This window comes from Lissotriton helveticus, chromosome 8, assembly GCF_964261635.1.
Source record: "Lissotriton helveticus chromosome 8, aLisHel1.1, whole genome shotgun sequence".
NCBI classification, from domain to species: Eukaryota; Metazoa; Chordata; class Amphibia; order Caudata; family Salamandridae; genus Lissotriton; species Lissotriton helveticus.
Window position 1 is genome coordinate 1,041,933,982 of NC_136069.1, and position 1,083,084 is coordinate 1,043,017,065.

The 1,083,084-nt window shown below is 45.3% G+C and overlaps 1 protein-coding gene and 1 long non-coding RNA gene across 6 annotated transcripts in view; both read right to left on the reverse strand.

Annotated features, from left to right (window-relative positions):
- Positions 1–215,676: 215,676 nt before the first annotated feature.
- On the reverse strand, positions 215,677–723,208 carry MAP7D2 (MAP7 domain containing 2). Of its 5 annotated transcripts, none has more exons than XM_078657900.1 (18): positions 723,016–723,208; positions 717,537–717,613; positions 530,809–530,886; positions 491,623–491,786; positions 393,225–393,336; positions 377,561–377,671; positions 365,244–365,369; positions 363,869–364,020; positions 363,424–363,551; positions 358,914–359,125; positions 349,578–349,704; positions 330,556–330,760; positions 323,847–323,951; positions 309,821–309,874; positions 305,805–305,886; positions 305,345–305,531; positions 265,653–265,928; positions 215,677–217,328 (listed from the first exon to the last, which is right to left on the reverse strand). In XM_078657900.1, the coding sequence occupies exons 2-17, from the start codon at positions 717,607–717,609 to the stop codon at positions 265,679–265,681; spliced, it is 2,166 nt and encodes a 721-aa protein (XP_078514026.1). In that variant the 5' UTR covers positions 717,610–717,613; positions 723,016–723,208; the 3' UTR covers positions 215,677–217,328; positions 265,653–265,678. The 5 variants fall into 5 exon arrangements, with proteins under 5 accessions (XP_078514026.1, XP_078514027.1, XP_078514028.1 ...); XM_078657901.1 differs by having other exon boundaries at positions 717,537–717,617; positions 723,021–723,154; XM_078657902.1 differs by lacking the exon at positions 365,244–365,369 and having other exon boundaries at positions 363,869–363,996; positions 717,537–717,617; positions 723,021–723,154.
- A 331,797-nt stretch (positions 723,209–1,055,005) lies between these two features.
- The window catches only part of LOC144771861 (uncharacterized), a 66,633-nt gene continuing 38,554 nt past the window's right edge, over positions 1,055,006–1,083,084 (reverse strand). The window contains exon 3 of the long non-coding RNA XR_013599521.1: positions 1,055,006–1,055,198. This is a non-coding gene — a long non-coding RNA (uncharacterized LOC144771861). The remainder of the gene's footprint in view (positions 1,055,199–1,083,084) is intronic.

The window sequence follows — 1,083,084 nt, forward strand, 5'->3', positions numbered from 1 at the left end:
CACTTACCCGGCCGTTACAGGCCCTTAAGGAATTTGCTAGAGTCAAGCAAGTAATTTGCGTCGCTAATGGCGACCAGGACTTCACTGGTGGGCCAGTTAGTCTCGGAATTCCCCATTGTTCATCTTCCTCGTTAGTCGCGCCTTCTAGGAATAATGGAAGGGGCTCAGATTGGCAATTGAGGTCTCCCCCAACCACATACGGGATGCCCTGGGGGAAAGTGGTCAAGAACAGCGCTAGTTCCTCAATAGTACTAGAAACCTTTGCTATACCCACAGGTCTAGAGTAGACATTTATCAATGCCAATTTTGCAACGTTAGACCATTCCAAGAGTACGCATTGAATATCTAGAGAATTGGTTGGTAGAGGCCTCGCTTTACAGCCCAAGTGGGAGGCCACCCAGATGAGTAGTCCACCAGACGGGCGACCCTTCCCTTTCCAGTTTGCCAAAATTGAAAATGTATCGAACCCTGCGCGCCAGTGGTCCTCTCTCGCCCATGTCTCTTGGAAGAGGCACACATCCTGTGAATCTATAAATGCCCCCCAATCAGGGGAATTGGATTTATTAGCCAGACCCGCCAAGTTCCAGGAAACAATGGAGATGGAACCCCTATCACAGAGGTCTACATTAGAACAGTTAATTGGCCCATTTGCTGCTTGATCCACCGAGTCCGGCATAGGCTGCAAATGATTCAGGCTGCTCAGGATAAGACTCCTATTGTCAGTATGGGGGGGGGTTTCTTACTTGACCTGGTTGTGATAGACTCGCCATGCACATCTAAACCCCCCCTTGGGGCTTCAAGGTCCATCCTCCCACCCTCTAATAGGTTGCTAGGATTTGCCTGTCAGTCCACCATCTCTAGGCAGCCAAATCTATTAGCAATCGGAAAGCCGCCCCAATTGTCCCTGTAAGCTTGTTCTCTAAGACCCTGTACCCCCCAGGCGCCCCAATTTCCATTCCTAACGGGACGCCCTACAGTGTGCCAGTTACTGTCATTATTCCAGTCACGTGTTTGTCCACTCCTAGGGGGATAAAAAAGGAAAGACGTTGTGTTGCGATCCCCTCGTGTCTGTCCTGTGTATTCCAGGTGCATATATAATCAGCTGTGTGAGGGTCCGCAAAATTAACCAGTATGCAATCGCCCTGGACCGTTTTCCTTTCTTGGCCCACCCATGTTACCCTGCGCACTGTCAAGATCTTACAAGTTAGATTAGGCGGTAGGGGCCGATTTATATTGAGCCAGTGTTGGACTTTGTTTTTTAAAGACCAATTGGCTTCCTCGTCAGCCTCACCCAGTTCTGGGACCCCCGTCATGACCACCACATAGGGGCTTGCCTCAGGGGGCAAGTTCACCGGTCGTCTCCTATGTGGCCCTCCGTCATTATTGTTCTTATTTGGATGCGTCATATGATCCCTAGATGAAATAGGCCCCTCTCTGCGGGGGGTAGCACAGGTTTTAGTTTTAGGTGCAATTGGCTTCACAGTGGACAAATCAGACTTAGATTTTGAGTTAGTCACAGTTACTGATGATTTTTTGATGGCGGGATCAGAGGGTTTATCTAAGATCGTGTTTAGGTTAGTTCCCCCTACTTTGCGAGTCCCCCTTGGGTTTGCTTTTTTGGGGGCATCCCACAAGTCAGCTATCTGTTTTTCAATGCGGGCCAATCTTGTCTTAATAGGGGTGAGGTAAAGTTTAAAAAGTTCAGCAATCCTAGGTAGGAGTGAGATATTTACCTCATCATCCCTAACACTGATCCTATCTATATTGTCCAGAGCTTCTTCATTAACACTAAAGGATGCCTCATTAGTAGGAGCCTTACTAGGGGGATCAGGAGCTATAGTCAAATTTTGGACAAGAGCCCCCGGGACCTTTCTCAATTGTTGTTTACCCCTCTCCCTATCTTTTTTTGACTTACTTTTTTTGGGGATGGCTCCCTACCTCCTGGCCTTCTGCTGGGTATTGCTCAGGTCAGTGGGTGAGATATTAACAGCCAAATCAGGGTTTTTTCCAAGCCTACACTTAATTGAGGTTCTGATGAGAGGTGGGATACTGATAGGTCTACCATAGCGGGTAGGCTCTGTCTTTTGGCATGTATGTCCACATTAGTTGTTGCAGGGATTTCTAGGGGGGCCCGAACCTTAGATTGTTCAGGGGTTTTGGCTGTGGCAAACTGACCCATAGAAGATCTCCTTGCAAGGGCGAGATCTTGAGATACTCTCCGTTCCATTGATGATATTTCTTGATCTATAAAGGAATTAGCCCTTATAAGGAAACTATCTAATGTGCCTGTTTGTGGTAAGCCTCCCGCAGCCGTTTTACTTCTAGACCCTCTTGTGCACATGATTATCAAATGTCAATGGCTAGCCAACAGAAGTCTGTTTCAGAATGTACCTGGTTGCAAACAAAGGCGGGTGAGTCCAGTCTCAATTCAGGAGTTAGATGGGTGGCCCAGCCCGGCCTTACACGGCCTCTAACGGGCTACAACGGGCCCGCCCTTGGCCCGGACTTAGCCCCGCGCTCAGTCCCGCGCGCGTCCCGCGTGCGCGTTGCAGTTGCTCCTTTTGAGGGAGGAGACACAGGAGGGGGCGGGAAGAGGACCAGCTGCGGCCGTTCAGCGCCGCTGAGCAGGCTGGTCCTCGCAGTCCCGCCTCTGTCCGTGTGTGGGGCAGATAGTACCAGAAAAGTCCTCTGGGTCCCAGGCAGATGGAGAGAACAAAGTTCCGAGGCCAGCGAGCGGCTCCCGCGAAGCGGGGGCCCGAGAAGTGGCGTGGTGGGCAGACAAGCCAAACAGGCAGTATAAAGCAGCGAGGTCCGTGTCAGCAGCAGCCCTCCGTCCAAACACCAAACACCAAAGGCACCCACCGGATTCACTCACAGCAAGATCTTATTGTGCAGGAGGGGGCGGGAAGAGGACCAGCTGCGGCCGTTCAGCGCCGCTGTGCAGGCTGGTCCTCGCAGTCCCGCCTCTGTCCGTGTGTGGGGCAGATAGTACCAGAAAAGTCCTTGCGGTCCCAGGCAGATGGAGAGAACAAAGTTCTGAGGCCAGCGAGCGGCTCCCGCGAAGCGGGGGCCGCGAGAAGTGGCCTGGTGGGCAGACAAGCCAAACAGGCAGTATAAAGCAGCGAGGTCCGTGTCAGCAGCAGCCCTTCGTCCAAACACCAAACACCAAAGGCACCCACCGGATTCACTCACAGCAAGATCTTATTGTGCAGGAGGGGGCGGGAAGAGGACCAGCTGCGGCCGTTCAGCGCCGCTGAGCAGGCTGGTCCTCGCAGTCCCGCCTCTGTCCGTGTGTGGTACCAGAAAAGTCCTCGGGGTCCCAGGTAGCTTAGCACAGAGCAGTCATGCTGAACTTTAGAGGCAATATGTAAATTATTTGTGCAATACTTCAGCGAATCAGTGCAAACACCACACAAAAAAAATTTGGGTTAGAAAACTAGCTGTTAATTTAATAAGTAAAAGAAGACCAAAATGACAAAAAATACAATAAGTAGAACTTGAGATATTGAATTTCAAAGTTTTAAAGTTTTAAAGTAAAATAGTGCCAAGAACCAAAAGCTCTATTTGTGATATATGGTCATACCGGGCCAGGACAAAGTCAAAAGTTCAGGCCGACTGCGATGGAGCACGGGCCGGCTACAGGGACCCAGTTAGAGCCGCTGAACCGAAGTACCTTAAATCCCGGTTGTGGAGCATTTGTGTCAATCTGCATCAAAGATCCGTTGCAATGTACTGCATCGGTTGCTAAATACGACGAAGCTGCCGTGCGAGGTCCTGGTGCGTCGACGACCCTGTCGACTGGGCTTACGATGCAAATGCCATTTTTCAGGATGCAAGGTGCAGTGAAGACAATGCGCCGGTTCTAATGAATGATGAAGCTGCGATGTGGAGGGTCGGAGTCTTCATTGATGGTGCTGTTGATGAGAGATGTGAGGAGCTTGTGCTGGGAAAAGTGTAGCACAGTGTTAGTTCCAAAGCCGATGTGTCCGTCCCAGATGTGGGATGCAGCAGCGATGCAAGTCTTTTGCGACGGGTCCAATCCATGTAACGGCTGTGATGCATTGGTTCTGCACAATGATGTGCTGCTCAGCCAAAAAGTTGTGTCAGTTCTGTTCAGGAATGAGTTGCTCAGCAAAGGATGCGTCTGTTGCGCTGGAGAAGCACCTTAGGCCCTCTAACATGGGTCCAGGACTTGGGTAGCACCACTTGGCAGGGTAGACTCACAGATGGCAGAGTCATAGGTGCAGAAGCAGTTTGGTTTGAAGTATTTATGTCTCTGAAACTTCAGGTCAGGGGACAAGCCAGCTAGCCCTTGGAGTCACTCTGAGTTCAAGTGATGCAGTTCCAGTTCCCTCACGCAGGCTAGAGGGCAGCAGGTCAGTACTTCAAGGCAGGAGTACAGCAATACAGCAGAGTGGCAGTCCTTTCAGAAGCATGGCAGTCCTTCTTCCTGGCAGAGTGTGCACAATTCCAGAACTATACTGATATGATTGTGCCACAGGCCCAGAACGTATACCCAGTTGGGCCTTTGAAGTGGTGGAGACTTCAAAGATAGGCTTTTGAAGTGCAAAGAGGTCCTGCCCCAACACACTACAGGAGGTATGCAGCCCATTGTGTTGGGGTAGGGCACAGCCTATTCTGGTGTAATTGACGCTGGGTACAGCTCCTCTCTCCCATCCTGCCAGGATGGCCCATCAAGTACCACCTAAGCTACCATTGTGTGTGGGCAAGGTTTGGGCGAGGCAACATGTTTATTTTTACAGGTTGAAACATGCTTAGAGGGCTACTTAAAATGGTGGACCAAGCAATGGGGCATGCCTACTAGTAGCATTTGATGTACAGCCCCTGGGCACATGTAGTGTGCTTTATTAGGGACTTATAAATAAATTAAATATGCCATTTGGTTATGAGCCAATATTAACATATTTAGAGGAGAGAGCACATGCACTTCAGTACTGGTAATCAGTGGTAAAGTGCTCAGAATTCTAAGGTCAGCAAAGGCGAGATCAGAAAAAGTGGAGGAGGAAGGCAACATGTTTGATGGTGACCATGCAGAGGGCCATTTTCCAACACAACCTCCCTCCAGCCTAAAGCCAGGGTAGACTAATCAATACCTCAATAGACTTCCCCGCTTAGGGCGATAGGACGTGGGCTGTGGCCCACTATTGCCGAGCCACTTGTCAGGAAAAGATCTACATAGTCACTTTCAAGAATCAAACATGAAGGCTGAAGTGATCAACCCAAAGAAATTGATTAAGGATTAAAAAAAAGACAGTAGACATTAAACTACTGTCTTTTTGTGATAGCTTTTAAACGACATCTCCCATGATGCAGCATGGGGTGAGCTCAATCAAGTAGGTGGGGCCATTACTATAAAGTCGGTGTACTCACGTCGACCGACATGCGGAATTACAGAATCCTTGTCCAGAAGTTTGTTTGTTTTAGCGCGAGGCGCTTGAGAAAACGAAAATGCCGGCTGTCTGGTGGCATTATTATTATAATCTGCCGCTCTGTAGATGAGTAGTGGAGGATTATTGCTAATGCCTACTAATTCTGTGGCGATCTTTTTCTCAGTCGGGTGTTTCACTGGCTGTTCGTTTTCAGTGTAGTTTCTCCAGGTGGCGTGACACCCAATTGGTAGCGCGAGGAGCGCTGTGAACTTTGTTAACCCTGCAATATGTCGGGTGACATGTAATTCATTATCGGCAGACTGCTGTCTTCAAATCCAAAAAGTGAAGAGAACTCTTGGCTTCCGTGGAATGCAGTTGAGTGAGAGGAATCACTTTAATCTAAAAAAGCAAGTACTTTTGTGTGCTGAGTAACTCTTCAATTTATTTAAAGTCTGTTCTCTTCATGTTTGCAATTATTATATTCTGAATACTTCTAGATTGAGGAGATTCCTTTGTGACATTTCAACAAAAGATTACTTTGAGCTCTTTGATGGTTATCAAGTGCAAGTACTGTGAGCAAGAGTTTATTATTTGAATAACTTGGTCCATTGTTTCATATTTCTTTCTACATCTACACTTATTTGGAGGACAATTCCCAATCTTCTACTGGAATCATGTTTTTCTGATCATTGAGCGATCTCGATCATTGACATTTAATCCTGAAAATCTTTAGAGTGTTTATGGTATGTGTGTGCCCTGTGACACAAGTAGACGCTGGTAGCCGAGTAGAGTTCATAAGTACATTTATTCAGTAGCTGGCCCAAGTACATCATGATGGTATACAAGTATATCTGACAGGTAGACAGGTGATGGTGATGTAGGTCAGTCTGGTAGTCAGCCCTTAGTTCCATGCAAAAGCAGCCCCACCAGGAGCAGCCTGCCTGCTGTTCAGCCCATTTCTGTCATTCCTCACTCACCAGTCACCCAACATTCCATGCATCACTGTATTCCCAACATTCTACTCTAAACACACACACTGGCTGAGCAACAGGATACTAGAAAACTACACAATATACGTAAACTTTGCAGGGCATAACACATCCCCTCCTTTTAAAATGAAAAATGAAAATTACAAATGCAGGTAAAGATTAAGAGAAAAACTATACACAAGAAATATTGCAAATGCAATAAACAGTTCAAAACCCAGGGATGTGCAGTTAAGTAAACATCACAAGAGGGTCAGAGCCATTCGAACCAGAAAGAATGGATAACTTACAACAACCAATAATTTGAGTAAAGTAACCCATCCTCTCCCAATAAAATGAGAAAACTTTGTTGCCTATGGCAAAGGGCAAAAACACAGCCCGCAACTCCGATCCCTACTGTAAGGGAACAAGTGAGTAGACAAGTACGTTTTGAAGATGGGGCTAAAAATCTGTCTTTTACCCCTCATGAGAGGGACAAACACTTGGGACTGTGACCCATAAAGTCATCCCTCCTGTAAGGGTCTGTGACTTTAACCATGTATATGGGACCGTATCCCATGAAAACACACTCTGTGTAGGGGTTGAAGCGTAAATGGGACAAAGACCCATAAACTAATGTAATGGGACCAACCCCATGCAAACCAACCCAGTGTAAGGGTAAATGTAATGTTAATTGGAGCAGACCCAATAAAACATACCCTGTGTAAGGGTTACCAAATCGAACCACTGTAAATGGGAACCGTACCCATGAACCCGATCCCTGTGTAGGGTCCATATGTAATGCTTTATGGGAAAGGGACTCGTACCCAAACCCATGACAATCCCTCATGTAAGGGAGAATGTTGTACAGCTAGCCACCAAGGACAAGACTAGAACGTCCCATAAGCAAGAAAACCTAAACTCGACGAGGACCTGGAGAAAAGAGAAAAAGTACCTTGAATTCTTGAGTGAGACAAGCAAGAAGAGACATTGTGTAGACATCCTCCCACGACGGCGTTCCTGTCGGCTTGAATACTTCAGTGAACTTTAACAAAAATACCACACCTGACAGAGAAGTGGTTGGCAAAGTCGAGGGCCAAGCACATGTAATAGAGTAGAAAGATCGCCAACCCTAAAATGGTCGCACGCAAATCACGTCGCGCCGGGTGGCTCCCTACACACCTGTGCAGCAAAACGTCCTTATAGCAGCGCCCAGCCTCACAGCATCGTCACTGAAGGTGCCTTGAGCCTTCAGCGCGTCCTCAGCATGCAGGTAGGTGCGCACGATGGTTGTGACACGCGCCGGAGTTTTAAAATCGAGTGAAGCGGTTGAACTGGCGCAGGTTGCACGATGGCTCAAAGGATGCTAATAATGAAAGACGAAAAGGGGCTCACCTCCAAAGTTCACTCCAATGGTCCGATGCCAGTACACCTCACGTGGCAAAGTGCTCCATGCCACTGTACTTGTAGAGCTGAAGGCAGGGAGCGCGATCTTTGCCAAAACGGCCTCTACACAAAACCATAACCATTAGAAGCATCCAAGTACAAAATGTTCACAGCAGATCAAGAGCTTGGTATTTTCAAGCAACCATTTGTGTGTGACCCAGTGCTCCTGTGCAGCAGACATGTATCATCTTGTAGATGCCCAGGAGGAAATAGAAACATTAAGCAGGCACCTCCCGAAAATCATTTTTCAGGTCCCTCCAAAGTAGCGCCCACATCTGGAAGTAGACAGACTTTGCGCAGGACAGATGCTCATGTAGATCATGTCATGTGCTGCAGCCAAGAAGTGTGTACACATGTAGAAAGTCATTTCCACGGAGCAAGCTTCCCTTGATGGTGAAGGTCTTGTGGCAAACACACAGTACAGCACGCTTTTGTTGGGGCTGTCCGATGTACAGGACACTAGTGGGGTTGCGTAGTGTGCTGTATCATTTATTTTGTTTCTTTTGTGGCATCTTGAGTTACGATGGATCATCTTGTGTTGCTTCTTGTGTGCTTGATGTTGCGTCATTTCCTAGTTGTCTGCGTAAGTAAGACATGTGGCTCCTTCTCACTCTGTGGACTGGTTAAAGATGTCATCTGCTTCCTTGACCAACTGTAGAGACAAGTGGGAAAATCTCCAACTCGTCGCCAAAATATGTTGTGACCTGTGACACAAGTAGACGCTGGTAGCCGAGTAGAGTTCATAAGTGCCTTTATTCAGTAGCTGGCCCAAGTACAGCAAGATGGTATACAAGTACATCTGACAGGTAGTCCAGGTAGACAGGTGTTGGTGATGTAGGTCAGTATGGTAGTCAGCCCTTAGTCCCATGCAACAGCAGCCCCACCAGGAGCAGCCTGCCAGCTGCTCAGCCCATTTCTAACTGTCATTCCTTACTCACCAGGCACCCAACATTCCATGCATCACTGTATTTCCAACATTCTACTCTAAACACACACACTGGCTGAGCAACAGGAGAATAGAAAACTACACAATATAAGTAACCTATGAACGGCATAACAGTATGTATGCTTTTCACTTGAATAGGTGGCATGCGTGGAGATAGTGTTCCATGAGGGGGCTGTATGAAAGTATATAAACATACCAGTTGTTTGTTTATCTTAAAGTACTCTTTTTCATGTTATCTGTTAGGAGGAATGTTCAAAACCATGTGATGTGCAGAAGTGACGTTATAGTTCTATAAGAAAGTACACAGCTTTATTGGTACGTTCTGCGCTATTGCATATATATTATATGTACACTAAGAATGGGAGCAGAGACAGTAGTTTTCTTTATTGTTTTTTGCAGGTCTCCTTCCTTGTAGTTCCTTTTTCCCATTGGTCTTTCCCTCACTCAATCACTCCAAAATTCTGTGCCTCTATGTTATACGGAATTGGGGCTATTGATGGGTGGACCTTATCGGAGCATCATACCAACCCAAAGGAGCTCCTTTCATATATTAGGAAAACCCAACACCACTTGTCAATTCTACTTCTCTGAACTCAGTTGGATCCTCTGTCTATACTCTCTGAACTGATCCATGGGGAATCATTCTCCTCACCTGTGGATCCCATCTGTCCGACACCTAACTTAACTTATTAACAGATGCATCCCAGTAGGCAGACAGTACCACAATGGCCAACAAAGTAATGTGGCCCATTCCACCCCTTGGATTAGACTTCTGTCCCCAACCCAAGGAAAACTCTGTCCATAAGGACAACAACCAACAGAGGTTACTGACAGCTGGCAATTTTTTTTTATAATTCTTTTTATTATAAACAAATCAACTGTACATATCATTTACGACATGAGCAAGAGAATATACATCCTGCAAATCTCAGATCTGTGTTACAGTGAATCAAACACAAATATACAATGTACGACAATTAGGGGTTTTCAAGAGTCTCATCATCATTTAGTTATACTGGTGCGATACAAGTATTTCCTCTATACAAGTTCCATGGCCCCCATACTTTACTCCACTTCCTGGGACACCCTCTGGCTAAATACACTGACTTTTCCTGGAACATGCACCAGTCCAGATCATCCTTCCATTTATCAAGCATTGGCGGTTGGTGAGCTCCCCAATTTTGTGCTATGTTCCTTTTAGCCACCATTAGTGCCAGGATCACCCATTGCTTAGTATGAAGGGTGAGGTCCATCGACTCCCAAATGTTTAGAAGGCATCTACGGGCTTCAGGCTGCAAGTCAACTGTGAGCACAACCCGGAGAGTTTGATGCAGGACACGCCAGTATGTTTGTATATATGTACATTCCCATATTATGTGGATGCAAGTACCCACCTCCCCACATCCGCGTCTGCACTCTGCATTATCTATTCTACCCATCCGTACCAAATCTGGCCCGGTAATGTATATTCTGTGTAGAATCTTTGACAAGTGGAAATGTTAAGAGCGAGGCCCCAGGTCATCCGCTGCCATTGGGTAGACCTCTCTTACTGCCTTGGGGCTGGCAAGGAGTTCCCTATGGGCACCTGAGGTTTCTTTGATCTCTAAGGTGTCTTGGAGTGGGGGGCAGTAGCCCCAGGTGTTTGTATACCCTACTGAAAATGGCCCTTCAACCCAGAGTCTGTACTCTTTAGCTGAACAACACATCTGGCACACCTGCAGACGCCTGGGTGAAGAGTCCTCCACTGATGCAACAGGTTATTTTCCCCCAAAAGGCTACACACTGTCATGGCAGTCATGGTTGAATTATCATCATGAATGATAGAGATGGAGGCACACCCCTAAGTGGGAGTATATTTCCAAGACTTGTTACAACATTTCCCTGATGTACAAAGAGTTTTCTCAATGTGAGTGGAGTCGTTCTCATAGAATTGGATCACTGACATAATATCGACGACACAAATATCGAGATACACAAATATCGAGTCAAAAATATCGATTGACAAAATATCGACTCCCTATCTTCAAACAGGTAAGTACCAAAATATCGACTCCAAAATATCGACTTACAAAAATATAGACTGTCAAAATATCGATTTTTTAAAATGTCTTAAAATTAAGTTAAAACTAATATAGTAATAAATATATTTAATATAAACTTAGAAATAATTATTAAAAAAATATAATTTTAATAAATAATTTATATAATTAAAAAAATTATATCACCAAAAATTACACACACACATATATATATATATATATATATATATATATATATATATATATATATATATATATATATATATATATATATATATATATATATATATATATATATATATATTAAACATATTATTAAATAAACATATATAACATTTTAGAAAATGTTTAAAATTTATTGTTACAACTATAGTGAGTTCAACATTAGCAAAAGTGTTGGATAGCGTAGAGGTAAAATTTACTACTCCCACTCCAGTGGGTGCAACAGTAGGGAAAGCGCTGGGTAGCGTAGAGGTTAAAATTACTATTCCCACTCCAGGGATGTATGACGTTACAACGCATACTTTTACAACGCCTACCATTACAACAAAACTTTTACAACGCAAAAACTTTTACAACGCATACATTTACAACGCAAGATTTTACAACGCATATACCTTTACAACGCATACCATTACAACATAAGTATTGGTAAGTATATAATAATTTTTTGAATATAAATTAATAAAAAATATTATAATATAATTTAATATAATTTAATTTTATTAAATAAATGTAATTTAAATGTAATTTTACTTTATTTTTACAAAGTACCCCTGTACCCCAAAAACCCAAAACTGACCCTGAACCCTAAAAATACCCCTTTACCCATAAACTGAAAACTGACCCTGAACCCTAAAAATACCCCTTTACCCGAAAACTGAAAACTGACCCTGAACCCTAAAAATACCCCTTTACCTACAAACTGAAAACTGACCCTGAACCCTAAAAATACCCCTTTACCCCAAAAACTGAAAACTGACCCTGAACCCTAAAAATACCCCTTTACCCAAAAACTGAAAACTGACCCTGAACCCTAAAAATACCCCTTTACCTACAAACTGAAAACTGACCCTGAACCCTAAAAATACCCCTTTACCCCAAAAACTGAAAACTGACCCTGAACCCTAAAAATACCCCTTTACCCAAAAACTGAAAACTGACCCTGAACCCTAAAAATACCCCTTTACCCAAAAACTGAAAACTGACCCTGAACCCTAAAAATACCCCTTTAACGAAAAACTGAAAACTGACCCTGAACCCTAAAAATACCCCTTTACCTACAAACTGAAAACTGACCCTGAACCCTAAAAATACCCCTTTACCCCAAAAACTGAAAACTGACCCTGAATCCTAAAAATACCCCTTTACCCAAAAACTGAAAACTGACCCTGAACCCTAAAAATACCCCTTTACCCAAAAACTGAAAACTGACCCTGAACCCTAAAATTAAAATATTTATCAATTAATCAATTATAATTAATTACCAATTATATTTTAATTAATTACCAATTAATAATTAATTAACAATTAATTTAAAAAAAATATCAATAAATAAATTAACATATTTAATTAATTATAATTAAATTACTTCTCACCCTATTCCCCTATAAACCCACAACCCGCTACAGAAAATAAATTACTAAAATTAAATTTTTTATCAATTAATCAATTATAATTAATTACCAATTATATTTTAATTAATTACCAATTAATAATTAATTAACAATTAATTCTAAATTATTATCAATAAATAAATTAACATATTTAATTAATTATAATTAAATTACTTCCCACCCTATTCCCCTATAAACCCACAACCCGCTACAGAAAATAAATTACTAAAATTAAAATATTTATCAATTAATCAATTATAATTAATTACCAATTATATTTTAATTAATTACCAATTAATAATTAATTAACAATTAATTCTAAATATATATCAATAAATAAATTAACATATTTAATTAATTAGAATTAAATTACTTCCCACCCTATTCCCCTATAAACCCACAACCCGCTACAGACTTATATTACACAAAAAATAAAAATTATTATTAACTTACCTTAAATTCGATATTTTTGTTGTCTATATTATGTCTAGTCGATATTATGTCCATTCTATATTTTTGATTCGATATTATGTCCATTCTATTCGATATTAATTTTCTCTAGTCGATATTTTTGTTGTCTATATTATGTCTAGTCGATATTATGTCCATTCTATATTTTTTACTCGATATTCTGTCCAGTCGAAATAATTGACTCGATATTATGACTGTACACCCATAGAATTCTGTGCCATGGATTCATCGGGGTCCAGCAGAAAATGGATGACCTGGGTAATGGCATCCAATAGGTCACCCTAAATTGGGCTGCTTGTTGCACACTATGTCTGTCACTGTCAAATGGGTGCTCTCTTTGGCTTCAAAACACTGAGGAGGGTGGATTCAACATTCATTTTTTGTTTGACGTCCTGTCACCATGTTACTCTAAAGTATCATCTTGGTTTCATATCAGGGCATCAGCCACTGTTTTGTTTTTGTTTTTTTCTAAATATTTTTATATTGATTGTATTGAAACATAATCAACTTGAAAGCTATTAAGCAAGTTATTTTATTTATAAAGTTTTATATAGCGCGAACAAGTTCCCAAAGGATATCAGAGCGCTTTACAGTAGGCAGAGGGAAAGAACAGGGGGGTAGTATAAACATCAACAGCAATTGGGAAACAGCAACAAAAAAAGAAAGTACAGTAAACAAGTGTCCACATGTGGATAAAAAAAGAAAAAAAAAGAGAGGAGATGATCCATTGTAGCTGGAGGCACCAAAATGAAAAGAACAAAGTCAGACGAGTGGATGTACCTCATCCCCTTAGAAAGAATTTGATCATCAGGAATCTTTTGGCTTCCAATTTGAACGCCGTCGTCGAGGAGAGGCTGCGTATTTCAGGTGGCAGAGAGTTCCATATCTTTGGGGCAGCCCCAGAGAAGGCTCGGTGACAAGTTCTCTTTTTGTTAAGGATGAGAGGTTTCAAGAGGAATGTAGAGGCGCTTCTTGATGCCCTCTCACCACAAGATAGTTCAAGTTTTTGCACCAGGTACGTAGGAGTATTGAGGTGAAGGGCTTTGTGCGCCAGGACTGCAATCTTAAACTGAATTCAGGCTTGAAAGGGTAGCCAGTTGATTGATTTAAGGACTGGGGAATATATGCTCATTTTTTTTGGTGCATGTAACCAATCTAGCAGCGGTGTTCAGTGATGCCCTGAGTGGGGACAAGGCATATTGGGCTAGGCCACAGAGAGTAGCACTGCCATAGTCTAACCTTGGTAAAACAAGCGCTTGGACCACCTGCTTGAAATCACTTTGAGGCAAAAAAGGTTTGATATTTCTGAGGGTTCTCAGCAAGTGGTTTGCACCCTTACATACGTTGCTGATATGAGACGTCATATTGAGGTGCTTGTCTAAGGTGACCCCGAGCGATTTAGCTGAATCAATGATGATCGGAGTGCAATTGAAGGTAGTGAGGTGAGACAGTCAGAGATCTAGCTTGGGGATGTGGTTCGGGGGGGAAATGAGCATGAACTCTGTTTTGGAGGCATTGAGTAGGAGATGGTTCTGAGTTAACCAATTTTGCATAAACGTGAGTATCGAGTTAAGTGAGATGATGCTTTCAGGGGATGACATTTTCAGATAGAGTTGTGTGTCGTCGTTATACATGTGGAAGAGAATGTTCATGGAGTTTAGTGCATTAGCTAGAGGTTCCAAGAAGAGGTTAAAGAGGATCAGTGAAAGGGCGGATACTTGGGGGACCCCATGAGTACTGGAGAGGGCTGAGAGAGAGAATTATTTGCCTTGACACTTTGTATTCAATGCCGAAGAAAGGTTGAACACCATAGAAACACCCGACCCGAGAAACCCATTCTGTTTTGTAGGATGGATAGGAGGATGTCATGATTAACCATGTCGAAAGCTGAGGAAAGGTGAAGGAGGATCAGTAGGCAGGATTCATTTTTGTCTAGTATTTTCAAAATGTCATCCATAATGAGTGTAAGGGCCGATTCAGTGCTGTGTCCCTTCCAAAAACCAGATTGATGCTGGTCAAGAAGTTGGTAAGTCTCTATGTGAGCACAGAGTTGGGATTGCACACATTTTTCAAGAAGTTTCGCTAGAGTGGGGATGTTGGAGATAGGACGGAAATTATTGAGATTAGATTTGTCAGCATTGGTTTTTTTTTTGAATGAGTGAGGCCTGGGCTGCTTTTAGACAGTCAGGGATTGAGCCTTGAGATAAAGAAGCATTTACAATCCTAGTCCAGGTGGGGATGAGAGCGCTGTTAATTTCCTTGAAGATGGCCAGAGGCAACGGGTCACTGAAGTGGTTAGACGGGTTAATAATCTGGAGAATTGTTTTATTTCACTTTCACTAAAAAGGGAAAAGGTGCACCAGGACACATTGTTCTTGGCTATCATGAGGGATGACTTGCACTTTTCAATGAGGTCAAGGGGTGAGGCAGCAATAGAGGAGGGCAATAGCGCCTTCTTAGAGGCTAGGTTGATAGTAATGAGTCGTGATTTCTCTTTGAAAAAGACTGCAAATTCCTCACAGGAAGGTGGGTTGCCACAATTATCACAAAGGATAGGACCGTTAGCCGATTGCTGTTTGACGAGTTTGAAGAGTTTCCTGGGACGGTTTGCTGCTTGGTCTAGTTGTAATCTGAAATAGAAAGACTTACCTCTCTTAAATTGTTTATTGTAGAGGCTCCTGACCTCTCTCAGGAGTTTTAGTTGGTCCGAAGAGGGATTGGATCACCAGGAGCGTTCAACAGCTCTAAGGTTGCGAAGTTCCGAGTTTTAGCTCTCATTGTACCAAGGTTTGCATATTTTTGATGCAGTATTTTTAAGCTGGAGTGGAGCAGCGTCATCCATGATGACGGCCATGGTTGAGTTGTAGGAGACCGTGAAAGTTTGCACATCGACCAAGTCGGCTTGGGAGGAGAGGACAAATTTACATTGGGCAGCTAGATTGTCAAGGTTTATTGATCTGAGATCCCTTTTCCATATCTTTGATTTGAGAGGTTGATCCTTCTTCAAAACCACCTCCCTGTTGATATAAAAGAGGATGCTGTGATGGTCCGACCAATCACACCGGGTTGTAGATTCTAAGGAGATGGTCTGTTCTTTGGACATGATGAGGTCTAGAATTTCACCTTTAATGTGGGTTGCTTGGTCACAGTGCTGAATCAAATCATGATCATTAAAATCCAAGGTTTTCACATATTATGATTATCATGTTTAGCACGCTATTCAGGGCATCAGCCTCTGTTAATTTATTTACCAGCGGTAGTCTCTGCTATGGAAAGGTGGGTGCATATTATCTTCTAGGATCGTTATATTGCCTTTGATCTACGGCTGCTGAACTACCCCAGAGCTTGTATGGCATTGGTCTTCCCCAAGGTCAGCAAATAGTACTGGGGGCTAATAGGAAGTTTTATTGAGATGCAGGAAATACAGTTACAGCCAATGCAGAGACATCAGGGGGCAGGGCCTTTCTCCAAATTGGGTGTCAATTGTTTTATCAATAAACACAAAGGCCTTGATTCACAAAGAGCCTCGGCACTCGGGCGGAGCCTCTGCAGTCGGGCGGGATCTCCCCACTCGCAGCGGAATCTATTGCCAAGATCCCGCCCTGACTGCAGAGCCACCAACCAAGTGTGGTGTCTCTTTGTGAATTCGGGCCAAAGTATTTCATGGAGCACTGCTAATGAATAGACTTACAGACACAAGTTACATGGCCAACCAGACTAGTAGGAAGAAGAGGGGTGAGGGTAGGCTGGCCAACCAGAGAACGGCTGCTGCCTACCCCTCAGATCCTATAAAAAGAATAAATCAAATGTCTTTCCTTATTTTTAGGTCTGGCCTGGAGCTGTTTTAGCTTTCATGCCACATCATATTTTACCAAAAACTATGAACATACATACCTACATAAAGTGGCTTTTGATCAGCCATCTTCATCAGCTGGTCTGATCAGCTGCCATTCACATTTTGCTTCCTCCCACTAAAGCACACAGCATGGGGCAGTGGTTCAGGCCACTGCAGTCTTTGGCTCTCTTGCACTGTGAGTGATGGCATTTTACCTGACCACATGTGTACAGTCACCTGACAAAGAGTACACTGCAGCGCTCTATCTGGTGTTTACAAAAATTAAAGTGCCACATGCCTGCCAAGAAAATAGCATTCGTTACAACATATGATGCCATTACAACGCAAGTCGTCACAACAACGTGTTGTTACATCGCATGCCATTAAAACGCAAGTCGTTACAACGACTTGCAGTAGGGAGGGTGCTGGAGTTTGGAATAGTATAATTTACTATTCCAACTCCAGTGTGTGCAATAGTAGGGAAGGTGCCCCCTACAGCAAGTCGTTGTAATGGCATGTGTTGTAAATGATGCGTTGTAAACGCTGTCTACCCAGCCAAGGTCAGTGTTAATGGTTTTGCCAATGCTTTTTGTAAAAAATTAAATATATATATATATATATTTTTTTTTTCTTCCAGGCATACAAAGTTTTAGAAGTGCGATCAAGGGGCTAAGCCCTGCACAATAAGAGTCTTGGCCCCACCCATGTACTCTCGCTAATCTACGACCTTTCAGGGCAAAGTAATGCTAAGTGTGTTTGGAGGTAGGGAACACTTCCCTCCTCCAAGCAGCCCAACCCACGCAGCCTACCATGGCGCAATCCAGAGCAAAACAAATACACAAACTGCCAGCTCTCATCACATGGTGATTATAATAACGATAGACCGCTATGGGAGCCTAGGCTCACTCAGTGAGAGAAAACAACTCCAGAGGCAAAATAAATACGAAAGCTTCAAGATGTTAGAACAGCATTTGCTTAATGGCACGTGGTGGCTTAACCTAAAGTTACTCTTAACAGAACAAATGTCACCGGATTAAATATGGAGTGTAATAGCAGCCACGTCTACAGAATGCAGTGTAGCCAGCCAAAGAGTTCAGGAAAGCCTTCTAGGTCTTTAAAAATTAATAAAATGATGGGGACATATTAAATTAATTTTCGACTTGTGGAATAAACAGGCATATTTATTTGCACAATATTTTCTGCCCGTGTATAATAAAATTAACTAAATGCGTTTACTTGAAAGTAAAGTTTGAATCAGAGTGAAACAAAACTCATACTCTCCATGTTTCTTGTGAAAGACGGGTCTAAATTTCCCAAAAAGTCAATTTGTACCATTCTCTACAACCTAAGTGACAAAAATAGTGTAAACTCCGTTTGCTTCTATATAAATTTTTTTAACAAAAACGTCATGCACCAGGATATTCAAACATCTAGAACACGTCTAAAATGTTTTTAACGCACCAATTATTTTATGTATGGTTAGCTGTGGTTCCAAGGTGCATTTTACCTACATGTTTGCCTTTTTTTGTCTAAAATCTCTGTTGATATGGGCCAGAGCAAAACTCGTTTGCTTCGTTCTCTATTATACAAGCAGCAGAACAGTGCAGAGTGTTTGCCCAGTTTTGCACTATTGGAATATTCTCTTCTACGGCCCCATGAGCAGAGATCATAAGTATAAGTTACTATTTTTCAGAATCATAAAAAATAGCAGTTGTCATTTGTACATAGTTTTAACAAAACTATGATATTGAAACATCTTTAATTTATAGTATTAACAAAATTTTTCGTATTTACCCTTTTTGTTTATTGTTTTTTACAGTGCAAAATAAAATATATGCAATCCACCTTAATAGGGGGGCTGTAGTCAGTCTGTTTTTCTGACAGTCACAGTGCTTTTTTGCTTTTCAAGGTTCGCTTTTAGGTCAAGCCTAGCAGCGCATGCGCTGCTCTATGAAGCATGCTGTAGCTCCTCAAGTGACATTAATTACAACCCTCACTCCCCATTAGCTCTTTTGTGTGCCTGTCTAAATTCCCGGCCGTTCAGTGGCTAATTTTTGCATTTGTCCCTCCTTTTGGTGGGTGGCTTTTGACCCTCGCCCTGTTACATGTATTATGTCCCCTCTGCCTATTTTGGTGTGTTTTTGCACTTCTTTTGAAAAAGCCTTGATCTTATCTCTTAGTCAAGCAGAACACCTCCCCTGGGCGAACTAAGGAATGCGGGGGCATATTATCGAGGAAGAGCGATAAACATCGCTAAGCGTACTTAGCGCGTTTCTGTTTATCGCCGTCTATCGCTGAATTACATCGCCGTGTTAGCGGCGTATGATCAGCGCTTTTCAAACAGGCGATGTAATTCCAGCGATAGACGGCGAGTAACAGAAATATCGCCTGAAATCCAGCGATGATTATGGAGATGCTTGCTGATAAGGGAGTGTGGTTGTAACATGGTGATCAACCTCCCATTATCAGCATAGCAAAGTAAAAGAAAGCAGACGTTAACTTCATATGATAACCGCGGTTAGCACGGTTTTTTACATCGCTGGGGCCGCATTGTTAATAGTGCAACGGTCTGTCTGCCACGTAAATCATGCAGACATTGTGAGGAACGCCCATTTTGCATGTCATTAGCGATAATAATCGCTGACATGCAAAATGGAGAGAAAACGGCTACTGAATCAAGGAAACACGCGTTAGCGTGTCCTTAAAAATAGTGAGATGTTTATTTTGCCGCTTTTCGGCCGAAATCGGCTGCTAAAGCGGCGAAAATGGGCTTGAAAATATGCCCCGAGTTTGTTTTTCCGCTCCTAGCAGGAGCCCCTCACCACATCATGATAGGTCCAGGGAAAACCAACAGTGGGCGATACTATTAACATTTACTTTTTATTTACGTTTTTATTTAAAAGTGGTTACCTATTTCCTAACTAACTGACTTTGTCCCAACCATACTAGCTCTTTTTATTTAAAACATGATGCTCACAAAATATAGATTTAAAACATACATTACATAAGCAACTGCATCACACTTTCTAAGATCTACGGCACAACATATTATTACTGTATGCATTACATGCCACTCTGCTTTACTCTAAGCCACTCTGCTTTACTCCACGCCACTCTGCATAACTCCTCTCCACTCTTCTTTACTCCTCTCTACTCTACTCCACACCACTCTCCTTTCCTTTACTCCACTCCTTAACAACACTGCTTTACTCCACGCCACTCTGCTTTGCTTCACTCTACTCTGCTTTACTACACCCAATGCCACCTTGCTTTACTCTACTTCACTCTGCTTTACTCCGCATCACGTCACTCTGCTTTGCAGCACACCACTCTGCTTTGCTCCACGTCGCTCTGCTTTGCTCCATGCCACTCTGCTCAACGCCACTCACCTTTACTCCACTCCACTCAACGCCACTCTGCTTTACTCCACTACGCTTTACTCCACTCTGCTTTAATCCACTGAACTCCACTCTGCTTTACTCCATTTCACTCTGCTTTACTCCATGTCACTCAATACCACTCTGCTTTACTCCACTTTACTCCACTCAGCTCAATACCACTCTGTTGTACTCCATGCCACACTGTTTTACTCCACACCACTTACCTCCACTCTACTTTACTCCACCCCGCTTTACTCAAAGCCACTCCACTCAATGCCACTTTTCCTTACTCTACTCCACTCCGCTCAATGCCACTCTGCTTTACTCCACTCCACTCAAAGACACTCTGCTTTACTCTACTCCACTCCACTCTGCCTTACTCCACTCAATGCCACTCTGCTTTACTCCACTCCACTCTGCTTTGCTCCACTCTGCTTTATTCCACTCCACTCTGCTTTGCTTTACTCCACTCCACTCTGCTTTACTACACTCCACTTTGCTTTACTTCATGCCACTTTGCTTTACTCCATGCCACTTTGCTTTACTTCACGCCACTGTGCTTTACTCCACGCCACTCTGCTTTACTTCACCCACTCTGCTGTATTGCACTCCATTCCACTCTGTTTTACTCCCCTCCGTTTTAATCCACTCTGCTCTACTCCACTCTGCTTTACTTCACTCCATTCCACTCTGTTTTACTCCACTCCGCTCTACTCCACTTCACTCTGCTCTAATCCACTCTACTTTACTCCACTCTGCTCTGCTTTACTCCACTCCACACTGCTTTACTCCTCTCTACTGAAACCCACTCTTCTTTACTTCACGCCACTCTGCTTTACTGCACACCATGCCACTCTGCTTTACTCCACCCCACTCACTCCACTCTCCTTTACTCCACGCCACTCTGCTTTATTCCATGCCCCTCTGCTTTACTCCACTCCACTCCGCTCAACAGCACTCTGATTTACTCCAGGCCACTCTGCTCTACATCACTCCACTCCACGCAATGCCATTCTTCTTTACTCCACTCTGCTGTACTCCATGCCACTCTGCTTTACTCCACTCTACGCCACGCCACTCTGCTTTACTCCACGCCACCGCACTCCACTCTACTCAACTTCACTTCACTCTTCTACGCCATGCCACTCTGATGTACGCTGTGCCACTACACGCAACACCACTCAATGCAATACCAGTCCATGCAACGCCACTTCACTCTACGCCACTTCAACCGTACTAGCTCTTTCTATTTTAAACATGATTCTTTTAGTTTTTGTTAAAACGTTATATTATGTTTGGCGCTCAACCAATACAACATTTAGATACCAAATGGCTTTCCAAACTGAACGTGCATGCCCAAGCCAATTATGCTTTATTTAAAATATGTATTTGTGACTGTGCTTAGATCACAAGATCCTGTTACAGGGATTTATTTATTTACAAAAGGTTGCGGGCTCACCGCCAGTAATCTCCATATAAAGCAGAATTACCTGTGCAACTTGCATTGTCCCAGCCCTTCCAGATTTTACATTTATAGTTACTTTATTATGGTGGCAGTAGACTAAAAGGGCAAGGTGGCCAACTGTAATGTGCAGCTCACCAAATGCTAATATTTCAGCTTTATTAATGTGGTAACACTTTGTTGACTTTACCAGTAACTGCCATTACAATTATATAAATGTAAGAGTTCCCAAAAGGCCGGTAGTTTCGTTGTTTTCAATTGAAAGTTTACTATTATAAACAAGTTACATTGGTCCTTGGGGAGATGTATATTACATTTGCTCTTATTGCCTTTTATTAGTTTGCAGACAAGCATAATTAATCTAATTACAATTGGTGATATTTGTTTTTGTAAAAATACATAGACCACCCACATGCACCCAAGCAACACACACTACCCAAATGCATCCCACCAACACACACCATATAACAACACATCACTACATTCCAAACCACGCCACTGCCCCCACGTCACTGCACTAAGCAGAACTTAGACACCAAGTTTGCAGTAATGAAACACAGTAGCCACACTGCTCTACAACATACCTTCAAAACATTGCAAAAGCCAATACCTCTCGCTAAACACATATAAAGTCCCAAAGGCGAGACCTGTTGGCTATGCCAATGCTTGTTATGCATGGTTTTTGTGCTGAGTTTTTCTTTTAACTGCTTCGGAGCGCTATGAGATGTGTGCACGAGTCCTTTTTATTCCAAATGTTTTTGAGATTTAAATACCAGTTTTAGCACATCTACCGCTTATAATCACTGCCTTTCATGGTCATTGCTGGTTAATCTGCCACATATTTTGTTGGTCAAAATGGCTCACATTGTGTTTGTCACTCAACCTTTAGTTGGTCGTAACCATGACAGAAGCCTGGCACCTACCAGGCTTCTGTGCTCTGTGATTTCACCCCTACATCTGCAATTGAGCTGAAGGGTACCTGCAGTGACGATTTGCAGACCCCATGCTGCGCCCTGTCACCTGAGGGAATCGCTCACTGAAACCTTCATCAGCCATGCAGGTCCCTTGTGGCTCTGCTCCTTGAGCTGGGGAAGGCTAGGTGGTGGCACTGGAGCACAGTTATTCTGTTCTGCGTCCTTTACAGTCCCTTATTGGTGGCCTGGACTAACTATTGCCCTCCAACTGGCAGCCCTTGTTGCCTGTCCTTGGCCCTGTCAGTTTTGGGGAGCACTGTAACACAGCTTGCATCTTTGCATCAGCAACATGGGTAAGGATAGAGCCTAGAGACACCAGTAGGATAATGCAATATACCACCGCACACCAGCCTACCCATTGGCTAGGCTGCCTGGATCAGTCAGAAACCCCTGAGTTCTCCATGGAGTGGCTGGAGGAGCACTCTTGGGCAGGCCTCCTTGAAGCTACCCACGGCTCTAGAGAAGCTCTGGAGGGGCAGATAGCGGGTGTCTCTATTGAGGTGAACTTGCTGCGATCTGACCTCAGCAAAGTGCCATATAAAGTTGATACAGCAGAGACCAACAAAACATCTTTGCTAAGCGAGGTCTGTTTACTTAAGCAGCAGCTCTCCCAAATGTCAATCATTATAAAGTCCTTGGAGAACCAAGTGGAAGATCCCGGGGCCGCTCACATTGAAGCGATGTGCACTGCTGGGCTTCCCCGAGAGGGCAGAGGGTCAATCTGCAGAAAAGTTCCTGAAGGACCGGGTGAGGCACTTCCTGTGCCTTAAAGATCTGTCTGACTTTTCTGTGGTTGAACAAGCACACAGAGCGGTGGCCCCCATACCCCCTCCTGGGGCCCAACCCAGGGCTCTTATCGCTAGGATCCTGAACTACACAGGTACTATCGTGAGGGCTGCCAGAGAAACTTCGATCCCCCAATTCCAAAACCACAACATTGTGATTTATCCTGACTACTCTCAAAAGGTACAGGAGCAGAATAAATCCTTCCTGGAAGTCAGGAGGAAACAATGAAAGATGGGCATCAGATATGTGCTCCTTTCACCAACAAAGCTTTGTGTCATAGCTGCAGGGAAATCAAACTTTTTTGAGCGCCCTGAGGAGGTGTGGACCTGGTTGGACATGTCAGACAGGGTGCCGGTGCCACTCTGAGTGTTGCAGACCACTTCCACACCCGTGCTGGCGGCTGCTCCCGGGGTGGGCGCAGGGGCCCGCTGAACCTGTAGATCTCTTCATATACTGTGGTCTGGAAAGGCAGCATCATAGCCTCCACTGCCCGAACACTCCTTAATAGATGATACTCTGCTAACTGACAATTCTACGGGGGGAAGGGACTCTGATGCTCCTTCGCAAAGTAGCAACATTGTACCTGAAACTGAGGTTGTGTGACTAGCTTTTTGTATTGTATTGTATAATAAGCTGTACCTGTGACAGATCACTGTGTATTGTCCACTGGCATTTTCCTTAGATAGTGCTGGGGATCCTTTCCTGAAGACTATACCATTGGTATAGTGGGCGATCTGGGAATTCTGATTTCCTTGTGTTATGATTGGAGGTCTGTACTTTGTTTTGGTGAGTAGGGGGCTTCTTAGAAACTTCAGTTGACAAGAGTTGGTGTCCTTTACGGGTTGTTTTATGACAGTGTTCGTCCTGGCTCATCGATTCAATTGGGTTTTTATTATGATGTTGTTAAGTTGTACTTGTCCGGGGGGTAGTTCATGCAGGTTTTGTTATGTTGACCTGCAGGTCTTTGCCTTGTTGTCACGGGGGACGCATCATTGTTCAATCGTATCTCAATGGCGTGGGGAAGGACTGGCATTTGTGAGTTAATCTCCTAGAATGGGAGGAGTTTGGGTACTTACACGAAACGTTATGGGGTTCGCTAGTTTCCTATGCGCCATGCTGCTGATATTGCTTGCTTGCAGGAGATGCATCTGTCTGACTCTGAGGCTCATAAATAGGCCAAAGAATGGAGAAGGCACCTCTATTCCATTAACTACTCGACATATGCCAGGGATGTCTTTGTCTGGATAGCACCTGGAGTCCCCTTCGCCCTTACTTTCAAGGAGGCTGATGTCATGGGGCATTACCTTTTGCTACAGGGAAGATTGGAACGTATAGATATAGCCATTGATAACTCTTATGGGCCCAATATTGAGGTCATCTCGTCGGTACTGGACTGTTCTGTTCTCTTGGCCGGCGACTTCAACTGTGTCTTGAATGGGGAACTGGATAGGCACCCTCAGCGTCAGAACACTAAACTTAAGACTTTCTCTGCACGAGGCGGTCACCAGCCTGGACCTTTGCGATATCTGGAGTGATATTTACCCCTCTTTGAAAGAATTTACTTGTTACTCATCTATCCATAACACTCACAGTAGATTAGATTGTATTCTTTCATCAGACTCCCTGGTAGGGACTCTTCTTGTGGTCACTCACTTGCCCGGCTCTCTTATGAGGTCAGAGGGGGGCCCCCCGACTCTAATGCGCGTTGGCTGGAGACTCCCTCTTGGGGCACTCCTGGAGTTGAAGGGCAGGGAGACACAGGCAGCGGTAATATCAGAGTATTTTGAGATCAACTGGTCCACTGCTCACTGTAGATCCACGGAGTGGGAGGCAATGAAGGCTGTGGCTTGTGGCCGTTGTGTTGGACTCTCTTGCGGGTTCAGCGTACGCTTCAGGCTGAACTGTCTTGGGGAAGGAGGAACTGGCACGTTTACAGCATCTCTCACTGGAATGTTCATATAGTAGGCTGGGGGAATTGGAGGCGCAGCACCAGGTAGCAGCAATAGGGGACAGACTGGAAAAATGCGTTTTTAACATTTAACAACAGCTTCTCCACAGGGACAGCGGCATCTCTAGGGGGTTGTAGCATAGATCCTTCGGTGGGAAACTCCTAACTCCCCCATCATTCACTTTCAGACCCATCATGGCCGAGATGTGTATACACAGAGATAGCTGATACCTTCAAAATCCACCTGGAACAAGTGTATTGCAGCTCCCGCCCTCCTGATCCCACCCGCATTTCTGGCCAACTTGGTGTTTCCCCAGTTGGACGAGGGAGTGGCTCTGGACCTCAAGGCTGACCTCACTTTAGAGGAGATCGGAGTGGCACTTAAGCAATTACCTAGAGGAAAGGCTTCATCACCGATGGCTACCCGGCTGAATTTTATAAGGCCTTTCCCCCTCCCTTACCCAACTTGTACTGGAGGTCTACATGGAGGCCATGGATACTGGAGTACTTCCCCAGTCCATGCAGGAGGGCTGGAACTCTATGATGCTGAAACCAGGTTCTGATAGTTCGGACCCGTCCTCCTATAGACCATTAACCATGACCAACATAGACATGAAAGTGCTTTGTAAGGCATTGGCCCTCAGGTTACGCCTGGTAATTATGTGCCTAATACACCAATACCAATTCAGGTTCATACCTGGTAACAACACTACTATGAATCCCTGGAGCTTAACCCATGTTTTGCTTGAAGTGGAGGGCGGGGAGGAAGAACTCGCAATTGTACCCATAGATATTGCCACAACCTTTGATACCATAGACTGGCAGTTCCTCATACAAGTGCTGGCTGCATTGGGAATTGGACCACACTTTAGAGCCTAGGTGAGACTGCTTGATCCTTGGTCGATTGGCAGAGGGTTGTGTCAGGGTGGCCTCCTCTCCCCGCTTCTTTTTACTATCGCTCTAGAATTTATGACCAATTGGATCCGGCAGGAGATAGCGCAAAGGGGGATTAAAATAGGCAATGTTACCCATTCAATCAATCAATCAAGGATTTATAGAGCGCACTACATACCCGTGAGGGTCTCAAGGCACTGGGGAGGGTGGCTGCAACTAGCGGTCGAAGAGCCAGGTCTTAAGTGGTCTCCTGAAGGTCTGTGGGTCGTCTGTCTGCCGTAGGTGTAGAGGGAGGGCGTTCCAGGTCTTGGAGGCTAGGTGGGAGAAGGATCTTCCCCCGGAGGAATTTCTGTGGATGTGTGGGACGGTGGCCAGTGAGAGGTCGGATGAGCGATGTTCTCTGTTGGGTACGTAGAATGACAGTCGGCTGTTGAGGTATTCAGGGCCGGTGTTGTGGAGTGCTTTGTGTGCGTGGGTCAGGAGTTTGAAGGTGATTCTTTTGTTGACGAGGAGCCAATGCAGGTATCTCAGGTGGGGGGTGATGTGGTCTCAGCGTCGGACGTCGAGGACCAGGCGTGCCGAGGCGTTCTGGATTGTTTGAAGTCTGCTGATGAGCTTGGCCGTGGCTCCGGCGTAGAGGGCGTTGCCGTAGTCGAGTCTGCTGCTGATGAGGGCGTGGGTGACGGTTTTCCATGTGCCTGTAGGGATCCATCTGAAGATCTTTCGGAGCATGCGGAGAGTGTAGAAGCAGGTTGAGGAGACTGCGTTGATTTGGTTGGCCATGGTGAGTTTCGAGTCGAGGATAACTCCCAGGTTGCGTGCGTGGTTGGTTGGTGTTGGGGCGGCGCCCATGGAGGTGGGCCACCAGGAGTGGTCCCAGGCGGAGGGGTTGGGTCCGAGGAGGAGGATCTCTGTCTTGTCCGTGTTCAGTTTGAGCCGGCTGTCTTCCATCCAGTTGGCGACGGCCCTCAAACCCCAGTGGAGGTTGGCTTTGGCGGTAAGGGGGTCTTTGGTGAGGGAGAGGATCAGCTGGGTGTCGTCGGCATACAAGATCAAGTTGAGGTCGTGGAGTCTGGCGATGCGTGCGAGTGCAGCCATGTGGATGTTGAAGAGTGTCGGGCTGAGGGATGATCCTTGCGGGACGCCGCAGATGGTCTTGGTGATTCCTGAGTGGAATAGGGGGAGGCGGACTCTTTGGGTTCTGTCGGAGAGGAAGATGGTGATCCATTCCAGGGCCTTGTTGCGGATCCCTGCGTCGTGGCGGCGTGCGCGTAGTGTGCGATGACAGACGGTGTCGAAGGCAGCGGAGAGGTCCAGGAGTATGGGGGCTGCTGTCTCGCCGTTGTCGAGTAGGACTCTGACTTCGTCTGTGGCGACTTTACGCTGATGACGCCCTTTTTTATTTGAGGCACCACAAGTCTCCTGCCCCTGCTTTTGGAATGTTTGGACACATTTGGGGAGTAATATGGCCTATGAATCAACTACAACAAGTCTCTAGCCTTCCCACTAGGCTCTGTCTGTTCCAGATCGCCAGAGTTCTTACCGGCATTGCCCTTCTGCTGGGAAACTAATGTTTTTTGTTATCTGGGTGAGGTTGTCACACCCCCCAAGCAGAAATACTTGCAGTACAATATCCTTTGGGTCATTGAGGGCCTGTGATCCTCCATCCAATTCTGGAACACTCTTCTCTTTTCCCTCATGGGGCAGGAAGTTATCTCAAAAATGGTCTTTTTTACCTAGATGCCTTTTCTCCATTTAACACTCGTTTAACTGTCTTCCCACAGACATATTCCGGAAGCTGCCTTCACTCATTTCCTCCCTCATCTGGGCAGAGGGATGGAGTTAGGTGGCTTAGGACATTCTTTTTCAACAATTGAAGGGAGGGAGGGTTTGGCAGTTCCAAACCTAGAACAGTATTATTTAGCATCTCAGTTGCAGCATGCTGCACATTGGTTCACTGAAGGAGTAACTTGGGAGCAGAGACTCTTGTCAGACCCCGCTGGAGGTTTTACTCTTCTGCAGATCCTGATGGTGGGCAGTAGAGGTCTTGGCCCTGTGTGTTACTTGATAAAACATACCGCCTAACTCTGGGAGCACACTTAAAATTGCTCTTGAAAAAGGTCCCCTTTGCCATGGACTTTGTATTCTGGGATTTGCATGCCTTTAAGGTGGCTACGGACTGAGTGAACATATCCGTCTGGCGGGAGTGGGTTTGTGAGACTCTGGGAGACCTGTATCCTAATGAGGATTTTATTTCATTAGATACCTCTCAGACTCATTTCAACTTTCCTTACAAGACGCACAGAGAGCATCTGACTGCATCCTTTCACCTCCGCACCCAAAGACATGATATGCGGTATACCACAAGGATCATCCCTCAGTCCCACCCTGTTCAACATCTACATGACCCCCCTCACACACTTCGTCAGATTCCACGGACTCAACATAATCTCCTAAGCAGACAACACTCAACTGATCCTCTCGCTCACCGAGGACCCTGCCAAAAACAACTTCTGCAACGCCATAACCAATGTAGCCAAGTGGATGAAAAACAACTGCCTCCAACTCAACTCATACAAAACTGAAGTACAGATCTTCTGGAAGAACACCTCCACATTGGACCATGGCTGGTGGCCTGCACAACTCTGACCCACACTGACTGACCACTCACGCAACCTCAGCATCATTCTCGACAGCCAACTGACCGTGCAACAAGTTAACACAGCTGCCTCCTCCTGCTTCCACACACTTTGCATGCTTCACTGAATGTTCAGATGGATCCCAATAGACAAAAGAAAGACCGTCACTCATGCCCTCATGACCAATCAATCAGGGTTAGTAAAGCGCAACTACTCACCAGTGAGGGTCTCAAGGCTTGGTGGGAGCGAGGCTCCATTGAGTGCTGGGGTCATCGAAGAGCCAGGTCTTGATGTTCTTCCTGAACTGGGGAAATGTGGGAGATTTCCAGAGCTGGAGGGGGAGGGTGTTCCAAGCTTTGGCTGCGAGGTAGGAGGACTTCCTCCCGTTCTGGTCTTGTTGATGCTGGGACGGTGGCCAGAGAGAGCTAGGCTGATCGGAGGTGTATTTAGGTGCACGGTAGGAGAGGCTGCCAGTGTTGTGAAAGGCCTTGTATGTGTGGGTGAGGAGTTTGAAGGTTATTCTTCTTCCAACTGGAAACCAGTGGAGAGGATCAGTCTGGCTGCAGCATTCTGGACAGTCGAGTTTGCCATGGAGTTTCTCGTTGATTATGGTGTAGAGAGCGTTGCCGTAGTCCAGTCTGCTGCTTATGGGTGTGTGTATGACAGTTTCTCTGTATCCGTTTGGGATCCATCTGAAAGTCTTTCGAAGCATGTGGAGGGTGTTGAAGCAGGTCGAGAAGGCGTTGATCTGTCGGTTCATTGTGAGCAATGAATCTAGTAGGATGCTGAGGTTTCGTGCGTGGTCCGTCGGGGTGGGGGTTTTCCAAGGGTGGAGGGCCACCAAGAATCATTCCATGCAGAGGGGGTGGAGCCAACGATGAGGACTTCTGACTTTTCTGAGTTGACTTTCAGGGAGCTGTTCTTCATCCAGGTGGCAACGGCTTTCGTCCCTTCTTGGAAGTTGTGTTTAGTGATGTTGGGTTCGTTGGTGAGGAAGAGGATCAGCTGGGTGTCGTCGGCATCAGAGAAGACGTTGAACCCGTGGTTCCTCATGATGGTTGCGAGGGAGGCCATGTATCCGTTGAAGAGGGTGGGCTGAGGGAGGAGCCCTGGAGCACTCCACACTTGGTCTGTGCCGGTTCAGAGAGGTGGTGGGTGGGAGTCTGTCCCGATGAGTTCTGCCACTGAGGAAGGAGCGTATCCAATAGAGGGCCATGCCACAGTGGCCGGTGTCATGGAATCTGGTGGCTTGGGTGCGGTGGTAGACGTGTCAGCCAGCGGCCTTCACTACGGCAACGCCTTCTACGCCGCGATCCCCATTCAGCTCCTCAGGTGGCTCCAGACCATACAGAATGCTGCTGCCAGACTCATCATGGACCTCCTCAAACAAATCCACGTTGCACTTCCACCTCAGAGACCTCTTTTGGCTTCCCATCCAGGACAGATGCCAGTTTGAGATCCTCACGCATGCGTACAAAGCTGTCCACAACCTAGGACCTGCCTACCTCAACTATCGACTGAACTTCTATCAACCTGCTAGACACCTACGCTCCTCTTCACTCGCCCTCGCTCACACCCCCGCATCCGCAGCGGAGTCAGCTCCTTCTCCTACATCGTAGTCAAGACCTGGATCGACCACCCCCTCGAGCTCTGAATGGCCCCCTCACTGCCAGATTTTAGAATGAGACTCACGACCTGGCCCTTCGACAGAGACACAGCACCCAGATACCCCTAGGGGTGACAGGGTGCACTTTACAAATGCTGATTGATTGAACTTTGGAGTCAGGCATTTTTTAACAACATGGTAGTCTACTGCTATAGTTAAAGAGATATGTCTGTTGTTGCTGGCGGCCCGAGCTCTTCAAAGAACTTCTGGGCCTTCACGGAGTTGGGGGTAGGGCGTCATTTGATCTCCTTATTTTAAATGGCCATGTCAGCTGACCGGCTGCAACCAGTCTCCCCGCCATGGCGTTCTGGAACAGGGAGCTGGAGACTCCGATTGAGGGCTTGCAGTGGGCTAGTATGTGCTGCCTGGTGAAGTCAGTTTGAGCAATGCCAAATTCGAACTCACACTCACTCACTTTCATTTTCTACACCACACTTACATAACTCAGTTGACCTGCATAGGATGGATTCATTCATGCTGGCGCATTGTCCACACTACCAACACCCTGATGCCTACTTTATACATTTGGAGTGGTTGTGTCCTCTGGTTCATGCATTTTGGTTTGGGGTGCTTAACCGGGTGACGGCCACCATGACTATTCCTTGTCTGGCAGAACCCACCACCTGCCTTTTAGGAGACATCTGGGAGTTGTGGGGCCTAGTCTGGAGCCCTGGGAGATGGATGTGCTGAATGGGAGGAAATTCGGCTGAAAATGTTTAGACAGGATAACAAACTGGGTGAGGATCTCAAGGCTTGGGGAGGGTTACTCATCATTTCTTAGACTCCCCTGGCTCTCAGCGGGCCTCTACAACTGCGGACGATGATTTATCCGATTCCAGCAATACTTGATGTTTCATATGTAATGACCATGGTATATTTGTATATAACATGCCGAGTAGGTTCGGGTACCTTTTCTTGTGCATCGCTTTATGCATTTTGCTCCTTGCTATGTATGTATGTGTCCTTCATTTACCCGTGCACTACTTCCTGTGACGTTATTGCTCATAGGGCCTGTCATTGTGTAATTGTTACGGTGGAAACTTAATGTAAACACCAAAGAAAAGATGTATTAAAAAAAAGAAATGCCGGATGTTGCAACTCAACCCTTCATATTGTATTGATGTAATCTGGTGAATGGATATATTTCTAAAAATCCCATTCTCAATCAGATGCATGCGTAAACAAATGAAATGGCATCTGAAATTTCAGACCTTGAAGACAATTATTACTGGAACGGGTCTTGTGACATACTACTCGCATTCTATCGCTCTCAGGCCGAGAGTCTCAAAGGGTTAGCGGCAGGTTAGCGTTGCTTTTTCAACACAAACCCAATTCTAAACCTGTTTTGGGATTTACAAACCAACGCTATTTGTTATTAGCGTTGGTTTGTATGTAAAAGTAACACAAAGCAGAGCAATACGCTGCATTGCATCAAGGGGGTGTTACACGGGTGGTACATGGGCGTTCCCATGCAACCACCCATGCTTTTTGATGCTCAGCCCTATTCACTAACATTGGTAGAAAGGGTTTAGCGTAAAAAATTAACGCTGCTGAAAAGCAGGTGTTAAACAGAGAAATATTTTCATTTCTCCATGCTTTTCCGACTTTGCATGCTTGTTGCACTGTACAGCACACATATAAAGTAGGAACAGCTTTTAAAATTGTCTAAGCATAGTATTTTGTGCAGGAAGGGTATCCTTTCTGTACAAACCCTAGCAGTAGGGCGCGTGGGCTCTCCAGCTCTCTCACTGTGTCTCTGTCACGCAACTCAGTGCAGCATCTTTGTGTGCTGCTTGGAGTTGTTGCCTGACACCTTTCAGAATGTGGGCCTCCTCCATTCTTCATACCTGGTGGTTGATGGCCAAGCAGATAAGCAGCTTTTCCTCCCTGCAGCTGTGTGTCTTTGGAGTATAGGTCAAATAGTTCTTCCCAGCCTGGCCTCCCATCTCATTTTACATGAATTACTCTACACAATGTGCTTCTCGTGGGAGGCCTCTAAAGCTATGCAAACAAGGCAGGGCGAAAAAATACCTCAAATTGTTTTATAAAATGTGCCATTTTAGAAGTTAACATTTTTGCTACTGAACCACGAGAATTTGGTAATCTGTTGCATTAGTTTATATGTTCTGGTAACATTATCCAAGTGCCTACCTCATTTGGAGAAAAAAAAACAGTAGGCGCTGACCGGCTGACGGTATAAATCTAAAGCTGTTGGTGGAAGGAGGCCAGCTGATTTGTTTCACAATTGTATGCGGCCCTAAAATAGGGCATACCCGCCCAGTCCTAATTTGTGCAGATCAGGCGTGGGACGGAGACTTTCGGCAAACCTTAACAGACAAAGAATGGAATAAATTATCCTGTGCGTGAGTCCAGGAGATCCCCAGTAATGTTCGGCTCAAACCCACGCACTTCAGTTACCTACGTACACCGGTCATATCTGATGCCAGTACGACCACGTACCTCGATAGGACTTTGGCCTGTCCACGCTGTGGCCCACAGAACGCCACGTTCCTGCAGTGGTCTGGACATGCGGATGGCTGGCACAGTACTGGACGGAGACATCCTGGGTCCAATTTCGTAACCGAAGCACGGTAAAACGTAGCACAAATTTGCTACGCAACACTGGTTGACGGCACATGCCCCCAAGGTAACAAAATGGAGTCTCACCATGACGGAATGGGCAGCGGAGGTGCCACTGAGAAAGGTCAGAACAGACGACGGGGTGGAGGAGAACCTAGACCATGGGTACTCACAAACATTGTCCCAGGGGCCAAAAGGTGAGGTCTGTGACATGACCGAAGCCAGTGGGGTGCGGTTGGGTCAGGGGTGGGGGTTTGGGAGGGCATTGGCAGTAAGGTGGGTGTAGGGGAAGCAAAGAATATACATCTAGCTGCTGAACTGCACAATGAAAAAAAAAACAGAAAAGCTGGGAGCAATCCACTTTACCAAATTGTGTGATCCTTGGCAATAGTTTTATTTCACTGTCCCTTATTTTTTTTCATTAGCACATATATAAGGAGGTCGAACTACATGACTTCAGGATGCGCGCCGCACAAAACCTTCTATGTTTGATTTAATAAACTATAATGTTTTACTTGTATAATAAAAGAGTGAGCCTAACAACTAGCTTGCCTCTTTAATTCACTATTGGCTTTGTTGTCAGGTTGGGGGGAACAATTAATGCTTCAAAATTGATGTTTGAAAACAATAACTTTTAAAATAATAGTGCTCAATGCACTATTATCTAATGTAGTGAAGTGAAAAGGTCATGCACGTTAATTAAATGCACTTTTTGAATTTTGAAGAGACTTTATCGTATTTTTACACTTGGTCTGCAAGATGGCTTTAATAATGAAGGTGCTCCTAAAGTTACGTGGTGCAGGACTCAATAGTTACTTCCTTTCTTTAACACCACTAACAGCCTGATTCATCAAGCCGAATTGCGCTCGCAAAGGGCCAGATTCTGAGAATCTGGCCCATTGCGAGCGCAATTTTTGCATTTGGGATTCATCATCCCAAATGCAAAATTCGGTAATTGCTAATTCGCTAAATTGCGAGGAATTACATTTAAGGAATCTCTATTTGAGATTCCTTAAATGCAATTCATCAACCATTTTCAAATTGCTAATTCGCAATTTCGGGCCGCTATTTACCGAGAGGTCAGACCTCTCGGTAAATAGCAAAAACTTAGAAAAATGCTTTTAAAAGCATTTTTCTAAGTTGTATGTTGCACACACACATGTCCTTTGGACATGTGTGTGCGCAACACCAGTTTCAATTTGCATTTAAGGGGTGCTACAGGGTGTCCTTTGGACACCCCTGGCACCCTTTAAATCGCTATCTTATTTGCGAGTAGCACATTGCTATTCGCAAATAAGGAATACTCCCCATTCATTCATATGAGCCTTTTGGCCCATAGGAATGAATGGGGCGTTATTCCTTATTTGCGATTAGCAATTTGCTACTCGCAAATAAGGAATGTGTAGGAATCGCTATTTATTTAGCAATTCCTAGATGAATACCGTTTTGCGAGTCCTTAATAGCGATTCGCTATGAATCGCTATTAGGGGCTCGCAAAACGGCCCGTTGATGAATCAGGCTGTTAGTCTTTCAATAAATGCTTGCCTGTTTATTTAACATCTTTTTTTATTATTAGCACTCCTTAGTAAACAGTAGCTGACTGCAGCTGTACACCAGGGGCCATGTAAATGTCAGGAGGGCCGCATGCGGCCCCCGGGCCGTACTTTGAGTATCAGTGACCTAGAGTGTTGGGATTAGTGGGCGGGCGTGAAGACACTAGCGATGCAGACACGAGGCCAGAACACTGGCAAACCCAGATGTATGAAAACAGCTGCAGAACCAGAACCTCTCCTGGGGTTGAGAGACCCAGCAGTGTTGAATACTAGGAGCAATGGCCAGTGGTGTAGTAAAGGGGGTGGGGGGTCTGCCGCGGGTGGCATGAGTTTTGGAGGGGGCGGCCTCCCCCAGCTCTTACTCGCTATCTCGGGCGGCAATCGTCCCCTCCCCCTTCAGTGCAGCACTCTTCAATGAGACATCAACAGTGCTGCACACGCAGAGACCGGGTCTCAGGTCTAGATACGCCACTGGCAATGGCCCAAGCTCGGAAGGCTGATGGGGGAGGGGAAATAACAGAACCAAGATGGAGGGGACAATGGGGACAGCCACAGAGATGGACACTTTGTTGGGGAAATGTTGATGGAACTCGATGGGCAAGGTTCAATGATCAATTTGATGGAAGCAGTACAAGGTGCGAGTATGGACAGAAAGGATTTTTCTGTTGTAAAACTGCTGAAGAAATATAAAATTAAATAAAGATTAAAAAAAATAAAAATAATAGCTGTATCCTAAGTGATATTTTGGTAATTTAACCTCTGTCCACTCTCTGCCTGGGCCGAGATGTGGTCAGATGGTTATCAACAGAAGTTACACAAGACCAGATTATTATGTGTAGAAATAGTTTACTAGTCAATAAAAACCATAAACATTATCAAGACCCACATTCACACACGACAGTACTTGTTAAAAAAAAGAAAAGAAGAAATATACGAACAATACAAGAAGAGTAACATCACCTTTAAAAATAGGCATAGGGACGGGGGGGACTAGAGTATTACATGCCCCCTCTCCCCCCTCTCCCCCCTTGGCTCTTATGGCCCCAGAGAGAGATATAAAAAGATAATTATTTTTAAAAAAGCCATTCCCAGTCAGAAGCCAGGTGGAGTTGCCACACAAAGTGCTAAGGTGCAGGTAAAATCCCGGAGGCTGGCCAATGCTCATCAGGGCCCCAGAGTGTGATATACACAATTAAATATTACATTCTTAAAAAAAACATTCCTCATTATGGGCATGGGGTGGTTACCAAGGTGTATGTAAAATGCAGGAGGTGGGCACCAAAAACGAAAAAAATCACAATGTGTCTCTAACAGCCCGCCTTGATCTGCATAACTGGATACTATGAGATCTTTTTGGAAGTTAACTCTGTCACCTCTCTGCCTGAGCCTAGAATTGTCTGGTAGTTATCAACAGAGATTATACAAGGCCACATTATAGAATCCATACGTATGTGTATGAAAGCAACTACAATAGCTGAACTCTATTCGGAACACTACTGGAATCGCTTTGATTTCTATATCACACTAGCTTAAAGCTACCTCCTGTCCTAAGCGCTAGTCTCAGGAAGCAGATAGATTACATGTTTGCAACATGCCCAACATTTAAATCATATTGACAGAAACTGCTAATTTAGATCTCAATTGTTGTAAAAGGTAAATCAACTTCAACCCGGTGTTAAGTAAAATGGGATTTAATAGTGGTTGAGTTAACATATTTGTCTTTTTAACTATATTATTGGTGCAATTGCAAACTGTGCATATATTGAAGTGAAATGTTCCACCAGATTATGCTCTTTGGGTTGAGGCAGGTTTAGACATACATTACTTTGGGACTCCCCGAAAAGATTTAACCATGTATGAAGTCATAGAAAGGATTTGATTTAGCAGCAGCTCAACCGGGACTTTGTTGCCTGCAATCTACTTGACGGGACTGCGAGGACCAGCAGCTGCGTCATCGCCCTCAGCTGCGTCATCGCCCTCAGCTGTGTCCTCTTCCCGCCTCCACCAGCCACTGCATAAACTGCTCGCGGCAGTTCAACCGGGATTTTGTTGTTGCCTGCAATCTACCTGACGGGACTGCGAGGACCAGCAGCCCCGTCATCGCCCTCGCTGTGTCCTCTTCCCGCCTCCACCAGCCACCGCATATACTGCTCGTGGCCCCCGCTTCTTGGGAGCCACTCGCAGCGGTTCAACCGGGACTTTGTTGTTGCCTGCAATCTACTTGACGGGACTGCGAGGACCAGCAGCCCCCTCATCGCCCTCAGCTGTGTCCTCTTCCCGTCTCCACCCACAGGTATATCATTGACTACAGTAAGGGATATCAAAAAAGGGGAGTGAAGAGGTGGTGCCACTCTGCACCGCGGTGGGCTAATCCTCCTCTTATGAAAGTACGAATAATCAGTAGAGACCACCTGATACGAAGTCAGTATATATTTCGGTGTTGGTGAAATATACTCAGTGTGTTAAAATACCCCTCACACACCAAAAGGGCCCTTGGTGTCATGCTTCATCATCGGGGTCTTCCCGCCCCCGCTGCGGGACGGGGCAGTGCTGCGACAAGCGACTACGCCGGAGCACCTTTTTGTGAGTACTATGTGAGTGAAATGGAGTGAGTGTCAGTGGGGTCAGGAGTGATATAAGAGTGAAGTTAAAAAATACCTGGCCTAGTGGTAGAAAAAATTGTTTAATAGGCACTGGCTGGTATTGTTAAAAGGGGTGGTGCGGAGAGATAAAGCAAGTTACTGGGCTTACTCTCCTGTGTGGGTCAACATGTTTCGGGGCGACATGCCCCTTCGTCAGGACCGGGTACAGATCCCCCTGTCACTCACTAATGTTCTACCACAATAAGGGGGTGTAAATGAATTATCAATGTGTATAAATATATTTTATAAATATACGTGTTCTAGCTCTATCAGAAATTCTGATGTAATAAGCTTTTGAAATAGGGAGGCAATGCCCCATGAGCCAAGGCTGTGTGAAGGGTAAATGGGGGTCCAATAAACTCCCAGCACCTCGGTGCTTCCTCCTTCGTCAGTGGCTCGGAAGCCACTGACGAAGGAGGAAGCACCGAGGTGCTGGGAGTTTATTGGACCCCCATTTACCCTTCACCCAGCCTTGGCTCATGGGGCATTGCCTCCCTATTTCAAAAGCTTATTACATCAGAATTTCTGATAGAGCTAGAACACGTATATTTATAAAATATATTTATACACATTGATAATTCATTTACACCCCCTTATTGTGGTAGAACATTAGTGAGTGACAGGGGGATCTGTACCCGGTCCTGACGAAGGGGCATGTCGCCCCGAAACATGTTGACCCACACAGGAGAGTAAGCCCAGTAACTTGCTTTATCTCTCCGCACCACCCCTTTTAACAATACCAGCCAGTGCCTATTAAACAATTTTTTCTACCACTAGGCCAGGTATTTTTTAACTTCACTCTTATATCACTCCTGACCCCACTGACACTCACTCCATTTCACTCACATAGTACTCACAAAAAGGTGCTCCGGCGTAGTCGCTTGTCGCAGCACTGCCCCGTCCCGCAGCGGGGGCGGGAAGACCCCGATGATGAAGCATGACACCAAGGGCCCTTTTGGTGTGTGAGGGGTATTTTAACACACTGAGTATATTTCACCAACACCGAAATATATACTGACTTCGTATCAGGTGGTCTCTACTGATTATTCGTTATATCATTGACTACACCCACCGCTCCGCGGGATGCGTGCGGGTGCACGCCGGGCGCAGCCCAGGCCAACGGCGGGCCCGTTTTAGCCCAGAGGAGACCGAACCGGGCCACCTCTCTAACGTCTGCATCCAATACTGAAGGTCACCCCGCACCTGTAAGTACCTGCTGCAATATTTATAATTGATTAGGGAAATGGCGGGCGTGAAAGCAGGAGTAAGAAATTGACAACAGGTGGACATGTCGTAGGGACCCTGGATAATTTCATCCTGAGGGCTAACTCAATATTGGACCATGAAATAACTCTGGTTGAGCGTAGACTCTCCCAAGACATTGCCTTTGCGAAAAGATCATAGTTGGGCCATCTTGCGAATGCTCGTACACCAGAACACAACTCCTTAACACCAGTCATAGATGGGCTGGACAATAGCATAATCTGTGATACAATCCAGGGATTGGGGAAACTACCTCCAATCGAGGAAACACAGCCGCAGTCAGTAGTAGAGATCAATCTACCAACAATCCTTGTATCCAACCAGGTACTAGGCGGACTGGATGATCCCAACATCCGCCTGTTACGGGGGAGAACTGAAGGGGCTATATCAAAAAGGAAGTGCAGTGACTCAGTTTCTTGTGGCAGAAATCCCAAGATTGCGAAGTGCACTGATGACAGTGCCTCAGCGACCTTGGCCCAGGCCCTGAAGACCTTAAAGGCTAAAGATATCAGGCCACTGCCACCGCCACCGACAACAGAACTCACCCTAGAAGGGACAAACTCAGCGACCAGAACAGATTCAACAGAGGACTCGCTTTTGGCAAAATTGGGTCTCCTTCTTCACTCATCACTTCAACTGCTTGAATTGAGACTCTCATTGATAGAGCAGTGACTGACAAATATTGAAAAGGTTACATCAGGGACTTTGGACTATCTAAACTCCAATAAGGTCATCTCTGCTCAAAAACAAGCCAAAAATGGTCAGGGGGGATCAACTCCAAAACTCTTGTAGTACCTTCTGATTTGCCTCCTGTATATGTGACAGGCCTAACTCAGGCAGTTCCTGTTGACCCACCTGGCAGCTTTCCCATAGAGGTCAATAATGAGAACACCAGTACTGCTCACCAGCACCAACAGCGAAATGGCCTAAATAGACCAATCAGAATTGATCTGCCGCCAGAATCAAGTCCGTATGTAGTGGTTTTGGCCGGGGTACCTGAACTGTCAAATACTAGAGAGGAATCTCATCTGTACTTGAAAAACAAAGTTATAGACTGGCTGAGTAGAAATAGACCGTTCCCGGGGCACGCTAGCCGTGAAATCTTGCATGTTTGAAGGGTATCCTGGGTTGGCCACACGCCCAAGAACATCTTGGGAGATTGTGTTTTGGTAAATTTTAGGGATTTACGGGCTGTATCTCATATATGCAATTGGATGCAGCCCAATTCTGGCTCAGTTATACAATCCCTACCACTGTCGTATTTTTATCCCCCTGGCCACTCGCGTTGCAGGCCAGCTATTGATTTAGACTGGAAGATAGTTGGGTCCTGTGTAGGGGTGGGGAAAAATAGGGGCAGGTACGAGTAGCCCCTCCACCCTTCGATATTTACACACAAAACAGATACAGCTGTCTGGACACGGTTGACTGACTGGAGCATAACGATGAGGATTCCATGGGGCCACTCCTGGAGACAGAGAGGGTGAAACGACGAAATAGGTTGAGAGGGAATCTCCCGATAATTACAAGCAATAAGAGTATAGGAGGAAGTTTGGTAAAGATAGCTCCCCCTGCCGCCCAATGTAACCATCAACCACCCATTGCCATTAGTATTGAACCCTCACCAAATATACCACTCGAGCCCCTTCCAACCACAACAGTTGAAGATAGTCTACTGTGTCCTGTGGTGCTCGAAACAAGATTCCCTGAAGGGGGACAGAAGGAGTCTGCTCTGAGTACTGATTCAGGGAGAAAGGGAGGCACGCTCAAGATACTGTCATGGAACGTGGCAGGTCTGCCCAACAGAATGACTTCCCCTGACTGGGGATCCTTTGTAGACAAAAATGATGTGTGCCTCTTTCAAGAGACAAGGGCCCGTGAAGAACAGTGCCGGGGGGGGGGGGGGGTTTTGCCTCATTCCACGTCCCGGCCCTCTGGGGGGGAAGAGGTCGTCCGTTGGGAGGCCTCACTATTTGGGTTGGCTCTCATTTGGGATGCACTGCTACGTCATTAACCACCCACTCACAAGATGTCCAATGTGTAGTTCTTACATGGCCCAACGACTTGAAGCTTGCCCTCATTAACGTCTACTCCTGCGCCGTGACTATAGCCAGTGAGTCCAGGACCATTAGGAGTTGTCCCACTTTTTGTATACCATCCCGAGCGGCATTCATCTTTTGGTAGGGGGCGATTTGAATTGTCACTTTGAGCCCCTAGAGGGCCTGAAGTATGAGGTCTTAGTGGCAGAAGATGATTATTGGTCCATACCTGCGACCCAGGCCCCATCCCCGAGAGCATGGTCTCCTCTAGCCATACAGATTACGGCTCTTACTTTAAATCATTCCCTATGAGCCTGTAATGGTCGCACTCCCTCGGACACCCCAGCCAAGTGCACTTTTAAAAAACCTGGCCAGATGTTACGCCTTGACTATATCTTGGCAGAAACACGGCTATGGCTATTAGTTATAGATTTATATGTAATCACGCGAGTGGAGAGTGACCATAATGTCCTAATTTTAGAGCTGGGCCCGTTCAACATCAGTGGGAGCAGCACCTCAGTCCCTGGGGATTCTGATGACAGTCTTACTCTCACCAATGATAGGCGTAGAGTTATATGGCAAAAACTAGCGGAACATCCGGAAGACATTTGGAAACTCTACAGCCGGATTGTCCCCCTGTTTACAGAGGTTGACGTGCTAACTACGCAACCATTACCCCCTGACTACTCTACAAAGATGCAGGTTCTTCATGTGGATCTAGTATCCAATTTGGCGGAGGTATTTAACCCCCGGGGGACTAAGAAGAACAAAAGGGCTAGACAACACACCTGGTATAACGCAGCTTGTAGGGTGGCAAAGTCCGAATTAGTACAGGCGTTAAAGGAAAATAGCAGTAAACCTGAAATTAAAGCCAGGAGAGCGCACTATAAATGGTTGATAAAATGCGCGAAGGAGGAGTGGGATCATGAGAAGTGGGCTAGTTTATCCATCGCACTAGCACCCAAAGATTCCCGGAAATTTTGGTCAATAATTAATAATGGTTCGGGAGAATTAAAATCTGCCATTGAATCGAACATAGCAGCGGAAGTTTGGGAAGACCACTTCCGGGCTCTCTACATCAGTGAGGATCACTCAGATGCCCAATAATTTCTACTGGCACACCCAGCTTTTAATTTACATTCTGAGGTAGAGGCAGATTTCACGCTTACTGAAGTGTGTAATGCAATTTCCAAGCTGGCTTTAGGCAAAGCCCCAGGCGTAGACAAACTTCCGGGCGATCTTTTCAGGCAGGAACCGAGGATATGGGGGTCCATATTTTCGGATCCTTTTTAATGCGGTCCTGTGAGGTATGGCGGTGCCCTGCACTTGGCTGGGCGCAGAGATAGTCCCTATCTTCAAAAAGGGTTCTCCTCTGCTCCCAGCCAACTACAGGCCCATCAGCCTTATAGATGTCCCCCAGAAGATTTTTGCCAGGTTAATCCTGGACCGCTTGCAGGACTGGATGGAGGAGCACACAATCCTTAGTCCGTATCAAGCAGGGTTTAGAAAGAACACCTCCACTATGGACCAAATCTTTCGATTGCCACTATTGTTTTGGAAAACTGTGAGTATAGAGGGTGGCAGCTTCTATATGGTGTTTGTCGACCTTCGCTCGGCTTTTGATCTAGTTCCCCGGGGGAAACTATGGATTGTTCTCCTAGAATTGGGCATACCGGTCCCACTTTTGACCATACTGATGAGGTTACACGAGGCGAACTTCGCCCAAGTCAGATGTGGGAAAAATGGTGCACTGTCTGCAAGATTCCCAGTTGGCAGGGGGGTTAGGCAGGGTTGTGTGCTCGCACCTACCCTGTTCTGCCTCTATGTCAACGGGGTAATCTTGCTCCTGAATGGAGTGCAGAATAACGATGCCCCAAAGTTTGCAGGCAGTAGGGTTCCTGCGATTATGTTTGCAGACGAAACCCTCTTGCTTTCTAAGTCCCCAATGGGGATTCAGCGCATACTGGATGGTTTCGAGGGATTTTGCAGAGGTAAGGGTCTGGAGATAAACTCGCTCAAAACCAAGTTTATGATTTTCAACCCTCCCGCAACCACTCGCCCAAATCCTAGTCTAGGTACATCAAGGCTGGAAAGGGTCTCAACTTTTGATTATCTGGGGGTTACCATTAACGAGAATCTGACTTGGGGCCCCCAGCAAATCAAGTCCCAGCTAAAATTGGCCCAACTTGTTGGCGGCATCCTGAAGCTATACAATACTTCCTCTATTAAACCGGTTGGTCCACCATTGGAGGTATACAAAACGCAAGCTAGGGGTGCGATTATGTATGGCGGGGAACTTTGGGGATACTCCTGCAGGACTGAAATAATTAAGACAAAAAACACATTCCTAAGACAGTTGTTAGCGCTACCATCCAGCACTCCACTCCTGCCGTTAATGTGTAGTGTAGTTCCTATTATCCCAATAGGCTCTGCGCATTGGAATAATATCTTCAATAGTATAGACCTAGGGCAGAGGTTAACTAGGTCTTCTACCGACGATATTAGACTTAAAGTTTTGTGTTTGCCAGCTAGCTCAGAGTTCACTAGAAACTTTCTCGAATAGGCAAGGAGGATCTGAACCTCCCTGGATAGACAAGAAGGGATTATCAGCCTGATTCATGTAGGTAAATTGCACTCGCAAAGGGCCAGATTCTGAGAATCTGGCCCTTTGCGAGTGCGATTTTTGCATTTGGTATTCATGATACCAAATGCAAAAATCGCTATGTAAGAATTCGCATATTTGCGTGGAATGGCATTTAAGGAATCTCTAATAGAGATTCCTCAAATGCTATTCATGACACAAAACAAAATAGCGATTTTGGACTTTTGGGGCCGCTATTTACCGACAGGTCAGACCTGTCGGTAAATAGCAAAAACTCAGAAAAATGCTTTTAAAAGCATTTTTCAAAGTTGCATGTAGCACACACACACATGTCCTTTGGACATGTGTGTGCGCAACACCTGTCCAAAAGTGCATTTTAGGGGTGCTACAGGGCGTCCTTTGGACACCCCTGGCACCCTTAAAATCGCTATCTTAGTTGCGAGTAGCAAATTGCTACTCGCAAATCCCCATTCATTCCTATGGGCCTCTTGGCCCATAGGAATGAATGGGGAGTATTTGCGAGTAGCAAATTGCTACTCGCAAATAAAGAACATGTAGGAATCGCTATTTAAGTAGCAATTCCTACATGAATGCCGTTTTGCGTGTCCTCAATAGCGAATCGCTATGATTCGCTATTAGGGACACGCAAAACGGCATGTACATGAATCAGGCTGTTAGTTTCTGACAACCATAGAACATGACAACTTTGCTCTCCCCTAATCAAGAGTGTATCTCTAGAGTCGTGTGAAAACAAAAGACAACTTATTTTACTCAGTCAGTTCAGTGAATTCTTAGTTTCACCAGTTTGTAGAGAAAGGAAGAGATGGGCGTGTTCAATAAAATATGTTATTTATTGATCAGTCTCTTTTCTCGTACAAGAGAAATGAATCGCTATTATTGCAATATTTATAGTTAAGTAAAGTGCATACAGTAAAGACAGAATTATAAAATAATACTGTAAAAGCATTGATACGGTTTCTGAGCCATATGATACTTTAAAATGGATAAAATAGATACATACATATATACATTTGACTAATCGTACTCAACTGGTGCTTCTAACCACGCCTACCCCAGTGTACCTGACCTAAGCTTAATACGTGGGCGGGAGTAGATAAGTAGCAGTTTAAGTTAAGTTTGTTTTGCCAAGGGTCTGACTCAAGAATTCTCTGCAAGGGGTTATTCAGTTCAGTACCTGGGAATTAGAAGGTTTGAGGGCTGGTATCTCTTATCCCAGGTCTTGATATTCCAGCTGCCTGCGAGGGCGGCTTGGAAGCGCCAGAGCTGGATTTCTCGGCAGGAGAAAAGCAGCGTCTCTCTCTCAGCGCGTCAGGAAGGAGGGGCAGCGTCTGTGGGCTTCGCTCTCAGCTGGGCTCCTCGGCAAGTCTCGCTGCTCCAATCTCGTCACCACCACGTGTGTTTGCTTAAGGCAATGTCGGTAATATTTATACCTGAAAGGTGCCGAGATTGACGTAAGGATGGACATAAATACGTCAATAAGGATGTCATACGAACTGATCGTTAGCACATTCTTTACTGAAGTTCTCGGTGAAATCAAAACAATGGCTGCGGGGATTTCCCAGGTCGCTGTAGGTTTGATTTGTTTTGAGAACTCCGTATGCCTATCAGGGGGCTGGAGGAATATCGCTTGCCTAATTAGATGGCATGCGTTATGACTTAATCAGATAACGCGCTTCTGTGCCGTGGTGTGGCTTAATCAGATAACAGGTTTTTGCGCCGTTAGATGGCTGCTAGTTACTTATTACCCAGACAAGGGTCAGGAATAGGGGGATCGATACAGTACCCATAGGAAATACATCACACCCACTCCACGTAATCTATGTCCATATTTACAAATCTAGGCATAGTAAAAACTAGTAGTGTATGTGTATACCGTACCACCCCAAAATACAATCACATGTATTTCGAAAACTGGAAATGTGAAATACACGAAAAGATGTGAATAGTTACTATATGCACTCAAGCAGTATAATAAATGAAAAATCTGTTACGCATATTTCTAAATCAGCATAAATGAAAACGAGAAATTTACACATAAAATGGCTCTTAATACAGAAGAAATTTTTTTTTTTGAGACCATTCCATCACAAAGCATAAAATACTCATGAACATGCTAGAGGGTAACTAAAGTCTCTAGAGCACCTAAGAATATACATTTAGTTCTCTAAGAATAGTTCTACTTTAAGCAGAAGATAAGTGTCCCAAAAATTTTGTAAATATTTTGGATTGGAAAAAAAATTGTTCCCGCTGTCTGAAAAACTGATGAGAAAAAATTCCCATATCGCTTTTTAAAGTTTGAAGGCCAAATTCAGGATGTGAGGAACGCCGTGTGCTAGCTTGCTCAAAGTCATTCTTTCTGCTCTGGTGAAAACATCATATCATTTAGACTGTTGAAAAAACTGTCAACAGTTTCTTGCGAAAGTTCCACTAACTCGGAAAAAGTTGTTACCATGCATTCTTGAGCATGATTGCCTTCATTGATGTTATGACCAGCATAGCTGACAGAAGGTTGTACCTGATCGATGCTGCTTTCATCTTGTACTTCACTACCCCTTAATCGTAGTGGTGAAGCCTCCACGAATGCCGTCATCAGGATTGGTAGCCGCTGGGGACAGCACAATGCATGAGCCGTTACCGGACCCAACAATGTATCCGCGTCCATTGGCACATCCGATTGTAGTGCCAGACAGGTGTCCAACACGCATTCTTCGCCACATAGCAAGCACCTTAATACAGGCATAACACAACGTTGCCACAAGGGTCTAAATGAAAGAAACCAAGTCATGTTGAGGTCTCTCAGCCGGGCTAGTCCAAGGACTTTAGTTATGCGGTCCCTGTAGCGCATGGCTAGTATCGTTTCTTCCATCGTCGCTGGTGTCTTGTCTGTGACACGGTTTGCCATAGCGAAGCAACAGGATCAAAAATAGGATGCCTGCCACTAGTCCCAATAGGAGAGGAAGTCCGCCAAAAATGGAATGGACAAAATCAGGAAAAATACCCAGGATGGCTTTGAATGGTGTTAAAGCTCCTGAAAACACTGTCTTAAATACACTTGAGACACCACTGGTATCAGAAATATTTAAGATTTCGTTCAGTATTTCTGCGAAATGTATGGGGGAATTAGTTGATAACAGTGAATGAATCTCTGCCGTTGTCCTTGCAACTTGGAGATCATACGTTTCTTTTGATGACGTTAGCCTGGTCGGCATCTGTAGGAGCACTGTCTTCATTCTGCTTAAAGTATCAATTCGAATAGAAGCAATTTTCAAGTTGGGCCATAACCTTGCCTCCCTGTCTGGAGAATCGTTCGGGAACAATACTCGTTCACAGCACATGACCTTCTTAGTCACAGTTATGAGATAAGGTTTTCCGGGCAGCAAACTACAACATCTGCGATCTACTATTAGAATGTAACTCCCGTTCGAGAGTCTCCTAAAGAATGGTTCTATTTGGGTTGCAGGTGTGCCTAGCTGATGACATGAAAGGTTATTTGAAGTCCCTTCACAGGTTCCATGCAAGCTAATACCCTGACACAGAAGTGTACCGCTTAGTGACCTATCACAATTATTGCCACTAAGAAACACACTCTGGCCTTTATTACTGACACATGCGTGTGTATAGGGCAAGTTCCATGTTGACTTAATGTACCCTTTACCCAACCTTTCATACTGGCCTGCCTGTATATATTTTTGGCAGTATTGAAACCTGAAAGTTGATATCGGAATATTAATTATCCCATGTATTATCCATTCAATGACAGGTCGTTCTGACATTGTTAATGGTAATCTCTTGAGTTTCTCAATGCTCAGAATTGTATAATCAGCACCCTTCTGTGCCATACTGATTTGTTTATCAGTAAGGTTAAAGATATTAAATAATGACGTTGTGTTGATTAAACGCCAAGGCACATAGCCTGAACGCAGATTTTGTAACGTCCAGCCAAGCTGTACAATAGAACGCAATTGGGACTGACCGTGTTGTAACATCAGTAAGTCTTGCGATATTATATCGATTGCTGAAGACACAATGCTGTCCAGAGAATATATTCTGGAGGACAGAGTCATTAACCCATTGTCCACAACAGAAAGTGATTTTTCCAAATTAATACGGTCAATTTCCCATATTTTCTCTGCTGTCTCAATTTGAGCTTCTTTCCAGGCTTCGTTATATGCTGCATATATAGAGGCCGCTATGAAACGTTTTTGACGCTGTTTGCGTGGTCCCATAATGAAATCACGCAAGTCAGCTCCTTCTGTAAGTAAAGTTAGGTGTTGCTTAATTTCTGCCAGTGTGGATGTTTGTAGCCATTGAAGGCAGAGCTTGCCCACACTGTAGGTGGTTACTATCCCTGGATGTTGTCTTTGGGAATATCTAGGGTCTGGCCTGGTCAATGTGAACCCCTGTATTTTGTTCAGGAATCTGTCTTGACAGTTATTTGTATCTGTGGGCCAGATCAACCATTGTTTCCATTCAGGATGTGTTCTGTTTTGGTTTAATATATGGTTTACGTCTATCTCAACATCTATAGAGCTATTACTGTTCACTGTTGGCTTTGGAATAGACGGTTTGTTTAAATCTTTGATTTTGGCTAAGCCAAGACAGGTAGTTTGTTGAATAGTGTCATTCAAAAATATAATTTGTTCTGGGATCATGCAGGCTCTAAACAATGATTCTATACCTTGTACTTGCCAATCTCTTGTACCCCAAACAGTTTTTGCTTCAATATTATTGTTCCAGAAATCAAAACCAAATGTATTCATTTGCTCAAAAAATGAATCTGAATATATCAATTTTGTGTTTGTAAGCATGGTCTTCATACCTGTCTTATTTGACAATTTTGAAATAAAATGTTTCTGCTTTACTTGTGTTAAACCCTGAAAAGTATGAATATTTATCATAAAATGTTTTCGTGCTACCATTTGGATGAGTAGCACAATGTTCATATTGGTTATAATTTAACACATTTCTAGGTTGTGCAGATTTATGTAGATAATGGTTACCATAGTGGTTGTAGCAGAACATCTGATCATAATTAGACGAACCCTGCAAATAATCATGTTCTGTAAATTTAGCAGACATCACTAGGTCAGACATCATATAATTAATACTTTCAAAGTCCCAATCATCAGCAAATGTGCTTGGTTTTACAAAGTCACTCAATGAGATCTTGAATTGGTGTGAATACTTCAGGATTTCAACCGGACCATAGATTTCATAATCAGTATTGTCCCATGCTACCCCGCCGGGTATAGGGTTGGCTGTGAAGTTGACTGAAGAAAGTTCTCTTTTCTCGACGTGTGAAGATGTGTGTGGTTTAAGGACCAAGTTGATTTTCTGGCTTGCTGTGTCCATTGTTGCATATTTTCCCTCAATAAAATGTCCCAAGCATAGTACCATGATGAGCCAAAGTATGAGGACAAATGCACCTAATGCCACCCAAATTTCAATCCATGGAGAAATCAGATAGGTTTCTTTCAGTTGTTGAAAAAGTTCCTCAGCTTTATCTTTAAAAGTTTTTGTTGATGGCTGTTTCTCAGATTCACTCAGATCTTCAGAGAAATCATCGAAGTTGATGAAGTAGCCGGATGCTGTTCTGTCAATTGTTCCAATTGCTTCTGGATTACTTTTTGCTTTATGAGTTTGCTTTGTTTCATCAGCATAGTCATTTGTTACATCATCGTAGGTTGGTGTGTCTCGACTAAATGTTTTTATTTGGGTTTTTAGAGGTTTAAGTTCCATTGCTTTGTTGCATAGTCCTTGTTGATGTTCTGTAGAGTTTTCGAATGTGATTAGTCTCTCAGTTTGAACCTCTGTATTCGTAGCAAACTTTGGTGTTCTACTACTTCTTGGGAGTCCACTTGGCCTACTGCTTGTTATCGGCCACATGATTGTGGTTTTACCAGGTCGATTGATACAACTCGGTTCTCCTTTTTACCAGCAAGGGGCGGTAGTACTACTGATCTTGTCCCGTTGACAGACAAGACAGGAACTGCTTTTCTGTAAGAAGGCCCAAATTCTTTCTTTACCGCGATCTTCTCCCTGACTAGATCCCCGACTTTTGGAATCCAGACAGGCCTTGCTGGGACAGGTGGTTTCTCTTCAGTGTTCGTTGGCTGCTGTTTCAACTTTATGTTGCTCAGGTCTTTCCTTGTTTCATTTAAGTCCTGTAAAATAGCCAAACGATCTTTGATATCAAAGCATTTATCTTTAACCACTGAAGTCTGACTATCAAGATCTTGGATCATCATTCTAGTCCCGAACAATAGTTCGTACGGACTGAATCCTTTCAGAGAATTTCTTGGCAGGTTATTTAGACTACGTTGGACACTTATTAAATGTTTGACCCACCCAGCTCCTGAACCTAATACCTTTGCTGTTATAGATTGCTTTATGTCACGTTTTTTTCTTTCTACGATACCGTTTCCCTCAGGATGAAGTGGACAAGAGTACCGCAATGCAATGCCCATGCTGGTCATGGCCTCCTTATAAGCTCGAGAGCTAAAGGCAGGACCCTGGTCAGAATGTAGCATGCCAATTGCGTATGTGCCGATAAAGACTCGCAAATCTTTTATAACAGTTCTGGCGTCAGCCGATCGCTGGGGCCACATCCATATGAATCTCGTACATGAATCCACTGCGACCAAGATATATTTATAGTTACCATCCCTTTGTAAGGGACCACAGTGGTCCAGATAAACACAGGCTAATGGTTTATCTGAGATTAGAAGGGGCGTCTGTGCTGGTCGTCTCACTGTTGATACCTTCATTCTTTGACATATTTCACATTCTAGAACATCGTTCCTTGTCTGTCTTCTCATTTGTGGCCACCAGTATCTCTGCTTTAGTAATGTGACTGTGGCTGAAACGCCAGCATGTACAGAAGCAAGCCCTTCGTGTGCCGCTATGATGAGTCCTAACCTATGTTCCATGTTTGGAATTGCCCTATCCCCCACTCCAGGGATTCGAGTAAACGGAACATTATTTGCATCAGTTATGTATGAGTACTTTACAGGGTAGCCTTTCGGGAGTGTTTCTATCGCATCTTTTACTGTAGCGCTGACAGCCTGTAATATTTCGCTGTCTATTTTTGTTTTTGACCGGGTGATGGCAGCTACGGAAGCCGTTTGCACAGCTGCCTTGGCGGCCTCATCAGCCAATGAATTCCCTGCAACGTGAACGCCATCACGTTGATGACTCAGTGTATGTATCACGTGAGTCTTTTGTAGTTCCTTTTGTAAAAGAACTACTTGTTCCCAAAGCATTTTATGCTTGATTGTGCCACCTTTTGCGTCTTTAAAACCATTCTGAACCCAGATCTGCAAGTATTCATTGTATGATTGACCGCAGTAATACGAATCGCACACTATGAGTGTGGGGAATTCCCGATCGGTATTTTCAAGCGCCATCTTGAATGCCAGTAGTTCTGCTCGCTGAGCTGTACAATCTCCTAAAGATTGCGTTTTAGTGACCAGTGGTTCAAATTTTCCTTCGTGCCAGCGACCTTTAACAATCGCGCACGCAGCACTATAAGCTTGTTTACCCCCCACTGCGGGTTGTGCTGATCCGTCTGTATATATTATACAGCCGTAATGTTCTAGAGGCAGAATTTCGGTTGCCGGAGGACATTCAAATTCATATTGGAGAAATTCTTGTGTTTTTAAGTTGGGATCAAATTCGTATACCACGTCTGTTGCAGCAAGAGAATTAGCCCACTGTATCCACCTTGGATGGAGTGCTTTAGCATTCGGAATGCTTGCCTTTGTTACCGCCTCCAGGGCTGGTATCGGTGTTACGATAATTATTCGTTTACCTTGTGCTAGGGCCCGTTCCTTTGCTACAGCAGTCTGTACCGCGGTCAGAATTTTTTCCGTTGGGCTAAATTTCATTTCAGCTTTTGTGTACAAGTGTGATTTGTATGCAATTGGTACCTTTTCTCCCTCATTAGAGGTCAGGTATGTGAATCCGCATCTTCCTGGGATGACTCGAATCACAAGGTTGCGTGTGTTATCACGTGTTTGTAATTTTGTTTTAACTAACATGTCTGTTTGTAAAGATCTCAACATTTCTGTGTGTTTTTGAGTCCAGTTGATTCTTTTAAAATCTGGTTTTATTAGATCATAGAGAGGTTTAACTCTCTCTGCATAATTTATAATGTAAGTTCTTCCGAAATTCAGGAAGCCTAGAATTGATTGTAAGTTTTTTAATGTTTTAGGTGCTTGGATTACAGCACATTTCTCTAGGAAATTGTAAGCCAGGCTTTTGCCTTCACTTGATAATTCATATCCTAAAAACAGGACTGTTAGATGGGCAATTCTTGACTTTTTAAAGTTGAATTTGTAACCCTCTGCTGCGAACCTAAGTATTATGGTGTTCACTCGCTTCAAGTGAGTATCCAAGTCATCATCTGTTAGATAGATGTCGTCGACATAAGATAATGCCTCGTCATCAGATGTTTGTAGTAATTCTGTTACTCTCGCTGAGAATAATCCTGGGCTGTTCTTGAACCCCTGGGGCAAACGACAGAATTTTTTTTTTTGCGCGCCATTTATTGAGAACGCCGTCAAATATCTGCTCTCTGGTGCTATATTTTGACAAAAGAATCCATTAGAGATGTCTAATGTTGTTTTGTATTTTTTGCGCACTATGTTATTCATTAGTGCAGCACTATGCGAGTTTTGTACTGCAAAGGTTTTGCAACATGAGTTAAGGTGTCTGTAGTCCAAAACAAGACGATATGAATTGTCTGGTTTGGAGACAGGAAACAAAGGATTATTCATTTGTGAGGTGCAAGTTTCAATCACCCCCTGGTATTCAAGTTGATCTAGGATCTCTTTTACCTGTTTTTTAGCTTCTTGCTTAATTGGGTACTGCCTCTGTGCAGTAGGTTGTGATTTTAACTGGATTTTGTGAGGAGGAGAGTCCTCATCCCATCCCACATGATTTTTATATAAGGCAGGGGCTTGAGCTACTGCCCACTTCTTGCAAGTGTATATTTTTTATGAATTGGAATATGATTTGAGAAGGCAGGCATAATTATTTCTTCACCATGTGGGCACTCCCTGACAAACTCGGGTGGCCAGTCTCGTTCAGCTAGACGGATGTCATAGCCCTTGGAGAGATTATCCCAAAATAGACCCCTTATTTTTCTAGTCTTATCCCCCTCTATACGCAATGTTATTTCATATATTTTATGAGGTTTGCTAACTCTGGTATCTGCAGTTTCCACTTGAATGTATTCATTCGTGTCCACTGTCTCCAGATGATTCATAAGGACTTTGCGAGCTATGCTCACTTCTGCTGCGCTGTCTAGCATTGTCTGAGCCCATTCTCCGTTTTTCAGCTGTGTCCTCAGTATTCTCGGCATGATTTATTACTTTGATACTGGCTACCTTCTTCTTTGGAAATTGTAATTTTTTATTTTGATGAGCAGGTTCCTTGTCTTTGGACTTGACGTGCTCTTCCCTGTGTTCTGATCGTCCTCTTCTTTCCGATTTCTGCGAGGAAGTCTGAAAAGATTGAGAGGGACGTGTATCAATATCTTGATATTTATCAGGTTTTTTTATATTATCCCTATTTCTAAGGTTGTATCTTTTCACAGAGTGCTCCCTTTGGGGAGACTTGCGTCCTTGGTCAGGAGATCTTTCTCTCCGCCGAGGAGACCTTCCTCTGGACTGGAATCTTTTTTCTTTAGGATTGGATTGTTTATTTCCATCCCAGCTATTTTTTTGAGTGTTCAGATTATTTTTGATAAATACCTTTTCAGGACTTTCAACTAGTTGGGGTTTCACTGGTATTCCACCCAAACTATCTCTTCCTAGTTCTTCATAGGATTTTTCTATAATTCTGGCAATTTCAGATGGTTGGTCTGCTATATTTGTCTCTTTTAACCTCTGGCGGATCGCCACATTTGCTGCTTCTCCCTTTATGTTGGCTAATAATATTGCCGAGACCTGCTTGAAGTCTTACAGTAATTTCATACCGAGAGTTAAAGCGGGTTCTGGACCGTATTCATCTTGAATTTGTTTTAGCACATCTGGTATTACTGACATGGATGGTACACCATGTGTTTTTGTGTAAATGGAAGCAAAGACTGTTCCCCAAGTGTCACAGTCCTCCACATGTGGTGCGATTCCCATTGGAAGACAGATAGTCAGAATCCTGTGTTTCTCAACAGGGGTGGTATCTGGAAACACCGCCTCAATTTGAGTGATTTTTTGTGCTAACCAGAATGGAATTTGTTCACGTTTTGTGGGTACTTTACCTAGACAGGACTGTATGTTCTGTGGTGTAATTTTATTTGTGTTCCCTTGATGAGGGGTCAGCTGTGGAATTTTAATTGCTGGTTGGACTGTTGAAGTCCGCATTACATATTGGACTAATTGTCTATGTATTTTAATTAGCTGTTTTAGCTGTGTTAAAAGATCTGGTGCAGGCATTTCTTCAATGTCTGGATGTGGTGTGTATCCGGCTAGGACCGGCCACGTTGCTCCTGGTCTACCTAGTGGACCGAGCCTGGTGATGTGATTATTATGTTTTAGGGCGCCATTAAACAAGAGCAGGTGCTCTTGGAATTTAAGTGGTATTTCCACCTCCTCGAAAGGGGTGTACTCATTCGGAGGTTCCTCTGTTTTGTAATAGTGGAACTCCTTTGTCACAGCATTTGCTGCTGGAAAGTTTATCCATGAATAGAATACCTCTGTCTGCCGATATTCGTGTGCCTCAATTACGAATATGACTGTACCACCTCTTGGTGTCAGTCCATTTTCTATAAGTTTTAAGGTTATAGATTTTCTTATGCTGACCGGGATGAGAGTTGCATCCGGGTCTTGTTGTAGGAGACTATTGTCAGCTGCTAGGAGTTCAGCTGCTATTCTAGCTGTCTCTCTTCCTTCTTCAGTGTCTGACATTTTACTGTTAGGAAGGTTATTTTGTTTGTTTGCAGATCAGGTTTCTATGGAAACAAAGATTAGATGCACAATATTTTGGAACAGTGTATCCTTCAACGTTGAATAAACCAAGAACCATACTGTGGTATTCAAAAATCCACATACTCCTACTCAGGGGTCTTACCAATAGGTAGTCCATTCAAAAAGCAGCAAAGGAATTGACAGAGAATCTGAAATATGAAAAGACATCTTTATTACATACAACAGTGAGGCTACGTCGCCCAGCCACGCCTAAAAGCGACTGAATGAGATAGCCCGCCTGCATGGCCTTCGCACAGACCTTTTATACAGAATATTATGCCCTAGGCAAACATTCTTTGTTTTACAGTAAATAATTCACATATTTCCAACACAAAGTAAAAGCAGAGTTATGATGACAGCCCACATTTTCGTATGTCCAGTTTGCTGATAGATTACCCAGTTAGATCTGGAACTCCCATCAGATATCGATGAAACACCAATAAAGAAAGGTACAACCCAGTCATAAAACTGGCCATAAACAAGGAACGTGGACAGGTGCATGTTTGCAGAAAGCATGGTCTGTATGTAGTGAATGGTTTGTGGAATGTTATGCATCAATGCTATCGTATTCGGCCACTGGGCGAGGAGCTGCCCAAACAGGTTTGGCCGAAGGCAGTGGAGTCAGTTGGGACGGGTCAGGGGGAAGTCAGGGAAGGTGTACGTGTCCTTTTGGATCAAGCTCGACCTTTAATTGACTTATCATGAGGGCAAGGCATAAGATGGATGCCGCTTACAAAATGGAGTTTAAAGGGTCGGAACGGAAACTATGATTTGGGGGTGTTGGCAACCTCCGATCATGACGCAAATACATAGGAATGATGTCCTAATCATTATCGGTTCATAGACACCAAAATCGTATTGATACGTTGAGGTTTTGTGACACGGGTATTGGACCTCGATATCGGGAAAACAACAGGGTCCGGATTTTAAGAACCACAGACCCTACTTTTGCCCTCATATAAGGCAATAACTCATGCGAATCTGAGTCCAAATCGGTATGAAGAAATTCGTGGAGATGTTGCTGTAGCATCATTCTGTTACTCAGCTCGTCCTGTGACACAGGCTTCTGTACACACGAGGTAGCACAAAGGCCATATATGGCAGGACAAAAATAGGGAGTGCCTCTATCTGTAGTATGTGGTACAAGACCACACACCCAACAATAAGTGATGTCCAACTACTAACTGGTGTTGATGAAAACGATACAAAAGGAATTATCAGTAAACTCTGATCTCCTAACTATCCGTGTTCGGGTAACATCTGGAAAGATGCAAAGAAGTAGAAGTAGGAAAAGACATAGGTTTGGGAGGTGGGTGCAGATGTGAATTGGGCAGAAAAGACAATCCCACCCATAAAAGACAACGCCATGTTTAAAACACACTAGAAAACACGTCATTAGGAACATATAAACAAAGTAGTGACCGCTATTACAAATGAATCATAATTTTCCACAACCCTAAGCAAACGTAAATCCTAAAATTATCTAGTACATTTTAGGTCTTCTTATGCATTTCTGTAATTCATTATATGTTCAAGTGAAACAGTGGTGACTCTCATTAATGCTCTGAGGTGAAAAGGGAATACTCTTTCACAGAAAATGGACGTTATTCTGCTTCTACTCAAGGGAATAGTACTTTAAAATAATGCTAGCAAAGCTGCAAAAATTAGTTTCCAAACTCCAATTCTATACAAGCTCACAGAAAATACCCAGAGTCCGTCAAAGCCTCTACTGGCAGGCTTCTATTGTCCATCAAATCTGCTTCCAGTGTCTTCTTCGCGTTGGGCCTCTTCATTCAGGCTCTACATGACTCAGTGTCCGTTGGAGTGCCCTCCTGGCAAACACTCATAGCTCAATTACAAAGTCTCAATGTCTCAAGGCAGTGCACCAGTGTCTCTTCTTAGTGGCAGATACTACAGATGATGCGCCCTTCATTGATCAAGGGCACAAAGCATTTCATGCAGATCCAAGCACTACTGAGAAACAACCCAGCAAGATCAGCAGCACTTTCAGACTCCAACGCTCATTATTTAGTGTCAGAGGACGCTCAAGCTGCTCTCTCACGGGCACCAGAATGTAGTGCCTTTTTCCAAACGTGGATCCTTGGGTGCACTGCCTTTCCACTGGAGCAAAGGGAAAAGAGGTGTGTGGGGGGCCAAAAACTCAGGCCAAGGGGATCAGGGGACCGCGCGCTGTCAGAGGTTCAAGCACATGACAGTTGAACAAACTGAACAAACTGGATGACAGCCCTGCCATCAACAACAGGGATCCTTCGCATCTTTGAAACCAGCTCCTCTTTTCTTTTTCTGTTTACAACGCCTTCTGATGAAACAAATGGCTTGCTTGGGAGGTACCATTGGGGGGTACGCTGATGATCGCTGTCACGCTGATGATTGCTGTCACACTACTTGGTTGCAGGAATTGTAGGGCCAAGAAGTCTGTCTTTCATCTGTCACTGATGGAGAGTGTGCTTAGTCTCGATCACAGGTCTGCAGGGTATCACTCTTCCTTTGACTCTGGAAGATTCCCGCAGAACCTAGTGATATAGGAAATGTGACAACTGTTAGTTTCCTTCAAATCAAGCACAAAAACAGTTCATGGGTTTTGACAAGGGGACTGAAAGCAAGTGGCCTGCAATCTGCAAAGGAGTGCCACACGCCATGGGACAATGTTGGTCTAGAATGCACTTTCATTTCCAAAAAGCAATTTCAAACATAAAGGCAGTAGGCAAACGGTGTCTCTGGGTTTTTCAATTGGGTTTCCGTGTCAGAGCATATCCTTCATCATCTAAGGGTAAATAACTACATGAAAATTCTATCTAAATGGATGTTTTTACATATCGTGGCATTGTCTAATGGTGCAAATACATATTTTCCTCAATGATTAAGTGCTCCTAAATTCCTTATCTAGAACATCTCAAATAGAGAAATGACATAATACAGAATATCAAGGACATCACGGAAAAATCCCTTTAAAAATGTGCATTAAGTGCACTATGCAATACAAAAGGCTAATGATCAAATGTGCAGACAACAAGACCAGAACTGGAGAGTCCCGCTATTTGCATGATTAGAACATATCTGATCCCACCACAAATTAAAGCAGCAGGAATAAAAGAGAACTGAGGAATTAAAATACGTCATGTTAAAAAGGTAAACTTAAGATATCTCCTATTGAGATGGAAAACGTGTCTTACTATAACATTGGGTCGGTTAACCAACCTGTCACTACCCCGACAATCAGTCTGAAAAAACATTTGACATAACATGGGGGATCCCTGATACATCACTCTAATCTAAAAGTGTGCGCATAAACAATACACCCATAGTAATAAATGGGCTGACTGGTGAAAGGAATCTGAAAAAGGGAAATGGAAATAGGACACAACTAAAATCCCCAATCAGTTAATGGTCCAGTTCCTTCTGCAGGGGAAAAATGAAAAGTTTAGGTCACCTTTAACAAGAGCCACAAATCTATAATTTCATCCTTAGGTCCAATCAAGGATACATAACAATTTAGGGCTGCCTATTCCTTTAAGGGGATGTGCAGTAGGTGACTATCGTCAGGTGATACACTTTTGAACCTGTATATTTTTTTAGTTTTCTTCAATATCATTATAGCCAAATTTAGGCATGCACTGGTAAAAATGCTGCCTGTCTTCCTCACAGTATGTAAACCATATCTGTGAAATTTATCATTATACCAAATTCATCCAATTATTGTGTAACAATACGTGTCGTCACACGGATCCCTTCACAACACTTGAGGAGAACTTGTAATAGTAACAACATAAAATAAAGATGCATAATGCACATGTCGAGCCATCAGATATATTCGCTGTATACTTTATGCACTGTAAACCTGCAGCCCAAAATGCAATATTTGGGCCTGTCTAAATTTTGTCAGGTCTAAACTCCATACAAACTCTATACCTCCCTTTTGACAGTGAACACAACACAGTTGTAGTTCTATTGTCAAACATAACTTTACTGTCTTTCCTCTCACATACATGTCCAATTAAAGTATCATGACAGTGCCAGATACCCAAACCAAAACATGAACATTTTTTCTTTCAAAGAAATTACGCAAAAAACACATCTCCTTTCAATTGACCAAACTCACGTGTCTTGTCTGCCTTAGAATAATCCATGAATAATCTGTTGGCAAAAGCAACAAGAAAAATACACAACACACAAGAAAGACATTTTTTTGCTAATAAACGAATAAACCTGTGAGAAAAGGCTGTATGTTATTTTTATCTAAGACTCAATGCAACACTTCATTTTCTGTAAAATAAACGCAGCTTTCAAACATTATTTTCCTTAGTGTGGAAACACAAAATGTATCAGTTTTGCATATTATTTAGCACATGTTTGGGACCTTCAGAGAAACCCCTATGTATTTTCCCCTTTAAATTAAGTTCCTTCATTTTATTGATGTTCACACAGAGAAACCAGAAACCCCACCTTTAGCAGCCCGTGCAGAGAGGTCATTCTGCATTCCTCTTAGGAAAAGTCCTAATTAAGAGATCGCAAATGTCAACATGACGGCCTTCTCCATTATTTACAGTGAACACTAAAAGATAACATCTCAGGAGCGCGACCCAGCGAGCCATCCTCCCAGCCCCCAACTGCTGCTACACTGAACCCGTCAAAGCAGAAGGCTTATAATCTGCAATAATTCACTCTATTTTGAAAAATAATTTCTCTTTTTAGGCGCTAAAATTATCCCTATTCCCAGATCATTAAACTACATTTACTGGCAACGTCTCTCAAAACGTAAAGACACACAGACCACTTTTTCTCAGAGTAAATGCTTGTTGCAATCCTATGATATACACTTCATTAGTTCTTAAATGAACAAACTTTCCATAGGCCTAGCTAAAGCTAGAACCTTCAACCCTGATATTAAAACGAGCCTTTTTACTGGCACATTAACCCACTGAATCATAAGAAGGCACAACCTTATATCAAAACCTAAATGCATGCATCTGCTTAAGGCTGAGACACTGTAAAAAGTACTCTGAATGAAAGCAAAATGCTGTTTAAACATCGATTTTACTCAAAATCGACTTTCACATTTTGGGCATTAAAAAATGAATATCCTACAATTTTCTTGCATAATATGCATTACTAGAATGTCTATTATTGAAGTAGTCAATCAGGTATTTGAAAATAATAATTTATACTTTATAAAAATGAGCTTGTTTGCGCCTATGTCAAGGGCAAATTATACACACGAATACTTGTCATTTTAGTGATGCAACATAACTTAAATCAAATTTTAATGCTAGGAGGTCATAGTATGAGTGTTAAGCTTTATAAACATTAAAAAACGATTTTTGTAGCACTTTAGTTTTAATAATTATTTTCTGATAATTAATAATTATTTTTTTTCCTAATAAAACCAATTATTCCTTTTTGTGATTGTTCTACATATAAGAGCCCACTTCATCCCTTGCCTCTCATTTTAAATGCATTAACTCACAAACCTAAGCGCATATGCCTAACTTAAAACGTGTCACAAAACCTGCGTCACATTTCGCGCCACTTTTATGAAAAAGGGCTGTTATGCAAAATTCCACCCGTGTTTAACTAGAGAGGTGCTGGCTGAATGAACCTTCTTATTAAATATACTGCAGCTGAAAATTTTGCCTGTGAACATCTAACACAGTGCATTTAAGGGAAAATGCTGTAAATTTATTTATTTTTGCAAAAACATGTAATTTCGTTTTTGTTGGAGGCCTTATTTATATCCATTAAATGTGACCCACACATATTGAGCTCATTTCAGACATAAACAGAAAGTGTTGAAAACATTTAGGACACACAATACAGCGCGCTCTAACCATTTCTTGTAAATAGCTTTGTCGCAATTTACAACAAAACCCACAAACAAAATAGACATTTAAACACACATTTTAAACACACATTTAAACACATATTTAAACCCACAATTCAACACTCAGGACGAAAACAGGACAGTCCAGACTGTACGTAGCTGTAAGTCATATTTACAAGAAACACATAAAAGTGCACAGGATCCTTTTTTGTCATATTTTAATTCCCTGGGGATACAAAATCACCAAGGAAGAAATATGTTTGTAAAACCTAACCTATTAAACCGGCTAATCCAAACGTATACAAAGTTGGCCAACACAAAGCTCCAAATTCGCTAAGATCAGGCATCTTATAGCTCACTAATCTAGCTTCCAAACTTCAAGGGGCTATCTCTATCGATACACTTGTAAATATACAAAACCCTCGGTTATTGAAAATTGCAATCTTCAAATAAACTAAGGACCAAACAAACTAAGAACCAATCAAAATCAAAGAACAAAGGACTGGGAGCGACCCACTTATACTCCAAGTAAAGCAGATGGAGAAAAAGTCTCTTCATTATCCGCCTACACAAATTGCAATTCGCATATCCAAACCTATACAAACCTTCAAAGCTATAGCAAACAAATAGTTGTCCAAATTCTAACTGCCAATTTCAAACTGCAAAAAACACACTTAAGCCAAAATGGGTTCCTCAGTCGTGAGTGACATCTTTTGGAGAGTTTAAGTCAGAAAAATCAAAAAATATACTGGTCCGCAAAGACAGAGAATCCCCCAGAACCTCTGTACACAGAGTACCTCTTTTAGTAGATTTCTGTCTTGCCTTCCCCAGTAGATTTTCCGTCCTCTGAATATTACTCCTTCAGATTGTCACTGATGAGGCCCCGGGTTGGGACGCCAACTGTGGTATTCAAAAATCCACATACTCCTACTCAGGGGTCTTACCAATAGGTAGTCCATTCAAAAAGCAGCAAAGGAATTGACAGAGAATCTGAAATATGAAAAGACATCTTTATTACATACAACAGTGAGGCTACGTCGCCCAGCCACGCCTAAAAGCGACTGAATGAGATAGCCCGCCTGCATGGCCTTCGCACAGACCTTTTATACAGAATATTATGCCCTAGGCAAACATTCTTTGTTTTACAGTAAATAATTCACATATTTCCAACACAAAGTAAATGCAGAGTTATGATGACAGCCCACATTTTCGTATGTCCAGTTTGCTGATAGATTACCCAGTTAGATCTGGAACTCCCATCAGATATCGATGAAACACCAATAAAGAAAGGTACAACCCAGTCATAAAACTGGCCATAAACAAGGAACGTGGACAGGTGCATGTTTGCAGAAAGCATGGTCTGTATGTAGTGAATGGTTTGTGGAATGTTATGCATCGATGCTATCGTATTCGGCCACTGGGCGAGGAGCTGCCCAAACAGGTTTGGCTGAAGGCAGTGGAGTCAGTTGGGACGGGTCAGGGGGAAGTCAGGGAAGGTGTACGTGTCCTTTTGGATCAAGCTCGACCTTTAATTGACTTATCATGAGGGCAAGGCATAAGATGGATGCCGCTTACAAAATGGAGTTTAAAGGGTCGGAACGGAAACTATGATTTGGGGGTGTTGGCAACCTCCGATCATGACGCAAATACATAGGAATGATGTCCTAATCATTATCGGTTCATAGACACCAAAATCGTATTGATACGTTGAGGTTTTGTGACACGGGTATTGGACCTCGATATCGGGAAAACAACAGGGTCCGGATTTTAAGAACCACAATACATAGGAGTCTCCTCCTGCGAAGTTTGGCGGATATGACCTTTCACCCACTCCAGACGTCTTTGGAGTATTATGGGGAAAAAAGGGCTCTGTGTGAAAAAGCACGACTGAGTTACTCTAGTGTCTTGCGTTAGTTTTATCGCCTATCCAAACCGTTGGGCGCCATGTAGTGTAGTTCCTATTATCCCAATAGGCTCTGCGCATTGGAATAATATCTTCAATAGTATAGACCTAGGGCAGAGGTAACTAGGTCTTCTACCGACGATATTAGACTTAAAGTTTTGTGTTTGCCAGCTAGCTCAGAGTTCACTAGAAACTTTCTCGAACAGGCAAGGAGGATCTGAACCTCCCTGGATAGACAAGAAGGGATTTAGTTTCTGACAACCATAGAACATGACAACTTTGCTCTCCCCTAATCAAGAGTGTATCTCTAGAGTCGTGTGAAAACAAAAGACAACTTATTTTACTCAGTCAGTTCAGTGCATTCTTAGTTTCACCAGTTTGTAGAGAAAGGAAGAGATGGGCGTGTTCAATAAAAGATGTTATTTATTGATCAGTCTCTTTTCTCGTACAAGAGAAATGAATCGCTATTATTGCAATACTTATAGTTAAGTAAAGTGCATACAGTAAAGACAGAATTATAAAATAATACTGTAAAAGCATTGATATGGTTTCTGAGCCATATGATACTTTAAAATGGATAAAATAGATACATACATATATACATTTGACTAATCGTACTCAACTGGTGCTTCTAACCACGCCTACCCCAGTGTACCTGACCTAAGCCTAATACGTGGGCGGGAGTAGATAAGTAGCAGTTTAAGTTAAGTTTGTTTTGCCAAGGGTCTGACTCAAGAATTCTCTGCAAGGGGTTATTCAGTTCAGTACCTGGGAATTAGAAGGTTTGAGGGCTGGTATCTCTTATCCCAGGTCTTGATATTCCAGCTGCCTGCGAGGGCGGCTTGGAAGCGCCGGAGCTGGATTTCTCGGCAGGAGAAAAGCAGCGTCTCTCTCTCAGCGCGTCAGGAAGGAGGGGCAGCGTCTGTGGGCTTCGCTCTCAGCTGGGCTCCTCGGCAAGTCTCGCTGCTCCAATCTCGTCACCACCACGTGTGTTTGCTTAAGGCAATGTCGGTAATATTTATACCTGAAAGGTGCCGAGATTGACGTAAGGATGGACATAAATACGTCAATAAGGATGTCATACGAACTGATCGTTAGCACATTCTTTACTGAAGTTCTCGGTGAAATCAAAACAATGGCTGCAGGGATTACCCAGGTCGCTGTAGGTTTGATTTGTTTTGAGAACTCCGTATGCCTATCAGGGGGCTGGAGGAATATCGCTTGCCTAATTAGATGGCATGCGTTATGACTTAATCAGATAACGCGCTTCTGTGCCATGGTGTGGCTTAATCAGATAACAGGTTTTTGCGCCGTTAGATGGCTGCTAGTTACTTATTAACCAGACAAGGGTCAGGAATAGGGGGATCGATACAGTACCCATAGGAAATACATCACAAATGCTTGATTCGGGGCTTAGGCCTATTGATGAGGAGCTAGCGCTTATATCCCTAAGGTTTTGGCGCAGGCTCTGGGTGACACCGGAACTCGCACACTATAGGCAGGAACTTCTAGAACTACTAAGCCTTCCTGGAGCAGGGAAAATTTCCTGGCTCAGATTTATAAAGAATGAATGTGCAAGGCTAGGACTACCCGCCCTATAGTCTGACGCAGAGAAAGGTTTCAAAATGATTACTCGAAAAAAACCTTACGAAGATTTATTGTGAAAACAAACATGCTGCTGCTTTGTCTAACTCTCTAGTCGGCCCTTTAACTGCTTCCTTTTTAATTGTTAAAGATTTTTATCATTTTAAACAATTTATGGATGAAATGTATCCTATCCTAGCAAGAAAATTGTATATACAGTGGAGATCCTTTGCGAGCCTTTACTAGTAGGTGGTCATCAGCAGCTTTGGAAAATTGCCCTGGGTGTAACTGTGACAGGGAAAATGATCTCCACGTTCTCTTCTTTTGTCCAGCTTACCACAAGCCCAGGAAGCATTGGCTCGTACCCCTTTGTAAGAATCTGGGTCTTTTAAACTGTATGTATGCTTTTAGAGTCCTAAAAACAGACACATCTAGACCCATTTTTTTGCCGTTTCGCAATTTCTGGTAGAAATGTGGCACAAGCGAAGGTTTTTAATTGCCAAAACCTGAATGTGATTACGACATGCAGCCTCTAGAGCTTGATAATTTCCACTGTCTGTAATAACTTTTTTCTTCCCATACCGCTTCCCCTGGGAACTCATGGGGAACCTTTGTCTTCTTGCTATAGTGATTTGAAATGTCACCCATGAATTTTGTTTTTACTGTTTTGTATCTTTTATGGCATATTGCCGAAATAAAGATTTTATGATGATGATTTAGAATCAAGCAATTCTATTTAGCCTCTCTTAGATGATCTCTACATTTACTCAACTATCTAGTGGTGAATCAACAGAAGAATGTATGGATTTTTTTGAACCATCATACTATCAATTTAAAAATCTGGAAAATGCTGCAACACATTTTACTTTGATACTACTATTTAGATTAATTAACAGAAGCATGTTTGAACTTTTTGTGAACTATTCATTTGAAAACCTGCACAATGGGGTTACATATTATGTTCTGATATTACTTAGATATATTTTACAGTTGGTGACCCAACCAACCAATAAAAAAAGTGGGAAAGGTTGAACCTGAGAACTGCTTTCTCATTGGTTAGGGAATGTCTAAGAGTTAACCCCACCTACTGGCTAGTAAATCTTACAAAATTGATGCCTCCACTCAGCTCATCAGAACACTTTCTGGATCTCTATAAGAACAGAGGAGGATTGACCTACTGTTTGTGATCTGTGTGAAGACCTGAGGGGCTAGACATGCTCCCACTTGGACCCAGGACTGAGAAGTAGACTCCATGGATCAGTTGCACGATGTGGCTTGATGGAGACAACAAACTGGAAGAAGCCTTTTTCCTGACTTGCCTAGCTGATCTGTGAGTGGGTGTGTGACTGGTTGTGTGAGTGCCTCTGTGGGTCTGTGAGATGGTGTGGAGATTGCGAGTGGTTTACTGGGTCTCTTAGAGGGTGTGTGAGTGGCTGCATGAGTGAGTGTCAGTGATTTTCTGGGTCTCTGAGTAGGTGTGTGAGTGGGTGGATATGTGAGTGCATGTGTGGGAGTGGTGTTCTGAGTCTCTGAATGGGGAGGTGAGTGGTTGTATGGATGTGTGAGTGGGTGTGTGAATGGCTGTGTGAGAGAGTGTGTGTATTTTTTTATTAAAATGTGTATCTGCCGTATGTCGTGGATTCACATGGGGCAATGTGTGAGTGTCTGTATGGGTGTGTGAATGCCTGTGTGGGTATATGAGTGGTTCTCTGGGTGAGTGGATGTATTAATGACTGTATGGGTGTGTGAGTGGCTGTATGGATGTGTGAATGTTTGTGTGGGTGTGAGAGAGTGGGTCTGTGAGTGGGTGTACATTTTTTAAATTGGGATGTGGGTCCACGGATCTGTTGCGGATTAACATGGAGCAGTGTGTGTGTGTCTGTAAGGGTGTGTGAGTGCCTCTGTGGGTCTGTGAGTGGTTCTCTGGGTCTTCGAATAGATATATCAGTGACTGTATAGGTATATGCAAGACTGAATGGGTGTGTGAGAGGGTGAATGGATTGGATCTGTGAGTGGATATGTGAGTGGGTGTGAGAGTGGGTCTGTCAGTGGGTGTATAATTGTTTTTAATTGGGATCTGGATCCCTGCATCTGTCGACGATTCATACGGGGCTGTGAGGATCACCGCAATGGATCTGCAGATCCTCGTGCGCCCCAAACAAAAATGTTTTGGGACAATTTCTTGCCCATGAGGGGTCCCTCACAGACCCCTCCATTAGTCCCATGTGGTCAGGATACCCCTACGTCTATAGTTGGAGCACTTTTTGGTTTCCTAATAGCCTTGGCCCCATTTGACAAATCTTCATAAAAAAAATTCACAAAAAAAGTTCATCGACCTCAGCTCCTTATCAAAAATCTTCACAGTGATCTGTCAAGCGGGGTACGAGAAAAAAAGTGAGGTCCCAAGACACAAAATCCTATGAATTTTCCATTGACTTCTTTAGACAAGGCTATAGCAAACACTGCTGAATGGATCTGCATCAAATTCGTCAGGAAGCAAGATCTTGGTCCGCAGAGTGTGCTTTTTGTGATTTGGTGTAAATCCTTTCAGTAATTTGAGATGTTAAAGGTGAAAAGTTGTGGCGGTTCAGAAGGAGGGACACGGAGACCAGAGCGGGGTAACTGAGGTTTAATTTTAATATAGGTTTTTTTCTTTCTTTGAGTTCGTCTTTCTCGGGCTAGAGCGGCAGGGTCCAAGGTGGCAGCTAGGTCGCGTGATCTTCGGGGACTCGTCCGTATCTCTCCCCTCTCTGGAGAGACCCGTTCTCTTTCTCTGGTTGGGTTCCAGCGCCACATGCGGGAGAGAGAGAAAGCCGTTAGTGGGTTGCTCACAATAGCGTTCTCCCAATGGGAAACCAGGGGGAGTGAGGACACCGGTGCTCGTATGCTGCTTTCTACAGAGTGATACGAGTGGAGGGAAATCCTGGAGGAGATAATGTAAGGGGAGAAAGGGAATGAACGGGAGGGTAGGCTGGAGACGATATATACTCTATTCACACTGCGGCTCCCCGCCTCCCCAACCAGTCTTACACACGGTCACGCACCTGAGAGAGCCACACTCCTCCTCCTCCTTGAGTGTTGCTGGGCGCTGCGCGGTATCGTGGGCCTTCTGGCACAGCTCCTCTCGTCCTCTTCTCCTCTGCTATCTCCGAACTCCGTCCTCCTCCATTCTCCACGCTCTCGCCTCGCTCTCCTCTCTTCTCCTCCAAGGTGCCGGGACACCCCGTTCCTTCTACTTCCTGCTTTTGTACCACTCCCATGGTCCGCGCATCATCAAGGGGCATGCCTGTTCCCTCGAGGCTGTCCATTCCGCATAGGAACGCGTCACAGGGGGAGGTGCTTTCGTCGTAGCGTTCGGCCCCATTAAAGGAATATCCCTCGGTTGTCAAAGCCTGCTGATTCCACCATTCTTCGGACTCCTACTCCCAGGTGTCCAGAGATGGCGACAAAGAGGAGGTGGAAGATAAGTCATTACACCACCAGTCTTTGAGAGAGATATCGTCGTATCCTTACCCGCCTCCGCCTCCCTGCTACAAAAGTTAATTGTATATTTTGCCAGGTGGGCTCTTGAGAGTCCCTTGAGAATCCAGCCGGAACTGGTAATAAAAAAAGAGCCCTGTTGAGAGGCCTGTTTTTCCTGTGAGCCCTCATGCTCACAGACGAAAGAGGCTCCCATTAGAGCGAGTGCTCCGATTGCCTGGCTGCTGAAATGTTAGAAATGAAATGGTCACCATTGCTGTTTACTGTGAAAAATTGGAGATTTTATGAAAATGAAGTAAAAAAAAGCTATATGAGGGGCTGCTGAAAGGCATGGTGTCCCCCTAGATTTAGAGAGGAGGTTCCTAAGAGATAACTACTGTGAAGAAAATAAATGTATATTGTTTTTTAACTAATTTTTACAATCTCGCAGGACTCTCACAGGATCGTGAATAGTAAAAAGGAGTGGGTGAGTTCTCAATACACTCTAGTAGGAATGCATATTGTAGTCCTTGTTTTTGAGAGGTGTGTTAGAGATAAATACTGCAATGAGTAAAAAGGTAATTCTTATTTTAAAAAAATGTTACGATCTCACAAGACTCTTGTGGGATCGTGAAAAGTCAAAAGGAGTAGGTGATCTTTGAAACTACTGAAGTATACACACATGCTACTGTAGAAAGGAGTATTACTGGAGATGGTGTTTATCAGAGCGTACTATTTCGCCCATTGGCTTGGTAAGAGTTGTGAGTAGAGTACAGTCTCTTTGCACACCCTACTATGCACACCTACTATCAGAGAGAGGGCGATAGCAGGGAGGACACTCCCTGGACAGAGAATACTATGCACACAAGTCATCCACGAGAGAGGTCTCAGCGGAGAGGCTAGGATTCCTACAAACATCTACTTTGCACACCCCTCATCGGAGCAAGATGTCTGAAAGGAGAGCCCAGTACTTCCCACACCCTACTATGCACACCTATCATTGAAGAGAGAGAGATCTCAATAGAAAGATCAGTACCTCCCCACATCCTACTCCGCACACCTGTCATCTGAGTGAGAGGTCTGAAAGGAGAGCCTAGTCTCTTCTCACACCCTAGTATGCACAGCCATTCTCCAAGAAAGGGGTCTCAGTGAAGAGGCTAATCCTTCCCACATACTACTATTTCTCTACAAGTGTGTTGTGATCCAGGGAGAGCCTCGTGAGAGTAAGAGTGCAACCTTCAGGGGGTGAGACTTGCCGCATGAGGCTCGCGTGATTCATCGAGACAATTGCGAGAGCCGCATGGAAAATTACTGGGCCTGCAAGGTGTTTTACGATCCCACAAGAGTCTTGCAAGATCACAGGGGGAGAAGTAAAAAATACAAAAGGGCCAAAGCTCAACCAATAGTTACTATTCTTATTACATGCTTTGAAGGAGAAGGAAGTCTGTTTCAGTTCTGCTCAGCAGAAGTGAATTTATGTGGAGCTGGAAGAGACTGGTGTCTTCGTCTGCATTTTATAAAGAACTTGAAGTTCAGGTATATAATAATATAGTTTATAAACTTTGTTGTGAAGTGTCAGTAAGTGTACTAATGTTGGTAAAAGTATTATACACCATGTTTACAGAGTGAAAAGCTGTTTGGGGAGGTGTAGACCTCTTAATATAATGTAGATATTAGAATGTAGGGAGATGTTAGCAAGTAATACAGATTGTGTTGAAAAATAAAGTGTTTTAACTGCATGTACTTGCAAGTAAAGGAAGCAGTGTTCCTCAAACTATCAAAGAAAAATTGTGGAATCTATTAATATAAACCCAAGTGTTTTTATGAACCTCACTGTACACATAGTTTAGCCCGATGAGGTGTTTGATTGGTGATATTGCTACTTCTAGGGTGAAACACTGTGGTGAGTGTTAGCAAAGGTGTGTGAAGCTGAATGTGTTACCTTATAAACTGTTATGGAAGAAGAGTTCATAGCATGTCACATTTTAATTTTGAAAATATGAAAATAGAGTGGTTGAGGGTGTGGAATTATTCAGGAGGAAGGAATAACAAGTTACTGGTACACTATATATAAATATGTGAGTGTGGGTGAAAATGTAGTAAAGGTTGGGCAGTATAGTGGTGTATCACTATTATCAATTATTTATCAGTATGTAACTCATCTTTTTGGTTATTTTGCCTTTTTTTAGGAGGAAAACGGAAACTTGTCTTTCAGGAAAAAAGTATCTGCTTACATAAGCAGCAAAAAAGAGCTTAATTAAGACAAGCAGGATTATTGTGCTGTTCAGCAATAAGTACCACTTCAGGCCCAGTGCATTTTGGTTGGAAGGATAGGAAGCGCCGGAACAGTTGTCCAGTTCAGCAGCACAAGCAAACTCTGTATGAGCTATGCTTTGTGAACTATTTTTTTAAAACTGTAATTTATAGATGCGCTATGGGACACATGCGGTTCTGCTGCTGGCCTTGGACGCAGGGACTATGTGTCCCAGTGAGCTTGGAGGACGACGAAGAGGCCCAAGTTCTATCTGCTGCACCTGAACATTTTCAGTGCTATATGGTGTGTTGTTCTCTCCCGCAGCATGGGACGCCTGTGGTTCTGCTGCTGGCCTTGGACACAGGGACTACGTGCCCCAGGGAGCTTGGAGGGCAAGGCGGAGGGCCCCAGCCCCACCTGCTGCACCTGAACATCAACAGCTTTATATAGCATATTGTTGCCTCATGCAGTGTGCGGCGCACCGGGCCAAGGGCAGGCCCATCTGTGCCCGTCTGAGACTGGACGATGCTGGGCCATGCCCCTAACAACAGCTCCTCTTTGGGGTAAGCCATTAGTCTAGTCCCCTAATTTCTACCATCAGATGTGGAGGAGTACTTTACCGTGCCTGCTTCATGTGGATTGTCTTTAGGTAATACCTTGTTTCATGTCCTAGTACAAGCAAATCTGTTGGGAGAGCTCTGATCCTCGTTGAGAAATGGTCAAAAGCAAACTACCTGAGGGCAACTCTGCACCGAACCCCTCAGTAAAGCATACCATTATAGACCGATCGCTGGAAATGACCATAGGGGTAGTAAACGCAAACATTTAGCTCTCAGAAAGAAGACAGTCGCTGAATCTCGGTTCTGTGCCCCCAGATCGATTGCAAGAACATGAATTCACACAGCATAATAGTATACAGTGTATGGCACGATCTCCTTTATTACTTTGAATGCCTTCACAGCCAAACCTAACTATACATCTCCCACGGCAGAGACACCTCAAAACGTATATTCGAGTACATTTCCATAACTGCAAAGAAAGGCCAAGGGACCCACCAGATACAAGTACACAAGCCAAAGTCAGAGAATAAAAATATCAGCCTCTAAAAGACATTCACTTGAAACCCTGGGGCTGTATAAGGATTTATCAGTAGTGCTCGATGGGGACAGGGAACCTTTGCCCATGGACCAGGCATTTGGGATTCTTTCTTAGACAAATGTTTCAAGTGCTTTGAAGTCTTAACAAAACAGGAAGTTTCCCCCATATTTCTATGCCTTGTTGCCATGGAGACGCATTTAATGGCTGCCGCCCAGGAGCCTAGGGGTTCGATCAACTACTGGAAATGATTCCCCCAGGGTAGCGCACCAGCCAGAGATGCCTATTATTACCACAGCCCCAAACATCAGGACCAGTGACAGAAATCCACTCAATGCACCCTCTTGATCTTCTGCATCCAATACACCTTCAGTTCAAATGGCCTAACTATACAGAGCAACCACCGAAAACACTGAACCATAAAGAAATGTTCCCGGAAGGCCACCAAACTACCTTCTTCTCTCAAGCATGAGCCATCACACTACCCATAACTACCACCTGAATGTTCCAGGTACATTATCATCCTGACAAATGTTCCTCAGCTACCTGCAGGGCTGGGCTAAAGAAGAACCTTTAGTACTTACCAATCATTTGGTGCTTAAGGACACACTTATCATCAGCTGTAAGACGAGGGGCCCAAACTAAGTAATACCCATTAAATTAGTGGAACAAATATGGTCAGCCTAAAATGGGCAGGTGTAAATAGAAATATGCTATTAGAATCCATAGTTAAGGAGAACCCGAAGCCTTTGACATCTGTACTGAATGGGGAGTGAATCACGAAATGCTTTTAACATCATTCCATAATTTTGCAACTGCATTGCAGATACACTGAAAGCCCCGGCAAAGGACCAAAGTAAAAATTGTAAGCCCCACAGCTGGTTTGATAAACACTGTGCCAGAGCCAGCACAGAATTAAGGAAAGCGCTACAGAAATGCCAGAGAAATAGAGTGCATATTCAAGAACTAATCAGGAACTATAAACTAGCCCCATCCTCGGGAAAAAAGAACTTCAGGAGCAGGCTTGGGAGAACCTATTACGGGCAGCAGATACTGGTAACTGCATCTTGTTTTTGAAGATGGTTAACTCCCCTTTTCTTAAAGATAATTCAATGCTGACCCTGAATGTCTTAGTTCCCCTTGAAGCATGGAAGAGCCACTTTGGAGGACGGATTTTAATCCAAACAGTGCAGACATTGGTCTACCTCAAGCCCCTTTTAAGGTGGTAGCTTTTGAACCCCTGAAGCCAATCAGTATTGAAGAGATTACCATAGCATGTAAAAATAGCGCCTTTGGAAAAACGCCAGGGATAGATGCTGTACCCGTCGATACTTTTATACTTTTAAGTTTGTTGAATCTCTATTGGTACCCATAGTAACTCAAATATGTAATGTAGGAGCACATGGTAACTTCCCCAAAACATGGAGCGATAGTACCATTGTATCCATTTTCAAAACGGAGACAGGGGAGACCCAAGGTGCTATCGCCCAATATCTCTACTAGATTCTTCTGTAAAAATAATGGTATGGGTGATTCTAGCCATATTAGAAGCCTGCGCCCAGGATAATCACATACTGACTGATCGCAAATATGGGTTCAGGTAAGAAATTAACACTGGGTGGGTGTGCAGAAGCTAATTCATCGGTTGAGGTATGCTGGACCGGTGTTGTAGAGAGCTTTGTATGCGTGGATGAGGAGCTTGAAGGTTATCCTCTTGTTGATGGGGAGCCAGTGCAGGTCTCTCAGGTGGGGTGAGATGTGGCTGCAGCAGAGGATGTCGAGGATCAGACGTGCCGAGGCGTTCTGGATGCTTTGCAGTCGTCTCAAGAGCATGGCCAACGTTCCTGCGTAGAGGGCGTTTCCGTAGTCCAGCTTGCTGGTGACGAGGGCCTGGGTGACTGTTCTTCTCTTTTCGGTGGGGATCCACTTGAAGATCCTGTGGAGCATTCGGAGGGTGTTGAAGCAGGATGAGGAGACGGCGTTGACCTGCTTAGTCATGGAGAGGGTGGAGTCAAGGATGACCCCTAGGTTGCGTGCGTGGTCGGTGGGTGTCGGGGCTGTTCCTAGTGTTGTTGGCCACCAGGAGTCGTCCCAGGCTGAAAGGGTGGAGCCGAGGATGAGGACATCTGTCTCGTCCGAGTTCAGCTTCAGTCGGCTGTTCCTCATCCATTCGGCGATGGCCTTCATTCCTTCGTGGAGGTTGGTTTTGGCGGTGTGACGGTCTTTGGTGAGGGAGAGGATCAGCTGGGCGTCGTCGGCGTAGGAGATGATGTTGAGGTTGTGCTGTCGGGTGACGCGGGCGAGGGGTGCCATGTAAATGTTGAACAGCGTCGGGCTGAGGGAAGAGCCCTGGGGTATGCCGCAGATGATTTCGGTGGCATTGGAGCAGAAGGGGGGGAGGCGGACGCTCTGAGTTCTGCCGGAGAGGAATGATGTGGTCCAGTCCAGGGCCTTCTCTTGGATCCCGGCGTCATGTAGGCATGTTCATAGTGTGTGGTGGCAGACCGTGTCGAAGGCGGCTGACAGGTCCAGGAGGATGAGGGCCACTGTTTCTCCCTTGTCAAGCAGTGTTCTGATGTAATCGGTGGCGGCAATGAGGGCGGTTTCGATGCTGTGGTTGCTGCGGAACCCAGACTGGGATGGGTCCAGGATGCTGTTTTCCTCGAGGTAGCAGGTCAGTTGTTTGTTGACTATTTTCTCTGTGACCTTCACTGGGAACGGGAGCAGGGAGATGGGTCGGAAGTTCTTGAGGTCCTTGGGGTCCGCCTTGGGTTTCTTGAGTAAGGCGTTGATCTAGGCGTGCTTCCAGCTTTCTGGGAAGGTTGCTGTCTCGAAGGAGATGTTGGTTACTTTCCGGAGATGGGGTGCGATGGCTGTGCAGGCTTTTTTGAAGATGTGGTGAGGGCATGGGTCTAACGGAGATCCGGAGTGGATGGTATCCATTATCTCGCTGGTGTCCTCGTCGTTGATGCTGTTTCACGAGAGCAGGCAGTTTGTGCAGGTGATGGTCGTGGGGGAGGTGGTTGTCGGGCGGTCGTTGAAGCTGTCGTGGATGTCAACGATCTTGCGGTGGAAGAAGGTGGCCAGCGAGTCGCACAGATCTTGCAAGGGCGGGATGTCGTTGGTGTTAGACCTGGGGTTGGAGAGTTCCTTCACGATGTTGAAGAGCTCTTTGCTGTTGTGTGCGTTATCTAGGCGGTCTTTGAATGAGGCCCTCTTGGCGGCTCTGATGAGTTGGTGGTGTCTGCGGGTGGCGTTCTTGTGGGCTGCGTAGCTGTCCGGTGTTTGTTCGCGGAGCTGGTTCTTCTCCAGTTTTTGGCATGTTCGTTTGGAGGCCTGGAGGTCTTTGGTGAACCAGGTGGCTTTCTTGCTGGTGTGGCTGTTGGAGGGTGTCTTGAGTGGGGCGAGGGTGTTGGTGCAGTTGTCGATCCATTGTCTGAGGTTGCGGGCGGCGGTGTCGGGGTCGGTGGAGTCTGCGGGTCGGCTCTGGGCGAGGGTGATGGTTAGCTGGTCTTCGGTGACTTTGCTCCAGCAGCGTCGAGGCATCTGTTGGGTGTTGTGGTGCGTGGTGGGCTTCCTGAAGGTGAAGTGTATGCAGTGGTGGTCGGTCCAGTGGGGTTCGGTGGTGTGGTTGAAGGAAACGTGGGGTTTGCAGTGAAGATGGGGTCGAGCGTGTGGCCGGCAGCGTGGGTGTGTGTTGTCACAAGCTGTCTGAGTCCGAGGTTGGCGATCAGGGTGGTGGAGTTAGTGTTGTTGTTCTCGAGGTGCGTGCCCTTTGGTAAAAATGGGGAATGTACAGATAAGTTCAGGGTGTCAAAAGGCATTACCCCCTTTTTTAATTACACATCAATGGGGTTGACGTCATGCTTCAAAGTTTAAATGCAGATGCGACAAAAAACTGTCTGCATGCCACTCCGATTTTATTATATGCAGGCGATGCAGTGCTGTTATCAGTTACAGTCACACACTGCCCAGCGGAGCACTTTGGTGAACACTCACTTGCCTGTGGAGAGCAGCAGCAGCACGCCGAATTAGGAGCCTTCAACCGCGGACACCAGGCACGCCACCGCCGCCCCGGGACTGCAGGTCCCGGCAGCCCTTGCGGCGGAGGCGCGTTCCCTGACGCGTCAGAAACGCGCCAGGAAGGGCACATATAATCAGGAAGCCCTCGGTGGAGCGGGGGGAGTTACAGTCACACACTGCCCAGCGGAGCACTTTGGTGAACACTCACTTGCCTGTGGAGAGCAGCAGCAGCACGCCGAATTAGGAGCCTTCAACCGCGGACACCAGGCACGCCACCGCCGCCCCGGGACTGCAGGTCCCGGCAGCCCTTGCGGCGGAGGCGCGTTCCCTGACGCGTCAGAAACGCGCCAGGAGGGGCACATATAATCAGGAAGCCCTCGGTGGAGCGGGGGGAGTTACAGTCACACACTGCCCAGCGGAGCACTTTGGTGAACACTCACTTGCCTGTGGAGAGCAGCAGCAGCACGCCGAATTAGGAGCCTTCAACCGCGGACACCAGGCACGCCACCGCCGCCCCGGGACTGCAGGTCCCGGCAGCCCTTGCGGCGGAGGCGCGTTCCCTGACGCGTCAGAAACGCGCCAGGAGGGGCACATATAATCAGGAAGCCCTCGGTGGAGCGGGGGGAGTTACAGTCACACACTGCCCAGCGGAGCACTTTGGTGAACACTCACTTGCCTGTGGAGAGCAGCAGCAGCACGCCGAATTAGGAGCCTTCAACCGCGGACACCAGGCACGCCACCGCCGCCCCGGGACTGCAGGTCCCGGCAGCCCTTGCGGCGGAGGCGCGTTCCCTGACGCGTCAGAAACGCGCCAGGAGGGGCACATATAATCAGGAAGCCCTCGGTGGAGCGGGGGGAGTTACAGTCACACACTGCCCAGCGGAGCACTTTGGTGAACACTCACTTGCCTGTGGAGAGCAGCAGCAGCACGCCGAATTAGGAGCCTTCAACCGAGGACACCAGGCACGCCACCGCCGCCCCGGGACTGCAGGTCCCGGCAGCCCTTGCGGCGGAGGCGCGTTCCCTGACGCATCAGAAACGCGCCAGGAGGGGCACATATAATCAGGAAGCCCTCGGTGGAGCGGGGGGAGTTACAGTCACACACTGCCCAGCGGAGCACTTTGGTGAACACTCACTTGCCTGTGGAGAGCAGCAGCAGCACGCCGAATTAGGAGCCTTCAACCGCGGACACCAGGCACGCCACCGCCGCCCCGGGACTGCAGGTCCCGGCAGCCCTTGCGGCGGAGGCGCGTTCCCTGACGCATCAGAAACGCGCCAGGAGGGGCACATATAATCAGGAAGCCCTCGGTGGAGCGGGGGGAGTTACAGTCACACACTGCCCAGCGGAGCACTTTGGTGAACACTCACTTGCCTGTGGAGAGCAGCAGCAGCACGCCGAATTAGGAGCCTTCAACCGCGGACACCAGGCACGCCACCGCCGCCCCGGGACTGCAGGTCCCGGCAGCCCTTGCGGCGGAGGCGCGTTCCCTGACGCGTCAGAAACGCGCCAGGAGTGGCACATATAATCAGGAAGCCCTCGGTGGAGCGGGGGGAGTTACAGTCACACACTGCCCAGCGGAGCACTTTGGTGAACACTCACTTGCCTGTGGAGAGCAGCAGCAGCATGCCGAATTAGGAGCCTTCAACCGCGGACACCAGGCACGCCACCGCCGCCCCGGGACTGCAGGTCCCGGCAGCCCTTGCGGCGGAGGCGCGTTCCCTGACGCGTCAGAAACGCGCCAGGAGGGGCACATATAATCAGGAAGCCCTCGGTGGAGCGGGGGGAGTTACAGTCACACACTGCCCAGCGGAGCACTTTGGTGAACACTCACTTGCCTGTGGAGAGCAGCAGCAGCACGCCGAATTAGGAGCCTTCAACCGCGGACACCAGGCACGCCACCGCCGCCCCGGGACTGCAGGTCCCGGCAGCCCTTGCGGCGGAGGCGCGTTCCCTGACGCGTCAGAAACGCGCCAGGAGGGGCACATATAATCAGGAAGCCCTCGGTGGAGCGGGGGGAGTTACAGTCACACACTGCCCAGCGGAGCACTTTGGTGAACACTCACTTGCCTGTGGAGAGCAGCAGCAGCACGCCGAATTAGGAGCCTTCAACCGCGGACACCAGGCACGCCACCGCCGCCCCGGGACTGCAGGTCCCGGCAGCCCTTGCGGCGGAGGCGCGTTCCCTGACGCGTCAGAAACGCGCCAGGAGGGGCACATATAATCAGGAAGCCCTTGGTGGAGCGGGGGGAGTTACAGTCACACACTGCCCAGCGGAGCACTTTGGTGAACACTCACTTGCCTGTGGAGAGCAGCAGCAGCACGCCGAATTAGGAGCCTTCAACCGCGGACACCAGGCACGCCACCGCCGCCCCGGGACTGCAGGTCCCGGCAGCCCTTGCGGCGGAGGCGCGTTCCCTGACGCGTCAGAAACGCGCCAGGAGGGGCACATATAATCAGGAAGCCCTCGGTGGAGCGGGGGGAGTTACAGTCACACACTGCCCAGCGGAGCACTTTGGTGAACACTCACTTGCCTGTGGAGAGCAGCAGCAGCACGCCGAATTAGGAGCCTTCAACCGCGGACACCAGGCACGCCACCGCCGCCCCGGGACTGCAGGTCCCGGCAGCCCTTGCGGCGGAGGCGCGTTCCCTGACGCGTCAGAAACGCGCCAGGAGGGGCACATATAATCAGGAAGCCCTCGGTGGAGCGGGGGGAGTTACAGTCACACACTGCCCAGCGGAGCACTTTGGTGAACACTCACTTGCCTGTGGAGAGCAGCAGCAGCACGCCGAATTAGGAGCCTTCAACCGCGGACACCAGGCACGCCACCGCCGCCCCGGGACTGCAGGTCCCGGCAGCCCTTGCGGCGGAGGCGCGTTCCCTGACGCGTCAGAAACGCGCCAGGAGGGGCACATATAATCAGGAAGCCCTCAGCTACGCGGGACGCGAGCGGGACGCCCGGGGCGAAGCCCGGGCAAAGGGCGGGCCCTCTGAGGCCCTCCGAGGCACGGAAAGGCCAGGCAAGGCTATTCCCCAGACAACTATTACGTGGATATCAAGGTACTGTTTCCAGCTTTTCACTTGGCACTACACATATTATAGATTACATTTACCTATCATTACTCTTCAGCTGTGTAAAATCTATAGCTAGCTTTTGACTTGGCCTAAGTCCAGCTTTGCTTGTTTGACCCTTTAGAGCATTAGTCCAGAGCATGGGGAAAAAATTGGTATCTGCCCCTATCGAGACTGTGAATACACTGGATTCTTATCTTGTGCAAGTGGTCAGCAGCATTAACAACAAACGAAGGCAATCTTTGGGTCTAAGCCAATCGCCTATGTTGCCTGCAGAATGTCCTTCCACAAGCGCTGAAATGTCCGATTCCCTGATAGGAAACCCTCAGTTTAACTTAGCTGATTCTGACTCCAATCCCTTAGCCATCTGCAACGAGGCCACCGATGACTCTGATCCTGTCCTGGATAGAATAGATCTCATCGATTTATCTGATAATACAATCATTGACTCTAATAGCCAGACAGCAGCTACGGATGAAGACCTCCAACCCCAGCCGCCAATTGTTCGTGCTGTTAGGGCATGTAGAAAACCAACAGCTAAACAGGGGGGAAACAACTAGGTAGGAAGAAGCCTGCCACCCCACCTTCTAGTCGGATGGGTAAACACGCGGATTGTGAGGTTGATATCGAGTCCAAGCGCATAATTGATGATGACCTTTTCAACAGAATCCAAGACATGATAGACATCAAAATTAAGACAATCATTAAACCCCTGATCGGGAAGGTGGACAAACTATCTGCTGAAGTTAGGAAGTTGGGTGGGGCTCATAGCAACCTGACCAAGGAGGTGGAGAACCTATCTTCCCTCGTCGCGGATTTAATATCCACGGACGAGGAGGCCCCTCCCACCGTTAGTAATTCACAGCCCATTCAACAAGGGTTGTCACCCCTACCTTCACCATCATCACTAATTGTCCCGGATCAGATCGTTGTAAGTGGGGATCCTTATATTATTCCCACTGATGCTACAGTGGTAAGTCATCAAGAGGACGGCTCAGTCCAATTTATTGTGGAAGCCTCACCGGTAGTCTTGGTGTTGGCTAACGTTCCAGTTCTGCCAAAAGACAAAATAGAGTCTAATCAGGGCCTCAAAGATAAAGCCCTACACTGGCTTTCAAATAATATGCATATGGCCCAAGAAGGGTTTGATAAACTGGCTGGAGATATAGTTTCGACCAGGAGGGTACCCTGGATTGGCAGGAAGCCGAAAAAGTTCAAAGGTGATTGTGTCATTTTAAATTTCACTAACGCCGAGGTTCTTCCTGAAATTTTGAGTAACGTTTTTCCACCTCAACGCCGCAGTGGCTCTATAGTTCCACTGACTCTCAGATTTTTTCATGATGAGTCTCAGTCCGCTACCCTACCTAATACTAATAGGCACTATAAGTATAGTAATATCAGTAGCTGGGGAGGGGCCACGGGTCCGCGAAATGCAAACGATCGCTTTCAGCCTTTCGCACAGCGAGATTTAGGAAGATCTATTTACCCGCAGGGGCTAAATATCCAGCCGGCTCACCCGTATGAGATAAGATCAAATGGGTGGGGGCTTGGCGCACTGAGGTTCGACCACAGTGTGCGGGGCTTTAGGCCAACACGGTGGCAGAGAACGGACCCTTCTTTGTTCCACCCAAACACCCCTCATTCTTTGTGGAACCCAGCTTACAACGGACAGGCCCAGTTAGCTACGCCATCTGCTTGGGGCTTCACTACAGGTAATAGGTTTGGTCCTTTATCCGACCTTAATACCTGTGACTGACTCAATCCAGGTTTTGATCAGACAAACGAGGGTTTGACTGGTCCAAACATTAGCAGTGACTGCTTTATTACTGATGATCTCGCCAGTCTTCTTACGCCTAATGTAGTTATTGAGGCCCAACCATCTACTAGCTTCGACCAGCAATCAATCTTATCTGGGATCGAGGCTGGCACTATTCACTGCCCCATTGGAGGGGTCACACAGCAACGCTGTCACGTGAACTCGAGTGAGGCTTTATTATTGCAAGTAATCACAGAAGGAGATTCAGAGGGTGGTAATGAGCCTATGAATACTACGGAGTCATGCAAGATTATAAGCTGGAATGTGGCAGGTTTAAACACTAAACGCCAGGACCCTGTTTGGCGGAGCTTTATTTCAAAGCACCACATTATTGCCCTACAAGAAACTTGGGACACATCCAGTAATATCTGGTGGGATGGGTTTACCAGTTTTATAAGACCCGCTGTCCCTAGTAGAATGGGCAGGGCTAAAGGTGGCTTGGTGCTCTTATTCGCCTTGGACTTAAAAGGTAGTTACAGGCAGATTAGCTCCGAATCCGACAATATATTAATTGTTGAGAGGGTCATTAATAAGACTAGTAGGACCTTATATGTCAACTTTTATAACTCTGGGAACAGTGTCTATGAGGGCTGTAACATCGCCAGTTTGGATAACATTTTAAACACAGTCGTACAGAATATCGCATTTGCCTCTGAGTCTATTTTACTAGGTGATTTTAATATTCATTTATGCAATCTAGCCTGTAAGGGAAGAGGAGTTAGCGTAGTAGATGACGCCGCCCCGGTAGCGCCTCACTTCGAACATTCAGTGGAGGGCCAGGAGCTCGAAGATCTACTCGCAAACTACAATCTATATGAACCCAATTTTGGTTTGAGAACGCCAACCTTCATTGGCGGTCACCACGGGACTGTGATAGATTATATCTTTGTTTCTCTTGGTATTTTGACTCGGACCACCGCCTATTGTACGGTAGCAACCCACTTCAGCGACCATAATCCTGTACTACTTGAAGTGGCGTGGGGTGGCCAGATGGGCGCATCACCATCAATCGTAAAACCAGCCCATCATCTGAGGACTACCGACCAAGATAGAAGAGTTAAATGGGCGAATGTGATCCCGGAAAACTTTTATAAAAAATGCTTCCCTAAGATTAAAGATCAGGTTGAGCTTTGTCAGAACTCGGACACTCAAGGGAACCTCATGGTATTAGCCTATGAAGAAATATGTGCCCAGGTCTCTAATGAACTTTTAGCTAAACCTTTTCAGGGAGCCCATGGTCACAAGCGATGGTTTGACTCTGCATGCTCGAAGGCCCATAGAGATTTGTTGGTGGCCTTAAAAATTGTTCCGAGAAAGAATGAGGAAATTGCGAGGCTAAGGAAAATTTACAAGTCTGCCGTAAAGAGCCGCAAAGAATTCATTAAACGAGAAACATGGGATAATCTCCTCTCGGCGGCGGTGCTGAAGGACAGCAGGAAATTCTGGGAGATTATCAAGCAGCCCCTTTTCTCGGAGGACACTAACGCACCCATGGATTGTGTGATTACTGAGGACAAATGGTTGTCTTTTTTTAAAAAAGTATATGGGGGTGACGGAGTTGATGAGGGCAGCAACATGGGTTTGTTGCCTAGAGGGGTTGTACATCCTATTGTCTTTAATCCCCAAGAAGTTGAAAAGGCACTCGCAGAAACCACCAAACATAAGGCACCTGGCCCGGACGGAGTCCCGGCCGACTTCTTTATGCATTCACCTAAAATATGGTCGAGGGTGTTGTCCAACGTGTTTAATGCAGTCAACGGCAATTCAGCTCCCGCCTCATGGGCCATTTCTACCATCGTCCCCATTTATAAAAATAAAGGTCAGCGGGACGACCCAGCATTCTATAGGCCCATATCCCTTTTGGACTCAACCATAAAGATCCTGGGCAGAGTCCTCTTATCCAGATTGAGGGAGAATGTTGAGGGTTGTGGTGGGTTGTGTGAACTGCAATACGGTTTTAGGGAGAGAAAAGGTACAATTGAGCAATGCATCAATTTGTATTTACTTATCTCTAAGTACACGTTGGCTAAGGAGGGTTCAGTGTACCTTGCATTTATGGACCTCTCCTCGGCCTTCGACCTCGTTAATAGGTCCAAATTATGGCTGACCCTGTTGGCTTTGGGCATTGATGAAGCCCTGGTCATGTTTATGGCCACCCTGCACCAGGAGATTTTCGCAGCCGTTCGAGTGTCCAACAACGGCAGGTGTACCTCTTTATTTAAATCCCTGAAAGGGGTACGGCAAGGGTGCATTTTGGCACCCACGCTGTTCACCATCTATATCAATGGCTTGGGGGGGCACCTGCGGGGCCAGGGCATGGACGTTCCACGTGCAGGAGATGCCCATATCCCGGCACTCCTGTACGCGGATGACGCCGTGTTGATTGCCCGCACGGGTGTTGGACTCCAGGCTCTTTTGAATTCTTTTGGTTCCTTTATGGAAAATCTGGACCTCAAGGTTAATGTGTCCAAATCCCACACGATGGTCACGGGCCGCGAGTGTAACAAGAGAAGACATAAATCATTCTTTTGTAGTGGGGTCCCTGTCTCTGAGGTAGCCACATTCCCCTACTTGGGAGTTCTGTTTGATCAAAAAGGTTCCTGGGCCCCACAGATAAGGGCAAAGAGGTTAGCGGTTACTAGATCCGCTTCTGCACTTTTGGGTTTCGCTGGCAAGCTGGGTGCCAGGCCTATGGAAGCGATGCTAAAGATTTATAAGTGTAAACCTGTTGCCATCGCTTCATATGGATCCCCTTTGTGGGGGTATGTAAATCTCGACCCCATTCAGAGAGCAGAAAACAGATTCATAAGATCTCTCCTTTCTGTGCCCCAGTCAACCCCAACTTATTCAATCCATAAGGAGGTGGGTCTGCCATATCTGTCGGACTCACTAAGCGTAGCACCCTTGATCCTGTGGTTGAAAATGTGGTTAAATGTAGACCTTCCGCTGAATCATAAAATTTTGAGGGACGTCCAATCATTGGACAATCATAGTAAAATCCCATGGTTGGCTTACTTAAGTAAATCATTCAAAGAATTGGGTCGTCCAGAACTTTTTCTTTGCCCCGAAAAGATTACGGCTCAGGATATAGCCTATACAAAAAAGGTCTTCAAAGAAAGGAAGGAGTCATGCCGTGAGGCAGTTGAGCTACAGAAACCTGCAGTCAGGGCTCACTAGATGGGGCAGTGAGATAAATAACGGTGATGGATCAAGCCCTGATCTTTGGACTGGGTAAGAGTGGTCTGCTTAATTCAGACACTCTGTTCATCACCACCCCCTTTTCTGAATCGTTTTTGGCCACTATAGGTGTGGCAGGGTATACTCAGACATGAGTCCCTTTCTCACTGCTCCATCAGGATTCAAGCAAGCCGGGCCGAAGAGGCTGAAATGCCAGAAACCGGTCCCCGGTAGCTTGTCTCCTTTCTGGTGAAGAATTGGCTTGGTAGTTTGGTCTGCCCTGTTCCCATGATGCACTGGGCCAGGGACAGACTAATTTGCATATAGCCAGGTTCTGAGCTGGGATGGGGCAGTGAGATAAATAACGATGATGGATCAAGCCCTGATCTTTGGACTGGGTAAGAGTGGTCTGCTTAATTCAGACACTCTGTTCATCACCACCCCCTTTTCTGAATCGTTTTTGGCCACTATAGGTGTGGCAGGGTATACTCAGACATGAGTCCCTTTCTCACTGCTCCATCAGGATTCAAGCAAGCCGGGCCGAAGAGGCTGAAATGCCAGAAACCGGTCCCCGGTAGCTTGTCTCCTTTCTGGTGAAGAATTGGCTTGGTAGTTTGGTCTGCCCTGTTCCCATGATGCACTGGGCCAGGGACAGACTAATTTGCATATAGCCAGATTCTGAGCTGGGATGGGGCAGTGAGATAAATAACGGTGATGGATCAAGCCCTGATCTTTGGACTGGGTAAGAGTGGTCTGCTTAATTCAGACACTCTGTTCATCACCACCCCCTTTTCTGAATCGTTTTTGGCCACTATAGGTGTGGCAGGGTATACTCAGACATGAGTCCCTTTCTCACTGCTCCATCAGGATTCAAGCAAGCCGGGCCGAAGAGGCTGAAATGCCAGAAACCGGTCCCCGGTAGCTTGTCTCCTTTCTGGTGAAGAATTGGCTTGGTAGTTTGGTCTGCCCTGTTCCCATGATGCACTGGGCCAGGGACAGACTAATTTGCATATAGCCAGGTTCTGAGCTGGGATGGGGCAGTGAGATAAATAACGGTGATGGATCAAGCCCTGATCTTTGGACTGGGTAAGAGTGGTCTGCTTAATTCAGACACTCTGTTCATCACCACCCCCTTTTCTGAATCGTTTTTGGCCACTATAGGTGTGGCAGGGTATACTCAGACATGAGTCCCTTTCTCACTGCTCCATCAGGATTCAAGCAAGCCGGGCCGAAGAGGCTGAAATGCCAGAAACCGGTCCCCGGTAGCTTGTCTCCTTTCTGGTGAAGAATTGGCTTGGTAGTTTGGTCTGCCCTGTTCCCATGATGCACTGGGCCAGGGACAGACTAATTTGCATATAGCCAGGTTCTGAGCTGGGATGGGGCAGTGAGATAAATAACGGTGATGGATCAAGCCCTGATCTTTGGACTGGGTAAGAGTGGTCTGCTTAATTCAGACACTCTGTTCATCACCACCCCCTTTTCTGAATCGTTTTTGGCCACTATAGGTGTGGCAGGGTATACTCAGACATGAGTCCCTTTCTCACTGCTCCATCAGGATTCAAGCAAGCCGGGCCGAAGAGGCTGAAATGCCAGAAACCGGTCCCCGGTAGCTTGTCTCCTTTCTGGTGAAGAATTGGCTTGGTAGTTTGGTCTGCCCTGTTCCCATGATGCACCGGGCCAGGGACAGACTAATTTGCATATAGCCAGGTTCTGAGCTGGGATGGGGCAGTGAGATAAATAACGGTGATGGATCAAGCCCTGATCTTTGGACTGGGTAAGAGTGGTCTGCTTAATTCAGACACTCTGTTCATCACCACCCCCTTTTCTGAATCGTTTTTGGCCACTATAGGTGTGGCAGGGTATACTCAGACATGAGTCCCTTTCTCACTGCTCCATCAGGATTCAAGCAAGCCGGGCCGAAGAGGCTGAAATGCCAGAAACCGGTCCCCGGTAGCTTGTCTCCTTTCTGGTGAAGAATTGGCTTGGTAGTTTGGTCTGCCCTGTTCCCATGATGCACTGGGCCAGGGACAGACTAATTTGCATATAGCCAGGTTCTGAGCTGGGATGGGGCAGTGAGATAAATAACGGTGATGGATCAAGCCCTGATCTTTGGACTGGGTAAGAGTGGTCTGCTTAATTCAGACACTCTGTTCATCACCACCCCCTTTTCTGGGTCTGCCATATCTGTCGGACTCACTAAGCGTAGCACCCTTGATCCTGTGGTTGAAAATGTGGTTAAATGTAGACCTTCCGCTGAATCATAAAATTTTGAGGGACGTCCAATCATTGGACAATCATAGTAAAATCCCATGGTTGGCTTACTTAAGTAAATCATTCAAAGAATTGGGTCGTCCAGAACTTTTTCTTTGCCCAGAAAAGATTACGGCTCAGGATATAGCCTATACAAAAAAGGTCTTCAAAGAAAGGAAGGAGTCATGCCGTGAGGCAGTTGAGCTACAGAAACCTGCAGTCAGGGCTCACTAGTTATTGGTGAGCGTACCCTATCTAGCACCATATCTGCGCTTTGTAACAATCCCTTATCACAGGTTTTTATTAACCAAATTTAGGTTCAATCTTATACATTTTCACCTAGGTTCTTTTAAGGGCTGGCAGAAGCCAGAACTAGCTGCCCCCTGCTGTTGCGACCATTTTCTGTGCAGGACACAATGCACTTTGTCATGTTTTGTAGTCTGTACCACGAGCAGAGGAAAAAATATTTGCTCCCTATACTAAAAGAAGCAGGGTTCACACAGGTGCGCCCTGCGCTGCTCTACTTACAGCTTCTGACAAATCCTCGCACAGCATTTAGTCTTGCAAATTTCTTAGTTGCCGCTGTGAGGGCAAAAGCTGTTGGCCAATCTTCGTCTTAATTATTGCTTTTGTCTTGAGATCACATGTATCTTTTTTATTTACATAAATGTATAATTTTAACCTTGTACATAGTATTTATAATGAATATCAAGTATGAAGCTTTTTTAGTATTAGGAAACTTGATTACGCTTTTTATGTTATGTTTTTATTGTTTTTGCTTCTTTGTATGACTTTGAATAAGTCGAATAAAGATATTCTGACTGACTGACAGTGCTGTTATCCAAGACAACAAATTGCCTTCACTTTTTTTTTATATATCTTTTTATTTAACAGTAAGACAAGAGTAGGCAATACAAACATCAGGTGTTTCGCAATGAAATACAGAATAAGGACCAGGCGGGGGAAATATACAAACAATAATCACTGTAGGAAGTAAAAGGCCCATCACGGGTACACATAACGGAAACAGGAAATAAACAATCCGTGAATCAAGCAAAGCGATCCCACCCGCGCGGCCTCGCCCACAATGTTACAGGATAATTAAGTCAGCGAAGACACCCGGACAATAAAGGATTCGTGAAAGATAAACAGCCCATCTCTCGTAGAAGGAAAAGGGAAAACAAAAGGGGCCATAGAACATAAGAAAGGCAAAATAAAAAACCCCACCCCTAACCCCCCACCCTGCACCAGCTATGGCCTAACCCCACTAGCAGCGTGCCTGTCGCCCAAGAACTACCCTAAAGGAAGGGAAAAGAGAAAGCGGAGGAGGAGAGCAAACACACTCCCGGTCTCCCATACCCCCCGCCAACAGCGACCACCCGGAGACATGATAAAATCAATATTCAGCAAGTATACAAACCAGTCAAGGGAGGATAAACAACAGCCACCCAATTCCCATCACAATATAGGCACAACCCCGGCATTACGAAAAGCTATTATATCGGAACCCAGCGATAAAGTTCAGCCCTGGCCAGTACGGTCCGTCAGAAGAGTCTTTGCCACTCGAGCCGCCATTTTGATGGAAAAGGCAAAACGTCCACCAAAGTTCTTTTCAGCACAAGAGGATCGAAAACAGGATAAAAGTTCACGGCTCGAACTAGGAAAGGTGTCCAAGAACAGCAAATATCCGAAACCATCGACAAGGAACTCGTAGCCACATGGAAGACCGTCTATAGATGTGTTAGGTGGCAGCAGGGTCAGGCAAAAGACGCTAGCGAGAAGCACGGGCTGGCTAGCCGGTAATAGGGGACCGTCAAGATTCATAGATTCCGGTGTATGCACAGGGACCTCGACCTCTGAGATGAAATGCACCGCTGGTAGCATCTCCAGCTGGAAACCAAACGAGGTGTGGTCCTCAGGTTCCAGGATACCGTCCACTTTCACCATCAGTGTCCGGAACACAGCGACTGTGTGCGAATGGAGCGCCCCAATGGCGGCCACAACGGCCCGTAGCGATGGCGTGCCCTCCGTCCGCTCCATCCCCTCTCAGTAGGAGACAGAGCCGGACTTGAACCCCGGAGGCCGGCTGCTCCGGAGTCACAGGCCACGCAAATCTGATCACAAATAATGGGCGCTCCTCGTCGTACAGAACACACACCGTCGCCGTCAGAGAGGACCCCAGCCTGTCGACCCGAAGGGGCAGCAAGGTCTCCGGGCACCGTGCCCCCACCACAGCAGTCGGCGTGGCACGATAGCGTGTCCCGGGTGTGGATCGTTCAAAGGATCGTCAGGAAAAGTCAACAATTCAGGCACTCTTCGGGAGACCGGGCTCAGTCCAGGTCTCACGGCCGATGTTATTCAACTCTGACTCGGGTAGTCTAGAAATCGAGGCCCCGGCTTCCACACGTTGTTAGGCCGAGAAAGGAAACACGGCGTATCTTCGTCAGCCGATAAGGTAGAAATCTCGGGATTGCACCTTTGGAAGCTGTAGACCTTCATAAACAAGGAAATCATGTGTAAGGTCAGGATGAAAGACAGGATAATCGAGCTGCTGGCGGAGGTCGGCGGAGCCGGGAGCTTACGCGGCCATCTTGAGTCGTAGCGTAGCTCCTCCCCCTGCCTTCAACTTTTAATTAATAACTTTGTATCTTTCATGGAGGATAGAAACCTAAAACTTATCCTAACCGTAACGTACATGATGGTCTGTGGCAAGAGGAGGAAGAAGGGCAAGATACAATTTGTAACAGGCCAAAAACTAGAACAAGTAAAGACCTTCGGCTGTGTGGACATTTAATTCTTACAGGATGGGCACTGGGGACCTCATCTAAAGACTGCACATCTAAAATGTATTAGATTCTGATGTGGTCTTAAGATTTGCAAACAAAATTGGTACGAAACCCATTAGAGCAATGGGGAAATTGATAAAAGCAAATGTCTCCCAATTGCTTTATATGGTGCACCAATTTGAGGTTCAATAAACAGCAAACAGATTTAGGAGAATACCATTCTTTGTAAATGTTTAGCAGTCCCACGATCGACCCCTGTCTACTTAACCCACAAAGAACTTGACATTTTGCACATGGAAGACCACATTGATCATAGTAGTGTGATAAAATGGTATCTGGAGCAAACAGTGCACAACATTTACTAGAGACATCATAAGAGATTGTCTAGAACTTGACCAGAATGAAAAGGTCCCCTGGTTTCGGTATATAAATGGTCTATTGTAGGAACTGGAGGAAACTGTAGTGTCCGTGTTCCCCCTGGTATCTTGCAATTTATTAAGAGAATTAATTACTGTTTTTCTAGGAAAAAGTGAGGCTACAGAGAATTAGGTAAAAGAACTAAGGCCACAGTGGAGGGTTATTGTAAGGGCCCGATACAATAAGGGATACAAGGTTATCTCATAAGCGTGATTAATAACAACGGCAGATTTTGCTTGACCAGACTACACTTCCAGTTACTCCATCACACTGTTGCATTTCCCAGATCAAAGGCATGGTCATCAACTTACCTATGTGCCCATGTGATGGAAAAGCTAGGCAATCTACAATGCACTTTATGTTGTTTTGCAAATCTTATAAAGATAATAGATTAGGAGTACTCCAACCCATATTTTTGACACAGGGCCCCATTTACCATCAGGTGGCCTTTGATTTTCTCTGAAAATTGTCAGGTGTTTACACTTCTTATGTTATTACGACCCATATTAAGAATTCAATTAGAAGGTATAGCTCACTGAATCACCTAGAAAAGCTGTGTTATGCGGTAGATTAAGTAAGGGCCTGGAATGTTATCCCTAAACAAAAGTACCCCCTTGAAGGAATTAACGTGTGAGGCCCTTCGCGCAGTCTTACATGATTATTGGTTTTATATGTAGCTTTTTTACTTGTTAGATTGCTCTATTATTTACATTAATTTGTTTTTAATGACTGTATTATTATTTACATTTTATGTTTTGCACTAAATATGTTTACAACCCAAAATGTGTATTTTGCAAACTGCAGAAATGAATTCTGACTATTGCTTTGTATGCTGGCAAACTTCACTTATAAAATCATATGCTGGCTACGTGCACAATTATTAAAGTAACCCTTTTATTATGCATGTAAGTCTTTTACCGTTATATGCTGGCAAACTGTATTCACAACGTTTCATGCTGGCTATGGGTTAGACTCTTAAATGTATTTATTTGGTTTTGTTGTGCTTTTATGGATTTTCTGTACAAATCAGAAGATCGTTTATTTGAATTGATATGCTACATTGCTGAGACTATTTTGGTACTAAAATTAAGCAACTGAAGACTCTTTGGTGGGTTAAGGTTCTTAGAAGACAGGAAAAGATTACCGCTTGCTGATGAATGTCAGGGAAAAATGTTTTATATTAATAAGGTTGTTTGCTTAATAGTTGTTGATGTAGTTTGTTAATATAGTTTTTTTTGTATTCAGTGGCAGCTGGTGATGTCTGAAAGCAGTGGGGCGCATAATAAAATCATAAATCTTTCCGAGTGGGAGGAAAAGTAATAAAGTTGGGGGTGTCCCCTAAAGAAATTCCTTTAAAAAATGGGGTTAGTGGTGGATTTCCGAGCACAATTTCTTTAATAAAAATGGGTATTACAGGCATTTCTAAAGTTTTACCAAGAAAGCCTGCTTGCCCCATAGCTGCAGGAACCAAGTAAGAGACCTTCATGTAGAAAATTGAAATTTGCTGTCTCCACTGCGGCTTCATAAAGCGGGCATGGATCAGGGTTAATAAATGCCAAAAAGTCCACCTATAAATTGTTGTTTAGGTTTATTAACATTTAGTGATAAAAGGTAAACAGCCACAGGAGGTAAATAATAACATATAACTGAGATAAATCTGAGATAAAACATAAAAATAAGTATAAAGCGAAAACTGAAGGAATGCATGAGAATTAAAAGCATCAGCCCCATTGTAAATAAAATATGGAGGAGTTTGAGAAATAGCCAAAGGCGCAAAGTATCTTTTCAGAAGTAATTTGAAAGATTACCTGCTTAATCTAGGCTGATTCACAAAAGTAACTTTAAACTTCTGGTTTAAAGATATAATTTACACCTAACTTGGGGCCTGATTCGGATGTGGGTTGGAAAGCTTCCCGACCGAATCGGTTTGGAAATGATTTCCGACCCACTCGGATCGGGAGAGTCCGACCGATGGAGTACGATGCATCCGGATGCTTCCCGATACGATTTGGTTGGACTCCCATTGACTTCAATGGGAGCATATGTTCCTAACCGCATCATAATTGGGCCCTCGGTTGGAAAGACATGTTCCCGATCCGATTTGGAAGGAGCAAATGCCCTTAGGAGGCCTTCCTAACCACATCAGAATCAGCCCCTAGGTGGGAATGCTTTCCTACCCGCATCAGAATCAGGCCCTTAGACTTCAGGTCTACCTTTATGAATCAGGTGCTCAGTTTTTTGGGTGCTGTTGATGCCAGTTGCCATAAGGTGGTTTAACTGTTGCTGCAGATAAATACTGGGCAAACAGAAACGTGTTCTACAGTACTCCACGTAATAAGTATCAAGGTCATGGTGTTACTCTGAAAAACTGGTAAGTTCTGGAAAGGTGCAGTCTAGTGTGATGATGAATCGACTCTGTGATACACACTCAAGTGAAAAGATGTACCCACAAGACCATTTTATCTGTTAAATCGTAGAAGCATGGAAATGGAAACTAAAAGCTCAACCCTTAACTTACACACTGACTTAAAAAACTGAAATATATTAGAATGTTAACAGCACTTCAGTGCTGCATATCTGTAGCCATGCATGTTAAGCGTTATTAAAACGTATGTGCAAGTAAAATAATGAAAACTGCCACACAAAAGGACCTGCGACTAGTACAGTTAATGGGCAAAGGTTGGGAACCTGGCTTTAACCCGCTCAGCGCGGCGGAACGGTTCCGTCATGAGCACAGCTCAATCGACGCTCATTACGGAACCGCTCCGTCATGAGCACCGAAGGGGTTAAAAGAATTAAACTTCGTTATTGTTTCGCAATACAAACGCAAGCAAAAAGTGATTTATAAGCTCCCTCCAATCAAGCATATTTATTGTGCTGTTCTGACCATGCACAATACTCATATGTATAAATCTAACCTTTGCCAAACTTGTTTTTAAACGGCAGAATGCTTTCCTGATAACATACTGCCAAACATGTATAAATGTAGGTTCATGGATTCCCTTTTGTACTAGAGGGTAAACTTGTTAACCTTCCTTATTTGGGGTCTAAAAGAACCTGCCACACAGTGATAAGCTGGCGCAGAATCAGGCACAAGTGAAAGTTTGCCCAGGGTCACACAAGGGAAAGTGTGAAATCTGGGAATGGAAGCAATATTTCTACCACTACAAGCAAAAATATGCACCACCCTGCTACATATGCCATGATAACATCTTTCTAGTTAATTTGCTCAAATTTCCATCTGTCTCCCCCTCATGAATCCAAATTTCAATTTTCTCACTTGTCTAACCTATGACTAGTCTATTTATAACTCCATTGCCCAAATCCCACACTGTGCTCGGTTTTCGTCTACGACTTTCTTCATCAACATATTTGCATCCATTTAAGGTGGTGTAAGGTACACAAATCATTCATGAAAATAAAATTGAAAAAATCCCTTATTGCCGCGCTTTCCTTTCAATAACTTTTCTTGCCTCCTTTCCCTTTCTTACCTGTCTCATCAACGGCCAGCCTCCTGCACTAAGGCCTGTACATAAACATTGCAGGAATGGCTGAACTTCGTAATGTGCGATTAAAAGCAGATTCATAGTCTGTTGAACTGTTGGAATAGAAAGGAATTTCGGAAGCGGAGAACTGGTGCGTATATAGTGAGTCAAGAATAACCTGCGCTAGTACAGTACTGCGACGGCGCTAAGGCCTCAGCCTCCCATTTCAAGCCTTCGCCCCACCCTTTCACACGTCATCACAGTGTGACGACATGTGAAAGGGTGGAGTGAGATGACTTCACTTACTGACTGACATGTAGCCCCTGGCGCTTCAGGGCTTAAACCTGGAGTGCCCAGGATTAACTTCTCGAGCACGTCCTCAGTGGGAGCAGCGCAGTGCTGATGGCTGTTGCTTTATCGGACTGATGACCTCACAGATTCCAGGTCTGTGAGCTTCTCAGGCCGGTGTACTATAGACCGCTGTACCCCATCGACCTGGGTACCCCCCCGTCGTTGTGCGCATGCACACTAATGGTGCGCATGAGCATTTTAATTTTCATGACGTTTCACTACGTACAACATAATTCCGTGTATCCCCCTTTCGCCGCAGACCAATCACAAGTGTTGATGACAGTGACATCATGCTTACACCCAATGAGTGTATTTTCCGCTATTTTTCTGCTTCATTTAACCAATCATCGTATTTCCATTTCTTTATTATTCGACAACGTTCTGAAAATTTTCCTATTCCGCTGCCACAGCCTTGCCGACAGTGTCGCTTGTCTCGAGTTCAGTGTGTACAGCAACCCTTGCATCGCTTCCACTTGAGCCCTGCCTTGAACCCTTGAAAATTCTTGCATCGTTTCCAGTCGGTGAGTAGTCTGCCAATGCATCTCCACGGAAATTTAATAGTATAATAAAAGCCAGCCACATGGCGTCCCTTTGAAAAGCCACCCATGTGCGTATTTTAATGTGCTACGCACTCAGGCCTTCTTGCAAATGCCGTCCAATTCAGCTATGGCAATGCTATGTGCGAATGTAATGTTGGTGTGAGGCCGCCATGTGCGTTTTTCTTTTGCTACGCACTTAGCAATAACCTGTCTCTGCCAAATGGCGTCCCTTTGAAAAGCCACCCATGTGCGTATTTTAATGTGCTACGCACTCTTACCTTCTTGCAAATGCCGTCCAATTCAGTTATGGCAATGCTATGTGCGAATGTAATGTTGGTGTGAGGCCGCCACGTGCGTTTTTCTTTTGCTACGCACTTAGTAATAACCGGTCTCTTCCAAATGGCGTCCCTTTTAAATAGCCACCCATGTGCGTATTTTAATGTGCTACGCACTCAGGCCTTCTTGCAAATGCCGTCCAATTCAGTTATGGCAATGCTATATGCGAATGTAATGTTGGTGTGAGGCCGCCATGTGCATTTTTCTTTTGCTACGCACTTAGTAATAACCTGTCTCTTCCAAATGGCGTGCCTTCGAAAAGCCACCCATGTGCGTATTTTAATGTGCTACGCACTCAGGCCTTCTTGCAAATGCTGTCCAATTCAGTTATGGCAATGCTATGTGCGAATGTAATGTTGGTGTGATGCCGCCATATGCGTTTTTCTTTTGCTACGCACTTAGTAATAACCTGTCTCTGCCAAATGGTGTCCCTTTGACAAGCCACCCATGTGCGTATTTTAATGTGCTACGCACTCAGGCCTTCTTACAAATGCCGACCAATTCAGTTATGGCAATGCTATGTGCGAATGTAATGTTGGTGTGAGGCCGCCATGTGCGTTTTTCTTTTGCTACGCACTTTGTTATAACCTGTCTCCGGCAAATGGCGTCCCTTTGAAAAGCCACCCATGTGCGTACTCAGGCCTTCTTGCAAATGCCGTCCAATTCAGTTATGGCAATGCTATGTGCGAATGTAATGTTGGTGTGAGGCCGCCATGTGCGTTTTTCTTTTGCTACGCACTTTGTTATAACCTGTCTCCGGCAAATGGCGTCCCTTTGAAAAGCCACCCATGTGCGTACTCAGGCCTTCTTGCAAATGCCGTCCAATTCAGTTATGGCAATGCTATGTGCGAATGTAATGTTGGGGTGAGGCCGCCATGTGCGTTTTTATTTTGCTACGCACTTAGTAATAACCTGTCTCTGCCAAATGGCGTCCCTTTGAAAAGCCACCCATGTGCGTATTTTAATGTGCTACGCACTCAGGCCTTCTTGCAAATGCCGTCCAATTCAGTTATGGCAATGCTATGTGCGAATGTAATGTTGGTGTGAGGCCGCCATGTGCGTTTTTCTTTTGCTACGCACTTAGTAATAACCTGTCTCTGCCAAATGGCGTCCCTTTGAAAAGCCACCCATGTGCGTATTTTAATGTGCTACGCACTCAGGCCTTCTTGCAAATGCCGTCCAATTCAGTTATGGCAATGCTATGTGCGAATGTAATGTTGGTGTGAGGCCTCCATGTGCGTTTTCCTTTTGCTACACACTTTGTAATAACCTGTCTCTTCCAAATGGCGTCCCTTTGAAAAGCCACCCATGTGCGTACTCAGGCCTTCTTGCAAATGCCGTCCAATTCAGTTATGGCAATGCTATGTGCGTATGTAATGTTGGTGTGAGGCCGCCATGTGCGTTTTTCTTTTGCTACGCACTTTGTTATAACCTGTCTCCGTCAAATGGCGTCCCTTTGAAAAACCACCCATGTGCGTATTTTAATGTGCTACGCACTCAGGCCTTCTTGCAAATGCCGTCCAATTCAGTTATGCCAATGCTATGTGCGAATGTAATGTTGGTGTGAGGCCGCCATGTGCATTTTTCTTTTGCTACGCACTTAGTAATAACCTGTCTCTTCCAAATGGCGTCCCTTTGAAAAGCCACCCATGTGCGTATTTTAATGTGCTACGCACTCAGGCCTTCTTGCAAATGCCGTCCAATTCAGTTATGGCAATGCTATGTGCGAATGTAATGTTGGTGTGAGGCCGCCATGTGCGTTTTTCTTTTGCTACGCACTTTGTTATAACCTGTCTCCGGCAAATGGCGTCCCTTTGAAAAGCCACCCATGTGCGTACTCAGGCCTTCTTGCAAATGCCGTCCAATTCAGTTATGGCAATGCTATGTGCGAATGTAATGTTGGGGTGAGGCCGCCATGTGCGTTTTTATTTTGCTACGCACTTAGTAATAACCTGTCTCTGCCAAATGGCGTCCCTTTGAAAAGTCACCCATGTGCGTATTTTAATGTGCTACGCACTCAGGCCTTCTTGCAAATGCCGTCCAATTCAGTTATGGCAATGCTATGTGCGAATGTAATGTTGGTGTGAGGCCGCCATGTGCGTTTTTCTTTTGCTACGCACTTAGTAATAACCTGTCTCTGCCAAATGGCGTCCCTTTGAAAAGCCACCCATGTGCGTATTTTAATGTGCTACGCACTCAGGCCTTCTTGCAAATGCCGTCCAATTCAGTTATGGCAATGCTATGTGCGAATGTAATGTTGGTGTGAGGCCTCCATGTGCGTTTTCCTTTTGCTACACACTTTGTAATAACCTGTCTCTTCCAAATGGCGTCCCTTTGAAAAGCCACCCATGTGCGTACTCAGGCCTTCTTGCAAATGCCGTCCAATTCAGTTATGGCAATGCTATGTGCGAATGTAATGTTGGTGTGAGGCCGCCATGTGCGTTTTTCTTTTGCTACGCACTTTGTTATAACCTGTCTCCGTCAAATGGCGTCCCTTTGAAAAACCACCCATGTGCGTATTTTAATGTGCTACGCACTCAGGCCTTCTTGCAAATGCCGTCCAATTCAGTTATGCCAATGCTATGTGCGAATGTAATGTTGGTGTGAGGCCGCCATGTGCATTTTTCTTTTGCTACGCACTTAGTAATAACCTGTCTCTTCCAAATGGCGTCCCTTTGAAAAGCCACCCATGTGCGTATTTTAATGTGCTACGCACTCAGGCCTTCTTGCAAATGCCGTCCAATTCAGTTATGGCAATGCTATGTGCGAATGTAATGTAACATTGGATAAAGCCACCCATGTAATCTGCTACGCACTGAGGCCCTCTGCCAAATGGCCTCCAATTCACTTATGCCATGTGCGTTTTTCATGTGCTAGGAACTTTTATATAACCCCTCCCTGTCCAATGGCGTCCACGTAGAAGGCCAGCCATTTGCGTTTTCTAATCTGCTACGCACTCGGTACTGGTTTTGGTACTTTAACAAAGTTATTGATGGTTGTTGGTGCTGAGTTAAAATTTATGTGTCATCATGTTTGTGAGAGCAAAATGGAGAGTCAATCACACTTAAAGCGCTGGTGACCAACACACCATCAATGTTCATTGTGTGCACATTCAATTTTGAATATTACCAGTCATATTTTTTTCAAAAATTCTCGAATTTTTCCTAGGCCGCAGTCACAGCCCTGGCGACAGTGTGTAGTCCAACCCTTGCATCGCGTTGCTTCGACTTTAGTGTATAGTCCAACCCTTGCATCGCGTCGCTTTGACTCACTGTCTACTGCAACCCTTGTATCGCTTCAAGTTGCTGAGTATTTATTGCTCTGCCGTCCGCGAATGTAATGAAACCCAAATGTTGCCGAAAGTATTTGTGATCCACAAGTTGGTGACTAGTCTTTGACGTTGCTCTCCTTCAATGTCATTAATTGTTAAATGAAGCCTGCGAATTTACTTAATTTTCAATGAAAGCCCAATGTTGCCTACTCATTTGGAGCCATGTGCATTGAGCCATGCCGAAATGCAAAAATGTAGTGCATTTTCAATTCGAAAGAAAGTATCCATGTGCGTTTTCATATAGTTTCCTATCTCTCTCAATGTGCTTGTGCATTGCTTGGAGTTGGCCACTAGTGTTTGCCTGCAAATTAATTTAATTGTGAAGTCAAGGTCAATGTTGCCGAAAGTCAGTATTAGTCATTTTTGCAGGCCCCTTTTAAATCTTAAATTGAAAACCCAATGTTGCCGAAAGTGTATGTTGAGCCATGCAGAAATACAATCTGAGACATGTGTGACGAGCCATGCCGAAATGGACACTGTTTGATCCTTCTTAAATTCCTCGCTGCGCATGCACATGTCACTTGCATGGCTTCCATTTGGACCTTTATGTTTCAGTGTATGGTTGGTAACGTTTGTTCTTGTGCCTCAATGTCTAGTATATATTGCTGTATACTACCTGTAATTGTGTTTGCTACCTTGTGTCTTACTCTAATCTCCGCTGCCATTTTGTCCATTCCTCGTGAATATGGCAGTGCCTTCCTAGTGTGTCCTTGTGGTTACAGTGTATGCCATATATGTACTCGTTTGTTTTTGATGGTGGTGATAGTTATGTTAATAGTGTATATTTCCATGTTTAGTAATTATTTGTCTCGGTCAATATTTCAACGACCCCATGTACAATTTGCTAATTACCTATTTCATGGTCATGTTTTTTTTTGTCACTTTATTTTTTGTTCATAGAAATGGATGTCATTAAGTACCATCAGCTTGTGGATTATATGAGCCGTAATGTGTATCCTGAAGTCCAGAAGCATGGATTGCGTCGAATGTCCAAAAACTACACCGTTGACGGTACTATACATCTCTTTTTTTTTAAGTGGCATGTGTGAATTGTTTATGCGCCATGAATGTTAATGTTGTGTTTTTTGACCTACATAGTTTTCTAAACCCTTCCCTTTTTTTCATTTATGTTAATAGATGGACGTTTGTTCTATATTGCTAAAGATAAGAAGACTAAAGTTGTAATTGGTGCTGAATGTGCTCAAAATAATTTTTCAAGAATTTCATTACTTGACTCTTGGTGGCCATTCCAGTATCAATAAAACCCAAAAATGCATTTCTTTCCGTTTTTTTGGGCCAAATATATCAGTTCAAATTGAAGAATGGGTGAGTTACAATTGATCTTGCCGCTTCAAATATTCCTTAAAAAGCGTTTCTCCTTAGTCATAGTGTAGTATTGAACTGTTTTTTAACCCGTATATTTGTGATTTATTTATCTTTTCCTCTGGTCTACGGTATGTAGTGTGTTTGAATCATGTACTGTATTGGATATGTTTTTTTTCTTGTACTCCTATTGCACTCGAGATAGAATTTGTCAAGTTTTTGAGTTTGTGTACTTTTAGACATGGTTATAATTTTTTATTGAGAGATTTGCACTTTTCTATTTGCAGATCAAATAGTGTGATGTTTGTGAAAGGGAACAACCAGCTCTCAAGATGTGCCCAGAATTAAAAGCAATCAAAGTATGTTGTTAATTTTATTACTTTTGTTTTATGTATTTGCAGCTTATTAGTTGTCTGTGAATGTTACATTCAGATTTTCGATCTTCTATTCTTGTGATTGTGTTTGACAGGTGGGTGACATTTGAGAACTTGTAGGAGTGGATTTGATGGGACCCTTACCTACAACTCCTACAGAATACAAATATATTTTGACAGCAACAGATTCTTTTTCTAAATGGGTCGAGGCATTTCCATTAAAATCAAAGACTGCAGCTGAGGTAGCTTCAAGACTGTTGCAAATGTATCTCCGCCATGGCAGTCCTAAAAGGTCCTCTCTGATCAAGGGCGCGAGTTTGTGAACGAAGTGAGTGACCGATCTGGCTGTAACATTTCTTTGATGCTTTTACATTGTGTAATTGATTTTGGCTATTTTAATGTATCTATAGAGTATGTTTTTAATCATTCACATTTGTAAATTATATTTGACCTGCATTGATTAATATATTGATAATGTTTCTTTTCAGTTTAATTCAAATTTATCTAAGCTGTTACAAATAGAACGTTCTGTAAGTGCAGCCTATCATCCACAGACAAATGGGTTAGATGAGCGTACAAATGCTAGCATTAAAAGGTAATGTGAGTTGTTCTTTCTGAGTTTATAACTATTACAGATGTTAATGTTATGGTGCTTTATTTCTTTGTTATTAATTTCTGTAATGTGCTCTCATGGTTATGTTTTGCTGCAGTGCAATTGTAATTTGAAAGGATCGTTGTTTATTGATCTGTCAGTATTAGTCATGGCACATGTTAATCTTTTTTCATTTTACAGCACGTTGTCTAAGTACGTCAATGAGCATCAGACTGACTGGGATATTTATTTGGATCATGCATTGTTTGCTTTACGATCAAAGCCGCATTCCACCACAAAAGTTTCCCCGTTTCAACTTGTGTACGGCCGTGAAGCAAGATTTCCTAGTGAGGTGGAGGATGATCCGGTATGAGATTTACAGTACTAAAAATGTATATTTGCATCTGCCAATGTATGTTCTGTGACCTACATTTCATGGCTGGTTATTTTGTTATCTTTAGAAACCAATTATGTATTTGTTATGTTTTATATGCTAATCACCTTTAAACATTTTTTTTACTTCTAAAAAATTTAAAATCATTTATTGATTTTTATGTTTCTTTAATTAGCTTGAGTTTGTACTACCAACAGAAAGCGAATATGCCGCACTTTTTGCAGAAAGGAAAAATAGAGCAGCAGAGTTGCAGAAGCAGACAAAGCAGAATATTGAGGTTGCCCAGGAAAAGCAGAAAGAAAAGTTTAAAAATAGACTTTCCCAGAAATTTAAGCCCTACATGTTCAGCAAAGGAGAGTTAGTTCTTTTGAAAAATAGTAGGCGATCAACAAGAAAAGGAGGAATTTTAGAGCATAGATTTTCGGGACCGTACCGTGTAGCTGGAAGGGAAGGGAAGCGTGTAAAGTTAGTCAATGCTAGCAACATGGTATTACGTAGAACTTTCAATGTGGACATGTTGAGGCCTTATAATGTGAGCTCCAAAGATAATTTACTGAGGGCTACCTTCTACGAAGTATTGGCATAATATTTTTCATGCGTTTTGTCATGTTGTTCCCTGTGCCTGTGTAAATGTCTCTTTAATAGGTGCGAAGTTATTTGTTCTGAACATGATGGTTTGTAAAGAACAGTAATGGACGATCATGACTAATGCATATTTTATTTTATTTCAATATTGGTTGTGGTTGTATGTTCTAGTAGTGTGCTTTATCTATGAACTTATTAATCTTGACCCTTCTCAAAAATCTATTTGCAGTCAACATGACCAGTGACGTTTGCCCAACTGTGGTTCCATCATGTCCTGCACTTCTTCCATCATCACCAGCATGTTTTCCAGCGTCTCCAAATCACCTTTCATCGACTCCAGTGCAGCGTTCACCGTCTCCAGCACGCCTTTCAACAACTCCAGCATGTCTTCCATCATCTCCATCACATGTTCTATCCCCTGCTTGGCCTCAGTCTAACTTCATGAAACAAGTTTTGGATGTATGGAAGAAACCGGTAACTGGAAGGTTGGAAGCAATTGTTTCGAACTTCAAATTGTACGATTCTTCTTTTTGTTCTTTGAAAGCTGACCAATGGATATTTGATGAGGTTGGTGTACTTGAAATCTATTGTTAGTGTAGTATATGTAATGGTGTATGATGTACATGGTGGTTCTTGTACTAAAGCACATGTTTTATCCTTTTTTTATTTGAAAGGTAATAGATGCGTATCTGTCCAGACTCTGTTTGCTAAGACCAAAAGTACGTATATTGTCATTAAGAAGTAACAGACCTCATGTAAATTGAAAATCTGTATCAAATTTAACTAAATTACATTTTGTTTCTTGATTTCAGTGTTTATTGATTTCTGCAACAGTGGCTTCCTCTATATTCCTTGGCACTTATCGGTCATCTTCTTTTCGGGTAAATATTAAATTGTCTTACTGCACTTTCTTTTATTTTTTTTGTGTTAATCATTGTTCAAAAATGTGTTAATAATTTGGTTGTCAAAGGTTCAAAGGTTCAAAATAAGCTTTATTCGATATTTTGCAAAGAAATATCATATAAGCATACATTAAAAAGCATTTTTTAAAAACAGTATTTTAAAACCACAAATGTTATCACCGGTATCATTCTAGGGATTTCCTAAATTTGATCAATAATTTTAAAAACTGTTCCATGGTAGAGATCACCTCCCGGTCTTCAAGTTCTTGTAGACGCTCGAAGGCGATTTTGCAGGACCTAATACCCCATCTCTTTAACAGGGGTAACAAAAGGGCTTTCCGCAGAGACACATAATATTTACAAAAAAGAATAGTGTGGATATTGGTTTGGATTGACATTTCATCACAGGGACAGGGGCAAAGAATCTGAGTCCAATCGTTACATGTAGGAAAAGTTACAAGACGGTAGAAAGAACCCAGTCTAAATCTGGTAAGCAACATCCTCGAGTAGCAGGAAAAATCTGAAGAGAGGTATAATTGTAGTCCCTTACGAGATGTCACCCTTTGATATGCCTGGATATTTTTAAGATGTTTTTGCTTATTCCATCTAGTTGTTTCCAGGTGGGCCATTAGGGTCTCTCTTAGGGTTTTTCTTGAGAGGTCTTCCAGAAGCGAAGGATCTGTAAACCACTCTGGGTGCCCAATCTCTGCAAACAATTTTTTGACATAAATCAGCCATTTGGATTGGTTGACGGTTTTAGCCCCTTCCAATTTTTGAATGTCTAGTATCACTTCTCTGTTCATGGCAGTCTCAGGGGTAGTCCAGATTTTGTGCCAGAGAAGGAGAGGCTCAGATTTAATAATGTCTGATATATACGGCAAATCCAATTCAATGTGCATCATGTACACGGAGGTTGCTTTTGTGGTGGCCAGAAGATATCTTACAAATTGGTTTTCCACTATCTGTAACGATAAGATATGTTTATCTATTCCCCAAAGTCCAGCCCCATAGGTGGCAGTGGAGGCGCATTTTGCTTTGTATATGGTTATTAATTGTTTCACAGGCCTCCCCCCTATTTTTCCTGCAAAATCTCGGAGTCCACCAATGGCTCTAACAAAAGCAAGTTTCCTCTTCTCTATTGCCGATTTCCAAGTTAATTTTTTGTGTAAACAAATGCCCAGGTATGTGAATGCCTCCACTGTCTCGAGTCTTTCACCCTCAATGAACACGGGGCAAGAGATTTTTTTATGCCTTTTGTTACATAGCATTGTGTGCGTTTTTCCTATGTTCACTTTCAAGCCCCTATCGTTCATGAACACTGTGAATGCAGAAACAGCTTTTTGTAGGCCCACTCTGGTCTGGGAGAGAATAGCCGCATCGTCTGCATATAGCAGAATTGGTATAGATTGACCGCTTATTTTTGGGAAATCACACTCGATGTTTTTGAGATGTTCGCCGATAGCGTTTATATAGAGGGAGAAAAGCAGGGGGGCTAAGATGCACCCCTGCCTAACCCCTCTATTGATGTTAAAGCGTGGCGAGCACTCTCCCTTGAGGCCAAATCTGACTCTGGCACCAGCATTTCTGTACAGGGCCTTGATAAAAAGGAGAATCGATGGATCTATCCCCAGTTGTTTTAAAATGTCCCATAATTGTTCATGAAGCACGCAGTCGAATGCTGAAGTTAAATCTATGTACGTTATGTACAGGCTTCGCTTTTTAGTATCGACGTATTTGGACATGATGAGATGTAAATTGAGGGTCTGTTCTATGGTTCCTCTGCCTGACCGAAAACCATATTGCAAGTTCGACAGTATGTTCTTGTCTTCTGTCCAATTAGTTATTCGTTTCAGGATGATGCGTCCGACAATTTTCATTAGGGTATCAAGCAGGGATATTGGTCTATAGCACGATGGCAAGTGCCTATCTCCTTTTTTAAAGATTGGTATTACTATTGCCTCAGCCCATGATGGTAACAGATCAAAAGTATTTATGGAGTTTAAGACAGAAGTCAATAGGGGGGCCCAAAATTCTATTTCTGCCCTGTACACATCTGCCGGAATGCCATCCGGTCCAGGTGCCTTCCCAGGGGGTGTTTCCCTAATGGCCAATTCAACTTCCTGATACGAGAATACAATTTTACAGGGACTCTCAGGAGACGAATTTAAGATTGGTGGTAAAATGGAATCTGATATAGAGGTATTTGAGCAAGTAGGTTTACTGTATAGTTTTTGAAAATGGGCCGCCCACGCCTCGCCAGTTATTGCCATGTCCAAACACCTCTCAGGCAATACTACCCACGGCAGGGGAGTATTGATAAGTTTCCAAAAGGCTGACAGGTCCCCAATTTCAGATATTGTCACCAAATTCTGCCATGCTTCCATTTTCAGTGCCCTTTTTCTATTTTTAATAACTAGGCGATAATGTGTTCTGGCCTGTCGAATTTCTGGAAGTGGTTTGGGAGTGACACGCAACAAATTCTTTAGAGATTTTAAGGCCATGGAACATTTCTTATCAAACCACCCTTTGTGTACAATGGGACCGGATTTAAACTGGCGCGTCAATAATACTTTTAGTGTGGCCTGAATTTTGATAAAAGCTTTACAGATGTCATTGGGGTTATCGTTGTTAGAAAGACAGATGTGAATCTCCTCCCTCCTCTTGGTGACTAGGTTTTTGAGAAGATTAAATGGATTAATTGTATTCCATTTAACAGTGTAACCGTTTGTGGCTCCAATTTGAATTGGTTGATCATATCTTACCTCTAAGCTTTTTTGATCCGTCGGTTGAGAGAGAAACTCAACAGATATAGACAAAGGATAGTGGTCACTATGAGGGTGGTTGAGGGTGTCCCAGCCTGATATTAATGAAGCATGATTTTTTGAGAAGAATATAAAGTCTATGATAGAGTTCGTTCCTCTGCCATGAAAGGTTGTTTTAAGAGATCTTGGGATGTGAAGAAGCTCATTTGCAAGATGTAAATTGAGTGAGGTCACGAAATTATTAAGCAGATCCCCTGATTTTTTGTGTTGGAAATGATTGAAACTAGCATCGGAAGAGTCCAGTTCATATGACTCATAGATATCACAGGCATCTCTCGTTGTGTTGGGGCAAATGTGACAATTAAAATCGCCCATGAAAAGTATTGCACACTCTCCTCCAGAGGTAGCTTTGATCGTTAAAACGGCTTGTTGTATGTTGTCCAGTACTTTCTCTAACTGTTCCACGGTCAGGTTGTTGTAAAAGTTAACAGTTATCAGAAAGAGAGACGGGGCAATATCCATGACAATTACTTGGAATGAGTCCCTAAGTAACGTTTTTCTGATCCTGTGGGCAACTGCTACACTAATATACATACAAAGTCCCCCTTTGTGTCTGCCCTGTTTACTCATAGACGCTGGTGAGTGAAATGTTTGAAAACCCTGTAGATGGATAGGAGAAATCACCCAAGTTTCCTGAAAACACAGGATGGAGTACTGATTAACCACCCTTATCCAGTCTGGTAATGTGATTTTTGAGGAAAGTCCCGCCAGGTTCCAAGAGAGGAAGTGTAAATAGGAATTTTTATTCCTATACCTCATGTCTGACGAGGAAATATTGTTAGTGGGTTTTGGGCCTAAACATAGTGCACCTTTAACTTTACCCCTTTCAATGGATTTTTCTCTATTACTAGCTCTGTTTACAGATAGGTTTTTGTCATGCCCATCAACCGAATCCTCCTTATTGGCGTTGAGGTGGTCAGAAGATCTTACAGCATACATTCTACCCTGGTTTTCTTCTCTGCCTTGAAAGAGTCACTCTACATCATCAAGACCATAGAGTGGCTCATAAAAGTTATGGCAGGGAAAGTTCCAGGACGAATTTATAAAAGGGGAAGGTTGAGCATATCCCACAGGGTTATATCGTGGTGTGGGCAATTGCCTATAATCAGTGAAAGGGAAAGATGTCTGGTCCCTTGCTCGGTACTGGGTGGGATATTTATCATAGAAGGGTCTTCTAGGCTGTGCCAATGAGGAATTATCATAAGAAATTTTTGATTGATGTAGCTTAGGCTGCATTAGTGATTCAGGGTACAAATAAGCCAGAGGTTTAGGCGATATTGGACCCCTGCTAAACCCAGAAAACCAATCTGTGATATGGGTGATGACCCTTGGGTCTTTAAATGTGACGATTACAACGTCTCCATCAATATCCTTAGGGCGGATTCCGACCCAATTTGTTCTTCTTACCATTATTATATTGCCATTTATGTGGGGAGGTAGGGGTCTGTTCTCACGGAGCCAGAAAATCACCTTGTTTTTTAGGCTACGGTGATTTTCATAACCTCCTTTAGCAGATAATGGTAATGGTAAGACCCCCGTTAATACTATAACGTTTTGTGATGCCGCGGGGGGTAGGTCAGCATACCTTTCACGTGGACGTTTTTCATATTGTATGGCGGATTTATTTTTTTCTAGTATGGGCTGGGAATTGCCCATTTTTGCCAAAGCCATCAGGGAGTTTATTTGAAGCGTTTGCTCCTGAGTATTAGGAGGTGCTTTTGGGAGGGGAACTGGATTTTGTTTTAATGCCACCTTATTAATTGGATTTGACGATTGGGTTTTTTGTTGATCAGAAGGGGTCATATCGTTTTTGGAGTTTTGAACCACGGTCTCTTGTTCTTTATTAGTCGTTTTTCCGGCTACTATCAGAGAAATGGGCTGTGTTATGGGCATGGAGGTTTTTAAAGTACTCTGAGTTTTATCACCATTTTTAAGGCTCGAAGGGGCTTCTTGGGCCCTTTTACCAGGCTGATTTTGAGTCTGGGTTCCTAAAAAGGTGTCCAACTGAGTGCCTATTCTCTTCACTCTCTCGAGGATTGGTATTAATAGTGCCTTGATAAGGTGTTCCATTGCATCCACAAAGTCTTTAATTGTAGGGGGGACACTAGAAGTCAGTGAGTCCCGTGGTAAAATGGATGGTCCCTCTACTATCTGTAACAGTTCTTTAGTTAATTGATCCTCAGCCGATATGTGGGGTTTAGGAAACCTTTTTACTAGGGCTCTTTTTCGTCGTTTTTTGGGAGGAGATCGAATAATAGCCTGTTTCTTTTTGGATGGATTTATGGCGGGTAAGGATTTGTCTGGCCTTAATACGACGGGTAGTGGTTGAAACATGGTTAACTTTTGTGTGACCAGGGGGGACGGGACTACTATGATGTTCGATGAAACAAACTCTGCAATCTTTGGCAAGTTTTGAGTGACCAGGTCAATAAGATCAATAGTTGCAGTGGTTGTGTTATTAGCCAATTGTAAAGGAGATGGAGTAGATGTGCCATTTTTCGGGGAAAAATAAGATTGAAACAATAAAGGAACGTTATCTGTATTCATTAGGTCCCCGTCAACGTTTTCCATGGACAAATTTAAAGGGAGAGGCTCAGGGGTAGGTGTCAGACAAGGATCTAGATTGGTGTTTTTGAGTTGCTCTATGGATTGTCGCCGCGCGATGCGGCGCTCAGCCAGAGCCAGATCTCTATCTTGTTCGCCAATTGCTTTAGAAAAGAATTTATCCAATGGTCCCAAGATTGAGCTCCCTTCAACAGTTTTGTGGCCTTCAGTTCCCGATTTAGACATCGTCACTAACCGGAAAGGTGTATTACCGTGCAGGACACCTAATGGAGTAGGCCCAGCCCGGCCTTGTCAGGCCTTTGAGGGCCGTAGAGGGCCCGCCCTTTGCCCGGGCTTCGCTCCGTGCGCCGACCCGCGCGCGTCCCGCGTCGCGGTAGGGTGGATGATGTTAATATACGTATCGCCGGTGGGCGTGTCCGTGGGCGTGTCGCCTGGGGGAAGAGGAACCAGCTGGTCAGTGTAGGGATTGCTGGTCCTCGCAGTCCCCCAGGTTAAGCGGGTAGTTCTTTCCTTGCCTCTGACCCTGTGGACTCAAGCTGGGAGCGCTAGACAGAGCGTGCCGACCGCAGCTCTCGCTCACACCAGCGAGTCCTCGGGGAGGCAGCACCTGACAGCAAACAGAGAAAGTCCTCTTCATACAGTGGTGATTCAGCGGGAGCAAACAGCCAAGGAGAGTGAGTGGCGCCCGCGAAGCGGGTGTCACGAATTATATTGCCTGATCGCCGGTGGGCGTGTCCGTGGGCGTGTCGCCTGGGGGAAGAGGAACCAGCTGGTCAGTGTAGGGATTGCTGGTCCTCGCAGTCCCCCAGGTTAAGCGGGTAGTTCTTTCCTTGCCTCTGACCCTGTGGACTCAAGCTGGGAGCGCTAGACAGAGCGTGCCGACCGCAGCTCTCGCTCACACCAGCGAGTCCTCGGGGAGGCAGCGCCTGACAGCAAACAGAGAAAGTCCTCTTCATACAGCGGTGATTCAGCGGGAGCAAACAGCCAAGGAGAGTGAGTTGGTTGTCATATATAATTATATTAACATGTGTAATATTATTATCGATTGCAAGGGTGTATGCATTTTATTTTATTACTTGTCTTGCCTTATTTCAATTTCCATTCAATTGTGTATGACGTGTTAGATGTTGTATGTGACTTATATCTTTTTATGTTCAAAATGTTGTACTGCATAGTTACCTTTTGAGGAAATGGATACGGTCCTGTGTCCGACCAATACTGGAGCTCATTGGATACTTTTGATAAGTGCAAAATTTTGTGACTTTTGTTAGTTGATCATGTAGAATATGACTGTTTAAGTGTTGTAAGCGCTGAAGACTTTTTTTGAAGAATATATTAATCCCTTTCTTGTATTTTCCTTTCACATGTTTTGAAGACACAATTCAATGTAAAAATGTAAAGTTCGGACTATTAATTTTCAGTGTTGTCCTTCTTGTTTCAGATATTGAAACCTTCTTCTAAAAAACTATTAGTATACGATTCACTGGTGGGCAATGCTGGGAAGTGCCAGCAATTTTTAACACATTGGAGGTACCACTTTACTTACAATTTACATAAAATATGTGTAATCATCATGAATATCCGATTTTTACATGTGTAAGTTCTGTTGTGTAGCTGCTTGTGTTAATTTGTTTTCTTTTACAAACGAATATTAACCCTAACTGTTCGTATGTTTCAAAAGGGCTTTCCTTCAGGCAATCGACTGTCCAGAAAGTGACCTATGGGAGTTAGTGGTAGAATGTAACGCCAAGCAAGAGGACAGCTTCAATTGTGGTGTTTTTTGCATGCTGGTAATTTCTCTATAATGTAATTTTAATCTTACGGTTGTTGTAGATATGTTTTTTATGTAAATCGATTTTTTATTTCTATGGATTAGTTGCAAACAGTAAAGGGGCTTTTAGTGAAGTTACTCTGGTGCTACTGCCTGTTGGAGGTTATTAGTTTTTGCCTGTCATTTTGTCTGACCACTAAGATGGCACTAAAGTTGTTGGTGTCAGAACTCGGATACAATTTTTCCAAAGCAAACATTGTTAGCATTTCTTTTTATGACCATGTTATGTACATTTGGTTATTTGTAAAACATACTTTTTCTTACTTGTCTATTCCGTTTGCAGAATCTCACATACTTGAATTTCCTGTTCCAGGGCAAAATATAATAGATGCAACGTTTCTGAATGAATATAGAATGTTTATTGCAATGAAGCTAATGCAGTACTCAGGTTAGACTTTCACGTTTCTGAGAATCTGGCCCTTTGCGAGCTCAATTTTTGCATTTGGGATTCATCATCCCAAATGCAAAAATCGCAATTCTATAAATCGCTAAATTGCGAATAATTGCATTTAAGGAATCTCAATTTGAGATTCCTTAAATGCAATTCATGAACCATTTTAAAATTGCGAATTCGCAATCTGGGGCCGCTATTTACCGCGAAGTCTAACTACGTGGTAGATAGCAAAAACTTAGAAAAATGCTCTTTAATGCATTTTTCTAAGTTGTATGTTACACACACACATGTCTTTTGGACATCTGTGTGCGCAACACCGGTGTACATTACCATTTCAGGGGTGCTACAGGGTGTCCTTTCGACACCCTGGCACCCTTGAAATCGCTTCCTTATTTGCGATTCGCTAATTGCTAATCGCAAATAAGGAATGACTCCCCATTCATTCCTATGGGCCTTTAGGCCCATAGGAATGAATGGGAAAGCCATTCCTTATTTGCGATTAGCAATTAGCGAATCGCAAATAAGGAAGCAGTAGAAATCGCAAAAAATATTGCGATTTCTACATGCATCCCGTTTTGCGAGTCTTTAATAGCGATTCCTTAAAATCGCTATTAAGGACTCGCAAAACAGGACTTTGATGAATCTGGGGGATGGTTTCAAAATGGATGTCGGGTTTAGGCTAATTTAGCAAGTAAATAGCGTATTTGCATAGGCCATTCATCACCCATTCCTGGTTAGGCTCGAGACGTAAGGGGCAATAATGAAAACAGAGTTCAAATGCCTGAGCATACTTAAAAAGTTATTATATGAAAATAGTTCAATTGAAGTGTATTAAAAAAAATTATAGGAAAAAGTCAAAAAAGTTGGAAAAAATCAATCCAAGAATAACGTGAATTTCTTACAAGTCTTGGAGACTGCAGTCCGGAAGCGACTTGAGATGAGTAATGTTCCAAGAGGCGATTGTTGCCATAGTGTGAGAAAAGCGAAGCAATCCAATTCATATCCTCGAAACGACAATAATGTTCCTCGAATGTTGGAGCGGCAATTTGAATTGGCAGGCAATCTGCGATATCAAAGGTCGCACATTGCATGAGATCTTTCGCGGCTGCGCAGAAATCCCATTCCGCCACGGTACCTTTTTGCGTTGCATCCGCCATTGCTCCACTGCCCGAACAATCAAGTTCATGGTTTTCAAGATACTCCATTTACTGCTGGATATCGGGAGCGATTGTTGGAATGTTGGCAAGTCGAATGGGCAAGTTTTGTAACAGAAAGATGGCTGCACGCAGATTGCATATGTGTAAATAAATGTCACGTTGTAGCTGGCTCTGATAATAGATAGAGGCAGGCAGCCGAAAAGTTGTTCAATTTTTTCACGATATTGATGTGGCTTCGGATAGAAGCATATTCTGTCGGACATGCTTGTTACCACAAGGAGCGCAGACATTTTTTACAGGCAAAAATAGTAGTAGAATGGCCGCAAAGAGAGAGTTCCTGTTATTCCTGAGATGATCGAATGAATGAAGTCTGGTATTATACCGAAAACTGTTTGAAAGCCTGTGACAAGGCTGGAGGAGACAGTGTTAAACAAGTGTGCCAGAGCTTGAGTGTCAGATGTGTTGAAAATTGTGTAACAATTCACAAAGTGTAATGGAAGGTTTGTATTTAAAAGGGGCTGTATTTTACTTGAAGTTTGTGCTATCTGCAGTCGATACATTTCTTTTGCAGAAGTTAGGGACACTTCTGTTTGAAACAAAAGTGCTTTCAGTTTGCTCAGTTTAATGAAATCTGTTTTCAAGGTAGGTGTTGAAGGCCAAGTTGAACTTTGGGAGTTACTTTGTGTGGGTGGGAATAGACATTGCCACAGGAAGTTACTCGGTTTGAAACAGTAAGGACATACGGTATGCAAGCTCACATTCCGTGGCAGTCCATGTTATTAAGAAGCAGATAACTGCCGTTAGAAAGCTGTGTGAATGTTGGTCTGATTGTGGGAGTTGGCGTGCTTTTAAGAAAGCACGTAAGATTGGTGGCTGTAAACTTAGAAGCATTGTGCAGTTGGACATTATTGCATAGTAATGAATGACTGCCATTGTGGTCGCACTTTTCACCTGTGCGAAAAACTTCTGTACCTCTTTAAGACAGCGATATGTAAATGGGAGAAACCACTGCTTGTGAATAAACATGCTACCTTATATAATAACATTCAACATGACAAACAAAATGTACACCTAGCAGACACAACGTACTGTGGGTACCGTGGCTAGCCATGTACAAAACCAAACATGGCATGGCATCTCTGCCACACAATGCAGAATGCTGGGAGAGATGGGAGCAAAGTATGTGCGAAGGTGGCAAGTGACTCTCGATTATAAAAGTATACGATGCAAAGTGTTGAGGGGATGTGCCGGACAGACTTGAGTATGCAGAGCACAGACATGTACATGTCAACATACACTGATGGTCTATTGAGTGAAGTGGACAGTGGACACAACCATGATAGTACAGTCAGTAGGGAAGATTACGAATAGATAGCGCGTATGTGCCATCTCCCCCCCACCCAAATCTTTAGCATAGTGGGCTGGTTCGGCTTACACAAGGCTAGCATAGGGGTATGAATAAAAGGCACGTTTCTCTGTGTGTGGTTCTCTTCTGGAATGGCGAACGTGTCTGCCAGGTCTGCGCAGCTTACACCGCCACGAGGCTGACGCCGTGAGTGAAGGTGGCTGCGTGAATGATGCTCTCAGCCTGCTGGTACTCAGAAACCGTCATGGCCACTGCAACGCACATATGCCCCACAATTCACCTTTCAACACCGCCATATGTGAAAGAGGGCCCAACACGGGCCGGCGGAAGCTCCTGGGCCGAGGTCTGCAAGCTCGAAAGGCTCCTGAGATCAACATTGGCTACCCCGACTCAGGCACACAGCACCCAGCCTGAGGCCCAGCACCGTGGAGTGCTCTGTATAGTACTAATACAGTAGACCAACAGTGGAACGGTGTCTTGATCCCACAATGGACGATGTTAGAACTGCATCTGAGAGTGGAGATGAAGATACTCCCTTCGACCAGGTGCAACCAACTCTAGGTCCCAACACTGGAACGGTGTCTTGATCCCATAATGGACGATGTCCGATATTACCTGCAGCTTCTTTTTCATACAACTACCTCCGTTGAGGTGCATCACACTCTGTGCTTCCGTAGCTAGCTGCTGTGCATGATTATTGGGCTTGGCCGACTGCATTCGCTGGACTACACCACGGTACAGCAGGTCCGAACAGTGAAACGGGGTCTTGATTCTATTATTGAGGATGTCAGAAGTTAAAGTCTGTGAATATTTCTGTGTACTCACCCCGATCAGGTGCAACCAACTCTGTGCTTCCGAATCCAACGGCACGTGGCTGTGAGGCGTTAATGACAACTGCCTCTGGCCTACACTGTGGTCAGCAGGGCTCACAATTCAGATCGAGTGATGATTGTTTAATTACAGAATCCAGTAGGCAACTAACTACAACGTCTACTGAAATATACATAATATCATTTTAGTATACTTGCTTGAAGAACTTTTTTTAGTGAAGAGGAAGTGAGAAAAAGTATTCATGGATGTGTTGACTACTGCCTTCAATTTACACTGCAGACAGCAGTGTTCACAATTCAGATCGAGTCGCTATTGCAGATGACGCAGTCCTGTAGGCAACAGACATTGCTCCTAGTACTGCCCGCCCGCAGCACGCATCTTCGCTGGCTGTGCACATGCTGAATGCTGTTGATGTGGCTATCTGAGTGCACTAGAACTGATGGACCCTTTATGATACAATATTTTTGTGTATTATTTCAGATCTACTGCCTGTGTCTCAGTATACCACAAGTTATGCTTCTTTTACGATAGAATCTTTTGTGTATTATTTCACATCTACTGTCCCTACCTTACTGCAGTACATACTATTGACCCTTTTATTATTGAATCTCTGTGTGTGATCCAATGATTATTGTTGTAGTTGCTGCTAGCAGCAACCATTCCCTGAGGGCTGGTTTACACTCACCCCACACGCATCCAGCACAGGCGTCACTGGATATGTGACCCTGGTAATAAAAAGAAGTCAAGTGCACGTGCCCGTACCCACTTCCACTATCTATCTGTGTCTGTGTGTTCATTATCTATACATGATACTGCCCCTGTGCCGTACCACATTACATTGTGCTGTGGACAGCGTGCAACCATGTTACCTCTGGCAGTGGGGAAAACTTTGGTTATGTAACTTTTAGGTGCATGGCTATCACAGGTGGAAGGCTACTTTACAGACCATGAATATTGTTGAAGATGATGGTTGCATGTTGTGTGTAGTGTAAGATATGTGTACATAGCAAAACGTTTTCAAAAAAGCTCTCTAAGCAGAAGAGGAGTGTCTCATCAAATGCTGTAGAGAGAATGACTAAAATGGGTGGCGTTCTCCAACTGCTACAATGGGAAATGTTATGACCTAATCAAACGCTTTTCTTTAAGGTCACATGGCAATCGCGCACCCAGCGCGCAAGGAGACCGCACCCGACGCGATTTTGAAAATAAATATTTATCATAATATATATATTTATTACAGTTAGAAATATATAAATGTTTAAAATATTTTAGATTATCGCTTGCTCTCATATACACTTTAAAATTATTTGGATATAGTTATGAGACATTAAAAAAAGTGAGGGAATGGCGTACTCGACGCAACACCATGGGGTCGATTCCGATTCGGGAAAAACCGCTCCGAATAGCTGTACGGAGCGTTTTTCCCATACGAATCGTACCCTGCAACGTCCCCCGTACGTATGACAAAGTACGATTCGTAACCGGAGCTGGACTCCGTTCGAATCGTACAGAGACCATACGAATCAAACCCCCGTACGAATCTCCCTCGGAACCCGCTGTAAGCGACATCCGTACGGTTCGCGGCTGGTTTCTCCGACCCAACAAGTACGATTCGTGTCGGGTATGCACCGTACAACGCTTTTTCTACGGGAGCCGAAAACATCCGGAGAAAGCAGAGTTTGCCTCGAAACAGGTACGGAACGACCCCTCGGGTACGGTGCATACACCCCATGATCGCAGGGGTACGGTGCGTACCCCTGTGATCATGGGGTGTACGGACTGTACCCCGCGATCATGGGGTGTACGCACCATACCCCATGTTCTCTGGGTGTACGGTGCGTACACCCTGCGATCGTGGGTTACGGTGAGTACACCCCATGATCGCGGGGGTACGCACCGTTCCCCTGCAATCATGGGGTGTACGGACCATATGGTGTGTATGTGATTGTGTGCTTTTCCGTACGAGCCGCCCTTACCTGACGTGGACCGTACGAATCGCGTCCTCATACCCCGGTCCGGATCGTACTCGTCGGGTCGTACGACATGTTTAAGATTCATATGGAGAGGGCTCCGGATACGAATCGTATGGATGTTTTTTTCCAGGATCGGAATCGACCCCATAATGTCTATGACGTAATACAGGGCCTGGCAGCGTTTACTCGTCGCATATGCAATATGCGACGCGCAGTGGGCACGACCCCATATGTACATGATGTAACACGCGGCTTGGTACTGTGTACCCATCGCATACCAAAGTAGCAGCTGGCGCGACCTTATACGTATATGATGTTAAGCGGGATGCCGTGCCACGAACCCATCGGATACGAAATGCTCTTAATTTACGAGTTTAGGAATATGGCGGATAGGATTCGCGTGCTGATGGAGCTTGGTACACTACCGGTACGGGACTCCAGTTTTCTCCCCCACCCCAAAAAAAAGATATACATATTTTTTTGAAGATATAAAACATTACATAATTTTTAAAGTAAAAAAAAGGATAATGGAGTTCCAAAATATTAACATAAAAAATAGAAAAAATATAGGTTTTATAAATATTAAAATATGAAATTAACATTTAAAAAACTTTTGAAATCCACTGAAAAAAAAATAGGTTTTACAGACGTTATAGTTAGGAATTCGCATTTAAAAAATCTTTGAAATTCACTAAAAAGCCATAGGCTTCAGGGACGTTATAGTTAGTTGGACATTTGACTCATATAAAACCAGAGAAATTCATCCGTTAGGGGCAAGCAAGGTAATAGGTGGTATGGAAATGTTTGGGGTTCAGGGTAGGTGGATGCATAGGGTGGTAAGGGTATTTTTATGGTTTAGGGGTGGGTAGGAGTATAGGATGGTAAGGGTATGTTTTAGGGCCTAGGGACAAGTGAGGGCATAGGGTGGTAAAGGTAATTTATAAAGGGTGTTTGGGTGTGATCAAAAACAATTAAAAATTATATATATATAAATAGGAACTTCGTCGCAGCATCCAAAGTGAGGAAAAAACGAAACTGGCCCAACCAGTTACGTGCAAAGTCTTTATATTTATTCCAATCCACCGCCATGATGCGTTTTGGCCCCAGAAAGGCCTTGATCACATGACACTGGCAACAGAAGCCATGGAATTTAAATTGCAAGTGTGCATATCACGTGACCATTGGGCCAATAGACACAGAAAACATACATCATAGCAGCGTAAAATGCTTAATGGTCAGTTGATAATCAAGACTGGCAAGACATAGACATTAAGATTTGAATAACAGTGCAAAATACGCAATGGTTCACATTTAAGCATGTGCAAAATAGGCAAAAATTCAGAATTCCCCATAATCGGGCCACTGAGCATGCAAAGCCATTCAACATAGCTGAAATCCTGAAATACATAGTGTAAAACTGATAAAGGTGTTTGCCAAATGTCTTGTCTGTAAATCCAAACAGCCGTGCAAAATAAGCGAGAGTGCAAATTAGGCATGTGCAAAGAATGGACAAAACTCAATACTCCCCATAGTGAGGTAATAAGTGCAACTAGTCATAGATGCCTGAGTGGAATGTCTGACAAAATATCAAAAGACAAAAAATCGAGGTACAAAAATATTGGAGCAATAATATCGATGTCAACAATATCGACATCCTATCTACAACAAGGTAAGTACAAAAATATCGGCAAAAAAATATCGATGTCAAAAATATTGTTTTAAAAAAAATATAATTTTTTAAATTAAAATATGTCAAATAAATTAAATAATACTTAAAAAATATAATAAACATAGTAAAAAATATTTTACAATATTTAAAATTAATAAGTAATATACATAATTTAATAATAAAAAATAATTAAACCTATATATCTAATATATAATATATATACTTACTTAATAATCAGTTTTAATACTTATTTTAATAAGTTAAAAATAATTTAAAATATAAATTACAAATTCATCTATACACAACGTATTAACATAAATAGAAATGTAATATTTATGCAAAAAAATTAAAAAACATAATTTTACTTTTAATATTTTTAAAATAATTATATACTACATTAGCTAAAGCAATACAAAAAATATTAAATAACAGAGGGAACAACAGTAAGTAAAATGTTGGATAGCGTAGGGATCAAAATTACTATTCCCACTCCAAAGAGTGCAACAGTAGGGAAAGTGTTGGATAGCGTAAGGGTAAAAATTACTATTCCAACTCCACAGAGTGCAACAGTAGGGAAAGTGTTGGATAGCGTAGGGGTAAAAATTACTATTCCAACTCCAGAGAGTTAAACAGTAGGGAAAGTGTTGGATAGCGTAGGGGTAAAAATGACTATTCCCACTCCAGAGAGTGCAACAGTAGGGAAAGTGTTGGATAGCGTAGAAGTTAAAAATAACATACTTATAAAATAAATATTTTAAAATATTTAAAAAAATAATTATTAAATCTAAACTATTTACAAATACCAATAAATAATTATTAAAACATAATTACCAAAGAATAATTAAGTAACAATAAATCAATAATAAATACCAATGAATAATTAATACATATTAATTTCCCATTAATAAACATTGAACAATAAAATATTTCTTATAACAAAAGCATATTAATTATTAAAAAGTAATTACCAATTAACTAATATGGAACAATTAAATAATTTCTTAAACCAAAAATAATAATTATCAAACATTAATTGGCAATTAATTATTACTTATTAAGGTATTAATTAATAATATCAATAAATATTATTTAGTAATATTTAATTACCAATTAATGATTAAACAACAATAAATTAATTTTCATAACCAAAAAACCATACTTTTAAATAATTACCAATTAATAATTAATATCCAATACATTAATTATCAATACCCAACTATAAATGTAATTACTACTTAATTACATATCAATTACTTTACACGCTATTCCCCTATAAGCACACAACAAACTCAATAATAAAATAATAGACTTAACAATTATCAATTAACCAATTAATTAAAATTAACTACCATTTAATTAAAATTAATTACCAATTAATTAATTAACAATAATTTAATTAGCAAAAACAATGAATGAAAATAAATTCACTTAATTACATTTAAATTACTTCCCACCCTATTCACCTATAAACCCATAACCCACTACAGAACATCATTATCAATTAATTAAAATTACCAATTAATAAAAATTAATTACCAAATAATTAAAATTAATTTATAATTCCTAAAAATGTATAATTAATTTAGTATAATTAAATTACTTCCCACCCTATTCCCTTATAAACCCACAACCCGCTATGGTACCAAAATACAAAATATACTTGAATTACATAAAAAAATACATATTAAATACATAATAATATACATAAAATCATATAAACATCGATATTAGTAACATCGATATTAGTAACATCGATATTACATCGATATTAACAAAATCGATATTACCTTCTAAATTCTGTCCAGTCGATATTGAAAAAAATCGATATTACTTACCTTCTATATTCTGTGCCTTCGATATTAAAACATCGATATTATTGTAGGTCGATATTAAAATATCAATATTTTGTCTGCCTACCACCTGAGTGAAGTCTCAACAATGTCAAGTACAAAGGTGTGACCTCATGCCCACCCAGTAAAACAGATGACCAGAGAAGGTATTTCTAAGAAATCTGTACAATCTACTGGCTGTAATGCCAAGAATTGTTGCCCAACACAGTTCGTCAGTTTATTAAAATGCACGGACTGTAGCCATGTCTTTCAACTATGAGAAGGTGCACTGACTATTACCAAAGGCCCCCAACTATAGCCCAGTGCGCGCAGTCTGAATATCACCTGACTGCAGGCATAAAAGTGCAGTTCAAGTGCATCAAACCCAAGTGGGCGGTGAAATTAATGAACTGTCTTGAATGTGGCTTATTATAAAACCATACTTCAACCCATAAAAATTGCACTCTTGAAACTGAATTGAAATCAACTATTTTTGATTATAATGTTCATTCAAAATTCCATGTTAGAATCATTAAAAAGCACAATAACCATAAACCTCTAAAAACATTCATAAATATCTATTCCATCATAAATATCTAAAACATAACCCATGTGCTAAAACCCCGTGTGTGGTTGTTAGAGGAACCAGACTGTATTGTTTAATAGATTCACGGTGCTTCAATCCTGGATAAAACTGGGTCAAGGACAAGGATCCTTATACAGTAAACACGTGGAGCCCTAACAACCTCTGTGTCTAATCTGCCCAAGGTGGTCACGAACCAGTGATATGAAATCATAAGAGAGGAGTGAAGTGCAGACAGAAGAATAAACCTAACCAAAGTGTTAAAATATGACAAAATTTTTTAGAACTTCTCACGTATAACTAGGGCTCCCGGTTTTCCGTTTTTACGGATATTTACATATAAATACAGACGGAAATCTATATTTCCTTTGTCTGTATTTATATGTAGAAACGGAAAAATACTAAAAAATGTTGCCACACTGCCGTGCTCGAATCCAGCTAAGCCCCCTTCCTGCTTCTGCTTCCTTCCCGGGCGCGCACACAGCCGCACCCGAGTACTTCACAGGTCTTTTGAAAGACCATTTACTTGTTAATTAGGCTTTATTGTTGTTTCACCCCATGCCGTGGCCTCCCCCAACGCCCCTGACTCCTCCTGTGCCAGGCTCCATACAGTGCACATTTTAAGCCCTTCAATTCACAGTGCTGCAGCCAGAGAAAAAAAATGCGTGTTCTCATCTGTCACTACTTTATATTGTCTGTCGGTCCTGGCAGTGTGAAAACAAGATTGTTTCAAACGCATGCCATTCGCCCCCTCTGGCTAGCAAGAGGTGGCCTCTTGTAGCCTGCACGTCTAAAGTTATGTATTGTGCTATTCGAAGAGCCTTATGCTCTGATCCATAATTTTATCGACCTGAGCAGCATGAACTGCAGGGATCAAAACGCCCGAGGTGCGGATTAGGGTGAGATTTCGACAGTAGTCATGGCTGAACCCACTGAGCTATTTGTCACCTGAATGTACAACCTCCCCCGCTCTCACACAGTCTGGGAAGGAAGGTTTTCACGGATAAAAAATTGGCAGCAGTCTCTGAACTGGTTTGGTGTTTGCAGACAGTATTCGAACCTGAATATTTCACTTGGCTCCAGGGCTAATTAATCTCCTAAATGTGAGTAAAGATGTCATGGAAGGAAGCAGCTCGTTTTGACTGTGTGGAGGTCCAAATTAGATTTTTGATTTAATTGTTCAGAGAAAACGACTTCCTCGGTGCCCTGCTCGGCGAGTGAGTGCACACGCAGACCTGGCACACGTTGGCAGAGGCGGGCATGCATCCACCAGAGATCTTCTGCCTTTTACTGCCAAGTGGGGATTCTTGTTTCCAGGGCGGTGCCCTGTAAATAATATTAATTTACGCACCTACCAAGGACAGAACTTTGGACCTAAGGGAAACTGAACAATCACAGACTGCATCGGCCTTCATTTCTAGCCAACAGCTCCAAGGTCACGCGGGGTGCATTTGTACGGAGCCGGGCATCTGTGGCAGCACTGGAAATAGAAATGTCGGCTTGTGTTGATTTAGAAACATAGAACAGTACAGAGGACATTCACCTCACCAACAAGGCTGAACGTCATACCCTGCACCAGAGACCCCCTTACTGGCCAAACTATACCCAGCAGCAGCCTACCAACCCTGCACGCCAATGAAGCAGATGTGAATCGGAGCGCTTTCAGGCCTCATCAGTGGTATGAAGCGCTATATACATTCTGCAATACATTGCACAACCATAAGCTGTAGAATAAACCAGCCCCCGCTCAGAGGTGCACAGTGTGGTACCCTGAAAAGGGCCAGTCTGCGATGTCGCCTGAAGGGGGCGCTGAATGTGGCTGCAGCTGCCACTAATTTTACCTCGTGTTATTCCCACATGCTTAGTTGTTCTGGCACAAAAAATTACTTTGCTTTCCACTGGTGACGTGGATGGCTGTGAGAATCATATCTGGGCCTTTGTAAAATGTTAGAATGAGAACAGAAGGCTGGTATTTTTCTCGGGGTGGGAGAGATACAGAAGTGATGGGGTTCTGATAGTTTCAATACCAAGCTGGCCCATGCTATAAAATGTGCTTTTTAGGCTAGCGCGTGGTCATGAATGATCAGGTCATCTTCTGAGCAGCAGCAGTGTCTGCCTGCCCTCAGTTACTGAAAAATCGAGTCAGCAGTGTATCTCTGGTTGATGCCCTTCCATTTCAGGTGATTTGTAGCAGTTTTAAGCTCTTCTTAGAGTTTCTCGTTGCTCAAATGGGTGTAATTTCTGATATTTATATGTTCCTCTAATCTTCATTGCTTGATTTTTCTTGTGAGAATTTGTCACTCATAGTCGTTGAAATGTCACTCATAATTACACTTAAATTATGAAAATGTCACATATAGCAATGTGAAACCTTGGCAGCTATGAGCAGAGAAGGAGCCGATGCTCCCCTCCCGGGGTATTGAAAACAGCTTTCGGTGGCAGAGAGCTCCCAAGCTACATGCCACGTCCTTAATTATTACATATATATATATATATATATATATATATATATATATATATATATATTATATATATATTATATATAATATGTATCAAAAGGATGTGGTGTGTAGCTTGGATATATCTATCTGTCTGTCTATCTACACACAAACACACCACCACCAATATATGTACTTACTTTCTGTGTGAAAACCATAGACATTTGAAGGCAGATTTCTAGCTGGCTTTAGATGGAAATACAGAAGCACTGGCACATGTTTGCTCCTGATAAGTGCTTGTACTCTATCCTAAAGTGTTTTTATAGCAGAACTGAGAAGCACAGTTACTCTCCTATTCAAATTACTCAGTACCGGACCATTCAAAGCACTGCTAAAGCCACAACAAATCGCCAGTTTAAGTGAGCGCATGTGTGCATTGTCAATTTAAATAAATGTGGAAAAATACTAGCTGTAGCATCGTCTTTTATTGTGGCAAAAATAAATGTGGATAAATACAGAAAAAATGCCCCAAAAATAAATATGGATAAATACAGACGGAAATGGCAAAAAAATAAATACCATAAAACCGGGAGCCCTACGTATAACAGAATTACATAATACGGAGATAAAATGTTTTGATCTAAAACTTAGTGCTGCAAATATAAACACATTGACATAGACCGGGGTAAATTAAAGGCAAGTAAAGAGATACTCACTCGAGTTCAATCCATTGGGAGTTTTGGTATCTAACTCGAGAATGTACCTGGTTTCGAGTGGTCTTAACTGGGCCTCGCGGTCACCTCCGTTTCGCAATTGTGAGAACATGTCCACCACAAAGTATCTAAAAAATTCTAGACAACTATCGTGGGTCTCTTTAAAGTGCCTCGCAACTGGGTAGGCTGCATCATTGTTACTGATGGCCCGCACGTTTCTGGACCTGCAACTTGGTGCTACCAACATATTGTAGGCCACATGTACACTCCAGCACATAAACAGCAAAATCTGTTTTGCACGTCAGTTTCTTGGAAATGGGCACAGGGACATCACTGAATGGAATTTTGTATGATGTTTTGTTTCTGCCTAGTTTGCAGGCTTTGCAGGAAGCGCATTTGATAAAGCCCTTGGTGGTTTGTAACCAGGAATTGTTGGTGCAGATTTCCGGACTGCTCTTAACAAGCATGTCATTCATGGAGTGTGCACTATGAAACGTTATTTCGGGGTACTTGGGTAGAGTATCTACAATCACTGAATCATTTTGGACAACCGGCCAGTTCTTGTTAAAAGTTGATTATGTTGCCGACTGTACGTGGTTATCAATATGGGCGGGTCAGCGATGGCTCTGGGTGTAGTAGGCACGCTGGCCTCCTCAGTATTGTACCCTAATGCAGAGAAGCGGGAAATGGAGTTGGCTTTTCTAATGGCTGTGTCTAGCATATTCGCAGAGTAGCCTCTGGCTAGGAATCTCTCCTTGCTTTCAAGTTGAGCCTGCGCGCACTCAGAATCCATGCTGCAAATACATCTGACACACAGCATCTCCACATAGGGGATACTGCGTATCAGATGGTCTGGATGGTGACTGGTGGCGTGCAGAACCGTGTTACCCGCTGTGGCTTTGTGGTGTAACTGGGTCTCCAAATGACTATTTCTGATGTACACTTCTACCTCTAGAAAGTTTACGGATATCTTTCTCACATGGCCTGTAAATTCAAGGTTAAGATTTTCACATTGATTTCCTCGATAAGCACATTAGCTATAGATTCAGTCCCTCGCCAAATGAGAAACAAATCATCATTGTAGCGGTACCATGCTACAATATGGTTGGTGAGAATGTGACCAAACTGAGTCCTGAGGACTTGCTTCTCCCACAGACCCATGTGCAAACAGGCGTAGCTGGGGGAGATGCAAGCCCCCATTGCCACACCTCTCATTTGCTGGAACTTATGACTCTGAAACAAAAAATAGTTGTTATTCAAACGGGTATGAACCATATCTGACAGCATTTTGTTGTGTTTCAACATATGAGCCGGTTTAGTCCGTAAATAATGTTCCACTGCTCTGAATCCATCAAGGTGGTGTATGCTGGTGTAAAGAGCAGTGACATCGAGTGTTATCAGCAGATAATCATCTTGCCATGTTATAGTTTCAATCGGAAATCCCCTGTGTCCTGTAAGTAAGATGGTACGTTTTTGAAATATTCCTGGAGAAAAAAGTCAATATAGCGCAAGGTATTCTCCATGATGCTGTTCTTTGCGGAGATAATGGGTCTCCCAGGTTGTTTGTATGGGCCTTTGTGCACCTTGGGAATCTATATATATAGGATAATATTATATGTATTACTGGCAAAGATCTGAACTTGACGCCAAGATTTTGGAGCACTAAGCTGTTATTCATTTATTGTCTTGATAAGGATTGAAAATAAGTATTTGTGAAATGCGCAAGTTTGAATCAGCATAATGAGATCTGATAGCCTCTATCGCAAGATTGCACTGTTTTCATTAAACTAATTAGAGAGATTGAATCATGTGCTCAGTATTTTCACTATATATTTATGTTGATAGGTCCGGCGTGTCATGTGATCAAGACTGCCGTGGGGCAGTTTAAACGCGTCAGGCTGGGCACTTGCTGCAATATGACATCGCACTTCCACTTTAAACTGCACTGAATAAAGAAGATTTTGAAAATCTCTATGTTTGTGATCCATACCTGTGGGGATGATCGAGATATTGATCTTATTCAGGATTGCGGATTATATATATTACCTACTGGCGGTCGCCAGTAGGTAGTTATAGTTAGGACCAAGGGGCATATTAGCAAGGATTTGGGATATTTATTGCAAAACTCGCTTAGCGTGTATTTTTTTCCGCTGCCTATCGCTGGATATGTTAGCAGAGAAAACATGCAATTAGCAACGTTTTCTCCATTGTGCTAAAATATCCAGCGATAGCGGCGAAATGCGTGAATATTGCTGGAAATACAGCGATATTCACGCAATAACGACAATGGGGGCAACTTTTTTTATCGCTAAGCCTGCGTTGCTAATAGGCGATAGCTTTGTTCGCTAACAGTTTGGGTACGCCCACTTTGCATGTCATTAGCGATAAATATCGCTGACATGCAAAGCGGGCCCCAAACCAGTCGCTATTGCCTAAAAGCTGTCGCTAGCTGCTCTTAGAGACAGCTTGCTGTTGGACGATAAAATTATCGCCGCTTTAGCGGGAAAAAGTCCCGCTAAAGCGGCGTTATTGCCCTTGCTAATATGCCCCCAAGTTTCCATAGGAAGAAAATGTTTTGTTTTGCTTATAACTTTGGCGTTGTTTGATGAATCTTCATGACATTTTCCAACCTAATTCTTTGTTCATATCAGGTCCTATGTTGAAAGTTTGGGGGTGATTAGTCAAGGGGGGGTGAGAAAAAAAGAGGGGTCCCAAAACGTGTTTTCTCCATGCAATTTCCGTAGGAAACTTTAGACAAGGCTACAGGTCGAACGGGTGAACGGAATTACCCCAAATTTGGCGGGTCTTGGTCTAGAAAGCATGCATTTGTTTATTTGGTGTAAATCCGGTCAGTAGTTTTGGAGAAATATTGACATTTATAGATATCGATATTTGGGAATTCTGCCATCTGATTGGCTGAGGCGTTACAAGCACTAGCTTGCTGCTTATTGGCTGCGAGCGGTTGCAACTAGGAAGTTATGGCAGCCATTTTGTGATTCGGTTGAAACGAGTAAGGGGAAAAAAGGGCGAAAAGAGTAGGAAAGAGGAGGATAGGAGCACTGTAACCTCTGTGGGGGAGTGCAAAGTAGTCACCCCTACCGGTCTGAAAGTTCAGTGTTGCTCAGAGTGACATGGTGCTGAGATGAGATGCTGCTACACTTTAATTACATTTAAATTACTTCCCACCCTATTCCCCTATAAACCCATAACCCGCTACAGAACATCATTATCGATTAATTAAAATTACCAATTAATACAAATTAATTACCAATTAATTGAAATTAATTTATAATTCCTAAAAATTAATAATTAATTTAGTATAATTAAATTACTTCCACTCTATTCCCCTATAAACCCACAACCCGCTAAAATACACAATTTACTTAAATTACATAAAAAAATACATATTAAATCCATAATAATATACATAAAATCATATAAAAATCGATATTAGTAACATCGATATTACTAACATCGATATTAGTAACATCGATAATACATCGATATTAACAAAATCGATATTACCTTCGAAATTCTGTCCCTTCGATATTAAAAAAATCGATATTATTTACCTTCTATATTCTGTCCCTTCGATATTAAAACATCGGTATTATTGTAGGTCGATATTAAAATATCAATATTTTGTCTGCCTACCGCCTGAGTGAAGTCTCAACAATGTCAAGTACAAAGGAGTGACCTCATGCCCATCCAGTAAAACAGATGATCAGAGAAGGTATTTCTAAGAAATTTGTACAATCTACTGGCTGTAATGCCAAGAATTGTTGCCCAACACAGTTCGTCAGTTTATTAAAATGCACGGACTGTAGCCATGTCTTTCAACTATGAGAAGGTGAACTGACTGTTACCAAAGGCCCCCAACTAGAGCCCAGTGCGCGCAGTCTGAATATCACCTGACTGCAGGCATAAAAGTGCAGTCCAAGTGCATCAAACCCAAGTGGGCCGTGAAATTAATGAACTGTCCTGAATGTGGCTTATTATAAAACCATACTTCAACCCATAATCATTGCACTCTTGAAACTGAATTGAAATCAACTATTTTTGATTATAATGTTCATTCAAAATTTCATGTTAGAATCATTAAAAAGCACAATAACCATAAACCTCTAAAAACATTCATACTATCTAAAACATCATAAATATCTAAAACATAACCCATGTGCTAAAATCCCATGTGTGGTTGTTAGAGGAACCTGACTGTATTGTTTAATAATCACAACAACAGATTCAAGGGGCTTCAATCCTGGATAAAACTAGGTCAAGGACAAGGATCCATATACCTTAAATACCTTATTTTCTCTGTGTTATGTTCTTCTTTTTATGAGCTGCCAATAAAAGCGCCGGGACACTCCTATGGAGTAGCCGTGCGCTATATAAATCAAAATTAACATAACATAGCATAACGTGGAGCCCTAACAACCTCTGTGTCTAATCTGCCCAAGGTGGTCACAAACCAGTGATATGAAATCATAAGAGAGGAGTGAAGTGCAGACAGAAGAATAAACCTAACCAAAGTGTTAAAATATGACAAAATTTTTTAGAACTTCTCACGTATAACAGAATTACATAATACGGAGATAAAATGTTTTGATCTAAAATTTAGTGCTGCAAATATAAACACATTGACATAGACAGGGGTAAATTAAAGGCAAGTAAAGAGATCCTCACTCGAGTTCAATCCATTGGGAGTTTTGGTATCTAACTCGAGAATGTACCTGGTTTTGAGTGGTCTTAACTGGGCCTCGCGGTCACCTCCGAGTCGCAATTGTGGGACCATGTCCACCACAAAGTAACTCAAAAATTCTAGACAACTACCGTGGGTCTCTTTAAAGTGCCTCGCAACTGGGTAGGTTGCATCATTGTTACTGAACGCCCGCACGTTTGTAGACCTGCAACTTGGTGCTACCAACATATTGTAGGCCACAGGTACACTCCAGCACATAAACAGCAAAATCTGTTTTGCACGTTAGTTTCTTGGAAATGGGCACAGGGACATCACTGAATGGAATTTTGTATGATGTTTTGTTTCTGCCTAGTTTGCAGGTGTGAGAAGTTGGCCTGGTATATGATGTTCACTATTCTAGTGAACACCTTGCACCAGTCCAAACAACCCTTATGGTGATGGTTGTAAAGTCAACCTTATAGACCAGCTATCCTAGTGGTAGCATGGACAAAAGCAGTCTTAGGCTAAACTAAAGAGGGCATGTGAAGCCAGCTGTTTTACCATATGCAATCCCTTTAATACCAAATGAAAGGACACCACACAGGTTATATATTCAAAATATATGTATTTATTTTTAAACCAGTCCTCTGAACTCTTTATGAGGGCAGAGGCACAAGCGCATAACAAGTAATTCAATATAACATACATTAAGTTGCACAATATGAATAGGCCCTGGTGGCGCGGTATACCATATACTAGAATAGTGGTATAAGAACCACGTCACGAACAGTTGGAAGGCCTAGGGCGTTGGGAATCGCTGGGGCTACACTGGACTAACAGTAATTAGGAAGCAGGAGGCCCACGGGATGCGTGTGCAGAGTCTAAATGCGCACGCGTGCACACATAGGAGTCAATGGGTGCGTAAAGTTAGAAAATTAAAGATTTAGGAGTCTTCCGACTGGACTAGGAACTAACCACTTGAAACTAGGACACTAGGATAGTCAATCTTCACAGGAGCACCGAAGTACTCGTGTTACCTCACCCACAGGAAGCGGGTGCATAGGTCCCAAAGTGTGTCGGGTTTCGTCGTGGATTCCTATGGAGCCTTGGAGAAAAGATGCTGCAGGCGACCAGGAGAGAAGAGTCCGGTTGGATCCAGGGGCGGATCGAGGATGAGGAGTACCTGAAAGCAGAGGGGACAGAGTCTGGGTCACTAGCCAGTGACCAGGATGGAACCAGGAAGGAACCAGGCGATGTCTGGAAGCAATCAGGCGATGTTGTGAAGCTCGTCTCTGCTGCCACGTGGACCAGGAGGTGTCGACAACAACCAGGAGCTGGGCACCAACTGTCCCACGAAGGCTCTCATGTTCGGCGGTGTCGGCTTCCGGATTGGAGTCAACAAGCCTTGGCAAAGGCAATCCACGCAGGATTCAAAGAGGGCTTCTTACTCAGGCCAGCAAGGACTGAGGGGCTTCTCCTTCGCAGGGAAGCAAGGGCCAGTCTGGAGCAACCAGACGAGTGGTCTAGATTTTGGGTTTTGTCGTCACAGAGGCCACTAGCCAACGGGCAAGTGACCGGACAGATGCGTTGAGCAGGAAAATGCAAAAGGGCCCCACGCAGCACTCGATGAGTGTGGAGAGATGATCTTTGATGCAGTTGATGCTCGGGGCTGGGGCTTCTTAATCCCCAATGTACAACTTCGAGGGTGCCTCAGAAGCTGCACGGAAAGCGTTTTGCTGGCTTTCCAAGATGGCCGGACCCACGTCTCGCGTCGCCTCCACGGGTCTCAGCTTTGCTGTGGCTGTGGATCGGGCTGAAGGAAGTCTGGGTCTTGTCAGGTATTTGTGTTTAAGCTCCGGCAGGAGCAACGACAAAGCAAACCGTTGAGTGCTTGATGGTGCCTGCTTGCACAGGGTGGTCACTCCTTGACCACAAGGGAGATTCTTCAGTCTTCTACGTCGAGTAGGATGTCGAAGGTCCAGAGTTTCGTATTAGAGTTTCAGTCAGGATATATCTAAAGTCTAAGGACACAGCTCCTACCTATATACCAAATCTAGGGGCTGGATTACCTGCTAGGTCCCTCCTATGGGTGGGACCCAGGAAGGGGGTGGTTACACCCCTTTCCCTTTGTCCAGTTTTGCGCCAGAGCTGGGGCTGGAGTGCCCAAGCACCGGTTTGAACTGGACTATCATGGGACTGTTGAAAATTAGTACGTTTTGGTGAACATTATCTGCGCCATCTTGCCTCTTCCCCTGATGCCACACTTTTGTCGTGCGCGCCCGCCATTTTAAGATGCCCCGATCAGACCGAACCCTTTTGCATGCCGCTGGCCCCTGACATAGCCCTTCGCCTTCACCAAGCCTGCACGCTGGCCACCCCCTGCTTGCACCTGCCTTGAGTCATAAACCCCTCTTCGGCGCTGCTCTGCCCCAGGCCTTCATCCTGTTCCCAGCGCGACACCTCCCTGCTTCCCTTTCATGATCTCCGGCCCTTAGATGCAAACCCCTTTTTCCCCGTGTGCCCGTTTTGTCTTCCCCGTTCCCAAGCCGACACCCAGCTCTGCCGAAACCATCCTTGCCCCTCCCCGTACAATAGAAAGCTTCCCCCATCAAAGAATCCCCGGGTTGATCAAAGCCCCCGCTCCATGAGATCCGATCAAACCCCCCACATTCCGTGAATCGGCGGATTATCCAGCTGCGCGATACTCATCACCTGTTGTGACTAGGGTGGGGACTTCAACTGTAAATGTGTGTGGGAACGGGCCCAAAGGGGAGTTCCGAGAATGTCTTTTCCGTACATCAAAGCTTTAACATGTATGTGTAATCTACAATAAAGTCATAAATGTGTGTATAAGAGGCCAGGCCTCAGGAATACAGTTAGAGCACCTCAGAACGATACCTTCTGTCCGTTTCGTTGTGTTCTCCTCCGGAGAGAATAAAAAAACCTTGTTTCCTGCTTTCCAGTCTCCAGCGTCTGCCTCTTCATTGATTTAAATAACTAGAGGGTCACAGAGGCAATACCGCCGGGCAAATATCGATTGTCCCCGACCCGACTCAGGTTTTTACAATTGGCGTCCCAAGCGTGGGGCCCATCAGCGACTCGTGGATCCAGTGGGAGAGGTCCCGACGACAGAGTGAACGACTGCAACGATCGGGAGAGCTCTTGCCCAATAGACCCTCGTCTGGCAGCCGATCATCCGAACTTCACTAGTTCCGAACAGACCTCTCTCGAGTGATCTACGGTCCTGACTGGGAACCATCAGGAGTGCCGTGAGAAATACGAGAAAAAGAGGACGATCGGGCGCTGGATTCGGAAGACAAGAAACTGTCCACATGGTCCGGGTAAGGTCGTGTTGCCACGACAAGTTGCGAAAATTTGTTTGATTGCTTGATTGTTCAAAATACTAGTATTGCTCGTTTTATTTTTATTTTTTTATTTTGAGATTCACTGTCTGCAAACGGAGAAACAACAGGCTCTCTCTCTCTTTGCAAGCAGTGGAGGATAGGTAGGGTAGCAGCCGTGCTTGTTTTCTTTCTCCCCCACTCAATAATTGCTTGAAACTGAACTGTTGTTCGCAAAAATATTGTTTCCTGGAGATTCCCTGTCTGCAAACAGGGAAGTGACCACCCTTTTTGCAGATAGTGAAAAGGGTAGGTAACGCAGATCTTCGCGGACCTACTCATTCTCCCCATTGTTATTTATTGGTCTTTTGGTTTTTGGTCCATGAGGTATTCACTGCCTGCAAACAACGTAGAATAGAAATATTCTGTCTAGTCTTTGCACCTAGTGATAAGATAGGCAGTGCTGACTTTTTAGTCCCTCGTTACGAGCCGTCATGTCTGTCTTCTCCCCACTGATAAATAGCCTGTTTAGCCCGGACCGGGTGCTAGAGGTGGACCATATAGCTCCACTAGAAGGCACCCCTAATAAGGACATGTTCATAAACTATGGATTAGTCACCATAGCTTATAATAAATTATGGCACAGGTATACCGAAGATAGCCAAGACAAACAGTGGCCACTGGCAGGATCCTTTGACCTTGATAAAATAGAAACGTTAGAAATAGCCCTTCGAAATAATAAGACAACGCCAATTATGCTCGACAGTCTCGGTATGTGGCGCAGAGAGGCCATGCAACGACAGAGAAAAGACGAGGACAAACAAAGTAGAGAAATATATCGACAGGACAACCCCAGGACACCGCTACCCACGACTTATCCCCCGACACTATGCAAAGGACGACCAGACTTAGGGTCAAACCAATGCGCTTTTTGTAGGTATGTCGGACACTGGAAAGCCCAATGCCCGACTCTACTGAGCGTGAGTAAAGGCAAAGGGCCGACAGGAACGACAGACCGGCAGTACGAGAAAAAGCGCGAGACAAAGAAGAACCCGACTTACATAGACAGACCAGACAGAACCACCACGTTTGATTATGCCCGATGGCACAGATTTCGCCAGGAAAATCTCAGCGGCATGCTCAAGTTCTCCTAGGTCGGGCAATGTCAAGACGGGAACCCAGCCTCGTTTCAAATTCACAGACAGAAAGAGATAATTATGACCAATAACTGTTTTATATTCGTCTTGAGTCTTTGTATGTCGTACTTGTACTGTCCCCCGTCTGAGTTTGTGTGTATGTAATGTACAAATCTGCGTCATCCCTCTACACGTGTTTCCGTGTTACTCAACCTCTGTTAGCAGAAACTTAGCATAAAAGCAACCTGAAAAGAAAGAAATGGTAAAACAAAATCCGTAGACCATTAATGAACTTGAACTTTTAATTTAACACAACAAGCAAGGAATAATAACGGTAAAACTGTAGAAAATGAAAGTCAAACAGAACATTCGCCCCCCCCCCATTCTGGAACCTTCCAAAGTAGGGCAGGGTTACGGCTACGCCCAACCAACGGCAACCCATATAAGGCGAGCCTTGCTGCCAACTCTTGGTCAGGAAATCTTAACGTATGGGGGAGCCGGAGGAGAGGCAGGAGCCCGCAGCCTGGGCATTTGCAGGTAGTCCCGCCACATGTCTCCTTGGCCGGCCGCAACGGGCCTGGAAAGACTAAAGTGGTCCCGCCACATGTCCGGAGAAGAACGAGGCACCTCTTCCTTTTCTCTTCCGTCACAGCCGCAGCAGTCCTGGACGGCGGGATGTCCTGCACGTACCTCCACAACAATTTGTCCAAGTTGGGCTGGGAGGGAGAGGCGACGCGGACGAGCCTCTCCCACCTCCACCGGTAGGAGGTTTCCCAGCCCCTGGCCCGATGCCGAACACCCCCAGTCAGGCGATGGTGCCAATACTTCCACAGCACCGAACACACCATGGTGGCACCCCAGTACTTGCGCAGCACCGAACGTGCAATGGTGGCCATACTCCCACAGCACCGAGCACAGGACTTGGGGAACGCCGGATGTGGAGAGACCTTCATGCGGGGCGATGAAAAGGAGTGGCATGGAGTGCACCGGGAGAAGGAGACGATGCGGACGAGTCTCCCTCGCGCCCCCCCAGGTGAGGGCATCACAGCCGCACCCCAGCTGAACGTCCCGCTTACACAAAACAGGGACCTCTTCCTTTCACTCCGAAGGATCTCTTCCACTCTTGCAAACTCGACGAGAGTGGCCCCTGTAGGGCCTCAAAATGGCGTCTGGGTCCGCTGGAAGGCGGGCCCCGGCCACTAGAGTAACTTTGACCAGCAATGCAACTCGAACATTTGCCCTCTGGAGCACGAGCCCCCATCTCCGACAGCATCTCCGCAGCCTTGAAGATCCTACAAAGGTCCCCGGCGGAACCTTCGACCCTCGCAGGTTTCCGGTAAGGGACGGCTGCCTTGATCGCCAACGAAACAAACATGACATTGCCACACCTTCCGTTAGCATGAATTCTAGAACTGCCGAAAAGGACTCTGGTCCAAACTGCCAGTAATGGGAAACATTTCCCCTGATGCTGCTTCCGGACTGAGCCGGCCCCGCCCAAAATGGCGCTGGTATCAATCGGAACTTACGAACACCTCGTGGTGTTCCTTCGCCCAAATATAAACTTGATGTTCTGAGATTTTATGTGATCCTTTGTACACTTGGCTAGAAAAGACAAGGAGAACTCACTCGACGAACAGTATGAAAAGATCCCCGTTACAAATGTTGATTACAAATGTACAATGTATTATATTTTTATAACCGATGTAAACCTCATTTACGACGCACACGTACGGTATGCATATAGGAAATCTGATTACAACTATTGTGATTATGCTTCTAAATTATGAAAATAAATGCCCCCGAACCCCCAGCCAATTAATAGACGTTTTAGTTTCTTACAAATGAATGAGTAAAACTTTCCGATGTTTTATTGCCGCAAACGACACACCCCACTGTACGCACTTTAGCCGTTGCCACGACCGGCCAAATACGACCGCACCCTCATAATCCACATGCTGAAATGATTTTGAAAAATAAAGTTTTTGAAACTATGGACGGATATTGCATGCTTTATTTTAAGAATGTGGGATCGGTGGGAAAGTTCTTTTCTGTGCACCCTGCTCTGCTCTCTCTTTAAGGTTAAAAGAAGATGGTTGCCCAGCCCTGGAGGACGGATCGGATCGACAACACGACACTCCGCCTTCAAAGTACGCGACTGACCCATGAACTCTCGCGTAGAAGAAGACCTTGACTTCCAAGGATGGGTAAAACGAACGGTGTAAATGAGGGAATGTAAAAGGAGGGTGAAATAAAATAATGTAAATGTTATAAAGTACAACGTTCCAAAGTATCAGGGAACGGAGCTGACCCAAGAACCGAAGAACCTTAGAACGCCACAGCGTTGAAAGAGGTTTAAGGATCCCGATAGTAAATTACATCCTCTGACTAGATACCTCGCACTAGGCACCTCTGGTTTCCTTTTTACGTTTCCCCGCACACGACCTATATGGACACACTACCCCCCCTCGACTCCAGAAACCCTATCCCCGGGGACCCTGCCCCGAGGAGGAAAGACGAGTAAGAGGTAAGTAAAGGACTTATGAATCCATGTATTTGAATGCGCGCGAATGCTGTCTTCCCCACCCCCCCCCCCTTTTTTTCCCTCTGCAGGTTACATCCGAGATTACAGCCGAGATGTGGCGAAGATCTGAAGCCTTGCCATGCCTAATACACGAAGCGGACTAGCACCGCAAGGTGGTGTCTAAGCACGCCTGCAAACTACTCACGTACCGAACAAACCCGAAAAATGAGCACAACCTGATAAAAAGTGATCACCCTTAAACCAGACCGGATGAATGAACCCATGTCACGTATGATGCGAAACTATGAGGGAATGTGTGTGTGTGACTGAGACGTTGACCCAACTGGTCGAAGGACCGAGAATGCGAGAAAGTGCGACAAAATGGTACCTCCTTTCTTCTTTCCTTTTTTTCTCAAGGCACGTCCCCTCTACCCTGTCTAATGCTCAAACTGCATGATTACAAGATTCTAACGCAGACCCGTGAATGCCCTTTACTGTGTAATGCACTAAATAGCCTTTCTTGAATACACTGCCACCCTCTCTGTTGCACGTGTACTATTTAGCCTGCCGTTGCACTCTCTCTCTCTCTCTCTCTCTCTCTCTCTCTCTCTCTCTCTCTCTCTCTCTCTCCCTCTCCCTCTATTTTTTTGCACTCCCACTCTTCCGAGTGATTAACCCCGAAATTGGCAGATTGCCACCCCTAGCACACCACCTAATTGGCTTCAAATACCGTCAGTATTTGCACAAAAACTTGTCTTTAATACAATCACCCTGAGGCCGCGTCATTACCTCTCCTTTTCCGCTAGAAGTCAATGAGCCAAGGTTGGGCCGTAAGGGAAAGGACAGGTAAGACGGCAGAGGTTCCCTAATCTGGCCCGAAATAAGGGAACTACATGTCAACGGCTCCTATAGTATAAAACAAGGACCTCAGAATACGCGACCCTCCTCTCCCCGAATTTTCGCAATACCCAAACCAGAAGAATGATCACCCCTGTTACCTCCCCTGTATCAGCCGGCCAAAACTGGAATTATGAAACTACCCCTCATTTCCGGTTGTGAGAGATGGGTCGATTTTTGCCCTTACCACAAGTTTCCTATGTCCCTGGTCGTTTCCCGTAAAACCCCTGTCCTTCCTGATTAAGTAATCGGGCTGTAAAAGGTTATGTAGGATCCAGAATGGTGTTTTACAAGGTTAACAGACTAGTCCAAGGTAAAGAAATCACCGAAATGAACCCCGTAGTAGTTTAAAAGCAGGATGCATCTATAGAAAGGAAATGTTTTAGCTATGTTCGCCTCTCAGCAAAATACCTGTGTAGTACCATGTTGACGACTCACAGTACCCTTTGTAAATATAAAACTCTAGAGAACAGCATATCTTTGCCAGGTTCGTCTCACGAAGGTGGGTCACCATCAGATGAACTGTCGTGAAATAATTATGAAGGAAAGTCATAGTAAATCCAACAGGCCCGTCACCGGTCATTTCATATGCCAGTTGTGAGAACGGGCATTTTTTCATTCTTTGCCTGGAGCTGGGAGAGAAATAGACTTTTTGATTATCTTCATCTGCAAATTCTCTAAAGACTGTCTTTTCAAACTTGTTTAAGGGTACTGCTGTTGGAGGAGAGAAGGACCGGATGTGGGAGCACGAGGCCTGACTGCAGACTAAGGAACACCTGCGACGTTAGCCAAGGCGAGACCACGACAGAAAAGGGCGGCAGGACGAGGCACTGTTTTCGACAACATGAGAAGAAAGGGTCGACCTGATGCCCCTGCTCGATGTCCAGTACTTGTCGACAAGTCCCCGCTCTCTGAATTCGGTCACATGCTCGCCTATTTGAAGTCTCTCGTTCCCCTAGTTTGTTCCTAAATTGGCCTTGCTCCATCCCCCTTTCCCTCTGACCTACCCTATGGACTGTTTTGTACGCTCTTCTTCCATCTGAACTTTCTGACAATCACCTCAAAGGACACAGGGCGAAAAGGACCTTCCCGACCAGAAACGCGAGGGAAGGGTCGTGCCCTGCAACGCAGAACTTAGAACCGAGCTGGACTTGTAGCTCCACCGCCGGTGCTCAACAGCGCCAACGAAAGGCAGCAAAGAACATTTGACATCCCCAATCGCCGCTTCTGCTAGACCTCATTTCTCTCCCAGCCGCCATTGTGTTGATCATGCTCCAATCCGAACCTGAGATATATGTAATAACCTGCCAGTATGAAATATGTACTTGCTGCTCTTGCTACAGAACCGTTTTTGTATTACATTCCTATGACTTTCCTGCTGAACAAGTTTATCAAAGTTTATCAAATAGGCCCACCTCCTGAAAACTAGAAATGTTAAAATGTATTGTTTACAACTCTTTTTACCTAGGGTTCCTACCATTTTCCTTCTCATGCACACCACAATAGAACCGAGTAGAAAATGAACCAGCAAGATGTCTTGAATATGTTAAAGGGAGGACTGTTGAAAATTAGTACGTTTTGGTGAACATTATCTGCGCCATCTTGCCTCTTCCCCTGATGCCACACTTTTGTCGTGCGCGCCCGCCATTTTAAGATGCCCCGATCAGACCGAACCCTTTTGCATGCCGCTGGCCCCTGACATAGCCCTTCGCCTTCACCAAGCCTGCACGCTGGCCACCCCCTGCTTGCACCTGCCTTGAGTCATAAACCCCTCTTCGGCGCTGCTCTGCCCCAGGCCTTCATCCTGTTCCCAGCGCGACACCTCCCTGCTTCCCTTTCATGATCTCCGGCCCTTAGATGCAAACCCCTTTTTCCCCGTGTGCCCGTTTTGTCTTCCCCGTTCCCAAGCCGACACCCAGCTCTGCCGAAACCATCCTTGCCCCTCCCCGTACAATAGAAAGCTTCCCCCATCAAAGAATCCCCGGGTTGATCAAAGCCCCCGCTCCATGAGATCCGATCAAACCCCCCACATTCCGTGAATCGGCGGATTATCCAGCTGCGCGATACTCATCACCTGTTGTGACTAGGGTGGGGACTTCAACTGTAAATGTGTGTGGGAACGGGCCCAAAGGGGAGTTCCGAGAATGTCTTTTCCGTACATCAAAGCTTTAACATGTATGTGTAATCTACAATAAAGTCATAAATGTGTGTATAAGAGGCCAGGCCTCAGGAATACAGTTAGAGCACCTCAGAACGATACCTTCTGTCCGTTTCGTTGTGTTCTCCTCCGGAGAGAATAAAAAAACCTTGTTTCCTGCTTTCCAGTCTCCAGCGCCTGCCTCTTCATTGATTTAAATAACTAGAGGGTCACAGAGGCAATACCGCCGGGCAAATATCGATTGTCCCCGACCCGACTCAGGTTTTTACAGGGACCCCTTGTGTGCCCCAGGCAGTGTCTCCTTTCATTCAGCCCTCCCTGCCCCAATCCACTATAGCCTGTCTGGGGTGGTGCTAGCACCTCCCTGTGACAGGAAACCTATTGTCCAAGCCTCCCTCGCTGGAAGGGCTCCCAGCAGCAGGAGGTCAGACTTGTGTCTGTGGCAGCTGCATCCATTTTGTGATGCTGAGGCTCTGGTTAACTTTAACCGGGATTAATGGAAGTAACATGTCTTCTCCCTCTAGAAGGGTGGAATGCTACCCCTGTCGCCAGAACTGGCTAGGGGGTAGTATTCCAAAGCGTATGACACCTTACACGACATGTTTTGATAAAGCCAAACCAAAGATAGCATTTAACCGCGAGGTTTATAATGCACTTAAGAGTATATGGTATGGCATTATCCTAGAACAGCTATAAGGACATGGTTCCGAAAGATGCAGACAGGCTCAGCTCAGGCTAGAGCACCATCTCACATAAAACCAAGCACTCTGCCTCTAGGATTGTTAAGGCCTGCCATAGGAGTGACTTATAGGTGTATATGTGTCCAGATATAAGGTTAGACATAGGAATACTATATCTAAGCAAGGGGTGATTACACGACCTTGCCCCAGCTGAGTGATCAGCCAGTTGTGTCAGTTTGGAAGGCCAGCCAGGGGTGGCAAAAGATATGCTGCAGCCCCTGGTAGGCCTTGGGTGCACCTATGCCCTGGGTACCTATAGTACACTGTACAGGGACTCATAAGAGTGACCCAAATGCCAATTGGTGATGTACCTAAAGTACATGGTGTGAATTTAGAGAGAGAACAGCAGGGCTGTGGGTCTGATTAGCAGGCCCACAGCCACATTAAGTCGAAAACCAGTGAAGCAAAAAGCAAAAAATGGGGTGACCATAGGAAAGCAGACCCTACTCTCCTACAGCAGGCTTTGCAGAAAGCGCATTTGATAAAGCCCTTGGTGGTTTGTAACCAGGAATTGTTGGTGCAGATTTCCGGACTGCTCTTAACAAGCATGTCATTCATGGAGCGTGCCCTATGAAACGTTATTTTGGGGTATTTGGGTAGAGTATCTCCAATCACTGAATCATTTTGGACAACCGGCCAGTTCTTGTTAAAAGTTGATTATGTTGCCGACTGTACGTGGTTATCAATCTGGGCGGGTCAGCGATGGCTCTGGGTGTAGTGGGCACGCTGGCCTACTCAGTATTGTACCCTAATGCAGAGAAGCGGGAAATGAAGTTGGCTTTTCTAATGGCTGTGTCTAGCATATTCGCAGAGTAGCCTCTGGCTAGGAATCTCTCCTTGCTTTCAAGTTGAGCCTGCGCGCACTCAGAATCCATGCTGCAAATACGTCTGACACGCAGCATCTCCCCATAGGGGATACTGCATATCAGATGGTCTGGATGGTGACTGGTGGCGTGCAGAACCGTGTTACCCGCTGTGGCTTTGCGGTGTAACCGGGTCTCCAAATGACTATTCCTGATGTACACTTCTACCTCTAGAAAGTTTACGGATATCTTGCTCACATGGCCTGTAAATTCAAGGTTAAGATTGTTCACATGGAGTTCCTCGATAAACACATTAGCTGCAGATTCAGTCCCTCGCCAAAAGAGAAACAAATCATCATTGTAGCGGTACCATGCTACAATATGGTTGGTGAGAATGTGACCAAACTGAGTCCTGAGGACTTGCTTCTCCCACAGACCCATGTGCAAACAGGCGTAGCTGGGGGAGATGCAAGCCCCCATTGCCACACCTCTCATTTGCTGGAACTTATGACTCTGAAACAAAAAATAGTTGTTATTCAAACAGGTATGAAGCATATCTGACAGCATTTTGTTGTGTTTCAACATATGAGCCGGTTTAGTCCGTAAATAATGTTCCACTGCTCTGAATCCATCAAGGTGGTGTATGCTGGCATAAAGAGCAGTGACATCGAGTGTTATCTGCAGATAATCATCTTGCCATGTTATAGTTTCAATCGGAAATCCCCTGTGTCCTGTAAGTAAGATGGTACGGTTTTGAAATATTCCTGGAGAAAAAAGTCAATATAGCGCAAGGTATTCTCCATGATGCTGTTCTTTGCGGAGATAATGGGTCTCCCAGGTTGTTTGTATGGGCCTTTGTGCACCTTGGGAATCTATATATATATATTGGATCATATTATATGTATTACTTGCAAAGATCTGAACTTGACTCCAAGGTTTTGGAGCACTAAGCTTTTATTAATTTATTTTCTTGATAAGTATTGAAAATAAGTATTTGTGAAATGTGCAAGTTTGAATCAGCATAATCGCAAGATTGCACTGTTTTCATTAAACTAATTGGAGAGATTGAATCATGTGCTCAGTGTTTTCACTATATATTTATGTTGATAGGTCCGGCGTGTCATGTGATCAAGACTGCCGTGGGGCAGTCTAAACGCGTAAGGCTGGGCACTTGCACTTTAAACTGCACTAAATAAAGAAGATTTTGAAAATCTCTACGTTTGTGGTCCGTACCTGTGGGGATGATCGAGATATTGATCTTATTCAGGATTGTGGATTATATATATATATATATATATATATATATATATATATATATATATATATATATATATATATATATATATATATATATATATATATATATAGCCTACTGGCGGTCGCCAGTAGGTAGTTATAGTTAGGACCAAGGGACATATTAGCAAGGATTCGGGATATTTATTGCAAAACTCGCTTAGCGGGTTTTTTTTTCCGCTGCCTATCGCTGGATATGTTAGCGGAGAAAACATGGTATTAGCAACGTTTTTCTCCATTGTGCTAAAATATCCAGCGATAGCGGCGAAATGCGTGAATATCGCTGGAAATCCAGCGATATTCAATCATTAACGACAATGGGGGCTTAACCTGACAATCCACCTGCCATTGAATACACAGGTAAGTCATCCTATTAGCAGGCGTTAGAATCTAGCGATAATCGCGCTTAGCGCAACTTTTTTTATCGCTAAGCCTGCGTTGCTAATAGGTGATAGCTTTGTTCGCGAACAGTTTGGGTATGCCACTTTGCATGTCATTAGAGATAAATATCGCTGACATGCAAAGCGGGCCCCAAACCAGTCGCTATCGCCTAAAAGCTGTCGCTAACTGCTCTTAGCGACAGCTTGTTGATAGGGCGATAAAAATATCACCGCTTTAGCGGGAAAAAGTCCCGCTAAAGCGGCGATATTGCCCTTGCTAATATGCCCCCAAGTTTCCATAGGAAGAACATTTTTTGTTTTGCTTATAACTTTGGCGTCGTTTGATGAATCTTCATGAAATTTTCCAAACTAATTCTTTGTACATATCAGGTTCTATGTCGAAAGTTTGGGGGTGATTAGTCAAGGCGGGGCTGAGAAAAAAAGAGGGGTCCCAAAACGTGTTTTCTCCATGCAATTTCCATGGGAAACTTTAGACAAGGCTACATGTCGAACGGGTGAACGGAATTACCCCAAATTTGGCGGGTCTTGGTCTAGAAAGCATGCTTTTGTTTATTTGGTGTAAATCCGGTCGGTAGTTTGAGAAATATTGAAATTTACAGATATCGATATTTGGGAATTCTGCCATCTGATTGGCTGAGGCGTTACAAGCACGGGCTTGCTGCTTATTGGCTGCGAGCGGTTGCAACTAGGAAGTTATGGCAGACATTTTGTGATTCCGTTGAAACGAGTAAGGGGAAAAAAGGGCGAAAAGAGTAGGAAAGAGGAGGATAGGAGCACTGTAACCTCTGTGGGGGAGTGCAAAGTAGTCACCCCTACCGGTCTGAAAGTGCAGTGTTGCTCAGAGTGACATGGTGCTGAGATGAGATGCTGCTACACTCGGGTATGAAACCGAGAGCCTAAACCATGAGCTCATTGCTGTAAAGTGATGTGCTTCGATCTTTGTAGCATACATGTGCAAGTAGTGTTAGTAGGTGTTTATACCATACAGGGAGTGGGAAGCGAACTACTGACCCCTACTGTGCGTTTATACTATACCGGAAGTGATGTACTCATGCGTACTGGTGTGAAGACTCTGGGATGAAACCGAGCTGATTGCTGTAAAGTGATGTGCTCTGGGTGCTGTAGCATACTGGCCGCTGTCGTATAACTGTGTAAGTAGTGGTAGTATGTGTTTATAATGTACAGGGAGTGGGAAGGGAACTACTCAACCCTACTGAGCTGAAGACTCGGGTATTAAACCGTGAGCCTAAATCGTGAGCCCATTGCTGTAAAGTGATGTGCTCTGGGTGGTGTAGCATACCTGTGGAAGTAGTGTTAGTTTGCGTTTATACAATACAGGGAGTGGGAAGCGAACTACTCACCCCTACCGTTCTCAAGACTCGTGGATGAAACCATGAGCTCATTGCTGTAAAGTCATGTGCTCTGTGTAGTATTCTAATGTAAGTCATAGTAAAATGTTAGTATGTAATGCTAGTAGAATGTAAGTATGTAATGTTAGAATGTAGGGATATCATGAGGGGAACCTTGGGGCGTTTGTACATGGTGCTGGAGAAGACGGTTGCCTTGCTGTCTGCTCCTGTTGGTGGCTGTTTAAGCGGTCTTGTTTTTTTTGCAATAAATCTACTTATCGGATCCACTGCTGTCTGCCTCTTCACTACATAAATTTGGCGACGTGCGGGAAAAGATCAAAAGAAAGCAGCACTCACCAGTATTTCGAGCTTGCTTGCGTTGTGCTGAAGACCCGTTTTCTTCGTGAAGCTGTTTTTACTCATCCCATGGTCGTCGGCTCATTGAACTATATTATCCGACCTCCGGTAGGATTTATATTGTTAGATTTTGGGCTTCTTCTGCCTCTTTACTACACTCTGGTCGCTGTACTACACGTGTGCAAGTAGTGTTAGTATGCGTTTATACTAATTCTGTAGTTATGCAGTAACCAATGCATCATGGTCATAGGGAGCGCCACCTCCCAGACACAGCTCATACAATGTCACAGGGTGTGCATCTGCAGGACATTTAGGCTTGCTATTACAGGGCGGCTGCATGGCTTCCACCCTGTGATAGCAAATCCTTGTTTGCCTTGTTGAATCAATAGGAGGAGAACCTCGTATCGCTTTAATAGAGCGGATCCGGATGGTAAAGATAGAAAAAAAAATGAAGCGGGTCTCAACTGTTCATTTAAATGAGCCCCCTGGTGGGTAATGTTCTGGGGGCCAATCCTATTATTATATTGCGGGGTCTCTGCAGCACTGGGGACATTAATCTCACATGTAAATTAGGCGCGGGAGGGCACAGCGACGTTTCACAGCCTAGGGGATCACCACGTCCCCAGGTATTGTTTACTAATTGTTTGGGGGGCTTCGAGGCCAAATCTAGTCCGGGGATCACCACTCTCCGGGACTTTACTTAAATATGCAGGGTGGGCCTCGCCAGTCCCTGAAGCCTCGGTGGCCCTAGGCAGTGCCTTATGGGTTCTGTAATCACACGGGCAGTACTCATGGTGTTATAAAGTGATACACGCATAGAGCTCTTCCAGTTGTAGAATACGAAGGCTTAATTTATGTAATAGTCTATTGGTTTATATTTGGTATGTGCACCGCAAAATCACAAACGTTTTTCTTCATAACCTCCTATAAACTGACGATTTTCACAATAAACTACAGACAAGTGTTGTCAGAAAAAGAAGACGTATACACTCACTTATTTATTGGAAAAAAAATAACCTTTATTAAAACAACACAAATAAATGGAAACACAAGTTTATCAGAACAAACAACAGTATAACATGAAATACGTGGGTGTGACTCCTCCGGAAGCAGCGTACAAAACTGAAAGACAAAAAAAAACATAAGTATGTGTGCCATGTCTAAGAGAAAAAGAAAGGTAGTCAGAACGAAAGGAAGATAGTGAGAATGGGACAGAGAGGGAATGGGTGGAAGGGAGAAAGGAAGGGAGAGTCAAAAGAACAAAGGGAGGAGGAGACAGAGCGTCGGCCTACTGCACCCAGACCTCACTGTTTACCTCCCATCACCTGTGTGTCTAGGACACTGGGGTCTCCGAGGAAGAGTGCGGTCCAGCAAGTCCTTAAAATGAAACAGAGATTACATTATTACTTACGGCAACATCGCTTGCCTGCACCTCTGCACCCAGGCTGCTGCACCCCAGCCCCTTCCCTCGCACTGTGCTCAATTGCAGCTCCTGCGCACCGAGGCTTCACTGCTCACCTTCCACCACCGGTGTGTCCAACGACGTGCCGGTGCAAGCTCCGACTCTGGGGTGCCTCTCTTAGGGTGGCACAGCAGGTCTCCGGTCAGGGACGGTGTCTTGATACCACAATGGAAGGCATCAGAATGCCCAGGGCATCGTCACGGGGTGAGCACCCGCTCTGTCCATTTTGGCGCAAGCAACTCAGTGTCTGAAAAGGGAGAAATAATATAATGCTGGAAATGTCTTGAGGTAAATGAAGGTTTATTTCAAGCTTATCGGAGAACACCAGTTGAATGCTTGGTTCGTTCTTGAAGTACGATCTACCAACTGTCAGTGGTAATCATGGTTCAAAGAGGAGTTGGAGAGCACAGGAATAGACAAGGTAAAATAATAAAATGTTAATGCCAACGTTTACATACAAAGGAACAGAGCGCATGCTAGAAGCATAATGTGCGCTTGTAATGCAGTGGCGCAAGCATGTGTGCATGTACACTTAGTAATTAGCTCCCTACAGTGTTGCAAAAGCCAACGCCACGTGTCTGTAGGGCAGCGGTGCCCGCTAGCTCAGGCCTACAGTACGGTCCAGCAGGTCCTGAAAATGAGACAGAGATGTGACTGAATGAGGTCAGAGATCACATCATTACGCACGGCAACATCGCTTGTTCGCACCTGCGCACCCAGGCTGATGCATCCCACCCCTCCCGCAGCACAGCGCTCAATTGCAGCACCTGTACACCCAGACCCCACTGCTCACCTGCTGTCATTGTTGTGTGTCCAAACACTGCACCCAGCAGTGTTCACAATTCAGATGGAGTTTTGATTGCCAGGATGGTGTACACCTCATGGATTCCTTTTTTTTTTGCGCATTGTGATATTCAAGGTGGATGCGGCCATATCACCTGAGGCAGTGTGGAAGAACTGGGACATGTGGCGTAGTCGTTATCCTATTTATACATATGCAAAGTGGGCTGGGCTTGCGTACGCCAGGCCAGCGTAGGGGTGTGAATAATTATTCCAGGGACCTGGGTGTTGTTCAGTTCCTGCCTGGCCAGGAAGTGTACTTATGTGTGTGTTCCTGTGCAGTTTTGACGTCGCACAATCCGCAATTTACATTAATGTAGCATGAACCATGAGGGCGGCAACTATCGCAAATGAGATGCTGTTTGAAAACATTGAATGGACAACATCACATGTCGTTGTCAAACTTGTGGAAATGTGCTTACACGCATGTCAATGGTGTGCGGTATTATTGAAAATGTTGCTATCGCGAAGTGCACACATGTGAATATGCTCAGATGGAGGGAGGATCAGCAGTGAGGCTACGACATACATAGTGATAACGATCATTACAGTCAAACGTGAATCTGAAAGTCTCACATATGACACACTACTATACTGGTAAAGCCTGACAACAGAGCATACTGCAACACAAATCTACACATTACTCTTTACTGTTTGTCACACGTGATCTAGGATGTGCACTCTGCCCGTGGCTGATGATACCCCTTCGAGCTACCAATTCCCAGGCCAAAAGGCAGCACAATAATGTGCGCACACACACACCAGGGGCATCATGTAACACACATTTGTTTTTTGATGTAACGTTTCAGATGCATTGTCATCAAATGTGGAAGGCTAATGTACAGACCATGAATATTGATCAAGATGATTGTTGCATGTTTGGTGTAGTAAAAGATATGTGTACACAGAAAAAAAAACTTTTCAAAAAAGCTCTGTAAGCAGAAGGGGTGTGTCTCATCAAATGCTTTAGAGAGAATGACTAAAATGGGTGGGGGTCCTCCAACTGTTACAATGGGAAATGTTATGAACTAATCAAATGCTTTTTTTTTAGGTCACATGGCAATCACGCACCGAGCGCGCAAGGAGGCCGCACCGGACGCGATTTTGAGAAAATATATTTATCATAATATAAGTTTATTACAGTTAGAAATATATAAATGTTTAAAATAGTTTAGATTATCGCTTGCTCTCATATACACTTTAAAGTTATTTAGATATAGTTTTGAGACATAAAAAAAATGAGGGAATGGCGTACCTGGCACGACACCATACGTCTGTGACGTAACACAGGGCCTGGCAGCGTGAACTCGTCGCATACGCAACATGCAGCGGGCGCAACCCCATACGTACATGACGTAACGTGTGGCTTGGTACTGCGTACCTGTCAGATTCCGCCGTGTTGCGCCTGCCCAGTCATGGAACTACCTTACCCATGATCCTTCCTGAATTCCCTCAGGAAGTACTTTAGAGGAGGAGACACGCTTCCGGGTGCGTGTTATTCCTGATTTCGTTCCCGGTGTGAGAGCGTTCACTCTGCACGCCAGTTCCTGGTTCCTAGGCTCAAAGCTCCTTGTGTAAGCTGTGATTCTGAGGTAGGATCCTCTCGTTTGGGGCATTTCCTTGGTTACGCGCTGTGTCCCCTAACAGCGGTAAGACTTGTTCTCCCGATTCCTTTTACTTTGATTTTGAACTCACTTTCGACCGCGGCTTGCGGTGGTTTGTTTCCGGGGTTTTGGTGTGTGTGATATAAACCCTGAATTCAGTCGCGGAGCACAGTGGTGGTCGAAACCACGTGTTACCGTGATTCCCTGGCATTGTTCAAAGTTCCGAACATAAACCCTGATCTCAGTCGCGGAACACAGTGGTGCTCGAAACCACGTGTTACCGTAATTCCCTGGCATTGTTCTAATTTCAAACTTTAACTCTGAACTCAGTAGCGGAGCACGGTAGTGAAAGTAACTACGCGTTACCGTGTACAGCGTTGGGACTGGCGTTCTGTATAAGAACAGAACGCAGTGGTGGACGCAACTACGCGTTGCTGTTTTGTATTCACTGTTTGTGGATAGTGCTTCTTCGATAAGGACATTTGAGGGGCGGAGTGTTGTGGTTCTTGCTTCCTACACACTTCCGTATCCTCCACTCTTTTTCTTATAAAGGGTTTGATTATGATTTGAAACTCATCTATTCTTTTGGCTCGGCGGACCTCCAAATACATTGTGCTCTCTGTGCGGTCATGTGGTATGTGGTTTGTTTAGAATCACCACGTTGTTTGAAGCGCTAAACTGGGTGAAGGTCATTATTTACATCTTGTTTATGTTTTCCACAGGGAATCCAAATACAGTATTGGAGGGACTAATTTGTCTCAATATCGAGGGTCTTTCCTTTTCTTTAACGCAGGTATTTTTGATGCATGTTTAGAGAGACTTTATGAGAGTAGCATGTTTGTTGAAATATAGTATTACAGAAGTGTGTCTTTTGTCGTTACAGGTATCCTTTCCCTGCTGACCCTGTCCATTTCCCTTCCTCTGTTTATTATTTTAGTTTGTTATTTTTTCCCTCGCCTAATGGCTCGAACACCCTGTATATTCACATTGGGGTGTTGGTGACATTTGGAGGTGGAACCATTAGTGCTTCAGCTGGATCCCGTGGAGCTTCAACCTGACAGTACCCGTTGGATACCAAAGTAGCAGCGGGCGCGACCTCATAAGTATATGATGTTATGCGGGACCCGGTGCCATGAACCTGTCGGATACGAAATGCACATCATTTACGAGTTTAGCAATATGTCGGATAGGATTCGAGTGGTGATGGAGCTTGGTACACTACCGGTATGACACTGCAGTTTTCTAAAAAAAAAATATATATACATATTTTTGGGGGAAGATATAAAACATTACATAATTTTTAAAGTAAAACAAAAAAACGATAATAGAGTTCCAAAATATTACCCCAAAAAATATAGGTTTTATAAAAATTAAAATATGAAATTAACATTTAAAAAAACCTTTGAAATTCACTGAAAGAAACATAGGTTTTACAGACGTTATAGTTAGGAATTAGCATTTAAAAAACCTTTGAAATTCACTAAAAAAACATAGGTTTCAGGGATGTTATAGTTAGTTGGACATTTGACTCATAGAAAACCAGAGAAATTTGCCTGTTATACTTGGTTGCTGATGATGTCACATATTACATCACTCATGACATGGTCAGTGACATCACTAATGACATCTCAAGTGACATCACTGATGACATCATCCATGTGATAATCTGATGCACATACTGTGCCCTAATGGAAACTTTGATACACCCATTCTAAAATGCAGGCTACTATTTTTGAAACCATACACACAACAATGCCATATACTACATACCACTCACTATTTCCTAGGTCTACACACACACATCTAGTTACTTATACATGTAGTTACTCATCAATACAGTACTATAATATGCTCTCATACATCTATATATGCAATCCCACTCCGCCACTCATCCATAGAGTTACTCACACACCTAGGCAGTAATGCAAAGAATCAATCACATACCCATTTACTCATGTATACAATTATACACACCAACTCTGTTATTTATAGACACACCACATCACTTATTTATACAAATACTAAAACATATTTACTGTCTTATATAATCACTGATAGAAGCAGACACTCATTTATACACCCACTCTTCAAATAACTTACTCTCACGTATAGTCATTTATATACTCCAACACTCACATATAGTGCCTTAAAACATTTGTAGTTAGTCACAGATATACCACTGAGACATTCATTCACTCACCAACACACCCATACACACGCTAACTCACCCATACAGCCCTTCCCAGATGCACTTTTGAATACATACAACCAGTGAATCACCCACTCAGACATCTATGCACAGAGTCATACACCCCCACCAACCTAAACAGACACTCAGGGACCCATACAGATACTCAGACAACAAATCAATAACCCATATAGACACTCATGTAGCTATTCACCAACCCATGCAGTTGCTTACGCACCAACTAAGAGAGTAATACAGACTTTCACACAGTTTAGTCACTAACCCATGCATTCAGTAAGACATGTTCAATCACTCAATTATACAGTCACGCACCTACTATTGTCATTGTCAATCAGTCTTTATTCGATCATAACAATCATAAAAGACACATGTACAAAAAGACATTTAAGAAAAACCAAATTGGCTGATAAACCTATAAAATATCAAATCAGTAAAATCCATTTTCAACTCTTATCACAAGACATACAAAAATTTCTATCATCAAGGGTAAATAGGATCAAGACCAAAAAATAGATCCACAGTTAAATGCAACTCGGAATTCACACGAAATAAGGACATATTAACCTATTTATATTAGAAAGTACAGGAACACCAAACTCAGCACCACTGTTACAAGATGGAAAATACAGTTTAAGGCGATTACATAAATGCATAATTACATGGTTACGTGGTACCCTGCATCCTGATCCTTCTTATGGCCCAGTTCCAGCATTTTGCCATAGCCACCACTACGACTTCGCTGGTATCAGATTTTATAATACGCAGAGCCATTTGGGATGATTTTGTTTACATTTTGGAGCAAACTGGCTTGAGCCATTTTTTGCAAGGTGCCCTGTATGCAGGGCAGACGAAAAGGATATGCGACAGAGTCTCTTCCCCACATAGACAGGAGTGCCAAAGTGAGTCTTGAACAGACCCTCAGTTTTTGGTAAAAGTTTTTATAGGGAGGCTTCCCACTCTAAATTGGTGGTAGAGCTTCCTGTCTCCAGAACTGGTTATAATGTACCAATATGCTTCCATACTATGCTAAATTTTATGGCACAGAAAGAGGCCTGTTAAGGAATCTCCGTTCGCCTGGGAAAAGGATTTCTGCCAGATCATCTCCCCGTTTAAGGCTTTATATTCCGCTTTTGAGGGAAACAAGTCCCCTTCTGGGTTCCGCCATAAGTGGGCCAGGCCCATACTTAAGAGAGCCACCTTAATCTTGTGTAACCATGTGATTTTATTAGATTTAATCAGACTTTCTAATTTTCTTAAGTGCCTGCGCATAATCTGCCAACTCCGGGGTGGTCCAAAGCCGTCGGCAACGGGCAAGAGGTCTAAAACCCGCTTCTTCTTCAAATGAAATACACCCAAGGTCCATCAATAACGGCCCTAAAGGTGTTGACATCAGGAGACCAGTCAATGCCCTCAGGAACTTATTCTGAGCTTGGACTAAAGAAGATACATTTTCGAACACCCAGAGTTCTGCTACATAAATTATTGAGGCTCTAACCTTTCCTCGATAAATAGCCATGGCCGGAGCCACTGGCTTGGTTAAGGATAGTCAGTGTTCTTTCAGGAGAGCCCTCGCTAGTTGGTTGTGCTTTACCACCAACAAATTCATCTGTGGCTTCCAATTCATTCTCTTGCCCAAGGTGACCTCAAGATAGGTAAAAGAATCTGTTTGTTCAAGGGGGATATTATTCATTACTACTCTTGCTTTCACTGATTTACTTTTGTGCAAAACCATAAATTTAGTCTTGGCGACATTAACTATAAATTCATGGTCATCGCAAAATAAAATAAATCGGTCGAGGGCACTTTGCAGAACAACTTGAGTTTTTGACAATATTAAAGTATCGTCCGCAAACATCAATAGCGGAACCCTCGAACCAGCAAGAGTCAGAGCGTCCGTAAGATAATCAGAGTAGTAAGGTACCACATTATTGATAAACAGCGAAAAGAGGGTAGGGGCTAGGACACACCACTGCCGCACTCCCTTGTTAACCAAGAAACGTTCTGTTGTCTCCCCTTGTCCCCACCTTACTCGGGCATAAGTAGAGTCATGCAATTTAATGATGAATGAAAGGATCTCTGCGGGCATCCCAGCTTTATTAAGAGTGTCCCAGAGTTTATTATGGGGCACTAAGTCAAATGCAGACTTAAGATCTATAAATGCTGCATAAAGAGCTTCCTGTCTCCAGAACTGGTTATAATGTACCAATATGCTTCCATACTATGCTAAATTTTATGGCACAGAAAGAGGCCTGTTAAGGAATCTCCGTTCGCCTGGGAAAAGGATTTCTGCCAGATCATCTCTGTGTTCCAATATAACATCAGAAATCTAAAGACTTGGTCTATAGTGCTGACATGGGAACGAAATCCTGCTTGATAGGTGGATAGTATCTCGTTATCAGCAATCCATGTGTTTACCCTGCCCAGCACTAATCTAGCCATCAGCTTTTGCATAGTAGCAATAAGACTGATGGGCCGGTAGTTCGATGGGGAGGCTCGGTCCCCTTTTTTGTATATGGAGATGATCTCCGCCCCATGCCATGATTCTGGGATGGGAGCACCTCTAGCCAAACCATTGGCAAGGATGAAAATGTATTTCAGCCAATTCTCCCTGTCAGATTTATGGTTTAAATCTTTTTATTGGTTTCCAACAATAAGTGAGAGGGAACAGGACCTCTTGCTCCTGTTAGACGGTGCATTTAAGACATAAGTAGTCAGCAATGTAGATATTACAGGGTAAATGCTAGGAGCGAGTCAACAAGGGGGAACACTCGGACACAGGAGACAAACCAAGAACAAACCCCTACCCCTGTCTCCGTCCCACCTCCCCACCCCTGTCCACAGGAACACTAAGAAAGGGAAAGGGAAAAGGAAAGTAGTGGCTATCATGCCACAATCATTGTGCTCGCCCAGGGTTTCGCTTATCAGGGATCTCTGTGTCAGCCAATCGTAGAAGTCTCAAGTAGCGGGGATAGGACAACTCTCGGAATTCCGTCGTGAGCAGGGTCAGGAAAGGGCGCCACAGCTCGGGAAACTCGTCCCCTCTACCCGCAAGTGTGAGGGATAACTTCTCCATCCTCAACACATTCCAAAGCTGCTGAATCCATCCTGAGTGTGGGGGTGCCTGTGGTGAGCGCCAATGAGCCAATATGTTCTGAGTGGCGGCCCCCAGTGCAATGGCTAAGAGGCGACCTCTTCTAGATTTCAAAGGATACATCAAAGAATTGGGGAGCCCCAGGAGTATGTAGGCTGGAAAGCGCGGAAGTTGCGTGTCGAGGTGGGAGTCAATCTCATCGATGATCAGGCCCCAGTATGGTTGGATGCGGTCGCAGCTCCACAAAAGGTGTTCCAGGATGCCTAACTTTCCACAGCCCCTCCAACAACGATCGCTGATGTGTGAATCGAAACGGTGAAGGCGTTCCGATGTGTAATACCAATAGTGGGCAACCTTGGTTAATGTCTCAGTGAGCCCTGCGTGGTATGCCGAGTGGCGGGCCCTGTGGTAGATGCCACTCCATTCCTTATGGGAAAGGGTCCTGCCCAGTTCACGCTCCCACCTCAATCTCCCAGCATTGTATATATGAGTGGAGGCCGCTAGTAAGTGCCGGTACATGTCAGAGATCAAGCGTTTGTCCGAGGAGCGGGTAATCAGCCACTTCTCGTAAGGAGTTAGGCAGCATTGAGCTCCCGGTCTGACTTGTGGTTGGAGTGCCCAATGTCTAAGCTGCAGATAATGCATTCTATCCTTCTCAGGTATGTCGTAGTGTGTTTTAAGTTGCGGGAACGGCATGATACCTTATAGGTCGAATAAGTGTCCTAGAGAGCGGCATGGTGATATGCGCCAGTCCACGAAGGCCTTAGGATCCATTCCCAGCGTGAAGTCTGGGTTGTTAAATAGTGAGGTGGGTGGGGAGGGGAATGTCGTCAGCTTGTGCACGCTGGCGGTTCGGTCCCAGGCCTCTAAGATTGTCCCCGTGATGTAAGACACATAGAGGTTAGGTGATCTGTGTTTCCTCCGTAGAAAGGGAATACCCTGTAGGGGCGTGCCTGCAACAGCCTGGTCCTGGAACAACCAGTGTTTTTCGGATTCCAGGCGTTGCCATTCTACCAGGTAGCGGAGCTGTACCGCATTGAAATATTTCTATAGATCGGGAATACCGACCCCACCATGTTCGGGGGGAAGAACAGCCACCGCATGTTTGAACCGTGGTTTGCGACCTTGCCAAATAAAGCGCGACTGCTCGGACTGGGTTTGTTGAATCCAACCCGATGGTGGGCGCAGGGGCAGAGTCTGGTACAGGTAGAGGACCTGAGGGAGAACTGTCATCTTAATGGCAGCAATCCTGCCAAGCCATGAAAGGGGGTAGTGTTTCCATCTACCCAGCTCTCTGCGAATCGAGGTCCGCAGCCGATCGTAATTTGCTGCAGCAGTATCTGGAAGGGTACGGGACTGTTGCGGTGGACCACTGGACCGGATGTTCTTCCTGCAAGTGAGCCAGTGTTTGTGTACGCAGAGAGAGGTTTAGGGCGATCGATTTATCTGTGTTAATTTTGAATCCCGAGGCCAGCGCGAAGGTGTGCAGCTCTACAAACAGTGCTCTCAAAGATTGGATAGGGTCCGAGACGGATATCAGTATATCGTCAGCATACAGGCTGATCTTGTGAACATCCGCTCTGAATTTGATCCCGGTGATGAGAGGGTGATTCCGGACTCTCTGAGCGAGGGGCTCCATGTAAAGTGCGAATAATATTGGGGAGAAAGGGCATCCCTGCCGGGTGCCTCTCTCTATGTGGAAGCGGGAGGATGTCTGGCCGTTAACTCGCACAGTAGCCTGTGGGAAGCGGTAGCAATTTAAGATGCGGGTACACAGGATCTCCCCGAGGCCGAACCCTCTTAGGGCCTGCTCTAGGTAGGGCCAATGAACCATATCAAAGGCCTTTTCGGCATCTATCGCTAGTAACATACAGTCCTCCAGCACACGAGAGGCCGCTTCAATAAGGTGCAGGACCCGTTTTGTGTTGTCGCTCATCTGGCGCTGGGAGATAAAGCCCGCTTGGTCCGGTTCCACTAGCTGGAGCATGTAGGGACCGAGTCGCGTAGCGAGAATGCTCGTATAGAGCTTAAGGTCAATGTTGAGAGAGATTGGTCTGTATGCGTCACAGGTAGTAGTGTTTTTGCCAGGCTTCGGGATGACAGTGATCGAGGCCTCTAGCATTTCTGCTGGAATCGCACCGGGTTGGGAAAACAAATTAAACAGGTCACACAGTAGAGGGGCTACCTGCATACAAAAAGTCTTATAGAAGGCTGCAGAATACCCGTCCGGACCAGGGGATTTCCCGAGTCGGAGACGGGAGATGGCTCCTATGACCTCCTCTAACCCGATATCACGATCAAGGTGGGCGGCATGCGCCGCGTTCAGAGACGGGAGTTGTGCGGCGTCTATATAGTCGAGGCCATTTTTTTTTGTCGAGGGAATGCCTCGAATAGAGTGAACCATAAAAGTCCCTAAAGGCCTCCTCTATAGCCACGTCATCGGAAGTGAGGTCGCCTCCCGGTAGGCAAATGGACTGCACCCCCTGCCGCTGTCTCATCTCCCGGAGCTTGTGCGCCAAGAGACGGCCGCATCTATCTCCTCCTGTATAATAGGAGTGTCGGAGGCAGAGAGCCGCATATTCAGCCTTGTCTTGGTCCAGAGCCGAGAGCTGGTTCCGTTCCGTGCAGAGCTGGCGCCAGGCTCTGGCAGTGCCAGTACGTTGGTGCATCTGCTCCAGCTCCGCTACCCGTTTTGTAAGCTCTGCCCATTTTTGGCTCCGCTCTTTATTAATGGCCGAAGAGATCGCAATGAATTCCCCCCTCAGTACTGCTTTGAGCGCCAACCACTCTGTTGATAAGGAGGTATCTTGGTTAGCATTGAGAGTCAGGTATTGGGAGATGGCTTTTTTAATTCTGTCAGTAATAGCCGTCTGATGCAAAAGGGAGTCGTGGAGGTGCCAGTATCGCTGTGGCGGTTGTGAGCAGGGAAGGAGGAAAGAAGCCAGGACAGGGGAGTGGTCAGACAGTGACGCAGTAAGGATGTCGGTGTCAGTGGCTAGGGTCATCAGCGATGTGGAGCATAAGAAATAGTCAAGCCTAGCATATGTTTTATGGGCTCCCGAGTAATAGGTGAACGACCGGCTCCGTGGGTAGAAGTGGCGCCACAGATCTATGAGGCCTAGGTCTCGGAGTCGCGCCAACCTGGGTTGAGAAAGGGCCCCCACCTGACCAGAGCGCTGGCATGAGCGATCGGCGAGATTATCAAAGACGAGGTTCAGGTCCCCCCCCCAGGAGCAAGCGCCGTTCAGTGTTCGCTGTGGCTTCAGTGAGTGCCTCGTGTAAGAATTTATCTTGGTTCTCATTAGGAGCGTAAACCGAGCCAATTATGAGAGACACACCTGCTACCTGAAAGTGGTAAGTTAGCAAGCGACCCCTAATCTCAGCCTCTTTCTGGAGCACCCTACCCTGAAAGGAGCGAGAGACGAGTATAGCCACCCCTGCTGTTTTGGAAGGGAGCGAGGAAAAAATTGTGGGGAAGGTTTGGGATTTCATCCTGTGCTGATCTTTGTGTAATAAGTGGGTCTCCTGCAGGAGGCAAATGTCCGCCCCCGATTGTTCTAGGTAACTAAGGACCGCTCGTCTTTTGATAGGGTTATTCAGACACCGCACATTCAGGGTCAAGACCTTAAATGGACTACCTGGCATCTAGTAAGTGGGGGAGTGCGAATCTGGGTAAGGGCTGGGTAGATAGGGCGTCTGAGCACTGTGGAGGTGGGCTGCAGTGCCGGCCCCGATGGCAAAGTGTTAAAATAAGAGGGGGAATTGTGGACAGGGGTACCCACCCAACAACCTGGAGCATGAGAACAGGGGGGGAAAAACAACCCCCAAAGGAACCAAAGTGGGGAAGACCCCGAGGGATCACCCCGGGCAAGGAGTAACATAACAAGTTCCAAAAGAAAAAATAGTCCGTCACCCCAGGGTGACTGGTCGAGTAGCATGGGGGTGAAAGTCACAGTTCCAACTTGGGCGTTTGCCCCGCCCGCCATCCCCGATCTACAAAAATGGGCAGTGGTGCATTCCAGAGGCTACTAGTGCTCATTTGGCGGTAGAGTCTTCTCCAGCCAGGGCCAGGGCAGCTGCAGACAGGGCTTCACGCTGACTTTTGGTGATGTCGGAGTCAGGTGGGCACCGCAAGCGCCGCCTCCCGCTCGAGCGCTGCCAACCCGATGGGGAAGTCTCTGGTTTTGCAGTGGGGCCACTGTCATCCTCCTCCTCCGGGGGTTCCGCCAACCCCAGCAAGCGGCAGGCCTCCGTGAGAGAGCGGACCTCTTGAAGCCTCTCATAGTGTCGGAAGATTAGGCGAAAGGGGTGTCCCCGGGAGTATGCAATTCCCAGTTGTCGCAGGCGCTCCGTAACTGGGCGAAATTGTCGGCGTCTCTGCAATGTACTCAGGGCGAGGTCTTGATATAGCACCGGGGAGTGTCCTTGGTAAGATATGGGGTGGAGGGACCTCGCTTTAGTGAGTATGGACTCTTTGGTCTTGAAGTCCTGTACGCAAACCAGAATGTCAGCCGGTGGTGCGTTAGGGCCCCGAGGCGGGCCCACTCTGTGCGCCCTGTCCAGGACAACATCAGAGACCTGAGACTCTCCCAGTATGAAGTGGAAGAGGCCTTGCGAGAACACGAAGACGTCGCGGGTGTCTGCAGTCAGTTTCACCCCTCGAATCCGGATGTTATGCCGCTGGGAGCGGTTCTCTAGGTCCTCCATTTGCGTTTGAAGGTCAATATTTTGTTCCTGGAGCCTAATCACCTCCTGTTGTAGTGTGGTTCGATCCAAAACCGTGGCATCGTGTCTCTCCTCCAAGGAAGCCAATCTCTCCCCCAGATCATCCATGTCTCGCCGCAGGTCCTTGACCTCAGCAGCGAACTCAGTCTTGAGTGACTGAATGTCTTCCCTTAGGGTGAGGAACAGTGACTCCAGGAAGGCTTTCGTGATTGGTTCCTCTCCTGTGGCTGTGGCATTCCGAGCTTTCTCCGCGCCCGGGGCTGCTGTTGCCCTATCGGGGTATGAGAGAGAGCGTCCGAAAATATCTTTGAGGCCCTTCGGCTTGCTGTTCCTGCTCCTGGACATGCCACTAGTTCTCCGCGGGTGGCGACCCCGTGGGGCAGATGTCTCAGCGTGGGCTCTTGTGCGTTACACCAATCCTGCGGGGCAGGCCAGACCGCCAGTCGAACAAGCCAGAACGGTGGGGGCCCCTCCTACGCTAGTTCAGGGCTGTACTGCGTCTTCACAGGGGGCCCCCGGGCACCACGGATCCCAGCAGATGGGTGGCTGCCACACAGCATCAGTCACATATCCCTCCTTGTATCCCTCGTCCCCCATGCCTGCGGGGCCCAGGTACACAGCTGTCACCACACAGCCAGGGCCCACCGCTCTCCCTCGTGGATATGCTGTAAGCAGTTGGGTAGCTTGAGTCCGGGGTCAGCAGGGGCCCAGGGGTCGATGCTGGTTAGGGATGCTGCAGTCTCCTGAGACAGGCCCTGGGTGTCCTGCTGCCTTCGAGCTGTACTGGTCAAGTGTCTCTCCCGGGCCTGGGGGAGTTGGCCGCTGCACGGAGGGGGCTCTGCTATTTACTCCTACCGGGGCGAGACGGCCCTCCTCAGGTGCGCCAGGGGGATATCACCACTCACCTTCCCACGGTGCTTCCAGTAACGGAACGCCTGAGTCCCCGGGTGGGCGCTGTGTCGTGTCCACGAAGCCCTGCTGTGTTGGCCTGCCCCTGTCCAGTTCCTCGCTCGGCTCACGCACCCCAAGCCGTCCAGTCCCCACTCCACCAGATCAGGGTGTGCGAGGTGAGGCTGCTCGCCCGGCAGTGCCACGGTCGTCCGTCCTAAGTAGCAGGGACCCGCGCGCGTCTGGCGCGGTAGGCAGTGCTGGCCTCCTTCGCTATGTGCTGTGGCTTTGCTCTGGGCCGACACCACCCCCCATGGGGCGATGCCTCGGTAAGGCATCTCTTCTCTGCGGGCCGATGTGCAGTGGGGGCGGGGATTAGCACGGGCCAGGAAGGCCGCCCAGCGTTTCATCTGGCCCAGGAGGGGGAAGCCAAGAGCGGGCGCGTCCCAGCCAGGCACTGCAAGCCAGGGGCAGGGCTGCTTCAGTGGGGGGCCTTCTCGTGGCTCATGACAGGCGCCGCAGGCCCCGCCGTTCACCCGGGCCGCACGCCTCAATCCCGGCCCCCCAGCCCCGGGGGGTCCTCCGGCCGATGCCGGATTGGAGCCCCGGAGTGGTCGGCGGTTCCTTCGCTGCCTGTTGGGTAGGCTCGGCCGAGGCCGCCAGGGAGCAAGCCGGCCTCGGAGGTCCATAATAGGCGCCTCCCTTGGGAACTAGGCCTCAGCCTCGCCAGCGCGGACCAGCTCGTCGCTCGGTGTTACGCCGAGGTTTCGACCCCAAACACGTCCGTAGAGCCTCAGATCGCCGAGCAGGACAACCTCGGATGTGCAGTCCGCAGGATCAGCGCTCCCAGCTGCTATTTGAAGCTGGTTTCGGTGGACGGCGGGCAGGAGCTCGGCAAAACACGTCCTACTCCGCCGCCATCTTGGACACCTTCCTGTCAGATTTAAATATGTCTGCCGGAATGCCATCCGGCCCCGGGGCTCTACCTGCAGCCACCCCATCAAGTGCACATTCTATTTCTAGCGGGGTAAGTGATAATATCTCCTCTGAGGCGCTACACTTAAACTGATCTGAGTCGTGTATGTGAGAGGAGAATTGGGACTGAAAATATGTGACCCAAGCTTCTGGTAAAACATTATTAACGGGACGTGGCCAAGGCGGCAAGAATGGCGGACGCGGCTTGAGTGAGCTCCGTCCCGCCGGCGCATTATCCTTCCTATTATCCTGCATCACCCCGACCTGCGGACGTCCAGACCGAGTCTTTGAGTGTCGGTGGTGGGGAGTGTGCCCCGGCGGCGATTTGGGCGTCCGGAGGGAGAGACTTTTGGCGGCTTGAGCTCTGGAGCAGTGAGGCCCGCGCCGCACGCTGCAGCCGGGACCTTGAGTCTGGTGGGATCCGGCCGGAGGTGCAGTGGCGCTGGGATCGGCAGAGAGAGCTGTGCCGGCTTCCTGGAGCTGTGGATCATCGCGGGCGGACAGCACGGCAGGAGGCTGCAGAGGGATCCCGGTGCTGACCTGGAACTGAAATACTGGCGGCTGCGGGGTAAGCTGCCGGGGAGAGGCAAGCGGCTTCGAGGGGGGGTGTGACTCCCTCAGACACAGGCCGAATCCGCTCGGCGGTCAAGTCGGACCGCGGGAGCCCAGTGGACCGGGAGAACTAGGGGGCTCTTGTCTACGCCCCTTCTCCCAGGAACGACCCCCCCTGTTTCCCCCCCCCCAGCAGATGGGTGTGTTGCCGCCGAGGGTGGCGGCTTGATGCGGGCCCCGTCCGGGCCGTGGGCCAACGCAGGGCTACGCCTGGTGCCTCTCACTCGGCGGCTGGATCGAGCCGCGAGACGGAACTGTCACCTGGGCCCGACTGGTGAATTGGGCTACGACTTTTAAAACGGCCGAGGTGAGCTCGGATTACTTCCCGCTGGCCGAGGAGCTGGAGGGGTGCCCGAGCCTTGGCGGTGTGGTGGTGAAGGCCCTCACTGGGGGACGCACAACTTCTAAGACTGTAGCCGGGTATTTACCCTACGCTTGGAGACATACTATAGCGTCTGGCGCAGATGGCTGGGGGTGTCGTTGTGGTGGACTGAGTTGGTGCAGCGCCGCGCATAGTCACACTGCTATCCTTGAATACTAATATACCAACCCCCACTGGTCTTGGCAGAACGGGAAAGATCCTATCGGGGGTTCCCGACCGGAGTGGAGAGAGCGGCTACCCGGCGCCCCGGCGGCCAGTGGGGTCCCTGTACTCGAGCCTGCAGATCACCATGACGCGGGGCGGCAGTGGGGGAGGCACTATGAAACAAGGCCCCATCGACAAATTCACAGGGCCGAGTGGTGGAGCGGGGGCTTCCGGAGACCAACCAGGACCGGGACCGGACAATGCGGCCCTTATGGCGGCTATAACACAATCGAGAGACATGCTGGACGCAAAAATTGGGGCAGTTGGGGCCAATGTCACATTGCTCCGTCAGGATTTGCGTAATGCTGTGGCCCGTATAACTGAAACTGAGACCAGAATCACGGGAGTGGAGGACGATGTGGCGATTCTCAAGAAGAAGGTGGCGACTATGGAAAGGATACAGAAGGGCCTTGCACTCCGGGCCGAGGATGCAGAAGGGCGGGCCCTGAGAAACAACCTCCGGTTTGTGGGACTTCCGGAGGACTGCGAGAAAGGCAACATGGAGGCATTCCTAACACGGTGGCTGGAGGGGTGGCTCCCCCCGGAATCCCTTTAGTGCTGCTTTATAATCGAGCGAGCGCATCGAGCACTTCTTCCGAAGCCACCGGTGGGAGCTCGCCCCCGACCGGTAATTGCCAAACTCCTTAACTATCATGACCGCGACACTATCCTGAGACAGTACACAAAGGAAGGTATCGGGTCCTACCACTGGCTAGCCTGGACCTCAACAAGTACTAAACAGAACAAAAGTGGCTAGTCAGGTTTTTTTTGTAGTGAATTATAGCCCCGCAACCAATCTATATTGCGTGAACCGGACAATTTTTTTGTCACAAAATGATTTATTTTCATTAAAATGAAGTTTCATTAATCAGTCCGTATGTTTTCAAAGGAAACTCATGTCAAAACAGTCGAATCAATAACATACAGTGATGTGCACAATATATACAAATGTGCAAGGGTTCATAATAGATACTCAAAATTCATGACACCAAATAACTTTTTACATGACAAATACATTCAAAATAAATTGCAACATCAAAAACATTTCAATAAAGAAAACTGATACACATAGAAAACCAGTCCTTTCATTCAAAAACCAGTGGACAGGCGGAAGTGGGGATGGAATTAGACTGCCTGCCTATCTCACAACACCTGTGACGTGTTTATTAATTTAAGGATTAACAGCGGGTTCCACCAGAATGGTATTAGTCAATCCTAGCTGCACCCTTCTTCCTTGTCACAGGCTGACCCCCAGCCTGTGACAAGGAAGAAGGGTGCAGCTAGGATTGACTAATACCACTCTGGTGGAACCCGCTGTTAATCCTTAAATTAATGAACACGTCACAGGTGTTGTGAGATAGGCAGGCAGTCTAATTCCATCCCCACTTCCGCCTGTCCACTGGTTTTTGAATGAAAGGACTGGTTTTCTATGTGTATCAGTTTTCTTTATTGAAATGTTTTTGATGTTGCAATTTATTTTGAATGTATTTGTCATGTAAAAAGTTATTTGGTGTCATGAACTTTGAGTATCTATTATGAACCCTTGCACATTTGTATATATTGCGCACATCACTGTATGTTATTGATTCAACTGTTTTGACATGAGTTTCCTTTGAAAACATACGGACTGATTAATGAAACTTCATTTTAATGAAAATAAATCATTTTGTGACAAAAAAATTGTCCGGTTCACGCAATATAGATTGGTTGCGGGGCTATAATTCACTACAAAAAAAACCTGACTAGCCACTTTTGTTCTGTTTAGTACTATCCTGAGACAAGCGCGGGCAAAGGAGCCCTTAATGTATGAGAACCACAAAATCTTGATATTCCCGGATTACACTAAACTGGTGCAGCAACAACGGCAGTCCTTTACTGCAGCAAAGGCACGGCTGCGAGACCTTAAAATCCAGTACGCCCTGCTCTACCCTGCCCGCCTGCGTGTGGTGTTCCAGTCCAAGACACAGTTCTTCAATACTCCGGAGGAGGTTTTTGCTTGGACGGATGAGACGGTCCGAATCAGGGTGCATACCCCCCCGGGCCGCGATTCCGACTCTTCCTCCACGACGGGACCCCCGCGGACGCCCCGGAGGTCGCGAAGCAGAAGCAACTGGAGGGCGCGCTCTCAGAAGAACCAGCCTCCCCGGGATGGGGAGACGGGAGGCAACAACGCAGCTGATGTTCCGGCTCCGGGGCCGTGAGGCCACGTGCTACTCTGAAACTTTCTAGTGCGAGACCCCGGATGGATGCAGTCGGTTTGGGATCCTACCGGGAGCGGCAATAACTCTTGAAACTCACCACCAGACTTTTTGCTTAACAGTTAGTGTATGGAGGTGGGACGTAGGTCGGGGGATGCCTGCGGGAGGGTGGACAACACCCCCGGAGTTAGCGTAGTTAGTTGGGTAAAGGGTAAGTTGGGATCGGGTGGGTAGTTGGTGAGGATCCATTTGAATAGTGGGTCTTTAGCCTCCCGTTGGGGGCTGGAGATGATCTATACCGCGACAGATACTTCAATGTTGCTGAGGTATGGGGGGGGGGGTGGTGGAGGAGTTGTGGGCAGGGTTGGTGGCGAGGGAGGGGTAGGGGGGTTGTTGGGGGGTTACGGGTCTGGGGGAGGGGGTTGGAGGGTGGATTGGGGGGGATGGGACAGTTAATATCGACACAGTGTACTTTCGCGTCCGGTTGCAATCTTATGTGTGTGTGTGTGGCCCCAGGTACCCAGGGCCCTGATTTATCGGCCCATAGATGGCGGTTGATGCCCATGAGACAGGCCTTCCACGGGCATCATTACGGGTAGTGAGTTGGAATGTCCGGGGAATGCTCGACAAAATAAAGAGAGGTGCAGTGTTGCGGCTGGGGAAGAGAGAGTGGGCGGATGTGCTGCTCTTACAAGAGACACACCTCCTAGGCACCAAAACCCTTAGCTTGCAACGGTATGGCCACCAGCATGTATTCCATGCAGGTTTTGTGAGAGGGTCACGAGGGGTCGCAGTTCTAATACATCGCAGACTGCCCTATGTACATGAAACACAATGGGTTGATGCCCAAGGCAGATTTATTTTCATTAAAGGAATGGTGGGTGATGAGCCAATTGTCTTTGGTAGTGTGTATGCCCCACCCCCATTGCAAGAGGCACTCATTGAAAAGTTGTTTGACGTGTGGCCTGAAATCCCAAATGTAATGGAGATAGTGGGCGGTGACTGGAACGATGTTATGAATGGACGAATGGATCGGTATAGGCCCGGAGGGGGTCTTATAGCAGATACCCCCACTAAATTGAGTGGCATGGTGCAGGGGATGGGCTGGATAGATGCATGGCGGTACCAACATACTCATAGCCGCGAATATACTTATGTCTCTGCGGTCTTTTCCAGACTTGATTACCTGTTTATTCCTTATGCCTGGATAGGGAGGGTGGCCTCCACGTCCATGCTCCCGCGTGGCCTGTCGGATCATTCCCCAGTAGCGATGGACTTGCATCTGGATAGGAGGCGGCAACCCTTTAGATGGCGCTTGTCTACGTGGCATCTGCAACAAGACGGTTATCGGTCGCATATGCGGAAGGCCATATCTCAATACTGGGACAGTAATGATAGGCCTGAAACGGATGATGTCACCCTTTGGGAAGCTTTAAAACCTGTGCTCCGCGGGGTGGACATTGCCTGGTGTGCGGCGGCCCGCAAGACCCGTAGGGGAGAGATAGAGGAGACAGCAAAGCGGGTCCGAGACCTAGAGGAGGAGTGCAGTGCAGGGGGAGATGCAGATGTCATTGGGCAGCTGCTGCTGATGCAGCAGTCTTATAACTCCATACTAATGGACGAGGCTCGCCAACTGTGGTTGGCTACACAAAGTAGAATTTATCAGTGGGGAGATAAATCCAGCACCATGCTATATAGGCTCTGTCAGGGTACTTTCCAAGCGCAGTCCCTACCGGGACTTCGTGACGAGGTGGGGGATCCTGTGACGGCCCCGATGGAACTGGCTGCCAGCTTTGCACAATACTATGCGGCCCAATATGCCCCTCGGGAGGTCCTCCCAGAGGAGGATGTAGACAAATTCCTGGCGGACCTCCCGCCGCGAGCACTTTCCGATGAGGGACGTGATCGGCTTGAGCTCCCGCTATCGATGGAGGAGCTGGACGCGGCACTCGGGGAACTGAATACTGGTAAGGCCCCCGGGCCTAATGGATTCCCTTGTGAATTCATGAAGACATTTCATCTCCAGTTGGGGATGCGCTACAGAAGGGCACTGGAGGCGGCCAGGGAACATGGTCGCCTTCCGGCGGACTGGCGACACGCAGAGATTGTGGTCTTCTGTAAACCTGGGAGGCCTCCTGAACAGCATGCATCGTATAGGCCAATATCGCTCCTAAACGTTGAAGCGAAAATACTGGCGAAAGCCCTGGCCAATCGCCTCCTCCCTTACATTACAGATCTGGTTCATCCAGACCAGGCCGGGTTTATGCCCCATAGGGAGACGAGGCACAATATCAGACGCGCGCAGGTGGTGACAGAGGCGGCCCGGGCTGCCAAGATCCCGGCAGCGCTCCTCCTGGCTGACATTGATAGAGCCTTCGATTCGTTAAGTTGGGTCTATCTCCGTGCGCTTTTGTCTCGCCTGAACCTTGGGCCCCACTTCCTCTCATACTTGCAGTTGCTGTACACGGACCTGACGGCGTCGGTGAGAGTGGCGGGTGCAGTGTCCGACCCCTTCCCTATCGGCCGGGGCACCCGACAGGGCTGCCCCCTCTCACCCTATTTATTCGCCTTGGCCATGGAGCCGCTGGCGGCGTGGGTGAGAATGGACGCGCAGATGCGGGGAGTTGAGTGGGAGCTGGGACCGTCCAACCGAATTGCACTCTACGCTGATGACGTCCTTTTCTTCCTCACGGACATAAATAGATCGGGGCCCAGAGTCCTAGAGATAGTGCGGATATTCGGGGAGGTATCTGGCCTACACTTGTACATACGGAAATCTACGCTGTGGGTGCTGGGAGAACGCGGGGGCGAGGATCCTGGGCGTCAGCGCTGCAAGAAGCGGCTGGCGGCGTTAAGTATCTGGGCGTCTTCCTGACAGATGTACCTGGGGTCGCTTGGGCACGCAATGTGGTGCCTGTTTGGGACCGCGTAAGGTCAGACATGAAACCATGGTCCAGAATGCCCCATAATATATATGGCCAGTCAGCCATTTTCAAGATGGTGGCTCTCCCACGTCTCCTCTACCAGTTGCAAAACCATCCACACCCCATTGCGCCTCAGTGGTTTTGGCAGGTGAATTCGGCATTGAGCCAGTTTCTCTGGGCCGGATCAAGCGTACCACCTGTTGGTACTGAATGAATGGTGGTATGGGGACCGAGGCGATCCGGCCTATGCCCTTGAGAGATACATGATGGATCCGGATACGCTGCACACCATCCTATATTCGGCGGCTATAAGGAAGAGGATCCCAGTGGTTACCCAGGTGGTTTTCCGAGTGTGGCGTGGAGCCCTGCGCCGCATGGGGTGGTGGAATAAATTGACGAGAGAAACCCCACTGTGGCAGAATGGGAGGCTGCCAGCACTGGCGTCCTTACAGGGATTCCGCGGCTGGGATGCCATCGGTATATCGGCGTTGGGCCACGTCATGAAAGGCACGACCCTCAAATCGTTCCAAGCACCGAGAGAAGAATATGATATGCCTCGAACCCAATTTTTTAAATACCTGCAGCTCCGACACGCCCTGTCCCCCTCCTTGATAGGCCTAGACTCGCTGCCCAAATTTAGTCCCCTTGAGGCCAAGGTGTTCATGGGGGAATTGGGCAGTAAGAAAATACCTAATATATACCAGACTCTGTTTACGCATTGTTCTTCTCCACTAGATAAGCTGCGTTCTGTGTGGGAGGGAGACATAGGTGCCTTGGTGGAGGAAGACTGGAGGGAGGCCCTGGAAGCTCCGAGAGGGGCGGCAATTGCAGTGCGCCTGCATTTCATTCAATTCAAGTACCTGCATCGAGCCTACTATACTAGAGACCGATTATGGAGAGCTGGTCTGATTGCCTCCCCCGAGTGCCTGCGGTGTGGACGCGCGGTGGGCACATTTATACATACGGTGTGGTCGTGTGAGAAGCTGACGAGGTTCTGGGCTGGTGTATGATGGATTGATGGAAGACTAGGCGGAGAAGCGGGACATACTTTATCGCTCTCCGGCCAGATTTGCAGCTCTATAATTTTTTAACTTTAAACTGCACTTTAAAACCGTCTCAGGGGCTGAATTGGAGCTATCATTCACTGGGCGAATCATTTTAAACATTTGTATAGATTTTAATTATACTTGTGTTTGTGTTCCTATGCTGTGATTTTAATACTGCATACACCCTACCCCTGAGTTGACTCGGCACCCGCAGACTCCCCGTTCCACCGCCAGTCAGCAGCTGACTGTTCGAAGTGGAGGGAGACTCCGGGGACAGCCCGATTTCTCTGAGCCACTCACTCACTTCCTGATAGTCCCAACCTGAACCGCCATCTTGGTTGGGTGAGCGGTCTAGTTGCTCCGCCCCAACCTAGACAGCCGGCAGTATATTTACCGGCGAGGGAGCGCATTGATGGAAGACTAGGCGGAGAAGCGGGACATACTTTATCGCTCTCCGGCCAGATTTGCAGCTCTATAATTTTTTAACTTTAAACTGCACTTTAAATAGTCTCAGGGGCTGAATTGGAGCTATCATTGACTGGGCGAATCATTTTAAACATTTGTATAGATTTTAATTATACTTGTGTTTGTGTTCCTATGCTGTGATTTTAATACTGCATACACCCAACCCCTGAGTTGACTCGGCACCCGCAGACTCCCCGTTCCACCGCCAGTCAGCAGCTGACTGTTCGAAGTGGAGGGAGACTCCGGAGACAGCCTGATTTCTCTGAGCCACTCACTCACTTCCTGATAGTCCCAACCTGAACCGCCATCTTGGTTGGGTGAGCGGTCTAGTTGCTCCGCCCCAACTTAGACAGCCGGCAGTATATTTACCGGCAAGGGCGAGGGAGCGCAGCGGGTGCACGAAGGGCGCACCGAAGACGCGCCTAAGAGAAGCCCGTCTGCGCCCGTCCGCGCCAGGATGTCGCCATTCGCCAGGGACCCTGACCAAATCGAGGTAACCAAGCTTGTCTACACTCAGGCGCAGCTGATGGGCCTTAACACCATACACTTGACCTGTAAAAAAACGGACCCCCATTTGGTGCAAAGTGGCATTCGTTGTGCGTGTGGATATTTATTCTCACATATATCTCCCCCTCAACCTCCTCTGACTACATCAGCACGTGACTCTGTAAGAATTGCACAACTGAATGTAAGATCTCTTGGAAAACATTATTTACAAATACATGACTTAATTATTGATCACTCTCTTGACATTCTATTCATTACTGAAACTTGGATTCACGATGAGACGAGATAACATCGGTAGCTAACCTGGTCACTCCTACAGGCTATACTATCCACTCCCTAAACAGACAAACTAGAGGAGGTGGGATAGCGGTAATGACCAGATCCCATTTTGAGTGTACTTTCACTAAGCTACAAATTGCAGGCTGCGAGAGCGCTCGCTACACCATTAAAATAAACCCACACCTATCCTTCTCAGGCATTCTAATTTACAGACTGCCGGGAAGTGAAAGCAACTTTGTAAAAGCACTATTAGAGACAGTCTGTTCATTGGCAGCCGGAACAGCGAATTTCAATATCCTCGGAGACCTGAACATACACTTTGACTGCAGCAATGAGACAAAAATAACTAATCTGCTTGCAGATTTAGCAGGGTTTCAACTTAGACAGATGGTCCAGGGAGCAACGCATACTGGAGGTCATCTCCTAGACCCCATTTTTACTAACATAGAAGAAGCTGTGGTGTCCTTGCCTATACCTATGACATGGACGGATCACATGCTATTATGTCCATCCCCAACCAAGCTAAATCTCAGCCCAGGCCAATACACAAGATGTATAAGAGGCCTTGGAGGAAACTACGATTGGAAGATTTTGCCAATCTGCTAAAAAAACTCCCGTTACCCCACTCTGACGACACTAACCTATGTTACGAAAATTACTGTAATTGGATAACTCAGGCCCTGGATATATTGATTTCTACTTCCTGGATTCAAGCACGCGCTAAGGAGTCAAGCCCTTGGTTTGACGAAGAGCTATTAGCCCTGAAAAAAAGCTGCGAAATAGCCGAACGTAAATGGAGGAAACGATATGACCCCGTCCTAAAAGCTCAATATAATACAATTCAGAAAAAGTATCACAGCCAAATCTGTAAACCCCGTGCAACTCACTATGCCAACGAAATCAATGTAAGTTCTAATCCCTCCAAAATCATTTTTAAAATCCTGAAAGATCTGAGCACTAAAAAAACAGAAGTTAACATCTCTGCATCACAGATGTTCTGCGATAAACTGGCTTTGTTTTTTGTGGAAAAAATTGAAAAAATCTATAATGTTTTCCCCGCAAAGCCTGTGCTCAGCCCTTATAAAACAGAAACTATATCTGAACTTACTAACATCCCGGAGCTAAGCCAGGAGGTCTTTGACGGATTCTGTCAAAAAGTCAAGGTTCTCCCCTCGACCCCCTAAAACCTGAGCAATTCAGGAAAGCAGATACCACAGTACTTGAACCACTAAGAGGCATTATTAATACATCTTTGACAACATCAGAAATCCCCATAAAATGGAAGCAGGCATGGGTGAATCCCATAATCAAAAAACCAAATTTAGATCCGACAAAACCTGAAAACTATAGGCCCATATCTCTGCTGCCATGGCCGGCCAAGATCACTGAGTCCTACGTAAATACCATCCTCACGGCACACCTCTATGCCAATAACATCTTGGACGCCTCCCAGCATGGTTTCCGTGCAGATCACAGCACGGAGACGGCACTTCTTAATGTTACAGAACATCTCAGATCCATCAGAGATTCTGGTCAAACGGCAGCGCTGATCCTGCTCGACCTCGGCGCTGCCTTTGATACGGTCTCCCACGAGGTGCTTCTGTACAGACTGGAGGCAGCAGGGGTGAAGAGCGCAGCTCTAGCCTGGTTTAAAGCATTTCTGTCAGATAGATCTTTTCAGGTAGCTACCCCTCCATTTGTCTCTAAAAAGTGTAACATAATGCAGGGAGTACCTCAGGGCTCAGCGCTTAGCCCGACACTCTTTAATCTATATGTCCAACCACTAGCTGAGATCGCCAAAAGGCGGGACCTTTCCATCGTGTCATACGCTGACGATACTCAGCTGGTGGTAACATTGAGTGGTGATGACAACGGAGCAGGAGCACTGAATTTCAAGCATGGCCTCACTGCAGTAACTGAGTGGCTGACGGCCAATTATTTACAACTTAACGCTGACAAAACGTAGGTGTTAATAGTAGGAAAAAATGCCGAAGCTTGGGGAAAAGACTGGTGGCCCGATACTCTTGGCCCCCCCCTAACCCCAAAACAGAGGTAAAAAACTTGGGGGTGTGGTTCGACTCAACCTTGAGTTTTGTTGGCCACACAAAAAAAGTAGCTGCCACAAGCTTTGGTATCCTGCGTAACCTACGACCTATATTAACATTTTTCGACCCCTCTACACGTCAGGTAATTATCCAAGCCACTATCTTTTCCCGCTTAGACTATGCTAACTCCCTACTCCTGGGAGCTAATCAAGCGGAAAAAAAACGTCTGCAGCGTGTCCAAAACGCGGCAGCGCGGGCCCTAACAGGGCTTCCCCGGTTCGAGTCTGTTACCAAGACCTTGGCAAAACTGCACTGGTTACCGGTGGAAAAGAGATTTAATTTCAAGGCCCTGTGCTTGGCCTTTAAGATTCTAAAAAAATCTTCACCTCCCATGCTATGTCATCTCATAACGCAGTACACTCCGAATAGAGCTCTCAGATCAGAAGGACAAAATCTGGTCATGATTCCCCGTGTCAGACTCGCCCGCACTGGAGGACGTTCCTTTCAATACATGGCTGCCAAACTATGGAACGCGCTACCACTGTGGATCCGAAGTATAAATGACCTTCTTGCCTTCAGAAAGGCATTAAAGACCCACCTGTTTTGCTAAGTTGACCTGATAGCCTGTCTGTATGTTGTGCTCTCTCCTGTCTAGTCCAGCGCCGGGACGCCCCTTCGCTGGGGCAGCCGCCGCGCTATATAAGCAGATGTAACATAACATAACATAACATAACGTATGGAATTGTTTGTCTGAGGTGTTGGGCTGGGACCTCCCCCGTTCGCCGCAGCTAGGCCTCCTTCATGTTATGGAACAGGTTGGAGGAAATATATATAAACGGCATCTGCTGCTTCTAGGCCTCACGGTGGCCAAAATAGATGTGGCTCGGGCCTGGAAGGACCCTAGGGCTCCCTTGCTTGAGGTGTGGAAGAGGGGTTTGGACTTTAATATGAGGCTGGAACGCCCGATCTTCGAGGCCAGGGGCTGCCCCCGAAAACATTTTAAAATATGGAAGCGATGGGCGGACTATAGAGGGCTGTGGCTGGAACCACCAGCGCAACGGGATGCTGTTGCGGAACAATTGCTTGTTTACCCTGGGTGAAAAGGGGTACACACTGATCGTGATTTCATAAGATTTTACGTTTGGACCATGTAGACACTGTGCGGGATGGGGGTGGGACCCGGGAGGGGAGGTAAGGGGAGGGTGTTGGGGGAAGGGAGGTCGGGTATGTTCTTTTATTTCAAAATGTTGATTGAACTGCTTGTATGTGATGGCTATATATCTGCTTACTGGTCCTCTGGTTCATGGAGGGCAGTGACCTATTTTTAATTCTTCATCACATAATAAATCTGTTCTGAAAAAAACCCATTATTAACAGGGACCGGGCCCACATTGTCACCTCACCACTTAATTAATTGCCAAAAACTACACCCGTTTTTACCATTGCATGCTACTAGCAGATCCTTCCATCGGTTCTCATCATGGGCCTTTTTTGCCCGTTGTTGGATAGTGTTATATTCCGACTTTCTAGTCCTTACCTCCTGGACAGAGCTAGCCCTGATTGCGCTGGACAGAGCCCTGTAAGCCTTCCTGCAAGCCCCACCATACCATTTAGCTGCTTTATGCCCTGTGCCTCTATTGCTTCGCGCTCTAGGTTTTACCAGATAGGATCCAAGCTTGGCAAACAGAGCGTCATTATGTACTGTAAGGGCTAATAAAGTATCCTCATTGAAATCTAATTGGGAAAGGACTACCAAGGAATCTGCTAGCATTAACTTGATTTGGGTTACAGTGGCCTCATCCGTGGCAACCTGCGCCCATTTTAGCATGCGCGAGTCTTGGACATAATCACATCTGATGGTATTGCGTCCGAGATTCCACTCCGGTTCTCGGGACAGATCATATCTAGTATCAGAAATAGAGGTTCATGGTCGCTCTCTGGCCTTTTCACAACCCCCATGTCCCTCAACCTGTGCCACAGTTCTAAATTAATGAGAAAGAAATCAATTCTACTTTTCCTTGCCCCATTACTGAAGTTAAAATTGCCTTCCGTATCCGAGTTTGAATCTACTGTTTACTGCACGGAGCCCGCGCTCCATTGAACAACTTTTAAGCTGAAGCAAAGCTTCAGTCCATTTCTTAACTGGGGCAAGTGATAAAGACGGGACGCCCCAAACCGCATCTTCATCACTAGTTAGATTCCCATCCTGATAGCCAAAAGGCTTAAACGTGCAATTAAAATCCCCCGCTACGATCTTATTGGAGGACCCCTTTAGGGTTTTCAGAAAAGAATCCAAGCTAGCAATGATCGGGGAGGCCTTTCCACCTGCCTGCCCTCTGGCATAGATGTTTATAAATATACACTCAGACTCATGGATAGAAGTTATTCTAATAGCCTGAATGTCTGGGTTATCAATCACTAACTCACTAACCTGAAAACCAGCTTGTTGTCTCACCCATAACAATAACCCACCAGATGGACATCATTCACTACTAGGAGTTACCGGCTTACCAAATGCCAAGAAGCCTGGCCGACGGATCGTCTCCAAAGCCCAGGTCTCTTGGAACGCAACCATATCACATGTCTCGATAAAGTTAGACCGGTCCTCTGATCTGGTCTTTGTAAGCAGCCCCGCAATATTCCAGGATATTATATTAAATGGCCTCTTGGCAAGGCCCATCCTTCGTCCATCTATAGACATATTCTCAATGCCTTGGTCCCCCTTAGGGTTTATTGGGTTAAAATGTGAGTCCAACTGGTGGAGGATGTCAAAAGAATTAGGGATCTCTTCATTCATACGTGTGACAACAGGAGACAGTCAGTCACATCCATCAAAACCAGACAATGGAGCAAATCTATTTGCTAAATTAAGTCCAGGCGGATATGCCATAGCTCCATAGTGGTTACTACGATTGTCACTATTAATCCTCGCTCCTAGTAGGGAATTGTAATAAGAACTATAAAAGAACCCCAAAGGGAGCACAGAGATTTTAACAGAACAAAATCTTTCATTCCTATTTCCCAGACAGTCAAGTAAAAGCCTAACTACACTCTCATTATTAAAATTGGCCATCACACAATCTCCGCCTCCATTCTTCAACGAGTGGCCAACCCATGAGGTACGTCTAGCCATTATAAGTTCTTTACAGATGTCCCATCCCCAAAGCCCGCATCTTTCATTATGGCAATCAGCCAGCGCATAGGTTTTGCCATTAGCTGTTGCGTGGATTCCTCCTGGTCTTCCTGCAATATAGGTACATTCCCCAAAACTACTACCAGTGGCGCAGCAGCAGGAGGGAGATTTACTACCCTATGGTCATAGTTAAATGAACTATTACCCTGCCTATGATTGGGTACCACCTACTAAATAATCCCTTCAGGCGCTTGTAAATCCACTTATTCTTCAATACACCTTGGCATAGATATATATGAAAAATATTTAAACTTTACAGAAACACACATTCATTGGATGATGTCATCAGGTTGTTATTTGAGATGTCATCAGTGATGTCACTGACCATGTTGTAGTGTAGTTCCTATTATCCCAATAGGCTCTGCGCATTGGAATAATACCTTCAATAGTATAGGCCTAGACCAGACGTTAACTAGGTCTACTACTGTCGATATTAGACTTAAAGTTTTGGGTTTGCCAGCTAGCTCAGAGTTCACTAGAAACTTTCTCGAATAGGCAAGGAGGAGTTGAACCTCCCTGGATACACAAGAAGGGATTTAGTTTCTGACACCATAGAACATGACAACTTTGCTCTCCCCTAATCAAGAGTGTATCTCTAGAGTCGTGTGAACAAAAGACGACTTATTTTACTCAGTCAGTACGTGCATTCTTAGTCTCACCAGATTGTAGAGAAAAGGAAGAGACGGGCGTGTTCAATAAAAGATGTTATTTATTGATCAGTCTCTTTTCTCATACAAGAGAAATGGATCGATATTATTGCAATACTTATGGTTAAGTAAAGTGCATACATTAAAAGCAGAAGTATAAAATAATACTGTAAAAACATTGATATGGTTTCTAAGCCATATGAAGGTTTAAAATGAATAAAATGAATACATACACATATACATTTGACTAATCGTACTCAACTGGTGTTTCTAACTACGCCTACCCCGTGTACCTGACCTAAGCCCAATACGTGGGCGGGAATAGAAAGTTACAGTTTAGGTTAAGTTTGTTTTGCCAAGTGACTGACTAAAGAATTCTCTGCAAGGGGTTATACAGTTCTGTACCTGGAATCTAGGATGAATGAGGGATGGTATCTCTCGTCTCTGGTCTCGATATTCCAGGTTGCCTGCGAGGGCTACCCGGAAGCGCTGGAGCTGGATTTCTCGGCAGGAGAAAAGGCAGCTTCTCGTCCTCAGCGCGTCAGGAAGGCGGGGCTGCGCCAGCGGGGTCTGCTCTGCTCTGGGCTTCGGCAAGTCTGGCTGCTCCGATCTCGTCACCACCGCGCGTGTTTGCATAGGGCAATATCGGTAATATTTATACCTTTAAGGTGCCGAGATTGACGTAAGGATGGACATAGATACGTCAATAAGGATGTCATACGACCTGGTCGTTAGCACATTCTTTTGCTGAAGTTCTCGGTGAAATCAAAACAATGGCCGCAGGGTTTTTCCCAGGTCTGTCATAGGTTTGATTTGTTTTGAGAACTCTGTATGCCTTATCAGGGGCTGGAGGAATATCGCTTGTCTAATTAGATGGCAAGCGTTATGACCTAATCAGATAACACGTTCCTGTGCCGTAGTGTGGCTTTATCAGATAACGGTTCCTGCATCATGGGGGTTTTCTGCCTCATGGGATGGCTGCTAGTTAACTTGTTAACCAGAATAGGGTCAGGAATAGGGGGATCGATACAGAACCTATAGGAATACATCACACCCACTCCACGCTAACTATGGACATATTTACGAATCTATGCATAGTAAAACATACTGTAGAGTATCGTGTATACCTTACCACCCCAAAATACATAAATGCATTTTGAAATTATCAAATATACGGAAAAAACAGTCATATGTAATATATGCACTCAAGCTGCAGAATAATGCTAAAGTAATCACGCATATCTATACATTATCACTAATTTGTATATGAGAATTTACACATGAAATGGCTCTTAATACAGAAAAAAGGTTCGAGACCATTCCATCACAGCATAAAATAATTATGAACATACCAGCGGGCAGCTAATGTCTATAAACTATCTAAAATTAGAAATTTTAGTTCTCTAAGAATATTTCTTACTTTAAGCAGAAGATAGTGTCCCGAAAAATATGCTAAAATATTTTGGGGCTGCTGAAAAAATTGCTGTCCGTGAACTGGAGGGAAAATTGTTCATGGTATTTTGCTTTTCTAGTTGAAGGCCAAATTCAGGGAACGCCGTGTACGAGCTTGCTCAAAAGTCTCTATTTCTGCTCTGGTGAGAACATCATATCATTTAGACTCTCGAAAAAGTTGTCAACAGCTTCCTGGGAGAGTTCCACTAACTCGGAAAAAGGTGTAATCATGCATTCGTGCGCATGATTGTCTCCATTGACATTTTGATTAGTATTGCTGACAGAAGGTCGTACCTGATCAATGCTGCTTTCATCTTGAACTTCACTACCCCTTAATCGTAGTGGTGAAGCTTCCACGAATGCCGTCATCAGGATTGGTAGCCGTTGAGGGCAGCACAAAGCATGAGCCTTTATTGGACTCAACAATGTTTCTGCATCCATTGGCGCATCTGATTGTAGCGTCAGACAGGTGTCTAACACGCATTCTTCTCCGCATAGCAAGCACCTTAATACAGGTAAAACACATCGTTGCCACATTGGTCGAAATGAAAGAAACCAAGTCATGTTCAGGTCTCTAAGCCGGGATAGTCCCAGGATTTTTGATATCCGGTCCCGGTATCCAATGGCTAGGATTGTTTCTTCCCTTGTCGCAGGTGTTTTGTCTGTGACATGGTTTGCCATAACGAAATATAAGGACTAAGAATAGGATTCCTGCAATTAGTCCCAAAATGAGGGGAAGTCCGCCAAAAATCGAATGGACGAAATCTGGAAAAATACCCAGTATGGCTTTGAATGGTGTTAATGCCATCGAAAATACTGTCTTAAATACTTTTGAGACTCCACTGGTATCAGAAATATTCAAGATTTCATTCAGGATTTCTGCAAAATGTATGGGGGAATTAGTTGATAACAATGAATGAATCTCTGCAGTCGTCCTTGCGACTAGGAGATCATACGTTTCTTTTGATGACGTGAGCCTGGTCGGCGTCCGAAGAAGCACTGTTTTCATTCTGCTTAAAGTATCTATTCGAATAGAAGTCATTTTCAAGTTGGGCCATGCCCTTGCCTCCCTGTCTGGAAGGGAGCTGGGGAACAATAAGCGTCCACAGCATTTGACCTTCGCAGTCGTAGTTACGAGATAAGGGGTCCCGGGCATAAGACTACAACATCTGCGATCTACAATTAGAATGTAACTCCCATTATAGAGTCTTTGAAAGAATGGTTCTATCTCTGTTGCAGGTGTGCCTAGCTGGTGATATGAAAGGTTATTTGAGTTCCCTTCACAGGCTCCATGCAAACTAATTCCATTACACAGAAGTGTACCGCTTAGTGACATCGCACAATTATTGCCACTAAGAAACACTTTCTGTCCTTTATTACTGACACATGCATGTGAATAGGGCAAGTTCCATGTTATTTTAATGTACCCTTTTCCCAATTTTTCGTACATGCCAGCCTGTATATATTTTTGGCAGTATTGAAACCTGAAGGTTGATATTGGAATATTAATTATCCCATGTATTATCCATTCACTGACAGGTCGTTCTGACATTGTCACTGGTAATCTCTCGAGTTTCTCAATGCTCAGGATTGTATAATCAGCACCCTTTTGTGCCATACTGATTTGTTTATCAGTAAGGTTAAAGATATTGAAAAGTGACGTAGTGTTGATTAAACGCCAAGGCACATAGCCTGAACGCAGATTTTGTAACGTCCAGCCAAGCTGTACAATAGAACGCAATTGGGACTGACCGTGTTGTAACAACAGTAAGTCTTGCGATAATATGTCGATTGCTGAAGACACAATGCTGTCCAGAGAAAAAATTCTGGAGGACAGAGTCATTAACCCATTGTCCACTACAGAAAGTGATTTTTCCAAATTAATACGGTCAATTTCCCGTATACTTTCTGCTGTCTCAATTTGAGTAACCTTCCAGGCCTCGTTGTATGCTGCATATACAGAGGCTGCTATGAAACGTTTTTGACGCTGTTTGCGCGGTCCCATAATGAAATCACGCAAGTCAGCACCATCAGTAAGTAAAGTTAGGTGTTGCTTAATTTCTGCCAGTGTGGAAGTCTGTAGCCACTGAAGGCATAATTTGCCCACACTGTAGGTGGTTATTATTCCTGGGTGTTGTCTTTGGGAATATCTAGGGTCTGGCCTTGTCATTTTGAACCCCTGTGTTTTGTTCACACGACTCTAGAGATACACTCTTGATTAGGGGAGAGCAAAGTTGTCATGTTCTATGGTTGTCAGAAACTAAATCCCTTCTTGTCTATCCAGGGAGGTTCAACTCCTCCTTGCCTATTCGAGAAAGTTTCTAGTGAACTCTGAGCTAGCTGGCAAACCCAAAACTTTAAGTCTAATATCGACAGTAGTAGACCTAGTTAACGTCTGGTCTAGGCCTATACTATTGAAGGTATTATTCCAATGCGCAGAGCCTATTGGGATAATAGGAACTACACTACGTTGGGCGCCATGTAGTGTAGTTCCTATTATCCCAATAGGCTCTGCGCATTGGAATAATACCTTCAATAGTATAGGCCTAGACCAGACGTTAACTAGGTCTACTACTGTCGATATTAGACTTAAAGTTTTGGGTTTGCCAGCTAGCTCAGAGTTCACTAGAAACTTTCTCGAATAGGCAAGGAGGAGTTGAACCTCCCTGGATAGACAAGAAGGGATTTAGTTTCTGACAACCATAGAACATGACAACTTTTCTCTCCCCTAATCAAGAGTGTATCTCTAGAGTCGTGTGAACAAAAGACGACTTATTTTACTCAGTCAGTACGTGCATTCTTAGTCTCACCAGATTGTAGAGAAAAGGAAGAGACGGGCGTGTTCAATAAAAGATGTTATTTATTGATCAGTCTCTTTTCTCATACAAGAGAAATGGATCGATATTATTGCAATACTTATGGTTAAGTAAAGTGCATACATTAAAAGCAGAAGTATAAAATAATACTGTAAAAACATTGATATGGTTTCTAAGCCATATGAAGGTTTAAAATGAATAAAATGAATACATACACATATACATTTGACTAATCGTACTCAACTGGTGTTTCTAACTACGCCTACCCCGTGTACCTGACCTAAGCCTAATACGTGGGCGGGAATAGAAAGTTACAGTTTAAGTTAAGTTTGTTTTGCCAAGCGACTGACTAAAGAATTCTCTGCAAGGGGTTATTCAGTTCTGTACCTGGAATCTAGGATGAATGAGGGATGGTATCTCTCGTCTCTGGCCTCGATATTCCAGGTTGCCTGCGAGGGCTACCCGGAAGCGCTGGAGCTGGATTTCTCGGCAGGAGAAAAGGCAGCTTCTCGTCCTCAGCGCGTCAGGAAGGCGGGGCTGCGCCAGCGGGGTCTGCTCTGCTCTGGGCTTCGGCAAGTCTGGCTGCTCCGATCTCGTCACCACCGCGTGTGTTTGCATAGGGCAATATCGGTAATATTTATACCTTTAAGGTGCCGAGATTGACGTAAGGATGGACATAGATACGTCAATAAGGATGTCATACGACCTGGTCGTTAGCACATTCTTTTGCTGAAGTTCTCGGCGAAATCAAAACAATGGCCGCAGGGTTTTTCCCAGGTCTGTCATAGGTTTGATTTGTTTTGAGAACTCCGTATTCCTTATCAGGGGCTGGAGGAATATCGCTTGTCTAATTAGATGGCAAACGTTATGACCTAATCAGATAACACGTTCCTGTGCCGTAGTGTGGCTTTATCAGATAACGGTTCCTGCATCATGGGGGTTTTCTGCCTCATGGGATGGCTGCTAGTTAACTTGTTAACCAGAATAGGGTCAGGAATAGGGGGATTGTTGGACCCGGTCCTTTGGGCAGGTTCACCCCGTGACTTTTTGCTTTTTCCTAGCCTGGTTTTGGAACCTGGGTTGGTGATTTTAGGCCTCTGCGCACTTTTTCACTGTGGTACAGTGTAAAGTGCGTGTGCTTTCTGTGTATGGATGGTGAGCGCCCTGCCCTCCCATAGGAATGAATGGGAAATATGTATGCCCATGGTAGATTCCTGATGCGTGGGGAGTGCAGGGGCGAGTTTTATATGTATGAACTCGTGAGAATGAATGCTGCAGAATGGTGTATGCGGCATGGCTGTATCTAGTCCAGAAGCGCCACTTTTAGAAGTTGGCATAATTGTGTAGTGAGTCTGCTAGCACGTGATTGGCTGATGGGCCTGGCCCAGGCATGCCTGGGCCTGTTGGTAGATGGACTGTCTGGAGGAGGGGGTCTGAGTCAAGCCGTAGATGAAAGGCCCCCCATCTGCTGTTAGGGAGGAGTGGAAAGAGCTCTGGTGGTGCCAGGCTGTGTCTGTCGGCCCACCCTGGATGACTCTCCCTCCCGATGGCCCCCTGTCACCTCTGACCTGAGGCTGACAGGAGAGGGAAACCAGATACTCCCAGAGCTTAGGGCTCGCCTACACAAAGACTTCTAAAGACTTCAAAGCTTTTTCTGTGGATAAGAAGGGGCTCTGCCCCTTCCAAAAGGTTCTTGTTTTCTGACTTGAATCTGCCAGGGGCATGCTGATGCTTGGGCTCAGGGAATCCCTGAGTCCTGCCCAGCCCCTGGACTCCTGATGGACTTTCCTGGATTCCTGGGGGACCCCTCTGCCGTGCCTGGGCTGATGGGGAGACTTAGCTTTGCCCCCCTGGGAAGCTCTGGGGCTTTGGCAGCATGAAGGAGCTGCATTTTTTCTGTGGATAGCGCTGGAACCGTATTTCTAGCGCCTGGAGGCGCTGAGCTTCCCCCTGAGCGCTCTGCCTGTTTGCTAGCGCTATGGAGCGCTTGATTTCCCCCTAGCGCGTAGGAGCGCTTTATCCTTGGCCATAGCGCTTAGGAGCGCTTTATTGTGTTCTAGCGCTGGGGGGCGCTTGGTGGGCTTTGGCCGGTGCCCCCCGGCATTTGCCTCCCCGTCACCGCCGCCGCCCGGGCTTGGAAGCGCCGGCGGAACCGAAGGCGCCGCGCTCTCATTGGCTGAGAGAGCTGAGCTCCCTCACCAACGCCGCGACGGGATAGGCCCGTGCGGCGCAGCGTCATGGCCCCTGTAGCGCCGTGATTGAAGGAGGAGAGGAGACTCGTCATCGGGGCCGCGACGGGATTGGCTGGTCGAGGCGGCCCCGGGAAGAAAGGAGAAGGCGCGGGAGATGGCGGCCGTTCGCGGGGCTCCTCTCGGCTGAGGGAGCCGCGAGGAGAAGAGGCGGCCGGTTGACAGGGCTCCCGTGTGCCGAGGGAGCCCTGCAGAGAGGGAGACCGGACTTGCTAGGAGGCGGCGAGAGTGAGCCGCCGCCCAGCAGAGAAGCCGCCGTCCGGAGGAGCCCGCCCAAGAAAGCCCGGTGAGTCGGAAGGGCTCCGTGCAGCTGCTGTTGGTGCCGGAGAGCGGCACCTGGGCGGGAGTGGAGGTAGGGCGGCCCCAGCTGACAGTGGGCCGCCCCCAGGTCAACGGAGCCTGAGGCTCCAAAGCTCCTGTTCATTTTGAGAGCGCCGGGAGGCGCAGGGGGCATGTCGTAATCCTGAGTCCCCCGAGTGGGACTCCAACGGAGTGGGTGACGCCCCTACGAGCCCTGAGAGACTCCAACGCAAGCCATATTTGTTTAAGGAGTCTAGATGGCTCCTGGGACACCTCGGGGCATATTGTCGATGCCCGTCCCCTCCTGGGCTTGTGTAGTTCTGGTGCCAGTGAGAGCACCATGGTTGTTTAAGAGCCCCAGAAGGCTCCAACGTTGGGCATGTGATGCCCAGAGCCTGTGTGGCTCCAACGTCTGTGTAGGGTTGCCCAGAGCCTGTGTGGCTCCTACAGTTTGGCGCAGTTTGCGCCTGAGGGCCAGTGAGGGCCCTGGCGCAGTTTTGATGATCCTCCAGCTGTCCAGCAATTAGTGGGCAGCTGCACCGTTTAGGCGCAATTTCAGGAGAGAGTCCCTGTGTGGGACAGCGAGGGCACAGTGGTGCCCGGCCTTCCCAGCTGCGCAGCACTTAGTGCCAGCTGCAGCGTTTAGGCCCCTGTGAGTGTTCCCAGGGGCCCAGCAAGTAGTGGGCCCCTGCATCGTTTAGGCCCCTGACATTGAGACTCAGGGCGTTCTAGCCCCAACAAGGCCAGTTGGCCTAGGGACTGCCACAGATGGTGGCTTATGTAGGTTTTGCGCAATTGTATGGTTATTGCACCTCTGAATGTATTTCCTTGCATCATGTTTTATTCCTGCACCTCTGAATGTTTTAGACATCATGTGACTTTTGCGCTACTGTATTATTCTGGTACCTCTGAATGTAATTTTATTGCATCATGTGCTTTATTCTTAACACCGCTGAATGTGTAGGTTTATACATTATGTGTTTCTCTTTACTACTCCTCTGAATGTGTTTCATACATCATGGGTAATGTGTTCTTTCTTAGACCCCTAAATGCTGTGTGATACTTAGGTGGTTGTTCTTTTAGTACAGGTGGTCCTAGTGAGGTCCTGGTCCCCTGCGCGACAGTCTCCTAAGGGGTTTAGGGTTGCGTAGGAGGTACTTACCTGTTCCCAGTAGTTACTGGATGTGATCTATAACTGTTACTTTGTGGTACAGTGATTTTATACACTTTTATTCTAAGTTCTATAAGTACTATTTCTATTTCTAGAAGTGCTGATTATGACAGTGGCCTATGTGGCCCTGTCCTGTGTACATAATCCCTTGTGAATATTGCCGTGCCAGTTGGCACAATGTACATGTGTAATTTCTATCTGATATGTTTTGACAATACAAAAGTTATTTTAATATAACCTTGTGTGGAGTCTCTTTTGTGGTATGCCTAGTATGTTGTTGCTGTCGTGCGCTGACGCAAATGCTTTACACATCGCCTCTGAGTTTAGCCTAGACTGCCCGCGCCATGCTACCTAGAGGGCGAGCAGGGGTTATCTTGGCGTGTGACTTCCTTGCCCTGACTGGAATGGTGGTTTCTGCCTGGCTTTGGCATCAGCCTTAGCCTACCAGAAATAACCGGTTTCCAACATTGGTGGGTCAGCGGTGCGGATTTGGACTTGTATTTGCGCAGTGCCATAGCAACAACTGGCTACATTACAAAAACTCTGCGTTTTTCAGATAGTCACATATTTGGGATTATTGTTTTTGATTTTGTTTTTCCTCGAGCGTCATTTTCAGATGGTGTTCCTGCGCTTTATGTTTAGTGGCAGGTGAGAGAAAATGACAGGGCGGGACGCCAGTAGAGAGGGGAGGGTCCCGTAGATTAGGAATCCCTTGCTGGGTCCAGTGTCCAACTCCTATTCCTGTCCCTGTGTGGGTAGATGGAAGAGAGGCAGGGTGGAGGAGAAATTGCTTGCTCAGGAGGGTGGTTATTCCCTGAGTGTAGTGTGTGTGTCTGGATTCCCCAGTATGGTAGGATCCAGTGGTGGCAGCTTAAATGTGTCCAGTGCGCAAATTCCCATTCCCATTTCCCAGAGTAGGGTGCCTGGTGCTCAGTAAGAGGGTGACAGGTTGAAAGTCAGAGGCAGTGAGGAACTGTCTCACCAGTCTGGAGGGGGAGTGTGTGGATGAGTGCTGTGTTGAACTGGAGGAGTGGTGTGAGTTTTTTTTTTTAAGGAGCTTGCACGTGAGGTATACCTCTGGTGGTGTGCAGGAGGTCCTGCAGAGGCATTGGACAAGAAGGTGGATGTCTGGCGGTGTGCTAGATGTCTTACAGAGACATTAGGGAGTGATTCTAAAAGTAGTGGCTTGTGTATCTGATGATCCTGTGTAGGTGAAGAGGTTCATGGGTAGCCCAGCTATGTCCCATTAGGATGGTAGGGGTGTAGGGGCTCACGTCCTGTCTCAACGGAGGCGGAGTGAGTGTGGGGCGGTGTGTCCCACGTTGGCCCGAAACGCTATCTCAGGGCCTGGAGGGTTCCCTAAGGGAGCGCCAGGTCAGGGGCCTAGGCTGTACTTATAAGTCATTTGAGGAGGATCTTCCTGTGTCTAGAGGACGGGGAGTTTCTGTAACCAGAACTCCGGCGGTCCTAGTGTTGGGCTGTACCGCTCCTAAGTGGAGGGTGCAGAAGTCCTGGTTCGCTGGGCATTTGACCATCTAGAGTGCTCGACCATTTTTTGGGCCTCTGGAGGTCATTCCCCGAGGAGGGGGGAGGCCAGGTTCAGGTTCAGCCTGACCTGGAAGGAAGGGCATCTGTAGTCAGTGTCCTGACCGGTTGTTGGCTTCCAGGGGTACCGCTCCAAGGTGGGAGGGTGCAGAACTCTGGAGGGGGGTGCAGAGGGAGGGTGTCCTTACTTCTGACCCCGGTGGGAGGAGAGTGTGTCGCTGCTACGCCGCTGGCGTGTGCTCTGTCTAGCCTGAGACATACTGTGCCTGTGATAGTGGAACTGGAAGGGGGTGCAGAAGGACGGTGTACTTCTGACCCCGGTGCAACTTAAGGGTGTAAATCCTAGGTTGGGAGATTAGGAAACTTCTAGGTCAAGAGGAGTCTCTACTAAGGTGGATCAGCTGAAGAGACTGAGGAGGCGGCCCTTGCTGTGTGTTCTGGGGCCCACCTGCAGTTTGTTGTTTCCACTAAGGTAGAGGAAAGGGGGCTTTGCTGTGTGCTGTGTCCCTCCACCTGCTTGAAGAGGGACTGTGCTGTGTGCTTTGTACCTCAGAAGTGGAATCGTTTCCAGGTGGTAGACCAGTGACGGAGTGAGGTCCTGATCTGGTAGGAGAGTTGTGTTCTGGTGAGTGCTTCCCTGTGAGGGTTATTCCTTCACCCTGACTAGAAGCAAGGGTCCCTACTTGGTCTAAGGTACTTACCTCTGCCAACTAGAGACCCCCAGTTCTAACATTGGTGGAGTAGAGGTCGGATCGGGCATTCTTGCTGTGACCTCTAGTCAGCCTGAGGGTGTGGTCCCTAGGGTGTAGGATCAGTGGTAGTGTAGCTACCCTGAGAGAGAGAGTGGAGCTTGGCTATTGTGTGCCAGGGGCTTCTGCCCCCACTCTGTGGATTGGTTAGGACCTGTGACCGTTGGGTGGCCTAGGGCCTGGTCCTGGCTGTGGATGACTAGTGTGTACCAGTGGGGTATCCTAGTTGTGTCAGAGAGCTTTTGTGAGGGAAATCCCTGTGGGTTCAGAGTGGCGAAAAACTGTAAGACGGCCCTGCCCTGCAGGCCCGTCTCCGTGGTTTTGTCGCCCAAAGCATTGAAGACCATCAGTGTAGTGATTGGTCTACCCTGCGTTTTGGCTGGAAGGGGGATGTGTTGGACCCGGTCCTTTGGGCAGGTTCACCCCGTGACTTTTTGCTTTTTCCTAGCCTGGTTTTGGAACCTGGGTTGGTGATTTTAGGCCTCTGCGCACTTTTTCACTGTGGTACAGTGTAAAGTGCGTGTACTTTCTGTGTATGGATGGTGAGCGCCCTGCCCTCCCATAGGAATGAATGGGAAATATGTATGCCCATGGTAGATTCCTGATGCGTGGGGAGTGCAGGGGCGAGTTTTATATGTATGAACTCGTGAGAATGAATGCTGCAGAATGGTGTATGCGGCATGGCTGTATCTAGTCCAGAAGCGCCACTTTTAGAAGTTGGCATAATTGTGTAGTGAGTCTGCTAGCACGTGATTGGCTGATGGGCCTGGCCCAGGCATGCCTGGGCCTGTTGGTAGATGGACTGTCTGGAGGAGGGGGTCTGAGTCAAGCCGTAGATGAAAGGCCCCCCATCTGCTGTTAGGGAGGAGTGGAAAGAGCTCTGGTGGTGCCAGGCTGTCTCTGTCGGCCCACCCTGGATGACTCTCCCTCCCGATGGCCCCCTGTCACCTCTGACCTGAGGCTGACAGGAGAGGGAAACCAGATACTCCCAGAGCTTAGGGCTCGCCTACACAAAGACTTCTAAAGACTTCAAAGCTTTTTCTGTGGATAAGAAGGGGCTCTGCCCCTTCCAAAAGGTTCTTGTTTTCTGACTTGAATCTGCCAGGGGCATGCTGATGCTTGGGCTCAGGGAATCCCTGAGTCCTGCCCAGCCCCTGGACTCCTGATGGACTTTCCTGGATTCCTGGGGGACCCCTCTGCCGTGCCTGGGCTGATGGGGAGACTTAGCTTTGCCCCCCTGGGAAGCTCTGGGGCTTTGGCAGCATGAAGGAGCTGCATTTTTTCTGTGGATAGCGCTGGAACCGTATTTCTAGCGCCTGGAGGCGCTGAGCTTCCCCCTGAGCGCTCTGCCTGTTTGCTAGCGCTATGGAGCGCTTGATTTCCCCTAGCGCGTAGGAGCGCTTTATCCTTGGCCATAGCGCTTAGGACGCTTTATTGTGTTCTAGCGCTGGGGGGCGCTTGGTGGGCTTTGGCCGGTGCCCCCCGGCATTTGCCTCCCCGTCACCGCCGCCGCCCGGGCTTGGAAGCGCCGGCGGAACCGAAGGCGCCGCGCTCTCATTGGCTGAGAGAGCCGAGCCCCCTCACCAACGCCGCGACGGGATAGGCCCGTGCGGCGCAGCGTCATGGCCCCTGTCGGGCCGTGATTGGAGGAGGAGAGGAGACTCGTCATCGGGGCCGCAACGGGATTGGCTGGTCGAGGCGGCCCCGGGAAGAAAGGAGAAGGCGCGGGAGATGGCGGCCGTTCGCGGGGCTCCTCTCGGCTGAGGGAGCCCCGAGGAGAAGAGGCGGCCGGTTGACAGGGCTCCCGTGTGCCGAGGGAGCCCTGCAGAGAGGGAGACCGGACTTGCTAGGAGGCGGCGAGAGTGAGCCGCCGCCCAGCAGAGAAGCCGCCGTCCGGAGGAGCCCGCCCAAGAAAGCCCGGTGAGTCGGAAGGGCTGGGGAGGGCTCCGTGCAGCTGCTGTTGGTGCCGGAGAGCGGCACCTGGGCGGGAGTGGAGGTAGGGCGGCCCCAGCTGACAGTGGGCCGCCCCCAGGTCAACGGAGCCTGAGGCTCCAAAGCTCCTGTTCATTTTGAGAGCGCCGGGAGGCGCAGGGGGCATGTCGTAATCCTGAGTCCCCCGAGTGGGACTCCAACGGAGTGGGTGACGCCCCTACGAGCCCTGAGAGACTCCAACGCAAGCCATATTTGTTTAAGGAGTCTAGATGGCTCCTGGGACACCTCGGGGCATATTGTCGATGCCCGTCCCCTCCTGGGCTTGTGTAGTTCTGGTGCCAGTGAGAGCACCATGGTTGTTTAAGAGCCCCAGAAGGCTCCAACGTTGGGCATGTGATGCCCAGAGCCTGTGTGGCTCCAACGTCTGTGTAGGGTTGCCCAGAGCCTGTGTGGCTCCTACAGTTTGGCGCAGTTTGCGCCTGAGGGCCAGTGAGGGCCCTGGCGCAGTTTTGATGATCCTCCAGCTGTCCAGCAATTAGTGGGCAGCTGCACCGTTTAGGCGCAATTTCAGGAGAGAGTCCCTGTGTGGGACAGCGAGGGCACAGTGGTGCCCGGCCTTCCCAGCTGTGCAGCACTTAGTGCCAGCTGCAGCGTTTAGGCCCCTGTGAGTGTTCCCAGGGGCCCAGCAAGTAGTGGGCCCCTGCATCGTTTAGGCCCCTGACATTGAGACTCAGAGCGTTCTAGCCCCAACAAGGCCAGTTGGCCTAGGGACTGCCACAGATGGTGGCTTATGTAGGTTTTGCGCAATTGTATGGTTATTGCACCTCTGAATGTATTTCCTTGCATCATGTTTTATTCCTGCACCTCTGAATGTTTTAGACATCATGTGACTTTTGCGCTACTGTATTATTCTGGTACCTCTGAATGTAATTTTATTGCATCATGTGCTTTATTCTTAACACCGCTGAATGTGTAGGTTTATACATTATGTGTTTCTCTTTACTACTCCTCTGAATGTATATCTATGCATCATGGGTAATGTGTTCCTTCTTAGACCCCTAAATCCTGTGTGATACTTAGGTGGTTTTCCTTTACTACTCCTCTGAATGTGTTTCATACATCATGGGTAATGTGTTCTTTCTTAGACCCCTAAATGCTGTGTGATACTTAGGTGGTTGTTCTTTTAGTACAGGTGGTCCTAGTGAGGTCCTGGTCCCCTGCGCGACAGTCTCCTAAGGGGTTTAGGGTTGCGTAGGAGGTACTTACCTGTTCCCAGTAGTTACTGGATGTGATCTATAACTGTTACTTTGTGGTACAGTGATTTTATACACTTTTATTCTAAGTTCTATAAGTACTATTTCTATTTCTAGAAGTGCTGATTATGACAGTGGCCTATGTGGCCCTGTCCTGTGTACATAATCCCTTGTGAATATTGCCGTGCCAGTTGGCACAATGTACATGTGTAATTTCTATCTGATATGTTTTGACAATACAAAAGTTATTTTAATATAACCTTGTGTGGAGTCTCTTTTGTGGTATGCCTAGTATGTTGTTGCTGTCGTGCGCTGACGCAAATGCTTTACACATCGCCTCTGAGTTTAGCCTAGACTGCCCGCGCCATGCTACCTAGAGGGCGAGCAGGGGTTATCTTGGCGTGTGACTTCCTTGCCCTGACTGGAATGGTGGTTTCTGCCTGGCTTTGGCATCAGCCTTAGCCTACCAGAAATAACCGGTTTCCAACAGGGATCGATACAGAACCTATAGGAATACATCACAATGTCATGAGTGATGTAATATGTGACATCATCAGCAGTGCATCTGGGGGCTCTGTAAACAGAGTACAATTGGCATGTTTATTCAAAAATGGCACTACATTACCCATAATGCCTTGTTGGGTGCTCATGTGGCAACGGATCAGCAGGTATGCTGCGGTGAGCGCTTTTAAGAGGGGAGTGACCTTTTCCACCATTTGCCCATGAAGAAGAGGATTATCTCGAAACGCGTCGGCGTTTTGGTGGGGACTGCAAAAGGAGCAAGCTGGTGTTCTCCTGCCGTATCAATAAAGTGTTTTGCTTGGAACACACACTGATGTCCGAGTGCTCTCCAAATGTACGACAACCAAGCGTGAGCTTCAATAAATAAATATATATATATATATATATATATATATATATATATATCTCATAACAAGTCTCTCTGCTAGAGAAGGATTTGAGTCGCACACTTTCCGTGAGATGAAAACATTTATTTGCTGATTGCAGCGTTGGCATTTCCTAATGCATTTCGGTCATCACTGACCTTTCTCAAAGGAGGAGGACGCCACGGCATTTGAAAGATAGAACAGCTTCCCCAACATCGTTGTTCCTTTTGAGAGTTTTGCCCTCTGGTGGTCGCCTCGAAAGGCTGGCTGTCTCTCTGAGCATGCTGGTCTTCGTAGTACGCTGTTTTCTTGACACTGTAGGTGATGCCGTTTTCATGATGCTGCAATGATTGTTACACGAAATCCCCGCATGCCACTTTTCAGGCTGCTGGGGTCCTGTCCAAGGTCCAGTCCTTGGAGGCTGCTCGCTGCCCTTGATGCTTGCGCAGGCAAACACAAGGCGGTCCAGGTTCGGGCAGTTACGGCACTCTTGGTGGAGGTGCGTTACTCGAGGCGGGACCAAGCCTCATAACATCATAACAAGTCTCTCTGCTAGAGAAGGATTTGAGTCGCACACTTTCCGTGAGATGCAAGCATTTATTTGCTGATTGCAGCGTTGGCATTTCCTAATGCATTTCGGTCATCACTGACCTTTCTCAAAGGAGGAGGACGCCACGGCATTTGAAAGATAGAACAGCTTCCCCAACATGGTTGTTCCTTTTAAGAGTTTTGCCCTCTGGTGGTCGCCTCGAAAGGCTGGCTGTCTCTCTGAGCATGCTGGTCTTCGTAGTACGCTGTTTTCTTGACCCGGTAGGTGATGCCGTTTTCATGATGGTGCAATGATTGTTACACGAAATCCCCGCATGCCGCTTTTCAGGCTGCTGGGGTCCTATATATATAGTGAATGTTATTTACCTAGTAAAGCATCTGTTAGTTGCATGTAGTGCTGTAGATTCACTTGCTTAGCATAAGTCTGCCATGTCGTGTAGAACTCGAAAGTGTGCAAGGTGTTTTTTCTTGGAAGAAGTCTTTCAAGTCACGAGGTATAGTAATTCCTACTCTTGCTTGTAAAGTACATGGTCTTTGACTGCATTGTTAGATTGTTTTCCGCTTGGCGGGTGAGGATGGAGTGAAAGGATTGTGTATCGTATGTAGATGGCCATGTAATAATGTAATTGATGATGTATATAAATGCAAGAAGAAGCACAAGTCACCAGGGTGGAGGGTTGGAGCATGTGAAACTACAGCACTACATGCCACAAATAGATGCGTACAGGGTAAGTTACATTCACCATTTGATGGCGTGTGGTTGTAGGTACACATGGTTAGTATAGACTAAAAAGCAGTTCCCCTTGTAAGTGGTCACTAACTTGTGCCCGGTGCATTTGTTTGAAATAATGTACATAGTAATGCTTGACCAATATTTGCTTTTTGTCATGTCATAACATCTACACTGTAATATTTTGTAAATCTATGTGGTGTAGTCCATGTAGCTGCTTTACGTATGTTATCTATTGGAATATTCCCTAGAAATGCCATAGAAGCCTCTTTTTGTGTGTAGAGGGCTTTTGGCGGGATAGGGAGGGGTCTTTTGGCTTTAGCATAGCAGATTTGGATACATTTCACTAACCAACATGCAATACCGGATTTGGAAATTGCCTTACCTTTATGTGGTTTGGAGAATGCCACAAATAGTTGTTGAGTTTTCCAGATGGATTGTGTTCTATCTATATTGTACATTAATACTCTTTCTGCCACTAAGTCTGGTTGACGGAAAAATACAGGCAATTCAATGGAATGGGCCATGTGAAGTTGTGATACTACCTTAGGTAGAAATGATGGATTAGTTCTTATAACTACTTTGTCTTTGTGTACTTGGAAAAATGCTTCCTGTAGAGTTAGTGCTTGGATTTCTCCCACTCGTCTTCCGAGTGAAGTAATTGCAATGAGAAATGCAAGTTTCCATGACAAAAATGGTTCTAGACATGTGCGCAATGGTTCAAATGGTGGACCCATTAACCTTGTTAGTACATTAATATTTCACATTGTTGGGTGGGTGGAGAACTAGGTGGAATGACTCTTAAGGCCTTGTAGGAAAATCTTTAATTGTTGGAAATCTGAATATAGAAGACTGTTCTCTATTTTGAAGGTATGAAGCTAATGCTATAAGATGTATTTTTATAGAAGTAGAAGCTAACCCTGCAGGTTGTAAGTGAAGCAAGTAACAGAATGTTTTGAGTTGATCCATTTAGCAGATCAACATCTTTTGAGTGACAATAATAAACACAGCGTTTCCACTGTGCTGCATAGCATGCCAAAGTTGTGGGTCTTATTGCTTCTTTTAAGATATCCATACATTCTTGTGGTAGATTTTGGTATCCAAATTCTAAGACCTCAGGCGCCAACTAGAAAGATTGAGAGATCTGGGGTTTGGGTGTCTTACTCCTCCTTGGTTCTGAGTGAGGAGGTCTTGTCTGTTGGGTAGAGGTTGATGTAGGACTACTGACAAGTAGTGTTGTGTACCATGGTTGACTAGCCCATGTGGGAGCACCTAGGATGAGTGTCAGGGATGTCTGCCTCGGTTTGTGAATTACAAATGGAAGTAGGAGGAGAGGTGGAAAAGCAAAAGCAAATATCTCTGACAACATAGTGCATTGCCTTTGGACTCTGGGTGTTGGAACCTGGAGGCAAAGTTTTGGAATTTTGCGTTCTGTTGTGTTGCAAATAGGTCTATGTCTGGTTGTGCTCATTGTTGGAAGAATGGGTGTAGGACTTGTATATTGAGTACCCACTCAGACTTGTTAGCGTGTCCTGCTGAGGAGATCCGCCAAGTCATCGTCTACTCATGGTATGTACTGTGCGCACAACTGAATGTGGTGTTGTAAAGCAAACTTTCAGATTTTTTGTGCTGGGAGAGAGAACTGTGGAGATCTGGCCCCTCTGTTTTTGCAGATAATACATGGTAGTCATGTTGTCTGTGTTTAATAAGACTATTTTGCCTGTGAGGTGAGGAAGGACTGATTTTATCACTAGATGAACAGCTAGCAGGTCTAGGTGATAGATATGTATAAGGGATTGACTATGTGTCCAGTGCGCACGTACAGTCATTTCTTGTAAGTGCGTTCCTTAATCCAGTCATTGATGCATCTGTCGTTATGGGTGTTTGCGGAATTGGGTCTATAAAAGGCCACCCCGGTAACAGATTCTTGGAGTTCCATCATTGCAGAGAGTGGTAAAATTGACAGCTGATCAACATTAGATCCTCTGATTGACCCTCCACTTGAGACCATTGTTGCGTTAAGCATTGTTGAAGAGGGTGCATATTGAGTGTAGCATGAGGTACTATGTCTATGCATAATGCCATGGTCACTAGGAGACACAACTGGTCTCACTGATTTTTTTTTAAACAATTGTTATTGTTTTACTGCAAACTCGCAAGATCAGTACAGGTAAGAGCCAGGACAATCAAGTACAAAATCCTACCCCAGTTCCCTTAGGAAGTCTTCAAGCTCGCCTATGCGATTAAGTCCTCTCCATTTACTGCAGTCTTCATGATCCTCCGGTCCTGGTGCAGTTCGTGTGTGGGTGCTGCTCACCTGTCTGTATCCAACTAACTCTAACCCCAACTCAACCACCCCCAACCACCTCCCTCACTCACCACCCTCCCAGGCGTGCCACGTTCGGGCCATCTACTACAGCTCTCGGAAGCTAATGCCATAAGTGTTCAGTGCTACAGGACCAGTGATAGCATCATGGAGTCAAGCATCCTCTGTAGGGGCCAAGCATTGCTCTATGCAACCCAGATAAAGCGAGGGCAACCTGATTACTTGTTAAGCTATGGTCACCTCGGGAACATCCGTTATAACATAGTCACCCTCGTCCTCAGGGGCCTTAAGCTCTAAAACTAGCCGCTCCCACGCTCTCGCCCTCTCCAACGCCTTCTCGCTGCCCGTTCTATGAGCAATTTGTAATCAAATAATTCCCTCACACTCATCCCACTTTTGGAATTCTACCTTCCACTTATCTATGCTAGGGCCCATTTTCGCTTTCTAATGAGTGGGAATGGTTCTTTTGGCCATTAGGAACCCCAGGTCAATAAATTTACTAGTGATTTTGTTCTTTGAAGTGTGGGGAAACCAATGCAAGATACAGTGTGCCATGGAGGGTTGCAAGTCCCTATCAGTGATATCCATCAGTAAAGTTGTCACCTCCTCCCAAAAGAGTTCAAGGAATGGGCAGCTCCACGACATATGCTTAAAATCCGCTTCATCTGCTGCGCACCTTGGGCAGGACACTGGCTGGGTCGGGAAATATTTATGGAAACAAGCTGGTGTTAGATATGCTCTGTGAAGGATGTAAAAGTGCACTAAGTGAAATCTCGTGTTTTTACAGGCCCTCTCTACAATCTCGCCCCATGCTCTATCCGGGATGTCCTTCTCTATATCTGTTTCCCATTTGAGTTTCAGGGCTGTCATGTGGGATAAGGATTCTAGTGTCATGCGCCTATAGAGACGTGTTACCTCCATTATGGTACCCGCTGCCATCACCACATACTGACATCCCATTGAAATAGGTGGCTCTGTGAGGCCTGTATGCCAGTGTTTCCTGATGGCTGTTGTGAGGGCAGTGGGCTGCAAGAAGTCTCCATGGGATCAAGGTTCTCTCCTCATAAAGGTCCCCCATTGTCGCTAACCTCTGCTGTTCCCAGGTCTCCAATCTTTTCCAATTGCCCCCATGTGGTAGGGCCCTGCACATCCGCAATGGAATTTCAGGTGCATAGGGGGGTCCTAATAGCCATTCTTCGCAGGTATTGGTTCCAGCACTTTCGAACTGTGGCAAACTCCAGGGGGAGAGGTGTAGTCCCAAGCGGAAGCCACAACACTATGCGGGACAGTACCATCAAGGGCCCCTATACCTCCCTGGGCACTTCTACTACTTCTTCGTCTCTGGTGGCTCTTGCCACCCACTGCGTGAGCCACTGATGCTGGGCTGCTAAATAATACGTTTCATAGTCCGGAACCGCCATTCCTCCCTCCGCTCTGGGCCTCATGAGTGTGACTAGTGCTACTCTGCGCCTGCCCTTGCCCCACAAAAATGAGGTGGTCATTGATCTGTGGCTGGTTAAAATAGGTCGCCGGCACCCGGAACGGCAAAGCGCTGAAGAAGAACGGCAAAGCGCTGAAGAAGTACAGCAGGCGCGGCAGGGTCACCATTTTAAGAAGCGCCACCCGGCCCGCCACCGATAACTGTAAGGTTCCCCAGAATTCAAGGTTAGCCTTGGTCCCCCTGAGTGCCTTTCCGTTGTTCCCCTCAAGAATATCTTCCTGCTTGTGATAGCTAAGTCTACCTAAGTAGGGCAAACATCTGTACTCCCATTTCACCCCTTCTGTGTTCTGGTGACCTAGTCTGCCCCTACGCTGCGGGAAAATACACAATTTCGCCCAGTTTACTTTTAAACCAGCCACTGTACTCAGTGCTGTAGCAGTGATTTCGCTCCCAGTAAGGCTTCGCCTGAATCTGCCAGGAACAGCAAAAGGTCATCAGCGTAGTGTGCAATGTGGTGGATCTGCCCATAAACGTCAAGGCCCTGGAACACCCGTCCTGATCTAGCGTGTGCAGCCAAGGGCTCCATTGCAATAGCAAACAATAAGGGGGAGAGGGGGCACCCCTGTCGCGTGCCCCTCCCCACCTTGCATGCCTCTGAGACCACCCCTCCGGTCCTGACCCTCGCTGTAGAGCCTGCGTATAAAAGGGCCGTCCAACTCACGTAGTCGGGGCCAAGGCCCATTCTTTGCATCACGTGGAACAGGTACTCCAACTCCAAGCTGTCAACGGCTTTTTCTAGGTCTATTGCAAAAATTGCAGCTGAGTCCGCATTGTAGGAATCCGCCTCTAATATATGTAAAAGTCTTTGGACATTAAGTGCTGTTTCGTGTGGGGATGAACCCGGATTGGTCGGCTTCTATGAGGGTGGTCATGTGGGGGAGCAGGCGAGTGGCCAAGACCTTGCCCAGGATTTTGTAGTCAAGGTTGAGCATAGATAGAGGCCTTTATGCTGTTCTGTCCCAAGGCTGTTTGCCCTACGTCAGTAAGGGAATAATGATCACCTCCCTAGTGGAACCAGGTAGTCTGCCAAGCCTCTTAGCTTCATTATATAGGCGAATGAGATGGGGGGCAAGCAGGTCAGTGTAGGAGAGGTAAAATTCTACTGGTAAGCCATCCGTTCCTGTGGTTTTGTTACGGGCCATACTCTTGATGGCACTTGAACCTCTTTGACTTACATTTCCCGCCCTAATAATTTCGCTACCTCTTCATCTAGCACCGGCAGGTCAGCGTCCTGTGTGAACTCCTGTAGGTCTTCCTCAGAGGGTATTACGCGGCTGCGATAAAGCTCAGTGTAATCAAAGAATAGATCGTTGATCCCTTGCTGATCAAAACTCGCTACTCCCAACCGATCTCTCAGCTCCAGTATGATGGGCCGGATTTGCCAACCAAGCGAGGAGGGCACCAGACTTATCCCTTTCATAATGTTATGTTATGTTAATTTGGATTTGTTGAGCGCTTAATACCAAAGGTCTCTAAGCGCTGTAAGAAGATAGGCGATGGCACCAGGCAGATTAGCAGGACGATTATGTCCAAGCTTCTGTGAACAGGATGGTTTTTAGTTGTTTTCTGAAGGGAAGAAGGCGGCTTTCCGCACGGAGGTGCCTCGGCAGCTTGTTCCAGAGAGTAGGTATGAGGCTGGAGAAGGCTCGTCCTCCTTTGGTGACGTAGTTGAAGCATGGGCATTTTAAAAGGCTACCCGTGGAGGACCTTAGCGAGCGGCCTGGTACATGTTTCTGAAGACGTTGTTTAATATACACAGGGGCCTGACCGTGAATAGCTTTGTGAACGATGCAGAGGCTCTTAAATTTTGCTCTTTGTTTAAGAGGCAGCCAGTGGAGGCGTTGAAGGAGGGGTGATGCTCGCGTGTGCCTCTGTAGTTTGAAGATGAGTCTGGCGGCATCGTTCATTACTATCTGCAGTCTGCCCACTAAGGAGTCTGGCAGTCCAATGTATAGTGAATTGGCATAATCAAGGTGGGCTAGAATCATGGCCGATACCACTGTTCTCTGGAGAATGATAGGATGGGGGAGAGTCTCCTCAGAAGCCTAAGTAGGCCGACACAGGTGCCAAAAACAGTGGAGACTTGATTGGCCATCGTGAGTTTAGCGTCAACTTTAATTCCCAGACTTTTAACTACTGGGGCTGGGGCTGGAATGTCGCCCAGCTTCTGGGGCCAGAAGAGGGAATTCCAGGGGTTAAGAGCATCAGTCATGGCTAGGACCTCAGTTTTGTCTGGGTTAACCTTTAGTGAGTTGGCGGTCATCCAGTTGACGGGGAAACAGAGTACCTCTTTAGCCCGGGAGTGTGCTTGAGGAGAGTTTTCAATTTGCAAGATGATCTGAGTGTCGTCAGCGTAGTTGAAAACTTGGCACTTAATGGCCGCAAGGGCATTAATTAGAGGTCTGAGATATATATTGAACAGGAGAGGTGATAATGCTGACCCCTGTGGAACTCCACAAGGGATCGGTCCCCTCTCTGAGTCCCAGTCATTCATCTGAATTCTCTGGGTGCGGTCCGTCAGGAACGAGGTGATCCATTGTAGGACAGATCCCGCAATTCCAATGGATCGTAGTCTTTCCAGGAGTATAGCGTGGTTGACCGTGTCGAACGCTGCCGACAGGTCAAGGAGGACCAGCACGCAGGGTTTCTTGTTGTTCACAGTTAGCCTGATATCATCAAGCACCGACAACATCACCAATTCTGTGCTATGGTGAGCACAGAAACCAGCCTGCCTGTCTCCTAGGAGGAGGTGATCCTCCAAACACCTGGAGAGATTTTGCAGGACATGTTGTTCCAGAATTTTTGTGAGAAAGGGGAGTAGGGAAATGGGCCTATAGTTTTTCATATTGGATAGATCCGCACCAGCTTTTTTTTTAGAAGGGGGATAATTCTGGCTTCTTTGAAGTGGGTAGGGACCTTCCCAGACTCCAGGGAGAGGTTCAGTAGGGCGAGAACATCCTCCTCAATTTTCAGGAAAGCAAGATTAAAGATTCTAGGAGGGCAGGGGTCAGATGGGGAGCCAGATTTGATCTTCTTGGCCAAGCGCCGGAGGGTTTCTATGTCGAGAATTTGGAAGGATGAAAGGATTTCTGCTTTCTTTTCCGGAGAGACCTCCTCAGCATTGGGGGGTTGCTTAAAAGGGGAGTTGTCAATTTCAGACAGAATGTCCTGACATTTTTTTTTTTTTGGAGAAGTAGGATAAGAAAAGATTGCATTGTTCTTGATTGGATGGTGCTGACGGTGATGGTTTTTGACTTAGTTCTTTCAGGACTTTAAACGTTTCTTTTTGGGTGTTTGTGGCCACTAGAATTCTACTCTCATAGTAATCAGCCTTCCTACTGAGGAGTGCTTTTTTGTAGATGGTGATTTTGGCTCTGTACTCTACTAGAGCCTGGGGATCATAATTTTTCCGCCATCGTCGTTCATGGTGGCGGTGCGCACGTTTTAAGGTCCTGAGTTCTTCCGTGAACCATGGAGCACCTTTACCGTTAATGTTAATTTTTATGTTCCTTACTGGGGCAATTTTGTTGATGGCAGCATGGAGCCGGCTGAATGTGGCTTCGGACCACTCATCAATGTTTGCTGTCTCAGGCTTTTTAAGTGGACATTCTCGGAGGGTGCTTATTAGTGAAGGACCATCTAGTTTTGACCACTTACGAACGTGTTTCCAATCTGAGTGGAGCCCTACGTTTGGTGAGGGGGAGTAGCAGATTGATACAGAAGTGGTCAGACCATGCACAAGGGCTAATGTCCGTAAGTTTCATGAGAGGGTACGAAGTCCAGACAAGGTCTAGGATGTGTCCTCGCTCGTGTGTGGGGGTGGTTACTAGCTGGGAGAGCCCCAGATTGGTGAAAGTCTCCTCCAGTTATCGGGCTTGGGCCTCTTTGGGTTGTTGATCCCAGTGGAGGTTAAAATATCCCACCACCAGGAGTTGTTGGAAGCGTGAGCATAGATTAACTATATATTCGGTCAGGAGATCAGTAGAGTGTGGGGAGCATTTAGGTGGGCGGTACACACAATGGTGATTGTTATACTAGATGAGTGGTGGCAGACCTTGATATTAAGAGTGTCAGCCCCTGCTAGGGATTCACCGGACACTCCTTCCAGGCTCAGGTGCTTTTTGAATAGGAACGCCACCCCTCCTCCTCTTTTCCCCGCAGGCCGATTCTGCCAGAAGGCATCATAGCCATCTGGTAGTGTGGCCAGTAAAGTAGGGCCGGAGTCTTCGTCCAGCCACGTTTCTGACAGGGCTAGTATGATGTATGTTTTATAGTCAAAGCAGCGCAGGCGCTCCACGGTGGCAGCTACTGCTTCCCTAGCTTCTATCAGTTCTCTGTGTCTGACCGGGTTTTCAGGCCTCTCCTTTTCCAGGGTACGCAAGCGCTCTTCGTCTTTTTGGAGATCTTGATGAAGGACCTTTCTAACTCCAGCCATTGCCGTCTTGCACCTCCCTCTAAGCACTGTTTTACAGGCATCCCACTCCACGTTCCCTGATGTGGCCGTTCCCTCATTAACCTGGAAATATTCTGTGATAGCTGTTGCAATAGTGACACGGAAAACTTGATCATCTAGCGCCTCCCGGGGCAATCTCCAGGTGGGAATCTTGGGACGTATTCACGATTATTTCATCTGAGCTACTACTGGATTGTGGTCAGAGATCGTCCTGGTGAGGTATTCACTGCTTCTGACCTCCCCATGGACGTCAGGTGTACATAAAAAGGCATCGAGGCGGATATGTAGCTCATGGAGGGCGGAAAAAAAGGAGTAATCTCGGGCCAAAGGGTGCTGGGCCCGCCAGGCGTCAATCCCCATCGCTGTTGCCAATTACGACGCACTTCTGCTAGCTTGTGCGCCGGCGCGTTAGGGAGGGGGGGGGGGTGGAGCGATCCAAGGTGATATCCGCAATACAATTAAAGTCACCCCCCCAGTAGTAGTGGTCCTGTGAGGGCATTCGCTAGCTTGCGTGGTAGTAAGGAGAAGAAGGCCGGTTGATCAACCCTAGGTGCATATATACAACCCAGTGTGAGGTCCCTCCCGTCTAGCTTCCCCTGTACTACCACATATCTGCCCTCAGGGTCAATCATTTGCATTGGAATGGGACCAGCTCTTATCCATATCAGGACCCCTCTCGCGTATGCAGAGTATGCGGTGTAAAAAACCTGACCCCTCCAGCGCCGCTGTAATGCCTTCCCCTCTACGGATCAGATAGGAATGTATCTTATGGCGTCTAACCATGGAGTGCATGGCCCGCGCGTTCCACTAGAGACATGCTAAACCTAGTAGGGGTCCCATTGCAGGTAGTGACATGGAACACGTTTAGAAATACCTTTCTTCGTGACACGCCTGGATCCCCTTAAAAAAGCCCAACAAGTAAATCGACCCCAACTCCCCCTCCCCAGGACAGGCACCCAAAAAGGTTATCCCATCCAAACTGTGGTAGTTCCAACCAGGTTCTAGTGACCAAGTAGGGGTGTGAATCCCGCTAACTACCTCGTAGCGACCTCCCAGAGTGCAGCCTCCCCAAGAAGTGTTCCAGAGTAAAATCGACCCCCCCCCCGTTTCGGTTGCCTGTTACCTAAAGGTCCATGTGGGGCTTCCGCCAGTTCAGGGAGGTCAGACCCTTGGAGCAGGAATGTCAGGGTCCGAACTGGACTACACGGCACTCGGCTGGCCGCTCATCTCAGCTCAGATCATAAGCCTATTGGGGGGTGATCCTCGGCATATCTGCCCCCAAGCTCTCGCCATCACTGCGGTCCAGGGAGGTCTCCGACCCGCTGCCATGATGCGTGCTCCCCCCGAGGAGGAGCCCGGGCTGGCCCGACTGTGCGACATCACTGCCTGCAATGCCTTGCGCCGTTCGAGGCGGAGTTCTCTGGGTGAAGGAGCCATGGCGCTTGCTCCCTTCCCCCGCGGGCTTCGTTGCGGGGTTCCTGAAGCTGGAGCGGATGGATCCAGTGGACCACGGGTCTCCAGCCAGTCCCATACCTCCTGCGGTGAATTAAAGAATCGTGCTCCCGCTGGGTCTGCTACCCCGAATCAAGCAGGAAACAGCATTGCGTAGAATAGGTTCATTTGGCTTAGTTTGGCTTTGACAGCAGTGTATGAGGCCCTATTTTGTTGGACCTCTCTCGTAAAGTTTGGGAAGATCATGACATTGCTGTTCTCAATTCGGAGTGTTAGTTTTTGGCGGGCGCATTGCAGGATGTGATCCCTGTCCCGATAGTGCAACAGCCTAGCTACCACTGGCCGGGGGGAAGCTCCTGGTTTCTGCAGTCTTGTTGGCACTCAATGAGCGCGCTCCAGTGCATAGAAGGGGGACAGATCCTCCGGGGCCACTTCGTCTCGGAGCCAGTTTTCCAGGTAGCTGATCATGTCTGTCCTCTCCACCTCTTCTGGCAATCCGACAACGTGGATGTTGTTCCGCCGCAATGTCCCTTCGCTATCTTCGGCGTGTAATTCCAGGGTTTTCACCTTAGCTTCCAGGGAAGTTAGGGATCTACACATCTCTTGCACTTCGGTTGGCATGCCACATAACTCTTTTTCAGCAGATGTCACTCTGTCTTTGAACTTTCTATGATCATCCTTTAGTAAGCTCAGGTCAGTGCTCATGGTGGCGTCTATCTTCCCCTCCACGCCTCTCTGGAGGCCGTTATGGCTTGCATTATGTCAGTTAGTGTAGGTTTCCTGGCCGTCTGCTCTCCCTGGGGATCAGGGTCATCTTCCTCGTCATCTGAGTGCGGATCCGGAACATTTACTCTAAGAGCCGCAAATCCCCGCTCTTCTGTGTCCTCCCCATCTTGGGTCTTTCCCACGGTAGCAGCGGGTGACTTCACTGGGCTGCGCTCCTACAGTGCCAAGATCAATCAATGACCCCCTAACAGGTACCTTCTCCCTCTGGTGAGCATACAAACCGATGGGGCTCGTCCTGGCCCTACTCGCACCACAGAATCTCCAAATCGTGTCTCCCTCTTAGGTCTCCACAAGCACAGGGTCCTGCTGGTCCTCGTGGTGGAGTTCAACACTGGAAGCGCGCTGGCTTCCTAGTTCTCACTGGCTCTCACAGCTCCTCACCGCTGGCAAGATGGATGCCAGTTACATAGCCACTGGGTCCACGCACTCAGGTCTCAGTCAGCTCCGACCTCGCAGGTCTCAATGGCGCACAGGGCAGCCCAGTCCTCCCCCGCTCCGCCGCTACCTCCTCTGCCAATGGCACACAGTGGGGAACACTGGTCCTGTAAGGAAGATTCAGTGCCCCCCCTGCGTGGCTCAGGGCAGCACTCAGCCGAAGGCCAGAAGTGGGCCCAGAGGGATCTTGGGCGGCCGCCGGCCATTTCTGCGCCGACACTGCCCAGTTGCCTCCCTGCACCAGGTACCGTGGTAACGTGGGGAAGAACGCACATGCGGCGCCTGAGGGCAACCACGCCCCGCCGCTCCTCTGCTATATGTCAGGCAGTCCAGGCAATCACCTCCGGTCCAGGCCTGTTCCCCAGTAGGTCAGACTCCACTCAGTTGGGCTGTTCACTGCCCGGCCGCCATTTTGTGCTTCAGCTCGATGCTTGCAGAGGGCGCTCACTTCCCGAGCCAGTCGAGCCCCTCAATAGTGGCATTCCATTCCTGCCAGGCCCCCAACAGCGCGTCTCTTCTTGGCGGGCAGCGCAAAATAACTACCCCGTATTAGCTTCACAGATGCTTTGTTGCTGCAGTCCCGTGGCCGCGGTCAGTATTTCGGCGCCATCTTAAGGTCAGGCCCGCCGAGGGATCCGCTGGCCGTCTGGTCCCGAGGGTGCTGCCAAAGTCCGTTGTTTAGGACTCCCGAGGTCATCCCGCGTCTCGGAGGCTCGTAGCACTGATCTCGCCCCCCTTCGCTGACTCAGGGGATCAGGATGGTCTAGGTTGGGGAGACGGCGAACGGAGCTCCTCAGCTCGCATCCATCTCCATCGGCTGCTGGCCACGCCCCCCATAACTGGTCTCACTGATATTTGTTTTTGAGGCTGAAACTAGGCAACAGGATTTTGAAAGTTTGTATCCGGGATGCATTGGGGTAAACAACTCCTGTTTGACAATTTAGGATGGCTCCCATGTAAGGCTGTATCTGGAGAGGATATAGGTGTGATCTTACAGCATTGATTGTAAAACCCAGTTGGTGCAGTACATGTATTGTTGTTTGTGTGTGTTGCAAACATTTATGATGTGTTGCTTTTGATAAGCCAGTCATCTAGATATGGAAAAACCTGCCTGTTTTGTCTTCACAAGTGGGCTGCTACTACTGTCAGGCATTTAGTAAACACCCTGGGGGCTGTTGTGACCCCGAACGAAAGCACTTTGAATTGAAAGTGTTGTCCGTTGAAAGCAAACCTGAGGTATTTCCTGTGTGAACTAGTATGTGAAAATATGCATCATTTAGGTCTTACGCAGTCATAAAGTCTCCCTGTTGGAGAAGTGGTATGACGTCCTCAAGAGTGAAAATAGGAAAATGTTCTGAAAGCATGTGCCTGTCTAGAGGTCTGAGGTCTAGGATGGTTCTTAGAGCTCCATCCTTTTTGGGTATAAGGAAGTATAGGGCATAGACCCCTTTGCTAATGCCACTAGTTCTATTGCTCCTTTGTTCAGTAGAGCTTGAATTTCCTCTCTTAATAACTTTTGATGGTCTATTGATAATCTGTGGATGCGAGGTGGAATGTTTGGAGGTGTTGACGTCGGCTCCAGACAACCATGTTGGATAATATCTAACACTTATTGATTGGATGTGATATTTATCCATGTGGGAAGGAACTGTTGTCATCCCCTGACAAGTGTTGTGATCGGGGGAATGGAGGCCGAATCAAGGCTTGGTGGTGGTAGAGGGTTTAATAGCCTTAACCAGGCATATCTTCCTCATACAAGGCTGGTATTTATACATCTAGTTGCTGTGTCAGCAGCATCAAAGGCACAACGTATGTTTGTATTGGAGATGAGTTTTCCCTTTGATGCAATTTGGTAAGCCCTTTTTATGTTCTTCTGGGAGGTATTGTAGAATGTATTCCAATTCATCTCAGTGTGCCTGATCAAATAATGATAAAAGTCAGATAGAGTTGTCAATTCTCCAGCGGTTGGATGATAGTGCTGCTACTCTTTTTACCGATGCATCTATGCGTTTGCTCTGTTTGTCTGGTGGGGGAGCTTACACCAGTTACTTGAAAGTTTGCTCATTTACAAGAAGTAGACACTACTAAAAAGTCTGGTGCGAGTTACTTCTTTATGTGAGTAGGGTCTGCTGGGGTAGCTTTATATTTTTTTATCAACTCTAGGAGTGAGAATTCTAGATCTAACTGGATCATTAAAATATCTGTAGTATGTCTGAGCATCCAGTTAAGCATGGGAATATATTGTGTGGAGCGTTGGGTAGAAGAAAGTTTCAAACAAAAAATATGTTTTCTTGCCTCAGTGTGTAGTGGTACCTTATGAACATTAGCCGCCCTACTGAGAAGGTCATGGTAAGTAGTGGTATCATCAGGTGCAGAAGGTTTGGATGGATGAAGATCAGTGTTATCTGGTGGGCCGGTGTCAAATGCCCCATGTCATCTTGTGGAGGTAATGAATGTTGATCATAGCCCTCCCCATCCCCTATAAAAGAATGTAGTGATTATCTGGTGAATCTGCAGTGTCATGAATTGGGGACAGTTGTGGTGATGGAGTTTGTATTTCTGAAATTGGAGAAGGGCTAAAGCGAAGTGGACTAATAGCGTTATCCTCTTTCTTCTTTTTTGAGGGAGCAGGAATATTGATTGTGTCTTGAAATAAAGTTTTATTTTTGCTGGTTGTACATGTTCCTGAGGGGCCTGGTGAGGATTCTTCCTGTATCGGGGTGAATCATAAAAGTTTTTGCTGACAATCCAGCTGCTGATGTAATTTCTCAAGTACTGGCTGTACAGTCTCTGGAGAATGTGCAACTGTTTGTTTTTTCAGCTCTGACCCTAATTTATCTCCAGCAACTTTCAGTACCGAGTTTGTCTGTTCTGAAGCCATCTTTTATGATGCAGATGCTGGTCGCTTTTACAGATCTGAAGATTTTGGTTCCGAAGATGTGGAAGCGTCTACTTTAGATTGTCTTCGTGCGTGCAGAAAGTCGGGTCAATCACTATGTGGAGTGGTTCAGATCGAGGACTTTTGCTTAGGCTGTTTTTTTTAGAGCTGAGCAGAGGCTAGACATTCTGTAATCAACCAGTAGTGCCAAACGTGGCCCATAGGCAGTGGAAGCCAACAGCAGACTTTTGGGGTGTTGTTTTTTTGGATGGAGACGGTTAGGGCAAATTACTCAGTTTGTTGCCCTGATGTGATGTATCTTGTTCTGCATCTGAGTTGGAGCTCTGTTCTGGAGAGAGGTTACCCTCATCTGCAGCCGACCTATGTGCATCCATTTCTGTTTCCGGTTCCTCCAAACCAAAAATGTCTAGCATGTCTTCGATGCAGTGTTGACATTGGTAGTCTTCTGGCTTTGCGACCCCTTCAAGTCTTTTTTGATCGGAACGATCTGCAGGTGACATAATTTTGTTCCTGATGATCAGGGGATAAACAGGAATTATACACCTTTTGTAAATCTGTGTATGGAATTTAGTGTGATACGATAAACAAAATTTAAAAGGTGTCCGTTCCATCACCTTTTGGTTATTTTCTATAAAAAAATGTGTACAAGAATTTCTGCCCTGAAGAGCAAAGGTCCCAAAGGGCACTATAGAATCGAGTCCCCCGGACAAATTCAACGTTAATTTGATATTTATATAACTAGTGATAGAATCTCAATCGAAAACAATACCAATGGTATTAGAAAGAATCCTAATGACAGAATTTGACTGGAGCAGAGGAGCACATGACCGAACCTGAGGTAGGAAAAAAACAATCTAACAATAGAGCCAATGACCATGCACACTACAAGCAAGAGCAGCATTCCCTATAACTTGTAACTCTTAACACTTCATCGAAGAAATATACAACTTGCACACTGCCGAGCCCTACACTAGATGGCAGACTTATGCTAAGCATGTGTATCTACAGTCACACATGCCACCAAACATATACATATATATATATATATATATACACACATATATAGATACACACATACGTTTTCATTCATATCCTTGGTGCAAGCCATGAGATCCGGCTCTCTCAATGATCCCCTTCCTCTGCGTCTCCTGGACCCCAATTATTTGCAGCCCATGCTAAGACTCCTCAATTGCTCATTACAGGAGGGAGTTATTCCTCAGTCATGGAAGCAGGCTATGGTCCTTTTTCTTGTGAAGAAATCTAACTTGGATCCTTCCATGTGGTCCAATTATAGACCTATCTTGCAGCTTCCTATCCTGGCTAAAATCATAGAAAAGCACATTTGTAAACAACTTTCCGCTATTGTAGTCACAACGTTTTTTACATTACTCGAAGTCGGGGTTCCACACGGGGCATAGCACTGAGTCTGCCTTGCTTGAGGTCACAGAACATCTGAGGCAGCTTCTAGATTTTACTTGATCTCAGCACTGCCTTGGATACGGTGCCCCAAGATACGCTCATTCTGAGGCTACCAAGGATGGGACAGCAGGGAGCGGCACTCGCCTGGCTATTCTCCTTCTTAAAGGGCCGAACATATCGGGTCTTCACCGTGGTTACTCATTTAAGTGTCATGATCTGACTTCTGGAGTCCCGCAGGGATTGGCCTGAAGCCCTGCACTTTTCAACATCTATGTCTGCCCCTTGACAGACTTGGTAGAACACTCTGGTCTCACGTTCTCCTATGCGGATGATACGCAAATCAGCTCCTCCTGATCTTCCAATCAGGATAATGATTCAGCATCATTGCTTGGCCCATGTGGCATCGTGCATGAACAGCAACTCTTTAAAACTGAACGGGGATAAAACAGAGGTGCTGGTGCTTGGAAATAACCCCTACCTGTGGAGACCCCAGCACTGGACGGGCGCCTTGGCTCATACCCCAGTCCCTGCTGCCAAAGTTAAAAACCTTAACTTTTTAGTGGACTCCAATCTCTCCATGAAGCCTCAACTGGCCAAGGAGTCTGGAGCTTGCTTTACCACATTGAAATGGCTCCTAAAATGTATCTGCATTTTTCCCTGCATCTGCTCAAAGAACAGTCCTACACCGATTGTTATGTCGAGAATGGATTATGGCAACATCATTTATTTAGGGGAGGACAAAATCTCCATAAGGTGTATGCAGGTGGTACAGAATGCCACCGCCAAATTAATTTACAGACTGCCAAAATATGCTTCGGCTACTCCTCTTCTTCGCAAACTTCACTGGTTGAGAGTGAAAAAGCATTCTATTTAAGGCTCTTTGCTAGGTTTTTTAAAGAAAAGGCAGAGACTGCCCCCCCACCACATAATTGGTCTGATCAAACGACATCAGTCCGCTTGCCATCTGAGATTCAGCAAACTCTCCATGTGCTCTGTCCTCAGGATTAAACAAATTAGAATGGTAGGTCGCCCCTCTGCGTACCTCAGCCCAAAGCGCCGGAACACCATACCGAAACATCGAAGATTTTGTACCTCATTAACCACCTTCCGCAGACAATTCACAACGTGGTAGTTCTTAGCCAGCTGTGCCAGTGCATATCCCTGCCTGTCGACATAGCGCAGAGAAACCCCAAGTGGGCAGCTGCTGAGCTTTATAGGCTTTTTAACCTAACTATGTATATTGCACTTACCTTGTTTATACTTACCTACGTGGTAAAGACATATCCATTTGAAAGCATATGAGTGTTAAAGGCATGCGAGGTAAAAACATGCGCTGTAATGTCATACAACAGTTAGGATGTCTGGACGCAGGATCAAAATTCCAGGACCATTTTTGATGTGTTCGCTAATTACAGTCTGCTGATATCCTATACACCATTGGGCTGATTTTCACCAAGTCACTAATGTGATACGTGGCATAGGCTACATGTAAATACCATTTGTGTGTGCCACAACAAACTACCTTGCAGTTGGTAAATTGTTTGTTCTTTCAGTGCAGGTACAATAGTATTTATGTGTGAGGGCAGTGCCTAATTTGAGCTGGTGGTCTCCCATGCTGGGCATTGACACTTAATTGTCAACACCGGCGCTTGTGACAGTCTACCACAAGGTGGCGCTGTCTGGGTAATTTAGAGATGACCACACCAACAGTTAATTATTAATTCAATATACGTTAAAAGTGACAATTACCTGCCGCTGAGGGCATTCTTACAGCTTTGGAGGCCTAAAATAGTCCGAACTTTCACACTTGCAGTAGTGTGATGGTTAGTAGTTGTGTTGTTACTTTAATTGGCAGCATAACATGGTCAAGGTGTGGTACAAGCTGCAGTGGCCTTCTGACAGGAGCCCGGGCACTTTGTTTTTAACAAATTAGGCACTGTGTAAGGGTTTCTACTTACAAACAGATGCACCTATATGGTATTGCCTAAGCTGTATCTCCCAGACTTGAGGGTGTGACCCTGGATCACTTGATTTTCGAGCCTGGGCAGGCTTTCAGGAGACTGGGGGTCATCGCATTTACATTGAAGAGCAAGCTCCAGTAGCATTTTGTATCTGTTCAGTTAACCTATATCACCTCCACCTGAAGGGTCACTCTTTGGCTTGGCCACAGGTCCACTTGAAGCCACAAACCCAGCAAGATGTAGTATCTTCGGATATATGACGTTACCACGCGTTCTTTTACCACGCAGACCATTACCACGCATTTTTTACAACGCAGGACCCTTTACCACAAATACCTATACAACGCAATACACTACAACGCAGGTACTATTACAACGCATACCATTACAACGTAAGTATAGGTAAGTAAATAATATGGTAAAATAATGTAATTATTAATAATATTTTTTTAAATTAATAAATTATTTTAATATTAAATATTTTAATTATTTATATTACTATTTATTTATTAATTTTTAAATATATATGTTAAAAATACCCCTGCACCCCAAAACCCAAACCCAGCCCTAAAACCTAAAAATACCCCTGAACCCCAAAACCCAAACCCAGCCCTGAACCCTAAAAATACCCCTGTACCCCAAAACCCAAACCCAACCCTGAAACCTAAAAATACCCCTGTACCCCAAAACCCAAACCCAGCCCTGAACCCTAAAAATACCCCTGTACCCCAAAAACTGAAAACTGACCCTGAACCCTAAAAATACCCCTGTACCCCAAAAACTGAAAACTGACCCTGAACCCTAAAAATACCCCTGTACCCCAAAAACTGAAAACTGACCCTGAACCCTAAAAATACCCCTTTACCCAAAAACTGAAAACTGACCCTGAACCCTAAAAATACCCCTTTACCCAAAAACTGAAAACTGACCCTGAACCCTAAAAATACCCCTTTACCCAAAACTGAAAACTGACCCTGAACCCTAAAAATACCCCTTTACCCAAAAACTGAAAACTGACCCTGAACCCTAAAAATGCCCCTTTACCCAAAAACTGAAAACTGACCCTGAACCCTAAAAATGCCCATTTACCCAAAACCCAAACCTAAAATATTTTAAATAAAATTATATACTTACCAATACTTACGTTGTAATGGTATGCGTTGTAAAGGTATCTGCGTTGTAAATACCTGCGTTGTAATGGTATGCGTGGTAAAGGGTCCTGCGTTGTAAAAGTTGCGTGGTAAAGGTAGGTCGTGGTAAAAGTTGCGTGGTAAAGGTTGTATACCAGTATCTTCATGCATGGAAGAATGGCTTAAGAAATGTTGATGTTTTAAATTGTACCTAGGAATGCTGCTGTTCAAACTTGAGCGAGTCAGTTGGAGTCCTATCTGCTGTTGAATGGTGGTGGTGGCGGCTCGCTGTGTACTTACTGGAAATACATCTTTGCATTTATCATACATTTCTGCAGCCTATGGTCTGACTCAAGCTGCTTTATTTCAAAACACGATACCCACACTAGCAGATCGCTCAAGGAGTCGCTATCACTTTAAGAGGTGAATGTCATTTCACGGTTCCGACACTTCAAAGAAATATGCGAGTGTGGGAAAAGGAATCATTATCGTGTGAAGGATGTCATTCAGTGTTGTAATCCATGCCAAATAATTTAATATAATCCAGTTTATTACTGTACAGCAAAGCAACCTCCAGCCAGCTTCCAGCTCATTCCAACTTCCACCTTCATAATTTCTTTCTCCCCAACATTCTACTAATCATCACATTCAATAACTGGTTTATAACTGCCACACATTGAAACGTCCCATGCGCCAGTGAAGGAACTGGATGCAATTCCTGTGAAACGCACTTCAGGTTTCAGTGATGTCAGCTAATCGGTGCTGCATCATTGCGTTCGCTACCAGTTTCTCTCAATTCTTTTTCACATAAGTACACTTTTGGTGTAGTCTTCAGTGTATGCTGGCATCGACGAGCATGATCGTTTCAGGTTGTCAAGAGCATTAGAGGTGAATTGTAGTGTGCCAAGTTGGATCAAGCGGATTAGGAACCTATCGCTGCTACCATCCTCCATCTATTCAAGAATAAGGTATTGTCTCTCGAGATAGGAATTGGACTGAACAGCTGAGTGTGTTATAACGCTTCTATGTAACAGACGGTATACTATCGAAATAGCGATGTATTAATGAAGATTGCCTACTAGGATGTTGTGTATTGATACTGACGAATGTTTAATAAAAAAAAAAAAGAAGATACAAAAAAAAGAATAAGGTATTGTCGTTTGCCACATATACATCCAAGACCCTACAGCAAAAGAATCTATTGAAACATTTAATCCCCAGATTGTTGTTCATCATTATTCTACAAACATTATATAGGTTAAGTGGGAACTTTGGCATAGTCATAACAATGCAATCTGTCAATCAACCACCTGTCTTCTTGGAGTCTCTAGGTAGAAGAACTGGTTCGATGCCTTTGCGACTTACCAGGAGGGTGCGATGGGTATATGAGAGTGTGGATTTTAATATTTAAGCAGTAAGAAGACTCATTTTGGATTGCCTATTTGGAGAGTTCAATGATCAATTGGCGAGGGATCAATTTGTAAGCAATTGTTGTGATAAGGGCATACAGCAAAAACGTCTGTGAATGGGAAACCCATCCCTGGAAAAGGCAATACAAAGAGCACAGTGTTGTAATCCATGCCAAATAAATGAATATAATCCAGTTTATTAATGTACAGCAAAGCAACCTCCAGCCAGCTTCCAGCTCATTCCAACTTCCACCCTCCACCTCCAGAATTTCTTTCTCCCCAACTTTCTACTAATCATCACATTAAATCACTGTTTTATGATTGCCACACATTGAACTGTCCCATGCGTCAGTGAAGGAACTGGATGAGAAAAACAATGCTGAGTCAGTAAGTGCAGTTCAAGATGAGAGTGAAAAGACTTCGAAAGAAAGCAATGAGCACAATACATTTTTTTTTAAAACAAAAATTATTTTTTTTGTTATTAATATTCAGCACATGTGAAAAGGGGTAAATCGTGTCAGGCATGTACTATTACTTGTAGATCATGAAACAAAATAGTTCATGATGAAAAAGTATGTGAAAGCAACAGGAGGTCTGTGTAAAGAATTATCGCAGTAGATGACAAGAGCACAGTTGACTAATTTCAAAGTGAACTTCAGGATATGGTATAAGTAGTCCAATGAAATGGTTAAATGAAAGAATGCAGGATCTATCTGAGGATATTGTGGTTATTATTAAGACATTTGGGGTCAGATGCATCAATAAAATGTTTTGCGATTTCCTAATTGCAAATCTTTGCGATTCGCAAATAGGTAATCGCAAAATGGCATGCATGAAAGTGTGCAGTACACTTTCTGCGATTCCTAAGGGGTCGCAAATGACCTACCCCATGAATATTAATAGGGTAGGGCACAATTTGCAACCCCCTAGGAATCACAAACATTACAGGGATGGTGGCCTTCTGAGATCAGCAGATCACCATGTCTGTGATTGCTTTTAAATATACCCGGTACTAGCGGAGAGGGGTAGGCTAATATGCACGGACACGGGGGCAGTGAACCTTAGATACAGAGGCTTCACCACCGATGTACGACCCGCTGGTTACTGTTGTAACGCTTAAATCCTGACCATTAGGCAAGGAACAGTGCACAACAGGTACTTCTTTCCACTAACCTTAATGAGTCAATGATACTTAGATAGATCATGTTTTGTAGACAGGCTACCTCCATTTAGGTCCTGACGAATCACGTGTCACTGCACTATTAACGAGAAACATGTTGACCATTTCTTTCACTTTCTAGTCTGATCTTGAGCTAGGACACCTAATTTCCCAGCAAGTACAGACTATTTCCTTATTTTAATTGAAGCAAGGGACCACCTGAATAAAGTTGTTTTCTGGTACCCTTTGCCTCATTTTAACTCACCACCCTGTCTACAACCTCCCGGCCCCTCACCCACACTTCACCCATAGGCAGTTGGATTCAAAGATCTCCGCCAAAGAGCCCCTCTTTGAGGGGCCGCCCGTTGGGGATTGCACCGCCTACCCAACGAGGAGCATTGCCTATGATGAAGCATGATACCTGCAAGGGTGTGTGAGGCCTCTATATCCAACAAAATGGATACCCCTTGGTAGGTGTTCTTCCAACTTTCACCTCCAATTCACGCTCCTTGGCCTGACCCCCATATCACACACACTCCTTCCCAGGAACAGCCCTGTTCTCTTTTGTAACTTTATGCTTTTAAATATAGCAATCTATTTTTTTTTTGTAAAGCAGCCCGTTTTTCTTAAAGGAAAACAAGATGCTTTACAAAACGAAAAATTAAAAGTTTTCTTTTCATCTTTTAAGAGCATGTAGTGGTTTACGGGACAACTGCTAGCTCTTAAAAATGCTTTTATAAACATTCACAAAGGGGAAGGGGTCCCTTGGAGTAATTGGTAAAATGCAAATGTTTTACGACCGCATTCACGGTCACAAAACATTCATGCATACCTATGCGATTCAGTATTAGGAAGGTACGCCCTGAACATGCCCCTTCCTAATACCGAACCGCAAACCCATTTTGCGATTCGGTAACAGATTACCTAATCACAAAATTGGGTTTGATGCATCGCAAAAGTGGCAAATGGGCCAATTCTACGAATCGGCCGGTTTGCGAGGAGAAAAATGCTTGTTGCATCTGGCCCTGAATCTTCTGGTTGATTCTGGTGCCAAAATAACCATGATCACAAAATAGTTGTTTTAAAGGACATGGTGTGATAGGAGCCTTAAAACACCTGACAGAGCACCAGCTTCCTATGAAGGAAGAAGCATTAAGTAATTGGGATATTGTGAAGATGTTCTAGAGTTCAGGGGGAAGACAAGGGACCAAGGGCCAGATGCATCAAGCAAAGAAATAGCGAGTCCTTAATAGCGATTTTTAAGGAATCGCTATTAAGGACTCGCTGTTGGCTATGCATGATGAGGAATGCGAAAAAATAAGGAATCGGTAAAAATCGCTAAATACAATAGCGATCCCATGGAAAGGAATCGCTATTGTTAAAAAACGGCCATCTCGCATTTTGTTATCCCGCTATTTGCGATAGCTAATAGCGATCGCAATTAGCTATCGCAATTAGCTATCGCAAATAGCTATCGCAAATAACGGGAGCGTGAAAACTACAGAGTCGCATTGGAAGCAGGCTGATGACATCACAACCAGGAAGTCAATCAGCCCATGCAGCCACCTGTGCACAGAGGAACACAGAGGCAGAAGCTGAGTGCAGGGAGAGAGAGCAGAAGAAAACAAACTGCAGTCAGCTCACAGGTGAAGACAGCCATGTCCCAAACAGCTACAGAGGAGGGTGCAGTGGGCAGGAAGCGAAAAATCAAGTTCAGTGAGGGTGAACTTGACCTCCTCATTGAGGAGGTTGCAAACAACCATGGAAAGCTATTTGGGAAGCTCTCCCTTAAAGTGCCAGAGGCAGACAAGAGAAGGATCTGGAACAGGATCAGGGACAAGGTGAATGCTGTGGGGGTCACACACCGCAGCATAGATGACCGGAAGAAACGCTGGTACGACCTGCGCAGTCGTGCCAAGGAGCGGGTAGCGGAAAGGCTGAAGGAGGCGAAGGGGACTGGAGGAGGAGGCCCAACAGTCCCAGACAACACACCCCAGGAGGACATGGTAGAGGGCACAATTGAGCGTGAAGCTGTGGTTGGAGTAACGAATCTGGACACATCTGGGCAGCCTGTAGCACACAAGGTAAGATGCATGACTATCAACTGAACAATGTACACACTGATAGTGCCCAAATGTGAATCGACCTGCTAAATAACTGTAAAAATAGTCCAGCACACATTTCACATAGGGAGACCAATGCATCATGGGACTTGTAGTCAGTAGTACCCAATTGCCTGTTTGAATCCAACACAGTAAGCCCAAATGCTGACAAAAAGCAGTACAGTGATAGATGAGACAATTAGAACATAAAAGTATATTTTAATTAAGGTTGCATATTTCATATAACAAAATTAAATAACATTGCACTGTTTCACATCACAGATGCAGCTGATGCACACAGTGAAGACAGTGATATTGGAGACAGCACACAGCCCTACCAAGAGTCTGCGGTGTCAAAACCTGTGACACCACCACCCAAAGCCAAGGCACCAGCAAAACGCAGGGCCACAGTTACACCACTGCAGCCAATGGAGATAGAACAGGAAACATCTACTGCACCTAGTACAAGCCGTGGAAGTGCCAGCAACACACCTACACCGCAGGCACATGTCCGGCCAGGGACAAGTCGCAGGCCATGGACCCATACTTGGGCACAGGAAGCAGGAAGTCCCAATCAGTGGGGTGGCGTGGAGTCACAGATGGTGCGGGTGCAGCGCGTGCAAGCGAGGCACATGGGAGCAATCAACCTGCAGATGACAAAAATGAACACTAACATTACTGCAATGGCTGACAGTGTGAGGGAGCTCACAACTGCACTAGTGGAGGCTCACAGGGAATCGAACAACGCCCTGCTGGAGGTTGCGCGTGTGATGCAGGAGGGACACACCACACAGAGGAGGAGGCATCACCAGTTTCTCACATGTATGGCCGCCTATACCAGGTCAAACAACAAGATCAGCACAGGCGTGGCCCAGCTGTCACGTCGGTCTGTAAAAAATGCAGATAGATATGGGCCATTGCTGTGGGGATGTGTCCAAGGCACTGGGGCATATTACAACTGCCGTTGAACTGATGCAGGCTAGCACTGGTGTTCAGGGCGATGTTACAGCGGAAGAGGGTAGTGAGGCTTCAAGCCGCAGCAGCATCACTGTGCCACTCACCACTGTCAGGAGGAGCAGTAGCCGTAGACAGGCAGCTCCCGCTGCATCCGGGAATGCAGATGCAGAAGCAGAAGAAAGACATTTGGGTGTGAGAGGGAGGAGACGGTAAACCCAATTAGAGGGGTGTTAGACTTCATGGTGACGTAACCATGTACAAGACTATCTTTGTGACTGCATTACAAGTCCTCAGTGTGTCTCCTCTGTCCTTCAGTGCATGGAGTTAATGTGCTAATGGACACCATTTCTGTTATTTTTACACACCCCTACCGCCTGCCGTGGTAATAAATAGTTCACCTTCAAATGCTAATGAGTGTTGTGTGTCATTGTTACATACCTTAGAAATAATGCTGGGTGATGTCAGCACGTTTTCTCTGTCCCTCCGCTGAACTACCAAGATGTGCACGGCGTGGTTGTGCTGGGGGCTGGTTGCCCTCTGTGTCGGATTCCTCAATGGGGATGCCTCTCCTTGTTGCTATGTTGTGCAACATTGCACATGCCGCAATTATCCTGCAGCAGGTTTCCGGTTGGTACAGCATTGCTCCTCCAGTTTTATGCAGGATGCGAAAGCGACTCTTAAGCAATCCAAATGTCCGTTCAATTACATTACGTGTCCTGATGTGGGCTGCATTGTACCTCTGTTGTGGTGGGCTGGCTGGGTTAAGGTATGGAGTCAAGATGTAATGCCTCACCGCATATGCACTGTCACCTACAGAGTAACAGACAGGATGTTAGTGTCAGGTATGCATTGCCATGACTAAGTCAGTGATGTGTATAGTGTTGAACTTACCTAGCAGGTGTCCATTGCCAAAATCTCCCCTGAGCAGACGTGTGTGCAAGCCACAATGGCGGAAGATGTATGAATCGTGAGTGCTTCCAGGGTATTGTGCTACCAGGTCGGTGATGATGTTCTCAGCATAGCACACTGCTTGGACATTGATTGAGTGATATGCTTTCCGGTTGCGGAATATATACTCATTTACGGCAGGGAGACATATGGCTACGTGGGTGCAATCAATGCATCCAATCACGTGTGGGAACCTTGCTACTTGGTAGAAATCCTGTTTTGTTTGGCTCAATTCCTGTGGGGTGGTGGGGAAGGTGATGTGGTTGTTGATCACAGTCATCATGGCGGCCAGGAAGGATTTGAAGAACCGCGAGAGGGAGCTCTGTGATACCCCTCCTGCTTCTGCCACTATGTCCTGGAAGCTACCTGACGCAAGGAGGTGCAGGCTACATAGCACCTGGACATGAGTAGGTATGGCCTGTGTCCTATGTGTTTGCCGCTGCAATAGTGGGTCCAATTCAGCTATCAGGTCTAGTATCATTGCTGCATTCATCCTGTACTTATCATAAATTTGCTCACGAGTCTGTCCTAACAATGTGATGCGCAGACGGAAGACTCTCTCCTGGATTCTCCTTCTGGCCTGGCCTGCAGCAAGTATCCTCCTCCTCCTCGCGAAAATGTATAGTCCTGCCATTGTGGGAGGCCACTGTGGCCTCATGGGTCTGTTTAAATACACCTCTGATGTAAGGCAGGTGAGTGGGGAATTTTTTTTTTTTTACCACCTGATTGTGATTCCCTGTAAACTGCTCATCCAAAATAGCGATTTTTGACTGAATCGCAATTAGCGATTGTACATGCATGAGAAAAGCGATTTTATAGCGCTTTCGCTATTTGGATATAGCGCTTTCGCTATATGATTCGCAGATTCATTGATTTCTCGCTACTTGCGATTCGCTAATGGGGTTCTGCCTTGTTATTGCGATTTTATTGCGCTTTCGCTATTTTGCGTTTGCGAATTCGCTTTTTTTTATGCGTATTCACTTCATGCATGCCGTTTCTTTAATTTGCGATCGCAATTGGTGATTCGCACCAGTTGCGATCGCTTTTTTCTTGATGCATCTGGCCCCAAGTTCTGGTTGTACTAGAAAGTAAAGTGGTTGAAGGTTATCTAGAAAGGTTCTCTAAAAGATTTTGAAGAGTTTTCAGGGAAAATCTCTGATTTTAAACTTCAAATCAAGATTAAGGATGGGGTTATGACAGTAAACCACAAACTAAGCAGAGTGCTCTTTGAATAGATTATCTGAACAGGGCATCTTTAAGCCTATTGAGTCTTTGCTTTGGCTTTCTCCATTAGTTGTGGCCTGTAAGCGACGAGAGGAACTTGGGGTGTGTGCTGACCTTAGGAGAGTTAATTGTGAACTGTGGATTGGTTCACATCCATTACACAAGACCAATGAGATTTTGAATATGCTAAGTTGTGCTTGATGGTTTTCAAAGTTGGACCTGGCTGCAGCTTATCATCAGGTTGAACTAGTCCGAATCACATTTCACTGCATTTTTATCTCCATTTGGAATGGATTAGAACCATGGATTACCATGGATTAGAACCAGAAACAAACACCAGTTTGGTTTAGTGTCTGCAGCTTCTATATTTTAAACAGACGATGAAAGGTATAAAAAGAGTCATTGTATTTCAGGATGATAGCTTGGTTTTTGGGTCTAATAGAGAGGAACATGACAGCGTTATCAAAGGTGTTAATGTGTTTTCAAGAAGGAGGAGTAGTGTAAAATAACCCAAGAATAAAACAAACTTAAAGTCGATTTTAGGACATTGGGAGTTCTATTCAAATTTTTTGCCAGACTACGCATCACATATGGACTGTCTGAGGAGAATGTTGTAGAAAAACAGAGTTTTCATGAGGAACCATGAAAGCAAAAGGGAATATCAGTGGGTAAAGGGAGATTTTGTTGTTGCTAGGGCTCTTAAGCCATACAATCCTTTACCTTGTGCGATCCCAGTAAACGCTAGTAACGAGCGGTTGAGTTCTGTGTATACCAAGAAATGTGGTAATGACAAGGACATGCTTCTAGAGCCTCGGATGCCCAGAAATGGCTTACTTTAGTTATCAAAAAGGAGCTGCTTGGGTGTGTGTGGGCAGCGGAAAAGTTCTGGGCCTATTTATGGGGAAGCAATTTTATGATTTTTATGGATCACAAACCACTAATTTATATGCTCTGTGGGAAACATGTAAAAAGTAATACTTTGTAGATTGCTAGTCTATCTTCAAAGTTGTTGCAGTACCAGTTTTACATTTACCACCTACTCGGAGGGAAGAATAAGAGGGAAGACTAGTTATCAAGATATACTATTGAGGATACAAGCTGAAGTGTAATATGCAATATATCCAGCTAAAGAAAAGTATGAATCCTGTTTTATTGCCACTGTTGGTGGTGTGTCTGCTAGCACTGAAAAGGAATGAAGAAATGCATCTGAATTGGATGTTGTTTTTATAGGAGGTTGTGAAATAGGTCTGTGAGGGCTGCCTGGGAGAGGGGCTGTTGATATGGGCTGCACAACCATTTTGTAAGATTGGTGAGCAGTTGAGAGAAGATGGGTTGATCATGCAAGCAGATAAACTATTTCTCCAAGTTGGTTTGAGGCGCTATATTATCAACAGTGGTCATGAGAGACATTTGGGTTCTACATTAACAAAGTGCAGGTTGTGATAGATTTTCTGGAGTGCTGTGTTGGATAGGGAAGTTGGTGAAATGGTCAAGAATTGTTCTATATGTGCCAAGAGCAAGAAAATGATTATCACCAGGGTGCCACCAATTAAATCTATTGAGTTACTGAGTAGGCAATGGGAGAAAAATTGAAATAGATATTTTGGGTCCCATTAATACTCCTGATGTAGGCCTAGGTATGTCATTGTTCTAGTTGATTACTTTTCCACATGCCCTGAAGTAAGGTTTATACTGGAACCCGTCATTAGATATATAATTGAGCTTCTCAAGAATATGTGTTCCAGTGAAGGATTTCCGAAATGCATGCTTTCTGCCAAAGGGGAACAATTTGTGAGCCATGAGATGGAAGCTTTTCTTAATAAGGTTGGAGTGAAGCAGCTGAAGAGCGTGTTTTATCATCCCAAACAAATGGTTTGTTTGAAAGGAAGAAGAGAGTTGTGCCTGAACGAGTTAAATGGGCAGCTGCCTACACATGTAAGGAGTTCAGTGCCTTCAGGACTATTTCTTGATTTTATTGCAGCATTTCACATTCAGTTATAAGGGTCAACCCGTTCCGGTTATTTAATGAAGGAATCCTGTTTCTAAAGTGTGTCCTGCATGAATGATAGCTGCTGGAGGCGAATGATGACTAATGGGGACAGGGTTGTGTTGAATGAGTTGGCGAGATCCAGGGCTGAGGTGGCACAAAATAACCAAAGGCAAGATTCTGATAAAAGAAATAGAGGTAAAATAATATTTTCTGTCAACGTAGATGTTGTTTGTATCAGGAAAGCAGGGCACATTGCTAAAGGGAGTCCCAAATTTGGTGATCCGGTTGTGGCTGACAACGAGTATTGGATTGCCTTAAGAGTTAGTGGTATAAATGGTGCAATGCGAGCAAGGTGATCAAGTTGACCGAGGAGGTGGTGAAAATGAGAGAGAAGGGTGTGATTGCAAATGGTTACATGAGAGAAACTCTTGAAGCTAGTAACCACATTGCCCATAGGAGTATGAGGAAACTAGTTATTCCTGCATGCTATAGGAATTGCAATGTTGTGCTCATAGAAACTGAATTGCTGTGTTCATATTTTCAAATGTATTGATGGGAAATGTATTTACCTTTGAAGAGGGATATTTGTTGCTCCTTGTTGTGAGTCTTGTTTGTCTGATGTGTGTGGGGGTTAAGTGGCTCATAATGTTGTGATATATTTTGTCTGTGTATGTGTGTAGTTTTAGAAAAAGAATAGTCAATGTAGTATCTTCATTTATATTTCATTGGCTTAAGAGATGGGGATGTTCTAAATTCTGCTTTGGAATGTTGTTGTTTGAATATGAGGCAGTCAGTTGGAGCCCTATCTGCAGATGGATGGCTGGTGCTGGTGGCTCGCCGTCATAGGATCTTTGGATTTATCAAGCATTCAGGAAGACTGCGGTCTCATCTGTTCCGGAACACCATATCTTGCCTCAGGAAGAGATTGAATAAAGTAGAGAATGGAGGACTGGCTACTTGCCACACACCGACTTGTAGTTTAGGTGTCCAGTGACTTCTCATGAAAGATCGTAAACGTGGAATTCTATGCAGCATAGAGGGCACAGTATTGTTTCTGTACATAGTTGCATTGCTTGTTTATATTTTCTGTGCCTAAATGCTTCTCCTTCATGTTAAGGGGAATAGATCATTACTATGTTTATACAGAACGTTAGTTATTTTATTGCGGCTATGAGTACTGTACAAGATGATGTCTGTCCCAGGTCTACACTGTGCATGTTCACTCTTCACTCCTACCACTCAACATGCATTTTCCTCACTCATGGTAATGAGGTGCATTCACCTCACACTCACTACGCCAAGGCAGGCAACAGTACATCAAATCCACTAGAGGGACTAGATCTTCACTTGTTACTTGCCAAACACATCAGGAGAAATCCTTGCTTGTCCATGTGCAACATGATGGAGGAAGGATTGGCAAAAGGTTGCATTTATTAAGGGTCTCCCTTTGTAAGTACCCATTACATCTTCAGGAAATTTTATATCTATGAGTTCTGTGTAAACAAATCCCTCTGTAACACATCTTTTCTTTATTTTGCAGGGTCCTGCTTTTACATCAGTTTTGAAGTCAACCTTTATTATTTTGACGTTTTATTTGCTGACTACCATTGCTTCTTCTTTTGTCCAGTACCAACAATGAAATGTGACCTCCTTATATTATTCCTCACTGGGTCAAGCGCAAACCGAGCATGGCAACCAGCTTTCACGTGATTTAAAAATAAAAAGACAATGAAGCAGCAGATTCAGACTGTTGAAAATGAAAGTATATTCACCTTGCTCTACACATGCTACAAACATCATGCCACTGAAGGATCTATAGAACATACAATGACTGCATACTAAAATATTACATCTCAGGTGACAGTAGATAGGCACAATTTATCACAGTAAAATAACCATCACATATTCTGCTTTACCCTGGAAGAAACCGTAGATGATTCAGAAGGCATGGTAATATGCGGACGCTAACTGTATAACCAACCAGGAATGTACTTTGTTTGAAATTCACCAAACAATAAATAAGATTTTATCACAACCATGTATCTCAACATATACATACATGGATCCTGTGTTCCTAAGCTTGCACACTGGTGTCAGGTTTACATTCAACAAAAGATGGACTACAGTGGAGGCCAAGTTGCTGTTTCTTCTTGCTTGCATCCATATGTTTCTACCTTGCCAACCTCATAGTACTGTGGCAAGGTAATTTAAACTAAGCCAAATAGAATATTCTTAAGAGGCAAGGAAATATTACAGCAGCATTATTTCACAAAAAGGAACAAACTGTATGGCACTTCATATGCATGTTACATTCTCGGTATGAGTGTTCCCATATGGATGTTTGCGGAAGTGATACAGCTTCCTTTGGTCATCCAGGTAAAAATACCTATGGATCTGTCAACCCCCGTTAAATTCTAGGACAGACAGGTGCATATAGGCAAAGTAACATTTTCGCTTTGTTCCTCCACCTGACTCTCCATTCAAATTAATAATTTCTGCAGTACCCATTTTACTGCAAAAATATTTTAATCATCGATGTAGTGAGTTTCGGTCTTTCCAAAAAGGGCATGAGAAAGAATCATTAAACCCGTACTGCAATTAAAAAACAAAAACCTACAGGACATAGGTGTTTGCCAAAACCTTTTGTCCAATGAATTACCAAGTGATTGTTCACCTTATTGCTAAAATTCCGGAAGTAACTTTGGTCACGGGGAGAAAATTAAAGCATTTTTAATAGTGCATGTCAAGAAGGTGGTCCCCATTTCAGTTATCAAGAACCAGTTACTGACAATAGTTGGGATTTTGTTGCCCTGGTATCCATGGCACCACTTCAATATTGGAAGATGAAAAACTGCATACAATATAATAGTCACGTTCCGATCAACAGTTCATTTTTGGGTTACCCAATAGGCAGGCTTCTGATTGAAGTGCAGGTTCTCAATACTCGAGCTTGAAAAGGACATTAACTAAGAATATCAGCATAAGATGCTGCACTTGTCCTGTGCAGGATGCTTGTGATCAGGAAAATTAAAGAACATAAAAAAATAAAAGTAAATTACTACATTTCTTTCAAATAAAACCTTTTTTTTAAAAAGAAATAAACGGGAAATTATGCTTCTTAACAGCAGCTACATCCCACAGATTCAAAAGCACATGACTACCTCTCCAGGGTCCAATTTTAGGAAATCAGCATAAGTACCATCCGCAAAAGGACAGCAGCCATTATGACATACCATATGGGAAGACCTAGAGGGTATATTTAGCTCTAACGCTTGCAAATAGTGTTCAAAAGGCTGCAGCAAGAAGCTTCCTTTGATGCTGATCCGTAAATTTCTTGCGTTCAGCATCACTGCGTTGCAGATGCACATCTTCCACTGATCAATACTAACAACTCTGTCAAGGAAAAAAAAAAGTTTGATTAGATTATGCTTTTATCAATGTGCTTTTCAGTGAACTAAAGCATTTTATCAAATGATGTATAGAAGAACGGTATTTTATTTTTACTGAATGATCTTTTGGCTGCACTTTCCACACTTCCAAAAAACAGTGACATGGGGCAGTGACCCGACATGCCCACACCACCCTCTTGGGTGACTTCAACCTCCCAGATAACACAAGCTCAGAAATACCAAGTGACACCACACCATCATATCACACAACCAACACACTCCAGAGGCCACACCCTTGCTCGTCTTCCCATTATCAACAATTCAATGTAAACCACCTATAGCTTCGACTTCACCATACCCATCTCCCTGCTCAGCGTCCTACCAACATACTAAGGACAAGAAAAATTAGAAGACCAATCATTCAAAAACTTGTCAAAGACATCCTAATGCTCAAACTCATCTCTCACTCTATCAACTCCACATCCAACCCACACCCTTCTTAATAATTTCAACATAATTTGAGAAAACAGTATCAACATCCAAGCTCCAATTAAAACATGCAAGTGCAAGCCAAAGCGGTCAGCGCCCAGATACTCCAAAGACCTTGCTGACAAACAATCCATCAGCGGGCAGGAAAGAAAATGAAAGAAAAACAGAACTTCGGATGACTTCATAATACTGAAGTCCCTCTGCAAAACAGACAGCTTATGATGTTAGCCAAAGCAAAGAACTATTCCAACCACTATCAATGAAGCCACCAACAGAAGCAGAACACTTTTCAAGACAATCAAGCACTGTTTTAACCTCGCCAGACTCCCTCATTCCTCACTCTACATGAAGTTCACTGCAATCAACCTCCGCTTCATCTGTTTGCCCAAACCTTCCAATAGAATCCTGTAATGATCATTTTTTAAAGCCCCTTTTCATGAAGATTCAGCCAACACACTGAAGACCTTGATTACACTGCAACCTATTGGCCCATTATTCAGCTACTGTTCATCTGCAAGATCATTGCAAAAGCAGTCTATGTTCAACTCCAAGATCATAATTATAACCATATCCTGAATGACTACCACTCTAGATTCAGATCACGCTGCAGCACAGAGACACCTAACTTACTCATTATAGATGATGCCCTCCTGCCCACAGATGAAGATGATCCAAGCTTCCTGATACTGCCGGACACTTGCTGGCCTTTGACACATGTGACCATCCAACCCTTATACGCACCCTGGAGTCTCACATAGGATTTACAAGCCTTGTCCTACACATGGTTATCCTACCTTTCCAACTGACTCCGGTTTGTTCCATGTGCACCTAGAGGTTCCAAAAGATCTCTATTGCCTGCAGAGTCCCCCTAGGGTTTCATACTATCCCCTATCATCTTCGACCGGGACATGCAGATGCTTGGTTCAGACACCAGCATTAAGATTCACCCATATGCCAATGATACACAATTATACTTGAAAGTCTTCTCCTCTTAAGGCATCCAATGCCTCAAACACTGCCTGTACATCAACTTGACCTGGATATCCAGTGCCTAACCGAAGCTCAACCCAATGAAGACTGCATTCCTGTTATTTGCCAAGAACAATAAACAAGAGGCAGTGTAACACTGGCTCAATACTCTGACTCTTGCCCAATACAATGACTCTTGCCCATTCGAAATCCAAATTTCACCAAATGCGAAGTAACTTGGATTCGCACTCAAGGAACACTCTGCCCCCCACTCAAAAAAGTATCTCTCTTCTAAAGACAGTGAAACAGTTTCCTGGAGAAAGAGATTTAAAAACTGCTCTTCAAGCCCTCATACTCTCACATCTGCATGGTGGTAACGCCCTGATCCATGATCTCTCAGACTCCACACTGGCACCCCTTATGAGTATCTGACACGCAGCAGCAAGTCTGATCCAGGGCCTGATGAAATATGATAATAATCCACATTTGTAAAGCGCACAATCACCCGTAAGGGTCTCTAGGCGCTGGGGGCCGTCGGGAAGATTAAGCAAGCTATTGCCCAGAGTCACATGGTGCTGGGCTAACCTGCCGCCAGAGCCGGGGATCAAACCGTGATCCCCAGATTCCAGCATCAGTCGCCCTGGCCGCGGCGCCACACCTCTCCCACAATGATCACATCACCCCATCCTGATGGAACTCCACTGACAGCCCTTGCTAGCTCGCATCATTTTCGCAACCAGCTGCATAATTTATGAAAGCAATAATGACTAGCTCTCTTGCTTATCTTGCAGACAATCTCACCATCTCTGTTGATTCTCAGCACTCCAAGAGCATGGACATCATCGGAATGCAATCCGATAAGTGTAAAAATAAAAAAAGGCAGCAGGCTCCATTTTTGCACCCAGGATTTGAAACAACATCCCCATATCCATCAGAACTGCCCAAACCCTTGTCCAATTTAGCAAAGAGTGGAAGACACACCTCTTTAAAGAACACAATACATCACAATGCATTGATCATTCCACAAACCAGCTAACTCTGCTATCACTTGTTGAAATTATGCTCGTAATTAAACCTGCACAGCTCTCTGCGGTGTTCTGGCTAGGTTTGCACAATATAAATATCCCATGCATGTATAATTTCCCATAGTGCCACACTGTCTGTGTTTTCTATGCTAGTGACCACTGTCAACGAAGTAATTCTGTGCATCTCAGTCAATGCCAAATTGCAATTCTACTTTTTTGTTTACGGAAATACAGATTTTTGGTTTTCTAAATCTTGTCAACAGAGCAGGGTCATAACGTATTACTTATTCTAAGGGTGGATTTTCAAAACCACTAGTTTGAGGAAGTCCATTGGGCAGGGTATTGCTAGCCCAGGCTGACCCAGACTATATTTCAGTCGCACACAGAGCTGCACATGAACGACCATCGTGAGAGTGCACTGGTACTGATCTAGAGTTTTTTTTTTTTTTATTCACTGTTGAATTGCCCTAGGTTGTGAGGGTTCGGCCAGAAGAGCTACAGAAGACTACCACCAGTTTTGGATGAGATGCTGTTATTACAGCAAACTTATATTTGTTTTAAGTATATACTGGTTACACGGCTACTGCTCTCTTGGTTTTCCAGCAGCATTAATTAAACATAATCCTATCAAGGTATGGTGCTGCCAGACCAGTCAACTTTTCAAGAAAAAAATGAGGATGGTATTTGTGCAACAGTGAAAACCTCCTCAGTGGGTCACAAAGGTACATTGGGGTTGTTGTTAGCGAGTGCAAATTTTGTATCAGATGAATTTAAAAAGAACCATTAACATTGGTCAGAATTGAACATAGTATAAAGATTACATCAAAAAGGATTTCCAGGGTCTGCTGCACTCATACTTTGATATCCGTCTTGTTTTAGCTATTTAAGTTGCCAAATATTACGTAACAGTACATCCACTGGCAAATATTAGCATTATGCCACAAATGTATTTAAAACATGCAGTTATTTAAAGAAATGGCATCCTGTTTTTTCCCATGCTGTCCATCTGCTCAGCTGTTGGGCTATAATTAGGGCTCCTGTTTTCAGTTTTTACAGATAAATACAGACCGAAAACTATTTATTTTCCGGTCTGTATTTATTTTTAAAAATACTAAAAACAGGTATTTTTTCGATGATTTTTTTCTACAGTCAAACATGGGTGCCAGGTCAGTAGGTGTACAGATTGAGAGGTAAGAGGATGAAAAAAGAGAATAGATGTCCTAAATAAGCTTTAATTAAGTGCAAATCTACAGTTATTTGTGCAATTCTACAATGCAAGTGTTTTCAGATACAACTTTTGCACTGTATACTGCTGAAACCTTTTGGACATTCAAATGCAAGTATACATTTATCAGTCAAATAAAGGTGAAAAAATACCCATTGCACCCTCATTTATACAGAAAACACAAAATAAAAATGGGTAAATACAGTAAAAATTTGCAAAAAAGAAATATGGATAAATATAGACAGAAATGTCGAAAAAATAAATACCATAAAACCGGGAGCCCTAGCTATAATTCATGAAAGACAGCACGAAGAGCCACTTCAAAGAAACAACTTTTCTACATTTATCCCCTTTTAAAAATAAATGCAGAGAAAAAACACATTGTTTTCAGTCTGCATTCACCTGTAAAAATCAGTAAAAATGGAAAACGGGGAGTCTTATTAAAAAAACTACTAACTTCTCAGCCTTCAAGTTGTGCTGAATGATAAAAAAACAGGCCTCTGCATTTATGAGTGGAAACAGCGGCGGCTGCCTGTGATGGAGAGTGGTAAGGTGGGAAAACCAGTAAACTAGATCAACTTTATGCCAATCGAGATGCAATACAGTTTCGTTCTTGAAGTTAAAATGTTGAACTTTAAAACGATTTAGGGATATATACAGACATAAAATATATATTTTTTTAAAAAGCAGGAAATAAAAGTCACTTGCCTCCGTCCTCGCTCTGGTGTTCTTCTCTCCTCCAGGGAGCCTCAGCCAAGTCCTCTAATCAATCCTGGTGCTGTATGAGAGCAGCGCAAGGATTGGATGGAGCAGGCTCTCTCAGCGCTCCAAAGAACATCGGGGACCTTTGCTCGGTCTCAACACAGCTGTCTTGGACAGCTGGATTAAGAGGTTTAAAGTTTGCATGTCTGGCTCGCCGTCTCCAGTTCTCAGCAGCTCAGTCCAGCCAGCAGCTGCCCAACCCTCGTCCTGAGATTTGGCTCAGGACGTGGGTTTGCAGAGCCAATTAAAAATAAAATGAAAATGGCAATAATATTGCCATTTTATTTTTCACTGTGGCCATTTTAACTATTGGGGCGATGCTCCTCCACCTTAGCGGAGGAGCCTCCCCTGAGTGGAAGCTTCAATTTGTAGGTGTTTATTAAACCACAAATACTAGTACTTGATACGTCTGTGTTCCTGATTTGTGTCATAATGGCTTTCATGTGATTTGTTTGTTAACCGTGACCTCTAACTATCATTGCACTAGTAGGAAGGCATCTAACCCAGTTAAATATTTTTTCACTGCTAACTTCTAATCTACATTTCATTTTAGGATCCTGGAGCAGTGCTTATGCTGGCTGGTTTATCTGACCTGTGTATCTCTCCAGTAGATGGTGGCTTATGTGTTGTGACATTACTAAAGCGTGAGCAACGTTTATGCAGAATAAAGAGTAGATAAAAAGGGAAATCCGCATCAAAAGTAATAAAAAAAATTCAATGTTAAGTGGTGTATGCGGATTCCCAGTGGCTTTTTTGCCCCTTGGTGAGAGTTATAAACACGGTTGTGTGAGGAACTTAACAGACAAAAAGGTTTTCGATGTATATTGCTATATGGAATAATAAATAATAATATCCATGAATGACGTGATCGACAAAACAAACGTTCAATTGACACGAGTTTTGCTCCAACAATTAACTGACCGCCCTTTTCAAGGTATCCATAAAATAATTAAAAGTAATGAGGTATGACAAATAGTGTCTTCTTGTGAATGCTGGTATGTTCACCCAAAAGTTCATTTGTACATCATATTGGCTTGTCGGTGTTTCTAGACAGAATGTAATCAGTAATGCCCTTTCCCCGATATTGCCAACATACACCAAGTGTGGCTCAACCACTTTCACCATTGGTAGGCTTATCAGTTCTATTATGTTGGGCCTCATAACCTCTCTGTCTTCCCTTTTAGATGCTAGCCTGCTTAAATACAGGTCTTTAATTTTAATGGACTCCACTTTTGAGATGGCACGTGGACTGGAATATAACTCTAGCCCTCCCATGGCTTCAACTGATTTTTGTATGTAATTCAGCCATTAGATATTTAGTCCCTCGTCTCAAGACAATCAATCCTCTATGATTTCATAATTGAGGGAGCCTCTGGGTTACTCCAAATGGAGGTCCAGAGAAGTAGGGGGGCCATGAAATGCATATCTCGACTTTTATGGGTTGTGACAAGGTACCACCATAGATTATGATCAACTATGTGGCTGCTGGAGGAGTTGTCTCCAGTGGATATAATGATCATAACCCTATAGAAGTGACTGTAAACCTGCTATTAGGTCAACAAGTCATGCCGAAAGGAACAACTAGTCTGGTAATAAAGGACTTGGGCTTAGATGGAAGGGCATAGAAATCCTTTATTCAACAGTCAAGGTTGTAAAGGCAAACTTGAGTTTGATTTTAGACCAAGTGCTAACCGAAAATTGCCTATTTCTGGATGTAATTACATGTTTGAAATGCTTAAAAGCTATATCAAATCTTCCCTCACAATCACGACCAAATAGGTAGATACTGCCAGCCCAGAGTGGCTTGACAGGGAATGCAGGCCACAAATCAAAATCGTTTGAGATGGCATGTCCACTGGAATATAACTTTAGCCCTCCCATGGCTTCCCATGCTGGCCACAAATCAAAATCGTAGGGTTGTCCTAACTTCCAAGCCCAGAGATCAAGAAACCATACTTAAGGCCAGACATCATTATAAGCTTACTATCAAAAAGCAGAGGAAGGCTATTAAGGAAGAAGCCTGGAGTGGCCTTTTCACTTCCGGCAAGGAAAAAGATTCAAATAAATTCCGGGTCATCGTTGACAAGAAACAGCATTCTATAATTACGATTGAGGGCCTGGGCTCAAATATTACTTTTCAGAGTTGGAGTGACCAATTTAGGCATATTTATTCATTTGAGAACCAAACGCCCTCTGAGTGTGATGACCCATGTTCCTCCTTTCCCGTAATAATTAGGTTCAATATTGAGGAGGTGATAAAAGCCATTGTCTGCAGCCCATCAAATGAAGCCCCGGTCCTGATGGGGTCCCGATGGATACGCATATCCTTACTCATTAAATGGTTGAATATTGTTTTGTCAATCAAGTCAATATTATGAGTTTCAATACACAGGACACACATAGTGGTGTTGTAATATTGGGATTGTCAGACAGAGGCTTACAGTAAATGATATATGGTGGGGGAAGAACACCAAGCTGCCCCATATGCCCAATAAACACAGATGTGATGCTGCAGCAGGTACACGCAACCACTCAACAATGGAAGGACCAGCCAGGATTGGGCAAACACCAATGATATCCTAACAACTGTAGGTTCCACAAGTGCCTGGGGAATTTCGTACCTCTAATACAGAGTTGAAAATGTAATCCTGAAGGGAAACAAATAAATAAAGGAATAGATAGGGACTCTCACCATTACAGTTACTCTCCTGAAAAAAGGCATGGACAAGCAGAGACAAAAATGTCACATATGAGAGGAGGATGTCAGGTGTAAAAGGATGGTTGGCAGAACATGATTAGATGATGGCGGTGATGGGCTACACCTTGAATGAAGAAAAGCTTGCGGGCTTGTCAATTGAAGATATTGTGTTTACTAGAGGTTTGGACACAGAGCCCTTCGTCCACCTAGAAGTACAAGAGCGGTTTTAGGGTACTAAGGCATCATATTGTTACCACCTTCTCTAGAGGTTTAATTTACTTGTTTTGTGGGTAAAGGGAGGTGGCACTGTACTCGTGTAGATGGCTAGTATTGTTGTAGAATTAGTTGGGTTGTAGAATGCTGCACGGGAGGAGAGAAAAACTTACTGATATAATTTGTCAGTCAGGGAGGCAAGAGTGTTTATGAGTGAGGGGGTAGAAACAGATATAGGGTCCACAAACACTGCAGTTGCTATAGATGGATAAACTGACTGTATAAGCAAGGAATATTATTGGGTTCAATGTTGCCTCAAGAAGAGTCTGGCTTTATGTTTGGACATGGTCATATTGCTCTAGACACACAATATATAAGAAACAGGATAAACTAATTTGGATGTGGTGTGGCCAAATGTAGAATGTATTTCTTATGGCTTTGGGAAGGTGTGTTCTGTTGAGGATTCCACCTACCATTCCTTTCCAAGCTGAAAATGCATAGAAAGAGGACATTGTCAAATATTTTAAAATACCAGTATGCTATTGTGGGAAATTGTTCCCAACATTGAGTATATATGCTCCTAATAGAGAGACATTTTTGCTCAAATTGAATCAGTCCTATGGAGATACGATGATCACAATATGCTACGGGCGGGTGAATTCACGTTTTCAAGTATGTGCTTGACCCGCTCGAAGAAAGCTCTATGGGCCCTTAAAAGGCCACTCTGCAAGGCCTTCACAAAAAATATGCATTGTGACTGAGGGACTAGGACACAAGTGTGGAAAGTGCAGCACAGTAAACTGATGAGTTATTCATTTTATTTGTTATTGCACAGTTGGTACTCTTACATAGCCTATGCATAAGGTAGTCAAGCCCATTAGGGTACATTTGGCAAGAGTACTCTTGGATTACGTGTCCCTCATACTGCGGAAGAGTTTAAGTAGTCATTTAGCACCAGCACCCATCTGGCATCGCCCACCATTGATACTAGAGCATGCCTTTTGTCTATGTGTGATTATGAGAGGTATAGATGCGTACTTTGCATTGAACCAAAAGCACAGTCAATAATCAGACAGCTCTGTAGGAGGCATTTAAGGTTACCACAACGAGGTACATTGTATGAGCAAAATTTATGTTAGGAAAGATCTCTTGAACCAGACTCATAAGCTTGAGGCAGAACTGGTGGTTATGGAGGAGGACACTGCCCTTAATGCTAACTGAAGGGAAGTACTACGGGGTTAAAACAGATGTTGGAGGAGACGGATAGATTAGACAAGCACAACTTCAGACAGCAAGCAGTACGAACACATGACAAGGGGGAGAAGGGTGGGTGATTGTTGGCCAAGCTGGTTAGCAGGGAAAAGGGCAGGAAGACCATAAAATCTATAAGGACGCAGGATAAAATAATCCAGAGAGTTCAAGAATATTACATAGTTATGCACACAAGCTAGGTCAGGCATTACACTGTAAATGAGGCAGATCTCCCTACAATATCGGTAGAGATGAAGAACGAATTGGTTTTACTGCTCACCACACAGGAAATTGAGCGGACTATAAAAAACATACATTTGGGTAAAATTGTACATAGCTGATCTGCTACGGCCTAAATTGCTAGTTGTCTTCAACAAGGTGCTGATGCTTGCAAAAGTGCTCCCCTCATGAGGGAGACATTAATGAGTGCACTTCAAAAACCAGGGAAGAACCGGCTGGATTGTCAATCCTAATGTTCGGTGTCCATAAAATAAGGATATTAATATTTTGGGGAAAACACTGGCAAAATAAGTTAGGGAACATTTTAAATTAGGACCAACTCGGCTTAATGTCAAATTACAACACAACAATTAATACTCGGTGAATGCTCCTATTGGAGGAGGTGAAGTATAAGGGCGCCCCATATGTCATAAAAAGTTTAAGCGCACAAAGCATTCAGCATATTTTATAGGCAGTGTATGCATGAGATTTTATCCCAGAATGGTTTAGGCCAGGTGTAGAAAGCTGGCTTTCTATATAGTCTACCAAAACAAGGAACACTGTGCAGAAAGTCCAGGAGACCCATATTAATGTACAAATGCTCTCTTTTGTGGTAATGTGGGCGAGCAGTTTAGGCTTATCAGAGGATAGTGATATGCATTTATTACACACATACACAGTCAATTCAATTCAAAAAGACTTTATTCGGTTATATTTCATGAATAACCATAAAAGTACATCAAATCACATCAAAATATTACATTAAAATATTTAAAAAACAGTATACACGATATTAACGTAGGCCAAAAGTTGGAATAGTAGAATTCATATAATCATTGTCTTACGTAAGTAAAAAAATGCTTTTAAGGAAGGCCGCAACAGATGCAACAGAAAAAATATCCTCCAGGAGTTGTATAGCTAAAAATGCTGGACGACACCGTTTCATATTCATATATTTTAAAATGGGCATAATCCATCTCTTCCTAGGTATAACATAAAATCTACAAAAAAATAAAATGTGTATATCCGATTGGGTGGAGACAATCACACGGACATTTACAGATTTCCTTAGACCAATCATTTATAACAGGAAAGCTCAGCAGTCTAAACAGAATCCCAAACCGAAGTCTGGTCAACAAGAACCTTTCTTGTTCTTTCATATGGAGGTTTAGGTAAGGCTGAGTAATCCTTGGTTTAATTATCATCTGGTGGGCAATTACTGTCTTTTTTAACAATTCTATTTGTTCTCTTTGATTCTCGAGAAAGTTTAGGCTTAACTGTTTCAATGCTTTCCTGGTGCTGTCAAACATTGAAGTAGGGTCAGTAAAAAATTCCAGGTGCTTGATGTTGTCACAGAAGGCTTTTATATAGCACAACCATTTTATCCTTTTCCCCCCATCTAGTTTCAAAACATCCCCCAGAATGAGGCGATTTAAGTGGCATTTCTCAGTGGTCCATACCCGATACCATAGAAGAATCGGTTGGACCTTAATTAGATCTTCCAGATAGGAAATGCCCAATTCTGTATGGCAGTTGTAACTGGACATACTCGTTGGGAGTGCTAAGAGATATCGCAGGAAGCCATTTTCGGTAACTTGTAGGCAGCTAACATTTGAATTGCCCCAAATTCCTGCCCCATATAATGCCACCGAAACGCAGCTAGCTTTATAGATATATAAAAGCTCTTTAACTGGCTTTTTACCCATCTTCTTGCTAAAAGACCTAAGGGCCATTATGGATTTAGAGAACAATAAATTCCTGGCTTTAATCGCACAGCTCCATTTGCCAGTGCGATCATTCAAGATCCCCAAATAAGGGAATGTTGGAGTATGTTGTAGAGGGGTTGATCCTATGAACATGGTTTTTTAGGTCTCGGCAACGAGAACTATTGTCGCCGAGTAAGCTCGCAAGGGAGTACAGAGCGGTGCACGAGCCGACCAGGGTCTGTGGACGCGCACACACAAAGGCAGGCAGGCAGGCACACACCAGACACACACAGACAGACACACACACGCACGCACACGCACACACACACTCCCTCTCTGCCGCCCCCCCTCTACCCCCACTCACCGGGCTCTTTCCCTCCGCAGCGGGTCAGTCATGGCAGCAGGCAGACTCGGTGTCTTCTCCGGCGATCCTCAGCTGATGTGCACGCCCACGCTGTGTCTCGTGCGCGCCCACCACGCTGTTTCGCGCCCGTTGATCTTCAACTCCTTCTAACCCGGATTCTAAATTACTATTTCTTGGTTTTCTAACTCCACTCTGTTGATTCGTAACAAACTGATATTCAGCACATTTCACAGTCTCGCTTTTGCTTCTCATAAATACAATAAGATTATTTTAAGCAATGTCTACCCTTCTTTTGGTTCTGTGCCTATTATGCTTCGGACTATAGAGTTTTAGAAAGTGTGGTGGAAGATTCCATGATATCAGTGGTGTGCACAGTGCAGAGTGAGTGTGCAGAGTAGTGAGTGCAGAGTAGTGAGTGCAGAGTAGTGAGTGCAGAGTAGTGAGTGCAGAGTAGTGAGTGCAGAGTAGTGAGTGCAGAGTAGTGAGTAGTGAGTAGTGAGTGCAGAGTAGTGAGTGCAGAGTGCAGAGTAGTGAGTGCAGAGTGCAGAGTAGTGAGTGCAGAGTAGTGAGTGCAGAGTAGTGAGTGCAGAGTAGTGAGTGCAGAGTAGTGAGTGCAGAGTAGTGAGTGCAGAGTAGTGAGTGCAGAGTGCAGAGTAGTGAGTGCAGAGTAGTGAGTGCAGAGTAGTGAGTGCAGAGTAGTGAGTGCACAGTAGTGAGTAGTGAGTGCTGAGTAGTGAGTAGTGAGTGCAGAGTAGTGAGTAGTGAGTGCAGAGTAGTGAGTAGTGAGTGCAGAGTGCAGAGTAGTGAGTGCAGAGTGCAGAGTGCAGAGTGCAGAGTGCAGAGTAGTGAGTGCAGAGTGCAGAGTGCAGAGTGCAGAGTAGTGAGTGCAGAGTGCAGAGTAGTGAGTGCAGAGTGCAGAGTAGTGAGTGCAGAGTGCAGAGTAGTGAGTGCAGAGTAGTGAGTGCAGAGCAGTGAGTGCAGAGTAGTGAGTGCAGAGTAGTGAGTAGTGAGTGCAGAGTAGTGAGTGCAGAGTAGTGAGTGCAGAGTAGTGAGTGCAGAGTAGTGAGTGCAGAGTAGTGAGTGCAGAGTAGTGAGTGCAGAGTAGTGAGTAGTGAGTGCAGAGTAGTGAGTAGTGAGTGCAGAGTAGTGAGTGCAGAGTAGTGAGTAGTGAGTGCAGAGTAGTGAGTAGTGAGTACAGAGTAGTGAGTAGTGAGTGCAGAGTAGTGAGTAGTGAGTGCAGAGTAGTGAGTGCAGAGTAGTGAGTGCAGAGTAGTGAGTGCAGAGTAGTGAGTGCAGAGTAGTGAGTGCAGAGTAGTGAGTAGTGAGTGCAGAGTAGTGAGTGCAGAGTAGTGAGTAGTGAGTGCAGAGTAGTGAGTAGTGAGTGCAGAGTAGTGAGTAGTGAGTGCAGAGTAGTGAGTGCAGAGTAGTGAGTAGTGAGTGCAGAGTAGTGAGTAGTGAGTACAGAGTAGTGAGTAGTGAGTGCAGAGTAGTGAGTAGTGAGTGCAGAGTAGTGAGTGCAGAGTAGTGAGTGCAGAGTAGTGAGTGCAGAGTAGTGAGTGCAGAGTAGTGAGTGCAGAGTAGTGAGTAGTGAGTGCAGAGTAGTGAGTGCAGAGTAGTGAGTAGTGAGTGCAGAGTAGTGAGTGCAGAGTAGTGAGTAGTGAGTGCAGAGTGCAGAGTAGTGAGTGCAGAGTAGTGAGTGCAGAGAGTGCAGAGTAGTGAGTGCAGAGTAGTGAGTGCAGAGTGCAGAGTAGTGAGTGCAGAGTGCAGAGTAGTGAGTGCAGAGTGCAGAGTAGTGAGTGCAGAGTGCAGAGTAGTGAGTGCAGAGTGCAGAGTAGTGAGTGCAGAGTGCAGAGTAGTGAGTGCAGAGTGCAGAGTAGTGAGTGCAGAGTAGTGAGTGCAGAGTAGTGAGTGCAGAGTAGTGAGTGCAAAGTAGTGAGTGCAGAGTAGTGAGTAGTGAGTGCAGAGTAGTGAGTAGTGAGTAGTGAGTGCAGAGTAGTGAGTAGTGAGTGCAGAGTAGTGAGTAGTGAGTGCAGAGTAGTGAGTAGTGAGTGCAGAGTAGTGAGTGCAGAGTAGTGAGTAGTGAGTGCAGAGTAGTGAGTAGTGAGTGCAGAGTAGTGAGTGCAGAGTGCAGAGTAGTGAGTGCAGAGTAGTGAGTGCAGAGTAGTGAGTGCAGAGTAGTGAGTGCAGAGTAGTGAGTAGTGAGTGCAGAGTAGTGAGTAGTGAGTGCAGAGTAGTGAGTAGTGAGTGCAGAGTAGTGAGTGCAGAGTAGTGAGTAGTGAGTGCAGAGTGCAGAGTAGTGAGTGCAGAGTGCAGAGTAGTGAGTGCAGAGTGCAGAGTAGTGAGTGCAGAGTGCAGAGTAGTGAGTGCAGAGTGCAGAGTAGTGAGTGCAGAGTGCAGAGTGCAGAGTAGTGAGTGCAGAGTAGTGAGTGCAGAGTGCAGAGTAGTGAGTGCAGAGTGCAGAGTAGTGAGTGCAGAGTGCAGAGTAGTGAGTGCAGAGTGCAGAGTAGTGAGTGCAGAGTAGTGAGTGCAGAGTAGTGAGTGCAGAGTAGTGAGTGCAGAGTAGTGAGTGCAGAGTAGTGAGTGCAGAGTAGTGAGTGCAGAGTAGTGAGTGCAGAGTAGTGAGTGCAGAGTAGTGAGTGCAGAGTAGTGAGTGCAGAGTAGTGAGTGCAGAGTAGTGAGTGCAGAGTAGTGAGTGCAGAGTAGTGAGTAGTGAGTGCAGAGTAGTGAGTAGTGAGTGCAGAGTAGTGAGTGCAGAGTAGTGAGTAGTGAGTGCAGAGTAGTGAGTAGTGAGTACAGAGTAGTGAGTAGTGAGTGCAGAGTAGTGAGTAGTGAGTGCAGAGTAGTGAGTAGTGAGTGCAGAGTAGTGAGTGCAGAGTAGTGAGTGCAGAGTAGTGAGTAGTGAGTGCAGAGTAGTGAGTGCAGAGTAGTGAGTAGTGAGTGCAGAGTAGTGAGTGCAGAGTAGTGAGTGCAGAGTAGTGAGTGCAGAGTAGTGAGTGCAGAGTGCAGAGTAGTGAGTGCAGAGTGCAGAGTAGTGAGTGCAGAGTAGTGAGTGCAGAGTGCAGAGTAGTGAGTGCAGAGTGCAGAGTAGTGAGTGCAGAGTGCAGAGTGCAGAGTAGTGAGTGCAGAGTGCAGAGTAGTGAGTGCAGAGTGCAGAGTAGTGAGTGCAGAGTGCAGAGTGCAGAGTGCAGAGTAGTGAGTGCAGAGTGCAGAGTAGTGAGTGCAGAGTGCAGAGTAGTGAGTGCAGAGTAGTGAGTGCAGAGTAGTGAGTGCAGAGTAGTGAGTGCAGAGTAGTGAGTGCAGAGTAGTGAGTGCAGAGTAGTGAGTGCAGAGTAGTGAGTGCAGAGTAGTGAGTGCAGAGTAGTGAGTGCAGAGTAGTGAGTGCAGAGTAGTGAGTAGTGAGTGCAGAGTAGTGAGTAGTGAGTGCAGAGTAGTGAGTAGTGAGTGCAGAGTAGTGAGTAGTGAGTGCAGAGTAGTGAGTAGTGAGTGCAGAGTAGTGAGTAGTGAGTGCAGAGTAGTGAGTAGTGAGTGCAGAGTAGTGAGTGCAGAGTGCAGAGTAGTGAGTGCAGAGTGCAGAGTAGTGAGTGCAGAGTAGTGAGTGCAGAGTAGTGAGTGCAGAGTAGTGAGTGCAGAGTAGTGAGTGCAGAGTAGTGAGTGCAGAGTAGTGAGTGCAGAGTAGTGAGTGCAGAGTAGTGAGTGCAGAGTAGTGAGTAGTGAGTGCAGAGTAGTGAGTGCAGAGTAGTGAGTGCAGAGTAGTGAGTGCAGAGTAGTGAGTGCAGAGTAGTGAGTAGTGAGTGCAGAGTAGTGAGTAGTGAGTGCAGAGTAGTGAGTGCAGAGTAGTGAGTAGTGAGTGCAGAGTAGTGAGTAGTGAGTGCAGAGTAGTGAGTAGTGAGTGCAGAGTAGTGAGTAGTGAGTGCAGAGTAGTGAGTAGTGAGTGCAGAGTAGTGAGTAGTGAGTGCAGAGTAGTGAGTAGTGAGTGCAGAGTAGTGAGTGCAGAGTAGTGAGTGCAGAGTAGTGAGTGCAGAGTAGTGAGTAGTGAGTGCAGAGTAGTGAGTGCAGAGTAGTGAGTAGTGAGTGCAGAGTAGTGAGTGCAGAGTAGTGAGTGCAGAGTAGTGAGTAGTGAGTGCAGAGTGCAGAGTAGTGAGTGCAGAGTAGTGAGTGCAGAGTAGTGAGTGCAGAGTAGTGAGTGCAGAGTGCAGAGTAGTGAGTGCAGAGTAGTGAGTGCAGAGTGCAGAGTAGTGAGTGCAGAGTGCAGAGTAGTGAGTGCAGAGTAGTGAGTGCAGAGTGCAGAGTAGTGAGTGCAGAGTGCAGAGTGCAGAGTAGTGAGTGCAGAGTGCAGAGTAGTGAGTGCAGAGTGCAGAGTGCAGAGTAGTGAGTGCAGAGTGCAGAGTAGTGAGTGCAGAGTGCAGAGTAGTGAGTGCAGAGTAGTGAGTGCAGAGTAGTGAGTGCAGAGTAGTGAGTGCAGAGTAGTGAGTGCAGAGTAGTGAGTGCAGAGTAGTGAGTAGTGAGTGCAGAGTAGTGAGTAGTGAGTGCAGAGTAGTGAGTAGTGAGTGCAGAGTAGTGAGTAGTGAGTGCAGAGTAGTGAGTGCAGAGTAGTGAGTAGTGAGTGCAGAGTAGTGAGTGCAGAGTAGTGAGTAGTGAGTGCAGAGTAGTGAGTGCAGAGTAGTGAGTGCAGAGTAGTGCAGTGGAGTGCAGTGCAGGTGAGTGCAGTGCAGTGCAGGTGAGTGCAGTGCAGGTGAGTTCAGTGCAGGTGAGTGCAGTGCAGGTGAGTGAAGTGCGTGCAGTGCAGGTGAGTGCAGTGCAGGTGAGTGCAGTGCAGGTGAGTGAAGTGCGTGCAGTGCAGGTGAGTGCAGTGCAGTGCAGGCGAGTGCAGTGCAGGTGAGTGCAGTGCAGGCGAGTGCAGTGCAGGCGAGTGCAGTGCAGGCGAGTGCAGTGCAGGTGAGTGCAGTGCAGGTGAGTGCAGTGCAGGTGAGTGCAGTGCAGTGCAGGTGAGTGCAGTGCAGGCGAGTGCAGTGCAGGCGAGTGCAGTGCAGGTGAGTGCAGTGCAGGTGAGTGCAGTGCAGTGCAGGTGAGTGCAGTGCAGTGCAGGTGAGTGCAGTGCAGTGCAGGTGAGTGCAGTGCAGGTGAGTGCAGTGCAGGCGAGTGCAGTGCAGGTGAGTGCAGTGCAGGTGAGTGCAGTGCAGGTGAGTGCAGTGCAGGTGAGTGCAGTGCAGTGCAGGTGAGTGCAGTGCAGGTGAGTGCAGTGCGTGCAGTGCAGGTGAGTGCAGTGCAGGTGAGTGAAGTGCATGCAGTGCAGGTGAGTGCACTGCAGGTGAGTGCAGTGCAGGTGAGTGAAGTGCATGCAGTGCAGGTGAGTGCAGTGCAGTGCAGGTGAGTGCAGTCCAGTGCAGGCGAGTGCAGTGCAGGCGAGTGCAGTGCAGGTGAGTGCAGTGCAGGTGAGTGCAGTGCAGTGCAGGTGAGTGCAGTGCAGGTGAGTGCAGTGCAGGTGAGTGCAGTGCAGGTGAGTGCAGTGCAGGTGAGTGCAGTGCAGTGCAGGCGAGTGCAGTGCAGGTGAGTGCAGTGCAGTGCAGGTGAGTGCAGTGCAGTGCAGGCGAGTGCAGTGCAGTGCAGTGCAGGCGAGTGCAGTGCAGGCGAGTGCAGTGCAGGCGAGTGCAGTGCAGGCGAGTGCAGTGCAGGCGAGTGCAGTGCAGGCGAGTGCAGTGAGTGCAGTGCAGGTGAGTGCAGTGCAGTGCAGGCGAGTGCAGTGCAGGTGAGTGCAGTGCAGTGCAGGCGAGTGCAGTGCAGTGCAGGCGAGTGCAGTGCAGGCGAGTGCAGTGCAGGCGAGTGCAGTGCAGGTGAGTGCAGTGCAGGCGAGTGCAGTGCAGGCGAGTGCAGTGCAGGCGAGTGCAGTGCAGGTGAGTGCAGTGCAGTGCAGGCGAGTGCAGTGCAGTGCAGGCGAGTGCAGTGCAGTGCAGGTGAGTGCAGTGCAGGTGAGTGCAGTGCAGGTGAGTGCAGTGCAGTGCAGGTGAGTGCAGTGCAGGTGAGTGAAGTGTGTGCAGTGCAGGTGAGTGCAGTGCAGGCGAGTGAAGTGCGTGCAGTGCAGGTGAGTGCAGTGCAGTGCAGGCGAGTGCAGTGCAGGTGAGTGCAGTGCAGTGCAGGCGAGTGCAGTGCAGGTGAGTGCAGTGCAGTGCAGGTGAGTGCAGTGCAGTGCAGGTGAGTGCAGTGCAGTGCAGGTGAGTGCAGTGCAGGTGAGTGCAGTGCAGGTGAGTGCAGTGCAGGTGAGTGCAGTGCAGGTGAGTGCAGTGCAGGTGAGTGCAGTGCAGGTGAGTGCAGTGCAGGTGAGTGCAGTGCAGTGCAGGTGAGTGCAGTGCAGTGCAGGTGAGTGCAGTGCAGTGCAGGTGAGTGCAGTGCAGGTGAGTGCAGTGCAGTGCAGGCGAGTGCAGTGCAGGCGAGTGCAGTGCAGGCGAGTGCAGTGCAGGCGAGTGAAGTGCAGGCGAGTGAAGTGCAGTGCAGGTGAGTGCAGTGCAGGTGAGTGCAGTGCAGGTGAGTGCAGGTGAGTGCAGTGCAGGTGAGTGCAGTGCAGTGTAGTGCAGGTGAGTGCAGTGCAGGTGAGTGCAGTGGAGTGCAGTGGAGTGCAGGTGAGTGCAGTGCAGGTGAGTGCAGTGCAGGTGAGTGCAGTGCAGGTGAGTGCAGTGCAGTGCAGGTGAGTGCAGTGCAGTGCAGGTGAGTGCAGTGCAGTGCAGGTGAGTGCAGTGCAGGTGAGTGAAGTGCGTGCAGTGCAGGTGAGTGCACTGCAGGTGAGTGCAGTGCAGGTGAGTGAAGTGCGTGCAGTGCAGGTGAGTGCAGTGCAGGTGAGTGCAGTGCAGGTGAGTGCAGTGCAGTGCAGGCGAGTGCAGTGCAGGTGAGTGCAGTGCAGGTGAGTGCAGTGCAGTGCAGGTGAGTGCAGTGCAGGTGAGTGCAGTGCAGTGCAGGCGAGTGCAGTGCAGGCGAGTGCAGTGCAGGCGAGTGCAGTGCAGGCGAGTGCAGTGCAGGCGAGTGCAGTGCAGTGCAGGTGAGTGCAGTGCAGGTGAGTGCAGTGCAGGTGAGTGCATGCGAGTGCAGTGCAGGTGAGTGCAGTGCAGTGTAGTGCAGGTGAGTGCAGTGCAGGTGAGTGCAGTGCAGGTGAGTGCAGTGGAGTGCAGGTGAGTGCAGTGGAGTGCAGATGAGTGCAGTGCAGGTGAGTGCAGTGCAGGTGAGTGCAGTGCAGGTGAGTGCAGTGCAGGTGAGTGCAGTGCAGTGCAGGTGAGTGCAGTGCAGGTGAGTGCAGTGCAGGCGAGTGCAGTGCAGGCGAGTGCAGTGCAGGCGAGTGAAGTGCAGTGCAGGTGAGTGCAGTGGAGTGCAGGTGAGTGCAGTGGAGTGCAGATGAGTGCAGTGCAGGTGAGTGCAGTGCAGGTGAGTGCAGTGCAGGTGAGTGCAGTGCAGGTGAGTGCAGTGCAGGTGAGTGCAGTGCAGGTGAGTGCAGTGCAGTGCAGGTGAGTGCAGTGCAGTGCAGGCGAGTGCAGTGCAGGCGAGTGCAGTGCAGGCGAGTGCAGTGCAGGCGAGTGCAGTGCAGGCGAGTGAAGTGCAGTGTAGTGCAGGTGAGTGCAGTGCAGGTGAGTGCAGTGCAGGTGAGTGCAGTGCAGGTGAGTGCAGTGCAGTGCAGGTGAGTGCAGTGCAGTGCAGGTGAGTGCAGTGCAGGTGAGTGCAGTGCAGTGCAGGTGAGTGCAGTGCAGGTGAGTGCAGTGCAGGTGAGTGCAGTGCAGGTGAGTGCAGTGCAGTGCAGGCGAGTGCAGTGCAGGTGAGTGCAGTGCAGGTGAGTGCAGTGCAGGTGAGTGCAGTGCAGGTGAGTGCAGTGCAGTGCAGGTGAGTGCAGTGCAGGTGAGTGCAGTGCAGTGCAGGCGAGTGCAGTGCAGGCGAGTGCAGTGCAGGCGAGTGCAGTGCAGGCGAGTGCAGTGCAGTGCAGGTGAGTGCAGTGCAGGTGAGTGCAGTGCAGGTGAGTGCATGCGAGTGCAGTGCAGGTGAGTGCAGTGCAGTGTAGTGCAGGTGAGTGCAGTGCAGGTGAGTGCAGTGCAGGTGAGTGCAGTGCAGGTGAGTGCAGTGCAGGTGAGTGCAGTGCAGGTCAGTGCAGTGTAGTGCAGGCGAGTGCAGTGCAGGCGAGTGCAGTGCAGGTGAGTGCAGTGCAGGTGAGTGCAGTGCAGTGCAGGCGAGTGCAGTGCAGGCGAGTGCAGTGCAGGCGAGTGCAGTGCAGGTGAGTGCAGTGCAGTGCAGGTGAGTGCAGTGCAGTGCAGGTGAGTGCAGTGCAGTGCAGGTGAGTGCAGTGCAGGTGAGTGCAGTGCAGGTGAGTGCAGTGCAGTGCAGTGGAGTGCAGGTGAGTGCAGTGGAGTGCAGATGAGTGCAGGTGAGTGCAGTGCAGGTGAGTGCAGTGCAGGTGAGTGCAGTGCAGGTGAGTGCAGTGCAGGTGAGTGCAGTGCAGGTGAGTGCAGTGCAGTGCAGGTGAGTGCAGTGCAGTGCAGGTGAGTGCAGTGCAGTGCAGGTGAGTGCAGTGCAGTGCAGGTGAGTGCAGTGCAGGTGAGTGCAGTGCAGTGCAGGTGAGTGCAGTGCAGGTGAGTGCAGTGCAGTGCAGGTGAGTGCAGTGCAGGTGAGTGCAGTGCAGTGCAGGCGAGTGCAGTGCAGGTGAGTGCAGTGCAGGTGAGTGCAGTGCAGGTGAGTGCAGTGCAGTGCAGGTGAGTGCAGTGCAGGTGAGTGCAGTGCAGTGCAGGCGAGTGCAGTGCAGGCGAGTGCAGTGCAGTGCAGGTGAGTGCAGTGCAGTGCAGGTGAGTGCAGTGCAGGTGAGTGCAGTGCAGGTGAGTGCAGTGCAGGTGAGTGCAGTGCAGGTGAGTGCAGTGCAGGTGAGTGCAGTGCAGTGCAGGTGAGTGCAGTGCAGTGCAGGTGAGTGCAGTGCAGTGCAGGTGAGTGCAGTGCAGTGCAGGTGAGTGCAGTGCAGGTGAGTGCAGTGCAGTGCAGGTGAGTGCAGTGCAGGTGAGTGCAGTGCAGTGCAGGTGAGTGCAGTGCAGGTGAGTGCAGTGCAGTGCAGGCGAGTGCAGTGCAGGTGAGTGCAGTGCAGGTGAGTGCAGTGCAGGTGAGTGCAGTGCAGTGCAGGTGAGTGCAGTGCAGGTGAGTGCAGTGCAGTGCAGGCGAGTGCAGTGCAGGCGAGTGCAGTGCAGTGCAGGTGAGTGCAGTGCAGGTGAGTGCAGTGCAGGTGAGTGCAGTGCAGGTGAGTGCAGTGCAGGTGAGTGCAGTGCAGGTGAGTGCAGTGCAGGTGAGTGCAGTGGAGTGCAGTGCAGTGGAGTGCAGTGCAGTGCAGGTGAGTGCAGTGCAGGTGAGTGCAGTGCAGGTGAGTGCAGTGCAGGTGAGTGCAGTGCAGGTGAGTGCAGTGCAGGTGAGTGCAGTGCAGGTGAGTGCAGTGCAGGTGAGTGCAGTGCAGGTGAGTGCAGTGCAGGTGAGTGCAGTGCAGGTGAGTGCAGTGCAGTGCAGGTGAGTGCAGTGCAGTGCAGGTGAGTGCAGTGCAGGTGAGTGCAGTGCAGGTGAGTGCAGGTGAGTGCAGTGCAGGTGAGTGCAGTGCAGTGCAGGTGAGTGCAGTGCAGGTGAGTGCAGTGCAGTGCAGGCGAGTGCAGTGCAGGTGAGTGCAGTGCAGGTGAGTGCAGTGCAGGTGAGTGCAGTGCAGGTGAGTGCAGTGCAGGTGAGTGCAGTGCAGGTGAGTGCAGTGCAGGTGAGTGCAGTGCAGTGCAGGCGAGTGCAGTGCAGGCGAGTGCAGTGCAGGCGAGTGAAGTGCAGTGCAGGTGAGTGCATGCGAGTGCAGTGCAGGTGAGTGCAGTGCAGTGTAGTGCAGGTGAGTGCAGTGCAGGTGAGTGCAGTGCAGGTGAGTGCAGTGCAGTGCAGGTGAGTGCAGTGCAGTGCAGTGGAGTGCAGGTGAGTGCAGTGGAGTGCAGGTGAGTGCAGTGCAGGTGAGTGCAGTGCAGATGAGTGCAGTGCAGGTGAGTGCAGTGCAGGTGAGTGCAGTGCAGGTGAGTGCAGTGCAGGTGAGTGCAGTGCAGGTGAGTGCAGTGCAGTGCAGGTGAGTGCAGTGCAGTGCAGGTGAGTGCAGTGCAGGTGAGTGCAGTGCAGGTGAGTGCAGTGCAGTGCAGTGCAGGTGAGTGCAGTGCAGGTGAGTGCAGTGCAGTGCAGGTGAGTGCAGTGCAGTGCAGGCGAGTGCAGTGCAGGCGAGTGCAGTGCAGGTGAGTGCAGTGCAGGTGAGTGCAGTGCAGGTGAGTGCAGTGCAGGTGAGTGCAGTGCAGTGCAGGTGAGTGCAGTGCAGTGCAGGCGAGTGCAGTGCAGGCGAGTGCAGTGCAGGCGAGTGCAGTGCAGGCGAGTGAAGTGCAGTGCAGGTGAGTGCAGTGCAGGTGAGTGCATGCGAGTGCAGTGCAGGTGAGTGCAGTGCAGTGTAGTGCAGGTGAGTGCAGTGCAGGTGAGTGCAGTGCAGGTGAGTGCAGTGCAGGTGAGTGCAGTGCAGGTGAGTGCAGTGCAGTGTAGTGCAGGTGAGTGCAGTGCAGGTGAGTGCAGTGCAGGCGAGTGCAGTGCAGGCGAGTGCAGTGCAGTGCAGGCGAGTGCAGTGCAGGTGAGTGCAGTGCAGGTGAGTGCAGTGCAGGTGAGTGCAGTGCAGGTGAGTGCAGTGCAGTGCAGTGCAGGTGAGTGCAGTGCAGGTGAGTGCAGTGCATGGGAGTGCAGTGCATGGGAGTGCAGTGCAGTGCAGTGGAGTGCAGGTGAGTGCAGTGGAGTGCAGATGAGTGCAGTGCAGGTGAGTGCAGTGCAGGTGAGTGCAGTGCAGGTGAGTGCAGTGCAGGTGAGTGCAGTGCAGGTGAGTGCAGTGCAGGTGAGTGCAGTGCAGGTCAGTGCAGTGCAGGTGAGTGCAGTGCAGTGCAGGTGAGTGCAGTGCAGTGCAGGTGAGTGCAGTGCAGTGCAGGTGAGTGCAGTGCAGGTGAGTGCAGTGCAGGTGAGTGCAGTGCAGTGCAGGTGAGTGCAGTGCAGGTGAGTGCAGTGCAGGTGAGTGCAGTGCAGGTGAGTGCAGTGCAGTGCAGGCGAGTGCAGTGCAGGCGAGTGCAGTGCAGGTGAGTGCAGTGCAGGTGAGTGCAGTGCAGTGCAGGTGAGTGCAGTGCAGGCGAGTGCAGTGCAGGCGAGTGCAGTGCAGGCGAGTGCAGTGCAGGCGAGTGCAGTGCAGGCGAGTGCAGTGCAGGCGAGTGAAGTGCAGTGCAGGTGAGTGCAGTGCAGGTGAGTGCATGCGAGTGCAGTGCAGGTGAGTGCAGTGCAGGTGAGTGCATGCGAGTGCAGTGCAGGTGAGTGCAGTGCAGTGTAGTGCAGGTGAGTGCAGTGCAGGTGAGTGCAGTGCAGGTGAGTGCAGTGCAGGTGAGTGCAGTGCAGGTGAGTGCAGTGCAGGTGAGTGCAGTGCAGGCGAGTGCAGTGCAGGTGAGTGCAGTGCAGGTGAGTGCAGTGCAGTGCAGGCGAGTGCAGTGCAGGCGAGTGCAGTGCAGGTGAGTGCAGTGCAGGTGAGTGCAGTGCAGTGCAGGTGAGTGCAGTGCAGGTGAGTGCAGTGCAGGTGAGTGCAGTGCAGTGCAGGTGAGTGCAGTGCAGGTGAGTGCAGTGCAGGTGAGTGCAGTGCAGGTGAGTGCAGTGCAGTGCAGGTGAGTGCAGTGCAGGTGAGTGCAGTGCAGGTGAGTGCAGTGCAAGCTAGTGCAGGTGAGTGCAGTGCAAGCTAGTGCAGTGCAAGCGAGTGCAGTGCAGGTGAGTGCAGTGCAGTGCAGGTGAGTGCAGTGCAGTGCAGGTGGGTGCAGTACAGGTGAGTGCAGTGCAGGTGAGTGCAGTGCAGGTGAGTGCAGTGCAGTGCAGGTGAGTGCAGGTGAGTGCAGTGCAGGTGAGTGCAGTGCAAGCTAGTGCAGTGCAGGTGAGTGCAGTGCAGGTGAGTGCAGTGCAGGTGAGTGCAGTGCAGGTGAGTGCAGTGCAGTGCAGGTGAGTGCAGTGCAGTGCAGGTGAGTGCAGTACAGGTGAGTGCAGTGCAGTGCAGGTGAGTGCAGTGCAGGTGAGTGCAGTGCAGTGCAGGTGAGTGCAGTGCAGTGGAGTGCAGGTGAGTGCAGTGCAGTGCAAGTGAGTGTAGTTGAGTGCAGTGCAGGTGAGTGCAGTGCAGTGCAGTGCAAGTGAGTGCAGTTGAGTGCAGTGCAGGTGAGTGCAGTGCAGGTGAGTGCAGTTGAGTGCAGAGTGGTGTGTATTGACAATGTAAATGACAATGCCATTTATTTATGATTTAAAGAAAAAAAATGTCATGAGCAATGCCAATAGCTCTACCTTTAATGATGCCGAGACCATTGCATTGTAAATGCTTGTTTCTTTTGGTTCACGCTACCACCACAATTCATAGCAAAAGTCTTAGTACAATTTACTTTTAGTTCTAGTTTGGCCATGAACATGCTAAAAGAAGTAATCATGGTCAGCATGGCTATGGGAGTTCTTGCCATAAGAACGGCATCATCTGCATAGATGAGAGCAGGTATACGGCGGGCTGAGGCAGTTGGCATATCAGTGCAGTCCTGTAGCAAAGTGTCCTCCAAGTTGTTTATATAAATAGAAAATAAAAATGGAGCAAGGACGCACCCTTGCCTCACGCCCCTTGCAACACTGAACTCCCTTGTGCACTCCCCATTTTTACCGTATCTGACCATTGCACTAGCCCCATTATACAATTCTCTCAAAAATTTGATAATATTTACTTGTACTCCCAATCTGGTTAAAATTATCCATAATTTCCCATGATTAACAAAATCAAAAGCAGATGTCAAGTCTAAAAAAGTTAAGAAGAGTCTTCCTCCCTTGGCCGTAGTATATTTCTCTATCAGTATAGATAAATTGAGTGCTTGTTCAGTGGTACCGACTCCTTCGCGAAAACCATATTGGAGGTCGCTAATAACGTGGTGTTCCTCTGCCCATTTGTGCAGTCTATCTAAAATGACTCTACCAATAATTTTAATGGTGGAGTCAAGCAAAGAAAAGGGGCGATAGCACGCACTGCTTTCTCTATCTCCCTTTTTAAAAATGGGGATTATGATCGACTTGTACCAGGTACCAATCAGTCCAATTGCGCAAGCGGCATTAAAAGTTCTAGTCAGCAAAGGTGCCCAGAGCAATATATTATTCTTAAAAATGTCCACTGGAACTCCATCGGGGCCGGGTGCCTTTCCCCCTGGGCAGAAGTTAATGCCCTTAATTATCTCCTCCAGTGAAAAGTTAAGTTGCAGCCCTTCAATACCCTTCCCCTTACACGTGGGTTCTCTCGCTATGTCAGTGACACATGCTGCTGGGTTATAAAGTGTTTCAAAATGCTCAACCCATTCATCCTCGGTGATAGCTATCTCAATACGAACCTTTGTACTGTCTTTAAAAAAGGGAGCATTCACCGCTTTCCAGAAGGCCATCATGTCCTTTGATTCTGAGGCCTCCGTAATAGCTGTCCATGCTTCCCTCCTCATCATCTGTCTTTGAACTTTTAGTGCATTTTTATACTCCTTGCGTAGAGCCCTTATCAAGGTCTGGTTTCTATCTTGTTTATGCAAGGCCAATTTTAATTGTTGTGTGCCTTACTACAAGCTGACTTAAACCAGCCTCCAGCTTTCCTTTGGATCTTCTGTTCCTTGACATTTACCCATAGACTCCTCTTTATACAGACAGTTATTTCGTTGAAATTACATATAATGTCTGAGTCATTAGCTGCCAAGTCCAAGCAAGCACCAAAGTTTGTGCTGCAAGCGTTAATTAGGTTACTAAGAAACTCCTCGGGGACCACCCTAGTCCATTTTAAGGCATATCCATTTTGCCTGGCTATTTCTAAGTTTTCAGAGGAAACCTCAGCTCTTTTGTGCACTATTAATTGTGGGTCCAATAGTTCAATCCTGATAGGGAAGTGATCGCTTAGGGGAGATTTTAAGACTTTATAGCTATCCATACATTCCCTATAACACGAAGAGATAAGAATAAAATCAATTGTAGACAATAAACCTCTACCATTAAAAGTTGGAGAGAAAGGGGTCTCAGAGTTACATAATTCATTTGAAAACCCTAGATCATTGTTAAACATGATCTCGTTTAAAACATTCCCCGTTAATGTGTGCTCAAAATGTGTCGGGGTGGTATCCCTATCTATCGTTAGCCCACAGTTTCCTGTTACTGATCTTTCGCATAGGGAACAATTAAAATCACCACCCCATATGACAATGAACTGTTTATGGGAGCTATTGTTTATGCTATTAAGTTTCGTGTTCAGGGTTTTAAGCACCACTGGTATATCTTGTACAGGGATATTGTTATAAAAATGTACTATTCGTATACGAACAATGTTATTGAAATGTAGCCCAACAATATGATAAAAACAGTTATAAAAATACAACTCGATTTTTTTGCAAGTAAGACAATTGGAAATAAACATACATAATCCCCCCTTTGCTCGGCCATGTGCAGAGCCTACGGCAGGGATAAATACAGTTTTAAAACCACACATATGATATTCCTTCTCTGCCCATGTTTCTTGTAAACATATAACATCACATTTGTCAATGAAATTTTCCCAATTTGGATTATCTAATTTCGCCTTAAGGCCGGCTATATTCTAAAATGTAACAGACCATTTTTCTCGGGACCTTCTATTTAACCCTTGATTGGGACGCGCCGCACTAACTTTAGAGGTTTCAGCGGGGCCCCCCCCCGCATTTCCTTTACGAACAGTAATTTCATTGGGCTTCTTAGGCAGACCAGGCTCAGTTAATGGCCTGCCAGATTTGACTCGCCCATAATCAGAACTTTTTGTACCATTGCTCCCAGTAACGATTGCGTCTCTTGTCATTTCACTTATCATTTCAACACCCGAGTTTACTGGATAAACTATCCCTGGTACAGGATTACACAGTCAGTAAACAAGACACAGAATCCAACAACAATTTATAAAACACAGATTTTTATATGAATTTTGAAACCAAGATCATTGTAATCGGGTAAATACTTTTAGAGTTATCGGGTTTTAAGTCAGAATTACACACTTATACTGCGGACTTCAAGTGGTAATGTTATCCTTTGGGGACTAAACATATACTGCATAGGGTCACTTAACGACTTACAGGACTATTCCCCTGGACTTAACGTGAGTATGGGGCAAGGTCCAAGGCAGCACCAACAAGTCGCCTTGGACGGTACTAGGGCGTCCGGGTGCAGAGATGTGTTTAGGCATTGGGTGCCTCTGCTCACTTCAATGGGAAACGATCCTGTGGAAAAGAGGCTGCAAGCGGGGTTCGGAGGTCCAGTCTGGCTAAACCCAAAGGGGGGGCTCCAGTCTTGAGGGTCTTGGGCACGCTGGAACATTATCGGTCCACTCAAACTCAGCCTGGGAGGCTCGTGTGCAGTGGTGCTTTGTTCAGCGGGGTCACGCTGCTGAAGAGTCACACAGTTTTCAGTCACTGCATAAAGAGGCTGCAGGCGGCTAATGGAAGACCAGTCTGGCCGACCCCCAGGGTGGGCTCAGCTTTTTGAGGTTCTGAGGACTCTGTTGGCACCGTCGCATCCCTCGCACTCAGGCAGGGGTGCTTTTGAGGAGTCTGGTTGCGGGGGTCAGAGATTTATTCTGTGTCTTGATGACCTGGTGAAGAGGGGAAACAGGGCACTCTCATTGTTGGCCTTATTGATCTTGACGGCAGGCCCATCTTTGTGCAGTAGGAGTCCGGAATAGACCACCAACAAGCCTCGGTTGTTGCAACTGCTCCAGTACTCAAGGTATTGGTGTTATGCGGCTCCTGGGGGTCCGGGCGTCTCCAAACTTAGCAGAGGGTGCATATCTGACGTCCTGGAGCACAACAACCTTCTCCTGTAGTGCTATTCCTTCAGTGGGCCCGATGGCTGGCAACACAATAGACCGAGCAGATGCTTTTCAGTGCCTGTAGATGCAGGGAAGCAAACCCTCTGCTCCAACAGTGATCTTTCCCAGTTACTGAGGTGCTGAGCAGTCCTCCAAGGGTTTGAGGGAAAATGTCCAGCTCTTGGCGAAGGTAGTCCCAGCGATGGTCGAAGTGCAAGCAGCCTGGCAGGGTTTTGTGCCAATCTTTGGTGCAGGTCTTCAGTTTTCGCTCTCTTCAGTCCTCCTTTCTTCCTTGGTTTCTTATGGTCGAATCGAATTCCCTGGTGTCAGGGGGCCACTCAAATACTTAATTTAAGGGCGTTCAGGGGAAGGAAGGGTAGTAGCCAATGAGCTATTTAACCCTGGAGTCACTACACCTCCTAGATTATCACTTCCTATGGGCATGTGAGCATCACCCTGTCCCAGAGCTCCTAAGTCCACCATTCTCACGATGGTGGAATTCTCTCTTTCATGTTCCCTTCAGGTTTCCCACCCTAAATGTATATCCAGCCTGGCAGTGTGACAAGCCTCCTGACAATCTAATTTCCCACCTGTTCTGGTGCCAAATGAGCCTCAGGGCAGGGACAGCATCCTCCCGGTCTGGGGAAAGCCAGGCTTGCATGCCAAAGGCTGCAGATTTTGAAGCCTATGGCCTTGATATGCTGAGTTCCTAGCCTTCCTGCTGGAGTAGGTGCCTCCTGCCAGAGCAGGCATTGTTTCCAACCTCTGAGAGCGGGGCTCTCACCTCCTAGGGGGTCAGAAACTCCTCTGTGGTTGCAGGTTGGACAGGACCAGTCAGCCAGCACACTAAAGGGCTTGTAGAGTTCAGGGGGTACCTCCAAGGTACTCTCTGGGTGTAGGTATTAATAAATCCATCACTAGACTCAGTGCAGGTTTATTAATCTGAGGTGTTTGTTACCAAACACCATATATTTCAGTGAAGCCATTATGTAGCTGGCTAACTCATTTTGACCAGTGCCCAGTACATATCTTAAGATGGGTTCCCGGTTCACTTGCAATATCTAGTAATAGAGTTAGGCAACACAGGAGCATATCTGCTCTTGTAGATATGTCTCCAAGTAAAACATAATGCCACTTGCCTTAGGGCTCAGAGGCCTGCTGTAGGGGTGCTTTACTTATATTAAATGCAGTGACTTTGGCATGGCACACAGGAGTGTGCAATGTCAGGCTTTTACTCATGGTTTGCACAATGTCATGCAGCCTGCAATGGCTGGAATTTGTGTGTGCGTCCTTTAAGGTGGCATAAGATATATGGCAGCCCGTAGGGACCCTGCTTTAGTTCATATGCCATAGGTAGTAGGGGTACCATTTACTAGGGACCTACAGCAATGAAAAGTCCTTTGCCAATTGTGTTACAATTTGACATCACCTTGCTTTAAGGAAAGATTTGAAAACCGGCATAAAAAAGGGTGGTGTGGGCTGCAACACAAACCCAGTTTCCTACACCAGGATATACATCATGGGTTCTGCTTCTGAACTGAGGTGCAACTGCTTGTGTCAAAACCAATGTAGAAGAGGTGTGGCAAGCGGCCAGGGTGCCTGACTCCAGACCACGGGGTTCACGGTTCGATCCCTGGTGCCGGCGGCAAGTAAGCCCAGCACCATGTGGCTCTTGGCAATAGCTTGCTTAATCTTCCCGACGGCCCCCAGCACCGGGACACCTCTACAGAGGTAGCTGTGCGCTTTACAAATGCAGGTATTTCATTTCATTAGACTTATGGGACAATCAAAGAGGCAAGAGTGTCCACTGTTGCCCTGATATTGCCTTTATAATGGAGCCAGTAGTGCAGCTGCTGCAGCAGCAATGTTTAGAGAGAGGGAGAACCATTGACAACATAACCCACATCATATCCTTATATTTTGTTGATTTAATTCTATATGCAAGAGATACCTGGATGTGTTTCTCCATATGTAGAGAACTATAGAAGACTGCAAGAAGGCTTCAGGTTTCCAGGTGGGAAAAGTCTTTGTTGTACCACATTACACATTCCAAAAGGAAGAAATTTGCAATGCCTGCTTACAATGGTATGTGAGGAATCCTTTACATATGTGGGTATACCCATCAGCAATGATCTAAATGGAGTTTATGATTAGTGTGCTCTGTTGGCCACCAGTACACTGGAAAATTCAGTAGACTCTGGCTCTCTTTTATGATGTTCCAGCGTGACAGGATGGCACTATATAATATGGTCATTGTACCAAGGTTCTTATATGGTTGTAAAAGTATGCACACAAAGATCCCGGCTAGAGTATACAAACATTCGGCTGCACTATTGTTGATACTATTCTAGGGTGCTAAGGCTGAATGTATATCTTTGGCTATAAGAAAACGTATGTGCAATAGAGGGGGCATGGACAACAGAGGTATGACACTTTCAATATATATAATATCCATTGCTGAGTTTTTAGAAAACATCTGTGTTTGCCTAGGCCCACACAATTGATGCAGGAGGCCGAGACACCATGCTTGACTTTTCTTATAAACATCTATAACGAAGACAGCGTTTGAGGAGTAATGCAACAGATGTGGGGCAAGAGGCATAATTTCCTGAAGTATGCAGATAAATAAGCCAGGCTTCCTAGGACTTGGCTAGGATTCTAAAACAAAAAAACAAAGATTCACCAATTGAATGGGCTAATATGTCAGCTGGGGAGGGTTTCAACCATATGCAAGAGGAGACCCCTGCCAAGACTGGGACAATCACAAAATTGACAGCTAGAGTCAATGCAGATCTGGGGTCACTCACCATTGACAGATAGAGATTGGGACATACTATTGGCTGCCTGTAGGACCGTAACCAAGAATGACAGATTTGAACTTGTACACTACATCAGTGGTAGTAAGCACTATATAAATGCAAATAAAATACAATTACAATAAATGCATCCATAGGGTGTACTAACCCCACAGGTGTGCCTATATGTAATTAATCCTCAGCCTGATGATTGCAGCTACATATGCCGTAAGGAGGAATTTTGGCATATGGTGGTGGAAATGTCGGTGGGATTGATGTTCTGGGAGGAGGTTATCTGAGTTTTGACTGACTGCCGCGGTGGAAAATAGCAGTATCTCCCAAACTGGGACTATCCAATAAATGAACATGTCCTTGAAAGCAAGTGAGGGGCCAAACAGAAATCATTAGAGGCAAGATCTGCATACATGTGTAATGGCCGAGTGTGGCATTAGAGATAGTTCACCAAACCGGGAATATGAAGAGCGCAGCTTAAATTTGTAGTCTGTGGTACGTGAAATGCTGGATTTTGCATCCGATAGACACCTTGCATGATGGGTAGCATGTTCCAACAGCTCAGCTACCCCTGTTATATCTCGGATTTTTTTATTATGATTAGATTAACTAGGATATCTTCAACCATGAAGATACATGTATTGATATACTTTGTGTCATCACAGCAATCATGAATGACAAATGGGTTTGCTGTACTATCCGCTTGAAATGTGTGGGGATTTTTTAAAACCTTCTGTTTATTGCTTAATGTTTATAATTATGAACAAATACTTAAAAACAAAGGTATTCTGGGGGGGAGAGAACCATAACACTAGACTTCACACACAAAAAGGATTATGCTACTTATCCAGTAAGCATTTGTTCTTGGCATGTGGAGCTGTAGATTCACATGCTTTGCATACTCCTGTTATCTAGTGTTGGGTCCGGATGTTTGCAAGTTGTTTTTCTTCGAAGAAGTATTTCCCAGTCACGAGGTAAGGGGACTCCTCCTTTAGGTGTTATTGTGCATGGGCATTGATTCCAGATTGTTTTCCCACAAGAGGATGAGAATGGAGTGAGTGAGTGTAGTACAGAGATGACCATGCGTATGTAATGTGAATAATGAAAACTGCAACACCTACTGGTGCCCGGGGTGGTGGGAGGGCGCATAGAACATTTACACTCTACATGTCAAGAATAGATGCTTACTGGGTAAGTAGCATAATCCGTTCGAGGCATGTGTGCTGTAGATACACATGCTTTGCATAGACTATATAGCAGTATTTTCACAAAGTGGTGGCTAACCGGTAAATGTTGCAGTTGTTTGAAAAAGTGTCTCGAGCACTGCTTTCCCTACATTGGCTTGTTGACGTGCCAACACATCCACACAGTAGTGCTTGGTAAATGTGTGTGGTGTGGACCATATTGCTGCCTTACAAATGTCAGCTATAGGGATGTTACCTAAAAAGGCCATAGACGCTCCTATTTTACAAGTGGAATGTGCTCTAGGAGTATAGATAAAGTTCTTTTAGCTTTAGCATAGCATGTAAATACCAGATTTAGAGATAGGATAGCCTATCTCTTAGAGGTATAGCAAATACAACAAACAGTTGTTTTGTCTTGCGAAAATCTTTTGTTCTTTCCGTACAGTATAACGATGCTCTTCTGACATGGAGTGTGTGAAGAGCTCTTTCTGCTACCGAATCCGGCTGAGGGAAGAACACAGGTAACTCAACTGATTGGTTGATATGAAAAGCAGAAACCACTTTAAGAAGGAATTTTAGGTTGGTGCGAAGAACTACTCTATCTTTATGAAGTTGAAAGAAGGGTTCTTCTAAGGTTAATGATTGTAGCCCACCAACCCTCCTCAATGTAGTCCTAGCAATGAGGAAGGCAACTTTCCATGAACGATACTGTAACAGACAGTTGTGCAATTGCTAAAAGGGTGAGTCTTGTAAGCACAGTGTTCAGATTCCAGACTGGTGCAGGAGGTACCCCGGGTGGAATTACTCTTAAGGTACTCCATAAAGGCTTTAATGACTGGAACTTTCAACAAAGATAGAGGTTGTCTGTTTTACAAATATGCGGCTACTGCCGCTAGATGCAATCAAACAGAAGTGTAGGCTAGACTAGTACGCTGTAGATGGAAAAGATAACCAATTATAGTTTGAATAGAGGCAACTGGTCAATCAATATTGTTATTACAATATACAACACATCTTTTCTATTTTGCTGCATAACATGCTCTTGTGGTAGCCTTTCTTGCTTCTTTGAGAATAGTCAAACAAACTGGCGGCAAGTTTAAGTATCCAAACACTATACTTCAGGAGCCAAATCGGTAGATTGAGCTCCTTGGGGGTTGGGTGTCTGACTCCTCCATGGTTCTGAGTGAGAAGGCTGGAACTGAGATGCAGCTTTTGATGTGGAACTACTGACAGTTCCAAGAGTGTTGTGAACCATGGTTAACTGGCCTAGGTGGGAGCCACTAGAATCAGTGTAAGGGATGTTTGCCTGAGCTTCCGAACCAGAAATGGATGGAGAGGGAGAGGCGAAAAAGCGCAGGCAAATGTCCCTGACCAATTCATCTATAGAGCATTGCCTGTGGCTAGAGGGGGTGGAAACCTGGAGGTGAAGTTTAGGGATTTTGAGTTGTCCACTGTGTCGACCAGATCTATTTGTGGAATTATTCATTCTTGAAAGTATGGAAGGAGAACTCGGGGATGAAGTTCCAACTTGTGTATTTGTTGCCACCTTCTGCTGAGGAGGTCGGCAATTTGATTGTTTGCTCCTGGGAGGTGCTGTGCCAGAAGATGAATTCAATGCTGGATTGCCCAACGCCAAATGGTCTGAGAGGTGTGACAGATGCAGAGAGGGTGTCTCCCCCCCCGGTTTTTGTACATAGTACATAGCTGTCATATTGTCCGTGCGGACTAGGACAACTTTCCCTATGAGGTGAGAATGAAAAGCTTTCAGTGCTAGATACACAGCTAGAAGCTCTAGATAGTTGATGTGAATATTTTTGTGCTTGTTGTCCCACAGACCTCGAATTGTGAAATTGTGGAGATGGATACTCCCAACCAGTGAGAGATGCGCCTGCTATTTGCACAATCTGTGGAACAGGGTTGATGAAGGGCCACCCTTTTGATAAGTTTTGTGTGTTCCACCACTGCAGAGAGCAAATGGTGCAGCTGTCTACCAACACTAGATTGGTCAATTGACCCTGAGACTGATTCTACTGACGTGCTAAGCACTCTTGTAGAGGACATATGTGTAACCTTGCATGAGGCACTATTGCAATGCATGATGCCATCATTCCTAACAGTTGCATGAAAGTCTTTACTGCTAAGTGTTGATTGGTCTGAAACTGTAGTAGCAAAGTCTGAATATTTCGAATTCTGGCTGCATTGGGAGAGGCTAGAGCTGTGCAAGTGTTTATAGCCGCTTTCAGATAGGATTGTATTTGTGAAGGCTGAAGATGAGACGTTTGCACATTGACCGTGAAACTAAATTGGTGGAGTAGGTGTAATGTAGTCTGAGTGTCTTGTAAACACTTTTGGTGTGTGCTGGATTTGATGAGCCAGTCAACTAGGTATGGGAAGACATGAATTTGTTGTCTTCTGAGAAGTGTTGCTTCTACTGCTAGACATTTTGTGAATGGGAGCAGTAGTTACTCTGAATGGGAGTACTTTGAACGGATAGTGTTTTCCCGCTATCGCAAATCTGAGGTATTTGCGATGTACTAGGTGAGCCGGAATGTGGAAGTATGCGTCTTAAGTCCAGCGTGGTCATAAAATCGCTGTGCTGTAGAAGTGGAAGTACTTGTTGAAGCGTGACCATGTGGAAATGTTCTGATGGTATGTAAGATTTAACATCCTTAGATCCAAAATTGGTATTAAAGAGCCGTTCTTTTTGGGGGTTAGAAAGTACAGAGAGTAAACCCCTGAACCTTGGTACAGTAATGGAACTGGTTCTATGGCTCCTTTTGCTAAAAGGGCTTGTACCCCTTGTTTGAGTATCAGCAGGTGCTCTGCTGAGTTTGTGAGTGTGAGGTGAAATATTGGGAGGACTGCTGGTGAGCTCCAGGCAATAACCATGTTGGATAATGTCTAGTACCCATTTGTGTGAGGTTCTGGATTTCCAAATGGGGAGGAATTGTTGAAGTCTTCCCCGACAGATGTTAAATGATCGGGGGGAAGTGTAGTCAAGTCACGGTTATTGGGGGAAGGGGAGTTACGAGTTGGCGTGCTCTTACCCCTACCTTTAAAATTGTTTCCTCTGTACCCTCCTCTGTAAAAGTGTCTTTTTTCATCTTTTCTAAAGCCTCATCAACTTGAGGCCTAAAAATATGTTTCTTGTCAAAGGGGGGGGGGTTTAAAATAGGTTGCTGGACTTCTGGTTTAAAACCTGGCGTCCTAAGTCAGGCATGTTGACGTAAAAGACTGCTGGTGTTAAGTTCTCTGGCTACAGTGTCAGCAGCGTCTAAAGCAAATCTATTAGAAGAATTAGATATAAGTTTTCCCTCTTGGACAAGCTCTTGAGCCTTTTTCTTGTGCTCTTCTGGGAGGTATTGAAGTAGGCCTTCCATCTCTCCCAGTGTGCGCTGTTTTACCTAGCTAGTAGACCACGCGTGTTGGCAATGTGCCAGTGGTTGGCGGCTTGAGCAGCCACTCTTTTACCGGATGTGTCAATTAATGAAAACTCTTTATCCGTGGGAAGTGCATCTTCAGTGGTCTCTGAATTTGCTCTTTTGCAAGCATTTGAAACTATCAGTGAGTCTAAGGGTAGCTGTCCTTTAATGAAAACAGGATCAGATGGTGATGGTTTGTATTTCTCGTCAACCCTGGGTGTTAAAATATGGGCACGAACAGGGTCCTTAAAAAAAATCTCATCTGCATGCCTCATCATGCCTTTCAACATAGGGAGACTGACTAGTCCTATGTGAAGACCCTATTGTCTCAAATAAAAAGTCGTAGTCTAAAGCCTCTTTGTGCAGTTTCACTCCATGATAAGCTGCTGCCCTGAAATCAGCTCTTGATACAAAACATTATCATTTGGAGGTGATAGTCTTGCAGGGTACAAACCTGGGTCATTATCCATGGGTGGATTAATATTATAATTGTCCCATGAATCTGTAGGTAAAGGAACATGGTCACCATCTTCATGTCCTAAATAGGCTGTGTATGAAGAGACCCCTGTGGTGTTATGTGTAGTGGATCTGAAGCTGGCAGTTGTGGTAATGGTGAAGATGGTGGAGGTGGAGGGGATGGCAAAGTAGAGTGGATAGGACTTGTAGCAATGTCCTTCTTTTCAAGAGGACTCTTAATAATTTATTTATTCATTTTTAGTGTTTTATATAGCGTGAACTAGACCCGAGACATCGGGTATCAGAGCGCTTTACATGAGCACCAGTTTCCTTACAGATGGACACATTCATTTTTTGTTAGGCACGGGGAGACTAAGTAATTTGCCCAGAGTCACAGGATGTTGAGTGCCGTTGCCGAGACTCGAACCCAGTTTCCAAGCTTCGAGGTCAACCGCTCTGGCCGTAAGGTTGCATCCTCTCTTATACCTAGTGTTCTCTGAACTAACTTTCCTTTTTGAAGGTGTTTTAGCTAAAATGTGTCCAGTATCTGGGTTGATGTATAGATTTTTCTGTTTCAGGTCTAATCTTTCTTTGGTGACATCAAAGATCGGTTCTAGGGGATCTGGGAGATCTTTCGATTTTGGCTCCAAAAATGTTGGTGCTGAACCAGACTTGTCCTTTTTATCCCTCGAAGTGGAAGATTTCGGCTCCGAACCAGATTTGTCTTTCGGAGTGGAATGCTTTGGATCCGAAGACGATTTGTCTCGACCCCGAGCCAGAAGGATTGACTATATGTTTTGGTGCCGGGCCCGAGGGAGGGGCGGAGGAAATATCTCGGTGCCAACCAAGGCCCCAAGGCAGAGGTGGTGCTGAAGCCTTATGTTTAGTGGAAGAAAGTTTATGGGGTAAGGGGGCTTTTATACTCACAGCATCCTGTCCCATTGGGACGTCTTCGGACTCCAATTAGATTTCAAGTCGGAATCGGATTCTTCTTCCGCAGCTGTTGCTTCTTCGTGATTCTTCTCCGTAGATGTCCCGAGTATGTTGAATGCTTTGTCTCTGCATTTCTCGTCATGGAGACAGATAATCCTGAAGTCTTTTTCAATCGGAACGACTGAGAGGCCTCACAATCTTCCTTGCGCTCCGGTGAGAGGCACAAGTTACAGACTTGGTGTAGGTTGGTGCGATGGTACCTCGAGTGGCACCGAGGACAGAACTGAAACAGAGTCCGTTCCATCGGCAGAAGGCTGGAACGACGCGGCTAGGCCCAAAGGCCGCCCACGATGTTTTGAAACGAAGATAGAAACTTTCCTGATCGAATCGATATGTGGAGAGAGGGAAATGCGAATGATAACAATATCATCGAGGGTACAGGGAATTGCGCACCAAGGGGAACCCGAAGGACGGTTTCGACTCGGAGCACAGCAATACACGTCCAATCCCGATGGCGGAACAATCTAACAATGGTGTCGATGCCCATGCGCACTATTACCGAAAGGAGGAGTCACCTTACCTCTTGACTGTAAAAGACTTCTTTGATGAAAAACAACTTGCAAACATATGGACCCTACACTAGATGGCAGGAGTATGCAAAGCATGTGTATCTGCAGCACACATGCCTGGAACACAGCAGTAAGTTCTAAATTTCACTGAAGGGCAGACACTGATGTAAAGTTTGCTTTAGTGACTGCCCTGCACCGAAAAGTCTTAGAGCTAAATAAAGTATGTATTACAAGCACCAAAGACTCGGACTAAGGCTGCCCAAAGTACTTGGGTCCATATGTACAAAAGTATTATTATTTTTTTTTTTAAGGTTTTTATTGAAGAAGACAAGAGAATTTACATAAATCGGGTGTCATGCACAAAATATGATATAGCGATAGGTGAGCGAGTAGACCAATGCAGAAAATCAATTCACAGAAGTATGTAGCTTTGGCAACGACACATACATTAAGAGGAGAAACGATCAGCAATCTGACAAAACAACAGCCTGCAAGGTTCACCCACCCACGATTCAGGATAGTGAAGACCAAATTAGACACTCGGCTACGTAAGAAATCGATACAGAATAAGCGACCCATCTCTTGTGAAAGAAGAAAGGAAAGAGAAAAAAGGCCATAGAACTAAACAAAGGTAAAAGAACAAACCCCTCCCCATTCCCCCCACCCTGCACCCCTGCAATGGCTACGGCCCATACCCACTAGCAGCGTGCCTGTCGCCCCGGAACTAAACCTAAAAGTAGGAAAAAAGAGTGGAGGAGGAAATATCAAACAGGCCCCCGGTCTCCCTTACCCCCCGCCAGCAGCAATCCACCCCAAACATCTCCAGAATAATAGAATGCGACAAGTAAAATCTAACGGGGGAAAGCTTGTAAGAACCACCCCACTCCCGCGCAATTATGAGGTACAAATCCCGTGTCAAATGAAGTCATTTATCAAACCCATCCAGTAAAAGTCAACCCTGTCCGCTACGATTCTTCATGCGAGCCCTGTCCATTCGAACCGCCATCTCAATAGGAGAATCAAAATATAGAAAAAGTTCAAAGTCAGTACGGAAGGATTTAAACCAGGATAGCGGTACACAAAATCCAAAAGTCAAACGGAGTTCACTGCCCACCAGAATTAGGGCGCCAGAGCGTATTTGAACCATCTGGGAGAAAAAGGGCGAGGTATCAATCCGACAGTCACTGGAGAACTCACTCAGAGATATAAGATTGTCCATATCCATCTTGGGCGGTATCGGCGTAGGGCAGGATGCACCTTTGATAGTCTCAGGCTCGCTTGCTGCCGTTCGAGAGTCGAAGAAGAATACAAAGTCTGACTTCAGCACGGGGCCCTCTGTAGCAGTCGGAGCTTGCTCCGCTGTTCCAGAACCAACAGAGGGTCGGAGTCCGGTCTCCGGCAGATGATATCAGCCGTTACGACCATCCTCTGGACGATGGCGGTGACTTGTGAATGGAGCTCCCCAATGGCGGCCATTACAGTATGCAGCGACGGTGTACATTCCACCCGCTACAACGCCCCTCACGAAGCGACCGAGCAGGTCTCTGAACCCCGGAGGTCGACTACTCCGTGGCACCAGGCACAGGCAAAGCCGATGACCACTGTGGGCACTTCCAAAAGCGCGATTTCAACACCGTCGCCGCCAGCGAGGAACCAAGCCCATCGACCCCGGGAGCTCAACGGGGCCTCCGGGCAGCGGATCCCCGACCACAGCAATCGATGCGCCAAGCCGCCGTAGCTGCGAGATAAAGCTGCCACCGAACCACCATCCAAAACGGACAAGAACCACTCCTCTTCGGGAGACCGGACGCCACCCACTTCCCGCGGCCGATGTTATTCAACTCAAACCCGGCTGAGTTAGAAATCGAGGCCCCGGCTTCAACTCCGGGTTAGGCCGAGAATGGAACACGGCGTATCTTCGTCATCCAAGCAGCTGGAAATTCCGAGAGTGCACCTTTAGAGTCAGGAACACTTCAGCTGCACGGGAGTCCGGTGAGAAATCAGGATAATCATCAGGATTTGTGAGCAACTGGTGGAGGTCGGCGGAGCCGGGAGCTTATGCGGCCATCTTCGTTTCTAGCGTAGCTCCTTCCCCCTACAAAAGTATTTTTTGTGGCCTGAAACAGCTTGATTTGCATAAATGAGTCAATTCCGACCGCAAAAATGTTTCTTCATATGTACCAAACACATATTGGGATTAAGTAACATCTTACTGATTTGCAATTTGTGTTGAGCTAGTCGTTATTTGGAAGGGGCGTGTTTAGCTAGTCGTTATTTGGAAGGGGCGTGTTTAAGGCGTCTCTTCCAAATAACTAATTTCAGTGCTATGTGTGAATGTTTTGTGACCAATTATGGTGCGAAAAACATTCATTTTTTAAGAACATCTTAAAGCTGGGGTTAAATATTTGCACATGGGAATTGGTCCCCACAGGAACCCTTCCCTTTTTTTTTTTAAACTTTGTTTTTATTTTGGAATGATAGATCGTACATAAGACACAGCACTCTGTACCCCGGAGGAACTGCCACATGCGTATCACAACATAACCAGCGATCTACATAATTTCTGAGAACAAAAACCCCCAACTCCCCACCCCCCGGCCTCCCCCCAGCCCTTAGCCCAGGCCCCCCCCCCCAGCACAATGTCTCTTTATTCCTGTGAAAAAGAATTGCATATATATAGCAGTGTGTATCCGTTCGCCCCCATATCCCCATCACCTCTGCCCTTCTGCGCCTCCTAGCAATGCTGGCGGTTCCAGCCAGAGTCCTCTGTAATCTGCCCATCTTTTCCATATTTTATAATGTTTCCTGGGGCAGCCCCTGGCCTCAAAAACTGGTTTCTCTAACCCCATGCAAAAATCGAGGCCTTTTTTCCACACTACCACTTTGGGAGCCCGAGGGTCTTTCCATGCCTGAGCCACATCCCTCTTTGCGACTGCAAGACCCAGCAGGAGTAGGTGTCGCTTATACATATTGCCACCACCGCCTTCAAGGACGTGAAGAAGCCCTAGTTTGGGGGTGCGAGGGAGGTCCCAGCCGAACACTTCAGACAAGCAGTCCCACACCCCAGTCCAGAATCTTGTCAAGCTACCACAGTCCCACACCGTTTGTAGGAACGTGCCCACTTCATGTCCACATCTCAAGCATATTGGGGATTCAATCAAACCAGCCCGCAACAGTCTCTCCCTGGTGTAATAGGCCCTGTGCAGATATTTAAACTGAATGAATCTCAGACGCACTGCTATGGCCGCTCCTCTAGGGGACTCGAGGGCTTCTCTCCAATCTTCCTCCTCTAGCTCCCCCACATCCTTCACCCAGGTGTCCCGCAGTGTCTGGAGAGAGGATGAACAATGCGTGACTAATGTTTGGTAGATTCGGGATACTTTCTTTTCCTCCAGGTCCCCCATGAACACCTTCGCCTCTATCGGGCTAAATTCAGGCAAAGAGTCCAGTCCCTCCAATGCTGGCGCGAGGGCATGACGGAATTGCAAATATCTAAAAAACTGCGTGCGGGGCATACAGAATTCTTCGCTGAGCTCCTGAAAGGATTTAAGTGACGTGCCCTTCAGAACGTGTCCTAGCGTGGAAATTCCTATAGAATCCCAGCCGCGAAAGCCCTGCAGCGATGCCAGCTCCGGCAGCCGCCCATTGTGCCAGAGCAGGATCTCCCCCGTAAGCCTGCCCCACCATCCCATACGACACAGCGACTGTCTCCAGATCTGAAAGATCACTTGGGTGGCCCTGGGTAGCGCCTTCCTCAACCGTGCCGAGTATAAAATAGTGTGTAGCGTCTCCGGGTCCATTAGGTATCGCTCAAGGGCATAGGCTGGGTCTCCCTTGTCCCCATACCACCATTCATTCAGAACCAGAAGGTGGGACGCCTGGTAATAGGACAGAATATACGACGTCGCCAGTCCGCCGCAGTACGTGGACAAAAAGCAGGTGCGCAAGGCCACTCGCACCGCCCCCCCCCCCGCCCACAGGAACTGCCCCAGAGCCGAATTGACTTGTCTGAACCACTGCGGCGAGATCGGAAATAAGTGATTCTGTAGCTGGCACAAAAGGCGCGGGAGGGCAACCATCTTGAAGATAGCTGACCTACCGTAAAGATTGAGGGGCATACGCGACCAAGACTTCATCTCCACCTGCACTCGGTCCCAGACAGGTACTATATTGCGTTCCCACGCAATAGCGGGCGAGGCTGTGAAAAACACCCCCAAGTATTTAAGGCCACCAGTCGCTTCCTGCAGTATAGATGCCCACGGTCCAATCCCCCCACGGTCTCCTAGCACCCAAAGGGTAGATTTACGCGGGTTCAAATACAATCCCGACACCTCACCAAATAGTCTCATGATATCCAACACTCTGAGCCCCAATCTATTCACATCTGTGAGGAAAAATAGGACGTCATCAGCATACAGTGCAATTCTGTCTGATGGTCCTGCCTCCCACTCAAAGCCCCTCATTTGCGCATCTATCCGAACCCACGCTGCCAGCGGTTCCATAGCTAGAGCGAGTAGGTACGGCGAAAGGGGGCACCCCTGTCGAGTGCCTCGCCCCATGGGGAAGCCACTTCCCTTTTGATAACGCTAAAACAAACATTTTTAAAAACCAGGCAGTGGTCCAAAGGACCTCTGCCTGTTCTTAAAAAATGAAACAAATGTTTTAGTATATTTTTTTAAACGCATCCCGTTTTCCTTTACGGAAAATGGGCTGCATTAAAAAACAAATGTTTTATCAAAGTCAAGTCAAATACCTTTATTCGGTTATTTAAAATAACAACCATAAAAGCATTACACACAAAACGTATATTGATTCATATTTACATAAAAAAGTTAAAAATGACTTGGTTAAATTGATTATAAATGATTACAAAAAAGTTACAGGCAAGATGTACGCTCAAATGTTAAAAAGGGTTATTCGGCAGACATAAGAGAATTAATATTTTTCTAAAATATGTCTGTTACAAGCACAGTTAGCCTTCCATACTTTTCCTAAATTTGAGTGCTAGTTTTAAAAAACTACACACAAATAAGGTACAATCCCAGCCGAACATCTGAAGATAACAAAGTGCTGGTCTAAATTGAGAAAAATTCAGTTTTTTTAAGACAGGGTTTTAAATATAACCTCTGTGGTATAATGTAAAATGGACAAAAGAATAAAAAGTGTGCCAGGTCTTGCGGAGACTTTTCGTCGCAGCCGCAAGCTGGCAACACTTGTCCACGGTGGGCACCCTTTGGCACGGCCAGCAATAAATGAAATAAAGCCAGCCTAAATCTTGTCAGCAGGAAGCAATCATAGCTTGTCATTGGCCATGACAAGTACGGTTCCATGAGCAGGGTTGTTTTTAATAGCACATGTTTACGTACACTTCCTTTCCTTATTTCACCGGCCTCCCTGTCTAAGTACCTAGAGGAAATAAAAGCCTTCTTCACAAGAATAACATCCAATTTCGTAATGGATTTTGGGTTTAAGAAGAGTTCGGGGCGCCCAATTTCCCTGAAACAGTTGCTTAGATACTTTATCCAAGGAACCTTAAGCCTGTTTTCCCATGTTAACGCTTCCCTCAGTATTAGCTGGGTAAGAGGGACATCGTTGTTTATCCAACAGTTTAGCCAACATACTAGGGGTTTTGCTGCTATTTTGTCACATAGAAATGGTACACCTAGCTCTTCATGTACGGAGAAGTTTGCTGTTCCGCCAGGGACCCTTAGTATCTGTTCGAGAAAGTTATTTTCTACTATCTCCAGGGATCCTAGTGGGACATATCCCCATATCTCACTGCCATAGCATGCAGTAGCAACACTGGTAAAGTTGGAGTAATGCAGCCACTGGGCTGTTGCCCATTTTTCTAGCAAAATTAAGTATTGCAGCATTTGCCCTAATTACCTCTCCCTTTTTTCTGTACTATGGGTCCCCAGTTCAGTTGGTGATCGAACAGGACTCCTAGATAGGAGAATGTTTTAGTTGTGGGGATTGTAACCCCATTAACATTTAAGCGATTTGGCTTTTTGTTGCCTTGTCCAACCTTCATTATGAAAGATTTAGAGTTATTTATACTCAAATCTCGAGATTTCATGAATGTAAAAAAGGAGTTTAATAGTGTTTGAAGAACGTTGGCAGTTCTGGACAAAAGGACTGCGTCATCCGCATAAAGCAGAACTGGCAGTCCTTTACGTCCAATGTAAGGGTAATCAGCTCCTGTACTTAAAAGATGCTCTTCCAAATCGTTTATATATAGGTTAAAAAGGAACGGGGCTTAAATGCACCCTTGTCGGACGCCCCGGTGCACACCAAAATCTTTTGTCACATTTAAATCCTGTGTGTACCGGACGTTTGCCCTTGTGTCAGAATGCATATCTGCTAGTAAATTAATTAGATTCTGCTCTACACCCATTTTCATCATGGCGTTCCAGAGCTTTCTACGGCTCACACAGTCAAAGGCCGACGAAAGATCCATGAACGCCATGTGAATTGTACCCTGTCGGGCCTTGGTGTACTTCCCTATAATTAGGTACAAGTTCAAACACTGGGTAATTGTAGTGTGACCGGGCCTGAATCCGTATTGGATTGGGGATATTACTTTATTTTCATCTGCCCATGCGACCAGTCTATTTAAAATTACACCCCCTACTACTTTGACAACAGAATTGATTAGCGATATTGGTCTGTAGCTGAGGGGGCTATTACGGTCTCCTTTCTTGAACACGGGTACGATAGTGGATACCCCCCAAGACTTTGGGCAACAGGAAACCACAGCCGCATTAAGTACTGCGGTGAGGACTGGTGCCCATAGTGATCTGCAGGATTTAAAGAGGTCCGGTGGGAGACCATCCGGTCCTGGAGCCTTGTTACTAGTCAGCCCTTCAATTCCCTTTTCAACCACGTTTATTGAGAAGAGCACTAATTTCTCCTTAGGTTCAACCGGGATACATTCTGCCTGTAACTCGTTACTTTTAAAAATAGAACTAAAATGGTTAACCCACTCTTCCTCTGGGATATTTGTACCCATGGTAGAATTGTTTGAATTATCAAATAAGGGTTTATTTATAATATCCCAAAACTTGGCGCTGTTTCTCAATATTTCAGGATCTGAAAGAGACTCCCATACATTTTTCTTTACTTCTCTCTTACGATTAGCAAGGAACTTTTTGTACCTAGCACGCATAACCTTAATATGCACCGGGTCTCTAGGTTTGATTTTCAGTGCTAACTTGAGCTCGCGGCTGGCCTTGGAGCAAGCATTATCAAACCATTTTGGGTTACTACTTGCATTCCCTTTAGCTGTCACCGTTAACATCGATCCTACTATTTGTGCGACGCCCTCAAAGGATGCCAAGATTTGTTGCGATGTTGATTCGGGTGATGTACATAGCAAAAGTTCAGAACTGCATGAGTTATTAATAGAATTATACAGATTTTCATGGTTCACCATTGACCATTTTAGGCGACGCTTCCCATTTATACATTTTGTGGACCCACGATCCACTCGTAGCTTTCGCTGTTCAAAAATTCCCCCACCCATTTTGATACATATAGGATTGTGATCACTATAAATACTCATTTGAATGTAGAAGTCCAGAACAGTATTGGCAAGGTCAGCAGATAATAAAATATGGTCTATGTATGATCCAGTAGTGTGGCCTTTAAACGTGGGAATGGGAAAAAGAGTTTGGTCCGCCACCGTAGACATTGCTGTAATTAGATTATTTTCATCCATTAGTGTATTTAAGACTGTTCCACGCCGCGAGTGATCAAAGTGGAAACCTTCCAGGCTGTTACATCCTAGTTGGTTAATGACAGTCACTCCGGGGTTTCCACATGGGTGTGTGTTAAAATCACCTGCGAGCAGCAATTTGCGGGGCAATCTCTCAACATTTTCTCTCAAAAAGTCACATAAAGGCTGTATATTACAGTCACCTGTCTGATTAATTGCATTATAAAAGTTGATCAGGGTGAAAGTAGTTTTGCCCCTCTTTAGCTCTAAAACCTGAATGTTTCGATTACCAGAATGGTACTCAGCTTTAGAGCATGTAAGAGCCAGGTTAACATAGATTGCCAGGCCCCCTTTTGCTCTACCGCTGACTGAGGGTTCTGCTGGGATGAAGAAACTCTGAAAACCCTCGATATGTACATTTTTTCCCACCAGCCATGTTTCCTGGAGACATATTACCGCATATTGTTTGACTAGAGACAGCCAACCAATATCATTAAATTTATCACAAAGCCCTGCTATATTCCATGATATTAAACTTTCAATACAGGGTGATGATAAACAAAGTTTTGGTATCTGCGTCTGTATCAGCCTTTTCAGATGAGGTAACATGCATTTGGCTTGTTCGTCTATCTGCCTGTTATGCCACAGAATTATGTATTGTGTCTTCATGTATAGAGGCTGGATAATACATATCTGATAAATTGATAAGTTGATTTATCTGGGCTGGCAAAGCAGTCAACTCGTGGTTTGATCCGTGCATCACAGTTATGTTATCCTCATGCCCTAATTCTACACCTTGTTGTGTACAGTTACTATGAGCGGAAGAAAGGAATGTATAAGATAGTCATTCAACCCCTTCCATCCCGCCCTGTCCATAAAAGGCGTCAAACCTGTTGGAAATAGGGATGTTATACTGGTTGTTAAAATGGGTAGGGTATTGATGTTCGTGTTGGTATATCTGTTGTGGCCCTTCCCACCTATCTAGACTGCACCCCCAATTATTAGCAGGTGCACCTATGCCCCATCCGTTTGATGTTCCATTCCAGGCTGACCTTATGGAGGGATGGGTTGTCTTAGGATAGGTCATGCTACGCTGTTTCTTGCCAAAGAATTCTAAAGTAAGTGGGACGATGGTGCCTCTCCTGCGTTGGGGGGGAAGTATGTTTGATAGGATGTTAGGTAGTGTTGCTGAATTCATAAAGTTTAAGACTATACAGTCGCCAGTAAACTTTTTTGGGTTTTGTCCTATCCAAGGTACCCTTCTGGCTGACCTAACCTCTCCTGCTAACTGGTGATTTCCTCGAGGGGCCATCTGCATATTACCAGACAGCCAATGCAGGGCCTTACTTGTCAATGATGTGGAAGATTCTATTTGGCCAGTAACCAAAGGTGGGACATTTGCGAGTACCAATACTAGGGGAGAGGCATCTTCTATGAAATGTAATGAATCGTTTTCTGAGTGTAATGGAGTCAGTTCAGATGGTTTAGGAGGTGGAACTTCTCTTAACGGTAAAAGATTATTGTGTGTTACTGATATGTGTCCAGGTGAATTGGTCTGTGCTACATTTGCACCTCCCTCTATCCCACTCGTGTTAAGCTCTTTGGTTGTGATAGCTAGATTAGTGACTATAGTTGATAGGTTTGTCACCTCATCCGTTATCGTTTTCTGAGCCGTGCCTAGTTTCTTTACTTCGGCAAAGAGCTTGTCTAGTTTAGCCACCACCGGTTTAATAAAAGTCTTAAGCTTACTGTCAAACATATCCGCTATCCTGCTTAATAATTCATCGCCCACGTTTTTTTTATCGCTCTCGACCCCTTGCCCCTTGCTTTTGTCCCTAATTTTTGGTGGTGTTGCAACCCTTTTTCTCCCTCCACGATTTGTCTGTGCCTTTCTGCATTTTCTAATCGCCCGTGTAGCAGGCACAAGAACTGGGGGATCTTCAGCTGCACTATCCGCCTGTATGTCCACGTGTATGGGGGAACCCTGTACAGTATCGTCAGGCTGGGACTCAATATCAGTAACATGATCTATATCTTGATCGGACTCTAAGAGTGCACTGTGATTAGGAGTCTCGCTATCATGTATCTCAGTGTCTGGGATTTTGTTTCCAACATCCTGAGATGATATATCTACCCAAGGGGAGTTTGGTGGTGGGCTCATAGGGTGAAGAATGGGGGATTGACTTAGTCCCAGCGACTGTCTTCTTTCACTATTGATCTTAGTTACTACATGTACCATGTAATTATCCATAGTGTTTGCCGCAACAGCAGGAATCCTTTTTGGCATCCTAAATAGAGTTAGTTGGAACACAAGTTTTTAAACTGTACAATTACAGATGGGTTGAGCGCTGAAAGAGGAAGGGGAGCAGTGGAAGGTTACAATGTAGTTATAACAAGGCGCAGGTAATCTTACTTTAGCCAGGTATCTTATTGCCAGTACGGGCAGTATGGCGTGCCCAGTCCAGTCTCTGCCAGTCTCGGACTGTCTAAGACTGTCCGCCCTTTGTCCGGGCTTCGTCCGGCGTCCCGCACGCGTCCCGCTTAGCGTTGGGGGCGTGTCTTTATAGGAGGAGTAAGGGGCGGGAAGAGACACCAGGTGAGCTTCGTTGGTCCTGCGCGGAACCCTGGGTCTCGCAGTCCCGGCCCCTGTTCTGTCAGCGTGAGTAAATCCAAGCAGATGATTTCCCCTTTCTCAAAGTTGCCTCACGAACGGCAAGACAGACAGGAACAAAGTCACGAAGTAAAGCTAACAGCTGCGAGCCACTCCCGCGAAGCGGGGGCCGCGAGCTGTTTGTAGGCAGTGTAACAGGGAGGAGCAAGGGGCGGGAAGAGACACCAGGTGCGCTTCGTTGGTCCTGCGCGGAACCCTGGGTCTCGCAGTCCCGGCCCCTGTTCTGTCAGCGTGAGTAAATCCAAGCAGATGATTTCCCCTTTCTCAAAGTTGCCTCACGAACGGCAAGACAGACAGGAACAAAGTCACGAAGTAAAGCTAAAATGTTTTATCAAAAAGCAATCGCAGACACGGTGGTCTTCTGATCCCAGCAGACCACAATCCCTGTGATGGTTGCGATTTCTAATGGGTCACAAATTGCGAACTACCTCATTAATATTCATGACGTTGGTCTATTTGTGACCACGTTAGGAATCAGTATCTGAAGCTGCACATTTTCTTACGTTTGGAATTGCGATTTCCCAATTGCGAATCTGTACAAACTGCAATTAAGAAATCGTAATTCCTACTTTTTGTACATATGGCCCTTAGTCTATTTGATTTGCTGTGCAATAGCATGAAGAGCAAAGAGGTTGGTCTCTTTGTGACTGTGGGCTATGCTACCAAGATTATCAGGGGTAAAATATGCCCTGAGTGCCTTTTAGATTTTTACAATTGGGATTGTGCTCGCCAAGCATAGGGTGGCCATCACTTAGTTGTGCCTGCATGTCTCAGATATGGCTCACTATCACAAGGATGAGGCAGAATGATCGCTAGTTGAGAAACGCCACATGGGGCTAAGCAGGTGCGATGACAAGGTGGGGAAGTATCTGCTTGTATGGCAGATTCTAAGTGACAAGCTTTTGGATCCTATTTCCACAGTGGAAGATGAGGATGGTGACGGCTCTAATAGCTCCTTAGGCTCTGCTTGGCCCATTACAATGTGGATGTATTGTTTATGTGCAGTGATTTGCTCTCTTGGAACGCAGTGACGAGCAACTGTCTTGTACCCGTTCAGACCTTGTATGTGATTTCACATGTGATCACTTGTCATGACTGTCAGGGCTGTCTCATACCCCACCTGATGTGTACTGCATATGCATTGCTCATCACTGCAATATTATGTTATATAAAACTGATAAATGATCGTTTAGTAGGCTACTCATCGGGGAGGACTGGAACCCATCTGTGCTGGGTGAAGAGCTAAGATTACATTATTTGTTCAAGTTGCATTCTGCAACAAGAGTTAAATGTTTGTGAGTGGTGGTATTGCCCTAAATACCACACACGGCCAATGATGTAAGATAAAGGAATGACACTCTAAAGTTACAAAGAGAGACCAAGTCTTCAAAAATCTCAGTGATATCCATATTAAAGCACCTAAGGTCTGAAGAAGATAGGAACTCATATTTAAAATCGCCTTTAGAGGCCAATCTTTTCATTTACAGACACAACTCCAAATAGTTTAGTGACTGGGATCCTACAGTCCAGTCCGTTATATCTTAAGGTTCTTCACATCTAGTCTTATACCTGAGGATATCTTTAAAATGAAGGATCACATTTTCCTATCCATTGGAAGTATATTTCAAAGTACATGGCACAAAATGCTGATATAGAGTTTTATGTAAAGAGGGCGTTACCGTCTTCATATACAATGTAATATAACTAGTAAAGGTGTACAGTACTCTCATAGGCATACTCGAATATAGGTAAACATTACCTGTGTCACGGTCTTAACATTCCTCTTCAATAGACTGTATTCAGTGCAGTTTCTTGCCCAGGACTGTTAAATCCATCAATCAAATTCCTATTGCATTCGTCAAGGCTTATACCGTCTCTGGATATCTTGGGATAGGAGGCTGCACCTGTGAAATCCAAAAGCTCTTCGATGGCCTTGGCATTATTTGTTCCGTTTAGCTCCAGAGACGCAGTTGGGAGGATTTCATTCATTGGTGAAAATTCTGAGATGGAAACCAATTCATCTTTTGAAGCAGGACTGTAAAGATACAAGAAATGAAAAACATGCTGAGCACTGATTTTGGGGCTTGCCACATATTGTAATTACGTTCTATGGCATGGCAATCAAGAACGTTATAGTTGTGATAGTGCCACCAAAGGACATTTATATTTCACTTACAAAAGAATAGTTAGAAGTATTCTCATATTATACAGTATTCTAGTTCGTTCATGTTTATATATGAACTACAATACTGTATAATTGGAGAATACATCGAGCCATGTCAGATGCTATTTTACCTAAATCTGACCTGGAATGAAAAGTTTAAATTCTAAAAATGTTTACTGTGAATTGCACCGCTCCGTCTCTGATTAGCTGAGTTTTCAGTGTGGTCTTTTTGACCGCTGACAAAAAGACAGATCATACCAGTCAGTAGTGACAGCATTTTCAAAAATCTCAGACTTTAAAAGGTAAAGCTGCATGCGTTTACATTCTTTCTAGTTGATATGATCATTCACCTTACAAACTTGTGGTTGGTGTAATCCTAAAACACAGGAGTAACAAAATAACTCCTTCGTCAAGTGTGTACATGTGCAAGTACCAGAGACCTGACTCCTTCCTCCCTCCCTATACACACCCCTTCTTCAGACCATTATCTCATGAAAGACTAAATGCGGACTATCTAAGTTTAAAGTCCTTTAGCTCAGGCTAGCTCAGTGGTAGTGATGGAGCGAGGTGGCAAACGCAAAATTTTGTGTACCCCTCGCAAAGTTAATGTCCCATAATGTTAATAAGTACTGATTGCATGTTTTGTGAAATTAGCCAACCATAGAGTAGAATGCACACATTACTTTTATTATTACACACGGGGAAAACTAACTTTGCTTGCATGATGCAATAAATGCAGCTAATATGTAATGTTATCGTGTTGTGAATTAATGTGTAGCTTAGGTGTAAACAAACGCAATTTAAATGTGCTTACTGTACACGTTTCTATGTTAAAAGGTGATCAAAATTGTAAGTATAAAACGCATTTATGTGGCTTTTTGCTAGGTAACAACTAATGGGAAACATTAGTATGGTGGGAGGTAAACAGAACGGGTTAAAATTCGATAATTAACATAAATCTGTGTTTGTTTTTCGATAGTTCCAAAAGTGGCCTCTGAGGCCTATGCAAAAAGATGGCTGCTCGGGTAAACTGTGAGCAAGAGTTGGACAGCGCAGGCGCGACAAAACCTGCAAGTCAGAGTGAACTGCCTGTGCTCGAGGAGGTTCAAGGCTGCTGTAGCCGGGAAACCTAGGATGGGTGCCAAGCATGGACTATGTAATGCTCAGGGCCTGGGAGAATCTGAGGATGTTTCGAATACGAGGAAATGTCTAGGCCACGGACTTACTTAAACAATAACCCTTTATTTCTTGCTGACATGTTGTGAAAATGATGCTGTAATGGTGAGATGATGTTCACCCACCCTGATTTTGTCCAATAGGAGACCTAATAAATGACGGTAGTTACATTTTAGATAGATTAGGTTAGGGATTTAGGGTATAAAAACCCCTGGTTTTGTCTAGTTGGGGTTGCTTTTTCCATTTCCATCGGAGATGCTGCCCGATTGCTGACCGATTCCTGGATGTAAGATACTTATGATTTTGACTTGTTTGCTTTGCAGGATTGAAGGATAAGATGAGGGTGTTAGTTAGGGATGTTAGGAGAGAATGATTTTGGAACTATCTGTTCTTTGCTAAATTTTAACTGTCTTCTAAAATAAAGCGATTTTCTTGACCTCTAAATAAAAATGATCATTTTGAAATAAAGTTTAAGATTTTACTGAATAAAGATTTACTAATGCATAAATGTCAGACATGATAAAGTTTTGTTTTGAATAAAAATTAGATAAATGAAGAAGTAAAAGCTGGTCTTTAATTCTTCCTACGCCTAATTTTCATTCTAGTAGATCCATTGCCACTATGGTGGTGTGCCTGAATAATTAAATGCCTGAATAAAACCATGGTAAAGTGTAAATAATCTGCAGGTGTAAATAATAATTAGTTAAATAGGTTTAGACGCTCCACCAAATGTTACAGCATTTCTCCAGTGTGATTCACCAGAGCCTTGAAGCCAAGTGTAAGGGAACAGGGTAAATGCGCAGTGTTATGGGCCCCACTGATGCATGATTTGTGTGTTTTAAGGTTTCAGGTAAATGGTGAGTATTGATTAGAAATGATTTCTGGAGCCGCGCTGTAGCAGTTATTTCTTGGTAGCAGAGTAGTGGTTACTAAGGAAATTAGCTAGGGTTATGGTAAAGTACTATATAGAGTTTGATGTACAGAATTATGACTAACATCTGTTGAGTTTGTATTACGTTACATGTAGTCCTGGAAAGGCTTCATTGAGTAGGGTGAAGCCAGTGCCTCCGTCTGCAGGTGGAGGAAGTGTGGCAAGGTAAAGTCGCACAGTGAATTAGTCTGTTTCAAAAAAGGAGTATCGCTGAATACTGCGGTGGTATCATCGTATATCACTGTTTAGGGACCTTAGGTGTGAAAGGATAAATGTATAGTGAGGACAGTCTATGAAATTTCAGCCTTCAAGTATAGGGATCATTCCGTGCTTCCCGACTAAAACTTACTGCTGTGAGAGTAATAGGTCTTAATCAGAGCTTGATTGAAGGGTAAAGGGAGTGGCGTCTCTCTTTTGCTAATAAAAGAGGAATTCTGTGGTGGGTTAGTGGACACGCTGCCTACTAGTAACACAGAGTTCATGTACATATGAATAGGGTTTTCCGTATGAACGTGTGTAAATGATATTGCAATACGCGTTCAAGCGAAACTCTGGAACTGTCTCTAAGGAGGTGAAAAAGATCTCTGTATGTGCTTTCCTAGAGAAGCGAGATCGTTATTGCCTGATAGAAGGGTAAAGCCAGTAGTTCTGCTTTATCGGCGAGTCTAAAAGTTCTGAGGAGATACGCGTTGTCTACTCCGGTTACAGAATACTTGTGTGATTGAAAATTCTATCACTTTATTAGCGAAACAGATTAGTTTTGTGTAAAGTTACTAACTGATTTTGTAAAATATCTTGTAAATACGGCTTCTTGAAAAACCTTGTAAAGGAGGGGTCAGTCGACGCTGCAGAAGCTGGAGCGCTGGTGACGTCAAAAGTGTCGCGGTGGGATTGGTCCGTGTGACCAAGACAGAGTAGGAGTTGATTGGTTTATCACAGAAAACAGCAAAGGCTATTGGTTAAGCACCATAGTGACGTATCGTGTTCTAACTGGTGCATTAGTGCGAACCGCGCTGTGATAGGTTGGTGTTACTGAATCAACAACAGAATAGTACGCGATCTTTTGAAAGCAGGAAAGTTTACCGAAAATGTCATACTACTATTATGATGATGACAGGAAGAGATCTTCATGGTTTAAAAAGCTGAAAAACGTGTTCGTAAAAGACAAAGAGGTAGTTACGAGAGAGGGAAAAATACTTCCTTTACCCGAAAACGCTTGCTTCCTATATGTTGAGCAAATATGGTTACCATACGTGTGTTTGGTTGGAAAATTGGGTACATTATACCAAGGATGATGGCGTGTTAGCTTTTCCAGAAGGAGGATCGTTTAATGTGGCTATTCTGAGAAATTTGAGAGACAAAGTGATGAAACTTCAACCGAGGCCCAGACCAACTCAGTTTGAAGCATTAGTGGAATGGGAAGATGAGATGCATCAAATGGAGAGTGAGAGGTTGAGTAGGCATCTTAGACCGAGAGGTAGAGGCAGAGATTTGTGGGGAGAAACACATGAGAGTAGAATGCGAAGATGGAGGGATGCAAGTATGTGCGATGGCATGTATCCTGTCAGATTGGTAGAAGAATATAAAGGGCGAAAGAGTACAGAAAAGAAAAAGAATACAGAATTGGGAAATTAAAGCTATGGTGAAAGTGAATCAGAGTATGCTGTTTTAGAAGAAATATTAAATAGGAGACCACCCCCATATCAACCAAGTTCTTTATGGACAACCCCAAATGCCCCGATGACAGAAGAAAGAGTTAATGAATCGCCAAGACAAGCATCAAACTTTAGAGATTTTCCTGAAAGAGTAGAAACAAGATATGTTCCAAGTACACCGATAGGAAAAGCTAGGATTACAGGAACTCCTGTACAAAGTAATGATTCACACAGAATTGTGTTAAGTGAAGGAAGACAAAGTAATTAACAGCCAAACATGTCTGATTATGAGCGTTCTGCACATGAATGGATTCAAAACCTTACTAGAAATATGGAAGCTGTAACTGTACCAGTAACCATAGGGCCTGTGATACCAGTATTTGAAGACCAGAAAATAAAAGAGCCAAGATTAACTATTCCATTACAGCAAAGTTTACAAAGAGCAAAAGAGAATACTTGTCCTGATCTATCAGAAATAAGGCAGAATATAAGCGTAAATCCGCCAGAGTTAACTTTTAATCAAAATTTGTCATGCGGATACCCAACAGGAGCAGAATCTGACTCTGCTACTCCAGATAAAAGTGCAGATAGAATAGATTTAACACAGATACCCATGGGACCATCAGAAAAAGAGCTGAGTGAATGGATAAAATCATTAAAATTAAAAGAGCAGGAATTAAAAGTGTTGGATGTGTCTAAATTAAAAATAGACCTGGAAGAGTTAATATTTGGAGCAATAGGGACAGACAGATTAAAAACTTATCAGGATGATGAGCTCATGTTTTTACGTAAAAGTATAACGTGGAGAGCAAAGACAATGTACGATCAATGAGAAGAAGTGGCAAGTGAATGTGGAATAGACTTTTCAAAAATAAAGTCAGTGCAGAAATCTTATCGAGTTGATTTTGCAGAAAGAGACATTGAAAATATGAATACTGCAGGAAGACAAGTTCAGATAAAAGATTTGATTGTGTTATTGCGCAAATGGGGTGATGTAGGTAAATGGAAAGTCAAGTGGGCAAAGAAGAAAATAGTGATAAGTCTACTTTAGCTTGGTGGGGGCGTGGCCTGGCGGCGGCTGAGATGGCCGCATGGTCTCGGGGCTCCTTCCGAGGGTCGGCATAAGACCCCTAAATCCGGCTATTATCCTGTTGCCATTCTTCCTACAGCCGCTGTTCCTGGCAGCGGGAGAGCTCCGGCGCCGGGAGAGACCATTCCGGTCCCTCTCCTCCCCCAAATTGCAGAGCAGTGCGGCCCGGTATCTGCGGCCTTGCAGGGGCCCGGCTCTGGCCTGTAGCTGTGGAGAAGCCACGGCCTCGAGTGCGGACGAGGCAGGGAACAAGTGAGGGAGCGCCGGGGACCCCCGGGGGACCCGGGGCCCGGTCCGGGATTCATACTCCCTGTCGGCCGTGATTGCTGGCATTTCTGTCAACGGCCCGCCTTGGACTGCACGGCGGGGGGGCGCATCGGGGCAATGCTGGATTGTGTGCCCCCTGTGATCTGCTGAGCTTGCCCGGTCTGGTGGAGACCTATTAACGGAGGCCCAGTGCAGCAGCTGTGAATAGGAGGATGGGTGTGCCGATTGCAGGCGGTCCAGAGTAGCCATCGGAGGAGGATCTGAGCCTGGGGACCTGTTGGGGCCTCTTGCCCGGGGGCTGGTGACCCACAGGGGGACAATCGATTGCACCGCAGGGGGTGGACGGCGGGGGGGGGCCCTGGCCCTAACTGGCGCAAGGCTGAGGCAGAACGCGCTGCTGGGGCTCGACTGAGCCCGTTGGTGCGTGGGAGGCCTGTGGTGAGACTCCAGCGACGTGTGGATTGGCGGCGAAGACTGGGAAAGATGGCGCCGGGGGCGCGCGGCCAGGCACAGGGCAGCGAGTCTGAGGGCTCTGGCAAGAGGGGGGGCTCCACTGGCATCTCAGGGCTCCCATCCAAGACTTTAACCAAATCCAAGCCCTCCACGGCCACTCAAGCCAACACTATCGACAAATACACGGCCCCGACGGGTGGTGGAGGAGATACGCACACCAGAGCTGTGGCGGAGGGGTCGGAGCCTTGGTTGGCGGCCATTATGCAAGCCATCCAGTCACTGGGAACGACGCTGGAGATGAAGATAGACAAGGTGGCCATCGAGTTGGCACCACAGCGGGCTGACCTCAATAAAACATCGGCAAAAGCCACCCAGAATGCTACGGACATTGGTGAACTTCGGAGCGCCACTAAGCAATTGCAGCAGCAGGTCCAGCAACTGCCCCATCAGCAAAAACTGAACACGGCACGGCTGGAGGATCAGGAAGGGAGGGCCCGGAGGAACAACGTACGGGTGGTAGGTGTACCGGAGAAAATGGAGGGGCAAAGCATGGATCTGTTACTAGAAGACCTCATCTTGAAACACCTGCAGCCCAAGAGACTCTCTAAGGTCTTTATCATTGAACGTGCGCACAGGGCCCCGGTCCCCCTCCCAAGACCATCATCGCCCGGATACTCAACTTTCGTGACCGGGACACCATTCTACAGGTGGCACGTAAAAAGGGTGACCTCCGGATTGACAATGCAGTGATACGTTCTTTCCGGACTTTACGTACAGGGTACAGCAGGAGCGCCGTTCATTCGATGGTGTAAAAAAGGAGCTACGAGCATTGGGCCTCAAGTACATGATGTTTTTTCCGGCACGTCTCAAGATCTTGGCTGAGGGCAAGTCCTTCTTCTTTACATCCCCAGAGGAGGCCATGGCGTGGATCGAAGAAACGCAGTGGGCCCCTCATGGCTCGCGCCAGGAGGGTGGTTGGCGGACTACAGAGGCTCCGTCCCCGACGTCTTCGCTGGTCTCTGTGGGAGGAGGCGATCGGAGGCAGAGCGCTCCTCGGACGCCGGACAGACAAGGGATACGCAGCTTATCGGCCTCACCGGATCTGGGCTAGCTCGGATGGCAGTGGTTCGGCGCACGGATATATTTGGACAACTGTGCCCCCCTGGTGGACTCCCATGTGGGTCTAACTGTTGCTGCGAGTTGGGGCTGTGGTAAACTGCAGTGAGCGAGGACTGAGGTCGGGGACATCTTGCCCCTGGCGGACATGTGGTAAAGTACTGTGGGGTGGGGTCTGGGGGGGGAGGGGAGGTATGTGGTGCCAGGTCTTTCACCGAACACTTGGACATTGAGTGGTGACAGGTGTTTGTGACACGGGGTCGGCTGGTACCCTCGGGATGACCCTTTGGTTGCCACTTACCCCTTAGTTTCTCGTTGATTGGGCGACAGGCGCTCTGCTTGTTGGGGTATGTTGGGCCCGTAGGACCCAACAGGTATAGCAGGGTAGCAGGGTGGGGGGGGGATCCAGGGGTTGGGGAAGGAGAGTTGAAAGTTGGTTGATGACCGCAATGTTGGTTTTGTGTCAAGTTTCAATGGCTCCAGAGGCACGGTTGGCAGGCAGGTGGGTGGTGGGAGGCAGTGGGGTTCGGCGTATCCTTTTGCAATATGTACTGATTTCCTTTCTTTTTTTTAAATAAAGTTTTATTGAAAGAAACAGACATACAATAAACAATCAAACTTCACAAGGCAAGGACATAATAATACAGTGTCATGAGTTTGTGTGGGCGGAGCCCAAAAGTTAGACAAAGATAGTACAGTCTAATAAAACGGGGGTAGGGGCGGACAAGGAAACAAGCGACCTCAATACACTAGATGACGAGCGAATGCCAATTAGGGGGACAAAGAAACGTCAATGGTCACATCATGTGGGGGAGTACATATATTACCACGGTAAGCATTCCACTGGGACCAAATTCTACCCCATTTCTTGGGCCGTCCCCGGGAAAGGTACACAGTCTTCTCCCGGAACATGCACCAGTCCATGTTGTCTTTCCACGTGGACAGAGTAGGAGATCTATGCAAACCCCAGAGCTGGGCAATGTCCCTCTTCGCGACCATATTTCCAAGGGTCGCCCATGTAAGCTGAGCTGAGCTGTAGTCATTAGGCTCCCAGACGTTCAGCAAACAACGCCTGGCCTCGGGCAGCAGGGACACATCTGTGTCACTTTTCATGACATCGTGCACTCGAGACCAAAACCTGACCACCTCTGGGCATTCCCACAATATGTGGAGAAAAGAACCAGACATCCCACAGCCACGCTTACATAACCCGTCCAAAGAAAAACCCATTCGAACCAGGCAAGGCCCAGTAACATACACTCGGTGAAATATCTTTAGTTGGACGAACCGCAAGCGAGCAGGAATGGCAACCTCCTTGGGAGAGGACAATGCAGATTGACAGTCCTCATCGTCCAATTCAAGTCCGTCCACACTCCACGCAGCCCGGAGGCGGACCAGCAAGTCAGCTCTATTATTAATGAGTTTCTTGTAAATGAGGGAGATCGTGCTGTCGGGCACGTGACCATCCAAAATACGGTCCTCCAGAGGGGAAGACTCAGGAATATCGGCACCCGCTTCAAACACAGACAACAGAGCATGACGGATCTGGGCATACCTAAAGAATTCAGTATCACCAAGCTCATACTCCACTTGCAGCACATCGAAGGACTTAACGGTACCCTTCGACCATAAGTCGCCCACTCTGCTAATACCAATCATATCCCATTTATCAAAGCCTTTCGTTCTCCACAGATGGCCCAAGCATTCCGAATCATACAAAGGGGTGGCCTGAGTAAACCTGCCCCGCCAGCCCAAAGCCGCATTCGCATCGCGCCACACTCTCACAGCAATCTTGGTGGGACCGGTCAGTGCTCCGCGGAGACCACCAGAGTACAACGCTCTGCTAAAGGTCCCCCCTGGCAAAATAAACCTATCCATGGAGAATGCCGGGGCAGGGCCCGGTGCGTAGGTCGCATGATTAATTGCACTTAACTGAGATGTATAGATCAATAAGGACTAGCTAGTTAATGAAGAGTATAGGAGACTCAGGTACGTCAGACAGTAATAATAAGGAAAAAACACTGTTTTCCTTATAAAGCCCTCACCCACCGACCTAGTCGGTGGCATGCTTCATCATCGGGCCCACCACAGTGGCACCGAATGTGCCCCGGGTGTGCTGCAACGCCAGGTGACTGCGGAGCTGGTATATTACTGAGTGTGCAGTGACAAGGTGAGAGAAGTGAAGTTTAAAAGGCTATACAGAAGGTCCCAGCACCCGAGGGTTAACAAGTTTTAATAAACTGGGCCTCTGTTAGCAGATTAAAAAGGCAAAGGGACGAGAGTAGGAGTGCTGTGATGGCCTCCAACGTCCAGTGTGGTCTACATGTTTCAGCCAGTGCCTTTTGAATTCTAAGCTGGCTTTCCTCAGGACCAATAGGATATGTGAAAAAGGTGCAAAATAAATTATAATAAACTTAAATTAAGTGTTTGTGTAATTCTTTGGCTATGTGTAGCGCACGCTAAGGCGCTATAACTGTTAGAGGGTGATTCCCTCAAGCTTTACTACACAGAACACATAGGACAAAGACAGGACGTACAGGGTAGAGTCATATTAGAGTGGTGAGTCTTTAAACCACTAATTGCCGGCTTATAAGGTGGTGTACGACCTATATACGGCTAGTGTGAGCTCATGGCAACTGCATGAAACTGGTGAGGGTTTAATAAAACCGTTAGTGAAAGGTGGTGGGCTAAAAAAACGAAATCACAAGGTGAGGTACAGGTAAGTATGGATACTAGGTCCTCACTCTGTTATTTCTTTGTAAAAAGCCTCAGGGGTCGCCTGGCAGAGAAAGAGACCCTGTGGAGATAAAAGAATTGTACAAGGCTGTCTAACCTGTAGGGAGAAAGAGTTGGTGCTTACCCCATTCGCAGGTCTAGTGGTCTTGTTTACTCACGAGTAGTTCGGTCTGGTTCCTCCTTGGACCTATTCGTCCTTCCGCGGCGCCCGATATGAGGTGAATGGGCCGCCTGGTTTCTTATTTATGCTACTCGCTAAATAAGGATCACCTGTATAAGGTAGAAAGAGAGGGAGGGGTGCGCGCTAAACGCTGTATCATGGTAGCCCTTGCGGCGCATATGCGAGAAGGTAGTGCGCGTAGGTGCGCATGCGCAGTAGGTCTCGGTAGTGTTTTTCGGGATAGGTCATGGTGCGCTTGCGTTGGATTCTGGACGCATGCGTGTTGTGAGGAGTTAAGTTGATGCTCAACGTGAGGGGGGTCTATCACGTAGTTTTTGTTGCCCGTTAAGGGCGCTATGAGTAGCCAAGTTAATTATAACTCGAATATTCTAGCAGTGATGTTGACCATTTGGTAGGTCAAGTATCATAGTAAAAGATTTGAGGGCCAACGTGTCACAGGGGGCGGGGGGGGGGGTACACGTGGGATGTGGTTTAATCATAAGTGCACTTGTGTGCACGGGGGACACACGATGGGAGAGAAGGGATCAGAGATTGGGGCGCTCATGCAGGGGTATCTAGGCACAATTATAGAATTACTGGTAGGACTAGACATAGAAAGCCTTTACACTAGCCTACCGCAGGACGCAACACTAAAAGTACTGCATGATGTCTTAATGACAAATCCCTGGGAGTACAACACCCCCCGCAGTTTCATCCTGGACTGTGCCGCTTTGGCTCTCAAAGAGAACTATTTCGAATATGAGGGAACCTACTACCTGAAGACGAATGGTACATCCATGGGCAGTGTTTTTGCCCCTAGTGTTGCAGGCCTGTATGTGGCCCACTTTTAACACACACACATACAACAACCCACTAATCCTTTCTCTGCCAACATAAGAATGTGGCGTCGATATATCGACGACATCCTTCTGATATGGAAAGGCAACCAAGAACTACTGGATAACTTTATGATCTGGATTAACCAACTAGACTCCTACCTACGCTTTACATGCACTAGCAGCTCCACCGAACTGCCCTTCCTTGACTTGAACATCAGGCCGGAGATTGGAAAACTCACTACCACCACCTTCTACAAATCTACAGCAAGAAATTCTCTACTAAGGTTTGATAGCTTTCATCCCCGGCACCTGAGGGAAAACTTGCCCTATGGGCAATTCTTACGCATCAGACGCAACTGCAGAAATATCAAGGACTACAAACTACAATCCAATGATCTAGTGCACAAGCTCATGGATCGCGGCTACCCCTCAAGGATAATAAATAAAACCTGCAAAAGAGCTAGAAACCAGAACAGAGAAGCACTCCTGGAAACCTTTGAGAAACCACAGGAAGAGCCAGTCCTAACATGTGTGATGACCTACAACACAGCGTCTAACCAAGTATCCAATATCATACAACGCAATTGGAAAATCATCAATTCCGGCACCAGAAAATGGGAAAAACCTCGTTTTGCCTACAAAAGGGCCACCAATCTACGAGACCAATTGGTAAACACCAGACCGCGAACAAATACACGGAACAAAGATAACACCATCGTCAACGCATGGGGCCTGCCTAAAATCACTGGTCACCAACCCTGCAACAATTGCAGTGTATGCCACTTAACATCACCTTCCAAAACATTAAACCTGGAACCAGACAAAACCTGGACACAACAGCAGTTTACAAACTGCAACTCCACCAATCTGGTATACTTGATAACCTGCAAATGCGGCCTAAGATATATTGGCATGACGACCCGAAAAGTACGCACAAGAATGACGGAACACAGAAGCACAATAAGATGTGGGAAAAATATAAGCAAGCTCACAGACCACTTCCTAACCCACAACCACACACCCAACGATTTCTCTTGGACTGTCATTGAAAAGTTTGACAACTCCACCAATGAAAAACTCCTTTTACAAAAAGAACAGCGCTGGATATATCGATTATCCACGCACATCCATGGCCTTAATGACGCCATACCATGGAATACTTTAGCTGTGTAAATAAGCCCACCTAGCCCAACCCCAGTGGTTTAACTTCCACAATGTAACACTGCATAATGGAGCTATAATTGTGCCTAGATACCCCTGCATGAGCGCCCCAATCTCTGATCCCTTCTCTCCCATCGTGTGTCCCCCGTGCACACAAGTGCACTTATGATTAAACCACATCCCACGTGTACCCCCCCCCCCGCCCCCTGTGACACGTTGGCCGTCAAATCTTTTACTATGATACTTGACCTACCAAATGGTCAACATCACTGCTAGAATATTCGAGTTATAATTAACTTGGCTACTCATAGCGCCCTTAACGGGCAACAAAAACTACGTGATAGACCCCCCTCACGTTGAGCATCAACTTAACTCCTCACAACACGCATGCGTCCAGAATCCAACGCAAGCGCACCATGACCTATCCCGAAAAACACTACCGAGACCTACTGCGCATGCGCACCTACGCGCACTACCTTCTCGCATATGCGCCGCAAGGGCTACCATGATACGGCGTTTAGCGCGCACCTCTCCCTCTCTTTCTACCTTACACAGGTGATCCGTATTTAGCGAGTAGCATAAATAAGAAACCAGGTGGCCCATTCACCTCATATCGGGCGCCGCGGAAGGACGAATAGGTCCAAGGAGGAACCAGACCGAACTACTCGTGAGTAAACAAGACCACTAGACCTGCGAATGGGGTAAGCACCAACTCTTTCTCCCTACAGGTTAGACAGCCTTGTACAATTCTTTTATCTCCACAGGGTCTCTTTCTCTGCCAGGCGACCCCTGAGGCTTTTTACAAAGAAATAACAGAGTGAGGACCTAGTATCCATACTTACCTGTACCTCACCTTGTGATTTCGTTTTTTTAGCCCACCACCTTTCACTAACGGTTTTATTAAACCCTCACCAGTTTCATGCAGTTGCCATGAGCTCACACTAGCCGTATATAGGTCGTACACCACCTTATAAGCCGGCAATTAGTGGTTTAAAGACTCACCACTCTAATATGACTCTACCCTGTACGTCCTGTCTTTGTCCTATGTGTTCTGTGTAGTAAAGCTTGAGGGAATCCCCCTCTAACAGTTATAGCGCCTTAGCGTGCGCTACACATAGCCAAAGAATTACACAAACACTTAATTTAAGTTTATTATAATTTATTTTGCACCTTTTTCACATATCCTATTGGTCCTGAGGAAAGCCAGCTTAGAATTCAAAAGGCACTAGCTCAAACATGTAGACCACACTGGACGTTGGAGGCCATCACAGCACTCCTACGCTCGTCCCTTTGCCTTTTTAATCTGCTTACAGAGGCCCAGTTTATTAAAACTTGTTAACCCTCGGGTGCTGGGACCTTCTGAATAGCCTTTTAAACTTCACTTCTCTCACCTTGTCACTGCACACTCAGTAATATACCAGCTCGGCAGTCACCTGGCGTTGCAGCACACCCGGGGCACATTCGGTGCCACTGTGGTGGGCCCGATGATGAAGCATGCCACCGACTAGGTCGGTGGGTGAGGGCTTTATAAGGAAAACAGTGTTTTTTCCTTATTATTACTGTCTGACGTACCGGAGTCTCCTATACTCTTCCTTAACTAGCTAGTCCTTATTGATCTATACATATAACCCAGGGGATACGGGCTAGCCTACCTAGTCCTCTCTCTCTCTTTGATCTGCATATCACTTAACTGAGATGCCCAATAGTAATGCCTGATGTCCGGGAGGGCTATGCCGCCATCGTACCATGGAAGAGTAAGCTTAGAAAGGGCGATACGGGCACGCCCATCTCAGACCAGTTGTCTCTGTAGGTTCTCTACTTCACGAAAATAGCCCGAAGCAATCGGGTCAAAAGAATTCTGGAGTGCATACAAAAAACGGGGCAGAGACATCATTTTGAAAAGCGCTGCTCTACCGAGGGGCGACAGCGGCAACCCACGCCAGTGAACCACATCAAGCTTAAGCCGCGGAAGGGGGGCAATAAATTAAGCTCATAACGCCTGGCGGGGTCCAAGGAAACATAGATCCCCAAGTACTTGAAACCAGTCTCCGTCACTTGAATTGGAAATCTACGCGGCAGTGGAGGGAGATCTCCAGCCAAAACGTAGACGCAGGATTTAGCTCAATTAATGACAAGACTGGAGTTCTTACCGAAGGAAGTAAGAACATCAAAAAGCACATTAAGGGACTTTTTAGGGGAGGTGACATATAGGAGGATGTCGTCCGCATATAGCGAGACTCGATCCTCAAAATCAGGGGACCATCGGATGCCCCGTATAGAAGGTTCCCAGCAGAGCCACTCCGCCAACGGTTCGAGAGCCAAAGCAAAAAGCAAAGGGGACAATGGACAGCCCTGTCGGGTGCCCCGTCCAAGCGCAAAAACGCAAGACACTCGTCCATTAACAACTACCTGGGCCAGGGGATTCTCATAAAGAAGTTGCACCCAGGCTATGAAGCCCGGCCCAAACCCGAATTTCGAGAGGGCCGCCCAAAGGTAGGGCCACTCGATAGTATCGAAGGCCATGGTAGCGTCAAGAGAAGCCAAGATGGCCGGTTCAGTAAGCGTCTCAGCTCTCGCGAGAACCCCGTGGAGTCTACGCAGATTCAAAGCTGTGTTGCGGTGTGGGATAAAACCGGATTGATCTGGATGGATCAGGTCCCCGATCACTGCTACTAAGCGATTAGCTAGTAATTTAGCCAAAATTTTGGGCTCGGCGTTGAGCAAAGAGATTGGTCTATACGAAGTACAGCGATCCCGAGGCTTGCCCTCCTTGGGAATGACAACAATGGTAGCGAGTCGTTGGTCGAGGGGGAGGGAGACAAATTCCAGGGCCTCGAGAAACATGTCTCGTAAATAGGTTGCCATTTTGTCGGGTCGCAGCGTGTACAATTCAATGGGCAAACCATTGGGGCCCAGCGCCTTGCCCGATCGGAGGGAACGGATAGCCACCGCGATTTCATCGACTGTAAGCGGAGCATCCAAGAGGTCTCTGTCAGAGTCAGAGAGGCAAGGCAAAGCAATATCCAGCAACAGTAAACAGGAGTCTTCCTCATCCCTGTCACAAACAGAGGTGTACACCGTCCCGAAGTGATCCGCGAAACACTGAACGATCCCAACAGGGTCAGTGACACATTCACCATCAAGCTTCTCAATCATGGGGACCACACGATTCACTCTCTCCTTCTTATCCAACCACGCTAGCAATTTACCCGCCTTATCACCCACATCATACAGTCGTCCCTGCTGCTCCCTGTACATCATTTTCGCAGCAGCCGTTACAAGAGCCTTGTAGTCAGATTGTTTCAAAGCAAGGGAGTGCAACTTACTACTGGACACGCCAAGCCGGAGGTCGTCCTCCAGAACGGATATCTCAGATTCCAAGCGTGCAACCTCCACATTTGCAGCCTTTTTAGCAGCGACAATAAGGGATAGGGACTGATCACGCACAACAGTTTTAAATGCTTCCCACAACAAAACAGCAGAAGAAACAGACCCCACATTGTCATCAAAATAATGCTCGATGGCTTTAACAAGGTCAGAGCGGGTCTTGGGGTTCTGAAAGTACCACGGGTTAATAGGAGCTACTCTACCCTCATCGCCCGCCCCTACCACATACCGGAGCCACAAGGGGGAGTGATCGGAAATACCCCTAGGGAGCTGACGAATTTCTCTGATGGAGGAGGACTGGACCGCCGGCATCAAGAAATAGTCCAATCTAGAAAGACTACCGTGTGCCCCGGAGTGAAAGGTGTACTGCAACTGTGTAGGGTGTAGTAGCCTCCAGGCGTCGAGAAGCCCGAAGGTCTCTAACAAATCGCTCAACCACCTTTGCGCCCTGGGTAGATCTCTGGGAGGATAACGATCCGAGGTGCCGGAGACAACCGAATTAAGATCGCCACCCAAGATCAGAAGCCCCTCAGGAAGATCCAATAGGATTCTACAAAGATCAGCATAGGTTGAAGCCTGCAGTCCCGGGGGGACATAGACTGAAAGTATGGACACGGTCTTCCCCTCCCACCTACCAGTGAGCACCACATAGCGCCCCCTGTCGTCAAGTCGCACCTCGTCAACTGCGAAAGGGGGAGAGGACCGAATAAGAATACCAGCCCCCCTAGACCCAGAAGTAAACCCCGCGTGGGCCACCAACCGATAACCGCGCCTATTCATCGCCTGACAAGCGTTGCCTATTAAATGCGTCTCCTGTAGGAGGACAATATCGGGGGAATGACGCCTAAGGAACCGCAAAACAATACTACGCTTAATCCTGTCCCCTAAACCATTGACATTCCAAGATAACAGTCTCAACTCACCGCCCCCCCATCCCCGAAAGGTAGAAAGAGCAGGACCCACACAGAACACCACGATCGGTACAAAAAGGAAATACAATACGATGCCTCGTGAATTAACAAAAACACATACACACCCCCCCACCCCCCAACTCGACCATGTTACTCCCCCCACCCTGCACCCCTGCATAAGACTAAGAAGCCACCCCAACTTGCAGTGTGCCTGTCGCCCCATTACTAAACTAGCTACGCAAAGAACCCAGGAGGAGGAAGAGTCCCCCAGTCACCCCCCGCCACCCCCATGCTGATCGAGGCCTAATAAAGACCCAAGTCCAGACTCAGCTGACACAGCAAGAAAGTGCAGACGCCGGGATCCACAGGTGAAGTCCTCATTCAGCCACACCTCCGTCAGCTCCTCCAGGGTGCCCGGTGTTTTAATTTCTCATAGGCAGGGAGCCGATATTTAATCCGAAGCCTGGTAGGGAACAACAGGGAGCACTTAAGACCCAAGTCTCGCAACCGCTTCTTAACTCCCTGAAATCCAAGTCTTTGCTTCTGGACAAGCGGCGAAAAGTCAGGATAAAAGGAAACAGAGGCATTTTCAAAGTTGACTGGGCCCTTGTCCTGTGAGGCCTGTAGAACAGCGTCCCGGTCTCTAAAATGAAACAACCTGGCAATAATGGGCCTCGGGGGGGCACCCGGCTTAGCCTTTCCGCGGGGAACACGGCCTCGGAATTCTCCGGGACACCAATAAGGCGCACGTTGTTGCGGCGGGCCCTATTTTCGTAGTCCTCGAGGCGACGAGCCAGTAGGTCACGCGAGGACCGCAGATTGCCGATCTCAGTCTGGGCCTCTGTGACATCCGCAATAAGACTAGAGGTCTTCAAGCCCAATGACTCAACCCTTTAAATAGTCTTCGACAGATCTGCTGTAATCAGCGTGATGTCGACGGCCACAGTGTCGATCTTAGAGGCCAAGGCCTCGTATTGCTGTCCCATAGAGGCCTGCATGTTGGCTATGGCTCCCATGACGTCCTGCAATGATGGGTCCGAGGACGCTGGAAAGAGGGTCTTAGAGGTATCCGAGGCACGGCCAGCAGCGCCGGGCGACCCCTTGACCTGCGAGTAGTGGTCCATGATATTGGTCTGGCTTTGGCCACCACGGAGAGGTGCCTTAGTCTTGCGTTTCTCAAGAGGCTGCCCGGTGGCCATTTTGGAAAAGGAACCGCGAAGGGGCCCTCGCGGCCTGGTGAAAATGGCCGGGCGCAAAGTGTCCAAAAGTCAACAAGACCAAATCCGAATGTTGCAGGCACGAAAGGGCCGAGTCGTGGGCAAGTAGTCGAGCCCGCACCAGACGAAGAGGAGACAGCAGGCCCGCCGAAGGTGGCGAGAGGCTGCACCCCTGCCAATCAGAGCCGGGAGCAGAAATCGAAACCGAAAGTCAAGAGGGGTCGGCCAGAAGGGGATCCTAGCAGCCGTTGTTGATCAACTACTCCACGGCCTGTGCAGAGTCGATGCAAAAGTGGACCCCAGTGTCCAAATTCGAATTTTCAAAGTGTTCGAAGATCAGCGAGGATATACGAACAAAAGCCCGTCCTCAAAATCAGGATGTTGCCAGGATAATCATGAGGGGCGGCGTGGGTCCGGGGAGCTCTGTGCTCACGCGACCATCTTGGATGCCCGCGAAGCTCCTCCCACTGATTTCCTTTCTTGATGCACATGGCAACGACTCGGACAGTCACGGTCCTATCCTGGAATGTTAACGGCTTGCGAGATAAGATCAAGCGCACCATGGTCCTTCAGTATTTGCATAGGCACGGCCCTGATATAGTGTTGCTTCAAGAAACACATTTGGTGGGTAATCACTATAAGGCACTCAACAGATTTGGCTACACACTTAGGGCGCACGCCGGTTTCACTACGGGCTCAAGGGGCGTAGGGATCCTGATTAAGAATTCCCTCCCGCTGGTCATAGGGCGGCAGTGGTTGGATCCTCAGGGGCGGTACGCAGCTCTTACGGGGAGGTGGGAGGGAGTAACCCTAAACATTTGCTCGCTCTATGTCCCCCCGAGGTTGCAAGGCACTACCCTACCTGACATAGGGAAATTGTTATTGGACATGCCGTCTGGGGTCCTACTCCTAGGAGGCGATATGAACGATGTGATGGTGGGGGACATTGATAGGTCACCGGGGACGTCACCAAGAGGGAGGGTGAGCTACCTCCGAGATTTCACACAGGCGCTGGGCTTAGTCGACCTATGGAGGGCCCATAACCCCCACACCCGACAATACACGCACATATCAGCTGCACACGGGTCGGGGTCCAGACTGGATTACATATTCACACAAACGAGCGGCATGAACTCCTTCCACGGTGGCTGTCACAAGGCAAGGGGTATCTCAGACCATTCCCCAGTGGAGGTACAGTTGCGGGGTCCTGGAAGGGAACGGGGCGCACCACCTAGGTTAGATGCTTTTCTATTTCAGGATCAGGAGTTCCAGAAGCAGTGTAGGGAGCGAGTGGACCAATATTTTACGGACAACGTTGCCTCCCTTAGATCGCGCATCATAGTGTGAGAGGCATACAAGACTGTAGTTAGGGGGTATGTGCAGGCAGAGGTGGGTAAGCGGAAGAAGGAGAAAAGTGCCCAAGTAGATGGAGTTGAATTGGAACTGCAGGAACTGGAGAAAGAAAGGGAGGAAACACAAGAACAACAGCAGGATAGGCGTCATAAATGCCGCCTCCTGGAGAAGGAAATGAAGGATATGCTCTACGACCAGGGGAGGGCGCGAGCAATAGCTACCCAGAGGCGTGTGTATGACTTGGGTGAGAAAGCTAACAAGATGATAGCCTGGCTAGAGAGGAGAGATAGGGATCGCAACTGGGTGCCCGGGATTCGTACCCAAGCGGGGACGAGGAGTACCACGAGTGTGGAAATAGCGGAGGAGTTCGCCTGCTACTATGAAGCAGTCTATCGGTCCCAAACTCAGCCGAATGCGAGAGAGTGCGAGGATTTCTTGACCTCCCTGCAGTTGCCCGCGTTGGAGCCAGCGGATAGGGACATTCTGGATTACGACATTACAGTGTCGGAAATAGAACATGCCATGGGTGACTTGCAGGCGGGTAAGGCGCCGGGGCCCAATGGCTTTCCGGCGGAGGCGTTTAGGTGTGTCTCTAGTAGAATTGCACCCCATATGCTGGAAATGTATAAGGAGGCTCTACAGGCAGGGAGGTTGGCAAAAGATCTTCGATCAGCCACGATCGTGGTGATTCACAAGTCTGGGAAGCCACAGGACAGATGCAGTTCTTACAGGCCAATATCACTCCTCAACTTTGAAACGAAAGTCCTGGGTAAGATTTTAGCCACCAGACTAGGAGCGGTAGTGCAGTCACTGATACACCCGGACCAGTCCGGTTTTATGCCGCATAGGACCACGCGGCTTAATCTGAGGCGCCTGTATGGGGTGATACAGATGACAGCGGGCAGGCCAGACACACCAGCGGCCCTGCTCTCGCTAGACGCTCACATGGCCTTCGATAGCATGGAGTGGCAGTACATTTATGCAGTCTTGGCCAGGATGGTGTTTGGCGACAAATTTCGAGCGTGGGTGAGACTCCTATACTCTGACCCGCGGGCGAGAGTGAAGGTTAACCGAGCATTGTCTAGGGAGTTTCATCTGGGACGGGGCACGAGACAGGGATAGCCGCTCTCTCCGATCCTGTTCGCATTAGCATTGGAGCCTTTGGCGGTGTGGGTGCGGGCTGACTCCCAGGTGTGGGACATAGACCTGGGAGGAGCGTATTTCGTTATACGCCGATGATGTCCTCCTGTATGTCCAGCGTCCAGAGACTTCCATTCAGAGACTGCTGGAAATCCTCCACCGGTTCGGTACCTTCTCGGGATACCGCATCAACTGGGACAAGTCCCTGGGGCATGTTCTACGGGCCAGACACCGTGTCTCACAACTGCGGAGGATTAGTATGGAAGGAGATCTTCCGCTACCTGGGGATCTGGATAGCGAAGACAGAAGCGGACTATATGCATTTAAATGTCATGGCTCAGATGGAGCGCCTACGCTGTGACGTCGAGCACTGGAGGACTCTCCCTCTGTCCTTAATGGGGCGGGCGGTCCTATTTAAAATGATGGCTCTCCCCCGTCTGCTCTATGTGCTGCAAAGCGTGCCGTTCACGGTACCGGAACACTTCTTTCGAGCGGTGGAGTCGGAGCAGCGCTCATTGCTGTGGAGCGGGGGTAGCCCGAGGATCGCTCTGGCGAAATTGCAGAGGGGAATGTATGAAGGCGGGTTGGCGGTCCCAGATGTCCGGCTGTATTACTGGGCGACCCAGCTGATTAATGTAAATGGCTGGGTGTTTGCTCCGTTGGAGGAACCGGCATATCGGGTGGACCGCTTGGTCCTCGGTACCGGCACATATCTGGCAGCCCTATACAATAAGGGAAGAGGCCACAGATCTCTCCTACCTCAAACGGCAGCAGTGGTGGGAATTTGGAAGCGTGCAACGAAATTGTTGGGGTGGGGGGCGAAACTCACCGCTCAGACCCCATTGTGGGCCGGAAACTTTCTTCCAGCAGTGGTTAAGTTAAAGGGCCTCCAGGCATGGAGCCTCATAGGCATTGATAGGTTAGGAGACCTTTGGAGGAGGGGAGATGTGATGGACTTCGCGTCCCTACAGGCAGAATTCCAAATGAGGAGCGGGGAATTCTTACATTACCAGCAGCTCAGACACGCCATTCATGAACATCTGCCGGCCGGGGAACCACTCCCTGAGAGAGAAGGAAAAGGTGGCAACTGAATTCCCTATGAGAGAAATTCCTGGAGGAGGATATGTACATGTGCCCTGGAGCAGACAAGATATATTGTCCTTTACAAATGATTTCCCCAGACTGAGAGAGAAGCCAGTAGAATGGTATCGACAAGTAGACATATTTATAAAGGTGTCAAAAGTATTGTGGATTGATTTAGATGGATTAATTGACATAGTGGTACCAACAGATTTATGAACAGAATGTAAAATATCTGTGGATTGGCCAAGGGAGGAGTATCCCAGAGACGAGAAAACGGGAGCTCCCTCACCAGACGTGATGAGGAAATATGAGCAAGTGATAGTATGGTTGAAAAACAAAATACCTCCAAAAGAAACTGATTGGGTAAAGACAAACAGAACAACACAGGAGCCGAAAGAAACTGTGCATTCATTTTACGAAAGGTTGTTAAGTCTTAAAACAGTACAGTGGTTATGAGGAGTTAAATGAGAAGGACATGAGTCATTTTGTTTATAGATTTGTATATGGATTAAGACCAGAAATTTCAGACATGATTAGACATAGCATGATGGATTGGCAGTCGAGTTCAGTAGATAAGGTTTTGAGACAAGCAAAGTATTGCAGTGAAGAGATTGATGCAAAACAAAAGAAGTTAAAAGAAAAAGCCATGTGGGCGCAAGTAAAAGTAGCCGAACAACAAGTAGCATAGATGGAGAATAAGAATGTAGGGAATCAAGGTGGGATTAAAGGTAAACCTAAATTAGTGGGGAATATTGATGAAATGAAAAGGAAATTGCCATGTTTTAACCGCGACTAGATAGGGCATTGGAAACGCGAGTGTAAATGTCCGCCTAGAGTTAATGGGGAACATACATCATTGAATCCGCAGGTGCAGTTTGAGGTAAATCAACAGCAACCACAGCAACAGCAAATAGCAAATCAGGTGCCACAACCGCCACTGCCATACAGTGGGAATCAGCAGAGATAGGATTCAGCGATGGTGAGCAGGTAAAAAGACCGCAGAGAGTAAATGCGTGTCCTCAATATTGGTTGCAAGAAGAGAATGGCAGTGAGCCGGATGAAAGTTTCCGACGGTGCCTGAGGGAGGAAGAAGAGTGTGTTCTTGGAGCCACTCTTGAGGTAGATCAGTCAGGTCCATTTGTGAGCGGAAAGGTGAATGATGTGGAAATAACTTTTCTAGTGGACACTGGTGCTACCCGTTCTACTGTTAGATCACTGGAAATTCAAAATCTTCCTCTCTCGGGTCAGACAATCCAGGTTGTTGGTGTAGCTAACAGACAAATAAATACTCCATTGACAAAACCAGTTGAAATAGAGATAGGGACGTATTAAGATATGCATCGGTTTGTGGTGTGCGACAGTAGTCCTGTTAATTTGTTAGGCAGAGATATATTGTGTAAAATGAACTGTGCCATATACTGTTCACCAGATGGCATAGAATTGCAGACTCCAGACGAAGATAGTTTGTATAAATTGACAATGCTCATGATTGAGGCAGAGCAAGACAAACTGTTTCCTGTTTTTGATAAAGAGAAAATTCCTGTTGAACTGAAAGAGGCAGTGAAAGAAAGTGTGTGGGATTTCACTGGAAAAGATATAGGTTTGATGAAAGGAGTTGATCCTGTAAAGGTGTCCATAAAAGAAGGTGCAAGTTATCCGAATATACCACAGTATAAAATGACTGCTGAAGTAATTGAAGGAATTACTCCCGTGATTGACAAAATGATTGAGCAGGGAATTTTACGAGGAATCGAGAGCAGTCCTTGCAATTCACCAATTATGGGATTGAAAAAGCCAAATGGGACATTTAGAATTGTGCAGGATTTGAGAAAGGTTAACAAAATTGTAGTTCCATGGTGTCCAATTGTTCCGAATCCAGCAGTGATTCTGTACCAAATACCAAATGATGCAGAGTGGTATACAGTGATTGATTTGTGCAATGCGTTCTTTACTGTTCCATTGCATCCAGAAAGCCAAACAATTTTTGCATTTAGTTTCCAAAATCGTATCCTAGCATGGTGTAGAATTCCGCAAGGGTACACTGAGAGTCCATCGATTTTCAATCAGTTGTTAAAGAAATCGTTGGAAAATTTGAGCATGCCTGGAGAATCTGTGTTAGTGCAGTATATTGATGATCTTTTGGTTGCATCCAAAACAAAGGATGCCTGTGTAGCGGACACAGTGGCATTATTGAATCATTTGGCAGAGGAGGGACATAAGGTGTCTCCATCAAAATTGCAGTTTTGCCAGAAAGAAGTACATTATTTAGGTCACAAGATTGCTAAAGGGATCAGACAAGTCACAATTGAGAGAATTAAAATGATACAGGGAATGCAGCCACCTAAAACTCAAAGACCGGTAAGAATGTTCTTAGGAATGGTAGGTTACTGCAGACAGTGGATAAGCGGATTTTCATTGATTGCAAAACCATTGCAGAGACTGACAAAAGCAGACATCAGAGACCCTATTGTGTTGACCAAAACAGAGATGGAAGCATTTGTACAGCTAAAAACTAAATTGTGTGAAGCACCAGCTTTGGGAATGCCGGATTATGAAAAAGAATTTGAACTGTACTGCAGTGAGCGTGAAGGATGTGCTCTGTCAGTATTAATTCAGAGGCATGGAAGAATGAGAAAACCAATTGCATATTTCTCAGCTATTTGGACCCTGTTGCAAAGGCTTTGCCAGGTTGTCTGAAAGCAGTAGCAGCAACCAGTGTAAGTCTGGAGCAAAGTGAAGGAATTGTGATGGGATTTCCTGTGAGAGTCTATGTACCTCATTCAGTGGAGATTCTTCTCACAAGAGCAAAAACTCAGTACATGACTAACAGAATGACGTTATGAGAAAATAATTTTGGGAGCTGAGAATGTGCCAATTTCAAGATGTGTGAATGTTAACCCATCGACACTGCTACCTGATGCAGTCGAGGCAGAAGTGAAAGGTGAGCTTGATCACAAGTGTTTGGATGTTCTGGAATACTGCACAAAGCCACGTCCAGACATTAAAGATGAACCTTTGTTTGAATCAGATTTTGTAATGTTTGTGGACGGATCATGCTTGAGAACAGAGAGTGGTGTTCTAAGTGCTGCATATGCTGTTTGTACAGTGGCAGAAGTGTTGGAAGCATCTTGTCTGAAAGGAATTCATTCTGCTCAACTAGCGGAGTTGATTGCTTTGATACGAGCATGTGAGTAGGTTAAAGAAGTGAAAGTAACCATAGTGACTGATAGTCAATATGGTTATGGAGTTGTTCATGATTATGGACAACTTTGGTCCCAAAGAGGTTATTTAACCTCTGCAGGAACACCCATTCGGAATGCAGAGTTTGTAAAGACATTGATTGATGTGATACAGTTGCCTGAAAAATTGGCTGTGGTAAAATGTTCTGCCCACAAGAAAGGTGAGGATTATATCACCAGAGGAAACAGTTATGCTGATGCAATTGCAAAGCATTGCGCCAAAAATCAAATTTCAATCAATCGGGAGAAAACTGAAGAACATGTTCCAAGTCCTTTAATGCTAACCAGTGTAGTAGAAACTTGGCAGGATGTGAAGCAGATGCAGGAGGAGGCAGGAACAGAAGAAAAAGATATTTGGTTAAAATCAGGTTGCAGACAAAGGGAGGAAGATGAAATTTGGGTTTACAAAGATGAAAGACCAGTAATGCCTGGTAGCAGGATTTCAGATATGGCCCGAATGTACCATGGTCAAGCACATATTGGCAGAGACGCTATGATTCGTCTCTTTAGACAGACTTGGTATAATCCTAAATTCAGAATGATTGCTGAAAGTTTGTGTCAAAGATGTTTAGTCTGCCAACAATTTAATCCAAACAGAAAAACTGTTGTAAGTTTGGGAACCATAGGACGGGAGGGTGGCCCATTTACAAGAGTTCAGATGGATTTTGTTGAATTACCTCCATGCAACAGGCTCAGATACGTTCTTGTAATAATCTGCTTGTTCTCTCGATGGGTAGAAGCTTTCCCCATGAGAAGGAATGATGGAATAACTGTTGCTAAACTGTTCTTGCGTGAGATAATACCAAGTTTCGGGTTTCCAGTCACGATTGAATCGGACAGAGGCCCGCATTTTCAAAATGAGTTAATGCAGATGATTTGTGAAGCTCTGGACATTCGCCAGAAGATACATTGGGCATATAGACCTGAGGCTTCAGGACTAGTTGAACAGGTAAATAGTACGATTAAAAACAGAATTGCAAAGATGTGTTTGGCAACAGGAATGAAGTGGCCTGATGCTTTGCCACTTGTTTTGATGACCCTGAGAAGCATACCTGACAGAAACACTGGATTAAGCCCACATGAAATTTTGATGGGCAGGGTAATGAAACAGGCCTATGTACCACTTAATAAGTTGCTAACTATAAATGATGACATCATACTGGATTACTGCAAAAATGTATCTGATGTAGTAACTTCTGTGCTCCACCAGGTGGGAACTGAATCAAATACCAAAGAGAAAACTCCAGCTCATGATCTAGTCCCTGGGGACTGGGTAAGAGTGAAAGTTCATCGCAGAGGGAATTGTTTGGTACCAAGGTGGCAAAGACCACGTCAAGTGATCTTGATCAGCAATACTGCAGTTAAGTGTGCTGGATTGAAGAGGTGGGTTCATGCTAGTTACACCATCCGTGTGCCTGAACGTGAATACCCATACGACGGTGAAAGTACAACTGACTCTGATTCTCAGGATGAACCAGAAAAGGATCCAGATACTGAAGATCGACAGGAACGTCGATATCTGGAAGTATCAAAAGCCAGTTCTGCGTCTGAAGGTGAAGATGAAAGGGAGATTGTTGAAATACCAGATTCAGAAGATCAATCTGAAGATCGAGAATCGGTAAAGACAAGCACCAGGAAAGACGCAAAGGAAAGTGAAGAAAGAGCTGTTGAAAAGGAGAAAATTGAAACACAAACTGAAAACTCTGGAAGTAGGAACGGGAATCCTGAAACTTGGGAAGAGGAAGTAACTCACGGCAAGGATGAGATTCCAAGTACCAGTTTTGAAAGAGTTCCTGACAGAGTGACAGTAGAGAAAACTAAGACCGATGAAGACAAACACATTGTGAAAATCATAATCAATGATACAGTAGAAGATACTGAAAGTGAAACTGATGACAGTACAGATGAGACTCCATTAAGAAGAAGCACAAGAAAAAGAGCTTGGAGAGTGGAGCATAACACTGTAGAGCCAAAGACTAAGAAAGTCTGCAAAGGTGACAATTGGCCTAAAGGGGCTGGAGGATTGAGATTCAAAATAGTGAATGTGACAAAAGAACAAGAAGAGCAAGTGAACGAAATTACCAGTCAGAAAGAAACACTGGGAAAGAAAATAGAGACTATTCAAAGGCCAAAAAGAGTAAGACGTCCAAATCAAAGGTACAAGTCACCTGAGTGGACATATATTGTTCTTCCACCAATTGTTGAAGTAAATAGCAGTCAAGAACATCTGTATGACCCAAAACCAATTGGGAAAAGTGAGTAAAAGGTCATCCAAAAGAAAAGATAGATGTTCAAAGTATATGATATTAAAAGTAAAAAGTCCGAAGTCTGTGAGACGGGTTTTTGTAAATATAGAAGAGGTCGGAGTTGACACAAGGTCGAAGAAAACTTGTTAGAAAATCTAATTATAGCATTATTTAGAATAGAAATGGACACAAGGTCGAAGAAAACTTGTTAGAGTGCTGTGAAAAATTATAGGTGACATAAGGTCGAAGAAACAGTGTTAGAGAAAAATGACAATGAATAACCATAAGACGAAATGTTCTATTTTTATAAAATGGTGCAGGTGTTGTACGATATGTATGGGGTTGTTGCTATACTATGGATAATTTTAGCTATTGTGATTCCTTTCCAAACTAATTTAACAAAATTAAAACCGAATGTGAGTTCAAGTAAGCCAATTGATAAAGAAAAAGTGCGTGAGGTTCATGTGTACAAGCCAGAGTTGCATCAAGATAGATCTATTAGTGATTACACCCAAAATACTTTTTCAAAATTATTGCTTGAGTACATCAAAACTATGAATGTTGATGACTGTTATGTTTGTGTAAAATTGCCAGCATCAGTGTCAGAAGGGGTGACCTATCGCCACCTTCCTCTTACATATGGAGTAACTTGTAGTGTAATTTCAAGTTTGTTTTATAAGACTGGGGAATTGGAATATCATTATTCTAATGTGGATGAGATATTTGCAAAGTTGAAGATTGATGCCACACTAAACAAAAGGAAACATGCAGAGGTGATGGGAGAATATTTTCTAGAAGTAGATGAGTTAACACATGAGTATGCATTTAATAATAATTTGACCTGTAAAATGAGAGTTGAAGAAAAGGCATTCTTAAACATGGTTGAGGAAAGGAGAATTGCTCATAAACGAAAAGAGAAGATGAAACATGCAAAGTCTAAACATTATACATTTGATGATGAGAATATTGAAGACAAGAATGTGAATGTAGCAATAAATATAGATGCACCAATGATGGGAAAATTTTGTATCAGAAGAGATAATTCAATGTATGACAATTATTTTGTGGGTGCGAGTCAATGTGAAGACACCTATAGAATTATAGGGGGGTTGGGGATTTAAAGGAGGAAATTATCCTGTTTTCCCTGGAATTTATTTCATATGTGGGAATAAAGCTTATTATAGAATGCCGGACCATTGGTATGGAACATGTTATGTGGGTTTGGTCTTTCCTAAAATTTTCCATGTAGATAGAGGTACTAATGGAAAGCATGAGATAGGTAAAGTTCTAAGTTGAAAAAGAAGAGAGAGTGTGTTAGAAATAATAGGTGATGAATTTGGGGCACTGATACCAGCAGTGGGAATTTCGTTTAATGCAAATAGAATCAGAAAATTGTCCACAATAGTTGATAAATTATCAACAGATACAGCAGGAGGATTCCTTATGGTAGATACTGAAATGGTTGCTATGATAGCTATGGTTATGCAAAACCGACTTGCCCTTGATATAATTTTAGCAAAAGAGGGAGGAGTCTGTGGAATATTGAAAGTTCAACATTGTTGTACTTATATTCCAGATAGAAGTCAGAACATTGAAAAATATATTATAAATATTACAGATTTGCAGAAAGAAATTGAACCACTGGAGGTTGAAGGTGTCCTTGTAGGCTGGGTAAAAGTTTCTCAGCAATTAAACATTGGTTTCAAGAAATAGGTAGTTCAATTATAGGTAAGATACTAATTCCAGTAACAGTTATCGTGATAGTGATTTTCTTTATAAGGTTATGCTGTATATACAAAGGTAGAAGAGATTTCAGAAATCTGATGAAGAAAAGGAATGAAGAACGATTGGCAAGAATGAGAGAAAAGAATGAGATAGAAATGGAATAAATTAAAGAAAAGGTTTTCAAAAATTCAAAAGAGAAGGAGATAAAAGTATAGATGATATTAACAAAAGGGAATTGAAACATGTTCTGCTAAATTTTTCAACATTTTGAGGGTTATTTGGTGATAGAATCACCAGATGAGGGAATTGATGGAGCGAGGTGGCAAACGCAAAATTTTGTGTACCCCTCGCAAAGTTAATGTCCCATAATGTTAATAAGTACTGATTGCATGTTTTGTTAAATTAACCAACCATAGAGTAGAATGCACACATTACTTTTATTATTACACACGGGGAAAACTAACTTTGCTTGCATGATGCAATAAATCCAGCTAATATTTAATGTTATCGTGTTGTGAATTAATGTGCAGCTTAGGTGTAAACAAACGCAATTTAAATGTGCTTACTGTACACGTTTCTATGTTAAAATGTGATCGAAATTGTAAGTATAAAACGCATTTATGTGGCTTTTTGCTAGGTAACAACTAATGGGAAACATTAGTATGGTGGGAGGTAAACAGAACGGGTTAAAATTCAATAATTAACATAAATCTGTGTTTGTTTTTCGATAGTTCCAAAAGTGGCCTCTGAGGCCTATGCAAGAAGATGGCTGCTCGGGTAAACTGTGAGCAAGAGTTGGACAGCGCAGGCGCGCCAAAACCTGCAAGTCAGAGTGAACTGCCTGTGCTCGAGGAGGTTCAAGGCTGCTGTAGCCCGGAACCTAGGATGGGTGCCAAGCATGGACGATGTAATGCTCAGGGCCTGGGAGAATCTGAGGATGTTTCGAATACGAGGAAATGTCTAGGCCACGGACTTACTTAAACAATAACCCTTTATTTCTTGCTGACATGTTGTGAAAATGATGCTGTAATGGTGAGATGATGTTCACCCACCCCGATTGTGTCCAATAGGAGACCTAATAAATGACGGTAGTTACATTTTAGATAGATTAAATTAGGGATTTAGGGTATAAAAACCCCTGATTTTGTCTAGTTGGGGTCGCTTTTTCCATTTCCATCAGAGATGCTGCCCGATTGCTGACCGATTCCTGGATGTTAGCTACTTATGATTTTTACTTGTTTGCTTTGCAGGATTGAAGGGTAATATGAGGGCGTTAGTTAGGGATGTTAGGAGAGAATGATTTTGGAACTATCTGTTCTTTGCTAAATTTTAACTGTCTTCTAAAATAAAGCTATTTTCTTGAGCTCTAAATAAAAATGATCATTTTGAAATAAAGTTTAAGATTTTACTGAATAAAGATTTACTAATGCATAAATGTCAGACATGATAAAGTTTTGTTTTGAATAAAAATTAGATAAATGAAGAAGTAAAAGCTGGTCTTTGATTCTTCCTACGCCTAATTTCCATTCTAGTAGATCCATTGCCACTATGGTGGTGTGTCTGAATAATTAAATGTCTGAATAAAACCATGGTAAAGTGTAAATAATCTGCAGGTGTAAATAATAATTAGTTAAATAGGTTTAGACGCTCCACCAAATGTTACAGCATTTCTCCAGTGTGATTCACCAGAGCCTTGAAGCCAAGTGTAAGTGAACAGGGTAAATGCGCAGTGTTATGGGCCCCACTGACGCATGATTTGTGTGTTTTAAGGTTTCAGGGAAATGGGGAGTATTGATTACAAATGATTTCTGGAGCCGCGCTGTAGCAGTAGTAATCTGCAGGGCTCTACGAACTATGAGAAGATCAGTAACAGCAACTGGTACCAAGTTAGATATTCACGTTGTTCCAACTTATCACAGTGTAAAGCTACTCTGGAGTGGTTACTGGAAAAAGTGCTAAAACTACTTTAGGTAGACAATCACTGGCCAAAGTTCTAATCCATTTCATGCTCTCCTTACTAATTTTTATTATCTATAAAAGAGGAAACTCTGTGTCTCAGCAAAAAGAGTGAGGATAGAAGGCTTTGGTAATTGTAAACATAGGGTCCACTGGAATAAAAGTAACATAAATCCTTAAAAGATACATTGCGTAATAACATCTAGATGGATTAAGCAACAAATTATACCAATTCACATTGCAGATCAATGCTACAACTTGTGACCAAGGAGTAATGCTTACAGAAGAAAGACATAGGGTAGCGCAGGCTGCTGCCCTTTAGTTTATGTGGACCACTACACATTACTGGGAAAAACGTTGTATTGATGTAGCTAACATGAATGCCTTCTGGAAGATGAACTGTGCTAAATAGAAGCATTTGAAAGGGCAGGTATTCAATGTATGCTTTGGAGGCTTGCCACAGCATATTGGAATGCATTTGCTTACATCTCCTTTACTTTCTGCTCACGTTGGAATATTGAAGCTTGGGAGTATGGTAGTCTGTGGGTGAACTGACCAACATTGGCCAGAGGTTTAGAGCACAGGGGTAGTTGCTCCTGGGGGGTATTCCTTTTAGATATGTAATTGGTATACATACTCAAATGTCCTCGATGATTTCCTGCCGCCAAGAAGGGATTTCACACTTTTAACATTGGCCGAAAATTTGACTTTCCTAAGTGTTGGGCATTTTCCCTTCCCGTAGTTTCACCCTGATATTTTTATTCGCTGGCTATAAAACTCTGTGCACTATATGTCTGCTAACCAGGGATAAAGGTCTTGTGCTCCTCCTTTCAACATGGTAACATTGTTACACTCCGGATAGGCACATTTAATTTACTCATAAGTCCCTAGTATATGTTACCAAGTGTACACTGAGCCTGTGAATTAAACAGTAGCAGTGGACTGCAGCACTCACTGTGCCATCCACTGAAATGGTACTGTAAAGCATGTCCGAAGGCCTACCATAGTAGCTTGGCTTTGCAGTGGTAAAGCACAAGTTACTTACCTTCGGTAACTATATGCCTGTAAGAAACAGTAGTTAGTATTAGATTCCTTACCTTAGAATATCGGCAGGTGTCAAACTGGATCCGGAAACTTTTGCGTAGCAGTACCCTTGCGCGTCGGAAGGAGTCGTCTGCGGCTCCGCGGCCGTCGTCGGCGTCGGGATGACGTCGTCGGAGTATTTAGATGCCGCCCTCGCGCTCTGACGTCAGTTCTTATACACAGCTTTTCCGCGCCAGAAAACGCAGAGCCATGATAACAACCAACACTGGTGCCATAAAAACTAGGGCCCTGAAAGGGGATGATCTTAACCCTAGATATCGGTTCGTAGAACGGGGAGAATGGGTGGGGCGGTAAGGAATCTAATAACTACTGTTTCTTACAGATATATCGTTACCGAAGGTAAGTAACTTGTGCATCTGAAAGAAACAGGTTAGTATTGGATTCCGTACCTTAGAATAGATACCCCAGCAATACCAACCCCCGTGGTGGGTCTGCGAACCAATGATCACACCAGAAAGTCCTGGAGAACGGAACGGCCGAAAAAGCCATCTCCCCGGACTTGGCTGTACGGGCAGTAGTGTCTTGCAAACGTGTGCAGCGAGGCCCATGTAGCTGCTTGACAGATGTCCTGCAAGGGGACTCCCCGGCCCAGGGCAGTAGTAGCCGCCGTGGCCCGTGTGGAATGGGCACGAAGCCCCACAGGAGGCTCCTTTCGAGCCAAAGAGTAACAAGCCTCGATGCACAAGACGACCCATCGAGAAATGGTTCGATGGTGCACCGCCCGTCCCTTCTTAGCGCCTACGTAACCAACAAAGAGTTGGTCATCCACCCGGAACTGGCGTGTGCGATCCAAATAGAATGAGAGCGCACGTTTTGGGTCCAGACGGTGAAGCCTCTCTTCCTTTTTCGAGGGATGTGGAGGCGGAAAGAAGGTGGGCAAAGTGATGGACTGCCCGATGTGGAAGGCTGTGACTACCTTGGGCAGGAAAGAGGGTCGCGTCCGCAACACAACTTTGTCCAGATGGACTGAAAGGAAAGGAGGCTGAGAAGAAAGAGCCTGGAGCTCACTCACTCTCCTGGCAGAGGTGATGGCAACCAGGAAAGCGGTCTTCAGAGTAAGGAGACAAAGAGGACAGTTGTGAAGTGGCTCAAAGGGAGCGCACATCAGAAAAGTGAGAAAAAGGTTCAAGTCCCACAGAGGCATCACGAAAGGAACTGGAGGAAACATATGAGTGATGCCCTTCAAAAACCTATTTACAACCGGGGACTTGAACAAAGAGGGTCGATCAGTTAGCCTTAAGAAGGCAGAAATGGCCGAGAGGTAGCCCTTCAGAGTGCCCAGAGCATAGCCCTGCTGGGCAAGAGAAAGAAGAAAGAGAAGAACCTCTGATAGAGGGGCAGAAAGGGGATCCACAGCCTTTGCTGTGCACCATGCCTCAAATTTGTTCCACCTGCAGGCGTATACCGATTTTGTGGAGGGACGCCTGGCTGCCAGAATGACATTACAGACTTCAGGAGGCAAGTCAAATGGCCTCAACTGCCGCCGCTCAATCTCCACGCATGTAAGTGGAGACTGGACAGGTTCGGGTGGAGGACCGTCCCCTGCTGCTGCGACAGAAGGTCCTCCTGAAGGGGCAAACGAATCGGGGGATAGACAGACATGCTGAGTAGCTCGGGATACCAGAACCTCCGTGCCCAGTCCGGAGTCACAAGGATGACTTGGGCCCGGTCACGCCTGATCTTCTTCAGCACTCTGGGCAGAAGTGGTATAGGTGGAAAGGCGTACAACAGACCGCAACTCCACTTGCGCCAAAAAGCGTCACCGAGCGAGTGCCGCCTTAGAAATTCCAACGCGCAGAACTGATGACATTGCGCGTTCTCTTCTGTGGCAAATAGATCTAACCAAGGCTCTCCCCACTGCTGAAAGAGGCCTTGTGCCACGTCCGAGTTCAGACGCCATTCGTGATCCATCATGCACAGACGGCTGAGTTCGTCCGCCCTGGCGTTCAGGAAACCTGCCAGGTGTTGAACCACCAGGGTCACGCCCTGATGTTCCAGCCACTGCCAGAGGCGCAAAGCTTCCTGGCATAGGGTCCACGACCCCACCCCGCCCTGTTTGCTGCAGTACCACATGGCGGTGGTGTTGTCCGTGAATACCTGCACCACACTCCCCCGGACAGAGGGGAGGAATGCCTTCAGTGCAAGTCGGATCGCCCGCAGCTCCAGAAGGTTGATATGGAGCTGGGACTCCGCCGGAAACCAGAGGCCTCTGATCTCCGCCTCTCCCATGTGGCCTCCCCAGCCCTGGAGGGACGCGTCCGTCACAACTACGTGCTCTGGTTGGGGTAGGGAGAGGGATCTGCCGCTGACCCAATCGCGGTCCGTGAGACACCACTGCAACGGTCTTGCAGTGCCCTCCGAGATCAAGACATGGTCGGACAAGTTACCCTGATGCTGGGCCCACAAACTTCAGGTCCCACTGCAGAGCCCGCATCCGCCACCTGGCGTGATGCACCAGAAGGATGCAGGAGGCCATCAGCCCCAGAAGCCGCAGCGTCGACCTGACCGAGACTCGGGATAAAGGCTGAAAGATCGGAATCAGAGCCTGAATATCCCGAACCCGCTGTTCGGGAGGATAAACCCGAAACTGCGCAGAGTCTAGAACCGCTCCGATGAAGAGGAGCTTCTGAGAGGGACACAGGTGCGACTTCGGCACATTGATGGAGAACCCCCGCAGGTGCAGGAGGTCTGCCGTAGTCTGGAGGTGGCGGACGACTGTCTGGGGCGAGCCCACCTCCAACAACCAGTCGTCGAGGTAGGGGAAGACTGAAACCCCCTAACCTGCGCAGATGAGCTGCGACCACCGCCATCACTTTCGTGAACACCCGTGGGGCGCTGGTAAGGCCGAAGGGGAGCACGGTAAACTGAAAGTGCTCGTGGCCTACCGTGAACCGCAGGTAGCGCCGGTGGGCCGGCCGGACGGGGATGTGGAAATAAGCGTCCTGCAAGTCCAACGCTACCATCCAGTCTCCTGGGTCCAGGGCAGCTAAGACCTGAGCCAGTGTCAGCATCTTGAACCTCTCCTTCCGGAGGAAGCCGTTGACGTTCCGCAGGTCCAAGATAGGGCGTAGGACCCCTTTGCCCTTCTTGGGAACCAGAAAGTAGTGGGAGTAACAACCACACCCTACTTCTGGCCCAGGAACGTGCTCGATGGCCCCCTTGGCCAAGAGGGCCGTAACTTCCTCTCGCAGAAGATTTAAGTGATCCCCCGACACGCGGTGGTACTGCGGTGGCATGGCTGGAGGGGTCGCCTCGAAGGGGAGGGAGTAGCCCCTTCGGACGATTTGCAGCACCCACCTGTCCGATGCAATGTTGCGCCAGTGGGAGAGGTGATTGCGAACCCTGCCCCCCACTGGCGTCTTGTGCGCCTGAAACCTTGGACTAGGAAGGCTTTGAGGCGGATGCTGCGGGGGTGGATGTGGACTGGCCGCGCCGTTGTCCATGGGCACCGCCACGGCGGTTACCACGCCCGCCACCGCGCTGGATATTAGTCTGCGGCCCGTGGCTGGCAGACGTGTGGGGGCGCCCCTTCCTTGGCCACGAAAGGGGCGAAAGGCAGCAGATTGCTGGCGCGGGCCGACAGGCCCAAGGACTTGGCCGTAGCCCTGGAGTCCTTAAAGTGCTCAAGCGCACTGTCTGCCTTGTCGCCAAAGAGACGACGGCCATCAAACGGCATGTCCATAAGGGTGTTTTGGACATCAGCCGAAAAGTTGGCGGACCTCAGCCAGGCGTGGCGATGAATCGCCACCGTCGTTGCCATCGCTCTACCCAGCGAGTCCGTGGTATCCAGTCCACATCTGATGGGAGTACCGTGCCGCATCTCGACCCTCCGCAAGGGCTTGGGCGAGTTTAGTCCGGGCCTCCTCCGGACATTGTGGCAGCACGTCCGTGACCGTATCCCCCAGAGTGGGTATAACGCCCAAGAGGCACGCGGTGTTTACTGACCGCAACCCCAAACTTGCCATATTGTTCGTACCTCTTGGATTCCCGATCGGGGGGAGCCATCGGGAATGCGGTCTGGGAGTTAAAGGTCTGTATGACCAGGCTCTCGGGAGTGGGGTGGGTGGACAGGAAGCAAGGATCGCCTGGAGCCGGGCGGTGGCGTCTGGCCACGTTCCTATCTACAGGGGGACCTGTAGCGGGCCTGGACCAGGTGCCCAGAAGAACGCCAGACAAGGCCTCATTAAACGGCAACAGAGGCTCCGAAGAGCTTGCTTGCGGTTTAAGGACTTCAGTGAGGAGGTTAGTCCTCATGGACGCGACGGGGAGTTCAAGGGATAAGGCCTTGGCCACCCGCGTCAACACCACACTATAGGCTGCCCCCTCCTCCGTAGCCATGGTAGGAGGGTAGACAAAACCAGTGTCTGGCGAAGTGTCCAGACCACTGGCGTCCCCTAGCTCACCTGCCCAGTCCTGATAAGACTGGCACTCACGTGCCAAAGGGTCGTCAGACCCCTCCCAATCCGCCTCGCCACCCATCTCCTGGTACTCAGGGTCAAATGATGGCGCCGGATCATAGAAGAAGGAATCTCCCATCGGCGTCGAAAGCGGCGTCGGAACCGGAGCGAGGGGGGGACTGGGGACGGCGTCGACTGTGGACGGCGCCAGGGGCGACACCCTAGGAGCCGGCGAGGTCATAAGGTCGACCGGCGACGACCCGGATCAGGCGGGGGGGGGGGGGAGAGTCAGAAGAGCGATGTGTTCTCTTCGACTTCTTGTGCCTCTTACCTGAGGACTTGGAGCTCGAGGAGTGGTGTCGATCCTCCGAGCCGTGATGACTCCAGACCCGCGACCGGTCCCTCGACCTCCTTCCGGACCGGGACCTCTAACGGCGCGGGGCCGACTGCCGGAGCTCGAGGTGATTGCGGGACCGCTCCCGCCAAGCCTTCGACATCAAGGCCCAGCAGTCGGGCATGACTTGTCATCGTGGTCGGGCCCCAGGCAATGAAGACACCGGCGATGCGGGTCGGTAACCGACATCAGTCCGTTGCAGTTGACGCAGGGCTTAAACCGGGGCATCCCTACCGACACCGTCGGAGTCGCTAGACTTTGAGAAAAAAATTATCAAAAAGATCAAAAGTTTAGTCAAAAAATGACTTAGGGTACCACTGTTCCTGGATCGGCGCTAGCTGGCGCGGAAAAAATAGGAACGGACGTCAGCGTGCGAGGGCGGCGTCTAAGTACTCTGACGACGTCATCCCAGCACCAACGACGGACGCGGAGCCGTAGACGACGCCTACCTACGCGCAAGGGTACTGCTACGCAAAAGTTTCCGGATCCAGTCTGACGCCTGGGGATATTCTAAGGTAAGGAATCTAATACTAACCTGTTTCTTTCAGATCTTGATATTTGATCTGTAAATATAATGTTCTTTTGACCGGCCTAAACCCTCCTTTTAAATATAAATAAGTCACAGCTCAGTAGGACTTATTGCCCATAAGGTAGGGTACTTGGTATTAAAAACAGAAACATTTAATTTTTGGACTTTTTGAAATATTTATTACAATCCAAATCACTGGCAGATTTGAGATACAGGTTTTGGAAGGGACTTTTATAAAGTCAAGTTTGCCCTGCCTGAAATCACTGGAAGCCAATTCTGTATTTTGCTCTCTCACTTCAGCCAGACAGTTATTAGCATTCCAACAGGCATGAATGAGATGTGAACTTGCTCCCAGGACAGGAACAAAAGGTTTTGACGCAGACCAACGTACTGTACTGTAAGTTGGTCTGCGTCAGTGTTGATGCACCCTCTATGATGAAGCATCACACTCTCTAGTGTGTGAAGGCAGTATTTAAACACGAAAAGATTTTCCAGTGCAGAAAATTGAGCAGCTCCCAATAAGAAACAATCGAATTTAATTCCCCTTTTGTGTGATTAAGTATTTCATATGACAGCTTGATGCCTTTATTATTCCCAGAGTGGCAATCAATCAACATTTATATAGCGCAGCACTGTCACCCGAAGGGGTATCTGGGCAATGCGTGTGCTGTGTGTCTGTTGAAAAGCCAGGTCTTGAGTTTCTTCCTGAAGTTTTCCTGAGAGGGTGCTGTACAGAGGTGGAGGAGAAGGGTGTTCCAGGTCTTGGCAGATATGTAGGAGAAGGAGCAGCCCCCGCTGCGAAGGATGAGGGGTGTGTGTGCGAGGGCTAGAGAGGTGGACCGCAGGTGTCTTGCGGGTAGGTGAAAGTTCAGTTGATGGTTGATGTAGGACGGTCCTTGGTTGTGTAGGGCCTTCTATGCGTGCATGTGTGAGCATCTTGAAATGGCAGCTCTTCTGGATGGGTATCTAGTGGAAGTTTCTGAGGTGGGTGTGATTTAGTTCCATCTGAGTAGGTCCAGGATGAGTCTGGCCGCAGTGTTCTGTGTGCTGGAGTCTATTGAGGAGTTGGGTGGAGATCCAGCATTGAGAGCGTTGTAATAGTCGAGGTGGCTGGTGACGAGGGCTTGCATGACTGTTTTTCTGATGTTAATTGGGATCCATCTGAAGATTCTGCGGAGTATGCGATGGATGTGGAAGCAGGAAGAGGCAACAGCGTTGACTTGTCATTTCATGGTTTGCTGGCTGTTGAGGATGATGCCAAGGTTGCATGCTTGGTATGTTGATGTGGGTCGAGTGGCAGTTGGCAGTAGCTTACAGTTATACAGTGGAGTACTACAGAAGAGTACTGGCAAATCTGTGGGGTACCTCTGAAGAAACAGTGAAGGACTTCAAAGTTCTCCTTGCACTCTGAAAGGTGTCCATGTGCAGATTAGGAACTATGGGACATGTACGCAGCTATTTAGCATTTCTTAATGGACCAAACCGTTATTTCGGGCCGTTAAGAAATCCTAAATAGCTTTTGGCATGTACAAAGGTGAAAACTTGGTTCCAAAATGAGATTTCTACCCAGTAGAAATCACATTTTGCGATTGCAAATCTGAAATAGGGATTTCCTAAGCACATGTACAAAGCATTTTCTAAACGCGAAATGGGCATTTAGGAAATACTATTGCCATTGATTCCAAGTCGATGGTAACCATGTGCAAATAGGAAAAGGCACTCATAACAGTTGTTTTATTAAGTACATAGGGCGTACACTCACCCCCAGGGCATTTGTGCACTTTACATTTGCACCTCTTTTTTTGGGAGTGATTCAAGGGTGGCCTTAGTCCCACAGGCACCCTTGGTTTTGCATTTCCAAGTTTGTGATTTCTTATTAGGAAATCATACATTTGGAAATGCAAAACCATTTGTACCTATGGGCCTTTAGGGACATGTAAACTAATGCTTTTGCATTTCCTAAATAGCGATTTCCTAAATAGCGATTTCCTAATAGCGATTGCAACTCTGTAGGAATAGCTATTAGGAAATCGCTATTTTTGTACAGTTCATTTTGCATTTCCTAAATATCTAGTTCTTAGGTTTTGCTATTTAGGTAATACAAAATGGTTTTGTACCTATGGCCCCATGTGATGAACATCTCTTCTTGAATCACTCCAGGACCTAGAAGATGTGTGAGGTTACATCTGGCGGTATGTGAGGTAAGGCTGTTTACTGTCTAGAATTAACACGATGAGCTGTGGGGACCATAGTGTGGTCCTGAAATCTAACACTAAACCGAGTGCCACTGAGAAGAAACAACTTCAGACAGTACTTTCTTAACTATGTGGTGCAAAAATCTAAGTTTGTGTTGGAGAGCTCCTTGTTGATATAGTTTACAGGTACACATTTCAAATGAAGCGGTTGTTTGCACCGTGTCCCTAGTACATTTTCCACAACCAGACCTCAAATTCGAAGTTCCACAGTGACAAACACAAATTAGACTAAGCTAAATCAATATAAATCAGCCTGCCTGAGCACGACTACACTGTCTCCTAAAGGTAAGTAACTCTGCTGAATGGCATTTCTGTGCATCATGCCTTATGAAAACTCAAGGTGTCTCCGGGGAGGGGCCTGACTGGTTTCTTAATTTGAGGATTTTTTTATATTCCAAACTAATCCCCAGATGTCATGGAGCCGCCAAGCACTAAAATGTCTTTCACGTCTCAACCTCATAGCCCCAGCTACAAAGTTTCACTCTTATTAGCACAGTCATGTTGCTGTATTCTGCACTACTTGCAAGAGGGCTTCAAACTCAGTAAATGCAAAATACAAACGCTCTACCTACAGGAAACCACATCATGCATGCCAAACACACTCTAGTCAATGTCCTATTCATCAAATACACTGCTTGGCGAAAGAGATGCTATGGGGGTTGAGTTGCGAGACACTGTTAGGGCTTTATCACTTGCATCAAGGACATTCTGTTTTCAGCAAAAGTTTTATAAACAAAACAATTAACATAAAACATGTTTCTGTATACCTAACATCCATAGATTGCACTTCATCAGTTGAATCGTCTACACTGTTGGATTTCCCGTTGATGGTATCCAGATGAATTGTCACTGCAGAAGGCTTGAGGCCATTAGAAAAAACCTCCGGAGTCTTGGAATCATTAATGCCATTTACCACTCCTTTACTTCCAGGAAAGACCATCAATCCATTGACATCTAGGGACACAAAAGAACAGACATAGGTCAAGTTATCACCATTGGTGTAAACAATATGTTTGACATGAATTTCAGTCAAAGAAGAATAGACTTGTGGGAGCACATGAATATTTTGCACCTAGATTTGCGTCATTGCTTACGTGGTCCTAGTAATAGGCTTACATCTCCATCATAATTCTTTCAACATCTGAAAGTTACATGGGGCCTGATGTATGTTACTGTTTAAATGTATTGTTTCATATAACATTTAGCATAATTAGAAATACTTCTTACCAGATTGAGTGACTGCTGATGCTTTGTCTTCCTTATCTGTAATCATTGTTGTTGAATGCAACTCTGGCCGCGATTCTTCCTTCTGTTATAAAGTGATATCAAAATGCTTTTACAACTTAGTGTTATTGGTAAAACGAACAAGAGAATCTTACAGTACATGAAACACAAGTGTTAAATATTTTTGATACACGCTGATAAAGAATGGTGAAAGATGTCCAATATGGGTAGTTATGACAATATCCTTGTTAATCAAAAATGTAATGTATTTGTTTTTTGTATTTTTCCATAATTACACACTTCATAATGATGAGGGTCCTTTAGCGCACTCAAAATATGGCAAAGTCTGCATGTATTCATCTATCTTCCCATAAAGAACCTATAGAAAGTGTCAAAAACATTTTTGATTGCTCTATAGTAAATGTGATTTTAATTTATTGAAAAATCAGAGTATAAAATTAAGAATTCTTGTGTTGGTTCATTATTTTTATCATATTATTCATGAGTTACTCAAACTAAAAATGTCTTCCTTTTCTTTCATCACAATCACCCCATTGCATTTCTGACCATAAATATGGTCCTTTGTCAGGAGGATACTGATCTCATGTAGATAATCAGATATTTTACAAGATTTCTATTGCATTAGGAGCCAGCATACCATGGGGATTTTGCATTTCACTCTAAATCAGAAAAAAGGAAACATATATTGAAAAAATGTAAAACGCCACTTAAAATAATTTACACCTGAAAAAATATTAATGCATCTTTACTCATCCATTACCTGATTTGTGACTAGATCTGTATCTATGAAAAGAATTACAAGTGTTCTGGAGAACAAAACTGGTCTGCAACCTTGAACACAATGAGATCGTTTCAATGTGTCTCTCCACAGGTATCATTTTTTTCTACAGGTACAAACATAGCATGCTAAAAAAACACATCCAGTAAACGTTAACAATTTTGTCATTTTGACAACCTCTGTGTCAAAGAGGAAAATGTTCCTTCAGAGTAAAACTTCACTAAAATGGATTAGCTTGATATATCTCTCTCTCCCCCTCTCTGAACGGTGACTAATGTTCGAATCAACCAAGAGTTTAACTTCTGAGGTTCTAGGAAGCCAAACTGGACACTAAAGAACGAGGGTGTTTTACTAGCAGCTTGGAAACAGAATCTTTTTAGGCCTCATAAGAAATGCAAAGGAGTTCAAATAACCCACTCCCCTTCCCAAAATAACATGCAAACAGTATTTTTCTCCCCAAGCAACTACACAATTAGAAGACACCATCCATGTTTTCTGGCTTGCACAGTCTAGCACTTGAGAACTAAGGTTGGTCCACACATACACAGAATGAGAAGAAGATAATCAAAGAGGCAAGAATGGAGGGAAGTCAACAAACACTAGGCCATCCTTGCCAATCAATGCTGGCAAACATATCTCTTAGTATTGGGCTTAAATTGGCACAATGCACATCACCATGAGCAAACAGTAAAATACATAAAAAGCTTATGAAGATGGCATCCTAAACCTCAATGCAGCCCCCATAAACAATGCAGCTACTCTCCTGTACCCGAGTGTGGTCTGCACACCGCGGCACTCTGGGTCCCAACAAACTGGTTCTCGTTCCTAAAATGAGACTGCCACAGCTCCAGCAGTGCAGAAGTCTGGCCAGTTTTGAGGATCATAGGGCATGACTTCATGGATGCCATCAAGGTATGAAGCCTGCTAATTTGACTCCCTTACACCCATATAATTCTTCTAATTGACCCCACCCTGTGCTCCTAACATATTAACCACTTGTGTTACAAAAAGGCGATTTTCTCTGAAGTTAACTCAGGTCCAAATTCAAATGTCTGAATAGGCTATAAGCTTCTTCCATCATCTGCTGTAGCTTCCATAAAATTGTAGCGACAAGGACGATAATTAAATGCAATTTTCATTTATATACTATTGGGTGCCAAAGATGTGGGTAAATGCTGAATTAAATGAACAGATACAAGGAGTCCATCATATCAATTATGGAACTATGCCACATAACTTTCCCTATACTTTTTTATTGGCAAACATTTCTGCTCTGTGAACTTTCCAAGAGGGTGACAAACATCCTTTCTCTTGCAATTTATTTTGTAAATGTTCATACCATGTGTCATGCAGGTGGACCTAGTGGTCCATTTCACCACCCATAAATATGAATTCTTCAATAGCGCCAATTAGAGTGCTGGAATTAGGGTTTCCTTTAATTATTGGAATTAGGGTTTCCTGTAATCATTTCTCAGAGTATGCTAAGCTATTCTATAAGCGGACTTCATTTAAAGCTGCCACTGCACTAAAATGTCAACATCTACGGAGACTGCTATTTGTGCTGTGAGATGGAACGATTAGCTCTTGTCAGAAGATAGCTGTCATTGTTAGCTGAATCTTTTAAAGCAAAGGGGATGGGACTTACTTTTAATTGCTGCTGGGTCTTCTCAACATTTGGAAACTTTAAAGGAAGGAGTGGCCTATGTCAAAACGTGCTGTCAAATTACTCCACATGCAGTATGTCAATAAGAACAGCTGGCCAGTGCCGACTTCTACCGGAAATAATGCCTCTCTGGCTCCAAACGTTTCAACAACAGCAACATGCCTTAAAGCAGATCAGGGTGCCAGAAGGCTGGAAGTATTTTATGACGGGAGACGGGCCTCTTGCTGTGGACAGATTACTGTAGCATTTTCAAATGATGTATAATCTGCTGCATTTGGTTCTTTAGATGTTTGTACAAGTGCCTGTTTGCAAGAAACCTAACTGGTGCTAAAAGAATATAAGAACATTGGATAATCCTGGTATGAAAATTGGGTTGAATTATTGGATGCAAATTCCTGATATTCTGTAACCAACACTTGGCAGTTGTGGGGTGTATTATCAGGGGATTGCAGATAAATTCAACAACATACCTTCATGATAAGTAATGTTTCTAACTTAATATAATTCAGATAATGTGTTAAGCCCCACACACCCTCTTTTAGATAGAGTATGGGTTCGCTCTCTTGAGCCAGAGGGGCTATACTCAAAATAGCACATTGGTGCATCCCCTGTGATCTTGACCTAATGGTTTTGGATGTCATGCTAAATTACCTATTTTCTGATTCCATTCAATTATCTCCCTATTGTAATGTTATTCAAGGAGGATGTGACAATACTAAATGTTGACTGTGTGAAAAGAAATGCTTCTTCACCCCAATCTAATTGAAATGTTAGTGCTGCTAAGTAGATAAACTAAACAATAAATGCTGCATTCTACTGGTTTGCCTTCTGGAAATCCTTACTATCTACAAATCACTGCCGACGGGAGTAGCTTCTATTGCAGTTGTAGCTTCCATAAATACTAGAATTCCACACACGTCATCAACCTAATAAAGAAGTAATTTTATGATATACTCACCATGCTTTTATACAAGATAGGGAGTAGGAAAGCTGCAACAATGAAGATGTGTATCTAAAAAAGTGTCTCAGCATATGGTTTTGAACTGCTAATACCCAACTTCACCTGAAGTTGTAGTCAGGTGGTGGGGGTGGTTAGTGGGGTAAAGTTGGGTGGTGTGATAGATGGCAGTTTGTATCGGAGTGGTGGCATGGTAGACAGATTGCAGTTGGGTCGTGGAGCCATTAGCAGATTGCAGCTGCACAGTGGGGACGGGTGGTGTGTTGTAACTGGTTAATGGGGGGGTTGGTAGGTTTAGTTAGGGGGCTGGGTTTTAGAATTCACATAACTTCGTGACAATATTAAGTAGCATGTAAAAATGCTTCAAAGACACAGAATAAGCTTCACTTTGAAATGTATTAGTGTCTCTAAGGGGTGCCAACAATAACATAGAAACTGCTGCAGTCCCTTTGTTAAATGTAGGGACTAGGAAAAAACTTATAAAAAACGCAAAACTTGCTGCTATCACACACATTACAGTAGAAAAAAATAATGCCCAAAGCATTTTTTGCAAAAGCCACATAAGTCAAACTAAAAACTAACTAGCAGGCTGCACTAACCTTTATCTCCGGTACATCGCTCTTCCTGGTTCTTTTCATGATTTCATCTATTCTCTGAAAAACAGAACATATTGACGGAGAGCATATTAGTAGATAAGACCACAACAAGACTGTTCATAAAGGAAGTCATGCACCCTTATGAATTATTCATTTTACTGAACTTTGAGTAGGCAGGCCAACTTCTAACAGTCATAGATAAACTGCACAAGTTATCAGAACATGGTTTTGTCCTTGTTTTTGTTAGCCTATTAAAAACCAGAAAATCGATGGCAAAGACTGAATTGAGAAAAATAGTTCAAACAGAAGATTGTAATCATTAAAAATGCAGTGTAGTTGTATGTCTCCCTGGTGATGTAATGATAGTAGAAGCGTGAATTTACTGTTACAGCAATAAACTAAAACATTACATTACTTTTGTTATTTTACTTGAGGTATTTCTAGAGCACAGATCTGGATTCAAAATGCAGGTGAGCGCTGTATATTTAACAGGGAGAGTACTGCAAAATGCTTGGAATGTTGGCACAGGGCATGGTTCAGAGATGTGTATGTGAGCATAGGCGAACACAGGGAGAAATATGATCAAAGACATAGGGAGTCGGTGTTGGGAGAAATTGAACAGTTTGTTATGGGCTTGATGGGGTAAAAGCAAGTCTTAGGAGAGAAAGAGTAGAGAAAACAAAGGATTTTAGTGGACAGGACCTAGAATTTGTTCAACATGTAAGTATTAATTTCCCCTTCAACCGCAAAGGTAAGGGGCAAGTAATTTGGAAGAGAATGTGGTTTCACGTTCTTGAAGTATAAAAGGGGAATGACTGCCTTAACAAGCCCAAAAGCCCAAACTGTCACAGACTCAGACATTTTCCCCCTAAGATTTGGCTGTGCTAGTGGTAGCCACTTGAGACCATCTTGATCATGAAATCTCCAGCACCTTCGGCATACCACCATTAATATTGGCTAAACTTGAGAGTAAGCGGTGAGTCAGAAGATTGGGAAGGGGAATCACCTAAGAGAGTCAATAAAGTAGTTCCTTTGGCTGCCTGTTTGTATCACTTCCAGACACCTAGGCTAAAACAAATCTGCAGATTAATTCCTTTCCCTGGCCCTCCAATCTGAGTTGAATTCCATAAGTGGTCTCTCAAGGTTGTCAATCATTTACCGCTATCCATATATTACATGTGATACACTAAAAGAGAGACAGGATCGAAAGTAATCGCTCGGTCCTCAGACCCAAGCTTTGGAACAATCTGCCACGCTTCCAGCAGCTAGTCCTTGATCCATTTTGGTTCAGATAACCCTTAAATTGAAAATTTCACACCTTCGCTTCAATCTTCCATATGATGGTTGTTGTAGGATAGAAACTGATTCTACATTGCCATTCATTTCGATGTATGTTATGGATGAAGTGAAAATATAGTGCAATTTGGTTGTTTCTTTACACCAGAATCTTCCAGACAGTGCTTAATTTGTGCCAGTGGTTGCAGAAAGGGCCAACAGCTCTCATTATTTGGGACCGGGGCTTATTTTCTTTAGTCAGACTTTGACCCAGTCAAGGTAGAGAAAGGTACAAAATGTGGAATTGAGGAAGAGAAAGATGGAAAACAGTGACAAAGTGAGTAATGGGGAGAAAAAGGACATGCAAAAGTGAGGTAAAGGGACCGTGTGTATGGTGGGTGTAAAATTGTGGGTTAAAGGGGCACTGATGGAATGAAGACTAGAAAGCCTTGCTATTCAACATTAGGTAGCACAAGTCGCGGGCCTCTTATTCTACAAATTAAGCACTGCCTGCAGCCATGTAACCTGCAAGCAAATTTTCTTTAAAGATTAGGCACTGAAGAATAAAAGATATGAATTAAATACCTGTTCTTTTTAGAAGGGCTGTCCTTTTAAGGCTGGATTTCTATAGGTGGGTAAAGTTAGATAAATTACAATATGAGGATTTGGCTGATCCTGCACAGTAGTGCATTTGGCATATCATCCAGGTAATACTACACAAAAGCAGCACTCTCGAAGGAGGTCAGAATTTTTGTAATGAAAAGTTACATTGCTGGGGGCGTGGCTTACATGCTCATCAAGATGGCGGGTGCCTGCTGAGCTCTGTCGCTTCACGGAGCCTACAGGGGGGGGGGGGATTACAGCCTCCCTATAACCTCGTTCCGCATCGTCTTGGAAGAACGAGAATCCGGATACATGGCACCACACATTGATATCAAGGGGTGAACCCGGAACTTGATTTTCACTCACTTTCACCGCGTCTTTCTTTTTCCTGACGCAAGCAGCTGCCATTTTGTATGCACAGCGGCTGCATTGCCGGAATCTTTAACCACTTATGTGAATTAATGGTGGTTCACTCTGTTGCCAACACTTTTTAAATGTGTCAAACTGATGGAAATATTTACAGTGATTAATTCCATGCATTTATGACGTTAAGTCCAACACAACTTTACTTTGGAATGTGCACAAGGCAAACAACCGGAGCAGAATGACAGAGGCATGCTGTACCTGGAGCAGAACTGGAAGCTGTCAAGGTTTAACGTGAGAGTTGAGACCGAAAAATTAAGTAAGGAATTTACGAAGCAGAAGCTCTAAACCGAAATAGTCAATTACAAGATCTCATGCTACACCCATAACCGAATGCTCACCTTGGGTTAATAATAGCAGCAAAAATTGCCCTATAGATGAAAACCTTTTAAAAGAGCAATTGCTGCAGATCAAGAGTAGTAACAAACCTAAAGTTTTCAAGTGCAAAGAAAAATACTCTTACAGCATTTTGGTAACTTGTCCAGCCAGTACAGTAAAAGCAGATTAAGCCTGATTCTCCACAGTTACCTTGTGCCTGATGGAGGCAGGCAGATTTATACTCACCATAGTTCCGGCTTATGGGATTGCGTTGAGTCATTCATCGTCACTGCATTTGAAACACTCTCATATCCTTACTGAACTTTGTATTATTGAGCATATATCTTTATGGGAAGGATCTCTACTTATCAAAAACCCTACTTACCAACAAGTTCATTTTATCAAGATGGTTACTGATGAACTCTCTCTTGCAAAGCCATCCTTATCTGGTACTAAACCAAAAAGAGCCAAAAATGATCCTCCATCTCTGGTCCAGTCATCTTCTAATCCGGCACTGGAGTCAATTTTAGATGAACTTCGTGCTTTGAAACCTTTTATGAATACCACCAATGAAAAGCTTCAACTAATTGAGGATCGATGGATCAACATGGAAAATAAGATGTCCAAAATGGAACAACGTATTAGCAGCCTTCAAGATGTGCAACTAAAGTACCCTTATTGGGGCAAGAAATCTACAAGCTTAAGCTCCATACAGAGGATTTAGAAAACCGTAATAGAAGGAATAACCTCCGGCTGTATGGTCTTCCTGAAAACGTTGAGGGTCCGGATCTCCTTTCCTTCTTAAAGAAATTTCTTTCTGACCGTCTCAACCTGCCCTCTTCAACTCCTCTCAACATTCAGCATGCCCATCGTCTTGGTCGTCCTCAACCTCATTCTAACAAACATGGTATTATTATGCTTTTCCTAGAATTCACTGACCTGATGCAGGTATTAAAAGTTGCCAGACAAAAACACCGTCTGGTCTAGTCTGGACATAACATCTTAATATCACAGGATCTTTTCAACACCACCAATGCCAGAGGTAAAGATTTCCTAGCTCTTCGTCCGCAATTAAGATCTATGAACATTCGTTATGGCATCCTTCATCCCTGTCTTTTCAAGATTACCCATGAAGGTGTCTCTCGTTCATTTGAGGATCCAGCTAAGTTTCAACAGTTTTTGCATTCCGTTACTGGAATACCTATGGATACAAATGCTCAATGCTCTTAATTCATTTACCTAGTTGATGCGTCACATTTCGTTACTTGTTGCTGCAGTTTCTGTTTCCTTTACCTTCACTATGTCCTATGCGGCCTTATCATATTTATAATTCTCAAGATTTCCTTTTTTCTTATCTCCTTCAGCTCCATCTTTTCCAGTTGTTGCTCTTGTTCTTGAGTGCTGACATTCCCAACTCTTATTTCCTTCTTTTTATATTTCAGATGTGACTTTTTGTACTTGATCTGTCTCTGTTTTTCCTTATTTCTTTCACTTCTTTTCCATTTTTCTTCTTTCTGTTCCTTCTATCTCTTTCCTCCCACCTTCACTGTTCACCCTTCTTTTCTTTTATTATCTCTATAAATGATTGTCTTATTTGTTCCCTTATGTTCTTTCAGTTTTTAGGTTTTTAGTATGTTTCTTGATTTTTATGACCAATATCTTTTGTCTCCATTGTTGTTTAAAAAAAATCTTTTCATTAACAAACAAAAGAAAAGGCACCAGGCGACATGTAATACTGACACAATAATCAATTATACATTTCCATGTAGCAAAATCTTTTAGGATAACATTAGGGATCACAGGGACTCCAGCACTGCAGTTGCTTCGCCAACATTCGGTGGAGTACAAATATCCCCTCTATATGCATTCCAGGCTCCCCAGATCTTCCCCCATTTTCGGGGACGCCCTCTGGCCACGTACACTGACCTTTCCCTGAACATGCACCAGTCTAGATCTTCTATCCACTTCACAATCTGCGGCACCTGGCTGGTGCCCCACAACCAAGCTATGTTGGGTTGGCTATCATGCACGCCAGGGTCACCCATTGCTTCCCATGTGAATTCAGGTTGGTTGGTTCCCAGACATTTAATACACATCGTCGGGTTTCTACCACCAACTCCACCCCCAATACATCTCGGATTTTCTCGTTAATCTTGACCCAATATTCCTGTATTGCCGCACAGTGTCACAGAACATGCATAAACTTTCCAGTCTCTCCACAGCCCCTCCTACACTCCCCACTTTCCGCCAACCCCATATGTACCAACCGTGGACCTGTGATGTAGGTTTTATGTAAAATCTTTAGTTGGACCAATCTGAGTCGCATTTGGATGGCTACCACTTTTGGGGAGGAACCCGCCTCCCTCCAATATTCATCGTCCAGAACTAGACCATCTGCACCCCACTTCTCCCTAATAGTCACCAGGGGATCTCGCACGTGGTTGATCAGTTTTTTGTATATCAGTGAGATGGTTTTTACTGGAAGATGACCGTCCAATACCCGGTCCTCTAATGGGGAGGCTTCCGGAAGTTCAGTGACCCTGGGAACATTTGCGAGTAGAGCATGCCTGACCTGGAGGTATCGGAAACGCTTGCACTCCTGCATCTGGTGTTTGTCCTGTAGGGCGGCAAACGTAAGTATCCCATCCTTCCTCCACATGTCCTTAATTTGTGAGATCCCGATGAGGTCCCACTTATCAAAGCCCTTTGTCCTCCATAAGCTACCCAATCTCTCCGAGCTACTCAGTGGGGTCGCCATGGTAAGCCTCCCTTCCCACTGAAGATATCGGTTAGCAGCATGCCACACATGAATCGTATGTGCCGTCGGCCCAACAAGGGGAAATCAACTGTTTCTAGCATTCAGTGCCCTAGCAAAGTCTCCCCCTGGCATCTGACCGCGGTCCATTGCATATCCGGGGTCCAAGGGAGGCCCATAGACGGCGTGGTTTATTGCGGGCAACTGGGAAGCCCAATAGTATTTCCGGAGGTCCGGCAAGCCGATCCCTCTGTCGTACCAGGGAAGAGTAAGTTTGGAGAAAGCAATACGGGGTCTGCCCTCCCAAAGAAGCTGTTACTGGAGGGACTCTATATTCTTGAAATACGAGGGGGGGACTGGATGCATAGTGTTTTGGAGCGCTTATAGGAATCGGGGGAGAGCCATCATTTTAAATAACACTGCACAACCCAACAGGGAGAGCAGTAATGATTTCCATCTCGCCACATCCTTTCGGAACCGAGCCAGTGGGGGCTCCAGATTTTTATTGTATCTCAGTTTCGGATCTTTGGTCACAAATATGCCAAGATACCGAAAACCCACCGGCTCAATCAGAGGGACACCGCTGAGAACAAAAAGCACTGACTTCGCCCAATTAATGGCGAAACCAGAATATCTCCCGAATATGGCCAGGACGTCCATAAAGTTTATCAGGGAGTCCCTCGGGGTGGTGAGATAGAGCAGGATGTCATCTGCGTACAACAAAATCTTGTCTTCCCACTCGGGTGTCCAGCGTAGTCACGAATCGATCGGTCCCAGCGGACTCAAGCCGCCAGTGGCTCAAGCGCCAGTGCAAATCGCAGTGGGGAAAGGGGACATCCCTGTCTAGTGCCTTTCTCCAAAGGAAAGTCTACGGATTTGTGATTATTTACCACAACCCTGGCAAGGGGACCAGCGTACAAAAGCCAGACCCAATCGATGAATTTCTTACCAATACCCATCTTCCCCAGAACTGCGAAAAGGTAGGGCCATTCAACTCTATCGAAGGCCATGGTCGCATCCAATGACAACAGGACTGCTGGTTCATGTATGCTCGATGCGGCGCCCAGAATCCCATGCAGCCTCCTCAGGTTGAGGGCAGTGTTCTTGCGTGGCATAAAGCCAGACTGATCCGGGTGGACCAGGGTCATAATGACCTTGACCAGCCTGGTTCCTTTGTTGTTTTTTAAAGTTTGTCATCAATGTGATTATTCTCCTCTTTCTTAAACATTATTATATTTAATGTTGTATCGTGGAACGTCTGTGGTCTAGGTCATCCCGTCAAACGTCAAAAGGTACTTTCTAATTTACCAAAACTGGATTGTCAGATTGCGTTTTTAAAGGAAACCCACTGTAATGATGTTGAATCTCTTAAACTCAAGTGTCAATGGGTGGTAAAGGTTGTTTTCTCGGCAGCTATAAATCGTAAAGTTGGCGTTGCCATCCTGATCAACTGAAAATTATGTTAGTGGATGATGGGTAATACTTCATGCCACGGTCCATAATAAGCTGGTCACCTTCTTTAATATTTTTGGACCAGTTAAGCCAGACCCAGATTTTTGGCACAATATTAAACTAAAATTATCCTCTATTGCTAACCCCGATATTATTGTTGCTGGAGATTTTAATAATTGGCTTTGACCCTATTTCTGACAGAAAATCAGATTGTAAATGTAAACCTGATAAATTGCAAAGCATTTCAATCTGCTATTGCTTCTAATTCACTCTATGATGCCTGGAAAACTGGTAATCCTGACTAATGAATTTACGGTTTTTTCTAATGTTCATCATACTATGTCTCAAATTGATTACGGTTTGATTTCTAAATATTTATTACCCTCACTCCAATCCACTGAGATTGGTTCTATTTTTATCTCCGATCACGCCCGGTCTCAGTTTCCCTTGATTTGTCCCACGCCACGCATAAACAGGCTAGATGGAGATTTAATAATTCTTTATTAACTGATCGAACTTGCATTTTAAATGCTACCTCCTTTATACAAGAATTTTTTCAATTTAATAAGTCAAGTGACACTTCTATCCATAATAATTGGGATGCCTTTAAGGCCTCGTTTAGAGCTTACACCATTGCCTACACTGCTAGAAAGAAAAAGTCATTAAATTCCCAATATATTTCCTACCTCAATCATATTAAGACCCTTGAACACTCTTATTAGACTTCCAAATCCCCTGTTCCTCTCCGTTATCTAATTAAGGCTAAATCTGTCCTAAATAAATTGGCCACAACCGATGCCTGAAACATCTTACTTAAGATAAAATCCAAATATCATGGGGTTCAAAACAAAGCGGGTAAAATGTTGGCTAATTATTTAAAAGTCAAATCAGAAAAGTAAGCTATTGGCCTTATTCGTAATACCCATACAAACACTCTATTGCACTCTGATTCAGATATTTTAAGATATTCCAGTCCTATTTTCATTCATTATATATGGATGACACCCATCCCACCTTAAACGACACTCAGTTATTCTTTGATGGTATCTCTTCCCCTAACTCTATTCCAGAGGATATGTCTATCGTGGAAAAAGATATAACTCCTCAGGAGATATTAGATGCAATTAAATCCCTAAAAAGAGCTAAGGGCCCTGGTCCTGATGGCTTTTCTACTGAACTTATTTCTACTTTCTCATCTATTTTTGCTCCGCACTTACTTGAGCTTTTTACCTCCTTTACATTGCATTCTAAACCTGAAGGCTCCTTTCATGCCCTTATTGTAATTCTCCCTAAACCTGATAAAGATCTCTCCTTTTGCCAAAATTATCGCCCAATCTTCTTAACTCCATGCGTGCGGCGCATTTTCCCGCCGTACGCTGAAGTTTTTAAAAACCCGCGGTTCATGACGAGCTCAGCTCGTCATGAGTGTACGAGAGGTGTACCTCATGACGAGCTGAGCTCGTCATGAGCGTCGAAGGGGTTAATCTCCTTAAGCTTACCGGTCGCGCGTTGCTGAGATCTCCGAAGAAAGGAAATTCAAGGAAACTCGTTATGAGAACATTCAATTTACATTGTGTCATTTTTGTTGAAACTTATTCATTTTAATTTGGAAAACATTTCAAAGTGTCGTTTTAATTCAATTTATTTATTCGAGTGCTTGTGGATGCACGATTGTTAGTATTTCCATTTGGTGTGTGCATCAGTATTCGAAAGATTATGAGGGCCCTGGGGGGCCGATATTTAAAAATAATTATGCCAGAAACCTTCGCGGGAGTGTACTTAACAACTTCCCAAAGTTTCCTGGCGATCGAATGTATGGTGTTTTAATTCTATTTATTTATTCGAGTGCTTGTGGATATACAATTTTTGTTTTTCCATCTTATGAGTACATCAGTATTCGAAAGATTATGAGGGCCCTGGGGGGCCGATATATATATATTTTTTTTAACTTTTTATTTCTTTTCTTATTAATCATACATTTTACAAACATACGACAAAAACATGCAGTACAGTATCCCACAGCGTTAAAGTACATCTTTGTAATTTGATCCTGTTCCAAACTATACATTCGTATAATAACTGAGACCCCCCAGTCTTTATGTTGTCTTGGGGCACTAGACCTCCTCTGACTCCGATTCACTGTCTTCTTGGTCTGATAGAGGATCATAAGGCTCACCCCTGTACTTATTCCACGCTCCCCACAAAGCATTCCATTTTTTAGGGCAACCACTGTTACGATATATCACCTTCTCCGCAATCATGGCTGCATCCATGTCCCTGCTCCATGCCACTAGGGTTGGTACCTCCGTCCCCCCCCCATCTCTGTGCTATGTTTCTTCTGGCAATCATCATGCCCAGTGTAACCCAGCATTGCCTGATGTGCGTGAGGTCGTTAGGCTCCCAGATATTCAATAAGCATCGCTTAGGTTCCGGTAGTAGTGAGACCCCCTCTACCGGTGAAATGGTCCGCATCACTTTAGCCCAGTATTGCGCTATCCTGGGGCAGTCCCATAAGATATGGTAAAAGCTACCCTCTTCTCCACACCCCCTCAGGCAATAGGGATGCTCTACCCTCCCTATCTTATGCAGGGTGTGTCTAGTGTAATAAGAGCGATGTAGTATGCGTAATTGCACCAGCCTAAGTCTTGAGGGTATACCCACCTCCCTCGGGGATTCTAGCGCCTCCTGCCACTCTGTCATTCATGTCGCCAAGATCATGGGTCCATTTATCCCTTAGGGGTCCCAACGGGTCAGGTAGGTTATTTATGAGTTTGCGGTAGGTGAGAGATGTCGCCCTCTTCGGCATGTAGTCCGTTAAGAGTCTGTCTTCCAACGGGGACGCTTACGGGACCTTTGAACCTGCCGGTAGCACTGCCATTAGGGCATGCCGTATTTGTGTGTACCTGAATCGTTCCGAGGGGGCCATCCCATATGTGTGTCGTAGCTGCTCAAAGGAGATCACCTCCCCTTTACTCCACAGGTCACCTACAGTCGATATCCCAATGGCGTCCCATTGGTCGAAACCCTTGCTTTGTCTGAGTTTACCCAGTCGTTTCGTATCCCATAATGGTGTGAGTTGGGTAATAACGCCTCGCCATCCTAGTCTCGACTGAGCCGCATGCCACAGACCAAGGGTATGCTGCAGCGGTCCAAACCGCGTCCCCACCAATTTTCTTTCATAAAGTGGAGCCAACATATCCTCCATGCCCAATTGTGCTCTATCTGCCTGCAGTGCAGGGTCTGAACGTGGAAAGTGGACCCACTGGTTAATCACCTTCAGTTGCGCTGCCCTATATTAAAGTTGTACATCAGGGAGTGCTATTCCGCCATCATACCAGCTGCGCACCAGTTTTGTCTGTGCAAAACGAGCCGGTTTATTGTTCCAGAGTAATTTAGATACCTGGGCTGCAATCGCCCTGAAATAGGAGGGTGTTACGGTATATGGTGTGTTTTCGAGAATATATAAAAAGCGAGGCAGAGCCATCATTTTAAAAAGCGCTGCCTTCCCCAATAAGGTTATCGGCAGCGCCTCCCAGTGACGTACTTCTCGTTTGAGACGGTCGAGTGGCAGCTGAAGATTCTTGTCGTAAAAGATTCCTGGGTCGGTTGTGATGTGTACCCCAAGGTATTTGAACGAGTGTACCGTCACTTGCAACGGGCATCTAACAGGGAGACGGGGGCGCCGATATTTAAAAGAAATTTATGCCAGAAACCTTTGCGGGAGTGTACTCAACAACTTCCCAAAGTTTCATGGCGATCGGATGAATGGTGTTTTAATTCTATTTATTTATTCGAGTGCTTGTGGATACACGATTTTTTGTTTTTCCGTCTGGTGCGTACATCAGTATTCGAAAGAATATGAGGGCCCTGGGGGGCCGATATTTAAAAGAAATTTATGCCAGAAACCTTCGCGGGAGTGTACTCAACAACTTCCCAAAGTTTCATGGCGATCGGATGAATGGTGTTTTAATTCTGTTTATTTATTCGAGTGCTTGTGGATACACGATTTTTTGTTTTTCCGTCTGGTGCGTACATCAGTATTCGAAAGATTATGAGGGCCCTGGGGGGCCGATATTTAAAAAACGTTTATGCCAGAAACCTTCGCGGGAGTGTTCTCAACAACTTCCAAAGTTTCATGCCGATTTTTTGTTTTTCCGTCTTGTGCGTACATCAGTATTCGAAAGATTATGAGGGCCCTGGGGGGCCGATATTTAAAAAATGTTTATGCCAGAAACCTTCGCTGGAGTGTACTCACCAACTTCCCAAAGTTTCATGGCGATCGGATGAATGGTGTTTTAATTCTATTTATTTATTCGAGTGATTGTGCATACACGATTTGTTGTTTTTTCGTCTGGTGCGTACATCAGTATTCGAAAGATGAGGGCCCTGGGGGGCCCGATATTAAAAAAAAATGTTATGCCAGAAACCTTCGCAGGAGTGTACTCAACAACATCCCAAAGTTTCATGGCGATCGGATGAATGGTGTAGTAATGCATAAAGGACAAACAGAGAGCCAGACATACATTCGTTTTTATATATATAGATTTTAATTTACACAGAGGCACACAGCAAGGCTGTTCCTGCTCTCCTCTTTTATTTCTTTTATGTCTTGAACCCTTCCTTAAGAGCTTAAGCCATACTCCTTTAAGAACTGGTTTTATTAATAATTCCCATGACATTAAAATGTCTGCCTATGCAGATTATATCCTAATTTACCTTTCGAAACCCCTAACATCCTTACCCACTTTTCTACAGGAGATTGACTTATATTCTAAGGTATCTGGATACAAATAATATTTCTCTAAATCTGAAATTCAACCTCTAAATTATCTATGCTATCAATTCATGTTTTCCAAAACCAACTTTAAATGATGTCCATCAAAAATGTAATATCTTGGTGTATGGTTTTCCCCTACCATTAACCAAACACTTACCCATAATTTTGCAGCTATGAAAATCAAGCTTCAAAATGTACTTTCCTCATGGTCTCCCCTACATTTGTCCTGGTGGGGCAGATTGGATACCATTAAAATTATGTTTGCACCGCCTATTCTGTTTCTACTATCTATGTTACCCTTTAAAATTCACAATTACTATTTTAACCAAATTAATTCTATCTGTATTAACTTTCTTTGGAACAATAAACCTGCCCGTATTGCTTCAACTAAATTAATCAAACCTAAGAATGAAGGGGGTGTTCCATTTTCCTAATTTTAAGCTATATCACACTGCCTTTCTAATTAGACAAGCATATGCATTAAATAGACACTACCATGATGCTCCGATACCAATTTGGATAATTTTTTAACGTTCTCTATTACATAATTTTCTTTCCACAACATCTGTTTTATGTCTAATTGCACATTCATATCTAAATATCCTATCTTAAAAATATTCCAATAATTGTTACACTCTTTGTTTATGGATGGATCCAACTTTCACCAGGCCTTCCGTGCCTCCTCTATTTGGTACAACAAATGTATTAGGTTTTATCATACATCATTGTACTTCAAACACTGGAAAGAGAAGAATATTTTATATATTCACCAACTTGTATCCCATAACTCTGTTTTGCCTCTTATTAAACTACAAGACCTTTACGACCTACCCTCTTCTTGTTTATCTCAATACTCTCAATTATCACAGACACTCCAATCATTTCTTTAATCTAAAAACCTTTCTATTAGCGTTATTCCATTTATTCCCTAAACTCATCTACACAATAGCTCTCTGACTCTAATCCCAAAGTGTCATTTATATATAAACTTCTTTCTACTCCTATCTTTGAAAAACTAAATCCCCCATTGAACTAGCTTGGAAACTTGATCTGTCCATCATCCTTTCTCCTCAAAAATGGGACTAATTATGGCATAAACTTTGTTCCACCGCTAGAACTGCTAATATCACTCTATCTTTATTTTTTCTTTACAAGAGAGTTGTTAGAACACCAGTATTTGTGCCCAAAAATTAACCCATCTTCTTCTCCGCAGTGCTGGACATGCCTTTCCACCAATGGTACACTATCTCACTTGATTTTCCACTGTCCCAATGTCCCAAAATGTTGGAAATCCATATGGACCAAATGTTCCAACTTTTTTCTTCTCTATAGTCCCTTATCATTTTAAAATGTTTTTCTTGGGTCCATGTCGTTTGATTCTCATGATACCGTGCTAAAGCCGAAACTTTTTTGATCTTTTTATTGCTCTTGCATTTAAAGTTATTTTTACCTTTTGGAAAGACAATTCCAAAATATGCATGTTAACATGTTGGAACCTTATTTGTAACTAAAGTAGTATTTTCAGTGTTTCATCTTCATCTGTAGCTCAGAGAATTAAGTCTGATTTATTTTGGTTACCTTTTACTACTTTTTTATCTGCACACTCATCTACACTAAGTCTTACCTGCTATTTTTTCTCCCTCCCTTTCCTCTTTATTCTTTTATCTTATTTCTTCCTTCTTACCTCTCTCTCCTTTCTTATTATTACACTAAAATTATCTAGATAATTATCGATTTGTAAGGTATCGTAATCTACTCTACTTATAACTGTTACATAAGGTTGTATTTTATCATCTTTTTTCTATATTGTGTATTATTGCCTCCATGTATTGTATATTTTGCCATATTATTTCATTCCTTATGTTGACTGTGTTCCTGGTACCTGTTTAATATTCAATACAAATTATTTAAGAAGAAAAAAAATGACATTGTCCTTATTAGTGTGTCCAAAAATCAGGCCTTGAGGAAGCTATGCAGAAGGGAGACTCAAGCTTAGAAAGAAAGAGAAAATGGGAATTTCAATTTCTTTTTAGTCTACTGTTGTAATGAACCACATATTCCATCACTTTTCTTTTTTATCATTTTAACCAGAGAACATTACCATAATTTACAAATGGATACAAATATTCTTTTTTCACTTACAGTGAGAATAGTTTTGGAGTGGCACTTTAAACTGTGAATGGATGCCAAAATATTTTTTGGTAACCCTGTGCATTTCACTGAGAGCAATATAGTTGTAATTGGAGCTGAACCTGCAACACTCAGAAGTGGTGATCTAAAGACTTCTTTTTTTCTCCAGCTATTGTGTGGCTATCCCCGCTCCAAGTACGTGGAGGGCTCTCTGTTTGACGATCAATCAATGCTTTCTTTATATGAAAAAATGCAACGTGAACTGTTGACTGATAACATTTTAATCTTTTTCGTACCTTCTTTCTCTCCAATCGCTCTTGTTCAATCTGTTGTATGATCTGTTCTCTTTCCAACCGTAGGATTTCTGCGGATTCTTTGGCTTTTGCTTCAGCCTCTTCCTTCTAAGAAAAAAAAGAACAGAGAGAAACAAACTTGAAGGCTGCCTCTTTTAAAACATTTTATAGAATGCTTCATTTTGAGAATGATAAGTAAAGTCTACTGAAGATGTGGTGCACAGGCCATTACTGTAGTTGATTTTCTGGTAATAGATAAAGATTTTATAACATCATCCAAGGGAAAGGACCACCACAATGCAGCATTAAAAATCAATGTATTATTATAGTATAGTATAGTATTATAGTATTATAGTACCATTCAACCCACTTAATATGTAGAATATTCTAAGTTTTACTTTCTTGGTTGCGGTTTGTAAAGATCTTGTATTTTACTACACATTTATTTTAATATCCTACAAACCGGAGTCTTCGCGTGAGTCAAAGTCTTTTATAGCCGGAGTAAAGTAGCACAGACCATACTGAAGCCTAGAAGAAAGCCTTGCTGTGATGACACATTCTGGACTAAAAGAATTTCTACAGCTTACACCACGGTGGATGTACATCACAACCCTTTCACCTTTACCCTACTACACTGACCATACCATTACACTGGCCAGGATACTACATCAACTGGGGCAGAGTTACTATTTTAAATCCAGTCTAGGTAATTTGAGTGCAACAATGAAGTCAAGGTAATATAACAATGAGGTAAGCGTCATGGTCGATGCAGTGGTCAGTCGATGTGATGGTACTGAGGCAACAGGAATGCACTGAGCAGAACCGCACTACAGGACTGTCAAAATGACTAAACTCACTTCATCTGCATTCACTGAGAATATAAGAAATTTCAATAAGATCACCCTTTGTGCTCTAGGATGTACAATCTACTGAATTGTACATCTCAACATTCATTTATACGTGCTTCCCTATACAGGAAGATGTTCACAGCACTAGATACCTGGTTTTAAGGTGTGGTTTAAATTAATTACCTTTTGTGTCCCTGTGTTGTAATGACAAACCACGCCTCATTTTTAAAAAATCCCGTTGCCACCCAAAGGCATTAAAGCATCATGTATATCAGCGGTACCATTAAAGACTATTCACTCTCTATATATGCTATACACTGTGGAATAATATATTTGTTTAAAGAGTTGCATGCTTTTTGATTATAATAATAATAATAATCCACATTTGTAAAGCGCACAATCACCCGTTAGGGTCTCTAGGCGCTGGGGGCCGTCGGGAAGATTAAGCAAGCTATTGCCCAGAGTCACATGGTGCTGGGCTAACCTGCCGCCGGAGCCGGGGATCGAACCGTGATCCCCAGATTCCAGCGTCAGTCGCCCTGGCCGCGGCGCCACACCTCTTCCTCCTGCTGATAGGGATTTCTCAGTTGTATTAATGCAGGATACAAAACAACTTTCGTACATTAAACTGGGACATCAAAAACATCAGATGAAAATAATCCAGTAGGATAAAGGCAGGTACTATTAAAGGTTAGAGGAAATAGTTATGCACAGGGTCAATTTAAGTATTAAGGAATAGCTAACTTTAAAGAAAAAGTGGCAACAAAATAAAGAACAGTGCAAAATGAATTAGGTTTATGGGAAAGGTAAAATGATAACATAGTAGGCTAGTGTTAGGAGAGGAAAATATGGGACACCTCCATAATCAGAATAAACAGAAACACAATTCTGAGATTTACCAAGTAATTCAACAATTAAAAGCCCTGAGATTATAGAAACGTTAATACAAAAAAAAAAAAGAAACTCAGGTTTGATCACTCTGAAACTGTTTCCCAATAACTAAACTCAAAGGGCCAGATGTAGGAGCCCTAATACCGGTCGTAAACGGCCGATTTCGGCCGTTTCCGACTGGTATTAGGGTTTTCAGATGTAGGGGGCTGAAAATTACAGAATCCGTATATTTACCGATTTGGTAAATTACCGAATCGGTAAATATACAGATTCTGTAATTCCAAATGTAGGTGGCACAGTTTACAGTGCCACAGGCCCTTAAGAGTCGGTATTTTACCACACAATCCTATTGTGTGGTAAAATACCGAATTCATGTGTGCATGCACATCTGTGCATGCACACCTGTGCAATGTGACACACAGACATGCCCATAGGGCATGTATGTGTGCCACATGTCACACAAGCCTGTACTTGGGGTGCTAGAGGGTGTCAAAGTGACACCCCCTGCACCCTTGCAGGATTCGGTATTTACTGATTCTGTAAATACAGAATCGGTATTTCCCATTGATTCCTATGGGCTTCAAAGCCCATAGGAATCAATGGGAAATACCGATTCTGTATTTACAGAATCGGTAAATACTGAATGTTACAGATTCGGTAATTCTGAATTTAAAATTACCTACATCTGCCTCCTTCCTATTTACCTACTCTTAAATACCGAATCGGTAAAATTCGGTATTTAGGAGTAGGTAAATCGGAATTACCTACATCTAGCCCATAGTGATTTATCATTGAGAGATAAATGCAAGGAACCATACTGTAATCAGGCTTCACTTGTATCTAGAAATACCACAACACAATCCACTTCATCACGTTTAACTTGTCAAACCTGTCCCAGGTATGAAGATTGAAAATAAGTGTGTCAAAGAACCATCTTTGAGCCTTCCTGTGTGGGGTGGGCATCACCCCAGATGGACCTCTTGCTCACTGTGTTTAGAGACAAACCTCATCTCAGTGACGACCTTCCAACAAGGCAGAAACAAGGCTGTGTTATCACAAACAGTAGAAATGCTCCAGCTGTTTAGGGCAGACTGATTTCTTTGGGGCAGGGCTGGACTGAGTGAGATACCCATTCGTTTTCTTCTGTAATTCCACAGAAGAGCTGAACAGGATCAAAAGGCTGCTCTGAGGTATACATGAAGATTTAAATGCATAAGAGCAAGTACCTTAAAACATGTACAAGATTTCCTTAAACACCATCCTATTCAACAATCTTCCAATTGGGTACGGAGTCAATGGAACACTAGTTATCATTTCAAATGCAGCCAACAGATGTGCGCAGCACTACGGAGGCAGTGCTCGTGACGGCTGTTGGCCGACAGAAGCAGCGAAGGGGCTAAGCAAGGACTACCACCTTCACCTTAAATGTTCCACAATGAAGTTGCAGGATACTTCTGCCTCCAGAGACAAACTGACCACTTTTAAGCATATATCTTCCTCATCATTCACTAGGGTATTCATTTGGATTCCATATAACCTCCCACTGGAAGACATCAAGTATTTACCACGAGACGGGATATTAGTGACTGCTGGAGGTAAATCAGGAGCTCTCACCTGTGCTTGCTTATAGTCCCAAACCTGAAAACACATATTATTAGATGAACAGGTGGACTAAAAGGCAGTGCTTCAGTGAGACCCACCAGCTAGTGGTTTGCCAATGCATTCCTTCAGAAGGAAGGGATCCTTTTCCATATTAGATCAGCATAGATTTCTGGAAAGGAAGCGAGGAAAAAAATAAAGCCTGGCTTTACCCAGTATGTAAGGATTTGGATTTTAATTCCACTTAAACAAATACACCACATTCCCTTCAGGAATACCAATTTAGTTTAGTTCTGAAGATTTCCGTTAATGCGTATGACTCTTCCAAGACAATATGCTTCAATAGGTGCTTTGGGAAGTTATTGGAAGAAATATGTACATGGCTTTAACCAGAACTATGTGAATGCCTTTTAATTCAGCACTGGATGCCAATAAAGATCTTCATGTATTTTGCCCTTACGTTGTTCTTGGTTCTATTACCTATCTAAGGATGTTCTGCATATATTATATAAGTAGAGGGGAAAGGAATCCACAGTATTTGAAAGAAAATTACTCAGTCTGTTGCGCGCAAGCACAAGTAGGTTCCGGACGTAAGGCAGCTACAGTGAAATGTAACCATTGCAATGGCTACTATGAATTGAAACTCATCCTTAATTTGCATGCTATTAAAGAGACTTATGGATGGAGTTTCTATTATTAGTATCAGTAAGCAGATGATGTTTTAATGCCACAGTGCAGCCTGCTCTACAAGGTCACATTTGGTGTGCTGAAAACACTTTAAGTGATCACATGTATGCACCAGTGCTGCTAATGAGAGGAAAAGCAGTAATTGATTTGAGCCGGTGGTTTCTGGTGCTCGGTACCTGCACTTAGGGGCCGATTATGATGGCGGACGGACCTGAGTCCGTCCGCCACCATAGAGTAGGAGGGACCGTCCGCAGGGGCAGTGGCGGTCCCTCCGTGCAAATTAGGATGTGACCGCCACCCTGGCGGTCACATCCTGTATTTTTAACATTGCGGCGGGTGCTGCCGCGCGGTGCCTGCTGCTTTGTTCACGCAAATGCAGGGGGGTACCATAGGTACCCCGCATGTGCATCCCCCACCCCCCCTTCACCCAGGGGGCCCGCAACGGGCCCCCGAAGTGAAGGTCCGTATGCTTTTCCACGGCGGAAAAGCCGCCGCGGAAAAGCATATATCTTACACCATGCTAATATGGCTGGCGGTGTCTGATAGACACCGCCAGCCATGTTAAAGCTTTTCCGCCGCGGTCGGAAGGTCGACCGCGGCGGAAAGGCTGCGGACAGATTTCTAGACCCACCGCCATCCTAATAAGGCGGTGGGTCTTGTGAGGCTACGCAGAGGATTTTCTGCATACTCCGGGCCGGCGGTGGCATCCTCCATCATAATCTGCCCCTTAATCGTCAACACCCGCACTTATACCGCAAACTCAACCGAAAGGTATTAGAGGCTATTCATGAGAATCAGTTATGGACGCATTAATTTTTTGTAGGTACAGGGAGATAAAGTGATGTGCCCAGAATCACAGGTTGTTGAGCCTATGCCGAGACTCGAACCTGGTTCCCCCAGCCCTAAAGTCGGCATCTCTGGTCGTTAAGCCACATCCTCTCCCCGCTTGTAGGGTTTCATGGTTAGTAGTTAGTTCTGTTATGGGCGGCACTCAATGGAGCAACAGGCTGATGCAGGCTGCCTCCTGACGAGAGCTCTAGCACTTATTTTTTCACAAATTAAGCAATGGAGGAAAGTACTTGTGCCCTTGGAAGGTGATTGAATAAATGTAAAGTTAGCTGCTGAAGTTGTCTGCGAATAAGGCCACAAGACAAAATAACTCAACTGAAATAATACCATCACTTTGTGGGGTAATGATAATTATGGTGAAGTATTTGATGAGTGACCTGTAAGATCCTTTATATGGTACACCTATTGAGCAAACTACATGCACACTCGCAAACATTACACCTCATGAATGGTCAGGGGATGACTCTTCGTGAGTCTGTAAAGTAATAACATTATATGATCATCTAAAAGGAGATCTCTTGATTTTGGAACTTGAGTGTGTGGTCTGGGTTGTAGACTGTATCCTCCATCCATCCATAATCGTGATCCTCCTGCTTTGGACAGGGTGAGGTACTTATTATGTACAGCCAAAATGTATGTCCTCCTATTCTTTTACTCCCGACTGCAGCTTCCTCACCATGTCTTGCATAGGTTTTGTAATTGAAGTGTAACCTTCCAGTATAGAATACCATGGTTAGGCAAACTTTGAAATTTTTCACACACAGTCATGTCGGTTATATAGTGCAGCACACATGCAAATGTGTAAAAAGTTAGAAGACATGAAAAGTTTACTCCAACTTAATGCCTGCCTCAAGGTGGTATTTTTTGGTGCAAAGTCCTGTCTAACATTTTTTGTAGATAGAGTGTTGCATAAATAAACCCAGGTTGTAGCCTGGAAATGCACATATTGTACTCAAGGCAGGCCCCGTGATGCAAAGTAGCGCAAAGCAGCACAAATCAATATTTGTGCCACTCTACCACAACTTTTCAGTGGAAAAAGAAATTGCACTGGGAAGTAAATAGCTTATCAAGACTTTGCATCTGTCTACATCACTTTGCGTAACTTTGCACTAGCACATAAGTCTTGATAAATCTGCCCCTCAACTTCAGTCATTCTCACTACGTCACTCACTTTCACTCAACACAACATACATTTAAAAACATTTAATTTTACTTACCACAGCTACCAGAGAAGGTCCTGTTCCAGATCTGGAGGTTTACATTTTTTATTATGCTAATAGTGAATTAAATACTTATGCAATATTAGCTTAATAGAAAATAGGCAGAAAAGGAGGGTAAACATCAACACCTACAACGGCGCATCACCATAGTGTTCTTGGCATTGATTTTGCTGCCCCTGAAGCCAGGAGACACTGCGGCCACTGACAACCTCTAAATGACTTCCATGGGTGTAGAAACCTCTAGCTCTAGAGTGAGGTGGATCCCATATCATGTCTACAGAGCAGGCGTCTGCAGGGTGCCTTCCAGGAATTTATGCCAATAATGTTTTCAGGGTTGCCCATGGTAGCTGTCTATAAGTAGTCAGTTCAAATATTCGAATGACAGTTTGAAGACCATAATGTCAAGAAAGCATCAAGAGCTTCTTAGGCAGCAGAGCAGTCTGTCAATACCTGAGACTAAGCGTAGGGGTAAAATTCCAACCATTGTTTAAAAAAGCTGTGGCAACAGGTCCCATGCAACATCACTAACCAAAATGTGTTATAAACACAAAAAAAGCAAAAGAAGAAAGAAGTAAAACAAAGGGTGCATTGGCCATTTTGAGCGCCAATCTAGAATACCTGCTTTTCTAGCTGGGCCTGTAGTTCCTTTTCTTGCTTTTCCTTAAAGGACCTTTCCTCTTCTTCTTTTATCCTTGCTTCTTCCTCAGCACGAATCCTATCTTCCTCTTCCTTTCGCTTTCTTTCCTCTGCCAGCCTTAGTGCTTCCTCCTCCTGGCGAGCCTTTTCTTCTTCTGCCTTTTGCTTCTGTTCCTCCATCGCTTTCCTTTCAAATGGAAAACAATGCATGTGAACACAAGGTAACACTTGGACTTGTAGTGAATTAATTATTTTTGGCGTGCTTGAAGCCAAAATCTCTAGAAGACCAGCATATAAGCAAATAGCTGAAACAATATTTATCCAAGTATACCCAATACATGCCTAATAAAGGGTTACAGCAGCTTTTAAAAATATACAAGGAATGAGTTATTTGCAAATGTTACACCTTTTACTTATTTCCCAGTTGCAGCATGGATTCATGGGCAAGAAACTATTTGTTGTATTTTGCATTTTACAAACCTCTAATAGGATGCAATACAAGAGACTAGTTTAACTGCAGTCTTGTCATTCTCAACACATCTCTCGTTCTCACAAAGATATTTTAACTATGTGCTGCATACACGTGAATGGGCCTCACCACAACCTCTTCAGTGAGCTGTGTTTAAAAACAGACATCTCTGGATTGCATAACATCGCCATCTGTCGGACACACAACTACATTCTTACAAATGCAAGGCCATTTTTAGGTTTCGCCTGCCATAGCAGCTCATGCGCTCTCACTGTGAGAGATATTGCATACAACAAGGAGCTTAGAGCCCGCCCCTTTGCTTTCCATTACTAGGCTTCATTGTCACTCTAATTTTCTGCCTCCTAATTGGGCAGCGCCTGGCGGCTTCACCTCCATTCTTTCTTAGGGAGCATGGACCAAGAACAACTCTTTGATTAGTGTCCTTCAGCTGCTGCTCGAGCATGTAATATGAACATATGTTATTGCTTGTTGTTCACACGGGACAGTAACCTTTTGAATAAGCTTTTTTTCTGTCATGCATTATGTTTCTAAAAGACAAATGTGTCTTGTTTGACTAAGCCTACTGTTGTGTGTAGGAGTGTGATGCCCGGAGCCGATCACTTCAAAGCTTGCATTCTACCATGTCCATTCAGCAATGCGTGTTTGTGGTTACCACCAGAGTTGTGTTTAATTATCAGCAATAAATGAAGGGCAACAGCTTTTTTATTTCCCTTTCAAAAAAGATCAGGCAGAGCATTTTTGTCTCTCGACCTGCAACTGCACATCCCTTATTGTTTTGCTGTGGCTGAGCATTGCCTGGTCTGCCAGGCACAACTATCACCAGTGATTTGCAGAAACAGAAGAAATTTCTGCTATGGTAAGATGAGTAGCTCAGTGTGGTCATGCACTTGCTACAGAAGTCCTATACTCAACAGATAATTACAGCCTCAGTTGCACACGGATTCACCAGGCCGGTCAGTTTCCCATGGTTGACAAAACACCACAGAGTTGGATAACCTTGCTTTGAAGAACATATTTGCCGCAATACATCAATCCAAAGTATAATTATAATCATCAAAGAGAAATCAAGTGAGCGGCGTTTGTAATTAGCACAAGTTGTTACCTAATCTAAAGCTTCCTATTTACAACAACACTGCATGTTGGCCTGAACGGGTTATTCCAATTTGCAGCGGGGTGCAGAGTTCTCATTGTTCCAAACCACCCCCGCAAAGTTCACATGCGCAGAGTAGGCCGGTCGGGAAACCAAGGTGTTATCTCACGTGGATTTCCAGATGCTAGGAATGTGAGGCAGTAACAGGGTTCGTGAATCAGGGCTATCCTTATTCAACCGGCAGAAATGTCTTCTGATTGCGCTGGAGGTTTCATGAATTACAAGAGGTCATGGTTTCTGTAACAAACATGGAGGATTGCTCCAGAGGGGAGACCAGACGCGCATTATTTCAGACCGGAAGTAACTTGGCATTAATGTCTCAGTCATCATTGGTGTTCAAGAGATATATGCCAGTAGGATAGCCCAGAGGGTTAATACAACTGCTACAGAGATGTGTGCGCAACATGCAGCTCATTGGTGTAACATTTTCTGTTGGGCTGTTTCAGCTCATCTTATTTCACAGGGTGTTGCTAAAACGAGCACATTGAATGGGGTAAGAACATCAATGAAAGGCAGGTTAGTTCAGTGGGTTCCTTATTTACGCAGTCTAATTCAATGTTTTTGTATCATTTGTGTAATGGCGGTATTAATCGATAAGAGTTTTCTGGGTTTATACACGTGCTGTAGAGATGTCAGAATGCTCTATGTGTCATTGGTTTTAAATGTTGCATGTCGACTCAGCTGTTCTTTTTTCCTAAATGACCATATCGAGTTATGAACGCACGCAACCTGGGCTTCATACTGGACTCCTCCCTCTCCATGACCAGACAAGTCAACGCCGTCTCCTCGTCATGCTTCAACATCCTGCGCATGCTACGTAAGATCTTCCGGTGGATCCCCACCGAGACGAGGAAGACGGTCACCCAGGCCCTCGTCACCAGCCGACTGGACTACGGCAACGCCCTCTACGCCGGAACCACCGCCAAACTCCAGAAGAGACTCCAGCGGATCCAGAACGCCTCGGCGAGACTCATCCTCGACATCCCCCGTCGCAGCCACATCTCCGGACACCTGAGAGATCTGCACTGGCTCCCGGTCAACAAGAGAATCACCTTCCGGCTCCTCACCCACGCGCACAAAGCCCTACACGACCAAGGCCCGAGCTACCTCAACAACCGGATCAACTTCTACACTCCCAAGCGCCTCCTCAGATCAACCAACCACGCCCTCGCCGCCGTCCCCCGCATCCGAAGAGCGACAACAGGAGGAAGATCCTTCTCCTACCTGGCCGCCAAGACCTGGAACTCACTTCCGACCAATCTGCGCCTGACCCAAGACCACCTCTCCTTCAGGAAGAAGCTCAAGACTTGGCTGTTCGAGCAGTAGCGGCACCCCCCCCCCCCTCCCAGCGCCTTGAGACCCTACGGGTGAGTAGTGCGCTCTACAAATGACCTGATTGATTGATTGATTGAACACCGCGAACAGATAGTTTGGTTAGTGTTATTTAAATGGCTGACATTATGAGTGATCAAAAGACCTGCACGGCGAGCAAGGCAACAGTACCCAGAAACAGGCATTGGCAAAGCTTCTATATCTCGACTATATGAAGTCTATTGGCTTTGTCAATGTTTTTAAGCCAAACTGCATAGCAGGTTGGTCACTGAGCAACATGGCTGAAAGATAAAAAAAAAAAAGAAAACACAACACGATGACACAGCTGGCGTTGACCCCATCAAAACGCTTCAGCCGTGTAGCCCAGTTGCCAAACTGCTGGGCAACATGACTAAAAAAAAACATTGACAAAGCCGATAGATCTCATATAGGCGAGACATATTGGCTTTGGCAATGCTTGTTTGTAAAGAGGGAACACTCAAGAGATATGCCTTGAGGTTTCCTGTCCTCAAGTACACTAAAGCATTTTAGGAGTTTTGAGAAGGGTTTGCCTTGCTAGACTGTGATTACTTTACATTAATAGAGACCTTGGTGCCCTGGGTTTGGGCTATAGTAATTTACCATCATCAGACTACTTTGTTTAAACTTTTCTTACCAAAGTCAAACTCAACAGCTAAATATTTCAAGATATGCAGAGCCAATCTATGAAGTAATAAAAGTGGGGCGAATAATCATTTTAAGAAGATCTGTCGGTGCCATTTCAATTGCCATCTTATGAAAAAAAGGACATAGGCTTCATAGCAGTAGCTAGTGGTAGATTTTAAGATGTTCTATACTACAGTAGAAAATAAATCCTTAAGAAAACAAAGCAATTATGTTCATACCATAGTTTGAGTTATGTCTTGATTAACCTTGTAGCCTGAATATTTCCAAGTGCAAGGCATCACTAAAAATGACCCAGTTCCTTATTCCACTTTAAAGAAAAAAATACATATGTCTTCAGCAAATACTAAACAGGGAGAACTATTTCCATTTTGTGGATAATGTAGCGAAATAGTGACAACTCTAAAGCAAACAGAGAGGGAGTAAGCTTGCCTAGTTTCATTCTGGACCTAAAGGGGAGTTTTTACTGTCTAATTGAGGAATAATCAAGCCACTGGCTGTTGAGTATTGATCACTCAAATAATGCAGGAAAACCATAATGGATCAGAAATGTGTATTTTAAGAAAAATAGACTGGATTGTTAGTAAATTGAGCATGGCCATACAAGGAATGGGTACATTGGAATGATTATAGTGCACCACATCCCTCTCTACTTACTACAATGATGTTCTTCAACTGTAAATCCGATGATAGAGGGAAAAGGCAATTTGCCTGATTCATGATGAAAATGTTCCTATTGATGTCAAGAAAAGATTTAGGCTTATATTTTTTTATCTATATTTATCTCTTGAATAACTTCAATGCTTCCATATATGGGGTATAGTACTTTCAGTTCCCACGACCTGAAACACTTGTGACAAGTATAGAGCTGACAGTGTATCTAATGTTTTAAAGAGCTGTGCAGAAATCCTATCTTGCTCAATTGCTTTGTATTTTAAGAGTTGGGAATTAACATGCAACACTTCAGCATGAATTGTGAGACCAATAAGTGTTTTTGTAATTCTTCGCTTAATATCTGTCCCCAAGTCTAAATTCAATGTATCCCTTTCTTTATATAGTAAGCTATATAATCCGGAAAACGCAGAACACGCCCTTTTCATTGCTCAAGTCAAATCCCTAATGAATTTCACACTGTGTTAATTGGAGTCCTATATTATTTCTCCTTCCCCTCAGGAATCATGATTGAACCCTGGCTACCTTCAATTTCTAAGAATTATGTTATAAGGGTATGTTAAGTCCCAAAACATGGGAGCCCTCTTAGGAAGAAACTTCCACAGCAGAGGACAACTGAAAGAGCCGCGGGTAAAACCCCCCACAGAAGGCTTGTCAAGCAGCCAAGGAGAAAAAACAGAAGGCCTAATCTAAGGGACAACCTGGTGTAGATAACCCAAAACAAACACACAGTGAAGAAGGGCCAGCCAGCAGCCAACAGAACCACAGTCCCAACAAGAATACTCGAATGTACATGAAGCACACAGATCACACAACTGGGGCGACCCGCCCCATCGAAAGAACAGCACCCAAAGACCAGATCAACTCACAGGTCACTGAGGGGGAGGAGGAGGAGGAGGAGGAGGCCGAAGCACCGCCCACCCTGCCAAGAACCTCCGGATGGCCGAGTCTGCCGGGGCATGGAGCAAAAGAGTGCCATCCAAGGGAAGATCTAACAGCCGTTCCCGCACATTTTCCGGGAACACACTGTCCCGAAGCCAAGCATGGTGGCAAAGGGCAACAGAAGAAGCCATGGCACGACCAAGCACCTCCGAGATGTCCAGAGTGGAACGAAGAATAAACACTGCCAGCTTCTGTCCATCCAACGCATGGTGCCGAAAATCAACTCTAGCATCCTCCTGAGAAGCGACACATCCAAGGGACTCCGCCGAGTCCCACAAACAAGAGGTGGCCCTAGCCAACACACAAAGTGTTAAGGGCCCACAGGGGGCGCAATATGTTTGCTTCAACCACTGGTTGAAGCGAACATATTGCGCCCCCAAGAGTCCAGCCAGCGGGCCTCCGTGATGGTGGAGACAACAGCGGTGGCAGAGATGAAAAGGCAGTCTGCAAAAGGGGAATCGAGGCAGAGGGGTGGAGGGAAAGACACACTGGGTCACGCGGTGCTGGAAGGTGCCGTTGCAGAAGGTGTTGGGGCACCGGATCACCCGTGGTGGGGCGCTCCCAAGTCCCAGTCAGAGAAGAATGGAGCGAACCCTCAAAGGGAAGCAGCGGCTCCCTCCCACCAGAGCCCTGGTGGAGAACTTCCAGAAGATGAAAAATGTGCAGCCGGATCATCCATGCGCAAAATACCCACAGTCGTGGAAACAGCGCGAGCTAAGGCCGCACCCGCCTCCGTAGGTGACGGCTGCACACTAAGGCAGCCGTCTCCTAAGCCAATCGGAGTTAGGAAGGGCCAGGTCTGGAAAGGAGAAAGAGGTACCGAGGAGTGGGGGACTTGTGGCTCCTCCGGCGAAAACCGCTGCCGCAGAAACGGCGAGGAGCCGTCCTTTGATGACGTCGGGGGAAAAGCCACTACGCTGCGGCCCGTCTCCGGTGAGAATGACATCAGCTAACGCCCAACCTCCAGGGAAGAGGGGGCGTTCGAGGACGAGTCCATGACCCGACGCCTGTCCAGGGCCGTAGGGTCCGCAAAGTGAGGCAGGATGTCATCGTCGTCCAGCGCAAAAGACGACGCCGGACAGGTCTCCTCCACACCACACAGAGCAGGAGACCAGGGCTGGGCCGGAGCCGAGGCGGCTAAGGGACGGCACAAACTCGACCTCCGATGAGGCAGCCACCTGCGTGGAGGGAAGAGAGGGACCCGGGAGCTTTAGCAGGGTGTGCCACCGCTTAGGTCGTGGGACAAAGTCAAAAGCTGACTTTAAATCTACGAAAGCAGCATAAATAGAGCCTCTCCCTAGAGTTACAGTGCGCCAATATATAAGAATGAACTTTAAAACCTGGTCCACATTGCTGATGCATTGCCGTAACCCCGCTTGCAAATCAGAAAGGATATCCTCCATCCATGCCTGGATTCTACATAACACCACCCGGGCTGAGACTTTTTGGATGCAGTCAATCAGGCTTATAGGCCTGTAATTGCCCGATATCGAACTATCACCCTTTTTGTTGATCGGTATAGTTACTGGTCCTGCCCAGGAGCTAGGTAATAATGCCCCTTTAGCTATGGCGCTCAACAAAAGTTGAATATACAGTGCCCAGGAATCAAGATTGAATAGAAACAGGTCCGCAGAGATACAATCTAGCCCGGGAGCCCTGCCTTTCGGAACCTGGAGGAGAGCCATTTCAACTTCTTTTTTAGTTATATATATATAGCGGGAATAGGAGACGGCATTACAAAAGTATCTTGAACTGATGGACCGCATGCAAACTGATCTTTGTAATGGAGAAACCACTGATCAGGCGCCACATTATTCATTGGAATTTTACTTGACTCCCCACTCCCCCATTTCACCAAATGCCAGAAAGCAGTCATATCTGTCCTGCTACATGCTTTAAGCAGGTCCGCCCAGTGTGCTTCGTCCCAGTCCCTCTTGGCCTGGGATTGAGCTATCTTACAGGCCGACCTTTTCACTCTAATCAAACTACCGTCTTTACTCCTGATCGCAGCCGCTAAAGATCTATAAGCAGCACGGCAGGTTGAATTATACCATGGAGCAGTTTTCTGGCATGATTGTTTGGATAATTTTTTGGTTTGGTAATAAGGAAGCGTTTAAGATCACTAAAGCGGTTCATGAACCTGTGCAGCTCTGGAGATGGGTACGTCGTGGGCAGCATCAGCCTGAAGGGTCGCTATAGCATTAGTTACCATTGTACAGACCCTCCAGCTTATCGCGATTTGCAAAAAAATTGCAAAATCGGCCGATCCGTGCAAATGCCGCGATATTTACAAAAACGGCCGCGAAATCCGCCGTTTTTGTAGTCAGTCAGCAGCAACGTCTCCTTTCCATCCGGTTTGGCGGTTGTCCAGAGTGCAGTTATCTTTAGAATGTGTAGCCTTTGATTGTTTAACGCATCCTTGGGCACTCCATACAAACCGGATGCATGAAATGGGCGTTTGATGTGTTGGATCCGGTGAGGTTTTTTTTCTCCAGTTTAGGCCCCGCGCACTCTACGGCTATCATCAGGGTGAGGTCACAGGAGGAGAGGCCCTCGGCCTGAAAACTCGAGGGCCCCGCTAATCCCCTCATTACGGCTCCCGTAATCCACCGTGACAATGACATGTTGATGGCCCTTCTCCGAGAGGGGCTACGGGGCTCTCTCGGCAGGAGGCGCGCCTCGCCCTGGCAGGAATCTGTCCTCGCGGATTAGAGACTGCTCCAGCCCGGTGACTGCTGGAAGATGGAGGAAGGAGCGTCTGAAGGGGGGGACGGAGAGAGAGAAGAGAAAGAAAGAGAGACAGGGAGGGAGGAAGAGAGACACGGAGAGGGAGAGAGAGAGAGAGAGAGAGAGAGAGAGAGAGAGGGAGGAGGGAGGAAGAGAGAGGGAGAGGGAGAGAGAGAGGGGAGTCGGGAGGTCTGCAGGAGGACAGACAGGGAGAGGGGAGAGGAGCTGGAGGAGTAACAGAGAGATTAGAAACTAGAGGAAGGAACATCTGAACGGGGGAACGGAGAGAGAGAAGGGAGAGAGAGAAGAGAAAGAAAGAGAGACAGGGAGGGAGGAAGAGAGACAGGGAGAGGTCGAGTTATCTTTAGAACGCGTAGCCTTTGATTGTTTAATGCCAGATCAAGTTAATCGATATTAGAAACCATTAAGATATTGTTTTCTCTGCAAACAGCTCTACAAATTCTTCTTCAGCTTTCCTTTTCGAGCGCTAAGCTGCCAGCTGTCTCTTCTGCCCTGTGAGTTGTCACTTTAGACCTACTTCACTCTACAGCAGCACTCGGTCACTTGCCACACCTTACACCTGAGAGATTGCGCAGCTTCATGCTGGTATTTCTTAAGTCCACAAACCATTGCTTTTTCATGCACGTTACAGCTTTGATACCCAGGCTTTGAGAGGTCTACTCCTACACAGGAACCTAGACTTGTGACCACTGATAGTGTAAGATAGTGTCAGTTTTTTTTGTCGGTTACCCATGCCGTTTTCTCCAACGGCAGTGTAAAGTGTTATAGAAGTCGAATCTTTCTTTAACGTTATCAGTGTCTTTCCCAAGCTACGGCAGGGAGAAGCACTGTCCTTGCTTGCTACCAAAAATGGACCTGCGGCTCGAGACTGTTTATGATCCCTTGTCTGCAGTTCCGGGGGGAGGGCTGCTCCCAGCTGCGAGTACGTTTGTTAGCCAGACCCTCCAGCTTATCGCGATTTCGTGATTTGCAAAAAAATCGCGAAATCGGCCGATCCGTGCAAACGCCTGCAAGGAACACGGCACAACTCACAGCAAGAAGGGAGAGAATGCTTTTCGAGGGAAACAAAGTGTCTACATTGTAATTAAACCAAATATACATAGCTTCATGTTGTTAAATAACTAAAAAAGCTAAGATATCTGTGTTTGTTGTAGGAAAAATGGCCAAATAAAATGCCGCAAAATTGCCGCTAAATTTCCATATTTGTGCCGCTAAATTTACATTTTTGTGCCACTAAATGTGCGAATCCATGCCGCTATATCCTGGGGGGTCTGATTGTACTCATTTGGTTCAGATCGACGTTATTCGCCACATTTGGCCATTTAAGTCGGCGAGTATCATTTGTTGAGATAACTTCCACAAAATCAGCACGTGGTAATCCTCCTTCACCTTGGTTGGGGAACCTATCCAGCAAGGAGAGAAGGAGAGGATTATGATCCCTTTCCAAGCGACAGTGGACCTTCATGTCTAACAGATAAGTCCATAGCTCCTTATTAATAATAATGTAGTCTATACGACTTGTGCGTTGACCACTAATATAGGTCGGCTGCCACTTTTTATCTGACATGGTACGCCCATTTACAGCTCTTGCCCCATGTTCCAAGCAAAGTACTTTTAATTGGAGTGCTGAGCTCATCCACCTTTTTATTGGCGTAAGCTCAAGGGCGGGGATCGACCATTTTTCATCCTCTTCTGCACGAAAGTTCATATCTTGGAAGTTCAGGGGTTCAAAAGTGCAATTAAAATCTCCGGATAGTATTATGTTGTTTTGGCCCCTCTGGTTAGTTAAAAAATCATCAAGCAGTGCTATAGTGTTTGAGGACTTCCCTCCTTGCAGCCCCCTGGAATAAATGTTAATATATAAAAAGTCAGGAAGGTTACCCTTGTAAAACCTGATAATAAGAATATCACTGGAGTCAATGTAAATTTCCTCTAGCTTATACTGTAGACACTGCCTGACCCAAATTGTCAGGCCCCCTTTGGGTCTACCCCGCTCTCCCTGTTCCACTCTTTTATGGAAATTAATGTAACCTGGGCGGAATACCTGGTCCACTGCCCAAGTCTCTTGAAAGGACAAAACATCTTGTTCCTCAATAAATGAAGACCAATCAGATGCAGTTTTGCTAATGAGGCCAGCTATATTCCAGGAAGCCATTTTTAAGCCAACACAATTATATATAGGGTCACTAGTTCTTGGTTAGAGGCAAGGGTCACACAAAGTCACCAGGGGTGTCTGTTTCCGTTGTTTGGGAGTGCCATTATCCACTGCCCTGCTCTGTCCAGATGAGCCCAAATTATTACACTGTAATGGCCAACAAATAACATAGGAAGGAGAAGAATCTCTCGTTGTAGGGGAGAAGACTAAGTCGCCCCCACCTTGGGTATCCAATGAGGATGGAGTCTTTTCCCTAAAAAATGGACAACCCAGTCAATCTAGGTCTTCCAAATTGGACAATACGTTAAAACTGTTATGTGTAGGTACATTATATTCGTAGAACCACTGAGAGTTAGAGATGGTTCGATAATCACCCATCCCAGCAGACAATAATGGTGGGTTTTGGTAGAAGAACCCCAATGGTAAGATACTGATGTCTTCCCTACTCAAGTGCCTTGAACCGCCCCTATCTAGAAAAGTTTTCACTAGTAGGGAGGATCCAAAGTTCAACACCACACAATCCCCTCTGCTCAAATTTGGTGATTACCCAATCCAAGAGATTCTGCAAATCATTTTAAATTTGTGGAATAAGTGGCTACCCAGCCCAGTTTTGTTGTTTAAGAAGTGTAAGGCCTTGTTCCTAAGCGAGACCCAATCCTCCCCACTTCCGTGTTGTGGTGGGGGTACGTTAGATAGTAGAATAGTGTAGGGTGTGGCGGCAGGAGGTAGATTAAGATAATCATTTTGATTAGCCATGCCATGCCCTGCCCCTGTTGTTGCCCCCAGTTAATTCCCTCGTGTAGATAGTCTTTGAAATACTAGTGGGTATACTTCTAGAATTCATAAGCGGGGGTGGGGCTACTGTATTGGTGCTTGGACCAGCTGTGTTGTTAGTGATATTTGCTGGCAAAGGTAATGTTCTGCTAGAATGAGTTGCCCCGCTACCAACTGCTTTGGGGGAAGCGGGACTTGGAGAGGAAAGTTGTTGCTCAATTTTATCTAATCTTGAATTGATGTCAGACAACTTGGTAAATAGAGGATTGAGCAACACTAACAGTTTTTCTTCCAATTTGACTAGGAATCGAGCTTCAAAGTCACATAACGCCACGCTAAATGGAATCTGTACACTGGTCCCTAATGCGCTGGATATACTAATATCTAAAGCTCCTTGGGAGCTGCCCTTAGTGGCAAGCGCCACCCCTCTGGTCTTCGCCCCCTCTGGTTTTAGCCACTTTGTTAGCCTGCATAGTTGTAAGGGGCAAACCACCCGCCTTCCGTTTTTTTGCAGCAACTGCTGGGGCACCCTCCCCACCCCTTGCCTGTGATGTTCGTTGATTACGAGTGAGAATCTTAACTGGTGACGGGAGTTTGGAAGGGGACACACTAGCGTGAATGGGGGGGGGATCAGGTGGCAAAATTGTGGGAGATGGGAGGCCCTCGGGGGGCACGCATTCAAGGGGTGGATCTGTAGTCAGCAAAGGGCCAGTGGTAAGAGCTTCAGAGGAGGCTAGTCGAGGCATCAAGTGTGCCTACAACACCTAGCCCCCCTACCCCCTTGCGACTCCCCTTGCTCATGGTTAATGACTAATAGGGAAGTGCTAAGACCTCAGATGAATTAACAGATAGACAACAATAATAGTTACTGTCCATAAACACTAACTTAGCTCATTAACAGCATCCAATGTCCAATGAAAGGGGGTGGCCCTGTCCTGTCTCCTCCTGGCTAAGACGGGGACGTACTGCACACTAAGGCAGCCGTCTCCTAAGCCAATCGGAGTTAGGAAGGGCCAGGTCTGGAAAGGAGAAAGAGGTACCGAGGAGTGGGGGACTTGTGGCTCCTCCGGCGAAAACCGCTGCCGCAGAAACGGCGAGGAGCCGTCCTTTGATGACGTCGGGGGAAAAGCCACTACGCTGCGGCCCGTCTCCGGTGAGAATGACATCAGCTAACGCCCAACCTCCAGGGAAGAGGGGGCGTTCGAGGACGAGTCCATGACCCGACGCCTGTCCAGGGCCGTAGGGTCCGCAAAGTGAGGCAGGATGTCATCGTCGTCCAGCGCAAAAGACGACGCCGGACAGGTCTCCTCCACACCACACAGAGCAGGAGACCAGGGCTGGGCCGGAGCCGAGGCGGCTAAGGGACGGCACAAACTCGACCTCCGATGAGGCAGCCACCTGCGTGGAGGGAAGAGAGGGACCCGGGAGCTTTAGCAGGGTGTGCCACCGCTTAGGTCGTGGGACAAAGTCAAAAGCTGACTTTAAATCTACGAAAGCAGCATAAATAGAGCCTCTCCCTAGAGTTACAGTGCGCCAATATATAAGAATGAACTTTAAAACCTGGTCCACATTGCTGATGCATTGCCGTAACCCCGCTTGCAAATCAGAAAGGATATCCTCCATCCATGCCTGGATTCTACATAACACCACCCGGGCTGAGACTTTTTGGATGCAGTCAATCAGGCTTATAGGCCTGTAATTGCCCGATATCGAACTATCACCCTTTTTGTTGATCGGTATAGTTACTGGTCCTGCCCAGGAGCTAGGTAATAATGCCCCTTTAGCTATGGCGCTCAACAAAAGTTGAATATACAGTGCCCAGGAATCAAGATTGAATAGAAACAGGTCCGCAGAGATACAATCTAGCCCGGGAGCCCTGCCTTTCGGAACCTGGAGGAGAGCCATTTCAACTTCTTTTTTAGTTATATATATATAGCGGGAATAGGAGACGGCATTACAAAAGTATCTTGAACTGATGGACCGCATGCAAACTGATCTTTGTAATGGAGAAACCACTGATCAGGCGCCACATTATTCATTGGAATTTTACTTGACTCCCCACTCCCCCATTTCACCAAATGCCAGAAAGCAGTCATATCTGTCCTGCTACATGCTTTAAGCAGGTCCGCCCAGTGTGCTTCGTCCCAGTCCCTCTTGGCCTGGGATTGAGCTATCTTACAGGCCGACCTTTTCACTCTAATCAAACTACCGTCTTTACTCCTGATCGCAGCCGCTAAAGATCTATAAGCAGCACGGCAGGTTGAATTATACCATGGAGCAGTTTTCTGGCATGATTGTTTGGATAATTTTTTGGTTTGGTAATAAGGAAGCGTTTAAGATCACTAAAGCGGTTCATGAACCTGTGCAGCTCTGGAGATGGGTACGTCGTGGGCAGCATCAGCCTGAAGGGTCGCTATAGCATTAGTTACCATTGTACAGACCCTCCAGCTTATCGCGATTTGCAAAAAAATTGCAAAATCGGCCGATCCGTGCAAATGCCGCGATATTTACAAAAACGGCCGCGAAATCCGCCGTTTTTGTAGTCAGTCAGCAGCAACGTCTCCTTTCCATCCGGTTTGGCGGTTGTCCAGAGTGCAGTTATCTTTAGAATGTGTAGCCTTTGATTGTTTAACGCATCCTTGGGCACTCCATACAAACCGGATGCATGAAATGGGCGTTTGATGTGTTGGATCCGGTGAGGTTTTTTTTCTCCAGTTTAGGCCCCGCGCACTCTACGGCTATCATCAGGGTGAGGTCACAGGAGGAGAGGCCCTCGGCCTGAAAACTCGAGGGCCCCGCTAATCCCCTCATTACGGCTCCCGTAATCCACCGTGACAATGACATGTTGATGGCCCTTCTCCGAGAGGGGCTACGGGGCTCTCTCGGCAGGAGGCGCGCCTCGCCCTGGCAGGAATCTGTCCTCGCGGATTAGAGACTGCTCCAGCCCGGTGACTGCTGGAAGATGGAGGAAGGAGCGTCTGAAGGGGGGGACGGAGAGAGAGAAGAGAAAGAAAGAGAGACAGGGAGGGAGGAAGAGAGACACGGAGAGGGAGAGAGAGAGAGAGAGAGAGAGAGAGAGAGAGAGGGAGGAGGGAGGAAGAGAGAGGGAGAGGGAGAGAGAGAGGGGAGTCGGGAGGTCTGCAGGAGGACAGACAGGGAGAGGGGAGAGGAGCTGGAGGAGTAACAGAGAGATTAGAAACTAGAGGAAGGAACATCTGAACGGGGGAACGGAGAGAGAGAAGGGAGAGAGAGAAGAGAAAGAAAGAGAGACAGGGAGGGAGGAAGAGAGACAGGGAGAGGTCGAGTTATCTTTAGAACGCGTAGCCTTTGATTGTTTAATGCCAGATCAAGTTAATCGATATTAGAAACCATTAAGATATTGTTTTCTCTGCAAACAGCTCTACAAATTCTTCTTCAGCTTTCCTTTTCGAGCGCTAAGCTGCCAGCTGTCTCTTCTGCCCTGTGAGTTGTCACTTTAGACCTACTTCACTCTACAGCAGCACTCGGTCACTTGCCACACCTTACACCTGAGAGATTGCGCAGCTTCATGCTGGTATTTCTTAAGTCCACAAACCATTGCTTTTTCATGCACGTTACAGCTTTGATACCCAGGCTTTGAGAGGTCTACTCCTACACAGGAACCTAGACTTGTGACCACTGATAGTGTAAGATAGTGTCAGTTTTTTTTGTCGGTTACCCATGCCGTTTTCTCCAACGGCAGTGTAAAGTGTTATAGAAGTCGAATCTTTCTTTAACGTTATCAGTGTCTTTCCCAAGCTACGGCAGGGAGAAGCACTGTCCTTGCTTGCTACCAAAAATGGACCTGCGGCTCGAGACTGTTTATGATCCCTTGTCTGCAGTTCCGGGGGGAGGGCTGCTCCCAGCTGCGAGTACGTTTGTTAGCCAGACCCTCCAGCTTATCGCGATTTCGTGATTTGCAAAAAAATCGCGAAATCGGCCGATCCGTGCAAACGCCTGCAAGGAACACGGCACAACTCACAGCAAGAAGGGAGAGAATGCTTTTCGAGGGAAACAAAGTGTCTACATTGTAATTAAACCAAATATACATAGCTTCATGTTGTTAAATAACTAAAAAAGCTAAGATATCTGTGTTTGTTGTAGGAAAAATGGCCAAATAAAATGCCGCAAAATTGCCGCTAAATTTCCATATTTGTGCCGCTAAATTTACATTTTTGTGCCACTAAATGTGCGAATCCATGCCGCTATATCCTGGGGGGTCTGATTGTACTCATTTGGTTCAGATCGACGTTATTCGCCACATTTGGCCATTTAAGTCGGCGAGTATCATTTGTTGAGATAACTTCCACAAAATCAGCACGTGGTAATCCTCCTTCACCTTGGTTGGGGAACCTATCCAGCAAGGAGAGAAGGAGAGGATTATGATCCCTTTCCAAGCGACAGTGGACCTTCATGTCTAACAGATAAGTCCATAGCTCCTTATTAATAATAATGTAGTCTATACGACTTGTGCGTTGACCACTAATATAGGTCGGCTGCCACTTTTTATCTGACATGGTACGCCCATTTACAGCTCTTGCCCCATGTTCCAAGCAAAGTACTTTTAATTGGAGTGCTGAGCTCATCCACCTTTTTATTGGCGTAAGCTCAAGGGCGGGGATCGACCATTTTTCATCCTCTTCTGCACGAAAGTTCATATCTTGGAAGTTCAGGGGTTCAAAAGTGCAATTAAAATCTCCGGATAGTATTATGTTGTTTTGGCCCCTCTGGTTAGTTAAAAAATCATCAAGCAGTGCTATAGTGTTTGAGGACTTCCCTCCTTGCAGCCCCCTGGAATAAATGTTAATATATAAAAAGTCAGGAAGGTTACCCTTGTAAAACCTGATAATAAGAATATCACTGGAGTCAATGTAAATTTCCTCTAGCTTATACTGTAGACACTGCCTGACCCAAATTGTCAGGCCCCCTTTGGGTCTACCCCGCTCTCCCTGTTCCACTCTTTTATGGAAATTAATGTAACCTGGGCGGAATACCTGGTCCACTGCCCAAGTCTCTTGAAAGGACAAAACATCTTGTTCCTCAATAAATGAAGACCAATCAGATGCAGTTTTGCTAATGAGGCCAGCTATATTCCAGGAAGCCATTTTTAAGCCAACACAATTATATATAGGGTCACTAGTTCTTGGTTAGAGGCAAGGGTCACACAAAGTCACCAGGGGTGTCTGTTTCCGTTGTTTGGGAGTGCCATTATCCACTGCCCTGCTCTGTCCAGATGAGCCCAAATTATTACACTGTAATGGCCAACAAATAACATAGGAAGGAGAAGAATCTCTCGTTGTAGGGGAGAAGACTAAGTCGCCCCCACCTTGGGTATCCAATGAGGATGGAGTCTTTTCCCTAAAAAATGGACAACCCAGTCAATCTAGGTCTTCCAAATTGGACAATACGTTAAAACTGTTATGTGTAGGTACATTATATTCGTAGAACCACTGAGAGTTAGAGATGGTTCGATAATCACCCATCCCAGCAGACAATAATGGTGGGTTTTGGTAGAAGAACCCCAATGGTAAGATACTGATGTCTTCCCTACTCAAGTGCCTTGAACCGCCCCTATCTAGAAAAGTTTTCACTAGTAGGGAGGATCCAAAGTTCAACACCACACAATCCCCTCTGCTCAAATTTGGTGATTACCCAATCCAAGAGATTCTGCAAATCATTTTAAATTTGTGGAATAAGTGGCTACCCAGCCCAGTTTTGTTGTTTAAGAAGTGTAAGGCCTTGTTCCTAAGCGAGACCCAATCCTCCCCACTTCCGTGTTGTGGTGGGGGTACGTTAGATAGTAGAATAGTGTAGGGTGTGGCGGCAGGAGGTAGATTAAGATAATCATTTTGATTAGCCATGCCATGCCCTGCCCCTGTTGTTGCCCCCAGTTAATTCCCTCGTGTAGATAGTCTTTGAAATACTAGTGGGTATACTTCTAGAATTCATAAGCGGGGGTGGGGCTACTGTATTGGTGCTTGGACCAGCTGTGTTGTTAGTGATATTTGCTGGCAAAGGTAATGTTCTGCTAGAATGAGTTGCCCCGCTACCAACTGCTTTGGGGGAAGCGGGACTTGGAGAGGAAAGTTGTTGCTCAATTTTATCTAATCTTGAATTGATGTCAGACAACTTGGTAAATAGAGGATTGAGCAACACTAACAGTTTTTCTTCCAATTTGACTAGGAATCGAGCTTCAAAGTCACATAACGCCACGCTAAATGGAATCTGTACACTGGTCCCTAATGCGCTGGATATACTAATATCTAAAGCTCCTTGGGAGCTGCCCTTAGTGGCAAGCGCCACCCCTCTGGTCTTCGCCCCCTCTGGTTTTAGCCACTTTGTTAGCCTGCATAGTTGTAAGGGGCAAACCACCCGCCTTCCGTTTTTTTGCAGCAACTGCTGGGGCACCCTCCCCACCCCTTGCCTGTGATGTTCGTTGATTACGAGTGAGAATCTTAACTGGTGACGGGAGTTTGGAAGGGGACACACTAGCGTGAATGGGGGGGGATCAGGTGGCAAAATTGTGGGAGATGGGAGGCCCTCGGGGGGCACGCATTCAAGGGGTGGATCTGTAGTCAGCAAAGGGCCAGTGGTAAGAGCTTCAGAGGAGGCTAGTCGAGGCATCAAGTGTGCCTACAACACCTAGCCCCCCTACCCCCTTGCGACTCCCCTTGCTCATGGTTAATGACTAATAGGGAAGTGCTAAGACCTCAGATGAATTAACAGATAGACAACAATAATAGTTACTGTCCATAAACACTAACTTAGCTCATTAACAGCATCCAATGTCCAATGAAAGGGGGTGGCCCTGTCCTGTCTCCTCCTGGCTAAGACGGGGACGTACGGGCCCGCCCTTGGCAAGCCTGTGCGCGTCCCGTGCTGCGGGAGGCTCTGGTCGAATTTAAGCGCCTCCTGGCACTTGTGGATGACGTGAATTATACCCGCCGATGGAGGCTGCTGGGAAATGCAGTCCCTCTCCCTCAAAGCCCTCGTCCAGTCCAGCGGGATGGGCTCTGTGTCAGCAGCATTGGAGGTAGCGTCCCGTACCCCAAAGAAGAGTTTACAGGTAGGTCGGGAAGTTTAGCACACAGGCACCAAAAAAGAACAATGAAGGTACTATATTAATCTCTTAGTTTTCATTTTGCTTCTGTTGTGTGGATGCATTTCTGGCAAATAATTGACTGGATGAAATGCAAACATTGCTGTAAAGTCCTTACGATCTGCTTCTGTTGTGTGAAGAGTAAGAACCATATAAGTCATGTGTATAAACATTGTGCATTCTCCAGCTTCTGCACTATTAATAGGACCTAGTTACACCATGTGGCTGGAGGAGCAGATATCTTGGTTTACACAAGTAAAAATTCACACACCGCCAACCTTGAGTAAGGTAAAGTGGTGAGGGGAGGCCTCCAACCTATTCCATAGTCTCTAGGGTGATAAAATATTGTCTAGTGGGATCATGCTTTCAAAATTATACCTACAGAATTTGCTGGATAATAAAAGAGTGAAATTAATTTTCTTTCCATAAAGGAACATAACTGAACTATTTATATTTTTGTAGGATAAATATATATTGGCAAAGGATAAGCAAGGTGGAACCGCGCACATGTACAAAAAATGGTTTTGCAATATGAATTTGGAATTAATTGAGCTATCCAAGGCATGTGAGGCAAATTCATAATCCACACAAAAAAACCTAAGGAACTAAATCTGGAAGTATCAACAAACAGTTTTGTCTATCTACTTCATGCTTTTTTAATCCCAAACAGAGAGAGGCACAGTGATTTAGCCTCATGTTATTCCAGACATATATAGAGCGATTCAACCACTAATAATTTATGTTGGCGATCAGTTTTCAAGATTTTGATGTTATGCTACAACTCTTTAGAGCATGCTGTAAAGGTAGTATGTAACTGACTCCAAGACGGCCATTGATGGGCCATTACTTCACCAACGTTTACTTTTACTATCGAGCAGAAATAACAAAATTATAACGATTAATTGGGAAAAGTGTGACAAAAAAATGCATCCTCATACTACAAGTAAGGCACGGTATTCACCTCTCAGCCTCCTCTCGTTCCTGTCTCTCCTGTTCTTCCTGCTCCTTCTGCAAGCGCGCATGACGCCTCTTCTCTGTCAAAATCTTTGCAGCTTCCTCAGCATCGGTCGTTCCTGCGGTCAGCTTTCCTGTGGGTGAATTACCAGCTATTTCAGTAAACAGACCACAAAATACAAAATGGTGACAGTTTTTCCAGGATTACATCTTAAAAACTATTTCCTATCTGAGAGTAGCGGGTGTTCAATGGCAGCAGGGTCGCCTTAGTATATTTGCTGACAGAAGAGGATTTCTCGAACTAGCAGCCTGCTGGTAGGAGTGTACCAGGCAGTAATAACAGGACTACCACCACTTGCAAGTGTTCTGTGTTACATATAAACCCATCATGGAATGTAACCATTATGAGAAAAAGAGAGGGAAAATACCAAGTAAATGATTACTATCGCAATAAAAGAATATCAATCAAAACATACTAACTTGAAAAATTCAGATTTTGTTAGACAAATACTTTTTGGGGGGCACAAAGGGATGGCGCCATCATTTTGGCAGAACACATGCAAAAGCTGTTGGCAAACTATGGGTGTTTGTTTTCAGTGAAAATCTCTAGCTTCCCTTCCCAAAGACACAAACAAGACTCACAGAAGGACATATCACAAAGCAAGTCCAAAGGAGAAACACTATTAATGAAAAGAACCGGAAAATGTTAAAGAAGGGTGGTTGGAGAGATGGGGAGGCTGGACAGTTATAAGCAAATGGGACTGCACACCATTAAAATAAAGTCAGTGTACAATGAACATGAGTGGAACCACGCCCACGCCTCAACAAACATTTCCAAAGTAAATCATTGACTAGAACAACAATGTTTTGAACAAATAAAGGAGCACATGGAAGAAATGCGTTACTTACATGTAACTGCAGTTATCCAGTATTGGTGTCTTTCATAGATTCACATGCCTGAATCATTCCCCGTCGTCGAGACGGGAGTCTCCGGTACATAGAAAAGGAATGTCCTATAGACATACATAGAGAATAGTAGGCCTAAAGGCCTCAGCTTAGTAACATATCCATGTCATTTTGTAAAAAGGACCAAACTCTAAACAAGAGCCAATCAGCTATCACCTCCCTCTAGAACCTTCCTGGCAGGAGCCTCAGTCCCTCAGATTTTCATACGCACTAAGCTAAGTAGGCGTGACACAGAGAGTTAGGTGAGTCCTTCCAGGGGAGGCGGGAGGGTTGCATGTGAATCTATGAAATACACCAATACTGGATAACTGCAGTTACAGGTAAGTAACGCATTTCTTATCCAGTATTATGGGTGTATTTCATAGATTCACATGCCTGAATCAGAGTAGCAAGCAATGCAGAGTGCACATTTCTGATGGAACAGCATATACTATTCCTTAGATAATACACATCATGCGAGCATGAACCATCATTAGACATTCACAATAAGTATTAGTAAAGAAATGTGCATACCAGAGTAGGATGGAGGGACGGAGGAAGGCTCACCTTACTGAAATATATAGCTGAACACTGCTTGTCCCACTACTGCATCCTTCCTCAGCTCCGTATCCAGGCAGTAGTGCCTAGTGAATGTATGCGGCGACTTCCATGTTGCCGCCCTGTAAATGCCAATGACTGGCGCCCCTGCAAAGAGGGCCATAGAAGTGGACATAGCTCTCGTGGAGTGCGCTCTCACTTTGGAATGCAATGGCTGTCCAGCTTGGTCATGACAGAAAGCAATGGCTGCAGAAATCCATCTGGAGATGCTCTGCTTGGTAAGTGGTAGACCTTTCCTAGGTCTGCTGTAAGCTACGAAGAGCTGGTTAGATTTCCTGAATGTTTTCGTTTTGCCAATGTAAAACTTCAAGCATTGTTGAGATCCTTAGAATGCAGCGATCTGTCAGTTGCCATGCTTGGGTTTGGAAAGAAGGAACGCAGAACCACAGGTTCATTTAGGTGGATGTCCGACGGGACTTTTGGGATAAACCTAGGATTGGTTCTCAGGATTACTCTGTCGTTTTTAAAACTGTAGAAAAGGATCCTGGATTGAAAACGCCTGTAGCTCACTGACCCTCCTTGCAGATGCGAGCGCCAGGAGGAGTGCTGTTTTCCACGAGACATACTTCAGGTCAGCTCTGTGTACTGGTTCGAACGGATGTTTCATGAGCTGGTTAAGAACCGCATTGAGATGCCAGGCAGGTGGCAACACACTTACTGGCGGGAAAGATCTGTATAATCCTTTTAGAAATTGCTTAATCGACCTGCTTGACCAGAGAGATTGACTTGTTGAAGTTCTTTTATAACGAGATATTGCTGCTAAGTGTACTTTAATGGAGGAGTGGGCTAGGCCCTACTGTGCCAGATGTAATAGAGAAGGTAAGATTTGCTCCGGTGAGGAGGAGAAAAGCGGAATGCTTTGATCTGCACACCAAACACAAAAGCGCTTCTATTTCAGGGAATAAGTTTTGGTCGTTCTATCTGCTCTTGCTCTGGCAAGAATGTCCCTACAGTCTTGTGGAATATTCAGATTGTGGAACTCTCGGAACTCAGGAGCCCGGTAGCTAACCTGAGAGACTTCAGATCCGGATGTTGTTCATTGTGAGCAGAGATGGATACTGCCGCAGGTGGATCGGCGGCTCCAGGGATAGACGGTGGAGCTCTGAACTAATGTTGCCTCGGCCAAGTTGGGGCTATTAAAATTAGAGTACAAGGCTCCACCAAAACTTTCCTGAGGACTCTAGGAAGCCTTGGGAATGGCGGAAAGGCGTACGCAAAGACGCTTACGCCATGCGATGGAAAATGCATTCCCTACAGACCCTGACTGGGGATGCCAACCTGCGAAGTGTGGGCATTTGGCGTTCATTCTCATCGCAAATAGATCGATTTGCGGCGTGTCCCATCTGGAGAAGATCTGGTCGATAATTTGTTGATCTAGCTCCCACTTGTGTGCCGATGTTTTCTGCATGTTCAACGCGTCAGCGAGCACATTGTCCGAGCCTGGGACATATTCCGCCCTTAGGGTTACATTGTGGAGTATGAGCCAATTCCAGATTTTTTTGCGACTCGCGAGAGAGTGTCGGCGAGCGTGTCCCTCCCTGTTTGTTGAGGTAGTGCATAGTCTTGGTGTTGTCTGTCCGGACGAGCACCAGGGAATATTTGATTCTTGGCAGGAAAACATGAAGGGCCAGGAAGACCGCCCGCAATTCGCACAGATTGATATGTAGTTTCTTCTCCATAGGAGACCACTACCCGCTTATCTGTAGCTCTTGCAGAAAAGCTTCCCAGCCTTCCAAGGAGGTGCCTGTTGTGGCAATATGAGGAGTAGCCGGAAGCAGGAATGACAAGCCATGAGACAGGTTTTGAGATGACATCCACCATTGAAGGGCTCCGACCATCTGAGGATTCACTTTTATGTGGCCTTCGAATGACCCTGTGCATTGGACCCACTGCTTTGAGAGTGCCTCCTGTAGATTCCTCATTCGTAGTCGACAGTGAGGAATCAGGAGGATACACGCTGACATCATCCCCAGGAGGGATTTGAAGAGGCAGACTGTCAAGACTTTCTTAGAGGCTACTATAGCAGCAAGTGCAAGGGGCTTGTTCATCCTCTCTCTGGATGGGGAAGCTTTTGCCGACTGTGTGTCCAGGGTTGTACCTAGGAAACTGATGCACTGAGAAGGTTGCAGGACCGATTTTTCCTGATTGAGGGTGAGACCCAAGCAATCGAAAAGCTTTAAACAGGCGTTGGAAGACCTGGACGCGTCTTTTAAGGATGAAGCCTTGACCAGCCAGTCATTTAGATACGGAAAGACTTGGTGATGGCACTGTCTGAGATATGCCGCCACCGTGGTATGACATTTCGTGAATATGCGCGGTGCAGACTTGAGCCCGAAGGGCAAAACGCAAAACTGCAAGTGTCTGCCCGCTACTGCAAATCTCAAGTACCTTTTTGTGATTCCTGTGAATTGGGATATGGAAGTAAGCGTCCTGTATGTCTACGGACGCCCTAAAATCCTGCTCTTACAGTAGTCGCAAGACCACCTGGATCGTTACCATGCGAAACGACTGCTTCTTAGGAATTTGTTGAGGGCCCTGAGGTCCAAGATTGGTCTCCACTTCTTGTCTTTTTTCTGGATCAGAAGAAGCGGGAATAAAACTCTTTTCCCTTCCGAGATAGAGGTACTCTCCCTACTGCTCCTATCTGCAGCATAATCGAGATCTGTCATAGAAGCAGGTGTAGATTTTTGTCATTTCCGCTGTCCTTTACCTTGAAATGACCACCTCCCAAAAGAGGATTGCTTGTTTTGCTGTTGTTGGTGCTGTTGGTATTGCGGTCTACTCTGGCCTGAAGAGCAGGAAGACTTGTATTGATAATTTCCTCTGTAGGAAGACTGTCCTCTTCCTCTATTTCTACCAAAGGACTGGTTCTTATACTGAAGAGTGCCCAAAGCTCTCGCAGTGTCTGCTTCGTCAATTTTTTGTGCCAAATAGTAATTGACTATCATATGGCATGTCCAAAATCTTTGTTTGCACCTCAGGACTTAAAGAGGTTGCCTTTAGCCATCCTTGGAGCCGCAAGACTGCTGCTCCAGCCAACTGGCGGAACCCTGTCATAGCGATATCCATCGCGCAGTCTATAGTTTCTGACGCCGATGCTTCACCATCTAGCAGAATCCTTTTTACTGCCTCTTTGGATGAATTTGGCAATTCCGACAGGTATGGGGCTATGTGTGCCCACAATTGTCCATGATAGGGTCCCAAGAGCGCTAGAGCGTTCACAGCCTTTACCGTCATTGCCGACATTGAGGAAAACCTGTCCCAATGTTGTCCACTCTTTTTCCTTTTCAGGAGGAAGCGACAAATAGGCCGAAGGATTCCTGGAGTTCTTCTAGGCCGCCTGTGTCACTACGGAGTCCGGCTTAGGATGTCCTGTTAAACACGCCGGTGATGTATCTGGCGCCTATACTTCTTATCCAACTGAGGGATCACTGGTGATACAGAGTAGCGGTTCTGTATGACCCTTACCCCTTCTGACTATAGGTAATTGATAATCGGTATTGACCTTACTGCCTTCTTGAGAGGTTCTTTGAAGTCATACAAGAAGCAGGCCTGTTCTTGAGAGGTCATTGAGATCTTAAAACGTTGAGCAGCCCTCTCTACCACATTATAAGAAATTCCAGAATTGGCGGATTTTCCCTCGTAGATCGCCGTCATAGACTATGCCGTCGTAGACGAGCAGTCATAGATGAGGCCGTCATAGACGACGCCATAGACAATCCGTCGTAGACAAGGCCGCCGACGCCGTCGTAGACTAGCCTTTGTAGATGAGGCCATCATAGACGAGGCCGTCGTAGATGAGGCCGTCGTAGACTAAGCCATCATAGACGAGGCCATCGTAGACGAGGCCATTCTATACTATGCCCTTGTCAACGCCGTAGACAGGCCGTCATAGACGAGCAGTCGTAGATGAGGCCATCGTAGACGAGGCCCTCGTCGATGCCGTAGACGAGCAGTCATAGACCAGCAGTCATAGACCAGCAGTCATAGACCAGCAGTCATATACCAGCAGTCATATACCAGCAGTCATATACCAGCAGTCATATACCAGCAGTCATATACCAGCAGTCATATACCAGCAGTCATATACCAGCAGACAGACGAGGCCGTCGTCGACGCTCTCGTCGTCGTCGACCACGCTCTCGTCGTCGACGAGGCCATCGTAGACGAGGCCATTGTAGACGAGGCCATCGTAGACGAGGCCATCGTAGATGAGGCCATCGTCGACGCCGTAGACAGGCCGTCGTAGCCGAGTAGCCATCGATAAGGCAGTCGTCGACAACGTCGTCGTAGACGAGCCGTCGTAGATGAGCCATCGTAGATGAGGCCATCGTAGACGAGGCCATCGTAGACGAAGAGGCTGTAATAGGCAATGATGATGGTTTTTTCCGTCGACGATCCATCCTGTTGACGATGTTGGCTTCTTAGTCTTTACCTCAGGAGGTATAGAATACGCCCTTTCTGAAGGGTCCCATGATCAGAGGAGGTGATTATGACGGCTCAGAAGTCGTCTTTTTTATATGATTTTTCTCCAAAAGCAAGTCCTTTACTCTCCTTTACCACAGAGTGAGGAGATTTTGAGGGACTGCGCCCAGAAGACCCATGAGTGGTCTTTTTGAGGGCCTTCTCATGACGTCCCCCTGAGGAATCAGTCTGAGGAGATTCTCTTCTCTTTTGAGGTCTCCTAGACGTTGAGGGCAACGCCTCATCACAGTAACTGGAGAAAATAAAAAACCTCTTTTCTGGTCGTAACCATATCAAAAGTCGCCCTTCACGACCTCTCAAAAACGTACTTGAGAAAGTGCGACATACCTTGCAGTCTTTGGCCTGCCGTATAGACAGAAAATGCGGTCAGTGTGAGAAACAGAGCAGAGCAACTTCTTGGAACAAGAAGCACAGGCTCTAAAATAAAATTCTTTCTTCTATAAAAAATTTATTTGAAGATAATCCATAGTAGAAAAGCAAAGTTATTTAATGAAGTGAAAATAAACACAGAATCTGAGCAGAGCTCAGAGGCGACTCCCTTAGCACAACGTGCGGTAGAAAATCTGAGGGACTGAGGCTCCTGCCAGGAAGGTTCTAGAGGGAGGTGATAGCTGATTGGCTCTTGTTTAGAGATTGGTCCTTTTTACAAAAGGACATGGATATGTTACTAAGGTGAGGCCTTTAGGCCTACTATTCTCTATGTAGGTCTATAGGACATTACTTTTCTATGTACCGGAGACTCCCGTCTCGACGACGGGGAATGATTCAGGCATGTGAATCTATGAAAGACACCCATAATACTGGATAACTGATGTCACTTTTGTATAGCATACAGGCACCCAACAAAAAGTCATGCTGAAAATTGAAACAAGCTGAAAAAAATGTGGTTGTTTAAAGATTACTTCAATTTGAACTCTGTCTGAGCAGTCTTTGCTAAGAAATGCTGTTTATGTGTTAAAACGGTAAATAGAAATAATTTCAGTTTGGGGTAAACACATGCAGAGGCAGATGAAGGGCTTTATAAGTGGCGAGTCAGACATTAACCATTACAAACGCAAAGAGAGGTTTATAAGCATGCAGGTGTAAGAGGCAAATGGATGAGGGGTATGGAAGGAGGTAAGTGGATGTTTACAATGCATCATTCCATGGGCCTGTCCTCAGCAGCAGGTGGGCTTTTAAGGCTGTGGTGAATGATGGGAGAGAGGAAGGTAGCTGCAGATGGACAGGCTAAACATTCCAGTGACTAGCTCTTAACAAGCTGCAGTGCTGATTTTAGATGAGGTAGAAGTTGGTTAGGGAATAAATCACAGATGGCGGGTGGGCATGGGGATCTGGCAAGTGTTTGATTGAGGTATGTAGAGGAAGTGCCAAGAATCAAAGATCTGTAAAGGGTTCAGTGCTTCATAGGCAGCTGGCTGGTATGATGTTCACAAGGGGTACTGGGAGTACCAAGAAAAAGCAGAAGGGTTTGGATGGCAATATTCATAACTTTACCCAAGGAAGAGAGAGAATGTTAGAGAAGACTTCCCAAAAGTCCGCTGAAACAGCTGACTGTGCTAATGAGGGATACTGATGAGGATTTTGGTTGTGTGGACAAGAAAAGGAAAGCGGATTTTGTGTATTTTTGATACTTGAAATCTAAGATCCATATTCGAGTGACAAAGGGTTCCAACTGTAAACTGAATGTAAGGTTCACAGTGAGGGTGTGGTGGATGGAGGGGAAAGTGGAGAGATCCATTTAGAGTGCTACCGGGCCAAAGATGCAGGGAAATATATTATCCCTCTATTGGGAGAGGTCATAGTCATAGTCATAGTCTTCTATTGAGCGCACACATCACCCGGAGTGGTTTCAAAGCACAACTTAACTGGAAGCCTTCTATTGCTAGACAGTTACAGTATGAAACAAGAATCTGGAGGTGGTGAGATGATCAGGAAAGATAACATAATCGAGTAGGTGTGGCAGGATCGTTTTTTCTAGCAGATGAACTGATCAGATTTTGTGTCAATGATAAATGTGGCCTACTAACGCGGCCTTGGAATACATCCACACAGTTACTACACACCGTAAGCTAGTCACTAGGCTCTATTCATTATCCATGGGGGCTACACCTACTAATGCCAAACTGGTGCGAGGTGCCTGGTGGGCGGACCTGCTACACAGCCCTACACCTGAGAAATGGGAGTACTGTTGCACACAAACAGAAAAACTCTCCCCTGATTACAGACTCAGATAAATACACTTCAAATTCCTCCATAGGTTGTACCGCACTCCAATTGCATTGCACAGGATGGGCCTCATCACAGATGAACGCTGCCAACGCTGCGCGGCGCTTAGCGCCTCGTTTATACACTTAGAGTGGGTCTGCCCCAAAGTGGCAGCCTACTGGCATGAAGTGTGCGTGACCATTAGTGCTATCACATCGAACACCCTCACACCTTCTCCGCTTGCTTGGCAACGTCCAGGATGTGCCTGGTGGCAATGCTGCTGGTTCTGGCCAGGCGTAGAGTGGTGATACACTGGGGGCGAACACCGGCACCAACACTCAAACTCTGGCTTGCAGACGCGGCATATTGTCAGACACAACTGACAGAATTTTGGAACCTTATGCCGAGCGCTAGTAGACCGCAAGAATTTGGGGGCCTCTGGTTACATACCTACATAGCCTAGCAGGTGACATCTCAGGTCACGATGCCCCCATAAATGACCCGGAGCCCACACCTGCGCGGGCGATAGATAACTAAAGTGGGGACACGTGGGCAATCTACATGTATGTTCACAATGTTGTTCCTGTTTGCCTCTCTAGAATCACCACCTCTGTCCTTCGTGCCTCGATTCATTTTGTTGTGTATCTCAGCAACATTTCTATTCTGCCAAATTGCCAATGTACCATGAATATGCCTTAAATTCTCTGTAAAGGATTGACGACAATGCTGAACTGTATGTGCTATTGTGCTTTGTTGAAACCTCAATAAAAAAATTTAAAATAAAAAATAAAAAAAAGATAAACGTGGGCCTAAACAAACTCACAAACATTTCTTAAAATACAGGAAAAAATTATCTCATCGAGCATCTCATAGGAGACGATCTTGACAAAGTCAATAGCAGAGCAAATAGATTTAGCTTGCAGAGTTAAAAGTAAACTAAATTTGCTGCCATCTGCATAATAACATTGGTAGCATCTGACTAAAACAGTTGGAGGGTTTGCTCAGAAAACTTTCACATCCTAACACACCTCACATACCTCTGTTACTAAAGCACATCTGAAAAAATGCACTCAAAGCTATAGATCATTACCTTCGCTTGAGTCTGATTTGCTGGCAGGGGAACTTTTCTCTGCCTTGGCAAGCCCCTCAGCATCATGTTCCTGGCTCTTCTGGCTCGAGGATTCTTCCTTTTCTGCCCTCTTTTTCACAGTCTCGTGGCTTAAGCTTGGACGCTGTTTAACAGGTGAAGATGGGAACTGCTTCACACCTTTATTAGACTGCGTGTGAGCCTTTGATACGGTCCTGAGGGTGGTTAAACACAAAACTGAGACGTTGCAGAACAGAGTGAGCAACACTATTTTTTTTACTTTACCAACTGAGGGAGAACCCTCAAAAAATGCAAGGCATTGAAGATCCCCCTAAGAGACCCGACAGATACACCCACCCTGGAGAGGCATAGCTGAGACCAGTGAGCTTAAAGAATATACTAAATGTAAGCAATTCGGTTATTCAGGGTAAATAAGGATTTTATAACAATATTTATACCAAAAGCTATACAAAATGTACTCCCTTCACTAAATTCATTACTAACCTGACCAGTTCATGCCGCACAAGGGACCAATTTTTTTCTTTTCCTTCTTGAGCATCAAAATGTTCCCTCTATCCTGGTTATGCATTTTTCAATCAGCATGTACATTTTAAAAAGAGACCCTCACAATCTTAGAGAAGCATATATAATAAGATACCGCTTTTTTCAGGGTTTCTTTCGTTATTGAAATGGAAAGATGTAAAATAGAGACTGAATTGATTAGCAAAACGGCATGCTTGAAACACACTTGACATACAGTCTGATACTGAGAGAACTACTATCAGAGCTTACTTGCTGATGTTTCTTCGCATCAGATAAAGCAATTAAAAACCACACCATTCACTATTGCCTCATAGATTGCTAGAAATCTTGAAGAAGAAGATGCACCCAATGTTGCCCTAGGAAGCTGCAGAGTAGCGATCCTACTCCAGAGGAGCAGCCATGACAGTAATGCAAATGCAGTGAATCAACAACATAAATTCTCAGCCTGGGGGGGGGAGCACTCTCCTAGAGACCCTGAGATATACTCTTAAGAAAACTGAACAGACAGTTAGCAGCCACATCAGATATCTGTGTCGTTTAGGGCACATTGTTCAGACTTTTTGGAAGGAATGGATGGGAACCCATGCAGAAATGCATTAATGCTCTAATGGAGGCAAAGAAATAATCTACAGTATTTCGTCACACTCATGGCAATCCTCTCAAATTGCAGCAGCCCTGAATTGCCACACTCTGTTGCAGATAAGGGAAAATGGCAATGAGGGCAGGGTGCCCCCTGGGGCTAGTGGGGGGTGCAAGCACAGTCAAGAGGAAACAGAGTGATTGCAAGTTTTGTCGTAGAGTTTCAAGAGAGTGACTGGAAAGTTGGAGCACAAGAGATCAGATACCTCAATCCAACGCATGAATGCTCAGCCCAATATTTAAGCACACGTTTGATTCTCAGGTAAAGTCATGCTTTTATCCTAGGTAAAAAGGCTTGCCGTTTGCAGGAAGAGTTACGAAAATTGGAATAAATTTAGGCAGACTGTTCCAGGGCCCAAATCTATTTTTCATTTCCGCCTTCCAGTCACCCACCTACCAAGGAGGGTGGATATTGCGAAATTATTTCTTCTAAAGATGAACAAGATAAGATTTTAAAGATAACAATGGTAAAAAGTGACTGCATGTATTCCAGTAATAGAGGCACATGGTCTATTTTGATCATGTGCATGTGTTCAGGGTAGGTACACAAACTAGGAGTATTCTATAAGCAGCACTGCAAACACCCACTTGCCCCTTGTTATATTCCTCCACTCCTGAGGGCAACAGGGTTGTGCATTAATCCCGGTTACCACACGTATTACAATTATTGGTGTAACAAATTGGGTTATTGGCTGAGAGGTGTAGAAACCCAATAAAAGCAACAAGCACAATCCCTGTCGTTGTGAACTACAGAAGTCACTAAATAGACTTGTGCTTAATCCTCTTGTAGCTTGGCACAAAAGTAGTCAGGCTTGACTTGAATTTGAGACAAAGTGTAAAGTATTTATCCAGAAAACAACCACAAATAAACTGAATACACAACACAAGAAAAATCCCAAACCAAGAGTAAACTCTAATAAATAAAATGTGACCAAAACAACAGAACAGAAATCTAAATAAGTAAAACCAGAGCTACAGAATTTTAAATTTAAGTAAAAATAGCGCCAAGAAGCAGAAAGCACTAACTGTGGGTATCTGGTCATGCAGGATTGGGACAAGGTCACAAGTTCAGGTCGACCATGTAAGAAAGCAGACCAGGCAGAGGTCCAAGTTGTCCCGCTGATAGAGGTACCTTATGTTCTAGGTGCAAGGTCTGCGCTGTTGCTTTGCATCATCCAGTGTTGATTATGATGAGGCTTTCAGCTGTGTGGTGAGTTTTTGCATCACTCTGAGTCTGTTCCGATAAAGCTTTCAGCTGGGCAGCTAAGTTTTGTGGGAATGGACAAAGCTCGGGATGGTTCCGATGAAGCATTCAGCTGTGTGGTGAGGCTTTGCAGCTCTTATCGTTGACTTGCGCCGGATTTCATGAAACCTTTCATTAAGCCAGGAGGAGTTCTCTCTTATGTGAGTCAAGGATCCAGGACTTGGCAAAGCACCTATTGGAGATCAGGAACTCACTCCAGCAGAGGATCTAGAACTCACTCCAGCAGAGGGCAGCAGGGCTCAGTCAGGTCGTGTTGCCCAGGCATGCCCAGTGACGCAGGCCAGCAGGGCAGTTGCAGGGAAACCTCTGGAACTTGTTTTGTGCCAAACAACAGTTGGAGTCACTCAGGTAAGCCTGGTAACAAGGAGATGGTCCAGTTCCCTTCATCAAGGGAATCCTCAAGCAGTAGGACAGACCTCTGGGGGTCCAGGCAGGCCTCTAGCAGCAGAGCGGTAGTCCTTTTGGGAACAAGGCAGTTCTTCTGGAGTCTTCCACAGGTCCAGGAGTGTACTGAAGAGATGGTCAAGAGGTCCAATATTTATTCCTGGTGCCAACCTTTGGATTGGGGAGGACATTCTTACTACCCCCACATCTACTTCTGTAGAGTTCTTCCCTCCCCCTGCCATGGCTCCAATTAGTCTAGGGTTGAGAAAGGCCACTGACTGGATAATTTACGTGTGTGCTTGAGGCAGCCCTTTGAAATTCAGTGTGGCAGGAAAACGCTCCGTCCCACCCATTCTGGCTAGATGGTCCATCCTGCCAACTTTCAGACCCCCTTTGAATACGCAAAGCCTAACAGCAGGGTCATATGACCCAGGACACTGGCAGCAGACACCAATGGCTAAGACAATAAAATGCCAAAAGTCTAAAAGTGGCATTTTCAAAATTGTGACTCAAAATCAGACCTTACCATTAAAGAGGAATTTACATTATAAATAATTTGAGCGTAAACATTGTTTTCCCATCTGCTCCCAATCAAATTTTAGCACTTAATAAATGTAATAAGAAACCCCAATTTTATCTTAAGGGATAGATAGGCCTAACAGTAGTGAAAAACGAATTTAGGAGTTTTTCACTACCAAGACATGTAAAACCAGAATACACATGCCCTACGCTTTAAACACAACACGCCGTGCCCTCTGGGCTGTTTTGCACATACCTTAGGGACTACTTAGATGTATTAAATAAAGAAAGTTTAGGCCAGACAAAAGGCTTATTTTGCCAGATTGAACTGGCAGTATAAAACTGCACTACAGGTAGCAATAGCATGCATGAGACATGTTTTGAGGTGCTAGTTTAGTGGGTGGCACAATGTGTGTTGCAGGTCCACCAGTAGCATTTAATTTACAGGCCTTGGGTACATGCACTACAGTATACTAGGGACTTACAAGTAAATCAAATATGCAAATTGTGTGTAAGACATGTTTTAACCATGTTTAAAGGAGGCAGCACAAACTCATTGGCACTGGTTAGCAGAGGTAAAGTGCACAGAGTCCTAAAAGCGAACAAAAAGAATTCAAAAAACCAGATGGATGAAGGCAAAAAGTCTAACAATGAGTATTGCAACAAAAAACGAATCCCTGGAGTAAATTTCACCAGGTCAAAACTCCTGTCATTTGTCAAAATTATAGTGCTCAGTAAATACAAAGACAATCAGATTCGTATTAAGTACCAACACCTGCATGTTATACCACGTTATTGTCGAAAAAATCTTAACTAGGTGTTATTGCACTCAATATGTTTTGACCATGCAGAGTCAGATTTTATCGGGAGCGATAGATATCGCACTAATTATCAGTCTGCTCATTAGTGCCAGAACGTCCTTGCCAACAGCATTCCTCAGCGGATTGCTAATTCAGGTTCCCCACATTTGCCATTAAAAGAAATTTTGGTCTAAATGCTGCTACAGTCACTCTAAGGTTAAACCTAAAAAGCACACCGATTTGAAGTACAAAGACCAAACAACTATAATTTGAACTATAACTTGAGACTTTTTATTATCACTTGTGGTAGAAAAGAGAAAATGTTCTTTATTATACCCTGTGTACTATATGAAAAGGTACATACTTGGATGTGGCTGGAGAAGAGGGTCTCTTCGACATGCTCACAGGTGACTCAGCCTTCCGCAGAGGAGAGCTTGTGCCACAAGCTGCCACTGGTGTGGTGGGTCGCTTCTCCTTCTTTACCTTTTCAGGCTAAAATGATAAAAATTAAGTAAATGTTTTTGTATTTCCCTCCTATTGTTTTACTTTCCCTTCTAGATAAACCTAAATCCAGCATAGATGGGTCCCACGCACTCTCACTTCAAAAAGAAACCCAAAGACAACAAACGTCAACAACAGTGAAGGTAGTCCAAAGCCAACCATGAATGTTCAGAAAAAGGAAATGGTCCAAAAACAAAAGTAGAAGTGGTTGGGCGGAGCTCCCTTAAACCAGAGCATGGTTTCCAGAGCAAAAGCATCATGCATTCTACCCATCATTAATATACCGTTTTCATTTAAAACTAACACACCTGTACTGGATCGGGTGAAGTGGCTCCTTTAGCAGCGTCCGTGGGGCTGAAGGCAGGGGCAGACTTCTTTCGCTCTGTGCTTCTTGTGGGAGAAGGCTTGTAGGGGGACTTTAAAGGACTGGCTGGTGCTACACGAGGACAGATATTGGAGACTAAAAGGTTATAGCACAGTATATAGAGGAGTAAGAAATTCAGAGAAGGAAGGTTTGGGGAGGAAAAGAAAATGGCATACTTCATTAGCAAAATAAAAAAAGAACAGGCAAATTGGTGGGTTATTTTGCTAAATATTTATTAAGATACTAGTCTGGCAGTTTCAGGTTTAAGAAAAAAATAACAAAGCAGCTGTGGTGTTTAAAGGATCCCATGCTACTGTGATACACAAAATAAAAGTTAACTTGAGACACAGTGATCCGGCAACCAAGAAGGGTCCACCAGCGCAAAGTTTTAGGGCCCCAGCCGCTATGGCACATACACATCAGTCACAGCTTCCCACCTACATTTTTAAGCCTCATTGGAGAATCTGTGTTTCTTACTAGAGCCTCAATTTACAAACAGTAAAAGCAGGTCAGTGACTCCCAAAGGCGAAACGCCAGTTATTGAATGGATTCCTCCTGCACACTCCCCAAGCCTCACATGTGCTGCATAGAAGCAAAGTTTCAACAATTAACTCCAAGGCACCTAGAAAAAAACGCAGGCCCACCCTAGTCAATTTCCAGGGTACCAGAATTAAAATAAGTAGGGGGTTTGAAGAACAAAGAAAAAAAAATTATTAAGCGCAGGTATGGCCTTAGGAAACTGAAATATTCAACTTAGTATAAGTGAATCGATGTTGCTACAATCAACACCAATATGCAAAAGTTTGGTTATTACTTTAAAGTTGAAATTATATAAAAACTATTGGCAGCCATTTTGTCAAACAAGTGTTACAGGTAAAAAGTGGTACACCATAATTAGTGAAGACCCATGAATCAATTTCTGACTTGAGACAGCAGACCTCAAACAGTGACAGCTAGGAGTACTTCTCGTCCCTATGCAGATCCGCTTCAGTGTAATTGTATTTATTGTTTTCTAGCCTTTTAAAAAGGCGTTTTTCCAACCACAGCCCTCCGGATGCTAAGCTTCGTTAATGAAATATAGCAACAACAAAAATCTTATTTTGTATGCAAGACTATTCTTTACACTGGGTATAGGATTCCAATTTCTCTTAGGTGCGCGCTCAAGACAGCAGTAAATAAAACACATTGAAAAACATGAAAACACAATTTTAACATGAACACCACTGCATCATAGGACCTTGTGAAATTTCAATTAGCATTTAATCTATCACGTTTTTTTTGTCCATTATCCTCGAGGCGTACTTTCCCAGTGGCATTACCTGAGTGATAATGGCACTGCTCTGTAAGCAATGCTGTACTTCTGCTCCTGGCTAAGGAAGCGTGCGTAGGAGTCAACAGCCGAGAAACAATATAATTTTCCGTTGGACTAAGGTGCATGCGGTGAGCTACAGAATGGAAGCAAATGAAATAAACACAGGAGAAAAATTAAAAAATAAATAAATAAATGAACAAATTAATACAACAAAAGCAATGGAAAATGAAAGGTAAAATGACAAAAAGGATGAATTTGTAAGCAATGTGTAGGTTCTTCCTTGAGTATCTGTAGCTATGCTATGAGCATTTATATATGAATCAGCAGAAAAGTCGAAACTGATTTAGTGCAAGTTGACAACACAACACAAAAAATCGAATATAGAAATATTGCTGACCAGATATGCTTATGAACTGCAGAGGTTAAATACAGTTGGGCAAACAGGTTAAATCTATTTAATCTTTTTGCCCGACGGATAAAGTGCACCCGTTTTCCTTTTTTTTTGGTGAATCCCCCTAAAACAAAAGACCTAGTCAAGTACCAACAACCCGCCAAAGAGCATTTCAGAGAAGTCCATACATCAGTCGTACACGGTCTGCACACAAGAGAACTGCTTAGTCTAGGAAAATGTGAGACCGGGAATCACCCATATGACAGCCTGCATGCATGATCATCTCTGAACTTTTACACACAACATTCAGTCCCTGCTTACTTTTTAGGTCTCGCCTGTCGATGCGCATGCGCATCGAGCAAGCGAGACTATAGGGGCTCATCCACTCTTTATCCACACTGCAAGGAATCGTGGAGATTCCTTGCAGTGCCCGTGACTTTTAAGGTCAATGCGCATGCGCATTAAGCTTATGCGCATGCGCATTGACCTTAAAAGTCACGGGCGCGTGCATGTCCGTCTTTGTTTACCCGCTCCGCCCCCTCCCGCCGTGTCGCCTTGCCTACTCTCTGAGACAGCCTCCCCCAGCTCCGCCCCCTCACTACTTGATTGCACGGCCGCTAGGCCGTGCCTCCCCTACTCTCCTCCCCCCTCCTCCCCTGCCTGCCTGCCGCTAGGCCGTGCCTCCCCTACTCTCCTCCCCCCTCCTCCTCCTACTCTCCTCCCCTGCCGTGTCGCATTTCTCCTCCCCCCTCCCCTCTCCTCCGTCCGTCCGTCTTGTTATTTCATGTCGATTTCTAGTGAGCCATGTGGATTTTAGTAGCATGCTAGCTCTAAAGTATGACAAAACATAACTTTGCTTGTCAGAGATCACTGATACGATAAAGGCAATCATATACAAACATTCTACAGAGATTGGCGGTGAAGGCGTTCTTTTTAGAGCAATCTTATAATTTGGTGAGAAGCTAGTCCGGCTGAGACTAGCCTTCGCCATATTTCCCAGAAAGTATACCACAATTCGGTTGACTAGGCCTCCATCGGTCGGAATACATCCCCCCTCCTCCCCTGCCTGCCTGCCGCTAGGCCGTGCCTCCCCTACTCTCCTCCCCCCTCCTCATCCTACTCTCCTCCCCTGCCGTGTCGCATTTCTCCTCCCCCCTCCCCTCTCCTCCGTCCGTCCGTCTTGTTATTTCATGTCGATTTCTAGTGAGCCATGTGGATTTTAGTAGCATGCTAGCTCTAAAGTATGACAAAACATAACTTTGCTTGTCAGAGATCACTGATACGATAAAGGCAATCATATACAAACATTCTACAGAGATTGGCGGTGAAGGCGTTCTTTTTAGAGCAATCTTATAATTTGGTGAGAAGCTAGTCCGGCTGAGACTAGCCTTCGCCATATTTCCCAGAAAGTATACCACAATTCGGTTGACTAGGCCTCCATCGGTCGGAATACATCCCCCCTCCTCCCCTGCCTGCCTGCCGCTAGGCCGTGCCTCCCCTACTCTCCTCCCCCCTCCTCATCCTACTCTCCTCCCCTGCCGTGTCGCATTTCTCCTCCCCCCTCCCCTCTCCTCCGTCCGTCCGTCTTGTTATTTCATGTCGATTTCTAGTGAGCCATGTGGATTTTAGTAGCATGCTAGCTCTAAAGTATGACAAAACATAACTTTGCTTGTCAGAGATCACTGATACGATAAAGGCAATCATATACAAACATTCTACAGAGATTGGCGGTGAAGGCGTTCTTTTTAGAGCAATCTTATAATTTGGTGAGAAGCTAGTCCGGCTGAGACTAGCCTTCGCCATATTTCCCAGAAAGTATACCACAATTCGGTTGACTAGGCCTCCATCGGTCGGAATACATATTTCACAAACATTCGCGAAATAACTCCCTCGCCTGTAGAAATATATTTTTATCTCACAGCTGTGGTGCAATAAAACCCCCCGCACTTGCCACACATTTTATAAACTCGCTTTCTTCCTAATTATCGGTGGATTTACCACAACGCAACTGAATTCCGCTTGTACATATTTTCCGGGTTTGTTTGCATGTGTACCCATGGTGACTCATGCTTCAAGCTTCCTGCAGCAACAATGCGAGTAATGACGGCGATCTGACATTTCACGTGACAGCCTGCCGGAATGAGTAGGTGTCAGAGACGTTAGTTACTGCTGCTTCAGAAAGGATGAGAGACGCCCGTCGCGCCGTGCACAGGCACTTGAGAAAGAGCAGCGGAGGGCAGTGTGTAAATAAGCACATGCCAGGTGACTGTCCAATTTCACAGCCTATTGAGATGTACCCAGGCATTGAAGCCCCGGTGATTCACGCGCACACTGCAGCTCGCGCTGTGCCTCTATATAAGGCTGCTTCCTTTGCACTGGCAGGGCCCGAGCGCCGCGACATCAAAGGGAAGCTTGGTTTTGTCTCGGAACTGCATTCAGTCCTGTCACAGCAAATCAGCCAGAGAGCCGAATGAATTTATTGCAAAATGCCTCCCAAACAAGAGACTCCCATTTCCTCTTTAGACATGTGAAAAAACGTGTTTTTTTTTTTTTGTTGTTCAGTGAAAAGATACCGGCAAAGTGATAACATCTGGCTGGAGCGAACCGCTGCCAGCTAAAGAATGGTTTCCTCTCAGTGGGCCTGACCAGGGTCTGATGCTGTGCAGATGTGCGGCCAGGCCTGACTGTAAAAGTTATAAACATTGTCATAACATTGTTCGACTTCTCGAGTATTCCAAAATGGCGAGCGGATGATGCACCGGCGGTGCGGCCTTCTCCAGACAGCGTCCCGTGCCAGGGTCGAAACAGGCATTTATTTAAGCGCCAGTATGCAGGCAAGTGTTTTGCAGTGGTCTCCCTCATGTACTGCTCTTCCCCCTCCGTCATGCTCTGTGTTGCTCTCCCGCATGTACTTCTCGTCCCCCTCCACCATGCTCGGTGTTGCTCTCCCGCATGTACTTCTCTTCCCCCTCTGCCATGCGACATGTTGCTCACCCATGTGCTTCTCCCTCACCGGCCTCAGTGATGCGCTGCTTGACCTGGGCTTTGCCTGCTCCCGTTCCTCACCTGCCTCAGTAATGCGCTGCTGGAACTCCTGTGCCTCACCTCCTCCAGGTTGCTTTCTTGCCAGTAGTATTCCTTGCCTGCTTCATGTTTCGCTCGTCAGTTTGCTTTATTCCACCCCTCACTGCTCGGTCACCCGTTTGCTTTACAACACCCCCCAGCCCTGCTATGTTGCTTCTGTCCCAGTGGTCTCTCCTGCCAAACCAGTGTTACATTCCCTCACCCACTTAAAAAAATTCACACTTCAACCAATTCAATTCCAATCAGCTCCGCCCCCTCCCCTTCCCGCCGTGTCGCATTTCTCCTCCCCCCTCCCCTCTCTTCCCTCCGTCTTCAGTAGAAATCGTGGCTGTAGAATCAAATAAGCTTTATTGCAAAAAGACTTCCCGTGTCCAAACAATGTTACAATCACTTGAGGTATTGAGGCGGGGATTTGCAAATTGATGCTAACAGCCGAAGAGTCAGTCTTGAAGGATCTGACTGGTACAGGTATTCAGTCTGCACGGCACCCCACCCCCGCATTGTCCAAAGTTGCCAAGTTTTCAGTCTTAAGTGTGACATTTGCACGTTTTCAGTGTGCTCCTGTGTGATATTTCATTGCCTTATAGTCTGTGTCACTTTCTAATGGCGAGTAAAGCGGTTATGTCCGTGTAGAGAAACGTTGCACAGTTATGGTATAGAAATAGTCTTGAAACAATTGCAAACTCTTTAAACGCTTATGCTGTAACACAAATTACTTTCCTTTACGGACATGATCGCCATGAAACAATAGTGGTGTTATTTATAATAATATAGATGTATTTTATTGGTATATCTCCAGTTTGTTTAAACTGTGTGTTATTTTCATAAGCTACATCAGTTCTATTCAGTGATGAAAAATTATCATTCTCAGTATTCATCTGGACATGAAATGCAGCTGTGCAAACTTAAAATAACTCTGTGGGGGTGTGTTCTTGGAGGGGAAGGGGCTCATGCTAAGTATTGCCTGAGAGGCACTTATGCACACATCAAGCCTCTTTACATTCACCCCCAAAATCTTGCTAAACCCTACGATCGTCAGGTTTTTAGGTCTCGCCTCAACCCCTCACCCTCAACCCCTCACTCACCCTCACTCTCACTCATCCTCACTCACCCTCAACCCCTCACCCTCACTCACCCTCACCTCCTCACCCTCACCCACTCACCCTCAACCCCTCACTCACCCTCACTCTCACTCACCCTCACTCAGCCTCAACTACTCCCCCTCACCCTCACTCACCCTCACTCACCCTCACTCACCCTCAACACCTCACTCACCCTCACCCACCCTCACCCTCACTCACCTTCAACACCTCACCCTCAACCTCAACCCCTCACTCACCCTCACTCACCCTCACTCACCCTCACTCAGCCTCAACTACTCCCCCTCACCCTCACTCACACTCAACACCTCACCCTAACTCACCCTCACCCTCACTCACCCTCAACGCCTCACCCTCACTCACCCTCACCCTCACTCACCCTCACCCTCACTCACCCTCACTCACCCACCTTCACCCTCACTCACCCTCAACCCCTCACCCTCACTCACCCCACTCACCCTCAACCCCTCACCCTCAACCCCTCACCCTCCCTCACCCTCATTCACCCTCAACCCCTCACCCTCACTCACCCTCAACCCCTCACCCTCACCCACCCTCAACCCCTCACCCACACTCACCCACACTCACCCCCACTCACCCTCACACTCACCCACCCTCACTCACCCTCACTCACCCTCACCCTCACTCACCCTCACTCACCCTCACCCTCACTCACCCTCACTCACCCTCACTCACCCTCACCCTCACTCACCCTCAACCCTTCACCCTCACTCACCCTCAACCCCTCACCCACCCTCAACCCCTCACTCACCCTCAACCCCTCACCCTCAACCCCTCACTCACCCTCACTCACCCTCACCCTCAACCCCTCAGCCTCACCCTCACTCACCCTCAACCCCTCACCCTCACTCACCCTCAACCTCATGCTAAAGATTTACAAAAAAACCCATTAACAATTCTAAAAGCACTAACTCTAATGCTGCGAGACCTATTGCATTTCTAATGCTTGTTATTTCCAGGCATGTTTGCAACGCGAATATTAAGCAGAGTGAGAAGTACAAGTGTGAAACTGACTGAGGAATTTCCCTTTTCGCTTTTCTAATTGAATTCTTTGAAATGGTAGTTCTATTTTTATTAGGTGACATAATGTGCAAACCATGGCAATTTTTGAACAAGCATTACTAATTGAATATCCGGGGAATAATATGTCCATTGGATAAATAGTCTCATCCTTAAGGGCACTATACAGTCCAGGGAAAAAGGCACTTCTTCTCTATGCCCAGTCCTGTATCGTTACCATTCAACAATAGGCATTTTAGAAGGCTCACTGGTTTGATGATGTCGGCTGGGGGTTTCAAATCTGATGTGAGATCATTCACTAGGTGCTACCCTGTGAAGTCTACGAGTGCTATAGTATATAGACACCATAGTGGTTACATTTTGGCACAGATTTATAACCTTCAATTGGATGACATGGAAAGTGTTCTCAGGGTAGGTAAACTCGGGTGGGTGGACAAAAGCAACAGTTAGTTACACATCTATTTTTAGAACTGGTGCAGATGGGCACAAGTCAAACGTCCTTCACAGGTGCTTAGATGATGTCTCTTTTAGTCACTCTTAGAAGATTTGTCTCATTTCTGCTATATTTTTTTCACATTCATTATTACCCGATGGTGATACCAATTTTAGAACTTCGAGTCTCAGTGCATAAATTTAGATTTTTGGTTCATCATCCCGATGACACACCGCTGTTGCAGACTCTTTAAAACTTTAGAATTTTTCTTTGTGTTTCCGTACAATGCTTTGCCCCATTATAGGGGGCAGAGCTTGAGCTTTTTCCTACTGTACCATGCCTCTGCCAAATATATCAGGAATTGTGGATGAAAAGTGATTTGACTAAAATAATAAAAGGTAGCCAATCTCGATTATATTACCAGGTACTTTGAGAAAGGTGGGCTTGTTTGTACTTGAAAGAAATGGGCATTTGAAGTTTGAGAAGTGTGACTGAGTGTAATGATTTTTGAGCTCTTTAAAAGTATACTGGTTCCACAAGTTGCCACTCAACAAGAGACTTTTAATTAGAAGCAGACCATTTGAGTACACATGCATTCAGCTTCAAGCCAATACCCGGTGTTTAAGAGTACTAGTGTAAAATATATAAAACAAGGAAAAGGAGACCCGCTTTGCAGTTAAAAGTATATTCCACACCTTCGAAGCAAGAATCAAAACAAGAAGACCTGCAAAGTTCTAGCCTACCAAACCTGCTTCACAGTTTGCACTAAGTAGAGCAGACCTGATTACAAATCTGATTTTTTTTAGCCATGTCTTGAAAACAGCCTGTGGTGCTGTGATCCATTCTAGTTCGTTTTCTTTTTATGATCAGTGCCACCAATTAAGTTTACCCTCGAAGGTAGCTACCAACCTTTCTTTAAACCCACAGAAAAATACAGGCGATAAGTGTTTAGCGTTTTCAAGTCAAATTACTCAACCATCTTTAGAAACTAGAGGCCCGCCTATCCCCACAAAGTGCCTCCCTCCACTTTAGAGTAAGCTGTAATTAGATCGGATTTCTAGTTACCTAATTTAGAATATGTCAACCCCATGCTATGGAAAGCCTTTATTCATTTTCACCCTGGTCTCAGTAATCCTGTAGCACCAAACATTTTTCCTCAAAACCAACAATGTGCCCAAAATACAAAATTGTAGGTGAACACTTCTTCCTGCTGATGATAACCCTTTGCTTAGAACCGATATGCAGCTGACGGGCTACCCATGTCAGAGTACAATGAATGTGCCTGGCATTGACCACAAAAACACTGATATTCCTCCACATAGCCTCCAATATAGCCATCACCACCTTTAACCTAAAATGCTGGGAACCAGTTTTGAAAGTAAAAATCAACTTGGGATATTGGTCCACTGAAGACACAAATCTATCTAAAAAATTAGTAATGGCCACAAATTGTCCCTAATTTGATGTTCAGATAATAATGAAATGTTTATTTGGAGCGTGATTAATGGGCCAAAAAACGGTCTGTAGCACTTTGAATGCAGTCTGCATGCCCCAAGAAAAGCCCAGCTGTGGAGAATGTTTGCTCCCAAACTATACCGAAAAGGAAACGAAAAAGTCTACGCTACTTTCAACACTAAATTAAAAGCCACTCACATAGGAGGCAAGAGTGAACCTAATGGTTGAATTTTTTTAATATTACGTTATTATGCATATTTGTTGTGTTATTACGTTTATTGGAATCTTAATCGTTTATTACTTGTTTTATTTTGTTTCTCTGTTTTGTGTGTTCATTGACCACATTCAGGTAGCATATGATGTTATGTAAATAAAGACAGACTTACAGAAGATCCATCTACACATGACCTCCACTAAAGTACTCACAGGACGAGTTGGCTTCATGAGAAGCATTTTAGTAGCACTCTTATGGCACATCTTTCTATGTTCAACTGAAAAAGAGTTCCCTCATTGGCCACAATTATTCATTACAAGTATATATCACATTCTTCATATTAAAGGTGACAAATACACAAACTTATTTTTAAATTTTCTTCAAAAATATATGAAATTTGTAATCTTTTATTCTTAGCATTGCTTTCAAGTTTATATTTTCATTAAAGTAAGTATGAATGAGTGTGGATGTTGTGATTGGTAGTGTATTATCAGGGGCATATGGATTGCTAATTAATTGTCTTTCTTATGATTCGTTTTTGTCATGCAATGTAAAAAACTTTTCTCCTTTTTTGTATGAATTATGCAATTATTGTTGATGTTCTTATATTGTGATTATGTGTCTCTTATGAATTCTTACTTTTAATGAAAATATAAACTTGAAAGCAATGCTAAGAATAAAAGATTAAAAATTTCATATATTTTTGAAGAAAATTTAAAAATAAGTTTGTTGTGTATTTGTCACCTTTAATATGAAGAATGTGATATATACTTGTAATGAATAATTGTGGCCAATGAGGGAACTCTTTTTCAGTTGTACTTTATTTCTTCCCCTCTGTTCCCTGGCCATATTCCACATTTTGAGGGGGTCCCATCATTACTGCTTTAGATATCTTTCTATGTTCTGCACGCCTACTTAAATGTTCTTCCACAGACCTGAATCATTGCCTAATGCGATGGTCATTCCATTTAGGTTATACTAATAAAAGATGTATAAATCAATTTCTATGACATTGTTAATTTAATCACTTACCACGCAGAAGCACATTAGCTTTCACTCTTCCCTCAATTGTACGATGGGCTTAGTTAACCTTCTGAAAACATAATCCCATTATTTCTTTTTACACTTTTAGATCAGGTTCAAATTTGGTGAATTCGTTTATATACATCACAGTCTGGAAGCCCTTTCTTTGCACAAAATTCTAACTATTTTTCCTTTCAGCGGGAATTCTGTCATGCCAAAGGGGTAGAGCAAAACAACCATAACTAGCTCTGAGGGATACAGCTTTACAAAGTTTGATTTAATTTAGGAAAGAGCTAATTGGCAAGTTCTGTAGCCAGGCTTTTAGGTAACCAAAGAAAACCTTCAAGCGGTGGATAAATATGCTTTGATCAATCTTAACTACTGGTACTTATTCTTGATACTTTACATTCAATTGTTTGTCATTTGTCTGCGCAATTATACTCAGGAACAAGTACATACATCAGTCATGGCCCCTAACTAAGTTCACAGCAAACTACTAGGCCCTCTCCACTTGCGGGGATCACGAGCAAATCAAGACGCAAATTTTCCTTACTAAGCTTCGTCGTCCGATGCAGTTTGGGTAGTGGCACAATGATTTAAGGAGACTTGTGCGACGTAAGGATACACACTAAGAAAACATTGATTTATAGGAAAGCTTAAAGTAATAGGAAAGCTTAAAGTACTCTTAATTACTGGTTATTATTTTTCAAAGCACACTTTGCTTAGTTTTTTTAGCGGTCTATTCTACTATAGACAAGTGTGCAAACTGTTGACCCCCTTCTTACAAACATGAATTCCCATGGGTTATGGATTAAGTCAAGCACCACCATGCATAACTTAACAGTTATAGAGCCAAGTCTTTATTATTTCTTTCAATGGTTTTCTTTACATTGAACACATCGGCACAGATTTGACGATACTATTCACCAAACATGTTGTAATTTCCTAACAGATAGCCTGCTGTTATTTCATGCCTTCATTATAATGGTCAGTTTTACTTTTTCTGCCTTATGCGATGGGTTGCAGTTTCCTTGCCACTTAAATGAGCCCACTTCATCAGATTACTTTGTTACTCGTGTGAGATACACTGAAACATTTGCTTTGAGAAACATGGCAGCCTTCTGGAGTAATTTTGAATTCCTCTGCTACTATTTTGGATACATTTATTTTCAAATGAAGGCAGTTATTTACTGCATACATCCCAACTGAATAAATGTATATTTTCCATTTTGGTCAAATTAAACTTTGTTTAAAATCTAGGGCAACCTTCTGTCTGCATTAGCTACTGCAAAAACTAAGTAGCAACCCCTCATTGCAGAGTAGGAACCCAAAGCACTTTATAATTTTAATACACTTAAATGCCCTTCGTTATATTGGAAGTTGTGGGTGGCCCTTTTTTTGGAAAGTCCAATTAGCTAAAAATGGAGACCTTTCCCACCTGCGTAAATATGGCCAGAACTCCTGTCCTAATCGGTCTACAGTATGTTAGGTATGCTTTGTCATTCATTTCTGGTTGTTACAAACTATTAAACCTGACCTGAATATCGAAATAATCTTCTGGGGATTTAAACTGAGGTGTGCTTATATTCATTATGGTGTTGGTTCATACAAACGTTGTTGCACCCAGGACCCTGTCCTGGGTGACATAATGTTGTTTGGTACGCTTGGGCAGGTGGCTCTGCTCTAACAAAGTGCCTTTGCATAACACACTATATGACGGTAAGCTCAGATACACTGGACTTTGTCTTGCCAACCCTTTTAAGACTTGGATTTGTATATTTAATTGACATTCACATTGCACTATGTGCCATTAATTAGTTGCATTGGGGAATTTTCCAAAATGCCAACATTCTCAGTTCAAAATTACTTAATCAAATGCAATTAAGATTTAATTTACTGACTTTGCCAATTTGTATTGCAAGTTTTACATCGATTGCAATAATGTAAAAAAAAAATTAAAAAAAACACGTTGCAGTGAATACCAAACAAACTTTGTGCTAATTTACTTCTATTCCATAGTTGGCAAATCATCAGGGTGTTGCAGTCCTTGCTGACTGTTGGCTGTAATATGCTTAATCTGTGTAGTAGCCTATTAGGACATATGCTTGTTACAAGTTAACTTTGCAAATACTGATGATGCTTTCTGTAAACTATAATCCAGGTATCTGAATGGTTTAAGACCAAATCTTCTGTCATGTGTACTGTGTTGACAGACAACAGTGATCTTCACTTCAAAATCTCAAGAGATTGCTTAAGTGCTACTTCTCTGACCATGGAAAGAGTTGCCTTCCTTTGGGTCCTGGAGGGACAGCCTCCTATGGAGTTTCTAAAGGCAAAGTCTGCTTTGAGAGGAAGGTTTGTTTTACTTATTGGGTGGGGATTGTATATGACGCGTGCTCCAAGCAGTGGCTGAATTAGTGATCCCTGTAGACTGCTGCATTATTGTAGAAGCATTTTTTCATGTATTTTGGAGCAGTGCATAACACATCCTTGAGCAGTTACAATGGGTTTGTCCTGTCCATCTTTTTGTGCCTGGGACATAACGCCATCACTGGTGCCACTACAGCACTGTCACACAACTTTGCTTTTAAGGTACGTAAAATTGCCTAGTGTTTTGGGAACAAAGGTCATGGTATAGAGACCTGACAAATAAAAATAAAAACAGCTTGCGTGCTAAGGAATTGTAGAAGTAATTTTTGAACAGGCTAAGTGTGTACTTCTGCGATTATTTAAGTCTTATTGCTTCTTCATGACAGAGGATCTTACTTTGTAGCGTAGGGATGATTATATCTATAGTTCGCAATCATGCACGTTTTCTGCATATCCTTAAAGCCCCTCCATGTTTGCTGCACTGTCTGACTGCCCAGCAGTTTTGATCAATTGACTGCGTAGATCCCAGTGAAACACTTGTAAACTGAAGACATAGATCTACCTGAAGTGCTTCATTATCGCGCATAAAAGTAATTCCAGATATATAAATTCAGACTACCAGTTGTACAAAAAAAACACTTTAAATAAGTACTTCTCAAAGCAGTGCTATAATGTGCCCATTTGTTTCGAAGCTTCTTTGTAAAAAAAAAAGATATATATATTTTGAAGAAATGTTATCATATTTTCGTTAAATAGCATGGCCGTTCACCAGGGCGAGTGAAGTAATAGTAGATGATGTAGCGCCCAGGATAATGTGCTGCAGGGTTAAATACTTATAAGGTCCCAAAGGTGAGACCTACTGGCTGTGCCATTGATTGTTGTAATAGCAGCAATTCTTGGGGAGAGAATAGTTTGGCCAAGGTAAAAACAAATCAGAGTATGTGATGACAACTCATTTAACTGAAGGGACCGTTAAATAACATAACAAAACACATCTTCCTCTAGCACAATACAATCTGTTTCTAATATAAATCTCTTCCTTTCCTCATATGCTATCCCCAAATATGTCCTTCTACGTCAGTTTTTTGATACACTAGGCAAAAAAGAAAACAATACTTTCAAAACGAAGGCCACACATTAGATGGACACAGACACATTTTTGCAATCTGAAATAAAAAGAGGTGAGCGGTGGAGCTTTTTTCTGTTCACTTGCCTCTGTCAGGGGAATGCATTATAGCCGCTGTGGAACAGGAGAGCCGTTTACTGATTGGCGATTCCATTGGCTTTGGCAGATTCATTGTAGAAGCAGAAAGTTTGTCACATGCTGCAGAGAGACGCATTGAAGACATTTATATTCAGACTACAGAGTGCCAAGCCTCCACTTGCTCCTCCAACGCTCTCCCCGCCCGAAAGGAGGAGAAACACGAGGAGCAGGGAAGAGAGCTGAACAGCAAACACATTATATATAAACCAATATAGCCGATAAGTCAGTGTTGTTTAATAGCAAGCTGTCCCTTGTGGCATTAGTGCTGCATCTCAGTATAAAATCCATACAGCTATAATTTCAACGCAGGGCTTCTTTGCAATATGGAAATCAGAATCATGTGAAAGAATACATCATCAATAACACATCCATAGAGGTCCTTTCTGAAATCGAGCTCACCCCGAACCTCAAGCAGAAGAGCTCTAGTGAGTACTTACACAAAGTATTTAGCTAGGCATTACATATAAGAACATGTATGTCTAAGAATGGGGAAGTCTGGCATGTGGATCCCTGAAGAGCCACATGAGGGGGGAGGGAAGGAAGGAGATGGCCAAGGGAAGGGGGCAGATCATCGACTCTTCAAGCTGTAAAGCTTTCTGACAGTTCTTAAATTTTTTTTTAGGTTGTGACCAGGGGACGTTTTTCTAAGTAGCCCAAAGGCTTTGCTGTCGAATGTCGACTTCACCTCATAGCTATTTCTTCCACCACCCTACACTTTCTCTTTTTTCTCAATCCTGTGAGTTCATCTTAATCCATGCTTTCTCCGTTTGTCATGGTTTTGCTAGCTATCTCCCCCCTTTTCTTCTGTTCTCCTTCTTGTTCTCAGTCAAAGTCTGATGATGAAAAATAAATCTTGGTTTACAAAAAAGGGTGTGTGCCACCTGCAACCACCTCTACAAACTGAGCACTGTTTCTGCCTCAAGAGTTGACAAAGTATAGGTCAGATCAGTGCTTGATGCCACCACACCGGGTGCCAAACTTTAGGGGCGCCATCTGACAGACAGGGCTGACAGAACAGACAGACAAGGCGAGACAAGGGCAGCCTGCAGAGATCTTTCTATACTCAGAAATCTTCGGGGGATGATAATAGCGGCACATAACTGGCGAATAATGTACTTGTTAGAAAGATCGTCCAGACACAGACAGTTCTGACTCATCATAAAGTAACAGTGTTAATGTGCCCGCAACATAAAGAGTAACATGCAGATCCCATATGTGTATTTTACTTAAATAGCTCGGTGGTTTACTGCTTTTGTCACAGAAGTTGTTGTGTTACTTGCAGTTCATGACTTACAGTCTTTCTAAAATAACACAGTGAGCTATGAACCAGTACGAAAGAGCTGCATACATACTAAAAGGCAGAGGTTTAAAAGTATTTTTTCTCAAAATCTCATTATTCTAAGGTTGCTAAAAAGGGTTCCTTTGACTAATAATACATTTTTATCAGTATAAGCAAGCTCAACTAGTGTATTACAGTTTAAATTCTGTTTTTTCCCAGACCAAGTATCCTTAACATATCAAGCCCACCAGTATGGGTGGCTTGGGACTCCTAGGCCTTGAAGCCCTCATTATCTTTTGTAACATTTCCTATATATTGATTTACACACTTGCATGATTCATTGTCTCTGTATAATATGTGTGATGTAAAGGTCAGATACCCACTTCGGGGGAATAGTGCTATAAAAGAAATCAAGTACATGTGAGAGGGTGACTATGAGGAGATAAAAGGGTGGTAGTGAGGAAATCAGTGGAGAATGAGGTCATGGGGGAGGTCAACAAAGAGCATCGCACTGGGTGCCACCAACAATAGCGCGGACGCTGACTTATAAAGTACAAAACTAAATCAAAGTGTAACAGTTTCTCTCACTTTACGCTCTACATAATTTCTTGCAAACATTTATCATGTCTCCCTCTGCTCTTATTCACAGGAGATGGGAACTGAATGGTATTGAGATTATAATTGTGCAATCCAAAGGACAGTGTAATACAAAGAAATAAGCTAAAATATTTTAATACTCGGGCTGGAGAACCCCACTCCTTCTAGCCTCCATGGTCCTTTTCGTGGGCAGAATAAAATGGATGCTTACATAAAAACACAAATAAATAAAGGTTTGCTCACAGAATTCCAACAAGGGTGTCTACATAGAGGTGGACTTGGAAGCCCGAGAACAGTGCTCCCAATATTTACAGAAATATGATGTGCCAGTTTGATTTGGGAGGAACCAGCCAGTTCTGACAAATCTCAGTTGATAGGTCAGTAGTAATACATGGAAACTGCAGTCCTACCTCACACTGAGATGCCTCACCTTCATCAATCTGCAGAAGCCAGACTCCATTATCAGAGATTTATAGGGAGCCACACCCTTTGGGTCTAAAATATGAAACTTGGAGCGAGGTGATGAGAAACCAGGAGTCATTCAGTCAGGGCCCATCTCCAAAAGGAAATTGCCCCTTAGGACTTTTGTGCGGGGAGTGCGAACTGCTGGTATTGGAAAATCAGCAGAGCGACATTATAGAAAGATTGTATGGCTATTTTTGGACCTTCAGAAAGTGATTACACCAAAAGCAATATTTAAAGTCTGGTCTAATAGTTTGCACGGACAGTCAAATGACTGATGGACCGTGACAACAGATAGAAACAATGGGCTTGAGTTAAAGTTTGCCAGATGGATTACTGAATCACAACCATGAAGGATAGCCCATCTAGTTTAACACAAGTACCATAGTATGTAATGCAGTTGTAACAAGAAAGACAGGATACCTGTCACTGTGTGATGGAGCAATCTTTCTACCAAACTCTAAAATCAGGCCCAATGAATGCAAGTATTAATGCTTGCTTTTGGTAGTTAGGTTGAAGAACACAGCTCATGAGCTAGAAATTTTACTCTAAACTATTGAATAAGAGGGCTTATGATTTTCATTTTGCGGCATGGGATCGACTTTGGTAGCATGACATTTAGCAAATCTCCTAGTGCTAGCTGGGGGCACCCAAAACACTATTCCGCTTTTAGTCCATTTAGGAGTTAAGATCCCGTAAAAGTCTTTTCTCTTTGTGCCATTTTTATTTTGGGAATATTATTAAGAGAGTTCACACCACCTTTTATGTAGTCTCAGGGGGCTTTTTTTGTATATTTTCTACAATCAAGAGAGATTTACTAGTACAGCCTTTAAGCGATGTTAACAAATCGCAAACTGCTCCACTGCAGTAATCTTTTTCAGACCCTGGAAGTTTTTTAATCAACAACTACAAGTTTGTAAATGTGCCTGTCTCTCACTTTCCTTTTTTATAAGATGTAGACCTCTGACAAATCGTAGAATTAATACAATTACAATACTACTTCCCAGCGCAATGAAGTTGCTATTTCAGATGGGTATAAAGAAAGCATGAAGTGTGGACACCTAAGAATAAGATATGAGTGAAATTTGCAAAGCTCAATTTTAGACTGACATGAACGGATTGCTAGATTGTGGATGCATCTGAGTGAACTAATCTGTAACTAATCCCTAGCTTTGAAAAAGCCAGTCATTCGAGGTTTATTTCTGGAAAACAGAGATAAAACGACCATGCAGGATATCAAACAGAAGGGAAAAGATCACGTTTTAGCTACCTTCAACATGGAACACCTTGCATCTTTAGTTTCTAGATTGTATATGAGAAGGGGAATCACTCGCTTGTATTCTGAGCACAATGTTTTAATTAGTGCTGCAGATCGATTTCAGTAGCAAGTAGCTGCCCAACAAGTCACTTGAACGTTAAGCGAGCCATCTAATAACAAACCCTTGCTGGCAACCATTGCAAAGAAATTCGAATTTTCAAGATGGGCTTGAGTGAAATTTATTTGGGAATTTCCTAGGCCACGAATGAACCTCGTAACTTGTGTGTCACCTGGGGTGTATGAATAGGTGTGCTAGAGATACCACTGTGAAGGCATGTCAATAATTCACGTATTCACCCACCTTAAAAACTAATGTTTGAAGCTTAAAAATGGCATCAGGTCCCTAAGTGTGGCACAACAAAAGAGGAGGGTTTACAATATTTTAGACACCTACAATGTTGGTTTCATGTTGACCTACATCTGCACAATGGATACCGTCACATTTTTACTGTCTAAAGCTCTCTCACCAAATTAAGGAAATTTCTGATGTCAAAATTTTGCCTCGTCTAGAAAGATGGTCACCTCTATCTGACATCCACTCCAGGGTTGCCTTGAGCCACCCATAAATGGAGTAAATTACACTCTGCTGAAAACACCTCCAGAGTAACTAGGGGTGTTGTTTACATACAATTTAAGCGCAACTACCCATTCTCGAAGAAACTGGATTAACAGAAAGGGATATATGTTAAAACAACAGCAAAGCTCTCCAGTAGTCGACCAGTTAACAAGACGGCATCAAACAAAACCAGGTCACCTTTTGCTTTCTGTAATGCTTCTGATAAATCCATAACACTCCCTGCCTGGACCACTGTCCAAAAGAACAGTGAGGAGAGGTGAGGCTGGCTGGTACCAAGATGTCTGCAGAGCCTGTGAGCTCTCTCTGATAGCTCTGCTTCTTTGTTTGCCCGTTTAATTCCAAGGTGCTGGAACCAGGCTTGTGTGCCCGTCATGGCAGTGTAACTTTAGGTTTTCTTTGTTGCTGTGGACGGACAACAGTGAGTGTGGAGTCTGTACCTCTTTCAATGCCCTGAGCTGAGAACGCCCGAGCAGAAGGGCATGCGGCAGTGCTGGTGACAACTGCAACCACCTCTTTACATCACGGCCCATGGTGGAAGCTGAAGACATTGACATTTGAGAAGCTGTCTGGTTTGCTAGCATGGTCTGCGACTCCTATGTAGCCCATGGATGTTTGACCTCACATTGTGGTTTCAGACACTTAAGGTGCCATTAGGTGAGGGTAGAGGTAGCAGCACCAAGGGGCAGCAGAGACTACATGGTTTTGATCTGTGTTCTTTCTTTGCGAGAGGAAACCTATGCCTACCCACTGAGATGTGTTCCTCCAGTTCAATACCTACAAGCGACTACACCTCAGGCTTGAGTGCCTTTTCACCAGGAGAACAGTCTTATTTCAGTGTGTGTAATCTGGCAAAATGTCTTAGTTTAAGACTAAGAGAAAGTAATAATTCGTACAATGGTTCTGCACAAACTGAAATGGGGGGGGCAGAGGCAAATAGGCGTCTCCAGATTACCCTCGGGTATCTAGGGAAGTGACAGCATCTAGTTTCCTTCAGTGTCCTAAATAACAACAACAACAACAGGAAAACAAGAGCACTGATTCCATGCAATCTGTGGAGGAAGAAATTGAAGGTCTACTAAGTTGGGCCCTTAATATTGAGTAAGCTGTCGCAAATTCCAATTGCAGATTTTGGAGAGTCAAGTTTATGAAACAAAGCTGACATTAGAAGAATTGTCAATGGTTAAAACCTACGCTATTGATGGCTTGATAAATTTTGATCAGCAGGGAATCATGCTAGACAATATGAGGAGGAGTGCCCACCTAAGGTTCCTGTGGGCATTACCTGTGTTTGGGGGGTGCTGCAATGAAGAAAGTAAGGTAAGAATTGTTGGTGCTTCAGGGAAAAGTGTATAAACTATTGGTGCAAAACATATACAAGCTACTGTCAAAGCACAAGATGGACATCAACTTTAGAGGGATTGTGAAGATTGTTTTGGCTTCTGCAAAGTGGTGTAGTGTATTCTGCGGGTTGTTCAAAATTAGAAATCACAATTCTTGTTGGAAGGCAGGCATTTTCACATCTTTGCAGAAATGTGCCCCGACAATGTGGCGCCTGGCTTATAGGCATCCATTTTAATTTTCAAGGAAAACGTTAAATGGTTTTACAGGCTGGGAGAATGGTATGTGTCTATGAAATGTAATTTTTCTGTGCTTGGTTGTCGCACTAGAGCTGACAGGAGTCATATCTTTGGTTCCCTTCAAGTGGAGTGGGGATTCCTCTGTGGAGTCGCCTCGGGGTATATCAGTGTTTATTTTTCTCCTTCTATTTATTTTCTGTAAATCTCTCTCCACTGTCCATCTCTTACTTTAAAGAAATTGTATTTTCCCTTTTTTCAATAATCAGGAGTATATTTAATGATAAACAAAATATGGTTGTTGTCTATCGTTTCTGACTCCGGTTTCTTCTAGTGTACGATTTGCATTTTTTGTTGTTTCCATGCTTAATAAAAGGGACATTGTGATCCATGGTTCTGAAGGCTGCAGATAAAATCGAGATAAAAATGGCTCACTGGCTGTGCCATCCATATGGAGAAGACTGTGCCAAACGTATAGCAATAAACAAATATGCAGAAGGACAAAAAATATGTCAGAATTAAGGAATCCTAGGCATGTTTATTACAATTCTGTTACACGCTCTGTTTTAAGTGAGAGCAGTACTACTTTGTTGCAGTGATTTATTAATGAAAAATTAAGTCCGGAGGCAGGATCTTTTCGCTTAGACCTTTTTAGCCCAGTTAAACATTGGATCCATTGGAGGGTTGGAAGGAGAATGTTTTGGGTAGCAGATCATCAAACATATAAGTGAGGTCTGGTGCTAATTCCAGGTGTATGAGACGGAGACTAGCAAGTGCACTGTGTGGTATGGACTTTGTAGGGGTACCTCATTGGCACCTATGGGGAATACAAGTTTCATTTGACAAAATGTGTCAATGAAAAATTAGCTAAAGTTTGGAGACTAAATCATGAGAAGCCTCAGATTGATCAATGTTTACGCCTCCTCAATACTTAATTTCAGGCAGGCCATTTTGGATTCATTTAGCAATATATTATTGATTACCTCTGGCTGCCTGTCGCCACTATATGGCTTGTAGGTGCTGCTTCTATTGTTTCCTTTCCGTCCACTATCATGTGACCTGCACTTGACAGTGTTTGTAAAAATGTTTTTTTCAAATTTTAAAATAGCCATTTAAACCGTGTCAAGTGATTATATTAATTAAGAAACATAACTACTAATGTGCAAACATATCAGCATTTAGAGTTCAGAAAAATGCTACAAATCTGTTCTTGCAAAGTTTGAGTTTTCAGAGAGGCATAACTTCAGATCTTTTTTGCAAAGACCTTCTAGGTCTTCGCAGTAAACATAATATGAGGAATTGTTACTATATCTGTTCCACAAACAATGGCATTCTTTTGTACATAGGGCTTTTCAACTCCATGCCTTTACTTCCAAGCGTTGTGGGGAAAAGGTTAAATCTCGCCTGCATCTACATTTTACCTTGAATCAAGTTGAACCTGGTCATACATTACAAGCCAGAGCTTCCCTTCCAGTAGGGAACTACAAGAAATATCTGAAGATTTAGTGACTGTGTAATTCAAATATATTTGCCTTTAAACTGTTTTGTTATACTAGTCTTTCTAACAGGTACGCACATTGTTTAATATTGGAAAACTACTCCCAGTCCTTGAGTGCCCATCTATTGTTCACAGTCAGATACGTATTAACTACATGCTGGTGAGATGGGTGAAGATAAATCTTAAAGATACATACTGACAGAGTCTCTGCCGAAAAATAAGAAAACAAAATTCTAAAAAGAGTGGACACTGGATTAGTCATTATTTCATTTAAGTCATCTTTAAATATGGGTGTTATTGCTTCTGTTGAAGTTTCTTCATCTAATCCTAACAATCCATGGTATAATGAGCCGCCATTTTCTCAGTTGTTTTAACAGTGGTCAACTTTCATACATGAGAGCTGTAGGTCACATAGGGACTTTTGCTATGTAGCACTACCAGTGGAGTCACAGATCATCCTCCAAACTTCAGGTTGAAACTTAATAGACCAGTGGCCAATCTCTTGTTGATGGCAGTGTTACTTTTTATAAAATGAGCCCCATGACTGGTTCTGATGAAACATGAAACTCCGGTATCTATAGTCAGGACATTTTCGAGCTTGTGATTATTGATTCTCCAGGAGCTTTGTATTTTGTCTCATCAAGCACAAGTGCTTGGCTTTTCTCAGTGCTTATTTGCCACCGTTGTTCATCGACATACCTCACAAATCGGTTTATCCGCCTTTGGAGTTGCACAGTCATAAGGTCCACTACATGAAGTTCGCTGGCATGAAAGAATACCTGAATTCTTATAGAAACCAAGGCGTGGAAGTTGGCCAGAACTGAGCTCAGATAGACAAAAAAAATCACTGATAATAATGCTAAAGGAGCAAGTGTCAAAACACATTGCTGCCTCACTCTGGGATGCTTAATTCTGTTGTCTTTCTTTATGTGTGTTGATGACCCCCCCAACTGCCCCAGAAATAATATAGAGTTGGGATATTATGGGCACTAAGCTATGCTGGGCAACCTTGCTCTGTAATGTGAACCACAACCTAGATCTGAAGACACAATCAAATGCCTTCGAAAAATCTAATAACCCCAATGAATGGGCAATGCTCCACTTACACGAGCCCTGCTGGCCACAAGGGACAGTGGCATCACACTGTGGAATAACCCTCCCTGAAACACATCGATGTGGGAATCTGTAATGCAATGACTTGACCAGTTCAGTAACTCATTGAGGATGATTCAGGTAAAGAGCTTTTCTAGTGGGTGCTTTAATTTATATAACAAATAGCTCTTTGTCTACAGGGTTCTTATATGTATTTTCATGTTGGAAGCAGAAGCCAATGAAAAACAAGCAAGGTCTGGTACAGTGGTAAGAAGCTGCAGTGAGCAGAGAATACGGACTCATTTGCATTGAGCTGCTCAACCGCTCTTGTGCCTTGCCAAACACAACTGTAAAACACTAGGCTGCTGCAGGAGGGACTATGCTTAAAATGGTGCATCGCTTTTTGGGCTAAAAGAGGACTCCCTGCTTGCTGGGATAGTTTTACGGTGCACAGATGTCAAGAGTGGTGTGATTCTCAACTATCCCCTTTACCAGACACAGCAGCAAAATGTCACTCTACACAATACTCCTGTGGGCTGATACAAAATTTGAAAGGCACTTCAAACAAGCAATGGTTGAAGTAAAATTACCCAAACGTACCAATGGCTAAAAGGGAATAATCTAAAGCCCCTCTGTGTGTTTTCCGTGTGTTTTGACAAAAGCTCTGCCAGGGAGCAAAGACTGTCACCAAACCGAAAAATGTGTTATCACTTCTGAGAAGTGGTTAAAAAAATCCAGGAGCATACACCTGTGAACCTCACTTTGGAAAGAGGAAGCTCTGCTTTGGAGTGAACACCAACCCAAACATTCACGATTACATGCCAGACAAACCTCTCTTTTAGCAAAAGGTAAAAATAGACACAGCAATTATATGTCACAACTCCTCTCCAGAAAGGAGGAAGGCAGCTGCTAAACATTGGATTTCAAGTACACTTTCAACTATGGAAGTGGAGACAGCAAAGAAGGGGTGCAATCTACTGGAACGTGCAATGAAGTATTACACCACAGTAGCAGAGGCACTGTTAGGTGCTCCCGCAAAGGACAGCAAAGAAGTGAAGGCAAGATTAGGAGACAATATGGGTAGAGCATCATGCGGAGACCCGGCATGGGAGGTACTGCGGGTACATACTCACCCGCCTATCAAGGAACATTTTCAAAGTGGGCAACTGTTTCATCCCAGTGGATCAGCCAAGGGCACTGTTGTTAATAAGGAAATTGATCACATTAATTTTGATCATCAGAAGCAGATGTGCTTGATAAATCCCTTGTGCAAGTTAATGGTGCTTTTCCTCATTTGTGTTATAGTAGGGCAGAAGTGCCTTAGCATGCTTCTGTAATACTCTTTGTAAGGGAGTCTTGAGGAGACTTGGCACAAGAGTTAAGGGAAAGTTCGAAGCATTTCTGCATTCTTCCTATAGAAGGTTTCATATTCAGTATATTTACAGGATTTGTAAGAGGTACAATCTAAACCAACTCCCCTCTACGGGCAATGTGGTAGGTAATAAATAAATGGAGGACGCATCAACAAAGGTGTCTTGAAATGGCAGCAAAGGCATTGCCTAGCTCAGAGGATGAAAAGAAGACCCGTCTTGGCAGAGTTCATTGATTGAATAATTTGGAGCTGTGATTGTAAGGCAGCGAAGCTTGCTATGGTGGATCTGTGGTCCTTCAGGACAAAGGTCACTGGCTTGTGTAAAATCTCTTAAAGTTTAGCTCCCCTGTGCTGCAGACTCTGCAACGTGTAGATAGACACTGTTCAGCTCGAGGGCGCTTTAGTTCCCCAGGATTTATTTGCATGAGCCAAAGGATGGATACAAGAAATGTCCAGTGCGGAACAGGATCTACCTGTGTTTAGATAGCAAAAAATAAAACAAAGAAGTGGAGCGCTCAATGAATGCAGTAGGAAGTGGGTGGGTGGGGATGTCCATTGTATTCTTAGTTGTCACACGTTTTACTTGCCAAGGTAGATCTCAATACTTTCACCAGAGGGGTGCCCGAAAGAGAAGGATAGACTAGGCCTGCTCACAGCAGTGACATGACAACATCTTGCTTTCTTTAATTAGCAAACAATTATCCTTTCCATTCATCAAAATCAAATTTGCAACTTATGATGGCAGAAAAGAAAAGTCCTGAAAAGAACAACATGAACTGTCAAAGAGAATTAGTCAGTAAACCAAAAATCAAACAGCCTTATTTTACTAAAGATCCGGCAATGCCGTACAACATGCTTGGGTCACAACCTCCATTTTTTAGCACTGATCTGTTTCCACCAAGCGCTGTGCTGCACCACCCAGTAAAAACGCCAGACCTACTGCTCGATGTGTCTGCCTTGTGTCAAATACACACCCTTTTTCATATGCGAACACTATTAACACTTTCAATTTACTACCCCCCATGGGGGAAAAAGCTCTCCAACTCAAGCATTAGCTGATACGTAATGGCTTCATGCACAATAGTGAATACTGAAGCCCGGTAAGCAGACTACGACAATTGCTCAGTGTTGCTATTCTCCTCGAAGTACCTCTCTTGAGAGGTTGACTTCCAGTTGACAGTGTTACTTCGCGTGCCACTGCCAAAGAGAGACTAAATTGTGATGTTGACCAAAAATGCTACTACAAAAAGACCCAAAAAACAGCCACCATTTCAAAACACAACCCTGTATGGCATGACAATATCTAATGTGAACTCATGGTTATCAGCAAAATGAATACATAGAAATGTAAGTGTGCCACAATTAATTTCAAGATCCAAATGCCCTTTGATGAGATCGTGGTGAATCCGGAATTACATTTGTAATAATATTTGTACTTGAAAATAAACTTACATTTGTTTGTTTCCTCATGAAGTAAATTTCTATTGACCTTCTTCCAATCCACTGTGGCAGAGCTATTAACACTAAATACAATTCACCTGCACCTGAGAACTTAACTCTATTCTCAATAGTGCCACCAAACATTGGTAACCTGCAGACAATCTCGTACATACACTAAATGCTCTACACAAAGCCTCATTCACAAGTGGATCTGTCTACAACCACTGTAAGAAAGTATGGATCTCCATGCATCCGGAAAAGTCCAATCTGGATGCACGAAACTAAAACAATCACAGTGCAGCATTAAGTCTCGCTGGTGGCAAACAAATTGGAAAAAATATCCATTCCCAACCACATAAACACATAGAAGATGGCAATCTCTGAGATTATTGTAGTCCAATCTGAGGGTGGGAGGGGGGACGTCTTACTTAATGCAATTCATTTGATTTTTCTCTCCAACATCAAAGACACAGTTGGAACTATGGAGAAAACTCAAAGGTGGTTCTCAGCGTTCATAACTAACCAATAATCCCAAATTGACCATGAGCAAATAGAACTCTCTCAAAATCACCACCTAAGTAGCAGATGGCACTGCACTCTTTCAACAACAGATTCAACACATCCATGAAACGGAATACTGCATGACCCTCTCTACCGACTCTAGAGACATGCTTCCAAGCAAATACCTTAACGCTCAGATCTTTTCCAACGTCAGAAAAAGATCTGAGCGTTAGGGTATCTGCTTGAGACTGAGAAACTCAATAACCACATTGAGATAACCAAACACTGACTGGTCATGACCAACAAGCACTGGACAGAAACCAAGACCAATAACATTTAATTGCTTAAAGTAGGCTCTACACACAGCACTGCTAAATGATTCCCAGCCTCCTCCTGTGATACTAGATGGCACATAACTCCCACCTAGGGTTGCCACCTTTTCAAGAGAAAAATACTGGCCATATGTTGTTGTTTTAAGAGCCTACAAAGGCCCAAACTTGACTTGAATTACGACTTTAAACAAAATCGTATGCAATCATTCCTAACATGACTTTTCTGTATTTGTTTGCTTTAATAATTAGTCAGGGATCCTTAACGCAGCTCTTGAACACATTTTAAAAATGTTTTCGGTTTATACTTGCAGTTTAAAGTATGTACAGATAAGGGCTAAAAAAATACCTTCATAAGGCGATTTTGCCTATTTTCGGGCAGACCCAGACATTAAAATACTAGTAGTGCCAGTAGAAAACTGGTCAGGTGACAACCCTAATATGACCACAGTCGAATGCCAAAAAACTGCCATGCAATTCAAGTTCAAACTGACAAACAAACCAAGTCACTCTAAGCAGCCGCTGCCAAAATAAAATAGAGAAGAAACAGGAAAACATATTAGAACTCCCACCCTCGGGATACAATTCAAAGTAGCAAAGCTCAGCAACATCGAGTCTCTGGGGCAGCCTAACAACAGCATCACGGGACTAAAGAAATCACAAAATGATGTGGCAATAGGGGTAGCAAACATCTCCAAATAATTAATCATAGGCCCCAGAATCTGGAATCCTAGCCACTTCGCATTGGTGTTAAAACCAACCTTCTGGACTTTAAAGAAAGGGTATCTTCTAACAAGCAAAGTCATAACTGTCACCGAAATGACAGCACAGAAGCATCACACAAAAAAACAATTAAGTGTCAGATGCCCAAATGCACTCCCCACCAGTTGCTTTCAGGCTTCACTTTATTTCGAATGAACTATGTGACCATTTCAATCATCATAAATAGGCCGATATTAAAATTAAGGCCTTGTGACTGTCCCTTACTTTGGCTTTCTACAGTGACTGATACGTGTAACTAGCAGTCTTAAAGTGGTGTTTAGTCTGCCTTGAATAAAATGGGCCCAAGTTATGTATCCAAATAAAATTTACTGAACATGCATGAACTGGATGAGATATATATATATATATATATTTTTTTTTAACAGCCTGGTTACAAAGTTTATTGCTATACTCTTTCCCTATCACCTAAGCAAAGCCAACCTGAAACAAATTCAGACAAACCACTATTTTGGATCTAATTGAATTTTTCATAACACTGTTGGTCTAACAGGAGTGAATAAAGCGTGGCACGGACGTGAGGAAAGAAGACTTACAGTTAGTTGTAATACCTACTTTATAAATTAAAAACATGATGCTGAATCCTCTGCTCCTTCAGGGTTTAAGCAATGGTGGGGCTGCCTGTCTTGCAGTGGACAGCGGTGCCACACCCTGGCATGTGTGCAATTTGTGCGGGGTACCTTGCAGAGCAAATAATGACTTCATTCATTCCTGCACAAAAAACGAGGCATTTTCTGCGGATACTGGGGTGCGGTGCAGCTCTCAGTCACGTAACGTTTAACACGAGATTTTAGATGTGCGTGCTAGAACAGAAACATACCCTGCCACCCATGCACTGCAAATGAGAACTCTTCTTCATAGCATGCTCAAAAGGAAAAAAAAATAGCGCCTAGACAATTAAAAAGAAACTACCAAATACTTTTTTCGAATATCTCACATGAATTGATATTGTGCAACTCTAAGCACTCGACAAAACATACACACACAGTTGTGCCAGGGGCCAACCATCACAATTCTTTAGCCATTCAGGTGACACATGGGCGAGGGAGCTATGAGATGTTTCTCTGTGATGCAAGTCATGCTCAAAGGATGTCACACAATGGAAAACCCGAAAAAAGGCGTGAAAAGAGAAACACAAAAAGACAGCACCCGTTCACACAATTCACAACAATGCTGTACAACACCACACAGAAAAAACAAAACTCAAGGTGCAGTTAGAAGACACTGGTGGTGGATGGACACGACCACGGAATGATTCATTAGGAACACGGAGACACAAAGACTGTGGTGCTAGGAATCGGAATACCATTGCAGGACTCGGCGGCCGCCGTAGAGGTCACGGGGTCTGGAGGAAGGGTGTTGGCCGGTAAAGGAGGGGACGGGGTATTTTCAGATTCACCTACACAGCAGAAAATCAGAGCAAAAAGAGGCACAGCATTACAGCAGGAGCACTTAACTCGCGCCAACCCATGACGTCACATCGAAAGTGCACTTACACCCTCCCCACTCCATAAAAAATAAACTCGGCATTCATGGTGCATGCAGTGAGTGATAGGCCGCACTCAGGAGGCTGCAGCAAGTCAATGAGATGGCGGACGGATACACAACGCCCATTTAACAAGCACTGGTGGTTAATATACAGAGGGCTGCTTGGCGGCGTCTCTGGGCGAGACGCAGGACCCGGGGAGTGGAGGCAGCTGTTGCCACCTATTCCCCAAAGAGCACGTGCACATCAGCATCCCTTCCTTCCACGTATCGGCTTCCCACTCCCCATGCCACCGTGGGTCGATGTGCTCTGAGCTGACATCCCACCCCTCCTTCGGTCTACCTCCTGGAGCCCACGCCTCCTCCCTAGACAGCAGGTGCCTCTTAATAACGTCACCCTCGACATGCCAACTCCAGGCAATCTTCCGGCGCCCGCCAGAGGGGCGAGGCCCCCTAGTTTCCATCACTGCAAGGGCCGGACAAGAAACGCAAGTCACGGCCCGCTGCCCAATCTCGCATAAACTGACTGGGACTACAGCACTTGCATTATAAACGTGAGTATGGAAAGCAGAATAAACGACATGGTGGGTGGTGATAGAAATAATGACCTGCAGCGGAACCAACCAAAAAGAGCAGCAAATTAAAATGATGTCTTAAAACATTCCAAGAGTGCAATATTATATTTTTATTTCATATCTTGCAAATGAAGTCACTTAATCCCCACTTAACACCCTTTTTAACTCGTATTACTTTATTAAAATAATTTTGAATATTATTATTTTTTTTAAACGAGTTCAACACTTGGCTAAGTCTATACGATTTTTCTAAGGCCCCAGACCTAATATCATCTAATTTACAATTAATAAAAAAATTACAGTATGCAATGAGACATTACTAAAAAACAGACACTGTTCAATTAAATCAAGGCGATGGCTCGGGCACACTTTCTCGGGCACCCTGGCCTAAACTGAGTAGCATGCTCAAGATAACATTTCCAAAAATGATTTTTTTCAAACATTAAGTCGGCCTTGTACATTTATTAGGAAGGGGGGGGGTGACGTGAATGGGATTTAACTTAGTATTTATAAAATAAAAGAGGTAATTAATAAATGAATTTTGGAACAGATGACTAAAAGCATGATACGAGAGCACAGTGTCCCAGCTGTGCGTTGTGTGCATGAGGGATGTAACCTTGAGATGGAAGCAGTGAGTGCAGCCCGCGGAGGCAGCCGGCCTCGCCTCTCCTCCCGCCGCCCCCGGGCTGCCTCGCAGGGCGGAGCCCCCCACGCCCGCCCGGTGGCGCACTCACCGTCTCTGCCGCCCGCGCCGGATGATAGGGTGCCGCCCCAGGACCATCGCTTCTTCTGCTCCAGCTGCTGGCTGCGCTCCTGGGCTCGCCGCATCATGGCTCCGAGGCGGTCCTGGGGTGCGAAAGGGACAGACAGACAGCGTCAATAAAGAGTGACACAAAAACTGAAGCAGCGCGATCTTCTCCTTCCTCAGGAGCAGCAGCTCAGCTCACCTCCTCCCCATCCATCCAGCGAGCACGCGTCAGAGGACGGGACTGCACCAGTGACGCTTGCCACCCAGCCCTAAAGACGCCTCTCCCTAGTCCCCTGAAGACCACATGAGGTCACAGCTGGGGCCGCTGCAAGTAAATAACGCAGGTTGCATCAGTGGCTCAGCAGCCGCTGCCACCGTGCACCAGCCCGCGTCTTCACAGCAGAAGCATCGACCAGCATTAACCCCTTCCTGGCGCCGCAGCCCAGCCCACTTCTGGGTAATGGTTGCAGTCAACAGACTCTTCGGACAAACCACAAAAATACAATTACAGTATGTCGAATCTTACACAGACGCCAGAGTAATGCATACATAAGGCAACCGCTTTCCATATTTAGCCAACGAGTAACACTGATGCTCTTAATGGCACATTTAAGTGAGTATCGCATGGAGTACCGTACTACAACCCCCCCCACTCCCCCGCAAAGTAGAAAGCGCTATATAAAAGTAAATAATAGACAACGCATACCACAGACCAGCAAATCGTTTCTCTATGTGAGGAGAATGATTTTGGGACCACCGATTACTGCAAACAAATCGGAGGGGGCTTGGGTTTTCCATACACATCTCATGCTACAACTAGAGAAGAGACTGAGAAAAAAGGTTTGAAAAATAAAGTGGATATATATATATATATATATATATATATATATATATATATATATATATATATATATATATATATATATATATATATATATATATATATATATATATATATATATATATGAGTGTGCTAGGAACCAACCTTGATCACAAATCATAGATTCTGCGGCTGGCCAGCAGATCGATGAGCTAGTGACTGCTGCCGAAAACTGTGCAGTCTGCACAACACAGGTTCGAACACTGGTTAAAGTCCATCTCCGCCGTTCATCTTTCCAAGGTCGAATCATTTTAACTTATGCAATAGTGACACCGGCTATAATTGGCAATAGGACTGTACAGAAAACCCATTTTATAGTGCTTCACATCCCTAACGTGGAACTAAAGTGCTGTATGCGGAGAGGGATGCTAGCCGTGGATAGGGGTAGAGTCAGCATGGGTAGAGGAGGCTGGGGCGTAGTTTCGGGGGGCAGGGGGTGTTTGGGGTGTTACCCCTGTTATGTAGTAAATAGTTGGGTATAGGTGCTTTCGGTCGGGTATGGTGAGATGTCCGTTGGATTTCACCTAGGATATTTCTTTTTTCTCTCTCTCGGTTTTGAAGTTCTTATAAAATGCTGGTTATTTTACAAAGTATTTATTTTTAAGTACCGCTAACAAACCACAATGCTCTCCCTTTCCACTGCCCCTTAAGCCACCCTATGTCCTGCTTCTCAGATAATATATGTTAACTAGATATGCCAGCATGACAGTTGGGAAATCTGAAGCTCACCCCCCTCCACACCAATCTTACTGAACAAGCTACTCTTCTGGGAGTGGGGGAGGGGGAGGACGGTGGGTGGAGGCTTTGGGGTTAATCAGGGCTTTACGTGGAAAAAAAACCTGGGGGTGCTCTAAAAGGGGCTGGGCAAACCTTTTAAAGGGGTGTGGCCTATCCAAGTAGGGGCGTGGTCTAAATGAAAATAACTAGCATAGTACGCTTAAGAAAATCCCCTCCAATTATCCTACCTTCGGTAAACACTCTCTTTAAAGGATTTTCCTTCCTCTTACAAGGCGGCTCACCTAGCATAACTTCTCCACTTCCCAGTAGTGAGCAAAATTAGCATGCGCACATCGATGTGCATGCACTCACTGCAGTCCAATAAAAAAAAAAAGAAAACAGACTACCTTTGCGAGGCCCGAAAATAGAGCCCGATAGAGGCCCGTTTCGAGGCCCCCTGAAAATAACTGCCGGTGCTCAGACCCGGCTCACTTAAAGCCCTGCATCCATCCTAGGCACTGCGCCATCCAACCATCTTTCAATCCATCCATACATTCCTACCTACACATACATCTGTCCCTGCACCTATCCTAAGCATCTATCAGCCCACCCGCCTATCCTAAGTACTGGTACATTCATCCATCCATTCATCCATTCATTCATTCATCCATTCATTCATCCTTCCATCCTTCCATCCATCCACCCATCCATTCATTCATCCATCCATACATACATGTGTCCCTGGACCTATCCTAAGCATCTATCAGCCCACCCGCTTATCCTAAGCACTGTGCCATCCATCCATCCCTACGCCCATACATACATCTGTCCCAGAACCTATCCTATGGATGTATCAGCCCACCCGCCTATCCTAATTACTGGTCCATGCATCCATCCATTCATTCATCCATCCATCCATCCATCCATACATACATCCATACATTCATTCATCCATCCACCCATTCATCATCTCGCCATCCATCCACTCGCCCTTTATTCACCTATCCGTCCTTCTTTCTGTGCACCCTCCACCCCCGATCCTAACCACCCTGTATTATACTCATCCACCCAGCCTCTTAATGGGCCGAAAAGGCTGGTGATAACCATTGACAGGCAGATGTTTCTGGTAAAGAACCAGAAAGCTTTCAGTTGCTCTTTGTGGACCATAGTTCACCGCCCTTCTCTGGTAGTGTTTTAAACAACTAAGCCTCATTAACATGCAAATTGTCTTTTAAAGACCTGTAAAGTACTGTGTGTGCCCGGGAAGCTGTCTCAGGCCGGGTTGCCATACACGATGGGGAAGGGAAGGGGAGGGGGGGAAGGCTGAAGCGACTAGTTTCTTGTGCCATGCTTTAATGGGGCGCACTCCAAAAATGCCCCACAAAGCTTACACGAGGGCTGATACTCCCCCATCAAGTCAGGCTCCTAAACTACAGAAAGGGGGGTGGGGTCGCACACTACTCACACACCGGCAGGATTGCCCCTAAGGACTCTGGTTAATGTAGTTAAGTGTTCCGCGATGCATCATCTTTCGATCTTCTGCTGTCTTCGCCATCCCTGGACACGTGTTTCGGGGTTTCACCCCTCGTCAGCAGGGATAGGCCGTGTACTGGGGTTGCCGATGGCTGCCAAATATCTGCCAGGTATAGTACCACTCAGGCGCGTAGGTGCGGGGTCCCAGGCTCGTCAGCCGGCAGCTCAAGGGAGCTTAAAGTTACAAAAAGGGGGGTGGGGTCGCACACTACTCACACACCGGCGGGATTGCCCCTAAGGACTCTGGTTAATGTAGTTAAGTGTTCCGCGATGCATCATCTTTCGATCTTCTGCTGTCTTCGCTGTCTTCGCCATCCCTGGACACGTGTTTCGGGGTTTCACCCCTCGTCAGCAGGGATAGGCCGTGTACTGGGGTTGCCGATGGCTGCCAAATATCTGCCAGGTATAGTACCACTCAGGCGCGTAGGTGCGGGGTCCCAGGCTCGTCAGCCGGCAGCTCAGGGGAGCTTAAAGTTACAAAAAAGGGGGGTGGGGTCGCACACTACTCACACACCGGCGGGATTGCCCCTAAGGACTCTGGTTAATGTAGTTAAGTGTTCCGCGATGCATCATTTTTCGATCTTCTGCTGTCTTCGCCATCCCTGGACACGTGTTTCGGGGTTTCACCCCTCGTCAGCAGGGATAGGCCGTGTACTGGGGTTGTCGATTGCTGCCAAATATCTGCCAGGTATAGTACCACTCAGGCGCGTAGGTGCGGGGTCCAAGGCTCGTCAGCCGGCAGTTCAAGGGAGCTTAAAGTTACAAAAAGGGGGGTGGGGTCGCACACTACTCACACACCGGCGGGATTGCCCCTAAGGACTCCCTCCCTCGAGCAGTTGGCTGACGAGCCTGGGACCCCGCACCTGCGCGCCTGAGTGGTACTAAACCTGGCAATATTTGGCAGCCACCGGCAACCCCAGAAAACGGCCTAATCCCTGCTGATGAGGGGTAAATACCCCGAAACACGTGTCCAGGGATGGCGAAGATAGCGAAGATAGCAGAGATTCGAAAGAAGATGCATCGCGGAACACAAACAACACTTACCACAGTCCTTAGGGGCGATCCCGCTGGTGTGTTAGTAGTGTGCGACCCCACCCCCAATTGTAATGTTAAAGCTCCCTCGAGCAGTTGGCTGACGAGCCTGGGACCCCGCACCTGCGCGCCTGAGTGGTACTAAACCTGGCAATATTTGGCAGCCACCGGCAACCCCAGAACACGGCCTAATCCCTGCTGATGAGGGGTAAATACCCCGAAACACGTGTCCAGGGATGGCGAAGATAGCGAAGATAGCAGAGATTCGAAAGAAGATGCATCGCGGAACACAAACTACACTTACCACAGTCCTTAGGGGCGATCCCGCTGGTGTGTTAGTAGTGTGCGACCCCACCCCCAATTGTAATCCTAAACTACAGAGGCGGTGACAAAGGCTTGCAGTTTTAGAGCTACGGGTTGGTTTACATACACCCCTAACGGTGTTGCATGAAAGTAATTAAATAACTAAAGATGCGCATTAGAGGCGGACTGTGCAGAAAATGAAAGCACACTGCTATAGTGCTGCGAAACGCTACGTTTCCCCCGTGTGGCAAATTAAATAAATAAATAAGTGCGTCCGAGGCGAACTGCGCAGTTAACCAGCTGCAGCACATATGAACAAGCTCTCGACATTGCGCAAAGGCAGCCACTTGTATATAATTGCATCGCGCTTTCACCTTAAGTGAAAGCGCAATGCAAAAATAAACACGTGGCTGCCTTTGTTAGTAGAGGGCTCGTTGGCGTGGCCCCTCCTGACTCGGTGTCGCGGGCGCATGTGCACTGCACAGCACACATGCACATTACAAACACCTACCCAAAGCCCTCCAGTTATAATTAATTTGTATTTGTGGCTGAGTGAAACTGGTGTTATGAGGTTTCCGGCGTATGAGAGTCACGGACAATGAAAAGTCAAGGCAGTCTTTAATGTCAGCCGACTCCAAGACAAACAAGGAAGACCCAGGCGGCCCGTGCTCACAATGCGCAATGTTTACAATAGCTTCATCGATGTGTACGCGTGGACTGGCTGCTTTACTGGCGGCGGGAAAAAAAGTCCCCAGAGTGTCACGCTGCGAGTAAAGCATCCAGTCCCCGCATGCACATCTTCTGTCCCTCCGCGTGCACGCTTTGGAATCTGTATCGATTCTAAAAGCCCTCGCATGGCGAGAGCAGAGCATGCGTGCTGCTAATGCCAGGCGAGACCTAAAAAAGAAAACGGACTACCTTTGCGGGGCCCGAAAATAGAGCCAGATAAAGACCCGTTTCGAGGCCCCCTGAAAATAACTGCCTGTGCTTAGACCCAGCCCACTTAAAGCCCTGGGGTTAATCAAATAAAGTTCTGCATACCCTTTGTGGTGCAGGGGAACGCCCTGCCCATGGGATAGGGCCGATTAGAGGTGCATGCGGCAAAGTACTGGACACACACCTTATTGCTGTTCTGGAAGGAGACCCCAGGTGGTCTCAACTCCATTTATTTATACCCAGCAGCCGCGCCCAGCCATGGGGTTGAATGCCTCATCATCAGGATGGAGGTCAATGTGTGTGGGCTTGATGGCTTATTACACCCGCCAACGTTAATACTTGTTAAAATCTCTGAGAACGGAGCTTGACAACACACACAATATCAGAGTCTCTAATTTGGGTCCGGATTAAGCCGCAGGATGTATCGGTGATTCCGTGCCACGGATCCGGCCACAGTACCTTGAATCGATTTGAACACAGTGTGCTGCGATTCAGGGATGCTGCCGTCCCTGCAAAGCGTGTCCTTCTCCATTGCATGCCCCTACGGAAATGCGGGGTGAGTGTCCATCCCACTCTTGAGGGTCCACAGTGTCTTTTACCTCTTCCTAATTCTGCTCTTCCTTAGATGGGGCTATCACCTTCTTGAACCAGGACACATTTCTGGCCACCGTCTCACTTCCTCTAGTGGCAGTCACCATGTCTCCACTCACAGCCGTAACCATCCATGGGCCCTTTGGGTACTTTCCCCCTGGATGACTGACCCGAATCAGCACTCTGTCTCCTGGGGCTATTTTAGGAGTTTGGGCCGGTCTTCTCCTGCTCGTCTGATCGTTGTGTGCTTCCTTCTTTCTTGTGTGTTGACAGGGTCATATCTGGGAGTTTTCCAACCTGCCCAATGGGGGATCAGGTCACGTCGATGTCCTTTGAACATTAACAAGCAGGGGGAACACTGGATGGTGCAGTGTAGCGTGGTCTTGTATGTTGTGAGGAACCTGTGGAGGCCTATTTCCAAGTCAGCTTCCTCTTGAGCGCCAATGTGAAGGGTTTTATTCAGGGTGAACATGAACCGCTCAACTACTCCATTGGTCTAGGGACACTGTGGAGTGACCTTCCTGTATTTGATCCCTAGTTCGCGGAGAACGTTTCGGAATGCAGTCCCTTGAAAAGGTGGCCAGTTGTCTGTCCTTATTTCGTTGGGAATGCCAAGGAGGGCAAAAATTATTTCCGGCAAGGACCCTAGTTTTGAGAAGGTTATTTTCGAATCAGTATGGTTGCAATTGTACGGCCCATCGCTCTATTCGAGGGGGTGGATGCAGTGCACTTCCTCTGAATAGGGAGACCAGTGGTTGATGGTCAGTTATTACTCTGAACAGTCACTCACGTAGGTAGAGGTGAAAATATTCGCCGCACCACTTGATCACCTGGGCCTCCCTTTTGATATGGGCATACTGAGCCTCCGTAGCGGTGAGTGTTCGACTGGCAAATGCAATGGGCACCGGCCGGCCTGGTTCCCTCTCCTGGATCAAGACTGTCCACAGCCATACTGGACTGGCGTCCACCACCAGATCAGTTGCTTTGTCCGGATCAATGTAAGGCATGGTGGCTCTGTCCAAAAGAGCTTTCTTGAGGTCTCCAAATGCTTTTGCTTTTTTGGGACCCCAGACCCAAGTCACTTCTGTATTCGTGAGGGCACGGAGCAGGTCACCTAGCGTCGCCAGGCCCAGAACAAACAAGCAGCAATACGTCGCCATCCCAAGATAGCTGCAGATCTCAGAGACATTGCAGGGGACTGGTGCTCGTATGATGGCCTGTGATTTCTGGTGGTCCACTCGGATGCTGTCTTTTGTGACCATATATTCGAAGAATGAGCATTTGTAATGGAGAAGCATCATACCACATTCACTCAGCCTCTTCAACGTCACGTGTAGCCGCCAGGGATGGTCTGCTATTGTTGTCAAGTAGATGAGGAAGTCGTCACTTATATTCATGACTCCATGCAGGCCGGATAGTGTTTCTTGGGTGGTGTTTTGAAACACCTTTGCCGTGGATGAGATCCTGAAACTCAAGCGCTTGAAGCACTGCAAACGAAGGTGTGTTGAGAAGGTAGCTATACACCTGCTGTCCTTATCCAGTTGCAGTGGATGATATCCAGAATTTAGATTGAGTTTGGAGAACCACCTGGCTCTGTTCAGACCAGCGATGAGTTTGTCCATTGTAGGGGTTAAATGCCTTTCTCTTCTGATCACCTTGTTGAGTAGGCACAGGTCAATGCATAGTCTGATTCTTCCAGGTTGCTGTGGCTTCTCCGGAATATCCATGGGGGTCACAGAGGGCATCCAGTTTTTCAAGCTTTTCCAAATCTTGCTTCACCAGGGGTCTTAGGTGAGCAGGAACTCTATGATGCCTTAGCGCTAATGATTTCACAGACTTGTGTCTGTGCAATTTCACATGTGGCCCTTTCAGGCACCCAGTCCTTGGAACAGATTCGGGAACTGGCACACTAGGTATTCCACCTGCTTAGCTTTAATTGCTCTGGCAAACACCCACTAAATTGAGATTCCACAATGTGGAATATTGTCTCAGTGTTTCACTGTGACTTCCATCACTCCCAGGAGTGAAAATGGTTAATTGCCCTTGAAGGTGTAGACCCTAGTGGAGGCCAAGGTTTGAGGTGGGCATACTGCATGTCGCTCATTAAGGTGACTGATGCCCCTGTGTTGATGAGAGCTCTGATAGTTGTTCCTGCAACCATTATTTCACACTAAAGCCAGTGGCTCTTCTTCATGTGTTCTATGTAGGAAATGAGGAACAATTCTTCGCCCTCGGAGTCATCCAGGTCTTGGCTTACAGAGTCCAAGCATGGCAGGGTACTATGCTCTTCGGTTCGTTGTCAGCCACATTGAGATGCCTGAGGGACCTGGTTGGGGTTATCCTGGTCTCTGGCCCCCGGGCCTTCGGTTAGCTCTTGTAGACCTTTGCAAAGTTATTCATTTTATCACAATTCGAGCTGGCTTTCTCCATTGCTTGAGAGTTGTCAAGGGCTTGGTCTTCCCTCCCACATCTCCTGCATCAGGATCTCATTCTCCATTCCGGTGGTCCAGAAAGTGTCGCCTGTGATCGGGACCTAATGGCATTATCTGTTCAGGTAATTTGGGTCTCTGACTGCCATATCATAGTCGTCATCTGTAAGACCCCCCCCAGGATATAGCGGCATAGATTAGCAAATTTAGCGGCACAAGTATGGAAATTTAGCGGCACAAATATGGAAATTTAGCGGCATTTTTGCGACACTTTATTTTACTCATAATCATTCATTTTCAGCCTTAAATCAATGGAAACTGTTTTAGCAGAGTATTCCGCTTTGAAATAGGCAGCCTGGAATATGGAACAGAGGAAGCAGCCCACAGGTGAAAGCTGTTATCCCTTGCTTTAGTGTAGGTTCTGAGAAGCCCTGTAGGCGACCTGGCCAGCTGCATAGCATTGCTATTCCTAGCTTTCAGTGGCTCAAGAACCAATGTGAACTTATAATACCTCTGGTCTGGCAACTTCACCTCCTTCCTAGCCAATCTTCCCAAGGCCGCACATATTGGGAAAGCACAAACTCCTGCTCTCTTCTAACCATTGAATGGCCCTCTTCCTATCCCTGGGACTGCATCACCGAGTTGAACTTATATAGCATGCCTGGTATCTGGCTCTGGTCCCAAGAGTCAGTGATAATTCTCCTACCATTTGCCCCACTCCACCAAGTGTCACCATTCTGCCCTTAAGGGTGTCATCTCCTTCGCCCGAGGGTAAAGCATATGGAATTTCACCCACTAAAAATGATACAACATGCCCCTGTCAACTTTGGTGTGTGGGAATGACAACGAGACCAGTAAAATCACCAATCAGCGAGCACCGCAGCATGATCCGCTGAAAAAAAACAAATACCGAAAGGTGCTCACACTTCCTTGAGGCACACCACACACCAGACAGTTTGCGCTGGACCATTATTGACTCCAACCCTTGCTGGCCAGCGAAAACCCTGTTCACACAAGAACAACTCTGAGTGTTTTGTTTGAGATCCAGCACTCCGGGATTGAATGACGACATACCCTGGGCTGAATTTATTAATTAATTCCTCTGTTTAAGTTCCTCCTCCCCAATGTCAACGCCCATGAACCACACCAACCAGGGCTTTTCTCCACACTCATAGGGTGAGTTTGTCCTCGTAGATACTGTTACCCCTTCTATCCCCGGAGATGGAGCCTACACAGATTAAGCCTGATTAAGTAGGACTTTTTGACCCCCCTCTCTAATATGAACTTCAAAACCCCTCCAACCCATCCCTTGTTTTGCCTTCCCTCTGTCAACCATATCTTGATGAAGGGGATTACGAGGATACTCGTCACTGTTTTTATCAACCTCACTATTTTTTATCATACTCACTGCCAGACTCGGACGCCTGCCCTCCCCCGTCAATTACAGCTGTGTTTTCCATACACCTGACAAGTTGCCACATTTGAACGGCCATAACCATGTCAAGATCACGCCCACCAACTATTGTGGATCAACGAGGCCATGATCCCAAAACACCCCAGACTGAATATTTGAAATACTTTTATTGCAAACACTTCAATCCTGACTCTGAGGATCCCGTGTACCACAGCTGCTGGCAACACTCTTACTTGTGCTCATAATATTAGTCTGAGCAATTAAACCTACTGCCATGCGCCCCCGCCCTCCCCAAGATGGTGGTGCAACACAACTGTTACAGTCCCTGGTGACCTCTTTGCTTTTTTCACGCTACACACGCTACCTGGTCAGAGTCGGACCTTTCTCAAGCTCCGCACAATCACATCCCATACAGATACAACCTTTTCCCTGCACGCCTTTCATTTCGTGGGCACTTTTGTAAAAATCGCCGCATTTTTTACAAAAGTGCCAGTTTCGCGGGCACTATTGTAAAAATCGCCGCATTTTTACAAAAGTGCAGATTTTGCGTCAAACCGCGAAATTCTGGAGGGTCTGATCTGTGCCAGTACCTGGAGGTGTTCGAACAGTTTGTACATCTCCTCCCTGGCCTAATGTAGGACCTTGGTGTGTTTCCAGTTGTCGGGGAACAAAGCGGTTCCCAGGGAGCGGTTGATGGTGTGGCTGAGCATGGATGCGATGGTGTTGGCGGCTCTGTTGAAGATGTGGTGGGGGCAGGGGTCCGTAGGGGCCCCTGAGTGGATTGACTTCATTGTCTTCAGTGTGTCTTCGGTGGTGAGGTCTGTCCAGTTGTCAATCGCTGGGTCTATTGGTTATTCAGAGAACCACAGTCTAGGGCCACTTTAAGTCATTAACTTTTATATGCACTTTATTTTGCTGATGAACCCAGCAGTAGAGATTTCTGGGAACTCTATTAATATAGAAATTAGATTTCTTACATACTTTTCCAATCCAAGGAATGTGAATTCTATGTAGATGGGCTAAATAAGGTACTAATGTAAAAATATTTTTTATAGATTTTTAAATATTTTTTCAAAAATGTTTTTCTTGAGCTTTTTATAAGAAAAAACAATGTAGTTAGGACATTAACATTTAAATTGGCACTTAGTATCAGGACTAGTTTGCACGAGAGCAAATGCAATACTATTTGAGTGGAAACGTTTTCTTATCTATTCCCATAGGTGTGTGTTTTTCAATCTTATCTAGAGATCATTCCCATCTGCAATATGGAGCACACACGATGCAGTGTTTCGTTCGATCTAGCCCGTCCAGGAACTTCCATCAGTCCTCTCTTTTATTGCTTGGCATTTGCTGTACTGATGTTTACTTTTTGCTCTCTCTTCCTACAAGTATCTTAAAGGTTAAATCACACAGTTGTCTGAAGGTGCACTTAGCGCACACGTGGGGGTTGACACAGTATGAAGATAAATAAAGACAAATTAAGGGAAATGTTAACTTTTTTCTCTGAACCCTCTAACAGCTATACTGTACAGGGTATAGTAATCTACCCTAATACACAGGTGTTCACGTCATTCGTAAATCCTCAGCTACATACAAGCGGGCCTTACCTGTGTCATTCTACAATCATCTGATCACTGTGGTTGTCACCAAGAATAAACAAGACTCCATTGTACAAAGATAAAAAGGCAGAGGTAAAAACATAAGGGGCTTATTTGGAGTTAGGAAGACCGGATACTGCACCAAAAACAAGGCAGAGTATCCTGGATGCCAAACTCTCTGTTCCTCCACTATACATATATAATTACGGTGCGTGCCATGTTTACAACTGAAGTCCCCATGCTGCCTTTGTCCGTGGTAACATTTGATGGATTGCCCGATTAAAAATGGAATGTCTTTCAAAGAACCTCAGATCATCAACCCTACCTGATAGACTCTGGATGTCTGAATAACATACCAAGCTGGTCTTTATTGATGGAATCCAAGTCACATCTGCAAGTGTCAGATAGAGAGAGCACAAGAGTCGACCACCGTCCCAACCGTCCTGTCTCTCGTCTTCTCGCTCTCTCCAGCACTCTGGAACCCCCATATGTCATACCCTGCATGCTACACCAAACTATACCACACATCTTCCCCTTCACAAATAAACAACAAAAGAACAAACCAAAAAAAAACAACCAAACAAACCACACAGATAACACCCACAAACAAAACAAACACAACAACAACAATACACAAGAATTTAGTCAAAAAATCTTCTAGGTATTTTCTTGACACAAGAACTACTTCTGGGTAACCCAAACAGATCCTCACTTGTCTTGGTAACAACCTGGTTTCCAATCAACTCTTGACCAACTGTTTTCTTAACACCTTCCTCCATAACGTTCTTAAAAACCCTCGCCACACAGGACAAATTCTACTATTGCCCATGGCCATCTGTACAGAATTTCACAAACCCCTTTTTACCTGGATGGGTTCTCTAAACTTGGACAAACCTTTCCTCAACAGTAGAGGATCTTTGACCTGAACCCAAGCACTGACCTGTACCTCAACAGCATTTTTGTGCTTACACTTACTCTCCATTTCACTCGCTCTGAACCTGCTAACCTCATCACTGGTGGCCTTGGCTTTCCCAGCCAATGCTTTTACATCCACCTCCTTGTTGATAACACCCGATATCCAATCAGGACAAAGACATGAGCTGACACGCCTTCCTCTCATCAGCTCCAAAGGCACCTGCCCTGTGAATGAATGCGGAGAAATGCGATAAGCCCAAATGGTGTTACCAATAGCATCAGCGCAATCCATTTCATAACTTAGTGCACTCTGTACACATTCTACTAATACTCCGTAAAATCTTCCCATCTTTTCCATTGAATTGAGGGCAATACAGAGGCGTGCGAACATGTTTAATGCCATTTTTGAAAAATAATTCTTGCATAGATGTGGAAGTGAAGCATATAGCTGGGTCTGAAATGAGGTGGCGAAGTGAGCAAAAAAATAATGATGGATTCAACCCAGATATGTGACTGGGGGGGAGTGTCTGAAAAGTTTCAGCGCTCGGTCCATCATCTCCTTGTGTTTGCTTTGTTTGCCCTAAGTTGGCAGGGTATGCCCAGAAGTGGGTCCCTTGCTCACTTTGCCACTGGGTTCAAGCAAGCCTGGCTGATGAAGGGTGTTACACAGCGACCGGTCCCAGGATGCTTGTTTCCGGTTCAGGGAAGACCTGGCTTGGCAGTTCGGGCTGGACTATTCCCACGAGGCATAGGGCCAAGACTGATTTGCATATAGCTGGGTCTGAACTGAGGTGGCGAAGTGAGCTAAAGAATGATGATGGATTCAACCCAGATCTGTGACTGGGGGAGAGTGTCTGAAAAGTATCAGCGCTGCGTCCATCATCTCCTTGTGTTTGCGAAGTGAATTGTACCCCATTGTCAGAGAAAACTTCAGCTGGCATCCCTTCCCTATAAAATACTTCCTTGAAAAAGTTGAGTACACTGGCAGTGTTGGGCTCAGCCACACCTTTAATCTCAACCCAGGAGGATAACTGGTCCATCAACACAATGAAATACCTCATCTGCGCCGGGAAGAACATGAAAAGGACCTACAAAATCAACTGATCCTTTCTTCCACACACTATACGGACTCACTACAACCCTAGGCTCAGGAACTGAGGTCACCAAGAGTTTGTCGCTAATACAACACTGAGCACACTCCCGGACCACTTCATCTACTTCTCTGTCCATAAGTTGCCACCAGTACTTTGTTCTAATGCGCCGTTTGGTAGCTATCATGCCTAAATGACCGTCATGGGCTGTTTCAATTATTATCATTCTGAAACTCCCAGGAGGAATCAATTTCTCTACTCTAACCAGAATACCATTCTCAATAGATAACTCATCAGCCTCCTTCCAGTACAGTTGCAAAGTAGATTTAATTTTTTTTCTCTTGGCCAGCCTTCCAACACATATTTCATGACAACCATAAGATCCACAGCATTAGTCTCCATGTCACACCATTCCTGCACACTGCCACACACAACCCGACCCTCAATCAATGCTGTTATGCATTCTACAACTTCATCTTCATTAGATTCCATTTGATCAACAACAGGTAGCCTTGATAAACAATTGGCTTTACAATTCTTTCCACCCGGAATATATGCCACTTCAAAATTAAATTAAAGCAACTTGACAGATAGTTTAGCAAGTCTAGCAGTACATTTCTTAATTTTGTGCCAATTCAAAATGTCCACCAAAGGACGATGATCAGTTTGTAGACAAAATGATCTTCCCCACAGATATGGCTTACATTTTTCAACACTCCAAGTACAAGCCAACATCTCATTTTCGATCACAGAGTATCTGGTTTCCACATCAGACAATCTTCTTAAAGCAAATCCAATGGTAGAGTCCGTTGTTCCATGACTGTGTTAAAGCACCGCTCCAATTCTGTATGCACTTACAGCCACAGTAACAAAAGTTTTGCAACCAGCCACATATGGTTGAAGCACTGGTGCTGAAATAATTTTCTCTTTGATTAAATCAAAATTTCTCTGACACATTTGACCAAGAAAAACCTGTATTTTTCTTCAACAAGAGTCTAAAACACGGAAATATCTGAATAATTCCTTACAAATTTAGAACATAACTCACACATCCCAAGGGAAGATCTAAGTTGATCTTTCTCTTGGGGATGTGGAGCCTTTACAATCGCCTCCACTACCTATCCTGGTTTAGGTTTCACCCCTTCAGAAGATAATATATGACCCAAATACTCTATTTTCTTGACCGCAAAAACACATTTGCTTTTTTTAGGGTAACACGATGTTCACACAAATCGTTTAATACTCTCCTGAGAGTGTGATATTGTTCTTCTAGGGTCTTGGCAAACACCAGAATGTCATCTTGAAATGCCACAACATTCTTGATCTCTTGCAGCAACCTTGTCACACCCTGCTGAAAAACAGAAGCAGCAGATGCCAGGCCGAATGGCATCCTACAAAACTGAAAAGGACCATCAGGTGTAACAAAAGCTGTAAGATGTTGTGATTCAGCCTCCAACAATACCTAATGATATGCTGCTTTCAAATCCAGTTTAGTATACCACTTGGCCCATCCAACTACTGTAATGAAATCCTCTATTCGTGGCAACGGAAAACTCGCCACCCAGATGGCACTGTTTACACTTCTTAAATCAATACAGAGTTGTAGTTCACCAGAGCACTTCTTGGCCTAAACTACTGGAGATAACCCTAAAGTGGCATCAACTGGTTCAGCAATACAGTCTTCACTTCAGATAAACGTTCATCGAGGTGAACAGTGAAAACGTTTTCTTTTTTTACAGTTAAAGGCTCCCACTTTTGCTTTTAGTGAACAGCCTGCTTGGGCCCAGCCCTCTGGCGTGCAGCCTCGGGTTGACAGTTCTTCAGTGTGGTCGGGGACTTCGCAGTCCATTTCACGGCGACGCCGGACGCATTCAGTCGCTTTCAACGCTCCATCCTTCTCAGCAGGCCCTCTTTCCTCACGGGCTGAACGCGGGCTAGATTTGATGATGGGTAGTCTCCACTGCTTTGCCCACACACGAGGCAGTCACCACAACCTCTTTTACTTTATTCGCCACGCTTGGGGCTCGAGCTGGCTCTGGAGACTACTGGCTCTTGAACGGGCACAGTTTATCATCGTCTCAGGGGAGTGGGTAGCTACTCCACTCTCCACTCTCCTCCCGCATTCGGTTATCAGCGCTGCCACTTATGTTTGCCATCCGTGCTCACCCTGCCCGATTTCCGATCTGGCCTCTCCCTCTTCGAGGCAGTCTGCGGCAATGGCCGGTACCTTGGCAGTCCAGCCTAGCTCACCTTTTGTCTCGCCCGCCAGGGGGGCTCACTTCGTGCCGAATGGCACCGTAGCAGACCCTTTGATGCGGGGTGGGCTCCCGCTGATCTTCAGTTGGGCTTCAGCGGGCTGCTTGCAGGGGCATGCAACTGGCTCCTTTACATGCCGCACGGGCTATCGAGCGCATTCGGGGCCTCCTCGCAGGGGGTGTCCGAGACATGGACAACACTCTCCCCCTGTTCCCAATCTGCTGGGCTGCTGCACGCACGGGCACAGCCCCCTCGTCCCCAGCGTTATGTTCTAGGCCCTAGGCCCACATACTGGAGGAAGAACACAGACACTGGAATACAGTACTAGGAACTAGCCACAAGCACTCGGGCTCTTTTATTTGTGGGGTCATCTGACTGGTGACGCCAGGGGGGGTGGGGGGGAGGAGTGAGAGAGTGAGAGTGAGAGTGAGAGTGAGAGACTGTCTGTCCTCGAGGGAGTGGGTGGCAGAAACGTAAAGTTTGTAAATAAAAGGAAAACAAAACATTACCAGAAACACAACACATCCTTAGTGTTCATGTTGACTCTAAAAAGCCTGTAATCAGTCTCCCAGGCTCTCCAGCAGTGACAGCGCTGAATTCCTTGTTTTGTCACAAACAACTCTTGCGTTATCCTCGTCGTCAATGTGGAAGTCTGAATAACGTACCACGCTAGCCTTTATTGTATGGATGTCTTTATTGATGGTATCGAAGTAACATCTGCAAGTGACAGATATAGAGAGCCCAAAAGCCAGCCACCCTCCCACATGCTGGAAGAAAACCTTTTTTTGTTTTTCACTTTCAAACTCCCACTTTGAGTGTCTGCTTTTGAAGAACTAAAAACCCACCATAGTCCAAATAAACCATTAGCTTTGGCAGTCTACCGAGAAAGACCTATGTTGCAGCACTTCAGATCAACGTCAAATGTACGTAAAACATGAACCTGAAAGAGTTACATATGACAAAAGCTAATCTGATGGTGTCAGAACCTCGTTCAGAGGGCTACGGGGCAAGCAGGAGCTACTTATCCCAACCATTGGGTTTGAGGCCTTATGGTCCTGATGGACAGGACCCAAAGGTGGATGGGCGAATCCATCACATCGCACTTCATGCAGATGACTTATTAATGTTCCTGGCAGACTCAAGAGTAGCACTGTTGAGAGCAAAGGAGCTCCTGCAAGAGCTCAGTGGGATAGCGTGACTCAAAGTAAACTGGGCAAAGTCCTGCCTTTTCCCCACAAGAGACAGACTAAGTGAGAGGGGAAGACCGCTGCTTTACATACATTGGCACATAAATTTATCACAACCTGGAAGACTTATTGGAGGGTAATATCGGGAGAGCCATAAGGGGGGCGAAAAGCAGCTTTGACTTTTGGGAAACTCTCCCATTATCGGTGATTGGCCGAGTAGCTCTTCTTAAAATGATTACACTACAGACACTACTGTATTATTTTGGGGTGTTGCTGGTCTGGATACCGGCGAAATTTTGCGCCCAGCTCAAATCACTGGTCTTGGGCTTTCTATGGTGCAATGGAAGGCGCAGAGTAGCTCTGGGAGTGCTTATGAGGCCAAGATCACAGGGGGGTCTGGCCATCCCCGATTTTGAGATATTTTACCTGGTGGCACAGTTGCAATGGTTCACCAGATGGATGGCTGGCAGGCTCTGGGGAAGGAAGAGCTGCAAGACGATTTCCTGCCACTGAGACTACTATCCCTAATAGTTCTAAAGCTCCCAATGCAAATTAACACTCTTTCTATGGAGTACGAACGGCGCTGATGTGCTGGAATAGAAATTTGAGGCGGGGCAGATTAAGTGTCCATACGCCCCAGAAATCTCGTTACTACTTTGCGAGGCATTACCTCATGGATGAACCTGGCGGAAGCTGGAAACTTGGGGAGAGAGGTGGCTTAAGACACTAGCCTTGGGGACTTATATTGGGAAGGTGCCATTATTCCATTCCAGGACCTTCAGGAGAGATATGACTTGCCCGGGGGAGACTTCCTACTACACTCAGCGCTCACTGCGGCCACACGAAAGCACTGGGGGGAGGGGTTGTCTGAACTGCAGTTGTCAATGGGGTGCCAGTATGTGGTGAAGGAGGCGGGGACATTTAAGGCGGTCACATGCTGATGCAGGCGTATGACCCAGGAAGTGGTGCTCTCGCTGACGGCACTGAGACAAAAATGGGAGGCTAACTTCAGGGAGGGTATCCCAGAAACAACTTGGGGGAACTAGTGGAAAGGGTATGGAAAAGCATCAGGAATGCCAGATTCCAGCTAGTAAACGTCTATATTCTACACAGAGCATATCTTACTCCAGCAAAGATTAATGAATACTTTGAGACTCAATCGGCGGCCTGTCCGCGTTGCAATAGGGAAGGTGCAGACTTTTGCCATATGTTCTGGAGCTGCCCAAGGATGGGGAATTTCTGGGGGGAGATCACTGCGGTACCGACTGAGGTAAATTGTAGGGAAATAGGTCTGCCTACTGCATTGGTTTCCCCATACAGCAAAGAATAAAGTAACAAGCAAGTGTTTGGATCTGGGGGTCTCACTAGCTAGGAGAGACATTGCTATGCACTGAAAGGCAAAAAAGGGCCCGAGTATAACTAGATGGCAGGCGGAACTGGTTGAATGGGCAGAATGTGAGGGGAGAGCCAGAATGCAGGCAGCGAAAAGAGCTAGGAATGAGAGGGCAGAGGAGACAATGAGAGTATGGGAGGCACTGGTGGTATCGCTAAGGAACATAGAGGATATGGGAGCTGACAACCGGGCAAAGGAGATCCCAGAGGCTTCAGGATAAAGTGCGAATGTTAAAGCATGATACTGGGCTGGTTTCTAAGCTATCTAATGTAAGACATGGGCATACCCTATGGAACTATGCTAGATGCACTAGACCCGAGACCTACAATATGCGGGGGAGGGGGGCATACCTGACTGCACTGAGGAGTCACACGCTGGGAAGTGACACCCCTGGAGGGAGGGGAGGGTGGGGGTAAGTAGAGTGGGGTAACATGAGTATTAAGTTTAAGAACAAGTAGTTCAAAGTACGGACGTTTAGACTTGTATGTCATGGGGTAAAGGCAGGAGCTGAAGAGAGGGCTGGCCCTGGTAAGCGGGGCACCTTTCAGTTAATTGAGGCATGTAGAGCATAGTGGGCTGTACCTCCTGAGTTAAAATCTATGTTGTTGAACTGTGGTAAATGGATATGTATGTAAAACCCAATAAAGTTGGTTTAAAAAAATCAGAAATGCAGACATTATTACAGTCTTTGATTTTACACAAAATGCACTATTTTGAGTGTAAAGCTCTCCTTACCAAATCTTTGTGATAACCACCTCCATTAGGTAGCATATCAGTTTTAGGAGCTAACCTTACAGGAACAAACCACAGTCTAGTTTAGTCTGTTAGCATAATCCAGATCCAAAAAATTGTCGCGCTTCACTAACACACCTAGTGCCTCTATCTAGTTATCAGGGTAAAGGAAACCTTACATATTCTCTGATTGTTTATTTACTAGTAAAGGTTCCTACTGCAGAAGAGCAAAAACATTGAACCTATTATCACATCATGTCCATTTCAGATGGAAAAAATTCCCTTAAGTGGGGAAATACAAACTTTTTATCCCTGGCATTCTGACCCGATGGGTGCACAATCACACAAGTAAGGAAATACTCCTGACCAATCACCATAGAAGGGAGCACCTCTCCATCTCTGAACATCACAACCTGGAACTCACTTATTCCTAAGTATTGACTTAGGGATGCTAAGTGGTCAAGCAACAATATGGACATGTTAACAGGTGCAAAGGACATCTCTCCTGAGGTACCTAGAGGAATGGTCTGACCATTTCCCGATTAAATTCCAGGTATGCAACCTAAAATCTTATAGCTTGTCTGCCAGAGCACCTAGAAACTATGTTAGTAGAGAATGGAAATCTCTTAAAAAAAGGGCAGCACCTCTCCGGGGTTTGCTCTCGATGACTGCTTCAAGACTAATAGGCACGTGGAGGAGAACTATGGGCCTCTTTGTACACAGATCATCCCGACATTGGATCAGATCGCCCAGCTAAAAAACCATAGGAAAGTGAGTAGACCTTCGGCACCCTGGATTACTGATAAATTGAAAAATCTTAAACTAGAGTGTAAACAGGCAGAAAGGAGACGGAGGAGGGCGGATGAAGGGAAAAATACATTTGCCTGGAAATCTCTAACTACCAGTTACAAGAAAGAAATATTCACTGCAAAGTCGGAGTATTTTTCCAAGACTTTTTTGAATGCGCTGAATGGCACCAAAAGCATTTTTAAAATTTTGAATAATTGGACTAGTCCTGATTGTGCTAAGAATCAGACGCCCCCAACTCAGGATCTTTGTGATAGCCTGGCAAGGTTCTTCGATGATAAAATCAAAACCATCATCGACGGCCTTGGAGGGGCTATGCTACAGGGGGGGTTGAGGGCATAGAACATAAGGGGCATGCCCAGGGAAATCCAAATGATGTTAAAGAGGTAGGAGATGAAGAGACAGAGATGATGCCTACCTTAACTGATTTTGAGTTACCATCGGAGGAAGAATTTGGTAAAATGAACTTGGGTATCTCTTCGGGGTCGCCTTTGGACCCCTTACCACATAAAGGGTGGAAGGAGTTGGGAGCAGAACAATTCCCTACTCCGCCTTATTTGTAACCAATCTCTTCTTAGTGGAATAGTACCGACAGGGTGGAAACAGGCTTTGGTAACCCCACTATTAAAAAAGACAACATTGGATCCAGATTACCCTAAAAATTATAGGCCGATCTCCCTGTTACCTTATCCCGCTAAGATTGTAGAACGCCTGGTCAGTAGTGCGCTCTCTAAATACCTGGAAACCAATGGAATCATAGAGGATGTGCAATTTGGTTTCCGACCAGCCCATGGTACAGAGACGGCGTTCGTGACGGTGATAGACGAGCTTCGTATGCGTGCAGACAGAGGTCAAGTGGTGGTTTTAATCCTGCTTGACCTGTCTGCCGCTTTTGATATGGTCAATCACGCCACTCTTTTGGAGAGACTTAAAGAGGTGGGACTAGCAGGCACGGCTTTGAGCTGGTTCCAATCCTTTCTCTCAAATAGGAGACAGGCAGTGGCACATTCCCCCTATCAGTCATATTTTATTGATATCTGGCATGGCATTCCGCAGGGCTCTGCGCTCAGCCCTATCCTATTTAATGTTTATATGAAACCTTTAATTGCTGTTATAAGGTCACACAAGATTAATATTGTAAATTACGCGGACGATACTCAACTTATTCTCTCCTTAGTGGGAGAACAGTCTACACCGCTGGAGGTGTTTCATGAGTGTCTTCGAGATACTGCCCAATGGCTGAAGGAGAATTCGCTTCAGTTTAATTCGGAGAAAACCAAGATTCTCTAATGTCCAGTGGGAAAGAACCTCACTGGGCTCCCCTCAAACTTCTGGCCATTAGCATCGGCCAGCCCATTGTTGCCTGTTGAGAAGGTCTGTAACCTGGGTGTGATGTTTAGTAGTAAGTTGACTCTCGAATGACAGGTCAATAAAACCGTGGGGAGCTGCTTTGCCATTATTAGAGTCTTGCGCAAAATTCTTCCACTTTTGCCAATGCATGCTCGAGCATTGCAAGTAGATTAGACTACTGCAATGCCTTATTGCTGGAATCCCCAAGATATTTATTGGAGAGGCTCCAGAGCATTTAAGCAATAGCAGCTAAACTTGCCCTGGGGAAACTAAGACGTTCTTCTACCTCCTTGGCTCTGTCTGAGGTGCATTAGCTCCCGATATTTCAGAGAGTCCAGTTTAAATCTCTTTGTATAGTTTTTAAAGCCCTGCACGGGCTTGGGCCGATAGTGCTGAGGAGGAAATTTGCTTGGTATGTTCCGGAGAGAAGCCTTCGCTCCTCCAAAGCAAGATTGGTAAAGGTGCCTAGGTTTAAAAAAACTAAATTAGGAGGTAGGGCATTTGGCACCTTGGCTGCACGACTATGGAACAGGCTCCCGCTAGAAAGAGATTAAAAAACTTGGCTCTTTCCTAGTTTGTAACTGGTCACTTTTGCGTTTCCCGGAACAGTAGTCTGATTGTACACTGTTGGTTCAGCGCCAGGATGCCTGTTAGGTGACAGAGCACTCTATAAGTGTTATAAATAAATAAATAAAATAAATAAATACCTAATTAGGCATTGTCTAGAGTTCCTTTCTGGAAATGTGAGACATCTGGCATGGCCGTGGGCCAATGTTATGAACATGCAGTGCCACATGGGTAGCTAAGCAGGATGACACTTGATACCCTAAAACTCACCAACAGTGTAGGTTAGGTAGACTTAATAGTAGCGACTGCAACATGTTGCCCACTAATTGCGTACACAAAAATGAGCAGGTTTGGATTCAGATGACTTCTCTACAGTATCTGTAACTAATGCCTGCAGAGGGCAGACTCTGACAGGGGCAGCCCTACGGAATCTGCTGAAGGGCAGCTTGGATATGTGTTAGATCATAATGCAGAATTTAAATGATCACATCCACTTCATCCTTGACAGCAAAACAAGGGTTTAAAGGACGTTCCAGTTAAGTGAAAAACTGTTTTAAACATAAAAAACTACAGAAATTCACCAGTTACAGTTACCTCAAATAACTATAACTTGTGCCCCAAGGGAACTATATCTGGCGCCCTAGCAATGCACTGTTTTCTCATCAATAAGTTGGTTGTAAATGTTGCAGTCCTAGAACATGTCATCAGTCATGTAATATGTGGGATACTTAGCACTGTATAGTAAGGGTGTAAGTGGTTTTGTTTGTGTAAAATGTTGTTATGTTTTAACTGACATTTCCATCTAACTATAATCTTTCCTTAACCAATGGTTTTTCTAATGGTTTTTTAAACGCAAGTAAGATATTATTACAATACCTAACTTTAACGTAGCAAAACCCTTAGACTTTTTCAGTGAATTTCTAGCCTTTGGCTGTGTGTAGCAAGGGGGTGTGGGGACTGGCTGCACGGCCAGTTCGTGCGGCAAGGCCCTATATCCAACCCCCATGTGGGCAGCCCCTAGGCTGTGCATGACCTTCAGCCATGTGCGCAGAGGTTTGACCCAATTCTTCCTCCCTGCAGACCCCATATATGAAGGAGATCTATCATATTTCTCCAAAAATAAATTATAATTTTAATTAAATGTATATTGCAATAATACAAATAATGAAATGCTTAATATTGATTTCTTACATTTTTTAATAAAGTTGATTAAATACATGTCTGCAACTCTTTTTACATTGTTTAAAACCATTAAATTTTAAGGTTGAAAAACGTGAAAATACATAATAAGAGACATTGTTTTTTTTTAATCTCTATTTATCTTCACATTTTTCATCCCAAAAATGCAATCATAAAAACAACCATCTTCGAGCCACATAAAACCCAGCATTAGTACCGGCCTACAGCTTCAATACCAACCCCCTAGAGGGTACTGCACTCGCTGCTGTAGAGCAAAAGCTCTATGTTGGGAAGTGCTTTATAAAAACCAAGCGCCCCCCCTCCCCTTAAATATCCTATGCGTCAGGCCCTGGTCCACCCAAGTGGTATTTTTGTTGATGCGCATAAAAAAAAAGAAAAAAAGAATCACTGCAGATTTGCTGATCCTTTGCAAATTCATGCATAATTTAAAAAATAAAAAATAAAACTTTAGCCCGACCACCAGGCCTATGAGGTTCAGGGTATCCCTACCCTGCCCCTTATGTCTTTTAAATAAAATGTTTTTCTTATAACTCAGGACTGAGTCCAGAGTCCTATGATGGCTGATGCAACATCGTTGTTGATGTGCTGGCAACCAATCAGATATCAGTATGATATCTGTCGGGTCCATATAGCCTAGACGGCATAATATATACAACGGTTTGGGGAATTAATTCCTCAAAAATGACTGAACAGATTTACGCCATATAACAAAAAGCACTATTGGTGGGCCAAGAGCTTTCTGCAAAATTGGTGTCTAAAGTGCATAAGGAAAAATATATGGGGAAAATGTGCTTTGGGACCCTTCCCTTTTCTCTGCCCTGCTTGACAGATCACCCCAAAACGTTCCATGCACAAGCTAGTCAAGAAGCAGTTTGGTGGAAAGTTTAGTGGCGATTCGTCGAAGGGTGCCAAAGTTATTAGCAAAACATAAAAGACATTTCCTATGGAAACACGGTCCTTACTATAACAACCCATTATCCAACTCCACTATTAGAGCTATGATTACCGCCACGGGGTAATATATACACACATACACATACACATAAACACACACACACACATTTATATACACAAACATATATGTATTTATATGTCCATTTAAACATTTTTTTAATTACTTATCTACAAAGCAAAGGATGTAAAAGTAGTTAAACCTACCTCTGATGTAATGCCTCAAAGGTACTTAACACACAGTAATTACTCCCAGTGTGAAAACACTGAAGTAAAGGTAGCACATCCTCCTTTCCACTTTATCACCACATGCCCTACTTTCCTTATCAGTCAAAATTGCAAAGAAGATGTCTTAACATAAGTAGTAGGTCCAAAATGTTGTAAAGATGTTAGTACATCTCTAGAATCCTGTGTGGAAACATTCATGTGCCACTCAATTCTGTGTGATCATGTAATCAGAAGAGTAAGAAAAAAAGAGTTGAGATTAGTCTACTCAAATCAATGTTTTTTTCACCTGAAAATTCTCCTACTTGATTTAAATAATCCCACCACTATGAGCACCATTGCATTTTACATTTTCAATAATAAAGTGTAATATTAAACGGCCAGAGTACTTATTAGGGGCTTGCCGTTGCACTTAACTGTGCGATCCAGGTCTTAAGTAAATACGTTTTTATATCTAGTTTGTGCCTACGTTTGGGCACTCCGATAGAAGTTGACCTCCATTTTTAACAATATGCGTCAAATTGGATGTTTACTCTAAATATGAACGAGTATACCTCCTGAAAATGCTCTGTAATGTGTATTAAATGTAATGTTAGTTGTTAAGCACTTTATGCCACATAAAACTTGAGTCAAGGGGACTTAAAGGTAGTTCATGTTTCTAAAAAAAATATTTTTGAGTCAGAAGTGTTGTTAAGTTACCCACGTCTCATTTTGACAGTCAACCTCATTGTTTATTTATTTATTTATTTTATTTTAAAGGTTTTATATAGCGCTGGCTAGATGAGACGAACATGCAGGTTTTGGCGGATGGCGTGAGCTATGGAATTGACAGCATCACACTTTGGATGTAGAAAAAAAGAGGGGTGCAATTAAAAAAAAAAATACTTTGCCTGCGCCAAACGTCTATTATACTGTCCTGCAAATGTGCACTGAGCCTCAATGGAGGATCAAAGTCTAGAGAAGAATATCTGAAAGCAGTAGGAGATTAACAATGAGAAACTATCTTTGTGAGGCTTAATTCAGATTCAAATTTGTGTCGTAACCATGTCTGAGTGAGAGACTGTCCTCTAAATCAAAAGCCATTGACGTTAACAGTGCAGACTAGGTTGGAATGATGATGGGGACAAGTACATCTGTTAAACGTCCACTCAGTTACCATTCCTATTGCCAGCTCCTTGCCATTCGCAGTCCTGTCTTGCTTTTTTCATGCTTGGCCCGCAAGCCTGTGGAGGTTTCACCTTATGTCTTACCTTTTTTCCTTTCCTCAGTGAAAGAAGGTCTGGATTCCAACCACAGAGCTAACAGAGAACAACGTTTTGGTTTGCTTAGCTACTTTGGCTTTCCCTCCCACTGCAGAAGCAGAATGAAAAGTTGGTCTTACTGCACTACTACCCAATCAATCACAGAAATTAAAGAAAAGTAAATAACAGTTTTTATTACTGAGTCCTTGAGGAGTTTAGGGGGAATGATTCCTTGGTACTAGGGCACATTATTGACCCCCAAAATATAAACTACTATGTGAGAACCATAATACTGATTTCCAAAATAGCATCAATGTAAGTGTAGATATTTTTTATTTAAACAGCTGTGACAATATTTTGGGATATATTATGGTCCTGATATATGTGTAGTTTATTATTTCAATAGCGAAAATGGGCTTGAACGTCTATACCTTTTTTGCAGGAGGTGCCTAGAAGGTTTGTTAACATGGCAGAAAAGGTCTCACTTAGTTTATTTGAGTTAAGAGGATTGTCCAGATCAATGACGAACATTTTTGGACTAAGTAAGAAAAAAGAAAAAATTATATTTGTACAATATCTTCTGGATAAAACAGACCAAAACAGAGATTCTGAAAATCCAAAATCTGAAGATGTCTAGGGCCTGATTTAGATCTTGGTGAACAGGTTACTCCATCACAATGGTGACGAATATCCTGTCCACCGAAATATAAACCCCATAGGATATAATCATATCTTACAAGAATCGGAAAGGTTCAATCGTAAAGACCTTGAAAGAAATTCAAGGTAGAATCATTATAGTGGAGGATATGGTACAAATAATCCGTTAGTGTGCGCCAATATTTGGGCCCCAACAGTGATACTGCTTCCTTCTTTAAATCGCTTCAAAACATACAGCCACAATTCCAAGCGCAGAAAAAAAACAAAAGTCGCAAATATAAAGGTAGCAAGGGAAGTTTTAAAATGTAGGCAACTGATATTGAGACAGTATTAATTTCTAATCACATTAAATTATGTTGTGTACACACTGCACACACTAACAACCAAACCAAGGCAATTCAGGTTATGGTTGAGTGCCGGTCCACATTCCACCTGTTTCATCCTGTGCAGAATACCACCCATGTGCAAGCGGCACTAGAGGGAGCCTGTGAGCTACTCATGGAGTCAAGGACGCCAGAAAAGCTATTTTCACAGCCGCGAGGTGGTCGCGGCTCACAGGTCAGTGAGAGGACCACGAAAGGGCTAAGAACCGCGCAGCTTTCCACCGGACCGAACCGTATTAACACATATTAAAACGCAGGCGCGTGTGTGTTCGAGGACGAGGGGCCCGAAAACTAGCCGCCTCCCCCGCCACGCCCGCTCGCTCTCCTGCTGCTCCCCCCGTGGCTGACCCGAAACTGTATCCGATCTACGGTCAGGCCTCGACCATTCATTGACACGGCTGCATCGAGTCTATCACACGGTGAGCGGGGGGGGGCCCGGAGGGTGAATAAGGGAGTAGCGGGCTGTGCGCAGGTGAAAGGTGAAAGGCGAGAGCCCCGGGGGGGGGGCTGGTTTCTGCGTGTATTCTGGGTGTTTCAGGCACAGACTCGGGACTAGTAGCCAACCAGCCATCTGGCACACAAATTTCCCAGCAAACGTCCTGCAAAACTCTGCAAACCCCTGTAAAAACCTGTAAAACCCTCCTAGAAAACATAATAAAAGAAAGAAAAAAGGCACAGCGACATGTACAAGGATTAAGTGTGGTGACCACGGCGGCTGGCAGGTGTGAGCGCTGCATTAAGCGCTGTGATAACAACGCCTGCTAGCAGGAGAGGGCCCCCTTGGCGTTTGGCTCTTCAAGAAAACTGCTTGCGTCATCATTTTTGTCATCAATTGCTAGAGCCAAAGTGCGGTTGGTAGGCGTGAGCGCTGTGTGGTGCTTTGAGCGCTGTGATAACAACGCCACCACCGACACGGCTCAGTTCGCCCACCCGGGCCTCACACCTATTGAGCACTGCCTTGAACAGCCTTGAAGAGCCTTGAACAGTCTTGATCCATAGAGGACTTGGAGCGTGTGAGGCTTACGATCTGAGGGAGGGCAGTGTGTTGGCCCATCTTTGTGATCCTCCTTACTGCCTTACTAACCCGCAAGCATCTAACGCAACGTAGCAGAAAAAAAATATATATAGCAAGAAACCACAGGAGAAAATATGAGGACCAGAAACTCTTCCTTATTACAGGTCCAGACACAGGCAAAGCCTTGCCCTCACAGATCGGCCCGAAGACGGAAGGCAAAACTCTTCTACCCCCCGGGAGTAGGGGAGCTCCACCCCGGGTCAGTGCTTTTGGAGGGGGCCCCCGCGGATTCCTATGGAGCCACCGGAGCCACACCAACACTACCAGGCTCATTTGTGGCCCCCCCAGCACTGTCAGTGTCACCGAACATTATATTCTCGCAAACAGGGGAAGAGGGGAAGTGTCACACCACAGTTAACTTGAACCTCCGCCCTGCTTTCATAGCCGCCACTGGGCTCTCAGGGAACAGAGACATAAGATCTTTCTTGCTAACTTCAGTTACAGGCTCGGCAGCACCTTTAAGGCCTCTGAGCCGCTCATCATCCACCAAAGCCCCTGCACAGAGCCCAATATCCACCGTGGGGCAGGCACCAGGGCCTCTCTTTTCACCAACAATAATCACTCTTCAGGGGGCAGCTTTTCACAAGCTAGCGTCAGCTGATAGGGCAATACTGAGGCTCGAGCATGATAGTTCAACAACTCTGTCCCAACAAGCATTAAAAAACCCTCAACTCAACACGTCATCTCATGAGGCCCTGAAGGCTGGCGTTGGCAATGGTCCCCGCTGCAGTGTATCAGCAAACAGAGAGTATACACTAGACGAATCTGGGAGCTGTAAGGTCCGTGACTAAGGAGGAGTAATCACTACACCACCTGCCGGGCAGTCCCAATCTCCGATCTTGTTGACTTGGAGCCCGACTAATCTAGACAACACGTCCCAGCGTTCACCTCCAACACGTGGAAGGGAGGTCTCCCCTCCAGTGTTTGTAGACCATCTAACACTGATAAACGAGACCCTGATTTCTATGACTGGAGCTGCAATTATGCACGCCGATAAGCTTGATGCCCAGATCAACATCTTACAAACTGTGGCAAATTTAATTTCAGGGGTTGATGCCAAATGTGATCACTTGAACACCCTGATTCGTAGTGCTCAGGAGAGTTCATGTCTCATATCTGAGCCTTGCAGCTGCGGTCCAATTTAAAAAAAACAGGAAAAACTTCTGCACATTATGACTACTCTAATTAAAGACCTTAAAATAGAAGCTAGCAGGAACAAGGATTCAAACACAAAGGCATCAGCGTCTGACCCTTCCATAAAGAAAGCTTAAAAATCTCTTACTAGACGGGATAGTAACACATAATGAAAATCAATCTGTTAGGGTTGGGTCCATACCAACGAATAACGCAAACACTAGAGATGCCGCTCCAACTACACACCAAAACTTCGAACTGCAGCAGGCACCTACATCGTCCTGTTCAGACCCTCAAAAGAAACTATCGAGGAAAAATAAGAAAAAATTAAAAAAACTGAACAAGGCGATTAAAAATAAATCCATCCGGGAATGGTTGCAGCCAGGTCGCCAGACGCAAGGTCACATTGAGCCATCGGAAACGACTGACCCAAAAGCTTTCTCCTTAATAACAGAAAGCTCGCTCCCTAAGCATGAGGTCCTCCACTTGTCCAACCCATTAACAAACCAAGGGTTGGCTGCCTCTCTGGTTGGCGCTCCGACCAGCCCCTTCAGTATCAACCACAAACCCTGTAAACGATCAACAAAATATAAACGTCGTGGAAGCGACCCAACTTCGCATTACTGAACATGATGCTCGATTAATCCATTCTTCAGCCGCCGCTCCAATAACATCGACGCACGGTGCGCTCCAAGTGTCACGGGCTGTTTCAGATACAAAGGGCATCGAAAACACTTGGTCTAATAACGGGCTTCCCAGCTTCCCACTCAAGACGGGCCCTGACGAGCTACTGGGGCAACAAGGCAAACAGATGCCCCCTTATTTGGCCTCTCACAGCCAATAGAAACTGGTGCTCAGGCCGCGGACTCCGTTGGCGACTTAAATCTCTCCCAATCGCAGGATCGGGAAATATGGCTATATCCAGAGTATGTCTCGCAGGGGAGGTGGGACATCCTCAATCGTAGCAACCTTCTGATCCTTTGTGCAAACATTCCAGGGCTGGAGGGAATAAAAACTTCAGACATCGAAACCATCTCCTTCCTACCGCCAGACGCGGAAGAGATAAATGAAACCACGGAGGCAACCTTCATGAGCTCGGCCATGGCAGAGGCTGTAAAAAGCCAGCACAAGCTACTGCAAAGCTGGTGCATAAGGAAAAAACCCAATAGATCACAAAAATATCCTTTGATCTTAAAAACACACTCTGTACACCCCTTGATGCGAAACATGGCCAAAGTAGCTGGAGAGCTTCCACGCCTGTATGCGCTCTACAAGGATGCCCCAGAATCGGTGCCTACACTCCAGGGGCACAAAGGCGGCATACATTTCGGTCACCCCACCAGAACGCCAATTAAGATCACCAGGGATTTAATCCAGGGGACACGCAAATGCGCAACACTGGGACCCGCGAATAAAGACTGGTCCTGGCTCTCGCTTGCTTTAAACTCCAGGACCTAATGGATCGCCCTTTAACGCCAGGGGTCACTCTCCACGACCCATGAAAAATATAGACCTAAAACTCACAGAGAAGGCAGGGTCTCCAGTGAGTTTGAAAGTCATGTCTTTGAACGTTGCCGGCCTTAGGCGGTTGCTTTTCAATCAAAATGCGCTGTCATTTATGGAGGAAGCAGACATAATTTGTACGCAAGAGACTTGGCAAATCCACCCTCTCTCCCTGAGAGGTTATGCGGAGTATGGAAAACCAGCAAAAAAGCTTAACATCTTCGGTAGACCCTCAGGAGGGATATGCGTCTACATTAAACACGCACTAAATTTGGAATTTGCAGAAATCTCTAACCTACCGGATTTCCTCCAGGCAGGCATTCTGAAAGGCTGTCGCCTGGCAAATAGTAACTTCTCAATATTGTTAATCAATCTTTACCACAAACCGCATGGGTCTTCATCTAACCCAATCTTCAATCTGTCCAACCACATACTACAACACTCTGAATTGGAACTCTTGAAGAAGGGACTGTCCTTTGTCCCCACCATTCGTCCAAATTTCATGGAATTGCGGACTGAATTACTCAGATTCTTCATACTTATCCGTCTGAAGGCTTTCTTTCAGCTGCACCCCCCAATCGTAACACACCCTTCAGCCCTCCTTCCACCTTCCTGCCAACTGCTAGTATGGTCCCATCTGAAATCGTGACTTTCGAAAAACTGATTATTAAAGATCTAGAGTCATTGGAGAAGAAAAAATTATTCATCCCTTATAACATCCCCAAGAGTGAGAAAGAAGCAATCAGCACACTTAAATCTAATGCTGATTTGATTATCAAAAGTGCGGATAAGGGCGGAGGAATTGTTCTACAGAACATTGACTCTTATAAAGATGAAATTAACCGTCAACTGAACAACAGAGAGCATTATTTAAGACTAGGACGCAACCCAACCAGTGATATCCAAGCAAAAATTAAAAAGCTGACCTCAGATGCCAAAGACGAAGGCTACCTCAGTAAGAAGGAATATAACTTCCTGAATGTCAAATGTCCGCGCCTACCTGTGATTTACACCCTCCCAAAAATTCATAAGAACATCGAGAAACCACCAGGAAGACCGATAGTGTCTGCCTGTGGCTCAGTTTTGGAGCCGCTGGGTTCCTATGTGGATTTTCACATCAAAGATTTTGTGCCATCTACTAGCTGTTATGTCCGTGACAGCATGGAAATGATAAACTTGGTTGAGCATTACCCTTTTGACCCAGGTTCCCAAACACTCTGTACCTTGGACGTAGAGTCGCTCTATACCAATATCCCTCAAGGAGCGGCTCTACGGGTCATTCAAAAAATCCTTGACTCCAGGCCCAGACCCCACAGAGTACCGACACTCTTCATATTACAGCTATTGGAATTGTGCCTCACGAGAATTTTTTTTGTCTTTGATGGGGTATTCTTCCAGCAGATAAAGGGTACATCTATGGGGGCTATTTTTGCCCCCCACCTGGCAATATTGTTTATGGACGCGCTCGAGACGGGCACGATCTTATCGGATTTCAATCCGTTTCGTTCAGGAATCGCCATCTGGCGACGGTACATAGATGATATTTTTTTAATTTGGAATCTGGACGAGAAGATTTTAGAATCTTTCTTACACTGGTTAAACAATAACTGTGATGACCTGCAGTTTACTCTCTCTCATCATAAAACAGAGATCCCTTTCCTTGATTTGACAATTTACCATGAGGAGGGCGAATTGCTGACCCGATTGTACAGGAAACCAACCGAACGCAATACGTTGCTGAGGTATGACAGCAACCACCCTAAAGCCCTTAAAGATTCTCTCCCCTACTCACAATTCCTCCGCATAAGGCGCAACTGTTCATCAAAACCTAACTATTTCAGAGAGGCAGATATTTTGTCATCCAAACTAAAAGTGCGTGGATATCCAAAGAGATTAGTCAGGAATGCCTCTAAAAGAGCATGGTACTGCCCCCGAGACGTCTTACTTGAAACAAAAAGTAGGGAGAGGACTGAAAGAATTGCTTGTGTCACCACTTTTTCCCCAGTCTCGAATAAAATTCGAAAAACAATCCTGCAGCATTGGTCAATCCTGAACGCAGGCCAACTAAATTTTGAAAAGCCACTGTTTGCGTTCAAAAAAAGCAAAAATATAAAAGACCATCTTGTCCGGGCGGCCCTACCCACACCGCCCGCAAATAACACAATTGAATCCAACTGGGGCTTACCACCTGTGACAGGGCATGTAAAATGTGGACAATGTATTGTGTGTGATTTGACACTGGAGGGGCGCACTTTCAGTCACAATGATGTCACAAATGAGATGAAAGTCTTAACAAACTGCAATAGTTGTAATATAATTTATGCGGTCTTATGCCCTTGTCCAAAAATGTATGTGGGGCAAACCACACAGAAGGTGAAGACGCGCATAAGCCAACACCGGAGCCGCATAAGATGCGGGACTCTCAATGCCCCGCTAGTGGAACATTTTTCATCCCTGAAACACACGGCTGACGACCTGAGATGGACAGTCCTGAAATCGGTGAAATTACCACAAAGAGGCGGTAATCTGCAACAAATCCTGAATCGCGAGGAATTGAAATCAATCATACAGTTTAATACCATCCACACGGGATTGAACAGGAGTGAGGACTGGACCACTCTCTTGTGAATAAACTATATCGAATTTAGGAACTGAAAAGCAGAAAGACTTATGGGTCTCATCTATCTGGTGTTAAGTTATTAATGAACATATATGTGTCACAATTGTTTCACTCACACCGACTTCACTGGTACGCATGCACTCCCCCCCCACCCCCTATGCGTCTTGCCAAGCGACAGCCTGCGTTATACTACCCCTGCAGCCGACCCTTTGTTTACCCAATCAGGTGGATTTTTGTCCCGTAATTCTAGTGGGCAATACATGAAGAGCAATTTGCGCTAACCTAATCCCCCTCACTGGGACCTCATGCAATCACAAGCTATGGGTTCTCATACTTCTTAACATCATAGTACCCTTGAACTCCGGGACATTTCAAGATGGCGCCCATGTAAGCACCCAAGAACCACTTCCATTACTGTAGCCATTCAAGACGGGGACACTGTTCCAAGATGGCGCCTGAAGTTGCCTCCACGTGACCGGATCGCTAAACTATGACTAGCAACCCTAGGAATACCAGCGGTAACCGGCATTGAAACGAAGCATCCCGGCCAGACGCGAGCTCCAATCTGACTCGGTAAGTGGCTCTTCCCCGCTGGCGCCCGAACGGACATTGAGTCCGATCCTGACCATGTCTCAGAGATTGGGCGCCAAGTAAACTTCATCCTTATTTTTCAGCGCAACATTGACGACATTGATCGATTATAGAGTGTACAACTGGTCACCAGTTACCCCGGCCATCGAGCCCTCAGTGTACCACTCAAGAACGCTTAATAAGGTAAACCTCCTTAACAATTGTCCGTTTAGACCCTCCGGACTGAATTCCTGAAAATCATGATATAACTTTGAATATAATTTATTTCACCCCGTTAAACAAATCGGCGCTGTAAGAAGTCGAACCATTTCACCCCAAGAATCATTTGGAAACGCATACGAATTAAAACGAGCTCACAATGGGTATGTAATCTAAATAAATCACTTGTTCCTTGGCCCGCCCCTACCACGCATACTAAAGTGCATTTTTCCCACAGCTCGGCTTAAAGCCGCGATGGGATATATCTAAACCCTTCAACCAGGACCAGTACTGTACCCCTGGCTGCCACCGGACGCTACCCGTGGGTGCCCGAAGAAAGCCTGACGCCTTACTCAATACCTCGCAACAAAGAGGTACGTCCTGTGTTGACCAGTAAGCGTTACAAGGTCCAAAACCATTGAAAAACCAGAGATGCATGTGGCCCGGCTCAAACACCAGCTCACTGAGTCACGGGCATCCCCCATTCACTAAACACACTGCTGCACAATCCCCTCAGTCACTCGTTGTGCACAAACTCCCAATATCTTCTGCACATGAGTCACTGCGATTCCGAGGCTCAGTGTTAATGTGTAAATGCAACGTGACTATGTACTTTACAAATGGCACTGTCACCCAGCACATGTCACAAACTGTGATTTCAGATGTATAATGGAAAGTTTAAGGCATGCGTTGACCGCTCTCCTTAATAACTGTTTTCTCTAAAGATTTTTCTTTGTGCTTGTTTCCTTATTTTCTCAACAGGCTTTGTTACATTCAGGCAACTCTAATTTTTAAGTCCTGATGATGATCCCAATTAACTAATTGAGCGAAGGGATCGAAACGTCGACACCTATGAGTGTACATACATGTAGCATTTTAAAATTTGATATTGTTTGTTTCACTCCAGGCGACACTGTCACTATTTATTTTCAATTATAAGTGCCCTGATTTGCTCTTTTTTCCTTGCCTGAAAACACCCCTTTCACTTTTCTCTATCTTCTCTTTTTCAAAGTACGGCACAGGCTTGTGTCATACTACCTGTCTGAAAAATATTGTGATAAAATTGACATTGATTGATAAATAAATTCCTTGCCCGGCTGGGCATTGGAAAGTCAACGTATAGTAGTCCATTGTGTGCTATACTGTATTGTGATTATTTTAAATAAGCTAGGAACCCTTGTTTCTATAACGCATTCATCTAACCCGGCCATGTTGATACACCATATTGAGTGCTTACTGTTTCAATTTGCGGGCCTTGAATGTATCATTCTTGGCGATTTTAATACTCACAATATAGGGGTTTTGACCAAACGCAGCCACCAGGCTGGGGCCACTGTCGCCCTAAATGATCTACTAAAATCCCATAACCTGGCGACGGCCCACTCAGTCCTCTTAAAGAACAGTCCGGGGCAGACGGTCGGCCCCACATTCAATAACCAAACCATGGTCGAATACATAATATTAAGCGGCAAACTCCAACTCTTGATGTCAAATTTTTCAGTCCACCTGCGTAGCGATAGCGATCATGCTGCCTTAACTGTCACCTTGAACCTCATCGTGGATCAACGCCACAAGCTTGAATACATCGGAGATGCGGATGGAGAAGAATTAACAAAGCTGCCCAGAAGGATCAAATGGGTACAAACCACCATAACCAGATTTAATAGCTGGGCAAATCAGTGGCCAGGCTGGCCATCGAGTGGACAGAAAAATGGCGCAATAGAAAGTTGGAATGCCACATCAGAGACCCTGGCAGCGTTTCTTCGTGGGAATCAGAATAGTGTGTCGCGCAGGCGCCCCCCCCTAAATATGGTTATAACATAGAAATCAAAACAAGTGCCAAAACACTAAACAAGGAACGTAAATGGTTCCATAAAAGTGTGACAAAACAAAAGAAGAAGCAATTACAAGAAGCTAAAAAAAGTCATGTAAAAAAGGTGTGGGCTGCAAAACGTGCCCACTGTGAAGCACAATGGTTAACTATATTTGATTTGTTGAGCCTGGGAAAATCACAGGAGTTTTGGAACTACATAAGCAACATGGGACGAGGCCCTAATCATAGAGAAAATGCCCTAGAAGCCTCTATTTGGGTCGCCCATGTTAAGGCATTATATACTAATGATGGTCCCGTAAATATGCAAAATGTAGCACCCATTTCTGGATACTATCTTGATCCTACCATCGAGATGACGGCCCCACCGGGAAAATCGTTGGTTTCCAAAATTTTAAAAAACATTAGACAAAACGCCGCACCGGGCCCCAATGGGCTTCCCGGGCACTTATTCAAGGCAACCATTGACTTTTGGACTAAAAACCTGACCCACCTGTACTCTGAATGTTGGCTCCTGGGGGAAGTCCCAGATTCGTGCAGAGGCTCGCTTCTACAGCCTATTCACAAAAAAGGCCCAAAATCAGAACCCGCTAATTACCGCATGATGCCTTGTTGGATATTGAGGGTAAAGCTTATGCTAGCGCCATCTGGAGGGACCTCGCAGACTGGTCAAGTGCAGCTGGCATCCTTCCATTCTGCCAAACCGGATTCAGTCCTGGGTCAGCCACAGTTGATAACATCATCGCCCTCTCTTTCCTGGCGTATCGCGCACGGACAGGCAAAAGTCTTCCCCTCTTCGCCTGCTTTATGGACTACTCGGCGGCATTTGATGGGGTCGACCGTGCAATTCTGTGGCACAAGCTGGTCCATTGAAACATCAACCCGGGGCTGCTAAGAGCGATACAGTTCCTGTATCAAAAAACATGGGTGCGCATCAAACTCAAGGGACCATGCTTCTGCTAAGATCTACACAGACAAAGGCCTAAAACAAGGGTGTGTGCTAGCCCCATTACTATTCAACTTGTATAAGGCGGACATGGAGAGGGCCCTGACTGGCGCCGCCCTGGCCACCCCAAAGATCGGCGGGCGCAAAACCTACTTTATGCAATATGCTGATGACCTGGTCCTTTTGGACCACACGAGAATGGGGCTGCAAAAGGTGCTGACGTCACTTGCCGTATACAACGACAAAAATAGGCTTGTAGCTAATCGAACAAAATCAAAGGTAATTATATTCGGGCATTACCCAAAGAAAAAATCTTTGAAATGGAGGCTAGGTAATCTTTTGCTGGAAAGTACACAGCGCTACATCTACTTGGGCATTTGTTTTCAAGAGTCAGGGCTCCCAAGTGCCCACCTTAAGTCAATCCAGGCCAAAGGTAAATCCATCACCTATGCCATCTGCAAGCCTCCCTACACAGTCCGTCTACCACGGCCATCACCAGAGTGCTTAAAACCAAGCTCATGCCGGCACTCAACTATGCCCTCCTGGCATTCCCGGGCAAACTGAGCCATGAATTAGAAAAAATTCATTGCAGGGCATATAAGAGACTTTTCCACCTGCCAAGCTGTACCAGAAACATCCTCGTTCACCTGGAGTTCTCACTCAACCAGCAAAACCTGGAAGAGCTGGCCGCCTTAAGCAAATATTATTTTCTAACAACGGCGGCACAAGAGAACACACCGAAGGCAGTCCTGAAATGCATTTTCAGAGAGCCAGGGAATCCTTGGTCGGCCAACCTTGAAGTGGCTAAGGCCCATCTCAACCTTGCCATGGACTCCTGGAACCCTGAATATGTTACATATCCTGCTATCAAAAACGCGATTAAAAAACAAGTGCGTGCGCGGTCACAGGAACTGGATCTGGAGTCCCTGAGGAGAAGAAAAGACCTGCATGAGACCTTGTGTTTCCCGCACACCCTGCACACTCCTAAACAGCATCTTTCGCAGGCAGTGGGAAGGGTAGCCCTCCATAAGATCTTGGCTTACAGATTACACCCACTGCCCCTTAAAGAATTATATCCGTGTGGCAAGACCAGCCTAGGAGCACAGGAATGCAGGCTCTGCAGCTACAAACGGGAGTCATTGGCACATCTTCTCTTCTGTTGCCCGGCCCTGCGTTTGCCCCGCAGTCTTTATCTTAGGCCACTACTTAGAAATTCTGGGTTGCGCTCTGCAAAGGATGGGATTTTTCACCTCTACACCCTGTCCATGGTAATGCACATGGCCGCCTTTGGGAAGTTCATCTTCCAAGCACGGGCAATGCTGATGATTTCTACTGGTCGGATCACAGAGTCTTTCGCCGGCCCATGAACCTTTTCCTTGGCTTCTCTGCATTCTTGGAGTAACTTTTTAATTTGATTTTTGAAATTCCTTGATTTTAACTTTTTGTAATGTGATGACTTTTGTATTTCTGGTTTTATGTAATGGTTTTCAGTAACCAACAATAAAATATTATTCATTCATTCATTCACTGCACACACTATGTGCTAAAATGTGTAGTATTCTTAGTGTCCAGCCACCTGTGCCCACACCATGATGCATTTGCTGGGAGATAACACCATTTCTCTTGGTAAGACCTACTTTTTAAAATGTGGAAGTACCGCCCCATGGGACATTATAGGCAGGCTTCGCCTATGTCACACACTGCAAAAAAAGAAGGGGACATGATATTGGTCTATTTTCAGCAGAAGACACGATGGACAGAACATTCTACTGACCAGTTTAAAGCATGAGCCAAGCAGACCGCTTAAGGCCTGCATGTTGCCAAGCAAATAAAAAGTCCTTGTTTTTCAATTGGAAGAGTGGGGATGCCTGCTCCTGATGCATCACAAGCAGGGGGCGTTTCGTATGTGCGATGATGTCACACATAAAAGATGCGTCGCCACCCTTGATACTGCAGGGTGTTTTGTAGTCAATCGTCCTCATTAACCAAAACTGCTTCGTTTTATTTGGGATACCTAAAACTCTGTTCTTGGCATTATTTTATGTGGTTATTTTGAGATATGTCTGGAAATTGTTATAGGCCTTTTACTAGTCTAATAAAGTGTTCGTATTGCGCCTAATCTTAGAGATGTTGTCAACTTTAGGTAATTTTTTAAAAACCTACTAACTTCAGGGATTGATTACAACCTTCATGCCATGGTGTAGTGCACATAATGTTAGTATATCACATTCTTGTAAAAGATTGCTGGGGGATGGCAAAAGGTGGAACCCTTTCATTATGTTGCATTATACACGTTATAGCATTGACTACTGGCTTATTCCATATTTTTGGGGTTATGGTACGACTATAAGTGAGGTACCCTATCGAAATATTACATTGTCTCTATGTTTTATCAGCCCAAAAACAGTGATGGGATGTCATTGTTCAGGCCTACTATTTGTGCTCTGTCTGTGAACACATCGTTCCTCATGCTACAATACGATTTTAGGTGGCTCCTTTGTGGCAGAGGTTGTCCATAGTTGCTCCTAGTATTGTCCAGTTGTAATCATTCTCAGAGTGGCCACTGTTGATGCAGTGAGTTGCAATCTTAGTACCTATCCGTTTGCATCTCAGGTGGCTATGGTGTTCGCCAATTTGTAATTTGACTTTCGCTCGCGTCAATCCAATGGGCACATAATCAGAATTGCAATTAGTGTCCCCAAACTGAACTTTTTCCAACCCCAGAGCCAATATTTTTGTGGTCTTTGTAAGGTGGCACATGCTTCAGTTACCACAGAATTAATGTCCTGACACATACTGGAGGCACCAAAGAGTAAATTAGAGTTCATTTATAGGCTTTTATGAGAAAAAAAATCTGGTATGGAGCAAGGTGTCCCTTTGCTACGTCCTCGTTGGTTTGAAAAGAGAATTTTGCCAGAGAATTGAGTGCCAGTGTTTAGGATTCTCCAGTAGCTGTTGATGATCCTTTTCACATGATTAGATATGGCTGAACAGGTAATCATGCACACTATGTGTTGATTTTCACAGTTTGTTACTGTGTTCCATCAGTGCCTTCCTGTTGTTTCTTGCCCTTTTTCTTGTTTTCCTTAGGATTGTTTCAGAGTAAAATCGTTGTTTGAGTTTGTTGGGCAGGAGGTCAGCCTGCCTGCTAAAATGATGTAAATGACTGCCTTTGCAGTGAAGCCTCAGGAACTACCCGTATGCAGATTTTCACGCTGTGGTAGCAGGTGGAAGCTAGAGAAACATTGAAGGCTATTTTTGTCTGTTGTTTTGTAGTATGTGTCTGTACAAAGGGAGTCATTCTTATAAAAGATTCTCATGTCCGAAAATGTAAGAGTATGGTTTCTTATTGAATGTGTAAACGTCAGACATTCCCGTTTTGTGTTAAGCCAGACGAACCTTTCTGCAGTTTCAAAATCTGCACGCCAGATGACCAGAATACCATCAATGTAACTTTTTCATTCCTCAATATTCTGACCGAATGGTTTGTTATCAGACATAACCCTAGATGATTCAAAGTGGTGTATGTATAAACAGGCATTGCTCGGGGCAAAAGTACTGCCCATGGAGGTCCCATGTCCCTGCTGGTACACTTTGCCTTTGAATAAGTTCTTTGTTAATGCCAAATACATGCAGTCTAATATAAACATATCTTGGGGTGGTGTAACTCCAGGGACTAGAGTAGAGTAGGTCCTCCCCAACCCTTAGTGTTTCTTCCTGGAATACGCAGTTCTACATGCTCTGCACATCCAGGTCTATTAGGAGGTTTTTCCTGGGTTCAAAACGTACACCTCTCCTCAACCTCAAAAGATTCTTCATATCATTTACATAGGAGGGAATCTGCTCAATTGGGGTCTCAGAAAGTGTTTGTTGAATTGAGACAGGGTTTCCAGCACTGAATTTATACCAGGCACAATCTGCCTCCCTGGCAGTAGGTAGTGACTTTTACGTACTTTAGGTAGTGTGTAAAAAGCCAGAATGACCGGATTCTCGGCTATCAAAAATTCTGGTACTGGTGGGATCTCCCCCCAGTTTGATATAATTTCTCACATCACTCAACAGTCTTAGGCATTCTCTCTTGTGATCCTGAATGTCTTGCAAGAAGATAGCCCTGCCCGTGTATGCTGGTTTTATAATGACCTTTTCTGACATTTGTTTAGACCTACTCATGTCCTTAAATACTCAATTTGGAAGTGTCAATTACCTCCACTTCATTAATCACTGCCTGTTCAAGGGTCAATATTTATTTCGATAGGGACTGTGTAATGGGTGGAGGGGGAATAAATGTTGATTTATTTTCTTTAGACGCATATCTGAGAACTCCTCAAAAATCTCCATTCCTCTGAAGAATGCTTGCAGTTTGATTTTACTAAAACATTCTGCCAGTTCACAGCACAATCTAAATTGTTCACCCTAGGTTTAGACACAAATCCAAGGCCTTTGGTAATTACATTCCTTTGGTCCTCAGTTAGATGTACATTGGAAAGGTTAATGATTAAATTGTTGTGCTCCGCCCCTTGTCGCATCCCAGATCATGTTTTGTGTGTTCACTCTCGTCACTGGATCCTCCCACTTAATTCTGGGTTCTAAGTTTCTCCTTCCTTTTCCTTTCCCACTGCCTAAAAAAGGAAATCTGTAGTGCAGTTTTTGAATCCCTTAAGATGGTAGTTGGGGGGGGGGGGGTAATTCAAACACTGGTGGTTGGTAGGGGCCCTGGTAGACGTATGGAAGGGATTCAGTTAGAGGTTATTCATATGAAGCCCCCTGGGTCATCTCGCCAGATTCCCATTTCCACTCTTCTAGTTTTGTTCACTCTAACTCCAAGAATCTAATGACCAACTTTCCACACTCTAATTGACATCACTCTGGGTTGTTTCATTTGTGGTTTGACAAGAATGATCTTCCGCAGAATAAAGGTTTAGCTTTTCATAGGCAAACCTCTTCACATCTTTCTGTAACTTTTAAATCTCTGACTGGGACAAAAAAATCCTTAAACTCGGTCTACTCCCTATTTATCTCTTCAAGTTTCTTTTTCAATTGTGCTCCTTGCGCCATTAATGATCACTCCTTCCTAAAGACTGCATTATCAAGGAATATTCTTGATGCATTTCTCATTACTAGTCCGCAGGATGCTGCATTCGCTCTGAGGTATTCCGTCATGATGACACCATGGAGTCTTGACCTGATTGAGTTTGAGGGCTGATTTTGAGTTCCAGGCCTCTGCTGTTGCTAGGAACTCTGTAATAATTTGGGTAGTTTAACAGTGAGGGCCAGGCAAGTTTGACTTCACCTCATCATCCCAGAATGTTAGGCTCAAATTCTCTGCCATAGTTGAAGATTATTTTCCCCGCGCAAAACACAGGGTTATTTTTATACAAATGAATGCTATGCAGTCTTTTTGAGCTATTTTGAATGACTTTCCTTTCTGAAAAGAGCCCTTGAACAGAAGGAATTTCATGAGGGAATTTCTTTCTCTCCCTCATGACTAGGACTATTCGGAGGTTCAACAGGTGTTCCTGAGAATGTCATTAAGTTCTCACAATGTGACAGACTTGTTTGGCCTTTAATATTACTGACTCAGTTAACGATTTGTTATTTGACTGCAAAATCGTTTTTCTTTGCTTTTAAAATGCTATGTGGTATACTCACGCTGATCTGTTTTTTAAAGGTACAAGCCAACTACTTGTGTTGTAGTCCACCTTAGTTTCAATTTCAGCTCCAAGTTGAGCTATGTGATGCTATACTCAACCACTGATTTTGTGTTTTAAGCTGTAGAGGAGCTACTTTTTTAAAACACTCTTTATTGCCATTTTACTGAATATTCCAATATTGTGTCTCATATAGGATACATAATAGTAGCAGTACTTCTTCTGTTACAGGATCAGATTTCAATTTACCAACGTTACTACAATATCTATACCAATTTTCCAAGAATTCTTAATACTTTGCTGTTAAGTGCACTCAGTTATGGGATAGTATCAGCTATTTAAACGTAGGAGGTTAATGCTTCTTAGAACCAATTTAGGCAGGGCCTTCTTAGTAGGTGTGGATTGACCACATGGAGAGAAGTATAAATCTTGACTGAATACAACTGGATTTTGTCACCAGAGTTATTAGGGCATGGTCTGTCTAGGGGTTTAGTGTGATCTTTAGCTGCAGACATCCAGGTTAACATGAAATCCAGTGAATCACAAAGCACATGTATTGATAAGCCATCAGTTGGACGAAGACAAGGGCCTCTGGTTTTTTAATACTTCTATAACTTGCTTATAGTTTGGGCCTTATTCCCAGAGGTGTATATGGCCCAGGAAAATTATTTTGTGCAAAAGGTTTTGGGACAATAAAGGTACGTAAGCAATTTCTTGCAGTGAAACAAATTATTTTATTGAATGGGTAAAATAAACTTTCAATCCTTGCAACCACTGGCTTAGATGCAGAAAAAACATTTGATTGGTTTAGCAAGACTTAGTTAAGAACATTGCTAGAAAATATGGTTTGGGGCAAGCCTTTCAAAAGGTTGTTTAATGCTTTATATCAAGACACAAAAGCTGTGGTGACAGAAAATGGTTGTTGTACATTGCTCTACTGCTAGCTGTGCAGTATTTTTTAACTAGATATGGAACCTTTAGCACTGGCCAAAATTCAAGCATTAAGGAGAATATGTGTGTAGGTGTAAGAGTCGAAATGTTACTATATGCTGATGACATGTCATCAGTGGCGTAGCATGGCGGGCCCACAGGGGTGGTTCTCCAGGGAGCAAATTAATAGGGGCACAAAATGTAAACATTTTCCTAACATCTAATAGAGGTGCTAGTGGGTAAGGGTCTCAATACTGGACTGGTGGAAAGGACTCAGGAAGTGCCAACGGTCCGCCCCGGGCGTTGGCAAACCAAACTACACTGTTGTTTGTCACTGTTGGTTTTAGATCCCAGTCGAACATATAATCCTCTTATTTCAGCTGATGAATAAGTTCCGTTCTTTATCAGTTAGTTCATAGAATAAATATATTGAGGAAAAACCCAAAGTTTTAGCAACATTCAGTAGTTGCTGTAAGAAATTGAATATTAAGGGTTTTTAAACATCTGGAGTCAGTATTCATCAGGAGTCTTCTTGCCCAAGGAAACTTGATACTACACAAAATTTACAAGAGGTAAACCTAATTGTGCAAGATGAGAATCATTAAATATGACACAATGGACCACAATTACTTTTTTCAAGATGACTGCTCTATCTAAAACTACCAAAGTGGTATAGATGAATGATATCACCAAGTACGGCATACATTTTAGGAAAACCAAATTCGGCTGCTTTTGGATTCTTAACATTAAAAATAACACAATGAATTTACCCTCCGAACCTTCTTTCAACAAATAGTCACAAACTAATTTCACAAAGAGCCTATCATATGCATGCTACCAATGAATCCAGTTTTACTCCTTAAAACAATACCCCTACTGCAAGTTTCACATGACAAAATTTAACAACAGGTTCAGACTTTGGTGCACCCTATAATTACTGGGTGTGTTAACTCCTCACAAATTACAATTCAGTCCCCTGCATAAAGAAAGATTTCTCCAGTGGTTGGAAAACCTTGCACCACTCAATCAGGGCTTAACATTTTTAGTGTGGGTGTGGCCCAATTCCCGCACTTCCCCTGCAGTGCTTCCGGTTGGCCATTGGCCTACACTGGTGAGGGCTTAAAAGAACCTTTAGTGCTCGTTCCAGAGGGTTTCCTTTTTCCAATTGTCAGATCAGACTGCTAGAGATGAGCTTCCCCAGAAGCCCAAAACTTTTCCCCCTCCTTCTGACATGACGATCAGACTGCATGGCACACGGATTGTCTTTTCAGTCAAAGTGTAAATAAAATTAACCTATCTGCTCATGTCACTTTCACTATATTGGTGCTCAGGGGCATATTTCAGGCCCCTAACATCGATTTTCATGGGAGAGGTACCATTGAAAAGGGGAGACTCTCCCCTTTCCAATGGTATCCATGTCTATTGGGTCCCTGCATAGGGATCACACCAGGTGGGTGATCCCCAAGGAGGGATCCACCTACTACACACCAGGGAGTAGGTTACACAAGTATTTCTGCCTCTGCTCCCACAGAGGCTGATAGGAGGTCAGTACCACCACACCCATGAAGTAGAAAGTCCACTAGACATGATTTGTTTAGGACATTTAAAAAGGGGTGGGGGAGGCTTATCAAGACCGTAGGACCGAGACCCCACCTCTCAAATAACCCAAACACCCCAGGGGCAGATAAGAGGTTTTACCCCCAATCTGTCCTTTTTTAGGCCAAAAAGCCCACTAAGTGTTTTTTCATTTCAAAAGGGGTTCCCATTCAGGCATTGATCGAGCCGCCAGCCCCCAAATGAGCCAGTCTTTCTGCCCCTTGCTTCGGGGAAGATAGGAGTTTATTAACTCCAATCTTCAATCTGTCTCTGGAGAGCTGTTTTGGAGGACAGAGTGCTCCCCCTGGCAATGCTGCTAGTGCCTTCCCTCCACCAGGCTGAAAAGTCTTTCTGCCACCCCGGGGAGAGATACGAGGAATTTCTCCCCAGTATGCCCCAGAGGATGGGTGGGTGTCAGAAAGGACAGGTAGGTGGTCATAACCTCCAATCTGACACCTGGAAGTTGCAGAAAGCCAACTAGACCCAAGGGATTTTTTAATTTTTTTTATAATGAAATGAAGTGAGTTTGCCTCCAGTGGATCCCTGTAGGAGGGGAATCCCCAAAGAGGGATTCACCCACTAGACAACCAGATTTAATTTTTTAGGGGGAGAGCACACACTGGCAATGGGCTAGTGCTTCCCCCTTCCCCCGGAGCAAAGCAATCTTTCTGCAGGGGTGATACAAAGCACACTAGCCCACTTGTGCGCTTGGCCTGGTACCCACAATACAAAAGACCCCAAAAAGCAACATGGAGAAATTGGCAATAGGGGTAGCTGTGGTATTTGGGCCTGTGTTAGAGGGGCTACTAAGGCAAACCTACCAAACCCAGAATGTTTTTAAAACTGGACAGCTGGGGAAGTCCAAGGGGGTGTTGCTTGAATGGATCTCACAATGATTTCTTACCCAGCAAAGCTCAAACTTTGTTTAATATTACATATTTTCCTTGTGTTTCTGAGCTCATCAGCACCTGCAATCCACAAGATTCGTACCCCTACTTGGCCTGATAAAAATTCTACTCCACTTGTGTGGCTGGGCTTGGAGTCCGCAACAGGAACAAATCAAACTAGGGTCAAAGGGAGTCCCGCGGAAGCTCCTAGCATTTCTTTCCTGTTGGTTTACAATAAAAGATAATATTTCGCATTTGGTACAAAAAATGCGTCGGAGGCTCATCCTGTAATCTTACATAATGCTCAATATAATGAGTTTCACCTAAGGGTATTTGCTGCCGCAGTAAAATAATGCTCATAGGTCCTAAAGTGCACCCGAAAATATTGAATCGTTTATTTTAGTTCTTATTTATGATGTACCCCAAAATTACCTGGATCCATTTTATGGTTAAACACAAAAATGATAGCCCCATACAGATTTTTGAGAGTGACTTAAAACTCCCCTGGGACTGGCAGCCTCGCTCATTCTTTGTCACTCATATGTATACATTCCTTGAGCTGAGAAGGGCCTCATAAGTGATGAGGCCAATGCTCAGCAAGAGCCTACAATACACCCTAATTCAGTAAGGTTTTAGGAGGAAAACTCCCACCAAAACCCTGTGAAAAGGTTGTTCTTGCTTGTTATGATGCATTTCACAGTGAACATGGGTCTAAAACTGCTGACTATTGAAGGCCCACTTTTGGGTCCCAGTATTGCCCTACCTTTAGGGAGTTTTCATGAATCTTCTATGCCTTGTCTCTTAGTTCAAAGGGAGAGTCCCAGGAGCCGTGCATTCTTTTTGATACATATTTTCTTTGTGAATACTGGGAAAAAATGTAGTCATACCACTTTTTGCGAGGATATTGTAACTAGTGTTGCAGAGGACAACTGTTACAGAGACAAATGTTTCAGCAAAACATGAAATGGGAATTTTATTGTGCAAATATTTGGAATTAAAACTATTACAGAATTAGAATTGAAATGCAAAACCGTGGTTGACATTGTCCTTCTACTCTTCAGGTTATAACGAATCAAACTAACTAGAAACCTTAATTATGTATTTTTCTCGTTGAAATTAAGCATCCAAGGGCTTCAATGGATCATTACAACGATGATTAATGGGCCTATCCAACTGATGCTAGCATACATTACTCACCTTAAAAATAAACTGTCTTTTCTGGCAACATCCTATGTTTATTGTTCACAATTACATTTAGAAAGAAATAAAAATGAACTTCATGTGGTTTTCTGCCAAATTAATAAAACATCTACTTGCACAACAGTAACACAGGGGATGTTTTATTTTCTGCGTTCTGGACCTTGCTCAGGGCAGCTCTGTCTTACACCCCAGAGCCCAAATATTTTAAGTATCTGCTACCACACAATGAACATCTCACCTCGTTCATTTAATTCTATTCTACTCTATTCGCTTAAAAACACAGGTTATTTAATTATGTTGTGCTTTTAGGTTTCATTACCTAATGGCATAAAAATTGTGAGCTCATAAGTATTGCCTTTGCTATGAGACTTATGGTTTCCATACTCCTGGGAGTTCTAGATTGTGAAGCTAACAATAACTTTAAATTTCAGTGGTTTTCAGTTTTAATTTGTAACCAAAACTATAGTTTAACTGTGGTATTTTGAGTGAATTTCTGAAGTTTTTTTTTTCAACATGTGTTATAACCAAAGGTAACTTTAGCTTAATTTTACCCGTGGCATTGTCAGTGAAATTAAGGTGTTTTCATATGTTATATTCAGCTTCTATGAAAGTATATTGTATCCTGTTGCATATGGCCTAAGGGCATGTGCAAAGATGGATGGTCGCAGGGTTGGCAGGCCCTACACGCAACCCACCACGAGTAGCAAACCCCTCTGCACATCGCCAAAGGTCGTACATAGTGGGGTTGGACACAGGACTCCATTCCGCCCTGGTGGCCAAACCCCACTGAGCATAGCTTTTGGCAGTGTGCAGCACAGATTGATCGCAGGGTCTCGTGAGTCACCAGGCCATGTAACGGTCTCACCATGGTGGGCATCCACTGCTGCAAAAGGCTTTTAGCCATCCACAGAAGGGATTCACATCAGGACCCCTGCATGCTGTGGGTAGCCAACCTCTGCTGTTTAGTCACTTTTTTAAACCCAACCCATTTTACAGAATCTACTTCAAACTTGCTTTGCTGAATCCATATCAGATTTTTTTTAATGTGCAGATTCAAACTAACCCAAAGTTATTAGGAGAACAAAAATTGTCTTTTCAAACTCATATCTAACCATAAGTAAAAAGTCACTATTGCCGACTGCAAATTGCCCTGGGCTGTCCTCCCTGATCACTCGTTACCCTCTACCTCATGAAGGTAATGAAATCATTTATAAAACACTGTGCTTGGTAGAGTGGCGGTTTATAGCTAATGTACTCTGGCTAGCGAGTTGACAACAGTATGGAGGTGCCCGAATTACAGTAATTTGAAGGTGGTGTGCAAGTTATAAATTTAAGGTACAACTATAACTTTAGAATTTCTAATGTTTGTGTAGTTTGAGTTTAGTCTGCATAGAAAGAATAAATTATGTGTCGCTAACCATAAATAATGTTCTGCCCTTGCTTTTTTTTCCCCTTGAGAGAGAGAGAGTGAGTGAGTGTGTGTGTGTGGGTGTGTGTGTGTGTACATACACATGAAAAAATAAAAAGGAGGCCCCCTAATCTGTCAACTTAGGGACAGGGGAGATATGTTGTAAACCAATTATTGTCCCACAGGTTTTGCCATTAGATTTTGTTGTTTTTAAAAAAAGCGAAATCAGAGTACCAAGTTGAAGGACGTCTAGCAATACCAATCACACAAATTGTATATGATGCAGGAAGCTGCGTTACAGAACATAGATCAAATGATATAATTGACAATCCACCTGAGATTTACAGTTTTAAACCATTATGACACATATATTTCAAATAGAGATCTAAAGGAGAGCCAAAAAAGTGGTTGTATATAAAAATATATATGCTTTATGCATTTATTCAAATAATAACATTTTGTACACAATAATGATAAATCGTTTAAAAAAATATACATAAAGTACATTAAGCATTACATTAAAAATATTGAGAGTCACATAAAGAAAACATCATTTAAAAAGTTCAAAACGAACAAGGGTCGACGCGGCGTTTCGGTTACAGGCTAATAATAGGCAACCTTCTTCAGGACCAAGTTCTAAAAAGAAACAGAAAATTACTTTTTCGCCTTCACAATTTTAAAAAAACAGAACGCTTTACTAGAACACCACTTTAACATTGACTAGAATTGTATGGTGAATTTTACTACACACATAGGTGGACCATCAGCATTATTGGTATTGCTAGAGAGAGATAACATCTTGACACTAATATCATTCTGGCATTTGTACCAAGCCACCAGTCAAAAATGACTGGGCTCATTTATCAAAGGCAAGACATTTAGTCTAAAATGTCTGAGGGTGAAGTTACCTGTGTTATTAAAGAATGAAGGAATTCCAGATGTATCTTGGAATACCGGGGGCCGGTTATAGAATCCGGTCGGGAGATGTTGTCAATTCATTCAATTGTGACAATCACTGTAGCAATATCTGTGGGTGATGATAGAATGGCGATCAATAATGTATGTGCTCTGTTAGCATCAAGTATTAGGTGTAGCCAATTATTATAGCACAACCCTACCTTATATTGTTCTCAAAATGGGGATCGCTCTGGTAGTAGGAGCCACCGATATGTATCTTCAATTATACTGTAAATAAATACACCTCTTTTACTGTATTGTAATCAAAGGAGTGATTGTCAATTGTCTCATCACACTGTAATTACTTATGCTTACCCAGTTTATAATATCTGGAAGTTAAATGATAACACGAGCTTTTCAATGGGCTTCTGTGTCAGGTTAGGCATTCATTCCTTGGTGGGGATCATCCTGCCTATGTATAATTCAAAAAATGGGATATTTTCTTTTAAATAAACCACTGTTACTTTCGTATTGCAAAATTAATACTAACAGCCTCTCTGTTTCTTTAATATATATTCATATGTTACAGAATTGCTAGTGGTATTAACTTATTTTTTTAAAATTGTTGCCTATGTTACAGGTTACTGATATTAAAGCGGCCTATGTTTTATTCCCCGTGTTGTTCAAAATAGGCATTTTTGGCATTGGGGTCTATTAGTTTTATGAACACATCACTAGCATTTTGTGTTGATTAGACTACACTTCCGCTCTGTTTAACTTTTACCGCCCTCGAGGATGCTGGTGCTAAAACCAGAGCTCCGGTAAATCCTGTTCATTTGACATGAACGGGTACGTGTCTATTCATTTCCCAATACCCCCTCAATCTAGTTAGATACGCTATTACAGCAGGTCGTGCAGCGAGCTGGTTTAAAGGAGCGCAAACCTGGCGTGCATCATAGTAGGTTTAAAAGCGGCAAACCGACACTACCATATGGAGAGTACTATTGTACGAAGGCTGGTCCGGCAGGAAAAATTATCTATCATGCTTTGCTTACCTTCGGCGTTGAATTCGGCCTCCCTGCTCCTACTACGTCAGCGCGTCCTCGGGTCTCATCAGGAATAGAGATAACGAGCGACCACTGTTTTACCTATTTATATAGTACGAGGCCATTCATTGGACGATTAGTCTAGTCAGTTGCTATTGGCTGACGCGTTGTCATGTGACTACCCGTTTTGTACACAGACAAAACGCGGGTAGAGGATGATAATTATTCCATCGCGATGTATCCATCTCGGTCTATTATATATTGGCTAGAGATTGGTTTATTTGAAGACAGAATGTCTATATACCCGATGACAATACCGCCCACGTTTTCTAAGTCGTGTCATTTACTATTAGTTTACACGCGATCACGTGACTACTCGTCTTGTGGACATACCTGCATCTGTAAGAATTAATGCCTAGCGATATAGGCAGCTAACTTTGTGTTGTCTCCTTTTAAAGGACATATTATAAACACCCTCGATATATAGCTGATATCAATCCAGTTTGCGGGTGCTAAGTGATATAATGTTTTTACATTAAGTGCGCCCCGAAAATAATTTCGGTGAGCAGGCTGTCACGTGGTCTCTCGTGTTGATTGCCAGCAAAAGCGGCCAAAATAAAATACTACACAGTTCAAGCCGATTCATTTTCTATCTGTCAGCTGGAGACCAAAAGCTTGTGAAGTGCAGTGGAAAAAGGATAAAACTGATGTCCTTCTCACTCACCATTTCCAGACCATATGATGTTTTTGTGTTATATCATCCCGGAAAGCCGTTGTTATTATACGGCAAAACTATTAAGCATCTGAGTTGAAGTTTTATAATGGAATAAAAAATAAAAAATAAGAAATAAGAACCGGTTACCATTATGAAAAAAGTTTTTGTTTAACTCAGCTATAGTATCACATGATACCGGTGTTGTGTAGTCATTATTTTAGATTATCCTTTCCCAATCTTCTCTACTGTTAAGGCCTGTACGGACACTATTGCATTTAGACATATAAAATTGCTCACGTCTTTTTCTTTTTTGGGTTAAGTTACCACCTCTTGTGCCCAAAGTGACATGCTCCAGGCAGCACCAACGTAGATCATTGATATCGTGTTTGGCCGCCTTCCAGTGTTCTGTGAGGGGGGCCCCTACTCTGTTCGTTCGGAGCGCAGATCTGTGCTCATTTAGTCTTATTCGAACTTCTCTTGAGGTTTCTCCTATATATATTAGTTTACAGGGACAACTAATAAGATAAATTACGCTACATGTTCTGCAATTCATGAAGCTCGTTGGTTTTAGAACAATGTCTTTGATAGTAATAGGGTTACCTCGAATGATGTTTTTACAGTTCGTGCAGCCTGAACAGGGAAAGGTTCCTGTAGGCATTGGTGCATTGTCAATACATGGTTGAATAGCTCGGTTAGTTTCCCTGTATGTGTGAACCAGGTTATTTCTGATGGTTCTATTTCTTCTAAAAGAAAACATAGGTTTAGGTAATCTATTTTGGTTTTTGTCAGTAACTAGGTGCCAATTTCTATTTATAATGTTTTTAAGTTTATTGCTAATTGGATTGTAGTTAGTGACAAAAATTATAGGCTGTTTAGTGGATTCTCCTTTTTCTTTTGGTTGAAATAGACTCTCACGATTAAAATATTTGGCACGCTTATATGAGTGTCTGATCAATCTTTTCGGGTACCCGCGCTCTAGGAATTTCGTTTTAAGAACGTTGGCATGTTTCTCAAAATCTTGGGGTGTTGTACAATTTCTTTTCAGTCTCAAAAATTGACCAAATGGTATATTATTGACTTGACTCGGTGGATGGTTACTTTTATGGTGGAGCATGGTGTCTCTATCGGTGGGTTTTGTGAAGAGTTCTACGTTAAGTATGCCATTAGTGTTTTTAATGACCAAGTCCAGGAATTCACAGCTATTGTTATCTATATGGGACGTGAACTTCAAGTTGTTATCACCCAAATTGAGCCATGCAATGAACTCTTCAAGTGTCTCAATGGGGCCCGTCCAGATGAAAAAGACATCGTCTATGTGTGTAGTAAAATTCACCATACAATTCTAGTCAATGTTAAAGTGGTGTTCTAGTAAAGCGTTCTGTTTTTTTAAAATTGTGAAGGCGAAAAAGTAATTTTCTGTTTCTTTTTAGAACTTGGTCCTGAAGAAGGTTGCCTATTATTAGCCTGTAACCGAAACGCCGCGTCGACCCTTGTTCGTTTTGAACTTTTTAAATGATGTTTTCTTTATGTGACTCTCAATGTTTTTAATGTAATGCTTAATGTACTTTATGTATATTTTTTTAAACGATTTATCATTATTGTGTACAAAATGTTATTATTTGAATAAATGCATAAAGCATATATATTTTTATATACAACCACTTTTTTGGCTCTCCTTTAGATCTCTATTTGAAATATATGTGTCATAATGGTTTAAAACTGTAAATCTCAGGTGGATTGTCAATGATATCATTTGATCTATGTTCTGTAACGCAGCTTCCTGCATCATATACAATTTGTGTGATTGGTATTGCTAGACGTCCTTCAACTTGGTACTCTGATTTCGCTTTTTTTAAAAACAACAAAATCTAATGGCAAAACCTGTGGGACAATAATTGGTTTACAACATGTGTACATACACATACATAAATACACTCTTATGTTCCAATATATTTTCTGAGAGTAAAACAATTAAACTCCTTCAATTCAAAAGTCTTACTTCTCATAATTTCCCAGTTCCAATTATTTATCTCTTGATTTTACATAAAACAAATGTTGCAAACTTTTATCAGCCAGACACAGGAGCTAAGACTTTATCGCTTCTTCAGGGCTCAGTGCTTCTTTTAGTGCACTTCATAAGTTGAACCGATATGGGAGATAAATATTCATTCTTTCATTAGTAAATGTAATCAATCAATACGCTCAATGCCAAAAAGTAATTTCCACAATAACATCTTAATATTCAAGTCCACAATAGGATTGATATACCAAATTCCCGAACCAAAAGTGAAAAATCTTTCATGCTGATGTCAACTAGCATTTGACTGACTCCCCAAGACACGGACACCTATTCTTGATTCATTAACCAGACATTTATAAAGCATGCAGAACAGATAGTCCAAACCCCATGGTAGGGGTATCTCCTCCAATCTAAACAACAACATCCTGATATGACCAAACATAACTTGTTCCTATGGGAAAGACTCTTTTGGCACCGAGCTTGTTAACTTAATGCATATCCAAATGAAAGAATCAAGGTTTATCTCACATTGTGGTCAACTTAAAAAGTACAATGACAGAAGCAGTGAGCCCTGAAGAAGCGATAAAGTCTCGAAATGTGTTGAAAGACATGTTTATTTTGGGGTATTTAACTTGAAAAAATGTGTTTTTTAAGAGGGGATAGTAAGTGAAGCTGAAATAGCTGAATAATAAATTACATAGATAAGAATGTAGACCATTAGAAAAAAACTCCCTCCACATTGTTTAAAAAAAAAACAACAACAAAAAAAGTCTGCGGAAGAGAGAGATTGTTGAACCTGTTGTCTTCAAGATGCAGTTAAGAATGGCCACAAACTGGATTTGCAATGTTTAGGTTTTCTTTACCTAAAACAAAGGGCAAAGGTTAGGACCAATGGAATCACATGATGCTGTGGGTTTTACCACAGCTATTTATTTTCTGCGATTAGCGCATAATCTGTCGATTTCAACAAAATGTTATTTCTAGTTTCAATTAATCCAAATAATACTGCCAAATAATGAGTGGAGTACTTTGTATTTTCTTTCTGCTTAATTTGATCATCCACTGTCACGTAATCTTCGTGGTCCTGACAAAATGGTAATGCTTGTCAGAGTGCTTTGGGTCGTTGACTATGATTAGGAAATCCATAATTCACAGTGAGCTGTGAATTAATTTTGATATTTCAATACTTTCTGTGAAATATTTATATCACTGCATTGTGTGCAATAAAAATACCCAAACACGTTAGATATATTGATGCATGCTAGTAGAATAAATGTTGCCCAATTGCATGGTATTTAGAGCAGGTATATTAAGAGACACTTTCACAAATGTAATATTACAGTGCAAAGATCAAATTACATGTTATTACGATATAGCATAACTGACATGCAAAAGCAGTACTTATTGTTTAATAGACTGCATATTACAATTATTTGACAGAGAAAAATAAAGTTGCTAATAGTCAGGAGGATTAATAAGTGTGAATTGATCTTAATGTATGGATTTAACCTCTTGTATCCTAAATCCATTTAACCCATTGGTTGCTAAGTGCCGCTCGGGTGCTGAGGACATGTCCAGCATATCGTAGCACCTACCCGTGGGGAGGAAGCACTGGCACTCTCCCCTGTCCCCCGCAACATGCCTTCAAGGGAATTCCACTGCCACCCCAACCCCTACTATGGTGATCTGATGACATCAGCACACACACACACACACACACACACACACACACACAGGTAGCCGACATTATCAATCAGAACTGAGGAGGCACTGGAAGCCATTTGCTCCCAGCACGTTGGCGAGGGAGAACTTATAGGTAAATCCTCTCACCTGGGGCGGGGAGGAAATTGGATGGGAAGAGACACACCAGTGGAAAGAGAAGAGTTTTTCCTTCCCCCCGGTGTCTCTTTATTGCGTGGGGGAGCAGCCCCTTGATCCAGGGCAAGGGTCACAACCCAATTTAGGACATGTATGTTTTGCTTGTTTTCTGCCATACAGGCGAGTCCAATACCCCCCCGGCCCCCTTCCCCGAAGACAGGTCAGCAATTTTTTAGGCTGGTATGCCACCCGGGGATGGGGGAGGGGGAATAATGCGGTTTTATTTCTTATCATGTGCATTTGTGACTTAATGACCTAAATGTTTTTTCTTCTTGTAATTTAGTTCTAAACGTTTGCTTTTTTTTGTGGTGTATCCTGATTGCGGTTTTGGCACTGATGGATCTGTAGTTTGCATAGTAGCATATGTTTGGTAAGGAAACATTTTTGTAATGTTTACTTCAAATGTGAATCATTGCCTAGCTGGATAGTTTTTTACTGTTGTAATCATTTTAGTGCATTCTTCTGATGTTTTATTGTCTTTCAAATCCATGTTTTAGATTTGTACAAAATCTATAATGTGTTGACTTTTGTGTAATCTTTTCCCTTTTTAGTGGGATATCTTTGGTGTTTGCTGCGTCTGGGCAGAATAGGTACAGTTCATCCTCAGTCTAGTTGTCTGTCGCGTAACTAAGAGGTAACTAGGTAAATTTTGTAATAGAAATTTCATTGTGTGTTTTGCATTGATAGTTTCTTTCCAGATTTATTTATTATAATACTTCCATTTACTGCTTGATGCAGCCAGTCTGTTGAGTTCTAATGTGATTAGTGATCTGTTTTTTTGTGCCAAGTTTATTAGTAAGCATTTTTGCTGCTCACAGGCTGAGCTTCCAGCAGGTTGTTGGTTTGCTTTTTTAATCTGCATCCAAACATTGTACTGAGACTGATTCTGCTTCTGAGGCAGAGTACTACATGGAAGATTCTGGCAGTTAACTTTCCGTCTGACAGGAATCATCTGATGATGAATCCACTATTATCACTGATGAAGTGCCTAATTTAAAGGAGGCTATTGATATACCTCTAATGCAGATGAAGTGAGCTGATTGCAGCTAGGGGATGGAAGGCTTCCCATTAGAGGTGCCTAATCCTGGGTTGCCCCAGCCTGTTTTGCTTGCTACAAATAATTTTTTGCCTATCAATTTCTTCCAGCTCTTTATTGATAACATGTTTTTGGACAATATTGTTGAGCAGATCAATTTATATGCAGAAAAGTTTTTGAAAGACAAAAGTGCCACAATTAAGACTCACTCTAGAGCTAGCCAGTGGACTCCTAGAAAGTCTCAATGAAATGAAGTACCTTTTTTGATGGGATTGCCAAGGAAACCATGATTGTCCTTATATTGGTCTACCAGTCCTTTGATGGCAGCTGCTATTGTTACAGCAACTAGGAGTCAAGTGGGGAAAGGTGGGAAGACCTTTGCACACTACAAATAAAAATGGGGTCGGACCCAAACGAGCAGAGCTTGCAGATGATTTGGGGCATTTGCATACTCAAGGTACTTAAAACGGAGACCCATGATCTCCGTTTTTATATTTTTACAATGGGACGGGGCCAATGCTGCCCCCATTCCCAGGCCGATTTCAGCCCCAGGGACCCCATACCTTTTTAGTTCCTGGAGGCCCTGGAGCAAACCCAGAGCACCCATAGTTCTACGTTGGGGACCATAAGCGGAGCCTCAATGCCCGCACTATCCTTCCCTACTCTCCGCCTCCAGCGGGAGCCAGCATTGCTCCCACAAGTAGGGGGCAGCAAAAAATGCTGCTCCTTTTATGTGGGAAAACATTTTATCTGTTTTCCTGCCCACTTGACAAGAAGAAGAGTGGAGTAAAGTGGCATGGAATGGCACACAAGGAGTTTCAAAGAGTGTTGTACAGTGGAGTAGAGTGCTGTAGATTGGCACACAGTGAAGTAGAGTGTCCCAGAGTGGCATAGAGTATAGTACAGTGTTGTAGAGTAAAAGAGCGCAGAACGTTATAGAGCGCAGAACAGTGTCGTACAGTGGTGTGCCATAGAGTAGATTGGCACGCCCTAAAGTAGAGTGGCGTGTGGTATTGTGAGTGGCTTGCCGTTGAGTGGTGTGGCGTTTCGCGGAATGGAGTGGCGTGTCACAGACTGTAACCGGGTGTCGCGGAGTATCGTGTCGATAACTTAAGTGGCGTGGAGTGTCAGAGGGGACTGGATTGCTGAAGAGTTCAGTGGGATGTCGTGGAGTGGAGTCACATGTGATGGAATGTTGTGTGGTACAATGGAGTGGCGCACTGTGTTGTAGAGTATTGTTTAAAAAGAGTTAGCGTGTAAATGGCAGAATGGATTTAGATGACATGAGTCAGAAAATAGATTATGGTGGGTAAAGGGTTCTTTTTAGAAGTAGATCTACATTGTTATAGTCGTTTTAAAGTTATAAGGTCAGATTCACTAAGGAAAACATATACTTTTGTGTCAGTTTAATAATGTTTGCTATCATAAAGGTATTTTATGAGGGGGGGCGTGGCTAAGCACGCAACTATAATGGCCGCCTTTGGGTAGAGCTCCGCTCCGAGCTCCCCTTCCCGGCGAATTTATCCGACAAAGCACACTCCGCAGCTAGCCGACAATAACAGGCACAGTCACGGGGCACCGAGACCAAGCATCCTGCCGATTTTGGAGGAAATCGGAGGCGACGACCGGCACCGAGGTATTTCCGGAGCAGCGGCCGGGCGGATCGGTGCTGGACCCGGCGGAAGTGCAGGAAAGCCCGAGGCTCCGGCGGGAGGAACAGGCCCAGAAGTGCGGCCTGCGGCGGGCGCTGCCGGACCTGGAGAACTCGGCGGGACGCGCTTGGAAAGTACCTGGGTCGCTGACCGGAGGACCGGAGAGTGCCGATTCTATGCGCAGCCCGCCTTGTGGCCCGCTCACGAAGGGTAAGGAGGGACGGCACGGCGGCGGGAAGACACGGCGTGCTGGCCAGAGTCCCGAGGGCGGAAGTAAGGAGCGGACGAACAGGGAAATTGAGTGGGGGATCCTGAACCAGTACCCGCCGCAGCCCCGAGCCGGACCCCCAAACACGAGACCAGCGCCGGAGCGTTTGTAGGACAACAGAGGCAAGCAGCGGCAGCCAGGGAGTCTCGAGCGGCCGCAACCAGGGGCATAGGCGACGGGACCACACAAGCGTGGGTGACCGAGGTGGACACAGCCAGCCGCCGCCACAGTGAACGCCGCGCAGGCGGTGGACCGCGACGGGGGGCACACCGGGCCACTGACAAACCCCACGTGCGTTGTGTCAAGAGCGGAGGGCGAGGCATGTAGCGCCCCCATAGCCACTCGCCCGCCTGTCGAGGAACCCCTTGCGAGATACCGGAGGAGGCACCAGCCAGACGGCGAGGCCGCATCGCCCTACGGACAGGAGGCTCCGGCGCCGCGTGGCACGACGGCATTGCAACCTGACCGACGATTTGCCGGACACTCAGGCGGTGACCGAGGAGACCACTACAGGCACCACGGAGCGCTGGCAGAGTGCAATCAGGCGGTGGCTACCCCGGGTCTCGTGGCTCTGCCGCTATACACCCCAGTTCACCATCCAGCGGAAACGCCATAGCTGCTCCCGCAGAAGCGATTGAGAGCGCGACAGAGCGCTGATGTCTGGTGGGACCAGAGCCCGGACTGGAACTGGGGGCACGACCATTAAAGGCAAAATGGACAAGACTGGGAAGAACTCCGACCCAGACCAAACGGCGGCCAAACTTGACACTATGCTGGCCGCCATGCAACGGCTGGAAGATTCCATCCAACTAACCCGCACTTCACTGGCTACCAAAATTGATAGCGTTGCAATTGACCTCACGCACCTGAGGGCCGACCACAAAAAACTAGCGGACCGCACTGCGTCCCTGGAAGGCGACATGAGACATCCAACCCCAAGTCAGCCAATCAAATAAGCAGGTGCAGGACCTCTTGAACAGGGTGGAATTCCTAGAGGAGAGAGCTGAAGATGCGGAAGGTAGGGCACGAAGGAATAATGTGCGCCTTGTGGGAGTGCCGGAAAAATGGGAAGGGAAGAACCCGGAGGAACACGTGGAACAGTAGTTGAGAGACATACTGCCGGAGGGGTCGCTCTCCCCGCACTTCGTGGTGGAACGTGCGCACCGAGTCCCAACGAGACCGCTGCAGACTGGATCCAACCCACGACCCATGCTGCTCCGCATACTGAATTACAGAGACAGGGACGCCATCCTGCGGGAAACACGCAAACTCCAGGACATACGGCTCGAGAACATGACAGTGATGTTCTTTCCGGACTACACGATACAGGTGCAAAGGCAGAGACACTCCTTCCTAGAGGTGAAAAGGCGCTTGAGGCAGCTCGGTCTGCAATACTCTCTTATGTTTCCTGCGAAGTTGAGAGTGGTGGCGAATGGGGAAAACACACTTCTTTACCGACCCAGACGAAGTGGAGGCGTGGCTCAACAGCGGCACGGATACGACCCCTAGGGAAGCCACCGACAAGGCTGCTCGACGTCCCACAGGAGGAGGCCAGCCGAGACGCAGACCCCGACAGAGAAAGCGGAGCGGTGCGAGAGACGCGGCAGGAGGCCCTCCCCTGGAGGACGCCGCACAACAGGAGAAACAAGACGCCCTTCGCCTGGTAATGGAACACAGCCGATCCCCCGCGCAAAGTGCAGCGACGGGCGGGAGCCCGCGGGATCTCCCTAGCGAGGACGAAGCCATATATGGAGTACCGGACTTCTCAGGCCTCGGAAGACCGACCAGACGTCACACCTCAAACGGCGGATTACATAAGTTGAATGAACACCCGGCCACGCTGCCCCAGAGCCGCCAGCTGAGGAGCAACGGCGAGGGCACGGAGTGGGGGACCGATGGAACAGTGGCGTTTCGACCACGAGTTACACTAGTTGCGAACAATGATAACCCCGAGCCTGACCACAGCTGAACAGGACGGGAATGCGCCGGGCGACCCCTCGGCGACCCTGAGACATGAGGACAAGATGAATGCCCGTGAGCGACCGAGGCATGGGTCATGCGACGACCCGCCTGGACACACATTGCCTGGGACACGTAAAGTATAATGACCACCGCATGTGCCATGAGTTGCTTATTTATGCAAAACTGGGCTAGACTGATACACTTATCCCGGGAGGGTGAGGGGCCCTCACAAGACAAACTTTGTTAATTCAAGAACTGTTATATCGCTACTTGCACAGCAACCCCCCCCCCTCGATTTAGACTTTGTTACTCTCCTAGAGAGCATGGACGGGAGCACGTTTGGCACCCGACCTTTTGGTATTTTACATGTACATTGCTTTCCATGGCTACTCGTTCTGCTAGTCATGTTCCCCCCCCCCCATCCCTATGTTGCGGTGTGTGGATATGGACATGTTTTCGAAATGCAATGGTGGGAATGTTCTTCGGCTGTCTGCTGGGAGGTGGCGGGAGGGCCGGGGAGGGAGAATTGTTAATAACTTGCAATGTCTACTGTTAAGATATGCACATGAAATGTGAGGGGCATGCACACACCGTCCAGACGCTATCAGATCCACGCATACCTCAAACGCCACCACATCCAAATAGCCCTCTTGCAGGAGACACACCTCAGCGAGGCGGAGACTCGCGTCTTGCGGCGTAGATGGCGCGGGCAGCTATTTGCCACACACTACTCCTCCTACGCTAGAGGGACGTTGGTATGGGTAAAACCGGGCACCCCTCTGACAGTACTGGACACACATATAGACCCCAACGGGAGGTACGTAGTGGTAAATGGCAGACTGGACGGGAGGCCAGTGGTCCTGGCCTCGATTTATGCACCTAACACAGGCCAGGCGGAATTCCTAGCACAGCTCACAGACACGTTAGCACCCTGGCATGGTATCCCGTGGGTGCTGGGCGGGGACTACAACTGCACACTAGACCTGACGCTCGACCGGTCTCACCCCCCGCCACCAGGCACGCAGGCACAGAACGCTGCGAAAGCCTTACAGGCCTGGTCCGCGCAATGGGACTTGCAAGATGCATGGCGCAGTCGGAACCCCCACACCAGGGTATATTCATACTTTTCAGACGCGCACACCTTGCACGTACGTCTGGACAGGTACGTGCTCACCAGCGAACTGCTCCCACACGTGACGGACACCTGTTACATGGGCCGCACGCATTCAGATCACAACCCACATTTCATGGATCCAACGTGGGACCAGACGAGACCCCCAGTGCCTACCTGGAGACTACAACCAGATCTACTTCTGGACAGTCCATTCAGGAACTCCATAAGCGCACACACAGTGCAATATTTCGAGGACAACACGGGCACAGCGTCCACTCCACAACTGGAATGGGACGCGTTTAAAAGTGGTGCTTAGGGGACACTGCTTGGGCACGCAGGTACGCTCCCGGCGACAGATAGAAAAGGATCTGCAACGTTTGGTATGGGGCCTGCTGCAGGCGGAGCAGGAAGCGGCCGAGGGCGCTAACGCTAGGTTACTGAAGGCGCGGGCGGAACACGACAAATTGATAGATAGGCTGCGACACATCAACTACACAGCACACTCGGCCCGCACGCATCACGCGGGGGATAAGCCTGGCAAATTACTGGCCTGGTTGATAAGTCGTGAGGACCGGTCGTCACCTGTGACGGCGATACGCCCCGCTAACGGCCCAGTGGTGTACACACAGGAGAAGATACATGAGGCCTTCGTCCAACACTATTGCGCGCTATATGAATCGAGACTGCAAGCACACCAACAGGACATTACCACATATCTCGATGGGATTGCACTGCCTACTCTGACTAACGGACAACGGGAAGACTTGGGGCTGCCGCTTGCGTCGGACGAACTGCGCGACGCCATATATGCCCTCTCGAATGGCAAGACTCCTGGACCGGATGGGCTGCCTGTCGAGTACTACAAGGTATACTCTGACATCCTGATCCCGGAGCTCCTCCGGATATACTCTGCGGCACTGGAGGACTCGTCCTTACCCAAGTCAATGAACGAAGCGACCCTAGTGTCTCTTCCTAAACCAGGCAGGGATGGCACGCTCCTCGGCTCATACCGGCCCCTGGCACTTTTGAATACGGACTACAAAACCCTAGCGTCGACCCTGACCCGACGGCTGGCGACCTTGGTGCCCGCCTTAGTCCACGGGGATCAGAACGGTTTTGTGCCCACCAGGTGCACCTCCCACAATATCAGGAGATTGTTCAGAGTGCAGGAGTACGCAGTGCGACGATGGCCACGATCGGGATGCTTGGTCTTAGACCTTGAAAAGGCCTTCGACTCGGTAGAATGGCCCTATCTGCTGACAGTACTGCGCAAATTCGACCTGAGGGACGACTTCATCGAGATGGTCGGCCTACTTTACGACAACCCTGAAGTGCGGGTTCGCACGGGCAAGCTACTATCTGAGGCCCTTAAAGTTAGGCGGGGCACCAGACAGGGATGCCCGCTGTCCCCTTTACTTTTCTCGCTGGCGATTGAGCCCCTCGCAGAGATGCTGCGTAGCAGTGGCGCAACCTGGCGCAACCTGGCGAATCCCGCTAGTGGATGGCATACACATAGTCTCGCTGTACGCAGACGACCTGCTCCTGTATGTCAGAGACCTAACTCAAATACCACCAGAACTGTCGGATATCTTCGGCACTTTCGAGGCTATGTCGGGCCTAAGGGTGAACTGGGCCAAATCAGGGGTGTACTCATTTGACCCTGACACCCCAGAGCCGGATATCAAGATCAGTGGCGAAAGGTTACCTTGGTACCCCACCACGTTCAAATATTTAGGAATCTATATATATATAGGACCTCCCCAGACATATTAGGCGGCAACCTGACGCGAGCCATCACGTCCATACGATCACAGGTCACCTTCTGGAAGACCCTCCCACTCAACGTGCCAAGCAGAGTGACGCTGACGAAGAGGATTGTGCTGCCTAGGCTATTATATTACTATGCCAACATTCCAGTATACGTCCCAGCCCACACGTTCAGGGAGCTGGAAACCATGGTCAGAGAACTGATATGGAACACCGGAAGGCCCAGAGTGGCACTGAGAAAGTTATACACGCCTGTAGACGAAGGGGGTCTCGCAGTGCCGAATCTGGAGCTTTATTATCTAGCGGCGCAGCTACAATGGGTGGCGGCCTGGCTCGATGGCAGGAACCTGGGAGATACGGCCACAGACACAGACACGATGTCCCCTCTACAGATCCACACGTTGTTCCACCCACTGACCAAAATGAAGAGACAGGTACAACTACACGTGTCAGTGGCCGCGAAATGCTATAGCAGATGCCTTCGGCTCACGAAAGCGGTTAAGCCATATGCCCCAGCGCTCCCGCTCCTAGGCACCCCCAGGGCCATGGGCGTAGTCACCGAAACAACGCTGGAGCACTGGACTCAACTGGGAGTGGACACCATGGCGGACCTGTACGCCGATGGCGCCCTGATACCTTTTGTGACCCTTGCTGACGACACGGGACTGCCAGCTGGACAGTTCCTACAACATGCTTCCATAATCAGAGCGTACACGCAGCGGTGGGGGACCATTGCAGATGAACCACCCACACACCAACTAATTCAAAACCTACACGTCATGGGGAAAGGCACACATGTGGTACATTGGTTAACATAGGCACTGTTATCGCACACACAACTTAATCTGCAGCCATTACGTGACAAGTGGACGGTAGATAGAGGGAAAGAATGGTCAGATAAGGAATGGGCGTTGGTACTTGCGAGCCCCAGATGCATCCCACGCAACGCACGCTTTAAATTGATACAATTCTACATATTGCATAGAGCGTACCTCACGCCAGACAGAATCAACCACTACTTTCCGGGTGCCTCAGCGACATGCCCGAGATGCATGTTGCTGGGAGCAGACCTGCTGCACATGTTATGGCACTGCCCGAGACTCCAGACGTACTGGCAGACGGTGCTGCCCCTACTTGAGCGTAGCACGGCCATGCCAATACCACACTCATGGGAGGCATGTCTCCTCGGCCTTTACAAGAGAACTAAACTTAACAGGGTCCCCTCCCGTTTCTGGGACCTAGGCCTGCTCACAGCCAAGAGACTCCTCACTAAACATTGGAAACACACTGAACCACCATTGGCTGAACACTGGCGTGCCTCCCTGGACAACTGGGCGAGAGCGGAGAGCATCACCCTCCATAATGAGGAGACCGCAGGCCTGCGGAAATTCCCCATCGCGACTCTATGGGACGAGGTGCTGGGCTCCTTCCATCGAGAATGCCAAGCGCAGGGAATCCCCTCGAACACTGGCCCCCCCTGACACACATACGATGTAACCGCCAGGACAGACGCCGTGAGCCACATCCTCACCGGCCCCATTGTCACCATGCATGAACTTCCAAATTGAGACACCCCCTGCTCTGATGACAGCGCTTAGCCCTAATCTGCAAGGAAGCATCCCTCACCCACACCATGGCCCTCCCGCTGCCCGATATACAGCCCTCCCAGAAACGGACGAACCGTCATGGACAACATGAGACGGTACCTCCTAGCTCCCACCACCTCGACACGACCTCACCATAGCACACGTTACGCACCTACTGGTTGACCACCCCATCCCCTCCTCCTTATCCCCCACCAGTTTCCCCTTCCTTCCCAACTGCATCTCACTTACCCTTCTATATGATTCCCCCGCCTTCTTCACTACTCCTGCCACGGTCACGAATTTCCCCCTCATCTCCTAGCCGATCTCTTGACCACACCGACAAACTACCATGGGCTATAACCGCCTTTGAGGCGGCTGACACCACCGACCGCTCCCACACAGAGATGGATAGATGTTAACTCACCGGAGCGGGGGAAATACACACTATCACAACAAGCATGGCGTTGATCACCACTGGCAACCAGGTTTAGGGTCACACTGCGGCAACGGCGGGTTCTCCTGCACGCCCCGACACATGAGCACGACGTGATAGTCCCGAGTCCTGACCCAGCGACTGTCGCAGCACTAACACACCAGCTGCAACACCACCACCGGCGCATGCGGTGCCAGGCGGTCCCTCCCCCCCCCCCCCCCCCCAATACTTGAGACCCTGTGGCGGGCGCAGGGAGTAGGGACCACACTACCACACACGTTGCATAATTATGGGGAACATGCGTGCACCACTACAGAATGATTGCATGCGCCAGGAACCTGGTGCCACACCAAATGTGTGGTAATGCTGTAATGCATGATATGACCCTGTGGAGATGCCATACATTGTTTCGACGTAAGTTGCAGAATGATGCACAGTTTTGTATTTCTCTTTCCATTGTGTGAAAACAATAAAGATATATTTAAAAAAATAAAATAAAGGTATTTTATGAGTAGCATGTTTACGACTGTGGAGTCTCCAAACTTAAAAAGGTAGGACATTCCTATATTCTTATGTGCAGAGACTCCTTAGTTGTAAAGATAGTACTAGTAAAATGCCTTTGTGAATAGCAAACAATATTAAACTTACACAAAAGTGTACGTTTACCATTGTGAATCAGACCCATAAGGCACAACAACTTAATGATATATTGGGCCTCGGTATGCGGTGCTAATTTCGAGGTATAGCACAGTACATGCTGAGAGAACAGTTTATCATTGGTTAAGGACTGCCCTTACAAAAGTAAAAGGCAGCCATATTGTTTAAACCACATTTTGTCTGTATTCTGGCTTTTAGTGTCCTATTATTTTATAAGTGTACAGGAAGGGATGAGTCAGTTTATATAGGAGTGTAAAAATATGTAAAAGCAGATTTATTATTTTATATATTTTAGAAAAAGTTTGCAGCGTACTACAGTAGTCCCATATTGTTTAGACCACATTTAGGCTTAGTATGCATTATGGGATTTAATGGTAAATATAGTGTATTACATTTCTGTTAATTTTTACTTTGTTTATTTGAAATTGAATTTCAATTGAAAGTACGAAATATAGTTTAGACAACACTGAGTCTGCAATCTGGGATTTAAGGGGAAATGTAGTGTAGTACAGTGCTTTTCCATTTTGCACACATTTAATTATTTTTGTCTATTTTTAATTCGCTGTACTAAACTACATTTCCCCTTAAAACCAAGAATGCAGACTAAGTGAACAATTACAAAAAATACGTAAAAATGTAAATTAACATTGTACTTCAATATATTTCCCCTTAGCTATAATGCAGTACTTTTTTTTTAATTAGATTTAAGTACCACAGTACTTCTTAGGTAGTGCTGCTGCACTCCGTTACCTTTTTAAAAAGGTATAAAATAATACAAATACATTTACCTACCTATTACCTCTTTAATAAAGTGATAATAGGTAGGGAAAAACAATAACACCTGCTACTTCCATCTATGGCCCTATCCCAGAACACAGCCAAAATGTGGTCTAAACAAGATGGGTGCCTTTCACTTTTGTAAAGGCAGTCATAAGCCAAACATATAGTGCCTTGTCATCGGCAAGTACTGAAGTATACCACAAAATTACAGTGGTAATGTAATGTAAGGTAAACTTAATTTATAAAGCGCAGCTTATGCCCAGGGGCGTCTACCATAGCCTGAGATTTCACAAAGTTTTAGTGCATTATACCTACAAAACTACTGAACAGACTTTCATGAAACAGTAAAAGGGATCCTTTCCAGACCATAATGTATATTCCTGCCAAAGTTTATGACAATCCGTTCAGTTGTTTTGCCGCTATGTCTGGCTAAATACTTGACGGAAAATGCATTGGTTCCAAAACTTATTTTGGAACCCCCTTGTTTCTTTGCACCCCCTTAACGTTTCACCACAAAACTTTTCATCATACACCAAAGTAAAAATAAAAAAAGCAATAGCTCTGCAAAGTTTCATGGAGATTCGTCAAACAGGAGAAGTGATTATCTATCAAAAATCAGAAGAATTCCTATCTCTGGGTATTCTAACTACACCCCCCCCCCATATTCCAGACTGAACTGTGAAATACAGAAAATATTTCACAGTTCCCTGTGAAATACGGGCTTCATCATCATAATGACAGCTTCCACACCACTCTCCAAAGATTTGCTGTTGTCTGGGCTACAAGGATAATGTGGTATGAAGGACAAATTATACTCCAAGGACTACATAATTAAGTGCCAAAAACTTGGAAGTTATGTTGCACCCTCTCCGGAAGTATTATCATCCCTTTTAGCTTGAAATGTTTGTGAAATCTGCAAATTATTAACAAAGTTACGTGAAAAAATAGTAAATTCATAATTATGCGGTAAATGCTGCAGTTGCATAATTGCATAAATCGTCTGGCAGTCACCATTGTTTACCAGTTCAGACATGAAAGGTAAACCTAAATATTTTAATTGCAATCAGTGTCTATTATTAGTTGCAATTTGAGCAGACAGCTTTTTCAAAAAACCGATTTCAAACTAAAAATGTAATATAAAAAAAAATCTTGGAGGGTACGATATGTAATATGGTACCATACTGGACTTTCAGCCTTGTTTATATAATGTTAGGAGAACCTGTTGATGGAAGTGGTCGAAGTGGGGAAAAAAAAGTAGGGGAACTGTGGGTGGAGAATCAGGGGGCGGGAGTAACCAAAGATTGGATCAGTGGTTGGAGTCAGGGGTGTGGCTAGAAATAGCAAAATATACAATTTTTATTATGTTTAGCATTTCACTGACCAGGTACAGCTTATAACATTATTTAATTCAAACAATGGATAAACATGTTTATTTGAGGTTTAATTCAGGATAAAGCAAACACTCATAGGGAATACAGGTTTATGTAAAGCGTGTGAAATATAAGCAGGAACAACATGTTACCTTAATGCTTTTACTCTCATTGTTCAGAAATCCATGAGTATTTTTTTGTCTCAAACATTGAGAACATGAATACAGGGCTCCTCCTGTACAAATGTGTTAAGCAGGGCTCAGAAGAGAAAGGGACTCTTCAGTAGAGTGTGGTATATAAATAAATAATACCGGATCTAGGTTTGACTGGACATAGCAATAACAGATAGCTCAATAAATAAGAGTCAAGATTCGAGGTAGTAGGAGTTTGCAGGTTTAATACAGCATAAAGGACAGGAACAGGACAACCTGCACAGGAATGGGATGGCAGCGCTGCCGGGGGCAGGATCAAGGAAAAGGATAACTTTTAATAACAATGCACAAGCATATATACTAAAATAGTTGCATTACAATACATATGATAGGCGGAGCAGTGGGTGTGGTCAATAGCAGTCGCGAAAGATAAGGGTGAAAGTGGGTGTAACAGGAGGCGTATACATGGACATGTGATGTAAACGTAACAGAATATGTCATAAATGGGGAGGAAACATGGAGGGGGCTACCTAAGGAGCCGGGACCTCTAACCTAAATGGTGCGCGCAAACTGACAATGACGTGTTACTAGGAGAAGCTGGGGGCTATGAACTCTGTGCTAGGAGTAGAGACTGAAGTCTGGAGAGTCAGGGCGACATGTACCTAACCCACTATCTAGTATCTGATGTTTAGAGAACATGTTGATATAAACTAAAAGTTATCGGGGTAAAGGCTAACAGACTCTAAGACTGGAGCATGCATTATTCTACATGTAGTGCGTGATGAAGAATATTAAATGACCATAAATACAGTATTTCTCTTACATGGAGACGTAAAGGCTAGATGATGACGGAAACTATTGATGCGATTCAGTAGCTTAGGAATGCAGAGAAGGAGGGCTGGACTGATAACTAGAATCATAACATACTCTTGGCAGACTAGCAGGCAGAGCCAGGCTGAACCGGGCACTGTGAGGCAGGAAGTAAGTGAAGGGTCAGGAATACAGGTGGGGGCTGTATCGCTCCTCAGCGAGGGTTCAGGAGACAGGAGCTGAATCTGGTGTCCGGGCCCTTTTGAGGCCTAGAAACGGGGATTTTACAATGAAATAACGTGCACACTGAGAAACATGGCAACGTAGCTTTACATAGGCCTAATACTCGTAGCTTTCACGAGAACTGGAAACTGGCATACTAGAGATGGACACAACTGTAATTGCGTCTTTAATCAAACATGGGGAATACATATGCATATTAATCATGCACACATAACATAAGATGGGGAACACGTAGGGACACAGAACATGGCAAAATTTACTTTTCCACATTCCCTCCTTGTCACTACGTTTCCATCAGGAAACATCAATATTCATGATACCATCTATCATTTCATACAGTATCATTTGCTCGTCTCGAATTTTCTTGGGACTGGATTTAGAACGGGACTTGGGACTAGGAATACAAGAGGTAGCACAAATGCCACAAATCGTAGGGCCACATTGTATACAGAGGCAGCAACTGAATATGATCACTACTGCAATACCTAGAAAGGACAATACTTTCCATCCCCAGGCGGAAATCATATTCCAGAACCAACCGGACCATGTCCAGGTGCCTGGATCTTGGTGTAACATATGGGCAATTTTATGGAGTCTGGTTATAGCTGAATAAACAGACGGCGCGTTATTTGGAATGAAAATGCAGCAACTAGATCCGATGACTCTACAAGCCCCGCCCCTATCGGCCAGTATGACGTCAAGGACGAGACGATTCTGGAGCACGACAATTCTCATAAAGGATTGCTCCTCGGTTAAATTACCTAGAGCAGAAGTAGTCTCAATCACTACTGCTTCAAGAGTTCTGGTTAATCTACGTATCAGTTTACTATTCACGACAGTACCTAAATAAGGAAAGACACCTTTATTGATATCTATGTATTGTTCTAGAGCAGTTTCAGTATAATCGACAATCGGGAGGTCTCTTTTGTGTCTAGTATGTACTAGGTGGGAATTCCTATGGTAGTCCGGTGGGGCTAGAAAAACTGGTGGCAGTAGGAAGGCAATGTAACAGGTTCCCTCCCAATCGAGGGGCAGACGAATATATGCGGTCTGACCACAAACAAAATAAGAATGGCATGAAGCTTTGAAAATAGATTTCCCACTGTCACTATACTTGACAATAGTAGTACAATCACTATGTCCTACAGGTACGGAACCATTCTTTCGGACACATAATTCACCTTTGACTGGTAATACTGACATAGCAGGTAAGTCTGGAGTAGTATCAGACTGAACATTCAGGACCATGAAATACGAAGAATAATTACCTAAATTATAAACTTCATTTTCTAGATCTAACCCTGTTCTGTGGGGAAGACCTTGCTTGTCTGGAAAACATGTACTGTTAAGAAAAGACATATCTGTTGAGGATGACGTTACCGTGGACCATGCTCCACATGAACCATTATGGGAAAACGGATAAGGAAAGAGTGGCAGAACTCCCTTCGGTGTCTGGAAAGGGGGGAGTCGACCACACACCCAACAATTAGTGGCATTGCTGGTCTGGTGTGAATAATGTAACATGCGGATAAAGGAATTATTACGCATAGCAAGACGATAAGATAGTTCATGAGGAGGCAGATCACTAAACGTGTGCTCTACTGTAACAATAAAAGACTTATTTACATGAGAAACTGGAAAACACAAATAAAATGCATAACCTGTGCAGGTAATCATGAGGCTGAAAAACAATATGAAACTTAGAAAAACGATACATCGGATTGAGTTTTGACTAACTCTCTCACTATGGGGGTCTATTTTATACATGTCAGAAACCGGTCTAACCGTTTCACCTAGGGGAGGACTTAGACAATCAAACTGGCTGACTTATTTTACTAGACCTTAATTTCTTCTTATACTCCTGTTGCGGAGTTTTCTCTAACAGGGAGGGTTTAGTATCATTGTCTTTTGCGGGACAGTCCTTAAGAATAGTACTTTGGCAATCCTTAAAATCCTCGGAAATGTTCTTTGAAACAGTCTTTAGTCCGTAAAATCTTTTCACATGAGACAGGTGGACCCAGCCCTTCCTGCCTTCCAGCTTGACGGCAGTACGGGTGGCCAGGAGGACCTGCTTGGGCTCCTTCCAGCGGGGCTCCAGCGGACTTGAACGATCAAAGTTCCTCACAAGAACCAGATTTCCGGGAACCACCTCGGTATTGTCTGGAAATGCGGCGGCAACCTGTGAACGACAAGAGTGTAGGGCAGACATCAAGGAAGCTAGGTAATCTGTCAGCATATTACTTGAAACATCGGTAATACTTCGGGGTCTAGGTGTACCCCACATGTTAGGGGGGCGGCCGAATACGACCTCATACGGGGACAGACCTGATCTGGAATGTGCGACCATGCGCATATAAAACAAAGCGACTGGCAGAGCTACTAGCCAGTCCACACCTTTCTCTTTACATATTTTAGCAATGCGGATTTTCAGGGTCTGGTTATGTCTCTCTACGAGACCGGCTGCTTCAGGATGGCGTACACAATGGAACTTCCACTGGTACCCTAACAACAGGGAGATGTGTTTCATGAGCTCAGATGAGAATGGCTGGCCGTTATCAGAATATACGACCCTAGGGAGTCCATAACGGGGGAAGAACTCACGAACCAACTGCTTGGCAGTGGTCGCGGCTGTGTAATCTGGAACTGGATATGCTTCTGTCCACCTGGACAAAGCGCATACAACTACAAGGACATACTTGAAACCTCGACATCGCTCCATCTGAATATAATCCATCTGGAGGACTTCAAAAGGGTGGTCAGGGGGCTGGAATCCACCTTGTTCCACCGGGACACTTTTACCTGGATTAAACTGGCAACATATCATACAGGTACGGACTTTCTGCTGGGCTGCAGCTCGTAAATGCTTGTTGAACCAAATGTTCTGGATACTGTCTAACATAGCTTTTTCTCCTAAATGTGCTGGACTATGTGCGGTATTGATGATGACTCGAACCATTGAGTCGGGGAGAAACCATGTGGCTCTACCCTTCGTCACCCATCCCTGATCTGTCTGGACCCCTCCTTGTTCGGACCATTTCTTGATTTCATCGGGAGTAGCATGTAACTGGATATCTATGACATCTTGAGTAGGGTCCTTAACTGTCATATAGGTAGTCGGATCTGGAGTATGTGTCTGTGTCGGATTAACTGAAATGTCTGGAGTCTGTGCTGTAAGCTTGGCTGTGCGGTCTGCTAGATCATTACCTTGAGAAATAATGTCAGTAACTTTCGTATGTGCTTTGCACTTCATGATAGCAATAGATGTCGGTAAATGTATGGCATCTAACAGAGCTTGAATAAGGAGACCATGCTGAATCTTGGTCCCATGAGAAGTCATGAAACCTCTCTCCTGCCAGAGTACTCCAAAGTCGTGTACGACTCCGAATGCGTAGCGTGAATCTGTATAAATATTAACTTTCAGGTTCTTGGCGTGTATGCAGGCTTGGGTCAGAGCAACTAGCTCTGCTGCTTGAGCAGACAGGGTGTCAATACGGTGTGTTTCTATAACTTCAGTGTCAGTAGTCACTGCATACGCGGCTACTAGTTCTCCTGTACTTGTTCTCATACATGAACCATCCACATAAAGTGTCAGGTCGGGATCTGGTAATGGAATATCTGTCAGATCTTGTCTTGGCTTTGTCATAGTGTTAACTACTTCCACACAGTCGTGTGTGGCAGGATTTGAAATAACTGACGGTAACAGTGTAGCAGGATTTAGAACGTTGCAGCGTCTGATTTCTATGTGTGGCTGGAACAGTGTCAATTCATAACCTGTTAAACGTGCAATTGTCAAGTGTTGAGTCTGTGTACGGTTTAAAAGAACTTCCACAGAGTGTGGAACTTGTACTGTCAAGGAATGTCCTAATACTATGGAATCACTTTGTCTGATAGCTAGTGCTGTGGCTGCAACTGACTTGAGGCACGCAGGCAGAGCCTGGGCTACAGGATCTAGTGTGCTCGAAAAATAAGCACAGGGCTTGTATTGTCCTGCTTGATCTTGTGTGAGAACAGATAATGCTGTACCTTCACGTTCAGTGACGAAAAGTGTAAAAGGCTTACTGTAGTTCGGTGTAGCTAGAACTGGAGCTTGGCATAAGGCTTTCTTTAACTCATTAAAACTAAGTGTATGTTCAGATGTCCAAGGGAGGACAGTCGATAGGGCTGCCTCCTGTGTCGTTAACTGTATCAGTGGTTTAGCTAGAAATGCATACTGAGGAATCCATTGTCTGCAATAAGAAGTAAGGCCGATAAAAGCACGTACCTCCTTCTGGGTCTTGGGCTGAGGAAGACTCGCTATTAACTGGATACGGTCTGGTGTCAACTGCCTACCCCTCTTGGACAGTAAGTGGCCTAAGTAGATCACTTGCTGGACACAGAATTGAAGCTTCGAAGGGGACACCTTGTGCCCCATCTCGGCCAGGAAATACAAGACTGTAAGTGATGCTCGCTCGCAAGCACGTTCAGAACGGGCTGTGATCAGTAGATCATCGACATACTGGAGCAGGGCAGTGTCTGTTGGCATGTGAATGTTGTCTAGTTGTCTCTTAAGTGCTTGACTATAAATACTAGGACTTTCTGTGAAACCTTGAGGAGCTCGTGTGAACATATAGCTTCTTCCATTTAAACAAAATCCGAAAAGAAACTGGCTGTCTGGATGAATGGGGACACTGAAAAACGCGTTCTTGAGGTCTATGACTGTGAAAAATGAGGCTTCGGAATCAATGGCTGTCAATAGGGAAGAGATATCTGGGACAACTGGATACTGGGGAATAATACATTTATTAAGTTCTCGTAGGTCAATCACTAATCGATATACTGGCGGTGCATTTGGATCAGTACGTTTCATGACTGGAATGATCGGAGAATTACATACATTGGAGTCAGTTTCTACAACTACTCCTTGAGCCATGAGCTCGTCAATAATTTTGGATAAGGCTGCTACAGCCTCAGGTGGCAATCTGTACTGTCTGATTCGTGGTAACACTACACCTGGCTTGAGAGTCACACGATGGGGTGTGATTTGCATAAGACCTACATCAGTTGGACCTTGCGCCCATAGATGCTGCGGAACATTAGACAATCTCGGATCAAAATCTCGTAATACATAGTGACCCTTGAAGTCACGTAGAAACAGGCGTATTCCCTCTGGGGAGCAGCAAATAACTGCACCTAATTCTTTCAGTGTTTTAATACCTAACAGATTTTCTGGACATGACTTCGTAAGTAACAGATCAGTAGTGCGGGACAATGGACCTACTTCTAGAGTAACTGGCTTAGATATCTCGTTTACAATAGGCTTTCCTGAAAATCCAAGGGAAACATTTCTAGAGCCTGAGAGCGGAGCCCCTGGAACTTCGGCGTGACTGATGGTCGTCCTACTTGCCCCTGTATCAATCAGAAACTTTCTGTCTTTCCCTAGTACTTGACTATGAACATAGGGACCTTCTTGATCTACAGGAATCTCGATGAGAGGCAAGCCTACCTCCCTCTCTAGGCTGTTTCATGAATATGGCTGATACTCTGGATACTCAGACTGTGCATACTGGTACATCTGCTGTGTAACATGCTGTGTTGCAGCAATAGGCTGCGGTGCTGGAACTGTCTGTTGTGCATTCTGTGGCTGAGAAGTCTGTGAAACTTGTTCTTGTCTAGGCGGACGTGGTCTTTCTTTAGTTTTACCAGTAGCTATATTGTGTTTCAGAACTGCACACTCGTTTATAAAATGACCTGGCTGTTTACAATAATTGCAGGTCCCTTTAACGGGAGCTGCAGGATGACTGGCTTGATTCGGACCCCTCTTCTGACTGTCTTGAGGAACAGACTGTGCAACTAGTACTTTCATTTTCGTGTCTTTCATACGTTTTCTTTCATGATCTTGCTCTTCTCTGATTCTATTCTGGTGGTACTGGAGCATCTGTAACATCTGGGACGGGGTACTAGCTTGCCATGTACTTTCGACTTTCAAAACTCGATTCTTAACTTGTGGACTTGAATTCTCGACTAATTTAGTAACAAAGAGATGAGGGTATGACTCGCTACTTGTCTTGAGGCCACTGTTTATAATAAAACATTTTTCAAATCTAGAATAAAAATCACTAGTGTCTTCGTCTTGTTTCTGTTTACAGGCTGAGATTGCATCCCAGTCTTCCTTTTTAGTGGCTAATAATCTGGGCAAAACTTGTATTAACAATTCAGGTAATTCTTTACATTTGTCTCCAAGACCGGTACCTGGTACTCGTATCTTATCTTCAGCTTCTAGAACTGCCCAATCGATCTTTTTCTCTCCCACCTCCCATTCTTTTTCCTTGAGTTTCTCGTATACCCCTGCGGGCAACAGGACCTTTAGCATTTTAATAATATCTGGATACGTGTATTCTCCCATACGGAGCATGTCTTTTAATTCTCGGTGGAACCCTGCTGGATCTTTGTCATGACAGGGAATTAATTTCTTCATTTCTAGGAGTTCCATCTTTGTAATCGGAGTGTAAACAAATACTCTTTGCATTTCACCATCCGCTGTCCTAACTGGGTGTACTTCTCGTAGCGGGTTCTGTCTATCTATGTAAAACGGTTTACTTTCTGGAGGTGAGACATGAACAAAATGCAGGTTCAGGAACGTTCTATATTTGTGGCGCTGTTCTAGAATGACACTAATTAAATCGGTACCTAAACCTTTCCATCTATACTGGAGTAACTCGTTCAGGACATCATGTAACGGACCTGGATCGGAATGTTGACCCTCATACAATGTAATGAGGTGCTGGATCATATACATACCCACCAGTCGCTGCTCGGCTGGGGGCAATTTCAGAAACATGTGTGCCACTATTTCGTCTGGAAAAGTGGTAGAATCAGTAATCCATCGGACTGCTGATCGGGCTAGTTCATGTTCATGCATAGTACTTAACTTACTATAACCGATTCGTGATTTCAGAATGTGATCGGTAGCTTGAAATACTTGTTCTAGAGAACCTTGTTCTGGTGCTGGATGATGAAAAACTTTCTTGTGTTCTAGGCGTAAATGGCGGTCTGGAAATCTAGATTTTCCTACATACGCTATTCTGGCGGGATTCTCGTCCTCTACCTCTTCTGTAGAAGAGTCATTCTCTTTCTCGCTTACTTGTGCTGCTTTACGTTGTTCATGTAACTTTATTATTTCCTTACGAATTCTCTTGTACATACTCTCTATACTACTGATAGTTCTGTGTTTACCCTCGGCTATATTATCACTCCACCTTGTCAGGATTCTCATTTCGGCCGGATCTTTGGACGGATAATCTTGTTCCCTTATTAAACAATTAATCAGAAACTTTAATAGCATGAGCTGGATCTCAGCTTTCCTTTGAGACATGGCTTCACCAATACTTTCTGGATCATCCCCTGTACGGATGAAACGATATATTCTGTCTAGATCTTCTTTCATATTCGGTAGGGTGTCCAAGTACCCGGTCACCCGTCTTACACGGATGGAATATATAACTGTACTATCATCACCTGCAACTGGATCATAGCGGCATTCAGTAAGGGCTCGTCGGATATCTGCAACGGACTTATATTTGGGCGTACGTTGTAACGCACATTCATGTAACTCGACTAACGTTACTCGTTGGTGTGGTGGCGGGGTACCAGGAGGACCTCCTCCTGCGGCCCCTATACTGGAATCGTCGACTGATACTCTTCGTGCTGGCAGAGTGGGAAATTGTAATGTAGGCTGGACCGGGGGTACCGTAGCAGGTACTCCGGTGTCTGGAGGAGCAGGAATTGCATGATTTACAGGGACTGACGGAACAGGATTTGCATATTCTGGGACTGTGTCGTCCAAGTAGGACGAGATGAAAATATCAGCTGCGGTCGGTTTGTGACGTAGCTTGGTCGGAACTAATGGTGGCGGAAAATTACTGGATGCCTCCGGGGTCGCTTTTGGCAAGCCCTCGGCAAGAAGAGGATACATACCCTTAATGAGGGCATGCCTCTGTCTGACTGTTCGGTTTTGACTCGTTCACCTATCTCGATTAATTCCCTTTCGTGGGCTCGTTCTAAGGATTCTCTACTTAATTCTGACTTTCTGATTTCTTTTTCGGTTCTTTTATGAGATTCTTTGCGCCATAACTCGATGGCATCTTTCTGTGACTGTCTGGCTTTCTTTTTCCATAATGCTTCTTCTACTCGCATGATGCACTCGGCATCCCATGTGCCTGATACGGGCCATCTATACTTTTCTTCTAACTCTTTGGTGTACTCTACCCATAAATCTAGATATAATATGGCACTTATGCCATGCTTCTGATACATAAAATGACCTGGACTGTCCCTAGGGGGGACAGGAACTGCTGCTTCTAACAGACCTTTTCTGGTTTTTAACTGACGTAGTTTAGAAAATAAAGGCATGACTGGGCTGGAGCCTAGACACAATACAATACACAATGAACACGATAATTACACCACTCTCATACCACGACATTAAAATACATGAAGAACATTTAAAATAACAGTTCTGACAAAATACTACCTGGAATACGGAAAACAGAATACATGAATTTTCTCGAGAACAGAACTGGCTAGAACAGAGACTAGATGCACTGCTGAAACAGTACGAAACTTACCGGTCTCATAAAGAGACACGTCAGGACCCGCATCCACCGAAGTGGACACTTCGTTTTGGGATCTGTGTACCACCAAACCCCACGGACCAGAGACAATTAAATTGACCCTGTCTAGATACTACCCCAGCAACGGTACTCACCGGGCAGCAAGAACGGAAGGCCTTGGACTGGACTGGACTGCTTCGACGCCGGACGGACGGACTTCGGACTTCTGTTACGGGTGGGCCTCCGGATACCTCGGACTCTCGGCTTGGGCTCTGGTCGGGACTCGCCGCGTTCCTCCACCGCCTCGTCTGGATGCTGGACCGCAACCTCCGTCTCCTCCGTGGGCCTGAGGGATACTTGAAGCAGAAATATCTGCACGTGGCCGGTATGGTTCCGTCACGGCTGCAGAGGGTCAGGGGGCATACGTGGCTTCACCGGCGCGTGGGGAAAGGGCAGGTCCCTATTCGGGCGCCATTATGTGGTATATAAATAAATAATACCGGATCTAGGTTTGACTGGACATAGCAATAACAGATAGCTCAATAAATAAGAGTCAAGATTCGAGGTAGTAGGAGTTTGCAGGTTTAATACAGCATAAAGGACAGGAACAGGACAACCTGCACAGGAATGGGATGGCAGCGCTGCCGGGGGCAGGATCAAGGAAAAGGATAACTTTTAATAACAATGCACAAGCATATATACTAAAATAGTTGCATTACAATACATATGATAGGCGGAGCAGTGGGTGTGGTCAATAGCAGTCGCGAAAGATAAGGGTGAAAGTGGGTGTAACAGGAGGCGTATACATGGACATGTGATGTAAACGTAACAGAATATGTCATAAATGGGGCGGAAACATGGAGGGGGCTACCTAAGGAGCCGGGACCTCTAACCTAAATGGTGCGCGCAAACTGACAATGACGTGTTACTAGGAGAAGCTGGGGGCTATGAACTCTGTGCTAGGAGTAGAGACTGAAGTCTGGAGAGTCAGGGCGACATGTACCTAACCCACTATCTAGTATCTGATGTTTAGAGAACATGTTGATATAAACTAAAAGTTATCGGGGTAAAGGCTAACAGACTCTAAGACTGGAGCATGCATTATTCTACATGTAGTGCGTGATGAAGAATATTAAATGACCATAAATACAGTATTTCTCTTACATGGAGACGTAAAGGCTAGATGATGACGGAAACTATTGATGCGATTCAGTAGCTTAGGAATGCAGAGAAGGAGGGCTGGACTGATAACTAGAATCATAACATACTCTTGGCAGACTAGCAGGCAGAGCCAGGCTGAACCGGGCACTGTGAGGCAGGAAGTAAGTGAAGGGTCAGGAATACAGGTGGGGGCTGTATCGCTCCTCAGCGAGGGTTCAGGAGACAGGAGCTGAATCTGGTGTCCGGGCCCTTTTGAGGCCTAGAAACGGGGATTTTACAATGAAATAACGTGCACACTGAGAAACATGGCAACGTAGCTTTACATAGGCCTAATACTCGTAGCTTTCACGAGAACTGGAAACTGGCATACTAGAGATGGACACAACTGTAATTGCGTCTTTAATCAAACATGGGGAATACATATGCATATTAATCATGCACACATAACATAAGATGGGGAACACGTAGGGACACAGAACATGGCAAAATTTACTTTTCCACAAGAGTCTAGACTCACAGAAACCCACAAAGGCTCCTTCATATTCATGTCAGCCAGCTAGCTGCTCAATTATATATAGCAAAAAGAACAACTGGTGGACAGAATGCCGAACTATGTCAAACATTCACCCCAGTACAGAGATCTGGGTCAAAATCCATCGTTTTTTTGCTCACCATGCCATTCCAGTTTGGACCCAGCCATATGAAAATCAGTCTTGATCCTGCGTCCAATGGGAACAGTCCAGCCCGAACTGCCAGGCCATATGTATTCAAGTGTCCTTTCATTCGGGAAGTGAACACAAAGCAGTACCCACTGAACCATGCACATAAAATATTGCTCTTTGATATGCATGGTACACGTTCTTTCTAGCAGGCATATTACCATCTGCGCTACCGTAGGTGAGTAAAACAGCCACTAGACAGAACATGCTCCCATCTCTCTCCAGCAGGTACATTGATCACCAAAGTTATCTTGGCACTTGTATTGTTGACCGAAACCTGCTGAATATACAAAGAACTTTGCAGTGTTTTTAAAACTCCTGCACTTGTACAAAACCGCCCCTCCCCCAAACTAAACTGGCCCCCTACTCTTCCAGTCACCCTGGGAAACGCCTGATGCCTGGAACGTCCAGTCCGGAATAGTTACCTTTTTCAATGCAATACTGCAGATATGTATGCTTATTAGATATACATGTCATGGATCAATGTGTTTTCAGTTTGGCTGCACAGGTACCCCGTTCAGTGTAGTCAGTTTGTTAAAATAAACTAGTTTGTGTGCCTCCCTGCACCACAGCATCCTCTACACAGAGGATTTTACACTCCTTGTTCTGGAATCCAGTGCTAATCAAAGGCCGATATTGCATTGTCAACCATCTGCTCTGCTCTGTTGTGTCACCAGTGAATTCACAGTTGTCTGATGGCCCTTTCAGTGTTGCTTTGCAGGCCCCTAGATGGAAGGGAAGGGGGAGGAGGTCGTGGGCACAGCAGAGTAGGGTGGCCAACTGGCATGGGCGCAAATTCAGGATATTCAGGATGGTGAGTGTAAAAGTTCAGGACAAGGGGTCAAAATTCACAACAAAAATTCAGGACAGGAGGTCAAAATTCAGGACAAAAATTCAAGGCAACAGGTATGCTTTGCAGACACATCAGTGGATGTCATGCAATAGTATATAAATAAATAGGCACGGAACATAAGTACAAGTCACTTCTCCTGCCCTGTCACTTTCTCCTGCCCGGTCACTTCTCCTACCCCATCACCGCTCCTTCCCTGTCATTTCTCCTGCCCCATCGCTGCTCCTTCCCGTTCACTGCTCCTGCCCGTTATCTGCTCATGCCTAATCACTTCTCCTGCCCCGTCACTGCTCCTGCCCCGTCACTGCTCCTGCCCTTTCACTGCTCCTGTCCAGTCAGTACTCCTGCTCATGCGTGATCAACGCTCCTGCCCCGTCACTTCTCCTGCCCCATTCACCGCTCCTGCCCCCGTTCACCGCTCCTGCCCCCGTTCACCGCTCCTGCCCCCGTTCACCGCTCCTGCCCCCGTTCACCGCTCCTGCCCCCGTTCACCGCTCCTGCCCCCGTTCACCGCTCCTGCCCCCGTTCACCGCTCCTGCCCCCGTTCACCGCTCCTGCCCCCGTTCACCGCTCCTGCCCCCGTTCACCGCTCCTGCCCCGTTCACTGCTCCTGCTCATGCCTAATCACCGCTCCTGGCCCGTCACGTCACCTGTCCATCACGTCACATCCCGTCACTTCTCCTGTCCTGACACTTTTCTTGCCCTGTCGCTTTTCTTGCCCTGTCACCGCTCCTGCCCCGTTCACCGCTCCTGCCCCGTTCACCGCTCCTGCCCCGTTCACCGCTCCTGCCCCGTTCACCGCTCCTGCCCCGTTCACCGCTCCTGCCCCGTTCACCGCTCCTGCCCCGTTCACCGCTCCTGCCCCGTCACCTCTCCTGCCCCGTCACCTCTCCTGCCCAGTCACTTCTCCTACGCTGTCACTTCTCCTCAGTGGCGTAACGAAACTTGAGGGGGCCCCCCTGCAAAGTACATGGAGGGGGCCCCCCGTTCTCCGTGCCAGTCAAGAGCTCTCAAGCCAGCGACCCGCCATACTGCCCATAAAAACGTGCCTCTGTCTTTAGTCGACCCTCTCTGAAAACCAGGACATGTGCTGAATTTGTTGAAATCTAATGGGACAGCTGGTGAAAAACCTGGAATGTCCTGGCAAATCCAGGACACCTAGTCATCCTATGCCCGCCAGAGGTTGGTGGCTTGTGCTCTTCTCTAGTAGTCGGTGCTAGCTGCGAGGCAGGGGCTCCTAGTGAGGCACTGCAGCAGAGGCAGGAGCCAATGAAAAGTACCAAGAGGAAGGATGCAGCCAGGAATATCACTTAGAAGTCGCCAGGGATCGCACCTGCGACACCTTGCGACCCATGGCACTCCCCTTGCGACCCATGGCAATCCCCTTGCAGCCCATGGCAGGTAGATCAAAATGAAGAGAAGAGGCGAAGTGGATGCCGATAAGAACTGTTTACTTACAGAAACTTCTTGTGTCAGCCGCTTTCTGTTTTGTGCAATAAATATATTCATCCTGGCAATGTACGCTCTGAAAAACTTTCCTTGGTTGTCTTGATTGCAAAGATTATTACAAAACATTACTTTCCTTAAAATGTAAAGCCGTATTTCTCTATTCTGGCCAGATAGATAGATTCCAAATGACAATGCTTTGTAAAAGGAACATGGCCCTGAATTTGGTGCCCTTGGTGACATGGCCTATCTGTAAACTTACTATACATTAATACCAGCCTAAGAGCCTGAGGAATAGGAGATTGTTTATCTGATAGATTTGATAACAGAGCCAAACTTTGCAATTATAAAAACTTTTTACAAATAAATTATGTGACACCCCACCAAGTCAGCTATGCCAGGTTTGATAAACTCAAGACAGTCCTGACCTTTGAGCGAAAAGCATGTTGCATTTTTGGAGATGTTATTCATTTACCTAAACAGAGTCAGTACAATCTAGTGCAGTTACAAAATTAATTAGGAATATAATCAAAACGGCACAATATATCATAGATAGTGAAGAAATACATCAAACACTGTAGTAACTTAGTCGTACACAAGATGAAGCTTGAAGTAGCTTTAATTACGAACAGGTGCTGCGCAGCAGCTCAGCCTTACGAAGCAGGCAAAACACCGTTACATATTTAAAACCACGTTCCACTCAGAACATCGAGTTAGAACACAAAGGGAGAATTCCAGAAATACTAGAACATAACATTACATTATCCTCTCTTCTTTAATAAAATAAAAATAGGAAAATGAACCAAAAGAAAAGCGAGAAAACATTTGCAGGGTAAGGAAACATTTGCAGGGTAAAAAGACTTTAATACTTAACGATACCTAGCTGGAATAGAACGCTGACGACAACTCCTTCGTAGACTCTCAGGATGAGGAGAGTGAGAAGGAGACAAATCATCTGCGCACACAGTATCAGAAGACAAAGAGTCACTTCCACTAGAAGCGGAACTTAAAGTAGAACTCGTATTTTTGACACATTCATTAGCTTTGACAACTCTGGCAATATTCCACCAATTCTTCATATTAACCCTCACAGCATAACCACAGACTTGATCAATAACGAAAGGTTCAGAGAATTTGCCACTGCCTTTGGTGGTATGCACAGGTAACTTAATACGTATTCTATCACCAACAGAAAACTGTTGAGCCACAACTTTTTTCCTAGAGTCAAAATCAAGTTTCTGTTTGGACTGGGCCCTCGTAACATTACTTCTAACAATCTAATCCACATTACTCAGGGAATTTAACTTTACCCAACGTGACATCCAGCCAGGACAAATCTTAGAACAAGGTTTTCTCCCTCGTAACAATTCATAAGGAGAAACCTTGGTCGAGGAATGCGGTGTGGTACGATAGAACCACAACATGGATCTGACCGCATTGGGAACATGGCAACGTTGAGTGATAGCCCATTGAACGCAGTTATTCAAGACTCTGTTCATGCGCTCCACTAAACCGTTAGTTTGAGGGTGATAGAGAGCGCTCTTCAAATGATTGATCCCACTCTGACTCAAGAAAGTGTTAAACTTTTGGCTAACAAACTGAACACCGTTATCGCTCACTATAGTGGAAGGAAAACCCTCCCGTAGAAAAAGATCTTTTAAAAAGTCAATGAAATTCTTGGAATTGGGGTCACCAACAAAACGAACCTCCGGCCATTTAGAATAATAGTCGACAGCGACTATGGCAAATCTTGAAGAGGAAGGGAGCAAATAAAAAGGCCCAACCAAATCAATTCCTATGGTCTCCCAGGGTCTGTCAGGAAGAACAATAGGTTGCAAAGGAGGAGAGCGTACCTTCAAATTTTTCTCAGCACTTGAACAAATCACACACTCCTCAACAACCGTATAAATATCCTGATCCATCTGGGGCCACCGGAAGTGCTCCCTGACCCTTCTCTTAGTTAGAGTTTTACCAAGGTGACCTTCGTGTGCACCTTTGACAATTCTGTTCTGAGGTCAACAGGAGGGATCAGTCTATCGCCACGCATTAATAACCCACCTTCAATATGAAAATTTTTCTCTCTAGGCCAACCCCCCGTCACACATCTCATAACTTCATTAAGAAGAACATCTTTTGATAGATGTTCCCTCCATTCAGCTTCACAAATGGAAAACATATCATCCCTACCAACCGAAGCAACAAAACAGTCTTCCTCATCATAGTCCTCCTCAACATCATTCTCACTACCAGTATCGATGGGATTCCTAGAAAAATAATCAGCCCTAGTATTTTTGCTACCAGGAATGTATGTTACATCAAAGTCGTATTGAAGTAACTTGGTAGAAAGTCTAGCTATCCTTGGTGAATGCTCTTTCACTCTAACACCAGAAAGAATAGAAACTAATGGGCTGTGATCAGTCCTTAACCCGAAATGCTTACCCCAGATATAAGGGTTAAACTTCCTTATCGCCCACCAGCACGCTAAAAGTTCTTTCTCAATTACTGTAAAGTTGGATTCTGAACCATGAAGAACTCTTGAAGCATAACCCAAGGTTTGTTCAACTCCATCTACTTCCTGAGTTAGAACAGCACCCAAGCCTAACCCACTAGCATCCACAGTAATCCTACACATGGCATTAGGATTGAAAGGCTTCAACACTTTTGAACTCACCAATTGTTGTTTAACCCAAGAAAAGACTGCCTCACAACGAACATCCCAAACAAAAGGAACATCTCTTTTGAGCATGTTCGACAAAGGCTGCACCTTAGTAGCATAGTCTGGTATAAAACGAGAATAAAATTCACACAAACCAATAAAAGATTTCAACCCACTTTTATCCTTAGGAGGTGAGCTATCCACAATGGCTTTAACTAAACCAGGTCTTGGCTCCACACCATTTTCCGACAACACATGGCCAAGATATTCTACTTTCCGTGCCCTGAACACACACTTTTCCTTCTTCAAAACTACACCAGCATTACATACCGCCTCTAAAACTCTTCTCAAAATCTCGTCATGCACTTCACAGGTGATCCCGTGAATCAAAACATCGTCCTGGAAAACGACAACTCCCTCAATGTTTTGTAATATATTAGACATGATCCTTTGGAAAACTGCTGCCGCAGAGGCCAACCCAAAGGGCATACGGCAGTATTGGAAAGAACCTACAGGGGACACAAAAGCAGTGAAGTGCCAGGAAGCAGGATCTAAAACCACCTGGTGGTACGCAGACGCTAAGTCTAGCTTGCTGAACCATCTAGACCCATTAATGAGCGACAACATGTCAGGGATTTTTGGAAGAGGAAAGGAATCTATCCAAATGCTCTTATTCAGACTGCGTAAATCAACACAGACGCGAAGTTCGCCATTTTTCTTCTTAGCGACAACTAATGGAGAGAGCCAAAGTGAAGATTCGATGGGTTCAATTATCCCTTTCTTACAAAGACCATTCAATTCTGCTTCCAGCTGTTCTCTTAAACTAAATGGGACATTCCTCAATCTATGCTTAACGGGGATGACATTGTCTTTTACTCTAATGGTGTGCTTGAACCCCTTCACCTCCCCTAACTTGGTGCCAAATACAGTGGGAAAAGTCTCAACTAACTTGCTAACAAAATCATCAGTTTGCACAACAGAAATAGGGTCTTTTGTGCCAGGTCGAAGAACCATTTTAAACAATCCCTGATGGAACCAACCGAGAATGTTTAACCCTTTGATAGAAACATAAATTTTACCAAAAATCTTCCTCCCTCTAAATTCAAGAGAATCCTCAAAATACCCCTTGAGCTCTATCCTCCTACCTTCATAATTGACAGGGGATCTGTCAGGAGGAAAAAGATTACGGTCACCCCACACCTCCTCAAAAAGTTCTTGGGTCAACATGGTTATCCTCGCTCCGGAGTCTACTAACAAGCAGACAACCTTGTCACCAATACCGATATCAGTGTACGGGTCAACACATTCAACTTCCAAATCAGTCTCACTGTGCAAATCTCCCACAATTGCAACCATATCTCTTAGATCATCCTGAATGCTAGAAGTATCATCTTGGTTGTATTCAGAAACATATGCGACAGAAGATGAATTGCCCGAATTACTCCACTGTTTGTTAGACTGTACTTGAGACACATTGCGTTTAACATTCTGACACACTTTCGCGAAATGACCTAATTTTCCACATAACCTGCACATGACATTTCTAGCTGGGCACGGACGTCCAGATTTAAAATGTGGAAAGTTACTACATTTAAAACAAATATTACTTTGTTTGAAAAACGTATTATCTGCACGCCCCCCTGAATTTACTTTAGCCTCTTGCACTTTCACAACATTTACACTATCTTCCTTAGAAATAGAAGGAGAACATTTTGCATCAAGTTCTTTGACAGACAGTTTTGAAAACTCAATACTTTTAGCCACACGTACAGTTTCTTCAAGTGACGGATTACCCAAAGAGAGTAATTTCTGCTGGATACCTTTGTCTAGACACTTACAAATGTATTGATCTCTGATCATTGATCTCTAAAATTTTCGAATTCACATTCTGCACTGAGTATTCTCAGCGCAGAAATAAAGTCTTCAACCTTTTCTCCCGGTTTCTGTTCACGCTTATAAAATTTGTGTCTGACTACAACCACACTAGGCTGAATGTCAAAACGTAATTCTAGCAACTTGACTGTTTCAGCATAATCATCTAGATCCTCTTCCTGAGGAGGACGCGCCAAAGGAGGTAAGTGTTTGAAGATTGAACGACCTTCGAACCCAAGACTGTTTAATAAAATGTATTTTTTCTTTCAGCTCTATACCTAGAAGCTCCAATAGCTCCGAGATAAGTGGTAAAGGCATTGAACCACTTTTTCCAAACAATAGGTGGTTCACCTGGGAGATCAAGGAAAGGGGGTGGAGGAGAAACAGCTTGCATGCTCATGCTTCAGGGAAACCTTAACAAAGTATAAGTACAGATAAAATACAATTAGTGTAGACTTCTTCAAGAGCAAATCCTACAATGCCAGTAAAATAAATAGAAATAATAAGACAATCCTTATGACATTGCGAGGTTACAGATCAAACACCTCATTTGAAAAGTGCGTATTTACTGCTTTACGCTCTTAACACACAACAGGTGTGTGTATCACCGTGAAGGCAGAGCCACAAGTGCTTTTAAATAGGAACCTGTTCAGCTTCCAGGCGCACGTATCACCGTGAAAGTACCATCGAGACACGCTTTTCAAAACAACAACATGTTGCAGGTGCACGCATCACCGTGATATTAGCATCGAGATACACGCTTTTCAAAGAAACAAGTTGTTGCACTTCTGATGCGTGAAGATAAACTCTTTCAGTCGCGTGATGATACGCTCATCAGATAAGCACTTTCAGTCGTGTGAGGATACGCTCTTCACATTACTCAAAATGGATCGTAATGTGAGGTTGCGTTGCAAGAGGTGTAGTGCGTTCCAGATACAACAAAATGGTAACCACGTATTCAAATCAACGCTGCGTTGCAAGCAAACACGTTGCGTTCCACTCTTCGTTGTGACGTCACAAGTAATTTACATCCAAGATGGCCCCCATGAATCAGTTAGTACACTAACTCCAGGCTATACGTCACACGAACTGGCATCCAATACCAAGAACAAAAGCTGCTGCCGTACAATCGATAAGAGTACCTTAAACATCCAACGCCGAAAATCGGAAATTCCTCACACGTCTGGAGAACAGAAGGAATATTTTCATGGTACCTCTCTTGCGTTTCCGTGTAGTCGAAATTATTTTTTCTCAACCACTACATCGGATTAGTAGATACAACATCTACATTTGCGTGGGTAGCATACACCTGTAGATCGTCGCCACGTTTTTCTGTAGTAACTTAGTCGTACACAAGATGAAGCTTGAAGTAGCTTTAATCACGAACAGGTGCTGCGCAGCAGCTCAGCCTTACGAAGCAGGCAAAACACAGTTACATATTTAAAACCACGTTCCACTCAGGACATCGAGTTAGAACACAAAGGGAGAATTCCAGAGAGACTATAACATAACATTACAAACACCCTTCTTTGTATTGTGAGAGCCTAAATAACGAAATGAGACCGGAGCCTAAATAACTAAAAGCAGACCGGCTGTTTGCTTGCGTTTTACAAAAAAATTACTAAATCTATCTACATTTAACAGGTTTGCCTTGCGTTTTGTGCTCTGTAAAAAAAGAGAATGCATATACTTTCAGAGAAACGTGATCCGCTAGACTCAACTAGAGCTAGGGTGTAATTTGGATCTCATGTCCGTTGTCCATGACGATCCCTTTTATGGACGCCTTTTGTCTGTAGTTTTGGGCATTGGGGAACATCACTATTCCTTTGCCAGAAGTCTCACCTCCCTGATGGGGCTGCCACGCACTCATCCTCTGAGCACACGGCAAGCCCCATCCATCCATTGTCATTCTGTATGGGGATGATTGCCACATACAGAATGACAATGGGACAGTATGTACTCTTAATGCATGTGGTGAGCCTCCTGCAGCCTCGGTCTAGGGCAGGGCATTCAGTGAGGTGGAAGAAATGCACAAAAACGCCCAAGCTGCTACATGAGAATCAGGTTCACAAATAAAAGTCGGTGAAACAAGTAAAAAAATAAAATAAAAAAATAAAAAGTTATGGGTCTTTCACTGTCTCATCATTTTAAAACGGACGCATTTTCAGTGTTATAGTCAACAAAGCCATGGTTGCTGCTTTTTTTATTTTATGCAACTGACAACCATTGACAAAGCCAATAGTTCTGGCTTGTAGGTGTAACTCTGCTTGTTGTGTCGGGCGGCACACTATGCTAAGCACAGATTTTTAGCTTACTTGTTTTAAGCCATGCCCTTAGTTACATCGAACACCCCCTTTGGAGAGATCCCCAGTTTTTCATCCCACTTAAAGCCTTAAAAAAACACCATGTCACAGCAGTACTGTGCTTCATGCATGACTCATGACTTCCACTTTTTTGGATTGCCTATGTACAGGGGTATAGGGAGCCCTCCCCCGTCCCATCCCTTGCTATAGGAACTACAGCAGGGGTGAAGCACTTGATGGGCCCCTTCTGTCTGCAACTCTGCAGACAAAGGCTCAGCTCATAATTAATGTGAAAAAGTGAGTAAGTGAAGGGATGGGTGGATGGCTGGGTGGATGGCTGGATGGATTAGTGAAAGGGTGAATGGATGAATGAAAGGGAGAATGAATGGATAATGATAGAAAGGATGGACGGATAAGGGAGTGGACGGATGGATAAGAGAAGGTAAATACATGGATGTATGGGTAGAAGAGTAGACGGACAGGGAAATGGATGGATGAGTGAAAGGGTGGACGATAGGCAAGTGAATTGGTGGATGGATTAGTGAACTGATGGGAGGATTGATGAATTAATAAGTGAAAGGATGAGTGAAAGGGTGGATGTAAGGCTGGATGAGTGAGTGCAAGGGAGGGTAAATGGACAAAAAGGTGGATAGATGAGTGACAAAGTGAAAGGGTGGATGGATGAGAGAAAGGATGGATGGATGTGTGAAAGGATGTATGAGTGATAGGGTCAATGGATGGATTCATGAGTGGATGACTGGATGGATGGGTGGATGGAAGGATGGAAGGATGGATGACTAAGTGAAAGGGGATGGAGAGAGAAAGGGAGGTTGGGTGGGTGACAAAGGGTGAATGGGTGGAAGGATGAGAGACTCGGTGGATGAATGAGTAAGTGAAAGTATGGATGGATGGCTGGATGGGTGAAAGGTTCAATGGCTAGATGTATGAGTGAGTGAATGGATGGATGGATGAATGGATAGGGTGAAAGGATGAATGGAGGGATGGATGAGTGAAAGGGTGGATGGAGGGATAGATGAGTGAAATGATGGATGGATGGAAGGATAGATGATGGATAGGTTTGCAAATGGTTGAATATGGATATGGATGGGCACACAGATGAATGGACAGAATGAATGGTGAAAGATTGAATGATGAATGAAAGAATGATTACACCTTAAAACGCCAATTATCTTAAATAACATTTCCTATACATTGACTTTTACATTTATTTGAGTCATTGTCTATATAATATGTGTGTGATGTAATGCACCCAAGACCCTGTCCTACTTACTTGGGATGAGTAGCACTATAAAAGAAATTAAATACACATGAGAGAGGGTCTTTGTGGAGATGAGAGGCACCATTGGAGGGTGGTTGCAAGACCGGACTGGCTGGACCAGGCATCATGAGTTTCCCTTGGAGGCTGGAAAGGTGGGGTGGGGCGGTTTTGTTAGTACAAAAAGACCTGCACATTTGCTCAAAGCTGCGCATACTGAAAAACCATAAAGTGCATAATCAGCTCAACCTAATATAAACGTATTTTCACTTGTACTTAAGTGATTGTCGATTTACTTACTGATATACTTTTGCGCAACCTCCTCCTGTAAAACGTACCTTTTGTCCTGAATTTCGACTTCCTGTCCTGAATTTTTGTCCTGAATTTTGACCCTTTGTCCTGAATTTTTACACTCACTGTCCTGAATTTGCACCCATGCCAGTTGGTTACCCTAACTGGAGCCGATTAAGTGGGTTGTGAATCCCTATAAAAGACTTCACGTACAAGAATCGAGATACAGCAGAAGAATGTATAGGGCCGGCCTAATATAGAATGATGCAGCCAGTCCCATGTGGAGCCTTCTTGATGCCACCGACAAGGGCTTTATGTGGGATGCAAAAAAGCTGGGGTGTCTGAAACGGGGGTGGTCTATGTAATTAAGGGTGTGGCTTAAAGAAGTAAACTACAATTCTGTGATTCTAATAGTGTGCCAACCAATCAGTATTTTGGTTCCTCTCTGATTTTTCTGTACTTGTATCCAGATATATAACACAACTGACAACCTAAAATCAGCTAGGACTATTGGCTTTATCAATGATCATTGGCTCTTCAAGATAAATAAGTAACAGCGATTATTTTGCTGTAAATAATTAAGACAGATTTTTTTCAAATTCTGAAATTGTGGGACCTGTGGAAGCTGTAGTGATCTTCAGAGTGTTTTAATCGCTCAAACACACAACGCACCCACTCATCTATAAACACTATTTTATTTTGCCTTATCAGCCTTTAGACAGCTGTGTATCTCCAGCGTAAACATTACACAAAATGGCAACTGGAATAGTGACCAATTGCTCTGTGCGCTCTACAGAGAGGCCAACGATCGGATGGCTGTCTTCTGAACAACTTTTTCGACCCAGTAACAGGAAGGTCGTATGATTATTAAACTGTGTGGATGATGAGGAGTGAGCGGGTGGGTGCCCCTGCAACTGGTGCCTGGGCGGCTTTTGTTGATTGGCCATCTTCCGTTTTTCCTCAAAGGCACTTCCTAGTTACTGATAAGGCCCTGCATAGGGTGCGTGGGTAGTACCTCTCCCTCCCGGGAGTGAGGGTGGAGCTACGCCTGGGGCACACAGTGTGTCTCCTGCTTCCTGTAGGCAGGGGACATGCCATAAATTTGAACCACTGGCAGTGGCCTGGGGGTGAGGTCACAGGTAGGGGTTCACGGGTGGGACATGTGGGTACATGCAGGTAGGTGCACGGATGTTACACACGGGTGCACGCAGGTAGGTGCCAGGTGGGACACGTGGATGTATGCAAGTAGGTGCACAGCTGGGACACATGGGTACATGCAGGTAGGGTTTAATCGGTTGGACACTTGGGTATATGAAGATATGGGTTCATGGGTGGGATCATGTGTTTGCATGCAGGTTTGTACGAGGCTGGGGCATGTGTGTGCATGATTTGAATTAGGTGTGCCTCTGGTTTTGCAGAGAGTACCGGAAAGCCAAGGTCGGGAGGGCTTGCTAGGTATTGGAGAGGGAAGGGGCCGTGCCTACTTCTCACTCAAACTTTTCTCTCTTCTGCCATCCGCTTATCCTCTCATCTACTGCCAACTCCCCCTCGCCCTCCCCCTCCCCCTCCAGTGCTCTGAAGCAACTCAGATGGTGCGAAGCACAACACCCTCGCTTGCAAAGCAGCAGGGGTTACCTGGGGGTGCTGCAGGACGGCAGAGGGGGTGCTCAGGCGGAGGAGCAGGCGGGGGCCACGCAGGGCCGGGACAGCAGCAGCGATGGCCCCGCCATGGCTCGGGCTGGGTCCTGCAGGTGGGCCTCCTGGATTTGGTGTGGGCTCGGTCCGAGGGCTGACAGGTTGTGCTTGCACCAGGAGAGGGCTCTGATGTGCAGGATACGAGGCTTACCAGGCTGTGCTGGCACCAGGGGGTGGGTGTGCAGGGAGGCAGGGCAACAGGGCAATCTTTGTCATGTGCAGTCTGCAGGAAGCAGAAAATACTTACATGTGCAGTGCTCTCGATGCCAGGAAGTGGCCCCCTTACAGAGCCAGTACTGTTCTGCAGAGTCTTGCCCTGCTGATTTTGACTAATTTTTATACAAATTCTTTTAAATACAGTTTACCTTTAATTTATTTTTAATGTGGGTGATTTGTGAGAGTCTATTACGGGGATTTTGCAGACAAATGTTGTGTTTAGGTTTCATCAAACATCCATAAATATTTTCTTTTAGATCAAAACCAGATCCCATGTATGAGAAATGGGAGGGGTCTCAAGAGATTATTTGCAGTAACATAAGTGAGCTGCTGCTGTATTACAATATTGAAAACACACATCAATGCCCCTGAATTTTGGAAATAAACACATTTAGAATTTGGATTAGTGATTCTGTGCAATTTCAGTGACCTGGCCAAAGATGGCATAATAGAGCTGAAACAGGATCAAAAATTAAAAACTGTTCTGAACAGGGGCCCCCAAAATCCGTTTGCCCCAGTGCCCCCATATTCCTTAAGAATAAGATGTCCCTGATAACTGGGTTAACAGGCTTACTTACAGAGATCCCTCTAAATGCACATCCCAGGCCTGCTTTAACTCTGGGGCCCCCACCCCCATCCTCTCTCCAGGGCTCGTGGCTCTGACTGAAGAGAAACCACGTAAGTTGGTACATTGTTTCTCTTCAGTCCTGGGTCAGAGCGAGGGGCTCAGAGCAGGCTGCACAAGCAGCTGCTGTTTCAGAGACAGAGGGGCTTGCTTTCCAGCAAGCCTCTCTCTCACAGCTCTCACCCAAGAGCGGAGGGGCCCCCTTAACTCACTGACGACTGGGAGGACCCCCTGCACCGCGGGGGCTGCGGGGGTGTTTGTTATGCCCCTGCTTCTCCCACGCTGTCACTTCTCCTGCCCGTTACTTCTTTTGCCGGTCACCTTTCCTGCCCCATTACCTCTCCTTTCGTGTCGCATCTTCTGTCCAGTCAATGCTCCCGCCCACTTCTACCACTGGTTGATGGCGATATTGGACTATATTACGCGGTTACCTGTTACGCATACTTTCTCTAAGCGCGCGTGTGGACACACACATTTATGTTAAGAATAGGACTACTTTTATTACGCAAAAGCAATGGATGCCAAATCCCTATTTTATAGCAATGACGTCACAACCATTAATTATTATCCATAATTCACAGCAATAAACTTTGTCCGCGAACTACGGATGGAGTCATCAAATGTCAAAACTAAAATCAATCGAATTAATTTTCCTCTCACCAATAAATTACTCTTTAAATAATGCAATGAATTTAGATAATCGTCAGATCAAACACAGCTTTGTTTTTTTTGCCTCCCTCCCGCCCAGGGTTATTATTAGCTGAACACGATCAGTTTTACAACCCCCTTAACACAATTTCACAACCCCCTTAACACAACAGACTACCGTGTTTCCTTCTCAACAAATATTAGTCACAAAACTCATTCTGAAAGGAGTTCCTTAATTTACGACCCTCTCAGACATACATTAAAAAGGAAGATAATAAAGTCAAATTCAAACAAAATTTCACAAAGTGGACACATTGAAATTATTGTCAAATTGTAACTACTAATGCCGAATGTTAAGTAAACGAAATTCAGTCAGTCCTCTCAGTTTTGCGTCACTGGTGTGATTTCGTTTGAAAGCAAAGTTGTGGGTATCTTGTAATCATGTAGTTAGCCACTAGAGGGCAGTCGTGTTCCAAATATGTGAGGGTTGTGCTTGGAACGGCCGGAAAACGTGGAAAAAGTTTCAGTTGGTCGCTACTACATGATGGAACGTTCAATTTGTGATATGTAAAGGAGTGCTGTGTGTAACTCTCTTCCCTAGAGCGACAGCATAATGAGCTTTTGTGTCAGATTATTTTGCAAGGGAAGATCCAGGCAGAGAGAAGAAAGGATCGAAAACACGCAGAATAAAAGACGGTTGCATTTACATGTATCTAAGTCCAAGCTAAAGCAACTTTACTTTTCGCATAGGAAGTAGGCATTTTTAGCGTCCGGATCACTTCATGGTGGATGCTGCGTTGCAGAAGTCTCCTGTTGTGTCCTGCGAGACACGTTCTAGTGTCTCTCCAGGCACAGGGTTGATAACCATTCCCCTACGGGAGTGGGCACACTTGCACTCCCACACGCATCCCTCACAGGCGCCACGAGTGACGTGAGCCTGTCAATAAAAGGGCCCGGGTGCAGTCCTGCCAAGTATCACGCATCAGATGTGACACTAACGCATTTCAGTGTGGTGGTCCGCATCACCGCACTGAAATGCAAAATCACGCATTATAGCGCCTTCTCTGCTGACAAGCAGAGCGGTGCTATAACGTATGACTGAGCTGCAGCTGGCGATACTCTCGTAGGCTAGAGGGCTGCCTCTAGATCTTCCTGCAGCTCTACTCTGCTTGCTCCAATGTTTCTCTTGTAGTGAGATACCCCCACCCCCATCGCCCTCACAGGAGTCAGTGCCCATGGTTGACTACAAGTGAGTGCATCGGAGACAGACACAGTCTAAGGTGGGGGATGAGTCACAAGTTCCCCATTGCCCTGCTGAACTCAGCTGCCACCCGCAGTGCGAGCGGGAAGCATTTTATTATGTTTTTGCTGCACTTTAGGCGCCGCCGTAATTTTGAACTGCGCAGCAGCCTGGGAGCCCGCTTCAAGCTATTTGACGCTGTTGCGCTGGGGATCTTGAAGATTGTCACGATTCTCACGCCACTCCGGGACAGCCGAGCCCAGGCAACGCCGGCCGAAGCTAAATTGTCTTTGTGAACGGAGTAGGAGGCGCTGATAAAAGCTGCGCAGGATGATGGGATCTCGCGCCCGCCCAGAGACTGAACCCTTGACCCCAGGCCTATCTGTGGTTTACTCGAGTGAGGCACCTGGTAGACCTCATGATTTGCCGGCAAAGCAGTGCAGCAATAAAGGAGCAGAGTTTGCTGGTATCTAATGTCCAGGAGCGGATCTGATACCACCTTGCTGCCGCAGCACGAGCAGCCGGGCTCAGCTGCCACAAGAAGTCATTGGTCATCAGAATGAAGTACTTACCAGAGGGAGCTTGCCGGTATGTTTTAAAGTTAACGCTTCTGTGCCATATGTGTGTTTTTAGACAGCCTGCTGTATGACACACACTGGTGCAAGTACTCTTAGGCAGCGGGGGTGACATGCCACTGAACCATGGCCAGGGCTGACGGCCGCGCAACTATTTATTAATTTTACTGCTCACTCTCTCAAAAAGTATATTTTTTAGATAATACAGCTTACAGTCGGTCTCTGAACCAGGCTATGTGTACCTCAGTCAGCCTCTCCTCCTGAGGCTTGCCCTGCATCCGTCTCTCCCTCCGATGCCTTACTGTGTCGTATGTTAATGGCTTATAATAAATAAAGAGCGGGGCTGCGCACCCTGCTATAAGCCGCTAATTGATTTTTATTAAACTGCTCAGTGCGTCTTTTTGAAATAAAGTACAGCCTGCGTCCGGGTTGTGACCCCTATGTGTGTACCCTTATGGGTGTAATTTCTGATATTTATGTTCCCCGCCTCCTTTTAATTGCATGATTTTGCTTGCGAAAAAAGTGTCACTCATAGTTGTTGAAATGTCACTCATAATTACGCTGAAATTAAGAAAATTTCACACAAAGCAATCTGAAACCTTGGCAGTTATGCGGGTGCACGTGCTCGTGGCCAGTTCCAGTATAGCACTGCAGTGTCTGTGTTACTCTTTTACCCAGCATGTGGGCCTAGGGCCTAAAACACCACAGTGTCCATCCCGCCAGAGCTCACCATTCCGCCATACCATTTAGTGTAGAGTGTATTTGGTCCAGGCTGTCAGTGGCCTCTTTGTCGCTCCTTGGTTGACCCAAAGGGAATTTATCTGCCAGTCTGTAACCAGTGCACACAATTCGCTGCTCCTCGGTAGCTCCTGGAGACTATATATGCCATTATCCCGGTTGCCTGTAACCATTGCATAACCCTGGTGGCTGCTTTCTTGTTCCTGGGTGGCGCTAGCAAGCAAAGTTTGAAATCTGCCAGCCACTGCCAACTTTTGATGACAAAGGGAGGAAGGTCATTTTCAAGGCTAGCATTTGGATATAGGCTCAACTCCCGTCTTTCACCTCTCACACTACCTTTTCGCTTAACACACTGATCAGGCACATCAATGCCAAGTTTTCAGACTGCTTATGTGTGACATTTTTATGGTTTTAGTGTACTTATGAGTGACATTCTACTGCCCAATGTAAGTCAAAATGAGTGACACTTTCTCACCGGTAGAAATAAGCAGAGAAGTCCACATTGAGAGCTAAATATCACAATTTACCACCCTTTGGGCAATGAGTACCACTAACCTGAGAATATTGTCCGTTTTAACACCATTAACAGCCAATCAGAAGTAGCCTGACCCACTCAATGCATCTTAACTCCATTGACTGGACCAGAAACCGCCGGTGATGCACAATGTGTTGGAACCCTGCACAGTTCTAGCAGATCTACCCCTGCTCAATGCACTCTAACCCCCTACCTTCCTCAGAGCCATCCCAGCCAACTGAATTCCATTCTAGTTCCATTCGTATCCACCAGAACCAGTGTGGCCCTGCCCAGTCCATTCTAGACCATTTAACCCTCAACAGAACCATACTGAGCCTGCCCAGTCACATCCAGGAGCCCTTTTCTGGTTTGATCCAGTCAGCGCTGCCCGGTGCATTCGAACACCATATCCATGCAACCTAGTCAGTTCAAGCCATTTGGGCCCCAGATACAGCTACAAGAACCAGCCGACGGCATTGCTACCCTGCTGTTTTTGTATCTCCCGGACTAGTATTTTAATGTCCCAGCACAAAAATCACTCAAAGCTGGCATTTCCTTCTCATATCAGTGCCCAATTTAAAACTGGGAACATACGAGCAAAGCACTTTAAAATGTGCTACAGAGATGCTTTGATGGTCCATGACTGATTAAATAAAGTAAAAAAAGGTAGAAAAGCAGTGTTAAAAATGAATGCGGACTATTTGTCTAAAGCCCTGTTCATCAAGTCTAGGCTTTGGCAGAATCTTCAAACATTAGAAAGTGCTGGTATTATTCCCTGGGAAAGGTGGCAGCCGTACTGGCCTATCCCTCACCACCATATCCCATTCACAGCACAACTCACCTGTGACAAGTCCTGCCTCAGTACCTCACTGACAGGATGAGAGCCAGGTTGCCTTCATCGGGCTTGGGGCGACCAGGAGCTGTTCTTCTGTGCTTAATTTTTATACAGCGAGAGAGTCCATGTATGGCGTGACCTGCCTTGCTTTAGCACCTAAGGGGATCCATTACTGCTGAAACAAGGCTGCCACCCACCACCCCGACCTCACACTGTGACAGAGACCTGGGACCAATCAGCACCTGCCTCATCCCAGACTGGGGGCCAGGCGCCTGTGATTCCCGGAATATAACACAGGCAATGAGTGTCTATTGTTATAACCATAATTTAGGCTAATGCTCCCAATTAGTCGAGTACTTTGGTTCAGACTATTATTTTATCTCGGTTGTGATTATAGGAGCATAAACACTTCAATGTAATTTGAAGAGCTATGAGTGACTATTAGGACGAGGCAAAGAGGGGAGTTGTGATAGCAAACCAGTTAGTAAAATTAATATTTGAATACAAAGATATCATATCACATGGGTGAAATGTGGGATTGTTGATATTTGTCGTCTAGCAATTAACAATTTGTTGATCATAAAAGTGAGAAAAACAACATACAAATGAATGAAAACTTATGTTTACAGTTTGCATTTTTTTTAAATGCACTCCTTATACTCATTGGAAAAAAAAGACTCTTAACGGGGGAGCGTTATGGAGTCTGTTTTGTTTTTCCATGATACGTTTTTAAAAATCTCTAAGGTGGGTGGTGCTTATTGTGGAAACCCGTCTTCTAACAATAAAGAAGATGGATTTGAACGTTTCTTAGGTGCTGCCGCAAGTATGCAAGAGGTAGAAATCGGTGTGCATTATTGTGTGTGCGCCCGGCAAAGTAGACCCGCTCCTCAGACTCAGAACTTAGCTGCCGCCCGGATCATCCACACGTGTCTCAAGAGAAAACCGCGGGGCCACTAGGAGGAGTACAATGATTTTGGATGTAATAGTTTACTTTGCCAACGATTTCCCAGGCCTGCAGACAGACAAGATATTGCTTTACCAACACTGCAGCAATGTGGAGATTAAGCGCTGTGCCCGAGGCTGCTTTTAGGAGCACAATGTGATCAGCAAAGGCATCGGAGAGCTCTGCATGTGTGACTAACCATTTTAGTGCAGTGATGTGGACACCAGCACTAGAATGCGTTAGTCTAACTCCTGATGCGTGGTACTTGACAGGGCCGCATACAAGATGTAAATGAGTGCAGTACATAAGAAGGAACAGACGCAGGTGGTACCTGGCTGTGTAGTTCAAATAGGACTGGGTGAAGTGAAACAGGTAGAACTGTCAGATGTATAAGTTCCACGAGTGTACCAATGATGCAATGAATGCAAAAGAGAAAAGGAAAGGGAGGGAGGGAAGTGGGGTGGGGTAGTTGTAGGACAGGAAGGAGGGGGGGGGGGGAGTCATGTGATCGTATGTGCATGGAGGCTCTGGGAAATGTTAATTTTGGATGATTTTATCCAGCAATGGTTTATTGTGCTTTAGTTACTATTACTGTTCTAATTATGGACTGTAACATTCTAATAAACCTAGCTGACTGAACAGGTATTCTGGTACTAATTATACTTTCAGAATAGCTACATTCAAAATCAGAGCTGTATTAAGTAGGCTAGGTAGGTCTAAGGTTTATGCAAATGAGAAAACACGCAGTTCTAGAATCTTAGCTCTACTGTGGGCTCGAAGAGCCGGTCAAAGATGCAGAAAAAGTCCCATCAATGAACACAAAGGCAGCAGCTGCAGGAAGAAGAAACTGACCTCTTCCTCCCTGATCTTCTGTTTCCTCTTCTCTTCAACAGCTGCTCTCTTCTGGTCTTCCCTCTGTCGCTGCTCCTCCAGCTTTTTCCAGCGTTCCTCCACCTGTTTCTCATACTGTAGCTTTGCCCTCTGTTCTCTTTCACGGATTTGTTGTTCTCTGACAGCTAAAGAAGTAAAGTAATTATGATGTGGCCTGCACGGTCACTAAATACACCCAGGACAGTCCGACTAAATATTAATAGACACAAGAATAATAACGATGACAATAACAACAAGACATTTATGGAGAAAAAGTAACAAGCAATTGTCTAACTGGCGAGATTAATTAGTGTTACGTTTACTGTCACTTTACTGAATGTTGGCACTGACGGCTCTTGGTCAGTTGCTGGCTGGAGTTTGTAGCAGTAGCTTTCTGTCTGGTTTCATTTTTTTTTGTTTGATCAGTTTATTAAAGATTTTGTTGTTGTGAACATGAATATACAACGATACACCATCATTGATATCATAAAGAGCCAGTAGGTGACTACCGCCTTCCACCGACGGCTAATGAATCGCTTGGCCACAATGAAGCCAGATCCAGAAACCGGGTGGACGCTTTGTGTTTTTTGTGTCTGGGAAATACACCAGTAGTGCATGTCTCCCATGTAAGCAGCACTACCATATCCATGCTTGTGGTTAACGCCCGAGCACCCCCTCCCAGTAAGCATGCAAAGCGGGGCAAGCCCAAGGCATATGTAGGAGATCCACGTCCACCAACTTGCAGCACGGACAATACGCACCCTGTCTATGAAAATACCAATTAATTTTGTCCGGGGAGAGATAAGCCCTATGAACGATGTAAAATTGTATCAATCTAAAGCAGGCGTTTCTGGGGACCTGTTTGGGATTTTCCAGGACCATGGACCATGGACCATGGACCATGGACCATTGACCATGGACCATGGACCATGGACCATTGACCATGGACCATGGACCATTGACCATGGACCATTGACCATTCCTTCTCCGAACAGAGCCTCCCCTGATCAGTTTCCCACGTAATTCGTAACAGGGTTAAGTCCACTAGGGTATGCTCCTTGATTGATTCCGCAAACCATTTCACCAGGTGGCTCCCTGTACCCAAAACGTACACATATTGCACCATAAGATGTGTGGGAGTTTCCTGCATAATGTCTCCCCACCAGCATCTCATTGCGGCCGTCCAGGAGGCATGATTTAAAAATTAGCCTGGGGAAACTCCATCTTCGTCCGTAATGGCGAAGAATGACCATAGTGCGCCCTCTCCGTATAGATCCCCAAGGGTGGTTATACATGCTCACTCACAGTCGGTAAGGTCTGTACTCCGCATGCGTCACTGCACGGTCGGCATACCCAATAGAGGTACTACTGGCGCATACAGTGTGACGTGTCTGTTAAGACGAAGAGCCATGCAGAAACACTTCCGCGCCATCGAGACTAGTAATGGGAGAGGTTCATTTGATCCAGTACAAGGGTGGAATAGGGATAGGATCCTGTTCCGAGAGTACGGGGGTCGCGCCCCGCCGAGTCTGATAGATGTAGTCCCTCCACCCATTTCGCCACCCATAGGATTTGAGACAACAAGAAATAAGGCTGCAAGTTGGGTAGAGCCAGTCCCTTCCTCAAACGAGGTAGGTACAACTTTGCCAGTGGCCCCCTGCACCGTGATTTGTTCCAAACGAAGTCCCCGACGATCTTCTCCAGAGAGCGAAAGAAGGACACGGGTAGGTGGAGCGGTAAATTAGCTAAATAATAAAGGAGACGTGGCAGCATGACCATTTTTATTAACTCCACCCTACAGATTACAGAAAGATTAAGTGTCTTCCAGAACTCAATCTGAGACTTAAGCGCTGAGACCGCCCTTGTGATGTTATTGTCTAGCATATCCTGATCGTTATGGAAAATGCAGATCCCCAGATATCAAAACGCCACCGGCTGCCATTGCACTACTGTCCCGTCTACCTCCCAACCCGGATCCTCCGTATCAGGGTTAAAAGGATACAGGCAAGACTTGCCTCAATGTACCCACAGTCCAGACAGGGACGCAAAAGACCGCAATGTAGCAGGAATGACTTGGGGAATCGCACGAATGCCCGTAACATATAGCAAAATGTCATCCGCATAAAGCGAAATTGCATGTATACCGTCCCCAAGACGTATTAACCAGTCCGGCGCAGAGGTGCGTAGCGCCATCGCTAATGGTTCAATCACCAGGGCGAAGATTATTGGGGAGAGCGGACACCCCTGGCGGATCCAGATTCCATCAGTATAGGGCCAGAGAAGAGAGTCCCTAGCCACATACCAACCGTTAGAGCCCCGTACAGCAGCTGTATAAGGCTTAAAATGTAAGGCCCAAGCCCAAAGCGATGAAGCACAGCAAACACGAAAGACCATTCACCTGTGTCGAAGGCCTTCTCCAGGTCCAGCACAACACAACCGGCCAACGGCCAGTCCATTGTAGCACTGCGCATCACCCTGAGCAACCGCTGTATATTAAGCGAAGTGTTACGGGCCGGTACAAAACCATTTTGGTCTTGGTAGACCAATTGAGGGATCAGGAGCGCCAACCTATTAGCCGGGATGCCTGCTAGTATCTTGTAGTCCCTGTTCAGGAGTGCCAGGGGTCGCTAAGCCCCTGTGGATTGCTGTCTTGTTTCATGATAATAAACTCTTCCTATTTGGAATAATCTGGAGGTTGCATTTATCGAAGACATCACATATTTTGGCGAAGAGCTGGTTAATTCAGGATAGTACTGCAGTTATTTTACGGCCACCATCTCTATAAAAAATGGATTGAATTTATACAGGGCATAGGTGTGCCATTTTAACTTTGTTTTACTCGTACAAAAGCCAGTAATCTCAGGAGCGGATTTTTCTGTTAAGCTGTTTAGGAACAAGAATTTTGTAACACTACTGAAGAAGTTAGCTGCTCGCACTAAGGCTCGTGCTTCCTGCTCGCGCTCTCGTCATGTCTCACGCCTGTTGAGAAGTACGAGGCAACAGCGGCTCACGCTCGATGCTTGAGTGAGCCTTTCTCGCACTGCTAATCGGAAGGGAAAGCAGCTTCAGCTTGCATACCGTGTTTCGGTTCAACCTGTTTCTGGCAGCACATATTAAACTTTTAGCCATTTTTTACTCACTGTAGAAAAGTAGGATCTGCTTTCACGGTTACCAACACTTTTTGCTGGTGTCGTCATGTTTTTTCTGACGAGTCCGACTAGGATCCTGCTAATCAGGCCCCCACTCTATGTGCTTCTTAGCTAAGTTGGACCATTGTGAGTACTTCGGTACACCCCAGATTGGGTACTGGTGTACCCTTGTAAGTCCCTAGTATATGGTACAAAGGTACCCAGGGCATAGGTACACCAGGGGTCCCCCATGGTCTGAAGCACGTATTATGACATCCATGGGAGACCACTCAAATTGTGCTACTGGCCTGCCATTGCAAGTATAAGTTTTCTTATATCTGAGTTCACTGCACTTAAAACCTAGAAGTCACCCCTAAGGCAGGCCTTTCAATCCTAAAGTCAGGGTGCTCGGTTATAAGTGTGATGGAGCCCCTGCATTAGCAGGACACCCCTACAACCCTCAGGGTCCATTTGCACGGGTTGTAAGTGCATCAGCCATTACAATACATTGAGTGCACTTTTTGAATTATAATGTGAATAATATGTTATGTTGTTTCACAAATTTCAAGCTATCTTCATGATGAATCGTAATATGAAATTTATCTCACATTCATGTACATAAGATTAATTGACTTAATGAACTAATTGATATGCTTGTGTATTGACTGTGTAACCCAATAACTTTGGGCACCCATCGAATGGTACTTAATATCCAGTTAATTATGTATGAAAATAAAATACACACTGGATCTATGAACTATGATGATTTAAGTTATGTTGAGTTTATGGTTGACATTTAATGTTTAGTAAACTAACAGACTCTGACCACTTTACACGTACTTCCCATAGCACCCCAGCGCTATCTACTGAATGGCTATTATCCACAAAGTAGTCTTCTATTGCCTGCTGTATTGCCTCTTTGTAAAGGAGATCCAGCAGTGCGGCCGCATTGAAGCGCCATACAAATGGTGGGGGTGTGTATGTCGGGATCAGTAGTACTATGAGGACCGGTTTATGATCAGAGAGGGTCTTGGGGAGATGTTTCACATCCCTGGTCCAAGTCAGGGCATGTTCAGTGAGAAGCCCGTAATCTAGTCTGGACCAACTGTTATGAACTGTGGATGAGTGTGTGCTCTCTAATATGTTGGAATGACGCATACGCCATGCATCACGCAAGCAAAACTCCGTCATGCCATTCGTTAGGGTAGAAACCGCACGTTTGTGGTATTCAGAGGTATTTTGAGATCTATCTTTCCCAACGTCCAATGTTATGTTCAGGTCACCCCCCCATATCAGCTCTAATGGCGGTAGGGACCGTATAGTAGTTAAAAGTTTCTGACAAAAGTTAGAGTCGTCCGTATTTGGACCATATTGTTTAACGATATCAACCTTGGTGCCCCGTAGTGTGCCCGTAAATCACAAACTGCCCCTGTGGGTCAGTGAGTGTTTGATCTAATAGAAAATGGACGCCCCTGTGTATAAGAGTTGACACACCCGGTGCATATGATAAGTTGCCGACACAGAAAGCTCTGTCCACCTGAAGCCCAATTTTTCAGCCGTGCGTGGTAGCAGGTGTGTTTCTTGGAGTAGGGCTATATCCACGTGGTGTCTATGAAGGTATGCAAATAATTGCAGGATCTTTTTAGGACTACTTGGGCCTCTAACATTTCAGGTTAAAAATCTTATCGTCATAGGTTCAGTTGCGCTAAGTGTTACTTGTATCAACAATTATGCACAACAGGTCTGATATAGCGTAGTTTTGAGATTGTTGTGTTCCACTTGTGTACCTATTACTTAACAATGATGTAGAGCGGTCATCCTTGACGCTGGGGAACTGGGTTTGAGTCTCGGCTGGGATGCTGAACATCATGTGATTCTGGGCAAATCACTTCATCTCCCCGTGCCTAACAAAATTAATGTGTCCATCTGTAACGCAACTGGTGCTCATGTAAAGTTCTCCGATACCTTCGGGTTGAGTTCTCACTATATAAAACTGCAAATAAATTATATATAAAAAAAAAGATTTTTTCACAGTGTTCGACATGCGGAATGTTCACTGCCCCACAGTTTTTCCTGCTATACAAGGCATACAGAAGTTCAAATGGAAACAATAGTTCAAAAAAATTGATAGTTATTTAACTAGATGGTTAAAAATTTGAACCCATAAGGAAACTGGCCGTTCTTTATAATTGTTTGGGTTCAGAAAGGCATCGCATTTTTGATCACTTACCACCTGCAATTCAACCTTCTGGTGAGGACTGGGATGTTTATATAGAGGTAGTTAACGGATTACAAAATCCTTTCAAGGATGACAAGCATTAATGTTGAAAGACACAGTTTCTTTACAATTGATAATTTTTTGCTTGAACTTCGCATATTTGTGAATTTGATGGCAATATAACTACTTAAGGGATCAGTTAGCTGTCAACTGTTTTGGCAGAAGAAAACAAGGGAGAAATTGTTGGTCTGCAGAAATCCTAGCTTAGAAGGAACTCTTGAAATTCTGAGAGCCATTGAAAGATCAGTATTGGCATCCAAGGAGTTTAGCAGATTCAAAAATAAGTTGGATTTGGAAAAATTCAATGCCTTCACAGGTAAACCAAACACAAACGCAGGTTTGTTTGTGTGGTGATGTGTTGTTTATAGCAGCTTGTGACATCCGTCAGTGATGTCATATAGAGTGTTGGTCATGATAAATTCTTAGGAGTTCAGTTACTGCTGATGTGCCTGGGCTGTGCCAGCTGGGGGCGGCTCTCTGTATCCTGGAATAAACTACTTTGAATCTACATCTCTTCAACGTTTGACAATCATCTTTTCAATGGCGACGGAAGATGGGATACTCTCTTGCTCATCCTAGATCAAACAAGGACTTTGGAGTGTGAAGTTCAACTTCATCGTAAGCCAAGTTTTTTGTTTCTCTGCAAACGTGAGTAAATTGTCTTCTTTACTAGTCCCAGGCACCTACTTTATATTTTACAGACAGAGAGCCGTACCCGTCTACATTTATTCATGAACTTACAGTAAAGTCGATCTTCTGCTTCATTCCGGCTTTAATTAATTTCAACATCCTGTTTTTATTGCGGTATCTGGGCTGTTACCTGCATCCTGCGGCATGAAATTACCAATTTTTTGGCAAAATTAATGCTCTTGCACATCTAAAATATAACTGACTCGCACGCGCGCCCTTCGTGCTTGACAGCGTCATTTGTCGCGCTGGTTGCCCTGACCACGCATCGGACTGTGGTAAAATCTCTGTCATCGTACTGCGCACTGAGACTTCCCATAAACAGATCGCTCATGACACCGGGTGATTCCTGTATTGCCGCGCTGACACACACAGTGATCATAAGTGCTTGTCACTAACCTTGCTGATTTCTGCAACACCGCACTGATACACAGAGCAACTACAAGTGTTTGTCAAGCACTTCTTCATCTCGCAGCGTTGATGTGCAGAGTTCGTTTCTTTGAATAGTTCACGTGTTACGTGATTTCGTCACCTCGCTTCAATATTTTTTTTTTGTGTGCATTTTTTCTACATAGAAAAGACAGGATTCGCTATCCTACACTGCCATCTTGTGACAGAAGTTTGAATTAAGCCTGAGTGAAACATTTCTACTTCTGTGATACACACAATTTTTACAGTGTATTATTTCTGATACACACACAATTTTTATATTAACCTCATTCATTTTTCTTTTCTTCTAATTATCATGGAATATTCTATTTTCAATTTCTTTCTCTTTATCTAAAATCTTTTTCTTCTTTCTTTTATCTATTTTATCATCTTTTAAAGCATTTTTCATCCTACAAGTGTTTATTTAACATGCAGAGTGTCGTTCCTCCAGCACCTTTTCTACAAGAACCAGGTGATCCACCTCTGGAGTGGAAATTGTGGTTGAGATCCTTTAATGCATATTTAGGTGCTATTGATGGTCTAAGATATAGACCCGAAAGGAGGAAAAATCTCATGTACTATCATCTTGGTGTTGACGGACAAAATGTTTTTGATCATCTACCTCCATATGAACCACCTGAAGGTGAAGATCCGGATGAGTTTGATCAAGCTGTCGCGCAGTTAGATAAGTACTTTACTAAAACTAAGAATTTGGTAGTTCATAGGTACAAGTTCTTTACAAGAATGCAAAAATCTGATGAAAGCATTGATAGTTTTATCACGGCTTTAAAAGTTCTAGCTTCAAAATGTGAGTTTGAAAATTTTACATCTCAACTCATAAGAGATCAACTTGTTGCACAATGTCATTGTAAGAAAATACAACAGAGGCTACTTACCTGTAAAGATCCTACATTAGATAAGGCTGTTAATATTGCGAAAAGCATTAAAACTTCAATGGATGATGTCAAACAACTCGAAACTGCATTATCTAACTCTACTATTTCTGGTGCTGTTTCTTCTAAGCAACCAGTTTCAAATACTAAACTCCCTACTCCCTTAAATGATTACACCACTCGAAGTTATGTCAGAAGACCGTATATGTTTAGAGGTGGAAGAAACTTTGTGAAAAATAGACAACAATTCAACTCAAGAATGTTTTGCTATAGGTGTGGTTCATCTCAACATGTTTCTTCTTTCAAGAACTGTCCAGCCTTTAATCAGCAATGTGGCCAATGTGGCAAAATGGGTCATTTTGCAAAGATATGTATGAGCAGTAGAAGGAAAAATGTGAGATGTGTTATCAATGAAAGTGGTGAACTTAATGATTGTGAACAAGATGTTACTAATCAGGAATATGTTGTTGTAGTCAAACAATATACCGACACAGTAGAAACATTGCATGTTCCTGATCCTGAAGTTGATGTTCTTATTGAAACTAGTCATATTCAGCTTCTTGTTTATACTGGAGCACGTATCACTATTATTTCTCAGGAAAAGTTTTTCAAGCTTTGGAAAGATAAAAGTTTATTATCACCAGATGTTCTTACTGTGGCTTTTGATGGCAGTAAAATTTAATTGTTAGGTTATTTTTGGGCCAACATTACTGTATTAGGAGTAACTATCAAAGGCAAGGTATATGTAGCAAAAAAGGGTATAAAAGTTCTTGGTCTTTTGCATCAAGCTCAATTTCGCTTGACCATCAAACCTGGTCAAGCTAATCCAGTCGTGATTGACCAAGATAAAAACCAGAATTTGATTTTTTCCTTGAAGAACATCAACTTAATGTCCAATCCCCATATGCCCAGTGTTTGGGAACATAAATTTAGCAACATTTTTGAGGATCGCCTGGGTAAAATCACTAATGTCCAACATTTTATTAAAGTCACAGAAAATGTCAGCCCTGTTAAACACAAATTACGCAATGTTCCTCGAAGCATTAGGAATGATCTTTCGAAACATTTACAAACGTTATGTGATCAGGGAATTATTGAAAAAGTGGAGTCCACCCTCTGGCTTTCTCCCATCGTTTTGGCTAAAAAGAGGTCTGGGGATTTGAGGATGTGTGTGGATTTGAGGAGCCTCAACGAAGCCATCTGGGTTGATGGATTTCCTCTTCCTCGCATTGAAGATCTCATTGCTAAAGTTGGGTCATCTTCGTGGTTCACAAAACTGGATCTTAAAGCAGCCTATCATCAGGTTGAACTGCATCCGCAGTCCAGACACCTTACTGCTTTTGTCACTCCTGATGGAGTTTTTCAGTTCTGCAGGCTTCCTTTTGGTCTAGCTTCGGCGGCCGTTGTTTTTCAGAGACTCATGACTGAAATGTTTATTAACAACCCCAATGTAGTAGTCTTTCAAGATGATATTCTTATTTTTAACAAGACTGAAAGTGATCATGATTTTGTCATCAACCAAGTTTTTAACACTCTAGAAAATAGAGGAGTTACTTTACAGAAAAGTAAATGTATTTTTAAAGTAAAGGAGATTGAATATCTTGATCACATTATTTCTGAGGAAGGCATCAAACCTAGGCCCGGTCTAATCAGAAGTATTGTAGAGGCGCCCGCTCCACAGAACAAAGAACAACTTATGTCCTTTCTTTGTCTCTGTGAGTTTTATGCGAAATTCATGAAGGACTTTGCCAAAACCACAGAATGTTTCAGGGAATTATTAAAAAAAGGAAGAGTATACACATGGTCTGTGGAATGTGAGAAAGCATTTCAGTCTATTAAACACCATATTGTCAAAGCTCCTGCTTTACAAGCTTTTGTAGAAGGTAAACAGACAGTTGTTACAGTCGACGCTTGTGAATATGGATTAGGTGCTGTTTTATCACAGTATTCTGAAGGAAGAGAGCACACAGTAGGTTTCGCATCCAGGACGCTTCGTCGTGTTGAGCGAAAATATTCAGTTATCGTAAAAGAGCTTTTAGCTTGTGTTTGGAGCATTGAAAAATGTAAGTCTTATCTATGGGGCAGATCATTTATTCTTAAAACTGATCATCGACCCCTAGTTGACATTCTATCTGGAAAGAATGCAAAACACACTACAGCTCGTTTAGCTAGATTATCTACAAAGCTTTTAGAATATACATCCAGTGTAGAATACATTCCTGGTGGAAAAAATACTAGGGCCGACTGTTTATCTAGACTACCTATTTAAGATGCTGAAGAGCAGGAATGGGAGACTGAAGTAGAAGAATGTTTTGTAGCTCACATAAGTCAAGATAGTTTATCTTTTGCAGAAGATAGCTGGGTAATAGAAGTTAATAAGGATTATATATGCAAAGAAGTTGTTTCTCTAATCAAAAAAGGATGGCCAAAAGAAAAATGTCTTTCTCCAGAACTACAAATGTTTTGGAAAGTAAATGATGAGCTTTGAGTGGAGGGTGGAAAAGTAGTTAGAGGCAATAAACATGTACCTCCTTCATGTTATCGTGAACGAATTGTGTTAGCTGCACACTCTGGTCATCTTGACTCCACTATTACCAAGAGAAAAGTTAGAACGATTTTTGGTGGCCTAGAATGGATACCCAGATAGATGATCTAGTGAAACAATGTTCACAATGTAATACCAGTGATAAGATACTGATACTTGAAGGTGTAACTAGTTCTTCTGTTTCTCCTCCTGAAAGAGCCTGGCAGAAATTGGGCATGGATTTTTTGGGACCATTTCACGTTCTTCCTTCTAATTCAAAGTATTTTCTGGTCCTCATAGATCATTTGTCTAGATGGGTTGAAGTTGAACCTATTAACATTCCTAATTCGAAAAGTGTAATTAACTGTCTGAATTAAATTTTTCTCAGAGAAGGTTATCCGAAGAAATTCTCACTAACAACGGTGTGCAATTTGTTTCTGAAGAAATGCAGTCAAATTATCAAATGGAAATTGGTGGAGCACTTCTCGTGTTGCTAAAGATCCATATTTTTCTTCTGAAGTTGTTAAAAGTAACAACTAGGTTTTGGAAGGTAATAGTAACACAAGAATGAGTACAAGAATACATAATAGACCACGATATTTAAGAGATTATGTTTAGTCATATGAATAGAATTAATGAAAGTTTGTTTGAAGTTTATGCAATCTTGTATTCTCCTTTCTGTCCTTTCCTGGTTAGTTAGTTTTTTTTTAGTTTTTTTTTTTTAAGTTATTAAGGGGGGAGGTGTGGTGATGTGTTGTTTATAGTAGCTTGTGACATCAGTCAGTGATGTCATATAGAGTGATGGTCATGATAAGTTCTTAGGAGTTCAGTTACTGCTGATGTGCCTGGGGTGTGCCAGCTGGGGGCAGCTCTCTGTATCCTGGAATAAACTACTTTGAATCTACATCTCTTCAACGTCTGACAATCATCTTTTTAGTTTGTTGATCAGATAAGAATGCATAGATCTGCCTCGAATGGTTGCTTCAGATGTGGCTCCAAAACTCAGCGTGGCCAATTTTAAAGGCTGCCCAGCAGTAGGAAAATCCTGATTGAAATGCAAAAAAGTTGGGCATTTTGCAAGGACACCCAAAAAGTGGCACTAGTTTTAGAATATAATCCTTATTCTAAAGCTGATGTAGCGGGGGGCGTGGCCAAGCAGCATGGCCGTCAGGACGTGAGCTCCACCTGCTCCCGGCCGATAGACCCTGTAATCCTGTTTTTATCATCCTGTTGGGCCCCCTAGCACGCTAAATCGAGGGTCGCTAGCACCCCAGTTGAGGTTGCCCCCTTTGTGGAGCGATTCAGAAAAGGGGGTGGTGATGATCAGAGTGCCTGAATTAAGCAGACCAGTCTTACCCAGTCCAAAGATCCGGGCTTGATTCATCACCGTTTTTTAGCTCACTGCACCATCCCAGCTCAGAACTTGGCTATATGCAAATTAGTCTGTTCCTGTCCCAGTGCATGATGGGAACAGGGCAAACCAAACTACCAAGCCAATTCTTATACAGGGAAGGACACAAGCTTCCTTTTCTGTATCGTTTTTGGCCACTATAGGTGTGGCAGGGTATACTCAGACATGAGTCCCTTTCTCACTGCTCCATCAGGATTCAAGCAAGCCGGGCCGAAGAGGCTGAAATGCCAGAAACCGGTCCCCGGTAGCTTGTCTCCTTTCTGGTGAAGAATTGGCTTGGTAGTTTGGTCTGCCCTGTTCCCATGATGCACTGGGCCAGGGACAGACTAATTTGCATATAGCCAGGTTCTGAGCTGGGATGGGGCAGTGAGATAAATAACGGTGATGGATTAAGCCCTGATCTTTGGACTGGGTAAGAGTGGTCTGCTTAATTCAGACACTCTGTTCATCACCACCCCCTTTTCTGTATCGTTTTTGGCCACTATAGGTGTGGCAGGGTATACTCAGACATGAGTCCCTTTCTCACTGCTCCATCAGGATTCAAGCAAGCCGGGCCGAAGAGGCTGAAATGCCAGAAACCGGTCCCCGGTAGCTTGTCTCCTTTCTGGTGAAGAATTGGCTTGGTAGTTTGGTCTGCCCTGTTCCCATGATGCACTGGGCCAGGGACAGACTAATTTGCATATAGCCAGGTTCTGAGCTGGGATGGGGCAGTGAGATAAATAACGGTGATGGATCAAGCCCTGATCTTTGGACTGGGTAAGAGTGGTCTGCTTAATTCAGACACTCTGTTCATCACCACCCCCTTTTCTGTATCGTTTTTGGCCACTATAGGTGTGGCAGGGTATACTCAGACATGAGTCCCTTTCTCACTGCTCCATCAGGATTCAAGCAAGCCGGGCCGAAGAGGCTGAAATGCCAGAAACCGGTCCCCGGTAGCTTGTCTCCTTTCTGGTCAAGAATTGGCTTGGTAGTTTGGTCTGCCCTGTTCCCATGATGCACTGGGCCAGGGACAGACTAATTTGCATATAGCCAGGTTCTGAGCTGGGATGGGGCAGTGAGATAAATAACTGTGATGGATCAAGCCCTGATCTTTGGACTGGGTAAGAGTGGTCTGCTTAATTCAGACACTCTGTTCATCACCACCCCCTTTTCTGTATCGTTTTTGGCCACTATAGGTGTGGCAGGGTATACTCAGACATGAGTCCCTCTCTCACTGCTCCATCAGGATTCAAGCAAGCCGGGCCGAAGAGGCTGAAATGCCAGAAACCGGTCCCCGGTAGCTTGTCTCCTTTCTGGTGAAGAATTGGCTTGGTAGTTTGGTCTGCCCTGTTCCCATGATGCACTGGGCCAGGGACAGACTCATTTGCATATAGCCAGGTTCTGAGCTGGGATGGGGCAGTGAGATAAATAACGGTGATGGATCAAGCCCTGATCTTTGGACTGGGTAAGAGTGGTCTGCTTAATTCAGACACTCTGTTCATCACCACCCCCTTTTCTGTATCGTTTTTGGCCACTATAGGTGTGGCAGGGTATACTCAGACATGAGTCCCTTTCTCACTGCTCCATCAGGATTCAAGCAAGCCGGGCCGAAGAGGCTGAAATGCCAGAAACCGGTCCCCGGTAGCTTGTCTCCTTTCTGGTGAAGAATTGGCTTGGTAGTTTGGTCTGCCCTGTTCCCATGATGCACTGGGCCAGGGACAGACTAATTTGCATATAGCCAGGTTCTGAGCTGGGATGGGGCAGTGAGATAAATAACGGTGATGGATCAAGCCCTGATCTTTGGACTGGGTAAGAGTGGTCTGCTTAATTCAGACACTGTTCATCACCACCCCCTTTTCTGTATCCCCTTTGTGGAGCGAGCAGGGACGTGACGCCGAAAGCGCTGACTGCGAAACCGCCGGCGCCGAGGTGCCCAGGGCCACTGACTAAGCGAGGCCGGGGTCTGAAGCCTGGTCCGGGAGGGAGACGGAGTGGCGGACGGAGTGTTGGCGGCCGCTCGCGGGCGGAGACCTTCACCGGACGACGGAGCCCATGACCATCTGGAGCTCCGTCTGGGCGGAATCTGTCAGGAGCCCTGCCGGAGCCGATTGAGCCCCGCACCGCCTGTGCCCAACCCCGAGGCCGCGGTCGTGAGAGCGGAGACCGGACTTGATTCCAGGTGCCTCTCCCCCCACGCTGGGTGGAGGGACTCAGGGGGGGGGGGGTTTCCAGGAGACGCTGATCGGAGGCCCCCCCGTCGGACTGCGATACCACCTGCACCGGAGGGAGTAGTGGCGGCCTCATTGGGAACGGGCCCTGCTCTGCGGCCTGTACATCTGCGGGGGCGGCGCCCCGCATCCGGATCCTCTGGGAACATACGGAGACCCGGGGGAGGCCCGCAGGCCTCGGGTCCCGCATTGCGGCCAACCCACAACATCGGTGGGCCCCCGGCTGGTGGAGGGCCCGAACAGCGGAGGGGCCGCGAACGCGGGCCGGCGCTGGAGGTAGGAGGCGGCCCGACTAGGCCTGAATACCCGAGGGGACTGTCACATCCGTGGGCCCCTTTCCGGCAGGAGGTCTCTGCCGGTGCTGACCTCGGCGGGGCCCCGCCGGCTCCACACACCCTTGAGGCCTTGGTTTTGCCTTCAGAGAGAAGGCCTGCTCACTGGGGGGCCATCCGGAGTAGCTGCCTCGCAATTTTAACCCCTCCAACGGCAGTGAGGAGAGAGAGCTGGGTCTTCCCGGTGGTGACCCGTGGCCCCCTGGGTCGCCGCCGGAGGTCTGGATTCGCCCCTGCGGGCACTGGACATAGCCACAGAAGTCGTGATCAGGCCCTGAGTCAAGCGGATCCTGGGGGCCCTGAAGACTGGCTGGCCTCGAGAAGTTCAGGCTCCTGCAGGTGGGATCTGGGACTAGGCGAGCGAGACCCTGCACAACCAAGGAGCTGTAACCCCTCTGGGCAAGCTGAGGAGGAGCAGGGCCGAGGAGTGGCTCTGGTGGTGACACCATCACTGCGATTGGGGGGTGCGTTCTGGGCCCCCTCACCCCCTGGGACTTTCCATTTTCTGTCTCGGGGGCACTGGGGCTGGGGCTGCGGGGCGGCGCTGGAGCCCGGTACTCGACGCCGTCCCAGAGATAGACGGAGGGCCCTCGGTGGCCTCTGCCCGGAGGGTCGGCGGTGCGGCGGAGCAGTGCAGCGCATTCAGTCCCTTGATCCGGTGGGACGTATGCATAGGCGCCACGGGACAGCGCTCTGGTTATCCTGAGGGAGAATTGCCCCGGCTGCAGGGGGACTTTGCAATGCGTAAGGACAAGATGTCTCGCTACACGCAGCCTAACACGATCACTCAATATACTACCCAGAGACTGCCGTCCCAGAGGATCACACGCCAGTCGGGCCAGGAGGACGGAGCGGAGGCCCCCGGCGAACCCTCCCGGGCGGAACTGTTGAAGGCGATACAAGGCTCCCATACTGCGCTGGAGCGCCAAATCGAGACGGTCTCGATAGACGTGAATCTGCTGAGGACGGATCTCCGGAAGCTCGCGGACAAGGTCTCTGACGCCGAGGGTAATATTGAGCAGCTACAAGGTGAGGTGGCCTCCCTCAAGAAGACGGTCACGCACCTCACGGCCGCGACGAGTGCCTTGGAGCGAAGGGCCAAGGATGCAGAAGGGAGGGCACGTCGTAGCAACATAAGGGTCCTGGGTGTGCCGGAACGGACAGAGGCAGGCAATGCAGAGCGTTTCCTGGAAAACTGGATCCGAACGCAGCTGTGTCCAAGGGGCCTGTCAGACGTCTTCGTAATCGAAAGAGCCCACCGAGCTCTGGTCCCGCCGCCGCGCCCTGGGGCTCCTCCTCGGGCACTGATCGCCAAAATACTGAATTATCGCGACAGGGACTGCATCCTGCGGGCGGTGAGGAAAACAGCGAATCTCACCATCGACAACAGTCGGATATCCATCTATCCGGACTATACTCAGCAAGTCCAGGAGCAATGGAAGTCCTTCTTGGGGGTCAAACAAAAGCTCAGAGAGATGCAGCTTCAGTACATGCTCCTATACCCGGCTAAACTCAAGGTGCTCTCACAAGGGAAGGCGCACTTCTTTGACTCCCCGGAGGAGGTCTGGGAGTGGCTGGAGATCAGAGGGGACGACCTCCCGCCGGGTGAACGCGGTGGCCCCCGTGAGAAGTGGGGGATCAAGCCTCCACGGAAACGTCACGGCAGATGAAGACGCCACTCTGAGACTGCAGTAACTGAAGAGCCCAGAATCACGGTAGGAGAAGATGGGGGTATGCTTCTGGCACCATCGACTGTAGAGGATGGCTCGAGGGCCCTAAGTTCACATGGTCCTGAAGATATCCTGGTCCCGGACACATTGCAAGCTAAAGTGCAGGACATGATCCTCACGGCTCCGGTGATCCTGGAGACCGGGGGTGTTGAGTCAGCGGTAGAGGCGGTACCTCCCTGAGGTGTTCTGTGGACTGAATATATAGTGTGTCAGGCTTGTGAGGCCCTTGGGACGACCATAGTTCCACGCTAATGGCCAGAAAACCATGAGCCTTGAACTCCCTTATTGCCTAGGGGGGCTGGGGGGATACACCCCGGTGGGTGGAGTGTGTATGGTGGGGGGAGGATACTTGTGAATGGGGTTTTGTCTGTGCTGAGGCTAACCTGCCTAGTTGAGCCTGGAGTTATTCATATTGACATTGGGTCGTGCAGGGAGCTGGGGGGGGGGGGGAAGAGGGTGGTTTCTTGTTCTGTTTTGTGAGAGTGAGTGTTGTGTGGGGTAAATGGGGTGGCTGTGTACGTCCTGGCACCAGCGGAGGGAGGGCAGAGAAGCATGTTTTGTTGTTGCTGTCATCTTGCTCGTGGGAGGGGGTGGGGGTTTTGTTCTGCGGGGTTTGCGGCGACGGGGAGTTCGGGGGGTGGGGGAAGCTGTTGGGGGGTATTGTTGCAGGCATCAGGTGTATCACAGTTCAGGCTCAGGGATGGCAGACCACAGGAAACAGGGCTGGAGGCCCGAATGAGCGCTGCCTACGGCTATGGGATATAAGTTCTTAACCTGGAACGTGCGGGGGCTGGGCACATGTACCAAGAGACACAGTGTCCAGTCCTTTCTCCGACGACACAGAGTCTCCATTGCGTGCCTGCAGGAGACCCATCTGAGTGATGAGGGAGCCTAAAAAATATGCAAAAATGGCGGGGTCAGGTGTTTCACTCCTCCTTTTCCACATATGCAAGAGGGGTCCTAATATGGGTGGCCCTGGGAGTTCCCTTCGCCGTCCAGTATGTGGAGGCGGATATTAATGGTAGGTACCTGCTGCTGCGGGTGAATTGGATGGGAGGGATCTCACGATACTGAACTCGTACACGCCCAATGTCGACGACCCCGACTTCTACTCCCATCTCCAGGAGCTCCTAGTTCCGGACCTGGACGACCCCCTACTTTGGTTTGGGGACTTCAATTGTGTGTTGGACCCCGAGTTGGATAGGTACCCGCCCCGTACGGGCACAAAACGCGCATGACAGCGCGACTCCGGGAGGTGATGCAAAACTTGAGAGCCAGTGACGTGTGGCGATTGGGTAACCCGACGCAGAAATTGTACACGTGTTATTCCCCCACTCACAACACGCATAGCCGGCTGGACAGGGTTCTTGCTGCTAATGTTGACGCGTCTCTTTTGTTGACAGTTACGCATCAGGCCCGCTTCTTTCCGACCATTCACCGGTGGCATGCGTTGCACAGTGGGAACACCAACCCACCCGCCCTCGAGGTTGGAGGATGTCGGTGGACCTCTTGCAGGATCAGGTGGGGAGGGACCATGTGGCAACCGCTCTGGATAACTACGTGGATTTGAACTGGGAGGAGGGTGACATCGCCTTCTCTACCAAATGGGATGCTCTGAAAGCGGTGATACGCGGCGAATGTATGGGCCTTACTTATGGGGTCCGGAAACAACTACTTGGGGAACTACGTGAGGCGGAAGATGATCTTCTGCGACGACAGCTGTTAACAGATCCTGATGAATCGGATCTGGAAGAGGAGCGGGCAGCCCAGGAGTCGGTGCATGATGTACTAAATCGCCTGGATAAATAAACGCGTGGCAAATATTGGCAGCGTCTACATCGAGAGGGGGACAAGTCAGGCCGGCTGTTGGCCTGGATTCTTAAGCGAGAATCTACCCCGGAGAGGATAGGTGCTCTGAGGGGACCTACGGGTGGCATGGTACACTCGGAAGCGGGTATTCTCCGAGTCCTCCAGTCCCACCTGCAGACGGTCTACGCCGCGGAACCTTCAGTCACGGAGGCTGCCTACCTGCCTTATCTCCGGGAGCTGACCGCCCAGACCCTCCCGAGAGAGGCCACAGAGAAATTGGACGTGGCCATGTCGCTCCGAGAGGTGAGGGTAGCGATGGCCGGCCTGCCGAGGGCTAAGTCCCCTGGGAGCGACGGCTTCCCCTCTGAATTTTACCAAGCATTCGGGGATGTCCTTGCCCCCTCCTCCTACAGGTTTACCTGGAGGCGTTTGAATGTGACACCCTCCCGCCTACGATGAACCTGGGCGAAATCTGTATGATCCTAAAGCCGAGTGGGGACAGCTGCGACCCCGCGGCGTTCCGGCCCATTACTATGATCAACACGGATGTAAAAATCCTGACTAAGTTGTTGGCCACCCGACTGGCGCCGCATATGGTCAGTCTAGTGCACCGGGACCAATGTGGGTTTATCCCGGATCAAAATACCGCCATGAACCTAAGGAGATTAAACCATATTATTCATGAAGTACGTGACAGGGAGGAGCAACTGGTCCTGGTGTCGATTGACCTTGCTAAGGTGTTCGACACCGTCGACTGGGGGTACCTGTTGGAGGTCCTCCGGTTGGTGGGGTTGGGCCCCGTCTTCTGCCGCTGGGTCCGGATCCTGTTCAATGCTCCTCGGGCCAGAGCGATCGGAGGAGTGGTCATTGGGTAGGGGCACTCGGCAGGGGTGCCCCCTCTCGCCGCTCCTTTTTGCTCTGGCGATTGAGCCTTTGGAGGTCTCCGTCCGCTCAGATATGGCACAGTGGGGGATCACGGTGGGAGACACAGAACGTGGTCTCCTTGTATGCGGACGATGCCCTGTTCTACTTAACGACCCCGATGGAATCATTACCCATTTTGCTCCGGCATTTGGACCGCTTTGGGGCAGCGTCGGGTCTATGAATTAATGCCGGGAAGTCCTTGATCTTCCCCTTAGCGGGTTATGACGCGGGCCCACAGTTGGACTTGCCGGACCTAGGGTTGCGATGGGAGCTGGAGGCCTTCCGGTATCTGGGAATCCAGGTGGCTTCGTCCGATGCGCAGTCATTGACCCATAATATTGATAGAGTGCTACGATCCCTGCACCAGTCTGTGTCCTTCTGGAACTCCATGCCACTCTCCCTTATGGGGCGGCTAGCTGTCGCTAAGATGGTGATGCTCCTGAGGACATTATACGTCCTGCAAAATTCTTTTTGCCCGATTCCCCCGCGAGTATTTCGCACGCTGAACTCGCTGCTTACTTCCTTACTCTGGGTGGGCCGACGCAGCCGGGTTGCCCTCCACACCACTGTTCTGAGCTGGGAGGAAGGGGGGCTGGAAGCGCCGAGGTTTGACCTGTACTACTATGCGGCACAGCTACTGCCGGCTGCTCGGTGGTTCACGGACACAGATAATTGGGAGATGAGACTCATGGCCGGCAGAGCGGATGGGCGAGCATTGCAGGGGGCCTTGATGCATGGACGGGGGGGCAGACAAAGCCCTACCGTATGTGGTACGCCACACTGCAGGGGTCTGGCAGCGGTTCGTGGAGAAAATCTTGCGGCGAGCCCCCTTTCATAGGGAGTTGCCGGTGTGGATCTTGGCCCCCAAAGTGGCCATGGAAAAACACATGTCCCTCCGGGTCTGGCGAGAGAGAGGATGCGAGACTTTAGCAGACCTACACCCCGACGACTCCTTTGTGTCAATTGAACAGGCCACGGAGGCCTTCGGGCTGGGAGGAGGGCAGTACCTGCACTACAGGGGCCTTCAAGAGGTGGCGAGTGTGGCTTGGCCCCAGTTCCCGGAGGCACCCCCGCTGTCCCACACCCTAAACATCCTTTTTTCCTGTGGTAGAGGGCGGAGACTGATATCTTTGCTGTACTCTGCCATGAGGCGGGACTCCGCCCCGCCGGTTCCACCTTCCTGGGAGGCTTGGGAGACGGACCTTGGGGCTGCCCTAGACCCGGGGCAGTGAAAACGTATAGGAACCCTTACGCGCAAGGTGTCGTGCAATGCGCGGTTTATACTGATTCATTTTAGTTTTATACATCGTACTTACCTGACCCCGGTCTCCTTACGGCGTATTTCGTAAACCAGGGGGGACAACTGCCCCTGATGGGCAGTAGAGAGAGCGGGGTTCCTGCACCTGGCATGGGACTGCTCATTGGTCGGGAGCTTCTGGAAGGAGGTGGTTGATCATATACCGGCCGTCACTGGCCTCAGGATTGACTTGACCCCGCTTCATTGCCTACTGGCATTGGTCCCGAAGCCTAAGAGGAGAAACCTTTCCTATAAGATGTTGCAGCTGTTGCTAGTGTTGGCGAGGCGGAGGGTAGCAATTACCTGGATGGGGCAGAGGGCTCCTGAGATATCGGCCTGGCTTAGGGATGTCAGGGAGTGGTCTTTAGCCGAGGAGACGCATATGCAACGCAGGCGCAGAGATGAGAAACTGCAGGAGGATTTGCTTGCATGGCGAGTTATGTGTGCTACGGAGTTGCCCTACAGTGATTCGGATGGCACGAGTGCTGAGCTATTTACATCTGAGGGGTCGGGGTCTGATGGTGAGGGAGGTGGGAGCGGGGTGGTTGAGTATGCTCTGGGGTAATGCCCTGCTGGATCGGCACGTTTTTTTCCGGATGTTCTTAAGACTTGCTTTGCTACTGGAAGACGCAGCACAAACTGTGATGTCTGTACCCAAGTGTGCCATAATGATGTGAACGAACAGTATACACGTATTGTATTATTGATGCCAATTACGGGGGGGGATTATTTTGCTGTTGCAATAAACAACTAAAATAAAGTTTAAAAAAAAAAAGCTGATGTAGCGAAAGTGATAGTAGGCATCAAAATGGAACATTCTCCACAGAACCCAGTTAGACGAGGAGATCAATCTGAACCATCTGTGTTGGTGGTGTGGAGGCTGAAGTCACAGTAGATTCTGCATTTGCCATGACTTTTGTGACTGAAGAGTTATACTTAAAATGAGTGGAGTTCTGCGCAACTTTTGCCTCCTGATATTCGTACTGTAGCTTTTGGAGGTCACAGTATCGACATGTTGGGGTTCTTCCCAGAAACAGTGTTATATAAGAACAGGTCAAATACATACTTAAAGTTATGTGGCCTAGAGAGGCTACCATATTTAGGGCTGGAGGGACCAAGGGGAATTTGGAATGGTTTTTAAATCAGGTACAGCTTACCAATTTCCCCTGGTAGATATTCCAGGGGAGCATATGTCGCCTCCCCGATTATTGTAAAAATATAAATCCTTATTTAAATACAGGCTTGGAACTGTAAAAGGTTACAAACACAACAATATTTTGAAACAGGATGCCATTCCTTATATCCACAAGCTTAGTCATGTTACATTGAGTATCAGGGTTCAATTGAAGCAGCATTTAGATAAACTATGTGTTAAAGTCATAGAATCAGTTAATTAATCCCAATGGATTTCTCCTACTTTAGTAGCAAAGGAGAAAACAGGTGAAATAAGACTTTTTGTTGACCTCAGGTCTTTGAACAAGAACATTTCAACAGACTGTTTCCCTTCACCAAGATTCATGAAATGTTAGCTCAGCTGGGGTGGGCAGATGTATTTTATTCCCTTGATTTGAGAACAGCTAATCACCAGGTAGAATTTGCAGAAGAATGGTGATCCTCCTTTTAGGGGCTTCAGATTTCTGTGCATGCGGTTTAGATTGGCCTCAACAGCATCTGCTTTACAAAAACGGTTGTGCTAACATACCAGGTTGATGTTCTTGTTTTCGCTCAAACAGTGGAGCAGCATTTAAGGGTATTGGGTACAATGCTGGATGTTGTGGAACGTCATGGGTTCACAGTGTACAAGGGAAAGTGTAGATTCTTGGTTTAAGAAAATCATGAATACTTGGGTCATTGTCTTTTAGATCAAGGAACTAAACCCAAAGCAGGGTTAGTGGATGCTATTAAATACAGCCTTGCATCGACTGATAAGGATCAGTTGAGGTCATTTTAGGCTTGTGCGAATATTATTCTTGAGTCATTGATAACTGTGCATTTCAGATGGAACCTATAAGTAGACTTTTACTCAGAGGTGTTCAGAAGGCATGGGGAAATGAGGAGAATGTTGCGTTTCAAAATGTGAAAAGTCTTACAGTCAAAGCTCAAGCTCTTCTTGCTTTTAGACAGGATGTTCAATCCATTTTAACCGCAGATTCCAGCTGAGTTGGTCTGGGAGCTATTCTTACTCCGATTGTGGAAGGGAAGGAATACACTGTTGCCTTCGCCTCCAGATGCCTCTTGAAGGCGGAGCACAACTGTAGTACTATAGAAAGTGAAGTGTTGGCTTGTGTGTGGGCTATGAATCATTTCTCTCATTTTTTTGTGAGGAAGTTCATTCTTGTGGTTGATCACATGCTGCTAGTTTATTTAATATTTGAAAAGAATTTCAGTTGGTCAAGTCCCAGATTGGTGAGGTTGTTATCTAGCATGTATGGCTTTAATTTTGCAGTTAGGCACATTCTTGGGGAGAAGAATGCTAGGGCTAATTTATTTTCTAGATGTCCTGTTGAAGGAGGCATGTGTGGCCCAGGCTTGGTAGAGTGTGTGGTAGGTATGGTCGATGGACTAGTGGTTGTTGATGGTGCTATTAGTTTACAGGAATAGAACGAGTGTGCTGAATGTGATGGTTGCCAAGTGATGTGGAAGAATATTATTTCTGGAGGACGGCCTAGAGAGAAATGTAGGAAGTGGGTTGAAGTTGTTTTATAAAGTGAAAGATGAGCGGACCATTGAAGGTGATTTGATTTTGAGGGTAAACCTGTTGGTTCCATCGGTGAAGCAGAGATCGAGGTTAGTGAAGCTTGCTCATCAAGGTCATGTAGGAATGACTGGTATGAAGAAGGGGCTCTACATGTATTATTGGTGGTCAGGTATGGATGCTGAGGTAGAAGTGTTTGTTGGCTCTTGTTCAAATTGTAGGAAATTGGTTTGCATGTACAGCCCCCCCTTTGTCTGGTGGACTTTCCTAATGGTCCATTGGAGAAATTGGGAATGGATTTCATTGGTTCGATGCACAATCTTGGTAATTGCATGAGGTGTGCATTAGTAGTGGTAGATTATTTTTCAAACTGGGTGGATTGTACATTTTCAAAGGATCAACTACGTATGTAGTCATAGAACGTTTGAAAGACTTGTTCCACAGGGAGGGAGTTCCCAAAGTATTGGTTACAGACAATGGAGTACAATTTAAATCTAAGGCTATGAAAACATTGTGGAGTCAAACACTTGTCAGTTGCATTGTACAGTCATCAAGGTAATGGTATAGTGGATAGGGTGAATAAGATGTTGACGGAGACCATTCAAATGGTTGTTTCCACAGGAGGAATGTTTTGGATGCTGTGCAGGAGAAGCTGGAGTTATAATAACACATCACACTCCACAACAGCTGTGTCCCCTTTTGTAATGTTGAAAGGGAGGCATTCCTCCTGTAAACTTAACCCTGGGTGGGTGATGGAGCACACAAGAACTAATCGATACAAAAGGGGATGATGGACGGAGCGCTTGAGCAAATCAAACACAAGAACTAATGACAGATTGCCTGATTTGGGAGATGTACGACCAGCCGCGGCCCGTGGAGGGGGTTGCGGTGGGGCAGAGAGGCGGGGCGGGGGAGGGACAGGGTGGGGGGGTGCTAAAAACCAGCATATGGATAATTGGAGGTAAGTAAACAATTTAATTAATAAAACAAATTTCGTAAGGCGTGCTGCATCGCATTTACGATGCAGCGCGCGCTACGAAAAGTGGTGAAGGTGTCTCAGTATGCTACCTTAGTGAGAAAAGGGAGGTGGTGGAGTAAAAGGAGTGCAGTGCAGGTCAAGTAGAGGACTGAGGAGAAGAACCTTGGGGCTGCATCACAAACATGTTGTCGGTGGCTCGATGGGAAGAAGTCCACCAATAGCGGATGAATGGCAGGGTTTCAGAGGACTCTGGTACTACCTTTGATAGGAGCAGCAGACATACAGGTGTATCTAGGTATTTGCAGGACTGTCTTTTGAACTGATTTATTGACTTGGGGTCACTCTACTAGGACTAGGGGTCGCAATTGGATTGGTTTTAAGATAGTAAACGAGTCTTTTGGCATGATGAGTTGTTGCCGTGGAATTTCTCGTAAATTGTTGTTTTGTTTTTTAAGTAACTTTTTGTTTGTTTGATGTATTTTATTCATTGCCTGTTTTGTATGTGCTTCCATGGTTTGTTGGGTTGTAAGGAGTGTTATGTCTACTGCCACTTTAATGTGTGTAATGTTGCCACTGATCACTCTTGTGGAGGGATCAAGGCTCCTGGTCAGTTGCTGGATGGGGTTTGGAGCAGTCACCGGGGGACTTCGTGTACTGTCTTATTTCATGATAATAACCTCATATTTGAAATAACCTGGACTCAGCGTGTATCTAAGACATCACAGTTTGCTTTTCTTTATTTTTCCTATTACTAATATCCTGTTGAGGGCAAAACAAGCTTCTAACTGAACTGCAAGAGGTGGATATTTAACACCACTTGGAGCCCCTGAGGAACACAGGACTGTTTTCCTGACCTATGTTGCCACTAGGAACTTATTCCGAAAGGTGGGAGGCTAACTCGTGTTTGCCTCCTGCTTTCGTGGTTTCAAGGTCTGATAAACTTTTGGAATTGAACCCCTCTAACCCCGTTTACTTAAGTAATGTACATTTCCTTTGTTCTTTTGATTCAAACTTGGCTATCACAACTTTTCCTATATTAGATATATTCAACTGTCACCTGTGATACCTTCATTCGACTTTCTAGATGTTTCTCTACATGTTCCATCTCATGTTCCAAAACTGATTTTTAAGTGTCAGTTTTCTCTTTTAGCTCTTGTTTATTTAAAATAGAAAAACACATTATCAGTACAGACACATAAGGTACATTTAAAAAGTGTTAGCAGCTGCTGTTCTATGCAATCCAGAGGGAACCTCCATTCCAAACATTTCTTAGATGAGTAAAAACTCACTGCATCTGAATGCAACACACAAGAAAGAAAGAGAAGCCCACTAGTAGCCAAGAGGAGCACCAACACAACTATATTTTGGTTTTGGTCAACTGAGGCCTCATCAGTGGGTTACAGCTAGAGTTGTGTGGCATACAGAGTATAGAACTAGTGTCTGCACATACTTGATGCATTTAGAGTCCAAAAGCTAAAAACCAGGCTGTGGAACCAAAACCGATAAGTATATGGTTGGTGTCAATCTAGAGTGGCAAAGTGGGCAAAATAAGATGCAGGTTTGCCCTCCTGCAGTCCAGAGTTATTTACTCAAGTGAGAATAATTCAAGCATTCCACCCATCACTTTTTTTCTAAGTGACTTTAATAAAGATGCTAATATACTTTTACATATGCTTATTCATTTACTTATAAGGTTGTCATTTTTATATCGAACCAGAGGGCATAATAGTTCAATGTTTATCTGTACAACACAATACCACATTGATGTAGGCGATATATAAACAAGGAAACAAAAGCATTTTCTTCACCCAAGTGGAAGATATGGTATATATAGATTGAACAAAGTTATGTTCATTGGGGATAATATAAAAATACAGTTAGAGTGAATCACTTAATCAATCAATAGATTTGTAGAGCACTTCTCATCACCCCTGAGGGTATACAGGCGCTGGCAGGGTCCAGTTGATTAGCCAAACAGCTAGGTCTTTATGGACCTCCTGAACTCTGGAAGAGATGAGGAGGTCCAGAGATGAAGGGTAGCTCGTTCCATGTCCTTGCTGCTAGGTAGGAGAAGGAGTGACCCTTGAATCTACCAAGTCGGATGCATGGGTGAGAGAAAGGGAAGCAGAGCGGAGGTGTCTGGTGAGCTGACAGAAGTTCTGGGGATGGTTCAAGTAGGCAAGTCAGCAGTTGTGTAGGGCCTTGTAGGATTGGGTCAGGAGCTTTAAATGGCATCATTTCTGTACAGGGAGCCAGCGGAGTTCCCTGAGGTAGGGGGTGATGTGGGTTCATCTAGGGGAATGCAGGACGAGTCTGGCTGCAGCGTTCAATATGGTCAGTAGTAGTCACAGTTGAGCTTCGATCCCTGCGTAGGGAGCATTGCCATAGTCCAGTTGACTGGAGATGAGGGCCTGGGCGATGGTGCGTCTTGAGCTTAGGGGTAGCCATTTGAATATTAAGAAGCATGCAGAGAATGAGAATGAGAATGAAGAAGCAGGTGGCAGAGGCAGAGTTGATCTGAGCGGTCATGGTAAGCTTATTTTCTAGTATGATGCCTTGGTTCCTAGCGTGGTTAGTGGAGGTAGGAGGGGGTCGGAGTTCTGAGGGCCACGAGGATGCTTCCCATAGGGAGCGTTTGTTTCCGAAGATCAGCATCTCTTCTGTCTTTTCTTTTTTTTTTTTAACTCTACCTTTATTGCTTTTTATGATCAATACCTCTGTCTTGTCTGTTTTGAACTTCAGGAAGTTGTCCTTCATCCATTTGATGACGTCTGTCATGCAGTTGTGGAAGTTAGTCTTGGTTGTGTCTTCGGAGAAGGAGAGGATAAGTTATGTCGGCGTAGGATATGATGTGGAGTCCGTGGGTTTTGACGATGCTAGCCAGATATGTCATATAAGTGTTGACGAGGATGGAGCTGAGCGATGATTTATTTATTTATTTGAAAGGTTTTATATAGTGCTGGCTCAACCCGGGGGTATCAGGGCACTTTACATGCGCACAAAAGATTATAGGAGAAAGAGCAGTTATTCAATAGCAGGGCATTCAAACAGGTAATATAAAACAAATTAATTCAACAAAATGGGCAAAGAGCCATGAACATGAAAAAGGCGCTCACGGAGGTCTAATTTAAACCGTAACAGGAAGCACAGGTAAAGTTACGTAGAGAGTGAAGGTGTGAGAAAAGAGGTTCTGGCTGAGCAGGGGAGAGGTATAGTTATGTAAGAAAAGGTGGGAAGAACCAAATTGGGGAAGAGGAGGTAAAGTAGACAGAGATTTTTGGAGGCGAGGAGAGAGGGTAGTAGATGGAGGAGAGAGGAGAGAAGGGGGTAGGGAGAGAGTGAAACAGGGTGAAAGATAAGAAGGGGGAGCGGTTAGAGATGGTAAAGGTAAAGGAGAATCAAGACGGGGGAAGTAGGGTGGAGGGTCAGAGGCAAGGATCATGGACCTCAAAACTGATAAGGTGATGTTTGAAGTCTTTTTTAAAGCTGTGGTGGGAGGGGTTACATCGCAGATCCTTGGGGAGAGCATCCCAGATGTTCGGTGCATTTCCGGAGAAGGCGTGTGATTGCCTGGTTTTCTTTTTTGACAAGGGGGGAGGGGGGGCGAGGAGGAGAGCATTAGTGCCCCTCAACGTTCTGGAGCAGCTTGCAATTTTTAGTTTGTTTGTGAGGTGCAACGGGGTATTTTGGTGTAGAGCTTTATGCATAATGCATGCTGTCTTGTATGAGGATCTGCCTTCAATGGGCAGCCAGTTAAGGGACTTAAGGGCTGGGGAGATGTGGTCAAAACGTTTATAGTCAGTGATTAGCCTGGCTGCTAAGAGGAGCACAGATCTGAAGGGGCTAGATGTACTTTAGGGGTTCCTATGAGGATAGCGTTACCATAGTCAATTTTCGAGAGTACTAATGATTGGACAATCCATTTGAAGTCTTCAGGTGGAATGAAGGGTTCGATTTTCTTCAGATGACGGAGAGTAAATAGAACACCTTTAGCTGAGTTCTTTATGTGGTCGCTAAGAGTTAGGTTTTTGTCAATGGTGATACCAAGTGATTTCACTAAATTGGATAAGGAGAGAGAACAGTTGAGGGTATTAAGGTCAGAGATCCAGGATTGGATGGGGAGCCTGTTGTTTTTTGGAGAGAAAAGGATGTCTTCAATTTTTTTGGGTTAAGTTTGAGATGATTGGAGTAGAACCAGGATTGGATCTTGCCCAGTGTATTGTTAAGATGAAGTACGTCGGAGTGGGACCTAATCTTATAGTAATGTTGGGTGCCATTGGTATAGAGGTGATAACTGATTCCAGCTTGTTACAGAATGAGGGTAAGTGGTTCTATAAAGAGGTTAAATAGATAGGGGAGAGAATAGAGTCTTGAGGGACACCTAGGGAAACAGGTGTAGGGTTTAAGAGGCAGTCGTTGATTTTGACTTGTTGTGTTCTGTTTTGGAGATACGAGGCAAACCATTTGAAGACAAGACTGTTAAGGCCAAAGCGAGTCTTGAGTGAGTTAAGTAGGGAATTGTGGTTCACAGTATCAAAGGCAGCAGAGAGGTCGAGGAGCATGATTAGGCAGGACTTACCATTGTCAAGGGAACACTGGATGTCATTAACTATATTAAGCATGGCTGTTTCAGTCTTGCAGCCTTTTCTGAAGCCGGATTGCAAGGAGTCAAGTAAATTGAAATTGTTAATGTTTTATCCAATTGGAGCAAAGCACATTTTTCAAGGGCTTTGGAGAGAAGTGGGAGGTTAGAGATAGGGCGGAGATTGTTTGGGTCATTAGATTCAGCAGTGAGGTTTTAGGAATAGGAGTGATTTGACTGAGTTGAAGGGAGACAGGGACAGATCCTGTGGAAAGGGAGGTGTTGATGATTGTAGTCCAGTAAGGGGCAATAATATGATTTAGATCTTAGACAAGGTTAGAGGGGAGAGGGTTTTTGGTATGTGAGGTCGGCTTAAGTTTGGCAATTACGACTTCGAGCTCAGTCACTGGGTGGAAATTAAGCCAGGATGCATTGTTTTTTAGTTGTAAGAAGGGGAGGCTGGATTCAGGAGGGAATGCAACATAAAGGTGAGTGGAAAAGTCAGGAGGTAGAGTTAACAAGGGAGGAGCTTCTAAGGAAATGTCTGCTGCAACTGGGGGTTCGGGTGGGACCGGAGTAAGATGGAAGGACTGATCAATTTTGGTGACTTTGTCCGAGAAGAAATTGGCAATTTCCTCACATCTGGCGTAAGCTTAAGGGGGGCTGAAGATGTTTGATTTCGAACTATGGGTCTGTGTTTTACTCGATCGAGTTATGTTCGGAAGAAGGTAGCCTTTTCATTGAAAATGTGTTTCTTATAAGTCGATCTAGCGGCTCGGAGGAGGGCTAGATGGGAGGGGGAGGGGTGTGGTCTCCGTGTTCTTTTCGTCAGTCTAAGCGAGCGTCTTTCATGGTTGGGATCTGAGTTGAACCAAGATCTGGAAGGAATGTTTCTTTGCTTTTTTTGCTTGGGAGGGGCTATAAGGTCTACGACATCATTGACGTTCTTATTGAAAAGCTCAGTGAGCTCATGGCTTCTTGGGTGAGAATAAGTTGCGCTTGGAATTTAGACTGAAGTTGATTAAGGTTTCTGGTCCATTTCATAGGTTTGCAATTGTTAGTGGGGGGGAGTGGATTCGATCTTGAACAGAACGAGGTGATGGTCAGACCAGTCGATGGGGAGGATGGTGGAAAGGGAGACCAAGTCAGTTTTGAAAATGATGGTGTAGAGTGGCCCCTTTGGTATGGGTGGGAGTGTGACATAGTTGAATAAGGTCATTGATTTCTAGAAGATTAATGAGGTGGCTGACTGTGGGATCAACAACATTGTTCCGGTGGATGTTAAAATCTCCTAAGAAGAGATTTTTCGAGTTGGCCAGTGAGGATTGTGTAAGAAGATCCGATAGTTCCGCAGCGAAGGGAAAAGGATCCCCTGGAGGAGGGTAGGTAGTATGTAGACAAATTGGGGAAGAGCCCTGTACAATGAGTTCAGCGCAGAGGTATTCGAAGGTTGAGTGGTCTGTGTTCTTAACCCGGGTGAGTTGAAGTTCGTTTTTTGTAGATTATAGCTAAACCAACCCCTATTCTGTCAGATCAGTCTTTCCTAAGGATAGAGTAACAGGGGGGATGAGTATATTGAGGATGGCCGTTGAGTAGTCATTAAGCCATGTTTCTGTAAGGAAGGCAATGTCGATAGTTTCACTGAGAATGATTTCAGATATTTCAGTTGTATGTCGGACAGCTGAGCGGCAGTTAACAAGCATGAAGGAGAGGGGCTTAGGGTTGACTTTGCTGGGAGAGCAAGAGTGTATGGTGGTAAGCTGAGTTGGGGGGTCTAAAAGAGATGGGAGAGGAGGTCATTCAGCTAGTTCACAAAATCACAGGGATGCTGGAATAAGGGAGGGTATGATCAGTAATCAGTGGTTTAAAAAGGTAGGTTTTGCATAAGTCAATAAGGTCAGAAGAGGAGAGGTAGTTCATAGCGCGGAGAGGCCTATGGGTTCTGCTGCATATGGGTGTGGTTTTCCAACGGTTAGATTGGGAGATGTTTGGGAAGCGAGAACAGGCGGAATCAGTATGATTGAGGAGGGTTCTGGCATTAAAGGCGTTAAAATCCTCTCTGAGTCGCGTAAGTTCCTTCTTCACGGCTAAGAGATTACGTTCAATGTTGGATAGTGTCAGAGCAATGAGATTGAGGGGGAGCTCAGTTAAAGTGGGGGGGAGGAGCGGGTTCAGTGTTGGTCGGGGATGAGAGTCTGATGTGAGGGGGGAGGATATGTCAGGCAGGGGAGTCAGAGGCGTGCTCAGGTTGTTGGACAAGGTGACGGAGGGGTCAATCATATAGGCCATGTGGTGGAAGTTACATCAGTTTGAGGGGGGAGAGTGAAATTCAGAGAGGGGAATATTGGCGTGGGGGGGTAGAGTCGGAAGTTCAAGGTGAAATGGCCGATAAGTAATTGTAATTACATCAGAATAAGGGGAGGGAGTGCAGTTCAGAGGGGGAGATGTTGGCGCGGAGGGGGATAAGGGCGAAAGTTCTGGGTGATGGGGTCTGGAAGTAGAAGAGAGGTTAGAGGTAGAGGGAGGGGCTTCTTGGTGGTGTCGCTCGTTAGATAAAGAGTGGATTTGGATGATGTTGTGTGCAGTTGGAATGTTTATGGGGGGCACAACCGGGGGGGGGGGGGGGGGGAGACATCATAAGGGTGTCAGGCAGTTGGGACGAGGAAGGGTTGGGGACTGGTTTGGATAGGTGGTCTGACAGGGTACTGGAATGGTGGTCAAAGATGTTTAGGTGGTGTTCGGATGCTTGAAATAGGATATAACCAGTTTTGAATATGGAAATGTCAATTTCACCAAGAAAAGCTGGGGATGGGAAAGTAGATAATTTGAATCCATATGGAAATTTGCTTGATTTAGTGACTGTAAGATGGAGAAGAAAAGTGCATTTCCGTTTGGCGGGGCGTTTGGAGTAGAAAATAAGGTTTGTTTTTATAGGAGAGGAGAGGCTATGGTAGGTATCAACTATTAGAGTTTTGGGGTGATGAATCAGTAGTTTAGGTTTTACATTTTTCTTGGCGTTTTTGGAAAGGTTGGAGGGGTATAAGATTTTCCAGGAATTGGAGCCATGTCTGGAGAGAGCAGGGTCCGGAGGTGTGAGGACGGGATTGAAGTTGAAGTTGTAGTTGGGGGAATTTATAAAGCGCACGTATACCAAAAAGGTTTCATGGCGCTAAAGCAGTCCGGCAGCAGAAACAGGGCAGCAATTAGACCTCAAGAGCTCTAATGAATAGCCAGGTCTTCAGACCTTTACGGAACTCCAAGTAAGTTTGAGAAGATCGAAGGTAATCGGGAAGAGAGTTCCAAAATCGAGGAGCCTGGGAGGAAAAGCTCGACCCCCCATGTTTCTTCCTGATAAAGCGTGGAACAACCAAAAGGTTCTTGGAGGAAGACCGTAAGTTTCTAGAGGGAATGTAGGTTGTGAGCCTGGAAGCTACATAGGAGGGGGCTAAGCCCGCGAATGATTTAAAAATAAGACACCCTAGTTTAAATAGGCATCTATGGGCAACCGGAAGCCAGTGCAGTTGCCTCAGCAACGGAAGAGCGTGATGGAATCTGGACCGACTATAAATCAGCCCAGCCGTCTGATTTTGAATGAGCTGTAGTCGGCGTAGTTCATAGGCAGGGATATCAATATAAAGAGAATTAGCATAATCGAAGGGCAAGAAGAATAAACTTAAGAGCATCAGGGGTAAAGAAACGGGAAACCTTACGAATAGTGCGAAGGCACAGAATGCAGGAAGAGACGGCCATACTAATCTGGGTATGCATCGAAAGGTCATCACTGATTTAATGCCCAGACTTTTTACCGACTTAGCGGGAGAGGGGGCAGGTCCAAGGGAAGGAGGCCAAAAATTAGAAGACCAGGGATTTAATGAACCTCCGAACAGGACTAGCTCCGTCTTGTCGGGATTTAACTTGAGATGGTTTGTGCTCATCCAGTCCTGTATGAAAATCATAGTATTCTGGAAGTGGGAAATAGAATCGGGGGAGGAAGAAAAAGTAAATATAAGTTGAAGGTCATCAGCGTAGTTGAACATTGTGACCTACTGATGACGGAAGGCAAAAATTAGAGGAAAAATATAAAGATTAAAAAGAAGAGGGAAAAGAGCAGAGCCTTGGGGGACACCACAAGTTACAGTTCGAGAAGTAGAAGAATAAGAGGAAAGCTGAACCGCCTGTTGGCAGTTCTCCAGGAAAGAGGAGACCCAACTCAAGGCTACATCCGAGATGCCAGCTCCCCGGACACGGTCGACCAAAAGAAGATGGTCGACCGTGTCAAAGGCAGCCGATACATGAAGTACAAGGGCCTGAGTGGATCCATGGTCAGCGCTAACTCTCAGTTCATCCAAAACTGAGAGGATAACCGATTCCGTAGAATGAGTGGGACGGAAACCAGCCTGATAAGGATCAAAATAATCGGAGGCCTCCAAAAAAGAACTAAGGCAATGGGTGACATATCTCACCAAAACTTTACCTAAAAAGGGAAGCAGGGAGATTGGTCGAAAATTGGACGGAATAGTCGGATCCGCTCCCAACTTTTTCAGAACCGGAACAATCTTAGCTGATTTAAAAAGATCAGGGACACCGCCCAAAGCCAATGATTTATTAAGAAGAGCAAGGGGGGCGATACAGACCGAGAAAATCTCACGAAGAATGTGTGAGGGACAGCTGTCAGTGGGAGAGCCAGATTTCGTGGAGCTCACCAGGCTGAGAAAATTCTCTGTCAGAATAGGTGGAAAAAATGTAAAAGAATGTGTACTGGGAGGGGGTAGAGGAGGATCAAAGAAGGGAGAAGGAGAAGATATATGGAGTTTGATAGTAGAAATTTTTGTGAAGAAATAATCGTGAAGGGAATCACACAGGTCCTGAGAGGGGAGAGGTTTAGCAGTGACTCGATCAAGTTTGGAGAGACGGTTGAGGATGAAAAAAATTTCCTTGGGCTTGTTAGGAGATGATAGAATCATTGCAGAAAAGTATTGAGTTTTTGCAATGAGGATATCATTTTTGTATTCCCTCAGAATAGTGGAGTAAAAAGTTTTGTCAGAGGGTCGTAGCACCGACGCCACTTACGTTCTGCCTGTCTGAGCTGAAGTTTCTTAGCTTGTAGAGAGGAGGAAAACCATCTTTGCGCATCGTGTGAGCGTTTAAGTCGAATCGATCTCCAAGGGACCAATTCATCACAGGATGAGGTAAGCCAAGAATGTATGGCCAGGCCTGGTCATGAAGGAAAGAGTCCGGATTATTAGCAATAGTCGGACTAGAGATGGAAAGCGAGAAGCAGAGAGAATTAATATTTACTCGCCCCCAGTTTCTCACTTTGATGTTGGTAGGTAAAGGGGTACTAGTCGTGGGTTTTAATAACAATGAAAATGAGACCAAATAATGGTCAGACCACAGACAGGGAGAAACCGAGAGTAAAGAGATATCCAGATTAGCCGACTAGATTTGGTCCAAGGTGTGGCCGAACTTATGGGTAGGTAGATGAACCAATTGTACCAGATTCAAATGAGTAAGCAAATCAGAAAACTGCTTAGAATGAGGGTCCTCCATAGGGTCGCCAGGCCAGTAGTTAAAATCGCCAAAATCACTATACGCAAGTTATTTACTGTCAAATTGGCCAGAATCTCGCCCACTAGGGAAGGAAAGGCGGGCATTGATTGAGGAGGGCGGTAAAACAAAACACAAACCAGCGGGGGAGAAACAGACATGGTTTTCATAACTAAATAGTCAACCGCAGAAATCGTCGGGGAGGGCATTAGAGAGAAAGACCATCTCGAGTGAATGATGGCAGCCACCTCACCCCCACTTTTACCAATTTGCACGATCTGAACGCAAGAGATAATAGTTTTCAGGAAGGGCCGCTAAAATGTCTGCTGAAGATGCGGGGGAGAGCCAACTTTTGGTAAGAAATAAACAATCCGGTTGGACTTGGTCGAGGAAACAAAATATCTCTAGCTGGTGCTTAGCTAGTGAACAAGTATTATGCAGGCATGCCGAAAATACCGCAGGGGGGTGGACAGGGGAGGGAACTGTTGGAGGGTTCCCACTATCTTTGGGGACAGGAACTTCCCCAGCTGCAGGGATCAAAGAGGGGGGATCGGGGAGGCAAAAGAGACCCAAGGAAACTAACTTGGCCTGTGTGTATTTAGGAATAAGCTACTTACCCTGACACGCCATTAGTTCTGAGGAAGTGTAGATGAAATTTTGGCCAGCATCCCAGGCCCCTGGCCCCGGTCGGGCGCAGACGGGCTTGCCTTTGGCGCGCCGCCGGCGCATCCGCTGCGGGACCAGAATGACATGTGGGCTTTGTAGTCCACCAACGTGACGCCTGAGGTGAAGCTCCGCCCCCTGGATCAGGTGTAGTGAGGTCAGGTGACTCGTTTCCTCACAAGCCCTTCGCTCAAACGGGAAAACCCGGCGTTGGATCAGGCTGACGAAGAGGCACCGGCAGTGGGGAGGAAGCTGACACCCGGCGAAAACAAGAAGGTGAGACAGGCGTTTTTAGAAACACCAGGGCAGCTGAGCAATAGAACCCGAAAGCTCAGACCAGTGCCCTCTAAATAAAAGCAAGTGAACAGGGGCAGCTGGGCAGATGTGAAGAGCCCCAGACTTATGCACCACAAAAACGAAAAAAGCTAAAAAGTAAAAACACAACTGTTAAAAATAATTACCACACCGCTTGACAAGAGATCTAAGATAGCGCCAAGTCTTAAGTGCAGTAATAGCGCTCCTGAGTCACACAATATTCACCCGTGGTCTGCGCACGTCCACAGATCACGTTGGGGGGGACATGTTAGGACGTAAGAGGATGACTAGGAGGAAGAGCAAAGGAGGGGAGAGGGAAAATAAAGAAATGAGAAATAAGGGGAAGATGGGTGTGGAAACCAGGGGGGGGAAGCAAGAGAGAGGGGAGTTAGTGTATGGGGGGAGGAGGAGAGGGTTAGTAAAAACAAACAGATTAAGAAAATTACAAGGAGAGAATATCGGCAATAAAAAACATGGACATATTAGGACGCTAGATTGGACGGGGTACAGTAGAGAGGAGAAAGGATAAAAAAGAAAAATAAGGGGGGTGAATATTGTAGAGAGAATATTTTAGGGCTAGATGAGAGGTGGAAAGAAGGGTTAGAGAGTCTAGGGTATAGGTAGAAGAGAGTTACAACAATAAGAGAACAACAAAATAGCAAAACAGGATTAAATTTGGCATACTTCAGTGGCAGTAGAAAGAGCGTGGTAGAAGGTTCATAGAGTGGTCAGTGCGGTCGAGGGCTGAACTGCGGCTGGGTGAAATGTAGGCCCTAGATCTCCTGAGGCTAGTCAGGAGGCAAGGAAAAGAACCGGAAAGGCCCTCAACACAGCCAAGGCAGCGTTAGATTTAGGCTTCACTGGGAAACAGGCGTGAGGGTAAAAAAACCAAGAAACCACTCGCCGAGGTCGAGGGCAGCATTGCAGCAGGGCATGGATTCTGGCCCTAGATCTTCTTCGGCCGATCGGGAGGGAGATCTCCAGGAACCAAAATACGGGTGGAGAGTCAGGAAGGCCTCGGAAATGGCTAGGGACAGCGTTCAGCTGTGGTCTAACTGTGGCTGAACAGCTGCAAGGTAGGAAGTTTATGCCCTAGAACTCCGGTGAACTGTTTGGGAGGACAAACAAGAATATGTACAAGAACAAGAAAGGCTTCCATAAAGGCCACGACAGCGTTCAACTGTAGTCTTAGTGGGAATCGGGCTAGGCGGCAGGTCACTACTCTCCCTGGCCAACGAGTTTGAGGGCTGTGCAGCAGCGGGCAAAGTTCTGGCCCTAGATCTTCTGCGGCCTCTCTGTAGGAAAAGCACCAGGTAACTGGGTGTAGGGGGAAAGTCAAGAGAGGCCTCAATAACGTTCAGAAACAGCGCTCGAACTGAGACTCAGGTTCTCATCATCATTATGGGAACTCTGAGGGCCCTAAGAGTTCAAAACAAGCATCGCAATTGGCCACCCTGGGGGGGGGTCCGATTCAACCCCCAGCTACGTGTGGTGCTTAGAGGGAGGATAGGGCGGGAATGAAAGACCACTCACCATGGCCTCGATGGGGGGGGCCACGTCATTCGCCATATGGTGGGGTGAAAACTGGTGGATCGTCGCCATCTTAGTGAGCAGGCTTCTGGTGGAATTGAAGGTCAAAGTAGATGAGGAAGCCCGCGGACCGTCTGTGTCGAGGGCTGTATAGAGGCAGGGTGCAGGTCGGGTCCCGATGATCCAGTGGCAGCACCACTGGAATTGGAGGAGGTTTGTCGATCCAGCAGAAATGGGGCCGCCAAACCACCAGAGAGGACGTGGCAAAGGTCCAAGAGGTGGTATGGGCATGGGTCCTGCTATGCCGGGGGCTGCAGGGAGAAAAGGGCGCAGATCAGGTCCTGTTGCTTTATCAGTCCATCAACCGGATATCGTCCCTCAACTGTCTCGTCGATCCACAGCCAGAGTCTCAGAAGGCCGAGGGAGAGGGCTGCGCGGTGGAAGGGCTTGAGTCAGGCCCCGGAGCTCAGGTGGCGGTCCGTGCCGAAGGGCTCCTCAAGGTGGCAAGAAAGAATAAAACGCTCGCACTAGCAGCCCTACCAGTGGTGGAGCATGTTCATTGAAGTGGCAAGCAAAAGCAAACAAACTGTAGCACTCGCACCCCTTCCAGTGGGGGAAACCAGTCAAAAAACCCTTCCGTGGCCCCTCCGTGCCCGCGAAGCAGGAGAAAAGGTGACGAGAGGAAGCATGTCCAACCCAGGGGACGCTCGACCAGCGATGGGGCTGCGTGTCAGACGGTGGAACAGCCTCGCATCAGTGCATTTCGAGGTGAAAGGAGTCTATTTCCGTCCGGCTCGGTGAGCCCGATCCTGGTGAGGAGCGGCAAGGTGAAGGACCGTCAGGTCGCCAGAGGTCGGCTCGGTGGGCCCGATAATGGTGAAGAGCGGCGAGGCAGCAGAGGGGAAGGAGTGTCAGGTCGCCAGAGGTAGTCTCCGCAGGTAGGAAACGCTGCAATGGTAGTCCGATGCTAGTGGAGTTGGGTTGTTTGTAGGTTGGAGGCAGATGGCCAGGTAAACAGAGGGATTTCTACTGATTTGGTAATCCCTAAACCAGGAGCTTCAGGGGAGAGCTCCCACTCGGCGGCAATCTTGCGTCATTTAGCCTTGGTGTACTCCACAGAGGATTTCCTTTGCTTCTAAGGTCAAAGGCAGACTTTTTGCGTTCTTCCGGTGAGGAAATAGGCGATACATCTGAGAGCAGCTCCTTGAATGTCTATGTTGTGCAGCCTTGCGATGAGTGTGTGTTGTGGGAGACCGTATCGAAGGCTATGGAGAGGTCTAGGAGGATAAGATCTGCAGTCTCTCCTCGGTTGAGTAGGGCTTGGATGTCGTCAGTAACCGCTATGAGGTCTGTCTCGGTGCTGTGGTTGCTGCGGAATCTGGATTGGTCGGGGTCGAGTAGGCGGTTCCATTACAGAAGTGAGGAGAGTTGTTGGTTGATGGCTTTTTCTAATACATAGTGCATAGTACATAGTGAATTCATAGGATAATAGAGGGGATTAGTAAATGAGATGAAACAAAGAAATATTATAATTCAGCTAAATAAGTATACTGAGAATATAATTAGAACCACATAGATGCTATGCCAACAACTCTGGGAAGTTATACATTTATTAAGTAGACACATTAATCGTACATGATAAATTATATTTTTAATGTTTAGTTTCAATAAGAATGCAATAATGGAAGTGAAAAACGTGCATGCAGAATGCATATAACTTAAGAAGATGAATTAAGGAAAACAGAATTATCGAAAGAGAATATGTTTTTAACAATGAACTGTGATACAGATTCTCTGAGGTGTGTGTACTAAGAGGCAGTAAAGGAGCACATTAGTGCCCCACAAAAACAGACCAGGTGTATTTTAAAAGTACATTACTTGAGAAAAGCCCAATATAAAATAACTTTTAGTCCTTGTTTAATTACCATCAGCGCACCTCCACTAATGCAGAGTACACAGAGAATAATCCTCTGGCTGCTGCTGGGTCAATAATCTGAGTGCCTTTGAGTGCCAAGTGTGGTGCACCCTTAGTATTTGCCCATATTCAAATCCCAAAATGATGGTTTAACAGGGGTGTCAGTTGTAGAGAATAAATTCATATTTTTTCTTCAAAATGGCAACAGCACAGGAAGAATAACTGGGACAGGGCAAGACTCATAATTTAGCCCTTTTTAAGAGCCAGGTTTAGGCTCTTGGATTGAGGCATAAAGTCTCGCACTCCTGCAGCTTAGGGCGGAGGAATACTGCCCAAAGGACCTGCTAGAACTCTGAAGAAGCGTAAAGACCCTGCCTGTGGGAGAATCTCCATGAACATGAAAGGCTGTTGCTTTATATAGCTATAGAATTGCATCATTCAGTTATTGAAAGAATTAAAGGCTAGACCACAGTTTTATGGAGGTGCACATGCAATAGAGGCACCATTTGTCACAAAAGGTGCAGACTATTAAAGCACAACCATGACCACAATGTTTAGAGCCGGCGCTGCAGGAAAAGGGTGGACTCCATGTACGTCAGTCTACTATAAACTAGACAAAATCTAGGCAAGTCCTCCAAAAATAAGGACTTTCGTTTTATTGCTAGTAAGCTTTAATGAATTATGCCAAAACACGTTACAACCGGCAACATGAATGCGCTAAATGGGCCATGGACCGGGCGCAGCTAGCCTTGGAGGGTGACAATGTGGGTGCTGCCTGGGAAAGACAGGAATGAAAAGCTTAAGGATTCAATCAATTGTGCCAGAGGAATGAATAATATTTTGGGATGTAGATATCCCAGAGTTTCACTGCTGTGCACAGCTGTCAATGTTAATGGCACAACAGTCTTTGGACTAGAAGAATCAAATTTAATGACATGGGCCATATTGAAATTGTTTCCTCTTCACAACACCAGAACATTGAAAACAGGTCCCAGGGAAGGCGTGGGGAAGCAGAGAGGGCTATGGTATTAAGAAATGGTGTGTTAATGGGAGGGGGAGGTGAGATTGGTCATGTAATATACATGCTAGCTGACAGATATTAATGGAAAGTTTCTAAACATGTAATGTTGCAAGTACGCTACTGAGATATACAGATAAATAATTCAGAGCGAATATGAAAGCATGACAAGGTTCCTCATTTACATTTAGCGCAACATCTTGGGAGCCTTGGTTTTACTCGTCTACCCTGTGGTAAAAGTAAAGTGAAATTAATTTGGAGGTGGCTTAGCTTACCCAAGCATTTTTCTCTTTCTTCTCTCCTTTCTTTTGCAAGTCTTTGTCTTTCATCTGTTTTGAAGAGACTGTCTACAGCTAGAAAGGAAAAGGAAAGGAAAAACAAAGGTCAAAAGAGAAATCTGGGCAAACAAATTATTTCCAGGCTATAAACTTTAAAATGTAGCCTGGGGTCTTGGTCAGGAACTCACAACATCAGTTAGGAGGTTTAATAAGAAATGTATACATCAAAAATTCCCACGAAGCCAGGCAATGACTAATTCCAGAAAAGTATTATATGACTTCTTTTATACTCTCCTCACAGGTCACTAGTCTTTGTTCCAGACTTTTTGCTACTGACTTTAGTCAAGTGGGTACCATAAAATGAAAGCCAAACGAATGTCATGCACTTCCATTACACATTGTATCACATATATATATTGCTATGGGAATAGATTACCTATCAATCTTGTACTGGTGAAACTAGCAACAATGATTTATATCTGAATGCTTCTTAACCTCCAATAGGTAAACAATTTTCTTGGAGGTCAATCAATCGTAACCAAACCGAACTCCCAAGCGCATGTACATACAATTATTGACTAAATTTCACTCTATAGGCTTTTTTGGTTCACTAGAACATAATTGTTAGATTAACCTTTTCCCACTTAAAACTCTCACCACAATAAAAATCGAAGAAATCAATTCCTTCTGAGTTATTTTGCTATATCGAACTTAAGTCGCTCTCAAATGATGGCATGTATGGTTGACACACACTTACTCTGCCTTCTTTTTTGCTTAACATTTTTGCTGTCTCTTGCCTTTGATTAACAGTTGGGCCTGCGTCTGCAGTCAGGAATAGTAATGAGGAAGCTACTGTTTTAATCAGTTCATGAACATGGGAGAAAGATTCGCCTGGGAGTCACAGACATGGAAAAACGGCCCTGCTCAAACTGCTGTCCATATCAGTTGCTGAGGAAACACGTCAGGCAGCGAATAGCTTTTGTCTGATTGAAGGGCTCAAAGTGACAGGAGTCGCTTCCAGGGTCTGGGTTGATGTTTCATTTCATAATGTGATTGAGGTACTTATCAGCTGCTAGCATAGTGGAATTAACAAGGTTATAGGTGGATGTTGCAGCACTGGAGGAGGTGAAAGAGAATGCAACATGAGAGTTAGGAGGCGCTGTGACTGTACTGTAGTATTTATGTAGCACTTACTATCGCTATGTGGGACATCGAAGTGCTTGCCCGTACAGGTCTGACGCTACACTGTGTAGGGTGGATGTGTGATGTATTTGTTGTTGATCCTTTGCGTGAAGTGTTTCCATATTGTGTGTGATGACCACTGAGGTGCATATCAGGTGGTCACACCTCAATCCCAAAGTGGGAGTTCAATTGGCAGATTTTAACTTAGTCAGCTGCGTTCTCTCCAAGAGTAAAGTTGTAAGCTGAATATTTGGACGCAGCCACTTTGCAACCTGCCAAAGAGGACACACATCACCCAGCACCTAAAAGACCACTGGCTCCCCATACAGAAGTGATGTCAATTCAAGCTCCTGACCCATGCCTACAAAGCCCTCCACGGCCAAGGACCCGCCTACATGAACCACTGCCTGAACTTCTACCTGCCTCCCAGGAACCTCTGCTCCACTCATCTCACCGTCGCATAGATACCACGCATGTGACGCAAGTGCACCGGAGGACGCACCTTCTGCTATCTCACTGTCAAGTCCTGAAACGCCCTTCCCCTCCACCTCCGTACTCCACCCCTGCTGACCCACTTCAGGAATGGACTCAAGACCTGGATCTTTGACAGACATCGCAGCATAGCACCTGGATACCCTTTGGGGTGAGAACCAGCGCTATACAAGTACTGCTTAATTGATTGACTGATTGCCCTGGGCCCGAAGAAGATGAATTATAGTTAAATATCAGCAAACACAGGCTGGATTCTGGCACCCAGTTCTGCGCCTGAGTCTGTGCCCTTCCACGCTTTCCCCCTGTCCTTCCTCAGGGTCTCTACGGAGTGAACTGGTCTTAAATCGGAGGGCGTGGTGAGTGCCTGGCTAGAGAGCGGCGGCTGCCAATAGTGCCCTAAAGAGCGTTGCATCCTCCTTGCTCAATCGTTCTGATAAACATTCATTGGGTTGAAGGGAGGGGGCTGGGAGAGGTTGCGAAGCTCTTTGCCTAGTGTGACAGGGACTTTCTTCCTTTGTTGACTTTCCAACACTGCACATGCTGCTTTGGCCTGGTGCCCCTGCAGTATGTTCTATTCCTTAAGCATTGTGTAAAAACAAGCAGGGATAAAAGAGCAAACAGAACCTTTTGTGTGAGTCAAAGAGAAAGCGCAGTGCGGCGACTGGTCTCCAGGCTGATATTTAGGGCACGCTGAAAGCAACACAATCCTTATTTAGGCAACAAGGCAGCGAACACAATCTCTGAGCTCAGGGGTTAAATGTAACGCACAAACCTCTGCCAGGATATGCTTTCCCTCTGTAATTCCTAAGGTTTTTTTTGTTTAAGTTCAGTTGTTTTGGCTGAACGGGATTTTCAATTTATCCTTCAATCCTTCAATGAGTAGATTACACATAGTAGAGGGTTGCTATTACTACCAGAAGTGATGAAGGACAGGCGATCGTAAGGTGTGGCGTAACAGGAGAAATGGGTGCCTCGAGGAGGATTTGTACTGCGGTTTCCACCCCAATTCTGCAGGGAACAGTATTCCCACTAGAGGGAGAAAAGGCTAATGGTAAAGCATCAGGGAATAGAGATAACCCCTGTGTTCATAAGAGTAGGACAATGCTTGTCTATCCACCCAACACTAACACACTTAACAGAGTTAAAGCACTGACATGGAACATAGGTCCTCATAATAAGTTAATGGCTACATACCGATCCCTGTGCAAACAAGAGTTTTCACAGGCATCAGAATTACTGGTTATCTAATAATGATCATACACTTGCAGTTCTCCCAGACAGACTGGAGGTTTGTAGGAAACGGAGACTCAGGTAGATGGTATTTCAAGGTTGCTCACCTGGCTGGTACTAATGACAATCACCTCCACAACTATTCAGGCTTAAACATCTTCTCATGATCTTTTTTGATTCACCTCTTTCCTCCACTATATAACATGACAACTATCCCTTCTTTTTATTATAGCAATTCTCTCATTTTGTGGATACTGATCATCTCTGTATTGCAGTCTTTCCCCGAGTTTCTCTTTCCCCTTTCATCTCTTTTCAAAGTACCCTATAAGTCTCCATCAGGCTTTGTCTTAATTTTCTCTGGATTACGTTTAAATCTTGTGCCCATGCTTGCTGCATAATCAGCTTATATCAACAATTTATTTTATTTATTTGCAAAGTTTTATGTAGCGCTGGCTAGACCCGGAGGTATCAACGCCTGCAATTTATGTAACTATGTAACTTGTAACACTATGATCCTCATGTAAAGCGCTCTAAGTAAAGACATACGAGAAAACAAAAAGAACATGAGATGCGGGAGGGAAGGGAAAACAAAAGGCGACGAGGACAACAATGCTAGATGTCACATGTGATAACAATGTGGCTCGATATTATACACATTTAAAGAACTGCATCTTATTTTAGGTCTCGGTGTCCCTGGATCCCCTGCTTCGGTACTCATAACACGTTTCCCTCCAGATGCTTTGTAGGATTTTCTGATGACATTTTTGTTCCTATTAGATTATTTGCTACATGTCTCCACCACGTTCATTAAAAGCCACAGTTATCCTTAGAATTGAAAAGGCCAACCTTGCACTTCACGCTGGCTCTGAATGTGTGCAGTGTTTTGCTGCACTGATAATAGGTGCCCCTTCAATCTTGATCGCATTTTTTTTTACTATGTGGTGGGTTTGGTATAGTTGTACTTCTACATCTCACGTTACTTCAAGCATGCATGCATCGTTGCAGCCAAAATATCTCAAATATATGCTAACTTAAATTATTTTCCATCACTGGAGTGTAGTCCGGTGATTGGAGCCTTTCAAATGTGAGGTTAATGATGGCTGATCACCACAGACTGTAATATTGATGCGCATCGCTCAATGAAGTAATCAAGAGTGACTGGTGTTGCACGTCAACTATAAACATTAACATTAAATGAAAATCTAATATTTATAATTCGCAAACAAGTCATTCTCTAAAATAGGTACCAAGTTCTACGTTACCTGCTGTGTCCGTCATTTGAGAAGTAAGGCTACCATTTTCCATGAACGGGTGCGGTCTTACTTGTCAGACCACATAATTGTAGTATCTGGTTTTCTAGTGCATTGTATTGTCTAGGAGCTTTAGTTTTTAGCAACATGGGCAAGATTTGATTGCACCCCAATGGTGACTCGAATAATGTTCAATACTTTGGGCTGTGTTGCATAAAATGTACATTTGCCTATAGTTTCCCTATCTTCCAGTGATAGGATCCCACTTTCTGTTGAAGTGCTGATTTAAGATTACACAAAGGGATCTAATTCTGATTTTTTGAAGGAGTTTGGGAGCAGCCTGGTTTTATCTGATGGATTATGACAAGTGTTAAATTTGATCCATCTTTCAACAGCTGTCATGCTGAAGACTGTGCGGAGTTTGAAAATTCTGGGTGCCCAGTTACTGCACTTTGTGGTCTGGGAATTAGCTGTTTAGGCAGGTCTTGGACACCGGACACAGGTCACAGTAGTTGTCTTTTTATACCTTTACACTTGCCATCACGGTTTTGATGCTTTATTACTGCTGCATAGGCAATTTATTTGATTATACATGTTTGTCTCAGAGCTGAAATGTACTTTGTGTATTAACCTTAGGTTGCTGTGCGCCCTTCTTCTACAATCATTAGCTCATAGGCTGGTGCAGAACAGCACAGTGTCATCAGCATTCATACACCATCTTATTCCCAGATTACCACCCACACTACCCATTCCAGGGGTAACTCCCTGGACTTCCTGCTGGCGCAAGGAATAAAAATAATAGTGGAGTGTGCCACAGTTCAACTACAGATGGTTGATTTTAGAGGAGAACCAGTCATACTGAGGAACAGGCAGCATCAATCAGGTGTTTCTCGTGCAGACTTACTTCCATCTAGTCCCCTTTAGCTAAAAGACACGCAAAGGAAGAATCACCTTCTGCTCAATTCTCTTGTAAATCGACTTAGTACAATGTGGGCAGCTACTTGGCATCTCTCTACTATAGATGTCAATGGTGGTAAATCAAAAGGCAATGATGTCTTCTGAAAAGGAGTCAATGCATGAAAGCAGCTTTACATCTCAGACTCTGCTAACAGTACATCCTGACCGCTGGTGATCGGCTTTGAACCATGATCACTGCCAGCATCTATTAACACGATCACTCCTCCTAAAATCTTAGTAATGGACAGATGAAGAATTCTGCAAGTGATACTGTGCAAAATGGAAGCAACTATTTAACAGTACCACGCAGACACATTTTAGTGAAAAAAGTATACTCCAGTACTTTATGGCTGATTTTTTTTTTCTTTTAAGTACAGTGTACTCTTACCACACTATATTGGTTCGTATATTTGTCAGTTCAGTTTCCATGTATGTTATATCATATGTGGTTCTCCAGCAGAACGAGTGCTTTCTAAGAACGGGGAAGGAAAGCACAGGACCTACAGAGATAAACCTCTGGGCACGAGGTGCCTCTCTTGTGGCTTCATTCAGTCATAAGATACGCTGCAGAGGAACTTGGGTGCACACTTGTACGAGAGAATGATTCTTGCATATAACATTGAATCCCTCAGATCAAGTCAACATAGGCATGTTGGATCCCAGGTTGGGACCTTGCTCGATTTAAATATCACACACGTACAAACATGCATACATCACAAGGGTTTACATGCTCAAATGATTACGCTTTCGGGCTGTTTTATGTAAACAAGCACATTTGTTAAGCTGGAGGGTCTGAGTAACCCTCATCAATTATGTTCTTTTAATAAGACTTCCTTGTGAATGGGTTAGCTAATTTGAAATTGCCTGAACAGGCACTTCATCTTGATTGATTAAACAGGCAGAGTTGACAGCGCTGCATGTTATGCTTAATTTATATCTGTGTCTGTTGGCATTTAGTAACAAGAGAGTAAGTAACCAATTTTATTTCGGATTTTAAAAGATGAACTAAAACAAATTAGAAATGTCGAGCCAGTACTAAATATGGGGAGCATTTTTGAAAGCCATATAGGCGAGCTTGGACCAAACAACTGCATGGATGACTAGCTGGTGGCCATTTAGTGAGGAGAGTCTTAGATAGATGACTATTCTCGCACTTTTGCAGACAGTTATGGCACTGGATGCATAACATACATTGTGCCATTTAAATTGCAGGGCAATATTGAGTGGTAATGCACAGATTCTGGAATAACTGAATTGATAGTTTTTGCTGTTGAATTTAATTACAATTTACAAGTGTGAGAAAAAAAAGACAGGATAAATCTTTTATATCACAAAATTCATCATTTTTGGATCTCCTTTACCACCAGCAAAGTCTGGTGATAGAAAAATTTGTGATTTGTGGTCGTACAACGTAGGTGGAATTATGGTTCTGGGCAAAAACCTACTGTAAAAAGACTTCAGAACATTTTACCCTACACGTCCATTACTGCAAGACTACAAACGAGGCCCACTGATGTGTTGTAAAGCATCACCACGGAGGAACTACACTGAATTGAATTTTAAAATATTTGTAGAGCGCACGATTACCAAGCGGTTTCTTGGCGCTAGGGATGCAGACAGTAGGGCAGGAAGTAGGCCGCCAATGGGGGAAGGCTTGAGAAAAAATGAAGGTTTTGAGGGCTCTAGATAATGAAAGGAAGACCTAAGGGAAAGAGGAAGAGTGTTCCAGAAAGCAGGGGCGAGAATGGAGAATTTCATACCTCCCAGTTTCTTCCTCCTAAATCGAGGAACCGCGAGAAGGAGTTGGGAGGAAGAGCGCAGCTCTCTACAAGGAAGATAGGGCTTAATTTCAGAATTAATAAATGCAGGGGCCGTCCCTGTCCGGGCCTGAAAGGTGATACAGCCCATCTTAAAGAGGGAACGTTCCCGAATAGGAAGCCAGTGTAAGGCTTTGAGTAACGGGGTGACATGATGGAATTTAGGGAGGTTATATACAAGTCGAGCGGCCTGGTTCTGAACCAGCTGAAGTCGCCGTAACTCGCAAGCAGGGATACCAGAATAAAGAACATTGCCGTAGTCAATACGGGAGATGACCATGGCTAAGAGAATGATTTTGAGGGCAGAAAGGGAGAAAAAGCGAGAAATCTTTCGGATGGTGCGAAGAGTCATGAAGCAGGAGGAAACAACAGAACTAATCTGGGAGTGCAAGTTGAGATGGTTGTTCAATTTTATCCCTAAAGTCTTGACTGAGGAGGAGGGGACAGGAGGAGAACCCAGGGAAGAAGGCCAGAATGTGGGGTTCCAGGGACTGGAGCAACCACCTGTGAGAACCAGCTCGGGTTTGTCTGGGTTTAACTTCAGGTGGTTGTGACTCATCCAGTCCCTGATGAAAATCATAATGGATTGGAAATTGTGAGTGGAGTCAGGGGAAGAGGACAAATTAAAAAAAAGCTGGAGGTCATCGGCGTAGTTGTACACCGTGACCTCCATTTGCTGTAGTGCAAAAACAAGAGGGAAAATGTACAAATTAAACGACAAAGGGGACAGGGAGGAGCCTTGCGGTACACCGCAGTGAACCTTACAAGAGGGTGCAGAAAAATCGGCCAGATGGACTGCCCGAGTACGGTCCCTCAGGAAGGAGGAGAGCCAGACCAAAGCTGATCCCCTGATACCAGCTGCCTTGACACGGGTGAGCAAGATGGAATGGTCTACCGTGTCAAAGGCGGCGGATAGATCAAGAAGGACCAAGGCCTGGGGCAGCTTGGTGTGCATTCCCTCTCTGAGGTTGTCCATGACGGAAAGGACTACCGACTCCGTAGAGTGCCTAGGGCGAAAGCCTGCCTGGCACGGGGCTAACCTGCCAGTTTCCTCCACAAAGGCACTCAGCACTTGGGTGACATGTCGCTCCAGTATTTTGCCTAAAAAGGGAAGGAGAGAGATGGGGCGATAGTTGGTCAAGGAGGTAGGGTCTGCACCAGGTTTCTTTAGGATGGGAATTATAGTGGCAGATTTGTGAAATTGTGGAACGATGCCCCGAGCAAGGGAAACGTTAAGAAAGACAAGAGGGGGCAGAGGACATGCAAGGTAAATTTGTCTGAGAATTCGTGCAGGGCAGATGTCCAAAGGAGATCCGGACTTGACCCTCAAGAGTAGGGACAAGAACGACTCCCTGGACAGAGGAGGAATGAAATCAATAAATGACTGATTGAGCCGAGGCTGAGGGTCGGAGAAGGAGGGAGAGGGGGGTAAGATGTTAGACTTGATAGTAGTAATTTTCTCAATAAAGAAATTATTGTGCAGTCGCATAGGGCCTGGGAAGGGGAGGGTTTGAGGGTAGCTCTGTCGGAGAAAGCTAGATCCTGCACAATTGAAAAGATTTCCCTAGGTTGATTTTCGGCAGACAAAATTTTCGAGGAGTAATAGTTGGTTTTAGCAGTGAGAATGGCTTTTTTTGTATTGATTGAGGAGTGAGGTGTCTTGCAATTTAAGTGTGGGGCAGTAGGAGCGTCGCCAGGCGCGCTCTGCCTGCCGGACCGCAAGCTTCCTCTCTTTAAGGTCGGCATTGAACCACCTGTTCGCGTCATTGGCGCGCCTGACCGCGACGCGTCTCAGGGGGGCTACTTGATCGCACCCACTGGCAAGCCGTTTATTGATAGTGTCTGCTTGTGCAGAAGAGGAAAGGTCTTTAATATCGGGACTTGAGGCCGAAAGAGAGGAGCAGAGGGAAACCATGTCGACATGGTTCCAATTGCGCGCCCAGGTGTTCCTCAAAAGCGGGGGTCTTTTAACAAGAGTGGGGTGAAGGAAAAATGGATCTAAAAAGTGATCGGAGTACAAAGTACACTGGTACTCTGAATAGCAGAAAACCTCACAAACTGAATACTTATCTGGGCATTCAAGTTTTTAAATAGTGCTCTTTAGATTTTGGTTCTGTTCTAAGATATTTGCTCAAGGAGGAACCAACAACCAATGTCAATAACTTCTAAGTGGTTACTCAGTTCATTGTGAATGCTCAATGATGCTAAAGCAGAATGAACAACAATTCTATTATTGGGTCCTTTTCATTCAAAACCAAGATGATATCGACTAAAACCGCTATTCAAAAGTTATAATATAGGATTTTTTAAAGAAGCCCTAATGCTTTGTAGAAGTACTGATTGTGAACCATTTCACGTTTCCACAGGCAAGTGGATATGCAGTGCCTGTAAAATTCATACGATATTCCCTATGATATACATGCTTTTGTTTTTAAATCAATTAACATCTTCCTTTGATGCATGCTATAAATAAGGATCTTGCTAGAATTGTGATCAGTGCTCCCAGTTTTCTGTTTCTAAGATAGCACAGAAAAAATGCAGACAGAAAACTACCTATTTTGCTGAATGCATTTATTTTTCAGTATGGATAAAAACATAAAAAGCTATATTTTGAAATGTCCTCCGTGCTGTCAGCCAAGAGTGCCAAGCTAATACCAGGGCTGATCGATAGGGAAGTTAATAAAGGGCACGGTTTTTTAATGAAGCATATCAAGTTGCAGATATGAAAGTGTGTGAGCTGCAATTCTCACGTTTTTAAATGAGTGTATAGAAGTACCGTATAAGGGTACTTATAGCACCAAAACTCACAGCCATTCAAGTATGAACAAAAATGTATTGGTTCAACAGAGGCAGCAATGGTAGTTTCAGCTTTATTTTTTCACAAAAGCAAAATAATATGGTTAAAATGAAAAAATAAATATGGAAATGTCATAATAATGGTGCCATAAATCCGGACGCTCTAATTATAATAATGTGTTTCTAAACTTTGGGAAACTATAATAAGATAGCACTTGCTACAGCTGGTTTTATGAACTAAATGCACTTTTAATGGACACAATTATCTATATTCTATAATGCAGATTTGAGCATGTATTGTGTAGGGGGTTGGATTTATGGATTAATCTGCAATCTTGCACTTTACTATGTAATGTTCTTTTAACTGTATAGGCCTATTTGCATATGGTTTATACGGAATATGTTTTATGGAAGTTATATATTTCGAAATAAACGAATTGATGATGCTTGTAACTTCATCCTGAAAGTCCTGGTCTTTGTTCTTATACATCACTAAATAACTTTAAAAATAGAGTAACCGTACCGTACTGCATGCAAACTTTTCACAAATGAACTTCAAATTATTTACAATGAATCCATTCATGACCATAATATATTAGAAAGCAAGAGTTAAGCCGAAAGTTATTTCTGATATAGTTTCTGGATTCACATGTACCCTAAAATCAAGCGGCAAGTCAATATTAAATGCCACTGCACCTGTTTTGCATATTACAGTCAAGAGCACATTTAACTGTATGCAGGCATAACAGAATAAATACAAAGTGTAGGTTAGCTAAGGAGAGTACTTAAAAAAAATGTAAACGGAAGTGTAAAACATTTGAAAATGGAATATTAAATTCTTCAAAATTATGCTGGTTTTCAAAACTCAATTTTTTAGCAGTACGCTTAGGGCACGGCTGAAAGATAGCTGAATTTTGATGTAGAATAGCTGAACTTTGACCTAGGATAGCTGAACTTTAACTAAAGATAGCTGAACTTTGACTTACTAGTTTGTTACTCAATGCAAATGAAGGAGAAGGTGCGCATATAGATCCAGCATACAGGCCCCAATAAATACAATGGAGCATCGAAGGAGTATGCAGTTCTTGTAGGGTGGGGAAAGAAGAAGGAGGCTAGGTTGGTCAACACCCTTGCTCAGTAGTGGAGTTTTGGTGTCTCCCAATTTGGGAATTGGGGCCCTCACACACCCATTTGGGGGTCATGCTTAATCATAGGGCTTGCTCCTCGTCAGGCCGGCGCTACAATGCTTGACGGGCACCCTTTGAGCGGCTTTTTGTCAGAGATCTTATTCTCAAGCTGTATGGGTGAGGTGGGTGTGAGAGGCCTGGTGGTGTAGATGTGAGGTGATGCGAGGAGAAATAAAATGAGGTGAGGTGGTGCTCAAAAATGAATTTTAATATGCGAGCCCACTTGTCTCAATTAAAACCAGAATAGGGATACCGCCAAATATAATGGTCGGAGGTGTCCATATGTGTATAATCATGGTCAACATGTTTCTTGCCCTGGGTGTGTAAAACAAACAGCAATTATTCAGGACCTATCTTGATGCACTATCTACATGGGTGTATGGTTATGGAAAATGAACCAATCACTCTGATGACCTTTCAATGAGGTACCTTATTAATAAACATCATGGGACCATCAGTTTTCCTGAAAAACAGGTGCCTCGAACTTACCCCTCGCCTCGAGGTTTGAAAATCTTTTAAGCTAGTTTTCCATTGATTCTAAAAAATTCTGGTACCATCAGTTTGATCTTAGCCGACTGCTGTACTACACTATTAAGTGTTCTGGAACAGTGTTTTCGTATGATCATTTTAAAAGTGAAGTGTAAACACTCTGCCTTGCAATTTTAAACATTTAATTTGATTGTCTGACGAGACTAAATAAGGCACTCTTCAATGTACTCAAATCAGCAAATTGTAGCCTTTGGCATGGATAAAGAAACAAGATCCTTAAGAGAATGGAAACACGAATGAGAGTGCACAAAACTGTGGTTAGACAAAGGTCCGCTCTTCTAAAAATGTAATCTCCACTGGGTCGGCAGACAGCAAAGCTTTGTAAATGCTAGGGGATATGCTGCTTTTTCCAGATCTGCTCCCACTCTACTTATCCTGAAAGCCTCAAGCTGCACCAGCTCCACTCCACACCTGGCACACGCGCAGTACTGCAATGCTTTCCTCAGCAAGTCTTCAGCAAGTCTTCAGCAGGTCTTCATCCGCACAACCCCAAACACCAAGCCACCCACACGATGACTTCCCGTCAGGGTGAAGCGTAATAGGGTGAGAAAAGAGTGGGGAAGGTTTGTGGGCCCAATCAAGTGCCCTGAAGGCTGAACACCAGATCATGGCATTGCCTCAGCCTAAGCCCAGGAAAGCATCTCCAGAGATCAAGAGGCGAAGGAAGGCAGAAGAACCAGCACAGACAAGACATGGTCAGGGAGGCAGCAAATGAAGGTGAAGAGCTGAGACAATAGATTGAGATTCAGAGAATCAGGGCAGTGAGCACAAGCATGTAGCAAATCATATTAAGGTCACAAGCATGGCTGCCACTCCCTCGGTTTGCAACAATGGAAGGAGCCTCTTTTTTGTGTACATTTTACGGCTTGGGCTCTGGTAAATGAACAGGAGCACAAGCCATAAAATCCAACACAAAAAGATAGGCATATGAGGTGTAACATCAATACAGGCAACACAACATTAGAAAATGCTGATAAAATACAAGAAACAGACCAGCAATTGTCGTATTCAGCGCAACCGTTAAAGAATTGGGATGATGCTTCCTTAACAAATAGAGACGGAGAGGAATATCTCATGATCAGCAGCACAACGTCAAATCATGCAAGGCTGGTACATTCAATTATTTAGTATCCATACCTGGCCAAAAGAATGCTTGAATATGTGTTACTCTAAATGCAAGCCTAATGTGAAAAACTACGGCCTTACAAAAAAATTAGATAGGTATGGTGTTTTGATATTGGCTGATAACTGACCACTATAGTCACACCTAAGGTTGGCTTCAAGAACAAATAGAATTTCCACAGTAAACAAGAACACACGTTAACATCCAAAGATCGTCCACAATCTTTACTTAATGAATGTCATTTGATGCGCATGATGGACGGTCGAGGTTGGCAAGTGCTAGCAAAGCTTGGAGACAATATTTGTAGACCGTAATGCAATTGTGGTATAAAAAAGTCCTCTAGTGATTCATATAAATCTGCTGAATGGCGAAGATTTAACTCCATAAAAGTAGTACTGAGATTAGAGCTCAAATGGGACTACAAAGATGGGTCTAGTTACATAAAAATTCAACACTGAACTAGTGTAAAATGTAGAATTGATGTTCTCTATGAGTAATCTGTAGATTCCAGCTTGCAGGCATTATGCCACCAATTTCTGGATCTTGCACTTTAAACCTAAAAAAGCAGTCAGGTTGCTAGAGGCACTTTTTAACTACAAATAGTTTGGTTACAGGGAGGAGCTACGATAGCAAGCAAGATGGCCGCATAGCTTCCCGGCTCCGCTGACCCCCGTCTCTCGCTCGAAGATCCTGTCGTATATCCTGATTTCTCGCCCCATATCCGGGTGCATGAACTACTCTGCGAACTGATGGTGCAATCCCGAGGATTTTCCGACATGGGGGAGTGGAGTTATGTCGAGGTTTAATTTGAGGCCTAGCCCAGTCTGGAAGCCGGGGTCTCAAGTGTTGGTCTGGCCGGGTCCTAGTTGAACATCAACGGACCGGGGAGAGCGGCAGGGTCCGGTCCACGGAACTTCCGACATCTTCATGATTGACTTGCTGCCGATCTGTCGCCTGGAACTGTACCGGAGGTGCGGAGACGAGCGATGCCCGAGGTGGTGTGTGTGGGGGTCCGAGACCCGGGGGCCTGGCGTTCGTAGCGCCGGGGCCATTGGATCGGAGACTTGGTGCGCACTAACGCCTACTGATGATCGGTCCCTCACGGCTTACTCCTGCTCCGCCTAATTTTACCCCGGGACCGCGCCTCTCCGTTGGCTTCAATATGCTTGATGCTATGAGAAACTCGGCGGAGCGGGTCCAGTGCGGCCCGTCATTGCGGTCAGTGATGGCGGCCCTTGAGGCACTTCGGGCGACTATGAAGACCCAGGCCTGGAATCTGATGTTGGCGGCGGACGGAATTAGAGGATCGGGACCGGACTCTGATTTGCTGCCCGAGACCCGGTGGCCTGTTCCTTTCCCTATTGCTACCCCAGCGATGCCATTTGACCCGGTGCCTGGAGCTTTCCATGCCCCTGCAGAAGTGGAGCAGTTCGAACATGTGGTGATTGGCGATCCACCTATAAAGTCGGAATCTTTGGAACTGCAATTGGCGGAACATTTCACTGCTTTTCCCGATTTGGAGACGTTTGCTCGTAATTGTGATCTGTGTGGGACTGTGTCGCACCCCCTTCCCAGCTGGTCCATCAAGATGGCGGATGGGATTGTGCCTGGTCTTAGTGTTGGGAAGGGGCATCGTCGGACTCGAGCGTCTACTTTGGGACTTGCCATCCTCTCTTCGGCTAATAGACTATGTTTCGACAACTTCTGTTTGACCTTTGACGATTTTACGGTGGGGCGCTCTTTATCGGAGGGGATCGGCAAATTTGATCGACGGGGCCAAGGCTGAGACTCTCGTTTGAGGTCTCACAATATTGATTTATCGATAACGGGACTGCTTCATTTGGTTACCGGAGTCCGGGGCGGGATTTCTGGTTTCCTCTGATGTACTGTTTTATTGTGCTCTGCTTGATTGTGTTCACATTGCGGGGGATTCTTCGTTAAGTCGGGGGGGAGAGTCCGGGAATATGTATGTCATAACCCTCCTCCATTTCTCCTTTTTGGGCAGGGTTTTAGTCCCTTCTTTCTTTCCCTTTTCTTTTTTCCCTCTGTTCTTCTATATTTCGGGTTCATTTTTGGGGCGACAGGCACACTGCTAGGGGGGTGGGCCGTAGTCATCTGCAGGGGTGGGGGGTTGGAGGGGGGGAATTTTGTTTTTACTATTTGTTTCTATGGCCTTTTTTCTTCTTTTTTCTTATCTTTCTTCGCTTTTTCTTTTGTTTCCTCTTTTTCGGGTCAGCGTAGTGGGTCTATTCTTTTGTCAATAGTCAACTTTTTATCTGTGCCTATACTTTCACGGTACTTCAGTACCATCGGGCGGGCGCCCCATTGGTGCGACAATTAATTGTATGTTTGTTGATCCTGAATCGTATGCCTCAGCGCCACTGTTTTGAATGATATCGACCTACTGTGGACCTCCTACCGTTATGCCCGCCCTTTATGCACCTTTGTGATATTGTATGGCACCTGATCCTTCTATCTTTATATTATAAAATGGAACCTTCATTATCCTGCTATTCGTATAGTATGCTATGCGGCCAGTTTTAATTGAAGTCGTGTTGTATTCGCCTCCCGTAGGGCCGAGTCTGGCTCTGATTGCTTGATTGAACTGATTTTGATTAGCGGCCAGCCCTGGTGGTTGTAGGCCCATACTTGTAACTGGTTGAAGTATCAATAAAGGTTTAAAAATAAATAAATAGTTTGGTTACGTACCATTTGTTCCCTAGTTCATTAGAATACAGTTATGTTCCACGTAGTGGGGAGACTGGATTGCACTTCAAAATTCGATGATCAATAAAGTTAACTGGTAATGTGTTTGCATCACACTCATTACACACTGAAAGTCTTAAAAACTGTGCTACGGCTACAGAAATCTTTTTTCCAACAATGAAACTACATGTCTTCATTAGCTCAGGTATATCACATGATGATCTGACCAGGGCAAAACATTTATGGAAGTGCAAATTGGTTATCAGCCCCCCAAAAATTGTCTGATGTAGGACCCTTGCCATTGGGATGTATCACTAGTGGTCGGGTTAGCCCCTCTGTCACGAATGCTTAAAATGCAACTTCAGTCAGATGGAGCGCAGGAATGTCAAACTAAACATTTACATCAGCAAGCTACATACAATTGTGAAATCTGGGATGATACAACTGGCTGAATAGTTTATACGTTTGATCAACAAGGTAAGTGCAATCGGCAGATGATTATTTAATAGTTGTTTGAAAATAAGGCAAAACTCTACAAAAAAAAGAAAACTCACATTTAAAATTGCTTCAGATGACTTATGTTGCTCACAGAATTGAGTAATTGCGACACCACTGTAAACATATAACAACAAGCACTGGCATAGCCAATAGGGCTCACCTTTGGGACCTTATAAGTGATTAGCCAGAGCTATTGGATTTGGGAATTTGTTTAGGCTATGTTGGGGGACTTACTTCAAGGACTTTTATTGCATAGGAGCATCGGGAGTAAAGGAGGGGCAATCACATTCGTATATCATTGAGACATAGAAGATAAACAGGATACAGAACATCAGTTATAAATAAACCAAAATGGGCTGCAAGAGTAGTTCGGTAACATATCGAAGAAGGCATGCTGCATTCTGCATTCTCCAAATGACGGTATCGAAGTAGATACACACCCAAGGTGCAGTGAATAATTGGTTACTCGCAAAACCCTTAGGGTAAAAAATACAACAATAATAATAAAATTACCAGAATATGTCAAGCTCTAAGGAGCCTCACCTCCACCCAAGGTAAGAAGCAGAAGCGAGAACACTTCATCACAAGCCTAGTCACTGGAGTAGGCTCCAAAGCGACTCCTTCCCAATTACTGGTGCAAAGAAAGCCTTGCACCGTCAGGAGCACAGTATTCTACAGACAGCATGTGCCAAACACGGTTTAGTGACTTCTGATAGAGAAAATATGCTGTGCTTTGAAAACCACAAAAACATCAAACCTAAAATGCAGCTAAGCACGTTCTCACACGGCAGTGTAAAGTCCTCGGTAAAAAAACAAGCATTTACAATGCAACGGTCTCGCCTTTGCAAAAGTTAGAGCTATTGGCATTGTAAATGACAACATTTGTATTTATGTGTTGGTTTTGAAAACAGATAAATAAATGGCATTGTCATTTACAGTGCCAATAGCTTAATCTCTCGCAAATGCGAGGCCTATTGCATTTGCACACACACAGAGCCACACACACACACAGAGCCACACACACACACGCACACTGAGCCACACACACACACACACACAGAGCCACACACAGAGCCACACACAGAGCCACACACACAGAGCCACACACACACCATTGGTGCAGTGACACTGGGGCCCAGATGCCGTAGGAGCTCACAGAAACAAGATTATTGCTATATTTCACAATTCAAACAGTGGCCATGGTGGCCCATTTCCTCCCTTGCACTAAGGCACACTGCACACTTCTACACCACTGGGTCACGGCATCCCCTCTCCTTTAGATTATTGATCACACCATTACCTCGAAAAGGCTACAAACCCACCTCCACTCCAATCACAATGATTGCACCCTGTAACATAAGTGTAGGTGATAGTGAGCAGATCTGAGAAAGTATGGTCTTGTAACTATATGGAAAGGTAATTGTGCCAACCACATATTCACTACACGCTTACACACCCCTGGACGTTTGCTGTGACAGATTTGGATCACACCTTCAGGTCTCGCACGGTAAACATCTTTTAACACACATGAGAGCCAACGCATGCCATTACAACGCGGTCGTTACAATGACCGCGTTGTTACATCTCATACAATTACAACGCAAGTCTGAACCACGACTTGCGTTAGGGGGCAGAAGGTGTTGGATTTAAAATCCAACACCTTCCTTACTGTTGCACAGACTGGAGTTGGAATAGTAAATTACACTATTCCAACATCCAGCACCCCCCACAGCAAGTCGTTGTTCCGACTTGCGTTGTAAAGGTATGCGAGGTAACAACGCGGTCAGTGTAACAACCAATGTTCCCTCTAATTTATTTTGTCTGTGTGTGGCAGTGTAAGGTCTATGTGCACTGCAACCAAGGCTATGTGCACCAGTAACCAGACGCGCGTGTGGGTGCAGCGCCAAATATCACGCCAAACCTTTGCTTAAAAAAATGAAACGACAGTGCATTTCCTCACATACAGATGCACGTGAACGGTGTAAAGGCAGGTTTGAAACCATCCCGCATATCAATTTGAAACCTTGGCAGCTATGTTGCTGCATTTCTTTTCTTAATAGAGCTGGGCCACGGGGTGATTGTGTGCATTTGTTCAAGGTTTCATGTTCATTTCAGCTCATGATGGGTGCTGCGGTTAACAAAAACGCTCTCTTTGAGCAGGAAAAATAAAGTCATAATAACGCTGTTATTATAATTTTACTTTTTGCAGTTTCAGGGCAGGGTTAGGATAGGGCCAGATCAGGCTTTCGACTAACGCATTTTAATCACAGCATTAAAATGCATTCGTCACGTATTCTAGCTCCCCTCTGACAATACTGCAATTGAGGCACATTGCCAATGAGGCAGCACCAGCACGCTAAAATTGTCTAACATATATGAGCATGCAACTGCGCCATCAAATTTAAAACGCTATGTGTCAGAAATAGAATATTCATGAACAGCGCTGAGCAAGCATGCCAGAATTTAACAGATCAATTAGCCGTGCATTAATCAGCCTTCCTGTGAGTCAACTCTGGGGGTACCAGCCATCACATGGGTGATCCATGGAGCGGGTCTTGCCTGCTGTTTTCCCACAAACACGCTACACTTTTGGTGACCAGAAGCACACATGCTGCGAAAATTGGACACACCGGTGGGTGGTAGCTACACCGGTGACATACTAATCCAGCAGTGACAACGTGATCTGTCAACCTTTGCATAAACACTAGTCACATTTTTTAGTAACATTTGATCCGTTTGAGCTACAAACAATTTTTTTGTTAAAATTGTCAAATTATGCAGCAGATGATGCATTACGCTGTAAATATTGCAGAACCAGAATTATATAGAAAACATTTGCAAACTAGGATATTTTGCCATTCATGCTTGAACTGCTCTTGTTGAAAAACGGAGGACAAGTGCTGATGACAGAAAATCCATGGCTCGGAGACAAATGATTTGTGCTTCCACTTTTAAGCTTAGGCAGTAGCGGCTGGTGCTTCTAAAAAGTGGTGAGGTAGAAAACTTTGAGTTGAATTTAAAGTACGAGAAAGCGCGAGAGAGCGCAGCAATTGAGCTTGAATCAACCATGGAGACGGGGTTACTAAGAGACTAATTATTAGTTTGGTACTATTTCACAAGAAAATGTTAGAAAAAATGGGTGCAAATGGTGCATTTTCATCATACATTTCAAGAAACCTTGCAACAATTCATTGAAAATATGCAAATGAGCTCACAAAGACTCACCACTCTCCCTATACTCATGCAAACACCTTGCTCCTCTTATCCTGTGTTCACAGATGCACACCGCTTTGCTCAGCCTACACTCACATAAGCATACCTTTCACCCTGCTCTCACTAGTGCACACCACTCACTGAGTGCATTCACACCCCTCATCCAGTATACTCATAGTCACACAACTCACTGTCGCTCACACAGACACATTGCTCTCCATGCACCCCCAGCACTCACCCCAGTTTTCACGGAGACAAACTAATGAACCTCCACACACTCACTCACTCACACAGGCACATCCTTTGGGTTGGGCTCACACAGTGGACTTGCATAATTCACTCTGCAGGCACAAAGGCACACCACTCACCCTGCACTCGTACAGTCACATATCTTACTTTGCAGTCGCATGGGCACTTCACTCACCCTGCATTTATACAGTCCCATTACCCTGTATTCACCCTGCACGCACATAGAGGCCCCAAGGTTGCAGCTCCACTCCAGTCAAGTGCTCTTCCTGTGGTTTGTTGGGAAGGGGTGTTGTTATGTAGGCACTCAGAGGAACAGTCGGGCTGAAGGAGTTTGGGAGTCCACGCTGATGGCTACCCCTCAGAAGTGTAAGTTAAGGGTAGAGAATGTATATCTTCTGCCCTCTGGGTGCCTCTCTTCCCTTCTGACACTGCAGGATCCTGAGCCTTTGGAGATAAGGGGAGGAAGTAAAAGCAAGGCCTTAACAATCCAGGGCATATCACTTCACTCACTTGTTTGTGTACAATAGTTGTGCACAAATGTGTGCAATCATTAGCTTTACACATCTATGCACATTTCGCCCATAATACCAATGTTTTACAGATCTGCATATGCCCTACAGTATCTGTCTTTCCAGTGAGCCCTTTTCTCTCCCAGTATGTCTAGTTTTAAAGATGTCGCTATGTTTCTCATCATTAATTTGACAGCGGTGCACATTTTCTCTCATTATTACTGTTCTACAGGTATGCATTTCTCCCCATTAGTACTGTCTTAGAGAGCTGGCCATTTCTCGTGCAGTATTGCTTTGGTATTCATAATGGTTTATCTCAGTATGTAATATTTAGAGGTGTGCCTTTCTTCCCAGTGTTAGCATTTTAGAGTGGTGCAGATTTTCTCTTGAATTGAGTTCTTGATGGTGTGCACATTCCTCTCCAGTTATGCTCCTTGCCGATGGGCACAGTTCTTTCTCAGTATAAATGTCTACATGGGTGAATACCTACCCTGTATTGATGCCTTGGAAACAGTGGTGGGCAGGAGTCAAACAATATCCAAAGCCTCTGTAATTTTCAACTTTTCTTGCTGCGAAGAGTGGCGCTTCCTCCCTTCCCAATCCCAAGCCCTCCGTCCTCATTCAAGCTAAACTATTTTTTAAAGGTTATGTCAATTTTTTCAAACAGAGGAACAGGCTGAAAACATTCTCAATGACAAAAGCGCAAACATCCTACTAATAAAATAATATTGTGGATCTTGGTTACACGTCCATTAAAGAGGCGAAAGAGGTGGTCTGGGAAACATGAGCTGCAACGTCACCCTCCTTCTAACATGTTTCACAATAATCAGTATATTTCTGTTAATATGTTCATTGTCTGGCCGTTGGTCCGCAAATATGTCACCTGGTCCCTGGAAGCAAATACCGCGTTTGAAAGCTTGCTGTATTTCTTCCCTTACTAGAGCACAGCTGCAGGGTGATTGTGCGCCTTTCTTAACGTTTTCATGTTAATGACAGCGCCCTTCATGACCTGCAATTAACATGAAAACTTTACAAAAAGGCACACAATCACCCCAAAGCCCAGCAATATTAAGAGAAGAAATGCAACAGGTCTACAAACACAGCATGTGCTTTTAGCTGATTCTAAAAGCACACGCAGTGTTTGGTGCTGCATTTCTTGTGTTTTCTACAGTGTGGTTGCAGAGCAGATTGTGTGCTTTTTTTTTAAAAGCATTCATTTTAATCGCAGTTCGTCACGCTCTGCAATTAACAAGAATGCTTTAAACAAAAGCACACAATGAGCCCCAGAGCCTCACTCTAGAAAACAAAAGAAATTTAGCCGAGGAGGGAGCACTTGTTAAATGCCTCTTTCTCTGCAAGTTCGAAATGCCTGTTTTTTGCGCTGCAGCGGTGGCGTGAATGCTTCTGGTATGTGTGTGCGCGCCACACACACAGCACTGCGCGCTCGGGGGCACTGAGGTGCGCGCGTGCACAGCTTCGAGGGAACAGTGGTAACAACCGCGTTGTAATGGCATGTGTTGTAAACGCATGCGGACTAACTTGCCATATTCGTCTCGCACAACACAGATAACATTTCCCACAAATATCCCACTGTGAAACACACACTATCAGTGATGCCCAACAATTTGAATAGCTACTTACTCATCCATCCATTCACCCATCCATCCATCCAGAAAGCGCTTTTGGGATTAGAAAAGGGGTAGGAAAACCTCTGTCATCGGATTCATTTTTCTTGTTCTTAGTATTTCTGGTTTCATTATTATTATTTTTTTTTTTTTTAAATAAGCACGTCAAGTATCGATATCAATATCCGTATTAGTAATATTAACAGGTGCTTAGTATACATCTTATTATTAGCTGTTTAGTGTTGTATATATTATTGTTATTAACTATAGCAGTTCTCATTATCGTTTATATTAACAGGATTGAAAGTCAAATATGGTATTTCTGTACATCTCCAAATTAAAACAAATTATGCATTATACAGATATTATAAAGTGTCATTATACTGTAATGAACTTTATAAATAATGGCAGATTGTGCTCCACAAGTGCTAATTAACAATGTTAATACTATAGTTAATATTCTCACAGCGTACAATGAAGGCTCATTAATGCACACAGCTTGTTCCCGCCTTCCCCTGCAGTACCCCAGTCCCCCGCTCGGGGGCGTTGTGAGCGCATTTCTCTGCCGGGAAGTTTTTCTTTTTAATGAAGATTGTGTTGAAACTCGAGCATTTCCTCCACCTCAGAGTCAGGGCCCACCTCGGTCTGAGGGCACAACGACAGCTTGAAGGCGTCCTGGGGAGCCTGGTGCACCGGGGAGAGGAGATGTGGGGGGGTCAGGATTGAGGAGGTGAGTGGCGGCGGCGAGCCGTGTGATCGTGGGCACTTTTACCGACTTGGAGCGGGGGTGGGGTGCTGGGCAGAGCGGGGGGTGAAGGAAGTATGCACAAGGCCTAATTTAAGAGCGCGGTGTCCACAGGAGGTAAGTGGAGGGCGGCCCCGGGACTCGTTCGCAGGGGTGGGGGGCTGGTCACATGAGGTGGGAGAGGCGGCTGGAAGGGCACAGGACACTTTCACTGGAAGTGTGTGAGGGTGCAGAGGTCACACGTCACTTTCACAAGAGGTGAGGTGTAGGCTTCTGCAGGTTGTGACACTTTCACGGGCTTGTAGGAGGGGGTTTTCGCCCGGCATGTTGTTAGTTTGACAGGAAGTGACCAGGGTCACAAGGCTGCAAGGTGCATAGCTGTGACTTGTTGCAGGAGCCGGGAAAACCAGGAAATCCTAACATCTAAGCCCCGTCCGCGTGTTTTTCTTTCTCCCCTCTTCTCCATTGGCTGGAATGTAAACAAGGGGCGTGTTTTTGACTTGTTGTTTACCATTCCAGCCAATGGAGGAGAGGGTCGAACAAACCTAAAAAACACTGCCCCCCCCCCCAATCCGAAAAGGACGGGGCTTAGATGGAGAGAATGACGACGCTGAGACCTCTTCTCCAATGGCTGGCCGCCGTTTAGGAGGCCAGCCAATGGAGAAGAGGGGCGGGGTTTACACTCGCTACTCAGTCATTAAATCTCGCCAGCGAGACTGCGCATGTGCGCAGCCTACGCTAGCAGAGACCTAAAAAACAGGAGGCAAAAATGAATCCATGAGTATGTCATCGTGTAAGGGTTGTTGCATCATAGTAACTACTGATTTAAATATATGGATATTTATTTTTCCACAAAAGTAAGCAATACAGCTTAGCTGTCTCAAAAATGCACGTAGTTCAAAGATCTAGGTCATGTAGGGAAGAGTGGTACGAATGCTAGGAGACACTAACAACGTAAATATCACACAAAATACTATATACAGTATCTGAGGCTGTGGAACGGAGTTCGAGTTTTGGCGTCGGGTCTCCCCGTGACTACAAAAAACAAGCAGATCAGAAGAAATAAAATTAAACAATAACAAATCGGTGAAGACAGACGTATCAATCCACGTGCAGTGCACTGCCCCCTTCCCATGTACTCACTGCAGCCCAAGACGACCTGGTTGATGGAGCAAAACAGTGGTCCATTTGTCCGTGGCCAAAGTAAATAAAGAGGTGGGCGAGTCGCACACAAGAAAGGCGTGTGGCCGTCATTTTTAAAGATAAAGCGCCCGCACAAAACACCAAAAATAATGAAAAAATAAAGAGCGCTGATCCCTTAGCAATGGTGGTGGTGGTGATGATGATGATGATGATGAAGGATTCACCTGAGAGCATCTATGCTTCTACATGCAAGGCACGCATAAACACGATCACACATATGAAGCGCACAGCGACTTAAAACACAAACGCTAGTGTTCTGGCCAACATTAAATGTTTAAAAAGAAGGAGCGCCCGCACAAAGAAAAATGACCTGAAGCGAAATGACCCATGTAACAGGGCCAGTCGCAATGGATGTGACAAACACATGTAAAGGAGGGGCAAATGGCACAAATTCACCATACAAAAAGAAAGGCAGTTCAAAAGGACCAGGAAGGACCCAATGAAAACCGGTGGGTGTGGCCAAAAAAGAGGGACTACAGCATCCCTCGCAGAACAGCGCATGTGTGCTGACTCTAGCTTCGACCATAAAAGGTCTACAAAGTTACTAATTCGTTGGAGCCCCTCAATAGGCACAATTAACAGTACTACAGACCATTCCTAGAAGAAGTATTCTCTTCACTTAAACACATTAGAAACACACATTTCCAAACCTTAAGAAAAACAGAATACCTAAGCAGAAGAAACATTATTGGATCTTACCTCAAGCTAAGCATGGTCTTCTCACAAAAAAAGCCCTATGTGACAAACATACTGAAGAATAGCCTATACGCACCACTACAGTATAGGCCCAGATGTGGCCTGGTGGTATCCTCACACAAATACCCAACATAAGCAGGTAGAATGACTACAGAAAGAATAATACCCTGTAACACACAACACAAATATGGGGTCGCCTTATGCCTGAATGAGTTTTACAGGGAGTAAATACATTGGACCACAGATAAAACTGGTGGGGTAAAACTGGTGGGGTTGCTTACATAGATTACACATAATTATATATATTCACTGAAAAAAACAAAGGTTACAGGGACGTTATAGTTAGGCTCAGATTTCACTCATCCAAAACCATTAAAATTCAGCAGTTATAGTTACCAGAGCTAGCTATAACTAACTTACGGCCCCGCAATACACGGCTTATGACCTCACATTTCAAATTAATCTTTACATGGTCAGTGGCATCTCCATTTGTAAGGTTTTTTTTTATTTTCAAATTATAACCTGTAACTTTTGAGAGTGAGTGTGTGAGTGCATGAGTGTCTCAGTGGGTCCGTCAGTGGGCATGAGTGTCTGAGTGGATCTGTGAGGGAGTGCATGAATCTCTGAGTGGGTCTATGAGTGTCTGAGTGGGTCTGTGAGTGCATGAGTCTCTGAGTGGGTCTGTGAGTGGGTGCATGAATGTCTCAGTGTGTCGGTGAGTGGATGGGCGAGTATCTGAGTGCCCTCTGTTTTGTTCTCTTCCGCTCTGTTTTGCCTTTCCTGATCATTGCCTTTTTTGCTTAGTTTTTATGCCCTCTGTTTTTTTTAACCTCTGTTTTGCCTCTTCTGCTCGGTTTTCTGCCCTGTTTTGCCTTTTCTGCAAATGTTTATGCCCTCTGTTTGGCCTTTTCCGCTTGCTTTTTCTGGCCTTTGTTTTGCCTTTCCTACTCGTTTTTCTGCCCTCCGTTTGGCCCTTTGTTAATTTTTCAGCCCTCCATTTTGTTTTCATTGCTCAGTTTTCTGCCCTCTGGAAACATGGTCCTGCCAATAACTACCTACTGGTGAATATTTTTGGTTTGCAAATGACTTTGGCCCCATTTCACAAATCTCAAAACTTTCCAAAAACAAAGTTCATCCACCTCAGCTCCCTCCTTGAAAGTTTTGGGGTGATCCGTCAAGAAGGGGGTCGAGAAAAAAGGGGGGTCCCAAAACATGAAATCCCTGTGCATTCTCCATAGACTTCTTTAGACAAAGCTACAGTAAAAACTGCAGAAAGGAATTACACCAAATTTGGCAGCAAGTTAGATTGTGGTTAGCATATTGTGCTTTTTGTGATTAGGTGTAAATCCATTCAGTTGTTTTTGAGAAGGGTAAAAAATAATTGTATATTTTGACAGTTGGGTCCGCAAGAGTCTCGAGGGACTCAAGCAAGGGCGCCAATTTAAAAATCGAGCATTGTGATTGGCACAGGGAGTTTTATTTGCCTTGGGCCATCTCGCTCATTATGTCATAGAACAAGTCATGAGTAACATTATAAGCAGCGCATGGCTGGTGCGCAAGTTATAAGTTGGTGCTTAGTTTGCAAACAAGTACCAGGGCCCTTCTCAGGAGGTCACTGCAGCTTGCACCACACATCACTCCTGCCAGCTCTGCCAATGACAGTACCACTACCAACTATCACACTCCTACTAGTGTGAAAATTTAGACTATTCCAGGTCACCTAAAACTGTAATAATGGTGTGAGCGGCAGATAATATTCTCTTTTAATGTATATTAACTCATTAAACACGGTTGTGCTCACCTCAAATTAGACTGACAGCGGCACCATGTGATCGACTTTCACTAAAGCTGGTGCTGACCTTTGAGTAGGGGTGCCGAGCACTGGAAACCACCAGCTTAAATTAAGCACTGCAGTTAGTGCTGCTACCTAGAACTGGTGAATTTTGGGTGTTTTTGTTTTCTTCAAAAAGTTAATGCTGTTATGACAAATTCACCTAACTATAATCTTACTTTAACCTTTGTTTTGTAGTGAAAATATATATATATATCACAGTGAGAGTCGCCATTGAGTAGTTAGTGAAATTGTATTTAAATAGCGCTTATTACCCCCGACAAGGTGTTGAATCGCTTTACACTGGGCTCCACACTGCTCTAGAACTCAAGGTTAGTTGATAGTGCAGTAGTTATTGCCTATTGGGATTAGTCTTGTGGACTCAAGCAAACCATTCCATGCATTTGTTCTAGTTCCTTTATGGTAGATTAAAATAATAGGGTTTATTTGGGATCATTGGGGAAGTGGGTAGGTGTGTGTGACACATACTTGGTGGAATTAAAAGATAAGCTAGAGGAAGTTAGATATTGATAGGTTGCAAGGATATGGCTTTCAGTGGGGGAAGAGTATGTGATCTTTCAAATCTTTTCAGTCGGTTGTAGTCAGAGAGCAGATGGATACAGAGGACAGAAGGGAAGGACAGGGCACTTTGAAGGAAAAAAGGAGAGGCAACAATAAGACGTTTTAAGTAAAGGTCAGTTTTTAATGTGGCATTTTAGGGATAAAGAGGATTTATTTTGAGATACCATGCAATTTGATGAAACGACTGGACAAAGAAACTACATTATTCACATGTGAAGAAGTGCTACATTAGGTGTTTTTGATGGGCGCTACAATTAGGCAAATCATCTTTCTGCTTCTAGGTTACTGCTAGACCACCACTCTAGCTAGGTCAGCTGATGAGCTCAAGGGTTCGAAGAGAAAAGTAATGGCAGGAAGCATATGTAGAGCTTTAGGCTGTGCCCAAACAAAGCAGTAATCTCAAGATTACAGCAATACAAGAAATATATATAGGTAATGCATACAAACATTGAAAATTCAGATGTTCGCCTTCAAGTTTGGTTTACAGAATTATAAATGCACAGTGTGATCCATTTGGATACGTCTGGTTTGGTATGGTACAAGATGGAGGGTGAGGATAGCTTCCCCAGACTGTGGCTGGAGGGTTGAGATCCAGAGAGGCGAGGAGGATGGTGATTGGGTTCCCTTTACAAATTCAATAATGATTTTATTGAAAAGGGGCCTCTGATTAGACTTTCTGAAGCATGGCCAGTTTGTTGAGATGTAGATTATGTTGTGCAAGGTGAAGGGGCCTTTAAGTGAGACCAGAATTACCGAAAATGTAGCAGGAAGCTAGACCTTTACTCGAAAGTGTGCTTTTTTGTGATTTGGTGTAAATGTGGACAGCAATTTATGAGAAATGAAAGTTTAAAAAGAGCGATATCTGGCAATATTAGGAGGCACAGGAAAATAACAAAATAAAGCATTCTGATTGGCTGGACCTGAAGGTGTGGGGTTGCCCATAGAGATATCATAATAAGATATTTCTTTATATAAAAAAAGTTAAAATATATACACAAACATCATACACACACAAAGTCAGTTCAAAGTTCAAATATTTAACGCAACAACAGGGCTTTGCAGTGAAAGGTAGCTGGACATATTAATGTGATGTGTGTGGCATGGGGCAGTGTCTTTTTTTTGTCTGTCGTCTCCTGGAATGTTTGGTAACTGTGGTGGTGGGGCACAAGTGGGATGGAAGAAGGACACAGAGTTGGAGTACAGTCTCCATCCGGGACCCCTCAAGAAATGCAACTTTGAAGTTATTGCCACCCTATTAGGATGAACACAAGGCCAAAGGGGGTTGACCTGTTGCCACACCATCTCCCATCCAAATAAGAGCTGTGCTGCAAACGAGGTGTACCACTGGGGTAGTAAATAAAGCGTCCAGTTTTGTCTTCTTGACATCCTTGTAGCAAACCACTGAAGGAGAGACATAGCAAGGGGAAGGAGCGCTAAATTACGTAGGTCTGCAATTTGTTTAAATCCCCAAAGCATTTGGTTGGGAAATCACAGAACTATATACCTAGATTTTTAGGAAAACAGCTACACTGTAGTGAGAAATTACCAAATTCCACAAGATTTCCGTCAACTTAAGTCTCGAAAATAGTTGGAAATGATAGAACCTCTGTAAAGAGCAGAAACATTAACATGGTTTACTGAGGCCCAGCCTTGGGTTAGTTGTTCAAAAGAACATAACCCTTTTCTACAGCAAATGAATTAAGGTTCTGTTTCAACTGTAAAATGCACAGGAGCAGACGTCTCCAGTTTCCAAGCCCATGTATCAACTAATCTACATTTTTTTTTGCATTTTGGGATTTGTAGTCCTACGTTTATGAGGAGATAAAAAGAACTACACATCCAAGAGTAGAAAAGGGAAACAATATAGCCTGGCTGAGATACTCACATCAGGACCTTCAAAAATTGAGAGCACTTAAGTGCAATTCTGAGACAGACACAAGTCACTGGCTTGCGATGTACATGTAAAAATTCTAAGTGTTCTCGTTTTGAGACGAATATCAAAGTTTCATGTGCAGTTAATGGTATCAGAATGCCACTTTGGGCTCATCGTAAAAAGCCCCATCTTGTTATGGAATCCAAACGAACCAGTTTGCATTCTGCAAGAAAGACACGGCCTGCTTGATGCAAGCAGGAAAAGACACAAGTGGCTCAGCCCTGCACAACATTCTGAATCAGACTGGTTGCCCTCAAGAAAATGGCTTTGTCTCATAAGTCTGGCAGCACAGACTATAAACAAAAATTTGCAATGCAATAGGTCTCGCATTTGCTTGAGTTTAAGCTATTGCCATTGCAAATGGCAATGTCTTTTATTTCTGTTTTGATAATTAACACATAAACAAAAGGCATCATCTTTTACAATGCCAATAGCTCAAACTCTTGTAAAAGTGAGACCTGTATCATTTTAAACAAGTGGCCGCCATTGTCCCGGCCAGCTTGGAAAGTGAAAGTGCGAATGTTGCAGGAAAGAATGTCGTGCCAGCAGTACGAGAAACTCATTGAAGAAAATAGTGCTTACAGACTAAATAAGACATACCTGTAACAACAGAAGTAAAAGGGCCAGTCCTCATGGACAAATGAAGACAAGGCGGTACTAAGGAGGGACTAACAAGCTTATTAACGAATCAGAAGCCAGCATTTAGGAAGGACAATGACACAAGCCAATGATAAGTCTGGGCGAAGAGTGGGCGGAGCTTTAAGCCCATACTCAATGCCTTGCAGAGCAGCGCATGCGCTGCCCAGGCTCAACCTAAAAATACTCAACGTGACAGGCTTTTTAGATCCACTCTTCTTGGGTGCTAGGCATGAAGTGTTCTTTGCAGGAATTCATATTATTGCAGATTCTTGCAACAAGCTTCTGAAAAAAATCGGTCAGCAACAGATGTTCTGTCTTATGGTAATCCTCCCAACGTGTGTTCCAGAGCAGTCTACTGATACAAGGACTCGAAGCAACAGATGCACATTGCGACCTTTGCACATTCCCAATCCCCCCTGTGCCTGGTTCAATAAGACTAACTTTTGTCTGCTGTGTGTTTTGTGACTCCCAGCTACATACTGCAACCCTGCAAACAGGATCACAAGCCCACCAGGGTGAAGAGATACATGTTGAATGTCATTTCTCAGTTTGGTAGACAGATAAACCATGATGTTTTAAGTAGTCAAGGTCTGTATGTATATAGGCCTGTAATTACATCAATAAAAGCATTTTATCTACTACACAATACAAACTAAACTTGATTTAGTTGATATCCTTAGCCGGGTGCTTTCACTCTAATAGCAGTTGGCGGCTCATCAAATACTTCAGGTCTTAAGGTTTATCAACAAAAAGTGACCCATCTGTGTGAGCCTTCAACAAAGTGGTCCCAATAGAAAGAGCAGGCAAAATATACATTCTCAATTTACCACTCAAAATCAAAATTAATACCCACAGGGGGTAACTTCAAAAACACATGACCAAAAATAAGCAGAACAAAAAATAACACAGAAATGCCTTAACAAGTAGCTCATGGTGAGCTACAAAAAGCTCACCAATGAGCACCATGAATAAACCACACCACATAAAAGAAACATTACTGTCCACCAGCAAGGGCTGGTCCTCAAACTGCTAGTCCTGCATTTTTATTTCCCATGCACAAAATGGCAGGCTGCATTGCAAATATGGCGGCCTGCACCTACCACGCATTAATCCAAAGACTGACTTTCAAATGGTGATAGAATGACTCAGAACTAATTTGAATGGACTGAATTGTACATTGCTGATAGACTTTGTACGTTTGCCTCAAAGGGCGGGACAACTGATCAAGAGTACTGGTATAAAGTCTCTATTTGTACAGCGAAAAACCCAACCAATGCCTGCAGGCCAGTCGATCAAGCTTGCAAACAGCTGCTGTTCAGACAAACATTGAGCTACCGTAAACTCAGGCATTTAGACCCTTGGTTCTGGGGAGTCCTAGATAGAAGTGAAAACGCTTGGCAATAGGCCTGTCCATCTGCCTTTTTGGAATCCTGGAAAAATAATTCGATTTTCAATGTTATCATGGATTTTTTAATGGATTTTCCACATGGGATCGCCAATGTTGATGTTCCCGGATGGAGTACAGACTATTTTTTTTGCAAACTGGATATGAAAAGTGGAGCTACTGATGTAGTACTGAGGCGAAAGCCTGTGACTTCAGTCATCACACCAGCACAAAGATAATATTTTTGTTGTTTTCGGTTTCAAAGCTCAGTCTGACCCAACCCGTTTCGTCATTGCCCCGGGCTTCAGCCCACCATTAAAACTGTTCCTCTGTCACTGCAGTCTACAGAACCAGCTGCACTGACAGTATGTACAAATGCATGTGTGTGGTATTTGTATAGTGCAAGCCTACCCAAAGGGAACAGAAGCACTCCATAGGGTCAAAGTCATACGTACAGTTAACAAGTGATAGAGAAGTAATTCCATTCTAGGAAAAGACGTATACTGTTACTGCAATGTGATAGTATTCTTTAACCCCTTCGACGCTGATGACGAGCTGGGCTCGTCATGAGGTAGCCTCCTGCTACGCTGATGACGAGCCCAGCTCGTCACGTAAAGTGCGCTTTGAAAAATCTCAGCGTACGAGCGGAATTCCGCCCGCACGCATGCGGTTAAAGACAGGCTTCTTCAACTCTTTCCTAAATTGAATCAGTGTTGGGGGTGTTTTAATGGAAGTGGGTATGTTGTTTCAGGTCCTGAGTGCATATATGGAAAAGGGCTCCTGTCTTGTTTTTTTATCATTTTCTCCAGTCTGATGGTGCCCTGGTTGTGGTTAGGTCGAGGGCCACCAGAGCTGTTGTGCTGGTCTTAAAGGTAAGTAGGGGCGTGGGTTGTGATGGCTTAGTAAATGATGTAGCTGATTTTGAAGATGGTACAGGCTGGCAGGAGAAGCCAATAGAGTTCCATCAAGATGGGGGCAGGGCCAGACTTGGAAGCCAAAGCAGCCATGGCTATTTTCTCAGATCAGCCCCTGCCTGGCCGCTGGAGGTTGGAAACGCTTGCTTGCTGCTTACGTTACTGGTGGCAATATTGCAACACTGCTGCAAAACCAGCCCCCACCCTTCCAGCCTCCCGGGGAAATGCTGGATGCAAGGTACAGCAGTCCTGGATGGGGGTTATATTACTATTTCTTCAGGTTTTGGAAGAGAGATGCTGTAATCTGTAGGATGCCTTAAATGTGGCCCATTTTGTGTCTGGGAGGCCATGTAGCAGGTGATTACATCCATCTAGATGCAGGAGTAGGAGGGCCTGAACTGCAGTTCTGAAGTCACTTTCTGAAAGAAATGATTACACTTTCCTTAGCAGAGAGCTGGCACCAGGATGTATTTGTTTTTTTAGGCAAAGAGTTCCCTGATGGCGAGGTTGGTGTCCAGGGTGAATCCAAGTAACTTGGCATTCAGTAAAAATTGGGGTTCAATGCCATCAAGGTTCAGATCATTGAGTCTGGCTTGTGCTATTTCTTGGTTGTTGTTCTTGATAAGAAATAGGAATTCGGTTTTAGTGGGGTTGAGCTTCAGGTAGGCACTGTACATCCAGATCTGGATGAAGCATCGCAAATCCAGAGCGGAAGAGACTTTCCAGTATAGTTGTGTATCATCAGGATATAGGTGAATTTTGATTCTGTTATCTGGGAGTTGATCACCAAGAGGTTGCACAGGGCAGAGTATGTGTGATACCGGACTTCCTTGGCATGGTGTTCCACCAGATGTTTTGCCCTAAATCCCTTACTTTGATGAACTCGTTTTTGTGCTAAAATGATTGTGCTCTTTTCTTAAAAAATAGTAAAGTTGACTTGCACCTAATTGGCACATTTAATTTACTCATAAGTCCCTAGTAAATGCTACTACCTGTACCTGGAACCTGTAGATTAAATAAACATATCCTTTGAATCACAAAGCAAAAAAAATAACCCAGAATTCCCCACGTTCCCTTCTATCTTTTAACCTTGCTCCCCAATAAATTGGAAATCATGGAATTAAAAGAGTCACAGTTATCTTCCAACCCTTCTCACACACAAGGGTACCCTACAATGAAACCACTAGCAGGTGTCTTTCAACTATGCTCCCCTACATATACAGAAGGAGTAGTTTCTGTCCTGTAACTCCAGTTCTGTAGTAGGGGTATCTCTGTTATAGTCATAATCTAGTGAATAGTCCCGCCCATGTGCGTGGACCCCGGAGCAATCAAAAATAATCTCTTACAGTGTCGAAAAATGCAGAACTGCACAGACACTTAAGAGAGAATTTAAAGACAGATAATGCAGCCTAATAAGGCTACACTGTCCAGTACTTCAACTAGAAATTCCACCACAAAAATCCACAAAACAGCAAAGCCTGTACAGATTTCCCTTGCTTTACAGCAAAATCCCTCAGGAATGATAGAGAGAAGAACCTGGACAGACAAGCCCCATAGGCTGCCATTATGTGGCTCAGAACAGGATACTGTGCCTTTAAGAGAACTTTCCAGAACTTCACAGTATCCCAGAATGCCCTGCAGGTCCCAGTTACTTTCAGTTCTTTTTGAAGGCGTAACACGCCAGACCTGTAGCATTCCTTACATGAATATCTCTCTCCACCGGGGAGGAGGGCGGGCGCTTATGACTATAACAGAGATACCCCTACTACAGAACTGGCGTTACAGGACAGAAACTACTCCTTCTGTAGTAGGGGATCTCTGTGTATAGTCATAATCTAGTGAATAGAATGGCAAGCCCATCCCCACACCAAGCGGCGGTGGAGAAAGAAGAAATAACGCCACTATTGTGCGAACAGAGTCCGCAGCGAAGCCTGCCCAACCTGAGCGTCTGCCCTGGCATCAGCGTCCAGGCAGTAATGCTTAGCAAAGGTATGGACCGACTTCCAAGTGGCCGCCTTGCAGATCTCTGCAATGGGAACATTACGAAGCATAGCTGTCGTGGCAGCTTTGCCCCTGGTGGAATGAGCCTTAGGTTTGCCCCCTAAGGTCTTATTAGCTTTGTAGTAACACAATTGTATGCAGGACACAATCCACCGCGAGATGGACTGCTTAGCGGTAGCAAGACCTGTCCTGACTGACCCATAGTTGATGAACAATTGGTCTGACCTACGAATATCTTTGGTTTTATCCAGATAAAATTTCAGCACCCTCCTAACATCCAGGTAATGCAAAGACCTTTCCGCTGGAGAGGAAGGATTCTGAAAAAACGTAGGTAAAGTTATAGTCTGGTTGATATGAAAATCAGAAATAACCTTGGGAAGAAACTTAGGGTGAGTACGCATAACAACCTTAGCAGCATAAAATACAGTATAAGGTTCTTGGCAACACAACGCCTGAATTTCACTCACCCTGCGGGCCGATGTAATGGCCATGAGGAACGCCGCCTTCCAGGACAGGTGCTGCAACGAAGCCTTATGAATAGGTTCAAAAGGCTCCTTCATCAACCTGGACAGCACCACATTCAAGTCCCATGAAGGCGAAGGAGGCCTGACAGGAGGGAACACTTTCTTCAAGCCTTCCAGAAAATCTTTGATCACAGGGATCTGGAAGAAGGAAGTCTGTGAAGGGCATTTCCTGTAGGCAGTCAAAGCAGCCAGATGAACCTTAATGGAATGGACATTAAGGCCAGACTGCGCCAGATGTAGCAGATATGGAAGAATGACATCCTCCTTGCATGTCGTAGGGTCATAGTTCTTAGTCTTGCACCAGATGCAAAACCTCTTCCACTTGTAAGCATAGGAAGTCCTAGTGGAAGGTCGCTTAGCCTCCTTCAGTATGTCCATACAATCCTCTGGGAGATTCAGATGGCCATATTGCACTATTTCAGGAGCCATGCCGCCAAACTCAAAGACGAGAGGTTGGGGTGCACCATCCGCCCCCCGAACTTCGTGAGAAGGTCCGGCCTGCACGGCAGCTTCATGTGAGGAAGGAGAGACCGGTGAAGCAGGTCCGTGAACCACCACTGTCTGGGCCATTCCGGGGCAATCAGAATCATCCTCGCCCTGGATTGGGACAGCTTGATGAGAACCGTCGGGATCAGGGGAATGGGCGGAAAAGCGTACAGAAAGCCGTTCGACCAGGTGATCCATAACGCGTTCCCCAGCGTCCCCGGCTGGTAGTACCTGGAGGCGAAGTCTCAGCATTTGCTGTTTTCGGCAGTGGCGAACAGATCTACGTCTGGAGTTCCCCACCTTGCGAAGACTTCTCCTAGTACTTCATCGTTTATGACCCATTCGTGGTTTTCCTGAATCAGTCTGCTCAGTTCGTCTGCCTGAACATTCTGCACACCTGGCAGATGGGTGGCCGTTATCGACAGTCGTCGGGCCAGAAGCCAGTGCCAGATCGCCTGCGCCTCCTGCAACAGTGTGGGATCTCGAGCCCCCCTGCTTGTTGAGGTAATACATCGTTGTCGTGTTGTCCGTCTGTACAAGCAGAGAGTTGGTCTGAAAGGACGGATGAAAGGCCTTCAGTGCCAAGTGAACAGCTCTGAGTTCCAGGAAATTGATGTGGTACGTGGACTCCGTCGAGGACCACGTCCCCTGAATCTGTAGGTCTCCGGAGTGCGCTCCCCAGCCCTGGAGAGAAGCATCCGTCACGATAGTCTGAGTGGGAATGTCCTTGTGGAAGGGAACCCCTCTGAGGAGATTCTCCGCTGAACACCACCACTTCAGAGACTGGAGAGCATGTAGAGACAGTCGTATTCTGTCGTCCCAAGATCCTCTCCTCTGGTTCCACTGATCCTCTAAGCACTCTTGCAGCGGTCTCATGTGCAGCCGCGCATGTGGTGTCAGGAAGATACAAGAGGCCATCGATCCCAGTAGAGAAGACACCGTCCTCACTGTCGTAGATGGAGTGGACATGAGAGCCCGAGCCTTCCGAAGGAGTGATAAACGTCGCTCTTCCGAAGGAGACACGCTTGCTGACAGCGTATTGATGGAGGCTCCCAAGTACTGGATGCACTGGACCGGAGTCGGGACAGACTTGGACATGTTGATGTGCAACCCCAGCTTGTTCAATAGAACGCACGTCTTCTGGAAGTGTGCTTGAGCTTCCGAGAAGGAGGAGGCCTTGATCAACCAATCGTCCAGGTACGGGTAGACAAACACCTTGTTCTTCCGTAGGTGTGCCGCTACCACTGCCATGCACTTCGAGAACGTCCTGGGGGCAGACTTCAACCCGAACGGAAGTATCGTGTACTGATAGTGATTGGTGCCGACTTGAAATCGCAGGAACTTCCTGTGTTTGTGTGCAATGGGCACATGGAAGTATGCATCCTGTAGGTCTATGGCGCAAAGCCAGTCCCCCTGTTGCAGCTGAGGATAAATCTGATGCAACGACAGCATGCGAAACTTTTCTCTGCGAATCCACTTGTTTGCCTGTCGCAAGTCCAGAATGGGCCTGAACTCGTTCTTGTCCTTCTTGCGGACCAGAAAGAACCGGGAGTACAGACCTCTTCCTCTTTGAGACAGAGGTACATCCTCTATCGCCCTTTTCCTTAACAGGATATTGGCCTCCGCCTGGAGCTCGCGCAGCTGATACTGCGAGCTGACCGGAGGAATCGATGGAGGCGGGCTGGTGAACCGAAGACTGTATCCATTGCAAACAATATTCAGCACCCACTTGTCCTGAGTAATTTTTCTCCACTCTGCCAGAAAAAATTGAACGCTTCCCCCCACCGGAGCGGGTAACGGATGAAGGGGAAGTAACCGCTCAGGGTCGAGACCCGGCCGGGCCCTTGTTCGCGGTAGAGGACTGCTGACCACCTCTACCCCTCTGACGATTTTGGAAGGGTCGGCGGAACTGCTGCTGTTGTTGCTGCTGCTGTTGCCCAGAAGACTGTCCTCTTCCTTTCCCCTGCGAGCCAAACTGCCGTTGGAACTGGCAGTAGGGCTTTTTGTCTTTGGGTTTCTCCAGACCCACAGCCGTCAGGGTTTCAGCCTCGGCCTTCATCCTGGCCATTTCGTCATCGGCATGTTTCCCGAAGAGTGTTTCACCGGAAAATGGCAGATTGGCCACCCGCTGTTGCGCCTCAGGCTTGAGTGACGTAAGCCTGAGCCAAGCATGGCGGCGCTGGTTGACCCCGTGACAGTAACCATGAGCGGCCAACAGCGCTATGTCCGCAGCGGCACTGATAGCCTGGTTGGAAACCAGCATCCCTTCCGAGACAATTTCCAGGAAGTCCTCCTTCCTGTCGCGCGGAACCAGGTCCGTGAATTGTTCCACGGAGTCCCACAGCGCACGGTTGTACCGCCCCAACAAAGCCGAATCGCTGGAGGCTTTCATCGTGGTGGAAGAAGTCCCAAAGGCTTTCCGACCAGCCGAATCAATCCAGCGGCTCTCTTTATCCGGTGGCACTGTGGAGGACGGGGAGGTAGAATGCAGCTTCCTGGCCGCCGTCACTATCACCGAGTCGGGCACCGGGTCCACACGCAGGAAGGCCGGGTCCGAGTCAGGAGCACGGTACTTCTTCAGGAGTCTTGAAGGAGCAGCCTTCACCACTGCCGGTGTAAGGAACAGCGCTTCTGCCGGTTCGACCAGTCCAGGGACCAACGGAAGACGAGGGCGAGACAGGTGCTTCTTGTGAAGCGTCTCGAATATCACGGACGTCGTAGGTGTAGGAGCAGTCACCGTGATACCCATCTTCGCAGCCCCCCTCAGGAGCACCTCCTGGAACGTGCCAATGTCGTCGATCGGAGACACCCTAGTCTCCGGAGAATCCGATAGAGTAGGTGAATAGGAACGGGTCCTAGATGACGCTGTACGGGACCTGGACCTATGCCTCCTGTGGCGATGTCTAGATCTGGTGGAGGACCTGTGTCTGCTCCTCGACCTATCTCTCCGTCTGGAGCGCGACCTTGACCTCCTAGGTCTGGGACGTTCTGCCGGTTTCCCCGGAGCGGACGTCTTGGGTTTGGGAGGTTCCTTAGCCCTAGGAGTCTTCTTGGGAGGGGTCGGAAGCCTGGGCAAGGAGACCGACCGTGGCACAGGGGTCCTCGGTCCTGTTGGAAGCGGAGGCAGCGGAGGCAACGGAGGAGGGGTTGGAGCCCTCGGAGGAAGACCTCTAGGTAACGGAGGAGGAGGTGGAACAGCCTTCTTCGGGGTATACACCCCTGAGCACACCGATCCCGGTGACCCGCCATCCTTACCAGACTGAGGGGATCCCCCCACAGTCCTAGGCCTGTCAGCACGACCCCTAGACGCCGAAGAACGGTGACCAGGCGTCGAACGAGGTTTCCTCGACGTCGAGCGCCCCTTCGGTGTCGACCTCCTTCTATGCTTCGGCGTCGAACGTCTACCACGCCTCGACGTCGAGCCCGACCATCTCGACGACGATCCTTTATGTCTCGACGGTGATCTGCTGCGCCTCGACGGCGACCTCGACCGCCTCGACGGCGACCCCTTCGACCGCCTCGACGGCGATCTCTTCGACCGCCTCGACGGCGACCTCGACCGCTTCGACGTCGACTTCTTCTTCACCGGAGAGCTCCTCCGCTTCGACGGCGACCTCTTCCGCTTCGACGGCGGCCTCGACGACGAGGATCCCCTCGACGACGACGATGTCCTGTACGTCGACGGCGAACGGCGGTGTCACCTCGACGACGAGCGCCGACGCCAGGCCCGCCGACGCCGTTCCCTCGACGTCGACGCCGAAGGCGACGACGATGAAATCGTCACTGGGTTCGACGGCGGCCTGTGAACGCTCCGACGTCGACGGGCGACGTTTTCTTGACCCAGAGCCCTGGGGAGACCGGGAACTGGCTGTGGACCTCCCTCTCGACGTCGTGGTCAGAGCTACTGATCCAGACGGAGAATGTGGAAGTTTGCTGGACTTCCTGCCCCTGGGGAGCCCCCCAGAGGCCTCAGCATGGGCAGATGAAGCCCCTCCAGACCCACCTTGCGCCTTCAGCCTCCTTTCCTCGAGGCCCTGAAGCCTGATCTTCATTCTGTCCTTCAGGGTCCTGCCAGAGAAGCCTTGACAGATCTCACACTCCTCTGGGATGTGGGAAGAGGGAAGGCAGAGGATACACACCTCATGGGGATCTGACTTGGCCTTCTTCCTGGAGCACTCCGGGCATTTGTCAAATAATGCAGGCATTATGGACAACAAAAAGGGTGCAAAAACCAAGAAGAAAGTCACCAAAGTACTTTAAGAGTACACAGAATCGAATTTAGTGAAAAAACACCAACAAAAACCCTTGAAAAGGGAGAGCTCAATGCTCCAGGGTCCTGCTTGCAGGAGCCGGAAAAAAGAACTGAAAGTAACTGGGACCTGCAGGGCATTCTGGGATACTGTGAAGTTCTGGAAAGTTCTCTTAAAGGCACGGTATCCTGTTCTGAGCCACATAATGGCAGCCTATGGAGCTTGTCTGTCCAGGTTCTTCTCTCTATCATTCCTGAGGGATTTTGCTGTAAAGCAAGGGAAATCTGTACAGGCTTTGCTGTTTTGTGGATTTTTGTGGTGGAATTTCTAGTTGAAGTACTGGACAGTGTAGCCTTATTAGGCTGCATTATCTGTCTTTAAATTCTCTCTTAAGTGTCTGTGCAGTTCTGCATTTTTCGACACTGTAAGAGATTATTTTTGATTGCTCCGGGGTCCACGCACATGGGCGGGACTATTCACTAGATTATGACTATACACAGAGATCCCCTACTACAGAATCATGCAATATAAACAGAAATAAGGCACACAGCATTCACCATTAGCTCAAGCCAGGCAAGGGTATCTCGAAATGAAACACGGTAGAGCAGAAACTAAACCAATTCACAAAAGCCGCAGTCTTGCACAAATTAAACCAACAACAAATGTTTAGTTCACCAATTACACGTCGATTTGCACAATACTTAAAAAACAGTGCCTAGCAATGTAAACATTGGTAACAACAATATGGAGGGTGACACCACAGGCACAATGCCGGGGAATTACAAAGCGCCATAGAAACACTCTATGGGTTGGGAAACGTAGTCATGTGAAATCCCACATTAAAAGACTGAAAATGGTCTCTTATTGGAAAATCCGCGTTGAAAGATATCTTACGAGTAGATGGTATAAACCGCTTCCCCTGCGTTCAGGAAGATTTTGGCCTGCATTTAACACAATAATTTACATATCAGGGAATTAGGCATGCTCGGCACACTCAAGGGACAGATTCTGGCTTGATGTTTCTGAATCAGTGCTTTTGGAAAATAGGATCGTTTCAAATTAACTCTATTACGGGGCGGTGCCTCAGATTTATAAAACATCACTAGAAAACAACCAAGAGGGCTTGCACAGACTCAGAGGCTAATGGGAAAGGGGCTTGTGAGTCTTACAGAATACTGACTAGAAAGGCACATTGAGAGATCACGATCTGCGCCAATTACAGTCTGATGCTACTTAAGCTACTGCATATAGCCTGCTATTTTAAGAAAAGACTATACATGATGAGCTGTCCAAGGCGGTGGAGTGCTTTAAATATTAAGCCGTGGAAGGAACTTTGTCCACGCCCTCTGGTCCTCCAGAGAGAGACAGAAATTCTGTGTGAAGTGGGAGAGGAAACATCCAGTGTAATGGACCAAAACTCCTCTCATTGGGGGTGATGAAAGATACAGACCTAACAAGATAACTCTAGCAACATTGAAATGTATAGTCTCCAAAAGAGATGTCAGGGAACGGGGAAATCCGTCAAGGCTCAATAGGTCATGGTGTCTGCCTCTCCTAAACCAATGCATGGAGGCGGGAGGGTGGTGTCTGAGGAGACAGCGTGCCCCAGGAAATCCCAGACCACATGTGAGCCACAGAGAAAGCATTTCGGTTGGTAGAGGGAGGGGAACGGATTCAGTCCCACCTATTTACATTTACCCTGTGAAAACTTTGTGCTGTTGATGCTTTTATTTTCTAAGTTTGATAACCCATAAAAAACTCACTGTAAACCTAGAACACACATGCTCCAGCAACTGAAATATACTCACACATATGATATGTAGCAATTCAAACATATGATCGAGGCCCACTTCTAACTGTAAAAAAACAATTGAGCTTCATCTGCTAGGTAATGAATGACATTGCCTCTCCAGTGATGATCACTTCTGATATCTCACTCTATTACAAAGCTATGGTAGGTCACAAGATCTTACCGAGCAGCAGGTGTTAACAGCCATTAGGTCTCAAAACAGCTGCCTCGCTCGCCCTGCCCCCACCAGATGGGTGCACCTTCAGCACTTTCCATTGGGGGCTCACTCTGTCCATTAAACCGTGGAGGTACCACTTACTAGGGTTTTTCTAGTCAAAGGCTGTTAATATAAACAGGGGTTCGTGGTTAGCAACTGATGGAAAGTCCATTTTTTTACTCAATGGACACAACTTAGCAAGATTTTCTCTCCACTCGTGGCTTCTTGCTGCGGTCACAGCGAGTGCAGCACAATGCATCCAAAAAGAGCAATATGTATTTAAGGTGCACTTGAAGCGGAGATGGCTGCACCCCATGTTTGTTCTCTTAATGTAAGTAAAGCCTCAGCCACAAAGAAACAATGCTACTTAATCCTTCACCAACAGCCTACAATCTCTCAAGCTTGAGTCAACATTTTCCATGCAGTGACATTAAATAAGAATGGCACACAATGCTTCAGTCTGACTGACGGCTTTAACATATAGGAGACAAATACTTAACCAGGCTGGAGTGCAATAGCCTTTTTCTATATCAGACCCTGCTCAGTTCCACAGAAGACCCTGACTGGTTCCTACGGACCACAGCATTTGACCGAGAGGCTTGCTCCTTCAGTTTGGTGGAGAACAGGCTCTCTCTTTGTGAAGAAAGTGGCAGGGGACCAATTCTTCCCGCTGGTTCTCTTTTTTTTCTTTTCCTTAAAGCACACAAGGGAACTTTTTTTATTATAAATGTATGATTCATAAATTCCTATGTAGGCAAATATATAAGACTAGGTGTAGGATAGTAAATATCTGAAAGAGGTATGATGTCCCACCAAAAGCAGCGCCTTTTCAGCTTATTCTCATTCTCCTCTGATCACTTGTCAGTGTCCTACACGTGACATGGGCAGCATTCTGTAATTATACGCAAAGACTGGGTAGCACTCAAAGAAGGAAAGTACTTTTTAGAGGTATGTACCTTTAATAATGCTGCCTTGCATGTTGCCCGGTTGCATTGTGGTAGATGTATTCCTTGCATCTTTCATTTGATTTTCAATCTTTATTTAATATTAGAATACCCCCAAAACATTATAAGCTATCATCATATTTGCTAAGCATGAAAAACATGGAGCACTAAAGATGACAAGTCAATTCTTCAGTAAACCTGTGGGGGAGAGATTAGACAACTGTCTGCTCTGTGAGGGGTTTAATTGGGCTTCTTCAACAGCAGACAAGGGAAACATTTGGTCCTACTCGCAGAGGTCCACAGGAAGAAATCCTACAAAGGACATTATCAACACTCAAGATAAAGGTTGAATTTTCTTTGAAGGACGCATTTGCTGCGGCATACCAGATTTGGAATCTAGTTGCTTATAAATGTTATGGTTACCAGGAAACATTCTGCAAAGAGCTCATCCATGTTAGAATATAAAAAAAATATGAGAATTAGGTAGGCGGTGTCTTCTTAACAAAACCTCACTCTTTTTGCTTGCTAAATCCGCCAACGTCCAACTGTGTTCCAAGTATTGTGTGTTATCTGATGGTTCACGAGTTGAGCCAGGACAAGGAAAGCATGGAGTAGGGAAAAAGATACTCCTGAGCCTGCTCTTGGCTAAAAGGAACTACTACTTCCATTGACAGCGAAAAGCAGCCTGTGCCTTCTATACTGGTGTGCTTACAGCTTGAATGAGCTCTGTGTCACGACCAAAGGGATTATAATTTTCTGCAGTAGCAGCCCGCTTTAGCCAGTCAGTAAATCTAAACGGTTATTGTTAGATAGTCTATGGACATAACACTAGTCCCGACCTTTGTAAAAATGAACTGCTTTATTAATCCTGTTCAGCCTTGCACCACAGGCATTTGGAAACTTCTGATTGCTGGTTCCGGACTACAATAAGACAAATGCAAATGTCAGCTTAAAATGTAGCAGGTATTAAATAGGATGGGATCGGCATATGAGAGAACTGTATGAAGCTGGCTCTTTATATAGTATAGAAAAAGAGGTATACTATGCAAAGAGTACAGGTATCCCCTATAAGTGGACAGGGGCTTGCTCTAGCAATCCCAAGGTGGTCTTCTAGGGGGTCGTTTGATCAAGGTGCTTTAGACTTATCCGAGGGGAGTGTTACACCTCTGCAATACACATACAGTCAATAAATGATGCACATGACCCAATTATAAAAATAACTTATCTTTATAGAATTATTGGCACCAAGATCATTAAAATCAGGTAAGTACGTTTCGAGTTATTCCTTTTTAAAGCGTAATTTCTGAAGCGGTAATGTTATCCTATGGCTTTAAGTGGAGTATGGGGCAAGGTCCAAGGCCACACCTACAGGCCACCTCGGGAGGCTCTGGGGAGTCCGGGTGCCGAGGTATTTTACAGTGTTGGGTGTCCCACTCACTTTGATGGGGAATGGCCTGGTTGTAAAGAGGCTGCAAGTTCGGACTGGGAAACCAGTCAGGCTGAGCCAACGGGGACTCTGGACTCATGATGCCAAAGAACACATTCTGTCCACTTCCACTCAGGCCAGAGGCGAGGGGTGCAGAGATGTCTTGAGGCATCTGGTTTTTACAGCTGAGACACTTGCAGTCAGGGGGGGCTGCACCAAGAGTCTGCAGGCAGAGTTGAGGAATACCCTCAAGGTGGGCTTCTTCTCTGGAGGGCTGTGGGACCACGGTGGCACCGTTGGCCCACTTCAACTCAGGCTTGGAGCACCGGGTGCAGTGGTGCTGGCAGGTGTCAGCTTTACAATGTCTGGTGTTCTCACAGTTCTTTCTTTGGTACCTGCAGGAAGCGGCTCCGCTGCTCCACTGGAGTTCCTGAGTCTTAGCAAAAGTCCGGGCAGTCCTCCCAGGCTTTTGGAGGCACAGCAGCTTACAGAGTGAGTCGTCTTTGGCACAATTGTCTGGAGCAGCGATCAGGCCGGTAAGGTTGCTGCCAAGTCAGTTGCTCCTTTTTTCACGGCTCTGCAGTTCTTCTTCGTCTTTTAGGTCGGCAGGATCTGATTTCCTTGTGCCAGGGACTCCCCTAAAAACTAGATTATGGGGCGTTAGAGGTGCGTAGGGTAGTAGCAAATGGACTCCTGGGGCACTATGCCCCTATGTGGCCACTTCCTGTGGGAAGTGAGCATAACCCTATCAGAGTTCCCAAGTTTGCCATCACTAGGATTGTCAATTTCTGATTTGCGAATTCATTTCAGGTAGCCCACCTTTGGGGTGCGACAAGCCTGAAGGTGAACACGCCTCTCGGCAAATAATTTTCCCACCTGTCCAGGTGCCAAATGGGCCCTGGACAGCAGAGGCAGGGGGAGTCTGCATCCTCTTCTGTGAGGGAAGCCAAATTTACATACCAAAGGCAGTGGGCTATTTGAAGCTCCACAACTTGCAATGCTAATTTGCAGGTCATCCTGTGGGAGGAGGTGTAAAAACCTTCTGCCCCAGCAAGCTTTTGCTCCTGAGATCAAGGCTGGCTAGGACCAGTAAGTCAGCCCACTAGTAGTTGGTAGGTTTTTCAGGGGGAACCTCTAAGGTGCCCTCTGTTTGCATGTAGCAATAAATCCATCACTGGAATAAGTGTGGGTTTATTCATACAAGGTGTTTTATATCAAACATCTCTAGTTTCAGTGAAGCCATCTTGTATCTCGTTTTTGACCGGTGTCCAGCACATGCATTTAAAATGGCTTCTTTGTTCACTTGTACTGGCAGTAAATGAGCTGGCCAGCACAGGGGAATATCTGCTCATGTAGACATGTACACACATGTAATATAATGAACTCTAGTGTAGGGCTGTAAGGGTGTCTTAAAAATATCACATGCTGTGTTAGAGGATGTGGCACACAAGTGTGTGTCATGTTGTGTTGTCCCTTTTTAGAGCACCTTGCCACACAGCCCGCAGTGGCAGTCTGTATGGGTTTGGCACTGGGTCCCTTAGAGTGGCACAAGATATGCTGCAGCTCTTAAGGACCCTCTTTAGTACCTATGCCAGGGGTACCACTTACTAGGGCCGTACAGTGTTGCTAAAGGACTGGTCACTTGGGGATCAAATGACCAGTTGTCTTGTTTTGGGGAAAGAACACTGGAATTGGGGACCTGGTTAGCAGGAACCGTCAAAGATGCATCAAATACCAGGTCAAAAAGCAGGAGGACTGCCTGCCTTTAGCAAAAACCCAGTTTCCTACACGAACGTACAGGCACACTGGCTTGCAGCATGAATTTAAGTAATAAGGGTGAATGACTGGTTTAACGTTAGAAGAAGAACTGACCTGAACAGCAAATTCAAAGTGGATCTAACAGAAAAAGTTGCGAGATTCTCTCACTAATGTGAAGCAGAGGTCTAGGCCTAAAATGTGAATTACAACCCGTGTTCTAGCATTCTAAATGGCTTTTGAAAAAAAAAAACAACCTAGTTAATGATCAGAAGGAATTCATGAAAGACTAATGAGAAGGGGTGCATCAATGCTTCTGATCTTCCATACCATATTGTTAGAAACATTATACAGTCATGCCACATGAAAGACTTTTATGTTCTGAGAGTTCCTTTAATGTGTCCCTGTCTAAGCACTGAAATTAGCGTTTCAAAGATTAAATCATTGAAAGAGCAAGTCAGCCAAAAGGGCAAAAAAAGATACAAACTCGGCACTGCAAAACCAGAGCAGAGGAAACATTAAGGAGTAATAAAGGAATATTCCAATGTGATACGTGATGGAACTAAACGAAGTGAGCTAGTCGGTTAGCTAAAAAATGCACATTGGAGCCTTTCAACAGCACAAACTGCTGTTGCTAAAACTTACAACACCTCAATGAAGGAAACAATAGATCGTGAACAGCAGTTCAAACTTCAGCACTTAACATAAGCCACGAAACCACCATATTACGCCTATGAATCCTTCAAAGGATAGATCACTTAAATGTGATCACCAAGCAGTGAAGGTAGCAACCTCCTGCTTTGGTATTATGAGACTGATTTAGAAAATTCTTCCATTTCTTCCAGTACCGGCTCGAAGAGTCATGGTCCAGGCGTTGGTTCTTTCCCACCTGGACTATGGGAATTCCCTCTACCTTAGTGCCCCAAAATCCATTACAAGGAAACTGCAGGTTGTGCAGCATTGTGCAGCCAGGCTGCTACACAATATTCCCAAAACACACTCTGCCAAGCCTGCTTTTAAAACACTGCACTAGCAGCCAATAAATGAACGCATAATATTTAAATCATTATGTATAGCTCATAAAATCCTTTATCGTATCGGTCCCAAAATCAATCACTCCCTTATTACTTACTATCATCCCGTAAGATGCTTCAGCGCAGCCAATGTGTTTCTGGCATCTGTGCCTAAAAGTACGAGAGCCTGCTCTGGGGGCCGTACTTTCTCTTACAATGCCTCTAGATTATGGAACATCCTTCCTATGCATCTTCGTTCAATGGCCCACCATCTTTCTTTTCGGAAAGAACTGAAGACCTGGCTTTTCCAGAATATATTTGTAACAAGGGGGGAGAGAGAGAGAGACTATAGTTGATTCATTCTCCCTAGGCAATCTAAATAAACAAAGTAGAATCCACTGGGGATTGAAAAAGTGGTCCCTACTGTGGTGGGGAGCACTTCGTGTTGTTTAAATACCCCTCACACACCAAAAGGGCCCTTGGTGTCATTCTACCATCATTGGGGTCTTCGCACCCCTCTACGGGATGCGGCGTGCTGCGACCAAACGATTTCGCGGGAGCACTTTATAGTGTTGACTATGTGTGGTGGTGTGTGAGGTACTAAATGTGAGTAGTGAGGTGAGGGTGATATTAAAAAATACCTGGCCAAGGGTTGAACAAAAATTTTATGAAGCCCTGGCTGATATTGTTAAAAAAGTGCTAGGCGAGGTAGTAGCTGTATAATTATGTACAGTTACCTCTTAAGTGCGTCGATATGGACATGTTTCGGAGTATCCAACTCCTTCTTCAGGACGGGAAAGCACTCAAATTTCCTCCTTACTCACATCAAATGTTTATTTAAAAGTGTATTATACAAAAATATATATAAATTAGGTGTAAGTGTGCCTAATATGTATATAAGTGAAAAAGTCCTATCGCCCAGTTGGCGAAAGAATTCAGACCTGGAGGAGAAACAAAGTATTGGATCAATATCTACCTTTGTAGAAGGCATAGATATCCAGGCAGGTAGCAACGATCTAAATAAGAAAATATGCTAATACATGTAGTATATATAGAGGATTAAATGTGAACCTCCATTCCTGTAAATAATGACAAATAAACAAACAACAGACACACACATAACACTTAAGTGATAATGGATTTGATAAACATAACCTGGATGTAAAAGGGTTATCTTACTTATTGTTTTAGGTTACTTGGCCTCATGAGCTTTTGCGCATAAAAAATGCATATATATTGGGGCATCCCATCTGGCTAGGAATCAGCAATCTGTAGGTACGAGGAGAGTCAGATTTTAGTATCCATTCCACACCTCCAGACAATTCTGGTTACCCAAAGCCCCCATAGTATAACTCACGGTCTCTGAAGAAACGGTTCTCCTTCTGCCCCTCAGCGCTGCTCCGACGATTGTGATGGCCCTGGAGGCAGTCGCGCTTATATATCATCCCTAATTGTTTAAATGCGCGGTAAAAACAATCAATTACCGGTCGGAAATGCCCAGATATGGGTGTACCGATCCGGTGAGTTGTAAGGAGTATTAGCTTGTTCTTCGCGCATGCTCACATCCGCAGAAAGGCAGCGCGCATGCGCGAAGGAGAAGTGTTCCGCTCGGGCATGCGCGATGGTCGGGAGGAAAAACGCTGCGCTCGAAATGATGTCGAGCAAAGCCCAAGTATATTTGTATGCCAGGACACTATATAAACGAAAAGTTGGGGGACAGAAGTTTTCAATGAAAATTAGGCAAAATAATGCTTCCAAAGGAACTTAGGCATGATACAAAAGGTTGGGGTATCAGGACTTTTCAATGAGACTTAGGCACATAAGGGTATTTATCAATGAAATTTCTGCATGGTAAAAACACATTTGTCTACCAGAGCAGTATGTAAAAGAAAAATTAGTGGTTGTTACTGGGGGATCAGGAGTTTTCCAAAGAAACTTAGGCATACTGGTGTTTTCAATCGAACCTTGGCATAATGTATAAAAGCTTCAAGGGAACAAGCCATGCCAGATCAGGAAAAAAGGGATGTATCATGTTAGTTGGGACCATGGTATAGCATCGTTGAGTCCGACCACATGGGTACCTAGACGGAACACCCAACGTTGCTCTTTTTCAAATAAACCAACCTCAGATGTCAATTGTTCAATGACCGTCCAGGCCAGTTCATTAACGCAGTGTTGCCTGTCTAGAAAATGGGCTGCCATTTTTGTGGTGGTTTTTCGACATCTCACATTACTTTTATGTTTATTTATCCTCACCTTTATTGATCTGGTGGTCATGCCCACGTACTCTAAACCACAGGGGCACGTGATCAGATATACCACATTCTTGCTATTGCAATTTGTGAATTTTCTCTGTTCCCACACGCTCCCGTTCCTGAAGGTTAGTGAAAGACTCTTTTTGGTCAAATGGCAACTGCTACAGTTTCCGCAGGGGTACTGTCCATGTATCCCCTGTAGTCTTGGTTGGTTGTTTGTCTCGGGACGGGGTCTGGTGTGCACCAGAGTGTCTTTAAGGCTTTTTCCTCGTCTATGGGCAAACAGAGGTTTTTCAAGATTAAGTGTGCCACTAGTCAGGGTTCTTCAGTGTCTGTTCACAAGTTTCAAAACCATGTTCGATTGTGCGCTGAAAGTGGTCACACAGACTGACCTTTCCAATGTTTCATTTTTAATGATCTTATCCTCCAGTAGGGCCTCCCTGTTATTGTTCCTAGCCCTCTTCATGGCCTTATCTATCACTTTGTTAGGATAGTGTCTTTGCTGCAGTTTCTTTTTCAGGTCTTGTGCTTGTGCCTTGTATCTGCTGATATCACTACAGTTTCGCCTCAAGCGGAGAAACTGCCCATATGGCAAATTCTCACGTAGGTGGCGAGGGTGGAAACTGTCGAAACGCAGGAGGCAGTTCCTGGCTGTAGGTTTAAAGTGTGTTTCCGTTTTAAGAGTACCTGCCTCATGGTAGATGTTTAGATCCAGAAAAACCATGCTTTCTTTAGACATTGTATGGGTGAACTTCAGATAGGCGTTCTGTTGGTTTAGCCAAACTAGAAAGGGACCTACTGTCTCAATTCCCCCTTCCCAGATAACCAAGACGTCGTCTATATATATTTTCCACAGTTGTATATGGTTTTTGAACGGGTTAACTGGGTTCAGAATTTTTGTTGTTTCCAAATGATGTACATATAGGCCCGCCAGGCTCGGCGCGAAAGTACTGCCCATACTGGTACCATGGCATTGTAAATACAAGGTTCCTTCATATTCAAAGAAGTTTTTAGTTAGGGCTGTGGAAATACATTCCATGACAACCGGACGTGGTGTCTGATACCTCCATGGGGTGGAGTATAATACCTCCTCGATAATGAGTAGGGTCTCATGGTGAGGTAGACTGGTATACAGACTCTCCACGTCCAAACTCAGCAAAATTTGATTGTCTGGGTTGAAGGGGAGGTCTTGTAGAAGTTGGAGTACAGATTTCGTGTCTTTCAGATACGTATCTGTTCTTTGGACCAGCGGTCTCAGGAAGGCATCTGCAAATTTTGACAGGGGCTCTAAAATGGATGAGATACCCGATACTATAGGTGTTCCAGGTGGTTTTGTTAGACTCTTGTGAATCTTGGGTATGCTGTAGAAATAAGGGGTGCGAGGATTCTTCTGTATTAGAAACTCTCCCTCTTTCTTAGAGAGCCAGTCATGAGCCAGAGCCTCTTCAACCATCGCTCCTATGTTTATCCGTATTTGTTCAGTTGGATCATTAGGTAGGATATGATAGTTCCTCTCATCAGACAAGAGACATCTACATTCTTGATCGTAGGCTGTGGAGGTCTGCAAGACTATTGCTCCCCCTTGGTCTGCTGGTTTGATTGTTATGTCCCTATTCTGTGATAGTTCTCTTATAGCCTCTGTTTCCAGCTTGCTCATATTCTGGAAAGTTTGCTGGGTCGTTGTACTTATTTTACTTAATTCTGTCATTAGAGCTTTTTCAAAGGCTAATACCTCCACCGGTAGTGTATGATCAGGGGGAGTAAATGTTGATTTTGGTCTTAGACCAGTATCTGATCTTTCAGGAACTTTTCTGATTTTGAAAAAAAGCCTTGAGTTTGATACTTCTAATGAATTGCTGTATTTCCGTATTCAAGCGGAAGAAATCGGTTTTGCTCGTTGGTACATAGCCCAGCCCTTTATTAAGAACTTCATTCTGGAGTTCAGTTAAAGGCCATGGAGTGATGTTGATCACTAGGTTCCCCCTCTGCTGGTGGATGCTTGGTTGGGCAACGATCCCGTCATGCTCCTCGTGTGGACCCTCGGGTCGGTTTCCTCTAAGGGTTGCCATGTCACATTCGATCCCCTCCTGTTCCTGCCTCTCTTGGGTCCCTGGCCCCATTCTAAAAAAAATGTTGTTGTTGGTTGGGGACCATTGTTGATTGATCAGGCACCCCTTGTGGATACATTGGGCCCATTGGTCCCATTGGTGGTGGTCTATAGTGATACTGCGGGTATTGTGGTTGGTTCGGGAAAGGGACAAATTGGGGGGGGCCTTGATAGCCGTAGTGACTGCGTACCAATCCTTTCCCCCTCTTGACATCACCTTCATGTGCTCCACGCCGACCTGATCCCTAAGAGCGCTTGCCTTTGTCCACTTTACAGGGAACAACCCCCCCCCCCGACAACAAAAAACCTCCTGAAACTAGGATTTGGAGAGAAAAAACGCCATTTAAAGTAAGAGTACATGCGTTTTTCTGATTCCTTCGTTGTCCGATTCCTTTTCTCATTTGTGCCTCTGAACGTTACATTCACACGTGCTTTTTTCACACAGAATTTATTCCCTGAGACAGACACGCTGAATGTGAGTACATTGTTTTGAATTAACGTTTGTTGTTTGAGGGCTAACTAATGGAGATAACGGTGATGGTGATACCGAGCTGTTGCATTTGTTATTTCAGAACCTACACCTACAGAATTTTGAGCACTACATAGAGGTAGGAACTAGTTGTGGCTTTCGGTGGTTAAGTAACATAGTTTGGTCCTCTTCCAGACTGACACATGCCTGTCTTTTCATTCACAGCTACGTGGTCCTGATGAGATTTCCATTTACAGCCAGGGATTTCGAAACGCGTAGACCCACTTGTACATAGCATTAGGAGTATTGTTGTGAAAAGTCAAAACATCTTTAATTTGAAAAATTTTCCCAGTGCTATTTTGTGATATAATGTTGTAAATATTGTGTTATAACAACTGATGTATAGCATGTTTTTCCTTTTCCTTTGCGGCGTGTATGCTTGATTGTATGATTGAGGAATAATTTTAGATATGAGTGAGTGTTGATTGATGTAAGCAATGTACAAACATTTGTGAATCTTTCCTAAAATGTGATATGGTTTAATAATTTGAAAAAATAAATGATTAATTCAGGACTGAAAAAGTGGTCCGATGACTTTCTGTTAAAATCAGGTAGTTGTTAGGTACAAATAGGTTACCCCTAATAAGTTGGCAATATTGGTGAAGCAGATGTGGGCACAATCTGTCTATTATGGCCATGATGAGAAGAAACTAGGAACAATAGTCTTAAGTCTCTTCCCGCAATAAGAACATAATAAACTATTATCAAAAATCCCACACTAGCTAGCGGGGTCCTCACCTAGCCTGAATGGTATAATAAAATCAGTGGCAGTCGGTGGCAAAACACATCTGTGGTGCACAAAAAAAAACATTTTACAAATACATTTTAAAAAATCACTTACCCTACACTGCCACTTGATGTTCTCCAGCATGTCCTCGTTCTGCAGTACTTCCAGAGGATGTACGTTGTTACAACCCGTGTTATTACCACGCATACCGTTACAACGCGTATTTTACAACGCAAGTCGTTACCACGACTTGCGCTGTAGGGGTGCGGACTTAGTAATAGTTTAATTTACTATTCCAACACCAGCCTACGTACAGTAGGGAAGGTGTTGGAATAGTAAATCTACTATTCCTTGTCCTTTAGTGTCCTCCAGCGCAAGTCGTGGTTACGACTTGCGTTCTAAAATACGCGTTGTAAAGGTACTGGGGGGTAACATCCGCGTCGTAAAGGATGTTCCCCCTTCCAGACGCTGTTCTCATGCTGTTCAGCTGCATGAGTGAAGCATCTTGATTGGCTCGCTCTACGCTCTAAAAGGCACTGTAGGCCTGAGACACCTCTCCAACCCAGCTGTCCAAGACAGCAGGGTGGAGAGATTTGAATGGGGCATGTCGGTTTGGTCATAGCAAGGTAGCTGGCTACACCAACATGCACGCTTCAAAATTAAATGGCCACTCCTCAATGCTGCCAACCACTGGCAGCAGTGACGCACTGTCTGCGACCTGCCCTCGCACTCAGTTTGCTGGCAAAGAGTAAAAAATAAAATAATTTTATTACCATTTCATTTTTCACACTTTCTGCATAGCCGTGTGGGTGGGCGAAACTCCTCTGCAACCATGAGGAACTGCAGCCGAAAACAAATCCAAACTATTCTGTTGGGGGGAGGGGGAGAGCGGTGGAGAGGGAGAGAGAGAAAGAGTAAGAAAAAGAAAGAAAGCAAGAAAGAAAGCAAGAAAGAAAGAGCAAGAAAAAGAAAGAAAGAATAATTCTGTCATGATAGGTTAAATGCAGCTTGCAAACTTTGGAAATGCAAGCAGGCCCTGAATCACTTAAAAAATCAGGGGACTCAGGGCCTGGACTAAGAAAGCGGCCAAAACCAAACTGCAGACGGGAAAGAACTGTTTTCAGGTTCACCAAATTCCCTGCCAGGCTCAAAAACGGTAGGTTTAATTTAACATAATCAAATCAGTGACTCCATGATGTCAGATATATATTGCCATCCCAGATATTTCTGAGAATGTCACCATGTGCCTAGATATTCCCATAGTAATCCAGTCTGGGTTTAATCCATCCATATTCTTTAGCTCATTCCACCACCCCAGTTCAGACATGGCCATATGCAAATCAGTCTGACCCTGTGCCTCATGGGAACAGTCCAGCCTGTACTGCCATGTCTTCCCTGGACCGGAAACAAGCATCCTGGGACTGGTTTCTTGCTAATCAGCCGTCATCAGCCAGGCTAGCTTGAATCCAGTGACAAAGTGAGCAAGGGACCCACATCTGGGCATACCCTGCCAACTTCGGGCGAACAAAGCGATACCAAAGGGGATTATGGACGGAGCGCTTGAGCAAATCAAATACTCACCTCCAATCAACTGATCTGGGTCTAATCCATCATCATTCTTTAGCTCACTCCACCACCCCAGTACAGACATGGCCATATGCAAATCAGTCTGACCCTGTGCCTCATGGGAACAGTCCAGCCCAAACTGCCAGTCCTGGACCGGAAACAAGCATCCCGGGACCGGTTTCTGGATAATCAGCCAGGCTAGCTGGAATCCAGTGACAAAGTGAGCAAGTGACCCACGTCTGGCCATACCCTGCCAACTTAGGGCGAACAAAGCGATTTGGTATCGCTTTGTTCGCCAACATGAAGCGGGTAAAATGGAATAAAATAATGGATAACGACCAAGTGCTTTCATCAATAAGGGCAGATGTAATTAACACTCTGACAGAGTTAGAATCTGCCGCCACCATTTATTCAGGAAAATTAAGACACACTTTATAAAACCCTTAGGCACCGCAGTAAACAGAAAGAGATACAAGCAAACTGGTACAATAAGGCCAGTAGAGATGCATATAAGTCATTGGTGGCAGCTATTAAATCAAAAGATATGGTCAATATTAAACAAACACACGTCTTTAATGCATTCGAAGTGGCCAAATAAGACGAACGGGCAAGGGTCTGTTCAGCCACAAGGGTCTATAGAAGCAGTTTCTAAATGTTTATCTTGTGTCCAACTCTCTAAAGATGCATCAAATAATGCACAGGTTATTATTGCTCCCGGGAATTCAGTTTCAACTCATGTGTCGCAAACAGGGAATAATCATGTTCAATCCACAGCTTCATCGACCCCGAAGGCTGTGGGTTCTACTTTGATTCACCAACACTCTGTTGCTACTAACCAAACTATTACATCTCAAGTTAAAGACGATGTAGGTAAAACTAACACCCTTTTAGTACCTCCCCCTGCACACAAGATTGATGGCTCTAAATCAAAGCAGGCACGTTTTAGGTCAATTAACCTGCCACCAGAAGTCTCTCCTTTTGTGGTTGTGCTGACAGCTGTCCCCCCACTGAAGGAGGGAGTGAAAGAAACCTTTGTTGAGCTAAGAAATAAATGTGCTCAGTGGCTCCATCTACATAAACCCTTACCTAATAATATGAACGGTGAAATTCTTACCGTGCGTAGAGGGGACTGGGTGGGCAGAAGCAAGAAAACAATTGTTGGGGATGTAATTACAGTTAATTTTAGGGATGTAGGGGCAGCTAGTTACATATGTAATGCCCCCAATAGTGGTCCTGCTACACAAATCAATCCACTCCCTCTGTCTTATTTTCTACCGGCGCCTTCAAGACCAAACCCACCGAGTTTTACTAGTTTAAGTAATAGAGGATCTGTGTATCCTTTGCATCATACCACTAAACCTTGGCAGCAACCACCGCATCTTCCGTCATTCCTTCCACACCACGCCAGTTTTCAGCAGCAGCCATCACATGTTCCTTTTTTTCCCCCACACCAGGTTAATCCTCACTGGCAATTACCTCTTCATTTTCCACCACCACCTCACTTTCCACCACCCTCATACCAGCCTGCCCATCAGTGGCAACTACCTCGCCAGCCCCTACAACCAGTTAAACCTCATTGGCATCAACCATGGCAGGACTTACCCTCTTCCCAAGATCTCTCGTACCCACAATTTGCCCATCCTAACAGATACGCTGTGTTGGATGAGGTAGATTGACTTAGCCCTACTAAAGAACTAGACTTAAACATCTCTACGTCTAAACTAGATATGGAATGCGTCCCATCGGCTACTTCTTCCATCACACCACATGTATTCCCAATAAAGTTATCGCCCACATCCCTTATGTATACAGGAAGTGGGGACAGTCTTGGTGGATGTACAGCTACTGTTACCCCTAGATTGGGTTTAGCTGCCAACCTCGGGGTAGATGATTTAATCCTGCCACGCTTGATAGAGCCAGAGTTGAGGACTGGTGATCCTGGTAAACCAGCAGGACTTTCATTTATTTCCTGGAACATCGCTGGCTTAGCCAGTAAAATAGGTACGCCCTTCTGGTCTAGTTTTATTGAGGAGGGTTTTGACCTAATTTTGTTGCAGGAAACGTGGTGTCTGGACCTTATTAATATTGAAGGGTACGCATCCCACTGCCTTAAAGCGACTAAATCTAGCTCGGGCAGGGCTAAGGGGGGTCTTTTGTTGCTTTTGTCCACCAAGTTGCACGATTGTACGGTTAAAAGTAGCAAGACAGTTGGGACTCACAGTCAAGTAATAAGGGTGGAGTGTAAGAAGAGCATTGATTTAGTTGTAGTAAATTTCTACAACAACATTTTTGATGCCACCAGAGGAGATATCCTACCGCCTTTAGAAAAGGAAATTGTTAAAGCCATGGGTTTTTCGAAAAGAAAGGCTGAGGTTGTTTGGGCAGGGGATTTTAATCTGCAGCCTTGCAATTTGCTTAATGGGAATATGTGTGGCTTTGGAGTGGCTATGAGTAGTCAATGGGGGGGGAGGGGAACGAGGGTGGATTCGCCTCACTTCCAACATTGTAGTTATGGCACTATATTAAATAATATGTTAATCACTCTAGACCTAACCCTGCTAAACTGTAATATAAATAATCAGGCAATATCATGTCCTACATTTACAGGAAGAAATGCAGGGTCATTCATAGATCATATCCTTATATCTAGCAGTGGAGACTATACCAATTTGCATGTACAAGAAGAAAGTCTCAGTGACCATAATAGCATTCGTGTAACCCTCCTAGGGCATGGTACTACGATAGATCCAGGTGAAAAATGCTCTATTAACTTAGTGCCCATAAGACCGAAGGGCCTAAGGATTAAATGGACTGGTTCAAATTCTAAGGTTAAGCAGAAGGAGGTCGTTACCAGATGTAAGAACCAAATCAGTTCTTGTCTGGACAATGATTGTGACCCAGGTTGCTTACTAGTCCATTTTGTCTCTATGAATAGCATCATTGATGGCATTTTTTCTAAGGCCCGGTCATCCAATAGTGGTCTAAAGCGGGGGTGGTTCGATAAAACCTGTATAATCGCCCTTAGAGACTTAAAGAAAGCTTTAGGTACTAAACCACGCGCTAAAGAGGACATACAATATTTTAGGACCAGATACAGAACAGCAGTTATCAATAGGAAAAAGGTACTGCAGTCTGAAGCGTGGGAAAAGCTGAAGGAAGCAGCCGAGACCAAAAATAGCAAACTTTATTGGGATACAATTAACAGCTCTTTTCTCAATAAAGAAGATGTACCAGAATTAACATCCCATGTGGCATGCAGTGATTGGGTTAGTCACTTCTCAAACATCTTTAATCCAGAAGGGTTATCCCTTGCGCCATTGTCACCTGAGTCTACCCCCTGGTTACCCCTCCCGCTGGGTATAACATTAGAGGAAAGCCACGAGGGAATTTCCATTAGTAAGGGAGGCAAGGCCCCCGGCCCTGATGGGGTCCCGCTTGATTTATACAAAGATGAACCAGTGTTGTGGGCTCCCATCTTGGCGAGGATTTTTAACTGTGCGGCAGAAACTGATTTCCCTCCTACATGGGGTCAATCGGTTATCGTCCCTTTACATAAGAAAGGTAACAAATCAGAGGCCTCCAACTATCGGCCAATTTCATTATTGGACGCCTCTGTAAAAGTAATGAGTAGGATTTTGCTCAAAAGGCTAGAAGATTGGGCAACTGATTCCAATATTTTAACTAGAGTCCAATATGGCTTGCGGAAAGGTTTGGGCACATTGGAGCAATGTGTTAATTTGGACCTTTTAATTAATAAATACACTGTGGCGAAAAATGGTAACCTTTTTTTATGTTTTGCTGATTTGAGTAGCGCATTTGATTTGGTTAACCACGCTATTCTTTGGGAGGTTTTGCTCGATGCCGGGGCACCGAGGGAAATCGTTCACTTCTTAGCCAGACTTTATGAAAAACTCTCCTGTAAAGTCCGCTATGGTACCCTAGGCGAATGTACCCCGTTCTTTAAAGTATCTCGGGGCATACGCCAGGGATGCGTTTTGGCCCCGCTTTTATTTTCTCTTTTTATCAACGATGTCGACCGTTCCTTGGTGGACATCCCAGCAGATGCCCCCCTGATCAGTGGCAAACCCGTCCCGTTGTTACTTTATGCGGATGACGCGGTACTCTTATCTCGAACACAAATTGGCCTCCAGCGTTTAATTGACAAATTTATGCAGTTTATCCAAGGCCGGAGGCTTCGAGTGAATAAAGCTAAGACATATGTCATGTCATGTGGCCAGGCAGTAAAGCAGTCTAAACATTCCTTTTTCCTGGATAAAGAAAAATTGACTCATGTCAAATCCTTCTGTTATCTAGGTATCACATATAATGATAGTGGGGCTTGGACCTCTGAATTTGATTCAGTTAGGCTAAAAATGCTGCGGTCTACTAGCAGTATTTTTCGATTTGCCTCTAAACTTGGCTCACGAAGCATTTTAGATATGATGCACATATACAATGTTTGTTGCGTCTCCTCAGCACTGTACGGGGCAGGCGTATGGGGCCACAGCAAGGCTATACCCATGCAAATGGAGGAAAACAAGTTTCTAAGGAGGCTGTTATGTGTTCCTCCCTCTGCCTCTGTTCAACTGATTCATGAAGAAGTCGGGGTCGAGTTCATCTCCGACTTAGCAGCAGTCCGGCCACTTTTATTGTGGCGTTCTATTTGGGCTAAGCCGGAGACTCGATTCACTCAGGATATTATCCTTGATTGTATAGGCTTGCACCATTCTTCACGAATACAGTGGTTGAGATACATCCATCACTGGTATCTCCTTCTTTTTAATATTGATGTGTATCTTGAGCCAGAAGAGGTTGTCTCTATTTCAAAAAAAGAAATTAAGACAACAATTCTAAATTTTCAAAAGGCAGAACGAAATAGAATTTCTGATGATCTTACTACTGTGAAATTCTATAAAAATCTGAATCTAATTCCGGGGTTCCAACCTTATTTGGGGTTTGTGACTCGTCCCACTCATCAGTATGTCTTGACACGTGTTAGATTGGGTATTGTCCACCACTTGGTTGCATTTCCTAATGCAAGAGCCAGATCAGAGTCACCTTGCCCGTGTGATAGTACCTCTCGCCAAAGTAGTTGTCACTTTTTACTTTTTTGTAAATTTTTTCATTCTTTCAGGTTAAAATACCTCAAACCAATTTTTAAAAAATATAATATTCGTACTACTGAAACAGCACTGCTACTTTTATCCTCTTTAGAGAATGAGGAGATTTGCTTTTTTTTGGCCACTTTTATCTTGAAGTGTACAGCTGCCAGGAAAAGTATAGTACTGTAATATTCTTTATGCTTACCTGTCTGTACCTATGTTATTTAATACAGCTGCCAGGAATTGTATTATGCTGCTATTTTTCTTCTTACATTCCTGTCTGTATATATGAGCCTTTAAATTTTATAACAATTCTTTTAATTAAGGTTATTCCTATTGGTTGATGACCACAGTGTGTTATGATTATTTAAATGATATGTACAGCTGCCAGGAAATGTCTATTGAGCAATCTTTATTGATTTCCTGTCTGTCCATTTTTTTGAGTGTTTTGTATATGTTAACAGTTTGTTGATCTAAAAACTTGCAAGATTACTTTTTCAATTGTTGCCCACTACCCTTTGTATAGCTTCCTACCTCCTTTCTTATATATGTTTATATGTCGATTTTCAAAGTTTTAACTGTGTATTTTATTATGCTTGTATGATTTGTATGTACAAATCGAATAAAAGCTTTATGAATTGAAACAAACACACAAGAGGCACAAGCTGATGCGGTTGAAAGCTAAAAAAGATTGGGATGAGCAGAGATGGCTAGATCTATACCAGTTTAATAACATACCGAGGAGTACACCATTTACTTGCAGGTATCAGGGACCAGCATGGGAAGCATTTTCGCTCCCAGCCTGGCGAATCTGTACGTCCACTCATTCGAGCAAGAACACGTTCTTACCAACACGAACCCGTTTTATCCACACATATTATGGTGGAGACAGTACATAGATGATATCCTCGTTGTGTGGCGAGGAGATATGGATTCTATAGTATTGTTTCATCAATGGCTGAATTCTTGTCCCCAGTTTTTGAAATTCACCTTAGAGAGCAGCAAAGAGAGGATATTCTTTTTGGACTTATCAATCTATGCGACTCCAACAGGGTTGCAAACAGAGCTATATAAAAAACCAATGGCCAGGAACTCACTCTTGCTTTACGAGAGTCAGCACCCTAAAGCCCTAAGAGATAATTTGCCTTACGAGCAATTTCTTAGAGTGCGGCGAAATTGTTCGACACTCGCAACTTTTGAAAAGCATGCAGAGAGCCTTTCTACCCAGTTACAGGCCAGACACTATCCGAAACGACTGGTTAAACGCTCCTGGAAGAGAGCAGCTAATAATAATCGGGAGGCACTTTTGGAGGTGAGATGCCCAAAGGCCCCCCTTGAACGCTTAACCTTCGTGAGCACATTCAACACCAGGTCAAACCAAGTCCAGCGCATAGTAAGTCATCACTGGTGAGTTTTGAACTGTGGGAATGACAAAATTGAACAACCCTTGTTTGCTTTTAAAAGATCTAGCAGCCTAAGGGACCGGTTAATACACACTAGACCAAGGGAAACCCCAAGAGAGCTGTCGGTACACTATGGGACTTAGCGGCAGTGACCAGACACCATCCCTGTGGTAATTGTTCCGTTTGCCCCCAGACATCAAAAGTCACCCAGATAGACATAGGAACTGATCGTCCTTGGATCCTGAAAGAGTTCTCAAATTGCAATAGCTCTAATGTTATTTATTTGCTCACTTGCCCCTGCCTAGAAAGATACACAGGGATGACCACAAGAAAAGTAAGAACCAGGATGCTAGAGCATAATGGATTCAGATGCAAGAGAAACATCTCTAAGCTCACCAAACATTTTCTTGAGAAGAATCACAATGAAACTGACTTTAAATGGACGGTTCTAGAAAAACCCTATATACCGTCCTACATTGGTGACGTATCAAAATTCCTTTTTGCTAAAGAACAAAAATGGATATACAAATTATCCACGGACACTCGCGGCCTTAACAACGAAATCCCCTGGACCACTCTGAGATCCATGCTTTTATGAGTCAGGGAGACCTGTCACCAATTATGCACAGTTTTAGTTATTGCGGCGAGAGTCAGGTTGGTTGGGACTGCCATAGTTTACTTACAAGCATGATCCCTTCACGATTCCTTTCCTCTTTTCCTTTCTTTTCCTTTCTTTTCTCTGACGAAAAGTTAGGTGTTACACATCCCCGTTTAGGCCCATTATCAACTAACTTTTCCTCAGATTCGACATGATTTATGTAATTATGTGCAAGTTGGGGCCTTCAAGTGTGTTCGAGATACCCATTACACATTGTGTAAGCGGAAGTCCCGATCTGCAATTGTGTGAAGCCATTGACATTGTCAATTACTTTACCTACATGTACCTTACTAAGGCTATTAGGATTGTTCATTGTCACCCTCTGTGTTATTAACTCAGAACTACAATTTCGAGAGTCATGACGTCAACCAGTGACTCTGTTCTTCTCGCGAGACCGCTATCACTGCCCGAGTTGACGGGTTATTCTGCAATTCCACCCTGTCACTGTTAGCGCCCCCATTTGGCATGGATACAACTTCTACCTAATGTAGAGAGATAAACTAGGGCCACTATCACACTGGCCCGTTAGCTCTGCACTACAGGTTATTTTTAAAGATGAAGTGATTCCAAAGTATAGTTCACTATGCGGGATTTTTAATTATCCCCTGTGGACTCCGTGAGGCATCATGATTGTGCATAGCCCAATGAAGTTAAAACCTTAGCTCCTCATATTGATTATATTGAATGATTCCCTGCGAGCCAGTAAGGCATATTAAACGTCACCAACAAACGACATTTACAGTTCGGAACTACCGTTCCGACCGTGAAGACGTCACTTTGTAGTCCCTTAAGCTTCCGAGGAACCATCGCGAGAGTACGCAGCGCGGTTACTCTCTCGTTTTTTAACACAGATAGCGTCCCTTTCTTTAACTTCCACTAAGCAAGATTAACATTGACGCACAATCTAGCAGCTGAAGGGCCGAGATGATAATTAGTAACAAACATACTGCCTCGAACCATGGATGCGTGGCTTCGATAGACACTCGTGAGTGTTCGGGAGCGACGCCCAATTTTGGTTTTACTTACTTAAGAGATCCTCCTCCTCTGCCGCATTGCCTCCCCCGTACTCAGGCTCAGTCCGAGGCAACGACGGAGAGGTAAGGAGGGTCTGGGCTTTGTAGATACTGGCCTATTTTAATCTAGCACCGTACTGAAGGTGCCTATAGTCAGCCGTTTTGTGGGTGAGCTCTGTGAGGAGCTTGATTCTGGGAGAATTGTGAGATGGGCAAAATCAAGGGTGATAGTTTGAGGTGGAAGGGAGCAGATTTGTTATTCCTTCCCCTGCACTAAACATCCTACCTTATCTCAACAGTGCGTGGCCTCCTTCATCCTGAGACAGGTCCAGGTGAGGTGAGGTTTTATCCCCTGTCACTATGGGTGAGTAAGGAATTTTATATTCCACTATACACTTTAGTTTATGATATATCCAATGTATTTACACCACCTTTCATTTTGTTTCCTGTAGGTGAGCAATACACCATTTGACATGGAGGAATATTAATGCATATCCTTTATGGTTTGATTTAGTCACGGTTTACAAATGTTTTTTTGTTTAGTAGCACATACTTGCAGTGACAAAAACTTATTAGAACAGAGGCCCTGAGGAAAGCCTTGGGGGGTTCCCCCCCCCCTTTTAGGCAGAAACATGTCGGCCCATATGCAGTTATTTGATGAATCTGTTTTTTTGCGCTGTTCTTGCTTTTAATTTAGAAAGAGACCTGCAGCTATTAAAGTGGTTGTGCTGTTCGTCTTCTATTCTATTTTTAAATCACAGTCACCAACTCACTTCCCTTTTTTTCCACTGCGTTTATTCCCAATTAGTGGTCACACGCATGGTCTGCGAGTAATTGTGGGTTGTAACCTAGTCCTGTATGGTGGGAATGGAGATGGTCTCGATGATCTAGAGACGACCCATCCCAACCTTTTTGGATGACCATATGATAAAATAAGATCACTAACAAGACTTTGATGGGAATCCATCTCTGGACATTGGGTCTCACCTAAGATTACTGGTGGTTAAATGTGTTGGGCTATCAATCCCTTTTGCTAAGACTCTAAGGTCTTCTACCTTGCCCGTGGTCGGCTTCTAGTCTTAGCCTTTTAGAGTACCTTTGGACTCTCTATTAGACCCCCAGGTTTATTTGGTTGTGTTGATCTATACCAGGCCAGCTTAGAGAGAAATCTTCAAAACTTTTGGCAATTGGTAAAATGGGGGAAGAGGAGGACAAGCACCGATACCACAAAACCACGTAGCCCCTGATGTGTGGGTTTCACACTTTTGTCCACAATTTGCAGATGATGAGATTGGGGAAACCGAAGACACATTTCAAATTCCGCAACATGATCTAGTCCTATAGTTTGATATAAGGGAGGTGGAAGCAGCACTTGTTACAGTTACCGGAGGAAGAGCGCTGGGCCCTGATAGTAATGCGGCAGGTTTATTCCTGTATGACAAAGGCATTTGGCATAGTTACATACCGCTGCTTGTAAACGCAGTAGCCAGGGGAGCTTCTAGTCCAGAGTCCTGTTTTGCACAGGTGAGCTGGGGCACACAGGGTAACAATGCAAGGCGATTTACGCTCTCCAGAGGGGTCTGTCAAGGGTCTGTTATGGCCCCCAACACTATTTTCATTGGTTTTAAATGGGGTTGTAAACTCTTTTGCTTCCTACCCGACCAATGCACAAACACTTGCAGGCATTAAAATACCTATACTCATGTTTGCAGATGACGCACTTGTCATCTCGAAAACACAGAGCGGCCTGAAACGGGCACTAACACACTTTGAGGACTTTTGTAAGGCCTGTGGCCTTGTGATATAAATATGAATAAAACCAATGTATGGTTCTTCACAAGCGCCGGGCAATTAAAGGTAGTATTCATTTAAACAATGAGTTTCTTGACCAGACTGACGTGTTTAATTATCTATGGATTACCCTGAAAAAACATATGTGGAAACCGCAGATAGAAACTATGGCCCTGAAGCACTGTCAGCTTGAGGGTGTGCGGTTGAAAGAGCATAAGACTTCACACTCTAAGCCCATAATGCTAGCCTTGAAGATGTATAGAAACAAAGTCACAGCTTCTGTACTTTATGGTGCAGAACTCTGGGTCTTTGTTAATCTGGTACCATTAGCAATAGCCCAAAATACATTTTTGAGAGACATCACTGGGGTCCCATCCAATACTCCGCTTAAGCCTTTATATTATGATCTAGGCTGCAATCGATTGGACAAGATAGCAAGATTTCTCCCAATAGCGTTCTGGCAGAGACTATGGACCACCCCTGAGCTATCACACTGTGCTAGTGCACTCAAAGATGTTTGGGGAGCGGACACTTCACATAAGATCATTTGGCTGCATAAGGTGAAAAGCACACTTGTCAAAATGGGTCTCAGTAGGCCAACGGTTCCCCTCGAAAAAAATTATGAAGGAACTCTACTGGTCAATGGTTGCAATGTATAGCACACAAACCAATATGAGTTCAACACTGACAGGTAAATTTGTTAAGTTCAAGCCCAGCGCCCAGAATGAATCATATTGGAATGTTCTATCTAAGCCAAGAGATAGAAGACGCTTTTTTCAATTTCGGGTGGGCTCATTACCAATAAAATCATTTCCCCACAAATGGCATAAAACCAATGATAATGGATGCCATGTATGTATAGTACACACAGAGACTTAACCACATATTTCGTTTGTTTGCCCTGCCCACAAGGCCCCCCCGGGAAAAAATTCTAAAACCATTATGCAGAATTCTGGGTACCCGGTCTAGTGTTACCGCATTAAGAATATGCAGACCAATACTAATGAACTGTGCGTCATTGAAATTGCTACATTTCTGAGTTGGATGTGGGCAATTTGTGAAAAAATGCTAAAAATCGATACAGCCACACACACTAGTAGTCAACAAAATGAATAATGTTGGTGCTCAACTTGCTAGGCTAGTATATTTATTAAAGTGTGCTATGTCTAATGGTTATCCTAGCACTGATTAGGAGTTGCTGTAAAAATGGATGCCCACGGACATTTAGTGTGATATAGGCTACTGCATATCTGACAGTTATTGTTAAACAAACATTAAATAATTATAGTTCCTTACAGTTATTACCGGGCAAAGCATATCTTGTAAATATAATAAAATAACTACAATTTTTAGGACTTTTTTTTTATACAAAACTCTATAATCTATTTCAATTTTATAAATATGAATGTAATGGTTTTAAGGATTCTTTTATGCAATCAAATTTTTTTATTTCATCATGATCTAGTCGTCATTTTACAACAATTTTAAATAGATGTACATATGTTGAGTATTAATTTTAAATGGGTGCGCGTTTTTATAACAAAAAGTTGCATACCCAATGTGAATGTCTTATGATCTTGACGATCGAAATAAAGATTATGAATTGAACAGAACTGATTGGCAATGTTTCACTAGAGTCAGAAATACCGTGTGCATTATTTATAACAAAACAAATTTAAAAATTAAGACTAATGAATTGCAATTGCCAAAACACCAGGCCCCTTGCTACATGTTCAATATTGCTAACTATAAGTAATGGGTGCATTTTGTCAATGTTCATACAAAATGTCAAGATGTCTGTATGATGGATGATGTTGGGTATAGACTCATATTGTTTACACAAACATGCAGCAGCTCCAATTCACTTCATTGTTCAATCGAAAACCGTTTTCTACAGTCAAATTTCTTCCTCTGGAAATCCTGTGTATGTGAGGCCTCCAAGGACCATTTTCATGTCTGGATTTACAGTTCTCATTAGCGGTTTGTTTTCACAGATATGTTGTGTACAATAAACAAGCATTTGCAATGCAATAGGTCTCGCATTTGCAAGAGTTTAAGCTATTGGCATTGTAAATGACAATGCCTTTTATTTATCTGTTTTCATAATTAACACATTGAACTTCAAAGAAGCGGCCAATATTATCCCGGGCTGCTAGGGAATTGAAAGCGCATGTATTGCCTGCAGTATGAGAACCTTATTAAAGAAAATAGTGCTTACAGGCTAAATAAGACATACCTTGTAACAACAGGAGTAAAAGGGCCAGTCTTCATGGGAGGTTACAAATAAAGACAAGGCGGTAATAAGGAGGGACTAACAAGCCTATTAACGAATCAGAAGCCAGCATTTACGAAAGACAATGACAAATATGGGTGGACAGTTGGCGGGGCTTCAAGGCCATACTACAATACAGCATACCTCGCAGAGCAGCGCATGCGCTGCACAGGCTCGACCTACAAAAACATATGGTGGCCTTTGGGCCAGCCTCATGACCAGGTGCCTTCCTCAGTTCCTGCTTCTTACTTGCTTTTTTAAAAATCTATTCTTGCTTTTGACCGATTTCTGGAGTATAGCATCTTTACCATTGTTCTGATTGGCTGACTTGTATAATTCCAGTACTGGTTTAAGGGGACTATTTTTTATATACTTTAGCACTTCATGGAAGGGAATTGCTTTCCTTGCTCTTTTTTCCGTGTCCCAGCCCTTGTTTGTTTTCAATTTATTAACTGATAATTTTCTGTTTGAGAGGGATCAACAGCTGCACACTGCTACCAGGCCACTTGCTACTTGTCACCTTTCTGTTTATCACGTCCCTGGTGCCATCAACTTTCTCCCACTTCCTGCACTACTAGCTTTCGCCCCACCTCCTTAGATCAACTCCCCCAAGTACCTCAACACCCCCCTCCTGGCTTTTTTTTTTTTTTTTTACTTTCTTTTTCCATTATTTTTGCACGGGGGGGACAGCTAACAGGCTACTTGTTCTCTCCAAATACATGGCATTGATGATCCTGCAAGCATTTTAGATATTTTTTTAATTTAACATTCCGAGATGGCCGCCCTCAATCCTGGAATGGTAAATTAAAAATAAAGTTAAAAGATGGTTGCCATGCTAGAGTGTGCAGGGAAGAAAAAAACGGAATATGGGCCTACGGTTTCCTCCACTTCTGTTCTTCACAGAAGAAAAAAAAATGGTCCCTGCTACTGATCATAAGTGCAAGCTGAAATGTGATATCACTGGTAGTTCCCAATGTACCCTGCAGTGGAAAATATACTGTAGATGTTGTCATTTACCATTGGTATCATAGGACATAAGAAATTCTTACATTCCAATTGGATAATTAAGTTAATACCACTGTTATATTTTAAATTGTTCAATTGCCTGCGGTATAGTGTAAAGGTGCTATATAAAATGTTAACGAAATATTGTGTTGCCTGCTGATTTCAGTTACTCTTTGTCTGATATGACTATTTATGGATCTGTCAAGCACATCAGTATATATTTCACATGTATTGGGCCACTGCCTTAGTAACATAGGCCTTGCCTTTTATGGAGGTTTCTCAGATACACTTCTTGGGTCACACCTGTTTCATCCTATTTCTCCCTCCACCACCAACACATTTTTCACCTCTGCCCTGGACCCGGCTATATAGCATGGGATATTTAAAGCGGATGCCGTTTTTTCCGTAGCTGATCTAGTGGTCCAGCTACATCTTTATTTAATGGTAGAGAATTTCTGAAAGGGGTACCATCAGGGGTTCCGTAATCACACACAGAGAAACCTATCAGAGGTCTGCACTCGAGGCCGAACATTACCATGTGGGGTTTCAATCTAAGTATTCTATTGGATTCTTAACCCATAGGTAAAGAAGGACCTAACTGGTTAGCAAATGGGGGTGCCAAGGAATGAACCAGTTTCAACCCCGCAGAGTTGGACTGGCCTATAGGGCAATGAGGCAGTTCTCGATGGGCTGGTCTAACAGACTACTGTGTGGGACAGTTTGTGTGCAGATTTTATGGCAGATAGGCAAATTTTAGGTCGAACTTGGGCAGCGCACATGCGCTGCTCTATGCGAGGCTTCTCGTGAGCACTTTAAACTTTTTCGTCTGGGTCGGACTTCTCCCACCTATAGTATTGACCTTTGCGTGTGTCTTTCAATAATGAAAGCATGCCAATGGCCAAAGGCGGGTGCATGTCCCACCTCCTTTCCAATGTTCACTCCCACAGCGTTTTGCAGTCGGGAGCGAGCAGGGGCGCACAGGCTGGCAGCTGCATTCCTTGTGGTCACATGGGACTTCCTCGCCGCCAAGGGTGTCAACATGCCCGTGCTCTGTGCCCTGGTACCAAAATTAGGGCCCCCAAACTTCTCCTTTTCTTCAGTCGGCCGCGTTTTTCCATTTTACTCTGGATATTTGTAAAACTGAGACCCGCTCCGGTCCTTACCCTGCTAGCACGATCCAATTTATCTCTCCTTTTCATTCATAGTTTCCTGTTACTCGCAGTATGAAGAGGCTGCAAAGGTTTGAACCTGAGCCCAGTGCCAGGCAGCCGGTGCTGCCCTGAAGGTGATGTAGCACCTAGTTGCCTCCCGCTCCAGATGCTGGCACTAGGTTGGTGTTGCCAGCCCTGCTGATGGTGGAGCCAAGGTGGCGCTGTAGTGTTCCTCTTAGCTGTGTTTTGAATCAGAGTTGTCTGCTTATGAATAAAGCGCTCATTCTGAAAAGGCTAAGAAAAGGGTAAATATAGTGCCGATAAATCACTGCCATACCCTGCACGGGACTATTATTCTAACGTTGTCACAACTAAAGCTCAATAGCTGTACAGTCTTTGCGAGGGGGCAATGTATCATGGGAAGTTATTCATTGCGGAGTACTTTGTGTTTTTGAGGCTGTTAAGTTTCGCTGTAGTGTGGGGTGACCGCTTCGAGGAACGCCCGACTATCTGATGCCCAAGTGACCCCCCCAGTACCTGGCTTCACATTAATCATTTCACGCGGAGCCTCTGCTGTCTCCATCCCTGTGCACAGGCGGCTCTTTGTTGGTGGAGCAGGCAGCGTGACAGGTTGTGAAAGACCGTCTCTTTGGCTTACTTGAGCATGTGCGCGCTTGTGAGCCCCGAGCCTTGATGGTGCCCTGGCCCTTTTCAGACGCGCTACATATCCATGGTACCGCGCACGCCAGTGGCTGGTTTCAGATCTTTGTGCAGGCATGTGCCTGTTGGTGACAGAGAGAACCAGCTGCTGAGAAGAGGTGCCAACGCCAGATACAGGATCCACCATTGGGTATAGGGCAGCATCACTGACAGTCATAATATGGGGGAACTCTTTGTGTACCATCCCAGAAAGCATCTGTACATATGTATGTAGGTATGTCAATGGTATTTATACAGAACATACATGGCACAGAGAGAACCAGCTGCGGAGAAGAGGTGCCAACGCCAGATATAGGCTCCACCATTGGGTATAGGGTAGCATCACTGACAGTCATATTATGAGGGAACTCTGTTGAGTACCACCCCAGAACGCATCTGTACATATGTTTGCATGTATGTCTATGGTATTTCACTTCTATCCCTCCACTATCCTTCTCAATCCAAACACCTGACTAACCTATCCACAAAAATTACTTTCATATTTCACAATACTAATTCACCACTGTTCCTTTATGGGTTCCGGAGTAGCGCGCTACTCGCCAAAAAGCGCCTCAACACCCCATCAGGGAAACAAGCGATATGTAAATGCAAACCTTTTTCCATCTTCTATCCCTTCCCTATCCTTCTTAATCCAAATAACTGACTAACTTATCCACCACACAAATTACTTTCATATTTCACAATAATAAATCACCACTAATCCTTCTTGGGTTCCGGAGTAGAGTGCAACTCGCAAAAAAAGCACTTTGACGCCTCGTCAGGGGTAATAAGTGCTATATAAATGCAATTACTTGTCTTTCAAAAGTAGCTTTGCTGTTAGTCTTGTAAAGGTTGAAGTACTTGCCGGGAATTCAGTGGGGTTGTGTTCTTTGCAGGTCTGTGAGGGTTTAGGGTGCAGTTTTATACCTAGATTAGGGGGTTTCTGCAGGATTAAAAAAAATATTTTACTATGGGCATGTTCTCTATACCATCGCTTCATCACAATAATAATAGCCATTTACTACAGCATTCTTTCGAACTCTGGAGTTTCTGTATGGCAGTTCTAATGAAGGGTGGGGTTGCTGAAAGTGAGCGCCTGCAGTCCCTCCGAGGGTGAGGATTGGGGGTGGGTGCTCCCCATTATTGAGTATTATAAATCACAATGCCTTTTATTTATGTTTTGGTTTTTGTTACATAAATAAAATGCATTGTCATTTACACTGCCAATAACAAAGTTGCGTAAATGCGAGACCTATTGCATTGCAAATGCTTGTTTACTGTTGATTTCCATGATATTGCCTCAATCAACACACGCAGTCTCCCACACCTTGAAATATACTCATACAGTGTGTCTTTGCAAGTTCAAAACTGTCCTGGTTTCCAAATGTGGTCAACTTTTTTATCTAACTGGTTTGCTAACAGGGCCCCTTTTATTTGCGTGCCCAGGCCTTTACCCAGTCCAAACCAAGCCTGATGAGAATGTGGTAGATCGAAAACCTCACCATACATTAGCTTTAGAGGAAATCTTACTTCCATAAAGGTTCCAATACAAGAGGGCTGGCACAAAAGAGGCAAGATCGGGATTTGAGACAGACCTCTCAGCAGAGCCACAGGCAATATCTGCAACAAAGGGTGCAAGACTGCAGCCATCTGGGATACACAGTGTGCTGGGACCACTGCCAATCCAGACTCCAGTGCCATACTTACTCTGCGTACATGAAATATGATAAGTCCCACTATCATCTTGAAATAAATAACTACACTTACATGGTAAAAGCTAGTTATCTTCGAGCATTATTCTCGTACTACTTGGCTTGAAGAATATATGCATCAGTGTATAGTGCAACATATCAATATAGAGGGGACAAGTCGATGACCTCCCTCTGTCCCACCCATTCTACCCGTAACATTCAAACTCGAAAAGACGGCCTGAGACCCAGTTTTGTTGTTTGGTAAGAGATGTCAAATCTCAGACCGTATTTTATTACATAATCAAAGCTTGCACCATTTTTATAAAAGTACACATCACTTTTCTTTCTAAGGTTGTAAGAGAATCTTTTCGCATACATAGTCAGCTAGACATTGAGTTACCTACAACCCTACACATCCCCTAGCATAAACAAAAAATATTAATTCATGGCTTGCCCTTCGACCAGGTCCCACTGGCACCTCCAACATTTCTGGGCTCTCTAAGGCCCTATCCTAAAGCAGGAAAAGGACAATTGCTCTTATGCGAATACCTTCCCTCTTTACTTGTGAAAGAGGCCCACTCACCCCAGAGAAAAACCTAACCTGTTGTACCCCCACCAGCCACCGGAGGCCTACTGTTAGAAATGGGGGTCTCTAGTTGACAATGATTTGCACCTTGTCCAAGTAGGGACCCTTCCTCCTAGTCAGGATAAGGGAGTTATACTCCTAAAATAACCCCTGCTCACCCACTTGGTAGCATGGCACGAGCAGTCAGGCTTATCTTAGAGGCAGTGTGTAAAGCATTTGCACATAACCAACAGTAATACAGTATAAGCACTACAAAAGGATACCACACCAGTTTAGAAAAATATCCAATATTTTTATATACCTCAGACAAGATCATAAAATATAAAAATCCACAATACAGTACTTAGAAATCTTTAGTTATCAAAATAAACTTGAGAAACAGTTCCTTGAAGTCAATAGCTCCGTCTGGGGCTATCATGGCGTTGTGAACAACGAATCCAAACAGTTCTGGCTGACAGCAGCATCGCGGGACATATACGGTGTCAGGAAGACTCGCAAAACAGTACCTTAAAAATGCAGGGTTTCGGCGACCTCTCCATGAGCTCCGAAAGCAAGGCGTCGGTTCTGGAGGTCGGCGCAGGAGTCGTCGGGCCCTTGAAGTCACACGCGTTGCAGATCGAACTCCTTGTGGTTGAAGTCGGGAGCGCCGGCGTCCGGTGCTGCGGTGCAAAGTGCAGCGGTGCGGCGTGTGGTGCCCTCAGGTCACGGTGCAGGCAGTGGCTCGGTGATGGTCGTCCAGCGGCGTAGGTGAGACCAGGGCTGCGGTGCAAACTGATGTGGTGCTCGTTCGGTGCTGGCAGCTCATGGTGCAAGTAGCGTCGTCATCATTGTGGAAGCGCTGTCGGCTGATGAACTAGAGTCGTTGGTTCTGGCGTCAATAGGCCAAGGCTGCGGTGCGGAATGAGGACGGTGCGTCCTGTAACTTATGAGCGGTGCCCTTGAACCACGGTGCAAGCAGCGGCGTCGACGGCGTGGAGCAGCAGTGTCGGGGATACCAAGGCGACAATGTGAAGCGAGGCGGAGTGCAGTGCCCCCAGGTCGCGGTGCAGGCAGCAGCTTGGTGGCGGCATCAGCAGGCGTCATCGATGGGACCAGGGTGGCGTTGCGGCGGTGCCCTCTGCGGTGCCTTCAGGTGACGGAGTCGGCAGCAGCGTCATAGACGGCGTCGGGTTGCTTTTTCTTCTGTTGCAGCACAAAACACAGAGTCCCCAGTGCTGAGGGCAGAAGAACTTGAAATCTTTGATGTTCCTGAGACTTCTTAAACAGGGGGCAAGTACTACCTCAAGCCCTCAGAGAAACTCACAAAAAGAGATTGCAGAAAGTTCAAGTTCAGTCCTTTCACTGCCCAAGACAGAAGCAGCTACTGTAGGCCAACACAGCAGAGCACACATAAAAGTGGTAGTTCCTCCTCATAGCTTCTCTAGCTCTTCTTCTTGGCAGTCTTCGTGGTTCAAAAGAGTTCTAAAGTTCTGGGGTCTGGGCCCCAATATTTATACCACCAAATCCTTTGTTCTCTGAAGGCAGAGAGTCGGTATCCAGCCAAAACCAGTTCTGTCCTCACTGGTGAAGCTTCCTGGCAGGGTGTGGAGACGGCATTGTGCAAGGCACACCAGGCCCATTCAGGTGCAAGGAAACCTCCTCCTGCTACTCTAAATGCAACACAGGTCTATTCAGCCCAACCCTGCCCCATCAGACTTCTGGAGACGATGTCCCTTTCCAGCCGCTGTCATCCAAAAGCTAGACATGCAATACACAAACCTCGCAGAGGCACACTGGATGGTTAGGCAAGAAAATACATACTTTCTAAAAGTGGTATTTTCAAACACTGAATGTAAAAATCCCCCTCACTAAAAGATGCATTTTAACATTCTGAGTTCAGGCATACAAAACTTTATTTTCCTACCTTGTTCCCAGGGCCAGTTATGTTTATAAGATGTTTTAAACAAACACCATATTCTCCTCTATGGGAACAGGCAGCCTTGCAATGGTGAAAAACGAAATACACTGTAATTCACCACCAGGACATGGCACACACAGCAGTACATGTCCTACCTCTAACATACACAGTACCCTGCCTACAGGTGTACCTTGGGCCTACCTTAGGGGTGACTGACATGTAGAAAAAGGGAAGGTTGGGGTCTGGCAAGGGGTGCACTTGCTAGGTCGACAAGGCAGTTATAAATTGCACACAGACCCTGCAGTGGCAGGTCTGAGTTACCTTTTCAGGGCTACTTGTGTGGGTGGCACAACCAGTGCTGCAACCCCACTAGCATTTGATTTACCAGCCCTGGCACTTTTAGGGAACTTTACTAGGGCCTCACCAGTAAATCAAATATGCCAATCATGTAAACACCAATCCATAACATAATTTACAACAGGAGCACTAGCACTTTAACACTGTACAGCAGTGAGAAAGTGTGCAGAGACACTAAACCAGCAAAAAGAGTCAAAACCGAGAGGTCAGAAAGCAAAAAGACAGGGGAAACATGTCAAAAGATGCCAAGTCTAACAAGATGCCAAGTCTAACACCTACCCTGAGCACCCGGCCCATTCCTTGGTCCCCTGGCACAGGCCGCTTTCGCCAAACACCCCAAAGGGCAACTGTCCCTTAGCCCAACTGTGCATGCGTGGGAAGGTGGGTAAGGGCCGCAACAGTGACCGACCCAACTCCATGTAAAGTTGCAGCTTCTTTACCGTTGCTGCAAGCACCTACTCTGAGGTCTATGTGACACAAGTGTTCTCTGTGCCTTAATCCATGTGAGATGCCCAGGTAACCTGAACTACCTCCGTCAACCATGAATTCACTGCGCCCCAATGCAACAAAAAGGTAAAAATAACAGCACTTTTCTGCAAATAGAAAACAGAATTAAAACAATGTGACAAAGCCTTTCAGCACTTGAAAAATGTTAAGAAATAAATTAACATGAAAAATCTATGCCCCATCAACTCCACTGACTGAAGGGATGTGTGGGGGAAAATTAGACCCTCTGGCCTGCATCGGCTGCCTGTGGCCAGGGGTGCTTCCCACTGTGCCTAGAGATGGTGGCTTCAGGGAGGAGGGCAGGACAAAGAGTTGGAATCCTACCTCGCCACACCTTTTAACTGTGGTAGCTGTAATAGCCCACTTACCCCTCCACGCAGGTACTATGCCCCGTAAACACACCTTGTACATCCTCTGGCCAGGCATGGACAGAAGCTTTATAATAAAAGGACGGAGACCGTGTGGGGTCTTTCCGGCCTGTATAAGTATACCACTGTGTCATTGGTTTTATGTTGTGTGCATCCTACCTTGCCTGTAGGCCTCAATTGGCAGGACCCTTCACCAACAGGGAGGGCCTCCAGCACACTGGCGACAAGGGTCCACCACATGAGCCCCTTCTCAGTAGTCCTGCATGCGGAGCACATTGAGTGCTCTGATCTACGTTCTACCTCGCAGAGCCCCCCGCTTGAGTGCGAGTGACACGCTGCACCGCCAACTGCTCCCTGCATGCCCTACCCTGCCACACAAGCTTACTAACCGACAAACCATGTCGCAGTGCAGCCGCGACCCTGCGAGCGGCACGCGCCCTTTGAATATACCAGCAAGCTGCTGCCAACTGCTGTCTGCAGCCTTCAAGTACCGGGCCAGGCATTATGCTCCCCAGAGGGAGGGGCATATCAACTATATCCCTTACAAGACTGTAACCGGTCAAATACTGGAGATTAAATAAAAACAGAAGGGCTTTATTCAAAAGGGGACACCACAACAAACCAAATTGGGAAAAAAATATATATATTAAACGATACCATCAAACATTGGCAAAAGCAAGCCCTGACACCACAACACCCTGCACTAGAGGTAGTCAACACGCCACACATGGGAAGCTGAAAAAGGTGTTCAGCTCCTACACATCAGGAGGCAACACCACACGCACACCATCCTCAGCACGAGTCCCCATGACTAAATCCGCAATCACCAGGTCGACTCGCCATGGAGGGCGATGCCAATGCCGAACCCCAACAAGGTCCACCAAGAGGACAGCCGATCCCACAGCACACACTGGTGGGAGTGCTACAGCCGTTCAGCAAGTTCGCGGACCCGGCTAATGCATCATTACGCTGGAAGTCATAGGCTGGCAGGATAGAAAACTAATTCGCAACCCGTGAGACTGATGGGACTATCAAACGATCCCTCTTGCTCCACTACGCAGGCGAAGAGTTCTATAAGATTACAAATGGGGGTGGGGTCGCACACTACTCACACACCGGCAGTGTCGCCCCTAAGGACTCTGGTCAATGTAGTAAAGTGTTCGCGATGCATCATCTTTCGATCTTCTGCTATCTTCGCTGTCTTCGCCATCCCTGGACACGTGTTTCGGGGTATTACCCCTCATCAGCAGGGATAGGCTGTGTACCTGGGTTGCCGATGGCTGCCAATATCTGCCAGGTATAGTACCACTCAGGCGCGTAGGTGCGGGATCCCAGGCTCGTCAGCCCGCTGCTCAAGGGAGCTTTAAAGTTACAAATGGGGGTGGGGTCGCACACTACTCACACACCGGCGGTGTCGCCCCTAAGGACTCTGGTCAATGTAGTAAAGTGTTCGCGATGCATCAACTTTCGATCTTCTGCTATCTTCGCTGTCTTCGCCATCCCTGGACACGTGTTTCGGGGTATTACCCCTCATCAGCAGGGATAGGCCGTGTACCTGGGTTGCCGATGGCTGCCAATATCTGCCAGGTATAGTACCACTCAGGCGCGTAGGTGCGGGATCCCAGGCTTGTCAGCCCGCTGCTCAAGGGAGCTTTAAAGTTACAAATGGGGGTGGGGTCGCACACTACTCACACACCAGCGGTGTCGCCCCTAAGGACTCTGGTCCGCACCTACGCGCCTGAGTGGTACTATACCTGGCAGATATTGGCAGCCATCGGCAACCCCAGTACACGGCCTATCCCTGCTGATGAGGGGTAATACCCCGAAACACGTGTCCAGGGATGGCGAAGACAGCGAAGATAGCAGAAGATCGAAAGATGATGCATCGCGAACACTTTACTACATTGACCAGAGTCCTTAGGGGCGACACCGCCGGTGTGTGAGTAGTGTGCGACCCCACCCCCATTTGTAACTTTAAAGCTCCCTTGAGCAGCGGGCTGACGAGCCTGGGATCCCGCACCTACGCGCCTGAGTGGTACTATACCTGGCAGATATTGGCAGCCATCGGCAACCCCAGTACACGGCCTATCCCTGCTGATGAGGGGTAATACCCCGAAACACGTGTCCAGGGATGGCAAAGACAGCGAAGATAGCAGAAGATCGAAAGATGATGCATCGCGAACACTTTACTACATTGACCAGAGTCCTTAGGGGCGACACCGCCGGTGTGTGAGTAGTGTGCGACCCCACCCCCATTTGTAACTTTAAAGCTCCCTTGAGCAGCGGGCTGACGAGCCTGGGATCCCGCACCTACGCGCCTGAGTGGTACTATACCTGGCAGATATTGGCAGCCATCGGCAACCCCAGTACACGGCCTATCCCTGCTGATGAGGGGTAATACCCCGAAACACGTTTCCAGGGATGGCGAAGGCAGCGAAGATAGCAGAAGATCGAAAGATGATGCATCGCGAACACTTTACTACATTGACCAGAGTCCTTAGGGGCGACACCGCCGGTGTGTGAGTAGTGTGCGACCCCACCCCCATTTGTAACTTTAAAGCTCCCTTGAGCAGCGGGCTGACGAGCCTGGGATCCCGCACCTACGCGCCTGAGTGGTACTATACCTGGCAGATATTGGCAGCCATCGGCAACCCCAGTACACGGCCTATCCCTGCTGATGAGGGGTAATACCCCGAAACACGTGTCCAGGGATGGCGAAGACAGCGAAGATAGCAGAAGATCGAAAGATGATGCATCGCGAACACTTTACTACATTGACCAGAGTCCTTAGGGGCGACACCGCCGGTGTGTGAGTAGTGTGCGACCCCACCCCCATTTGTAACTTTAAAGCTCCCTTGAGCAGCGGGCTGACGAGCCTGGGATCCCGCACCTACGCGCCTGAGTGGTACTATACCTGGCAGATATTGGCAGCCATCGGCAACCCCAGTACACGGCCTATTCCTGCTGATGAGGGGTAATACCCCGAAACACGTGTCCAGGGATGGCGAAGACAGCAAAGATAGCAGAAGATCGAAAGATGATGCATCGCGAACACTTTACTACATTGACCAGAGTCCTTAGGGGCGACACCGCCGGTGTGTGAGTAGTGTGCGACCCCACCCCCATTTGTAACTTTAAAGCTCCCTTGAGCAGCGGGCTGACGAGCCTGGGATCCCGCACCTACGTGCCTGAGTGGTACTATACCTGGCAGATATTGGCAGCCATCGGCAACCCCAGTACACGGCTTATCCCTGCTGATGAGGGGTAATACCCCGAAACACGTGTCCAGGGATGGCGAAGACAGCGAAGATAGCAGAAGATCGAAAGATGATGCATCGCGAACACTTTACTACATTGACCAGAGTCCTTAGGGGCGACACCGCCGGTGTGTGAGTAGTGTGCGACCCCACCCCCATTTGTAACTTTAAAGCTCCCTTGAGCAGCGGGCTGACGAGCCTGGGATCCCGCACCTACGCGCCCGAGTGGTACTATACCTGGCAGATATTGGCAGCCATCGGCAACCCCAGTACACGGCCTATCCCTGCTGATGAGGGGTAATACCCCGAAACACGTGTCCAGGGATGGCGAAGACAGCGAAGATAGCAGAAGATCGAAAGATGATGCATCGCGAACACTTTACTACATTGACCAGAGTCCTTAGGGGCGACACCGCCGGTGTGTGAGTAGTGTGCGACCCCACCCCCATTTGTAACTTTAAAGCTCCCTTGAGCAGCGGGCTGACGAGCCTGGGATCCCGCACCTACGCGCCTGATTGGTACTATACCTGGCAGATATTGGCAGCCATCGTCAACCCCAGTACACGGCCTATCCCTGCTGATGAGGGGTAATACCCCGAAACACGTGTCCAGGGATGGCGAAGACAGCGAAGATAGCAGAAGATCGAAAGATGATGCATCGCGAACACTTTACTACATTGACCAGAGTCCTTAGGGGCGACACCGCCGGTGTGTGAGTAGTGTGCGACCCCACCCCCATTTGTAACTTTAAAGCTCCCTTGAGCAGCGGGCTGACGAGCCTGGGATCCCGCACCTACGCGCCTGATTGGTACTATACCTGGCAGATATTGGCAGCCATCGTCAACCCCAGTACACGGCCTATCCCTGCTGATGAGGGGTAATACCCCGAAACACGTGTCCAGGGATGGCGAAGACAGCGAAGATAGCAGAAGATCGAAAGATGATGCATCGCGAACACTTTACTACATTGACCAGAGTCCTTAGGGGCGACACCGCCGGTGTGTGAGTAGTGTGCGACCCCACCCCCATTTGAGTTCTATAAGATGTTTGAACACCTATCAAATACAGGCGCTTCCAACGGCTACGACGCTGCGGTGTGGGCGCTCAAGGCTCACTTTGATCCACAACTAAACCCAGACTTTGAGCGTTTTAAGCTCCGTCAAGCTACATAGCGAGAAGGAGAATCATTAGACGCTTTTTTCACACACCTATGCACACTTGCCAGCACGTGCAAAGCGGACGACCAGCCGAAAGAAATAAGGGCACAAATCATTCAAGGATGCAGAAATGAAACCATCAGAAGCATCATCCTTCAGTAACCTGAAATCAACCTTGATAACATCCTCATCATGGCAAGGTCCCATAATCTGTCCCTGGCTAGAGCAAGTGAGATGCATGTCACCATTACGCAACCACCGAAAAGGCCCCCACAGTGAAAACAGAGCGTGCCGATATCATCTGCACTAAAGAAAGACTAAACAAGCCCAAGACCTACACTTCCTCCCAACAAGGACCCCGATGCAGATACCGTGGGCAAGAGGAAAACCCCCTCAAGGTCTGCCCAGCACAAGGCTGCACGTGCTCAAACTGTGGTTTGTTGAACCATTTCGCGAATGTATGCAGAGGAGGGCCCAGAGGAAGGGGCACAAGAGGAAGGCGGACCCCACCAAAGCCCTGAGACAGCTGACGCTAGATGAGCCAGAGCCACAAAAGGCCAGCAAGTTGTTGAAACACCGAAACAGCCAGGGAAGGTACGCCTCTGCATCGACATGCGCCTGCCCAATCAGGCCATCAAAGGGGATAGAGACAACGCTCCCAATGGACATCATTGCTAGCCTTAATGGATCAAGGCGTTTCTCAAAATTGGACCTCAATGCAGGATACCACCAACTGCTTCACTCCGAAGAGAGCAGGTTGATCTTCTCATTTTCAATGTACATAGGGCTGCGCTGGTATAAACAGCTGAACTTTGGCATTTCCTCCGCAGCAAAGGTTTTCTAGGATGCAATCCAGGAGACACTGTCCGGCCTCAAGGGCATCATGAACATGAGTGACGACATCCTAATATACTCTGCCACAGCTGAACAACAACATAGGCATTTGGAAGCCACACTACAATGCCTATGAGAGCACGGCGTCACCTCGCACCAGGAAACATGTTACTTCTTCTGAAACTCTATCAAGTTCTTCCACTATGTGTTCAACCAAGTAACCAAGATGGGGTGCAAGTCGATCCCCAAAAATCGCTGGCCATAGAACAGGCCCCTGCCCCGACGACGGTCTTGGAAGTCAGAAGTGTTCTAGGGATGGCCACCTACTGTGACAGATTTATCCCCAATCTGGCCACCATTGCGGAACCCCCGAGAGCTCTTACCAAGGATGATGTCCCCTGGAATTGGGCACCACTGAAGAGTGAGTGTGAAATAAATTAAGGGCCACAGCAGATGGACTCATACTGAGAGGACAGCACCTAGTAATACCAGAGAGACTGCAGCATCAATTAGCACAACTGACTCACAGGGAGCATCAGGGGACAGAAAAAATTAAGTTCCGCATGAGAGAGAAAGTCTGGTTTCCAGAGCTCGAGGCTGCCGTCAACGGCATGGTGAGACAATACCCCTTGTGCCAGCTTAGCAGTTCGCAAGAAGTACTTGCACCCATCATGTCCTGCTCCTTGGTCCAGAGTGAGTCTTGACCTAAGACGTTTACCAGACAGGTGAAAAAACGTAGTTGATGGCTACTCCAAGTATGCCCTTGAAGTGTTTGACTCTACAGCCTTCTTCTACAACACAGCATCAGCACTGGAAAAATAAAGATTGACTATTGCCCCCCCCTTCCGAGGTTCTGAATTCCAGGACCTACTAGAACAGTTAAAAATTTGGCATTGTCGAATCACGCTTCGTTGACTGCCACCGAATAGCGATATAGAGTAGTTCATGCAGACACTAAGACCCTTAGAATCTTTGTAGTAGAAGGGACCAATCCTTAAGTCACACTCCAGATATTCCCTCAGGAACACCACAGAACTCCAGACTGTACCACCCAACGCTCTCTGTGGTCGCTGATGCTTAATGCCCACCGCTGGGACACAATCCGAGTGCACTCATAGTGGTCTCCCCCATGATATGATCCTATGACCACCCAAGCTTGATGCGCTCAAACCAATGTGTGTGCAAGCTTCAAGCGTAGGGCCGCTTCACGGATGATTTCGCCTGGTGACAAAGTACTCTTCAAGGACCGCCACCCAGGATGGAAGTTCTGAACACCCTTTGAACCGGGGGTGTGGACCGTCACCCTGGTAAATGGGACCATGATCACAGTCTGTAAAGGAAACAAACTGGTCACGAGGATCATCTCATGGTTCCGAGTAGGAGGCTTCACCCAGTCACCGGTAGCAGAGGATGAAAAAAACGATACAACATGGGAGAACCTCCCCCCCCCCAACACCCCAGAAAACAGAGAAGAAGCTAGCTCTGACGATGAAACCCTCAGCCAGGCCTGGGGAGAGCTCAATGCTGAAGCTGACCCCTGCAGTAACCAAAGACTGGAGGAAACAAGAGGATTTTCTCAACAACACCACTATCACCTCCGAGCCAACCCCTCACCGAGTCAGAGGTGCGTGTTGAATTCATTACCAAGTTGAGAAGAAATTTAATAGCCCGCTAACCCCTCCCCCGCGGGGACTATGCCCCAGAAACACACCTTGTACATCCTTTGGCCTGGCATGGCCAGAGACGTTACATTAAAAGGGCAGAGACTGCTCAGGGTCTTTCTGGCCCGTACAAACATAGCACTGTGTTACTGGTTTTATGTCGTGTGCATTCTTCCTTGCCTGTAGGCCTCACTCGGCAGGCCCCTTCACCACCAGGGCAGGCCCCCAGCATAGTAGCCCAAGGCCACACCCTCCCACCACCAACAGCCACTGCGAGAACCCCCTTCAGTGGTATGTCCCCCTCAGGGAAGTTAGCCCGCCAGGCCCCATGAAGCGCCATTGTCTGCTCGGCCACCATCTTAATCTTGCACTGCAGTCCGGCCCCACCGTGTTCTCCATTATGTCGACTCTCCCCATTTTGGGGAGAGCCTTGAGCATTCTGGGCAAACAAGCATATACGCTCATTTCAAGGCCTTCCCTCTAACGAGTCATAACCGGCCTACTAGGTGAACCAAGATACTTAAGGCTTTATTGCGCTTATCGCTCAAGTAAATGTTGCTTTGCACGCTCTCACTCTTTTCCCCCATCTCGCGGCTAGGCGCTGGGACCAAAGACAAGAAACATGCTGGATACTCACACATTACACCGGAACACTTCCTAGATCGTAAAAGTACAAATCCCTTCGAAACAAGCTCACAGTCATAATATGTCATGATATGGTGTGATATGGTGTGATTCAGGTAAGATAATGCACTGCAGTGTCTCATAAGAGCTAAGAAGCGCTATACCAATGCAATTAGTGATCGCTCCCACATGGAACCCTGTGTATCTATTGCTTTTGTGTGCAGGGCTAAGGGTTCTTTTCAAGTTATATTTGAAGCAACAGGTGAAAGCTACTCCCCAACGCAGCCTAAGGCCAAGTCATATCTCTGGAATTTTGGAGACTTGCGGGCTCCTCTTCACAGTCTGAGGGAGGAGGGGGCATGATTTTGCGTTAAACCAGTGGACAGGACTGTCTTTCAACGCTCCTCTGCAGCCCCCAGTATCCCCTATTCCTTGCTGAACATTATAGTAAGTTAAATGCCAATCTGCATTTTTCCTGCACAAAAGTGCTACTTAATGCATAAAAATACATTGACAGTAAAAACATCGCACTTTCTTTCTATTAGGTTTTCTCTACTGGTGTTATTCTAGGGATGTCCACACTGGCTAGCATTCCCGGCCTCCTTTCGGCCAATTTTAAAAACAACTAGTCCTTTTCGTATTTAACAGCTTCAACCACAAAGAAAACTACATTTGACAAATGTGTGTTTGCTGAAAAAAAAGTATAACTTTTTGAGCCTACAGCAACACAGAGTAAAGGAACGAATCCACAAAGAAATACAATTTACAATGTATTTTATTTTTAGTTAATTACCGATAAAATGGCCCACCAGCAAGATGTAATCGTTATCGTTTTCAGATCACAAGTTCGAATTCCGTCAAGGTAACCTTGCCAAGTCACGTGAATAACCACAGTAATAGTATTTTTTTTATAAAGCCTAAAAGCAGCAGAAGTGTGGTATGAGGTACGTTACAAAACAATGTCTTTATGAACAATACACAAAACTCAGATTAGCATTTACAAAGGGACGATTCCTTTCCATCAAGGTACACGAAGGAAGTTCTTTAAAAAAAGCGATAATTCTAATAATCACTGGCGTTCGAACGCTGCATAAAATGATATTTTCTTTCATATTCGCTGCAGCGACGGGTTGTACTTGAAGTCGGATGGGACTTCGAGGGGTTGGCTTTGGCGCCTGATCCCGGCTGCGGTGCGCGTTGGCTGTATCCGTTTCGCCCAGTGGCTAATGCTTCCGCATCCTGAACAATTCTTTAACCAGGCAGAGCAGGAGGTTTGCCATGCATGAGTGTCTTTAATGAGGATTTCTATTTTACGAGTAAACATGACAGCACGACAAGTTGGACATTTCAGGCTCACGCATGACTGCGTCCATTTCTTGACATGGAGCGCCCCCCTCCAGCGCTCTTCGATTGGCAGAAATAAAAGCCTCGCAGGCCTGGCTCCTGCTTACTATGTCCCAAAAACACCCCTTGCATGAGATCACGCACAGGGCGCTGACCCGGCGCCACTTCAGTGAAATAAAACATGAACAGCTTCTGGCAATGCCGACTCGGCCCTTCTTCATGACTCCCCAGAGCCCCACAAGATGTATGTAACCTTGGAGTAGAAGAGAGGGAAGTGACGTGTCCACTCTTGAGGCCTGTCTCCTCCGGCACAGGAATAACCAGGGGCGTAAGAGACACTAAATTTTCTTGGGGGTGAAGTGGGAGGGGTCAGCCTTGGGGACCTTTCATCGACCCAATACAAATTGCCCATCGTCTTTGCGCTGCCTTTTCAATCGCCATTTCGTAGTCAGTAGTGTTATTAAAATAAGATATTTTTTATACACATTTCAGAGACGATTTAGTCAAATACAACCAATCAGGGCTCGAGTCGAGATACCACGAGGGTGGACGGCATCCCCCCACTTATTTTACTGGGAGCTCGATAACTGGAGCAAATGGAGTCACAAATTCACTCTTTGGCCTCTCTGGGGCGAGATCTCGCCCCAGAGAGGCCAAAGAGTGAATGTGTGGCTTCATTTCCTAAGGGGTGAGCGAGGGGAGGAAATGAGTCTGATGGTGCAAGCCACCTTTCGTGACGTCACTTTATGTCGTGACGTCAGCGTCCCCCCACTTATTTTTTTAGGACTTGTGCCCTGCAACCAATGTACAATAGCTCAGAGGGAGCCAAAGTCTCTGCTGCCAAAGGCCAAACGCAACCTAGAAGCCACAAGTTTGAATCGCTGCAGGATCTGCTTGTCATTCTTCCAAGGTTGGTAGCATGAGCACTACACAGTCGGCATAATGGTAACCCCTGTGGTTTTCTGTTCTATGAGGCAGTGAGAATGTAGCTGGAAGCGCTTCATAAAAAACGGTTAATGTAAGCAGAGAATGGGTCCTTCCTTAAAATACAAAGTGACACATTCTGGGGGGCAGGTAGCTCGCCTACCCGGATCTATGGTCAGAAGCATACATCTAATTCGCCTGAATGAATGTTGATAAACTCAATTTATTGTGTCCAAGTTCTCCGAAGTGGCAGAAAATACTTTTTGGGCGCTAAACAAAACAGGTATCGAATACGGCTTAATGCAGAGGTGCACAGGAGAGAGAGCCTTTTAACATGTGTCCGAGCCTCATCTGGCGCTGGAAACCTTGGCTAAAGTAGGGCGACATCGCCTCATCCTTGTGATCTTTTCTCTCACAGAATGGGGCAGTCTGAGGAGGCAGGCAGCACCCCGTGCCGCTCACAAGTCTTCTACAAACTGAGTCGAGCAAAACCAAAGGGGATGATGGACGGAGTGTTGAGCATTGCAAGCACTCACCCCCAGTCAACTGATCTGGGTTTAATCCATCATCATACTTTAGCTCACTCCGCCACCCGAGTTCAGACATGGCCATATGCAAATCAGTCTGACCCTGTGCCTCATGGGAACAGTCCAGCCCGAACTGCCAAGCCAGGTCTTCCCTGGACCGGAAACAAGTATCCTGGGACGGGTTTCTGGCTAATTAGCGGTCATCAGCCAGGCTAGCTTGAATCCAGTGGCAAAGTGAGCAAGGGACCCACGTCTGGGCATACCCTGCCAACTTAGGGCGAACAAAGCAAAACCAAAAGGGATGATGGATGGAGTGTTGAACATTGCAAGCAGTCACCCCCAGTCAACTGATCTGGGTTTAATCCATTATCATTCTTTAGCTGGGCAGCCAGGTCCGGGTGTTATGGAGTCAGGCGCACAACACCTATTGGGCTCCAAGGGCTTGCACCCCCCCATCGTGTGTTTCCGCCCGGTTGAGACAGCTTCCCGGGCGCACACACACACACAGCCGCATCCGAGTTCACAAGTCTTTAAAAGACCATTTACTTGTTAAAGATCCTTTGTTGTTCTTTCACCCCTGCATCTTCACTCGCTCATTGCTGAAAGAATTAGCCCCCCCATCCCGAAATTTTTATCCCCCCCCCCCCGAAAATGTTCACTCTAGTTTCACCTTTGCATGGATTAGCCACAAAAGGACAAAAAGGAGAGGGCCGCGTTTTTATGGCACCATGATGTGTGTTGCTAAAGAGCGGGGGTGTTTGGGAGCATGTACTTGATTGTGTCAAGGACTGCTTCAGAGGAGTGGGGCTAGAATGGGCACGTATACACCGAAAATGCCGGCACCTTTCTGGGGCTACTAAAGTGCAAGGAGACATGCCCAGCGAAGGTGTTTCTCTGCTGCTGGCGAAAGAAGGGGTAACGAGTGCTTTTAGTCCCATATCTGCCCGCGTCAATTTTACTCCTGACCACAGTCACCATATTTATTGTATGCATAAAGGTACCTCGTAGTCCATGTTTAAATTTCACGCATTGGTGGAGAGTACATGGGCTCCCTCTGACAACAATCGTATACCCAGCAACGGGGGGCTGCAGGTGTCGAAAGAGGTGGCGCCTTTATTTCCCTCTCCGTCTGAGCGCGCGAAGGTCCTCGAGCCAGAGCTCCACTTCAAGCAGCAGGCGGGATAGCGCTGAGGTCGGAGGTGCTTGGGCGCTAGATAACCCAGAGCCTGGGCTTCCCAGCAAGTAGGGGGTGAAGTGTGGAAGTCCTGGCCTCGTCCGGGTGGCAGGCTGCAGCAGCAAAAGAGGCTCCACCTCCTCGAGTGTCCTCAGCTGCACAGGTTGAGAGGGGGACGAGCAGACAAAACACAGTGTCCAAAGATTTCAGACAAAATAAAAGGGCAGGGGTTTGTGGTGGGGGTGACCTTTGTTGTTGTTAGCCTCACTGTGTGATGTTCAGAGTCCTCATAAGTACTGAAGCCAGATCAGAAGGTCAAAAGCAGGATCATCATAGGGGGCGCTTTCAGGTGCCAATATCCCTGCAAACACTATAAAGTTGATTAAATGTCTCTCACATATGCGCTTGGAGTTTGGGCTAGTGAACAGAACATTGGGCAGGCTTTATACATACATTAAAGTATGGTATCAAATAAAACAAAATGTAGAAAAAAACAGCCTTAACAAATCCTTATGGCAGGAAATGAAACAAGATAAACACTCGCCAGCATATACATTTTTGGAACAATCTTTAAAGATGACATGAACAAGGGAGCTATGGAATGAACAAATGTCTTACCAAGCATTCAAATTAACAATAAATAAGGCTGCAAGGTTCCACTCACTACTGGCTGATAAAGACCTTTTTCATACAAGAAGTCATTCGTGGACATTGATCAATACTTATAAAACCTTGAAACAAGCGGCCTACTTGGATTCCACTTATTCCATTTATGTAAAGAGGAAATTAATAACGTTAATGTTCGGACAGTTCCCTACTCTTGCGGATGCCCCTCATTGGAAATTAAAGGAAAATGAAAATTGCCGGCGTTGTGGTTATAAAAAGGAAGATTTGATTCATCTTGTATGTCACTGCAAGACATTGCAACCAGCACAAACCACAATATTACGGCGAGCATTCCAGGCATAAAGACGTGCAGGACGGCTATCATGAGTGGACTAGACTCCACTGACCCTCAAATTAACTGTAAATTGATTACATTTTTACACATTCATCAACAAGAACTGAAAGTTAAATCTGAGTAATGATTAAACATGAAATGTATTTTACAATCACATACATTTTAAGATTTGATGTTTTTAAAAGACATGTAACTTTTATGCGAAGTGGTTCTTTTAAAATTAGACTGTTATATTGTTATTGTTTTAAATAACTGAACAATAAATAAATAATTTCAATTTCAAAATGCCTCTCACTGTGATCATAAAATCTGATGTAATAGCGCTTCAGCATGTTAAAGAAATGCACTTTTTTAACTCTGAAGAGACTATCATATTTTTGAGAGTTTGCTGCATGATTTGCATGGTTCGGCCTGTACACATGCTCTTAAAGCCAAGCTAGAACTTTGGCTGGGCTCTACCTGATAATTTGCTGACTCGCCCTCTTCTAGCTATTGCATTGCCTCACATCCTAAAATAATGGGCATGCACCTAAAACAAGCCAGACCTACTGGCTTTGCTAGTGCTTGGGTTGTGAAAAACTAGAATTCATACTGTTGCATTTCTGAAAATAAAAGACTGTGAATTAAAAATTACTTCAACAGCAAAGTGGACGGACCTTATATAGGAATCCAGATACAAAAATGTGTCTCCACAGTCGAACACAAGTTACAAACACTAGAAGCACAACACTCTCACAACCGCTCTGACATGAACACACACACCTACTCCAACTCAAAAAACAGGAATACAAGGAGTATTTATGAGAAGATGCTAAAACCCAACTGACAGCCATGCGCCATACCATATATGAAGTAGGAGATAAAGCCGGACGGCTATTGGCGTGGCTAGACAAACGGGAACGCGCAAGTCGCTGGATAGCAGAGCTCCAGACCACACCGGGTGTGGTAGTAACAGATCCCCAGGTTATAGTGGATACACTAGCATGCCACTATTCTGAGGTTTACTCCCCAGCATTTCGATAGACCAGGAAGAGGCAGATTTGTTCCTTAAAGACATCCATCTCCCTATGCTGGTGGAAAACGACTTTAAACTATTAAGAGTCAGAGCTCTCTCTTGAGGAGTTAATTTAGCAATAGGGAACGCGCAGTCGGAAAAGGCCCTGGGACCAAATGGCTTTCCTAATGAACTATTTAAGAAAGACACCCCTATTCTCGCCCCCTACTTATTGGATATGTTCAATGCCAGCTTGGACAGAGGTGAGCTGCCCAAAGATCAGAGAACTGCAACGAATGTGGCCATACACAAACCTGAGAAGCCAGCATGGGACTGTACTTCCTACAGACCCATTTCCATGATCAATGCAGAAGCAAAAATCTTGGACAATCTTTAAGCAAATAGACTTACACCCCACCCCACCTCACTACTCTGCCTGGCAGAAACACAACCCTGAACATGCAGCGACTCCAGAGTGTCTTAGGTCATAAACGCACGATTCAGAAGGAAGCCGTGATATTACCCCTCGATACCCATATGGTCTTCGATACAGTAGAGGGGCCCTTCCTATTTGCAGTCCTCACACGGTTTCGTTTCAGACATGTATTCTGCTCGTGGGTAAAACTGCTCTATTCGAATCCTCTTGCGCACGTAGTGACGATTGGCACATATCTAAGGAATTCCCGTTGGGGCGAGGCACAAGACAGGGATGCCCGCTATCGCCACTGCTTTTCGCACTGGTTTTGGAGCCACTCGCGGCATGGATACATCAAGACCCGGCCACTCGCGGACTCCGCTTGACTGAGAGTTGCGAGGATCACATCCCTATATGCTAATGATATCCTCCTATATCTGGCTTCCCCCTATCGTTCCTTACATAGCATCCTAAATATTTGCAAGTCTTATGGATCAGATTACACCATTAATTGGAGTAAATCCATACTGTATGTCTTACACGGGCTGCCTCCAAGATTACCTACAGGCTGTGCGGTGGAAAAAGCAAAGAATAGCTTTAAATACTTGGGGATTCGTATTACACCTGACTCGGAGGATTTTATGACACTAAAACCCCTGGACCCCCTAAAAAGACTGCACAGAGACACCAAACACTGGCAGGCCCTGCCGCTAACACTTTTAGGAAGGGCAGCACTCTTCAAATTGATGACACTCCCCTGCTTTTTATACACCCTTCAGAACACTCCTCCTTTGTCCCTGCAGCTAATTTCCGAGCCATCGAGTCAGAGGTGACCAAACTCCTATGCAATGGGAAACCGGCCCGAATAGCGATGTCCAAACTATTTTGCTTATGGTATGATGGGGCATAGCATTACCCAACATACAAATGCACTACTGGGCATCTCAGCTGACCGTAATAAACCAGTGGATTCATACACCGCACACCGATCCGGCCTATCATCTAGACAGACTCACGCTAGGAGTGGAGGGACTCAACCGAGCAATATACAAAACTATGCGCCAGAAGGCAGTGATAAGGCCTACTAAACATACCGTTCATCTCTGGCACACGGTACACGTAAAATTGTTCAATTACGGATGTGTACTTTGTTAATGACACAGTGTTTTTGTCTATGATATGTACTCTCTTTTTTAACTTGCTTGTTTTTTAATGCGTAATTAATATTTGCAAAAGTGTTTTTCACAATGGAGTGTAGGACATCAACAATGCTATGTATTATGTCGGCTGTTTTTTAAAGAATTGTGTACTCTAGGAGTTTTTTTTTTTTTTTATTAGGAATTTTTTATTGGTGTACAAAAATATATATATACAGTACAGATAGAGGTACACAGGCGTCGATCATATATGTCCATTGTCCATTGGTCTCCCTCCACTGGAGAAGAAAAAAAAGAGAAGAAGAGAGAGGGGGGGGGGGGGGGGGGTTTGATTGTCCTTTATTGGGTCGTCCTCAGGAGCTCATCAAGCGGGTCCCACATGTGCAGCTTGGCATTGTGTTCTTTCGAGAACGTGCCTGTGATGTTGTCGGCCCCCCTCAGGAAGGTAATCCAGTTGATCCATGTTTTGAAATTTGCTTTGGCTGTGTTTTTCCAGTTCGTTAGGATCATTTTGAGGGCTGCCGTGAGGAGTAGGTCTAAGAGTTCTCTTTCTTCTTTACTTTTTAGGTCCGCTGTTAGGTGCTCAGTCGCCAGGCTAACGAAGCTGATCTCCAGTTTTGTTTTGAGCATATCGTTCAGGAAGGTGTTGATTTGTGCCCAGAACTTCTTAACTTTCACGCAGGTGAAGACAAGGTGTTCGAGGGTTCCTTCCTCTTTCAGACAGTTCCAGCATTTGTCTGAGTCTGCTATGCCGACCTTGTGGAGTCTGGATGGTGTCCAGTATGCGTTGTGGAGCAGCCAGTATTTTGTTTGCGCAAGTTGTGGGGTGACTTTGTTTGTTGTCGCTGAACTCCACATTATTGCTCGTTCCTTTTCATTTAATTGCCTGCCCAGGCGCATCTCCCAAGTGTTGGTTGCTTTTTTGTTCTGCGTTAACTTAGATGGGCTGAGTAGTTTATAGATTTTTGCCGTTTGATGACCTGCTGAGTCAATGAGCTGCATATACTTGATGATCCCCGGCTCTCCTCCGCACAGGTTAGCCTTTGTTATCGCAGTCTTAATTTTTAAGAAGTTGTAGAACTCTTGGTTCGGGAGGTCATGTAGCTGCTGCACGTTCTGGAACGTCAGCGGTTTCTTCTTTGTTTCCAATTGGCTGGGTGTGCTGATGCCTTTGCCAATCCACGTGTCATTGTGCAGTATCGTCCCTTGGTAGGTCACTTTAGAGTTAAACCAGATGGATTCCCAAGCCGTGCCTTTCAGCTTCTGCGCCATGAGCTTGTCCACTTTCAGCAGGGCCTCTCTGGTGTACTTTAGTATGGCGCTTGTTTTCAGTGGGTGCCGGTTCGCTGTTAGGAGTGCTATTGGCATGAGTCCTCCTAGGATGTCTTGTTCGACCTCCAGCCAGACCGGCCTGTACGTTTGTGTGGCATCTACCCAGGCGATACCCTGCCTTGCCAGACAGGCCGTCTGGTATGTCTTGAAGTTCGCCAGGTTAAGGCCTCCGAGGTCTCTTGACAGTCTTAGTTTTTTTAGGCTTATCCTTGGCTTCTTGTTTTTCCACAGGAAGATGTTTATCAGCTGGTCCAATTTTTTGTGAAATGTCTCTGTCATTGGGAGGGGTAGCATTGATAGCGTGTAGTTTATTACCGGGGTTATCATCATTTTGATCGTTTCAATGCGTCCCCACCAGCTGATGAACTTTGGTGACCATAACTCCAGTCTCTCCTTAACCTTCTTCAGCGTGAGATCCTCGTTGTGTTGGAGAGTTGACGTAAGGTCTCTCCCAAAGTGGAGCCCTAGGTATTTCAGAGGTTTCGTTTGCCATGCTAGGCCGGAATCCCCTAGTACTTCTCTTGTGGTGTGGACATTCATTGGTTTGCACTCCGATTTCTCCTTATTTAGTTTGTAGCCTGAGGCTTCTGCGTATTCACCTATTGTGGCCATCAGAGCTTTTATCGACGTGGAGGGGTTCGCTGTTGTGATGAGGATGTCGTCGGCGTATGCCGCTAGTTTGACGGTCTTTCTCTTGAGCTTTACGCCTGTTATCTCGGTGTTGTCCCTGATTCGGGCTAGCAGGGGCTCTAGTGCGAGCAGGAATAGTCCGGGGGAGAGGGGGCATCCTTGTCTGGTTCCTCTGCCCAGCGTGAGTGTTTCGGATGCGCTCCCGTTCACCACTATCTTCGCTTTCGGTTTGTTGTAGAGGGCCATGACCATCGCCGTGTACTTCCTGCCTAGGCCAAACGCTCCCAGACAGTTGCCCAGGAAGGGCCACGAGACTCTATCAAACGCCTTCTCCGCATCCAGCGCTATCATGACAGCCTGCTCGTTGCTGCTTGCTGTGTGGTTGATCAGGTGGCACAGTAACCTCGTGTTGTCCTGCGACAGTCTGTTCTTTATGTATCCCACTTGTGAGGGGTGGATGATGTTCGGCAGGATCTTGTTTAGTCTGTTGGCTAAGACTTTTGCGTAGATCTTGCAGTCGACGTTTATTAGCGATATTGGTCTGTAGTTCTGGGGGTACTGTGGGTCTTTCCCCTCCTTAGGGATTATGGTGATGTTGGCCTCGCACATGGACTCCGTCATCCTCCCTTTCTGGATGCATGTTGAGTATGTTTGTGCCATTAGTGTTTTGATGTGTTCGCTGAAGGTTTTATAGAATGTCGCCGAGTATCCATCTGGTCCTGGCGCCTTGTTCCGTTTCAACTGGCTAATGGCGCTTCCAATCTCTTCTTCCGAGATATCAGCTTCGAGCGATTCCCTCTCCGCCTCGTCGAGCTTCGGCAGATTGGTCCTGCTGAGTAGGTCACGTCCTGCATCTTTGCTCAAGTTTTGATCCTCGGTGTACAGCTCTTGGTAAAATTGTCTGAAAACTTCTAGTATTCCTTTGTTCGTTGTTTGGGATTTGTTCGTGCGGTCTGTTATCGCTGCAATCGTGTGTTGCCTTTGTTTTGCCTTCAGATAGGACGCTAGCTGTTTCCCCGCTTTGTTTGCGGCACATAGGTTGACCGACTTGAACTTCGTCAGCCAGGAGCCCGCTCTTTCACTTAGGATCTTGTTCAGCTCGTATTTCTTTTTCGTTAGCAAAGTGAGCGTGTTTCTGTCCGTTATGTTGGCACAGTGACCTCTCTCCAGTGCTGTTATTTCCTCCTCGAGCTCCCGGAGTTTTTTGTTCCGCCCTCTGTTCATCCTGGCCTTGATGTTTATCAAAGTTCCCCTTATTGTCGCTTTGAGGGCGTCCCATACGGTGTCTTTCCCTACTTCGCCATTGTCGTTGTGGTCGAGGTACTCTTTGATTGTGGCTTCGATTTCTCTGACGTTCTCTTTGTTCTGGAGGATGTCATCGTTCAGTCTCCACCTCCTCGTTGGGTTCTCATTGTGTTTCCCACTTAGAGTGAGTGTTACATGAGCGTGGTCTGAGACGGTGATTGTGGCTATCTCCGTGTCTTCTATGAGGTGGGTGTGTGTGTTGGACATCAGTATGTAGTCGATCCTGCTGTAGGAGTTGTGTGGGTGTGAGTAGAAGGTATATTCTCGCGCTGTCGGGTGTTGGAGCCTCCACGGGTCTGCCAGTTGATGTTTGGTGCATAGGTCTTTGAGGGTGTTGTTGTTGTTGTTGGAGTTATGACTCGGTCTGCTCGGGTGCCTGTCCGTTGCCTGGTCCATCGTCTTGTTCATGTCCCCCGCTGTGATCAGGAGGTCCTCTTGGGGGAGATCTGCTAGCTTTCTGTCCACTTCCAGCCAGAATTGCTTGTCTTCTGAGTTCGGACCGTAGATATTGACCATGTGTATTGTGTCGCTTCCTCTCTGGACGCTTGCTATTAGCGTGCGGCCATCATCGTCAGTGTCTACAACTAGTGTTGTCATGGCGGCCTTTTTGCTTAGGATGGTTATTACTCCTCTTTTTTTCCCTTTTGCCGGCGAGCAGAGTACCTCCCCTATCCATCTCGCTTTGAGCGAATTCGCCTCCTCTTTGGAGAGCTTGGTCTCTTGGAGCATGTACACATCTCCCTTTAGTTTGGACAAGTAGTCTAGGATCTTCCTACGTTTTACCGGGTGGTTCAGTCCTTTAACATTCATGGACACTACCTTCAGGTCAGTGGCCAGGCCCGCTCTAGTTGGGTTTGTCATGGTGGTTTTGCTTCGTCGCTTGTGCTTTGCGTTCTGCGACCCCCCCCGGGGTAGTGGATGGGAAAAAAGAGATAGGGAAAGTGTAGAATGCCTGTGGAGAAAGGCAAGATTCTAGGTCCTTTGTCCATGAAGCGATTGGCGGCTCTGCCGTGTACCTTCATATTCGCCGACTTCACCCCCCCCCCTTGCCCGACCCCCTCCCTCCCTCCCCCCTCCCCCCCGTCAGTAGTAAAACGGGTGTGCGGCAGCAAGGGTCCTCCCACTCCCCCCCCCCCCCAAGTTCTTCCTGAGTCTTATTTGTCCTTAGCATGCTGGCCAAAACCCAAACGAGAAGCAAAAAAGGTAAAAAAGCTAAGGTAAAAAAGCTTTGCCCCTCCTGTGCAATTTCAAAAGAAAAGGATATGGTAGGCGCATCGCCCATTTCTTCCCCTGGTCACCATGACCATGCAGCGGTGGGTTTGGATTGTTCTTGCAGTTCGTTAGCCTACGTCTTGTGGCCTTCTGAGGTAGTGTTTTGATATCATATGAGGTATATTCTCTTTTCCCTTGAGGTAGATTGTTGTCATTGTCAGAGTCTACTAGCACGGTTGCTCGTGCTTGGCGTAGCAGTCAGGAGTCTCGGTTGCTGCTGTTGCTCTTGTGTCTGGTTGACTGCGATACACGTGTTCCTTCAAAGCACTTCTTCTTATTCGCCTCCTTCCTGCGCTTCATCAGAGGATGCCCTTCTCTTTGCCCCTGGGCTCGGCAGCTCCATCTCCTCTGGTTCCGGGTCCCGTAGGTATCGGTGCAGGTCGTTGGGGTCATCGAAAATTCTGCTTCCGTGTCTGTCTGTCACTCTCATTCTGGACGGGCCTGCAAATGTGAAAGCAATGTTCTTTTTCCGCAACTGTTCCCTTTGGGCTAGGAAACCCTTCCTCACTTCAACTGTTAGTTTGGAGAAGTCCTGGGTGATGGTTACTTTGCTCCCATTTATCACCATCGGGCGGCCCTTCCTAGCTACCGCAAATATCGCCTCTGTTTGGTTCTCTCTTAGGGGTTTGCATATAATGGGCCTCGGGGCGTTGCTGTTCATCTGCTTCCTGGCCGGTATGCGGTAGGCTTTGATAATCTCCAGTGGTTTGTCGAAACTGAGTCCCGTTATTTTGGGTATTAAGGCCTCCAGCATCAGGGCGCATGCCCCCGGTGTGTCTTCCTCCTCCTCGGGAACCCCTAGGAGTCTTATGTTCCCCTTGCGGGTCCTGTCTTCCTGCTCCGCCATGGCCTTTTGTAACGCCGTTGTTCTCTTTATCACGAGGCCCATGTCCTTATGCGTTATATTTGCGCTGTCCTCCAGCCTGCCTACTCTCTCCTCTACTTCATCTATTCTGCCATTGGCTCTGCTCTGCTCAGCTCTGATTGCTATTAGCTCCATTTGGATGCTGTCTACTGTCTTTTTCGTGGCTTTCGCCAGCTCATTCCCTTCGGTTATCTTCTGTAGGAGCGTATCCAGCGTTATTGTGCCTTCCCCGTGGTTGTTTCGCTCCTTCCCTGGGGACGGTGGGATTTCATTCTTACTCTTCTTCGGGTCGTTTGTGCCTTGTTTCCCATCTCTGCCCGCCATGGCCTCGGTCCCTCTCTTGACCTGGTTGTTCTTGGGCTTCCCTTCTGTTGGTTGGCGTTCTCTTGCGGCTTTGTCTCCCCCTCTACCCTCTCTGAGCCTCAGGGCGTTTATCCGCGTTGTGGTGTCGTCCCTGAACCTGGGTGGCCACTTGACCACTCTGGTTTTTGTTCTATACTCCGCCAGTCTCCTGCACCGTGGTTTCTGGTCCTTTTTCCCTTTTTCGGCGGTTTGTGAGGGCACGTTGTTGTCTGCGCCCCTTGCTTGACTGGTGCTGCTGCCTGGCGCTGCTTGAGTAGCGCTTCGATTGATTGCCCCTTAGAACCCGGCCTTAGTTCTGAGTAGCGCTCATCTGTTTGCGCTGTTTATTGGATTGTGGTGCACCGCTTTAGTTGGGAGAGTGCAGCCGGTGCGTTCTCTGTGGAGATGGTTACTTGCGCTGTTGCTGTTCTTGCCTTGTGTTTGCGCTGTTCGTTGGGTGCGCACAGGGCGTGTTACTGGAGGGAGCTTTAGCAAGATGGCCGCCCCTGTGCTCCTTCGCACTTCCCCGAGATGGCCGCCTTGTTGTTGTGGGCTTCCGCTGCTCGCTCGAAATGACTGTTCCCCCTCCTCTTTTTTTTAAGGTTTTAAAGCTCCCAGCCTTAGTTTCCTGGGTTGCGGGTTATAGTCAGCAAGGGGGGTGTCTAGCTCACTGTTGCGCTGTCCTGCTTGCGCCCTCTCGCTCTGTTGGCGTTTGCTTCCGCTGCTCGGCTTTGCCTGAAATGACTGTTCCCCTCTTTTTTTTTTTTTTGTTTAAGGTTTTTAGACTCCCAGCCTTAGTTTCTGGGCTGTTCGTTAGGCGCGCGGGCGTGTTGCTGTGGGGAGCTTTAGCTTTAGCAAGATGGCCGCCCCCGTGCTTCTTCGTACTTCCCCAAGATGGCCGCCTTGTTATTTCCGGCTTCCGCTGCTTGGCTTAGCTTGGGGTGACTGTCCCCCCTCTTTTTTTGGTTTTTTAAACTCCCAACCTTTGTTTCTGGGTAGCGGGTTATAGTCGGCAAGCGGGCGACTAGTTCACTTGTTGCGCTGTCCTGCTCGCGTTATCTCGCTTGTTGGGGCTCACCTGCTTACTTGGTTGATCCTCCCACTGCCGCTCGCCTCTAATGCCCCTCTCTTCCGCCGGGGCGGTGTTTGCGCTGTTCGTTGGGTGCTCGGGGCATATTACTGTACGGAGCTATAGCAAGATGGCCGCCCCTGTGCTTCTTTGCACCTCCTCAAGATGGCCGTCCTGTTGTTGTTGGCTTCCTTTGCCTTGATGGCCGCCTTGTTGTTGTCGGCCTGTGCGTTCTCTGCGGAGAGACTTCCGCGTGTTCCCTGCGCTGGTTACTTTGCGCTCTCGCTGTTCTACACCTTGTGTTTGCGCTGCTCGTTGGGTGCGCACGGGGCTTGTTACTGTAGGGAGCTTTAGCAAGATGGCCGCCTCTGTGCTTCTTCGCACTTCCCCAAGATGGCTGCCTTGTTGTTGTGGGCTTCCGCTGCTCGGCTTTGCCTGAAATGACTGTTCCCCCTCTTTTTTTTTATTTTTAAGGTTTAGAGCTCCCAGCCTTAGTTCCCTGGGTTGCGGGCTTATAGTCAGCAAGGGGGTGTCTAGCTCACTGCTGCGCTCTCCTGCTCGTGCTATCTCGTTCTGTTGGCGTTTGCCTGCTTACTTGGTTAGCCCTCCGGCTGTTGCTTCCGCCGCACCGCTCGCTTCTACTGCCTCTCTCTTCTGCGGGGGCGGTAGTATTGGGGCAGTTGATTGTTGTGTCTTTGGGCTCTCTTGTTATCCTCCCCCGGATCTGCTTGGTTAAGCCGCCATCTTGGGGTCGCTCCTCTCTCCCCCTGGCAGCTCGTCTTCTCCTTCGTCCTCGCCTCACTCCTGGACTTTCCCTCTCGCTGAGCCTTGCGCGAGGTGCCTGACCGGTTCCCACACGCTTCCCTGGCTTTTGGGGCCGTTTCTCACGGGTTGAACAAAGATGCGCGCCGCTCGTTGGACTTGGGGGTCGGGAGCTCCGGACTTAGGTCTCTAGCCTCCTTGCCATCCAAGCCACGCCCCCGTACTCTAGGAGTTTTTAACCAATACATTGATTTGTATTTTTTTTTACAACTTAAGTTATCACAATTATCTGTAGGGGATATATGGTCTCACTTCCCATGTATGGATAGTGTGCAATTGAATAAGAGAAACTGTGATTGAGTGAAATACACAGAACATATAGTGCACACCGGATATAATATTTTCCAAAGGAAACTGTTTTTGTAATACAATTGTATAGTACCCTATTCCTTTGGTTGGGAAGGGGTTCCTCTTATCTTTCAGTACCTTCCAGAAGCTTCTTCCCCGGAGGACAAGCTATTAACTGAACACATGTATAAAAATGCCAAGTCCATCACATATCGTAAGCTTATTAACAATCACCCTGACCCCACACTTTCCCTACAGGAGAGATGGCAGGAAGAGGTGGGTGACATGGACGAGGCGGACTGGCAGGAGGCACTAGCGTCCCCGAGAGAGGTGGCAATCTCATCCAAACTACGCCTAGTTCAACTCAAAGTGCTACACCAAATCTACTATACAAGGGTGACGTTATATAAAATGGGCAGGTCAGATAATCAGCTCTGTTTACGACAGTGTAGGGCAACAGGTGCATTCTACCATACATTATGAGAATGTCCCGGAATTGTAATTAACTGGGAGGCAGTAATGTCTATGATAACGAATGTCAGTGGGGCCCCGGTACCTCCGGAGCCTAGGAGGTGTCTTCAGAATATATGGGAAGCCACAGATCTTAATAATACAGCACAAATATGGGTGACACTCGGCATGACCATAGCTAAAGGAAATATTGCAAAACAATGGGGAGCGCGTGCTACCCCCAGAGTAAGAGATTGGAGTAAAGATATGGCGAACATGGCCTAAAGAGCAGTATACATACATAGAGGATGCCCCAAGAAGTGGGAAAGTATAAGAGGAAAGTGGAATGCCTTTAGAGGTAATATTTGTGCATTACCATCCGAAGATCTGTCAATGGAAAACAGTGACTGAATCATGAACTGTATGTTGATCCCAACTGCATAGAACTCATGCTACAATGTATTATGTAATCTTGCTTATGTACAATGTATTATGTAACATGTAACAATGAAAAATGCTACATTATGATGTAATGTGATTACTGGTCTCATTGTTCTGTAAATCTGATGACGTTCGTAACAATTCTAAATAAAAAGAATACAAATAAAAAAAAGAACAATGCATTGTGTAGGAAGGGGGGAAAATAGTAGATTTTGAACAAGAACCCTCACCCACCAACCTAGTGGCATGGCATTGAGTCATTCTTGTATCTGGATTCCTATATAAGGTCCGTCCACTTTGTTGCTGATTTAATTAATCTGGGGATAAGGACGTACCCTTTTCTCCTCGCTCTCTTTTGTTTTTCTGTAATTCAATATTAATGACATCTATAGAAGGTGTAGTGGTCTTCAGACTATCTCAGTAACTCCTGTTCTCCCCTCTTCTGCCTCTCCGTGGCACACTTGCACTACTTTTCCACCATAGTTGGCAAATGCACATTTCACTCCTCATCACTTTCCTCTTCAGCATCGTCATTTAACCCTCTCCTTCTTCACACACTTATTAACATCTCTTTCAATTCACCAGCCCTACACATGTTCACTTCTAACCACTTAATTTTATTTCACCCTTTCACTACTTTAAGAGCTCTGTGCTTCATTTGGACACTTTCACATATACTCAAAATTACAATGGGAACAAGTCACTATTGCTCAGTGCACTGTGCAAAGAGGCCAAGGATTGGATGAACATGCATTTTGAACACCCTTGTGGACCACCGATGGGCACAGTGAAAGCCTCGCATTGCCGTTAGCCTCTACTCAAGGGCTCTCTATTTTGGCCCATTGGAGACATCCACCCACAACCTCAGCTCACACAGACACCTACAGACACCCAATTCACTGTACACACAATACACGAGTAATATGCTGTGAGAAAACACTATAGAAAACCAGCAGCCTGGAAAAAGGCAAATACTATTAAGGAAGCAAATTAGTTAACAAGTTAAATGTAAACAGTAGCTACCTTGCTCACATGGATTACTCTGGTGAATTCTGTTATAGTCACCATTGATATGTTCTTGTTGAGAAATTGACCAATGTTTTCCCAGTAAAACCATTATAGGTTCTGTTAGGAACCTGTTCCAATGGCACTTTTTAATTACTTCCTAGTGTTAGGCCCAGTAGAATCCACTCCACTTTAATACCTGCTCTTTACACTTTCAAAGAGCACGAGTTTAAGGAAACTAGAAAAATTACAGCAATGAGTGGAATGCTTGAATTCATCTCAGACATTAGTAATTATTACGTTTGCATTTCAGCCTATAGGTTTGCCCACTATATCACTCTAGAGACGACCATTTGTAGATCCGACCCAAATATGAACAGTCCAACCAGTGCACCTCTTAAAGAACAAATCCACACAGTTGCGGAAACGGTAGATTTATTACCTGTCTACACTTGCAAAAACTGCTGCAGCTGGAGCATTCACCTTTCAGATTACTCTCAGAAATCCCTCTAATACAGGTAAAAAAAGGCATCTTAAAATGGAAGTCCAGTACGCCTATCAATGGAAACATTGCTACTCCCAAGCATCCTTCGCTCCAAAAGTCAAATAGGTGGTTGCCAAGGACTTTGTCCTCTAACCAAGAACCCTGGGGAGGAGGCTCGGCTGCCTCACTCCTTACAGATCGCCATTGGCACTGGATCACTTGGGGATGAAGAGAAGATGAGGTAAGAATGCCCAGACACCAAGCATTAACGTCAATGGAAAGTAAATAAAATGGCATAGGGTTTTTCAATGAAGCTACTCAATTTATAAATCAGGTGGTCATGGTAGATAATATTTCAAAAGACCATTGGTGCCGCATGGCCCTAAGTCAGTGGTTCTCAAACTTTTCCGACTCATGGCTCCCTTGACCTATTGGCCACGGCTTCCCACTATGCTACTTTTGTTTTGGAGGGTGGGGCAGGATGTAAGTCCGGCCCCCGGCCTTGGGTTACTTCCATTTTTCTCCCTGAAAATAATTGGGATAGAGCTGATGAAGTTATTATAATCATATACACAGGTTGTTTCATGTTACTAAGTTGGCGCTCATTCCTAGTTAGCTTCTTTTCCCATGCCTCTTTTAAAGAACCTCTCAAACTTTTAAATCCCACTTACAGAACAAGATAGCACCCCTATGCAAGTAGGCCCTATTACCAAAGTGGTTCTACGCTTTGATAATATTTGCGTGCACTTCAATTTCTACCCATGTCATACGTGCCAACACACTCATCTCAGCAGGGTGACTCACGATTTTTTAAAACCAAATACAACTTTATTTTAGCTGTTTCCGCAATTCAGGCCAAATAAATTCCTCAGATTTTTTTTTAATCTCCCACTTTCTTGCTTCCAAATGTTGGCATTATCCCGTATATGATGTTTTACTTCCCTTTGCTCATGAAGAAAGCAGGCCTGTCTGCAAATGTGTGTGTACTGGAAAAAATATGTACTGGAAGTACCTATAGTTCAAGTACACATGTCAATATTTAATAACACTTAGCGTGTTTGAGAGACAGGACAACTGTACTTTCCTGATAATTTGCATTTGTGTAAAAAGAATTTAAAAAAAGACCACAACTATCAACAAGTCTAACAAAATAAATCCAGTCCCTTCCGCTTACTTAGGGAGTGCTGGAGCGTGGGGGATCAAGTGAAATATGGAGGTCATCTCCCTCTGCCTTCCATTAAATAAGCACTACGTTTACAGCGTTACGCATGTCATTTACAAATCAACATCATGCGTTTAAGTCTAATTAGTTTAACTGAAATCAACAAACCCTTCAACATTAAAGTGCTTGGTGCGGAGCTCCCCATGCTAATTTTGACGACGCACCAGGGAGCCACGGCGCACAGATTGGGGACCACTGCCTTAAGAGATGTGCAACACATGCCACCATTTGAGGTTTCTCAGCAAACAACAATATGCATTCTGGGACTTGTAGTTTTGATTTCCCGTTCAAAGTGTGGGTTTAAAGGCCCTCACCTGCAAAAACAATGAAGGTCTTACACATGGTAGCAAACAATAACCGGCTACTATAAACGAAATAAAACATTATTTTGAACACAACTACCAGGACATGCTGATGCTGCTGTCTTGTACTTCAATTTGTTCCCATCGAAATGCGCAAAGCATGGCCAAATGGCCAAATAAAACATTGATTGTCTTTTCACTTAGTGCACACAAAGACATGGATTGAGACAATATATACGTGCAAGTAAAAAGCAAGGATAGCTTGCTAAAATCTCACTGTGGATCAGCACTGTTTGCTCTTGGTCTAGCTTGGCAGGTAGTCAAACATGGTTAGAAGACTGTACCTCTCACTAAACAGCACTTCCCATATGTGTAATATTGTGGCTGCACTACAATGTTAGAGGAACTAGGCCTACTAATCTGAGATAAACGGATTGTCATACAAAAAAACGGTGTCAGCGACTAGTCAACCTGGTACATGAAGGACACCGCTGCATGGTAGCCATGAAAAGGGCTCTATGGGCACAAGTCTAGTTCCCCTCTCCTGACCCGTTGGTTGAAGCCACACTACAAGATTGCCCTCAATGTCAGCTGGTTGGTCGAGAAGAATCACCTTCGCCACTACACGTCTGACTTGCCGGATGATGTACGGCAACATGTGGCAATTTACTTCTTTGGTCCCCTACAGTCTAGTAAATATATTATCGTCATAATGGACGAGTACTCAAGGTTCACCATTGCACAACAAGGTTCGTCAATTAGAGAGGCCATCATCATACCAGTACTAGGTGAAGCATTTGCAGCCTGGGGCATAACTAAACTGGTCAAGACTGAACACAGTCCTCCATCTAATGGACACAAATTTGCAGAATTTGCCAGTCACCTCAATTTGAAACACAGAAAGATCACTTCTATGTGGCCTCAAGCCAATGGGATGGTGGAGAGATTTATGGCCATGTTAAAGAAAACGTACAACAGAACTAACAAAACGAGACGTTCAAACGGCTCTGATTGAAGTGCTATGAGCTTATTAGACCACGCCTCATAGCACCACTGAAAAATTGGCCTGGTAGCCAATTCGAGTCTGGGGCAGAAGATTGGAGGACGATATAGTGCAGGGGGATTTTCCCATTGCAGGAACATGTTTAACACAAGAAGAATGGCTGCATACCGAACCATTCCCATCAGGACAGCCACTATTGTCATTGATTATCAGACTCTAAATTCTTGGATGGTTTGTAGTTTTGGTATCTCTGTGCTACCCCGTTACTCAGCATTCTAATCGCGCTCTCTCAGCACTGCGCACAATAGTGTTTTGTTCCATGAATCACCCAAAACCAGCCAGGCCACCTAACAAGTAGATGATTGGCACCAACCTGCACAGGGGAGGGCTCACAAGTTGCCACTATCCAAAATGCTGGTCTCTGATTTGTGTGGAAAGCTCCACCTTGCTAACATAACTCTCAAAATATATAAACGTGTCTTCACTTCTTATTTCATGTTCTAAGCCTTGTCTACTAACGTATAATTACTCTCACTGGCGCTGTTGCTCCCTCATTGAAGCAGTGGAGGAGGGGGGGGGGGGGACAGGGGAGGATGGCCTGGAGTAGTGCCTGGGATTGGAACGCCATATTTATATAGCGCGGGGTTGCCCTTGGAAGTACTATAAAAGCTGGGAGAAATGGGAAGCCTATCACAGGATACACCTAGAGCCATGCCATGGGAGTCGCTCGAAGCTGAAATCCGAGCTTTCACTGCATTATTATACCTCATGGGGAATGGGGACGGATGGGTTTGGGAGACATGGGTAATGTGGGACAATTGACAATATGTATCAAATGTGCTTTAGTGTTTCCAGTGGGTGTTTTGTTATCGTTTTTAGCTAAGCCATTCATATTGGCAGATAAGAACATCATTATTGCTGGTCACATGGCAAGATCTGTCTACTTCCATACACCAAATGTTTATAAATCTGCATTACAGCTGTTGGCGGACGGATTTTGATGTATGTTTTATTTTTCCAAAAACGGAATAAAAAGTCATGGGAAAAACTACACACACTGGTGGCACTGTACTATGCTTGGGCCTTAAGAAGAACAAACCAAATCTCATTCAAAAGAAGAGGTTCACAAAGACTGTCAAATTGGCTGAAGGTGAATCCTACCAGCGCTTGAAAGATAAAATACTGTGTGATTATCATCTGGCCATCCATTTAGCACAAAACGGACCCTTGCGCCGTTTCTCCCACATGTAGGGAAGGCCACCTGTCCAACACCAAAAACTAGCCCAAAGAACCAGGCTCATACACAGTGAGTGGTTTAAGGAGTAATGTCGACCTGCTTGAACCTTCACCTCAGTTACTCTTAGACAGGGGATACATGTGCCATATACAATGATGGACTCCCTCGTATATGGTCACAGATCAAATAAAACAGATGCATATTACCAGCCTCCGAGGGGGAAGGTATTACTCTGACCAACGGGAAGTGGAATAAGGCAAACTAAGTGCAAGTGGAGAAGGAAAGGAGGATTGCAATCAAAAGAGAGTAATTCTTACCAGGAAACTAGCCAAACTAAAACAGAAGTGCAAAGATCGGAACTATATTACATCAACAGCAAAGCACTACACAATGCCGTTCTAGTCTTACTTCATGGCAGTGCTTTATATGGAAAGAAATAAGTGCAGGTACTCACCAAATTGATTTGTGGACTAGGGGTGGAGTTAGGGGCATGGCTATGGGCGGTGGTTAGGGGCGTGTAAAGGAGCACATATTTAATTTTATTGAAATTTTCTTGGTGTGCAAATGTGCATAATGATACAGAAGCCTTCCTTTTTTCTTCATTATCACATATGATCGTATATTCAAATACAAAAGTTCAGGATGTATGCTGTACAGTCAAATCTTGTGTTAGATTTAATGCACTATAATGTTGCATCATTCATAAAACAAAATAGGCTATAATGTACACATGATAACTGACTTGCTTCTTAGTTCATTAGTGGAATTGTGGTCATGGTGGGAGCTCAAAAGTTTCTAACTTCACTATCACTGTTAATAAACTCCTCTCAATGCGATGATATAATCTTATGTACCAATGTAAAATGCTTCCAACATGTTACAGAATACACTTTTTATTTACATTTTAATGTTTTCAAGGCACGATTTATGTAAGGGCTCTTCAAGCCAAGCCGGACTCTTTAACCAACTCCGACTTGCTATCCTTGTTTATTTGTTGGTTTGCCCACCTCTGCCTCTCCCAGGGCCACTCCATTAACCCTAGAGAAAATGGCCTCTTTAAAACAAAATACAGTTGTGTTGAGACACTGCAGAAATCACATATCTGCACTGGGGAGAGAAAGAGTGGCCTAGTACTTGCTATTAGCGAACACTTTTACATGCGCTTCACGCCGGACTGTGGTAATACAAGGCTTTTCGGGATGGAAGCTATACATTTGCTGTGCTGAGCACTGCAGACAACACTAATGCATGCAAAATCATGGACAGTGACACACGAGCACGTATGCACAATGAAGCTTGAGAAAATATTCTTACTTTAAAATAGTGAACCTGATTATCATTGTCAACATTTGATAATGGAGGAAGGGCTTCATGGATTGCTTATTTGCCTTTACTCTCTGTATTCAGTCTTCTACTGGCAACGACCCATTTCAACAGTCAACTGCATTCAATACTTTTGTTTTTAGAAATGGTTACATTCGCTGGCCTCGCATTACAAAACCTTGATTCCCACCCTCTCTGCCTCAGTGTCTCGGTCACCACCTCTTCCCCACAACCTTGCTCCAGACACGTGTTGGCATACTCTGATGTACTAGCACGTCACTTCGATTCCCCTCAAGTCACATGACTGTCATAGCCCCTGTTAGCAGGCCCTTCTCACACACCTACAGTGCAATTGACTCCACTGAGCCTGATTGGACACTGTTCATAATCACAATGTGATTCCGGCAAAGGCGCAACTAGAGTGAAATTTCGGGGGGGGGGGGGGGGGGGGGACTGATGCTTCCAGCTATCAGCAGAGTTATGATGCAGGGGCTCTAAGAAAGGGTGAAAGAACAACAATGCCTCATTAACAAGTAAACAGTCTTTTAAAGACCTGTGAATTACTCGGGTGCAACTGTGTGTGTGCCCAGGAAGCTGTCTCAACCGGGCTGACACACACAACAGGTGTGGGGGGTGTGAAGCCTCTTGATCCCAATGGATGTTTCACGCCTGGGTCTGCTGCCGAATTAGTACAGTGCAAGTTATCACTCGATTATCAGAGTGCTGCACGAAAACAGGCCGACTCGTCAGCTGTGTAGCTCTTCTTTCAGCACATACCCATTTACTTTCTGCGATGCTGCCCCGTGAGTACCAGTACTCACTTTGGCCAAGGAGAAGTTCCAGTACTCAAGGGCAGAAAGTTCAGAAGTGCCGGTACTTAGTACCGGTGAGTACCGGCCCATTTAAAGCACTGCTTCATGGGCTGGTATGCATCAGACAACGCACTTCGACTGACACAATTATTTTCACTCCATGAATTACGGGAGGCAAAGTCACGGGTGAGTCATACAACCCCAACACTTGCCCAACAATAATGACGCTATGCCTGGGGTCTAGCTGCATCCGTCTTCATCAAACAACTGTTGTTGTGTCAAAGTGTTTTACCAATATTAATGTCAAGTGAATATTTTAAAGTTTTTTTGTGTGGGCATTTCAATTCTAATCCATATTGATGCGGTTTTGGTTTTCTGTTCATTTTGCTCATTACCCCTCCCAATAAATGTCCCCCTGCGCATCTTTCTCCTCACAGTCTTTGCACAGAAGACCATGTATTGTGCATTAAACTTTCTTCCTGTACTGAATATTTAAATCCAAAGGATATTGCTGCCCTAGCTTCCGATGTAGGGCTGCTAGCATACACAAGTGTAAGAGTCTTTGTTGCGAAAAATATTTCATATAGTGTTGTACATCTTCAGACAGCTACTGCACAAAGGCTGCTGGAGCTTACTTAAAAATAGGTTAGTTTTGTGAGTTTCTTTGCGAATATCTGTACTCGGATTTGTCTAATACGTATTACCACTAGTTGTGCCATGCTGAATTTGAGGTTTTTGCTTATTGCAGATTCATAAAATGTATATAAAAACTCCTTGTTTCTAGGGGTGAGCTAGATGTTTGATTTTCCTCCAGGGATGCTGTCCGTTTCTCTTACGATTTTTGCTGTAATTGGGACATTAAATAATAATGATTTCTGACTATGTAATTCACCACTAATCCTTTTTTTGTGCCAAAGTAGCGTGCTAATCACCTAGAAGCGCTTCTACACCTCATCAGGGATACAAGCGCTATATAAATACAAACCATTTCCCTCTACTATCGCCTCCCCTATCCTTCTCAATCCAAATAACCGACTAACATATCCACTGCTCAAATTAATTTCATATTTCACTATAATAATTCACTACTAATCCTTTATGGGTTCCGGAGAAGGGTGGTACTTGCAGAAATAGCGCTTTCATGCCTCGTCAGGGGTAGTAAGCGCTATATAAATGCAATGACAATACAATACAATACCATACAATGTACTCTGTATCTGAGCCTTCATGTCAACTATTTGGCATTTCTTTGTAATGCTTAATTTGAATTTTTGTTTTTATAAAAACCCTTTAACCTTTCTATGAACTAGAACTCAGTTATTGAGTGGTTCCAGCTACAATTTTATTACTATGCTAAACGAATGTAGGGTCTAATGCTGCGATGGGTGTTCTTTAACGCTAGATCAGTACTGTGCGGAGCAGGATTTCTGAAGGTAACATTCCAGAGTGTCTGAGATTTTGGGGTTTCAGGGCTCGGCTCCCAGAAAATCTTATGTCTATAAATGATGGCCATATTTGCATGCCACACAGTGGCCAAACCAAAAATGATGGCATTCTCTCTCCCCCCCCAGCCCCCTTCCCCCTCGAGGACAAACCTCTAAGCTGTGGCGGCTCCACCGCTCAAAAGGACAAATAAAATGATAATGTCTTGTTATAATCATTTTATTTTCCCTATTGCAGTCAGTGGTGGGGCGGAGTGGGGCAGGCCAGGAGGAGGGGAGATTGGTGTGCCCTCCATTAACTGTTCCGGTCGGCCCTCTAGGAGGCCAAATGCAGCAAATTTTATGATAGTATTACTTCATTATTTTGTCATTTTAACACACAGTAATACCGTCTGGGAAAATATTTCACCTTATTAGTACCAGTTTAACACCCAGAAACAGCAATAGGAAACGCAAAGATGGTCAGCCAACTTTCACAAAGGGCCTTCCACTGCACAGGAAACATTTGTCAACAAGTTTTTAGTAACTTTTGATCCGCTTAACCTGGAAACGTTTTTTGGGGTAAAATCTGCAGATTATGTAGCAGAAGATGGTTTATGTGGCAAATGAGCCAATTCCATTATTTGAAAACGGCTGGAGAATCATATAATTCCAGTGGCCCTGTTGCAAACCATGCCCTGAAATGCATGCACCAGGTGTTTGACCGCTGTGACAAGGCTAATACTGTTTGCCACTGAATCTCTGGAAGATAGCTCTTTCTGGAATATGATATGTATGAATGACAGTCTGTGAGGGCAACAGTGACTGACTGGCGATCTGGCCGAGTTGTCTAATCCTACATGTGTACATCTAGACCATTCAGCTGGAGGTCGAAAGCAGTAGAGAGACAATCTGGAGATAGGGTGAAAAAGAGGAAGGGTGAAAAAGAGGAATGGGAGTGAGGATAAGAGTTGGAGAAAGAGTGAAGGGAAGGTACTAAAGAAAGAGAAAGAGACACAAAGACGAGAGAGTGATAGAAGAAAGAATAACGTGAAGACAAGAGCAATGTTTAGTAAAATACAGGAGGATTTAGACAGAGAGTCACAGAGAATAACGTTGGAGATAGGTGAATGAAAGGGATTGCTAGAAAGCATGAGAGAGCAGAAATAAGAATGAGAGAAAAGGAGATGGGAAAAGAACACCTTTTGATTTAAAAATCAGTTACAAATGCATCACTTTAAGGGGAGGTTGCACTCCAAAATTAATTCAAATTATAATTTTCCTCATAAAAAGTTACATATTGAAATGATGTAAACATGAACTAACAATTATGTACATTCACTGTAAATATTTAAAAGAGGCTCTTGAGCCCTTTGAATACAAATAAAAATACACATGAGGAACTATGCATATAATTTCAGCTTTGCCATGAGGTCAGATGGCTTGCAAAAACACAGAATAAAAAAATTAAATCAATGCTTATTTATTTAACATCACATGGAGTTTCACAACCTTTGTTTTGTTCTTCGAATACTTTACATCAATGTACTTCATTATGTTGTACCTTTTAAACTGACTTCTACCACGTTGGGTGAATAAACATTATTACTGAATTCATGGGAATTACAAAGGGTGCTTTAAAGGCAGTACCATAGCTTAATAAACAGGAACAATATAGACAAGTAGAGGCGAAATCTGTTAAGAAGAGCAGGAGCATGGTATGTCATTGGCTAGGTTTCTTTCTCAGACTGCACACAGTATCCATTATTGGGGATAAGTGAAAAATCAAGTATTGTTCATATGCCATAAGTGCAGAATGCAATCTGCACACATTTGAACATTGCCAGATGTATCCTTTTGTACATGCAAAAATTATGATACAGATAACGGAAATGTTACTGTATCTTTATGCACAATGGTGCATGACAGACTTAATTTTGTTAGTAAATGCTTTCCTTTTAGGCCGGCCCCTAGTTCCGCCCCAAACTCCACGCTTAGTCAAAGGCTCGATTTGGTGAGTACCTGAACTTATTTTTCCCAATTAAAGCACTGGTAAGTGCAGTGGAAAAGGGGAGAAGAGAGAAGCATAGAAAGACACGTTTTAGTGGCTGTATGGAGGTTTGGGAGTCAGAGGTCATCAACAGAATCTGCAGACCACTGCTTCTTTGTGGTGAGCTACCCTAGCCAGAAGGGCGATCATCCCTGCGACGCAGTGCCTGGTAACACGTGTAACAGAGGCAGAATATGATGAAGTCAAGCAGTATTAAATGGGAGCAACTGATTAAACCAACAAGCTAATGGTGGGCAAACTAGCACAATTACTTTAAAAAAAATACTTAGGTGATTTTCTTGGAGCCACACGGCACTTGCTGCTAGGTCTGTTACTTCATGATTCACCTAGAGACTTCATAATTTATATTAGTAGCCTTTTGTGGTATTATCAACAGTACTGCTGCTTAAGTCTGTAGGAGTGCTGGAATAGTGGGGATAAGACTGTTGTGCAAACCTTTGAAGTCTCTGGCACCTTTAATACTAGCTGTGTCTGTAACTTGTTTTGCCCGAGGGATAGCTCTTCTGTCTACAGCTCCGTACTTTGAGTTTTGTTGAACTTTTTATTTTCCAATTCTGACCCCTCCCGAGTAGATGGTCGTGCCTAAGAATAATTCTAAGTCAATATATACCATGTGGAGGTCACTACAGCACATTTTACGCTCCTGACAATAACAGTTAATTCACTGCCTGTGTTGCTTTCGGTTTTCCACCCTGCCTTTCTCTCTCGACAGTTGAAAAACAAAATTACACTGCCCTTGACCCACTCATCTCCTGCTAACCTGGAATGAGGAACACCCTAGCAAAGCAACTAACCAGCAGGCCACCCAGTTGTGAAGGGTATCTAGAACCCAGAAACAGACAGGATTTAATTTTTGGCCCATCATTGTTTTCCTGACTGCCTTATTTTCTCAAAGCCTAAGGTTTGAGTGTGAACACCTTTGTCACGCCTCTTTTTGTGTTTAGTGGACCACTGCTTTTTACAGATGCAGTTTTTTAAGCTCCCTAACTGTAGGTAGAAAAACAATGGGCAGGGAGTTCTAGGCGGTATATTTGCTTTACACCACTGAAAATTTACTGGGAAGGGGCAGGATGTAAAAAAGGGTCGAACTGAAATATAACTCAGAAGGAAGATGCTAAACTAATACAGAAAAGTGTGCATAATTGAATATCAAATTGCAGACCCAGAGTGGGAAAGGTATGCCCAGTTGTGGGCCCAGTGCTCACTACACCACTAGATTCAAGCTAGCCTGGCTGATGAAGGGTAATGCCCTGAAACCAACCCCAGTATGCTTGTTTCAGGTCCAGGGAGGAGCTGGCTTGGCAGTTTGGGCTGGACTGTTCCCACAAGGAACAGGATCAAGACTGATTTGCATATGGCTGGGTCCAAACTGGGGTGGTGTGGTGAGCAAACAAATGATGGATTTAACCCAGATCCTTGTGACTGGGGGTGAATGTTTTCATTGTCCAATGCAAAAAGAACAGTTAATGGACAGAATGCAGAACAATGTCCTACATTCATCCCAGTACAGAGATCTGGGCCTAAATCTTTCTTTTTTTTTTGCTCACCATGCCATTCCAGTTTGGACCCAGCCATATGCAAATCAGTCTTGACCCTGCGCCCAATAGGAGCAGTCCAGCCCGAACTGCCAGGCCAGGTCCTCCCTGGACTGGAAACAAGCATCCTGGGTCCGGTTTCTGGCTTTCAGCCTAAAACAGCCAGGATAGCTTGAACATGGAGAGCACGAGACCCACGTCTGGGAATACCCGTCCAACTCAGGGTGACAAATGCAAAAAGAGCATTTATTGGACAGAATGCAGAACAATGCTATACATTCACCCCAGTACTGAGATCTGGTCCTAAATCCATCGTTTTTGTAGCTCACCATGCTATTCCAGTTAGGACCCAGCCATATGCAAATCAGTCTTGACCCTGCGCCCAATGGGAGCAGTCCAGACCGAACTGCCAGGCCAAGTCCTCCTTGAACTGGAAACAAGCATCCTAGGACCGGTTTCGGGCTTTCAATTGTGCATCTTTTGTTTTCATTGTCCAGCACTCCGTCCATCAATTGTTTCTTTTGCATATGTCGTCCTAAATGGGAAGGGTATGCCCAGACGTGGGTCCCATGCTCACTACACCACTGGATTCAAGCTAGCCTGGCTGATGAAGGGTTATGCCCTGAAACCGGTCCCAGGATGCTTGTTTCCGGTCCAGGGAGGAGCTGGCTTGGCAGTTCGGGCTGGACTGTTCCCACAAGGAACAGGATCAAGACTGGCTTACATATGGCTGGGTCCAAACTGGGGTGGTGTTGTGAGCAAAAGAATGATGGGTTTAACCCAGATCCTGGTAACAGGGGGGGGGAATATTTGCATTGTCCAGCATTCCGTCCACAATTGTTTCTTTTGCATTCATATAATTTAAGGGCATCATGCGACTTCACCTTGTCATTTACTTTATTAAATAATGTAATCTTTCTATTATAATCATAGCTTTATTTTCTTCTTTATTAAAAGGGAGCACGTCCCCTTTTAGTTACCCTTTCTTTTTTTGTTACATTGCACGTTCCTTATATTTTACACTCCAGTCTATTAAACTGACTCTCACTGAAATCTACAGACTTACTTGCGACTTCCTGTGATTTTGATCCCGGTGTTAACTTTGATATAATTAGATCACCCCAATCAGAATTTCCATTCAGGAGCTTTACACAACTCCTATGAAAAAGGTTAATTGCTACGTGGATGTAAACTTCAATTGACTCAACTGTCCTTGTCTTAGAACACTCAAAAATTCAGTGAATACCATCATTATGAAGTTCTCTTCTGGGTGTACCCTAATTGCTGTTTGATTGGTTTGGGCACAAATAAAGATTACATGACTTGGACGTACAACAGAAAAGGTGATAGGTCATGCCTCTGAGTAGTTATCGAACAATTCGCTTTACCTAACAAAGATTGCACTCAGAAGTTGCACTGTAGAAATTATCTATGAAAGATCAATAAAAATGTTTTTTTTAAAACATGGACCACTGGAAATTTGAGAAGGAAACCGCTCACTTGGTTCTGTCTCCTGCCATTACGAGGGAAGGACTCACTCTGCCTAACGGAGGGCGCACTGTGATTTCAACACCATCTGGGAGGTCGCGCTGCTGGTGGGAGCTTCTCCTTGTCTTAGAACACTCAAAAATTCAGTGAATACCATCATTATGAAGTTCTCTTCTGGGTGTACCCTAATTGCTGTTTGATTGGTTTGGGCACAAATAAAGATTACATGACTTGGACGTACAACAGAAAAGGTGATAGGTCATGCCTCTGAGTAGTTATCGAACAATTCGCTTTACCTAACAAAGATTGCACTCAGAAGTTGCACTGTAGAAATTATCTATGAAAGATCAATAAAAATGTTTTTTTTAAAACATGGACCACTGGAAATTTGAGAAGGAAACCGCTCACTTGGTTCTGTCTCCTGCCATTACGAGAGAAGGACTCACTCTGCCTAACGGAGGGCGCACTTTGATTTCAACACCATCTGGGAGGTCGCGCTGCTGGTGGGAGCTTCTCCGCAATCGGCGGACTGCCTACACGCTCCCAGCGAGCGCTTGACCACAAAGCCAACAGCTGCCTTCACCGGGGGACTGCGAGGACCAGCAGACTTTTCACCTTCCAGCTGGTGCCTCTTCCCCCGGCGGCCACGCCCCCCACCTGCTGCCTATTTACCTTTCGCGACACCCGCTCCGCGGGTGCCGCTCACTTGGTTCTGTCTCCTGCCATTACGAGGGAAGGACTCACTCTGCCTAACGGAGGGCGCACTTTGATTTCAACACCATCTGGGAGGTCGCGCTGCTGGTGGGAGCTTCTCCGCAATCGGCGGACTGCCTACACGCTCCCAGCGAGCGCTTGACCACAAAGCCAACAGCTGCCTTCACCGGGGGACTGCGAGGACCAGCAGACTTTTCACCTTCCAGCTGGTGCCTCTTCCCCCGGCGGCCACGCCCCCCTGCACGAACCTCCCCTTAAATTGAATAGTCTTTACCGCAGCGCGGGACGCGCGCGGGACAAAGCCCGGGGCGAAGCCCGGGCCAAGGGCGGGCCCGTTTAAGCCCGTTCAAGCCAGGGCAAGACTGGACTGGGCCACCTTATTTCTCGCCTCCTTTTTTCCCCTTCAATATAGCTGTTTCTGCATAAATTAGCAATTAACCTTTTCAACTTGTTCTTAACATTTCTACTATTTGTATTTCATCACCAGCCACCGTTCATTATGTCTCCTAGAACCACCAGAAACACTGTTAAAAAACAGGCCCAGGCAGCTAGTGAGGTCATTGGGCCGATAGACCAATTCATAACCAAAGCCAACGTCGCCATTGAACAGGGTATCATTCTACTGGAACGACGAGTCTCTCAGGACCTGGCTATTGCGAGACGCTCTTCCATGGGCTTGCTGGCTATCGCAAAAACTCCTTTGCGCCCTGTAGAGCTACCTCCGCCAGTGTCAGTGCATGCAGAGGTGCATACTGTCCCTCGTACTGTGGACCTTTCAGCAACTTTAGATTTATCTGCATCCCACTTGTCACTTGAAAAAACCCCAGTCATTTATACCAGTCACACTGACACTGCCCCATCCCCAGTTACAGAAAGGGGCTCGCGAAGGTGCAATTCCCAAAAAAAGGAAAAGGAAAACTACAAATCTACAATACACAACTAATTCCCCTCCCACAACTATCCCTATAACCCATTCCACTTCCCATCTCCCCTCTCAAATCATTAACCTTGCCTTAACTCCACATCAACCACCCTCCCCCGCGACAGCAGCTGCAACGAACCCTATCGCAGGTAACCTGAATCTTAGTTCCAGTAGCTCTAGTAGCTACGACAGCGAGGGCAGTTTGGTTGATAATGGTAACCTAACTACCAATTCTTGCGGTAATGATAGCTTACTGCTTGGTAAAATTGACGACCTACTTAAGACATATTTAAAACCTTTAGAAAAAGCTTTGGTTCAGGTCCAATCTCAACTAACCCAGCTGTCTTCAGCCCTGAATTCAAGTAAGGGTACTATTAAAGATCCCAATTCAGCCCAAGGGAAGTCCCTTCCTAACAGCATTAAAACAACTAAGCCTGGCGTGGCCATATCGAATTCCTCCAATACGAATTCTACCCAAAGGCCCCCCAGAAATCTTTTCAAAAACAGCCACCACCACCAGCTGTAAATAAGCCCCAGGCCCCTCTCAAACCACCTAATTCTTCATCAACTCAACCTCTGACTAACTCCAAGGATCAGCTGTCTAACCAACAAAAATCTTTTCCTCCTCCTGTCCTCCCCACCCCGGCCCCGGCCCCTACCCTCCCCAATCAATCCGTTGGATTTAACACCATCCCGAGAAATCGAAAGAGGAGGGGCCATCCCATTCATCTCCCGCCTGAGGCATCCCCCTACGTAGTTATTATGACAGGTGTCCCGGAACTCCCCCCCAACCACAATGAACCAATCTGGTCATTAAAAAACAAAGTTATATACTGGTTGTCCAACAATAGACCCTTACCACCTTTTTTGGACAACAGAGTCACCACTGTGCGCAGAGTGCCATGGCTTGGTACTGAGCCCAAAAGCATTCAAGGTGACTGCGTCATAGTGAACTTTGCTGACCCTAATACTGTCGAGCATATCTGCTCCTGGGGAGACCATTCTTCCACCGAAGGGATAGCTACCCATAATCTGTCATATTTCTACCCCCCGGCACCTCAACATAACGCTGGTCCCCCCTGGAGTTGGACGAGAGTGGGCAAGTGGGATGGGAATAGAGACTATGACCGAGGTCATTGGGCAGGTTATGGTTTCCCCAACTCTGCCTCTGGTCACTTTACCAACTGGAGAGGACCTCCACTATCTAACAGATACGAATGCTTGGACATGGTCGACTGACCACCAGTCCCCCTAGTCGCCATCCAACCCACTATTAACATTCAGATTCACTCTAATCTCTCCCCTAGGAAAACCTTGTTGGCAGGGCCCAATCAGTCCTCTCCGCTTGGCTCCTCCACCGAGCCCCACACCTCCCTGCCAAACTTATTCACGCAATCGCCAACTTCACGGGACCACGATCCCAGCACTGCCGTTTCTATCCTTCTCAAGGAGCCATTCATGAGGCAACAAAATATTACGTTAACCTCCAGCGATGCAAAAATCATCCCCTCCTCCCTTATCCTACCCCCTCAGTCTTGTGATCCACCACCCTCTGTCAATCTACCGTCTACAACTCCCACTCCTCTGTCAACTTGGGATTTCCCAGTCATTTATTGGAACGTAGCGGGCCTTAGATCCAAGATACATCTTCAGTCTTGGACGGACTTGGTTATTAGGCACAATATAGTTTGCCTCCAGGAAACCTGGGCTACCGAACCGATTCACATCCAGGGTTTTAAAACGTTCCATATGTCTGCTAGTCCATCTGCACATGGAAGACCCAAGGCTGGTCTCGCTATTTATACCTCTAACCATATCTCATTTACTATCACTGAAGTATACCCAGTGTCCCCAACTTTCCAAGTTCTTAAGTTAGTCCCCGATAAAAGCTCCATCTATTACTTTATCAATATGTATAATAACTTAACACCTCCTGACTGTGTAAAGTCCCTGACTGAAATTACTTTATTTTTGCACGATCAGAAAGCCAAAAACTCGCAGATACCATGTTATATTGTGTGGGGCGGTGATTTTAATGTTTATCTATGTAGTAATTACAACAAAGGTATTTGTGGCCTCCAAGATGAGAATGATTTCCCCATCACCCACTTTGCACACTCCAGCATAGGGTCTGCTCTAAATAATTGTCTATTCTCATTAGAACTTGAATTTGCGAACGAATTAGTGCATCCTGCCGTCGACTTCAAGTCAACCTTTCACGGAAGAGGATTGTCGTCTACCATCGACTATATCCTGTGTTCGCAAACTCTAGGCAATAGACTAAAAAACTTTATAACTGGTTCAGATCCCTCCAGTGATCATTACCCCAACAGTATCACCATCATATTTATTACTGTTCCTTTATCTCATTCTAAGCCTAGTCTTTTACTCAGCAATCCCTAGAGATGGGTAAAACTAATGGCTATACAATAAAATGGTCAAAGATCAATCCCAACGAGGTCACCGGTAGGATTATCCAACAATCCCTTCCTTTAATATACAACTGTTTAGAGGTGACCTCATCCCCCCAGTTGATCCTGTCTAGTTTCGTTAAGATTCTAGAAATCATACGGCAGGAGCTTACCCGCCAATATAAGAAGCATGATAGAGATACCCGGGGGTGGTTTGATTCCCATTGCCGTAAAGCCCTTAGCGCATTAAAACGAGCTCTCCATAGCCAAGATAGGGATACAGCCTTAATTGCCCTACTAAGAAGGCAATATAATCTGGCCCTAAAAGCCCGAAAACGGGAAATAAAAAACAATCTCTGGACGCCACTGCCCCTTCCCATCTAGATGTGGCAGTTCCCGCAGAAAAATGGGTAACTCATTACTCTCAGATCTTCGGGGACTCCATTCTAATGACTGAGGCCGCAAGACTTGGGGAAGTAGCTCCCACCAGTGATAATATCTATCCCATCGATCTCCATTTTAATTTAGGGGAGGTGAACGCAGCACTGACTTCCTCAAAGACCGGGAAAGCTCCCGGTCCAGATGGAGTCCCACTTGACATCTTTGTGAATAATCCAGAATTATGGTCCCCAGTAGTCGTGCAAGTTATGTCTGCAGCTTCTCAGGTCGGCCTAATTGATTCTTGGTCTACCTCCGTGCTTCTCCCCATTTTTAAAAAGGGAGACCGCGATAACCCAGCCTGCTACAGACCAATTTCCCTCTTGGACTCGCTGGGCAAGGTCGCTGGGAAACTCATCCTGGAACGTCTCCAGGACTGGGCAAAGGAGAATAAGATCATTACCGACCTCTAGTTTGGGTTCCAAGAGGGATTGGGTACTGTAGAACAGGCTCTTAACCTAACACTACTTTTGGGTAAATATGTCTGTGCCAAAGGCGGTAACCTGTACCTGGTCTATGTGGACTTAAGTTCCGCATTTGACTGCGTAATCCACTCCAAGCTGTGGGAGATTCTGAGTAACTTGGGAGTAGATCCTCCAATTCTGAAATTTCTCCGCGAGCTCTACTCGGGTGCCAAAGCACGAGTGAGATATGGCACCAATGGAGAGCTATCGGACTCATTCAGCATTACAAAAGGCGTCAGGCAGGGGTGCGTCCTTGCTCCATTTTTATTTAATATTTACACAAATGGATTGGAACAAGCGATGTTGGCAGGCAACAAGGACCTCCCTTGCATAAGTACCCGTCCAATCCCTGCATTATTATATGCTGACGACTCTGTCATTTTAGCGAGGACCCCCAATCAGCTCCAGCTACAACTGGACAAGTATTGCCAATTTATGCTTTCTCTTGGCTTAAAAGTAAACAAATCCAAGACTTTCGTTATGCATATTGGCAAGAAAACCCAGAAATGCAAACCCCTTTATATCGAGAATATTAGGTTGGAAAGTGCTAGGAACTATCCATATTTAGGAATCCTTATTGATGACCAAATGTCTTGGAAACCTGCCATTTCCAGTAAGAAACTGCAGTTTCAGCGCACTACATCTGCGCTGACCTCTTTTTCAAGAAAGCTGGGCAAGCCCGCTCCGGCTGTGATTCTGAAAATCTATCAAGCCAAATGTTTGAGTGTGGCGACCTATGGAGCAGGTGTATGGGGCTATGCTCCTACCACCGAGCTTCAAGTAATTGAAAATGATTTCCTGAAATATGTTTTAGCTCTCCCCCGCAGCGCCTCCAATTACGGTAGCCACACAGAGCTCGGCTGGGACTACCTTTCTGACACCACTAGGTACCAGCCGATCCTCCTCTGGCACCGTATATGGACTAAGGAGCAATGTCTCCTCACTCGGTCGCTAATAACAGACTGCCTGTCACTGACCCACTGGAAAAAGATTCCCTGGCTATTTTATGTTTTTAACTTTTTGAATGATTTGAATAGATCAGTGTTTTTTACCAATCCTGCCTCACTAATGGCCATACCCAGAAAGTCTTTAAAGAACCTATGTGTGTCCCATCTAAGAGACCTACGCATGTGTTCTGAAATTGGCAAACAGACAACCACACACCTAGTGATGATTCAATCCTCATACGGCATTCAACCCTATCTGTCTTTTTATTTGTCAAACTACGATAGGTATGTTTTAACTAGATTTCGTTTCGACTCATTTTATCGTCTTGTCTCGTTCCCTGAGCCCTCTGACTGGTCCCGCGAATTGAGTAAATGTCCTTGCGACAATTGTTCTTCTCAGTCTACATTGCATGTAATTTTATTTTGTACTTTTTACGAGACCCCACGTAAACGTTGGTTGGTCCCACTGCTAAGACAAATAGGACTGAGAAGATGCAGACCTGCTCTCTTGGTACTACAGCGTTTAGACTTCCCTTTTGTTGCCAAATCAGTGGCTTGCTTTTTAAAGACTTGCATGAAAATTCGTTCTCAGATAGCAGCTTCTGCATAGTACATTTTTTCTTCCGTCTCTGTGCATATAACTCTTTTCTTACTGTTATTTAGGGTACCATTGTATAGTCGACTTTTTTAAAGATTGATCTAATGTTTACTGTACTACTTAGTCAATTCTGCTTTCCTGGAAACTTTTTTATAAATCGTTGTAAATATTTTTCTACAATGTACTTTTATGATTGTAAATTCAATCGAATAAAGTTTCTTGAACTGAACTGAGAAGGAAAAAGTTATATCCTGAGCCCACCTTCAAAATTTTTGGGTGGTAAGAGAAGAAAACGTTCTCCACTGAAACGGCTAACACCCAAATAGAATCATCACTTAGTTTTCTGTGGACTCGCGGAAACAGCCCTTAACCTGAGCGAATGGCTGTAGGTAGCGGCCAACAGGACTTGTTTTTGATCATCAAACTTTGACCCAGAGAAAGAGAGAAAAGGCAGAAAAGGAAGGAAGGAAGGAAGGAAGAGAAAAGACAAAAGTGATAAAAGAAGAAAACAGGGATGAAAAAGAACCTACAAGAGAGACATGGCAACAAAGTCTAGTGTGATGGTAGAAAGACGGAGTAAAATAATCAATAAGCAGTCAGCTTTTTGCAACCCCGGCATTCGGCATAGCTGGCAGCGGGCTTATAAGGAAAACGTTGAGCTCATAAGAGAAATGTTAGGCACTTGTACTTTATTCTTTTTAAAAGATTAAGGACTGAATGGAAAAAAAACAAAGTTAGCTCTCTTTATAATGAAAACTAAAAAACAGCACCAGTGGCTGAGAACTGCAAAGTAAGGTATGCCGCCTGACAAACATACAACTGGGCATGCCTTCCAGGAATGCGACACAAATTAGCTCAACCAGGAATCCAAGCAGAAACTGCTGTGATGTTTAACGAGCCACGTGCTATGCCTAAGAATACATTCGCAGGTTGGGAGGGTACATGGGAAGGCTAGGAGGGAACATGTGAGGCGGACGGTGAGGGAGTGAGCCATTGTAAGCAGAGAGGCACAGATTAAATTAAAAATGGAAATTGGCACCGAGGAGGCTAGGAATAGATTTCCAGGGAGGAGTGGCCTGCAGGGAGCCAGGACAGGCGATCTACAGCAGCCTCGGACTTCACTTCCGCTGTAGTAGTTCAAGAGCCCTTCCTTGCTCCACAGGACACTACTGTTCATTCCGAGGCATAACTGGATAGTGCTTGCCAGAGTACAGCAAACAATCTAAGGAGCATGGCCTTTCTATGGATTAATAAAAACAGAATGGCCCAGAATGCACTGCCGGACGCCTGGCCTCTATGGCATTGGTGCAGCAGCTCGCTGTGGAAAGATGTGGAGGGAGGGAAGAGGTCGGTGAAGAAAAGCCCAACTGATGAATTTAAGAGCTACAAGGCACAAGAGAAAATAATGCAGCGCTTTAAAATGTTGGGAACAAGTTTAATTCGTGACTTTTTGGGTGAGGCACAACACAAAGTATCGAATTATCACCCTTTTACATCAGTCACATTAAAACTATGTATTGGCAAAGACAACAGACCAGGTGTTTGTACGCTTTTTCATATTTACTCATACATATGGAATATGCAAAAAAAGGACAAAAATATTAAGAATATAAACCTGAAGAAGTAGGCCAGCAGCACAGACACGCCAGACGAGACACACCAGCCCGGAGAATGAAGTGCGGTTTGTTTCAGGATATTGAGGAGGTTTGTTCATTAAAAATGCCATCACTAGAGGGTGCAAGAGAGCAGTGGTTGTTGTGGATTGACTCACTGTCCTATGGTGTAATACTGGGCGCGGGAAGCAAAATGTGATTGACACTTACTTGATCAGCCTACAAGGAAGAAGAGATGATCGAAATCCCCTGTATGTATGTATGTATGTATTTATTATTTTTTTATTACAGTTTTATTTCGGTAAACATGAGGCAGCAAGACAGCTAAAGCGGTCTGTAGGACAAACCTAAAAAAGATATCTGTTTTACACTAGAGCACCTGTGCCAGCAACTCTACCTACGGCAAAGGTTGTGTGCATATCAGTACCAGGAGCGACTTCTCCATTAGAGCGGAGGAGCGACGCCCTGCTAAACAATGCCCCCAGAAAAGCCCCAGAGCAGAAAAATAAAGAATGGTAATAAAGTTTATTACTGTTTTATTTTTCAGCAACCAGCTGTGCACTAAAGTTTAAAGTGTGCATGTCTCTTTGGCCGGCTGACTTGCGACGGACAGCCAGACGTGCATTTTAAACCACTCTAACCCAGCTGTCCAAAACAGCTGGGTTAGGGAAAGCACAGGCCTCCAGTACTCTTAGGAACTCTTAGAGAGGCCGCTCCCTTCAATCCTTTAACAGCATGAGAGCATCACCAGGATTGGTTAGTGGAGCTTCCAGGGTCCCGTGTTGGAGCTTTGAGGAGAGAAGACTGGAACACCCGAGTGAGGAGGACGTCGTGCGGAAGGTAAGTACCATTTTCTTTTTTTATTTTAGTACCGCCCATATTTTGCCCACCTCACAACTCTCCATACATGCCAGCCGCCACTGATCATTACCCGTTATCAAATCCTCTGTTGTTATTAGCGTGTCTTTAGCTGCAGATGCAGTTGGGACCACAGTTTGCAGAGGTCCCGAACAGTTCTGACCCATAGCTGACTCCTGTGGATTTTAGCATCATATAATCAGATTTAGCACCTAAGGAACTGCACTCAATGTTTAGGTTTCTAAAAACTGATAGACAGAGAATAAAGCGGAATATAAATTCGACCATCAAACAGAAAATGACAGGTTTCAATTAATTAATACTGCAGCTCGTCCTGTACTTTATATCTTTTCTACGATGGCACAATCTTATTCAGAATGCTATGTAGAATCCCTGCAAAACGGGACTTCCTTGGACTCAGTTTGTCGGCTTTCCTTAGGACAGCTAATATCTTTAAACGCTGGCTTAGGGAAATGTATCCTGAAACCACTGAGCCTGTCAGATGTGTTTTTATCGGACTGAGTCCTGTAAGTTGTAGGATAAGAGTTGAACTGAACTGAGGTTTTTGAAACAGAACAGCTGATAAAGCCAAATCTTAATTTGTTAGTAATGCCTGTAAGGAAAGCACGAGAGGGAGGGAGCAAGAAAGGTAGAAAGAAACGGAATGCTGGAGGAGTAGAAGGCCTCAGGCGATGATCCCTCCCTCCCCCTTGAGGTAACGGGTTTTTAGGAACCCGCTGGTGTCAGGGGATAACACCCGAAGACCTCTGAGTTCTCCCTTGTTCCGGACCACAGAAACAATGAGTCTTCTATCGCAGTCAAAGATCAAATTTTATTGGTAGCTACCAAGTAACACGTGTCCCAGAAGTACACCACACGGAGAGTAGGTTTTGGGAGACTGTTCGTTTTTACAGAACCAGCCTTCTCCTTATATACAAGATATATGGCTTTAAGCAAGAATTCTTGAGTTTATGGTATGGCAATATACATATTTCTACAATAATACAAAGAGCGAAGTCATGTAAGCAAGCCCATATTTTAGATGTCCAGTTCGTTGATAGATTACCCAGTTAGGCCTGGAACTCCCATCAGATATCGATGAAACCTCAATAAAGAAAGGTGTAACCCAGTCATAAACCTGGCCATAAACAAGGAACGTGGACAGGTGCATGTTTGCAGAAAGCATGGTCTGTATGTAGTGAATGGTTCGTGGAATGTTATGCGTAGATGGTATCGCATTCGGCCACTGGGCGAGGAGCTGCCTAAACAGGTTTGGCCGAAGACAGTGGAGTCAGTTGGGACAGGTCAGGGGAAAGTCACGAAAGGTGGACGTGTCTATTTGGATCAAGCTCGACCTTTAATTGACTTATCATGAGGGCAAGATGCAAGATGGATGCCGTTCACAAAATGGAGTTTAAGGGATGGGACGGAAACTGTGATTTAGGGGTGTTGGCAACCCTCGATTGTTACGCAAATACATAGGAATGATGTCCTAATCATTATCGGTTCGTAGACACAAAAATCGTCTTGGTACGTTGAGGTTTCGTGACACGGGTATTGGACCTCGATATCGGGAGAACAACGGGGTCCGGATTTTGAGAACCACAGACCTTCCTTTTGCCCTCATATAAGGCAATAACTCATGCTAATCTGAGTCCAAATCGGTATGAAGAAATTCGTGGAGATGTTGCTGTAGCATCATTCTGTTACTCAGCTCGTCCTGCGACACAGGCTTCCGTACACACGAGGTAGCACAGAGGCCACATAGTGCAGGAGCACACTGTATACACAAGCAAAACATGAACAGAAGTGCCAAGATCATCCCAATGAAGATCAAGGTTTTCCATCCCCAGGCAGTGATCAGCTCCCAGAACCACCCCAGCAGGGACCAATCCCCTTTCTCAACGTGAAGGGAACCAGATATTTCGTGTAATTTGGAGATGGCCTGGTATACTGTTGGTGCGTTATCAGGGATGAAAATGCAACAACTGGATTGGATGACTCTACACACACCACCACGATCGGCGAGTATGATGTCTAAGGCAATTCGGTTCTGAAGGGTCATAAGTCGATCCGACTGAAGCTCTGTTGTCAAATTGCCAAGTGCTCCGGCCGTCGTAGTCACGGCGGATTCAACTATCCTCGCTAACTGTCGAATATTTCTGCTGTTCGCCATGGGCCCCCAAAATGGCAGAAAACCCTTTGCGAAGTCAGCGAATTCCTGACCCGCGGTGTCGTCTTTACTCACGACACCTCTAGCTGTCCTTGTCCGATGGTAATCTGCTCGGGCCGTGTAGGTAGGAGGCAGCAGAAATGAAATAAAACATATACCTGAGAAATCAGGGGGCAACCACGTGTAGGCTTGGTCGTGGAAAACGAAATACGTGCCTTTGGCTGCCAAGAGTATAGGGGAAGTTCGGGAAGCAAATACATATGTTTCCGTGCAAACGCTCTTTCCTAACTGTGCTGTGGGGTTCCTACCAATACCCTGTAAGCATAAGTGACCTCGGTGGGGCACTATCCAAACTGGGCGGGATTTCTGTGCTGCCTGGCTCTTGACCAGGTAAACCCCATGTTTAGTCACATTCCAACGGGTGTAGGGGCTCAGTTCATCTTTGGGCATTGTCAGATATGTGTCGATATCCCTACTCATGTTCCTTATCCCTGCGATTAGTGCCTTGTTACTGGAATCGCTCGCAGCGGAACGGGTCGGGTATAGTTCTAGGGCGAATAAGAACATGGTTTGGAAAGCCCACAGAGGGTCGGGTATGGTTCTAGGGCGAATAAGAACATGGTTTGGAAAGCCCACAGAGAACCATAGTAGCTGAATGGCAAAATGAAGTATGGGATCCCCTTATCGGTTGTGTGTGGCATAAGTCCGCATATCCAACAGTTTGATGTGTTCATTATGGACTGGTGTTGGTGTAGAAGCTGGATGAAAGAGTTGTTTACAAATTCGAGTCTTCGGGCAGACTCGTGTTCAGGTAAAGGGTGAAAGTAGTGTGGAGAAATAGTGGGAGGAGGTGGTGGCTGGGTGCCATTCGAAAAGGTAACTTTAAAAACGAATAGTGTATAACTAGTAAAAAACACAAGTATGCTACATAACATTAAAACACATAGTATCAGGAATCTTCTTCTGGACAGTATCGTGCGTAACTGTTTTCTGAAGTTTGTGAGCCTGACAGGTCTCTCTACCCTTGGAAACTCCATCCTCTAGTTGCTGCCCGCGGTGGTTGATTGATTCTCCCAGGGAGCGCGCTCTGCTCAGTCCGGGGTAACTCCCGTGGACCAATCAGAACCGTGGACCTAGAACTTCCCAGTTGCACTCCCCAGACTTCAACCGCGACCCTAGCAGCAGAACCGGATGGCGGTTCGAAAAATCAAAAATGAGCTAGTTCCCTTGGGACGAGAGAGCTGAAAATCCAAAAAATAGTTCAAAGGGGAAAAAGGAAATTACATTAGATCAAACTTTTATTAGTTCTTTTGTCTAGACCGCAGGTTGTATCGTCGTTTCCCAGGTACGGTGTGATCTTCAAACAGCGTTTCAGGTTCAGTAGTGTTCAATTGCATAGATGGTGACACAAGTCCTTGCAAAATATGATCGCTCTCCTTTTCGGTACTAGTTTCTTTCAAACGGGCATCGCTGAAAGGGATGAAGCGAGGTACGGATTCTGTCTCAGAGTCGGCAAGTCCTTTGTTGACCCACCGGTCGTATGGAAGGGGTAGAGGGACCCGTTTGCAGTGGGTCCCATGTACCCAGTTCTTCTTGCCTTCCACTCGCACAGCAGATCTGGTTGAAAGTAGTACTAGGTGCGGTCCGGTCCACCTCGGTTGTCCGTTGTTGGTGCGCTGAAAATTCCGCAACAAAACCCACGAACCGGGTTCGATGAGGTGACCTGGATCGTCAGAGGCTGGTGGAGAAGAACTGTGAACCTGTTGGTGTAAAACACGCAATTTAGTTGTCAATTCGCACAAATAGTCAAGCAGTACGGGGTGTTCTATCTCGCTTAGTTTCTTGGGTCTTGGCACGCCCCAGACGTTGGCTGGGCGGCCAAACACAATCTCGTGGGGGCTAAGTCCTAACCTGGAGTGGACAGTCGTCCTGGTTGACAAGAGTGCTAGAGGCAGGGCGTCAGGCCATTTAAGACCTGTACTGGCTTGGATCTTGGCTAGTTTGAGTTTTAGAGTGCCATTGTAGCACTCTACTAATCCAGCTGATTGGGGGTGATTTGCAGAGTGGAATTTTTGGTGGATGCCTAAACACTCACACACTCTTCATCACGCATCATACGAATTCACTTCCATTATCACTCCAGACGATTCTAGGCATACCGAACCTAGGGAAGAACTCTTTGACAAGGGCTTTGGCAGTTGATAAGGCGGTGTTGTCCTTAAGGGGGTAAGCTTCCACCCACCTTGAAAAGGCGCAAACAACAACGAGAACGTATTTCAGATTGTTGCACCTCTCCATGTGGATGAAATCGAGCTGCAAAACCTCGAACGGGTACGTTGGAGGCGCAAAATGACCAGCTGGAGTTGGGGTTCCCCTACCGGGATTGTGCTTCAAACATACCATACACTTTTCGACCACATTCTTTGCACATTTTGGGATATTGCTATTCTGCCATACTGGGGCCAATAGTTTACATATTCCTCTAGAACTGATGTGTGCCATTCCGTGAGCCATCGTTACTACTGCAAGTACGTATGCATTAGGTAATAACCATCGCTGGTGTTCCGATAATTCGACCCAACAATCATTCGCATCCAATCTACCTGTGCTTCTTCTCCATTCATTCATCTCGTTCTCAGTGGCCTCGGCTTGTATCGATTTTACGCTTTCAATGGTGTCCTCACACATTCCCACATCAGCAATCCATCTAGCGGGACCCATGACATACATCCGACTCATTGTGTTCCTTGCAGTTTCTTTCGCAACCTCATCTGCCAATGCATTCCCCCGGCCAACATCATCCTGAATCTTTTTGTGTGCACTCCATTTTATAATGGCGACTTGTAGGGGCAAGGTGAGTGACTCAAGGAGCTCATTGACTAGCTGGCCATGTTGTATCTTTGCACCATGGGACGTAAGGAACCCACGTTCACGCCATAATCTCCCAAAACTGTGAGCCACACCAAAGGCATATTGGCTGTCAGTGTACACATTCACTCGCTTTCCTTTCGCCAGCACACATGCTCTAGTAAGCGCTATCAACTCTGCAGCTTGTGCAGAACCGTGGGAAATGCGTGCAGTCTCTACAATGGTGTGTAACGTCGTTACGGCATATGCTGTGGTCGTATCACCATTCGGCAACTTGAAACATGAACCATCAACCCATAAAGTATCATTGCATTCGGGAAGGGGAGTGTCTTGTAAGTCTACTCTCCCTTTTGTCTCTTCCTCGGTCCTGTAACAGCAGTCATGTTTGTCAATCTTGTCTGTCTCTGTCGGGATGGGTAATAACGTAGCGGGGTTGAGTGTATCACACCTCTTTATATGGATGTGACTTGCTAGCAGGGTAAGTTCGTAACTGGATAGTCGAGCGCTAGTAAGGTGTTGCGTCTTTGTCCTATTTAGCAAAATGTCTACTGCATGCGGAACCATAACGATCAAAGTGTTATTCATGACTAATCCAGCAGACTGTCGAATGCAGACAGCTGCTGCGGCTGTTGCTCTTAGACAACTTGGCAGTGCCTTAGCCACTGGATCCAGAGTTGCCGAAAAATACGCGCATGGGCGCTGTTTGTCCCCAAAGAGTTGCATTAAGACTGATAATGCACAACCTTCTTTTTCGTGGACATACAATGTAAAAGGCTTACTGTAGTTGGGGTTTCCCAACACAGGAGCCGAACACAATGCATCGCGCAACTCGCGGAAACTCGTCTGACAATCTTCAGACCAAGGCATAGGATTAGGCGTGTCTTTGCGGAGTAGCGACAGTAAGGGTTTGGCTAGTAGTGAGAAATTCGGTATCCATTGTCTACAGTACGATGTAATGCCCAAAAAAGCTCGAACACCTCTCTGTGTCCTTGGGGCACTTAGTTCTGTGATTGCCTGTATTCTTTCTGGTGTCAGTCTCCTTCCCTCCTTCGATAAGATGTGACCTAGGTAGGTTACTTCTTGTCGACAAAATTGCAGTTTTGAAAGGGAGACTTTGTGCTTCATGTCACATAGGTGACGTAATAGCGACAACGTAGCTTCCTTGCAAATCTCTTCAGTGTCTGCAGCGATCAGTAGATCGTCTACGTACTGAATCAATGTTGACCCATCTGGCAGTACAATTGTGTCTAGTTGTGTTTTCAGAGCCTGACTGAATATTGATGGGCTTTCGCAGTAGCCTTGAGGAGCGCATTTGAAGCGGAAGCTTCGTCCTCCTAAATTGAAGCCGAAAAGGACTCTACTCTCTTCGGCGATCGGGACGCTGAAGAAAGCGTTCTTCAGGTCAATCACCGAGAACCAAGCTGCTGAAGCTGGAACCATTGTCAATAAAGCAGTAATGTCGGGGACGACTGGAAACTGCGGTATAACTACCTTATTTACTTCTCGGAGGTCAATCACAAACCTATACACAGGGGGCTGTGAAGGATCAGTACGTTTTAAGACCGGTAAAACTGGACTGTTACAAATGTTTCCTGTTGTTTCTTCGATAACATCTTTATTGATCAAATCATAAATGATCGTTAATAATGCCTTCTCGCATTCGTTAGATATTTTGTATTGGGGAATACGTGGCAATCTGACGTTGGCTTTCAAAGTTATGACATACGGTGCTATCTCTAAACGACCTACATCGTTGGAACCATTAGCCCACAGTATATCCGAAAGTGATGACAATTCCGTTGGGATACCTTCTTTTGACAAGTACATTGGAGAAATGACTTTTTTCCCTAAAGTAAGCTGTACTCCCGAGGGAGAACAGTACAAAGTCGCATACAACCTCTTTAGCAAATCCAATCCTAACAAATTTTCACCGCAACCTGTTGTAAGAATGAGGGGTGCTTCTAATTCACAGGGGCCAACAGAAAGGGAAACAGGACTAGAGATCGGGTTTCTAACAGGGGCGCCAGAGAAGCCTACTGAGACATTCATTTCGCCAGACAAAGGTGTGCCAGGAAGTTTTGAGTGCATAATAGAACTTTTTGTAGCACCAGTATCCAGCAGAAATGGCTCTGACACTCCTGAGGTAATTACCTCGACATAAGGTCCATCCTGATCTACTGGAACTGAAACAACTCCCTCTCTTTGTCCATGGCTGTCCTAGCGATCGTTACCCTCATTGTCGTGTTCGGTGTAATAGTCGTCAGCATAGTACTGAGCTGACTTGGACGATGAATTACTCTGTTGATCAAAGCTATTCATGGATTTCTGAGGCGGAAAAGAAGTTATATTCTGAGTGAAATTTCCACGGCCTCTACCGGCATGCTGAACACCTCTTCCCCTTACACCTTGGGCACCGTTTAAACGTCGTGCAAGAGCCGGACAATTACCTTTAAAATGACCCTCTTCTTTGCAATACGCACATTGATTCGGGCCATACGGAACACGCTGGTGGGAAGACTCGTTTCCTTGCGCGTCTCTAGAATACTGCTTATTCTGTTGATAATTGGGCTGGCTAGCCATACGAGGCGGATAGGCCTGTTGGAGAAGAACTTTAGTTTTTAAATCTTTCGTCTTTTTGTCTGCCTTGTCTAACTCGTCTTTACGCCTATTTTCATAGTACTGGGCTGTTGCTAGAATCTGCGCTGACGTAGAGACAGCCCAAGCACTTTCTGAGTCTTTTAGTTTAGCACACAATTCAGGAAGCAAATTGTGTACAAACTTGTCTACAAACAGTCTTTGGCCACCCTCGGTAGCCATATCCTGACCACTATGGTCAGTGAAAGTTTCCTCAAATCTCGTGAAGAAGTCAGACACATTCTCGTCTTTCTTCTGCTTGCACGCGGATAGCTTGTCCCAGTTTACACGTACATCAGGCATAATTGTCTTCATGTACGCAATAATTCTACCAGGAAGTTCAGCTATTAACGGCTCAGGCTTGAAACCACCGATTTGTCTAGCATCTGTAGTCGCAATGTTCGCCCATGAGTCACCTAATTCTTGGTCATGATCCGTATGACGTATCTTACTCCATAAAGGATGTGGAACAACGTTCCCAAACAACATGTCTATATCCGCTAAATTCATTATACATGAGCTTGCAGTTTGGGACAACTCCTTATAATACCCAGTCGGGTTTTTACGGGGATCGGGTAGTGTCTGTTTGAGTGCTAAAACTTCGGATCTTTTCCAGGGGACATGTACCCATACACGCTGGATATGAGGCAGAACCGGTGGAACTGCGTTTGCATCACCTTCCCTCCAAACCGGAGGAACCTCTCTCATGGGGTACTGTCTCGCTCTTTTCCTACTAGACGTACCACTGTCAGACGATGACCCAGAATTACCACCCGTACTTCGATGTGATAATAATATCTCAACTGCTTTTTCAACGTCGGGACCAACTATCATACCCTCCCCGAATCTAAATCGTAACCTACACAACTCTGGCAGGTTGCTCTTCTGACCATTATCTTCCAAATCCTCACACAGAAAAACACACATCTGCTCAAAGACGTATCTTTGCGTTGGTTCATCCCATTGACGGAAGACGTTCATGACAGACTCTACATCATATCTCGCTGTATCCATAGCCCAATTTCGTGCTAACTTATTCAATGACTCCCTTTCCTGATAATCAGGCATTTGGCTTCGTGATTGTCTTCGTTCCGTGTTAGGGGTCGTTTTAGGCGACCGAAAAAGTGGTGAAGGAAAGTTAGTAACAATGCTGGTCATTTTATGCCAGACGGAAGGTGAAAGTGGAGGAATAACTGGTAGTAGAACAGAGTCACGCAAAGCAGAAACAGAAATGTTCGTAGCACGAGTATCAGAGAGACTAGAAGGTGCGCTAGGCGAAATTTTAGAAGGAACGGTAGGAGAAGTAGACGTGATCGGTGAGCCTTGAGGAGGCTGTGCCAAAGAAACAGGAGCCAGCTGAAGAGTAGCCGGTGGGTGCGGTAAAGGAGCCTGTAGCACAGCTACCAAAGGTGCAACTAAAGGTTGCGGAGGTGCTGTGGCATTTTGTGAATTTAATAGGTGGGACATTAATGGATCTTTCTCGGATCCTTCCTTTTGACCTTTTCCTCTATTTGGCAGCATCGGGTAACATTTATCTATCGCTAGTTTCCTGCTCCTAAGCATCTGTTCGCTCTCCTGCTCTTCCTCGTTATCTCTGTATGCAACGGCAGCTTGCACCATTGACATACCTCTTTTATTCTTTTTTGCTAATCTTATTTCTTTCTGTTTGGCTTCTTTGCACCATAAGCGGAAAGAGTCAAACATCGCCGGCCGGGCTTTCTTCTTGAACAATTTGACCTCTAAGTTATCTAATATTTCTTGGTCGAAACTACCATATTGGGGCCATTTTAAAACACCATCCTTGCGGGTGTATTTTATCCATACCTCGTTATATGTTATAGGACCTACGCCGTGCTTCACATAGAGTTCATACGTTGGAGTTCCAATTGGAGGAACCGGACAAGAATCTTCCAATTGGGAGTCCTTACTACAACCAAGACAAAACAAGTTTCCGAGTCTGCTAAAACCAGGCATCTTCGCTCACTAGTCTAGCTTCAAACTTCAAAGGATTATCTGTTACGATATTTCTCGTGAATACACGAGTCCTTCGGCTTTGGGGCTTGCAAGTACCAAATCAAGTCGTATCTCAAGGATACCAAAAACTAAGGACAAACTAAGGACTGAGAGACGCTCCACTTATACTTAACTGAAGTATTTGAAGATCTGTGACGTCGCTAGAAGACTCGTCTATCGTTTCGCTCTACCAAGGATCACTGGGTCCAAAACAAGGCGATAGTCAGGGCAGCAGTCCTTCGTAGCCGTCGGGACGCGGGGAACCTCGCAGCAAAGACCTTCGGAACCACGTCGACATACAGGGGTCGCTGAAGTGGCTGGCCGTCCTCCGGAATTTTCACACGAAGCTCCTCACGAACATCTGGCTTGGACCGTCACCGCTTGATATCGCCCCGAGTTGGGCGCCAACTGAGGTAACGGGTTTTTAGGAACCCGCTGGTGTCAGGGGATAACACCCGAAGACCTCTGAGTTCTCCCTTGTTCCGGACCACAGAAACAATGAGTCTTCTATCGCAGTCAAAGATCAAGTTTTATTGGTAGCTACCAAGTAACACGTGTCCCAGAAGTACACCACACGGAGAGTAGGTTTTGGGAGACTGTTCGTTTTTACAGAACCAGCCTTCTCCTTATATACAAGATGTATGGCTTTAAGCAAGAATTCTTGAGTTTATGGTATGGCAATATACATATTTCTACAATAATACAAAGAGCGAAGTCATGTAAGCAAGCCCATATTTTAGATGTCCAGTTCGTTGATAGATTACCCAGTTAGGCCTGGAACTCCCATCAGATATCGATGAAACCTCAATAAAGAAAGGTGTAACCCAGTCATAAACAAGGAACGTGGACAGGTGCATGTTTGCAGAAAGCATGGTCTGTATGTAGTGAATGGTTCGTGGAATGTTATGCGTAGATGCTATCGCATTCGGCCACTGGGCGAGGAGCTGCCTAAACAGGTTTGGCCGAAGACAGTGGAGTCAGTTGGGACAGGTCAGGGGAAAGTCACGAAAGGTGGACGTGTCTATTTGGATCAAGCTCGACCTTTAATTGACTTATCATGAGGGCAAGATGCAAGATGGATGCCGTTCACAAAATGGAGTTTAAGGGATGGGACGGAAACTGTGATTTAGGGGTGTTGGCAACCCTCGATTGTAACGCAAATACATAGGAATGATGTCCTAATCATTATCGGTTCGTAGACACAAAAATCGTCTCGGTACGTTGAGGTTTCGTGACACGGGTATTGGACCTCGATATCGGGAGAACAACGGGGTCCGGATTTTGAGAACCACACCCTTCAGAGTTGCCCAAGAACGTGACAAATTCATGTTCAATGGAAGACATGCCTTTTCACACAGTGAAGACATCTTGGATTGCTTAGGGATTCCTTGCCCACCACAGAGCTGGTGTTGTTACTGGAGGCCAAAGAAGGAGAAATGACGTATCTTGTGTTGCATGAAGAGAGATCAATAGCGCAGCAGATTTGATCAGCTTCCTATGCACCATCGTTAGTCTTGCCACACATTCACAATCAACATGCTGGTTTCCCACCTCTGCTACTGAGTCCGATGCTAGGGCTCTTGCAGCTCCTGCATGTGCCAAGGTGTCTTACTGCTCAAAGCTTTTTCAGTACTTGTGAAGTTATTTTCAGTTTGATGCTAGAATCCACGTACCAATCCGTATCTACACACCTAGACTCCCTAATTTACACATAATATTTTTAGTTTCATGTACAACTTTGGGATGGACCTTAATTTTATGTGATTACAGTCCGCATTAGTCATTAAGTAGGGTGGAGTACGTCAACATTAGCTAGTCAACAGAGTGCTTCCTTATGGAGAACTTCACAGCAACGCGCTTCTAAGGGCACAGCCAGCCTGCGACATGTTTAGAGCCATAGCAGCACAGCGAGTAGTAGTTCGAGCATCTCACAATGGCAAACAATGGAGGAAATTCACTATTGAGACAGACTCTTAACATTAACAAGGTTGGGAGAATGTTACAGTACAAACAGGTAAAAACAGAAATAGGAATAAATATGCAAACACAGAAGCTATTTTATTTGAACCAAAAGAGAACACAGTCAGCCAACATATCCATTAGACCGGCAAGGACCCGAAAACATGGTTGTATTCAGAATAGAAGGCAGCTTTTTAAAGGATCACCAAGAATAGTTCAACTAGGTTAAAAGCCTTGAGATGTTTTCAAATATCTTTGGAGTGGCCTTGTTATAATGCATGTTTATGCAGCAGGGACAGAATTAAAAATGCAGTCGTTTTCTAGATATAATTAAGGAAAAACTGAATATCTGTACAATGGGTGGCGCTTGTAATATGTCATGGCATTCACCGCCAACATGTGTGGCAATACCCGATTCCAGCTCTTTGGAACCTAAATTTAATCATGTGCATCCTCTTATAGTAGAAGTATCAGATGGGAAGTCAACACTTTATTTGGATGTTCTCCCGATTAGAAATAGAAAAAATACAATAGATACTCTAGGTCTGCCCACAAAAACATATGTGCAAAAAAGGGAAGTTACATAATTATTGGAGACCTAATACAAATTACATAATATGTGCAGGGGTGGCTCATTTGTTTTAACCTGGTTATGATTGAGCCGAACTGTATGACCAATGCTAAAGTCACCCATTACACACACAAGTTTGCTTAATTTAATTTTTGTACAGCATTTTTCTCAATTTGAGGCGACATCTCATGGTTCAGCCACAAAGGAGTACAAGTGCAGAGCCAGACTACCACGCCACAGTCACTGGAATGGCTGTTAACACTGGAGTTTTACTTTGGCAGTGTAATGGAAACAGTCAAGTCTGCAATGCAGGGTGTTGGTGTTGTAAGTCAATGCGCATCTGTGGCACATCTTATTTATATACCTCAATACATCCCACACTGAACTTACTGATATTAAAAGGTCTGTAGCAAGATTGATGCTATACAACAAGTTCATCTATTTAAAAAATAATGGAATACCTAATGACCACTTTGCAATCTCTTGTCTTGTCCTAGATTATTTATAAATCTAACTAGCTTATCTCTTAGAGAATTACCCAACTAATCACCATAGAAAGACCGCATAATGCCGCTGTGGGTTCAGCAGGAAAGAATACTGGAACGTGACATGCTTGGAAAAGTTGGTTTACACAGCCTACCGCATCAAGCAAAAGCACAAGAACATTGGATTTGGGCATGGCATTGTGTTCAACGGAACCAAGAGAAACGGTTGCATGGAATTGTACGCAGAATAGTGGATTTAAGATATATTGTCACAATTGTGCATCAATGTCAACAAGTCTGTATCTCAAGAGCATTAAATTAGTCACATATGAACCCCTTTCTTAAAACGACATTGGGAAGGGGAGAAATCAACTTCGGAATCCCAAACCAAAGACCAAACAGCCCTAATTGGTGAAGGAGCTAATCAGGGAGATTTTGTTATATTAGAGCAATAAAACAATATTTGTTCTTCGTTTTATTCTTTTACGGTCTGAAGCGAATCGTCTCGAGTGTACACAAGATTTAATGGCCATCTGGAGCCAATACACATCCACGTTTTATAGAGTCCAGCTCATTACAAGGGAATAGAATTGCACGGACCGAGCACATTTTTATTGCAGAGTACACAATAATACAAGTCCGACATCTTTTTTGACCACCCCATTGGTTGCCTTGTAAGTATGTCAATATGAACACTCAAATAGAGGTCACATGAGTTGATTATAAACTTATCAAAATTCATATGCCAGCTGTTACATGGTAATGTGCGCCCAAACCCAGTTAGTTCCATCTTGTTCATGTGAGTCGTCATACCATAGGTGAAGAGAAAAGTTAAAATCTGCTCGCTCCCTTTATAGAGCGAGAATGTTCGTCTACTTTTTAGAGCTCTTCTAAAGGCACTAATATAAATGTTGAAGAAGAAGAGACAAGTGTGAAGCAGACAATGATGGCTGGAAAAAAATGTTGAAGAAGAAGAGACAAGTGTGAAGCAGACCATGATGGCTGGAAATAGAACATATATATAATTTCATCATACTTTTATCTGGTATCATGACTCGTGACCAGTTTTATGATAAGATTGAGCATGGAAGCGAGTCATCTTGGGGACCGCAAATGGACTATCTTAAATGTTATGGACTCGATGAACCCTCTCAAACAACTAAGAGACCAATAAATGCCAACACAATGACACTCCAACTTTCACTGAGTATGTATGCTGTGGCATCCGAAAAAGTGGCACTAATTTGTGCTGCACATTCACCCCTGCCTAAAAGTTTGTGTTGGTTCTGGAAAAAGTTATTTGTTCGTCTACTTAGTAGATTAGCTGTGATAGCAAAACTTCAAAAAATAATTTCACAAAGAAGCAATACATAGAATAATAATATTTAGAGGGTCATCCTTCAACCGTTCTTGTGCAGTGCGATTGCACCCTTCCACAAAGAGGCTAACCCATGAATTCTAAGAGCATCAGTAAAATTGTAGACCATTGAATATGTCCTCAAATACAGCAAGGCTTCCACAGCACTATCCCATCCATTCTCAGAAGCCAGATTACAGTATAACTTACAGTTCATTAACCCCTTCGACGCACATGACAAAGCCAGCTCGTCATGGGCCAAAGCCAGCTCGTCATGGGCGTTAGCTACGCTACGCGCATGACGAGCTGGCTTTGTCACGTAACGCGCGATTTTCAAAAACTCAGCGCGCAGCGGGAAAAACCGCTAGCGCGCATGCGGTTAAAAGCTTCATTATTTGATTGTGTGAATATCTAGAATGAGAAGCTGGAATTGATGTCAAGTAAGCAGCAGTTAACCATTTTTCCAGACTTGTATGCGGTCTTCCAATACTTGGTTCAAACTCGCACTGAGTTCCGATATGGAAAGAGTTTTCACTGTGTCTTAAGTACCTTTACCTGGGGCTCAAAACATGCTCTTAGCAGCTAGCTAACGATTTGAGGGCTGTATTTGTTTTTTGGTAAGGGGTCCCATGTGCAGAGCACCCTCTGAGTTGGGCTGAGGACTGTGCAGCTGTCAGCCCATTCACAATCTGCTGATAGTGTATGCCAAGGTCGGAGGGCAATTGGTGTCTGTGGTTTAGCAATGGTACCATAGTCCCTAATGAAAATTAGGAAAATACCCTCTGCCTCCAGGTAGAAAGTAAAAGACCACGAGACCCCATTGCCATTGCTCCTACAGCATTCATGGAAGCTATGCACTGGCCTGCTCTACCAATAAAAACATACGAGTCAATTTAGCATGGTCTGGGCCCCGCACTAGTGTTTCGTGAGAATGTGACATTGGGGGTTGGAGGCGGCAGTTGAAAGGGGGGGGGGGGGGGGGTACTGGTGTTTCTACTTCATTGTATCCTACCACCCACCAGTCTGCCAGGAGTTGTGTGATTTCATATGCAACCTGAATTGAGGTGCACAGGCTTGGGGAATCTCTTCTGCCCTGCTGTGTTATGTCACTGCCTGACATGCAAATCTGGAAAGTGGGCTCAGTCATGCATTGGTGTATACCTCTACAACTGCATCCCTCCCTCCCCTCCCTCCCTCATTCAACCTCTGCTCATGTTCGAGTCACTCCACAAGGATAGTGAGTGGCACTAGTCGCCCGCTTGCCATACGCTACAGATTAGGAAGAAAAGGCATCAGTTTATTCAATTAGATGGATTTGGGAGGGTGTGGGGGCGGTTGGAGATGGGGAGGTGTGAGTTTTGAGATTAGAAGCCAACTAAAACAAATTGGATGCAAAGATGGCGAGGGGTGCAAGTTGGAGGGAGGACAATATATTTGTTATTATACCCATTTCTTATAGGCCTTTGAAAAATAAATCTCTTCCTCCCTTTATCCCTCAGGTTGGTCTAATTATGTTACTTCATTTAGCACCTAACCCAAGGAGCAGCAGAAAACTTTAGAGAACAATTTCATGTTCACGGGCACCGATCGATATGAAGGTGCTGCATGTGCAATACTGCAATTATGCTTCTTCAAGGAAGAAAAACGTTTGTATCTTGGGGAAAGGGAAGCTTAGGCACTGGTGGCCTTCTCCGATAGCTGCACCCTACCTCTTGTGGTGCTGTTCAGACACAACCTAATTCTACTTTCTCTGCAAAATCGAAGTTTGATGAAGTAAGAAATGCTTCACGAGTATCAATTTGTTAACCGCATGCGCGCTAGCGGTTTTCCCGCTGTGCGCTGGGTTTTTTAAAAACCCGCGTTACATGACGAGCTCAGCTCGTCATCAGCGTACGGCAGGCGTACCTCATGACGAGCTGAGCTCGTCATCAGCGTCGAAGGGGTTAAATAATCCCAATAAAGGTTTTCACTTTATTTGGTTTCCATCAATTCCATTAAGAAGGAGTGACAACTTGTTTCGAAGTGTTCATATATAGAGTTACTCAAGACCCTTGATACTCCCTATTATTACAATCTTTTTCTCCTGATTGTTTGGTTAACTAGATCAACTAGCTGCTCTTTTCAGTGCATCTGTGGCTTGTTGTTCACTGGTCATCATTCCCACAAAGGCTTTACACCACAAGATGGCATCCATCATGATCCCGGGGTTATAGTTTAGAGCAAGGCTTACACAGTACAGTAAAGTTCTCCTCTATTTCTAATGATGGATGTCTGCAATCAGAAACATCCATCATTTGCTTCATTTTTAATAGCAGCACAAAATAGGAATTGCACTTTTCAGATAGAAGGAAATGTATGAAACCATCACTGTAAAGTACAACACAACTAGAGTCTGGCCAGACCTTATAGCTGAAACACAAATCCAAGACTATCAAAGAACATGCTCAATTTATGTACAGTGTAAGATGCTTAATCAAAATTGTTAGTAAGGTTAACGGACCAAGTAGGCACTCAGTCATACAGATACAGACGGATCACTATGCTCCCGAGGCGAAATATGTATTAAGTTGCCAAGGCTGCAGAACTCAAAAGCAATACACACAACTGAAACTGGCGACTGGCAATCCAATCTCAAATCTGGGACTTGGCTGCCACAAGATGGTCGTGGGACTGCAGAGATCCACATTCGGCTGACAGCTACAAGCATGGATCTTGGAATAACTTCCCAAACTAATATGGGAACCACAGTGTATTTTAAACAATAAAAGGTGTAAAACTACCAGAACTATGGAAAAAAAACAATCTTTCTTGGCTTCGAAGTCAATAGGAGAAGATCACCTAAAAATATCTTAGCAGCTCTGTGGTCAACGACTTGTCATTTCCCTCACAGCTCACCTCCAAACAGTGTTCACGCTAAATTCCCTCCATCACGACCATTCAGATGTCATATTGCATCAGTGAAAGGGAGAAGCATCACTGAAAGTAAAGAATCCCGAGTGGTCTTGTAAAAAAAAACGTAATGCTCCCTATTCAGCATACCCTCCTGAAAGCTTCATTGCTACCCTAAGTGTGAAGGTGTCAAAGCCCATCAATCCACTGCTGAAGTGCCCCGTTAATGACATCTGGGCCTTGCCTATTCAGTCCTGGCAAAAGTCAGAACTGAACTAATCATCCAGGTATGAGGAAATACGTGCTCATAGTCTACAGCTCATTAAAACTAAGCTCTCAATTACCATGCCCCCCTCGAAACAACTTTCAGACATATTCAAATGGGAACTAGACTGTGTTGTTCCTAAACCCTTCCAAAGATGGGAGGTGAGAACTGTTTCCAACATTAATCTTCCAAATCTCAGTGAAAATACTGGGTGATGGTGAAATTTGAGGATTGCTCCTTCGCCTGTGCACAATGAAATGGCATTAACTGCAATCAAAATAAATGATAATTCTCTTAAAGGTCCAATAGTACTACAGCACTGATCGGGTAGGCTGAGCCACACAAATTCCTAACCTTTAATGACCTATTTTATGACATGCAGTATCTCCTTGACTTAATGTACTACCTCTGTCACATGACGTAGATGGGGCTTCTTTATTTGCCTACAATGGTCTCTGCGAAGTAGAAAGACATGGTTAACCTTTATCCAATAGGATAAGATTTACTTAAACCTGTGCTGGTAATTAATAGATGACAAAGAGAGAGAACAAGCCCACACCCATCCTGTCCAAAAGCTCATGTTAATTTTTGTTTTTTCAAATCACTGTATGTATTTTTCCGTTGCTTTATAGTGCTTTGGGTGGCACAAAAATGAATTAGGACAGTCACTTGTTTGGTCATGCACTGTGGAGCAATCACCTGTGTAAAGTCCACGTTTCCTTCTGGCCCTTTGCTGCAGGACTTTCACTGCCTTTACTCTGGTCTAATACAGTTCAGCAGCCACATCCTAATGTATTGTCTTCTTGAGTTACTGAAAAGTGTCAAGCAATCACGAAGCACATGCTGCAATATGTCAAGGAAGAAAAGCTGTACTATCAACTCTTACCACCTCTACTTTCGTCTAAGGCTTATCCAGAGTTGATCATGATTTCCAGTAAACAGTCTATAACCAGCATCGTATTTTAGAGCGCCACAGGTGTCTGCTTCAATTTAAGTACACATGCAATGTTACTGTTTGATATTCTACAGAAGTGTAAACTGCAGACACTAAACTAATCAGACATATACACACACAGTTTTTTGCTGATCCAGAAAGCTGAAGTCTCATCCCCTGAGATCTGTCGATTGCTAAGCAATGGCTACAGAAACTCCATATAACAGTTGCACAACTGATCTGCAGAGGCCAATAACGGGTCAGGCGTTGATGTTGTAAACACATTTACAGAGAGTTCCTTTGGAATGGTCGGATTTGTGTAGTCTACTAAATATATAGACGATACACCTTCGCTACATTGAATTTGGAGCAACGACCACATCCTATTTCAGATACCTGACCTCGTGTTTAAATCCCCCATCTATGCGATAGCACTGCCACTATACATTCCCTGGCTATGCACTATGTAAACCTGAAACTGTTTGCTAGATCTCCTTGTACGTACTATGCTTAGAAAGCGCTTAATATACTGTATCCAAACAGCACTTCCATATGATATAGCACTAAGGGTCTAAGCCTGTGCTATAAAAATATTCAAATTAAATGAAGAAATAGATTTTTATATATTATCCTGGTGCAGCTTAGCTTTGGCTCCACACTTACATGTCACAAACGTATGTTGATTATGTGCCGTTAGCACAATGTAAACTCAGTATACTCTGATACTAATTAATAACATGATGGAGTTACAAATAGATTTCTGAAATGTTTCATAGTAGAATAATAGAATCATAGAAGGTCTGCATACTGTTTACACTCTCTTGTGAGAATGTAGTTCTCACCTATAGTTACACTAATGTTATAAGGCAAATGTAATCAAATGTTTAGTACGCATGTAACTAATGATTGGGACCAAAGGCCTTAGGCACTTGGGGTTTAAATATCTAATCGTTAATGTGTGAATTACCTCCTTGTATATTTTTGTCCTTTGCAGGTGCAGACCAAGCCTTCATTAGTTAGTGAAAAGGGCATTTTGTATTGTACAGATAGGAAGGTACGGGAGGAAACGTTTGGCAAGAAGAAGACGCACGAACGAAGTTGGAGACAGGTTCTCTTGGCAGAGACCTCTTAAGAATTTTGGGGGCTCTGGGCCAAACCTATTTTGAGGGCTACTTTTTGAAACAGCTTTGAATTCATGATCCAAGTTCAGCTCTTTCATGCCCTCTTTGGCCAGGTCACGGACAGTATTTAAAACAATGTGTTTAAGAATTATTCAAGGTTATCAGGGCAAGACTCTCTGCAGAACAGAGTTGGCTCTCTCAGGGGCCCCCTGAAAAGCTGGGACCCTGGGTCAGTGTCTACTTTGCCATGCCTTCGAAGTCACTGCCTCATGGCAGAGACAGAGAAGCTCAAGGTCAATCAAATGTTCCCAATTGGGATTGTTGACGAAATACAGAAAGTTGACAATTGCTAAATGTACTGGAGAGGAGGACGTTGGTTAACTTGAATACTTTATGTGTTAACTGGTGTATTACTAGTTAGAGGGCAGAGACCCTTAGGATTTCATGAGGTACAAATCTCTTTGCTATTCCTCTCACTGTGTAGCTTCATGCTATACACTCTTTAGATATGGTGTACTTTTACGAAGATTCCATCCATTATGCTGACACCTGTTCCTTGCTTTCATTAGATGAATTCACCTTTCAAAAACTTAGAACAGAGTAGGGCTAGTTAGATTATCTTTCAGATAGGCTAGAGGTTCACATTCTGAAATTTTATTTTCAGATTCTTTTTCTCACATTTTTACATTGCAGCAACAGAGTTCCTTGCTGTTTAGACTGAATTTTATTAGGAGATTTAGATTTATTAGGGCCCTTTTATGTTTTTACAATATGCTTTTGAGACATATATATCAGCTTGTTTCTGAGTCTGCAATAAAACCCTTTAACTTTATTCAGTAGTTCTGGCCTTAATGTGTGATTAATTTGTTACACTGTTAAAGTGATTTGAAATGTTTCCTAACTTCCTCTTACCCTCCTTCTGCAACTACAAGATTCACCAACCTGAACGGAAGATTGGACAGAAGGGCTCAGAGCTTTCTCAATCCCCAATAAAAAGGCCTCCTGCCTCACTACCTAGGATGGTAAGAAAGTCTACCTTTCTATTCTCTAATAATCGAGCGAGGTTACACTTCCAGTCCCTAAGGACATACTGCTATCCCAGATTACAGTTATGTCCCTCTTTCCTCAAGACTGCACCAACTCACCTTTTTTAGAATTGAGCATTTTACCTGTTGCTGGCAGGCCTTCGTGTTTATAACTCATCTGCCAGAAATCAGGAAGTGTTTAATTGTTGCTTTCGTTGCAAGTGGTGGGCACTGGATCTCATTTTAGGGACCACAGCTTATTTTTCATCAAACTTTAATTTTGAACAAACAACAAAGGAAGAAGGGAAAGTAAGAGGGAGGGAAAGGTAGGAAAACAGTGACGAATTGAGAAATCTGGGATAGGGAAAAAAAGGAGTGAGATAAACAGTCAGGAAGTGCTGGGTGATGGAAAGAAAAGGCATGCAGTGCTATCAGGTTAAGGTAGACTTGGTCTTTGGCAAACCCTGCATTTGACACAGGCCGTCGTTTGCTCATATGAAAAATGATGGCCCCTGCATTTTATAAAAACTAAACAGCGAGATCAGGGCACGTTGAGTTCCCTAGCTGTTCAGAAAGCGGTTCATTTCCTCTTCCAAGTAAACACAAATGGAAATTTGTTTCCAATGATTTTACGTTCTCTTAAATACAACTGTATGGTTATTTTGCATAACTGCAAAACGGTGATAGGACCATTCGTACCACGAGCATGCTGGGCACAAATTAGTAACCTGTAGGTTGATCAGCAACTGCTAGTCCGTTCTAAGAGTACGGAACGAGGCAACAGGCATTCTCCTACATACCCATGATGAGGAACAACATCCCCTTCCTTATCCATAAGGACCCGCTTGGGGGTCACAGAATTGCGACAAAATACAGATTCTGGAGAACAAATTTTTAAAACGCCTATTATGCGTTCCTTCGGGTACATCAAATTCTTTTTGTCATAGTGAGGTTGGAATTGAGTTTATTTGCGATACTATTCATATCGCACCCTTAGTACTATGGTCTAAAGTTTGGCAATCTGATGACTTGAAATTGACGAAAGATATTCTCACAGATTGTCTTAAACTTGAACACTTTGAGGAAATCCCTTGGCTTCGATATGTCAGAGATACCTTTGATAAAATTGGGTTAGATATTATGTTTAAAAACCGTGATATCTTGAAAAAGGACTCTAAAACTATTATTAAAAAAGCATATAGCCAAAAATTGGGATCCTTGGGTGGTAATCAACAGGTACTACGTGTACAGGGAAAATTAGTGCGCTCATTTTATTTAACATATATTTTGAAAATGCAAGGACGCTTTTATCTAACTAGGTTTCGTCTCGGAACCTTACACTTCCTTTTTGCTTTCCCAGAGCAGGGGGGTTGGAAGGTGACTTTACCCTGCTGTCCCTGTAATAATAAAGTGTCACAAAACACTCTACATTTAATTTTATTTTGTACTTTGTACAAAGATCCAAGAAATTCCTTTATTAGACCACTATTATTATCCCTTGGAACGCCTTATTACAAAGAAGGTTATGAATATTTGTTATCATTGTCTACGGAAAAGATCTGTAATGCCGTATTAAGTTTCATCAGATCGGCTCTTGCAATCAGAAACCGTTATTGACTTGTTTTGTGTAAATCAGAATTGTGTATCAATGTATTATGATGTTTTCTTTTTTTTCCCTGCATTTTCTGGAAATGTATTATGATTTAATGTTGTTATATTTTTAATTGTATACTTTTATGATTTCCTTTGAGAAATCGAAATAAAGTTATTTGAACGAACGAACGAACAACCCGCTCAACCTTGTTCATATTTAGGAAAGAGCTGAGGACACAATTCTTTACAGAACACTAAATCATGATACAGTAATAAGCCACTTTCATTCGTTGAAAATAGTTACCCCTTCAATCACATGCTATGTCTTTGTCATGGACCCTGTACAGGGTTGTGCTCAAGCTACATAAATACGACTTACAGTCATACATTAGCTGCCCCTCGAATGGCACAAAATCGAGGAACTACTTCAAAGTTTGCAGACTTTTCCAGTTTTTAGGTTTTCAAAATCTGGTCAGCCCATAACCAACCTCACCCCGAAGACCAACTTTCTGAAGTGCCCTTCCAGGAATCCCTCCAGCGCCTCCACCTAAGCTGGTCAGGACCTTCAAACTGACAGACACTCAGGCCTTTCACACTTCACAGAGAGATATTTGCTACCATGCACTGCTTAACCAATGTGGTGAAAGTGAAGGGTTATTGACAGGCAACCCTCTTAAGCTTTTCCTCACCCACCCCTCCCAAACATGCTGCCAAGTCTTCCAGGCTCCACTTGCCTTCTGTGCACAACTAACCTCTAGCACCCACAGCCTACGAGAGCTGAAAGAATCAGACCAGGCAGACACTAGGGTTGAGCTAAAAGTGATTATAAGTAAAAATAAAAATTAAAAAAAGGAGCTTAACAAGAAAGAATTCTCAGATTCTCTCTTGAGACGACCTAAAGATAACCGCGAACAAAAAGGGCGTTCCCACACTTCGGGCACTGTCATATTTGTTACAAATATCCCTCCTTCCAACAGAGACGAGAAAAACTTATGTCAAAGAAACGATCCTAGACTATATCTGCTCTTGCCTTACAACAGATAGAAGATTCTCTCTGTTCACCGTCACTTTCCCTCCTGGTATGAACCAATTCTGGTTTACCAGTGTTCTTTGTGTCACTCTTTTTCTCTAAGGCCTGTCTCATAATCTCCTTTAAACTAGTTTTGAAAATTTTCTTCCAAAGAACTCAGGTCCAACTTTTCAGAAAAGATGAAATTGCAGCACCTTAGCTGGATTTCTCATCAAGACTTACACTCACAAAGTCAGTGTTGACAACTTGGTGAAAGTCATCACCTGATGCAAAATCGGTTTATAGGAAACGTTTAGTGAGACATTATTTCACTAACTCAGTTTTTCTTCTGGATTCCATATATCTAGGTTGAAATATAGAGGCTGAAGCAAACGTTTTCCTACTCGCGGAGTAAGCTCTGGCAAGTGACATCTGCCCCACCTCATCCAGACTCCCCATGATCTTCCCTGATATGGGAACAGCTTAAAAGAGGGAAGGGTCGCGGACCAACCAGACATTTCCTGAAGCTACAACCTTCTGGAACAAAACAAGTCAAGAAAAGGTGCAGGACATGGTTGGGAAGCTTGAGACGCTCCTGCTGGTTAAGATAAAGTTCCTATATCTCTGGACTAAGATTGCTATACTGTTAGCCAAACCGCACCAACTACTGCACCCTCTCAGTGTCTACTATGGGACGGTGCTCTACTTTCCAAATCCTTTGTTTCACGAGGCCCCAGATCGGTCTTGCACCTAGGGAGGTAATCTTGCACAGGCCTAAACGTGGTTATATTGATTTCTGTCAGTGCTAGCATACATGTACCATCACTTCTAGTCTGGCTGTGGATGGTATTCTTATACCAGAACCAGGTTCAGTACTTTCGAATCACCTCAGCTGCGTCGTGACACAATCTACAAGAACATAAAACTGCAAGCAGAACAGGGATACTCACACATATTCTGAGTATGCTGTAATTTAAGAATATTTTGGACGGATTGGGCGCTCTTTTATACCTATCAAGCATGCAAAGCTCCAAGTGCCTCACTTCAAAGACAATTGGTAATCCCCTTTGTCTAATTGTTCTGGCTATTAGCAGGTGTGAAACACAAAAGCATTAAAGCTAGACACTCACTTCTTGAATCCACACTCGGGTCAATTCATAGGTTGACCAAGAGAAAACAGACATCTTAAAGATTTGTGCTATCTTAAGGCTGTGTGTATTCAACGTATGCCGGTCTATTAGTACTGTACATGTATACAAGGTATGTAGTTCTGTCTGCATAAAAACATTAGTAATTGCCATATTCGGATACGAGCATGTGGCCTGCAAGCTTGCTAGTGTAGCAGGCACATTAGGTAGCTGCAAGTCTCAGGTTTGCCCCCCCCCCCCCCCCAAATAAATGCAGCTATACATACATAAACATACATAAACAAATATACATGTCTGTGTGTTTGTGTATATATACACACATTGGTGGCTCCTCCGCTATGGCGGAGGAGCATCACCCCCTGCTCACAGAGGAAAACGAAAATTAAGATGATAATAAAACAGCTTTAATATCATTTTATTTTTCTTCATGGCGAGCGCAGAGTCTTGGGGAGGGACAATCTTGACGACAGCAGCAGGGAGGAGGCGGGGTGGGCACTGTTGTCAGTGCGCATGTAGGATGACCAATCCGACATGCGCACTGACATCTTTTCAAACCGGTTGCGTTGCTGGGGGGAGAACACTAGCAGGCACAGGCTCATAGTCTCCGATGGATCGCAAAACCAGCCCGCTCTGCCTAATCCAGACTTTGCTCTCATGGATATCATCACCATGAGAGCAGAGCTGGATTGGCCAAAGGGGAGCATGGAAGCCTCAGTCTGTGACTAGAGTAACAGAAGAGCGCCGAGTGGCAGGCATGTTTTTTTGTTTGTTTTGTTACCCTCACGCTGCGCCACCACCCCCTCCTCCCCCCCAGACACCAGTGTCGTGGGGGACCAGTAGCAAAAAAAACAACAACAAAAAAATACCGGCCACTATCAGTGCACATGTCGGTTTGGCAATCCTAAAACGACTGCCCAAGCTGACATACGCTACAGTATATTAAATATATATTATATATATATATATATATATATATATATATATATATATATATATATATATATATATATATATATATATATATATATATATGAATACATATGTATATACACACACATACTGTAGAGGCTGGTGTATACTCATATTCGTCCATACACAGGATGTTATAGTTAGGACCTAGTTTCCATCGGAGGAGCATTTTTTTTATTGTTGCTAATAACTCTGGATCCCAGAGCCACGAACCAACAGCAAAGGCATCCGTGATTGGCTGGCCACAACCAGAGAGGAAAATTACGGCTGCTATTTTGGGCATCGGGAGTCTGTTCCCGAGGTGAAGCAGGGGGAGGAATACAATTTAAAAGTGATAGAATGGGTTAGGGTAGAGGTACCCTGACCCCATGGAACTGCAGGAGGTGTCCGTGAGGGACCATTCCCGGGCAAGGAATTGGGCAAAAATGTTTTTTTTCTGCGCCAAGGTCCATGGATCCACCACAGTGCTCAGCATGACCCCATGTGCTCCGCAGTGAATCCAGACTCCAATTTAAAAAAACACATACACCCACTCACAGACCCATACACCTACTCACACAGCCACTCTCACACACATACATCCACTCACACCCCAACTCGCAGGTCTACAAAACCGTTTACACATCCACTCAACACTCACAACACCCACTTACACACCCACACAGCCACTCACACACACACACACTCGCACACCCACAAAAATATTCACACATCCACTCAGACCGATACAACACTCACAATACCAACTTGCACACCCACACAACACCCACTCAACCCACAAAACCACTCACACACCCACACAACCTCATACACCAGCAAAGACCCACAAAACCACTCACACACAGACTCGCAGACCCACACAACCAGTTACAGACCCACAAAGCCACTTGCACACCCACCCACTCACACCCCAACTCTCACACCTGGAAAACCACTCACATACCCACAAAACCACTCACACACCCATACATCCACTCACATACCCACCCAACTACTCACACACCCATAAAGTGACACACACACCCACTTACACACCCACACCTATACAGCCACTTACACACCCACACAGACACAAAAATCCTATCTCACACTCATTCACACATACTAACAGAACCACTCACACCCACTTAGACTCACACAGCCACTTACATAACCACAAAACCACTCACACACCCATACACCACTCACACACCCACAGAGACAGACAAACCCACACACACCCACACAGACTCTCACACATCCACAACCCCACTCACACCAACACCCACAAAGCCACTCACACAGCCCCTTCCATGACCACTCACACAAACAGCCACTCACACACCCACTCACAGACCCACAAAACCACTTGCACACCCAGTCACACACCATACAGGCACTCACTCACAGACCCACGAAACAACACACACACACACACACACACACACACTCACTCACAGACCCATATAGCCACTCACACAGGTGTTCCATTCTATGCAGGTGTTTTTGTATAGCGCATAGCTACCTGACTGGGCCTCCCAGCGCTAATTGAAAACGCACCTGCCGGTTTGCTGGATGTGCTTTAAGTTGTAAAAAAACCTGAAGATAAGAAAGATGCATCTTCAGGAGTTTTCTGAGGGAAGATTCAGATTGTCCCAGTCTGAGGACAGTTGGGAGGTCGTTCCATATTTTGGGGACAAGATATGCCTTGTAGACCTTGGGCACTGTCACACACCCACACAGCGACTCACACAGACACTCACAAAAAGCCACTCACACGCTCATATAGCCACTCGCACACCCACACAGAGGCAGTAATACACTTCTAAAAATTGTAATAGCATATGTTTGAAAATAAATATGTTATTTTATAAATCAAGGTGTAGTTTGGGTTGGGAACAAATCCGCAGATCCATAAAATAAATTTTAAAAAAGAAAAAGTTTGTGCATTGCATTGCATTTATAGAAAGACTACATGAGTTAATTTTTAGTTTTATAATCTATAAGAAGACTGAATGTGTGAATAAAATGTATTTATAAACTTGTGAAAATGTATATTAGTAAATTGAACTTAGGTGTGAAATAGTAGAATTTGTATTAAAAACACCAGTGAAATTCACTAAACAAAATAAACAAAGGTTACAGAAACATTATAGTTTTGAAATAGCATTTAAAAAACCTTAGAAGGTCAATAAAAAATTTTTTTTTAAATCAAAGGCTACAGGCACGTGATAGTTAGGTTAAGAATTTAAACATGCAAAACCATAGAAATTCAGCAGTTATAGTTGCATGACCCAAATATAACTTACGCACCCGCAATGCACTGCTTATGACCTCCCATATTATCTCACGCTGGACATGGACAGTGACATCACTCATGACATCTCACATGACATCACTGATGACATCATCCAGCAAAGTAAACTTCAATATTCTTCATAAAGTACCACTTACATTTTTTTAAAGTAGGAAAAGGAGACAGGTGAAAGACGTACAGCAGAGAGCTCACTCCAACCTTACCCACTACTGCACTCACTTATCAACCAGAAGAGAGTTCTCAGTGGAGAGTCATGTCTGTTTTAAACCACTACTCTAAAACACTAATGACCAAAGTAAGACATTTAATCGTACAGGCTAGTCTATCGCAAACAAGAACACCATTCATCAACCGGGAAAGAGGTTTTAGTGCAGACGTCAGTTTTACACAAACCACTACAACACACCCCAGCAGAGAGGTCTTAGCGGACATATCACTGTGTCACAAACCACTAGTAAAATTAGTCTTCATCCTGGAGAAAGGTGTCAGCAGAGAGGTTGGTCCGTTGCAAACCACTACTACACTGAGCCATCAACCTAGAGAGAGGTCTTAATGAACAGATGAATTTATAAAAAAAAATACTAGTACACCTATTCATCACAAAGGAGAGAGGTCTAAGCAAAGTGGTCAGTATGTCGTAAAACACAACTATTCTAAGCCATCTCTGTGGAGTGAAGTCGCAATGAACAGCTCAGACTGTCGAAAAGCACTGCCGCATAGATCAACAGGGGCATGTGTCAGGGTAGAGGCTAGTTCACTCATAAATAGTACACATGCTTTAAAAACTGGACTATAGTTAGGGCTCCCTGCTTTCTGTTTTTACTGATTTTTACGGACAGCAAACACTGTTTTTCCTGTCTGTATTTATTTTTAAAGGCAGAAAGATACAGATAATTTGGCTTCTTTTGAGTGACTCACCATGCTGAGATTAATGACTTTCAGGCCAATACATGTACATATTGGCAGCATGGAGAGTTACAAAGCTCAATGAGATGTGATTAATTACTGCATATATCAACATGTATATGTGCTATTATACTATTTTTTTAATGTGGGTTTATTATTTTATTATTTTTTGCTGTGCAATGTACTAAAGCCTGACAAGTATCAAAGTAGGAGTGCACGTTTATCCGTTAAATAAATGCAGAAATATACGACCTCATTTTTTCACAAAACACAAAATAAATATGGATAAATACCAATAAGATAGCCAAATAATAAATATGGATAAATACAGATGGAAATGTTAAAAAAATAAATACCATAAATCCGGGAGCCGTAATTAAGGTTCAGATGATATATGTTAGAAATACATCAGTAGTATAGAAAGAAAAGTAATTTAACTTATGCAGTAGCTCAGTATATATATTTGTGTCAGAAACTTTTACAAAACACTCGCTAGATGATGTCATCAGTGATATCATTTGAGATGTCATCACTGATGTCATCAATGATGTGATTGACCAGTTCATGAGTTATGTAATACAGGAGGTCATAAGCAGTGCATTAGGGGATTAGGGGGCGTAAAATATAGTGGTCAGGTAACTATAACTGCTGATTTTTTTAAATTCTATTTCTTACCTATAACGTCATTGTAACATTTGTTTTTTCAAATAATTTCCACTTTGTTTAATTCCATTTCCTAATTATAATGTCCCTGTAAACTGTGGGTTTTTTGTGAATCTCTCTCCATCTACCTATCTATATATAGATATATATAATGCCCGGAACATTCCTCCCAGGAAAACACGGACTCAGACGCTCAAGCCGTAACGTACTCTTTACTGTACAGCATCCTTGTGCGTGTGCTGCATTTGTAGCCTTTGGTCAGATTACATATCATATATATAATATAATGGCCATCAACATTGTAGTTATGGGTCAGCTGCACTTTCCACTGGAAAAAACATGTTTTGACTGCCAATTGCTTAGCTTAGTCAGCTATGGTCGAGCATCCCTATTTTATTTTTGTGAAATTCCACGCAAAGGAAGAAACTTTGAAGGGGGACTGAAAGCGTTTTGTTTGAACCTACAGCAAAAACATTGCTGGGTTTACCCCAATTGGTTGGAATGAAAGTAGAACTTTACTCAGAAAGCTTGCTTTTGTTTGCATGGTATGGTATAATCTGTTTCAGTAGTTTGAGATATAAGTTCTTAAAATGGGCACCAGGTGTCCTTGCTCTGTGGAGTAAAATAAAAATAAAGTAATTTGTTATAATCAACCACTTCGGGTCCGCATACAAACTGAAGCTGTGGAACAGAAAACACCTACTGGATGGCTGCAAGACTAAAATTACTCTTGCGGCCAGGACAGTGTCCATTCGTCCCCAAAAAATAAAAAAAATACCACACAAGGACACAGGATAAGAAAACCATTATCACCAACCGACAATGGGGTAAGTTCCCCGTGGGCCCCCGAAAAGAGTAAAAATAAACCATACTGAATGAGTGCAGTCACAGATTAGGAAACTATTCCTGGACTACTGACAACTACGGACATTTAAAATTAATAAACTCTAGAAGACATCCTCTCAGGTGCACCTTGGTACCATATTAAAGAAGCATTTGCAATGCAATAGGTCTTACATTTACAAGAGTTTAAGCTTAAACTCTTGCAAATGCGAGACCTACTGCATTCCAAATATTTGTTTTTTCTACTGTCCATCTGGCGCTTTCACATTCATGAGGGCCGCGCCCCTTTCGTTAGACAAGCCGCGTCTAAAGAAAGGGGTATGTCCAACATAAGTTTTTTTGGTGAAAGGGCCCATGCCGCAGTTTCTTTTTAATGTCGGCCACGCACCTTCCTTTAGACGTGGTTTGTATAAATAAATAGGGGCACAGCCTCTATGAATGTGAAAGCGCCGCATGGTCATTAGTATACAAAATAAATAAATAAATGTGGCCGCTATACTTAAAGCGGACCACGCTGCTAAAACAAATAAATAAAAAACGCGCCCGCTATAGTTAAAACGGTCCGCCATTAGTAAATAAAATAAAAGCGGGCTGCATGCTGCGAGGTAGTGGGTAGAATAGGGGCAAATCATTGAATAAAATAGTGCTCAGAGCAAAGATAAAGCAGACCTTGTAACATGGCATGCAAAAGGTCCAGTCGTTATGGGAGGTAACAAATGCAGACGAGGCAGTACCAAGGAGGGACTAACAAGCCTAATAATGCATCGGAAGCCAGCGTTTATAAAGGACAATGACACAAGCCAATTACAAATATGAGCGGAGAGTGGGCAGGGCTTCAAGTCCGTACTCCACTACTGCATGCCTTGCAGCAGCGCATGCGCTGCTCAGGCTAGACCTAAAAATAGGGGGTCATTTATACTCAACTTTTTCTTTTCTTTTTTTAACAGTGCGTTGAGTCAAAGGACCCTCTCACGAAAACCACCACCCCTGCACTCCTAGCAATGAAGGCTGTACTTCCTGTGATGTCCATGGACTATTTCACATTTTAAGGACCATTTTTGATTGTAATTGGCTGCCAGCTCTGCAAGCAAAAGGGCAACTTCCTTAACAAGAGGAAGCAGCAGCATTTTGGAAAGAGTAGGAGAGCTGAGCAACTCTGCTTAGGGGTGAGTTAATTTCCAGGGCAAAAGATGGCACAAAACAGCTAGAGAGATGTGGCAGGACCAGCTACAGGATAAGCAGCAGCTGACACAGATGAACAGGTTTTTGCACTGGGGAGATTGATTCAAAGGACTCCATCGTTTGAGGTTTTTTACCCATTCCCCTACTGAAAAGAAACTGAATGCCTGGATGATGACCTGCAAGCTCTGTAAGCAAAAGGTAGACCGAGGCCAACAAGAACTGTATTCATTTAGAACATCAACCATGTGGGGACACCTCAGGGAATGAGTACACAAAGTACACATGAGCGGACCACAGCAGAGGCGAGGAAATGCCAGAGGAAATGCTAAGCAGTCAGAAGGTGAACCCGCACCTGAGAAGGTTAGTTGTGTATAGCATAGTGTTTAAATTCTACATCTTGTGTGATGCACACAATAAGATCCCAAAGGGGAAGAATTAAGACTATTTCCAAAGGTTTCAGAACTTCCTTAAGTTTTTGTGGTTAGTTGTACAGAGGGCCTTCAGACCAAGCACTACGGCCAATCCCTGCTGTGCATGGCATCTGCATCGTGCTGCAGATGAGATGAAAACCCTGCTTTACACAGCTTTTACTGCCCCATGCATATATGGTGCAGGCAGGGCTTTAAGTGAGATGACAAAACCTAGGGGGTCTGTCAAAGAGGCGTGGCCGATGCAGTTAAGGGCGTTGGTTAAAACGCATAAGCTAAAAATCTCTGTTTAGCATATTGTGCCGTCTGATTGGCATTGTGCTGCATCTGTGATTGAATACAGATATAATACAAGTAGTAAGATTACCTACAACAAGCTAGGGCTATTGGCATGGTCCATGGCTGTTAGTTCAATAGGATACCTAAGCAACAACTATGGCTTTGTTTTATAGAATACTGAAAATACTTCTGTTCTGAAAAGGTTGAGACTGTAAAAGACCTATAACGAGTCTCTTTGAAGTTACCTGAAAGGCAGTGCAGGGTGGTACTGCTGCAGAGTTAAGATTTTTTTTTCACCCCGAGGGTGAGGGCAAACATGGAGAGCCCGATGAAGACCTGTTTCGGCACCTGCTTTTTAGAACTGCCGTTGCGGAGCACTGGCAAGTCCCGGCCCTCTTAAATCCCTGGGTGCAGGCCCTGCATCCAACAAGGCTGTAGGCTGTACATATTGGAGTATGGTAGCCCACAGCACATTTGGAAAAGGCCAGGTTAAGCACCCAACCCTTGCTGCACAGAAGAATGCCATGCACAGCTGGGGTTGTGAATAAAGTGTATCATACAACAATCCCAGAAATTTAAACCAGTTAAAAACTGAACACAACAAAATCCTAAACTCATGGCACTAACCATGCCCAAACACACACACTTGCAAATAAAACAGAGAAAAGGGCAGTCTATTGCGTAAGACATGGCAAGCGGCAGGAGATATGATGTTAGTTGTGTGCCTTTCCATGCCATAAGTGGTTAATTTAATCAATATTCCATGTTGAGGCTAAGTAGATCACCTTTACTGTTATATATATATATATATATATATATATATATATATATATATATATATATATATATATATATATATATACATTCTTAGCATGGAACTGTAATATGGTACATTATTGCATGGCGCAGTTTGGGTGACACCACATACCACGAGGACAACAACTAAGTAGTTTGTAAATGTGGCATCATAGGAAAGTATTACATTTTGCCTGTTAAGTATTTTTAATATATCAAGTTTACTTTGGGTATTTAAGTAAAAAAAAAATCTCCAACGTGCAGCTAACAAGTGGCACGAATTTGATGTTTGGGTTCTGTTTACCTCTCATGAATACATTTTTCAATAAAACAATGGACAAAGATACAGGTCAATGGATTTATGTTAAAGTAGTTTCTGGGCCAGGCGTAAAAAGTAAGATACAATCAATCACCTTCAGGCATTCCCCTCTAGGGAAACCACTCTGCAGAGAAAGAGTATGGCCAACAAAAATAGCTATAATTCTGTGCTGCACTTTACCTCCCACTTTGTTCCTACTAAACGTTTACCAGGGCCCATGGAAGGAACAAAATCTATCTGAAATTGTGTAATGGTCATGTTGTTCATGACTAATGCATAGACTGATACACTAAAGCTGTATGATGTAAGCAAGGGGCATGGAGCACCACTTAAGCCTGGTCATTCATGGCAGAGAGTAAATAAATGAAGCAAAGAGCAGCACTGGCTATGGATTAACAGTTTCGTTAACAGTTAAATAAAAATAATCATATACCTTTCTGCCTGTGAACTGAAGGATAAATTAGACTGTTAGCTTCTGTTATCAATCAGCTGATGAACATCACCTCTGCACGCTCAGATCGTGCAAGTCGTTTACAAACTGTAAACAAAAATAACCATTCACAGCAAGAATAGGTCGGATTGGGTTCCAGTGCACTTTTTAAAGTGGGATCCGTATTCACTAGGCAACCCTTTTGCACATACATTTTTTTGTTAAGCTGGTGAGAGCACATTTGGTATTCTTCAGGTGGTGAAAAGTGCTTGCGGGCTTGATCCTGCCGAGGTCACTGGCAGTTTAAAGGAAGCCAAAGAAAGCGGACTAGAAAGTGACTAGAGGCTGTACCACACAATGAGATTATGGTCTCTTGGCCATTCAGATGGTGAAAAACGCCAAACTTCTCTCTGGTGAAATCAAAATTCACATTCAGACAAAGGTGACAGACTTGGCCATCACTAGTGCTATTTCTAGGGCAGCACAACCGGATCTACTTACCGGGTACCAAGCACCTCTACGATGCCCTCAAATCCAGGGACCCCCGGCAATTCTGGGCCCTTGTAAACAATGGGTCAGGGAAACTTAGTAAAGCGATTGAGCCTAATATAGCCCCTGCGGTATGGGAGTCCCATTTTGGGGCTCTTTACCTAGATGCCAGTTCCTGCTCGGCCGTGGAGATGCAATTGCCCTTGGGTGCTGAGGAGTCCGGAATGGAATTATCCCTGGGGGAAGTGGAGCTTGCCCTAGAACGTCTAGCAGTGGGGAAGGCGCCAGGCCTGGATAGGTTACCCGGGGATCTATTTAGGCATCACCCGGATATCTGGGGCCCATACCTTCTCGTTTTATTCAATGCCATTCTTGGAGGTATGGCGATCCCTGGGTCGTGGTTGGGGGCAGAGATTGTGCCCATCCACAAGAAGGGCTCTACTCTGCTCCCTTCCAATTACAGGCCTATAAGCCTTATAGACGTGCCCCAAAAGATCTTCGCGCGCCTCATTCTGGACCATCTCCTAGACTGGGTCGAGGCCAATGACATCTTAAGCCCTTTACAGGCTGGCTTCAGAAAGAACACGTCGACCATGGATCAAATCTTTCGCCTCCTTCTTCTGTACTGGAAGACGGTTACGCTAGAGGGAGGTCGATTGTACATGGTCTTCGTGGATCTGAGGTCAGCCTTTGACCTCGTCCCGAGGGGGAAGTTATGGGAGGTTCTGCAGAAGCTAGGAGTTCCCCCCCACCTCCTTAGAACCATCATTAGACTCCATGAGAACAACTTTGCGGTAGTAAGGTGTGGGAGGGATGGCAAGCCCTCGGGTAAATTCCCGGTCCGCCGAGGTGTCAGACAGGGCTGTGTTTTGGCTCCGACACTGTTCTGTCTGTACATCAACAGCGTCATTCAACATCTGGACGCTGTCGGGGACAATGATGCCCCGGTTTTGGCAGGAAGGAGGGTTCCGGCAATTATGTTTGCCGATGACACCCTCCTTCTTTCCAAATCCCCCATGGGGATTCAGAGGATCGTGGATGGTTTTGGTCACTTCTGTAGACAACATGGGTTGGAGGTGAACACGGAAAAAACTAAGTTCATGATCTTCAACCCTCCGACCAAGACCAGACCCAGCCCAAAACTCGAGGGAACCACTCTGGAAAGGGTTTCTACCTTTACATACTTGGGGGTCTCACTTCAAGAAAATCTGACTTGGGATTCCCAGGTGGCAAGATCTAGGCTGAAACTCTCCCAGCTTTCGGGCGCACTCCTGAGGGTATCTAACAAGTCCACCTTTAAGCCTGTTAGCCCGGCCTTAGAAATGTACAGGACTCAGGCGAAGGCGGCCGCCTTGTATGGCAGTGAGCTGTGGGGCCATAAAGCTGGGAAAGTCATGGCAGTGGTGGAAAACTGTTTCCTCAGACGTCTACTTGCTCTCCCGCAGGGCACACCACTCCTCCCCCTAAGACTTGACTTGGGCCTCCCGTCAATCGCAGAGGACTTGCGGGCGAAACCGGTGAAGTATTGGCATCGGTTATGGTCCACTGAGGAGCTGCATCACTATAGGCAGGACCTCATACATGTCTTGAGGCTGGATGTCAATGGTAAGATCCCGTGGCTGGCACTCATCAAATCGGAATGTGTCAGTTTGAATTTGCCAGACCTATGGGATGACCCAGCGCAGGGATGTAGAAGGATCTCGCGCAAAACCCTGGCACAGCTCTACAAGAACAAAACCCTTGCTGATATGGACAGTGCACATGATAGTGGCACCCTGACCGGATATTTTATTGTATCCAAAAATTCTTATGCTTTTGAACCTTTTATGGATTTTATCTACCCTCTTTTGGCGAGGAAGTTGTTCCTGCAATGGAGGTTCGGTACGCTCCCTACCAAAGTTTTTACCCACAAGTGGTCGCTTGGGGGCGACAAGCTTTGCCCATGCTGTAAAGTTAAGGAAGAAGATGACTTGCACATAATGTTCTGTTGCCATGTCTACTGGAGTCCGAGGAGGCGCTGGCTAGCCCCTCTATGTCGGAATCTGGGCTTCAGTAACTATTTACAAGCCTACAGGGTGCTGAAAACGAATACCCTGGGCCACATTGTGTTTGCGGTTTCTAAATTCCTAATGGCAGCATGGATAATAAGGAAGAAAATGTCTGGTTAATCCATTTTACCACGCTTCTTCAAATTCTGCAGGCTCAGCTGGTTTTTCTTGTATATATTGTCTTTTATCTGTATGTATTTTTATTGCTTCTTTTATGGCCCATGAGGCCGAAATAAAGAATTTTTGGATTGGATTGGATTGGAAAAAGTAAGATACAATCAATCACCTTCAGGCATTCCCCTCTAGGGAAACCACTCTGCAGAGAAAGAGTATGGCCAACAAAAATAGCTATAATTCTGTGCTGCACTTTACCTCCCACTTTGTTCCTACTAAACGTTTACCAGGGCCCATGGAAGGAACAAAATCTATCTGAAATTGTGTAATGGTCATGTTGTTCATGACTAATGCATAGACTGATACACTAAAGCTGTATGATGTAAGCAAGGGGCATGGAGCACCACTTAAGCCTGGTCATTCATGGCAGAGAGTAAATAAATGAAGCAAAGAGCAGCACTGGCTATGGATTAACAGTTTCGTTAACAGTTAAATAAAAATAATCATATACCTTTCTGCCTGTGAACTGAAGGATAAATTAGACTGTTAGCTTCTGTTATCAATCAGCTGATGAACATCACCTCTGCACGCTCAGATCGTGCAAGTCGTTTACAAACTGTAAACAAAAATAACCATTCACAGCAAGAATAGGTCGGATTGGGTTCCAGTGCACTTTTTAAAGTGGGATCCGTATTCACTAGGCAACCCTTTTGCACATACATTTTTTTGTTAAGCTGGTGAGAGCACATTTGGTATTCTTCAGGTGGTGAAAAGTGCTTGCGGGCTTGATCCTGCCGAGGTCACTGGCAGTTTAAAGGAAGCCAAAGAAAGCGGACTAGAAAGTGACTAGAGGCTGTACCACACAATGAGATTATGGTCTCTTGGCCATTCAGATGGTGAAAAACGCCAAACTTCTCTCTGGTGAAATCAAAATTCACATTCAGACAAAGGTGACAGACTTGGCCATCACTAGTGCTATTTCTAGGGCAGCACAACCGGATCTACTTACCGGGTACCAAGCATTTGCATTCTAACTGAAGTGAGCGCCATTGCCCGTCTTTCATTTCCATGACGCTGGTCATCGTGGGAATGCAAGACTGAAAACAGTGCTCGTGTGATCAAACATGCCATTCACTGTTGCCAGATCGGGCTATTTCTCACAGAAATTAGTGATCTTTTTCCAATTTGTGGGGGAAAACTCAACCCCCCCCCTTCAAGAAACACAGACAGGCATCCCCCCACTGCACTGAGCTAGCTGCTCTCTGTTAGACAGCGCCTGCCACAGAAGGCACATGTCCCCATCCCTGGCCAATATCAGACTAATGTGTGCCAATGACGGACACAAGTGGTGATGACGTGTGCCTCTGTTATAATACTGTACAGACTGCATCATCGACGCAACCCCTAGTGGTATTAATGGTCGCAGGATTCTCAATGTAATGTAGCACACAAAAAGCTACCAATGATGGCCGTGTTTGAAGTGAGTAAGTAAGTAAGTAAGACTTTATTGTTCAGGTAATTAACACCTACAATGCATCACAATAAGATCACCAGATACATCACCAATAAATAACAATATAAAATCCATAATCACTCCATTAGAATACCCACGATTTGCTTAATTAAACCTCAAAGGAAAATTAGTTAACCTAAGTCACTTGTCACAAAATAATAATCCCCGACTTTAAACCTCCATCTATGGAATATAATCCTGCTAACTTTGCCCAATAGAGTGTGGGAGAAATGGCCCTTTAACATATAAGTATTGCAGAACATGGACCTTGTTGTTCCAGTTTAATATAATTGCATTTGAAATATCCCAGCAGGCAATGTTATAACAATGAATATCAGTTCTGTGCAAAATAGTCAAAACAAGGTGATACGTGCGTTTGCTAAATTTCCTACTTTATGTTAAAACTGTTCTTATGATAGCAGAACTATAGATAAAAACATCCTGGTTTATCATGATCAGTCATACATGACTATAACATTCACGGTTATGGCTAAAACCTTTGAAATTCAAACTGAATAAGTCAACTGTTCATATAATTTCTTAAACACAATATAAATGGTCACATATGTATCTCCTGCGAGCTACATGTACTACTAACAATTACTGTCATAACTCAAGCTTTGCTAATTTTGAATCAGCAATAGACATGAACTTCAGGAATTTCCCACAAAATATCAAATCATCCCCTTGGAGACAGGCTTTAACTGCTTGCTGACATGTTTGTTTGGAATTTCTAACAAAACATTGTCTGAACAGTCCCTTGCGCTCCGCCATTAGAGCTGGAAGGGTACAGACAATATGACAAATGTCTTCCTTAAAATAGTCACAAAGACGACCCGATGACTCTTCAGACAATCTCCTCCAGATGGGTGGATTAAAACAAGTTTGCAAATTACCAAGTCGGCAACGCAGCAGCTTTCATTTTGGCTTAAGACCGTTCAAACTCCCTAAGTGTAGGTGAAATTTTAGGGGGCCGTATGAGCCTATAACAATCCATGCATGGGCTCTTTTAGACAGCACAGTTTTATCCAATAGGGATTAAATCTTTTTTCCTGATCCGTTTAGAACTCTATTGAATGCAGTTTGATAAAGGGGTAAGGCCCAGAGCTCCTCTGCCTTAAAAGTCGTTAGGACCAAGTTAAAATAATAGTGGGCTGCGAAATTCCTTTGATCACTTATCGTTTCTCACACAATTGTGCTGAACGTAGATTTTGGATCAGTTTTTAGCTTGTAGCAAAATTTCAAATACGCCCCCAAACCTCTTATAAGCGGTCCCCTAAGGCCCAACTCTAAGCGGATCGGGACAGGCGATGATAGGTCCCCACAATTGCATTATCTACAATTGCATTATCTATTAATTTATCGGGTTATCCAAGAGTACCTCAACTCCATACGTCAGAGAAGGGGCATGTTTAGCTTCGATTATTTGTAGGAGTGGCTGGAGGGTCAGGCCTTTTTAAGAGTTCTGTAAAGAAGAGATAGCAGCAGATTGTGTAATATTTCTTTGAATTGCTGAACTCTGGCTCCTAAATGAGCCTCTAGAGCGAAAAATCACCCCAAGTATTTGTACTCTGTCACAGTTTCCAAAGCCGTCCCTTCTATATGTAATGTGGATAGCGAAGATCTCCCCCTTGATACAAGCGTGGTTTTTGTTTTATTAAGATGAACTCTTAACCCATGATCTGCTGCGTACTGAGCGGTTGTGTTGATTAAATGCTGAAGACCAATCTTTGTATAACTAAGCAAAACAACATCATCAGCATACAATAGAAGTGAAGCATTAAAACCAGCCTCAGTAGGCGAATGGGAATTGACCCCATTTAAGGCGACATTTCGCAAGATACAAATTAAATAAAAGCAGAGACAAGACACAGCATTGTTTTAGGCAATCTCTTGTTGGAATTTTGGGGGAAATTGTTGTCCCATTACCCAACCTGACTCTTGTCCAGGTATCTTTACACAGCAATTAGATAGCTCTTAGGAGAATAGGAGGAATTCCCCAGTTCAATAGCTTAGACTACAGGATGTTTCTCAGCATCACATCAAAAGCTGAACGCAAATCTGTGTGGCATAGGTGAAGATCTAAAGAGCAGTACCTTGCCTGTTCAATTAATAAGGCTAGCATCTGGATGTTGGTAGTTGTGCCTATTCCGCTAATGAACTCAGTCTGGTTCTTCGGCACAAAGGACTAATATCAGCCCAGTCTGTTAGTTCAGCTGGTAAACATTTTGCGAATTAATTTGCCTCAACAACCATTAAAGCAATTAACCTTTACTCCAAATGTAAGTATTTAGTTTTTTTAACAGAAAGTAGAAATGGTTACAGCTTACTATTTATGGCAGAGAAAATATTTGTATGCATTTTAAGTCAGTTCCAGCCACTGTTGCAAACCTTTGCACAAAGAGTGAGAGAGACTGTATTGAATGCCGCTGAAAGATATAATAAAATCAAGCCGCCAATCTGTTTGCTGATCAATGATTTTTGAATAGTGTCAAATATCTTTAGTAAAGTGGACTAGGTACTATGTTGGGGTCTAAACCCCACTCGAGTATAATTAAACAGGTTTTTCTGCTTGAGGTAGTCTGACAATTGGGTGTTGTCAAGTTTTTCAAATAGTTGACTGGGTAGGGAGAAGAGAAATAGGTCCAAAATTTAAAAGCATTTCCAGATCAGCGGAGGGCTTTTTTTTAATTCTTTTTTTTTTTTTAGATGAGGTCGGACTTTGGCCAACTTCCAGACCAGGGGAGCTACATCTAATTCTAATGATGTATTAAATAACTTGTTGAAATAAGGGTTAATTATTTGTAACCCTTTTTAAAGTACTTTAGGTGAGCATGGGTCATTGGACCTTGACTTACAATTTAGAACTTTTTGTTTGTTCCCGTGTTAGGTGACTAAATTCCAGAAATTAATGATTAAGCTTAGGTAAGAGTGTTATTGGGAGTTCTGGTTTGGTGGATTATTAAATTATTCTTGAATGTTATTTTTTTCCGAGAAGGAATTGGAAAGTGTATCACACGGTACGGTTCCCGAGAGGCTTCAACCTTTCTTTTTCTAGCTTTGGGTTAAAGAAATGGTTTGGTTATTTTAAAATGTTCTCTAGATGCATTTTTTGCAAGGTCAATTGTATTTGGTTTATTAGCTATTTGGTTTTATATACACACACACATATATATATATATACATATATATATATATATATATATATATATATATATATATATATACATATATATATACATATATATATATATATATATATATATATATATATATATATATATATATATATATATATCAACCACTCCGTCACTTTTTCTCGCGCTCTGGACACACTCCAGCCAGGAAGAAAGCCAACGGACACGGACCAATTGTAGTGCTCCAATTTTTATTTAAGGTGCAGTAGAAGTCTCATGACGTTTCGGCTCGCAAGAGCCTTGTTCACATGACAATGTTCCATTTAAAAAAACACCATTTTATACTGCCAGTGATTGGATGAATTTCGTCACATGAGAGGGTAATGTTATGTCATAGTGAACATAGAGGAAATACTAGCCTGTCTTTAAAGTGCATATTAGAAACACATTAAAAGACCAAGGTTTAGGGTGCAAAGTTACGGTAAAGTACCAGTATGCTACCTTAGGATCACCTTTTATATAAACAGCGGCAATATATATAGATATATAGTAGTAGTAGTAGAAAATCTTTAGTTCGGTTGTAAAACCATAAAAGACAGCATTTCATGTCAACAATTAAAAAAAGATTTTAGCAGAAATAATTAAAAGAATAAAATAAGTTAATAAAAAAAAGATCTTTCGCAATTTGTCAGTGTCCACATATAAAAAAATACATTTCATTGAAGTTTTAAAAATTGCAGACGAGCCCACCACATTGCAGCAAGAAATCGTGAGGTAGCAAATACTATGTACATGCTGGTGTCATGTTTTAACCGCATCGCTGCGGCTGCTATTCCGCCGCAGTGCTAAGGGGGCGGGGCGGGGGCGAGGGCGGGGCGGCCGCATGCTGATGACGGAACCGCTCCGTCATCAGCCGCGGCTGGGCTGTGCTCATGACGGAGCGGTTCCGTCATGGCCCCGCCCGCTTAATAGAACGCGCCGGGCAGGCGCTAAGTCAGCGCTGCGCAGGCGCGGCGGCCGGGCCAAGACGGAACCGCTCCGTCATCAGCACAGCCCAACCGCAGCTGATGACGGAGCGGTTCAGTCATCAGCATGGAAAGGGTTAAAAGCCTATACACATCTATGCAATGAATAGCACCAAGATTCTTACATAATTGCTGTAATACTCTTCTTCTAATCTTAGAGTAACCTTGGCAAACAAAAAAAAACGGGCAGTTCTGTTTCCTCCGCTAGTCCACAGGCGGGGCAGGCAATGGGAGCATCCTTAGACCATTTATTAGCAAATGAATGCAGGGGGAGACAACCATGGCGAAACTGCAAATAAAGTTTCCTGGCAATGGTTGGACGTATGAAGCCAATCTTGGGGTCCTCTAAGAGGTTATCAAATTTCGCCTTCCAATACATGGTAGATAATTACACACACATTATATATATATATATATATACATATATATACACACACACACATACACATACGCATATAAATACACATACACACAGAGATCTCTGGGTAGTTCTAAAGTTTAGGTGGAAAGCAGTTCCTATATAGAGCACCCTACAACACTAACAACACTGTAGTATTCTGTGTAAGTGTTTTAGTTAAAGTATCTTTATTTCATGTAGGAATCTTACTGATGTCATCAGAATGTTCTGTTATTGCTAAGTTACAATAGAATCTGTGGAGAGTGATTCTTGAGTTAAGTACAGTTGGAGCTGGCTGCTGTTGTGGCTGGTTCATTTCCATGTAACCAATAAATCGTCTACTCAAGACATCTACTTTGTACTGTGGAAGTTACATGGAATCACCTCAAATGTCTGTTTTTCTAGCAGTTTTTGAGCATAGGATTAACACTGTACCATTCATGCCAAGCTAGAAAAGGACAAAGTCCTTTGAAATTTCTAGAGCAAAGTCTTTAAGTACAGGATTAGCACAGTACCATCCACACCGAGCTGTAAAATGACAAAAGCCTTTTACCACTCCAGGCACAGTATTACAGCATCGGATTGGTAAAATACCAACCAAGCCAACCTGGAATGAATAAAAGCAACCCCTGACGTGTTTCACTATCAGTTTAGCTCTTTAGAGAGGTGTAGCTTAGTTCAGACACAAGGGATCACCCAGTATAAGTCAAAATACGTTTCGTTTCAAAAACTTTCATTTCGGTCACTAGGACCATAAAAAGTGTAGACAAGCGCAAAATAACATACATAATTAAGAAATCCTACCATGCTTAAAAACATTCCATATAGTAATACAGTTTCTAATTTTAAATCACATCCAAGAATTTTACCAGCCAGCTAGGGTGGGAGGAATAGAGGGAGAAATGTGGGGCAGCGGGGAGGAATTATATCAATACACTTTCAGGCTTAGAGTGCAGCATACATTTTACAGAAAAACCAGCAGATAACTCTGGATAGTTCCTTTTCCACATAGTTGCACTGCCATTGCCTCTCCAATTTCTGGCAGTATGTTTTTTTACTTAGGAAGCAAGGGGGAAACCAGGGTACCCAACATTTTCTGTTGTGATTCATTGAAAGCTCTAACCAGGTATGGACTTACTCTATCTGTTTTAAACAAGCCTGTTAACTCTAGTGCAGCATAAGATAGTATTGAGTTTAGTTCTAGTTCCTCAATTTTATCCCATTGACAACATTTGCTTTTTATTTCTGCTCTTCCTTTGTTCAACATATTTTTTCTGTCCAGGTAAAGGGAATCGGGAAAGGGTGAGACCAAATTATTGCCTCAGGCTGAGTTACTGACATTGACTCCATGTTGGTGCAAATCAATTCAACTATGTGGCCAGCTGAGTGGGAAGGACTGGTAACCAATGTTCTTTAATTAAAAACATACAGTGTTTCTTTAAAGGTTTGAATAGTAGTACTGGTTATATTGTCTGCTTGGAGATTGAAATCACCAAATAATGGGAAATTAGCTGCTTGTAGGCAATATGCTACTAGGGATTCTGGCAGGGAGTTAAGAAACTCAGTGCTATGTCCAGGAAAGCGACACACCAGCCCTCCCGAGACGTAGGATTACTTCAAGATTTTTATACAAAAGAGTGAACCGTCTGCTACTAAAAGATGGGTTGAAGAAAGGATGGAGCATTGTAAATTATTGAGGAAAATAATAGCCAGTTCGCCTCCTCCTTTGCCTATTTGGTGTTGATGTAAGATTTAAAACCCTCGCGGGACAGCAGAAGCATATCTGGATTAGTTGTTTCATTAACCCGCGTTTCTGTCATAAAAAGGGTATCTGTATTTTTCTCGATAATTAGATTTGAAATTTCCAGTGTGTGTTTTGGCAATTATCTAGCATTAATCAGACATCCCAACAACCCGTTGATATTTGGACTTGCCTCGAATGTAATTGTTTTGGGGAGCAAGAGGAAGAGCAACCTGTTGAGCCTACGATCATAATGTGTTTATAGCAGGTATAGCATGAGAAAGGACCCCTCACTTCTTGACTCGGTGTGGTGTGTCCGATGTACAGGTAGTTAGGTTTTAAAGAGAGAAGTTAATTAAAGGTATATATATACCCGCTTGTTTTTGTTACCTGGGGTTGAACTGGCAGGCCGCGATCCAGACCTGGATGGGCTTGCCTTTGAGTACAGCACAGTGAGCTATGAATTGGCATAAAAGAGTCCATGCAAACTGCTAGGATTAGGTACGTTGCAGTTTTTTGCCTCAAACTTTTGTTTTTCTAAGGTTGCTAAAAAGGTTTCCCATGGATAGTAACAACGTCTTATTAGTGCAGACAGCCCAGCCACTGTCTTACATTTAAACTCCTGAGTTTGTGTCTCCTTACCATGCCTAGGAGTGTGGATGACATATAGTGTAGCCCTCATTGTCTTATGTAACATTTTCTATTCATAGATTTACACACCTGTAGAATTCAGTGTCTTTGTATAATAGAAGTAGGTAGTAACGTGTGCTGAAACCGTTCGTTGGGATGAGTAGCGAAATAAAAATTAAATGAATGTGAGGGAGGGGCTATGGAGAGATTAGGGACACCGTTGAGAGAGGTGGTAGTGAGGGGATTTATGGAGAAAGTTGTCGAGGGGGATGTGCACAAACAGAGAATGTTGCACCAGGCTCCAGCAGTGCTAAAGCCAGCCAACACCATAAACTGGTATGCACCAATTAAAACATCCTGATCAGACTGTTTGACATGTTAATGTTTTACTGAGGTTACCTATCCGATATGTAATTTTTTTACAACTGGGAAGATTATGCAAAATGCATTTCAAATATAAAAGGGCAATGGAGTATTACTTGATAAGATACTGTTAATGCAAGTTTTAATACCGATTATGTTTTACAGTTTAAAAATAAAGTGACCTTGACTAGCAGCTCCAGGTTACTAAAACAAGTAGAGACACCAGCTAGAAAACAACAGTGAAGAGGTCTAACCCAAGAGCACCTTAACTAGTGAATGCTTGTGATAACTTGATTTAGAGAAGGAAACAGGCTCAATGGATCTTCTCGCTCCCCAAGAGACGAAACACACCCACGTCAAAGGTGGCTCAGGAATTACCCAGTAGGAAGGCTCTGCTCGATGACTCACATCTGCAGAAAAGAGCCTAAGCGCCAAGAAACCAAGTAATTAGCCAATACTGTGCTATACAAATACTCATAATAAGTCGAGTTACTTTCCTTACTACTAGACAGAAATGTAGCACGGTGAAAATTCTGTCCTCCAAATGCAGAGATTCTCTTGGTAATCATAGGTCAATTCCACGCTCAAGCAAAACTTTACACTTTGACTGCTAATACATAACTACACCTGGTAACGCATTATTGATATGTCACACTGCCCTGGTCTTTGTCACCACGGATCTTTAAATGGGGGTGTTGGGCGCAGACCGAGTCAGTGTGCCTGGATACAGTTAATGAGCTGCAAACTTGTGCCGGATTTGGGGCAGCGCATTAGTTAAAGATGGTCTGACTCCTTGAAGCCACCTATCTGCCTATTGCTTTGCAGGTAGCAACTAGCCTTCACCTAAAGGGGAGCAGAGATCCCCTTGTAGGCAGGTACAGGGAGTGGCTGCACCCATCTGCAAGCTGATGATTGGAGTGTAGGTGGATCCCCTAAATTTGTTCCAGGGGTGCCCTCAGGGGAAGCACTCCCAATGTGCCACCTCTGTGTGGGGCACAGTTAGTGTACCTCCCGAGAGCTCCGTTGCTTCTGCACACACATCTGTAACATGGTGCGGGTGCTGCTGCAAAGTGTTTCCTTCTTTACATGGGACCACACTCCTGTGTACATGAGAGAAAGCCCCGTTGAGATCGCGACTGCATGATCTGTATTACAGGAGGTGCTGCACAAGCATCTGCAGCCACTTCTGTAATACAAAAGTGCATCGCAGCGTAGATTTCAGGTGTATTCTTCCTCTGTTGCCTAACAGCTTCAGTCACACAGGTGAAAAGTATTGGCATCAATCAAGATGGAATTGCCTTCCTTGAAGGGAACATTGGGCATACTATCCTAGTTCAATAATTCCCTAGAAGTCGATTAATTAGCTGGTTGGTATATTTACCGTTTATTGACTTTCCAAATCCAAATAATCCCACCAGCCAGTTCCTTTGGTTGGGATGTTTATATTATACTTCTGGAAGAAACTTATACCGTCCTGCTGAAAACAATTCCACATATTTAGGATTGCCATAAAATGTCACTGAAGGAGTCTAATAAGACATGGAAACATGAAACAGAAATAAGGCAAACATGAGAGTGTCACACATAAGCAGATTAAAAACTTGGCAGCCTGGCTCACCTGAGAACATCACTCACTTAATGCCATGCGCCCACACACATCTGCAGACCCTTCTGCTCCCTGGAAACCTGCAATTGCACCTTTGGCTGTCCCCTTCACCGTTCCTTCAGGTTCTGTTCTCTGTGCTCCTCAACAAGACAGGTTTCTGCGGCTTATAGCAGCAGTTATTTGGTTCTTTTCATTCTCGGGGGTTTAAGTGGATTCTCAAGATGGACCGCCAAGCTCTGGTGTGAAACACAGAGGAAAGTAGGTCAAACAGATGGGGCTAGAGGTCTGGAGTGACTTGGGCAGTGGTGGACTCCCAGGGGTTCTGAGGAAGATAGGGCCTCTTTAGGACACTGGGGTGTCAAGGCAGCAGGGGCACTTAGCAACATAGAAGGCCAAACAGAAGGACCATCATGGAACCCTATTAACCCAGGATCATATGGGGGTCTGAAGGTGAAGAATGCAATGAAAGCTCTCCAATATTCCTTTTTTACCATTGTCGTTATGCTAAGAGCTATGGCAAGCTATCTCTAACTAAACCTTGTAACGCCCTCTGCTAAAGACAGCATGTGGCATCAGGATATGTGCATCAGCTTTCCGATGTGTAATTTGCAGGAACAGGTTTGGCAGAAGTCCAAAACATGTCAACTAGACTCTGGACTCAGAAACATTCAGATTTCAAAACTTCACGATTGGTGGGATATGGAAACCAAAAATTAGTGACCAAAAACACCAATGGTGCGGATTTTATATTCTTTCTGCCTCTCATGACATTAAATTTGCTGCGATGACATTCTCCACCAGCGTGCAAACAGGTTAGGAGTATGTGAAAAAAGGCAAGGGTTAACCAAGCATCATGAACCTTGCAGGCAGAGCCCTCGATCTATCATCAAAGCAAACTTCAATGGCACTCAACATTCTTTTTTCGTGTAGCCTTTCATGTGAGAAGGGATCAGAACAAAAAGTTACGCTGTGAACAAAAGCGGAAACATCAAAAGTTCCAGAATCAAAGACCAAACGTGGTCAAGTTTAACAGGTGCGGTAAAATTGAGAGTACGGGCAGCACAAAAGAATTTTTTATAGTATTTTTTTTATAACTTAGACCGAGCAATATTACCAACTTCCCAACGCTGACACTTTGGCAGCAATTGGGAAGCCTGCATCAGACTGTACGAAGACTGGGTCTATACTCCTCCTCTGGAATTGTGGCGCATGTTTCCTTTTCTCATTACAGGGCTCTGCAATTATTGAAGGAGACTTATGTCCAGAGTGTCACCAGCATTTTGTGCAATAGCAACAACTTCCACCTAAATTGCAGAGGCGGTCATAGACATGAATTTAATTAAAGGCATCGTAATGCCCAGGCTATAGAAATTATCCAGGGTATCTTTGCTCGTGAAAGTGACAATCGTCACTGCTTCTTGAGTGACATCTGGTTCGGGAGTTTCCAAAGCAATCAGAAGTTACTTGGCCCAAATGTGTCAAGGCTGGTCGTTCAGCTCTAATATCCTGGGGCATCTGTGCGGCAAACCCTGGAACTAGGGACCAAGTAAAGCACCACTTATAGTGGTTAATTTCTGGGTAACTAAGCAGAACAGTCCAAAGCAGACTCGGGGAGACGCTGTGTGCTAGGAACTCTGAATTTAGTAACACACAAACTAATGCTCAATAAATCATTATCAAGCTGGTCACAACTATTTAAAAAAAGAAAAAAGTAATTTATTACACACACAAATACATACTACACAAAAAACTATAATGTTCATACATTCTCACTTGGAATTACAAGTAGGAACCCCTATGAAGGAGGATTCACAGAATAACAAGGGTACAAATCACATACCTAAAAGAAATCTAGGCTGGCACAACCAAGCCCCATAAACCAAATATGTTCTCACTATCAGTGAGGAACAGCAATACTCATGTATAGACCGCTACAAAAGATATGGCATTTTACTACTCAAAGGTCATGCCTAACAGCTTTGCCAGAGGTATTCACAACCAAAATGACAGGTTTTGGGCCTTTGGTAAAAAATGTTAATTCAAACCAAAGCCTATTGGCTGCAATACAAATATTAAACTATCACAATGTATGCAAACAAGCTCACTAACTTAGAAACATTAGCTTTTCACTATACAAAATCAAGGCCTACAGACTTTAAAAATAACATTTTAACATGGGTACTAGGTTGACTAGCAACCACTCCTGACTACACAACGCAAGGGGTCAGCTGTCGCAGGGACTTCCAACTTTAGGTCCAAGTAGCTAGTTTGCTGTGGGTGTCTTGGCAGCCACGTTCTCCCTTGAGGAAGACAGTATGCCTGAATTCCTCCCTGCACTAGGGGCAGTTTGCGAATGCCTCTCTGCTTCCAAATTTCTGCACTTTAAGTGTGGATGTTGAGCTGGTGCCCCGGTCAACCAAGGGCACCAGCTTTAATATAAGCCCTTTGTTTCCCTTGCCTATGGGCACCTATCTGCCATACCTCGGTTGTTGCAGCCACCCGATTTTGTTTTGTTGCCCTTTTTTTTTAATTTCATCCTGGGCTTTGACAATTTTTACAGGATGTGAGACCTTGCCTCTCTTGAGGTACCTATGCAGACGCTCCAGTTGACCACATGGTGGGCACCTCAAACCATGCGGCCAAAACTGTTTCATGACCCCACCTAGCACACTTCTCTCAGTGGCAGGCAGTGAAACTAGATATTTTTCCCTCCCTGCTCAGTTCTCCTTGTATACAGGGAAAGGCGACAAGTTCCAGCAGCACGATTGGTGCCCTAGATAGACCCCCCATGGCAGGGCCAGGATTTGCAAGCCCAGGAGCTCCCCCGAGCAAGGTGAGATGTTTCCTTTGGTCCCTGAATGCTGCAGGTGCCTCCTCAATGGTTCCCCCTTCCCTAACAGGAAAAGGTTCAGAGAGTAATTGCACCCCGTTCCCATGTAGGGGACACAACTCAAACAGGGCTCCCCAAGCAACAAACCACTTCTGTGCTGAAGATCTCTTCACTGCACTGGGTGCCCCAATCTCAGCCCCACTGAACAGATTCCAGAAAGGTCTGAAGTCAATTCTCAGTAGCCGGCTACAGTAAACCCTAGCTCGGCCCAAAGGCTTCCTGACCACCAGAATATTGAGGAATTTCCTGTATCCTCTGGCACTACTGTATTCTCCTTTTCCACAGCTGCTACACAACATTCATGCTTTTGTTTTATTTTAGGCAACAGCTTCAACGTCTAGACTTGTGAGGCTGTTTTTCGACCTTTGGGTTTTCAAGGTGTGTTGGTGCTCATGGTTAGGAGACTATCTGGTAGATTGTGGTTAGAAGATAATTTCAGACTACTGACATGATTTAAGTATCTTTCTTATTCTTTGGGCAATTGTACTTTTGATTCTGGTGTGCTGTCCTTGGGAGGGCTCTTTATTCTTTGGGTGGAAGCTTATGGCACTAAAATCTACCTGCCAGAAGATCTACACCCAGTGGGACAATACTTTTGTAAAACATCATTTAAGACATTATTTAAGACATTATAATTATGTCAGACAATATTTATGTAAACAATATTCTATTGTGACGTAAGAGAACTAACATTATAAGTTTAAAACAAGCCAAACAATACAAAGACATCTATTCCAAAGGAGAAGGGTTGCCAGAACATGAGAACATAGCAATTTCATCAGGACAGTACAATATTGTCGTAGCAAAGGGGAAGGACAAAAACACAGTGCGTGGACAGGGATATCAGGTAGCAGATCAATTCATTTGGTGTGAATAAGTTCAGTGCACACGAGATAGCAGCGATGTTTCAATAAATAATTAAAACAACAAAATTATGTTATAAAGCTACATTCAGTATAAAAACGTTAAAAGAGCTGCATCCCATTAGCAGGCAATAAAATAATCACATACTGGGCACTTGTGATAATACTGCAAACTCATTAACAATTTTTATTTGTTTTTCCTTTTCTAAAAAAGCCCATCTCCTTTGCCACATTGCCTTTAAAAATCGAGAGACAGAGAAAACAATGGGCTTGGAGGTGTCATACTTTAAAACTCTAAAAGCCTCCCTACATTGCACAAACCCAAGTTCCGACAGAGTTGTGTAAGCCAACACCGCCTTGCTGCCTCATACTAGGGGCAAAAAAATAAAACATACAGTTCAGACTCCTGCTGATTATTGCACGCTATATATCAGATTCAGAATGTCAGTGGTGTTGTCGGGTGCTCCATATAAAGGAGCTGCTCTGCGTCTAAAACTTGGAAAGTATCAAGAGTGCCTTGCTTCAATTTTTGCACATTTTATGCTGCACTTCAAGGCTAAAAGGGTATAGTTTTAACTTATATTGGGTACTCCCTTGTGCCTGGACAAAACTATACCTCTCAGATGAACTCGAACTAGAGTGATAGACACATACGTCAGAGGTTGCTTTTATTAATTCCAGGTTGGCTTGGATGGTATATTACTAATCCAAAGCGGTAATACCGTGCCCGAAGGGGCAAAAGGCTTTTGTCATTTTTCAGCTCCGCATGGATGGCATTAGCTAATCCTATGCTTAAATGCTTAAAAACTTTGCTGTAAAAATGGCAAAACGCTTTTTCACTTTCTAGCTCGATGTGGATGACATTGTGCTAATCATACGCTTAAAACCTCTGCTAGAAAAACAGACCGTTGAGGTGAGCCGATTCCGAGAGCTGTATGGTGCTTCATATAAAAGGAGCTGCTCTCTGCCTAAAACTGTTCCACAATGCCCTAAACATGGTGCTCTTCCGCACTGCACCCTCACTCTTCCAGACTTGCGTCTTCAAATATATATTATACCTGCATTATCTGTTGACGATGATAGCATTAAGAGGAGAACTGCCCTTTTCTCTCTTCCACATATAATCTATCTATCTCCATTCTTAGCTGTGCCCTCAACCACAGCAAATAATTCTCTATACCAATTGCATCCCGCCCACATCCACCCTAACCAACTCTAGAGCAGCCTGAAACTCCACATTTGTATCATACAATCCCCTTTGATAAAAAAATTCTGGTATCTTCTTTTCTATAAAAACAAAATGTTTTGGTTATTCTTTTCTAAACACTACCCTCACTCTTCCATATAGTTTTTATTCAGCATACTCATCTTTCTCAACTACCTCACCCCCCATGATTCCCATTCTCCTCAACCTATTAACACAGACCATAAAAACTGTAAATCCTCTCATTGTCGTTCAAATATCTTGCTTAATCCCTTCAACCAGGCCTCAATTCTCTCTACCTTAAAATTGCACTGCCCATATCTGTACCAACAAAACCATTCACCGTCCCCTGCACCAGAAAACTATGACCCACCTTCCTTCTGGCACTCAGGAAATGCTCAACCAACTTCAACAAACTTACCTAGCATCTAATCTCATCATCAGCAATACAAGACTATTTTAAACGATTATTGTCGCTTTATCCAGCCGCTGCAAAATCTCCTTTGCTCCATCTTTCTACTTCTTAAGACATGTTTGTTCCAGAAGTATTGCCATTTACACTAAGCCTTGGCATCAATGGCGCAGCAGCAGTCTCCTACTTTTACCTGCCCTTTTGCTGCCAGTTCTACACTGTGCCCTGGTGCTCTTTTGGCTCGAAATCTGCCTCACAATGTTGGTTCAATTTCATTCACAACTGATAAAATATCGCCAGAGACCCAATACAACTATGTTCTATGATAGAAACATTCAGGACATTTTTCCATAAGACACTAAAAAACGTTCCTAAAATGCTGTGATGGCGTAGTAAAAACAGATCGGGGGCAGTGTAAATGCTTAACAGTAACAATTGGATGCCTGTGGTCATGAAAATGGCAATCTCACATGTTGTGAAAGAAATACTTTATTAAGTAAAAATATAGGCAAATGGCAGGGCCAGCATCCCACTACTAACTGTCTAACAGATAAAAGACTAAAGAATCAATGATTAACTTCCCATAATGGAAAGCTTGCACACCTTCCAATCAAACCATTTGTGGCTGACCTATACAGAATACAGAGCAAACGGGAACAACTCAAAGACAAAGGAAACGCAAGGATGGAGGGCAGCAATCGAAGGAGGAACAACAACGGAAGGAATACTAGAAGATGGAGACTGACACAGCAGCCCCGAGGTCTTGGCTGCTGCTTCTCGCCACTACTTTCGTTGAGACAATATCCTGCTATGGCTCACTATACCATCTCTTTGCCCATTGCAAGCACATATTCTTCCCATCTCGCACTCACCCATAGTCACCTTTCTATATTACACTGGTTTTGGATTATTATTACAATGAAAAGTAGTATCTAAATTCATTACTTCGATTACCAGGTCTACCAAAACCCACTGATCTAATATTCACAACACAAAAATCCATTAAACTGCACCCTTAGTTCTGCCTGGACGCCGATCAGGTCTCATGCGGCGACCACACTACCCCTTCCAGACCCTTAAAAGGATGTCAATTTTTGTCACTCACACCCCGTTCATCATTTTCCAATCTGCCTGCCCCTCTTACTCCGGTTACTGGAGACTGCTTTAGACAGTACCACAGGTTCACCAGTCAGCTCCTCACACTTACCTTCCGATTTGCCTCTATGAGTCTTCAATTCCACTCATGGCTACCTTGATCACCACAAATCTAGCCTCACCTAACCACCAAACAACATTCCAACAACCTTTCAAGATTCAGGCATTTTCCAGTATAATACCCTGCAACACCCCCATGCATATGCCATTTTTCAAAGGTAAGTAGCATCAGCTCAACATTTGCCTTTAACCTCACCAGACGAAAGTCAAAACCACTCATGTATAAAAACAACGACCGAGAGCTACCTCATTTGCATTAGATACCGCTACCACATACTGGACTCAAATGCATTTTGCTGATTTTACAGTTAACAGTTTTTAACGTGTTATTCACCACCCTCTCTCTCTTCCAAAATAGGCTTCGCAATTTACATTGTTTGTTCTTGTGCATGTTTTGATGCACAGCGTTTCTGTTTAAAATGTTCAGTAAACAAATGTATAAATCCCTCTCCACTACTTCCCTTTCCACCTGAAAAGTAATCTAAGTTGCCATCTTTCTGGCTGTATTTCAAGTTTTCTTAACTGTTTCACCGCAGGAGTCTCTGTGCACTCTGGGCCACACACTTTCTCACAAGTTTGCTCAGAGACTGGATGGGAATTCCATGTGTATCTTGAGGATATGATAAATGTTAGATACAGGGCACACTTTCTCATGATGTATACACACACACACACACACACACACACACCCACACCAATGGGGCAGTGAAGGGGTAAAATCACTTTCTTTTTTTTACTGATTTCAGGTACTATCAAGTTTATTCCAAATGTCTGTTAATGGATAAAGACTGGAACTAAAGGGAACTCCTTCTTTGCGGATGTGCACCTTGTGAAAGAGCAAAATGCAAACACTGAAAGTGGCGTTAACCAGAGGCTTAAGTAGGTTGACCCACTGCTGCGTGCTGTATGCTGTAGTGTTCAGTTCAGTTCAGTTAGTTTTTATTTCGACAATTAAAAATCATCATAAAAATACATCATATCAATACATTTTAGCAATACGCCTAAAATATCATTAAACTCCATTTCTGAACTGTACAATAGTATTTTAAAATACAGTTAGATAATATTAATAAAATTAACCCCCAGCAGCGGGACATGTGAATCAGAGGTAGAGGTAGGCATTAGTTTACATTCACAGTTAGATCAGTTTCTTGTGTTTCTCAGTCTAACCGCTACTTTTAAAAAACTTAAAATGGCACACAAAGTGTGCACATCACTTGCTTTCTGTAGAAATAGGAGGGCGGGTTTCGCATTGTAGGAAGGTGGATATCTGACTATGGTTACCCCCAAACTTTTTGCCTGGTGTTTAGCTGGTTTTTGACATAGTTGGCCTGGGATCCTGCTATTCAGGGCCCCAGGCTAATTGCTCTCTCCTTAAAATGGACTCCATGTACCTTAGGTACATACACAATTGGAACTGGTTCACCTTATTGGCCCCTGTAACAGTGTACCCAGGTACCCAGGGCATAGGTGCTTCCAAGGCCTACCAGGGGCTGCAGCATGTATTGTGCCACCCCTGGCCTGGCCTCCATATTTGACACAACTGGCTGATCACTCAGCTGGGGTAAGTCGGTGTAACCACCCCTTACTTAGGTGTAGTATGCCTATACCTAACCTAAAATGGACACATATGTTCCTATCAGTCACTCCTATGGAAGGCCTCATCAATCCTGGAGGCAGAGTGCTTGGAAATATGTGAGATGGTGCTCTGGCATGAGCTGAGCCTGTCTGCAGCTTTCGGAACCATGTCCTTTAGCTGTTCCATGATATTGCCATACCATATACTCTTAAGTGCATTATAATCCTCGCGGTTAAATGCTATCTTTGGTTTGGCTTTATCAAAACATGTCGAGTAAGGTGTCATACGAATTGGAATACTACCCCCTCGCCAGTTCTGGCGACGGGGGTAGCATTCCACCCTTCTAGAGGGACACGACATGTACCTAACCTGAACCCCGGTTAAAGTTAAACAGAGCCTCAGCATCACAAAATGGATGCTGCCACCACAGACACAAGTCTGACCTCCTGCTGCTGGGAGTCCTTCCAGCGAGGGCAGCTTGGACAAAGGGTTTCCTGCCTGGGGAGGTGCTAGCACCACCCCAGACAGGATTTTGTGTATTGGGTAGGACAGGGCTGAAAAGAAACAGACATGCCTGGGGCACACAAGGTGTCCCTGTGCATAGGCCAGTTCAAACCGGTGCTGGGGCTTTCCAGCCCCAGTCCTGGCGCGAAACTGGACAAAGGAAAGGGGGTGTAACCACCCCCCTTCCTGGTTCCACCCAGAGGAGGGACCTAGTAGGTGATCCGGCCCCCCAGATTCGAATAAGAGTGGGAGCTGTGTCCTGAGACTTCAGATCATCCTGAATCAACTTGAAATAAAGAAGAAGACTGGACTTCGACATTCTGCTGCACAGAAGACGGAAGAGAATCTCCCTTGTGGCCAAGGAGTGACCACCCTGTGAACACAGGCACCAACCAGCAACTCGACGTCTGCTTTGCCGCCGCCTCCCGCCGGAGCCCGAGCCCAGAGCCTGACAAGACCCAGACTCCCAGACTTCTCACAGCCCGATCCACAGTCCCTGCAAAGAAGGGACCCGTGGAGGCACCGAGAGACGTGGGACCGGACATCTTGGAAGACCCCCGAGACGCTGACTGCGCAGCATCAGAGGCACCCTCGACGCTGTGCTTTGGGGTTTGAGAAGCCCCAACCTCGAGCAGCCCTTGCACCGAAGATCAGCCCCCCAGCATCTCCACGATCTGCGTGGGGCCCTTTTGCATCGTGCCACTCGACGCGCCATCCCGGCCACTTGCCACGTGGCTAGCGGCCATCTTGGCGACGAAACCTACAACTTTCACTGCGGGTCTGGTTGCTCCAGACTTGCCCTTGCTCCTGTAAAAAGGAGTACCTGCTCTGACCTTGCTGGTCCGAGTAACAAGCCTTTTTCTATTCCTGCGTGGCTTGCATTAGCCAAGGCCTGTTTGCTTCTATCAAGTCGCCGACACCGCCAACAGCGAGAAGCCTGCGTGGGACAGCTCGTGACCGACTCCTGGACGTCTTCGACCCCTCGTGTCCACGTGGCTGCAGAGAGAAGCTACACCTCGACGCCTGTTTGCACCCGACATCGCCTGGTTCCACTCTGGTTCCACGGTAGTCACTGGCTAGTGACTTTGAACATTGTCCCCTCTGCTTTCAGGTCTTCACCTCTTCAGATCCACCCTTGGATCCACCGGAACTCTTCACATCGAGCCGCCTGCAGCATCTTCAGCTCCAAGCACCATCGACCTGCGTGACGAAACCCGACACTACTTCGACCCTATGCACCCGCTTCCTGTGGGTGAGGTAACTCAGCTCCGCCGGTGTTCCCACACTGGTACACACCTCTAGCATCTGTGTCTCAAGTTTCAGCTTTCTAGGTCACTCGGAAGGTTCCTTCCTAACTAACGTTGTACTTTTTACGCACCATTGACATTGCATTGGTAAAGCGTGCACTTTCCGCACTGCTCCAGAGTCCTGCGGGCCTTTCCCGACTTCTTCACTGCTAGTCCCGAACAGCTCCAGCGATTCCCCAGGCCCTAGGCCTCTTCACTTTCCCCATAGTGGTTCTTATACCACTATTTTAGTATATGGTTTAGGTGGCCCCTAGGGCTCATTCATATTGTGCAACTTTTGTGTATTTAAACTGTGTTTTGTTTTAACGCATTTGCTTCTGTGCTCATAAAGAGTATCAGGGATATTTGTAGTAATAAATTCATATATATTTTCAATATATATCTGTGTGGTGTCCTTTCATTTGGTATTCAAGGGATTGTGTATGGTAAAACAGCTTGCTTCACATGCCTTTACAGAGTTTAGCCTAAGACTGCTTAGTCCATGCTACCCCTAGGATAGCTTGTCTATAAGGTTGACTTTACAACCTGCACCATAAGGGTTGCTTGGCATGATACAAGGTGATCACTAGAACTAGTGAGCATCATATATCAGGCCAACTTCTCACACGCATGACGTAATTTCTGTTTCCTCAGGATGCTAACCAAAAATCGGCGCCTAGGCAATTGATAAAATGAACATAAAAGTACAAAATGAAGGGTGTCCTGCGGAGACCTATTGTCGCAGCCGCAGGCACCCTTCTGCTCAATCGTTAAGGTAAAACCAGAAGGATAAGCTAAAATGTTAGGTAAAAGATTGAGCCTAAAACGAAACATTAAAAATCTCGCATGTTGGTTATGCTTCAAGAACAAGTAGGGTTCCATGCCTACCCCATTGGCTACTAGATCATATGCCATTACTGTCGTTTTGGCCTTTGCCACTTTAGCTCTGGATCTTTCAGACTTTTCTAGAAGCAAATTCTTAATAGTAAATTTACAATTAATCGTAATTTGCGACACGTCAAAGAACAAGTGAGACTGGTCAATGTCTATCAGAGTATTTTTAACGTATCTTAGCCAAGGGATTTGCATCGCATTGTCCCTTTGCAGACAGTCTTTAACAATTTCCCTTGTTAATTCAGCCTCAGGGTTAGTCCATATTCTGATCCAGGCTGTGATTGGCTTAATGTTCACTTGATCCGAAATGTATTGGATCCCCAGTTCTGAATGGGCGATATCAGTGGCAGTGGAGGGGGGGGCTTTAAGAATTCTCCGAAGAAACTTATCTTCTTCGATTTGTAGTTTTTTCACATCCCTGAATCCCCACACCTCTGCACCATATATATTGCCTTTGGCATTGTAACTGATCTGTACAGGGTCATTATTTGTTCAGGGCACCACCGACCCAGTCTGTGCGCAAAACTTAGGATGGCTCCATTTGATGACACCAATTTCGAACAATTTTCCTCCAATAGGGGTTTAAAATGCATATCGCCATCCAACAAGAGGCCCAGATAAGGAAAGGTGTTCACTATTTCCAGCTTGTGTGTCCCAATTTTAAACATAGGCTTCTTGGTTGGTTTCTTGCCAGCCATCATGACAAATGATTTTTTTAGATTTACAGACAAATCCAGATCGGCCATGAACTTCACAAACCCATTCACCAGATGTTGTAGGCTGTTCGGTGTTCGGGCTAGGAGGACCGCGTCGTCAGCATATAACAATACTGGGATTTGGCGCGGTCCTACTCTCGGGCAGTCTAAGGCAAGGGAAGTAAGATTACTTTCTAAGTCATTGATATATAATGACAAAAGAAAAGGCGCAAGGATGCATCCTTGCCTTACGCCCTTTGAGCAGGGGAATGGTTCAGTTCGCCCCCCCCCCAGGGTTGTAACGCACCCTAGCCGAGGTATTCCAATGGAGCTCCTTTAAGATTTTTATGAGCTCCTCCTCGATTCCCATGTTATACATCATAGCCCATAGTTTATTTCTGTTAACATTGTCAAAGGCAGCAGCCAAATCCATAAATCCCATGTATATAGTGCCGCTGCTAGCTTTCGTATATTTAGCCGTTAATAGATACAGATTCAAACACTGATCACTAGTGGATCTGCCCATTCTGAAGCCGTACTGTGTCTCCGCTATGGTGCTATGTTCCTCTGTCCAGTTCATTAGTTGATTTAAAATGACACGTCCTAGTATTTTCGCGGAGACATCAATTAAAGAGATCGGTCTATAACATTTAGGATCTTCTCTGCTCCCTTTCTTGAAAATGGGCACAATCAGATATGCTGTAGTGGGAGGAAGCAAAATGGGACTGACAACAACAGACCAACGGGTGAAGAGCAGTGGCAGAAAGAACTTTTAAGTAAATTATACATATTATTTTAATAAAATCAAAAGCTCTTTGGTAAGGCCAAACCTAAAAAACAGTCTAATCAAATATTCAAAATATAGCCGTTCTGGTCTTGTAGGAGAGGGAGATGTGATCGATTGTCCAAACTCCAACTTTATAAAAGTGACAAGACCGTTACTGTCTTCTCTTAAGCACACTCTCCAGGTACTATATCATGGACAAAAACAATCGGTGAATGTTTATTTTGCTTTTAGGCTACTAACATTTAGGTTTTTATTTTTTTTTAATAAACACTTTGGCCCTGGATTCGTACTCAAGTGAAATCGTGCAATTCTGGGTAAATCACAAAGCACCCTGTGCCTAAAATGTAAATGTGTGAAATGTAATTGTCAGATTCGAATTAGTAAATCCTCACTGTATGTACACCATCATTTATAATTCCCAAATACCCCACATAAAGCGCAGTGTTCCTTTGCTCCACAGCTAGATTTGAGTAATACAAAGTAGGCGACTTGTAGTGGACCTGAGAATTAGTCAAGGACCCAGTTTATCCAAAGCATAGAGAAGCCTAGGAAGGACCACCCAGCCCCATTCGCTAAAGCTAGCTTTCTTAATTGTGCCTTCTGTAGAACGCAGCAGCGGGCACCTGCTTCTCTGGAAATGTGTGAAAACACAGGGGGCCAAAGAGATCTTTGGCTGCCTAGCCAACCATTTGATTGGATTAACTTCTCCGCCGACCAGTTCCAGCAAGTCAATATTTAATATCAGGGAGGGAGGGAGGGAGTAGGGAAAGTATTTTTAAATGAAAACCTACAGGCAGGCTGCTACCGTGTTTGCATAACTAGATCAACAGTTAGTGTCGCCTTGATTAAGGTCAGTAGAAATTTACCCGGCAGCATTCGACACAACAAGATTCAGTCCTCAGGGAATAGCAAAACCATTTATGTTCAATTGCGGACGGTATTGACGAGATTCACAACAGGCATCAGTGAGGAGGGGCAATGGGGAGCCAGCCCTTTAATATCTCAAAGGATAAATCTTTTCTGGTATATGACAATAGAGCCTGTTGAGTAACTCTTAGGCTGCTGAGCAAGAGGGAGATACAAAGCTGCAACCTGAGCACCAACAATGTGCAGGGAGTGTGTGTGTGTGGGGGGGGGGGGCACAGCTGGCACGAATTGTATAAAAAAAAGCCACATGCTGCATACTACTGCTGGACTCAAAACAGGCCCCAGGATACAAGTCTACAAAACACACGAACAAAGGGTGTAAAAGAAATGAAAATTATGAAAAGAGGAAAAACAAAAAATAATGTATCCTAGGAAACCTAGCAATATCAGTCCCATCCAATCCACCTGCTGCCAGCCCCAGCCTACACACAAAAAAAATCAACAAAGAAAACAAGAAGAAAATCATCAGGAAAAGCTATGTAGAAAACATTTCATTACATGCTCACCTGATGTCTAGAAAAGCCTGTTTTGCTTTTTTGTCTCATTACAGACTACAACATCAGAGGAGGCCTCAGCATATAATGGTAGCCAACTCTTAAGGCAGAAAAATGTAGCTATTCGTTTGATATATTATTGAACTACCGGCTCGGCACATGGTACAAAGTCCTTCTGATATGACCTGCTGCCAGTCGAGCAGATTCTACCAAATCATATAACATCAGCGTTTATAGTGATCGGTAGTCACAAAGCGGTCTGTGCCGACTACATGTTTCTTACTTCCCTTGCACATACGTATGTGATGCAGCTGGTTTATTTTGTGATATTTAATAAGAGTAATTAGAGGAACTATAGAACGACCTCTTATTTAACTGTGATATATATTTTTGCTGAGCAATTCTGGTGACATAATAAGCCACAAGGATGAAGGCCGAGAGGTGAGTAAAAGTGCTTGCGCACAAAAGGCAGAATTAATGGTCTAGAGCACACAGGACCAGCAAGATATACTTGTGACCTCGTGCTTCAGTTTGCTTTCAACAGAATGAAACCGGTAAGCTTGTTCTAATAGGGATGGAAGCAGGAAGCAGAAATCCTTAGAACATTATATGGTTGTCTAAACAATACATTTTTTTTTTTTAAAAGGCCACAAATGCTCATTTAGTCGCAAAGTGAGTGAGGTTTTAGAGGGGGGTGCTATTTTAAAGTCAGAAAAAAGGAATCCAATGGCTGAATACCAAGGGATTTATAAAATGCCAACATTGCAAGATATGCCAAATTGCAGTAAACAAGAAGGAAGTAATGTTACCCAATAAGAAAATGTGGCAGATAAGACAATTGATTGACTGCACAAGTACACATGTTGTATACGTGATCGAATGCCCGTGCTCATTAAAATATATTGGCAGCACCAAAAATGAATTCAAAAAGCGCATTTTGGAGCATGTGAGAGCAACGACGAACAAAGATAGGAGCAATGCAGTCGCCAAACATATGGAGGTGATGCATAACAGTGATTGGAAACTCCTAAAAGTTTATGCACTCTAATGTATTTTGCCACATGAGAGGGGAGGAGATCAGGAACGAAAACTGAGATGCAGAGAATCAAGACAAATTCTGAATTTCCGAACAATGACCCCATGGGGATTAAATCAGAGTGAAGAACTTTATGTACATTTATAAGTCTTCTGTGGAGGGGTAAATTTGAAAACGTTTGATCCTTGGTTTCAAAAAAGGAGACAGCAGTAGTAACAATATAAAAATAGACACTGACAATATGAAAAAATTTAGACACATTAGAGATAATACTGATTGGTAATGATATGATGCATTGAGCGAGCATGTGTGTAACAGGTGGCCTCTTACCTACACAGACAGTGTTATGTGCAGAATGTAGCCCTAACTGTGTTTTTAAAAAATTAAGGTTAACCTTAGTGGTCTAGATGTACTATAGATGTTTTTCGAACACCATCCGGGACAAAACAATATAAGGTATGAGTTAAGTTAGGATTGTAACTACTCGTTGAATTATGTAAATCTTAATAGCCCACCAGAGGGCTTGATCCTGAGAATACTACGCTAATGATAAACGAGTGAAAGTTAACAACGCAATTGGTGTTTTGATATGCCCACTAGAGGGCGAAATCGTCTATTATCCAAGAATAACGCGATACGAATGAGTGCATGAAGAGGGTAGACCACCGTATAAACTTTGAGGGCGAATGATATACAAAACTAATTTGTATAAACACAACTGCCACCTGCCGCAATGACAAATCAATGCCGATAAATGTATATATGTCAAATGTAAATTATACGTGCAAAGAAACTACATTTCCCATCTAACTTCCTGCAAATCCAACAGGAAGTGAGATCACTATCAGAGAGTTGCTTACGGGTCCTTCGTAATATAGGAGGGGCATGAACTTTGTTGTACTAACCGTGAACAAGCGACATTTGGTTGCAAAACGCGTTGGTTTTTTACTTCATAATGCTGGAGCAATGACAACAAAATAAAAAGATTGGGAAGAAACTTTTGTGAGTGCTGACTTATTCTCTTGGTAAAAGAGAGTTGTGGAATATATATATATATATATATATATATACACACACACACGTACACACACACACACACACACACACACATACACGCACGGTACTACACGTTCCAAAATAAATAATTAGATGCTTTTGTGATCAGTCATATTGGTGTTTAGTGCATAAACATCGAAAGCATGCAAGGCTGAAGGTCAGTAAAACTAGTAATTTAATTTTTGCAAACAAATCCCTGAATCACTCAACCTGTTACAAATCAAGATTGATCCTTGTAGGTTATAGATGTAGGTTTATTTAACTTAGATACAGGTAATGCCCTATTAAGAGCAGCATCCTTGCTGCTCAGCCCATCCATTCCAACTGACCACGTACAAACACTGTCAACATTCTAATGACCTCACACATTGGCAGAGCAGCAGGGGAGAGAAGATCAACGGGGGGGATACCTTATACTAAACAGCAGATTACAACACATCCCCCTTGTAGAGACAATAGAAAATACAATGGGAAGTAAAATGGTAAATCCATAAGCAATACATCCCACACTATAAGTTGATAGAAAACCCAAAACTGTTCTGCTCATCCATCAGGAAAACTAACTACCTGTTCCCCTCCACAACACATACACGTAAAAACAGGACATGGGCTTCTTCTACCCTCTACTACACTAGGGTGTAACCCATGTACCCCCTTCACCATTCACCTAAGCAGGACTAGGGCTTCACCTACCCTCGCCTGCTTTGGGGTGTAACCACATACCCACTAAAACATTGGGCTTAACACACTGCCACTACATCCTTAACCCTTAGAAGGATGGTCAAAACACGCTTTCACTTCAAGATACTCAAAGCACAGTTACAAACACGGTCTCACTGCAGGACCAGATAAAACTCTGTTGTGTATTGCGCCTCAGGTTGTCCACTTCAGGACGCCGTACATGTTAATTATCTGTTAGTTTCTGTCATCAGCTGTGCATACTGGAATGCTGACAGACAACAGCTGCTGACAGTGACTAACAGATGATCAGATGATTAACAAACTCACATTCTCAAGCCTTCTGCATACACAACCAGACAGGGAAGGATACTCAACACGACACTAACTTGTCTCAACACACGTAACATTTACAGGACCAAAGACACAAACTTCTCCTACCCCCCACCCCTCCACCAACACATCCAAAAAGGACCAGAGGTAACACAAACAAGGAAAATACTGATAACGACACTAACATGTCACGACTGGATATACCACTGCAGCATGCATCCTTGCTGCTCAGTCCATCCACTCCAACTGACCGCATCCAAACACAACCCTGTCAACATCCCAACGACCTCACACACTGGCTAAGCAGAAGGTAAGAGAACATCAATGAGGAGGATGCATTATACTCAACAGTAGAGTGAAACACACCCCGCTGAGCTATTCAGTGTATTAAGTGGGTACGTTTTAAATGAAGCCATTACATAAAAATCAGCTTAAAGCAAAATATACCATGTTTGTACCATAACCAGGGACACAGAAAGTATGAGATTCTATGACTGTGGCATTTTGCACATAATTATGAATTTGCTGCACTGGCCACATAATTCATCAACCTATGCACAAACAACTTCAAGATTTTAACAAAATAAAATGTTTATATCAAATGGATTAAGACTTGCTAAAAACGCGACCACCCAGGTGGTAATGCACGGTCAGGCCTTTTGTAGGGCAGGGGAGGGTCACCTGTCAGATACTGATTACTGCATTTAGGCATTAAACATATTAATATGGTGATAATATGGTGAAACCTCTGCCCACACAGTGCTAACGTGTAAGAATGACAACATGGAGAACTAACATTGCATTATACGGCATAATTAGCCTCTTGTAGCATTATTTAGTTAACAATGCTACATAATTGGTTTTATCCTGCTGCATAATTACAGTGGCCTGATTATAACAAAACAGCAATTCAATCCTGAAGGGGTGAAAGCAATGTATCATAGTACCACACTACAACCCCTCATCTTTCAATAAAATACTAACAAACGCCCACACTATACATCTAACACAACAACACAGCCACCAACATCGGCAAACCGAGCAGGACTTGTCGACGACAGCAAGTGCAAGACGGTGACAAATTACCATAAACGGCCAACTCTGAAGGGTGGCGATTCTTATGAGCGGTAAAGATGTCCAAAACACGAACAATAAAAGCATCCAACTCTGTTTGGGGAATTTCATTTATTTGGATGAGGGAAGGAGAATATGAAGATATCAGAGCCGCCACCTATGTACCTATCCTAATTGGAAAGAGACACGGCCTCCCCCGAAGGCAGCTGCCACGTCCCAAAAATCATCAAGCCACAATATTGTGACAGGCTTCGACGGCTGCGCGCGCTACCCGTCTGATCTGCCCGAGTGACATCACTTTGAAGCCATGGTTGCCTTATCTTTCAATGAGGTAACCATCGAACAGAGTCTGATAAAAGGAGGCGCGGACAACCCGCTGAAAGGGAACCACAGGATCGCGAAAAAGCAACATGAAAAAAATCTTAACACAATTGAGGTTTATAAAAAAATGTACAAAAAGGTTTTACTTCGAACTCAATAAGCGAGAAATAATTTGGATAAAAAAAGGTTTACGTCAGTCTACACAGGTTTACTGTATCGATAGGGAGATCCTTTCATGCTGTGATATTTTTGTGTCAACAACCTGCGCAGGCAGCACAGTACAACCCATGCTGAGGTAATGTGGGCAGCCATTGAGTAAACAATTAAGAACCCCTGCCTTGCTTGCACTGTCTTCTTGGGTCGATAGTGGCTGCGGTGAGCCGGTTTATTGAAAATAATTAGTTTATGGCTGGGCTTCCGGGGAGCAGGTCGTCAACAATGGCCCTTATGCTCATTTAAACACTGACATGGTGCCTTGGCCTGACATTAGTGACGCAGCAGGGGTGCCCTAGGCTCTAATTCAGCCAAAAAGGGAATCCCCTACATATTGGTTGAGTAATAAAACACATCCATATATGGGGAGTAGTGGGCCCAGGTGTCACATAACCTGCTGCACTGAGAGGCACGTCCCTACTGAACATGAATCAAAGCAAAGTCTGTTGGCCGTATTTATTTATCCTGGACTGCATAAAGTGTTCGGATTATCGCTCGCACACTGGTCTCGCTGGCTTTCACTCTAGTCCAGTTCTACTCCTAGCGGTTTAAAAACTGTGATTCCAGATTTCCCACGAGATAGCTCTCTGTCAGACACATTAAGAATGCCTGGCCTCTGGGTTCAAGCCACTAGCTATAACCCGATCTTGATTTCAACAGATAACCTAGGAATCCTACATTTCAGCCCACAAAATACGAATCCAACCACGCAGTTTCAGTAAACACAAACAACGTGTCTTCGGGTGAAGGAATTCTGCCTACAAGCAACAACAAAAATAATCCACTGTCGTGGTCTCGGTGCAGTTTTCCAAGGTTACGCTGGCAGCAGTTCCGCAAGTAATAAACAACCGTGGAGAAATGTCAAGTCGATACACGTCTCTTTTCACCGAAGATGAAAACACATCCCAGCCGGGGGTCAATGGTCGCCGCGAGACGGTGCACTTTGCACTCTATTTCCACATGCCTCTGCCGAGCGCTGACGAGGATTCCTGGAGTGGAGCGATGCGAGAGTCCCTGGCTAGGAGCCAGCAGGTCTGACCTGCAGGTGCAAGGCAGAAGCCGAGAGGACCCTGAAGGGGTGTGTGCAGGACTGGAGAACCACAGCTTAGTAAAGTGTGTTAGTAGCGCTTTAACGTTCCCTGAGTGCAGGCACTGTGAGGTAACTGAAGTAAAGGGAAGGAGACTCGTAAAATGATGTCATCTAAAAGGGATACTACAGTAACACGTCTCGGGTATGGTGAGCCGGACCAAATTGTTCAAAAATGAGACGAGAAAATTAGGAATGTGTAGGTACAGGTACATAAAGACCCCTTAAGGCCAGGGCGATGGGCATACAGAGTGGGATAACACAGGTTTGGTGATTCTTAGGGAAGGGAGTGCTGGCCGTGAGGTAAAGGCATCACTTGGGGTGTGGTGGAAACACTAATAGGTAAGAAACCCTCGTGGGTGGAGGGCGCAGTCAGAGAGTCATTAAAGAAAGAAATTGATGATGTAATGAAGCTTTAGGAGGTGGTACAGCCAGTGAGACACATCCGTGCTTATGGAGTAATAACAATAATAGGGAGCCTGAGGTGAAAGGCATACTCGGAGCAAGGCGAAAAGCATAAAAAGCGAGGCGCTTACTAGGATAAGAAATATGCAGATGCAAAATAATGGAGAAAAGGGCCAACTCCAGACAAAATAGAGATCAATCCCTGGGAAAAGCGCAGAGGGGCAGCCAATCCAGAAGCGCACGTGGACGATGCAATGATTGTTGGGAGAAGGTGCACAGGCAGCAAGTTGAAAGATGCTGGCGCAGGCTGGCACTGGCAGCTGACGTGGTGACAGATTGCAGGCTCCGAGCGCTGCATCCCTGCAAGTTCCGGATGCGTCCTCCCTATAAATAAACAAGAGGATGCCACTGCTTCCTCCCCAGTGTCCTCGTGCACCTCTTACCTGGCGCTGCCGTCGGCCCCCGTGGTGTCTGCGGAGGTGATGTGCGCACAGCCGCTGCCCCCGTTTCCGCCATCTTTCTTAAGCGCTTGTAGAGTTCGTAGAATTCAAGTAAATGCTTATCACGTGCATAGTTTCTCATGATGTATATTATCACGCGCATCTCTTGAAGAATGTTATCTTTCAAGAGACGCGTCTCTCGTGGCAATGATTACCTGTAAGCTTCAACTGTGAGTTTGTCACTTCTACAGTTGGAGTTTACCGGGTGTGGATGTGCTCCTGTGATGTGTTTTGGTTTATCTTAATAAACCCACTTAAAGACTTCAACGACGTCTCCTGTATATTACTTTCAACAAGAGAACCGTCACTTTACATTTGGCGACGAGGACCTCCATTTCACCAAAGAAAAAGCACATCACCTACCTTGCACGATCCCACTACCCTCACCGCCGACTCCAAGACCTCCACAAGCTTCACTACGGAAAAATCCGCCGCCGATTGGCCGTCTCCTCGCAATTTTGCATAATTTTATGCATTTCTACAATTGTTGACGGACCCTACTGCGCGTCATTTATGACGTTAACGAGATCATCATCTCGTTCCTAACACGTCATCACGCATGCGTAGGAGCGTGGTTACGCTTGGAGGCCATTTTAATTTGTTTCCACGTTACCATAACAACCAGTTACCGATCGGAGAGATCAGAAGGGAAACAACCGCGTTTACTCATTTAAAGGATTTACGGTGAGCGGTTTTTAAAGAAATATATTGAATTTTACCTCTTTTTGAGGATTCTAAAGGAATATTTAAACAACTTTCAGTAAATTTTAATTTTACAAATTTTGTCTTTTCAACATTACATTGCAATAAGCGAAATGGCCACGAGCCAGCAAATAGTTACATTAAATTATTTTTACCAGTACCTGGGAAACCTAAAGAACCTTGGAGACATTGGTTTCAAAACTTTGAAAGTTATTTAATTGCCATAGGAGCTGATGAATACTCTCCTAAAAGGAAATTGGCAATACTTTACAGCAACTTAGGTAAAGAGGGCAGACAAATCTTCAACAATCTTCCCAACCCTCTTCCATCCTCTAGTGGTGGAGGTGACATTAATGAATATTCTGCTGCAGTTTTAAAATTGAAAAGAAAATTCCTTGAACTACCTAGTGTCATACTCGAACGTTATAATTTCATGAAAAGACGTCAGGAACAAGATGAATCTATTGAAGAATTCATATCTGCTTTAAGAAACCTTGCTGCTGAGTGCAGTTTCGGAACTTACCTTGAAACTGCATTGAGAGATCAATTCGTGTATAATTGCTGTCACAAGAAAATTCAAGAAAGAATATTGAGTTGTAGAGACCCTTCCTTATCTGAAGTATTAGAAATAGCTAAAGGTATTGAAAGGTCCATTGTATCGTCAAAATGCATTACTGAAACTTCTTCTCTCATTCAACCTGATACAAATATTAATGCTTTATATACTAGAAATAAGCCCTTTCAGAAACCTTTTCAAAGAAGAACAAATACCTTTTGTTTTCGTTGTGGTTCGAAAACACACTTAAGTAACAGCCCAATTTGTCCAGCTCAAGGAAAAAAGTGCACTTTTTGTCAAAAAATAGGGCATTTTCAAACCGTTTGTCGTAATCGTAAGATTTCTCAGATTAATAATATTTCTTACATTACAGGTGAAAACTCTGATGATGTCGAATTTATTAACACTGAAATGAAAAATACCACTATTAACACTGTTGAAATTGTTGCTCCCAATAGAAACTTAGTTGAAAAAGAAATTCTTTCTATTCATTCAGTTTCTATTTGCATGGTTGATTCCAATGGTCTGGCACACGCAAAAGATCCAACTTGCCAGGTAATTGTTGATCATTTAACAATTGACATGATGACAGATTCCGGTGCCCCCGTGACCATTATCTCTGAATTACTATTCAATACTCACTGGTCTTCCAAGATTGCCCTTGAACCATTGGATATCATACCAAAAGCATATGCTGGAAAAAGCATTGAAATGTGGGGATATTTCATTACTAGCATAATTTGTTTAGGTAGAAAAATATATACAAAAGTATATGTTGCTACTAATGGAAAATGCATTGTTGGATGGCAAGATCTTGCCAAAATGGGTCTCAAGCTAGTCCCTGGTTCTGATTGCCCCGTTCAGATAAATGAACAATGTGATGTATCCTTCGTTAATTTCATTGATGTAGGAATAATTAACAAAATCATTTCAGATTTTCCAGAAGTCTTCAATGATTCAGTTGGTAAGATTAAAAACTATGAACATCACATTCGCCTTAAACCCAATGCTATTCCTGTCATACACAAATTGAGGAATGTTCCTCTTAATGTAAGAGATGATTTGAAAAAGGTAATTTTGAAGATGGTTGATGAGAAAATAATTGAAGCTGTTGACTCATCTTTATGGGTCAGTCCGATCGTAGTTGTTAAAAAAAAAGATTCCAGCATTCGTTTGTATACCGACCTTCGATCATTAAATCAAAATATTTTGATTGACTGTTATCCATTACCCAAAATTCAAGAACTTCTCACTGGACTTGCTGATTCTAAATTGTTTACGCTTTTAGACTTAAGGAGTGCATACCACCAAATTCCCTTAACCAAATGTTCATCTGAACTTACCACGTTTATTACTCCTTTTGGAGCCTTTAAATATCTAAGACTCCCCTTTGGTTTAGCAAGTGCCGCAAGTGTTTTTCAAAAATTTATGAACAGCGTTTTATGCAATATTAAGAATGTACAAGCATATCAAGATGATGTTTTAATTCATTCCAAAAATGTTGATGAACATGTTAAAGACTTATATGTTGTTTTATCTCGCTTCAGGGATGTTGGTATCACCCTTGGTACAAAAAAATGCAAGTTTTTTGTTGAAGAATTAGACTATTTAGGTCATTCCATCTCTACCATAGGTATCAAACCTAAACTTTCCCTTACTCAGGCCATTCAAGATGTACCCATTCCAAACAACAAAGATAATTTGAGATCCTTTCTTGGTCTCACCGAATATTATTCGAGATTTGTGATGAATTATTCTCAATTGGTTCAGCCTCTTAGAATTTTAATGAAAAAGGATGTTTCATTTTTGTGGAATGATGAAGCAGATTTGGCCTTTAATAACATCAAAAAGGTCATCATAAATTCTCCAGCTCTTTCATCCTTTACACCAGGTCTCAAATGTGGCATTTTTGTAGACGCAAGTCAAAAAGGCCTTGGTGCTGTCCTTTGTCAATGGAAAGGTTCAGTAGAACATACCATTGGTTTTGCGTCAAAATCACTCAGCAGTGCGGAATACAATTACAGCACCATTGAAAGAGAAGCCCTAGGTTGTGTATGGGCTGTAGAAAAATTTAAGATTTACATTTGGGGCTCTCAATTTTTATTATACACTGACCACAAACCTTTAATACATCTTCTAAATGGGAATGGCACTGGCAAAGCCTCTTCAAGGTTAGTTAGAATCCTTTCAAAATTAAATGACTTCAATTTCAGCATTCACCACATTGCTGGAGGCAGAAATATGAGAGCTGATGCTCTCTCTAGATTGCCATTAGAAAATAATAATGACGTACTTGGAAATGATATTGAGTGCGTTGTTGCCTCCTTAGAGGACTTAATTCTCTCTCCTCTTTCTATTTCTGAAGAGGATTGGTTCAAATGCTACACTGAAGATGAAACTCTTATGGCAGTAAAAAACCTTATAATCTCAGGCTGGCCCAAAATTCGTTCTCTTCCCGCCCCTTTAAAATCCTTTGCACAGGTTTCTGAAGAATTAACAATTGTTAATGGAATAATTTTTAGAGATGACCGTTGCATTCCACCTTTAATTTTGCGCAAAAAATTATTTTTCACTGCGCATCAAGGTCATCTAGGGGTAGGTGGTACCTCACGCAAATTAAAAGAGCATTTTTGGTGGCCAGCTATGGAAAAGAATGTAAATGATTGGATTGATACCTGTAGCATTTGTTTAGCTTCTGATAAACACTGGAAGTTACGAAATGTATCTTTACATAATGTTCCTATTCCTGATGACCCCTGGTTCAAGCTAGCCATTGATTTTTCAGGACCCTTTGAAATTTTGCCTCAAAATCAACGTTACATTGTCTCTGTTATAGACTATTACTCCAAATGGTTTGATTTTGATTTTTGTACTAACCCTGATTCTGCTTCAGCTATAAGATTTTTACAAAGGATTTTTAGGATGGAAGGACCTCCCAAAGAAATTGTTAGCGACAATGGTTCGCATTTTTGTTCTAACGTCATAGAGGAATTTTTCAAGAAATTTGACATAAAACACTTGAGAGTAGCCCTATATTCTCCTACATCAAATGGTTTAATTGAACGAATGAATCGATTTTTAAAAGAGGGCATTCAGACTGCTTATTCATGTAAAGAAAATGTAGAAATTTTTCTAAGAGAGAAAGTTTGGGCATACCTAATTACACCACACTCCACCACAGGCTTATCACCTTTCAGATTACTTAAGAAAAGAAGCCCACATAATACTGTTTGTCCTTCCTGGATTAAAAATCTGATTCCAGAGAAAACTGTTTGTTTAGCATGTTCTGACAGAACAAAACTTAAGAATAATGTTGAGAAACAACAAGCAGTACAAACACGGAATTTTAATGCCAAAGTTGTCTCTAACCCTGAAATTTTTGCAGTAGGTGATTGGGTCATGTTTAAGTCTGTAGATAGAATTAAAAAAGGCCTTTCTAAATTTTTCACTCCCTACTCAAGTACTTAAAGTGTCCAAAGGTTCTTTATTTTTAGATAAGAGAGGATGGCGTAATAAACGTTCACTTGTCAAATTAACTTCTGACCAAGCCAAGAGCATCCTCAGAACCAAGAGTGAAAATGAAAGTCATTCTGGGTCTTTTCTTGATTTACCACAATTAGAATGTCCAACTCCTAGTGACATTTCTTCTTATTCTCAAGTTACTCCAGTTTCTGATGAGGAAACTTCACCTCCCATTGAAATGTCACTTACTCTTACTGACGATGTTGAAAATGATAGTACTGCTTGCCAAACTTCTGATAATGCATCTAGAACTCATAGAAACTGCTCTTTTCCCACTCGCTTTAGAGATTATTATTTTTGTTAAGTTTCATTTCTAGTAGTTAAGTTTTCTTTCAATTTCTTTATTTGATAAGGAGAGAGGAGATGTAGAGTTCGTAGAATTCAAGTAAATGCTTATCACGTGCATAGTTTCTCATGATGTATATTATCACGCGCATCTCTTGAAGAATGTTATCTTTCAAGAGACGCGTCTCTCGTGGCAATGATTACCTGTAAGCTTCAACTGTGAGTTTGTCACTTCTACAGTTGGAGTTTACCGGGTGTGGATGTGCTCCTGTGATGTGTTTTGGTTTATCTTAATAAACCCACTTAAAGACTTCAACGACGTCTCCTGTATATTACTTTCAACAAGAGAACCGTCACTTTACAGCGCTCCCCACTGCTGCCGCCGGCCTCACGCGCACCCGGCGCCGTGTGCTGTCCGCGCGCTCAGGGGGTGCTCGCCGCGCGCCGCCCTCCCTCTCCCAGTCCGAAGCCGCACAGGCGCACTCGCACCTGCAGCACCTGACAGCGGCCGGCAGGGGTGGAGCTGGTCAGGGCGGCGCGCGAGAGGGGCGGGGCTACCGATGCGGCCCCGCCCCCAGGGCACGCGTGACGGCGGCGTGCCAGAGGCAGGCGTGTGCGTACATCCCGTGCATACCTGTGGCCCGCGTCAGGTAGAGCCACGAGGATTCGGAGGGAACACCCAGGACCTGTCTGGCCCCGTGCACTCTTAGCACCACTTCAAAAGCCCCGCGGCTTCCGAGGCACAGCTCTGGGCTTCCGTTGCACGAGTCGGACAAAGGTGAATGAGGGCCCTTTCGACATGTTGGCAGGCAGGACAGGAGTGTTACTTTGTTAGCTAGAATTGTGGTTCAACAAAATAATGCTTTGGAAACAACCAACATAGCTTCAAACATGGGTAAAGTAACTGATAGCATAGCATGTGTGACGAATGGAGCTCACATATATCCCAAGACCCCCCTGAAATTGAACGCGTTTCAGAAGCCAACGATGCCTAATTTTACTGCCAGTCTCCTTGGAATAAACATTACACCGTTACTTTGTCTAATGTAACTTGTGCTTTTTTAAACCGTTCCAGTACCTTCAGGTCGAGTTTGCAATATATAAAACTGCAACAACAACAAAAAAACTCCTAAGTAAACAATACTTCTAACGCAGTGAAATATCGCGGAAATGTTTGTGCTTATACGGTGGAAATGTGTGGGCGCAGTATCTCAGGAATATAACTGCAATTCGGAGTCGCCTTGTTTTAACTTGTAAGCATTTTATTTAAGGTTACCGTACACATAAGTGGCATTTATTTATCCCAAAATGCGGATAAAAAGGCGAGTTTTCTGGTGTGATACAGAAAAATTAGAGGAATGTTCAAGTTAGACCAGCCTTTCAATCTGACAAAACCTTTGCATGTCTGACAGGTTGAGTGTTTCTTTTCGTTTGAATTGTATTGCATTTCTGCCCCAGGCTTCCAAATGTAAACACTCGCAAATTGTTTTCTGTCAACTACAGGTGTTTTGTGGTCAGGCACGGTTCTTAAATTCTTAATCTCGGAGGACTATGAGAATTCCTGGGTGGGCCATGAAGGTGCATAGGAGAAGTGTACATGAATCAATAAAGGGTTTTGGGAGATCTGCTATTGAGACACGCTGCCAAAACACCAATTCAATACCCACACGTCTAAGAAGTAAAAGTAAAGTTTCTTGGATTTTATGTACATGACTGTTGACCATGCACAGTGCCCACTTCACTGTTTGCGACTCTTAACCAGGCGCGGTGCGTCCATTGGGGCGTAGGGGCGAAGCCCCACTAAGCCCCATGGACCCACCACGTCGTCACTAGAAGCCAAACACAATTATTTAAAAAAAATTGCGCTATCTGCCGGCCGGGAAACCGGGAGACACCCGACCTTCCCGGAGTGCGCAGGGGGGGGGGGGGGGAAAGAATCGGGCTGCTGCAGCTGCGCAAGTGTATTTTTGGGCACAAACATGCCCGCGCATGCGCAGATCGTTTTCTTGTGAATTCCCCCTTAGAGAGAGGACCAGGGGGCGGGCCGCAGCCCCCGGGGTTACACAGGGCGACTGGGCGAGGAGTCATGGTGCCCCCCCAGCCAATCCTGGCGCAGGATTGTCTGGTCACTACATAGCCCGGTTACATAACCCCTGACGGATAGCACGGCCGACTTTGGTGCTGGGAAACCAGGTTCGAGCCTCTTATCGAACCATATAAATGTATACATGACTTACTTTGGTGTTAAATAAATAGATATTTTAAAAAACAAATAAAAATGATGTTCCCACTAAGGTGTGAAATTGGTGTCGAATAAATACATGTTTTTAAAAACAATTAATATTAATCATGTATCATTGGTGCTGGAGTACAAGGTTCGAGACTGGTATTAAACGCTGACAAGCTGTGTGCAAGTTATATGGTCATAAAAATACATGAATGATGGATGCAGGATGGGTGGATGCATGGATGGGTGGATGCATGAATGGATGCAGGATGAATGATGGGTGGATGGATGGGTGGATGCATGAATGAATGATGGATGCAGGATGGATGGGTGGATGGGTAGATGAATGATTGATGGATGCAGGGTGGATGGATGGGTGCATGAATGAATGATGGATGCAGGATGGGTGGATGGATGGATGATGGATGAATGATGGGTGGATGAATGGATGGGTGGATGCATGAATGAATTATGGATGCAGGATGGATGCAGGATGGGTGGATGAATGAATGATGTATGGATGGATGGATGCAAGGTGGTTCGGGCTCGCTCGCTGCGCTCGCTGGCTGCGCTCGCTGCGGTGCAATATGCAAATTAGTTTACGCCTCACCACTTTCAAATGTCACCAGCCGCCCCTGCTCTTAACTATTACCAGAGCTTGCATGTTTTGTATTTTGTTGCATTGGGAGTGTCATAAGATAACTCTACTATTCAGTTGTGGATCAGTAGCAGATAACTGAGATAACATCAGTTTCCATCCTTGCTTGGCTGACTTTTGTTTACACATTACAACAGTGTTAATGGTCAGTAGTTGAATGTATTTAAAGAAACTTTTATGCGGAGTTAGTAGTCTTCCTTATGGGTTTCTGGGAACATAAATGACACATTTTGCTGGCTTTGTCTTCAAAAACATATCAATAAAATACATAAAAAGCATAAAATGACAAGAATCTCATGCCTCGAAGAAAGCTCCTCAACGTCCCTCCTTACTAAATTTCCATTGACAATTACATCAAAATGAAATTCATTGTGGTATTACTAATTTCCAACCCCACCTTAGTCAAAAACTATGGTCCCCTGCACCAGACAGAGTGGACAAACATGGGGGAGCGAGGGAGACATGTAGAGACTGACAAGGTACAAACAAATGCCTTGATAAGCTAATCACTGAAAAACATTTTATACCTTCATCCACCTAACAATCCAATTTAGAGAGATGACACACATAACTGCAAGCTCAGACCTACAAACAGTTTTCCTCTGCCACATTTTTTAGCACAGTGGTGAAGCAAATCCAGTGCTTTATTTGAGCTGGTGGTCTCAGGTGCTCAGCACCGACACTTAATTGCCAGCACCGGCTCTAGAGATAGCCCACCACATGGTGGCGCTGTCTGTCTAATTTTGAGAAGAGCACAACAACTGTGTTTATTAAGTTAATATACATTCAAATTGAATAATATCTGCCGCTCATGCCATTATTATAGCTTTGGGTGCCCTGGAATAGCCTGAATTGTCACACTTGTAGGAGGATTGTTAGTAGTAGTGTTGGTACTGTCATTTGCAGCCCTGGCGGGGCAGTGGGTGGTTCAGGCTGCTGTGGCTTTCCGAGAAGGACCCTGGCACTTCCTTATTTTTTTTTTTTTTTACAAACTAAGCACTGAGCTAATGGGGTAGTGGGAAGGGGCCATGCCCCCGAATTGCTTTGTTGTTCAGATGCACCCTATGTATAGTAGCATCACTATAATATGAATTGCATTTTACATTTGAGATGAAAGCATAGCGTGGGTCTGGCCTATGGATACTGAAACCTTCGGTGATACCCAAGAATCTTTTCTGACCTCTGTTCGTGTCTAAGGGCCAAACCAACCATTCTTTCCAATTAGGGTCTGATCAGTGCTTTAAATGGGCCGGTACTCACCGGTAGTGAGTACTGGCACTTCTCAGATTTATCACTCTGAGTACCGGCCCATCTCTACTGCCTTAGAGAGTATCGGTACTCATGAAAAGTAAGGTTCATTACCTATGTGGTGAGACGGAGTGAAACGTGTGTCTGGCTGCCAAGGCGCCACTTCTGCAGCCCCCATCTGAGCCCCTGCTGAGCTATTCAGCAGGGCTCATTTGAATAATGTACGGGTGCTCACAATCACGCTGTGCTTAACAGAGCAGGGTCCGTTCGGGCACTCTGCTGTCAATCACAGTCACACTATCCTGCGCGTTTGTGCAAACAAGTGTCAGATGACAGAGGTTTCTGAGGGAGTGGTCAAAAAGAGCATGATACAAACGAGTCACAACTTTCATGGAGAACCTGATGAGGCAATGAACGTTGTATTGATACTGTAAATGTTATGGATGGATAAGGCAACAAGGGTGGATGGATGGATGAATGAATAGATGGATGGATGAGTGAAAGCATGGATGGCTGGGTGAAAGGGGGTGGATGATTGGACAAAAGGGCAGATGATGGGTGGATAAGTGAAAGATTAGATGGATGAATGAAAAGGCGGGAGGATGGATGAAAGGGTGGATGATGGATGAGTGAAAGGAGGGATTGAGTGAAAGGGTGGATGGAATAAAGGAGTGAAAGGGTTGATGGATAGATGAGCGAAAGGGTGGATATAGAGATGGATGAGTGAAAGGATGAATGGATAGGTTTGGAGATGGATGGATGGCTAGGTTTGAATATGAAGGGTGGACAGACGGAATGGTGAAAAACTGAATGATGGACGAAAGACTGAACAGACGACACAATGTAAAGGTTAAATGACGGACACCAGCAGGTAAATGGTAGGATGAAAGAATGAATGGATAGATCTATGAAAGAGACAAGAGCTATCTTCTGGGGAGGGTCATGGTGATTTGCTTCATTTACATTGTGCCATAAGAGCTTTGGGTCGAAGTGGGGGTATTTTCAGTTTCTTCCTACTCATGTGCTGAAAAATATATGGTTTTGTGCCAAACAGCAATTAACAGTATGGCATTAAGAAGGTGCATCTATTGCAAAAAAGTAAATGTTAACATATTATAGCATTTCTCCTTCATTTTATGTAATGAGTTAACTTGCTTTGTTTATATAAACACATTTCTAATGTTTTTGGTATGTGCTGCAACTAATATAGAAGTCATGAAGTATCATCATGTCTTCCCTTTAGCCCCGCCCCCAGCCCCGCCCCCTCACTACACCTCTAGCTCATTTTAATGAGTACCTGCACTTATTTTTTCCCATTTAAAGCACTGGGTCTGATCTATTGATGGTGTTGGAAACCGAGGTGTGTTAAGGTCCCTGTTCTTGGCTAGTCCAAGGCAGGGTGTCTGTTGCACAGTGTCATTTTGAAATATCTGCTGTGGAATGAGGCATGCTCTAAATAGCGCTTTGGTTCCCTTGACTTGCCAGTCCCTAGAGCCCCAGACTGATTTTAAGTCTATTGTCTCCTTCCATAGGTCAAAACCCTGTTCAAACAATTGGGCGATAAAGGAAGCAGAGTAAATCTGTTAGGACCCGGATCCCCCAGCATGCTCCCCGCTCCCTCCTCATAACCTGACGACCCACATGAGAATCAACAACAGAGATTTGTGTGGGTGTAAAACGGCCATGTTTAATATTTTTGACATTTCATAAACATGACAAGGCATTTCAAAATTCATTACATACAGTTATCAACACAATTTTATTCTTGACTTCCTGATCTTCATCCGCCAGATTAAGATTCTAATCCCCTAGCACTAAGGGGGCTTCCGGCTCCCTCTTCCATGTCGTGCATCCACGCGAGATGGAACCCACCTGCGCCCCATGAGGAGTGGGCCCCCAACCTCTGATCCTTGTCCGCCTACTCCAGGGGCCCACCCTCCGACCACCAGGCTGACCAGGAACCCAGGAGGCTCGTAACCTGTCGCCCTAGCCTCCCCAGCCGGGGCCCTGTTTCACAACGGAGAGCTTACCGTCTCCCCCCTCAGTGCTAGCCTAGGGAGTACGCAAGGCGGACTCCCGTCCATTCCGTCTGTCAATTGTACTGTTCCAAGGTCTTTCTACCGCAACACGCCCCTCCAATCCACTGAGCTAAAGGGACGGGTGGGTGGGAGTTTAAAACTATACAAAGGGGCTGTAGAAGGGGGGACGCTTCTGGGAGGCCGCCACGATCCGGTGCAACAGAGGAAGGAGAGGCCGGGGTCCCTGCCCCTAGAACCTAAATAGGTCACCAGGCTCCGCCCTCTGTCGCACCGGAAGTGCGTCCTGCCCCGGAAGTGATAAGCGGCCGGTCGCCCATTGGGGCAGACCGGCCGCCCCTATCTAGATCAGGGAGGGGGCGGGGGCCGGGGGGGCCGGGCCCTAAGTGCGTGCTTGCCGATGCTCTGCTCGCGCTTGGCATAGGAGCCGGATCCCCCAGCATGCTCCCCGCTCCCTCCTCATAACCTGACGACCCACATGAGAATCAACAACAGAGATTTGTGTGGGTGTAAAACGGCCATGTTTAATATTTTTGACATTTCATAAACATGACAAGGCATTTCAAAATTCATTACATACAGTTATCAACACAATTTTATTCTTGACTTCCTGATCTTCATCCGCCAGATTAAGACTCTAATCCCCTAGCACTAAGGGGGCTTCCGGCTCCCTCTTCCATGTCGTGCATCCACGCGAGGTGGAACCCACCTGCGCCCCATGAGGAGTGGGCCCCCAACCTCTGATCCTTGTCCGCCTACTCCAGGGGCCCACCCTCCGACCACCAGGCTGACCAGGAACCCAGGAGGCTCGTAACCTGTCGCCCTAGCCTCCCCAGCCGGGGCCCTATTTCACAACGGAGAGCTTACCGTCTCCCCCCTCAGTGCTAGCCTAGGGAGTACGCAAGGCGGACTCCAGTCCATTCCGTCTGTCAATTGTACTGTTCCAAGGTCTTTCTACCGCAACACGCCCCTCCAATCCACTGAGCTAAAGGGACGGGTGGGTGGGAGTTTAAAACTATACAAAGGGGCTGTAGAATGGGGGACGCTTCTGGGAGGCCGCCACGATCCGGTGCAACAGAGGAAGGAGAGGCCGGGGTCCCTGCCCCTAGAACCTAAATAGGTCACCAGGCTCCGCCCTCTGTCGCACCGGAAGTGCGTCCTGCCCCGGAAGTGATAAGCGGCCGGTCGCCCATTGGGGCAGACCGGCCGCCCCTATCTAGATCAGGGAGGGGGCGGGGGCCGGGGGGCCGGGCCCTAAGTGCGTGCTTGCCGATGCTCTGCTCGCGCTTGGCATAGGAGCCGGATCCCCCAGCATGCTCCCCGCTCCCTCCTCATAACCTGACGACCCACATGAGAATCAACAACAGAGATTTGTGTGGGTGTAAAACGGCCATGTTTAATATTTTTGACATTTCATAAACATGACAAGGCATTTCAAAATTCATTACATACAGTTATCAACACAATTTTATTCTTGACTTCCTGATCTTCATCCGCCAGATTAAGACTCTAATCCCCTAGCACTAAGGGGGCTTCCGGCTCCCTCTTCCATGTCGTGCATCCACGCGAGGTGGAACCCACCTGCGCCCCATGAGGAGTGGGCCCCCAACCTCTGATCCTTGTCCGCCTACTCCAGGGGCCCACCCTCCGACCACCAGGCTGACCAGGAACCCAGGAGGCTCGTAACCTGTCGCCCTAGCCTCCCCAGCCGGGGCCCTATTTCACAACGGAGAGCTTACCGTCTCCCCCCTCAGTGCTAGCCTAGGGAGTACGCAAGGCGGACTCCCGTCCATTCCGTCTGTCAATTGTACTGTTCCAAGGTCTTTCTACCGCAACACGCCCCTCCAATCCACTAAGCTAAAGGGACGGGTGGGTGGGAGTTTAAAACTATACAAAGGGGCTGTAGAAGGGGGGACGCTTCTGGGAGGCCGCCACGATCCGGTGCAACAGAGGAAGGAGAGGCCGGGGTCCCTGCCCCTAGAACCTAAATAGGTCACCAGGCTCCGCCCTCTGTCGCACCGGAAGTGCGTCCTGCCCCGGAAGTGATAAGCGGCCGGTCGCCCATTGGGGCAGACCGGCCGCCCCTATCTAGATCAGGGAGGGGGCGGGGGCCGGGGGGCCGGGCCCTAAGTGCGTGCTTGCTGATGCTCTGCTCGCGCTTGGCATAGGAGCCGGATCCCCCAGCATGCTCCCCGCTCCCTCCTCATAACCTGACGACCCACATGAGAATCAACAACAGAGATTTGTGTGGGTGTAAAACGGCCATGTTTAATATTTTTGACATTTCATAAACATGACAAGGCATTTCAAAATTCATTACATACAGTTATCAACACAATTTTATTCTTGACTTCCTGATCTTCATCCGCCAGATTAAGACTCTAATCCCCTAGCACTAAGGGGGCTTCCGGCTCCCTCTTCCATGTCGTGCATCCACGCGAGGTGGAACCCACCTGCGCCCCATGAGGAGTGGGCCCCCAACCTCTGATCCTTGTCCGCCTACTCCAGGGGCCCACCCTCCGACCACCAGGCTGACCAGGAACCCAGGAGGCTCGTAACCTGTCGCCCTAGCCTCCCCAGCCGGGGCCCTATTTCACAACGGAGAGCTTACCGTCTCCCCCCTCAGTGCTAGCCTAGGGAGTACGCAAGGCGGACTCCCGTCCATTCCGTCGGTCAATTGTACTGTTCCAAGGTCTTTCTACCGCCACAAGGGTGATCAGGGCCCACAGCTCCGTCACCTTCCCCACCAGCGCTCTCCATGAAAGACCCTAATCCTCTAACCCAGCTCTATGTACCTATTCCCGATAACTGCACTCCATCATTGCGATACATCACCTCACCGGAAAACCATTTGGTGCGGAATGTGACACCAGCAGCCCCATCACTGAGCCCACCTGGTCACCTCCAACCTTGTGATACCTCACCTCTCCGGAGACTGGAGACCATTCGGGTGGAATGTTACACAAGTGGCCCTACACTGAGCGCGACTTGGGCAATTCCTACTTGAGCCGCCTCACCAAGACATTCCAGGCTCTCGACATCTTTCCGGGGCCGCCCGCCCCGACACAGGAACCCTGTTCCCTTCAGGCCTACCGGCCATACCACTCGCCACTGCCATAGTCGCCTTGCAGCTTGTCGCATGAACGAGTGCCTCGTGCCACCACCACCTTCGCGGGCACACTACTGAACAGGAGAGAAATAGAAAAGTATGGTCATTGGCAAATCATTAGCATTTCTGACACTACCATTCTGGCCAAATGGGTCTCATGCCACCGTTGGACGACCAGCGCCCGACCTATTCCATTGTGCTGTCTGGTAAGCCTGCCTCCGCAGTTAGCGTTGCCCTACCTACCCTGCCTGAGAGGGCCGGGTATCCCAACACGCTCAGTCCCAGTCCCGCTAACACTACTCTGAACGGCTTGCTTTGGTACTGTTACAGACAGTCAACATACTACAAGTAGGACCCCAGGCCTGTCCAACTCCTGCTGCGCGCCAGGGAAACGGTTATATACATTTCTATGGAAACGGACAGCCCGTTTTATCCTGTGTATTCCTGAGACAAACTAAGTGAGCCTGAGTGACTGTATAGTTTCCATGTTCTTGGGGATCAGGGCCGTCCTGTTCCGGGGATGCTAGAAACTAGGCGGAGATTCAAGAGACTCTGTGCGCTCGCTGATCCATATAGCCTAATGTATACGGAGGGGGAGCATGGAGGCTGTCCGCCCTACAAAACCTAGTCTATGATATCCCAACCTGACGGGCCCATCTAGGGTATATGGGAACTACACGCCAATTGAAGGCGGGGTCCTATGTTATCAGACAAGGCGACCAGACCAGTGAAATCTAGCTACTTCTTATTTACCCGAATCTGGCCTACTTTCCAGGATGATAATTGACATATGGGGGGGGGGGGTCTTGGAGTAAATTAATAACGCAGCTTATCATATGGTTTCCACTCCGGAATTAGCAGTACCGTGAACCGTATGTACACGATAACTATAAGCCACTGAGACTACTATGCAAGGTACCCACATGGGGCTATCCTCATTTGTCTTAAGTACTAGCAATAAACCTCTTTACTCGCTGGTAAGGGAGCACTCCTGTCCTATTTAGATCACACAGAGCTGAACTTCAACTCTTGCACGTTCTGCCCCTCCTAATCCCTTTTGTTCATTAATAAATACCCACTGACAACCAATAAAGACTTGTCCCCCTACGACAGTCTGCTCCCATTAAGTTCCTCTAAGGTCTTCTTGTGGATCTGCAAACCATAAGCACTTACCAAACCAAACCCAGCCATCGGGAGCAAGATGTAAACAAACAATGGCCCTCAATTACATCCAGGATTGATTACCGAAATTCTCATAGGTGCAGACACAAAGGTCACAGTACTTCCGTGGGGGTCCATTAAAATTGCTAAAACCACAATTTTTTTTAATTTTTTTTTAACAAAACCTTTATTGCACTTTGCACCTTACACAGCGGAACGCCTACAACCCTGTGGGCCGGCCGCTATCAGAGGATCATTGTATATCATAGCCACCAACAGAAAGGATATCGACATCACATTCACAACCAATGCACGGTGGAGAGTACCGAAAAGTGTAAAAGTGCCTGACGAGCCATTATTAAATGCAAGACATGAGGTTTTGATGTATTTTTGTGTTTTTCTGTTATAAACAACAACAAACTTAGAAAAATAACAGTTAGGAATGACAGTGCGGTGAAGCATTATCTCGTGCACTTCAGGACTTCAGTGTCTCTTGGGAATAAGGGAATTTGACAGCATCTCACAGTACTCACATTTCTTTATCCTCCCTACCCACTCCTATCCCTCTCAGCCCAACTGCCTAAACTCCAAGAAGAGGCTACAGCAGCGGTCCCGGCCCCCTCCCCCCATCCCCTTCACGACCAAGTTCAACCCTCCTCTCCCTCCTCATCCTCAGAATCGTCCTGCTCATCTTCACGCAGTGGTTCGTAGATGTCCCCCCTGTATACATTCCACTTCAGCCATATCTTATTCCATTTCCCGGGACAGGCACGGCTGACGTATACTGCTCGCTCAATTAACATTACTCGATCCATGTTTAAGCACCATTGGGACTTGGTTGGTAGTTCTGCTGCCCCCCAGCGCTGTGCGATGTCACGTTTTGCCACCATTAACCCCGCTGTGACCCATAGTTTCTCGTAGCGGTTCAAGTCAGTGGGTTCCCATATATTTAACAAACATCTCCTCGGGTCAGGTAATATGGAGTGCTCCAGTGCCTGTGAAAGCGTGCGGAGCACCTGTCTCCATAAAACCACAATTTTTGAAGAGATAAAACTCGTCAGCCTTTGCCTTGTAACACCTACGCCTCCGAGAGCCACTCCTCCGAGGACATCGTTCATGAAGCATAGTTTAGAATGATTGCAAATACTGGACATTTTGCATTCACCCCCGGATGAAAACATTTCAGTGACCCAACTAAAGAAAAGAAACGCAGCAAATTATGACGCCTTTTCTCCTGTAATAAACGTAAGTCTTTCGGATTTTAGTCACACTAATCAAATAGCATATCGATTTTTGCACCATAGTGTGATGCATCATTGCCCAGTACCCTTTTTTGATGCATTTTCCTGGAACCATGATAGGCTGATCCATTCGTGTTCTTATGGCACAGCGATAAAGATGCAACATTTCTCAAGACATACACACCGAACACCATGACGTCCAGGCACGTTACTGAGTTCCTAAATATCATCACTCATATTCTAGGTCATGCTTGCACTTTACATCCTATACCAGGGATGACTTTATATGTGGCATATGTATTGGCCCCTAGCTGGGCACCCTGTTAGCATACCACGGTATCTGTAGACTAGGAACTAGCCACCCTGCAGGCACCTTGGGGTTCGGGCATACCGATGAGGTAAGTGATGGCGCCACCGATGGAGTCCGCGAAATGTTAGCAGCTGAGGGTTAAAATTCCTTACATAATTCGTAACTACCTTCAAAACAATTGATAATGGACAATCAAAGAAATTACATATTTTGTCTTTCAAACTCATGGGCCATTTCATAGACTCCATATATAACCAAAGTACGCTTCTCCATTTCCGTTTTGCACTTTTTCAACTACAATTGTCGATCTTTCAATCCCAAAGCCCCCAGAGTGACGAATTTCACGACATAAATTAAGGCCATTATTATACCTTTTACTTGATATTCAATGTGTAGAATGCATACATTTCATGTCTGATACCCAACTGTTTCGAAATACCGCTTCAGAATGCATTAGTGACGTTTCTACGTGCTATAGATATCCACTATTACCATTAGGTAAAATCTTAGTATTAAGTTTATCCACCTTTAATGTCTGAAAGGCTGAGTCAACATAGCAGAAAAACAGACCCTTTATCGGCACATCACAGCATATCACATCACTAGCTCGTTTCACTGAGTCATCCTGCTACTCCTGTGGAGTACCACAGTACGAAGTCTCAAATTTGCAACATTTGCCACGCACAACTATGCAACCTGTTATATTATGGCCATTATCACCAAAATTGCTGTGCGAAACCTCTTGGGATAACAATGGGTGACAGTGACGGCCAGATGTTACATTCGTACTATTTATAGCGACGAATCTTGCACTACGCCCTTTCAGGTCTCTGCTGCAGTGCCTAGAATATGGCGTTGTCGTAACTTGGCTCATTTCAAACACGCAGAAATGAAGCACCTCTTCCCTGCCTACTTGTTGCTGCGGCCACCCGGGGACCAGGTGGTGCCAGATTGAACCACGACAGACGGACGAGGGGGAGGAGGGATGGAAGGAAGTACACAGAGTCCCCAACAAGCTGTGTGCTTGTGGCAACACAATCCGCACAGAACGGTGTGTGTGCTTTGCACTGATTTCACAAGCGCTTCGGAGGAGGAGGGGACCCGCAGCACTGGTTACTATCAAACACGTCTCCTTAGTTAACAACCGAGATATTAATCACTGCCTTGAAGGACCATGCGCTCACTAGTCCTATGAAGTACCTCGTAAACGGTGCTATATTTTATCTGAGATGGGACCCAGCAGTAGTAGGTTGAGTGCCTGCTGCCGAGATCTGAACATACCTTACCCATCACAAACCCTCGCAAATTGTTATTGCAATAAATAGTTGTATTCTAAATATAGAAATGATTAGAAAAACCTAGAAATTCTAGAATGTAGAGCAATTCTAATAAGTATATCCGGTATTTTCTCATTTTAGAACATGAAAGCCCCGCCCGTTTGGCCCCGCCCACGCACTCGCGGTATGCACTGTCTTCCCGCCATTTACCCACTATGATGGACGGCTCACTCAAGGGACCCCTGCGCCCCTCGGGGCGATTGCATAGTAACACACACATGGTCGCTCGAACTAGTTGAAGCTCAAATTCCGTGACTCACTCATTAGCCCAAAAACAATCGTGAGCGTCGTCGAGGCTGGGCAGGTGTGCCTTCTTCCCAAATCTACCGAGGGACATCAACTGTGATGCTGGATAGAGGCCTTTGTATCCTTGACTTTCACGAGCGCAATACCCGTGCTGTCCCTGTGACCAGGAGCTTCTTTCTCCATCTGCTGAACTGATCTTTCTCTGACCTTTTATACACACAAGAGGCGTGTGAACTCGCATGGAACCCACACCATCCCAAGGCTCGAACCCTGGTCTCCCCTCCCGGATGTCTGGACATTTAAAGAAGCAGCCTTCGCTTAAGGCGGGAAACGCGGAAGCCGATTCCGTGCGGGCAGGACCCGCCCGCAAATCTGACTGCAATTACACTTTGCCTGTACCGGGCCTTCTCTGCCGGGCCCTAAGTGGACCGTGTTCAGTTTTCCCCGTCCGCTTATCGGCCAGGTGAGGCCACGAGACCGTCCCGGGGATGCGATGGGGGACACTCACCGCCCCCCTCAGCCCGCCCACATTGACCAGAAAGGAGCCCGTAGGCCCAGGAGCCCTGCCGGCAGCCGCAGACCACAGGAGCAGACTCCATACCATCGCCCGCCCCGGATACCCCTCCCGCAATCCGCGGCTGCACACAGGCCCCCCCGGCACCCCCGACTCCTTACCTGGCGAGATGGACGGCTGCAACCTGACGCGCCTCTCCTCCTCGTCGCCTCCCACCACGCGCTTGGCTGGGTTGAATCGTCAACCCGATGAACCTCCGACCTCCAGCTCCGGACAAGGGGATACGAGAAAGTTTAAAACTATACAAAGGGGCTGTAGAAGGGGGGACGCTTCTGGGAGGCCGCCACGATCCGGTGCAACAGAGGAAGGAGAGGCCGGGGTCCCTGCCCCTAGAACCTAAATAGGTCACCAGGCTCCGCCCTCTGTCGCACCGGAAGTGCGTCCTGCCCCGAAAGTGATAAGCGGCCGGTCGCCCATTGGAGCAGACCGGCCGCCCCTATCTAGATCAGGGAGGGGCCGGGCCCTAAGTGGGCGCTTGCCGATGCTCTGCTCGCGCTTGGCATTTGTGTTTGTCAACATAATTTTCAGTGCAGATGTCGGTGCAACTGATAAGAACATTTCTGTGCAAATGTTTGTGACCTGCTTTTTGGTGGTGTAGGGCAATGTTCCCACTGATGGTACTCAAAAACATTTCTAGGTGGTATAGATTTGTGCAAGAAATGATGATCATAATGTTGGTAACAGAACAAAGTATCATAGTCTGAAGTACCTTCTAGCATTTCAGTGATCGGTAATGTGGCAGTTTTTCTAAATCAGACAAGATGTTATTAACAGTTTCAGAGTCCCAATCATCAGAAAATGTACTGGAGGTAATGATCTCACTCAATGACATTTTAAATATATGAGAAATTTTTAAAAGTTCAGTCGGTCCGAATATGTCAAAATCAACCTTGTCCCAAACTATACCGTCCGGTATAGGAACTGCTGTAATGTTCACTGATGACAAGTCTCTGTGTTCACGATGAGAAGACTGATGTGGATTCAGAAACAAATTAACGTTTTGGGCTGTAGAGCTTTGTTGAAGGTATCGTCCATTAATAAGCATGCTAAAAGTTATAACTAAGCCTACCCAGAAAAGAAAGAATAGTATCCCAGTAATTACCCAGAGTTCTCCCAAGGCGATACCAGGTAAGTCTTTTTGAGAAAGTTCAGAAAGTTCTTGACTTGTTGATTGCGTGTTTGTTGGGCTGGTGTCATTTCTGGTTCACTTGGATCCAAAAAAAAACGTATCAGAGTTCATGGAGTAACCAGAAGCAGTTTGATCAATTGTTGGAATTGCATCAGCATTTATTGAAATCGCATTTTGTTCTCGTCAAGGCATGTTGACGTAGACATCTGTATTTGGTTTAATTGCAACTTGGTTGTTATTTTGAGTTTGATTTTGAAGTTGAACTTCGGGTTCAAGAGGAATAAGTTCCATGGCATTGTTGCATAGTCCTTCATTCCGTACAAGAGGCTCTTCAAACATGATGAGTCTTTCTGTTTGAACTTCTTGGATTGTAGCTAGAGAAGCGCGTCTGCTACTGTGGAGTCAACGAGGCCTACTGCTTAGTATTGGCCACCTAGTGTGGTTTGATTAGGTCAATTGAGACAAATCTTTTCTCCTTTTTCCCGGCAAGAGGCGGCAAAAGCACTGTTCTTGTTCGTTGAATTGCTAGGACTGGTAAGGCTCTCTGTATGATGGTCCAAATTCTTTTTTTATCTGCTATTTTTTCTCTGACCAGATCCCCGACTTTTGGGATCCAGACAGGTCTTGCCGTGCCAGCCTTGACTTCCCCAGTGGCGGCCTGTTTCATGTGGATGTTACTTTGTTGTGTCCTGGATTCATTTGGATCCTGTAAAGCAGCCAAACGATCATGGATATCAAATGTTTTTTTCATCTGCCACTGTGCCTACACAGTCAAGATCAGGTACCCACATTCTCGTCCCAAATATGACCTCGTAAGGAGTGACACCCCCTAGAGAACTTCTTGGCTGGTAATTGAGTGCTCGCTGTACCCCATATAGATGATTGACCCTACTACCGCCCTTGCCTACTACTCTAGTTGTTAAAGATTGCTTTAGGTCCTGGTTTTTCCTCTCCACAACCGAATTTCTCTCAGGATGGTATGGAGAGGAGTACGGCAATGCTACACCCATACTTTCCATGGCTTCTTTGTAAGCCCGAGAGCTAAACGCCAATCCAGGGTCAGAATGTAACGTGCCAACTGCGTGTGCCCCTATGAAGACTTGCAAATCTTTGATAACAGTTCGAGCATCAGCCGAACGCTGAGGCCAAACCCATAGGAATCTTGAGCATGAATCCACTGCCTCCAAGATATACTTGTAAGCCCCATCAGATTGTAAGGGGCCGCAGTGGTCCAGATACACACAAGCAAGAGGTTTATCTGATTTTAATAATGGTGTCTGTGCCGGGTATGTTATGGTGGAGCCTTTCATCTGCTGGCAGATGTCACATTTCAAGACATAGTCGTTAGTTTGCTTTGTTAGACCTGGCCACCAATATTCCTGTTTCAACAAAGAAATAGTCGCTGTAACACCTGTGTGCACAGAGCCCAAACCCTTGTGTACTGTAACCATCAAACCATGTCTACAATCCATATTTGGTATTTCTCTATCTCCCACTCCAGGAATCTGAGCATATGGAATGTTGTTTGCATCTAACTTGTAGGAGTACTTGAGTGGAAATTTCTTTGGTACTGCTGAGCTGCCCTTGCGTGAAGCAATGACAGCAACCATAATCTCACCATCTAGCCTCGTTTTTGAACAAGTGATTGCAGCAACCGAAGATGTGCGTATAGCCCCCTTTGCAGCTTCATCAGCAAATGAATTCTCTTCAATGTGAACGCCATCACGTTGATGACTCAGTGTATGAATCACTTGAGCCCGTGGTAGTTCATTTTTTAACTCAAATACCTGTTCCCATAGCATTTTATGCTTAATTGTGCCACTTTTTGCGTCTTTGACCCCGTTTTGTTCCCAATGATGTAAATATTCATTGTATGATTGCACACAGTAAAAAGAATCGCACACTATCAGTGTGGGGAATTCATGATCTTATTCACCAGTGCCAATATCAGTGCTTTTAAATCTGCCAACCGAGCTGTGCAGTCTCCTAGAGATTGCATTTTGGTGCAACTTGGATGGAACTTTCCATCCTGCATACGACCTTTAACGATTGAGAATGCCGCACTGTATGGCCGGTTGTGCAGATCCGTCATTGTAAATTATATATTCATACCGATCTAGAGGCAAGATTTCATTTGGTAGAGGATATGCTTGGTCGTATTGCAGAAATGCTTGTGTTTTTAGGCTTGGATCAAATCTGTATTCAACATCCGTTGCAGTAAGAGAATTAGCCCACTGCATCCATCTCGGATGTAAGGCTTTTGCAATTGGAATGCTAGCCTTTGTAACATCTTCTAAAGCTGGTACTGGGGTTACGACAATTATGCATTTTCCCTGAGCTAGTGCTCTTTCTCTTGCTCCAGCGATCTGAACTGCTGTCAGTATTTTCTCTGTTGAAATGAAACTCAATTCTTCGTTTGTGTACAGGTGTGATTTGTAAGCGATTGGTACTGTTTCGCCTTCATTGAAGGTTAATTAAGTGTACTCGCATTGACCAGCTATTACACGGATCACTAAATTGCGTACGTTTACCCACGTACGATGTTTGTGTGTTCCTGTGTCCATTGTCTAATTGAAAAGTCAGGTTTTATTAAGTTGTAGAAAGATTTTACTCTTTCTGCGTAATCCAAAATGTATGTTCTGCCGAAATTTAGGAATCCCAGTATGGATTGTAAATTTTTTGATGATTTTTGGAGGTTGGAGCAGGGCACACTTTTCTAAAAAGTTAGCCGCCAGACTTGTCCCTTCACTTGACAGCATATCTTAAAAATAGGGCATTGAGGTAGGCGATTTTTGATTTTTTTTAAATACAATTTGTAGCCCTGTAACCCTGGTCAAGTGCTTTTCTAAGTTGTCGGTCGTCAGATAAATATCATCCACATGGGCCAATGCTTCCTCATCAAAATTTTGGAGTAACTCAGTTACTCGTGCTGAAAATACCCCCGGGCTGTTCTTATACCCCTGGGGGAGATAACAAAATTGTCACTGAGAATGAGGTCAAATACCTGCTTTCAGGCACTATATTTTGGCAGAAAAATCAATTTGAAATATCAAGTGTAGTTTTGTATTTCTTCCGCACAATGTTATTCATTAATGCGGCACAGTGTGCATTTTGGACAGCGAATGTCTTTGTGCATGTGTTTAAATGTCTGTAATCTAAAACTGGACGATATGAGTGAGTTGTCCGGTTTTGATACGGTAAACAAAGGGTTGTTCATTGGTGAGGTACATGTTTCAATGAACTCTTGATATTCAAGTTGATCTAAGATATCCCTGACCTGTTTTTTAGCTTCTTGCTTTATTGGATATTGCCTCTGTGCTTTTGGTGAGACTTTTAACGGGATCACATGGTGGGTTGAATTCTCATCCAATCCGGCATGATTTTTGTACAATGCTGGAGCTTGGGCAACTGGCCATTCCCGTGCATATGTGTATTTAATATGTATGGGAACAAGTTTGGAGAAAGCTGGAATAATTATATTTTCTCCCCGAGGGCACTCAACGAATGTTGGTGACCAATATTGTTCAGCTAATAGGATGTCATAACCAGATGACAGGTTCTCCCAAAATAGACCTTTAACTTTCCTGGGCTTGTCCCCCCTCCATCTGGAGTGTTATTTCATGTAACTTATGTGGGACACTCACCCTCGTATCTGGAGTTTCCACCGTGATGTAATCATTCAAGTCCGCTGTTACCAGAAATTCATTTAGGTTCTGGCGAGCTATTGTTATTTCTGCCGCACTCTCTAGCATCGTCAGAGCCCATTCCCCCTTCAGAAGTTGTGTCTTCAGAATTCAGGGCATGTCTGATCTTCAGGCCTGCAACCTTCTTTTTTTTAAACTGAAGTTTTGATTTTGGCTTTTCTTTTTTGGATGTATAGTCTTGAGCACGCTGCTTGTCTCTGGACTCAGTACGCTACTCTTTGTGTTCTGACCATCCTTCTCTCTGAGTTTTTCGTCGAGCCCTGAAAGGAACGAGAGGAACATGTATCAGTATACTGATACCTTTCAGGTTTCCTAATGCTATCCCTATTCCTCTTTTCAGATTGCTCCTGTGGAGGATATCTACCTCAGGATTGAGATCTGTTTTCTTTAAACGTTTTTTTATTTTTATTATCCCACTTCTTCTTAGAAGAAGCAGGTGTCTGCTTAGAAGTGTCCTTTTCGGAACTGCCCTACAGTTGATGTTTTAGAGCTTTCCCACCCAAACTGTCCCTGCCTAATTCTGCACACGCAGTTTCAATTATTTTGGGCAGTTCGTGTTGTTGATTTAACAGACTGAACTCCCTTAGGCGTTGGCGGATTGCCACTGAAGCTGCCTCCCCTTTAATATTAGCTAGTATTATGGCTGATACCTAGTCATAGTTACCCAGTAACGTCATCCCCAAGTTCAGAGCAGGTTCTGCTCCATATTCGTTTTGTATTTGTCTTAATACATCAGGTATTACTGCTAATGAAGGAATACCATGAGTCCTAGTATATATGACAGCAAAGACCCCAAGTGGTACAATCTTCTACTTGTGGTGTTATCCCCATGGGCAAGCAGATTGTTAGAATCCTGTGTTTTTCATACAGGGTAGTATTCGGGAATACTGCCTAGAGCCGAGTTATTTTCTGAGCTATCCAGAATGGCATTTGTTCACAATTTGTGAGCATTTTGCCCATTACCGCTTGTAACGTTTGTAGTGTGATTTTAGTTGCTGTACCTGACATTGAATTCCATTTGTTGCAACTGTTGCTGGTTGGACTGTGAAAGTCCTCATGACGAATTGTGTTGTGTCCTAAGAAGGTAGACACCAGGAGCCAGGATGTATATATTCAGTTTTAGTCCAAGTTACATCGGTCTTGACTCCAGCCAGCCCAGTGTGGTACTCGCCCCACCAGGAGCAGCCTGCCTAGCTGCTCAGCCCATCTCTAACCGCCAACACTCATCCACTCAGACATTCCACGCATCACAGGCACACCAACATTCCGTGACCGACTCACACTCTGGCTGAGCAGCTAGAGGCAACAGGGCTGGAATACATGTAAATACAACTAAGTAGGGTATAACAAATTGCGTCAAGTTTCTGTAAATTTTAATTAAATCTTTGTGTTAAATGAGTAAGTCTCCTGGTGTCATTTTTTCAATGTCAGGACGTGGTGTGTAGGCCGCTAATATAGGCCAAGTTGCCCCTTCTCCTTCGAGCGAGCCTAATCTTACACTTCCTCTTATGTGGGGTAGGGCACCTAAAAACCAGTATAAGTATCCTGGTACGTGAGTGGAACCTCTATGTCCTCGAACGGACCAGATTCCGCTGGTGCATCTCCTTCTCTATAGTAGTGAAATGTCTGTGTTCTTGCATCTGCTGCTGGGAATGTAACCCATGAATAAAATACCTCTGTGTTATTTGATTTCTGTGCCTCAATCACAAAAGCTACCATGCCACATCTAGCTTGTAAAACCATTTTCTAATAGATTCAGTGTGATCGTATGTCTGAATTTAGGTGCAATTTGAATTGCGTTTGTATCTTCTCCAGCTAAGAGGTGCCTATTCACTACTGGTTTATTTCCGCCCTCTGTCATATTTGTAACAAAGAAGTTTGTTCAAGGGAACTAAGATAATGTTTTATTGCACAATTTTAGGAACACTGTGTCCTTCAAGCTTGATTAACCAGCAGCCAATAAATAGGATATTTCGCCTACTCAGCTGTGGCGGAGTTTGTGCCCACACAAACCAGACGTCTCATGACGTCAGCTCCTAAAAATAAACAACCAATATTATCCTATTGTCGATAAATATGGTTTAGAAACATACCTTTCTTTATGCAACATTGCTACGCCTCTCGGTTGACAGCATCACCTAAATTATTCTGGAAGTGGTTTTCAACCTCATAAAAGAATACCAGAAGACCCATTGTTGGTTTTCCCGCCTAGACAACTTTTTGTGTCTATCAACACAAGCGATTTGTAACGCTGCGTATCAATTAGCGTCTGTTAAATTCAAGGACAACATCTGTTTTTCCTTGCAGCTATTATAGAAGGTTATGTTTCTGGCATTAAACTGTATGTCCTGAAGATGGTCTAATGGACTGAAGCCACTGAGACCAAAACGTCAGCATCTCCATCAACTCCAAGAATTTTGTATCTAAACCATATTTATCGATAATAGGATAATATTGGTTATTTATTTTTAGGAGCAGACGTCATGTTATGAATTGTATGTTCAAATTTATATGTCCATCTTTTTTCATAACTCGTTTGCCTACATTGATTGTATTGATGTGTACCCTTTTATGCTTTATCAGATACATTTCTCTTTCTGACTAGGACTTTCCGTGTGTTTTGTGCTTTTTCCTCTTCTTGTGTTTTGAAAATAATCACGTTTATTGTTTCTGGTTGTTCAGTTGGACACCATGGAGTCTGACTATATTGCATTGACTTACAAATTACGTTTAAATTTCAATCACTGTGTGAATTAAGTGAAATCCCTTGTAGATACCTTTCTTACTTGAACAATTTATGGGTTTAGGCACTCAGTAAGTCATCGTACATGCACCCTGTCACTTATCTTTGCACTCATCCATCAGTTCATCTACCCGCTGACTCATTCATGCATTCATCTTCTGACACAACTATAATAAAACACCCACAACATTGACAAGAATACAAGTAGAAAAAAGCATATGCTTGCAGAAAAAACTCTACATAGTGGCTGGTGTCCACCTTGCAAAGACATTGTAAATAGTCTATCTTTGTTTTAAAGTTACAGCATGGCCTCCACATTTAGAACCAACATTTTGGCCATGTTGGAATGTTAAAACAATGATACACTATAGACAAAAGTCATCCATAATGGTATCCTTATTTCGAAGATGTGTCCACATGTGAGATAGAGAAATTCAGATAAAATTGGCTGCAAGCACATGGTTTGCGGTGGGGGTTGGGGAAGCGCCATGGTATGAGCAGCACAGCTACATTGCTCCTCGCCCGGACCAGGGTCTTCTTACCTTCTCCTGCAGCTGGAGCGGGCTTGTACGGAGCAAAAGTGGCTGTCCACTGCCCGGCCTACCCGAGCACTACGGACCTGCTGGTATCGGGCGTCAACTCTTAGGTCGGAGCCCTGCTTGAGCGTGGCACACGGACCACCATGCTCTTTCACAATGGCAAGGGAGAGCAGCTCATGAGTGGGGACCAGGAGGAGCTGGTGACAGCTGATGGGGACAATGTGGCTGCACTAGAGGAGCCTACCTCGATTTGGCGTTGGCGCGAGTATTTGCCCCACCAGGAGTGCGACGCTGTCACCTGTGTAGCTGCGCGGCCCTTCTGGAAGCCGGGAACAACACCCACCTGCGGCACTCACTCTGTCCCACCGAGTCCTCCACCTGTTAAATATTGCAGGGATTTGTTTGCAAGAGCTGAAAGCCATTTTGTATTTCTGGCAGCCATCTTGTTTGCAATGTGCTGCCACGTGCTCGCCATGTGCTCTGTCCTCCCTCAGTGTTGACTGCTCTTGTAATCTGCGGAGAAACTAACTATATTTAGCATCATCCACCTTCCCACATGCTCAGTTGAGCTTGCAGCTGTCCTTGCAGTTGTTTCTAGTCTGTAAATGTCAGGATGTGTTCACCAGAATTAGCAACTGTTAGCTCCTCCCACTTTGTTGAGCAAGCAGATCTTGCATGTCCATATTAGTCATTTTGCATGCTTACATGAGCCAGGACTGCCCCTTGGTCTTAAGCTGACTATGTAACCCATAGCATATATAAGGCCCCAGTTTTCTGTACTCTTGGGACTGCCTCATTCAGTTGCTAAGGCTTCTGTGTGACATAGTCTCCCTCATTTGAGGTTAATAAAGATGTTACTTTTATATTTCAGCTTCTGTGCCAATTTCTTCTTTGTTGGTTTAAAAGGACCAAGTATCAGTGAGACCCCTGAGAAGGTTTCTATGTTCTACACACCTGCGCACTTTGTGTTGCGTGGGGTGGCTGGCCGGTCTGTAGGAGGCAGTGAGAAGCTGCCTGTGAGCGGGGGATCCAGTGCTTAATTTGTAAAAAAAAAAGTACGTGCCAGGGCCCTCATCAGGAGCCCACTGCAACTTTCACTACCCATTGCATGCAGCGCTGCTAATGACAGTACCAACACAACTACAAAGCATCACTCTTATACAAGTCTAACAAATCAGACTACTCTATGCCCCTAAGGCTATAAGAATGGCATGGGCGGCAGGTATTAGTCATTGTAATGTGCATTGAATTATTATACAACTGTTGGTTTGCTCATCTGTAAACTAGATAGAGAGCGCCACCATGTGGCAGACTGTCATAAGAGCCGGTGTTGACAATTAAGTGCCAGTGCCGAGCATCGGAAACCACTGGCTCATATTAAGCACTGGGGGATCACTTGCCCTGGAGATGCACTGGCATTCTGTGGCAGCCACCCCGTGGTGCCCTCCACCTGTACAGATTGTGGCATCACCGGGGGGGCCATTCTGCCTTGTGCTACTGGCACCTGGATGGTGGACTGCCCGGGCATACAAGATGTAGGACTGTCCCGCAACACTTATTTTACCCACTTGCCTGGAGAAAAAGGACTTTTTTTCACCCTGCTTCAGTGATCTGACTCTTTTGGGGAGAGATTTGCTGGCCCACTATATGGCACCTGACCCCGGGGAGATTGTTGATGATTTGACATACTATGGGGCGAGGCCTGATGATTTTACAACGCTGTTTGCCTCATACCTAGCCTCCGTGCCTGTTGGGGCCCAGCGAGCAGCATAAATCGGCAAACCTTGACCTGCTCCTCCAACTCTCCACTCTCGCCTTCCACTGATGGCTGCCTCTGATATACCGCTGTTGACAAAGTCTTCACTTTGGGGGTACCCACATCTACTTGGAGGCTTCACCCTGTCTGCATCTCTGGTCTCTGCAGGCTGCCACTCCTAGGTCCATGGGCAGCCCTCACCTGTCAAGGGAAGAGCAAAAAATATCCTCCCCGGTGCGGAGTTTGACTTCAGCTCAGGCTCTGCCCAGAGTGACAAACTAGGCGCCATCTCCACCACAATCCTTTCCACCAGAGAGGCTTTTGAAACCAAGATTGATTTTGTGGTGGTGGATTTGGGCCTGCTCTGAGATGATCATTGGAAAATAGTGGACAGAGTGCATACAGTTGAGGCGATGGTGGCAGACTTGGCCTCTGACACTAAGGAGCATGCATCTGCATTGGCAGGGCATGCTGCAATAACATACTAGTTATTGGTCACTCTGAATGCATCATAGGGGACTCCATGATCTCCTTTCTTGAAGATTGGCTGCAGGAGGAAGTCGTCCCAGAGGGCCTCTTCAAGTCTTATGCATTGGAAATAATCCACAGGGTTCCATCCCGGCCTCCCATGCAGTGTGCATCGCCCTTACCGGTGATGGCCCGACTCCTTCATTTTCGGCATCGTGACTATATTCTGCATCACGCCCGCACAACAGAGCCCTACCATGTTGAAAATGCTAAAGTCTTCAACATCTCGGATTTCACAGCCACCGCCCACAGTCTCAGAGCGTCATTTCTTGCAGTCATGAAGAGGCTGCGGAACCTTGCTATTCTATATGGATTGCTCTTTCCTGCCAGGCTCCACGTCTAACACGATGATCAATCACTATTTTTTGACACCTCGATGACAGCATGGGAGGGGCTCGGTGACTGTAGCACTGAGGGATGGGGGACCCGCCTGCATCGCGGCATTGCAACATCCCGCTCCAAGAGGCAGTGAACGCTACAACCATTGCAACAACAGGTGTGAGTGGGCAGGGACTGGGGCCTAGATTCTCCTTCACTGCTGGGTTGACCCAGGGCAGACCCCTAAGGTGTAGCCTCCTCTGGTGACGTTACTGACTCTGACTCCAGCATTCACCAACCCAGGGTCAACCACCAATGGGTGGATGATCTCATCTAACAGCAGCATTTGTTTCTGGCCCCCTTTGTGACGGCCGATCTTTTATATGGGGACTGCCTGGAGGAGGCACTGCGTTACTTTTGGGATTTTCAGCTGCTCTGCCTTTACCTTTCTTCATTACTGTGTCCCCGGCAAGAGAGCATGGGAACTGAGAATGGATACTGTCTGGTCCCCCCGCCCCCTGTGTCCTCGGGTGTTGATCATTTTGAGTCACAATGGAGGAACTTGCATGCTATGGTTTTTGTTGGTTTGGACGGAGTGTTCCGGCACAACTATCCTGGGGGTATTGTTGGGTATGTTCTTGTTTTCTCGACCCCATATTGGGGATATTGTTGATGTCTACTGATTAGTTCCTACCGAGGGGGGGGGGGGTGTTCTTTGATCCTGCTACTCCTGCGGTCAGAGGGAGCTGGGTGGGTAACAAAGGGAGTGGGCACCCTCATCGACTCTCAACCACATCACACCCACTGTTGGGTTAAATACATGGAATGTCAGGGGACTCAACTCCCCTTCCAAGAGGCATAAGGCCCAAATGTATTGTAAACGGTGGAATATCTGCATAGCCTTCCTGTTGGGGAAATTAGATGAGAGGAACATCGTGTTGGCAAATATCTATGCCCCCAATACAAGGCTTCAATAAACAAAAAGAGAGTGAGGGAAAAAGGAACCCAGGGAATGATATCAACAACACAAAAGGAGCAGATCCAGAAAGGATTACTGCTGTGACATTACTGGAAAAAAGGAAAGTAAATTTCTTTTTAAAAGAACCCTCACTCACCAACCTAGTTGGTTACATGCTTCATCATAGGGTTCCCACCCGAAGGGCCTTGTGCCTCTCGGGTGTGCTACAACGCCTGATTACAGCGGAGCAGGTTTGTTTGTGCAACGTGAATAGTGAGTGTCATAGGACAAGTGTCAGGGACTGTCCGGGACTATGTGGGGAACACAGTCAGGGACTTGGGCAAGGACTAGGAACTGGGTAGAAAACGTACACGGGAAGGGGAGTACAGCGCTGCCCAGGATCATACAAGGGAGTCAGAGGAGAAAAAGGGATCCAACGGGGAAGCCTGTACAAGTGAACAAGATGGGTAAGACTCAGAAAGGAAGGGCACTCACAAGGCAATTTAGCATTCAGAATAACTACACCCAGGATGAATGTGCAAGACATATATATGAAACAACATTAACAATAAAGGGGGTGTGGGGTAAAGCACTCAGGAGCTCCACACAGTAAGACTGAAGCTCAGTAAGTTTCTTACCCACAATTGCTGTTACAGATACGGACTGAAAATACCCACATGTAGGATATGCATGCAAAGGCAGGGTCTGTGGAGCTTATACCTATGGTGATGTTATAAATGTAACACAAAGACAATACTCACAGTGAACAAGAAACACCACCTAGGTAGTCAGCTGTGCCCACGGATCCTGGCGATCAAACAGGAACACGCAAGGCAGTAACAGCAATGGGGTAGAACTAAACACAAGCACAATAGACAAGGAGCTAGCAAGGAGGAGTGCTTAACAGGAAAGGAAGGAAATCACAGGGCACACTTGGCAGAAAGCAAGTAACAAACATACAAAGTAACAGAAGCAAAACAGCAGAATAGAAAGACAGCAAACTAGAACTGGAACCAAGGAAATGTGAAGAAAGGCAGGGACTGGAAAAGGATATACAGAAGGGGAGGCTACAAGGGTATACTAGAATAGTGCAGGTTAAGGAATCAAGAAAACAAAGAAGCATAGAAGGCAGTATTGGGGCAGGAACAAGAAGTGAGCTAAGGCTCAGGAGTCAAGGCAGCACTGCAGACAGTGCTGGTTCAGGAACAGGAAATTGCCAAAGCTTCAGGAGTCAAGGTAGCACTGCAGGCAGTGCTAGTTCAGGAAACAGGGAAATTACTAAAGCTCAGGAGTCAAGGTAGCACTACAGGAGTGCTAGTTCAAGAAACAGGACATGGCTACAGCTCAGGAGGCAAGAGAGCCCTGCAAGCAGTGCAAATCAGGAACAGGAAATAGCTGAAGCCCAGGAACAAAAAATAACTATAGCTCAGGAACTCGGGAAACTAGAGCACTGCAGGCAGTGCTAATTCAGGTACAAGGAATAGCTATAGCTAAGGGACTCAGGAAACAAGGTAACACTGCAAGCAGTGCTAATTCAGGAGAAGGGAAACTGCTGCAGTTCAGGAACAAGGAATACTAAGGCTCATGGGTCAGGGTAGCACTGCAGGCAGTGCTAATGCAGGAACAAGGAAAACAGCAACAGGTCAGGAACAAGGAGAGCAAAAGCTCAGGAGCACTGGAAACAAGGATCGGTCTCACGGTAAAACAGCTACAATGACCAACCTTTGCCTGAAGGGAGCTGGGGCTTAAAAGAGCTCACAGTAATCACATGCAGCTGGTGTGAGCAGGCTAGCAGCAGCCAGCCACAGGTGAGCTGAATTCCTCCACCCATCCTTGGCCTGCAGGGGTGGAGACAAAGCAGTGAGCAGGGAATTCTGGATAATGGAGTTTCAGGCATGAGTAGGCTGGCTTTAAGTCTAAGCAGGCTGGCTTTCACAAAACCCGGCATGGATTGGGAATGGATGTCAATTCCCAATAAGTGTCCAAATGCCTGGAAATCAGGATATGCATACAGGTGAGTGTCTGGAGGCATATTAGAACACTGGAACGCCCCACAATTCGGCCCCATGGTGGTGGGCACGAGAGCACAGGGAGCGAATCGTGACAACAAGACTAAAAACGAAGGTGGATGTTCTATAAGGTTAGATTGACCGTAGACATCCGTGATATTTAAGTGACAGGGTCTACATGTTTCATCCTTCATGCACAAAAACACAAGGCTTTCTTCAGGACCAGTGTAGGTAAGTAGGTGTGAATTCGCTAAGGTGCACCCATGTTCAAACGAGCCTGACCGTCAACTTACGGTTTAACTCACTAAAACACATTGCATGAGATTCAGTACATTTCAAGACTATCACGTATGTTTACACAGTAATCTCACACAACAGCGTAACAAAGTGAGCGATATTGATCTATATACCTGGATCTCCACCGATATACCTCCCTCACCCGTAATGCTCAATCCGTGTGTTAAGCTTACAACATGCACATGCTTGCACCCACATAAGGGTGATACTGTTGCGTGGTTTATGTTTTACAGAGAAATTCTCGTGTATTCAGTTTCTCCACATTCCACCACGTGCTTATCTCGAGTGTGGTATGTTTCAACAAACGAGTCCATAAGAACTCGAAAAAATGTATTTCACTCTTGGTGCCGGGGAAGGTCCCAATAGTATGGGCCCATGCGTTTTTTTCTAATCGGAGACGGTGATCAGATTAAAAAGACATTGTGCAAGCTATATGTCAAGGTAACATCATGGCGGAGAAAACGAAACTATCAGGCTTACTCAAATTGCAGCTGTGCGGCACCTCATGGATCCTACCGGCCTAGCCTATAGTCAAACCCTGCAGGAGAGATGGAATGGGAGGTCAAGTTACAGTCATCGGTATACACTAGAGTATTGCCGAAACCATGGTCCTCACTTACTTCGTCAAGGATCAACGCCCGCCTAAAGCACCTATTGCAGTCCCAGTCTGGGATTCTGAGGATACTTGGTGTCCCGGGCTGGGCGTAATTAAGAACCCTACCGGTTGTTCCATTGGTTGGCTCCTCCCTGCGTCACTGCCTTGCGCACAAGGACGTTCGCACGTAAGCCTTGTTGCTAGGTAACATGCGCGTCCTTGCGCGAAGCACCATGGAAATTTCTTGTCCTGCCTCCAAACCTCGTAAATAGAAAAAAGTTTCAACTTGAAAACTGTATTAGAAAGAGTAACATTAGCAAAACCCAACATCACCCATCATTGCAGTATGTAAAAGGTGGGTTGTACATATTGTTTTGGGTTAATTGACATGGTGGTTGTTTTTAAACTCCAAACTCACTCATGCCCTGCCTCCAAGCTTTGTGTGTAGAAAAAATGTCCGCTTGTAAACTTTTAATCTCCCCATCATTGAAGCATGTAAAAGGTAAATGGTAACTATTATACTTATAAAACTCATTATCATAAAAAAAGGGGGGGAAAGGCTAGTTGTTCAGCCTGCAATATAATAGCCCTTGTAGGTTCAGCGGTTAATGGAACTTAAAAACGATCATATGCAGATAGTTAATTAACTCAACTGGCCCCTATGCAGGCCCTCTTGAGTAGGAACATTCGTCCCTCAGACAGTACATAGGCTGGATGTATCAAGTTTGTAAATATCTCCTCCTCCACTCAATTTTGGGTCTGGTCACACTTTTTATATTTATGCTGTACTGTTAATTTAAAGAATTCCAGGGAATGTTATCATTCAAACCCGGTTTGTGGGTTGAAAGTCCATTGAGCCATCATTGTTCTTTCTCAAAGAGGGACTTTTGCATGTCACCTGGGGTTAGAATCTGCTCTATAATAGCCCATCATAGATCATTAGTTGTGTGACCTTTCTGCAAGAAATGTTCCGACATCTTCGTTGTGTGTTTCTTGCACCTTATGTTACTGCGGTGCTCGCAGATGCGTTGTTTGAATTTTCTACATGTCATCCCTATATACCTGAACCCGCAAGGACAAGTTATAAGGAAAACCCCATTTGTAGAATTGCAATTAGTATGTGCTCTTAGTTTCCAGATCTTATTGGGCTATAAGTCCAGCTGTTTTGTAGTTGTTGTGAGATGACAGACACTGCAGTTTCCACGGGGGAAGTGTCCAATCACTTACAGAAGGCCTGAGGAAGTGAACACTGACAGTCTTTTCCATGTCCGCCTTTCTAGGACGTGTGGACTCTAAAGAGTTGTTTAGGCTTCTTGCCCTTTTAAATGAAAATAAAGGTTTTTCCCATTTTCTGTCTCCAGTTTCAAAAAAATTCCAGTGCTTATTCATGGATTTTGTTACTGAGTTAGACATGGTACTGAATGTTTTCACACGTTAGTGGGAATTCCGTTGTGGTTTTAGGATTTTCTTCTAGGAGTGCTTCACATGGTTGATTCCTAGCTCGTTTTTGACATTTATTTAGAATTCTGTCAGGGTACCCTCGGATCTTAAGTTTTTTAGACCAATCCACTGCTTGTACTTGATCATCTCCAAGTTTGCTATAATTTCTCCTAAGACGGAGGAATTACCCATAGGGCAGATTTTCTTTTAGTGCTCTGGGATGGAAGCTGTCGAATTTAAGGAGGTTATTCTTAGCAGTAGGTTTGTGGTAGGTTTTTGTCTCCAACCTGCCATTTTCTTTTGTGATTGTTATGTCTAAGAAAACCATTTCTTTCTTGTCAGCACAGCGAGTGAATTTGAGGTTCTTGTCACATCTATTTATCTATTCTAGAAATTCCTGAAGGACCTCGCCAGGTCCCTGCCAGATCAGCAGGACGTCATCAATGTACCTTCTCCAGAAGGTGATGTGATTGCTGAAGAGATTGTTGTCATAAAGGATGTATTCTTTTCTCAAAATCTTTGACATACAACCCTGCTACACTAGGGGCAGATGTACTGCCCATTGAAGTCCTGTTTATTTGAAGGAACAGGTCCCCTTCAAATTAAAAAAAAATTGCTAATTTGGCGCATTCCACAATGAAGGCTTTAGGTGTCCTAAAGTCCCAGGTGGCCTCTGCAAGAGCTTTACTGATAACCTCCATGGTATCATTCTGGGGCAAGCTGGTATATAGACGTTCAATGTCAAGACTCACAAGGAGGGTCGAATCACTATCCATGTTGATCTCTTTTAAGAGATTCAAAAGACTCTTGGTGTCTTTCAGGTAAGTCGTAGTGCTCTGGACTAGAGGTTTCAAGTAAAAGTCACAGAACCTGGATAGAGGTTCTAGGAGGGAACCTATCCCTGAGTTAATCAGGCGTCTGGGAGGCGGAGTTTTGTTCTTATGTATTTTTGGTAATGTGTAAAAGTAAGGAATTCTTCCTTCTCCTGTTACCAAAAAATCTGCCTCCTGTTTGGAAATATGGCCGCTCGTTTCTGCCAGATCAACCAGGACTTTTTTAAAATATCTTTTTATTGGCATTTATATATAACACAGATATACAATAAATATTGTTATCATTCCTAGGCAACAGCCTCTTCTAATTTAGTATATTTGCCAGTACTTTTCACATCATGTTAATTTTCACCTTACAAAACAATAACCATTGATATGTATATAATCTCATACCGTATTCAGGCCTATACAGAACATTTCTCATTGACGGATACATTGCAACAAGAGGATAACCATTTGATTTGGACTCACAAACACTTGGGAGTGGTTGGGTTTTTACCCGTTATTGCCTGGTGTAGCTGTACATGGGCCCTATATTCACAGCTCCATTATACAGTGATACATTCAATCATTGCCTAAACTGCTCCGTCCATCACCACCCCCTTTTGTACCGCTTTTGGCCGCCATATGTGTAGCAGGGTATGCTCAGACGTGAGTCCCGTGCTCACTTTGCCACTGGATTCAAACAAGCTGGGCTGAAGACGGCTGGAATGCCAGAAACCGGTCCTCGAAGCTTGTTTCCGGTCCAGGGAAGGCATGGCTTGGCAGTTCGGGCTGGACTGTTCCCATGAGGCACAGGGTCAGACTGATTTGCATATAGCCATGTCTGAACTGGGGTGGCAGAGTGGGCTAAAGAACGGTGATGGATCAAACCCAGATCTTTTGACTGGGTGTGAGTGTTTGATTGGTTCTGATGCTCCGTCAATCACCACCCCCTTTTGTACCGCTTTTGGCCGCCATAAGTGTGGCAGGGTATGCTCAGACGTGAGTCCCTTGCTCACTTTGCCACTGGATTCAAGCAAGCCGGGCTGAAGACTGCTGGAATGCCAGAAACCGGTCCTCAGAAGCTTGTTTCCGGTCCAGGGAAGGCATGGCTTGGCAGTTCGGGCTGGACTGTTCCCATGAGGCACAGGGTCAGACTGATTTGCATATAGCCATGTCTGAACTGGGGTGGCAGAGTGGGCTAAAGAACGGTGATGGATCAAACCCAGATATTTTGACTGGGTGTGAGTGTTTGATTGGTTCTGATGCTCCGTCCATCACCACCCCCTTTTGTACCACTTTTGGCCGCCATAAGTGTGGCAGGGTATGCTCAGACGTGAGTCCCTTGCTCACTTTGCCACTGGATTCAAGCAAGCCGGGCTGAAGACGGCTGGAATGCCAGAAACCGGTCCTCGGAAGCTTGTTTCCGGTCCAGGGAAGGCATGGCTTGGCAGTTCGGGCTGGACTGTTCCCATGAGGCACAGGGTCAGACTGATTTGCATATAGCCATGTCTGAACTGGGGTGGCAGAGTGGGCTAAAGAACGGTGATGGATCAAACCCAGATCTTTTGACTGGGTGTGAGTGTTTGATTGGTTCTGATGCTCCGTCAATCACCACCCCCTTTTGTACCGCTTTTGGCCGCCATAAGTGTGGCAGGGTATGCTCAGACGTGAGTCCCTTGCTCACTTTGCCACTGGATTCAAGCAAGCCGGGCTGAAGACTGCTGGAATGCCAGAAACCGGTCCTCAGAAGCTTGTTTCCGGTCCAGGGAAGGCATGGCTTGGCAGTTCGGGCTGGACTGTTCCCATGAGGCACAGGGTCAGACTGATTTGCATATAGCCATGTCTGAACTGGGGTAGCAGAGTGGGCTAAAGAACGGTGATGGATCAAACCCAGATCTTTTGACTGGGTGTGAGTGTTTGATTGGTTCTGATGCTCCGTCCATCACCACCCCCTTTTGTACCACTTTTGGCCGCCATAAGTGTGGCAGGGTATGCTCAGACGTGAGTCCCTTGCTCACTTTGCCACTGGATTCAAGCAAGCCGGGCTGAAGACGGCTGGAATGCCAGAAACCGGTCCTCGGAAGCTTGTTTCCGGTCCAGGGAAGGCATGGCTTGGCAGTTCGGGCTGGACTGTTCCCATGAGGCACAGGGTCAGACTGATTTGCATATAGCCATGTCTGAACTGGGGTGGCAGAGTGGGCTAAAGAACTGTGATGGGTCAAACCCAGATCTTTTGACTGGGTGTGAGTGTTTGATTGGTTCTGATGCTCCGTCCATCACCACCCCCTTTTGTACAGCCTTGAGTCAGGCAGAGATCAATGCAACTTTTCTATCATATTACCCCTCTCTCTACAGCTGCCGAGACATAATATCCTCTCAATCTCTTCTGGGGTATATTTTGGCGGCAGGCACGAAGCACCTATTACCGAAGGTGGCTGCCACCCTGGGCGGGTGGCGGAATGGTGTGAGATCACAGAGCAGGAGGTAAGGAGGTGTGATTAAGGCTTTGGCCAGGGGCAAAGTCCTGGGAAAGGAGGGCTTACCCCTGAAATCTATGTGACATATGAGGAGACTTTGGCCCCAATCTTGACTCCCCTTCATAACATGGCTAAGACAACTGGAAGCCTCCCCTCCATAATGAGGGAGCCCCTGCTGGTGCCATTACTTAAGAAGGACAGAGATGGGGAGCGATTGACATCATATAGTCTGCTTACCATAGTGAACATAGACTAAAAATGCTCAGTAAAATTCTGGTTACCAGGCTGCTCCCACGCCTAAGTGCCCTTATACATCATTATTAGGGCTCCCTATTTTATGGTACTTACTTTTTTATAAATTTCAGTCTGTATTTACCCATATTTATTTTTACGCCATCTTATTGGTATTTGTCCATATTTATTTTTTGTTTTAAAAATAAATGGAGTCATAAAATGGTATATTTCCACATTTATTTAAATGATAAATGTGCACTCATACTTTGCTGTCTGTCGTGTTTTAGTAAATTGAGTAGCCAAATATAGTGAAACTCTACACCCACGGGTAAATATCAGCATTATAATATACATTTATGTTAACATATGCCAGTATTTAACCTGTTCTTTTAAGTCCCCATGCTGTCTATCTGCTCAGCTGTTGTCCCGGAAATCACGAAAGACCGCATGGAGAGTCACCCACAAGAAGCACAATTTTCCATATTTTTCAACTTTCAAAAATAAATACAGACAGGAAATACATTGTTTTCTGTCTATTTATCAATAAAAATCTGTAAAAGGGAAAACTGGGAGCCTTAATCATGATCCCGAACATTTGGCAATTGCTGCATGTTATTCATACTCTGTTAGAGGACTACCCTAAGGCACTGTCAATTTCTAAAGATATGGAAAAGGCATTCGACTCCCTACGATTGGACTTTCTTTATGTTACAATGGGTAGCATGGGCCATGGGAAGTGACTTTCTATTTGGACAAGGCTATTATACTCGTCCCGACTGACCGAGTCAAGACTGGAAGCTGAATTTGTGCTTCCTACATGATTGGGTGGGGCACACGCCAGTGCTACCCATTGTCACCAGTACTTTTTGCAATGGCTATAGAATCGCTGGCACTGCAGGTGCACACCGGACAATATTATAGAGGGTTGGAAATTGACAGTTACCTCCTCTATTTATCCCTCTCTGCGGACAATTTGCTGCTATATCTCAGGGGGCAGCGCTCGGACATTGAGGGGGCCTGTCAATCCCTTGAGGAATACAGCTGCTGTCAGGTCTCAGGGTGAATTGGGAGCAAAACAACCGCCGGAGGTAGGTCCTGAACTCCGGTGAGAACCTCACTCCTTCCAGTACCTGGGTGTGCGTATTTATCACATAGTGGATGATTTTCTCGTAGGTAACTTATGACTAGCTTTGAAGTCCCTTCGATCCTCCATCACCTTTTGGCTGATCCTTCCTTTGTCAGTGGCGACAGGATTGCGATGTCGAAAAGGGTTTTCCTTCCTCGTCTCCTATATTATTTTGCAGCCCTCCCGATTCGGCTCCCGAAATCTTTCTTTCATGAGAAGGACTGTCTCTTACTCCACCTCATATGTTTCATGCCCTGAGGTCCCGCTCGATGAGAAGTTCTGATTACCTTGGTCACCATAAATGACGCACCACTTCAACAGAACGCCGCTTTGCGTTCTAGCGTCTAGCTCCCTATTCCGTTTGTTCTGTCCCCGTAGGATTTGCCTGACTTCCGGTTTTTGTCAGTTGTGTTTCCTGTTCTGGTCCTCCGCGTCCTCCGTGCGGGCGTTCTACTCTGTTGTATCCTGCAGCCCTCCTTGGCGGTTTCGTTACCGTGCTGACTCTTTCATACTTTTGGGGGCATTTCTGATTCCATTTGGGTTTTCTCCACAAACACGTTTGGAGCAATTCGTGTTTGTTTTATTTTCTTTTTTCCGTTTATTCCCCTGTTCCTGGTGCTCCGCCCGGCGGCCGGGTCTTCCCCGTCGTCCGGCCGGGTACTGCCTATCACATATTCCCCTGTTCCTGGTGCTCCGCCCGGCGGCCGGGTCTTTCCCCGTCGTCCGGCCGGGTACTGCCTATCACATATTCCCCTGTTCCTGGTGCTCTGCCCGGCGGCTGGGTCTTTCCCCGCCGCCCGGCCGGGTACTGCCTGCCGCATATTCCTATTTGGTTCACTGGCCGGAGCTGTCTCCCGTTGGGTGAACCACCCAATCAGCCTTCCCTTTGGCAGTTTGGAAATAATCTTTGTTTGGTGCACTTGCGTGGACCAGTGTAAAGTAAAGTCCACATTTGTAAAGCGCACAATCACCCGTAAGGGTCTCTAGGCGCTGGGGGCCGTCGGGAAGATTAAGCGAGCTATTGCCCAGAGTCACATGGTGCTGAGCTAACCTGTCGCCGGAGCCGGGGATCGAACCGTGGTCCCCAGATTCCAGCGTCAGTCGCCCTGGCCGCGGCGCCACACCTCTCGTATGGTGTGTTTGAATGCTCAGCTACTAGAATCACGGTAACAGCGCGTTGCGCTGCCTCTATTATATTCTTGTATGTGGTTAACGTTGTATTTGACAACGTTGTGATATTTTCTGGCAGATTATACCTTGTACATACGTCAGAAGATAGGCTCGTACACGCACATTTCACCCTGGAATAGAGTGGGGTACAAATCAAGTATTCGATAAGATTAGCATGGTGAGATTCACATATCATTTTCTTTTACATACTAGTATAAATTGGGGTAGAGTGCTTATAATCTTTGTCTTTCGTTGCACAGAGAGCAGACATCAAATTTACCCACCATTGGTATCTCAAAGCCCAGACTATTAGCTGTGGTAGGTGATATCTATATATATATATATATATATATATATATATATAGGCATTGTATATGTACACTGTTTTGTAGCAAGTATAGGTGGTAACGTCTTCCTTCCCTTACAGCCTGCCTCCTCATCAAGTGTCCACGCTGAAGTTCCACAGTCAAAGACCTGCTATTTCCCCTGGCAGAGGCTTATGCTAATTAGCTTTCTGATAGTTCAGTAAGGTAAAGAGTAACTTTATAAAAGTTACCTTTCCTTAATAATTGTTAAAAATCCAACTTCACCATTAAATTGGATTTTTATTAAATAGCAATATAGTCGTTCAATTATTTTTATACCTAGACCCATTCCTTAGATACGGTAAATGTTAAATGTCGTATACTTGTAAAGCGCACAGCTGCCCCAGCAAAGGGGCGTCCCGGCGCTGTATACCACTGGGGAGCCCGTCCTGGCTTTCCCTGTGGGATGGTCCCTACTGGGAATCCCCACGGTGGAGCCAGGCATCCCCGGCGTTGATGGGGCCGTTGTAGAGATTATGCAAGCTAATGCCCAGAGTTGCAGAGTGGGACACCAGGTTAGAGTAGGCACCGAGGCGAGAATTGTTTAGTACGCTGACCCTGGTCCACGACCCTGCCGCGTCGGGAATTAAACCCTGGTCACGGGCTGACTTCTGCTCCCGGGTCTGCCGCCTCTAACCAGTGAGCCACACCGCTCCTAGGAATAAAATGTTAATATGTACTATGGTTTTCTACATAGGATAGCTAGGCCTGTCCACAGTGAAAATAGCTCTCTGGGCCTTGTCAGTGGAGTAACATGGTAGCATTCATTTGCTGTATGTCCCACTTTTAAATAAAATGCACCCGGTCTTGTGGACATAGGAGTGACTTACTAATATTCAACACGGAGGTTATTAATTGTCAAAAGGGTTATTTTAACAGGTTGAACTGCAGAATTATACTGCAACAACCAGGCTACAAAGGGAAAGCCTGGTGCCATATTTGCACTGCCATCATTTACTAGGGACTTACCAGCAAGTTAAATGTATCAGTCATGAATAAGCCAATTTAACCATGGTTAAAAGAGGAGCACATGCACTTAACTTCTGGTTAGCAGGGGTAAAGTGCATAGAGTTCTAAAGCCAACAAAAATACAGGGTTCAGCGAAAGACAGGCAATCTGATGTGACATGCAGAAAAGGTAGATTTCATACAGTGACTTTTCATAATAAACAATCGGACCTATAGCCTTTATCATTGGATTGTCATCATAACCAATTCAAGCCTTCTGTACTGAGCATAAGCTTTCCATAAGACAACCATCCAGCTTACAGTCATAAAAATACCAAATTACAGTTGGCAAAGAAAACATACTATCTCTCCTAACCGAGCCTAACAAGGATTATTTTAGTGCAAATCTTCTATCCACATGGTTTGTATGGTAATCTGTGAAATCCCATTTAACAAACTACAATGCCACAGTCTTTATCACAGTTTAATAACAATCCAAGCTTTAAAACCTTTTGTTTTTAACACATGCTTTTCACAATAAATAGTTCAGGTCTACTGGCTTTGTGATAGCGTTTTATAATAAAAATATTGAAACTATAAAAATATGGCATGGTTTTTGCCAAGGAACCATTGAAGCCTTTACCATTGTCTTAGCAGCTTACCCATCACCGGCCTACTCAAGTGCACATAAACTAGCTACATCATGAATACAAATATACAATTCCAAATATGTAGAGAAATACAATTTACAAAACAACATACAACTCCTCTCAACATGGCATAACAAGAATCAGGACATTAACCCCTCCCCCCATCTTTTGTCAAAGTGGGTGGCCTAAGTCAAAACCCTTGCCTACTGTGGTAATCTGTGAGATTGCATGCAACAAAATACCAGTCTGTAGCCTATAACTAGGCTGTCCAGAAATCGGTTAAAACCGACTCTGCCGGATGAAAATCAGCTGACCTGGTTTAAACTGAGTGTCACTGATTTTCATTGCTGTTGCACCACTTGCTTGGAGACTTGATGAAGCCAAAGCATTGCAGACCAAACTGCAATTTAGGCCCAAGAAGGAAGCAGCTCGGAGCGTGAGTCTCCCCCAATAAATTCGGGGAGACACATTGTTTGGCAAGGTTGGTGGGTGGGACCAGGTCCCATTGAAAATACTGTCCGGACTTTGTCTGGCCCCACACACCTTGCCACACTTCAGACAACCACGACGACCAGACTTCGACCGCCAGTGTTCCAAGGCCTAGCAGGTAAGTTCTGCAGAGTTCCCCTCCGTGTTCACGGGGACCCTCCCAAACTAGGGTGTTGGCAGAGGTTCTCCTGTTTCAATGTTCGCTATGTCCCCAAGGTGCTTGAGTGTATTGTGTACATGACCCGAATTGTACCAGAAGCTAAAGGGTGAGAGTTATTTGAACATGGTCCAGGCCCGTGAGCAAGGGCCAGAGCAACACCGGGCACGCTGCCTGGCTAACGTTATGCCACCCATTACACTAGCTCTGCGGGGGTCATCAAGCCAGTCATAACTCCAGCCCTTCGCTGCTCTTATTTATCCATGAATCGTGCACTCAGGTTATTAAACCGTGCCTGGTGAGCTGAGTCACGCACGCAGCCCGCACTCACAATGTCACTGCAAGATATAAATGTGTGCAGGGTTGTGCGGTGCGTGCACTAAATACAGATCAGCACTGCCGGTGGCTCCAGGGTTGGGAAATCACCCCATCTACCACGGTCCCGCAGCCAGGGCACCCACAGGATAGAAGCCAGCACGCGTGTGCTTGTTGGTGTTACCACTTCAGGAACCGGAACTGGTTCTTACTGCAAACACCCTAACTAGAATCGGAAGCTGCCCGAGTTTAGGAGGATACTTGGAGTCTGCACAGGCTGCCCGTGACTGCACTGTGACCTGGGGGTTTGATGAGGTCTGTAATTCAAGCAGAACTGCACATAGTGCCTGTGACTGCACCTTGCCCCTCGGGGTGATAGGGGGTCTGAACTCGACCAGCACTGCACATACTGCTCGTGACTGCACTCTGACCTGGGGGTGAGATGAGGTCTGTAATTCAAACAGCACTGTACATACTGCCTGTGACTGCACTGTGCCCCTCGGGTGAGAGGGGGGTCTGTAACTAACAAACAGCACTGCACATACTGCCCATGACTTGACTGTGACGTGTGTGTGTGTGTGTGTGTGTGTGTGGATGGATGGGTGGTGTCTGTAATTCTGCATGTTACTGCTGTACCAGAAGCCAAAAGGGTGAGAGTTATTGGAACCTGGCCAGGCCCGTGAGCAAGGGCCAGAGTAACACAAGGCCCCCTGCCTGGCTAACGTGGGGGAGAGGAGCTGCTGTGGTCTGCCATTTATCTGCCTGCGGCTGCACCTGATTGATTCACAGTTCTTTAAAAAGACCATTTACAAGGCTTTGTTGTACTTGCACCCCTTTGTAGAGCCCCTGCAGAGGGCATTCAAGCACCGCCATTCAATGTTGCTGGAGCTGGAAGGGCGCTAATGGGGGTCCAGCTCACCCAACTTCACAAACTCAAACACTTAAAGCATAGACCCTTCCATAAACCTTGAAAATAACAGCAGGAGAGGATGTAGTCTAATGGCTAAGGCAAATCGCGCAATCTACACTTCCCCAACAAAAATGAATGTGTTAATCTGTAGCTAAACTGATGCTCATGTGAAGCGCTTCAATATCTTTAGGTCAAGTTAGCACTATATAAATCTCAGAGGGGAAAAAAACAGCTGTGAATTTGAAAACTTGGACCACACCATAGCTCTGCTCACTACCCTCCCCAAAAATAAACTAGCTTTACTCCGAGCCGTGCCATCATGCTACGTGATTTGTGAGGAGTGCCCAAAACCATGAACATGTTACCCAACTCTCACTTTCTTCTACATTTCTGAAAGTGTCAAATGTTTTTTTTGTAGTCTGCAGTACTCCTTCCTCACCCATTACTGTTTTCAAACACCTCCCAAAACATACTAACTGAGAAACATTTTCATGTGACTGCAAATTGTTTCACCCAGTGCTTCTTTTCCTCCTGGTATTACACAGCTCTGAAATTATTTCATTCGTTTCCTCCAATAATACTATCATTATATCATGTTGTACAGCATCAGAGTGCCGGTGGGTGGAGCTCAAGCAATAGAAAACACCAGTAAATAAATCAATAAATATCTTAGGCTTACATACCACATTTAGCATAACGCTACCACTTCTTGCATTACAGCTACTACACTTTCCCTGAGGTGTTTCCCTTCCTCTTTTCTTGTGTGCTGGTCGCTTGTCCCTTTCATCATGCCCTCTGCCTGATAATGCTGACTTAACCTTACAGACATCAAGGCACCAGTACTGTGGATTTAGCTGAAAAGTAAAATAGTTATTGGTAGTATAGGTGTGATTTAAGCAAGATCCTCTATTTGTAGACCATACGATGAAACGTGCCATCTCAGGAGGGCGATAACCCTTATTGCATTTATTTAAAAGTTTCTTTTGAGTAAGAAAGAGTATATTAGGCAGGATCTCTCATGGTCTCTTGAGTCCTTCCTGGTACTTCACAATGCCTGCAGTCATGCATCCTTTATATTTGTTAATTTATCTTGCTGGTGGTAGATCATCAAATAAAAACCCATTCAGATGTAGAACTTTTATTTGGCAATGAACTTAAACTAGTTTGGTAAAATCATGAAGACAATGAAAATGTGGTCTTTCTCATTATTTTCTCAACAATATGCAGCCGGTTTCTAAGTGTTTTTTTGTATTGATCTAGTTTGGGCAGAACAACATGCCCTGCAGAATAAAGATGGCAGAAGATTGTGTGCTGGAAAACAAAGATTTCATGGTTGAAGAAGTGCGTGGGCAAAATATGTTAATTTGTAGAGTGACTGTCCCAATAGTAACTGGGAAGACTGCAAGCCGAATTGCTAAACATCTTGTCACCAAGATCCACTTGAAATTGAAAGAGCCACCTAATAGCGACAGCCTATGCCATATGTCTCTTGCTGAGACAATGACATGCTTCAAAAGAAAACGTGAGGAAGAAAAGGATGTGGCTCATGAATTTATACGTGCCCTAGTGCAATCTGGAACCAGCTTACACCAAGCCGATGGACCGATTGGGAATCTGTTCCGCAAGCGTGCACCAGCATGCAAAACATTTCCAAAAGCAACACAAATGTATGACACATACCTTCCAGAGGCGCCCCTTGCAAATATTGAACATATTTCAGAGTTACTCCAATGTGATGTAAAGATCTTTGTTACCATTGTTGAAACTCCAGAGATGCGTGGCGACCCAGCAGTGGCAGTTCTAATCACATTTTGTGATGCAAAATATGGATGGTACAGACGTACCATCATGGCAGATCTAGATGTACTGGAAACATGAAACACAGTGTCACTTGGAATGCTGCTGCAGAGTGTTCTTACCAAGTTTAACAAAGATTGGAGTGATATTGTTTGTATTTGTAGCGATTTAGCTATGTATATGAAAAGGTTATGTGATGACCTGTCCAAAGCAATACCTGAGCTGAAGTGTTTACCTGTAAGAGATCCTTGCCACTTGCTAGATGGTATGCTGAATGCATCTCTACAATCTTCTGAGCTAATGAAGAATGCTATTGATTTTGTAGTCCATTCAGGTGCACTGTTTCGTTATGCTCGGGAACTAAAACGCAAATATTTCTTGTTTTGTGTGGCAGCAAAGAAAGAGTCATCCCAACTGTGTCATTTAGTCGGTGTTTCTCAGTCCTAGAGGCCGTGAATGCAATATTATCTTTGTGGCAACCGTTTCCTGAATTTTTGCTTAGTGATGATACAAAAGGCAAGAAATGTGAGGATCTTCGGGTGCATATTGATAGTGATGTAAAAAAGTACACTCTACTGTATTCTTAGATTTTTACAGGAAAACATGACTGCTGTAGTGGACATAATCAAAAAACTAGAGTCAGAAAACACCCTTGTCTACCAAGTGTTCAGCATAATTGGTGTAGATGTCAAACATCTCCTCGAGAGTAGGCTAGGCAACACTTTTAGTGACTTTGGCACTGCAACATGTTCCCTGTTCGAATGCTTGACACTTGATAAGCACAGAAGTGTTGAGGACCAATTCAGCAAATTTTATTTTACAATGCATGAGAAATGTCCTTTCACCAACCATGGCGTTTGAAGTCAATGAAGCCTCACTTTGGTACTTTGCACAAGTGTTAGATCCCTTCTGTAAAGGGGAATTTTCTCCAGACTTTGAAAAGTACAGCTTCATTTTTGATTGCTTTAATACCTCTGAGGGCATATGCACCCAGTTCAACGCATATGTTGCAGAACCTGGCCCAGAGAATGTCAACCTTGACGTGCACCAGTATTGGCATGGAAAGCTACGTCAGTGGCCAGAGTTGGCAAATTGTGTACTGGCTGTTTTGGCGTTGCCAGTCTCAAGTGCCAATGTCGAGAGGGCCTTTTCACAAATAAAAGTGTGCATGGGAAGGAAAGACAAAGCGCGAATGACCAAAGAGTCACTGAAGAAATATTGTGTGGTGTACTACAATAAATTCAACTTGTAAAAATGTATTTGTACCTCATATACACTGTACATAGATTGTCTATATACCATGCATCAAGTAAGAAAGCAAGCAAAAATAAAAGCAAAGCATTCCATAAACACCGGTAAAACAGTTTCAGTAGTTTTTTATGGCACGAAAATGAGTAACCACTGAAAAGCACTGTTTTTTGAGGTATTGAAATCACTGGAAAACACTGAAAAAAACACCACCAGAATTTATCAAAAATAGAATCTGGAAACAGGAAGCCTACCTGTAAGACATTGCGATAACAACCAGTTGTTAAAGGCTCACTGCTTTTAACAAATGATTTTCACAAATAATGAGCTAGACCAACTTCCTTTTTTTGTAATGTTTCATAATGAGACCAAACCTATGGCATCATACATAATGTTTCCCATTGCATCAAGCCTATAGCTTGCCACTATAACCAATTTAGGCCTATGGTTTGAGTGCAGGCTTTTCCACAAGGCAACCACCAGATACACAGTCATAAAATTAGAAATGTATAAACAATTGCAGGTGGCTAAGCAGAATACTATCTTTCCTAAGATGGCCTAATAAGGATTCTCACAGAGCAAACTTTCTACACGTGTGATTTGCCACAAGGGGTAACCAGCACCAAAACCATTGCCTACTACTGTAACCTGTGAATTTCCATGTATCAAAATACCTATTTGTAGTCTTTAATATAGAATAATAACAAACCACACTTAAATGCCCATTGACTGTAACATATTATTTTCATAATAAATACATTATGCCTAGTGTTGTGGTGTTTGTGTAGTGTTTTAGGATTTAGGGTAGTGCTGGGGGGTCGTGCAGGGTAGTGTTTGAGTATAGGGACTGGACTGGGGGTCGGGCGTCGTGCTGGGGGTAGTGTTTTAGGGTGTAGGGTAGTGTGGTGTTTGTGTAGTGTAGGGTAGTGTTTTAGGGTTTAGGGTAGTGCTAGGGGGTCGTGGAGGGTAGTGTTTGAGTGTGGGGACCGGACTGGGGGTCAGGGTAGGGTCGTGCTGGGGGTAGTGTTTTAGGGTTTAGGATAGTGTTGTGTTGTTTGTAGGGTAGTGTTTTAGGGTTTAGGGTAGTGCAGGGTAGTGTTTGAGTGTAGAGCCTGGACTGGGGGTCAGGGAGTCATGCTGGGGGTAGTGTTTTAGGGCATAGGGTAGTGTTGTGGTGTTTGTGTAGTGTAGGTTAGTGTTTTAGGATTTAGGGTAGTGCTGGGGTCTCATGCAGGGTAGTGTTTGAGTGTGGGGATCGGACTGGGGGTCGGGGGAGGGTCGTGTGGGGGTAGTGTTTTAGGGTGTAGTGTTGTGGTGTTTGTGTAGTGTAGGGTAGTGTTTTAGGGTTGTGCAGGGTAGTGTTTGAGGGTAGGGACCGTACTGGGGGTCGGGGGTTGTGATTGGGGGTAGTGTTTTAGGGTTTAGGGAAGTGTTGTGGTGTTTGTGTAGGGTAGGGTAGTGTTTTAGGGTTTAGAGTAGTGCTGGGGTGTCATGCAGGGTAGTGTTTGAGTGTGGGGACCGGACTGGGGGTCGGGGGAGGACCGTGCTGGGGGAAGTATTTTAGGGTTTAGGGTGTTCTCAACTCTGCAATTAAACCTACAGTGCACGCATTATCAGAGACTTCAATGCTTCAGGCCAATGTGCTATGCAGATAATAAATCCCAAATTCAGTTTATTTTCGAACAGTTGCTTTTTATATATGTTATTAGCTCAAAGTCCGAGGCCTTGTCCTCCAGGCGCCTGCTGTAAAGACTGATCTTTACACTTGCACTTTGAGCAGCCGTGAGGTTACCTGAAGGGCCATGAGTGGCATTGACAGGAGCTGAATACCCCAGTTGTCTTCCATTAGAAGCAGTGCGGGGACAGTCCGTGCAGGGGCTTCAGATGTCCCGTGCAGATGAGCATACCTAGAACAAGCCAGCAGATACAGCTAAGTGTTAGAAAAGAAATCAGCCCTTTTCTATCCCAGTGTTGCACACGTTACATGAGAGCTCACGGTGCCAGCTTTCTCCTACCCAAGTGTTTCTCCCATAGTTCACTAAAGAGCTTACGTGGACAAAGGCAGCAAAATACCAGTGGGGCAGCAGAGTATGCTAAGTACAGAGTTTTAGCTTAAGTGTTTTAAGCCACGCCCTTAATTACATCGGCCACCCCCAATGAAAGATTTTTCAGGCCAATGTCAAGATCGGACGCTTGTAAACCAATCAGTAATGCTCCCTGAAGTTCATTGGAACGCGATCTGCACAACACCCGTCTTCTCAGAATTTTCCCTGAAAGAAACAAAAAGGGGCAAAAATGCATCAACTGTCTGTCTTCACGCCTAAAACCATAGCGGTTAAAAATTATTTTACAAACAAATAAACAATTGCTAAAGAAATGATAAGATTCCTGGAGTAACCTTTTCTTTATTGAACTTAAGACATCTATTTGAAAAGGTAGCCGAGTAAATTGTATCATCATAAGGCGGGAGCTTCAAAGCTATGTTAAATGACAACGTATTGCAGGTCGACCTGCCAAGTGTAACGCATTAGGTGTGACACTAAAGCATTTCAGTGTGGCATCACCGCACTGAAATGCATTGTCACGCTTTTTAATGTGCCACTGTCTCACTCTGTACCAGCGCTGAAACTGGCTAGCCTGCAGGCTGCTAGCCACACGCACCGGCGCCTGTGACTCCTGTATACAGGCTCTGCTGCTCCCGCAGACTTGCCAGCCATTCCGCTGCCACCAGCAAAGGCTCAGGCAGTAAACAGTTAACCGCATGCGCGCTGCGGCGATTTTCGCGCTACGCGGCTTTTTTCAAAAAGCCGCGTTAGATGACGAGCTCAGCTCGTCATCAGCGTGTGAGCGGCGCAACTGATGACGAGCTGAGCTCGTCATCAGCGCCGAAGGGGTAAATGAACTTGCCTTGTGCACTGCTGCCGCAGCCTGCTACAATGTATCTTAATAGCCGCCCGGCTGGCTGCACTGAAATTCCCGCCCGCGTCACTCACTACAGCCAGGCCTCTGACTTCACCTGGCCGAGGCAGTCCTGTGCTCAATACTGACACCCGGGCGGAGCCTGCTGCCCTCAGCAGTGGTTGCCTTGCGTACTGGCTGTGGCCGAGCTGCGGGGGGGATGCGATCACCTCACGTACTGGCTGTTGATTCTGGAACAAAGTGAGGTCGGAGGATTCAGGAAGGCGGGAATTCGACTGGAAGCGTGCCGCCCGCTGGAGGCCAGTCACTGTGTGATGTCCTCGTGGACCGAGGTATTCTGTGCTTTTAGTAAGATTTGTTTTTTTCATAGCGCGTGCTGAGTAGCATATTCTTATGAAACCACGCTGAGTGAACCCCACACCCTGTGGTTCCGCAGCAGCCCAGACAGCACACCAGGCCACACTGTAATGTGCCTCTACTTCACTGAGCATCAGAATTATGATTCCCAGGCCGCCGGCGTTTGCCACTGGAGTTATTGGGGCCTCGGCGAGGAGAGGCCAGAATTGCCACTCGCCTAATTTAAGTGAATGGCAGGGCTGGCTGATAGTGCCCTTCCATTTCTGAAGCAGTTGTAAGATTTTCTTAGAGTTTCTTGTTGCTGAAATGGGTGTAATTTCGAATATTTAGGTTTCCCTATTCTTCATTGCTTGATTTTGCTCGCGAGAAAATGTCACTCAAAATCATTAAAATGACACTCATAATTACTCTGAAATTTTGGAAATGTCACACATAGCAATCTGAAACCTTTGCAGTATTGTTTTGTTATTTCTGCAGCCTTGTTTTTTGTTCCTAACATCACTTCAAGATGGCGGGTAAACAGTCTGAATCGCAAACTATTTATTCGTCCTTCCTTTGTGTCTTTGCATTTAAATTTCCTTCATTCCGAAGTGCGGGAACGTGGCGATTGCGTGGTTACGTAATTCCCAGGATGCCTCACGACATGCCTCCCTCTTCCCAACCGCCGGGGGCAATGGAGCCTCCGAGAGTCCACAGCCGGGGGCAATGGAGCCTCCGAGAGTCCACATCTCGTGGGAAGCTTTGGCAGAGTTAAGGTACAGTGGTTCCCAATCTGTGCGGCGCCGTGCAAGCACAGTGTTCGGGAACCACTGCTTTAAATACTGAACTGATACCGTTAAGAGGCTGCCAAAACTCCATACAAACGCCGCCTGTAACGATCCTACTGTCAGCAGGCAATTGAGGGATTTTCCGATGTCCCCTCACACAGCGTGCTACTTCGAACTTGCCCCTATGTAAATAATTAGCGTGGCTGCTAACTGGAGGCTTCCGGGCGGAGACTTCTAGAAGTAGCAGGGAACATTGTTCCCAGACCGACCCTAGAGAGGAAGGTGAGTTTCAATATCTTCCCACCCCAACTGCCTCCGTCTAAATTCCGAAGTTGCTGCACCTAGCCTCCCCCCTTCTTATGGGACTCGTTTCCTTACGAGCTGCCACATCCCTTTACCTCTTGAATATGCGAAACTATATTAAGCCTAACAAAACTTTGTTTTTAATTATTTTTCCTAATTTCCGTACCTTACCCGAGAAACTATTCCAGGGGTCATTAGGGGCTCCACTGTCCCCAGAGCAGGGCGCCAGGTTTTATGCGCCTGCGTTTTGTAAAGTCCATTCATGTAACCCTATATTTCTCCAAACTAGTCTCTATTTTAAACAGCACCGCTCTACTTTATACAGCTCAGCTCATCAACAGAAAATGGCAAAATTTGATCGCTGTTTCCGAGCTGTACTCTCTGACAATGAAGCTCTAACTTGGAGAAACATCAGATTACATGAATTGACTTTGTTCTCTGCCGGCGCAGAACAGGCGCACGACTCTGCGCCTGGCCAGGGCACCTAAGCGTGATACCGATACACGTTTGTCTTAGCAGGTGGTTGCAAATGACTACACCTCAGGTGAGACAGGCGCTTTAAAAGGCGCCTTTGAAACATCGAATATGCCATGAGGGAACATTTCAGATTCAAAATATTAAAAACACATTCACCTCTTGTACAAGGTGACTTTCAACAGCTGGCACGGAGTAGTGAGGTACTGGGTTTTTCAGAACCGGTACTGAACCGGTAACCCAGCGGTGTCAGGGAACACACCCAAAGACCTCGAGTTCTTTCCTGATTCAGACCACAGAAACTCAGTCTTCTAGGTGAAGTCATGGATCGATTTTATTGGCTGCAACCAAGGTAACAAGCGTCCTAGAAGTACAACAACACGGGATGTATATTCTCAGGAGACTGCTGCAATTCACAAAGTCAGGCTTCTCCTTTTATACGAAATATTGTGCTTTAGGCAAACATTCTTTACATTTTACTATACTATTGAAATGTTTCCATTACAAAGAAACTCTGCTGATACCAATAAGGTCGTATCTATCGAATCCCTTCGAGGACCACAGACCACCCAATCTCTCAGCTGCATACAGGGGAGTTGCCCTAGTCAGTTTATCAGTCCAGCCCGTGGCCGATGTTGCACTATCCCATACACGTACCGCCACCGCAGTAGGGCCCGTCAGACTCCTCCTGGCGGTCCTGGAGTAGAGCGCTCTAGTATAATCGCCCCCCGGCAGTTGCCACCTATCCATATCATAAGCGGGATTCGGAACCGGACCATACATGGCGTGATTAATAGCACTCAACTGAGACGCCCAATAATAGCGTTTGACATCCGGCAAAGCTATACCGCCGTCATACCAGGGCAAAGTTAATTTCGCCAACGCTATGCGTGGCCTCCCGCCCCAAACCGATTTCCTCTGGAGGCCCTCGATTTCACGGAAATAGCCAAAATAGCCAGCCGGAACCAGATCGAGCGTGTTCTGGATGGCGTATAGGAACCGGGGAAGAGACATCATTTTGAACAAGGCCGCTCTCCCCAAAGGGGACAGAGGCAAGCCACACCACACCGCTACATCCGACCGAAGCCGGGCAAGCGGAGGCAGTAGATTCCGCTCATATCGTACCCTGGGGTGCATAGAAATGTAAATCCCCAAGTACTTGAAACCAACACTGGAAACAGGTATAGGGCAGACACGGGGCAAAGAAGGTTGTCCACCAGTAAGTGGATAAATGCAGGATTTAGCCCAGTTGATAACCAAACCAGAGTTCCTCCCGAAAGAACTCAGGACGTCAAACAGAACACCCAATGACTTACGAGGAGAAGTAAGGTACAACAGTATATCATCGGCGTAAAGCGACACCCGATCCTCGAAGGCAGGGGACCACCGTATGCCCCTGAGCGAGGGCTCCCATCGGAGCCACGCGGCAAGGGGTTCAAGAACACGTGCGAAAAGAAGAGGCGACAGAGGGCAGCCCTGCCTCGTGCCACGCCCGAGGACAAAAGAATCCGAGGCCCTTCCGTTGACCACCACCTGAGCCAGCGGTTGCTCATACAAAAGTCTAACCCACCCGATAAACTTAGGACCAAAGCCAAACTTGGCAAGGGCAGCCCACAGATATGGCCATTCCACCGTATCGAAGGCCATCGAGGAGTCAAGTGAGACCAAGATGGCCGACTCCTCAAGAGACCCCGCCCTCGCCAAGACACCATGACGACGTCGAAGATTGAGCGCGGTATTGCGGTGGGGGATAAACCCGGACTGATCAGGGTGTACCAAATCACCGATCACCGTAACCATTCGGCTCGCCAAGATCTTAGCAAGGACCTTGGGCTCCACATTCAAAAGCGAGACCGGCCGATATGACGAACAGTGTTCAAAGGGCTTTCCATCCTTGTGGATGACCACAATGGACGCCAGTCTCTGATCCCGGGGAAGAAGCCCGAGATCTCGCGATGCCAAGAACGCCCGACGGAGGTATGGCGCCATTTTGTCGGGGTTCAACTTATACAGTTCGATTGGTATACCGTTCGGGCCCGAAGCCTTACCCGAGCGAAGTGCACGGATAGCGAGCGCTACTTCATCGGTAGAAAAATCCGCCTCCATAAGCTCCCTGTCCGAGTCCGACAGACTAGGCAACGTTGTATCACGGAGCAACAGGTGCGAGTCCTCCTCAGGTCTGTCCAAGACCGGCGCGTAAACCTTCTGAAAGTGCTGGGCAAAGACCTCCAATATCTCGATCGGGTCCACCACTCGTACACCATCCACTCGCTCAACAACAGGCACCACCCGATTCAATCTATCCCGTTTGTCAAGCCAAGCAATCAATTTCCCCGCCTTGTCACCCACATCATACAGGCGCCCCTGCTGCTCACGATTCATCGCCCTAGCCGCATCAGTCACCAGGGCTCTGTATTCAGACTGTTTAAGCGCCAAGGAGTGCAAGCTATCAGGCGTAGTTCCAGACTCCATCCGCTCCTCTAACTCAGAGATATCGTTTTCCAGACGCACCACTTCCATAGTTCTGCGCCTCCTCTCGCTAGCAATCAAAGAGAGAGTCTGACCCCGGATCACAGTTTTATATGCCTCCCATAAAGAGACTGGGGAGGATACTGACCCTTCATTCTCAGCAAAGTAGTAATCCATACACTTAACCACTTCCGTACCAATGTTGGGGTTGCGAAGATGCCACGGATTAATAGGAGCAACCCGGCCCCCGGACTATAGCCGCACGTCAATAGTAAGCCAGAGTGGGGAGTGGTCCGAGATCCCCCTAGCCAAATGCCTAATTTCCCTCACAGAGACCATCTGTGCCGCTGGTAAAAGGATGTAATCGAGTCTCGAGAGACTACCATGAGCCCCTGAATGAAAGGTGTATTGGAGCTGTCCAGGGAGAAGTTGCCTCCAACAATCTGCTAATCCCAATGTGTCCAAAAAAATCCCCAGCCATAACTGCGACGTGGGGAGGGTTCTACGAGGGCTACGATCCTCCTCTCCACTGACGACCGAATTAAAGTCGCCACCCACTACCAACAAGCCATCGGGGAGTCCCAGGACCACCCCACCCAAATCAGAAAGCGTGGTGGACTTAGACCAGGAGGAACATACACAGACAAAATGGAGATCGTCTTCCCCTCCCAACGACCCACGACAGCGGCATAGTGGCCCCTATCATCCAGCACCTTGTCATCTACCTCGAGGGGGAGGGAGTTTCTAACCAGGATGCCCGCCCCCCTCGATCCAGTGGTGAATCCAGAGTGGGCCACCAAACGGTAGCCTCGTCTATTCAGTGCGTGGCACGTATTTCCTACAAGATGCGTCTCCTGTAGTAAAACGATATCCGGGGAGTGTCGCTTCAAATACTGCAAAACTATCCCCCGTTTTATCCTATCCCCTAGACCATTGACGTTCCAGCTCAGCACCCTCAGTCCCCTACCCCCATCCCAGACAAGAACAAACAGTCCGCCCCGCCATGAAACAGACACAAAGGATAAAATACCGACCAAATCGTAGCCTCGAAACAAACAAACAAGAAAATACCCCCCAAGGAACCCTCATCACACAACCCCCCACCCTGCACCCCTGCGGTAGATCAAAAAGCCACCCCAACTTGCAGTGTGCCTGTAGCCCCATTAAACTAACCTACAAGAAGAGAGAGAAAAACGTCCCCTGAGGAGGAAGAGTCCCGAGTCCCCACACCCCCGGGTATCGACAACGTATATACATTGCTACCACAGAGCCACTGCAAAGCGTCCAAAAAATTGGCTCGTCGGCACAGACTCACTACTCCTGTTCTTCCAAGCCGCCCTCGGCGCCTCTCGAACTCTCCGGGCTGGTGTGTTGTGTCGGCAGGTTGTCCAGCCAGTCACTGGCCACCTCGGGGCGATCAAAAAAGAATGTACGTTCATTATGTTCAATCCTCAGGCGGGCCGGAAAAAGCATGGCGTATTTCAGTTCCATGTCCCTGAGACGCCTTTTCACCCCCATAAAGCCCATACGTTGCTTCTGCACCGCCTGTGTAAAGTCCGGATAGAAGCTGATCGACACATTTTCAAACTTAGTGGGACCATTAGTACGCGAGTCTCTATCTCGGAAATTAAAAATCCTGGCTATTATAGGCCTCGGAGCGGCACCAAGCTTGGGCTTCCCACCTGGAATTCTGTGAGCACGCTCCACCGCAAAAAGATTACTAAGGCCCTTTGGTGCCAAGTGGTTCCGGATAAGGTCCTCCACCAAAAGGTCTGTAGGCACGTCTGTAGAATTCTCCGGGACGCCTATGATGCGAACGTTATTGCGCCTGGCGCGGCTCTCGAAATCATCCAGTCAACGGGCGAACGAGTCTCTGGCCTTTCGAAGATCGCGGACCTCGGTCTGGAGATCCGAGACGTCCGCAATCAGGCTTGCTGTCTTGATGTCCAGGGACTTGACCCGCTCATTGGTTTTCCCCAAGTCCGTCCTGATAAGGTTGACCTCGATTGCAACCGTGTCCAACTTAGTAGCTAGAGTTTCATACTGCTGACCCATCGCGGTCTGGATACTGTTAATGGCGCCCATGACATCCTTTAAAGTCGGCTCTTCAGTCGCAGGTGTATCATCACCAGTCTCCCCGAGGGCCTTGCTCGGCCCGCCTGGGGATCCCTTTGGGCGAGTAAAGCGATCAATAGTCTGAGCTTGGACAGCCCCTCCTCGATTCGGACCTCTGGTGTTGCGCCTCTCAGCGTCCGTCCTGCCCGCCATGGTGGGCGACGAGCTCCGACGGGACCTTTGGGATCTGGTCAAAATGATTCCCTGTATGGCAGGCCTGTTGCGTCGAGAGGTCGAGGATCGACAGCCAGAGTAGAATTTGCGACTAGACCAGGGCAGCAGTATCAATCAGCAACGAGTAGGTGTCAACAATGACCAAAATCAAAACCGAAAGTACCACAGGGGCAGCGGAAGTATCTCTCCAGCCGTTGTTCAATTGCCACCCGGGTACCTCGGGAACTCAAGCCCCCGGAGGGCCTCCGCCATAGGCCTCAGATTACGAGGTGCAGCAAGTCCCGTTCCCGGTGGCCAAATCGGGTTTTAGAAAAAGTTTTTAATATCAGCAGGGCATCAGCAAGAAATACCCGTCGTCCAAATCAGGATTTGTTTCAGGATAGATGAGGGTGGCGGAAGGGGTCTCGGGAGCCCTTTGCTCACGCGTCCATCTTGGATCCGCGCGTAGCTCCTCTCCTCAACCGCTTTCTTGACATCGGGACCTACAATCATGCCCTCTGCGAAATCGAACCGCACACGACACAACTCGGGCGGGTTGCATTCCAGATCATTGTCTTCCAAATCTTCACAGAGAAAAACACACATTTGTTCAAAAACATATCTCTGCTTCGGTGCTTCCCATTGACGGGAGACTTCCATGACAGACTCTACATCATATCTTACAGTGTCCATAACCCATTTATGCGCTAAACGATTCAGTAAATCTCTCTCTCGATAGTCAGGCAGTTGGCTTCGCAACTGTCTTCGTTCTGTGTTAGGGGTCGCATTAGGCGACCCGAGAAAAGGTGAGAAAAGATTAGTAACAGTGTTGGCCATTCTCTGTCGAACGGAAGGAGAAACTGACGGAAGAACGGGCAGAGAAACCGGGTGAGATAAGGCAGGAGCAGAGGCAATAGCAGGGGGAGCATTAGGAGAAGTGGAAGGTGCACTAGGCAAAGTCGTAGAAAGCACAGGTGAAGCAGATGTTATCGGTGGGCCTTGAGGAGGCTGCACCGAAGGAGCAGGAGCCAGCTGAAGAGTAGCTGGTGGGTGCTGTGGAGGAGCAGGATTGCAAAAAACACAGTTGATGGACAGAATGTAGAACAATGTCATACATTCACCCCAGTACAAGGATCTGGGCCTAAATCCATCGTTTTTTTGCACTCCACACCACCCTGGGTTAGACACTGGCTATATGCAAATCTGCTCTGACCCTGTGCCTCATGGGAACAGTCCAGTCCGAACTACCAAGCCATGTCTTTCCCAGACCGGAATCAAGCATCCAAGGACCGGTTTCTGGCTATCAGCCTTCATCAGCCTGGATAGCTTGACTCCAGTGGTGTGGAGAGCCTGGGACTCACGTCTGAGCATACCCAGCCCACTCGGGGTGAAAATTGCAAAAAACACAGTTGATGGACAGAATGTAGAACAATGTCATACATTCACCCCAGTACAAGGATCTGGGCCTAAATCCATCATTTTTTTGCACTCCACACCACCCTGGGTTAGACACTGGCTATATGCAAATCAGCTCTGACCCTGTGCCTCATGGGAACAGTCCAGTCCGAACTACCAAGCCATGTCTTTCCCAGACCGGAATCAAGCATCCAAGGACCGGTTTCTGGCTATCAGCCTTCATCAGCCTGGATAGCTTGACTCCAGTGGTGTGGAGAGCCTGGGACTCACGTCTGAGCATACCCAGCCCACTCGGGGTGAAAATTGCAAAAAACACAGTTGATGGACAGAATGTAGAACAATGTCATACATTCACCCCAGTACAAGGATCTGGGCCTAAATCCATCGTTTTTTTTGCACTCCACACCACCCTGGGTTAGACACTGGCTATATGCAAATCAGCTCTGACCCTGTGCCTCATGGGAACAGTCCAGTCCGAACTACCAAGCCATGTCTTTCCCAGACCGGAATCAAGCATCCAAGGACCGGTTTCTGGCTATCAGCCTTCATCAGCCTGGATAGCTTGACTACAGTGGTGTGGAGAGCCTGGGTATGCTCAGACGTGAGTCCCTAGCCAGTGTCTAACCCAGGGTGGTGTGGAGTGCAAAAGAAACGATGGATTTAGGCCCAGATCCTTGTACTGGGGTGAATGTATGACATTGTTCTACATTCTGTCCATCAACTGTGTTTTTTGCAGTGGAGGAGCAGGAGGCATAACAATCACAGGTTGCGCAACTAAAGGTTGCGGAGGTGCCGTAGCATTTTGCGCATAGGGGGGTGGCGAACTTAACAAATGCGATATTAGCAGATCTTTTTCCAGCTCTTTTGCTGCATCTTGCTTAAGAGGCGGCAAAACTGGATAGCACTTATCTATCACCATTTTACGTTGCCTGTGCAACTGCTCACTCATCTGTTCTTCTTCATTGTCTTTATACTGCATAGCGGCTTGCATTATTGAAATACCCCTTTCTCTCTTATTTTTCTTCTCTAATTTAATTTCTTTCTGTTTGGCCTCCTTACGCCATAGGCGGACAGAGTCAAACATTGCCGGCCGGGCTTTCTTCTTGAAAAGTTTAACTTCAAGATTATCTAGGATTTCGGTGTCAAAGCTACCATATTGGGGCCATTTTAAAACACCATCTTTTCTGGTGTATTTGATCCATACTTCGTTATATGCGATGGGGCCTACTCCATGTTTCACATATAATTCATAAGTTGGAGTTCCAACCGGAGGAACCGGACATGAGTCCTCCAATCGGGAGTCCCTATTATTACAACCAAGACAAAACAAATTTCCAAGTCTAAGACCAGGCATTTTCGCTCTCTAGTCTAGCTCCAAACTTCAAAGGATTATCGATTACGATATTTCTCGTGAATACACGAGTCCCTCGGTTTTGGTGCTTGCAAGTTCCAAATAAAGATCCCAAAGGATACCCAAGACTAAGAACCAACTAAGGACTGGGAGACGCTCCACTTATACTTAACTGAAATATCGATGACGTCACCAGAAGACTCGTCTTAGTGTTTCGCTCTACCAAACTTCAAGGGTCCAAATCAGGGCGATAGCCAGGGCAGCAGTCCTTTGTAGCCGTCGGGAAGCGGGGAACCTCGCAGCAAAGACTTTTGGACCACGTCGACATGCAGGGGTCGATGAAGTGGCAGGCCTTCCTCCAGAATTTTCACACGAAGCTCCTCACGACCCTCTGGCTGGACCGGTACCGCTGGAATCGCCCCAAATGTTGGGCGCCAAACTGAGGTACTGGGTTTTTCAGAACCGGTACTGAACCGGTAACCCAGCGGTGTCAGGGAACACACCCAAAGACATCGAGTTCTTTCCTGATTCAGACCACAGAAACTCAGAGTCTTCTAGGTGAAGTCATGGATCGATTTTATTGGCTGCAACCAAGGTAACAAGCGTCCTAGAAGTACAACAACACGGGATGTATATTCTCAGGAGACTGCTGCAATTCACAAAGTCAGGCTTCTCCTTTTATACGAAATATTGTGCTTTAGGCAAACATTCTTTACATTTTACTATACTATTGAAATGTTTCCATTACAAAGAAAAAGCAGAGTCATGATGACAAGGCCATAGTTCAGTTTGTCCAGCCCACAATAAATTACCCGGCAAGGCCCAACATTTTCATCAGATATCGGTGGACCCCCAATAAAACAGGCACCTCCCCATCATAAAGCAAGTGAGAGGAGAAAGAGCAGGGACAGGTGTGAGCAAGATTCGGCAGGGTGTGTGTGCGATGAATGGGTTTATGGCCTGTTGTGCCTTGATGCTATCTCGTTCGGCCACTGGGAGAGGAACTGACCAAACAGGTTCGGCCTGGGGCAATGGTTCCAACTTGCCCAGGTCAGAGAAGAGTCAATCAAGGTGTATGTGTCCTTTGGAATCAAATTTAGCTGTATTATAAGCCTATGTAAAGGGCAACTCACAAAATGGCTGCCTTACGCAAAATGGAAGCCTAGGGTTCAGAACGAAAACGACGATTTCGAGGTGAAATCGTCACTCGAATATGACGAAAATGCTTGTACATAGTGTACTAGCCATTCTCGGTCTTTTGATATAAAAATCGTCATGCTACGACGAAGTTTTATTCACGAGTCCAGAATTTTCAGAACTACAGTAGCTACTAGATAGAACGCAGCTGCAGTGTGAAAACTCAAGTAGACTGAAAGAACGGCATGTGCTACTTAATACAAACAGACAGCAGGTTGTCATCATTTTCTATCATCACCTGGTTGTCTTGCCTATACGCAAATAACTAATTGTGTGCATCCAATATACCCACATTGCACCTTATACATTTCAGGAGCTGAATTGCAGTGAGACTGTTCTGCTAGAAATGTCAGAACATGTCAGTAATCTGACAGGGTGCGTCTCCTTGCATTGACTCTGTGGATCATAGCTTTTGTCAGTGGATTGCTGGGACTCGTGTGAAGCTATTTATGACCTTTTATGCACCAAAATAAAAACCTGTTCTCTTCATTCGGCTCCATGAAGGGAATATGCTGACAGCAATAGAATTCTGCCTGTCCCTCTCTTCGGGGACCCCACACGTTCCCTTCTTTCCGTTCCTCATTCCTAGACTTGTCCAGTCTATTACACTTAGTAGAGTAAAACATGTGATTGGCAGCTGTGTGTTTTGCTGTATTCAAGAAATAATGTGAGTTGAAGGGGAATACTAAAGCAGCCTAATAAAAGTAAGGGGATTCCTAAAATTGATGTGATGCATGTAGTGGGATTCGGCAAGGTGCAGGGAAACAAAGAGATTCATTGGAAAGGAGAGCATGTGAGCTGGACATCCCTTACCTGGAAGGTAAAACTGAACGTCTTTGGTCTTCTTCCTCACTATAGGGGATGCAACATCTTTGTCCACCCTGGGCCTCAAAAGTCAGTGGGCCTCATTTATGAGGCCTTGCGTCAGTTTTGCGCTTCTGATGCGTCACTTTTTGTGACGCATCGGCGGCGTAAAAAACATGCCTCCAGTTGCGCACTATTTACAAAGTGACGCATCTAAGCAGATGCGTCACTTTGTAAACCCCTGCGCTACATTATACCTGCGTCAGGTATAATGTATGCAGAGGGGGCGTTCCCCCGCAAAAAGCCTCGTAATAGTGACGCAGTGAAATCTATGTAATTTCACTGCGTCACTTTTAGGATGCTGTTGCGTCAAAATCTTGCGCCTGCCTCACAGCAGGCGTAAGACTGACGCAAGCCCTTTCACATGAGGCTTTCCCCATGTGAAAGGATGCATTGCTGGAGTTGTGTCACTTTTGTGACACATTCCAGCAATGCGTGACATTTGCACTTACAGATACGTCAGAAATACTGACGTATCTGTAACTCCTTGCGCCATCATGCGTCATACTGTAAATATGACGCCTCATTGGTCTCGCAAGGAGGGCGCAGTGAAAAGTGACGCATCGCTGTTTTCACGCAGCGATGCGTCACTTTTCATAAATGAGGCCCAGTATTTCTTGAATGGATGTTCAGGTGCTTGCATGAAGTATTGGCCCAGGAGGACAACAGGCAGGGCATAGAAAAGAAGAAGGATGTCAAACTGGGGCTCTTCTTGACCTACTTGAAAGATGCCGTTTCTTGGAAGATATAGTCATGGCTAGCCTTATATTTACTCCTATTCATCATAGTTTCCTTCCCAACGTTGTCTGAATTCGCAAAGTATGGTGGTGATAACTTGGTCCTTGTGCTATCATTTTCTGTTTTGACAATATTTATGGAAGCTTGGCCCTGAGCTGGATGGGTCACAGTGCATTCCTTGCCCCATTTTTTTGTCTTCTTCGCTGCTCCTTTGTTGATCCTTTTGTCGTGGATTTTTGCTCTTGTTCTTCAGCTGAATTTCTGGGTGGAACTCTTGGTCTGGAAGATCTATGTTCAGGTTGGTTTGTGTTAGACTGGCATAATTGACGTGGATTTCCTCTGCATTTTCTCCTTTGCCTGCTGTGTTTCTGCTGGATGTTGGACTTTGTTTTGCTGGTTTTGATGTTTTGGGCACTTTGCCACTGCTGTTCAGTGCCAAAGTGCAAGTGCTCCCTTTGTCAATTGTTGTTATGGATTGGTGATGCAAAGATTGTCATATTTGACTTACTAGTCAGATCCTACTACAGTGCACTATGTGTGCCCAGGGCCTGTAAGTCAAATACTGCTAGTGGGACTGCAGCACTGATTGTGCCACCCACATAAGCAGCCTGTAAATGTAACTCCGGCCTGCTATTGCAGTGCCTGAGTGTGGTCTGCCATGTCAACCTGACAAGTGCACCCACTTGCCAGGCCCTAATTTTTCTTTTTTTTTGTGGAGTTTTATATAGCGTGAACGAGACCCGAAGGTATCAGAGTGCTTTACATGAGCACCGGTTACGTTACAGATACACACATCCATTTTTGTGAGGCACGGTGAGATTAAGTGATTTTCCCAGAATCACAGAATGTTGAGCATCCTTGCTGAACCTTGAATCCTGTTCCCCAGCTCCATGGTCGACCACCTTAGCCTTTAGGTCACATTCTCTCATTTTCTTACATGTTAGTCACCCCCTAAGGTATGCCCAAGTTACCCCTGTGGGCAGGGTGCAGTGTATATGAAAGGTGGGACATTCCCTGATGTGTGTGGAATGTTCTGATAGTGAATTACTGCAAATTTCGTCTTTCAATATTGTAAGGCTATCTGTCCCCATAGGATAGAATGGGGAGTTTTCTCATAACATCTTATGAGCATTACTGCCCATGGGAGCAAGATTGAAAAATAAAGTTTGATATGCCGAAACTCAGAATTTTAAGTTGTATTTTTTTTAATTAGGGTGATTTTTACAATCTGTTTTTTGAAAATACCACTGTTAGAAAGTAGGTATTTTTTTTGCCTACCATTCAGTGTGCCTCAGCTAGGATGTGTATTGACTGTCTGGCTTTGGAGTGACAGGAGCTGGTGAGGTGCTGTGGCCCCAGAGAGTCTGGATGAGCCAGGGCTGGGCTGAATAGACCTTGTCTGCATTTAGAGCACGAGTAGGAGGAGATTTCCTTTCACCTGAATGGGCCTGGTCTGCCTCCCACAAGGATGAATCCACCTTCTGCCAGGCAGCTGCAACTGTGTGGACAGAACTGGCTTGGCTGGGCACAGACACACCCTGCCTTCAGAGATTTACTGTATGAAAAGAGGTGCCCAGACTAGATCATTCTGGGAATCAAAAGGAACAGGCTAGAGAAACTGAGGATAAGTACTGCCCTTTTGCTGTGTGCTGTCTGGGGTTGGCCTGCAGTGGCTGCTTCTGCCAAGGAAAGGAGAAAGGTCTTTGCTGTGTCCCCTACTTGATGACTATCTCCAAAGGCTTGAAAGAAGAGCTTGACTCCAGTTATGAAGTCTCAGGGATACAAAGACTTCACAACCAGCTCCCCTGAACTTCCTTGCTGGGAATTCCGATCTGATAAGAGGGGACTGCTGCTGTTTTGGACCTCTGGAGGTTTTGCCACTGGGAGCTGGAAAAGAAACTATCACAGTGCCTGCGCAGCTCAAGAAATCGTTAAATGCCAAGATCTTTACACTGATCCTGATGCAGCCCCCCCGCGCGACCCCGACCCCCCCCCCCCCCCGCAAGCACACCCCCCCGCCCCTTCACAATCATTGCCGTTAGCATTCAGTTAGTATTCAGATATTGCTCACAAAGAATACCACTAGTCTTCAAACACTGGTCACAATCAATGAGACTAGCCTTCATTTTTCTCTTGGAATAGCACAAGATCTGGGACTCCCGGCTGAGGCCCTGCCGGTATTGATGGAGTTGCGTGGTGCGGCTCGGACAGGATGTGAGCGGGGGCAGCTGGTCGGGACGCCTGTGCCGGTGTCGATGCTTGCTGGGGGATTTAGGTGCCCCTCCTGCCATGCACATCGCTCCCGTCTATCCGCAGTGTGCTGCAGCGCACGCCTTATACGGTCCTTGAATAGGGGACCGAGTTGGAGATAGGGCCTTCCGGTCCCCCGGCTGCTGAAAGGAACGCGGTGGGCGCGGGGGCAGCCTGCTCAATCCCACTCATTGCATGGGCACGTCGTGCGGCCCGGCTGTGCGACTCCTTCTCCCTCCTTCTCCCTCCCGCACGGACTGACCTATTGGTGGCGGATTCGGAGAGCCCTGATCACTCAGCTCTGTCGGTCCCACCTTGCGGCGCTTGTCAAAAGACGGCGGGGGGGTCCGCACAAACTTCCTCAATTGTTCGAGGCTTTTTGCATTCTGTAGCTGCTCCGCCCTGCCACCCTTAATTGCAGTGCTAGCCCTCTTCCAGAGAACTAGGAACGTCTAATGAAGACAACTTATCAACAGCCCCTCTCTCCTGCTCTGCACCTCATTGCCTGGTCTTCCTGGACATGAGACAGGCTCAAAGGGACCAAAGGAAACAACTGAATGAGTGCCGGCCCATGACTCAGATCCTCAATATGCGGGATGGCACCTCTCTATCCATGTAACAGCCTTCAATCCATCCTATTTAGCTCTGGGTCTGCTGCTCACGCTCTCGTCTCCCTTACATTGCACCGATTGCTGTTATGGGGGCTAAACCTACGGTGACAAAGGAGGTCAAATAGCCTGTTGAAAGCCTGGTCAAGGTCTCTTTTGCCTGCTGGGATTGGTCACACACCACTCCGGGACCCTGTAGTCACATGTTAAATTTAGTGTAATACACGATAACGCTCATGCGCCTGACTTTCTTGCTTGCTGGAGACCGTCCTGGCGGTAGAGACCCTCACTATTCCCTAGAATGTACAGGACTCACGTTGCTGCTCCTTGCATGCTGGATCTGCAGTAAATTGCACTATTTTCACGAATTCTGCCTCTCCCCATGACTGTCTTCAACGCAGCGCCTACTTAACCTCTGGTTAACCTGCCCACGCATTGGCCCCACCCAGCACTTCACCTCCGCGCTCCTTTTTTTTTTTTGCAGAGTTTTATATAGCGCGAACTAGACCCGAACCGAATCAGGTATCAGAGCGCTTTACATATTTTTCCAGTTACGTTACATTTTTTTTAAGTTTTTCCAGTTACTTTCATTTTAGGCACGGGGAGATTAAGTGATTTGCCCACAGATCCTAAGCAAAGGACCCTACCCTTCGGGAAAGTGGCGGACAACACCACTGAAGAACCTCCCGCCATGGCGGACGACGCCCAAGGGGCTGAGGAACTGGACGACCTTCCGGAATTGTCTAGGGCGACGCTCCAGGAGATGAGGGCGGGATTCAAAGCCCTTGACGGCAGATTCGATACGCTGGATAAGAGCATGGCAGACATGAGTGCCAAGGTGCAGGCACACGACCGTCGCTTGGATATGGCGAAGGCCCGAGTATCGGACATCGAAGAGAGCACGGCACAGTCCCTGAAATGACTGGACAGAGTGGAACGGATCCTGAAGGAGGTGGCAATTAAAAATGAGGACCTAGAAGCGCGCAGTCAGCGCAATAACGTGCTCATTTTGGGTGTTCCGGAAACGACGACTACTGGCCGTATGGATGCCTTCGTGGAACAATTGCTATCTGATCTGTTTGGCAGAGAGGCCTTTATGTCTGGATTTGTCGTAGATCGTGCGCACAGATCATTGGGCCCTAGTCCTAATCCCGGCCTTCCTCCGAGGCCCATCATTGCGAGAATTATGAACTTTAGAGATCGGGACACCATCTTACGTCTGGCCCAAGAATGAGGTGAAGTCCACTGGCTGGGGTCTAAATTATTTTTCATCCCAGACTTCACTATTATGCTTCAGGATGCCTGCCGCAAGTTCAACCGAGTAAAAGCTACCCTGAGAAATCTGGGAATACGATACGGTATGCTATACCCGGCTGGCTTAAGGTGGACGTAGGGGGAAGATCCCGCATTTTTGACACTACAAATGAAGCGCAAGAGTTCCGTCACACTTACAAGAAAAACAACAATGAGGCCATGATCGCGGGAAAGGTCTCTTCTCCTCCACATAGCGGTTCCGAGGCCAGCATGGATCTTTTCTCCAATACAGGAACTGGTTAATCAGACACTATTATTCTGGTATTTTGATTGAGTTGTCATACTGATAATGGTTTTCTTACAGCGATGTTGTTGTCAGTTGATTGTCCGGCTGACGTGGCGTTGCCACACCTCAAGGTGTACACCTCGTTTTAGTTTTTGTTTCTGCAGATAAGGCAGTGCCCTATCCCTGGTTTCAGATACAGATGTTTAATTCGCTGGCACTGCAAGTTGATTAGTTGGGCATGGTATTGCCTCACAGAGGAGTGGGTGAGGCTGGGTGGTAGGTGGAGGGGGGACATTTGCAATAGTTGCGTATTTTCAAAATTTACATGAACAGGCTGTTGTCACTAGGCTCTTTTTTTTTTATTGCAGGAAAATGTCGCAACCATACACAGCCTCTCGCCTACAACCCTGGGGCCGGCAGCTTGATAATAGGAGATACTGTACACAGCTTTGATACCAACATCCAAGGGGCAGGCAGCGTTACATATCCAAGATGTTCCAAATGCGACCACTGAATCACAGCAATGTTATACAATAAACCAATCAACATTAAAATCTTCGTTTTGTACTGCTGTCAAGAGTTGAATCAGTGTGAACTAAAACCTATCGGTGTAATGAAAAATCGTAACCGATGGATACTGTATCCCTCCTTCCGATTGTCCCCAGACCCTTTCGATCTCCCATCTTAACCAACTGCACTTTCTGTAAAACTGGGTGCCCCTTTATCTCTCACTAAAGAGAGCTCCTGATGCATACATACCACTAACTACAATTGTAGTGGGCTGAGGTGCTCCACATTCTCCTCAGGTTCTGCCGTCACCACGACTTCAGACTCCGCAGCTTTGTTAAGCTTGTACGTTGTGTATAGCCCCCAGAAGTGTTTAGGTCTGCTCCGAGGAGGGAGCAGTTCACGGAAATTCTCCGATTGTGTGCAGCAATAAAGGATATCATGTGACCACTGTGACATAGTAGGGACGGGTTCTCTCATCCAACACATTGCAACCCTGCGCTTTGCCATAAGTAAACCATGTCTACTAGCCTACGTATTGCTTTAGGTAGTTTTTTGGAATATCCCAAAAGTGTGACTGCAGGGTCAGGAGTAAGCTCCATGTCTACAATATTACCCAATTCTCGAAAGATGTCCTCTCAGTAATTAAAAACTCTCGGACACTGCCATGCCAGATGCATAAAGTCCACTGCTGGGGCGTGACACCTGTCGCAGGCTGCGTCCTCCCTCAACCCATACCTTTGGAGCCTCTCTGGAGTATAATACACTCTGTTGATGTATTCAAAGTGTATTAGCCTATGCCTGCCGTGTAATGAGATGCGCCTAGTTTTAGTGCAACAGTAGTACTACATAGTCATCTATTGTCCGTTGTAAGTCTCTTTGCCAGTCCAGCCTGGCCTTAGTGTATAATTTATCAACTGCAATGCCATAGTTCTCTCTAAACACAGTCTGAGTCTGTGTGTAGACGAATACCCAGATATCGAATCTGTGGTCAATTGTAAGGGTAATCCATCCAAAAATTTACAGTGACTGAGTATGTGCGTCACCTGCGTGAGGCAATTGATCATTTCTAGCGCGAGAATCTAGTGGGGGGTGTGGACGCAGTGGTGGTGTGGGAGGCGCTGAAACCCACGATTAGGGGCATTGATATAGCTTGGTGCGTGGCTTCTCGGCGACGTCGTCGGGAGGCTATTGTGGTGGCAGCGGCCCACGTGGAGGAGCTAGAGCAGCGTGGTCGGCTTGGGAGCGATGAAGGCAATGTGCGGCAGCTCCTGCAGGCCCAACAGTTGTACGCCTCCGTCCTTTATGAGGAAGCCCGGCAGGCGTGGCTCGCCACGCGCAGCAGGGTGTATCAGTGGGGCGACAAGTCCTGTACCATGCTGCATAGATTGTGCCAGGCGACCTTCCAGCCCCTGGCGTTGCCGGGTCTCGCGGCGGGTGACGGGTCGATCATGACCGATCCGGATTTGCTGGCGGCTAGCTTTGCCCGCTATTACCAGGCGCAATACGCTCCGAGCGATCATTTGGGGACGGACGAGATATCTGCTTATCTTGACGACCTACTACCGCAGGCCGTCCCTGATGAGATCAGGACCGCCCTGGATGCCCCGCTTACGGCTGAGGAACTGGGGGACGCCCTTGGGCAGTTGAATACTGGTAAGGCGCCCGGCCCGAGCGGCTATCCAAGCGAATTCTATAAAAAATTTCACGTTCAGCTGGGACCCCACTATCGCCATGCCCTGGAGGCGGCGCGGGTTCGGGGAGAGCTGCCACCAGACTGGCGGCATGCGGAAATCGTGGTCTTCTTGAAGCCGGGCAGGATGCCGGACAGGCACGACTCGTACAGGCCGATTTCCCTCCTTAACATCGAGGCCAAGATTTTGGCAAAGGCCTTGGCGAACCGCTTCTTGCCCCACATTGCTGACCTGGTCCACCCTGACCAGGCCGGATTCATGCCTCACAGGGCCACCCGGCATAATATCCGACGAGCACAGGCGGCGGTGGATGCCATGGGTGCTAGAGATGAGCAGGCGGCACTCTTTCTGGCGGACATGGACCGTGCCTTTGATTCGGTGAGTTGGGTGTATCTGTTCACGCTGTTGGCTCGTCTCAACCTAGGGCCGGTCTTCTTGTCGTACGTTCGTCTTCTCTACACCAACGTAACGGCCTCGGTCCGCGTGGCCGGAGCTACCTCTGGGCGCTTCCATATAGGTCGTGGTACTCGGCAGGGTTGCCCCCTGTCCCCGTACCTGTTCGCCCTCGCCATGGAACCCCTGGCGTCGCGGATGCGAGCAGATGCCCAGGTGCGTGGCTTTGTCTGGAATGGGGACCTGGTGGATAGGATTGCACTGTATGCTGATGACGTCCTCCTCTTCCTTACTGATCTGCGGCAGTCGGGTCCCCGGGTTCTGGAGATTATGCGGGTGTTTGGCGAGGTTTCGGGTCTCCGTCTTAACTTGAATAAATCAACCCTGTGGGTGCTAGGTGGCGGAGTGGTTGCCGACCCCTGGGCGGCAGAGTTGCGAGTGGCAACGGACGGCCTGAAATATCTGGGCGTCTTTCTCTCAGAGTCGCGGGCCGTGGCCTGGGCGCGTGGAGTCTTGTCGGTGTGGGAGCGGGTCCAGGCTGATGTTAAGACCTGGTCTAGAATGCCGCTCACTATTTTCGGAAGATCGGCCATCTTTAAGATGGTGGCGCTGCCGCGGCTCCTATACCAACTCCAGAATTTCCCTCATCCCATCGGCCTGGAGTGGTTCCGCCAGGTTAATTCGGTGTTGGGCCGCTTCTTGTGGGCTGGCGGTGCGGCCAGAGTGGCGTTGAAGACGTGCTTTCTATCCACATACTGTGGTGGCTTGGCCACCTCGGACCTCCTCTCCTACTACCAAGCTTCGCAATTACTGGTCCTTAATGAATGGTGGTATTGTGATAGAGGTGATCCGGCCTATGCCTTGGAACGATTGCTTATGGGTGATCGCACGCTCCACACCATCCTTTATTCGGCCCGTCTGCGCCGTGGGTTGCCATCTGTCACCAGGGTGGTCTTTGCGGTGTGGAGACAGTCGCTACGCCGTATGGGATGGTGGGGCAGATTGACGGCTGAGACGCCGCTTTGGCATAATGGTCTACTCCCGGAATTGGCGGCCCTGACCGGATTTGAGGGCTGGGAGGCCATTGGGGTTACACAACTGGGCCAGGTCATGTCCGGCGCCACCCTCAAGTCCTTCGAGGAGCTCCGCGAGGAGTTCCAAATGCCTCAGTCCCAGTTCTTCCGCTACCTCCAGCTGCGACATGCCCTCGCCCCGAGCGTCGCGGGCCTCGACTCCTTGCCGGAGTTCAGCCCTATCGAGGCTAAGGTGTTTATGGGGGACCTGGGGGAAAAGAAGGTCTCTAAGATTTACCAGACACTTGTGGTCCATTGCTCCTCCACCCTACACTCCCTTCGGGAGACGTGGGAAGTAGACGTGGGCCCCCTTGATGAGGATGACTGGAGGGAGGCACTGGAATCCCCACGCGGAACCGCTATTGCAGTCCGGCTGCGGCTAATTCAATTTAAATACTTGCACCGCGCCTATTATACGCGTGAACGGCTGTGGAAGGCTGGATTGATTGCATCTCCGGAATGCCTGCGCTGTGGAGCGGTGCCTGGCTCCTTGTTGCACACGGTGTGGTCGTGTGGCCGGCTGACTGGATTCTGGAGGGGTGTGTGGAGTTGCCTGGCTGAGGTTCTGGGCTGGGACCTCCCTCGTACCCACCGGCTGGGCCTACTACATGTCATGGAAGGGATTGGGGGTAACGTTTACAAGCGCCAACTGTTGCTCTTGGGGCTGGTCGTGGCTAAGCGAGACCTGGCCCGGGCGTGGAAGTCAGTGAGGGCTCCCCCCCTGTCTGCTTGGAGGGCTGGGCTGGATTATTTTATGGGTCTGGAGAGGCCGATCTTTGAAGCTCGGGGCTGCCCGCGCAAACACTGCAAAATCTGGAAGCGTTGGGCTGACTACCGTGGCCTGTCCTTGGACCCCCCGGCGGAGCAGGAGGAGGACACTTGATCACAGTGACATTTCTGGCCCGAAGCGGTAAAGCCCTGGTGGCATCACATCTACTTTCTTTTCCATTGCTTCTGTACACGTGTGGTAGGGGGGGTGGGGGGGGGGTGTTTTGAGGGGGGTGTAGAGTTGTGGGTTAGGGTAGGTTGCTGGGGAGTTTCTATACTGAGCATATTCTGAGCCTGTTTTTGCCGTTTTTTGCTGCCTATGAAACTGCTATATTGATATTGTTGTGGTGATCTTCGAGTGTGGAGACGCCACATTCTTGGTGCTCATTTGCTCAATAAAATTGGTTGTGAAAATTTTTTTTTACAGTGTCAGGAGTGAGCGGGATAAAATGGATTTAGGCCAATTGACCCGCAAACCCGACAGAAGAAAGATGGTTTTCCGGGTCTTGAACATATAATAAAGAATCATCCGAATATGTAGACACTATGATCCTATATATCGGGAAACTGATACCTTTGTGTCCATGATACTCTTGAGTGCGCACGTCAACGGCTCAGCAACCAAGGCATATAATATGGGGGACAGTGGGCATCCCTGCCTAGTCCCCCTGGATATCACGAAGGAATCCATACCCAGATTGCCCAGTCGGATCCGTGTCGTGGGTGCATTGTACAACACGCCACTCAGCTGAAGGAAGACGGACCCCAGTCCCATCCTACTCAACACCTGATGCATGAAAGACCATTCGACTGAGTCAAAGGCCTTCTCCATATCAAGGAAGACCGCAACCGCCTTAGTATCTTGTTTGACGTGTTGCATAGTTCCGAACACTGTGCGTAGGTTATAGGTAAGATTTCTATCCGGGATTAACCCAGCCTGTTCCGGAGCCACTAATGCCGAAGCCAGAGGGGCCAGGCGATTAGCCAATATTTTAGTGAATAGCTTGGTATCAACATTTAGCAGTGAAAGGGGCCAATAAGAACCGCATTCCTCTGGGGGCTTACCCGGTTTAGGGATGGCGGCTATGATCGCCTCCCTCATAGAACGAGGCATTGTGCCTGATACACACACATCATCGAATAACGCTAAAAGATGGGGGAGCAGTAAGTCAATACATGCTTAATAAAAGCCTACAGTAAGGCCATCCGCCCCTGGGGAGCTGGCTGTTTTCATTCCCGCCAGCGCCTCCATGATTTCGTCCTTTTCAATGGGGTGCATAAGGAACTCTCTGTGTGTGTTGGTGAGGAAAGGTAATTTGATATGTTCTAAATAGTCAAGTATTTCCTCGTCCGTGCCGGAAGAGCGAGAAGTATATAGTTCCAAATAAAATTGTTTGAACCTATCCACTATGTCTGTTTCTTCAGTCAATATTTCCCCCTCTGCCGACCTACGTTCAGTGATCAGCGTCTTGCTGTGCTTAGCTTTCAAGATTTGCGCCAGTACCAAACCCGGCCTGTCCCCCTCCCCATAGGTACGAGCTGTGGCGTATTTGCCCAGATGTTTGACTTCGCTATCTGCAGCCTCCTGGTATTCACCTAGCAGATCATTTATTAAGCTTGTGAGCTCCTTGCCCTCGCCAGCCTCTTTCTGCTCTAGGTCCGCTAGCCTCTGATGTAGAGACCGGAGAACCCCCGAGTGCTTAGCCATGACTACACCTCGTACATACACCTTGAAGGCCTCCCAGACAGTCTGGAAGTCATCTACCAATCCAATGTTGGTCTTTAAAGAGGGGGTCTAGTAATGAATAAGTGGGGGAAGCGCCACGTGAACGGAGGAATAGACTTCTTAGGTGTGGCCAGAATCGGCAGTAGTGGTGAGTGATCCGAGAGAGTACGCGGGAGTACCAGACAGTTACGGACCTGCTTCATTAGTAATGTGGTGGCGAGCCAGTAATCTATGCGAGTGCGTAGGTTATAATAGGCGGAATAATGCGTGAAACCTCCCTTATCTGGGTAGTGCGTGCGCCATACATCGCTACGGTTCATGCTAACCATTGTGCTCGCACAGCCGCCACAGGCATCCTAGCCGGTCCTGCAGATCTATCCATATCGGGATGTCTAACCAAATTAAAGTTTCCACCCCACAAGAACTGTGCGCTCTGGTATAGATTTGCCGTATTTGCTAATGTCATGAAGAACTCGGGCAGTCATAGTTGGGACCATATACGTTCACTATGATCAGGTCCACGCCCCTACCCCGACATCTCGAGATCACAAAGCAGCCTTCACTATCCGAGAACTACTCAATTGTGTAGTCAGACCTAGGGTTAACCCAGGTCAGCACCTTTCGGGCATGAGTCGTAAATCCTGAGGCATTAATATTACCCAGCATGCCCCTGCTATGCAGCTTCGCGCAAGTCAACAGGAGATGTGTCTCCTGGAGTAAGACTATATCTATGTTCTGCCTATTCAAATAGCTCAATACCTTACGTAGTTTATGATAATCGTTAAGCCCTCGGACATTCCATGACGGTGCACGGAGGGAATCTATCCTCTTCGGAGCACTAACCCTGCTAGGTGTCGTCATACTGTGTATCAGAGTTCATAGTGTATCCTGACCTGTGCAGCATGTGTGATATGTGTACATCATGTAAAAACCAAAATAGTATCGCAAACAACCAATACAACCAAACAGCATCCCTTCCCCTCCCTCCCCCCGCCCACAGCAGACCTTACCCAATGAGGTCGCACAGCATCCCACTAAACCCCCCTCTACCTCCCCGAAACAACAATTACTACTCTAGTGTGTGGCACTCGTGGGCAGAGGTCGTTCAATGAACAAAAGAAAAATACAAGGATTCTCCTGCCCGGTCTCACGTGTGCCGTCTTATTCAGATATACAGCCTCTTCGACTAAACAATCTCTATCAACTTAGGCTAGTGCAAAACATCATAGGCTTTCCCGCTCCCCTCAACGGTGCCCGGCACCCTAGTTACTGTCACTGCTGCATACTTGCAACCTGGGGCACTCGCAGCGGCACCCTCGCCTATCGAATTGTACCCCCCTCTCCGCTGCTGTCCCAAGCAACACGGTCAGGAGTCCTGTATTGTCCACTGAGTCCCGCCCTGCCCGTGTGGCGCAATCCGTTCCCTAATGCCACAGATAAGGCACAGACATTATCCACCGGCGATCAAACATATCTGACATCATCAGTCAGCAGGCAGTCCACCCTCATGACCGCCCGTCCTCCCGAAACTCGACACCCCCCTGCTATACTTATCTTTAAACGGGAACCAGTCAGTTTCAGTCCTGTTCTTCCATCGATCCTCCTGCATCTTAGTCAAGCAGGTGCTGCTCCGGGCTTTGGCGCTGCTCTTTGGACCAACTCTTTAGTGCCTTCTGTAGGACCTTCGGGTCCGTAAAGATATGGTATCGTCCTTGTCTATTAACTCATAGCTTGGCAGGATACAACATGGCATAGTCCATACCCAAGTCCCGTAACTGCTATTTCAAAGGAATAAATTGTCTGCGTGCCTCCTGCACTCGAATAGTAAAGTCCGGAAAGAGCGATATAGTGGAGCCTTCGTACATCAGTTCATGCTTCTCACGTGCCAGCCGCAGGGCCGTGTCCCTGTCCCTGAGCAGTTTAGCAATAATTGGTCGCTGCGGGCCCCCGGGGGTGGCCGGGGACCCAGGAAACAATACGCTCTCTCTACCACAAACCTATTAGAGAAAGCTCCTTCTCCCAGAAGTGTGACCAGTAGCTTCTAAATGAATTGCTCCATATTGCCAGTTGAGGTTGTCTCTGGAAGCCCAGTAATTCTTGGAGGCCCGCTCGCGTCGCTGTAATCTAAGTCCTCTGTTTTATCTTGTAGGATGCGTAGAACCTTCCCAAGCTGCTTGTGATCCATGTGCAACGTGGTGTGCACCTCTTCCACCGCCGCAAGTCTCCGTTCGGACATGTCTAATAGCTCCGCATGTTTGTCCAGAAGTTCCACTATTCTGTCCATTCTATAGGAGAGAGCGTCCATTTTTGTGCCCAGGGAGGTGATGCGACTTTGCAAACTCTTTTCCATGGACAGGAGCATGCTACAAATATCTGGGCTGTGGTCTTCGTCTGTGGGGGTTTGCGTCCTGGCGGCCTCATCCGTAGTGGCATTGTGCGATTTCGAGCATTTCTGCTCAAAAGAGAGCTTGGGTTGCGCTCTGTCAACTCTGCCCATAGTGGACTCTGGGATGGCACTCCAGCAAGAGCCTCCAATCACAGTGCACCGATCTCTGCCTGTGCTCTCCAGATAGGTATGCTATCGTTTCTTAGTGGATAGTGCCTCAGGTTTGTCCTCATAGGTCCCATTCCCTCTTCAGTCCAAGCCTCCCGAGCCTCAGGGCTGAGTATGCTCGTGTAGAGTCCCAGGCTGCTTTCTCTGGTCGAAGTTTGAGCGATAGCAAAGTAGTACTTTATCATACCTTGGCTCTCTATCAGGTCTTTCTCTCGTTCTGGGATTCACCCCCGGGACCATACTCCGCAGGTGAACCATGGGCTGGTTGCGATTCTACCTCCTTCTGCTCCAAACCACGCCTCCATTCCACAATACTGTAGCCCCGTGCCGGGCACGAAATCTAGTTCAGCACTAATCACAGGCACGGCAGCGCACTTCGCTAATGGGCCACTCCCAGACCCACAATGTCACCAGATAGAACCCCCATTCCAGGCACAGACCAACGCTCTGCAGCGGGTGTCACATACCCGCATGTTCTCCATGTTCAAGCTCAAGACGCGCACCTGCTGCCTTCAGTGCGCCGCTGTTATTCCAGGGGTTTTACGCACCAGTCTGTGTGACGTAAAATGGTGGGTCCTCGAAGCAACGGGTCTCGCCCGTTGTACCTCATCCTAGTCGTCTGCAGTTAGGGTTGCGAGCAGTATCATCAGGGCTCCACGGTGTTCCATTGATGCAGCTCCGCCTCGGTAGATGGCTTCATGTCGACGCTGCCTGCGCTCGCAATCACGCGGCCGGGGGTATCTGCAGTGTCTCTCGGCACCGGCCGCGGCTCGGCCGATGGCTCTCAGTATCACTGGCATTGAAGCACGACGCTCCCCCAGCGCCGCTCCTAGTTGCAGAGCTCACAGTACCCGGCGATCCTCACCGGGCTCCTGGGCCACCCCAGCGCCGGCCAGACCTCGGGTGCGCTCACCGCACGTCAGCAGACTTGGCCCCGCCTACAGCTCCAGTGTGGCTCGGGGATTACCAGCCTAGCCGACGAACAGCTTCCAACGCTGATATCTCAAGAACGACTGGTCGGTGAAGGGCCAGAGTTCACTCCTCACGGATATATTCCGGTAGCCAAATCTCGGTTGGAGAGGATGGTGGCTGCGAAGTGCTGTCAGATAAATTAAAGATAATGAGACGAAGTTACGAAGCTCGGGGTTCAAGCGGCCATCTTGGTCGCAACCAGGCTCCACCCCCTCACAAGGCCTTTCGTAAGATATTTGCAGGCACAATTTTTTTTGACACATGCTTATTATGGCGCATTTGGGTAACACACTGGACCCACTGGCCTGTCCCTTATGTCATGGAACGTACGAGGTCTCAACAACACCCGCAAAAGACGCCAGGTTTTTAGTTATTTGTTGCGACATAACATTAACATAGCTTGTTTACAGGAGACACACTTGCCAAAATCAGACACCGTCCCCGTGGCAGCTTGCTGGGGGCACATAGATATTTCTCTAACTATAGCAATAATGCCAGAGGCGTCTCCATCCTAACCCACAAAAGGATCCTTTTCAGTCCCGGTAAAGTGATAGAAGACAGTGAGGGTCGGTTCCTAATTATTACAGGTACACTAATGGGTCACTTTATTGCTGTAATAGGCGTTTATGCCCGAATGTGGACACCCTAGAATTTTTTCATTCCTTACAAGTACATTTGTTGACGTTAGACTCCGGTCTAATTATTATGGGTGGTGATTTCAATTTGTTATTAGGTCCCGCACGAGACAGCACTTCCACAGCACCTGACTCTAATTCACGCTCCCGACGTGTATTGCAGGACATTTGCCAACAATTTTCTCTGATAGACGTAGAGGGCACACACAACACTGCATCCACGTCCTATGCTCACTATTCTGGTTACCACAACATCTGGACCAGAATAGATTATTGGTTAGTCTCTCCGGGAATATCTAGCTGGTTCCGGGCTATCGATACGCTGCCACAGACTTATTCTGATCATTCTCCTGTTGTATTGAGGCTCGCTATCCCTCGCCCTGGGGGCTTTGAACGGCAAAGGCGGTTTCCAAGCAGGGCACTCTAGGATCAGGTTTTCAATGCAGAAGTCCGTGAGGCCATTGAAGATTATTTTGCCATAAATACTGGATTGGTGGATACTTGGGCGGTCCTCTAGGAATGTTTTAAAGCATATATCAGGGGGGTTTGTATTGCTAAAAATGCGGGAGTCCTAAAAGACTGCACCACCCAGGCCTGCATTGAGCGGGATATATTGGCCTTAGATACAGAACTGCTCAGAAACGCTTCTGAGGAGCCGAAAACTCGACGCTTGGCTCCTTTGGTAGAATTTCGTGATGCGGCAGACAGAGAATTGCTCCATTTGGGTAAACACACAGCCAGAAGATACAGGGAGAGCGACCGACCTGGCAGGATTCTGGCAAAAATGCTTCGTCCCCCTTTCCAACAGGGCCTACATTACTGAGATCTGCACTCCCTTAAGCCATTCGGTCTATTCTACCCCAGAGATTCGCGACACCTTCTTAGATTATTTCAAGACCCAATAAAGTTCTAGAATCGATAGCAACCTTAGGGCCCAGGAAGACTATTTGTCAGAAATTGCACTAGTTTACCTGGAGAAATATATGCAGAACTTCCTAGCTGAACCAATATCCCAGGAGAACATTGTGGTGGCCATAGACGTACTCCGAGGATCCTCTGCCCCAGGTCTTGATGATTTCTCGGGGGACTTTTATAAGGCCTATAAAGACATTCTTTTGCCACGATTAATTGAGGTTTATGCAGAAACGCTTGAAAAACAGGTCCTTCCCCCTACCTTCCGAGAGGCCGTCCTTATTCTCCTTCCTAAACCTGGTAAAGACCCCTCTTTTTGTAGTTCTTATAGGCACCTTTCATTATTGAATTTAGATGATAAAATATTGGCTAAAGTCATTGCTATTAGACTCTGTTAATGGAATTTATTATTTCCCCTGGACAGTGTGGATTCGTCCCACATAGTTCCACCTCCCTTAATCTTCGGACCCTCTTTGCTATCATTCATAGGATAGACCCTGTGGTTCCTGCCACGGCGGTATTATTAGATGCCGAGAAGGCTTTTGACTCTCTGGAATGGCCTTTTTCCCTTTCGGTAATGCACCAAATGGGTATACCTGAGGGTTTTGTGGCCACCACGGCTCTATTATATACTAGCCCCAGAGCTAGACTGTGTATAAATGACACGTTATCTCAACCCTTCCCGTTGACGCGTGACACACAACAGGGATGCCCATTATCCCCACCTTTGTTTATGTTCTCTATGGAACCCTTAATTAGACACTTTCAGGAGCGCCGTTTTCACCGGGGTCTGCAGTTCAACAAAGGACCATTATTAGTTTCACTCTATGCAGATGACACTGTTCTATATGTGCCTCATAAACAAACCAATCTTGAGCCAATCCTTCGGGAAATACTTCGATTTGGCCAATATTTTAGTGAACAATAAGGCATTCATTGACCTTGATAGGAAGAACTATTGAATCAGTCACATGTGGCATTTGGCAGGCTCTGCCACAGACCACCCAGCCTGTTGGGAATCGCAGCTCCAGCCTATATACTGTATCGACTTCTAAGGATAACAAGCTGGAGTAGGCCCTGTCTCAGTCCCACCGCAGTCTATCAGAATTAACGCCTGAAGGCAAATCTTAAACCAGCCCTTTAATAGCCTATCGTATCTCCCTCGTGCTCACGGAAGGAATAGGGGAGATCTCAAGTTGCAGAATTTGTATCTTAGTAACATATGTTCGAATCTTTATTTTCTCATTTGATTGCATTGTGTCAGCGCTGGCAAATCACGTTAGCTCATTGTTCCTCGTGTCTGTGTGGCGCCGCGGCCAGGGCGTCTGACGCTGAAATCTGGGGATCACGGTTCGATCCCTGGCGGCAGGTCAGCCCAGCACCATGTGACTCTGGGCAATAGCTTGCTTAATCTTCCCGACGGCCCCCAGCGCCTAGAGACCCTTACGGGTGATTGTGCGCTTTACACATGTGGATTATTATTATTATTATCTGTAAATCATGCAAAAATGCAATAATTCACTTGTTACAAATGATGAAATGTTTGTGTTGCCAACCAATAGCTTTGCCCTAGAGCCTAGACCATTCTCACTGTGGCATATTGCGCATTGTAAGTATCTTAATTACAAGTATTCCCACTACATTCAAATACACACCTTTGGCAAAGGCTTGAAGAGCAAACGAGGGATGGTAAATAATGCTTAGTGCTTGTTTAATGTTTGATGTAGAAATGTATAAATGTTGAAGTATTGCAACTATCTAAGCTACTTGTAAAGTGCTTATTCAATGCAAGGACCGCTTTAAAGCGCCTCTAATTTCATCAGCCTTGGGAGGACCAAAGCACGAACTGGGACTCAATCCTTTGACCTGCAGGTCACACACAGTGCTCTGCAAGGGGGAGCAAATAAGGCATCTTGCATTCTATTGCTAATAAAAATATATATACGTTAATAAAGGCGTATTAACATCTAAGGTTGCAAGATGGCCTCCGTCCCGAGCTTTCATTTAGCAACCTGTTGTATTCTGGGAGTTGTAGTCATGGTCCATTTCAATCAAACAAATTGGACCAAAATACCAGTTTACAGAAAATGCATAGGGCTGGAATATAAAATCAGGGCCGGCTTTTAGGGCAGTGCGACTGGTGCGGTCGCACTGGGCGCTGACCTGCTGAGGGGGTGCTGAATTCAAGTGTGGGGCTCTGTGTTGAGCAATAACTTATGACTGGAGAGAGATGAGGGGCACTTTTGCCCGGTGGTCGCGAGATAATCCGGGGAGGTGGTCATTGTATGTGAGGGTGCCAAAAATGATTGTCACACTGGGCGCCACCAACGCTAAAGCTGGCCCTGAAGGGAGAAACCGTGGAGAAAAAGACCCTGCCGGAGTGAGGTAATGAGACGGGCCTTGTAGGCTTGGCGAAGCAAGCGTCGGCCTTGATATTCGGCAACCGCGACATTTGGCAGCACTAATGGCGACTTTAATGGAACAATTTGGACCCCTGCACTTACCTTTAAAAAAATATAAATTAAGGACGGTCAGACACCGAACCATTAACTCAGCAGTGACATTTACAGCATTGCTTTCTGGGGAACGCTGTGACAGCGCAGCTTCACCCATGACCTGTGAGCTGAGGCTTTGAGGCCAAACGCTGAACGTGCAACTACATACACGTCCAAGAATGAGAGTGCAGCTGAATAAAATGCAAGGCGGGGATCAGAGCGTTACACGTCATAGGACCACTTGGCAGCAATCATGGCTGGACAAGAAACCTCATTTCATTTTAATATGATTTATGGAAGTGTTACTGATTTAAAACATTCCTAATAATTATGTTTTATTCTGGAGATGCCAACGTTAGCACTAAACAGATGGAGATGTTCCCACCCTGATTTGTTCCCACTTCAGAAAGAAAAGAAAAGAAGTTCTGTATGGAAAACTCGAATTAATCGCAGCCTTTGATAGGCAATCGTGCCGCATTCCAGTCCGTCCATTTTTTTGCCTCTTTATGCCTCTGCTCGCTGTGCATAGATCTGAAGCGGCACCTCACTGATGGAACCCAACAAGGCCAAAGCCCGTTTGGATTGCTGTTGTTTCCTGATATAGAGTGGACCTGATCTGGCAGTTCCAGCACTCCCTATAGGAGGAGGACCGAGTCAGTTATGTATATAGGTGGTCTCTGACTGCAGCAGTACACCGGGGGAAAAACGATGGACTGGAAGGCGTCCCTGAGTAATAAACTGTGGCTGAGGTTAATTCAAGCATTCTACACATCACCTTTTTTTTTACCTACGCAGCAGCATGGAGCTTTTGATGCACATTCTGTCGGGTCTTGATGCTGCCAAGGCAGGAAGGCACGGAACTGAATTTAAATGGTTAACCCTCGGATCACAGACTCACAGTTATGGAAACTGACGTAGTGTGAATGCAGCAAAATGCTGAAGGCGGTCGCACCACGAAGGGTCGGTTCGGTAAAACGCAAACATCACACTCGGCATGTGAAGACAACTGGATAATTCAGATAGAGATGTGAAGCGTGCTGGAATTTGGCATAGCACACAAGCATCCAATGACGTAGCAAGGGTGCCATGAGCCCTCACGCAACCAAGGATAATAAGCGAGCCGTCGCAGAGTTTAGTATTAAAAGAAGGTCATAATTGCGTCCCAGAAGTCCCCTCATAAGCCTGGCTCCTGGTACCGCTGCACCTGCTGCACCATTGATAGCTACGCCCCAGCAAACCTCCGCATTTAGTTGAGGCACTCCAGGCACATGTGGGATATGTTTGTAAAAAGAATGTTGTTGTTAAGAGACTTTATTAAAATTAATCCGATTTCTACGTTCGATGCATACCCTGTATTGAGGAATTAATGGAACAATTAGCAGAGGCAAAAAACATTACCACTAGGGACCTTACTAAAGGGGACTGGCAAATCCTGCTAAGAATAGGGAAAAATAGCCTTACCCACACCTGATGGATTGAATCAGTTCATGGTCCTACCCATTGGACTTCATAGGACCCCCTGCCACCTTTTAAAGACTGATGAATCAACTCCTAAACGAATATGCTTCAGCGTACTTAAAAGCTATCTGTCATCTACATTCAAATTTGGAGTGAACACTTGATTGACCTTGTAGCATCACTTACAGCCTTAAAGGAAGCAGGCCATCTCGTCAATCCTGATGACAGTAAAATAGCTACTAATGAAGTTAGGTATCTACTCAGTAACTGACATCTAAAACCTCAGGATGAAGAAGTAACCTCCATTCAAGATATTCCTTTTCCCTAAAACAAAAGGGATCGCTGCGCATTGCTAGGTCCGATAGGCCATTACTGCTGATTTATACCCCAATTTTCAAAGATTGCAGCTCCCCTCACAGATCTGTTAAATTCTCAAAAAATATCAAAAAACCTCCTGCTAAATTTTAGTTAGCTATCAAATAGCTGAAGGTTATAATATCCTCTCAACCAGTGCTACAGTTTCCAGATTTCTCTAACCATTCGTTTTTATAAATCTATGCTTTGGATGTAGGCATAGGAGTTGTACTCTCACAAATCCGGGTAGATGGAGTAGAAAGATAGTTTCTCTCATTTATTTTTAGCAGAAAACTGTTCCCAAAAGAAATATGGTTTGCCACTATCAAATAAGAATGTTTGGCTATCAAAAGGGCAGTAGAAACAATTAATTGCAACGTGGAGCGAAATAATGTACTTTATATGGGGACCGTGCTCTCCTAACCTGGCTGGCCCAAAACAAACCTAATAATTAGGCCTGGGTTTTTACAAATATTCTGGAGTCATTGGAGTCATTTTGCATTACTCTTTTGATAGGAAATTACCAAACATCTGATGATTATGCCCACGCTCTGTATTTAGAGTAATTTTGGGCAAAATGCCCTCAGTGAGAGCACAGAAACAGAGCGTGAGCAGCTGCTGCTGTTCCTGTTCTATTGCATTTAGCACTATTTTCTTAGCACAAAATGTATACTCGGATCCATTTTGGATGCCAGAGTGCATTTTGAGCTAAGAAAATAGTGCTAAAAGAAGGGTTATACTCCTCACGTAATTTTGCATAATTTCACAGAATTTTGTTGTAATTTCATATACTTAGACTACAACAAATTACATGAGTTACACCCACCTCTAGTAAAAATGTCAGTATACTCCGCTCATTTTTATTACTGCAGCCCTATAAGATCCAAGTAAAACATAGGAAGCCCTCATCAAGGTTTATCGGGAGATCATGGCGTGGTGAGGCCTCGCCATGCCATGCTCTCCCGATAAAATCACTAACAGCACCACCCATGCTGTTACACCTTCGCCGTGCTATAGTCCTTCCTCCCCACGAAGCACTTATAAACCGGCCACAATGTCTAGTGACCTTAAAGCCATATGCTAATTGACTCTTCTGTATGTCCCGTTTTTGTTCTACATGTCTTGTCTTACATGTTAAATGTTAAGGTATGCGTCATGAGGGAATCCCCTCATACACTAAGAGCACCTTAGCGGGTGCGACACATAGTCGATAAACACTCACTTAATAGTAGAATAAAATATTTTTTAACATTTCACTCACAATCTTTATGGTCCTGAGGAAAGCCAGCATAACAAAAGGCACTGGCTGAAACATGTCGACCTACACCGGATGTAGGTGGTCTTAAGTTCACCACCACAACATCCCACTGCCTTGTTTTTAACCGCTCACGGAGACCCAGTTATTAAAATTTAATTTACCCTCGGGTACTGGGATCACCCTGAAGCCGTTTTAATCTTCACTACTTCACTCACCCCACTGCACTCTCAGTAACATACCAGCTCCGCTATAATCAGGCGTTGTAGCACACCCAGGACACGCTAGGTGTCACTGGGTGGGCCCGATGATGAAGCATGCCACCAACTAGGTTGGTGGGTGAGGGCTTCATGAACACCTACTAGGTGCCTGCTGATAAATACAGCCTAGAGTCCTACATAGGTCACCCTTGGCTAGTCCTTGTTGATATCATATATAAACCCTTGGGGATCTGGACTAGCTATTTAGTCCTCCCTCTCTCTCTTGATATACGTATATCCAGGCAGCGCACAGCTGCGAGAGTCCCTCTCTCCTTTGTACCATGGCAGAAAACCATGGACTTACCGTCAGCGAGGATGACATCAGCGAGATCCTCGCTGACTTCTCCTTCCTAGCGGATTTCAACATCTCTACCACCATATCACAGACCACTGATTGGGAGACACTCACCGAAAAGAAACGCAACAGAATCAGAACCATTCTACATGGAGTCATCCTGACCCAATATCTCAGAACCAACACAGCACCCAGAGGCCTGCTGGTGACCAAAGGCCCCTAGGATATTCCTAGATGATGCCACCTTCCGCAAAGACTGGGCCCAGATTGCCTGGCACTGCACCAGAGGCTGGATGGTACTGATCATCAAAACAGCTAAGCGATTATCAGATGCCATCATAATTGACATCCAGACCACGGAAAGCCACTTCAAGACAACCATTACATCGTTCAAGAAAAAACTTGACGATCAAAATAAGGAGATGAACGTGTATAAGGAATACCTCACTCCAGCGAAGATTAACAAATTCCAAAAGCACCTGAAAAGAAAGATTCAGTTACTCCAAAACCTATCCCTACTCTGATGAAGACTACGTCCCACCACCCAAAGGGGACACAGACAATGACTCATCAGCCGACAACAGTTCAGCGTCTAGTGATTCCAGCACTGGATCCAACTGGCAACGAGGCAGAGGACGCCGTGGGCAACAATGGCCACAGACATTGCAAGGACAGCAACACGGACCATTCTATGGAGCACCACCACAATTTGGCCACATGCAGAACCCCTATTTTGGCTACTCACCCATGTACCCACCGGGCCCCATGCCACTGTTTGCAGGCAACTCCAGACCGCAGCCGCCTTTTTTAGGCCAGGGCCGCAGATCACGTGGCAGAAGAAGGCACAACCAACAACACCAACAAGTACACTGGACCGAGGAGGAGAACCCGGTGAGTGCGAAAACACGCCAGACACGCCAGAAAGCCAGAGACCTCCCAGGCACCAGCAGACAATGACCTCACTGGTGTTCAATTTATCTAGCGTCCAACTAACCAACAAAGAACAGGTACTAGAAAAGGGCCTCTCATTTGTACCGACACCCAGACTAGATCAGTTCAAACTCCATGTTGAACTGGCGGAGTTCTTCCGCAAGTTGAAACTCAAGGCGTTTTTTGAGAAATCCATCCCGTCTGACAACATTACTATTGAAAACCCGAATGTCACCGGCCTGAGACAAAAATCCACCTTCATTCCCCCACCTAGAACCACCCCCCACCCCCCGAAATCATCACGTTTGAACAAGCGGTATGCACTGACATCGAAAAACTGAACCCCACGGGATACTTCAACAACATGTCCAAAGAAGACAGGGACAACATCCAACACCTCCAGGACAACCCAGCCCTGGTAGTCAAACCAGCGGATAAGGGTGGCGGCATCGTCCTTATGGATAAGTCGGATTACGACAAAGAATGTCGCTGACTACTTAGCGACACTCGCAACTACAAGAAACTGGATCAGGACCCAATTCCAGCACTACAAACGACCATTAAAAACCTGGTGAAGAGAGCGTGTGACTTGGAACACATCTCCAAACAGGAAGCTGACTACCTCTGCCCCAAGAATGTAAGAATACCCTACTTCTACACCGTACCCAAGGTGCACAAAGGCACATTACCACCACCAGGGAGACCCATAGTATCGGGCATTAACTCCCTCCTAGAACCCCTGTCACGATATTGCGACTTCTTCCTCAACCCCTTAGTCCAGCAAACTCCCACTTACATAAAGGATACCAAATATCTCCTCAACATCATCCACAACGAACCGTTTGATGTGAATACTCAACTACTGGTAGGGCTGGACATTGAGAGCCTCTATACCAGCCTCCCACAAGATGTCACCCTTCAGGTACTCAGGGACATCCTCACACAGACCCCTTGGACATACCACACACCCCGTAAATTCATCCTGGACTGTGCAACCCTTGCACTCAAGGATAACCACTTTGAATATGAGGGCACCCATTACCTACAAACTAACGGAACATCCATGGGCAACGTTTTCGCCCCCAGTGTGGCTGGACTATACATCCACCACTTTGAACAGACCCATGTCATGACCGACACTAACCCCTACACTACCAACATCAAGAAATGGCGCAGATACATTGATGATATTCTCATTATCTGGCAAGGCTCAAACCAAACCCTGGAGAGCTTCCTCACCTGGCTAAACAGCAGAGACTACTCAATCAGTGGGTGGAACTCGCACAGCTTAGTTCAAAACGATAAAGTTGCAATTTTTTTTACAATTCTGTATTGTGCTCGGAGGGAATCACTGTCTGGCCGGGCAGTGTGAAATCCAAAAGCACTAATGCATAGCTCTCCCACTTGGGAGAGAGCACCTTCGAACACTACTGCGGGGGGACCTGGAGGTCTTGTGTGATAGAAAAAAGTTCTTTTCAACACATCATGGTGTTAGTCCAACATTCACAGTTTATTAAACTCTCCATTCGTTGTGGGTTTAACATAAATCACTGGATGGTTGGTATTCAAGATATCTTAATCAACGAAGCATTGTTACACATGATAGCAAATCCCGATGCATTTCGGGCCACGCCCTTCTTCAGGGGATTACTCTACAAGCAAAAAACAGAAATATGTGGAATCAGCTAGACATTCTCAAACAGACAAGTTCAAAGAAAGAATAACTACTAAAATTCACTGTGTGAGAGAAAAACATCACTAGACAAAATCAGGCTTGGTGCAACAAAAAAATAATAATAAAATATAAAGATAAACACAAGAGCTCCGGTTGGGATCACCGAGCAAACATTGACCTGTTAAAATCTAGATTGCGACGTAAACATTATCGGCGCCATCTTGTCCCCTTTTAGCTCAAATGTGCGCGTAAGTAGCAGCCATTTTGAACGCCATGGCCTCTCTGCCCACTGCCGATAGCCAGCGCGTCTCTCTCTCTCCCTCTCTGACCCCGCCAGCATCCCCCGCGCGCTGACAGCCCACGTTCTCACATGCTTGGGCCATAAACCACCCCTTCAGCGCGGCCCTGCCTCGGAGCCACATTCCGTACCCGACTAACACCTCCCTCCGCCCCTTTAATGATCACGCATCCTTTGATGAACCCCCTTCCTCTGTGCCCGATTGTCCCGCCTGATCCCAGGCCATCACCTAGCCCTGCGGACACAGTTTATTGCCCCTTACAGTAGGAAGCTGTCCTTCTTCAAAGAATCTATGACTGATAAAAGCCCCCACCCCATGAGATCCGATCAGCCGCACACATTCCGGGAGCCAGCGGGATATCCAGCTGCGCGATAGTCATCACCTACTGAGATCGGGGTGGGACTTTTACTGTAAATATGTGTGGGAACGGGTTTGGAGCGGAGATTCCGAGGATGCCTTTCCGTACATCAAAGTATTGACAAGAATGTGTTTTATGCAATAAAGCAATAAACCTGTGTATAAGAGGCCAGGCCTCAAGGATGCGTTTAGAGCACCTCGAGCAGATACCCTGTTGTCTGATTTGACGTGTTCTGCTCCGTCGGAATAAACTCCTGTTTCCTGCCTTCTGTCTCCAGCGCCTGCCTCTTTGTTGGTAATCTCGAATGGTATGAGAGGCGGCTAACGCCGGGCAAATACTGAAGGGTTCTTGGTCGAATTCGGCCCTACCTTTTGACAATTGGCGTCCCAAACGTGGGGCCCATCAGCGACGCGTGGATCCAGTGGGAGAAGTCCCAACGACAGAGTGAACGACTGCAATGATCGGGAAGAGCTCCTGCCCGATAGACCCTCGTCTGGAAGCCGATCATCCGAACTTCACCGGTTCCGAGCAGACCTCTCTCGAGTGATCTACGGTCCTGACTGGGAACCATCAGGAGTGCCACAGCAATTACGGAGAACAGAGGACGATCAGGCGCTGGAAGCGGAAGACGAGAAACTGTCCATGCGGTCCGGGTAAGGTCGTGTAACACGACGAATTGCGAATTGATTGTTTGATTGTTTGAAAATACTAGTATTACTCATTTGATTGTTTCTGAAAGATTCTCTATCTGCAAACAAGCACAGAGTCGCAATACTCTGTTTAGTCTTTGCAGATAGTGAAGGGTAGGTAACGCAGGCTTTTGCCCCCATTGTAATCCGTCGTGCCTGCTTCCCTCTCCATTTGATTGATTGTTATCCAAGCATTTACTGTTTTGGAATTGGTTCTCTTTGGATCATTCTCTATTTGCAAACAAGCACAGAGTCGCAATACTCTGTTTAGTCTTTACAGATAGTGAAGGATAGGTAACGCAGGCTTTTGCCCCCGTTGTAATCCGTCGTGCCTATTTTTATCCCTCATTTGATTGATTGTTTATCCGAACATTGATCGTTCGGAATTGGTTCTCCTTGGGTTATTCTCTATTCACAAATAAGCACAGGGTCGCAGTACTCTGTTTAGTATTTGCGGATAGTGAAGGATAGGTAGTGCAAACTTTTGTCCCCTTTGTAACCCGTCATGCCTGTCTTCGCCCCGTTTGTTGGTAGTTGGTTCAGCCCGGACCGCTTATTAGAGGTGAACCATCCGGCTCCACTGGAGGGGACCCCTAATAAGGACATGTTTACCAAATATGGACTAGTCACCGTGGCTTATAGTAAGCTGTGGCATAAATACACGAGAAGGGATCGAGGAAGTCAGTGGCCACTGATAGGATCCTTTGATAACGACAGAAATAACGCGCTGGAAACAGCCCTTTATAACAATAAGACAACACCCACTATGCTCGATAGCTTCGGCATGTGGCGCAAAGAAACAGAACAGCGAAAGAAGAGAAATGAGGTCAGATTACAAAAGGAATTACGCAAGGCAGCTCACCTGGCCGCTAACAAATTAAAGGAAGAAATAAAAGAAAGAGAGGAAACCAAGCTAAAACAAGATTCCGAATCATCAGGCCAGTGTCCCGTCAGGACACCCTCTACACTTTACCCCGAGCTACCTTCGAAACAGCGAACGAACGATGATTTACTACTAGGTCCCCCGATCATCTACATGCCCCCTCCATATGCCCCTTCCCAACCCTTAGCACAGCACCCGCAACCCCCAACGACAGGCGAGAGTAGTGCCGGAGCCTCGGTCCTCATGGCCTCTGCGCCGACCGAATCCCTTGCACTCAGCGCAGCACAAGCAGCAACTTCAGACGATCCCGAAGCTGGGAGGAAAGACCCCGCGAGATCGAATAGATTAAGTAAGGACGAACGAGCTGGGATCGATAAGATTGTAAAGACACTGGTGGTGCGAAAGGAAAGTGAGGATTATATAACGGATATGTACCATACATATGCCAATAGCCACAGGCGACACTTTGTCGTACGCCTTTGTTACCATACCCTTAATGCCTACGAAGACCGCTACCAAGGAAAAGGCCCTGAAAACCTAACGACTCTGTATAGAAAAGTTGATGTCGGAGATGGGGACGAGTGTGATGTGACGAACCTCTTCACGCGTACGCTTGAAGTTTTCCGCCACCTCACGGAACTGAAACCAGAGACCAACACCACGACTCCTGCAGTGACTGAAGCCAGAGTAGAAAAAATTGACACTATGATGCCCATAAAGGAGGCCGCTCCCTATTGGGTTCCCCCACGAGGACTGGGATCACACGACGATATTAACCACCAAGATGCGAGAGGGAGGGTAGTTTACAACTGGGTTTACCAACCATGGGATCGGCAAGACATCCTGACTTTCCGAAAGTCCTTGCCTGATCTGCGAAAGAACCCCACAGCCTTCTATACAGAATTAGCCACCGCTTTGGGTTCGACGATTATGACCCTAGCGGATATCGATTTGTTTTTCGGGTTATGTCTGCCAGCTGATGTGTGGAAGCAAATCCGGAAAGTCGACCACCTTGAGCTGTTCGGACATACCTGGATACAACTCGGTGATGTAGACAAACAGCGAGAGCCGGGACAGAAACCTATGAAAGCCATTCTAGACCTACCAGATAAGATCGTGCAGAAATTAAAAACCCTAGTCCCAGAAAGGAAGGTGGACTGGTCGGTAGTAACGGCCTGTCGCCAGAAACCCCAGGAAGACGTATCGGAATACTTCTCCCGGTTTGAAACGGTGTTCTCCGATTACAGCGGCCAGGACATGACCACTGCAACCGGACATCACTTGTTTGTCCAGAACTATGTGAAAGGCCTGACACCAGAAGTCTCGCAGAAACTACAGACTAGCGAGAGTAGTTGGGCGGCCTCCAAGCCCGCAGCTATCCTTCAGATGGCTCAATACTATGAGCGACAAAAGAACGAGAACGATCAAGCGACTGAGAAAAAGAAAAAGGACTTGAAAGAGAGGGTAATGATTGCTCAGTTGCAAGGGGTGACTATAGGAAGGGAACAGTATAGAGGGAACTACCAGTCGAATGCTCCTAGAAATCCACCCCCTAGAGACCGCACACCCGCACCCGGCGCTCCACGAACAGACCTCGATGAGAACCAGAGTGCGTTTTGCAAAGGATTTGGCCATTGGAAATCTCAATGTCCAGTTCTGCTAGAAGCACTCAGAAATAAAGACACGAGAGACGTAGCGGGCGGGCCGAGAAATAGAGGACAGGGACGAGGGCACACAAACGACACCAACAATGACAGACCTGGTAGACCGAACACATTTGACCGTCCCCGACAGAATCAGTGCCAACAGTCTGACTGCGACAATGCCCACGACTTTGCATAGGACTGCCAAGGGCAAGGAAGGGATCCAGTCGAGCTCTATGTTGACCAGCAAGGCCCTTATGTCACCGCTAAGGTCCTAGGTACGAAGTCTCCATTTCTGGTAGATACTGGTGCAACACGTAGTGCGTTGTCTAAACAATTGATTCCCAGGGCACCCTTGTCTGGCTCACATGTGACATCAATAGGTTTTGATGGAACGCCCTCCACTAATCCCTTGTCCACACCGATCTCTTTTGGCTTGGACAATAACACCACTGACACGACGTTTTTGCTCTCCTCCAACACCCCCGACGCCATTATGGGACTTGACTTATTGAAACATTTTCGAGCTACTATTAGGTGTTCACAAGACGGAGTTCGAGTCATTCTGTACGACAACCCAACACTGCTCAGATCTTGTCGCACACAACGCATGTTTTCTATCACTGACTTGTCCTTGCTCGACACCCTACCTCTGTACCTATGGGCAAAGACTGACTCGGACGTAGGACGCATGATGATAGACCCTGTACACATAACTGTTCGACAGGACGCAGTACTCCCCAAACTCCCGCAGTATCGGATATCGCCCGAAGGCGAGAAGGCGTTGGTAAAAATCATCCAGTCCCTGGTAGATGCAGGAGTGGTAGAAGAAGTAGTTAGCAATGTTTGCAACAGCCTTATCCTACCCATTGTGAAGAAGCAGGGTGAGGGAGATGAAAAAGCGTACCGCTTCATCATCGACCTACGAGAAGTCAACAAAGTGGTTGTACCCCAGTACCCTGTAGTCTCAGACATCACCACCATTCTGACCCTGATTCCTTCCACTGCCACCACCTTCACGGTAATCGACCTCAAGAACGCATTCTTCTCCATCCCCATTCACTCGGACAGCCGCTACCTTTTCGGCTTCACTTTAAAATCCCGCTCATACAGATTTTGCAGAGCACCCCAGGGCTACACTGAAAGTCCCAGCATCTACAGCCAGGCCCTCAAGAGACAGCTGGACGCAGTCCAATTGCCGGATGGAGTGGTGTTGATACAGTACGTCGATGATATCCTTTTGGCGGCCGACACCACTCCACTTGCAGTCACAGCCACCATCCAACTCCGGCACTTCCTCGCGGAAAATGGCCACAAGGTCTCCAAGAAGAAGTTGCAATTCTGCCGACCTCAAGTCACTTACCTAGGCCACCTCTTGTCCAAAGACGGGAGAAAGCTCACACCCGATCGAATACAGGCTATTCTAGAGACCCCTATCCCTAAAACCCCGAAGCAAGTCCGCTCTTTGGTAGGCCTCACCTCCTTCTGCCGACAATGGTTGCCAAATTTCAGCCTCATTGTGAAACCACTACTTTCCCTACTGGCTAAAGATGTCCCCTTCCCACTCCCTTGGACCCCTGAATGTCAATCCTCCTTCAAGGAACTACGAGACGCCCTTTGTTCAGCGCCCGTCCTAGGAACCCCTGATTATACAAAGCCCTTCTCTCTCTACACTCACGAAAGGGAGAGATGCGCTTTGTCTGTCCTGACTCAGTCCATTGGCCCCAAACAACGACCATGTGCCTATTTCTCTGCCACTCTTGACCCTGTAGCAAGAGCTTTGCCTGCCTGCCTTCGAGCAGTAGCCGCTGCTGCTGTCTCTATCCGACAAAGTGAGGGAATCGTACTCTCGAATTCCCTCACGGTACTAGTGCCTCATGCTGTTGACACCCTCCTAAACCAGACAAAGACCCAACACCTGACCAGCGCGCGACTGACTGGGTACGAACTGACACTGCTCGCACCTCACATCACGCTGAAACGATGCACCACACTGAACCAGCCACCTTGCTGCCTCTGCCTGAAAACGATCCCGATGTGCCCCCAATACATGACTGTGTGACCCTCACGGACGAACAGACTAGGAGTAGAGTTGACCTCCGAGACACTGCCTACCCAAACCCTGATGGAGAGCTATGGGTAGACGGCTCTTGCATTAAACTCCCCGACGGCACCACCTCAGCTGCCTATGCAGTTACCACAGCCCGAACTGTAGTTGAAACCGCCCGCATCACTCAACGATCCGCCCAGGCGGCAGAACTGATTGCCCTCACACGAGCATGTATCCTAGCAAAGGGGACGACAGCAAACATTTACACGGACAGCCAGTATGCCTTCGGGGTGGTTCATCATTTTGGGCTCTTATGGAAGGAGAGGGGATTTCTGACATCTCATGGCACGCCCATCCTGCACGGAGATCTAGTCTCCGCTCTGACTGAAGCGGTTCTCCTCCCCAAACAACTTGCCGTAATCAAATGCCAAGCACACAAAAAGGTGACAGACATCATTGGACAGGGAAATGCACTGGCCGACATCACTGCCCGAACCACAGCTGAGAACAGGACGACGACTCGCATATACGTGACTAGGTCACAAGCAGAAAAATGGACGGACACTAGGGAAACTATTAGGGACATCCAAATGGCCAGCTCACCACAAGAATTGACTGAATGGGCACGGGTGGGATTAAAGGATGATGAAGGCTGCTGGCGGACAAAAGACACGAACAAATGGTTGCTACCCAACTCGTACCTGATCCCCATACTGACGATGGCCCATTCCCCTGCACACATAGGATCTGCCCCTATGGCCGAACTTGTCTCCTGAGTTTGGCATAACGATAGAATTACAGACTCAGCCAAACGATTAGTCCAACAATGTCTAGTCTGCCTGCAATACAACCCTGGGAAAGGAACTGTCGTACCCCGGGGAGGGTTTGGGGTCCCCAACCATCCATTTGAAGTCCTACAGATGGACTATATCCAGTTAGAGAGATGTCAAGGACTGAAGTATGTACTTGTTGTTGTGCGCGTTTAGCAAATGGGTGGAAGCCTACCCGACGCGTGACAACACTGCTATTGCCACTGCAAAAGTACTACTGAAAGAGTTCTTCCCTCGCTACGGCCTTTGCCGTATTTTATGGAGTGACAATGACCCCCATTTTGTAGCCGAGGTTATCCAGCTCATCCTGAAAGGACTGGGGGTACGACAGAAATTCCACGCAGTTTTTCACCCCCAATCTGCTGGACTGGTCGAGCGGCACAATGCCACATTGAAACTAAAACTGGCGAAAATAGTGGCTACCACAGGACTAAAATGGCCAGACGCTCTCCCCCTAGCATTGCTGTCAATGCGTTCCACCCCCACCAAACACCACTTGACCCCTTACGAGGTCGTTTTCGGCCGGCCCATGAGTATCTGGTCCGCACCCAAACCGACATCTATTCACGACGTCCCGGACGTCCTAATGTCTGACTACCTGTATAACCTAACTAAAACTCTGTCTGTTATTCATCATCAGGTGCTGCAGGCCATCCCCGATGCTTCCAGGGGCCCCGGGCACACCATCCGGCCTGGAGATTTCGTCCTGATTCGGAACTTTCAGCGGGAGAAGAGTCTGGAACCCCGCTGGACGGGCCCCTGGCAAGTCTTGATCGCCACCCGAACAGCTCTTCGAGTGGAGGGGAAGCAAAATTGGCTGCATGCACATCATTGCAAGAAAATCTCTCCGGCCTTGACGTCGACCGAAGACGTGAACACCCAGGAAGAGCTCCTGGACAAAGACCGACCATCCCTGAGCTGCTACCCTGAAACAGAGACACTCGAATTGGCGAAATTCCCTGATCCCACTGTGCCATCCAGAGAAGGGTATAACCTGCGACGAAAGGAGGGAGCTTCGGCTAAGTAGACCACTGACTAAGTTATCATTCTCAGAGCGGCGGCCTAACACAACAAAGGCTGCCAGGAGAGAAACCAAACGAAGTCTGTGGTTCTGCCCACTACCGAGCACCTTGAAGATGATGGAAGCGCCCGATACGAAGATGATGGAAGCAACCGGACATCCGAAGACCCGCTACAGGAACCCGAAAACTGACAGTTTGCACAGCTCAAAGACTATTGCTCTTCTTATCACTCTTCTCTTTGGCCTCCTCCTCATGACTACCTTCTGGATCGTGGAAGAGAACGCACCGGCTCATAAGACATTTCTAACGACTGCACAGCCTACCACCATGAAAGAACACTACCTGGTCTCTCTTTCACCTCAAATCCAAGAAAGGCGTAAGGAGTTCTGGAACAACGCCTTCGTACAGTTGCTGCACCAACACAACCTTGCTGCAAATGCCATGAATTGCTGGATCTGTGGGTTGATACCACATGCCACCGGACATTCCATTCCCTTCATCCCTTCACCTTTCTCTGTTCATGGCTCCTGCCTTGCCTCGCTGATCCTCTTGCAAGAGAGCTACAGAGACAACGCCACTTCCAGCGAAACTATATCACACTTTTATCATGGAGTCTGGCTGAACAAAACCGGGAGAGTTGCTGCTCCTTTTTGCCCTCTATCCTCCAATGCCTCTGTTCACATGGACATCCCCGCTAAAGAAATGGTGGAGATGCAAATATTCAACAATCCAGCCAGACCCACCTTCTCCTACCTCCGGAAACGAACAGCTGCCACCCTGACTGTGGCCCTATCTGTCGTCAATGTCTCGGGCCTCGTATGCATCACAGGCCGTGGGACACAAATGGTGGGCCACAGCACTTGCCGCATCACCAGAACTTTGTACTCAACCGACCCACCCTCTTTTGTCACCTCTCCAAACATGTACTTCGTCTGTGGTACAAAAGCCTACACCTGGCTCCCAAAGGGCTGGGGAGGTACCTGCTACATAGCCTTCATCCTTCCTCCAACCTATGTGGCTCCGGCAAACCATCACCGACAGAGACGAGCAAAGGACATCGAACAGGCCGACTCCACTGGAGCACAATTCTTGGATGCAATGAAAGGACTCTTTCCACTTTGGGGTCCGATGGCGAACAGTCGTGCCATTCGACATTTATCCCAGGCAGTCGAGACAACAATGAACATTACAGCTGGTATCCTCACAAACAATACAGCCGAGCTTCAGGCGGTCCGTCTGGTGGCTCTTCAAAACCGCCTTGTTCTAGATGTGGTTCTGGCGGACCGTGGAGGAGCATGTCGTATCATCGGGTCCAGCTGTTGTACCTACATACCAGACAATTCACCCTCCGTTTACAAGGCCATCGAACACCTCCACAGACTCTCCTCAGAAGTTCATCAGGAACAAGAAGGATGGTCGCTCGGGAGTTGGTTCTGGAGTACTGTAAAGGACTGGGGATGGAGGTTGCTCATGATTGTACTGATACCAATCGTCGTAATATGCGGACTCTGCCTGGGTATTCAATGCTTGCCACCTCTGTGTTCACTATTTGCTAACTGTGTTTTCCCTAAGACTCCGAACTTTGAAGCTGAACGCATGAAAGCTTTGTATGATGTAGAAATCCGTAATATGATGGGGATAGACATAAATTGACAAGCTGGCTAGATATGTTGAAAAGCGAGGACTGTTAAAATCTAGATTGCGACGTAAACATTATCAGCGCCATCTTGTCCCCTTTTAGCTCAAATGTTCGCGTAAGTAGCAGCCATTTTGAACGCCATGGCCTCTCTGCCCACTGCCGATAGCCAGCGCGTCTCTCTCTCTCCCTCTCTGACCCCGCCAGCATCCCCCGCGCGCTGACAGCCCACATTCTCACATGCTTGGGCCATAAACCACCCCTTCAGCGCGGCCCTGCCTCGGAGCCACATTCCGTACCCGACTAACACCTCCCTCCGTCCCTTTAATGATCACGCATCCTTTGATGAACCCCCTTCCTCTGTGCCCGATTGTCCCGCCCGATCCCAGGCCATCACCTAGCCCTGCGGACACAGTTTATGGCCCCTTACAGTAGGAAGCTGTCCTTCTTCAAAGAATCTATGACTGATAAAAGCCCCCACCCCATGAGATCCGATCAGCCGCACACATTCCGGGAGCCGGCGGGATATCCACCTGCGCGATAGTCATCACCTACTGAGATCGAGGTGGGACTTTTACTGTAAATATGTGTGGGAACGGGTTTGGAGCGGAGATTCCGAGGATGCCTTTCTGTACATCAAAGTATTGACAAGAATGTGTTTTATGCAATAAAGCAATAAACCTGTGTATAAGAGGCCAGGCCTCAAGGATGCGTTTAGAGCACCTCGAGAAGATACCCTGTTGTCTGATTTGACGTGTTCTGCTCCGTCGGAATAAACTCCTGTTTCCTGCCTTCTGTCTCCAGCGCCTGCCTCTTTGTTGGTAATCTCGAATGGTATGAGAGGCGGCTAACGCCGGGCAAATACTGAAGGGTTCTTGGTCGAATTTGGCCCTACCTTTCGACAGACCGCTAAGCTTCCCTTATTAACCCCAGGTCAATAACAGCATAAATCAAGATAGCAATGTGCAAGTTAGCGTTAGACGCATAGAAATAACAGACAAGGTATACCGATCCTGAAACGGTGATCAGCTAACTTAGTAACATATAAACAATAGTCAAGGTCCCTAGGAGGGTACTTACAGAGTCGTAACTACGCTAGAACTCCGCGGAGTTCCGTGTGGCAAACAGTCAACCAAACTCGCGGTACACAGCAGAGTAAAACAGCAAAGGGGAAACAACATAGAAAAAGGACTGGGATAGGGAACGCTACTATTGGGGCCATGATGGAACGTGCAAATCTCCTCCGTATCTAATGAAAGCATAGTAAAAATATACATTCAAACAATCTGACTCATCGGCATAAAGCACAAAATAATGATAACATATAAACATAGAGAATGTCACAAGTAACATAGGAATTTCATACGGTCATTTAAACCATGGGGCACCATGGTGGACATAAATCGGATCCAGAAATTTTCCCTTTTTAGTAACGTGTTCTTGTTGTTCATAGTAACCTTGACTTGTTCCAACACTTGAAATTTCAACTGAGCCACACTGTGTCGGTTCTCATGAAAATGTGTAGCCACTGTGGATTTCAAGTTCTGAGTTCTAATGTTACTCTTGTGTTCAAGGATCCTGACACAGATCTTTCTCTCAGTGTGGCCTATGTAACATTTCCCACAGGGGCATTTTAATAGATAAATGACATTACTACTGTTGCAAGTGGCATTGACTCGTAGTTTAATTGGATAACCTTTCATGGGATGGTTAATCGTATTACCTGGAATACAGTTATTACAGTTACTACAGTTGTGACAGGGTTTTAAACCTTTATACGTAGTATGAGTGTCTGTTGCATTAGGTTTTGTCAAAATTTATTTTAAGTTTCTACCTCTGGTGAAAGCAAACATAGGAGGTTGGCTGAAAAGGCCCTGAAAGTCTGGTTCCATGGACAAGGTGGGCCAATGTTTACGAATGATACATTGAAATTGGTTGGAAATCACCGAATATTTCGAGACCACCACCATGCGGTCTGTATGTTTTTTCGGTTTAAACTGGAGAAGTTCTCTCCTCGTTATTTTCTCACTTCTATCCACAGCCAAATCAAGGATTGGTGGGGGATATCCCCGTGCCTTTAATCTCTCAAGCACAATCTTGATCTCTTTTTTGCTCTCTTGTTCTTTAGAAACAATTCGTTTAACCCGGAGTAGTTGAGCATAGGGTCAATTATTTCTCAAACCAAGACGGTGAAAACTCTTATAGTGCAACGTGGAGTTCCTATCAGTGGGCTTTCGGAAGATGGTGGTGGACCAATCTCCTATCTCTGTGAGTATCCCAACAACTATGCTGCTGCAGAGGTGAGAGAACTGGCCAGTAACCCTCCCCAATCTTCACCCAGCACCTCCAAAGAAAGCAACCCACTCCATCGGGACCAGAGACAAGGGAGATGATGCCAATTATACAACCACGGTTTGGTGAATTCAGGGTCACATGTATTTTTTGTGGTAAGACCATCACCTATGGTGAGCAGAGCGTAAAGCTCATCGTCCTTGCTGGTGACAACCACAATTGCCCCAAAAAACCCTAATTTTTTCCTGATTTGTTTTTGCTCCAGTTGAGCCGTTTACAATTCCCTGTTTTTTGTTTCTCCCCATAAAAAATACAAAAAAATATAAAACTGTTCAGGAAAGCCAAAAAAAGTAAAAAATGTAAAAAAAAACTATAAAAAAATAAAACAACAAAAAGAATAACAAAAACAGTTCTTTTTAGAACTACCTCCAATTTATAAAAAAAATGCTACATTTTTAAAAAACTGTCATTCTTTTTTCCTTAGGGTACGCGCACCGGGGCGCGCACCAAAAAAAAATTAAAAAAAAATAATGAATAATTTTAAATGTTATTCTAAAAAAATATTTCGGGCACATGAATTGGTTTTACATTATAGACAAGGATTAGATAGTATCTGCATAATTAAAAAAATATATTAGCACATTTCACAATCATGTTACCTGTGTTTCCTCAGATTAGTAAGCAGATTGTGCAGATGAGGTGAGGCCTGTCCAGGGGTGCAAAGGAGGTGAGGCCTGTGTCCATGAGTGCAGTGGAGAGGACTGACCTCCTCTGACCCATGGACAAGCCTTACCTCATCTGTGTCCTCTGGACAGGCCTCAATGTATTTGGTATAATTGATGGTAACTGGGTGCAGATGAGGTGACGCGTGTCCAGGGGTGTAAAAAAGCTGAGGCCTGTCTAAGGATGCAGATGAGTTGAGGTCTATTCAGGGTTGCAGATGAGGTGAGGATTGTCCAGGGGTGCAGAGGAGGTGAGGTCTGTATTGAAAAGTGTAGTGGAAGAGAGGTCTGTCTAGGGGTACAAAGGAGGTGAGGCCTGTGTCTAAGAGTGCAGTGGGGGATAGGCTTCATGAAGTCTAGTCCACTGCACTCTTAGACACAGGCTTCACCACCTATGCTCCCCAGGAAAGGCCTCTCTCCCACTACAGTCTTGAACACAGGCCTCACCTCCTCTGTACCTCTGGACATGCCTCCCCTCATATGCACAATCTACTTCCTAATCTGCCATAACACAGGTGACATCATTGTGAAAGGTTGAAATATATTTATTTAATCATGCAGACACTATTTATTCCTTCTCAAAAATGTAAAAGTCATTGATTTGCCCCAAAATCTTTTTTAAATAACATTTTAGACACAGAGCACAGGTCCTATGTACAAGCATTCCGTGTCCATGAGTGCAGTGGAGAGGACTGACCTCCTCTGACCCTTGGACAAGCCTTACCTCATCTGTGTCCTCTGGAGAGGCCTCAATGTATTGGGTATAATTGATGGTAACTGGGTGCAGATGAGGTGACGCATGTCCAGGGGTGTAAATAAGCTGAGGCCTGTCTAAGGATGCAGATAAGTTGAGGTATATTCAGGGTTGCAGATGAGGTGAGTATTGTCCAGGGGTGCAGAGGAGGTGAGGCCTGTATTGAAGAGTGTAGTGGAAGAGAGGTCTGTCCAGGGGTACAAAGGAGGTGAGGCCTGTGTCTAAGAGTGCAGTGGGGGATAGGCTTCATGAAGTCTAGTCCACTGCACTCTTAGACACAGGCCTCACCACCTATGCTCCCCAGGAAAGGCCTCTCTCCCACTACAGTCTTGAACACAGGCCTCACCTCCTCTGTACCTCTGGACATGCCTCACCTCATCTGCACAATCTACTTCCTAATCTGAGATAACACAGGTGACATCATTGTGAAAGGTTCAAATATATTTATTTAATCATGCAGACACTATTTATTCCTTCTCAAAAATCTAAAAGCCATTGATTTTCCTCAAAATCGTTTTTTAAATAACATTTTAGAAACAGAGCGCAGGTCCTATGTACAAGCATTCAATTTCACTACTGAAACCTCACTATTTCACAAAATACAAATCCTCTATCTTGCAAATGTTGATACCAAGCATTATCAAAAAACATGACACAAACCAACAGCAAAGAAGCTCAATGTGCTTCCTAGTATGAGGTAACACAGGTGACATCATTGTAAAAGGTTCACATTTATTTCTTTAATCATGCACACACTATTTATTCCTTCTCAAAAATGTAAAAGCCATTCATTTTCCCCAAAATCGTTTTTCACATCACATTTAAGAAACACAGCACAGGTCCTATGTACAAGCATTCAATTTCACTACTGAAACCTCACTATTTCACAAAATACAAATCCTCTATCTTGCAAATGTTGATACCAAGCATTATCAAAAAACATGACACAAACCAACAGCAAAGAAACTCAATGTGCCAATCTGAGGTAACACAGGTGACATCATTGTGAAAGGTTCAAATATATTTATTTAATCATGCAGACACTATTTATTATTTTATTTATTAATTATTAATTGAATTTGTAGAGCGCGACAGCTACCCATGAGGGTTTCCCGGCGCTAAGAGACAGATCAACAACATCAGGCAGAAGATTTAGAGATCGAAGAGCCAGGTTTTCACGCTCTACGAAAACGCAGATGACAGTTTCCGTACAAATGGCCAAAGGAAGTGAGTTCCACAATCTGGGTCCCAGGTTCGCAAAGGAACCACCGCCCATTCTGGTGAGTTTAAACTTTGGTATATTGAACAGATGATGGGATGAGGAACGGAGTGAGCGAACAGGAAGGTAGGGGCTAACAAGGGCCTGAAGGTAGAGGGGAGCTGATCCGATTTTGATCTTATGCATAAAGCTCAATGCTTTAAACTTTAGGCGATTTTCGACACAAAGCAAGCGCAGCTCTCTCAGGCGTTTTGTGATATGGTCACGTTTCCGACAGCCACAGAGAAGCCGAGCTGCGGCATTTTGTACCAGCTGAAGGCGCCGTGTGACGGCCTTGGTAGACCCCAGGTAGAGCACGTTGCCGTAATCTAATCGCGAGGTTACCAAGGCATTCACAACGGATCTCTGGGTGTTTTTAGGGAGTATCCAAAAGATTTTGCGCAGCCATCGTAGGATGGTAAAACAGGTGGCTGCGACTTTGTTGATCTGATCTTTCATGGATAGTCCCCTATCGATAATTACTCCCAGGTTTTGTACTTGTTCAGATGGAGTAGGTAGGGGACCCATGGTAGTAGGCCAATGTCTTAGGTTCCAGAGGTCGGGTTTATTACCAAGGACCAGGACCTCAGTCTTTCCGCCATTTAATTTAAGTAAGTTGCTGTTCATCCATCCAGATATTTTGCTGAGTCCTGCTTGCAGAGGGGAAGGAACCGTGGGATCAATTTGAGATAGTGAAAAAACAATTTGTGAATCATCAGCATAAGAATAAAGGTTTAAACCAGAACATTGTGCAACATAAGCCAAAGGTGTGACATATAAATTAAAAAGCAGAGGACTAAGAATTGACCCCTGGGGTACACCATGGGGGGAGGAGTAGCTCTTAGAGGAGGATGACTTGGAGAAGATTTGAAAGGTACGGTCAGACAAAAAGTATGCGAGCCAGTCCAAGGCTTTGTTGCCAATGCCGATGGTGGCGAGGGATTTAAGAAGGGTATTGTGTAACACAGTATCAAAAGCTGTGCTGAGATCAAGTAGATCCTTCTCAAAAATCTAAAAGCCATTCATTTGCCCCAAAATCGTTTTTTAAATAACATTTTAGAAACAGAGCGCAGGTCCTATCTACAAGCATTCAATTTCACTACTGAAACCTCACTATTTCACAAAATACAAATCCTCTATCTTGCAAATGTTGATACCAAGCATTATCAAAAAACATGACACAAACCAACAGCAAAGAAGCTCAATGTGCTTCCTAGTATGAGGTAACACAGGTGACATCATTGTAAAAGGTTCAAATTTATTTCTTTAATCATGCACACACTATGTATTCCTTCTCAAAAATGTAAAAGCCATTCATTTTCCCCAAAATCGTTTTTCACATCACATTTAAGAAACACATCACAGGTCCTATGTACAAGCATTCAATTTCACTACTGAAACCTCACTATTTCACAAAATGCAAATCCTCTATCTTGCAAATGTTGATACCTAGCATTATCAAAAAACATGACACAAACCAACAGCAAAGAAGCTCAATGTGCTTCCTAGTATGAGGTAACACAGGTGACATCATTGTAAAAGGTTCATATTTATTTCTATAATCATGCACACACTATTTATTCCTTCTCAAAAATGTAAAAGCCATTCATTTTCCCCAAAATCGTTTTTCACATCACATTTAAGAAACACAGCCCAGGTCCTATGTACAAGCATTCAATTACACTACTGAAACCTCACTATTTCACAAAATACAAATACTCTATCTTGCAAATGTTGATACCAAGCATTATCAAAAAAATGACACAAACCAACAGCAAAGAAGCTCAATGTGCTTCCTAGTATGAGGTAACACATGTGACATCATTGTAAAAGGTTCATATTTATTTCTTTAATCATGCACACACTATTTATTTCTTCTCAAAAATGTAAAAGCCATTCATTTTCCCCAAAATCGTTTTTCACATCACATTTAAGAAACACAGCACAGGTCCTATGTACAAGCATTCAATTTCACTACTGAAACCTCACTATTTCACAAAATACAAATCCTCTATCTTGCAAATGTTGATACCAAGCATTATCAAAAAACATGACACAAACCAACAGCAAAGAAACTCAATGTGCTTCTTAATCTGAGGTAACACAGGTGACATCATTGTGAAAGGTTCAAATATATTTATTTAATCATGCAGACACTATTTATTCCTTCTCAAAAATCTAAAAGCCATTGATTTGCCCCAAAATCGTTTTTTAAATAACATTTTAGAAACAGAGCGCAGCTCCTATGTACAAGCATTCAATTTCTCTACTCAACCCTCACTATTTCACAGAATACAAATCCTCCATCTTGCAAATGTTGATACCAACCATTATCAAAAAACATGACACAAACCAACAGCAAAGAAACTCAATGTGCTTCCTACTCTGAGTTAACACAGGTAACATCATTGTGAAAGGGTCAAATTTATTTCTTTAAGCATGCAGACACTATTTATTCCTTCTCAAAAATGTAAAAGCCATTCATTTTCCCCAAAATCGTTTTTCACATCACATTTAAGAAACACAGCACAGGTCCTATGTACAAGCATTCCATGTCACTACTGAAACTTCACAATTTTACAAAATACAATTCCTCTATGCACTGAAAACTTTTTACCAAGCATTTTAAAAAAACATGACACAAAGCAACATTAAAAAACCACAATTTGCTTCCAAATCTTCTCCATAGAGTATACAAGTCTCTATCTATATTAAATGAATCATTACTCACCTTTACAAATGCTTTGGGAGATTGAGAACAGTGTCAGACACACACACCAATATTTCTTTAGCAGAGCAAAAGGTATGCACTCCATGCACTGCAACCATGAATGGCACAGAGAACCTCTAATTCTACACACATATTCCTCATGGTAACCAATCAAAACTCTTCCCTCTGTATTTTCAAACCAACACCCTTCCCCCCCCTCAGCCCTTTCTACCTGTTACCATAGCAACTCCCTCCTCACTGACCTCTCAGGTTTAAAAGTTTATTCTACAATGTTGCAATTGAACTTAGCAAGGATGTTTGACCTCTCAATACACCAGTTTATCTGGTGTAATGTTTCTTTAAATGACTTTTTCTTAACCATTCAAATTGCTTCTTTCACAAAACAGAACCATGCACCCTTACTTTCAGTTTTCAACTATCTGAATCCACCAATCATTGCTTCTGATTCAAGAGCACTGAAACTCCACAGTTTTGTTTTTGCAAACTCCTACTGTTCCAACTGCCATTTCATTCCCACACTTCATCTGACTGCACCAGAGCCTCCTCTTACCATGTATTCTGTCTGGATTATTGGACATAGCTACATCTACTGGGCTCAAAGGTATGCAGCTACCAGAAATTTTCACAACCTTAATTTACCAAATGTGAACATCAAATGGATTGGCCAGAGAGGATTGAGCTGTCATCAATTGATACCATTGGTGAAAACCTTTTTGCATCTGCCACACCCTCACCTCATAATTCTGCACTGTGGTGGAAATGACTTAGGCACTTTCACTGGGGTAGGTCTGGAAATGCTTTTAAAGGACACCTTTGAGCAATTGATGGCACTTTTTCCTCAAACTGCCTTGGTATTTTCCAATATATGCCAAAGACAGAAATGGAAGTGGTCCAACCAATTTTGTCCACAATTTGAGAAAGCACGGAAACATGTGAATAAATCTGTTTCTGCTTACATGAGAGACTATGGAATGGGTTCAATATACAACAATAACTTGCGTTACAACATGCAAGATATCTACAGAGGAGATGGTGTGCACTTCTCAGATGAGGGGAATAGAATATTCCTCCTGAATTTAAGACTGTGCATTGGAACCTACTTGTAGGTACCTAAATAAGCCACAGAACCCAAAAGCTCTTTTCAGGGCTACCCTACCTCTGATCACTCCAAATGATTATTTTACTCTAATTTTTTTCACTAAAGTACGCTCCCAGGTACGCGTACCGGGCGCTCCCCCCGCGAATGTTTTTTTTTAAAATTGTTTTTTTTGGCCTATATGGGCCTCCTAAGCACCCCTCAGAAAACCTAGGGGGTCACGGGGTGTCTACCGTGTCCCCTTTTACCCATTCCCAACGTTGTTAGTCCTCCATCTTGTGTCTCAAATCTACCGAAACACAGGATGGAGGACTCCCGTAGCGCTGCCGGTACGCGTACCGGGGCGCGCACCGGTAAGCGCCCTTAAAAATGTTTGGAAGTCAATTTACTTAAAAACCACTGGAGAGACTTTCACCATATATAGAATAGGCCCTACTACATAACAGTCCCTACTATTTTCCCAAATTTGGTGGAATTCCATTGAGCCATTTGGGCTGTAGCCCTGTCTAAATATCCCGAGGTAAATTACATGACTAAAACACATATGAAAGTGTTAGAATTTGCAACCAATGAAAATGTTACTTTCATTTTGTATTTTTATGTGCTGACATTTCATTGGTTATGAACATGAATATATATGAAAAATGAGAGGGAAACACGGCCATTTTGACTAGTACTACCTGAGGTACATTTATAAAAGATTTCCTCTGAAAACATCAACTCCTTTCTGAAAGGTAAGTTGTTAATTTGTAAGGGCAACTATGTTCTGCACTTTAACTTAAATTGGAAAAACGTGTTCTGATAGTTTTTTACTGTCCCTCTGTTATAGTTATAGATTGAGATAGGCTTCTCTGTTATAGTTATGGATTGAGTTAGGCTTCTCTGGTATAATTATGAATTTACTTAGGCTTCATCACATGCACTTTTCTATATTTCTACTTCCTGCCTGATACCATACACTGCCCAAAGATAACTTCACTGTTAAAAACTCAGAAGTACCTGTCTGAACTTAAACCCAACAGTGCCCTAACTCTAGTGATATAGTTATTTTTTATGCAATTTACAGCAAAAATGGAAGGTAAAGAGGAGAGCAATACAATTTCTTTTGAAATTATGGATAAAGATATTCTTAACGAAGACTTGGATTTCATGGAGGAGTCTGAGGATCAACAACTAATTGACTGTCTTGAATCATTTGAATCATGTAATGAAAATTTGGAGGACATTCCGGATGATGTAATGTTAGAAGTGTTATTAAATTATGAACAATCTCAACAATAAATTTATATTTAATAATTAAAAATTGTTCGAGACATTATTCATTTTTATATGTAATTCATTAAATACTACCAAAATGATTATAATATAAACTGTGCAACTTTTTTGTGTTACATAGTAAGTTTGCTTATAGTTACTTCCTTTCTCCCACTATATTATCTCCAATGTGTTTTTCACATCTCTTTTTCATCTCCTGCCTCCTTTCTCTCACTCTCTTTCTCTAATGCACCATATCACCGCCAATTTTGTGTAGATTCAGAAGAGAGTAAAATGTAATACTTGAAAACATCATAAGGGAGCAGGGTAGACTACCCATGATCCCCTAGGCCTTCTCAGGGAGTCCTTAAAGGATCTGTTTCTGCTTTCCTGACAGACTATGGTATGGATTCCATATACCACAATAACTTCTGTAACAACATGCAAATTATCTACAGAGGAGACGGTGTACATTGAATTTAAGACTCTGCATTGGTAACTACATGCTGGTACTTAAATCACCCATACAACACAACAACTCTATGCAGAGCTACCCTACCTCTAAGCACTTTAAATTATTATTTTACTGTTTCACTGGGTTTTCCCCTTGGTACGCTCCCGGGTATGCTCCCCGGTGCACGTACCAGGCGCTCCCCCCACGAAAATCGAATATATATTTTTTTTTTGCCCCGCGGGGCCCTTTTATGGCCCCCACATCAAACCTAGGGGGTCAGGGGGGTCTACCCTGCCCCCTTATGGTCATTTCCCCCTTTGTTTTTGCCACCTCTTGTGTCTCGATCCTACCGAGACACAAGATGGCGGCCGCTCCGGACTGTTTGGAATGTTGACAGACACCCGAGAGCCAATCAGCTTTCCGCGCGCGAACTCGCGTTACGCGCCGGGTGCGCTCCCCGGTGCGCGTACTGGGGCGCGCTTATAGATATATATATTTTTTTTAACCTAAATTACTCAAAATCCTCTGGAGCACATATCTTGAGACATAGCAAAGGCACATCGGGCTACCAGTCCCTACAATTTTGCCAAGTTTGGTGGAAATCCATTCAGCCGTTCGGGCTAAAAGTGAGTCCAACCGCCCTATGGAAATTAACATGGGGAAAACAAGTTTTGGGACTCCCCTTTTATCTCGGCCCCCGCTTAACGAACCCCCCCAAATTTTCAGGGAAGGAGCGGAGCGGAGCTGGCCACCTAATTTGAGAAATTCACGAAAATTCGTCCACCGGCGCCAAAGTTATGCCCAATAGAATGTTGCGGATTTCCTGTGGAAACTAGGTCCTAACTATAACTACCTACTGGCGACCGCCAGTAGGTAATAATATATATATATATATATATATATATATATATATACAAGAAGAGTTGCCTCCAAAGAAGAAGTCACACCACGGCAAGTTGAACCTTTTATTTGTAGAATGCAGGATACACAGACCAGCTGCTCCTTCGCATATGTCTATATATATATAAAACCTTCTGGCGGTTGCCAGTAGGTAGTTATAGTTAGGACCACGTTTCCATAGGTAAAGCATTTTTTCATGTGCTTATAACTTTGGCGTCGTTTGACGAATCTTTACAACATTTTCCAAAGAGTTTCTTTTTCTAGATCAGCTCCTATCTTTAAAGTTTGGGGGTGATTGGTAAATGGGGGGCTGAGAAAAAAGGGGGGTCCCAAAACGTGTTTTCTCCGTGCAATTTCCATAGGAAACTTCAGACAAGACTACAGGTAAAACTGCTGAACGGAATTACGCCAAATCTGGCAGGGAGAAAGGTCCTGGTTCGGAAAGCACGCTTTTGTTTAAATGGGGTAAATCCGTTCAGTAGTTTTTGAGAAATATAAAATTTTACAGATATACATTTTTTAGAATTCTGACATCTAATTGGCTGAGGGGTTACGAGCACAAGCTTGCCGCTCATTGGTTGTGAATGGTTGAAACTAGGAAGTGTTGGCAGCCATTTTGCGATTCAGTCCGTTAGCTCGCATCTCTCCCTCTACAAGCCATCGGGTCCGTAGTTATACCACGAAAAAACTTAAGAACTGGCATGAACAGGGCCTTCTGAGCTGGGACGAAAAACAGTACCTTACCAATACAACACCCACCACATCAACTCTATACCTTCTACCAAAGGTGCAAAAGAGCGAAACCAACCCACCAGGGTGACCCATAGTCTCCTCCAAAAACAGCCTTATGGAAAAAACCAGCACATATGTAGATCACTTTCTCTTCCCTTATGTCAAAGAATTGAAATCATACCTACGTGACGCAACCGATTTCCTACACAAAACCAAGGACATCAGTACGGGGGTGGGTGATTGACTGGTATGTCTAGATGTAGAGGCGCTCTACACGAGCATACGACATGCCGATGGCATAAAAGCCTGTCAGTTTTTCCTAAGAAGCCGTAGAGTGGAATATTTACAACATACTAACATGCTGATAGAGATGATATCTATGTGCCTTAAAGAAAATGTTTTCATGTTTGAAAGTACGCATTTTAAACAATTGCAGGGCACTTCCATGGGCACTTGCTTTGCCCCCAGTTACGCCAACCTCATGGTGGGCTGGTGGGAGAAGCAAGAGCTCTGGAATGAACAAACTGAAAAATGGGCATTGAATATTGCAAAATGGCTCAGATACATAGACAATGTCTTTTTTGTATGGAAAGGATCTGAAATTGAGTTGAATATGTTCATTGACTGTCTAAACTGTAATGATTTTAACTTGAGTTTCACCAGACACTACAGCCAAACATCAATTGACTTCCTAGATCTGAGACTCCCTGTAGAAAGAGGGAAAATAAGCACTAATCTTTTTGGCAAAGCCACAGCAGGAAACTCCATCCTACACTCCACCAGCGCACACCCACCAAGCTTTAGATGGGGGATTCCTTACAGTGAGTTTCTCAGAGCCAAACGCAACTGCAGCTCTGAAAAGTCCTACATTGAAACCAAACAAGACATGAAACTCAGATTCAAAGATAGAGGCTACTCCAAGAAATCCATAGTATTTATACAAATGTTTCCTAGGCCACTGAAAACCTGTCAAAAGTCAGGTTGCACTTACAAATGGATGAACAACTGCCTCAAGATACTGACAAACTGTACAGTTATAATAAAATTAATTTTTTTATTTTTAATATTAAAAAGGGACATAAAGAACAAAAATAATCATTTATAAAAAGACAGTGTAAAAATTACAGCTTTATCCAGCCACCATCTGAAATCCATACACCAGGCAGAAACTAGAGTAGAAACCAAATGTAGAGAGGAGCTTTTGGAAGAGGACAGAACCATAAACGGAGAGAGACAGAACAATGGTACACAACCAATAAGGTTTATTACCAAATTCTGCAGTCAATCGAATCAGATACGCAGAATTCTCAAGAACAGATGGGGAATCCTCAGACAAGACCCTATCCTACGCAACACAATAGGAAATACACCATCCATCACCTATGAAAGAAACTCTTCCCTCAGAGATATGTTAGTACAGAGCCACTTTCAAACCAAAAAAAGTTGCTGGCTACAACAGACCAAAGGGTTCCGCAAGTGTGGAAACTGTAAGGCCTGTAAATATAGCAACAATGTCACTGATACAATCCTAGAGAGAACCAAAACCAGATGGAAAATACCACATCTAATCAATTGTAACACTGAATTTGTCGTCTATGCCATCGTCTGCTCATTTGGCCTCTGGTACATAGGGTCCACCACCTTTGCAGTAAAAAAGCGCATCCTTGAACACTGGCGGGCCATTACTAACAAAGACAACAGCTACAGCACAGCTAGACATTTTGCTAAGGAACACGAAGCTGACTGGACCAAAGCTAGATTCTTGGCCTAGACACCATTAACCCCAACCCCAGAGGAGAAAACCGCATTGCAGCACTCCGCAAATGCGAGTCACGGTTCATCCTCCTAGCTGGCAGTAAGTTCCCGTATGGCATGAACCAGGATGAGATGTTATACAGTCACCTGTAACCTCCAAATGTAGTAATTTTTTCCCTTGATACTCGCCTGACTCGCTGACCTACTCACCTCCCTTTCTTCCTTGTAAATCTTCCCACACACCCACCGACTCTCCCTTTCCTTCACCACTCGCCCCCTGATCCCCTCCTTTTAATACAGTAATGCAATTCCAGATACCATTCTTTCATTACTACGTGGATACATAGACTGGTCTGATGCAATAACTGTCTTGTTTTCCTCCTACAGGAGAGTGTTGCGCAGTTTATTTCGCAACTCACCCACAATTACGTTGTGAGCACTGGAGCATACGGCGGCCGCCTGAACTCCTAGTCACCTCTGATACTGAGCTCACTCGGGTACTAGACCTGCACTCTGAGGACCGACCCAACAGCACAGTCTACTCGTATGATTTCACAATGTATAGAATGAAATTTGCATACTATGTATCATACAATTTTCATATGTTTCATTTCTTGTGTACTGTTCTGACCACTATGTACATTGATGTTGACAATTTTCAGAAATACATTCTTGTCTGTTAAAGTAGCATCTACGGGTCACCTGTATAGCATCTTAACAACGATGGCAATTCACAGTAATGTACCATATACATGCCAATACTGGCTACAACACTGACCCCGTATTGCACCTAACAGTAATGTACTCTGGAATTGAACTACAGTACTGTTGTTTTTAATCTATGCACAATTATATAATTTGTGCACTCTAATTTACTTTCATATGTGACATCAACATGTGTTAAAAAATGTTACTTTTCTTCTATGTCTATGACGAACAAATTGTAATTCGGTCTTTAAAATAGCTGCAATGTGGAAACGTGGGTCATGTGACCAAGACCACGGACGTGGTCGAAACGCGGCGTCTTTTCTGCCCGGAATAAACGTACCTGCTGCATATAGCTTGTGGGCTCGCCTGATTTCCTGTCCTCCGGATCTCTGCTCTGAAATATATATATATGTATATATATGAACAACCACCGTCTCCTTCGCGCAATCATTCTCCCACGACCACGCCTGCGGACACAGACACGGACCAGAAATTTCGGATGCTGTTATTCTTTATTCAGCTGTCGCCATAACGTTTCGGCACAAAGCCTTGATCACATGACAGCGCAAAAACATTTACAGTGATTATTTAAAGCGCACAGTGCTGCTTCATGATTGGGTAATTGTTTTCATGAATATAGAGGAAAGACTCGTAATTATTTCAAAGCATGTCATTTACCGAGGTTAATGCACGATACAATTACACATATAAAAGATTTATATTCGTATAAAATCATGCTTAAATGAATATTTATATTTACATTTACACAGATATGACAGGTTAAATCCCGATACGGTTTTTGACATTAAGAATATTCAAAATATATATATATATATATATCTATATATATATATATATATATATATAGATATATATATATATATATTGTAGTTTTCCTCCAAATATCCAATCTGAAGCGATAGAAGAATAGCGGTGTAGAGTCAAAATATCGAGTTTTTAATTTCGACTAGACATAATATCGAGTAAAAAATATAGAATGGACATAATATCGACTAGACATAATATAGACTACCAAAATATCGACTAGAAAATTTTAATATCGAATAGAATGGACATAATATCGAATCAAAAATATAGAATGGGCATAATATCGACTAGACATAATATAGACAACAAAAATATCGAATTTTGGGTAAGTTAATATTAATTTTTATTTATTGTGTAATATAATTCTGTAGCGGGTTGTGGGTTTATAGGGGAATAGGGTGGGAAGTAATTTAATTATAATTAATTAAATGTTATTTTATTTATTGTTATTTATGTAGAATTAATTGTTAATTAATTATTATTTGGTAATTAATTAAAATGTAATTGGTAAATATTTTTAATTGATTAATTGTTAGTAATTTATTTTCTGTAGCGGGTTGTGGGTTTATAGGAGAATAGGGTGGGAAGTAATTTAATTATAATTAATTAAATATGTTAAATAATTAATTGGTATTTATTTTGAATTAATTGGTAATTAATTTTTAATTGATAATTAATTAATTGTTAATTGATAATTTTAATTAATTGTTTAATTGACAATTATGTGAATAATATTTTATTTTCTGTAGCGGGTTGTGGGTTTATAGGTGAATAGGGTGGGAAGTCATTTAATTATAATTAATTAAATATGTTAATGAATTAATTGATTGGTATTTATTTTGAATAAATTGTCAATTAATTATGAATTGGTAATTAATTAATTGGTAATTAATAATTACATTTTATTATTTTATTATTTGATAATTATGTGAATAATATTACTTTTTTTTTAGTAGCGGGTTGTGGGTTTATAGGGAAATAGGGTGGGAAGTAATTTAATATAATTAATTAAACATGATAATTAATTGGTATTTATTTTAAATACATTGTTAATTAATTTTTAATTGCTAATTAATTAATTATTAAGTGGTAATTATAATGTATTAATTGTTTAATTTATAATTATGTGATTTATATTAATTTATTTTCACTAGAGTGGGGATATTAAAATGTACCCCTATGCTATCCAACGCTTTCCCTACTGTTTCACTCTCTGGAGTGGGAATAGTAATTTTTACCCCTACGCTATCCAACGCTTTCCCTACTGTTGCACTAACTGGAGTGGGAATAGTAATTTTTACCCTTATGCTATCCAACGCTTTCTCTACTGTTGCATTCGCTGGAGTGGGAATAGTATTTTTAACATTACGCTATCCAACGCTTTCCCTACTGTTGCACTCTCTGTAGTGGGAATAGTAATTTTTACCCCTACGCTATCCAACGCTTTCCCAACTGTTGCACTCGCTGGAGTGGGAATAGTAATTTTTACCCCTACGCTATCCAACGCTTTCCCTACTGTTGCACTCGCTGGAGTTGGAATAGTAATTTTTACCCCTACGCTATCCAACGCTTTCCCTACTGTTGCACTCTTTGGAGTGGGAATAGTAATTTTTACCCCTACGCTATCCAACGCTTTCCCTACTGTTGCACTCGCTGGAGTTGGAATAGTAATTTTTACCCCTACGCTATCCAACGCTTTCCCTACTGTTGCACTCTTTGGAGTGGGAATAGTAATTTTTACCCCTACGCTATCCAACGCTTTCCCTACTGTTGCACTTGCTGGAGTGGGAATAGTAATTTTTACCCCTACGCTGTACAACGCTTTCCCTACTGTTGCACTCTCTGGAGTGGGAATAGTAATTTTTACCCCTACGCTATCCAACGCTTTCCCTACTGTTGCACTCGCTGGAGTTGGAATAGTAATTTTTACCCCTACGCTATCCAAAGCTTTCCCTACTGTTGCACTCTTTGGAGTGGGAATAGTAATTTTTACCCCTACGCTATCCAACGCTTTCCCTACTGTTGCACTTGCTGGAGTTGGAATAGTAATTTTTACCCCTACCCTATCCAACGCTTTCCTTACTGTTTCACTCTTTGGAGTGGGAATAGTAATTTTTACCCCTACGCTATCCAACGCTTTCCCTACTGTTGCACTCGCTGGAGTGGGAATAGTAATTTTTACCCCTACGCTATCCAACGCTTTCCCTACTGTTGCACTCGCTGGAGTGGGAATAGTAATTTTTACCCCTACGCTATCCAACGCTTTCCCTACTGTTGCACTCACTGGAGTGGGAATAGTAAATTTAAACCTCTCGCTATCCTACGGAAAAAATATTGTATATGTTTTGTTAATAATATGTATATGTATATATATATATATATATATATATATATATATATATATATTACCTACTGGCGGTCGCCAGTAGGTATATATAGTTAGGATTTTTTCTCTATGGGATTTTTGAAAATTCTATGTCTAATAACTTTGGCGTTTGTGGACGGAATTGGCTGAAATTTTCAGGAAAATGGAACATTTTGTTTCCGAGCAGCCCCTGAAAATTTGGGGGGGGGGTACATCAAGGGGGGGCCGAGAAAAAAGGGGGGTCCCAAAACCATGTTAATTTCCATAGGGCGGTTGGCCTCACTTTTAGCCCGAACGGCTGAATGGATTTGCACGAAACTTAGCAAAATTGTAGGGACAGTTAGCCCGATGTGCCTTTGCTAGGTCTCAATATATGTGCTCCAGTGGATTTTGAGAAATTAACGTTCAAAAAAAGATATATATCTGTAAGCGCGATCCGGGTAGCGCTCCGGTTCGCGTACTTGACGCGTAACGGAACTTCGCGAAGCGAAGCTGATTGGCTCTCCGGTGTCTGTCAACATTCTAAACAGTCCGGAGCGGCCGCCATCTTGTCTCTCGGTAGGATCGAGAGACAAGAGGAGGCCAAAACAAAGGGGGAAATGACCATAAGGGGGCATAGTAGATCCTCCCTGACCCCCTAGGTTTGATGTGGAGGCTTTAAAAGGGCCCCGCGGGGCAAAAAAAAATAATATTTTTTTTTGTTTTTTTTGCGTGGGGAGCGCCCGGTTCGCGAACCGGGAAGCGGCCCGGGGAGCGTACTATTAGGAAAAAAGAATGATAGACTTTTTAAATATTGTATGTTAATTGATTGTTTGTTTTGTTGATTTTTTATTTATTTATTTATTTTTTAAACAATTATTTATTATTGTCATTGTGTTTCAAAATTTAATAAAATGTCTACCATTTCACTGTCTGAAATGTCATTATTTTCATTGAACATAGCTTGTAATGTTTGAGTGTGTAAAATGTCCTCATTTTCAAGGAGGACATCTACTGATTGCACACATTGCAGTAGTTCTTGGTCCCAAGTTTCATCCATAAATTCAATATCATTTGGATCAATGATTTCTTCGTTGGTCTCTGCAAGGACAATTTCAAATGATACTTTCTGTTCGCCTTCCATTTTGCCTGAAATTTGCATTAAAAGAATATATATTAGTAGAGATAGGGCACTGTTGGGATTAATTTTAGATAGGCAGTTTTTAACAGTGAATTTATCTTTGGGCAGTGTATAGTATCGGAGTGGAAGTAGGAATATAAAAAAGTGTATGTGATTTAACGTAAGTAAATTCATAATTATAAAAGACAAGCCTAACTCCATCCATAACTATAACAGAGAAGTCTATCTAAATCTATAACTACTACAGAGGGATAGTATATAACTATCAGAAAAAGTTTACCATATTAACTTAAAGTGCACAATATACTTCAGTTTTTAAAATAACAACTTACCTTTAAAAAGAAGTTGAAGTTATTAGTGAAAATCCTATTGAAATGTACACCAGGAAGTAGTAGTCAAAATGGCTGTGTTTCCTTCTCTTCCTTTATATTTAGGTACATAACCAATCAAATGTCAGGAAAAAAAAAATGGAAAAGAAAGTAACATTTTCATTGGTTGTCAATTCCAACACTTCAGATGTGTTTTGTGAAGTAATTTACCTCAGGGTATTTAGAGAGGTCTACAGGCTAAATGGCTAAATGGAATTCCAACCAAATTTGTGAAAATGGTAGGGATTGGTATGTAGTATGAGCAAATCTATATTTGGTGAAAGTGTCTCCAGGGTTTCTTCTGTAAATTACTTTCCCACCTTTTTTAATGGAGCGCTTCCCGGTGAGCGCCCCGGTACGCGAACCTGCAGCGTTACGGGAGTCCACCATTTTGTGTTTCGGTCGAATTAAGATACAAGATGGAGGGCAAATAATGTTCAGAATGGGTAGAAGGGGACACGGTAGACGTATTTTGACCCCCTAGGTTTTCTGAGGATGGCTGAGGAGGCCCATATGTGCGAAAAAAAAACATTTTTAAAAAAAAATTCGCGCGGTTAGCTTCCGGTTCGCGTACCGGGTAGCGCTCCGGGGAGCGTACTTTGTTGAAAATTAGTGAAAAAAGTTAGAGTAAAATAATAATTGTGAGTGATCAGATGTAGGGTAGCTCTGAGAAGAGCTTTTGGGTTTATGGTACATTTAGGTACTTATAAGTAGGTACCAATGCACAGTCTTAAATTCAGAATGAAAACTCTGTTCCCTTCATCTGAGAAGTGAACTCCATCTCCTCTGTAGATATCTTGCATGTAGTAACGCAAGTTATTGTTGTACATGGAGCCCATTCCATGGTCTCTCATGTAAGCTGAAACAGATTTGTTTACATGCTTCCTCGATTTCTCAATTTGTGGACAAAATTGGTTCGACCACCTCCATTTCTGTCTTTGGCATATATTTGAATATACCAAGGCAGTTTGAGGAAAAAGTGCCATCAATTGCTCAAAGGTGTCCTTTAAAAGCATTTCCAGACCTACACCAGTCAAAGTGCCCAAGTCATTACCTCCACAGTGCAAAATTAACAGGTCAGGTTTAGGCAAATGCATAAAGGTTTTCACCAATGGTATCAATTGGTGACATTTTAATCCTCTGTGGCCAAACCACTTAATTTCCACATCTTGTAAATTGAGGTTAGGTAAATTTCTGTTCTCAGCATACCTCTGAGCCCAGTAGATGTAACTATGTCCAACAATCCAGACAGAAAACATGGTGAGAGAAGGTTCTGCTGCAGTCAGATGAAGTGTGGCAATGAAATGGCAGTTGGAAAAATAAGAGTTTAAAATGAAAAAAACTGTGGAGTTTCTGTGTTAAGGAAGCAGTAGCAGTGATTGGTGGATTTTGATTGCTGAAAACAGAAAGTTAGGGTGCATGGATGAGTTCTTTGAAAGATGTAATTTGAATGGTCAGAAAAAATCATTTAATGAAAGATTGCACTGGATATGCAGGTGCACTGAGAGTTCAGAGTTCAATTGAAACATTGTTGTGTGAACTTGCAAACATCAGAGGTCTTTCAGGAGGTGGTTGCTATGCAAAAAAGGCAGAGAGGGCAGAGGGGGGAAGGGTGTTGATTTGAAAAAAGTGAGGGAAGAGTTTTGATTGGGTGACATGAGAGATATGTGTGATGAGTTACAGCATTTCTGTGCTTTTGATAGCTGCAGACTCTGGAGTGCATACTTTTGCTCTGCTAAAGACAAATTGGTGTGTCTCTGAGACTGTTTTGAAACTCAAAGTATTTGCTAAGGTGAGAAAAGATTCATTTAATTTAGATAGACAATAGTGTGCTTTAGGGAGAAAATTATGAAGAAAGTTCTGTATTTAAAATGTTGCTTTGTGTCAAGTGTTTTACAAATAGATTTTGTTTCTTTGAGTTACATAGCCATGTTAAAAGTGACCCTTAAAAAAACGCTTTCATGTGTCTTAGGGCATTGTAAGTCATTTCCCGATGAATGTAGGTATATAATTGATTTATATGATGTGTTTAAAATCGTTTTTTGAAAAATATTAGGTTTCTTGATATGTACTGCTAGAGCTTCATAGGTTGCTTGGGGCATATTTATAAGGCATTTGAGTCTCTCTGATGTTATTTTTCCCATTTTAATTTAAGACCTTTCCCCGTGGAGCAAGGTCCTTGTAAATATGCCCCCATCTGTGCTTGGCAAATTTAGATTTTTATTCTTTGACTAACATAGCCATGTTAAAAGTGACCCAGAAATGGTGCAAGGGCCTTAAAAAAACGCTTTCATGTGTCTTAGGCCATTTTAAGTCATTTCCCCTTGAATGTAGGTATATAATTGATTTATATGATGTGTTTAAAATAGTTTTTTGAAAAATATTAGGTTTCTTGATATGTACTGCTAGAGCTTCATAGGTTGCTTGGGGCATATTTATAAGGCATTTGAGTCTCTCTGATGTTATTTTTCCCATTTTAATTTAAGACCTTTCCCCGTGGAGCAAGGTCCTTGTAAATATGCCCCCATCTGTGCTTGGCAAATTTAGAGTTTAATTCTTTGACTAACATAGCCATGTTAAAAGTGACCCAGAAATGGTGCAAGGGCCTTAAAAAACGCTTTCATGTGTGTTAGGCCATTTTAAGTCATTTCCCGATGAATGTAGGTATATAATTGATTTATATGATGTGTTTAAAATCGTTTTTTGAAAAATATTAGGTTTCTTGATATGTACTGCTAGAGCTTCATAGGTTGCTTGGGGCATATTTATAAGGCATTTGAGTCTCTCTGATGTTATTTTTCCCATTTTAATTTAAGATCTTTCCCCGTGGAGCAAGGTCCTTGTAAATACGCCCCCATCTGTGATTGGCAAATTTAGATTTTAATTCTTTGACTAACATAGCCATGTTAAAAGTGACCCACAAATGGTGCAAGGGCCTTAAAAAAAACGCTTTCATGTGTCTTAGGCCATTTTAAGTCATTTCCCCTTGGATGTAGGTATATCATTGATTTAGATGATGTGTTTAAAAACGATTTTTGAAATCAATTAGTTTACTTGATATGTAGTGCTAGAGTTTCATAGGGTGCTTGGGGTATATTTAAAAGGCATTTGAGTCTCTCTGATGTTATTTTTCTCATTTTAATTAAAGACCTTTCCCCGTGGTGCAAGGTCCTTGTAAATACGCCCCCATCTGTGCTTGGCAAATTTAGATTTTAATTCTTTGACTAACATAGCCATGTTAAAAGTGACCCAGAAATGGTGCAAGGGCCTTAAAAAATGCTTTCATGTGTCTTAGGCCATTTTAAGTCATTTCCCCTTGAATGTAGGTATATCATTGATTTAGATGATGTGTTTAAAAACGATTTTTGAAATCAATTAGTTTACTTGATATGTAGTGCTAGAGTTTCATAGGTTGCTTGGGGTATATTTAAAAGGCATTTGAGTCTCTCTGATGTTATTTTTCTCATTTTAATTAAAGACCTTTCCCCGTGGTGCAAGGTCCTTGTAAATACGCCCCCATCTGTGCTTGGCAAATTTAGATTTTAATTCTTTGACTAACATAGCCATGTTAAAAGTGACCCAGAAATGGTGCAAGGGCCTTAAAAAAACGCTTTCATGTGTCTTAGGCCATTTTAAGTCATTTCCCCTTGAATGTAGGTATATCATTGATTTAGATGATGTGTTTAAAAACGATTTCTGAAATCAATTAGGTTTCTTGATATGTACTGCTAGAGTTTCATAGGTTGCTTGGGGTACATTTAAAAGGCATTTGAGTCCCTTTGATGTTATTTCTCCCATTTTAATTAAAGACATTTCCTCGTGGTGGAAGGTCCTTGTAAATACACACCCATGTGTGCTTGGCAAATTTAGATTTTGATTATTTAACTTACATAGCCATGTATGCCTCTTTTGCATCACTGTGCGTCACTTTTGTGACGCAGCGGCGGTGCAAAAGATTTGCTATGTGGCGACATATTTACAACTTGATGCATATAGGCAGATGTGTCATGCTGTAAAGTCCCGTGCCACATGAAACCGATGCAGCAGTGATGCAAAACATGCACCATGTTGCAAGACAGGCCTCATTTCATCTCCAACAAGATAAGAAGCTGAATCTTCTGTAAATGTCAAAATTGTTGTATACACTGCTCAACTTCTGTGTACTCTTTGATATGCTAGAGTCCATCTGCACTATGAGATACCTAAGCAAAGGAAACACAGGTGATGTGATTGTGAAATGAGGAAAAGAAACTCCACATTTTTCAATTACATCACCTGTGTTTCCTAAGTTTACGAATGACATTGTGCAGATGAGGTTTAGGTCTGTCCACGGACACAGAAGAGGTCTGGCCTTTGTTCAAGAGTGAAGTGGACATGACTTACTTCATTGGTAGGTCTTCACATGTATTATCTCCTCTATACTCTTCAACAAGCGTAAATTTAATCTGCAACCCTGAGTAGGCCTCACCTTAAACAAACCTCTGGATAGGCCACACCTTATCGTCATCCTGAATCAATCATTTAACATGTTAGGGACAGATTTATGATAGGTGTGTGCCTCTTTTGCGCCGCTGTGCGTCACTTTTGTGACGCAGCGGCGGTGCAAAAGATTTGCTATGTGGCGACATATTTAAAAATTGATGCATCTAGGCAGATGTGTCATGCTGTAAAGTCCCGTGCTACATGAAACCGATGCAGCAGTGATGGAAAAGATGCACCATGTTGCAAGACAGGCCTCATTTCATCTCCAACAAGATAAGAAGCTGAATCTTCTGTAAATGTCAAAATTGTTGTATACACTGCTCAACTTATGTGTACTCTTTCATATGCTAGAGTCCATCTGCACTATGAGATACCTAAGCAAAGGAAACACAGGTGATGTAATTGTGAAATGAGGAAAAGAAACTCCACATTTTTCAATTACATCACCTGTGTTTCCTAAGTTTACGAATGACATTGTGCAGATGAGGTTTAGGTCTGTCCACGGACACAGAAGAGGACTGGCCTTTGTTCAAGAGTGAAGTGGACATGACTTACTTCATTGGTAGGTCTTCACATGTATTATCTCCTCTATACTCTTCAACAAGCGTAAATTTAATCTGCAACCCTGAGTAAGCCTCACCTTAAACAAACCTCTGGATAGGCCACACCTTATCGTCATCCTGAATCAATCATTTAACATGTTAGGGACAGATTTATGATAGGTGTGTGCCTCTTTTGCGCCGCTGTGCGTCACTTTTGTGACGCAGCGGTGGTGCAAAAGATTTGCTATGTGGCGACATATTTAAAAAATGATGCATCTAGGCAGATGTGTCATGCTGTAAAGTCCCGTGCCACATGAAACCGATGCAGCAGTGATGCAAAACATGCACCATGTTGCAAGATAGGCCTTATTTCATCTCCAACAAGATAAGAAGCTGAATCTTCTGTAAATGTCAAAATTGTTGTATACAGTGCTCAACTTCTGTGTACTCTTTGATATGCTAGAGTCCATCTGCACTATGAGATACCTAAGCAAAGGAAACACAGGTGATGTGATTGTGAAATGAGGAAAAGAAACTCCACATTTTTCAATTACATCACCTGTGTTTCCTAAGTTTACGAATGACACTGTGCAGATGAGGTTTAGGTCTGTCCACGGACACAGAAGAGGTCTGGCCTTTGTTCAAGAGTGAAGTGGATATGACTTACTTCATTGGTAGGCCTTCACATGTATTATCTCCTCTGTACTCTTTAACAAGCGTAAATTTCATCTGCAACCCTGAGTAGGCCTCACCTCAAACAAACCTCTGGATAGGGGACACTTTATCGTAATCTTGAATCAATCATTTAAAATGTTAGGGTCAGATTTATGATAGGTGTATGTCTCTTTTGCGTCACTGTGCGTCACTTTTGTGACGCAGCGGCGGTGGAAAAGATTTGCTATGTGGCGACATATTTACAACTTGATGCATCTAGGCAGATGTGTCATGCTGTAAAGTCCTGTGCCACATGAAACCTGCGTCAGTTTTCATATAGGTGTTTTGTTGCAAGGTATGCATTAATTTGCATGAAAGCCCTGTAAACCTAACACAGTGAAATTTAGAAGATTTCACTGAGTCAGCTTTATAGCATTGCTGAATCAAATCCTTACGCCTGTTTGAAACAGGCATAAGAAGTGATGCACCATGCAATGTGAGGGTTCCTCCTGTGCATTGCAGTAGACATGTCGCGCTTATGACGTGATTCCTGCAATGTGCTGCTTTTGCGACACTGATGCCTGACGCATCTGTGCTGTTTTTGCTCAATGGTGCTCCACATTGTAAATGCGGCACACTATGGGTGGCAGAGCAGCGGTGCACATTAACTGGTGCATCCGTGGGGATGCGCCACTTAGCATAAATCTGCCCCTGTACATTTAAGTATGAGCAGGGGACACAGAGTCGGTGAGGCTTATCCAAGGTTAAGAAGAGATGAGTCCTGTTCACTGAAAACTTGGACATAGGCCTCACCTCCTCAGCATCGCTGGACATGGCTAAATAATAGCTGCAAAATGTTACTCTTGTTAAACAATTTTACTATTATAATCTCTGAGATTTGTCTCTTACTCTGCAACATCTCATTGTTGTTCTCTTTCTTTAAAGATAACGACAACATCAACCATGAGTGACAATCAGCAATCAGTTGATTTTGACCTTATCATTGAACTTGTAATTGAAACGTCAGTGGAAGTAGATCCCTTGGATGATTTAAATCCTGAGGATGATGAAGAACATGATGAGGATGCCGATTTGTCAGAATTGTATGACATAGGGTGGGAAGCTGACGTGCTTGAGCCTATGGAACTATAAACATTTATTTTTAAAATTTATAATAAATGAAAAGTAAAAATGTAAACCGTTTCATTTAAAATTAAACACACCTTCAAAAACAGGTTATGTGTAGTGTCTTCAATAAAATATTAAAATATGCTCATAAAATTAGATCAGATTCACATATAAAACAGCACAGGTAAAATGAAGAAGAATTCCATTTCTTTTCTGCTATTTGTGTATTCTAAATTTGCCAAAGCAGTAAAAAATATTCTATGTAAAAATGTCAAGTAGTGTGTTAAGTTTTTGATGACTGTTATTGATTTACTGTTTGGTAATAGTGGTTAATAACATTTTTTATTATATTTTACCACAGATTCAACTGCAGATCATTTCAAAATTTGAGAATGCCAACCAAGGATAGAATTAGAAAGGCTGCAAAACGTCAAAGACAGCAGGTCCATGAAATAATGCAGCAGTCCTCTACAAAAAAAACTTGTCAAGTCACCAAGAAAGCACCGGGTAAGAGCACGAAAACATTCATAAGAAACATTTGTAGAAAAAAAAGTAGTAGTACAGAAAATGTTTTAGTCCAGAAAAAGAGAAGCAATTTAAACGGAAAGGAAAGGCCAATCAAAAATGTTACTGCTAGAGCAAGAGATAACTCTGTGCATGATAGTAGAAGGAAACAACAGTTTAGGGACATTCGTAGACGAATGTTCCGCAACAGGATAATTGGCAATTTGTTAAAAAATATTAAGAAAGGTCAACAGAAAGTGGTTTTTTATAAGAGGAAAAAAAAGTTGAGAAAGTTATTGATCAGGCATTTGAAATAAAGCGAAAGTTATTTATTTTGATAATCAATAGAATTAGGAAGCTAAACAAGGCAATTTATGATTTCAAAAGAAATAGTAGATGGAAGAGAATAGTTAATCGTAGTAATTTTTGTGAAGTTTTTTCCGGAGAATGGATGCATAGTTCAAGTTGTGAGGCATTTTTCAATGAGGAGAGTTATTTCCAGGATAATGATTTGGTGCATGCAGTTGACACCAGTGGTCGAGTGTATGAGGTAAAAGATGGTTGTCCAGTTGAAAAATAAAAACTTGTGACAACAGAGACAGAAGAGGTGTTAGGTAATGAGGTTTTAGGAAGACGTCCTAAGGGTCCTGTGTACACCTGGAAGTGTAGTAGTATTTGCAGTGTACGACAGGATTCCATCAATTTGCTTTGTGATTTTGTACGGACATTTAATAAGAAAAGTTTGAAGCAGAAAATGATGTTGTTGCAAGAATTAGATCCTTGCAGAGTGAGAGAAGTGACAGGTTTGCATGGTCATTCACTGGCTTGTCTTTCCAGGAGAGTATGCCAGAGTGTTTTTCATCATTTCAGGATGCTAGCAGTGCATCATAATAAAGTGAGGAAATTAGTTAGAATGTTGTATTATGCTAAGAGTCCAGCAATTATGCTTAAACAATTATGCGCTGCTCTTTTGCATGGTTCTGAAATAGATGTGAAGAATATTTGTGAAGAAATTGAGTTTTGTTACTTTGGAAGTAAAGAGGAGAATGTTGAAATTGACCCAGAAGAACAGGGTAATGTGGAGGACAGTGTACAGGTTTCCAGTACAGATAATTTTCAGAAGGAAATTGCCACGTTTCAGGTTAAATCAAGTGAGAGGCCTAATTTCACTTGTGTGTGTTGTCGACGCACTTATTATAAGAATCAGACTAAGTTAGTGGATTTATATGCAAAAAGTGAAAGGGAAAATAATAGTGAATGGAAGGATTTCGCAACATACCTGATGGTAGAAAATTGTTTTGATTTGGGATCGGATCAACGTGTGTGTACTTATTGTTGTAACAATTTAAATCAAAACCAGATGCCTGCTAGAGCGGTTCATAATAATCTGGAATTGGTTGAGATTCCTTCTGAAGTGAAGGATTTACATACTTATGAATCTATTTTGATTCAAAGTATCCATCCCTTTCAGGCTATTGTAAGAATGGAGCCAAAGACAGGGAAATCGCCTCCATCAGATTTACAGAGAGGATTAAAGGGAAGAGTTGTTTATTTGCCTCTAGATTTGAAGAAAAACATTAATACAATTGGAGTAGAAAAAGTGGAAGAGGAACCTCTGGTTATCTTAGTTAATGGGGTTCCGACAAAGAATAAGAAAATATGGCAAGATTTAGTGGATGTTAGGAAAGTCAAAAAGGCAACATTGTATTTGAAAAAAAATAATAAGTACTATAAGAATGTATATGTTGCAGAAGAGGAAGTAAGTGAGGAAGAGGATAGCGATTTGTGTGCTGGTCAAATTGAGAAAGTAGAACCCTCTAAAAGTGAAGAAATATATGAACATTATAGTGTTCATCCTTTGCATTCCAAGGAAGTCATGGGGAATGCTATTGAGTTGTTTCAAATGAAACAAGCCAAAGGGAGTCCCATTAGTGTTTGGGAGGAAAGTTTGGAAGCTCGGTGTTTCCCACAGCTATTTCCAACAGGTCAGGGAGGAAGATATGATGAGCGACCTCATCAAATTCCTGCTTCTGAATACCGGACTTTACGATTGTATGCAGGAGATGCTAGGTTTCGACAATGCATTCCCTATTTGTTTCATCTCCTGTTTGAAAGCGATCTGTCTGGACTGTCATATGCAGTGAACCACATCTTGAAAAGTGGTATACACATGCAAAACATCTCGGCAAGTGACTTTATGGATAAAGTCAATGTCCAAGACAGTATTTTGGATTGTCACCTGATTAATCTCATGGCGTGTCAGCGTGGTACTAATGAGTACTGGTACCGTCGTCATGGTGATTTAAAATGTATGCCGAGGAACTTAGGAACTCCCACATGGTTCCTCACTCTGAGCTGTGCCGAGTATGGCTGGGAAGACTTACTTGAATTTCTACGAGAGGCAAATGGAAACATTGAAAACATCGAATTCAAGACACCCGGAGAACTGTGCTCTTTGGATCCAGTCAATGTATGCAGGTACTTCAATCATAGATTTGAAGCTATGATGTCTTTCATCATGAACAAGAGAAATCCACCTCTTGGAGAGGTGTTGGATTTCTTCTGGAGAAAGGAGTACTAAGCAAGAGGTGCTCCTCATATACATATGCTGCTGTGGATCAAGGATGCACCTAAATTTGGAACGGATCCAGAAGACTTAGTGATGAGTTTCATACAACAGTATTCTACGTGTGCTGTTCCAAACGCAAAGGAGAAGAAAAGCCTAAGAGAAAAAGTTCTACGTTTCCAAAGCCATCGTTGTGGAAAGTACTGTCGTCGTAAATTCAGAAACAAGGACAAGTTCTACACCAAATGTCGTTTCGGCTTTCCACGACCGGTGATTTCTAAAGGAAGAGTAAACAGTTTGATGTCTTCGCTGCGACATAATGTGATGAAGAAATCACCTAAAAACACATACAATTTGAAGAGGAATGAAGAGTCCAAGTACATCAATGACTACAACCCAGTGATGTTGTCCATGTGGAATGCTAACATGGATATACAGTTTGTGGCTGATAACTGTATGGCTGTGGCTCGGTATGTGACATCTTACATCACCAAAAAAGAAAAGACAGAATTGAAGGATATGTGGGAGGACATTTCCCATGAAAAGAGCCTCAGTAAGAAGTTGTACAGTTTCAGTCTGAAGATGTTGTCACATCGAGAAATCGGAGCTTACGAATGTTCTGACCGGTTGTCTTCAGCAAGTCTCTATGCCAAATCCAGGAGTATCGTTTGGGCGAGTCTTGGTCTTGCTGCAACGCGTAATCGAGTTCTGAAACCTGTGCGGGAAATTGAGTATTTGGCGGAAAAGGAGCCAAACAGTACTGATATTTTAAAGACCAACATGTTGGATACATATTATCCAAATCGAAGCAGTCACCTCGAGAATGTTTGTCTGTATGAGGTTCTACAAAATTACATATTCAAGAGGAACATCAAAGAAGATATTGAGAAAGGAGTGTATGCTGTAATTGGAAGTGAGGGATGTCTGGTCAAGCAAAGAAAATGCCACTTGGTAAACCATCGAAAATTGAGTGGCGAATCTCCTGAAAAAAAGGAGTTTTTCTATTTAGCACTTTTGCAACTTTTCAAGCCTTGGCGTGCAGAAGAGGAACTGCTTGGAGATTTCCGCTGTTACGAAGACTCTTTCACTGCCGCCAAGGAGACCATAGAATGTCCTGCTTTTCCCAAATATCTAGAAATGTTGAATGCGGAAATCGAGCAGGAAGCAACGATTGCAGCCGAGATTGCCAGAGACAGTTCTCAGGACAGTCAGAGTTCTGTTTCATTGAGTCAGGATCCACTAGGAGGACCTGTTATCGAAAATGAAGCTGCCACTGCCATGAATGAAGTGGAAAGAGCCATGGCACATGCTCAGGAGGATGCGGTTAACTTAGAAGACTTGGAAAGACAACTCAACGTTGAGCAGAGGAAAATATATGACGAAGTTACCAAGCAAATTGATCATGGTTTAAGTCATGAGAAGAAAGAGTGCTCATGTACGTCGTTGAAGCCTGTTCGACTGTACGTGAGTGGAGAAGCGGGAACTGGAAAAAGTTTCCTCATTAAAGCAATTTCATGTTATTTGCAGGAAAGGACTGAGTCATCGCTGTCTTGTGTTGTCACCGCTCCAACTGGACTGGCAGCACATAACATTAAAGGTATTACTTTGCATCGTCTACTGATGCTGCCAGTGGAGCATGACAACAAATTACAATACCACAAGTTATCTGGAGATGCTTGTTGTGAAGTTTCAAGAGTCTTGAGGAAAATGAAACTTCTTATCATTGACGAAGTAAGCATGGTTTCCAATGTCATGCTTGCCTTTGTGCCTTTGAGAATGCAAGAAGTTCTCAAAACAGAGTATGATGTGTTATTTGGTGGCAAACACATCATTGTTTTCGGAGATCTTTTGCAGCTGACACCAGTGAAAGGACAACCTGTGTTCAAAATGCTCACGCATGAAGATACCAGGAAGTGCCTAGGGAGCATTGGCAACGTCAATATATGGTTAAACTTCAATTATGCTGAACTGCATGAAAATATGCGTCAGGCGAAGGATGAAGATTACAAGAATATTCTACAAGATGTTAGAATTGGAAAAGTGACCGAGCATGGGAAAGAAGCTTTACATGCACGATTACTGTCAAATTTATATCCAGAACAAGATGTTGTGCCTGAGAATATTTTTCAGAAAATTACTGAGAAGAAATCTGGAATATGTTTGATGCCAACTCTTGCAGAATGTGCCATCTTCAACAACAAAATGTTGCATTTAGAAAACCAAGAGATTGTGAAACTGGAAGCTATTGACAGAGTAGAGCATATGGGATCAACAATTATTTTGTCTGAGAATTTGAAAACAAAATTGGATTCATTAGAGAAGACTATATCTAAAACTGCAGGTTTTGAAAAGACTCTGAATGTGTGCTTAAACTGCCGTATAATTTTAAGAAGGAATTTACATGTTGAAAGAGGTCTGGTAAATGGATCAATGGGTAATGTTGTTGATTTTGTGAAATACAGAAATAGAGATGGAATTGAATTTTTAAAAATTAAATTTGATGGCATTGAGGAAGTACAGCTAATTGGTCGTTGTTCTGCTAGATTTTTGCTTGTAAAAGACTTATATGTTCGCCGTAAGCAGTTTCCTGTTTGCTTGGCATATGCGGTGACAATCCATAAATCGCAAGGTTTAAGTGTAGGCAGTGCATTGGTGAATATTGGCAGTTCTGTGTTCAAGGAGGGTATGGCATATGTGGCATTGTCACGAGTTAGAACTTTATCGGGATTGTACTTGATTGAGTGTGATGTCACAAACATTTGTGCGGATCTAGATTGTGTTAAGGAATACAATAGGTTAAGAAGAGAGTATGCGCCACATTTGCCTCAATATCCTTTGTTTGAGAAACGTGTGGTAGGCCGGAAACGAAGAAATGTGACCAATACTAGGGAGGTTGTAGCAAAAAGACGAAAAGTCGATGAACCTGAAATTATAAGCAGAAACAAAAAGGATTCTGTTGAAGATGTTGTTGGTTTTCAATTTGAAAACAGTTCTGGTGTCAACTGCTATGCTAATGTAGTGGTTAATGTTTTGTTTTCTCTAGAAAATGTAAAAGAAGAGATTGTGGTCAATTCTGATCAAAGATTTTGCAGTTTGTTAAATTCTGTGTTAGAGAAATGTAGCACTGATAGAACAAAAATAGAAAGTGTGTCTGAAATTCGAAATCTGTTAGACAGATGTTCAGGTCAAACACAATTCTCTCAAAATATTCAGCAAGATTGTCAGGAGTTTTTAATGTATATGCTTGATGTATTGCATGCTGAAGGTGTAGATGTAGATCACCTGTTTGGGCTTTCTTATCAATGGCAGCATGACTGCGAGAACTGTAGGGTATCAAGTACTACTAGTGTCGACTCAGAAAGATTTATATATTTAACTTTGCCAGACAGTAAATCAGTCTCCTTTAATAAGCTAGTAAAAGCAGCTGATCACAACATGGAGTGTAGCCAATGTAAATCTGAAATGATGTCAACATTATTTATACGAACATATGGCCAGTATGTCATTTTAATGTTCCAACGATGTAGGCCTGATGGAACAAAATTGACAACTTTAATAAAAATTTTTGTGGCTTCGCAGTTGTCAATATCAGGAAGGACTTTTGTAACTGCAGCAATTATATATCATGACGGTCCTTCAATAACATCAGGACATTACACAGCTTATTTAAAGTCTAGAAATGGCTGGTCATTCTTCAACGATTCTGTTTTAATTTTCCCCAAAAAATTGCCGTATGACCTTAAAAATTCTTACCTGGTGTTTTTAAAACCAAAATTTTAGGGAAAGAATCTCGGAATGTGCTCTGAGGAATTTCAAGAGGTTCTAATGGCTCCTACACGATTTGGCCTTGAGGATAAGTGTAGTACAGAGACATAAGTTCTTAGCATAACACTTGACGTCATGGAAAAATAACTGCACTTTGAATGAGTTCAGAAAAACTGTTTCTTTTTATAAGCTAATTCAAGCAGCCAATCAAAACATGGAGTAGAGGGAATGTAAGTCTGCAATGCTGTCTACTGTTTTATATTGCTTTGTGATTAAAAGTGATGTAGAGAATTAAATAATTGTAGTAGTCATAGAGGTAGTGTAAGTCTGCTTCATAGTAAGCAGTATCAGTGTCATAGGAAATGTAGAACATGAGTGAGCAAGAAGGGTAAGATATTACTAGTCCAGGATTGTGAAAGTGATCTTGAACGTTTTCTTTCTGAAAGTTGCGGAAATAGAAAATGACGGGATTTGCTTACAAGAATTCCAAGAGTTATAAATGGCTCTTACATGATTTGGCCTTGTGGAAACGTGTGGTAGAGAGCGAGAAGTCATTTATTGTATGTAACATATTTTTCAAAACGATGGAGGTTTTCTTTCAGAAAGTGGCGGGCTGAAAATAAAAACAGCACAACCGAGTGTAAGCTGTTCATAGGACATCCTTCGACGTCATGGAAAGTAAGTTACTTTTGAGGAGTTCTGATTTCTGATTGGTTATGTTATATGGGTTTTTTAAACACAATCATTTTGATTGTGGTTTTTTTCCCCGCTGTTATATGATGAATACCTTCAAGTCACTGTTTTTAGTGAAATTTGATACATTCTGAGAACAGCAAAAATAAACCATTTAACATGTATAATTAATTCTGTACTGTTTGTATTTATGATGTACATGTAGAACTGTGTAGGAGGCATGGAGAAGGTGAGGCTTCTGTAAGTGTCAAAGTTGTTGCATACAGTGCTCACATTCTACGTAGTCTTTCATATGATAGACTACATTTCCACAATGAGATACCTAAGCAAAGGAAACACAGGTGATGTGATTGTGGAATGAGCAAAAAAAATTGCATGTTTTTCAATTATATTACCTGTGTTTCCTAACATTACACATCACATTGTGTAGATGAGGTTTAGGCCTGTTCCAGGAGACAAAGGAGGTCTGACATTTGTTCAAGAGTGCAGTGGACATGACTCACTTCGTTAGTAGGCCTGCACATGTATTATCTCCTCTATACTCTTCAACAAGCCTAAATTTCATCTGCAACCATGAGTAGGACTTACCTGAAACAAATCTGTGGATAGGTTACACCTTATCAGCATCTAGAAACAATTATTTAAAATGTTAAGGGCAGTTTTATGAAGGCTGTGTGCCTCTTTTACGCCGCTGTTCCGTCACTTTTGTGTAAAAGATGCACCATGTTGCAAGATAGGCCTCAGTTCATTTCCAGCAAGATACCGTCAGTTTAAAATGTATATAATTAGGACTGTGTAGGGGGTATGGAGAAGCTGAGGCTTCAGTAAGTGTCAAAGTTGTTGCATGCAGTGCGTACTCTTTCATATGCTGGACTACATCTGCACAATGAGATACCTAACCAAAGGAAACACAAGTGATGTGATTGTGAAATGAGCAAAAGAAATTGCACGTTTTTCAAATACATTACCTGTGTTTCCTAACATTACGAATCACATTGTGCAGATGAAGTTTAGGCCTTTCCAGGGAAACAGAGGAAGTCTGAACTTTATTGGTTGGCCTGCACATGTATTATCTCCTCTGTACTCTTGAACAAGCCTAAATTTGATCTGCAACCCTGAGTAGGCCTCACCTGAAACAAACGTCTGGATAGGACACACCTTATTGCCATCCTGAAACAATCATTTAAAATGTTAGGAACAGTTTTATGATGATTGTGCACCTCTTTTGCGCTGCCATTGCGTCACTTTTGTGAGACAACAGCAGTGCAAAAGATGCACCATGTTCCAAGATAGGCCTCACTTCATCTGCATCAAGATACTGTTAGTTTAAAATGTATATCTTTAGGACTGTGTAGGGGGCCTGGAGAAGCAGAAGCTTCTGTAAGTGTCAAAGTTGTTGAAAAACTGTTTGTCCTTCAATCTTTTCCCTTGTCTTTTCTAATTTTTAAATACATGTTTTCATATTTTTCAAATGTTTGTTATCTCTTTCACAGATTGAAAGTATAAAAATAACAAGTGAGTAAGTTAACGACAATTATAAGGTAAATGTTTTGTACTCTTTTCGTTACATTTCTATCACATTCACCTACTATTAGTTCCACAGCTTCATTTCATTTCTTTAACCCTCAGTTTCCTGCCTTTGCTACTTCCCTCATTCCTTTCTCTATTACCTACTTACTCTACTCCTTCCACTCCTTTTCTCAGTCCCTCTCTTCTCATAGTTCCTCACTCTTGTTCACTCACTCCGTCTCTATTACTCTTAGTGTCTTTGACTGATCACTCTTTCACTACTTATTCATTATGCTTTCTCTGTGTAGTTGAAGCACACTAAGGGGCATATTATGAACACAGCCAATAAAATTATTGCTGTTTTTATCGGCAGAAAACTGCTGCAAAAGTGGTTTTAGCTGCAGTTTTCTGCCGCAAAAGCGGTTTTAGCGACACATTTCTGCCGATAAAAGCTGCAAAACTTTTATTGCCTATGTTGATAATATGGCCCTATGTTATTTACATTTCTTTGCTGTTTCAATTATTCTTTTTCTGTTACTTCTTCTTTTCTGCTTTCTGTTTTTTCTCTCTGTTATTCCACATGTTTTAATCTTATTTTGAACATTCACTCACATTCTCTAAGAAACTCTTCTTTGTTATTCTTCTACTCTCCTTTTTTTCTTTCACTTCCTTATCTATTTTGTTTTTCACAATTATATCCTCTTCCATCTTTTCTTCGGTAAATAAATCTATTAAACAGCATCTCTGGTTTAGTCCCTATAGCTGTCTTTCTTTTAACATTACTCTCTGTTTACTTCCCTTATACTTACTCTTCTTTTTAATTTTTTTTGGTTCGCTCCCGGTTTGCGTACCGGCGAGCGAACCGGGAAGCGAACCAAAAGAAATAGAGCTTGCCAGAGTGCTAAACATTCTAGCAATTTTTTAATAAAGGGGAGGTAGTTCTGAAAAGAACTTTTTTTTAAATGTTTTTGTTGTTTTATATTTTATTTTTTATTTTCTGAACATTTTTTGTATTTTTTGAACAATTTTATGTTTTTTTTGGGTTTTTTTTTAGGGGAAACAACAAAAAACAGGCATTGGAAAGGGCTCAACAGGAGCAAAAAAAAAAATTATTTTTTGGGGCGTTTAGAGCACTTGTGATTTTCAAATGCTCTGTTTACTAAGTTAATGCTCATATTGGCACATGAGAGTAAGGTACCGCAATATATACAGACAATCTTCATGAGGACAAAGTTTTCCTGTATGTTTGGCACTGTTTCCCGTGCCTCTGGCCCCGACAGAGATATCTGTGTTGATGTCCTGGCCACAGGAGTTGGTGGGTTGTCCTGCAGGTCACGCATCTCTGCCCGGCTGTAATTTAGAGGATGCCACCTCTGCATGTGACGGTGCATAGTATAGTTGCCGTAACTATACTTCTTATCTGTGCCTCTAGATAAGTCCTCTTTGCATATGAGGCACGTCACATACCGAGCATTAACTTTTTTCTGTCCTTCAGGAAAAGAAAAAAACTGCCAAATGAAACTATTTTTATGATGAGATACCCGGGGCTCCTCTTGTAAAAACTGTGGTGCCTGTATTTCCTCTTCCTCTTCTTGATCCTCTTCCTCCTCTGTGTTGGCAAGGAACTGTGGAGGTGGTCCTCTCTTCCTATGAGGAGGTGGTGGTGGTGGTGGGGGTCCACCAGCTGCAGCTACTAGTGAAGCCATTTTCCACTGAGCAAAATAGGTCTTCCTTTCACAAAGTTGAAAGTCAGAGTGAGAAAAAAGGTGGGGGCTTTCATCATTTGGGGAAAAAAAATAGTTCTAAACCAATGAAAAGTGTTATTTTTAGGTCACCTGACCTAGCCTTACATCATTAGGAAACCAAAAGTGAAATGAACCAATGAAAAGTTTTATTAACAAGTCACATGACCTGTTACGCTTATGTTACGTGCTGCGGAACGCGCCCCGGATCGCTTCCGGTTCGCGCTCCGGAGCACTTCCGGGTGCGCTAACGCGGCGCGTCATAAGACGCATTACGCGGCAACGCGATACGTCGCGCTTTCGCGACGCGCCCCGGATCGCTTCCGGGGAGCTGCGCTTCGCGTCTCAGTTCGCGTACCGGAGCACTTCCGGGTGCGCTAACGCGGCGCATCATAAGACGAATTACGCGACAACGTGATACATCGCGCTTCCGCGACGCGTCACGATGTTGATTTCTAACGCGGCAGTTGCGCAAACGGAACGTTTACTGGTTCGCGGACCGGGTCGCGGCATCAAATTGAGCTAACGGGAAGCTTCCCGGTTCGCGAACCGGGAGCGAACAAAAAAAAATATTTAAAAAAAAATTATTAATAAACATATAAAATATATTTTTTGATTTAAAGAAGAATACATTTTACAGCTACAGATATTAGCTTTTAAAAAACCAATGAAATTCACTGAAAAAACCATAGGTTATAGACCATATATAGTTAGGAATTAGCATTTACAAAACCTTGAAAATTCACTGAAAAAACCATAGGTTATAGACCATATATAGTTAGGAATTAGCATTTAAAAAACCTTTTTTACTCACACAAAACCATTGAAATTCCATATATAGTTAGTAGTACTAACTATATATCGCGCACCCGCAATCCACTGCTGATCATGTCACATATTACATCATTCATGACATGGTGCGCTACGGCAGTCCTCCATTTTGTTTTCGGTAGATTTAAGACAGAAAATGGAGGACAAACAACGTTGGGAATGGGTATAAGGGGGCATCGTAGGCACTCATTGACCCTCTATGTTTTGTGAGGGGGTCTTAGGAAGCCCAAATAGGCCAAAAAAACCAAGAAAAAATTTAATTTTTCGCGGGGGAGCGCCCGGTACGCGCACCGGGGAGCGTACCGGGGAGCGTACTATGGTGAAAAATAGTGAAAAAAGTTAGAAAAAGATAATCATTTGGAGTGATCAGAGATAGGGTAGCCCTGAAAAGGGCTTTTGGGTTCTGTGGCTGATTTAGGTACCTACAAGTAGGTACCAATGCACAGTCTTAAATTCAGGAGGAATATTCTATTCCCCTCATCTGAAAAGTGCACACCATCTCCCCTGTAGATATCTTCCATGTTGTAACGTAAGTTATTATTGTATATTGAATCCATTCCATAGTCTCTCATGTAAGCAGAAACAGATTTATTCACATGTTTCCGTGCTTTCTCAAATTGTGGACAAAATTGATTGGACCACTTCCATTTCTGTCTTTGGCAGTGCTCTTGAATCACAAGCAATGATTGGTAGAATGAGATAGGTGAAAACTGAAAGTTAGGGTGCATGGTTGTGTTCTGTGTAAGAAGTAATTTGAATGGTTAAAAAAAAGTCATTTAAAGAAACCTTACACCAGATAAGCTGGTGTATTTACAGGTCAAACATCCTTGCAGAGGTGATTTGCAACATTGTAGAATAAACTTTTTTTTTTTTTTATAAAAACCTTTATTATCGGAAAAGTCATACAAATACAGACCTACAACCCCACAGGGCCGGTCAGTAATAATCCGCAGCACAATCGAAAACAGTACAAGGCCCAACAACCCCTGAAATCAATCGCAATGTGTACACGTCAATAAACAGGGCCGGCGGCTGTAAGAGGATAATAAAAAGGTTTCACATTTTATATTTTAAACAAGCAAAACAACACAGAAACAAAGTCCGAGGTAAGACTGTTATCGAAGTGACCATCTCCACCAGCAGGGGGGGAAAGCCAGCCAATGAGGCTGGTCTAAAGAAGGATAAATCCCAAGGGGGAGGTAAGAAGGGCCAAGAGTGGACAAGCAGACTGTGTGTCATAGCAGAAGGATGTATGGAATGCGAGGTCACGGAGACAGAGGGATAGTAACGGAATCTACGGATGGGGGGGTACAAATCTCTCCTCGATACGCATTCCACTGACCCCACACTTTTCCCCATTTCCTAGGCCTACCACGGGCAGTATACACCGTTTTTTCCCTAAACATACACCAATCCATGCATTCCATCCATGCCGACGCCGAGGGTGCCCTCTGGGACCCCCACAATTGGGCTATGTCCCTTTTGGCGATCATGTTGCCGAGGGTGGCCCACCGAGTCTGCGCCACGTTATAATCATTGGGCTCCCAGACGTTCAGAAGGCACCTCCTAGCCTCCGGCATTAAAGACACACTCGTCACCTCTTCCATAATGTCATGCACGCTTCTCCAATAAGACACCACATCCGGACACTCCCATATGATATGGAGAAAAGTAGCAAACAAACCACAGCCACGCCTGCACAACCCATCCAATGAATAACCCATCCTCATCAGGCGTGGACCCGTGACATAGACGCAGTGCAAAATCTTTAATTGCACTAGCCGTAGACGCGCCGGAATCGCCACTTCCTTTGAAGACGACACCGCGGCCTGCCAGTCTTCGTCATCCAACTCAAGCCCATCCGCGGTCCAGGCATTACGGAGCTGGACAAGGAGGTCAGAGCGGTCGTTAATAAGCTTCTTATATATAAGAGAGATGGTACTATCAGGGACATGTCCATCGAGCACCCTATCTTCCAGGGGGGATGATTCCGGGACAGCGACACCAGCCGGAAACACCGAAGCAAATGCATGGCGAATTTGAAGATAGCAGTAGTATTCCCTATCACTCAGGCTGTATTCCCGCTGGAGTTCGGCAAAAGTCTTGATCCTGTCCTTGATCAGGAGGTCCCCCACTCGACTAATACCTATAAGATCCCACTTGTCGAACCCCTTCGTCGCCCAGAGATTCCCCAGCCGTTCAGCCGCATAAAGCGGCGTTGCTCTAGTCAGCTTATCTGTCCATCCCGTGGCAGCCGTCGCACTAGTCCAAACTCGCACCGCGACCCCAGTAGGACCAGTAAGCGTCTTCCTAGCAGCTTTAGAGTAAAGCGCCCTATTGTAGTCGCCACCCGGTAGCTGCCATTTGTCCATCTTGAACGCAGGGTTAGGGGTAGGACCATACATGGCATGGTTGATAGCACTCAACTGAGACGCCCAGTAATAGCGCTTGATGTCGGGCAGCGCTATACCGCCATCATACCACGGCAGAGTCAGTTTCGAGAACGCAATACGAGGCCGCCCGCCCCATACCAGTTGCCGTTGGAGGCCCTCAACCTCACGGAAATACCTAGCTGGGACCAGATAGAGTGTGGTTTGAAGGGCATAAAGGAACCGGGGGAGAGACATCATCTTAAACAGGGCGGCTCTCCCCAACGGGGACAGCGGCAAGCCACACCAACCCGCGACGTCCGATCGCAGCCGACGAAGTGGCGGCAGTAAATTCCTTTCATACCGCACCGCAGAGTCCAAGGAGATATAAATCCCCAAATACTTAAAGCCGTCACGTACTACAGGTATCGGGCAGACACGGGGCAGCAAGGGCATTTCTCCAGTGAGCGGATAAATACAGGACTTGGTCCAATTGATGGACAAGCCAGAGTTTCTCCCGAAGGAGCGCAACACGTCAAACAACACTCCCAGGGATTTACGAGGTGAGGTCAGGTACAACAAGATATCCGCATACATTGAAACACGATCTTCATATCCCGGGGACCAACTAATGCCCTTAAGCGACGGCTCCCATCGGAGCCACGCGGCGAGGGGTTCAAGAGCAAGTGCGAAGAGCAACGGTGACAACGGGCAGCCCTGTCGTGTGCCTCTGCCAAGAACAAAGGACTCCGAGGCCCTGCCATTCACCACCACTTGAGCCAATGGTTGTGCGTAGAGGAGCTGAACCCACCCGATGAAACGCGGGCCGAAACCGAACTTCGATAGAGCCGCCCATAAATACGACCACTCTATTGTGTCAAAGGCCATCGAGGCGTCCAAAGAAACCAAGATGGCCGGCTCACGAAGTGACCCCGCCCGCGCTAGAACGCCATTAAGACGGCGAAGGTTAAGCGCAGTATTACGGTGGGGGATAGATCCTGACTGGTCTGGATGTACTAAATCACCAATCACTGTAACTAGACGATTCGCCAGTACTTTCGCCAGAACCTTAGGTTCAACATTCAGGAGCGAGATTGGTCTATACGACGAACACTGCTCACGGGGTTTCCCATCTTTATGAATTACCACAATGGACGCCAATCTCTGATCCCGGGGAAGGAGTCCGAGATCTCGCGATTCCAAGAACATGCAACGTATATGCGGCGCCATCTTATCCGGGCACAGCTTATACAGCTCTACCGGAATACCATTCGGGCCAGTGGCCTTGCCTGAACGAAGGGAACGGATAGCAAGCGCTATTTCATCAGCGGAAAAGTCCGCCTCCATAAGCTCACGGTCGGACTCCGAGAGGCTAGGCAGCGCGATATCCCTCAGTAGCAAATGTGAGTCCTCCCCCGGCCTGTCCGAGACCGGCGCGTAAACCTTCTGGAAGTGCTGAGCAAAAGCCGCGACTATCGCAACAGGGTCCACAACCCGAGAACCATCCACCCCTTCCACAACATGCACAACCCTATTCAAACACTCTCTCTTATCCAACCAAGCAATCAACTTCCCGGCCTTATCACCAACATCATACATCCGCCCCTGTTGCACACGATACATCATCCTGGCTGCATCCGTCACCAGAGCCCTGTAGTCAGCCTGTTTAAGGGCCAAAACATGCAACTTCTCAGGTGTAACCCCAGATCCCAAATCTTCCTCCAAAGCTGTGATATCATTTTCAAGGCAAACAACCTCCTCATTCTTACTTTTCTTCGCGCTAGCAATCAAGGATAGGGCCTGACCCCGAATCACAGTCTTATAGGCCTCCCAGAGGGAAACGGAAGAGGACACCGATCCCACGTTCTCATTAAAGTAGTGTTCCATGCATTGAACCACTGTAGCCCTAGTTTTGGGGCTGCGCAGGTGCCAGGGGTTGATCGGGGCAACACGGCCCTCCGCTCCCAAGGACAAATCAATCCCAAGCCAAAGTGGAGAGTGATCCGAGATCCCCCTAGCCTAGTGACGCACTTCCGTTACGGAGACCATCTGCACCGCTGGCACCAGGATATAGTCAAGCCTTGAAAGACTACCATGCGCTCCCGAGTGAAAGGTGTACTGTGACTGTCCAGGGTGCAAGTGCCTCCAGCTATCCACTAAACCCATCGCGTCCAGAAAATCACCCAACCATGACTGCGATCTCAAGAGAGTTTTGGGGGGGTTACGATCAGCATCACCACTAACCACCGAATTGAAGTTGCCACCCAATATCAACATGCCTTCGGGGAAGCTCAAGACAACCCCACCTAAATCAGAGAACGTAGTGGACTGTAGACCTGGTGGGACATAGACAGAGAGTATGGAAATCGTCTTCCCCTCCCATCGCCCCGTAATGGCCGCGTATCGGCCACGATCGTCAAGCACAACGTCATCTATCTCCAAGGGGAGGGAGTTACGAACCAAGACGCCCGACCCCCTCGAACCCGTGGTCAAACCTGAGTGCGCCACCAGACGATACCCCCTCCTATTCAGCGCATGGCAAGTGTTCCCTATCAAATGAGTTTCTTGAAGCAACACAACATCGGGTGAAAGACGTTTCAAATATTGCAAAACTATCCCCCGCCTGATCCTATCACCCAGCCCGTTCACATTCCAACTCAACACCCTCAGCCCCCTACCCCCATTGCAGAAATGCACCCAGCATCCCCCCCGCATAAGGACAGTCACATCTAGCGAATCGTGCATGGAAATGAAACCTCGGAGTAAACAAAGAAACAGAAGACCCCCCCGCCCCCAAAAGAGTACTCAACACACACCCCCCCACCCTGCACCCCTGCATCGATCCAAAGAACCACCCCAACTTGCAGTGTGCCTGTCACCCCATTAAACTAATCTACGAGAAGAGAGAAGAACCCCTTAGAGGAGGAAGAAACCCGAACCCTCCCTCCCCCGGGTAGACAATATACATGCACTCAATAATAGTCAAACCGCTGCCATAAGTCTATATAGCCGGCCCTCCGGTGGGGACTCACTCCACCCGTTCCTCCAAGCCACCTTCAGCACCGCCGGAGTGTTCAGATCGGTCGCGCTGTGTCGGCAGAGTATCAAGCCAGTCACTAGCAACCTCCGGGCGATCAAAAAAGAAAGTGCGCTCCTCAAATTCGACCTTCAAGCGGGCCGGGAACAGCATAGCGTACTTTAGGCCCATATCGCGAAGGCGTCGTTTCACGCCTGTGAAGTTCATGCGCTGTTTTTGGACTGACTGTGTGAAGTCCGGGTAAAAACTGATAGATGCATTGTCAAATTTTGTGGGCCCACCAGTGCGTGATGCCTGGAGAATAGCGTCTCTGTCTCGAAAGTTGAAGATCCTGGCTATAATGGGCCGCGGCTTCGCTCCCAATTTAGGCTTACCACCTGGGACTCTGTGGGCACGCTCCACAGTGAAGAAGTTACTGAGGCCCTTAGGTGCCCAGTGGTTCAGCACGAGGTCCTCAACCAAAAGATCCGTAGACACTGCTTCGGAACTCTCCGGAACACCAATGATGCGGACGTTGTTTCGCCTGGCCCGGCTCCCGTAATCATCCAGCCGACGAGCAAACAAGTCATTAAATTTCCGGAGATTGTGGACCTCAGTCTGAAGGTCCGAAACATCAGTAGTGAGACTTGCTGTTTTAATGTCCAGCGATTTTACCCGCTCATTAGTCTTTGCAAGATCCGTTCTGATGAGGTTAACCTCGACAGCTACAGTGTCTATCTTCGAGGCCAGTGTCTCGTACTGCTGGCCCATGGAAGTCTTTACACTGGCAATGGCGCCCATGACGTCTCGCAGCGTCAGGTCGTCTGTCGCAGGAAGGTCCTCTCCAGATTCACCCGGGGTTCTACCCAGACCCCCAGGGGTGCCTTTCGGGCGGGCGAAGGGATCAATGGTATTAGACTGAGTAGAACCCCCTCGGTTCGTGATCCTGGTGGCCCGCTTCTCGGTTTCAGGTCTACCCGACATGGCGGCCAAGGAGTCCTGGCAGACCTCTGGGAGGGTACGGCGAAGGCAACTCTCTAGAGATCCGCCGTGTACAGTCGAGAAATACGAGAGACAGGAGATGCGCTGGGGGCGGGCTGCAAGGTGTGGGCCAGCAGTACTGGCAGACAGGAAGCCGCGGACGACAGCGACCAAAAACGAAACCGAAAGTACCACGAGGGTTGCGATCAAGCCTCAGTGACCGTTGTTATTCAATTACCACTCGGGTAGTTCGGCAACTCGAGACCGTGGGCATCTGCCGGTGTAGGCCATAAAGTTCGAGATGCAGCAAGTCCGGTGTCCGGTGGCCAAATCGAATTCCGAAAGACAATTTCGTATCAGCAGGGCTTCCGTCAGTCGAACCCGTCGTCTAAATCAGGATATTGAACAGGATAGCCGTAGGAGGTGGAAGGGGTCTCGGGAGCCCTGTGCTCACGCGTCCATCTTGGATCCGCGCGAAGCTCCTCCCCGTAGAATAAACTTTTAACCCTGGCAGCTCAGTGAGGAGGGAGTTGCTATGGTAACAGGTAGAAAGGGCTGAGGGGGGAAGGGTGTTGGTTTGAAAATACAGAGGGAAGAGTTTTGATTGGTTACCATGAGCAATATGTGTGTAGAATTAGAGGTTTTCTGTGCCTTTATGGTTTGCAGTGCCTGGAGAACATACCTTTTGCTCTGCTAAAGAAATATTTGTGTGTGTATCTGACACTGTTCTGAATCTCCTAAAGCATTTGTAAAGGTGAGTTATGATTCATTTAATATACATAGAGACTTGTATACTCTATGGAGAAGATTTGAAAGGAAATTGTGGTTTTTTAATGTTGCTTTGTGTCATGCTTTTTGATAATGCTTGGTAAAAAGTTTTTACTGCATAGAGTAATTGTATTTTGTAAAATTGTGAAGTTTTAGTAGTGACATGGAATGCTTCTACATAGGACCTGTGTTATGTTTTTTAAATGTGATGTCAAAAACGATTTTGGGAAAAATGAATGGCTTTTACATTTTTTAAAAGGAATAAAGAATGTGTGCATGTTTAAAGAAATACATTTGACTCTTTACAATGATGTTACCTGTGTTAACTCAGTGTAGGAAGCATATTGAGTTTGTTTGCATAGAGGAATTGTATTTTGTAAAATTGTGAAGCTCCATGTGAAAGCTTTTGCCTCAGTCGTATCCCTGGTTTTTACATTTTTGAGTATAATGTGGCGCAGAGGTTTAAAAAGTGACGCATCTAACCACATGCGTCACTTTTTAAATATGGTGCAAAAAGGTACATGTTTGGGCTTTCCTGGGGAGCGTAGGTGGTGAGGCTTGTGTCTAAGAGTGCAGTGGATTAGGCTTCATGAAGCCTATCCCCGACTGCACTCTTAGACACAGGTGTCAATTTGACTCTTTACAATGATGTTACCTGTGTTAACTCAGTGTAGGATGCATATTGAGTTTGTTTCCATAGAGGAATTGTATTTTGTAAAATTGTGAAGCTTCATGTGAAAGCTTTTGCCTCAGTCTTATCCCTGCTGTGAGGCAGATGTTTGTACATAGGATCTGTGCTATTTTGGGGAAAATGAATGGTTTTTACATTTTTGATTATAATGTGGCGCAGAGGTTTAAAAAGTGACGCATCTAACCACATGCGTCACTTTTTAAATATGGTGCAATAAGGTACATGTTTGGGCTTTCCTGGGGAGCGTAGGTGGTGAGGCTTGTGTCTAAGAGTGCAGTGGATTAGGCTTCATGAAGCCTATCCCCGACTGCACTCTTAGACACAGGTGTCAATTTGACTCTTTACAATGATGTTACCTGTGTTAACTCAGTGTAGGAAGCATATTGAGTTTGTTTGCATAGAGGAATTGTATTTTGTAAAATTGTGAAGCTCCATGTGAAAGCTTTTGCCTCAGTCTTATCCCTGCTGTGAAGCAGATGCTTGTACATAGGATCTGTGCTGTGTTTCCTAAATGTGATGTCAAAAACGATTTTGGGGAAATGAATGTTTTTTACATCTTTGAGTATATTGTGGCGCAGAGGTTTAAAAATTGACGCATCTAACTACATGCGTCACTTTTTAAATATGATGCAACAAGGCACATGTTTGGGCTTTCCTGGGGAGCGTAGGATGTGAGGCTTGTATCTAAGAGTGCAGTGGACTAGGCTCCATGAAGCCTATTCCCGTCTGCACTCTTAGACACAGGTGTGAATTTGATTCTTTACAATGATGTTACCTGTGTTAACTCAGTGTAGGAAGCATATTGAGTTTGTTTGCATAGAGGAATTGTATTTTATAAAATTGTGAAGCTCCATGTGAAAGCGTTTGCCTCAGTCTTATCCCTGTTGTGAGGCAGGTGCAAGATTTTGATGTAACAGTGTCCTAAAAGTGACGCAGTGAAATCTCATAGATTTTACTGCGTCATTATTACGAGGCTTTTTGTGGAGAAATGACCCCTCTCTGTACATTACACTTGAAAGAGGTATAATGTGGTGCAAAAGGTTTAAAAAATGACGCATCTACCTACATGCGTCACTTTTTAAATATGGTGCAACAAGGCATATGTTTTATGACGCCAATGCGTCACAAAAAGTGACGCTTCAGTAGCGCAAAACTGACGCATGGCTTTATAAATGAGGATCAATTATGTCATCTGTGTTACCTGAGATTAGGAAGTAGATTGTGCAGATGAGGTGAGACATGTCCAGAGGGATAGAGAAGGTGAGGTTTATGATCAAGACTGTATTGGGAGAGAGGCCTTTCTCGGGAAGCATAGGTGGTGAAGCTTGTGTATAAGAGTGCAGTGGACTTATACACAGGTCTCATCTTCTTTGTACTTGTGGACAGAGCTGTCTTCCACTATACTCTTCAATACAGGCCTCACCTTTTGTGCACCCCTGGAGAATCCTCACCTGATCTGTAACCTTGAATAGATCGTTTGCGTTTTGTCATTGCTTTGTTGTTTGGTAATAGTGGTCTATAATGTGCTACTTTTTTCTTTACCACAGATTGAAATCGTTATTTCAAGAATAAGCAAAGATGCCCACGAGGGAAAGGACAAGAAAACAACGTAACCGGGAAAAATCAAAAACAGCAACGGAATTACAGCACTCTTCCACAACAAATACTTCAAAAAACAGGAACCAAGCTCCTGGTAAGAGAACTAAGTGTTTCTTACGGAACATATGTACTTTTAAAAGAAATGATGGACAGCATGTAGAAAATGAAAATGAGAGAGTAAAATTGAAAAGGAAGGAGAGAACTTCAAAGAATCCTAAAACTGGAGCAGGAGAGAATAATATGTATAGGAATAGAAGGCAGAATCAGTTTAGAGACATTCGTAAACGAATGTTTCGCAATAGGGTGGTTTTAAATTTGTTAAAAAACATTTAGGAAAGGAAAACAGAGAGTTGCTTTTTATAAGAAAAAGAAAAGTGTAGGGAAGATTGTTGATCAGGGTTTTGAAGTTAAGAAAAAGTTATTTATTTTAATAATCAATAGAATTAGGACACTTAACAAGACAATTGATGTTTTCAAATCAAACAGTAGATGGAAAAGAGTAATTAATCGGACTCATTTTTGTAAAGTATTTTCAGGAGAATGGATGCACAGTTCAAGTTGTGAGCCATTTTTTAATGAGGAGAGTTACTTCCAGGAGAATGATTTAGTGCATGCAGTTGACACCAGTGGTCGAGCGTATGAAGTGAAAGACGGTTGTTCGATTGAAAAAGAGAAACTTGTGCCTAGAGAACCAGAAGAGGTGTTATCTGATGGAGTTTTAAGGAGACGTAATAAGGGTCCAGTGTACACTTGGAAGTGTAGTCGTATTTGTAGTGTGCGACAGGACTCAATTGATTTGTTTTGTAATTTCTTACATACATATAGTAAGAAAAGTCTAAAGCAGAAAGTGAAGTTGTTGCAAGACTTAGATCCTTGCAGAGTGAGAGAAAAGACAGGTTTGCCAGGCCATTCACTGGCTTGTCTTTCTAGAAAAGCCTGTCAGAGTGTTTTCATCATTTTAGGATGTTAGCAGTGCATCATACCAAAATGAGGAAATTAGTGAGAATGTTGTATTATGCAAAAAGTCCAGCACTTAAGCTTAAACAATTAAACAGTGCTCTTTTGCATGGAACTGAATTAGATGTGAAGAAGATTTGTGAAGAAATTGAGATTTGTTATTTTGGTGAAAAAGAGGACAGTGTAGAAATTGACACAGCAATTCAAGGTAATGTGGAAGACAATGTACAGATTTCAAATATAGAAAAGTTTGAGCAGGAAATTACCAGGTTTAAGGTGAAATCAAGTGAAAGGCCGAATTTTACTTGTGTGTGTTGTCGACGAAGTCATTATAAGCATCAAACTAGATTAGTTGATTTATACATAAAAAGTGAAAAGGTGAATAATTATGAGTGGAAAGATTTTGCAACTTATTTGTGGGTGGAGAATTGTTTTGATTTGAGTTCTGATCAGCGTATTTGTAAATATTGTTATGATAAATTAAATCAAAACAGAATGCCTGCTAGAGCTGTTCAAAATAATCTGGAGTTGGTAGACATTCCCCCTGAATTGATGGATTTAAATACATATGAGTCTATTTTGATTCAATGTGTCCACCCTTTTCAGGCAATTGTTCGCATGGAGCCTAAGATAGGGAAATTGCCTCCTACAGATTTGCAGAGAGGATTAAAGGGAAGAGTTGTTTATTTGCCTCTAGATTTCCCAAAAAATATTGATACAATTGGTATAGAAAAAGTAGAAGAGGAACCTTTAGTTATTCTAGTTAATGGGGTTCCAACAAAGAGTAAAAAAATCTGGCAAGATTTAGTGGATGTTAGGAAAGTCAAAAAGGCAACGTTGTATTTAGTCAAAAACAATGAGTATTATAAACATGTATGTGTTGCAGCAGAGAAAACAGCTGCAGATGAAGACAGTGATTGTTCAGTCGGTCAAATTGAAAAAGTTGATGTCTCTAGAAGTGAAGAAATATATGAACATTATACTGTTCATCCTTTGCATTCCAAAGAAGTAATGGGGAATGCAATTGAATTGTTTCAAATGAAAGCAGCAAAAGGAAGTCCCGTTAGTGTATGGGAAGAAAGTTTGGAAGCTCGTTGTTTTCCACAGCTATTTCCAACAGGTCGAGGTGGACGATATGACGATCGACCACTTCAAATTCCTGCATCTGAATATCGAACTGTAAGATTATATGCTGAAGATCCAAGGTTTCGTCAATGCATTCCCTATTTGTTTCATCTACTGTATGAAAGTGACTTGTCTGGGCTTTCTTATGCAGTAAACCATATACTGAAAAGTGGAGCACATCTGCAAAATGTTTCGGCGAGGGACTTTATGGAGAAAGTGAATCTTCAAGATAATATTTTGGAATCTCATCTAATCAATCTCATGGCCTGTCAGCGTGGTACAAACGAGTATTGGTACCGTCGTCATGGGGAATTGAAATGTATGCTAAGAAACTTAGGAACTCCTAAATGGTTCCTCACTCTTAGCTGTGCCGAGTATGCATGGGATGACTTACTTCAATTTCTACGAGAGGCAAATGCAAATATACAAAATATAGAATTCAAAACACCTGGAGAACTGTGTTCTTTGGATCCAGTGAATGTATGCAGATATTTCAATCATAGATTTGAAGCTATGATGTCTTTTATTACCAACAAAAAAAATCCTCCCCTTGGAGAGGTTTTGGATTTCTTTTGGAGAAAGGAGTATTAAGCGAGAGGTGCTCCTCACATACACATGTTGTTGTGGATTAAAGATGCACCCAAATTTGGAACAGATTTGGATGAGACAGTGATGAGCTTCATTGAAGAGTATTCAACATGTGCTGTTCCGAAAACTACCGAAGAAAACAGTTTAAGGCAACAAGTTTTACGCTTTCAATCCCATCGTTGTGGAAAGTACTGTCGTCGAAAATTCAGAAACAAGGACAAGTTCTACACAAAATGTCGTTTCGGGTTTCCACGACCAGTGATTTCTAAAGGAAGAGTAAATAATTTGATGTCTTCTCTGCGACATACTGTGACGAGGAAATCACCAAAAAATACATACAATTTAAAAAGAAACAAAGAGTCCAAGTACATCAACGACTACAACCCAGTGATTTTGTCCATGTGGAATGCTAACATGGATATTCAGTTCGTTGCTGACAACTCTATTGCTGTGGCTCGATATGTGACGTCTTACATCACAAAAAAAGAAAAGACAGAACTGAAGGAAATGTGGGAGGACATTTCACATGAAACGAGTCTAAGCAAGAAATTATACAGTTACAGTCTGAAGATGTTGTCGCATCGAGAAATTGGAGCATATGAATGTTCTGATCGATTGTCATCAGCAAGTCTATATGCCAAATCTAGAACCATCATTTGGGTGAGTCTAGGTCTTGCTGCAACACGAAACCGAGGTATACACCCATTACAACGCATTTTTTACAACGCACTACCATTACAATGGAACTTTTACAACGCAAATACTATTACAACGCATTTATTTACAACGCATGTTTTTACAACGCAGGTACTTTTACAACGCATACCATTACAACGTAAGTATTGGTAAGTATATAATTATATTTAAAATGTTATATGTTAGGTTTTTTTTAAAGGGGTATTTTTAGGGTTCAGGGTCAGTTTTGGGTTTTTGGGTAAAGGGGTATTTTTAGGGTTCAGGGTCAGTTTTGGGTTTTTGGGTAGAGGGGTATTTTTAGGGTTCAGGGTCAGTTTTGGGTTTTTGGGTAAAGGGGTATTTTTAGGGTTCAGGGTCAGTTTTGGGTTTTTGGGTAAAAGGGTATTTTTAGGGTTCAGGGTCAGTTTTGGGTTTTTGGGTAAAGGGGTATTTTTAGGGTTCAGGGTCAGTTTTGGGTTTTTGGGTAAAGGGGTATTTTTAGGGTTCAGGGTCAGTTTTGGGTTTTTGGGTAAAGGGGTATTTTTAGGGTTCAGGGTCAGTTTTGGGTTTTTGGGTAAAGGGGTATTTTTAGGGTTCAGGATCAGTTTTGGGTTTTTGGGTAAAGGGGTATTTTTAGGGTTTAGGGTCAGTTTTCAGTTTTTGGGTAAAGGGGTATTTTTTGGGTTCAGGGTCAGTTTTGGGTTTTTGGGTAAAGGGGTATTTTTAGGGTTCAGGGTCAGTTTTCAGTGTTTGGGTAAAGGGGTATTTTTAGGGTTCAGGGTCAGTTTTGGGTTTTTGGGTAAAGGGGTATTTTTAGGGTTCAGGGTCAGTTTTTAGTTTTTGGGTAAAGGGGTATTTTTAGGGTTTAGGGTCAGTTTTCAGTTTTTGGGTAAAGGGGTATTTTTTGGGTTCAGGGTCAGTTTTGGGTTTTTGGGGTACAGGGGTACAGGGTAAAAATAAAATAAAATTAAATTTAAATTAAATTAATTAAATGAAATTAAATTAAATTAAATTAAATACAATTACATTAAATTATATTAATTTTAAATAATATACAATTAAAAAAATTATATATACTTACCAATACTTACGTTGTAATAGTATGCGTTGTAAAGGTACCTGCGTTGTAAAAAAATGCGTTGTAAATACATGCGTTGTAATAGTATTTGCGTTGTAAAAGTCCCGTTGTAACGGTATGCGTTGTAAAAGTATGCGTTTTAACGTCATACATCCCGAAACCGAGTTTTGAAATCTGTACAAGAAATAGAGTATTTGGCGGAGAAAGAACCAGAAAGTACAGATATTTTGAAGACCAACATGTTGGATACATACTATCCAAATAGAAGTAGTCATCTTGAGAACGTTTGTTTGTATGAAGTTCTGCAAAACTATATTTATAAGAGAACCATCAGAGAAGATATTAACAATGGAATATATGCTTTCATTGGGTGTGAAGGATGTCTAGTGAGACAGAAAAAAGGCCATTTGATTAATCATCGAAAATTGAGTTGCGAAAATCCAGAGAAAAGGGAATTTTACTATTTAGCTCTTTTGCAACTCTTTAAGCCATGGCGTACAGAAGAGGAACTACTTGGAGATTTTCTATGTTATGAAGATTCTTTTAATGCAACCAAGGATACCATAGAATGTCCTGTTTTTCCAAATTATCTGCAAATGTTGAATGAAGAAATAGAGCAAGAAGCCACAATTGCTGCAGAGATTGCTAGAGACAGTTCTCAAGACAGTCAGAGTTCTGCTTCATTGAGTCAGGATACACTTGGAGGACCAATTATCCAAAATGAAGCTGCCACTGCCATGGATGAGGTGGAAAGAGCTATGGAACAAGCTCAAGATGATGAAGTTAACTTAGAAGATTTGGTGAAACAACTAAACCTTGAGCAGAAACAGATATATGACGAAGTCACAGAACAGATTGAACATGGATTCAGTCATGAGAAAAAAGAGTGCTCATGTACATCATTCAAGCCTGTCCAACTGTACGTGAGTGGAGAAGCGGGAACTGGAAAAAGTTTTCTGATTAAAGCAATTGCAACTTATCTGCAGAAAAGGACTGAATCACCGCTGTCTTGTGTTGTTACCGCTCCAACTGGGCTGGCAGCACATAACATTAAAGGGATTACTTTACATCGTTTACTGATGCTGCCAGTGGAGCATGATAACAAATTGGAGTATCACAAGCTATCTGGAGATGCGTGTTCCGAAGTTTCGAGAGTCCTGAAGAAAATGAAACTTCTTATCATTGATGAAGTAAGCATGGTGTCAAATATAATGCTTGCTTTCGTGCATTTGAGAATGCAAGAAATTCTTAGAACAGACTATGATGTCTTATTTGGAGGAAAACATATTATTGTTTTTGGAGATCTTCTGCAGTTGACTCCAGTGAAAGGACAACCTGTGTTCAAAATGCTCACGCATGAAGATACCAGGAAGGGCTTAGGGAGCATTGGAAACATTAATATATGGTTAAACTTTAAATATGCAGAACTGCTTCAAAATATGCGGCAGGCAAAGGATGAAGATTATAAAAATATTCTACAAGATGTAAGGATCGGAAAAGTAAGTCAGCAAGGGAAAGAAGCTTTACATGCACGATTAATTTCAAATTTGTACCCAAATGAAAACATTCTTCCAGAGAACATTTTTAAGAAAATTAACGAGAAGAAATCTGGCATATGTTTGTTGCCAACTCTGAAAGAATGTTCCATGTTCAACAACAAAATGTTACAGTTAGAAAATGAAGAGATAGTGAAACTGGAAGCTACTGATAAAATAGAGCATATGGGAGCAACAATTATTTTGTCTGAAAATTTGAAATCAAAATTGGATTAATTAGAGAAGACTATATCTAAAACTGCTGGTTTTGAAAAGACTCTGAATGTGTGTTTGAATTGTCGTGTCATTTTAAGAAGGAATTCAAATGTTGAAAGATGTCTGGTAAATGGAGCAATTGGTTATGTTGTTGGTTTTGTGAACTACAAAAATAGAGATGGGATTGAAATTTTAAAAATTAAATTTGATGGCATTGATGAAATAGAACAAATTTGTCGTTGTTCAGCTAGATTTGTGCTCGTGAAAGACTTATATGTTCGCCGAAAACAGTTTCCTATTTGTTTGGCATATGCGGTGACAATTCATAAGTCTCAAGGTTTAAGTGTAGATAGCGCTTTGGTGAACATTGGAAGTTCTGTGTTTGAAGAGGGTATGGCATATGTGGCATTATCACGAGTCAGAACTTTATCAGGATTGTATTTGATTGAGTGTGATGAAACAAAGATTTGTGCAGATCTAGATTGTGTAAAAGAATACAATAGGTTAAGAAGAGAGTATGCTCCACATGAAGCGCGGCACGACAGCTAGTTCTAGGTCTGCAGATCTTAAGAGTCGAGCTGGGATATAGTGGGCGAGAAGGGCCATAAGGATCGTTGCTGGGGACCCCTTCAGAATTTTATAGGCGACACAGAGGACCTTAAACTGGATCCGCTGGGCCACCGGCAGCCAATGCAATGACCGCAGGGTATTAGAGGTAGGACAGAATCTTGGGAGGCCTACCACCGCTCTTGCAGCGGCGTTCTGAATCCGTTGTAGGCGCCCGATCTCCGCCTGATTCAGACCCACCAGTAAGGAGCTCGCATAATCCAGCCTTGAGATGACTGTGGCTTGGATCATGAGTTGCCTGGTGGGAGCATCGAAGAATTTAAGCACTGGACGGAGCCCGCGCAGGATGCCAAAGCAGCAGGCCGCCGTGCGTTTGGTGTGACACACAAACGTAAGGGAAGGGTCCAACCAGACCCCGAGGTTCTTAAGCTCGGCGACTGGGGTAGGAGCAGGGCCCAATTCCCCCGGCCACCATCTCTCTCCCCACAGATCCGGCTGTCTGCCAAAAACCATGACCTCGGTCTTACTAGCGTTCAGCTGGAGACAGTTGGACGTCATCCAGCTGGCGACCGCCCGCAGTCCTTGTTGAAACCTGGGGGCATCAACTTCGGCATCCCCGCTGATCGTAACCGCTAGCTGGGTGTCATCGGCATATGACACCATCGTCATACCCCATTGCCTGACAACCTCAGCTAGCGGCCTTACGTACAGATTGAACAACGTAGGACTCAGCGAGGAGCCTTGGGGAACCCCCAGGTTCAACGGATGGAGTTTGGACTGATAAGGCGGGACGGTCACGCTAAAGGCCCGGTTGGCTAAAAACGACCGGAACCACTGGAGAGCGATGCCGGTCACACCAGCCTCCTCTAGGCGCAGCAGAAGGATTGGGTGCGAGACGGTGTCAAAGGCAGCGCTCAGGTCTAATAGCACAAGCGCTGCCATTTGACCCGCGTCGAGCACGGAGCGAAGGTGCTCCACCATATAAAGCAGAGCCGTCTCCGTGCTATGACCAGCCCTAAACCCATTCTGCGTCGCGTCGAGGATATCTGCATGGCGAAGATGTTCCGAGAGGACAGCATTTACGTGTACCTCCATAACCCAGTGAATCTATATGCCTTACTCTTTGTAATTTGCTCTCCTTCTATTTCTTTTTCTCTCTTTTTGTCCTTCTACTTTACTTTATTTTGCTTTCTGTGTCCTTCACTTTAACTTTATTTCTAAATAGAGTGTTATGATTTTTAATCTCTTCATTTGTATCTTTTAATTTAAAATACATATTTTACTAATTATAACTTATTTTTTCTTCTCTCTTTCACAGATGCCAACTGTAGTAAAAAAAATTAAAGTTACATTTATTATATGGTAAGTATGACTAAAAAAATGTAGTTTGTTATCACCCTTTGCTTTAAGGTCACTAACATTTTCTCAATCTACCCCACTCCTGTGTTTTTACTCTGCTTCTCTCACTTATTCTTATTCTCCATGTTTACTCCCCTTTCCCTATTTACCCTCTCATATTCAACTTCTTTTGATCCCTATTCTTTACTTCACTTACCCTCTGTTCCCTTCCTTTGCTTCTTCACTCATTCTCTTTTTCTTAATTATTTACCTTACTCCTACACATATACCTCATCCCCCTCCCAACACATGCACATACCTGTAACATACACCCCACACACACACCACACACACACCTCATACACACAAAAAAAACCTCCCACACACACTCCTCAAAAACACACATACATTCCATACACACACATACATCGAACACATATACACCCCACACTCATACACTTCTCACACATATTTCACACACCCTCATCTCTACCCACACCAAAACACTCCACACAACCACACCCACAGACACACCTTACACACCCACACTCCTACCTACACCCACTGACTCCCTGTAAGTCACACACACTGCATTACTTATCTTTTTTTGCTGTTTTACTCAAGCCCATTCAGGTACTGTTTCCTTTACTCTCTTTGTCCTCTCTCTTTGTCACTCCCCATGTGTTATCCTAATTCAATATTTCTCCCTCTTTCACCCCTCTTTACTTATACTATGGGTAGCGCACCGGAGAGCGTAACAAGGGGAAAACCAAGAGAAACAGTAAAATAATATTTTAGAGTGCTTTGAGGTAGGGTAGCTGTTGTGTTGTGTGGGTGATTTACTTACTGCACTCCTTCCACTCCTTTTCTCAGTCCCTCTGTTCTCACAGTTCCTCACTCCCGTTCACTCAGTCCGTCTCTCTTACTGTAATTGTCTCTGTCTCTTCACTCTTTCACTACTTGTTCATTATGCTTTCTCCCTGAAGTTCAAGCACACTACGTTATTTACATTTCTTTGCTGCTTCAATTATTCCTTTTCTGTTACTTCTTCTTTTCTTCTTTCAGTTTTTTCTCTCTGTCAATCCACATGTTTTAACTTTAGTCGATTTTATCCATCTTATTTCATCCCTCTTTAGTTATGCACACTACTTTTTTCTCTCTCTCCCTCACCAGTGTTATTTAAATCTGGTTCCGTTATTACCTTTTATTTGTACATCATTTTTTCTCTTTCCTTTTACTCTTTACAGCCACTCACATTCTTCATGTGCCTCTGCTTTAGTATTCTTCTTCTCTCTTTCTTTGTTTCACAGCCTTATATTTTATTCATTTTCTCTCTTACACTTTCTTATATCTTTTACACTGTTTTACTATTTATTACACAGTACCTCTGTGTTGCTCCCTCTTGCTGTCTGTCTCTTAACATTACTCTCTCTTTCTCTTTCTCTTATGCTCTCCTTCTCTTGTTTTTTTTCTTTTTATTTTTTATTGCGCTAACGGGGCGCTCACCGGTGCGCGCACCGGGAAGCGCACCCATGAGAAAAATGAAGTCAAGAGTGCTAAAAATTTTAGTAATTTTTTAAAAATGGGAGGTAGTTCTGAAAATAATTTTTTTTTAATGTTTTTGTTGTTTTATATTTTTTTTATTATTTTTCTGAAAATTTTTTTGGGGATTTTTTGAACACTTTTATAATTTTTTGGGTGTTTTTTGGGGGGAACAACAAAAAAAGGAATTACAAATGGCTCAACAGGAGCAAAAAAAAAAGATTTATTGCTTCTTCTTTTGGTTACATTGATGGTTTTCCACCACATTGCTTATTAAGATCACGCTTAGTTCCCCATAGCACAGTGTCTTGCCACAGAAGACACATACAATTTTGATACTGCCAACATTTTTTTGAACATTGGGCACCATTTGCCGTCCTTCAGGTGCTGCATGTGATACTTCGGCAGAGGAGGTGCTGGGCTGTGGATTCTTCTGATTTTGCACCATGGCACGAACCTCTGCTTGAGCAAGATTATTAGGATGCAACCTTTGCATGTGGCGCATCATAGTATAATTGCCGAATGAATATTTCTTCTTGGAATTGCCCCTGGAAAGAATATCTCCGCAAATAAGGCACTTAACCTTAGGGGCATTCACTTTCTTCTGCCCAGGAGGGTGGGAGAAGAAGTCCCAAATAAAATGCACTTTTATGTGACTCTGTCTTGGCTCTTCAGGCAAAAATTGCCTGGGTTGTTCCTCCTCCTCCTGTTCTTCCTCCTCATCCTCTTCTTGTTCAGGGACAAGGAACTGGGATGGTGGTCCTTGCTTTCTAGGTGGTTGTGGTGGTGGAGGGGGTCCACCAGCTGCAGCTACTAATGATGCCATTGTCAGAATCAGATACAGGTCTTCCTCTCTCAAAGTAGAAAGTCAGAGTGAGGAAAAAGGTGGGGGCTTTCATCATTTGAAAAAAAAAAGTTTTGAACCAATGAAAAGTGTTATTTCCAAGTCACATGACCAGTTGCGCTTACGTTACGCTCTCCCGCGCGCTTACGTTACGCGCTCTAGGGCGCGGCGTAGAGCGCTTCCGGGTGCGTTTACAAAGCGCGAAATAAGACGTATTGCGCGGCAACGCAATACGTCACAGTTACGCGGCTACGCGATACGTCACGCTTACGCGACGCGTCACGATGTTGTTTTCGATCGCGGAAATGCGCTAACGGACGCTCTCCGTTACGCGCACCGGGGCTCTGCACGAAGCAACGCTTACCGGTGCACTGCCCGGTGCGCGCAACGGAAGCGCACCTGGGCAAAAAATTTTTTTAAAAAACATATTAAACTTTTCAAAAATTGTATTACATACATAGAAAAAAAGTAATCATTATAAAAAAGAATATATTTTACAGCTATAGATATTTGCTTTTTAAAAACCAATGAAATTCACTGAAAAAACCATAGGTTTCACACCAGTTATAGTTAGGAATTAGCATTTAAAAAACCTATTAAATTCACTGAAAAAACCATAGGTTTCACACCAGTTATAGTTAGTTGGAAACTTTACTTGCATAAAACCATTGAAATTCCCACGTTATAGTTAGTTGGACTCACTATAACTTGCGCGTGCAATGCACTGCTGATGACGTCACATATTACATCACTTATGACATGGTCAGGGACATCACTGATGACATCACTGATGACACCATCCTTGTGACAGAGTGACAGACCTCCTTTCACTGTAATGTAACCCTTGAAACACATATTCAAAAATAGAAACTAAAATGTTCAAAAAAATGGAGATACCCATATCAGTTACAACAACCAATTCAGTAATTCCATCATCTATATACACATCCACTCATTCACAAACAGTTCTATATAGTCACTCATACATATACTCACTCATCATATGTAGTGATACACCTATACATCCTGTTACACACTGACAGTCATCCAAAAGTTACTCACACACATACTCACACATGCAAATAAACTATTGAACATCCATTTATTTGCATATAGAGCTATACACACACTACCACCTTACTTCTAAGGAAACTTACACATATTTATTCTCTTAAACAATCACTTATAGAAACACATACTTATTTAAACAGGAACTCTTACAATCTCTTACTCTCACATATACTCACTTATATACATCAATATTCACATATACTAGAATAAAACATATGTAGTTACTGATAAAGACACTAGTGAGGCAGTCATTCACTCACTAACATACACATATACACACTCATCCACCCATACAGTCCTGCACATATGCTGTCTTAAAACACATACAAACACAGAGTCAATCACTTATGCATCTATGTGCTAAGTAATACCCCCACCAAACCATATAGACACTCATACTGATATTAAAAAAAACATCTAATAACCCATATACATACACATGTAGCTACTCACCAACCCATGAAAACACTTATACACAAAGTGAAACACTAATACATATATTTACATATTTAAACATTACTTGCTAATATATGTATTCACTAAGATACACTTAATAAGCCAGTTAACCAATCAATTTAAAAAAAAAAAACATTCATGTAAACACTTATTTAAACATTTATTCTTCCATCAACTTTTACATATACATATATAACACATATTTATTTTTCAGAAAGACACACATTCACTGGATGGTGTCATCAGTGATGTCATGAGTGATGTCACTGACCATGTCATAAGTGATGTAAAATGTGACGTCATCAGCAGTGCATTGCACGCGCAAGTTATAGTGAGTCCAACTAACTATAACGTGGGAATTTCAATGGTTTTATGCGAGTAAAGTTTCCAACTAACTATAACTGGTGTGAAACCTATGGTTTTTTCAGTGAATTTAATAGGTTTTTTAAATGCTAATTCCTAACTATAACTGCTGTGAAACCTATGGTTTTTTCAGTGAATATATATATTATATATATATATATATATATATATATATATATATATATATATATATATGTTTTAAAATAAAAATAAATTTTTTTAAGTTACAATAATTATTTATTAATTTTAAGTTTATTTAAGTATTTTAAATATGTTTAAATTAATTATATTTATTATTATAGTACTTTAAAATTACTTTTAAGATATTTAAAAAAATCAATATTTTGACTGTCTATATTTTTTCCTATCGATATTTTGGAGTCAATATTTTTGTACTTACCTGTTTGTAGATAGGAAGTCGATATTCTCTATTCTATATTTTTACCTCAATATTTTGGTAAGTCGATATTTTGACTGTCGATATTCTGTCAGTGATCCAAGAATAGCGTATATCCAAAGAACTGCTTCACAGCCGCTGCAGCAAAGTAATTAGGCAAGCAGATACGGACCCGTTCTTCAAAGTGCTATTCAGCTCTTTATTCGTCGGCCATTACGCGTTTCGCCACCCACAGTGGCTTGATCACATGACAACGCCAGAAATGCAAAAGACCAGTTTAAAAGGCTACACAAGTGCACGTGACTAGAAAAAAGAGTGAACATAGAAAACATACTCAAGAAAAATGGCCAGGAGGATAAAACAACGGACCAGCGTTTTAGTACATTGTGAATCCATCATTGTAATCATCCTAATATGAGACGGAGCAAAGTCTGTACAAGAAGGATTTCCGAAATTATTAAAAATGTTAATATATATATATATATATATTACCTTCTGGCGGTTGCCAGTAGGTAGTTCTAGTTAGGACCAAGTTTCCATAGGTAAAGCATTTTTTCATGTGCTTATAATTTTGGCGTCGTATGACGAATCTTTACAACATTTTCCAAAGAGTTTCTTTTTTTAGATCAGCTCCTATCTTGAAAGTTTGGGGGTGATTGGTCAAGGGGGGTGGCTGAGAAAAAAGAGCGGTCCCAAAACGTGTTTTCTCCATGCAATTTCCATAGGAAACTTTAGACAAGGCTACAGGTCAAACTGCTGAACGGAATTACGCCAAATTGGCAAGGAGAAAGGTCTTGGTTCTGAAAGCACGCTTTTGTTTAAATGGGGTAAATCCGTTCAGTAGTTTTTGAGAAATATCAAATTTTACAGATATACATTTTTGAGAATTCTGACATCTAATTGGCTGAGGAGTTACAAGCACAAGCCTGCGGCTCATTGGTTGTGAACGGTTGAAACTAGGAAGTGTTGGCAGCCATTTTGTGATTCAGTCCGTTAGCTCGCATCTCTCCCTCTACAAGCCATCGGGTCCGTAGTTATACCTCTGCGAGGCAAAATTGAAAATATACCGCAGCGCTGTCTATGCGAGATGTCCCTTTCAGGCTGCCTCTCCCCACATCACCAGGTCGTGGCTATGCCTTTAGAAGCCAGCCCATCGGCTCGCAGCTCTGCGAGTCAGCCCGTCAGCATGACCCCCTATACTACTCAAACACCACTGCACTACCGTAAACCGTAAAATAGTAACCCCAGCACGACTCCCTACAGTACACAAACACCACTGCACTACTGTAAACCCTAAAACACTACCCCCAGCACACCCCCTACACTACCCAAACACCACTGTGCTACCCTAAAACACTGCCCCCGCATGAACCCCTACAACACCCAAATACCACTGCGCTACCCTAAACCCTAAAACACTACCGCCAGCACAACCCCCTACACTACCCAAACACCATTGTGCTACCCTAAACCTTTAAACACTACCCCTAGCACGACCCTCTACACTACACAAACACCACTGCACTACCCTAAACCCTAAATCTAACCTAGCACAATCCCCTACACTACCCAAACACCACTGCGCTACCCTAAACCCTAAAACACTACCGCCAGCACGACCCCCTACACTACACAAACACCACTGCACTACAGTAAACCGGAAAACACTAACCCCAGCACGACTCGCTACACTACCCAAACACCACTGTGCTGCCCTAAACCTTTAAACACTACCCCTAGCACGACCCCCTACACTACACAAACACCACTGCACTACAGTAAACCGAAAAACACTAACCCCAGCACGACTCCCTACACTACCCAAACACTATTGCGCTACCCTTAACCCTAAAACGCTACTGCCAGCAGGACCCCCTACACTACACAAACAGCACTGCACTACCCTAAACCGTAAAATACTACCCCAAGCACGACCCCTATACTACCCAAACACCACTGCGCTACCCTAAACCCTAAAACACTAATGACAGCACGATCCCCTATACTACACAAACACCACTGCACTACCCTAAACACCAGGGAACTATCCTAAACTCTAAAACACTACCCCCAGCACGACCCCCTACACTCCACAAACACCACTGCACTTCCCTAAACACCAAAACACTACCCACAGCACGAACCCCTACACTACACAAACACCACTGCACTACCCTAAACCCTAAAACACTACCCCAGCATGACCGCCTACACTACCCCCAGCACGACCACCTACACTACCCAAACACCACTGCACTACCCTAAACCGCTACCCCAGCACGACCCCATACACTACCCAAACACCACTGCACTACTCTAAACTCGAAAACACTACCCCCAGCACGACCCCCTACACTACCCAAAGACCACTGCACTAACCTAAATGTACCCCAGCACAATCCCCTGCACTCCCAAACACCACTGCGCTACCCTAAAGCACTACTGCCACACGACCCCCTACACTACTCAAACACCACTGTGCTACCCTAAAACACTACCCCTAGCATGACCCACTACACTACACAAACACCACTGCACTACCGTAAACCCTAATCCCTTGCTCACTGCTTCATCAGGATTCAAGCAAGCCGGGCCGACGACGCCTGAAATGGCAGAAACCGGTCCCTGGAAGCTTGTCTCCTTTCTGGTGAAGAATTGGCTTGGTAGTTTGGTCTGCCCTGTTCCCATGATGCACTGGGCCAGGGACAGACTAATTTGCATATAGCCAGGTTCTGAGCTGGGATGGGGCAGTGAGCTAAATAACGGTGATGGATCAAGCCCTGATCTTTGGACTGGGTAAGAGTGGTCTGCTTAATTCAGACACTCTGTTCATCACCACCCCCTTTTCTGAATCCTAAATCTACCCCAGCACAATCCCCTACACTAATCCAAAGACCTGCCAGCATTGCCAGCTGTTGTGCAAAAGAACTCTGAAGGACAGGGAGAGGATTTGCCTCTATGGGCTGGCTGAGAAGAGGAAATCTCCTTCAAGAAGCAGGTCTCTGATGAAGAAGAGGAAAGAGAGAGCCATCACTCAATCTAGAAGTAAGGTTCCAGTATACTCTCCATCGGCGTCGGGCTTGGCGCCTCAAATTCCTTCATCAGCAAAGAAAAAGTCGACGAGAAGACCATCAACGGCGAGCTCGCTGTCGAGAGAACACCGGTCATCGACGAAGATCACAGGTGCGTCGGATCCTCCGCTGTCGTCAACCCGGCAATGATCGGCATCGAGGAGTCGCTCTCCATTGGTGCGGGCTCGCCCAACGTCGAGAAACAGATCTCTATTGTCGCCGTCAAGTCAGCGTTCGGCGTTGAGACATGCTCCACTGTTGCAAGGACACCGGCATTCGGCGTCGAAGCAGGTGTCTCCGTTGACGCCAACCAGGCGGCGGTCAACACCGAGACACGCCTCATCACTTGAGGCCAGGCACTCATCACCTTTGTCGTCATCCAAGCGACGTTCGGCGTCGAAGGCTCGATCCTCTCCGACGGCGAGGGACTCGACGTCGAGCCCAAGAGTAAAATATACCAAATGTCATTTGAGGTCGAGGCAGCCGTCTCCGTCGGTGACGAGAAGTGCCCCAATCTCGATTCCACTGACTTCCAGGAGACGGTCAGCATCGAGAGATAGATCGACGATGAGTAGGATTTCTCCGTCTAATCGTTCATCGTTGAGGTCTCCTGCATGCTCAGCGTCGAAGGCGAGGTCTATGGGCTCCAGACATTTGACATCACACCATACAGCGTCGAAGCACACTGAGGAATCGACGTCGAGGAGACGATCAGGTTCTAGGGACTCACCAGTGACGGTGACACAGCCGGTCGACGTCGAGATACTCCCCATGGACGTCACATCGCTCATCAAGACGCCGATCACGCTCCAGAAGCCGCAGAGAGTCCTCTCACTCTATTCCGAGTGCACCCCAGATGATTGCGTCCTTACGCTATGCTTCTGCTCATTCCCCTGAGACTCTAAGATCACCACCAAGAGGCTCTCCAAGAAGACAGTGATCTCCTTCCATCCATCTCTCTCCCAGATGGCTCCAACCTCTCCATCATTAGCAGACAGTGCCTGCAGGTCACGCTCAGCGGCCTACGGGCTATTCCAGTACGCTGCACAGGTCACCGTTGCAACGTCTCGTGCAGGAAGTGGACAGGTCACCCACCACTCGGACCAGAGAACACCGAGGCAGATCCCCTGAATGCAGTTTGACTCCGGGACATCGCATGAGGCGGCGTACACCATCTTGGTCTTCCTCTTCGCACTCATCCAAAAGGGATTACTCACCTACCCTGACGGATAGTCCTCCTTCTAGAGTGTCACCTATTGATGATGTGAACACCTTTCATGATGTTCTCACCAGAAGAGCTCAAAAGCTGGGCATCACCATGTCAGCTCCTCAGACCACCATGTCAATCATTTTCGAGACCCTCCATCAAAGATCTGCGACTAGGCCATTGCTTCCTTTGGTCCCTGGTATCATCGAGCCGGTAATGGATATCTTCCTCGCTCCATCATCGGCTAGAGCAGCTCCAGCTCAGATCCTGAAGAAATATGAACCAGCTGCTTCAGATCCTCTTTTCCTCAAATCGGATCCACCGCCCGGACTCATTATTGCAGCAGCCAAGAAGACGCACCAAGTTGCATCTTCCTCCTCCGCTCCTCTGGATAAAGAGAATAGAGAACAGGATTCTTGGGGACGGAAGGCTTGTGTCTCTGCAGCGTCTTTTCTTCAAGTGTCTAACGCTGCAGCTCTGCTGGGCCGTTATGACAGGTCCTTATGGGATTCACTGGAGCGTTTCAAGGACAAACTGCCAAAGGAAGATCAACAGGACCTCTCTGAGATCTTCCAAGAAGGTGTGCTGGTGGCCAACCAGGTAATCAGCACTGTAGCAGATGGTGTATCTCTGGCAGCTCACTCCTATGCACATGACATATCTGCGCGAAGAACTTCCTGGTTGCGCCTCACAGCGTTAAAACTTGAGGCACAACAGCGCATCCTGAATCTTTCGTTTTCTGGCACCTCACTGTTCGGTACACACACAGACGAAGAAATGGCCAGAATAAAAGCCGAGTTGGACACCTCAAAGGCTGTGGGCCTGGAGAAGAAAAAGGAGTTTAAGCGACGATACAGGCCCGACAATCTGAAAAATTTCCAACAGAGGGTTCAAACCCCTCAATGGTCACAAAACAAGCAGAACAAGTCTCAGTACCAAGGCCATCGTTCCTCGAGAGGAAGAGGAGGACATCAACAGCAGCCCTCCGCAACAAAAACTCCAGGGAAGCAATGAGTTTCTGCTTCCTCTAGCACCGTTGCACACTCCAGTGGGAGGAAGTATCTCAAATTGCATTCAAGAGTGGTGCAACATAACCAAACATTAGTGGGTGCTGAATACACTAAAAAATGGGTACGCACTACGCTTTTGCACGTCCCCAAGAGACATTCCTACGGTGAAATCTCGTCTTCTACATCTAGAGCTCCTGTGTCAGGAAGTGTTGACCCTTCTCAAAAAGCTAGCAATAGAAGATGTCCCTCCTGCACAGCGAGGAAAGGTAGTTTACTCAAGATACTTCCTTGTTCAGAAAAAAGACCAACCGAACAAGTTCAGACCAATTCTAGATCTACGTTCTCTGAACAAGTTCTTCAAAAAGGAGAAGTTTCGAATGTTGGTGCTCCATCAAATATTTCCACATCTGAGGAAAGGCATTTGGATGTGTTCGGTGGATCTCCAAGATGCGTACTTTCACATTCCAATCACGCCACGACATCGCAAGTTCCTGCGGTTCATGGTGGGCACAAGACATTACCAGTTCAAGTTCTTACCCTTCAGCCTAAAATCTGCTCCGAGGGTATTCACAAAATGCATGGCAGTAGTAGCGGCAGCATTACATCGCCAAGGTCTGTTTGTGTATCCATACCTGGATGACTGGCTATTAAAAGGATCATCTCCTCACATGGTGCAGGAACACCTTCACATCTGCCTGGATCTCCTTCAGCGCTTAGGCCTGCATGTCAACCTGGACAAATCGGTTCTTCAACCGACCCAATCATGCCACTATCTGGGCGCCAACCTAAATTCAGACCTCGGAAAAGTGTTTCCTTCGGAGGAGAGATTGTCATCAATGAGAGACAAAAGCAACATCATCCTCCAAGCGCATCAACAATCAGTAAGACAGGTGGCTTCTCTGCTGGGGTCGATGCATTTTTCTCATACCCAATGCCAGATTGCGGATGAGACCGTTGCAGCAAGATCTCTAAGACAAATGGGACCAATCTTCGGGTCAGTGGAACGACTGGATTCTCCTCTCTCCCACAGCAAAGAAGTCCATTCTCTGGTGGCTGCAACCACAGAGCCTTCCGGTGGGAGTCCCATTCCATCAACCTCTGCCACAACAATCCCTGATCACGGATGCGTCACTTCAGGGTTGGGGAGCACATCTGGGTCATCTGCAAACTCAGGCCAGGTGGACAGCAGAGAGCAGACATATCATATCACAATGCTGGAACTGTGGGCGGTTCATTTAGCCCTCAAGGCTTTTCAGCCGTCAATTCAATCCGAATCCATCCTTATACAAATGGACAGTACAACCACCATGTATTACCTGAACAAACAAGGTGGAACACGTTCTCGGCCTCTGTCTCTTGAATCCCAGGCGATCTGGAACTGGCTGCTAGCCAGGAACCTATTGATCATGGCAGTGCATCTGCCAGGAGACCAGAACGTGCGAGCAGACGCCCTCAGTCATCACTTCAAGGAGAAAGAAGACTGGGTGCTCAACGATGAAGTGGTGGCGGACATTTTTCATCAATGGGGTTTTCCTTTCATCAACCTCTTTGCAGACGATCAAAACAGAAAATGCCACGCCTTCGCATCCAGGTTTTACTTACCAGGAACGAGGGGGAATGCTCTTTTATACACTGGTCAGGGACGTTTGAATACGCCTTTCCACCCCTCCCTCTCATTCGGAAGGTTGTGGCCAAACTGATCAGATCCAGAATGACGATAATACTCATTGCACCGTACTAGCCTCACCAATGGTGGTATCTGGACCTGTTGCAGCTCTCGGTTTGCCCGCTTCGGAGACTTCTGTGCAGGCTGGACCTTCTCACCAAAATGGGAGGGAAGATTCTGCACCCCAGCCTTCCCTGTCTCAGCTTAGCATCATGGCGCCTGAAGTCCTGCAGTATGGACATTTGAACCTCCCTCAGGACTGCATGGACATTTTGAGGGAGTCAAAGAGACCATCCACAAGAATCTCATACTCTCTTGAATGGAAAAGGTTTTACTTATGGTGTATCTGTAATGGTTGGAGTCCAGTTAACGGGCAAGAAGAGGTAATCTTGCCGTATCTACTCTACTTGGCCAAATCTGGTTTGAAGTATTCATCCATAAAAGTGCATTTGGCGGCCATCACAGCATATCGTAAATCACCTAACCAACCTTCTTTCTTTCAGCTTCAGGTGGTTAAGGACTTCCTACAGGGGTTGAAGAAGGTTTATCCTCCTGTTCAACCTCCTTCTTGTCCTTGGGAGTTGAATCTAGTCTTGTCCAAATTGATGGGTCCTCCATTTGAACCCATTCATAAGGCCACATTACGACACCTTACGTGAAAAGTAGCCTTTCTAGTGGCGATTACATCAGCACGCAGAGTGAGTGAAATACAAGCACTCTGTTCTAAGGAACCGTATACAGATTTCCAAACCAATGGGGTGGTTATGCGAACTCACCCTTCAGTCCTACCCAAGGTTGTGTCTGATTTCCAGTGTTAATCAGACAATTTCTCTACCCTCTTTCTTTCCCAATCCTGCTACACCAGAGGAAAGGTCTCTTCATTCGCTAGACCTCAAGAGGGTTCTCAAATTCTATTTGGAGGCAACAAAATCCATTAGAAAGACTGATCAATTGTTTGTAAACTATGGCTCTGTGAGACCAGGCTTCCCAGCTTCTAAAACATCCATCTCAAGATGGATAGTATCTTGTATTTAGTTGGCCTACCAAGTAGCGAACAAGCCTCTGTTTGCCTCCAGCTAAAGCTCACTCTACTAGCGGCAAGGCTGCTACGATTGCATTCTTACACAATGTACAGATGGCCGAGATTTGGAAGGCTGCAATTTGGAAATCGGTCCATACATTTACCAGACATTATTGTCTGGATTCTGACTCCAGGGCCGATACCCAAGTGGGCAAGGCCTCCTTGAGGAATTTGTTCCAATGCTAACCTATTGGAGACTATATATGCCTTATGGCTACTATGTATCTTGATTGTACTCTGTTTACTTGCCCGCAGAATGAGGGGTTGGGCTTGCTATACTATTCACGTGCTTATGACTATTGATGAGGATCCCCTGGAAGAGAAGGATAAATTACTTACCTGTAATCCTAGTTCTCTTCCAGGGGAATCCTCATCAAAGTCATAAGCAACCCACTGCCTCCCCGGGCAAGTGAACATGATACATATCATCTCTTTGTAAAATGGTTTGCGGGTCTCCGCAAAGAACAACTTACCTAACTGTCACCCCTGAGGCATGATGGGAAGCTAGGGGTCATGGCTGCCTTAGAGGCACAGTGCCAGTTTATTCTGAGTGTTGCTGTGGGTTAGCTTTTCAGTGTTCTACACTAATGTTTCTGCAATGCAGCCTATCTGCTGACCATGTGTTTTCATTCTTCCTTGCAATAATGTGTTTTCTTCTGTATATTAAAGCAGTTTTCAAATGCTTTCTTTCTCCCTGCTCTATTGGAATGTATCTATGTACAAGAGAATTTCTAACAACATTGCTCAGCATTGCTATGGAAGCCTGTATTGTGTGTATATATATATATATATATATATATATATATATATATATATATATATATATATATACGCTCCACTAGTGCTGGTGAAGGGGTCAGGCTGTCACGGGCGGTCCTGTTGCAGCTACCAGCAGGCTCGTAATTAATCCACAAATCTCCAAAGAATGTTGAAGACAACAGGACACCCAGAGCTCAAGTTCAAGAATTTTATTCGGCAGATGAAAAATCCACGACGCGTTTCGCCAATACGGCTTGGTCATGCTCGTCTCGTGGTAATGTCGGCCATTTTTAAACACACCACCACCCTTAGTGCATAGTATAACACCACGGAGAAGCGAGAGACAGCTTTGAACGGGTTTTCCATTAAGACTGACAATTAATTCTAAGCATATAAATACTGTTGTTATTGTCCTAAATTTCATAAAAGACAAATAAACGCATTTACAAAATAATCGTGATGTAAAACATCGTATTGTGATTTAACAATTATCATTCATAAATAATTTTCTAAAATGTATACATTTGTAGAAAACCCAAAACATGAATTCGATTGCACCTCCTTGTTACGAGTATCATAATACATCAAAATGTAATATTTATCGAACATTCTGCAAGTCGATACCGGACATATGTGTAAACTGCATTTTCATTGGCTGATAAACATAATCACGCGCCATTGGTTGAAAATTGTCAAGGCAACTGTTGTAATGAGACATACTCTCGTAGTTCAAACATCATCATCGTACCTTTCAGCCAATGAGCGACTTATCTTGAATTTCCACATTATATAATGATAGATAGCCGATTTCCCCAAAAATATATAGGCATAATGAATATTACAGTCATGCAGTTCATGTAGACGAATCAATCGGTCTACCTAATCAATATTGAAAGGTAAGCATCTTGCCCCAGTGGGCCAATTATCATAGCACCAGATGTAATAGGAATTTGTCCACATCCTGCCCAAGTGGGCGAATAGATCATGAAAAGTCAATAACAAGTAGTGCAAAAAGTTCTGTGATCTGATCCACATTCTTCCGCTACCCCGTGTTGTGTGAAATCTAAAAATAATAAAATAAACGTTTAAAAGCAAGAAAACTGCAGACATGCTGTACAATATACATTCTGATGATCCAATTCATTCATGTAAATGTGTTGATAGTTCTTCACTAACATTAAATCCATTAGGAGTTAAACATTCAAAATCTACAATGTACTTGGATTCTAGTTTCCTGAGGGACAATTCACGATTGCCCCCTCTGATCCCCAGATCAACACAGTCAATCACGACCAACCGAACCAATTTCTCATCTTGCATGTGTTTTGCAAAAAAATGCCTTGCTATGGGATATTGTTTGTTGTTGTTATGTATGGCACGTAAGTGTTCCAGCACTCTTTTTTTAGCTTCATGTTTTGTGCTCCCCACGTACCATTTATTGCAAGGACAAATGAACACATACACACTGTAGGGTGTATTACACGTCAGATGTTTACGTATCGTAAATTCCCTATTAGTGGTAGGAACAATGAGCGTCTTGCAATCTTGGCTATGTTTGCACGCTTTGCATCTACGGCAGCATTTGAAACCAATTCCCTGACCTCTCATGATTGGTGTTGAGGTGACATAGTTATGGCTTAACTCATCTCTGAGTGATCTTCCTTTACGAAATGTGATTTGTGGATTATCACTAAGATATTTTTTGAGATGGGTATCAGTCTGTAGGAAATGCCAATGTTTTTTAAAGATTTTCCGCACATCATGAGCTTGCCCAGAGAAAGTGGTTATGAATCTAACCAGATTCGTATCCTTAGTCTCAGTTCTGGGATTCAGTAGTTCCTCTCTATTCTTCAGATCAACTCTTGATTTAGCTGTGTTGATCATATTTCGACTGTAACCCCTGCTAAGGAATCTTTGACACATGATCTTTTCTTCCTCATTATAGGCTTCTTGGGTACTGCAATTACGCTTAGCGCGAAGTAATTCGCCGTAGGGTATGCTATACACCAAGTTGCGGGGGTGACAGCTAGTAGCGTTAAGAATGCTGTTTCCCGCAGTCTTTTTCCGGAATAGTTTGGTGTTAAGCTGATTATTATCAACTTCCACAATTACATCCAGAAACTCAATCATTTGATTGCTGATATGCTCTGTAAATTTTAGATTTAGATGATTGATGTTGAGTTTATCAATAAATAGTCTCACAGACACTTCAGCCCCACTCCAAATGAAATAAATATCATTTATGTATCTAAGACACAGGGCAACGTTGTCAAACTCTGCCATTTCTCTGACGACCTGCTCCTCCCACCAGCCCATGAATAAATTCGCATAGCTGGGGGCGAAGCAGGTCCCCATGGCTGTGCCCTGTGACTGTCGATACAAGATGTCGTCAAAGAAAAAAAAAGTTGTTTTTGAGACAAAAGCTGATCATAGATAAGATCATTTCAGAATGCTGTAGATAAGAGACAGAGCGTGTCTTGAGAAAATGTTTTACTGCCTCCTGGCCTTGCTCATGTTGAATGCTGGTATAGAGGCTGGTTACATCTAGTGTAACCAAGATGTACTGATCCTCCCAATGTATTCCATTTACAACAGTAAGAAAGTGTGTGGTGTCTTTGATGTATGATGGAAGAGCGACCACAAAAGATCTTAAATAGTGGTCAATGTACTTGGAAGTATGCTCCAATAGAGATCCAATCGAAGATACGATTGGACGCCCTGGTGGTTCTAGGGGATCTTTGTGCAATTTGGGGAGTAGATATAAAATCGGGACTCTGGGATGTGCACAATATAAGTATTGGAATTCCTCAGGTTCAAGTAATCCCTTATCACTCCACTCCAACAACAGATCCCTGAATGCTATATTCGATTTCAATAGCTCCTCATAGTTAGTTTTACAATAGCAATTCACATCGTTCAGTTGTCGTAAACCTTCATTCAAGTATTGAGTCTTATCTAACACCACTACATTCCCACCCTTGTCGCTTTGTAAATGTAAATGTAAATGTATTTCGATTTATATAGCGCACGTTTCACCTAGGGGTCTCAAGGCGCTTGCTTAGGGAACCCGTCCTGGTATTCCCCTGTGAGAGATACCCCGGCAGGGTATTCACAAGGTGAAAGACAGGCATCCCGCCGCGAGGGGCCGTAGTGGAGATTAAGCAAGCTATTGCCCAGAGTCGCAGAGTGTGACCCCGTGAGTCGAGTAGGCACCGGAGCGAGAATTGTCGAGTCCGTGGAATTTTTGAGCCCGAGACCCGCCGAGGCGGGGAATCGAACCCTGGTCCACGGCTGATCTCAGCTTCCGGGTCTGCCGCCTCTAACCACTGAGCCACACTTCTTCACAACATTGTCTGATGACAGTGTTGGTATCACTTTGCAAATTCTCAATAGCTATCATTTGATCATTAGTTAAATTCTTCTTAATACATGGCACCTTATGGTAACGCAATTTGGTGAGATCTTTTAGAACCCCCCTTTCAAATACATCTATCGCATCACACTGGACTAGTGGAAGAAAAACCGACTTGGGTTTGAACTTAGTTCCAGGGTTGATCCCCACATCAGTCCCCCATGTGTCCCATTCAGGTGTATTGTTAACATTGTCCGGATCAGAGTTGATAACATGTAACAGTTCCACATCATATGTGTCAAGATTGCTGATGGTCGTAGACATACTTACAGTTTCACCAGTCTTGGGTTTCGTTGCAAACCATTTCTTCAGTTTTAGCTTTCTTGAAAACAAAAATAAATCGATGCGAGTCTCCGCATAATTCATGTTCATAGAAGGACAGAATGACAGACCTAAAGCCAAAGTGTCTTCTTCATCCTGGGTAAGTATTCTTTTTGATAAATTGACAACCGTCATATTCAATTCTGTTTGCGACTCCGTGTTGCCATTCCCATTGGAGCACTGTTTCCGCCTGCACCTCCTCTTTTTGGCTTGTTTGTTGCGGTAATTCCGCCTCTATTTCCCGTCCTCGACCTCTTTGTGAGCCCCCATCCTGGAACATTTCTGTCCGATTTTTGCTGATCATTTGGAACTGTAACAAAAAATTCTGATTCTTTGTAGTATCAACCATTACATCCTGATTGGTTCCTGGGTTAGAGGCATCAGAGATATTACCATCCGATATATCACTTTCTGTTACATCCTGTCCACTCGTAGATGTAGGTTTAACCATAGCTAATCCAGTGCTCTTATCGAATAAATGATCGTATTTTTTCTGAAAGGTAAGGGTACGTCCGGCTTGATAATCTTTGTAATCCCTTATGAATTTGCGTTGTTTCTTTGCAGTGATCTCATTCTCTAGTTTCTCCATCCTAGTCATTAGTTTCTTAAGATGGTCTTCTAATGCATCCTTGGACATCAATTGGCTAATTTCCGATGTTAATTGTTCAATCTCCAAAAGGAGTTTAGCTCTGTCCTTCAGGGCGTATTTTACCAAAATGCGCATCATTGTCATTGAGCAGGCTGCTGAATTGTCCGTCCATTCCTGCAGCATTTCGGCATCGGGATCTTCATAAGTCGGAATGGTGAAGACTCGTAGTCCCCTCGGTACCCTCTTTACCTCGATGTATCTTTGTAGGGACTCAGCCTCCCACCATTTAGATAGTTCTTTCTTGTATAGCTTTTCCAATTTATTCAACTTGGATTGCAAACTCAGCTCTGTTCCTATATTGGAAACTGTTGGTGTTTCATCAACATTGTTGCTAGGATTAGTGAAGAAAAGTTTGTCTGCAGTCTTCTTACGACGAGCATCTAACTCACCTACCATGGTGAAATATAATATCTTAAATGAGCTCTGTGCACGTTCCGACTTATTTGGCAGTATGTCAGTACTGTGCTCCCTGCCCCTGAATTTATTCGTATGCCGCTAGTCCTCCGTCAGGTTAGACACCGGTAATCCGGAATTCCAAGCAGCCCCACCAAGCTGATGCGGCGCTCGTTCACTCCTTTTCCCGGTATGCCTGGCTCAGAGGCCAGTCAGCAAAACGTCAATTGATGATACGCCCAGAAGTTAACCTCGTTCAAATCCGAGGTATAGTAATCATAAAATACCTCTCGGTGCATGTTGTAATCAGTCACCTATTCCGGCGTTCAAGAAATTCAGGGGGTCAGCCAACTCCTTTTCAAACTACACGCTCCACTAGTGCTGGTGAAGGGGTCAGGCTGTCACGGGCGGTCCTGTTACAGCTACCAGCAGGCTCGTAATTAATCCACAAATCTCCAAAGAATGTTGAAGACAACAGGACACCCAGAGCTCAAGTTCAAGAATTTTATTCGGCAGATGAAAAATCCACGACGCGTTTCGCCAATACGGCTTGGTCACGCTCGTCTCGTGGTAATGTCGGCCATTTTTAAACACACCACCACCCTTAGTGCATAGTATAACACCACGGAGAAGCGAGAGACATCTTTGAATGGGTTTTCCATTAAGACTGACAATTAATTCTAAGCATATAAATACTGTTGGTTGAAAATTGTCAAGGCAACTGTTGATTTTCCGCACATCATGAGCTTGCCCAGAGAAAGTGGTTATGAATCTAACCAGATTCGTATCCTTAGTCTCAGTTCTGGGATTCAGTAGTTCCTCTCTATTCTTCAGATCAACTCTTGGTTTAGCTGTGTTGATCATATTTCGACTGTAACCCCTGCTAAGGAATCTTTGACACATGATCTTTTCTTCCTCATTATAGGCTTCTTGTGGACAAATTCCTATTACATCTGGCGCTATGATAATTGGCCCACTGGGGCGAGATGCTTACCTTTCAATATTGATTAGGTAGACCGATTGATTCGTCTACATGAACTGCATGACTGTAATATTCATTATGCCTATATATTTTTTGGGAAATCGGCTATCTATCATTATATAATGTGGAAATTCAAGATAAGTCGCTCATTGGCTGAAAGGTACGATGATGATGTTTGAACTACGAGAGTATGTCTCATTACAACAGTTGCCTTGACAATTTTCAACCAATGGCGCGTGATTATGTTTATCAGCCAATGAAAATGCAGTTTACACATATGTCCGGTATCGACTTGCAGAATGTTCGATAAATATTAAATTTTGATGTATTATGATACTCGTAACAAGGAGGTGCAATCAAATTCATGTTTTGGGTTTTCTACAAATGTATACATTTTAGAAAATTATTTATGAATGATAATTGTTAAATCACAATACGATGTTTTACATCACGATTATTTTGTAAATGCGTTTATTTGTCTTTTATGAAATTTAGGACAATAACAACAGTATTTATATGCTTAGAATTAATTTTCAGTCTTAATGGAAAACCCATTCAAAGATGTCTCTCGCTTCTCCGTGGTGTTATACTATGCACTAAGGGTGGTGGTGTGTTTAAAAATGGCCGACATTACCACGAGACGAGCGTGACCAAGCCGTATTGGCGAAACGCGTCGTGGATTTTTCATCTGCCGAATAAAATTTTTGAACTTGAGCTCTGGGTGTCCTGTTGTCTTCAACATTCTTTGGAGATTTGTGGATTAATATATATCTATATATATATATATATATATATATATATATATATATATATATATGAGACGACAGCCACAATCCTGCAACAGTCTCTCTTCAAAAAGCATGTACGGACCACAAATGCGGGGAAAAATCTTCTATTTTATTTTCGTGCAGATCATTAAAGTGCAAGTGCAGATTTAGTCAAGAGGCTAGTGCCCAGCATGACGCGTTTCGACTGCCGAACAGCAGTCTTGATCACATGACGCGCTGGACCAATTGGTGTACATGTATAGTGATGTTAAAAAGCACATGATGCATTTTATCCAGTTAATTAATAGACACATTAAAGACAGAAAGAGGCCTGTTATATGCAGTGTCACAACCATTTTGAAAAAGACATTGAATCTACATTTGAGCACAGTGCATATTGATAAATATTATCAACCCAAAAAATATTTATATGGTTTGTACATCAAAAAATTCCTGTTGATGAGAACCTGTTAAATCTCAGCATAGTGCTGTATATTGTTGTTCAGTTTTGCTCTACATCCAAATTTCAAAACCTCAAGTGTAAATATCCATTTCCGGTCTCTATAAAATCCATGCTGTTGGGGGCGTGGTCTGGAGAGCGATGAGATAGGACGTCTCTCTGGGGAGCTCCGGTCCCAAGCCACTGTTAGCGGCTATTATAGCGGAGCTGGGGTGCTCTTCGAGATACCCCACGAGTGGATGCTGTCTGTGGAGGCCGGGGACATCTGAGTGACAGACCTCTACCCGGTGGTGCTTGCCTGAGTGGGGGACAGAGAGAGCGGTTGGAGGCCCCTGAGGCGTGGGCCGCCATTTTGGAGTTTCTGCCTTGGCTACCCGTGTGGGGACTTGCTGGACCCTGGGGCGCCCTGCGGCTCGCAATTACGGATCAGGGTTGTGTCCAGCAGTGATAAGGCGGCAGCAGCGATAGTCGGGCTGGTGACGCCCGGAGGATCCTGACGGCAGCGGAGCCTACGCCGTCCTTCCTGAGACCTGTAGAGCGGAGCGGCTGCATGGTGGTGGCCTGATTGCGGCTTGTGGAGACGACTCCCTGGAGCTGGCCCTGAGATGCGGTGAGTGGCGTGGGGGGTGGCGGCGCAGCCCCTGCTCGGCGGTGTCTGGAGGAGGCTGTGGTTGGCGGCTTGGGACCTGCGCTGGGGCTACTGGAGGCGCATTGCTGGGCCTTGCACAGAGGGACATCGGCGGCGGGCCCCCCAGTCACGGGGATTGCGGGCCCTTTCCTCCACACTCGTTGGCCCTCGTGGTGGCGCCCTGAGAAGACCCCAGGTGAGCAGTGGGGCCGGCCGCGCATCGCGCCGGCCATTTTGTAGCATACTGTTGGGTGGCCTGGGGGTGTGGAAATCTGCTAGTGGGGTGCGCCACAAGACGGAGCAGAGGACTGGCGCAGAGGACTGCAGCTCAGTGAGGCCTAGCTACTCAAGGGGGGAGTGGACTCTAAAGCTGCACCTCGTGGGTCTCGAGAGGTGCTGGAGAGATGCTACTGCTCAGGAGGGCTATAGGAAGGGAGGCTAGGAGGCTGGTGCACCCCTCATCTTGCATTGGGACCCCCTGCATGGACTCTCCTGCACTGTAGAGACTGACTACCCTGCGACAAGTATTTTGTGTATTCTGCGTACAGGGGGGCATTTTCTTTGTCTTGGCGTTGCTAAATAGGGTACAGCGGGATCCGAACTGGGGAGACGTAGCTGAGAGGCCTGCTGTACTGATCGGGCCGTCCGGACCCATATGGCCTCCTGATCCCCGTGTCTATTTGTTGAGGGGTGTTGTGTAGGCCGTCTGCGCCCCGCCTTGCAGTCTTGGGTCCTCCTCCGTGGACCGTTTGCGGTTAGTGCCCTTGGGAGGTAGATTCGCCACTGTTGGCAGCTGAGTCACCCCTGCTCAAGCCCAACAGGGGGAGGGGTGGGGCAAAGAGAGATCTTGAGCGCCGCTACCTTGCATACTGTTCTGGGACTGAGATTTTGGACCACACCTAACAAACGGTGTCCCGTTGAGGAGCCCCCCTAACTGCCTGGTGCTAGGCGAGTGGTGGCTGCATTCTCTAACTGCCTTCGGGCCGCTCCAGGGCTGGCGATGATGTGCTCCAGAGGGGGTAAGGTGGAACCGGCCGCGGCCCCCAGGGAAAACTCAGTCGTGGCGATGTGGGGTAAGGCGGGGGCGTTGATGACCCCTGAAGGCTCCTCCCAGGCGGCGGGGGACTCTATGCCAGTCACTCAGGCGTTTATGACCTCTTTTATGACAGAGCTCAAGATGGAGATTGGCTCCCTCAGGTCCGAGGTGCCCACCTGCGTGAAGGAGCTCCGGAAGGAAGTCCCGGACTTGGGAGACCGGGTGGATGGGCTGGAGAAAACGATGGATGACTGCACGGACGACCAGGAGCAGCTGTGGCAATGCCTGGCGGTTTTGGAGGAGCAGAATATAGAGCTGCAAGTCAAACAAGAGGACTTGGAGAACAGAAGCCGCCGGAACAATCTCCGCATCCGGGGTGTTCCCATCGGAGAAGAAGGGGAGGACATTCTAACGTATGTGGTGCAGCTCCTCCATGAGGTATGGGGTGATGAGAATGCCTCTCCGCCGACTCTGGACCGGGCGCATCGAGTCTCTGGGTTCTCTGGACGATCGGGCCTCCTTCCGGACATTCTGACGCGGGTCCATTTCTTTACTGAGAAGGAGACCATCTGGAGGGCGGCTCGCGTCAACCCAGATCTCCGATACCAGGGGCACATGATACAGATATTTCGGGACCTGGCCCCAAATACGCTGAAGCGACGACGAGCCTTCAAGGCAGTGATAGAGAAACTACGAACCCTGGGCATTTCTTACCAATGGGGCCACCCTTTTGCCCTCATTTACCAGTGGGAGAGCAGGCGAAGAGTAATTCGGACCTTCACAGAGGCAGCGCAGATCCTTCATGTACCAACATCGTCACTGGCAAGCCCATCCCGCCCACGAAGACAGGAGCGGATACCAGCCAAACCGACTTGGACTACTGTCCAGCGTCAGCGTCGCACCCCCCGCTAGATGAGCGGTCATCCTCCCAGGCCAAGCAGGACATCATTGCACACATTAAATCCCTGGAAGGAGACAGGGAGGAATCTCTCTCACGCCCTTTGACGCCATGATCAGAAGAATGGCCCTCACCTGAACAATCGATTGCCCGCCTCCTCAGCGTGTTCCTCTCACCTTGGCGGGGGGTACTCTGCAGCTTGTCTCACCGTATGCCCTGGCTCCTGATTGGGAGGGTGGGGGTGGGGGTGACGGGAGTTCCCTACTGGTAGAGCTGCGAGGCAACTGCGGATCCACCCCGGACTGTCCCTAAGGGAGTGACATCCCGGAGAGCATCCAAACCCTCGGGTGTAGGATGCCCTGTACATGGGCCAGAGAAGTGAGACCCTGTTGGCGTTATGGTTATACTATGTTTTGAGGCCGACTCGGCCGCTTTTCCCACTCTTGCTCTTTGCTCTTTTCTCTCCCTTCTTGTATCGTGCTGGCTTTCTTCCTTCTTTTGCTTCTTCCTCTCTTCTCTCTTCTCTGCCTCTCCGCACTTTGCTTTCCATTGCTTTTGCCCTTTTTCGCTTTCCTTTCCTTAGTGTGCGTCGGGTTGGGGAAGATGCTACAGCGACATTCGTGGTGGAGTGGGGCGGGGACGTATCCTGCGGGGCTGCGCTGTGTATGGGCGGGAGGGAAAGGCGTGGGTGGGTTTTGACTGGCTTATAATATGACAGCTAACATACCCAGTCCCTTAAAGGTATTAACGCTAAACGTCAATGGCCTGAACTCTCTTAATAAGCTGCACCTCCTGCAACAGAACCCAGACATCATATTTTTGCAGGAAACCCACCTCTTGCAGGCTGATACTGGACGCATGGCTCACGCCACATATCCCCTTCAGTTTTGGGCGGCAGCAGACACTAAGACAGCAGGTGTAGCAATACTGTGCAGGGCTGGCTTCAGGCGGGGGGGGGGTTGGCCCCTTCAGGAGTGGGGATGGGCGCTTTCTTAGGGTGAGTGTAGCGATTGGATGCCGCACCTTCACTCTATGTAATGTGTATGCACCCAACCAGATGCAGGATCGGTATCTCCAGTCGCTCCTGACAGATCATATCCCGCGGGGAGACCCCTTTCTGATCCTAGGAGGGGATTTTAATCTAGTTTGGGACCCGACAGTGGACCGTAGTGATGCGGCGTTCAGTGGCGCCGGGGCCATGTCTTCCGCATTGCGTACTCAAATAACGGAGGTGGGACTCTTCGACGCGTGGCACTATCACTCCCCGGGCTTGAGGGATTACTCGTTATATTCCCACTCCCATCGCTCATACTCCCGGATTGATTACTTATTTGTTTCTCATGCCCTGCTGGGCGATATGCTGGGAGCCTCCATGTCTGATATTTCGCTCTCAGACTATGCGCATGTCGAGTTGCTTTTTCAGGACCCGGCCGCTTCCCCTACTCGCGAATCGAAGTGGCGCTTACCACCGGGTATCCTTCGAGACCTACTTATCTGCCAACGATCTCCCGCAGACACCCTTTCCTGTGGTGTGGGACGCCTTTAAGGCAACCATGAGAGGCCATATAACCACTCTTTCGATTGCCAGGGCGCGTGAGGCTCGGGCCTTAGAGGATAGACTGGCAAAAGACATAAAATCGGAGGAGCGAAGAGATCAGGGTGGCCCCTCGCTGACATCTAGAAGGCGCCTTGCCAACCTTAGAGGGCAACTACGACTTTTTTGCACTAATAAAGCGGAAAACTCGCTACTGTCCCTAAAGCAGAAGTACTACGAGGGGGGACAAGGTGGGCAAGTTGCTGGCGGGAAGATTAAGGGGGCGTGCAGCTAAGGATCATATAACAACGGTCCAGCGCCCTGACGGGACGAAGGTCTCTTTAGAGGGGGATAAGTGCGAGGCGTTCCAGACATGCTATTCGGCGCTATACCAGAGGGAGCCGCCGGCTCCTGAGGTGGTAGAGGACATTCTAAATAATTACACGGGGCGACGCTACACCCGCACTATGCTGCAACCTTGAAAGGCCCTATCACTCAAGAATAGGTGCTAGCAGCCATGGGGGACCTTCCCCTTGGGAAGACTTCGGGACCAGATGGTCTGCCCCTATCTTTCTATTGCATGTTCGAGTCCCAGCTTTGGACGCATCTTCTGAGGCTGTATAACTCCTTTACAGATACCGAGGGGCCGTCCCAAGATATGGGTATGGCGGAGATAGCATTGATTTTGAAGCCAGGGAAGGACCCCACGCAGTGCGCGTCGTATCGCCCCATTGCTTTGCTAAATGCCGACCTCAAAATTTACACTAAACTCTTGGCGAAGCGTCTGGACCCCTATATGCCGGGCCTGGTGGATCCAGATCAGGTTGGCTTCATCTGCAACCGGCAGGGGGCGGATAACGTGCGCAAAATAGCGCACTTAGTGGGTAAGGCGCGACTGGGAGATTCCGGCTTGCCTTCTTTCGTTGGATGTGGAGAAGGCATTCGATAGCGTGGATTGGACCTTCCTGCGGGCGGTTTTAAGTAAAGTTGGATTGGGCCAGAACATGATTTCTTGGATTATGGCGCCATATCTTGCTCCTCAGGCTCAGATTTGGATCAATGGCCGGCTCACAAAGCCGTTCACCATTTATAGGGGTACCAGACAGGGGTGCCCCCTTTCACCTCTGTTATTTGCCCTCGTGGTGGAACCACTGGCAGAGATGATCCGCCAGGCGCCCGATATACATGGCATCCAACTGGGGGGACGTGAGCATAAGGTGGCGTTGTTTGCAGATGATCTTATACTCTCCTTAACACGCCTCCGGGAGTCCCTCCCGGCCCTCCATACTGCACTGTGCCTTTTTGAACGTGCCTCTGGCTTCAAAATTAATCATAGTAAGTCTTGGGCCCTTAACTTGAACATCCCACAGGAAGAGATCTCCCTCCTGGAGAGCCTAGTCCAATACAATGGGCTGCCCACTCCATTCGCTACCTTTGCCTCCAAGGGATTCCCTCTCTTGACACATGGATGCAATCTAATTGGCGAGACTGCCGCAGGTCAGTGCTTGAAGATTTGAGGCAGTGGCGGCCACTGCCGCTGTCGTGGCTGGGCCGACTCAACGCCATCAAAATGTCGGTCCTTCCCAAATGTTATATCTTTTCCAATGCCTCCCCACCCCCATTCCATTACATTGCATACGCAGCCTCCAGCGCGACCTTACAAACTATATCTGGGGTGGTAAGAGACCCCGGTTCTCGCAGAAGATCTTGATGGCGCCCAGGGATTGGGGGGGACTGGCGTGTCCCAATCTAGTAGACTATTATTGGGCAGCGCATCTTAGGTGCGTGGTGGAGTGGGTGGTCCCAGAGAGTGAGAAGGGATGGCTACACATGGACCGAGCTGTGACGGGGCGAACTATTTGGCACCACCGGGTGGCACGCTCTAAGAGCGCCTATCTTGCGATACCCACTAAAACGGTCCTGGACATTTGGGATAAAGTAGCCGTTCGCAGAGGCCTCACGACCTTCCCCTCGCCACACACTACGATAGAGGGGAATCCGTCCTTCCCACTGGCATATCACACACGGGCCTTTGTTAAATGGTCGCAAGGGGACTGCCGGGTTATAACGGACCTGTTTGAGGGGGGAGTGCTTAAATCCTTTGCTCAATGCAGGGAAGAGTTCCGAGTCCCGGCGACGGCAGGGCTACAATATGCCCAGCTGAAGCACTGGATGTCTACGGAGGGCATGTATCAGGCAGCTACGTGGGACTTCACTCCCTTCGAGCGCTTGGCCCGGCATCCCATCGAGTCAAAGCGGCTTATATCCAGAATCTATCAGATCCTGCAACATACACAGTTACTGCCCTCTCACCCGATCAACTTCGATGGCAGGAAATTTTAGACGCGAATATTTCGCCTGCGCAGTGGAGCAGGCTGTGGCGGGATATCCCCAAGGTGTACTGTAGCATTCCGCAGCGGGTAAATGCTTATAAACTCATGACTCAGTGGTACTACACGCCCCAAAGCCTTCACAGGATGTTCCCTTCGTCCTCTTCCTTGTGCTGGAGATGCCGATCTGCGACTGGGGACTTCATTCACATCTGGTGGGCCTGCCCGTTGTTGACTATACTCTGGAAGGAGGTCCTCAGCCACATCAGGGGGGTGCTGGGGTTCCCTTTGCCTGATGATCCTGGTGCGGTCCTGCTGGGCATCAAACCTGCTGGCCTGAAGGCGCTTACCAGGAGTGATTGGATTTTGGCGCTTCATATGTTAGGAGCAGCCAAACAGCTCATTGCTCTGTATTGGAAAAAACCCGAGACTCCTCCAATCGCTGCCTGGTTTGTGTGCTTATGGCATGTTGCCACAATGGAGCTCTACACAGCGCGACTGCAGGCACGTGATACACGCTATAAGGCTGTTTGGCAACCTTTAATTAAATACCTATGCAGGGTAGAACATGCTCGTCATATGCCCACCAAACTGAGAACGCTGCGCCTTTTCGCAGATGCCGTTATTCCCTCGGACCCAAGCAGACTGATGCCCTAGCCGCTCTCCTGCGCTGCAATCCCACCATGGTCATTATGGGAATGGCCCTCAGGCCCTCATACCCTGCTCTCTCACCCCCAGCGCACACTGCTTTCACTCTCTAAGTACTGTCTCTCCTCTTCTCCTCCTTTCATCTTCTATCGTCTATCCTTCTCTTCTATCTTCTTCGCTGCTCTGCGGGTTCTGTGCCCTGTTGGGCTGAATGTTGACTCTGGGCGCGTTGCCCGTCCGTGCGGGACCAGACTATGACATCATATGTATCACATAACGCGGCCGGCCCCTTGTGGGTTGTAGGCGTAACACTATGTAACATCTCGCCTTCTATATAGAGTATTAGCAAATTGCATGTAGTATTAAAATACGCGGCCGGCCCTGGATAGGGTTGTAGGCTTAACGCTGTGTACTTCTGGTCCTTTGGTGTGCGAACCTCTTTCTTATTTCTGAAAATAAAAACAGATTTGAAACAAAATCCATGCTGTCATAACATACGTCTATTTCTTTACTAGAAAATATTCATGACCATGTGCAAAATATGCAAGAAAGTGCTAAAGTGACAGTGCGATTACTGAAAACATAAATATTTACAAATAAATGCAGCATTTATAGACAGACGTCCCAGGTGTCTTTTCTTGAAAATGTCCATGTTTGTTTCAAATACATTGATACATCATGTTCCAATTTCGAAAGAGTCTTTCTTACTACATTGCATCTAGTGGAATGAAAAAATTACATATGTATATATTTAAAAGATACAAGTATATAAGGCATATTCTCATTGTGCATTAAATTCCAATTGTTATATGAATGTAATATAGCAATACCTTAAAGAGGACTGCTTCCGGGAGTGGACCAGTGTCCTTTGTCCAAAATTAGCCCAATATTGTAATGTTTAAAACCGGCAAAAAATTCCACAAAAGCCACACAAATACCGAGAGAATCTCAGATAAAACCCAGCTAAAACTGGATATTACCGACTAAAACCATCACAATACCAATCCTCTTAAAACTTACAACTATAATATGGAAAATATAAATAATATATAAAAAAACAATCACAATGTTTATTAAAATAAACATACACATATCTGTATCTTTTTCAAAGTTAGTATACATAGCAGCTGATAACAATATTTAAAGTGCAAACAGTTTAATAAATATTCAAGATAAAATCCCAACACTTAAAAACCGGCAATATCCCTCTCTAAAACCAGGTTAAAAATCTTGTCAATTAAGACAGACTGATAACCCAGCAAAAGAAAAGAAAAATATCCATAAATACCTCAACAATGTTTATAAAAAGTTGTGCAAATCATCACTATTGTTGAGGCCATTTGGCATTTTAGTATCTAGTAACATGATAAATTCTGATTCTCCTTGTCTAAGTCTTCCCACTCTGTTTCCCCCTCTGATATTTTTGGGCACTGAGCTGACAACATAGTACCTGAGATAGTTCAGATTGTTTTTGTGTACATGTTTAAAGTGCTGTGCCACAGGATAATTTGGGTCAGAGTTAACCACTCCTCGAAGATGTTGCAATATTCTGTTATAGACTTGCAGTTTAGTGCTACCTACATATAAAAGGTGGCACGTACATTCAAGAACATATACAGCATGATCTGTTCTACAAGTATAGTGACCTTGTATTTTAACAGGTTCTGAACTAAAAGCAGTGACAGATTCTGAGATATTTTTTCCAAATTTACATGCAAGGCATGAACTACATTTAAAGAACCCTGATCTTGCTGAAAGCCAAGTGTTCACAGTAGTTACTTCAGGACTGTTTCTTACAAGATCATCCCTCATAGAGGGTGCCCTTCTGAACGTGAGGCTAGGAAGTTTGGGTAAAATTCAAGCCATTGTGATGTCTGACCGTATGACTGGACAATTTTTGTAAAGAATTTTACGAATTTGTCTTTCCTGCCTACAAAATCCGGTTATCAGTCTTATGTTGTCAGCTGATTCAACACAAGTAGTATCAGTCATGCTGCTAGTCTGTCCTGATGTTGTCAAGGTCTCTGAAATTCTACCAGAATTACTATCTTCATTAGTACTGTTTGCTTTGTCACGAGCTGTTATTAGATCTGTGGCTTTATACCCCCTGTTCAAGAATCTTTCAAGGGCTTCAGTCTGGCATTTTTTCAAATCAACGTCATGGCTACAAATGCGTTTGATTCTCAAAAATTCTCCATACGGGATGCTTTTTATCAGGTGCTGAGGATGTGAACTATTAGCAGAGAGAACAGAATTTCCAGCTGTTGCTTTATGATGTAATCTAGTGTGGATCTTGTTTTCTATTATTAGATTTCCACATCTAAGAATTGTACTTGCTCTTGACTAATATCAGATGTAAACTTGAGATTTAACTCATTAACATTGAGATTCTCTATAAACGTTTTAGCTGTTTCAAGGGAACCCTTCCAAATCAGGCAGATATCGTCTATAAATCTCCACCAATGGAGGACATGCTGGTCCACCATCTCTTTGTGGGTGTTCCTGAGGACATGCTCCTCCCACCAACCCACGTGTTAACACGCGTAGCTGGAGGAGAAGCATGCCCCCATGGCCACTCCACGTAACTGTTTGAATACCTCCTTGTTGAAGAGGAAATAATTATGAGTTAAACACATCTGTATCATTTGAACCAGCATCATACATATGAATATTGCGTTTCTCCAAGTAGTAGCGGATTGCATTAAGGCCATCACTGTGGTGTATACTAGTATATAATGAACTGATGTCCATTACAATTAACAGACAGTCTTCCTCCCATTTAACTTTTCTCAATTTAGTCAAAAAATGCCCAGTATCCCTAATGTAAGATGGTAGGTTTTCTACATGCTCATGCAAGAAATGATTAACATACTTCGACATGGAGGAGCTTCACGCGCAACCAAGATGGCCGCGTGAGCACAGGGCTCTCGAGACCCTCGTAGCCTCCCGTATATATCTTGTCATTTATCCTGATTTTTATTGACGTCTGCGTGCAGATGACCCACAGGAGAAACTAAAACTGCAACGTGCGTCCCAATCGGACCCCGGAGTCCGGAGCTGTGGTGTTGGACAGTTTGGGGCCTTGGACTTGGGAATGCCCGGCGCTGGAGTTGGCAGTGTGCCCGGAGTGTAATTGAACAACATCGGCCTGAGGCGGTGGCTAGCATCCGGAGCGGGTCTTGATTTCACTTTCGATTTTACCACCTGGACTAGACCCCGGGCCGGGAACGTCCCCCCTCTTTCATCAAAGACACATCCCCGATCAGATATTCGAGTGAGGCATAAATTGTTGGAAGTGCTGATCTTCAGACGGAAGGCTGACCATTTCTCTTGGCTGACTCTGGCGGACCACCCAGTCGCCATTTTTTCGGGCCTCCTGATTTTCTGCTTCACGGCCGTTTCGCCGTATTGGGCACCATTCCTGGCGGTCTGGTGTTGACTGTTGTTCTTTGGCTTTCCTCTTGGTTGGTTTTTCCCCTCCTTCGCTCCTGCCTTTGACTCTATCGGGATATTTCCCGTAATGACGGGGAAACAGAAGGGAGACAAACAGAAGGCTAAAACTACCAGGCGAGGTGGCTATACCCAAACCAATGTGATGGGTCGATATGCCCAGGTCAAGGGGTCGCCCAATGGACCGGGTAGGCCACCAGAAGAGGTGAGAGACTCGATGCCTCCGACAACTGACCCAACTCTGCAGGACATCATGGCCGCCATCGATGGCATCAAATCGTCCCTTGGGCGACAAATGGAGACGCTCGCTCATAAGCTGGACACTGTGGCTATCGATGTTAATCTGATTCGTACAGACTTGACTAAAACCAACGAAAAGGTTAAGTCCTTGGATATAAAAACATCAAGTTTGATGAACGATGTGGTAGACCTGCAGACTGAAGTTCGCAACTTACGGGCCTCTAATGATGTCGTCTCACGTCGCCTGGAAGATTTTGAAGGAAGGGCTCGACGAAATAACGTCCGTATCGTCGGAGTTCCGGAAAAAGCGGAGGATCCGGCACCTGACCTTTTTGTGGAAAATCTTATTTTTCACTGTTGAACGAGCTCATAGAGTCCCAGGTGGTAAGGCAAGGGTGGGTGCCCCGCCGCGGCCTATGATCGCACACATTTTCAATTTCCGGGATAGAGACGCTATCCTTCAGGCTTCGCAGGCGGTGGACCCTTGAACTTTGAGAACTCCACCATCAGCTTCTATCCTGACTTCACCCAATCAGTCCAGAAGCAAAGACTAAGTTTTCTTGGGGTAAAAAGGAGACTCCGTGATATGGACCTGAAATATGCCATGCTATTCCCCGCAAAGTTACGGATTGAACATGATGAGCGGGCCTATTTCTTTGATAAACCTGAGATGGTGGCTGATTGGCTGGACACTCTGCCAGCCCGACAAGATCCGGAGCGGCGGTCCGGTGGACCAGAGGGAGGTTCGATGGAGCAGAAATGAACATCATCTATCTGGTTTCTGGGGACGATTCAGGGACTAACACTATGGGGTTTCAATGTTGCTGCGTAACAACTTGTAGATAGCAGGGAAGGATATGGGGTTTCTTGTGGGTCTCTTTCCTCCTCAGCTTAACGTTTTGTAGTTTAGTTTAGATGTGGGGGCGACAGGCACACTGCAAGTTGGGGTGGCTTATTAGTCTTACGCAGGGGTGCAGGGTGGGGGGTGTCCTGTGGTATTGTTTCAGGGGGGGGGGGGGGTTTGTTGGGGTTTCAGTTTTCTTTTTTGCCAGGCACCGTATTGCAAGACTCTTTCATTGAAGTGCTGGACTTTGACCGGGGTTGGATCTTTTTCCTTTTTCGAGATGGAGGGTAGAGGGTTGAGATTGATGAGTTGGAATGTGAATGGGTTGGGGGACAGGATCAAGCGTGGGGTTGTATTGCAATTGTTAAAACGTCATTCCCCTGATGTTGTTTTGCTCCAGGAGACTCATTTGATTGGGAATACATGCCATGCTATGAATAGGAAGGGCTATCGTCTTGTTGACCATGCAGGGTTCTCCTCTGGGTCCCGGGGAGTGGGAATCCTTGTCAGGACCTCTCTCCCGCTTGAGGTTGATGCTACAGTCCTTGATGACAGGGGGCGATATGTTGCAGTATCTGGGCGTTGGGAGGGTCGGACACTTTCCCTGGTCTCTGTCTATGTTCCTCCAGGCATGCAGTCTACAACTTTTGCTGATCTAGGGCGGGTTTTACTCGAGCTCCCTGGGGGGTCATTGATCCTGGGTGGGGATTTCAATGCTGTGATATCTGGTATGATTGATAGACACCCGTCTAGAGACCTTAGAGGGGGGCAGAGCTGGCTGCCGGATTTCATTGACACTCTAGGCCTGGTGGATTGTTGGAGATTACTACATCCTACCCAGCAGCAATACACGTTCCACTCTGGTGCACATGGCAGCCTCTCTAAGGTAGATTACGTGTTGGTACCAGCGGCGCAGGCTTCCTCTGTTGTGGAGGTCAAACATATGGCTCGAGGTATTTCAGATCACTCCCCTTTATGGCTCCGGATCGACTTGATATCGGGAGCCGGGGGACGGGTGGCCCCGATTAACCCTTGGTATCTCCGGAACTCTAAGACCCGTAGTGAATTGGTGAAGTCCTTCGACTTGTATTTTCAGGAGAACGAGGGTTTGGTCTCTTCCGCGGTGTCATTGTGGGAAGCCTTCAAAACTGTGGTGAGGGGACAAGCCCTGTCTCTGATTGCTGGAATCAAGAAACAGAGAGATGAGGAAGTGGTGCGGGTAGAAAAGAGATAGCAGGCTTGGAGTTAGATCTTGAACAAGAAGTAACCCGCGCCAAGATGCATGTTTTGCGGTTGAAACAGTTGGAATATAAGACGTTAGTTACTGACACTGCGAAGGCTCTTGGTCGGGAACAGCAGGGGCGTCTTTACGATGTCGGAGACAAAGCGGGTAAGCTGATAGCATGGCTAGATAAAAGGGATAGAGCGAGTCACGTGGTGCCTGAGCTTGAGATTGAGGATGGGACTCGGATTACCGACCCGGCGGAGGTAGTGGCATGCTTCGCTGCACACTTTGAGACGGTCTACTCTCCGGTGTCGGATAGACCGGAGGAAGACTCTCACTTATTGCTGAGAGATATTGCCCTGCCGTGTCTCTCTGACGCAGACAGGGAGTTCATCGATAGCAAAATAACTGCTGACGAGGTGGCCTTGGCAATGCGTTCCTTACGTTCGGGTAAGGCTATGGGTCCAAATGGTTTGCCGATAGAGCTATATAAGCTCCAGCCTGATAAGATCGCTCCTTATTTACGGGATATGTTTCGAGAGTCTCGGGAGCGGGGACTTCTCCCCCGCGAGCAGCGGCTTGCGACAATCGTTGTGATACATAAGGAAGGGAAACCGAGGAACAGATGTGGATCGTATTGGCCGATCTCGCTTTTGAACGCAGAACCTAAGATTCTTGCTGAGTTACTGGCCAATAGATTGGTTAAGGTCATAAGTGACTTAATCCATCCAGATCAGTCTGGTTTTATTCCGCATCGCAACACGGCATTGAATCTTAGGCGTCTACATGGTGCTCTCGCAAGGGTAGCGACGTTGCGTGAGCCGGCCATTTTGGCGTCTCTGGACGCCACTATGGCTTTCGACACTGTGAAGTGGCCGTATTTGTGGGCGGCGTTAGCTAAATTTGGTTTCGGGCCCGAATTCATTGGATGGGTGCGGCTTCTCTACGAGAAGCCCCTCGCACAGATAGTTGTCAATGGTCGTGTTTCTGCTCCGTTTGGCCTTGGGCGGGGTACCCGTCAGGGCTGTCCTTTATCACCTCTCCTGTTCACGTTGGCCCTCGAGCCTCTGGCTGCGTGGATCCGTTGGGAACCCTCTATGAGGGCTATTCAGTGGTCCCCGGTGTACGAAGATCGTATCTCATTGTATGCGGACGATATTTTATTGTATCTGACTTCACCCAGAAAATCGTTGATAGTGTTGCGCGACGTGTTGACCTCTTTTGGCAGAAACTCTGGCCTGGTACTCAACTGGACGAAGTCATATCTCTATCTGCTTTGTGGTGACGCCCCTCTCCTTCCACGTAATTGTCCCATCCAAGTTACACAGGAGGGGTTTAAATATCTGGGTATATATGTATCTATGGACCCCTTAATTCGGTATCAAAAAAATCTTGTCCCTCCTTTAGATCGCTTGAAACAGGACATTGCAGGTTGGCGTAGGCTTCCGCTGTCGCCGCTGGGACGTGCGGCGCTCTTTAAGATGATGTCCCTGCCCCGTTTTTTGTACGCCCTTCAGAATACGCCTGAAGTTGTCCTGGCTAGTTATTTCCGGAAGGTAGAGAGTCTCCAAAGGAAATTGATATGGGACGGCAGGCCTCGCATAGCGCTTGCCAAACTCACGCTTCCATGGTATGACGGAGGTATAGCGCTCCCTGACATTAGGCGGTACTATTGGGCGTCTCAATTAGGGGCCATTAATCATGGTATGTATGGCCCGGAGTTGAACCCTAGTTTTGCTATGGACCGGTGGTTGCTGCCGGGTAGTGACTATTACAGGGCACTGTACACCAAATTGGTGATCAGCTCCTTGACGGGGCCTACGAAGACGGCCGTACGTATTTGGAGGGACACTACTAGTTCGTTGGGGTGGGAGGATCGTTTGACCTTAGCAACCCCGCTTTTTGGCTCTGATAGACAAGGTAAATTGTGGAATACTAAAGGATTCAATAAATGGGATCTCATTGGCATTACAAAGGTGGGAGACCTATGGGCCAAGGGGCAAGTGAAGCAGTTTTCAGCCTTGCAAGAGGAGTTTGAATTGGGAGAAACAGAGTACTTCCGTTATGCCCAGGTCCGACATGCCCTGATGTCGGTCTTTCAGGAAGGGGAAGTAATACCGATGTCTACCCCGCTGGAGGATCGGGTGTTAGATGGCCATATGCCCGATAGTACCATCTCCCTGATTTACAATAAATTGATCAATGATAGGGCAAACCTTCTGCTCCATTTGCGTGATCTCTGGACCCGTGACGGCCTTGAACTGGACGATGAGGACTGGCAGTCTGCCATCTACTCTCCTAAGGAGGTAGCGATTCCAGCGAGACTCAGATTGGTTTAACTGAAAATCTTGCACAGGGTATATGTCACGGGTCCCCGTCTGGTTCAGATGGGTTTTTCCGAGGAGGGTTTGTGTAAGCGGGGTTGTGGATTGTTGGGTACATTTCTTCATATCATTTGGGAATGCCGGGAAGTTGCTGATTATTGGAAACAAGTCCACGACGTTATGGAGGAGGTTACAGGTGTTTCTCTTCTGCCCGAGGCTAGGCGCTGCTTACTAAATGTTTGGGAGCCGACTGATCATAATGCTGCTCAGACTCAGTGGGTGACCTTGAGGGCCATGATCGCCAAACGTAATATTGCGCAGCTATGGGGGTCCCAGAGGCCTCCTACTCTTGATGTATGGATGGAAAACATGGACTGGTGCATGTTTAGGGAGAAAACGGTATATTTGGCCCGGGGTCGCCCTCGGAAATGGCATAAAATTTGGGGTCCCTGGAACCGATTTCGGGGTGACATATGTGTACCACCAGCAACTACCATTATGGATGTCCCGCTTTCCCCCTGACCCTATATTGACTCTGCTTCTTTCCTTTTTCTCCCCCCTCCCTCATGACGATATTATTTGTACTTTTGTATGCTAAATAGATTTTCCACCTCGGTACAAACTATGCACTCTGTATTTTGTATTCATGCCTTTCTTGTTAATTTTTTCAAATAAAAAGAAATATTTAAAAAAAAACATACTTCGACATTGCCTCTAATAAACTTTTCTGTGCCGAAATAATAGGCCTACCAGGGACTGGTGCTATATTTTTGTGCACTTTAGGGATAAAGTACAGGAATGGGATCAAAGGATGGTCATTTTTCAAAAAATTGTGTTCATTTTTAGAAAGTAGACCCATCTGTTTCCATTGTGCCAATTCATTAAAGACAAACTCTTTGTGCTGTCTTAACTCTTGGAAGCTAGCTTTCCTATAGCATTTAGTGTCATTCATATGCACCCTTGCCTCTTCCATATACATCGTTCTTGGCCACAGAGCAATGTTCCCACCCTTGTCAGCCTTATTGATGATTATTTCTGTATGTCCTTGTAATTTGCAGATGAGTTTAGTATACTGGATTTCTGAATATTTGCGTTGTCTATTTTGTTTCATGACAGTACAATTCAGTTTCTTTAAATCTTCCACCATACAGTCGCTAAATACATCAATTGCATCTCTTGGCATCAATGGGATGAATGTGGATGGGGGTTTAAATGGGCTGCTACTTGGCATGTTGCTCACCACGCCCGCTTCATAAAGGTTCTTCTGTGTTGACATACCCGATAAATCATTTGAATCAACCAAAGACTGTGCTGCTAATAATGTTTCCACATCTGCTGCTTGGAGATTAGAACTCAATCCTTGTATCTCATTCCCTTGTGATGCGATATTCGCAGCTTTTTTTATTTGGAAATGTTTTCTCAATTTCATTTTGCGAATAAATTTAAAAACATCAACTCTTGTTTGTGTGTATTTGAAACAGTTCGTAGGCCAAAAAGAAAGGCCCAGAGCCAACAATTATTTTTCCGCTATTGACAGCGTAATGTCAGATAAATTAATTACAGTGTTATCAACAATGTTATTTGGTACCTTATTCATTTCTTGATATTCTTTGTGTTTCTTCCTCTGTAGTTTGAGTTTCTGCCTCTGTTTCCTCCGTTGGTTCCTTCTGGTATTTGTTTCTGCCCTTGATTGCGCGGTCTGAGAGTTTGCCTACGGTCCTCCACTAAAAAAGAAAGTTCTTCTACTGGAGCGAAATTAGTCGGTATCTGGGGTGCCTTATTAGCCGTGCTGTTATCTGATTCAATGCTACTGTCAACACTACTTATTTCTACCGAGGAACAATCACCATCCAGTTGTGCGCCCTGTGTGATTGCACTATTTTTACTGCCTTCATTGGTTAACGCACGACGTTTAATGTTGTCATATTTCTTTGAAAAAGTGAAAACACATCCTGTTTCATAATCGCGCTTATCTCTCGCGAATTTGTAGATTTTTCTCTCTTTGATGGTTTCCTCGCGTTTCTTAAGTTTAGCTAGTATCTCTTCTCGTCCTTTTGGATTTGTTCTTTGTGCTCATCAGTTTCCAGTAATGCATTTATCTCTTCAATTTCTTTTAAGATTCCAACTCGGTCAATTTCTGCATATTTCATTAATATAGAAACCATATTCATTGAGGCTTCTAAATTGTTGGTTGCCAATTCCTTCAACATCATCGGATTCGGATTTTCAAAGGAGGGCGCAATCATCACCCTCAGACCACGTGGAAATCTCCCCACCTCTTTATATTTTTCGAACGATTTTTTCTCCCACCATTTCGTCATCTCTGTCTGGTGGAGTTTCTCCAGTTTAAAAAAATATTTTTACATCATTGTTAGTATTTGCACTGTTGGGTTGACGCTCACTCCTTACCGCCACTTCTGGAATATTTGAAAATATGGCGTCTGCTGCTGCTTCTCGGTCCTTAAGCGCATCTGCTGTTGACAGTCGCCAGTAGGTAGTTATAGTTTGGACCTATTATCCATAGGAAACCTGCAACATTCTATTTGAAATAACTTTGGCGCCGGTTGACGAATCTTTGCGAAATTTTCAAAACTGGTGGGGCGCTCCGGCCCGCTCCTATCCTGAAAGTCTCTGGGTGATTTGTGAAGCGGGGGCCGAGAAAAAAGGGGGTCCCAAAATGTTTTCCCCATGCAATTTTCCATAGGAACCGTTCATCGCGGCTACAGCCCGAACTGCTGAACAGAATTACCCCAAATTTAGCAGAAAGGTAGACCTTGGTTCAGACTCGTGCCTTTTGCTTAAATGGTGTAAATTCATTCAGTAATTCCTGAGAAAATCAAAATCACATATATATCTATGGCTGCGCTGGATCCGCGCACCCTAAGCGTACCCTGCCGTGCACGAGCTGTATTCTAATTGGCTGTCAACACTCCAAATCAGGAAGTGTTGGCAGCCATCTTGTGCCTCGGTAGAACCGAGGCACAAAAAACCTAATACAAAAAACGTGCAAAACGCGAAAAGGGGGCAGGGTAGAAACACCCTGACCCCCTAGGCCTGCTCAGTGGGTCCTACAAGGACCCCCAAGGCCCACCCCACCCAATTTTTTGTTGTTGAAAAAATCGGCAAAACCCACGCTGGGTGCGCGGATCCTGCCGATCAAAAAAACAGAACAAAGCGCAGCCTCCCACGCTTCAATGCTAATTAGCCCTCGCGCGGGCTAAATCCCGGGGGCATGTTAAAAATAAAGTGTGGGGGGCCCAATCCCCCATCCGCAGCCCTGTGGAACGCCACCCCCAGTGCGCGACTTAATTAACATCGCGGGGAGCACACAACCCCCCCACAGCCCCGGGGACCGCCACCCCTGGGGCTTTTTTTATTATAAATAAATACCCTGTGTTGGGGGGCTCAAACCCCCCCACGTGCCCCAGGGACCGCCATCTCCCCGGGGCACTAAAGATTCAAATTGGGGGTCCGTGACGGACCCTCTATCCCCAGGGACCACTACCCCCGGGGCTTTGTAAAATACGGGAGGGGGGCCACTCGGCCCCCCTCCTGGAGCCTTGTTGTGGCCCTGGGGACTGCCACCCCCCAGGGCCAGCTCATGCAGTGTCCCGGTGTGCCCACCCCTGGGGCACTGTAGTTTGCTATGGCAGGGCGGGAGCCTCGCGGCTTCCGCCCTGTCATAGCAACCTGCTTTGCTATTTGGAAGAGAGAGCAGGAAACCTGCTCTCTCTTCCAAATAGCAAAGCAAATTGCTTTCCCACACGGGGGCTGCATCTTAGCAGGTCCCAGTGTGGAAAAGCAATGCTGGCTCCCGCAGGAGGCGGGGACCGGCGGGACCGTGGGGGAATTGGGGACCCTCCACGGTCCCTAATGGAGAGGGCCAGCCCCGGGGGATGGGGTCCCCTTGGCTACAAATAGCCTGGGAGGGGGGCCACACACCCTCCTCCCCAAAATGTAAATTTAAAATACAAAAATGGCTGGTCCCGGGGGATGGGGTCCCCGGGGCAATAAATGGCCTAAAGAGGGGGGCAAGGCAGCCCCCCTCCTATATGTAAAATATTTTTTAAAAGGGCCATGCCCCGAGGGATGGGTCCTCGGGGCCGATTATGGCCTCGGGAGGGGGGCCACGTGGCCCCCTTCCTGAATTTTTAATTAAAAAAAATAAATTAGGGGGCAGGCCCTGGGGAATGGGGTCCCCAGGGCCAAAATATTGGGAAAAGAAGGGGAGCCACACAGCCCCCCTTCTTAAACCAAAAAAAAAGAAAGACTGGCATCCCACCGGAGGCCACGCCCCCTTCTTGTAGCACTCTGCAAACGCGCCCCCTGGCGCGTTTGCAGAGGGGAACGAATTCCCCTTGAATACTGGGGGTCGTTGGGGGCCAACTAGCTCACCAGAAACCTCCAGTATGCGCCAGGGGGCTGCGTTGCAGAGAGGTGTTCTGAGGCCACGCCCCTTTTTACACCTCTCTGCAACGCACCTCTGTGACGCTTACTGGAGGTAGCTGGTGGGCTAGTTGCACCCCAGGGACCCTCAGTATTCAAGGGGAGTTAATCCCCCAACTTAAAACGCGCCACCGGGCGTGTTTGCCAAGTGGTGAAAGGAGGAGGCGGGGCCTGAGTTCACATGTGTGCAAACACATCCTGTGGCGCGGAGTTGGGAATTAATTCCTTGTCAATCCTGAGGGTCCCTGGGGCCAAATAGCCCACCAGGTACCTCCAGTAAGCGCCACGGAGCTGCGTTGCAGAGTGTTGTAAAACGGGGCGTGGCCTCTGAACACCTCTCTGCAACGCAGCCTCCTGGCGCATACTGGAGGTACCTGGTGGACTAGTTGGCCCCCAAGGAGTCACAGGATTGAGGAGGAATTAATTCTCTAACTTAAAACGCGCCACAGGGCGTGTTTGCAGACATGTCACCTCAAGCCACGACCCTTCCTTCACCACTGTGCAAACACACCCTTTGGCATGTTTTAAGTTGGGTAATGAATTATCTTTCTATACTGAGGGTCCCTGAGGGCCAAATAGCCCAGCAGGTATCTCCAGTATGCGCCAGGGAGCTGAGTTGCAGACAGGTGTTCAGAGGCCATGCCCCTTTTTACACCTCTCTGCAACGCAGCTCTGTGGCGCTTATTGGAGGTACCTAGTGGGCTAGTTTGACCCTAGGGACAATTAGGATTCAAGGGGACTTAATCTCTCAACTTAGAACAGCCACAGGGCGCGTTTACACAGCGGTGAGGAGAAGGGATGGGCCTGAGGTGATGTGTGCAAACACGTCCTGTGGCGCGTTTTAAGTTGAGGAAAAAATTCCTCTTCAATCCTGAGGGACCATGGGGGCCAAGTAGACCACTAGGTGCTTCCAGGAAGCGCCACTGCGCTGCGTTGCAGAGAGGTGGTGCAGCCTGTGCCCCTTTTTACATCTCTCTGCTACGCAGCTCTGTGGTGCTTACTGAATGTACCTAGTGGGCTAGTTGGAATCTAGGGACCCTCAGGGTTGAAGGGGAATAATTTTCCCAACTGAAAACATGCCACAGGGCGTGTTTGCACAGTGGTGAAGGGAGGGGATGGAGTAGGAAAGTGGCTCTACATATACTGGACTGAAGTAAAATCAGCCCAACTACAAATTCTGATTTACTCACCTGTTATCAGGAGCCATCAGTGCTGCATCTTTGAGTCCAGTACTGATCCTGAAAAGTAATTCTAACTGTACTTAGCAGTAACTTGAATTTCCTTCCATAGGATATCATTGCCTGCTTTTTGCTGAAAAAGTTTCTAAGTGTCGATTTTTAAAACTTACAAATATTCCTCTAAAATCAGTTGAACTACGAATTCCGATTTACTCACCTGTTATCAGGTGAGACCTCAGTGCTGCATCTTTGAGTCCAGTACTGATCCTGAAAAGTAATTCTAACCGTACGTACAAGTAACTTGTATTTCCTTCCATAGGAATCCATTGTCTGGTTTTCACCAGAAAAGTTTCTGTGTCGATTTTCACAAACTACAAATATTCCTTAAAAATCCCTGTATGACTTAAACACATTCTTTCAACTGTTTACAGGAGATGCACCAGTGCTGGATCCAGGATCCATCACTGAGTAAGAAAAAGTAACAATAACACTACTTACCTGCTAAGTGAATTTCCTCCTATAGGATACCATTGGTGATTCTTTGTGAACAAGTTTCTAAGTGTCAACTTTTAAAATACAATAACATTCCTTAAAAATCACTACTGTAACCAAAACGCTTTTACTCAACTGTTTACAGGAAATGTCCCAGGACTGAATCTTGGATCCAGTCCTGTGGTTAGAAAAGTAATCCATAAAGTAACTAGTTGCATTTAACTAGAAATTCCCATTGAGCTCAATGTTGCATTGTGTTTGAAATTGTGTTGCCCATTGCAATAACTGTAACTACTGTACTTAATAGTCTATTGCCTATTTGCGAAGTATTTAAACTAAAGTAATTCATTCTGAGAAAGTATATTTTGTAATGTAATGTATAATGTAATTATAATGTCATTTGAAAAATAAAATATCTAAAAATAAATAGTTTAACAAATGAAGTAAATCAGTTTAAAAAAATATATAACAATTAATACATTTAAAAAATTGTCATTTACAAAACCTTTGAAATTCACTGAAAAAAACCTTAGGGTTCAGACGTGTTATATATATATATAGTCTTTTCATTGAATAAACACGTCATCCTGCAACTCACTTGAGGAGTGATTCTTTTGTTTGTAATTACTACTCGCTACATTGGAAAAGGATAGCTGGAGGTCCATACCTGTTTGGTTCCGCCGATCACTGACGGAACATGAGTGTTTCTTCATATATATATATATATATATATATATATATATATATATATATATATATATATATACTAGCAGCCCGTCCTGACGTTGTCCGGGTATGAATTGCTGCCGGCCAGTAGTATATTGTTTTGTAGGATTTCCTTTTGATAGCATTTCTTATCTGTTACAGGCCTGTGAAACGCTCCGATTCACAGTGCACTGCTGATGCACTTAAGAGTGCGCATTCAGTAGTGTGTGAACTCGAGTTTCCCTACTTTATTTTTCCTTGCAATATTATATAGCGCGAACTCGACAACATGGCATGAGCACAATTTACATTACAGAAGAACACATTCATTTGTGGTAGGCACGGGGAGACAAAGCGATTTGCCTGGAATCACAGGATGTTGACCTGATGCCGAGATTCGAACGTAGCTGTCCAGCTCTAAAGTTCGCAATTCTAGAACTTGTGGCGGGAGGTGTGTCTAAAAGTGTATGTCGGTGCTGGACATCAATGAGAGAGACCAGTGCATTTTTCAAATGGGTGGTGAAAAAATATGAGTATGTTGCTGGAGACGTGGGCCGCTGTGCCACCAATGTACTTACCGGGGGAGGGTAAACACCCATTATTCCGCAACTTTCTTTCTGCTTACCATCACTCCGCATACTTTCATTACGAAAGTACCATGACTCCGCAATGCCATTATAACGCATGGCATTAAATTTTATATGCTTTTACCGCGCATACATTTACAACGAAATTCGTTGTAAATGCATGAATGGTAAAAGCATGTTTTTTTTTTAATGTTTGGATAAGGTAAGTATGGGTATAGGGGTATATGTTTTGGGGTACTGAGGTATATGTTTTGGGGTGTTTGGGTATTTTAAGGGTTCAGATATCGTTTTTGGTTATGGGGTACAGGGGTAGTTTTAGGGTTTAGGGATAGGTATGGGTTTTGGGGTACAAGGGTATTTTTAGGGTTCAGGGCTAGGTTTGGGTTCTGTGCATATTGGGCTATCAGTTGATATACAATTACTAGTAAAATAAATTTTCGTATTGAAATCAACCATTTTTGTGGCAAAATACATAATTATTATTTGCTGAAAAATTCCGTGTGAAATACATTATCCCAAAAATAGCTACATATAGATAATACAATGCTATAGACGTTCTGTCTTTTTTCTAGTGAAAACAAGTTAAAAGTGCTTAAATGTGCCAGTGTTTTTTAAAATCATTACAGTGAGTTTTATTTTCCAAAACCAGTTTGATCTACATTCGCCACTGTTATCTCTTTTATAAGTACAAAACCTTCTCATATTCTGACTGTTCATTACTGTTGTTTGTTCTTAATTATTTCATTTCTTAAATCTCTAATAGCAGCATTAAACATCGATCTCATAGACTTAACCATTAAATTGTATCACAACAGTGACTACATTTTTCAACAACATAGATGCATGTTTATAAACATATATATATATACCAGTGTTATTCTCTCCCTTTCCTACAAAACATTATACTTGATCTGATCTATAAATAGTAATGTAATACTTAAAAGAATTCTTTAAAAAAATCCTAAAATATTTACAATATTTAAAATCGTTAGTATAAAAGATTTTTCATGTGGATGTATAAAATATTATCAACACCAACACTTTTTCAGAAATAGTATATGTTTCTTTTGTGTTTTGTAAAGGGTTCCAAATAATGCATACATATTGGTTTTTAAACTGGTTATCTTAGTTAATCAAAAAGGACCAATTTCCTCTGTAGTCCCTATTCTAGACAAGTATATAAGTCTTCCGTTAGGTTCAATCCATTCGGATGCTTCGAATCTAACAATAAAATGTATCTGGTCTCCAGCTTTCATAATTTATTCTCCCTATCTCCACCTCGTCTATTTGGAGGGATTGCATCAATGAGATAATATGACAACCCTTTATTGTTCGATCCGTGGCCCGCCATGAAATGTCGGGCCACCGGGTATGTGTTGTCTGTGTTCGTTATTGCTCGGATATGCTGGAGTATTCTGACATGTGCTTGTAGTTTAGTTGAGCCTACGTAGATTAATCCACATGGGCAGGTTAGCACATATACAGAATATTCAGTTTTACAGTTTAACATTGTATTTATTGTATAAGGCCTTGTCTTGAATGGACTAAGATATGTTTTAGTATTAGTCCCGTGTGTACAGGCTTTACATGATGTACATTTTTTAAAACCTTTCAGATTTTGGTACCAAACTGGTTTGTTTATGATTTCAGGGTCAGATACAACTAAACAATCCCTCATTGAGGGAGCCCTACTGTATGTAATGGACACCCTCTGCGGTAGCAGGGGTCCTAATACAGGGTCACTAAGTAGTATGGGCCATTCATCCTGAATGATTTTATGGATTGTTTTATGTTGTTTGCTGTATCCTAATATGAGGCGAACATTTTTTTCCTCTTCATTTATTTGAGATTTATGTTGCTCCCTGTCTTTCTTGCTAACCAATAAAGTATCTCTGTCTATTGATGTTGTTTTGGCAATGGCATTGTCAGTCGTTCGTCTGGAGTAGCCTCTTGCTAGAAAACGTTGTTTACTCAATGTTTGGGCCTTGTGTAATTCTTCCTGAGTACTGCATACCCTTTTTATCCTCAGCATTTCTCCATAGGGAATGCTACTAACTAAATGGCAAGGATGTGAGCTAGAGGCATGTAATACCGAGTTTCCTGCAGTTTTTTTACGGTATAAGGTCGTTTGTAAGGTATTATTGACAATGTACACTTCAGTATCCAGGAAACTGACCCTAGAGTTGCTAATCTCTGCCGTGAATCTTAAATTGAGATCATTGTTATTAAGTTTGACCAAAAACATTTCAGCTTCCACTCTAGTTCCATGCCAAATTACAAATAGGTCAGCTATAAACCTCAGCCACAACTTGACATTGGTTGACATTATGTCCTCATGTATTCCGCCGAGGACCAGCTTCTCCCATTTGCCCATATGCAGGCAAGCATAGCTCGGGGAGAAGCTGGCCCCCATGGCTACTCCCTGCGTTTGACAATATAGGAGGTGATTGAACATGAATATGTTGTTATATAAACAAAACTTTATCATTGTCAAAAGCTTCACATTATGTTGTTTATACATTGGCTCTCTGTTCTTTAAAAAGTATTCCACTGCTTGAATTCCGTCCTCATGTACTATACTAGTGTATAACGAAGATACATCTATTGCCATCATAGTATATTCAGAGTTCCATTCAAAGTTCTTTATTTTGTTTAAGAAGTCACTTGTATCCCTGACGTAGGATGGTAATGATTTTACGTAATCCTGGAGGAAAAAATCTACATATACTGAAGTTTTTTCTAGGATACTGTTCCTAGCACTGATTATAGGACGTCCTGGAGGTTTTTTGTTGTTTGTTGTTATATATATATATATATATATATATATATCAATCTGCATTGAAGAATGAGTGGAAGTATAAGTGTCTGGATGGAGGATTTACTAGCAATGTGATTGACTGTTTAAGTGGCTAATTTAATGTGTCTCACTAAATATATGGGATTGTGATTAAACCGTGTGAATATCTGTATCACTTTGTCTCTTGTTGTGTATATTATGAAAGTCTATATTAGTTATTGATTAGTTTAATGAGTATTAGTATGGGAGAGTGAATGTGTGTGTGGTTGGGTGACTGCCCAAAGATGTGTAAATAGTTGATTTAGTAGGTATATGAGGTTAAGACTGCATGTGTAAACAGTTGTTTGTGTAAGAGAATGTCTTTATGGGTGTAGTGATGAGTAAATATATTTCTCAATGATACATGTCCAACAAAGTAGAAATATAAAAGGCAGTGTATGTGACAGTTGTTGCATATAAATAAGTATACATAAGACTCAGTGATTGTATGAGTGACTGTAAGGATAACTGTATACTTGTAATAGTGATTTTATAACACACTAAGTATGAGTCCCTATCTGGTGCGGCATGGAAGCGCACTTACTGAACGAGCTTCAGACAAAGATCTGTAAGGCCGTTTTTGACCTGCCAAAATCTGCCTCCCCTTCCCAGGTCAGATTGGAATTCGGCCTTCAGCACCAGAAATTCCGGGGAATGAGCGGCTTTGGTAAACTTTACCATAAAGTCCGCTCTTCAAACCTGGACACCTTGAACAGATTATGCTGGGACGAAATTAGTCACCAGATGAATTTCAAAATACTGAACTCCTGGGGAAGCTTTCTGAGAACATCTCTGGCCGAGCTGGAACTACAAACAGCATGGGAAAACGGGGAAGACAGAGTAACCTTTGGCAAAGCAGCAAACATCGCAGCAAAAATGAAATCCTTGCTGGCTGATAAAAAGGCAATCACCAAGCGCCGGCACGGGTGGACATGACCTGTGCACTTTGACTGGGGTAGGTCTGGAAATGCTTTTAAAGGACACCTTTGGGCAATTGATGTCACTTTTTCCACAAACTGCCTTTGTATATTCTAATATATGCCGAAGGCAAAAATGGAACTGGTCCAACCAATATTGTCCACAGATTGGTATGGGTTCTATATACCACAACAACTTTACAACATGCAAGCCATCTATAGGAGAGATGGTGTACATTTCACAGATGAGGGGAACAGAGTCTTCCTTTTAAACTTTAGACTCTGCATCGGTACTTACTTGTAGGTACAAAAAACACTCAATGAACACAACGGCTCTTTTTAGAGCCAACCAACATCTAAACACTCAATCTTGTTATTTAACTGTCTTTTTTTTGTTGGGTTTTTTCCACAGTGCGCGCATCTCGTGATTTTTTTCAAAAAAACAAAATGTTTTTTTTGGCCTTCGGGGTCCTTCAGGGACCCCCTGAGAAGGCCCAGGGGGTCAGGGAGACTCTACCCTGCCCCCTTTTCACGTTCTCCACTTTCGTTTTTCACTCTCTTCTGAAACTACACAAAATGGCAGCTGAAGGGTGCGCACAACATGCGCGCACCTCGCGATTTTTTTTAATAAAAATACGTTTTTTTGCCCTTCTGGGTCCTTCAGCGACCCCCTGAGAAGGCCTACGGGGTCAGGGAGACTCTACTCTGCCCCCTTTTCACTTTTTCCACTTTTCCTTTTCACTCTCTTGTGCCTCGAGGGTGCGCGCACCCCGTGGTTTAAAAATAAAAATAACATTCTTTTGGCCTGCGGGGTCCTTCAGGGACCCCCTGAGAAAGCCTAGAGGGTCAGTTACTCTCTACCCTGCCCCCTTTTCATGTTCTTCACTTTTATTTTGCCCTCTTTTCAGCCTCACACTGACAAAATGGCGGACAATACTTCCTGGTTACCACCGAATCGAATGTTCACAGACGTCTAACAGCAAATCAGAATTCCGCACGCGCACGGTGCGCGCCTATAGATATATACATTTTTTCAAATTCGATTTTCTCAACAACTACTGGAGGGATTTACACCATTTAAACAAAAGGGTGATCTGCGAATCAGACTCTACCATTTTGCCAAATTTCTTGTAATTCCGTTCAGCCGTTCGGGCTGTAGCCGTGTCTAATTGTCCTATGGAAAATAACATGGGGAAAACACGTTTTGGGACCCCCCTTTTTTCTCAGCCCCCACTTCACGAATACCCCCAAAACTTTCAGGGAAGGAGCAGAGCATAGCGCGCCATCTTCTTTGAGAAATTCACAAAGATTCATCAACCGGCGCCAAAGTTATTCCCAATAGAATGTTGCGGATTTCCTACGGAAACTAGGTCCTAACTATAACTACCTACTGGCGACCGCCAGTAGGTAATATATATATAGCTACATATATATATAGCTACATATATGGTTTTCACATATATGTGATGTGCTTCCGGGGTTCAGCGCATGGGCGGAAATATTCATGTCCTTATGACTTTGATTAGGATACCCCTGTAAGAGAACTAGGATTACAGGTAAGTAACTTATCCTTATGAACCTTTGACAACAGCTAGAACGTCTATCTTATCTAAAATGGCACCACTTATATTGTGATGGCCAGGTCTTGGCAGCACAGGCTTGGCTGCCCGCTGGGGGGGGGGGTTTGATGCAGCACCTGATTGCAGGGGGGGGGGTAGCCTAGTTAGGTATGGTGATAAAATATTACTTTTTGAAAAAAGAAAATTTAGAAATTCACTGACAAAAAGGGATATGACCTTATAGTTATATATAGTATAAGAACCACTGAAATTCACCAGTTATTGTTAACTGAAGTAACTATAACTCACGCCTACGCTAAGCACTACTTATGATCTTATGCATTACATCACTCATGACATGTTCTATAACATCATTGATAACATCACTCATGACATTGGAAATGGCATCAGTGATGACATCTCTCTGCATTATAAAAGAATGACATAGGAAGTAGTGGATGAGCACAGGTACAGCTAAGAAAAAAAGGGGGGCTGGTTTGGAAGCAATAAGTGATGCACTCCCATAAAGAGCTAAACCACAACTAAACAAGCAATGGCATCTCACCGGCCGTGTGCAGCACACGGTTGGCTGCCCACGGGTATTGAACACAAGGCCTGGCGGCAGGGTAGTTGGCATAGTTAGGGATGGTAATATAATATAAATTTTTGTTCTTAAAAAGACCTAGAAATTCACTGAAACAAAAGGTTAAAGTGACCTTATAGTTAGGTGAAAATGTCAGTAAAAACATTATAAACTCAAAAAAACACTGAAATTCACGAGTTAGAGTTAACTGAAGTAATTACAAGTCACGCCATTGTCATGCCCTGCTTGTGACCTACGTAATACATCACTCACAGCATGTTCTATGACATCATTGATAACATCACTGATGACATTTGAAATGACATCATTTATGAAAATTCTGTGCATGATAATATAATGACGTGGAAAGCAGTGGATGAGCACAGGGACAGTAAAAAAAAGGGTGGGGGTTGAAAGCAAAAAGTGATGCACCACAATTAAACAATCAAACAGGTCTGGCCTTGGCAAGCTGGTGCCATGGCTATTTTTTTTTTAAGTATATACCAAAAAAACAGCAGTACCTAAAAGTGACTGCCACATGCTTACAGTACCAATTTTAACGTAGAGAAGCATTCAGTGTTGTGACTTTTTTTTTTAACAACAAGCATATCAGTTGTGCCATGCATGATAAAATTATTTACGAAGGACAGGGGACCACATCTCCGCCTAACCAAGCTCAAATAGCAAGCTGCTACATTAATATAATGCTGCTTTATAACTGCAACTTTAGAACGCATTGTCAAAGCCAATAGGTCTTGCCAGTCACACCAGGACTCTGGCTTAGTGATTTTGCCAATGTTTTCTATTTTACCTAATTTCTTTCATGCTTGCACATATACAGGAGACTATATAGGAACTCTTGTCCATAAGGTTTTAAATAAAACAATCTGAGTTGTTGGCTATCTTGTAATGTTTTTTTCGCCCATACCAAAACACAGTTACAACAATCTAAAGCTCTGTTTATTCATTAACTTCCTTATCAACAGTATAGTTCTTGCACTATTAAAAATTGGGGGTGAGCCAGTATGTGATTGTATGAGGTCTGAGAGAAAGAGTGGGTGTCTGAGATTGAGCGAGCACATAAGTTTTCTGGAGACTGTATTACTGAGTGCCAGAGTGAATAGAATATGTAACTACGTATGCAAGTCCATAGGTCAATCATTGTATAAGAGAATAACTGAGGGAGTGTGTATTCGAGTAAATGTCTGAGTAAGTGTAAGTTAGTGGATCAAGGTTTAAATGAGTGTCAGAGTGTTTGAGTGGGCAAAGGATGTAAAGTGTTGTCCTGTGACATGGAAAAAGCTAGCATGTAATCTAGAACCTTTGTTGGTGTTAATAAATCGTCAGAGGCGGACAATATACCTGTATGTGATAGACTAAAATGTGATATTTCGGGGGGCGTGGCTTCGGAGCCGTCGGAGATGGCCGCATCCTGTGGAAGCTCCGCTGCGACGTGAGGTGTCGGGCCGGCTCCGGGAGGCATTTCTGCATCCCGGTCTCCGGTTTTCACAGCAACGGACGTCGGAACACTTGCTGCTTTGAATGCAGCTCTGGGGACCGCACACGGTGAGGCCGGTGCTCATATTTCCGCAATTTAGTTACTGCAATACAGTGTAGAGATTGCGGCCGCCATTTTGTTTTTGCAGAGGTCCCGTTTTTTCTTCTTCGTTCTGTCACGAAGAGGATTTTTCTTCACAGAAGATGCTCTATCATTAACTCTTCACTGACTTTTTGGTATTGTTTGACCTTATGAAGCTTCAACCACTCTGTCAGCATATTTTCTGTATCTGTTTATCGCCACTCCAGCTTCTCATGTCTCAGCCACCATTTTGTTGCTTGGAAGTCTCACCTTTTCCCTCATAAAGGTTGTGAAATGGTTATTTCCTCACAGGAAACGCTTCATATGGGCTGCTTTTTGTAGTCACAATTTTTCTAACGACATACCAATTTGTATAACTGGATGGTTTGTTGCTGCTTTAACTTATGGTATTTCTGCCATCATTTTGTTTTTCAGCAACTCTGTATTTTTCTTTTTACACGCTGTGAGACGCTTTTTCCTCTCATTTTTCATTTATGTTTCCTTGTGGCATTGTTTTTTCTACTTTTTGAGCACAATAATCTGCTTTTTGTTCTGCAATTTTCTATCTCTCAGTGACTATTTTGGGACTGCATAGACCGCTTCTCAGTGCATATTGCAAAGTGGTTTCGCTTTAATTATCCCAAATGGCGATGTCACGCAACAACCGTAATGGACCTGTTTCACCCAAAGAGGCTATTCTAGAAGACTTTAACCCATTCAATGTCCTACGAGACCCAACGGAGGACCTTATAAATGATGCTGTGACTGCTTCTAAGGGGTCTGCTCCTATTGTCTCTCGTGTTGGTAACAAGCAGAATAATAAAGCTTCTTTTACCTCAACTTCTACCATTGGCAAACGTGTGAAGGTAAATCCTCCTTCTCCCACAAGTTCACCTTCTTTGATTTCTATGGAACTTATTCTTGATGAAATACGTGCTCTAAAGCCTCATATGGAAGAGACTAATACTCGTTTGCTTAATCTAGAATCTAATTGGCCGTTTACTGAGCAAAGAGTTGGAGAGTTGGAAATCGTGTTGATTTGGTCCAAGGCGTTACTAAACAAGTCCCTCTTATGTCCAAGGAGATAGTTCAGCTCAAGCAACAGATTAAAAATTTGGAAAATCGCAACAGGCGCAATAATCTCCGCATTTATGGTTTGGTTGAGGGTCCTGAGGGTCCAAATCCGGTTTCCTTTTTTCAATCCTTTTTACCAACACTTCTGGGTCTTCCGGATAGTTAGCTGGACATTTCACTCGTACAAAACTATTGAAATTCCTCCGTTATAGTTAGTTGTACTAACTGTAACTCGCGCACCCGTAATCCACTGCTGATGATGCCACATATTACATCATTCATGACATGGTCAGTGAAATCACTGATGACATCACTGATGATATCATCCAGTGAATGTGGTTTTGTTCGATATTTAAATATATATTATATATATATATATATATATATATATATATATATATATATATATATATATAGTCTTTTCATTGAATAAACACGTCATCCTGCAACTCACTTGAGGAGTGATTCTTTTGTTTGTAATTACTACTCGCTACATTGGAAAAGGATAGCTGGAGGTCCATACCTGTTTGGTTCCGCCGATCACTGACGGAACAGGAGTGTTTCTTCATATATATATATATATATATATATATATATATATATATATATATATATATATATATATATACTAGCAGCCCGTCCCGACGTTGTCCGGGTATGAATTGCTGCCGGCCAGTAGTATATTGTTTTGTAGGATTTCCTTTTGATAGCATTTCTTATCTGTTACAGGCCTGTGAAACGCTCCGATTCACAGTGCACTGCTGATGCACTTAAGAGTGCGCATTCAGTAGTGTGTGAACTCGAGTTTCCCTACTTTATTTTTCCTTGCAATATTATATAGCGCGAACTCGACAACATGGCATGAGCACAATTTACATTACAGAAGAACACATTCATTTGTGGTAGGCACGGGGAGACAAAGCGATTTGCCTGGAATCACAGGATGTTGACCTGATGCCGAGATTCGAACGTAGCTGTCCAGCTCTAAAGTTCGCAATTCTAGAACTTGTGGCGGGAGGTGTGTCTAAAAGTGTATGTCGGTGCTGGACATCAATGAGAGAGACCAGTGCATTTTTCAAATGGGTGGTGAAAAAATATGAGTATGTTGCTGGAGACGTGGGCCGCTGTGCCACCAATGTACTTACCGGGGGAGGGTAAACACCCATTATTCCGCAACTTTCTTTCTGCTTACCATCACTCCGCATACTTTCATTACGAAAGTACCATGACTCCGCAATGCCATTATAACGCATGGCATTAAATTTTATATGCTTTTACCGCGCATACATTTACAACGAAATTCGTTGTAAATGCATGAATGGTAAAAGCATGTTTTTTTTTTTAATGTTTGGATAAGGTAAGTATGGGTATAGGGGTATATGTTTTGGGGTACTGAGGTATATGTTTTGGGGTGTTTGGGTATTTTAAGGGTTCAGATATCGTTTTTGGTTATGGGGTACAGGGGTAGTTTTAGGGTTTAGGGATAGGTATGGGTTTTGGGGTACAAGGGTATTTTTAGGGTTCAGGGCTAGGTTTGGGTTCTGTGCATATTGGGCTATCAGTTGATATACAATTACTAGTAAAATAAATTTTCGTATTGAAATCAACCATTTTTGTGGCAAAATACATAATTATTATTTGCTGAAAAATTCCGTGTGAAATACATTAGCCCAAAAACAGCTACATATAGATAATACAATGCTATAGACGTTCTGTCTTTTTTCTAGTGAAAACAAGTTAAAAGTGCTTAAATGTGCCAGTGTTTTTTAAAATCATTACAGTGAGTTTTATTTTCCAAAACCAGTTTGATCTACATTCGCCACTGTTATCTCTTTTATAAGTACAAAACCTTCTCATATTCTGACTGTTCATTACTGTTGTTTGTTCTTAATTATTTCATTTCTTAAATCTCTAATAGCAGCATTAAACATCGATCTCATAGACTTAACCATTAAATTGTATCACAACAGTGACTACATTTTTCAACAACATAGATGCATGTTTATAAACATATATATATATACCAGTGTTATTCTCTCCCTTTCCTACAAAACATTATACTTGATGTGATCTATAAATAGTAATGTAATACTTAAAAGAATTCTTAAAAAAAATCCTAAAATATTTACAATATTTAAAATCGTTAGTATAAAAGATTTTTCATGTGGATGTATAAAATATTATCAACACCAACACTTTTTCAGAAATAGTATATGTTTCTTTTGTGTTTTGTAAAGGGTTCCAAATAATGCATACATATTGGTTTTTAAACTGGTTATCTTAGTTAATCAAAAAGGACCAATTTCCTCTGTAGTCCCTATTCTAGACAAGTATATAAGTCTTCCGTTAGGTTCAATCCATTCGGATGCTTCGAATCTAACAATAAAATGTATCTGGTCTCCAGCTTTCATAATTTATTCTCCCTATCTCCACCTCGTCTATTTGGAGGGATTGCATCAATGAGATAATATGACAACCCTTTATTGTTCGATCCTTGGCCCGCCATGAAATGTCGGGCCACCGGGTATGTGTTGTCTGTGTTCGTTATTGCTCGGATATGCTGGAGTATTCTGACATGTGCTTGTAGTTTAGTTGAGCCTACGTAGATTAATCCACATGGGCAGGTTAGCACATATACAGAATATTCAGTTTTACAGTTTAACATTGTATTTATTGTATAAGGCCTTGTCTTGAATGGACTAAGATATGTTTTAGTATTAGTCCTGTGGGTACAGGCTTTACATGATGTACATTTTTTAAAACCTTTCAGATTTTGGTACCAAACTGGTTTGTTTATGATTTCAGGGTCAGATACAACTAAACAATCCCTCATTGAGGGAGCCCTACTGTATGTAATGGACACCCTCTGCAGTAGCAGGGGTCCTAATACAGGGTCACTAAGTAGTATGGGCCATTCATCCTGAATGATTTTATGGATTGTTTTATGTTGTTTGCTGTATCCTAATATGAGGCGAACATTTTTTTCCTCTTCATTTATTTGAGATTTATGTTGCTCCCTGTCTTTCTTGCTAACCAATAAAGTATCTCTGTCTATTGATGTTGTTTTGGCAATGGCATTGTCAGTCGTTCGTCTGGAGTAGCCTCTTGCTAGAAAACGTTGTTTACTCAATGTTTGGGCCTTGTGTAATTCTTCCTGAGTACTGCATACCCTTTTTATCCTCAGCATTTCTCCATAGGGAATGCTACTAACTAAATGGCAAGGATGTGAGCTAGAGGCATGTAATACCGAGTTTCCTGCAGTTTGTTTACGGTATAAGGTCGTTTGTAAGGTATTATTGACAATGTACACTTCAGTATCCAGGAAACTGACCCTAGAGTTGCTAATCTCTGCCGTGAATCTTAAATTGAGATCATTGTTATTAAGTTTGACCAAAAACATTTCAGCTTCCACTCTAGTTCCATGCCAAATTACAAATAGGTCAGCTATAAACCTCAGCCACAACTTGACATTGGTTGACATTATGTCCTCATGTATTCAGCCGAGGACCAGCTTCTCCCATTTGCCCATATGCAGGCAAGCATAGCTCGGGGAGAAGCTGGCCCCCATGGCTACTCCCTGCGTTTGACAATATAGGAGGTGATTGAACATGAATATGTTGTTATATAAACAAAACTTTATCATTGTCAAAAGCATCACATTATGTTGTTTATACATTGGCTCTCTGTTCTTTAAAAAGTATTCCACTGCTTGAATTCCGTCCTCATGTACTATACTAGTGTATAACGAAGATACATCTATTGCCATCATAGTATATTCAGAGTTCCATTCAAAGTTCTTTATTTTGTTTAAGAAGTCACTTGTATCCCTGACGTAGGATGGTAATGATTTTACGTAATCCTGGAGGAAAAAATCTACATATACTGAAGTTTTTTCTAGGATACTGTTCCTAGCACTGATTATAGGACGTCCTGGAGGTTTTTTGTTGTTTGTTGTTATATATATATATATATATATATATATATATATATATATATATATATATATATATATATATATATCAATCTGCATTGAAGAATGAGTGGAAGTATAAGTGTCTGGATGGAGGATTTACTAGCAATGTGATTGACTGTTTAAGTGACTAATTTAATGTGTCTCACTAAATATATGGGATTGTGATTAAACCGTGTGAATATCTGTATCACTTTGTCTCTTGTTGTGTATATTATGAAAGTCTATATTAGTTATTGATTAGTTTAATGAGTATTAGTATGGGAGAGTGAATGTGTGTGTGGTTGGGTGACTGCCCAAAGATGTGTAAATAGTTGATTTAGTAGGTATATGAGGTTAAGACTGCATGTGTAAACAGTTGTTTGTGTAAGAGAATGTCTTTATGGGTGTAGTGATGAGTAAATATATTTCTCAATGATACATGTCCAACAAAGTAGAAATATAAAAGGCAGTGTATGTGACAGTTGTTGCATATAAATAAGTATACATAAGACTCAGTGATTGTATGAGTGACTGTAAGGATAACTGTATACTTGTAATAGTGATTTTATAACACACTAAGTATGAGTCCCTATCTGGTGCGGCAAGGAAGCGCACTTACTGAACGAGCTTCAGACAAAGATCTGTAAGGCCGTTTTTGACCTGCCAAAATCTGCCTCCCCTTCCCAGTTCAGATTGGAATTCGGCCTTCAGCACCAGAAATTCCGGGGAATGAGCGGCTTTGTTAAACTTTACCATAAAGTCCGCTCTTCAAACCTGGACACCTTGAACAGATTATGCTGGGACGAAATTAGTCACCAGATGAATTTCAAAATACTGAACTCCTGGGGAAGCTTTCTGAGAACATCTCTGGCCGAGCTGGAACTACAAACAGCATGGGAAAACGGGGAAGACAGAGTAACCTTTGGCAAAGCAGCAAACATCGCAGCAAAAATGAAATCCTTGCTGGCTGATAAAAAGGCAATCACCAAGCGCCGGCACGGGTGGACATGACCTGTGCACTTACTCTCTACCCTGCCCCCTTTTCATGTTCTTCACTTTTATTTTGCCCTCTTTTCAGCCTCACACTGACAAAATGGCGGACAATACTTCCTGGTTACCACCGAATCGAATGTTCACAGACGTCTAACAGCAAATCAGAATTCCGCACGCGCACGGTGCGCGCCTATAGATATATACATTTTTTCAAATTCGATTTTCTCAACAACTACTGGAGGGATTTACACCATTTAAACAAAAGGGTGATCTGCGAATCAGACTCTACCATTTTGCCAAATTTCTTGTAATTCCGTTCAGCCGTTCGGGCTGTAGCCGTGTCTAATTGTCCTATGGAAAATAACATGGGGAAAACACGTTTTGGGACCCCCCTTTTTTCTCAGCCCCCACTTCACGAATACCCCCAAAACTTTCAGGGAAGGAGCAGAGCATAGCGCGCCATCTTCTTTGAGAAATTCACAAAGATTCATCAACCGGCGCCAAAGTTATTCCCAATAGAATGTTGCGGATTTCCTACGGAAACTAGGTCCTAACTATAACTACCTACTGGCGACCGCCAGTAGGTAATATATATAGCTACATATATATATAGCTACATATATGGTTTTCACATATATGTGATGTGCTTCCGGGGTTCAGCGCATGGGCGGAAATATTCATGTCCTTATGACTTTGATTAGGATACCCCTGTAAGAGAACTAGGATTACAGGTAAGTAACTTATCCTTATGAACCTTTGACAACAGCTAGAACGTCTGTCTTATCTAAAATGGCACCACTTATATTGTGATGGCCAGGTCTTGGCAGCACAGGCTTGGCTGCCCGCTGGGGGGGGGGGGTTTGATGCAGCACCTGATTGCAGGGGGGGGGGGGGTAGCCTAGTTAGGTATGGTGATAAAATATTACTTTTTGAAAAAAGAAAATTTAGAAATTCACTGACAAAAAGGGATATGACCTTATAGTTATATATAGTATAAGAACCACTGAAATTCACCAGTTATTGTTAACTGAAGTAACTATAACTCACGCCTACGCTAAGCACTACTTATGATCTTATGCATTACATCACTCATGACATGTTCTATAACATCATTGATAACATCACTCATGACATTGGAAATGGCATCAGTGATGACATCTCTCTGCATTATAAAAGAATGACATAGGAAGTAGTGGATGAGCACAGGTACAGCTAAGAAAAAAAGGGGGGCTGGTTTGGAAGCAATAAGTGATGCACTCCCATAAAGAGCTAAACCACAACTAAACAAGCAATGGCATCTCACCGGCCGTGTGCAGCACACGGTTGGCTGCCCACGGGTATTGAACACAAGGCCTGGCGGCAGGGTAGTTGGCATAGTTAGGGATGGTAATATAATATAAATTTTTGTTCTTAAAAAGACCTAGAAATTCACTGAAACAAAAGGTTAAAGTGACCTTATAGTTAGGTGAAAATGTCAGTAAAAACATTATAAACTCAAAAAAACACTGAAATTCACGAGTTAGAGTTAACTGAAGTAATTACAAGTCACGCCATTGTCATGCCCTGCTTGTGACCTACGTAATACATCACTCACAGCATGTTCTATGACATCATTGATAACATCACTGATGACATTTGAAATGACATCATTTATGAAAATTCTGTGCATGATAATATAATGACGTGGAAAGCAGTGGATGAGCACAGGGACAGTAAAAAAAAGGGTGGGGGTTGAAAGCAAAAAGTGATGCACCACAATTAAACAATCAAACAGGTCTGGCCTTGGCAAGCTGGTGCCATGGCTATTTTTTTTTTAAGTATATACCAAAAAAACAGCAGTACCTAAAAGTGACTGCCACATGCTTACAGTACGAATTTTAACGTAGAGAAGCATTCAGTGTTGTGACTTTTTTTTTAACAACAAGCATATCAGTTGTGCCATGCATGATAAAATTATTTACGAAGGACAGGGGACCACATCTCCGCCTAACCAAGCTCAAATAGCAAGCTGCTACATTAATATAATGCTGCTTTATAACTGCAACTTTAGAACGCATTGTCAAAGCCAATAGGTCTTGCCAGTCACACCAGGACTCTGGCTTAGTGGTTTTGCCAATGTTTTCTATTTTACCTAATTTCTTTCATGCTTGCACATATACAGGAGACTATATAGGAACTCTTGTCCATAAGGTTTTAAATAAAACAATCTGAGTTGTTGGCTATCTTGTAATGTTTTTTTCGCCCATACCAAAACACAGTTACAACAATCTAAAGCTCTGTTTATTCATTAACTTCCTTATCAACAGTATAGTTCTTGCACTATTAAAAATTGGGGGTGAGCCAGTATGTGATTGTATGAGGTCTGAGAGAAAGAGTGGGTGTCTGAGATTGAGCGAGCACATAAGTTTTCTGGAGACTGTATTACTGAGTGCCAGAGTGAGTGAATATGTAACTACGTATGCAAGTCCATAGGTCAATCATTGTATAAGAGAATAACTGAGGGAGTGTGTATTCGAGTAAATGTCTGAGTAAGTGTAAGTTAGTGGATCAAGGTTTAAATGAGTGTCAGAGTGTTTGAGTGGGCAAAGGATGTAAAGTGTTGTCCTGTGACATGGAAAAAGCTAGCATGTAATCTAGAACCTTTGTTGGTGTTAATAAATCGTCAGAGGCGGACAATATACCTGTATGTGATAGACTAAAATGTGATATTCCGGGGGGCGTGGCTTTGGAGCCGTCGGAGATGGCCGCATCCTGTGGAAGCTCCGCTGCGACGTGAGGTGTCGGGCCGGCTCCAGGAGGCATTTCCGCATCCCGGTCTCCGGTTTTCACAGCAACGGACGTCGGAACACTTGCTGCTTTGAATGCAGCTCTGGGGACCGCACACGGTGAGGCCGGTGCTCATATTTCCGCAATTTAGTTACTGCAATACAGTGTAGAGATTGCGGCCGCCATTTTGTTTTTGCAGAGGTCCCGTTTTTTCTTCTTAGTTCTGTCACGAAGAGGATTTTTCTTCACAGAAGATGCTCTATCATTAACTCTTCACTGACTTTTTGGTATTGTTTGACCTTATGAAGCTTCAACCACTCTGTCAGCATATTTTCTGTATCTGTTTATCGCCACTCCAGCTTCTCATGTCTCAGCCACCATTTTGTTGCTTGGAAGTCTCACCTTTTCCCTCATAAAGGTTGTGAAATGGTTATTTCCTCACAGGAAACGCTTCATATGGGCTGCTTTTTGTAGTCACAATTTTTCTAACGACATACCAATTTGTATAACTGGATGGTTTGTTGCTGCTTTAACTTATGGTATTTCTGCCATCATTTTGTTTTTCAGCAACTCTGTATTTTTCTGTTTACACGCTGTGAGACGCTTTTTCCTCTCATTTTTCATTTATGTTTCCTTGTGGCATTGTTTTTTCTACTTTTTGAGCACAATAATCTGCTTTTTGTTCTGCAATTTTCTATCTCTCAGTGACTATTTTGGGACTCCATAGACCGCTTCTCAGTGCATATTGCAAAGTGGTTTCGCTTTAATTATCCCAAATGGCGATGTCACGCAACAACCGTAATGGACCTGTTTCACCCAAAGAGGCTATTCTAGAAGACTTTAACCCATTCAATGTCCTACGAGACCCAACGGAGGACCTTATAAATGATGCTGTGACTGCTTCTAAGGGGTCTGCTCCTATTGTCTCTCGTGTTGGTAACAAGCAGAATACTAAAGCTTCTTTTACCTCAACTTCTACCATTGGCAAACGTGTGAAGGTAAATCCTCCTTCTCCCACAAGTTCACCTTCTTTGATTTCTATGGAACTTATTCTTGATGAAATACGTGCTCTAAAGCCTCATATGGAAGAGACTAATACTCGTTTGCTTAATCTAGAATCTAATTGGCCGTTTACTGAGCAAAGAGTTGGAGAGTTGGAAATCGTGTTGATTTGGTCCAAGGCGTTACTAAACAAGTCCCTCGTATGTCCAAGGAGATAGTTCAGCTCAAGCAACAGATTAAAAATTTGGAAAATCGCAACAGGCGCAATAATCTCCGCATTTATGGTTTGGTTGAGGGTCCTGAGGGTCCAAATCCGGTTTCCTTTTTTCAATCCTTTTTACCAACACTTCTGGGTCTTCCGGATACTCCAACATTGAATATCCAACGTGCTCATAGACTCGGCCCACCTTCTCGCTCCTCCTCCTCTTCGGCAAAACCTAGGGGCGTTATACTATACTTTCTTGAATATACTGCTCTACTCCAGGTACTTCAGGCTGCCAGAAAACGTGGGAAGATCATTTGGGATGGTTCTACTCTCTTTTTTGTGCAAGAATACGCTAAAGTTACTGCTGATCGTCTGAAAAGATTCTTGGACATGAGACCTGCACTGCGTAGCATAAATGCTGGTTATGGACTTTTCCATCCATGCTTGGTTAAAGTGACTTATAATAATAAAACGACCACCTTTGAAGATCCTGAACTGTTACAACAATTCCTGCACAGCTGCCGAGTGAACTCCATGAAAATTCCTCGATCTTAGTTGTCTCTCCTCCAGCTTTCTGTTTTTGTTATTATTTATCTTTTTTATTTCGTTTTATTTCTTTTGATCTTGTTGTTTCTTTTTCACTTCTCATTTCATATACTGTATTAGCTCTTCTTTCGTACTGGTTTTTGTATTGTTTAGTATCGTTTTTCACAAAGAAATCCATTGTCATGCCCCTTGTTTATAATTGGTGCTTAATGTCTTTTTCTTCTACATTCTTCAGGTTGCCGGTTTTCTGACCCCCTCACCGTTTATTCCCTCAGCCTTCCTGGAAGTCGTCTCCTCCCTTGCCGTTTCGTTTTGGAGTCTTCTGCTTTGCGTCCCATCTCCCTTATGTGGTTCCACCATCCCTTTTCATCTTTTCTTCTTGTGGTATGTCTTTTGTTACAATATTTCTTTTTTTTTTTTTTTTTTTGAAATTCTTTTTATTGTTGCATCAGGTGAATCATTAGTACCATGAACAATACATCGCGGGGGGGCGTCAACATTCCGCTCTACCCGCCGTTACGCAACTTTTGAAATAGACAGTTACATTGCATTCATCCTGACGAACTTATCCTTCTTCAGTTCCACCCCGAACTCCCCCCCCCCCCCCATCAACTATAAAGAAAGGTAGTAACTGAGGGACCTCACCTCGAAGCCCCCCCCCACCCAACTTCCCCCCCCCCCCCCAGCAGCATGAAACCTTCCACCCACTCTCTCCCCCCCCCCCGCCCCTCATGGCTCTCTCGGTCCTCGAAATTGTGTGGCAATGAGTATAAGCACTCCCCATGGCCCTAGCCTTCCAGTGCACATTTACCGGGATCAGCGACCTACACACCATGACTGTGCTTCATCCTACCACCCGCCCACTACCCCCTCCCGGTCCCACCCTCCTACTCCAGTCCATGGTAGTGCCTCCACTTGGCCCATATTTTTCTAAATTTTCGAGGGCACCCCCTAGCTTTATACGTAACACGTTCAGCTGCCATATACATATCCAGGCCTCTTCTCCATTCCTCGAGATTTGGTTTCCCAGGCGCCCCCCACAGTCTTGCAATGTCCCTTTTGGCGACCACCAGGGCCAACAGCAAAAAGATGAGCAAATATCGCGTGATATCCACCTCCGTGGACATTCCCAAGAGCGCCAACTTGGGGTCCCTGGGTATCTCCACCTCCAGTATCTCACTCAATTCGTTAAAAATCTCGCCCCAATATTCCTGTATCACAGTGCATCCCCATATGATGTGAAAGAAGTCACCCGTTGGGTGCTGGCATCGTAGACATGCGGTGTTAGCAGCCCTCCCCATCCGGAAAAGCCTCACCCTGTCAAAGTACGCCCGATGAAGGACCTTAAACTGAATGAGACGAAGCCTCGATTTTATGGCCACTTCTCGGGGGTGCATGAGTATGAGATCCCAGTCTAGGTCCTCTAGCGTGCCCACATCCGCCTCCCACCTCTCCCTGAGGACCTGTAGATCTCCCAACATGTTATTTGTCAATGTTTTGTAGGTCATGGATACTGCCCCTCTCTGCATCTGCTCTTGCAGCAGGCGGCCCTCAAGTGGTGCAAACTGGGGAATGTCAGTGAGAGATATGTGTTGGGCTCCCCATGCGTGTCGCAACTGTATGTATTTGTAGTATTGGGATCTCTGGAGTCCAAACTCCTGTTGCAGTGCTTGGAATGTTTTAAGCTCCCCCTTTGCTATGACATCCCCAACTGTGGAGATGCCAATGTCATCCCACCTTTGAAACCCGCGCAACTTGTTCAGTTCAGTCAGCCACCTACATGCCCATAGGGGGGTTTGGCGGGTGAGCCTTTCATGCCAACCCATTCTAACCGACGCTCTGCGCCACGCCATCAAGGTGATCCTAGTCGCTGGAAGAAGCTGGCGGCCTCCCCTCCCCCCATATAAAAAGTGGAGCACCGTCTTAGTGCCCCACCGAGACCTCTCTAGTGCATAGGTGGGGTGGTTCGCTGGGGCGTGTATCCAATCGTTGATCGGGGTGAGGTGTTCCGCCCAGTAATAGGCCTCCAAATTAGGCAGTGAGAGACCCCCACTATACTGATGGCGCTGCATAGTCGTGAGTGCCACCCGGGCCTGCTTCCCCAGCCACAAGAAGGAGCGGAGATCGGCATGGACTTTCCGCAGAGTCTGAGCCGGGAGGGGATAATACTCATTTTGCAGGGCGTATAAAAACTTTGGGAGTAGGATCATCTTATACAGGGCAGCCCTGCCCAAAATGGTGAGCGGGAGCGACCGCCACCTATCCATCTCCGTTTTTGCCGCCACCAAAATTCTATCGACATTGTCCGTATAGGAGCGCTGCACATCTCGGGTGATAAAGACCCCCAGATACCGGAAGCCTGTCGTGGTGTGAATGAGCAGCTCAGGCAGCTCCTCCCCTCGCGGGGCACCTTGTGGGTCGTATAGGACCGACTTATGCCAGTTTATAGCATGGCCGGCTACCGCCCCAAAGTCATCCAGTTCCCTGAATAAGGCCGGTATCGTCGTGGCCGGATCAGTCACATATAGTAGCACATCATCGGCGTAAAGGGAGATCTTCTCCTGGTCGGCGGCCGATTCCCCCCAGTGGAAGCCAGTCACAGCTCGGTTGAGCCGGATGCGGATCGCAAGGATCTCGATCGTGAGGGTAAAAAGGAGTGGGGATAGCGGACATCCCTGTCGCGTCCCCCTCTCTATCGCGAACTCTCTCGACAGTCGTCCGTTTACGCGCACTCTAGCCCTAGGTCTCGAGTATAGAAGTGTCACCCAGCGCTGGAACTTCGGCCCAAACCCAAACCTCTCAAGGGTCCCCATTAGGAAAGGCCAGTGGACCGCATCGAACGCTTTTTCCGCGTCCAAGGAGAGGAACCAATGTGGCTCCCTCCTGTCGCAGACCTCTTGGAGCCAGTTGTGGGCGCGCCGCAGGTTGAGTTTAGTGGCCCTGTCCGGGAGGAACCCGGACTGGTCCGGGTGGATCAGGCCCGTAATTACCTGACGCAAGCGCCTTGCAAGAATAGTGGCCAGGATTTTGGTCTCAATATTTAGTAGCGAGATTGGGCGGTAGGAGGAACAGTCACCAAGGGGCTTGCCTTCCTTGTGGATCGGGATTATGGTCGCTAGGGCCAGGTCCGGCGGGAGGTCGCCGGATGCAAACGCACCCTCATACAGCGACTTCATGTGACGCGAAAGGAGGTCCCCCGTTCGTTTGAAGAACTCCGCCGGGAAACCATTCGGTCCCGGCGCCTTCCCCGGTTTCAGGGCAGCCATCGCCTCTGTGATTTCATCCAGAGACAGGGCGGCTTCCAAAGCCTCACTATCTTCAGGGGTCAACTGCGGAACGGCCACGTCGCCCAGGAACGATCTCGCCACCTCGCTGTCCCCTAGGTCTCTTGCCCTGTAGAAGGCTTCGTAGTAGGTCGCAAAGGCCTCTGCAATGGCGCCGTCTGAGGACGCCCGCGCCTTACCAGGGAGCTCAACCCAATCCACCCATCTGGCAGCTCTCTCGCGCCTGCTCAACCACGCCATGAGTTTACCAGATTTGTCGCCAACATCGTATAAGCGATGTAGGGTGGCCAGCGCCTGTGTACGCGCCTCGTCCGTGCTCAGTTCTCTATACAGCCTTTGTGTATCTAGCAGTAGTCTAAGATCAACCTCCTCCTTCGTCCTGTGATATTCTGCCTCCCGGGTCAAGATGTTTGCCTCCTCCCTCGCTATGGCTTCCGTGCGTTTCCTTTTGGCCTCCCCTACCCTGGATTGGAAGCGGTCCCTCAACACTGTTTTCATGGCTTCCCACAGTGTCACTCCGGACTGTACCGATCCCTCATTTTCGGCCATAAAAACTTTGATATCCGCTCTTATGCCCCTTAGAATCTCAGGAGTCTGTAAATCCCAAGGCGACATATGCCACTGTGCCTGGCCCCTCCCCCTTCCCCGACCTATGTGTGCGAACAGCGGAGAATGGTCCGAGATACCCCTCGCCCTATAGTCCGCCTCGTCTCCCGCTGAAAGCTCCTGCCTAGATGTAAAAATGTAATCTAGCCTAGAGAAGACCTTGTGGGCCCCAGAGTAGAATGAGTAAGCCACATGGGCAGGATGGAGCCACCGCCAAACGTCAGTAAGCCCGATCGTGTCCATTCTGCGCGCCAATGCCGTCTCTGCAGCCACTGTGTGGAGGTTCCCAGATCTATCGCGTGTCACGTCCATCACGTCATTGAAGTCCCCTCCCACAATCTGTATTGTGTCCGCCGTGTCTAGCAGAATGGCCGAGACCTCCTGCATTGTTCGTGTTTGCAATTTGGGTGGAGCATATACCGACAGTAGAGTGTACCTGCGCCGTCTCCATGTCCCCTGTACCCCGGCAAACGAGCCCTGTGGGTCCAACCATGTACGTGTAACTGTGAAAGGTGCGGTTTTCCTAACTAGTATTGCCGTGCCCCGTGAATCCATGGTGTAACCCGCGTGTGCCAGAACTGTGTACTGCCCGCGCGCCAAAAAGGCACATCGGTTCCCCCTCAAATGTGTTTCCTGGAGGAAGACGATGTCAGGTGCCACCCGTTTAATATATGCAGTGACCAGGCCCCTCTTAATTTTGGAACCCAGTCCATTTACGTTCCAGGTCAGCGCCTTAACCCCGGTGCCTTCACCGTGGGGTGTAGCTAGTGTACTCGCCATTGTTTCACTTGAGGATTATCCAGCACTTGGCCCCAGGGCCGGGACGGTGGCAAGGGTAGTCTTTCCCGAACATGCTGCTGCTGCTGTGTTTTAACGAACCTCCCCCCGCCCTCCCCAGCTCTCTCAACAATCCCAACGTGGGGTAGCATGATAACAAAGCCCCATCCCGCTCCCCCCACCCCACCTCCCTCCCCTTCCAGTTGCATCCCCATGCGGGTCTCAACTATCCACGGGAGTAGGCCTGTCGCCCTCCCACACATCCCACCCTCAAGAAACCCCAACCAGTGCTAATAAACACAAAAAAACAGTACTAGGGGGAGTGCCAACTTGCGTGCTCTGCATCGCCGAGCCGTCATCCCTTCCCAGACCCAGTGCATCAGTGTTCACGAGTGGGAGTCTTGTGTGTCCATCTGTTCCTCACGACCTGTAGAGTCTTGCTCTAACTGCCGGATCTCTTTGGCCAGAGGGTGCAACGAGTCACTCCCAGCATTCTCCTCCTCTCCTCCGGATGCGCGGCCCTCCGATTCCTCCGGTTCTTCCTCCTCCGAGCGGATTCCGTTCCTCAGGCAACCAAACCTCGAGCCTGCCACGGAGCCGGAGCCCGGTGACGCCGACCTGCCTCTCCTCCTCTCCTGCTGGTCGGTGGTCCTGTATGGAGTTTGCGGCGTCTTGCGCTGTGTCCTCTTCAATCTCCTCCTTGGCGGCTTCGGCCGCTCCCACGTCGGACGTTCCCGTAGTGACCGGTCCACCTCTGCCCGGCCCGCCGCCTCCCTACTATTTAGGATAGGCCGCTCCTCCAACCATTGCCAAGCATCGTCCGGGTGTGCAAAAAAGATGGATTTGTCCTGATAAATGACCTTGAGCTTGGCCGGGAAGAGGAGCATATATTGGATGTTAAGGGACCTCAGCTTCGCTTTCACGGCGTCAAAGGAGCGGCGTTGTTTGGAGACTTCCTGACTGTAGTCCGGGAAAATCATTATGGTGGCGTTTTCAAAGCGGATCTCCCCCAGTGTCCTGGCCTCTCGCAATATCAGGTCTCGATCGGCGAAGTTCAGAAACCGGGCTATGACCGGTCTCGGTCTCGCACCCTCCGGTGGTTTGGCCAAGAGCGCCCTGTGCGCCCTCTCTATGATGAAACACGGGGAGAACCGCGCCGCCGGGAAGGTCTGTTTGAGCCAGTCAAGGAGGAAGGCAGCCATATTCCTTTCTTCGATCCCTTCTCTAAAGCCCACGAAGCGCAGGTTGTTCCGCCTGGACCTGTTCTCGGCATCGTCCACCTTCCACAAAAGTTGGCGGTGGGAGGCCTGGAGCTCTGCCATGTCCTTCCTTAGCTCAGCCACCGACTTCTCATTGTCTGTCAACCTTGTCTCAGTCTCCGTGACCCTGTCGGTTAAGTTACGAAAGTCCTGGCGTAGCAGCGTAACCTCAGACCCTACCTCTCCGATTTTGGTTTCCAAGGCCGCACGTGAAGCTTGGATGTCCGTTCTAGACGCCTGAATGGCCTCCAGCAGCATGTCTGTGTCATTGCGTGCCCCTGACTGCGCAGGCCGTTGTTCCACCGCAGTGCGCGGCGCAGCGAAATTGTCCATCGGGCCTTGCCCCTTAGTCTTGGGTGCCGTTGCATTTTTACCCATAGCGGCGTTGGCTAGAGGCCAGGGGCTCCTGGGCTGAAGTGGCCTCCCTCCGAGGTATCGCTGGGCTCGGTCCTGCACCGGGGACAGAGGCAGAGTGAAGCAGCGCCTCGACCACGCAGCGCCCCCGGGCGGCCCTCGAATATGATCCTGAGAACCTCTGGGCTGGGGTCCGCATACACCCCCCGTCCCGATGTGGAGCGCCGGGGCCGGGCTCTGGTCGCCGGTTCACCCCGGCTGCACTACTGGCGGGGGCCCCGTCTCCACCCCTGTCCGCTCCGCGGGGACCAGGGGGGTGCTCCACAGCCTGCGCCACGTGCACGTCCCCCCCAGGGGTCTCCCTGTCGTAGGGTCGGATCACCAGTTGTGGACACAGGCAGGGTGGTGCCACAGAAGTTCCAGTGGCCAACAGAAAGGGGTCAGCACAGTTCAAGAAGGCCGAAGTTCCAGGGCAGGAGGAGCCGGGCTCCACAGTCCGATGTCCGTCTCACTGTGGGTCGTCAGTGCGCGGCCGCCATCTTGGTAAAGGCGGGCGCCGCCACCGAGACCAGCCCCAACGCTAGGCCCAGAACAGACGCGGTCCTCCTCACCTCGGCGCAAAGCTCACTGGCCCTCCGTCCCTGCTCCCAGGCACCGACTCTGCACCACCTCGGAACCAGAGGGGGGATTCCGCCGTCTCTAACTCTCCCTCGCCGCGTCGGTCGCCATCTTGAGTAGGTGGTCGGCGATCTCCTCCGTCCCTCTCCCGCTGTCCGGCTGCGGCGGAGTGTGATCTCCCGCCGGCGGCCGAGCACCCGATCGAGCCTCGATCACCCGCAGCTGCTCTTCGCGGGAATTCCGGCGCTCGGCGCGGTCCTCTTCCTCCCGTCTCCCAGGCCGCCAGACCGATCTCCGGGGCAGTGAGGAGGCACCGTCACGCACAGCGGCCGGGCAGGGTTGGGTCCGTTTCGGAACTGCAGCCGCCCTCAGTAGGTGTCCAGGCACCAGGACCACACTTCTGGTGCCGGTTCTGGGTCTTGGGGAACAGTGAAAGCCGGATTATAAGCAGGCTCGGCCGGAGCTCTGCTCAGGCACGTCTAGTCGGCCATGTTGCTGGCCACGCCCCCCTGTTACAATATTTCTTGATTACTTATTTCCTTTACTGTAGTTCTTTTTCTCTACTCTGTTTATCTCTGCCTTTCCTTACCCTCCTACCTCCTCCCTTTCCTTTTACCTTTACCTTTTCCTCTACTCTATCTTTTTTCTGCTTACTTTTCTCCCCAAATTTGGGTTTTATATTGCTACACCTTGTCTTTTCTATTATCTCCGTCTGGATTCCTTGCTGTTTTCTGTTTCCATTCTTTCTCTCTTTTGATCCATATGCTCACTTTGTTCTTGTTGCACCTATGTTTACTTATTTTGTATTATCTTGCATTATTACAGTTGTTTCTTACAGTTTACAATTTTAGATGTCACTTAATATAATTTCTTGGAATGTTAAAGGTTTGGGTTCTCCAATTAAGAGACAACATGTTTTATCTCATTTAGCTCACTTAAAAGGAGATATAGTTTTATTACAAGTGCTTCTCCGGACTCGGGGAAACGTAATGGGATTGCAATTCTCTGTCACAAACGTTTAACCATACAGCTTGTTAATCAGGAAAATGATTCTGAGGGCAGGTGGGTTGTTGCTTCTTTGCTGGTTAACAAGATTCCCTTAACTATTTTCAATGTATATGCCCCTACTGTTCATGATAAGATGTTTTGGCCTCAAGTTCTTTCTTCTTCAATGCAATTTAATGATGATTATTTTATTTTAGGTGAGATTGCAATATGATTATTGACCCCTATTTAGATAGGAAATCTAATGCCCGTTTTTCTCCCTCACCAGCTCATACTCAATTTACTTCTACTATAGCTCAAAGGTCCCTTGTTGATGCTTGGAGACTTTGTCATCCTTCACTACAAGAATACACTTGTGCACTCTTCCCAATCTCGGATTTATTATTTGTTTACCTCCAAAGCATTGACACAACATATTCGTCATTCTGACATAGGCACTATTTTAATCTCTGACCATGCTCCAGTTTCTCTGCTTATTGATTTGCTTCCCCCCATTAAAGGTTCTAGAAGATGGAGATTTAATAACTCTCTTTTTATGGATAAGAATTTTACACTAGCTTTCCTTGTTTTTGCCACTTTATTTTATGCAGAAAACGAGTCCCCTCAAATCTCTCCACAGTTGGTATGGGACACGTTTAAAGCTGCCTCTAGGGATTTCATTATTGCCTTTGTTACCAAAAAAAGACGCTCAGCTGCTCAATCGATCTCGAAACTTACTTCACAAATTAAACAATTGGAGCTTTCTTATCTTTCATCCAACAGTTCATCGGTTTTGAATGACCTCCTTAAAGCAAAAATCTCCTTCAATAATCTCTCTACCGACTCTCCTAATTTATTTTTGCTAAAATATAGTGCCAAATTTTATTCTGCTCAGAATAAAGCAGGTAACCTCCTTGCAAATTATCTTAAAGTTAAACAAGAGCGTACCAAAATTGACTCTATTGTCACCTCTCTTAATACTATTACTCATAAAGATGAAGATATTCTATCTGAATTATCTACTTTTTATCAACAATTATATACTCCGGAGTCTTCGCCCTCAGCAGCCCAAATTGAACATTATTTAGCTTCCATTCCTTCTCCCTTATTACCTGATGTGGACTTTCCCTCGTTAGAAAAATACATTCTTCCCAAGGATATCTTAGATGCCATTCCCGTTCTTAAACAAGGTAAAGCTCCTGGTCCAGATGGATTTACCATAGAATTTTATTCTCATTTCTCCAATTTTTTGGTTCCTAAACTTCATCAATTATTTTCATTTTTTATAGCTTCTGGAAAATCAGAGGGATCTTTTCAAGAGGCTTTGATTTGTTTGTTACCTAAAGAAAATAAAGACCATACCTTATGCAAAAATTATAGACCTATTTCCTTGATCAATGTGGATTATAACATTTTTGCGAAAATTCTTGCTCTTCGATTGGATAGAATTCTACCCCTTTTAATGAACAATGTGGTTTTATCAAGGGTCGTCACCTTTCAGACAATACACGTCTTTTCTTTAATGTACTCAGCAAATCACAAACTTATCACAAATCATTGGCAGCTGTCGCTTTGGATGCTGAAAAAGCTTTCAATAGAGTTAATTGGGAGTTCATGTTCTCTACTCTTCGCTGGTTTGCTTTTGGTCCTATTTTTCTTTCTTATGTTTCATTATTATATTCCTTTCCAAAATCCTTTATTTTCGCCAATGGTCTTATCTCCTCTTCTTTTCCGTTGTTTCGCAGTGTACGCCAGGGATGCCCTCTTTCTCCTCTTCTGTTTATTCTTGCCCTAGAGCCATTTCTAACGAAAATTCGAATGAATAATAGCATTACTGGTTTCCCTTATGGTTCTACTCAACTCATAATTTCTGCTTATGCGGATGACATTCTTTTATTTATTTCTAATCCTCAGTCATCTCTCCCGGCCTTCTTATCTGAAGTCACTGACTTTTCTACAGTGTCAGTGTGAAATTCTTCCTCTCAACAAATATTGTTTTCATGCAGATTTTACGGTCTCCTCTTTCCATTGGAGCCCTACCAAAATCAAATATTTAGGTTTATGGTTTACCCCCTCGATTAAGGATACTGTAGCTCTTAATCTAAATAATTTACTCTCTTCTCTCAGAGATTCCACTGCCAGATGGAATCCTTTATTTTTATCTTGGTGGGGTTGATTAGATTCCATTAAATGATGTTAGTTCCAATTATTTTATTCTATCTTTCAATCTTCCTGTTAATATCCCAAATTCTTGTCTTAAAAGTATTTACTCCATTACCTCTCGATTTTGTATGGCAAAATAAGAAGGCCAGGATGTCTTTCTCTAAACTCAAGTGCCCTAAACATCTGGGTGGCGTCAACTTTCCCGATTTTCACTCATACCATGTTTCTTTTTTCCTTGCCCACCCTGTTTCTTTGTTAACTGATCGTTTGTCTGATTCTGTGTCTGTCCCGTTATGGGTGGAACTTGAGTCCTCTTTTTTCCATCCTTTTTCTTTTGAAGAATTAGTTTCTCTATAGCGTGTTCCTCAGAAAATGTCTCTCCCCATTCTTAAAAATTCTAGGAAAACTTTTCTTACCTTGTTCCTTGATGGTTTAGATGATCGGGCGCGCTTCTTACATTCTCCTATCTGGTATAACCCTCTTATCAAAGTTAAAAATAGAACTATTTTCTGGAAAGATTGGAAAGATCTTGGTATCACTTGGACTCATCAACTTTTTAAAGATGGTGTCTGTGTTCCTTTCCTTTCTCTTCTCTTCAATCTTCCTTCTCTCTTCCGTTATCCTTTTACCCCAGGTATAAGTTGCTTAGTGCAGCAGCTCAGACTTCTTATGACTCATTTCTTTCTTCGTCTTCTTCTTCTTCTCAGTATAAAACCTCACCTCTCAGTCTTCCTTCTTTATTTTTTTATTTTTTGCAGAGTTTTATATAGCGCGAACTAGACCCGAACCGAATCAGGTATCAGAGCGCTTTACATATTTTCCAGTTACGTTACATTTTTTTACGTTTCCAGTTACTTTCATTTTAGGCACGGGGAGATTAAGTGATTTGCCCAGAATCACAGGAGGTTTTGGCGTCGTTACCGAGACTCGAACCCAGATCCCGAGGTCCGAGGTCGAGCGCCCTAGCCGTTAGGCCAACTCCTCTCCCCTTTAATTTCCTCTTCTTCTGCTTCCCAAGTCTATAAGAAATTGCGTGACATTTCTTCTACTAGGGATAAATCTAAGGTGGAGCTGGACTGGGAACTAGATCTACAAGTTTCCTTCTCTACTTTGACTTGGCACAAGATATGGTCTAAAATAAGGAAGTCCTCTAGAGCAGCTAATACCACGCAAACTTTATTTTTTGTTTATAACAGACACCTGCTCACTCCTGCCAAATGACATAAGATAAATTCCTCTATCTCTGTGATGTGATGTGTGATGTGATACCGCATTTCTATAGCGCACTTACACTCCAAGGAGCATCTTGGCGCTTGGATCATGATGAAAAATAAAGGTGATCCGCAACTATGCTGTCCCTGGGCGCTGCGATTCATACTAATGCTTTGCATGTAGTGTCAGGAAGCTTATATATCCAGGTCTTAAGAGACTTCCTGAAACATTGTTCAGATGGGATCAGACGAAGGTAGAGGGGAAGTTTGTTCCATGCCTTGGAGCCAATCACTGCCAGGGATTTGCCTCCCTTCGTCGCAAGCCTAAATCTAGGGACCCTAAGCAGGTTAGCTGTGGTGGACCTAAGATTTTGTGCAGGGTGGTACCGTGTAAACCTTCTCCAGAGGTATGTCGGACCCTGCAGGTGAAAGGCCCTAAAAGTAATAACTAGGACCTTGAACAAAATACGTTTGTGGATGGGAAGCCAGAGGAGAACATCTAAGGCAGCTGAGGCAGAGGACTTTCTGGGCCATCTGAGCACCAGATGGGCGGAGCGTGCTGGACCATCTGTAGCCTGTGGAGGGCCGCTTTATTTGCTCCTGCATACAAGCTATTGCAGTAGTCCAGCCTTGATGTAATTAGTGCAACCACCCCCGTCCGCCTGGCTGCCAGGGGGAGCAGATTGAAAAATTTCCTCAGGCTCTTTATGATGTTAAAACAGGTGCCTGCTACTGCCACCGCTTGTTGTTTGAATGATAGGTTATTATCAAACTTAATTCCTAAATTCTGTGCCGCACTGATTGTGTTTGGCGGGGCTTCCGCATCCTCTGGCCAACCTTTCTTGGGCGAGAAAGGGTTATAATACCCGAATGGTAAAATTTCCGTTTTGCCGGAATTGCACTTCAGATGATTATCTCTCATCCACCTAAACGTTGCTGATAGACAGTTTTTAAGATTTTGTTCTGCATTTGTCATGTCCTTGTCAAGGACAAGGATCAGCTGTGTATCAGCATATGCAATAGTGCTGATGTTGAAGGACGAGATGAGATTTATCAGGGGGACCATGTAAAGATTGAAAAGCGTTGGGCTCAGTCTTGAGCCCTGTGGTACCCCTGTCGTTAGTGCCTTTTCCCCGGAGCAAAAATGCCCCAAGATGGTTACTTGACATCTAAGCGTCAGGAAATTCTTAAACCACTCCAATACGGTTCCTGCATACCGGCTGTTGCTAACCAATCTAAAAGGATAGCATGGGACACCGTATCAAAGGCTGCAGACTTGCTGGTCTTGCTCTGCCCCTATAGCAGATCTTAAACATATGCTTTTCACCTGTCCATTGATTTCCTCATTTTGGTCCAGGGTCTGGCAACAGATTAACAAAATATTCTTCACTCAGTTCCCCTTTTCCCTTACTCACATTTTCCTTGGCAGTCTTTCTGAAGTTTGGTCCTCTTCAGATGCTAATACTTCCATTATTGATTTACTTATTGCTGTGGCTTTTCAACAAATCACTAAATCTTGGAAAGATTCTTCCAGTGTCTCGTTTCAGGCCTGGTGGTATAGTGTTTGTTATAATCACAGATTGGACAGAGCTTACGTACATCCTATTACACTTTCCATCAAACGTGATTTGTTGTGGCTACCCCTTACAAATTATTTAGATGCATCAGCTAAGTCCCATCCTGCACATACTCCACGTATTGAAGTAGTACCCAAACCTCCCTGAATTCATTCCTCATTGTTTTTATTCATGTATACATTTTTCTGCTAATTTTTCTCATATGGTGCTACTGACTGTATTGTTATGTTCCTAATTGTTAGGATCTGAATGTCAACACTATCGTATTTAAATATTTTGCTCTTCTTCTCCCTTCCCCCATTCTTTCCTTTTTTCCTTCCCTTTCCTTGTTCTCTTTTCCCAACACATTTATATGAATTGTATTGCTTACTCACTTTTGAATTTAATCTATGTGTAATTCATATTGTGATTTCAATAAAATCCTCTTTAAACTAAAATGTGATACTCCAGCCTATCTTGCTATATTTTAACACCGCAGCTCAGCAGATCCGTGAAATATTTTTTGAAAAGCACCGAATCCTGCGGTGAAACAGTAGATATACATTTATAAATGAGCACAGGTCTGTGGAAAACCTAAATATCATCAGGAGCACACATTTCAGTCATGCTGTCAGGGAAAATGTCACATATGGGAATTTTCTGAAGAGATTTATCCTTTAAGTGGTATGCCACTGTGCCACGTAGAAAGTGACATAACCTATTTTGTGCAGCTGTAACCTTGATGCTTGCTTGAAAAAACCGTTCCTGATCAGGTAACACGTAACAGTCTTGGATTTATGCGCCAAACTTCAAGGTCCAATAAATATGCAGATGTCCTGTTAAAAACACATGCAGGATCCTCCATTATTCGGTTTTAATTTCCATGAAGTATTGCAATAGCAATTAAAAAGGACGCATAAGGGCAGACACAGTATAAACTGTACAAGTCTAATACCCAGTACTTATAGAATCCAATACATTAATATTCCATTCTTTTGTTACCTTTGTATCAGACACGTACACAAAAGAAGAAGCTATTAGTAAAGTAAAAATGAAAGCTCTTTCACTCAGTTCTTCTCTATGCTGAATTGGGAATGTTATCCCACATGTAGCTTCTGCATGTCCCGCCGCGGAGCTACGCCATATGATCATATTGAAATTGAGGAGTAGAGTGCTTTTTTTGTAGCTCAAAATTGTGCATCAGTGATCTCCCCAGTCACTTTATCTCAGGATCTTTTTTTGGCGCTAAATCTTTGATTGATGAACTGATTGGATACTGCCAATGATTGAGAACTGTGAGTAGAAAGTGCATGTATTAACTTCTCCTTGGTGGGTCTTTGGGCTACGAAGCAGTCTTTGAACTCAGCTTTTAGCTCTGAATAGCGGATATTGCTTCTGTAGTGTGTTTTTTACTTACACAGTATGGGTAAAAAGATGCATGACACTACTTCCATGGGGTGTGCTGGGACTCTGGAAAAATCCTTATCATGTGCTATGTGAGCATTTAACAAGGAGATCTGTAATGCAGAGACCAAAACTTAGGCCACTATTAAATCAGTTTCTTTATTAGTTGACTTTCAAAGTGAGCAACTCGACCCTTCACCCATATGAGGAAACATCACAGAACTTTTGATTGAGTCTAGAAGGGTCCATGTAAATGCGAATGGCTGTGCAGTAGTCTGCACAGAACCAGTAATCTCCATTTCTCCCCCACAGGTTCAAGGCCTTCTCCAAGAAGAGACTTAAACCACGGACGGTACGAGCTCAATCTAAAAAACAACCCACCTTCTCTGGTAATTCCAGTTCAGAGTCTTTAGCTAAGCCTAATCTACAGTCCTCAAGGATACGATGGTTAAACACTGTAAGGCCCTGATTTCCGCAATGAAGCAGCGCAATGAAGCAGCGCATTGTTGCTCAGCTAACCACTATCTCCACAAGACTGACATCAGTCATGACACTTGTAGAGTCCTGTTTTGGATCCTTGGGACTTCTGGTTAAGGTTAAGTCTAGAAATAACTCCCTATGGGGTATTATATTAGCATACCAACACTACATTCACCACACACATACTATTCAGTCACACTCGGGTCAGTATATCAGTAGCCAGTAAGTCAAATCCAAATCCCATTTATGAAAACATATATATAAACGTTTTTAATTTTATTCAGTTGGTTCAAAAAGTTGTATATATTAAAACACCTGTTCACATTAGGAATAATACATCATAATGCACATTAAAAACACAGCAAATTCAAAAAATATAATAAAATTGCATTTACAACAATATCGGAAATTCCAAATTCATTGACGCTTAACCACAGTAGTATATAGAAAATGGATTCAATACTGCATTCATAAATTCTGTCAAATAACACAAATAAAACGTATATTCATAGGCCAAGAAAAAGCGACGCGTTTCGGAGGGTTTACATGGATCCAATCTCATTCTTCAGACTTCTCATTACTTGGTTATGACAGCAGTATCTATGTACAAAGAAACATTTTTTTACTAATACTGCAAAATTATAACATAAAATCCATAATAAAATATGAACCAACCCTCTAGCATCATCCTGCATATTTTACTATTTTTCCAAAATATTATAACAATCCTAAACAGTTTTAAAAAAACAACTCATGAATAGACATCTATCCTTGAGTTACTGGCACTGAACATGCTTAAAGACCCTAGTAGTGACTATGAATTGGAATATTTTGAATGAGGAAGAAGATCTTAGATTGGAGAGACTTGTTTTCCCACGATATAACAATAAGGCAGGAGGATCCCTAGCCTAATAGACCCCATTTACTATAACTAGAACATGTAACCATAAACGGGTCTTTTTTTGAACCCCCAACAAGGAATGCCAAGGTAGCATCCTTAGCTGAAATGTATAGATTCTACCCATAAAAACCAGTGCACTCTACACAAATAGGTGCAGGGGTGTATATGTCCCACATACTTGGTTTATAGGTAGTCAGGATGGAGTATAATTAGCCCATCTTTCACAATGTGGTTTGTTTTTACAGAGTGAGTGATAAGACTATTGTAGAGTGAGCCAGATAGTCTCAGGTCGCATGGATTCCATCAGATGGATGTTTGAAGGGTCTTTTTTTTTAACCTGTTTAGAATTGTTATAATATTATGGGAAAATTACTAAACTATGCAGGATGATGCTAGAGGGTTGGTTCATGTTTTATTATGGATTTTATGTTATAATTTTGCAGTATTCTTAAAAAAATGTTTCTTTGTACATAGATTTATTTATTTATTTATTATAGAGTTTTGTATAGCGCGAACAAGACCCGTGGGTATCAGAGCGCTTAACATAGAGTAGGTGAAAAACATAACATATATATTGACAGTAAAAAGAATCACAGATATGAGGTAGATGAAATGCAATCATTCTTGACACATGTGCTAGTGTTGATAAAAATGAGTTGCAGCTCCAATTGTATCAAAAGTAAAGTATATACACATAGGTGAGGTAGATAGTTATAAGTCCCTGAGGGATGCGGTTATAAGGTCATTTAAAGATAACGTTTGGAGGTAAGTTTTGGACCGTTTCATAACCTAGAATTAACAAATCTTTATAGTATTGATTGTTCTTCGCCTTCCTGATGTCATAAATGTTCTGAAGTAAAGCAGCGAGAGATCAGGGCAGTGATCAATGTTCTTCTCTATTTATTGTATTTGTTCATCAGAAGGTTCTTCACTTCCCGCTTGAATGTTGCCACATTTTTGATCTTCCGAATGGTTGGAGGGAGTGAGTTCCAGATTCTGGGGGCAGCTCCTGAGAATGCTCTGTCATAGGTTTTTTTCTTTCTGAAAATGGCTGGTCGTAATAGCAACTCCTCAGCGCTTCTAGTTGGTCGGTTACCTCCAGACAGCTGAATTTTCTTGGCTAGGTATCCAGGGGTGTTGTAGTGGAGCGCTTTATGTGTGATACAAGCTATCTTCATTTGGATTCTGGCTTCGTAAGGTAGCCAGTTTAAAGCTTTCAAGTGAGGGGATATATGATCATATTTCCTAGATCCGGTGATAAGTCTTGCCGCGGCGTTGAGGCAGGCTTTTAGTGGGGCTGTGGATGTTTTTGGTAGGCCAGCTAAGGTGGTGCAGCCATATTCAATCCTAGAGATAACCAAGGATTGGATTGCCAGTTTGAGATCTGGCTCTGAGATGAATGGTTTCAGTTTTCTTAGGTAGTTCAGGTGGAAGCGAGCATTTTTAGCCATTGAGTTAATGTGGGCTTTCATGTCCAGATTCTCGTCTAGAGTGATTCCAAGCGATTTAGCTGAATTGACTAGGGTTGGGGTGCAGTTGAGCGCAGTCACGAGTTTCGTCCATTCCTTTATTTCCGCCTGGCTCCTTGGTGGTGAGATTAGTAGGAACTCTGTTTTGTGAGCATTTAGTTTCAGATGATTATTAGTTAGCCATTGTAGTGTCCTTTTTAATGTCTCGTTCATTAGTTCAATGTCTTTTAGGGATGCGATCTTTATGTATATCTGCGTGTCATCCGCATACATGTGATATGATATCTGTGATTTTTGGAGAATTTCTGTAAGTGGTTCGACATATAGGTTAAACAGATCTGGGGATAATGTCGATCCTTGAGGGACTCCTATTGAGATAGGGCATGGAGATGAGATAGATTCGTTGACCCGGAATCGCTGTGTTCTGATTTGTAAGAAGGAGTTGAACCAGTTCAGTACAATTCCCGACAATCCCATCCTGTCCTGCAGCCTGGTCAGTAGTGCTTCGTGGTTTACCGTGTCAAACGCCGACGACAGGTCAAGGAGAATCAGTAGGCATGCTTGATTTTGGTCAAGTGCCTGTATCGCATCATCGACAATATGGAGAATCGCTGTTTCCGTGCTATGTCCTGTTCTGAATCCTGACTGGCATTCGTCAAGCAAGGAGAACTTGGTAATGTGTTGGCTGAGTTGGTTCTGGACGCATTTCTCAATTAACTTGGCTAGTACAGGGATATTGGTCACTGGGCGAAAGTTGTTTGGATCTGAGGTGTCCGCTGAGGGTTTTTTGATTATGGGTGCGACTTGACCTGTTTTTAGGCAGTCAGGGAGGATCCCTTGTGATAGAGAGGCATTTATTATTTCGGTCCATATTGGAACTAAAACGTGGTTGATTTCTCTTAAGCACTTTGCCGGAAGTGGGTCTTGATAGTGATTGTTTGGTTTGATTTCTGAAAGCGTCTTGGCGATCATGTGCTGGTCGTACAGTTCGAATGTATCCCAGCTTGCCTTGTTTTTTGCATTAGTACACTCCGTTGAACAGACGGTATCGCTCGCATGCAGTCGTTCGATGGGAAGGTTCGCCACGGCGTTTTTGAGCTCTGCTTCTAGCGATTTGGCCTTCTCTGTGAAAAATGTAGAAAAGTCATCGCAGTTTAGGGATGTTTTTATGTTTTCTTGACCGGTTTTGGCTAATTTGTTCGATTGTTGCTTTAGTATTTCAAAGAGTTTTCGAGGTCTGTTTTTGGCATTGTCTAGTTCAGATCTTATGAACTCCTTTTTTGAGTTGATGATCTTTTTGTTATATTGGCTTCTGATAATTCTGAGGGCTTTCAGCTCAGGGGATGAAGGGTGTTGTCTCCATTTTCTTTCGGCCATCCTCAATTTGCGCCTTTCTTCATTTAGTGACTCATTAAACCATGGATTTTTTGTCTTCTCCGTGACTCTTTTCAGTTTTAATGGCATGGTGTGATTGACGATATTTTCCACCGCAGTTATGTAATGATCGGTCAGCTCATTGACATTTTTCATGTTGTTCGGTGGCTTTAGGTCTCTATCACAGCTTTCAACCAATAGCTCCATATTTGCTTTTTTGTGTCCCGCATCCATTTTTTGGACTGGAAGGGTTGTCTGGTCCTGCCTTTTTCCACTATGGGTATTCCGAATATTATAGCATGATGGTCAGACCAGTCGCATGGGGTTATGGAGAGGATAGTTGTATCTTTGTTCCTAGAGATAATCCAGTCTAATGTCGCTCCTTTCGAGTGTGTGGGTTGTGTGCACATTTGGGAGAGGTTTAGCTCGACGAGGAAATCTTTAAGCGTGTTGACCAGTTTATCATTATCGTCCTCCCAGTGTAAGTTGAAATCGCCTAGGAATATGTTTTTGGTTTCGCTGTTAGAGTTGGCCGTTATGATCTCCATTAACTCCTCTGTGAACTTTGCATTGTCCCCTGGTGGGTGGTAAAACGTATGCATGTTGCATCTTTGATTATTAGTATATTTTATATTAAGACCCAGGTATTCGCTTGCTTCTAGAGGGTCTGCTTGAATTTGTTTGACCTCAATATCAGATCGGTAAATGCAAGCTATACCTCCCCCTACCTTTTTAGGTCTATCCAGTCTCAAGATGTTATATTGAGGTGGTACTAAGAGGTCCAAGGTTGGGGATGAAGATTCCGTAAGCCATGTTTCTGTGAGGACTGCCAGAGCAATGTCCTTGTTAATGATGAGGTCCGCTAAGTCCGATGCATGTTTCGTTGCCGACCGACAATTGAGTAGAAGACATGTCATTGGATTTTCTTTGTTACTAAGGTTCATATTTTCGGATTCAGTTGTTGTTAGCTGTATGTGTTGTAAATTGTGAGGGTTAGATGCTCTATCCTTCTTTCTCGATGTTCTGTTGTTGTCGAGTGGAACTGTTTCAATTCTTTCCTCTTCCATGTGGTTCAGTGGTTCATATGTTCGGATTAATGCCAGAGTTTCCTCCTTTGATAAAGATTTTGTCCTGTCTGGACGGTTGTCTCTATTTTTTGCAAGCATGTTAGTCTCATTACTGATTCTTTGTGAGGAGAGTCCGAGGTTCTGAATATGCTCGACCTTTGAGTGAATGCTCTCCGTCATTGTCCCTATTTTTTCAATCACCTGTAAGGTATTAATAGTGACTTGTGTCAGCTTGCTCATTTGTTTCTGAAGTTCCTTAATATCTCTCTTGTTCTGGATAGATTTCTTAGGTATGTCTGATCTGTTTATCCTGCCTTTGTATCTTGTTCGTCTTCGTTTTGGATCTGTTCTAAGTTCCGCAGCCCTTTTCTTTGAATCCTTTGTTTGATTGACGGTTCTCATTCTATTGGAGATGTCATCTGTGCTGGCTATGTTACGTGTTGTTGAGAGCGCGTTTGTGGAAGAGGATCCGTTCAACGCTAGTATTGTACTAGAGAGAGGTATAGGACGATTGGTATCTTCTGCCTCATCCAATTCCTGGTTATCATAGGGTATTATATTCGTGGCCGGTGTAAGCACTACGTTGGAAGTCTCAACGTTTGGAGACAAGGGCGGCTCTTCACTTTGAAGCTGTTCTTGTTCATTATTTGCTTGATAGGTAGATCTCTCTGTCCTATTTGTCGTGTTCTCTGGTACTGACATTACTATTTCAGGTATATCTTCCGGGTTAGGGCTTTGAGCGTGTTGGTGGCCCTTAGTTCTACAGGTGCCTCTGGTACTGTTATTGTGGATGTCATGAGTGTTCAGTGGTGGGGTCAGGTGGAATTGGTATCTTGGGTCTTCTAGTGAATCTTTTATCGTTTGGAATATCCTGTCAAATTTCTCTAGTTCTCGATTTGCTGCTTGTACCAGCACAATTCCGGATTTGTATATGGAGATGCTTAGTTCGGCTCTGCATCTTGTTGATGGTGAAGTCATCATCTTTGTGCCATGTGGGATGTTTTTCGTAGCTTTAATGGCCAGCAGCTTTGTGAAGGCATTGCGCCATTTCGCTGTTTTATTTGTGTAGAATATGAGGTCGTTCATTGTCGTACCTTTAACTACATTGAAATATAGATCTGAGAAAAGTGTGTCCGGGTTTTTCCTCAGTGTGTCGTGTTTGAACTTCTTAGCTGCATTTTTGGTGAGATCAGGCGGATATTTTATATTCTGGGCATTTAAGCCAACAGTCTCTAGGTGTCTTTCATTCATTCTATTTCCGTGTTGCATGGTTTCTCTTTGATTCAGGGTAGGATCACTGCCGGTGTTGTTTATTGCTAGTTCTGGTTTTCCTTTCCAGAACTAGGAGTGTCTAGATAAGGGTTTGTTGAGTAGTAGATATTGCCTCAATATCAACCAGTTATTCCTCTGTTATCTCTTCATCGTAGGGTTTCACAAAGATGGTAAACACTAACTCGCTCACTGCTCCTTGTTATGTATTGGGTTGAGTGTTATCAAGAACTAGGACGTTGTAAGATGGCCGCCTTTATTGTTATCCTTATGAGGGCAGAGGGACTTTCTCTCTTTCCAGTGCTTTGTGTTCCACTTCCCTGGTCGACTAGTCCTATTTCTCTGTTAGTTGTTCCTTATCCGGCACTATGGTGGTTATTGATGCATTATAGGATATTTCAATATCCCTTCACCAATCAGTAACAGGGTGTGCTTCTCTTTATGCCCGAATTTTTATACACTTTGGGTCTACCTTCCAGGATGGTCCTCAGTGTTTGTGGACATTAACGAAGGGCGACTGTCTTAAGCGGCCGCCATTTTAGGGTCAGGCGCGCCGCTTTGGTCGTTCCCGGTTCCTTCCTCCTCGTTTAATTTCCCTCGCGTGTACTTCTGGAAGGGGGGCAGTGGAGATAGGGTCGCGCAGGGCAAGTACCTTCTTGACTCTCGCCGAGAGCGCTCTCCCTTTCAGCGCTTTCCCTTTCACCCCAGCTACCGGGTCCCGATCCTCGGCACCGGGGATCCCGACGATGTCCTCAGCCTGGCGAAGTCCAGCGCAGCCCAGAGCGACACCGGACAGCATCAGACGCCTCCCTTTCCGCCTCTGTATTTCTATTCGTCGATCATCATCCTCCATCCAAGGGTTCGCCGGCCTGAAGGTGCTCCTGCCGTTCGGTGACCAGGTCAGTTTACTCCGTTTGGTGTGTTGAATGCCATCGTTCTTCCCGTTGCTCTCTGCTCTCTTCCTTCCCTTCAGTAGGTCCTCCGATCGCTTCTGGGGTCGCTCCTGGGTCGCGCTGAGGGTTATTCAGGGATTTATTCCAGTATTGGATATCCCTAACCCCAGAGCTCCTCACTAGGGCTCCTGACCAGCGGCCATCTTAGGTTCTCTTCTAGATACTGCTGTCATAACCAAGTAATGAGAAGCCTGAAGAAGGAGGTTGGATCCATGTAAAGCCTCCGAAACGCGTCGCTTTTTCTTGGCCTACAAATATACGTTTTCTTTGTGTTATTTGACAGAATTTATTAATGCAATATTGAATCCATTGTTATATACTACTGTGTTTATGCGTCAATGAATTTGGAATTTCCGATATTGTTGTAAATGCAATTTTATTCAATTTTTTTAATTTGCTGTGTTTTTAATGTGCATTATGATGTATTATTCCTATTGTGAATAGGTGTTTTAATATATATATTGTTTCATAAATGGAATTTGGATTTGACTTACTGGCTACTGATATACTGACCCGAGTGTGTCTGAATAGTATGTGTGTGGTGAATGTAGTGTTGGTATGCTAATATAATACCCCAAAGGCAGTTATTTCTAGACTTAACCGTCTTTGTGGTGTCCTGTCCCTTTGGAGTGTTGGACCCCTCTCTTTTTTAGAACTTCTAGTTAAGGCTCAGCCTTCCAAAACCTCTAAACTCTTAGCCTCAACCACGGTTCAAACAGAGAAAGTGGACTGTGGCGTGTAGCAATGATTATTAAACTCCTCATTATAGTGCCCAGAATGGTACACGGTTGGCAGTGGACCAGGCAATACGAAATATCGGGTTATTACCCCCTAGACCTTTTCAGATATATCCTCTAAACCTTCTTTGATCAATATTTACTTACCACCTGAGTCATCTCCCTATGTACTGGTGATGCTAAGGGTTGTCCCCTCTTCCAGAAAACATATATGAATCATGGAGTGAGCCTAAAAACAAATGTATACAATGGTTGGGCTGTAGGGTTGGTCTAAATAATGTTATGTTTCAAAATGTGATCATGATTTGGCAGGCTAATTGGGCGGGCAGAGGAGTAAAGACATGAGGGGGATTGTATTGTTATCAACTTTTGTCAGCCCGGTCAAGAAGATCCTCCATACATGCTCTAGTAACAACATTGTATCTAAGTCGATCATGGTTGCCCCATTAGGGTACCTAGGATAGTCGCCCTCTTAGAGAATCAACGCCCCTCCCAGGTTAAGAAAGGAACCTGTCCACAAATTGAGAATCAACACTCCTTCTAGTCTAACAATAGCTCTTGTCTACAAAAGGATAATGATTGGAGGAGGGGAAATTGTTTTGGGTGTTTGAGTGATCTGAATGATCAGGATTGATTCCCTTTATATAGAATGCAGCGTAAATATGAACATCCTTGCATGGATCCTATAAAGTCTGATCTGTCCTTTTCACATTCACTGTAAATCCCCATTGGGAGCTATAATGCTCTTTCCCCTCAATCCTCTAGGATAACCAACCCTGCAGTTAGCTATAGCATCACGAATGACTCCACTAAAGTTGGGCTTTTATCATGGAATATAGCTATGCTAAAGAAAAAGCTGGTTATGGTTGATAGGGAGGGAATATATATCTAAATACCATATTTTATGTTTTCAAGGAATGTGGCAGCTTCAGGAAAGAATCATTGATGGTCCGTGGTGTATATTACACCAGCCCGGTCTTCACGTTCAGGGAGAGCTAAGGGTGATTTAGCTACGTATGTTATAATAGGCTTATTTATAAAAACTTTTGCATCGCTGCGTGAAAACAGTGATGCAACAGTTTTAACTGCTCCCTCCTTGTGACATGATTGATGCGTCATATTTACTGTATGATGCATCATGTCGCAGGAATGACAAATACGTCGGAGTTTCTGACGTATCTGTCGGCGCAAAACTGACGCATTGCTGGAGTTGTGTCAGAAGCGTGACACAACTCCAACAATTTAGGGGGAGGGCAATGATTATAGCACTGCGTCAGTCTTATGCCTGCTGGGAAGCAGGCGTAAGATATTGACGCAATGGCATCCTAGAAGTGGCGCACTGAAATATCATAGATTTCAATGCGCCACTTCTACAAGACTTTTTGTGGGGAAACATCCTCCCTGCATACATTACACCTGGCGCAGGTATAAGATGGCGCAGGGGTTTACAAAGTGACTCATCTGCCTAGATGCATCACTCTGTAAGTAGTTCACATCAACAAGAATTTAAAAGATCAGTTGTATTTACAATAATCTTGTCTATTGATCACTTTTGAGAAAGCCCATTTCTTTTATTACTTAATTCATGGAAATCATCATTAAAATACGATTGACTCCTGTATAACAATAAAGGTGAAATGGGTTGCAAATGTTGATGTTTCGGTCTTATCTTGTGTAGCATCTAGAAGACCATCTTCAGGACTAAAAGTTCATATGTGGACTAGAGACCCTTGAATTAAAACGAGTATGGACATATAAATGGATTGTCCAAACAGAAAGCTCAGCGCAATCTGGAGTGGAAAAATGAAATATCTTCCAGTATTGTAACTAGTGGAGAATTGCTTCCCACCATCTTGGAGGAATTATCATGAGAATAACTGGTGAATCGACACTCACATTGGCGGTTCTTCTTGACCCGAATAGCGCCAGCAGGGAAGAAGTACATTTTGGAACAGAAAAGATTTTACTAATGGCAGTACCAAATCGGACTCGCCAGGGAACCATACTTTTTACAGAATAGGGCACTCCTCCATCAACCAGACCACCCTGAGTACATTATACCTGGCGCAGGTATAATGTGGCTCAGGGGTTTACAAAGTGATGCATCTGCCTAAATGTGTCACTTTGTAAATAGGGCGCAACATGGCGCATATTTTACGCAGCTGCTGCATCACAGAAAGTGCCTCAATGGCGGAGCAAAAGTGACGCAGGGGCTCATAAATAAGCCCCTAAATACCTTCCCTGGTAGGCTGGTTAAGACTCTGCTTTTTTCCACTTGTTTGTGTTTGACTTGCAGAAAAAGTGGGACATGATCCTAGTTAATTTGTATAATAGTTGCTTTGATGCCAAGAGAGTTGAGGTGGTGGCTGACCTGGATGATTCTATCCAGGCGATGTTTAATGATCACCCTAAGCCCCTGCAAGTGTTCTGCATAGGAAACTTCAATGCCCATTATTGCAAACTGCCAGCTAAGCTAATGTGTAGTTTTGTGGACTCCAATGAGGAGCCCTTAACTAATTTCTAACAAGACTCATATTGGAGTGTTTTGCACAACCTATTGGTTAAGTATAATTTGATTATGACAAATGATCTAGGCTGAGCTTTCAAAAACCTTACCCCTACTTTTATGAGTAATTTGTGCATCTCAATTTTGATTTTGTATTGGTCTCCAAAACTTTGAGCAATTGTGTTAGCGATTTTGAGTCCAAATTCACTTGTTACAGTGATCATGCTGCCTTAAGTCTGTGGGTGGGGATCGAGAGTCTGACCAAATTCCGGTCCTAAGTTAGTTATAAACATGTCCTGGCCCCAAAACATGGTTTTACAATTAAGTGGGCTAAAGTAGATAATACTAAGGGCCGTATGTATCAATGTTAGGTTTTGCGATTCTCAAATAGCGAATTTTTGCGAATCGCAAAACGCTATGTATGTAGGATTTGCAATAAATTTTGCGAATCCTACATATTCCTTAATTGCGAATCGCAAATTGAGATTCGCAATTAAGGAATACCTCCCCATTAATTCCTATGGGCCTAGAGGCCCATAAGAATGAATGGGAAGACATTCTCAATTTGCGATTCCCAATTAGAGAATCGCAAATTGAGAATGCAATTTCAAGTGTGCCAGTGTGTCAAAAGGACACCCTGTTGCATCCCTTAAATGAGCATGGGTGCACATGTGGCACACATACATGCCCTAAGGGCAAGTGTGTGCACCACATGCCACTTTGAAAAGTGCAAAAATTAGCATTTTTTAAAAGAAATCGCAAATTACCAACAACCTGTAGTTGGTGGTAATTTGCGAATCCTTATGCCATATTCGCACAACTTGGGTGCTTCATACATTCCATTTATGGAATCGCAATTTGCGATTCCTTAAATGCATTTGCAAAATAAGGAATCACAAATTTTGCGATTCCTTAATTTGCTAGACAGTTGTGCTTTCAGACATAGCACTAGGCCAAATTGTGATCGCAAACGCTGAAATTCTGCGAATTTCAGCGTTTGCGATCGCAATTCGCCTTGATACATAAGGCCCTAACTTCCTTTCATCCATTATCCATCATAAGCACTGACAGGTTGCTACCTGCATTGATACCCAAGTTGAGGCCAATGAGGTCAGGTCAACCTTTATAGATATCACGGTAAACTTTAGGCAGTCTCTAACATGTGTCAGCAGACCCCGTCTACGAAAGGCATATGATTGGTTTGACAGTGCCTGTACCACAGCCCACATAGCCCTCCACAGTGCACTTCATGTTAAACCCCACGCTGGGGAGTTAATCAAGGCACTTCATAAGTACCTTTGCCTGCCAGGAAAAAACAGATAAAGAAGGATGCCTGCCACGCTCTTCATCTGGCTTGTCTTCAAAAAGATAGAGCTGCCTTCTGGCATGTGGTTAATGCTCCTTATAGTGATTCATAAGGTCCCTCAACTGAAGTCCATATTCAGTAACAAACATGGGTAGATTAGTTTTCTAAAATTTATACCACTCAGAATTCCTTGGCGGACTAAGACGATGAAAGACAAAGGGATTTCACAGAGACCACTTGGCACTCCCTTGGTTTTTGAGTATGCCGAGGTCTGGAGGGATTTGGACGGATGCAAGAATGGCACGGCACCAGGTCGAGATAAGGTGCCTTTAGATGTATTTACAGATATACAGGATCTTTGGGCCACTCAGCTCATCAATGTATTCAGTGCAGTTGCATTGGTAGGCCCTCTTCTGACATGGAACAGTTCAGTAATAATACCTATTTACAAACAAGGGGATAAGTCCAAGCCTAAGAATTACAGGCCTACATCATTATTAGATTCCATTGTCAAAGTCATGGGCAGTATTCTGTTACATAGGCTGGAGAACTGGGCGGTTGAGAACATTTTAACTGATACACAATATGGCTTTCAGAAATGCTTGGGCCCTGCAGATCAATGCCTCAATCGGAGTTTAGGTATAGGCAGGTACACACTGCTAAAAAGAGTTCTTTTTTTCTGTCCTTGGTGGACCTCATAGCAGCCTTTGATTGCGTTCCGCATTCCAAATTATGGTCCATCATGAATGATCATGATCAATCATTTATTAGACAATTCTACAAGGTCGCAACTGCTTGTGTCTGCTTAGGTAAGGATGGTAAAGGCACTGACAATTTTAATATTAAAAGGAGAGTACGACAAGGATGCGTCCTTCCTCAATTTTATCCTCTTTATACATTAATAGAGTTGATACATTTTTACAGTTGAGAGCAAAGGACGTACCCTATATTGGGTCACGCCTTTTCCCCATTCTTCTGGATGCAGATAATACGGTCTTAGTGGACAGAACAGGCCGAAAGACCTTTCCATGTTATCAATAACACCAAGATTTCTGAGGTTGCCTTGTTTCTTATCTAGATATCCTATTTGATGACATATGTAAGTGGAAACCTATGTTATTAAATAGGACAGCCCTCTTTGAAAAATTGATCATTGGTTTGCATGGATTCTGTAAAAAGCTGGACTCTAAGCTAGTGAAAGAGATATCTATGTGTATTTAAGCAAAAGTGTGGCCATTGCTACTTATGGGGCAGGTATCTGGGGCATGATAGATGCAAAGAGGATCCAACAAGTAGGAAATATTTTTTTGAAAAAACGTTTGGCAGTTCCTCGAAATTATGCCAGTGCTATCTGGCATTCTGAATTGGGTATCCCTTACACCAAGGACAGACTTAAATTATCTCCCCTTTTATTATGGTGCTCTATTTGGGTAAGGGAAGAGACCACCCTCAATAAACATATTATAAAGGATTGTCTTCAACTTCACCATGCCTTGCATATATGAAGTTGGCATTTGAAATGATTGGGCAATCGGGCCTATTTACCACTTTAGAGTCCTGCCACCTTCTCGAAAAGTGTAGTATATAGCAATTTTTCAACGAAAGGTCCTCGTTAAAGAGAGCATACTATAGCAATCTTAAACCGACAGTGCACACATATAATCTGGAGCACATTCTAGAGGGCCTTCAATGGATTCTCTTTTTTAGTCATAATAAACAGCAGCAATTGGTTCTTATGAATTTTTGCTTTCATCTTTTACCCTTTTTGATGGGGTTTCCTGCTAATAGTTGCACTTTATCGGATTTGAACCCAAGTACAAGTTTGTTCAATCAACCCTACACATTGTGTTTTTTTGCTTCTTTTATCATATGCCGAGAAGAAAGTTCTTATTGCCACTTTTTAAATATTTTAAATGGAGTCCATGCAGACCTGCCCTGTTGTTGAAACAACAGGTACATAGCCCTTTTATATGATGCTCGGTTGCCTCTTTTATATGGCAGTAAAATTAAGGAAATGTGCAAGAATGTGATGTTTTTATGTATTATGTACAGCTGTATTATTAATCATGGATGGATTGTTATTCATCTTGCTTGTTTGCATTATGTTTTTTTATGCTTTTATGCTACAGAAATGTGCTGAATAAAGATATACGTGTCTTGACATCCACGGTTGACAATACCCTGGGCGTCAGCACTTCCAGCAATAAAACTGCTGTGAGCAAATAAAGCTGAAAAGTCCCGAAACCGCAGCTGCTAATTTACACAACTCGCCCAAAGGAAAATAGGAGGGAAATGTAATGAGCAAATCTGTATGGTTCACTTGAGAAACATGGGTTAGTGGTGAATAGACAAACAGTCTGGGGAACAGCAGGATTCAGGCATGTAAACCAGGAGACTTTTAAGCACTGTTGAGGTTTTGTATGCAATGCAGCACCACCACAGGCGCTTACCATGTCACGTTTAAAACAGCATGCAGTGACATGCACAGAGGACTTTACCAACTACACCCACAACTAAAATTAGGTGCATAGTACATAAACATACAAGAGAGAGAGAGAGAGAAAGAGTGTGTGTGTGTGTGTGTGTGTGCGCGTGCGCGTGTGTGTGTGTGTGTGTGCGTGTGTGTGTGTGTGTGTGCATGCGTACGTGCACTGTGACCTTTAAGGGGTGATGTTGGTGTCATGTGATAAGGCAGAGGCTGGTCAAATGGGGGTGCTTCAAGCATACGACTCCCCATTCGCATTTGTCATGAAGAGATGTGAGAATAGAAAAGGCTGTTTCATGGGCACAAATAGCTACCATCTTTAGAGAGGTCTGCATGATACAGTTTAACTACTTTGAGTATGAAACACAGAACGAGCCCCAAGGTAAAATGTACTACCCTTGGTAGGTGTATGCTTTCTTTGACTATTGTTAGAAATGGGATCTCTAGTTGGCTAAGGCTTGCGCCAAAGCCAGGCAGAGACCACCACTCTAGTCAGGGCAAGGGAGCTACACGCCAAGATAACCCCACTCACCCGCTTGGTAGCGTGGCACGAGCAGTAAGGCTTATCCCGGAGGCAATGTGTAAAGCTTTTGCGCAACACACACACACAGCAGCGACACACTAGGCACACCACAAAAAGGAACTCCACACAAGGTTATATATAAAAATAGCCTTTGTATTACCATAAACACATTAGATCATAATCACACAGATACACTGTGCCAACTGGCACTGGGCAGTATTTACAGGGGATTATTTATACATGACAGGACAACGTGGGCCACTGTCAGAATCAGCACTTAGTAGAAATAGTAGATGTAGCACATAGAATAACTGTAGCACAAAATAACAATTGTAGAACACAACCAATAACCACTGGTAAAAGGTAGGTGCACACTACGCAATACTAATCACCATAGGCATAGATCACATAGGAAAACATAAACTCACTAGCATAAACTATACTAAGCAAAACAACCTCGTAATCATAAAACCACAGTTAGAGGTATCACAGGCATAAAGGCATTACGCACAAATCACATTAGGCATTAGGTAATCACCATCACAAACACAGTATACCATCATCTTGCGCAAGAATCACAGAAGTTACTGACCCCAGGCCAACTGGCCTTTCATGGGGGTCAAGTGCCCTTTGTCCAACAGTCAGGGCGCGCTGGCTAGGCAGCGAAAGCAAAAGGTGCGCAAGAGTTTGGGTCCTAAACGTGGCAGCTGCCCACTAATTGCTAGGCAGCTGTAAATTGAGCCCTTGTACCACTGTGCCCTCTGAGCCCCTCTCTGGGACTCAGAGGGCACAGTGGTGTAGCAATGTACCAGCTGCCCTCTGCCAGGTGGGGCAGCTGGTGGAAAAAAATGGCACTGGCCCTCCACGGGCCGTCAGGGGTCCTCTCAGGGACTGTAAAACCTAGGGCTGCTCAGCTGGCCCTCCGACTGCCTTGGCAGCACTCTACTGCTTGTTAATGCTCTGGGGCTTGGGGGAGTGTAACTCACCCCCCTTCTCCAAACAAAATGCCCTCAATAGAGCCACGCCAGGCTCTATGAATAAACAAATGTGCCCCGTGTTGCAGCGGTCCACAACTGCGGTGCTGCTGTGAGCCCAAAGGAAGAGTGGGCACGACTGGACTGGCGAGCCCCGCTCGGGGGACTCTAGGAATCAAATGCCCCCAACGTTGGAGCCCGACAGGCTCTAAAAACAAATATGCGACCGACAATGTGCCCCGAGCGGCACCAACACTGCGGTGCAGTCAGCCCCCCCTCACTCACTGGGGCTGCACCGGGAGATTTCTCTGGGTCCCCGTGGGACAACGTGCCTTGGATCTCTCTTCACCCCACTCCCTTCCGCTCCTCTGTTCACGGGAACCAGCTTGGCGGCGGTAGCAGCACACGGGGTTCTCTCTTGCTCTCGGAAGCCCCGTGGAGAGACGCCGGCTTTCTTCTGTTTACAGGAGCGAGGGGTGGGCTACCGTTTGCTTCCTGTTTTCCCTCAAGCTCTTCCGGGTCGGGCCCCGCCCAATTCACAGCGAGGGTTGCCTGACTTCCGGGGTTTCCCGGGTTGCAGCGGCGTTTCTCTTCTATCCCGGGCCGTGGCGGTGATGCGGGGCAGATGAGGGGTAAGCTCGTTCTTGAATTGTAATGTAAAGTAGGGTGGGCACCCGCTAGGAGTTAAAAAATTGGCACAAAGTCCCTGGCGGGGTGGGCACCAGATTGGGATATAAAAAAAGGCAAATATGCGGGGAATCTCCACGCTGGGGATTCCCTTTTGAAAAGGGATTCCAACGCCGTGCTGCCGTGGAATGTAGATGCGCTGCTCCTCAGGGAACAGCAAAGCGCTCAACAGGACAAAAAGAGGAGCGCTTTCCGGCCATAAAGCACGAAGTCCCAAGGAAGTGTTTCAGAGTGCAGGTTGGCAAAGGCTGGGCCCAGGGGCCAGCTCACAGGGCCCTCCAGCAGGGAGGCAGTCCCCAGTGGTGGTTCCTCCTGGTGCCCAGCAACAACACAGGCCCCCCTCAAGTTAGGAGCCAGAGAAAAACATTTTACTAGGGGTCACAGCCCCTTCTTATACACAAATTATCTCTGTCTCAAGGGTGCAGGGCAAGGGGAAAACCAGATGCAACTGGTTCTGGAGCACATTGTTGTGCTCAGCCCCTCTCCCTATTCACAGGACAGGCTGGGGACATCAGACGCACCACAGGGGGCGGAGCCAGCATTGTGGAGGGAAGGCACAGCCCTATTCAGGTCCCAGGTGCAACTCCTCCCTCCCATCTACATGCAGATCTCCCCATTCACCACAGGGGCAGACCCATCCTGACTCCTGGAGCCAGGCCCACCAGCCAGCTCCTGTCAATCACAAGCCAGACAGTCAATTCACATTCACTGCACGCAGACATACCAACTTCTAGAAGGAGCACTTCTCCACTAGACACATTAAATCTGCGCACACCGTCGCGCAGCATTTAATCTCACGAGTTCGCACATACCAAACTCGCCCCTGCACTCCTCTCACATCAGTAACTACCATGGACACTCATATCCCCCATGCATTCCTATGGGAGGGCAGGCCAATCTCACCACACGCACTCAGATTGCGCACGCACTTTACACTGGAACACAGTGTTCAAGTGCGCAGAAGCCAAAAACAACTAACACCAGGTCATATTTAAAAGCAAAAAGTTTAGGGGTGAACCTGCCAAAAGGGCCAAGTCCAACAACTATATTTTCAGGAGTCCACACATTAGTGGCACATTAATGGGTAACATACAACAACTATGTTCTTTAGATCTATCTAGGAACTGCAGATGAGCAAACCATAGGAATGGCTTTTATACAACTAGTCGTTGTTTATCATATGTAGCTGTAAGAAATTGGGGTATTAGTTGGGGATGGTGACTACCCTTCTCAAATAATAATCACAACTCTTGTCAAGGTGAATGCACAAAGTCACTAAATTAAGCTGAGCTCAACTCCCTGGTAGCTATTGTATAGAAGAGAAAGGGTTAATTTAGGACATTGTGTAAAGCCTTTAGGGCCAGATGTACGACTCTTTTTTGCGGCCGCAAACAGGCGATCCTCCCGTTTCCGACCGCACAAAAGGGTATTGGCATGTACCAATGGTATTTTGCGAATCCCTGACTCGCAAAATAGCATTTGCGACTCGCGCTTTTAAGAAGGGGCATCCTTTCCTAATAGCGAGTCACCATGCCATATACAACTTTTTTGCGACCACAGAACACTCGCAGATTTACTACCTACCCCTTCCCCTTTGTATGTGAGGAAATATTTTTAAGAGCTGGCAGTAGTCCCAGGGACCAATGCCTGACCTTAAAAAATTAAACAGAAAAGTTTCATTTTTCTTTTGAAATGCATCCTGTGTCCCTTTAAGCAAAACATGCTGCATTTTTTTTTAAAGAAGGCTGCTTTATTTGAAAGCAGTCCCAGACATGGTGGTCTGCAGACCCCAGCAGGTCACCATCCCTGGGAGTGCTAGCCATTTCTACAGGGGTTACAAATTGCGCCTGCCTCATTAATATTCATGAGACATGCAATTTGCCACCCCATTAGGAATCGCAAACAGTGTCTGAGACACTGTTATACATCTCAATTTAACAGTCGCAAATTGCGATTCGAAAATGCAACGCAATTTATGAGTCGCAAACTGGTGGATCGTACATCTGACCCTTATACAGTATCAACCAGTACTAATGTCTGAACCCAACTCAATAAAAATCCCAAACAGAATGAAAAAACATAGAGTAAATTTCAATAAATGAAAGGACACGAAAATATTAAAAATCCCATAAGGGAAGAGTGTGATATGAATTTTTATAAGTTTAAATAAAAATAGCTTCAAAAAAGTATTTACCGACAGCAGCGGTCCACTGGGCACAGTAGACCGGACCCAGGCACGATGTGAGGCTGACCGCAATGGAGCGCAATTCAGATACAGAAACAAGGTTTGACCTGTCATAGGTTATACCTTGGGTGGGGCAGTGGGGCATGGCAGGAGGCTGTAGCCCAGGTGGGCTCCATGAGGTCAGATGGAGCTTGTAAACATTTAGCATAGTAAGAATGTAGGATGTAGCAGAAGAGAGTTCCACAAGGCTAGATATCTTCTTCACAAGGTCCCGCTGAACCTGCTGCCTGCAGAGAAGCTCCAACTACTAAGAAACCTGAATCTTTATTTCAGTGGTAATGCATCTTGAGCAGATCAGCTTAGCAGGTTTGTCCTCCTGGTCCTCCTGAGTGTAGTGTTGCGATGTTCAGGCGCAACCACTGTGACCCAGCCAGCATAACTTTGGGGCTCCACCCCCCACGAGCGTGGAACAGTTAGTTTGGCCCGACGTTAGCACGGAGGGCACGTTGCTAAGTTAATAAAAAGCCCGGGGCCCTGGGCGTGGCAGGCATTGCACTGACCACTACTGCAGTCTATGTGTGGTCTCCATTTAATGTTTACAGGCCCTGAGCAGAACATTACACTGAGGTCCTGAAATGTGAAAGTTTCTAAAACCTGGGTTTTCATGTTTGCAGTAAAAGGCTAGCGTGACACAGACAAGGGATCGAGGGAAAGCACTTGGGGGGTCAGGACTCAATGCAGCAGAGACTGCGGCAGGGTCCAGGGCAGGCTTGTGGGAAATACTCAGCTGGGTATTTGCAGGAAAATGCCTCTAGTGTCTTGTTGTGTCTCTGTAGCTTTAACAGGAGGTCGATCTTCTGACCTTTGAAGTCCACTTCTTTACTTTGGATACAAAAGGGAGCAGGTCTAATCCTTCAGGGCTCCTACCAGGTCACATGCAGATAGCACAACCCCCTTCACTTCTTCCTCAGGTCAGGTAGTGTTCAAAGGAGGGTACTATGGATGCCACATTAATGACTGGCATCAGCTAGTAGATGGGGTGACTCCTGGCAGCTCCCTAACCGATGGAGTGCAAGCTCCTAGAGGTAACGCTACCCACTTTTGCAGCAGTTTCTATCTGCCGTACTGCAAACAATCCCATAGTGCCCCTCACTACCTAAATCTAAGATGGAGAAACCTATCTCTCCTTGTGTAGAGCCTGTGCGCTCATCCACATGTTTAGCCTGGAAAATAGAGAGCTTCTCCTCTGTAGTTGCTCCATACCAGTTCTGGGGACAGCTCTCCTCCCACTGGGTTTGGTGCCGGCCTGACTAAGCTAACCAAGGAAGGGAGCTGTGACAGAGAAGACCTATTTGAAGTAAATTAAGTTCTTATATCCACCCTTACTGGCCACCCTGCCAGAAGGAACAAAAGCACCTTCCTTTACCGAGCCCTTTGCCTCTGCTCTAGGAGCATTGTTCACCCCTAATCAGAGCCTGAGCACTGAGAGGGCTGCAGCTGAAGGCTATTGCATATTACCCTCTAACCGTTAGAGTCTAAAGGCTTTAAGCAGGGAAAAAGATAACTTTAAAAAAATTACCTTTCCTTAATATATATTATACATGCAACCTCACCATTAAGTTGAGCTTCTAATACATATCAAACATAGGGTTTTATTCCTCACTCTACCTAGTCCCTACCCTGGTATATGAAATTAATATTTATTATTGCCCAGTGTTTCTCAATTTGCTAGTTAGTCTTCCTACAGTGAAAATAGCTTGTAGGTGCTAGTCAGTGCAAGAAACTATTAAAATGACATTTCTACAAGTCCTATTTTTAAATTCCATGTATCCTGCCTTGTGAGAAGGGTTGGCCTGTCAAAAGGGTTTGTTTCGACATGTTGAATGCAGTATTTACTCAGCTACAGTCAGACTTCAGTGATAGGTCTGAAGCCAGGTAACTTGGTTTGCGCTTCCGCTGTAGTGGATGGCACTATAGGTGCAGCAGCCCACTAGTGGTTTTCAACTTCCAGGTTCTGGGCACATTTTGCACCACACACTAGGATTTATAGGCAAGTTAACTATGCCAATTAGGAGCATGCCAAAACTTTCCAGACCAATTGCATTTTCTACATTTTGTATAGATGGAAATTTTTGTGGTGAATTGTTACGAGGGTGCAAAGATAAAAGGCTGGTCCCAAAACACATTTTTCCACCAATGCATTTTCCGTAGACTTTTCTCTCAAAGTAGAGCAAAAACAACTGAATGTAGTTTACATTATGCTTCACAGAGGATCCTTTTCTTTTTTGGTGTTTCTGGTAATTAGAGTAGGTATTTTATAAGCTACGAGGCATATAAACTAAGTAATATCTGTGACCGAGGCACTATTGCGGAATTTTTCGAAATATCGCAAAACTGCTGTGATACATAATAATAATAATAATCTTTATTTGGCGGTAATCACAGCCAGAAAAGACACAAAGATAAAAATACAATAACAAATTCATATCAAACCAATATATCATCACCTGTACAAAATTGCGAAATTTCCTAGATACATCAATCATGTCTCGAATTTCTTCATGTTTGTACTGCTCTTAAATTTTTTTATAACAACAAATAGCGTGCGATCATTGGGCAATAATTGTGAACACTAAAGGGCTACACAAGTGTGCCTGAATCCCAATTCTTTTAAAAAAAGGTTTAAGATACAATTGCCTAGGATAAGTAAAATATTTACATAAAAATACAAAATGTAAGGTATCTGTGGAGACCTGTTGTTGCAGCCACAGGGTACTCTATCTTCTATATGTAAAACAGCCTGCCGGGGATGCCACTAAGTGATGGAACATATTTATTCTAAAATGAGTAATTAAGAATCTATCATGAGAGCTATTCAAAATAGAGAGATAAGTCTCTATGCCCTGTACTGAATTGACTCAGACGAGTCCTCTTTCCATGGTTTTACTAAGCTCCTTACCCTCATGATCGGCCATGACTTTTTTAAAGAACAACTCGTTGACCAGTTTCTTGTCCTGTTTCTTCACAATGTCATATCTCATAAAAATGTCTGCTCTTCCCAAGGCCATAGGAGTCTCATTGACATACCTCAGCCATGGGATTTTAAAAGCTCGGTCGAGTGAGAGGCATTCCAAAATTCCTGCTCGGTTGAAGGACGCCTCTTCGTTAGACCAGACATTCTCCCAATATAGCAAGGGCTTGACAGCAACTAGGTCAGTTATGTAGTTAGTGCCTAGTTCTTCATGTACAGAATACTTAGGGGTACCCAGGGGGACTTTCAAAATCCGTGTCAGATATTTGTTTTATACCATCTGTGATTTGTACCCCACACCTCGCTGCCATACAAAAACTTAGAGATACAAAAAGACTGATATAATTTTAAATTCATATCCGGAGTCCATGTGCCTATTCTATGTTCATAATTTGCAATAGCGCCCATTGATTTTTTCATATCCAATAGCTTCCCCTCCTGCATGTTTTTCCAGTTTAGTTTGGCATCAAATATGATGCCAAGGTATGAAAAGCCGGAATCTTAGCTAAGTTATGAGTACCTGCCTTGTAAGTTTTTGGTCTAGTCCCACAACTACCTAACTCCATCACATATGATTTAATAAATTTAGAGGACAGGTCCAACCGACTCATAAAGGAAATAAGGCCATCTATTAGGGCCTGCAGTGCCATGGGTATACCCACCATTAGTACCGCACCGTCCGCTTACAACTGGACATGCACTGGTCTCCTCACTATTCTGGATGTATCAGCCTGTAAAGATTTAAGGGTGGATTCTAATCCATTAATGTATAAAGTAAATAAAAACAGAGCAAGACCACACCCTTGGCGCACCACTCTAGAACAAATAAAATTATCCGTGAGGTCCCCTTCTTGGGTGAACCTAACTGCAGCTGTGGTGTGGGCGTAAAGAGCCATAAAAAGGTTTATGATTGCTGGTTCCACTCCTAAATCACCACGTAACAACCACAATTTGTTACGATTCACTCGATCAAATGCTGCAGGAAGGACCATAAAACCCAGGACAAGTGCTCCAGATTTGGCGATTGTGTATTTAGCAATTAAAAGGCAAAGATTCAGACACTGATCTATTGTAGATTTGCCTATACGGAAATCATATTGAACCTCTGGGATGATTTGATTTTCATACACCTACTCGGACAGTCTATTTAATAAAACACTACCCAGAACCTTAACCGTGGAGTCAGTGAGGGATATGGGGCGATAACAATGAGGGTTATCCCTGTCTCCCTTCTTAAAGATTGGGATAATATTGGTGGTGGACCATGAAGGTGGCATAGCAGATGCTACTGTGGCATTTAATACGCTGGTCAGGACTGAAGCCCACACGTCAGTATTATTCCGGTACAGGTCCAGAGGAATCTCATCGGGACCAGGAGCCTTGTTCCGGGACAGTCCGTCGATACCGATCCTAAGCTCAACAAGAAGGAAATTAAGGGGCGCCTTGCAGAGAAAAGGCTGTAATTCAGTAATAAATCCCTTCCTTTGACCGTAGTTGTAAACACCCTGAAAATGGGGCAACCATTGAAAAGCCTTTGACTCTGCTCTAGGAGCATTCTTCACCACTCATCAGAGCCCGAACACATTGAAATGCACACTTCTAAAAGTGGCATTTCTAAAATAGAAATAAAAACTCTGCATTTACCAATAAGCAGGATTTATCACCACTATTTCAAACTTACCAAACATGGCAACGCTATTCCTTCTAGATTAGAAATGATCACTGAAACACATATCAGGGAATTGATTGGAAGAACATGGCGGCGGCAAACTAACTCGCCGCGGTGCTCCGTGTTGATCTCCCTGCAGGATCGTCTCCCGCTTTGTGGGGAAAAGTGTTTGAACACGGGGAAATGAGTGAACGTCTCGTGGGCATGTGAGAGCGTTCTTTGGCTGAACTCCTGGCTGCAGTAAAAATATATCGCCGGATTTTTACTACCGTACGGATGGTGGGCTCTTTGCAGATCAGCCGGCGGAGCGCGGGAGTCCTCTTTCTGTCTCCATGGTGTCCCGGCCTCGGCCGAAGTGAGTGCGGTGTTGGAGACGGAGACGGCTACAGCTACGGAGGTAGCGGATGTTGTGGGGGGTGTCAAGTGGATTCATCCGACGCAGGCAAGTCGGGTTTTGACGGGCTAAGCTCCGGGATCTGCCTGATTCGGAGTGTTGGTGTAGCGGGGAGGTTGGAGAGTAAAAATAAAACTGACATCAGTTCCACAGCCCTTCTAGTGAGCAGCTGTTTAGCCCCCTTCTCTCCCCCCCTGAAAAAACGCCCAGAATTACCAGCTATTCCGATATCCAGCCCGAGGATTTGTGTAGCCGCGCTGGAGCTAAGGAAGGGTAAGAGATTGAGAAATCTGTTTTCTCCTCGAAGTGCTACAGAGTTGGAGAATCACACTAACGCTAGTACAATCTTAATCCCTAAAGAAGGACTACAAGGTCAGTCCCAATATTTACAAGACTCCGCTCCCTTTGCTGCAGTGGAGGGGTCTTTTGGGCATGAATTGGCCAGTAGAAGTCCTACAGACCTGTCATTGGTAGAAACCACTCCTACTCTACCTGATTTTGCTATTGATACTGTTGATATTGAGGAACATATACATACTTTTTCAAATAAGAATATTCCAAGTATCTCTGGCGCATTTAATACTACTGGCAGCTTGCTTAATACTCCCAAAGGCGAGCCTAAACGAGGTCGAGGTCGCGGACGTAAAAAGAAAATAGGACTAAATAAAGGCGGTGTTCCAGAAGGGGGAATAGAAGTTGTGAAAGAAGTCAATATATCATCTAAAACGAAATCATCCTCTTTTTTGAACACTGAATTTAAGTCTAAAACCCCGATTGTGAAGAGTAAAACTAAGGGGAAGTCCAAGGACTCTAAAACACTACATCTAGCAGGCTCAAAAATTACTCCTTCACTTCGTTCTTATTTTAAAGCCATTCCACAGATTTTACATCTTCCTGAAGGCTTAGACGATCAAGATATGGCATCTACCTCTGAGAGCAATTCCTTATCTTCTTGCCAATCTGCCATATTAGCGGATACATCATTATCCGGGGTGACAGACCAAACTGAAAAGTGCCCTGGTCAAGTAATAGAAACAGCTCTAATTACTGATTTAGCAGCAAGCGCACAAGGATCACTAGACCCAGAATTAGAGCGACAGCTGGCGTGGTCCACTTAGCTCCTCCTGCCAGGACAATCTCAGCTCCAGTCTTCATCCCTGCAGGAGTTGAGTTTACCTCAAGATATTACTACAGTTTATTCTGAAGAGGCTGAAGAATTAGACTCTACTGAGTTGGGAGGTGCATCTGGGGGTCCAGACGAAGATAACTCTGTCAACCCTGTCCAACTTGACATTAACGGATCATCGGCCCCTTCCTCTTCCTCTCAAGCCCCGATGACGGCAGCCTCTGTTCTGGAGATGTTTTCAGCTCTTACTCTGGAGATAAGGAAAGGATTTGCGGAGTCATCCGCTAATCAACTAGAGTTCAAAAACTATTGTGAAACACTTGACAATAAAATCGAAGGTCTCACTATAAGAACTGGAGTGTTAGAAGAGACGGTTGGCATTCATTCAGTTTACTTGGATCAGGCGAAGGAGGATATTAAGAAACTTACAAAGGAAGATCTGGCTCTCAGCGAGAGGATGGAGTCCCTTGAGAACAACGCGAGAAGGGGGAACATCCGTATTTTGAATGTTCCGGAAGGATCTGAAGGGTCAGATATTAAAGAATACATTGTCTCATTACTGAAGGAAGCACTGTCTCTAGAATACACGCCCGCAGAACTGTCGGTCGATATTCAGAGGGTACATAGAGATCCCTTTAAACTGAATCCACAGAGATCTAAACCACGCAAAATTTTTGTCAATTTTCACACTTATGTCCTAAAGGAACGTATCTTAAATATGGCTTTAAAACAAAAGTCTTTGTCTGGAAAAGGCTTTACTTTCTTGATAAGATCGGACCTTTCCCGAATAACACTTGAAAAGCAATGGGAATTTGGGAGGCGCTTGGATGCCTTCAGAAAATTGGGCGCAACAGCCCAGCTCATGTTTCCGGCAGCCCTTAAAGTGATGCACAACATTAAGATGTATAACATTAGGTCTGTGCAAGCAGTTGATGAGCTATTAATGGATCTGGGCAAAGGTGCTTGCAAGGTTTAATATTAGACGCCCTCTTTTCAAAATCCTAACTGCTTAATAGGTCCTGCGATCTAATCCTTTATGTTCTCAATATGAAAATCATGAGCCAGATGCACCTATATATATACGCATTAAATATGAACTACACTAGTTAAAAACTTCATAGTTTCAATAAATTTTTCTCTTTGTTTCATATCTTTTATTCACTCGTTATTAGTCACTTGAATAGTTAGCGGTTAGACTTTCTTGCAGGGGGTCAACCGGTGGGGCACTATCTACTGGACATTGTTCCGGTTAGATAATACAAGGGTTCTTCACGGGGGGAGGGGCTCTCACCCTGAGGGGGTGAGTGCGAAAGGGTGGCAAAAAAGTAAAAAAGTCCTCAATAACCTAAATGGAAGCTTTTGGAATGGTAATTCATATTTCACACATAATTGCTGTACGAAATTATTTAACATTACTATAAATATCTTTTCTGGAATAGTACTAATCATTGTGTTTTATTGGTGAGGAGATGAGTAATATAGGTTTCCTTTCCTGGAACGTCAATGGCCTCCGCACCAAGCCCCGAGCCAGTAAAATTCTGCAATATCTGAAGGACTCGGATGCGCAGGTCATGGTGTTGCAGGAAACTCACCTTACACATTCTGAACTGTCGGCACTCATTAAGAAGAATAGATGGATTGATTTTTCGGTCTCTACCACCCAAACTTCTCATACAAGAGGTGTTGTGATTATTTTTAAAAGGGGAGTTAAAGCTAAGTTAATCTCACAGGCTGTAGATTCTTCTGGCAGATGGGCCATAGCTTCGTTTCTTATGGCTGGCTTTTCAGTTACAATAGTCGGCTATAATGGTCCGAATCAGGATGACCCCTCTTCATTGGAAACAATTTTCTTGCAGTTACTCTCCATTTCTGGACCTATAATTTTAGCCGGCGACTTTAATATTGTGTTGGACCCCATCTTGGACAAGTCCCCGAATAATCGATCTATGGTTTTGTCTAAAACTAGATCCTTTTTACTAGATGCTATGAGACAGCACGGGTTTGTGGATGTCTGGCGACAAAGGTCGGGAAATCAACAGGGGGTTTCCTATAGGAATTTTAAATATCACCATAAGTCAAGGATTGACTATATTTTGATTACTCAAAGACCGGTTGATTCTGTCAAAACAATAGAATATCTTCCTTCGCATCTCTCAGACCATTCTGCGGTTAAATTGGTGTTAGGTTTCTGTAGTAAAAAAACCCCGACTACGTGGTCCTTTGATCGCTCTCTCCTCACTAATGAGGAGGATATCTTGTATCTAAAGTCAGAGACTCACAACTTCTTTTTGTCTAATAATGGTACTGCCTCTAATAGAACTATTTGGGACTTGTTTAAGGCAACGTTGAGAGGGTTGATTGTTTCTAAAGTTGCCTTTCGGAGGAAGAGTTATAACTAAACGATTTCCTCTTTAGAATCAGATATGGCTCGTGTTCAACATGAGATCGACCTTAACAGTATAGCTTCGAGGTCTATTTTAGATCCTATTCACAATCAACTGGTGGCTCTGAAGGGAAGTTTGGCTTCGATTCTAAGTTTGAGGGTCCAACAGAGATGGGAAGCCAGTAAGTTGGCTCACTTCGAATATAGTGAAGGCGCTGGCAAATTACTGGCTTGGAAGACCAAAGTAGATCAGGTCCGGAACAACATTGCATCTATTAAAGTAGGAAACATCAACCTCTCTTCAGATGATGAAATTAGGAAGGCATTTAGGGAATTCTTCCAGGAAATATATCAAGAGGACAAAGTAATATCGGCTGAGTCTGCTAAAAGTTGGTTGAATAAAATTACTCTACCCTCCTTTTCTCTTGAACAATCCCAATATTTGGATAAACCCATTACAGAGAGTGAGGTGATATCTGCTATTAAGAGATCTAAGAAGGGGAAGGCGTCGGGACCTGATGGCCTCCAGCTGAGTTATACAAGATCTTGGACTCAGAGACCGCTCCTTTCCTTACTAAGCTGTTTAACCAAATACTTTTAGAAGGAATGTCCCCTCCATCATCTTGGGATAACGCCTCTATTACCCTCATTTTAAAACCGGGTAACTCTAAGGAAGAATGTGGGTCGTATAGGCCAATCTCCATTCTGAATGTGGATTACAAAATCTTTACCACAGTTCTATCTTCAAGACTGGCCGATATCGCACCTTCTGTCCTTCATTCGGATCAAAAGGGGTTCTTGAAGGGCAGACAATTATATGAATTGACTTATGATTTAATTGGTGCCATAGATATCGCAACATCCAATAATCTTCCATTGGCGGCCCTTGCGCTAGACGCAACCAAGGCTTTCGACAGGGTTAATTGGATATACCTGTCGGAGGCCTTGGCCAAGTTTGGCGTTGGGGAGAGTTTCCATAGGGCGATCAGCCTGTTGTACAGTAATCCCTCTGCATCTCTTCTCGTTAACGGTGATCTATCGAGCCCTTTTTCTATCACTAGGGGAACCCAACAGGGGTGCCCGCTCTCCCCCTTGCTTTTCGATTTTTACATTGAGCCTTTTGCGCAATATCTAAGGGAGGAGGTTTCCATCAAACCTTTCTATTATCAAGGCTGGAAGAGGAAGGTGGCATTATATGCCGACGACGTGCTTATCTTAACATCAGAAGCCGCTATGGCTCTTCCGGCTATTGTGAAACTGGCCCATGCTTTTGGACAAGTGTCTGGTTTTGAAATTAACACAGCCAAAACTGAAATGCTAGTTTGGAATGATGAGAACCCTCCAACAGAACTCCATCCAGGCATTTCAATGCGATATCTAGGTTTGACAATAGTAAAAGATATTAATAAAATAGTCCAAGTTAATTTGTCCACAGTATTTAAAGATTGCCGCAAGCTTCTCCAATCTTGGTCACACCTCGCTCTGTCATTAATAGGTAGGGTCAATCTTATCAAAATGTCTATTCTTCCAAAAATTTTGTTTTTATTTAGTACCATTCCTTTATATTTCGATCCAAATATCCGAGCCAAATTTCAATCAAATATCTCATCTTTCATCTGGAACAATAATCTTCCACAGATCGCCTGGAAAAAACTAAGACGGCGACGTGATAAGGGTGGTTTGGCAGCCCCGGATCTGAAAATTTATGCTTGGGCCTTTCAATTATCCCACTCATGAATGCTATTGAAGGGTCCCGTAGCCTCGGGGGTGGGTCTTATGTATGCAGCTATGTTGGAGGGGGAAAAAATTAACCATTTTAGTTTTCTTTTTAAGTTTGGAAATCCTAAGTTTAAAAAAAAAATTAAACTGAAGACTCTACACGGTTTTGCCAGAACATGGGCTGAAATTATGAAATCCATAAAAGTAAATTACTTTTGTGAGAAAACTCCACTGTGGGACTTGCCCGAAAATCCTGCCTGGCTTGATGACACCTTAGCAATCCCTCTGAGAGAGGCAGGCTTGGAAGTATGGGGTGACCTCTTTTATGAGGGAGATCTATTTTCGTGGGAACATCTGCAAGCCAAGGTTGGCCCTAATTTCTCCCGTTTTAAATATATGCAGATTCACAGTTGGACTGTAGCTTATAAAGCATCTCCTGCCAATAAGAATAAGTTTAAACTAGGAGGGCACAGCCCATTTATTACTGACTTACTAAACAGAGGTCCAGTAAAGAAAGAAATATCTTAATGGTATAACTTTATTCTGGAGGAGTCAGATGGAGACTTTGTTTTGCCAGACTCATTATGGGGTTCTGTTCTGATGGATCTGAATTTACAAAATCTTTGGAAGTCTTCCTTCGAGCCTCTGTGGAGCATTGTCAAGCTGTCCTGGCTTCACAGAAATCATATTTTTACCCTGCATAGGGCGTACTATTCCCCTTTAAGACTTTCTAAATTCACAGGAGGCCAGTCAGTGTCTTGTACTAAGGGGCTCATTAGGATGGCGGATGGAAGGACGTCCGCCGTCCTGGAGTAGGCGGAAAAAGCCCTTTTCCGTCCGCCTGCCGCGGACAGTCCGACCACCATATTAGGATGGGAAAAACTGTGAAAACTCCGTACGCGGCGGAAGAGAACGCACCGCCGCGGAACTACACCCGACCCCGCGGCGGACGTAACCAATCCAGAGACACCGCCGTACGGAATGACGTCTCCGACCGTGCCCCAAATCACGATGGCGGAAAACACACATAAAACCGCTGCGGAAAAACAACCTGCCTGAACACGGCGGATTCCCCACAGCGAAGATACAACACATTGCAGAGATACCCACCACAAGCAGCTCGCCCACATGGACCCAGCGCTACACGCTTTTCCGATACTCTTCGCGATCCTCCACGAGCAAGTCATGGACCATCATCGACGACGACGCAGGTACGCTACACACCATTTACTTCCGGAAGGGGAGAACCTGGCAGGGCTGTGACATTGGGAGGGGGAGTGTCATGTCACAGGAAATACATTGACGAACGCACCAAAATATACACAATTGAAGTACACAACCAGGAATGACAGCGACAAACCACAAAACATGATTTATTAGCTTTATTCAACATAATAGGTGCATAATATCAGAAAATCCAAGAGCATGGGCATTGTGCCCAACAGAGCAGGAACATCATTGGCAGCACGTGAGAGGGCAGAATGCAGTATCAGAACAGCAACAGGGCATTGTGCCCAACAGAGCAGGTACATCATTGGCAGCACGTGAGAGGGCAGAATGCAGTATCAGAACAGCAACAGGGCTTTGTGCCCAACAGAGCAGGTACATCAGAGGCAGTAAACGAGAGGGCAGAATGCAGTATCAGAACAGCAACAGGGCATTGTGGACAAAAGAGCAGGTACATCATTGGCAGCATGTGAGAGGCCAGAATGCAGTATCAGAACAACAACAGGGCATTGTGGACAACAGAGCAGGTACATCATTGGCAGCACGTGAGAGGGCAGAATGCAGTATCAGAACAGCAACAGGGCATTGTGGACAACAGAGCAGGTACATCATTGGCAGCACGTGAGAGGGCAGAATGCAGTATCAGAACAGCAACAGGGAATTGTGGACATCAGAGCAGGTACATCATTGGCAGCATGTAAGAGGCCAGAATGCAGTATCAGAATAGCAACAGGGCATTGTGGACAACAGAGCAGGTACATCATTGGCAGCACGTGAGAGGGCAGAATGCAGTATCAGAACAGCAACAGGGCATTGTGCCCAACAGAGCAGGTACATCATTGGCAGCACGTGAGAGGGCAGAATGCAGTATCAGAACAGCAACAGGGCATTGTGCCCAACAGAGCAGGTACATCATTGGCAGCATGTGAGAGGCCAGAATGCAGTATCAGAACAGCAACAGTGCATTGTGGACAACAGAGCAGGTACATCATTGGCAGCACGTGAGAGGGCAGAATGCAGTATCAGAACAGCAACAGGGCATTGTGCCCAACAGAGCAGGTACATCATTGGCAGTAAACGAGAGGGCACAATGCAGTATCAGAACAGCAACAGGGCATTGTGCCCAACAGAGCAGGTACATCAGAGGCAGTAAACGAGAGGGCAGAATGCAGTATCAGAACAGCAACAGGGCATTGTGGACAACAGAGCAGGTACATCATTGGCAGCATGTGAGAGGGCAGAATGCAGTATCAGAACAGCAACAGGGCATTGTGGACAACAGAGCAGGTACATCAGAGGCAGCACGTGAGAGGGGCTAAGTGCATCAACAGTCCATTGCACTGGACAGGTCCATCAGAGGCAGCACGTGAGAGGGGCAAAGTGCATCAACAGTCCATTGCACTGGACAGGTCCATCAGAGGCAGCACGTGAGAGGGCAGAATGCAGTATCAGAACAGCAACAGGGCATTGTGCCCAACAGAGCAGGTACATCATTGGCAGTAAACGAGAGGGCACAATGCAGTATCAGAACAGCAACAGGGCATTGTGCCCAACAGAGCAGGTACATCAGAGGCAGTAAATGAGAGGGCAGAATGCAGTATCAGAACAGCAACAGGGCATTGTGGACAACAGAGCAGGTCCATCAGAGGCAGCACGTGAGAGGGGCTAGGTGCATCAACAGTCCATTGCACTGGACAGGTCCATCAGAGGCAGCACGTGAGAGGGGCTAAGTGCATCAACAGTCCATTGCACTGGACAGGTCCATCAGAGGCAGCACGTGAGAGGGGCTAAGTGCATCAACAGTCCATTGCACTGGACAGGTCCATCAGAGGCAGCACGTGAGAGGGGCTAAGTGCATCAACAGTCCATTGCACTGGACAGGTCCATCAGAGGCAGCACGTGAGAGGGGCTAAGTGCATCAACAGTCCATTGCACTGGACAGGTCCATCAGAGGCAGCACGTGAGAGGGGCTAAGTGCATCAACAGTCCATTGCACTGGACAGGTCCATCAGAGGCAGTACGTGAGAGGGGCTAAGTGCATCAACAGTCCATTGCACTGGACAGGACCATCAGAGGCAGCACGTGAGAGGGCAGAATGCAGTATCAGAACAGCAACAGGGCATTGTGGACAACAGAGCAGGTACATCATTGGCTAGCCAAGAACGTGTGTCAAGCGACCTGTCACAAGGAGATTAACAAAACATAGGTGGTTACATTCGTCAATCTACACACAAACTTAAATGACATGTGACTGATGGCAACTAGACCTCACACCACAGAATCTGGTGGACTGCTTGAACAACTCGCCTCGGACACACCGCCAGCACCAGCAACAGGAGTGTGAGACACAGCCACAGATCTACTGACTGACACATGTGCCATAGACCCAGACACACCGCCAGCACCAGAAACAGGAGTGTGAGACACAGCCACCGATCTACTCACTGACACATGTGCCATAGACCCAGACACACCGCCAGCACCAGCAACAGGAGTGTGAGACACAGCCACCGATCTACTGACTGACGCATGTGCCATGGACCCAGACACATCGCCAGCACTAGAAACAGGAGTGTGAGACACAGCCACAGCTGTGGTGACTGATACATGTTCCATAGACCCAGACACACCGCCAGCACCAGAAACAGGAGTGTGAGACACAGCCACCGATCTACTCACTGACACATGTGCCATAGACCCAGACACACCGCCAGCACCAGCACCAGGAGTGTGAGACACAGCCACCGATCTACTCACTGACACATGTGCCATAGACCCAGACACACCGCCAGCACCAGCACCAGGAGTGTGAGACACAGCCACCGATCTACTCACTGACACATGAGCCCTAGACCCAGACACACTTGCCGGACATGTCCCTGTACACTGACCAACAAATACCATGCCTGCACCTGACACATGTGAGTGAACAGCAGCAGAGCCACTAGGACCACTGAAATGGTGAGCCACAGGGCTGTATGGGCCAGGAGGCAGGGTGGCTCTGGGAGCTGGGGACAGCTGTACTGGAGCGACATTGGGGTGTTCAGGTCTCACTGGTGTGTGTCTCCGTTTCTTTGTGAAACGTAGGGGTACCCCGGACATGCCTGGACTGGTAAGTGGAGTGGCATCACCAGACATCAAAGGTGTATCATGTGCTTGTGGTGGTCTGCTCTCTGGGGACGTGCTGGACCCTGCCTGCCGTTTGCTGAGGGCCTGCCTTCTGCCCTGTGCATCATGTGTAATGGGTGATGCAACAACAGTGTACTCCTTCCTCTGCTTTAGTGGGCCGTGGATGGGAGTAGAGGTATGGGGGGACTCGACCGCTGATACATGTGTTGTACGTTCCTTAAACATCATCCTCAGTGCAGCCAGGGGTGAAATATGCCTGTCCTTGATGGTGCTCGTGTCCATGGGAGAACCCTTGGCCATGGGATGTGCCTTGGACGTCGGAGGTGTCCTGTCCCTGGAATGGCCCTGATCCCTTTCCGGTGCCCTGTCCCTGGGTGCAGACATGTCCATTGTAGTGTCCCTCTCCTTTGAAGCTACCCTGCTCTTGGGAGGTGCCCTCACCTTGGTACTGTCCTTGTCCCTGGGAGTGTCCCTGCTCTTGGGAGGTGGCCTTTCCTTGGTACTGTCCTTGTCCCTGGGAGTGTCCCTGCTCTTGGGAGGTGGCCTTTCCTTGGTACTGTCCTTGTCCCTGGGAGTGTCCCTGCTCTTGGGAGGTGGCCTTTCCTTGGTACTGTCCTTGTCCCTGGGAGTGTCCCTGCTCTTGGGAGGTGGCCTTTCCTTGGTACTGTCCTTGTCCCTGGGAGTGTCCCTGCTCTTGGGAGGTGGCCTTTCCTTGGTACTGTCCATGTCCCTGGGAGTGTCCCTGCTCTTGGAGGTGGCCTTGGCTTGGGAGTCACGTTGGTGGGGGATGGCTGTGTAGCATGTGAATCCATTTCCATACACACCCCTCCATGATCATGTCTGTCAACTCCAGTGTTGGACACGTCGTCTTTGGATAAAGAGATCACAGGCTTATGGGATGGTGTCTGTGCCCTCCGTGCCCTGCCTTGCTGCCTGTGGCTGCTCCTAGTGTAATAACCAGAATAAGAGGCCTGGTCTGAAGACTCACTCTCCCCTGTAACATCAAGTGGTGTGGATGGTTGTACAGAAGTAGCACCCTGTCTATGCGACTGTACAATGGCTGAGGACACAGTGTTTGCCAATGACTGAACTGTTCTGTGGAGACCAGCAACATCGCCATGCATCCCCTCCATGAATGCCACCACCTGCCCCAACTTCCTATCGTGGTCTTGGAATGCATTGATCATGTTGGTCTGCCCTACACACAGCTGTCGCAGCAGATCAACAGCCTCTGGACAAAGTACACTTTGTGTCACTGGGGCAGGGGCGGCGGTTCCTGCACTGAAGGCAACTCTGCTCCCCCTCCTCTGGCGAGCACGAGCAGTACATGTTGCAGTGGGTGGCAGTGTGGGTCCTGTGTGCTGTGTCCCGAATGAAGGTGTCGATTGCCCACTCCCTGTCAGTGCCAACAGTGGGGACTCACCAACACTTTCTGAGGATGAGGGCGATGGTGTTTCCATATGCGAGTCCTCAGGGACGGTCCTGTCCCCCTCTCCGGGGCTGCCCTCTTCAGTGTCAGTCTGCGTGTGTGCGACCTCTGATTCGGAAGCATTGCCACCACTAATCTCCGTCGTCTGCGGGTCAGTGCCCTCTGCCAAAGCTGAAATAGAGAGAAACGCGGTGTGAGTAAGTGCCACACACACGTACTGAAGGACAACAGATCTAGGATTCAATTACATACATTGTACATGTAGCACACATCCTGCACACGTCCCACCCCTACTATCTGCACACATGTCATGCCATGGGACCACAGACCTCAACGGCATGTCCTGGAACCCTCAACTACCAAGCAAGTGGGCTGTCCACCTGGCGGACATGGATGCCAACGCCTACTCAGCTAATGGCACCAGCATGGTATTTCAGCTAAACATACGCACCACGGAAGCCACTACTGTGTCCGAGCAGCAATACACGCATTGCAGGCCCAAGTAACATACACATACAATCTGCTTACCGCTACTTTGCTGTGGTTCCCCACTCAGCTGGGCGGACAGGTCAGGATGCGTCACAGCAATGATACGGTGCATAAGAGGGGTCATGGTGCGGCGGGCCAGACGTGTAGATCTTGGAATCATCCCCAGTGTCATCTCCGCCACATTCTTGCTAAGCCTGGAGATGTCGTCCCAGCGCTTGTGGCAGTGTGTGTGTCGTCTATTGAACTCCTCCACTGCCCGTACATCACGTGCTATCGTCCTCCACACGGCCTTGCGAACGTGCAGCTTTGCCTGCCATGATGGGAGACAAGAGGGTAACGTAAGTGGACAGTATGACATGCACAAACATCGCAGAAACACGATTCAACATGCAGCCATGCTCAGCACTACACATGTAAAGGTTTCACAGCACACCGGCAGGCCTGCAGAAGACAGGAGCCACTGAACACCTCATGACCAACAACATGCACACCACTGTACTTACCACCTGTCCGGGTGCACCGTAGAGCCGTTGGTAGTGGCTGAGCACACCGTCCACAAGGACATCCAGCTCCGCTGCGGTGAAGGGACGCGACCGGCTCTCTCGCACTCCCTCCATGGCAAGGTCCTGGACTGTGGCACAACAGCAGCAGCCATAGGTCAGCTCAGCAGCAGCAGGTCGAGGTGATGGTCACAGGCAGCAGCCGTTGGTCAGCTCAGCAGCAGCAGGTCGAGGTGATGGTCACAGGCAGCAGCCGTTGGTCAGCTCAGCAGCAGCAGGTCGAAGTGATGGTCACAGGCAGCAGCCGTTGGTCAGCTCAGCAGCAGCAGGTCGAGGTGATGGTCACAGGCAGCAGCCGTTGGTCAGCTCAGCAGCAGCAGGTCGAGGTGATGGTCACAGGCAGCACTGGATCGAAGCAGTGAATGTGTGCTTCTGAAAGTCACACATATATAGGGACCAGAGCCCATGTCAGTGGTACACGTGGCCAGCTATTGGTTCCCCCTGGATGCCTCATTCGAAAAGGCCCAATGACAGGCCCTGGTGGGGCGGTGCACTGTTTCCGCCATTGTCGATGGCGCATACGCGCCCCGCGTGACCCCTTCCCATTGGCTGCCTGTGCACGTGCCGTCACGGACACACATCGGCAACCGCAAGTGCGCACTTCCGCGACGGTTGCATCTTTTGCAACAATGTTCAATCAGTGGCGCCACCATGGCGGTGCACGCCTTCCGCGGGGGAGGTGCAGGCCAACACATCCTTCTGATGATGTCAATGGAGATGGCAGTTCATGACCCCCCTTACAGTCACGTTGCATCATCCACCGTACACCGTTCCTGCCAGGCATGTCACCCACAGCCGGGCCGGCCCGGTCAGCCACCGCCGGGCCGGCCCGGTGTTGTAAATAGCGTTATCCATTCCGTCTGTTTTCTCTGTTTCTTATGTGGAACTTTAGTGTGTTCCTAAAGTCATGATTCTACTTAGTAATTGTTATGCTGGCAGTTGGTGCCTGGCCATATGGTGATCTGCTTGTTTATTTCTGTGCTGCGAATGAACCTAACATGTACAAGTTCCACCTGCGTGATTCATCTATACAAGTTAACTACACCCGGTCACCCACCGCCGTGCCAGGCCCGGTGCACAACCGCGCCGGCCCGGCCCGGTCACCCACGGTGGGTGACCGGGCCGGCCCGGCGGTGGGTGACCGGGCCGGCCTGGCGGTGGGTGACCGGCCTGGCACGGCGGTGGGTGACCGGGCTGGCCCGGCGGGGGGGGGGGCGGCCTGCCCTGGCGGTGGGTGACCGGCCTGGCCCGGCGGTGGGTGACCGGGCCGGGCACGGACGTTGTACGGTGGATGATGCAACGTGACTGTAAGGGGGGGTCATGAACTGACATCTCCATTGACATCATCAGAAGGATGTGTTGGCCGGCACCTCCCCCGCGGAAGGCGTGCGCAACCATGGTGGCGCCACTGATTGAACATTGTTGCAAGAGAAGCATCCGTCCCGGAAGCTTGCACATGCGGTTGACGATGTGTGACCGTGACCGTCCGTGCACAGGCAGCCAATGGGAAGAGGGAACGCGGTGCGCGTATGCCCATTTGGAAATCGCGGAAGCTGTGCACCGCCATGGTGGCGCCAATGTTGTTATTATTTGGACAGCTGCACCGTGCTGTATAGTCCGCTCTTGCGTTATGAGGGTTGTGACCGTGCTGGCAAAACTGCATATGTCATGCACTATGTCATGTGTGTTCATACTATGCCCTTTGATGTGCACACAATGTGCTACACATGTGCATGTCGACGAGTTGACGTCTTGTATTTCCCTACACACGTTTCAAATACTTCACATCTACACAGTACATCAGGCCTGTCTCGCCACATTCTGAATCTGTTGTCAGTGTGTAGTTAATGTGTGCTAATAACAATGGTGGGGGTCCACATGCATTCTGTGTATGCGTATGTGTGTTGCCTGTTTGACCATGCATGTAATGAGCGGATGCTCACCATTGTCTGTGTTGTCATTGGTGCATGATGACATGGAATGTGTGTAGCATTATTGTGTTGTGTTTGCACGTGCATGTGTGTCTGTGATGTGGATTCTACAAAATTGGGTCCTAACACATGTCTTCTTGGCAGTAATGTTGACATGAGACTAAGTTGCATTGTACAAGTTGACACACTTCATTTTGCTAGTGGCAGCACATTGTTCATAGGGCACTCCGTATTGTCGTAACTTTCTGACATGTCACACATATGACTATTGTCCACAACATTTATCTTCTTGCTAGTGTTGGCTTACATGTGATGGAGTTGCACAGCCATGCGTTGTTTGTAAGTTGACTTATATCACGTCTACTCCCACACAGGAGGGCTCCAAATGTCCATCGCCCATACACTGTGCTGGAGGATATGGTTGACGAGGAGGTGATCAGGAAATTCCGGCTAGATCGACGTAGATTGATGGAGCTTGTAGACCAATTGTCTCCTCATCTGCAGCCACGGAGGACGTATCCTGGTTCCATTACACCCACAGCTAAGGTGTTGGCGGCACTACACTTTTTTGCTACTGGCACTTTTCAGTACACAGTTGGACATGCCAGCGGGATGTCACAGTCCATGTTCAGCATGGTACTTCGGGATGTTCTAAAAGCCATGATGCTGTATAAGGATGACTACATCCATTTCCCACGGCCGGCAGAGTTGGCAGCAGTCAAAGCAGACTTCTATGCACTGGGCCAGATACCACACGTAGTGGGTTTCATTGATGGCACACATATCGCTCCGATTCCACCTCGGGCACGTGAGCCGGTATATAGGAATAGGAAGCACTTTCATTCGCTCAACGTGCAGGTGGTGTGCCTGGCCGACAACATCATCTCTCATGTGTGTGCAAGATTCCCAGGCTCCGCACATGACTCCCACATCATGCGGAGCAGCATTGTCCCCCAACTGATGGCTAATCTGCGTCCAGGACACCCGTGGCTTGTTGGTGAGTATGCTGTGGGGTTATTTGTGATTTCTGTGTGGCATGGGGTACACACCAATTCTGGTTGTGATATTTGTGTCTGTCATCCCCCTACATAGGCGACTCGGCGTACCCAAACCGGCCCTGGCTCCTGAGTCCCATACGTAATCCTACTACAGCGGGTGAAATGCGCTACAATGATGCCCATGGAAGGACACGTAGAGTGGTGGAACGTACTTTTGGACTGCTAAAGTCCAGGTTTCGGTGCCTGGATAAGACCGGAGGGGCCCTGCCTTACTCACCAGGCAAAGTATGCAGGATCGTGATTGCCTGCTGCATGCTCCACAACCTGGCAGTGCGCAATAATTTTGAACTGATCTTGGACCCTGAAGACCAAGAAGTTCCTCGGCTTCCCATCCCACCCATGTCGACTGATGAGGATAGTGCTGAGGAGGAAGGTGTGGAACAGAGGCGTCAGCTCATTGATCGCTATTTCCCTTGAATGTGAGTGACTACCTCATGTGCCGATTGACAATGCATTTTGTATGTTTGCTGGTGGTGTGTGGATGTGGTGTTCATCAGCTGCCAGTTCTGGTATGTTATGTTTGCATGTGTGTGTGTTTATTTCTCTGGACATGCAAGTCTCCATGATGTGTGTCCTCTCATCCACTGATTTTGTGATGGGTGTGATTTGTGGAATTTTACACTGCTGTGTGTTGTGATGGTTGTGATTCACTTACCTGACGTGTGTTTGCTGTCTCTGATTTTCCCTAGGTCACTCCCACAGCAGCAGGATTCTGTACGGCATGGTTCCCTGCACCTGGTCAGGTCTGTTTCTGAGACAATCATGTGAATAAACATGGAGTCAACACATCATTGAGTGTGTAAGTGAAATGTATTTACAGGTTGTGCATTGGTGCTGGTGGATATATACAAGTAAGTGTTGGGGGGGAGTGTGAGTTGAAGGTCATGGTAGATGAAATGTCGGTGCTGACACCACATTGCGTGATGTCCGGCTAGTCCAGCAGACCTGTGCCAATACTTGGCGTGGTGGGACAGGATAGTTTGCGGGTGGATGGCAGCCTCAGGCAGTGTTAGAGTCATTGTCGGCCCCTCTTTGAGCGTGTAGATGGAGCATCCCCACTGCTCTCCCCTCCATCCAGCCTCGGACGGCCCCTCCGTCTTGGAGGCGGTGCGGAGTCAGCTTGTGGGGCAGGTTGCTCAGGGGCCACATCCGTCTCCAGGGGCACAGTTGGCGGTGGCGGTGGTGTTGTTGACCGTGGCGGCTGGACACTTGGTTGAGGGGGGGGTGTTGCGTTCTAACCATACCCTCCACAGTGATGTGTGCTGGGCCACGAGGTCCACTAATTGGCTAATGCGGCTGTCAATGGCCCGCAACACATTGGTGTTATCAACCACGTCCTGGTGTGCACGATCAGCATGTCCCTGCCCACGCTCATAGGAAGCCTGGACTCTGCCTAGGGCTTCCAGTGTCTCAGCGGCAGGATGGGGTGGGTGTCCTTCCCCAGCTCGCCGGTGTGAGGTACTCCTGCTTGGGGGATGTTGCCTCAGCTCTCTCCTTTCCCGTCCACTCTCCCTGCTTGCCTGGGATGTTGATGGCCCTGCATCTAGCGGTGGGTCAGGCAGGGTGGCACAGGCAGGAGTGGTGGTAATGGTGGTGGTGGAGGTGGTGGTGGTGGTTCTACAGCTCACTGTGGCAGGTGTTGCAGGAGTGACACAGGCCACGGTTGTTGAGGCAGGGATTTCCAGTGTGCCAGATGGCCCTGGCAGTGGGCATTGGCCCGCTTCCTCCTCCGCACCGGAACTGGCTGTGGCATCGTCCCCAGAGAGTCCTGGATGTGAGTGAGGAGAATGTGGCGGCGGGTTGCTGGTTCCACCAGTCAAATTGCGATCACCTGTGGGAAAAAAGTTGTGATGATCAATACTTTGGACATGACATGTTTTGATTGGCATACATTACTTTTCAGTGTCCTCTCTCACACACCCCACCACCACCCTCCCTGTGGACATGGGGGCCTGTTGGGAGTTGTAGTGTTGGTCTAACACACACCCCACCCACCTCTCACACACACCCGACCCTCCACCACCCTCCCTGTGGACATGGGGGCCTGTTGGGAGTTGTAGTGCTGGTCTCTCACACACCCCACACCCCACCACCCTCCCTGTGGACATGGGGGCCTGTTTGGAGTTGCAGTTGTGACCTCTCTCGCACACCCCACCCTCCACCACCCTCCCTGTGGACATGGGGGCCTGTTTGGAGTTGCAGTTGTGACCTCTCTCACACACCCCACCATCCACCACCCTCCCTGTGGACATGGGGGCCTGTTGGGAGTTGTAGTTGTGACCTCTCTCACACACCCCACCCTCCACCACCCTCCCTGTGGACATGGGGGCCTGTTGGGAGTTGTAGTGCTGGTCTAACACACACCCCACCCACCTCTCACACACACCCGACCCTCCACCACCCTCCCTGTGGACATGGGGGCCTGTTGGGAGTTGTAGTGCTGGTCTCTCACACACCCCACACCCCACCACCCTCCCTGTGGACATGGGGGCCTGTTTGGAGTTGCAGTTGTGACCTCTCTCACACACCCCACCCTCCACCACCCTCCCCGTGGACATGGGGGCCTGTTGGGAGTTGTAGTGCTGGTCTCTCACACACCCCACACCCCACCACCCTCCCTGTGGACATGGGGGCCTGTTGGGAGTTGTAGTTGTGACCTCTCTCACACACCCCACCCTCCACCACCCTCCCTGTGGACATGGGGGCCTGTTGGGAGTTGTAGTGCTGGTCTAACACACACCCCACCCACATCTCACACACACCCGACCCTCCACCACCCTCCCTGTGGACATGGGGGCCTGTTGGGAGTTGTAGTGCTGGTCTCTCACACACCCCACACCCTACCACCCTCCCTGTGGACATGGGGGCCTGTTTGGAGTTGCAGTTGGGACCTCTCTCACACACCCCACCCTCCCTGTGGACATGGGGGCCTGTTGGGAGTTGTAGTGCCGGTCTCCCACACACCTCACACCCCACCACTCTCCCTGTGGACATGGGGGCCTGTTTGGAGTTGCAGTTGTGACCTCTCTCACACACCCCACCCTCCACCACCCTCCCTGTGGACATTAGGGCCTGTTTGGAGTTGCAGTTGTGACCTCTCTCACACACCCCACCCTCCACCACCCTCCCTGTGGACATGGGGGCCTGTTGGGAGTTGTAGTTGTGACCTCTCTCACACATCCCACCCTCCACCACCCTCCCTGTGGACATGGGGGCCTGTTGGGAGTTGTAGTGCTGGTCTAACACACACCCCACCCACCTCTTACACACACCCGACCCTCCACCACCCTCCCTGTGGACATGGGGGCCTGTTGGGAGTTGTAGTGCTGGTCTCTCACACACCCCACACCCCACCACCCTCCCTGTGGACATGGGGGCCTGTTTGGAGTTGCAGTTGTGACCTCTCTCACACACCCCACCCTCCACCACCCTCCCTGTGGACATGGGGGCTTGTTAGGAGTTGTAGTGCTGGTCTCTCACACACCCCACACCCCACCACCCTCCCTGTGGACATGGGGACCTGTTTGGAGTTGCAGTTGTGACCTCTCTCACACACCCCACCCTCCACCACCCTCCCTGTGGACATGGGGGCCTGGTTGGAGTTGCAGTTGTGACCTCTCTCACACACCCCACCCTCCACCACCCTCCCTGTGGACATGGGGGCCTGTTGGGAGTTGTAGTTGTGACCTCTCTCACACACCCCACCCTCCACCACCCTCCCTGTGGACATGGGGGCCTGTTGGGAGTTGTAGTGCTGGTCTAACACACACCCCACCCACCTCTCACACACACCCGACCCTCCATCACCCTCCCTGTGGACATGGGGGCCTGTTGGGAGTTGTAGTGCTGGTCTATCACACACCCTACATCCCACCACCCTCCCTGTGGACATGGGGGCCTGTTTGGAGTTGCAGTTGTGACCTCTCTCACACACCCCACCCTCCACCACCCTCCCTGTGGACATGGGGGCCTGTTGGGAGTTGTAGTGCTGGTCTCTCACACACCCCACACCCCACCACCCTCCCTGTGGACATGGGGGCCTGTTTGGAGTTGCACTTGTGACCTCTCTCACACACCCCACCCTCCACCACCCTCCCTGTGGACATGGGGGCCTGTTGGGAGTCGTTTACATTTTGGTGAGTATGTAGCCCACATGCATAGGTTAGGGCCTGGGAGCTTTTTCTTCTCAGTTGTGTGAGGCAGGCCATGTCTATGTGCTCGTGGTGCTTGGTTTTTACTTACCAGCCTCTTCTCCTTCTTCAATTCCTTCCAGGCTCTCTGGGTGCAGTATGAACAGCACCTTTTCCTCCCAATCAGTATAGGGTATGGGCTCCGGGGGTTTGCTGCCGCCAGTGTGATGTGCTCGCAGATGGTTTTTGGCACGGATGCCTTTGACCCTGGTTTTTAGGTCATGCCACCGGCTCTGGATCTCGTGCTTTGTCCTTGGCACGGTCCCTGACGCATTCACCCGAGTTACTATCCTGTCCCACATGGGATTTTTCTGGGCCACGGTGGTCTGCTGGACTAGTGTCCCGAATAAGTGGGGTTCAACACGGATGATTTCATCCACCATGACCTTCAACTCCGTCTCTGTGATTTTTTTTTTTTTTTGGGTGCCATGGTGTGTGGTGCTCAAGGTGTGGGTTGATTGTTTTGGGAGGTGCACGTGTGTGGTGTGTAGGAATGGTGTGGTGAGTGTTTGTATAGTGGGTGTGTTTGGGTGGTGGTTGCATGTGTGCAATTTGTCTCTGCTGTTCGTCGTCTCGGGCCTCTTGCTAGCAGCTATGCTGTGATGCAAAGGACTGTGGTAGTGGGTGGGAGTAATTTTATAGTCTGTGTCGTGGTTGTGTCCCAATGGTTGATGGCAGTCAGGTGCTAGGTGGGTGTGTTGACTTGAGTGGATTAGTAGGTGCTTGGGGGTTGTCATTGTGGCTTGTGATTGGTGTGGGTGTTTCAGGTGGGTGGGTGTCCTGTGTAGTGTGTTTTGTATTTACTTCCTAGACAATTACAAATGGGACACATTCATGCCCCAGCCAAATGCACAGCATTACGCCGCCCTTGCGGCATTCAAAACTTTAACCATTTACTCCAAATCTTAATATTCGACCATTATTTATTTCTCCATTTTTGCTGAATTCTTCATGCTCCATTTTATAGAAATCCACGTCTGGAATATTTTATGGCTTATTTTCAAGTTTCTTATATTTATTCAGTGCCCATCCGGACCTCTTCAATAAATACGATTAATGCCAGGCTCATCTTAGGCAGTGTTTATTTCATAAAAACCCAATGCATTTCGGGCGACACAGCGCCCTTCTTCGGGGGTCACTGAAAAATGATGAAACATTTACCAATTAGTCATCCATTCACGGTAGTGCATTTTACATCAAATGAAATCAACACACTGGTTTCTACAGAAATGTAATCTAATAGTCATCTGTTATTTCTGCACTTGTGGCTCATGGTAAACTTAACTGAAACTCTTGGAGCATTATCAAATTAATTCAAAAATCACCCCTCCCTATGGTATTCCGACCTGAGCACTGGGCTGTCTGCATAAGTATCTCTCCATTACCCGCAACCCTCTACATCCACTCACTTCTCAAACCCACGTGGTGTCTTGACATTTAGATTGCTGCATCTGCGTCTGGCCCCTTAAGCCTTCGATCTTATTTTCCACAGAAATGTTTACACAAATGAACGCCAGCCTCATAGCGCACCTTCCTTCCCTGTCTAGCTGTTAACTTTCAAACTACTTTTATTCTATGTATTTCTGTGCACTCGATCGCAACCTTAACTCAGAGTCACCCGCATTATAAACTGCTTTTTATGTCAAAAAGTCCTCTGGGTTCACATACCTGCCGTGTGGGTTAAAAAGCCTCTCCCTTTCACCAACGGTTACGTCTCAGCTAGTAAACTCCATCACCTGCATACTTATCTATCTGCGAACCCGCCCTCCTTGCTTCCTATTGGCCATTTTTTTTAAACTCTCGATAGGCTCCAAGCTATCCATTTCCTGCCACCACCTTTCTTGACACCAAAAATAAAAAATAAACTACATTCCCCACAATGCAATGTCCCGGTTATTCTGTGTCACGCTTTTCCAGTGTCACTTTTCGAGTTCCTGATTATCCTTCAACCAATACACTTATGAATCCGCTGGAAACATTGTTCCTGGATGCTATCTTTCTCGAATGCTTGTGATGAGCCCTGATGTTTCACCAGTCACGTAGGTTCATTCCTTCTTGTTTTCTTCTTGATTCTCCATTCATCTCATGGATGGGTGCAAACCCATGCATTTGGCTGGGGAATGAATGTGTCTCATTTGTAATTGTCTAGGTCGTACCTGGTGGCATTTGGGCATGCCACATACCAATCTGCACGCTATCACAAACCTAATGGCAAGGAAGTTGGAAGAAAAAAGAAAAATTGTTGAAAATTAGGTGTGCATCCCTTATCCTTGATAAAATGTTGTATTTACTTCCGTCAGCCACTTGTGAATTGGTTTGACGGTAGGGATGGTGTCCGTGTAGTCCTTCCGCTGGGATGCTGGATTTCTCGTAGCATTGTTTCCGCAGCGGTCATGGATGGGGGTGAGTTCCGTGGGACTGGCGGCGTTATCCTAATCGCGGGAACGAAGCATCCGCAGGTATTGCAGTGGCTGTGCCTGTTCCCGCGGTCATGTTCGTCCGCGGCGGACGGAGTTTCTTAGGTTCCGTCCGCTTGCGGCGGTCTCAGGTGTACTCCGTCCGCCGCGGACGGGGTTTGCTGTACTCCGTCCGCCGCGGACTGAGTTTAATGGCATTTTTATCCTAATCGCAACGGCGGTTTCTCCGCAGAGCGGTCGGGAGTATCTTGGCCGCGTCCGTGGCGGACGGATCCCGTTTCTGTCCGCCATCATAATCGACCCCTAAATGTGGTTTGATTGCTGCTTCGGACACACATATGTTTTTTGAATGCCCGGTATTAACCACATTTTGGCAGGATATCAGCAATTCCCTTACAGAATCTTTAGGAAGACCTGTCATAATGGATTTGTCTCTAATAATATTTGGAGTCCTAGAGGGTGTACAATATCCACTCAGATGTTTAGTTTTTTACTCCATCCTGCTCGCAAGAAGAGAGATCTGCAGGAAATGGAAAGACCCTCTACCTCCCTCCTTTAGAGATTGGCAAAACTCAGTATTGCAGACCTCAGTCACAGATCTGGCTAGATCTGGCAATTACAGAAAAAGGAATGTGAGAAAAACAAGGACCCCCTGGGTAGTAAATGTAACGAACTCCTAGGGCAGGGAAGAACAAATGTGTGCAAAAAATCCTAGGCAGTCTAAATCATAGACAACAAGTGATGGTATCCACTAATGACTAGGAACAGGCGTGCAAAAAATACATAATCATACATAGAGTCTAGACATATTTTTAATAAACATAGTAAAATTCATATATAGAAGAGACTAACATTATACAAATTATATGACAATACAGAATTAAAAGTATTATATACACTTGTTGTACATAATAACAAACAATACACTATCACATGATTAATTAAAACTGACACCACAGTGGATTGCTGCGAGGTGTCCAAGAACAAATGAAGAAGAAAATACTCGACGCGCGTTTTGGCGAAAACGCCTTCTTCAGGAGTCACAAATTATCATCTGCAATTACATATTGAAAAATTATTATTACATATAATGAAATTTTAGAATAACTAACATTTACACATAATACTATTAAAATGACAAACATATATTTCATGTGACTTTGCCGCCAACCTAACAAAAGAGGAACCAATATTTCTACTGTGTGTCTAGTTATTCATATGATACACATGTTTCAGAAAAACGATTGTATAGTACTCAAAATGTAAATACACTGTCTTTCTATAGCCTATGTAGACTCTTAACTTGATCTGAAAGATAACTACTGGCATGTAGATATTAACATGAATTGATGGAAACTTACAAGATGTAACAAAAACAACCTTCAATTTTGTAGTGTTACCACGTGGAGCGATGGTCAAATAAGTATCTAAAAGAACATATATATAGAAACAACATATATATTAAAATACAGCAATAAGATGGTTTGATGCAACAACTACAATAAATCAAATGAACACAATAGCACCATGCAAATGCAAAGGAAAATAGAGGTTTGTCTTTAAAACTATATGTCTCAGTAATGGTAAGACCAGTTCTATATATGCCAGGTGCCTGCAGGAGACTGCAGGTATAGCGATCACACTTGGACGTTAAATGAAGGTCCTAGATACGAGAGATACAACAAAATTGGTTCATGGTACCTGTTGAAAAGATATAGTGGTTCTGTGATGGCCGTTGATTCAATTTTCACAGATATCTGTAAAGGGACACATTACTGAGTATCACTAACTGAAAAACATAATAGTGGTAATCCTTGTCATATAACTTATGGAATGAAGAAATGTGAAGCTAGATGCTCTGGATCTAGTGGAAATACGGCAAAGAGTTGAAAAGCATTTACCTTCAGATAAAAAAATCCAGGTATTCGGTGTCACTAGATACAATACTGATTGGAAAGTTGGATTTAATTAGAATGTTGGTTCTAAAAAGAAGAAAATATATATAAAAATACATTTCTAGCGTTTATAGGAACGGCCTAATAATTAGAACGGTAAATACATGAATTACCTGAGGGAATGAACGTAGTATATGTTATCGTTTATAGAGATACACTCAACAGACGGTCCACATAAGGTTCCAGTCGTTTTTTGTCTATATTTTGCAGGATGATGGCTGTAAGTTTAAAAAGAACAGTCGCAATAAATGCGAAGACAAGTTCCTAAGCGTGCAATCCGTAAAATATTCTAACACGGCATATTTTGTATATAGGAAAAAAGATAATGATATGAAACGAGCAGATACTAGCGAAAGCTAGAGCCAGACCCCTTCTGTTGAATTACGTAAAAAACCGGGCCCATACATCATGACTAAAGAAGTTAAAAAGGTGAACAAACTAACGAAATCCGCCAGATAAGAGAGAGAGTTACCTGATATATAGACACGTTGAAGACCAAATGGACCTAACGGCGTTCCTGTGATGTGGCGTGCCGTCGGTGCAGGTAAAGATCAACTGGTGTCTGTTGACCAATCCCTTTAAATATTTGACAAAGAAGGCAGAGTTTTCAGAAATACTTAGATTCGGTCCTAGAAATAAGTAAAGGACTATAAAATACAAGAAAGGAAAGGGAGGAAAGACTCAAAGGTTTCAAGGATGTGAACCTTTGTTTATAAAGTGATAACTAGGCATATATAGTGAATTCCAGGAGGGGTATATCGGAAACTGGATAATTCCTGAATATATAGAATTCAATATTCAGAATTCAATAATTCGAACCGAGTGATCCGGAGTGAAATATTTAAGGGAAAACAGCGAAGAACACTAATGCTGGAATAAAAATAGGTAAATACATAAAAATAAAAAATATTATCAAAGACTGACTCGATGGAAGTTACTATTGTTGTCGGACTGAAAATATAATATTTTGCAGATCATCGTCATAAATATACTTATATCTGCTTGCTACCTACCAAGTATATAATTAAAATATATCCAGGGATAAAAAGTCTTTAAAAAGTTATTAATCTCAGTTTTGTATAGAATATAGCTTAACGTGATTTATTGAAAGAGGGATTATTAATAGTGGCAAAAATAACATATAAAAGGGGAATTCACTTGTTTGTTACTACAGAGAGGGAATAGGAATGGACCAATATACTATCATTATGGGAGAGACCCATAAGTAGTCTGTGTGGATACACTGTCAGCAACTTCATAAATAATATGTAGATAAAAAACACAGGAAAAGGAATACTGAAGCTTCAATAGATAGCGTTTTCCCAAGGAATTTCTGAGTTAAGGCCCTTACTAAAGGTCCCAAGTGAAAAGATCCAAAAAAACCCTCCTTTTTTTCGGATCTTGCCTCCACCTTTGCTTTCAGGGAGTCTCGATGATTCGCCATTTGAAATCATCTGGGGCATGTTGCTTCTCATGAAAATGTTTTACTAAAGGCGCTGTTAGTTTGTGGGTGCGAATGGCTGAGCGATGCTCAGTGAGTCTCACTTGGATGGATCTAGATGTTTCGCCCACATATCCTAGCTGACAGGGGCATACGATGAAGTAGACACAATGAACAAGTTACTTACCTTCGGTAACGATATATCTGTAAGAAACAGTAGTTAGTATTAGATTCCTTACCTTAGAATATCCCCAGGCGTCAGTCTGGATCCGGAAACTTTTGCGTAGCAGTACCCCTGCGCGTCGGTAGGCGTCGTCTGCAGGCGTCCCCTGCGGCTCCGCGTCCGTCGTCGGCGTCGTGCGCCGTGATGACGTCGCTGGAGTATATAGACGCCGCCTCCGCGCGCTGACGTCAGTTCTTTGCACACAGCTTTTCCGCGCCAGAACACGCAGAGCCATGTGAGAACCAACACTGGTGCCATTTGAAACTAGGGCCCTGAAAGGGATGTCCTTAACCCTAGGTATCAGTTCGCAGAACGGGGAGGATGGGTGGGGCGGTAAGGAATCTAATACTAACTACTGTTTCTTACAGATATATCGTTACCGAAGGTAAGTAACTTGTTCATCTGAAAGAAACAGGTTAGTATTAGATTCCTTACCTTAGAATAGATACCCCAGCAATACCAACCCCGGTGGTGGGTCTGCGAACCAATACAATCCTACACCAGAAAGTCCTGGAGGACCGAACGGCCAAAGAAGCCATCCCTCCGGACTTGACTGTCCAGGCAGTAGTGCCTCGCAAAGGTGTGCAGCGAGGCCCACGTAGCCGCCTGGCAAATGTCCTGCAAAGGGACTCCCCGGCCCAGGGCAGTAGTAGCCGCCGTGGCCCGAGTGGAATGGGCTCTCAGCCCAACAGGAGGCTCCTTCCGAGCCAAAGAGTAGCACGCTTTGATGCACAGGACGACCCACCGAGAGATGGTCCGTTTCTGTACCGCCCTTCCCTTCTTCTCACCCACGTAGCCAACAAACAGTTGGTCATCCACCCGGAACTGGCGTGTGCGATCCATATAAAATGAAAGCGCACGTTTTGGGTCCAGACGATGGAGCCGCTCTTCATCTTTTGAAGGATGCGGAGGCGGGAAGAAGGAGGGTAAGGTGATGGACTGCCCGATGTGAAAAGCAGAAACTACTTTGGGCAGGAAAGAAGGTCTAGTTCTCAGAACCACCTTGTCTGGATGAATGGACATGAAAGGAGGTTTGACAGAAAGAGCCTGGAGCTCACTCACTCTCCTGGCAGAGGTGATGACAACCAGGAAGGCCGTCTTTAAAGTCAGGAGACGGAGAGGACAGGAATGAAGCGGCTCAAAGGGAGCGCACATCAAGAAAGTCAGAACCAGGTTCAAGTCCCACTGAGGCATCACGAACGGAACAGGTGGATACATGTGCATGATGCCCTTCAAGAATCTCGTTACAATAGGGGACTTGAACAAAGATGGCTGATCAGGTAGCCTTAAGAAGGCGGAAAGGGCAGAAAGGTAGCCCTTGATAGTGCCCAGAGCAGAGCCCTGCTGGGCAAGAGAGAGAAGAAAGAGGAGAACCTCGGAGAGAGGGGCAGAAAGGGGATCCACAGCCTTTGCTGTGCACCATGCCACAAATCTGTTCCACCGGCAGGCGTATACCGACTTTGTGGAGGGACGCCTGGCTGCCAGAATCACATCACAGACTTCAGGAGGCAAGTCAAATGGCCTCAACTGTCGCCGCTCAATCTCCACGCATGGAGGTGGAGACTGGACAGGTTCGGGTGGAGGACCGTCCCCTGCTGCTGCGACAGAAGGTCCTCCTGAAGGGGCAGGCGGATCGAGGGACCGACTGACATGCTGAGTAGCTCGGGATACCAGTACCTTCGAGCCCAGTCCGGAGCCACAAGGATAACTTGGGCCCGGTCGCACCTGATCTTCTTCAGCACTCTGGGCAGAAGTGGTATAGGCGGAAAGGCGTACAACAGACCGCAACTCCACTCGCGCCGAAAGGCGTCGCCGAGCGAGTGCCGTCTTGGAAACTCCAACGCGCAGAACTGATGACATTGCGCGTTCTCTTCTGTGGCGAATAGATCTAACCAAGGCTCTCCCCATTGCAGAAAGAGGCCTTTCGCCACGTCCGAGTTCAGACGCCATTCGTGATCCACCGAGCACCGACGGCTGTGTTCGTCCGCCCTGGCGTTCAGAGAACCTGCCAGGTGTTGAACCGTCAGAGTCACGCCCTGAAGTTCCAGCCATTGCCAGAGACGCAGGGCCTCCTGGCAAAGGGTCCACGACCCCACTCTGCCCTGCTTGTTGCAGTACCACATGGCGGTGGTGTTGTCCGTGAACACCTGCACTACACTCCCGTTGACAAAGGGGAGGAATGCCTTCAGTGCTAGGCGAATCGCCCGCAGCTCCAACATGTTGATATGGAGCCGGGACTCCGCCGGAGACCAGATGCCTCTGATCTTCGCCTCTCCCAAGTGGCCTCCCCAGCCCTGGAGGGACGCGTCCGTCACAACTACGTGCTCCGGTTGGGGAAGGGAGAGGGATCTGCCTCTGACCCAATCTCGGTCCGTAAGCCACCACTGCAACTGTCTCGCAGTGCCCTCCGAGATCAGGACATGGTCGGATAGGTTGCCTTGATGCTGGGCCCACTGAAACTTCAGGTCCCACTGCAGAGCCCGCATCCGCCACCGGGCGTGATGCACCAGAAGGATGCAGGAAGCCATCAGCCCCAGCAGCCGCAGCGTCAACCTGACCGAAACCCGGGATAACGGCTGAAAGATGGGAATCAAAGCCTGTATATCCCGGACCCGCCGTTCCGGAGGATAAACCCGAAACTGCGCCGAGTCGAGAACCGCTCCGATGAAAAGGAGCTTTTGAGAGGGACACAGGTGTGATTTCGGCACATTGATGGAAAACCCTAGCTCGTGCAGGAGGTCTGCCGTCATCTGAAGGTGGTGGACCTTCAACAACCAGTCGTCGAGGTAGGGGAAGACTGAAACCCCTAACCGGCGCAGATGAGCTGCGACCACCGCCATCACTTTCGTGAACACCCGTGGGGCGCTGGTAAGGCCGAATGGGAGCACGAGAAACTGAAAGTGCTCGTGGCCTACCGTGAACCGCAGGTAACGCCGGTGGGCCGGCAGGACGGGGATGTGAAAATACGCATCCTGCAAGTCCAACGCCACCATCCAGTCTTGCGGGTCTAGAGCAGCCAAGACCTGAGCCAAAGTCAACATCTTGAACTTCTCCTTCCGGAGGAAGCCGTTGACGTTCCGTAGATCCAAGATAGGACGCAGGCCCCCCTTGTCCTTCTTGGGTACCAGAAAGTAGTGGAAATAGCAACCACACCCTACTTCTGGCCCAGGAACGCGCTCGATGGCCCCCTTGGCCAAGAGGGCCGTAACTTCCTCCTGCAGAAGTGTCAAGTGGTCCCCCGACACACAGTGGTTCTGCGGTGGCATGGCTGGAGGAGTGGTCTCGAAGGGGAGGGAGTAGCCCCTTCGGACGAGCTGCAGCACCCACCTGTCCGATGTGATAGTGCGCCAGCGGGAGTGGTGATGGCGAACCCTGCCACCCACTGGCGTCACATGGGCCTGAAAGCACGGACTAGGAGGATTTGGAGGTTGTCGCTGCGGGGGAAGGTGTGGTCTGACCTCGCCGCTGTCCCCGACCGCCTCCACGGCGGAATCCACGGCCGCCACCGCGTTGAGAAGTGTTTTGCGGTGCGTGGCTGGCAGCACGTGTGGGACCGCCCCTTCCCTGGCCACGAAAGGAGCGAAACGAACCCGTTTGCTGGCGCTGGGTCGAGAGACCCAAGGTCTTGGCCGTGACCCTGGAGTCCTTGAAGCGCTCAAGCGCGCGGTCCGCTTTGTCGCCAAACAGGCGACTGCCATCGAACGGCATGTCCATCAAAGTATTTTGGACATCCGCCGAAAAGTTGGCGGATCTCAGCCAGGCGTGGCGACGAATCGCCACCGTCGTGGACATCGCTCTGCCCAGCGAGTCGGTCGTATCAAGACCACACCTGATGGAATATCTCGCCGCGTCTCGGCCTTCAATCATAGCCTGACCGAGCTTGTCCCGTACCTCCTGCGGGCATTGCGGCAGACACTCCGCGACCGTATCCCACAGAGAGTGGGTGTAGCGGCCCAAGAGGCATGCGGTGTTGCAAGACCGCAGTCCCAGACTCAGGGACGAGAAGACCTTCTTTCCATACTGGTCGTACCTCTTTGATTCCCGGTCGGGCGGGGCCGACGGGAATGCGGTTTGGGAAGTCGAGGCCTGGATCACCAGACTCTCAGGGGTGGGATGGGTGGACAGGAACTTAGGGTCGTCCGGACACGGACGGTGGCGTCTGGCCACGTTCCTATCAACAGGCGAACCTGAAGCGGGCCTGGACCACGTGCCCAAAAGAACGTCTGTCAAGGCTTCATTGAACGGCAGCAGAGGCTCCTGTGGGCATGACTGCGGTTTGAAGACCTCGGTGAGTATATTAGGCCTCACTTTCGCGACGGGGAGCTCAAGGCGTAAAGCCTTGGCAGCCCTCATCAACACCACTGAATAAGCTGCCCCAGCCTCCGAAGCCACAGTGGGAGGCGAGACAAAACCAGGGTTAGGAGAATCGTCCAGACCACTGGCCTCACCCAAGTCACCTGTCCAGTCCACGTCGTACTGACACTCGCGTGACAGAGGGTCCTCAGACCCCTCCCAACCCTCTCCATAATCTACATCCTCACCATATTCTGAGTCAATGATGTAGACCGGCTCCTCGGGGTCAATGGGCCCCATCGGCGCCGGACTCGGCGTCGGGCGACGCCGGTCCGACTCCGCGTCCGGAGTAGGAGAGGGAATGGGGGTGGCGGCGCCCGGAGCCGGCGCCGGAGCCCCGACGCCGGCCGGAGCCGGCGACGGAGGCGGCACCACGGGTTGCCCCGATGGAATCGGCGCCGGAGAGGCCGGTGGACCAGCCGGCGTCGACCCCGAAGGACCTAGCGGCGCCGGGGCAGGAGCCGCCGGCGGCGTCGGGACCGGAGCACCCGACGGCGTCGGGGCAGGAGCACCCGAACCGCTCGGGCCCCCGGACGGGACCACCGGGCCCGCAGACGCCGTAGGCCCCGCCGGAGGAGACAGCGCCCTCATGGCCATGAGGAACTCCTCTATCTCCTCGCGCAACGCCCCTTGCCCAGGGACCCACGGGTATGGAGCAGGCAGCGTCGGCGACCCAGGCGGGGCCGTGGGGGTGGGGCTACCCGAACCCCCGGCCGCATCACGCGAGCGTCGGGGGGAGTCGGGGGTGTGATGACGACGCCCCGACTTCTTGTGTTTCTTACCTGAGGAACCGGAGGAATGGTGACGACTTCCGGAGCGCTCGTGGCGGCTCCACGACCGTTCTCTCGACCGCTCCCTCGACCTCCGTCCGGACCGGGACCGCTCTCGACGCGGGGCCGACACCCGGAGCTCGAGCAGCTTGCGGGACCGCTCCCGTCTAGCCTTACCCGTTAAGGCCTGGCAGTCGACGCAGGACTCCACGTCGTGGTCCGGGCCCAGGCACCGGAGGCAGAGTCGATGGTGGTCGGTGACCGACATCGTGCGGTCACACCCGTCACAATTCTTAAAACCGGGCATCCTACCGGCACCTTAAGAGTTAGATAGTAATCAAAAAACTTTGGTCAAAGACCGGAGTACTGCTCTTCGGATCTGCGCTAACTGGCGCGGAAAAAAGAAGAACTGACGTCAGCGCGCGGAGGCGGCGTCTATATACTCCAGCGACGTCATCACGGCGCACGACGCCGACGACGGACGCGGAGCCGCAGGGGACGCCTGCAGACGACGCCTACCGACGCGCAGGGGTACTGCTACGCAAAAGTTTCCGGATCCAGACTGACGCCTGGGGATATTCTAAGGTAAGGAATCTAATACTAACCTGTTTCTTTCAGATTAGCAGTCTTGCAGTTCCACATATCCTTTGCATCAACATGGCAACCATTATGCTCAAATGACTCACCTTCTAGAATATTAGCACACGATTTACAAGAAGAACACTTCACGGTGCCTTTAACTGGAAAGTTTTTATCAATGGTTCTTTGAACAAATTCAGATCTAGGGTGATTGCTAGTAAATCGCGAGTGTACAATTAAATCCTTCAGATTCTTGTTTCTTTTGTGTGCGAACAAAGGTTTATCCAATTTAATCTGTGCTGTTGGGTTGGAATTCAAAATGTGCCAATTGCCATTTATGATATATTTGACTGTGTTATCTAGGGTAGAGTGCTTGGTAACACAGACAAGTTGGGTATTTTCTTTCATAGCTTTTTTTCTTAACAGGGAGTCTCGATCATAAAATCTTGCTCGTTTAAAGGAGTCCCTCACTAATCTATGAGGATATCCTCTGTCTAGAAATTTTTGGCGCATGATACTAGCTTGTGCATCATAATCAGCTAGGTTAGTACAGTTTCTCTTAATTCGGAGGAATTGGGAGAAGGCGATGCTTTCGCGTTGACATCGAGGATGGAAACTGTTAAAATGGAGAAGGGTGTTCCTGGCGGTAGGTTTCACGAAAAGATCAACAATCAATTTGTTATTTTCATGTTTAATATTTAGATCTAAAAATTCCACTTGTTGTTCATCATAATGAGCTGTGAATTTTAGATTAACATCGGTAAGGTTAATCCATTGGAGAAATTCAAGAAGAGTCTCTTTCCCACTGGTCAAAACAAAAAAGATGTCATCAATGTATCTGGACCAGTGGGAAACCGACTCATAAAAAGGAGCAATTTCGTTGTAAATGAATTTCTTTTCAAAGGCAGCCATATAGATATTGGCAATTGAAGGAGCCACCGAAGCTCCCATACTGACACCTCTTATTTGTCGGTACAGAGTGTTACCAAATTCAAAAATGTTTTCGGTTAAAACAATATGTAAGAGGTCCAAAATGAATTGTTTAGGGCATATGATGTTAAACTGGTCAATAAACCAGCTAATAGCCAGGAGCGCTTCTTTTTGGGGTATATTACTATAGAGCGCTTCAACATCCATGGTTACCATAATGTCTGTTTTCGGATTAAAGGCTAGGTTTTCAACTCTGTTTATCATGTCGCCTGTATCCCTAACATAGGACGTTATTTTTGGTATATGTGGGCGCAGAAAGAAATCTATAAATTTGGACAGAGGATCGGTGTTAGTTCCGATTGTCGACACTATTGGTCTGTAGGGGGGATCTGAGAGGCTCTTGTGAATTTTTGGCATACCATAAATGCATGCAATTTTGCCTTGATTATAGTTAAGGAATTCATAATCTTTTTGGTCAATATCTCCAGATGCCAGGGCTTGGTTAGTTAACCTAAGGATTCTATTGGATACCTTACTTAAAGGATTTATTATGCTCTGAGAGTATGTAGTGACATCTGCCAGCATGGTGTTCATTTTGAGTTCGTAAAGGCTCGAATCTACCAACACGATGCCACCACCTTCATCACAACTCTTGATTACTAACTTGTTGTTATTTTTCAGGGATTTTAGTGTTTCAGATTCGTCTCTGCTAAGATTATAGATGGGTTTCGGTATGAACCGAAGAGCTCTTTCTTGTTGTCGAAGAACAACGAGCTCGAAAGTCGCTACCTCAGGACCCAGTTGGTCTAAATTGGGGTAAAAAGTGGATGGAAGAGCTGGACGCCTAACTTCAAATTGTGTCTCATTCGAGTCTTCCATTGATTCAAAGAATTTTTTAAGTCTGATCCGTCTGAAGAAGGAGATAACATCTGTTTGTAATTCAAAGATGTTAACATGAGCGTGTGGTACGTATGAAAGACCTTTAGAGAGTAAAGATTCTATGTGGGGATCTATAGTTTCGGATGAAAGGTTAAAGATGGGGATTATATCCCCTGACCCCAATATTGACGATTGCGCGTTTCGCGAATAAATTGGGGTTCCTGTTGTTGATGTTGTTGCTGTTGGGGCTGATGTTGGTAATGTGACTGTTGAAAGTTTCCCCTGTTGTGACTCTGAAAGCGGACTCTTGGGCGTCCCCGGCGAAGGCCCCTGTTGGATAAAAAAGGCCTGGGGCGGGGGCCATTGTATTGATTGCAATTGCTCTCTGTTTCATAGAACATATTAGGTCCCTCATTTTCAGAGTCAGATGTATCTGTAAAATTATTTACTCTTTGTGGTGTAGATCTGGTCTCATCTACGTAGTGATTCTGCTTATAAAAATCTTGTTTGAGATAGGGATAAGTACCTTCTAATGTATAAAAGCGCTTATCTTTAGTTAATTTGTCATGTTTGCGTTTGTCAAGGTAAGCGCTAAAGGATTCTAATTCTTTATTGGCTTCTTCGATTTTCTTCATGGCTTCCTCTATGCTACCTGATGCTTTAAGTTTAGATTCTAGCTCATCAATTTCAGTTTTGATTGCTGTTGCTAATTCTTTGGCAGTCTCAACGATCAAGATCATGAGATCTCTAGAGCATCTATTGGCAATGAGGCTCCATCTCTCGAGGAATGGTCTGTGATGGACAAAGAGTCCTGGGATGTTTCGGACTTTCAATCCCATGGGGATTATGCCGTTTCTAAGGTAGGCCAGCATAAAATTACCATGGGCTTCCATTCACTTTAATTTCTTTTTAAGGTCTAGTAATTTAAGACTATCTTCATTTTTTTGGCTAGATATACTGCCATTATTAACTGAGATGGGGTTAATACCTACAAGTAGTTCGAAATCCTCATCGGAAAAGCCAAATGTTTTTAATTGGGCCATGTTAATTTCCTATGTATAGAAACAAGATAAAGATTTAATAAATAGCAGACAGAAAACAAATGGATGGGAGTACTAGAACAATCTTTGATATAATATGTAATGATACTTCAGACAGAACAGCCTTACACAGACAAGCTGTGGATAAACAATGTGAGAAAAACAAGGACCCCCTGGGTAGTAAATGTAACGAACTCCTAGGGCAGGGAAGAACAAATGTGTGCAAAAAATCCTAGGCAGTCTAAATCATAGACAACAAGTGATGGTATCCACTAATGACCAGGAACAGGCGTGCAAAAAATACATAATCATACGTAGAGTCTAGACATATTTTTAATAAACATAGTAAAATTCATATATAGAAGAGACTAACATTATACAAATTATATGACAATACAGAATTAAAAGTATTATATACACTTGTTGTACATAATAACAAACAATACACTATCACATGATTAATTAAAACTGACACCACAGTTGATTGCTGCGAGGTGTCCAAGAACAAATGAAGAAGAAAATACTCGACGCGCGTTTTGGCGAAAACGCCTTCTTCAGGAGTCACAAATTATCAGCTGCAATTACATATTGAAAAATCATTATTACATATAATGAAATTTTAGAATAACTAACATTTACACATAATACTATTAAAATGACAAACATATATTTCATGTGACTTTGCCGCCAACCTAACAAAAGAGGAACCAATATTTCTACTTTGTGTCTAGTTATTCATATGATACACATGTTTCAGAAAAACGATTGTATAGTACTCAAAATGTAAATACACTGTCTTTCTATAGCCTATGTAGACTCTTAACTTGATCTGAAAGATAACTACTGGCATGTAGATATTAACATGAATTGATGGAAACTTACAAGATGTAACAAAAACAACCTTCAATTTTGTAGTGTTACCACGTGGAGTGATAGTCAAATAAGTATCTAAAAGAACATATATATAGAAACAACATATATATTAAAATACAGTAATAAGATGGTTTGATGCAAAAACTGCAATAAATCAAATGAACACAATAGCACCATGCAAATGCAAAGGAAAATAGAGGTTTGTCTTTAAAACTATATGTCTCAGTAATGGTAAGACCAGTTCTATATATGCCAGGTGCCTGCAGGAGACTGCAGGTATAGCGATCACACTTGGACGTTAAATGAAGGTCCTAGATACGAGAGATACAACAAAATTGGTTCATGGTACCTGTTGAAAAGATATAGTGGTTCTGTGATGGCCGTTGATTCAATTTTCACAGATATCTGTAAAGGGACACATTACTGAGTATCACTAACTGAAAAACATAATAGTGGTAATCCTTGTCATATAACTTATGGAATGAAGAAATGTGAAGCTAGATGCTCTGGATCTAGTGGAAATACGGCAAAGAGTTGAAAAGCATTTACCTTCAGATAAAAAAAATCCAGGTATTCGGTGTCACTAGATACAATACTGATTGGAAAGTTGGATTTAATTAGAATGTTGGTTCTAAAAAGAAGAAAATATATATAAAAATACATTTCTAGCGTTTATAGGAACGGCCTAATAATTAGAACGGTAAATACATGAATTACCTGAGGGAATGAACGTAGTATATGTTATCGTTTATAGAGATACACTCAACAGACGGTCCACATAAGGTTCCAGTCGTTTTTTGTCTATATTTTGCAGGATGATGGCTGTAAGTTTAAAAAGAACAGTCGCAATAAATGCGAAGACAAGTTCCTAAGCGTGCAATCCGTAAAATATTCTAACACGGCATATTTTGTATATAGGAAAAAAGATAATGATATGAAACGAGCAGATACTAGCGAAAGCTAGAGCCAGACCCCTTCTGTTGAATTACGTAAAAAACCGGGCCCATACATCATGACTAAAGAAGTTAAAAAGGTGAACAAACTAACGAAATCCGCCAGATAAGAGAGAGAGTTACCTGATATATAGACACGTTGAAGACCAAATGGACCTAACGGCGTTCCTGTGATGTGGCGTGCCGTCGGTGCAGGTAAAGATCAACTGGTGTCTGTTGACCAATCCCTTTAAATATTTGACAAAGAAGGCGGAGTTTTCAGAAATACTTAGATTCGGTCCTAGAAATAAGTAAAGGACTATAAAATACAAGAAAGGAAAGGGAGGAAAGACTCAAAGGTTTCAAGGATGTGAACCTTTGTTTATAAAGTGATAACTAGGCATATATAGTGAATTCCAGGAGGAGTATATCGGAAACTGGATAATTCCTGAATATATAGAATTCAATATTCAGAATTCAATAATTCGAACCGAGTGATCCGGAGTGAAATATTTAAGGGAAAACAGCGAAGAACGCTAATGCTGGAATAAAAATAGGTAAATACATAAAAATAAAAAATATTATCAAAGACTGACTCGATGGAAGTTACTATTGTTGTCGGACTGAAAATATAATATTTTGCAGATCATCGTCATAAATATACTTATATCTGCTTGCTACCTACCAAGTATATAATTAAAATATATCCAGGGATAAAAAGTCTCAAAAAAGTTATTAATCTCAGTTTTGTATAGAATATAGTTTAACGTGATTTATTGAAAGAGGGATTATTAATAGTGGCAAAGATAACATATAAAAGGGGAATTCACTTGTTTGTTACTACAGAGAGGGAATAGGAATGGACCAATATACTATCATTATGGGAGAGACCCATAAGTAGTCTGTGTGGATACACTCCCAGCAACTTCATAAATAATATGTAGATAAAAAACACAGGAAAAGGAATACTGAAGCTTTAATAGATAGCGTTTTCCCAAGGAATTTCTGAGTTAAGGCCCTTACTAAAGGTCCCAAGTGAAAAGATCCAAAAAACCTCTCGTTTTAGCAGTCTTGCAGTTCCACATATCCTTTGCATTTACAGAAAAAGGGCCTTTTGGCATTTATTCTCATGGCTTCAGTGATTCACTCAGGGTTTCCCCCCCCCCGAGTCCAATGATTGATCTCCTAAGGTGCTTCTATATTTTGTACCAATGGAACAGCCGGTATCCGGTTCATGCCCGGCCCCCACTTGGCTGCTAAAACTACCCCAAGGTTTGCCATAGATTGGCGAATCAAGGACTCAGTGCCTCTTTGGAATACGGTGGAAAGCTGAGGGAGAGGTGGCCCCCATACGATTTGTGTCCCTTCCAGTTTTTTAGATAAACTGAGACAGCTATTCCCTGTTAATTCCTTTGGTACTTTGTCTATATGGTGGTTATGAGGACAAAAAAAAAAAAGGTTTATGATTGCTGGCTCCACTCCTAAATCAGCACGTAACAACCACAATTTGTTACGATTCACTCGATCAAATGCTGCAGGAAGGACCATAAAACCCAGGACAAGTGCTCCAGATTTGGCGATTGTGTATTTAGCAATTAAAAGGCAAAGATTCAGACACTGATCTATTGTAGATTTGCCTATACGGAAATCATATTGAACCTGATTTGATTTTTATACACCTACTCGGACAGTCTATTTAATAAAACACTACCCAGAACCTTAACCGTGGAGTCAGTGAGGGATATGGGGCGATAACAGTGAAGGTTATCCCTGTCTGCCTTCTTAAAGATCGGGATAATATTGGTGGTGGACCATGAAGGTGGCATAGCAGATGCTACTGTGGCATTTAATACGCTGGTCAGGAATGAAGCCCACACGTCAGTATTATTCCGGTACAGGTCCAGAGGAATCTCATCGGGACCAGGGGCCTTGTTCCTAAGCTCAACAAGAAGGAAATTAAGGGGCGCCTCGCAGAGAAAATGCTGTAATTCAGTAATAAATCCCTTCCTTTGACCGTAGTTGTAAACACCCTGAAAATGGGGCTTCCATTGAGAAGCCTTTGACTCTGCTCTAGGAGCATTCTTCACCACTCATCAGAGCCCGAACACATTGAAATGCACACTTCTAAAAGTGGCCTTTCTAAAATAGAAATAAAAACTCTGCATTTACCAATAAGCAGGATTTATCACCACTATTTCAAACTTACCAAACATGGCAACGCTATTCCTTCCAGATTAGAAATGATCACTGAAACACATATCAGGGAATTCCCCCAATGCAAACCTATGAGAGGAGCAGCCTGCGTAGCAGTGAGAAACCAAATAGGCTGTTTGTCATTGCCAGGACATGTTACACAGTAAAGGCATATATGTCCTACCTTTTACCTTCACAATACTCTGCCCATAGGGCTACCGAAGGCCTACATTAGGGGTGACCTATTTGTAGTAAAAGGGCAGTTTCAGACTTGCCAAGTAAATTTAAATGCCAATTCACTGTGGCAGAAAGCTGTGCACACATGCCCTGCAGTAGCAGAGACCTGAGACAGGTTTGAAAGGCTACTTCTGTGGGTGGCCCAAAGAGCACTGCAGGCCCACTAGAAGCATTCAATTTACAGACCCTGGGTATAGGGTATACCACTGAACAAGGAACTTACAGGTACATTAAATATGCCAAACAGGTGTAGACAAATCTTACCAAGTTTACAGGAGAGCGCTCATGCACTTTAACACTGATCAGCAGTGGTAAAGTGCCCAGAGTCCTCACGCCAACAAAAACAGGTCAGACAAAATAAAGGAAGAAGACAACATTTGGGGGATAACCCTGCAAAAATGGCCAGGTCCAACAGCCACGAAAACAGGTAGCCTTTCAGGTATGTCTCAAGCCTGCCATTGCAGGCCTATGTGTGAGGTTGACTGCCACTTGGACTTGTCATTTAAACCTACTTGCCAAGCCTTAAACTCCCCTTTTACTACATATGTCACCCCTAAGGTTGGCCCTAGGTAGCCCATAAATCAGGGTGCTCTGTAATTAAAAGGTAGGACATGCACTTTTAAGTTGTGCATGCCCTGGTATTGCCAAACAGCTAAATTCATGTTTCATTACTGTGAGGCCTTCTTATCTCATAGGCTAGCATTGGGAATTCCTAAATACACTTTTAAGCTGTAATTCCTAATCAGACGGGAGAGGTTGCTTCATGTTTTATATCTTTGGAATGGTTATGATAAGTCCTCATTAATCGTAAGGTTGGATTTAACATTACTATTTCAGAAATGCCAATTTCAGAAAGAGCAAAAACAACAATTGAGGGACAAAATTCAGAACAATGTCATGCATTCACCCCAGTACAGAGATATGGGCCTAAATCCATCGTTGTTTTGCTCACCATGTCATTTTAGTTTGAACCGAGCCATATGCAAATCAGTCTTGTCCCTGTGCCCAATGGGAACAGTCCAGCCCAAACTGCCAGGCCAAGTCCTCCCTGGACTGGAAACAAGCATCCTAGGACCGGTTTCAGGGTTTCACCCCTCATCAGCCAAGATAGCTTGACGCCAATGGCTTGGAGAGCACGGGACCCATGTCTCGGCATACCCGTCCCACTCGGGGTGACAAATGCAAAAACAAAACTTGATAGACAGAATGCAGAACAATGTTATTCATTCACCCCAGTACAGAGTCCTGGGCCTAAATCCATCGTTTTTTTGCTCACCATGCCATTCCAGTTTGAACCCAGCCATATGCAAATCAGTCTTGGCCCTGTGCCCTGTGCCGCATGCTGTGCTCACTACACCACTTGATTGAAGCTAGCCTGGCTGATGAAGGGTGATGCCCTGAAACCGGTCCCAGGATGCTTGTTTCCGGTCAAGGGAGGACCTAGCTTGGCAGTTCAGGCTGGACTGTTCCAAACAACGAACAGGGTCAAGACTGATTTGCATATGGTTGCATACAAACTGGGGTGGTGCGGTGAGCAAAAGAATGAAGGATTTAACCCAGATCCTTGTGACTGGGGGTGAATGTTAACATTGTCCAGCATTCCGTCCATCAATGGTTTCTTTTGCATATGTTGCCCTAAGTGGGAAGGGTATGCCCAGATGTGGGTCATGTGCTCACTACACCACTGAATTCAAGCTAGCTTTGCTGAAGAATGGTGATGCCCTGAAACCTGGGCTACACCACTGGATTCAAGCCAGCCTGGCTGATGAATGGTGATGCCCTGAAACAGGTCCTAGGATGCTTGTTTCTGGTCCAGGGAGGACCTGACTTGGCAGTTCGGGCTGGACTGTTCCCACAAAGAACTGCTGTATAGCGTTTTAGTACCCGAGTGTAATTTTCCCGATTCATGCCCGTATATAGGTACAATTCACCTTGCCCTTATATAGGCATAGAAATCATAACCATATTTAAACATAGCCCATGCAGTCCAAATACAGGCATGGATACTTCCACTAGTACTGAAAAGCCACAACGATTTCTTGGAAAACTCGGCTTCAGCAGTCAGGGACATCCCCTTGCTTGAATATTGATTTGTCCAAGAACTCATGGAGTTTTCAAAGAACTGCCATTTCCTTGGGGTTCTTTGGTGACGTTATTATGTCTGACTTTAAGTCAAACTAGGCACCTTCAAGGTATAAATATCCCTACACTTGCCCTAGCAAACACACGGTGGTTCGGAGCAGTTCGACTATCTACTTGCCCGACGCAGCTCGCTACAGCAAGTGCCGAAGGAAGCCAACCCTCCAGCTGACGCACTGACAGAGAGGCTGCCTTTCTCTTGCTGAGAATCCAGCTCCAGTGTTTCCAAGCTCCCCTTGCGGGGTGTTGGGAAATCGAGTCCTGAGAAAGAGATAACAGGCCTCCTTCAATCTAAAACCAAGGTACGGAGCTGATTAGACCCTAAGAGAAATCTTGGATAGATTCTTGGCAAAGAATACTAAACCTATGCTACACCATACTTACTTCTTCCCACGTACTAGACTTAGGTTAGGTACATTGGGCTAGGCGTATTTTAGAAGCACCAGTTAAGTACTTTTAGTCATTGTTATTTATGTATGTATTTCATGGCTTAGAAACCATACCATGCCTTTACAGTATTATTTTATAATACTCTTCTCTCTGTACGTATTATACTTTGCAGCCTGTATTACGATTGTAGCAGTTCATTTCCTTGGCATGAGAAAGAAGACTGTTCAATAAATACTTTTATTGAAAGCGCCAGTCTCTCTATTTCTCTGCAACTCTGATGAAACAAAGCATGCAAGATTGACTGAGTAAAATATCTATCTATTGTTTCCACGACTCTGAAGATACGTTTATTCTTGGAAACAAAGTTGTCATGTTTATACGGTTGTCAGAAACTAATCCCCTCTTGTTTATTCGAGAAAGTTTCTAGTGACCTTTGAGCTAGCTGGCACTCACAATTAAGTCTAATATACTCGATAGAGACCTAGTCAACATAAGTCCTACGTCAATTCTATAGGATATATTATTCCAATGCGCAGAGCCTATTGGGAATATAGGAACTACACTACATGGCGCCCAACGTTTGGTAAGGCACTCATTTAATGCTAGATGCTAGAGTAACTCAGTCGTGCTTTTCACAGAGACCCATTTTCCCGTAAAATACTCCAATAGACATCTGGAGTGGGTAAAAGGATAATATCCGCCATAACTGAATAGGACGAAAATCCTATGTATTAGTTTTTGGTGTGTTCAACGTTGAAGGATACAGTGTTCCAAAATATTGTGCACCTTATCTTTGTTTCCTTGAACCTTGCTCTGCAAAACTTTCCACAAAAATGACGGATAGCGACACCGAGAACGGTGGACCTACAAGAAACAACAACGCAATTGGTGGGGCTGCAGCAGCCCGACTGGGTTTAAACGTTACAGGTTTTAATGAAACCGACACGGATGCTATAATCATCCCGGAGAATTTAAGGAAAACCATCACTATGAAGCTTATAACAAATGGCCCATCAGCAAGAGGTGGTAGGGTGATTTATGTCATAGAGGCACATGAATATCGGCAGACAGAGGTATTCTATTCATGGATTATCTTCCAGAAGCAAATGCATTAACACATGTGTTCCACTTCTACAAAGTAGAGGAACCTCCAGCGGAATACACTCCTTTCGAGGATGTTGAAATTCCACTAACTTACCAAGAGCATGCGCTCTGGTTTAAAGGCGCCCTACAACATCAAAATCACATTACCAGGCTCGGTCTACTAGGTAGACCAGGAGCAACATGGCCGGTACTAGCCAGATATACACCACATCCTGCCATTGAAGAAATGACAGGTCCAGAACTATTAGTTCAATCAAAACAACTAATCAAAATACATAGACAATTGGTTCAATATGTCATGCGGACTCTGACAGTCCAACCTCCTATAAGGATTCCACAACACACCCCTCACCAGGGGAACACAAATAAAATTACACCACAGACTATACAATCAGTCATTGGTAAATTGCTTGCAAACAGGGAACAAATTCCATTCTGGATAGCTCAAAAAATCACTCAAATCGAGGCAGTATTTCCCGACAGTACACCTCATGAGAAACACAGGATTTTAACAATCTGTTTACCAATGGGGATCACACCACACCTGGAGGACTGCGACACTTGGGGTACAGTCTTTGCTGCAATCTACACAAAAACACATGGTGTTCCGTCTATGCCGGTAATACCAGACGTCCTGAAACAGATTCAAAATAAATATGGGGCAGAGCCTGCTTTAAATCTAGTTAAGAAATTACTGAAGGATTTCAAACAGGTCTCAGCTATACTATTAGCTAATATTAAAGGTGAAGCAGCATCCGTGGCAATCTGCCAAAAATAAGAGAATTCGATATAACTGAGCAACCATATGAACTGGCCAGAATAATAGAAAAATCCTATGAAGAACTAGGTAGAGATAGTTTCGGTGGGAAACCAGTTAGGCCCCAACTAACAGAGAACCCTGAAAAGGTTTTTATTAAAAATACTCTTACTACTCCTCAAAAGAAGTGGGAGAACACTAAGCAAGCCCCTCATAAAGAGAAGTGTTCTCAATCCAGAGGTAGGTCTCCACAAAAGGAGCCCTCTGAAAAGAGGTATAACCTCAGAAACAGGGATAATTTGAGAAAACCTGATAGATATCAAAATAATGATACACGTTCCTTTCGTACCTTTCACACTTCCTCACAGAAATCGGAAAGAAGAGGACGGTCAGAACACAAGGAAGAACGTGTGAAGTCCAAAGACGATCAACACGTTCCAAAAAATAAGAAAACCCAATTCACCAAGAAGAAGATAGCATGTCTCAGACATGCAGAGGATCTTGAGGACACAGCTCAAGAACGGAGAGTGGGCCCAGACAATGCTGGACAGCGCAGCAGAAGTTACCATAGCTCGCATGATCCTGAAGGATCATCTGGAGACAGTGGACTTGAATGAGTACATTCAAGTTGAAACTGCAGATACCAGGGTTAGTATTAAGCATGGGCGTAAAATCCGCTCCGCTCGCGGATTTTTCGGATTTTCGGCAAATCCGCAATCCGCGAACGCTCGCGAATTTGTCGAAAATCCGTGAATCCGCTCGCGGCGGATTTTTTGCTTGGTTGCGGCGCGCGGCGTGGTGCACGGCGTTCACTTTCCGTCATTTTAGCGTTTGCCGAGTTGTTTTTCTTTGCGAGTGACGCGCCATTTTAGATCTTGCTGCGTGTTCCCGCGGGAGTTTGTCGCCCGCGAATACGTACTCGCGGCTTGCCACCTTGCACAGCACACCTCGCGAGAGTTCGCAATTGCGAACACGTAGTTGCGGCGGAAAGGAACAATCTCGCACTTGCGAAATAGAGATTTTGCAATTTCGCACAAGAAAATCACCAGCAAACAGGATAAACCTTCAGAAAATTATGATTTTTATCAGAATCACTCCTCAGGTTGACATTTGCATGGCCTTTTTTTTTGCAAGGAGTCCATTTTGGGGGGGGGGAGGAAGGAAGTGCCCCACAGTCTCCAACTTCCTGTTCCTGTCCAGCAGGCTCCTCCCAGTGCTTTGTCCATCTCCTGGTCACTTTCATTTGGATCTGGAGCTGGAAGGATTACTTTTTGTGGGTGCTGCTGGATATTTGGATTTGAGGCCTTTTTGACTGTCTTTGGATCACTTTTGGATTAGAAATCAACTTTCACAAGTAAGTTTGTTTGGGGCATTACAGTTGCTGCAAGTACAATTTTGGAACTTTTTCAGAAAATTAAATAAATTATATTGTGGGTAGCCACAGTATCCAGTAGGACCAGGGTTGGTTATGGGTGCATGATACAACTGTTTTGTTGAATTTAAACACCATTGAGGCCATGGATGGGCTGGGATTGTGCAGATTTTATTGTTTTTTGTCGTTTTTTTGGGCCTGCTGGTGTGGCCCTTTGCCCAGGGGTGGTGAGTGTTGCATGGGCCTAGTCTTTCTGTGGGGTGTCTTCTTGAATTTAAACATAATTGAGGCCATGGATGGGCTGGGATTGTGCTTATTTTATTGTTTTTTGTCGTTTTTGGGGGGCTGCTGGTGTGGCCTTTTGCTTGCCCAGGGGTGGTGGTGGTGCATGGACTGAGTGTGCCTGTGGTGTTGTCTCACTCTCTTTGATGTAAACATCATGGATGGCATTGGATTGTGGTGATTTCTGGCTGTTTTTCTGTTTTTTGGGGGTGTACTGTTGATGTGGTCTGGCCATGTGGGTGGTGGTGGTGGCCATCTTGAGTGCTGGCTGGTACAGGCAACATGTGCTTGGGGTGTAAGGGGGCCATTTTGAGGAGAGGCAGTGTCTGAGGCCTGCACTTATTTTGCCTACTTTTCATCCCTTATGCCCAGGGGTAGTGAGTGTTGCATGGGCCTAGTGTTTCTGAGGGGTGTCTTCTTGAATTTAAACACCATTGAGGCCATGGATGGGCTGGGATTGTGCAGATTTTATTGTTTTTTGTCGTTTTTTTGGGCCTGCTGGTGTGGCCCTTTGCCCAGGGGTGGTGAGTGTTGCATGGGCCTAGTCTTTCTGTGGGGTGTCTTCTTGAATTTAAACACCATTGAGGCCATGGATGGGCTGGGATTGTGCAGATTTTATTGGTTTTTGTCGTTTTTTTGGGCCTGCTGGTGTGGCCCTTTGCCCAGGGGTGGTGAGTGTTGCATGGGCCTAGTCTTTCTGTGGGGTGTCTTCTTGAATTTAAACATAATTGAGGCCATGGATGGGCTGGGATTGTGCTTATTTTATTGTTTTTTGTCGTTTTTGGGGGGCTGCTGGTGTGGCCTTTTGCTTGCCCAGGGGTGGTGGTGGTGCATGGACTGAGTGTGCCTGTGGTGTTGTCTCACTCTCTTTGATGTAAACATCATGGATGGCATTGGATTGTGGTGATTTCTGGCTGTTTTTCTGTTTTTTGGGGGTGTACTGTTGATGTGGACTGGCCATGTGGGTGGTGGTGGTGGCCATCTTGAGTGCTGGCTGGTACAGGCAACATGTGCTTGGGGTGTAAGGGGGCCATTTTGAGGAGAGGCAGTGTCTGAGGCCTGCACTTATTTTGCCTACTTTTCATCCCTTATGCCCAGGGGTAGTGAGTGTTGCATGGGCCTAGTGTTTCTGAGGGGTGTCTTCTTGAATTTAAACACCATTGAGGCCATGGATGGACTGGGATTGTGCAGATTTTATTGTTTTTTGTCGTTTTTTTGGGCCTGCTGGTGTGGCCCTTTGCCCAGGGGTGGTGAGTGTTGCATGGGCCTAGTCTTTCTGTGGGGTGTCTTCTTGAATTTAAACACCATTGAGGCCATGGATGGGCTGGGATTGTGCAGATTTTATTGTTTTTTGTCGTTTTTTTGGGCCTGCTGGTGTGGCCCTTTGCCCAGGGGTGGTGAGTGTTGCATGGGCCTAGTCTTTCTGTGGGGTGTCTTCTTGAATTTAAACATAATTGAGGCCATGGATGGGCTGGGATTGTGCTTATTTTATTGTTTTTTGTCGTTTTTGGGGGGCTGCTGGTGTGGCCTTTTGCTTGCCCAGGGGTGGTGGTGGTGCATGGACTGAGTGTGCCTGTGGTGTTGTCTCACTCTCTTTGATGTAAACATCATGGATGGCATTGGATTGTGGTGATTTCTGGCAGTTTTTCTGTTTTTTGGGGGTGTACTGTTGATGTGGACTGGCCATGTGGGTGGTGGTGGTGGCCATCTTGAGTGCTGGCTGGTACAGGCAACATGTGCTTGGGGTGTAAGGGGGCCATTTTGAGGAGAGGCAGTGTCTGAGGCCTGCACTTATTTTGCCTACTTTTCATCCCTTATGCCCAGGGGTAGTGAGTGTTGCATGGGCCTAGTGTTTCTGAGGGGTGTCTTCTTGAATTTAAACACCATTGAGGCCATGGATGGACTGGGATTGTGCAGATTTTATTGTTTTTTGTCGTTTTTTTGGGCCTGCTGGTGTGGCCCTTTGCCCAGGGGTGGTGAGTGTTGCATGGGCCTAGTCTTTCTGTGGGGTGTCTTCTTGAATTTAAACACCATTGAGGCCATGGATGGGCTGGGATTGTGCAGATTTTATTGTTTTTTGTCGTTTTTTTGGGCCTGCTGGTGTGGCCCTTTGCCCAGGGGTGGTGAGTGTTGCATGGGCCTAGTCTTTCTGTGGGGTGTCTTCTTGAATTTAAACATAATTGAGGCCATGGATGGGCTGGGGTTGTGCTTATTTTATTGTTTTTTGTCGTTTTTGGGGGGCTGCTGGTGTGGCCTTTTGCTTGCCCAGGGGTGGTGGTGGTGCATGGACTGAGTGTGCCTGTGGTGTTGTCTCACTCTCTTTGATGTAAACATCATGGATGGCATTGGATTGTGGTGATTGCTGGCTGTTTTTCTGTTTTTTGGGGGTGTACTGTTGATGTGGACTGGCCATGTGGGTGGTGGTGGTGGCCATCTTGAGTGCTGGCTGGTACAGGCAACATGTGCTTGGGGTGTAAGGGGGCCATTTTGAGGAGAGGCAGTGTCTGAGGCCTGCACTTATTTTGCCTACTTTTCATCCCTTATGCCCAGGGGTAGTGAGTGTTGCATGGGCCTAGTGTTTCTGAGGGGTGTCTTCTTGAATTTAAACACCATTGAGGCCATGGATGGACTGGGATTGTGCAGATTTTATTGTTTTTTGTCGTTTTTTTGGGCCTGCTGGTGTGGCCCTTTGCCCAGGGGTGGTGAGTGTTGCATGGGCCTAGTCTTTCTGTGGGGTGTCTTCTTGAATTTAAACACCATTGAGGCCATGGATGGGCTGGGATTGTGCAGATTTTATTGTTTTTTGTCGTTTTTTTGGGCCTGCTGGTGTGGCCCTTTGCCCAGGGGTGGTGAGTGTTGCATGGGCCTAGTCTTTCTGTGGGGTGTCTTCTTGAATTTAAACATAATTGAGGCCATGGATGGGCTGGGATTGTGCTTATTTTATTGTTTTTTGTCGTTTTTGGGGGGCTGCTGGTGTGGCCTTTTGCTTGCCCAGGGGTGGTGGTGGTGCATGGACTGAGTGTGCCTGTGGTGTTGTCTCACTCTCTTTGATGTAAACATCATGGATGGCATTGGATTGTGGTGATTTCTGGCAGTTTTTCTGTTTTTTGGGGGTGTACTGTTGATGTGGACTGGCCATGTAGGTGGTGGTGGTGGCCATCTTGAGTGCTGGCTGGTACAGGCAACATGTGCTTGGGGTGTAAGGGGGCCATTTTGAGGAGAGGCAGTGTCTGAGGCCTGCACTTATTTTGCCTACTTTTCATCCCTTATGCCCAGGGGTAGTGAGTGTTGCATACTTGCATGTCCCTAGTCTTTCTGTGGGGTGTCTTCAATGTAAACATCATGGATGGCATGGGATTGTGCTCATTTTTCTGTGTTTTGTCGATTTTTTGGGGTGTATAACTGAACTGATGTTCCTCTGTCTTCCATTGCTTTTAGGTGCACAAGAAGACTCAATAGAACCACCAGTGCCAGGAAGAAGTCCTGCAGCGGTGTGTGCAGCATAACGTCACGCGACGTCACGTCTGGACACAGAACCCTCTGCAACTCGTGCAACTGCTGCCTGCTGACCTGCTCTGAAGAAGATGGCCCCAAAAAAAGTAACCCGTAGCTCCTCTAGCAAGAAAGGTGCCAGTAAGGAGCAGAAGAAGCAAGTTACCAAGGACACTGGTGTGCCGCCCGCCCCTTTTTTTGTGAGTAAAAAAAAAAGTATGCCTGCAGCAGCTGCAGCGGGATCTGCTGGGGACCAAGCTGGCAGCAGCACCCCCGCTCCATTGGGCTCAGTGCCACCACCACCACCACGCCAACTTAAGTCCAAGCCCTTGAGTGCTGCAGAGGCAGCCAGTATACTTCTTCAATCACCATCGACCAGTGATGTTGGCTCATCGCAAGAAAGCAGCAGCAATGTCCCTCAATCAACACAGGTTGTTGTAGCTCATCTGACGAGTGTTGAACAACCACAGCGGCAACAACAATCACATGTGCAAGTACAAGCCCAAGTACATGTGGAAGGAGAGGCAGCGCAAGGAGATGCGCATGCAGAGGTGCATGGAGGGTCACAACAAGTGCCCACAATAGTTGTTCCTCCCGAAGTAGGGGCACATCAGGAAATCGACAATCAAGGCGAGGTATCATTTGAGGAAGCCACTCCTCCTGATGATCCTTCATTGTCTTCCACAACCCTAGCAAGGAAGAGATCAAGGGTGGTGTCTACATCCTCTTCAAGCACACCTCCTTCTGATGATACGGATCAAACTTGGGAACCAGCACCACAGCCGTCTGAGAGTGAGGCACACCATGATCCAACAAAGGTACTTAAGCGTAAAAGGAAGCTCGTCCAAAGTCTCAGACTTATGGAGTGTGATGAGGCTCAACAAGAAGTGGCGGATACTGCTGCTGATGAAGACTCTGCCAACGACGACCCAGTCATCATAAAGGTCACTGCAGCCCCAGCGGGCATGCAGCAAACAGACATTTTGACCCTAGCCCGAAGAGCTGCTGCGCGTGATGATGATGATGATGATGTTGTCGATGAGGAGGCAGTGGAAACACCACAATCATTGGAGTTAAGTAGTACACCAACTCGTCCCGCTTCCATATTTCTTTCTGGCAAGAAGAGACCTGCGTCAACCTCGACCTTAATTAGTGGCGGTGAAAGTGGAAAACGTACAAAAGTTGGCCAATCCAGATCCTCCACTTCATCTGGCATTAGCTTCATGACCACCACCACCACCAGTATCGCCGCCTCCTCCAGGTCCCACAGACACTTCAAGTCCCCAGTTTGGGACTTCTTTACTGTTTGTCCCAAAAATCCAAGGTTTGCCATTTGTACCCTTTGTAAGCTTGCAGTTAGTCGTGGTAAGCCAGGTAGCAACTATGGTACCGGCGGCCAGAGTGGTCATCTTGACAGAAAGCACGCTGTCCAATGGTTTGCGCACCTAGCTGCGATCAAGAAAGGCCAAAATCAAGGAAACGTTGATGTTTCATCTGATGTTGACGAGCAGGAAGAAGACGTGTCAAACACTTCCCTTACACCCAGTACCCCTCTCAGCAGCACACCCAATGTGAGGCACACTAAGAGTGTTGGAGCGAGTGAGACACCAACGCACAAAAGTTCACCAGCGAGCAAAATTGGGTCAACGAAGTCATTATCAGCCCGTAAATGCTTGGTCCAGGGCAACATTAGAACAATGCTTACTTCAGAGGTGCCATATGAACGCAACCACCCACTGACGCGTCTGTATAACACTAAGCTGGCTAAAATGCTAGCTGTGGACCTTCTACCTTTTTCTTTTGTAGAAGCGGTAGGTTTTCTTGAATTAGTTGCAACGCTCTGCCCTAAATGGAAGGTTCCGAGCCGGTTCTATTTTGCCAGAGTTGCGGTTCCAGCACTACATGAAGATGTGCTGCAGGCGATTGGGGCAGCTTTGCAGAAGAGTGCTGTTCACACAATACATCTGACAACAGACATGTGGACCAGTGGCCCAGGCGATGATTACATGTGCATCACTGCACACTGGGTCTCTTTTTCAGGTGTTATAGCAAAGCTAAACGCAGGTGTTGACCCGGACCAAGTTTTCAAAGCTGCTCGGAAACATGCAACACTAGCCATGTTTGCCTTGGAGAAAAGTCACACAGCAGAAAACCTTTTGGAAGAGTTTGACAAAAAGGTGTTGTCAATGCTATCCCCCCTAAAACGCAAGATTGGTTATGTTTCCACGGATAATGGCGCCAATGTAGTTAAGGCCATGTTACAGGGTCACCATGTTAGAGTGCCGTGTTTGGCGCACTGTATCAACCTGGTAGTTCAAAAATTCTTGAGTGATAAAGAGAGTCCAGCGTTCGAGGTAATGGCCACCTGCCGCAAAATGTGCAACCATTTCAGCCATTCTTTTAAGGCCCGGAAGCATCTGCGGAGACTGCTACTTCAACGTGGAATGCCAGTGAAAGCACTCATCCAGGAGGTGGCAACACGTTGGAACTCAACCTTCTACATGCTTGAGCGTCTGCATGAGCAGTATACGGTACTCGATCACTATTTCTTGACAGAGGCTACATCTCAGAAGGAGGACCTGCGGATGAGTAAGGCGCAATGGGCCATAGTTAAAAGCCTGACAGACATGCTTCGTCCTTTTGAGTTCTTCACGCGTGCAGTCAGCCAGGAGGACTGTAATTTGGGAAAAGCTATCCCATTGTTGTGCATACTGGAGCACCAACTGATGGCGGTTTCTTCTGAGTTTGAAAAAGATGAAAAAAAAAAAAAACATTTCATTTTGTCTGAGAAATTATTACATCGCCTACGTGGTGATGAACGTCTTAAAAACATCAACTCAGATCAGCATTACATTTGTGCTACTATTCTGGATCCACGCTACAAAAAGGCGCTGGCAGACAACGCATTCTTTCCTTTCGCTGATGCAGATGTTCAAAAGTACAAACATTGGTTAGCCTGGTCAGCCAAGAGGTTTGAAAAAGAACGGCAGGTTATTGAAGGAGAAGCCAGTACATCAGCATCAGCATCAGCAGGCCATCCGCAGTCACAAGAATCCACTTCTGCACCTGTGGCTGGGGCACAAGTGACCTCTCAGCCGTTAAAGACACCGGCAACTGGATCATCTGCACCACACACAATGACAACACTAACAGTGGCTGGGGAGGAGGATTGGCTAAGTTTGATGGGGTATGGTTCTCGAAAAAATGTCACAGGCACAGCAAAAAGTAAGCAAAGTGGAGGAACAGTTGATGACCTTGAGTCGATGGTGCAGGACTATCTGAATGACTCAACAGTGGTCTTTCTTAATGAGGAGCCATTGCAGTATTGGCATGGCAAAAAACAATTGTGGCCACAGCTCTACAACCTGGCTATAAACTATTTGTCTTGCCCACTCGCAAGTGTGTCTTCTGAACGTGTTTTCAGTGCTGCTGGTGGCATTGTAACTGCCAAACGGAGCCGCCTATCGCCCAAAAATGTGGAGCGGCTGACAATGATCAAGATGAATCAGCACCTCATACCACCAGATTACAAAGTGCGAGAAAGCACGCCACATGAAGACGATGAGGACAGCAACGTAGATGAGGGGATTTTTTCTCTGTTCGGTGCCACTGACCTCATCCAGCCTGAATTCGCAGAGTATGATGACGAAATCTTGTTCTTATTCCCTGACACCGAGCCCTGAAAATGAGACAATCAATCAAGAACTTTCTTTTTCGTCCTTATTCACTTTTATTCCTGTGTGCTTTGTGTCTCTCTTTCTTTGTTTTGCACAGTTAATTTAATTCAAACTTTAATCACCTAATCCCAAAAACAAGACCATCATCAGAACTGTCTTCACTTGTTTGCTTATTGATTTGAAGGTGCCGCAGTCTACATTCCTCAGGTTCACAAGTTCTGAAGAACATGCTCCTCTATCCTCCTCCTCCAGACTGCGATTTCCCTCCAAGCAGAGTGCTGGATTACGCACAATGAAGAAAGACTCAGCACTTGTGGGGGTGTTGTACTTCTTTGCGGGTGAGTTGACGGTTTTGGGCCCATTGCTGTGAAGCTCTAATAATGGACAAAAGTGTTTTGGACCAAATATGAGGTGGAAATTTCTTGCCGTTTTTGCTGACTTGCTTGCCTTTGAGGTGCTCTTTGGCGGGGTTCCGGGGGTTTGTGTGTAATTTTTGGTGTCTGTCGAAGCACTGCTGCGACAGTCTAATCTTGATTGCATTTGCTTTTCAGGAAATCCGTGGTGGAAAACAGGAGTTATGATGATTGATGATGATGACCTAGCTGAACAGCGCGGCATTTGGAACGAAGGCCGAGAGATATTGTAAGTATGAGATTTAGCTTTTTCGCTGTTTGGGGGTGTTGTCGGGTGTTTTTTTGCGGGTGGGTTGGCGCCGGCGGGTCTTGCCTGGGGCATTCCTGGGAAGGTCTAATACCGGATACAAGTGTTTTGGATAAAATCCATAAGGAACAGCCTTTTTTTTGCCATTTCTTCAGACATCTTGCTCAATGTAGCGTTTTGGGGGGCTTCCTGCTGTTCGTGGGTGGGTTGCGGCCGGGGTCTCTGTCGAAGCACTGCTGCGACAGTCTAATCTTGATTGCATTTGCTTTTCAGGAAATCCGTGGTGGAAAACAGGAGTTATGATGATTGATGATGACCTAGCTGCACAGCGCGTTACTTTGGACCGAAGGCCGAGAGATATTGTAAGTATGAGATTTAGCTTTTTCGCTGTTTGGGGGTGTTGTCGGGTGTTTTTTTGCGGGTGGGTTGGCGCCGGCGGGTCTTGCCTGGGGCATTCCTGGGAAGGTCTAATACCGGATACAAGTGTTTTGGACAAAATCCATAAGGAACAGCCTTTTTTTTGCCATTTCTTCAGACATCTTGCTCAATGTAGCGTTTTGGGGGGCTTCCTGCTGTTCGTGGGTGGGTTGCGGCCGGGGTCTCTGTCGAAGCACTGCTGCGACAGTCTAATCTTGATTGCATTTGCTTTTCAGGAAATCCGTGGTGGAAAACAGGAGTTATGATGATTGATGATGACCTAGCTGCACAGCGCGTTACTTTGGACCGAAGGCCGAGAGATATTGTAAGTATGAGATTTAGCTTTTTCGCTGTTTGGGGGTGTTGTCGCGTGTTTTTTTGCGGGTGGGTTGGCGGGTCTTGGCTGGGGCATTCCTGGGAAGGTCTAATGCCGGATAGAAGTGTTTTGGACAAAATCCTTAAGGAAAAGCCTTTTTTTTGCCATTTCTTCAGACATCTTGCTCAATGTAGCGTTTTGGGGGGCTTCCTGCTGTTCGTGGGTGGGTTGCGGCCGGGGTCTCTGTCGAAGCACTGCTGCGACAGTCTAATCTTGATTGCATTTGCTTTTCAGGAAATCCGTGGTGGAAAACAGGAGTTATGATGATTGATGATGATGACGACCTAGCTGCACAGCGCCGCGTTTGGACCGAAGGCCGAGAGACATTGTAAGTATGAGATTTAGCTTTTTCGCTGTTTGGTGGTGTTGTGTCGTGTGTTTTTTTGCGGGTGGGTTGGCGGGTCTTGCCTGGGGCATTCCTGGGAAGGTCTAATACCGGCTAGAAGTTTGTTGGACAAAATCCATAAGGAAACACCAGTTTTTGCACTTTTTGTAAGTTAGGGTTCGTTAGGGTTAGCCCTAGCAGCAGGATTGCATGTGTTTAGGGGGGTTCTATTGCAACGCGGTTCTGTTGTTGTAGAGCACTGTTGGAGCGATGCTGGCTATGGATACTTTTGCTTGCAGGCAAGTGGTTTGAATACAATCCACGGTCTGTATTTGGGTCTACTGTTACTTTCAAAGTACGTTTTGTAACCATTTTTCTGCTAGGCATCGTTTTTGGAGATATGATTGGGTTCTTCTACATTTTTGCGACTGGCTTTAGTAAGGGTCTTGGTGGGAGCATTGCTGGGAAGGTCAAATTTTGTTCTAAAACACAGTAGTACACCCACCTTGAGGGGAAAGATCCGCTATAATATTTTGGCCATACTTATTGATCCTTAAAAAGGTGACTCAGACAGAGCACGCAATTTCAAAAATATTGTACTGTCTATTAGGGAAATCAAAGTGTCACTTTTTGAACCACACAGCGTACATACCTTTTATTTATTTATCAGTGGTATTGTAATAGCACTTCCTGTTTTCCGTTCAATAATTACAGGCCGGGTTTCAGTCAACATCCGCCAGGCAGGCAGTGGACAGGGTGTCTCTTCTGTCAGTGGTCACCACCACATTGATGGACGAAGCGTCAGCTGGAATGGAGGAGTGCCGCCAATAAGAGGAATTGTTTGCTGCATGCAACTTACTTACCAATTTCAACAGGACAACTCCAACAACATACGTAATACAGATACAGTATCCATTGTTGTCTTTTATTCTATGAGTGTGACTGCATGTGCTTACCTTTACTTTGTAACCAAAGATTGTCTGTAAACTCTGTATCTTCAATTATTGTTTGTCCATGCTCTGCTTTTTTTTTCTTCTCTCAACAAAACCTACCCAAAAAGAAACCCCCATTCCCATCCATTTTACAAACCCTAACCCTCTTCCCCCGGGCTGTGTTGTTTTGCTTGATGTCTGACTAAAATGACATCAATAATTCCACACACTTGCTGGGGAGGATAAGGTGATAGCAGCAACAGGCTGGTGAAGGAATACGAGGATATCTTCTAGACTTACTCAGCTTCAGTACTATATCTTCTAGTAGTAGTAGCCAATGTCAAATAAATTCAACGCAAGTACTAGTTATACTTGCAATACTTTACCATTTGTTAGGCTACATTATGGCACTGTTCTAGTGTACTGTCACCTGCTATTTTCTCGATCGTACCGTAACCGTTGTAATGCTACAGTAAGGAGTACAAACAAGGTTTCGTTTTCTTTTTTTCCATAGGCATGCAACTGCCACTGTGTCACACCACTAGTAACACCGCAATGAGGAAATGTCACCCGCCCAGGAATGACAACGTTAATCCCCATTTCACCTGGAGCCAGCCCTGGGCCTAGCCCTAATTTCTAACACAAATTACAGGTAAGATAAGCGTTTGGTGGGAGGTAGTATAATGGAGTATTATTTCGGAGTAGACAAGAGATTGACGGTTGTACTACTAAAGTCCTACGACTGTTCAGGAAAACAAAGTTACTGTTACACCCCCGCCCCCCACCCACCAGACTGAAAAGCAGTAAAAAACAGGTATGGTCAGATAAAGTAGTTGAAAAATATATTTATTTATCCCTAACAAAATAATCTCCCTCACCCACCCTAACCCCAACGATTGTCTCTGAAACGTCCCAAAACGATCCCAACTCCCAAATCCCACCCCCCAAAAGTCTATAAAAAAAGGGCAAGGGACACTCCACTACTGGAGGGTGCTGGTGCTGGTGCATGATGCGGCATGGGCATCATACTCCTTGCGGAGGGTGGCAAGCTCGGAGCGGAGGCCCTTAACCAAGGTCTTATACCTCAGGACCTCCTGCTCCAGGTTGGACATGCGGACTCGTAGGCGGCGTTGGCGTTCCTTGCAGCTCCTGTGGGGGGCAGCTGGTATTTCGGGTGCTTGGCGGTGGCGGTCGGCTTTCTTAGCCCGGCTCGGTCCCGCTGGTTTAGTCACGGAGGAGGATGCAGTGGTCACAGTCGAAGATGTTGCCCCGCTCGACTGCGTGTCCTCCTCCTCCTCCAGGGCCACCAGCCGCCGATACTCGGCGACTGTGGCCTCCAGCCTCCGTTGCCGGGCCAATCTAGCCTGCTCCCTCCTTGTTGTTGATTTGGAAGGAGCAACTATATGAAGAAAGAAAGACATAGTCTGTAACCAATGCTCCTTATTAATAACACAAAGTGATTGAGCCGAAAGTTGGGTCACAGAGTACAAGTAGCAAATTGAAAGCACAGTACATAACTATTGAGGACAGTATCTATGTAACCTCCCACTTCTGCATCCTTGCTCTAACAGTAGTGGTAGTTTAATGAACTAATTCTACGACCACTATGGACTTCCATTACAGTCGACTATGACAGTACACCAGTCTTATTCTTCTTCTTCTCTCTTGTTTAGGGAAATGGGTACGTTATCTTATGCAAGCCGGCAGAATGACATGGACACAGCACAGTGAAGTTGCACCCGAGAAAAAAAGTTGCACACCATGATGATGGAGACAGACTTGCGTTACTGTACCGGTCCAGTACATGCAGGTGGTGAAGCTATTACTTTTCTATTACGGGTGGCACTGAGAATACTCTGTTACAAGGGCTACTGCTTAATTAATTTACCTTTCACCCTACAGTGCAAATGAGTACTAGAAAAGGAAACTGAAGAAGCTAACTAATTTGATTATCTATCACTTCACATGGGACGTATTTAATGACAGATGAGATGACTTTAGGTGCTTTGCTTAATATTGAGTGAACACAGTGATACACCCACACATGAATGACGTACTACAAGTAAACTAAAGTTATTAAGAGAGGTACGGAGTGTCCACCGTAATAACCAGATATATGCTGTGAATGCAAACGCAATACAAAGTACTGCTACTATTCATGGTAGTATTGGACACATTTACAATTTCTTTTCCTTGCCTTCCCTGCACTGGGACGGACGTGCGGGTGCGGTGGTACATGCTCTTCAAGGTAACACTTACTTCACCTGGCGACCATCTACTCTCTCTAGATACACATTTGCTATGTAAGAGTCAGAGAATACCATGCTCCAGGCATCCATTCATTCAAAGTATACGCACACATACAGTTCCTGTTTCACCCACCCAGGCTGCTGTCCTTCCACCCATCCTTGCTTCATCATTGACCCAGCCATGCACCATACCATATTCTTTCCTTCCCAGCCACCTCTGGGTCCAAGCAAACACATATCGTTCTTCTTTGCCAGCCATCATACAAGTTCGCGTCCCACTTACTTACACCCTTCTTTCGCTTTTCGTTCATCCCATCCATCACGTTCGTCTAAGAACTTATTGGGATTCTTCTCACCAAAAACTTCACAGCTAAGTCGAAGTACATTTCGAGGAGGCTACTACCTGGTTGATTTGTAATTGTAATACACCCGTGCAGAAAGCACACTATGCAGTCTTCAATCTCAATAAGTAAGGAATATATAGCTTACCTGTTTCCGCCACCACCGTTTGATCCCCCACAGGAACGGCCACCAGCTCTTCTAACGCCGCATCCTCCCCAGAGGCCTCCGAGTCCAAGTCCAACACAGCCACCTCCGCGCTGGCCCCGTCACCAGATGTTACACCTACAAAGTACATTTAAGAAAGTTAGAATACACCACTCACTACTATATAATATTTGGTCTAGGAGAAATGTTAAAAAAACAGAATACAATGTAATAATTTGTGACTGTCTACTCCATAGTAAAAATGTCCCATTTTCCAGGGAAGGCTGTTGTCTTGCTGCACTTTTATGCACAACTGATGAATGCTTGCTTTTGATTTTTAACACGCACCACTTTTTCTCCTAACAGACAGAAGCTTGACTCCTGAGTCCTAAGAACACGACCAGGATCAAGTTCAAAGTAGGTGAGAGTTCGGCTCGACCACAAGAAATGTGTCCAATTAATCGTCAGCACTAACCACTTTTCCGTTTACAGTTAAATAGTTTTATGACAAAGTAGATTTTAATAAATGTGTTTACTTTTAATAAAGCTTTTACACTTAAATAGACTCTGTGGTTTTTGTTCCTCTAGACTAGAGTGGATGAGCTAAAGGTTTTGGAATTTTTGCAAGCATGAGTGCCTCTGACACTTCTTGACTGTGCTGTGACTCCGTACTACTCTCTTGTCCTGCGTACGATAATCTAGAGATCATTGGGGATCTATAATCGGTGACTTCGGGAGCTGAATGACTCTGCCACACTATCTAGTCAGTAAGGAGACAGTGCATAGAGGTATTGCTGAATATAATGGGAGTCCAATGGAATTGCCAAATGTCCAATCTTAGTTAGCTACACAGACAGACTAATAAGAATAGTCTAGTAATACCACAGGGAGTCATATTCGAGGCAGGATAAGAATTTATATCCAGTCTACAAGAAGATCAAAGACGATTTAGAAAAAATCGAATGAGGAACGCTAGGAAAAAATAGGTACTGTTTAGTAAAATGTAAACTTACTGGGGCCAGCAAAGGAGCCCTCGCCTGCCCGATCCTGGCCTGCATCCTCAGCACCCTCCTCCTGTGTCCTCTTGCCCTTGGGGGGAGCTGATGTACAACATGAAAGAAAGAAAAACCATAAAACATGGATGAGATTTTTCAACCAAATCAAACATTTCAAAAGAACAATAACAACATATTTTGGAAAAATAGCAAATAGATAGACAACTATTCCACGGGATCTATCTCATGTGGTATACTACGTTATTCGTATTGCCTGATTTGCGGAACGTTGACTTAGAAAGTTCCTATGTAACTCAATAAACAGACTACTAAAGAGGTTTGCCTAGGCCTGGCACTGCAGGCAGTAGTGCGCAACACGTGACAGACAAAGTCCATCCTGCTTGCAGATCAGTGAATACTCAAACTATCAATCCACCCGCCACCACCGCCACTATTTCTTCTGATAGCCATGTGACTGTCTAAAGGAAGGACACTGGACTTCAGTCTGTTGGGGCTGATTTATAAGTCCCTTGCGGAAGTTGCGGCTGATTTTCCTCCATTGTTGCGAGCCTTTTCTGACGCAGCGGCAGAACAAAAGACTCGCCATGGTGTTGGTGCGGCGTATATATTAAAAAAAAAACCACATATGGGCATATGGGCGATGCATCACGTTGTAAAGCCCTGCGCCATCAGGGGGCGTTCCGGCGCAAGGGAGGGCGTACCTGCGCAGGAACGAATCCTAAAAGTGGCTGAGGGAAATCTACAAGATGTCAATCAGTCATTTTTAGGACAATGATGCATGACTCAAACCCTGCGCGCTTGAAGCCGACGTACGGCTTGATGCAGCATTGGGGAGATAGGGTACCCCAGAGCATTGCTGGAGCTGCGCCATCGTTGGCACGCAACTCCAGCAATGCGCTGCCTTTACGGCACAGATGCGTAAGGCTTCTGTGACGTTTTGGGCCAATGGGTGGTGGTGGCATGGCACACAATTACTGCCGCATCCCTGCTACTTTGCAGGGATGCGCCGGTAATTGAAAATATGACCCTTACTGTCTAGCATTACGCAGTTCTTTTCTTTACAGTACACTGATACATAATTTCTCAGGCCAATGAAATGCTTCTGAACACAACATACAAAACAAAGAAGCATAGTAGCAAGCAAGGCTACTGAGAAGGAGAGCAGTGCACCTGAAAATGAAATGCATAGAAGATTTTGAAATATAATTTACCTCAATGTAATCGGCAGCATTATTGCTCTTGGTAAAGAACAAAGATTTGCAAATAACAGAGCAGGATAAAACAGAGTAGTAAATGTACTACTACTACTACTCACCAAGCCCGGGGACCTCTACGCCGAGCGCGTCCAGCAAGTCCCGCTCCCGGTCCATGACATCGGTCCAGCGGTGGGTGGCCTGGTTATATGTGCGCCGGACCCCAGAGACCTTGTACATGGCCCGGCACACCTTCTCCCACCGCTGGCGGCGCTCCCGGATGCCATAGCCGGTCGCGATTTTGCCGCCTCCCAGGATCGTCTTGGGGAGGCGGCGCTGGACATGGAAGATCAGTGCCGCCACTTCCTCCGCGCTGAAGATCTCCCTCGGGACCACTTGCTCCCCCCTTAAACGCCCGCACGGGAGCCGGGCACGGGGTGCGGGACCCTTCCCCTTCTCAGGGTGCTTCCCGGCTCCCTTTACCATGGTCTGGGCAGAAATAAACTTAAATGATAAAGAAGAAATAGAATAGTGAAGAAGAAAAGAAAAGAGTTTAAAAAAGTAGTTTAAAAGTAAATAAAAGCTGCAGAAAACACAAAAATATAGAGCTAGAAAAATAGAGGGTTAGATAATAAGTAAAATTAGATCAAAAAAACTTCAAACAAGCAAAGGATGGCAGAGATTGAGAGAGGATACAGAAAGCATGCCCAGAACCATAGCAATGAATGAGAAACAAGATGGCCGCGCCCGTTCACGACCGCGTGGGTAAGTTCGCGCGAGATTTTCCTTGCGAGTACGCGCGAAATTGTACTCGCGAGCAGCACACTTTGCGAGATTACACATAGCGGGCGGAAACGGAATTACGTCACGCCAACAAGATGGCCGCGCCCGTGTACGACCGATAGGGTAACTTGGCAAACGAATAGCTAGAAGCGCCTCGCGAACACGCGCAAGATCACGCGAACATACACGTCGCAACAAAAACAATTTTGTATTCGCACGTATTCGCGGCTTCCGAAATCGATCTCGCACGGATTCGCGCCCCAAATAACGCGCGAAATTGCAAAAAAAACGATTTTAGCTAAAATGAAAGCAATGAGCAGGTGCAAAAGTTCAAACTTAACATTAGTAACATTCAAGGTAGTGCTTCCTGATGGGCCCCTCCAGAGTTTGCAACAATTCTATGACCCTGCTATGACCCAAACAGCAGGCTCATAGAATAGCACCATAAAGGTCCTGTAAAAAAAAAATTTCACTGCAACAAAAAGCAAATTACAGATAAGGAAGGAAGCAGGTGCCAGCCAGACTGGAACTTTCAAAATTACTGACACATTAATGAAACACAAATTAATTGATGGCAGTTGAAGAAGGGCAGGTGTGCTAGCTTTTTTCAACCACCATAATCTACAGTAATAAATAAACCTAATAGGTGCCTGTGAGGATGTACTAGAGGGTGGCATGGGTGTCCCAGAGGGTGGCAGTGGTGAAACAGAGGGTGCTGTGAACCTGTGATGATAAACCAGACGTAGAAACAACATAGTCGCGGCCGTTGCAAGCCGAAAAGTAAGTTCGCAATTGCGAACTTGTCCCAAAATCGGCGCGAACACGCGCCAACACAAAAACCGGAAAAATCCGCAAATCCGCTAGAGTTCGCGGATCTTCGCGGATTGCGAATCCGTAAATACGCAAGTTCGCGGATTGCCAATCCGCAAAATCCGCCCATGACTAGTTAGTATACCCCATAGGTTAGATGAAATAACGCCCCGGATGGAGGGGGATATAACTAGGAAAATAAGGGCACTCTTTTGGGAAAAGCTCTCTAAGGGTTATGACATTCTTCTAGCTGAAAAAGACTGGCCACCAACATTTGTCAGGGAGTGCCCACATGGCGAAGACATCATTATGCCAGCCTTCTCAAATCATATTCCAATTCACTTAAAATACACCAATGCCAGAAAATGGGATGTAGCCCAAGCTCCAGCATTATATAAAAATCATGTGGGATGGGATGAGGATGAGGATTCTCCTCACCATAAAATCTAGTTAAGCAAGAAGCTAAAAAAACAGGTCAGGGAGATCCTAGATCAACTTGAATACCAAGGGGTGATTGAAACATGCACCTCGTCCATGAACTATCCTTTGTTTCCTGTCTCTAAACCAGACAATACATATCGTCTAGTTTTGGACTACAGACATTTGAATTCTTGTAGCAAAACCTTTGCAGTACAAAATGCACACAGTGCAGCACTGATGAATAACATCGTGCGCAAAAAATATAAAACAACATTAGATATTTCTAACAGTTTCTTCTGTCAAAACATTGCACCAGAACGCAGGTACTTCACTGCTTTCTCAATCATGGGGACACCGCGTCACTTCTGTCGTTTCCCCCAGGGATTCAAGAATAGTCCAGGGTTATTTTCATACAAACGTATGATGATGAAGCATTATCTTATGTCGATGAAATCTATCTAACAGACGATGACTTGGACAGGCACTTGAACATAGTGAATACCATAATACTTGGCTTCGCATCTGAAGGGTATAAATTCAATTTTAAGAAATCACGAATTGCCCACCTCAACGTCCTATTCTTAGGATACGAATTTTCAAATGAAGGCAAGAGCCTGGCAGCAAACTTTCTAGAGAAATGCGTGCTGCTCCACCCTCCAAAAACGCTGAGGTCGATTCTAGGTTTCCTAAATTTCGGAAGAACTTACATTCTAAATTACGCAGAAAGGGTTAAACCTCTCTACGACTTAATTAAACCTGATTTCAAAACAGTTAATTGGACTCAAAAACACACAGAAATTTTGTGTTCAGTCAAACAGACATGTTAGCAACAACACATTTACAGACACGCGTAAACGTACGCAACCTTGTAATCAAATCATTCCAGGAAGATGGCGATTCACATACTTAACCTTTAATGAAGGAGAAAAAGTACCAATAACTTATAAATCACACTTGTACACACAAGCTGAAATGAAATTCACTTCTACAGAAAAAATTCTGACAGTGGTTCAAACTGCAGTAGCAAAAGAGAGAGCCCTCGCACAGGGAAAACGCATAATGGTCGTTACACCTGTACCTGCCTTGGAGTCAGTGACAAAAGCAAGCATTCCGAATGCAAAGGCTTTACATCAAAGATGAATATGTTTTTGACCCTTACTTGAAAACACAAGAATTTCTACAATACGAACAAGAATGTCTTCTGCCCACTGAGATTCTACCTCTAGAAGAGTACGAATGTATAATTTATACAGACTGATCAGCACAGCCCGCAATTGGGGGTAAACAGGCATATAGTGCTACGTGTGTGATCGTTAAAGGTCGCTGGTGCAATGGAAAATTCCGAACCTATGGTCACAAAAACACAATTTCTCTGAGACTGTACAGCTCAATGAGCTAAACTACAGGCATTCAAGATGGCGCTTGAAAAAACCGATCGCGAATTCCCCACACTCCTAGTGTGTGATTCGTATTACTGCGTTCAATCTTACAATGAATACTTGCAGAACTGGGTTCAAAACGGTTTCAAAGATGCAAAAAGTGGCACAATTAAGCATAAATTGCTTTGGGACAGAAAGAACTACAAAAGACTCACGTGATCCATGCGCTGAGTCATCAGTGCGATGGCATTCACGTTGCAGGGAATTCATTGGCTGATGAAGCCGCGAAGGCAGCTGTGCAAACGGCTTCCGTAGCTGCAATCACTCTTTCAAAAACGATAATAGACGGTAAAATAATGCTAGCTGTCAATGCCACAAGCAAAGGAAGCGGTGCAGCGTTACCTCTAAAATATCCACTCGAATATTCATACATAATTGATGCCAACTCCGTTCCTTTTGCTCGAATCCCTGGAGTGGGGGATAGAGTAATTCCAAACAGGAGACGTAGAGTAGCTTTGATACACAATGCACATTTAGGAGAGGGTCTGTTACATCAAGGGATCTCTAAATCTATACTAGAATTAAAAGAGACGCACTGGTGGCCAGGGATGAATGCCCACATTCACGAATTTGCAATTAATTGCCATGACTGCAACAGAGATCGCAGCAGAGAACGCCGCCATATACCTGACTACAGTGTAGCCAGCCCAGTACAGACACCATTGTTAGACAGCATTAGACTTTCTACACGCAGACATCACTATGGACGAATGCGGTCCCACAACTATTAGGACAGATTCATTTGGATGTGGCCTCAGCGCCCGGCTGGCGCCTGAACTGTTATAAAAGATTGCAAGTCTTTATCGGCACATACGCAGTCGGCACGCTACATTCTTACCAGGGTCCTGCGTTTAGCTCTCGAGCTTACAAGGAGGCCATGGCCAATCTGGGTGTTGCATTACGGTATTCTAGTCCATTCCATCCTGAGGGAAATGCGGTTGTGGAAAGAAAAAAACGGGACATAAAGCAATCTATAAGAGCTAGGGTATTAGGCTCGGGTGACGGGTGGGTCAAACATCTAATAAGTGCCCAACCTAGTTTAAATAATCTGCCAAGAAATTCTCTGTGTAGAATCACTCCATATGAAATCCTTTTTGGTACTAGAATGCTTGTCCACGATCTTGATCGTTACACTTCAGTGGTAGAACGAAAACCCTTTGATATCAAAGACTGCTTGGCTGTTTTGCAGGACTTAAATGAAACAAGAAGAAGACTAAGCAACACATTTCAGAAGCCAACGACCACTGAAGGAGAACCACCCGTCCCAGCAAGGCCTGCCTGGATTCCAAAGATTGGGGATCTAGTCAGAGAAAAGATCGAGGATAAGAAGGAATTTGGGCCTTCTTACAGAAAACCAGTACCTGTGCTAACAATCCACGGATCAAGAACAGTGTTACTGCCGCCCCTTGCCGGAAGAAAGGAGAACAGGTTCATATCTATCGACCTGGTAAAACCCCATCATGTGGCCGATCATAAGTAGTAGGCCCAGTGGACTCCAAAGATGTAGCAGATGACCAAATCTTGCTACTATTCAAGAAGTTCAAACTGAGAGACTCATCACGTTTGAAGAATCTGCAGTACGAAAAGAAGGACTATGCAACAAAGCCATGGAACTTGTACCTCTTGAAACCCAAATAACAGTTTGTCAAGAAACTCCTGCCTACAATGATATAGCATCTGACTATACTAATATGACAAGTGATCAACTGGCTCCAGCGATTTCATCAAATCCTGAAGCAATACCAACCATTTATTGACTTTGATACGTTTTCCGAGGATCCCAGTGAGCCTGAAACAGTGCCAGCAAATAAAACTTTTAAAAAACAAGTAATAGAACTTTTTCATCAACTTGAAAAAACGTATCTGGTATCACCATGGGTTGAACTTTGGATTGTGTTAGGCGTACTTTCTCTCCTACTTTGGCTAGTTCTTGTATTAAGTTTGGGAATGCTGATAAATGGAAGATATAGTAAAATGGACACAGCAAGTAAGAACATCAACTTGCTCCTGAAGCCACACAAATCATCTCATCGTGAACAAAGAGACTTGTCATCAGTGAAGATCACAGCCGTTCCTATACCTGGTGGTATAGCCTGGGACAGCACTGATTATGACATATTCGGTCCTGCAGAGCTGCTGAAGATTCCACGTCCATTCAAGGTTTCCTTGAGTGACTTTGTTTCACCCAGCACATTTTCTGATGATTGGGACTTTGAGACTGTTAATAATATGATGGCAGACTTAGAAATATCAACAACATTTGCAAAACATGAATACTTAGAAGGTTCATCGGATTATGAACAAATGTATTGTTATAATCACTATGGTCATCATTATTTGCACAAATCTGCAAACCCTAGAAATATTTATACTTTCAACCAATGGGAACATTGTCCAACGCCACCAAAGGGTAGCTCAAAAACATTTTATGAAAAATGTCCACTTCTCAGGTTTCAATGTCTCAAATCCAGAAACATTTTACTTTAAAAAATGTTAATAAGACAGGAATGAAAAATATGTTGACTAATGCTGAGCAAATTTATTCTGCGGCCTTTTATGCTCGATTGTCCACATTAGGCTTTGACTTTTGGAAAGACAACATTGAGAAAAAAACTGTCTGGGGCACAAAGGACTGGCAGGTGCAGGGACTAGAAGCTTTATTCAGAGCCTGCATCACCCCAGAACAAATAATGTTTTTGAATTACACTGTTCAACAGACATCTTGTCTCGGCTTAGCCAAGATAAAAGATTTAAACAAACCGTCCATACCTACACCTACACCGGATAGTAAAAACACTTCAGAGGGGGTGGTCGACGTAAAAACTATTTTACTTAAAAACAGAACTGATCCTGATTGGAAAAAATTGTTAATCTGGCCCACAGACACAAACAACTGTCAAGATAGATTCCTGAACAAGACACAAGGGTTCACATTCACTAGGCCAGATCCAAGATGTGTCCAGAGACCACATCCAGGAATAGTAACATCATACAGTGTAGGAAAACTGTACCTTGAGTGGCTACAAAAGTCCACATTAACAGAGGTAAAGCAACACTTATCTTTACTTAAAGATGGCGTTGATTTAAGGGACTTCTTACAAAGACCTGCAAAACTACGTCATAAACGTTTCATATACGCAGGTATATACGCCATTTATAATGAAGCTTGGAAAGCGACACATGCAGAGACTGCAGAACGAATATGAGAAATTGATTGTATCAATTTAGAGAAATCTCTCTCTGTAGTTGACAATGGGTGAATGACTCTGTCATCTAGAATTTATTCTTTGGACAGCATTGTATCCTCTGCCAAAGACATAATGGAACAGGACTTGCTCATGTTACAACATGGACAGTCACAATTGCGTTCTATAATGCTTTTAGGCTGGACGTTGCAAAATCTGCGTTCTGGATATGTGCCATGGCGTCTAATCAACACCACGTCATTGTTTTCTGCATTTAACCTTACAGATAAACAAATTACTCTGGCACAAAGAGTAGCAGACTATACGGTGCTGAGCATAGAAACACTGGAAAGATTACCATTAACTGTTTCTGAAAAACCAGCAACAGAATGGCTAATACACAGGACAATCACTCTGCCTGTCACGATTTTCAATTTCCAGTATTGTTTGAAACATATACCAGCTGGCATGTATGAAAGGTTGGGTAAGGAATACATCAAGTCTACCTGGGATTTACCATATACACACAAATGTTGGAGTGAGGGTAAAGAGGTATTTCTTAGTGGTACAAACTGCAAAAGCGCACTAAGTGGGACACTTTTATGTCAGGGTAATAACTTACATGGAGCATGCGACGGTTCTTCTACCAACTTATCCTGCCACCTGCAAGGTTCTCCAGCTGCAGTGAAAGATCCAATTTTTAGGCAGCTTTCGAATGGAATGTTGCCAGGAATAGCCTATCTCGTAACTGTATCAGCCAGGGTCACTTGTTGTATGCAAGTTTTGTTTCCTAAAACTAACACAGATGGGGAGTCGCCGTTGTGGCCTTCACTGAACATCTCTTCTATACGAATTGAGACTTTAAACAGAATGAAAGCCATTCTTTTTTTTTTTTTACGAAGGGATGGCTAAATGTACAGGTTTTTTTTTAAACCGTTTTTATTGGCATTTTCTCCAAACTGAGCAGTGCAGTCATCTCTACCGTAAAGTGCATTCTGCATTCCCCCCACTCCCGCCGCCCCCCCCCAGTCATTACCCACAAGAAGGCATACAATTCACATATAAAGGTGAGCCCCAGTTGGGTGTTCCACAACATCATCAACATGTCAATTATCAGAAAATCTCTTTGTCCTCCAATATGAGCCTCTCATAATGCACCCTTACAGTCCGGCATCCAGTCCGTGATAGTTTCGCCATTTCCCCCACACTTTTCTGAAATGAAAGCCATTCTTTTACAAAAAACTGTGCCACTGACCTCGTCCAAAGAGACGTATGAACTACAAATTGCAAGGTCCTCTGCGGAGATACATGCCCTATTCTCAACAAACTGCCCCATACATTTCGCAGAAATGTTAGGTCGTATCTTAAACATGTCTGATACCAGTGGTATTGTACATGTATTTAAGACAGTTTTTTCGGGACTGTTAGCACCCTTTGAAGCAGTCCTAAGCATTTTTCCAAACTTTGTGCACTCTGTGTTCAGCGGCCTGCCTCTCATTTTTGGACTCGTAGCAGGAATACTATTTTTGTTCCTTCTGCTCCGATATGGCAAGTCCAGTCACCAGCGACACCCAGCTTACCATGGAGAACACTCTCCTGGCAATGAAGTGTCGTGAGCGCATGATACAGATTCTTGGCCTGGCTCGTTTAAGAGATTCGAATACCACGTGGTTTCTATCATTCAGACCAATCTGGCAAGATTGCATCTTACCTGTTCTACGATGCCTGCTATGTGGAGAAGAATGCGTGCTGGACATCTGTCTAACACTTCCATCAGCACTGCCAACGGATGTTGATAATTTGCTTGGTTCGGTAACGGCTCATGCATTGTGTTGTCCCCAGCGGCTACCAATCCTGATGATGGAATTCATTGAGGTCTCACAGACGCAAACTGCTGACGGTGAGATACGTGGATCGACAGGCACACAGGTATCATCTCCATCTCCTATGAACATTGCAAATGCGGCTGACGCTGACGGCGATGCTTCACATTTTTGTGCAATCGGTCTACTTAACGAAGTAGTTCAACTTTCACCTACTGTGGTAGATGATTTCTTTGCCAGCTTAGAAGATTTGATGTTTTCTCCAAACAATGAGACTGACTTTTGAAATTAGCACACAGCGTTCTATGAACTCTGTATTCGACCTTTGCTTTTCAAAACAGAAACTTTCAACTTCAGAACTCTATTTTTATGCGATTTTACTTTTTTCCAAAATTGAACTTTTTGGCACATAGTAATCTGCTTAAAGTAAAACTATTCTTAGAGAACAAGAATTCTTTTAATACTTCCAAGAGACAATATTTGACCTTGTCCACAACAAAAAGAGTTGATATATTCTGCTATGGAATGGTCTCGACTTTTTCTTCTGTATTTAAGAGCCATTTCATAAATGTCATTTCATGATTCATTCTGATAGCATTTCCAATGTCATACTAAACCATTGCTTTTAGAATGCGTACAGCACAAATGTTCATTTTCGTGTGCAACCATTTTGAATGCATTTTATGTATTTTGGGTGGGGTTGTATATACATGCTTTAGATATGTTTTGAATGTTTAGAATTTAGTAATGTCGAACATAATAAAGTGGAGTGGGTGTTGTATAGCGTTTTAGGACCCAACTGTAATTTGCCTGATTCATGCCCTTATATAGGTACAATTCACCTTGCCCTTATATAGGCATAGAAATCATAACCATATTTAGACATAGCCCATGCAATCCAAATACAGGCATGGATACTTCCACTAGTTCCGGAAAGCCACAATGATTTCTTGGAAAACTCGACTTCAGCAGTCAGGGACATCCCCTTGCTTGAATATTGATTTGTCCAAGAACTCATGGAGTTTTCAAAGAACTGCCATTCCCTTGGGGCTCTGTGGTGACATTATTATGTCCGACTTTTTGTCAAACTAGGCACCTTCAAAGTATAAATATGCCTACACTTGCCGTAGCAAACACACGGTGGTTCGGAGCAGCTCGACTATCTACTTGCCAGACGCAGCTCGCTACAGCAAGTGCCGAAGGAAGCCGACCCTCCAGCCGACGCACTGACAGAGAGGCTGCCTTTCTCTCACTGAGAATCCAGCTCCAGTGTTTCCAAGCTCCACTTGCGGGGTGTTGGGAAATCGAGTCCTGAGAAAGAGATACCAGGCCTCCTTCATTCTAAAACTAAGGTACGGAGCTGATTAGACCCTAAGAGAAATCTTGGACAGATTCTTGGCAAAGAATACTAAACCTATGCTACACCATACTTACTTTTTCCCGCGTACTAGACTTAGGTTAGGTACATTGGTTTAGGCATATTTTAGAAGCACCATTTGGGTACTTTTAGTCATTGTTATTTATGTATGTATTTCATGGCTTAGAAACCATACCATGCTGTTACAGTATTATTTTATAATACTCTTCTCGCTGTACGTATTATACTTTGCAGCCTGTATTACGAATGTAGCAGTTCATTTCCTCTGCATGATGAAGAAGACTGTTCAATAAATACTTTTATTGAAAATGACGTCCCTCTATTTCTCTGCAACTCTGATAAAACGAAGCATGCACGATTGACTGAGTAAAATATCTATCTATTGTTTCCACGACTCTGAAGATAGGTTTATTCTTGGGAAACAAAGTTGTCATGTTTATGCGGTTGTCAGAAACTAATCCCTTCTTGTTTATTCGAGAAAGTTTCTAGCGACCTCTGAGCTAGCTGGCACTCACAATTAAGTCTAATATACTCGATAGAGACCTAGTCGACATAAGTCCTACGTCAATTCTATGGATATATTATTTCAATGCGCAGAGCCTATTGGGAATATAGGAACTAAACAACAGAACAGGTTCAGGACTGATTTGCATATGGCTGGGTCTAAACTGGGGTGGTGTGGTGAGCAAAAGAATGAAAGATTTAACCCAGATCCTTGTGACTGGTGGTGAATGTTTGCATTGTCCAGCATTCTGGCCATCGATTGTTTCTTTTGCATATGTCGCCCTAAGGAGGAAGGGTATGCCCAGACGTGGGTCCCATGCTCACTACACCATTGGATTCAAGTTAGTCTGGCTGATGAAGGGTGATGCCGTGAAATGGGTACCAGGATGCTTGGCAGTTCAGGCTGGACTGTTCCCACAAGGAACAGGGTCAAAACTGATTTGCATATGGCTGGGTCCAAACTGGGGTGGTGTGGTGAGCAAAAGAATGATGGATTTAACCCAGATCCTTGTGACTGGGGGTGAATGTTTGCATTGTCCAGCATTCTTTCCATCAATTGTTTCTTTTGCACTTTTGGAAAGTTGGCCTTTTTCTGCTCTTTAAGGTGTCTTTGCTTGCAGCCTGTCGTCAATACACATATGGGTGACTCCTATACTTTGTGGATTCCCTCTAGAAATCCACCTACACATGAAGGGTGGGTATAACAGAGGATTCAACTGCATTCATCTGCATTCTGATAGCTCTTCCTGGGCAGGAAGAGAGAAAGGGAGCTGACACATCTGCATTTGTAGTATCCTGTTTCCCTCTCAAAGGGCTGATTACCCCCTAATGATAGTCTGGAGCCAGTGTTGGGATGAAAGGACCTGTGTGCACTTCAATGACCCTTCCTTGAAGTCACCCCCACTTCAAAGGCACAACTGGGTATAAGTATGGGGACTCTGACCCTACCAGTAGACTACTGGACCCGTGAAGAACTCTGCCAGGAATAAAGACTGCTGTGCTACAAGGATTGCCACTCTGCTTGACTATGGTTCTGAAAGAACATGTTTTCTTCTTTGCTGTGCTTCCCTGTCACCTGCTGATCTCTGACCTGCTGAGGACAAGAACTGGACCCATCTCACTTGTACCCAGAATGACTCCAAGCGCGTGATGGCTTCAGAGGCATCTTAAGAATTTTGGGGGCCCATATTTGGAACAGGTTTGAATTTATTATCTAATGTCAGCCTTTTCATGTCATCTTTGGCAAGGTCAATGACATTGTACAGCAACACTGGTCCAAATTCTAAATGTGTTTTTATCTAATATTCAGGGATTGTGACATGTGTTTTCAATATTGTAACACAGCAGAAGCTCAAGAATATTATTGCAAATAATCTCTGCGGTCCACTGTCTTTTTTCATATGTGAGGTCATGTTTTGATCCAAAATGTACTTTTTATGGATGTTGCATGGTGTCAAAAAACATGACTTCTCTTCAAAATGTCTGTAATAGATTCCCTTACATAACCCTTCTTAAAAATAAATTAAAGAAAATGGTATTGAAAAGAAATCTATGTTTCAGAATCGTTCAAGGTTATCAAGACAGGACTATTAGAGCTAGCTCTATCAAGGGGGCCCCCTAAAAGGCTGGGGCCCTGGGCCAAAGCCTGCTTTGTCCTTGATTTTAAAATGTCTCTGGCTGGCTTGCCCCTGTTCTGAAGTGTGAGGGCCAACAAATACTTCCCTCAACCCTGAAACAGCACTTGCACTCTGCCATCAGGGAGTCATGCCCTGCCTAGTGGTTCCAATCCTGTCCTGGGCCCCTGAAAAGTGACGTTTGCTGTACAGAGCTACCGAAATTGAAGCAGTGACAACTTTGCGCAGATCGGTACCAACACATTGCCCTTTGACGCTGATTAACCTCACTTTGACAGATTGCACATCTTGATGATGACAGAGATCGCGGCTCAATGATTCATTGCCTACATCGTAAAGGGGTTCTTTGACGAAGTTTTCATTGCCTACGTGGATCGGAACCAACGCATCGTGTCTTCGTCATCAACACGTGCTCCGTCTAAGGTATTTGTGAGTCCTACAGCAGTCCTGCCCTCTATTGCTGTTAACCTGAACTTTGGATCTACCCCGGTCCAGCGAGATCTCAAGTAACCTCTAAGTGTTATTTGCTTCTAAGCACTACTTTTTGATGTATTCTTTAAACATTCAGAACTTTGGTATTTTTATTGTTTCTGCCTTGTTTTACTCATAAAAAAATAATCTCTTTTTTAACCCCGTGTAGAGTATTTTATGGTGTTTTCTTTGAGTTACTGTGTGTGTGTGATGCACAAATACTTTACACATTGCCTCTTTAGATAAGATTGACTGCTCTGTGCCAAGTTACCAGTGGTTGTGCATAGGTTATCTTTTAGTGTGTATCTAGCTTACCCTGACGAGAGTAGTGGGTCCAGCTTGGACAGGGTGCATACTTCTGCCAACCAGAAACCCCATTTCTAACATTGGTGATCAGCGGGAAGAATAGGACTAGTGTTCATTCGATACCATATAGTAATTCAGTGTTCACTACAACTTTATGCTAAGACCAATTCAAACCTTTTTCAATTCTCCCTAAATAAGCATCTTCGATTTTTTCAAAAGTCTTTTGTCCAATGCTTTTTTTCCTGCAAAGTCTGTGGCTGTTGGACCTGGGAGTCTCCAAGTCACATAGGGTAGCTTGGCACTAAGTGGGAAGGCCTAACTCAAAGGTACATGTGTTAAGTTTGCATCACACCCTTTAGTAATCCAGCACCCATCCACTCAAAAATGACACTACACCACTTCTGTTTAGGAAAATATGAGCTGTTTATAAAAATAATATTATTTACTCTTGTTTTTCCTGTGTGTCAACTTAGTTATTGCTCAAATCAGATATTTTCCATTTGCATTTTTACATAAGATAATTATTCAGCAATCAATTCACAATATAACATTACTACTCCCTGGGAACACCCTGTTCTCCTAAACTGGTCCAGTACATTGGTAAACAGAGATCAATGCTCTTCAAGGCACAGGCGAGTATTTACAAGATTTTCAATTGAAACAGAATTACTGATCACATTCAGCTTAATCAGATTATTTCAGAGGTTGGCCAGAAGACATGCCGTAGTTTCCTTCCCCGCCCACCCCTGTAAGGAAAAGGTTATACAACAACCCCGTCTTTTCTAGCAGGAAGCGAGTTCAATCACTCACTTTTACTTTTACTTAATTCTCCTCCTCACTAGTCCTGATGGCCTCACAGTCTCGGACTCCCCAGTCTCTTCAGACTGGTACAACCTCTTTTACTTGTTGGGGTAAATCAAGATCTCTCTCCTGGAGCCTGTTTTTAACACTCCCCGGCCCCACAACAACCCCCCAGCTTCCACCTTACTTGAGGGCAATCGAGCACCACTCTGTTGCCGCTAACCGGCACTCGCCGACAGTCGTCTTCACCTAGCAGCGCTTCCCTCGTGGGCCAGGCCAGGCAGAACCCCAGCCGTCAACAAGGGGGAAGCCTCACACAGATCACGGCGAGGCAGGTTCCTCCAGATGGCTCCTCTGATCTCCCGGCTTCCGCGCCACTGGGCAGGCGCGAGAGAGCAGTGGCTCCGCTTGTTGCCGCCCCTCCTCTTCCTTCCGACGAACAGAACTCTCCCTCGGGTCTGCGCTCCACCGTCGACGCTCCGCCCTACTTCCGTCAAGCAGGCGGGTCTTCAGAGCGGGCCTGCGCGGAATCGCGCCACCTTCCCCGACGCTTCTCTCCTTACCCGGATCTCCACAGCGGGCCTGCGCGGACTCGCACCACTACCTCCGACACTTCTCGCCCTGTCAGGGTCTTCCGGCCTGGGAAAGGCACTTCGCTCCTCTTCCTCTAGCTGAAGGAACACCACAGCAGTCCTGCGCAGTATCGCGCCACCTCCTCGGCCACTTCCTTCACTGCCAGGCACACTTTCGCTAAGAGGGACACCTCCAGATACACTCCCAAGTGCCGGTAAGGGGGAAATTGTAGTGGGCCCGTCACCGACGGCAGGTATTGCCTTGGAGAGGAGAGGGGGCAGGCAATCTGATGTCGCCTCTTCCACAAATTGCACTAAGAGCTTTTGCGAACAAAGTCCATAAACCAGATAACAGGGGTCGGTCCAAGGCTAAGGGGGGAACGTCCTCACGCAGTGATTGTCCACTTATAGCAGGAACTAACCACCTCCAGCGCACCCACCTCCCCAAGCCTCTGCCTCACTCCTCAACTTACTGGTCATCACAAAATGGCTGACCTCCCTCTGGCCTTTATATAGGCAGGTCTCAGGCTACTGGAACGGGCTAGATGGTTCTAGATCATTCCTATACTATCCTATGGGCCTTTGTCCTAAAATTACAGTTATGGCAGTTAATAGCCACCATTTTGTGTATCTCGCACTTTCTAGTCAGAAAAGGCACCTAGGCCTCAGGGAAAAAAACTATGAGGGCAAAAGAGCATCTAATCCCCTGGGTCAACACCACAAAAATCCAGTGGACATAAAAAGATAACAAGGTTTGAGGGGCCAAAAAGGGGACAAAATAAATAATTAATTAGGAGGGACTACCCAAAGGGCAGACAGGTCTAACACACGTCCCCCCCAGCTGAAAGTGGGGAGAGCTACCCAACCCCTTGGGAGTCCTCATCACTAAGGCGGAAATACCTAGAGAGACCGTCTGCATTGGTGTGGTCCACTCCAGGTCGATGTTCCACCCGGAAGTCCATTCCCTGTAGGGAGATAGACCATCTCAACAACTTGGGATTTTCCCCCTTCATTTGCATCAGCCAACGGAGGGGTCGGTGATCGGTCTGAACCAGGAAATGCGAGCCATACAGGTATGGCCGCAACTTCTTCAGAGCCCACACCACCGCAAAAGCTTCCCGCTCAATTGCACTCCACTTCTGTTCCCGGGGAAGCAGTCTCCTGGATAGGATGACTACCGGCTGATCCAGACCCTCTTCATTGAGTTGCGATAACACTGCCCCAATGCCATGCTCGGATGCGTCTGTCTGGACGATGAACTCCTTGGAGAAGTCTGGGGCCCTCAGGACCGGTGCTGCACACATTGCCTGTTTCAATTTCACAAAGGCTTGCTGACAAGCCTCTGTCCAGACTACCCGTCGAGGTTGTTTCTTGGATGTGAGCTCTGTGAGGGGCGCTACAATAGTGCCATACCCCTTCACAAAGCGACGGTAGTAACCTGTGAGGCCCAGGAAAGCTCGGACCTCAGTGTGGGTCTTGGGGGGTTCCCAGGCCATGATTGCCTCAATCTTTGCCTGGAGGGGCTGCACTGTTCCCCTACCCACCAAGTGGCCTAGGTACACAACCGACCCCTGCCCAATCTGACATTTGCTGGCCTTGATTGTCAAGCCAGCCTGTTTCAGGGCCTGGAGAACAGCTTGCAAGTGACGCAAATGGTCCTCCCAACTGCTGCTGAAGACGGCAATGTCATCCAGGTAAGCAGCGGAGAAAGCCTCCATTCCGGAGAGGACCTGGTTCACCAGCCGCTGAAAAGTGACAGGGGCGTTCTTGAGCCTCACACAGAACTGGTAGTGTCCCTCAGGTGTGGAGAAAGCTGACCTTTCCTTTGCTCCATCTGTAAGGGAAATCTGCCAGTACCCTGAAGTAAGGTCAAAGGTACTCAGGTATTGGGCAGCTCCCAGCCGGTCAATCAATTCATCCGCCCTAGGGATCGGATGAGCATCAGTCTTGGTTACTGAGTTCAGTCCCCGGTAATCCACACAGAACCTCAGTTCTGGAGTGGTGCCTGGTGGGGCAGCTTTTGGTACTAACACCACCGGGCTGGACCAGGGGCTACTGGAAGGTTCAATGACTCCTAGCTCCAGCATCTTGGTAACCTCACCATGGATGCTGGCCTTCACCTTGTCTGACAGCCGGTAGGTCTTTGACTTCACTGGTGGGCTGTCTCCTGTGTCCACATCATGGGTACACAGGTGGGTTCTTCCCGGGACAAGGGAGAACAACGAGGAGTACTGCTCCAATACCTGGCGGCAGTCCTCTCGCTGCTCAGGAGTTAGGGATGGGGAGAGAATCACTCCCTCCACCGACCCATCCTTCTCTTGAGACGAGAAGAGATCAGGGAGAGGCTCGCTTTCTGCTTCCTCGGCACCATCAGTCACCATCATCAAGATGACCTCGGGCCTCTCATGGTGGGGTTTGAGGCGATTGGCATGCAGCACCCGTAAGGGCTGTCGAGGGGTCTTAAGATCCACCAGGTAGATGGCCTTACCCTTCTTTTCCAACACCTCAAATGGGCCTGCCCAACGATCTTGAAGGGCACTTAGCTCTCCAGGTTCCATCACCCACACTTTCTGGCCAGGCTCCAACTCCACCGGGTGAGCGTTGTGGTCGTACCATTCTTTCATTACTGCCTGACTGGCTTCCAAGTTGTCAGAAGCTTGCTTCCACAATTTTGCCATTTGGCTCCGGAAGGCCAGCATGTAGCTCACCACATCCTGAGGAGGCTTTCTGGGAGACTTTTCCCATCCATCCTTCACCAGGCTGAGAGGTCCACGCACAGGGTGCCCCTACAACAGCTCAAAGGGGCTGAAGCCCACTCCCTTCTGCGGCACTTCTCTGTAGGAGAATAGCAAACAGGGCAGGAGGACGTCCCATTTCCTCCGCAGGCTCTCAGGCAGACTTCTTATCATGCCTTTCAAGGTCTTGTTGAACCTCTCTACCAATCCATTGGACTGGGGGTGGTATGGAGTGGTGAACCGGTAGGTTACTCCACACTCCTTCCACATTGCCCGCCTATATGCTGACATGAAGTTGGTCCCCCTGTCGGACACAACTTCCTTGGGGAAACCCACTCGGGTAAAGATCCCCATCAGGGCCCTAGCCACAACAGGTGCAGTGACAGTCCTCAGAGGAATTGCCTCTGGGTACCGCGTGGCGTGATCCACCAGAACCAGGATAAACCTGTGACCAGCTGTAGTTGGTGGATCCAATCGCCCCACAATGTCGATGCCCACCCTTTCAAAGGGGGTGCTAACGACAGGAAGTGGTTCCAGGGGAGCTTTCAGCTTCACCCCTGTCTTCCCACTGGCTTGACAGGATACACACGTCCGACAGTATGTGTCAGATGCCACTTTCATCTGAGGCCAGTAAAAGTGGGGGACAAGCCGGGCAAAGGTCTTGTCCTGACCTAAGTGTCCTACCAAGGGAATCTCATGAGCCAATTCTAGAAGAAAGGCTCAGTATCGTTGAGGGACTACCAAGGCCCGGGATGAACCGGGCAAAGGTTCCTTAGGTTCACTGTAGAGGAGTCCATCCTCCCAGTAAATGTGGTAGTGCCCTGCAACGTTCCCTGCTGCCTGGGCTTCGGCCTGTCGCCTCAGTCCCTCAAGGGTAGGGCACTCCTTCTGGCCCTTACAAAACTCCTCCCTAGTAGGCCCTCCCTCCACATGCCACTCAGCAGGGATGGGTAGGTCCTCCAGGGAGACTACTTCCCCCTCCACGGACTCCTGGCCCACCACCGCAGGTGGTCGATCTGTCTCGTGGGGCGTGGAAGCCGAAGCAGGCTTCTCCTGTCTTCGGGTCTTTCCCTTTTTGGCAGCGGGCTGGGCCATTGTTCCAGGCTCCAGCCCAGGCGAACTCCCCCTCCGGGCAGTCGCAGACCTTGTGCTCGCACAGGCCCAGTCAGGTGTACCCAGCATCTCCGAATGAGTCCAGTATTCCACCTCCTTCCAGACATTAGGCTCCATGTCATTTCCCAGCAAACAATCGACTGGCACGGCAGGGCTTACGGCAACTCGAAGTGAACCTGCAACCCCTTCCCACTCAAATAGAACCTCGGCCACAGGATAGTAGCCCAATCTGCCGTCAGCCATCGCGGCGGGGTGGAGTACATGTGGAATCACCTGCTCTGGAGACACCAGTTGACTCCTTACCATAGTCATACTGGCTCCTGTGTCTCTCAGAGCTTCCCCTCTTTGGCCATTGATGGTGACCCATTGCCCATACTTTACAGTATTTGAGGGCACCTGGATCTTAGGAACCATCTCCCGATCTCCCAGGGACACTAAGGTGACACCCGCCCACTCACCCCCCTTATTTAAGGGCAACTCCTCCCCGAGCACTACACTAGCTACTCCTGGGGCTTTTCCTCCAGTGGGAGGGGGTGGTCTCTTTGGGCACTTGACATCTCCCTTATAATGTCCAACACCACCACACTCAAAGCAGTGGACAACCCTTGGCTGCTGACTTTGGCCAGGATGAGGGTTTCTGGGCGGGTTAGCCTTAGGGGTGAATCCTGTTCCCTTACTCTGGAAAATATTTTGGGGACCTTTAGAGAACTCCCGCTTTTTATCTCCGCCCTCCTTCTTCTGGGGGGCGCCCTGTCCGGCCCTTTGGGAATCCCCTCCAGTCCCCTTTGAGGACACCCGGGTACTTGCCCAGATGTCCGCCTCCTCTGCAAGCTTTCTGGGGTTGGTCAGCTTGCTGTCCACCAGGTGTTGACGCAGCTCGGGAAAACATTTCTCGAGTAGGTGCTCTTTCAGAAATAGGTCGTACAACCCCTCATAGTCCCTCACCTCGCTGCCTTGCATCCAACCCTCTAGGGCCTTCCTTGCATAGTCCAGGAAATCCACCCAATTTTGTGTGCCTAATTTGTGACTTCCCCTGAACTTTTGCCTGTACTTCTCTGGGGTCAGTCCAAACTTTTTGATCAGCGCCACTTTCATGGCGGGGTAGTGGGTCTGCTCATCCTGCTCTAGGGCCAATAGTGTATCCCGTCCAGTAGGAGGCATTTATTTGTATAAACCACCCCCCTAGTGTTTTTCCTGGATCCCATGGGCTCTTAAGGAGACCTCATAGGCAGCCAGCCACTTGGCGATGTCATCCCCTGAGCTGTAACTGGCAACTATATCTTTAGGTAGGTAAGGTCTGGATTCCCTGGTCAGTTCTTTTGTTTTGCTGCCACCATTTGGAGAATTAGAGGGTCCTATCTGTAGGGCCTTGAGTTCTAGCTCCCTCAGTTTCAACTCGTGATCCATCCTCTGTTCTTCTTTCTCCTTTTCCATCTTGGCTAACTCCCACTTCAGCTGTCTCTTTTCCCTCCTGTCCACTAGTTCAGCTTCGGTTAAGCTTCTTCCGGAGACACTGCTGCCCTCCCTTGAAAGGGTCCTAGGTCCTGATAGTAGGTTCCCCATCTCAAGTGGAAACAATCCTCCTACCTCTATGACTGTGTCCCGGTCCGTCTCCTCTTCCTCCTCCTTTCCCTCTCCATGTGCTGCCACCCAAGCCCTCAAACTGGTCTGGGGTTCCCCCTTCTTAGCACCACGCTTAAAAAACACTCCCATCTTCTGGCAAAAGTCTCTAAGCTGGGCTGTAGTATAGGTCTCCAGTTCCTCCAGAGCAAATTCCATTTTGCTTATGAGAGATATAGGGACAACCACTCTGGAAGAATTGGTTCAAAAGGGACTATTCGAAGCTACCTCCACCCACCACCAGGAGTAAATTTAGAAAAAGCAAAAGTAGTAATTGGGAAGTCCGCCAGGAGAAAACTCCAGGTGTAGGTCTGTGGAGTACGCTTTGTTACTTCAGAGTAGATGCAAACACAGTTTTCATCCCTCCGCTAGACACCAATTATGTTGACCTGGGGGTCTCCAAGTCACATAGGGTAGCTTGGCACTAAGTGGGAAGGCCTAACTCAAAGGTACATGTGTTAAGTTTGCATCACACCCTTTAGTAATCCAGCACCCATCCACTCAAAAATGACGCTACACCACTTCTGTTTCGGAAAATATGAGCTGTTTATAAAAATAATATTATTTACTCTTGTTTTTCCTGTGTGTCAACTTAGTTATTGCTCAAATCAGATATTTTCCATTTGCATTTTTACATAAGATAATTCTTCAGCAATCAATTCACAATATAACATTACTACTCCCTGGGAACACCCTGTTCTCCTAAACTGGTCTAGTACATTGGTAAACAGAGATCAATGCTCTTCAAGGCACAGGCGAGTACTTACAAGATTTTCAATTGAAACAGAATTACTGATCACATTCAGCTTAATCAGATTATTTCAGAGGTTGGCCAGAAGACATGCCGTAGTTTCCTACCCCGCCCACCCCTGTAAGGAAAAGGTTATACAACAACCCCGTCTTTTCTAGCAGGAAGCGAGTTCAATCACTCACTTTTACTTTTACTTAATTCTCCTCCTCACTAGTCCTGATGACCTCACAGTCTCGGACTCCCCAGTCTCTTCAGACCGGTACAACCTCTTTTACTTGTTGGGGTAAATCAAGATCTCTCTCCTGGAGCCTGTTTTTCACACTCCCCTGCCCCACAACAGCCCCCCAGCTTCCACCTTACTTGAGGGCAATGGAGCACCACTCTGTTGCCGCTAACCGGCACTCGCCGACAGTCGTCTTCGCCTAGCAGCGCTTCCCTCGTGGGCCAGGCCAGGCAGAACCCCAGCCGTCAACGAGGGGGAAGCCTCACTCAGATCACGGCGAGGCAGGTTCCTCCAGATGGCTCCTCTGATCTCCCGGCTTCCGCGCCACTGGGCAGGCGCGAGAGAGCAGTGGCTCCGCTTGTTGCCGCCCCTCCTCTTCCTACCGACGAACAGAACTCTTCCTCGGGTCTGCGCTCCACCGTCGACGCTCCGCCCTACTTCCGTCAAGCAGGCGGGTCTTCAGAGCGGGCCTGCGCGGAATCGCGCCACCTTCCCCGACGCTTCTCTCCTTACCCGGATCTCCACAGCGGGCTTGCGCGGACTCGCACCACTACCTCAGACACTTCTCGCCCTGTCAGGGTCTTCCGGCCTGGGAAAGGCACTTCGCTCCTCTTCCTCTAGCTGATGGAACACCACAGCAGTCCCGCGCCGTATCGCGCCACCTCCTCGGCCACTTCCTTCACTACCAGGCACACTTTCGCTAAGAGGGACACCTCCAGATACACTCCCAAGTGCCTGTAAGGGGGACATTGTAGTGGGCCAGTCACCGACGGCAGGTATTGCCTTGGAGAGGAGAGGGGGCAGGCAATCTGATGTCGCCTCTTCCACGAATTGAACTAAGAGCTTTTGCGAACAAAGTGCATAAACCAGATAACAGGGGTCGGTCCAAGGCTAAGGGGGGAAAGTCCTCACGCAGTGATTGTCCACTTATAGCAGGAACTAACCACCTCCAGCGCGCCCACCTCCCCAAGCCTCTGCCTCACTCCTCAACTTACTGGTCATCACAAAATGGCTGACCTCCCTCTGGCCTTTATATAGGCAGGTCTCAGGCTACTGGAACGGGCTAGATGGTTCTAGATCATTCCTATACTATCCTATGGGCCTTTGTCCTGAAATTACAGTTATGGCAGTTAATAGCCACCATTTTGTGTATCTCGCACTTTCTAGTCAGAAAAGGCACCTAGGCCTCAGGGAAAAAAACTATGAGGGCAAAAGAGCATCTAATTCCCTGGGTCAACCCCACAAAAATCCAGTGGACATAAAAAGATAACAAGGTTTGAGGGGCCAAAATAAATAATTAATTAGGAGGGACTACCGAAAGGACAGACAGGTCTAACAGTGGCCTTATCTGGCAATATGGAATTCGAGCTGGCCAATATGAAGACCTACATAGAGGCCCTGCTCAAGGAATTCTGCCATTATAAGAAGTGTGTTCACTAAGGGAAATGCCAAGAAGGCAGAGCCTTAAAAAGCCTTAAAAGCTTAGGCAGTAGTCCACCAGACCAACACAGAGGATGGGGAGGAGGGATTAGAATCTGAGGAGGAATTCGGAAAGGCCTGTCTGGAGGGCTTGTCATGCAGCCTACTGATGTGGGGGGTACCAGACCAGGCAGCACTGTGTCCTCAAGGAACCTGTCCCAAGATGAGCTGGAGAAGTGGAGGGAGGAGAGAGCTGAAACTAGAGCTTGCAAAATTTAAATTGGAGAAGGAGCATGCCTTACCAAGCTAGAAAAGGAGCAAACCTTGCTAAAAGGGTGGTCAGGGTTCCCAGCAGAAAGGGGGGGGGTAGATAAAAAAGATTAAAAAAAACAGAGTTATTTATAGGCCCTCAAAACAACTCACAAGGGTAGGGGTCTGGTTTTCATTCCCAATCTGGCCAACAAAAAAAAACTGGGTTGTCAAATGTCGGCAGTCCAAGACTCCCAAGTGCTATGAGTGTTTTGAGTATTAAAAGTACAAAAAAGACCCCAAGTGCCCAAAAAGAGCACTACCTCCCACTAGAGGAAAGATTCCAGGGATGGTTAGTGTAGTCCTGGGGGAGACGTTTGTTCCAGTTAACGGGGAAGGGTTTGGTGGGATTACCCTGGTGTCCCTGGGTGACTGTGAGATGCTTCTTAACATCCCTGTGCCCTCTAATACTACAAAGTATATGCAATGGGTCACTATCAATGTGCATGGTGTTGAGGTTCTGAGGGATTCAGGTACCAGCATGACTATAGTAGGGAGTCAGCTGACGTCCACACAGCAGGTGATTCCCAATGCATTCCGCTAAGTTGTAGTGGCTGACAACAGTGGTCCGTGCTCCATTTGAGTAGGGGGATGGGGTAAATTCAGGTCTTGTGAAGGCTACTGTGAACCCCGCCATGCCTGAGGACTGTTTGATTGGTAATCACCTTCAACAGACTACCTGGAAGGAAGTGGAGCTCAAGACTCTGTGGAGATGTTAGGGTTAACTCACTAAATCTGTGCTACCACATGATCCATTGCTGCCCAGAATAGCAGCCAAAAAGGGTTGCATACCTCTGCCAACCAGAGACCTCATTTTTAACAGGCAGAAAAACTGAAGTTCTGGTTGTGGGAAACAAGATGCATTACTGGGGCCTGCAATGGGGTCCAGATGGGTTGGAGCCACTTCCTTGTCTGAAACAGGCTGCCAAAGTTCTCAGAATCTGTCTGAACAGCAAGTTCTTGATGGGCTATGAAATTAATAGGGTCTCTGCTAGCTGTTTCAGCCTTATGGGATGCCTGAGGAAGATTCTTTGGCTTCTCCCTACTTCCACTCAGAGGACAGGAGTTCATGGACTATCATCGCTTGCCTACATTATAGCAATGTGCTCTACTTAGAAGCCTGTAAGTCTTCAGAATGCAGCAGTTCATCTCTTCTGTCATGCTCCAAGGCATGTCTTGTTCTCCATCCAGTAAATGAACCTCTATTTGCTTACTATTGGCATGTGCATCAAGTTTATAGTGTTAAGCTTTATGTGCAAAGCCATTACTCTGATCGGACCCCAACTTTTAAGGAATTAAGTGCATCAGTTTCTCCCCAAATGTCTGCTACGCCTGTATAATCAGAACTTAGCTTTGATTCCACTAGTAAATTTGATAAGACAAAGAGGCTGTTCCTTCAAATACCTTGGGCCTAAACTTAGCAATGCATAGGCATTCCCCCCGTTAAGGCTCTGTACTTTTCTTGAGAGTTTCCACATGTAATTGAGTACCTGGGTATTTTAACTCGCCTGTTTCAGCTTTGCTCTGTTATGCTAGTGATGGGAAGCCCTGTGAGACAGCCATGCTCTTTATAAATGACTATAGCATAACATAACATAGCATAACCTAGCATAACATAACATCGGCTGCGGCCCATGCAGGTAAGAGTGGTGGGGCCGGGTGAGGGGGGATTTCGTCGGACGATGACAAGGGAAAATTAAATGAATAATTAATTTTCCGTCTTCATCGTCCGTCGAAATCCCCCCTCACCTGGCACTCTGCCCGCCGCTCTTACCTGCACCGGCCATGGCTGCATACCATAAGGCAACATAACAGAACAGAACATAACAGGATGTTGAAAAAGTCAGGGTTTTCAATGTTGAGGGCATACGTGTTAATAAGCGTAACATGCTTATTGCTAATTATCCCCTGTGTATTGGTGTATCTACCCATCGTGTCAGACCCTGAGGGCCTTATTCACAAATGTCAACTTTCAGGTTTGTGTAAGTTTACTCTTACCACCTAGTGGTGACATGCTTCATCATCGGGTTCCCACTGGGGAGACCGAATGTCCCCCCAGTGTGCTACAATGCCTGTATTACAGCGGAGCAGGTTTTTTGTATTTTGTTGAAAAAAGTGAGAAATACACTCCTGAGAGCAGAAACATGTTGACCCTTTGATTCACAGGACAACGAGTTCTAATAATTAAGACTCTGTTTTGTCCATCAGTTTTTACTGAAACAGTTTGGCCCTTTATTAAACTCGTAGTGGGTACACACTGTTTCTTTTAATCTCACATACACTATCACTTATCACCACACTTTTTTCAACAAAATACAAAAAACCTGCTCCGCTGTAATACAGGCGTTGTAGCACACTAGGGGGACATTCGGTCTCCCCAGTGGGAACCCGATGATGAAGCATGTAACCACTAGGTGGCGAGTGAGGGTTTTTCCTTTTAAAGAATAATTTTTCTTCTTTTTTTCTTCTCTTTTTTTCATTCATTTTTTCTGTGATTTCACCTTTTTATTGACTTGGAAATTTTTACTTATACACTTTTGTGCGCCTTGTACATATTGTCACTCTTAAGTTGTTTATGCTTAGTACTGAGGGGTTGAGTAGTGACCCATAAGGAACCCTAACTCTCTTGTTGTTTATATATAAGTTTACTCTTATTCAGTATTCACAAAACTGCAATTCAGTAGTAAGTTTATGAGTGCAGACACTCGGCAGTCAGGGCGGAGAACTTCACATATAAAAAGAAAGGACATACACATATTTTTATGTGTGGAGTTCTCCACCCCTGACCGTGGAGATAGGACAGGCCTATCTTTTTTTATGTGCAGAGTTCTCTGCACATAAAATGCTTTGGCTGGCTGAAGTTTATCTATTGGATTATTGAAAGAATAAAGATTTTTTAATACAATAAAATCATGTGTCGTGAATCTCTTCTTTATGAGTTTGGACTGCTGTACTTTAGAAAACTGAACTCCTATGTGGACAACAAGTGAACACTGGACATTAGAGTGCTTCTCCCAGACATATGATAACTTTAGATGTATTTACTTGCAAAAATAAATTGTTTGTAGATAGAAAATGCCAAGGGGTGTAGCACCTAAATCCTATGACAATTGAACTCTAATAGGGTAGAGCAGTGAAATAAGAGCTACAGCTGTCTTTTGTAAATCATTTTTCTAAGGAGCAGCCATTCTTGCTGCGCATAAAATAGCTTTTAGGGCTTTTTCACCCAGAGAAAATGTGTATAACTAAACTTTTACATGTCCTACCTTCAAATACGATGAACCATGCCTTATCGGCAATGAGGTCTACTAATAGGTGACTTATCAATATTTCAAACAAAGGTTTTGATTGGTAAAATTGTGTTATTTTGACAGGTCTAATTTGTGATTTAAAATTGCAGAGTACCAATAGTGCCAATGGCCCGCAGTCATACTTGTACTGCCATTGTAGTGGGTGGCAAACTAGGTACTGCATCCCACTAGTAACATTTAACATACAGGTCGTGGGTACAATTTATACCATTTACTAGAGAATTACAGGTAAGTTAAATATGGCAGTCATGAGTATACCAGTTTCATCATGGTTAAAGGTTGAGCACCGGCACAATACCACTGGTAGAAGGACTTAAGGGCACAGAGTTCTATGGCCAACAAAAATGTTCAAAGCAAAAATCCTGGAGAATACCAAGCAATAGATGGTAATTTCCAACACATGTATATTTGGTATTTCTGGGGCAATACGTGCCCACTATAAAACGTTTAGCCAGATGGTGCCACTCGATACAGTGAAATGTCTCTGAGGACAAATAAAACATTCCATATCCCATAGACAGAGAGGTAAATTAGTTGATTTGGCTCTGGTTTTGGCAAAAAGAAGTATAGCTATGGATTGAAAGGCGAAAAGAGCTCATAATGTGGATAAGTGGTTGAGGGATGTGATTCAGTGGACTAGAGCAGAAGTGATGGCGCTGACAGTCATACAGAGGAGAAACCCCAAGGGCCCCATAACGGATGAGTGGGAGATAATTTTATTGGTAATGTTGGCCAAAACTGACACAAGCCCATCTTTAAATATATGTCCACAAGTATATCAAGGTATTGTAGACTAGATTGATTGGCTCAAGGAAACAATGCATGGGAAATCAGTGCTGTTATTGAAATGCAAAGTTGTTGGGGGAAAGTCAGGGGATTAATTACAACTTTAATTTGTTAATAGTGTGTAAGAAAGTCGTGGAAATCGTTTCTAATCAGTCATCCACAAACTCCAAGAAGTTACTGATGATACAGTAGAACACTTTAAAGTGTGATGAAATGAAAGAAGTCACTTTTTGGGACAGGATCCAGATGATGCAATGACTATGCAATGCTGTGAGAATGTGCAATTGTGAGTTTGGCTGGATTGTAAACAGAATGGCTTTTTTAAAAATGTTAATAAAAAATATACATTTTTAAAAGTAACAACAGGATTGTGCAAAACTCTTATGTTTTTAAGAACAGACATTGATGGCCAGTAACCCCCCAGAGAAAATTGTTACAGCCTACCAGAGAACGGTTAGTTGAATGCTTTTAGAAAGGCATTTAATATGTTAATATGTTAAAGGCCTGGATAATGTTAACTTTTTTTGTTCAGGAAACTGGGATACAAAATGCTTTCGCTCCCTTTGCTGAATTTTTCAGACAAGTTAGGGTCATTTTTTCCAATATGGTCCCCTCTAGAGACCATATGTCAAACAAAGCAACATGAGAAAAAGAGAATAAGATAGCAACACAATCTATACATTGTCCACCAACCTAAACATTTCCAAAGTTAAAAAATATATTTTCAAAAAGATATCTGAAGAAGTTTAACCAAATTACACTTTTGCAAAAAATACACATTTTATTTTGTGAAAAAAAGCATACTACAACAAACAATTAACGTTAATTAAAATAAGTATATCTTGTAACTAGCTAATCTTCTGGTTTGAAGGACACTCTCTTCAACTGCTTTCTTGGAGAGGACCTCCCCTCTAGTGATTTCCTGCAGCCGGAGTGAGCCTCTGGTTTGGAATCCTGCAGAATTTGAAACATAAACTATTTTTGTTTTATGTAATTACATTTATTTCTTCACGTGCACAGCAATTGTAACTAGATGGGAAGCGAAGAAAGTACTCATAAATCTGGTTAATACACAACTCAGTTTCATTACTATATCTGTTTTAAAATATTTTGCCAGATATGTGCGTTCAGAATACCATTTCATAAACGTACTTTATATTTTGGATTGAATCAAATGAATTGTGATGCCCGCCATAACAGATCCACAACAGATTAAAATAGGAAGCTTGCAAAACACCCTAAAACGAAGTCATGCAACTAAGAGATATGCAAACTATCTACCAGTGGGGTGTGCTATCCTTTAGGAAGGCAATACAATATCTCTCCTCATGAAAAGAGGAAACATAACTTCAACTTTTTGGTAAATGGTTTATTCTATGAGCCTTTTTGGTCAGTTGCATAGTAGTAAAAAAGGTTGCCTGGATGACAGGATGAGAATCTTGACTCGTTTGACTTGTCTCAGAAAACCATCTGAAGCGTTGACTCCTCCAACTCTTGGTACTCATTTATGCAGCAGTATTTGTATATGTCCAGTGCATAAACTCTGGGTTTAAGAAGTTATGACTGTTCTTCGAGTCATTATAATCATTGGACCCTGTCTAAGATAATGTACTTAGGACTGGTGACATTACACATTGGGCTTCTACTATGACCAACAACTGAAGCTTCTAAAATCCTATTAAACAAGTTATAAGATGATTCCAGTTCATCATGTTAATAACTAACGGCTACATGCATCAATGTTCCCGTTTGCGAATTCTTAATTCTTAATTGCGAAAATTAAGGAATAGCAATTAAGAATTCGCAAACGTCTATGCATGAAGAAATCGCAATTTTTTTGCGATTTCTTAATTTTCCTTAATTGCGATTCACAATTTGCGAATCGCAATTAAGGAATCCCTTTCCATTGATTCCTATGGGCCTAGAGGCCCATAGGAATGAATGTGAAGGCATTCTCATTTTGCGATTCGCAATTAAGGAATCGCAAAATGAGAATGCAATTTCAAGGGTGCATGGGGGGGTCCAAAGGACCCCCCTGCACCCCTGAAATGTACCTTTAAGTACATTTTTCACACACACATGCCCCAAGGGCATGTGTGTGTGTGTAAAATGAAACTTTCAAAAATGCACTTTTGTGCATTTTTTAAAGTTTTCGCAAATTACCATGAAGGTTAACTTCATGGTAATTTACCACTTCCTATTTGCGATTTTGCGATTTCGCAATTTAAAGAAAATCATGCATTGCATTTCAGAAATCGCAAAATAGCGATTTCTTAAAGGCAATCGCAATTTAAGAAATCGCAAATAGGAAGCGATTTCTTAAATTGCGAAAAAAGCAAAAAGCTTCATGCATTCCAAAAAAGGGATTTGCATTCGCAAACGGCCGATTTTTGCGATTCGCACCGTTTGCGAATGCAAAAACCCTTGATGCATGTGCCTGCAAGGGCCTTATTCAGATCTTAGGGGATGGTTACTCTGTCACAACGGTGATAGATATCCCATCCACCAAAATATAAATCCCATTACATCCTATGGGATTTATATTTCGCCAGACAGAATATTCGTCACCTTTGTAATGGAGTAAACTGTCCCTCAAAACCAAAATCAAGCCCTAAATCTATGATCCCTAAGTCTATGATCCCAAAAACACTAAGGATATATAGCGGGGGATAATATTGATTCCAATAGACTTCCAGAAAAGTGATTTGCTCTTTTAACTCAATTATCTATACTATTTATAAGCTTTTCTTCCATTATACTCTTTATTTCAATGTATTCCATTTTGAGTTGTGGATCCACACACTTTCCAGCAGCCCCAGAGAATATATTTTAAACGTAACCCATTTGAGGCAGGGATGAGACACTGATACTCTGATGAGCTATTTTCCTCTGTTAGATTATCCTGAAAGTCTTCAGCAGGAGATTAGTCATACCACTTAAAAAAGTCTTTTGGCACTCTGCCCTACTTGGCCTGACAAGAAGATGTTGCCACATTTCAGTAGACATCCTTTATGCAGCCTATCCAGACAAGGAGTCAGCAGCACAGACGGTGCTTGTTCCTCTATTGACTTTCAATTGGACATGTACAACCACAGTCAACATTTAAGGGAAGAACAAGTATTCACATTTGAAAATTGACTTTGAAACACCAAACATCTGGTAAAATTATGATCTTTTTCATTGCATCGTTCTGTTCTATATTCTTAGTTCCCTGGTTGTCGAGCCGATATTCTCTGTGCTCCAGAAGTGTAGTAAAAGCATGAGGAGTATAGATATGAGCTACATACTGATCCTCCCTGCATCTATAGAAAAGTCGTTGGGTTACCTCAAACAATCACAATTGACAGTTGGTGCCCTGGAGATGGCACGTGTGGGTAATGGCACTGAAGGTACTGAAATACTGATCCTCTCTTATTGTGGTCTACCATGCAATTGACGTTCCAAGTTAAAACTGTGAATGTGAGAGTCATGGCGAGTTATAGGAAATAGGGGTAAGATTGCTCAAGTGGGATGAGGGAGAAGCAGTGAAGGCATTGGAAGGATAATGAGGGGCAAAGACCATCTATTAGATTTTTTTCTGAGGGATTCCAAAATCTGCAATCATCCAAGATACATTTAAGGCAAGAGGAAACCGCAATACAAACTTAATCGAAATGTGGCAAACATTTCCCAATCCCCCACCTTATAGCATCTGTCGCCCATTCCCAACAAGAAAAAAAAGAATTTTTAGGAGATGTTACGCTAAATGGACCAAAGAGTTTTCCGTCCGGTGACCCCTTGACCCCCTTGACCATAATTAACAGTAGTTGTGTCGGATACAGCGGTGCTGGCACGGAAACAAAAGTACAGCAGGATGGGGATTGGTCAACCAGAGTGTGCATTAGTAGTGGGATTAGAAATTGCATGTCCTTCAAGCGGAGCATCCCTCGGCCACTGGCTCCTCTCCGCTTCGGAGTCTGTTGTAGCATCTGTCACCCATTCCCAACAAGAAAAAAAAATGTTTGGGGAGATGTTACACTAAATGGACCAAAGAGTTTTCCGTCCGGTGACCCCTTGACCCCCTTGACCATAATTAACAGTAGTTGTGTTGGATACAGCGGTGCTGGCACGGAAACAAAAGTACGGCAGGATGCGGATTGGTCAACCAGAGTGTGCATTAGTAGTGGGATTAGAAATTGCATGTCCTTCAAGCGGAGCATCCCTCGGCCACTGGTTCCTCTCCCCTTCGGAGTCTGTTGTAGCATCTATGTCCAAATGACCTGTTGGCCAGTGGCGTGACCATTTCCTCTGGCTTTGATTCTTTGGTTTCCCCCTAGGTGCTGATCATCACCTGGGTAAGGTTGGATGCTCCCCAGGGGAGGGAAGGATTAGTATTGAGTAGATGCTGTTCCTTGAGCCAAGCCCAGGTCTCTGATGAATTTCTGAGTTTTGTAGGGTAGAGGAGCATATGGGAGATATGCATAGTCCGTAAATTGGCCTTGACTTGGTCAAAGGATTTGCATTGAGTCTGAACCACACGGATATAGCCTGGGAAGATCAATATTTGTCCTGCCTGAAATTTGAGAACTTTAGTCTACGAAGATCCTGTTTCAGCAGGAAAAAGTCGGTCCACACTCCCCCAATTTTGTTTTTTGTGACTGTTTTAGAGTTGTTAATGGCTTGTAGGATGAGGGACATGTTGTTTTGAAATCGAGGGTTCTCTGATCCAGTCCCCGAGCACCCCCGTTGCTCCCAAGGAAGGCCATGTACTTATCGATCTTGGCCTGGCCTGGTTGACCCTTGTCCTAGCCCATCCTAAGATGACAGAGCCAGACGACTCATGCCCAAGGTATGGGACAACTGGCAATACAATGCTAGCACACCCTGGATAAAGCTGTGGGGGCTTAGAATGTTCAGGTAAGCAATGTGATGAACCGCAACCAACCCCCATGCACCCGGTTTGCATCCCAAGAAGCCTGAGCAGTCTGTACCAGCTCCCAGTCACAGCTCCAAAGGCGGTGTAGATACCCCACCGCATAGTCCAAGGAAGACAGCCCCCAAAGCTCTGGGCAGCAGTATGAGCAGCCGCAGATGTCACCTCTCTGGGATGGAAAACATCACGTGCAGGGCCCAAGGTAGGTAGTGGGCCCATCCAGGGCAGACCCGCACCCGCTCACACAGGGAATCTTCCCTTGGACCCAGCAACCAAAAGCACATAGGTTGCCTTGTGACTCAGATTGTGGATGCAGACGATGCGAAGGACTGTAGTAAGGTGAGCAGGAGTGCGCTCGGTCGAGGCCGCAATTCCACAAGGACATGCAGCACATCAGGGAAACCAAGTTATGAAGGGCGAAGACCACCACAAGACGGACAGCCCGCACACATCACTCTGTTTGATGGACCCCTTGCAGGACCCTACCCCACGGTTGTATAGGGTTGATGAAAGAATGGGGTCCCTGGCGGGTGGCACTGTATACAATGATGCGACTGAGAGCTGAAGGGGGATTGGCAGTGCCGGACTTCGAGCTCTATTATTTGGCAGCCCAACTGCAGTGGCTTACTCAAGTGGCTGCATTAGAATTCAGGGGCCCTGATGGTTCTGAGGGGCGGTGGATACCACGTCATGTGTTATCCTTTATAGTACTTCAGCAGCGACTGTGCCTAAGGACGCAAACCAACGAGGACCGGACATTACAGCTATGTTGGAACCGGAGTCAGCGCAGAACAGGAGCGGCTCACCCTTATACCCCGGAGATGCCTCTGGGTATGTGCACAACCCTCCCCCACAGGGGAGGACTGGACAGCACTAGCTGAGTGAGAGGCACTTAGAGTACAAGTGATAGGGGATTTATATGAGGATGGAGCCTTGTCACCCTATCAAGCATTGCAAGACAGGTGTGATCTCCCTTGTGGAGATTATTTATTACACTCTGCCCTGGTTACGGCAATGCAGAGGCATTGGAGGGAGGGGCTCTTAGAACCATGGACAACTAGGGAATGTCAGTATGTAGTGATGGCAGCGGGGACCTTCAAAGCGGTTACATGCCTGTATCGACGCATGATAGGGGAGGGAACAGTGCCGTTGGGAGACTTGCAACGGAAATGTGAGACGGACCTGGGCAAAGAGATTCCTGAGCAAACATGGGCACACATAGTCAGGAGGGTGTGGAAAAGCACCAGAAACGCCCGATTTCAGCGGGTACACTTTTTTATATTACATAGGGCGTATCTTACTCCTGCCAAGATTAAGAAGTATTTTGGAGTAGATACAGCCCAGTGTCCCGGTTGTACACTTGAGGGGGCGGAGTTCCAATACATGATGTGGAGTCGTCCACAGTTGGGAACATTCTGGGAAGAGGTGGTGGACCTATTCTGCTAAATCACAGATCGAAGAATAGAGGCTGACATAGGCACATGCTTGCTGCATTGGTTTCCACACACCCCAAAACGAAAGTCAAAAGCAGGTTTTTGGATCTGGGGTTGCTGCTGGCTAAGAGGGATATTACGGCTCACTGGAAATTGAGGGGGGGACCCAGCTTTAAGAGGTGGAAAGCAGACCTAGTTAAGTGGGCGGTGAGTGAAAGTACAGTTCGGCTTCAGCAAGCTAAACGGACTAATAACGATAAGGCGCTGGAGACTGCAAGGGCATGGGAGGCCTTGGTTCAGTCCCTGCACGAGCAGGAGGTAGAAGCAGATTCAACGCAATCCTGAGTGTATAACTGGGGTCACCCCGGAGTATAAGGGTAAAAGGAAACCCCCAGTGCAGGCATGTTATGAGGTCATTGTAACAAAAGTGTGATTGCAGGTTATGGCACATTGTCTTAGTGTTAATATGCATAGAGTTGCTGAGAGTGAGGTTGCTTTAGAATGTATCGGCTTTTGATGGTCGAGACGCACCGGTGGTGGAGGGTGGGGGGGATTGGGTGGGCATTTTGTTAATTGTTATTTTATTTGATCATTTGGGAACGACCCCGTTTTGAGAGCTAATGATCGTCAAGCCCGAATATATGATAATACAATGCTAACGTTTTCCACGCATGGCATTACCACGCGAATTTTACTTCGCAGTGCGTCTTTACCACGCAGCATTTTCCAACGCAAGATTATACACCGCAAAATTTACGTTGCTTAACCTCTTACATCCTGTACATAATGATACTGATAGGCTAATAAATTTAATTTTCAAACTGCCGAACAAAGCAAAATATCGATGTTTATAACAAACCAATACTACAGATTACCTTTCTTTTTTATTTTTTTAATTTACAATGCGCTTTAATTTAATTTGTTTATGTTAAAATATTGGATCCTTATCTCACCTCTCCACGCCTTTCACCAGCTGCCCTTCACGGAAACGAGCGTCAAAACACGTTTTGAAAAATAGAGATAGGACTACTATAATGACGTACACGCCACGTCGCTGGGGAGACTCTGTTCTTGATCGTCAGAGGCACCTAATATCGTTTTTTTTCTCAGTTTTCTTCTTTCTTTTTCTATCCGCTTTTTTTTTGGGGAGGGGAGACCCCCCCCCCAACCCCCCCAAGGCCCCTTTTTTTATAGTTCATTTTTATTAATGAAGAACACGCAGGACGAAAGATCGAAGACTGGAAGCAATGAACGTTGCGTGGTAAAGACGGTCGTGGAATGCACCCGCGTTGAAAAGACGTTTGCGTGGTAAGTGAACCGTAGTAAACGTCACGCGTGGTAAAGACTTCGTAGTAAATGATGTTTCCCGTCAAGCCCCTGTCCTTCAGTTGCAAGATGCAATGACGTAGAACTGTAGAGAGAACGACTGTAGAGCATGAGTGCATAACGTACGGAACTAAGATGTTAAAAGGCTATGGCGTTCCGGACTAAAGGAATAGTTGAACTGAAGGACAATGAATGCAAGTAATAATGTATTATTTGTTTTTAGTTGTGTTCGAAAAAAGCAATCTTTTTTTTTTTATGACGGAAGGGGCCCCTGCTACAGCAACCTTCAATCCCCCAAGTAGGTGGGCCCCCTGTAGATTTGGAAAGGTTTCAAGACCAACAGAAAGGCACTTGCAGCCCCGCGCTTGTTCTAGCGGGTCGCTGTGAGAGCTGGCAGTTATGCTCGGAGAGCAGGCCTACGAAGTTGGTATGAGTTCCAGGGAATCCAGCAAGCCCCCACAGGAGGGGCTGTCACCTGGGCAGCAGGGTCAGAAATAGCCCTGCCTCACAAACACATTCACATTACTCACTGAGTTCCAGTTGAGGATCGCACCCAGTTTTGGGACACCATGTTGGAGATGGCAGAAGGGTTATGCCCAATTCACCAAATTGCACCAGATATTGATTGCTGTGAGTCCGAGGTGGGTAACTCCAGCCACCTGCCCCGAGAACAGCATGTCAGCACCAGCAAAAAGGGATCTTGGGAGCTACACAACTGGGAACTCATAGACATGCGTCGGCCATCCAGGCCATGCCCCACTAATTTATTTTAATGATATAATAATATATTTTCTGAAAAAGTTTGTACGTTTTTGAAGTTTAAAAATGATGTTAACTAAATATATGTCATATCTTAAAAATAAATGCTATGGGCCTTATTTATGAGAAGTGTCGTATCGCTGCGACAAAGCAGCGATACAATACTTTTCAGTGCGCCCTCCTTGCGACACAATTGATGCATCATATTTACTGTATGGCGCATCATGTCGCAAGGAATAACAGATACATCAGTATTACTGACATATCCGTCAGTCCAAAATTGACGCATTGTTGCAGTTGTGTCGGAAGCGTGACGCAACTCCAGCAATGTTCCTTACACATGGGGCAAGCCCCATGTGAAAGGGCCTGCACCAGTCTCACACCTGCCATGAGACAGGTGTAAGTTTTCATGCAATGGCGTCCTAGAAGTGGTGCACTCAAATCTTATACATTTCAATGCCCCACTTCAACAAGGCTTTGATGTGGGAGAACGTCCACCCTGCATACATTATACCTGACGAAGGTATAATGTAGGGCAGGGATTTATAAAGTGCTGCATCTGCAGAGATAGGGCGCAACGTGGCACATATTTTATGCTGAGTCATAAAAAGTGGCGCAATTGTGGCGCAAAAGTGATGGAGGGGCTGATAAAGAAGACCCAATATTTTTTAGCCTGTATTAAAGTTTTCAATATTTGTGTTATGTTTATGCTAATTTAATGAGTAAATATTTTTGCTATATGTATTTTTGGTTTAGAGATTTTGTTAGATATTTTTGTAAGTCAATATTTTGGATTTAACATTTTTGTTGTTTTAATTATAGGTATAGGGTTGTCAATTTTATGAGTACCTATATTTTGGGTCTTGTATTGTTATATTTTTAGTGTCGATATTCAGTAGTAGAATCCAGAATCAGGAGCAGTTGGATATTGCTCTCTCATATAGGGTTTTCTAAAAACATAAATATAGCCTGTGTGGCAGAATTTCCATGGTGGCAAACTGTTCTTAGCAGCTGGTCTTTGGGGGGTCCACTATGTATTCCTTTACTAAAGTTAGTGAGCACTCACATGATTATCAGTATTCTCCACTTCCCATCCCAAAGATGTATATGGAAGCATAAGAATTGGTTTATTCCAGTAATTCTTGTGATTTGTGACTATTTCAGATAGGTCGTAGTACTCTTGGACTTCTTTCCTAACTCCATTAAAAGTCAGAGAGTTACTCTAAAAGTTGGTTCAACCAAATGCAGTAAACATGCTGAGGAAATTGTGGCTATTGAGTTCTTCCTGTTCTTGCCAACAAACATTTTCATCACACTGGTAAGGTATGGTACTATTCAATTCCATTCAATTCATAATCTTTATTCAATTTTATTGATAAAATCATAAAAGACAGGTCATTTAAAAACAACGTACAAAATGTCAGTGCCCTAATCATTCATATTTTAGAAATCCCATCATAAAACGTACAAGAAAGAAGCAAATAGAAGAGGAGTTCAACAACTGTAAGAAAAGTAAGGCTGGCCTAACTTGGATAAAATTCAGCGGTAATAAAATCGGGCATATGAACTTGTGTCACAGGTTACTGTATTTTGGGCACAGCATAACCACGTGTAATGTGTCATTAATCGATGTGTTGTCACAGTTATAAAAAGGTAGATCTGTGTACTTAAACTGTGACTTGAAGTGGTGCAACCTGGTCATATCCTCAAAATCCACTGCCATAGCACACTAGGAGGATACATTTGGCCCTGTAAATCTCCAAAACCAATTGGATATGAGTGCACCCCAATAGTCGAGAAAAATCCCTAATGCCAAATATCGCCGTGCTAAAAGAGAAAACTTTTTAATTTATAAACAAATACTAGTTAAGCTCAGAATCCAATTGTATCCCCAGATACTTGAACTTATCCACCATTCTAACATGTTGGCCATCTATTACAGATTTCATGGTTTTCGTATTTGATGGGCCAAACTTCATAACGTGTGATTTGAAAAAAATGTGTAGATAAGTCAAGACTGTTCATAAAACTAATAGAAAGAATACAAAGCTTGTTCAGGCTTTTAGCAAACAAGCCATTAAAACTGTTTCCAAGCCTTGTATTAGTCCCCCAGTACCCCATCGGGCCCTGGTGCCTTATTTAAAGGCAAGTGGGAAATTGCGGCTCTGACCGTAGACATATTAAAAGTTCAGTTATACTCTGTTTGGGGACCTTCTGGAAGTTCTGGCTCTGCTTCAAGACTATAAATGGCCTTGAAACGATCCACCCATGCCTGAGACGAGATGGTAAAGGCCTGATTGGTAAGGTGGTCTTCATGAAAAAGAAACAAGTTGATAACACCCCAGAAAGCAGTGCTATTGCGCTGCTGACTAGCTATTAGTACCTTATCCCAGGTCTCTGTAGTGTCCTGCTGGACACGGTCTAGTTGTTCTATTGATGTAATCTACACTTTGCACCCACCCACCACTGGTGTCACGAGTCAGGTGACCCAGTCAATAAAGGGGGCGGAGCGCACATGCTCTTGGCTCAGTAAGTAGCCCACTAACCTGGTGTCGGTGTCTCCCTGACCTCCGTAATGCGGGCCTAGTGCCCAACACTACATTGGCGACGAGGCGGGTCTTGCCCGTGTGTGTAGCCACTGCCTGTCGGTGGAGGAAAATGGGGGGAGAGAGCTGCCCGCCTAGAGGGCACCCCCTGTGGATCGGTGCCGGACGCCGAGAGGCCTGTGGGGCATGCGCTGAGCCCCAGGCCGACATGTTAATGAGGAGGGGACTGGGAGCCCACCCCCGCACCTCTCGAACCCTGCCGTGTGCCGCCCTGGAGAGATAAGGGCCCCAGACAGAAGCGCCAACCGACCGGAGCCCACCCGGGTCGGCCGTGAGTGACCCCCACCGCGTGGAGGAAGACAGAGCCCCGCAGCGCGACCCGAGGCGACCAGGAGCCTACCCTGTACCTCGTGTACCTGTGCGCAGCCGCCCCGGCGAGAAAGTGCCCAAGGGGAGAAGAGCGGACCGACCGGTGCCCACCCGCGTCGGCTGCGATCAAGGAATCCCCTGCAGTGAGGAGTGCAAGCCGAGCGGAGCCCACCCGCATCGGCCACAACCGGGCAGCAACTGACTGCCCCCACCGGAGGTGACCGGGAGCCTTCCCCGCACCTCCCGTGCTCCGCGTGAGCCCCCTGCGTGGGGTGAAGAAGGAAATCAAAGCGGAGCCCACATGCGACAGTCGCGATGCTGGCGGGACCCAAGGTGAGCTCACAGGCTGCCCGAAAAGCCTGGGTGTGAGCGGAGGCCGCGGGAGCTCACCCCGCCTCAGCGACCAACGTGACAAATAAGGAGAGCGAGGGGAGGGAGTAGCTAACCACCTCCCAACCCCCCCTCAGCCAAAATGAACGCTGCCCTGAAGCAGAGCCCACCCGCAATGCAAAGGACACCCCTCCCCCGCCGCGCAGCGCGAGGAAGGCGAGGAACGCGGCGGCGGAGTGCAAGAGCGCAAAGTACCAGGGTCCGGCCTGTGGCCGCATGAAGTGAGCTGTCCCCAGCGCCTGCCCAGGTCTCAGCACAGCGGAGCAGGCGAAGACACACAACACGCAGAAAATCGAAATCAGCCGCCCATGGCTGATCGGAGGGGCGCCAGCCACCCCCCCCCCCTTTGCGCAGCCTGAAAGAAATGAGGTCTTCTGTGAGGGGCGGGAGACCATAGTGTGAACAGCTAGCCGCCGCAGAACACCCCAGCACTGAGCACCGTACGTGCATCAAGCCCTACACGTCCTGGGATAATGAAAAATGAAGACTATCCCACCACGGAGGAATAGTCCGGCTGCAGAGAGGGAAGTCACTCACCAGGCACCAAAGAGTTCACCGGCGCCGTGCATCACTCGACCTGCAGCCCCAGCCAGGCAGTCCAGCTCCAGTTTTGGCCTGAGGCCCAGGACACCACGCAGCTCACAGCCAAGCACCGGCAAAACAAAGGAAAAACAACACGAAAAGAAAAGACCAGGAACGGTCAACGGAGCGGTGACGCAACCCTCCTGAAGCACTACACAGACACCAAAGCCTGCACCCCCACACGAAAACGCAGCAAGTTTACGAGGATGGGAAGAAGTGCAGCACGCACGAAGAATGGCGTGACAACACCAGCGAAAGTCACAGGAGCGGTGGCGTAACCCTCCGGACGCAGTGAAGCACCCGAAGAGCGCGGACAAAAGCGCGCCAAGGCAAAAGCATTGCAACTGAAAAGAACAGTGATCACGCAAATCACCGGAATCATGAAGGCTCACCAGGAGAAGCCGACTGCCCAGTCTGGTCGCAAGAAGAAGAAAGCCGACCACCCAATCTGGTCGCAAAGAAGAAAAAGCTAACCACCCAGTCTGGTCGCAAGGAAGGTAAAGCCAGATGATCGCCCTCGAAGAAAAGAAGAAGAGTGACAGCCCTGTCACCCTGAAGACCGGATGAGCACAGTTGGGCTGAACAAGCCAACAAAGGGAGAAGACCGAGGACTCACAGCCAGCCAAGAAGCACACCCTGACACACCAGACAGCTGCCAAGGCGGACTGACGTCCCTGGATACAGCCTCATGGATGAACCGAACGTAAGCCGCAGCATGCGCCAACTGCGTCTCATCCTAACGCTTCCCCAGGCGACCGACCACCCCTGAGTGTCGGCAGTCCAAGTCAAGCGCATCCCTGCTTCTGTCCGCAGATGCCACAGGAGAAGGTCAACACGGAGTGCCCACCCTCACACCGCCTCAAGATGGAGTCGGCAGTGGCCCCACAACAGGCAAGAGAGGGTCCCCACACTCTATATGTCAAGCCGCCACAAACACTCCACCTCAGCAAAGCGGAGGCACATGGCTGCCAGGTCTCTCTGGACATCCAACGCTCCCAGCAAGTCACCAACACCTGGCTGACAACCACCGTCAACCCAGCCATAAGCACCTGTGCCAGGCAACACCCCTGCCAGAGATCGGCAGAGTGGACTAGCAAGAGGTCCGAGAAGGTTAAACAAGACGTGATCCGCGAACAAGACCAACGAACCTTCGACATCATCAAGAACCAGAAGTAAAACTATCAACAGGAGAAGGTCGCAGCGACCGGTCCAGTCACAGAGTGAAAAAGAAGACAGTGTCCTAGAGCCAGGACAAGACCAGAGGGAAATGGGCGGAGTGCACGCCGCTCGGAGAAGCCTGGTCAGGAGGACAAGAGCAGCAAGATGACCGAACCGTGTCGCGAGGAAGAAAAGAAGATGGAGAACGAGTGGCACGACGCCACGAAGGAAAGAAAGGAGGAAAGGAATCGAAGGGCATGATGCCACCAGAAACAACAACGCCCATGAAAATGTGAAGAGGTGTGGCAAGCTAACACACACCAGAAGAGAAGGTGACACGGCCCACAACATCGAACACATTGACAGACATGTCCAGTGTAGTGTAGTTCCTATATTCCCAATAGGCTCTGCGCATTGGAATAATATATTCAGCAGTGTAGACGTAGGACTGAGGTCGACTAGGTCTCTACTGACTATATTAGACTTAAGGTTTGCCAGCTAGCTCAGAGGTCACTAGAAACTTTCTCGAATATACGAGGAGGAGTTTAACCTCCCTGGATAGACAAGAAGGGATTAGCTTCTGACAACCATCAAACATGACAACTTTGCTCCCTCAGAATAAGAGTGTATCTCTAGAGTCGTGTGAAAACAATACACAGCTATTTCACTCAGTCAAGTGTGCATACATAGTTTCACCAGAGTGCAGAGAAAAGAGAGATGGGCGTTTTCAATAAAAGGTGTAATTTATTGTGCAGTCTTCTTTCTCATGCAAGAGAAATGAATTGCCACAATTGCGATACTCATAGTAAAGTAAAGTGCGTACAGTAAAAGGACTGATTATAAAATAATACTGTAAAAGCATTGATATGGTTTCTTAGCCATATGATACTTTAAAATAGATAAAATATATACATACATATATACATTGACTAACGTACTCAACTGGTGCTTCTAAATACGCCTACCCCGGTGTACCTGACCTAAGCCTAATATGTGGGAAGGAGTAAGTAAGTAGCAGTTTAAGTTAAGTTGGTTTTGCCAAGAATCTGACTCAAGAATTCTCTTTAAGGGTTTAGTCAGTTCCGTACCTGGGTAATAGAAAGCAGGAGGTCTTGTATCTCTCTCTCAGGACTCGATATCCCAGTAACCCGCGAAGGTATCTGGAAACACCGGAGCTGGATTTCTCGGCAGGAGAAAAGACAGTGTCTCTCTCAGTGCATCAAAGGGGAGGGGCAGCGTCCGTGGGCTCTCGCATCAGCTGGGCTCTCGGGCAAGTAGATAGCTGCTCTGCTCCAAAACCACCACTGTGTGTTTGCTTAAGGCAACGTTGGTATATTTATACCTGAAAGGTGCCGGGTTTGATGTAAGGTTGGACATAAGACATCAATAAAGATGTCACTAAGAACTGGCCGTTCTTACACTGCTTCACAGGAGTTCTAGGACGAAATCAAAACAAAAGCAATGGGGATTTCCCAGGTTGCTGGAGGTTTGGTTTGTTTAGAGAACTCGTTGTGCTTTCTAGGAGTCCGGGGAAGTAGGCTTGCTTAATGTGACTGCATGGGCTATGACTAAATATGGATATGATTTTTATGCCTTTATAGGGATATTATTGATTATAACCGTACAAGGGCATAAAATAGAAATATCGATTTAGGTTCCTAGATAAAAACACAATACCCACTCCACGATCTAATGTCCATCATTACTAAAACTAAGCAATAGTAAACATTTAAAGGTGCATGTGTATTCCAACCCACCCCAAAATACATTTTTTGTATTTGAAATGGTGTATGCGAAATACACGAAAATGATTATTGGTACTGTACGCTATTCAAGCAGTGTAATCATTCAGTTAAAAGGATGCATATATATATCAGCTGAATGATTTGCGAAATGTACACATGAAATGGCTCTTTATACAGAAAAGAAGGTCGAGACCATTCCATCACATATAAATACAGTTATTGTAAATGTGCTAGAGGCTGAGGTAATATATTGTCTCTAGAGTTCCTAAAAATAGAAGCTCTGTTCTTTAAGAATAGTTCTATTTTAAGCAGAGTACAAGTGCCAGAAAAAGGTAAATATTTTGGAATTGGGACAAAAAAAATTATTTTGCTTTCAGGGGAAAAAATAGTTCCAAATATTTTCAGTAGCTTTTGTTTATCAAAGCTGAAGGCCGAATTCAGAGTTCAGGGAACGCTGTGTGCTTGTTGCTTAAAAGTTATTCTTTTTGTTCAGGGGAGAACATCATGTCAGATAGACTCGCAAAAAATTGGTCTACGACTTCAGGTGAAAGTTCGACCAAGTTTGTAAATGACGCAACAGTGCAGTCGTGAGAATGATTGCTATCATCGATATCAGGATCAGCAATGCTCACAGAAGGTCGTACCTGGGTGATGCTGCTCTCATCTCGTATTTCACTACCACCTAATCGTAGTGGCGAAGTTTCAACGAATGCCGTCATCAGAATGGGTAGCCGCTGGGGACAACACGATGCATGAGCCGTTACAGGACTTAGCAAAGTATCTGTATCCAATGGTACTGCTGATGGTAGTGTAAGACAGATGTCCAACACGCATTCTTCTCCGCATAGCATACATCGAAGCACAGGTAAGATGCAATTCTGCCAGATGGGTCTGAATGAAAGAAACCAGGTCATATTCAGATCTCTTAGCCGGGCTAATCCAAGGACTTTAGTTATGCGGTCCCGATAGCGTATAGCTAGGATCGTTTCTTCCATCGTTGCTGGAGTCTTGTCTGCGACTTGGCTTGCCATATCGGAGCAGAAGTATCAAAAATAAAATTCCTGCTACGAGACCCAAAAGAAGTGGTAGGCCGCCAAAGACAGAATGGACAAAATTAGGAAAAATGCCCAGAACTGTTTTGAAGGGTGTTAACAATTTCCGAAAAAATTGTCTTAAATACATGTGGGATACCACTGGTATCAGACATATTTAGGATTTGGCTTAGCATTTCTGCGAAATGCACGGGGAAATTTGTTGATAAAAGGCTATGTATCTCTGCCGCTGTCCTTGCAACTTGCAGATCATACGTTTCTTTTGATGACGTTAAGGGCACAGTTGTCTGTAACAGAACAGACTTTATTCTGCTTAAAGTATCAATTCGAATAGAAGAGATATTCAAAGAAGGCCAAATTGTTGCCTCCGTATCTGGAGTGCTGTTTGGATACAATACTTGCATACAGCAAGTGACCATAGAACTCACGAGATAGGCTTTCCCTGGCACCATGCCACAACAGCTGTGGTCCACTATTAGAATATAGCTCCCCTTAGAAAGCCGTCTAAAGAATGGCTCTATTTGTGTTGCAGGTGTGCCGTGCTGGTGACATGAAAGGTTATTTGAAGTCCCCTCACAGGCCCCATGCAAGTTAATACCTTGACACAGAAGTATACCGCTTAGTGATCGTTTACAATTGTTACCACTAAGAAATACATTCTGTTTCTTTTCACTGTAACATGTGTGTGTGTAAGGCAATTTCCATGATGACTTAATGTACCCTTTACCCAACCTTTCATACTGGCCCGCTGGTATATATTCTTGGCAGTATTGAAATTGGAAAGTTGTTATCGGAATTGTAATTATCCCGTGTATTATCCATTCAATGACAGGTCTTTCTGACATTGTCAATGGTAATCTCTTAAGTTTTTCAATGCTCAGAATCGTATAGTCTGCTCCTTTCTGTGCCAAACTGATTTGTTTATCAGTAAGGTTAAAGATAGAGAATAATGACGTTGTGTTGATTAAACGCCATGGTACGTAGCCTGAACGCAGATTTTGCAACGTCCAGCCAAGCTGTACAATAGAACGTAATTGGGACTGACCATGTTGTAACATTAGTAAGTCCTGCTCTATTATATCAATAGCAGATGATACAATACTGTCCAGTGAATATATTCTGGAGGATAGAGTCATTAACCCATTGTCCACAACAGAAAGTGATTTTTCCAAAATAATACAATCAATTTCTCGTATTTTTTCTGCTGTTTCAATTTGTGTTTCTTTCCAAGCTTCGTTGTACGCAGCGTATATACCGGCCGCTATGAAACATTTTTGACGCTGTTTGCGTGGTCCCATTATGAAATCACGCAAGTCAGCACCGTCTTTAAGTAAAGTCAAGTGTTGCTTAATTTCAGCCGTGTGGATTTCTGTAGCCATTCGAGGCAGAGTTTCCCTACACTGTATGTTGTAACTATCCCTGGATGTTGTCTCTGGGAGTATCTAGGGTCTGGCCTGGTCAACTTGAACCCCTGTATTTTGTTCAGGAATCTATCTTGACAGTTATTTGTCTGTGGGCCAGATCAACCATTTTTTCCAATCAGGATGTGTTCTGTTTTGGATACAAATATGGGATACGTCTATCTCAACATCTGTAGTGCTATTACTGTCAGGCGTTGGCTTTGGAATAGACGGTTTGTTTAAGTCTTTAATTTTGGCTAGGCCAAGACAGGTTGTCTGTTGAATGGTGTCATTCAAGAATATAATTTGTTCTGGGATCATGCAGGCTCTAAATAATGCTTCTAATCCTTGGACCTGCCAATCTTTGGTACCCCAGATGGTTTTTGTTTCAATGTTGTTCTTCCAAAAATCAAAACCAAATGCAGTCATTTTTTCATAAACTTTTCCGAATAGATCAATTTAGTATTTGTCAGCATTGTTTTCACCCCTGTCTTATTTAACAGTTTGAAATAAAACGTTTCTGCTTCACTTGTGTTAAACCCTGAGAAGTATGGGAATTTCTCGTAAAATGTTTTCGAACTACCTTTTGGTGGAGTTGCACAATGTTCCCATTGATTATAATTAAAAACATTTCTAGGTTGAGCAGATTTTTGCAAATAATGGTGTGCAAAGTGATTGTAGCAGTACATTTCTTCATAGTTAGATGAACCCTGTAAGTAATCATGTTCTGTAAATTTTGCTGACATTACTAAATCTGACATCATATCATTAATACTTTCAAAGTCCCAATCATCAGAGAATGTGTTCGGTTTTACAAAGTCACTTAATGAAACCTTGAACTGGTGTGGATATTTCAAGAGCTCGACCGGGAAATAGATTTCGTAATCCGTTTTGTCCCAAGCTACCCCACCGGGTATTGGATTGGCTGTGACATTCACTGAAGATAGTTCTCTTTTCTCGATGTGAGATGACTTGTTTGGCTTTAGGACCAAGTTGATGTTCTGACTTGCTGTGTCCATTGTACTGTATTTTCCCTCAATGAAGTTTCCCAAACAAAGAACCATGATAATCCAAAGCAGGAGGAAAAGTACAACTAACACAATCCAAAATTCAATCCATGGAGAAATCAGATAGGTTTCTTTGAGTTGATGAAAGAGTTCAGTTAATTTGTCTTTAAAAGTTTTTGTTGTTGGCGTTTCTTCAGGCTCGCTTGGATCCTCAGAAAAGTCATCGAAATTGATGAAGTAGCCAGATGCAGTTCTGTCAATTGTTGGAATCGCTTCCGGATTTTCATTTGCTTTTGGAATTTTCTTTGTTTCATTAGCATAGTCTGAGGCTACATCGTTGTAGACTGGTGTTTCTTGACGAACTGTTGCAATTTGGGTTTTAAGAGGCATAAGTTCCATGGCTTTGTTGCATAGTCCTTTTTCATTCACTGCAGGTTTATCAAATGTGATTAGTCTCTCAGTTTGAACCTCTTGTATTGTAGCAAGTTTTGGTACTCTGCTATTTCTTGGGAGTCCACTGGGCCTACTACTTATTATTGGCCACATGATTGTGGTTTTACCAGGTCGATGGATACAACTCGGTCCTCCTTTTTACCAGCAAGGGGCGGTAGTACAACTGATCTTGTTCCGCTGATAGCTAAGACAGGTACTGCTTTTCTGTAAGAAGGCCCAAATTCCTTCTTCACCGCGATCTTCTCTCTGACCAGACCCCCAATCTTTGGAATCCAGACAGGCCTTGCTGGGACAGGTGGTTTATCTTCAGTGGCTGTTGGCTGCTGTTTTAACTTTACGTTGCTCAGGCCTTTTCTTGTTTCATTTAAGTCCTGTAAAATAGCCAAACGATCTTTGATATCAAAGCATTTTTCTTCTACCACTGAAGTCTGACTATCTAAGTCCTGAATATGCATTCTAGTACCGAACAATAGTTCGTATGGACTGAAACCTTTTAGAGAATTTCTTTGCAGATTATTAAGACTACGTTGGACACTTGTTAAATGTTGGACCCACCCATCACCCGAACCTAATACCCTCGCCGTTATAGATTGCTTTATGTCCCGGTTTTTTCTTTCCACAATCCCATTTCCCTCAGGATGGAAGGGACAAGAGTACCGCAATGCAATGCCCATGCTGGTCATGGCCTCCTTATAAGCTCGAGAGCTAAAAGCAGGACCCTTGTCAGAATGTAGCATGCCAATTGCGTATGGGCCGATATAGACTCGCAAATCTTTTATAACAGTTCTGGCGTCAGCCGAGCGCTGGGGCCACATCCAAATAAATCTCGTGCAGGAATCCACTGCGACCATGATATATTTATAGTTACCATCCCTTTGTAAGGGACCACAGTGGTCCAGGTAAACGCAAGCTAATGGTTTATCTGAGATTAGAAGGGGCGTCTGTGCTGGTCGTTTCACCGTTGATACTTTCATTCTTTGGCATATTTCGCATTCTAGAACATAGTTCTTAGTTTCTATTCTCATGCGTGGCCACCAATATCTCTGTTTTAATAACGATATTGTGGCGGAAACACCAGCATGTGCAGAAGCCAGTCCTTCGTGTGCCGCTGTAATTAGTCCTAACCTGTGTTCCATGTTTGGAATTGCCCTATCCCCCACTCCAGGGATTCGAGCAAATGGAACATTATTTGTATCAGTTATGTATGAGCACTTTACTGGAAAGCCTTTTGGGAGTGTTGTTTTATCGTTTTTTACTGTAGCACTGACAGCTTGCATTATATCGCTGTCTATTTTTGTTTTTGACCGGGTGATAGCAGCTACGGAAGCCGTTTGCACAGCCGCCTTCGCGGCTTCATCAGCCAATGAATTCCCTGCAACGTGAACGCCATCACGTTGATGACTCAGTGTATGTATCACGTGAGTCTTTTGTAGTTCTTTTTTTTTTTTTGAAAATCGTTTTATTAGCATAGTTGGGAGAGCAGTAACATGCACACATATTCATATATACAAACTCAGTATGAACCCCGGTGGTACATGCATGCGGTTGCTCAGAGCATATGTATAAGCACAGTGTATTCGATTTTTCATTTTTCGATGTATCAGAACAAACTAACAAATCCCGTTCATACCCAAACCCACCCCCCACCCCTAGGAAATCCCACCCGACACTCTCAAACAGGCACATAATCAAAATATCAACAAGTGGGTCACTCCCAATGTACGAAAAAGTAGTGTACGTTGAACACACAGGTAGGGTGGGTTAGCGTGTTCGATGGGTCGGGGTCCCCCGTACCCCATCGCAGTGCACCGTAGGCAATGTTCGTGCATGGGTGAGTGAATCAAGGCATAGTGACGTCATAGGTGTCTAATCACTTGTATCCCCTTCATCCTCGTCATTAGCAGTCTCAAATGCCCCCAACGCGGCAAACCATTCCAGTGAGATCGGAGTTTTTCGGTGGCCCCTACTTTCCTCTCTCTGTAGCGCTTCACCCTCAGCTTTACCCCAACGCACTACTTCTGCCCGCCATAGGTCAGGGTTGGGCGGCTTAGATGATTTCCATCTTATCGTGATGGCGCGCTTCGCCAGCAACAGGGCCAGATCTGAGAAGCGCGTCGCCACGGTTCTGGTGCGTGTCGATGGCCCCAGCCCCAGCAATGTACGCTCCAGTGTAGGTGACCTAGGCAGAGTACCAGCCCTCTCAAGTGAGTCATGGACAGTGTTCCAGAAATACCCTAGTTTAGGGCAGTGCCACAGCATATGTACCAGTGATGCGTCGTCAGCATCGCATCGGGGGCAGTTGCTCTTGGATGCAGGGAACATCACATGTAGGCGGTGTGGAGTCAGGTAGGCTCTATGTAGTAACATCAGCTGGATAAACTTGTATTTGGGGTTCCTGGCTACTTTTTTGGGGAACTGAAGTATGCGCTCCCACTCCTTGTCTCTCAGTGGCCTTCCAACATCTGTTTCCCATGCCGCCTGCAGTGGTGACAGTGTAAGTGCCCTCCCCGTTCTGATGCTAGCTGTGAGCCACCTGGTCAGATGGCCGCCCGTTCCCATGAGGTAGAGCATTGTAATGAGAGGGTTCGTAACAGGCTCCCGCCCGTCAGGTGACCACTTGCGTGTAATATAATGGCGGAGTCCGGCATGCAGGAGAAAGGAGCCTCTGGGGACGCCCATCCTGGTTCTGAAGTCTTCGAAAGATAATAGGTGCCCCTCCGCAAACAGGTCACCCACGTGTGTCACACCTGTGTCATGCCAGGGCTCCAGCAAGGTCGTCGTGAGTGTGCCCGAGCCTAGAGGTATGCCCAACAGTGGGACTGTGGGGGCATAAGGTGTCCCGGGGGACGTGTACTTTAATGACTTCCGCCAGTATGTTACCGCCAGCTTGAGAAGCGGCGGGGCGTTTCTAGGTAGATCCGAGCCAGGCAGGAGTAAGATGTGCACTCTCCCCTTAGCATGGTCATCCCCCGAAACATTGATCTCATGAAGATTGCGGCCTGCCACCCAGTAAGCTAGCCATTGTAGCTGACACGCATAATTATAAGCCCTGAAGTCCGGTAAGCCCATGCCTCCAGAGCCAGAGGGGAGCTGCAACTTGGCCAGACTTATGCGTCTACGGCCATGCCCCCACACAAGTTCTGCGAGGAGGGAGTCGAGGGTCGTAAACGTCACCGCTGGGATTTGGAATGGCAGATTGGTGAAGTAGTAGATGAGACGGGGGAGCATCACCATCTTGGAGATTGCCACCCTGCCGGGTATGGAGAGCGGCAATGTTAGCCAGAACTGAATTTGTGACTTCAGTGTTCTGATGGCTCTACCCAGGTTGCCGTCTATCATCATGCCCGCCTCTCTGTATATCTGCATCCCAAGATATCGGAAAGTGGTTTCCGCCATCTGGAATACATGAGGGGCAAAAGGCAGGGGGGCCGACTCGTCTGCGGCTACAAAGGTGAACCCATAGGATTTAGACTCACTGATGGAGAGGCCAGAGATCTCTCTGAAGTCCTCGAAAACCTGGGAAACTGGACTCAAGTCGCCCCTCAGGTCTCGGAGATATAAAATAATATCATCCGCGTAAGCAGATACGATGTGCTCCGTACCATGTCGGCGTATTCCATATTGGGAGGCCATCGACCGAAGCCTGCAGAGCAACAGTTCGAGGGCAAGGACGAATAGGAGAGGGGAGAGCGGGCAGCCCTGTCTGGTTCCTCGTGCTATAGCTATGGGACCAGAGATTTGCTGGGAGGTGCGCACCCTGGTCGTGGGGATGGTATACAGTAATCTGACCCAAGCAAGAAATTCGGGCGGTATCCCGAAGTTTGACAGGGTGGCGAACATATAGTCCCACCTCAAGGAATCAAACGCTTGTTTTAAGTCTAGAGATATGCAGCCTTCGGAGGCCGTGTTCGCATTAACCCCGAGCATGAGCTGGGCTAAGCGCCTAAGGTTCATGGCCGTATTACGGCCCGTCACAAAACCACACTGATCTGGGTGGACCAGCTGTGGCACATACTGCACGAGCCTCGACGCCAGCACCTTGCTCAATATTTTAGAATCAGTATTGAGAAGGGACAGGGGTCTGTAATCGGCCATCTGCAGACCATCTTTGGCCGGTTTCAAGAGGGACGTGATCAGTGCTTGCATGGATGATTGCGGTAGAGAGGAAGTACGCAGGGCTTCCAGATAAACAGTGTGTAACCGTGGGGCCAGGAGGTCTATATATGTTGCGTAGAATTCAGCTGGCAGGCCATCCGTTCCGGGGGCCTTGCCCTTCGGGAGGGCTCGTATCGCCTGTCTAATTTCCGCCACTGAGATAGTACGCTTCAAGTCTTTGGTCTGGTTGGCAGTAAGGTGTGGGAGGTCCAGTCCCTCCATGAAGGCCGCAAGTGCGGGTTCTGATAGGGGCTGTGGGGGACCGTACAGCGTGGTGTAATAGTCCTTGAACGCCGTATTAATCCCTATTTGGGTGGTAGCCGGGAGGCCAGTTTGGTCCAGGACCCTCAAAACGGGATGGCTGATCGGGGAGTCCCGTAGAATGCGGGCTAGTAGGGGACCGGCGCGGTCTGCCTGTGTATGTTGCCTATTCGTGTATTCCCTATAGTCTATAAGCCGCAGGTCTTCCAGAAGCTCTGCGTGTCTAATATGTGCCTCTTGCAGAGGTGTAAAGGGAGCATTGGTGCCCGCTGCTTCGTTCTCTAGGGACGCGAGTGAGCCCTCCACCTCCTTCAGTTGGCTGATCACCTCGCGTTTCCTCCCCACCCTAGTGGTCATAGCAGCCCCTCTAAGACAGACTTTGAAAGTGTCCCATTCAATCTGTCGGGAGCTGGCCGTGTTCGTATTCGTGGAGAAGTAGGTGTCAATGGTGTCGGACAGGGAGGACCGGAAGACCGAATCCTCGAGGAGATCAGTAGACAGTCGCCAAGTCGGGATGGGAGCTAGCCTCCTACCCCACTGCCATGTAATCTCCACGGGGTTGTGGTCCGATAGAGTTTTCCCCATGTGTTGGGTCTGGACAATCAGTGCCGTAAGGGAACGGGAGCAGAACACATGGTCAATTCTGGTGTGAAGCTGGTGGGGAGGGGAGAAAAAGGTGTATTCCCTATCCAGAGGGTGTATGCTGCGCCACACATCCGCCAAATCCCAGCCCTCAGCCCAACTTGCAAGCGCATCTGCCTGTTTCCTGCTTTCGGTAGCCTGTAAGGGGGGGTGTGATCTATCTAGCCTAACATCAAGTACAGCATTGAAATCGCCCCCTATGATCCAGCGAAGATCAGCCCAACCTGCAAGTACCTCGTTTACAGTTAACAAAAATTCCGACTGGTTTGCGTTAGGTGAGTACACACATCCTATGACAACCGCCTCCCCATCCAACAGTCCCCGTACAAACACATAGCGACCCTCCTGATCAATCCGTTGCTCCAGCATCTGGAAGGGAAGAGAGCCACGGAGCCAAATCGCCGCCCCCCCTTGAAAATGCAGAGTATGAGGTAGAAAAGAGCTGCCCTCTCCATTTCTTGCGCAGTTTCACCGCTTCAGCAGCGTTCAAATGTGTCTCTTGCAAGCAAGCAATCTGTGTCCCCCTGCGGTTGAGTTGTGCAAGAATCCTGTGTCGTTTGTGCACCGACCCCATGCCACGCAGGTTCCAGGTGCACAATTGGTAGTTGTTAAGAGGTCCCATTACCATCTGTGCGGTGCGGCAATGTGAAACAACTGGGTGACCCCACATGTCTTGTTGTGCTAGAAAAAGAGAGTATCTCGCGAACATGTAACCCCAGAACAAAAAGGTCCCTGAGCCAACGTACCCAGGAGCCAAACCTTGGTGCCCAACGTGGGCACAAGTCAGTCAAGTTCGTGTGCATACCGGGGGTGGTAGGCCTCCGTCGAACGTCCCTGAACGGACTGCGTGGGATGGATAGCCCACAACACTATGGGCCCCCACACATACAACCCACCATATGAGAAGGAGGGGAGTAGCTATACGTTACCACCCGGTGAGGATCAATCGTGTCGTGGCTCAGAACTCCGCTGCCATCTGTGCCGTGATCTTCGGAAAGAGCTGCAAGCTGTCAACTGAACCAGATACCTCAGTGCGGGTGTCGGTGGTGTCGGTGAGTCTGTCTCCGGGTGCTCCCGCGTCGTGAGCGGCCAGTGCCTCCTCAGTTAGACGTTGTTGCGGGGATGATGACGAGTGGCCAGCCGCCTGGTGCCCAATGGGATGCGGTACTGCCGATGTTCCGTGGGAGGAATGGTGACCGGGGCTGGGAGTGTTGTTCCGTCGGTCCGGCGAGCGCCTGTGGGCGTCACTGTGGTGGTCTGCGAATGGGTCCTGTGATGCCGGCGGGGTCAGAGTGACCTCCATCCACTCCGCCGCCTCTTCAGGCGAGTCGAAAAAATGGGACCTGTTGTTATGTAGGATTTTGAGCCGAGCAGGGAACAAAAGTGCATATTTCACGTTCCTGTCCCGCAAATTGCGTTTCACCCCCAGGAAGTTGGACCTGGCCCGCTGCACAGTGGGAGTGAAATCAGGGTAGACCGACACATTCTTATCCTCGAAGCGTATTGGTGCTTCCTCCCTTGCCGCTCGCAGGACAGTGTCCCGGTCTCTGAAGTGGAGGAGACGAGCGATCAGGGGGCGAGGAGGTGCCCCTGGCTGGGGGGGCTTCGATGGTACCCTGTGGGCCCGTTCCACACTGTAGAGGGTGGTGAGGTCTCTCTGGCCCACCAGCTTCCGTAGCCAATCCTCCACGAACCGAGTGGGGTCCCTCCCCTCGCTCCTTTCCGGAATGCCCAGGATGCGGACGTTGTTGCGGCGGGCCCATCCTTCAGCATCGTCCACTCTATCCCATAGTCGCTGCAGCTGTTTCTCCACGTTTTCCAATTTCGCGGAGTGTTCCGTCTGCTGCGGGATTAGGTCATCCAGCACTATTTTGTGCTCCGCCACCCGATCCGCCAACTTGCCATGGTCAGCCTTCAGTAGGGACAATCCAGTCGCCATGGTGTCCATGCGTGATTCTAGCGCTTCTCGCGTCGCGCGTATTTCGTTCAGGATCAGATCCAGCTTGGCGTCCTGCGACCCCTTACCGGTCGGCGGGATGATGTCCATGTTAGAGGAGGCCAGCGGGTCGTCCGAGCCTGTGGACTGCACGTCTGTCTGAGCGCCCTGGGCCCGAGGTTTGTCCCTGTGTTTGCCCATGGATCTCGTTAGCAGGGTGACGCTGTAGTGGGCGCAGCAGTCCGCTGCAGACCCTCCGACTGTCCGGCAGTGGTTATGGAAGGACCACCGCGCGGTAGGGAGAGGCGGGAGTAGCGAAGTCCTCAGGGCTGGCAGTTACAGTGCAGGCTAACAAAGCGAGGTACCAACGCAGGGTGGGTCGGTGCGCCTCCGGTGTCTCCTCCGTCAGGTAGGACCCGAGGCCCGCAGAGTCGGTGGTGGGGGAAAGGTGGTGGAGTCCAGGTCACTGCAGAGCTTATTGCACCAGTCTGGAGCGCGGCAAAGGTTGTGGCTGTAGCGCTGTGAGAAGGCGCCAAAGCGCTTGGCGCACCCTCCCTCCTCGGACCCCCGTACCTGAGGTCCGCGTGTCGTCAGTGCATGTCCCTCTGTGCTGCGTGTTCAGGGCCACTGGCAGGCGGCTCGGGTGCAGGCGAGGCGAGAGTGCCAGGTCTCAAGGGTCTCGACCAAGCCCCAGGGTGGTGACAAGATGGCGCCCGGATATCAGCAGAGTCGGGCCGATCCGCGGTGTAATGCTGGCAGCCTGTGCAGGGCGAAGTCGGTCTTGCGGCGGTGGCAGCGGACTGCGTGTGCCGCCCGCTCCTCAGTTCCCGTCCCCGCGGCGGACCGCCGGAGTCCCGCTAGCTTCGCAGGTGGGCGGGGGGGACAGCCCGGTAATGTTCCCGTGTCCGGAAGGGCCGCACAGCAGGGCGGCCGGCCTGTGGTGCAGCAACCAAGCGGGGGTAGCGGGGCCCGAGACAGGGTAAGGCACCACACCGCACACCGCAGTCCTGGCCGGTAACACAGGAGGAATCCAATCCCGGGTCCCGATTGGACCGCGAAGGAGGCAGGGGGTAGGCCGGCCAGGCCAACCACTTGAGGCCGGGGCTTCACTCCGACCCACAGGCCGCAACAGGCTCTGACGCCGGAACCCGCCGGAGGAGCGGTCCGAGAGGGGCTATGCCGCACCGCTTCACGCCGCTCGCCCCCAGAGACAACCTGTTCAGGGATCAGGTGAGCTGCAGGCAGGGTAGTGCAGGATAATTAGCTAGTTTTCAGGGCGTAGGACGGAGCTACAGAACTACACGTCCACCATCGACGGCTCCAGGCCACGCCCCCCGAGTCTTTTGTAGTTCTTTCTGTAAAAGAACTACTTGTTCCCAAAGCGTTTTATGCTTGATTGTGCCACCCAGTTCTGCAAGTATTCATTATAAGACTGAACGCAGTAATATGAATCGCATACTATTAGTGTGGGGAATTCGTGATCGGTATTTTCAAGCGCCATCTTAAATGCTAATAGTTCAGCTCGCTGAGCTGTACAATCTCCTAGAGATTGCGTTTTAGTGACCAGTGGTCTAAATTTTCCTTCGTGCCAACGACCTTTAACAATCGCGCACGCAGCACTGTAAGCTTGTTTACCCCCAACAGCAGGTTGTGCTGATCCGTCTGTATATATTATACAGCCGTAGTGTTCAAGAGGTAGGATTTCGGTTGGCAGCGGACATTCATATTCATATTGTAGAAATTCTTGTGTTTTTAAATTAGGATAAAATTTGTATACTACGTCTGTTGCAGCAAGAGAATTAACCCATTGGATCCATCTCGGATGTAGTGCTTTAGCATTTGGAATGTTTGCTTTCGTTACCGCTTCTAGGGCTGGTACTGGTTGTAATGATTATTATTCGTTTACCTTGTGCTAGGGCTCTTTCTTATGCTACAGCAGTCTGAACCGCAGTTAGATTTTTTTCCATTGAACTAAATTTCATTTCAGCTTTTGTGTACAAATGTGATTTGTAAACTATTGGTACAGTTTCTCCTCATTAGAGGTCAGGTACGTGAATCCGCATCTTCCTGGGATGACTCGGATTACAAGGTTGCGTGTATTTTCGCGAGTTTGCAATTTTGTTTTAGCTAACATGTCTGTTTGCAATGATCTCAAAATTTCCGTGTGTTTTTGAGTCCAATGGATTGGTTTAAAATCAGGTTTTATTAGTTCATAGAGAGGTTTAACCCTCCCTGCATAATTTAGAATGTAAGTTCTTCCGAAATTCAGGAAACCTAGTATTGATTGTAAGTTCTTCAGCGTTTTTGGTGCTCGGAGTACCGCACATTTCTCTAAGAAATTGTCTGCTAGGCTTTTGCCTTCACTTGATAATTCATATCCTAAAAGCAGGACTGTTAGATGGGCAATTCGTGACTTTTTAAAGTTGAATTTGTAACCCTCTACTGCGAACCCAAGTATTATGGTGTTCACTCTTTTCAAGTGAGTATCCAAGTCATCATCTGTTAGATAGATGTCATCGTCATATGATAATGCTTCATCATCATACATTTGTAGTAACTCTGTTACTCTTGCTGAGGATAATCCTGGGCCATTCTTGATTCCCTGTGGGAGTCGACAGAAATTTTTCTGCGACCCCATTATTGAGAAAGCGGTCAAATACCTGCTTTCAGGTGCAATGTTTTGACAAAAGAATCCATTAGAGATGTCTAATGTT

What these genes read in the sequence shown, in the direction of transcription:
- MAP7D2 (XM_078657900.1), bottom strand. Translation starts at nt 717,609, where the DNA reads ATGGCGGAAACGGGGGCAGCGGCTGTGCGCACATCACCTCCGCAGACA. An exon ending in GCAGTGCCATTATCACTCAG is followed by an intron (nt 364,021 to 365,243) that starts GTAATGCCACTG and finishes ATAACCTTTTAG; the next exon opens with TCTCCAATATCTGTCCTCGT. An exon ending in ATCAGCAGTCACTCAATCTG is followed by an intron (nt 305,532 to 305,804) that starts GTAAGAAGTATT and finishes TTGTGTCCCTAG; the next exon opens with ATGTCAATGGATTGATGGTC.